At 43.9% G+C, this 1,014,477-nt stretch overlaps 4 protein-coding genes across 14 annotated transcripts; 2 read left to right on the forward strand and 2 right to left on the reverse strand.

The window, feature by feature from the left end:
- The first annotated feature begins 642 nt into the window (after positions 1-642).
- On the forward strand, positions 643-242,357 carry CHID1 (chitinase domain containing 1). 4 transcript variants are annotated; one of them, XM_074995994.1, is made up of 13 exons: positions 643-954; positions 8,874-9,045; positions 11,987-12,136; positions 19,396-19,528; positions 21,235-21,279; positions 23,120-23,226; positions 27,290-27,351; positions 69,285-69,377; positions 116,436-116,537; positions 119,808-119,963; positions 236,600-236,680; positions 240,091-240,133; positions 242,195-242,357. In XM_074995994.1, the coding sequence occupies exons 2-13, from the start codon at positions 8,935-8,937 to the stop codon at positions 242,291-242,293; spliced, it is 1,182 nt and encodes a 393-aa protein (XP_074852095.1). In that variant the 5' UTR covers positions 643-954; positions 8,874-8,934; the 3' UTR covers positions 242,294-242,357. The 4 variants fall into 4 exon arrangements, with proteins under 4 accessions (XP_074852095.1, XP_074852097.1, XP_074852094.1 ...); XM_074995993.1 differs by lacking the exon at positions 643-954 and adding an exon at positions 990-1,239; XM_074995995.1 differs by lacking the exon at positions 643-954 and adding an exon at positions 1,009-1,122.
- An 18,347-nt stretch (positions 242,358-260,704) lies between these two features.
- Positions 260,705-929,335, reverse strand: TSPAN4 (tetraspanin 4). Of its 5 annotated transcripts, none has more exons than XM_074997847.1 (10): positions 929,262-929,335; positions 798,863-798,950; positions 690,038-690,118; positions 543,890-543,969; positions 358,746-358,937; positions 332,393-332,467; positions 280,621-280,722; positions 273,398-273,529; positions 271,440-271,523; positions 260,705-264,705 (listed from the first exon to the last, which is right to left on the reverse strand). In XM_074997847.1, the coding sequence occupies exons 4-10, from the start codon at positions 543,950-543,952 to the stop codon at positions 264,637-264,639; spliced, it is 717 nt and encodes a 238-aa protein (XP_074853948.1). In that variant the 5' UTR covers positions 543,953-543,969; positions 690,038-690,118; positions 798,863-798,950; positions 929,262-929,335; the 3' UTR covers positions 260,705-264,636. The 5 variants fall into 5 exon arrangements, with proteins under 5 accessions (XP_074853948.1, XP_074853947.1, XP_074853949.1 ...); XM_074997846.1 differs by lacking the exon at positions 929,262-929,335 and adding an exon at positions 919,987-920,098; XM_074997848.1 differs by lacking the exons at positions 690,038-690,118; positions 929,262-929,335 and adding an exon at positions 919,987-920,098.
- Positions 920,239-927,564, forward strand: POLR2L (RNA polymerase II, I and III subunit L). Of its 2 annotated transcripts, none has more exons than XM_074997850.1 (3): positions 920,239-920,376; positions 921,267-921,378; positions 927,105-927,564. In XM_074997850.1, exons 2-3 carry the CDS (start codon positions 921,284-921,286, stop codon positions 927,211-927,213), a joined length of 204 nt encoding a protein of 67 aa, XP_074853951.1. In that variant the 5' UTR covers positions 920,239-920,376; positions 921,267-921,283; the 3' UTR covers positions 927,214-927,564. The 2 variants fall into 2 exon arrangements, with proteins under 2 accessions (XP_074853951.1, XP_074853950.1); XM_074997849.1 differs by having other exon boundaries at positions 920,314-920,436.
- A 19,768-nt stretch (positions 929,336-949,103) lies between the features above and the next one.
- Positions 949,104-1,008,259, reverse strand: CD151 (CD151 molecule (Raph blood group)). Of its 3 annotated transcripts, none has more exons than XM_074997858.1 (9): positions 1,008,149-1,008,259; positions 987,625-987,735; positions 978,246-978,349; positions 976,368-976,559; positions 968,866-968,940; positions 965,677-965,781; positions 962,902-963,057; positions 958,241-958,327; positions 949,104-957,128 (listed from the first exon to the last, which is right to left on the reverse strand). In XM_074997858.1, the coding sequence occupies exons 3-9, from the start codon at positions 978,327-978,329 to the stop codon at positions 957,069-957,071; spliced, it is 759 nt and encodes a 252-aa protein (XP_074853959.1). In that variant the 5' UTR covers positions 978,330-978,349; positions 987,625-987,735; positions 1,008,149-1,008,259; the 3' UTR covers positions 949,104-957,068. The 3 variants fall into 3 exon arrangements, with proteins under 3 accessions (XP_074853959.1, XP_074853958.1, XP_074853960.1); XM_074997857.1 differs by lacking the exon at positions 1,008,149-1,008,259 and adding an exon at positions 1,007,969-1,008,125; XM_074997859.1 differs by lacking the exon at positions 1,008,149-1,008,259 and adding an exon at positions 987,854-987,875.
- Positions 1,008,260-1,014,477: the final 6,218 nt, after the last annotated feature.

Genomic DNA, 1,014,477 nt, shown 5'->3' on the forward strand with positions numbered 1-1,014,477 from the left:
AACATCTGTCAGATGTTGTTCTCATTCTCTTCCCAGAAGCGTGTAGAGTGAAATATCTAACAACGTATTTTTGTTGTTGTTTTTGGCACTTAAGTGTTTTTCTTTTTATAAATACACATTGTGCTCTGTGTTTATGTCAAAGAAAGCAAGCCAAAGAAATGCAACTTGTTAACACTTAAGGAAAGCAGTCCTGTAGCACCTTAAAGACTAACAATATTGTAGGAATGTTATATAGAATGTTTATAATATTGTTAGTCTTTAAGGTGCTACAGGACTTTCTTTGTTTTGAAGATACAGACGAACAGGGCTATGCGCTCAGACTTCTTTCCACTTACTCATTCTTCAACCCTAGTGAATCCTTAAAAGAGCACCTTTGGTTGGCTAGGACCAAGCCTAGTCCTGTGTGGCAGTCTGAGCCAGAGAGTTTGCAGAAGCAGGGTGGGGGTGTGGGGGTTGAGCAACACGTGGGGGCTTACCTGTGCAGCACCACGGGGACGCACATGGCTCTGCGCCCCCCGAGGCACTGCCCTCCATTGCTCTGATTGGCCGCAAGCGCAGCCAATGAAACTGGCAGGGCAAAGCCTCTCCAGGCAGCACCGCCGTTCCCCAGACTCAGCAACAGCAGAGCGCAGGATTGGCCGGGCTTGTCTGACTCCGGCCCCTAAGGCTTGGAGCGCCACATCCCCCATCCTGCCACGGGCGGCACGCTCTAGGGGGGAAGAGAGGCCCCGGTCTCTCACGCCGGATCCAGGCCAGCTGCGCAGAAGCTAAAGCAAGAAAGCCCCGCTGGCAGCTGCCGGGTTCCTCCGCAAGTGGCGGGAGAGGCCAAAGGCTCGCAGGAGCGGCCCCTAACGCGCCCCGCAGAAGGCAGCGCGGCTCGGGCCGACTGTGCTGTCCGTCTCAGGGACTGCCCGGGAAGCCCCGCCCTGCACGCAGCACTTTCACACCCCTTCGGTAGGTCTTTTAATAGCCGTTCCGGTCAAGGACACTCCGTGCCAGTCACTGCTACGAGCTGCACCCGTCGGCTCCGGGCGCGGGGAGCCCCAGCGTCCCTGCATGGCGCGTGCGTGCAGCGTCTCCAACCAGCGCCGGGGCTGGAAGCGTGGGCAGCCGCTTTAAAAGGCGAGCGCCGGCGGGCAGCCTGGTGTCCCGCCTTCTCTGCTTGTCTTCCGTTCGCTTCCACTTCCGAGGCCAGGCCGGCCGGGGTGCGCTGCGAGGGAAGCGGCGGCAGTGGCCGGGGTAACAGAGACGGGCGGGCGCGTGGGGCGGGGCAGCGCCAGCGCTAGTGCTAGTGCCAGCCTGGCTGCTGGGGCAGGGAGCGAGCGTCAGGCGGGAGGCACCAGTTCAGGGGCTGGCGCTGCTCCCCGGTTCTCCCCTGCTCACGTTTGCTGGCGGCTCTTCCCCTGGGTTGGGGCTGCAGCTCGCGCGCCTCGGCCCGTGCCTCAGTTCCCCTTCCTCCAGGTTAATCGCTTTCCGAAAGGCTCCTCTGCTGCCCAAGTGTGGCGCAGAAATGCGGGGGCGGGGCAACTGGGGGACGTGGGGAGGGACTTAGCCGCTGGCAGGTGGAGGGAGATGTGATGGCCTCTTTCTCCAGTAGAGCTCTTGGCATAGCCCTCCGCTGCCTGGGGGGAGGGTGTCTGCACCAGTAAGTGGGATGGGGGGGGGCGATGTCATTCTGCTGCTTTGGTGTTCTGGACTAAAGGGCAGAAGGGACCATCATGATCCTAATCTGACCTGTTGCAACTGCAACACCTTGTCCCCGTGTTTGTTGTAGGCCTGTAACCTTTGCCTGAGATCATCTCTGTCCATAGAGAGGAGCAGGGCCTGGGGCAAGGCTCCTGTAAGTGCCCACTTTTCTCTTCAACATTTTTATACAGTTGAAATCTGGGTACAGCAAACTTAAAGGACACCTGCTGGCTGCAGGTTAAACACTGAGAATGCCCAGCTATATAATTGTGGTGTTATATTGTAGCACTTCTTGGTAAGTAAGTTCATGTGATCTAAAAATTTGCTGATTATGGTCAGTGTCGCTCTGTTCACATTCTGCAGTCCATCTTCCTGGACCTCCTTGGAGCAAACTCTGCTTTCAGATCATGGGACTCCAGGTTTGATGCTGCTTCCTTTGCAGTGGATAGAATGGTGATGCCAGACAACCTCTGTTCAGCTATAGTTGGCTGTAAGCAGTGTTCCCTGTGGCCCTTGAGTTGCCACTCAAGACATTCCAAAGCCATGCAGTGGTTAGAGCACCCACAGCTAGATTTTCTTTTTGCTAGTCGTGCACAGGAAAAATCATTCTGTACATGGATGTGAAAAATTCTCACGGGCTGGGAAAGATAGTTCTTAATTTCTAATCTGGAAAAACATTGCTTCCCTGAAACCACTCTGACTGAGATCATCAGCAAAATCCTATATGCTGCTGTTGTGTGTGGGAAGGCGCTGCCAAGTGATTTAAGAAACAGAAGGGCTTGAAGGGCAGTACTAGTTGCCTCAGGGTAAGTCTATACTTTAGAAGATCAACATGTTGTGGTCAGTCTTACGGAGTTCAGTTTTCACATCCTGGTAAAGATGCAGCAAAATCAGCCTCTCCGGGCTTGGCCTTCAATTACTGTACTCAATGCTATTGTGTGGAGTAAGAAATGTTGATGCAAGACTACAGAGGCTCAGACTACAGTAGGGAAGTATCAGAGGGGTAGCCGTGTTAGTCTGGATCTGTAGAGCAACGAAGGGTCCTGTGGCACCTTATAGACTAACAGAAAAGTTTAGAGCATGAGCTTTCGTGAGTTAACTCACTTCTTCAGATGCTGCATCTGAAGAAGTGAGTTAACTCACGAAAGCTCATGCTCTAAACTTTTCTGTTAGTCTATAAGGTGCCACAGGACCCTTCGTTGCTCTACAGTAGGGAAGTAAGTCAATTCTGATATGTTGATTCTAGCTATGCAAATATTGCAGCTAGAACTGCGTATGTGAAATTGACTTATTTCCTTAGTATGGAGTTAGCCTCAGGGATGAATTCTCATAGCATCCAAAGCTATGTTTTCTCTATTTGTCTTTGCACCTGCTAGTGTTTAGTTCTTGTGTGCTAGCTGATGGTGTATGTGTGTTAAGAGTGCAGACCTGGGTGCACTAGACCCTGGATGAGCAGCAGAGTGCAGGCATGAGGCCAGCATGGATCTGGGGGTGCACTGGAAGGTGCTGTCTTCTTCACCTGGACCCCCATTCTCTCCCCCCTCCCCATGCATCTCCATCCCAACAGTCCTCTCTCCCCTTGCACCACACTACTTTCTCTCTGACTTTTCTGACTCCTCACACTGGTCCCTGTCCAGGAATCATTCAAATGCCTGTTTCCCTCCCCTGGCCTGACTGATTTATATTTTCATCAAAATCAAATTGCCAGCACCCAGTATTGGCAAACTACAGGCATCTATTCCAAAACTCCTTTTGCTGAAGGGGGCTGTGATTGACTTAAGTGATGGTGAGGTGACTTAACACTGTCTACTTCAATTACATCTGTCTGTGATTCATCCATACTTAATATCTTATTCTGTGTTTAATGAAGAGAAGCAGGTGTGGGGAGCAGCCTGTAACTCAAGGGTCTCTTGGTCAGATGACCCCAGGTTTGGATCACTAGAGCTACTCTTTCCCCCCCCCCCCCCCAGGAGGCTGGTTTCCAAGCAATCAGAGTAATGTTAAGATTTTTAGAGCACTTAGAAAGGTTGAGTTTTAAAGCTCATAAAATGTTGGAAACTGTCTGTCTGCTGATTTCTTGTAATTTACCAGCCTGGATGGGTGGGGGCCAGTGAGTCCCTTGGTCTGGTACTGCAGGGAGGGGAATCCCAAGGTTGGAGCCTGCAGCTGTAGAGCTGAAGAAGGCACACCCTGCACCTGTGGCTCTGGAGCCACATATGAATCTTTTAGGAGCCACTTGTGGCTCCAAGTGCTACTGCTGCTGACTCCATGTACGACTCTGGAGGCTGCTGCCACTTAGTCAGCAGTTAAAATGGAATTTAGGGTTGTTTTTTTTTTTTTTTTTAAGCAATGGCAGCATCTGGTGCTGCGGGTGGAGTCAGCAGCAGCAGTCACTCATGTGCTGCATGTGGGGGAAGGAGCGGCCAAGCCTGCCCTGCTGGAGCTGTGCTGAGAAGGAGGCTCTGGGGGAGCAGCAGTGCTGGGGGAGGAGTCTGGGCAGCTGCCAGAGGGAGGGCAAGAGGACTCTGGGCAGCACCTCCTGGGTGACTAGGAGACAATGTGAAGGGCTGCTTGAGCCACCTGCTGTGCTCAAACCAGCACCAGGGCCTCTGGACCATGCAACTTTCTGTGGCTGTCTTGAGCCCAGGATGCACACCCAGCAGAGTGACTCCCTCCTGCCCTGGGATGCTGAAGGGTGTCTGCCCCCCTCCCTGAGCATTCAGCTTCTCCTGGCTGAAATCAGTCACTTCTCTTCAAACAACCCCTAAAATAAACACACACGTGGCAGTGGGGAGCAAGGGGAGAGGTGGCCGTCTCGGGGGGGGGGGGGTTTGGGATTGATGGGGGGCTAAGCCTGGAGGTGGGGGGGTGGTTTGTACGCAGGGATGTAAAGCTTGGGGATAGGACAGCAGATTTGGAGTCTTAGGAGAGTGAAGCTTGGAGATGAGGGTGACAACTTTTTAACTGGTACAAATTGTTTGTGGGCTGCTCTTAAAATAGGGGTGACAAAGTACAGTTTGATGTTATTTATTAAGTACTGTCTCCTATTCATGTGTGTTGCGGCTCTTGAGGGGTTGATTTTCGTAAATGAGTTTGAAAAAATGTCTCATCTGCACTTTCAGTTGCAGACCCCTGCTCTAGGGTATGATGAGGGTTGCCTCCCTCACCAGAACTCTAAGGGCAAGGACCCCTCTTCCCAGTTGTGGGAGAAAGGAGGGGAAGGGGGAGATGTGGGGCACTGGGAGACACTAGGCAAAGGGACCTGATGGAAACTGGCTGCTGACACTCATCGGGACTCTGGGCTAATGGTGGGCTCTGCTGCCAGAAGAGGGAAGGATCTGTCCCTCCAAGGCAGCAGCCTAGAAGGGCAGGACAGGGCAGGTCAGACTGCCCTGTGCTGGCTGCCTTCTGGCGTGGCACTGCTGAAGAGGAGCACCGGGATCCTGCAGCAGGCAACTGCAGCAGCCAAAAAAGAATGAAAGTACTGTCACTGAGCAGCTTGAGCCTGGGGTGCAGGCACCCAAAAAGAAATGGGGATGCACCTGACCCTATCTGAGGGTATCAGTTCATCCCTGCCCCCATGAGATGCAGGGGTCCCCCAAAGTTTCGGGCCTGGGGCATCTACCCTGTGCCATCCTGTGGATGGGGTGGTTCTGCTTGAGATACTGAAATCCTTAAATTTTGCTTTAAAGACTTCAAGATATAGAGAATTGATCATTGATTCTAGTTCAAACCAGCTAGTGATCCCCTCATGCCCAAAAATGGTGCAGAGGTAAGGGGGGGTGGAAATTCCTTCTGACCCTGAATATGGCATTCAGTTGGACCCTGAACACAATGGTTAGACGTACCATCAAGACAGCTAGAAAACAATTCTCTGTAGTAAGTTGGAGCCTATTCCATATAGTGTCACATCTTTAGGTTCCTCAGTCTACTCTCTACTAAAGCTACTCTACTGACCATGGACACTTTGTTGTTGGATGACAAATAGATGACAGGGTTGCTGCTTATTCATCTTGTAATTAAGCTGCAAACAATACACAGGTTCTTAGGGCAGCATTTCCTTATTTGGGAGTTGTTAGAAAAGTGCCACAGGGAGGCACATTGGACAGAGCTGCCACTCACCTGGACACACTCTAGGAGGCCTTCTCTCAACAGTGTCCACACAGCTTTTTTGCTGACAGAACCTGTTACAAAAGGCCCTCTTGCTCATCTGGGAGAGGCAGGTTTTCAGTGGAAGTGCCTCAAAGAAAGGGGCTTCCGGAAGATCCCTGTGGGCTGTGTGTTGCACATGTATTTGGGAGACTGGAAGACCACCTTCTGGACTCTGAATTCTGTGTCTCTGTGCTAAAGAGGCACAGGAAGTTTACATCCATGCCTCATTAGCATCTTCTGGGCTGCTAATTACCATGCCACATTCAGAAGAAACAACATGCATAGCCTCTGTTATCCTTCTTGCTTTCCTTTTTATGTGAAATAGCAACAATCCACAATCAGTGTTTGGCCTAGAAAGATGAATGGAAGTTACAAACTAAAACATAAACATTCTTAAAAAATAAATGTATTAAAGAATACCAAATGTATTGATCATTGTCTCATAATAGAATTAGAATCTTAAAGGCTTAACAATCTGCACCCCACCATCAACTTATGTCTCGATTACTCCATGTGGGAGGTACGTTTCCTGGACACTACAGTACAAATCAAGGAAGGCCTGATTGGTACCACCCTGTACTGGAAACCCACTGATGCTATACTTACCTACAAGTGTCTAGCTTCCATCCTGCACACATAACTAGATCCATTATTTATAGACAAGCCTTTAGGTACAATCGCATTTGCTCTGATCCAACTGGCAGAGACGAAAAATGACAAGGTCTTTACCAAATATTTGTATGCCTGAATTACCAGGAGAAATAAAAAAAACAAATCAACTGGGCCAAATGAATACCCGGAGACCAGCTACTCCAAGATAGGCCCAAAAAAGCCAAGAACAGAACACCACTGGTCATTACCTACAGCTCCCAACTCAAACCACTGCAATGCATTGTTAAAGACTGACAACCTATCCTTGATCAGGATGCCACACTCCAGAAGGCCCTAGGTTCTCTCCTACAGCCAACCTCCCAACGTTATGAGGATTCTCACCCATAACCACAGTCTATACTGCAGGAACACCAGTTCTGGAACCTTTCCTTGCCACAAAGCCTGCTGCCAGCTTTGTTCACATACCTATTCTGGAGATACCATCGCTGAACCTAACCAGGTTATTCACAGAATGGTGGGCACATTCTCGTGTTCCTCAACTAACATCATATATGCCGTCATGTGCCAACAATGGCCAGATGCTTTGTATATTGGACAGACTTTGAACTCTGTTTGATAAAGAGTTAATGGGCACAAAACAGACAAAAACACTCCTGATCCACAAACCAGTCAGCCAGCATTTTAATGGAGTGGGCCATTCTGTTAATGACTTAAGAGTTTGCATCTAACTGAAGAGGAATTTTCACAACAGTCTTGAAAGAGAGTCTGCTGAACTCTCTTTTATATTCAAGTTTGACACATTAACACATGGTTTGAACTGGGATGGGAATTTTCTGAGTCATTATAGGGGCTCATTTGCATACTTGCCTTAATTTAATTCTTGACTCCCCTTAACCTTCTGCCTCTCTACTATCTGATTTGCTCACCTTGATAATTTTTTTTCTGATTTGTCCACCTTGATTACTATTTTTGGTTCTCTGTGCCTTAAATATTGAGTCTGTTCTGGTATGGCTATGGTGTGAAGAAGTGGGTCTGTCCCGCGAAAGCTCATCTAATAAATTATTTTGTTAGTCTTTAAAGTGCTACTTGAGTGCTTTTTTGTTTTGATAGTATATAGACTAGCACAGCTTTCTCTCTGTCACTACTTCTTTTACTGCTACAGGAAACCCTGGGATGATTAATTCCATTGTAGGGATCTGACAGCAGCTTTTTGCCCTCAGGCTGGACCGTGGATGCTTTTGTGAGCTTGATTTGTTTTTGAAACATGGCAAAAAACTCTCTGTAAACATACCAGGGTTTCATTTTTTTTCTCAACCCTTAATATTAGCTGAAGTGCTTCACAAGTCAGAAGATCTTTTGTATAACTAGTTGTAGAATAGCTAACAATAGTGAGTTAAACAGAAGTTGGATGCTGTTTTGACTTTCAGTACAACACACTCTGCCAAGAAACCACTAGCTGCTTGGGAATGTCTCCTATTTCCTCCAGTCAAAATGTTTTGATATTCATTTCATTAATATTGGGGACTCTAAAGGCTTCTATAGTGTTTTTGGTATTCTAGAGGTGTTTTTCCTCCCCTTGTAAAGCTATTGCTTGTAGATTTCATTCTTGAAAATAGCAGTAGGTTTAAATCACAAAAAGATGGAGCTCCTCGTGGGCCTGGTTTGAGGGCATTTAGTCCATGGAGGCAGTGTGGAAGACTGTGGGATGACTGGACGGATACAGGGCTTTCAAGCCTGACCTTGTTGCGACTATAAAAGGAAGCTAGGGCTGCAATTGAAAACTGCCTTAGAATTGTAGATTGGATGTGGGGCCTGAAGTTAGGATTCATCGTTTAATGCAGTGGATGGTGATTGGGGCACAGGTGCAGCCAATGGTGATAGGACTGGAAATGAAAGCTTTTGTTTTGTTTGTTTTGGTTTGTAGTATCTTGGGAACACTTACGTGATGTGTAGCCATTGGAGGTTACAGCAGTTTTGGTGGAGCTGACTTGGGTATAAACATCAGCTGTGTCTACACTAGCCCCCTTGCAGGGCACATGGTAATTAGCTTGAACAGCGAATACTAATGAAGTGCTGCAATGAATATGCAGCACCTCATTAGGCTAATTCTCCTTGCAGCAACTTCAAAGTTGTTGTGGGGAGAATTAGCCTAATGAGGTGCTGTGTATTTATCGCAGCTCTTCATTAGTATTCTCCACTCAGGCTGATTAACATGCCCCATTCAAAGAAGGGGGCTAGTGTAGACACGGTCATTGTGTCCCATTTGCTTGATCTCATGATAGAAGGTGCTACTACACCATAACTGTCTGAATAGGACAGGGTGAGTCTAGTGGACAGAATAATTTGTCAAATAAAGTTAATAGTTTGTCATGCAAAGTCTTGAACAGGAAAATCTCATTCTTCTTAAACTGTTGTATTCACAGGCAAGAGAGTCAAAACTCTCATCTCTTTTAAGCGGAGTTGACTGGCATAGTGGAAATTGCCATGAGACTTCTCTATACTGCACTTTCTTTGACCTTGATTTACCAGCTGATTGATGCTACATTGTCGAAGACCGATGCCAAGAAAGTGGCTTCTAAAACACTGGAGGAAAAGGTATGCAAATAAGTTCTTTGTGACAGCTTGTACTCAGAGTGAGTTAGCAAGCAATATTGGCAGATGCTGAACAGTATTTCTACAGGCATTAATTTATAATTGTTTCATTTAAAAAAAATGAAATATACAGACATTGAACAGCCTTAGCCACAGCTGGAAGATGTTTTTTAACTGAAATGTGAAAATCCTAGCATTAGCAAGGAAGACAAGCTGTTTAGGTGATATTGAACTTGTAGCAATAACTACACACACAGTGTTAAGTTCTCTAGATAACAAAACATAAAAGGTGTACTTTTTTTTGCTTAAAGGAACTTTATTTAAAATTTTTGAAACTGTGTAGATAAAATTTAAAGTTTCTGATAAAGCACCTTTTAGTACCCTGAACTCACTGCTTAAAAAAAAGGTGGTTCTGGCTGCCTTTAATATTAAAAATAGTGCTTTGGGCAGGTTTAAGAGCAACAGGACTAGACAGCCTCAACCCTGCCAAAACTCCTCGTGCATGCTTCTGCTTTCTGCCTCTTTGCTTTTAGCATTGCTGCTGCTACATTTTGAACCTCTCTCATCCTGCACTGTCAGGACCTGACCAATGCCAAACCGGAGAATTTGCCAGACCACAGGAGGTCAATATTGTCTAGCACATTACCAATGCTTCCACTTCCTACTGGTCTCTTAGAAGACATTTAGGGATAAATGAGAGCTAAATAGGAGCACAGAACACTGAGAGCCAGGACTGGTGGCTGTAAACATACTTTATAGGACCCCGGGAGACTTGGCCACACCCATTATAAGTGGTCATCTGTATAACTAAAATCATGCCAGAGTATAGATGTTGCTGTACAAGATAATTCTGGATTAGAGAGGTTCAACCTGTAGTGACTGTCCTCAAGCAGACTCTGGGAAAGGGCGTGCACACTGAATGAAAATCACGATTACCCAGAGATTAGGTGCAGAGGGAAAACAGAAGGACCAAGGACAGAGCCTTCTGGAATTCCCATAGAAAGCTGGCTGTGAGGATGACAAGGATTCTCCAAAGGAAACAGTGAGAGACCTATTAGAGCAAGAGAAGAACCTGGAAAGGACAGAGTAACAGAAGCCCATGAAGGGTAAGATTTTAGGAAGAGGAACGTGGTTAGGGTTTGAGATGGATCTCAAGTGAAGGAAATTGTGGATAGAATATTGGTTCTGTGCTTCAGTTAGGAGAAGGGGATCCGAGAGTCTGAGTGTGGCCTAGGTGGAACACAAGGGGCAGACACTGCATTAGACAGGGTGTAGGATGGAATTAGAGGAGAAGCACTCCATACTGTTCAGTGAACTTTTGAGACAGAAGGGAGATAGTGGGAGTGTCAGTCATCAAGGATTTTCTTCTTTTTTTAAGGTGGGAGAGACTAAAATATGCTTATCTTATGAGAGGAAAAGGCCAGAGGACAGTGGGAGTTGAAGGAGATAGTGGATGCCCAGGACATCAGGAGATGGAATGGATTCATAGGGACAAATGGAGGGATGAGGGAAGAATTCAGATGAGTATGTGTCCATGTCAGGAAAAGGAGACAAGTTGTAGGAGAGGGGAGAGTAAGATGTTCTGAGGGAAGAGGGAATGTTGTGTTGTATTTGTGACTGGATCCCCTGCAGATGCAGCCTGGGACTGTGGGATCACTCTTTCCCTTTAACTCTCTCCAGCATGGGCTGTCACTCACAACGCCTGGCTAGTGACCAGCAGGAATCCCTTCAGCCACTGTTATCATGTAGCACAGCTCCCTGTGGAGCCCAGTACCCAGCCAGATGGCATGAAGGCTCCCAGAACTGCTTATGAATCTCTGAGAGTAAGGCACCAGAGCTAAATCCCGCACACTCCCAGCATTGTACTGCAGGGATATACTATTTATTAATTGGTGCAGCAGTTCATCAATTGCAAGTGGACGTGCAAACCAGCCTTTGTGAAACTGTAGCAGATTTGCTTCACACTTTACACAAACACACTGATAAAGGTAAACAGTAAAAGAAATTGACTATAACAGTATGGCTTTTAAGTGGTATTAAGTGATAGGCAAAAAGTAAAAGTAGTTACCAAAAGAAAGTAAAACATAAACACGCAGTGCTTGGGGAGCACAAGTCTGGGCCTGTCTAGGGGCATTGCTGAGTCTCCAGGCTCAGATGAACAATGACTGTCAGGTGGTCTCATTCGAAAAACTGTATGATGGATGTCTACCTTCAATACCCAAGTCACAGTGAAAGTTCAGTCCCAAATGTCCTAAATGTGATGGCCTCCTTAAAGTGTTTAGCCAACACAGAGTGGTAATCTTCTCTCTTGCAATTGTGTTTCTATCTGATACTTGAGAAAAGAGTTGTACTCTGAAAAGAGATCATACATCATCGCCTTATTCAATGGATCTGCTGCTTATCATTAATTATATTTTTTGCCCCTATGAACACTACAAAATGCAATGTTTACCCCCAATTAAGTGATCTCAGTACTGATTCCTTACAAGGCTGGAAAATAATACATTGCCAGTCTGTTGGAATTGTGTGAACCTAAACTTGGAGACAGTGGGGTTGTACTTGAAGAATTGGGTTTTATTTGCCCTGCAGAATTTTTATTACTGGCGTGAGGAATCTTAGCTTGGCTCCCAGAATCCACACTGGTTTAGCAAAACTGACAGTTAGAAAAAAATCTTGTGAATATTGAATATGCAAATCATAAAGAGAAAAACATGACCCCCACAACACTGCTCTAGTCACTTTTCACTGTAGATCAGCACTCAAACCTGGCTAATGGTGTCCTAGATTTGTCTGACTAGCCTATTAATTTTTACCAAGCTATATTGCACCATGTATAGGAAACTAAAAGTTGAAAGATGTGATTGAACCGTACATTAACTCAAAGCAGTTAATTATACAAATTCTGTTAATGAAAGTCATTCTACAAATTGTTTTTTTCCCATAGACATGGCATTCAGACAAAAGAGTACAAGACCGGCGTCTAGTAGTCACTGATCCAAAGGCAAAAGATATTGTGCTGGAACACAAAAGTTACTGTGCCAAGAAAATGAAGGAGAGACATTTCTTGGGAGATGTTCTGGGATATGTCACCCCTGTAAGTAATAAAATAAAATCAGAGTCTCTGATAAATATGCAGCAATTAATAAGATGTCAGGTTTCTTCATTCTTGCAGCCTTAGCCTATGTCTTCACTAGAGGGATTTGTTGACAAAACCTGGGGCGTGTCCAGATTCCCAAGGTGTTCTGTCAACAGTAAATCGACAGAACACAGCATTTTTTCAATGGCCTGATCCTGCTCCCCATGAGACATAGTGCTTCTGTCAACAGAATGCCAGTCTAGACATTTCAGGGGGCCCTCTGTCTACAGACAGAGCTTCTGGGTCACCAGGCAGACCTATCTGCTGTGCTTCCAGCTGGCCATTTTGTTGAGAGAGCAGCCGGACAGTCCAGCCATTCTCTGTCAGTAGTCTGTTAGGTAGTTTGGCTGCAATCTGTTGACAGAAGTTTTAGCAGAAGAGATCTTCTGACAAAAACTTCTGTCGACAAATCCCAGTAACCTAGACATCACCTTAGTGAACAGATGTGACTCAGCATCAGGTGCAATATTGTACCTATCCCTTTGGTTTCTTTGTAAAACTGCAGATGATTCTAATGCTTGGTCCAGTAGCCACCCGAGAGAAGAAGGGTGGTTCATCGGTTGGTTACCAGACTGGGACTGCTAGCTGCATTTGTTTCACTCCTTTGAGACTGGTTTCTGTGTGAGTAATGGAAGTTGCATAGTCTCTCTGTACCAGTTCCACAGCGGAGATGATAGTACTTCCATACTCACAGGGGCAGTATGAACTTGTGATGTGCTCATGTCCTAAAGCAATGGGGACTACATATGCACTGTGGATAGCTGCACAATGCAACTTGAATCATTTCAATACCGAGCAAATTTTTTCTGCTGCCACCAAACTAACCTTATTTTGAAGTTCATTGGTATTCAAGATAGTTCCCTAAATCCCTTGCAGAATAATGAATACATGTTTTGATTGTAGTAATAAGCTGTGTAAAGAAATAAGTGTAATCAGGCGGAAAAAGTAAATTGCTAGTGAAACCAACACTACTTTTTGCAGCTCATCAGTTGCCAAACTGGTGATTTTGTTTATAAGCATGGCTAAGTAGAGGTTTGAAGGAGGGATTTGAAGGGCAACGAGGAAGTGTTGCCTCTTTGACTCAGTACAAACACATATCTGGACTCCTTCCCTCCTATTGAAGGATAGGAGTCTTTAGCTCTGTAGTCCACTTGCCAGGTAAGCTTGGTGAACTTTGACTTCCAAGTGAAGGATCACTCAGGATCCCAAACCAATTTTACTGTTAGTAAGGCCCTATGAAATTCACAGTCAATTTTCATAAATTTCATGGTCATTGCATTTTAAAAATATTGAATCTCATGGGTTCAGATACTTAAATCTTAACTTTCGTAAGCTACATCTACACGTGTATGCGACATCAAAATAGCTTATTTCGATGTAGCGACATCGAAATAAGCTATTTCAATGAATAGCGTCTACACGTCTTCCAGGGCTGGTGCCGTCGACGTTCAACATCGACGTTGGGCAGCACCACATCGAAGTAGGTGCTGCAGGGGAGCGTCTACACGCCAAAGCAGCACACATCGAAATAAGGGTTCCAGGAACAGCTGCAGACAGGGTCACAGGGCGGACTAGCACTTCTGGGGCAACAGCTAGCCACTCCCTTAAAGGGCCCCTCCCAGACACACTCAGCCTGCACAGCACGCGGTCTGCAGAGCCACAGGCACGCACACCCGTCGAAGCAGTATGGACCCCCAGCAGCAGCAGCAGCAGCAACCAGAGGTCCACACAGCTGCCCCTGCAGGAGCAGTGCTCGCCCTGCTCAATGCTATGCAAGAGGCAGCTGACCACCTTTTATTCACAGAAGAGGAGCTGCCCCCAGGGGAGGAGCAAGCAACCCCAGATCTTGCTGCCCTCCGACCCCTCCCCGCCACACACGCCGCTGGCTGTGGATCTACCCCACGTGCACCAACTGGAGGGAGCGGCTGGTGCTCGGCGAGTGGGACAACGAGCGCTGGCTCCAGAACTTTCTCATGAGCCGGCAGACATTTCTGGAGCTCTGCCAGTGGCTCACCCCCGCACTGAGGCACCAGGACACCGCCATGCGACGTGCCCTCAGCGTCGAGAAATGGGTCAGCATCGCTGTCTGGAAGCTGGCCGCTCCATCAGCTACCGATCCATGGGGCAGCAGTTTGGCGTGGGCAAGGCCACCGTCGGGGCTGTCCTCATGGAGGTAAGAGGACCCGGGGGAGGGCAGCCCTCCGGGGGGCGGGCCAGACACACCCCTCACTGGTGCTCTCCCATGTCCTTCCCCTGCAGGTCGTCCACGCCATCAATGCCCTGCTGCTCCACAGGCTCGTGCGGCTTGGGGACCCGGATGCCTCCATCGCGGGGTTTGCCAGCCTGGGCTTCCCAAATTACTTTGGGGCGCTGGATGGGACCCATATCCCCATCCATGCCCCGGAGCACAGCGGAGAACGCTTCCTGAACAGGAAGGGCTACCATTCTGTGGTCCTCCAGGCCTTGGTGGACAGCCAGGGCCGCTTCCTGGACATTTATGTTGGGTGGCCTGGCAGCACCCACGACGCCCGGGTGTTCAGGAATTCAGGCCTGTGCCGCCGGCTGGAGGCAGGGACTTACATCCCCCAGCGGGAGATCCTTGAGTGGGGGGCACCACCATGCCCCTCTGCGTTGTTGCAGACGTGGCGTACCCCCTCCGGCCCTGGCTCATGCACCCCTACACGGGCCATCTCTCAGCCAGCAAGGAGTGCTTCAACACACACTTGAACCATGCGCGCCAGGTGGTTGAGCGCACTTTTGGCCACCTCAAAGGGCGCTGAAGGCGTCTCCTCACCCGCCTTGATGCAGGCCCCACCAACGTCCCCCAGGTTGTGGGTGCGTGCAGCGCACTCCACAACCTGGTCGAGAGCAAGGGGGAGGCATTCTTCCAGGGCTGGGCTGTGGAGGCTGGAAGGGCTGACGTGCAGCCACCCGCTGCCCCCAGTCGCCAGGTGGGCCCCGAGGGGATCCGGGTCCGGGAGGCCCTGTGGGCCCATTTCGACCAGGCCATGGGGTGAACGCTGGCAGGCCCCCCACTGTACCCCCCCCATCCTCCACAACACTCCCTGCCCCCACGCCCACACCACAGAGCACCCAAGAGCACACCCCGCCCCTTTCTTGCAAATAAAAATGGAGCTGTTGTTTTTGAAACCAAAAACTGGTGATTTGTCTTATTATTCAAACAACAAAAATATATATATATCTATATAGAGCAGAACAAAAGGGAGGAACTGTTTACGTGGGGGGGCAGGTACCATATGAAAGAACAGGGGTGTAACACAAACTATATACAAATATATATGGGGGGATATGTACAAAGGGGGAGGGGTGGCCACGTCCTGGGTCCCGCACCCCTCTACTGTCTGGCGCCTGGGGTTGGCAGGCGCGACCTTCACCTTGGCCTGAGCCCTGGCCGAGGCTGGCTGGGGGCCGGGCGAACCGGCAGGTATGGCCGGCAGGTGTCAGCAGGCCCCAAGTTCCCCTTGGCGGAAGGCCCCGGGGTGGTGGACGGTGGTGGGATGGCAGTCGGAGCAGCGGGTGGAGCGGTGGGTGGAGCAGCGGGCAGGGCGAGCAGAGCGGCAGGCGGCACGGCATGGGGGGCCAGGTATTCCTCTGTGCGCTTGAATATGCGCATAAAGGCCCCCCCTGCTTCCTGGCTCCAGGCCAGCGCCCGCTCCTGGAGCTCCAGCCGCCGCTCCGACGCCTCCAGCTGACGCCGGAGGGTCACGAGCAGCTGGGGGTCTGTGGCCGTCCTCAGGTGGTGGCTCCGCTGTTGGCCCCATCCTGGGGCTGGTTGGTGCTCCGCTGAGGGGCCGGCCTGCTGGGATGGCCCCAGTGGGCTCTCTGGGACCACTGGCACCTCACCGGCGCACCTCTGGGCCCTACGATGGTGCAGATGCGGAACACGGGGGGGGGAAGAAGAGTGGAGACAGCTGTTAGTGTGGCCCTTGAGCCGTGGCCCTTGTCCCCCCACCCCTTTGCTGCTGGTTCCCCATCCCCGTCCCCGGGAGATGCTGCTGCTGATGATGGGTGTCCCACCCCCTCCCCCCGGGGGGACCCTAGGTTCCGCTCCCCGCATCCCCAGGGATGGGGCATGGCTCTGTCCTGCTGGGGGGGGCAGGGGCTGATGCACTCTTCTGAGGGACATGCCACTGCTGTCCTTGGGGCCATGGTCATCTGGGCATTGTGGAGGGTCCTGGTCATGTCTCTTGTTCCCGCCCCTTAACCCTGGGGGTGTGCACCAGGGGGTTACATACCCGACGGTCCGCTCCCACGGTCGGGGGACACCCTCTGGGCGGATGCCCTGCTGGAGCTCTGGGACGGCAGGACGATCCGCAGCCCCTCGTCGCTGGAGGAGGATTCCCCCTCCTCCTCCTCCTCCGGTGTCCCAGGGGTGGGCTCCTGGGGGGGCCCCTGGGGTGCGGGGCTTGCCTCCGGGGCGGACTCCGCCTCCGGGGCCTGCTGGGGCTCGTCGGCCGAGGTGTCGAGTGGCCGGCGGGGAGGAGGTGTACCGGGGGCCCAGAGTGGACCTGACCTCCCTGTAAAAGGGGCCTGTGGCGGGGGCGGCCCCAGATCGCCTGGCCGCATCCCAGGCCCGGGCGTAACCCTGCTGCAGCTCCTTCACCTTACTCCTGACGTGGTCAGGAGTGCGGGCAGGGTGACCCCGGGCAGCCAGGCCCTCGGCCAGCTGAGCGAATGCATCCGCCTTCTGCCTCTTTCTCCCCATTACCTGGAGCACCACCTCCTCGCTCCAGAGCCCCAGCAGGTCCCAGATCTCGGCCTCCGTCCAGGAGGGGCCCCGCTGCCTTTTGCCAGGCTGGCTGCCAGCCTGGGAGCCCTGGCTCCCCTTGGGGGGGGTGCCCTGGGGACGCTTGGGGGGGCTGGCAGGCGGCCATCGCAGCGGGGGGGTGGCTTGGGGCTGCAGGGAGGCGTGCAGGCAGGCCGCATGTCAGTGCTGCCGTCTGCACGCGCTCTCAGCTTCCTGCACAGGAATGCAGGGGGCAGGGAGCTTTAAGGGGCCGCTGCACGTGGTGACCATAGAGCTCAGGGGCTGGAGAGAGCGTCTCTCAACCCCTCAGCTGATGGCCGCCATGGCGGACCCTGCTATTTCGATGTTGCAGGACGCGGATCGGCTACACGTGCCCTACTTTGACTTTCAACGTCGAAGTAGGGCGCTATTTGCATCTCCTGATGGGAATAGCAATTTCAACATCTTGCCGCCTTACATCGATTTCAACTTGGAAATAGCGCTCGCCACGTGTAGACGTGGCAGGCGCTATTTCGAAGTTGGCGTGGCTACTTCGAAGTAGCTGGCACGTGTAGATGCAGCTATAGTGTTGTAACAAAAGTGAATATATATTTTAAAATGGAAAATATACAGTTGTTAAGCTCTTAACATTCAGCATATCTCAAGCTGGGGTCCTGATCCAAAATAGGGATGTAGGGCTATTGTAGGAGAGGTTACAGTATTGCCATCCTTACTTCTGTGCTTCCTTCTGGGCTGAGTGTCTGGAAAGCAATGGCTGCTGGCAGGGTGCCCAGGTCTGAAGGCAGCACTGTATAATACCAATATATAGTATTGGGTGCTTTTATAGTATAGGGTAAAACTAAACAAAAGACCAGATTTCACAGGGCAGACCAGATTTCATGGTGTATGACATGTTTTTCATGGCTGTGAATTTGTTAGGGTCCTAATTGTTAGGAAACTGTCTTACCTGCAGCTTGAGAGTTTCGTTGGCAAGTGGACAGAAGAAGATTTCTTGGCACATGTCCACTAAGACACATGTACCTAGGTTGGGACAGTTTACTGGAAATATATGCTTTGAAAATGATCTTTCTGCAGACCGGTGGCAACAAGCTATCCCTTTAAGGTTCTCTTCTTAGGAGTATATGAGTTTCAAAAATATTTTGAACATGAAGCACTGCTGTTTTCCATCTTCTACAGACTGAAATGATGGTTTGGAGGGTGCAGACTGGATCATGTATTTCAATATGTCAGCTGCAAAGCCACATGATGATATAAAGTCGTCATCTTTAGCTGTGACACTGCTTACCACTTCAATAGGAATTTATAGGAGCTCTGAACTGTGCTGCATTAAGAAAGGTCATTATTTTTTTTAAACTCTTGCATAGGAGTAAGGATGCAAGCAGTGAAGCCAAAATTGATCATCTGGTAGCATATGTTTTTGCCCTTGGCATAGGAATTGGCTAGAGGGGAAGAGAAAATGTGTGGGAGAGGCTACTGAGGGATAATTTGTTCTAAAGGAGTCTTGAACTAAGGCTGTTGCTATTGTCAGCAAAACTTATGCTGCTTAGGGTGTGAATATTCTTTCTCCTGAGACATGAGTTGCTCATACGTAAGTGTTAGTACGCCCAGCACTGCATTAGCAAGAGAGCTTCTTTTGATGGCATAGCTTATGCTGCTCACAGGGGTGAGGTTTTTTTATGCTGCCTGCACAGAGCATTTTCACCACATGCTCTGCAGTGGTGCAGCTGTGCCCTTGCAATGCTGAGAGAGTAAACCTGCCCTAGAACAGGAATTTTGAATAAATATTCAGATACAATACTGAGATCTCTGAATTTTCATTTTTAACAGTATTTTTAACAAAATACTACAGGTCTCCTTGTAGCTTTTCTAGAAATGTCCTTTAGAATATGGCACTATTCAGGAAACTCTGGACACGTTTCACTACACAAGTGTTTTGAATGTAGTAGTAGACACTGTTGGAAGTGCAAGTGCTCTGTACTGAAATGATTCAAGTTGCACTGTGCAGTTATCCACAGTACATGCGCTTTCCCTGTTGTGTTAGGATGTGAGCACATCACAATTTCATACTACACCGTGAGGTAAGGCAGTACTATTATCCACCTGTGGATTATTCCTTACAAGAAGCAGTTGTGTGAAATTTTACTGTTCCTAATTTCTATTGGACATTGAAAGAATTGAACACACAACCTATTAATCACTTTCCCCACTGAAGTCTCTCTTAAATTCAGTAAAAACTGCAGCAGAGATGGGCTTAAGTATTTACCTTTGCTGGAAATTTCTGATGTGTATTCCAGAGTTGATTCTAAGTAATAAAGCTCACAAACATTCCAAAACACTTCCTCAGAAGCATACAAACTGATCTGCAGTGATTCTTCCAACACTTCTGTTTGTGCTGTACGGAAAAATTGTCGCCTGTTGTAATGGCTTTTTTCTTTTTCCTCTTTGCAAGTGGAACAACCATGGCTATGACATTGCTAAAATATTTGGAAACAAATTTACGTTGATCTCCCCAGTTTGGCTACAGGTGAAAAGGAGAGGAAAAGAGAGGTTCCAGTTCACGGGGCTACATGATGCTGACCAAGGTTCTTTATTTTTGTTTTGTGTGGTGTCTAGTTGTATGATGAAATATGTAGTCAATATTGCCACTGTCTGAATGAAGTATGCTAATTATTAGTTTTTCCAGTGTACGAACATTGATTTGTCTCCAGACTTTCCGAGGATGAAGGTCCACTTTGTCACTGTCTTCTTATAATAAGTCCATATATTTTTTTAAAGATAATCACCTATTTATTCCACTACCCTGTGGCTGTGTCTAGATTGCTGAGATCTGTTGGCAAAAGATACGCAAACTGCGCAGCACATTTGCATAACTCTTGCCACCAGCTGTGTCGGAAGAGGCTTTCCCAACATTTGGCCCATCCTCAAGGGGCCAAATGTTGGGGAAAACCACTTCTCCTGAGACATCCCTTCTTCATTGAATGTGGTAGACAGGGATGTTGGCAGAAGGCTTCTGGCATGGCTGACTTCTGCCGAGAGACCTCTGGTCTCCTGATAAATTTCTTCAGTTTAGATATAGCCTTTAGGGATAATGGCAATTTTAGAAGCTTCTTTCACCTAGCCCATCATAGTATATGTACATAAACATTTTTTAAACAATTCTGTATTAATTTCATTTAACTTTTTAAAGTATTTTGGGATAGTTCTTGTGAAACATGACTCAGCATTAAAGGTATGTTTCAGGTTTTATGCTATTAATTTAAATTTGATAATGAGTGTCAGCAAAGACAAAGTTATCTCAGTTGAAATATTGGAGATCAGTTCTGAAGAAGCTTTAATTCTGATCATGTTCAGACTGAATAAGTTAGAAAATGGAATATGCCATTAAAATATTTTATTTAAAACTGTTCATCCCGAATGATGATTGAAATCCCTGAAAAGATCAAAGTCTCAATATGCACCAGTCTGGTTGTTGTGACAAATGAGCCAGAATGTATGCTGTTGCATTTCATGTCAATGGCAGGGGAAACTTTTTGTAGGGTAAAAATGTTGAATTACTGGTTTCCATGTGAAATGGGGCAACTAGCTTCATTCTCTAGATGTCAGTAAGGCTGTAAATATGACAGAGTGAACAGAGGGCCAGTAACATTTCCTTGTATTGGAAGAAGAGAATTGCAATAAAACGATATACTTTAAAAACAAAAAAGCAGTAAAGTAGCGCTTTAAAGACTAACAAAATAATTTATTAGGTGAGCTTTTGTGGGACAGACTGACTTCTTCAGACCATAGCCATACCAGAACAGACTCAATATTTAAGGCACAGAGAACCAAAACCAGTAATTAAGGTGGACAAATCAGGAAAAAAAATGATCAAGATAAGCAAATCAGAGAGTAGAGGGGTAGAAGGGGGTGGGGGAAGGTCAAAAATTAGATTAAGCTAAGTATGCAAACGAGCCCCTATAGTGACTCAGAAAATTCCTATCCGGGTTTAAACTATGTGTTAATGTGTTGTATTTGAATATAAAAGAGAGTTCTGCAGTCTCTCTTTCAGGAGTGTTGTAAAAATATGGTCTGAAGAAGTGGGTCTGTCCCACAAAAGCTCACCTAAGAAATTATTTTGTTAGTCTTTAAAGTGCTACTTGACTGCTTTTTTGTTTTGATAGTATATAGACTAGCACGGCTCCCTCTGTGTCACTATATACTTTACCTGAAGATGCCTCTTGAAAGAGACCTTATGGCTATTTATAATAGATATGTTCATAGTTTAACAGCTGTTTCATTTTTTCGACAGATTGGATAAAAGATGTCAAGAAAAGCGCTAAAAACATCAAAATAGGTGAGGCTGCATTTTACCTTTCTCAGTCTTCTGCTTGTGCTTATTGGCAGAGGCAAGGAAGTTTTTAGTCCAGGAGCATGTGTGTGGATGCGATATGTTAGCTCAGCAAAACAGTCTTACACACAATATAAAGACTGAAAGAAAAAGTTCATTTACCATCATCTGGGTCAGCTAATTATTTGTTGCTCAGTAAGTGAGATACTGTACCTGTTGATGTCTGGAGGCTTTTCTCCTGAGACTTTTTTTCCAACCCTTCCCGCCCTTCCACCCCCGCCTTGGTTCCGACTTTGAGTCTCTGTATTGCTGCCACCTTACTTCTGGAGGAGAATTCCTGCCATTTTCCTCTTGGAGGAAAATTCTTTCAGAGCTAATTGCCTTTCTCTTTGAAGGACTGCTTGGCCTTGTGACCACCATATTCTCAAGCTCTGCTCAGAGAATCGAACTGATGATCCAGCGAGTGTCCAAGACTGCTGCATTTTTCTCTTAACCTGAAAGTCTGGGGTCTCAATTTCCCGTTTGAGCAAAAGTTAGAAAACATCAATATAGACATACCTGCTGAACCTCTTATCCTTACCTACTTCCTAATCGTAGAGTATTTTCACTGCCAGTGAGAGCATGCTTGCTTTATGCAGATATCAGAATGTAAAGAGTAGATTGTAAAAGAATGGAATTCATTTAAATTAAAAATAATCCTGCAACTTGAACTTTTAAAATGTCTTTATAAATACATTTTCTGATGAAGTAACTTTTAAAATATGTCCTTATTCAGCTTATTAACCTAAAACAATTCTAAACCTTTCTGTTCCGCAGATTAGAATGGTTTTTCAGCAGGGGACATACCCTTCTCTGGTCCACCAACGTGTTTTGGATGCCATCGTTCTTAATAGCACCCTTTCCTGTTGTGTCTTCACTTCTAGTAACTTGAGGCAGAGCTAATAAACAGCTTTGTGTAGCATGGGGAAGAGCATGTCTGAGCTCCTAAAGAAAGAATAGAAGAATGTTGTCACAAATGCTGGAAATAATAGAAGTGGTGACACTGACTAGACCAAGTGCTGTTAAATGCAAAAAAGAAACCAGGTAGTTTAGAACAGGGGTCAGCAACCTCCAGCACAGGTGCCAGGAGTGGCACACAAGCCGATTTTCATTGGCACGTGAGGTGTGAGCTCAGTCCTGCCCCTCTTCCCCCAATGCAGCTGGGAGCTTGCTCAATGCCAGGCCATTTGTGGATTAACAAAAGAGCAGCTAATGCTACCAACCACCACCACCTAAATGGTAAAACTCTGCATCTTAATTTCATTATTAAAGAAGCTGTTGTAAGTAGGACTATTAGTAACTTTAAAAAGTATCACCGATACTTGGACCATATGTAGGTCGAATTTCAACACTCCACCTTGGATGGGTTGCTGACCCCTAGTTTAGAATTAAATTTCTTTATCTTCCCAAAATAGTGATTTTAGGCATTGTGTCAATAATAGGCACAAAACGAACAGTAGAAAGCACCATTTTCAAGCTGGAATCCCTTTAAGATTGATGTGACAGCCCTACTGATAATTCAATTCTCTATTAAAAGTATCTTCTTGGTGTCAGTGCTCTTCAGTAATCCACTTTTGAAACAAAGGACACCATGTGAGCAACTTGCTTAATTGGATTTTGAAAGTAGAAAAGCAAAACCTTTCAATGTGAGAGATTTTCCTGTGACTGTTACGCTAGTTTGTATATACATGTAATGGGCTGTTGAATTAACTACTTTTCCGGCTTCCTTTCTGCAGGAGTGTGTCAGTGTAATACGAGCCATTGTAATTTTCAGAATTACCTGTTTGACTTGTTTCTTTCATCTCAGTTCCTCGCATTTTGTTTGATGGCTGGACTTACCAAGATTTTGAGAGTGTTTTTGGCAGTGAGGATGAGATAGAGGAGCTTTCCAACACCATGGTGCAAATAGCCAAGGTAAAATCATTTCTAATACAAATGAATTAACAGGTGGGATACTTGTTATTGACCCCACCCCCATAGCTGGAGGATAGCTTCACATCTTAGTGACAATGAAATTTCTATTTAAACTGTAATTAGTTGGGCTGTTAATCAGTAAATGCTAAATTTATGTATCTTAAATCTGCGAGGCTAGACAATTTGCAACCAAGAATTCAAGAAGAGCTCTTCAGTGAACCTTTTAGCATGCTGCAGCACTTCTAGAGGACTGAAAAAAAGCCTAATGTGGGATATCCCAATTACAGGTTGAACCTCTTTAATCTGGAACTCTCTCATCTGGCACCATCCATAATCCAGCATGATTTTAGTTAGTGGGATGTCCATTTTTCATGGATGTGACCAAGTTTCCATGGTTCCCTAAAGATTGTTTTCAGCCACCAGTCTTGTCTCTCAGCGTTCTGTGTTATTTGCTGTAATTTACCGCTAAATATCTACTATGAGCAGTGGAAGTGTCAGTAGTGTGCTAAACAATATTGACCTCCCGTGGTCTGGCAAATTCTCACATCCATCACCAGTGAGATCCCCAGGATGCCAGATAGAGAGGTTCAACCTGTATTAAGATATTAGTCATGGGCAAAATCATAGGGTAGCTGATAAAAAATACAATTTTATTAGAATTAAAGGAAGGTGAAATAATTAATGCCAGACAGTGTATGTTTTATAGAAAATGGATTTTGTCAAATTTGTCTATCAGTTTTTGAGATCAAAGAGTGTTAACAAGAATTTGTTATGCTTATTATTTCTGTAAGGTATTTGATTAGTACTGTACAACATCCTTTTACAAACTACTTCTAGGAATCAATATAAAAATAGTAAATGGATTATAAACTGTCCAACTGATCTGAAAATGATTGTCAATGGGAAATCCTCATCTAATGAGTTTTTAGTAGGGCTCTACAGTAACCTGTTGTTGGTGCAGTGCTGTTCAATATCTTTAAAAATGATGTGGAAAAAACAGTAAATCACTGCTGATAAAGGCTGCCCATGACAGACATTTGTGGAGTAATAAATGGTCAGTTGCGGAGTGATATGAATCAGAATGCAGGCTGGGCTTACTTGAATTCAGCAGTATTTCAGAGCATGTTACTTAAGGCTGTGTGTGTACACAAAGAAAGTAGGTGAGATTTGAAGGAATGGGGTAGGTTCTGTATTTTGGAAAGCAGTGACTCAGAGGAACTTGAGTGGGGATCATGTTGGATAACTAACTTGATCATGAGCTGACAATGCTTGTGGTGGTGAAGAAAAAACGGAATCTTTTATGTATAAGCAAGGGGCTGTCAAATGGAAATAGGGACATATTACTCATGTACCATTCGTGAAACATCACTGACTACAGTGTAAGGTTGCAAAGAAAAAACTTTTTTAAAAAACCAAAAAGCAATAAAGCTAATTCTCAAAACACCCCCAGCCCCAGTGGAAAGGACTCAGAAGAGAGCTACAAGAATGATATGAGGTCTGGAAGACCTGCCTTGCTGTGAAACCAAAATAGCTCTTTCTCTTTTGTTCAGCCAAGTACAGGTTGAGACATGACTTGGCTGTAGTAAAAATATTATGGAAAAGAATTGATTTCAGGGTGGTCTTTAATCAATTCCTGAGTCTCTAAAACATGACAAATTGGGAAGGTGAGATTGATTACATTTTAAAAGCAATTACCAGTGACTTGCAGGTGCTTTAATTTTTGGGCAGCCTACTTGGGACATTCTAATAGGATTTGATCTTCAAACAGTGCTTAAAAACTGCCTTCTGAAAATTTGGCCTCTTTACAATAGCTCGGTTTAGGTGGCACCTGGAATTACTAGTCATTTTTGAAAATATAGGCTGTAGTTTAGGGGATTAAACTTGTGCTTAAGTTGTTTACAGTTTAAGAACTGCATAACTGCTGTGCTAGTGTTGTACCATTGACACTTTGCAGTGCTCACAGTAAACTGGGTAAATAGCAGTGGATAAGGCAACTGCCAGGACATTCTTGAAATAGTGCAACAGTAATCATTAAGAGGAAAAATGTCACTCAAATTCCTGAAGATAACAAGGTTAAAGTCAATTACCATCATAGGATTGACTAAATCTTACTCAGTTTTCTTGTGGGAAATTTGAAATTGGCAAATAGAGTAACCACAGATTTGAATTACGTGAGCTGCTGCTAGGAAGTAAGGAGATTTCTCAACCTTCCTAATACTGTTAAAACTAGTTGAGCTGTATATAAAAAGAGTCTTTCAGATTTCAGTGATATATATAGACATAAGTTGTAGGAGTTTCCCTTGAAGAGTGGTAGAAATGCTGGTTAGGCTACTTAAAATCTGATTGGACAGAACATTAAAGTTACAGAATATTAAATTCTAATCTAAAACTTTGCATAAAGATGCAGAACTGTTGAGCCTCAAATAGTAGGACCAGTCAGATCCAGCTGTTGCCTCAAACTTAGGATATTAAATGAATTGCGTGTGGTAGAGGGCTCTCGCATTAGATACAGAAGGGCCGTGTCTACACTAGCCGCAAACTTCTAAATGGCCACGCAAATGAGCTCACTGTGAGCTATGGGAATAAGGGGACTTCAAAGTAGGCGGGGTCCTTTCGAAAAGGAGCCCCATCGGGACGAGCCGCGCAGCGGCGAGGCGCATCAATTTCGAAGTGCCGCGGCCGCCCGCTTGCTAATGAAGCGCTGAATATGCATTTCAGTGCTTCATTAGTAAACTTCGAAATGGCCATTTGCGTGGCCATTTAGAAGTTTGGGGCTAGTGTAGATGTAGCCAAGGGTATTGAAGTGAGCAACCCAAGAAAGAGGTATGCTGTAACAGAAAAGTAGCAATCAGCTGTCTAATGCTAAAGGAATACTAAGAAGGGCATTTTTGGGCTGCCTTCATTGTCTCCTGCCTGAACAGAGTAGGAAAGGTAACAAATTTTATGTCTGAAGAGAAATTGATTCTATCACCCAAACGAATTCATACTATAAAAATGGAGAAGATATGTAATACCGGTTTAACTTCTCTAGTATGGCAATCCCTGGTCTGGCAAGATCCGTGGTCCGACATGATTTTAGTTAACCAGATGTCCACTTATCAGGGATGTGGCCAAGTTTTCCCCAGTCCCATAAAGTTTTACATCTGCCAGTCCTGTGTCTTAGTGTTCTGTGCTGTTATTTACCTCTAATTACCCATAAATATCTTCTCTAAGAGTTCAGTAAACAGTGAAAGTGCTGGTAATGTGTCTAGGAAATATTGACCTCCCGTGATTCAGCAAATTTTCTGGTTGGCCACTGGTCTGGTCCCAAGCACAGTGGACTAGAGAGGTTCAACCCACAGTGAGATTCTGTGTGTTTGAAATCATTAGTATCTTTGGTAAATTAGGGCGTATGAAGACTACGTTTTTTTAAGTTTGGAATGTTGATCTCTGCTGGCAGGAGCTCATCAGTTACAGAAATTACACACATCTATGTAAGTATGTCCAGATACTTTCACAGCACTAAATTTATAGCACGTAGCAGACTGCGATGTTAGAAATGGCACTAGTGATTTGATTCTGATCTTGTGTGTTAACTAACTTATATAACCCTGTGCGGAATTGTTTATAGGTTTTTAAAGTAATTTCTGTGGGGGGACCTGGCTGCATGCCCCAGAAGGGGTGGGGCCAAGGACAGATAGCCCTAAGTGCAATGTGGAGCATGGTGGTAGACCCTCCCCTCTGCCCTCAGAAGCCATGTGGAGTGGCAGAGTGACAGTCCTGTGACATTTCAAGGGGGCCCTATGCAGTTGTCCTCCTGGCCCTCTCCACTGGTGAGCCTGAGTTTCTGCTTTGTTAATGGCCATTTTCTTATTTCTACATAGTGTATCTTGTATGCAGTATGTGAACCTATTCTTTGTTCTACATATACAAACTAATGTGATTGGGTGGGTGGAGAGGGGACTGTGATACCTGTTTACAGAGACAGGTTACCAGTTAACTTATTAACCTCTATGGTATTAGTATAACACTATGACAGTGAAGCTTTCTAACTTACACTGAACTGTTTCCAATTCACTTTTAGGAAGAAAATTTTGATGGATATGTAGTTGAAGTGTGGAGTCAGCTGGGAAATCAAAAGCAATCGTAAGTGAGAATTTAGGATGCAATGTTTGGAAACACTCATCTTTTTAAAAAGAAGTATAAAAGCTCTTTTAATTATGGTAGTTCATATAGATTCATATATTATGTTTGCATTGTTGGAGTTCAGGATTTGTGTACCTATAAAATATAACTTGTGCCTCTTTGAACTGAATGTGAGTAACCTTCCAGACAGTTAAGAGTTAGGGATTTTAAATGGTTAACTGTTAAGCATGAGGCTTACTGGTGTGCTTGCTGATTAACTGACCATTTGCAGTGAACCCTGGCAGTGGCCAGTCATGCTGGACTGGAGCAGTCCTGGCCTTGGAGGGCCCAGTGGTCCTGGCAGTGGGATCCTGTGTCTGCAGCAGAGTGGGCAGCAGGAGCTGAGACAAAACAGTTAACTGGAAGCGTTCTTGTTTAACTGGTTAACCGATTTAACTTCCTTAGTAGGAGCCTCTGCAGAGGAATTAGGAGGTGTTGTTGCAGCACATGTACGCTCACCTGGTTGTTTGGGTTAGATGAGCTTGCTAAAAATAGCAGGATAGCTGTAATGGCACAGGCTGTGGCATGGGCCAGAAGCCTGTGTTTGTACCCAGTGTCTTGTGTCACCCGATTGCTGTGAGAATCTACCCGTTCCTTGTGACCCCAGTTAAGGTTGCCCTTTTGTTTCCTCAGAATGGAAACAATGAAAAGCAAAGAAACTGCAAGTTAAGTCAGTTGAACCCAGTCCTGGTATTCTTCAAGCATTCACCCATTGTTATGAAACTTTCATACCACACTAATGACCCTTCAAACTTTACTTCAGTTCAGCAGTAAATCCCCATGTGCACAAAATGGATTAACATTGCAGAGTATGACATGGAATCAAATATGCACGTGTTTTGTTGACTAACATATTAACAGATCCAAGTTAATGGGGGAAACTTGGAAATAGGGAACACTTGTAAGAATTCCCCAAAAATCTTAGCTGGGCAAAGATTTAAAAAAAAAAACCACCTCTGAAAGCATCCTGTGCAAATTTACTTAATCTTTATTACAAAATTGATAAACTCACTTCTCCTTTGAAGACTTTTTGTATTTAATTTGGAGACTGACTTCACTAGAGCAGCATTTTAGTCTTTTAAATCTCAACACAACCTTAACTTGGGATTCTTCTTCGAGTGGTCCCCATGGGTGCTCCACAATAGGTGTCGGGCTCGCCTGGCGCCGCAGATCGGACTTCTTCTAGCAGTTTCTATTGGATTGCGCATGCGCTGATGCGCACCGCTCCCTTGCACGCCCCCGGCCATGTGCACGATCCGGTCCCCGCCAGTTCCTTCTCAACCGCCATCGGCTGCAGACGAAATCTGCTCTGGCTAAAGCCAGACACAGATAAGATAGTTGTTTTTACGTGTAGTTTGTTTGTTTTTGTCACTATCAAAAAAAAAAAAAAGACAGCAGAAAGAAGAGGAACGAAGGAGAGAGGGGCAGACAAGAAAGCTAGTTAAGCCGTCCGCTGCCCCGCAGGCCGGTGAATGTTATTTTGGGTTAGAAAGCACTGATTAGTGGCTAAGAACCCTATTAACAGTAAAGACTCACTGTGATGGCCTCTTCGGGGTTTAAGAAGTGTGAGTCATGCCGCGAGGCTATGCCAGCCTCCGATGGGCATAGTGAATGCATTCACTGCCTGGGAGAGTCACATGTTACCCAGAAGTGTTCCCACTGCACTAAGCTTACAGCCAGGGCCAGGAAAGACAGAGAGATGAGGCTCAAAATGATCTTGTTTGATAAGGCTGTCCAGCCGGAACCGCCAGAGAAGCCTCACGCAGAAGGGCCCTCTGGGTTGCATAAAAGGAAGGCAGCCTCTTTGACCCCCTCAGTGCAGAAGAGGAGGAAATTCTCCCCGGCTCGATCCTTGCCGGGGGCCCAGCGGGCAGGACGAGTGGAACGCAGAGCCCCCAGCCGTGAGCTCATGAAAGCAGCAGCGCAGCGGTGCACGTGGCAGAGGCTGAGCCTCCAATTACACAACAGGCGGCACGGAAGGCGCCGCGAGCGCCAGCGAGGCAAGCGCTGGAATCGGCGGCGCTGACGCATGCGGCACCGGCCCCCGCGGTGCCGACGGCGCAGGGGCACCCGGCACGGAGCCTATCAGCGCCGGAGGAAGCTACCCGCGCGGCACCGCCGCTGACTGTGCCGAGCGTGGCACCGACAACGGGGCCGACATCCCTGGCACAGGAAGGGGCGGTGCCCACCCTGCAGGGGAGGGTTAAGGCAAAAACAAAAACTTGGCACCTCAGTCCATCTCCAGGCAGGGCCGCACTGACCTTATCTCCTAGCCCCCCCCCGAGATACACACGCCGCACCGACGGGCTGTAACTCCACCGTCTTATTTAGGGCCTCCCTCTCCATTCCTCCAACCAATTTCGCCGTGGCTTGGGCCACCTTCACCATTTCTGGGCATGGATCCCCTTGAGTACTATCACAAACTAGCCTCACCACTATCTATGTCGTCGTGGAGGTCCTGCTCTCCCAGACGTCATGGGTACACTCCCCGATCGTGGTCCAGGTCTCCATCACCGGGCCCTTGCCCATGCTGCTATGGTCGTCCTCATCATGCTGAACACAGACACCGCAGGTCTAGATCCAAGGGCAGGTCCTACCCTGCTACTCCTCAATACTCCTGTGTACACTCTTGCTCTGGGATGGGAACACAGTTGTCTCAGGGGGAATTAGGTCCAGAATCCCGAGACTTCCCTTCACAGTCCTCCAGGGAGCAAGTATATCACCAAACTCGGGAGCCAGAGGATTTGAGGGAGGTGTACCCCAGTGGTTCCTCCTCATCCTCCCCAGATGAGGCCATGGCCTCCGGGGATGTTTCCCCCCCCGGATGACCTTAAACAATTCCAGGAGCGGTTCAAAAGAGTAGCATTCACGCAGGACATTCAAATAGCAGAGGTGCAGGAGAAGCATAAACTCCTGAAAAATTTGAGACCCCCAGCTTCATCTAAAATGGCTATCCTGCTGGACGAAGCCATTATCTAGTCAGCCACTAACATATGGCAGACCCCGGCCTCTATTCCGCCTACAAACAAGAGAGCGGATAAGAAGTACTTCGTCCCAGCCAAGGGCATGGAGTTCCTCTTTAGTCACCTGCAGCCCAATTCTTTGGTAGTCGAATCGTCCCAGCAGAGGTCGAAGACGTCTCAGTACAAGTCGGGGCGGGGGGCGGGTCGGATACAGATGCTAAGAAGCTAGAGCTGTTTGGCAGGAAGGTATATTCCTCCTCTGCCCTATTATTGAGAGTGGCAAATTACGCGGCACATCTATCAAACCACAACTTTGACAATTACTCTAGACTTCCTCCCCTCATGGATTCACTCCCGGAGGACAAGAAGCCGGTGTTAAAGGCGATTGTCCAGAGGGCTATGCGGCGTCACAGACGGGAGCCCAGATTGCTCTGGACGTGGCAGACACAGCGGCATGTTCAACAGCTGCAGCAGTGGTAATGCGTAGGGAATCCTGGCTCCAGACGTCTGGTATCCCCAGGGACCTGCAGGTGAAGATCGTGGATCTTCCCTTTGATAAGCAAAAGCTGTTTGCGGACTTAACCGATTCGGTCCTCAAACCATTCCACTCCCAATGGCAAAAAATCACCACAGACAAATGGATGCTAGAAATTATAGCCACGGGTTACACGATCCCTTTCCAGTCACTTCCACCAACGAAGCCTCCCGCCAGGCTTCATCTCAGAGATGCTGCCCACGAGGCGAGGCTCAGGCAGGAGGTAGATCACCTCATGTTCATAGGGGCGGTGGAAAGAGTGCCGGAACAATTCCGAGGGAAAGGTTTTTATTCACGCTACTTCCTGACAGAGAAGAAAACAGGAGGCTGGAGGCCGATCTTGGATCTACGGGGCCTCAACCGTTACTTGCGCAAGCAACGCTTTCGGTTGATCACAGTTGCCTCCATACTTACGGCACTGGACGATGGAGACTGGTTTGCAGCCCTCCACTTACAAGATGCTTACTTTCATATAACAATCCACCCAGCACACAGACGCTTCCTCCGCTTCATGGTCGGCAGGGAACATTTCCAGTACAGGGTTCTTCCGTTCGGCCTATCCTCGGCACCCAGAGTCTTTACCAAAACCCTGGCAGTGGTATCAGCCTACCTGCACAGACGGGGGTGTTTATTTTCCCATATCTGGATGGCTGTCTGCTGAAAGGGGCCTCAAAGGCAGAGGTCTGAGGCATGATACGCATCACCGCGAACACATTTACCTCGCTAGGCCTAGTTATCAACCTCGCAAAGTCAAAGACCGAACCCACACAAGATAGAGAGTTCATAGGGGAACGCATAAACTCTATCACAGCAAGAGTATACCTGCCCGACGCCCGCTTCCGCGCCATCAACTCCCTGGTGCAAGTCATGACGTACAGCCCCACGGTGCCAGTCCTAACGTGCCTGCAGCTGTTGGGGCACATGGCGACAGCGAAGTTTGTGGTACAGAATGCCAGGTTACACATGCGAAGCCTGCAGCATTGGCTGGTGAGTGTTTACAAACCGGCATCTCACACTGTCCACAGGGTAGTGTCGCCCACGATGGAGGTGCGCAGATCCCTAGCGTGGTGGGAAAATCCCAAGAATCTGTTAGTGCGGGTGCCTTTTCACCAACCACAAATTTCTATCTTTCTTACTACCGATGCCTCCCACATAGGATGGGGAGTGCACATTGGCAGCAAGGTGACGCAAAGGCTATGGTCCCCTGCGGAACAGACACTGCACATAAACATACTGGAGCTCAGAGCAGTGTTCAACGCATGTAGACATTTTCGAGATTACCTGCATGGCAAAGTAGTCAGGATCAATACCGACAATACCTCCACTATGTTCTACATCAATCGACAAGGAGGGGCACGATCCCGTGCATTATGTGCGGAAGCAGTCCGATTGTGGAACTGGTGCATCGGCAACAACATAACGTTGAAAGCCTCGTACTTGCCGGGCGCTCACAATGTGAAGGCAGATCAGCTGAGCAGGCGCTTCGCACTCACGCACAAATGGCAGATCCACTCTGACCTGCTACGGCGCATATTTCATACATGGTGGTTTCCCCAAGTCAATTTGTTTGCCACCCAGTACAACAAGAAGTGTCCCCAGTACTGCTCCAGAGCAGGTATAGGGCGGGGGTCCCTGGGGGACGCATTCATGATTTCATGGAAGGGCCCTCTACTCTACGCGTTTCCCCCCACAACGCTTATCCACAAGGTTCTGCAGAAAGCCAGAAGGGAGAGAGCTCGCATGATACTCATAGTCCCAACTTGGGACCGGCAACAATGGTTTCCCTTGCTTCTGTGCATGTCGGATCATCCACCACTTCCCCTACCGGTGGCGCCGGACTTACTCACGCAGGCTCAGGGGTCCATAGTGCACCCGCACCCTCAGGGTCTGCGCCTACAAGCATGGTTAATCCATGGCTCAGCGCCTCCCTTGTTGTACGGAGGGAGTACAAGAAGTCCTGGAGTGTAGCCGAAGGACCTCCACCAGGAGGACTTATGAACAGAAATGGACTCGATTTACAGCCTGGTGCTCCGCCAAGCAGTTAGCTCCCCTTGACGTTCCTATAACTGTGATACTAGAATACCTATTGGACCTCAAACGAGATGGGCTTTCTCTGTCCTCACTAAAGGTCCACCTCGCTGCTATATCAGCTTTTCGGCATACAGAGGAAGGGCCCACTGTATTCGCCCACCCTATCGTCACAAGGTTCTTGAAGGGGCTGGTAAACCTTTACCCCCCTCGAAAACCGCTTCCGCCGTCGTGGAGTTTGGACTTGGTGCTCAGCACACTATTGGGACCACCCTTCGAATCATTAGCCGTGGTACCCCTCCGACTCCTTACGATGAAAACAACCTCCTTGCGATTACGTCAGCCCGCAGGGTGAGTGAGCTCGCAGCAGTGATGGCAACGCTGCCCTGCACAGTATTCTCAAAGGAGACGGTAACCTTACGGTTACACCCAGCCTTCGTTCCAAAAGTTTCCTTGGAGTTCCATCTTAATGAACCAATAGTTTTACCCTCATTTTACCCGAAGCCTCACAGCTCCAGCAAGGAGGCGCGCGTACATCTCTTAGACGTGAGAAGGGCATTGGCCTTTTACATAGACAGAACTAAGTCCTTCCGGAAAACGGACAGGCTTCTGGTGTCTCTCGCTCCCAGGTCAAAAGGGGAAGGCCTCTCTTCACAGGGAATTTCAATGTCCTGTATAAAAATGTGCTACGAACTTTGAAAGACCCCTTTGATGGCCCCCCCTAGGGCTCACTCCACCAGGGCGGTGGCGGCGGCAACAGCCTTCTTCAAGGGCATTGCGTTAAAAGACATCTGTAGAGTGGCGACCTGGTCATCCTACGACACCTTCGCCAAGCATTATGCCCTACATCGGGTATTCGAGGAGGATACCCGTCTGTCGACAGCAGTCCTCTCGGGGGCAAGCTGCACATGAATCGATTACCCATCTCCTTTACTTGGGTTACTGCTGGGTAGTCACCTATTGTGGAGCACCCACGGGGACCACTCGAAGAAGAAAGAGAAGTTACTCACCTGTAGTAACGATGGTTCTTCGAGATGTGTCCCCGTGGGTGCTCCACCACCCGCCCGTCCTCCCTGCTTCGGATCTCTGTCTGGTGTTTTTCAGGAGCATCCGAGGCGGTTGGTCGAGGCGGTTGGGGACCGGATCGCGCAGATGGCCAGGGGCGCGCAAGGGAGCGGCGCTCGTCGGCGCATGCGCGATCCAATAGAAACTGCTAGAAGAATTCCGATCTGCGGCGCCGGGCGAGCCCAACACCTATTGTGGAGCACCCATGGGGACACATCTCGAAGAACCATCGTTACTACAGGTGAGTAACTTCTCTTTTTGTAGTGAGAGGTTCACAGTGTGGATGTTGCTAGGGAAAGGTAACTTCCTTGGAACTAAAACTCTTAGTTATTGAATTAGTTAGGCTGGGTTAGAAGATGCTTGCTATCCAATGTGCTCAGAAGTCCTGACCTAATGTCAACTGCTTTTTATAATTGAGACAGCCCCGAGAGGGCTTTAATCTCCTTTCTGACAAATCGTGGAGCTCTGCATTACCTTGGCTACTCAGCGAATTCATAACCATGTTCCAAGGCAAATGCAAATATTCAGTAATTTAAAAAGTGAATGCCTAGGTTCTCAAAGAGAATTAGAAGTTAACCTTTTGGGATGCATTTGGATTTTCTTCAATTGAGTAACCAAATGCAGCACCTTACTTGGCAATCCTCTTAGTTGTTGAGAACCTTGCTAAAGGACTGCAAGACCTATATGAGAATAGAGCTCCACTGTCATAAGAACATAAGAATGGCCATACTGGGTCAGACCAAAGGTCCATCCAGCCCAGCATCCCATCTGCCGACGGTGGCCAATGCCAGGTGCCCCAGAGAAGGAGAACAGAAGACAATGATCAAGTGATTTATCTCCTGCCATCCATCTCCTGCCCTTGTTCTGATGGCTAGGGCACCATACTTTATGCCTGGCTAATAGCCATTTATGGACCTAACCTGCAAAAATTTATCAAGCTCTTTTTTAAACCCTAATAGAGTCCTGGCCTTCACAGCCTTCTCGGGCAAGGAGTTCCACAGGTTGACTGTGCGCTGTGTGAAGAAAAATTTCCTTTTATTAGTTTTGAACCTACTACCCATCAATTTCATTTGGTGTCCCCTAGTTCTTGTATTATGGGAAAAGGTAAATAATTTTTCTATATTCACTTTCTCCACACCATTCATGATTTTATATACCTCTATCATATCGCCCCTCAATCGCCTCTTTTCCAAACTGAAAAGTCCCAGTCTCTCTCGCCTCTCCCCATATGGGACCCGTTCCAAGCCCCTAATCATCTTAGTCGCCCTTTTCTGAACCTTTTCTAATGCCAATATATCTTTTTTGAGGTGAGGAGACCACATCTGCACGCAGTACTCAAGATGTGGGCGTACCATAGTTTTATATAGGGGAAGTATGATATCTTTTGTCTTATTATCGATCCCTTTTTTAATAATTCCTAACATCCTATTTGCCTTACTAACTGCCGCTGCACACTGCGTGGATGTCTTCAGAGAACTATCCACTATAACTCCAAGATCCCTTTCCTGATCTGTCGTAGCTAAATTGGACCCCATCATGTAGTACGTGTAATTTGGGTTATTTTTTCCAACATGCATTACCTTACACTTACCCACATTAAATTTCATTTGCCATTTTGCTGCCCAATCACTCAGTTTGCTGAGATCTTTTTGTAGTTCTTCACAATCTGTTTTGGTTTTGACTGTCCTGAACAACTTGGTGTCATCTGCAAACTTTGCCACCTCACTGCTTACCTCATTTTCTAGATCATTGATGAACAAGTTGAACAGGATCGGTCCCAGGACTGACCCCTGGGGAACACCACTAGTTACCCTCCTCCATTGTGAAAATTTACCATTTATTCCCACCCTTTGTTTTCTGTCTTTTAACCAATTCCCGATCCATGAAAGGATCTTTCCTCCTATCCCATGACCACCTAATTTACATAAAAGCCTTTGGTGTGGGACTGTGTCAAAGGCTTTCTGGAAATCTAGGTATATTATGTCCACTGGGTGCCCCTTGTCCGCATGTTTATTAACCCCTTCAAAGAATTCTAATAGATTAGTTAGACACGACTTCCCTCTGCAGAAACCACGCTGACTTTTGCCCAACAATTCGTGCTCTTCTACGTGCCTTGCAATTTTATTCTTTACTAGCGTTTCTACTAATTTGCCTGGTACTGATGTTAAACTTATCGGTCTATAATTGCCAGGGTCTCCTCTAGAGCCTTTTTTAAAAATGTCTTTCTAAATAGCACTGATATGGTGCAGTTAAGTGTTAAGCATTGTTTTCTGATCTGCATTATTTTAGTACATTCATCCCTCGTTAAATGAGTACTTTATTTACGAGTACTCGCTTAAACGAGGGACACATATACCTCTCTTAGTTCACTCAGCGAGTGACCTCCCCCCAGCTAATATGAGCCTGACTCCCTCCTGCGGTTCCAGCCCCCTCTACTCTGATCTCCTGTCGGCCCTGTACATACCAAACTGCCACACCCTGACACCCCCCCCACCCCCGAAACGTGGCATCCAGACCCCTCCACCTGCCCCGCAGCCTGATCTCCTGCCGGCCCCATGACCCCAAACCGCAGCAGCCTGAACCCCTCGCTGGCCCCGCAGCCTGACACGCCCCCCTGGCCCTGCAGCCGTAAACTGCGGCAGCCTGAACCCCCCCCATGACTCCAAATTGTGGCAGCCTTAACTCCCCCCCTGTCCCCCCACTGGCCCCGCACACCTAAATCGCCGCAGCCTGAACCCCCCCACCTGTCCGTCCATCCCCCCCATCCCCCTGCATGGACCAACCCGCCACCAGATTTTAACCCTCCCTCCCACTCATGCCCCAAACTGCCCCCAGCCTTTAACCCTCCCCAAACCCCTCACCCCAAGGTACACTTACTTTTCAAAAGCAGCACCACCTGCTGCCGTTCCTTCCCTGAGTTAGGAGCACTAGGAACCCTTCAGGGACTTTTACATGTATTTTAATGGTAATTTAGTGTCCCTCTTACAAGTTTTCACCTATGAGCAGAAAGTTGTTAACCTATTATGCTCGTATAGCAAGGGATGAGTGCAAATATGCATTGTTTAATCTGGATTGAATTAGACCTCTTGTGGGTGGTGGGTAAATATAGACTTGAAACATACACTAGTTGCTTTCTGTCTTTTTTAAGGCAGTAATTGGGGAGAATTTAACTGCAGAGTGGGCTAACTGATTGGGAGGGGCTGATTCAGAGAACTAGCCTCACAGTATTGTCTTAATTTGAGGTAAGGTAGTCTTCCAGGCATACAGGGAAAAGGAGGACAGTTTTAGTAGTAGCCTTGATAGTAACATTGATAACTTAGAGAGATAGCGGTGGTAGTCTGTAGATTCACAAATAACAAGTGGACCTGTAGCATTTTAGAGACTATCAGATTTATTAGGTCATGTGCTTTCATGGGTAAAAATCACTTACTAGATGAATGGAGTAGAAAAATAGAATCCAGGGCTTATGTAGTGAGGGGTGGGTGGAGGAATACTTAATTGCCCACCTAGCCAAGTAAAGAAACAGATTGACTGAGCCAGGTGTGTACCCAGAAGTTACCTACTTCATGATAGGCCCAACAAGGAAAATAACGGAAAACCACTAGTCATCACAGCCCCTGGGTTAAACCAGCAGCTGTACAATATACCACAGAAATATGAACCCGGGAACCTATCCCTGTCACAAACCCTGTTGCCAACTCTGTCCACGTATCTAATCAAGTGACACCATCACAGAACCTAATAATATAAACCACACCATCAGGGACTTATACACGTGCACATTCATTTCTGTGATAAATATGATCGTGTCCCAGCAATGCCACACTGCCACCCACTTTGGACAAACCGGTCAGTCTCTGCACCAAAAGACGAGTGGACACAAATCCAACATCAGGAACTGGAATACACACAAACTTATAAGGGAACAATGTAATCTCTCTGGACATTCAATAATGGATTTAAAAGCAGCCATTTTTCTACAAAAGAATTTTACCACAAGATTACAGAGGGAGACATCTGAATTGGAATTCACTTACAAATTTTACATATTTAACCTGGGCCTGAACAAAGATCTTAACTATCTTATACCTTACAAGGGCAATTTCCCCACCTTTGATATTCTCAGGTATGGGAGACATCCTACCTATTTTGCTTAACTGGTCCTATTAGTGACAGGTAATTCTTTTTTTTTTTCCTCTTCCTCCCCTCCTCCCCGTACTATATAAATATGAAGAAGTGGGTTTTACCCACGAAAGCTCATGACCTAATAAATGTGTTAGTCCCTAAGGTGCTATAGGACTGCTTGTTATTGATAACTTAGTATAGCTGCTATTTTGCCCATCAGTTAATTTCTCATGGTTGTGTAAACAGTGAGATTTACTTGATATTGTTTCTTTGAGTAGCTTTAACATCAACTACAGACAAATTTAAATGTTAACATGAACTGAAAAGGCTAAATTGCACACAATTAAATGTTACAGGGGAGTTGCTTGATAAACTACAGGGGGGAGAGTATATTTTACAGTAGGGTTGCAACATTCAGAACCCTCGCGAATGTTGATTTTCGTGAATACGGGGACCCCGGAGCCCTGGGGAAGCGGCAGCTGTTGGAGCTCCCTGCCTGGAACCGCGGGGAAGCTGCTGGCACTCTGGGCCTTGGAGCAGCAGCGGCTGCGGGCGTTCCAGTCCAGGAGCCCTCGGGAAGCAGTGCCTGCTGGCTGCCCCCCAGAGCCACAGGGAAGCAGCAGCTGCCGGCACTCCCCCCAGCCCTGGGGCAGTAGCATTTATGAATAATTGAATTTGCAAATGTTGCACTCACAAATGTTGGGACCTTACTTTATTGGGTATGCTTTCAAAATGAGGCCTGCTTGTGCTACATGCCTGTAAGATTTTTGGGTGACTTAGGGGGCTTAATTCTTAGAGTAAGTATAATATGACTTCGTGGTACACCTGCATCAGCTTTCCCACACTGATGTAATATATGTTATTCTTTTATTTCAGAGCAGTGGAAGTTCCTCAGAGTAGGAACAGAGCTCATTTGTTTGCTTTTTTATGAGGTGTTTTGAATTTTTGAAAATGACTGTTAACACACCTTTATGTATTTCTAATGCTTACCCATTTTTGCTAGCCTTGCTGGTCAAAAATCTTAAAATAGATCTCATTGATTTTGGCAAAGCTGTTAGAGTGAGCAGAGCTGATGGGCTGCAAGTCTGCTTCTCTGTGGAAAGAGTTGAACGTACAGCTTCAATAACAAGTTTCTAATGTACGCAAATTAGTGAGTTTGTGTTTTACAGTTCAGCTATTGGAGTGTGGCTCTCCTCTGTCAGATTTCTACTCAAAGCCCCTACTTGTAGCCTTTATTATGTAGCATTCCACTGCATTTTGCAGGGGCTCTTTAGTCTGTTTTTCATTAACCTTGCATGTGTACAGGAGCCATGAGAAGGTTTCTGTAATCTCTAGCCTTCTGAGGATACACTTGGTGCTACCTGTATGCTTCCCCAGCCCTGCGCTGGCAGTTGGAACAGCAGACCTTGAGCAAACCACCCAATGTGCACAAGATTCTTTATGGGACAAAGGCACTCAGCTGGATTTTTTGTCCATAAAGCATGATACTTGTGTCCCACAGACTCTACCAGACCACTCATATATACATACCTGTAACAATGGATGGAGCTTTCTACTGCCTCTTAGGTTAGCCAGAGACACTCCCTCTGAGATTCCATTTTGTATATCAGTATAAATAAGTATATTGGTCTCTGACGTAGTTCGTTAACAGCCTCTGACATTGTGGGTTACCACCCATCTCCTTGAACACCTCTGTTCATCACACTGTCATCCTAACTGTTAGGTGGAGTCTGAACGTTCCTGTTATCTTTAGTGAATGTGTTTGTGCCATGCTTGCCATAAGGTGTTCTGTACTATCTCTTGGAATGTGTTCACATGAGTGCTCTGTGCCTAGTACCTCTTAGGGATGACATTTGGTTTTTTGCAGTACAGATTGAACCCCTCTCTTCCGCACTCTCAGTACCCGACCAGTGCTGGACAAGAGAATTTGCCAGACCACAAGAGGTCAATATTGTCTAGCCCATTACCAAAATTGCTGCTGCTTACTGAGCTCTTAGAAGACGTTTATGGGGTAAATTACAGCCAAATAAGAGCACAGAACAAGGAGAGCCAGGACTGGTGGCTGTAAACAAACTTTATGGGACTGTGGGAAATTTGGTCACACCCATGATGTGTGATCATCTGACCTACTAAAATCATGCTGGATTACTGATGATGTTAGATGAGAGAGCTCTGGATTAAGGAGGTTCACCGTGTGTTAGCACGACTGTGTGAGCAGAGCCTGCTTCTAGCTTACAGCCTGATTTTGCTTTATATCAGCAAAGTTTTCATCACTACTTTAGCTCAGGCCTCTAACACATGGTCTTATGTCTCAGGCTCTCTTTCTACAACCACACCCTTCTCCAATTTAAGACCATAGGAACAGTTAAGAGGCACTACATTGTGGGGCCAATATCTTGATTTTTTATCTTGGGAGCTCAGGTCAGTATTTAGTGCCAGCATTGATTGGCAGTAATATATCTAAGGTCACTCTGCCTAGGTTTCGTGAAGTAGATGATTGTTTCACCTCTTTTGGGGCTCACAGACTTTCAGCAGCTTGATGGTTTTAGCCCTAACCTTCTGCTTACACAACTAAGCTAAAACAGTGCTCAGACAAGCTTGCTGTTGAATCAGTTTTTGTTTGTAGTGTCTTACTTTACTGTTGACTAATTCTGCCTTGAAGCACGAGGGTAAAATTCTGTACATTTATCATGCGTGTGGAGACCAAAAAAGTACAGGTTAGAGCTGCCCATGTCCTTGTTGGTTAGTCCACATAGTGGCAGTGTTGTAACATAATTCATACTGTACACCAACTGACTTGCAAGGGATTGTATTTCAGAAGTGAAAATGCATCAGAACATAGGGAGCGCTGAAGTTAGAATCTGGCACAAAAATGAATTGCTTTCCTGTAGAGATGCAGGTCCTTGACAGAACAGTAGTTACGTATGCTTTGAATAAAGGATCTATATTAATTCTGTTAAGCATTTAGTATAGGTTTCCCAATGATTCATCATTTTCCCTCAGGATAGGTTAGTTTACTTTCAGGAATCTGACCGTGAAGAATCTGTAAGGTCATACTAGTGTTCCTCATAACAATCAGCTTCTGCCAGCAGATTACTTCCCAAACTATCATGAGGCAAAACAACAAGGAGATCTGGTTTCTTTATGGGACTGGCACTTTTGCACTCTACTCTTAACCTCCTTATGTTGAAGTAAATTAGCCTGCTGACTTTATACTCTCTGCTGAGTATTATAGCCAAAAGTGACCATCAGGAACTGTGCAGGTGTGCCAAAACAAATGCAAAAGTGTGTAACAGCAGTTAACTGACCACAAGATCGTCTGAAAATACATAAAATTCATCATTCTGAATAAGGCATAAGGGTTGTGGAGCTGTAACTAAGATCACAACAGTTCTGAATCTAAATAAATGAACACTAGACTGCTAATGTAATAAATGACATAATTGGCTCTTGACATAATTAATCCTTCCAGTGGAGTGGTGTTATGTCAGCTTTAAGGAGGAAGCTGATTGTCTGTGGAAATGTCTTCAGTTTCCTAATACTATATCATAACAATATGAAAAACAGCTTGTAGACCATTCAGTTCTGCTCCTGCACAATGAAGGATTATCCCGTACAGTATATTGTGTATAAAACCCCTTAAGTGATACAGCTTGTCAGTTGTTGTGGTATGCTGTTTTACAGCCTAATATACTTTTTCTTAATATAATATTTTATTTATTTATTTATAAAATAACTTTTTCTTAATACAATATTTTCTTCCATTCTGTCTTTCCATTCCATTCCTCCTAGTTATGCCCTTACAGCATACTAAACTCTCTTCCTTCTGCTCCTACCATTTCAATATGCATAGACTTCCCTCCTCGCCTATTCAACCTCTTAGTACCCATTAACATTTTTAATAATCTTGCGGATTGACTAAGTCATAAATATATGGTGGAATGTGCATTCAGTAAGTGTTGTATCCATAACTAGTTATCCAATTTAGCAAAAATTTGTATCCCCCAAAATAGCATTTTTTCCAGTTTTAATTTTAACTCCAATCTTAAAGGTCATCAGAGTTCTAATAGTTCTCATGACCATGTATACAGGTACCTTACTAAAACTAATTAATGTCTGTGGCCACACTTGGCCAAAAGTTCGAAAGGGCCGTGCAAATATTCAGCGCCTCATTAGCATTAGGACACTTTCGGCCATGGCACTTCGAAAGTGCCGCTTTTGAATGCCCGCGGCTTGGCACGGCTACACGGGGGTCCTTTTCGAAAGAACCCTACACATTTCAAAATCCCCTTATTGCTCCCTTTCAAAGCACCGCGGCCAGAAAGGTCCTAATGCTAATGAGGCGCTGAATATTCAATTCAGTGCCTCATTAGTAATTGTCGAAATGGTCATTTGCATGGCCATTTCAAACTTTTGGCCAAATGTGGCCACAGCCATTGTGACAAAATCAGGTTGGACAAGCCCAAAAGGGTGATGGAATCAGGAGTGTTAGTCCTAGAATAATAAAGGCACTTTCCCCTACAAGATGAGAAGAGGTTACCTCCGATCAGACAAAACTATTCATATTTAGGACAATGATTTAAACACATAATTAGCCCTTGCTTCAGGCATGATGGATTAGTTGGTGCAAACAATGTCTTCCAGTAAGATTTTAGCTGAGCAAATATTCCAGGGAGAGAGAATTTCTTTATAGGTAATCTTAAATTTTGCCGCGATTAGTACAACTGTTATTGAGATGTACACTTTTTACGTGTCTGTGTGGTGGCACTCTAGGGATAAACCATGTAATGGTCCTGAATAAGTGTCCCTTGATGTTAGCTGCTTTTATGATTTGCCACTAGCAATGCGTGTAAGAGTGGATAGTATTGATAATACTGGTTTTTGTGTCTTCCTGTTCCATGTCAGGATCCTAGAACTCTTAAGTAATCTCGGGGATGTGGTGAGTCCAGTTTCAGAAATTATGGGATCTGTTTCTTTGGAGTTTGAATTTCAAGGATTAGGATATTTGACACCTGACACAATTCAAGTTCTTCTGTTTTCTCTCCCACAATTAATTGTTACAGGTTAAACCTCTCTTGTCTGGTATTTTCAGGACCTGACTGGGCTGAACAAGGGAATTTTCTGGGTGACGGGAGGTCAATATTGTCTACCGCATACCAACACTTTCACTGCTTACTGAGCTCTTTAAAGAGACTTAGGGATAAATAACAGCACAGAAGGGTGAGAGCCAGGGCTGGTGGCTGTAAACAAACTTCATGGGACCATGGGAAACTTGGTTATACCCATAAGTGGTCATCCAGCTAACTAAAATCATGCCAGATTACCGATGATGTCAGGTGAGAGCATTCCAGATTAGAGAGGTTCAACCTGAATTTAAAAAAGAAGCATGGGCCAGTAGACAAGGTTCTGAACCGATCATCTGAAATACTGTTGGCTCAGCCACTGAACTTGTGACCATTGACAGTTTCTTTCATCTCTTTGTTCCTCTGTTTTCCCTTTGGGTGTATCAGTACCAAAAAAAAAAAAAAAAAAGGCGAGCTCAAGTGCTTGCCATTTCCTTTGCTTAGAATCAATGCTTGCATGGCTTTTTGTCATGGGTACAAGGTGAACTTGGCTTTGGACCTCTTTAGTTCCTCTCAGGTGTACCCACTAAGTGACAAGCCTGATTTCTGCATCTCACTCCAGGAGAAAACATGTGATCCAACCACATTAAAGTGGATCTGCAGATGTCAGAACCCATCCCCTTTTCACAGCTGTGTTAATGTGATAGGCCCAGCTGCTTTTGTTCTGTGTGAGAATACGCTGTCACTGCAGAGACCTGTGATTAGTGATATTGGTTATAATGACTCAAAAGCAACATAATCAACAAACAAAGTAAATGTTATTCATTTATTAATTCACTCAAAGGTACAAAGTATTCAGAGAAAAAAAAAGATAAAGGCAGACTTCTTCTGGAACACTGTAATCTGCCTTACATGCATTTACAAGTTTCTCTCAGCCCAGCTGAGCCCTATCTGTGGCTAGGAGAAACAAGCTGTCCTGTGTGTGTCCTTGGCAGCCTGTCAGCTCTCACTGAGGGTCTTGGACAGCCTTTCTTAGCTCACCAGAATCCCTGCACTTCTGTAGGCCTGAGGATTTGTGGTGGCTTAACATGCCCTTTGATCCCTTTTCCTAGCTTTGGTGAAAGTGCTGTGTCATTGGGGTTGCCTTCTCGTGGCTTTAAATTTAGCTGTTCAGTCTGTGTGTGTTTGATCGTGTCTGAGCTGGGCCATTTTTATTACCTTCTCTTCTTAGTTCCCCTAAGAGGTCTTTTAGCTTTAACTTCATAGCAAATAACTTGCCATAAACACAGATGTGTCCACCATACTAATAAAATAAAAACAGGCATTTCCCATTTATGACTTTATATTTATTTCTGCAAACTTCTGTAAATGAAACTAAACCAAACGTTATCCCCTCATCAGTAAGAAAGGAAGAAGCGTGGACTTCTTCTGAATCTAAAAATAGCTATTTGTAAAAAGTTTTCAGTCTCCTTTTCTCTTCAATTAGTATTTTCAGTAGAGCAAGAATGTTGCTGGTACATTAGATTTCTGTTCCCACCAAGGCTAGAAATTCTGCCTGCCCAAGTCCCCCTTAAAGCATGTTTTCTATTTACTTCTTATAGAATGGGCTGAATATAGTCATCTTTAATTTATTTAAGAGAGCAGAAGGTTCATGTTGTCAGCACTGGCTAGAGCTGTAGCTGTTTGCACAGAGGCTCTGCCCCTGCTTAGCCTATTACAATCTTAAATCACTTCATTCAGTTCTGTGACTTTTACCCTTTGCCTGTGCATTCCAAGGCTTCTTTGGGTTTTAGTGTACAGTACTTTGAACCTTATTCTGTCTGAGAAACTTGAAGAGAATTGCATTTAAAGGGGCCCATTTTTATTATCCTGTGGAAAAGAAAGCATTGTTCTAACTGAAGCAGTTAAAGTAAATAAACTCAGACTTAAAAGGGAAAGATTGTACTGGTCTGCATTTGTCAGTTTGATATGCAAGCTGCCTCAGTTCAAGGGTACACTGCAAGGCCCAGTGTTTCCACAAATATCCATGTGATCTAATGTTAACAACATTCTTTCAATAGAATGTCCACCTGCTATTCATTTGTTACTTATGAATTTTCTTTTCCTTTTGGGTAGCTTCTTGTGGCAGCCACTTGATGCCTAGTCCCACCTTTGTGATGAGAACTACTAGAAACAATTAAAGATAGGGGAGGTTAGTAACCTCCTGTTCTTTTCAGACTACTACACAATAAGTGCGCCTGTTTCTGTTAATGAGTGGGATATTTTTACTCTGCATTTAGCCTTTCCCAGAATTCCATGGTACAATGGACAGATCTTCAGTCTAACATGAGGTTGTTTTGCTTCACAGAGAATGTGGAAGAAAACCTAGTTCTATGGTAACATTTTTCCATCAAGAGTGACTCCTAGTTGTAAGCTTTCTTTACATCCTTCAGCAACAGCAAAAGTTCCTTGGCAGACATGAAGCATAAAATGCCACAAGCCTCTCATCCTGTATCAGATAGCTTGAGAAACATAAGATAAGGACTGTTAAGACTGCAGAGTGGCATTCTTTTCTCTAGCCTTACTCCAGCATTTAGTTGCTTCAAGTGTCAGTGGATCAGATTCTCTTTCACTAATCGGGTATCTAAAAATTACTACATTGTTATTCTGTTCTTTCTCCCAAGGGTCCTGGATCACTTTGTTGTAGAGGTATGAATATATCTGTTCATTGTTAATACTAGAGAGCTGTTCCGTTTATCCCTGTCATTCAAGCAGGCATTTGCTGATAGGTGGCACTACCAGTTCATGGATGTTGTCTGGAAAAAATGCTTTTCTTATGTGCTACAGGAGTTTGGCTTCCTGCAGAAGATGACCTTCAGGCATCTGATTAATTGTTGGTAGGAGTAAAGGAAGAGAAACCTGTGCTGGCAGTTTCATCCTTCAGGTTTAATCTTGGAAGAATAATTATTAATCAAAGATTTGTTGTAATTCACTCCAGTTTCCTGGTATTAACTAGGGAATGAAAGGACAATTTCTTATTTAAGTAGACAGCTTTATTCTGTCCAATTTCTCAGACAGGCCATTCATTTGAGGGAATACTGACTACCAACCTTATAGAAAGGCTAAAGATAAAAACTTGCTGAATTTCAAAGGTTTGCATAAGTATAGAGAGAGGTGTAACAGGCTACTGATAGCATCGCTCATGGCAGACTTCAAATATGCTGAAGTGCGAAGACTGTGCATTAAGACAAATGGCCTATTCTAAGGTCAGTATCATTATGAACTGAAGTAATAAAGAAAAATCTCAAATGCCAAAGTGTGTGGACAGACACTTCAATTTTACTGGGGACAAATGGAGAGTTTGAAACTGGATGTTCAGAAAATTGACCTTCATTATGCTAGGGGTAATGGAAACCCTGGGAGAGCAGGAAAATGGTAGATCTTAATTGGTTCAAGAAAGATTCTTAAAACTGCTAATGCTTTAGAGGAATCTCTGAAGTAAATTTGACAAGGGTGAAATAGATCATAAATATTTAATGAAGTCTTTGCATGAAGACTGATTCTGTTCCCACTGTACTGTACCTCATCATAATTTTTAAACTGTGAGACAGTAGTTTTTCTTTCAAAATTGTCAGCGGTAATGTGGGAAAATATTGTTTTAAGACACTAAAGAAGACTATTGGGACACAGTAAAGTTTTTATTTATAGCATGCTATAAGTGGACATTCAACTATTGCTGTTTGGGGAAGAGGAGAGAGTGCACACCTGACTTAAACCATCTATCTTGGTTGACAAATGGGAATGTGCCTAAAAGAAGTCTTTAAGCGTTATTCATTAATCCTGTCTTATTCAGCATAAAGCTCTCATGGGCTAGAGAGATGGCTTGTCAAGTTACTGGGCAAGTTTGTAAATCCTGCTCTTTGCACAGGAAGCAGCAAGACTTTTGCTGTTACTTTCCTTCCCGACTTGCCATAAGCCAAAAAGGAAATTTTGATACGTTCAGTCAAGCAGTAACAAGCCAAGTCACTTGAGTCCCTGAGACGATCTGACATTCTGAGGAAATTGGCAGTGGCATTACTCAGGCTTTTTATATGAAGAGGCGACATAGGGTTGTGACACAAGAGTGAGAAAGCCCTGAATTTTAATCCTGTTTTTCGTCAGTGATCTGTCATGTGGAAGGGGTGGGTAGGAGGCTGCGTGTGCTTGGAACACTATTGTACCATGATTCTTCACTAAAAATAACTAGCACGTAGATTGCTCGAACATGTTGTAGGGATCAACGTTCAGGTAAAACTCTGAACCTGGAGAAGCTAAATGATGATTTTTAATCAAGATTTTCTAGAATATGCTCTAGGAATGATTTTGGGGAAGGTCTATGGCCTGTGTCTGACAGGAGGTCAGACTTGATCACAGTTGTTTCATTCTGACCTTATAATTCATGAATATATGAAAAATGAACATGGTTTTAAAAGTAATTTTTTTTTCTCATCTGAAATGGTAAATGAAAATAATCACTTGGTTACTGCAAGCTGTCACTCCAGACCAGAGTTAATTTTGTTTGGGTGCCTTAACTACCTTTCTTAATTTAACATGTTTGGATTTATTTTAGTGTAACCTTAATTCTGAATTTCTTGGGCTTGTAATTTGCCCCAAGTAAAACATTATAATATCCTGCAGTGTTTGCCCTTTACTTACTCCTACAAACTTGCAGCTGTGACTACATGTTAATGTAGTTTTATTGGGAGTTATTAGGTGTGGTGGAGGGTATTTTGCCAGCATTTGTAACCTAAATTCATAACTCAGTTCTGGCTAGTGTTCCGGTTGCTGACTGTAAACTAGCAGCAGTGATTTAGACCAGTTTTTAACATGTACTGGGCCAGGAGGCTTTGACTTTCCCTCACAGATCGAGACCTAATCATGGTGCTTCATGCCTTTCCTATTTGAAATCTGAATTTTACTGCAAGGCACTCTGCAGGGGTTTACCCTGCAACATCCATTTGGAAATGGAAACTGAAAGCACATAACTCAAGGATTTAAATAGGGAGCAAGGTACTGATTTTGCAATAAATGATCTGGGACTTCCTTGCCTGATAAATCAACTCTTCCCTGTACCACATTGCATCAGTTTTTAGCTGTTCTAGACAGGGTGGACTGATTTAAATCAGCAAGAAAAAAATCATGGATTTAAATCAAGTTTCCCACTGATACCTCATATATTTCTTAAACAATGCTGCAAATCTGATCACTAAAACATGTCAATTTACAACCCAGTACAGCATTTTACAACATCTAAGAGAATATACTTTGGGTACTTATTTAAATATCTTGATTTATTTATTTAGGAAATAGAACATAATATTCATTATCTGTGTCAAGCTGCAGATGCAGCAGCAACACATTAGCAATGGTCAGAAATGAATTACACACACAAACATAATAGCACTTTTATTAAAGTGAATTTTAAATGTTACATAGATGTTTCTCATTTGCAGTTGCAGCAGCCTTCTGAGTTGCTGGCTGACAGCTGTCTGTAACCTTTTTTCTTAATTTTTACATTTTATTAACACTAATAGGCTACGTCTACACGTGCACGCTACATCAAAATAGCTTATTTCGATGTAGCGACATCGAAATAGTCTATTTCAATGAATAGCGTCTACACGTCCTCCAGGGCTGGCAACGTCGACGTTCAGCGTCGACGTGGGGCAGCACCACATCGAAATTGGCGCTGTGAGGGAACGTCTACACGCCAAAGTAGCACACATCGAAATAAGGGTGCCAGGAACAGCTGCAGACAGGGTCACAGGGCGAACTCAACAGCAAGCCGCTCCCTTAAAGGGCCCCTCCCAGCACACTTGCACTAAACAGCACAAGATCCACAGAGCCAACAACTAGTTGCAGACCCTGTGCATGCAGCATGGATCCCCAGCTGCAGCAGCAGCAGCCAGAAGCCCTGGGCTAAGGGCTGCTGCACATGGTGACCATAGAGCCCCGCAGGGGCTCGAGAGAGAGCGTCTCTCAACCCCTCAGCTGATGGCCGCCATGGAGGACCCCGCTATTTCGATGTTGCGGGACGCGGATCGTCTACACGTTCCCTACTTCAACGTTCAACGTCGAAGTAGGGCGCTATTCCCATCCCCTGATGGGGTTAGCGACTTCGACGTCTCGCCGCCTAACGTCGAAGTTAACTTCGAAATAGCGCCCAACACGTGTAGCCGTGACGGGCACTATTTCGAAGTTGGCGCCGCTACTTCGAAGTAGCATGCACGTGTAGACACGGCCATAGACAGTTCCTCAGAATACTAAATGTTTGGTTTCCTTAAAACTCCTACAGTTAGCTTTCATCTTCCCAGCTCCCACTGTCACTTTGATTCACATACTGAAACAGAAATACAAGTTTTTCTCCTTTTTTCAACTCCCAGTCAATTTCTTAGATTTGTGTGAATAATACCAAAGGATGAAACTATTCTGCCTGTGCTAGCAGAAGAAACCACTGCTGTGAAAAGTTGGCTTAGTCACTGAAGGAACTCTGTTTCACGGAGTATGGCTAAAGGTTCCTTCCAGTTCAGGGGTGCGACTTTGTTCAAAACACCATCAGTAGATATGAACTGGTTGTACGGTTTTGCTCCAGCCTTCAAATTTCTTATGAGTGGCATAACTGAAGAAAAAGTTTGAGATGCTCATACCATGACAGCAGCATCATCTTCAGAAATTAGGCATCTACCTTTTGCATGTGGAGTTGAGAATTTTCACTAGACAATGAGGTGGAGTCAGTGTTTGAGCCATTTGTTTCTTTACTGCCTGTAGTTTAACTTTCTGGTGAGGTTTTGTTTTACATCAATGTCTCTTGAAGTGCCTTCCTGATTTTGACAGCATCAGCAATGCAGGAACAATTTATCTGAAGTTGTTTAAAGGTAAGGATACTAGGCTTCAGTATGGCGAGAATATCCTTGACATTCCTCTTTAATTAGGGTGACCATACGTTCTGTATTGGGCATGACAGTTCCCTATTTTGGATGCCAAAAAGGCATCACTACTTATAAAAAAGGGGCTAATTGTCCCATATTTGTTCCCCCTCCCTACCACCAGATGACCTTTCCCTCACCAGCTGCGCAGTGCAGTTGCTGGCTAAGAGCATATACTGCCACCTCCCCAAGGCTTGGAGTTCTGGTCGCTTCCGAGGCTTGTGGAAGCTGGGAGGAGCGCACACACTGCTGCTGCTTCCCTCCTGACTCCCTGATGCATGGGACACATGGGGAGCTCAGCTGGGGAGAGCCCTCCCCATATTTCCCTGTCTGGTATTTGGGATAGAGTGGTATAGTCACCCTATCTTTAATTCAGTGTTAGATATTTTGAATGAGATACTTCCATCTATTTAATCACAGTTTTCTTCACAAAGTTTTATGAAAATAAGTCAGTTCTTAATAAATTGTTCAAAACAATCAACCACAGAATTCCATCAAAAGCTTCATGGGAGAATTACTTTGGATCCTCCTGCTCTCTTCAGTGAAGCTGAAGCAAAATGGTTTTGTTAACAGAAGTATTTTGTGACTTCAACAACATTTTCTTTTTTTCCTGCAGAAGTAGTACTTAACTCTTTAGGTAAAAGATGCATTAAGTGGGAACTGCAGTTATATGTTAGTAAGGAGTATCCGTCTGTTTCTTCTTATTCTAATGTCTTCACAACTTTGCCATGTGTGCAACATTGTCTGTGACTAAACTGTGCTTGTGACAGTTGAATTTTGGTTCACAGTCGATTACAGCTTTCACCGTCACTTCTTTTAAATATTCAATTGTGTGGCATTTCCCCATGTATCTGTTTCAGAAAGATATGCAACACTGTCCTCTGTTGTCCCACGAGCACATATTACTAGATCATATGCATTGCTCCACCCATCAAGGCTTAAACTGGCAAATGTCCCTTTAGTTTTCTTGCACACTATTCAAGTTGTTTCTCATACATTGTGTTCTTCTTCGAGTGTCCCCCTGGGTGCTCCACATGAGGTGTCGGGCTCGCCCGGCACCGCAGATCAGATCTTCCAAGCAGTTTCTGCCGGACCGTGCATACGCCGGTGCGCGCCGCTCCCTTGCGCGCTCCTGGCCACGTGCGCGATCCAGTCCCTGCCAGTTCCTCTTAACCGCCGTTGGCTGCAGATGGAATCCGACTACACTACGGCCAAGTTAGCATATTCAATGGTTTTAACTGTTTTTCTTTAAAGTTTTCAAGTTCTTAGGCTACTCTTAGGTTAGCCAGTTGTTATTTTCAAAAAAAAAAAAAACCAAAAAAAACCCAAGAAACAACAAGCAGGACGGCATTCAGTCCAGTCCTAGTAACAAGCGGAGCACCGGAGGCAGGAGCCTAGGGCCATTAGCTCTCCTGCTGCGGCAGGCTATCGGAGAGGGGGAAAAACAGCACAGAGAAGGTGCTAAGTACCCCATTAACAACTAAAAGACTCACCAACAATGTCCTCTTCAGGATTCAAGAAACGTGAGTCTTACCGAGAGGCAATGCCAGCGTCTGATGGGCACAGTCACTGCATAAGGTGCCTTGGGGAGTCCCATGTCACGCAGAAATGCTCCTTCTGTGCAAAATTAACAGCCAGAGCAAGGAAGGACAGGGAGATGCGGCTTAAAATGCTGCTCTTCGACAAGGCCCTCCAGGCAGACGTGCCGGAGCGGCCGCAGCAGGAGGGACCCTCCGGGGCCCATAAAAGGAAAGCTGCCTCCCTCACCCCATCAGCGCAAAAACGGAGGAAAGTCTCCCCAGCCCGATCCCTGCCGGCAGCAACAGTGAGCGGGACGGGAGGAGCACACAGCCCCCAGCCGCAGCAACAGCTGATCGGCGGCGGCACGGAGAGCCACGTGGAGGTGGATCAGCCTCCGATAATCAAACAGCCGCCCCACACCGCAGGCAGGGCGGCGGCTAAATAAGCGGCGGCACCGCAGGCAGCGGCACCGACCCCCGGGGAACTGGCGGTGCAGAGCACGCAGGCACGCAGCCTGCAGGCACCGGAGGACACCGCCCGTGCGGCACTGCCCATAAGCATGCCGAGCGCGGCGCGGACGGGGGCGAGATCCCCTACACGTTGGGGGCGGAGCTACCCCCTCAAGGAAGAGGGAAGGCTGCACACAAAACAAGGCACCGCAGCCCCTCTCCAGACAGGGCTGCAGAGTTGCTTTCTCTCAGCCCTCTGCTCATGCTGCAGACTCCAATTAGAAGGCAGGGGTCCCCGCTTAGCCTACCCGGAGCCCCCATCTCCATTTTTACAACCAGCCTCGCCATCGCTGGGACCACCTTCACCCTTCCTGGGGTTTGAGCCGCTGGAGTACTATCACAAATCGCTCTCTCCAGTGTCCCAGGTCTGTCGACGATCTCGCTCCCCCAGATGCAGAGGGTATGCACCAAGGGAGTGGTCCAGGTCACCTTCCCAAGAACAGTGCCCATGCTGCCATGGTCGCCCCTATCATGCGGGGCATAGACACCACCAGCAGTCTACCAGGGAAAGATCCCCACAGACGGTCCCGTATCCCCGAGGGCAATCGCGAATGGGGACAGAGACTCAAGTATCTCAGGGGGAACTGGTTATGGAACCCCAAGATTTTCCCTTGCAAGCTTCCAGCGAGCGGATGTACCATCACCAACAGGAACCGGAAGGGTCCAGAGAGGCGTACCCTAGTGGTTCCTTGCTCTCCTCCCCGGACGAGGCTACGGCCCCGGGGGACATCCATCCTCCGGACGATCTCAAACAGTTTCAAGAGCTGTTTAAGAGGGTGGCCTTCATGCAAGGCATCCAGACAGCAGAGGTGCAAGAGAAACACCATAAGCTCCTCAAAAATCTGAGGCCTCCGGCCTCCTCCAAAATAGCAATACCACTTGATGAAGCAATCTTGGAGTCCGCCACTATGATATGGCAGACCCCCGCGACTATTCCGCCTGTCCACAAGAGAGCGGATAAGAAATACTTCGTGCCAGCGAAGGGCATGGAGTTCCTGTTCAGCCACCCACAACCAAATTCCTTGGTGGTGGAGTCGTCACAACAAAGATCAAAGACATCTCAATTCAAGACAGGGGGAACAGACAAAGATGCCAAGAAGCTAGAGCTGTTCGGCAGAAAGGTCTACTCCTCCTCCACTCTACTGTTGCGAATGGCAAATTACGCAGCGCATCTAGCGAACCATAATTTCGACAACTACACTAGGTTAACCTCCCTCATGGACTCGCTTCCAGAGGGCAAGAAACCGGTGCTCAAGGCCATCATGCAAGAAGACTACGCAGCTTTGAGGACGGGAGTTCAGATCGCCCTGGATGTTGCGGACACAGCAGCACGTTCGACAGCTACGGCAGTGGTGATGCGAAGAGAGTCCTGGCTCCAGACTTCGGGTATACCGAGGGATCTGCAGGCAAAGATAGTCGATCTTCCCTTCGACTCGCAGAAGCTGTTTGCTGAATCAACTGACTCGGTCCTTCATTCCAGTAAAGATTCGAGAGCCACACTTAGGACTCTGGGGATTTACACCCCTCCATACAGAAAGGAGAAAGTACTACCCTCAACAAAGACGGTACCAGTACCAGCAACAGCGTCCCCAGTACCACAGGGGTTACGAGCAAGGGCGACTTCAACAGCACCAGCAGTACAGAACTCCCAGGCGAAGTTCCCAACAGAGCCGTGCGTCCTCGGGGCAGGGCCAAAGGCCACAAGTTTGACACACAGATCCAGGGCTGCGCCATCAGTACCATCGCACAAGGTCATCCGAAGCGGTTATTCCACCATCGCCTCCGACCATTCTACGACCAGTGGCAAAGGATCACCACAGACAAATGGGTGCTGGAGATCATAGCCACGGGGTACGCCATCCCCTTCCAGTCGCTCCCACCGCCACGACCTCCACCCAGGCCCCACCTCCAGGAGGCCTCCCATGTAGCGAGGCTCAAGCAGGAGGTAGACCATCTCATGCTCATAGGGGCAGTGGAAAGAGTGCCAGAGCAACTGCAAGGGAAAGGGTTCTACTCGAGGTACTTCCTCATGGAGAAAAAGACAGGAGGCTGGAGGCCCATCGTAGATCTTCGAGGCCTCAACCGGTACCTGCGCAAGCAATGCTTTCGGATGATCACAATCGCCTCCATCCTTACGGCACTGGACGATGGAGATTGGTTCGCAACCCTCGACTTACAAGATGCGTATTTTCACATAACTATCCATCCGGCTCACCGACGATTCCTCCAGTTCACGGTAGGCAAAGAACATTTTCAATACAAGGTCCTACCGTTTGGCCTCTCCTCGGCCCCCAGAGTCTTCACCAAGACCTTGGCAGTGGTGTCAGCCTACCTGCACAGACAGGGGGTATTTATATTCCCGTATCTGGACGACTGCCTACTCAAAGGGGCCTCGAAGGAGGAGGTACTACGCATGATACGCGTCACAGCAGGCACGTTCTCTTCGCTCGGCCTGGTTATCAATCTGGCAAAATCAAAGATAGACCCCACACAGGACATAGAGTTCATAGGGGCACGCATAAATTCTATTACAGCGAGAGTGTATCTACCAGAGACTCGCTTTCGGGCCATTGGCTCCCTCGTGCAAGTCATCACCTTCAGCCCTACAGTGCCGGTTCTGACGTGCTTACAGCTGCTGGGCCACATGGCAGCAGCAACGTTCGTAGTACAAAACGCCAGGTTACACATGCGCAGCATGCAGCACTGGCTGGTGAGCGTATAAAAACCGGCAGCACACACCGTTCACAGGGTGGTGTCGCCCACAGCAGAGGTGCGCAAATCCCTGCAATGGTGGGTAAACCCCAAGAACTTGCTAACAGGGGTACCCTTCCACCAACCACAAATATCGGTTTTTCTTACTACAGATGCCTCCCTCATAGGGTGGGGAGCACACATGGGTGAAGAAGTGACTCAAGGGCTGTGGTCCTCCACGGAGCAGTCACTGCACATAAAAATACTGTAGCTCAGAGCAGTGTTCAATGCCTGCAGACACTTTCGAGACCATATACAAGGCAAAGTAGTCAGGATCAGTACAGACAATACCTCCACCATGTTTTATATAAATTGGCAAGGAGGAGCTCGGTCCCGTGCCTTATGTGCAGAAGCAGTCCTGTTATGGAACTGGTGCATCGCCAACGATATAATCTTGAAAGCCTCGTACTTACCAGGCGCTCACAATGTGAAGGCAGACCAGCTGAGCAGGCGTTTCGCACTCACGCACGAGTGGCAGATCCGTCCCGATCTGCTACGACCAATTTTCCACGCATGGGGTTTTCCCCAGATAGACCTGTTTGCCACTCAACACAACAAGAAGTGCCCACGATTCTGCTCCAGGGCAGGACTGGGACGGGGGTCCCTGGGGGACGCATTCGCGATCTCCTGGAGGGGCCCCCTGCTTTACGCTTTTCCTCCCACAGTGCTGATCCACAAAGTCTTGCAGAAAGCCAGGAGGGAAGGAGCCCGAATGATCCTGATAGTCCCAACGTGGGATCGACAGCAATGGTTCCCCCTACTCCTGCTCATGTCAGACCGGCCACCGATGCCCCTTCCGGTGGCGCCAGATCTGCTCACGCAAGCCCAGGGGTCCATAGTGCATCCGCACCCCCAAGGCCTGCGACTACAAGCGTGGTTAATCCATGGCTCAGCTCCCTAGAGAGCACATGTACGGAGGAAGTGCAACAAGTCCTAGAAAGTAGCAGGAGGACTTCCACCAGGAAGACCTACAAGCAGAAATGGACTCGCTTCACGGCATGGTGTTCTACCAAACAGCTAGCCCCCCTTTCGGTGCCTATACCTGTAATATTAGAGTATCTACTGGACCTCAAGAGAGGAGGACTCTCACTATCCTCGTTATAGGTCCACCTTGCCGCCATTTCGGCGTTCAGACACGAAGAGGAAGGGCACATGGTGTTCGCCCATCCCATGGTTACCAGGTTCCTCAAAGGGTTGGTAAACCTATACCCCCCTCGGAAACCGCTTCCACCTTCGTGGAACTTGGACCTGGTGCTTAATGCGCTAACAGGACCGCCGTTCAAGCCTTTGGCCACGGTTTCCCTCTGCCTCCTTACGATAAAGACGACCTTTCTTCTCGCAATCACGTCAGCTCGCAGGGTGAGCGAGCTTGCGGCAGTTATGGCAACGCCACCCTGCACTGTTTTTTCCAAGGAGGCGGTAACCATACGGCTGCATCCAGCCTTTGTTCCTAAAGTTTCTTCTGAGTTTCACATTAACGAACCTATTGTTTTACCCTCGTTTTATACAAAGCCTCATAACTCTAACAAAGAGGCGCGCCTACACCTCCTGGACGTGAGGAGGGCGCTAGCCTTCTATATAGACAGAACCAAGTCCTTCCGGAAAACGGATAGACTCCTAGTCTCTCTCGCTCCCAAATCGAAAGGAGAAGGTCTCTCTTCGCAGAGAATCTCTAAGTACATCGTATCCTGCATAAAAATGTGCTACGAACTCAAAAAGACTCCTTTACTGGCCACGCCCAGGGCTCATTCCACTAGGGCGGTGGCGGCATCAACAGCCTTTTTCAAGGGCGTTGCGCTAAAAGACATTTGCAGAGCGGCGACCTGGTCATCCTATGACACCTTCGCCAAACATTACGCCCTTCACAGGGTATTCCAAGAGGATACCCGTCTCTCGATAGCGGTCCTCTCGAGGACAAGCTGCACATAATCCGATTACCCACGTCCTATCTTGGGTTACTGCTGGGTAGTCACCTAATGTGGAGCACCCATGGGGACACTTGAAGAAGAAAGAAAGGTTACTCACCGTAGTAACGGTGGTTCTTCGAGATGTGTCCCCGTGGGTGCTCCACTACCCACCCATCCTCCCCGCTTCGGATCTCTGTTTAGTGTTTTGCAGGAGCATCCGAGGCGGTTGGTCAAGGAACTGGCGGGGACCAGATCGTGCACGTGGCCAGGAGCGCGCAAGGGAGCGGCGCGCACTGGCGCATGCGCGGTCCAGCAGAAACTGCTTGGAAGATCCGATCTGCGGCGCCGGGCGAGCCCGACACTCAATGTGGAGCACCCACGGGGACACACCTCGAAGAACCACCGTTACTACGGTGAGTAACCTTTCTTTTTGCAACCTTCCACGAAAGTCTGCTTTACCAAGTGGAGTGTAGATAGATGGTAAGGACTCAACTATATCATGGAAGATGTTCATTGTTAATAGAGTGAGAAGGAGAATTTGTGGCATAAATGAACTGAGCAATCTTCATCTTTGATGCCTTGTTGGTATTTGCTGGTCCTTACTACAAACTTATCCATGGAGGTAGTTTTACTGGATTATTGAAATCTTTTGCTTGCTATTGATTCTTTGTCATCTGAAATATGTGGAGTTGCAGCACTGCTGGTAAAATTACCCATGGATGACTCTGAAATTGAAGCAGACAGACAACTGTCTTTTACACTTATATGGGATTCAGAAGCAAAATTCAAAAATGATTTTGAATAGTTGTTCTTTTCACTCTGTTATTCAGTTAATCATTTAAATTTTTTTCAGCAAGGGATAAGGTCTGATTTTAAATTATCAAAAGAAGTGAAGGTTGACTATACTTAGTGCACAGTTAATCTTGGATTAAGCCCCATTGAACTCACTGCCACTTCTGTTTTTTGTAAAAACAAGTGCAGAATGGGGTTTCCTTGGGAAGGCTGAGTTGTGCTGAATTAAAATAAGGAACAGATTTATGGCATCACCATTATGGTCTGTGGCCACAACGTTCCAAAGTAATGGTCATGTCTTATGTAATGTAAAATAAGAAAATTACACTCATTGGCCGCTGGTAACTCTATATGTCTCTTGCTGAAGCGTTTGTACTGTGTACTTGGTCGATAGATTCTAAGCCTAGTTAAGTAATTAAGTCATAAGGATTAGCTCATCTAAACTTTTTTTTTTCCTGATAACATGCAACATAGCGAACAATTTGGCAATTTAGTTGTTAAATCACACTTAAACTATAAGGTATAGAAAGAGTCTTTAAGAACGATGCTTTGTAAAGTGAATTACTGACCAGTTGAGGCACATTGTTCTTCAGACATATCCACATCTTTGTCCATATTATTTTCTCCCAATAAGCAGTTTTCCTTATGATGTGTCATTCTTGCAACTAGACCTTGATCATCTTCCACTGCTTGCAAGTGACACATTTTCCATTACTAGCCAGGGAACAAATTTCTTTAAAATATTTCCAGATAAGGTTTCTCTCATGCCCAGAAGCCAGGACTTTTTTCTGTGGCAGAAGTGTGGGGGGAATGCAGGAAGCTGTGTATGCTGAGTAATGTCTTCCCTTTCTCTTTCCAGTCCACTCTATTCTGTAGTTGCTTTTTATGCTGCTTCCATCCTTTTCTATATATTGTCTCTTTTTTTAAGACAATGTCTTAACTAACTCCACTGCTGTACTCCGTCCAGGTCCACCACTCCATAAGCACAGAACAAAAACAATCCTATCCAGCTTCTGTCTTTCTTTGCACATTACTTTAGTTTGCTGACAAGCAGAAATTTGAAAACCCAAAACTTTCAGGTAGCAAGAACTAGTAGTTAGGATAGGCAGACTAAAGCTACTAATTGATTTTTTTTGAGACTAAGTGTAGGTGTAGCATGTTTGTGGTGAGATTTAATTATATCTGTTATTTTTCAATGAGAATTTTAGTGCTTTCTTGTTTTTTTTTAATCAGAAACATTTTTTTAAAATCAGTGTGTTTTCTAACACTGTTTCTAGAGTCTCAGCCCCTCTGAGACAGACACCAAGATGTTCTCTGTGGGAATCCTTTGGCTTTTGCATTTGTTTGCCTTATCATCCCCCCCTCTCTTGTTCTCCAGCAGTTTATTTGGTTCAAAACTTGTCAGCTGTAACCTACCTGATATGCTGCAAAGTCCGGTTGTCTTACCAGGTGTTTGAAGAGGATAAAGCAGGTACTGGAGATTGCAGAGGTGGGAAAAGTAACCCCAAAGTTACTTGAATAAAAGTACCACTGCTTCTGGTGGTTGGGGGATGCACTTAAGTACAAGTCACTGATGTCCCTCTGGAAATTTACTTGAGTAAAAGTACATGTGTGTATAAATACGCACACATCACATCTTTATTGTACTCAAGTACCCAGAAGTGAAAACAGACGCACTTTTACTCAAGTAACTTTTTAGGTACTGTTTCTACCTCTGGGAGAGTGAGATGTTTTGGTTGGTAGGAATATAAAAGATTGAAGCTTATGACTTGTGTGGTGAAGATGTGGTGGGGTAAAGAAATCAGCTGTAGTACCATCACTCTTGTATTCCTTTTTATGGAAAGAGATCCTACAGCTTGGAGCAGGAGTTCTCATGCTGCATTTAAGTCAGTAAGTTACTTGACTAGATAGTGGTGCTCTAAAACTGGAATGCATACACCAGGTGATGGGAAAAGCTGCTTTTACTCTTCCTGGATGAGAAAGGAGGCTGTGAATATGGCAAATGAGGAAAACAGACATTCGTGATTATTTGCAATGTAGTGTTTCCCTCTGGACAGGAGAGGGAGCAAATGTAAGATAATGAGAAGTAGAATGTTTCCCTGGTAGTTCAGTGCAGTCCTTTGCCCAGAGGCAACTAGGTTTCAGGTAAACTCCAGACAGATGGGGCTGCTGCAGAAGTCATGTGTGAGGCTCTTGGGAGTGAAGTATACATCTCTGCTTTGCAACTTTGGCCAAAACTGAGTTTGCAGAGTTATTGGTGAACTCCAAAGGAGCTTTCAGCCATGTTGCCTGAAAAAGTGCTCAGATTTTCATCCCGCATGTAACTGTGCAACAACAAGTATTGGAGGGATAGCCGTGTTACTCTGTATCCACAAAAGCAATGAGAAGTCCTGTGGCACCCTGCAGAGTAACAGATATTTTGAAGCATAAGTTCATATTGTACATGTACATTGCATCTGATGAAGCGGTTCTTTGCCCACGAAATCTTATGCTGAAAAGTATCTGTTAGTCTATAAGGTGCCAAAATCTCAAGTGTATAGAGGATGAATGACTTAAAAGAAAATCTCCAGGTAAATAATCAGTTCTGTTACGTAGCTGAAAAAGATAACATTACACAAATTAGTCTGTGTTAGAGAAGTGAATGGTTTAGGATGATTGTTGCTAATTCTCGTGCTTCCTATTCTTCAAATTGTAAGGTTTTTTGTTTTTTTTTTTTGATCAGCATAAGCAAAATGAGTGAACAGGCCCCATTGGAGTGCTTCTTGCACCAATGCAATTTAGGTTTGATTCTGGTGATAACTATTTTTCTCTCAAACCAAAATCTTCATGCCAGTTGCTAGAAGTCTGCATTTTAGCCTTGTATAGTAAACTCTGTTTTAATTGATATTCAAACAACTGGACTTTTCAATTAATTGGAACTCCATTCTGTGTGTGTGCTGCCAGAGGCTCCTCTGCTCTTCCACATAGTGCCTGCTGCCCAGAGCAGCTCCCCACATTACACAGCCACGTGTGAGCCACCCAGAGCTGCACCCTGCCCAGAGTGGCTCCCTGTGCAGCCATGCACACGCCATCCATAGCAGCTCATTGCAGGGCAGCCATGTGCGAACCACCCAAAGTGGTTCCCCATCCTGCGCAGAGCGGCTCATGGCACAGTGAGGTGCAGCCATTCGCAAGCTGCCCAAAGCAGCTCCCCGCATGGCGTGGCACCCTGCCCAGCCCAGAGTGTATTGTACTGTCCGGTAACCTCTCAGTCCTGGGTCTGCTGGATATGAAAGAGTTTACTGTATTGTGTTTGGGAATTTACTCGTTGCTCTGACTTGTTCACCATACGTTTGTGAAGTACCCACAGAGACTTTAAATTCTCTGTTCAGCTCATCTGTGTATTTCCACTTTGACTATGGCTAAATAGGGAAGTTGACTTCGTTCTGATGAATCAGATGACTTAAGGAGTACACACAAAGGAACGGTATTTAATTTGTGAAATGAAAGTAATAAAGGACTTCACTTGAGCTGCTAAAAGTCATTAAACTTAATTTCTGCACTTTGTCACTGTGTAGTTTACTGGCAAATCATCAACTTCACTCAATACTAAGAAAATTGCAACATTAATATTTGAAGATTCTTTGACAGTGCATGCATGGCCAGGTGGTCTTTGCTCCCAGTGTTTTGTGAGGGAACATAAGAATGAAAGAATGTAGCTGTGAAATAACAGTTCTTCCTTGAGTGTCCCCGTGGGTGCTCCACGATAGGTGTCGGGCTCGCCCCGGCGCCGCAGATCAGAAACTTTCCAGCAGTTTCTGCCGGACCGTGCATGCACTTGCGCGCGCCGCTCCCTTGCGCGCCCCCGGCCACGTGCGCGATCCAGTCCCCGCCAGTTCCTTCTTAACTGCCATCGGCTGCAGACGGAATCCGCTCAGGCTGCGGCCAGAGTCAGCATAGTTAGAGTTTTTAGTTAGATTGTTGGTTTCTTTTCTTGCAAAAAAAAAAATAATAAAAATAATATATGTAGAAAGCTTTAGTAAAAGAGAGGGAGGAGTGGAGACAACGTGAGGACGTGAAGGCCAGTAGGCCTCCTGCTGCGGCAGGCTGGGGTCCATGAGAGGGGAACAGGCACAGAGACAGTGCTAAGTACCCTATTAACAGCTCAAAAGACTCACCACGATGTCCTCTTCAGGATTCAAAAAGTGTGAGTCCTGCCGCGAAGCTATGCCGGCCTCTGATGGGCATAGTCAATGCATTATGTGCCTGGGGAAATCACACGTTACCCAGAAGTGTTCCTTTTGTGCAAAGCTCACAGCCAGAGCCAGAAAGGGCAGAGAAATGCGGCTGAAAATGCTGTTGTTTGATAAGGCCCTCCAGCCAGACGTGCCGGAGAGGCCTCAATCGAAGGGACCCACAGGGCTCCATAAAAGGAAGGCAGCGTCCCTCATGCCCTCGGTGCAGAAACGGAGGAAGCTCTCTCCAGCCTGATCCCTGCTGGCTGCCACAGCGAGCGGGACGGGCGTAGCACACAGCCCCCAGCCACAGTCACAAACAGGTGGCAGCGCGGCAGCGCACGTGGCAGAGGCTGAGCCTCCGATTACTAAACAGCCGGCACGCACAGCCTTCAGAGCAGCGGCCAGGCAAGCGCTGGAACCGGCAGCACCGCCGCAAGCGGCACAGATCCCCACGGCATCAACGGTGCAGGGCCAACAGGCACGCAGCCTGCAGGCACCGGAGGAGGCTATCCGCGCGGCACTGCAGCTAAGTGTGCTGAGCACGGTGCCGACAGCGGGGCCGAGATCCCCGGCACAGGAGGGGGCAGTGCCAGCCCCGCAGGGGAGGGGAAAGGCAGCAGCAATACCCTGGAACCCCAGCCCTTCCCTGGACAGGGCTGCAGGGCTGTTTTCAACAAGCCCTCCCCTTATGCTGCACACACCAACCAGAAGACATGGGTCTCCCCCAGCCTACCCAGAGCCTCCTTCTCCGTTCCTCCAACCAGCGTCACCATGGCTCGGGCCACCTTCGCCTTTTCTGGGATTTGACCCCCTGGAGTACTATCACAAACCAGTTTCACCATTGTCTCAGTCATCGAGAAGATCTCGCTCTCCCAGACGTAGGGGGTATGCACCTCGAGAGTGGTCCAGGTCTCCATCCCAGGAACCGTGCCCGTGCTGCCATGGTTGCCCTTACCATGCTGGGCATAGACACGACAGGCATACACCCAGGGGCAGGTCCCCCCCCAGCTGTCCAATATCCCCGTGGGCACTCATGGACGGGGACGGAAACACAGTTGTCTCAGGGGGAGTTGATTTTGGAACCCCAAAATTTTCCCTCGCAAGCCTCTAGCGAGAGGGTGTACCACAGACAGCAGGACCCTGAGAGTTCGAAGGAGGCTTACCCTAGTGGTTCCTCCTTGTCCTCTCCCGACAAGGCTACGGCTCCCGGGGATGTTGCTCCCCCGGACGACCTCAAACAGTTTCAGGAGCTGTTTAAAAGGGTGGCTTTCACGCAAGGCATCCAAACAGCAGAGGTGCAGGAGAAGCACCACAAGCTCCTCAAAAACCTGAGACCTCCGGCCTCATCTAAAATCGCTATCCCGCTCGACGAAGCAATCATGGAGTCGGCCACCACCATATGGCAGACCCCGGCTTCCGCTCCACCTATAGACAAGAGAGCGGATAAGAAATACTTCGTCCTGGCGAAGGGCATGGAGTTCCTGTTTAGTCACCCACAACCAAATTCACTGGTGGTAGAATCGTCTCAGCAGAGATCAAAGACTTCCCAGTATAAAGCGGGGGGCACAGACAGAGATGCCAAGAAGCTAGAGCTATTCGGCAGAAAGGTATACTCCTCCTCCACCCTGCTGTTGAGAATGGCAAATTATGCAGCTCATCTAGCGAACCATAATTTTGACAATTACTCCAGGCTTACTTCTCTCATGGATTCGCTTCTGGAAGATAAGAAGCCGGTGCTGAAGGCCATTGTGCAAGAGGTCTATGCAGCTTCGAGGACGGGAGTCCAGATCGTCCTGGACGTAGCGGACACGGCGGCACGCTCAACGGCTACTGCAGTGGTCATGCGCAGGGAATCCTGGCTGCAGACATCAGGTATCCCGAGGGATCTGCAGGCAAAAATTGTTGATCTCCCCTTCGACATGCAGAAGTTGTTTGCAGAGTCAACTGATTTGGTCTTTCACTCCAGTAAGGACTCAAGAGCTACACTCAGAACCCTGGGTATTTATACCCCTCCATACAGAAAGAAAAAGTATTACCCTCAACAAAGGCGATACCTATACCAACCTCAGCATGCTCAGTACCAACGGGGCTACGACCAAGGGCGACATCAACAGCAGCAACAGTATAGAACTCCTAGGCGACCTTCCCAACAAAGCCGTGCATCCTCGGGGCAGGCCCAAAGGCAACAAGTTTGACAGACAGGTCGAAGGCTGCACTATTACTACCATCGCGCAATGCCAGCCCCAAATAATGTTCCATCATCGCCTCCGACCGTTCCACTCACAATGGCAAAAGATCACAACAGACAAATGGGTACTGGAGATCATAGCCACGGGTTACGCGATCCCCTTCCAGTCGCTCCAACCGCCAAAACCTCTGCCCAGGCCTCATCTCAGGGATGCTTCCCACGAGGTGAAACTCAAGCAGGAGGTGGACCATCTTATGTTCATAGGGGCGGTGGAAAGAGTACCGGAGCGACTCCAGGGGAAAGGGTTTTATTCACGATACTTCCTCACAGAGAAGAAAACAGGAGGCTGGAGGCCCATCTTAGATCTTCGAGGCCTCAACCGGTACTTGCGCAAACAGCGTTTTTCGATGATCACAGTCGCCTCTATACTCACGGCACTGGATGATGGAGATTGGTTTGCAGCCCTTGACTTACAAGACGCGTATTTTCATATAACGATCCACCCGGCACACAGACACTTTCTCCGTTTTATGGTCGGCAAAGAACATTTCCAATACAAGGTCCTGCCGTTCGGCCTCTCCTCGGCCCCCAGAGTCTTTACCAAAACCCTGGCAGTGGTGTCAGCCTACCTGCACAGACAAGGGGTATTTATATTCCCATATCTGGACGACTGCCTACTGAAAGAGGCCTCGAAGGCAGAGGTACTACGCATGATACGCGTAACAGCAAACACATTTTCTTCGCTGGGCCTGGTCATCAACCTCGTGAAGTCAAAGACCGACCCCACACAAGACATAGAGTTCATAGGGGCACGTATAAACTCTATTACAGCAAGGGTCTATCTACCCGACACTCGCTTTTGCGCCATCAGTTCCCTGGTGCAAGTCATTACATACAGCCCCACGGTGCCGGTCTTAACGTGCTTGCAGCTGCTAAGCCACATGGCAGTGGCAACGTTTGTGGTACAGAACGCCAGATTGCATATGCGCAGCCTGCAACATTGGCTGGCAAGCGTCTACAAGCCGGCGTCCCACACTGTCCACAGGGTGGTGTCGCCCACGATAGAGGTGTGCAGATCCCTGCAATGGTGGATAAACCCCAAGAACATGCTAACAGGGGTACCCTTTCACCAACCACAAATCTCTATTTTTCTTACTACCGACGCTTCCCACATAGGGTGGGGAGCCCACATCGGCGACAAGGTAACGCAAGGACTGTGGGCCCCTACGGAACAGTCACTGCATATAAATATACTGGAGCTCAGAGCAGTGTTCAACGCCTGCAAACACTTTCGAGACCACATACAAGGCAAAGTAGTCGGGATCAATACAGACAATACCTCCACCATGTTTTATATAAATCGACAAGGAGGAGCTCGATCCCATGCCCTATGTGTGGAAGCAGTCCGGCTGTGGAACTGGTACATCGCCAACAATGTAACGTTGAAGGCCTCGTACTTACCAGGAGCTCACAACGTGAAGGCAGACCAGCTGAGCAGGTGCTTTGCACTCACGCACGAATGGCAGATCCGCTCCGATCTGCTACGGCCGATCTTTCATACATGGGGGTTTCCCCAGATAGACCTGATTGTCACCCAGCACAACAAGAAGTGCCCCCACTACTGCTCCAGGGCAGGACGGGGCGGGGGTCCTTGGGGGACGCATTCGCGATTTCGTGTAAGGGCCCCCTGCTTTATGCGTTTCCCCCCACAGTGCTCATCCACGAGGTCTTGCAGAAAGCCAGGAGGGAGAGAGCCCACATGATCCTGATAGTCCCAACGTGGGATCGACAGCAATGGTTCCCCTTGCTTCTGCGCATGTCAGACCGCCCACCGCTTCCCCTCCCGGTGGTGCCAGACCTGCTCACGCAGGCTCAGGGGTCCATAGTGCATCCACACCCTCAAGGCCTGTGCCTACAAGCATGGTTAATGCATGGCTCAGCTCACTAGAGAGTACATGTACGGAGGGAGTACAACAAGTCCTGGAGAGTAGCCGAAGGACCTCCACCAGGAAGACTTACAAGCAGAAATGGACTCGATTCACTGCATGGTGTTCTGCCAAGCAATTAGCTCTCCTTGATGTGCCTATACCCGTAATACTAGAATACTTACTGGACCTCAAAAGAGGCGGGCTGTCCCTATCCTCGCTGAAGGTCCACCTCGCCGCTATATCGGCTTTTCGGCATGAAGAGGAAGGGCCCACAGTGTTTGCCCATCCTATTGTTACCAGGTTCCTGAAGGGGCTGGTAAACCTGTACCCCCCTCGGAAACCGCTTCCACCATCGTGGAACTTGGACCTAGTGTTCAGCGCGCTAATGGGCCCACCCTTTGAACCCTTAGCCAGTGTTCCCCTATGTCTCCTTACGATAAAAACAACCTTGCTTCTTGCAATCACGTCAGCTCTCAGGGTGAGTGAGCTCGCAGCGGTCATGGCAACGCCGCCCTGCACAGTATTCTCAAAGGAGGCGGTAACCTTACGGCTGCACCCAGCCTTTGTTCTGAAAGTTTCTTCAGAGTTCCACCTTAACGAACCTATAGTTTCACCCTCGTTTTACCTGAAGCCTCACAGCTCCAGCAAGGAGGCACGCCTACATCTCCTGGATGTGAGGAGGGTGTTGGCCTTCTACATAGACAGAACTAAGTCCTTCCGGAAAACGGACAGACTCCTAGTCTCTCTCGCTCCCAGGTCAAAAGGAGAGGGTCTCTCCTCACAGAGAATCTCGAAGCACATTGTGTCCTGTATAAAAATTTGCTACGAACTTCGAAAGACTCCTTTACTGGCCCCGCCTAGGGCTCACTCCACCAGGGCGGTGGCGGCATCAACAGCCTTTTTCAAGGGCATCGCGTTAAAAGACATCTGTAGAGCAGCGACCTGGTCATCCTATGACACCTTCGCCAAGCATTATGCCCTACACCGGGTATTCCAAGAGGATACCCACCTCTGGACAGCAGTCCTTTCGGGGGCAAGCTGCACATAAACCGATTACCCACCTCCTTACTTGGGTTACTGCTGGGTAGTCACCTAATGTGGAGCACCCATGGGGACACTCGAAGAAGAAAGAAAGGTTACTCACCGTAGTAACGATGGTTCTTTGAGATGTGTCCCTGTGGGTGCTCCACCACCCGCCCATCCTCCCCGCTTCGGATCTCTGTTTAGCGTTTTTCAGGAGCATCCGAGGTGGTTGGTCAAGGAACTGGCGGGGACCGGATCGCACACATGGCCAGGGGTGCGCAAGGGACCGGCGCGCGCCGGCACATGCGCGCACCGGCAAAAACTGCTGGAAAGTTTCCGATCTGCAGCACTGGGGCGAGCCTGACACCTATCGTGGAGCACCCACAGGGACACATCTCGAAGAACCATCGTTACTACGGTGAGTAACTTCTCTTTCTGCTTCTGTGCTGATTTGTCTTCACTATATCACTGATGGCAGCTTTCAAGAACAGGGTTTGTAAGCATACTTCTGCATTGCAAACTTAAGTCAACCTATATTACAGATTTACCTGGTAGTGCTTGGGTCCTTAATTAAGATGATTTCTTTTTGGAAAACAAAAGGGAAATGTGCATACTTTATGTATAAATGATTGCATTTTTCAAAAATAGTTATTTTATTAAGTTAGTTTCTATTTCAAATTTCTTAAAGAAGGATTGTTGAAATTTCTCCATTTTAATGTTTTAGTAAATTTTTTAAAATGGTAATGCCATCAAGTGTATTTTTTATCCCTATAAACACTTATCCCTTGCTATGTTTTATCAAAAAAAATTAGTCAGTTTGGTTTCCAATAATCTTTTCTGCTAGTTTTGAAACCTTAAGCATTGATTTATCTCTGCCAAAATAGAGCACTACTACAAATTTTTCTGTTTGGTCTCTTCTGTGAGGTTTATTGAGGAGCAACCCTAATCCTGGTACATCCTATCTTTCTGGCTCATCTTAGTTCATTCTCTTCAATATTCACTCACTTGATTTGGTGATATGGTCTCTTTTCTGTTTGGTTTCCTGAGAAAAAATCCCATTCTAGACACGTCCCATTTTCCTGACACAAGGAAACCCTTATGTTGCTTCAAGGTATAATAAAAGGAAGCTGTGTACTGAATCTGATGGCTGAATCTAGTGACTCAAACTCACTATAGGGGCTCGCCTGCATACTTGGCTCAATCTAATTCTTGACCTTCCCCACCACCTCTGCACTCTCTGATTTGCTCACCTTGATTATCTTTTTCTGATTTGTCCTCCTTGCTTACTGTTTTTGGTTCTCTGTGCCTTAAATATTGAGTCTGTTCTGGTCTGGCTATGGTCTGAAAAAGTGGGTCTGTCCCACGAAAGCTCACTTAATAAACTATTTTGCTAGTCTTTAAAGTGCTACTTGACTGCTTTTTGTTTTAACATAAGCACTATGTCTCTTGTGGAGATACGGTTGTGTCAGTGTAGTAGAGGACTTACACTGGCAGGAGCAAGATTGTAGTGTGTACTCCGACATAATGAGGTTGCTTATGTTGATCTAACGATATAGTGTAGACCAGGCTGAAGGGTGTATCTGCTGATTTGATTTGATTTGATTTTTCACATGACATCCTAAGGATTCATTTATGAGACGTGGAAACCTTTAAATTGTATCACAAATAAAAGATAATTCTAGGGCAGGGTAGCAAATTCTTTTGAAACACATTTTATTTTTTTTGTGCATGCATGTATTTTAAAAAGTAAAGCTACTCAAGTTTTCTTGTGGCCTCAGAAGACCCTTTGAGGTTGCTTGCTGAAAGAATCTTCACATGTTCGCATAACTTTAAATTCACCACTAACGTGACAATCTTGAATCTGTTCAACAGCTGTCTGTTTCAGAATAGCATTCAGTTCTTTGCTTGGCTTATCTCTCTTCTTACTGAACATGAGCTTAAGGGATAACCCCTTGTGATGAGACCTATTGTTAATACACATACACACACCAATGTCTTTGTATTTCAAGAGCTGTCCCTGGGAAATTCCAAATTGTACATTTTGGCTGAGAGAATTTGCATACAAAAATACAAAACTTAAAACTAAAATTAAAAATGGCAAAATCTTGGCTCTACTGTGATAACTTATTATCAGTATTGGAGTACCTCAAGCTGGGGTGTATACTTAATGATACTTGAAGCGAGCACGCCTAGACAAATCTGTAGAGCATGTGTCACCAGCTACAATAACTTCCAGAGAGGGTGTTGCATGTTTTTACTTCTAGTTTTACAATTACTCATGGGAATGTCATGCCACATCTACTGCCTCTACCCTAACAATGTGTTTGTATTACAGGGAGCTGATTCATCTGCTTACTCACCTATCTGACGCTCTCCATGAAGCACAGTTTAAGCTAATACTGGTTATCCCACCTGCTGTTACACCAGGGTGAGTACTGCATTGATGGGGAGATATTCCAGATGAGAAATTGTATACTGTTTTCTCCTCAACAATAAATTAAGTCAATTGGCTCAAAATAAAGTGTGGCTTGCAGGAGCAGGAACTTACTTTAGCATGATGATGTGATATTCCTGAACACTAATTTTTTTTTTGTGTGTGTGCAAAATAGCTGGAATTAAGACCTCAGACAGTGCATCCGCCCAAGATATCAGGGCAGAACTGTCTTGAAAACCAAAGCAGACGCATTTGTGAAACTTTGTGACTCATCACCAAGAGTGGCATAGTATGTAGAGAATCTTTTAGGCTTCTGGAGCACTTTCAAAATGTAGCAAAGGATGGTTAAGAGATGGAGTTAAGGGAATATGTGAAATCTGTGGTGACTGAGATTTATTTTGGTTTGACTTTGATGTGTGTATGAAATGCATCTAGTATCTAGCAATAGTGATCTTACTATATAAAGTCAGGCAAAGTAAGGAGTTGGCCTTACTGGCATTAGTAGCTGTGAGATAAAAAGTTGACTTGAAAAGAATATACAATACAGGTTCATGAGTTTTACAGGAACTTCTGATTCAATTGTAGAAAAAAAGTCTCTGTTTCTATCTTTCAATAAATATTATAGGGAGGTTCTTTACTTCTAAAAAGTTACGAATTCAAAAGTGGAATCCAGCCACCATGGTAAATCAGAATATGCGTTTCACCAGATACGGAAGGAAATTGGGCACTATCTCTGATCAGTGTCCGCAAATGCTATAACCTTCAAGTACATCACACACACAGTATACTAGGGACCATTGTGCAAGCCAGACTGAGCCCATGTGATGGTATCACACCTGGCACCATGGAACAGAGCTCCCAGCTATGGCTCAGTCTTTGGGAATCTATGGGGTGGTGCTGGGTCAGGTCAGGATATACATACTGTGTCAGTTACCCCCCTCGTGCTTTATGAAATTTGGGTCATGAATAGATATATGCAGAATTCAGAGATGTTGTAGATAAAAGACCTCATGTAACTTATCAATTTTAATGTTACAGTCTAATGGATCTGTATATCTCATTTTGGTGCTTGTATCATTCTTGTAGATGAAGTTAGAAATATGATGTGTAAGTCCGTTTATAGTTTTAAATGTGCTGGTGAGAGCAATTACTGGTATCCTGGGAATCTTAAGTGGTTGGTTATAGAACTCCATGACTTGTAAACACCCCTGTTTGTCCTGTACATCTGTACAGTGATTGGTCCTAGGAAGACATGTGACCTAACCATTTGGTGTTGGCTTCCATTTTGATCTGGTGTTTTACCATGGGAAGTGAGGATGCCAAACAATAGATTCACACCTTGGGGCAGAGTCTATTTAAGCAAGGGGAAACTATCGGTGTTTTGTCTTTATCTGGCTTTTCTAACTGCCTGACATGAGAACAGCTATTTAAGGGGAGAATCTGCATGTGATAAGTTTATAGTGCATTAGAATTAGCTATGCATTTTCTTTTCTTTTTATTTAGTAACTTACTTTGATCTGTCTGTTCCCACTTGCAACCCCTTAAATCCTACTGTGTGTACTTAATAAAAACATTTTTTGTTTTGCTATTGGGCCCAGTGTAAACAATTGCTGCCTGGGAGGAGCAACTATTGTGCTTTTCTCTCCTTCATTGGTAAAGAGTGCTAATTTATGAAGCCTCTCTGTGTAAATCTTTTACAGAGAGAAATGGATTTATTTGGGGTTTGGATCCTTTTGGGGAGGTGGTTTCCTGGCCGCCTTGCCCTAGAACTGCATCTTACCAGAGCTAAAGTGGATCAGTGTCTGCATTGCTCTGAAGGGGGATGGTAATACCAACTCCACACTTTGTCTGGGAGAGACCATAGGATCTGGCCCAGAGGGACAGAGTGGTGGGGAGCCTGAGAGAGCAAGAAGTTGGGTGTCAGTGGCATAGTCAGCAATCTGGAGAGCAATCCCAAGGGGTCTTCTGTGACTGTACCCCAACACACACAACCTTTATTAGTGAGGAGTTTGAGAGCATTCGATGCTGGGATGGTTTTGTTCAGCTGGTGACATAGCCAAAAAGCATGCAGTTCCACTTGTGAGTATAACAAATGATAGGAAGAAGGTCAGAGCTCTGTGAGAATGACATTTTGTGCAAAGTCAAACCACTTTATGTACAGAATTTGGCACCGACAGTGAATATGAAATGCCACTAACCACGCCAAATCTGCATCTACTGATCCTACTTGTCCCTATGGACAGCCAATATAACAGCAGTATTTGCGTACCTAATATGATTAACTTTGATTGCTAGGCATTCTGGAATCTTGATATGATTAATCATGAATTATATATCTAAATGTAAATTCCTAACACTGAATGAAAGTTGGGTAATAGGTTGGCATTGGTGATGAGATTTAGCCTTTATACCATATGGTCATGAGCTTAAATTGATAAATAACCTGTTTACACACTCCTGAATCCCACAAATTTATTGCTTCCAATGTAACTATTGTGGTAGAGTGCATTCACATTTGACTACCTCTGCCTGTGCCATGTGACCTCACAGCATCAGGTTGTATTAATAAAAGATGTTTGTCACTGGTGATAGACACCTGTTTCTCCCTTCCCAGCTCTTCATCTTCACCCCACCTTCATCCAGTGCATCACCTAGCTTGGTTTTTGCTGAGTATTTTGGTGCCACTGTCCTTGATACCTCATTTTTCTAAGGAGTTGCAAGAGCTTGGACATATTCCTACAAACCCCTCTTTTCCCTCCTATAATCTACTGTGATATGTGCTCCTTTTCCATCTCACTGCAAAAAACATAGTTGCCACACAAATCACCAGAGAAGCTGACTGGTTGGTGGAGCAATGTTTTAAGGTCAATACAAAGAGCACTGAGTGGTGGGATCAGATTGAGCGAGTCAACCAACAGTATCTCTAGCTTTTCAGATGAGACAAACCACATAATGTGATATTGTGTGATAAGGGAAGAAGTGGGTGGCGACTTCTGTCTGGAAGCTTACAAATTTAGATTGCAATTAGTCTGTGGGCAATCAGTTGGTATTGAGCATTTTATATTTTGATTCATGGTTTTTCTTTTGCCTGTGTTTTAGGGTGTTAGTCCCCGCCGCCTAACTTTAGGATTCTCACTGAACAGACATGATGAGCTATATAGTGAAAACTACCCAGAAATTACTAGCTATATAGTGATTTGTGCCCAGGTAAGATGCATTATATAGTGCTGGGTGCCTTCAGTCATGAGGCACTGTATAGTGCAGCTTACCTGTAGAGTGTTGCCATTTTGGAAAGATGTCGCCATTTAGGAAGGGGTTGGTCCTGATTAACAAGTTAGAGTAATGGATAACGGTAACTGTAACAGTAATAATTTCAAATAAATTTGGTTTTAAAATTTAAGTGTTCAACTGTTCAGAAACACCTGCTCCTCTACCATAGGTGGTAGAATGAAAATTTCATACCTTCAGTGGCTTTTCCTATGTATCCATTGCATGCTCTATGCCTGAGTTTATTTTTCAGGCAGCACATGCTCTATAGTGAAACTCACCCGATTTCAGTTGTTCTGACCCAGGTTAAAGTCACTAAATTTAGTGTATGTTGCCTGGGTGAGAAGCACTATATACTGATTGCTACCTGTTTACTGCCTTCTTCCTCCTACACCTCCCTCCCACTTTGCCCCTGAGTACATAAACCAAAAGAAGTACTTCTCCATGGTGACGTAAGCAGTGGCGGATCACTATGAACAATTTATGAACATTAATGATTGTTAAAAAAAGGCCTTTTTGCTTGCACATTTAGAAATGGAAGAATTTGTGATAAGCTGAAAGCAGGGATAATTTTCTTGGACTGGCCTTTTGGCATTAAGGTGGTTGCATTACTGATAGAGATTCTCAGGGGGGCCAGCCTGTTTGTTTCTCTGGCTCACAAAGTCCTACCCCAAGCACTGGACAGAATAAAGAAAGATTTGACTATTATATGGGCTCCTAAGATGGCTATGGAGCATGCCTTTGGAACACTAGAGTGGATGGGGAGATGTCTTATGCAAAGGTTAGATGGAGGAAAAGAAAATATTCCTGTTGTTGTGTGCTGTGTCATGCATGTCTTGTGGCCAAGTGTAATGTTATCTGATTATAATAGATCCATAAAAATGATTGCTGATAACACTCTTGTATAGTTGCAATGAAGCTTATGCTGAGTATGACACTGGCCAGAAAAGGTTCAGTATCCTTCAGGCTAACTGACCCAGAATCAGCTTGTAGAGACATGTTAGAAAAATATGGAAATGGTAATAAGGGCCAGTCAATGCTAAATGCGTTAAAACAGTGGTTTCAGTCTGGGGTCTAAGGACCCCTGGGGCTCCATTAAAGTATTGCAGGGGGTCCATGAAAAAAATAAGATAGATAAAAATGATCATAGAAAATAAGTTTTAAATAAATTGCAAAGTTACAATCCATTATGATTTTTAAATTAAGTATCTTCCAATAATATTGTTAATTGCTGTCTGAAAATCTGTGTTGTGGTTTCCTTTTTCATTTAATGAAGTGTACGTAGCATCAAGAATTAACTTTGATTGGGGTCTGTGAATGGTTTGGGGGCGGCAATTAGGAGTCTACACTAGTGAAAGGTTGGGAACTGCTGGGCTAGAACTTTGAAAGGCAAACCCCTATTGTTAGAAATTGGAGATAGTACTAATTTCACGTGTTTACTTACATCTTGTTCAATAATAGCCATATAAGAAGGTAGTTCCTTTCTGTTACTCTGTTGATTCAGAGATCAAAGTATATTATTTTTGACTTTATTGCTGTTTATTGCTTTTGAGTAACCTGAGACATGGCTAATTACGAAAGTCACCACAAGTTCTGTGCTGGGAAGGGAAGTAATTACCTGGTTTATCAATTGATTTTGGGGGTGTGGTAAGGGAGGCTATTGTGTTGGTCTCCATATGTAAGACAAAGAAAATCTGGGTTTTTACAAAGAAGAATTTTGTTAGGTATCACTTACAATAAAGTAAGTGCAAGGTATTGTCTACACTCATGCTCATGACAAGTTACAGTTGATATAGTCCAAGTGATTTTTATTACTGTCCATTGGGGCTGAATGACAGGGCTAATGCTGCTGGGGGAGCTGGAGTGCTGAGTAGGGTGTATGGCCTTAGAAAGAGTAGTAGTTTCTTTTTTCTGTGGTAGCTGCTGAGGAGCTGGTCTTTGGGTGCTGTGATCCATAATGTGCTCTCACAGGCGAATCTGTTTCAGCAGCTGCAGCATGTCTTGGCTTAATTCTCGGTATGTCTTTATCTCCCCCAGCATATTCTACCTCCATTCACCTGCCTCACTTGCTCTAGACTTAGCACTTGGCACCTAATTTGGAGACTCTCTCCTCCATCTCTTTCCTTTTTCTCCTTACCATGCTGAGGCTGTTGGTGTAAAAGGGACATAGTTTAATGATGCTGCCAGTAAGTTCAATGGTAAATAGCCAGTGTTAAATGTGAGGTGGAGAGATAGGGGAGAAGAGAAGTACTTCAGCTCTGTACTCCTTCCCTTCTGCTATTTAAAAACCCAAAAGGTTCATAACCACTACTCCTGTATTAATTTTTAACAGTACACTTTAAGGTGCAGTGAAGACTGCTGACCAGTTGAGCCGTGAAAATGTATTATTCATGAGGATGCCAAAGGAGCACAGAAGAGATCTGCTTTAGCGTTCTAGCAGTCTCCTGAGGTCATATGCAGCTGAGCTCTTCTCAGCAATGTTCCCCAAAGAGATCCTGACAGAGTGGCTTGGGAAGATGTCCTGTGGGGTAGAATAAACAAAGGCAGCTCTGCCTAAAAATGTCCTGGAAAAAGTTAAATGCCACTTGCTGGAAACAAATATCACTGATTGACCAGTGAACTGAAAATTTGTGTATGCTAAGATAAACCAGCTGCTCCTTTGGCTGTACAAGTGCCCTGTGACTGCAGGCTAGCAGTTTTCCCTGCAGTTTCAGGGGTGTCCAAAGTCTGCTGGGGTCCCCAGTCAGTAGAACATCAAGCTAATCACAATATGGGCAGGTCTTGGGGGCACTACTTCCTCTTCCCTACAAATTGAGAAAATCTAGGACTTTATTCCTGGATCATGCAGCAACAGGAGGGCGAGCTGGAGCCATGCTTGTAGAAATTGCAGAACAAAGATATTTCTGGTGCTGGGAACTTTAAAAGGAGGAAGACTTCCAGACCTGCATGGATGCAAAATGTATTTGTACCTGATCATCAAATATGGTCCGTGGATAGCAGCATCCACAGATTTAAAGTGAATATTTACAAATTTTCAGGGCTCAAATGAGTCCTGGGCAGCAGAGTTCAAATTTCAACTGGCAAATTTATTGCTTCTTGTTAGAGGAATGCTTACATCAGTACAGGTACTTCTGCTTCCATGCAGCAATTGTGTATGAGAACTGTACTTATATATGGCTCAGATCACTCGCAGAGCTAGTGTAACTTTAAAGTCAAAAGTGGTTTTGTTGGCAGGACTCAACTTGAAGCACGGAAGCATACAATGTAGTGCTGACACACTGAAGGATTTTCTTGTAAAACTTTAGAGCATAAGTGAACATCACTTCTAGCTGTGGCTGCATGAAATTAAGCATTTTAAACATAGTTTTTAGTAAAACAAATTGCTGTGCATTTTGCCTCTTCTGGATATCTGGTAGTGCTAATGTGTCACACCACAGCACCATGAAGAAAAGCTCCTTCAAGAAGGCATGCCAAGAAGATAGGTTCTAGTGATTCCATTTTTGATTCTGCTTTGAACTTCCTTAATTGTATTAGGCAAGTCACTACCTTTTGTCAGTCTGCCTAGTCACACCAGTAAAATGGGAATAATATGACTTCACCTCAGCAGGGGTTTGAAACATAATGGTCGAAGTGTTTTGAGCTCCAGCAATTCTGGTTAAATGAAGAGCAACCGTAGAAAACTAGCTCTTCACTTTTGTCTGCAGCTTCCTTCTGATTTTTCATATGGAAAAGATGTTCACTGCCATTTCTATGAGCTGAATTTCATCCCATTTGATAGTTCATTTTTAAGGCAGTTTTCTACTGTGGCTAATTGTAGCCTGTTAAACATTAAACATTAAACATTTTCATCTGCTCTAACAGTTTTGTAGCAGTTTTCCATAATGGATTATCAATCATTTCTCTACAAATCTTCTTTTCATTAGGCTAATACATGCTTTTGAAGATCTTAAGTAATTGCTGCCAACTATGTAAAGTGCCTTTACTTCTTTGTGTAGTAAATAGAGAGCAGAAAATCATTAAAGCAATAAGATTCCTATTCCTTTTTAGTAGTTATCTGAACAGGGTCCAGTCCCACACTCTGAGTGGACACACCAATGTCCTGTGATTTGATCCAGCCACAGAATTCCTCATCCATTCCTCATCCATGTAGGGGGCAGGTCAAGACTGTCTATTGTGGGTTTCTGAGGGATCTGGTCTAGGGCCACAGGGTCAACAATGGAGGGTCTGTTGAGAAGGTTGCTGAAGTGCTCTCTCCACCTCTTGTTGATGCTGTTCTTCTCCCTGAGGGGTCATTCCATCTGCAGACAGGAGAGGTGTAGTACTTGGCTTTGAAGGGCCATATGTAGTTCTGATAGCACTAAAGAACATCCTGGAGTTCTTGGCATCAGTGTAGATTTGGACTTCATCAGCTTTACTCTCCCACCACTCATCTTGCATTTTGCGAAGTGCTGTTTGCCTCTGGCTCTGAAGGTGTTTGAAATGCTCACATTTGGAGATTGAAGACTGATCGTTTTGCCATAGCAGAAATGCATTCTGTTTTTCCTCTAAGATCTTCATGATGGCCTCATCATTTTCATCAAACCAGTCTTGGTGACCTCACTTTTTCAGTCCTAGTGTTGACTTGGCTGACTCCATCACCAGGGTTTTGAACTGGTCCCACTTTTGTGTTGGGTCTCCAGTCAGAGGTCCATGGGATGTCAGCACTTCATCAAGGCAGGCTGCGAATTTCTCACAATGACCAGTATGTTGCAGCTTCCTGATGTTGAAGGAGGGTCTGACAACCTTGAGCTTCTTGCGGTGCAGTGGTGTGATGTGATCAGTCCAGCACTCAGCTCCCTGCATGGTCCTCGTGATCTTAACATCTCGAATGCTCCACCTGCGGCTGATGACATAGTCAATCAGGTGCCACTGTTTTGATCTCGGGTGCATCCATTGGTCTTGTATTTATTGGCTTGCCTGAAGAGAGTGTTGGTAATCGTCAGGTCATTTTCTGCACACAAGCTCAGCAGAAGGCGGCCATTGGCATTCATGTTACCAACACCCAGATGCCCCAACACCCCTTTCCAGGTCCTATAGTCCTTGCCGACTCTGGTGTTGAAGTCACCCAACAGGAGAAGCTTGTCAGTAGGAGGAGTTGCTTTCACAAGATGGTCAGGATCCTCACAGAAGCTTTCTTTTGCTTCATTGCTGCTACTCAGTGATGCAAGTTGGTAGGTCAGGAAGCTGGTGCAGAAGTGAAGTCTTGATGGCAAGTCCCACTCCGTGGATTCTGTCTTCATTTTCTGGCCTGCCTTTTCAGAAGAAGGTGTAACCTCTTTTTGGTTCGCAGATGGATCTTTCGTCTGCCAGTCTGGTCTCACTCAGGGCAGCTGTGTCAATGTTATAACGTGGCAGTTATGAGGGCTGTTCTTATCTGAGGCCTCATAGCATTCTCCCTGTCCAAGAGGGTGCAAACATTCCATGCTGCAAGCATCATCTTTCTTTTCACTGTTTTTCGACAGCTGTGAGGGTAAAACTGCCAGCTGCGGCATGCTGTCCATTTTGGTTGGGACAAGCAATTTTTGGAACACCTTTTCTAGTCCTCTCCCTCATTTTGAAGGTGAGCAGTGCTGTTCCTAAAAAGGCCTGCTCAGTCGCCTGGGATGCTGCCGAACTCGTCTGCTCATCCCGGGGTGAGTCGAGCGACCAAAGTCCACAGGCCGCCTACGTGCAGGTTTGGAGCTACAACTCCCAGTGGTCACCTCTACCTGTGACTTCGCCCCCCACCATTGCCGTAGGACTTTGAGGTAGACCAGAAGTGATGAGAATGTGCAAAGAACCTATGTGAGAGAATGTTTAAAGTGGAAAAGCCGTTACACAGGGGCAGTTCCACTCTCTCGACCTCAGAAACCTGGTTCCAGTGGTACGAAAAGTTGTCATGGCTGGGACTTCCTAGGCTGCAGTGGATGGCCATGCCATCTTTGGTGCCTTGTCATGCCCTTCGCTCTTCACAGAGCGTTGCAGAACTGCCTTCCTGGTCGTTGGATCTTGCTGTTTATCTCATCCATCCAATCCGCCGGGGCTGACTTTGCATGCTGGGATAGGCAGTTCCCTATCTCACCACAGGGTTCAGATCTGCCGGCTACCCTCACCTGGTTTATCCCACCTGTCGAAGTGGTTTATCAGGATGTGGCTGCTGCATGCTACAGCTTCTTGGAGCCACAGGTGGGACCTGGGTGCCAGGTGGGGATCAAAGGTGCACAAACTGCCCCGAAGAGATACAACAAGTCCCCCACACCAGAGGTGCTACCCCTCCCTGCACATCCCATGTGGGGAATGATAACTACATTTGTAAATGACCTTATGCTGTAATGCTGATTAAATTGCATAGTCAATTGCTTGGCCACACTTTGGTTCATTAAAATATGTATTGGAGACCCAATAACATAAGTTGGGCTTATTGTTCAATGTTATTAATAGTGTAGTACAAGAAGAAGGGGCCAATATGATACCAGTTTCCAGGAAGCCATCTTGAGCAATAATGTTAAATGCATCTTACAAAGAAGTTGTGCTCCCAAAGTTACGCTTCTAAAGCTGTGCTTTTGGTCCCTATCCTGTTTGCACGTAAAAAGGTGTTGTATTCATGCATAATCTGGAAGATTTAATAAATCAATCGTCATTTTTCTGTATCACAATATACCCCTTATCTCTTTGTTCTGAATGCAAGCATCCCAGATACCAAGGGGTATAAAGGCAGCTCTGGAGTTTGTACGAGGTAGAACAATTATATATCTTGTCCTTTTTCTTTGGGAAATTCCAAACTCCCTCTGATACCACACCCTATCCTGCACTGCAGGCCTCTGCCCTGAACTCCCTTCTGTATCCAACATCTGTCCCAGACTTTGCACTGTTTCCATAGAAAAGTGCATCCCTTGACTACTTACAAAATCTTGGAGTGCCCCCACCCCTCAAAAATTGCCCACCCTGTGCTATTGTAAAATATACACGTGTCTCGATCCTGATAATTTTCCTATTTAAGCCAAAGCTTACTTTTGTTTATGCATAGTGGTATGGCATACTTGACATGGGTGAACAGAATTGTAGAGAGAGAATAATGCATCCAGTTAAAGTGACATAGTAATACTATGTCTCATGAAAATGCATGGGTTAACAGAAATAACGGTAGTGAAATACTTATAGTTGCTGAAATACACAGCATTTTCCAGAAGCATGTAAAATATTAAAAGGATTGCAGATCACTTTCTATAATCTGCAGTTGGTACCTAGTCCCATTTTTCTCTACTTTATTTTTCAGAAATTTATTCAGAAAGTGCTCTCATTTACAGAAATAGCCATGAAACTCAACGTTGTTAGATCAGTGGTTGTTGCTGAATAGCTAATTTGTCTGCACAATTCTTACGTGTCTTGCTACTGTGTTAACTCAAAAATGAATTTTAGATAGGACATTTTGACTTCTCACTGAAATGTAGTAAGCAGCTGAAAATGCATTCATAAGATTTTATAGCACAAATCATGAAAATGCCCAAAAATGTTTATAGAGTCCAAATGTACTTTAAATCTTACAGTGTATGTTGAATGGAATGACTTCCATAGAACCCTTAAACACTGTTCCTGTCTTATTTTAATTCTATGTAGTGGAAATTCTTGCAAATATCAATTTACAGGATAACTGGGCTTTTACTAAACACCGCTTTTCATTGGCATATTAAAAACCTCACATTATCAAATTCATTATGTCTTGAAAATTTGTTTGGATTCTAATCTTCTATAAATGATGCAAAATATGCTTTAGTGGCTCTTATATACTTTATTTGCTGTTATCACAATAAACTGCTAATCAAAAATATAGCAGATGTCATATTAATACAAACCATAAAAATAAAACATCTGTTCAGTAGCTGTCAAAAAACTGATAAACAGACACAGAGGTGTTTCTCAAATAATCCTTTCTTGAATTTTGGCCCCCAGGGGCTGAAACATTGTCCCTTTAGTGTTCTAGCCAGATTAATTTTTAAAGGAAGACCTACTTAAATGCAAGTCGTTTATTTAGGGTTTTGCAATTATACTCTTTTCTTATGCATTAAGATCAAAACATTATAGCAGCAAATGCTATCTTAATAGAAACACTTTTAAGAGCTACAAGGACTGGATGGTATTTGGAAAAAATCAGTCTAGAATGCAAAGCATTGATACAATAAAAATATATTGCTACAAGAGATCCAATATATGATATGGAAAGGCACAAATTTGATCCCTTTTAACTTCCTAAATTAAACTTTATTCAAAGAAATCAAACTAAGCAAGCTGAAGCCTACTTTCAACCATCCTTTGAAACCTCGGCTCTTAGCCTTGCAGATACCCAGCTGCATTGCCAGATTAGCAGATTTAGTAAATGTTTTGGCATTATGTGGAATTAACTTGCATGTTCAAAGGTCATGAATAAGGTCCAAAGTGAAACCAGGAACTGACAGCTGCTACTGGGAGTAAAAATCTTAGATTGGAATTTAGAAGGGCAATCTTGGCCAGACAGACGGTATGAAGCTTGAACTTATACTTAAGAGGCAGCTATAATAACTCTAGGAACAATGATTCCCAACCAAAAAAAAAAAAAAGCTCTTGGGAATCTAACCTACACCTCATGGTGCTTTGCTCCCCTACAGCCAACATTTCTAGCACAGACACTGACACAGAGGTGGCAGAGGCTTTTATTAGGCTTTATTTTATTTTATTAGGCAGAAGGTGAAACATTCTTTTATTTTATTACCACTCTCTGAAAGGCTAAAATGCATGTGCTAAAAGGCATTGGTTTTGCCAGCAATAGGCGCAAGGTGAGCCCTGCTGTTCTGTTAAGTCGTCATCCATTGAAAGGACTAACCATCTAATGTGGGGGTCAGCAACCTTTCTTCACCTTTTGACCCCCATGTACAGTCTGAGTGCCAGTGATACTTTTCAAAGTCTCTAATATTCCTATTTACAGCAGCTTCATTAGTAAATAAATTAAGATGCAGAGCTTTACCATTCAGCTGTGGCTGGTAGCAGGAGGGAAGAGCGCTGGTGTGCGGAAGTGAGGCTGGCATGTGCTGGGGGCAGGCGAGCTGAGGGGGAGGAATGGGGCAGACCTGGGGAAGCAAGACCTCTGAACACCTTGTGGGAATTAACCGCCTGCCCAAAGGATGGTGGCAGTGATTGGCGAGGTAGCAAGGCAGGGCAGAAATGTAAAGCAAAGAGGGCTCAGTCCCCATCCCAGACAGTGGGTGGAGGTGGGAGCAGATGAACTGAAAAATCCCTGCCCTGGGGCAGGTGGTTGGGGGAGGAGGCTGAGGGGCTCCATCCCTGTCCCTGGGTGAGCAGAGGAAGGCATGAGGGGGCAGAGAGGCTCAGTCCCTGTCCCTAGGGGAGGTAGGGGGAGATGTTATTGCTGGGGAATCAGAGGGGCTCAGTCCCTGTCCCTGGGAGAGGTTGGTGCAGAGGCAGAGGTAGAAGTCAGAGGGTCTAAGTCCTTATCCCCAGGGGAGGGGGAGCAGATGGCAGAGGAGATGGGGCAGAGGGGTTGGTCCCCTTCCCCAAAGGAGAGGAGGGTGGATGGCAGGGGAGGAGGGGATGGCACATGCAGCAGGGGGAACAGCTCTGCACCCAACCCACCTTTGCCTGTATGTCCCAGCCTCCATGCTTCTGGCAGCTCTGCACTGCCCTGCACCTGCAGCCTGAAGGGCCCAGCCCTGTGGTTCTAGCAGTGCCACCTCACACCTCCACTGGTCAGCTCATAGGCGGGCTTGCACATCCCCGCCTTCCCCTGGCGATTCTGCTCGTCATGGTATGTACCAGTGGGAACAGAGTGGTGCCTGCAGATCTCAGTGCCCCTGTTGCATGGGGGATGGAGGGGCGGGGCTGAGTTCCCACCTTGTGTGCCAATGAAGATTGGCTCACATGCCGCAGGTTGCTGACCCCTGTTCTAATGAGAAGCACTGTTTGGTGGCAGGTCCAGATTAAAAGAGTCAAAATTTGCCTGTCTTCCAGATATGCTGCTTTTGCATGAATTTACTGTAACTCCGAGTGAGCTGGAAGTTGTACTTCTAACTGAACTAGTTAGCACCAAGTCTGTGTGTTATAAAAAGCAAATGAATTGTGTCATGCATGCTCTTGGGATAACAGAATTGAAAGTGAATGTAATATACGTTAAGAGACATGCTGAGATTCGTGATTGCTATGTCATGTATATGCCTGCCAGCACAGATGTGTAGTAGGTGACTTCCAGAATATCTTTCAAAAATTTTTCAGTGTTGCTAAATGTTACTTCATTTTAGGAAGGCATGAATAGGTTGTATGAGTATAGTAGCTAAGCCAAAGGATTGGGAGCTGAACCAATAGGACACTAAACCATGGATCTTGGCCAATTCACCATTTCTCCTTATGCCTCAGTCACCCAAATGGAGTACAAAGCAAGATTGCTTTCAAAACCAAATGCAGCATCGGGGTTTAATTAAACCTGGGATTAATTAAAGGCCTGGCTGTGAATAGTAGGGGCGTGGGGGAAGGCAGATCCAAATATTTTTTATCAGTATAAGCTTAGCTTTGTTCTGTGACTACTTTACTGAAATAGCTAGGCCACTAAAAACCGATGTAGTTACACCAATAAGAAGATGACTGATATTGGTGTAAACAATGAAGAGTCTTGTGGCGCCTTAAAGATGGACAGATTTATTTGGGCATAAAATTTTTGTGGGCAGAAGCCCACTTCAGCAGATGTGTATATGTAATCTTGTCATTTTTAAGGTGCAACAGGAATCCTTGTTATTTATTCCCTTTCCTGAGTAGAAATAGCTGTGCTGTCATGAAGCTCCTTTCAGGCTGAAATAACTGCCCACACCAGAGTGACTTTATCTTTCTAAAAGTGGTGAAACTTCCCAGACTAGGTAAGCTCTTAGAACATGGGTGTGCAAGATATGGCCCATTGGTTGAATCCCACCCATGGACCAATCCACTTGGACACTCAGGCACACAGCAGAAAGCCAGTGTAAGCACCTTCCTGCTCCATGTAGTTCTCTTCTGCAGACCCCAGGGGGCGTGGGAGTCTTCATGTGATCCCCCGCTCCCCTGCAAAAATCTCTCATGTCTCATGGCCCAGTTTCTGGCCAACAGGAGGGCAGAGATTTTGCTGCAGGCGGGAGCAGCCTCCCCTCGCCTTGATATATGGAGCAGAGAGCAATGTGGAGCAGGCTTGACTGATCTGGAGCTGCAGTAGGTAGGGATCCTGCCTGAGAGGGCTGCTGGCCAGGAGTTGCCTCGGTAAGTGCCCTCTGGCCAGAGCCAGTCTCTGGCACCGCAGCCTCTCCCTCCCCTCAACCCCCTGCCCCAGGTCACCACCTAAACCCACTGAACCTCCCCCACCCCAGTTATAACCCTTTCCCAGATTCTACACCCCCTTCTGTACGCCTTCCTCAAGCCAGAATCCTTTCCTGCACCCATGCCTGCTCCTAGACCCTGCCTTCTAAGCCCCTGCCCCAGATCACAACTCCCTCTCTGACCCCGCATTCTCTCCTGAATCCCAGTCCCCCACCCCAAGCTCACTACTACACCCAACCTCTGCCCCAGACCCTGCATCCTCTCCATAAAAATGTGCAGCCCTCGACCACTTACCAAAATCTTGGAGTGGCTCCCCCTCAAAAATTAGTGTCCATCCCTGTCTTAGAATGTACAGGAGCAGAAAAGGATATATGACCACTACCCACTGCGGATTCCAAATAAAGCGTCATACTTAGATTCTCTTTTTTTATTGGAAATTATGTGTGTTCAGAAAATAGAATGAAAATGATTAAGGAAGGAGATTTAAAAGATGGAAGGAGCGTAGAGACAGCAAGGATGGAGAAGGTCAAACTTAAAATTTTATCACAGTAGTTTCAAGAAAATGTGTGTAACTGTAAATCACAGGGATTTAGTTAAGGATATCAGACTGAGTAAGTTGAGCATGATATATTTGCTTTTGTTTTTTGTTCTTATTTTTCCAGATACAAGAATACAAAATGTGAGGTATTGAATTTGAGCAATAATTCTTGTTTATCTGCAAACAAACCAAATCTAATCCATTGACTAGTCTTGCATATATTTTATATACATATAGGTTTCTCCTTTGTCCACTGTGCCCCCCCCTTTGCAAGGAGAAAAACTGATGATAGAATGAAGAAGTTTTTTTAGGAATAGACAAGATGTTATCAAAACATTTTAAAGGGTATCAGGAGAGGCAGTTTGTAGGTGGCAAATTCAAATAGTGATGAGAACCTGGGCCTTAAGAGTATTAGATAAATATTTACCTTGATTCTGAGACAAAGTGTGAATTTATTCTGTGATTCCAGTTACCAAGGCAATAAATCAACCATGATGGGAAGGGCAGTAGGAACTAAACTGGATTTTTGTGATATGGAGCAATAGCAATTATGAAGTGTAAATACAGTAATTACTATCTTTTGTTCTTTGAATTTGCAAGGATAAAGAGTTGGTTAATTTTAATCCTTGAAAAAACCTACAAAATAACTAGCTTAAAAAATAGACCACCTTGCCAGGGTGAAAAATAGTTAACCTGTCCTGCAACTTAAACATATTATAAACACAGTAATCATGCCTCTTAATCCTTTAAAAAATTTTAAATGGAGAGTTAACAAGGTTGCAATAATAGTTTCACTAATTTTTTTTCTTTTCACCCACTGAGTTTATTTGTTCCCACCCACATATAGTTTCATCTTCCCTTTCTCCTGCAATGACTTGTTGTACATCCTCTTCTACTCTCCCTTCTCAAAATTCTTAAAGTAGAAGACTGAAGTTTTCTTGATTCATCCCCTCAGTTTGCATCTTACCTACTTGTACATCCCTCATTCCTTTTTTTTTAATTAAAATTGTAACAATTCCAGGAGTGTTCTGCTTCCCTGCTAGCAGCTTCTCATTTTCTCATTCATATTTTCTGCTTGCCTTGGACAAATGAGTTTTTCATGTTTTCATCTAACTGCATGCTATTAGGCATCCCACATATGCCAAAAGGGACAGTCCATTGTAATTTTTTTTTTATAGAGGTAGCAGCATTCTTAAATTCATGTATGTATTTTTGTTTGATCTTATATTGCAACAAAAATCACTCTTTCTGTGTTTTGACTTCTTCAATCTGGATTACTTTGGATTGCACCTCTTCAATGTAGCAGAGAGATAGCCATGTTAGTCTATATTCTATCAAAATAAATAGGCAGTCCAGTAGCACTTTAAAAGCTAACAAAATAATTTATTAGGTGGTCAGCGTTCGTGGGACAGTAGGTCTGTCCCATGAAAGCTCACCACCTAACAAATTATTTTGTTAGTCTTCAAAGTGCTACTGGACTGCCTTTTTTGTTCTCCACAATGTAAGATTGCCGGATTTGTCTCAGGGATTTACTTGACAAACAAGAGGGATAGGCAGCTTACTTTCTATCCCCCAACTTTAAAATGTATTCTGAGGCAGCAAAATCACTGTTGCCTGCCATTTCCCAGCTCAGATCATGTACGTCTGTCTTGTCCTACTGAGGAAATGGAACATATCTGTCTTCAAGGGTTGATTTTTATATATATACATACCCACCATGCACCTGTTTCCCATCATGCTCTTCAATGAAGTCATAACAGGTGATGCAAAGCGATCTACTGCTACATTTTTTTTAAAACTCCTCCATGGCCTGAGCTGGAATCCTCCATTGTGCAGCGCTGTCCTCACACTGAGTGTATCTGCATTTCTGTAAATATAATGGAATATAGTAATGGTTTTGCAGTTTTCTTTACAGTCTAGCTTGGTTTCTGCACTCTGGAAACCCTCTCCATCTCCACCTTTGTGAGAAGGATTATGCCTAGATTTCTGACATTCAAAAGCTCTCCTGTTTCCCAGATTTAATTGTTGGTCTGAGACAGGTGTTTTCAAACTTCGTTGTGACAACAAAAAATATGATCCTCACAAGGAGGGGTCACAGTTTGAGCCCACCTGAACTCTGATGCCTCATGTGGCACAAACCCCAGGGGTTCAGTCCTGCGCAGGGGATCTGTAGGCTTAGTCTGGCGGAAGCAACCATTGTGCATCTCTCTCTTTCATTCATAAAGACAGCCTATTAATATATGTGGAATGCACATGGTTAGATGACATTACTAACAGTAAATAAAAGTATAGACTAAAACTACGTTTAAGTATTATTTAGGCTGCAAGAATACTATTAATACTATATGTAAAATGACTGCACTGGTCCACGGATGACAAGAGCTCTGTAAGGTATTTAAATTGCAAATTAAGCATTTGAGAACTTGAAAAAAACCTGGTATGTTCACAGTTGCCCATGCAACCTCAATTCTGCTCTTTCCTCTTGTGCTCCCATCATGTGCACTGAATGAAACAGTTCAGTGCACAGGTACCAGGAGGCAGAACTAAGGTTGTTTGGGTTTGATATGTAAACCTTAATCTTAATTCCCTCTGCGCATAAGATTATGAAATTAAATACCAAGTATATGTGATCAACATGATATAAACTTTAAACATGCAGCAGTGCAGGGCAGATTGCTACCCCTTAAGCAACAGGATTGACTAAAACAGGCTGGCGACAGAAGGTTGTTATCCCCTTGTGTAGAGGGGCAATAGGCTGCTGTGTTCTGGGAGGATAGCCCAGTCTGTCCCAGTTCTCTATACCCTCTCCAGACCACATGATGCCCCAGGGATTCAGGCAGTGGACAAACTGGGTGATATGGAGGAGCCTAGTTTTGTTCCTTCCTCCCATGGTGCCACCCAGAAGGAGACATTGCACTACTAGGGACATGTGCAGCATTTGTGGGAAGTAGCTTAGTTTGCCTTCACCCACTCATCCTTACAGCTGCTCTGGCTGCTTCTCTGCATTCTCAGCAAACAGTGGCTACTGCTGCTTTGGTTGTTGTGGCATCATCAGCTGAGCCTTACAGTTTTTCTGTTCACTTTTAGTATGTTGCCAAAACTTGGCTGAAGAAAGCAAGTGAATTTATATCTCAGCAAAAGCTGAGCAGAATTTCATGGGACTATAAAGAAAAGGCACTGCTGTGTGGTTTGAAGGTGTTTCCTTAGTTCAGTGTCATAGTCCTGCTGCAAAAGGAAGTGTGCAAACTCAGCAAGTCTGTTATCATGGAAAGTGTGAAACGGTGTGGTCAGAGAAGTCCCTGGGGGATTGGTCCCTAATGTGCTGATCATTCCACTGACCCTTACCTTCTTGTTCTCTGGGGCGCCACACCGCCCTATCTTCCTAGGCCAGAACCTACAGATTGTAACATTAACAGGTTACATGAAATATTTTGTTTAAAGCATCTTTGAGTTATGCATATTCATATTCACAAGTCAGTTTTTGTAAAGCATAGTAGGGGGACCTTCACAGAAAGCATTGGGAGATCTAAAATGTAGGTACTAGTTTCCGCCATCACTTCTGTTGTTTCTGCTTTGTCATAGACTAAAATGGGGACCAGCTGAGGGTTTGAAACCCCCACTTTGGTTAGCCAGGTTGTGAAGAATGGCTGGTTCATGTAGTCATAGTTCCCTGCCACTGCTGAATTTAAGGGTGCTCTTGACCCAATAGTCATTCAGAAATATATGACATCTCTTCATGCTATTAGAGAAATCAGACTTAAAAAGCAGCCTTTTATATTGCCCTGGAATTTTGCATGTATTGGTTTTCTTTTAATATCTGTTCCTCCAGGATAGTTTGTTATAGAGGAGATTTCAGGTTTGAAGACTACTTAATAAATTAGTCCACCCTGCAGTTCATCCCACTATGTCAGGAAGCAGGGACGTGTTTGTAATTTATAATAGACATTGGGTCTGTGGTAGAATAGTGCTGTGGCTTAGTTTCCTGGATATTGATGGTATTAAAAGCTGTTATTTCTGTTAAGCATAGTAGTAAATTACTTCACCTGTGATCATTTTACTGCGATTTTTATTGTCTCCTAAAACAGCACCCCTTATACACTATTTAAAGCAATACCACTGACTTGACAATCTAAAAGCGTCATGTCCTTCATTTGCCTATGATATGTCAGGATGTGTACTAAACAAGTTATGCCCTATATGTTGAACTTTCATTTCTTCTTTTAATGTCCATCTCAAGGATGAAAAAAGGGTGGTGATTGTTGAGTAACAAGTAGTCAGTTCCTGTCACCTGGAAGTTTTTAAGGAGTATTTAAAGTGGCTAGTGGGACCTGAACAAGTAAAATTTTCAAACTTATATTCTTGCATAACCAAGGGAGCTTTCTCAAGACTATCACTATCAAAATGTCAGCTTATTCCTTCTGTACCATAGCAGGTTGATGAAGGTATTAAAGATGTTAACTTTGTTTTATTAAAGACTGTCTCATATTCATGTGCATTGTGGCTCTTGAATTATTGAATTGTTTTACTGAATAAAAAAATGGCTCTTCTTACTATTTTGGTTACCAACCCCTGTGCATGAGGCTTAAGCCAAGGATCAAGTCATGCTATACTTGAAGTATTCACTGTTACTGAAGCCTTAATAACATGCTTACCCCTGTAAAACAGAAATTTTTAAACAGTATGTTTTCACCTGCCCTTATAGAACTCAACATTCAGTATTATGGGTAAGAATAACATAAGGCAGTGTAACTTGATGTAAACTTCTGAATTCTCCACCAGTGGTTACTCTAAAAAAGTTGAATACAGTAGACTTGGGAGTAAAGTTTCCCCCTCCAGCAAGAGTTGATAAAGTGCTAGGCTACTTGCAACTATTCTGTCAGAGTGGTATTTAATTTAAAATAGATGGTCTTAACCTTTAAATCAGAGAAACACTCAGAGAGACAAATAAGGATATTACCAAAGAACCATACTTAGCAACGTTCTCAAGAGGGATTGATGCATGTTAGCTGATATATGAAGTGTGCCTACTCACTTGCCATGAAATTAAGGCTATAACAATATAAACACTTAATATTTAAAGTAAATAATTTAAATCTGATGGCATACATGTTGAGCTAGTATAATGCAGCTTTGCAAGTGGATACATGATTCCTTTCACTCCTTGTGTGGGAGTATTAATACCAAGCAAATCTGAGGGTAGAGGACGGAGTGAAGTGCAGGCTAGAAAAGTTGAATCAACGTGGCTGGAGAATGTAAGTTGTAGCCTGTAGGGAGCTGCAGTAACTTCTCTCTCTACCCAGGACCAAGGAAAGAATTGTCTCAGTTTCTTCCCACAGCTCTTTCTGAAGCCATAAATTAAATTACATAATTTACATAATTACATAAATTAAGTTGTCATGGGATAAGAGGGAAGATCCTTTCATGGATTGAGAATTGGTTAAAAGACAGGAAACAAAAGTTAGGAATAAACAGTAAGTGTTCAGAATGGAGAAGGGTAACTAGGGTGGTCTCCAAGGGTCAGTCCTAGGACCAATTCTATTCAACTTATTCATAAATGATCTAGAGAAAGGGGTAAACTGTAAGGTGGCAGAATTTGTGGATGATACTAAACTGCTCAGGATAGTTAAGACCAAAGCCAACTCTGAAGAATTTCAAAAGGATCTCACAAAACTGAGTGATTGGGCAACAAAATGGTAAATTAAATTTAATGTAGATAAATGTAAAGTAATGCACATTGGAAAAAATAAATCCAACTATACATGCAATATGATGGGGGCTAATGTAGTTACAACTAATCAAGAAAGATATCTTGGAGTCGTCATGAATAGTTCTCTGAAAACATCCAGGCAGTGTGCACTGGCAGTCAAAAAAGCAAACAGGATGTTCGGGATCATTAAAAAAGGGTCAGAGAATAAGATGGATAATATCTTATTGCCCTTATCTAAAATCATGGTACACCAATATCTTGAATACTATTTACAGATGTGGTCACATCATCTCAAAAAACTTATATTGGCATTAGAAAACGTTCAGAAAATGGCAACTAAAATGATTAGGGGTTTGGAACGGATACTATATGAAGAGAGATTAAAGAGACTAGGACTTTTCATCTTAGAAAAGAGGAGACTAACATAGGAGATGACAGAGGTATATAAAATTATGAGCGGTGTGGAGAAAGTGAACAAGGAAAAATTATTTACTTGTTCATGTAATATAAGAACTAGGAGACATCAAATAAAATTAATGGGCAGCAGGTTTAAAACAAATAAAAGGAAATTCTTCTTCACACAGCTCACATTCAAAATGTGGAACTCCTTGTCAGAGGAGGCTGTGAAGGCTAGGACTATAACAGGGTTCTAAAAAGAGCTAGATAAATTCATGGAGGTTAGGTCCATTAATGGCTGTTAGCCAGGATGGGTAAGGAATGGTGTCCCTAGCATCTGTTTATCAGAAGTTCGAGATAGATGGCATGAGAGAGATCACTACCTGTTCAGTTCACTCCCTCTGGGGCACCTGGCACTGGCCACTGTCAGAAGACAGGATACCGGGTTAGACGGACCTCTGGTCTGACCCAGTATGGCTGTTCTTATGTTCTTACGTTCATGCATGTTCCTTTTTGCAGGGCCTAGTGCTGAGGCGCTATCTGGGTCTGAATGATTAAAATGGTAAGAATGGCTCTTCCACCTGAGTAGAAACAGTAAGGAGAAGAAGTCTGAGATAAGTCTAGGAATCACTTGAGTGCTGAACTGGCCCTATTGGTGGCTAAGTCCGAATTTTGATGTTCTTGTCATTTACAGAACTCTTACTCTGTTGACATCAACCCTGGAGCTGCTAAGTTTCCTCTGTTGCTTGCCCTTGTTCTGCAGCTTAGAACGGGGGTCTCAAACTCAATTTACCTTATGGCCGGTGCCAGTCCTCAGATCCTCTTAGTGGGCCAGTGGGCACCTCTCTCTGGCCATACTCGGTTGCGGGGGGGTTGTTGTCTCCTACATTCCCCCCTTCTCATGTGTCTCCCGGCCTTGCCTGGCAGCCCGTGCACTCTGCCCCCAACCCACATGTGTCTCCTGGCTCTGCCTGCCATCTCCCAGAGATTAAAATTCTCTTGGGGAAGTGAAGGGACAGGGGACGACAATGCTGTTCAGTATGAGGCAGTTTGGCATGGCTACCCTGGACCCCGTGCTTTGGGGAAGGCCATGGCAGCAGCCCCAACTGTCTTATGGATGGGATGATCCCCATACTCGGGTTAACACGTGAGCTGGGGCTGGCTTCAGGGTTCATCTCCCCCCAAGCACTTACTATGGCAGTGGAAGCTGCAGGAAAGCGGAGGTATGCAGAAGCCTGCTCCGTTCCACCATCATCTCCCAAGCCAGCTCGTGCTGGGGCTGGAGCACTCCACTTTTCACTGCTGCACTGAAGCACAGTAACCGGGCTGGCCAGGTAGATGGCGGTAGAGGAGAGGCTGCTACACTGCTCCACTTCCCCGCAGCTCCTGATGCCTCAGTGAGTGGAGGGGGACCCATCTCCTGCTACCGCCCCACAGCCTGTAATCCTTGGGGTGGCATCCTTTGCAGAGGAACTTGAGAGAAGGGGTGTGATGCGGGGGTGAGGGTGAATCAGGGGCTTGACGAGGTAGGACAGGGCCAGAATAAGGCCTGAACTTGGCTGAAGGATACATGCCAGGGCCGTAGGAACTCATGCCAGCAACCCTGGGAGGACTAGATTGTGGAACAGTTCATGCCACAAATGGTCCCCAGACTGTGAGTTTCAGACCCCTGGCTTAGAAAGTGTCCTGATACTGCTTATTTCATAGTACTGTGCAACATAGACCTTGAACAATGGAACTGGCTTTTAAACTCCATAACCTAATTTCCTGTTATCCTTCAAGTGTACCCACAGTCACAGTACAGAATTAGATGGTATCTAGTCTTGTTAAACTTCTCATTTATTAACTTGCTTGCAATGGCATGTCTTAATCATAGTCACAAGTTTGTACTGGGGTATTTCTTTTGATACTTGTATTTCCCCATATGAGTTACCAGAGCAAATAGATCTTCATATTCTTCACTGGATTACTCTTATAATTAGGGCCCTACCAAATTCACAGCCATGAAAAATGCATCATGGACCAGGAAATCTGGTCTTTTGTGCGCGTTTACTCTGCACTGTACAGATTTCATGGGTGAGACCATCTTTTCTCAAACTGGGGATCTTTACTCAATAGGGAGTAGTAGGAGGTCACAAGGTTATTTTTGGGTGCTTGCGATACTGCCACCCATACTTCTGTGCTGATTTAACAGCAGGGGAGCCTGGAGAGCAGTAGCTCTTGGCTAGGGCCAGCTCTGAAGGCAGCATCCTACCAGCAGCAGCAAAGAAGTAATCATGACAATACCATACCATGCCAGCCTTACTTCCGTGCTGCTGCCGGCGGTGGTTCTGCCTTCAGAATGAGGCTCTGAGCCAGCTGCTGCTGCTTTCTGGCAGCTCTTTTCTGAAGCCAGCACTGCCATCAGAAGTACAGGTAGCAGTATCACACAAACACACCCAAATATCTTTGCCATTCCTTTTTGGCTCAGGACTCCTCCATTTACAACACTATGAAATTTCAAATTTAAAGAGCTGAAAAGGTGAACTTAATGATTTTAGTAAAATCCTGTGTCCTTGATCGAAATGGGCTGTGAATTTTGTGGGGCCCTATCTCTAGTACACACTGATGTCAATCCCTGATAGCATATTTGGAATATTTGTCTATGAAGGAACAGAACTGCCCACATTTGTTCCTTGCTAGAGGAACAAGCACTGTTAAACTGATAGTTGAGCACCTGTCTTTGTCTTTACTATTTACATCCCAGACTTTGAAAGAAGCACATTAAATCTGTTGCTATCTCAGCAAATAATCCTTATCAGGTTGTTAGCCTTTTATTAGTTTCATGAAAGGAACGGCAGTGATGCTGCAGGCTTTATTTGGAAGTCAGAAGAATGAAAACCACCATTCTCCCCCTCAAATATTTTAATATAAACTCTTCACGTACAATATAGTATATTCATAGCTGCAGATGTCTAAGATTGGATGCATATGCCTTGAAAAATTTGTTTACCTGGAGGTTGAGCACTTCCTTAGTTGCTTAATAATATGTTTTCATTATTTTTTAAATTAAGTTTTCAGTCTTTTAGTTCATTTTTTGTTTTGGCTGCAAGGGGCCTTGTCAACTGGAATAGTACAAGTGCCTGTGCATTTTCCGCCCAAAGCTGTAACAGAGTGCAAAGTGATGAGAATTTCATTCTGGTACTGGTACTGTTCAGAACGGTAGGAAGAGAGGAGGCCGACAGGCTACTCTGGAAATGGAGTATGGTACTAAGATGTGTGGGGAATGGTAGAAAGGAGGAGATTGAGAATAAGAAACTCAAGAGGATGTGGAAACAGACTCTTATGACAAGGAAATCATACCCCATGATCTGTCACAGGAAACAGTTATGCTGGGAAAGGTAGAAAATCAAATGCAGGAGGGGACAGTTACTTACATTAAATAGAAATTTGAGCATGTAGAATGCAGTGGGAAAGTACTTTGCTTAAAGTACTAGAATAGAGAATAGAGCAGCACACTACTGGGACAAATAGTCAGACCTTGGGCTAAGGCGGCAGGTAAATTCTCAGGCTTGCTGATGCATATTCAAGCCAGGTGAAAAATAGTTGTAGGATAGTCTAATGCAATCCTCTCTGGACTTAAAGCAACAAAGAATATTTTTGGAGCGAAGCCCTTGCCAGATTGTTTAACCAGAGTAAGCAAGAGAAAGTTGAAATCTTTTAGCCTAAAAGTAGGTAAAAAAGACTTTGTCACAATGGGGAGGGGAAAAAGGTTGTATGAGGTCTGAAGTATTCTGACTTCTTCTAACATCCATCAGAGTTTTGATGTCAAATATTTAGGGCATGTCTACAGTGCCATGAGACACCTGCAGGTAGCCTCTACCCGCTGACTCAGGTTTGCATGACATGAGCTCAGGGGCTTGTTAATTGTAATGTACTTGCTCAGTCTGGAGCCTGAATTCTGGAATCCCAGGAGAGGGAGGGTCCCAGAACGTGGGCTTGAGCTGAAGCCTGAACTTCTAAACTGCAGTTAAACAGCCCTTTAGCCCAACCCTGATGTGCCCACTCAGCTGACACAGGCCCAGACATGAGTTTTTAATTGCAGCCTAGATATACCATTGGTCTCTAATTTCTGTTCAAATCTGAGATGTCGCAGTAAACAGGGTGGATTGATTTAAACCACCAGCTGACAGGCTTCAATTTAAATAATTGATTTTAGTCAGCTTTTCCATTTGTACTTCAGTTCTTTTCTGAAGAAAGACATGTTGTTTGGCATAACAGTTAAAGCATGTCGCTTTACATCTAATTAGAACCTTTAGATTAGATTTGGCATGTCCTTTTGTTATTGGGTAGGATACACTATAACCTTGTGCCCTTATTGAAGCAGTTTAATCTTAATCTTAGTTTAGTAATTAAATTGTACATTTGTAGTAAGTTAGAATGGCGTGAATAGTCTATTGCTTATTTATTAGATAATTATGTTTTTGCTCATGATTTGTGTCAAGCTGTATTATGTGATAACTGGAAATTAAACACATACAACATCATACTATATTTTTTATTGAAATAAGCCCTATTATAATACAGTACATGATCTATTTTGCCATATTTAAAAGGGTGGATCTCAAAAGTTAGAGATTTTCTCCCTCATTCTTTTTCACACCGAAAAAAGAATCCCTTAACTCAGTGTTTGACAGTAGTTCATAGATTTTAGCATGTTTATTCTTTATTTAAATATAATAACAATTGTAATAAGTTTAGGTCTTGGACCTATTTTGTATTAAAATCAGAAATAATTTTAAACAGCTTTTTAAAATAGTAAGTGAAATAAAAATGATTTAAATAACCTTTTTGTTAGGAAAAAACTCCCTTTTTACCCACCCTGACAATAAAGCAAAGTATTGATCTCAGCCAGTATTTCAAAGGGACCCAGACGTAAAATACTGCCTGGGGTGAATAGTGTTTAGCTGATGCTCAAAACTTGCTCTTCTGACAGTGCTTTCTTTTCAGTGTAGCTAGTCCCATTGTGATTCATGAGAAAGGACAACTGATTTTCTTGTGCTTTACAGAAAGACCTTACTGCAAGATGCTGTGTATTTACTTAACTTTTGGAGGATTGGATCCATCATTTAGGTGTACGGTGTGAGCGCGATGACTTCTAAAGTTATCATAAAAATTTCAACGTGTTTTAGAACTCAGTGAATGGCTCATCTCCATTCATTATAGCAAATTGCCTGACAGCTACATTGTTTTCACCCAGCATTTAAGTGGTCATATTGCCCAGAAGCAATTCAGGCTCAATTGAGCTATGGTTAACAGTGAAACAGCAAAATAAATACATTATTTCAGAAGAAATCTTTGATATGCTTCCAGTAAAGATATGTTGCCTCCTCCTCTAAACTTCAAAAAGTTTGTTCGTTTATTTTTAGAGGTTAGTTTACATCCATCTTGGGATGTTGAGATAAAACTAGCACTAGCATCAATGGCTATGTCCTTAGTAGCCCCACCCCCTTTAGAAAGGGGGATCCTAATGAGATACTTCAGCAGATGCTAATGAGGTGCTCCCATGAGCTTAATGCTGGCCGTGGCAATTCGAAAGTGCCTCTTTCGAATCACATGCTGGCTGTGTACATGGGGGACCTTTTGAAAAGACACCCCCCCCCAGTCTTCGAAATCACCTTATTCCTATTTGGTTTTAGGAGTAAGGGCCTTTTGAAGACTAGGGGTCCTTTGGAAAGGCTCCCATCTACACAGGCGGCATGTGATTCGAAAGAGTCAGTTTCAAATCTCTGTGGCTGGCATTATGCTAATGAGGTGCTGCATATTCATGGAAATGCCTCATTAGCATCTGCTGAAGTGTCTCATTAGCATCCCCCTTTTGAAAAGCAGGGTCTAGTGTAGACATAGTCTATATGTTAAAAAAAAGCTTACATTTCTATTGATACGGCAAGATATTTAGGTTTTTGTTTTACTCTGAGCATGTAAAACAACAGCTCATTCCCCTTTTGTTAGTTCTGTTCCCCTTTCAGTTTAGATAGTATTATAAAGTTTGTCTCTTTTCTGTTTTGTTAATTTTTACGACTGGTTGCAGGTTGATGGTTTCGAGGCTCCCTTAGTTCTGGACTACTCAAATTCCATTTTGCAGTGCTAAGGATAGTGAACACACACATGCGCAAAATCATCTGGAAGTAGAATATTTGGTTCTCTCTTTCCATTCTGGTAAATGCTCTAATACTTTTCTTAAAATTAAAATGCATAATAATTACCCAGCTCAAAGAACCTTACATATAACAAGTATTTGTATACAGAAATCAGATACTGCACGCCCCCTAAAAGGTGATCACAGTTAATAAAGTGTCTTAAGTTTGCTTTACCAAGAGATCAAATAGCTTTTTTTCCAAAGTTGTTACAATATTTTTGCTGAAAATACAAATACGTTCCTATAAACAAACAGCTTTTCTTATGTGGTCTCTATCATAGAATGTGCAACATTTTGTTTATAAACATGCTCAGAAACTTGTAATTTTGAAACAGAACATGTAAGAAAACAATATGGCAATCTTTATGCTACGATAGGGCAAACAAATTGAATTATATTATACAATAGGTGTATTCTAAGGCTTCAGTTCATTCTGAACACCAACACTTTAGGTTTTATGTATTATTTATTGTCTGATCACCGAGGCAAATTTAAACCTTTGCAATTTGGATAAGTAAATAACTTGAGGTATTGAAACAGCAGAAAACTGAAACTTATTTTAAAAGGGATTTTTAATCAGCAGATTTTGTTAGATACAACAGCACTGGCATATGAAAAGGTAATCATGCTTACCAAGCAGTATTGGTTAAAAATGGTAGTGCTTTGCCAATGTTTGCTATTGCAAGTAGCGAAAGGTCAATGTGCTTTTGACAGACTGGGATATGTTGAACTAATTTTGTTAAAGTGATCATGCTCCTGATACACCACCCTGACCTTTGCAGGTGGCAAACTTTCTTTCTTATTTCTTTTTTATTTGAAATGTGGAATTACATATTGAAAAGAATGCCAAAGTGATTGGTGTGAATACACTATATAGGTAGCATGCACAGAGCATACTGACTATGCTTTGCATTTCCAATAATTCAGGAAGACAAGTTGCTTGGGCCAGCAATGATCCATTAAGGTAAGCGATAGATAAAAAGTGAAGAAGGGTGATATCAAGTTGCAAAAATTATATACATTTTCCCCCACCCTATTGCCACTTAATCAACCATACCATGCTGTCCCCTCACTCTGAAGACTAATTGTCCAGCTTCTTGTCGATCTCATAAAAGTGGGGTCTCACGGATGAGAGCCATTTGGGGTCAGTACGTTCAGATAATGAAGATGTTTAATACTAAAGCTGGTCACCTGCAACGCTATTGTCAGTTGCCCATTCTTGTGTCTGAAATAGTGTTATGACCTGGACATAGATGGTCTGACTTAGCAGTTGGAGCAGTAGCCAACTGGGGTCAGATACCAAGAGATGAGAGACAGGCAATAGGAGCAGGCAGTGCAGAGAAGCAGGCCTAAGCAGGGGAAACCCAGCTACATGGACAACTTCCTCTTCTCGTGCATGGCTTAAACACAATCAGCAACAAACCCCCACGCCCCCTGAGTTCTGCCATTCATAGTGAAAGACTTAAGTCTTCTCTCAGATTTCAGCCTCTACTTCTAGCAGCTGTCATTAGGTCACTGGATGGCAGGTTGAAACTTATTGGCTTCTGTGGACCTGGGTTCAAGATCTGTAGTTAACTAACAGACAGCCAGAAGTTTCTCTTCTGGTGAAGTGAAAATGGCCAGTGAAGTCCTGCATAGTATGTAAAACAGTGCCTGGAGTCTGAAAGAGCTACAGCTTTCTTTCCTGCGAAGTAGTTTAAAAGCCTGAATGTTGATATTTGTGCCTTTTCCAAAGTGTACTGACTAGGAAGCAGTGAAAGAAAGTTATGACCACACATTTCCCTCCCACTCCCACTCAGGCTACTCCAATGAATTGCCTTACAAAGGATATCCATGATACGTTCACCCAATGCCTGGTGAACATGATGGGATTGGCAGGTGATAAGTTATGTATCACTGACATCCACAAGCACCCTGTCACGATTACAGTGTGTGGTCACATTGATACTAAGGCCAAGGATGTGGCTGCAGATAACTTTTACCAGTAGCTACAGTCAGTTGTTAATGAAGCTCCAAAACAGAGGTGTCATGACCCAGGGAAATTATAATGCGCTAATAGGAAAGGATAATGAGGTGGTCAGTTATGCTTGAGAAGTTTGGTATTGGTTTGGAGAACAGACTGGTGGAATTTGTAGCTGCCAGTGATGTGGTGATGTCTGACTGAGTTTTCTGTCGCCTAAAGTTTCATTACAGCCCAGTTGGTTTCACTAGGATTGTTACTCATCGTGCACTCATTAACGGTGATTGGGTACATGGTCATAGATGTACAAGTTTGCAGAGGTGCTGAATTTGACATTGGACGTCAGTTTCTGCTGACAAAAATATGCCTCTGACTTCAAAGATAATCAGTTAATGGGCTGAAATTAGTTCAGTTCAACCAAAGGCTCTTATTGCAACTATGCTGCCAGACAGCTTTCTGTTTTGAGCTACTGAGGGATATAGAGCACTACAGACTGAAGCTGTTCTCCCTTTGTTCTCTGATGAAGCATGGCATTTTCAGATCAACTTTCCTGACTTGTTGATCCTGTGCTCTGGCCTCAGCCCTTCAGACATCAGCCATAGATCAGAGAGGAGATGCTCAATGCAGTTAGAGCCAAGGAAAAAGTGAGGCTACCATTTGAATCTCTAAATTGATGGTTGAATGCAAAAGCAAAGGCTGCACGCATTTGACTTTGACCTATCATCAGATCATTGTGTAAGAAAGATCCTGGTGGTTGACTCTGGCAGTCACTTTAGAAAGGCTTCTGCCAAATGCAGTCTCCACCCACAGTATTCAGCTTTGTAGTGGTTGTGGGCCAAGGTGGCTCTTGCTTGACCAGTAAAGAATTTGGCTTTTAGCAGCAGAAAAAATCTTCAGGATCAGTTGCCTCAGTGGAAGGATGGTATCAAGACACTTCTCAGTTGTCCTTCACCTGCAGTCTGTTTTCCAGTTCCAGCAGAGTCACCATCTTTAAGCCAAGAAAAGGTCTGGATTGCAGTCTGACATGTGGTGCATAAGTAATATCCCCAGCGATGGAAGATGGATATTTATTCAGCCTCTGTGCAAAAGTGATGATAGGCTGAAGATGGCAACTCTAAAAGTATTGCTCTGTTGTTAATTCTAGGGAAAGTCTCTGCCTCTGTGTTGGTATTTGAGTCAAAAATGTACTTCAAAGCAAAAGTCTGGGTACTCAGTGACACTTGTTTCCTGGTGGCTTCACAAAGATCTTTACCATGAGAATATTTTTAGAAGATGATTGAGTTTAATAAAACCAGGCACAGCCTGTTAATAGATTTCCTTTAGGCCTTTGATTCAGTGCATAGAGCATGTTTGTGGGATCTGGTGAGATGATTGTGTCCTTAGAAATATAGTGTTATTGACATAAAGCTCCTTAATGGAAGGGAAAGCTGTGTTTGAGTCTGTGGCAGATGTATATCAAAGTTTCCTGTTTCCATGAAAGTTTGGTGATCTTGAATACACTGATGTTGTTATCTTGTTAGCAGAGCCCTATGTCCATAGGGCAGTTCAGGGCAGCCACTCTGGGCCCTGCACTTTGGGGGGCCCTGTGAAGCTTAGGACAACCCAGCTGATTAGCAGGGCATCTAGAGCTGGCAGCAAGGGTCAGGCATATCTCCCTAAGCACTGGTGGTGATTGGAAGCAGAACAACTTGGCCCCAGCCAGCTGTGTTCCCACAGCCACATAACTCAGAGGAGGAGGTTTGGGGAAGGGGTGGAACTGCCCACCACATTCACTGGCAGCAGGAAGGGAGCAACCTGTCCCCAGCCCATTCTGCTCTGCTGGCTCCCAACCACATTGCTTGGAAAAGGGGTGGAATCTTGCCCTGCACTCACTGGTGATGGAAAGAGGAGGAATGCAGCTGGAAGCTGGCAGAGCTGCAGTTCCCCTGCTGCCAATGCCAGGTCCTCTGCTAGCCTACTGGGCCAAGTCACCTGTGGAGAGAGGGTTTGGGGCAAGGAGTGACATGGGGGCAAGGTTGTGGAGACCATGGGTGTGAAGAGGTAGGGTGGGTTGGGGCCTGTGTGGAGTGGTGAGGAGGGTTGTCCTGGGCCACGTTTGTTTGGTGAGCCCTTGCAGTTGTTGGTCTGATCACGTATGAAGTAATTCACATTGGTCAGGCTAAGTCCAGATAAAAACTAAGTCCTGGACATTGCCATCAGGCAGCCTCCAGCCCCAGATTAGTCAGAACTGTATTCATCTGTCTGGATGGGACACGGAGCAGCTAGCGGCTGTGAGGTACTTGGGCAGCACACTACGCTTGTAGAACATTAATACTGTGATTTTCTGCATTATAAGCAGAAATACATTTGACTGCAAAGCAGCAATAGCAATATATAGCACCAGAGGTCTGCATGACTATTAACCACTAAGACGTGCTGTGTTGAAGTGCTTATTCCACAAAGCATAGGGATGGACAAAAGATAAGGGATGTGTCTGAGAAGGATGAGACATAAATTAAGTAGGGTGATGACATTACTTGTTCCACTCTTGTGTGTGTACAGTTTCACTTCTAAACGTTTCATTCTCCAGTTTTATTAATGGCTGCAGAAAAGTGGGTCGTTTGAGGTGAATTGAAAAATTAATAGTATGTGATTCTCGTAATTGTTTTTGAGTAACTGTCATTGACAAACATTTAATAACTTTTTAAAGGAACAGTGGCAAGACTGAGCTAGACGCTGAGTTATAAAACACTTCCATCATCTTCATTAGGTGTTTTCTGCTGCATAAAAGGTTAATGTGCAGCCCTGCCATTCAGATGTATTTTTGATGACCTTATTCTAATGGCTAGTGTTACTGTGGATGTCTGAACAAAGGCACAAAGTTGATTCTGTTTCTCTCTTGCATGCTGCTTAGACCAGTGTCTGCTCTTGTTTTCAACTCTTTGTCGTACTGCCAAATCATTGCAGCATGGCAGTCACTGCAGACACCGGAGGTTCAGTGTATTTTGTATAGATTCCATACAGGAGCTCAGAAACAAATCTATTCTTAGAGATAAATGGCTTTTAAAGACTATGCCTTGCTAGTTACGCTTAATGTAACTATCATCAGACTGCACTTTGAAATACCGCAGCTGGTGTAAATGTCAACCCAGCTTTGAATTGCCGTGAGACAAGATCTCAATGCCTTTTATTAAGACCCTGAGAAAATCTGTAGGTCAGTTGATCTGGTACAGACTGATATCTGAAATTCATTCTTTCTCAAGGCTAACCTTTGTAGGACTTCAGATTCTGAACCAGCTACTGTAGGGGAAATACGTATCTTCAGATATGATACTGGACACATGCTAAAAAAGGACTCAATCTTTGTAAGGGGGAGTAAATCCTGCATTTGGCATGCTAATGTTCTCAGATCAGATTCATATGAGTAGGGACGCAAACTCACCCTGTGTAAAGCTCTGCTTTTGGAGCATGGTTTGCCTGGGCATTGAGCCCTGGCATCAAGGGTGTTGGAATAGCTTGGAAATTAGAGAAACTAATGGCAGAGCAGCAGATGTTCATTCTGCGTAATCTTGCTTAATTAACTTATCAGAAGGGATGGGGCAAAAGTAGTTGAAGATTGCTGGACCCTTAACATGGGTTAAGAAAATATCATGAGTAGGAGAAAAAAATCTTTCCCTCCAGTAGTCCTGCCCTTACCTTGATTTTTGATCACATATAAATCTTTTTAAGATGGATGACCAGCATGGAGACAAAATTACAAATTATCCACCAAATACCAGCATTGGCAATGGCAATGCAAGGTGCCCTGACTACATGCCTCAATCCTGACCTGGATTACTTTCCTTTTGTGGGACAGTGATGACAGTTCCAGGCCCATTCAGTCCTTTATATCTGCTGACTACCATTTACATACCTTTTGTTCAGGACGTGACATTGTTGACAAACTCCCTCCTTCCTGATTTATGTCTCTGGTTTAGACCAGATGGGCCACAGGTAATGAGCTTGGCTTGTGGAAGAGTGTGTTGACTACTGCACAGCAGGAACAGATGATGTGCTCATTTCTGTTCGGTGAGCAAGTACCACAAAGGCAACAGCTGGGGTGGGGGATATATACGAAGGAAAAATGCCAGCCCTTACTGATCTACATAAATTTCAGTTGGTATATAGGTACTCTTTTGTTTCCAGATCAAAATACAGCAAGTCTTTACTTGTCAGATAGTCAGCAGTTAAAATTCCCTAGTGCTCTGAAGCTCTTTGCCTTGTGAACTGTCCTTTGACAACACTTTATGAATCTGCAGCTCTTGTACTTGACATTCCCAACAGGCTTGTTAGTTTTCTAAATTTGTGCACTCTTCTATGCCAGGGAGTTAGTCATGAGGTTCTTGCCTTCAAAAAAATTAAAAATACTTGAATAATTTAAAAAGGCCTAAAATGCTAATATACTGCAAATAGAGGAAATTAGGCTAATATACTACAAGGTATGTTGGTGTTAATGAGTGACTTCAACTATGGCTAAAGGAGCTAAAGGTAAAGAAACTACAGCATAGAAACGCTAACCTTTCTGCTTCTGAATTTAAACCACTATAGATTGAAATTCCCATATCTGGCATTCTCTCATCCAGCAACATCCATCGTCCGGCAGGACCACAGATCTTGCCGGACCAGAGTGCTCCAGGGCTGGGAGGAGAAGGGGCCAGCCGGACCAGAGGCATAAGTCTAGGGCAGGGCAGCCACAGCTGGTCTGTCAGCAAGAGGGGGATGAGAGCTAGCAACAACCACCAGGGTGCTGCAGTGAGAGACTCTCGATCTGGGCTGGGAGCAGTTGTCAGGGCTGGCGGAGCAGGAAGCCATGGCAGGGCCTGCATGGAAAGCCCCTGGCCTGGGTGTGAAGCCGCAGGCTCAGAAGCTGCGGCCAGGGCTGGGTGGAAAGCTGCAGCCCTGGGAAGCTGTAGCTGGAATTGGGTGGGAAGCAGCAGTTCATCCCTGGGACTGGGCAGGAAGCACAAGGCTGGGGGTTTGTTGGCTGGGGCCAGGTGGGAAGCCGCGGCCCTGGGAAGCTGCGTCCAGGGCTGAATAGGAAGCTGCCCCTGGGAAGCCGTGGGTGGGGAGGGGTGATTGGGGCCAGGAGCCAGCAGCCGGGGAGCCTGCAGGCATGGGGAGTTGGGGAGCTGCGGGTGACAGTGGGGAGAAGAGCCTTTGTGGAGGGGCTGGAATGCCAGTGGGGGATAGAATTGACCACCCCTGGTCCAGCAAAATCCCTCGTCTGGGAGGGCTCAGCCTATTTAATATCAGTTAGCAGCAGGGCCAACAGCCACCCCAGGGCAAGGTGCTCCCACAGCCATGTCGTTCAGAGGAGGGGGCTTGGGGAAGAGGTGGAACTGCCCACCACATCCAGAAGGGGTGGGGCCTTGGGTGGAAGGGGCAGGGTGGTCAGGAGTTCCAGGTCTGTTTGAAACTCCAGGCCCCAGTGCCAATGCCCCTCCCCTGCTCTCATCCATCAGTGGGCCTGTCAACGTGAACCCAAAAGCAATCTCTTCCTTTTCTTATAGGGTTTTACCTTAATCTCTATGTCAAGCTGTTGCTGTCTTACAGTAGAACTAATCTTCTCTGACGATTTACAATCCATTCATATTCTGTTCAGTATACTGGGATCCTAGTTCTAGTTTGTGGCCTCTGGGCACTTCCATAATATGTTTCCTGCTAACTATAGGACAAATCGACCCATGTCTGCAGGCTGAATACTTTTCCCATGTCTACAGTATTCTGACCTGTGTGAGCAATTTCCATACAGCTATATGTACATAATCTGAAGTACACACTTTAAGATATTGTCTTTTTAAGAACTCTTTCACCGGTTACTCCTTGACATTCTTGCTGTCATCTCAAAGGTTTTTAGAATATGATGTTGACAGTTTAAAATTTGAAAGTCCGTAAGACTGCATAGGTAGCTTGACATTTTTTTCCAGTTTAAGCAGGTCAGTTTTAGCTTTCTCCAGGCATAATGAAGGGGAAATACTATGGACACTTACAAAGGTATAAATTGTTTGACCTTTCCTGAGCAAGCTCATATAGAAACTATTCAAAAAACAATTTCAAGCTAATCTAAATGAAGTGAGTGGTCCATCTGGTTTCAGGTCAGGGCAGCGTGTGGCATCAGTTCATGATTTCCTGCTGCCAGGGAGTAAAGATATCCATTCTCATTGTCCTGGAATTCTCCACAGGCATCCTATGTTACTGACCATGCGATAGTGCTCTTTCTTCTTAGAAAGAAGTATCAGGGTCCTAGTTAATGTGCTAAAATGGTATGGTGTCTTCTAGGAACGGAAAGACTCAAAGACTAGTGACAATGGGGAAGCTACACTTCCACTGCTAGATCTTCTGGAGTACCACAAGAACCAGTTCTCTCTCCTGTCTTATTTGGCATCTGCATGTAACCACTGTGTGAAATGGTAAGACAACATAGGCGTGTGCTAGCAATAAACAGAGGGCGCAGGTCTGCTTCTCACCTATTATCACAATATCCCAGTGCTTAGACAAAATCAGCTCATGGATAAGGAATGACTGGTTGAAGATATACCTGAGGAAGGGGTGATGCTGGTGTGCAGAGGCAAGTACCCCTGGCATTTTGTTCTAGTTCACATTTTACTGTTCTCTTTTGTGGTAGCAATCATCTCGTGCAGCAGGATCTTAGAGGTGAAATCTCTGACAGCTGATACGCCTTATACTTTTTCAAAAAGACAATTTCTTTCTTGGACTTCATCAAAAGTTTCCTTCATCAGAATTCAGCTTCTTTGCCTGTTCTCTTCTCAAATCCCATAACTCTCTTGGGGAGGTCATTCTATGTATACAAACTTAAGAGCTGTCGTCTACTGCTTAGAGAGAACAAAGCTTTTTTAAAAATGCTAGGTTCTGTAACTATATGCTTGGACACACGGTGCCTACTGCATGTCCCTCTGGAGACGGTAGTCCAAAACAGTTACTTTGTAAGATAAGTAATTTCTTCTTTTGCCTATTTCTACTTCTCTTATAACAACATTTAAAAGTGTATATGTGCACATTTTTTGCATATCGCCAGACTGGATATCTCTTAAAATGGTCAAAAATGAGGAGTTTATGTCGTGAACATTAATAGGTTTAAGATTGTGTGTGCGTATAAGAAATACACAAAATAGTCATTTTAATAACTTAAGGCAGTGCAGTATGTGGTGTAGCATTAGTACAAAAATAAAAATGTACATGTAAACTATGCAAATTAGCTGCAGCATGGTAGTTCACTCACATTTGGAAGATATACCAGATCAATTTAATTAAGGTGATCCTTGCTGCAATGTAGGGTTCAGAGTCTGCAGGCTAATGAGCACCTCCTATGACAGAGTGTTCTCAGTTCTTTTTGAAGGAAATGAGTAGAGTCCTGATCGCTAATAAGGTATGCTCAGTGATTATATAGCTGGGTCCTGAATATAGATGCAGGACCTAAGTTGCAATAGTAGCATAGGGAATTATGTCCAAGTAGAGTAAGTAAATGTCCTGAAACATATTATACAGTGGCTTATTTATTGATGCCCAGTTTTCTGGTATGATTTCAAGGCCTTAAAATTTTATCATGAGTCTTGTGACTTCAAGTCCTGGATCCTGGATGCTTGTCATGGACTGATATCTCAGTTTTTATTTAAAAATGGCAAGATTTTTGCCCTCCTAGTGGTGGAAAAAAGCATGAAAGTGTGATGAGTGTTCCTAAAATCTAAACACAGAAAGAAACAAGCTTCATTTTCATTTTAATCACGAGGTTTATAAACCACTATGACAGTTTTGGGGGGTCTGAATTCCATTTTTGGAAGCTTGGGGTTGCAAGCACACTTAATATAGATATTACTACAGAACTGACACTAGCCAAAGTTATATGGTTAGGCACACTATGTAAATGGTAAAGTCCTAGTTTATAAAGAGTTTTTTGTATTTCTGTATTGCCTAGGTGCCTGGGCCAGGACTAGGACCCCTTTATACTTGGTGCTATATAGAAACAGAACAAACAGATGGTCCCAGTGATAGGTATGTTAAAATCATCTCAGTATAAAAGCTAGTTTACATCCAGACTGTGCAAAGCTTAACTTGTAGTCACTGATGGTAGTGCATTTTAAACTATTCCAGAGGACAGGAAGAATGTTTATAATCTGCAGAGTACTTGGTATAGATTTCTATCTAAATGCAAGATTTCAACATTCTTTATTGTTGGCATTACGCAGTTAACTGCAGTTAATTTTTTTGTAATCATTGAGTGAATGATGAAGTTAACATTTCAGGAATTCAAATATATGCATGTCAAAATCTTTTTTTCCCATATTACAGGAATTTCTTCAAGAACAATCAGGAGAGAAAAATGAGGGTGCATATTTCTCGTCCCAGATAACTTAGCACTTGTTTCTTTTAGTTATTAGCAATTGGCTCTGAAAATATATCAGTTTTGTTTTGCCTCTCTGTTTTCAGGTGTCAGTTTCCTGATATCATGGATCTCTCCTAGCACTTTTGTAACCTACTTGTACATATTCTCCTGTGGCCCTGGGGCTAGCTCAGTCTTCAGCTAACACTGTTAGCTTGTGCAAACTACCCAGTTAGTGAGATGATATATTGAGCTGTATTGTCCAGCAAAATAATTGTCATGGGATTTTCAAAGAATTCTGTAAAGATCATTCACTGCAGGTCCTGCCCAAAGATGGGGAGGGTCAGTATTAATTTAGATGGAATAGATGAGCGAAAGGTGTTAATATAAATCCAATAATATTTAATGTCCAACATTGAACAGTGTTAAGCAAGCTGTGGGATTTGGTGTATCAGGACCTTAGTGTACTTATTATCATGTCAAAGACATTATTAAAAGTCCTTTTGACCTTTTACTGATGATAAAGAAAAGAAGGAAAGACGGTTTAGTCATTTGAAATATAAAGTACTAGGACTTTCATTTTAACTACATCCCTTATTCTATTTCTCCTTTTAGATGGAGAGAGATTTAGTGGGAAGAAAAATTTTGTGTGATCATCTCTTGGATGGTATCAAAGATGGTAATCAGTGTCCTTTGAGGAAAAGAAAATAAATTAGTGGCAATAGGCTGGAGCAGTTGTTTGTCAAAGTCCATTTAGTCCCTGGTTGTGTTTGTGATTCAGTTGTAGCTAGTAGGGGTGGAGAAGTCATCTGAATCCCTCTATCTGATTTAGCCTGGTCTGGTCAAGATATCTCTTAGGATCAAGATGGTGAAGACCCTAGATGTCAGAAGACAATTGGAGTTGGTGGGCATAATGGTGAAGCTTGCTCCAGTAGCCAGTTTCTCCCTCCACAATCTCTTTTGCCCCTTAGCACTGACACTTAGCACTGGCAGGCACAGCTGCAGATGCTGCTGTACATGTCTCTATCAACCTACATTAAACTCAGCACTCACTGGCCATTTCTACACAAGCCACTTCCTTCAGAAGTGGCATGCTAATACACGGAGTGAAAGATACTAATGAGGCGCGGATGCTAATTCCCTGTGCCTCATTAGCATAATGTCACATGATTTGGAGTCCAAAAGACCGTTCTTCCGGACTCCAAAACGCCGTGCAGAAGCATGGCCCCTGGGGAGGGCTTCAGGAAGGAAGTCCTTCTTCCAGGGGCCCCTTCCCTAAAATTTTTGGGAAGAAGGGACCTCTGGAAGAAGCGCATCGTTCTGGAAGCCCCCCCACCAGGGGCCGCGCTTCTACACAAGGTTTTGGAGTCTGGAAGAATGGTCTTCCGGACTCCAAATCACATGACATTATGCTAATGAGGCGTGGGGAATTTGCATCCACACCTCATTAGCATCTTTCACTCCATGTATTAGCATGCCACTTCTGAAGGAAGTGGCCTGTGTAGAAACAGCCACTGTGTATTGGTTGCTTTTATCTCTCTGGATGTCTTCTCTTTATGCACACTGACTCAGCATGTCCATGTGCTTTCTTGACAGCAAGGACTATGTCAGTAATTATCATTCATGGCTCTGTACTACAGAGTCAAGGCCATGGTTTGACATGGATGCTAAATCTAATGCTACCAGAAGCATAGATTACTTATATTTCAGAATGCTGGTTCACTAGGCGACAAGTGCTTCTGGGAGCTGTTATCCTGCCCTTGACTTGGTGAGCTAGAATTTGACACTTCTGCATATTTGTGCAGCTACATTTGCCAAAATGGCTGCTGACACCACAATTCTGTCTAGCAAATAAAATATGTTAGTCACCTTGTATCTAATTTGTGTATTTGGCTGTTCCTTCATGAAGGAGTATTCAAAGACCTTAGGCTAGAGAAAAAACTCTGTTCTGTAAATGGAAAAGAGATGATGTAATCAAACAAGCATATAATTTAAACTTGCAGGGAAAAACTGAATGAATTATAGGAAGCTTTATATTTCTTTCCTCTTGCAGAGCAAGCGTGAGAGAAGTAGCAGAAAAAACAGTTCATTCAAGAATAAATGAAAGTGGCTTGAATGGCTGATAACGCTCTAAAATTTTTTTCTGTTTTTCAACAAGGAATGTGTTTTAAATGGTCAAATTTAGAAACTTATAAAATAATTATAAGTAAAGACCAGAATGTTTTTCAATATCTGAACATAAACTACTTTAAAAGGTTTAGATAATGTGCATCCTAAAATGCTGAAGAAGCTTTTGTAGAAAAGGTACTGTACCACTGTCAAGTATCAGAGAGGTACCCATGTTAGTCTGTATCTTCGAGAACAACAAGAAGTCCTGTGGAAACTTATAGACTAACAGATATTTTGGAGCATGAGCTTTCATGGGCAAAGACCCACTTCGTCAGATGCATGGTGAAGTGGGTCTTTGCCCACAAAAGCTTATTCTCCAAAATATCTGTTACTCTATAAGGTGCCACAGGACTTCTTGTTGTACCACTGTCAGGTACTTGCGAAGTGGCACCTAAAACTGGAGAGGGACAAGAAGGTGGAAGAGAACAAATATAAAACTAACCTTTGAACAAGTAACCCTGGCAATAGCAATTTAAGTCTAGTAAAGGAACAAATTTCAAATTTGGTGCAGGCTATGAGATTAAAGAAGTGTATACAATCTTGAATGAGACAGAAATACCAGGAAGTGGTGTGTGATTTGTTGATGTATTGTAATATGACATTAAGGTACTATAAATAATTCTTCTAAAATTTGGTACTCTGTTCATGCAGATTTTGATGTAAATGCTGACCAGTGAAGAAAAGCATGCCACAAATAGAGACATGACGAGTTAGTAGATTTAGGAACTGGAATAATGGAAGAGTTGTTTGAGCTACCTGTTAAACATCATTCCTGTCTTGAGTAGAAAGAGCATGTTAATTTGCAGCTGAGAACAAATGAAGATGATATGGTAACATCAGTAAGGGCTGAAAATGAGCTATTTAATGAGAAGGAGAAAAATGGAAATCATTAATGCCAAAGACTTTACTGCATGTCAAACATACTTAATTTTAGAAGTCAGATGGACAGCTGAATAGCAAAAATGGGTTGTGCAGTTTTGGACTGCATGTACAGATATAAGATTGAGTTGATTTCTGTAGGGTTGTGATGTGATCACAGATGGAATGTTGTGCTTAGTTCTGGACACATTAAAAATGACATTTGAGGGAGTCTCTAGGAACCAGATGTATGGCCAGAGGGACTAAAGGAAAAGAGATATTTTAGCTTGAATCTATAGCTTGTGTGAGCAATAACCAAGTGGGGACATAAGCTTCCATATTGAAATGTGTGAACTGTGGCAAGTTTAAGGAACCTACTTAGCCTAAAATAAAGTAATGTATTTAAGAGGTGTATGAAATGACTAATATGGGCTAAAAATCAAAGGAAAATGTTTTGCAATGATCTTCTACCCAAAGTGCCTTTGGCACTGCATGTGCAGTCAAATCAAATCTAAATTGGATGACTGTTTCCAAATCTGAATGCTTGTTTTTTGTTGTTTTGTTTGGGTTTTTTTTGGTGTTGTATAGGTTTTAGAGATAATTACATTGGACATTTGTTTACTTAAAGAATCAAGTGGGACTCTTCAGATGTGTCTAAGGATGGTCTAGAAAATGCTTGGTCTTGCCGTGAGGGCAGGGGGCTGGATTCGATGGCCTCTCGAGGTCCCTTCCAGTCCTACTCTTCTATGATTCTATGATTATTAAAGAAACTGAGCCTCATTTGGAGGATTGGAAAAAGAGGGGAGGAGGAGAAAAACTCGAATGTAACTGTGTGACATGCTTTCTTTGTAGAACAGACTAAAAGGATCTGATATGGCCTAATGGAAAAGTGTTTCTATTACCTCTCTCTTTTATGTGGACTTTCTGTTGATACTGAATTATGTCATCATAGAGGATATTGCCTAATTACAGTATGTTTGTATACATTAAGAACTAAATTCTATTTTTATCTTATGGAAGGTCACATTTCTCTCATTCAGTGCTTCATTTCTCACTTTTTTAAAAACCATATTTACTTAGGCCTCAAACTGCACTGTTGCCATTTCAAACGTGTTCAGGTAAACTCAGAGCTGTTGCAAATGCAGCAGTTCAGAGGGCAAACTAATTCTACACAAAGAACTTCCTGAGATATTGTTCTGTGAAATATTCTGATTATTATATTATGTGTGCTTGCACAGCTCATTTCTTCCCCTTAATAGATGCACTTCTTTGAACAGATCAAATCAGCTTCTGTCAACAGAGAATTTAATGACAAGCTGCCTCCAATATGCATATTATGTATTTTTTGATAAATGGTGATGGGGTTATTGCAACTGCATTGACTCTAATACACCTTTACTATTCAGAGTCTCAATGAAAGACAGGCTTTTGGTTAAAACATAGGATTGCAAGTCCCTTTATTCTCATAGAGTTTCTCCATCTAGTCAGGCAAGTTTCTTGGTCCTCTGTGTATCAGTTTCCTCAACTGTATACTGGAGGGGGGAAATATCTACCATGAAATGGAAAGTAGGATTAAGTTAAACTTCAAAGTGATTTGATATCCTCATCTGAAAAGCACGTTACCAGCACAAAGAGCTTGGCTTGTGCAGCCAAACCAAAACAAAACTGAAGGGACTCGATCTATATAAATACATTGGAAAGATTACCAGGAAGAGGGAGGAGTTATTTAAGTGACATTGTGGACACAAGAACAAATGGTTATAAACTGGCCATCAGCAAGTTTAGGCTTGAAAGTCGCTTCAAGATAAAGCTCGATAACTTTATGAAGAGGATGGTATGATAACACACCCAAAATGGAACATAGCAGATCTGTGACTACTTGTCGCAGATATCCCAAATGATTAGTGATGGGGAACCAGATGGGGAGGGCTGTGAGTTAGTACAGAGAACTCTTTTCATGGTGTGTGGTTGTTGGGTCTTCCCCTTATGCTCAGAGCCTAACTGATCACCATTATTTTGAGTTGGGAAGGAATTTTTCCCCAGGTCAGATTGGTAGAGACCCCAAGAGTTTTCACCTTCTTCTGCAGTATGGGTCATTTCTTAGTTTGAAAGAATGTAAATGGTGAATTCATTGTAGCTTTAAGATTTTAAATCATGATTTGAGGACTTAGTAACTCAGCCAAATGTTAGCAGGTCTATTACAGGAATGAGTGGGTGAGGTTCCTTTACCTATGATATGCAGGTGGTCATACTCAATCATAATGGTCCCTTGTGGCCTTAAAGTCTATCAGTCTGAGTTTCTATCCTCAAGTATCAGTTCTTTTAGTGAAAATCTTTCTGGAAGCCTTGCATTGGGCAAAATAATGACACCCCCCCACCCAACAGCTGAGAGTTTCCTAAATTATTTGTGCAGAATAGACTGCTGCCAAATTGAAAATGATGGTTTACACCCTCTGTTGATGGGTCGTGTTCTTTAGTGCAGAGGTGGGGACCCTGCAGAAAATCAGTCGGGGGCCACATTAACTCAGATTAACTCTTCTGGTGGCCCAGGATGGGACCAAAAATGGAGGGTTCAGGATTCAGTGTGCAGGAGGGTGCAGCCAAGGAGCAGGTATGGCGTCTGTGTGGGAGGATGCAGGAATGGGCTGGGGTTTGGGGATCTGGGCTGGACGCAGCAGTGAGTGGGGCCTGGAGTGGGTAGAAGGTGAGGGGTTTGGATGCAGGAACAGGCTGAGGATGGTGGTGTGGGCGGGGGAGAGGGTACAGGAACAGGGTGGGCATGGGGGGGTCAGGGTGGGAAGGTTCAGGAGTAGGCTGAGGATGGTGCAGGAGCAAGCTGAGGATGGACAGTCTGGCAGGGGGAAGGTACAGGAGCAGGTTGAGGGTGGCGATCTGGGAGGGAGGGTACAGGAGCAGAATGGGCATGGGGGTCTGGGCAGAAGTGGGCTGAGATTTGGGGAGCCTGGGCAATGGGGAGAGGCACGTACCTTGTAGTCTCCTGGGGAACAGCAGTGGAGAAACCCTCTCTACAGAGGCTTTTCTCCCCGCCTCTCCCAAACACTGATCTCCTGTTGCTCTGATTGGCCAAAATTGGCTGGGTGCCTCGGGGAGGTCGGGAGAAAAGCCTCTGCAGGGTGCTGTGAGCTGCTTTTCCCCTCATCCAGAAGAGGGGGAATCAGAAGCGGTGGTGGTGGCACCACTGCTTCCTGCTTCCAGCCTGGGCTTGCCTTATCTGGCCTGGAGGGCTCGGGGCCAGATGCTGGGGAGCCCAGAGCCTTGGGTGCTGGATTCAGACAAACTGCAGTCTGGTTGTAGACTGTGCTCCAGAGGTTCCTCATCTCTGCTTTAGTGCTCTTAATTTAGTCTCAATCAGAAATTCAGGTCTTTGTTACTGGTCAATTGTCCTTTCTTCTGTAATGCTGCCTCACACCGGTGTGATAGTAAAGGGGTCAGACATGGGACCTTTGGAGCTACCTGCGTGATCTGGTACTTTATGAGCTTAGAGACATATTTCTTAACCAAGACTGTAGCAAGTTCATCAATTTTTAAGTTGCCTTGTCACTGCTAGGGGACAACAGAGTGCCACTCATGCAGGAGGTTACACTTATTTGTATCTGTTCACTTACAAGCCTTTGGCCATGTCTACACTAGCCAGAAACTTCGAAATGGCTATGCAAATGGCCATTTCGAAATTTACTAATGAAGAGCTGAAATACATATTCAGCACCTCATTAGCATGCGGGTGGCCGCGGCACTTCGAAATTGAGGCGGCTCACCGCCGCACGGCTTGTCCAGACGGGGCTCTTTTTTGAAAGGATGCCGCCTACTTCGAAGTCCCCTTATTCCCATCTGCTTATAGGAATAAGGGGACTTCAAAGTATCCGGGGTCCTTTCGAAAAGGAGCCCCGTCTGGACAAGCTGCGTGGCGGCGAGCCATGTCAATTTCGAAGTGCTGCAGCCGCCCGCATGCTAATGAGGTGCTGACTATGTATTTCAGCGCTTCGTCAGTAAACTTCGAAATGGCCATTTGCACGGCCATTTCAAAGTTTTTGGCTAGTGTAGACGTAGCCTTTGTGTGTGAAAAGATGTCAGTGCTTTGCATGGCTTTTTCCCTTTTCTTTGCAGTTCATTAGAAAAAGGGTGAGTGGGTGGGCAAGCTGCATCCCTGAGTTTCATTCAAGTATTGCACTGCTTAATCTACAAAGCAATACAATATTCCATAACAATCTAAAGTCTGCTATAATTACTCCTTATGCTTTCTCCCTGCAAGTAATCAGAATCAATTTACAGAAAATGCATTTTGCTGGGGTTGACGAAGGGAAACTGTTTTACCTGCAGGTGTTCGGGTTACCATGACTTTGTGCAAAGACACTCTGATTTATTCTTGTAGAAAGTTTGTGATTTAGCTTTCCAGCAAAATGGCAGGCAGATTGCAGTTGAGAAGACTGAGGCTCACACTTTGGTCCCAGAAGAGGAGATTTTAGTTTTAATTTCTGCTTGAAGCTTTGCGGGTAGGAGAGAAGGAAGGCGCTCCTTAATATGGCAACTGAATTACTGATTCTTGAAGCATGAGGCAGCTATAAGATACATTAAAGCAGAACAGTTACCCACATATTTATCTATAGTGGAAGTAAATAATCTGATTCTGGTATGTGCTTTATCATATTAGTTGATCTGACTTTCCAATATCATTCATACCTAGTCCACGCTTGTCAACGTTCACATTGAAAATGATTATTCCTCGCCACTTCTTAACTTCTGCTCCATTAACTGTTTTTCAGAGTGCAATTTTATTTTCAGTATTTCTAGGTAAGGGATAGTAATAGAATTTTAGACCTAATAACTTTCCTCCTATAAAGCAATTGGTCAGGAACAGTTCTGAATTCTGAAATATTTTCCCTCCATTTCCTTTCCAAGGAATTACGTTCCCTACATTTGTCTGTAAGTGACATGCAGAACAGTGCCACACCTACTTGAAAGTACATACCATTGTCTGTTCTGTTAAGTAAATTGGAGTTTGTAGCAACCCACACGCACTGGTCCTGTGTAGTATTCCTTAGTATTCCTCTCACTATTTAGCTCTACTTAGGAGGGAGTGAGCTGTTTTTCCTTTTTTTGCCTCTTGCCCTTATCTCCCAGATGTTTGGGGACCAAGGGCAGATTATGAAAGGGGCTTTTAGGCGCTCCAGGCTCCTTCACCATTATACCCATTGTCTGGGAATTGTGACCAATGAGAGTGGTGGGGAGTGGAGCCACCGGTCCCTCTCCCTCATGAGCTATGCCAGGTAAGCACCCCACTCTCCTCTTCCCTCCCATACCCTACCTCCTGCCCAGACACTGAACTGTCTGAAAGACCATACTTCCTTCCACGACCCTGGGCTGCCACCCGCAGCCTGCTCCTGCACCTGATCTCCTGTCCAGATCCCACACCCCTACTCTTCCTAGCATCAGCCTCTTACACACTGAACCTCTCTTTTTTGGCCCCATCCCAAAGCCTATGGGACTCCATGAAATCTACTAGCACCAGTCCCCAAGAAGAGGTAATTTAGCCCTGCTATGGACACAGGCATCCATTCCAGTGTTTTCTCCCATACTTGTGTCCTGTTCGGGGTATGTTTTTGTCAAGGCTGTCTTCTATTTCCTGAGGAGAGTGGTAGAAAGAGGCACAATCCTTCTTGAACTTGTCCCTCCTCTGATGTTATGACCACTGCTCTTTGTAGGAATTTGACAGAGTAGCTAGTGAGTATGTCTCAGCTTACCCTAAAAGAAAACGAAAGACATTTGGGCAAGGGCTCTCCATTAGTAGAACTAACAAAACACATGAAGCTGGTTTGGAGGCTTGACACTCGGTTATATAAGTAAGGGTCATTGTAAAAGTGAGACAAAAAATTAGTTTTTTGTTGTTTTTATAAGATACATTTGTTAAATTCATCCTTTCCCTTTGAAAATGATTCATTGCTTGACTTACGAAAGACAATTAGTGTGATCGTTCAGACCACTGTCATGGGAAGAAATTTGATTAAAACATAGTTTTTATATTAATGTGTACCCATGTTGCAAATATATCTTTGAAAGTATATTATGATGGCCAATTCTTTGATACTTTCCCCTGGGCACTGTAGTAGAACTCAGTATTTTTTTATGAACTTCACTGATGTGACTTACTGCAGTGCCAAATTGAAAGTTTTGTGCTGTGTGATAAAAATTAATTAAATTTAATTATTCTAAGAGAGAGTGATGCAAAATATGTAGTACTCTTGTCTTTTTTGTTTGTTGAAAGGACCGACCAGCTGGGAATATTCACAAAGAAAGAATTTGATCAGTTGGCTTCAGTAATGGATGGCTTCAGTCTCATGACATATGACTATTCAACACCACAGCGGTAAGGCTACGTGGGTGGGTATAGTTAACCAGAAACAAATTGTCAGTTATGTACTTGTGAAAACTAGAGCCTTGACTGATCACAAGAAGAGTCAATAGCCTTTTCTACAACAGATAAGGTTTTGGGGTTAACAGCTGGGATTATGATGAAGGCTGAGCCCTTAAAACTACCTAAGGTTAGGGTGCTATATTCTCATTCACTTGAATAGAAGCTGGATGTCCAAATCTCTAAAAGGGTCGTGAACGTCACCTCAAGAATCTCTTTGCTTATAACTGGACGTTTATTTTTTCTCTGTAAGATGTTTTTTACTTTGCTTTTAGACTCTAGCTGGTGCAGATTCAAAACCTATGATTGGATGAATATACAATATACTTTCATTCTGTGGAAGAATGGCATTGAGCGCAAATGATGTTTGCGCTTGCCTAATTTGGTTTTAGAGTAGACTCTAGTGTTTAAGAAGCTATTTTAAATGCTGTAATAAATATATTCAATGCTACTTGGCTGAGAGTTGCCTTCAAACTCAAATTCCTGGCAAAAATATGCTTCTGCTAAATTTACACTACATAGCTGAAAAATGGTTTCCCAAGGTTGGTACTGAGGTGAATTAATAAATTCTCTCTGCCATTGGGGAATAGCATACCATTCATTTGCACTGAACTATGGCACCCTAAGGGACTTCTGTCATATACAGTATATTGGCATTTTGATAACCTCTAGACAGGTTTGTGTTTGATGCTTATTTATCCAAGTAAATGTTTGAAAGAAGCTTGTCTCTATTTCATGGAAAAAGTTTCTATATCTTTCTTACTTCCACATCTTCCTGTGCCTTGCCTCTACTACTCCTCTTTCTCAGTTTTCAACAACCATTTTCATTCTCAACAACCCAATCCTAGGCTGGGTCTACACTAATGATTTTTTTTCCCCCAGAAAAGCAAGGCTTTTTTTGGAAACACCTGTGGAGTGTCTACACACAAAATGTGCTCTTTCCATCTGAAATTGAAAGAATGTGGTCCGTTTTCTGACGGGCCTCTTCCTCTCCCTGATGAGGAAAAGCACCTTTTTCTGAAAGAGTCTTTTGAAAAAAGCATGTGTAAATGCTCCATGGGCCCTTCTTTTGACAGAGCACTCCTCATGGCACCAGATTTTTTGATCCCTGGACCGTTCTTTCGAAAAAGGAGGGGCTGTGTGAATGTGCTCTATTGAAAGAGCAGGTTGATCTTTCGATCCGCTTTTTTTGAGTGTGGATGTGATCTTTCAAAATAAGTTTTTTTGGAAGATCTCTTCCAAAAAAACTTCTTTTGAAGGATCACTGTAGTGTAGATGCATTCTTTGAGCCCTAGAATTTGGGGGAGCAGGGGGAAAGCAGGGAATGAAAAGTGAGATTTGCACATCTTTCTTTTAAACTCTCTACTGAAACATGTTCCAGTTTCAGCCAACTATGCAGTGAGTTTCTTATGCCTAAACAATTAGATGAAAAATAATGACAGAACAGGAGCTTGTCAAAGTATACCTGACAGTTTTGCTTGGGTTCTGAACTGCCCATTCCTTGTAGCTGACAAAGGAATATGGCATTCCCAAGAATACTTGCTTAAAATGTATAATGTAGCATCATCCATCCATCCATCACACGTTCAAGGTAGAGAATGTATCTACTGATAAATCAATAAGGCTTTAAAAACATAACTTTTGCACAAGTGCATTAGATCTCTTTATTCTTGAGGTAGGTATCAAAATCAAACAGCTACAGAGATCATTTTAATTTTAGCTGGAATTTAGCTGGAACAACATCTTTGTCTTTAAGCAGTGTTATGGAGACATGAGTCAGTTTTTAAACTGGTGCATACAGTTGCTTAAGTCTGTTGTAACTGCAGAGCATTTGCTCTTTTTGCACAAAATATCACTTTTTAGAGTTTGTAATAACTTTTTAGAGTTTGTAATAACACCACTCATTTCCATTGAAATGAGATTCTATAATAGTACCTTAGTTTGAGACAGGATTTTTTTTTACTACTTTTGATCTTTTATTTGAATTTCCTTGAATAAATATTATCTAGGTTTGGGAGGATTAGATTTTTTTAAGGTGGTAAATGTAGATTGGCATCAATTTTATAGTATATGCACAAACCAATGAAAAATACTTCCACTGATGATCAAATTGTTCCTCTAGACAAAGTTAGAAAATGTCTCCTTCAGAACTTACTAGAGTTTGATTTAAGGCTATTTAATTTTCATGTTTTGGCACATGATGCTGAAAAATAGTGTTTTAATGGTCATAAAGCTCCTACTTTTTGAATTTCTACATCTACTATAATTAAATAATTGTCTGACTCCCTATATTTCCTTCAGTTATGAAATTTAAATTTATAAAAATTGAAAAAAAGAAAATCAATTCCACCAAGCCTAGTCTTGACATATGATGCTACACCCATTTGAATACAAATCATTACATTTAATTAAGAACTCATAATTTTAAGCAAAATATTTTCTGAAGAGTATGTGTATTATTTGGATTTTATTTTTAAATGCACATCTAGCCAAAACTACTTTGAGATAGATCACTGCTGGATGTTGAAACCTATAGATGTTGACAAGATTTGGAATACGCCATTCTTTATGTTAGGCTACTGAATGCTTGGTGCATGTGATGACATCTGTCTGATCTAACTGTTCATTTTACAACATGGCTTTTCATTATGATGCCATTTCCTATCCAGATAATTCTGCATTCGATAGTACACGATAGGAATGATCAGCAAAAATGGATTAAACCCACTGACCAATTATCAACTCCTTGTGTGAATACAACGAACAGGATTAGCTCCAATATATTATGTTGCAGTGTAACACCAAAGCTCAGAATGGTACACAAAATGCATCATGGCGCTAAGTATTTTGAATTATCATGTGGGCATTATCGCAGGCCCAGTGAAACAAAAAACTGCTAAGTGGAAGCCTTCTCTTTTGTCTTACATGAAATGTTTCTTTGTCTGTTATGTTAGAAAGGGATCACAGTGTCACCTGCCATGAGGGCAGGGGGCTGGACTCGATGGCCTCTCTAGGTCCCTTCCAGTCCTACTCTTCTATGATTCTATGATCGGAAAAGCAAGTTCTGTGCAACTACAAGCAACTGTACATTTAGCCTTTGTAATATTTCATGAGCAATAGTTTCTAATCAAGTTATAATTAATTCAAGAACACAAAGCTGCTGGTATCTGATAATAAATACTTACGGTTCCTGACATCCTGTTTATTTCATTGCTGATCCAACAGGCCTGGACCAAACTCCCCTCTTCCCTGGGTAAGAGCCTGTGTTCAAGTGCTTGATCCTGAATCTAAATGGAGGAGTAAAATTCTTCTGGGACTGAATTTCTATGGCATGGACTATTCCGCACTGGGTGCTTCTGGAGAGCCTATCCTTGGTAACAGGTAACATGGCCACATGTGATGAACTTTTATTTATACCTGTCTTTCACATTTTTAATAATTAGTGTTTAGAAATACTGACATGCAGTCATAATGGTCATGGCAAAAAATGATCAAAGCTCTAAATGAAACTGTATCTTGAAGAAATTTTCCCATTAATCACAGAGAACAAAGTAGGAACTTTGTATACAAAGGGATTGGCTTGTGGTTTTGGAAGCCAGAAATTGTGTTGAAATGTTCTAAAGTATTAGTTTCCATTTTGCATAATTTTTGACGTGTGCTCTTTCCTGCTTCTGAAATGATCTGTTAAACTAAGGTGTACGGCAAATTGATTTGAGAATAAAATCTATAAGCAGATAAAGAGAAATAAAGGCAACTTTAGCAAAGGTAGCTTGGAACTCCAGTTTGGTTTATAGAAGAAACTGGCTGTTCTAATTTTTGGTGAGATCCACAAATAATTAGTCATTAGTCTTCTTTCCAAAATGCAGTGGGGATATGGCTGGCTGAGCCAGAAGAGGAGCAAAATGCTAGTGGTTTTACCCTCAAGTAAATCAACTTTGTTTACTAGTTTTGTGTGTAAGTATAGGAACCTGAAACATAAAGTACAATTCTCATTTTCAGCTATAGGCCACATGTGTTACTTAGCTAATGCACTCAGGATAATTATAAATTTTTTTCCTGTTAAGGTGTAAAATACAAGTTGGCAAATACTTTTAAGTTGAGGGTGTGATTTTCTGTATTGGTCTTTTATGCAGACATTTGTTGCTCACATGAACTGCTCCCATGGTTTCCTTATCTGTCCTTTATTCTTGCTTTTTCTCAGCTATTTGTTGTAGTGCAAAGTTGTAGATGCAGTTGATTGCATGTTATGATAGTTCCTGAATCTAGCTGAATTATGGGGGCCTGCATGACAATGGCTAAGGGATGAGGAAGAAGAAACAATTGTCTACAACAGAAGCTTGTACATTAAAGGATTCTTGATGAGGGTTGCAAAATGACAAGTGCTCTGTGTAGAATAACACCTCTGTCTCTCTCTCTCCAGTAGAAGCTGGCCTGAAAAATGGTATTACCTCACCCATCTCATCTACAATAAATCTACTATATCGCTATAGTAAAAGCCATTATAGTTTTTGCAGAAACAAATCCACAGTGTTGAAACACTTCTGTATTTGCTACTGTGTTTACTCTAGTAGATAGTTTACATTACTTTATGAATAGAAATATCAAGTAATATAATATATATTGCACAAACATTATCACCTGGATTTCATGATGCTGAACTGTTTGTAGTAAAGTTTTCAATAGTAACTATACTGTATTGCTATATACTATCTACTTACAGACTAACATGGCTACCTCTCTGAAACTATGTATCTTCAGAAAACAAAAAGCAGTCCTGTAGTACTTTAAAGTACTTTAAACAATATAATTTATTAGGTGATTTTCCAGATCTGAAGAAGTGGGTCTGTCCTACAAAAACTTATCACCTAATAAATTATATTGTTAGTCTTTAAAGTGCTAGTCATGGGAGACTTTAATCATCCAGGCATTTGCTGGGAGACCAATACAGCAGCACACAGACAATCCAGGAAGTTTTTGGAGAATGTTGGGGATAACTTCTTGGTACAATTGCTGAAGGAACCGACCCGGGGCCGTGTGCAACTTGATCTGCTGCTCACAAACCGGGAAGATCTAGTAGGAGAAATAGAAGTGGGTGGAAACCTGGGCTTCAGTGACCATGAGATTGGAGATTTCAGGATCCGGACAAAAGGAAGAAACGTGAGCAGTAATATACAGACCCTTGATTTCAAAAGAACAGATTTTGACTCCCTGAGAAAACTGATGAGCAGTTTTCCTTGGGAAATGAAGATGAAGGGAAAAAGAGTTCAAGAGAACTGTCAGTATTTTAAAGAAGTCTTACTGAAGGCACAGGAACAAACCATCCCGCTGCCTAGTAAGAAATGCAAACGTGGTAGGCAACCATCTTGGCTTAATAGGGAAATCCTTAGTCAGCTTAAACTCAAAAAGGATGCATACAAGAAATGGAAATGGGGACAGTTGACTAAGGAGGAGTATAAACATGTGGCTGGAGAATGGTAGGGAGTAATCAGGAAAGCAAAAGCACGATTGGAACTGCAGCTGGCAAGGGATGTGAAGAGTAACAAGGGTTTCTACAGGCATGTTAACAATAAACGGGTTATCAGAGAAGGTGTGGGGCCATTACTGGATGAGAGTGGTAGCCTAGTGACAGATGATGTAAGAAAAGCTGAAGTACTCAATTCTCTTTTTTCCTCAGACTTCACGGAAAAAGTCAACTCCGACACTATGGTCCTAGACAATGCAGTGTGGGAAGGTGGAGGGCAGTCATCTGCAGGGAAGGAACAAGTTCTGAGCTATCTAGAAAAACTAGATGTACGCAAATCCATGGATGTGGATGTAATGCACCCAAGGGTACTGAGGGAACTGGCAGATGTCGTTGCCAAACCTTTGGCCATTATCTTTGAAGACTCTTGGAGATTGGGAGAGATCCCAGATGACTGGAAAAAGGAAAATGTAGTGCCCATCTTTAAAAAAGGAAAGGACAATCCAGGGAACTATAGACCGGTCAGCCTTACCTCAGTCCCTGGGAACATAATAGAGGGGATCCTCAAGGAATTCATTTTGGAGCACTTGGAAGAGAGAAAAGTGATCAAAAGTAGCCAGCATGGATTCACCAGGGGCAAGTCCTGCCTGACCAATCTGATTAGCTTCTATGATGAGGTAACAGGATCGGTGGACATGCAGAAGTCAGTGGATGTGATATACTTTGACTTCAGCAAAGCTTTTGATACAGTCTCCCACAACATTCTTGCCCATAAGTTAAGGAAGTATGGATTGTATCCTTGGTCTGTAAGATGGATAGAAAGCTGGCTTGATGGTCAGGCCCAACGGGTAGTGGTCAGTGGCTCACTATCTGGATTGTGGTTGGTTTCAAGTAGAGTGCCGCAAGGCTTGGTTCTGGGGCCGGTGTTATTTATTAATGACCTGGATGAGGGACTGGACTACTGCGCCCTCAGCAAGTTTGTGGATGACACAAAACTAGGGGGAGAGGTAGATACGTTGGAGGGCAGAGAGAAAATCCAGAGTGACCTGAATAAATTGGAGGATTGGGCCAAAAGAAATCTGATACAGTTCAACAAGGAGAAGTGTAGAGTACTGCATCAGGGATGGAAGAATCCCAAGCATTGTTATAGGCTGGGGACCAACTGGCTAAGCAGCAGTATGGCAGAAAGGGACCTACAGGTTGTCATGAATGAAAGCCTGGATATGAGTAAACAGTGTTCCCTTGTAGCCAAAAAGGCTAACAGCATACTGGGGTGCATTAGGAGGAGCATTTTGAACAGATCTACAGAAGTGGTTGTTCCCCTGTATTTGGCACTGGTGAGGCTACCTCTGGAATATTGTGTCCAGTTTTGGGTCCCCCAGTATAAAAATGATGTGGATGTGCTGGAGCAGGTTCAGCGGAGGGCAACAAAAATGATTGAGGGGCTGGAGCACAAGACCTATGAGGATAGGCTGAGGGATTTGGGCTTGTTTAGTTTACAGAAGAGAAGACTTAGGGGAGATTTTAATAGCAGCCTTCAACTTCGTAAAGGGGAGCTCTAAAGAGGAGCGGGAGAAACTGTTCTCAGTGGTGTCAGATGGCAGAATAAGGAGTAATGGTCAGAAGCTGAAGAGGGAGGAGGTGTAGGTTGGATATTAGGAAAAACTATTTCACCAAAGAGGTTGGGTAAAGCATTGGAATGTGTTGCCTGGAGAGGTGGTGGTTTCTCCATCCCACGAGATTTTTAAGTCCTGGCCTGACAAGGTCCTGGCTGGAATGACTTAGTGGGGGTTGATCCTGCTTAAAGCAGGGGGCTGGACTATATGACCATCTGAGGTCCCTTCCAGCCATATAGTTCTATGCTACAGGACTACTTTTTTGCTTTTTTACTTTTATAGTGTATTCTCTAATGTGCTATGGGATGCAATCATGCTGTCTCTGTGGCAAAAAAAACAAAACTTACTGAGTGCTACAGAAAATTATTATAACTGTTTCTAGTAGAAAATAGATTTAAAGATGTAAGGGAGTTTTCAGTGACTATGAAGAGGAAAAGTAGTTTCTACATAGAAGGAATGGTCCCTAATTTCTGTGGCAGTGCAGAATGTTGCCTTATTCTCGTTAGCAGAATAGTTGGAAACAGCAATCTAGACTATTTTTTCTTATCTCAGTAGCTTTCAGTTTTAAACAGTTGTTTCTATTCATGTATGCACCTTTGCGATTTATGCTTCTGCTTTATTTAATAAAAACAAATTCAAGTTTTACACTAATTTGTTTTCAGAGTTGTATTTTGAGGATGCAGTGAATCTGTGTGCAAAGTGATTTCCTCCATGGCAGGAGAGATTGACATTGTAGTGAGTGGCAGATGGAGTGAGCTTATATGGCCAGGCTCCATGCACTGAATGTTTTCCAATCAGGGAGATCTCAAAATAAATTTTAAACATTCCTATTTGCATAAAATATATAGCCAGTAGCTTTTATTGAAGAATGTAATCTGCAGATGTAAGTACTCAATCATAGTGTATCTGAATAGACATACAGTATCTGTGTAATATCCTTTTCCCATAACACTCATCACCAAAGATATTGTATTTATGTATTTTATTATAATTGAATGAAATTAAAACATTTTGTCTTACAGCACAATGCTGTCTGTGGGAGTTATGCTAAAAACTACTAATAATGATGCTTATATTTTGCAATAAGTATGTATTCACATCTCAATGCAGTTCACTATATATATTCTGCTGTTGTTTGTCACAAATAATTTTGGCCAATTTCTGTAATAAGGCTGTGCATTTGTAATGTCCCTGTGCTGTGACATTGTCTTGGGTTTTTAGAGGTACACTATATGCTACGCTCCAATCCTCAGTCATGAAGTTCTGAATTGCAAAGATTGTCATTGAAACGTGTCATTCTATTAAAATCCAGTCAGAATTTAACAATCTGGTCTTAGTGACTTGCTGATCTAATTACCCATTTGTTCCAGCATGTCATCTAGTGATATCTCAATCTGACTGTACATCATCCTTACTTGCAAAGAGTAGATGTGAGGTGAGTAGCTCCTTAATACACTCTGTATCCTAAAAAATCTGAAATATCCTTGTCCTTCATTGCTTCTTTTAGAACTCTGATAAACCAGAAGGCCCATTTATTCTTTAATAGTCTTCCTACTTCCTATATATTTATTTTTTCTTTACATATTTGCTCTTCAAAAGCCCATCTTACATTTCACTTGCAATTGCATATATTCCTTTTTCTTGACTTCCCATGAAAAAGGTTAGATGCTACTCCATTCCTTGGGGGATAGTATCTGTGAAGTGTGTGTTAGTTTGTTGTATGGAGAAGTAAACTTTATTGTTCTTTGTGAACTGGAATGCATTTGAACTTGTGTCGCTAAAGTCTATCATGTACAAAGTGTCACCTTGTTTATATAAATGTGATGTTGACTTTTGCGTATTAGAGGTACAATTCCAATGGCTTGTGTTATATAGGACGTTAGACTAGATGATCACAGTGGTTCTTTCTGGGATTGTAATTTATGGATACTTGGCACTACTGTCCAGAGTTTTTTGAACATACTGTAGAATTTTCTTAACTGGGACATCAGTTATCTGTTACAGGTTTGTTTTTTTTTAAGTTTATATAGAGTTTGTGCATGCGTATGTGTGTATGATTACTGCAGTGACTTCTTGATGTGGCTTTGTCTTTAAATCCACCTGGAAACTGAAGCTGGCACAAAACGTATCTGCCTGCTTAAGTGTAGAATCGTTCTGTGAGCGTATAGTCCCAGTACTCTGTTATCTGCTCTGTTTCTAGTGTATGGATAAAGTTGAAGATGGTGATATTGATCTGTAAAGACCTTGATGGCCAGAGATACACATATATCAAGCTCAGTGGTTTGAGCATTGGCCTGCTAAACCCAGGCTTGTGAGCTCAACGCTTAAGGGGGCCTTTAGGGATCTGAGGCAAACAGATTTAAAAAAAAAAATTGGCAGGCGTGGTGCTTGGTCCTGCTGTGAGTGCAGGGGACTGGACTCGATGACTCGTCAAGGTCCCTTCCAGCTCTATGAGAGGTATATCTCCATATCAGAACCTCTCCTGTTTTGTACTGCCGCAGCTGAGGTGCTTGATAGGGAACACCTTCACATGAAGGAGGTAGTTGGGATTCCAGGTTCTCAACTTAAAATCTTGCTCCAAGCCTAAATAATTCAATGTGCTGATCTTTACAGCATGCTGTAAAGTTAATATTTCCTTCCTAGTTTTTGAGGAGCATGGAGGGTGGGAAGTAACATTTTTAGTTTTCTACATCTTTTTGCTGCTTTGGGCTCAGATTAAATTGCTAATGTAATGAAGATATTTGGATAACCATTTTAAAAGATACCACGAATACTTAGAGGAGATGACTACATTTACTTTTTGTGCTATAGATAAATCTCAAATTTCTACTAACATACAATTATACAAATATAAGATCCTGCATGTATCAAACATTATTGTTACTATGCTTTTTTGTACAGTCTGTTTTTTTCCTACACGGTAAATTACCTGGGAAAGGGACTATCATTCTCTATCAGTACAACTTCTTGTGCATTTTGGGTACTGTCATAATACAAGTATAATTGTGATGACATTTGGGACCAGAATTTCAACCTGCTAATTGATTAAGAAACAGGTTAGTATTCAATATCACTAGGCTGACTCTGTTCCCTGAGAGAGCTTTGAGTAAATTGGTGGTCGTGATTAAGTATGTCTCAGTTAAACATACAATGCTTATATGTATTGTGAACCGTTAATTTGTACAGTACTGTTAAAAGGGAACGTGACAGATATGACATATCCTGCAACATTCTTAAATTTGATTTGATAAGGCTTTTCAAGTATCTTTTGAGTCATTTGTATGTAATGGAAATGCTGTGTATTATTTTGGGCGTGGCTGATCATGGGAACAATGAGTGAGATAAGAATAGTCTCATGCAACAGGACAAGTGAAATGGGTTTTCTGGGAAGTATCGAGGGAGAGGTGAATGCAGTTCCTCTTCACAAGTTATGCAAAACCACAACCTTTTGAAGTTTTCCTAAAGGAGCAGACCATTGTCGTCTAATTACCTGTTACATGAAGCCAGGATCAAAGACTCAAGTTATATGATAAAAAGATTGAGCTATTATTGGCAGTGCAAATTTGATTGATATGAACTTGAAAAAAACAAACAACAACAACAGTGACCCAAAATCGGAAAACCTTTTTGTTGTTGGAGGAATGACTCCTATCCTACCCCTTGCTGGAGTTGGGGAGTGATCTTTGGTAGTCTTATTCACATGATTGTAGGTTCTTTTATTGTATTTATTATGCTTTTTGTGATTGTTTTACCTCAAGAATAAATGTGTTTGCTTAGAAAGACCTGTGTGGTAACTTCCTGCCACTGGCAATTACACTGTTTGTAGCCTTTGAAGAGAAAGCAAAAGCCGGAGGCTGACCAATTTAGACAGTCCAGATTGGTTGGGATATCACACTAGAGGCAGGGAACTGTGCAGCTGGGTCTAGAATAACCTTGTCAGCAGTGAGAGGGACGTGGGTTTGTACCTGTAGTACACAGAGATACTGAGACCTCATCTGGGGAGAGTGAAGTCTTCTGCTCTACAGCATCATCTGAGAGCCAGCTGGCCTTTAGCTCACGTTGTAGAGTGTAGGGCTTTAGACCCTATGCCCACAGGTTCTATCTCTGGTGCCGGCAACCCAGGTCTGTCAGTGTTACATACCCAAGAGGGGTGATGATCCAGGAGCACAGAGTGCCTTCAAGGGACTACAGAGCTGAAATGCAGGTACGGTTTCCTGCAATTATGACAAGAGGAAGCACTCTGAATGTGTTACCTGGCTATAAATAATGTCAATACAATCAGTGAATGTACTCTGCTCCAAGGGCTGTTTTTATTCCAAATGAATAACTGCACTGCCATGAGATAATGTTTGTGCTTAACTGCAAAGAAAGAATCAAAATAAGGCTTTTATGGTCATTTTTACACATTAAAGTAGATTGACATAAATTGATTGTTGAAATGTGGGAGAAAGAGATTTGACATTGCATTGTGCTATTCAAAGACAAAAATAAAAGTCATCCCAAGCTATTTAAAGATGTATAAAAATTCTAGTGCCATTCTGCAAATAGCAGGTAATAAAAAGTGGTATTTTAGAAGTAGTTTCCTCTGAATTTCATGTCAGCAAGACTGATTATAATGAAAGCTTCCATGAATTGGCACGGGTGGTGGTTATGTGATGGGTGAGCAGCTGCATTCTTATTAGGGCTCATTTAAGGATGTTTAGGCAGACTCTCAAGAGAGATGATTTTCTCTTACAGAAGAGAGCATGGAACTTATGCCAAGGAGGCTATTACACTTCCAAGTCATATGTCAAGAATTTTGTCACATACAGTAACTCAGCTAAAATAAGGACCTTAGACACGTAACTCATCTTGTCACTCCTTCCTTGTTCTCCCGTCATCTCCCCACCACCCCACAGCCAGTGGTTTTTTGGTTCCTAACTCTTTCATGTTTTGCTTATATTTAATTGTTTCATATAACTAGGACAGGGAATATTAATATTATAAGTAAGTTGCTAGCCTAATCCCTCCCTTCAAGGCTGAACGTTGTCTCTAACTATTGAAGACCCTTGCCTAATGATAGAATATTGAGCTCTTGCTTCCTAAACTGCAGGTTGCTGGGTCAGACATAAGTTCACTGATATGGCTAGAACACAGTTCCAGTGTTATGCATTAAATGATCAGAAACAATACTCATTGTAACAACTGCTTAAATATTTCAGTAATAAGGATCCATATGGCAAGGAATGTATTGCATATAAGCTCTTTTCCATTGAGATGCTCTGTTATACAAGGCTTTCATGATACATCAGTCTTTTTAGTTTGCTTTAGGATTAGGTAGTGGGGTTTGAGCGATAATCTGTATATTATATGGTAAAATAGTATAATTTATAAGCCGTCATGATTTTAACTTGTCATTAAATTGACTGTATGTTTTTTGTCAGCCTCTTGACTTTTTTTAATATTGTAATAAATAAGGATTTCAGACCACAGCATTTCAACTTTTATCCACACGCAGTTCCCCAAATCACTGTTGTTTCTCACATTGACTTCTAGTCTGCTATTAAATTCTACAGTCCTTTTAAAATGTATTCTTCAGTTCTTTGTGGTGACACAGAATTTGGTTGTAGTCATGGCAGTAAACAAAATTGTTTGCTAGTACAGGATGGTTTTTGTTAGTGGATGTACTGGATTTGTGCTGCTCAAGGATATTTGATAATGTGGGATTCTGTGTGCATGATGAACAGACGGGGCAGAGAAGACGCAGAGGACTTAAAGGAGGGATGTGGGTGCTGTCGCTAGGGGCTAAGCATATAGCTGAGTGGGTGCTGCTGGATTTTGGAGGATGGGCCTGTAAGGAGTCCTAGCTTGGATTTGCTGGTGGTAGAGTTGGGTAGGCTTAAGGAGAGGTGGCAGGAAGCTTAACTTTGCTGTTGTCCTGATCCCAGTGTAGTTAAATGTTTGGTTCCTGCAACCTATTCTCACCCCATGTGTGGCTCTGGAAAGGTACGACTGAAGAGTGTGTTTATGCCATTTGCCTTACTTATGGCAAGCCAGCCTACGCTTAACACCTTCAGCATCCAGTTGAAATCAGTTAAGTGCCTCCAGGAAGCAACTGGCAACAGAATTAGCATGTGAAGAAAGTGTAGTATTGGCCAAATGTTCTTGTTATGCCATGTCTCTGGGTGGGCTGTCAGCAGCAGGGATTGAACCTGCAGCCCCTGGTTCTAGAAAAACAGTTCCACTGGTGCTTGAGCTAAAAGATTTTCCTTTGTTAGCCAAAGTTTTCCTTTGCTCGTCAACCTCCCTGGCCTAAGCACAACCAGCAGGTGCTGAGAACATCACAGAGTGCATGGTACAGTGAGCTGTGCAGAGCAGATTTTCAGCGTCTGTATCCTTTTTACATCTCACCCTGAAACTGGCATGTCCTCTGTTTTGGTAAATGTCACTGTCTAATCAATTCCCCCATTGATTTTGATAAAAAAGTAGAGAAAACCTGCTGCTGCTTTGTACGTCTGATGATGGGGAATAATGATCTGCTATAAAAATAAGCTAATGACATATGTGTTTTTGGAGACAACTATTGTAAGACAACACTTGTTTATCATAGGACACGGTAGTCTGGAGTAGGATTGAATAGCATGAGGCTCTAATTGCCTGTTCTCTTTCCTAGTAAACTGACATTAATGAGATCATTTGTATTTTCTTAAAGCATGGATGCTCTTTGCTATATCCTGGGTGGTGTTTGAACAGATAGGATTTTCTTTTGAGACATAAAAAACAGTCAACTCAGTTTTCCTAATCTCAATAAACTGATTTTCTAATGTGAATTTCTTTTAACACAAGTTTAACACTATTAAGTGAATTGTAGTGGTAGAAAAACATGCCATTCAAAAATTTGTAAAAAAGCATGCCCTCTTATCTTTCTTTGAGTTGTTTTCCACCTCTAGTTGATATAGCTCTACTTCTAAAATCAGGCAAGGGATATGCAGTCTCAGCAACAATCCAGCTGGCAGAGCAAATCAATATCTGAAATTTAAGTCAATAATAAATGAGAGCAAAAAAAGCAGCCCAGAAAATCAGAACTGAATTCCATCAGTCATGAGAAGCTCTTTCATGCTTGACCCAGATTTTGATCAGCACTAAGATAATTCATTAATCCACTGTTGTAATGAATTAGTCATTTATGGATTTTGTATAGTAAAGTTACTTTCTCTTTTTACGCAAGCGACTTGCTCTTTCTGGTATCCGTGTCAGTGACAGCTGCCCTAATACATCTTCAACTGTTTGCCTCTACTATTAAACTTAATGGGTGAGCAAGGACCCCCAGTTGTGAGATGATATTGTAGACATGAGCTTGGGAGAAGCATAGGCTACTCTGTTGAGCAGTCATGAGCTGCAACTACACTAGACATTATTTCCGAAAGTCCAGGACCTCTTTTGAAAGTATGTGCGGCACGTCTACACACACTGCACACTCTTTGCAAAACAAAATCAAAGGAATGCACCCCAGCTTCCAAAATCACTCTTCCAAACATAAAATAGGAAAAGCCACCCCTTTTGAAAACTTATTTAGAAAGGTGTGAGTAGATGTTCCGTGACCTACTCTTTTGAAAGAGTGGATCTGCCATGGTGGCAATCAGCTGCTATCCAGTGCCTGAGGGGCTCTACAGTCTGTGCCTGCAGAAGCCCTTAAAGCTGCACCCAGAAATCCTGGTGTAGGAAGCTGAGAGCATACAGGCAGCAGCCATTCCACGTGGTACCGCTGCATGCCTCAGCCAGACCCACAACCTCTACTGGCACAATGGACAATGCCTCAGCCCGCTCCTGGAGCAGGGGATGACCAGGGCCAGAGTGCACAGTGGGGCAGCCCCCGGGGGGATGGGGACTCCCACCTCCACCACCATGGGCCCCATGGGGAGAATGGGGGTTGTGGGCCACAGGGCAGGGGTCGGTACGCATGGCCTGTCCCTCTCTTCCCTCCTATTCTCGCAGCTGTGCCATCTGACAGCCAGGAGAGCATCGCACACACCGTAGTGCTCGACAGCCCCCCCAGAGGCAAGGGCAAGGACCATGCAGTGCCACCGGCCAAAGCAGGGCAACCCTGCTCTTGGAGGGGCCAAAAGTTGGTGGTGGAGGACCTCCACCTTGCTGCCTCTGTCCGCTGGCAGGTGGAGGTGGTGGAACAGTTCCTCTGCCTTGAGGAAGGCGAGGCCACCGGGTGCCCTGGGTGGAACTGGTGGGCACCCTGAGGGATGTGGAGGGCATCTTCAGGGAGCTCCTAGTCCAGATGCCCCCTCCTGCCATCCCCCTGTAGTCCCTCCCACTGTCCCCCCCGCAGCCCCTCCTGCAGGAGCCCCACCCGCCAGCCCCCCAAAGAGGTCCCAGCTGGGGCTGATTGCCCATCTGAGGAGAACACCCAGACCTACCTCCCAGTCCTTCCTGAACCCTCCCAGCCTGACCAGGGGCGCACGGTCCTGTGGCCGGTGTGGGTCGAGGCCCTCCACCCCTGCCCCACAGTTAGGGTCCCCCATGCCGGCCACCCATGTCCCCTTCCCACCTGTATATAATTTGCCCCACATCTCACCTGTACATAGGTGTATAATAACATTTGGCATAGTTATAGTTTGAAAAAAATATTTTGTTGTGTTGAATAGTAAGTTTATTTCACCCATATCCCTGTGTGCCCGTTGGAGAGGGTGGTGTGCAGGAGGTCGGGGCAGTGTGTGGAGGGTGTGGGCACTTCATGCAGGAGGTTGCAATGGGGGTGCACAGGATGGATGGTCATGTGTGGTGGACTTGCTAGGGGTGGCCGGGGCAGCGTTCACCAGGGCACCTGTTTGAAGTATTGGTGCATGGCCTCCCGGAGGGGGACCCCATCCTGGTGGGTCTGGCGGCTAGGGGCAGTGACCAGCTGGGGGTAGACCGTGCCAGCCTCAGCGCCCACCCCATATGAAGGCCTCACCCTTGCTCTCCATAATATTATGGAGCATGCAGCAGGCACCCACTACCTAGGGGGCATTGAGGATGCCCACCTCCAGGCGTGTTAGGAGACAGCATCACTGGCCCTTGAGACAGGCGAAGGTTTGTTCAACCCCATTGTGGACGTGGTTGGGCTGGGTGTTAAATTGCTTCTGGCTGGGGGTGGGGTGGCCCATATAGGGGTGCGTGAACCAGGGCTGGAGTGGGTATGCTGTGTCAGCCACCAGGCAGAGGGGCACTGTGGTGTCCCCCAGTGGGATTTCCCTCTGGGGGATGTAGGTCCCTGTCTCCAGCCAGCGCAGAGGCCCAAACTGCAAAAAATGTGCAGGTCATGGATGCAGCCAGGCCAGCCCACATAGATGCCCTGGAACTGGCCCTGGCTGTTCACCATAGCCTCCAGGACCATGAACATCATTGAGGGAGAGTGGGGGTGGTATCATAATAGTTAAATGCAGCAGATTCATGTAGCTGTCTGTTCATTCATGAAGGTGTTTTTCAAAGCCTCCCTGATTTTCATTGTTTCTCCACATGGATTGCTGATTGCTATAAGTATTGCCAGGGCATCTGCCTCTGCAACCTGGGCTAGCATGAAATTTTCCCCCTTTGATTCACATATATTATGGTGAATACAGCATGCTGCAAACACAGGGGGGAATGTTATCTTCACAAAGGTCCAAACAGGTCAAAAGGCACCTTAACCTGGCTTTTAAATGTCCAAAGGCACATTCCACCTCCACTCTGCACTTGCTCAGCCTGTAGTTGAAGTGCTTCTTGCAGTGGTCCAGGGTTCCTATTTATGGTTTCATGAACTAAGGGAGCAGAGGGTAAGCAGGGTCTCCTCGTATCACTATAGGCATCTCCTCATCACCAGTCTTGATTTTTTCTGTTCTGGGAAAAAAGGCCCACCCTAGAGCTTTCTGAACAGAACTGAATTTCTAAAGATGAACATGTTGTGCACCCTTCCAAACCATCCCATGTCAATATTGGTGAAGTGACTTTGTGATTCACCAATGCCTGCAACACCATGGATAAGTGACTGTAGGAAATGTGTAGGACATAGTGGATGGCTTTGGTACCATGGTGTTTCCTAACTGGAGTGGGTGATTAGATGGAATGCACATCCCCATCCTGGCCTCAGAGTACACCAGGCCAGGTTTAGTGTCCATGAAACTTGAAACCTAGTATCTTAACTCAATGGCTACAGGTATGCCCATTGCAATGGACTCAGTTCAGTCAGGGGTGGGGCTTTCCAATGCACCCTAGGTTAGACAAGGACAGCTATGAGAGACATCTTTATACACATACAAATCAGGGTGCCACCTTCTGATGTACTGGGGTGCCCCTTGTAGGAGAAAGAAAGACCCTGAAGCATGGGCCTCGTGTAAGGCCTGAGGTCTGAACCAAAGCAAGAGTTATACTATAGAACCTTAAAGACTAACAGATTTACTTATTAGGTAATTAGTTTTCATGGGTAAGACCCAGTTCTTCAGAAGGTTCTTATTGAACAAAGTTCATTATCTGATAAATCAGTCTGTTAGTCTTTAAGGTACCGTAGGACTCCTTGTTTTCTGTGAAGCTGCAGACTAACACATCTACCCCTCTAAGAGTTACACTGTGAGTAACAGACAGGCCTTATCAAAAGCAGATGTTTGCTGCAAGTCAGAGTCCAGGGCATGGGCTGAGCAGTAATGCTGCTAAAACGTACAGAACATGTAAATACATTCCACCAGGACAGCACAAGAACAACTCAGCCTAGCAAGTGAGGAATAGTGATGCTTTTTTGTGAAACATCAGGAGTGAAAGCACAATAACAGATGGTGAATAGAAATGCTTTATCTGAAATGCCAGGAGTAAAGTACAAGGGTTGGTAATAAACATGTCATAAATGCATAAGATAATACATAAGGTGTGTGTCATAGATGGTTTGCCTCAGTCTATAAATGTTGTGGAACCTTGACTTAACTCTATCCAGCCTAGGGGGCAGTGTTTTATTCCCTGGCACTGACTGAACTGGTCCTTTGTAATGAGCCTACATGCGTTAGCCTCCCCATAGACCTCTGCTTTGGGATGCTGACTAAGATCATGCTTCTGCCTCTTTGTTTCTCCTATGTGAGGGTTACCAATGTTGTAGTCAGAAGTTGCCGGTGTGGTGTCCAGCTTTGCTGCTCTGTCACTGATGATAATCTTTTGGCTATCTGCCTACACTCACACTGTATATCACATTAGACCTGCACCAACGGCTAATGTAGTAGATGTCAAGAGAGCCCCCAAGACCACAAAATCAGATAAGAATTGAAAGCTCTACGCCAGGTTTATTGAAAACTAAGCATGGTCTTAGTGTTCCCAGATCAGAGGTGTTCACATAATTTGTGCCTAGTACTTCTTAGGTGTTTTTCTGCCTCTTGCTCACAGCTCAGTTTGCTTTATATTAGAAAAGTCTTGACTACATTTGCCTAGTCCTCAGGCCTCACAGCAGTCCTGTATACGTGGGCTTATGTTTCAGGATCTCTTCTTGCTACAGCTTAGAAAACTTAGGAAAAAATAAACCTCACTTATGAGAAGAAGGGATGTTTAGACTTCTGTGCTATTGAATAGGCCTAAAATATCTTCAGTAATTGCTTACACTGCATATATTTTCCTATTTAATATTGAGATTGTTTTTCATTGAAGACATTTATTGTCACGAGTTTAACCGTGCAGTGGATATTCTCAAAATACTTCAGAGTCTGCCCTCTCTACCCCACTAGCTTCTGGAAGGAAACTGCAGAGTAAAATGGTATTTGGTGTGACAGTTCAAATAAAGCAAAAAAAGCCCTCAAGCTTTATTTTCCATCTCATCTTGGCAACGAAGCCTGAATCTTTTTGCCACTATGGCTTGACTTTGATTTTTTCTCTGGTATCAATTAGGGACATTTTAAAGAAATGAAATAGGCTGTAGCAATCTGTTAGCCCTCATTGACACTTTACCATTCATTCTAAGTGTCTGCAGAGGCCACATGTGATTTCAGATGTGACAGAGATTTGCTCTGATGTTCTCCCTCTTTGAACAGGGCTTTTCTAACTAGCTTAAATATCAGCCACGTAAAGGGGGGAAATGTTCTTTGTAATTATCATACTTGAGGGTGGTAGTGGGTTTTGAGGGTGGTAATGGCTCTGGGTAGGGAGTGCAGACTCTGAAGTCAGGTGGGAGAGGAGGCATTTGGGCGGAAGAGGATGCTCTGGGCTGGAGGGATTTGGGGGTATGAGGGAGATCAGGGTTCGGGGTGTCAGGGGCCATGAGGTTTTGGGTGGAAGAGGGTGCCTGGACTGGGATCAATGGGTGTTTGGAGGGGAGAAGGAAATCAGTGCCAGGGGATGCCGAGAGGGGTGCAGGGTCTTAAAGGTGCAGGATCAGGACCATGCATAAGCATCTCCTAGATGCAGTGGCATATCTCTTCCTTCCCCACCTCTCACATGGAGGCAGGGCCATACAGCTATGCAGTTTCCCATCCATGGGCACTGCCCCTGCAGTGCCCTTTGGCTATAGTTCCTGGCCAATAGGCACTGCAGAGCTGATGTTTTGGGGAACAGCTTCCACAGCCACCCAGTTGCCCTTGTTTCCAACAGTCATGTGGAGTTGTTAACCTGTGGAGCACCAGAGCAGGGCAAACTCAAGGCCTGGCTCCTTAACTGGCGGTTCAGGGCAGAGTTAAAAGACCAGGAAACTGGATACAGTCCACGGGCCATAGTTTGGCAACCTCTGCTTTAAAAGAGGGTATATTGAGAGTGTCAGGTTAATGACCTTCTGTTGTTAAACTATTGTAAGTCATCTCATTAAAAGCACTAAAACAAGGATGATTCCCCTGCCCAGTAACATTGGCTGTGTCTAGCCCAGGAAAGTGGATTGTCTTGAATAAGTGGCTAATAAATTTTAACTGAAATCTGCTGAACAGGGTTTTACACTCATATAGAGAGGGTAAAGAGCATGAAGTTGTGATTATGCAACAATATTGGTTGTTGTCAGACAGACCACAGGATCAGTGCCAAGGCCTTAGCTGTATTATTTTCTCTAAGTACGAGAAAAATTAATCTCGTATTGTGCGGGGCTTATTGTACTGTGTCCTTTTTCCTTGAGCTGGGTCAATACATCTTTGGCATTCTCAGTCTCTTCAAGCAGAGTATTTTCATAGATTACAGACAGATTTATGTCAACTTCTGTTGTAATATAGTGAGTGTTTGTTTGTCAGTGCTGGAGCCAAAACTCAGACCGGATGACCTTCCCTATGAAGTTGTCATTCTTTTGGGAGACTACGAATAACACAACTGAAGAATAGTCATGTAGAAACTATCACAAACTGAATCCCTGCCAGCCACATTGTAGTCATAGTCCTTTTCTCTTGTTACAGAAAGAGGAGGTTCAAGCAAGTTTAGTCCTTCAAGCATAGCTTTCATTTCAGGGTATTCTCATCATCTCAGTAAATAAGTCTCCATAACCAAGACTTTTTCCCAGTGCTCCTCCTCTATTTCAGATTCCACCACCAAATGAACTTTACTGATGTTCAGTTGGCCCTGTTACCTCAACCATTTTTAGTTGTGATTTGAAAAAACACCTCCACGTTCCTCATACCAGGATAGTGGGAAACCCTGCTGACCTTGAAGCCTGTGGGCACTGTTATAATGCAATAGGAAAGGAATAGTCTTCTTACTGACTACATGTGAAACAAGGAGAGTGTAGCTTTATCTATAGTTATGGATTACTTACCCATCTCAAGATGAGTGTTTGCACCTACTGAAGTCTGTGAGAGTTCAACCCCAACATCAAATATAATAGAGCAGTTACTAGTAGAAGGGGGACTTCATGGTACGTCAGAGATGTAATATATTGGTCTTTCTGTCATTACTTTTAACTTACCACATAACACCCACTGAATTCTGGTAAAGGTGATACAGACCAAAACAGAATGAATAATATTTGCATTATTACACCATGCCTTATGGAAAAACCTGAAGCGTTAGTCCTCGTCCTCACTCTCACCATTCCCACCAAGGTCACCACCCTAGTGTTTCCGCCATCCACAGCAAATTCATCAGGGTTCGGACATATTTATGAAGGTTTTATTCCCTTCCCAAATTTGAACTTCCACACCCTGCTACTTTGGGGATGCCCTCTTTTCCATAGTCAAACTCATCAGTTCTCATTGTGGTCATTGACATTTATATCAGGCCTGGCCTTAGCACAAGGCAAGGTGGTTGCCTTTAGCCCTGCTTGTTCAGGGCCCCACAGTCCAATTGACCATAACATCCACTGGCCAGGCACCACTGTCAGTGTGCTGCCTTGGCACTCATCCCATGGGGCTGTCTCTGATGTACATAATTTTATCACCATAGTTACAGGTGGCTATTTAAGGGGGTCTCTAACATTTCACCCTAGCCTCAAATGGTCATCTTATGGTGTCTCTTGTCTATTCATAGATGGAGTTATCCAAACTTAGCATTTGCTTTCAAATTATCAGCATATCACACCAGAGACATGAGTTCAGTGGGTTGATTATTAACTTACTTATGCTGATATACTTTAAGGCCTAATTTGGGTAAATTAAATGTCTTACAGGCCTAAGGTCTGCAGGCCTTGTGTTGCAACATTAATTCTGATATTTAGCCTCTACATCCGAACTTGTACCTTCTCCCATGTATCCTTGACTACAGGATAGTATGAAATTTGTCTGTTTTTCTCAATAAAATGTCATATACAAAGACTATTAAAGTTTAATACTAGTGTTCTGTCTTAAATTCAGTTACATGTTTCTTGCCAGATGCTATCTTTCTATTCCATTGCTGAATAAAACTTGATTACAGGTTGAACCTCTCTAGTTCAGCACCCTTGGGACATCACCAATGCTAAATGAGAGAATTTACTAGAGCATTTTCTAGCAGCATTACCAACACTTCCACTGCTTACTGGGTTCTTACCAGATGTAGTAAGTACAGGCCCAGTATGAGGCCTTAGGCCTGGACCAAAGTAATGGTCAAGACTTTGCTAACAGAAAGCAAAGTGCAGCTGTGAGCTAAAGGAATGCATTGCTCACAGAAGTTGGCAAGAAGAGGGTTGATGTTGCATAAACATATCTACCTAGCATATTGAAGTGGGTACATGGTACCAGAACATCCTACCCTGGAACATTCCACAGATAAGAAAGAATAGGCCAATCCATCCCAATGACAGGGGCAAAAGGGTAATGTGATGGATAGAGTTGTTTTGTTCGAACCAACATGTACAAGGTAAGGGTAATATGATGGGTAGAGTTGTTTTGTTCGAACCAACATGTACAAGGTGAGAGGCAGCACCTGACTACGTAGAAGGGTTGTACCTCAATACGTCAGGAGTGATGTGTAAATTGTTTGTACCTGTGTATAAGAATGTACTTCTGGGATGTGGTCTGGGTCCGGCCGAGGGGGCAGTGGAAGGCCCTCCACTGACTGAGCTGAGTCCATTGACCGTGGGTGCATATTTGTAGTATGCCCTGACTTAGACTACGAAGTCTACAGGGAACTACTATTGTGTCCAATACGGCAATAAACCTGGCCAACGTGCCTTCGCACCTTACTAGACTCTGTGGTCATTGGGGGTTCTCTTCGGGTCTGCTGTGTCGGCTATCTGCAGAGCTGGGGCAGCGCACAGAGGGAACACATGCACGCAGCTGAGTGATACCAACATTGGAGAGAGCAGAGCACCACGCTGGTAGCATCTGACAACAGCAGACATTTAGGGGCAAATTAGAGCTAAATAACACCACTGAACACTGAGAGCCAGGACTGGTGGCTGTAAACAAATTTTGTGACTACAGGAAACTCGGCCGCACCCATGATAAATGATCATCTGGCAAACTAAAATTATTCCAGATTATGGATGTTGCCAGATGAGAGAGTGCTGGACTACAGAGGTTCAACCTGTATTATCATCCCAGCTGTGGTATTTCTGATTTCCATGTGAAACTGACCTTGGCTGACTAAAACTTAAAATTTCTCCATTTGGCTGAACATACAGTCATTTTCACTCAAGGCGTTTTTCAAACAGTATGCTACTGCTATTATTTGACTTGTTACTGCAGACATCAGTCTTTTTAATAAAGTTGCTGTTTTCTTATTTCAGCAAAAACCGTGTTGTCTGTAACTGCGGTCTGGGAGACCCAATAACATTTTCTTTATATTGTTTGTTTCTGCTTTAAGAGGTTTAATATGCGAGTCACTTGGAATTTTGGGATTAAAAAGTGAACTCAATGAAGCTGTCACTTTGCATTGCCTTACATTGCTTTTAATTAGTTTTAATTAGCTTGAATGTGAGTTAAATTTCACCAAATTCAGCAGTTCATAGTAATAAGGCAGGGAAAGGATTGAGAAAATGACTAAGTTACACAGAATACATTTCAAGAAGTGATAGGTTTGGGAGAGCTATGATTGCCATGCGGAATAAGAACCTATGGAATTTGTCCTTGATTTTATCGTGCATAAGTTAACAATGCATGCAAATGAATCATTGAGATCTGTATCCCAAGGGACATCATTAATGTACCAAGCTTTTGATAATGATCATCCCTAACTCCTGCTCTTAAAATCTTTATCATATGTATTCTTTGTGTAATAAACAATATGGAGGGTACAGTTCTTCTATAGTTAAGGCTGTAGCTTGCTGTAAAAGGCCTGGTTTGGATCTTGGTCTCCACTTTGTTAAAAATAAACCAGTCCACCTGAAATTTCGCAGGTACTTTGATGCTGACAACCTAACTTAAAACGCCATTTCATGTTCTTGAATATTCTAACTTACCAATTTTCTTTTTCCTCATGGTCCAAGGAGGAGATTCCAGATGGTGTATTTCACATTCTTTTGTAGTGTCTTTCAGTAATTTCAGGATTAAGTTGTTTAAAATTCTTCAGAGATTAAGATCAGGTTTCATTAACCTATGGAATGCTTGAGAATATAGATCAGTGGACTTAGGGCTGGTGAAACATGCATAATAAATTTGTTATTGCATGAATCTGCAGTTTACCTTTTGACACTTGGATACCAACATGAATAGGCAGCTATATACTTAAAATAAATCTTATGCTCATGCAGATTTGACTTTTGCCTTTTCCATTTGACTTCTACATTTTCCTTATTAGAAGTTGGCAATTAAATAGCTCTCTAGAGTTGTGAATCTAGTTGACATGCTGCTTTAATTTAGTAGTTGTAAAAGCCAGAGCTAAGAGTGAGGGTGAAAGAAAAGTAGTTTCTTTTGGACTAGAATAATTCTATGAAATGGCAAATACCAGAGACCAAAGTTTTAGTTTGTCATAAAATGAAATTTACCAGTGTAGGAGAGATTTACTGTATCATATTTAGGCACACACGTATTGCTAGTTTTAACCTACATTTATTTGTTGAGGTTAGGGAATTGTTCTACTAAAATCATTCTGAAAAGATCTTTTGAGAAACTGGAAAAACAAAACATACAAGAGTGAAAGTAACAGAGAGGGAGCCGTGCTAGTCTATACACTATCAAAACAAAAAGCAGTCAAGTAGCACTTTAAAGACTAGCAAAATAGTTTATTAGGTGAGCTTTCGTGGGACAGACCCACTTCTTCAGACCATAGCCAGACCAGAACAACCTGACCTCCCCCAGCTGGCTCCACTACCCCAACCCACTGCAACCTTAACACTCTGCTGTCTCTGCGGCCCCAATCAGCGGCAACCTTAACACCCTGCTGACACCATGGCCCCTCACCTGCCACAACCTTAACACCTTGCTGGCTCTGTGCCCCAAGCTGCTGCAACCTTAACACCCTGCCGGCCCCACAGACCTAACCCGCTACAGCCTGAAACCCTGCTGGCCTCACAGACCCCACCCGCCCCACAGACCCAACCCACTGCGGACTTAACTCCCCCGCCTGCCCCATGGACCAAACGCACCACCAGTTTTTAGCCCTCCGTCCCACCCATGGCCCCAAACTTCCCCCAGCCTTTAACTGTCTCCAACCCCACCCCTAAACCCAAGGTTCACTTACCTTTCAAAACCAGCACTTCACAGTGCCACTCTTTTGCCGAATTACTAGCACTTGGAACGAATCAGAGACTTTAACGTGTATTTAATGGTGATTTAGTGTCCCTCTTATGAGTTTTCACCTATGAGCAGAAAGCTGGGAACCAATTGTGCTCATATAGCAAGGGATGAGTGTACATTCCCCATTCGACTCCTTACATAATGCTTGTTGGAAAATTTACAAATCAGCTGCTGAGGTTGACATTGTTGGTGGAATGGAAGTGGGAATCCATGGAGCCCAGCAAATCTGTGGATGTCTGCATCCACTGATCATTTAGCAGACACACGTTTATATCTAGAACCCTGCAAATTTGTGGATATTTTATTTGTATCTGCTTCCATGGATATGGATATCTGCAGCTCATTTTTGTGGATACAGATGGAGACAAATTTTGTATTCGAGCAGGGCTCTAGGTATCTGTCTGCCAGAGAGGATGGGTAGAACAGAAATAGACTTTGAACTTGAAATGTGTTTACTGAATAACATGGCATAACGTGAATAGCAATGTTTGATGTAGTCATTTAGGAACCTTGTGTAGATAAATTCAGTTCCAATTATCAGTCTCTATTTGATACTTGTGATGAAGCAGTACTTAAAATAAACATTTTTATAAGAATGTAACTGCAAGCTTTTCCTGCTTCCAAATCTATAGAGTTCATGATAGATACCTAACATGGAAATCCTGAATGGACTTCAAATCAGAAAAAGAATGTTTTTCTTTTAGGGTTTATTATTCTTTTGTCAATAATTCTTCACTGGCTGAAGTTGTAAGTTCAGGGTGAAGTTTTACCTCTCAACCATGAAACACTTTACAAGGTACGTAAACAGGCAGAATATGCCACTCTTGGCTTTTTTTGCTTATTTGTTTATTGAATATAAAATGATAGAATTTCAGGTCAGTGACTTTTACTGAATGCTGGTATTTGCATATACATTTTCACTCTGCATTTACATCTACATCAGAGTACTAGACATTATCACCTTTTCAAGCTTGATTGAATCAGTAACTTTTTATTGAATTCTGATGGGGTTATAATTTACTCTAGCTCATTTACAGTGTCATTACCGATTTTCAATTTGTGACCTTTTCACTGCCTGTTTTGTGTGCTTGCTCTGCAATACTGTAAGGCTGCAATACTGAAATTTTAAATGGGTTAATGTGATAGACTTTCTCCACAGAAGACCTGTGTTAAAAATCTGTTTTAGAATGTGCTATTTTATGTTTACTTATCCTCTCTCTCTCATGTCACTTGGAGGAAATGCTTTTCCACTCAGGATCTTCAGGTGGGCCAACACCAGGATGAAATCATAAGAGCAAGAGGAGGGTTGAACTTCCTCCATGAGTTACTTTCTGTCTGGTTTCTACTTGTGTAGAAGTTGTTAGCCCAGTCTGCAAATCCTATATTTAAAAAAAAAAAAAGAAAAGGATTTATTTACACTATGGGTGCGGAAGGAGTAGAAAAGATGTGCTTAACCCTCGAAACAATTGTGAATATAATCAATTAGAAGACTTACCCAGCGTTGTTTGGGTCCTTGAGGGCAAGGGGCTAAGGGTAGGGGGGGATGCAGAGTCAGGGCACAGTCTAGGAGATGTGTGTGTGTGGACAGGGGCTCGGGGTAGAAGTTTAGGGGAACGTGCAGAAGTCAAGGTGAAGGGTGCAGGAGTCAGGACCAAGAATTGGGAGGTGGGGTGGGGGCAGCCAGTGAAAGCTCTCTGGGGCCATGCCAGGGTGGTGTGGACCGCATGGCCCATCTGCCAGCTGCTCCCTGGGACAGGGCACTTGCTTCCCTTTGTAAGCATTCTGGGGTCTAACAGTCCCCTGTGCTTGCTGCCCCTTTGTGGTCTTGTGCTGCCCAATTGCAGTCTATTCTTTAGTGTATCTGTTCCTGGTATCACATCCCTCACTTTCCTTTTGATAAGAAATAATCACATTTCATGCACATCCCATTGTTTTGGCACAACCAAACCCTGGCCTTGCTTTAAGTTGTAAGAGGAAGCTGCATACCAAATTTGGTGATCCTAGGGCTTACTATTTAGGAGGAGTTCTTGAACAAATGGAGTCACAGACATTCAGACAGATGCACAATCACTCTCAAATATATAGTACATAACGCTTTTAGGATCCTTTCCTCCCACATTTTAGTACTTGCTACTAGCATAAGTTCGAATGACAAATATATCTATACTTTCATAAAGATACACAGTTCCCAAGAAGCCTTTCTGGGAGGGAGCTAGCTTCTACTCATCTCTAGCTTTGTAGAATGGTGTCCAAACCCCGTAGAGGACATGCAAGCTCTTTTGAAAGACTCAGAAGTAAGCACTCCTCCTCATTCACAAATCTCCCTGTGAGTGTCTGCAATTAAAGTACTCAGTCTGCACAGCCTGCAGCAATTCTAGTCCTTTTCACTTTGGCGGTGTCTACACTACAGTCCCCTTTTGAAAGGGGAATGCAAATGAGACAAATCAGAATTGCACATGAAGCACAGATTTATGTATCTCACACTTCATTTGCATATTCACATGTAGATGGGTTTCTTTCAAAATAAAACCCCATTTTCAAAAGTACCCTTCTTCCTCATTTTTTTCAGGAAGAAGGGTACTTTCAAAGCCGAGGTTTTATTTTGAAAGAACCCCATTTACACTGCTGTTTTTCTTTTGAAATGCTCTTTCAAAAATGGGAATATGCAAATGAAGTGTGAGATATGCAAATTGGTGCTTTGTTTGCATTTCCAATTTGCTTCATTTGTATTCCCCTTTCGAAAGGGGACTGTAGTGTAGAGGAAGTCTTTCTGTGGGGTGAGGGAGTCTGTACATTTAATCTGATGAAGTGGCAAAGTACCTTGAATACAGTAGGGTGTCAACATTCGCGAGGGTTCTGTGTTGAGAACCTTCACAAATGTTGAGTTTTGTGAATATGGCAGCCACCAGCGCTCCCTGCCTAGAGCCCGGTTGCCAGCACTTCTGCCCAGAGCCCCTGCGAGGCGGCAGCTGCCAGCAGTCATGCCCAGCGCTCTGGGGAAGCTGGTGCTCCTGCCCAGGGAAGCGGCAGCCTCCAATGCTCCCCATCCCAGAGCCCCAGGAAGTGGCAGCCACCACCATCACCCCCTTGCCCCGCCCCCAAGGTCCAGGAACAGCAGCCACCTGCTCTCCCCACCCTGGAACCCCGGGGAAGTGGCCGCTCACGAATAATTGAATTTACAAACCTAAAGTTCGTGAATGTGGGGACCCTACAGTACAGTCCTCACAGAAGATGCTTCTGATTATGGAGCTGCTTCATTGCTGAATTTTCCAGTCTTGTTTCTGTCCCTCAGAGTTATAAACTCCCTCACCTGTCCTTGGGTTCTCATTGGCGCTGTTCTCCGAGAATGACTCTGAGTGTGGTCTAGCAGTCTGCTTGCCTGTAGTGGAAATCATAAAAGTAGCTTTAAACACTTCATGATCATTCTGACTGTCTGTCACACCCAGTTTCTGGGTGACTCTGCTCTGGCTCCAACAAATCCTCAAGTGCACAAAGTCCTATAAAACAAATTTAGGAGCTAGGTGTTCACCCCACTGTTTGTTCTTCTTTTCACACCAGTAAATGATAAAACGCAAGTGTGGGGATTACATGAGCAGATGTAAGATGCTCTGTCTTCTGTTGATTTTATGCTTTTGTAACTTTACAACAAACAGGATGCCACTTATGTTTAGTTTTAAATATCTGGATTGATATATATTGGCAGCTGTTTGGTAAAGGCTGCACAAATTCTCGCTGTATTGCTCAATATATAAGTCCTCTGTCAGTTCTTTCTCTAATGAGAAAATGAGTAAATTTTAAACCTGTCTGATTTCCACTAAAAATATGACTTTGGTTGGTTGGTTGGTTGGTTTTTTTTTTAGTTGTCTTAACCCACTTTCGACCAGATAAAGAAGATGATGTCCTGTACTTTTTTGTACATACATAAGAAAAGCTCATATTAGAGAACTGTTTGTTCTTTGTTTTATATATGCCATATTCTTGCTTTTTATTACTTCATATAACAACAACGGAAAATGGAGAAAGCAGTTTTGTTTCTATAGTGTCCAGACAGCCCTGTATGTCAAGATATCTGATTTGAAAGGTTTCACAGATGAATGAAAGGGCACTGGCTGTATTTTTTGAAAATGGTTTGTACCTAAAGATGGAATTTTGAAAACTATCTAAATACTGATGTCAGTTATTTTTGAAAAGTCCACCTTTTGGATGCCAAAATATGTAATTAGGTATATAAAGTTAAGCTCTTGTTTCAAATCATTAGCCACTATTTTAATTTTTCTAAGCAAATGTAGTCATGAAAGATCAATCTGACTACTCTGGAGACTGCAATTTTCTATCCCTAAAGTAACAGAGAGGGAGCCATGCTAGTCTATATACTATCAAAACAAAAAAGCAGTAAAGTAGCACTTTAAAGACTAACAAAATAATTTATTAGGTGACCTTTTGTGGGACAGACCCACTACTTCAGACCATAGCCATGCCAAAACAGACTCAATATTTAAGGCATAGAGAAACAAAAATAGTAATCAAGGTTGACAGATCAGAAAAAAAATTATCAAGGTGAGCAAATCAGAGAGTAGAGAGCCAGGGGGCAGGTCAAGAATTAGATTAAGCCAAATATGCAAAAGAGCCCCTATAATGACCCAGAAAATTTGCATCCCAGTTCAAACCACGTGTTAATGTGTTGAATTTGAATATAAAAGACAGTTCAGCAGCCTCTCTTTCCAAAGTAGTGTGAAAATTCCTCTTCAGTAAGACACAAACTCTTAAGTCATTAACAGAATGGCCCACTCCTATCCCTAAAGGTTTGTTTTGACAGGAAAAATAACTTAGCTTAGCAAACATATAGAGTACACATCTGTGGATATTATATCCCGGGGTATCCACACCCCCGTTGTGGATAGATATCCTTGGCTCCTTTTTATGGATACAGGTGTGGATGTTGATACATATTTTGTTTCTGGGACACCACAAACGTGCTTATAGTTGCATATATCCACATCCGTGGGTCTGGATGCAGACCTCCAAGGCTCATTTTCGTGGCTACAGGTGTACAAGCTAATAGAAATTTTTCATCCCACACAGTATTCTAGTAGCGTGCTAACAAAGTCCGACCCAAGTGTGACCACTATTTGAGAAAAAACTTAAACAATTGGACTATTGGGTCTGGCATCTGAGGCTTACTCACAGAATTCAGTGACATATGTCAACACAGACCTGAAATTTCTTTATACATTATCTTTTCCACCCATCTTTAGCATTAACATCTTCTGCTGGGACCAAAATCAGAATACTGAGCGCTAGGTCTGTTGCATGGTTGTAACATAATAATTGCACGGTTGAATTTGGTTATCACAATCTTATTTAAATAATGCAAAATCCTACCAGCTCCTTTTTGCTTAGCAACAAAATAAATGGCTTTAATTAAAGATTATCTGAGGTATTATGCCAAAGCTCAAGTCATTATGTTCTGTGCCATTCCCCAGGGTGCAGTTGGGACTGCTGAACAGTTGTCCCCTCAATTCTCCAATCTGGAGTGCCTTTTATATGGCTTGGCTGTGAGAGAAACCACTCCTAGCTTTGCTTACACACAGCCTCTGGCATGTAAATTACTCCCAGCTGATTTATACGAGTGCCTCTAGCCAGCCACACCTGAATCATATTTTAGAGTGACACCAGCGAATTCCTAGTCCCAGATCTGTTCTCAGATTATGTGTTTCTTCAGTGGTCCTGCTCTTTCCTTCTGGATAATACAAGCTCATAAAAGTATTTTCATTAATAGAAAATGATGTGCACAAACCCTCTTATCCTAATTGGAGGGTCCATAACACTTGAATCCAAATATATTGCTTTAGATAAAACAAGTTTAACAGCTACAGAAAGATAGATTTTAACTGATTGCAAATAATGAGTCATAACAGTCAGAATTGGTTATAAAGGAATAAAAGGTAAAATGTAAACTAAGACCTCAGTTATCAAACTAAGTGAATTCAAATCACAAGTTTTCCCTCACCTCATCCTGACAGCAGTCTAGCTGGATTTTTTCAGCCAGAACTGTTGCTCCAGACCAATGGTGTTCTTTTGTTGTTCAGATGTTGATGCCAGGAGTAGAGATGAGGGGAGAGGGGTGTTTTGTGTGTCTGTTCTTCATTTTTTATAATTTTCTCCTCTTTTGGGGGTTCAGACAGTAGTTGGTCTGTTTACATGGGAACCTCCAAACTATTCCATTGTCAAGATGTAAATTTCTTCTTCATACTCTTCTTCCTGCCAAAGAGCAGCCACTTAATTGGACAATTGTCCATTTGAATGTATTGACACCTAGCTGGGCCATCAGGTTTGTTTGTATTTGTTTGTTTGTTTGTTAATCTCCTGGTACTGTCTGTGCTTGTTTTTCTCAACATGGCTTAGCAGTGTCATAGAGTGGAATTTTAACACTCTGCCTGCAAAGTTGCCACGCATATTTTACCAAGGAAATAATGATCGCCAAATTACGAGTTTCAAATGATACCCCACAAGGTATACTTTGTATAAAATTCATCATAGTTTTGTAACAAGGATGGACATTAGGATACAGACTGTCACAATGTCCACTAACTGTGAAGCTAACAATCCATGGTCAGGGATGTTGTTTAATGGGGAGCTAAAGTATTTGGAATATATCTTCCCAAGTAACTATCTATAACTAGGCTGGTGGAATTCTCAGATAATACCAACTTGTACAACAGAGGAGCAGGATTCCATTCCATCATGCACAGTAAGTTTGTACCTAGCAAGTAGCAAGAAGGGATGCAGTGATGGGGAATGGAGATGTAGGGTCTTTGGACGGGGAGGATGCAGTGAGGGTCCTGGGGCGTGGGGGAGTTAAGGTGCGTAGGGATGCAGTGGGAGGAATGGAGGTTCAGGGGATTGGGGCATGTGGGGATACAGTATGGGAAATGGAGGTGCAGGGGGTTGGGGTGGGTAGAGATGCAGTTAGGGGAAAGGGGAGTGGGATGGCATGTGAGGGCTGGGATGGGGAAGTATGCAGTGAGGGGGATGGTGTGGAGGGATTTGGGACTTGTGGGGATGCTGTGGGGGGAGGTTCAAGGGGTTGGGATGTGAAGGGATGCAGTGATGAGTGCATGGAATGTGGAAGGTTGGGGCATAGAGGTCGGGCTATGGAGGGAGTTCAGGGGGTTGGGATGGGAAGGGTTGCAGTGAGGGGGATGGGGTGGGGAGGTTGGGATGAGGAGGGTTGCAGTGAGGGGGATGGAGTGTGGGGGTTGGGATGGGGAGGGTTGTAGTGAGGGGGATGGGGTGTGGGGGTTGGGATGGGGAGGGTTGCAATGAGGGGGTTGGAGTGTGGGGATTGGGATGGGGAGGGTTGCAATGAGGGTGGATGGGGTGTTGGGGTTTGGTGCGTGTACAGATGCAGCGAGGAGGGATGGAAGTTTTGGGGTTGGGGCAGTGGGATGCAATGAAGGGGGACTGAGGTGTGGAGGGATGCAGTGAGGGGGGTGGGGTGTAGGGGTTGGGAACGAGGAGAGGTGCTGTGAGCAGGGGACGGAGGTGCAAGGAGGTGGTGGTGTGTTGGGATGCAGTGAGGAGCGTGAAGGTGCAGGGGATTGGGCATGAGATGGAGGTGTGAGATAAGGAGGGATGCAGTGGCAGGGCCGGGGTATAGCCGCATTCTCAGCACTCAGATGTGGATACACAGACTTCAAACTCCTGGGTGCTGGCAATGGGCTGACAGACTGCAGTTTGCCACAGGGCGTGTACAGCAGCCTGAGCTCAGCCCACAGGGAGTGAGAGGAGGAGAAGAGGACTGGCAGCAGTGGGAAAGGAGCACCCCACAACCCCACAACAGCTGCCTGCTGAGCACTTACAAGTTGAACTAAGTTGTCTCCTGCACTGAACCAGCCAACGGGAGCTGCATCTGCAGGCAGAGGGCAGAAGAGCAAGTGGACCCCTCTTGCTGCCCCTCAGGATGAGAGCCGGGCATTGCAGCTGCTTCCCAGGAGCTGTGCAGCATGGCAGCTAGCAGGAATCCTGGTCTGGTCTGTGGCCTGGTCTGTGGTGCTGATTAGAGCCACCATGGTCCCTTTTTGACCGAATGTTCCATTGAAAACTGGACACCTGGTCACCCTGCAGCCCTTCCTTTCTCTTTCTCAGTAACAGTCCCATACCATAGTGCAAGCTATTGATGGTATACTGATTACTTATTATCTGGACTTTTGTGGACCTCTGTGCTCACCACTGTGATACACAGTGGTCAGATATCGGCAGTCCATAAGGCAATTTAAGGTTATATTTAGTACTATTATATGCTGTACACTGAGTTTAGAGGGCATGCTGAAGCAACGCTTACTTCACTTTGCAAAGATCTTTAGAAGTTTTTAAGTTTTCACAGAGCAGAAGTACTGCTTACTGGGAGTATTTAGTACATACTGCTTTATTTTTCTACCTTTAATATTGTCTTTCACAACAGTTTGCAGATCACCCTAGTTATCTTGACTCAGCCATGTCACAATCTCCATAGTCATCCCAGTTTCTGCTTGGCTGTTTAAAGTGAGACCAGTGTTCAGTCTGTCTTGGATATTAGTATTTGCATATCTGCTGCTGTGAGTGCCTTTAGTTTGCTTCTGTGTGCATGATTGCTCTATTCTCCCTAATAACATACACATAATTTGGTACTTGACCATTCATTTTTAGACAACTTCCATTATGAATGAAGGACTGCTAGATCTGTCAGTAAAAATGAGTTTATTTAAAAACATGGATACACAATAAAATATACAAGCACAGGAGAACTTAATCTAGTTACTCCTATTTGCACATTAAACTCCTAATAGGAGGACTTCATTTTAATCATTCATAGTTCAGAAAATTTATTACAACCCTTTAATAGCATCCTTTAGAATCAATCTATTTTAAAATGTCATTCAGTTGTGCATAACCGTTCTGTTGACTTGAATAATTTGACTTTTCACAATACTGTATTTTCTGGTAGCCTTTGATAGAAAAATTGAACCAGAGATGACCACTTGTACAGAAATAATTATTCTTTGTCTGATGTATTTAGAAAAAATACATCTGCAGATTTTAAATATTTGGTGGTTCTTAAAAGGAAGAAATGGAAAATGTAGAAAATGTGGCCCAAGATATTTTATACTAAGAAATGTATTATAGAATGGTTCATGTTTAATGGAATTACACTCTGTTAAATTGCTCACGTCTACGAATTGATCAAGGAATATTTGTTACGTCTCTCTGCAAGGTGGAAGCGCACCGTCCCTGAATGTGTGATTATAATTTAAAGTGGTTGATTAAAAACAAATTGCAACACATTGAAAAGAAAAATAGGCTGTATTACTGACCTTAGATGGCTGTGCCTTGGTGGCTGTTGCCATTCTACAAAATCATTGTGGTGGATCTCTTGCTTCCAGTATTCTGTGAATTTAATTATTTTGCAGTTTTCACTTTTTGATAGTTACCTTTCTTAACTTACGTTGAATTTTAAAAACAATTCAGCATCTTCTGTTGGTATTGTCATCATCCAGTTCTATGGTGTATGTTAAAAATTAGTCCCCCAAGCCCACATTCAAGGTCTGTTTGTTTAAACACTTCAGTCAGAGTTTCAAATATTCATTTGGTCCTGAAGGAGATGTCTGCTTATGGTAGGGTCAGCAGCCTTTCCAAGGCAGAGTGCCGAAATTTGACCTTTTGATCTCTATGTGCTGTCCATGTGTCGGTGATACTTCTAAAAATCACTAAGAGTCCTACTTACAACGGCTTCATTAATAAATAAATTAAGATGCAGAGGTTTACCATTTAGGGACTGGTTCACCATATTAGCTGGTCTTTTGTAAATGTACAGGCAGCATGCCTTTGAGCAAGCTCTCGATTCCACAGGGGAAAAGGGGGCCAGGCTGAACTCTTGCCTTGCATGCCAATGAAAATCGGCTTGCATGCCACTCTTGGTATCTGTGCTAGGGATTGCTGACCCCTGGCGTATGCGATAGGTGTACTTGTCTACTATCATTTGAGCACAGTTTTCAAACAAGGGTGTCTAAAGTTATGTTCCTAAATCCATAATAAGATACATATCCTGGCTTTCAGAAACACTGAGCATTCTCATCAGATTTACTTTTATTGAATTTCTAAATATGGATTTGTGATTCCAACTTAAGGCACTAAGGTGTTGAATCCCATGTCTTCTGTAAGCCTTCATTCTTTACACAGAACATGTTTTGCCTGAGTTTTAGGATCAGAGCCCCTATCTATCACTAATGAACACAGCCAACCTGGGCACTGTGGAGAACTTGAGCATTTAAAGATTTTTCTTCCTTATTGTGCAGACTGTTGAGACCTTCTTGCTAAATCTATATTTCCAATCAATATGCCAAGTAATTAACTTCAGTATCAGTGAGGGCAAAAACCCACCTACTACAAAGCAAACTTGAATGTCAGATCAGAAATCCCATGCAACGTGCACAGTGGGCATGAGAATAGCTTGATTAAAATTCCAGGCAGGATCCTGTATGATTTGGTCCTTCATTCTTTCAAATAACTTGCTATAAAATCAAATATATACAGAATGCAATGGTTTTGTGCTAGCTCTTATTTCTGAAAGGTTCAAAGAGTGACTAGTGATTAGAGAGGAAAATTGGGTTTTAAGACTCCCATGTTGCTTTCCTGTCTAGTATTGATTTTTCTTTCTTTGTGAACCTGAGCAAGCCACTTGACCTATGGCCTTTAAATTCACAAAATAGGTGCTAGATAATCCTTTCCTCCAGCAGTGCTCTTAAGGGCTTTGTGTTTCAGCTTATCCAAAGGTTTAGATTTTGTTCCAGTTACTACAGTAAGTGTCTTCTTATTGCTAACTCTTTGGATACTGATTTTTTTTGTTTGTGCCCATTCTGAGACAATTGGCATCCTTTAGCTAAAGATATGTAAGAGGCTGTATAACTGCATTAAGTTAGGTATGGTAAGTCTCCAGATCTCATGTGAATGTAGGTAACACCAAGTTTCACAGCACTTGTCATTTATGTTTGACCAACCAAAAAAAATTAATTTTTTGATGAGTATCATCTAGGATTTTACCTGAAAACACAGATTGTGTGTTCTAGCTTTACTGGCACAGTTCCAGATTTCTGTTTGTCCCTGGTGTTCTGAACTAAAATGAATTACATCAAACATTCAATTAATACTAATCAAAATGCCTCCTTAAGTTTCCCTAACTCCTGAGCTATCTTGTTGTGCTTCCTAATCCAGTCTTCCTCTCTGTCGTCCCTAGTCTCATTCTTGCATCTCCACATTCTCTTTTGCCTGCCTGGTTCATTGTGTCTCTAAGGGGGTACCATCTTTAGATGACGCAGACCCTCAGTCAGGAGTCTTTTGTAGGAAAATGGCAAAGGCTAGTTGGTAGCTTTAGTCTTGTTGACAGAAGTGAAGGATGTTGGCAGTTTTAGATCCGGAGGAAACTTCAGGAGTTAACCTTAAAAACAAATTCCAAATCCTGAGATTTTTCTATAAAATTGCAGGAGTTGAATAAGTCTGTTTAATGCATAATATAGCGGGTGAGTGTTTTGCAGCAGCCATTGGCCAAGATGAAGGCTTATTACAACTCATCAGGCAACAGTATTGCAAGATGGGTCTCATGAGATTATCCGGGTTTATTAGCTTTGCTCCAGACATCTTTCTAGTAGAGATGTGGGGACGAAGGGGATGGGGACCTGGCATTCCGTTTGTTCTTCAATTCTTTCCTATCTATAATGGTTGGGACTAGAGAGAGAAGAGAAATGGAGGACCATGGAGGTAAGTAAGTGAGTACTGCCTTTCTCTGACCTGCTGCTCCATGACTCCAGGTGCACCTTTTCTGATTCAGGTAGAACTCTACAAAGAAAGCACTCAGAAACAGAGGAGAGGGAGTGCCTGTGTGGGAGGGGGCGAGGGGGGAGAGTCCTGGAGAGTGTTGCCACTTAGGGTCCTGGCTTTTATTTTGGAAATATGGTGAGTTTAATTTTCACTATACTTTTCTCTTTCACCGTATTTAGTTTATGGATCTGACAGAATTTTGTGTATAATTTCATTTCTCCATCCACCTCATGCAGTGGAACTGAAAGACTCTGGGGGGCTTTTGCAGAGCAATGGGGAGCAGGCGATGTACGTTTTGTAGGGAAGAAAAGTTGTCAGTAAAATCAGATCATTGAAGTGAGATTGAGGAATAGATGTATTTCCAACTACTTTACCTTTAAGAAGATTCCAAGTTTTATGTCCCTTTTAATGGAAGTGTACAGCCTGAAGGCTTAGAATGTTTCCAGTTCCTAAGATCGTTTTCGACAGCCAAGAATGTTAATTCTGTTTTGTAACATTCATCTTGAAGGTCATTTTAATGGGATTTTACATAGTTGTGAGCAGAGGTATAATAGTATTATGTGACTGAGTGCTCTTAAAGTCTCGTAATAAGAGCACAGTGTTTTGTCCTGCTGTATACTAATTGATACATGATTCAATTTTTTGCCACATAACCAAAACCTAAAGCTTCTTAAACCATAATCCTTTTATACTTGTCTAAAGCTAAATTTACTTTATATATAGTCCATTTAATTGAAGATTACCAATGTGTTTTTAATAAAAAAAATTAACTCTTTCTAGAGACCATATGACCTACTTTAAAATTTAATGGTATGGAGGAAAAGTCTCCATGGTTCTAAATATTTCAAATGGGTATTGCTAAAGCAGAAGTGGATCACTTTCATAGCTTCTAAAAACCAGACGCTCTCACTAGCACTATTGTACATACTTACTGACTCCCAGACTGCAAAATAAGCTTCAAATTGCTGTTTGCCTCAGGGGAATTATATGACTTTCCCAAGGGAGTGTTGTAGTTTAACTTATTTCCTTCTGGGCTCCTAGAGGTAGCTCATGCATCTTCAGAATCTCCCAGCATGCACTTTTGACAGGATCTGTCCCAGGAAACTCAAATAAGATTGTAGAAGAGTTGGAATAGAGTACTGACGTGGGTGCAGGGCAAAACTGTGCCGACATTCTTAATTTGATGTAGCATAACTAGTGTGGTTGTACTGAAACATTTGTGCTTCTTCTAGTTCAGTTACAAATATTTCAGTTCTTTTTTGAGTCGTGCATGTATGTTCTACTCTGTGCACAAGTGGCCTCTTTGCTCAAGGATGGAGTCTTTTGGCCGGCAGTCTCCACTGAGGCTGTGCATGAGCTGTAATTGTCCTTGCACATTGACCGCATTAATTGTGGCTCGGGCTGGACTGCCATTCAGCTCCTTCTCATTGTCCATGCCTGTAGTGACCAGAAGTTGGCATAAATTATTTTCATACTCATTTTGTGTGTCATTGTGTGCACTAGTGTCAGTTATATGTAGTTTGTCTACAGGAAACTTTGTGATAGTTTTGAAAGTTTTACCTTACAGACTCTTTCCTTCTGATTGAAAACTTCTTCCCCATGTCAGGACTTTGCATTGGCCCATCCTAATTCACCAGGCTTTTCTGCATTTTTTCCTTCCTTGAGGCTGTGATACCTATTAATGTTGGATTCACCATGTGCTATTTTTATCTTGGGATATCTGGACTTTGATTAATGCAAGAGCTGCTTCAGTGGAGAAAGGATCCTCTGAGTTCCATCTCCACTGGCTCCCAAGCTCTATTTTCAAAGACCATTTCAGTTTTAGACTCAGTAGGACTGAGAAATTCAGGTTGTCAGAGAACTGGGAGCATTTTCTTCTGGGAAGAACAGAGACAGATCTCCAGTGAAATTTCATTAAGTCCAAATTACCTCATTGTTATTAACTGAAGGAGAGTCCAGAACCTGAGCTAGGTGCTGCAGGAGCACTGAGGCTGCATAATACCAGCATTCTCACATGACTTCCAGGTTCATAGTTATTTGACTCTATTACCAAGCTATAGCACAAGGTTGTACCAGGGCACGGAGCACTTCTGTGGTGACTTTTTTTGTATCAGTTCCATTAGTACTGACCTTAGGGGGCTGGTACTGCTCACATCTCCGCTTAATATATTGGTATGGGGCCCATGACTCCCTAAACCATAACTCTTTCTGCTCCTACACTGAGATTTATAGCTTCATTCCTCTTGGTACTGAAGAAGTATGCAGACCTGATGAATTTTCTTGTATAGAATGAGCTGAAATCTAGACTGGTATCCATATGGTTAAATATCCCCACCATGGTATCAGTGTCCTCTACTGCTGGACATTTCTAGGTGCCAGTAGTGTCCAAACTTACAAGGCAAACTAGAGTTTTGGCTTTGGCTTCCCCTCCCCTCCCTTAAGATGTGGAATGCTCTTTTTCACTTTCACATTCCCAGCACAGGGGGGAGAGATCACCTACATATTGTAAAAGTATGTACTGCTGATGGGAGAAAAAGGGAAGAGTTTCATAGATCTGTAAGTCTGTTAGGTGATATTGAAGCAGGCATATGCTTTGGTAGCTTTCTCCTTTGCTCCCAGGTCCTTTTCCTTATAGTGTTCTGTTGTAGGTCTATTGTAACCCCTGTGGTCTTTGATTCTTAAGATATCATGCTCCCACACGTCCTATTTTGAAATAAGCCATATTGCATCCAATGACTCTGTATCTGAATAGGGTCTGTGGCTACATCTACACTAGCACTCCTCTTTTGAAAGAGGCATGCAAATGAGGGAAATTAAAAATGCAAATGAGGTGCAGATTTACATATCTGGCATCTCATTTGCATATCCTTTTGAAAGAGCTTTGTGCTTAACTGTACAGAACAAAGGACCCAGATTTTGGGGGTGGGAGGGGGAGAAAAAATGACTTCATATTACTGCGATGATCCAAAGGAAGACAAAATTCGCCTGGTTATTATGGACTTGCATGTGGAAAGTCTTGAATCTGAGCCTCTTGGTTAGTGGAATTGTTTTACTGCGAATAAGAAATGTGTACCTTTATTTGTATAATACTGGTAAGGATAAATGCAATCCTAAATAGGTCAGCACATCCTGAATGGAAACTGGCATAGATAACTACTCTTCTAAGGATGACCTCAAAACTCTCCCTATGTCATGTTAAGTGAGCCCAGACTGACTGTGTCTTTCAGAAGCTAATACTAATGCAATCTGTCTTCTGAGGAAAAGAAGGTCTTACACTGCAGTTCTTTCAGCTTCTCTGGGTGTGTGCTGCCTGATCAAAAGTGATTCACCCATATAAAAGGTCAAGCAGTGAATAAATAATGATTGTAAGCAATATTAAAATTCTGCTTAAAAGTAATGCAGGCTATTTTATGAAACCCTGAAGATTTATCAATGTGCATAATTCAAATAAGGTTATAATAATTGTTCTTTGTTTCTCAAATCTGTTGATTAGACCATTGCAAAAGATCATCTGGTGGATTAAGATAATGGAATGTTAAGCATCTGCCTAATCATCATCATAAATGTGAGAAAAAATATTTAACACCTATCTTTGATTTTAATTCTTTGTTCCATCATATGCAGTGCTAGTATTAATATTTGTTAGAAAATCGAGGGACTCCTACTTCTCTGTTATAGTCTTGCTTCTTTTTTAATGATTTAACAACTAACAGTGCTTTAAAAAAACACTCTGTGTAAGGTGCCACAAAACTTGTCATTGTTTTCACTCTGTAGACATTCATCTGAATGTAAAGGATTACTAGTATACTAGTCAGAATGCTGGCTTTTTGGATGTCAGCATTACATTACACATCTCTTGTGTTATGGAATAAACTCTATTAGAATTTGATTATCTTATCTTCCACTTGCGCTGCCTCAGGCGAATCCTTGGAATATCATGGAAGGACAGTGACCAACACCGCCATCCTCGAGCAGGCTGGAATCCCAACCATGCACACCCTCCTCAGGCAGCGTCGACTCCACTGGCTTGGCCACGTCCACAGGATGAATGATGGAAGGATTCCAAAAGACATCCTGTATGGTGAGCTAGCCTCTGGCAAAAGACCTCCCGGACGCCCCCAGTTGCGCTACAAAGATGTCTGCAAGAGAGACCTCAGAGAGGTAGACATCGAGCTGGACAACTGGGAAGAACTAGCAGACGACCGCGGCAGATGGAGGCAGGGGTTACACAAGGGCCTTCAGAAGGGTGAGATGAAGATCAGACAGCTAGCAGAGGAGAAGCGAGTGCACAAAAAGCACAATAAGGACTTGCCAGACACCCACCACATCTGCAAGAGATGCAGCAAGGACTGTCACTCTCGCGTGGGTCTTCATAGTCACAATAGACGCTGTAAATGAAGTCCTCGATTGAAACGTTAAAGGGCACGATCCATAGTCTATGCAGACTGAAGGATGCCTGCTACTACTGTCACTGTCAGGAATCTTCCACCAGGAACAGTCTTGCACCAAGCCCTTTGTCTGAGATAACTTGAATAAATCTAATTAGTTTTTTTTTAATTACCCCATATAGTAGTTCAAATCTTTTACTTTCTTCAAGAGGTATTAGTGATACGAAAATAAAGTCAAGACCAACGAAAAGCTAGATTGACTTCTTGAATTAGAGTTGAGAAAATCAGTTAAGATTTGATCTCGCCATGCTCAAATTGTACACCACTACCTTTTTTTTACTGTGTATAGGAGGGAGGATGCTGAAAGGTGATTTTTCTTTTAAATAGGATTATTTGAAGGTCATGAAATACATATTTCTAAAAGGACACATTCCTGCTATTTTGCCCCTTTAGGGAAGACTTGTTGAAAATTATCTTAATTTAAATTGGATAAACCATGTCAGACTAACAATGTTATGAGTACTAAGCTTGCACATATGAAAATTAGAGTATTTAAGAGATTCTTTATCTGCATACCAAATATGTTCTACAGACACCTTGCCAAGTAATTGAGATTGGTCCCAAAATAGGCTGCTTATTAGCATCAAAAACATGGTAATCACTCTTTAGACAAATAATGTGATTCATCCATTAAGATTTTGCAATTCAACTACCCGAATTCATTCAGAATGCTATGTGACACCTCAGGATCTAAGCTTATACCTATGTCACTGAGAAATGCAATTCAGCTGAATTAAACTTTGGGAGAAATTGTTATGCATTCATGTTTAACTTGATTATTATTGAGCGAAAAGGGCACTCCAGAGAAACTTCGTGCAACAGGGGAGACTGAGGCACAGTACAAAAGTTTCAATTATTTCGAATTTTTTGATGGAATACTCTTCTGGGTTTTACCCCACAACCCAGGCCGATGTACATGGTGGCCAATCCAATAGGGTTGTACAGGGTTGTGATGAAGATCTGTGTGATAGGTGTCTTCCCTGAAAGAAGGACTGACGCTTTTTTAAGGGTAAAAACAAAAGACAGTTTATGGAGGGCAACACAAGACAAACAAGAGGAGACAAGAACTAAGCCGCCTAAGCAACAGACTAATCTTTTTTCCCCCCACACAACTAGTCTCAGCAAAGGGTTTTACTAATCTAAAACTAGAGCCTGTGAACTCGTAACACTGCAACGAGCAGTAACGCTGCAACAAGCAGCAACCTTAGTTAAACCCTTTACTTACTGCACATCTCAGAAGCCACATGTTGTCTTCAGTGGGTGCTGCAAAGGGAAAACTGTTAATACACAGAGCTTTATAATCTTCTTTTAATAGAAAGCCCACTGTGGGGTATTATTCTCTCACAAGCAGGTCGGGAAGAACTTCAAGGTTCTCAACCGTATTTCCAGAGTTACCTCCTATGATGACTCTGATCGCTCGACCTCCCTCTCGAGCAAAGGAGGAGCAGATCTTGTGGGGCCGCCTCCTACGACAGCTCCCGAGATATAGCGGAGAGCACACCTCTTACGATGGTTCCAGCTATATCTCTGTTGGAATCCCCTTTATGGGAGACTCCCATTTTTTTTTTGGGGTTGCCTCTTATGACAACTCCCTATTAGGGCTACCTCTCACAGCGGCTCCTTCCAATAACCCTAAACCTAAGACCACCTCTCATGGCAGTTCCTTTGGTATGGGTTCACCCTTTACGGGTCAGTTTCAAAGTTTCAGTAATATAAGCTCTGTCCCTTTAAGGGTTAATAAAATACAATTTCCTATTCTAGTATGTGGAATGCAGAAATTCACTGGCTGGTTTCAAATACAGTCCCCTGTGCTTTACATTAAGCTAGTGTGTTAAAGGGTCACAAAATCTGAGCCGCATTAAGGATCTGGGGCAGTCCCAGTCCACTACCTTTAAATATACTGCTGCCACTTTTTAAATCTTAACAGTTCTAACACGTCCCACAACAGGCAAATATACAGCAGCAAGTGTAAAATAGACATATTAAGCAATTCATTATACTTAAACTATTACGACCTTAGCCTGTATATTGTATTTTTACAATACCTCTTATCCTGTTCTGTGTCCAGAAGCTGGGCCTGCAGATCTCTTGACACAGGAGCTAGGAAGCTATGGCTGGCACACGCGCGTTTTTACAGCGCAGCGCAAGGCCTGACAGGAAAAAGGAAAAAAAGAAGGCAGGAGGGAAAAAGCACCAACTTGGTTAACAAAAAACCCTCCTGAAAAAGGACGGCCTTTAATTCCCGTCAGCCACAGACAATGGTCGGCGAGGGGAAGGACAGGGCCGTTACTGTGGTTTGCCAGCTTCTCAGGGCGTGCGCTCGTAAGGCGGCATCACCTGGCGTGGGCAAACCCTCTGGCAAAAACCGAAGCCTTCAGTGATTTCGCTTAACAGGAGCTCTTCTGCGTCCCTCGGTGACTGTGGTTGCACAGTTCGAGTTCCTGTAGTTGGTCCTCTTCTTTTCTTCAGCGTCCCACAACGGCTAGGGTATGACGATTGACATGACGTTCGTTGTCTTCTTTCTTCTAGTGATTTCTCAGCTCTTCAGTGACCCTCTCTCTTCAGCCGCTCCGATGCGACTGCCCGACAGGGGCCTCAGGCTCCTAACTTTATAGAGCCAGTGAGGACCTGGTTGAAAACCTTGTTGCATTTTGGTTGCCACGCCAACCAAGAAAAGTTCTATGTTACATATTTATAAGGTATCGAAAACTAACCAATTAATTGTTAGAATTTCAAACCTAAACTTATACATATTAATTACTCATTATAAATATTAATACCAACTGTCATTTTCAACTGTCATTCTTGTTTACTTTGCATTACACAGCCCTATACAGTATTTTTAAAGGGGATTTTGAAGTAAACCTTTTACAAGGCACTTCTATGGCTTTGATAGGGAATAAAGTCGTGAATTAAACAGCATAGATGTTTAAATGCCCAGTTCCTAAGGTTTTTGGTTAAGATGCGGGGAGAAACACACAGACACCTCAGCCCATGGCCAGGGACATATCAAGCACCTCAAGTGAGGATATTTCAACAATTATCATTACGTTTGGGAATAACTTCCTAAGATGGTTAGAAAGTATGAATTAATAGGCTGCAACATGGTGAGCAGAATATTCTAAATCTTGAACCTGGAGAAACTTCTGATTTTAACCTGTAACTTAGTCCTTTGGAAGAAATGAAACAGAAGGAAGTGCTTGAACTATTACATATTCTGTACCTAATCTTGTTTTACTCTTATCTTGCCCTCTTCCAATATACCAGTAGTTTCTCTATTTCTAAGACTAATCTTTTATATTTTCATTCACCTTAAATTTTTGTCCATTGTGCTTCAATCTAATTTGCATCATTCATATCTTCCAAACCGGTTATCTATATCAATAAAAACTTACTTCAGACACCTTGATGGCACAGTGAGAAGTTAAGTTTCATATTAACTATGAAAACCTTGAGGCACCATAGTAAAATTCTTTTCATAATGGTAATAGCTAGATTTCACCCTTAATCTATATATTTAGCTACTTATGATGAAAATCAGTCCTCTAAATGACTTATGAAAGAATGACATTGCTTTCATTTCCTAGTGATGTTTGACTAATTCCTTACTGCTGTGAGGAATGATCATTTGTCTTATAATTTATATTTTATACATTAGCTACACCATGGGGGTGTATAACTCGTATGTAGCTCACAGAAACTGAATAATTGCCTATAGATACATATTAACTCCTTTGTTTTCTACCTGAAGTTTCAGATTTTGTTTGGAAATTAAAGAATGTTTACAAACTTTCCTACTCAAGTTCATACAATTTAAATTGAAATCTCAGTATTCAGATCTGAACTACGTATTTTTAATCAGTCTTATGACTTCCACATACTAAGATTCTGTACTTTAAAGCTTAAGAGGCTATATAGAATGTGATTTCCTCTCTTCTCAGTTTTGTCAGCCCAAGTTTTAAAAAAAATCAAGTGTTTTAAATTCAGTTGGCTTTGGCTGATACAATTTCTCACTAGTTAGTGACTATATCATAAAACTGCTTGCTTGACAAATGGTTATTTGGTATGGACTACTTCTACACACCACATACATCAATGTTAATTATTTTTAACTTAAAAGCTTTTCTAGTTTTTCTCTGGTGCACAGGTGTGTGAAAAATTGTTTTTAAAAAACTTAAATTTATATTTGCTATGTTCTTCACTTAAACTCAAATCCAAATAAAAATTCTACCCCGATTACATCCTAGCAATGCCCCTGAAGTCAGAATATAAATCACAATGGCTGTGTCTATACCGGCATAAAACTTCGAAATGGCCATTTCAAAGATTACTAATGAGGCACTGAAATGCGTAGTCAGCACCCTATTAGCATGCCACCGGCTGCGGCTCTTTGAAATTGCCGCGTTTTGCTCCGATGTGGCTCATCCAGACGAGGGTCCTTTTCAAAAGGACCCCACCAGCTTCAAAATCCCTTATTCCTATAAGCTGGTATCACAGAAAGAGCAAACAGAAGCCAAACGTCTATATAATTCAGAACTAAGCTTTTTATGACAGGTAATTCTATCTGAGACAGGCTGCTAGAATAAGATACTTTTCAAAACAAAACACAAATTTAGGAACAGTGCCACCCTGAGCATGAGGCACAAAGAATAATTTTATTAAGTTTATATTAGTAATAGTGATCTTCACTCCAGGTATTTCCTTGCGGTTAATGACCAGTTGGCAGACTTGCAGTCCTATGGAGCATTGATGCTTAAGTATGAGTATTAAATATTGATACCAGCTGATAGGAATAAGGGGATATCAAAGTTGGTGGGGTCCTTTTGAAACAGACCTCTGTATGGACGAGCCGCACGGGAGCAAAACGGGGCAATTTCTAAAAGCCGCAGCCGGCAGCATGCTAATGAGGTGCTGAATATGCATTTCAGTACCTCATTAGTAATCTTCAAAATGGACATTTGCATGGCAATTTCAAAGTTTTGTGCCAGTGTAGACATAGCCACTATGTATTCGTATCCTGCTCTGCCATTTGTAACAAAGATGACATCGTGCTATGTACATGATATAATGAAGTTTGTGATTTAGTCATGGAACCTGCATAGTTGGAGCTGAGGCTGTACACCTTCCTATAGCTGCAGCCAGATGCAAGTCTGTGCGCCCCAGTGGCTGTGCCTGGAGCCAGGACTGTGTGCCCCTGTCCCATGGTTTTGGAAGGCTCTGGAGCCAGGGCCGTGCGTTCACATTTTGGACGGTGACCATGCAACCCTGTGATTTGGGAGTGGGCGGGGGGAATAAGCCATTGCTGTTAATTCCCCTTCCCTCATGATGTAGCATGTGCTGGATCCAGGGCTTTGTGCCATCCTTTCCTCCCCCTGAAGCTTTGGCAAGTTTAGGAGCAGTCCTTCCCTGATCCCTGTGATGGGGTTTGACCTGCCATCACAGCACCTCCTGCTGGTCATCTCAGGAATGAGCTCTATTGACCTCCTCCCCCAGGCTGTTCTCTGTTAGTAGGGCCTCGCCGCCATCACTTCTGTTCCACTTCCTGTCCAGACCTCTGTCAAGCCCAATCTGCATCATCCATTTTGGGGCACAGCCCTCTGGTTGAGTTCCAGCGTTATTGCACATCCCCTCTCCCAAGGGAGCAGCAACCAGTGTTCTGTGTAAGCTGAGCGCTTGGGCATCTGCCCAGTAGAGATTCAGGGGCCACTCAGCTGATCAACAGAGAGCCCGCAACCACCCCCAGCTGGCAGCATGTGTTTCTATTTGTGGTGCACATCCTCACATACCTTGGTGTACACAACAGCATTTGGTCCATAGACGGACGGAAAAAATTAGAGGGAACACTGGCAACAGCCCACTGTCTTATAACTCGCCTTCCGGGCCCACTGGAGCCCTTGCTCTATCCTTTTACTCCAAAGGTCTATGTTAGTCGCCTTCATCACTGACAAGTGGCTGGTGGGGGTGGGGAGCCAGAACCTCCCACTACTCTGGGCTCTGACCCAGGGATCCACTCACTGCCCCTCCTCCAACTGTACCACCACCTGCTTCCCTGGGCTGCTTCCCCATAGCCCTGACACCTGTGGCTCCCACCCCACATTCTCCCCTCCGAGGGTCTTGAGCCTGCCAGATTTAGCAAGGCTGTTCTCACTGCTTGCTGTGCAGCCCTCTAGGAAGCCAGCTTTCCCCCTGGTCTCCGGCTGCCTTTTTATCAGGATCAACTGTGACTCCCTACCACTCAGCCTGCCTAGGTTGGTTTTAACTCTTGGAGAGCCAGTGCAAGGCAGATGCCCCTCCGCATCCCCATGACCATGGGGATGGGGTTGTCAGTCTCCCCAAGGGATTCCAACTGTCTTTGCTTCCCTGCCCCGACCCCATGTTTTTAGTCATAAACAGATCAGAGTTCCCATAGATTTCTGTTTATTGTCCATGACCTGTTTGTGATTTTTACTAAAAATAACTCTGACAAAATCATTTCATTAAAAAATATAACTGTAATAATATAAATCTTCATACTGGGGAAATATTGGCTTGGTGCTTTGCCCTGAGCTATGTTATTGTAAGGTCACCCTGAGGAAGACAATATTCTTAGACTTACATAGAGCCTTTTAGAACATTTTCAATGAAATGAAATAATGTGTTTCATTGAGACACCTTGGATTTCACAATGTTGTTGTCAGGAGAATTTTTTTTTTGATCCATTAGAAAGCGCTTGCTCTCTTTAATGTCTTATGTCACCAGAGAGCCCCTGGGCCCACCAAAACCTCCAAAATGTAAAAGCTTAGTATTAGAGCTACATGTGGACATTTCAGCACAGTTCTGATTTCATGAAACATTTGAAAAAGCTTATTCTGATGTGGAATGAAAAAAAAAATTGAAGCCTTGAAAATTAATCTGAAACATAATTGTCATCCTCTAACACTTACTCTAGACTTAATATTTATTCTCACACACAGCCGTACCACATTTCTCAAACTCTTATACTAGGCACGCAGCCAGCCCCTCAAATGAGCCAATTTAAAAGTCAGGCTGTTAATTCAAAGCTGAGCTCAGTCTATATGCCATGTCACTAATTTATACAGACTCACTCATCTTTGTACAAGAGATAAATGCCCATATGTGAATGATTGGTATGAATTAACATTTAATACTCATACTTAAGCATCAATGCTCCATAGGACTGCAAGTCTGCCAACTGGTCATTAACTGCAAGGAAATACCTGGAGTGAAGGTCACTATTACTATTATAAACTTAATAAAATTATTCTTCTTTGTGCCTCATGCTCAGTGTGGCACTGCTCCTAGGTTTGTGTTTTGTTTTGAAGACTATCTTATTGTAGCAGTCTGTCTCAGATAGAAGTACCTGTCATAAAAAGCTTAGTTCTGAATTATATAGACGTTTGGTTTCTGTGAACTTGTTAATCACCATGGCATCCTGAATGTATGATTAGTTACTCTAGTAATGGACAAATGCACAGAATCCTAAGACACTTGTTGACTTTCTTTCTGTTTCTGGGATGTAATCTTGTTTGCGAGATTGGTATGGTCATTGTAAAAGCCATAAGTATTTTTTTCCAAATACTGACCATTTTATTTTTTTACATAAGAACATAAGAATGGCCATACTGGGTCACACCAAAGGTCCATCCAGCCCAGCATCCCATCTGCCAACTAAAGCACAGGAATTTAAAAGCCAAATAAGAGATCCCTCAGGGCACCATATTACATTATAGGATTTCATTTGACGTTCATCTGGGATACAAGTAATTGGTATTTTTACTTCAGTTGTGCATCTTAGAACCACATCGTTTTATGGTTTACTTTATAATATTGTTATGGCAGGAGCTGCTGGTGGTGCTATTAATATTTCATCCTCTTCTTAGGATGAGAACAACTGTTCAGTCTTGACGATGAAGAGTGCTGTGGCACCTTAAAGACTAACAAATTTATTTTGGCATCAGCTTTTGTGGGCTGGAGCCTACTTCATCAGGCACATCGTTGATTTTGCTGAAACAGGCTAATACGGCTGCCCCTCTGAAACTGTTCCATGCTGGGAATGCATGTTGTTGTGGGTTGTTTTGTAAGATTCTTTGTAGATAGTGGTCTTTAGAAAGAACATGGTGTGGGCATCAGGATACCATGCTCTCTATGTTGGTATCTGGTTAGCTTCAATTGTTCAGGCACAGTTGCTCACTGGGAACTGGGCATTCATGTGTGGCTAAGATTCCCTAAAAGAGATTACCAGCATGCCCGTTGACCACTTCAGTTCCTGGGCTGTTCTGTCTGTGTATGTAATACAAGGTACAGGTTGTACCTCCCTGGTCTGGCACCCATGGGACTTCAGTGGGTCCAAATGAGGGATTTTGCTGGACCAGGAGAGGTTAATGCTGGCCGCCTCCCCGCAGGCCGTCTGGATGTGGCTCCCGGGCTCTCTGGCCCCAGCACTCTGGCCCTGCATGAGGCTGCCAAAGAAAGTCAGCGCCCTGGTCCCCCACAGAGCAATATAACTTCAAGCCCCAGCCTCTGCCAACTGTTTTCCCTCCTGCCCCAGCTCTCGGGCTCCAGGAACATCCCTGGCTCTGCCAGACAAGGGATATTGCTGGTCCAGAGAGTGCCAGTTTTAGGGGGTACAACCTGTACACTCAGAATATAGGTATGCTCTGCCTCCGTGACCTCTCTTGTACTGGAAAGCACATGTGCAAAACCTTGCACATCTACTCTTGTTTGGCAGGAGGCTGATGCTATTATCTGAATGCAGCACCAATGTCCAGAAAAAGTTTAACACTTGGTAGGTCATGTGAATTCTTGCTTCTAGGTGCCCCAGATTGCCCAGGATAGTTCTGTAGTTAAGTTGTTCTTTGGTATGAATTAAAGATGTAAGAGACAATGCTGGTAAAATGCTGGTTACGTTCTAGTTAGGTGACTGACAAGAGCCAAAGCTATGAAAGGTTTCCATCCCTATTACATTGCAGGTATTAGCATTCACTGATTTCAAGAGCTAATGGTGGTGAAATGTAGCTTATTGATTTCCTGCTTTCTGGCATTCTGCTGACTGAAGTGCTGGGGAAAAACACTGATGGGCATATCCTGCTCCAGGCACTGTTCTCTCCACTCTGACAACAGGTTGAAAGAATGCTGTGCTGCACTGGTCCTGTTGTGTGCAAGCTATGTAAATATTGCCAGTCTGGGATACAGTCTGATGCCAGGGTGGAAGGGGAAGCAAAGAGCAAAGAATATAATGAGAAACCAGATAAATTAAACAGCATGTGTGATATAGGAGAATGGAAGGCGCTATACAGGCAGGGAGCAAAAGGAAGCTCATGAAGGTGTTGAAGAAAAAAATCAGTTACAAAGATAGTGAAAAAGAGTGAGTTTTGTGGAGAAAGCAATAGACCCTAACTTCTCTTCAGTCAAACTTACTAGTGAATATTGTTTTGTTGTGCTAGTGCTTAGTAGCCCTGGTCATGGAGAAGCACGGTACTGTGAAGTGTGAAGTACAGACCTTTCAAGAATTGATAATCAAAAATTTCTAGCAATTTTGTCCTCTGGACTCCATCAGTACCATATCGTCATCTCATGGTTTGTTCCACAAGATCTCTGTCTCATACAGCTGCAAGACTATTTCTTATCTCTGTTTTACATTTATAACTGTGCTGAAATGTCTGAATCTCTGTGGAAAGAAAATTGGAGAGGGACTAGTGAAAGTGTGTTTTCTTCATGTGCCAAGTACAGATTAATGGAGCTGCTAGTGAAGAATAATACTCAGCTGGATTGCATCAACATGAGACCACTTTGTCAGCTGTCCCTGGCATCCATGCTGTCCCCTTTTCATGTAGCCAGGAAAACTGATTCACAAGATAATTTGATGCATAGTGAGGAAACAGTAGTATTCATTTCACAGAGCATTATATTTATCAGTAACCTTTCATTTTGTGGTTTGCCTGTTTGACAGATGCTAAGGTTAATGAATTTTGATTTTAATATGGCCTTTTCCTGCAGTTTTGACTATTGACTGTCTCTTTGCTACAACAGAGACCTTTTCTCCCTAATCACTCCACATTTGCAAAAAGAAATGGAACACCTAATGAAAATTTGTTCGTAAATAATGGAAGAAAAGTGGAATACAGCCAGATGTTATTGGAGAAGGATCCCCAAAACCTGATCTTGTGTTTCATTGTGGTATGAGACATTGGTTTAATTAACCTCTCATTAGAAGCATGCCAGTCCTAGAGTTACCTAGCAGGCTAGAGTAAGGCTATTAGAAATCCTAAAAGACTAGTTAATGTGGAAGTGCTAGCTTTTATTCTTCCAAAAGTTAATAGCAGCTTTCTCATTTGGCACAGTTTGCTGACATTGTTAGGGGTAGACTTGCTCTTTTTTTTAATTTAGCAATCATCATAATTGTACTAATCTAGACATGCTAAATAACCATTTTATTATAGATTGGAATAAAAATACCTACAGTAAGAAAATAGAATGCTCTTCAGTAGCGTATTCTGCAAAATCATATCAGCCCCTGCCACCATACCAGGGTACTTTGTTACTACTTCAGGTTAAGTATAAACAAGTAGGGACACATTCAGTGACCATCGCCAGTGCCCTCCCTGACACTGTGCTTTTCTAAAGCATCACTTGGACTCTCACTAAGGAGTGTCATGGCTGGGGACTGAAGCACTCTCCCCCCTGCCCTCCGAGGCCTTGCTTCCCTCTCAGGTTATAGAAGAGACCATCACAAGGACAGCAACCAGGACAAAGACAGAGAACCAGTGAGGGAGACCAATGACCAATGAGGGACATGTTTGGAGATTGCTCTCATTGCTTTCCCTGACAGACTATTAGACTCTGCTTTTATGAACCTTTACCTGGACTCCCACTGAAGATGGATACGGTCAGGGCTTCAACCACTTTTCCGCTGAGGCCTTGCTTCCCTCTCAGGTGACAGAGGAGACCGTTGCCAGGACTTCTATGGACTACAGCCAGACAGAAGAACACGGCATGACTGCTGAGGGTCATGAATGAGGACGATGAGGGACCGTTTAGAACCAGACTGAGGGATGAGAGACATCCGCCAAAGGATGTGACTGGAGACGATGAGGGACTGTGTCAGGGGAAGCACTGACTTTTTTTTTTTTTTTTTTTTTTTTTTTAAAAACTCTCAGGACTTATCCCCAAGAGAGGCAAACTCTGACAGTTTAGGTATTTGCTTATGTTGACAGGATAAGAATCCACTGTATGAATCTTTGCCCAGGGGCTACTTATTGGCTTAAATGTGATCTTCCCACTGCATGTATCCAGGACAAGGTGGGTTATGATGTATAATTGTTAACCAGGTTCAGTGCTTGTTACTGCTGTAACCCACTTCTGTGCCACAGATGATTTATGTGTTTTATTTCCTACCCTATGCAGTTTGGCTCTTCATTCATTGTAAACATTTGCTCCATAAAACTCATAAATATATTGAACATGCATATTGAGCAAAGGTTGATTCACACCTAAATCATTTAAACAAATAAATATAAATAATCACAAGGTGCTGCTAGGGTTTTGTCAAATCTGGTGGTTTTGTTTGTTTGTTTGTTTGTTTGACCTCCTGGAAGTATGATGCAGGAAAGGAGAGTTATTTTGTTTTATGTTGAAACGCATAATTCTGCAGTGTCACATGCTGTTCATATGAATCAAACTTTACTGAAAGGTCCAATGTGGAGAAGAAGCATGAATTCTGCAAAACATGAGGGGAAACTAAAGCATGTTATAAGAGAAGGTAATGCTTATTATACAGAGAACACTCTGACTGTCAAAAGCTGGAATTGTCAATTTTCTGATGCAAATCAACAAACCACCAGTATGTCAGAGAGATTAAAAACCATGTTTCCCTTGGCTTTTCACCAGAAATTGACACTTATTTTGCTTGCTGCAGGGAACAGACAAAGGCTCCCTGTCAGAATCCTTCTTGATGCAGTGGTCAGAAGCTGATGTATGTGTTCCTGCCAATGCCTTCAATCCACAGAGTTCTGCTAAAGATGAATGATCCTTATAGCCCCATGCCAACACTGATTCAGCCTGCTCCTGAGTCTTTCAGCTGCCACCTCACTTCAGCTGGATCTGTTGTCCTTGAACCACAGCAATATGCTGCATCGAACCCTGGCAGTGCTGCAACTGACAGCTTGGGCATTGTGTGTCTAAGTGGTGAATGGATGTGCTCTGCTAGTGTCCAACAGGTTCTGCTGGGCATCAGGAAACCCTCCACTAGGGTTATCTCTCTGGCGAAGTGAAAATGGTTCAGGTGTTGGGCCTTGGATTGGCACATTCACACTGAAGAGGCCCTTCACAGACTATCCTGGACTATTTGCTGCACCTTAAGCTCCAGAGCCTGTTGCTGTCTTCAGTCATGGTACACCTACTGGCCATTTCAGCATTCCACCCTTCATTTCCAGGCAGTAAGGTCTTTGCCCATCCCATTGTGACATGGTTATTGATAGGTCCAGAGCACCTCTACCTGCATGACTGGGATCTGGTCCCTGGGGATCTGCATATGATGTTGTCAAAGCTCCTGTGCTCCCCCTTCAAATCTGGGTTTTCTGCTCCCTCCTGCTTTGCTCTGGGAAGGTTTCCTTCTTGATTTCTGTAACTGCAACCCGTAGAGAGTCCAAAATCAGACTGTTTGTGTCAGACCCATGTTATTCATTCTTCTGTAAGGACGATAGCTAGCTGCATCCACACCCAGCTCTTCTGCCAAAGGTCATCTTCCAGTTTCTTATTGGTCAAGATATATACTTACCAATCATCTGTCCAAAGCCTCATCTAATGTGTGTGCAATGGAGGTGGCATATTCTGGTCATGAGATGAGCACTGGCCTTCTATACAGATAGAACAAAGCTATTCTGTAACTGTTCTGTTAAAAAACAAAAAAAGGCAGTTGTTCATTGCCGTCACAGACAGGATGAAGGGTTGTTGACAGTCTGCTCAGAGAACCTCCCCTTGGACCACAGCCTCCATCCACTGCTTTTATGAGCTGTTAGAAGTGCCTCTGCCAGCAGTCATGATCACTCACTTGACCAGGGTGCAGGTGTCATTGGCAGCCTTCCTAACACAGGTGTTGGTCCAGGAAATCTTTTGATCAGCTACCTAGTCATCCATCCACTCCTTTGCATCTTATTATACGCTTACCCAGAAAAATTCAAGATGCTGCTGCCTTTGGTAGAGCACTACTGCAAGCTCTGAGACTGTGAACTCCAATCCTGCCTCCAAAGATACTGCTTGTGAGTCAGCTAGAATGGAATTGACATGAACAAGCATTCAAAGAAAAATTAAATGGTTAGCTCCCTTTTTGTAAGTGTTGTTCTTCAAATCTGTTGCTCAGGTCCATTTCATTATCTGTCTTCCTGCTCCTTAGTCAGAGAAGTCATCAAGCAGGAGCTGAGTGTGTATAGGTTGCCAGTTCCTGATACGCTGCTGCATGAGTGCATCACTTCAGAAGGGGTCACAGCTATGGGTTCTGCTTAAAACAAAAACAAAACAAAAACAAAAAACAAAAAAAATCTCCAACCACACACATGGGTGCAGCACACCTTGAATTTCTCTGAAGAAGGTGAAAGAGGAAAGAATTGATTGGAATAAATGATCAGTTCACAGTCTGGAAAGAGGTTAATAGCATGGCACCTTAAAGACACATCTCGCAGATTCGGGATCTCTAAAGGAAAAGGACTACACCTTCTTCTGGCAGAGTAAAGCCCGATTCGCCATCAGAAATACCCTTCTACAAATGGTGGATTTAGTCATGGGTGGATCAAAAAGACTCCCTCAGGTCATACTTCAAACTCGCGCCAGTCCTGTCCACCTGATCAGCACTTACGCCCCAATCCTGTACACCGCACCGGAAGTAAAAGACAAGTTTTATGACATGCTTAGTGCTGCCATAGCGCAAATACCTGCTCGCGAACAACTGTACATTCTGGGTGACTTCAGTGCGAGAGTTGGAGCCGATCATGACTCGTGGCCTTCCTGCTTAGGCCACTTCGGTGTGGGACAAATGAATGAAAATGGTCAGCGTCTTCTCGAACTTTGAACGTACCACAATCTGTGCATCACAAACAAATTTTTCCAAACCAAGCCACAGCACAGAGTGTCATGGAGACACCCACGCTCAAAACGCTGGCATCAACTAGACGTGGTCATTGCGAGATGTGTTAACCTCAAAAACGTCCTTCTGACACGCAGCTATCATAGTGCTGACTATGATACAGATCACTCATTAGTTTGCTCCAAACTCAAGGTGATTCCCAACAAGCTGCACCGCTCTAAACCAACTGGAAGGCCCCGCATCGATGCCAGAAAGACAGCTAACTCAGAGAGAGCTGAAAAGTTCAGAGCGACCTTCGAGGAGAATCTGCGCAGCAACCCTGGGGGTGCCAATGTGACATCCAGATGACAGCATCTGAGGGATACAATGTACAATACGGCCTTGTCGGTGTTTGGAAGAAGAGCTAGAAACACAAATGACTGGTTCGAAGTTAACTCCGATGAGATGATTCCAGCCATCGAAAAAAAGCATGCTGCGCTCCTGGAGTACAAACGTTTGCCGAGCCAGAATACCCTGCAAGCGCTCAGAGCAGCCAGAAAAACAGTACAGCAGACGGCCAGGCGCTATGCCAACAAGTACTGGCTCGAGCTATGCAGCAGCATCCAGACCAGTGCTGACTTTGGTAACCTCAGGGGAATGTACGAGAGCATCAAGAAGGCATTAGGACCCACCCAGAACAAGATGGCACCTCTGAAATCCAAATCTGGTGGTGTCATCACTGACAAAGCCAAACAGCACTACTCCGAGCTGTACTCTCGCGAGAACATTGTGGTCGACGCAGCCCTCGATACAGTCGAACTCCTACCAGTAATGGATGAACTGGATCAGGAACCAACTGTGGATGAACTGAAGAAAGCCATTGACAACATTGCAGTAGGAAAGGCCCCGGGCCAGGATGGTATACCACCAGAGGTAATCAAGTGTGCCACAGACACTCTCCTGGAACCCCTACATGAGCTACTGTGCCTGTGCTGGAGAGAGGGAGAGGTTCCACAGGACATGCGCGTTGCTAACATCATAACCTTGTATAAGAACAAAGGAGACAGAAGCAACTGCAACAATTACCGTGGAATCTCCCTCCTAAGCATCACGGGTAAACTATTCACTCGCGTCATTCTCGGCAGACTCCAGAAGATTGCTGAGAGGGTGTATCCCGAATCACAGTGCGGATTCCGTGCAGAGAGATCTACCGTCAACATGGTCTTCTCTCTGAGGCAGCTGCAGGAGAAATGCAGGGAGCAGAGGAAGCCACTCTATATTGCCTTCATCGACCTGACCAAGGCCTTCGACTTGGTCAGCAGGGATGGACTGTTCAAACTGCTCCACAAGATAGGTTGTCCGCCACGGTTACTCAAGATGATCCAGTCTTTCCACGAAGACATGAGAGGAACCATCCAATATGATGGCACATTATCGGATGCTTTCAGCATCAGGAGCGGTGTCAAACAAGGATGCGTCCTTGCTCCGACATTGTTCGGGATCTTTTTCACACACCTCCTTAAACATGCCTTTGGATCTTCAACAGAGGGCATCTTTTTGCACACAAGATCTGATGGGAAACTGCTTAATCTTGCAAGGCTGAAGGCTAAATCTGAGGTGCAGGAAGTCCTCATCAGAGATATGATGTTCGCAGATGACACTGCTGTCGTGTCACACACAGAAGACCAGCTTCAGAAACTGCTGCATCGGTTCTCCAAAGCATGCAAGGACTTTGGGCTCTCCATCAGCCTAAAGAAGACAAATGTACTTGGCTCAGGATGTTGCTGATTCTCCATCAATCAGCATTGACAACTATACGTTAGAGGTCGTCCACGAGTTCGTTTACCTTACGTCCACCATCACCGACACCCTGTCCTTGGAGACTAAGCTAAATAGGAGGATCGGTGAAGCAGCCAGAGCTCTGTCCAGACTGAGCGACAGAGCGTGGAATAGCAACAAGCTGTTAACTCACACCAAAATGCAAGTCTACAGAGCCTGCATCCTCAGCACCCTCCTTTACGGCAGCAAGACTTGGACCCTGTATGCCCGCCAGGAAAAGAAGCTGAACATCTTCCACTTGCGCTGCCTCAGGCACATCCTTGGAATATCGTGGAAGGACAGAGTGTCCAACACTACCGTCCTTGAGCAAGCTGGAATCCCAACTATGCACACCCTCCTCAGGCAGCGGCGGCTCTGCTGGCTTGGCCACGTCCACAGGATGTATGATGGAAGGATCCCAAAAGACATCCTGTATGGTGAGCTAACCTCTGGCAAAAGACCTCCTGGACGCCCCCAGCTGCGCTACAAAGATGTTTGTAAGAGAGACCTCAGGGAAGTAGACAACAAGCCAGACAGCTGGGAGGAGCTGGCAGACGATCGCAGCAGATGGAGGCAGGAACTATACAAGGGCCTTCAGAAGGGTGAGTTGAGGATCAGACAGCTAGCAAAGGAGAAGCGAGCCCGCAGAAAGCACAGCAAGGACCTGCGAGGCACCCATTACATATACAACAGATGCAGCAAGGACTGTCACTCTTGTGTGGGTCTTCACAGTCACAGCCGACGCTGCAAATGAGGATGCCAGACGGAACTATGAAGGGCGCGTTCCATAGTCTACGTACACTGAAGGATGCTACTACCTTAAAGATATTACTGCACGTGAAATGCTGGTTTATTCCAATATACACAAGTTCCTATTTTTGTCTTCTCAGAATCTGAAGTAAGTGGCAGTTGTAGAATCATGCCCATGAGGAATGAGTGTCTCTAGTATATAATTCCCACGACAGAAACTGTCAATTTCAGCATAAATATAGGCATAATTGTGAGGAGGCAGATGTTAGTATTGCAGGGCTTCTGCTATGTGGCCCCATAAACTATTGGTGAAGATTTCTTGAGAGAATTCTTCAGGTGTGGTCTGTGTATTTTGTGACTCTTCAGACTGGTAAATCATATGATGAGTGCCAAATAAACTTGCATCTGTCCCAAATTAATACAATGAATGAAAATGTCATATGTCAATTGTCCTTTGCTGTTTCTTCACAGATATGTCTTTTGCCAATTTGAGCCCAGATTTTTGGTTTAGTGTGATTTGCCTTCTTGATTTTCTTTTTTTCAAAAAGCCAAAATCTTTTACGAGGGATTTCAACTGAGAAACAGGCTTTCGGGGAAGTGTCTGCAAAGGAAACAGCCCCCTTCTTTGTAAAGTTGATTCTTTATTAAGCATTTTCTTTTAATATGGGATATTTTTGGACTACATTCACGTATGGTTTCTGTCTGTCACATGTGCTTTTGTATATCCAATTTGAAAGAGTAGAACTGGTTAGGGAACTGTGGTACAGATTAGTTTTAAAGATTTTACTCACTGAATGCGAGTAGTATCTTTCACAATGCAATATGTTATCAAAATCTAATCATACTAATGAAAAACTTTGTTCTCAAACTATATTAATTGTCTCCTACTCTTGTGTAGTTTAGTATCTTTGTTCTGGATCTGTAAACTTGCTTGTATTTTCAGGTTATGGTCGAGTACCCCCACATTCCAGACCTTGAAAATGGAGATCCAGTCTGTGAAACATTAAAAAACCCCTGGTTCTTTAGAAGCCAGACACTTGGCTCAGTGTCACTGTTTTGTTTTATTTTATTTTATGTCTTTCTTGTGCTGTGGTGTGTTATACTGAGAGCTAACGTCTTATACTGTCTTTCCATGCTAGACTTCATTTTGGTGGTATTGTGGTGATGTTTGTAACATTCCCTGGGTTCTGTGAAGTTGAAGGGCATTTTTATTTATGGAACCTGAATAACTCAAAATTTTGTCTCAAGGTCTAACCGTATACATGCAGAGACACCTCCTGGGCACTCTATGGCTACGTCTACACGTGCCCCAAACTTCGAAATGGCCATGCAAATGGCCATTTCGAAGTTTACTAATGAAGCGCTGACATGCATATTCAGCGCTTCATTAGCATGCGGGCGGCAGCGGCGCTTCGAAATTGACGAGCCTTGCCGCCGCGCGGCGCGTCCAGACGGGGCTCCTTTTCGAAAGGACGCCACCTTCTTCGAAGTCCCGTTATTCCCGTGAGCTCATGGGAATAAGGCGACTTCGAAGAAGGTGGCGTCCTTTCGAAAAGGAGCCCCGTCTGGACGCGCCGCGCGGCGGCAAGGCTCGTCAATTTCGAAGCGCCGCTGCCGCCCGCATGCTAATGAAGCGCTGAATATGCATGTCAGCGCTTCATTAGTAAACTTCGAAATGGCTATTTCCATGGCCATTTCGAAGTTTGGGGCACGTGTAGACACAGCCTGTGTGTTTGACACTGAAAGACAACTCCACTGTTTAAGGCTGCTGTAGTTTTTAATATTATTATTTGTCCCTTTCTTCTGAAGTATTAATTTTCTAGAGTTTTTTTTAATTAAAAACATATATTTGAAGCTTGGCAAAAGTTCTATGAAAGGGTAGTAAGTCCCAGACATGAACCTGGAAGGCTATATCTTCTGTCTTGACTCTACAGAATGGGATGCATGCAGTAGACTATACTGTGCTGTATGGTCTTCGGAATTGAAGGTACCATTATACATGGAAGTAAAGCAAGGCTGGCTGAAGCCTCTTAGTTCAGCAATTTAGCTGGCTTTCAGACAACTTGAACTGCCCTATATCTGACCATTGGCTACACATGCTTGCCAGTTTTCATCATGACCTCTGGATAACTCAAGGCCAAATCTTTTCCTTCACCTTGTGCTGCTCAGACACCTTGATACAGCCAGAAGGCTGCCCTCAGTGGTGTAGTAGAATCACTGAAAAGTGTAAACTTGACATAATAGTCTACGTCGCCTGCTTCTGGCCCTCTGGGGTATTGGGGGAAGAGCTGCATGTGGCAAGAGTGCTCTGGTGATTCCCCTCTGGCAAAAGGGTTGCTAGGAGAATAAGAGTTCGTGGCAAGTTAAACGTGTCTTGAGGGCAGCTTTAAGTTACATTTCAAAGTGAATAGTCTCCCTGATGGCCTGAAGATTAGAGTAATGGGTAGGTGGTTGGACTTGAGTGCTTAACTAGACCAAGGATCTATGCCCCAGAGTAAAAAGTGATGCCTCTTTTATGAGCCCTCCTCATTATCTATAAGCATAGATGAAGCCACAGCTCTCTGACCACAGTGAGTTGAACTACTAAGGATCAAAGGAGACAGAAAATCACCTTTTAGTAGCTTCCATTAACTATACTTTTGTATTAAGATAATGCCTAGAGAACCTAACTGAAATGAGGACTTTCTTGTGCCAGCTACTACATACAAATTCATATTAAGTCTATGTCTACACTAGGCTAAGAAAGTTGACTGCACGTACGCAATGCTAGCTGCGGCAATTGCATAGATAAAATCACTATCTGCACTTGGCTAACTTGGCCATCTGTACAGGGGAAGGTTGATGGGAGAAACTCGTGGGGAATACAGGGGTTGACTGTGACCCCTAAAAGGTCAGTTTTGTGTGTGTCTACTAGAGAGGGTGCTGAGCGAAATGAGCTTCTGTGGTAGTGTGAACCTTCCCTAAGAGACATTCTCTGTCCTGAAGACATTATGATATAGTTAGAAAAGACAAAGGTTGAAAGAGAGTATGAATTATTGTTTATAGGTGTGAAATCAGTAGAATCTGGACTGAAACTATTGAACTGAAGGGACTTACTGGGAGATGACCAAATAGCCTGTGTATCATTTCTCCTCACTACTGATTTGATTTGGATTTTAACTAATAGGATGTTATATCCTTAGCCATCCAATCACCCTTTTTAAATTTGTTTTATTTTAATTGCCTCACTTCAACCAGGTGTTCTGTTTGACAAGTAGAAAATTTATTTTTTTCCAAGGCTTGCTCATTTTTACAATTTTAGTAGGAAGGTAGATATTTGCCCTTCTGATATTGAAATGGTTGTAAATACCACAATCCAGCAAGCTCAAGATTATTAAAACAAAAGCAGATAGTGGATATTATATGAGAAAATATTCTTACCTTTTGGTTAATTTTGAATAGTCCATAAAAAGACCATCCAGGGTTTTATTGAATCAACATTCTGAAGTTTTTCAAGTTACCAGTGGCTTTTCTGAATTCTGTTTATTCAAAAGTTTGTTATAGGTTTGACTTCTATGCATCACCATTGCAATACTAATGATTTTATTTAAGGCCAGATCCATTGGTTCTATCAAAATAATTTTTTACTAGTCTGTCAATGGTTCACAAAGATGTAGTAATTTTGTTTCATGGTTGCTGATCCATTTGCGTAAATTATAGCTATAGTATTCATCTGCTTTGTTCTTATAAACTTAAAAACAGACTTATTACGTGCTTCAGATATTGGAGAACTGCTTAGACAGAAGTAAATTATTCACAGAAGTCCACAAGATGTTTTAAAATGTTACCTGAAGTTAACTGAAGTTTTGTGTGTGGTTAATTTTGAACCTGGAAAAAAAAATCAGCTAAGAACTTGAATTGACCATGCTTTGGTATGGGACATAAGGTTCTTTATATTCACTATATTGGTCACTGTCACCTACTGAATATTGAAAAAGAACACTGTTATTGGTGATGAAACCCTCTCTTTTCTTTTGACTCAGGTAGATTGTGATTTACATGGGAAATACTTTTAAATGTCGGAGTCTCCCATTGGAATCAATGTGTGAAAGTTAGTTTGTTTCTGTGTGTCATCTTATGTGAATGTTAACCAATGAGGGACCTGCAGAGGTGTGTGCATTTTGGGCAGACTTTTCCCCTGTTTTTGCTACAGCACGCTTTCTTCACTCTCATTATGCTTTGACATTTTCTATTCTGCTGTTCTTGTTAGCACTAATCACAGAACAACAGGTCTTGCCACCATGCTCGCCTGTTGGCAGCAGAAGCTTTCATGTGTTCAGGTCCACTTGTCCAGTTTTTTAAGTGAGTTTTGAGCCTGTCCTTATTGTATTTTTATAGCTGCTTCTGTTTCCAAAAGTCCATACAATATGCTTTAGGGAGTCACATATGATGTATACAGACAAGGTGACCAGCCTACTGAAATTATATCTGCATGAGTAGGAATTCAGTGCTACTCATGAGGCACCAGATCAGGATTTTGATGTTTGGTACCCTGTCCATTTATTTAATGTTGCAGATGAGATGCAGACAGCGCATGTGAAAATAGTCTGGCTATTTCAAGTGCCTGCTATAGAGTATCCATGTTTCACAGATGTAGAGAAGACTACTTAATACAATTGCACAGTAGTTACTAATCTTAATGTGAAGTTAATGCCTACCACGTTATACAGGCAGTAACAAAGTCATCCATAGGAAGAACTGGTTTTAGAAATGTGCTGCTTGATTTCATGGTCAACCACATCATTTTGATCTGAAGTGCTTCCAAAATAATATTTTTTTTCTACTCTATTAACCATCATGTCATCAACAGTAATTCAGGGGCAGAATAATTTTTTCCAGAGTAAGCTGGCAAAGCACTTTGTTTTTCTTGAGGCTGATTGACAAAGAAATGTGAATTGTCTGTGTAGAAAAACAGTCAACTAGAAGTTAATGTCTTCAGTAGTATGTACTGTGAGTGCACAGTCATCAGCCAATCAGGTGAATCATTTTAGTGTGAGTGCAGAGTCTCTGGATATGAACCATTCTGTCTTCTTTGTGGAATTGCATTTAAACACCCTGGTTGCAGTCTTTAAGTCTTTTATATATATATATATATATATATATATCAGCATAGTCGTTACAATTCATGCTACCAAACCTTTTCTCCTGGAGGAACACACTGGAATGAAGTTTTGTCACCTTTTTTCCACTAGAACACCAGAAAAATTTTCACTGCCAGTTCTGCAGCAGCATGGGGACTGGGCAGGAGCCCCTGCTGGTCCCACAGCAGCATGGGAACCATGGCATTAAAACTGATCACCCTAACCCCTATGAGGAATCATCAGACTTGAGTTCCAGCACCCTTTTTTCCCAGGGGAAAAAAAAAAACCCTGCATGCTACAATGAACAAGAATGGTAAATTGTATAGTTGGAAGCATACAGCCCTGCTTAATGCCATTCATGACAATGAAAGGCTATGATGAAATGCTGTTTTCCAGTACTAGCCAGCATGCCACCATGGAATGAGTGCATGATGACGTGCTAGCACCTGACTCCATGCATGATCTGTCAGAGAACCTTGCAATTAACAGTGTCAAAGGTCTCTGTTACAATTCATAGAAAAATGGAACTGGAAGGAAACTCAGGAGGTCATCAAGTCCAGTCTCCTGCAATTATGGCAGGACCAGGCACCTTCTAGGCCATGCTGACAGGTGTTTGTCTAACCTGCTCTTAAATACCTCCAGTGATGGAGGTTCCCCAACCTCTCTAGGCAATTTATTCCAGAGTTTAGCGATCCTTAAAGTTTGAAAGGTTTTTTTTTTTCTAATGTCCAACCTTAAGCTTACCTTGCTGCAATTTAATCTCATTGCTTCATGTCCTGTCATTAGAGGTTTAGGAGAATAATTTTTCTCCTTCATTCCTTAAAATATTCTTTTAGATACTTGGAAGTGGTTATCATGGCCTCTCTTGGTTTTCTCTTTTCCAAACTAAACAAATGCAGTTATTTCAATCCTCCCTCATAGGTCATGTTTTCAGACCTTTAATCATTTGTGTTGTTCTTCCCTTCTGTTCTGTTAGGTCTACAGACACAATATAGAGGTCACAGTTTTGTCTCTGGAACTGTTTAGCAAGCAACAAAAATCATATGCACTATTCTGAAAGCAATGCAGGCTCTCTGAGGTGATGGTGCTGGTGATAGTGGAGAGTCTATTGAGAGAGACATGTCAAAACATTTCCAGCAGTGGAATGAAGCAAGATACCAGAATTGTTACAGATACTCTATTATCTGCATTTGTGTATACAGTAGGGCCTCAAGATTCACGAGCTTAATGTTCACAAATTCAATTATTCGTGAGCAGCCACTTCCCTGGGGCTCCGGCCAGAAGCGCTGACAGCCAGTGCTTCCCCACTCACCCCCTGAATGAGGCTCCTCCTTCCTAGAATTTGAAGGGAGGACCCGTGTGTGGAGAAACCTCGCAGACAAAGTAAGACTGCTTGCTCAGCTCTGCAGTGAGTTAGCGCTCAGCGCACCAACAGCCTGTCACTCTGCGCAGTCTGGGTGAGTTGATCCTAGGATCGGGTAATTCCACAGCCCTAGGAGAGCAGCGAATCAGTCTGAGCAACAGCACTAGCCAACAAGGATCTTTCCACTGCCTCGCAGTGCATTCAAACTCCAGCTGCTCCCAGTTTGCTTCTGTCCCAACTCGTCAGCTTGCTCTCAAACTTGTCTGAGCCAGAGCCTTGCACTGCTCCTGCCTCACTCCAGCCTTGTCACTAACCCTCTCCAGCCTGGTCTCCATGTGCTGATTTGCTGGAGTCTGACTATTCGGTTTTGACCTTTGGCATGTTATATGGACTTCAATTTCACTACTGACTTGGCTTGTCTTTGAATTCTGACCACCCAGCTTCAGCCTCTGACCTGCATCTGGAACCTGGTTATGGCTCTGACTCTAATTTGACTGAAAAATCCGATCTCCATTTTGACCCCAGTCTGTCCCTAGATCTAAAGTTCAGAACCACCTTGGCCCAGGCCCAACCAAATGCCTAGATGTAATCCACACGCCAACCACGAGATTGGAGGCAGTGCTTGACACCATGAACTTGGTCTGTAAGTGCTCTGGAGCTCTGAGATACTCTAGAGAAGATTCTCCCATCTCTAATGAGACCTTTCCTTACCTCCATTAAAAAAAGTATGTACCATGGTGTATTGTTGTGTGTCTCATAGTTACTGTAATGTGCTATGGCCACTTGATCATGAGACCTTGTTTGTTTTAGTGGTTCTAGTTTTTTTTTCTAGATGTTAGTGGGACCAATGACCTATGAAAGTCCAAGTCTATGACATCACCATATTACCTCTATCAATCAAACTTGTAATCTTCATAAAATCGGTTACTGGTTTAGTTTGACAGGGTCTGTTTTCCACAAACCCATGTTGATTGACATTAATTATAATTCCTTCCTTCAGTTCTTTTTTAATTAAGTCATATATTACCTACTCTATTTTCTAACCCAGGACCAATATCAGACTGGCAGGCCTGTAATTACTCAAGTGATCCTGTTTATCTTTCTTAAAAATTAGCACAAAATCAGATTTCTTTCTGTGTTCTGTTTCTAAGTATCTAAAATGAAATCCAAGGAGATCCTCAGCTCTTTTAAAACTCTTGAAAGTAAATCATAGAAGATTATGGAAGGAAAAGATTGCAGTAGGTTCTCTCCTTCAACCCCCTGCTCAAAGCAGGTCCAACACCAACTAAATCATTCCAGTCAGGGCTTCATCAAGTGATCTGGACCAACTGACTTTAAAATGTTAATTTTAGCAACAGCTATTGAACATCTTCCCAAGATACTAGTGGAATAATTTAATATTCCAGTCATGTGAATCATCTCACCAGGTTTCAGGAATACCATCAAGATTGAATATATGCTGATATTCTTTCCCTAATTGTAAGCAAAAAAACTGTATGTATCTATGAATGATACTTATTTCATTCATTTTAGAGTTAATTCAGCTATGAAATTAAAGAGTGGCTGTATTCATTCAATGAGGTTGTCCAAATAGAAGTCACTGGCATTCTAAAGTTCATGGCTGGGAATTGTCTGGAGCAATATAACTTATTAGCATGGCCACTTTGCATTAACTGGCTGCTTAGCTGCCTTAACTCATGCTCTTGAGTTAGAGCTGCTTATGCCTGCTCATTATACCATGCCTGCTCATTACAGGAGACTGTACCACCTTCACTGGAGATAGATGTGTTGAGTTTAGATGGACAGTTGGCATAATGGTAAACAAGCAACATTTCTTGTTGTGGAAGTCCTTGTTCTGTGACGGATGTGCAAGGTTAGCACCACATTTCTGTTTCCAACTGGTGCTTCATTACTGCTTCTGCACTAAAACGGGGTGCGGGGAAAGGAGGACTAAACAAGAATTGTGCTATGTTAGCAGATCATAAAACAATATTACTATTGTGATGGTTGGGGAAGGAGGAAAGTCTGTTAAGAATACATGTGGTGACAGAATGATGTAACAGACTAGACTTGAAAATAATAGAGTAATCAAGAAAGCAAGAGACGAATTGTTCCTATTTTGCCATTTTTTCATGGTTTACAAAAGAGGGAAAATGGCTTCACATTGGCTATTTATATATTTGCTGAGGTACAAATATACATGTGTATCACCTTGCACAATATATCAGCAGTAAGTGCTTCTTACTCCTAAGCTGTATCTATACTACAAAAATAACTTTGAAGTTGCTTACTTTTAAGTACAACTTTGAAGTTGAACATTTACACACACACAACTTTGAAGTAGGGCACTACTCCATTCCTGGGAATTCAGTAAGGATTTTGAAGTTGGACTCTCTACTTCAAAGCTAACTTCAAAGTAAGGGAAATGTGTGTAGATGCTCTACTGGCTACTTCGAAGTACTGCCTAACTTCGAAGTTAACTTCAAAGTTAGTTCATAGTGTAGATGTACCCCTACTGTTTTTAGACATAAAGGCTGTATCTACACTACAAAATACCTTTGAAGTTGCTTGCCGTGAATTACAACTTCGAAGGAAGCAACTTTGAAGTAGAATGTCTGCACACAAAAAGCACCCTCCCTTACTTCAGAGTAACACATCTACATGCAATAGCCCCTACTTCAAAGTAAAGGGCCAGGATGATATGATGCAGGCAGGGGTTGCCTGGCTGACAAGCCCTTCCAGGCTACCAGCCTCTTAAAGGGCCTCTCCTAAACCCCCCACCCAGCACGTGCTCAGGGCTGCCAGACTGCACACAGCACAGAACGCCTTTCACACACAGCTGAACCACTGTGGGGTCTGGCATGGATCCCAGCAGCTCCTGGAGGGGGATCTCCTGCAGATCATGGCCAGCCTGCTGACAGTGCTGCTTGTGGCTGTCACGCAGCAAAAGCGCAGAGCCAGCTGCATAGCCTCTGCCCTGCGGACCCTCTGCCAGGGGGAGCGGCTGCACCCCATCTTGGTGATCTGGCAATGCTGGAGCTGTCCCACCAGCACCGACTGGCAGGACTGCCATGTGCTGGGGGACTTGGACAATGACCAGTGGCTGCAAAACCTCCGGATGACCCAGCAGACATTTGAGGAGCTTTGCCACTGGCCTGCCCCAGCCCTCTGGCACTGGGACACCAGAATGCGACCCATAGTCCCCTTACGTAAGAGAGTAGCCATAGCCCTCTGGAAACCTGCCACAGTGGACAGCCCCTGCTCCATTGAACATCAGTTTGGGGTGGGCAAGGCCACCGTTGGGGCACTCCTGATGCAAGACTGTTGCAGTCACTGATGTATATTTCCTCTCAAGTCTCATCTAAACCAATTTTTCTATTACCTATTCAATTGAAAAACCAAAGGATTATCTAGCAGTTCAATTAAAGTACTCCTACTTGCCATATAAACTTGTCACTCCCTTACTGAATGTCTTTTGTCTTCATTCAATCACTCATGATGAGATTGCTCACAGCCTTTCTCAGCCTCTTCCCTCCACTTTAAAGAACAAACTCCACCATGGGAGGTTAACTGAGTCCTTGACACACTGAGAAACCTATCGCAAACTGTTTTCTCCTCCATCTGTTTTATAAAATTTTATTCTTCACAGCCACCACCTTGGTCAAGAGGGCTGGGGAAGTGGAACCTTGATGGCTGATCCACAGTACCTGGGGTTCTATTGTGTCTAGGTGATACATTTGCTCACTCTCACTTCCTTCCTAAAATTTCTTCAGAGTTTCACCTTACCCAAGAGATTTACTTACTGGTATTTTACCCCAAGCTTTACTCTTGAAGAGGAAAAAAATATAATCCTTCATTCACCAGACATAAAAAGAACTCTTGCCTTGCACATAGACAGAATTAGTTGTTCTAGGGATTCACCGAAACTTCTTATCTCAATTGCAGAATGCCTGAAAGTACAGGTAATTTCCATTCAGACTGTCCAAATGAGTTGCATCTTCATCTGCTATAAACCCTCTGGGGCTCACTCTGCTCTGAGAGTTATTGCTCACTCCATCAGTTTCAATGTATGTCTCTTGCCCTTCTGAGAAACATACCTGTTCCATCTGCAGGGCAGCTGCCTGGTTTTCAGTACATGTTTTCCTATTATACTTTTCTGACTGCTTTTAGAGCTGGTGTGACTTTCAGGAATGCTGTTTTATTGGATCTCCATTCTCAGCACCCTCCTCTGGAGTGGAGGTACTGCCCCAGGGTCTCCTGTGGAGCTCATATAATGACACTACCTGAAGAAGGAGAAGTTACTTTCCTTGTACAGTAACTGGAGTTATTCTGGATGTGTCTCTGTGAGTGCTTCACTACCTGTCTCCCTTCTCCTCTGCTTTAGAGTCTCTCATTGGATTTCTATGGTTGAGAAGGAACTGGAATGCGGGCGGATCTGCCACTCCCTATATGTATTTATACCAGAGCATAGGGTTTGTCCAGTCCAGAGTGCCCAGGCACATACACATCCAGCCCATGGGGGAACATAAACAAAAACTCCTGTTAGTGAACCAGATAATCACCTCTCCTTTTCCTATTAATTAATTCATAAATCACATAGAAAAAAATCCACATAATTGAAAACATTCACCTGTTCACGTTCCCTTTTTTGTAGTGATATTGTTATCAACATGAACATTTAGCTGTTTATAGATATGGAAATTTGGATAATGTCAGGGAACTTCCTATAAAGTATCGCATTGAATTAATTTCCCAGTTTCCTTTTTAAAAAATAATAATTATGCCACACTTAATGAATCTACTAACTTACAAAAATAAAACTAGAACTTGCCAAAGCAGATAGGGTGAGTGAAAATTTTGTCATCTTAACTATTAGCTAATGGCACAGCAAATCATCAGGGTTTTGTTAATCAGTTGCTTCTATTGGAAACTGTTTCCAGGAAGTGGTTACTCCTTTTTTTTTTTAATGTAAAATCTCACTTCACTCAGATAATTAAAACATCGTAACAGTTTTAACATTTTGTTGCCTAATTAACAGCAATAAAGACCCCACTAAATGAGGATGAATCTGTAATTTCAGCACTAATCACACAAATGCCAGTGTCAGCATCATAATGAGATGCACAAATCTGGAGGTAATGAGGCTGCGGCTGTCTGGGAAATTAGAGTAAGCACTAGCACAAATTGCATGGCAAGGTTTAGTCCTCTGTTTATTAATTGTATGCTTGCACAGGGAATTGTAACCAACCAAGATTACTTTAATTTGTCGAAATGATGCACCATGTATACATTTGACATCTGAAAACAAAGCAGGGGTTCCCCTACCCTAGTTCTGTCTGATTGTGTAAAAAAAGTCACATGTACACTACATTTCCAACACTTTTATTCTTCTAGTGTACCCACGTATTTTGCCTGGTTGATTCAAGTACACTAAAAGAACAATGTGCTGCCCATGATGGACCAGCTGATGGGTTGGTGCAGAAGAGGACATCAAGGCTTGTCTTTGGTGAAATGTTGACTTTGGAAAGCCAGAATTAAGTGCATCTTAAATATAAGTAGGCAGTTGGGGTAAATACGCACTGGTAGGAAACAATGGCATCTACAGACTTAAAGATATAGCAAGCAATTTACTTGACTGCACTCACAGGTCACTCTTAAAAACATTTAGGAGATCAAATGAGCAAGCTTAACCAGATTTATTGTCTAAAGGCAAACCATACCATATGTAAAGGAGACCGCCATACTCTCCTAGGAAGCAAGTTCTTGCAGCATGTTAACTTTACACAGAGGTTGTGTTCCACATATAGGGCTTGTCTATACTTGCCTTTAAAAAAAACCTACAGAGCAATCACACTGCCATGTGCAAAAAGTCAACATAAGAGGGCTTTTCTCTCAAAATAATAACTCAGGTTCTTTTGTTAACTCCCCACCTCCTCAAGGGCACAAGTAAATGTGTGTGAACAAAACACAGCTGTTATCAGCTTATGTGAGCCCTCCTCCGTTTTGCAGTGCTGTGGCTGCGTGAACGCAGTTTTTCAACTTTATTTGTTCAACCAGGGGACGTCAGAAAAAGTATAATTGAAAAAAACATGCAGTATTGCCATAGCCATAGGGAGACAATGTGGGGGAGATAGTAAGTTTTGCTGAACCATTTTCTGTTAGTGAGTGAGAGAAGCTTTTGAACCACAGAGAGTTGTTCTTCAGCTCTGGGAAAGGTACTCTGAGTGTCACAGCTGAACCCAAGGTGGGACTGATTGTTGGCATAAGTAGCTAATATTCTAATCATTCAGGTCAGAGTGGCCTGTTAACACCACAATAATCATAGGCCAACAAGAGGAAGTGGGTGGGTTACAGATAGTTGAAATCAGTTATAAATCTAGGGTGTCTGTTTAGTCCATAGTCTCTTGCATCCGGCTGAGTTATGACATTAAGATCTCTTATTTGTATTTTGAAAGCATTGTGCTAGTTTCTTTTGAAGATGGCAGTGGTCAGATATAAAGTGATCACTTCATGAAAAATGTTCACCCACAGATGCTAATTTTTATTTTATCTGTTTCTGGGGTGTGTTAATTCAAGAGCATATTGATCAGTTTCACCCACATATTTATTGGGGCATTTAATATACTGGATGATGGGGCATTTAATATACTGGATGATACAGGTAGGGGTAGGCTTCTGTAGGATCCATGGATGTTGAAAAGTATGTCTTATGAGGTATTGATCATTGTGACTAGGGAGACGTCTGCAGGTTTTGCATCCATTGTTTTGGTGCCTCTTTAAGTTAATGCATCATGGTCTTTGGAGAGCTTGCTTCTGATGAAGAATGAGCTTGGAGAGGGTGTATGGTGGTTTGAAGGACAGAAGTAGAAGCTCAAGAAAGATTTTTTTCAGTTTGGGGCCCTCACCAAGTATGTGTTGCAGTTGTTTGATGGTAAAGGGTGGTAGGTGACAACTAGGGGCATGCATTAGGAGTATGGAGGGGCATTGACGAAGGGTCTGTTGAGGTGTTTGGCTGGCCTGTTCTGCGATGTGCGCTACTTGTCTTGTTGAGTGTCCTTCTTTGGAGAAGGTGGTTTTAAGTGTACTAAAGTATATCTCCCAGACTTCCTGTTCTTAGCATATTCTGCAGTATCAGAAGTGTCTGACCATAGAAAACAGATTCCTTGGTGTGATTGAGGTTGTTACTAGATCTATGTAGATAAAAGCATTGATCAAAGAGTTTCTCATATAAAGTTGTCTATAATGTCCTGTTACTGAAGCTGATTGTGTTGTCCAGGAAGTTGATGCTAGTGTGGGTATGTTCTTGAAAAGAGTTGAATGGATGGTTGATGGATGTTGAAGATGCGTTGGAAATCTTTTCATGAGTTTAGTGGTGTGCCCGTAGAATGAAAATATTATTGATATACCTTGGTACATCACTGACTTTCTGGTGCATTTGTCCAGAAATTCTTCGAGGTGGTGCATGAAGAAGCTGACACACTAGGGAGCCATTTGGCACTCCTGACTTTTCCAGTGCTTTGGACAAAGTGTTTGTGATTGAATGTAAAAGAGTGAAGATAAGTTGGATGAGTCTGACAGTGTGCTTGAGGTGGACTGAGGGTTGTCCATTTTCTGGTAAGCATACTAGTCTCTGAAGTAATCTGAAACTTGCTGTTCAGTGTAAAAGAACAGCAAACCTAATCTTCATCTGTGTCGAGCCCTCTGGAAAGGTTGATTGGAAAAATCATTGGAACCCATTACTATATTAAAAGCAAATCTGAACAAAAAGCAGTCAAGTAGCACTTTAAAGACTAGCAAAATAGTTTATTAGGTGAGCTTTTGTGGGACAGACCCACTTCTTCAGACCATAGCCAGACCAGAACAGACTCAATCTGAACAGTACAACTTCAGTCCAACATGAGTTCAAATCTCCCCCCCACCTTTTTTTTGTTTCAGTATGATTTGAATTACAGGCCACAGAGCAGCGCTTTATCAACAACAGATGATACAGCAATTTGGTGTTACTGCATCAGCCTCCTCATAATCAGACCTAACGACAGCAGTTCCAGGATTGCTTTTGCAGTACTCTTACAGAACAAATTAACCTCAGTAGTCCCGTTAAATCCTAGGATTCAACTGCAATAGAGGTTGGTCTCATCTTTTATTTTACAGACATGCTTTTATATTCATAGTTATTGCAGTGTTTGTGCAAACATGAAAAGAGGTAAAGAGGGCCTTAAAATTACAGTGCAAAAACAGTTTGTAAATATTTCTGAAGTAGATTGCTTCCTACAGAGTCATTTTTGCTTAAATACAAAGCATCTTCAGTCGTGAATTGTGCTAGAATCTCACAGTAACAAAAGCACAGCTTGGGGTGGGTTTTTAGATGAAGGCAAACAAAAACCCATCCCAAAATTCTGGTCAGATAATTGCATAGTGAGCTGAGGTCTTGACCAAGGATTGAACCTGCAACAGTCTTGTGTTCAACTGAGAAGTCTTGTTTATCCCTTCACACAAAGCAAGAACCAGAGGTCCCCCAATGAAACTAACAGGCAACAGATTTTAAACAAACACAAGGAAGCCTTTTTGATACAACACAATGTCAACCTGTGGAATTGGTTGGCAAGGGATGTTGTGAAGGCCAAAAGTATAATATGATTTTAAAAAGAATCAGATAAGTTCGTGGTGGATAGGACATCCATGCCTATTTGCCATGATGGCTAGGGATACAACCACATGTATTGGGAGTCCCTATACCAGTGGCTGTCAGGTAGTCTGTATGATGAACCAGTGTGTGAAGTTTTATCAGGTACTACTGAAATACATGCTAATAAGTACAATGTAAGCCCGGCTTTTCTGTGTTCATCTGGTATTACCACATAGAATTGGAAGTTATGCAACAGAAAAGTCTTTGTGCGATTTGTTAACTGCTGTGGTTCACAGCACTTAAAAACAAATGTTATCTGAATGGTTTTATGTTTAATAAATCATGCTCTTAAGAAATTTGACTTTGATTCTAAATTTGACAAAATTAAGTTTCTGACACTTCCTGTAAAGATTAGCTGTACTGTGTACTTTCCCCTCCTGTTGCCATCTGTCAGCATTCATGTGTATGGGTTTCTGTTTTCAAACAGGTGACTAGTAAAACTCAACCAGACTCTTGAGACAGATTTTTGTCCTGTGCTGGAACCAGGAGTGGGATGGAATAAGAGCCAGACCCTAATGGTTAATATGCTGCACCACTTACGTTTGACTACGATCTTTGAAACATTCCAGTCTGATCCTCCTCTACCACGCTAATAAAGGACCTCTCTGGAGGAATTCACCCCTCAGTTACTGTTTCCCTCCTGTCCCTTAGCATTCCTCCAAGACATTGGAGTATTTTCTAGTTTTAGTCCTACTATATAGTCACGTTCATTGAAAAATGTAAATATTCTGTGGCTTTTGCCTTGGGTACTTAAATCCCCTCAGGCATCCAGCACTTTGTTACATATTTCCAGGACTTCAGACCTTGTTTGTTATTTGTATCCGAGTGGCATTAACAGGCCCCAATGAAAAGGGAATCATTTCCTCAAAGAGCTTATCAACAAAGAAGAAAAGGAAGATAAACACCTGCCTTGATACTTCTCAACACTTCTCAGTTTTGCAACCTCAGCACCTCTGCTTATGCCACATATTGGTATAAATACATAAGAACGGCCATATTAACTAACACCAGCGGCCCATCTAGCCCGGTATGCCCTTTCCTGACAGAGGCCAAAACCAGGTGCTTCAGAGAGTGAACAAAAGAGGGCAATTATCCAGTGATCCATCCCTTATCATCTATTCCCAACTTCTGGCACTTAACACCTGTGGGGTTTTGCGGTTCACTGCCTGTGTTGGCTTCAGTGTTATTTCTAGCACTTTGATTATTTGACACTTGTTTCAGTGTTGACTCGTCAGGGTATGCTTGGGTGCTCTGTATGTGTCCATAGCACTCTGGTGCCCTTCTGTCTTCTATAGTTTCATTTTCTAGCAGTTGCGTTTTACAATGACACATATTTGTGAATAGCTTTTGTAACTGATCTGGTTTAATAACTCACATTTGTTTTGAAAACATTCTAACTTACTAAAATAAACCATTAAAATGCTGATTTAATGTGATTATCCTTAGGACTGCAGGCCAAATCCTGTGTTGCTTCATTCATTATTCACAAGAATACAGACTTCTAATAGCTTAAGATAAATGCTATGCATATATCATACGTTAATTCCTTTTCAACACAGATCAACAATTTATGTATAATTAGCAAGCAGATGCCCCAAGCTTCCAGCATATCACTAGGCATCATTATTCCACTCATGATGTATGAAACTAGAGGCAGATAAAGGGAGAAAGAGAGAGATTGTCAAAATGACATTGTGTGCATTGAACAACTAAAGGTAAAGTAATACTTGTGTTTCATATCCATATCATACTATTACAGGAAAATCAAGTTAGGTGGATGTGCTATATATAATTCTCACATTTTAGTCTTTGACTATCTGTCTGCCTTGTGTTCTGTAAACTATTTAATGTGTATGTCCTTCAGTCTTACATGGCTTACCAATACAGCTGAAGAAATAAGTTAGCCCTCCCTTTTTTGCTCTGTGGGTTAAATGATGTTTATACCCTTTGCTTTGCACAAAGGTACTACACGATGGAAAATCTAGAGGGGAATTTGAGAGGTTTACCTGTTGCTTCACCTCATTGTTTCCATTGTAGAGGTGTGAAATTCCCTTTCTTTCCATGTCCATAAGTGCAGAGAGAAATTTATTGGCACAATCTGGAGAAAATGGGTAGTGTGCTGCACGATATGTGCTGTGGCACTTTTTCTAGATCTGTCCAGACTGCCAGGCTCACAGAATGTTTCAGGAGGAATTCAGAGGGATAGATTTTCTTCATCTATTCACTTTGCCAAAAAAGCAGCAGTGTTTCTCCACCCATGAAGCTGGTTGGGATTTTTTCCACCTTGTTTTTCCCCACACACACTTCCTGATATTCCTTCCTGGCCATCATTGTTGGTGATGATTTGGAAATACATATCAAAATGTATGCAAAGTAGCACTGGGTCTGAAGCCTGGAAATAACTATGGCATTCAGCAAGGAGGAGGGAGAAAAATCTTTCTCCATGGCCTCTGAGGATAGCACAACAAGAAATGGGCTTAAACTGAAGAAAAGGAGATTTAAGTTGTACATGAGGAAACACTTCTGTCAGGTTGATTAAATAGTGGAATAAATTGCCTACGGAAATTATGAAATCTCCATCATTGGAGATATTTAAGAGCAAGTTAGATAGACATCTATTGGGGATCGTCACTCTAAACGGGGCTTGGTCCTGCCGTGAGGGTATTGGACTGGACTTGATGACCTCTTGAGGTTTCTTCCAGTTCTAGTGTTCTATGATTCTATAATTCTGTGCTATCTTATAATGTAAAAGTAGTCTTGAAGCTATGTGGCATGTAGTATTGACGTTTTGACTGCTCTATAAAGGTGCTTCTCAGAACTTGGGAAGAATCCATAAACTTGTATAGATCTGTAAGGTAGGATACAATATTTCACTTTTCTTACAACAGGCTGAATAAGGGATCTTTTGAGTGACTGATATTCTTGATATGTTTTTAAAGTCCTTTTCTATTGCAACCACTCTGTTTGCAATAAACTGTTAGTGGAGGAAATGAAAATTGTTCTTCTAGTCACTGCTGCCATTTTCACCTCCTTAAGTTGTAGTCAGATGAACCTAACTGTGTAAGTGATGGGAAATTTTAGCTAATAATGAGAAGTACAATAGTTGTTTGTCTTCCTAATGGCTCAATTTTTAGCTTGCTACATATTTTCTGAAGCAGATGCTTTTTTTCATCACATGAGGTTGCTAAGTAGCTGTAAAATAGTGTAAATTCAAAAACAAATGGTGACGTTTCATAGCAACTTGACAGTACAGTAATTTGTAGTTGCTGGTCTAATAGCTAGAGTTCTGTTAGATCAGTGCTGGGTGAGTCAAGAAAGTGCCACCTCTTTACAATCTAAGGCTGTGTCTACACTACTGCCCTCCTTCAAAGGGAGGATGGTAATTAGGGTGTTGGGAGTTTACTAATGAAGTACTGCACTGCATATGCAGCACTTCATTAAGCAAATTCCCCCCCGCCGCCCCGCCCTGCAGCAACTTCGAAGTTTTAAACTTCAAAGTACCAGCACACGTCTGGCTGCGGCTCACCCACCGGTACTTCGAAGTGCCGGGGCAACTCCAAAGTCCCTTTACTGCTCAACTTTGAAGTTGCTGCGGGGGGCGGGGAATTTGCTTAATGAAGTGCTGTGTATGCAGCGCAACACTTCATTAGTAAACTCCCAACACCCTAATTACCATTCTTCCTTCGAAGGAAGGTGGTAGTGTAGACAAGCCCAAAGTGGCTAATCAAAGCTCAGAGCACTGTGGATGTTCTAGCGGGGAGCGGAAGTTAGTGGTGGAGGCCTTTATTTTCTTTGATTGTTTACACGGCATGTACAAAGTTCTTCTTTTCTGAATATAGGTGGAACCAAAACTGGGATAGCTTCTTTGTGTACAGTCCTTAGCCTCTTTAGTTAACATCACTCCCAGGACTCCTGCGATTTATGCCAAGGTTGCACAGTGCTTAAAGGCTCCTTCTTGGCTTTCCCTGGGGACATGTCTATATTACTGAATTTACAGTGGCAAAGCTGTATGGATGCAGCTGTGCTCCTCCAAGGTTGCTCTTGTAGCCGCTGTATGCCAAAGGGAGAGCGCTCTCCTGTTAGTGTAATAAAACCACATAAACTAGCATCGACGCATCTGCCAATATAACATTGTGCACACAAGAGTTTGTGCTGGCAAATCTTACATCATTCAGGAGCTGTTTTAATTCCTGATTTCATATTTGCATCCCTGTGTGGCATAAGTGGTAGTGTGGACATGGCCTCAGTTTCTTGTCTGCCCCTCCCTGCAACTTACCCTGGAGGTTTCACACCCCATGTGGTCAGAATGATACTCAGTGGTACTCTCCACCCACAAGATGCTAGTTTCTGAGCAAATTCTATTATAGTTTGTTTTACATGTGGTGGGTTAATAAACTTTTGCAGTTACCTTGAAGTGTGTGTTAACACATCAATTCCAGCTAGGTTTCAACTCACCCAATAATAAAGTTCAGTCAGTTTCAAAATTATATTGAAGGGCATTTTGTTAACAGTTCATATGTTTTTTTTCTCCTTTTGTAAATAGTTACCAGGGAAAGATGGCTCAAGTCCTGGCCTAAACAGTCTTCCCCAGCAATTCTTTTAAAAAGTAAACCTGCTGAGATATAACATGCTATTCAGAAAACTGCAGTAAAATTCTCTTACAAAATAAAAGTAAAGTAACTGGTTTTCACAAGTAGATGCTACTGTGACACTGCAATAATCGTAAGCTCCTCTAACAGCAACAGCTGTGGTAATTAGTCAATTAAACATTTTTAGTGATTATCTGTGATTACTAATAAACTGTAACAAACTATAAAATGCCCCATGTATCAATCTTGGTGTTAGGAGGCTGAATCATAACCAGTACTTATTAATTCTAACTAACAACATTATTTGTAAGGAGGGAGTAGCCAGACTGTCTTCCAAATTTAAAGATGGTAGGCATTCCACATAGATTAATAAAGTCTCCTGTGTTAGCGAATGTTTGATTTACAGGAATTGATAAAACAGTCCATTTGAAATGCACTTTCTTTAAGGCATGCATGTGATTAAATTTGCATTAAACCGATCTTAAAGGTTCCAGTCCCTGAGTCACAAATTGAAAGCTGCAGAGTTTTAGAAATTTCAATCTGTAACATAAATTGTACATTCAGTAGCTGAATCATCTTTCTCTGTCTCAGATGTTAATTTCATGTTATGCTGTAGATGAGGATCTCTGTGTGTAATTGCTTCTCAGCCTGGAGTCATTTTATCTACCGTATCTCTCTTCAGTACTGCATACTAACAAGATACTGCCTTTACATAGCATAACGAGTTTTCTGATCTCAAACTCCTTTATTAAAAGCTAGTTTGGGCCCTTGACAAAAGTTTGTTCTATACTGCAAATAATTGTAGTTTAACTAAATTCAGGCCTGCTGGTTTACTAATATAGCTCTTGCTATATTAGAAATTTCACAAAAAATCAGACCACTTAACCAACACTGCTTCTATTATAGATCTGACCTTAGTCTGATCCCCAGAGTAAACAAGAAAAGTATGTTACCATTGAAAAGATTAGAAATAGTTCTATGTGGAGTACGTAAGGACTTGTCTACACAGCAAACAGAACCAAAATATCTATCAGCTTTAAATCACATCTTTCATTATTTCAGTTTTAGTCTGTTGATGGATATTAATTTCAGAATAATTGTAACAGAAATAGAACCATGATAAAGTAGAAGCACTAACTTAGGACAGTCTCTGTACTCAAAACTTAGTGGTATAGCTATGTCTTCTCATGAAAACCCCATATCCCTGAAAATATCCAGACCTAACTCCTGGTGTAGACAGTGCTAAGTCTATGGAAGAATTTTTCCATCAACCTACTACCATCTGTTGAGTACCTGGACTACCTACACCAATGGGAGAATTTTTCCTATTGGCATAGCATCTAGCTGATGAGCTATAGCATGGCAGTGTTTTAAGTGTAGATATATATTCAGTGTAAAGGCATTCCTTTACGTACTACACAGTGTATACAAGAATAACTATGGCTGTGAATTAAATACATTTATTTATATTGGTTCCATTTATTATGTAACAAGCCTTAATCCTACTTCATTAACATGCTTCATAAAAACTTACCTTGCCTACTTTTTATTTCTTTTGGTGCCTTGAGTAAACTGATTGTTAACTTAAGGGTTTTTTATTTTGTTAAGACTAGTCTGGGCATGCCCAAACATTTATTTTGGGTTACAAATGTTCTGAGAAGTACTGAACTTAACGTTATTATGGGAAAAAGAGGAAATACATGTTTAAAAGTGTTTTATCATCAAGTGGAACCAGCAAAATGAAACATTTTCCAGATAAGCTCACAGAGGCTTCTATTTTGAGTGGTAGATAGAAGCTTCAGTTCAGTTTCCTGTGATTTTAATTTAGGTGACATTAAGAATCTTATTCTGGAAATGCTGTGACTTTGTGGGGACTTAACAGAAAAAATATGTTCTTACAAGTAAGTGTTAATGACACAGGATAAAAGCAAAATGGACTCAATCTGTTGCTAAACTGCTACAATGCTGATAATGCAAGCTCATGACAAGAACTAAGATTTAAAAGATGTTGGGTTTCTTTTCTGTGCCCTTCCAATGCAGAAGTTATGAAAAAAAGCAACAGGAATCTTACTGTGATGTTGCTTTGAGGAAAGGCGAAGCAAACATAATCAGGGTAATGTGACTAAAACCAATACAATATCTAACTACAGCTGTGTCTACACTAGCCATCCCCCTTTCAAAAGGGGGATGCTAATGAGACACTTCAATGAATATGCAGCACCTCATCAGCATAATGGCCACCATGGCACTTCGAAAGTGTCACTTTCAATCACGTTTGGCTTGTCTACACAGGGTCCTTTTCGAAAGGACCCCGCACATTTCAAAATCCCCTTCTTCCTATTTAGTTATAGAAATAAGGGGATTTTGAAATGTGCAGGGTCCTTTCAAAAAGGACCCTGTGTAGACGAGCGGCATGCAATCAAAAGCAGCACTTTTGAAGCACCACAGCTGCCATTATGCTAATGAGGTGCTGCATATCCATTGCCGCGTCTCACTAGCATATCCCGAAGTGTCTCCTTAGCATCCCCTTTTTGAAAGGGGGGTGCTAGTGTAGGCGCAGCCTATGTGACAAAAACAAATGAAAATCATTGGGTGTATTACTCTGTGGAAAAACTCAAACTGGTTAATGCTTGTTTGTTGCTAGGATGCTAGAACCTAACCCATGGTAATGTACTTTCTTTCATGTCTGTAATCATACTACTATACTTCACATAGTCACCTTGTTACTACGTAGTAAATGTGTGCTCACAACAGCGACACACAAAGAGCTGTTACGCACATAACCTTCACTGACCTTCAGTGTGAATTTTGCATCTATTTGTGTCTTTAGAAGTCTCCCTCTAGTTTTCCATGTTAGATATTTTTTTTTGCCCTTTTATGCTCTCAAGGGTGTGCCCATTTTTGCTGTTTGCTTCAGTGGTTTTCAGGTTTTATTTGTCTCTTGCTGGTCTCTACAGGCTTCTGATTATCTGCAACCTACAACAGCCTTTTGTGAGTAGCCCCTCTCTCTGGCTGATATGTGCCTGATATTACTCAGGTTTGAACAGGACAGCAAGCACCTCTTTGGGTACCGTGTCTTGTCTGGTTTGAGCCTATTGTTCTTTCCTTTCTTACAGTGGAGTGGCATTACGTCTCATGAGCATCCTCTCCCAGCTGATGGTTCATTTGGTGCATCTTCTGTGACTCAGTTCTCTTCCCCAGTCTCTTGCAGTGTGCCCCTCTTTTGGGCCTACAGTCTCTAGTTCCTCCTCATAGCCCTGGAATGGGGTCATAGCATCAAGGCTTCCTTCCTGAAGACACTGCCTTCAGTCACAGCCCAGCAGGGACCCATCTCAGTATCCTCAGCTGTTGTCTTTTTGGCTGCCCTCCTTGGGCTCAGTCTTCAACCAGACCTCGTCTGACTAGGTTCTGCACTCAGTCCACTGGGCTCAGGCTACCTAAATCAACCTGTTCATAGTCCTACTGCTCTTGCGACCAGGCAGGCACCTGGTACTCTCTCTTCAAGCTCCAGGCATCAACACACTCCTCTGTCTCTGCTGCTTCCTTTCGTGTGTACTGTTTAGCCCCTGACTGGCTGCACCATCAGCTCCTCTGGCTGCCAGAAGGACTTCTCTGTACTTTTCTGGGGCAGAGTGATTCAGGACCATGAGGCCTCCACTGAGAGGCCTAATTAATCTAGTCCACTCTGTTAGTAGGCTTCTTTCACTGTTGTTCTGCGTTTTTCTTTAGCTCGTTCTCTTCCCAAGTGGTGTCCATATTATTACTTGATTGGAAAGTCATGTTGGTAGCATTCTTAGTGTGTCCTAAAATATGTCTGCCATCCTCAACTTACTATATTTGATGCTTTCTAGTGGTTTGCACTGTTTAGAATTTCTGATGCTGCAAGAAAATCTTTCCAACGGGCTCTGAAGATTTTCCAGGTGCATTTACTTTGAAATGAGTTGTTCTTCCCCCTTTCTTATTTTAGTTTTTCATGAGTCTGCTCCAGAAGAATAACAGACATGATGCTGATGGTTTGCAGTGACAGTTGGAGAAGACAAAGGCATATTATGTCCATACTGTTGTTTGCATTGGTAATTGACTATGTCACAATGAAAGCAACTCCTGAAGGCAGCAGAGAAATTTTATGGGCAAATGATAAAGCACTGGTGAATGACCTCATTTTGCTCAGGGCTTTGTCCTGCTTAATTCAGACACATCACTTAATGGAACAAGAGACACGGCTTTTGGCAAACACAGCAAAACAGGTGGAAAGACAAAATACATGGCTATCAGTGTCCTAAAAGCAGTGATCAGAATAGGTGGAAAAGCAGTGGAAGAAGTGAGTATTTTATTTACCTCGGGAGTGAGCTGTGCAGTGATGGTGACACCATGCTAGGTGGCAAGCAGCAAACATCAAAATCATTAAACAGTTTTCATAAACTTGAAAATTTACCACATTACACAGCTCAGTATTTTCACATTTAGCTGATTGTATTAAACCTTACAAAGTGACATTGTCTTCAAGCTCTGTGTTTTACCTCTGGAGATTGGTATGAAATTCTCATTTGATTACAGATAAAAGAAATTTGTTCTCTTCCTACTCTCTAATAGATGCCTTGTTCATGTCACACAATCTCTGCAAATTAGGTCAAGATTGAGACACATCATATATTTAAAGACACTTATGCAGCTCTTGCTTACTATTGCAAATTCTTGTAAATATTAGATGTGCTAACAGTAGGACTTGCTTCTGGATAATATTTTTCTTCTTGTAACATGAATGTTCTGATTTTGCTCAGGGAGGCTCCCATTGCATGTGTGTTGAGGAATGAATCTAAGATTGTCTATACTAGACATAGCAGTTGACCGCAGATATGCTATTTTAGCTGCATCAATTGTGTAGCTAAAATTGACGTATCTGTGCTTGGCTAACTTGTTTGCCTTTACAGGGGAAGGTCATTGGTTGAGTTTCTCCCTTTGACCTTCCTTACTCCTCGTGGTCACGAGGAGTACAGGGGTCGACTGTGACCCATTCATAAAATCAAACCCCGGAATATTGAACCTGAGCAGGTATGTGTTCTGCAGTAGTGTGTATAACCCCTTTAAAAAGCTGTGGACTGCAGGGGAGATGGGTTGTTTTCATATTAAAATATAGAAATCGACCTATTGGATCTGTTTTTTTGGTCCATCTAGTGCAGTATCCTCACTCTGACACCTTTCAATTTCATTACATGTCCCTTTATTTTTTGTTTGTGAATAAATAGCCTATAACTGAGTTTGACAAACTCTTCCTAGAAACATCCACCTTGTGCCTTGAGAGTATGGGTGGCAATTTTTATGTTACATTATTTTGAATCCAAAGGTACATTGTTTTACATTATCAACTGGGAAGTTCTTTTATCATTTACTTTGCCTCTTGAGCAAATAAGAAAAGTCTAAATATTTTGAAACCTGAAAATAAATACTAATTTTAACAAATTCTTTCTGGAGTTTAAGGGAGAAACATCTACTTGAATCTCCGAAGTAGCATTGAATGTTCTTTTTGAAGTGGGGGAAGGAAGGTTTAGGTGAAAACTCTCAATTTCTGTTCATCTGATCCTGTTTTAAGGCTAGACAAATTCATAGAAAGGTGTGGGGAGATAGAAAAATAGCAAAAAATAGGAAAATGTAGCTTGTCTCTGCCTGCTGTTCAGCTGCTGGAAGATCATCATAATTCTGATAAAAATAATTACTATTTTATCAGTAATCTCACATTCTAAACATGGCACACATCCATTTTGAAAGAAACAAATTATGCATGTTCATGTTTTATGACAAATTAATGTATGAAATATAAACCTCATAAATAACTAATCAGCATTTATATTCATTTCTGTCCCTTACACATAGTAAACATCTCTGATGAAATAAGTACCAAAATTCAATTCAGTTGATAAATAGGACAGATCAAGAAATATTTACAATAAGAACATGTTAACATCAAGATGGAATATTATACATAAGCCCAACCTACCTCTTCCACCCCCACCAGTCCACAGAAGAGCTGTAGTGGTTTAGCAATAAAATATACATTTCTTTATATTTAACAAAGGTAATGTATGCTGACTCTGTGGGTCTCACAAGATGTGTGATGTCTTTAACCATTCATTTGCTTGCTTTTATCAGTCAGAGCCCAGCACAGACTCTCGCAACATAATTCCATGCCAAATTGCATGATAGAGTTTGAAGGAGAAGCTGGGAAAAGGAAAAATATATGAGATAAGGTGATGAGTGTCACTAAGCTATGTTCTAGAACGGGTGAGCAACCCCCAGCCTGGGTGCCAAAAGCAGCACGCCAACTGATTTTCATCGGCATCCGAGGCAGGACCTCATCCCCTTCCTCCTCTCCCATGCAGCTGGGAGCTTGCTCAAAGCCATGTTGCCTGTGGATTAACAAAAGACCAGCAAATGCTACCAACCATCACCTAAATGGTAAAGCTCTGCCTCTTTATTTATTAATGAATCTGTTGTAACTAGGGCTATTAGCAAATATAAGAAGTATCACCGGCACTCAGACTGTACACAGAGGTCAAAAGATCGAATTTCAGCACACTACCTCAGAAATATTGCTGACCTTTGTTCTAGAAGATGGTTGTTTTTTCCAGAAAGTGGATCATGTTGCAGAAACCAGTTGAACACATCATTGTCTGGTTATCTACCCTATCATCCATTCAGGTAGGCACCCATTCTATTCCTGTGAGGGTCTTGCTTATTTGTTTGGTGGTCGTCTCTCACTTGTTTACTCCTCAGATGCTTTTCAAATGTGCTCCTTCCTTAGATGCGCCATCACTGCTCTCATGTACTGTACTTCATTGATGCCCCACCTTACCTCACTCCACACAGTGTCTGATTCCCTTTTTGAAGACTACGGAAGGTTGGATGGCAGAAAAGTGGCCCTCATAAGGGAAAGCAGGCATTTTTTGGTGCTGGTAGGGAGTCAAAGGAATTCCTTCTATTATGATAGTCATTATGGGGGAGCGTTGGTGACTGTCTTCAGTGGGATCTGTTAAGTCCATAAGTGCTGCAGGACTTCTTGTTTTTGAAGATACAGGCTAACTCAGCTACCACTCTGATACTTCAGTGGGATTTTAACTCAAATTAAGAACATACTTTTTTGCCCAGTGAAGATCCATCTAGTAAGATACCTGCCCCCCTCATTTAAGATTCTCCTTCCATACTATACCCAACCTGTGAAATGTACATCATCAACACCTAAGAGGTTCTGCCTCCCATAAGGCAATATTCTGTCTGTGCAGAGTCATTCCACTTGCATATCACCAGGATAGCCTTTTTCACTTAATTTTTCTACTGAACAATAAGAATGGCAGTGACTTACTATGGCCATATTCTCCTAAAGAAAAATTGGAGCATTACTGCTCCTCTTTCCACCTGTGGGAAAAGGTACCAGCCTTTTCCTGCCCTGCGTCTGCTCTTTACTTCAAACCCATGTGGAAAGAAGAGTCAGATTCATCAAGCCCAATCCTCTTCTTTTTCTCTTTTCTGGAGAAGAGAATCATATGTGCAGCTTGTCCCAGAGAAGACAGTGAAGGGGCTTTTTTCTGGTGTTTGTGGTCCCAGTCCCCACCCCCAGTAAGATATTGAATTAGGAAAGTTGTTAAGCTGGGCTCTCCTTTTTTTGTTCACAGCAAAGGATCATTCTTTTGGAGATGGTCTGTAGAATTAAATAGGGATGAATTAATTAGGGAAAAACAAATTATTTTTAAAACCTACAGAATTTACTAGGGATTTATTTGTCAGTTTCTTGAAACATCCTTTGCTGTTCTTCTTTAGAAAAGATTTATTTCTTTATAAAATTTTATAGTGTAGTTTCTTAGCCTTTCAGAGCTGATAATTAAGATGCCTTGTAACCAATGCAGTGTGAGGCATGACCATAATAAAGTCAATAAAATATGTTCTGTATAAGATTGACAAATTATGATGCCTCATTTTTGTCACTTTTGAAGAGAAACATTTGAAGAATGAGAAAAGAGCTTCCAGTGATTCTGCAACCGAAACTAGAATTCCTTCAGAGACACCCAAAAAAGGGGTTACTGGCTATTGAGTCTTTTGCAGTATTCTTGTCCCAGAACAAATCTCTCAAATCACTCTTTAGTGTCCTATTCAGTGCTCTGGAAATGACGGTAAAGTCACTCTGTCAGTTTGCCGAAAGTGGCCTTGCACATGTGAAAGTTTTACAGCCACTGGTAGTCATCCTATAGCCACATAATTACATGGTCCCACCAGTCTGTACTTGTATCTTGGGAGCAAAAATGACATTCCACTGTGTCAACATACCCAACTACTGCCAGCACTACTACTACTACTGCCAGCACTACTACGCTAATTGCACCATTCAGTGTGCTCCTGCATGTCTCTGTATGTGGGCTCGGTACGTGGACTCCTCACATTCTTCTTCATGCAGGCAGCTCCTAGCTAGGCTCTGGAGCAACTGCAACATAATGCGCAAGATGTTTGCAATGCTTGCCACAGCAATTTGCAGATGAGCAGCGTCTCCACTTGCCGTGGTATGGCATCTACATGGATAATCAGGGGAAAAGTAGAGCAAAATGATTGTTTGCTATTACTTTCAAGCAGGGAGAAAGGAAGGAGATAAGTGCATCATGGGGGGCTGACAATATATCCCCAGAACCACCTGCGAGAATGTTTTTGTCCCATCAGTCATTGGAAGCCTAGCCCAGAATTCACGCTGGTGACAGGAATTGTAGCATGGTTACACATAGTAAGTCAGTGTTAGTCTATATTAGCTGGGGTAGTAGAGAGACAGTTTGTCAACCACATATGCGTAGTGAGGACATGTGCCTTCAACTTCATGAAGTTAAATGCTAAAAGTCATAATCTGAATAAATTTGACCTAATTTCATAGTGGAGAGACATACGTATAGAGTCAGTCTCCTGGATCACCCCTGGAAATGTTTTTCAAGAGGGGGAACTGAAATTGTGCAAAGGAGAAACAACCGCCCCAACACACCACTCTCTTGCTCCCTGCCTGCCTAATTCTTTACAGATGAAAAGACAAAAGGAAACATTAGTAGGAACTCAAGTAGGAGGGGTTCTGACCTTATCAGCTGGTCAATAATCTGCTAGAGCTTGTGATATATTGCATAAATAGGTAAAATAAATCCTCTGTCATGCACTCAACTGCACAGTGCAGAAGTAAATATTTAACACAATTTAGTCATTAGAAACATTATTCCCAAAAGTATTTCAGCTCGCTCTCTCTCTGAAATCATATTTAAAATTCAGCCATTATCCAAACTGACATCTCAGATTTAGCAGGCCACATATTTTGCTTTATAAGGTCCTCCTTTGTATTTGACCTCACTAAGCTAATGAGTGTTCCACAAATTACTTCATTCAGTTAGCCCACGTGTCTCATTGAGGCAGTTGGTGCACTAATGTCACTAATCAGTACTTTCTTTGTTGTAGTTAATGTTCTGCAAATGAATTGAAATCGAGTTTGACATGCAGTGTTTAATGAGTATCTGTTGGGCCACTTAGAGATTCTGGAGCTTCACTTGAGATGTCCAGTTCGGTCTTCCTTTATCAACAACAAATGCTTGGAATTTGACTTTTCCTCTATGGATACTTCACCACTTAAAAGATCACAGTGGAGGAAAGTCTCTGTGCATTCCAAAAGAGATGCTAAAACAGATCTCATTGACAACAGGATTCTGACTAGCATGGCTTGATCAGCAACTGAAAGTTTCTTGTTTGCTCATTTAAGAGGTTTCATGTTTTGCCATTGCAAACCACTTATTTCTCATGATTAATCAAACAGAAGCTGGACAACTTCACAACTAGTGCACTAAGTACCTTAATTCATTTGTACCTTTGTAGTGTGGCTCAACAGCTGGCTCAATTTGACTTCCAATACTTGAATGTTTTAATTAGGGCAGTCAAGCAATTAAAATTAGTTGTGATTAATAATGTAGTTAAAACAATTCTACTGTTAAACAATAATAGAATGCTATTTATTTAAATATTTTGGATGTTTTCTACATTTTCAAATAATTGATTTTAATTACAAAACAGAATACAAGTGTACAGTGTTAATTTTATACTTTTATTATAACTATTTGCAATGCAAAACCAAAATATATAATATTTTTCAATTCACATAGTGCAATAATGTAGTGCAGTCTCATGAAATTCGTACTTACAGATGTAGAATTATTATTATGCAAAAATAACCATTCAAAAATAAAAGCAATGTAAACAAACTGGTAAATGTAAAAAAAACTTCTTTGAGTAATTAACTGAACAAGAAGGAGCACTGAGTGGACTTGTAGGCACTAAAGTTTTACATTGTTTTGATTTGAGTTTGGTTATATAATCTACATTTGTAAATTTCACTTTCATGATAAAATATTCCCCTTTAGTACTTGTAGGATTTGAATTGCACAATACTACTTGTCATTTTTTATTCTACAGTGCAGATGTTTGTAATCGAAATAATATAATGTAAACAGTCTTATTCTGTATTGTATTGAAATCAATATATTGGAAAATGTAGAAAAACACAAAATGTAATAAATTTCAATTGATAGATTATTAAACAGTACAATTAAAACTGCAAATAATTGCAATTTTATAACCCAGGAGTATTTTGAGTTAATCACCTTTGCTCAGCGTGATTAATCAGCAGCCCCAGTTTTTCTATATCCTTAATAAAAAGGGCAATATTTAAAAGTAGCCGGTCTTCAAATTCTTCATCACTGTCAGTTCCTTTAATCATTTCTGAAGCGATCTGGCAATATTGGCATTTGTGGCTGTGTATCTTGGCTCAAGTGCACTATCTAACGTCTCGTTTTATCAAAACAAAAAAGCAGTAAAGTAGCACTTTAAAGACTAACAAAATAATTTATTAGGTGAGCTTTCGTGGGACAGACCTACTTCTTCAAACCATAGCCATGCCAGAACAGACTGCATTATATTTTATGTTTGAGTTTTGTCTTGAATTTTAGGGAGGTAACTACAACAGAACAAAATACCAAGACAGTACGGATACAAAGACTTAAGTAAATTCCTTACAATATCTATTATTAATATATATGATGGAATGTTCTTTTCCAAAAATTCTCAGGTGCTGATATTTTAAATATAGCAATTGTTTTAATGAGTAAAAATATTAGATTTGCAAACTGCAAACATTGATTTATTTTGTCTTACACTTCTGGAAGCATAAGATAAAATCTGATTTAAATCATGCAAGATTCACAGCCAAACCCTTGATAGAGTTTTCCTGTATGGTAAAATTACGGTTTCTGCACCTAATAAATTGGAATAAAGGTTAGAACTCAGAAGATTTTGCAATGGTATGTTAGGAAGCTCACATGATACTTCATATAAATCCCAAAGTTATATACAAATGTGGCTGAGAATTATCACCATTTTACAAATGAATTAGCCCATGTGTTGTGCAAGTGACTTGTCTGAGGTCGCTGATGGAATTACTGACCAGCGTTAGAGCTTCTGAGAGTTGATACTGTTTACTGCTGTACACACCAGATCACCCCAGCTAATGATATGTGCTCTCAACACCTACCTGTACTAGCCCAAGCCCCAACACACAACCTGTTTATCAACTCTGGTAATGAGAATAATCACAAATCTATTTCACTCCTCCTGTTCTCATAAATCTCAGCCAATGTGACAAGGAAGTAGAATTTTGCAAGTCTCTCATGACTTGCCCCTTCTTTTCTTACTCGCCAAAAAGAGAGAAACACTGTTGTTTTGATATCTTTTAAATATGTGTGGGGACATAAATTGCTCCTTGGCAATATTTTTACTTTAGTGAAATATTAATTAATTAATTAATTAAATAACATTAGTAATTAGCATTTAAATTATTTTCCATTTCTTAACAATCCTAGTTTTTATGGTCAATGCTTTAAACTCTTTCACCAGTTCATCTTTCCTGAATTTATCCCTATATCCCTAACGTGGATATAATTTTAAATCTCTCTGTTTTATCCTTGCCTGATCTCATTCTCTTCTTCTTCTCTGATCATGGTCTATGATTTCAATCTTTGCTTGATTGCAGGCTGGTAATCTCTCTTAGAATACTAAAATATAGTGATGTTATCTATGCACTGATGGGTTTGTTTTGTTTAGTATATACATTTCTCCAGATTAGTTAATCACAATGCTTACCCAAAATAATTCTATCAAAGTATCAGTGCAGTATTTACTAGTGTATACTTAACTTGCAAGTCTCTTCTAAAGTTCTTCAAAAATTGTATTGTAGAAATTAAATAAATAAAAATAATTTATGTGTTTGGCATAAGAAATTAGGAGTTTCAAGCACAAGGTTAATTGTAGAGCCCTGCAAATCCCTTTTATATCTATGGGTATCCGCATCCATGGCTCATTTTTCAGGATATGGATGCAGACATTCACCGATACGGGGGGGATGCAGATACAAAGTTTGTATCTAGAATCCTACAAGTTTGTGGATATTCACTTTATTTCTGCAGATATTAATGGAGATAGCCACAGCTCATTTTTGCAGATGTCAGTGTGAATGTGGATAGAAGTTTTGTATCCATGCAGGGCCCTTGTTCAGTGGTTTTCTAACCAGTGTGCCGCAACAGAGTGGTATGCCATGAGAACAGTCCAAGTGTGCCATGAACTTTTGTCAATTTCTTCTCACTACTGCTCTTTGCGGAGGCTGCCTGTGTCCCAGCTGGTGCAGGGTTTGTGAGTTTCTCCTTGCAGATGCTCTTTGCAGAGCAGTTGCAAGGGGAAATGCTAACCCCACAGGAGCCCATTTGTGCCAGGAGGCATCGGAAATGCTGCTTCCTGGCCTGAACGGGCTGGCAGGGGGCTCATCCCCTCATCCTGCTGTGACAAGGGAGGCGAGAGGGGGAGCGCAAACCTCTTGGAGCTGGGACCTGATTTAAATGCTTGTGACTCCTGTCTTCCCCCTGCAAGTAAAAAACTGGGTGTGCCATGGAGTTTGTCTCATTGAAGTGTGCTGGGTTACTGAAAAGGTTGGAAACCACTTCTCTAGTTATTTGCCCTTCATAAATCAGTAACCTATTTTTAAGAGTAGAAGATTTGTTCTCTTTACAAAGTACAATAAAATTATAACTAGGATTATGGGACTCAGAACTTCCTTTATTTGCTCAAAATAAGCCCTGGGGAAAAAGAAAGGTGCAGAAGTGGGCCTCTGTGATGATTAGAATGCACCTGCATTTTGGATGTGATTTAGATGTTTATATAGGTTTCATGTGGGTACACAATTTAAGGCATCAGCTCAGCCAAGTACTTAAGTATTCAGCATGTATTCAAGTCCCCTACTGAACTGGGGTCTGTTTGCATAGTGAAGCTGATATCTGATCATTTAGGCCAAATTATAACCTTAATAGAGTGTAATTCCTTTACTAAAGGATAGGATTGTCCTGGAGTCTCCAGGAATTGAAGATTGATTTTTAATTAAAGATAATATCATATGATTAAACCTTCAGGAAGTATGCAGCCAGAGTTTAACAACCCTAACCCTTGTACAAGGGGACAAAACTCCCCTGAACTCATTGGGAGATGCAATCATATTCAATAGCAGAATGGGGCCCCAAGTGTGCTCATAGCCCTTGCCTACATCCTTGGCTCCTGGAAGAGAAACTGAATTTCCTTTTCAAGGATATAAAAAAAGGACGAAACCACTTTCATTCACAGACTCCCTTGTTCCCTTCACTATAAATCTCTTTGATATTTTCCTTCTGAAGATAAAACCTGTATCTTTCCATCATTCGTTTATTGTGTTCAGAACCTATTAGAATATTACAGGGAGGGCGAGTCAAAAAGTTCAAACATGCATCATGTCTTAGATTACACAGAACCTACCTAGTTTTTGTTTGATCCAAGTCAGGACTTGTTACGGCTGTAGATTTTTTTTTTCTGGATGGAATCTGTTGATGAGTAATGTAATTCAAGTCTCTGTATGTCTCTTCATATGTTTTTTTTGTGCACATGAGTTCTGTAAAAAAAATCTGAGCTACATGAAGTCTAAAATGATTGTACTCTGTTGGGAAAACTTTCACAAAACAAAGGTCTGAAAATCTAGAAACTCAAAAACTAGACTCCACAAATAATCTCAAACTTGTTGTGCCCCCACAGAACTGTATGCTACCTGTTGCATGCCCAGCTGTAGGTACTTTTCAAAATGTGATTTTTTTCCCTGTAACTTTTTCTGTGACACAGATAAGTCTGACCTACCAGTTTGTTTTGGAAAATGATACGCTCTGATGTTTGGGCCATCATTTGTCATTAGGATGACATTTCCTGTATGAGCTCATTCGGTATAGGTTCATATCAGGAGAGAGATGATGATTGAAATTGATCTTTTAACAATCATAGAGAGATTAAGCTTCACTTTGTGATTTATAGTGAATTACTAGTTAGGGGTCTGTTCAGTATGTGGTTTAAAAAATAAAATCCAGTGATCTCTTCATTAAGAACAAATCAAGGACAGTGCAGAAAAAAATGCATGGAATGTAAGATGCAGGCTGTTCATATAGCCATCTTATAAAGAGGAATGAATTGGAGGAGGATCTGCTGAGTAGCCACTCCTAAAACACCTGTTTCTTTGTATTTTAAGACCACAGGTAAATAGCTCTTTATGTAATGAAAGCACAGTTGCTGCTTTGGTATGTTCCTTGTGGGATGTTGACAAAGTATGCAGTGTGAAGCATGTAGACAAAAATGTTGGAAAGGTCTGGTTGGTGTGTTTAAAAAACGTGAAGGAGAAAGTATTAGGATTTTCTAAGGAAATCAGTTTCTGGCTCCCAGACTTAAATGTTATTTTTCCTAAATCTTTTAACTGAAAACTTTCTAGCAGCCAGAAACATTTTTATAATTACAGTGTTGGAAAAGCATGTTTTTCTGATCAACTGATTTTTCTTCAGTTTTAATTATCTTTTACCTTGGTTTTTCTGTATGTGAATTTCCTTATCACTTTTCTTGAAGTTTTAGCTTTGGTCATGAACATCTTGACCAGGGGCTTGTGTCCAGCTGTATTATGCAGGTGTTTCTATATTGCTAGAAATTAAGCTTTTGAAACAATCATCTGAAGGCGTCTTCGACGTGCTATTTTGGCCACCATCAGTTAAATTATGAAACTCGTGGCCTGGCCCCTAGACTTCTGAAACTTTGCACAGTTGTATATCTGTGGATATTACAAAGTTAAAAGTTCTGATAATTTGCTGTAAGGTACCTGTTGACCTCTTACTGGCTACTGTTAATCTCCAATTAGGCATCCAGACTGCTCCATAATCTCCAGATCACAGCACAATGCAACCTGAGGTCAGAGAGGACCAGGCTCCAGATGGAGCCAGAGGCTGTGTGTTAACAAGACAAATAGGCAGAGGCTGTTGCCTGTAAATTGTCTGCAGGGGAAAGTCAGAAAAGCCGGCAGCCTCAGAGCTGCAAGTAGAGGGCCTAGTGGCGGAGCCAAGACATATCCTGTTGCTATCAGAGGGACAAGAGCAGGAATACAAAGGGCTACAGCCATCTAGCATATAGTGTCAAGGGTTTACACTGGGACCTCACTGCCTTTTTCTCTGTTAGATTTGACTGGCTGAGTTATCTCACTCATACCTTTTTGTTGCAACGGTTTTGTCTAAGGTGTTGTACCTTTTATTTCTGGCAATTTTAGCAAAGGAATCATTTACTGTATTTAGGGAACCTGTCACAGGCTAGAGGTTGGAGCAGGTGTGAGGATAGAAGACTCTTGCTTCTGAGCTCACAGTATATTCAGCGTGATACTAGACCTCTAGAGCAGCATTCTGCAGTAGGGCTGATTAAACTATCAAATAATTTCAAAAATTAACTACCAAAACACAAATTAAAGGTTTTACACGTTGAACCTCTCCCATCATGCACCTTCTGGACTGGACTGGTGCCAAATGAGAGAATTTGCCAGAGCACAGGAGATCCATATTGTCAGGAGCATTATAACACTTCCACTGCTTACTGGACTCCTAGAAGAAACTTGAGGGTAAATCACAGCTAATAACCACAGAGAACACTGAGAGCCAAGCTGTAAGCAAATTTTATGGGAAGCTTGCGCACAACCCTGATAAGTGGTCATCCAGCTAACTAAAATCAAGATGGACTATGGATGTTGCCAGATAAGAGAGCTCTGGATTAGAGAAGTTCAGCTCTGAGACTTGTGAAAAATAACACGTTTTAGGCTTAGCATATCAAGTGCTTTTTGAGAAGGGACAACAAATAAAAGTTAGTTAGGGAGTATATTAAAAAGTGAAGAGCCCTTAAAAAAAACCTATATAATATCTCCCTTATGGCTCAAATAATTAACCTCAAATGTTGGAAATTTCTCAGCTAGAATGTAACTGTAAAACTTAAGCCATGTTTCATTTTGATGGAAGGAAGCAAATTGTTCTTTAAATTGAATTCTACAATCTTATCTACAAAAATAACATGTTCTCTACAAAACTACCATATGAATCAGGAAGTAATCGAAAGTTGTGTTGTTTGTGCCTCTTTTTATTTAAAACACCCCTGTTTGTCTAATGCAAACATATCACATATTTAAGGCCCCTTTGCCCACCAATTATTTTCCTGGTTGTAATGGCATTCAAAATAATGTATTTAACCAAACCCTGTTTACTAGAAGAAGTTAGAAGTAGACAATAACTGATTGTCAATCACACTTGAACCATACCAGTCCCAAAGCCCAGTTCAGTAATGACTTTCAGGGAGTGCAGAATGTGTACTGCTGACCTTGAGTCACCTCATGTCTCTTCCTCTTTCTTCGTTTGGAAAATAGGATGTTCAAAAGATTAACAGGCTAACACTTGTGAAATGCTTTGAGGATGCCAGATGCTAAGGATGATTATGGATCAGCTTCCACCTGGTCCAGCAGATATTGAGCTTGTCAAATGATTTGTTCCCACTTAAAAAATCTGAGAATTTTATAGAACAATATTGAATTAATAATCTGATGTTTAGGTGTCAGTAAGATCATACATTTCCTACTGTTTTCTTTAGGGAAGCCTTTGTATTTTGTAGCAAGTAAGACATCATTTCTTAATGACTAACTTTCTGACTCTGTCATCTGGTATGTTAAATCAACAGTAAGGTTCATTACATTTGGTAATGCTCTGGGATACAAAGTCCTGAAAATTATGAGTACTTCTCCCACACAGTGATCACATAAAAGTATAATTTGAAGACAGTGTTGCTTAAGCAATCAGCTTGTTAGGTTGAAAAGATGCAGAGGTTTTACTCCTCAGAGTTTGCTTGTGCTGATGGAAGTTGTCATATTAATTACTTCCAGAAACAGCTGCAATAAGGCAGGTTAACTTTTCAGTGCTGCACCATTCCTAAAGATCACCTGTACACTTGAGAACTCACTTCCCTTGATATCAAGAGGGCCAGTCACTCATAGTATGAGCAGTCACATTCTTCCACCTCTTGCTCATAAAATATAACTTCAGAAGTGACATCAGTCTCTCATGTATTGTTTTGACAGAAGACTCTGTGGTAGAGATGGGACTGAGGGGAGCTAACCATGAGCACTGACTATCCTCATAGCAGGCATCAGGATAGACAGCACATGTGGAGGCATAATGGACACCTAAGAACAGTCATGCTGGGTCAGACCAAGGTCAGTTTAGCCCAGTATCCTATCTTCCAACAATGGCCAATGCCAGATGCCCCAGAGGGAGTGAACAGAAGAGGTAACGATTAAGTGATCCATCCTGTCACCCATTCTCAGTTTCTGACAAACAGAGGCTAGAGACTCCTCCATGAATTTATCTAGCTTTTTGAACCCTGCTGAAGTCCTGGTCTTTTCAATATCCTCTGGCAAGGAGTTCCATAGGCCTACCATGCTACTGCTACTGAAGTTCTCTGATTAGCAGCATAGCAACACAAGCACAACTGCAGCGGAGCACCCATTATGACACACATCTTGAAGAGCAATTTTTACTGTACAAGACGAGTAACTTCTTCCAAATGACTCTTTTATTTTAATCTTATCACTCGCAAATCCATCTCCAAATTAATTCATGTTTTTCACACTTTCAAAGTGTTTTACATACTGTTTGATTATCTGAAGGGTGTGAATTCTTAGGGGAGGTTATCCTGAGATGGAAACTTCTCGTGTTCTCATTTGGATACATGCTTAGAATAATTTAATGACAGTAACAACAATGGCTTTACATTCCAGTTTAAAACTGGGTGTCCAATCATATGCAATTATGAGTATGTGAGATTGTTGTATTTTTGCAAGTGCAGTACATGCCAGTCAGGTTGATTAATTGGGTTATTATAGAGATGGATTACAAATTCATTCTCCCACTGCAGGTACCAGAGGCTCCTTGTTATGCCAGTAGTATTAGTTTCTGGAATATTCTGAAGATGTGATCTTTGTTTCTCTTCATGGCCTTTGGATTTGACTCATGAAGCACACTCTGAGTAGTAAGCACAGACTAGACAGGAGATAGATATTCAGGCCTGCTGGTAAAAGCCTTTTATTCAAGAATGTAGGTATATTCTTACCATTTTGTTAATTACAGAAGAATAAAACAAAGAGTCAGAATCGCATTCTGTCTATATGATAATCTGAGGCCTTGTTCTTAAGGCAAGTCTTTTGGCTAAACAGCAGGGGCATCCATAAACTGGGAAAAACAATCATGTCCTGATTCATTCCAGACCAGTCCCATTGAAAAACAGGCAGTTTGGGCTTGTTAGGTGATCTGATCTGTTGTGTCCAAATGAAGGGAAGAGCCTAGAAGATTTAGGTTTATAGTTTTCTGTCTGAGAAGGACCCATTTATTGACAGTTGAGGCCAGGGGAACTGACAGCCCTCATGGACTCCTGGGCAAGGAGAAGGGGCAGCCCTGAGCTCCTGGAAGGGGTGTGGCCTCGGGGAGAAGGAGCAGGGCCTGTGGCCTGTGTTCCCTGAAAGCAGAGTGCTTGGGCAGTCACCCAGCAGAGATCCCAATGCTGCCCAGCTGATTAGCAGAGCATCCACAGCCGGCAGCATGTGTTTCTACTGATGGTGCAGATCCGCACATGCCTGCATACACGAAACAAAATTTATTCTGCCCAGGGACGGAGAAGATTAGAGGCAGCAGTGAGCACTGATGGGGGATCCTAGCACGCGACGCATAGTCCTCAGAGTCATTTGTCCATGCATCACAGCACTCCAGTACCACTGTAAAGGGTCTAGGGCTCTTTGGCAGCAGTGTTTGGGAGCCTTGGGACCCTTTGAATCACTGGGCCCTAGGGCAATTGCTCCCTTTGCTGGCCCACTCCCTCACCATTGGTGGGGCTGATTGGGGTTGGGAAAGCCTCATTTCTTTGTTTTGTTATTATGCTCCCCATTTCTCTGTTGTTTATATGTATTGCCTCTGTCTGGTTTTTTGATTGTTTTTGTTTGCTGTATAATTATTTTTTCTTGGGTGTAAACTAATTAAGGTGGTGGCATATAATTGGCTAGATAATCAAGTTATGATATGTTAGGCTTGGTTAGGTAAATTTCAGCAGAATGATTGGTTAAGTTATACCTGAAAGTATGCCATATCTAGTGTGGGGCAAAGAGGAAGCAAGTGGAGAAAAAAGAAGACCTTGAAAAGGAAAACTGGATTCATGTTTGCTGGAAGCTAACCCCAATAAACATTGAATTGTTTGCATCTGTGGACTTCAGATATTGCTGTGGGAGGGTGAAGGGTTAATCAGATCTCTGACAACTCTGTCATCTGACTGTGATAGTCCTCTACTTAGGGCTACATTGTGCTGTAGAAATAAATCAAAATGTACAGCTTTGGTAGCAATAGCAGTATTGTGTCACTATTGTAGAATCCCAGTGTTTAAATGGGAGCTACTTGAAAATATGAAAGGGGAACAAATTATAATTCATTTCCTTATATGTATATGCAATTACAGTCAAGAAACAAAATGATACAAAAATAACAGGCATGCTGCTAGAGACAAGCTACTAAACCTGGAGGACAGTGGGGTCAGTTTTTAACTATTGTGATAGAAATTTTCCTGTGCGACAAGCAGTGTGTTCTTTTAATTTTTCAGATTCTTACATTCAGAGTTGGGAAGCTGATGTTTTTATAGCTGACAGGCCCATCTGTTTCTCTTCAATGTCTAGTTACAAAATCCTTTGTTGTGCTTTCCCCGCTTAAGGTCATTCTTACCTTGTCTCTATAGATATAATCGTAGCAGGAGCTGTGGCAATTAGTCATCTTGGACAGAGAATTCCCAGTTGGTAGCCCTGACATCTGGTTTTGAAATGGCAGTTTGTAATGAAAAGTAAAGCTCTAGTTCCCCTGCTCCTCTTCCGTTCTAATTACAAACGTTGGTTTTTATATTACGGTGAAACTGTTTGGTGCCTTGCCAGGCTTAGTTCATTGGCATCCCATTTTTTGTAGTTAATCACTTAATATCTGAAAATAGCAACATCTTCAAACTTTTGAGAAAAATCTTAGTTCGCTTGTTGAATAGTGACAGAGAGATAGCTGTGTTAGTCTGTATTCTATCAAAAAATAAAGGAGTCATGTAGCACTCTAAAGACTAACAAAATAATTTATTAGGTGATGAGCTTTCATGGGACAGACCCACTTCTTCAGCCCATAGCCTTACCAGAACAGACTCACTGTATAAAGCAAAGAGGTCCAAAAATTGTTATAGAGGTTGACAAATCAGAAGAGCAGAGAGATGGGGATGGGGGGTTGGGGGGGGAGAGTTAAGAGTTAGATAAAACATCAAAGTATGTAAGAGAGTCCTCATAATGGGTCCGTTAGTTGCTGTCCCTGTTCAAACCACGTGTTCAAATGTGTCAAATTTGAGTACGAATGTTAGTTCTGAGCATTCCCTCTGTAGACGGTTGTTAAAGTCCCTTTTCTGTAGAACACAAACTCTCAGGTCTTTAGCAGAATGGCCCAATCCATTAAAGTGCTGGCTGACAGGTTTGTGTATTTGGAGATTTTTGATGTCTGTTCTATGTCCAGAACAACAAGAAGTCTTGTGGCACTTTATAGACTAACAGATGTTTTGGAGCATAAGCTTTCATGGGCAAAGACCCGCTTCATCAGACCCGCTTCACCCGCTTCTTGTTGTTCTCGAAGCTACAGACTAACACAGGTACCTCTCTGATACTTGTTCTATGTCCATTCATTCTTTGTCAAAGAGTGTTTGCAGTCTGTCCTATATACATGGCGTGTGGGCATTATTGGCACATGATGGCATATATGATGTTAGTTGAAGAACAGGAGAATGTGCCTGTGATTCTGTAGTTAACAGGTGTCTGTCCCACCCCAGCACCACAGTTCAGAGATTTGAAGCTCTGGCTAGCCGGATCGTGCATGTGCGGGAGTACGCCAGGCTCTTCGCATGCTTTTGGTCAAATACATAATCCAGTCCAAGCCAGTTCCTTTCAGCCGCCAGCAGTTGCAGACGGACTTTGCTTGTGCTCCAACACATGCCTGAAACAAAAGTTCAAAATCATCTGTAAACAGTTGTCTTACCTTTTTCAGCTTTTTAAGATTTTCTTTATTGTATATAGTTTAAAAGAAAAAGAGAAAGATGGGAGAAAAGGAGAAGTTTTTAAATGAGTTAAAAGTTATCTAGAGTTGCTTAGAAATGGTTCTTATTTACTGTTAACCATAGTTTACAAATGCTAAGTATTGTTAAATACTGTTTGTTATTTGAAAAAAAAAAGAAAAGAAAAGAAAAAGAAAAGAAAAACCAAATGCCTATGTCAGGCTTTAAAAGGTGTGATTCGTGCCACAAAGCCGTGCTGGCTTCTGAGGGTGACAGCAAATGCATTCACTGCCTGGGGGGAGACCCATATACCTCAGAAATGTCCCCACTGCTCCAAGCTGACTACAAGAGCCAGAAAAGGTAGGGAGACGAGGCTAAAGATGATTTCATTTGATAAGGCTCTTCAGCCAATGACCTTTGAGCTGACACTCCCTGAGGGTCTATCACAGCCTCAGAAGCACAAAGCAGCTTCTTTGACTCCCTCTGGCCATAAGAAAAAGAGATCCTCTCCCACTCAATCCTTGCCGGTGTTACCTATGAGCAGAATGAATGAGGCTGAAAGCCATGATCCCTGTACATCTAAAGTGGACAAATGACCTAGGGAGCAGAAATCAGCGACTATACCCCAGGCATACAGGCTTGCCTCGGAACCGAGGAATTTGCTTGCCTCAAAACGATCGGCACCAGAATCTGTGGCTCCCAGACAGTCATCCCTGGCACCGGAGGACCTGTTACATAAGCCCATGGCACCAGAGATCTTGGTACTGACAGAACCAACATTGAAAACATCGGAACCAAGGATGGTGCCGACAACGTTGAAACAAGTGGCACACACAGACTCAGCACCAGTTCCATTGGCACCATACACTTCAACCTCGAGCAGCCACACAGCCCAACAACCTGCAAAGGCACAGACTAAAACTTGCCACCATAGTCCTTCTCCTGACTTGGTTGTCATGTCGTTGCCGCTATCCCCTAATTCTTCTCTAGAACAAATTGTACTAGAAGGGCCTCTAACTCCTGCATCATTGTTCCTCAGGCCTCCATCGCCCTTCCTCAGGCCACCTCCTCCTTGGCTCAGACCTCCTTCTCCTACCTCACAACAACCACACCAGTTGCGTGAATACTCTCACCAGATATCGTCATCTCCTCCTCTGTCATTGAGTAAGTTTCACCTACCCTACTTCTTCCACCACCATACCTACAGGAGACATCCGTGTTCACAATCTTCCTCACTGGGATCACATTTTTATTATTATTCACATCCATATCATCGTGAAGACTACCATAGAGAACACTACTCTCATAGATCCATGAACAGATCTCCAGAGTCACATCCCTCATATAGATGTTGTACGTCTCCACCTCCAAAGAGACACAGGAACTCCTCATCAAGAGAACACCTAGAACAAATGCTCCCTGCTCTCCCAGAACCCATAGAGGACCAGCTAGAAGAAATTGTGGAAGAGCAAATGGAGGCTCATCAAACAGATGTTTCCTCATCGTTCTTGGGCAAGGCTGTCATCCTGGGCGATATATCCCCTCCTGATGATCTTAGACAATTTCAGGAGCTCTTTAAGAGGGTCATGCAGACACAGGACATACAAGTCACGGAGGTACAAGAAAAGCAGCATAGGCTCCTTAAGAATCTAAGGCCTCTGACATCATCCAAGATAGCCATTCCATTAGATGATGCCATTACAGAGGCCGCGGAAAATATGTGGCAGACCCCCACCTCCATCCCACCAACCAATAAGAGAGCAGACAAAAAGTATTTTGTTCCCTCGAAGGGTATGAAATTTCTGTTCAGTCATCCCCAACCCTACTCTCTTGTGGTGGAGTCCTCACAACAAATATTGAAGACACAGCAATATAAATCTACAATGTCAGACAGGGATGCTAAGAGTCTCGACCTATTTGGACTTCAAACTCTCTAAAACAAAGAATCAATGGGCATAAAACGGACATAAAAACCCTCCTGATACACAAACCTATCAGCCAGAACTTTAATGGAGTGAGCCATTATGTTAATGACTTAAAAGTCTGTGTTTTACCGAAGAGGAATTTTTACAACAGTTTGGAAAGAGAGGCTGCTGGACTCTCTTTTATATTCAAATTTGACACATTAGCTTGTAGTTTGAACCGTGACGGCAATTTTCTAGCTCATTATACATACTTTGCTTAATCTAATTCTTGACTCCCCCCCTGCCCCTTCTGCCCCTCTGCTCTCTGACTTGCTCACGTTGATATTTTTCTGATTTGTCAACCTTAATTACTATTTTTGTTCTCTGTGCCTTAAATATTGAGTCTGTTCTGGTATGGCTGTGGTCTGAAGAAGTGGATCTGTCCCATGAAAGCTCATCAGCTAATAAATTATTTTGTTAGTCTTTAAAGTGCTACTGGACTGCTTTTCTCTTTATAGTATATTTGCTGTATTTTTTTGTATTTACTTTCACTATATGGTGCTTATGGAAAACGTAACTAAAATTTACTTATGGGTAAAACGTTGGTTATTTGAGTGTTCCGGATGATAGAATTCTGGATATGAAAGAGTTTACTGTATCAGTATAACTATAGTAAATAGAGATATGAAAACTTTTAGACTGGTTCTCTTTTGATGAGTCTGTTTTTAGGACAGGAAAAATCTTCTATCATTAAACAATGGAAAGAGGGAATTACTCTGCCAAATTTCCTAGAGACTGACAAAGTTGTAAGACAGAGAAAAATATGAAATATCCTGAAAAATAGAAAAGTCCCCTGCTATCCTTCTAAATAAAGCATCAACTTTCAATGAGAACTGAAAATTCTTCACGGACATGTGACTTTACATATGTTTGATCAAGACAGCAAATTAGAGTTAATAAGATAGTGTTGTTTCAGTAAAGATAATGAAATAATTATACATAGTTGAAAGGAGCAAGATTGCATTTGTGTTGAAGCAAACATTTTAAAGTACTACTCAGTTCAGAAAAGAAATTAAAATGTTGTGGTCATTTGATCTTAATTTGAGCTTTAGATGGTTGTTATTTTGGTATAAATAGGAATATTATTTTTGAAAACCTTCCAAATGAAATAAATATTGACTTTAAACCTGATTTTTTAAAGAAATATCTGCATGAATTTAGCTGAAACACTAGGATAAACATTCATAATGTTGCATATATTTGATCTGAATTACATCTGAGGTAAATTTTAAACCAAAAGAGCTAACGGGTGAGGCTGGGGAAAAAGCAGTCTGTTTTGTAAACTTCTGTTGAAGTATGATTCTGCTTTGTGAATCCATGCTGGTGCTGCAAAGTATGATGATTTTTCTACCTGTAGTACAGAAGTTTCTCCTATGTACATTTGACTGGCATTCTCTTGTTAAAAAACTGCAAATTTTAACAAACAAATTAGTCCTACTAACTATATACATACCCTGCATATAGCACCTGACTTGGTCTGTTGTAATAAAAAATATTGGGAAAATCTGATGAGTGCCAGATTTAGTAGCAAGACAAAGTTCTTTTGGTCTTCACCAAAATTCTGAGGTGTGTTTCCAGTAAGTACACACACATGTGAGGAAATGTTGAAAGCTGGTATTACTTTGCAAGCATATTTACCCTAACTAGTTGAAGTGGAACTTGTTGAATGTTTGCGTCTTACCTTTTTAGCATAGGAGTGATGAAAACTGTAGTTGTTTGGGCTCAGATACAGTGAAATATCAGCATTATCCCAGGACAGGAAATATGATCGGTATTTCAGGGTTTCTTTGTTGCAGAGTTGACCATGAGATTGTCTTGGATGGCTTTTGACTTGACTCTCACAGTTGGTCACCCTTAATACCTAGTATTTGGAATCAGATTGCAGGTGGAGAAAGTGAAAGCTATATCCTTATCATAGACAGGCCATTACTTCCTGCAGTTTTAGGACATAGCTTACCATATTTATGGAGGCAAGATGGATCTTGTTGAATGTCCTCCTCTCAAGAGGTTGAAAGAACCTGAGATTCCATACAGAGCTCAGGAACGATTATTCAGAAATCAGATCACTCCGACGCATGGCAGGATTGTATAGTAACCTTTTTTTTTAATCCTCTACTAACTTATGAACTGACTTTACCTCCCTAGGTCATATTTTACAGAGGCACTCATGATGGGTGAAGCTTAGAGCTCTGGTCACAGAAGTTCTAGAGTGAATATGGTCACGGCACACAGGATTTTTAAAATCTTATGCTGCGGCCCTGGGGAAGGAGCGGAAATATTACTTTGTCTTCCCTTTAGTATCTGTCGGCTCTGTAAATATCTGCTACCGTCATTCATTTAGTTGATTTTCTCATTCAAGTTTTCAAGTTACATTTCAGAAAATGGCTTTGATCTGGATTGACTTGTCCGATTCTGGAAATGAGACAGAGCCTGCAGTTCTCCATGCAAGCTATCCATGTGTTCAGCCTGTCTTTCTTAGAAATTCTGGCAAGTCTTAAGAGATGCTTTGTGAGTTGAATCCATATCTTTATATGACTGATAAAGGCCATCATAAAAGTACTGATTCATTATTGGTAGAGAGAGTAGACTGCTTCAGAAGTGGCAGAGATGGTGTCTGCTGCCTTTGTAGCTTTTATGTGGTACTTCCTTAAATCATCGTTCACTCTGACAGTCTTGAATAGGGAAGTGTCATATCAACTCTAGCCACGTTATTGACTCCTTAGCCCCCCAAAATACAAACAAGAGGTAGCTGTTTTAGTCTATATTCTAACAAAACAAAACAGAAGTCACGTAGCACTTTAAAGACTAACAAAAGGATTTATTAGGTGATGAGCTTTTGTGGGACAGACCCACTTCTTCAGAGCTATAGAATGTCTAGTTCAGATCCAGATATATAGTACAGAGGTCCAAAAAAAAATTGCAATAAAAACTGACTAATCAAATACATAAACTGAAGGAGGGGAGGGGAGGAGTGGGGGATGTTAAGTATCTTGCCTTTGATGTTCGTAATGATCTCAGTCAATACACTTAACATCCCCCACCCTCAACCCCCTCCTTAAGTTCATGTATTTGATTGGTCAGTTGTTACTGATTTTTTTTTTGGACCTCTGTATTATATATCTGGGTCTGGACTGGAAATTCTTTAGATCTGAAGAAGTGGGTCTGTCCTACATGATTACTGTTTTGTTTTCTCCTAAAATACAGTTAAGTGTCTTTGGAGAAATTGAATTGTTTGTGATGGCTTCTGTCTTAATTGTGAATGGAGAAAAGGTGTTTGGCTTTTGTTTCTTATATCTTTTAAATGTTTTTGATGCAGTTGATCATGGGTTTATTGGTACTTCTGTGGTCTGTAAATTAACAAAGTTGTTCTTCAGTAATTATGCCAGAATTTTCTGTGAGGTCTCAAAGGGTGGTTTGGGACAATTAGTCTTTTCCTCCTAGGGATATGTGAGATATCACACAGATATTAGCTTTTTGTCACCCCTCCTGTTCAGCATGTCTGAGGCCCTGAGGAGAATTACTGAGTCAGCCTAGGCTCAAATGTGTCTAGTACACTGTACTCCCGCACTAATTTTCAATCATATCAGAACGAGCTAGTAGCAGTAGCGAAAGACAATGTGGCTAAGATTTTAAAATGAGATAGCACAAGAGATTGAAGTGTGAGAATTAAGTAGAAGAGTTAGCATGGACAATGACTGTACAGCCATTAGAGGAGGTTTCCGCCCCTTGACTCAGGTTTGGAAATAAGAAGTACAATGGCTTTTAAAAATGAAAGGAAGTTCAAAAGAATTCAGATCCTTAAAACAGGCCTGTCTGGAATATTTCCTAAGTGCATGTTACTTTGAAAATGGTTCTTAGGCTCCTAAATCATTTAAGTATGTTCTAAGCATGTTTTACCCTTAAACTAGCACTTTACTTTCAAAGCACTTTACTAGCTTAAACCATTAACTGGTTAATTCTCACAGCAAACCTGCATGTTGCAGTATTCGTCATACAGTAGAAACCCAAGATATGTGCACTCAAGTTGTGTGAATCTCAGTTTAATGTGATTCTAAGTGGCAAGGTGCTGACCGTTGGCTCTGGGCCTCCTGCCACTCAGGGGAGCCAAGAAACTGACCAGTTCAGCAGCGCTGGTCAGTTTCCCGGCTTCTCTGAGTGGCAGGGAGCCAGGTTCCAGCTCCCCACTACTCACAGGAGCAGGAAATCTGACCAGCATTTCTGTGAACAACTTGCAGGTGAGCCGTGAGCGTCTGACGCTTTTTTTGATATCCCACTGCTGGTATATATTTTCTGTTGTTAAAACCAGATACAATGTTACTTCTTCATTGCTATGATACCTGATTAAATTACTTCATCTTGTTTTTGCTGTGTATGTTGCTGTTGGAATATTTTTGGTTTTCGTGGTTTTTAAGAAAATGTACATAGGTGTTCATCATAAAAAATCTTGTTGAAGAAACTCAGTATTAGAACATGTGTCTCCTTCCTGATATACTGTAATTCCTTGAATCTGAACTTTGCTGAGGCAAAAGAACAAACATTTATAATATTGCAAGTTGATCTTTAAGCTTTTGTCAGTACTTTCTTATGTCTTGCACGAAATGACTGTTCTGCTCAGCTACATTTATGCACTAACTACAGAAGAAACTTTGAAGCAAATTTAATCATTTCAGATTTTATTTCTTTGACTTTGCTTTTGCTCTAGTTAGTATTTGTAACAAGGGTATCTTATGCATTATGAATGTTTAATTTTGAAGGTAATATTTATTATTTATTATTTGACATCAATTATTTAATCTTTGATCTTCTTTTCCTAGTCTCTACATATTTTATGTTGAAAACACTGGTATTGAGCTGGGTATTCCTGACCGCAGGCTTGTGGCAGTATTGCTGTCTAGGCTGGCAGGGGCTTTGCCTGTGGGATTAGTTCTGGCTTTGCATTAATTCTGGCATGGGGATTCCAAAATGGATGTGATCATTTGAGCTAGTCCTGACTATGGGATAGTTGTGGTGAGGTGCAATGAACTGTGTAATGGAGATAGGTGCCTATAACAAATAGGGAGAAAGTACCAACGTATCAATAGTATCTGCATCTGTTGATAGCTGGTGTTCTTGGTAGTCATGTGGTCTAACCGATGCCAGGTAGCAGTAGTATTTAGTAACCGGGACAAAGGTAATTTTTAGGGAAATTTATTGCTGTTAGTTTGTTTTCATTTCTACGTTGTTAATATTATCTGTCCCTTATATGTTTGGTGGTGGATTTTGTAAATCTGAAGAAAAATCATCATACAATTTGAGCTGCTAAACAACCACTAATTAACTTTTCCATATATTGTAGTGTAGATGTGCTGAAAACAATCTGCTTTAAAACAAGTCTTCTCAAATTCTTCTTAAGCTATGCCTACACTGCCCATCTTACCAGGGCACAATTGTGCCACTACAGGAGTGCTGTAGTAAGGTACACAGTATGGCTGCTCTTTGTCACCAGGAGAGGCCTCTCCTTCCAACAAAAGAGAACCTCCTGCAAAAAGGGGTGGCAGCTTTGTCAGCTGAAGAGTAACTTCTATGCGCAAAACCTTGTCCACATTTTCTCTTTTCACCATTAAGTCTTTTGTCAGTTGGGAGTATTGTTTGTTTTACACTGAAAAAAAATTTTACCAATGGAAGGGCAATGTAGATGTAGCCTTAATGAACAAAAAAGGACTATTATAACTGCTAATGGAAGCATTTTAATTATAAAGTAGGAAATACCTGGGAAAATTTTCCTGAGATTGATTTTTGTTGTTTTATGATTTGTTTTGTAATGCTTTACCTATGTTCTTTTTTGCTGTCTCTGATGGTTGATTTCAACTTAAAACTTAAGGGGAAAAGCAGAATCATCCCTTGAATGTTGAGTGAATATAGTAGAAAGTTCTTATTTTGTTTAATTCTCATGAAAAGTGATGTAGCAAAGTAATCTAAATTTCCTTCATATATATGCGCCGACACCTTTCTTGATTCAAGAACAAAAAAAATTCACTGCTTGTGGATTACATTTTTTCTGTCAGCAAAGGACCTAGAGTCTAGCTCAGTCACCAACATAAACATTTTAAAAATGTAGGCTCTTAATTCACCATGTAGGGTTCTTGCTTGGTTTTGTGGGAATCACTGAATACTTACTTTCCATGGGTGAAGTAAATTACCCTACCATTAACTTGTCTACTGTCTGACAGGAAGGTGCCTTCTTTGCTTGCAACAGGCATTGCTGTCTAGACCATACACTGTGCTTTTAAAGGTAACGGCTTATTTTGTTAAGGCGGCCCAAGCTGTCAAAACCAAACCCACTGTAAATAGTGACCTGTCAAGTGTTAGATTGGATAAGCTAGAGAGAAAAAATTATGGTCAACTGAGCAAATACAAAAGAAAGATTGCCTGATGCATTAGGTGGAAGAAAATAGTTCAGTATTAGGTTGTGGTTAGAAGAGCAGAGATTCTTAGTTGCAAACTACATGTAGGGATACCACAAATGATGACAATAACAAAATATCCATTAATTAACAGTCATTATCACAAATAATCTGCACCGTAGATAAAGAGCATGTTTCACATTTTGTTGCAGCACATAGGTGACTTGAAAAATGGAAAATAGCGAATGAGCAAATCTGTATCAGAAATCTGTATCAGTAAGATTGAGCTGCTGAAATAACAACCATGTTCCACTAAAACAAAACAGCAGTCATGTAGCACTTTGAAGACTAACAAAATAATGTATTAGGTGATGAGCTTTCATTAGGTAGACCTATTTCTTCAGATCTATAGATATAGCATTTCCAGTACAGACCAACAGTTATGTATGTAACACAGGAGTCCAAAAAAAATAAAATAAAAACTGACAAATCAGATACATAGAACTGAAGGGGTAGGGTGGAGGTGTTTTGGCTTTCTCTAAAACAGGCATGTGGGAAAGTCAAAACTTGGGGCAGAAAACTGTTGCATATTTCCTCTCCATATTGAGGGAGGAAGCAAATTTCATAAGTTTACGCTGCACAGTTTCCTGTTCAGTATAAGACAGTATAAATTTGGGTTTACATTCCAGAGGTGGTGTGAGCCTGAGCACTGAGGATATAGGAAGTTAACTGAAGCCTTCCCATACAAAGCTCATGAGAGCACCTGCATGTCATTGTAGTTGGGTGTGTCGCTATCTGTAGGTGTGCTGGTGAAAGTGCAGACTGAAGCCTGGGAGAGGACCTGGTAGACTGATCACAGCAGTATGCGGGGCAGGGCAGGGCGGGGAAATAGCTCTGTGGTTTGAGTATTGGCCTTGTAAACCCAGGGTTGTGTAGTTCAGCCCTTAAGGGGGGTCATTTAGGCATCTGGGGCCAAGGAAAAAAAATTTGTAATGGATGGTGATACAGGTCCTGCTCTGAGTGCCTGTGCCTGGACTTGATGACCTCTCAAGATCCCTTCCAGCTCTATGAGCTAGGTATACCTCCACAATGTACAGGGAACCCAGGCTGGTGGTTCAGGAGAACTCAGTAGCACCAATTCCAAATGGCACCCCAATTGTTGGGGGAGGAACCTACCCCAACCTGCTCTCTATTCCTGAGGCCTCTGCTGATGGGCTATATCACCTTGGTCAAGATACTGGTCCAAATTCTCAATTATCCACTACCTTTGGATACTTCCATTTTGGGTCTCCATCCTGAAACTTCCAATGGCGCATCCAAAATCATATGATTCTTTGGAAAAATCTTCACCTCAGCCCTTACCTATGTAACATAATACAAAATGAGAAAACACCTTGCCTCCTTGGCAATATTTTATGTGCCTTAAAATGTGTGCTTCTAGTGTATATTTAGAACACTAAACAAAGTGCTTTTTAAGTGTAGGGTAGTAGGAAGGAATGTTGTTTGGCATCTCTGGTAGGGTATTGGTGAGATATTCAGATACTGCATCATGGCTATGGATAACTTACTCAGCACCTTCATCTCTAGCTCGGGGAAAAGATTGACAGTAGGTAGAGCTATGTTGAAAAGCCTTGTCTGTCAAGTTAATGGCAAAGTATTGTGAGAGAAGCAATGAGATGATTCTATAAAGCTACTAAAACAAACACGTGCTCACAATGAACACCCCCTCACCTCAGTAATCTTAAGAATGATTGCTTGTTAAAAACTGACCTATTGGAGAAGAAGGCAGTAATAGCGAGACTATTAATATAGGCAGAGGCCGCTTTATAGAATTTTTTCACACTGTTTTGTGAATCCTTCTGCAACAATGCATAGGAATGAAAAGTGTGCCTCTGAGTGTTGTGTAGAAATCCTCTGTGCAAACTGTTGTATATGGGTAGGGCTAGATTCTGAAGAGTAAAGGCATGTTGAAGTAGCATGGGCAGTTCAAAGTGCCTGCAGCTACACGCATGCCCACACTGCAAAGGCTGATGCTTCAGAGTTGCCATGGAGGAGAATTAACCTAACAAGGTGCTGCATATTCACCACAGCACTTCATTAGTAATCTCCCACCACCCTGATTACCATGTTCCCTTCCAAGTTGGGGGCAACTGTAGACAAGCCCTAGCAGTTCTATTGATTTAATAGTACCTCACTCAAAGAATATTCCTATCTGAGATAAATAACATCTTCAGAATCTGGACCCATAAGCTTCTGAGTGATAGTTGATTGGATGGCAGTGAAGTACTGTTTCATTTGCAGTTTTTTATTGTGCCATTTTTTTCCCAAGGTATTTGTTGCTTGGCATTCTCTTATTGGATATTCTGTCTTTGTTTTATATCCAGCTTTAAAAAAACTGGGGAAATAAATGCTAGATTTTACAATGCATAAGAAAGTGGTACAGTCTGATATGGCTTTGCTATCTTTAGAAGTTCTTAATTTTTGGCTAGGGTTCCTAATAGTGACATATTTGAGTATAGAAAGCTCAATGTTGAGAAACTGGAGATGATTGCATGCAACAATCATGGCTTTGCTGGATTTTTGTGTAAAAAAATTCACCCAAGTGTTTCTTATTTCTTGACTGATTTGCTCTTGACAGGGCTCTTGACTGATTTGAGGGGTGCTCTGAAATGCTATGTTTAAAGAGTAATATTTGAAGTTTGATAGGTTGCAAGTCTTCTGCACTTTCAGTTTTACAAGCCAGTTGCATTTTGGAGGAGTCAAGTGAGGGGGGCTTAAAATTCTTGTATCACTTTTTTTAACCAATTCTCTTGTGTCTTTTATTTTCTTGTGTTACAGTTAAATATACACTCATTCCTCATTTAACAAGTACTTTACTTACTTTACTTACAAGTACTCGCTAAAATGAGGGACATGCATACCTACCTTTGTTCACAAAACGAGTGAACTTTGCCCACTTATATGAGCCAGCCGTGGGGTCCCTGCCCATGGAGCAGGGAGACCCCCCGCACGGCTGGCTCCGCTCCAGACATGGGGTTCCTGGCTGGGGGGCGGGAAGACCCGCAGCCCCAGCCCATCCCATTCCAAACACTCCCCCAGCCCAGTCCGCTCCCAGCACTCCCCCCAGCCCGGTCCCTGAGCCCTCTGGCCTGCCACACACCCCACCGCTCCCCTGGTACTGCTGCTGCAGCCCAGAGGAATGAGCCACCACCTCCTCCACTGGAGCCGCCACCAGGTTTTAACCCTTCCTCCCACTCATGGCCCCAAACTGCCCCCAGCCTTTAACCCTCTCCAACCCTCCCCCCGCCACCAACATTCACTTAACTTTCAAAGGCAGCACCATATGCTGCCACTCCTTCCCTGAGTTAGGAGCACTAGGAACCAATCAGTGATTTTAACGGGTACTTAATGGTAATTTAGTGTTCCTCTTATAAGTTTTTGCCTACAAGCAGAAAGTTGGGAACCAGTTGGGCTTGTGTTGTGAGGGATTAGTGAATTGCTCAACACTGCTGAGCTAATTTTGTTTAACAGCTATGAATATATTCAGTAATTTTGCACATCTTTTCTTACCATGATCCTCAATAAATTTTGGAACTTCTGAGACTAAGTGTAATTACTTAGGTACTTTAAGTTTTGTTTTTGTTTTGTTTGTTTTTATAACTGGAATGGAGCATGGCAAAGTACTGAGAGTAGCCTGCTCTTGCATCTGCAGAGAAGAAACTTCACCTTTGCAGAAACTTGTACTCAAATGAAATGTTGAAAAGCAAGTGATTGCAAGAAAGAAACTGATCACGTATATTTGCATTCACAGCTATAGCAGGGCTATTGTGGGTATGTTAAGTGAAAGTTTCTTTTGATTGTAGGACTTGATTGCCTGGTAGGGAGCAGTTTCTTCAGGTTGTTCCCTGTATTTTATGTGATCTCTGCAATTTCAGTTCTTCATACTGTTGGGCATGTTTCTTGGCTTTCCATGTGAGATGCCAGTTATTATAGTGGTGACAGTAAAATGGAAGACTCAGGTGCAAGACTCATCTTTGACAACAATTTCACACATGTTGTTCAGTCATCAAACACTTGTCATTATTCCTTCTAGCCACTGCCTTCCTTTTTTTGCATAGCTCTTCTCCTCACCTTGTGTCACAGCACATGATTTAGGACGGCTGTATCATTTTCCTTCATGAAAGTATCTATTTTATGCATGTAAAAAAAAAATGAACCAACAAAAAACATCACCATCCTGACATCAAGCATTGATATTTTCACACAGAAAGGGATTGTTTTGAGAAAGATATGAGCAATTAAGAAAGGAGGAAGTCCCAGTGTACATGAAATTCAGCATTAAATAGAACGATATATCAGCCCATGATATAATACTCTTGAGACAGGTTGGATGAGTTTTCTCCAAGTGTGTTGATCAAGTCACTGATGCCCACCTTCCTGCCCTCTGGGCCTCCCCACTACCCTGTCCTGCTACGTCAGAAACACTGGTCTCTCCCAACCAAGGCACAGAGTTAGGGTTACTGCCCTTCGGCAGAGCAACACACATACTAATACTAATTCAGCTCTGGGAGGACTCAACTATAAGGCTGCTGATGTCATCCTGAAAACCAAGCCGCCCCCCCCCCCCCGAAAAGGGCCAAAGGCCCAAATAAATCCATCTTGTCCTGTGTAAAACTTTTACATAGAAAAAGCTCGTGAAGATGTCCACCCCCTTTATCAATGAAAGAGAGAGATACACCATGGTTGCTCCCCCCAGGTAACAATTATTTACATGGTGCTTGTTCATAAACAGAAGTGTTTTCATTAAGTATAAAGATCAGGATTTACATGATTGCCAGTGAAAACAGATCAGAGTAAGTTGCTAAATTAAAATAAACGATGCCAGCTCATTCTAATCTGCTAATATACTTGTTGCATTCAAATTCTTGCTGAGTCTGTATATCCTATTTTTTACCCACTAAAGCTTATGCCCAGGTAAATCTCTTCGTCTTTAAGATGCCACGGGACTCTTCGTTGTTTTTATTCTAAACAGTTGTTCTTATCTCAGGAAAATGGTTTGAAGTCAGAGGCCAGGTCTACACTAGACCTTAAAGTCAATTGTAGGTATGCAGTTTCAGCTACGGCAGTTGCATAGCTGGAATTGACTTATCTACAATGGACTTAACCTGTCTGCCCTCACAGGGAGGTTGATGGGAGAAACTCTCCAATCGATTTCCCTTACTCCTTGCAATATTGAAAAATATAAGGGTCGACTGTCAACAACTGATCATTCGATTTTGCACATCCCTGCAAGGCATGCAAAATCAAACCCCAGAATATCGACCATGACAGGGTCGATCGTCTGGATAGAGAAGATTTTCCCAGAGTTGATCTTTATTCTGGCCTGAGTCTACAGCTTTTTGTGGCGTTCTTTGGAGTTATTTGTTTTCAGGCTTCTTCATGTGTATCCTCTTAGAGTACTCAAGTCAGTTTGAAAAGCCAGCAGAAGGCAGAGACCGCATTGCATTCCATTCCTTAAACAGACTTTCTTCCAGGGCAGGAAGCCTTTGTTCAATCTCCCCAATCCAATGGAAAAACACAAAATTCAAGATGGATGCCAGTACCAGGTGGCATGGTCACATGTCTTTCTACAACCATCCACAGTTTGGGCTTACATTCACATGTTGTTGGATTGATTACTGAGCCATTAAATTCCTATATTCTCTCTAATAGCCCTCATTACCCCATTTAGAATTAAAACCAGATGCACATTTCTACCTTCATGTACAAGAATGATACATGCACAAAATAGGATATATGGATTTATCAGGTTGTTACTTTAAAATTGATGTGTTACATGACCAGTTTTGCATTAAGCATCTTCAAGTTATTGCTATTCATAAATTGGATTTCTTAAAGCATGGAGTGGCATGATAACTCTCTCTGAGAAAGCTCTTCTATTATGGGTATGCGCTTATTCTCCCACATTACACGTCTCTCTTGAGTGATCATCCAAGTGTACGCTATATGATACTAATGAAATAAATAGTATTGTCCTGTGTAAGTTGTCATGTGCATGGAATTGAACATCCTTTGGAAGGTATTTCATGCATTTTGACTTGCTTAAAGAGCTACTGCAACAAATTTGTCTTAATTATGTGGTATAAAGAGGCAGCACATTTGGTGTGGATTATTGCAGTCTAAAACGTATCGTTACAAGTTGAAACATACATAGGTGCAGTTGTCTGGCATGGTGCGAGCCATATGTATTCGAACAAATAGGATCGCTGATATGTCCAGGTTTTGTAAAATGGTAAGATATCAGCCAGTTTAAAATACAATACTAAATGTGGGTCCTCTTAATGAAGTATGTGTGCATATTTCAAACTTAGTTGGGGATCATTTGTTTTTGTTGGTTTTTTGCATTTGTTTTTGCCTTTGTTTCGTTTGTTTTTCTTGCATTTGCTTGTCTTATGTTATAGTGACTTAAAAAAATGGCAAAGGGTCTGATTCTTGACCTGATGCATTCATAATTCTCAGTACACAAAGACTTCAGAAGAAGAGTGGAGAGAGACGGAAAATATATTCAGTGTTAATTTTTATTTCTGTAAAGATTGAGCAGGAGAAAGTAGAAAAACTAGGGAGTAACGTTTTTTAAAAGCGACCTAGGCACTTGGGAGCCTGTATTTAGGTGCTTTTGGAAGTGTTACGCAAGTACTAGAAATATTACAAAATTAAACAAATAATGTAAAATAAAAACCTTGGTTTCAAAATGAAATGAAGCTATGTATTTTCTGCATGTATGTTCTTCACTGAAATATATGGTACGAGAATATTGTAATATATTTGTATTCCAGACTAAAAATATTGTGCTTAAAGATAAATATCTTTTGCGGGGGGATATACATCACCAGGGTTTTTTTCTAAGTTATTTCAGTGCCATGCTATTTTTCATACACCACGAGAAGTGCACAGCAGCTGCTATAAATCCTGGGAATCTTTCCCTTGAACCTTCTATCTGATTGTTGAAATGTGCTGCAAAGCACACTAGTATGTGGACCTAGCCATATTGGTATTGTTCATAGGTCCACAGCTTTGACAGGACTGACTTCAAGGTGCTCAGTCAGGGGTAAGCCTTTGGCTTCTCATTTATTGCATAGAAAGGAATGATGAGGGAACAATATTTCAACATGACCCTGCCATAAGGCTCTGTAACTGAGCAATGTCAAAGGCATGTAAGAATAATAGATGGTGTCTGCACTGCACTGTGTGACTACCTCTTTTTTGGCATATGCCTGACAGTAATTTATAGATAGTTCACTGTGCATTTTGTATCTCTCATCTTGTAGGTGAAGCTGGTGGGGACACTTGTCATTAAAGTTGCCCAACTTTCCATTATACGAATGTAGTTTAAAGTAGTTTGTAACTTTGTAAAACTTTTAACAGCTTGGGCTGAAATTTTCCATTCCAGCCGCCTGCTTAGCCTGATCTTTTAACAGTTCAGTCACTTCAGAGAATGAGGCTTGGGGAAAAATGCACAGGTTTGCTAAGGTTAAATAGCTGTTTAGCTGAGAGGACACTTTAGCAGCTCTATGCATTGGAGTAAGCATTTGAAATTTGCAAGGTGCTCGTGAAGGGGTCAGATTCCTTTCGCTGTCTCCATGAAAATCCACAGACAGTTTTCATTTGCACATGTTCAGCAGAGGTTTGTTAGAGGCTGGCCTCCAAGCTCTGACAGCTCAGTCTGAGCTGAGCATAATTTAGATCAGGATTGCCGCAGCTGAATGAAACTTTGTAAGTTTCCTGTGGCTTCAAGAGATGCTCTGGTGCTAGGCACTGTAACTCAAACTGTTTCGATGGGATAGCAAAAGGGGAGCAGGCTGAGGATATAGGAACAAAAATAGGACAGGCCAGAGGTAGAGGTGGGAAAGGAACAGGTGGGACAGGGATAGAAGGGTGCAGGCTGTGGCATGCTAAGGGATTTGCATGTATGTTTCTAACCAGTAGATAACACTGTCCTCCAGAACTTGGAGCAGAATCCTGGATTCTGAATTCCCTCCTTCTGCTGTTCGTTCGAAAGCAGATGAGAAACCTACTGGCAAATTTTCTTTCTCCTTCTAGTGGCAGGTCTAGGTAGTGGTCTGCATTCACTGTAAGCTGACAACTTGGGCAGCCACCTGTGAGACATTCAAGCACTGCCCAGCTGATTCGCAGAGCCGGCAGCATATGTTTCTGCTGGTGATGCACATCTGCAAGCCTTGGTGCATATAACAAAATTGGAATGGAAAAAAAATAGAACACGAGTAGCAGTAACAAGCTATTACCCTCTACCAGTTACTCAGCTTAAGTGGTAGAGAGGTATATGCTGTGGATCTGAGGGTCCAATGTGGCTGCTGTTGTATATCGGATCAGTATGATTCCATGTCATGAAATCTTGCTTTTTCAGTTGTGCGTAACTGACAAAACTATATATTAAAAAATGGTTATTAATATTAAAGTTACAAAATCAAGTGTTCAAGTCAGCAAATAATAGATTGCAGATTGTCCAAAACTGCTCGGTTTGCTGCCTCCCATGCATGCACGGTCTTTAATTTCAGATCACATTTATTTTTCTGTGGTAGTCCTGCCTCTTTTTGTGTAGAGGGTAGACTGGGCTCTGGGGATAAATCAGGTTTCATAGTCAGTGAGGCTGTTTAAGAACAAAAAAATCAGAACAAAAACAAAAGATCCTTTGCTCCACAAAAAGTTGTGCCTCATTTGTTGCATAAGTGAAATAGCAGATCAGGCGGAGACTGCAGGGAGACAAGGGTTGGTCTCTGAATAAGGGCAGTCACAAACGGGCAATTATACCATCGCCTGCATGTCACAGTTTTAACTGCTGCTACAGAGTCACTTAAACCAAACTTTTCATAGGGGATCTCATTGTGTGGATGACTAGCTTGGGACATCTGAGGTGTGACTGGTGACCTGGACATGCTGAGCACTCACAATGGCATCTGAAGGCAGCCAAAGCTTTGCTTTGAACAGAACATTTTATTGTATTTGATAAAGAATGGGAAAAAGATCAGGTCTTGGCTTTCTCAAGTTGGGAACCCACAACTAGTGGGCAGGTTTGGCAATTTTGGCCTCTCCCTCCTTTTAAAATGAGAATAATACTACCACTTACCTTACTGTTGTTGTGAAGGTAAATTCTTTTTTTTTTTTTTTTTAAGCTCTTGTATGTGTGTGTGTATATATATATATATATATATATATGTATATACTGTGGTGAAGAACATCCCAGAGAAGCCCTGGGCTACGCATTCAGTGCAGGTCTGCATTGTATGTGGTAAATGCAGGACATTAACAAGCAACTGTAAATAAACAATTATGGTTAAGTGCATTGGTTATATAATTAACCACAGATATATCACACATATTGATGGCTGTGAAGGGTACTATATGCTACATTTATGGTTTTCTTTTTAAAACTCATTAGTGTTTCTCACTCTCTAATGCTCTAGGAATGTTCATTAAAGAAATTAGAATTTGTTAGTCTAATATCACATGTACAAAAGAAAAAATGTATATCAGCATTGGTTAGCTGGTCGCACTTACCTCTGGGCCACATCCTTATGAGCCCAGGTCTGACACCAGAGCTTATGTTATTAGTATTGATGCTGTAGTTCTGGAATAGACCAAGGTGCTAAGTGGTATTCTTGAATTTAAATATGCGAATCAACTTATTATCCATGTTTGAGGATGTTCCAAAGGGCAGTTCAAGAGTCTATGGCACTTTCCAAAAAGAGAACAAGAGTCTTAGTCCTGTGTTACCTGTCAGTCTAAAACTAAATGTTCAGGACTAGTGCATAAATCAACTCTTGCTGACCTTATAATACCTGCCACGGTATGTTTACCAACACAGTTACTAAACTAGCACACTCTTAGTTATGTAGTGAAGCACTGCGAGGCAGCATCACCATGACATGCAGCAGATAAAACTAAACTCCTTTCTCTTGTAAAAATGCCATTTGAATCATAAACTGTCTATGTACCAGTGCATGACTGAGCAAAACCACAGCAGAAATGGACATATTCTGTGTGATAGCAAATACAGTAATTGTATTTGGAATAACATTTAAAGAAAGGACAGAATGAATCTTTATCAAACTCCTCAGAAATACCATTTTCTTTTTTGAAACGTATAGTTTGATAGGATAGAAGGAATAATGGTTGATTGAAATCGGTTATAACACCTTGATCTTGGGTGATGGAAACTTTCTGTCTAACAATAGAAAGATTTGAAGTCCAATTCTTCCCAATAAATGTTTTTATGAACAGAGAAATTGCTGCTATCATGAGATCTGAGTTATGGAAGAGGTGGTTTTAATCAGCCTTGCTGAAACAGAAATCCAGGATAGAAGTAGGTTTTATGAACACCATCTTTCTACTGTCTTGTTGTCTACCCAGTTAATCTGCACGGTCCACCCTGGCAAGTGGGGTTTTCGTTTCAAAGCTGTAATTGTAGAAAGAAGACAATGCCTCTTGGAAATGGGGTGAACTAACAATTAATAATAGCTCCAATGCACAGTCAATTAGTATATTTAAAAAGTGAAGTTCTGTCTTACGGACAAAGAAAATCCATCCTGAAAGTTGGCAGGAGGGCATGCAAGAGGAAAAATGTATCTTTGGCTCCCAGTATCATAATACTGGATCTGAGTGCCTTACAGTCTTTAATGTATTTACCCAACAACACCCTGTGAGCTAGGGAAGGCTATATCTCTGTTTTACAGATGGGGAAATGAGACACAGAGGCTGCGTCTACACTAGTACACTGTGTCGAAGTAGCCTATTTCGATGTAAGAACATCAAAATAGGCTACTTTGATGTGTATCGTCTACACATCCTCCAGGGCTGGTGCCATCGATGTTCAACGTGGAAGTAACGATGGAGAATGTTGGAAGGAGCTGCCCTGGAAGGAAATGCGGAGCGTCCACACGCACAAGCCCTCCCCGTCGAAATAAGAGGCCAGCAAAGCCCCAAGCTGCAACCTTAAAGGGCCCCTCCCAGAGACAGTCGCCCTGCATAGCACGAGATCCACAGAGCCGACAACCGGTTGCATACCCCGTGCACGCAGCATGGACCCCCAGCTGCAGTAGCAGCAGCAGCCAGAAGCCCTAGGCTAAGGGCTGCTGCACGCGGCAACCATAGAGCCCCACAGGGGCTGGACAGAGTGTCTCTCAACCCCTCAGCTGATGGCCACCATGGAGGACCCTGCTATTTCAACATAGCGGGACACGGATTGTCTACACGCGCCCTATTTCAATGTTGAACGTTGAAGTAGGGCGCTATTCCCATCTTCGGATAGTAATAGCGATTTCGACGTCTTGCCGCCTAACGTCGATTTCAACATCGAAATAGCTCACGGCACATGTAGACGCGATGCATACTATTTTGACGTTGTGCCAGCTGCTTCAAAGTAGCCAGCTAGTGTAGACACACCCAGAGAGACTGAATGATTTGCACAGGTCACAAAGGAAGAATATCTGTGGCAGAGTAGAGGGTTCAATGTGGGTTTTCAAAGTACCTGGTTAGTCTCCAAACTGCTGTATTGTCCTTCCTTTCTGAATAAACTGTCATTCCTGAAGATGCAGGTTTGACTTGAACTCTGCATTCAGATTTTGGCATGATTAGGTTCTACCTGAGTTGGAAGGACACCAACAGAGAGAAGACAGATATCAAGCAGTCCTGTAGCACCTTAGTGACTGGTAGGTCATTACTCTGAAGATTGGTACCCAAACAAATGAATTGAAATAAAGAAAAAGGAGAAAATGTTGTCTGGGACTAAAAGGAAACATAGTACCTAGCCTAGCATACCATTTGGAAACCTACACTTTTACCAAATGGCATTCTGAAGCAAACAGCTGTCATAAATAATTAATCATTTTGCTGACTTGATAGCCTGTAGGTAAGTATGTCCCCTAGCTGGGGAGAATTTGGTTCAAATCCCAGACATACACGTCCTAAAAACAGCTCTCGAGTGCTCAAGTACCAGAGTGGGAGTGCTGTAATAGTTGAATAATTAAATACATATGAGTCATTCACCACTTGCTAAAAAAATTGCATATTTAGCTATCTGTGTAGCTGGTTAAATGGACTCAAGAAGATTGATTTGCAAAGGATATATTAGACCGGTGACAGAAGGATGTTCCTGGCAAACTATTAACCACTATTCAACCTGCCCAAGGTATATGCCACTTGGGTGAATAAATAACTTAATGTTTTTTTTAGGGTTAAAATTTTTCTCTAGAATAATTATAAAACTATTTTATGTCTGTAATTTTCATTTATAGGTACATTGAAACCCTGAAGGAAAACAAACCAAAAATTGCTTGGGATGAACAGATAGCTGAACACTATTTGGAATACAAAAAGTGAGTTGCAGTCATTTATTTGCTGTTTAGTAAATATTCTTGAGCCTGAGTTCCATAAACACTGAAATACTACTTCTATGCTATGTGAATGAATTCAGCATACTGTGGGCTGCAGTTTCTTAGCTATTTCAGCAGTGAATAGGATCATAAAACAGGATTTCAGGAGACAGAAATAAGCAAGGGAAGGTGACTGAAGTAACAAACATTACTAAAACAGACTTAAGTATCTAAGTCGGGTGGGTAAGATCTTCAGAAGTATTTTGTGTGCACCTAAATTATCTCTCTAGCCTCAGTAAGACATTTTGGTCGGAGAGACAAATCAGAGCTGGTGTGTGGTTTGCCATAATTCTGACACAACCCCTTCCCCAAACCCCATTAAAAAAATATCTGAGTAACACCTTTAGGAATAACAGTGCCTGGCAGATTCAGCTTTAGAGTTAAGATCTGTCAAACAGCAGATTCAGATGTAGAAGAAATGGACTGGAAAAGAAATAAATATTAGGAGATATAAAAAGACTTGTATATGGAAAGACTAAAAATACCAAGATGCTTACCTTTTAAAAAAAAGTTATCAAGTGGTAAAAAATAACACATTTGGAGATAACAAATAAGTGCTTTCTCATCATAAAAAAGTCTTGAGACTATAAGAAAATCTCATTTTAATAGATAAAAGGGGTAAGAGCAAAATCTTCCTAAATTTCATTTCATTAACCTTATAATAAACAATGAGTTGTGAGAGTATCCTTTCTTTCTGCAAAGACCCTATAACTAAGATGTCATTACTTTTTATAATATTCTATTGGGTATGTTTTCTAACGTATGGATGAAGTAAATTTTGTGATGCATTGTCCTTCCATTAAAAAAGCATCATAATTTTACAGCAAAACATAGATTTTTCCCACAATATTCCCTTTTTTGAAATGTGGCCCTGTCACATTTCACATTTGTTTAGATAAATCACCTGGGTTGCCACATTAACTCACATTCTTAGACTTAGGCTACTTTTCAAATTTGCATATAGCTGCAAGAAATTATTTCCCACATTTGCCATAATTCAAATCAGCTGCTCAAGGAAAAGCTGACTTAAATGTTGAAATTCACCAACTAATTCAGCTCCCAGCTATTGTTTCCCTTGTATATTTCCTTGCTTGGTTTCTGGTTGCATATATCTGTAAGGTTGCCGGGTGTATCTTATTTTCAGTGGGAATACCAATAGGAAATGAACCTTGGCAGCTTCTGTTGACACCAGCAACCGAGCTGGTCTGAGTTTGGTCAGCAGCACAATGGGACTCTGAAGATAAGGTAGCTTGCCCACCTGGCTCCATGCTGCTCTCAGAAGTAGCAGGCAGGTCTCTGTGGCTCCTACATGCTAGAGTGGCCTAGGACTTTGGAGGCTTCATGTGCTAGGCCTGCCCCAAATGTAGCTTCCTCTTGGTCTGGAGCCATGAGTCCTATACCCTAACACCCAGCCCAAACTGGAGCCCCCTATTGTGCCCCAAACCCGTCATCCATAGACCCATCCCAGGGTCTGCACTGCCTCTCATACTCAGGACCCCTTGGTCCCAGCCCAAAGCCCCTTTTCTGCATCCCAAACCCCTTATCCTTAGCCCTGTGCCCCGAGTTGGATCTTCAGCCCCCTTCACCCTAGCCCCCAGTGAGAGTGAATGAGGGTGGGAAAGAGCAAGCAACAGAAGGAGGGTGATGGAGCCAGCAGAAGTGCAGCTGTGGTGAAGAGGCAGGGCATGGGTAGGGCCTTGAAGAAGGGGTGGGGCAGGGCAGGGCAGGGCAGGGCAGAGGGTGTTCATTTTTGCGTGATTAGAAAGTCAGCAGCCCTACATATATCCCTTAAGAGAACTTAATCCATTCTTCAGCATCTCTTCCACCACTGTCTTTATCCTGTGCCAGTCTCTCTTCCAGTGCGCAACCATACTAGAGAATTAAATTTCTTTTACTTATTTAAGGAGTCTTATAAAATTGCACTTTGGGAATGTTGATATAAGATAAATTAATAACATATACAGATTTGCATTGCTCAAATAAAATACATAATCTTCACCATTTGTTATGTACTTTTTCGGAAAAGGAGACTGAGTAATGTTTAACTGTTAAATGACTGGTTTTGTAATTTATTCTGTAACCCTGTAAGAGAAGGCCTGTGTTTTATTATCTCACTTTGAGAGTGTTTTAGAATGCTGTTTTGAGATCCCTTAGCACATGTCAAGCAATTCCATTTTTCTTTGTTTGCTGACTTGTAAGAAATAAAAGGATGCATGCTTGCATAGCCTTGGTGCAAAGTCTAGCCAAAGACTGAGTGCTGGTAGGATGCTAGGGTGCAGATCTGCTGTGTGTACCATGTTGATGGGCAGTAACAGATCATTAATGCTTTTTGAGCTAGTCCCCTTTCATAGAGTACTAAATCCAAATGCTTTAACAAACTGTTAGTCTGGAGGCTATGGCATGGGATATATTAACCACCCCATCATACCTCTAAATGTTTGTATAGACAAGCCCTAACTCACTGGTGGGCTGCCTCACTTTCAGTAAAAGTCCTTTCTTTGAGCTAGTATTAGCACGTGAAAGAAGAAGGAGACTTATTCTCAAAAGGCAAAGCTGAGCTCCTGTACTTGAATTATTGGCTCAGTGGTGTTGTTTAACTCAGCACAAAGCCCTTCCTGAGTAGCCCCTGGCAAATAAAACTCGGATAAAGGGAAGTATGATGAACAGTGCATAACCTAACTTTGCAACATGTTTTTTGAGTATTCTTATCTGTCAGCTTTTTGGAAGAGAGAATCAATCAGAAAGTACATGGGGCCTGAAAAATCTTAATCCTCCTGACTTTCTGCCACCTGCCTGATTGACAACTGTAAGGATCGTTCTGCATGCACAGGCTTAACCAAGCTATGGGAAAGAATCAGCACCTTCCCAGCCCCACTTCCACTTTACTGAGCTAGGGTGAATATTAATATGATCCAGAGCAGAATATATGCTTCACAAGTGAAATATGTCACCTGGGAATATATTGCATGTCTTCTGTTGCTAGGAAGAGATGAACCTACATGCAAAGACGCTGAAATATCAAATAATAAATCTTTAAACAGTGCACATAGCCCGACGATCATCTGTGTAACAAGTAAAAAATCAAAGGTTACTTCTGCAAATCATTATACAAAGCTGCCTTCCTTAGGCTTTCTATTTTCATATTAACTCTTAAGTGCCAATAATACTGTGTTCTTCTATGTTTAGTACCAATAGAATTCACAGTAATGGCTTAGGTTTGTCAAATACTTGCTGCTTCTTTTCTGGAAAAATGAAAGTGACTTTAACCTCTAACAGCTGACAAACCTCTCAAAATCTACATGCCCCAATGTCAACAGAAAGATGAGTAACTATTTTCTTTTTGTGCCTTGCAGAAATAAAGGAGGGAAGCATGTAGTCTTCTACCCAACGTTAAAGGTATGTCTGTGTCTTCAGATGAGAAGGGGGTTAGGAAAAAAGAGATGCAAGATGGGTGGATACTGCTTTGTCTTCTTCCATTTTTGAGGGAATCCTTTGTTTTTGTACAATAGGTCACCCTGTCACTAGATTCTCCCACATCAACTTAGAACTGCTCCTTATGGAGCATTAGTGCCCGGTAAGCTGAGTTTAAACGTATAGTCCTCTAGCATTGATCATACTGGATCACTATGTAGCCCCTGCTACAATGCACTCAGAGTACCCTGGGGTGCTTCACGACCCACTGCTGTTTTAAATGGAGAGAAATGTAAGTCAGAATGCCCTAGGGAACTTTTTGTGCATAGTGTCAGTCACCACACAACACCAATTAGTGCATGTAGCAGGATAGTGCACCATAGATTTACACCGCAGTTTGCAGTGTACAAAGATTGTAGGTGGACAACCCTAGCAACAGGACTCAGTCTCAGCTGGAGTAGAAAATGAGCTTATAATGACAGTGTATTAAGCTTAAAAAAGAGTTTTAGACTGTAAATGGCTAAACAATTTTTAATCCCGCCAAAGCCCACATGGTGTAAATGGAAGAGGAAAGTTCCTTTCAGCTTCAGCATCCGGAGCACCTTTCGCACCATTGGCCGAGCACTGGTGCCAGCCCTAATGTAGACAGGGGGCAGAAGTGTTGATCACTGAGTGAAATGGTTTTCTTGCTACTGCTGGTGGAGCCCTGTGGGGCTGGGCTGTAAAATCCAGTATGGAGGCACCTTAGCAAAAACTGATTACATTGAAATCAGTCTTGCTACATTCTCTTTGGTCATGCAGAATGATTTTTTTTTAAATCACATTTGTAGCAGAATCCATTTGGGCTGTGAACAAAATTCCTTTATTTATTTATTTATTTATTTATTTAGAATTCCCTTTTGAATATTCTTTCATCTCTGAAGAGTAGATGCTGCACTGAAGCAATTGGTTTATCTACACAGATGTGAATAGAATTTTCATTCCGTTCTTCACAGGCTAGACTGAAAGGTTTAAAGAAATGTCTACACTGAAGGCAAAGTTGAAAAATCGGTCATATGAGAGCAATTAAATTGGCTAGTGACACAGAATTCTCATTTAGTCTCCCCCTTGCATTCTAGTTTCTTCATTTTCATTGTGTTTTATTATTTGAACTTATTCAGATTAGGTAAATAAGACCACAAATCCCAAAACAGACAGATATATTCATGAGTTTTTTCAATTCCTATGAGAAACTTCCTTATAGAGTTTGCACTTCAAACTCTGTAGTACTTCACTAGTGCAAGAGAATCTGAAAGTGAGCTAGGAAAGTGCCATTTTTATTGTCCAGGCTGAGAGAAAAGCTAAATAAAAAATTGCTGAAATTCTTTCACTTTTAATAACTTTAAAGTTGTAGTTATAACAGAAATAAGGAATCTGTTTTTTTATTGGTTTAGGTTTGAGGGGAGGTTTGGGGGGTTGCTTTTGTTTTGTTTTTATTTTCTTAAATACTGACCTATCAGTGTGCTTTTAAGATGTAATTTTCTCTGTATCATTTCACACTGAAAGATGAAAACAATGTGCTTGGATAATTAATTACATTCTATAACAATATTTGCTACTTGACAAATTGTGTTACTTGACTTCAGTGGTAAAGTCTTGCTTCACTTTAACTTGTGAAACTTCTAGACGAGTTGAAATTTCTGGTGACAAAGTTTTCTAGGTGCACAATGCAGTGTGTCATGTAGGGGATAGCCCACATAAAAACATCAGATCATGTAATTCAGAATACTGTCTATTTCATAGCTGTTTCCTGTATTCAGATAATCATCATATGCTAGGTTGACGCACTAATAAATGCCTTTACTGGTGGGACTAAACCGGCTATGGTCTGACCGCTGAATACTTGAAACCATAGCCTGCAAACACAGTATCTGGTTCTAAGAAAAAAAAAATCTTAAATTAAAAATCTCATTAGGCATTGTGTCTTTTGCTACAAAAGATGGCAGCATACAGTTCCAAAGGATTGTATTGAGCAAAACCTGATTGCCTTCTGTATCCTTTTCATAGTCCATCCAGTTGCGGTTAGAACTTGCAAAGGAATTGGGGACTGGAATAGCCGTCTGGGAACTGGGACAAGGCTTGGATTATTTTTATGATCTCCTTTAAAAATGGCAGACTAATTGGGAAGACTACATTTGCATCACAGAGACTGCACATTCAATTAAGTGAGGTATTTGTGGGGAGATGATTTTCTAAATTTTTGTTTGTAATTTATATGAAATCTGTCTGGAATTTGCATTTTTTTCCAATAAAGAACCTGTTCTGAGTTACTGTACAAGTTGCAACACAGAAGCAGAATTTGTGTCTCAAACCTTTTCTTTACACAGCATCAAGTCCTCCCTGGACTTTTCATAGTTTTCATGGACTATTTCCTGGAAGGAGATAACACAGACAGTTTAATCCTGCTTCACACATATTTAAAATGCAGATGTCTCATCTAGTATTGGTAATCAAGAAACAAGTGAATAGTCCTACCAGTCTGGTTTGTGCATAGAAAGAGTGATGTCCCAGGTTTTGTTACAGGATCTCGTATGTAAACAGGTATTGGTCTTTAGTTTATTTCTCCCAGGCTGGGAGAAATAAACATTGACTAACTACTTTCTTCCATTTGATTTTTTTTCTTTAGCAAATCCTTAAGTAGTGCAAAATTATGATAGTTTCGTATTCCAGCCATGGTTCTAAAGTTTCACATTTTTGACCATAGGAGTAATCTTATTTCTGGCTTATTCTTAACCACCTTCATGGATCATTTCATCGTATTGTATTTTGTAGTCATGCTTAATTTGAGGAAATCCTAACTTCCAGCATCAAAGGCTTTAAAATGTATTTGAGGAATGTATAAAATTAAATGGGTAAACACTGAAAGTCTGATATTCAAAGATACTTAACACCTCTGTTTCCCATTGACTTCAGTGGGTACTGTGGGTGTTCAACCCCTTACAAAATAAAGCTGTGAATTGTTAATCCAACTTGTTAGTTGAGAAGCCTATTTTGGGGACACCTGAAAAAGTGATCTGTCAGTTTCCTGTGATTGCTTTTGCTCTTATACTCGATCACCTAACTTTTAGCTTAACAGGCATAAAAATTGATTTTTTAAAAACAAACTCCTGCCCCCGTCTCTTCCCAAGTCTTTCCAAGATATTGATTCATGCTTACTAGTTTCACAAGTCTTATGTATTTAAGAGACTATACACTAAAATGAAATGCCTTGTAGGAAGCTAAAAGGGGAGTGCTGGGAGTATGAAAGGGGAATATTGATCACCTGTAGAGTTGTAAGTAGTAGCCCTCTGGATTCACTGATGTTCTTCTTGCTTCTCATAGCCCTTGCTAAGATAACTGTGCTAGTACCTCCTTACCTCTCTTGCTAGTAATTAATCTCAGTGGGGGATTTACCTCCTCCTGCTGGTTTCAAGCAAATAAATCCCACTGTAATCCACCATTGATTAAAACTCTATTGATTTTCCCCTCGCTGATTTTAGTTTTGGCCTCTCTCAACCCTTCACACTGTGAAATATTCAATGGGGTTTACTAATCAAGGCCCTTACTTCCTCACCATTAGTACCACAGTAATTTGTTTTGTGAATCCTATTGTTCAGTTAACCTTAACTTTCTGGTGTAGTCAAAAGCAATTTAAAGTAACATTGGCAATGGGACCTAGAATAGTAAATAAATTGAATTACACTCTTTTTCTCCTTTCAATGGAGTTACAAAACTGGTTTGTTTCAGCACTTTAATGATAAATAAAAATTGTAACAAGTTGCATTCTGAGATGCCCGTATATTTTTATGCTAGTTAGCTAAATTTTTCAAAATTGGAGGATGCAGAAGTAAAGAATATTCAACTCCACTAATGGCACTGTTCAATGTACATGTATTTTTTTCTTCCCGCTTTCTTTTCATTATCTCCTTTTTTGTATGGACCATTTGCTGTGAAGCTCATGTCACATCTGTCTTCCAACTGAGCTACATGTTTCAATGAACTGTCCTCCCCTTCCTTACCAATGCAGTGAACATTTCTCTATGACAGCAAGATCAAACTTACCCTGCTTATGTATTAACAAATAAACAGGAGAAGTGAAGTGCACTTAGTAGTTTGAACCATTCATAGTGTAAAGGGCTTCAGGCCACGGATGTTGTCTTTCATTTCTAAGGTGCCCTGTATGCTTATGGTGCTTTATAAATAATGCACCAGAAGAAGGAGGCAAAATTTCCTCGGTACTAAAATATACCCTGTGCAGTACAGCTGAATGATTTTTCTTTTTTTTTTAATTTTAAACCACTAAACTGATTTCTAATGCAGCTGAGGGAATTCCTCCTCCACATGTATAGCATTAAACTCTTAAGCTATGTGGTTTGTAAGAAGATAGAAAGCTCTGCTTGGAAGATTGGATTGGCTATGTATGCTTTCTAGGGACAGAGATATTGGACCTATAGAATCAGTGGTTGACCCAATTTAGCAATCTTTTGTTCACATTAAAGTAAGTAACATCTGTTGCACACATGGCAAAATGGAAAAATGTTTCTTTCAACAGATCCTTCCATTGCCTCATTTTTCTAAGATATAATTTGAAAAACAGTAGGGGCCTTGGGGCTGAATATATTGGAAGACTAAATTTTTAGTGAAAAGCATGAATAGGTATCTGGTAGAGTGAATATAATATTACTATTGACTTCAGATCACATGCAGCAATAAGGCTTTAGTTTGAAGGAGAATACATGATTGTATTAGTCACATTAAATCTCTCTCACAAAGGGGAACTTTAAATCAGAATTTCTTGAGAGGCCTAGGGGAAATTCTGGCAGCAGTGCAGAGTTCATTTACAACTAGCGATGTCAAATCTTGTATAACTGTGGTTATCTGGTTAAACGCTAGGTTTAACCAGTTAACCAATTAAACAGGTGTGGAGGGTGGCTGGAGGAGTCCCCCTGCTCATGCTGCACCAGGGATTACCATCAGGGCTACCACTTTATAAGCCTATTGCTTCTTTTTAATAATAACAAGTTGCTGGGGAGGGGGAAGGAAACAATGTTAGGACATGAGAGATATTTTACGTGATTAAAATATCATCATTATGCTTTTAAAGAAGATGTGTATACTTAATGTCAGAGGAAATTACTGCAGGTGTATGAGGTATTAAATGGAGTGTGCTAGAGTGTATTATCAATGCACAGAAACAGCCTTTTACAGCTGGAGTTATCCAACATTTAGTTGGCTTACACACCTAGTGATACCAGGAATGCTGTGACCAGGTGGTGCTAGGGATGCAACAGCACCCTTGCCTGAAAGGTGTTTCCACCATATGCAGGTTTTGCAGTTTTGTTGAGTGGCTTTCAGCACGTTCACTATACAAATTGTTCCAGTACCATGGAGTGCAGGGCTACTTGTGCAGGCACAGAATGATACTACCACTGGTGTTCGTATTGCTTACATGTGTTTGTTTTTGGTTTTTGGCTGTCAGATGTTCCCTAGTTAGTACCTGGAACTCAGAAAATAAAAGGTACAAAAGAAATGGCCGTCACTTTCTCCATTCAGTAGAAGTTCATTTTCTCGGCCCCTTTTAGAAGTAGCACATTTGTTTCCTTCACTTTTTGAGTTGAAGTCTGAGTGTGGCTCCCTGTCTGTAAATGGTGTTGGGATGTAGCAATGCCCAAGGGCAGTTGGTTTTATGTGGTTTCAACCTAGGGCCTTTGAGGTCCTTGTCTAATTCCCTGGCTGTTGTCCAAGTGCAGCATGTCAGGAAGTAAAGGATAAGTTTGGCAAGTCATGCAGATACTGCGAGAAAGTTGGAGAACCAGCACTGTTTTGCCAGGCCAACACAATAAGTATCAGTTTGACATTATCCAGATTGAGTCTGAGGATAATTGGAGAGATTACATTGATTCCAGACCCCAGTTTACATAGAAGGCTTCAGTTAGGGTACCTGGCCTGGGTCCCATTTTGAGAGCAAATAAAATGACATTTCCTGCTGTTCTTTCTGGCAAACAGGTTAATGCACGAGATGCTTCCATCCCCAGAAAGTGGTTTTCCCCACACCACTCTTAGACCATTCATAGTTGCTCAATAATGTCCTGCTGAGACAGTCAGGCCCCGGTATTTGTGTAGAACTAGAACCCTGGTGCATACTAGCTCAGGTTCTCCTTGGGTGGTCTGATGATCTGCAGAGGTTCCCAATGCCAGTGCAAGCCTCATGGCCTTCTCCATAAGGTGCTGCTTCAAACACAAGCCTCTTGACACCTGCATTCTCTCCTTAATAAATGGTAAGTGTGTGGGGCACTAGTAGGTATAGCAACCCCAAACAATGGACAGTGTTTGAAACCCAGAGAAAGCATTACTCTGTCTTACTCTCTAGTATTTACGCTAAACTAACGCTTAACATGCTACTGAGCAAACTATAGGAAAATCACCACAGCAGCACTGTGGTAACGAACATGAGGTTGACAGCACACTGCACTCACCAACTCAAGCCACAAGCAGTGAGAAGAAATTGAGGGGCAGAGGGGTAGAACTCTGCGCCTCCCTGAGGATTTCTGCTCAGCAGAGTTCTCTGACTTCAGAGCACTGGCTATGCATGCACTCAAGTGGTATATATGTATGCAAATGCTTGAAGAAAAGGCATCTGTATATGTGCTCCCTCTTCTTGAATACATTAAAACAATTAGCACCTGGATTGCTACAGCTATCACCAGGGATTGCTGTATTGAAGTAGCAATAATACAAGCGTTGGTATAGATGCATCTCCCAGCTCTGAGCAGATTTTCTTGGTATGCAGTGATAATGCCCAAGTCCTGTCTATACTAATAGATGAGCATCACTGCAGCTGTGCATTTGCCAGCTTATGCTGTGCTGAAGGTATTAACTTGTCTAATGCTTACAGTGTTATTAGATACAGGTGCTTACATGTTTGTTCTTGTGTGCTGGCCTAAGATGGAAACCTGTGAGACGTTAGGGCAGAGACTCATCCCTTTCACTACTTTGCTAGCTGGTCAGAACAGATGGCAGCCAAAGGCTGCGCTGTGTGTGTACATGTGTATTGATTGTTCTGTTGCTGGTGGATCACTCGCTGTAGAAGCTGAGACTATAAGAGTGACAGGGTCCTTAAGCTGAAGTGTCTTTTGTTCCTACTGGAATGAACTCTTCAAAACATGGACTATCCCTTTCACTGGGTGAAGCCACATCACATAGTATTCTTATCACCCTTCAGGATAGTCTCTCAGCTTCCTCTTTGGTGTTTGGTTTGAGATAAGACCTCTGTAGTGAGAAAGAGAAACCCATTAAATTCCCAACAGTTCCCCTATATGGTTGAACTTCTTCTTTTTAGGCCCCAAGAAATAGGATAAGGTGGTGCTTCTGGCCAATAGATTTGACAAAGAAAAAGGAAAATTCTGATTATTTTACTTGAAACTTTTTGTCAGAGAGTAATGTTACCACTGAGTGACTCTTGCTGGTCACAAGGTGAATTTTGTACATATGTAGTGCCTGTCCAGCTATGCATACCAATACATGATTTGAGTTTCAAGAGCTCACGGTATGAAACTCATTTGTCGTATATATGTGAACGGTGTTTTTGATTTACAGCAAAGGGCTCTTGGTGCTGACTATTAGTAGGAGTAATAGCTGTATTGCAATAGCACCTAAACTTTCAGCAGAGGTTGTGGCCCCATTGTGTTAAGCACTGTGCAAAGATATGAGAGAGGCTATACCCCAAAGAGCTTAAAATCTAAATAGACATGATGAAAGGGGGTGTGCAGACAAATCTGAAATGTTTTTTTCAAAGTCATGCAACAGGTCAGTATGAGAGTGAGGAATATAGGAATGGAAGTGAGGTCTCTCACTGTCCCGTTCCGTGTCCTATCCACTAAATGTCCTCATCAAAAGAGAACACCCAGTCCCTTTTGAACTGTGCTAGCATTGTGATGTCGTCTTAAAAGCATTCGCTTGAAAGCTGATCTCCTTGTGATGAAATATGCATCTATGTATATTTTGTTGTGAGAACATAAGGCCAAATCAGTGTACTTAAAATCTGAATGATATTGTAATGACCGTTCCCTCCCTTCGACTTACATAAGAAAAGAAGCTCACTTGATGGGAGTGATGGCCAGCAAATTTCAAAGTACAAAAGGAAGTAGTTATTTGCACAGCATGTAGTCAGGGTGAGGAAGTAACTGCCACAAGAGGTCATAGAGTCACAGGTTGCTAGATTTTAAAAAGAATTAACTGATCTTCCATGAAAATTGGTCAGTTGTGTATTTATAAACCATAAAATAAGGCTCATCGAGACTCCCGCTCTAGGCCATTAGCTGATGGGTGCCAGGATGGGGAAGGAAGTACCTTACCGTCAATATTGCCTATAAGCTGAGTGCTTGGGTGGCCACCCAAGAAAGATTCAGGTGCCGCCCAGCTGATTAGCAGAGTGCCCACAGCTGGCAACAAATGTTTCTGTTGGTCCACAGCTGCACATGCATTGGTGCACATAACAGAATTTATTCCACCCATTGATGGAAAGAATTAGAGGGAACTCTGCCTACTATCCACTTTATACTTAGAAAATATTTCCAGTGTCTAATCCTGTTGATATTTTCTCCATCATCCTTTGAAAGCCAACATTTTATTGGCCAGACCAGGATGAAGGGTGCTGGAGCTGAGCAACCCATTGGTTTGGCCCAGCATGGTAAATACTACATGTCTCATCCTTTTCACATGAAGCGGGATGGAGAAGAATGCCTAAGAGTGGCACTATGGTGAGGTTCTGCATTTTGTGTTTCTCACTTCCATATCAGATTTCCTTAATTTATAGATAAGTAGATGTTTAGAATTGAGAGTAAAGCTGTGTGCTTTTGCTGCTTTTGCTTCATCACTACTACAGGATCCTGCAGATCCTTTTTTGCCCTCAGTTATATTTCTGGAGCCCCATTGTCTTCATGCATTTGAACAGACATAACTAAAAGAAAATTTGGCCATGAAACTAGGGTTTAGTAGTAGTTCAGTTGATGAATCTCAAGTCAAAATAGAATTCAGCTCACACTCCCATAGTTGTATTAGCTTTGCAGTGCCAGCAAGAATAAAAAGTAGTACATTTGTTTCCCACAAAATAAAGATGTTTTGGAATAGACAGCAAATTTGCTGTCTTAAGGAAGTATCATTTTTACATATAGTTTTCAGAGTAGGTTGGTTCCATTATAAAATCACATAGCAATAGCAAGTTGTTTTGATTCTGCTGCTTTATGAGTAATGGTTTTTATTGCTTTCCTTGCCTTTTATGGTATGTTGGCTGTCATCATTGCATCACTCCTTTGGGGGAGTTTTGCCAGTCAGTGTTTGTGTTGGAAAGAATTACCTTCTAAATCTCAGAACCAAAATAAAATAAACCAACAACAAACCTTGAACTTAGCAATCAGTATTCTGCAGTGCAGACAACAGGTACTTAAATTTGTATTGCCTTTCTGGTGGCAGTGAAGAGTTGTCACCCAGAATGATTGGAACTGCCAACAGAGTGGGATAATGGGATGACCAATTGCATACTAAAATGTTTTAAAACTCTGGGTAGAATGGCTAGAAATCGCAGCATGCAGCAACTAGTAAGCCATCTGAATTTGTTTCCTTCTTCCTGTCCCCAGTCTTTATTTCCTTCTGCAAAATGGCAGTTCTACAATAGAAGTGCATGATAATGTTTTGTGGAGATGCAGTACACCATCAGAAACTTAATGTCTACTTACCACTTGTACTCTGAGTGGAGCATGGGTCACATCACACTAATTTACTGTAGTCTGAGGGATGACATTCAAGATAATCCCAAAGTTACCATCTTTCCATACATATTAGAATCCCCTCGCTTCTATTGCTGAAAATGTTCATCACAAGTAAAAATACCATGAAGCTGAGGATAGTTATTTACACTTACAGATGTATCCTATAGCAATTTAAAATTCCTGCATGAATAATTGTTTCTTCGTTTGAGTCCTTGTCAGGTGTGGTGTCCCACATCGGGGGCATGGCAGGTTGAAAGGTGCACCCTGTTGTTTGAGCAATGTCCCTATGGGTGCTCCACCTTCTCTACAGTAAGTAATATTTGTAAACATCTTAATTTTAACTAAATTATCTATTTAAGGAATAAATGTTCAGATGCATGTATGTGTGAATGTAACACTGCTGATATGAATATTAAGTATGATATTCAGAGAGAACCCTTAAGAAGAAGTAGCAAGCTTAGAAGGAGAAGCATTTTTTGAACCAAACCCCTAGTTTTTTTCAGAAACTGACCAACAAGCTGACCTTTCATCGTTCTTTGGTTTTAACCTGGTGACTTTTCACACCTAAGAACGTTGTTTGTGAATTTCTCAATGGCATGAACTGGCACTGGAAAGAAGGTAAAGATTGCAACTTCCAGGTGAGTTTAGAGCAGGTGTACTCTTTTTCTTCTTGGGGATCTCAGCTTGGATACAATTCCAAAATATCTTATGTAGTTTATCTTTGAGGTGCTATCCCTTTTGTAAATGATGCCCTTAAATAGAATGTGGACATATGTCACTGTTGCAAAAGTAGTTCCATTTCACCTGTTAGCTAAAATGCAGCCTGACTGCTAATACCGTTAACCACAGTCTGCTCTCTACCTCTTCTTGCTGCAGATGCCTAAAATCAGGAGGAAAGCCTACACTAGGGCAGAGCTTCTTGTTCTCATTGCTCTCACCAGGTTTTACTTCTGTAGTGAGGCAATGATACATTAGGTCTTGTTAAGCCATAGTTTGAGGATGCATGGACAAAAACCCAAGCCGTCTACTCATTTCACATATATGTTTGTGAACTAGTGACACATTGTCTGACAGAACACCAAATATTACCTGCTGGTTGAAGGGTGGGCAGTTGGCCATTATTCTGGTGGCCTACATGAGTCTAGGTGCCGGCAGGGAACATTCCAGTTCAGATGTCTACCAGTGCATGAATATATTGCTCTTTCTCCCTGTAAAGAAGGGAGTAACAATTTAAACGTTCCAGCTGCCATCAGGACAGCATTACTTGAGCAGAGGTGGATTGTGGACAGCTGCTAGTCTGGTACAGATGGAACAGGACCTCCCTCTGTACTCTCCATTAGAGAGACAGATAGAGGATCCACCAAATCTCTTCTGTCTTGGGAGAGTTGACAACCTACCTACAATGGGAACAGTGAGGGGAGAGCTAGGACAGTAATAGAAGCAAGCAGTTCATCAACAATGAGGAGTGCATTCAGCTCATACTGAGAACAGGGTGAACATGGGAGTCAGGGGCATGGGAGATCATTTGGAGGTACAAGGCCTGTGGTGTGGATTTCATGAAAACTGTTGAGCTAGGAGCTCAGCCATAAACTCCAGCTCTTTTCACAGAACCACTTCAAGGAGTCTCATGTTTGATCTGCACTACAAACTTAGGTCAGCTTAACTCCATCACTCAGGGCTGCAAAATATGTCATGTCCTCCACCATGTAGTTAAGCCAACCTAAACCTCGTGTAGATGATAATAGGATGAGGAAAGAATTATTACGAGGACATTGCTACTGCCTCTGAACGGTGGATTTACTAGAGTAATGGAAGAGGCCCCAGCTGTTGCTGAAGGGAAATTTACAGTAGTGCACTATGGCTGTAGTAATGCTGCATATGTGGTGTAGACGTGTCCTGAGAAAAGGGATCTTCTCCTTGAAGCTATGTGGCCATCTGGCCCATTGTTGTTTCAACCTAATTGTTGGATCATATGCCAACAGCAGGTAACAAATGAGAGCAGCTAAACATTTCATGCCGGCGCTGTTTCTCCAATGTGTTCAGAGTTACGCTACATCCGAAATGAACTAGCTAGAAAAACAATGAAAAATAATAGGTATGTCTACTTGGGGTGGGTTGGCTTATTGGTGTTTGTTTTTGTTAGGTAGAAAAGGGACTTTTCAGGAAATCTCACTGATGGGCCAGGTTTGTGAGGTTTATTTTAATCTAATTATATTTTTGTCTGTTTGCTTTTGATCTGTAGAATGTATTACTCTGGTGATGTCTGGCACTGTACAATGAGGGGAAGAGTTGATCCATTGCCAGACCTGCAGATGTGTCTTTAACTTCATGCCAGCCATTGATTTCTCTCTTTCTCAATTTCCCTGTTCAGCAGCTCGCATCAGAATTGTCAGTGCAGTGTGGATCCCTACAGTGAACCTCTTTTTGGTAGCAAAATTGGCATTTCATGGTAGGGAGGAATGTGAGAGTTCTTCAAAAGAAGGACATTGCCTAACCTGTATCTAGACAGGGGAGGATGTGACCTGCGGAAACTTTGCAGCTTCTTTTAAAGTAAATTAATATATAGCCTTCCTACTAGTCCAGGGATGTTTGCCTTTATCCAGCCTCTCCCTGAAAGATACATTTTTGGCAGTTAGAAAATGTTTCTTCTTTACACTTTTTAGGATTTTTTTCCAGTCATACCAAAGTATTTAAGTTTAAAACATTAATATTTAATAAGCTTTCTATTGTTAGAGAAAGAGAGCAGTGGTAATTTGTGATTGGGCCAACAGCTCAGTGGATTAATGCTAACTTAAAGTTGGATTTAAATCCCCAAGTGATAAGCCTCAAGTATGCTTAGACATTGTATCTCCACAAGTCGCCTGGAGAACCAGCTTCATCTCTGCTTCAGAAATTGTATTTAAAACATAACTGAAACTTTTAAATGACCTTATCTATTAGAATGGTTCCTGTGGGGAAGCTTGTAGTCTTGGTACTTGGATTCCTCCTGGATATGTCTGTATATTCAGATCCTCACCCCACGAGGTCTCTCTTCATCTTAGTGTTGACCCTAGATCAATTTTATTGAGACCTAAAGGAGTTGTGGGGAGGAAATGAGCACTCTTTTACCTGAACAGAGAACTTGCTGATAGATTAAAATAAAGAAAGAAAATTGCTGCATGGGGACATGCAAAGACAAAATAATAATTGAGTCAAACCTAGCTATGTATACTCCCGAGAACCCATCTGTGGCGCTGTTCTCTATAAAGATGAATTTTAATTTCCCTTCTAAAAACCATTCACACATACTCCACTCTGTTATATCCTCTGGTACTTTCTGGTTCACTTAAACATTCCAGCATTGCAATATCATCTGTCTCCAATAATACCAACTCCGCTTACCCATGGTATTGATGTGGTCACAACACAGTGCATTCTGTGATGCTATCAGGTGAACCAGAAAACCACAGTATTTCACAGGAGAACAAGTAATATGTTAAATGACAATCTGCCATTGTGCAGCGTGCCTCTGATAATTGGGTTAAGGGGGAATTGTGCACATATTTGTGGGGATTATCTTTATGTTCAAATTAACTTTTCAGTTTGCCTTTAATGTGCTTTTAAACACATAGGGAAACTGGTGCTGGTCAGTTTCCGAGCTCCCGCCAGTGGAGGGGATCTGGGAGCCAGGCTGCTGCAAGGTCCCTGGCTCCCCTTAACTCACTGGAGCCAGGAAACTGGCCAGGGCTGGTGCCCTCATCAGTTTCCTGGCTCCCTTGCCTTATGCTAGAAATTTGACATACATGGGGGCAACCCCTTCATAAGTCAGGGGTCTACTGTATATATGTATGTGATGGGACATTAGATGGTGCAGGCACTGAGTAACTACAGAGAACTCTTCCCCAGGTATTTCCCTGGTGTGGCTTGCCCCTTCTCTGGACATTGCCTGTCCCATTCTGCAACCCTGGCTATAGGTGAGTTTTGTGTCTGTCTATTGTGAGATGCTGGGTGTGTCTAAGGGATTAGTTGCCATGAGCTGCAGTTCTAGAAAATCAAGACACCTTTCCAAACCCATCACTATCCTTTCCACCATGTGGATCTACATAATAGGTGTCACATAGCAAAGTGCTCAGCATTGTACAGATGGGCGGGGGTGGGAGCATGTCTGTGTTAAATCTGAGAGAATCACTATCTCTGAACTTACAGAAACCTTGAAAAAATGGTGGGGAGGGAGGGGAAGCAATGCTGAGAATTGGGTTTCACTTTCCCATCTTTCCAGGTTAATCTTCTCTCATTTCCACCCCCAATGACATTTGGCTTTCATTGTCCATTTTGTGGTCTGTCTCTCTTGACTGCAACCTTCCCTCACACACCCAAGCCCCTTAGTGCCCTATGATACAGTATCACTGCCTCACTCTCCAGCAAATCTCTGCCCCAGAGGTCAAATTTTCCTGCTTCCTGTCTCCACTCAGTCGCCTGCACTTAGGCTGCTTCAACATATGCCACCTCCCGTTGGAGGTGGCATGGTAATGAGGTGATTAGAAGCAGGCTAATTCAGCATTTCATTAGCATAATGGCAGCCACGCAAATTTGGAAGTGCAGACTTGGAATTGCAGATTGAAAGTGAAGATGGGGGCAGCTTCGAAATAAGCACCCTGCTTCGACATTCCCTTACTCCGATCTAGTTTTGTGGGAGTAAGGGAATGCCCAAGTGAGGTGCTTATTTCGAAGCTGTCCCCATCTACATTGTCAATCTGCAATTCGAAATCTGCACTTTGAAATTCGTGCTGCTGCCATTATGCTAATGAAGTGCTGAATAGGCATGTTAGCACCTCATTAGCTTGCTTCGAATTGCTTCATTATCAGAAGTGGCAGGTGCAGAAGCAGCCTTTCCCTGCTATCCTCACTCCTTTTTCTATCACTTCATTTACTCATTCAGGCATTATACCACTTTCTTCCTCAGCTGCCCCCTTTCCTTGCCTCACAGCCCAACTTACTCTCTTCTTTCCTCCATGCTTCCCCTTTCAGTCTACTTCGCTGCCTACTCACTATACCTTCCTTTTTATCCATTTCATCATTCCTTTATCCAAGTCCTCACTTCTCTTTCCCTTCCTGAGAGTGGGAGAGAGAAAGTTGGTGTGGTACGAGCACAGGACCTGGATTTTTGAGGTGTTATCTCAGGTGGTCTTGGGCCTTAGTTCAGTAGTAAATCTTTGTCTCCATTTTGCCTACCTGTAAAATAGGAATATACTTATTTACTGATCCACCTGTGTCACAGGTGTGTTCTGAGGATACAGTATTTATAATGCTGTTTGAAGAGTGTACGCACTTTACACACCAAAATAATCTGAAAAACTTCACAGGCACATTTGGGTCCCAAACAGTTGTGTTGGAACACAAGCATACAAGGCCTAGTTACAGCCATACTGCTGCTCTGCTTGGGTTCTAGAAGTTTCCATAACATAGAACATGGTGCCAGCCACAAACTATTTAACAGAATACTACTCTTCTGTGCTAGAAAGAGGAAAATTACCCTGTAATTGCCAAGTAGTATATTCGCTATTTCCCTCCATTTGCCTTCTCCCTTGTCTTTGCATCCTCGTCTCTATCTTCCTTTTCTGTGACCATTTCTGTGATCTCACTCTCTGTGGGGGATTGAGTCAAAGCTGCAGGATTTGTAGACATGCAGGAATCCTTTGACCACTCTGTATGTAGGCTGAATCTGCCTCTGAGAAGGTAGATTTGTACATAGCTTTAAATAAATACCAGTTTTCCAGGTGAGAGTGGTTATGTATCCAGGTGAGCACATCTCTAAAATGATAGTTCTGAGATTAAGGGAGTGTTGTACTGAGGTAATGAGCTTTGGTGCACAGCCCAGGAGTTAGTTTCTAAATGTGTAACAGAGAAGAGCCTGAATTCCTCATATCCTACCCCAAAGTAGGATTTAAAGCCTCAAGCTTTGAATTAGCACCAGTTAGCAAGTTTCTATGACTACAGGCTCTGCTACTATTCTGATATTTCATCTCAAGGAGGGCGAGTGAGATACTATAGAAGGTATCATTCAGCATACGCACACTAATCAAATGGATAGTTCCCTGAGAGATGGAGCTTTGCTTAGATGTGGGCCCAAGTTCCCGAAGTCTGATTTATCACAAAGTTTTGATTAACTTTTCTCTTGCTGGCTGTACCTACACTAGCAAGTTCTTTCGAAAGATTTTGTGAAAGACTGGGCTCTTTCAAAAGAGCCCGTGGAGCATCTACGCACAAAAAGCATTCTTTTGAAAGTAAATTGAAAGAATGTGGTGCTCCTTGTGAAATCATTCTTCCTTTCCTGTTTCAGGAAGAGCACCCCCTTTCAAAAACTTGTTTCAAAAGAAAACGTGTAGACACTCCTCAGGACTCTTCCTTTGGAAGAACAGTCTTCATTTTGTATCCGTGTCCCGTTCTTTCAAAAGAGCGAGGGCTGTGTGGATGCTCTCTTTCAAATCTCTTTTGATCCACTTTTTTGTGTGTGGATGCACTCTTTCAAAAGAAGTTCTTTCAGAAGAGATCTTCTGGAAGAGCTTTTTTTGAAAGATCTCTGTAGTGTAGGCATAGCCTCTGTGTTTTGGCATCCCAAAGCTGCATAAATGGAGGCTGGGAACCTTTCCTACCAGTGGCTGCTGTGGTGAATTTCAGCGTTTATCTTCATAGCCTACCTGTTTGCTCTCTGTGAGTCCTCATGTTGCAGTTCTCCTCATAGTTCCAAGAGCTGCATGTCCACACCTCCTCCCTCAAATGGTCAAATGTTCATTCTCTGTGAGTGGCTCCTTATGTAGCTAGAGCCAATCTGACCTTAAAATCAACTTGGTTGCAAGAGGGGTGGCCATGTGTGAGAACTGAGTGGTATCTCAAGGGCTATAGAGAAGTGCTTTGTGGCTTGTGTTGTTATAAACCCACCCGTGCTGTGTGCACATAGTTTTAGAGAGTGCTCAAGAAAGAACTGGAAATTTTGACAGCACTGAAAAGCTGTCTGCCCCTTCCCTCACCCCAGTTGCTGGTCCTCGTGTACTTGTGGCTACTCTTCTTCACCCTGAGTTGGAAATGGGGTCAGACCCCCTGGGGAGAATCAGTGACTTGACATTCAAAAGCCAGCTGAAAATTGCTTGCAGACTCCATCTACCTCAGTAACTTGTGCTGCCATAATCAAACCCCAGATTCACCATATCAGGTAAAAATTAGGAATGCTCTAATTTCACTGATTTCAAAGGGGCACATTTGCATTTAAATAAGAACTATGGGAACAGTTCTAATATATGGTGTTTTTCAGTTATCCTGTATCACAGTCTGAACTATGATCTAACCTCATAGCATGTTTACTGCATGTGTATCTGATGCACCTGCAGTGGGAGACGTTCCTGGCTAATGAGGTGAAAAGGTGACCCCTACGCTGTTAGCCTCTGAAGAAAGGTAAGCCAAATCTCGCTAATTCACCTAATTAATAATACTTGGTGCAATTTATAGGGTTGTATCTGTGAATACTGAGAGCACCTGGTACTTGGCAAGGCTGAGCCCTTTGTAATCTAGATGCTTGCACTGTTGTGAAGGCAAATGTATACAGCATAGGGACAGGATGCAGAGCTGAAACAGCTATGTGCATAAGCACCATAGTCAAGCATAGTTTTTGAAAAGCAAAGTGAGGTGCATCTGAATAGACTCCAACAAGCCAGTTTCTGAAATCCATTTATTTCAGTGGTAGTCATTAGTATCTCCAGAATGAGTGCTTTTACACCTAAAACTTGTATCATTGCCAGTATGGTAAAATAAATACAGACACGTCAATACATTTTAACATTCTCTCTTTTTATATTGTACCTTGTACAAAAGCTAATTTTGTGTTTATATATAATTATATACATAGTTATATTTTCTGTTGGCTGTCAATGGCAAAAGTCACATACTAACAGTCCCATGAAAAAGTACTGGAAGGTTCATATTGAGTAAGGATCCCGTTCCTTCAATCACAAAGAGAGGAAATCCTCTATTTACACACATCTGTTAACAAAAGAGGTTGTGCATAACTATGTGTAGACCAGAAATTTCTAAAGAGAGAAGTGATACCTATGAGTTGATAGAGAAACCATCTTAAATAGTAAAGTGTTTCCACATTAAAGGAGCTTATACTGCAGAGTATTGATGGCTGTAATGTAACCTAGTCAGGTGGCTGTTTTATACTGATTTAGGTGTTGGTGAACATAGTCCTATTAACAACCTGACAACTATTAGAGGAAGTGTAAATCAAGCTCTTCTCCAGTGAAGACAAATTAAAGTTTTCTCCTGAATAGAATAACTGGCGTTAGTTACATAGGGAAATATTTATATGGTAAGGCGCATGGGCATAAGCAGACAAGTGATAGTGTAAGCAGGGTAAATATGTGCATCCACATTTTTAAACAACCCCTCAAATTGTAATTATCTGATTTTTCCACGTCAGCACCCCTAGTAAAAGCTGTGGAACCCAAGTCTACTTGCAGTATGTCAGCCCCAAAACTTTGGGTGCAGTTTGAAAGGCTGTGTTGAGATGTGCTGGAAAATTTACCCTAATATCTCTCAACATTGGCAGGCCAATGAAGCCTGAATTGTTTCACTTCAGAACAATTGTCAAATAGGTTTGGATTCCATTGATTTCACTAATGGTGGTGTGATTATGAAGCTGTTTCTCACATCTTGATTTTTAAGATCCCATGGTAGGTGTTAGCTAACTTGTTCTAACTTGATAAACTCTGAGAAAGTAATTGGAAAATCAGTAACAAAAGAATATGATTTGTAGCCATTAACTCATCTGTCCTTTTCTATCTACACTTAAAACTGGGTAGTTCAGTAAAAGGGATTTTTCCCTCTCATTTTGAATCTAACTGCTGAACTCAAGTTTTTAAGCAACCCGTAAGCATGGGAGTTGAGTGTAATGTTCAGGAAAGATGAGACCTAATAAAATGTCGATCAGTTGACTTACTGATCTTAAGCCCAAGTAAATTAACCAGTGGGGTGGGTGGTCATTACCCATTTGATCAAGACCCCCCAGTAGATGTATTGGCATCACAGAGGTAACTGTCCGGGGGTATAGGACAGAAATTACACGTGAACTGCAAAACCCACACAAAATCAATAGCATACTTTATTACCTGGGTATAAATAATAAAGACCAATTAGGCAGCAGTCATTGAGGGAGTTATACTAGATCTTTAAACTACTATGGAATTTAATACCATAAAGTTTCTAAAGAATAGACCTGAGGGGCAGTCAGTGAAATGGAATGAGAACAAGATTAAAACTCATGTAGGGGGGTATTTTAATAAGATGCATATTTGATCAATGGAACTCACTGTCACAAGATATCTCTGAAGTCAAATGCTTCATAAGATTCAGAACAGAATTAGAAGCTGACATGGCTAATGAGATCCTCAAGTGGTCAGATAGGATGAAGAAAAAATTAAGGGATCTCAGCCTTCACATATCAGAGCACAAACCAACAACAAAATGAGGGGACTGGAAGAAATGTCCTGAGAGGACAGTCTTCTTCAGTATGAGATTCTTTCACCTTCTTCTGAAACAGTTTTATATCCACTCCCTGGCAATATCGTCACTGTGGATTTCTGCCAGCACAGCTATGACCATGAAGAGGTGTGATATGTGACTGACATGGCTGTGCTGCCAAAAACACAGTGCAAAAGCACTTATGCTGGTAAAACTGTGCATTTCTAGTATAGCTTGTTTTGTTTGGGGGTGGGTTGGAATAAAGATTAAAAGCATTGTTCTCCTTGCTAGTAGTGCTCATGCAGTATTCTGTATTGAAGCAGCACTGAGAGACTAGACATGGCCTCAGGCAAGATATTCAAGTAGATGGCCCTCTCTTTGGATTTGACATGGGAATTCCTATGTTTTATTGTAACATAGAGTGTAATGTGGCTTCTGTGCCAAAACACATCTTTATTGACATCCTTTTTTCCCAAAATTGATTACCACGTGATCATGGTCAACTGAATTTAAAACTCTAGCAGAATAAAACGATAATAGATTCACGTCAGTGTATTTGTTTTTAGAAGCACTGATCATGGATACACAAATTGCTTCAAAGGGAACCAGGTTTGTGAAATGTATAAAATAATCTCAGAGTGCTCCTTTACAAAGAAAATTGGTATTTACTTTCCTGGAGCAATTGGCAACCTGTTTATGAAAAAAATAGATAGGATAATTTCAATTAAATGTAGGCTAGGAGCAATAATAAAATGGAAGCATGCCATACAGTGTCTAGAGCATGTGTAGATCTATATACACATCTGTCTGCAAGTACACACACTGTATATATTACAGCAGATGTATGTACATTATAAAGAACAAAAGACATTCAAGTGTAAACTTTAAAGAATATTTAATAACTTTTAAAAATAAAATGTATATTTTAAATTTTGTCCTCTATATGGTGCACACAACTGTATCATTCCTTCTCTTGCAACGAGACAATCCAATAACTGTTTAATATGATATGGTACAGATCACATTCAACCTGAACTCATAATGCAACTCCATACAAACAGGTTTTTCCATGGCAATACCATTACTGTGAACAATCTAATATACTATGTATAAAATTCATTAATACCTTTGTGAATGAAGGTACTAGTTTAAAGATCAGCAATGCATCCATTTCCTCTCTGGTCATATTTATAGAACAGATGTGATGGTAGTCGGTATGCCTCTGCTGATAGCCCCCTTCCACTTAGCTGGGATACCTGTCACATTTAGCAATGCTGGATGGGTAGGGTGGGGGGGCAGGGTAACAACCCCTGTGATATTCAATTGCACATAATTTGTTTTTGAGTAGCAACCACATTCACTGATACCAGATTATACAACAGCTATGCAGTTCAGTGTTATCCATTACTAGCTCCAAAAGGAACTGAGAAATACCATGTCCAGATTTTTTGGAAGTTAGGTATAGAGAAGAAGCTGGAGTGAATTTGACTGAATCTGTGCTATATAGGGTGTAGAGTTAAGGAAGGCTATTGAATAAAAGATGGCTGCTAGGAACAGCTACAGGAAAATAAAACATTCTTATAAACATATTTAATAATTATGAAAGAAGACAGCAAAACTACAACTGTGGCAGACAGAAACTTGAAGCCAAATCTTGGTCCTGCTGACTTCAACAGAACCAAATTTGGGCCTTGTATCATGAAATCAAGCAAGCAAGGCTTGACTCTTTTCTTTGGGCACACAGTCTAAAACTTGACTCTGGCTTTGGTCCTGTCTTACATTTAAAAACTCCTCCTTTATTACAAAAAACCAACACTGTAAGTTGTTCATTTAGGAGAGCCCTTGAAATGACTTCTGTGCTGCTCTAGGGGTGTACATTGTAGAACCTTTTAACATGCCCCAGGTTACCATATGATGATTTTAATGAACTAATCTAAAGTTCTAAGGAAATGTGTTTTTGAAAGTGTGAAGGTTGATCTACCACCACATCAGTTCCCTTATTCAGAAGAGAAGTTTAAAAAATTTCTGAGGTACCTAAACCAATTGCAAAATGGGGTAATGGTTCAATGTCAGGTTGTGTGCGTAGGGTCTGTAAGCTGTCTAGTGGCCTATGTGAAATGAGTCAGAATGCAGACTCCAGTTCACCACTGTCTAACTGACACTAAAGGTGGCAGTGTCACTGTGCTGGAGACCCACAATAAACAAAGTCTTCTTGTGCTGTTGTTACACACCCCCAGTTTCTTTGGTTTGCAAAGAGATGCTCACACATGAATTCTTACATGGCTAAAAATCAAAGAGGTAATTTATATGATCGTAAAGCATGACAAACTGTGGCAAACGATAACGATTAAGCATACTCAGGAGGGGTATACTGGCCTTCTGTCGTTCTACCTCTTCTTCCAGCATTCCTCCTTTGGTGAACTTGACCAAACTCTTGCAGCGCTACATGTGAATCAGGGGATTCACATGACAAATAGGTTGTGCTCCCTACCCCTGAGCTCATCTTGTAGCACCTCTATGGGGACCTCCAGCTCAGCTCTGCCCCCACAGGATGGTACATTTTTGTTTCAGTTGAGCTACTGAGACTGTATGTGTATTCTTAATCATGGACAAGTCTATTTGTAGCAGTCCCTCTCTTTCTTTTCTGAAATCAATGACTTGTTAATGCATTCCTCCCTCCATTATTCTGCTCCTCAGAGATGGAACACAGAGCTGTCAGGGGGAATGACTGAGAGACAACTGTTGTGTTGAGCTGGGGCAAGAATGTACACTAATTGTACAATTCAGCTTTTGATTAATTGGGGGGTGGCAAGAATAGAGGAAGACACCAAACACAGACTGTTTTAAGAACAGCATTAGTCTCCGTCCTGCTCACATGCAGAAGAATTTCTGCATTGTGCCAGGTAACCTCACATAAAGACCTGGTTTGTGACACACACCTAGGAGCTCCTTAAGGTTGCTGGACTTCAAGCCTCATCTTGTTTTCTGCATTTGTTGATAGATGTTAGTGCCCACTGCAAAGGTGGGCAAAAAGCCTATTCCCAAACTACACCACGAAGAGGCTGGATAATCTGCTCCAGCTGTAGTATCTTATATGTGAATGCATGTAGTCTTTAGAGAAACAAGGTGGGTGAGGTAAATCTGTTATTGGCGCAAAAGACGTTGTCCCAGTCAAAGAAATGATTTCACCCATCTTGGATATTTAGTAGCTTGAAGCCAACACACCTTGAATTAAACTACACACATGTACTTAGGTTTGGCATTTAAAGAAGGAGGAGAAAGCAAGCAAGCAACCCAGCTTGTCACTATTCAGGGTTGCTGCAGAGTGTAACATCAGAGCAGTATGGTGTTCCTTTGGGCAGGTTCCGCACCCCTCTAGCTTATTACTGCAGCTCTTGACTGTAGGGATGGTTCTGTGCATTAGGCCCCTCCTTCCTGCCACAGCAGCCCTGTTGCTGCAGCTCTCTACAAAATGTGCCCAGTCCTCAAGTAATGTGTAAGGTATAAGGCTTGGCAAAGTTAAATGGAGGGTTCATCTAAATCACAGCGTTCTCACTTGTTATGTGATGGCAAAAAGGCGAGGGTAGCACAGAAAATCTGTAAATGCAATAGACTGTAGCCACTTTTCTCTAACAGATATGGCCTACAGTTCCACTATCAAGATGGAGTATGGCCCAGCAGACTTGGTCATTCAGGGCTGTATGTCTGCATTGCAGAATACTGTACACAGTATTGGGGCTGCTCTCCAGTAAGAAGTTTACTGGATGAAAAGTTGTGTTGCAATTCAACAAAAATTACCTCTGTGAAAGGCCAAGTCACACTCCCTTCAGTTATGACAATGGGGGAATTGTTTTTTTGCAAAGCGAGTTGTGACTTACACTTCTTTTGTAAATTCCAACAGAGCTAGTGTTGCTACTGAGCAAGCCTGCACAGTGCAGGAGGAAAAAAAAAAACCTTGAAGGCTAAAACCTTGAGATGGCTCACTGGGGTGACTTCGAACCATTTTCTTTAGATGATGCAAATAAGTAAGTTAGCATTTCTAAGCAGGAAAACATCTCAACTCTTAAGCTAAGTACTGCATAGCAGATTTTTCTTTGACTAGGCAAACCCTATACTGTCTGCAGATTACATTATCCCAGGGAAAATTAATGACATTCAGTGAAGAAACAGCTGACAGCTCTTTGCGTGCAGCAATGAGTGATAGTTGCTGACAGACTGACTTGAAACAGGAATAGAAAAAAATAAAACCATAGGAGAGTGACAGAGAAAGCCACTCACAAGTTGTTTACAGCAATGAAGATACAGCTGAAAGTAATTACTTGTTTCCCCAGAGGTAATAATGATAGTGTCTCCTACAAGAAATAAAACTTTGTTATTTCCCTTTGAGATTGTGTGCTCGTGGAATGTGAAATGGGCTAGAAAGCTTCCATCTTCTGAGGTGAGAGGCAGGGTTATTTCACCTCTCTGCAGAATGGCAAATGTCTATGAATATATTTCACACACACCCTTATTGGTTCAATAGCACTGCAAATTTGTAAGTGACACAATGTCCACTAAGAGTTTTTTTTTCCTTACCAGGCAGATCTCATTGCTGAGATCCTGATTAGCTCCTGACTTCAGAATACATGAGACTAAAATCCCTTCTAACGATGACACACTCCTGGCTGCAAAAATCATCTTCAGACAGTTGGGAGGCATGGCTGCTTGCTGGGACGCTAGCTGCATACAAAGACAAATTGTAGTAAAATGACACTTCTATGAATATTAGCTATTCCACACTTTTTAATATGGAAGTTTAACTTTCCAGCCTCCACCTTCCCACCCCCGAGGTTAGCCCATGACATATTCTGGAAGGAAACCTTTCTGGATTCATGGAGCTCTTTTTCAGAGTTTGCAGACCAGCTCCTCTTAAGCAGCATCTTCCATCTTGCGACAAGCCTTGGAAAGAGAATTGTTTTCCTCTGTCATGTGGAACAACCTTTTTATCTGAAAACAATGCTTCCTCCTGCACATGCCAATCTGAGTACTGATCTTCCCTTGGCTTTTTTTTCCATCCCTTTTTCCTCCTTCAATCAGCTAGGGTGATTTACAAAATCTTGATATAGGATTATACACAGTTTATCTTACATAGAAAAAAGATCAGATGAATGAACATGAAGGAGCTTGCTCCTGGGTCCTTTTGAGGAGAAGTAGAGCTGCTTGAGAGACTTTCTATGCACAGTAGGTGTCTGCCTTGACTACCTGGCAATACATGGTCATTGCAAAGGTCAGTCCAAGAATCTAAACAAAGAAAAGTAAGATGGACAGACATCAGCATTACAAAAAAAGGGCTATAACAACCTTATTTATGTTGCAAAGTCAACAGTTAGGAAATGTCAGCATTAAGGTTACTTGTGCAATATGACTTGCCCCTATAGACAAATGTCTTATGATACAGTCTTTATGTGATCCCACACCATGTGTTCTGCTCAGCTTTAAGCCTCTGTGTGCCTCTGCTCCCATCCATACCATTCTTGCTCTCCATCCCTCTGCACTCAGGGGTGCTAGCAGGAGGCCATGCACAGACAGGGGCCCTGCTCTCTGGTCTGATACCAGGTGTAAAAGCAGCTGTTATTTGCTAAGAAATAACCAGGAATCAGTTGCTGAAAGATACTTTATAGTAGGGGAAGGGGAGGCATGTGTCTGAATTGTATCATCACTGTGAAAGACCAAATTTTTTGTTCAGACCTTGCCATTTTCCAAGGCTATATATGCACTTTCATGAACACAGCCCTGGAAGGAAGCATACCGACAATCACAGGGTCCATTTCTGCAAAACATAAGTGGGCTACAGCAACAGTGCACCCGTGTCCCACAGGCACCAGCAAAGCATTGGGATTAAGCAAGAGGCTATGATGAGCCTACCTTGAGAGTTAGGAGAAATAGCTTATATCCCCAGGTCTGCCACTGACGTGTTGTTATCCTCAAAGGTGCCTAACTTCCACCCCCCTTCAGAGTGAATTGGGTGCCTAAATACCTTTCAGGCTCTTTTCCTCTGTGTAATTGGTGATGATAATAATGAGATTAAAAATTTAAGTGTAGCTGCTCCCAGACATTCATAAACAGATGTCTGAGGTACAGCTTTTGCATCACATGGCAAGACTTTGTGGAGCTTTGGCACAGAGCAGGACAAGACCCACTTGACATTCAAATCGAGAGAAGAAAGTGGCCACAATCTCAGAAAGCCATCATCCAGCATAGTCCATCAAGCTCTCACAGGGCACCTGCAAGGAAAAAGCAAAAGAGGAAGAGCTTGGGCAGCATGGAGATCTACTGAGATTGAACAACAACAAGTGGGGTACTCCTGGAGTCAGCAAGAAATTTTGTCTTGAGACAGAGTGAAGTGGAGGAGACTTGTTGATGACCTGTGCTTATAGTGAGCATCCATCCTGTATTAGGGACAGTCCAGTATTTGGGACGCCAAAAACTCAAAAAGCAATAGCAAAATGTTTTTTTAAGTACATTAGAGGTAGGAAGTCTGCTAAAGAACCAGTGCATCACCTAGATGATCGAGATACAAAAGGAGCACTCAAGGATGATATAGCCATTGCAGAGAGACTAAATGATTTCTTTGATTCAATCTTCATGGCTGATGATGTTACGGAGATTCCCAAAGCTGCACGAGCCTTTGTGAGAGATGAATCTGAGGAATTGTCCTGGATTGACGAGTCATTAGAGGAGGTTTTGGAACAAATAGAAAAACTTAACAGTAACAAATCACCGGGACCAGATGGCATTAACCCAAGAGTTCTAAAAGAACTCAAATGTGAAACTGAGGAACCTATTAACTGTGATTTATACCCTATCCTTTAAATCAGCTTCTGTACCCAAGGACTGGAAGACAGCCAATATAGCATCAATATTTATAAAGGGATCTAGAGGTGACCCTGGCAATTACAGACCAGTAAGTGTAATGTCAGTACCGGGCAAATTAGTTGAAACTATAGTAAAGTATAAAATTGTCAGACATGTAGAAGAACATAATTTGTTGGGGAAAAGTCAACATGATTTCTGTAAAGGGAAATCATGTCTTACTGATCTATTAGAAGTCTTTGAAAGGGTTAAGAAATGGGGCATCCAGTAGCTATAGTAGATATACTATACTTAGATTTCAAGAAAGCCTTTGACAAAGTCCTTCACCAAAGGCTCTTGTATAAATTAGGTTGTCCTGGGATAAGAGGGAAGATCCTTTCATGGATTGAGAACTGGTTAAAAAACAGGAAACAAAGGGTAGGAATAAATGGTAAATTTTTGAATAGATAAGGGTAATGAGTGGTGTTCCCTAGAGGTCAGTCCTAGGACCAATCCTATGCAACTTATTCATAAACAATTTAGACAAAGGGGTAAGTAGTGAAGTGGTAAAGTTTGCGGGTGATACTAAACTGATCAAAATAGTGTGGCAGACCCCTTCCCGGAAGCTTCAGGAACCTTCTAGAAGGATGGTATACTGGATGGTGGGCCAATGCTTTTTTGTTTCCTGGCTAGGCCCAAGCCCTCATTGGTCAGCAGGGCCCTGCACTCCCTATAAAAGGCTCCCCCATCTGGTAGCAGGGGAGAAGGTTTTGGAAGGCACACTGGAGGGGCAGAGCAAGAGCAGAGAGCGAGCGAGAAGGTACCACGGGGAAGTGGTGGGTGAAGTGGCCCAGGGTGAGGTTGCTACCCTGGGGAGGGTTGAAGACCCTGCCAGTTGCCTCTTGTCCTTGTAGGGACCTGGGCTGGAGTCCAGGGTTGAGGGCAGGTCTGGACTCCCCTCACCCTTCCCCAGAGGGATTAGTCCACTGGAGCAGACACGGGCCTGCAAGGGGACTGGCTCACTAAGCAGAGACTCCTGCCTTTGGAAAGGCCTGGGCAGATAAGGGGCCTCCATGAGTCTCTGAGGCAACAGAGAACCTCCAGGAAGTGCAGGGACCCACAGGGGCTGACAAGGGACTTTAGTCAAGACAAAAGCAGACTGTGAAGAATTTCAAAAAGATCTCACCAAATTGAGTGATGGAGCAACAAAATGGAAAATGAAATTTAATGTGGATAAGTGTAAAGTAATGCACGTTAGAAAAAATAACTCCAACTATATATTCAATATGATGGTGGCTAATCAGGAAAGAGGTCTTGGGATTATCATGGATAGTTCTCTGAAAATATCAATACAGTGTCCAGCAGCAGTCAAAAAAGCAAATAAGATGTTAGGAATTATTAAGGAAGGGATAGAAAATAAGACAAAGACTATTTTACTGCCCCTTCATAAACCTATGGTACACCCACATTTTGAATACTGTGTAACATATGTGGTTTGCTCACCTCAACAAAGATATATTGGCATTAGAAAAGGTTCAGAAAAGGGCAACTAAAATGATTAGGGTTTTGGAATGTGACCCATATGAAAAATTAGAGAAACTGGGACTTTTCAGTTTAGAAAAGAGGAGACTGATGGGGGAGATGATAGAGGTATATAAAATCATGAGCAGTGCAGAGAGGGTGAATAAAGAAAAGTTATTTCCTTGTTCCCATAATTATAAGAACTAGAGGACACCAAATGAAATTAATGAGCAGCAGGTTTAAAACGAATAAAAGAAAGTTCTTTTGCACATAGCACACAGTCAACCTGTGGAACTCCTTGCCAGAGGAGGCTGTGAAGACTAGGACTATAAGAGAGCTCAAAGAAGAGCTAGATAAATTCATGGAGGTTAGGTCCATAAAAAGCTAATAGCCGGGTGTATGAATGGTGCCCCTGGCTTCTGTTTGTCAGAGGCTGGAGATGGATGGCAGGAGACAAGTTGCTTGATCATTGTCTTCAGTCCACCCCCTCTGGGGCAGCTGGCACTGGCCACTGTCGGCAGACAGGATGCTGGGCTACATGGACCTTTGGTCCAACCCAGTAATGGACATTCTTATGCTTTTATGTCCCGACTTATTTTTAAAAATGGACTAACTGTCCCATATTTAGGCCCTTCCTCCGCCACACCCCTGTCCTTTTCCACTGCTGGTAGGAGTCACTTCCCTGAGCCTCGGGGAAACATGGGCGGCTGCCGTGTCCCTGGGCTCTGGGGGAGGGCCAGTGGCTGCCACTTTCCCAGGGCTCCCAGGGAGCTGTGGAGTCTGCCATTTCCCCGGGCTCCAGGGTAGGACCAGCAGCTGCCGCTTCCCTGGGGCTCCTGGCGAGCACTTTGGGCTGCTGCTTTCTTGGGACTCCTGGAGAGCGCTGGTGGCTGCCAACTCCTTCCTGGTTCCCTGGGGATTGGTGGAGGCAGGAGGGGGTCACCCCAGCTCACTGTTCCGTATTTGGGATGGCAAGATACGGTCGCCCTACCTAGGCTCCACACAGAGTACAAGGGTTTAAGTCAAATCATGCTCCTATTTCTGCAAAAGCTCAACTATTATTTGCTCAGGGTTAAATGTTTATCATGTAGAAACTTTACATATGTAGTCTTTGAGCTGATTGGTTTGGCCATTTTAAAATTAAGCGATATCTTGCTTAAAAATAATCCTTGCAGGCAATTGTCATTTAACCAGACTTTGGGCAGTGATATTAGTAGTTTTATCTGGGGACAGACACTGGCATTTTTATCTTAAATAAATACAATATGGCTCTTGAGCTCTCTAACAAGCAGCCTTTGCTCTGGCTTTTTATAGCAAGGATTGGAATGCTGTTGCCTACAAAAGTGGCTGCTTTATTTATTAAAACACTGACCTCTTCCTGGTTCCCAACAAACGCGTGTGTCAGAGGATGTCTGCAGGTGGCAGTCTCCTATAGGGTGGGTTAATTTGCACATTTGTTTACTGAGGGCCCTAACATGCACCCACTGCAAAGATGCTCCTCATGCACAAGGTACATCTCTCTTTTCTTTAAAACAGAAATATTTTTGTATAACATTCTTGCACATCAATAACGCTAGCATTAAACAAAGGTGTCATGTATTTAGGGCCTAATCCAAATCCCACTGAAGTTAATGGAGAGAGAATCTCATCAAATCACAATGAGTTATGGATCTTTATTCATTAATTTAGAAGAGAAGTGGGGGAGGAGACCACTGGCAAAAGCTTTTAAAGTCTGAAGTATTTTCTGTGCATTTCATAGTTTTAACTACAAACTATGTTTTAACTACAAACTTCAGATGTATATAATATTTTAAATGCTCTACATATAAACACTATCTTCTGGGGATGGTTGATATGATCTTTTGGAAGAATGTAGCAAATACATCATTTTAAAGAGTCCCTGAAATGCAGTGTGTGTACTTAACAGCCACCCACTAAAGTGTGGCTATGGACCAAAGGGTGAGGCTCCAGCCCTATTTGCTACACTGTTTTACCACACAGCTCTTTACTAACCATCTTCACTCACATCACAGTAAATCAAAGAGAAGAAAGTAAGTTTCTTGTTATTAATACTTACCAGCTCACATATGTACTTTACCAAAGCAGAGCCATAAACTACAGAGCCTGGAGAAGACTGGACAAATCAGAAGTATGCTATTCTGCCCTAATGCATCATCAGCAAAACCGTGAGCCAGTTCTGATTCCAGTCTCCCTATTGGTGGCAGTACACAAAGCATAAAGCCACATCTTAACTTACAGTTACTATGCAGTTAGTGAAGAGTAATTATACTTCTGATTTATATGCTGACTACGAAACAGAAATGAAAGTCTCTGCTAGAAATTAACAATGCATTTATGCTGCAGTCACAGCCATGACTGCAACACATGTAGAGATGCATAATCTATCTAACACACACATACATAGATGGAGAGGGATAGCTCAGTGGTTAGAGCAGTGGCCTTGTAGACCCAGAGTTGTGAGCCCAGTTCTTGAGGGGGGCTTTCAAGGTTCTAGAGCAGATTAGAGTTTAAAAAAAAAAAGTCTGTCATGGATTGGTCCACCCATGAGTACTGGGGACTAAACTCAATGACCTCCTGAGGTCCCTTCCAGCTCTATGAGGTATGTACATCTCCACATTTCATGTTTCAAAGTTTCAAGTACCAAAAGCAGCACACATTTCAGGAGGGGTTAACCTGTCAGCAGAGATATTTAGCATTCTGGGCAGGCTAATACAGCTCACACTGAAGGCCATGCTGCTGAGGGGGCGGTGGGTGGGTACTCGTCAGCCTGATTAAAGCTATACTGCACATGTCTACACGTGCTGCAGTCATACCTCAGACTGCAGCAGGCTACTGACAGGTGGAAGTTGCATTCGGGCTTGGAGCTCTGAATGCCACCACTGCTACTTTGGTGCAGCAGCCAAAGCTCCAGGCCCCTTTGCTGAGCTGCTCCAAACAGCTCTAAGGGCAGGGAAAGTACTGCCATCATTGGAGCAGAGCTGAGGGCTTACAGCCGTAAGCCCCTCCCCTTCCATCCTTGGCCCCACCTCTGCCAGGATGCAGAGCCAGCCCCACGTTCCACTGGGGCCAGCGGTGTCTGTCAGCCTCACTGGATTGCATGTTACCCTATATATAAGGGGCAGCAGCATTCCATTATTTTTTAGCCATGTTTCTGGTCATAGCCATGCTTGAGGTACAAATATGGGCCCTGATCCTGTAAACAAATGAATACAGGCCTGACTTTGCTCATGTTCATAAGTCTCTTGAATATAATGGGAATTCTCACATAAATAAAATGAAATACATGATTGTGTATGCAGGGTAGGGGCTTTAGTTCAAGTGCAAGCAAACCCAGTGTTTGCTAAGGTAGGAGAACCAGAAGATGAAACCAACCTGTCTGGTTTTGCTGGCCATGCTGAGTGACAAAAAGTAAGCAAGTAGATCGTACCCTAATTAATTAGGGCAGTAAAAAAGGAAACTGTGTGTGGATATGCCTGGTAATATATATTGTATGCATTTTTTATTATTGCAGTTTTCCACTGCTTTTGGTTACATTAAAAACAAAAGGAAGATTTAACAGAAGTCGTAGTCTATAAACCAATTTGTTTTCAGAATCTGTACTCCAACCACTCAGGCAATAAGAAATTGAAATAAGAACCTACCTGAACCAAAGCTGTGCACAGGCCAAAGATCCCCACTGCTAGCAGGTTTTCCTGGAGCCATATTTTTACTGTCTCATAACAAGGCTGGAGAAGAGAGTGTATTATATTAGACACAAGCATAAGCCTCCAGTCCACAGGGACTGTGAAGGCACACAGAAATGAGACAGGTCCAAACTGAGCTGCTGCGTAGCTAGAAATGTCATTTCAACATTGTAAGTGACCTATGACTAGCTGCCCTGAGGCTTTCCAATGTAACATTGATTTTAAATGACACCAAAGGATGTGCATCTGAAAAGCCATATGGGATGGGTAGTGGGCATGAGACACAAGTCCAATACCAAAAGTGAGCAGGTGCTGATTTTCAGCATGTTGTTTGCGCTTTAAGAACCAAGTATGAGTGTTTCGTAGTTTTAAAATCAACGTTACTATTTTCCTGGAACATGGAAATGTGCAAAAAGTTTGAAGTACCGTACTATAAAGAAAACTGAGTCTGTAGTAAGAACTCTTACGTTGTGCTTCCTGCTTTACAGTATGCATCCAGCCCATACCAATCCAGATGATGTGCATTACAGAAGTTCTTCAATTATTTTCTTTACAGTTTAATTTCTAGGCATGGGGCACAGCTAAGAGCATAAAACACAAATGGTCAGAGTAGGTCACACCAATAGTCCATCTAGCCCATTCTGCCTGTGGCCAATGCCAGATTTTCTGAGGGAATAAAAGAACTTGGCATTGCATCACTGACTCACATGGTTTATAGACAGCAAGGAGCATATCCTCTGGGAACATATCTAATTCGTTTTTTTTTAACTTATGCATTTGGCCCACACAACATCCCGTGGCAATGAGTTCCAAAGGTTATCTGGTTTGTGTGTTGTGGGAAGTACTTCCTTGTGTTAAATTTAAACCTGCTGTCTATTTATTTCATTGGTTCTTGCATTGTGTGAAGATGTACATACACTTCCCCTGTTCACTTTCTCCACACAGTTCATGACTATATAGATCTGTTTCATATCCTATCTTAGTCATCTCTTTTCTCAGCTGAACAGCCCCAGTCTTTTTAATCACTCCTCCTATGGAAGCTGTTCCATACACCTAATTTCCATTACTATTCTAATATACCTCTTTTGAGATGGGTGACCAGAACTGCATGCAACACTCAAGATGTGGCCATACCATGAATTTATGTGGGGCATTATATTTTCCACCAGAAAACTCCCTTTTTCTGCCTCAGTACCTGTCCTTGCCCCTAGACTTCCCTACAGTTACCTATGGTATAAAAAGAACATCTTAGGATTCATTTAAGAAATGGGCAGAATGTGTGACTAGAGACAAGGGCCAGGTGAGGAGCTGCAGGTGGAGCTTTCTCTGGAGGCTTTCCATGTTGAGCTCACGAATGCTGGGCTTGATTCAAAGACCACTGAAGTCAATAGAAAGGCTTCAGTGGAATGTGGATCGAACTCTGTTACTCTTCAAGGTTACCCTAGGACCACGCAAATGTCCACAGCACAACAATCTGTTGCCCCTGGGTTCTATATCATGGCCTCTGATAATCAGGAGGGTATGTGTTTGGCTACATCCTCTTTCACTCCTTCTGATGCTACACTAACTTGAAACTCTCTCTCTCCTAATCAGTCTGTGCTCCTGCTCATGCGATTATTGTCAGCAGTGGCCATGAGTCAGGCGATTTGATTGTGACCTCCAACATCAAGAGCTGTCTCTTAGGAGGGAAGAAGCCTCCACGCTCTGGAAAACTATTCCAGTTGCTGGCTTCACTGCATGGAACAAGATGAAATAATGACCCTCAGCAGCTCTGTGAGAACATTTTACGATGACCATATTTTAATGTATGCAGTCCACCTTGGCCTGGTGGTCAGCCCCCATCCACTCCCTGCAGCGAATGAATTAAAACAAGTCTGAGGTAACTGCCCTGGCAGCTGTCTGAGAAGAATACTTACAGCTTTCCACCAGGTCCCCGGGGAGTGTAGTCCACAGTTCTCGCTGAATTCCAAGCAGCATGAGTCTGGCACTTGTGTAGTATTGTACACTTCAAACCAGTCAGTGTAGTTTGACACACCACAGCATCTGAACTGGAGGAGGGAAAATAAAGGCTGACTGAGTGTGCTGTGAGGTGTATCAGCAAAGATGCCAGCCATTACATAAAGCCAGATTTTTACTTCTTTTGAGGAAATGGAAGACTCTTCCACCCGCTCCCTCTTGGCACTAGCATTCCATTAGTCCTGCTGTCTCACTCAGTGTATTCACATTAGGTTAATGAGGGGAGGAGAGAAGCTGTTACACAGCAGAGAAATAAACTCCTGTCTTCCTCATTTACTCAGGTAAAGCAACTATATTTTTCTTCCGCGCTTTCTCTTGCCTGTTTCTTTCACTGTCTAAAGAGTATTGTACCAGGAGCAGCTTGGGGGAGAGAACCACTAAGCAAAGCCAAACATTGTGCCAAAACAGTGAAGGAGCTGAGCCATAGGAATCACAACCCTGGACCTCTGATGTCTTGGAAGCCTGAGAGACAGGTTGCCAGAAAGGTTCAGAATTTTAAGGAAAGGTAAGTTGTGCAGCTTTTGTTACAGCGCAGTGGATGTCCTGGTTAGTAATAAATGGTTGCTGAACTGTGAGGAAAGGTGGTTTGTGTTAGGCCAGAGAACCAGAAATAGCCAACTCCCAAGGAGGTGAACTAAGGGACCAGCTGAAAGAAGGAAGAAGTTATGGACCAAGGGAAAACAGAAAATATGTTCTGTGAATTGTGAGTGCAACCACTATTTTCTAACCCACAGTCAAGGTTTCCAAGGGATGGGCATGTGGAAACTCCCCTGGCTTGCGTGATGAAGTAGTAGTTCAGACCCTTAAAAGAAAACCTCCACAGAGGATAGTGTGAAGCCATTGTGTATTTGGATATTTTTTTTTTTAAAACCCCAGACAGGATAACGCATCGGGTTTGTCAGGTACCTAACCAGCAAAAAGGACCTAAAGCCATAACATTGATAATGGAAAATAAGCTACACCTACAAATCCACTTCATCCTTTGCAGTTTGCATTTTAAGTCCTGTATTGACCACATTTTATCACCAGTAATTGGACTACACAAGATGGCGGATTGGTTTATTCTGCCCCTAATTTCAGTGACTTTATCATACAGCCAGAAACAATATGCCTACCTTTTCATATGTGACCAATGACTGGTAGTACTCTAATTTTTGGCTGCCCATCTTGAGATACTGCTAAAGGGAGCTAATATTCAAAAAGTGGTCAACACCCTCCCTTAGGATATCAAGCCCCTTTTAGGGGTCTCAAGTTGGGCACACAACGTCACTTGTCACTTTTAGAAAATATAGTTTGACGGACTGAGTTAAAAACCTAACCAAGCAAAACTACCTTCTATTCAGCTTGTCATTAAACCTCTAGTGAGGAGCAGTTCTTGGAATATTGATGTTTTCTGATCTTACTTTGTCTCACTTACAACAACAACAAAACAAACAAAACAAAACACAGTTTTCTTTCATGTGGGATGCTCTATGTCACAACACTTCATTCTCCTTTGTTAAGGAGATGCCAATCACAGACCCCCCCACCCCATATTGATTACCCTTCTGGTGTGCTAGAGGAAGGTTCCCAAATGTTTAATCAGCAGCATGCAATGCCAGACAGTAGGAGGCTGACAATAGTGTAACCAAAGGGTGTTTTGTTGGAGGGAGCTTTGCTAACCAACCAGCATTAATAAAGCATTGACATGGCTCACCCTATAGGTGGGTGGGAGGGATTGGCCATTGCTTGGCCCCCAGTGCTGTCATTCATAGAGGATGTAAAATGCCAGCATTCTGAGGGTATAGTTGTACACTCATGTAAATGGGTTTTAAGTGACTAACAAGATGCAAGGCAGTGGAGGAAAGAGCCTAAGGTGTCCATTGCACTCCTGCTGCCAGTGCTGTTCATCTCCTATGGGTTAACACTCTAATTCAGGCTCCAAAGCCATCCAGGTCACCCTTCACTATCACTAGCTGGTTTTGAAGTTAAAATATAACTCTGTAAATCCCACATTGGGGCCGGGGTGGTGGGAGGGCTCTGTCTTCTGTCTTGTGTTCATTAATATCTAAGATCAGGTCATTTTATGGGCATGTTTAACAAAGCCCTCTAGCTAGCCACGAGGAGGTAGCCAGCTCAGTCAGTATCTTCACAAAACACAAAAGCAGTCCTGTAGCACTTTAAAAACTAACAAAATAATTTATTATTTATGAAAGCCAGCCTCGAGGCTTTGCCTAGATTTCCCACCTGAAACGCAATGTGGCTTTATTATTGATTAAATCCTCAGAATGACCATGCAACAGATATGGTCTTCACCATCCTGCTTAGAAACTGCATCATGTTTTCTAGGTTGGTTTTTTTTTTTCCACCCTTGCTGCACTGAAGAATGAACTGGATACTTTATGTGACGAGTGCTAATGATTTTCACACTTGAGAAAGAAATATAATAATCACCCGTCGGGGGTGACTTCATCTATACAGTCTTCAGAGCCTGATGAAATTCCTCTCCAATATGGGATCAGTCAGGGACTCCAAGTCACCAGCTGCTGCATGGGTTCTGTTTCTGACAAAATTGTTTTCCTTCTGTGAATACCATACACATAATACAGAGGCCCAAGCTCAGTTGGAAGGCAGGTCTCATTGTGCTAGGTACTGTATGACCTCCTGAGAACATCCTTCTAAACAGCCAAAGGGAAGGGGAAATGAACTGCAGAAGAGCCACAACTGCTAGGGTTGCTAGTCTGGAGCCTTAATCACAAAGATCATCCTTCTATGCCAGTTAAGGCTGATACTTCACAAAGATAGGGCCTGTGGGGGGTGTAGAAAGTAGAGATCAAAGATAAAGTCCATTAAGGCTCCTGCTGCTCTTCTTGCTGAAGATGCTGTTCTCTGTCTGTGTGCATGGCTCATTGCCCAACCAACAGCTGACCTCTACTAGCTCCACTAGAGAAAAGGAGAACTGAGAACCACTTTTCCATAGGGTAGTATAATTAGCTCTGTTGCCCATTCTATCAATAACCACTACAAAACAGGAATATAAACATCATGCCTGAGTCTGGATACAATAGTCCCCTGTATACTTCAGATTATCTCACAAGTAATTACACTTTACTGATTAGGAAAGTAAGGCAACAATTGTATGAAAAAACAAACAAAAGATTGGCATTTATACAAAGCTATTAATCTTCAAAGTGCTTTATATAATTAACTAAATTGGGATTTGCTCTTGCTGCATCACTGCAGCAGCCTGTTACTAGTATTTGTGAAGGATAAGCATGAGAAGGAATTAGACAACATGCTAAAAACTGCCATGGGAGATGGGAGAGCTCTTTATTGTCTGCCTTACTGCCCAGCACCCAGACTCATGTACATTTACTGTCTATAGCACAGACACATTAAGCTCACAGATAGCATGCTAGCTACTGAGGGATTTAACACTGTTGTGTCTTGCTGTGCAAGACTGAGTGTTCGTATTCCCTTGTGTGCTCTCTCCCTAATGACAAGAGCTAATAAACCTTTCATGTGAAGATCTCCAGACGCTCACCAAACATTAATGGATCTTAGAGTCAAAAGGAACCATTATGATCACCTAATTTACCCTACATAACACAGGCCACAGAATTTCACCCAGTGATTCCTGTGTCAAGCCCACCTCTACCAATTAAGCTAAAACACCCCTTTTAAAGAAACATCCAGGCTATGTCTACACTAGCCCCAAACTTCGAAATGGCCATTTACATGGCCATTTTGAAGTTTACTAATGAAGCGCTGAAATACATATTTAGCACCTCATTAGCATGCGGGAGGCCACGGCATTTCGAAATTGATGTGGCTCGCCGCTGCATGGCTCGTCCCGACAGGGCTCCTTTTGGAAAGGACCCCGCCTACTTTGAAGTCCCCTTATTCCCATCTGCTCATAGGAATAAGGAGACTTTGAAGTAGCCGGGGTCCTTTCGAAAAGGAGCCCCGTCGGGATGAGCCGTGCGGCGGCGAGCCGTGTCAATTTTGAAGTGCCGCAGCCGCCCACATGCTAATGAGGTGCTGAATATATATTTCAGCACATCATTAATAGACTTTGAAATGGCCATTTACATGGCCATTTCAAAGTTTGGGGCTAGTGTGGACACGGCCCCAGTCTTGATTTAAAAGATTTCAAGTGATGGTGAATAAATCATTTCCCTAGGTAAGCTGTTCTCATTGTTAATTATCTTCGCTATTAAGCATTATTACTAGTCTAAATTTGTCTAGCTGCCTACAGTTTCCAATCATAGTAGCTTGTTACTTACCTTTGCTAGATCTAAAGCGTTCATCACCTTCAGAAACCATCTCCCTAGACAGATGTTTAAAGACAAAATACTTCTTAACCATCTCTTCATTGTACTAAATCAATTCACTATCTTTAACGTCTCACAAGTGTTCCAGACTTCTAACATCATTGTAGCTCTTTTCTGAATGCTCTCCAGTTTCTCAACGTATATTTTTAAAGGATGAACAACAGAACTGTACATAAGGTTAAGCCCCTCATGGCCAATTTTAAATTGGGAAATAGAGTCACAGGTCATGTGTCCCCCCACCCCCCCAAAAAAATAAAATCATGTAAAAACACAGAAGTCTTGACTGCTTGGTGCCCTACATAAAAACACAAAACAGTAGTCCTCCCGCTTGCCATGATACCCAATACTTCCTGACACATCCCTGCAGACAGTTTAACCTTTACCAGAAAAGATTATTTTTACCTAGGGAAACACACAACAAGGTATCCTTGCAATTTGCTAATTATTTTTAGATTAATTAAGTGGCAGCAATATTCTCATACCTCTCATAATTAAAAAAAAATTAAATCCTCTATTTTATAAAGTATAACCATGGGCCATGCCTACACTAGCCAAAAACTTCTATGGCCATTTCAGAGTTTACTAATGAAGTGCTGAAATACATGTTCAGCACCTCGTTAGCATGCGGGTGGCCGTGGCACTTCGAAATTGACGCGGCTCGCCGCCATGCGGCTCATCCTGACGGGGCTCCTTTTCGAAAAGACCCCGCCTACTTCGAAGTCCCCTTATTCCCATCTGCTCATAGGAATAAGGGGACTTCGAAGTAGCCGGGGTCCTTTCAAAAGGACCCCTGTCTGGACAAGCCGTGCGGTGGCAAGCCGCATCAATTTTGAAGTGCCGCGGCCACCCGCATGCTAATGAGGTGTTGAACATGTATTTCAGTGCTTCATTAGTTAACTTCAAAATGGCCATTTGCATGGCCATTTCGAAGTTTTCGGCAAGTGTAGACATAGCCATGGAGTTACAAACTCCTGGAGGATGGGGGTCGTTCATAATTCTGAAATGTTCATAATTTTGATCAAAATTTTGTTTTTACACTGACGATACAGTTTTCAAGCTTCAGAGAACAAAAGTGCTGTTCTCCCCTTTTCAGTAGTTTATGTTTAACACTACTGTTTTTGCTCTTTTTATCTCTCCTGCTGCCTGATTGTGTAATTCCAGTTCCAAACAAGGTGCATGGTTGACTGGTCAGTTTGTAACTCTGAGGTTCTAGTGTAGTTCATAGTAGCCTGCTTACTGAATGTTGCTGGCAACTAAAGATAAATTTGCTTTAAAAGCATTTAATATCCAGTTTTAATCTGATCATTTTAGACTCTCAATGTGAAATGATAGCAGCAGATATGTAGCACTGAAACCTTTGTAGTTGTAACAGGATGACCCTCCTACATTCAATTCTTGGCATCAGGAAGGAGAAACTAAAGACATATTCAGGGGGAAAAAATCACACTGGCATTTCTATTTTTTCTATATCTGTTCTTTTTTGGTAGTTTTATTTTCCCCCAATCACAAGTCAAGGAACTGTTGGTAACCAAACATTTGATTCTCAGCAATGGAATGAAATGATATTTATTTTCCATATTGCTATTACTGCAAGGAAAAATGAAAAGGTTACCAAAATGAAACCTGCTCTAGTGTGTCTTTTAAAAGATGAACGACTTCAAAGGTTCATGACATTCCAACTTGAAATTTTATGACATTTAGTAATACAGATATTCATGATCTAGGCACTGGGATTGCAGGTAGCAAACCTTTAGAAATTGTACACTATTCAGCTTTGATTTTCATCTCTTTTCCCTTTCCCGCCTCAGAATGTGGATGAGAATTTTAGTGCTAACAAAAGCCAGAGCTATAAAACCCTGGCTAAATGAAAGAATGTTTGCTGGAGCTGTTCTGTCCTTTCTTGTGCCCAGTTCAGCCAAAGCCAATCCACAACACTCACAGCTATCTCACTCCTGAGACACTTTGTCAATGCACCTTGATCCTAATTTTTATCATCATCTAATTTCTAGAAGTTGGTCTCTGCACAATATTGACAACACACTTCAGCCTGTAGCATCCGCTGCTATCTCCATTGTGGTCCCTGCAAGCAGTGTTCCCTATAAGCTGAGCGGTTGGGCAGCCACCTAGGAGAGACGGGGAAAGGATGCTAGTCATACCTATATCCCGGCCAGGTCCTCTGGAGGAAAATGTGGGGAGGAGCTACATGAGAGCGTGGAGATCAACAGCAAAGGAGAACAATGCCTATGCTCATCTTCTGAGCTCCCTTTTTTGCATAATGACCCAGCTGTAGCATGAGTGACTTTGGAAGAAATGATGTCAGGACCCTTCCACAGTGAAATAATGGCCATAGTGTTGCCACTAAAGGGAAAATGAAGTTAAGAATGAAGAGGGTCCTCTGGAAAGTGATTGCCAACTCTTCCTAGTTCTGCTTGGGAAAAGCAGGAGGGAATCACTTTTCATATGCCATCCTCCTGTGCTGTTATAAGATGGGCATTATGGGTTGAATTAAAACTTCATTGGAACTGATGCAAACAAGGGGGGTAACAGTCATAGCAAGGAGTTTTACATGGAGCCTGCAGAGATACTAACACTGTCTGAGTGATGGGTTCCATGGGGGATTGTGGCCAGGTGGGTGGGTCTGTGTGTGTGGATGTGGAAAAGGCTAGCTGCAGGGGCAAGAGCAGACAAGACATAAAGAGAGACATGGCCTTGCAGGTGGTACATGAATGTGCAATCCCACAAGAAACCTCTGACGAAACCAGAAATCAATTAAGAGGCAAAATAAAACAAAAAAAAGCCTGTCTACTTACATCTGTTTGAATGATGCTCCATGCATTAGTTAGGCCAATATTTCCGTCTGTCCCATACAAATGAAGCCCTTTTTTCAGATCTCGCTGCGCGTACTTATCAATCTGAAAACAGAAGAGATAATACTGCATATAAGTGCACTGAAAATTAAACTGTTCAGAGTGCCACTTAGCAGAACAGCATCCCTGGAAAGCCACAACGAGGGTCATACAGAAAGTGCGTGGAGAAGCTTCACACTGGGACTGAATGACCTCATGTTACTCAGTGTCTGAGTGGCTTAGGGAACTGGTTGCTGCCCCTCTCTCTCTCTCTCTCTCTCTCTGTTAAAAAAAGACTGTCAAGTGGCTGCCTAACAGAATGGTATGTGTGGTGGGATGTTTCCTTTCTTCTGTCACAAACCCTCCCATTACAGGGTCCTTCCTTCCCAATTCCTCAGCTATCCCCCTCCCCCAAAATAAGTGTGCCTGGACTAATTCTGGTCACAGTACTCTTCAGAGGAGTCCTAGAAGAGGTAACATCCCCCCCACTACCACACATACGCTTGCTTGCTCTCTCTCGCGCTCTCTCTCTCTGTGTGCTATAGAAAAAAAATACACTATGCTTTGCTTGTGCACAAACACCTTATATATTATGCAGTCATTCGCTATTGCATGTGCACAAACACCAGTATAATAGTCCCCGGCTCTAGTTCCTCCTTTATGGTACCTGTGGGACTGACAGAGAGGAATGTGGGATCATGGTGCAAAACAGGGAACAGTGCTAGAGCATTAGAAAGACTATGGCCTTTCATAGGCCTGAGATATAGTTTGCTAAGAGGAGTTGCTCTTGAATAGAAGCATTCATCTTGACTGAGTACAAATGAAAGGGTCTGATTAATGGTCCTTCCAGCTGCAGCTGGCTGGTTAACCATAGGATTGGTACGGCATGACGAAGGCAGTTATATTCCACTCCCACTCATCTGATTTAATCCTACCTGTGAAGGGGGAAACAGCAGATCAGTGCCTCATTACTACTGTCTAACCTCCTTGCTGAGCACCAATCTTAAGAGCATACATTCACTGCATTTGCACAAAAAAAAAATCAACTAATGCACAGCGTCATAGTCAAGAGAGGTCAAAGGCAGTACAAGCCCTGATTTTAAGCGGTTTTTCCTGCTGGTCCCAGCCATTGTCAGTATAGAGGGGATTGGACTGAGTGACACTTGTTCTTTACCATAAGCTGCAAGAGTTTTCTAGCTCCAGCCAACACCAAGGGCCTGAGTTGCCACTGTCTTTCAAGTTGGGTAGACACTTGCATGTGAGCAAAGTGGGTCTAAAATGGTCCCAGAGCTGTAAGGGAAGAATTTTGCTTTGGAAGGCTTGACACCTGTCTAAAGCAACAGTAAAATGACCCCAAAACAAAGCAGCAGAAATGTAGCACTTTAAAGACTAACAAAATTAGTTATTCAGTGATGAGCTTTCATGGGACAGACCCCCTTCATCAGAACCTGGTCAGCAAGATCCTCAGACACATCACCGAATAAATCATTTTGTTTCATCTTTAAAGTGCTATATTTCTGCTGCTTAGTTTTGTTGGCATATAGACTAACACAGCTACCTCTCTAGTAAAATGACTGCATAATATATAAGACAGTATGCAATTCAGCCTCTAGGACATCCTCCATCAGGAAACCTCCACTGTGTGCACACGGCTACATTTTTCTCTCTTTTTCCCCTGTTCTTCCTCTGGTTCTATGAAAGCAAATTTAGGGGATATTAATTTGAGCCACTGATAAAATGCCATTATGATGCATAGGACAGTCACATTCAATTACTAGTACCATAATTGACATGTTAACACCTTTTATTATGAGACAATCCTGAGTTGTGAATTCCCTGCAGTCCATTACATTTAACATGTAAGCAGCTTGTGATTTTCAGTAAGGTCCCCTAATTACAGGAGAGCGCTGAATGTGAGAATTATCAGTAAATTTGGGATTTGCTAGGTATATTACAGAATGATAAATCTGCAGGAGCTAGGGACCCTCATCCCGTATTTTAGAATTAGATTAAACCCAATTTTCATCTTCTCTGTCTGACACCTCCCCACCCCCACCTTTAATTTATCTAGACTCACTATTATATGGCAGAGAAGCTGCCAGATAGAATGGAGACGTGGTTGATCAGTTGGATAGATGCTTTATTTAATATCTTTCAGGGATGATGGGGTGAATGAATTGTTGACAAACTGCTTCCCGGCTATATAGTTCACGTAGTGGGAGGAATGAAAAGAAGAAGGGCTATAATTGAGGGGTAAAAAGCAGGGACAGAGTATGGGAGGGGAAGGCTATCTAGGCAAACAGTCTTGTTACCCTCGAGGTGAAAAATGAAAAGACAGTTGGGAGATTAATTTTTAAAGTTGAAGAAAATCAATCTTCAAATTCAGAGACCAATCTATCAACGTAAAGTTCAAATCTCCCATAATCTGGAACAAGGGTGCCCAGGTCAAATGAAAGTGATGTGTTGCCTGAAAGACAAATGATGTGCTCTGAGAAAGATACAAAAATGCCAAGATTCCTTTTCTTCAATCAATTCTACATTCACAAACCATTTGGCACACCAGCACAGCATGATAATCCATTTTACCGGACCTCAGATACCATCCTAGTTAATGTAATCTTCATGCTCTGTTTCAGATCAATAATTTTTAATAACCCACAGTCAGCATTTATAAAGTGCCTGAAAGATCAGAAGCAACATTTTGCTAGTCCAGGTGTGCTTTTAACATTTTCTCATTTCATCATAACATATTGCTTAACCATGCGTTCCTGCTCAACATTTTACAGGTAACATATTCACCAATGTGCAACTAGTAGAGGCAAAAATAAGGATAGAACTTTTCTCTGAGTGATTACCACTTTTCCCTGAATGGGAGGCAAAAGAGCTGTATGAATCTCCCTGACATCAGGGGTATCTTTTCAGCAGTCCTTAGGTGGTTTTAATATTACAGTCTTAGAGGGGTAGCCACGTTAGTCTGTAGCTTCACAAATAAGCTGTCCTGTAGCACCTTAGAGACTAACAAATTTATTAGGTCATGAGTTTTGTGGCTAAGACCCAATTCCTGAGATGACTGGAGAAGACAAACAGAATCCAGGGTTTATATAGCAGGAAGGTATAGTATCTGCGCCAAAGGACGAATAGACATAAATCTGACATCAGGAATTGGAATGCACATAAATCTATAGGGGAATTCTTTAAGTTCTCTGGACATTCAATAATGGATTTAAAAGTAGCCATTATTCCACAAAAGAATTTTTCCCCATGATTACAAAGGGAGAGATCTGAATTGGAATTCATTTGCAAATTTGACACATATAAACTAGGCCTTAACGGAGCTCTCAACTATCTTACATACTACAAGGCAAGTTCCCCACCTTTGATATTCACAGAAATGGGACACATCCTACTTAATTTGTTTCATCAACTTGTCCTACAGAGACAGGTAACTTCTTTCTTCTCCATCCTTCCTCACACCCTCTCTGGACTCTGCTTGTCTATTGGAATCATTTCAGGAAGTCACAAAAAGCTCATGACCTAATACATTTGTCTCTAAGGTGCTACAGGACTGCTTGTTATTAATAGCACAGTGTCCACTAAGATTAATGTTGCTAAATCGTGTGCAATGTACCAAAAATTAGCCCCAATCAATTTACCCCACTGAGTGCTATGTATTATTTTCACTGTCTATTGGATTAGGTTGTGCCTATTTGCTTTTCAATGGAGAATTAAGCAATTGGTGTAATCTCATTTCTCTCAGTCTCTCTCTCTCTGTTTGCTTATCACTATCCAAAACTGTGTAGATAAACCTGTTCTGTCACTTGGTGGCAGCTCTAGCTAAATGGTAGAGTCAAACACTGGCAGATGACTGCTGCTAGCTCAATGGGCTCATCTGTACGCACCAGATGAATAGCTTGGTGCAACTAATAGTATGTGTTAGTGACATGCAGCTTAATATTTCATAGGGTTCGTTTATAGTGACTGGCCAGTGGGTCATGCACTGATCTACAACTGTCCTTTACCTTGCTAGCTCAGAACAATACCAAGGATGTACCTCAAGTGATGCCATTCCCTGCAGCCATTGGGAGCATTGATAACTACAGGGACTTCCAGAGGAGAGCCTAATCTTTGTTCCCTGAGAGCATAGTTTTGACCTGCGCAATCTCCTGGTACTGGTAATGAATGAGGTAAATGACCTAGTTGACTTTCAGAGTCCAGGCAGATTCAAGCTGGAGACACAGTAAACATGAAACTGCCAAGGCTGCTTCTTCCTGTAGAGTTATTTTTCAGACTAGAACCACACTTGTAGAACAGAATGTAAATTATGGCCTACCAGTGTCTAGGTCCAAAGCCACTGGTGCTTGCAGTAAAGATGTGCAGACATGCCGGGGAACAAAGGCTATGCACCATGCATAGCTGCACTGATTCAAGCCAAGTCTGGCCCAGTGTTAAGAAATTGCATTAACTAATGGCTTTTATTGCCCTGCTCTTAGAGCAGAAGGTGGCTTCAACCTCAGAGCATCTGTGGATAGCTGTTTCTTTTAACAAAGATAATACTGCTAACCATGCTATGGTTAAGCCTGTGACAACACGCCAGCTTGCTTGAGCACTGTAGTCTTATCTGTGAATTAACTGCCTGTTGGAGTTTGAAGTCACGTTTTCCCCTAAGGGTGTGTTTACATTTGCATCCCTCTTTCGAAAGAGCGATGCAAATAAGGTAAATAAGGTATAAATTTGCATATTTGGCACCTCATTTGCATATTCTAATTTTGAAAGATTTTTTTGAAAGAAGAAAGACAGTGTAGATGCTGCACTTTTGAAAGTAAACCCATCTTGAAAGAATCCTTCTTCTCTTTATTTAATGAGAAGAAGGATTCTTTCAACGATGGGGTTTACTTTTGAAAAAGCAGCGTCTACACTGGTTTTCTTTTGAAAGATGCTCTTTCAAAATTAGAATATGCAAATTAGATGTTGAATATGCAAATTTATACCTCATTTGCATTTTCAATTTACTCCATTTGCATAACTCTTTCGAAAGAGGAATGCAAGTGTAGACACACCCTAAGGCCATTTCTACACAGGCCACTTTCTTCAAAAGACCCTTCTTCCAGACTCCAAAACGCAGTGTAGAAGCAGGGCCCCCGGGGAGCTTCCGGAAGGAAGTCCTTCTTCCGGAGGCCCCTTCTTCCTGAAAATTTTTGGGAAGAAGGGGCCTCCGGAAGAAGGACTTCCTTCTGGAAGACCCCCCCGGGAGCCGCGCTTCTAAACAGCATTTTGGAGTCCAGAAGAACGGTCTTCCGGACTCCAAATGATGTGAACGTATGCTAATGAGGCGTGGGGAATTTGCATCTGCGCCACATTAGCATATTTCGGGCCGTGTATTACCATGACACTTTTGAAGAAAGTGGCCTGTGTAGAAACAGTCTAAGTGTTTAAGTTCTGATCACGTGCTTCTCATTGACGTTAGCAAAGGGCTTTGTGTAACCAATTCTACTCTGAAAAATAAAGGTGGTCAGTGTTCCCCAGAAGGCACTTATTTTGTGCTGACAAAAAGTTTGTTTCCTTCATCACAGTATTTTCTTTTTAGTACACCAAAAAGCTGTTTAAAATATGTTTGATATCTAATGTAACTGGCTTTTACTTAAATCAAAAATTCACATTGTACTCAAAAATGACCCTCAGCATCTTGTCATGCCTTCAGTCTGGGCTGCTCAGGAACGAACTTATGGAAAACAAATAGCAGAGGGATAATCCAGCCCTGCTGAAAATTTCATCATCCTCTTCCCCCACAAGTCACCTTCTGTTCTTGTTTGTCTCTGTTACCAGTTTACTGGCAGGATAGATGCCTCACATAAACTAAATGTTCTGCACCATAAATCTGCTGTGTTCATCTTTAGGAGGGTCATGTCTTGCATAATGCTTGACTCCACCTTATGACTGGATAGAAGGAAGGCTAATAAAATATTGTTTTGCCAATTGAGAGACTGAGAGATTTTAAATTAAACACCTATTTTTACCAGAGGTCTCCCAAGCTTTTCTGAAATGGACAAGATGGGTGACTCTCCCATCACCCTGCAACTGGAACAGAGACAAACTCAGTCTCTCTGAGATTCATCAAACAATGGATAGGGGACAGTCGAGTCTCAGAGGAGGCATATCAGAGAATGAATTACAATAAGCCACTGTAGCCAGACAAAATCTCCCCACTACAGACCAGCTTTTGCCTCCCCTCTAAGGTGCCTCAGACCACACAGGGCACTGAACAGCAGTTAAACAGCACAGTCTTTGATGCCTTCCTAAAGGGGCCAGATGTGCTGGTTCATCGTGACCCTGAGAAACAGAAAACACAGATAGAGGCTAGCAGGCCAACTGTCAATAAGGGGACCTCAGGAAATTACCCCAGCTGGCACTGATAGATTTGATGCGCCCACACAGCCATCCCAGAAGAGAAATCTCCGCCCTTGTAAAAGAATGTCCTGTACTCCCAAATCTTTATCTCCTGTCTTACAAGTGCAAATTAAGTAAGAATTGTCCTTGTAAACACTGGCGTCACAAAAGACAGACCAGTACGATCTGGCACCATAGATAAGAAAGAGGATATGTGACCCAAGGGGTATAAAGATGGAGCCAGCAGCACGCTGACTCTGAGTGCATCTTCACCAACTACCTGCTGGTCGGGTCAGGTGACTGCCTCCCGAGGTCCACAACTGGGCACGCCCAACCTCGTATTCTTCTTTCCGCGGAATTGAGTGACCGATCCTGGCTTGGCTACGCTGGTATCAAGAGACGCAAGGAGGGTAAGATATACCCATATTAAGGAGGGTAAGATGTACCCACATTAAGGTCTCCTTTTGGTGCGCACAGTTAAAGAATTAGAGCTGTGTAGATAGATGCTGTTGCATTAAGACGTCATGGTATTGAATTGTAATGTAACCTGTTTACACCTGTACTCTGCTAGCATAAAGAAGCAGACAATAGCCTTTTGTAACTGCACACTTATAACTATAGCTTAATAAACTTGTAACTAGTTAAGATCTAAGCCTGACTGCTGTTACTCTCTATCACTGAAACACAGCCGGCACAATAAAAAGAACTTTAACCATTTGGTTACCACAGCCTGGCCATAGGTGAGAGTGCTAGGAGCTCCCTGCTCTAGCAGTAAAAGACTCAGGTGTTTAGGACCCTGGGGCATCCGTCAGCCTGGCCCAGGCTGCCCGCTGCCAAGGAGCCCTGAGCTCTATCACTTAAAGTCTCGGAGGGTAACAAGGACATAGTTGGTACCTCACCGCACATTACCCGGCCACCAGCTAACAGCCACTCTGACCACATAACCAGAAGAGTCTTACTCATGTCCACCCCTTACGATCAGATTTCAGTGCAGCTTATGCTAACATGGTTTAAACATGGCTTGCCTCTTTGATGCAGACCAGGAAAATTTATTTTAAATCTGTATTGGAGAACAACTACACAGAGTGGCATATTAGGACTTTCTCTAAGGTCAAACCCTGTCCAACTGAAATCATTGTGAATATTCCCCCATGTAGTCCTGGAGTGTGGCAACTTCTTGCTAGGGGCATGAAGTGACAGACCAGGAATGTCCCATGGAAGAGCCTTGTACCTCCACTTGTTGCTCCAAGGCTACGTCTACACTAGCCCCAAACTTTGAAATGGCCACGCAAATGGCCATTTCGAAGTTTACTAATGAAGCGCTGAAATACATATTCAGTGCCTCATTAGCATGCGGGCGGTCGCGGCGCTTCAAAATTGACGCGGCTCGCCGCTGCGTGGCTCATCCCAACAGGGCTCCTTTTCGAAAGGACCCCGCCTACTTCGAATTCCCCTTATTCCCATCTGCTCATGGGCAGAGCATGCTCATGGGCAGATGGGAATAAGGGGACTTCGAAGTAGGCGGGGTCCTTTCAAAAACGAGCCCTGTTGGGACAAGCCACATGGCGGCAAGCCGCGTCAATTTCGAAGCGCCGCATCCGCCCGCGTGCTAATGAGGCGCTGAATATGTATTTCAGCGCTTCATTAGTAAACTTCGAAATGGCCATTTGCGTGGCCATTTCGAAGTTTGGGGCTAGTGTAGACACGGCCCATATGACATAACACAAGGAACACAAGCTCTCCAAAGACTGAAGAGGGTAAACCAATATGCTGCATCTGTTTGCAGAGCAATCAGCTACTGCCAAGTCTTTACAGCAGTCAGGAGTTGATAAAATGTAGTTATAGTGGCCCTACTGAGCCATAAAGTCTGATACAATCCATACTGAAGTTCAGTGGGGTTTAGATCAGACCCATTAGACCCAGATTAAAGGTATTTGAGCACTGCTCTTCTCAGCAAGGCCTAAGTGATTCAGGAGCCTTAAATCTGGGCCGTAGTGCTTTACATTCATAACTCTAGCTTTGACTATGTATGTGGGGTGCGACCGGATCAGGCCCTTCTACCTCATTCTGTCATCCCATATGTTCAGCGGCCATGATGGTTTGGTGAGCTGCCCCATGCAGCTCCCACATGGCGTTCACTCCAAGACCCACTGCTCCTTGAAGCTGCATTCATACCATACCCACAAAGGTCTCTGTGGCAGGAGAAGAAAGCTGAGGACCAAGCCTGCTTGCCTGCCCTCCCACACATGTTGCTGTGGGGGGTAAGTAACAGGTGGCTCTCTGAGAAGAAGTCATCTCAGCTGCTACTTTTGGAAGGGAAAATGCCACCTGCCCCACCATGCTACTGTCCCTGCCTCTCTGAGAGAGGAGGGAGCATCTATTGTCACTTTATGGGTGAGCAGGGCAACCAGGGGCTGTATGCAGTGTTCCTAAGGCACCATATACTCCTTGTCCTTACATGAGTCAGTGCTAATGTTCCTGGAAAAGCTTTTAGAGAGTCTCCCCACAGAGCTGGCCATCAACACTCCCTTGGTTTCTAACCTGCAACTAAACAGAGAATTTTAATTTCAAGCCTCACTGCTCTCTACAGCCTCATGAACTAAATATTCTAACAACACCCATCCCCGGACCAAAATTACTGAGATTCCAAACAGCAGTTATTAAACTGGACAAAGCATTTCAGCCCCGGTAAGTAAATGCTCCTGACCTTTCCAGTGATTGCTTCCCTGCCACCTTCCCACCCCTCCTTTGGAGGGGAAGCTGTAAGGAAATAACAATACATCCAATTGTTTCCCCCTGTCTGAAACTTTTAATTTCAAGCTTAGATAATCATTCTCTACAGCTAGCATGGAGTGGGACCCTGAATGTAAACAGAAAGACCCTGATCTAGAAGGTCACTCATGGGTGCTCTCTTGCCTGCTAGGGGAGAGACATGATTGATCACACAGATAGGTTAGCCTCCCTTTAAATGGGTTAGGACTTAACCCAGCACCTGGGTTGGCTGTAAGGAGGAAAAGAAAGAACAGATAATCCTGGGAAAGAAAAACTGCATGAAAAAGAATGTCCTAGTGACTGAAATGTTAGTTTAACTTGGCTCTGTTGAACCACAATTTCTCAGCAATACTACAGATTTCCTCCCTGTTCTTGAAAAGTCACTATTTCTCTGTCCCTTGGTTCTCTATCTGTAAAATAGTATTATTATTATACTTCCCTGCCACAGAAACATAGCAGAGAAGCCGTGAATATTTGGGAGGTGTTCAGATACTGCAAAGATTTCAGACTTACATAGTAAGATAGGAAATGGCCATGTTACCCAAACTATCATCTTTCCTATGAGGTTTTTTATATTTCATTAGAGGCTACCAGCCCATTACTTGCTGAAGAAAGGAGTTTATGACAAACATGTTTTCACAACTTACTATTTTGATTCAGTTGACATATTTTGGTTGGAGAGCTTTTTGTATTATGGCCTAGAGTTTTTAAGGAGGAGGCAGCAGCCGCCAGCGCTCTCCAGGAACCCTGGGGAAGCGGCAGCCCCCAGCACTTCCCAGGAAAGCGGCAGCCACCAGCACTGTCAGGGAGCCGCAGGCAAGTGGCAGCTGCTAGCACTCCCCCACAGCTCAGGGAAGTGACGTCATGCGCTCCGGCTCACGGAAAAGATCAGCAGGGGAGGGCCCAAATACAAGACAATTATTCCCTTTTGAAAAATAAGTATGGATGCCTTTTTTGGCGTCCCAAATTCAGGGCCATCCCACCAAATACAGAACGGATGGTCATCCTAAGTAAAGCTAGCACTGCAGATAGTTCTGCCTTAGCCATCTTTTACCCTAAGCAACAAGTATGGAAACTGCTGGAGTAGATAAGAACTTGGGTCCTGATGGAACACGAGGGCCACAGCTAAATGGCTTGTTAGCACAGCAGTGCTATGCTAATGACAGTTCAAGAAATTGCAAATGGAGGACCATTTGCAAACTCGCATGGCTAATTAGCATAGCCGCACAAGATTTTGCTATTGGCAAAGAGGGTGCCAGCAGTACAGAGGACATGTGGACATGCCTCTACCAGCTAAGCCCTGCCATCTATCACCAGTCCAGGCATAAGGGGCTGGTGACAGAGGTGGTTTAGCTGGCAGAGGCACGTCCACATGGCCTCTGTACTGCCAGAACCCCGCTCCTCCCCACTGACAGTGAAATCTCACGCAGCTACACTATTTAGCCACGTGAGTTTGCAAATGGGGTCTCCATTTGTAATTTCTTGAACTGTCATTAGCATAGCGCTGCTTGCAGCAGTGCTGTGCTAATGGGCCATGTAGATCTGGCCCAGATGTTTCAGAGGAAGGTGGAAGAAACCCTGCACAGGGCAGATGTAGGTGTTCTCCCAGCCCTACCCCATAAAGATTTCACCACAATATTGTTTCAGGGTTTCCATCCATACCCCATCCCCTTTACACATCTCTGGATGCTAGTATCCATTAAAATATTCAATCCCTCATTAATATTGCAGTATCCTTGTATTCAATGACACACTGTGGCAGTTGGTTCCACTCTCTGATTATGTATAGTGAACCCTCAGTTTTACGGACCCCGATTTAGCGAACTTTGGGAACAATGGACATCCACCAGTCCCCGAAAGCCTGCTTAATCAGGCTGCATAAAAGCCTAAAGCACCCCCTCCATGCTTCTCCATAAAAGTAAGGGAGTTACTGGCCTGCCACATCTGAACCTTCCATGGAGGCGTGGAATGTCACCTGAGCTGCCACATGTTCCTCCCACCAGGAGTGGGGTGCATATGTGGGCAGATGGCACTCGCATATGTGCCCCACATGATGGAAGAAGCACATGGTAGCGGCTCTTCTAGCCACGTGCTGGTAGGGGGGGGGCAGTTCCAGTGCCAGCAGGAAAGCTCCAGCCATGCACCAGCAGGGTTCCAGCTGTGGTGGGGTTCCCCCAGCCATGCAGCAGTGGGGTTGGCATCTCCAGCTCCTGTGGCTCCTCTAACAAGCAGGAGCGCTCCCCATTAGTCCATTAAATCAAAAGGTTTCTGTATTATGTGGGAAGAAAAGTTTTTCTTTTTTATCAAGTCTGAATAGGGGAGCTTTCTGTTTCCTTGACTGTCCACTTAGTCTTGTGTGGTGATAGACCAAAGGTTCCAGATACCATTCATTATTGTATACATTCTAATCATCACCTATTAATCATCTGCTTGCTAAAATAAGTAATTCCAATCTTTAAATTTAATGGCTCATCTTGTTTCCCATTCACTTAATTTGGTTATGTCCCTCTGAAGTGCCTCACAGTTTTTTCCAGATTCACCTAAGTTAAAGAGGGTTATCCTTTGGAAATGTTAATTCTTTACTGTTCACCCCTGCTCCGACCACACACACTCCACACACACTTAGCAGGTCATTAATTATTATCTCTAACATCAGTGAATCAAATACAGGACCTGCCAGCAAGCCTGCTTTTAAATTTTTGTCATGATGAAGCTCAATCACTGAGTCCTACTCTGTATTTTCTGTTTCTGTTTTGATCCATGACAATCCTTTGCCTCTCATCCCAGGACTAGTTAGCTTCTTGCGAGAGATTAGTCAGAAACTATTTTTCCTTTGCAGAAACTCTGCCAGTTAGACTCATGTATTCCAGGTGTTTTATTTCAATTTATATTTCAACCTATTTGTCAAATACAGATGTAAACACTCCTGGTCTGTAATTCTCCAGATTGCCCCTAGAGTCCTTTTATTTCCACACAGATACATTGTTTATTACCCGCTAATTCTCTGCTATAGCAGCTGCTTTTAATGAGTGCATATTTTTGCTAGCAGCTCAGCCACTTAATGTGTGAGGCCCTTCAGAGCTCTTGATGTATACCACTGGGACCTAGTGACTTACTGTTTTCTTTTAATTACTAATCTGTTTCAGCATGCTTTCTTCCAATACTTCAATCTCTGACTGCCCATTAATTACACCAGACCGGATATGTACCAGTAATCCCCCTAACATCCTCTGGAGTGCCCGCTGATGTTACTCTTCCATCCACCTTTTTTCTTCCTCCACCCCACTCCTTCCCTCAGGCTAGGCCCACGCTGTGTGACATACTTGGAGGGGATGGAATGCACACATCATACCACTTATCCTTCTGTCCATGGAATCTGGAATCTTTTGGTTGCCTCAGCTGCTGGGCATTAGCAATTTACCCCACAGGTCTTATTGTATCAGAGGCCATTTAATGGGTAGGGTTCAAAATCCCAGGATCCAAGAAACGGCCTTTATACCACTGTAACTAATTCCTTATACACTCTGGTAAACTGCTTCCAGAACCAAAATGAGCTGGACTTAAGACTTCAAGAATCAATTTCTAGTTGTTCCACAGATTTCCTGTGAGAAAAGTTGCTTAACCTGTCCATTCTTCAGTTCCCCACCTGTGTAATGGGGTAATACTTTGTCTATGAGATTATGAGTGCTTCAGGAAAGGGATTGTCTTACTCTGTGCTTGCACAGCACCTATCATAATGAGAGCCCCATCTCAGATGGGGCCATTAGACACTAACATAAAACAATATTGCCTTTAGCGAGGAAATAAAGGCAACACTTACTAGTGGATGTCCTCCTAAATATAGCGGTAAACTGCAGTATCTCAGATACCACTATGGTAAGTAGTGGACACATTATCTTATAGGTTAGGGTTAGGGTATGTACTGTAGACTGAAATCACTGTCATTGCTACACACAGGATAATGCCATATTTATATTGAGACTCTTATGCTATGCAAGTGCTTTACAATATACATAATTCTTTACCACTTACCCTACGAAGACTAAGCTGAGAACCAAAAAGGACAGAGGCTTACTCTGGCGAGCTGACATGTGACTATGTGGAGTGATATGAGGGAGAGATTTCTACTTTTGAAAACCCAAGCATAAAAAAAGCTCTGTGCTTAGAGGCCTTATGCTGATAAAAGCCATTTTCACCTGAATCAGAAAAGAATTAATCAGAAGATGACTGAGCTGAAAAGAACCAAGTAGCTGTAAGTACCTTGTATATTTAAAAGACTAGCATGAAGTCAAAAGGCGTTCCTTTCACAAGGAATTGCATATAGAAGGCAGGTTTTCAGCCCAGCTCTTGCTAGGCCAATTTCTTTGTGCTCCAAAATAATTACTGGTTCCATCATTGTTACTTTGATAGAAGCACCTTCCTATGCTCACACAACAGGTGCCTAGACCCCACCTGACAAACAGTTGAGGCCACAGAAAAGGAAGACAGCTTTTGAAAATCCTTTACCCTTAACATACAAACTGATACCAGTAACTACACTGATGAATTCCAGTAATGACCTTATAACAGCCTGGAGGGGTCCATATGCTCAGGACTTTTCTAGAGGGCAAGTTACTGTACTGCAAGCCAGGGTGTGAATTTAGTTACCATGCATCAGCCTGCTGCTAGTGACATCTCATATGAACACTGCAACCTGGCAGTGAAAGTCCCAGAGCTTGGCTTGATGTGCAAACAGGCTCCAACAGTATCTTGCCAAGTAGGTAAGTTCTTGGTTGCAGCCAACCTCAGAAAGTGGTGAGACAAGCAGGTCTGCACTCTGCAGGAGTTTGCCATCCGATGGCATAGAAAGAAGACTGAGACATAGCCACCACTGCACACTTATGTCTGTTTCACAAAATGACACCACAAACAGATGATCCCAGAAAGGACCTCAGTTCCATCACTGTGCCTTAAATCAAAGTGGAGTCTGTCTGCCATAAGCTGTAACCAAGTACAAGTTGGAACTAAACTGCAGCATCACAGATTTTGAGTCCTTTCACAAGGATTTGCCTTTTGGAGGCAGGGTGAAAGCTTGACAAGTGAACTGACTGATGCTGGAAGAGATAATTTGCCGAACCACAGGTCAATATTGTCTAGCAGCATTGCCAACACTTACACTGCTTACTGGGCTCTTAGAAGACAATTGAGGTAAATTAGAGTTAAATAAAAGCACAGAACACTGAGAGCCAGGACTGGTGGTTGTAAAGAAACTTTATGGGACCACAGGAAATGATAATTGGTTGTTTGGCTAACTAAAATCATGCGGGATTATGGATGTTGCCAGATGAGAGAGTTCCAAATTACAGCAGTTCAACCTGTATTTAAATTAAAACTGATCTTTAAAAAAATCACATTTGTGTCACAAAATAGTAGCAGTCAATGGCAGTATGTTTATGGAGATTGAAGCCAAAGGTGATCATTGTGACCATGTGGCCTGCTCTTCTGCATAGCACAGATTTTAGAATTTCACCTATTAACATGTGTAGCTACCCAATAACTTGTGGCTGAACATCAAAATTAGTTCAGAAATTTAGACATATGATTTTCTGTTTGTTTAGCGGTGCAACGACACATGCACGTATGTTCCATCCTGTTTCTCTACAAAATTACTAAAATTACTAAAATTGTGCATTATACCTACTATAAAATTGTACCTACCAGGTAACTGTACAGTGACCTAAATAAATGAAACAGCTAACTGAATTTGTGTGATTGTGTATGTACGTGTTCTCAAAGTGGCCCTAGACCACTCTAAAAAAAAATCCTATTTGTAGTAAACATTCCAAAATCTTCCCTGAACAGTTATCATTGGCTTCCTGCTTACAATTTATAGATACCTCCACAGCTGCAGATACTAAGAGAAAGGGATAACGGAAAAGAGGTAAATAAAATCAATCAAATGCACAAGAGGCCAAAGCAGCAAATTAATTAATTATGTCAAGTTAAATATTTGTCCAACATCTTTCAACATGTGGATTAGGAAAAAAAAAATCTAATCTGCATCCTGGGTAAATTGCATACCTGTAAATATGTAAGGTGGCTGAGTTTATTAGAAACCCAGGGACAGATTCTCAGCTGATGTAAACTGGTGTAGTTCTACAAATGTAACTCAGAGTGCTCAATATGTAAACAAAGGGTTTTCTAGGTAAAATATAAGAACTTCTGATAATTAAATCAAGTGGGGAGAAAAAAGTACTTATCAGTTGCCAGTGGTACAACCCAGCATTGTCAAACCTTTCTTTAGACAGTCCAATACAGTCATTTACAACTGTGATAATGAAGGGAGCAGCAGGGCTCCCTGAAGAAGACAAGTTAAGTGAGTTATGGATACAAAGAGAAAGACAAATTCCTTTCTCTTCTCCTGCTTTCTCCTCCCGAAACTTTACAGCTCAGATTCATTTTCCCTCTTGACTGTGGCTCTCCCCTGATTTTGCTGCTTCGGATTCTACCTGCCTTGCGACGGCACTCAGCTTTCTTACCCTTTTTTTCCTTATTGTGCTGCCCTCTGGCACTCACTCTAGTGGTCTTCCATTCTATACGCAGCTTTAGGGCGGAACGCTCCCTTGTGCCAGCACTTGGTGCTCTGTCCTGAATACACTGACACAAATATTAGCTCTGATCACACACACTGGAAAAACTCATGGTGAGGTGCAAAGTTTCCTGTGACAGTTGTGTTGCTGGGCTTTTTTGCATTGTTAGTAATCTCTTCCATGCACCAGTATGTCGGTGACACATACATTGTACGCAGATGAAATTTAGGAAGGCAGAAGGGGGAAATGACCCTCCCCTCAAATCTGTGTTTATTCTGGGAGTAGCTCCAAGCTATATTCAGTTTTCTTTGAGGGTGTTTTTTTTCTGTCACATTTATTTGCCCTCAGCACCCATCAGTGTAACTTTGGAAAAATAAACCAGAAATTATGCAAAATTAACATGGTACATGTTATTGAGCTTCTTTCTTTCTTTCTTGCCACAAGACTGGAAAAGGTGGGTTCCATTTGTGTTTTAATTGCTAACAGCCTGTTATCTCCATCTGTGCAGGAAAAAAAAAAGAAAACCGAAAGCAACAATCTAGGGATTGACACATGGGGCCAGGTTAAGCTCCAGTTAGGTGTCATAAATGCTTCAGAAAGTGCAAAGGCAAATCAAAGCAGGAAACGAGCGACTTCCATCGCTGGAGCTAATGACCACTGTCTGATTATATATGAGGTGGAAGAGTGACATCAGACATATAATCTCTTGCAGGTGCTGTCAGCTGGAAACAGAAGAATTGATAGTTCACAGATGGAAATGCAGCTATTGGCTACCTGCCCACACAAGCAATTGATGCAGCAGTCCTGTGGGATTAACCTTCATTTCCATGAACATTTTTCATTTACAAATAACAAGCAGTGGTATAGCACTTTGGGCTATGTCTAGACTTCAGGCTTCTGTCGACAAAACTGCAGATCTGTTGGAAGAGATCTGCCAGTCGGGAGTGTTCTGTCGACATCCCTGTTCACCTTGTTCCATGAGGAAGCAGGGATGTCTTGTCAGAGGGAAGTTTTCCAACATTTAGCTCTGTGTGGATGGGTGCAGCGCACAATTTGTATATCTTTTGCTGACAGTTCCGTGCAGTTTAGACACAGACTTTCTTTCTTTCTTTCTTCATAAGGTCAAGCTTATGGCCTGCTTATTGTTTCTAAGATCTGTTCTTGCTGAAGTACTTTTGTTCTAAATAAGTAAAACCTTGCTTTAAAGGAGGTGGCTTTGGTTCCTTTATTAACTGCTGTCATTGCTCTTGGAGGGAACAGCGCTTCCGTATTTAAGCTTAGTTCAAACCTGCTGAGGTCATCAGGGTTAGTACTGGCAGACTGCAACAGGGGCTAGTCAGTGTGGGAAAATCATGTAATTACACCCCAAAGGAAAGGTGACATCTCAAGGCCTGAGGCAGTTGTGCTCAAAGAGACCAGGAGGGAATCAGAGACGCCTTCATCTGACACTGCTGTCTTTCAGACACATTGCAAAACCAATTTACCAACCATTTGCAGTCATTAAGTATCACATGGGATTGTCTGCAAAGATAAGTGAGTTACCTCAATGTCCTGGCTAATTTCCACTGGGAGTAATTACATTCTTACTTAAATTCACCCTCCAGTCTCTGATGGAAATATTTTTTCCTTTTTTCTATCCATAACTGAGTTGCAGTTACGAAAAAAAAAAACCAACAACAACAACACTGGTTATGCCAAGAGAATTTATAGGACCAAGTCTGCAGCTGTTACAGAAGTGACTTCTGTGGAGCTGCTTAAATGTATACCAATTAAGGATCTGTGATATCTGTAATAGCTCAAAGATGCTTCTACTCACATTATGTATTCAGTTGTAAAACCCTTCCCCGTGAGAACATCATCTCAAACATCATGGAAATTCTAACCTCCCCCAGGAGTCACCAAACGTTATTCCTCATGTAACTGCATTTAAAAGACAGGTGAAGAGTTTGTAAATTGATTTGTAAGACACATGGGGATGAAAGAAGGTACAAAAATGAAAAGACATTATTGTTAAATGCCCTCCTCCTGTTTCAATGAAGGAAGCCATTGCAAGCTTTTCCCTGCACCTGATAGGAACTGGTACGCTCTTGAAAGGCATGATGCAATTTTCAGTGACGGAAAATGAATAAACAAAGTGAAGATTGTTCAGACATTTCCTATTACTTCAGTAAAACATGGCACTGTTGCTGTTGACAATGTACTGTTGATTACACTGATTCGAAGCAAGATATTACCAGAATAACAAATTTGCCACCATCTCCATTGTTTAATCACCCCTGTTGTCCCCCGCCTCCCCCCAAACACACAAAGTGCTACTGGACTACTTTTTTTTTGATAGCATATAGACTAGCACAGCTATCTCTCTGTTACTATCCACTGAAAGGTTGCATTTCCCACCTGGAGCCTGTCCTGGTGAAGACGATAGGTAGTGACTAGAGAAGGGGAGGCAGTCATTTCTCAATAGCACATGGGACAGATGGCAGTTTCCCAATGTGGGGAGCACACGTGAAGAGACTGCAATTTCCGTTCAGCAGAGCAAAATGACGTGGGTTGTATTTTCCTACCAAAAAAGCAGCATTTGCTGTGTAAACAGAAACCATGCTCAGCAACAGTAAACTTAGAAACTCTGATAAACTTTGAAAAAGCCAAATATCAAGCTGATTATGCTGGAAAATCTGTAATCCAGAATGTGACGTGCATCTTATGGCTGCCACACATGCAACTGTGAGTTGACAAGAGGTTTGGCTTCTATCCCAGACATCGACGAGAGCAACAGAAGACAGTATCAGTGCCTCCTGACAATGGCAGATGCTGCTTTTAGTATTACACAGGGTAGGTGCCAGGTCTGTTTGTAATAGCATCACAGTGTCGACAAAAATGTGCAGCCCATGTGTTTTGATATCAAAGTCAGCATTTGTTGTGGAGGGTGTTCAGCTCTCTGTTCTCAGGGGTTCCAGAGACAGACAAGTTGGAGTTCGTTCTCATAATGTGTAAAGATTTTCTGGAGTTTCCAGATCTCATCCAAAGAGAGGGAGGCACAGATATAATCCGATATCGTAAATTTCATCCACCAGCAAACCGCTTTATTACACAGGAAGAAGGAACATATTGATTTAAAAATGACAGTCAGTTTGCAATTTAAAACTTTTTCCTTTTATTGAGTTTGTATGTTCATAAAGTGCAACACTGTGACAGCTTCAGAATCTGAATGCTTCTGTGCTTGCCAAAAGAAAAACAGCTCCCACCAATAGCAAGACCAGCTTATTTACACTGCTGTCACACTGACTTGAAGAGCCCACCACTGGGAACAAATGGGAGAGTTCTTCGTGACACAAATTCAGTCAAGGGCTTCTGCATTAAGGCAGTCAACAAGAGTGCTAGGTGGTGCCAAACAGAATTTGGACACCTGTTCACTGCCAACTGGACTGAGACCACTAAATCAAATCACAGAAGCTACCACATTCAAACGTCCATCCCTTTCAATCAGTTCTGAACTCTGGCTGCACTGGAATCAGTGCCCTCAAAGGGTCTGTCTATGCCAGAGATTTTGCTTTGAATTGACTGACTGCCAATTATCTGCCATGTTTGCAAAGGTTAGTCTCAGAAGCTATGATTTACCCCCTGGTATCAAACTACGGTCATGTTAGTTTTGACATAGATGTTTCAGGGAATGTCCGGACCAGGCTATACAAATGTGCTAAATGCCTCAAGCTATTGGTGGAACAATAGTGAATACAAGCTCACAGCAGAAGGTTCCATATCCTATTAGCAGTCCTCTAAGTGAGCCCTCACCTTGACATTTTATTTATTTTAATTTCAGCCCTAAGAAAATCTTTTGAGGGGCGGGAGCTCTTCTAGCCTTGTTCCCTGATGAGAGTAAATGTTTTGAAACAGAATTAATGTACAGGGCTAGAAATGTCATTTTCTCATTATTAGAAAGTGTTTCTGATGGGGGGATGAAGTCTACTAGTTCCATTTCCTGAGTCACCACTCCAGTCTACCACAGCAATTCCCAGACTTTTGAGGGGTCTGTGTCCCACGCCCCTTTCCACTCAGAGCCAGGAGTGGGGAAAAGTCTGGGGCCACTGCTGGGAGTGGGGCTGTAAATGGGAGTAGGGCCATGGCTAGGGACAGAGGCTTGGTTTGGGGACAGGAGCATACTGCAGCTGGGCTGCACTGGGAGCCAGTAGTTGGGTCTGCTCCTGCTGCAGCTCCATTCCTAGCCCTAGCACCACTCCCAACCTCAGCCCTGGGCCATGGACAAGGCTCGGAGTGGGGGCAGGAGCAGGGAGGCTGGGGACTGGCCAGACCCAGGTTTGTCAGCCAGGGATGTGGCTGGGAACAGGACCAAAACAGAGCTGGAAGCATGGAGGGTCTGGATGGCACTCCCTTCCTGCCCCCCACTGAGGCTGGCACAGACCCTGCTGTGTTCCTTCGTAGGGGGTGCCCCCACAAAGTTTGGGGGCCTCTGGTCTACAACCTTTTCTCTCCCACTCTTTAAAAAATTATTCAAACTTACAAGGAGTTTTAGGGACCTTGCACAGTCAGAGCATTGCCAGCTCACTACTGGGTTAGCCCTAACAAAGGCAGTAAGATACACCCTGCCTTATATCACAGCCATCAGCTTCTGTGAATCCTTTGGGCCAGACAGCCATGTGCATCCTGTTTCTTAAAGCGCTAGCCCTCAAGCTTTTCAGGCATGCTGACACACTCTTTTAAGAGGAGAAACATTGCCTGCCACTTCCATGCATCTCTGTCGTGATGTTAATCTCAGGCTCCTCTTACTCTCAAGACAATGGCATAACCAGAGATCAGACACAGATCAGTGGAAGGAGAGTGAGAGAACAGGAATCTGAAGTGTGATGGTGGATGACAACTACGTGTTCCTATAATAGGGACCTGATTTGTCAAGAACAAATCACATCAAATCAGTGTACTAGCCTTTCTCTGACAGGTGACAAGCCTGTGGCTGGGGGGACACAGAAGGTGCAGTATATCTATGGCTTAGTAAGGCTTTTAATGCAGTCTCACATGACCAGTTCATGAACAAATTATGGAAATACAGCCTAGATGAAGGTGGATGCACAACCGCTTGGCAAATTTTAGGGATTAATTATCAATGGATCCCAATCAAGCTGGAAGGATACATCAGGTGGGGTTCCATGGGGATCTGTCCTGGCTCTGGTTCTATTTATGATCTTCATAAATTATTTGGATATTGGCTTTCAGAGTACACTTAAAAAGTCTGCAGATGGTATCAGACTGAGAAGGGTTGCAGGCATATTGCAGGGCAGGATTAGAATTCAAAATGGCCTTGACAAACTGGAGAACTAGTCCAAAATAAACAAAATGAATTTCGATAACGACAAATGCCAAGTACTACACTTAGGAAGGGATAGCCAATTGTACCAAACCAAAATGGGAAATGGAAGACTGCTGGAAAGAATGCTGCTGAAGAGGATTTGGGGCCTACAGTGGATACAAACTAAATATGAGTCAGCAATGTAAGAGTGTTACAAAAAAAAAGATTAAAAAGTGAACATCATTCTGAGAGGGGTTAGCAGGAGGGTATGAGAAGTAAGTCTCCCATGCACCTCAGCACCAGTGAAGTCTCAACTGGAGTCCTGTTTCCAGTCCTCATCACCACACTTCAGAAAAGGTGTGGATGTACTGGAGAGAGTGCAGAGGAGAGCAACAAGATGACTAAAGATCTAGAAAACCTGACCTACAAGTAAAGACTGAAAAAAATGGGTTTGTTGTGGCTGGAGAAGAGAATATTGAGGGGGGACATGAGAACAGAGTTCAACAGTGTAAAATGTTGTTCTAAAGAGGAGGGTGATAAATGGGCTTAAACTGTAGCAAGAGAGAGAAAATTAGACACTGGGAAAATCTTCCAGTAATTAAGCACTGGAAGAAATAACCTAGAGAGGCTACGGAAACTCTTTCATTAGAGGTTCTTAAGAACACATTAGATGAACACCTGTCCAGGGTGGTCTAAATCATACTTATTTCTATCTCAGTTCAATGAACTAGAGTAGATGATCTGCTAAGGTCCTGTCTAGTCCTACATTTCTGTAATTCTATGCTAACTGCTAATGCTGTTCTCCAATGCATCATAGATTCTGTACCTCTGAGTAATTCACTGTTATTAGTGACACAATCCAGAGGAGGGACCAATATATGAAATGCAGAAAACCTATCTGGTTTTATCTGGCTGAAACCAGGCCACTAGCTCTCTCTCTCTCAAATGTTTGATGTCTGCTAGGCTCCCAAACAATTAGTTCTTGCATATCTGACCTGGTAGTGGGAAAGTAACCAACCAACAGCAAATTTATGAGAAATTGCACAGCAAAGCCATAACATGCCTGTATCTGGTTTTGCTCAGTTACGACTGCTCCCTTCTGTGACGACTCTTGAAAATTAATTAGTAATGGAGCTCAATGATCAGAACTGGAAGGTCACAGCTCATATTGGGTCAGCTTGTGAATGTCACCAGTGCAATTTCTAGCCTGTTTTGTGATGCTGATGCTTGCCATGGAGACTCAAATTATCTATGATCTAACAAGCAAATAGCTGTTTGTGTGATCACCTGCAGTACCAGCAGCATGGAATTCAGGGGCACCATCTGGAAAATCTCATGGGAACTTGACACAGAAAAAAAAAACAAAAAAAACAGGCGGTACATCTGCTGCCATAAAGAAATAAGAAAGAATTTCTCTTGGATTTCTCTGCCAAAATTGAAAACTAAACCATGTAATTCTAATGCTGCTGAGGCAGAGAGACAGACTGAGCCCAATTCTCATCACAGGAGTCAGTCCGCTCATCTCCACTTTTACGCTGCCCTTGCTGGCCAGACAGCCAAGGAGTCTCCCAGAGGAGGAGAAATTCCAGGCTGCACAGAGCTTGGCTCCACTAGCCCTGCATTGCTCTCCTTTGCAACCACTGGCAGACAGGGTCTGTGCAGGGATGGTGCACAGCTGGCGAACTGCTGCAGGAGGGCAACCCCTGGCTGGTGCACTGGCTCTTCAGGGTAAAGCTGTGAGGGAATCAGATGATCCACACCCATGCAAGCACATTTTATGGGCCTGATGGGAATGAAGTGCTAGCTTTTCAGTTTGGTAGCACTGTTCTACATGACCAGAACCAGCATGGAGGAATAACAGAAGGGCCCTGTCACTACAAAAGACTGGTATAATAGCCATTGGCAGAAGACTTGACCTCAGTGTCATCTTGTTGGGACAGCTCAGGTGCTGCACCCAAGACACTGCATTGAAGGAGTCCAGGGAAGGAAAGGATAGCTCAGTGGCCAGGACACTGGCATTTTTAAATCCAGGGTTGTGAGCTTAATCCTTGAGGGAACCTTTTTGAAGCTCCTGGGGGAGGTTAAATTAAAAAAAATAATCGGTGATAGGTCCTGCTGTGAGTGCACTAGACTTGATGACCTCTCCAGGTCCCTTCCAGCTCTATGAGATAAGATACCATGTTTCTGATGGTAATCCAGACAAAGTCTATGTCAACAGTAGGGGAAAACTTTGAAATGGCCATGCTAATGGCCAAATTGGAGAATACTGATGAGGCACTGAAGTGAATATTCAGTGCCTCATTAGCATGCTGCCAGCTGCGGCACTTCAGAAGCGCTGCATTTTGCTCACACACGGCTTGTCTACATGGGGGGGTCCTTTTCGAAAGGACCCTGCAAATGTCGAAATCCCCTTATGCCTATCAGCTCTAACAGGGAATCTTCTCCCCCCCGTACCTCAGTGGCTGCCTGGGGCTGGAGCTTCTGGGGTCCCCCTCCAATCATGATAATGTGAGGTATACACATGTTGAATGTGCATATCTCAAGGGATTACTGTATGGTATGGCAAAATCAATGGCAATCTGCATAGTTTTAATTGAAATTAGAACTTTTCAAACAAACAATACTGGTTTTGATGGGATCACAGGTTTGGTTAATAAAGGTTGTGTTGACATAATACATTTAGACTCCTGCAATGCATAGCTGTGTCTACACGTGCACGCTACTTCGAAGTAGCAGCACCAACTTCGAAATAGCGCCCGTCGCGGCTACACGCGTCGGGCGCTATTTCGAAGTTAACTTCGACGTTAGGCGGCGAGACGTCGAAGTCGCTAACCTCATGAGGGGATCGGAATAGCGCCCTACTTCGACGTTCAACGTCGAAGTAGGGACCGTGTAGACGATCCGCATCCCGCAACGTCGAAATTGCTGGGTCCTCCATGGCGGCCATCAGCTGGGGGGTTGAGAGATGCTCTCTCTCCAGCCCCTGCGGGGCTCTATGGTCACCGTGGGCAGCAGCCCTTAGCCCAGGGCTTCTGGCTGCTTCTGCGGCAGCTGGGGATCTATGCTGCAGGCACAGGGTCTGCAACCAGTTGTCAGCTCTGTGTATCTTGTGTTGTTTAGTGCAACTGTGTCTGGGAGGGGCCCTTTAAGGGAGCGGCTTGCTGTTGAGTCCGCCCTGTGACCCTGTCTGCAGCTGTGCCTGGCACCCTTATTTCGATGTGTGCTACTTTGGCGTGTAGACGTACCCTCGCAGCGCCTATTTCGATGTGGTGCCGCGCAACGTCGAAGTTGAACATCGACGTTGCCAGCCCTGGAGGACGTGTAGACGTTATTTCGAGGTGCTACATCGAAATAAGCTATTTCGATGTTGGCTTCACGTGTAGACGTAGCCCATTTGACTTACTCCCATATGACAGTCATATAAAACATATCACTAAATAAAATCAATGCAGCCCATATTAAATAGATTAAAAATTGGTTAACTCATAGACCACAAAATGTAATTGTGTTTGAGTGATCATCATGCAATGGAGGCATTTTGGGAAAATACCAGTTATGCAGGACACTTGGAAAGAAGGTCTCACTTGATCAATATGGGTTTTACCAAAGCCAAATGCAAAAGCATACACCTAGGAGCAAAGAGTGGAGATCATGTTTATGAAATGTGGGACTATATCCTGAAAAGCAGGGAACCTGTGAAAAGGACTTTGGGGTCCTTGTTGATAAGCAACTGAATATGAGCTCCCAGAGAAAAGTGTAGCTAAGAGGATGAATGTTATCCTTGGATGTACAAGCAGGGGAATATTATATGAGAGTAGAAAGGTAGTATTATCTCTGTATACGGTAGTGAGACCATTAAGGGAATGCCATGCCCAGTTCTGGTGACCACACTCCAAAAAGGATTAGAAAGATTGCAAAGGACACACAAAAGAGCTACAAAAATGATTTGAGGTCTGGCAAGTGTATGCCTTATAGTGAGAGACTAAAGAGGATCAGTCTATTTCATTTCTCTGAGAGATTGTTGAGGTGACTTGATCACAGTCTGCTCACACCTTCACAGGGAAGAGATTTCCAGTCATGGAAGGCACAGAAAAAAAAGCATAAAGGAGATTCAATGATAGAAAGCAGAAACAATATGAGAATTTTTAATGGTGATGGTAAATAACTACTGAAACAATGTATACAGGAATGGGGTGGAGTTTGTCACTTGTCTTTAAATCAAGAGTAGAGTTTTTGCTTTTTTTTTTTTTTTAAAGATATAGCTATGGAAACAGAAGCTATAGACTTGATGAAACAAATACTGATTGACATTCTATGGTCTATGCTACATAGGCCACACCAGATGATAAAGATCCCTTTTGGGCTTAACATCTATTAATTTGGCCAGCAAAAGGCAACTTTTTCTTTAGGAATGGTACCTAGTGGTTGGCATCGATATTTTGTCTCCTGAGATTATACTAGTGCAAGGCACTGAATATAGGGCTTTACATCAAATCCATCTGAAAACCAGAGCCTGTGCAAAACACAGCAGACAGCTATGTAAATCTCACCGTGACCTCTTGGAGCCAATTCCGTATGAACTACAGTGGTTCTCTATTGAGTTCACAATATATCTTAAGGTGTTTGGGTGTAACCTCTAGTACTATAAATGACTTATGAATCCTACACTTGGAAGATCACTTCCTTTTTGTTCAACACTCCTGCAGACATAATCACTGGAAACCCTTTGCTATGAAAGTTTCCTCTCTTCCTTGTTTCATCTCTTGCCTTTGCAATATACTCTGAAGATCCACCTCTGTCATATCTCCTGGAAGTCCAGGTCTTTGGAGCAACAGAAGACCAGGGACTTGGTTAGTTTATTCCTGCAATGGGGGTGAAGTCAAATTATTGGATTTATAACCTAATTAAATTTCTTGTGGGTCTTTTCCACTTCATGCAGCTGATGAAGTAGGCTCCAGCCCACAAAAGCGAATGCCCAAATAAATTTATTAGTCTTTAAGGTGCCACATGATAATAAAAGGTTCGAAAAGAAGAATACTGGTGTTTGAAAGGAGTTGTTATAGAAAGATTCTGAGAATAGGATGGATGCAGAAGGTCACCAATGAGGAACTATATCAACAGATACAGCCAAGAGAGAACCTACTGCAGAAGGTTATAAAACAGAAGCTAGAACTATTTGGGCATATTTGCAGAATGAACGACGAATGAAAAATCAAGACCCTGGTATTCGGCATAATGGACAGTCCGAATAGGAGAGGAAGACCTCACAGAGAATGGATAGATGATATAGTACATTGGTGCGGAGCTAGTCTACAGAAACTAAGCCACTCCACACTGGACAGGGAAAGATGGAAGGAAACAGTGAGAGAGGCATCAGACACCAATGGGAACTGAGCCCACGGTTATTGATGATGATGAAGGTGTCACAGGACTCCTTGTTGTTTTGCTGAAACAGACTAACATGGCTAACCCTCTGAAACTAATGACATTTTAATCTTACAAAGCTATCAGGGAAGCCCAGATTTTGGGATAGGTATTTTTTATAAGTCTAGATACATAAATACTCACCAATCAGCAAAAACTATATCAAACCAAAGGTACTTGTGAGGAAAGGGATTTCTTCATGGTGTTGCAAAATAGCCCAGGGACTCCTTCCCCTTTCCATGCACACTGACAAAAGTTACTATTTAAACCTGCTAAGAACCCTTAAACCTCCCTTGAGGCGATACAATGGGTTTATTCCATAATTATTGAGTGTGGGGTAATGTTGTAGGCACTCTTGTTCCCATTTTGGTTCCAGGACACCAGAGAGACAAGGTGGATAAGGTAATAAAAACAACTTCTGTTGGTGAGCTAAGTTGGCAACATTAAGCAGACTAGAGACTGGGAACCGGAATTAGAACCCTGCAGTAGTCCTGGCTAAGTCCATAACCTAGGCAAGTGGTTAAACTTTTTTTTGCCCCAATCAGACAAATTGGAAATCCTCAGCTAAAATTTGAGTCCATCACTCCCATTCCTACAGGTTACCCATGCTAGCACACGTAGGAAGGGGAAAAGAGTTACTGCAGCAAGAGGCAAACTGTAATTCCATTCAAAAAATTATAGTAATTCCTGAAGAACCCCTCAGTTTTGACCCAATACATAATTTATGGGCAAGGAAAATGCCACCCTTGAAATTACTTTGCCCCTGTAGTTTTTAACTGTCAGAGGCAATTTCTTTTAAATCTAATTCACAATTTGCAGGCGTCATTAAGTTTTTGCAAGTAATTTTAAACTTAAATCACCATTGGCAAATTCATCATTTATTGATAGAAGCATTAGGGCGCTAATGGAGTGTGACTCATGATGAAACAAGATAAGAAACCATGAGGGTAGGGAAAACTTTCCCACCTTCCACACAAGATTTTGCAGGGAGAATCAGGCAGAGGAAATTTTAGTTTTCTTTACTGGCATTCTAAGGAGAACTTGTAAGGTGCTACTGAACTGCCTTTTACACCCAGGCACAGAGGAACAAGCAGAAAATAATGTTTTCTGACTGACATACTGAATCAGACCCATTTTTGTGGGGAGGGCAAAAGAAGTGATATTCCTTCCTCCCCTAGAGCAGGCAGTACATAAAATTCCTGAAGCAAGTGAAATATGATAGTTATATCAAGAGATCACGTCAACCTGGTTCTTCAGAATACTGAAGAATGAACTCCACTCAACTGGGGATCTGGCAGGGGCCATGGGGCAGAAAAGAGTGTTGAATACATTTTAAATTACTGTATTGCTAACTTAAATTCTCCCAGGCATACACACTCCAAATGGTGTAGTGATAGTGTCTTCTGAGAGACTCCACTGCATGCTTTCACAGCCTGTATGCATCCACCACTAGGAAAAAAGTCTCTTTCAAGTATGTTTGTAACCTCCCTTATGCCACTCTTATCCACAGGGAGCTAGTTAAACAGGATTTGGTTTTAATTTCAGCTAGCCAGCCAGTAACTCTACTCTTCTACATCTTATTTGAAATATAGCTACTCACTTTCTTCAGAAATTGTTGTCTGTGCTGGCCATCTGTTTCAAATGGGGCCGAAAAATAACATACGGTGTAGATAACCAGTAACCCTGAAGGCAATACTAGGTAAGGTAGCTGTAAGAATTGGGTCATCAAAGAAAGGCATGGTCAACCAGGCAATTTCTACATTAGTCAAGCAGACGTCTGCTCCTCCTCTTCCCTGTGGTAGCAGGGGGTAACGATGGAGACAGGATTAGCACCACTGAGTGTGTAGCACAGGGGTCAGCAAGCCCACGGGTGCCAAAGTGGCATGCAATCTAATTTTCACCAGCACACAAGGTGGGAACTCAGCCTTGCCTCTCCTCCTACATAAAGCTGAGAGCTTGTTCAAAGCCATATTGCCTATGGACTAACAAAAGACCAGCTTGCTCCCAACCACACCTAAATGGTAATTCTGTGCACCCTAATTTATTTATTAATGAAGCTGTTGTAAGTAGGACTACTAGTGACTTTTAAAAGTACCACCAGCACTTGCACCAAACATAGAGGTCAAAACGTCAAATTTTGGCACTCAACATTGGCCAGGTTGCTGGCCCCTGGTGTAGCAGTATAGCAACACATATCTCTCCACGTTTGACAGTAGTAAAATTCATGTAAATTGACCACAAAGGGTAGGGGACTGGAAAGTTGAAAGGACACTCTGCTCCTTCCTTCCCCACTACCCCGATGATACTATCACGTGAGAAACCAAAAGACTGAAAAGTCTGAACGCTTGGAGCAAATTGAAAAAGAAAGCCAGAGAAGGGCAAGAAAACAAAATGAATACGGTCTACATGGGCGACTATTTGGGCCCACAGAGAACACCACTGACTTAAGTGGGGCTGAGTTTGTGTCTGCCTAAGCAGAGTTCGCTGAAGGTCAGGTCATAAAACACTTATCAAAAAGATTGGGTCTGTTTTAAGACAATTCCTCTGCTCACTTTGAATAGATTTCTAATTTTTGTTACAAGAATATTAAATAAGCTGCCATGCAAAGCATTTTAAATTCAGATACAGTTTCTTTATTAGATGTAAATTAAAGGCAAAGAAAACGGGTTTAGAACGCTTGGGGCTAAATTTACAGCTGGGAGCTTAATGGTTCTGCTGATTAAAAATTCATACACACCTGTTGTGCCCATAAAGGCTAGTATTTGCACACACATGAGGGTGCATCTAATTTCTCATCCCCAAATGTGATTACCTAATTAGGGCATGCAAATGAAAGGTTAGTATGGGCAAGTAAAAGGGCAAAACTGATGTATGGAAAGTTCAATGTCTGCTTTTTGTTTAAACTAGTGTTAAAAAAACTGAAGAACTTGCTCAACTTTATAACAGTAGTGGGGGCTTCCACTCACAACCATTAATTCTTCTAATAAATACTGCTACAAAGTTTTTAGCATTCTACAAATTTATCAGTGTTTTTCTCCAGGTTAAATAATTTTAACATGGGGATTGTGATATTAACAGTGCTTTATATTGCTGCCTTCATCAATTCTCCTTATTATAATAAACAAAGGCTTTTGAGATTCCATTATAGGTTTGCTGTTATCTCAAAGCAAAGGCTGTGCAAGATTTGTGGCTACAGAGTCATAATTGGCGATAAAGCTTCCTCCTCCCAAACTAAATATATAAAGAGAGGCTTTAACAAAATAATTGCAATATTCACTATGCATGAATTTCAATGCTCATGTAATTAATATTCCTGTGGAGTAGAGGATCTCTCACTGCCAAGGTTATGGGAGTCATGAACATATCGCTACTCAGGCCTAATGGGGAATAAGTAAAGAATCACTCTTCTCATGGGGAACTGGTTTTCAATCACACAAAATTACTTGTGGTGTTGGTTCACATTAGTACTGCTGTACAGATGTGAATGGAGCACCTGCTGCCTTTACCATTCTGATCATTTCCACTGTCACTATTTTTGTTATCAGAGAGGTAGCCGAGTTAGTCTATATCATTAAAAACAACAAGAAATCCTGTGGCACCTTATTTTGGCACATAAGCTTTTGTGGGCAAAGACCCTCTTCATCAGATGCATGGGGGGTGGGGGCAGGGTTCAGAGGAGGACTTATAGAAGGAGTCTCAGTAAAGGGGAAGGGCAGAGTTGACAAGGTCTATTCAGTCAGGGTGGATGTGGCCCATTGTCAGTTGCTAATGTGGAGGTGTGAACATCAAGAGCACAGAAACAGCGTCTGTAATGGGCCAGCCACTCCCAGTAATTTTGTTTTCATGAATCTTCATTCTCAGCACAAGGTAGCTCTTACCCTGGTCTGACTCTGCGAAGCTCCACCCCATCTCCTTGGCCTACTGAGATGCAGGGTTCCAGTCTGATGGCCCCATTCTCTGCAAACTCCCCACTGCAAGCAAGTGGGTGGGACTGATGCTTGAGACCACTCTATTATTCACTGGCTAGTGCAGATGTCCACAAACAAGGGGAAGTAGGTTGCATTCTTTAAAGGGTGACAGTAACTTACCTCTGTAGATTAAGACCCAGAAAAGTGAGTCACTGTGACTGATTGACCAGATCTGCCCAGGTCTAAACTCAGTCCAGGCATAACTTCATTATTTTAAAACCAATGAAGTTCCACATTTAAATAGCTAATTGAATAGCTTTCACTCTCTCTCACACACACAATTTAAGAAGATCAATAATGGGTTCCTCATGATCATCCATTTTAACTCCAAGCCCCTCTTTTTAATGTGTCTCCTGCTGTGTTCAGAACCTCTAGAGAAACAATACAGGATTTGGAGAGATTAGTTTTGTTTCCACTCCCCCATAACTTTCTGGCTTCTTTTATAGCCTAAGAAAAGTCATTGTCATTTGCAATATTGGTGCTATAACCACTATACTTCACTTAGTAGTTGTCTCATGCATACCACTTGTGAGATGACAGCCCTGAGGGTATTCTGCTCTTCCCCCCAAAATTTGCACATGGTGTTTTAAAATTGCAGAATTCTGCAAATTTCATTTAAAAAAAATGTGGATTTGCATACACAGGGGCTTGTTGGGGGGTTCTGGGTGCAACAATAATAGGACTCTGCGTGGGGATCCAGGTGAAGACGGTTGGGGCTCAGCTAGAGGCTCTGGGTTGTGGGAGAGATACAGCTTAGCCGTATGTCTGGGAACAGGGGCTCAGACAGGGAGTTCAGATGCTGTGGGGAGTGGGACTCAGTGGAGTGGGGATCGTGGCTCAGCTGATGGGGGATCCAGGTGTAGGAGACTCATTGGGGTGGGTCAAGTGCAGGAGGGTTGCATATGGAGGGTAAGGCTTTGTGGGAGGTTCTGGGTATGATGGTATCTAGATGCATGAAGGTTGTGTGAATGGAGATAAGAGGGAAGGTCCTCTCATGGATTGGTAACTGACTAAAACACAGGAAACAAAGAGTATGAATAAATGGTCAGTTTTCAGAATGGAGAGAGATAACTAGTAGTGTCCCCAAGCATCTGTACTGGGACCAATCCTATTCATAAATTATCTAGAGAAAAGAGTCAAGAGTGAGGTGGCAAAATTTCCAGATGACACAAAATAGGTCAAGATAGTTAAGTCCAAAACAGACTGTGAAGAGTTTCCAAAGTATCCTACAAAGCTATGACTAGGCAACAAAATAGCAAATGAATTTTAATGCTGATAAATGCAAAGTAATGCATGTTGGAAAACATAATCCTGACTATATGTATAAAATGATGGAGACTAAACTAGCTGTTACCGCTGAAGAGCGAGACATTGGACTCATTGTGGATAGTTCTCTGAAAACAACCGCTCAATGTGCAGTATCAGTCAAAAATGCAAACCAAATGTGGATCCACATAGGAAATGATAATTCCAAGAAACAATGAGCATGTGCAGAGGGAACAGATAAAACCCTCCAATACTGGGAGCAGATCTTTGGCCCTCTGGAGAACTGACGGCATGAACCATCCCTTCTAACACATTAAATAGGTAGTAAAAGAAGCTGTGAAAGCATAGTTGGGGAAAACAGCCCACACAATCAAGTCCAGAGAAAAGTCTATAATCACTGCTAACCCTTGATGTACAGCAGGAATATTCCATTACTGGAAAAAGTATTATTTTGCCTCTAGTGTCCCTAAATAAAATGTATGATTGGAAATGTATGCTCTGGTGTATTTTTTTAAAAGCAGGCAATGTTCAGCCTGCTTTTCAATGGATTGCAGCTTCCAACAAATAGCATGACATTAGATTAAGACTTTATTGCATTATAGTGCAACACAGTCAGACTATATATAGTAATTTGAACAGTGCAAAGTCACTGCTGGCCTGAATCAGTGACAGTGCTGATCCCCCAAGTACTGCATACTTGGAATGGCGATAAAACACTTCTCTCTTCACCTAAGGCATCATACACACCAAAGCAGAGTCTCATAACAATAGCATTTCACTTAGCTGGCTATGAAATACAGGAAAACCCTGGTTATCTGAGCCCTGGTCATCCAAACTCCATTTTATCTGACACTGGTTCAGGTGATGTTGGATGAAATGGAATGTTGGGTAACTGGAGGGTTGGATAATCTCCCCCAGTACTGTACAGGCCACAGCACCCCGCCCCCCACAGGGCCAGAAGTGGCTGCTGGGGAAGGCCAGCTGGGGCTACAGGCCCTGGGCCAGCAGCAGGGATGGGTGCCTGTCTGGAGCAGCAGAGGCTGCCAGCCCAGGAAGCTGGTCAGAGACAGCCAGCAGCCCACCTGCTCTCTGGGTCTCCAGGCCTCAGACTGGCAGCAGCTCTATGCCCCAGAGCAGTCTGGGGCACTATGGCCTGAGGCCAGCAATGACTCTACACCTCAGCTGCCAGGGGTGTGTTCCCAGGGCTGACTGAGGCTCCATGCTCCAGGGCTGGCAGCAGCTCCATACCCCAGGGTTGGTGGTAGTTCCACGCTCCAGCCACCAGAGCTCCACACCTCAGGGCCACCAGCAATTCTGTGCCTCAGTTGTTGGGGCTCCACACCCCTGGGCCGGCAGCAGCTCCAGCCTGGGACCAACCGGATCTCAGCACCCTGGGATTAGTGGGGTTGTCTGCCCAGTGAGCTGGCCCCAGTAAGAGGTTCGGTGGCAGCCAGCAGCCCACAACCCACCTCAGGAAGCCAGCCACCAGCAATTGAGAAGGGGCCCAGGCAACCTCCACCCAGGGGGCCCCCAACCCCACCCCCAATTATTTGACATTTTCATTTATCTTACCATAGGTGAGCCCCAATTATGTCAGATAACTGGAATTTTACTGTATTAGATTTGAAAACAGCATTTACTTAAAGAACGGCAAGAGGGGCCTGACTATGGCTACGTTCACATAACCAGATAACATTGAATTTGAAGGAGTTAGCTTGATATTAAAACATCACTGTCTTCACTGTAAATGTCATTAGCTCAGTTTAGTTTGCCTTAATATTGATAACAAAATGTTGATATTAACGGATGGGTATGACGTCAATCTCAAGTTTAAAATGGTCAATAAAGACTAATGTGGAAGCACCATGTCTTTCATTCAAATTTATGATCCTCCACAAATGTCCACTATGTAGCCTACAAAGATGCGCACTGTACCTGGCTCTCAGCTCCTTGCTACTAGCAGGAGCTGGGAAACTGACCAGGGTTGCTGCACTCCTGCAGTGCAGGGCCAGGCACTCCACAGCCAGGTGGCTCAAGCCACGTGGTACCAGGCTCCCTGCAGCCAGGCAGCTTGAGCCACACAGGGCCAAGCACCTTGCCGCCAAGAGATTCCAGCTGCATGAAACCAGACACTCTGTGGCCAGGTGACTCCTGCTGAGTGGGGCCAGATGCCCACCCCATAGGCGCCCTTGGCCACCCGCAACCAGGAGCCCCCAGCCAGCAGGCTCCAGCAGCTCTTCCACCACAGCCGGTGAGTTTCAGGGTTTGTTTTTCTGGAGAGGGTTTTTTTTTGTGGGGGGCGGGGGATGTTTATCAGTGTTTTGGAGGGGGTTGTTTTTGGGAGGTTGTTTTTTGGGGGGAGTTGGGGTGGGACTGGAGCTGGGGGAGTCTGCAGAGAGGGGCAGTAAACCCTTACATTTAACGGACTATCGGGAAGCATAGACAGCCCTTCCCCACATTAGTCCATTAAATGGAGGGTTTACTGTATTAGTGGGACCCAGGAAACTGCCCAGAGCTGCTGCACTGTCAGTTTCCTGGGTCCCCCAAGCTGCAGGACCCAGGAAACTGACAGCATTGCTGCACCTGGCTCCTTGCTCAGAATGTGGGGCTGAGGGAACTGTGGGATAGGTTCCGACAAGGCATTGCTGCAACAGTCGATGTTTGGTGATTTCAGCGTGGAAGCAATATGTCATATTTGTTGGGAGCCTGTGGGAAGTGAGGATACTCAAAATTGAATTTAAAAACTGGCATTATAAAATTGATTTAAATAAATTCAAATTCATCTCGTAGTGTAGACATTGCCCTAGTAATGCACAGGAAGGATAGAATAGTAGTTTACTATTCAAATCATCCTTCCACCCAGCAGAGTCACTGACACCAACAGAAATACAGCATTTCTACCTCAAGGTGACAAAGAAAACAAAGGAGCAGGTGACTTCATCTTTACTGCACACAGGTACAATACTCACAGCAGTATTGTGCACTTGAAAGCTCTGTAGTAGTAGGCATCCTTCAGTTTCAATTGAGGACTTCATTTACAGAAAGCTCCGTAACATTGCAATACAGAGGCCTTTGCATGCGTGAGTGCTAGCTAGTTCACAGAGAAGGCGGAAGATGCTCTAAGAAGTTACACACAAGGGCTGCCTCTATACTAGAGTTTTTTTGTTGCCAAAACTTGAGGAGCATCTACACACAAAATGCATTTTGTCAACAGAAACTGTTGACAAAAAGCCGTGTAGATGCTCTGGAGGGGGGTGTCCTTTTATCGACAGAGCCAATCAAAAGATTGATCCACTTTTATGTGTAGCCACAATCTGTCGAGAGAAGTTTTGTTGGACCATCTCTTTTGATAGTAACTTCTGTAGACAGATACTTCCAGGGCTTCTCTACAATACCACCTTCCTTCCCCCCCCCACCGCAACTTCGAAGTTTTAAACTTCGAAGTACCACCACGCATCTAGCCGCGGCTCACCTGCTGGTACTTTGAAGTGGTGGGACAACTTCAAAGTCCCCTTACTCCTCAAAATTTTGAGGAGTAAGAGGACTTCGAAGTTGCCCTGGCACTTCGAAGTACTGGCGGATGATCCGCTGCTAGAGGCATGCTGGTACTTTGAAGTTTAAAACTTGGACGTTGCCGCCGGGGGGGGTAGGGGGGGTGGAATTTGCTTAATGAAGTGTTGCCTATGCACGGCAGCACTTCATTAGTAAACTCCCAACACCCTAATTACCATCCTTCCTTCAAAGGAAGCTGGTAGCTTAGACAAGCCCCTAGTGTAGAGGTAGCCAAGCAGAAAAAAACTTGACACCTTGGAAGTCAATGGAAAAACTCCCACTGACCTAAACAGGCCAGGATTTAATTCTCTGTGGTGTGCATATTCCTTATTGATTGACCCCAATGCAGCATCTGACAACTGTTGCCCAAGGAAGTCCTAAAATGGACCCCATAGAACTGCTGTAATATCCTGAGTCACTGAGATACTGCACTGTCCTGGCGCTATTTACATAATTGTCTCATATATAAACTGACACTTGGAGGTCGGGGAGTGGGGAGACTTATGGTTGACTATCAGAAAAGCAATCCTCACTTGCTGCTCAGTGCTCATCTGCAATAACAACAGTCATCATGAAAAGGTTACCTCTGCTGCCGGTATATAAATCAGTGTCAAACACAGCTTTAACCTCCAGAGACAATGTGCCAGCTTGCTATTGAGCACAGCCTGCCATGTGAATTAGCACATGACTGCTGAATAGCCAGTATTGTTGGTGGTAGCAGCAGGAGGGGTCCACTGACATTTACTTAAATACCAGGTGATCTTTTCAACAGATGTGGAGATTTGTGACACATTTTCCTCCTCCTTTGCTGAGTACCCCCCCCCCCAAAAGAGAAAATCAATTTCCTTCTTTTCTCAAGATATCTGATTTTGAAAAGCCCATTGCTTTGCTTTGTTGGAATACACTGAGCTGATCTTCTGCCAACTATAATTCATCAAGAAGAAGGGAGACCTGAAAGGAAACAGCAGGATGTTTTTTTATGTTGCATAAAGAATAATGTTGCTTTTAGTCACAGCTTTTCAATATTCCATAAGTGCTTTTGGTTAATTCAAGTGTTGATTTAACACTTTTGGAACCAAATCTTTGAAGGAAAGACTAATGGGTTAAGTAAAGGATCTAAATAACATGTTTTCCAGTCATAAGATCCTTTCTCTTTTGCGTTTCATGCCTTCAATGTTTATTGTTCTCTGGAGAACAGCTTTTCAGTTCTTTTCTTTAAGTGAACTGCGTGTAATCACCTGCTTGAACTGCACCATTGGAGACAGCAGATCAGAAAGTATTGCTGGGCTATAATGCTTATTTTCATCTCAGATGAATTAAAGTAACCTACCCATATCAAGGTATGTCTACACCCGAAATTAGGTCAAATTTGTTAAGGTCAATTTTCAAGCACCTGATTTTACAAAGTCAAGGGGGCACATCCACACTGGCACATAAAGCTGACAGAGTATGTCCCTAATTTAGCATTGCTACCTTCAATTTTGTCAGCATTGCACTGTGGGTACCTATACAACAGTTCCTGCCACCCCCTTGCACTGTGGGTTTCAATCCGTGTATAATGGGACAAAAATGTGCTGTGGGTGGTTGTGGGTGTGTCTCACTGGAATCCCATAATACATTTCTCTTCTTCCCCTTCCTTTGGAAAGCAACAGCAAAAAGTATTTTCGCACCCTTTTTTCATTTCCGTGCAGACACCATTGCAAGACTAGCATGGAAGCTGTACAGTTTAAAACTGTTGTGGCAAGTATTATAAACACCTCATGCATTGTACCGCAGTAAGTGCAGAGTCTAAGCCATCATGAAAGTGACAAAGGACTCTGAAAGGACACCAAAAAGAGACTTGCTCTTAGAGTTTGTAAGTGCATGGCAATAGCTCTGTGGAAGCTTGCAAGACCAGACAGCTACCAGTCAGTAGGCAATCAATATGGAGTAGGCAAATCTACAGTGGGGGCTGCTGTGATCCAGGTAGCCAAGGCAATCAATACCCTTCTGCTACAAAAGACAGTGACACTGGGAAATGTGCAAGACAAAGTGGATGGTTTTGCCATGACTGGGTTCCCTAGCTGTGGTGTGATGATAGATGGAATGCACATCCCTATCGTGGTACAGGACCACCTTGCCACAGAGTACATAAATGGCAAGGGGCACTTCTCCATGATGTTGCAGGTGGTGGTGGATCACAAGGGTCATCACTGATATCAATGTGGGATGGTCAGGAAAGCTGCATGACACATGCATCTTTTAGGAACTCTGGTCTGTTTAGGAAGATGCAGAATTGGACTTTCTTCTCAGACAAGAAAATAACCACTAGAGATGTGGAGATGCCAGTAGTGATTCTGGGTGACCCATCTTACTACTCCCTTGGCTCATGAAGCCATACAGAGTCAGCCAGGACCACAGTAAAGAGCAGTTCTTAGAAAGTGCAGAATCAGCAGAATGTGCATTTAGCTGTTTAAAAGCCAGGTTCAGGAGCCTCCTGGCTCTGTTTGCCTTCAGTGAAATAAACATTCCCCTCATGGTGTTAGCCTTCTGTGTGCTTCATAATTTTTTTGAGAAGCTGGGGGAAGTTTTTGTGCCAGGCCAAAAGACAGAGGTAAGTGTCTTACCAGTAGTTGTGAGTAGCAATATGGAGAGCACAATGAGGGGCACCAAAGAGACCAGTTCCAGCCATGGCCAGACTGCCAACCATGGACCTGACCCAGGGGTACTGGCTTCAGCCCTGGCCGGGCTGCCAGTGCAGTTCCGGCCCTAGGTCACCAACTTCAGAGAGAGTGCTTGTTGTGGGAGGAGGAACTGTACTCAGCTAGCAAAACGGCAGAAGAAGCGATTTACCCTCTGCTGTACATGACTTGACTGTTACAAAAACATATACAAGAATATCAAAAACGAAAATTTAATGTTTCTGAAAATAAGGGACTGGCCATAGTGATTTGAGCTAGACATGGTGCAGGTAGCTCTCTGGATCATCATCTTGTCCTGGTGAGTGGGTTGTGTGTTCCAATCAGTCTGAGAGTGATACCCATAGCAGCAAGTTCAAGTGGCAGGGACCAGAAGAAGAATGATCCCAAAAGTCCACATCAGCAGAACAGGCAGAGGATAGCAAGGTTAATGCTACAATGGCTGTGCAGGTGGATGAAGGCTGCAGCAGACAGAAGGCTCCCAATCATCGTGTATCCCATGCCATTGGACCTGGGTCATCTATCTGTCAAGAAACATGTGGTGGCTGCAGTGCAACTGTCACCCCATGTTAAAAGAAGTCACCTGCAGGCATCTTTCCCCTTGTATTACTCTCCTAAACTTGAGCCCTATGGTGAATGGCGATGGGAGCAAAATTGTGAAATCTGGAAGCTTTTTGTCATGGAACAGCACATAAGCAGTGAATATATGTATCAGTCATTCCGTTTTAAGACTTGATGTGGTAGAACAGCTCAGTGATTGCATCCATGACTGAGCAGCCTTATTTAGGTTTTGCTCTGCTCACCCCACCTGGGGAGGGTGTAGAAAAGGTGCCCTAAACATAGTCTACCTCAGCCCCTCTGACTGGATAACCATGTCCAGTGGATTCATCTTTATGTGGCCAAAAATGAATGGTAAACTTTGGAATGTGAACTATTTGGACCATAATGGACAATCCAGACACTGGGCAACCCAAAAGACACCTGGCCTTTATCACTCATGACCTGCAATGATTCAATATCGATACAGCTGCCCTGGCAGAAGCACACAGACGAAAAGAAGGAAGCTAAGAGAAGAAGGTGGAGAGTATGCATTTTTCTCAAAAGGAACCCCAAGGGAGAAAAACAAATTCCTGTAGTAGGATTTGCCATCAAAAACAAACTGACAAAGATCCTATCTGAAGTCCCTGTTGGCATAAATGAGCATCTCATGACTCTGCTTGAAGCTTGACAAAAACTAACAAGCAACTATCAGGAGTGCTTATGCACCAATTCTAGACACCCAAGGTGATGTGATGGAGAAATTCTATACCCAACTGGACAAAGTTTTGAAAGACATTCCCAAAGAAGACAAGATTATTCTCCTGGGAGATTTTAATGTCAGAGTTGGAAGAGACACAGACCACTGGCAGACTACCAGTGGGAAAGGAGGAGTCAACAACAGCAGCTCCAATGGAGTGCTCCTCCTTACGAAATGTGCAGAACACAAGCTTGTCATAACAAATACCCTCTTCTGCCAGAAAAACAAATTTAAGACCTTATGGCAACATCCTTGATTGAAGCATTGTCACCTCATAGACTATGTCATCCACACTCAGGATTGGTGTGATTTCCTTATCATACATGCAATGACTAGCACTGATGACTGCTGGACTGATCACCACCTTATTTGATCCACGATGGCATTTGGGATTGTCACCAAACAGAGAGGTCAGAGGAAACAAATCTGACAAAAGATCAACACACAAGGCTTCAAGGACCCCATCAGATGAACTGACTTCCAGATAGATCTCCAAAGGAAGCTACCAACAGTGCACCCTCGAGATGTTGAAGAACGCTGGTGGCAATTGAAAAATGTCATAATTGGAGCTTGTGGAGGAACCACTGGCTGCCAGTCCAGGAAACATCAGGACTGGTTTGATGAGAATGATGGGGAAATTGAATGCTTGATTAAGGCAAAAGGAAAGCCTTTAGGGTTTGGGAAAGCAACAATAACTGCACAACAAAGAGAGAAGTGCATGCCAAGGCTAAGGCAGAAGTCCAACATAAAACAAGGACTCTGAAAAAACAGTGGTGGACTGAGAAGGCCTGAAAACTCCAGCATCTCACAGACATCAATAATACAAGAGGTTTCTTCAATGCTACCAAAGCTGTTTATTAACCAAAAAACCATGGAATCAATCCCCTGAGATCAAGGGATGGTACCCAAAGGCAATTAAGCCATTGCTTCTCGCTGGAGGGAGCACTATAATGAGCACTTAATGTGCTCCACCATGGTCCTAGAATCCCTTGACCAAATCCCTCAGCAACAGCCTAGGGACAATCTTGCAACACTTCCTACCCTGAATGAGGCCAAGCTGCCATGAAAGTGATGAAGTACAACAAGGCAACTGGACTAGATGAAATCCTTGCTGAAGTCTTCAAAGAAGGCAGGCCAGAGCTCCACACACAACTCCACCATCTGATTCTCAAGGTATGGGATAGGGAGCAGATTCCACGAGAGTTCAGAGATGCACGATCATAAGTCTCTTCAAGAAGGGCAATACGTTGGACTTTGGAATCGATAATGGCATCTCCTTCCTGGCAATGGCAGGACAAATCTTAGCTCGAATTCTTGCAAACTGACTCCTGCCACTCTCAGAAGAAATTCTCCCAGAATCTCAGTGTGGCTTCTGACCATTCTGACGAATGGTGGATATGATCTTCACTGCCCAGCGACTGCAAGAAAAATGTTGTGAACAAAACTAAGCCTTATACCCGAGTTTCATTGACCTGACTGAACCATTTGACTCAATTAATCATACAGCCATATGGACCATCCTCTCAAAGATTGGCTGCCCCAAAAAATTCATTAGCATCTTGAAGCCGCTTCATGGCAACAGGACTGCCACAGCTTTGAGCAACAACAGATCCCAAAGCGACCCCCTTTGAGGTCAAACTGGGAGTCAAACAAGGTAGTGTCATTGCCCCATCACTGTTCTGCATTCTCATCACCATAACCCTTCACCTCATTGACAGCAAGCTTCTAGATGGCATGAAGATTATCTATAGAATGAGTGGGAAGCTTTTCAATCTCAGGAGACCAAAACCTTAAAGCAAGACCTCCACAGCCTCAATCATGGAGCTCCAGTACGCAGGTGAAAACATGGTTGCTGATCTTCCTCCCACAGCCCATCAGGTCATCTTAAGCACCTTTGCTGAAGCATATGAGAATCTTGGCCTCACACTGAACATCAAAAAGACCAGGACTTTTTTCCGGTGGAGCAGCATTCCTCTGCCTTTTTTGCTGGCGTCACTATTTTTAAAAGGCAGCTAGTCAGCTCTAAGCCACATGTGGCTCTTTAAGGAACCATATGCGGCTCCTGCTGCTGCTGCTGTCTTCCAGCTCCCAGTACCCTGCCATGCTGAAGGAAGGACTCAATTGGTTTAATGGCTGTGGGGAGCCACGCAGCCACTATAAAGAGCAGGCGGATGGTGAGGAAGCACCAGCATGTGGAGCTCCTGGGTAAGGTGAGTCAGTGTTTGGGGAGAGGGTGGTTTAGGGCTGTGGGGGAATTAAGACACCTGGAGGCAAGAGCAGGGTGCAGCTGGGGATTGCAGTTGGGTTAAGCCTAGGGGCAGGAGAGTGATTTGGGGCCTGAGTTCTGGCTTGAGTTCTAGTGGGGGCAGGTTGGGGCTTAAGTTCCAGTCGGGGTGGTGATTTGGGGCTTGAGTTCCAGTGGGGAGGGGCAGTTTGGAGCTTGAGTTCTGACGCCTTTTTTCCCTAGGAAAAAAGCAATGAAAAAGACCAAGGTGCTCCACCAAGCCTCCCTGATGGGACAATTTCATGTACCTTTCATTGAAGTCAAAGGAGAACTGCTGGAAAATATGGAGCATTTCCCACACCTTGGAAGTCATCTTTCAGCTAAAGTTAACATTGGTACAGCAATCTAGCATTGTATGGTGCCGTGCAAGCTCTGCTTTTGCCCATCTGAGACAAAGGGTCTTTGAGAACCAGGACATCTAACCCAAGACAAAGCTCCCTGTACACTATGCAGTAGTTGTTCTGATGCTACTGTATGCATGTCAATCTTGGACAACATAGAAGCATCATTTGAAAGTACTTGAACAATATGCGCTGCACTGGTTAGGCCTCAGCTGGAGTATTGTGTCCAGTTCTGGGCACCACAGTTCAAGAAAGATGTGGAGAAATTAGAGAGGGTCAGAAAAGAGCAACAAGAATGATTAAATGTCTAGAGAATGTGACCTATGAAGAAAAGCTGAAAGAACTGGGCTTGTTAAGTTTGGAAAAGAGAAGATTGCGGGGGTGGGGACATGATAGCGGTTTTCAGGTATCTGAAAGGGTCATAAGGAGGAGGGAGAAAACTTGTTCTTTTTGGCTTCTGAGGATAGAGCAGGAGACCATGGACTTAAACTGCAGCAAGGGAGGTTTAGGTTGGACATTAGGAAAAAGTTCCTAACTGTCAGGGTGGTCAAACAGTGGAATAAATTGCCAAAGAGGTTGTGGAATCTCCATCGCTGGAGATATTTAAGAACAGGTTAGACAGATGTCTATCAGGGATGGTTTAGACAGTACTTGGTCCTGCCATGAGGGCAGGGGGCTGGACTCGATGGCCTCTCGAGATCCTTTCCAGTCCTAGTATTTTATGATTCTATGAATATCATCAATGCTGCCTCAGCAGAATCCTAAATATCTTTTGGGAGGATAGGTGCACAAACACTAGCATCCTGGAAGAGCTGAACATTACCAGCACTGAAGCCATTATCATTCATCAACATCTTCAATGGACTGGTCATATTGTTCAGATGTCTGATCGTGTTTTCCAAGTTGGAGGAAGGAAAGAGCATGGCGGGGGGGGCAGAGGAAGCAATATAAGGGTATGTTGAAAGCACACATGAAAAAGCGCAGCAAGGGTGTTGACACTTGGGAGAACCTTGCCCAGGACCATTTCCAGCACAGAGCGGTAATCTGTAAGGGGGTGGTGCAATTTGAGAGGTCATGCCACAGTGCAGACAAGGAGAAAAGAACGGCAAAAACTGCTCCGCATTCTTCCAACAGCTACTAATCCCTGCCCCTTCCGTGATAAGACCTGCAGCTCCAGAATCAGGCTGTTCAGCCATCAACGGACTGAGAAATCGAAGGGTGACATGAAAAAGTTCTACTTGTTATTAAGTGAACACCAAGAGAGCAACCAGGAACGATTCCCTCATACAGCTCTGGAAATGTACTTTCAGCCACCCCACTTAGTATTCCAGCCCTGGGCTTCTTGAGTGGAAACTCTGTGCCAAACTGTGTGATGTTTTACAAGATGAGTACATGTATGTCCAGCAGTGGCACTGACAAACCATACCAAACTCACCTTCACTTGTGACTGTACAGTGGATCTGTAAAGGTAACAGACTGCTAAAATAACTACCTCACACTTGTGGATATTAGCATTAGTGAAGTCACACTTTCTTTTTATTGAGGAAAACTGGATTTTATTTTAACTGTTTTCTAAGATTCCACTAGGCTCTGAGCATCAGAGTTCAAGAATTCCCATAAGGGAATCCTAATGCATTTTATATGCATGTATTGTTTAGTTTGCTTTTGAGTAATACCTAATTCAGAGTGTGCACTTAACTCTTGTCATCAGTACCTTGGTATCCCCCAGTGACCACTGCTAACAGCATTTTGCAGTTGCACTTTCTTTCAGCTCCTGCTTTAAAAAAACGAATTAGAAGAATTAAAGAAGTTTTTTTTTCTGTTTGTTATTTCAAACACACAGGCACTTATGTCCTCTGCCTCAGATAAAAGGTTAATGCAGGGCTATAAGGCTCCAGGCAGGGAGCTATTATAGAGAATGAAAGAGAAAACAATACCAATAAAGCTTTAAAATTAATTACATACCACCAGATTCCCTATGGAGTTAAATATTATATGATACAGCCATTAAAGTGTGCAAAAGAATTCACGAGAAAAATTTCTTCAATGAGATCCCACCCCAGAAAGGCAATTAAATTCACGAATTAACTTTAATGAGACTTATGCACATGCTTAAAGTTAAGCTCCTGGTCTGAAGCATATGCTTAAATATTTTGTTGAAGTGGAGCCAAGATGAATTGGATACAACTAGCTGCTTATGACAATGTTGCAACAATTCCTGAAGCATGTTATCACCTTTGAAATGCAAATAGATTTGTTAAGACAAATGATGTTACCAGGAAAAATAAACCATACACACGCTTGGCTGTCATTTCAACTATCTCACCATATTTTGTGTCATTAAAGTATGTAAAGTGCTTGACCAAGGTTTAATCCATGACCTTATAACAGGCAATAAGCACAGAGAAACACCTACAGAGGCCAGAATACAAGAGTCTTGCAAATCAACCTGCTTATTGTAAGTTACTCACTGTTTCTACTGGACACTTTCCAGACTTTTATAAAGATCAGTGGTACTCTGACATGCGGTAACTGAGTAAATGCCAAAAGCAAGATGAGGGCTAAATGTTACAACCATGTCTTTAAATACAAAGCAAAGCGAGTTTTACCTGGGAAGTGCCACAAAAAGAAATAAGCTCTCTGCTCAGGAGCCATTTACACAGGTATCAAACCCAGTACTACCGGAAACAGTTTCAAACATGGCACCTTACCTCAACAAACTCAGGCAGAAATATTTGAAGGAATTTATGATGCCCCAGTCAGCTTTCATTCCCCCAAGGGCTCCTGCTGCACATTGTCACACTACCTCGGGCATCACCACACTTGCATTTTTCTGAAATGCATCAAGCATTCGTGCAGCCTCCTCAGCTGTAGCCACAGTGGGAGGAATACTGCAGACTAGGCTCCGACATTTACCACCATATAATCTAAATATGTTCTATAGCACGGTGGTAAATACGCCAGCAGGCATCAGCAACTAGTCTGCACAAGCAGCACCAGTGATGAGGTACAATGGTAGGAGCTCATAAGAAAAATGGTGATGTAGAGAAAGCCTCAGGAGGGCATGTGAGGCCAGGTGCAGGTGGATAAAAGCAGGATGCAGAGCAAAAGAAGTAGCACAGAGCGCCCACTCCTAGCTACTCAGTTTTACAAGATCTTGCAGTAACTTGAGATATCTGGGGTACGGCAAAGGGAGTGTGTGGAAGCTATCTTCTGTGTTAGCTCCACAGTGAGACAAATTCCGTCCATGGGATGAAGTCTAGGGAACTCTGAGAATTGAAACAAGTGTTTTCCAAGTAACTTTCTCCCTCCTTTAGCAACTTTTTGTCTATGAGTATGACCAAAAGTGCTTAATGTTCCTCTGTTTCCCATCTGTGAAAAGTTGTTAACTGTAACAGGCTGCCTGTGTTTGCTTTCAAGGGCCCCATGCATTAGCAGGTTTTGATTCTACTGAGAGGAATGCTAAGTTGATTCTATTATTTTATTGGTACTGCTGACATGCAACTCTACTGCAGCCACATGACAAGTGGAAGTAGGGTTTTTGAGAGAAAGGATACACTACATGGGTTGAACTGTCTGAGGGAGGACTCTTAGGAGCAGCCAAGCCTGAGGAGGTGGCTTGAGCTGAATTTCATGTTGTTAATTTCTTTGCTCAAACTGTGTACCCCTTCCTCATACTGGTGAGCAGCTGAGTACAAAGGCACTATTCCTGGGAGCAGACATCAATGTGAATATAAGGTTCACAATCTGTCCCTTTTGGTAATAAAGCCAGACCTCAAGGAGGTGGTGAGTGTGGCCTCGCGTAAAGTATCTGAGACAGGTTGGTAAAGGCATATGTTTAAATGAACCTAATTCGCAGGTGTGGAGCAGGGATTAATTAACACATATCCACATACGCACCCGTGCTGATAATGTTCAACTGCACTAACAGTGATAGGAATGTCGGAGGCAATTTCCAATGAGATTTAAGGGAGTTAAGGGCCCAAAACCCACTAAAAAGTCCCAGTGTTAACCCCCAACTCCGAAGGGCACTAAACTGCTCTCATAATCAACTTCACCTCCTTCTGTTACCACTATAATTCCTTAAACAGCTCAACTGCATTTAGCGTATCACTTAAAATTAATACAGTTAAGTCTTGTTTGTTTACAGTCTTCCATTTATGGCTGCTAAACAGCAGGACCATGTAATACTAACTATAAATCAGGAAAAGGGGACCTGAATTAACAAATATACTGAAAAATGAGCTATCGTATTTACAAAGGACTATAAATTTAGACTTTCTTCTATGCCTCTGGGGAAATCACTCATAGCAAAAGTAAAGACAGATGTTAAAAACAGTGGGGCTGAAGAGTTATTACTAGCATCAAACCATGCACCTTATTTGTACTGCTTATGTTCTTAAAAGGTTCAACCCTATGAGTTGCTCAGCTGAGGGAATTCATAGGGTTCAGCATCTCCAAGAAACAGCTCAATACCTCAAAGGATTGAGCTTAAATGTGTTGCTTTCATCAGTGTAACACTGAGCTTAACCTCTTCATTACTGCCTCTTATAATACTTACACAGCTGCACATCACAAAAGCAAATGCACAAAAATGGCCTGAAAATGTATCATAGGTCAAGGGCTGGTCTGTTGAAATAGAAGCAGAATTAACACCTAATAGCTGCGTCTACACGTGCATGCTACTTCGAAGTAGCGGCACCAACTTCGACGTTAGGTGGCGAGACGTCGAAGTCGCTAACCTCATGAGGAGATAGGAATAGGACCGTGTAGACGATCCGCGTCCCGCAACGTCAAAATTGCTGGGTCCTCCATGGCGGCCATCAGCTGGGGGGTTGAGAGATGCTCTCTCTCCAGCCCCTGCGGGGCTCTATGGTCACCGTGGGCAGCAGCCCTTAGCCCAGGGCTTCTGGCTGCTTCTGCGGCAGCTGGGGATCTATGCTGCAGGCACAGGGTCTGCAACCAGTTGTTGGCTCTGTGTATCTTGTGTTGTTTAGTGCAATTGTGTGTGGGAGGGGCCCTTTAAGGGAGCGGCTTCCTGTTGAGTCCGCCCTGTGACCCTGTCTGCAGCTGTGCCTGGCACCCTTATTTCGATGTGTGCTACTTTGGCGTGTAGACGTACCCTCGCAGCGCCTATTTCGATGTGGTGCCGCGCAACGTCGAAGTTGAACGTCGACGTTGCCAGCCCTGGAGGACGTGTAGACGTTATTCATCGAAATAGCCTATTTCGATGTTGGCTTCACGTGTAGACGTAGCCAATAAGGGCCAAAATCAGCCAATATGTCAGTGGACATTCTTCCATTGATGTTAGTGGAGTTGGGGCTGCTTCTGCAAGGCTGAATTCAGCATTTCATGCTACAGAAGGAGGTAATAATCTGAACAGGAATTATCTTAACAACAGCAGCACACACAATCGGTTCCATTACATTATTATCGCCCTGGGGCAAAACTAAACTGTACGACATGTGTGTGTATTTGTGCCAGCTCAGGGATGTATAGGCCCTGACATAAGCACATTCTTTCTGATTTCACCCCAAAACACATCTCTTGCTGCTGTGCAGGTTCTATGGATCAACCCCCTTAGTGCTGTTCAACGAGCCAGAATCAGACAGAAGACTTTCACTTCTTTTTCCCTGCACCCTAAGGTGGCACCTACATGCAACTCCTCACTGTATGTTTGCTCTAGATCTGCAGCACTGAAGTTTTAAGTTCTGGAGGGTGGGTGGAAAGGACAGCATGAGGAATGGTGTGCAGACAGCAAGCTCAGGCTGTGAATGAGATCCACAGTGCATCTCTGGGACGTTTGTCTAATTCCCCTTTTGTTCCAGTGCTACCGACTGAGGGCTGTTCTCTGAACCCCTCTCACATTAGCATGTTAGCACCTCCTGAGCAGTTCATGGAGAGGACCATAAAGCAAATCAGAAAGCTTTTCCCACCTGACCCTCCTCTGAGACCAGTTTGCACACTTGGGGAGGGGAAGCAATCCATCAGCAATGCTCAATAATTAATGACTTGGGGAAGGAGCTTTTAAGTAAGAATGGAAACAAAACTAATTTTGAACACCCATGCCATGTTGACCAATACAAATAGCCCAGTCTGAGCTGATGAGCTTTCCAGAAGGGCCAACATGCTATTTTGCTTATTTGCATAGCAGCATTTGCTTCTAGAGAAAAAAAGAGTGGCAGTTCTTTCCCCAAAGTAGAAAACAAACCAACAAAAAATGTAATAAGTGATTGACTGTAGAACACATAAATAAATACACAAAAGTCCTAGTGCTACATAATAGTTAATCCACTGTTAAAATGTGTGTCGACGTGATGTACATAGGAATAGTCCACTTTGCAGGCCAGGAGATAACTCTAAGTTAGTGTAAATGTGCAGCCGGACTCCCTCGCTAGCACTGCACTCTTTTTGTTTTGATAGTTTATCACTGTGTACATTCCACAGAAGAAGGAATGAAAAAGAGGCACTAGTCTGTGGAAGTACAGCCTTAAATCAGCCACTGAAAACAGCAGTGCCATCAGCTCAGTTCAGCCTTTCAACTCGTTTGTCGAATTTTATTTTCTTTCAGTCTTGTGGTTAAAACACAGCACTGATTTCTATTCCTTCCTATGCAGGCCTGCACAAGTCCCTTAGCCTTTCTGCCTCCGTCTTCCTATCTGAGCTGAGATAATAGTCCTGGGCTTCACCAAGTGCTCAGAGGATTAATTAACATTTGTAGTAAAGGAACAGAGTATTTGCTTCATAAACTCTACACTGTCAAAGAAGCCAGGAGTGAAGCAGGTCAGTTGGGGAGCCTGTTCCCTTGCCATTTAGTTTCCTCTTAAGCCAACAACAGGGAATAATGATCATCTTCATTTTATGCCAGGAAGAATTTTATATAAGCACACATGCACTCATGTATGCACTGACATATACACAGCCAATCAACAGCAGGCATCTGGGTTCTACAGAAACCTGCTGATTTCGAAATACATTTAGCACACAGAAGCCTGTTGAATTTGACTTTATTTGTAATAAAGACTTTCAAAGCTAATACTGTTTTCTTCTGATGTTCATGTTAGCATATGGTGTTCATTTAAAGCTATTCCAAACAAGCTGTATTCATTAAATGTATGACCCAGCTGATTAGACTCAAACTTCTCTGGCGTAACTACATTCTTGACACCAGCATGTATAATAAAAAAGGTCAAACCTCTTTAGTCCAGCATTTTCAGGACCTGACCGGTGCTGAACCATGGGAGGTCAATATTGTCTAGCACCATTACCAACACTTCAGCTGTCTAATGAGCTCTTAGAAGATATTTACGGGCATAGAGCTAAACAACAGCATAGAACAGAGAGACCTAGCAATGACAGCTGTAAACAAACTCCATGGGACCATTGGATACCTGGCCATTTCCATAAGTGGATATCTGGCTAACTAAAAATCACACCAGACCATGAAAAGTGCCATGCCAGAGACTGTTGGATTAGAAAGGTTCAACCTGTGGTTTTCTTCATATGAGGAGGGCTGACATTGATCCAAATATCGAAACGCTTTTAGACTGGTGTTTTACTTATTTTTAGTAAGTCTGGCATAGGGCAGAAACACACGAACTGAGACCCAGCTACCCAGAGACCCAGTATCCTAGACTTAAAAGATTAAGTGATCATTATGACAAGTTAGTGTGACCACTTACATTGTACAGGCCAAAGAAACTCTCACAATGATCCCTGAAGCAAGCCCAATAACCTGTGGTTGAACTAGATCATACATTTTAGAATGAGATTCTTTTCCTTGAGGTCAGCCTTATCATAGCTCCAACACTGCTCTATACAAAATGGTTCAATGAAAGTGAGTTCATTCCCCTCCACACCAAGGCTACGCCTACACTACAGAGATTTTTCAGAAATCCCTTCCAGAAGATGTTTTTCAAAAAAAACCTTCTTTCAAAAGAGTGCATCCACACACAAAAAAGTGGATCAAAAGAGTGATATGTTCTTTTGAAAGAGAGCATCCACACAGCCCCCACTCTTTTGAAAGAATGGACCAGGGATCAAAAAAACAGGTGCCATGAGGACTGCTCTTTCGAAAGCAGGACCCTGTGGAGCGTCTTCACATATTTTCTTTTGAAAGAAGCTTTCAAAAGAAGGTGTTCTTCCTGAAATGGGAAAGGAAGAATAATTTTGAAAGGAGCGCACATTCTTTCAATTTACTTTTGAAAGAACAATTTTTGCATGTAGATGCCCTGTGGGATCTTCTGAAAGAGGCCCTTTCTTTCAAAGAATCTTTCAAAAGAAGTTGCTGGTGTAGACACATCCCAATAGCATAACCAAACAATTCTGTAACTGCAAGGCATAGGGAAATGGTGAATGCCATACCTCCCTGATGCCTGATAACTACCAATTTAGGACCTGAAAGATAAAGATTATTGTCATTCATCATAACTACTATGGCAGCCAGTGTAAGATCATTGAATGGTTTATTGATGTAAACATCCAATCCTTTTCCTTCCCCCCACTCACCCATATTCCACTAAACTATTAGCCTTGGGGAATTCTGTGTGTTAATTGTATACAACATAAAACCTGTCTCTTCTCTTTTGAACATACTTCCTTTACATTTCAAGTACCACTCCCCTGCTAGTGTTAAGAGCCTTCCCTAAGGTTAGTCATCACTATGCCATTCATTATTATTCATTATTTTAGATACATTCATCATCTCTCTTTTTAATATCATCCATTTCCCAAACTAAATCATGCTACATTTTTAATTCCTCTTCATATCAAAGTTCCCTCCCCCAGGGTGTCTAATAGTTTTCATTACCTTTTTCTGAAACCAAGTCACCAAAACTCAATGCTGAATTCATGGTGAAGTCATTTAATCAATTTATATAATGGCATTGTAAAATTCCCACATTTCTTCTACAACCAAATGTTGTATTTGCTTTTAGAAGTGCTGCTGCACATTCAGCAGATGCATTCATTAAATTGTCCTCTGGGACATGGACACCCTTTCCTGAAAAGTCCCCACTAATTCAGAACCCAACCTGCATGCATGAGTAGTTTTAAATTGTTCCCTCCAATGTCAATTATCTTGCAAGTCAATTCTCAAGTTTCCATAGTAGTCTAGTGTAAGCGACTTCAATAAAAGCCTACTGAATGCCTAAAAATATGGACTCCAATGGTTCTTCTGGACCAGTTGTTTTGTTAATGCATTTCAAAAATTCTAGTGGGTTAGAGACATCCAGTTTGTCCTTACAAAAGCTGTGCTCTATTGCTGTTGACACACAGGAATTGCCACACCAGCTCAGACTAGTGGTCTGTCAAGGTAAAAATCTGAACACAGAAATGAAAGGCTCTTGTATTAACCCTCCACACTGCCACCTTGGCAGTTAGCTAGACTCTCATTACACTGTCCAGAGGTGCTCTCAGGGGCAAGTTTGACAGACGACAACCTATTTGTCTCTGCCTTTTACATCTCTCCCATCCAGACTCTCACAACCTCAAAGTCCCTTCTGAAATGGAACCATGCTTAAAAAAAAATCCAATTGCTATTAGTATCCACCACCTCTGAGGCACCTTTCACTTTCCTATTCCTTCCCAGCTTCCCTTCTTTCCTTCTTTCCTTCCTTCCCTTCTCTCCCTTCTATTCTAAATGGTGATTGCTTTGGTAATACTTCTGACCTTGACTGGTGCATGAAACGGGGTCGGGGAGAGAACGTGCTCAAGAGAGAGGTAACTCAAGTGCTGAAAATGTGTTTATGTATTCTGAGAGCACATCTTCAGAGAGGGATGACTTGAGAAAGAGGCAAGCATGATGTGCATGCCGAGGCAAGCTCTTCATGACTTATTTATAAGGAACGGGGCATAAAGAAATTGCTAAAGGAGAAAGAAGAGAGAAAAATCTGACATACCTTGTCGGTGTAGACGAAGAACAGAATCACGATGGTGAGCTCCAGCAGGAATATAATTAACAGCATGATAAAAAACTGTCAAGAGAAGAGGGGACAGGGGAAGAAACAAAAACCCAGAAACATCAAAATCTGTTTCATGTATCCTCTTGCTGCACAATAATTACATTTGGCAGGTCATGCATCAAAAAGTGGGCTTTTGTTTTATGGACTGCAGGGTATGGAGTTATTGCTTAGAGACCAACAGAGATGAACGCAGCATGCATCATCGGAAATCAGACACAGGACTAGTTGGGGGCATGGTGTATCCAGACACACACACACACACAGCCTGCTTCTGTTCCTATTACCTTCCATAAGAGAATTAGGTTCTACATTTAACATGTTAGTGCCCTGTTTGGTTCCCAAATAGGCTGGCCTTTGTTTGTTTATTCACACCTTTGCAGTTGATGAAATGGCTTTGAAACCTCTATTTCTGCACAAGCTGCTTCTTTATGAGAAAAGCAAAGCCATAAGTCAATCCAGTGGCTATGAGAAATTGAAAGGAACATTTAAATGTTTGTTTACAAAGTTAGCTTGTCTGGGAAAGTATCTCATTTATAGGAAGGGCATTATAAAAAAAAATACTCAGTTTAGCTCCTTGACTGTGAGGAAACATCTCAACTAATGTCAAAAACTGGATTTATAAAAGTGCATTAATTCCTAGATTCGGGATTTCAGCTGGCATTCTCAAAAGGGTTCAGCTCTCTTTGACTTCAGGGGGAACAGAGATAGACCAACACTGAGCACATTCGAAAATCTTTCATGTTTTACATTCAGAAAAATGTTGCCGCTCTGACACTATACAGGCTGTGGTGCAGGCATGGCAGAATGGCACAGTAGAAGGATAAGACTGAAGAGGACTACTATGCTATCTTCATCTGTCACCAAGCATTGGTACAGGATACTTCCTGAAGTAACCAGGTCTGATGCAAAGTCCAATGAAGTAGAGAGAAATACTTACTGATTTCAATGGGCTTTGGAACAGGCCCTAATTAAGAGATCATGGAGTTATGAAAAAAGGACCATTTAGAAATCCCATAAAATAAGGGCAATGACATAAGATTGCTCACAGGCTCCACTGCCCTCTATAACCACACATAGCTACCTGCCTGCAAGACTACAATTTTATAACTCAGCAGTACAGCTTTGATTGAAACCTCAATCTCTGGGGCGAAAAACCTACTGTTCCAGCCATTCAGCTGAAAACCTATAAACTTCAATGGCTAAAAAGCCATATCAGAGCTTTTCTTTGCATGATGAGTGGAAGCCAAAGCTCTGCACCTATGAATTTCTGTAACAAAATAAAGGGCAAGAGATCTGGAGACAGAAAACAATTTTCCAACAATACAATGGCACACATTATTTTGCCTTTAGCCCCAAGTATCTGAAATTAAGATTTATTTTCATTTAATCTTTGCTGGACTCTAAATACTAGACTGGCCTTACTACCACAATCTACTTTCAATCAGTTCTAGGTCAGGGCACCCATTCATGACAGCAACTTCTCAGACTGATCTTCATGTCATTACCATCCAGAAATGGTTTGCATGTTGGTGAGTACCAGCCCATATGTCATTGGCCTGTCACAGTATGATAGCAGATTGTGGCAGAGCCTCCACGGAGCAGGGACAAAGTATATCACAATATACTTGAACTCTGTGGTACTGCAAGTACACTTTGCTACTTGATACCTACTCATGCAATGGGACATGTTGACCCTCATTAGAGACTCTAGCATACCCATAAAATATATATAAATTATATTTTGTACATCCATAAACTGCACTTTTGCTTTTAGGGTGTATGGGGTCACCACTGGGACAAAACCGGTGGTCAGATATGTTACAGACAAACCCTATCATTAAGGTTGCCTGACACATACGATTATTAGAACTTGTCGCATTGCTCATACCTCTTCCTAACCAACCATTTTGGCTGAAATTTTCCATGCCAACCATCTGGATCAGGCTGGTATCCCCACCGAGCAGCTCTGCAAATTCTTGCCCTACACAGCGCCTAGAATGACCAGACTGAACACATGCTACTACCCACAGAGCAAATAATAATGTCCCATCCCCTCAGAGATCCTATGTGTAACAGAATTGAGTCTGCTTCATTCCAGCTACATAGGGATTCAGAAAACTTTCCTTCTAATGCCTCCTCCCAGCTGCTCCAGGCTGGAGTGAAACCAGGCACCATCACTGACAGCAAGCAACTTCTCTCTTCTGTGCCTTCAATGACCCCCATGGTGGGTGGGACACAGATGGTGGGGCAGAGGAAATTGTCCAATTCTAATACACACAGGGCAAAAGCCAGACTGGAAGAGCTGGGAAAGTGGAAGGAACAGACTGGGATAAGGTGTATGGTAAAACTTGCAATAGAGTACGCGTGTGGGACAGAGGGAGGAACTGGAACTGCATGTGGGGATCAGGAAACTCTGGAAGTTGGAGGACAAGATTAGGACTCACATATAGAGTCTGGAGGGGAAGACTAGGATGTCTGAGTAAGGACACTGTGATGACAAGCATGAGGAGTAGTGACTGGCCTGGGAAGGCTAAGAGAATGGGATTAAAACAAGGACCTAAGAGGGTTGAGGGCAGAGACAGGTCAATAGAAAATGTGAAGGGTCCAAACTTAAGGAAAATAGCAAGGAGTCTGTGTATACCAGTCCACACTCTTCTTCAGAGCCTAGAATAGAACCCACAATTCCCGAGTCTCATGGTTCCTTTGCTTTCAATAAAAATCGACATAGCCTGCTGGCAAAATGTATGTCTCATTCCATTCTAGTGTTGGCTCACACAGGGGCTACGTCTACACGTGAAGCCAACATCGAAATAGCTTATTTCGATGTAGCAACATCAAAATAGGCTATTTCGATGAATAACGTCTACACGTCCTCCAGGGCTGGCAACGTCGATGTTCAACTTCGACGTTGCGCGGCACCACATCGAAATAGGCGCTGCGAGGGTACGTCTACACGCCAAAGTAGCACACGTCGAAATAAGGGTGCCAGGCACAGCTGCAGACAGGGTCACAGGGCGGACTCAACAGCAAGCCGCTCCCTTAAAGGGCCCCTCCCAGACACAGTTGCACTAAACAACACAAGATACACAGAGCCGACAACTGGTTGCAGACCCTGTGCCTGCAGCATGGATCCCCAGCTGCCGCAGAAGCAGCCAGAAGCCCTGGGCTAAGGGCTGCTGCCCACGGTGACCATAGAGCCCCGCAGGGGCTGGAGAGAGAGCATCTCTCAACCCCCCCAGCTGATGGCTGCCATGGAGGACCCAGCAATTTCGATGTTGCGGGACGCGGATCGTCTACACGGTCCCTACTTCGACGTTGAACGTCGAAGTAGGGCGCTATTCCGATCCCCTCATGAGGTTAGCGACTTCGACGTCTCGCCGCCTAATGTCGAAGTTAACTTCGAAATAGCGCGCGACGCGTGTAGCCGCGACTGGCGCTATTTCGAAGTTAGTGCCGCTACTTCGAAGTAGCGTGCACGTGTAGACACAGCTAGGGAGTGAGAACCTACTGTCACGGCCATTTATGCTGTTAGGTCTAGTTGCTGATGTGTGGGTGGTGGATCCAAAGGTTACAACGTTGTTAACAATCCATGTGGGTGTCAATATGATGCTAACCTTAAGGAATTCTTGTTATTGCAGTTTGGTTTTAAAATACATACATAAAGCAATAAAAATGCTGCAAAGTCAAGCAGTCAAAAGATAGGAAATGTCCAAGTTCAGGTTGTCTCTGGAAATCTAATTTGGTTTCTTTATACATTCAATTACGATACAATCTTTAATCACATGAACATGTGGTGTTTTTTATATGGGGTCCAAGCCACTTTCTGTACAAATGATGGACCTGTTCTTAGGACTCCATATAGTAAAGGAGTGGATTGTCTACTGGACCCTGTTTCACTTGTTAAAGTTGGAAGGTGTGTGGTGAAATTACAGGGGATTGCAAGAAATGAAAGGATGGTCTCGATTAGGACATATGAACATTGCCCTGGAGGAGTGGTTTATTTTTCTGCCTCTGCCACAGAGTTCTCCTGTGATGCTGAGCAAGTCGCTTAAGCCAAACTTTTCAATGATTACTAATAATTGTGTATTCTTCATTTTCTGCAGCTGAATGTGCTCAGCACTTCTGTAAATTAGTCCCAGATCCCAAACTGGCCACCCAGAGATTACGAGAACAACATAAAAAACTATGTTGAACAGAATAGCTCCATGAACTTTCCAAACCACAGTAGCATTTCTCCACAAACAAAACATCTTTTTCCCCCCCTTTTCTCCATTAAAGAACAGTGTTGTTTTAAACAACGCCTTCAGCCTTCTCTCTCTCACGGCTTGTTGCCACTGACAAAAAAAGGTACATTTTTACTTTGGTTGACAAACATGCACGAGCTATCCTGCTGTTCAAAATATAGCAGACAAGACACTGTAGTTTGACTGCCAGGCAGACAAGGTGAGCTCAACCTCAGCAAGGTGTGCAGTGCTCCCCTTGCCTAACTACCCTGTGGTAACACAGCAGGATTCATGTCTCTACCTAGGACTTTACAGCAAGGTATTTATTGTGTTTCTTATCTCACTGTAAAAAGACACCTCTGCAAAAAGGAGTGAAGACAGTTCCTCAGTATCCCCTCGATGTAGTGCGCTTTAACCCTGCACACAATAACATTTCACTAATCCAATGATTGTAATACACATAAGCCGCGTCTACATGAGAGGGCTACTTCGAAGTAGCCATGCCAACTTCGAAATAGCGCCCATTTCAAAGTTGAAATCGATGTAAGGCGGCGAGACGTTGAAGTCGCTATCCCCATCAGGAGATGGGAATAGTGCCCTACTTCAATGTTGAACGTCGAAGTTGGGCACGTGTAGATGATCCGCGTCCCGCAACATCGAAATAGCAGGGTCTGCCATGGTGGTCATCAGCTGAGGGGTTGAGAGACGCTCTCTCCAGCCCCTGAGCTCTATGGTCACCGCGTGCAATAGCCCCTTAAAGCTCCCCACCCCCTGCGTTCCTGTGCAGGAAGCTGAGAGCGCGTGCAGGCAGCAGCATTGTCACGCGGCCAGCCTGCACGTGCCTCAGCAGCCCCAACCCACCACCCTGCACTGATGGCAGCCAGCCAGCCCCCCAAGCACTCCCAGGGCACCCCCCCTGCAAAGGGAGCCAGGGCTCCCAGGCTGGCAGCCAGCGAGGGAAGAGGCAGCGGGGCCCCTCCTGGATGGAGGCCGAGATCCGGGACCTGCTGGGGCTCTGGGGCAAGGAGGAGGTGCTCCAGGTAATGGGGAGCAAGAGGCGGAACGCGGATGTGCTCACTTGGCTGGCCAAGGGCCTGGATGCCCGGGGTCACCCTGCCCGCACTCTTGACCACGTCAGGAGTAAGGTTAAGGAGCTGCGGCACGGTTACGCCTGGGCCTGGGATGCGGCCAGCCGACCTGGGGCCACCCTCACCACTTGCCCCTTTTACAGGGAGCTCAGGGCCATCCTGGGCCCCCAGTACACCTCCTCCCCCCCTGCCACTCTTGACACCTCAGCTGACGAGCCCCAGCAGGTCCCGGAGATGGAGTCCACCCCGGAGGCAAGCCCTGCACCCCAGGGCTCCCCTCAGGAGCCCACCCCTGGGATGCCGGAGGAGGAGGAGGAGGGGGACTCCTCCAGTGACGGGGGGCTCCACATCGCCCTCCCGTCCCGGAGCTCCATCAGGGCATCCACCCAGTGGGTGTCCCCCGACCGTGGGAGCGGACCGTCGGGTATGTACCCCCCCGCCCGGTGCACACCCCCAGGGCTAAGGGGCAGGGACAAGAGACATGACCAGGGCCCTCCACATGCCCAGATGACCATCGCCCCCAGGACAGCAGTGGCATGTCCCTCAGAAGAGTGCATCAGCCCCTGCCCCCCAGCAGGACAGTGCCATGCCCCATCCCTGGGAATGGGGGGAGCGGAACCTAGGGTACCCCGTAGGGGGGGACACCCATCATCATCAGCAGCAGCAGTAGCAGCATCTCCCGGGGATGGGGATGGGGAACCAGCAGCAGAGGGGTGGGGGGACAAGGGCCACGGGTCAGGGCCCACACTAACGGCTGTCTCCACTCTTCTTCCCCCCCGTGTTCCGCATCTGCACCATCGGAGGGCCCAGAGAGCACCGGCGAGGTGTCCATGGTCCCAGAGAGCCCACCGGGGCCATCCCAGCAGGCCAGCCCCTCGGCGGAGCACTGACCAGCCCCAGGACGAGCCTGACGGCGGAGCCACCCGAGGACGGCCACAGACCCCCAGCTGCTTGCGACCCTCCGGCGTCAGCTGGAGGTGTCGGAGCGGCACCTGCGGGTGGAGGAGTGGTGGCTGGAGCTCCAAAAGCGAGTGCTGGCCTGGTGCCAGGAGGCTTGGGGGGGGCCTTCATGCGGACCTTCGAGCGCATAGCACAACACCTGGCCCCCCATGCCGCGCCACCCGCCGCTCTGCCCTCCGCGCCACCTGCCACTCCGCCCGCTGTCCCTCCACCGTCCACCACCCTGGGGCCTGCCACCGAGGGGGACCTGGGGCCTGTGGACACCGGCCGGCCGTATTTGCCGGTTCGCCCGGCCCCCACCCAGCCTCGGCCAGGGCTCCGGCCAAGGCGAGGGTCGTGCCCTGCAACCCTGGGCGCCGGACATTAGGGGTGCGGGGCCGAGGACTTGGCCCCCGCCTCCTTTGTACATATCCCCCATTTGTATACAGTTTGTGTTGGACCCCTGTTCTGTTCTGCTACCTGCCCCCCTATGTAAATAGTTCCCCCCTTTTTTTCTCTCTCTCTCTATATATAGGTCATTAATAAGAGGTTGCACTGTTTGGTTTGAAATAACATTTCCATTTATTTCCAAGAAAAATGGGGGGGGGTGCTCTCGGGTGCTCTGTGGTGTGGGCATGGGGGCAGGGAGTGTTGTGGAGGATGGGGGGTGTGCAGTGGGTGGCTTGCCCGCATCTGGCCCTGCCAGTGTTCACCCCGCAGCCTGGTCGAAATGGGCCCGCAGGGCCTCCCAGACCCGGATCCCCTCAGGGTCGACCTGGCGACTGGGGGCAGCGGGTGGCTGGACGTCGGCCCTGCCAGCCTCCACAGCCCAGCCCTGGAAGAAGGCCTCTCCCTTTCTCTCTACCAGTTTGTGGAGTGCACTGCACGCGCCCACAACCTGGGGGATGTTGGTGAGGCTTGCATCCAGGAGGGTGAGGAGGCACCTCCAGCGCCCTTTGAGGCGGCCGAAAGTGAGCTCGACCACCTGACACGCATGGTTCAACCACGTGGTGAACCGCTCCTGGCTGGCTGTGAGATGGCCCGTGTAAGGGTGCATGAGCCAGGGCTGGAGGGGGTACGCCACGTCTGTGATGACGTAGAGGGGCATGGTGGTGTCCCCCCCCCACAGGGATCTCCCGCTGGGGGATGTAGGTCCCCGCCTCCCGCCGGCGGCACAGGCTGGCATGTCTGAATACCCAGGAGTCATGGGTGCTGCCAGGCCAGCCAACATAAATGTCCAGGAAGCGGCCCCGGCTGTCCACCAAGGCCTGGAGGACCACCGAATGGTATCCCTTCCTGTTGAGGAAGCGTCCTCTGCTGTGCTCCGGGGCACGGATGGGGATATGGGTCCCATCCAGAGCCCCAAAGCAATTTGGGAATCCCAGGCTGGCAAACCCCATGATGGCAACATCCGGGTCCCCAAGCCACACGAGCCTGTGGAGGAGCAGGGCGTTGATTGTGCGGATGACCTGCAGGGGAAGGACATGAGAGAAGGGCCCTTTAAGGGAGCGGCTTGCTGTTGCCCCGGAAGTGCTAGTCCGCCCTGTGACCCTGTCTGCAGCTGTTCCTGGCACCCTTAGTTTGATGTGGGCCGCTTTGGCATATAGACGCTCCCCTGCAGCGCCTACTTCAATGTAGTGCTGCCCAACGTCAACGTTGAACATCGATGGCACCAGCCCTGGAGGACGTGTAGACGCTATTCATCGAAATAGCTTATTGCGATTTCGCTACATCGAAATAAGCTATTTCAATGTAGCATACCTGTGTCCACGTAGCTATACACTGCTCCACTCCTCCATCTCCCTAGAACCTCCCACTAAAAATGGACTTGTTTTTTTTATTTACGTCCGAAGTGGAATTAAGTCAAACATAGGAACCAATGCAAAATTGGCATAGAGCAAATTAGGGGGAGCCTACAATACACTAGCATGCCCCCCCAAAACCTCTCATGATTGCTTCTGCAGCTTCTTTTTGAGTGAGTCCCCAAACCCTGGTGATAAATAAGAATTAAAAAAATAAGCTTCGCTGCCATCCTGTGAATGCAGGCTGTTGATATAATAAAGATTTATGTGCTGAGACACAACAATCCCAAAGCAGTGTGTTCACGCAGAACTCCATAAAAAAAGATGAAGCTAACCTTGTATCTAAAGATACTTCACCACAACACTTGTCAAATGACAGGATTCAACAAGGCAGTGGTTCCCTACAGGGGAAGAAGACAAAATAACCCCACAGGCTCTAGGACTCAGTGGGAATGAAGGAAGGAGAGGAAAAGAGCTCCTGCTCCATCTTGCTACTGTTGCTACTGCACCCCTAATCCAATTCCAATGCGACTTCTCAGCCTTTTCCCTCCACTTCCTCCATACCCCTCCCACAGCTACACTGGGCATGACCTTTGTGCAGTTGGGGCTACACCTTTTAAGTACAGATAAAAGGGAGATTGCAAACAACTCTGGATAAACAAATCCTGACTGCCCAGCTTATGCACAATGGCCTCTTCAGGAGTTATTAATTCCCCCCCCCACCCCACACACACACTGCAGCACTTTTGCACACTTCTCAAATTCAGAAGCCCTCCTATTTGACTGCAGGGTTTGGCCCCCTCACATTTATGCCCAGAATGCTGCTGTCTGGATTGAGCAGAAAGGGTTTTAATTTACCCTTCCTTAGAAAACTACACTGAAATAGGATGTTCTTAAAACATACACCCTAATCTTGGCTCCAACACTAATTTGCTGCTATTTGACCTTGGGTGAGTCACAATCTTTGTTTCTATATCACTTAAAAATGTAAGACAGTAAAACCTCGACTTAATGGACTATTGGGGCGGGGGGGGGAAGGGTGTCTGTTAAACCTGAAAGTCTGTTAAATAGCAGCTTTCACTGCACCACTCCAGGCTCTTCCAGCTCCAAAAGCCCCTGACTCACCAGAACTACCACTGCCAGAGGAGCTGCCAGAGCCTGCTGCATGGCCAGAAGGTTCCTGCTGCGTGGCCAGAGCGAACCCACTGCATAGCTGAAGCTGTCCAGCACGGCGTCGCCACCAGACTTGGAGCCACCATGCACTCCTCCCAACTGGGGTGGGGCTCAGATGCGAGTGGTCTGCCTGCATATGCACCCTGTCTCTAGTGGGAGGAGCATGTGGCAGCTCCAGTGGCAGTCCAGGTCATGGTGGAGGGTTCAGCTGCTGGAAGCGACAGCTCAGGTAAGTCACCTTTCTTTTTTGGAAAGGGTGGGGGGTCAGATTTAGGATTTTATGGGCACTGATCAAGTGGACTTTGGGAACAAAGGGGGTGGGGGGCTGGGGGACATCTGTTGTTCCCAAAGTCTGCTAAATCGGGGTCCATAAAATCAAGGGTTTTCTGTACACTTATCTTCCTCATCAGAATGCACAAAGGATTTATTACTGTGACTTTGTATAGAATATGGCACATGTGACAGAACAGATGATGGTACAAATATAAGAGTGTCATGTTGCGGTGCAGGTGGTCTAGGTTGGATATTAGGAAAAACTATTTCACTAGGAGAGTGGTGATGCTCTGGAATGGGTTACCTAGTGAGGTGGTAGGATCTTCCTTGAGGTCTTTAAGTCCCAGCTTGACAAAGCCTTGGCTAGAATGATTTATTTGGGATTGGTCCTACTTTCAGCAGGAGGTTGGACTTGATGACCTCCCGAGGTCTCTCTTCCGACCCTACGATTCTATGATATGAAGTACTAAGCGGTAGTATTTACAAACATGCTGTCAGAGTCACCCTTATGGTATCACACCAGGAAGCTTTTGCTGCACTTCACAGTTTTCTCCACCACACCGTAACACTTCCTCGTAACAGGCAAGGTTCCTCGCCACTCATAGTACATATTCATAACAATTATACACTACTATATTTTCATTACACAGTACCTGGAACATGTGTGTACCTCTAAATTTATTAATGTGCCTGATGCTATGCTATACATATGCTGCACATATATAGCATCAGGTTGCTGTATTGCTCTATTTAGGCATTTTTTAAAAAGCAAGATAAGAGCCTACACCTGCCGACCCACCCATTATATATACCTAAAATAATCCACAGACTTTTGAAACTGACACATGTAGCTCACTAGTTAGTACAGAACCAACTTCACACTCAGTATTTGCCCTTTCCATCAGAGGCCACCAGAAGGTCAGCTCCGTGTAAAAAAAAAAAAAAAGAAAGTTGAACCTTTCAAAAGCCTCTGTGAGACATGAACTACACATGTGGAGCAAATGTTCATTATGGTTTGCCATCATCTCTCCCTTTACAGCACATCAGGTCCCAAATTTAAACTATGACCTTTTCCTTAGTGCTCACCAAAAAAGCCTGAGGTCTTCTTGCATTTCAGCTACATGGGCCTTTTGAGCAAAGATCTGGAAGTCTGATTTACTCATTTATTACACATCTTACTACGGGAGTGGGAAAAAAACCTGACCTTTCTATTAAAGAGCATGTGTTTGTTACCAAGAGGTCAGCTGTATAACTTAGACTGTAAGAGCTTTGAGCAAGGGATGTCTTTTGTTCTGCATTTGTACAACATCTTGCACAAAACAGGTTCCTTGGCAGTAGGTAAATACAAATAATAAATAGCATTTTTTTTTAGCACTTGCCTCATGAACCTTTTGCTTTTTAGCACATATCTGCTAACACTGCATCTAATGTTCCAAACCTTTGTTCATCCTCAAATTGCTGCCTTTTTAAACCAATGCTGGTACATTTCCTTTTCCTCCAACTCCACCACCACAAAAAAAAACGAAGCAGCAGATTTAATGCCCTTCAACTGGTTACTTTCCAGGATTCCCAAAAATAAATAAGTGATTTAGTGCCACACCCCAAAGGGGACCATGTTAAAAGGGCCTCATCTGTGTGGCCAAAGAGTTTGCAGGGCCCAAGGAGACACACTGACAGCAGGGCCCAGCCCAGGGGTGATGGATGCTGTGGGTAATTGGAAGGCAATGCTTTTAAAGCATAGGGCCCAAGGCAACAGCCTTGCTCACCTTGGCCTAAGGCTGGGCCTGGACCTCACTTTTACAAATGCTGAGGTATCTCAGGTTGGGTGCCCTAACTTGAGGAAGTTAAATTCACTACTCATTTCGAAAATGTCAGCCAGAGCTTTACTGAACTGCAAAGTGGAGATTTCTGCCCTTCCACTGCCATACACGACACTTCTAGTCAATGTTGACACTGAGGTAACTGACTTTTATGTTGTGCCATTTTTATGTGTAGGAAAGGAACTGGAGATCACATGCAGAGGCTTTTGGATTTTTGTTTTAAGGCTCCCTTCTCAGCCATGTACAGCTTGACTCATGTTAAGAATGATTGGCCCAATATGTTCAAATGTAGAGACCTCAAGTTAGGCATAAAAGTGGCCAGATGTTAAGAGTTGTTGACCACCCACAGCTGTCACTGATTTCACTGAAAGTTACTTGGGGTTCAGGCCTTTGAAAGTCAAGTGCACAAGAGGCAACCCATGGAAATCAATAATAGCACTCATTGACCTCATTGGCCACTAAATAGGACCCTACAGGTGTACTTTTCGATGTATCTGTAGGTGCTAGGGTTGGAAAATGTTAGCTCTGGCCTTACAGGTAGAGGAACACAAAAGTCATATGACTACATTTGTTTTAAAAACCTCTAAAAATAATTTTTCTGTCACATAATGGTACATTACATATGCAGAATACAACATGGTGCAGTGCAGTATAAAGATTTTATCAATGCTCGTTAAAAAAATCAATTGTGTTTTTCCCCACTTTTAAATGCAAAAGCTTTTAATATTTAATTTAATAGGTCTCATAAAAAGTCTTACTTTGTATAATTCCCAGAAGGCATCTTGATGTGATATGTTAATAAGGAATAAGAACATTATGAAAGGCTCATTTATTTCTTTACATTGTCTTGGTTAATATTTTTATGAATATCAAAGTAAGGGGAGCAGGAAGAAGAAGATGGAATGGGACTTGCCCTTTAGTAATGACTCCTACTGCTGGCTGGCAAACTTTCCTAAAAGCCAGGACAGGAGACAATAACAAAAGATGCCCAAATCATGAACAATAACTATGACTACACACAACAACCAATAAAACAATGATGTAAGAGTAAAGGAATTTTTAGGATTTTTCTACATTGCTCTGCAGTTTGGACAATGGCCGAGGGCAAAAAACAGCAAGCATCAAAGTGCTGTATTGTAACTTTGAGTGAATGCTGCAGGCATGGATTAAAAGTTCCTGTTTCACATAACTGCATGCTCCTGTATGAAGAGGAGGGCTGTATTAATGCAAACTAGGAACCTTTTAGTCTGCACCTGCAGCATCCACGGAGGGGAGTTACAGTGCAGCACTTTGATACGTACTGCTAGAGCATGTCAGGGCAGGTACTATACTATCTATATGTATTTACAGCACCTTGCACAATAGGGTCCTCATCTTGATTGAAGCTCCTGGCAGTAGCACACTATAGTTTTTTTTTTCTTTTTAAATGGGAAGGTTTAAAATGTAACTGTTTAAATACACCCTTGCAGTAATTTGGGGATCAGAGTACTCAAAGCAATGGGATGTGGCTCTACAAGTTGTTCAGCTTGTGTGTTTTGAGAAATACTTTTGTAGGTATTTTTTTTTCACGTAAGCTGTGCAAGTCAGGAGATCTAGTCTTCATTTGCTGTCCTGCAACTGACTATGTATGATCTTGAGCAAATCATTCTGCCTTGCTGTGCTTCATTTTTCCTTTCTGTAAAATGGGGACACACACTTTCCTTTATTGAATACGTTGCGATCTACTCATGAAAAGAGTCATATAAGTACCAGGTATAAATATCATTATCACATTATATCACTTTAACTGCACCATATGTTTCTAGCCTTCAACAGGAGAAAGGTCTCTTTGCCCTTCACACAGATGAGGCTGGTAGTTTCGCCCATTACTGAGACTGCCTAACACGTTCCAGGATAAGACGCTGCATTCAGGTACTTATATATGTTCAGCTTCAGCATCTGGGCTGAAATTTTCTATGCCTAGCGTTAGCAACAGGTTGAGCAGTCATTGTTTCATTTTGTGAGGGAAGGGGTTGAAATGGATCAGCTGTTCCTGAGAAGAAGCTAGGAACAAACACATTGTTTTGATCATAATAAAAAAAATGGAAACCTTTTCTTTGAAGAGCTCTACCATGCCCATTCTTTGGAGCAGGGATGTGAAATTTGGTGTGTGTGGGCGGTGGGGCGGGGGTAGAGAGGAATGGGTCTCTATGTCAGGGATCAGCTGTTGCATGTACAAGAACATCCACACAAATTTTGCCGTTGAAGAGCAACAGTTCACACATACTCAGGAGAGACTTTCTAGACAGGGTGACCAGATGTCCATCTTTTAAAGGGACTATCCTGTGTTTAAACCCTCCCACGGGTGTCCTACACAACTACTACGGCGTGCCAGGCCTGAGCTGTCAAGGCCCCGCTACCCCATCCCATTTCTCACTGGCAATGACTGCAGTGCAGCCAGGTGCCAGGCAGCAGCAGGTTACATGTCACCTCTGCTGCCCAGCTTTTGGTCTTCTACATTCATCCCCTCTAACAGTCCTCTCCTTGCTTTGCCCCCCACCCTCAACAGGGCATGTCCTTCTCCCATAGCTGTGCAGAGAAACAGCACCTGACCAGAGCACTGAGCTCATGAATGGTCTGGCCAGCAGGCTCCTTCCTTCCCCCAGTGCCTCTGGCTGGGCCAGTCCCCCAGGAAAGTCACAAGATGCTCCAGCCTGGGATGCTGGCCAGAGAGAGCTGAGCACCACATATGCCAGTGCCCCGCACAGGGAAACCTCTCTGCCCCTCAGCTAAGCTCAGGGTAATGTAGGAGGGAGCAATTTCCAGCTTATTTCCACCTCAAATCTGTAGACTCCACAGCAGCTCCTGGGGCAGGGGCTTAGCACAGTCACTTACACCCACCCCCGCTCCAGCCCTGGGTCCCATTCCAAGGGAATGCAGGGCTGCTCCATCCCCCAGGCCCTCTCCCTGGGCAAAATACCTCCCTGGCTGGGTTCACAGAAGCCCCTGCAATCAGGTTCCTTGGGCCCAGCTGCACAATGCATCCTTAGGGCTTAACTCTTCCTTCTCATGCTGTAGCCAGGGCACAGGAGGCAGCTGGGTGATACTGGTGGCCAGCAGCAACCTAGAATGTTAGGTGGCTTTTTAGATGAGCTCTGACAAATCATTCCCTCCCCCACTCCCTCCATCTCCCTGTAGCTGAAAGCAGTTCCCATCCCTTCCCACCTACCACTGCTTAAAGTCTGAGGCTGGTAATATTTTCGGGTGAATGTGGCAGAAATCTGGGTAGAGGATCATGTGACTCTGTGTGCCCACCCCATGTTACCCCAGAAGGATGTTGTACCTGGAGAGACAGGTCTATCCTGGGGTCCCAGCCATGCATGGAGGGTGGACAGCATCAGGCAGGAAGTGTTGGGTAGGTCAGTCATCCCTGTCCAGCTTTAGAAAGGTGTACAGAAGCATGTATGTGTCCGCCCTCCCCATTTGAACGCTAAAGCCTTAGAGATAAGAAGGTAAATAAAAAAAATCCAGAAGTATTTCTTTTTAACAGGGTCTCAGTCAACTTTATGTTAATTAGAATGTTTGTATGATTGAGTGCCATTGAACTCACTTGAATATGAGTAATTTTACCAGATGTCCCATCTTCAGCACAGGGAAATATAGTCAACCTATTCTTAAAGGCTCTTTCTGCACTAGGCACACTCCAGCTGAGCAACTGGTGCTCTGATCTGCTGCAGGTCAGGCTGGTGATGGAGAGTAGAAAGCTTGTCTCTCCTGTGCTATCAATACATCAGCAGCCCTAATCCTGGCATTTCGTAGCATTTGACTTGGCATCTTCAATAATGTTCCTTTACTGAGGTTTGAGCATGTGTAATCTATAGTAGGTTTACACAACAAATGAAAGACGAGTGATTAATCATAATTTAAGCACTGTCCCCTAATAAACCTGTTTCCAATACTGAGTCACCATGGAGTGTTATTTAAAAAGCATGTTCTAAATGCTCGGCCTGAACACTGTTGTAAAATATAGCTCTCACATGAGCTAGTGAAATTCACAGTGGATAGCCAAGCAATTTATTTGTGGGCTGGGTTATCTAGATCTATATTTAACTGGGTTGGAAGTCAAAGTAGGGGAGGCCTTGGTCACATTAACAGTTTCTCCCCATGAAATAGACCTCCAGGCTAATTGTCCTGCATATTTTTTGAGCATCTCCCCTCTAACCCTCCAACCCTCAGCAGGCTGTCTTTAAATTGCAAATTATTTGACAGAATACTGTAGTTAAAGTGATTACCAACCTCTACAGTAAGGGCCTTTTTGCCCGACACCAAGCTGTGACAAAAACCATCAGCTAGACCAAGCAAAACCTGTGATTTTGTAAGAGGCGCTTGCAGCCTCCAAAAGAGGCATGGACTATAGTTTCATGACACTCCTCAATGGAGAAACATATAGATTAGAGACAACAAATAGTTTTAAGCCAGTGCTGACCAATGTGGAATTGCTCCCTGCAGTACAATTTCTGCTTTATTTCTAATCTAGTTTTAAAAGTCCTATGCTATGAAGTTTCTTTCATTTCCCTTTGGAGACCATTCCACATCTCACTGTCAGAAAGATTTTGCTGACGTTCGATCTAAATTCTCCCATTGCTCCAACTTATAGCCCTTTGTGACACATAGTATAATTCCTCTCTGCCCACGGTATTTATACTCCTGAAATATTTGTAGATTTATGTTCCACCCGAGTCCCCTCGTAGCCAGGCTCTGCATATTTAGCTCTCTTAATCTTCCCTCAGAAGTAAATCTTGCCAGTCCAAAACCATTTTTGTGACATAAAAATGATAAGTTTGCTCATATACATTACTGCTTTTTACAGTTTATGAGCAACCCTATGAACAGAAACTTCATTATTATAACAGCATGTATTTAAATTTGGTTCATTAACTAGTATTCTGTAAAAGGCTTAATAGCTTACTTAATCCACTGGATTCCTGACCAAAACTTCCATGTTTGATGCCTGCCAGAAATACCTTACAGCTGTGGGAATATTTATACTCTATTTATGTGCACACACAGACATCTATCCTGATCAATAAGGTTGTAAAGAATCTGTAGTCATTATCTGTGTGAAGATATAAAATGAAACACCATGTTTTGCTGTTCAGCAGAGAAGTCATATGATACAGTCACAAAGGTGTCCTTCCTTTGTTAGACAGGGGAGATAACTGAATTCATTTATTCAGCAAATCAAATACTGCCATTCAGCATCTATACCATCTAATTTGTGCATGGAATTGACTGTGTGTAAAACCCACATGGAAAGATTTACAAGTCAGTTGGAATATCTGGACTGGTGCACTTTCCATTCTTATGTTCTATCAGAGAGAACCACTGCATAGTTAGCCCTTAGCAGAGCATCACCAATTTCAAATTCTGACTTAGGTCCCAAGTAAGAATAGACCTTTTGCTGCCTCCCAGTAAGCTGCAAATATTTTCCCACGTCACAAAACCGAAAGAGCGGGCGAGAAATGGACTGATGGAGGTGATATATATTAGTACTGAAAGGCACTAGCAGATCTATGTGTAGGACTGGAATAGGAAGGGGATGTGTTGCAAATCAGCAATGACATTAATGAAGAAAGTCATATGATGTAGCACCAGGGCTGCATTAGACCTTCATAAAGTTCAGTCATAGTAAATACAGCAGCTGCAATAGTGTACAAGATATACCAGCACTGGAGGAGTTAAAAGGAAAAAATAAAACAGATTTTTGAGAGGACTTTTATTCTAGTCTGACTTGTGCTTTCTACCTAAATTATCCAATCTGATTAGTTTAGCAATTTAGAATTTATTCCTTAAGCTCTATATCACTGCTGTTTCAATTGGCATTTTGTGGCATTTATAGTCATTTTATGACTTTTGTAAAAACCTCCTCCAAATCAATGAAGTTTCATAAAATACCAAAACCATGCATCAGTCACATCACAAGCACACACTTAGCACAAGCTCAGCTAAACAGCATCACAGAACACTTCACTATGGTGTAAAGCACATGTGGGGAACCTTTTTTTGGGTCAGGAGCCCCTGAAAAACCAGTCAGGGCCACACAACTGAAAGGCAATCCCCTGTCCCCAAATTCACAGATGTGGTTCCCTTTTGAGATACCTCACTCCCTTCATGATTCAGACCCACAGCAGGGGATGGGGAGTGGGAGAGGAGGCAGGGAGGACCAAACTGCAGGGCTTCCCACAGGGCAGATTAACTCTTTTGGGGTCTTAGGGTTACTAGATTTTGTGAGGCCCCCCCCCAGGCTCTAGGGTGAGGCCAAAATGAGGGGATCAGTGTGCAGGAGGGGGCTGCCAGGGAGTGAGATAGGGGTGAGAGAGGGGATCTGGGAGGGAGGGAGGGTGCTGATGTGGGCAAGGAGTAGGGGTCTGGCTGGGGGGGTGGTGGTGCAAGAGCAAGGATGTCTAGCCAGGATGGAAGGTGGAGAAGCAAGGGGATGGGGTGGTAGAGCTAGATGGGAGTGGGGGGCAGGAATGGGCCAGAGGTGGAAGTCTGAGTGACAGGGGGTGCAGCAATGGGCCAAGGGGAGAGCTAGGAGGGAGGGGGGTTGCAGGATCAGAATGGGGTGGGAGAGCTGGGGGGAAGGCAGAGGCTGGCCATGTGGGGAGTGTGAACAGTTTTCTGGACTGACAATTCCAGAGGCATAGCCTTCAGCGCAGGCACATCCTGCTCTGCTCTTTCCTCTCCTTAATACGCCACGTGAATCTGTTCGCCTATCTGATGCCAGTTTGGGCTTGATTGGTCAGAGGTGTTTCACTCTGTGCCACAGGTCAGGGTAGGTGGGGAGGGGCGCTTGTGCAGACTGAGTTTGTGTCTCCTCCCAAAATGGCTAGATAGAAAAAGAAGGAAGAGTCTTTCTGGACCAGATCCTCAGCTAGTATAAATCTGCCTAGCTCTACTGAAGTCAACCCTGAGCTTTCTGGAGGTATTTATAACATTTTAGAAGCTTATATTAATGCCAAGGTGCCAGCCACTGGCAGCAAATTGATTATCACAACATCACTGGCCAGTCCACTTAGACAAAGGGGCCAGACCCTTAGTGGGCATGAATCAGTGTAGCTTCATTGACATCTGTACATTATAGTCTTAAACCATTTGATTGCGATCAAAGCACTTTCTTGGTTATGGAACAAAAGAAACCTATCTATATTGCAGACAGATAGCGTATCAGCTAGTATTGATCTTTACAAAGAAAGAAAATGCTGCAAGCTAATGTAGCAGGGGAAGGCATACTCTCTGGGTGAATGACACTGTAAGGTTACATTTGGAGCTGCAGACCTGTGTTGCCTTTGTCTTCTTGATCACCTGAAGGGTTTTGCATCACTTGATAGCCAATAACTCATTTTCAGCCATGAATTTCCTGTTACTAGCCCTGTGTTAGGCCTTTAAAATAAGAGATGCTGAAACACTAGTGCTGAAACATTGCTACTCTGTCTGCAGCAGAACATTACTGAAAGGAGCAGAGAGATAGCCATGTTAGTCTGTACTCCAACAAAACAAAGCAGCAGCAATGTAGCACTTTAAAGACTAACAGAATGATTTATTCGGTGATAAGCTTTCGTGGGACAGACCCACTGGACCTGATGAAGTGGATCTGTCCCACAAAAATTCATTACCGAATAAATCATTTTGTTAGTCTTTAAAGTGCTACATTTCTGCTGCTTTCTTACTGAAAGGAGGTCATTCATAGTGCTCCCCTATTTATCTGAGCTGAGATAAATTCTGTCACCAGTAGAGTTTCAGTTGTCAGTGTTCTGATAGGGTACAATGGCACTGCCAGAAAATACAATTTTTCTTTTTCTTCTTCTTCCCAATTATTACCTTTCTTCTTTGTTTTCTATATATCTGTCTCAGATCACAGATGAGTTGACCTGGTCTGTGTACATAGAAACCTTGGATGAACATTACAAAACCTCTGATTCCCCACAGAGGCTGTTCTACAGATAAGATCCTTTGTGATGTAAGATCATTCACAAGAAGCTGTTTGTTGGGCTCTCTCTATGCTACAAGGTAGAGGTGTAACTCCCCAGCTCAGGTGCACATACACATGACAGATCCCCACCTAAAATAAACATGTGACTGCCTGCAAATTCCTTTTGGGTCAGGACCCCCAATTTGAGAAATACTGATCTTTCTGTGAAATCTGTATAGTGTCAGGTAAAAACACACAGAAGACCAGAGCTCATGGTCTGTGAGGCGTTTTTCATGGCCGTGAATTTGGAAGAGCCCTGACTATACAGAGGAAGGGCAGCTTTCTTTTAAGTCGCTGAATTGGAACTTGGAAGATTTGGATTCAGTTGAGTGTTCTTCTGAAGACTCCCTGTGTGACTCTGCACAAGCTGTTTATTCTCAGCATTCTGCAGCATCCCATGTGCATAATGAAGATAATGCTGCTTCCCATTTGCCCTGACCATTTAGATGTAAGTTTTACTGTGCAAGACGGTTTCTAAGTGTTTGCACAGATCCTAACATAACTGGTCCCAATCTCAATTGTGGTCTCTAAGGACTATTTTACTACAAATTATAACTGAAATCAATCTTTATCTAAAAGCCAGACCTGGGATTTTTTTCCCTATGCATTATGCCTGGTAAAATTACCTCATGGCTGCAAACATAAACGTACTCTAGGTGCCAACTAACCACTTATCTGAAGGCTGCTAACAGAATTCAAATATTTCAGTACCATAAACCTAAGCCTATACCACTTGTATTTCATTCATTGCTCCTATGCTTAGAGATTTTTATGGGTCAGCAATTCCAGGGAAGCGTAGTCCCAGGAACATGAGCAAGTATGACTCTACTTAGTAAAGAATATCTGTGTGTGAGTACACAGGCATACACACATGTACACACACCCATATGCCAGTATGTTACTATGGATGCACATAGAAAGTATGAGGAGATAGGGAACATATGGACAGTGATGAGCAGCATTGGTATGCAAAGTCTTACCAGTGAGAACAGACACATTCCCAGATGGAAGCAGAGCTGTACTCTGTTCTTGTCTCAAAGTCATTTATAAGGATTTGCAATATGGGAAGATACACCCTCAAAATCTGATCAAAGCCAATGGGAGTTGTTCTACTTCCTTCAATAAGCACTGGACCAGCATAGGTTATTTCAGGCCCAGAGAGAAATAATCTGTTGGCTGTTCACTCACCTGCCCAGAACGGGCTCCAGCTCACCAAATGTAACTTGCTAATAACTGTGGCTCTTACACCTTCACTCCAGCACAGGGATCATTAGGGACAGTTGGCTTCCAAAACTAAAACAGTGTTTGCAAAGAGATGAGCTCCTGGTGTAATGCTTTCAGAAATCAAACAAAGGCAATGCCAAAGAATGTTTTTCTCTCTGAACCTCAATGAGAGCTGTTCCCCAGCTTCAGTTATCAACTTGCCCCTACATTCAATTGTAGGCTTACACACACTTGGTTGTCTATTAATTTCAAGTGAGACTCATGCCTCTGATTTCCCTAGGGAAACATAATGATGAGAGAATTTATCTTCCTTCAAATCAGAGCAGGATTTAGGATCATTGCAGCTATCCACTATTTGTTCAATGAGATTTTGACATGATGGCGTGTGCATTCACCCTGTCTTCACATGAATGGTCCTGGTGCCCTTAAAAATCATCTTGTTCTCACTTTATTTCAGGTTTCCATAATGTACCTCACAGTGCTGAAAAATGTGAATGGGTTTGTTTAGTGAAGCAGTCACAATTGGTCAGGATGATGAATAAAGTAAATGGCCAGATCCTTGGGCTGGTGGAAATCACTGCAGTTCCATTGAAGCTCTGCTGGTTCAGACTAGCAGAGGATTTGGTTCAGTATTTTCTGTATGGATTATTTATATTAGCCCCCCCCGCGCAAAACCCATTTGTTGTAATGTTTTATTTCTGTTTAGACCTTGTAGTGACTTACAGATCCCCCCCTCTCCAGCACTGTTAACACCTCCCAAACCAGACAATGCCATTCATCTCTAACAGCACAGGAGCTTCACACTGAAGCACTCACAATAACGCTCAGACAAATGCAATGCCTGAGTTGCATGTCACACTGCCAGGAGATACAGGGTCAGATTCTGGGCCTCACTCTGACCCAGCTTGCACCATATAAATGTGTTAGTATATTCTCTCTCTCTCCACCTCACTTCTCCCTGTATGCCAATCTCCACCCTTATCACAAAATACAATCTCCTGCCATACCTCTAACCTGGAACACTCCCCTTACTGCACGAGTAGAATAAGCTCTGAATCCCCATGCCCCTCCTCAGCCCCCCACCCTGCTACCACTACATGACTTCTGTTCCTTCAAAGAAGAGAAGGTTACTCATCTTGTGCAATAACTGAGGTTCTTCAAGATGTGTGTCCCTGTGAGGGCTCCATTACTGGTAGTAGCGTGTCTCAGCATCACTGATCAGAGTGATCAGTAGTAGTGCCTGGGTGGCATATACATGCATTGCAGCTGTCTCATGGTTCTTTTGGTGATTCGACCAGAGCAGGCGCAACCCAACCCCCTCAGTTCTTTCTCTACCATACAGTCCTCACTGCAAACTCTGAAGTAGAGGAGAGGAAAGTGGATATTGTAGCACCCACTAAGACACAAATCTTGAAGAATCTCAGATACTTCACAAGGTACATAATCTCTTCTTCATAGAGTGCCATCCATGTGGCTGCTCCATTCCCCGTGAATGTACTGCAGTACCCTCCTGAGGATGGAAGGGACTTCAGAGTGGGGTAGGACATTAATACTAGGTAGTGCAATCTCAGTTGAGGATGCTGGGTGCAGTATTGAGAGGAGATGATGGTGGTTCTCAGTCCCCTCATCCAGCTGGATGTTCTGGCTTTGTGCCACTTATTTGAAGAACTTTTGAAATAGTTTTGAGTCATCTTCAATGGTGGGCAGGGCTAGCAGGAACACCTCATCTGGAGGCAAAGATGAGTTGCAAGTTGGTGAGTGTTCTTGCTAGAGGAACTGGAGGATTCCAACAGCCGAGTCCTACTGTGTCATCAAGAGCCCATTTGCAGTAGCTGTAGCAGGGTGTATCTGTGATGTTCAGGGCCTTTTGGCCTGAGCTCAGTAAACTGCTCATGCATCCCATTGTGCCCATTACATTGAAAATGGGAAAGGGAGGCACATCCATGGGTTAGTCAGCCATGGGAGCATGTCCCTTGTAGGCATTCCCTGGTACTTGTGCATGACAGTGGCAGTTCAGTGCCCAACGGAGAGGAATACCCAGAGCAGAAGACTGCCTTGTCCGTATCACCTTCCTCATCACTTGAGAATCTGGAGGCACTGGGTGATTCCAGCTGCAGCAGTGCCATCAGCCCTGGAGAACTGTCAGTGCTGAGTATGGGCCATCTCCGTGTGGATGAGATTCTGGTATCGGCCTTCTGGTGAGGGAGCTCAGTGCCTTGGGCAGCAGTGCCATGCTCCTGTGTATAGAAGCCTGGGAGGTCAATCCTGTCTGTGTGTGACCATTACCTATGCCAACGTAGTGCAGTCAGATATCAGCTCTCTAATATGCGGCATCACTGGAGGTGGCATAACAAGCTGATGAACTGTTAGCACTCCGTCCTTCCTTTAAGCAGTCAGTGTTGTGAAAATCAGTGTTGTGAAGGAGGAAGAAAATTTATGCCTGCAACTTGACTCCTTATCTATGCTGGCAGAGGTCTTAGCACGAGCAGTGCCAGAGGTTGCTGAGAATATCAAACAAGCTCACCTTGCCGGTCATCAGCACCACCACATCTTGCAGGAGGTTGTTTTCTCTTCAATGGTTCTCTATAAGCAGGAGATGTCTCCCTATTGCTTGCCTTTTTGGAGGGGGCAAGGGGGTGGTACTCGCTCAGTCCAGGGAGTAGGCACCTAGCAACTCTATGGATGGGGTTGTTCCCAAAGTGAACGACGGTGTTTAGGGATTTCTCCACAAGAATTACTTAAGTTGGAGATCCCCGTCCCTCCTTGTTCTGGCTTAAAGATTGCTGTAATGGGAGCATTGCTGAGGAATGTGCTCCTTTCCTAAGCAGAGGACACTTTGGAGTGTTTGCAGAGATGGGCATTGCATCCTTACAGAAAGAGCACCTTTTAAGCCCAGGAGAGCCTGGAATTTTCAGAATCCAGTTTTGGTTATGGGGCAATTAAAGGAAATGGAGGGGAAACATCCCTTAGGAGGTTTTTGTTGCAAGTGTTTGTTTTTTTTTTGAGGGGGTGGACTTAACTGTTTATAAAAAATGAACGGAAACCTAGTTCAACAGCAACTAACTAGACAGCTATCTATCGAGAACTAATTTAATGAATTACTAGCCTTAACTTTTTTCTAGATGATTTTGTGACATTGTTGTTGGAACTCCTTCTGCAGACAAGGACGACTGAGAAGGAACTGTTAGAGTTGGCATGAGCAAGTGCTGGCTGAATTGCCAACAGCAACGTGAAATGGCTACTGTGCACACACCCTGCCCCCATAAGGTACTGCCACCAACACTCTCTGATCATCAGTACCGGGCTGCATCACCATTTGAAGTGGGACACCCACAGAGCCAGCACTTGAAGAAGAACCAGGTCATGCTTCCCCACCTCTTCTTCCAGTATTCTCCATCTTCTCCACCCCAAGCCCCGCTCCCTGCTCCATTCCAGTTCCTAACCTTTTAACTTCCTGCTCTCTGGAATCATGCATCTTTGCTTCTGCCTCCCAAAGCACCTTGGAATCCTCTCCTACCACAGACACTATAAACCACTGTGCAGCTCATATCTCCTGCTAGCACTGCTCAACTCCTTGCTGCTGACCTCTCCCCTTTCAGGGTGGAACAGCAGAAGGAGCCTACTATCCATGAGATGCAGCGGCAGCAGGAGAAAGCAAGAGTGAGCAGATACTGCAATTTGAGCAACAGGAATTATGAGACTCCTGATGGAGATTGCAAGAGAATTAGCTTGATGAGTAATATGAGAGTAAGGTGGGGAAGGACTTACAGGAGAGAGACATATGGGCAGAGCAGCAGGAGAATAAGATGACTGTAACATCAGGGAGCCTTTCCTGCCAGTTATAGTTAGTATTTCGTGATCAAGTCTTCCTCTCATATTGTACTAACAGGAGACTGGAGAGAGGAGGTAAATGAAACCTGCTAATGGGAGACGTGCAGATATTGTACTGAGTGGAACCATCATCTCTCCACAGATACCGTGGCGAAAGCCACATAGCTGCCAACATGCCGTACCATTACAGCATTCCTGGAAACACTTCCTGGCTTTCATGACTGAAAATACTCTTCTTTACCGTCTCTTCAAATTCCACTTGACCAGATTCCAACATTGGCAGAGTGCCAAAGCCGTGTTTCAGACATTAGGAAAACACTGTCCTCATGTCAAACAATACTATTATTTCCCTTTTTATTTCAGAACCTGGTTAGTTATTTCTTCTTGTTTTTAAGCCCATCATAAAACCTGCTCCAGCCTTCTTCAGAGAGCTGATCAGTCTCTGCTATCCATCTAGCTTCCTCTATTGCTGGTTGCCAACTCCCTCACAAACCACTAGAGCTGGGTAATGCCCAGAAAAATAAATCAGTCAAATACTAACAGAGAGGAAGCCGTGCTAGTCTATACACTATCAAAAATAAAAAGCAGTCAAGTAGCACTTTAAAGATGAGCAAAATAGTTTATTAGGTGAGCTTTTGTGGGACAGACCCACTTCTTCAGACCATAGCCAGACCAGAACAGACTACTGTTCTGGGCTGGCTATGGTCTGAAGAAGTGGGTCTGTCCCACGAAAGCTCACCTAATAAACTATTTTGCTCATCTTTAAAGTGCTACTTGACTGCTTTTTATTTTGTTAGTCAAATACGTTATTCAATGAAAAGCAACACATTTAATCAAGAAAATATTCATTTAATATTACTAAAGCATCTCTACCTGCCTAACCTAAACTGACACTGGCCCCAAGCAAAATGGATTTTGAGATCCCTGCACTAAACAAAGGGATTTCACAGAACTGTAAGTTTCCTACATGAATAATTTGTATGGCCCCTTCACTTCCCATCCATTTTTAACACCTCGTCCACATCCGGGCTCCAGCAGGCTGAGATGTGTGGTAGGAAACAACTTCAGCTTACACATAGACTTTGCAATGCGGCAGCGGAGTCAGTTCAACAGGCCGAGTACCAGCTTCACTCTGTCCTGGGACAGTGGATTCAATCCAGTTGTGGGGTGGGAAAGCAGCTCTACTTAAGGCTGTATAAATAGTGTGGTCATAATGCCATGGCCTCACTGATACCCCTTTAGCCCCATGCTGCACAAAATAGACACCCCATATTAACAGAAACTGGCACAAACTGCGGTAAAGCAAAGCAGTGGCATCAAATCACGTTTCAGGAAAACAAGCAAGATCTGTGGCCTCAGTTAATTCTGGACCAGCCACACCTTATTAGCCTTTAATCTCTTATTTAACAGCTTAACTCCAAGGCTGGGATCTTTGCTTACTGACATACTAGCCTTGTAAGAGTTAGTGTGTGGCAAAATAAATTTCTCCCAGCACTGTCTCCCCTCTTCAGTGATGCCCAACTTGGGCCCTTGTAGCACCAGCCCCACTACAGTAGCGATAGAAGGGACATATCTGCTAAAGCTGGATGAAGAAGGACAAAGAATTCAAGAGTATGCTGCAAACACCATCTAGGCAATCCCGCCACCCCAAGGAAGGTGACAAATCCACCGCCACTGCTAACCTCTCTGTTTTGTGTGAATGTCTCTTCTTTGGGGGAAGTGTTAATAGAAGCAGGTGGAGTCAGGAATCACCTGGAAAATCCGATGGTGACTGAAACATGACTAACGTCTTGTCTCTGATCAGAACTGGCCAGTCTGCTTCTAAAAATGTCACATATTACTCTAATGTGCATTCCAATAGCACCAGCACTAGGACACAATAGATAGCACATATTTTCATACTCACACTCAGCAGGAGGCACTTGTTTTCTTTGATGGCACCTATGCAGCCCACAAAGCCGATGATCATGACGAAAGTCCCTGTGACAATCAGTAGGTTGGCAGCCGACAGGGATGGGAAGGAAGAGGAGAGGGTAGCAAAGTTCCCTTGGGTAACAGCCAGCCAGATTCCAACACCAAGAATCCCGCAACCTCCCAGCTAGGAAAACAAAGGGAAACAAAGAAATTCAGTCATAGCACCCCTTATCAATATTATTTTTACCTTCAATATCACAGTAGTATCAAGAGATCTCATTGAACCAGGCCCTGTACACACAGAGTAAGAAATAATTCCTGCCCTAATGTGCCATCAGACTAAAGACAAAGGGGAGGAGGAAAGAAGCATTACTATCATCCCCATTTTACTGATGGAGAAACTGAGGCACTGAAACATGATGTGACCATACTGCATCTGTGGCAGATACAGTGATAAAACTCAAATCTCCTGAGTACCTGTCTAACGCCTTAACTACAAGGGCAATCTCTTCTCCTCTCCTTCTCTAAGGGAAAAGCAAGTACTCTGGGAAGCAAAGGTGAAACTCCCATAATTTGTGGTCTGGTTGTGGGCCAAAATACCCCCAGACACTATGCAGGAAGCTCAGAGAGCTGCACATAAAGCACTGTTTTTTACACCCCTTCTACCTCTTATCCAGGAAACACAATCTCCCACTCCTGGCATGCCTACCGCATCAAAGTTGTCAACAGATACTGCAAAGCACTCTTCATGGCTGCCCTAGACATGGCCTGTACCACAGAAATTCTCTGCAATCAATTAAGGGTGGGTTTACCATTTACAGAGACTATAGTGGAAGAGAGACGATCCCTCCCCTAGCACTGCAAATAGTGACACTGATCACCTGTATTGTGGCCCAGTTACTTCGATATCTCAGTTTTCAGCAGACTTGAGCTGGTATAGAGGAGGACCAAGAGAGAAGCAATAGCACATGATTCCACAGCTACATAAAGAGTGGAAAGGCTGTGTGACTCAATGCGATTAAAATATGACCATGGTGATCATTGTTGCCACCACTGTTACATAACTGCAACAAGTCTTGTACAAAGTGTGTCAAGTAAGGTGTCAATAGAAAAGTTATGAATTACTGAATATGGTTATGCTGTTTAAATGGATGAATCATTTTTGCTCCTGGTGTTATGAATATTAACTTCATACTGGTATTTCAAATGTATAATCCTATGGAAACATCAACAAGGTGTTTATGCAGCACACTGTGAATGAACACAGGACAAATGGCCCACTAGAGAACACATAACTCATAACTGACGATGCCCATCTACATCTAATGTATTTTCCTGCTGTGACTAACTAAAATCATGCATGGACATGTGACTACCCCATGTGACTCCAAACACCATCTTATTACCTGTAATTTTCTTCAGTGAGAACAACAGGTTTCCTTTTACTTGGCAGAAGCTAGAACAGGCTCTGTAAACATCTCCATTTTGCCCCTTTACTACTCAAACCTCTGGACTATGAATTTAAACTAATGGGAATATTCAAATCCACAGATTGAAGACCTTCCAGTGATTTGGAAGTAACCAGAGACTTGACTTAAGCTAGCATTTCATTCATTCACTGCTACAAATGTGAAAAAAACTTGCAATTATTGTGTGTATTTGATTTCTTTAACCAGTTTTAACTCATCTTTCTTTCTCTCTTTCTTAAATAAACCTTAAGATTTTTGATACTATAGGATTTGCAACAGCATGATCGTATATTGTATTGACCTAGGTATGTGTCTGGTCCTTTGGGATCAGAAGAACCCTTTTATTTGATAAGTATCGGAGGGGTAGCCGTGTTAGTCTGGATCTGTAACAGCAACGAAGGGTCCTGTGGCACCTTATAGACTAACAGAAAAGTTTTGAGCTTGAGCTTTCGTGAGCTCACTTCATCAGATGCTGGTCTTGGAAATCTGCAGGGCCAGGTATAAATAATTATAAATTATAAATAAATAATTATTTATACCTGGCCCTGCAGATTTCCAAGACGAGCATCTGATGACGTGAATCTGTGCTCACGAAAGCTCATGCTCAAAACTTTTCTGTTAGTCTATAAGGTGCTACAGGACCCTTCGTTGCTGTTACTTTTATTTGATGAAATTCATTTTAAATGGCCACACATCCTTCATAGTAACAGAGAAGTAGGTGTGTTAACCTGTACTGAAACAAAACAAAACAGCAGAAATGTAGCACTTTAAAGACTAACATCAGACAGTTTCCCTTCCTTTGATATTGTAATGATCCCAGGCAGCCCACTTAATAGACATTCGCGCAAACTATTTTTCTTCCCCCACGCTTCTGTCCTATCTAGCTGATTTGCCAATTTTTATTTCAATTTTTTCTCTTTCTGTTAAATTATTTTCATCTCAGTTACCATTCATCAGAATTTTCCAGATATGAAGAAGTGGGTCTGTCCCACAAAAGCTCATCATCTAATAAATTATATTGATAGTCTGTAAAGTGCTATAGGACTGCATTTTTGCTTTCTTGTTTTGCTCGTCCTTAAGTTCAGCATTTTTGGTGGTGATGCAAGGACTGGAATGTCTAAGTTGACTGCCTTTCTAACTTCTTGTTAGCCAGTGTGGTGAAACCAAAGTTTATTTTTGTTGCTGATTTGACATATCTTATGGGAGAATAACCACCAGTTTGGGGATGTTTCTGCCCTATTCTCAACAGTTTGCCCTGAATTTTGGTATTCTTATCTGTGACCCACTGGCCATGTCCACACTAGCCAAAAACTTTGAAATGGCCATGCAAATGGCCATTTCGAAGTTTACTGATGAAGCGCTGAAATACATATTCAGCGCCTCATTAACATGTGGGCGGCCGCAGCACTTCGAAATTGACGCGGCTCGCCGCCGCGCAGCTCATCCAGGCGGGGCTCCTTTTCGAAAGGACCCCGCCTACTTTGAAGTCCCCTTATTCCTATGAGCAGATGGGAATAAGGGGACTTTGAAGTAGCCGGGGTCCTTTCGAAAAGAAGCCCCGTCTGGACGAGCCGTGCGGTGGCAAGCCGCATCAATTTCGAAGTGCTGCGGCCGCCCGCATGCTAATGAGGCGCTGAATATGTATTTCAGCGCTTCATTAGTAAACTTTGAAATGGCCATTTGCATGGCCATTTTGAAGTTTGGGGCTAGTGTAGACATGGCGACTAAGGTATGAACTAAGGTGTGGGCAGACTCCTCCACAAGAATAACATCTCTGGTGGATACATTCATTGGGACTTTTTAAAAAATACACTCATTTATCTACCCACTGTTTGAAATTATGAGAAAGCCCATAGAATTTAACAATTCAAGTAAAGCTGTTGAAATTGAATAGACTTAAACTGAAGGGGATTTCACTTCATAGTAGTTCCACAGAGGAGTGCCACTTAGATTTCTTTCAATCTCTCTCTTTAAAATAACTGATTTTTATTGAGTTTTATAACAGCACTTTATTATCTTAAATCAATTAAAGGCTGGGAAAGAAACCATGTTCACATAGTAAGTCACATACCATTCTCTTTCAGATGCATATCAATTAACTGTCTGCCTAAAGAGGGTGAATCAAGAACCAAAAAAAGCAAGGAAAAGGAAAGGAAAAAGAGCCACCCTCAAACCCAAGCATTAGACCTTGCAAATGAAACTGAGAGAAGAAGTCCAAGGAAATCACAAAGTAATCTCTCTGCTCCTATAACTCTAATCAGTTATTTAGAGCTGGAGTGTGTCCCTGCACTGCCCCCACCCCTTGGGGGCCAGTTCAGAGTTGCATTGCTCAAGGCAAGGCAGGGAAGTTGCATAGCTGGCACCATCTTTTAGTAATGGATTGTTTTTTTCCCAACTTTGAAGAATAGTAAATGGCTGTCACAATTCCTCACTCCAAGCCCACTAGAGCAGCAGAGTGCTAAACAGAAGAAATACTCCTTGTGTTTCAAACACAGGGACTACCATTGTCCCTAGCTTTTTCTGGGATGACTGGATGCCAAACAGCTTTTTATGCCTCCCCTCAAAAGATCAGAAAACTTAACCTATGAGGAAAGGCTAAAAACAGTCCCATTCAGTCCAGATTTTAGAAGACTGAAGGGGACACCTGATAACAATCTTCCAATACTTTAAGGGCTGTCATAAAGAAGGCTATGATCGATTATTCTACCTTTTTCCCTGACAGTAGGAGAAGAAACAATGGGCTTAATCTGCAGCAAGGGCGATTTGGGTTTGATATCAAGGAAACCTTTCCAACAACAAGGGTAGTTAAGTTCTGGAATAGGGCTTCCCTCAGAGCTCATGGAATCTCCATCACTGGAAACTCTGAAAAGCAAGTTGGACGTACAGCCAACAGGGACTGTGTAGGTTAACTTGGTCCTGTCACAGCACAATGGGGCTGAACTCAATGACATCTCAAAATTCTATGATTCTATGTCCTGCCACAAACCCTGCACAAGAACCAAGGACAATTCAGCCCTATGATCCCCTAACTTATGAACAAGAGCTAACTGATGCTTCATCCAGTCACTGCTAAGATTTCAAAAGAGGTGTAGTTGAACTAAACAATTTGTTTAGGTGTTCAAGCTTCACCTTCAAAAGAGTTACACCAAATTATATTAGCTGATGACCAAGCTTAAAGTTTTAAGACTTCATAAGGAAAAACTGATTGACTAAAGCTAGCAGTCTACAGACAAGCACATCACCATTCCAGGGTTGGGGACAATGACTCTAGAAGCCCAATTAAGTCACTCTGATTCATACCCGGGGATTTCACGAAGCCCTTTTCATAGGAAATGACAACAGTGCCCAATCCAGGTATGGTCACTCCTCCCACATTTCAAATTATGCTTCCCTCCATCCAGTGCCCATTTCAAAACCACTACATGGCAAAATCTGTCCCCAGAGAAATGGCCTCCTTTAGGGCTAAGCAGCTTTTTAAGGCCTTCATTCCACAAAATTCTTCAGCATTCTTTTCATCAAAACACTTAGGCATATACTTATCTTTAAATAGGTGTTTAAGTCCTCTTGAGTGCTACAGCACTTAAACATTTGCTTATGCGTTTTCCTAAATATGAGCTTGATGGTTTAACCCAAAGCCCGCTGATATCAATGGATTTCGTCTAGTAGGCTAACCAAATAGACTGATGCTGAGCAACTTGAGATACCATAGCCCTTGCCATTCTCTGAGTACAAGGTGCTACCTTTGAGAGTCAGTGGATTTCAGAGATCTTGTTTATTTACATTGAAGATTTTGGAGTAAAGAAAGACTAATGTAAAGGTTTTGTTGCAGTGGATTCCCTGCTGCCTTCCTGTCTGTTTTGATTTCTATTTGACATCTAAGGAGCTGCAATTTATGGGTAATTTTACAAGTTTGTTTTACAAGCTGTTCTTTTCCTCCTTGTTTATGCCAAACACTAAAAGGAAGATTGATGAGTTGATAGCTCTTGACAGCTTTCAGTGATTTCTGCAAAGTAAAATAAAACAAGAGCAAAAGCAAAACCACTAAAAGGGCAGCTTTTGAGAGTTTTAGTGGGTTCAGGAAGGCTTCAAAATGGTCATGGTTAAAGGAGACACTAATCACTGAATACTAACAGAGAGGTAGCGATGTTAATCTGTATTCTCACAAAACAAGCCAGCACTCATGTAGTACTTTAAAGACTACCAAAATGATTTATTGGGTGATGAGCTTTTTGTGGGACAGAGACACTAATCATTGAAACTAAAAAGCAGCTGAATGTGAGAGTGGTATAAGATATCAGCAAATAAATACAAGCCTAGACTGAGTTTGTGTGGCAAATGAGAGACAGGGCCTGCTTATCAAAAATGATGCCTTATCCCAGATTTCTGATTATGGCATCATACATTCTCCTTTGAATTAAAAATCATGTAACATTTTGCCCAATTATTTCTGATGTACCACTCCTTTGCCAGTGATACCCCCAAAATTAATCTCAAAACAAGATCTAAAACAGATCACAGCTTATTTTAGCAAGGTTCTGTTTCAGTAATCATATACTTTATCTGTCTCTAGCACATTTTCGTCTAAAACCTGACAGTATTCAAAGGAGGACAATATTGTGGTTAAAGTACTGCCCTGGGACTCAGAAGATTGGGGTTCAATTTTTGACTCTGCCACACACTTTGTTGTGAATCTTAGACATGCTGCTTGATCCTCTATGCCCTACTCTGCCAACTCTCAAATGGGGATAACAATCCATCTTTACTAGTTTTTGTAGAAGACTAACAGATGTTCAGAGCATAGCCTGTCTCCTACTGTGGACATGCATAGTGATCACCATAACTTGGTCCTGATCTTGGCTGGGCTTTCTAGACACTACTATAATACTGTAATAAGATAAACTAATCCCCACAACATCCCAAGGCTACGTCTACACGTGCACCCAACTTCGAAATAGCTTATTTCGATGTTGCGACATCGAAATAGGCTATTTCGATGAATAACGTCTACACGTCCTCCAGGGCTGGCAACGTCGATGTTCAACTTCAACGTTGCTCAGCCCAACATCGAAATAGGCACAACGAGGGAACGTCTACACGGCAAAGTAGCACACATCGAAATAAGGGAGCCAGGCACAGCTGCAGACAGGGTCACGGGGCGGACTCAACAGCAAGCCGCTCCCTTAAAGGGCCCCTCCCAGACACACTTTCATTAAACAGTGCAAGATACACAGAGCCAACAACTAGTTGCAGACCCTGTATATGCAGCACGGACCCCCAGCTGCAGCAGCAGCAGCCAGAAGCCCTGGGCTAAGGGCTGCTGCCCACGGTGACCACAGAGCCCCGCAAGGGCTGGAGAGAGAGTATCTCTCAACCCCCCAGCTGATGGCCGCCATGGAGGACCCCGCTATTTCGATGTTGCGGGACGCGGATCGTCTACACGTCCCTACTTCGATGTTGAACGTCGAAGTAGGGCGCTATTCCCATCCGCTCATGGGGTTAGCGACTTCGACGTCTTGCCGCCTAACGTCGATTTCAACTTCGAAATAGCGCCCAACACGTGTAGACGTGACGGGCGCTATTTCGAAGTTACTGCCGCTACTTCGAAGTAGCGTGCACGTGTAGACGCAGCCCAAGTGGGATAGATATTATTACTGCACAGTTATCATCCCTTCGGCACACTCTGGCAGAGAGAGGTTAAGAGATGAAAGCATGGTCCAAGGCTCAGTAGCAGATTGGGGAAGGAACTCTAGGGACTTGAATGTACTCTCACTTATTCCGACAGAACATCCACAGAAACCCCACTGAACACAATTTCGCCAGCGTAATTCTGGCTGTGTGTGTGATCAGAGTACAGTCCTAGGAGTCCTGACTCTTACTTTCTGTGCACAAATGGCTAGAGAACATCCTCTTCCAACAGTCCCAGCCATGGGATCTCAGCCAGGCTTGGACCAGGAATGCATAACGACTAACTTCACTCTTCAGTGTGTCTTAACTGTCAGATCTCAGTTGACAGACAGGGTTCCAAATTGGGCTGTGATAATGATGTCTCACAGTATTTTACAATGCCTTGCATGAAAGAATGCACAGTGGTCTCTTCACCGTGCACTGCTAAACTAATAATAGAATTTAGCTCTTTATGTTCCCACAGTCCACAGCGCACAACATGACTTGGAAGCAGCATACATAATAGGACTAGATGGATTGTAAGAATCCAGCCTAGCTCCAGCGCTACAGGGTTTGCAATGTCTGGAGAGAGAGAGAGAGAGCGCGAAAGCCCAATGTTCAACCAAATGGCTAATGCTGCTGAGAGGCTCCCCAGAGATGTCCTGTACCCCTATGAAATTGTGGGCCAAGTTCCTCTCTCCAATCCATGTACATCAAGAATTAATTATGCTGCAGTCAGTGGAGTTCAAGGTAAGTGAATGAGCCCATGAGAAAGGTGAATTAGGCTCTGCATGTGTGTACAGAGAGTCTTGCATGTTGTGCAAAGTACAAGAACAAAGAAAATGATATTCATTCTCCTTCTGTGTAGAAGCAGAAACAGAGGTAAGAGCTCAATAGCAGTGTCTGTCTCAGGCGCCTCCAAGTTGTCTCCAACTACACTCATTCCTTGGACCTTTTTAAAGGGATTAGAGGTACATGATATCCATCAGCCTGCAGTTACATAAACAAAGGGACTTTCACATAAAGTTGTCCAGCAGGTTAAACTACTTGTCTAAATTGCTGGGAGAAAAGTGATCTTTGAAATAATGAGCACCAAAACTAACCAAAAGGAACATTCGGAACAAACCAGCAGCTAATGCAGGGATGCGCTAAGTGGGGGAGGGAACTGGATGTGTGTGAAATTTCCTAAGGGGGGTGCTGCACAGATGGCTGCTGGGTCTCAGCCTCATTCATCCCATTACAAATGTTGAAATATGTTACGTTTTTATGCCTGTGTATTCCCATTTATATACCAACTAATAAAGTTTTTACATTCTGCAGACTTATCTTCTTACACATGAGCCGTGTCCACACTAGCCAAAAACTTCAAAATGGCCATGCAAATGGCCATTTTGAAGTTTACTAATGAAGCACTGAAATACATATTCAGCACCTCATTAGCATGCGGGCGGCCGCAGCACTTCGAAATTGATGCGGCTCGTCCAGACGGGGCTCCTTTTCGAAAGGACCCCACCTACTTCAAAGTCCCCTTATTCCCATCTGCTCATAGGAATAAGGGGACTTCAAAACTGATGCGGCTCACGCCGCGTGGCTCATCCAGACGGGGCTCCTTTTTGAAAGGACCCCGCCTACTTCGAAGTCCTCTTATTCCTATAAGCAGATGGGAATAAGGGGACTTCAAAGTAGGTGGGGTCCTTTCGAAAAGGAGCCCCGTCTGGACGAGCTGCGCGGCGGCAAGCCGCATCAATTTCGAAGTGCCGCGTCTGCCCGCATGCTAATGAGCTGCTGAATACGTATTTCAACACTTCATTAGTAAACTTTGAAATGGCCATTTGCATGGCCATGTCAAAGTTTTTGGCTAGTGTAGACGTAGCCATGATGATTTTTTTTTCATATGAACACAATCAAAATTTCTGTCGGTTTGCATTGCATTAGACAAGTTTGCGGGGCCCCTGCTAATTGCAAGGATGAAAAGTGGGGCCCAGTGCAAAAAGTTTGCTCACTCCTAAGCTAGTGCCTTCTCTAGTGATCTGGGGTACTGTGTGCCCTGCAGCATGAAGTAAGGCCTGGACTTAAATCTTATAATCCAGCCCAAGGAAGGAACCATGCATGGGTGCACTTCCTCAGGAGCAGGAGCTCAGCATACTGTGGCTCAGAGTCTCAGCCCCTTTCCTCGTAACTCCATGCTCTCAGCCCTTTTGCAGGCACAGAGTGTTGCACTGGATGGGGGAGGAGTGAACCAAATCTCCACCGGCACCCTGGCCATAGCCACCCATTCCCTGCCAGGTCACACGAAATGGAAAACAACCACCTGATGGCAACTGCTCTCCCATCTGCATAGGTTTCAATCATATGGGTAGGCCAAGTAACAGAATAAGAGGGATCTTCATGTCCCTTCCTCCCCTGCATAGGAATGTAGCAGGGCTCATAACTGTCTTTGATGCCAGCCAAAGTTCCCAAGTACCACACATAGTTTGTTCTGGTGGTGACACAGGAATGGACAGTTACAGCAAGGTTCAAAATTAAAGGTAGCATCCCACTAACCAAAGATGATCTCTCTCTCTCTCTCTCTCTCTCTTTTTCAGATGCATGCACAAGTGCATGGGAGCACTTTTTCTATATCTCTGGGTAGAAAAATGGCCTGTAGAATTAGGTCTTTAAAATCATTCTAGTGGGTTAGAAAATAAATAATTCAGACTTCAATGCATACATTTAAAATTAATCTTACACTGTTGTAAACAAAGTAATCCCAAGCAGCCCCAGATACACACATACAACTAAAGGAATTAATTCTTGCAGCTACAGCTATTCTCTTAGAATATAGCAGGAGAAATTGCCTCATTGTTCATCATAATAGTCCTCATGTTCCTCAGTCATTTTTTATTGGTTTTATTGCAAACAAAATGCATCTAATCAAGGATTTTCATGTTGTATCTGATTAGGATCATCACACCCTACATCATCATTTAGATATAAGTCCTTCTGCATTAAAAAAATCAGCCAATCTTGGCTGTACATCACACTCAAATTATTTTGTTTTGCAGGAAAACTAATTTGCATATTCAGATATTATTATGTCTGTGTATATACTAACAGGGGAATTATGTTATCCTCTTAGAATCACACTGGCTGTAAAGTAATTTCCTGTATACACATTCTATCACCACTTTGACTACAAGCAGAATAAAAGTATACAATGGAACACTAATGCATCTGATGAAGTGAGTGTTTGCTCATGAAAGCTTATATCTAACTATATCTGTTAGTCTTTCAGGAGCCATAGGACACCTTAATATTAACACTTTTAGTGATAGTTATTGGCCTGAATAACATATGATACACCTAAGCTATTTTTCCTTTTATTCCTCCAACAGTTCAGGTTTGTCAAACAGGTATGTTCAAAAGAAGCAAGAACCCTTTATTATAATACACCTTCTTTCACAACTGTAATCAGAGCTGTTATGAAAGTACATGTGAGGGACCTGCTAGCAGTTCATCCAAACAAGACACCACTTAAGAGGCTATGTATAACACAGGAGTGGGAGCTGGGAAGGGGGGTACATACAACTGACTAAAACCAAATAGGAAGAAGGAGCTTTCGAAGTCAGGGGGTGGTCCTTTTGAAAGGCCCCTGTATACATGGGCAGCGTGCATTCCAAAAGTGGCACATTCGAACTGCGCGTGGCTGCCATTATGTTAAGGAGGCACTGCATATTCACGTCAGTGCCTCTTCAGTATCTTCCAAACTACCTCATTAACATGCCCCCTCCAAAAGGAGGGGGCATGTGTAGACACAGCCCTTGGGAAACAGGGTTTAATTCAGCAATTTATCACAAGTGGAATATATTGGGTGGATACAGTCAGATAGTCTTGTGGATATTTGTCCACACCACAGAAATCACTCAAGTGTGGCAACTGTTTGTTCAGTAAGGATCTAGGACTGAAACAGCAGAGCATGTGAACATAGCATGAGTGGAGGATGCTTTCACAATGTTGAGGGAGGTGACAACACATATAGGCATCCATATCTGGCTGCAGCTAATGCCATGTATCTTTTGTTTTTCAAGCTCTGAAATTCACTGCATGTTACAGAAAAGAGGGGAAGGATAGTGCTGGTAAAGGCTTTGAATCGAGACTGAGTAAATCTAGGACTCAATTTCCTGCTCTTCTACAGAATGCCTGCGGGGAAATTATTTAATCTCTTACTGCCTTGCCTCACCGCCTATAAAATAGGAATAATCCTTTCTCCCACTCTCGTTTAATTAGACTGTAAGAGCACAACAGGGACTGTTTTGTTTTGTTTTTACTGTGTGTATTTACAGTACCTAACAAAAGGGGCCCTGATCTTGTCTGGGGCTTTTAGGAATAATAATAATAATGAAATAAATACCATTAGAAAAACATTCTGAGAATGTTTTTGTTAGTGGAGACACGAGCCTATCTTTTATCCCCGGAGCTTGATCCCTTTTCTCATTTGCAGAGTTCAACAGATCCAGCAATTATTTCCTTCCTACATCAAAATTCATTTAAAACATCCAAAATAGAGAAGAATTCTCCATGTAATATGCTGAAAACTGGATTGTGCTATACAGATACTACTCTGAATAAAGAGTTGCATGGAACTTCATTATTTTGCAAGTAGTCCAAGGAGGGGTTAGTATTGGAGGGGTAACCATGTGAGTCTGTATCCACAAAAACAATGAGAAGTCCTGAGGCACATTGCAAACTAACAGATTTATTGGAGCATAAGCTTTTGTGGGCTAAGACCCACTTCATCAGAAGCATGGAGGGACTGTCTCTCGTACTGGCAGAATACCTGTCTTCACTTTGTGATAGTCTGACAGTTCTATCCTCTGATATTCAGGTTCTAAGACTATGCCCCTCACTAAGGTCATCTGCACACACATTCAGTTACATTATCCTTTAATGTAGGTTCTACTCATCCATGTGCTCTACAGACCACTGGGAAGAGGAAGCAAGGCTACTAACGTGTCTTTTGTGCTCTTGAGGGTGCACAGAGCTAGCAGTCCCTTGCTCTTCCCAGGTTCAAAGACTGTAATTCCCTCAGTCCCCCAGTCCTCATGTAAGGTCCTTTGTTCCTTTTCCTTTCACTCTGGGAATTGGCAAAAGTGCCAGGGACAATCTGGGTCTAAAGAGTTGGCTGTAATGAGACTGCGTTGGTGTGGAAAGATCACAACAGCAGAATGGTTAGGTATCAATTACCCTGATTGCACACAGAGCAGAAAAGCTATTTTGAGGTTAAGGCTTAAATCAAGGCTTTCCCAGGAGAAAATAAAAACCTGAGTGTTTCAGGCATAATTTATTATGCGGTGACACACAAATGGGAAACAAGGCACTCTAGGAGGAAACATCTTTGCTATAAACTGAATGAATGTGTCACCCCCATCACAAAACACACATTGTTTTACAACACCTGGAACTAAAGGCTCTTACTCTGTCTATTGCCTGTATCAGGTCACTGTTTACTAACGACTGCATGTTTGGAAGAAGAATCTGAAGGATCTGTAGCCACTAGAAATCAGCTCTTCAAGACTTCAAACACTGTGTGATTTAGCATATCTCCATGGGTCAGGTAAGCCACGGAGATGAACACAATGGGTCACACCCCCAGCTGGGGTAAACTGGTGTCACTCCATGGAGCTGAGCGTTCACTATTCTGAAATGTTAAACTTTCCATCTTCTTGTATTTCAAACACAAATGCTAATACAACCCCAACCTCCTACCCTCCCCACCATTGGTTTTAATGTGAACGTTCTAGTTCAATTTTAATTTCTTGCTTCATTTGTCTAGCACCAGCATATTCTCAGAAGTGGGGAATGCAGACATGTAATTAGTTAAGCCTCCCCTAATCCTGCTTCTTTCCTAGCTGTAATTCGGCTCTGACTGGTGTACCTGGGAGAACGCTGCTCTTCTAAAATCAAATAACAGCAGTCCCCAATGTAATTAGCCGCAAATCAAAATCTCTCTCTTCCTTGCCAGACCCATTAGGGATATAAACCGTATTGCCTTACAGATGGACACAGGAATCCAATGGAGGTTTGTTTTACTCCAGAATTACCAATGCTGAGGGAGTCCTCTACTGGCCTGACATGCAGACAATTTGTTACAATTCCTGCCCTTTTGATCTGTGACAATTGCAGGCATATGCTAGATGAGGTGCCTAGAAGAAATGGATTCCGCTTTAATCATTGATTTTGGGAGTCACTCTCTGAACTAGAAACAATACTTGCCCTGAATGTGTGCTGCACTCCAGTCATGAGGCACTGAACAGATGAAAGTAATTTTAATTGTTTGCTTTCTAAAAACACAATCCTTCCTCCTTTCTGCTGCCGCCTCCCCTGCTTCGACACCTTGGTTGAGTGTTTCAGAGCTGCTTAACGGAGTTAGAAAGACAGGGGCAGGTCCTCAGCAACTGTAAATTGTCACAGGTCCAGTGTACCTGAAAATATGCCCCATAATTCCTATTAAAATAAATGGAATCTGGCTACGCAAATCCTCTAGGCAGTTATAAAAATATCTGCTCTTATGTTAAAGTACTGGGCGGCCTCTTTCCAGAGTGATGTTAATGCTCAAGGGAACATGAATGCTGCAGGAGGGCTGCTGGATCACAAGGAGTGAGCATTCTGCCCTTCCCACAAAAAAATCCACCTCAACTGTAAATTAAAATTAGCCTGCTAATCTCAATATAATTCTTGGTGAATATCTATCTAGAGCAGTCGTTTTAACCTGTGGCCCACAGTTTATGTGTAAGATTTCCAAAGGAGTCTGCACCTATTCAGAATTGTTAGGGGTCTGTAAATAAATAAAAAAAAAAGTTGAAAACCACTCATCCAGAGGCACATCGCAGTGTAAGTGCCTCTAGTCTATGTCAACCCAGGGTTGTAACAACAGGATGTACCATCACAGCGGTGTGAGAAAATATTGCAGTATGACAAGCTGCTCTAGACAGGACTGTAGTCTGGGCAATCTATTCCACACTAAATTCACTTTAGCCTGTACCTGTACATCTTCCAAAAGCACACTCTACCTCAGCTCAGAACAAGTGACATCTCAGCTGGCAAGCAGATGTAAATGGCATGTTAATAATTTGCCACAAAGCAGATACTTCTCTATTACCAGGTTCAGGGGTTCATTTTAAAAACAAAATATAATTTTGATGGATTTTTATGTTGGTATTTTATTTTGTTCGCCTCTCATTTTACTTTGCCATTGTTTTCTTGCACTGAGAAACCTGTAACCCCCAGGTAAAGAATTTTGGATAGCTAGGATTGAGTTAAGCAAAGAGCATTACAGCTACCACTTGTGGAAGTTCTACAGAAGAAAAACAGAGCATAGTCATTGAAAGTTAAAAGCGCTGTGCAACTATAGCAGTAGTTTGGCTTGCTATCTCTCTTCCTTTTCATCTGCTTGAAAATTAATTTATAACAACAAAAAGCTACCATTTGCAATGCTGATGAAAACATACAAAACCAAACAAATTCTTTCAAAACTTAGTGATTTAGATCCTCAGCTGGTATAAAGCAGCATCGCACTAATGAAATCATTGCAGTAGTTTTCAGCAGCAGAATAACTGGCCCATGATGATGTCTTAAACATAAGAACATAAGAACGGCCATACTGGGTCAGACCAAAGGTCCATCCAGCCCAGCATCCCATCTGCCGACGGTGGCCAATGCCAGGTGCCCCAGAGAAGGAGAACAGAAGACAATGATCAAGTGATTTATCTCCTGCCATCCATCTCCTGCCCTTGTTCTGAAGGCTAGGGCACCATACTTTATCCCTGGCTAATAGCCATTTATGGACCTAACCTGCAAAAATTTATCAAGCTCTTTTTTAAACCCTAATAGAGTCCTGGCCTTCACAGCCTCCTCGAGCAAGGAGTTCCACAGGTTGACTGTGCGCTGTGTGAAGAAAAATTTCCTTTTATTAGTTTTGAACCTACTACCCATCAATTTCATTTGGTGTCCCCTAGTTCTTGTATTATGGGAAAAGGTAAATAATTTTTCTATATTCACTTTCTCCACACCATTCATGATTTTATATACCTCTATCATATCGCCCCTCAATCGCCTCTTTTCCAAACTGAAAAGTCCCAGTCTCTCTAGCCTCTCCCCATATGGGACCCTTTCCAAGCCCCTAATCATCTTAGTCGCCCTTTTCTGAACCTTTTCTAATGCCAATATATCTTTTTTGAGATGAGGAGACCACATCTGCACACAGTACTCAAGATGTGGGCGTACCATAGTTTTATATAGGGGAAGTATGATATCTTTTGTCTTATTATCGATCCCTTTTTTAATAATTCCTAACATCCTATTTGCTTTACTAACTGCCGCTGCACACTGCGTGGATGTCTTCAGAGAACTATCCACTATAACTCCAAGATCCCTTTCCTGATCTTTCGTAGCTAAATTTGACCCCATCATGTAGTACGTGTAATTTGGGTTATTTTTTCCAACATGCATTACCTGACACTTACCCACATTAAATTTCATTTGCCATTTTGCTGCCCAATCACTCAGTTTGCTGAGATCTTTTTGTAGTTCTTCACAATCTGTTTTGGTTTTGACTGTCCTGAACAACTTGGTGTCATCTGCAAACTTTGCCACCTCACTGCTTACCTCATTTTCTAGATCATTGATGAACAAGTTGAACAGGATCGATCCCAGGACTGACCCCTGGGGAACACCACTAGTTACCCTCCTCCATTGTGAAAATTTACCATTTATTCCCACCCTTTGTTTTCTGTCTTTTAACCAATTCCCGATCCATGAAAGGATCTTTCCTCCTATCCCATGACTGCCTAATTTACATAAAAGCCTTTGGTGTGGGACTGTGTCAAAGGCTTTCTGGAAATCTAGGTATATTATGTCCACTGGGTGCCCCTTGTCCGCATGTTTATTAACCCCTTCAAAGAATTCTAATAGATTAGTTAGACACGACTTCCCTCTGCAGAAACCACGCTGACTTTTGCCCAACAATTCGTGCTCTTCTACGTGCCTTGCAATTTTATTCTTTACTAGTGTTTCTACTAATTTGCCTGGTACTGATGTTAAACTTATCAGTCTGTAATTGCCAGGGTCTCCTCTAGAGCCTTTTTTAAATATTGGCGTTATATTGGCCGTCTTCCAGTCATTTGGTACCAAAGTGGATTTAAAGGATAGGTTACAAACCACTGTTAATAACTCCGCAATTTCACATTTGAGTTCTTTCAGAACCCTTGGGTGAATACCATCTGGTCCTGGAGACTTGTTACTATTCAGCTTATCAATTAACTCCAAAACCTCCTCTAATGTCACTTCAATCTGAGTGAGTTCCTCAGATTTGTCACCTAAAAAGGCTGGCTCAGATTTAGGAACCTCTGTAACATCCTCAGCCGTGAAGACTGAAGCAAAGAAATCATTTAATCGCTCCGCAATGGCACTGTCTTCCTTGATCGCTCCTTTTATATCTTTATTGTCCAAGGGCCCCACTGCTTTTTTAGCGGGCTTCCTGCTTCTAATGTATTTAAAAAACATTTTACTATCGTACTTCAGTACTTTGTATGGCAAGGTAATGTGCTGGTTTGCCTGCTTCTTAAATGAATCTCCCGGACAATAGTGCAATCTGGCACTTTCCATGATGCTAACCATTACTTGAAAGGGAAATTCTGTGGGTTGTTATCCAGGGTCCTGATATCTGCTATTGAACATAATACAATGTGTCTTATTCCAAATTTGTGGGACTGGGGGCCTTGTTTGTCTGCCTAACTGCCTTTTGCTTCATGGCGTGCCAACTGCTGATGTCTATGATCTTGAACTGTATTCAGTCTCTCACAACAGCATCCTGCTCTCTGAATACCTCATCCTCACTACCCTTTCTGGAAGTGTAAACTCCTGGAGCCTGTTCTGAGCAACGCATCTCTGAAATTTATGTTATTTAATTTTGTTTTAATCAAGCATATCTTATAACTGTTTCAGGAGCTTTGGTATTTGCCAGACTAATGCACTGTACTAAGCATTTTCTTGTTAGTATGAAAAATTTCACAAGCCATTCAGCAGGCTACTCAAATAGCTTTTGTTTTGATTGTATCAATAATAGCCACATTTAAAAGTACACTTCTCCAGCTTCCCTTGGTGAAGTTATGTCCCTCTCTAGAAATTCATTACTCTTCTCCAACCTAATTAACCTTTCAAGCTGCACTCCTATGTAATCACCAAAGTACATTTGAGTACAAATAGTGACATCAAAATAAAGGAAAGGAAATTAGAATGTTGTGTTTATGCTCCCATTGTGAAAGTGTAACAGAAGTTAGTAGGTTGATCCCTGATACAGTATTAGTAGCATTCCTCTAAAGCAGGTTCATTCCTCTAAAATATAATTATCTTGTTCACTGCAGTTGCAAGCAGAACAAGGCTACAATATGTGTAACATAACCATATGCAATCCAAAACTACATGTTGTACTCCTTGTACAAAAGCCTACCAAAGAAGACTTGCTTGGAAATTAGAAGCCCCTGATCGGCAGAGCACTTAATCACCTGCTTAGGTTCACCCTTATTTAAGTACCATTGACTTTAATTAGTAATTTCTGTAGCATGCGTAATTGTATCATACTGCAATGTCACTTTAACATCTGAGGATGTAAAAAGCAGAAAGATAACCAAGGAAGATGTCCTACAATGGCCATGTTACACATCAAACATTAAAAATGGTCACAGAATGAGTTGAAATTGATAATTATTGATGCCACAAACATCTAATTTGCAAATTTGCCTAACTTTAATTCAGATGTAGGTATAATGAGTAAAACGATGAGTTAATAACTACTTAACTGAAAATGCAAAGCAAAAGCATGTATGCAAGTGAGATAGTGGAATGAGTCAGAGTTAGGTAAATACTATACATCTGTGTCAGGTGCTAGTTTTCATTGATGCAAAATTGAAAATACTAATGCTTATTCATCTAATCCTCAAATGTCATTTCCAAATGCACCTAGAGTGATTATAATGACATCAGCATAGTTGGAAACAGGGACATGTATACAAACTTTGAAATCTTAATCCAACAGAGGAAGTTAATCCTGTTGTGAATAGGAAACAAGAATGTGTATAGATTGTGGCCCTAAGCTTCTATTCTCAGAAAAATTCTCTCTAAATGGTCTCAAACACAGCTTGTAAAATAATACAGAACAGTTCAATGACACTACTGCAGATGTTGGCAAAGTAGTTATGGTAGTTATTTCTTTAGTCAAAGTAGTTATTTGATGATTTTTTAAAAAGCAACGTATGCAGAATAAGAAAACACTAATTCATGATGAATGTACCATCATGAAATACAGCATACAATTACTTAGACACTGTGAGGGGTGGGTACTGCGGAAAACTCTATCCTGGATGCAGGTATAATAACAATTAAAAAGAAAAAAATATTGCCACAGTAAAGAGCACCATGAAAAAATCCTGTTCAAAAAGAGAGCCTTAAATACAAGCCAAGGTTTCATTTGCAAATACAAATAGAAAGCAGAAAGGTATGCTGGCTTCCTTAGTCCTGAAATAGAAAGCAGACTAGAATGCCGCTCTCCTTAGTGCTGAAGTATAGAGGGGGGTGGGTGTTTGACTGCATGATCTAATGTTGCACATATACTTCCTCCTTAATAATCTGCCAGTGATTTTTAAGAGCAACCTCCACTGTTCCTCACTCTAGATCCTGCACAGTGCTGCCTGCTGCTAATGTAAGGTCTCGTAAATTTACTGTGGATTTACTGCTTGAGCCCTTACCACTGGGAGATTACTGTATTTGCAAAGATATAGAATGCATGATCTAATAGGTCTTCTCTGACTCACTGAATAAATTTATTGCTGTCCTGCATGTCCCATCAGAGCCAAGTTCCTGAAGTTTAATAGCTTGCTTGGCAGTGCAATGTACAGCTAGAAAGGGCACAGTGGGAATAAAGGTAATACATAAGGAAAATTCAGACAATCCTGCTAAATCTGCAGCCATAAAGGGGCCCAGACAGGTGTACATCTAGGAAATGCTCCAAGTGCACATCTTCACTCATAAAGGGACACGGAGTCAGGGACAGGTTAAAATGCAGCATGAGGCTTACTGCAGGTGATCCAGCAACACCTGGTGTGGAGTCTGAGCTGCTTTGTTTTGTATGCTCTGGTCTGTAACATATATGGAGTTTTGTATTTTTAAATCCTTCTATATGTGTTTATATTTTTAAAAAATCTGTAAGCCACCTCAAATATTTTAAAAAGAGAGCCAGGTAAAAATATTTTAAATAAATAAGCGAGAGACATCATTGTCCTGGCTTGGATACCCAGTATGCTCTTCCCTCCTCCTGTTTAGCAGGAAACCTCCACTGATGTCCTCCACAAACATGCACACCAATTCTGGGTACCTTTCTATTATCCTCACTTCTCCCTAGTGGGCCAGTCTGTATTCAGCCTTAGTCCCAAGGCTCACTGGCGATATCAGCTGATGCATCCTCTATGGAGCCATAAGAATAGGCATGTACCTGGCACAGACCTGAAGCCTGCCCCTTCTGTGGCCTGAGGGATACCCTAGCACATATCTACCTTAAGTATACCAAGTTGCAGCTCATATTCCAGATCTTCTTCTTGACGTTCTAGCTGCAGGTCTCCCCTGCCCTATTTATTTATGTACACACCATCCATAGCCCAAACCTCACCAACTTCCTTCTGGTTATGGCCAAAGTGGCCATCCACAACACTAGGGACTTAAGGTTGGCTGAGTGAGGAGCCTGTGACTGTGTGACCTGTTTCCATTCTTGTATTGGTTCATGCATCAAGGTGGAGTTCCTCTGTGTGGCATCTGCTGGCTCCCTCAATGCTTTTGAGGAGCAGTGTGCACTGTCCAGGACTCTCTGCTCAGTGTCCCCTTCTGTTGCCCTTGTTTTGACCCTCACACCTCTCCCTGTTTTCTTTTTATTTGTCCCCTGCACTAATTTGGCTTCCTGGGCTCAGTGGATCCTCTTCAAAGACTTTGCTTTCTGAAACTTAGGCCCTTCATGTGGAGGGGGAAAACAAATCCACTTCTCAAAGGTGGATTTCAATGGGGACACTGCTTTGAAAGGTACCCTCCAATTAACACATAATATTCTAAACCTGCGGCAATGGGATCCGCCTGTGTGGGTCATCAATTCACTGATCTACACCAGATAGTAATCACATTCTAATGACAAGGGGAAATACACAAAGCAAAGGCATTATGTGATTGCTCTGAAATACAGCAGACAGTTCAGATAAAGGGGCTAAGAATCCCATCAGGACTTCCTTTAGATGTATTGTTTGTTTACTTAGACAAATATTATTGTGCCAATCACTCTCTTCGGCTACGTCTACACGTGAAGCCTACATCGAAGTAGCCTATTTCGATGTGGCGACATCGAAATAGGCTATTTCGATGAATAACGTCTACACGTCCTCCAGGGCTGGCAACGTCAATGTTCAACATCGACGTTGCGCAGCACCACATCGAAATAGGCGCAGCGAGGGAACGTCTACACGCCACAGTAGCACACATCGAAATAAGGGTGCCAGGCACAGCTGCAGACAGGGTCACAGGGCGGACTCAACAGCCAGCCGCTCCCTTAGAGGGCCCCTCCCAGACACACTTGCACTAAACAGCATAAGATCCACAGAGCCGACAACGAGTTGCAGACCTTGTGCATGCAGCATGAATCCCCCGCTGCAGCAGCAGCAGCCAGAAGCCCTGGGCTAAAGGCTGCTGCACACGGTGACCATAGAGCCCCGCACGGGCTGGAGAGACAGCATCTCTCAACCCCCCAGCTGATGGCTGCCATGGAGGACCCCACAATTTCGACGTTGCGGGACGCGGATCGTCTACACGGTCCCTACTTCGACGTTGAACGTCGAAGTAGGGCACTATTCCAATCCCCTCATGAGGTTAGCGACTTCGACGTCTCGCCGCCTAACATGGAAGTTAACTTCGAAATAGCGCACGACGCGTGTAGCCGCGACGGGTGCTATTTCGAAGTTAGTGCCGCTACTTCGAAGTAGCGTGCACGTGTAGACACAGCTTTCATGAACAGGGATGAGAGAGAGAGAGAGAGAGAACGGAGATCCCCCTTCATGTTTTATTTGAGCAAGTCTTAAAAGCATTTATTTAACTCAAACTGCTGCTCACAAACAGGGAGGAATTGGTAGGGAAAGTAGATGTGGGTAGCAGCTTGGACAGCAGTGCTCATGAGATGATCATGAGATCACAAATGGGGTCTCCTACAGTATCCTTCCCAACAAGCTAAAGAGGTATGGATAGTTAAATGGATGGTAAGGCAGATAGAAAGCTGTCTGGATCATTGGGCTCAACAGATAGTGATCAATGGCTCTATGACTGTTTGGTGGCCAGTATCAAGCAGACTACTCCAAGGGTCTGTTCTGGGGTCAGTTTTGTTCAACATGCTTATTAATGACCAGGACGGGGGGATGGTTTGCACCCTCAGCAAACTTGCAGATGACACTAAATGATGGGGAGAAGTTGATATGTTAAACAGTAGGGATAGGATCCAGGGAAACCTAGACAAATTGGAGGATTGGGCCAAAAGAAAGCTGAGGTTCAACAAGGATGGGGTCTGCAACCCGTGGTTCCAGAGCTACATGCAGCTCTTCAAGGACTTCTTCGTGGCTCCTGATGCTATAATTGCAAAGTTAAAAAAAAGCCCTCCTGATTATTTTTGATAAATAGTGAACATCTAAAAGCCCCAAAATGAATAATTCATATCTAAATAGCAAATGACATGTGATCTCAGAACACTGGATGACTCCCCCCCAGTATCCTCCAGACAGAGAAGTTTGGGAGTGAAAGTCAGGAAGACAGTTGTACAAACATACACATAAAGTGTGAGGAAATAGAACATGTAAAAAGTTTGTGACCCTCCTGCAGTAAACATGTATTGCATTACAAATCCTTGTGTGTACGCTGTTCTTAAAATAGGGGTTACAAAATGTATGGTTTGAAGTTATTTATTAAGGATTGTCTCATATTCACATGCATTGAGGCTCTTGAATTACTGATTTTTTTTTTAACCAAAGTGGAAAAAATGGCTGCTCTTGTTATTTTGGTTGCTGATCCCAGAACAAGGACAAGTGCAGAGTCCTCCACTTAGGATGGAGGAATCCCAAGTGCCGTTACAGGTTGGGGACCAGCTTGCTAAGCAGCAATTCTGGAGAAAAGGCCCTGGAGATTACAGTGGATTACAAGGTGGATATGAGCCAACAGAGTGCCACTGTAGCCAAGAAAGCTAATGGCATCCTGGCATGTATTAATAGCAGCATTGCCAGATAAGTGATTATTCCCATTTATTTGCCACTGGTGAGGCCACATCTGGAGTAGTACCTCCAATTCTGGGTCCTCGATTACAGAATTATACACTGGAGAGAGTCCAGCAGAGGGCAACAAAAACGATTACGGGACTGGAGCATATGACTTCAGAGGAGAGGCTGAGGGATTTGGGCTTATTTAGTCTACAGAAGAGATGAGTGAGGTGAGACTTGATAGCAGCCTTCAGTGCCTGAAGGGGGGTTCCAAAGAGGATTGAGAGAGGCTGTTCTCACTGGTGACATATTACAGAAAAAGGACCAATGGTCTCAAGTTGTGGTGAGGGAATTCTGGGTTGGATATTAGGAAAAACTATTTCACTAGAAGGGTAGTGAAACTCTGGAATGGGTTACTTAGGGAGATGATAGAATCATCTCCTTCTCTAGAGATCTTTAAGTGCTGGCTTGACAAAGCCCTGGCTGGGATGATTTAGTTGGGATTGGTCCAGCTTTCAGCAGGGGGTTGGACTCAATGACCTCCTGAGGTCTCTTAAAACCCTATAAGTCTATGATTCTATGAGCATAGGCTCAGCAAGTGCTTGGCACACTGATGCTTTCTTTTGCATTTAGCTGTGCTATTTATATCCTATAAATGATTTCCTCAGCTACCTAGAGGCATTGACAATGCGCCACAAGCACCACCTGAAATGATCATTTCTTTCCACATGCTATTTCCAAAGGAAGGAGCTTACCCCAGTCTTCTCAGCATGGAAACAACTGGGTTGAGGGGCATTTCTACTATACCAACTGTAGAAATTTCTCTGAACAGCAATTCCATAGCCTCATAAAAAAGGAAAGCCGACATTACTGTTTGCATAATGGCATTTCTTTTTGGAAACCAGCAAATGAGTGGGAGTATCGCAAACCTCCCAAAGTGAAATCAGAACAAAATGATCTTCACTCTGGTTGTCTAAACAGGGAGTTTTAACTAGCTGCTAAATACATGTAATCCCCCAGCCAAATAATTGCTGCCACATCACTTAAGCTCCAGAAGGGGATGACAGGAGAGCTTCCTATTTACCTTGTAGATGTACTGCAATACATCATAATGTAACAAAGAAAATGCTGCTTCTGGAGTCGTATTATGAGATCCTACAGCCCTCTCCAAATTAATTCTTTTAATGTTTTTTTCTTTCTTCTGATAGGAATTTAATGTTTACTAGCATCCAGCATATGTACATTATATATGGAATGTTCAACAAGGACTTTCTAGTTGGTACTTATGGAATGCAGTTAGGAAGCTCTGCTTATATTCCTGTCTTGCCTGGTGTATATATTGCTTAACACAGCTTGATGAAGTAGCATCACTGACACCATTTCATAGCTTTTTTGTTGCTTTTCTCTCTCGTCTTACAAATTCATGTCTCAGTTGTAATTGATGCATTTTTCACGTTTGTCTGTTTTGGTTACATACTTTCCTTTGCTATCAGAGGGAAAGGGGTTTTGGTTTCTGGAAAGTCTCAATCACTCTGGGCTGTACCCTAAGATGGAAAAAAAACCTATGGTAGCCCATATAAAAATTAAGCTCAAATTCTCTCTCAGCAAAACATTTTGCATCAAGAAGCATCATTACATAAATATGACTTTATAAATTAGATCTCTAAAGCCTTTGCCAGCTCACAGCAGTTTACAACTAAATGTTCCACTATGTCTGTTTATAAGAAAATAAAGATATGGAAGCATAGCCAGTGAAGATGAATGACTGTAGATGAACAATGGTTAAAGCGGACAAAACTGAAATGTCCCCAGACACACTGTGATTCAAATGCCACAGAGGGAGGAAAAAAAGCTTTCAAACAAATGCAACAGCCTTTGGCAAAGAGAGACAATTTGCAGAATGTTCTTGTGGTACTTGGCTGTCTAGTAATCCCAAGGTGCCCACCAAAACAGAGAAGAAACATGGAGATTTCTGTGTGAATTAAATGGAGCTTACCAGATTCAAACTGAACTGAATCTCATCAAAAGACTGCATTCCTTTACCACAACATGAGGTACGTGCACAAATGGAAAGGCAGCAATGACGCTCAATAGCAGCAGGCAAACAGGAGCAGCAAGAGGCAGTCAGGTGTGTGTTGTTTCTCTATGGCTGATCCTTACGGAAATATGTTTATTTTTTATTGAGAGGTTCAGGTTTCCTGAAGAGGAATAGAAGGTTGCATGCCTATTCCAGCACCACAATGCTACCCCGAATCCCACTTCACAGTGGAATTTCCCACCCACCCTACAACTCTACAGTAAAATCATTCTGCATACAACATTTTAAACGTGGTTATGGTGCAGCTGAGGTCTAGCCAGGGCTTACCTACAATGAACAGCGGGACAGGGGGCAAGGTTTGGGGGGGCAGCTCCCAACTCCTGGAAAAGGGTGGGGCCAAGGGCAGAGGAGGTGGGGCTTAGGGCACTCAGCCCTGCCTCCCGACCCACACACTCCCTCTGAGTCATATGCAGAGCAGTGGCACAGTGGTCTGTGGCATTTCAAAGGGGGCTGGAGCTTCCGCCGCACTGCTGCTACTTCGACAGCAATGGTGTACAGAGCTTCTGGCCTAGGGCAACTGCCAACTTTGCTTCTCCCCACCCCATTTCAGTGGGAGTGCCTAAAATGCCAAGAAAAAGCAAAACTACAGGTTCATCAAGATTTGTAAGTTTTAGCCATGTTTTCCTGTTTCAGAGCAAAGTCCTGTGTACCATGCTGAACCCAAATCCCATGCCAAATACATGGCAGTGGAGTACTGCTAACCATCATGTGGGTTTAAAACAAACCATAACATGAGAGTTTTTGTGGGGCATTGTATCCCTTTCTCACAAACAGCAACTGGAAGTTCTTTGGTGCAAAGTGGTAACATATAAATTAATTAGCATTGTTCTTATGATTTTAGTAAAAATCACAATTCAGAAAAGCACTCATGGCATATAGTTACACAGAGCATCCTCAGATTAGTCTTTTCACAGCAGGAAAAAAAAAGCAGAAAGATCAGACAGATGGTGTTGCAGTTCAGACACTGGTCAGGACTCAAGAGATACGGGATGAAAATTCCATGCTTTCCTAAAGATTTATTGCATGACCTTGGGAAAATCACTTCACTTCTCTGCTTTTCATTTCTCCAGCTGTAAAAATACAGAAGCACTTCCCTTTTCTCTACACTTTGTCTTTTATCTGAAGTTCAGTGTCTTTAGGTTGGGGGCTGATACTGGTTGAAGGGAACTTAGAACAATGGGCCCTAGTCTCAGTGAGGTTCTCTAGAAAAACAAAGGAGTCATCCAAGTGGATTTGGAAATGCCATTTGAGGAGCAGGTGAATAAGCGCTGATTTCTTTCAACAACCGTAGGACTGCTCAGAATTAAGGCAATTTTTACCTACTATGTTGAACTGCCCACAAGAGAAAACAGGAAGAGAAATGTCTGGAAGAAACTTATTTGACATCACTATAAAAACAACATACAGGGAAACTGGGGCAAAATGTCACTCTTGATTCACTTATATGTCATCATCTGGACACAGGGTCTGCAGCTGTACTGTAGAAAAGCTGCTTCTAATTAATGACCCTTTGTCACCTAATGGTAAATGATTGATTTCAAATGGTACATATATAGAACAGACTAGTAATGAGAAAACATCTCCAGATGATTTTAAACAGTCTCCACCCCAATCACATTAACTATTTAACAGATGAAATGCAGTGAAAGGGAAGAAAGCTCTGATTGCATAGTGTTTCTTCTAACCACTCACCTTCAGATGACTTAAGAGTCTTCTGTGGGGCACTAACTTCTCTACTCTACCTTGACCTAACACACAAAAAAAAATCTTTCAAAATCCCTGGGTAAGGAGTTTCCTAGCAGTAGTATCTATACACCATGCAGTGAGATAGAGTTTCAATTCCAAGTTCAGTTTCAATCTCTCAAGGACAAGTGAGCCACATATTAGGTAACAGCAAGGCTTGCTGACTAATCTAAGAAGCTGAAATATAAGAGGTCCACAATGAACTCTATGTTGCCAGCATCCTGGTAGCTCTGATACACAGCTTCCTGACCACAAAGGAGGAGGATGTGGAAGAAACATGGGTTTTCATGTGCTCAAATTCACTTCAGTTTCCCTCTCCTCTACAACCTTAGTCAGTGATGGGCAACCAAGGCTAGTGAGTGGGCTGCATGTGTGGCCTTCATTCATCTCAGAAGGACACAAGATTTATAACAGTATAACAAACCTGTTTTTTCTATAACCATATTGAGAGGCCTAGAGCTCTTCTGCAGCCAGAATGAAGAGCAGCAGCCATTAACTGTAAAGGCACTGGTCACATACTAAATTTTATCACAACAGTGTAACACCAGGCTGTTAGAAGGAGATCACATCTTAATGCCACCCACTGTCACCAGATAAAGAAACATATCTCAAGATGGGTAAGAAAAACTTAGTTAACATTTTGTCTGGGACGAAACTGCTTACCAATAACAGGTTGTGGAATCACCATTCTATGATTGATTTCATTTTTCTATTGTTTTCTGTATGATCTCTGTCTCCTTTGTAATTGTTTCTGTCTGCTGCATAATTAATTTTTGCCAGGTTAAATCAATTAAGGTGGTGGGATTTGATTGGTTAGGTAATTCTGTTACATTAGGTTACAACTGGTTAGTAAAATTATACTAAAATAATTGGTCAAGGTATAGCTAAGCAAGACTCAAATTTCACTACTTAAAGTGGGCTCCAAGAAGGAAGGGAGGAAACAAGGAAGAGGGCAAGCAAAAGAGGCAGAAGGAAAGACTCACCCCCAAGACCAGAACTTCCAGACCCTGAGGTGCAGGAACCAGAATGCAGAGAGACTGACTTTTTCTCTCCAACAGGGAAGTCTGCCTGCCTTTATCAGGATTGGCAGGCATGATACGGTGTGCTCAGCATGTATTCTGATTTCTTGGTATTTGTAAATAAATAGATAATATTACTATGTAAGGCTTTTCAGTGGCACAGATCCTGCATGCCCACAGGGCATTACACCTTGAGCCCTAGGAATTTGGTAAGGGTGGGAGTTTAAATTAACAGAGTCATCCCTTGAACCCTCAGGACTGGATAAAGGTGTGTGTGTCCCTGAAGCATGGAAGGTATAAAGAAATTTGTGCAGGTAACAGAATGGAATCAGTCGTGTTCAGTAATCATGACCCCAAGAATAAGATGAAACACATTAATACACGTTTAGCTGGATATTTCGAAACAAGCAGAAATGCTTTAATCATTCGTGTATTAATAGAACTGTCATCATCTTCAAATAATTTAAAAGGAACAGCTGCACTTACTTTACAATACATCATATTCTGCAGTAGACTTCTGGTTGGACCTGTCCCCCGCAAACTTTCTAAGAGTAGGAGTAAGGGATGTGCAGACACTGTGCAATTCAGCAGTGAGGTTTCTACCCATTAAATCCATGCCCAGTTTCTTACCCACCTCCTCTCCCAAGTATGTTCCATTCCTGGTCCTCCCCTCCACTCCCAGGACATCTGGAGTGGTGGGAATGCCATGAATTGGCTGATTTGTACCCCATCCCCACTCCTTCCCCTCCCTCCCAGAGGTTGAATGCTGTAAATCAGCTGAATGCATTATTATATAATCTTGGTCCAAGAAGTCAGGGAAGAAAGAGAGAAATACGCACACACAGGGGAAAATGTAGAAAGGAAAGAAAAATTAATTAGAAGCAACCAACAGTGAAAAGCCATTTTTTTTTCAAATTTAAGTACCTAAAGTGTTTACAGTGCACATGCCAGGAGGTTTGACACAACACAGTCATGTAGGATAGGGTCCTGGGATGCTAGTGTGGGAACCGAGTGTTCCTACATAAATAAAGACAAACACCTCAGTTCACACGCCTCTAACTGCATATAATCTCTGCACTGTAGTGCATGTTATTTGGAAAAGAGATATGAAGAAGGGGGCATTTGAGAAGAGCTTGGATTCTATTGGTTTTTGATGTGCACTTGCTGATACTTCAATAAAATATAACTTGCCCCTAGCCAGTCACTATACTAAAGAAATCCAGAGATATACATGCCAGGTAAGTGCTTAAATAGTTTGCATAGTATGGACAGTATTTTTAGCTGAAAAGGGTGTATGAATCTGCTGAAATGCAGGAAATTGCATTTGGCATTTCCACATTTCCCAGAGGAGAAATCCTGGGCTTTCCAATTTAAATTTTTTACCTATGTAGAAGATTTAACTCTTGTCGAGTCTAACCATCAGCATGTTTGGAACTAGGACATGGGTCTACCAGGTACCTATATGTCTACATCTCACCATGCAACACGCTCCTTTCCCTGGAGGTATAGAAGGTTGTGTTCAGGAGAGGAATGGGAAGAGAAACACTGCGATGTTTCTTAACATGCAGTTTCCTTTGTCCAGTTTATGCTTCACCTCTTTAAAATATCTCTTGCTTTTGGCCCCAAAGGGATTCCTAGTGGCATGACTTAATTGTATCAAATAAGTTGCTCACCCTCCAGATATCCCAGCTGTTACTCAGTACCAATTTCTCCTTAGGTGAAGCTGTCACTGGAGCTGAATGCCATACTCAATTATTTTGGTCAAAAATATTCCCAACTGCTTGTCAAAATTTGAAATTAGATTAAAATATGCTAAATTGGAAGCAATTTCAATCAGGCACAGCCTGTCCCCCCACATGCGCTGTACCTTTGAAGCCGCAGCAATGATATACAAAGCACGTCTTTGATCTCAAGCATTTACAGTGACAAGGGAATGAGGCAGAAAAGGAGGAATCATGAGAGATCTTGAGGAGCAGAAGCACTTGTGTTAGTGTCCCACTATAGTTTAAAAGATGGGGCTGCTGGCAACATGTTGCCTCAAGAGATCTGGAAGTTGCTGATTCTGGAAGTCATTTCCTCCTTGGTCCAATAGATCCTGAGCTTCTTGAATTTCAGGGTGCAGTACAAGCTCCCCTGTTTTCTCGGTTTGCCAGAGGTCTTAGCTACAGGACTTGCTCAACTGTACAGCTTTAATAGGAATGATCATGGCAAAATCCTCAGACCCCACTAAGATATCTTTGTGTTACTGACATGTTCTGAATCATGGATAGTAAAGCCTATTTCTTAACCAAAAATATTTATCTTTACTTGTAGCACATAATATCCATTCCCAATGCCAGCCTCCAAGGTCAAATGAGATAGTTTTGAAGAAAGAGATATTCCTGAGAGGACATTCAAGGAAATGTGATCAAAGAGCAACATTGCACGTTCTAAAGCTCTTTTGGTGTCTGCTTCAAAGTTAGCTCTCTTCAGGTGTTACGTATAAATCTTGTCCAGCTCTTTCAAGCTCAAGGTAGCGTTTGAAAGCAGAAAAGACAAGAATCAGCACTATAATTAACATGTGTAACAGAGCTTGACCACACATACAGACATACACAGATGCTAGTAAGAGACACTAAAGGGGACAGTCACAACTTTATCCTCCTGCTGACTAGGGAAACCAATGAATTATATGCATCCTTAGTAAACCTTTTACATTCTTAGAGATGTCTTCTCAATCACCACGCCCCTTTAAACTAATTTTTTGTTCAGGAGGGGAAAGAGAATTTGCCAAGACACTCTTCTATCTGCCCGATCCCCAGCTGACCCCTGCCTGTTTTTAAAACCAAACTACTTTCTAGAACTCTTATTTAGGCACCACCAATCATTTCCCTGGGATTCATTCGAAACTGTATCATTCCTCTAGATCAAGAAAATGCAAGACAGTCTGTTTATCAACACAGCAATGAGTTTAAGCAGTGAAAATACACCAACAATTCCAGCAATTCAACAGTATAATAAGCTCTTACCAACTTCCCCATTCAGTAGACTTCAGGACTTTCCCCTTATATGGTTTTCAACGAATAAAGTATTTGTCCTTCTCTCTTTCTCTAGTAAATGGACAAAACAAGAACACTATTCCCTCAGAGCTGCCTTGAAAGAGGGGAAGTAAACGTTGACAAGAGGATGATGGACTAACAGCGAAACTTTCCATCACCTAACCAACCGCAGCTCTAAACAAACCAGTCCTATTAAAGGTACTATGAAACTTTGCTACAGGGCAAGAAAAACAACAATATAGAATCATTTTACCCTGCAAAATTCTGCTCAATGACTTCAGTGATGTTGCCAGTACGCACTGCAAAATAAAAGAGTGGCTCTATTCATATGGAAAGAAGTGTGCTCAAAATCTGTAATGATGAGCTGAGTCACCCCCTACACCACTGACCTGAGCATTGTGTGGCTCTGTTCTTGGTACACGGAGAAGAAGCAGGATCTGGAATTCCTGATGTTGTATGATAATTGTGTACTGTATGTACTCTACGATACATAGCTTGGGGGGGGGCTCCCTACACATGCTTAGACAGAGGGATTTGGAGATGGGGAAGAACCAGTCAATATGCTGCTCTGTGGAACTACCAACCATTGCCCTAATGGAGTGAAAGCTTAAGATAAGCAGAGGCTATTCCAGCCCAGATGTTAAAGTAACAGCCAGAATGTTTGTGGCCACTCCCCTGTCCTCTGGCAGAGTTCTGATTGTTTAGGGAAATTTACAGGGCCACTTCACAGCATCAGGTGCAACCCCAGGCCCGAGCGTTATATTGTACCTCCTCATAACATCCACTATGGTATACTCTGGATGGCCCTGGCCATTGCAAAGCTCATGCTTTAGGAACAGAGTGTCCTGAAACAAAATAAAACAGATTGGGGTGAGGGGAGCCAAAGTCACCCTGGCAATGATTGGGAGAAAATATCAACCAAGAACCGATATGATGGAGACAAAGGGAAGTCCCATCCTGTCTGAGATGTTTAGAGAGATTTAGGTTTGGGAGTAGGCGATAACTGGGAAAAACAGTGGCTGTGCACAGAAATACTTGTGAGGAAAGATGCACCCATTTTTGTGATCATATGTAGCCTATCCTGATGAAATCAGACAAACATGTAACTCAGAGACATGTTGCAGTTACGCATCACTTTTCTCCTCTGCAGTATCACCTTCCTTGGATTGATTATAATGGAGTCTTTACCAAAAATTCTTTGCATTCCCACACTAGGTTTTCTGCTTAGATTTAGCAATAACCTGACAATACCGCAAGGCATTAAAATAGATGAATGCTATGAGCTTGCAAGCCTGCTAGTTGGATTTTAATCAATAAACTGTCTTCTTCCAGAGCTTGCAGCTGTGTTATGTTGGGTATGTGGTAGAATCTGAATATGCCCGGGAAAGTGTATCCAAACCTGATCTGTTACAAATGATCTGTGTTTTCCATGCCATCATGAGTTAAGCCTGAAGTCCGCCAAAGCAGATGAGAGAGAAACAAACCACCTATAGTCTCTCTCTCTGTGCCTCAGATCACATAAAACAATTCCATATTAAATACAGTAGGTGTTAAGGTAAAGGGAAATAAATTGTTCAACAGAAAATGTATTGAAAACCTGGCAAGTGCCTACATACATCTGTATACATGCACAGAAAATATAATATGCAAATTACTTAGGAGTATCAGCGTTTTCAGGCCAAAAATCTGACATGCTGTAGGTGTTCCGAAGGTTTCATAGCATGAACCACAACTTAACAATGAAAGGGCCAGATTCAAAGCTGGGGAAAATTGATGTTGTCCCTTTGACTTGAGTGGTGCTATGTTATGGACACCACTAAAACTCAGTCTCGGAAAGTCTTGTGACCCACCTCCCCCTTCCATTTGTAACGTCCATGTGGCAACCACTGGAAGACACAAAAGCAAAATATTTATGTATATTTTGCTGTCTTTAATAAAATATACCTCCTCAAAACACCATGTGAGAAGCCAGCTCTCTGCAGATCAGCAAGAAGTGTTTGACCCAATGTCAGTGGGCCTGGCGGATGGGGGCGGTGCTCGGCTGCTCATAGACAGCGCCAGCCGGAGGGCCCCCCGGGGACATAGGTGCCCCCCTTTCCCTTCACAATGTTGTGGAGGATGCAACAGGCGCCCACCACCTGAGGAACGCTGGGGACCCCGACCTCCAGCCATGTGAGGAGACACCTCCACCGCCCCTTTAGATGCCCGAAGGCCCGCTCCACCATGTTGCGGGCATGGTTGAGGCGCTCATTGAATGCCTCCTGGGTGGGGTCGAGGTGTCCCGTGTAGAGCCTCATGAGCCATGGCTGCAGGGGGTACACCGCATCTGCCACCATACAGAGCGGCATGGTGATGTTCTCCACCACAGGGATCTCCCTCTGGGGGACGAAGGTGCCCGCCCCCATGCGGCGGCAGAGGCCGGAGTTCCAGAAGACCTGGGCATCATGGGTGAGGCCGGCCCAGCCCACGTAGAGGTCGGTGAACCTGCCCCTCATGTTCACCAGGGCCTGCAGCACCACCGAACGGTAGCCCTTCCTATTCACGTACTGGCCGGCGCTGTGTGGTGGGGCACGGATGGGGATGTGTGTGCCATCCAAAGCGCCAATGCAGTTCAGGAAGCCCAGGTCCTAGAAGCCGGCAATTGTGTTGTCCACATCCCCCAGGCGGATGACCCTGTGGAGCAGCATCGCATCGATGGCCCTGATGACCTGCAGAGGGGGAAGGGGGAACACGTGCTCTAGTGTGGGTGTGGTGGCCGTTGCCTCCCACCTTGGGCCCATTCTGCCCCCCTTTCATCCAGCCCCTGGCCCCTGCAGCCCCCGCCCCCTCACGTCCAGCCCCTGCCCCATCTGGCTCCTTGCAGGGGAGGGTTCCCCTTGCCCCAGCCCCCCCACCCTCCCGGCCCCACCTTACCTCCATAAGTACAGCCCTGACGGTGGCCTTGCCCACCCTGAACTGCTGTCCCACGGAGCGATAGGAGTCCGGGGTGGCCAACTTCCAGATGGCAATCACAACCCGTTTCTCCAGGGTGAGGGCTGGCCGCATGCAGGTGTCCTGGTGCCAGAGTGCAGGGGCGAGCCAGTGGCAGATCTCGTCAAAGGTCTGCCTCAACATGCGGAAGTTCCGCAGCCACCTTTCCTCGCCCCACTCCCCTTGCACCAGACGCTCCCACCAGTCGGTGCTGCTGGGGTGGGTCCGGAGGCTTCGGGGCACCCGGGGGGGTGCCTGGTGGTGCCACAGTGGGGGGAGCCCTGTGGCCCTGGGGGCACCGTGCAGCCACCTGATGAGCTCGGGTGCAGCTGCGGCGAGGGTGCACAGCACTGCCAGCAAGGCGTCCACAATGAGGGCGTCCTCCTGCAGGAGCTGTCGCTGGGCCTCCATGGTGGGCACGAGTGGGCTCTGCCGGGTTGGGACAGGCTGGGTAGCACTCAGCTCATGCAGAGGGGAGGGTGGAGGGAGGGGCCCTTTAAAGGAGGCGGCTGGCTGCAGCCCCAGAAGGGCTTGTTGGCCATGAGACCCCGTCCGCAGCGTTTCCTGCCTCCCTTCTTTTGAAAGAGGACTTGGAGCTGTGTAGACACTCTTTCAAAAGACCTCGATGGCACTTCGAAAGAGCAGATTGGAAGGCCAATATGAAAAGTGGCGGGGATGCTCTCTTTCGATGGCTGCTTTTTCGAAAGCCGAATTTCAATTTTCGCCCTTTCGAAAGGGCGCTTACATGTAGACAGAGCTTAAGTAAACTTCTCTCTTTTCTTTTTAAAGTAAACCTTGGCACTTCTTAGTTTGTACAGCTGTATTCTAAAGACAAAGGACTGATTGCCTCCTATTGCTTAAATAGACTTTCTCTCAAAGTGAGAATCTTTTGTTCTGTATCCCCATCTGTGCGGAAAAACACCAGGTTCAAGGTGGATCCCACTACCAGGTGACATGGTTACATGTCTTTCCAGAACCAACCACAATTTGGTCTTACTTGACAAACATGACCATTCACAAGTCATTGGTTTGAACACTTAGTCTTTATGATTCCAGAGCATCAGTAATGGCCCTCATTAGCTTACTTAGAGTTATAAACAGATCCAAGCTTCATATGCAAGAATGATACATGCACAAAAATAGAATATACAGATTCAGTAGATTGTAACTGTAAATACTGATGTGTTACACAGCCTGTTTTGCACAAAGCATCTTCGAGTTATGCACATTCAGATACATAAGCCAATTTTCATAAAGCGGGTGGAGGGTGTGATAACAACCATTGTATTTTTGGTATTGATTTATTTTATTTCCCTATGGTAAAATGTAAAACCCAGTGAGAAAGGCTTTTCATTTTGTTGCCACAATAACGTTTTGATTTTCATGTAGCAGCTCAAAAAAATCTTAAGAAAATAAAGCATTGGAATACAGTAAAAGTAGAACAGATGCAGCTGTTTTTGTATGAGAGCAAGTTTTGCCATTACAGTTCCTTCTAAAGTCAGATTTGAATGTTTTTAACTCAGTATGAGGGCTTAAGGGAAGAAAAATTCAACAGCCTGCTGAATGCAAAGGCTCCTTTGAGAATCTGATTAAAAGCTCTGTGCTACTCTTCTAGCAATTAAATGCCATATATTCAAAATGTCTGATGGTGCACTGTGGACCAATACCAATATTATCCTAACTGACGTGCCCTTTAAGAATTATGTAAAGGAAATTTCCAAGAAAAATCAGGCAGGCCAAAAAAACTGCAAAGACCTGGGGGATGTTATAAATACAAACAGATTTTACCACATGTACAAAAAGGTCAAAAGGCGAAGGCAGACTAATGGAACAGATTCGTAGCAGGTATAAATCACCATAGTGTCATTAATTTCAATACACCTGTGTCAGGTGTTGTCATAAAGCAGCTCAGCTCCCAATACCTCCACTCTGGACTCCCTACACTCACCCTTTTCAGCTAATCTAAAAAAAACGTGTGTCTAAAAGAAGCTCTCCCTGCTAGCTGCCACACTGACAATCATGGCCCTTCCCTCTTTGGACTGGTGCCCACCCTCTTCTCTATAGCACATCAATTCTGAGTGTCTCATCCTCAGCTCTAAGGCATAGCATAATTAGGTACTTTATAGTTTGGTCATCTTGTCCTTCACAACCACCCCTTTTAGTATTCCTTTGATGTCCCTTGCTCCCTTCCTCACTCCCTACATTTCCAACTCCTGTCCTTCTGCTTCAAGCCCTTTCTTAACAAACTCTCACTTCTCAAAACCTTTCAACTACAATCCACCAAAGGAAGGTAAGTATTGTTTGCTTGTTTGTTTTGAAAAATTCCTTTGTACTGGTTCATGACAGTCTTCAGCTAGATATCTACTGTACAGTATGTTCTAAAGACATTGCTTGTCTAAATTACTAAGGAAGCCTCATGGGGCAGGAATCATATGTTCTGATGGCACCCTGGCTACGTCTACACTAGCCCAAAACTTTGAAATGGCCATGTAAATGGCCATTTCGAAGTTTACTAATGAAGCGCTGAAATACATATTCAGCACCTCATTAACATGCTGGCAGCCGCGGCACATCGAAATTGCCGCGGCTCATCCAGATGTGGCTCCTTTTCGAAAGGACCCCAGCAACTTCGAAATCCCCTTATTCCTATCTGCTGTTAGGAATAAGGGGATTTCGAAGTTGTTGAGGTCCTTTTGAAAAGGAGCCCCGTCTGGACGAGCCACGCTGTGGCGAGCCACGGCAATTTCGAAGTGCTGCGGCTGCTCGCACGTTAATGAGGTGCTGAATATGTATTTCAACTTTTCATCAGTAAACTTCGAAATGGCCATTTGCATAGCCACTTCAAAGTTTTGGGCTAGTGTGGACATGGCCCCTGTAAGTAAACAATTTAGTATTTTTGTTTTATTTAAGAATCGCCTCAATCTAAAAAAATTTGTATTTGAAGATTTGTACTTCTTTTTTCTCTCTTTCTTTCTCTTCTCTTAGCAGTCACTCGATAACAAATACGACATCTTCATGTTACCCTCCTATCTGTGAGTCCATTAATGGCTGATCAGCCCGATTCTGGAGCCACAGGGCTTAGCACAGAAAGGGCAGGTGTTGTAAGCTGTTGGAGGGATGTGGGGCAGTTTTTGCTACTGTCTTCTTCTTCTCTACCTCTCATCATCTGCACTGCATTGGGACCTCTCAGACTGTGCCACCCCCTCATGGATTACCATTTTCCACTGGGAACAGTCCTGGGCAAGGTTCCCCCAGGTGTTGACACCAATGCTACACTTTTTCATGTGTTCCCTCAGCACATTTCTTTATCATTTTTGCTGGCCCCCAATGCTCCTCTGTCCTTCTATCTGAACCACATGACCAGTCCATTGAAGTTGTTGGTGAACGAAAATGGCCTCAATACTGGTCACGTTCGACTCTTCCAGGATGCTAGTGTTCATGTGCCTATCCTCCCAAGAGATATTTAGGATTCAACTGTGGCAGCGTTAATGATATTGCTCATGTGCTTTTAAATGACACTTGCATATTGTCCATGCTTCACATGTGTACAGTAGCACTGGACTAAACGCTGCACTGTACACAAGGAAATTTGTCTTGTAAGTAAATGATGTAGTATTTTTGCTTTACTTAAAAATCGTTCCCCATCCAAAAAAGCTCTATGATTGAAGATCTGTACTTAATGTGTAAGAGACTGACATGGCACAAGCAAACCACAGAGTCTGATTCACTCTAACAGTAATAAAAGAGACAGCAGAACGCAGTCAATCAAATCTGAAAGATGATAATGATGCTCTTTGTAAATCACACAGTGAGATGTAAGGGAATGCTGCTGTGATACAGCCATTCAGTTCAAGGACATTTCAGACAGAGAGGCCTAAGGCGAAAAGGCCTCTTCTTCTGTAAGTGTTTCGTAATTTTATGCTATGCTAATCTAAACTATTGCTCAAACCAGCAACCCACATCCAACAAACCTCTCTGCCTTTCTGAGATGACACTGATAGATGGGCTACTTACTGTGACAGACCATAGGAGAGATACTGTTCCACCAATGGTCTGTTCTCCTCTCCTGTAAATGTCCGAGTGATCCACATATCTTCATGGAGAAGAGAATACATCCTGCACAAGTGACCTTGCAGAGGTTTGCAACCAAAATAGCGAGAAGAGCCATTTTTCCAAATTCAGTTACAAAACCAATACTTCAAGAGCTGCAATGCACATGAATGCAAGATAGTCCTTAAAAGTAACATCAAACCATACTTTTTGTCACGCGTATTTTAAGAACAGCGCACACAAAATGATTTATACCAGTTAGGAAGTTAAGTTACCCCATTTCCAGGGTCTACAACTTCAGCCCCCAAATCCACCATCCTACCCCAAGCTTTACCCCACAGCCTGCAAACTGCCCTCCATCCCCAGGCTTAACCCCTCTCAGCCCTAAACCATGCCCCCACCCCGGGCTTAACACCTGTCAGCCCCAACCCCCCATCTCCAACCCCTTAACCCCCACCACCCCAAACTATCCCCCCACCTTCAGGCTTAAACCCTATCATACTGCGCCCCCCCCCCGCCACCCCCAGGATTTACCAGCTTGAGACAACCATCTCTCCTGCTGCTCCCCATGCTGCCTGGGTGTTTATTTTAAGGGCCGTTCAAAGGGAAGTGACTAATTTCAGCCAGAAGACACTGAAGGCCTGAGTTGGGGGCAGACACTCTGCAGTGCCCTGAGGCGGGAGGGAGTCACTATGCAGCGTGTGCACCCCAGGCTCGACACAACCGCAGAAAGCCGCTCAGTCCAGCCCTGCTTGCACTGGTTTGAGCGCAGCAGGAGGTTCGAACAGCCCTTCACATTGTACAGCAGCTCCCTTGTGACTGGTAGGCAGCGCCCTCTCGCCCTCCCTCTGCCTGATGGCAGCTACCCAGCCTCTACCTCCTACTCCCCAGCATGGCTCCAGCAGGGCAGGCTCAGCCACACCTCCTCCCAGCTCTCCTTGGCCTGCATGGAGAGCACGGATGCCTGTAGGCTTTGCCTTCTGGAGCTCCCTGCTGCTGCTCCGGAGGCTGCCATCACTTAAACAAAAAAAACTAAACCCCATTTTAATGGCGGGTTTGTTTAAGCAGCGGCAGCGTCCAGAGCTGTAAGTGGAATCAGCAGTGGCAGCACTTGGAGCTGTTCTTCTGGCCGCCTAAGTCTCTCAGGTCCTGCCAATTTCATTCCTTCTCAACTCATTTGCAATTTCCCTAGCAACCATGCCAGAAGGGATGTTTACCTGGACCTCAGAGGCCAGCAGCTAATAGCTATTCTGGGAGAGTCAGCCATTCAAGAGGATATAACTGCTAATCTTGGTTCCCTTTACTTTGTTAGTCTCTCCAAGGTATTCCAAATCCTACAGTTAAGTTTCAACAGAAACTAGGCAGACTGCATGGTCTATGACCTGATGAATTAGCAGTCTTATGGCAACTCAAGGTTTTGGAATTTTGCACACACTTAAACAGGTGGACTTCATTCCACTAAAATCACATCCTTAGTAATATTGCACCTAAAAAAATGTATTATTATGGAAATGTTCACCACAATATATTGGCTAAGAATGCATGTGGGGCGCAGTGCTGTCTCCCTGACAACTTCTTCAGCTGCTGCTGAAGCACGTTCCAGCTATTTGATCACAATGTACTCTACTGCAATGCATCTTGGAAGACCAAAGCCTATTTGCTACATTATATTTGTTGCCCCATGTAAAGCTGTTTGTGTTTTAATAGATTCAATTTGCTAACATAATAACAGAGGAGGCAAAGGTTAATCTCACACTTGTTTCTGGATCTCAGTAGACCAACTCATTATGACCACTGGAAATAAAGACTCTGGCTATTTTGTATTAATATAAAAACTCAAATAACTGTAGTACACAAAGCTGTGATTATGCAAAAAAACACTGTGGTGCAATGTCAAGGAGGTGCACTGCACAGTTACAAATGCCCTCCCTAGTTGGTTATTTTCTCCAGGACCAAGGACCTGCAGAAATCATAACTTACAAATTTTTAGGTGAAAATGTTGCTATCGTGATGGAACATTTTAAAAATTCAGTTTGGCCCCTTTTTAAGGTCTCAGTCCTACACCCCTTCTTCATCTAAACAATGAAGGAGACAACACACACAAATAAAATCTGCAGAAGCAGATCTTCTGCCTGTAAACTAGAAACATAGTAAGAAAGGACGAAACACCAGTAAGGGCTCAGCCATATTTTCAACACATCCGGTGACATTCTCAAGGGGATCTCTGTCGTTGAACCCATCACATGCTCAGCCTAGAAGAATGGGATACTGGTGTATTCTTATATGTAATGGGTCAAATTTTTATGAATTATGGGTTTTTTTGTCATTTGTGGGCTGATTTGATTATCTTGCAGAGCGCTATGAAATCTGTTTGTTCAGGAGAGAGGATGTGTGCATGAATTACAAACAAGAAATTGCTACAATTATTCATGCCAGCTCCTGGCTTCTACACCCCTATCTGCATGCTGCTTTTTCCACAGCTGTATGCTGGAGAGGGGTTTGGTCTGATGGCCAGGAAAAGGAAAGGGTAGGGAGAGAGCACTGCATATTTAAGAGCATAGAGCAAATATAATGTAAGGTGGTTAGTCAACTTCCCTGAATATTTATAGGACAATGTGGTCTGAAAATATCCTTTGCCACTGAAAGTTTCAGGAAATAGATGCCAGGGAGCAGAAGCTTTAGTGATGTGACCTTATTCGAAGTTCTGCAATCCTCATCTCTTGCTGGAAGCAACTCTATTCTGGAACTGCAAGTCACTAGTCAGCAAACCAAAAGAAAGCACACCAACCATCAGAAGCCGTTCAAAGCACTGAACAGCAGATAAGAGTTAAGATGGCATATTGCGAAAATGTCCCTGTGACTCAAAAGGAATCTCCGAGGTATTGGAATCCCACTTGCTAAGCAATGGGGAAGTATCTTTGTAATAAGGGATTTCCCTGTTAACCCATGTGCTATAAAAAGCCTGGTGTTTTCACAGGACTGCCCTGAGCTGAATAAGGATAAGCCTGGCAAAGCATTGCTGAAGTGCTATGCTACTGCTACCAAGACTGTGGGAGTGCAACTGTTGTGTCTCAGTCGTAGCATGCTATGCTTTTTCATTCAAGTTTTAGGTTGAGTAACGTGCTAATGTTAATCATCTTGGCCTCATAAAATGTGTGTGAGGCGAGTAACATTACCCCCATTTTGCAGATGGAAAAGCAAGATACAGACAAAGGGAAATGGAAGGATATCTGTTGGTGGAGCCAGGAATGGAAATCGTGTCTCCTGGTCTTGGGCTTTAATCACCAAATTCTCTCCTTCCACGGTGCAGTGTTAGCACAGGACTGCACTGAATTCAGACTGTGTGATCTCCATGGTCATAGCAGTCATGTTGATATAGGTTAACACTGTGGCATGCCCAGGTGTTGGAGTTAGGCCTTTTCTAAATGGAAACATACACCAGCTTAATTAAAAATTACACTCATCCCTCACTCTGTGAACACAATTGGCTCCCAACTTTGTGCTCATAGGCGAAACTTGTAAGACGGACACTAAATTCTCATTAAAATACAGATAAAAGTATCTGATTAGTTCCTAGATCTCCACAAAGGAGTGGCAGCAGGTGGCACTGCTTTTGAAATGTAAGTGAACCTTGGGTTTGGGGGTTGGAAAAGGTTAAAGGTTGGGGGCAGTTTGGGGCCATGAATGGGAGGGAGGGTTAAAACCTGGTGGCCGGTTGTGTTCGTGGGGTGGGGTGGGGGGGGGTTCAGTCTGCTGAAGGTTGGGTGTGTGGTCCGGCAAGGGGGGGTGGGTCAGGCTGCCGCGGGTTAGGTCTATGGGGCTGGCGGGGAGGGGAGGCAGGGGTCAGGCTGTCACAGGGCTGGCAGAGGGGTCAGGCTGCCGCGGGGCCGGTGGAGGGAAGGATGGTCAGGCTGCCATGGGGAGGTGGAGGTGCGGGGGGGTCAGGCTGCCATGGGGACAATCTGCAGGCCAGCACGGGGGTTAAGGCAGCCACAGGTTTGGGCCATGGGGCAGGCACCAGGGGTCAAGCTGCTGCAGTTGGGGGGGGAGTCTGGCTGCCACGGGTTGGTGTTGCGGGGTGGGAGGGGTCAGGCTGCCATGGGTCAGTGTTGCGGGGTTGGGGGGGGGTCAGGCTGTGGTAGGTTGGGGCCATGGGGCCAGCAAGGGGTGGTCAGGCTGTGGGGGGTTGGAGCTGTGGGGCGGGGGTAAGGCTCATATTAGTGGGGGAGTTCACTCGTAGAGTGAACAAAGGTGAGTAAAGGTGTCCCTCGTTTAAATGAGTACTCATTAGTAAAGTACTCATTTAACGAGGGATGAGTGTATTTTTAAATGGTGTAGTTAAACTGGTGCGAAACCCCGAATGGATACTTGGTTTAAAACTAGTTTACACAGATTAAACTTGAGTTGATTCCTTCTGATGGAAGTGCTGTTTAAACTGGAGGCTGGGGGCGGGTAGGAAGTGTACTTTATGATAGCTAATGTGGTAACTTACATCAGGTAAAATCCTAGAGAAGACAAGGCAGTTTGTAGTTTACATTAATTTTACCAGGTTAAGATTAACTCTTGGTTCTCCCATAACCCTGACCATGACCTGCTCAGCACATGAAAATGACAAACTCCTCTGCCTTCACTAGGATTTTGCTTCATGTTACCTACCATTGTTAGCTAACATGAGCAAAGAATCCTCCCCTAGTGAAAGAAAGGGCCTGAAGCTAACTCAATATTAAAGCATTTTAAAACTGATTTTAGACTGAGTGTCCACAGAGGTGTTCTTGCTGGTTTAACTAAATTAGCTCAGACACACACATTTAGTTAAAGTGGGTGCACAGTTTGCATGTGGACAAGGCCTTTAATAAAGATATCAACACATTCCAACAGAGACAATTCAAAACCAGATGGCAATAGAGTAACTCTGGTACATTACACAGCTTTGCTAGCCCGCTCATTCCAGACAATACAATCCACTGTGTGCTGATGAAGGTATCTTGTGGGGTAGGAGATTCTTTGCCACATTGTGGCAGTATGCCTAGCAAGCCATGTATTGACTTGCCAGGAGCTGTGCGATGCTGTGCATTTCTTTTTGACTTTGAAATACCCTCTATGAAGATGTATTTGCTTTGGTAATTGTAGATATGAAAATTAAATATTCCCCTTCCCTGAACATTTTTTTTCAAAACACAATTTATAGCAGATCACTTCCTTTGATTTTTTTTAATAACCTGTGTTGTGCCTAGTGCTTTGGGGAGTGCCTATGACAGAAAGCACTTTATTATTTCTCTGTTTGACTTCACTGCAAGGCACTCACCAATTGCTATCAAAGAAAGGATGAATCTAGGCAGCAATTTAATCAAGCAGCATCTGAAAAATTCAAGTGGGTGGTGATTGCTATAGAGTCAGGACTTCTTTTGTTTGCATGAGTTTTAGCTAGAGGACTTGGTAATTATTTTCGGAGCGCAAGGCAGGAAGGACAAACAAAGGAAGCCTGTTTAGTCAAATCATTTCCATCCTCAATAGAATCAAATAAAAGAAAGGGGAACAGGTTGCATCTCAGACAGTAAGAGTGTTGTGTTGTCTTTGGAAGCAGCTCCCACGAATGTGGAGAAAAGAAGCCACCGAAGACAGTCCATGAGAATCCAAATGATTCCAAGAGAAGCACATACTAATGCTTGGAGAAAGGCATTCCACTTTTGCATGAGTAATTAGCGTTTAGTTTAGTGGCGTAAGGGTCTGGGTACTGGGGGCTCAGAAGTAACATATGAAAGTAAATCTTTTCTGGTTTATGAAAGGCGCGGACCAGGCAGCAAGGTCCAAACAGCCAGAAATTATCTATCAATGAGGCCTTATAAGCTGGAAACGATAAAGGACCCATGGCTGTTGTAGATGAGGGAGGCAGCCAGGTACCATATATTCTGAAGCTTTGTTTTGATTTGCCTTTCTGCCAAAGGGGAAAACATTTGGGATCTGATCCTGGAAACTGTTCAGTGTTGGCACCCCCATCAATTCCCTCACTAACTTCAATGTGGTTATGCATGTACATAGTGGTGTGTCCATTCAGAGTAGCTGGCATGATGGGGACCTTAATTTGGATTGCTGATGTGATTGGGAAGGAAAGATTTTGCTCTATGGCCTAGAGAGACTACTGCAAAGCTCTACCAACACAGTTGGGTAAAATACAAGGATATCGTATACTTCCTCTGGGCACAGCTTCTCAAATAAATAAATAAATAAATACTGTATTTTAAAGACCTCGGAATAATGCCCTCAGAAGCTGATAAAAAATCCTAACTCTCACTTAACAGCAAGAGAAGCAGCAGTTGGAATTACCCTATGACACAGTGTAACCCACACACCTGTGTGTAACTGTCCCCTGTAGTGGTACCTAGACCACTTCACAGAGCAAGAATAAGTGTCCTCTGCAGCCTAAGCTGAGCTCCAGATGGTCTTTAGCTCAAGCTGTAGATGCGCCTGCACTAAGCTCCCCAAGTTCCAGTCTACCTGTGGACTGTTACAACAGAGCTAATTTGGGTACCACTCTGGCTCAAGAAGATCTGACTCAGAAACATTCTCCATTTCTCTGTTGCAATAGAAGCTTAGGGTATATCTACAATGCAATTAAACACCAGCAGCTGGTTCAGGCTAAAGGGCCATTTAATGGCTGTGTAGGTGTGGGGACTCAGGCAGGTGCCTGGGCTTTTGGACCAGCTCCTCTTGCATGGTCCCAGAGCTTGGGATCCACCCTAAGCCTGCATGTCTATGCCACCATTAAACAGCTCCTTAGCCTGATCCCTGTGAACCTTAGTCAGCTGGTGTCTAATTACAATATGGACATTCTCTTAGCGCAAGTTCACTGTTGCTCTGCTTCTCCATGTACAGTCATTTACACCAGGCAAAAATCAAGTAGTGCACTGAACCAATTACGCACACTGGTGCAAATGATTACAAAATGATGATTCACTGGCCCTTAGCATCAATAGTTACAGAGCCCATGGGTATGACTGAGGAGAGGAAGAAAGGATGAAAGCCTTTGATCTTGTCTATATGCAGACAGTGCACTGGTATAATTAAAATTGGTTATAAGCCAGGTTTTTAAATACATCAGATTGCATTGGGAAAATTGTATCAGCCAGGTACGGATTACGTTAAGACTGTCCACATACAGTTTTGCTACTGCTTAAGTTAAACCTTTTTACAAGCATATCTTTCGTTAAACTCATGCAACTACAAAAATGCTGAACACGTCTTGCATCTTTACAGAGTTTTGCTGATATTAATAGGAAAGCATTAAAAAAACTAATTAAAGAAAGAGGACAATGTGCTGAGCATTAAAAGCCTTTTTTTTTTTTTGGTGAGGAGCTTTCATTACAGCTGTTGTCCACACTCATTTCCCCTTCTCTTGCTGGGGGGAGGGGCTGCTGGTAGAAAGCAGGTGATTCACGACCTGTAAGAGCATTTCCCACAAACATTATGTCTCATATCTGAGTGTGGCGAAGGATGTCCTGACTATTTGTCTCTGGAGAGGGGACCAGCATCCATATTCATTGCAATTCACTTGAATTCCTTCCATCTTGGAAAGGAACAAATAACTATTTTAAAATACAAAAAACAACCTTACAAACAAGATCGTTCTGGAGGTAAGTGAGTGTCTTGAGCTAACTCTTCCTATCTCACACTTATATAATTATATGATTCCTAAGGAGGGCCTATAATTACATTATGGGGGGTCTGGTGGAGGTGGGATTTCTGGGAAGCAGACTCTATAATTTAATTCTATATACCTTTGGGCACATGCATAATTACATTATAAAGCCGTTTTGCTAAAATGAAAAACAATTAGCGATAACCATGTAGTTTACTGTTTCCAGTTAAGAAGGATGCTTTAATTCTTTGCGCATACATAGTGGTAAATGTAAAGTGGAACAATTCATTGAGCTCTGTCTGGAAAGATAGTAGAGAGATATTTTTATGTTGTGTGAGCAGGAGGCATTTTATATCCTGAATCAAAAGTTTGACAACTTATAGCCAATAAAGTACTCTAATTGGATGAATCTTCTTAGTGTATTTATAATCATTCAAATGAGAATTTTAATACCAAGGAAAGCAATGCATAACAGGTCTGCAGGAATCCAAATAAACCTGAACATCTCTCTGTGTTTGTATTTGTTTTTCCAAAGGTTTCTTCTCTGTGTCAGGGAGATATTTATGGGGCCAAAACAAAGCAAGATCTGCTTGTGCCACACAAGAATTGAGAAGTTAGAAAAACAACTCATACAATAAACACAAATACCTACACTAGGCCCCTAAGGAGAGGAGAGGGAGTGTGGGTGGAGGTAGAGGAGAGTGAGATATGGGAAATAAACTCATTTATGCAATGTATAAATGATGGTTTATCATTTGGTGCCTAGGGAAGAGTCTGCAATTTAAAACACTGCCACATATTGGCTTGGCTTGGAGAAGCCATTTCCAACACCATTTTTAAGAGCAGACACTGATTTTGGCTGGCACCCAATGCAAGGCATTCTGGTTTCTAAGGGCCAAGCACACCAGCTGAAGTCAGATCAGCTGGAATCTGCAGGGGCTAAGTACCTCTGATCAGCAAGTCTGCAGGTATCTCAGGTTGGGCACCTAAAAACAGAGGTCCCCCAATTTAGTCCATGCTTTAGAAAATGCTGGCCTTGCTCTCTGCATTCATCCTTAAACAATCCAACATATGCTCTTGCCATGAAGGAGTATTGGGAGGTTTATCTGCCTTTGCAGAGCTCTTTGAGTTGGGAAATTACAGCTTCTACAGAAGTGCAAAATGTTGCTGCTATTATGCAGGGGTGATTCAATGATGCAGACCCCCTTGAATATTGTCAGAGGCAGCCTTTTCTCAGCCAGGCATTTAACCTAACCCTGGCCAGAAGTAGCCACAAGTAAAATAAGGAGGGTGCTGCCTTCAAGACACCAAACTGTGAAATGTTACACGGACAACTGAGCTCCCGCACACTAGTATTGCCGATGTGCTGGAAGTGTGGCAGGTATGCAATAGTGGAAAGGCAGGTAGCAATAGCTACCAAGCTGGAAACTAATCTTCTTGTGCCATGTAGGGGGTCACACAGGACGGGAGAACTTACCTCTAGGTCATTTTATCTTGTGGTAAATTCCCTAATACAGTCACCCATACAGCATCAACTGCAGGGAACATCTAGCTGCCTCACACAAAAAATGAATTCTGCTGCAGCCAGGAGCTGTCAGCAGTCTGCTTCCACACACAAAACATGCCTGTCAGGGAAGCCTCTGATGGGATTTTTGTCATATTAATTTTCTTCAATCAATGTGACCCTGAAGAGTTATATTATCAGTTGTTTCCTCTTATCGTCCTCCTTATCCCTTCATCTTTGCCTGCTGTTTTCATCAATGTGACAGAATTAAGCATATCTACATGCTGATTTCTTAGTCAGCTGTAAAGCCCATCACATAGATAAGATTCATGCACATGTGCAGGCCTGTCAATTTGGCCCCGAATCTACTGCTATTTCACACAACTCTACCAAATTACTGGCAGAGCTGTTGTGTCCTTCTCTTCCCCTGCATTTTGCTCAAAGTGGTCTTCTGTTCCCTGTTACCACATATCTTTTTATAGACTCAAAGGACCCACCTGGTTCATCCCCAACCCTACCAGTCAAAATTATTGCTTCTCCAGGAAAAATTAGAAGTAATGCACGGTGCACGTTGTTAATATTGCTCTCTTTCTCTCATAAAAAAGACACTGCTGGTACCAGACTGCTGTGCCTCATGCATAATTCACAGGGTTCCTTAATCTGCAAAGCTCTTCTCTGCAGCTCATTTCTTTATATAAGACTAAGCCATAAAAATCAGATCCCACATGAAAAATTAATTATAAGGGGCCCATTACCTTTCTCAACAACAACAAAACAGAATGAGTGTGGAAGTATCCAAGTGATTGCATGGCAGGGATTTGTGGTGATGGCAGAGCCATGGTAGGTGGAAGAGAAGCAGGAACAAGGGGAACGTACAACATGTTGCACGCGGGTTGTGCCACTGGCGCTCATTCGGCTGCAACACTTGATTGAAGTCATGTATCATCAACCTGACGCACGCACTATTTCCCCCAGAATGTAATGGAGAAACTTACTATCAATTCTGTAGGGAGCCAGCACTGTGCATTTTGCAGGCGCATTTTGCAGTGGGGTGAAAAGTTTTCCAACACCTCCAGGTCTGCTCTGGCAGATTCCCAGTGTTCAGTTCGACAATAGTGCATCACCTAAGTACCCAACCAACAATGTTCTAATTGTAGATGCTCTGCCAGCGCTAATTCTAATCCACCCACCTGCTCCATCCAAGCCATGTCAAATCATTCTCTTTATGTTCTTCTTCTACACACCCCTTCCCTCATTGCCTAAGCAGCCCCTGTACCTGGATCTTCACTTGTCCCCTAATTCACCATGTGACACCATATTCTTCCTCTAACTTAAGCCTTCACACAGGCTTTATCCAAAAGGGCTAAATAGCCTCTCTCTCTCCTCTTACTAGCACAAGGAGATTTTGAATAGTTCTAAACAAAAAAAGTCGGAATTACTAAGTAGTCTCCTACTTTCCAACAAACTACCTACCCCCTGTGCAGTGTCTCTTCTTTGCATATATTGACTGAATCACCCAGTATGTTTTAGGAGTGATAACTAACAACATGCCTCACCAACATGGTATTTTGAGTGGCTGGCTGAAAGCCATCACAGGGTATGCTCTGCAGCCTGCATTGTGCAGGAAGTTCCACAAGATGGTCCTAATGATCCTTTCTGACCTGGAAACCTGAAGATCTATGAAAGCCAATGCCTCGTGCCGCCAATGCCAAACTTGGTTCTCTTACCCATGTGCCTGCTTTGACCACAATGGCCTTTCCACTTTTTCCACATCGCTCTTCCAAGTGGATGCTTCTATGAATTGATCCATAAGGTCATTACCCCTTTTTCAAATATTGAAAACCAGCTCTCTGTACTATGATGCTGACCAGAAAGTAGACAACTAAATATTGGACTGAAGGCAGTTGAGGTTAGACACTATTTACATGTATGCGTGTATGTAAACAAACCTAACAATCCTCTGTTAAAAGAACATTTAAGGCTGCAAAATAAAGTGCACACAAGTAAGAAAGTGCCAGAATTAAGGTCGCCTGAGCAGCTTTATGTCAGCCCCTTTGTGTGTATGCATTTTGATACGCTCATTACCTACAAGATCGCATATTATTTTTTCCAAAGGAACCTCCCCTCCTTCAGTACACAGAATGGATGATGCTCCATTAATAAGCAGCTGTTCAATATTGTATTTTTTCTTCATTATTCAATGTGTGGCCCTAGGTCTTATAGACTGTAACACTATTGTAACCATGCTGTATGGACAGAACTACTCACTTTCTCTTGGGCTTCCATAGCATTCATTACTACAATAGCTGAGATATTTACTAATATTCATGAAATTATGGACACAACACTCCTGTGAGGTAAGAGGGTACCGTTAACCCCATCTTCCCGATGGGGAACAAAAGCAGAGAGATTAAGGTCAAAATTATTCACTGAATTTTGGATGCTGGCACTTGATTTTTCAGAGGATGTGACATTTTACAGCATATTATATGTCCAAAGCACAGTTAACGCTTCTGCATAGCAGACCCAAGCATCGTAAGTCAAGCACCCAGAAAACAATGAACACCTAATTAAATTAGTGAGCACCAATGAAAATTATGGTCTAAGTGACATACCCAGCAGTACCTAGGAACTCTGTAGCCAGCGATTCCCAACCTTTTCTCTAGTGCAGACCCCCCAGTCACCTCCTCCAAACCATTCAGGGACCCTCATCAAAGCCAATGCTAGCCACTATACACACTTCTTTAACCAAAAAAGGAAACCACAACATAGATTTTTGGACAGCAATTAACATTACTTGAAAAAAAATTAAATTTAAAACAATAATTGATCGTAACTTCCATATTTGTTTAAAAATTATTTCCTATGATCTTCTTTTTTCCACAGACCCCTGCAATATTCTTGTGGCCCCCCAGGTGTCCACAGGCACCAGGTTAGGAACCACTGCTGTAGCAGAAGAAGGAACTGAATCCATTTCTCCCAGGCAGCATTCAGCTCATGCAAATGGGAAAAGATTCCCTTCTCTTCCCACAGTCTCCTGTATCATTCACTCTCCATCTTCCAACATCTGTAACAAACGAGGCTGGGGTCCTATGGACAGCAGCCTCCACTACACCACATAACCGTGGTTCACTCCAAAGGCAGTGCACTGAACAGGCTGGATGCTTGTGGAAAATACAGTAAAGTAAGCATGCAATTAAAAACTGTATCAGAAATGTAGGTTTTGGCCTTGAATGCAAAAGCACAAAAATGTCAATGGGCTTATAATGATGTTGTACAATCATTAACCCAACACCTGGCCTGTGTCCACTCTACAAAGTTTTGCTGACAGAAGAGGCCTTCTGCCGACAAAACTAGGGAGCATCCACACTACAAATGCATGCTGTCTGGAATCTGTTGACAGAATGCAACCTTCTTCCCAGTACAGTTTTGTCTTGAAAATTTGAGGCACAGCGCCTCTATAAACAGATTCTGTCAACAGAAAAATAGTGTAGACACTCTGGGGACCCCTCTGTTGACAGCTGTTTGTAGAGCTTCCGGCTGGCTATTCTGTCAACAGAGGGCTGCGCAGTCTGGCTGCTCTCTGTCAACAGAGGGCATCGACAGGGGGAGCCCCCATTAGGTGTGCACATGTTCTGTAGACAGAGGTTCTCTCGGGATATATCTATCAACAGGCACTTCTGTCTACAGAACTCTGTAGTGTAGACAGATCTCTGACGTTTTAACGCATAAGTCTAAAGTACATTTTCCAGTTGACTCAAAACTGTCAAACTGTAGTTATAAAGACACTAACAGAACCCCATGCATCATAAACTATTTCCAAGAGGGAGGGATATAGGGAACCAATATTCCAGCTGCCTCTCTCCTTGGGATTCAAATCCTGGTAGCCAACTATGGGTGTCGCTACAATGCGGATCCCAAGTATAGGCAAGGAGAGTGCTAATTTGCTCGAGTGGTGCTCATCTTTTGCTGAAAGCAAGACAAACTCACCAGTAGGAACTGTGCCTTTCCTTGAGGTTTGTACTGCTGCAGCTCTATTTGTTGTGGGCCAGTGATAGTTAAATGCAGAACTGAGCCCGCATATATAGACAATGCTTCAGTCATTGCCTATTTAGGATTACATCCCTCTAACAGAGCACCGAAAACCAGGACATTGTTGGCTGCAAAAATAAGTTTCTCCAATAATGAAACAATTACTGGCTAACATGAACTGAACAAACCAAGCAGCACCAGCACCATTGCACATGAGCACAAGAAGGAAACAGTTTGCAAAAAATTCCCTGTTTACTGAAGTAACAAAGGATCGCATGACCTTCAGCCTGGCCTTCCAGAGAACAATAGAAGCAGCTCAGCTTTGAGGAGGGCTATAAAAATCTAGCTAATTTGTTTTTGTTTCTTCTCCCCCTCCCCACCCCCAAACATACTGGAGAGGCCTCAGTCTGACACTCTTCCATTTAACATGCAATTAGATGCAACACGGAGTGCAACACCATCCAGAACTGTAACATTAGTGTGAAGGGGTGAATATATGATACTCCAGGAGCAGCAACCTGCCTAGAGACAGTCATTTAATGGCTCAAGTGCACTAGAGGGCATTATAACAGCTGGGCTCTGCTCCTGTCTCTGTCATTGACTCCATTTTTCCAATGAAACAAGTCATTCAGGGCTTGGTTTTCAGAAGTACTGAGCTCCTAAAACTCCAATTAAATCCAGAACTTAAATCAAGCAGGCCTTCAACTTTTCTGTGCTTCCGCTCCCGCCTTTACAATATGATCATCATAATGCACCATCCATCTATTCTAAAGCACTCTGAGATCTGTGAATGGAAAGTGCTCCACAAGTTATTTTTACTTTCTTTCTCCTATTAAAGTTGTGCTCAGCATGTGGTCCCATGTGGAGATATAGAGCTACTCTGCAACAGTAGCAGAGTAGCTATTTTAATCTGAACAATTAAAGGAAACACCATAAACTGTGGGATCACTGGGAGGATGATCACAAAAGGAATATGAGGCTCCTTTAAAAATCAAAGGCATGGGAAACAGCTGGAAAACACCTTTCAGATGTTGTGCCAGATGTCGACACGCTTGTAGCAAAGAAAGTGTCTTCCACCTGAAACATCAGAGCTCTTGACATGCTTGCTGCAAAGGCATGTCTCTCATAAGTGGCTGTGGAGCTCCCTCCAGAGATCTGCGGCACTCCTGTGGAGGCTGGCCCTACGTGGGCACTGAGTGGGGACTGACAGAGGTGCAGCTGGCCTCTTTCCCCTCACAAGGTGTTCTCAGGAACTCTCATCCCTACTTCCTGCTACCCTGCAATGTTAATTTGTCTGAGGGCAGCAGGCAGGGCCAGGGGATGGGGTGGGGGGCAGGGACTGGAGGGAGGTGGAGCAGGTGGGCCAGCAGGCAGAGCTGGCGACATGTATGTGGAGGGGGAGTGGCGCAGAATACGTGGAGAACCTTCAATGGAGCCGTGCCAGAGAGGGGGTTGCCTCTGGCCCACTAGGAGGATTTAAGGACCGGAAGTGGCCCTAACACAAATTCAGATTGAAACTCCAGCACTCGTAAGAGTATACTGAGACCCAAACTTATGGGTGAGAGGCACAGATTGTTAAGAAAAGATAAGAAAAGTTAATTCTTTTTCAGGTTTCATGGATGCTTGTGTCAATCACAGACAGTTTTTAATAAGATTCAGTTATGATTTGTATGAGTTATGTTTCAGTTATTGCTGAATATTTGGGTTCACTCATTTCTACTTTTTTTCTGCCCCCATAAGACTGTGGGTCAAATTCAAGAGAAGTCCCATGAAGTGCACCAGCTGCGCATATGGCTCTGAATATTTATGAAGGTGGAGATGAAGGGAGGTGAGCATCTTGGAAATCGATGGGTGGTGAACAGAGCATTTTTAACATGCTTTGCAGTAGGCTGGCTAATCTTTTCTACCATGCCTGCTCTTTGTTAAGCCAATACAACAGCAAATGCACATGGAAAAGACACCAGACATAGATGCAGGAATAGATCTGTTTGAATCATGTGCTCTGGGACAAACATGCAAAGAAAGGGAACAGTCAGATGTGCCTGCAGGGCTCCAGAATCAAGGCTGGAGCACCCTGCACATGAGCTCAGTTGCACCTATTGAGCTCCAGTCTGCAGGACATATTGTTAAGATGCGGTTCCCGATTCATTCCATGCACTTGCCTGGGCATAGTACAGCATGCTCCGCTGCTGACACCTGTGGTTCTTGTTCATATAGTCTAGCAATAAATGTTTGAGTCCCCCTATACATGAACTTAAGAGTCTGAGACTGTCAATTACATTACGGTCACTTTAAACTAGGCTGGCTGTGAAAAAAGAACTCAAAGTGGGTATGATGGTAATTTACTCTCATTAACTCCCCTTTGCATAAAGGAGACTTAGTGGAAATAAGAATTTTGCCTTCTTTCTAAATTCTGACACTTTAAAATCTACTGTCTTAACTTATATCCCTTTTCCCCATTTCCCACCCCAAAGATTTTTCTTAAAAAAAAAAAGCCACACACCACCTTTTCCTGGGGAGCAAAGACGTTTAGCTGAATTGCGTCAAGCTCCATGATATTCATAAGCCCTAATGTACAGTGGTATCTTGTCCATTTTTCTGCCAAGTACAGTTCCACTAAGCAAGCTGAGCTTTACAGCATTCTGCTAAAAAAAGTATCATAGTAACAATGAAACTCTCTTGTATTTTAAATTCTTGGAAATGCTCATGAAACATAAGTCACATGCACATCCCACATAGCTGGAAGAGACCTTGTGAGGTCACTGAGTCCAGATCCCTACCCTCTCAGGGGGACCAAGCACCATACCCCCTATTTTTTTTTAATCTGTTTGCCCCAGATCCTTAAGTGGCCCCCTCAAGGATTGAAATCACAACCTTGGGTTTAGGAGACCAACATGCAAACCACTGAGCTAGCCCTCCCCCGAAAGTCAGCCTTTCCTCCTCCCCACCCCAATCCATCAATTCATATTATATATTTATATTATTAAAATTATTTGTAAATATAAAGGTAAGCTTTGGCTGCACTGGAAACATTTTGGCAGGTAAGTTATAGTCTCAAAAACCTAGAAAATATTGGTGAATATTAAATATATGAAAGCAAGAACTCCAAAAGCAGCATACAATTAAAGTTGAGGTCATTTAAAAGGCAGTAAGCTCTTCAATTTCTCAACAAGAAAGACAAATGTAATAAGGGCAATGGGTTATTGTGTCTCATTGGGGACTGAAAGCAGATAAGGTATGGACACAAAATCTGCATGTGTTTATTATGGTACTTAAACTGACAGTCTAACTTGCCTTTTCTTCTTTCTTAAATTAAAACTGCACAACTATACAGCATAAGTTCTTTTTTCTCCCTTCAGAGATGTTTTACAAATATTTACACTTCTTTTAAGTTAAACAGATCATTCTGCTGGAGGGGTGTGGAGAAGGATGTCAGTGTCCCTGAGAGAAGAAAAACCAACAGAAAAAGAAGATGCAAAGCTTTGCTTTTTGGTTTGTTTTACGTTTGATTTATTTCTATTGTTTTTTAACCATCTGTTTTAAAGCTCCTCAGTCACTTACAGGATATAATTGTGCCCACTTAATAATTATTACTACATTTGCATTTAAAACAGTAAGTGCTGAGGACAGGGTTTCATGTCCCCCTTAACAAGTGGGATACCATCAAGAATATCCCAGGACAGGGAACTTTGTACAGCTGATGACTATACTGGCAACTCCAAAAGAATCTTAGGGCCAAGCTTAAGGCTCAGTGGCACATGCTTAATGTGGAAACCATTGGGGCTTCCAATCAAGTCTTCAAATTAGCCCCCTTGGATAATCTCTCTGCGCTGAAAGGGTCTGATTCTGCAACACCTACAAGCCTGTTTATCCTTGTGCACTGTAAGTAAGTGAGGAGCAGTACAGAGACTTCGGTGGAGTTACTCAGTATAAGATCAAGTGTTTACAAGTCTTTCCAGGATCAGGCCCCCAATCATCTCCTAAGCTGCCCTTTTGTAAAGTCACTTGTGCAGAGCTGGGAGCAGTGATATGGGAGTTAAGCGCACGCATGTCTCAATTTTTGTTATACTTCTACTGTCACTGGGTTGTTCAATTTGGTCTTGGGGTAGTTAATAGTTCTGTGTTTTTTAATATTGTGTTTCTAAAAGACAGTCACTGGCTCCCTGAGCATCGCATAGGTACTTTTACTGTGTCATAGTACAAATAGAAATAAATATGGCCCATGGAAACTGAAAATGCAGCTCACTGATGACTTCAGCTTCAGTTCTGAAGGATAGCCTATAATACACATGCATTGCTTCCACCTAGTAGGGGGGGGCCTTCTCTGCTAGTGTTTCCTAGCAGTATAATTAGTGATCTTGGTACTGTGATGCCAGCAGCCAAAGTGGAACGCTATTAATCAAGATGCCACGATAGATATTGGGTACAGGTTAAAAGAAAAACACCTACAAGATGCATGTTTTTACACCACAAGCTGCTCTTCAAGACTGCCGAATTCAGGCACATACATTTCTACTGAATAAGCAGGAGGATGGTAGCATTGTACTTGGACTAGATTTACAAAAAAGGTGCATGAAGCTGGGGTCTAACAGCTCAATCCTCCCAAAATGCTGAGCACTCCAAGCCCTGAACCAGGAGGCAGGTGGTCATACCTAGTGGTCACAGCAGGGGTGGTCAGGCCTACTGATCACAGCAGGACTTGGGTGCCAGAAGCCAGAGTCAGGATTTAAGCCAAGGGTCAGAACCAAGGAGTCAGTAGCCAGGAACCAGGTGTAGAATCAGTGATCTGGAACAAGGCAGAATGGCAGGAACCAGCAACAGGACAAGGAGGCAGGAATCAGGTCTAAGGCAGGAAGACAGGGCTGAGAAATCAGGCAAGGCAGGGTCTGATAGTAAGTGAGTTAAAGAGCCACATAGTTGGCTGGACAACTTCCTGTGCATCCTTCTGACTTAAATAGTGAGTTGGAGACAGCTGGAGAAGCCAGACGCATCCTTCGACTGGGAGCTTTGTGGGAGATGCTTATGATGAACAAGGGTCAACAAGTCCACTCTCTCTGCTGGCAGCAGCAAGCTACTGGTGGTGGCTGCAGTATGAGGACTGCCTGTGGTTCCATGAGCCCCACATATGCTTCCTGATCCAGAGCCCAGAGTGGCCCTTCCAGGATGACCACCTTCCACCTGAATTTCAGAGATGTGATGGTCTCCTTGTCATATGTCACAATGGTCAAAAGTGGGTAAGAAGGAGTAGAGCCCTCTGGGGATACAAAATTTGTATCCCCATCTGCATCTTGAAAAAGGAACCATGGATATCTTCAGGTTTTCAGGGTTTTAAAAAGGAAACCACAGTTGAATACTTGAGGGCTCCTTCCTCCACACACACACAGTCATTTGTGTCATTAAAGTTTGAAACCTTAGTGATTGGTGGTGAGGGTGGGGAATTGGACTCAATATTTTAAACAAATGGTAGGTGACAAATGTAAAGATTTTCTGACAATGAGTTTGAAATACTTTTCAGTATTCTGTAATGTCCCGGGCTGTGTTAGCTTAGGTTATTTAATCCAAAGTCCATTCTGTTCCCATTTGCAGCCTCAGTGAAGTCTATAAAGAGTTCCACAGAAGTTATTTAAAATGTTCATTCAGTGTGCATTGGACATGTGTCCCAATAAACTTACGAAGACATCTTGAGCAATCTACGTGACCCCTCTGCAAAACCACCACATGCTCATACACCAACATTTTACTATATAATGCAATGAGAGATGCTCTGCTTCTTGCAACATTACAAATTATTCAAAGGAATAACACTCACGGTATTAACACAACCATAATAACCAATGTGAAAAACCTTATGCTCTCTCTTCTGGAGCATTCATCCAATATTTCAACACCACCTTCCTCCTGACACCATTCTACTACAAAATAGCACTATGATGAGGTATTACTGGACTCCGGCCAGACTTCGTATCAGTCAAACTTCCACTTTCTTCTGAGTGTTGGAAATGCCAACATTCCCCTACATCTTTATCTCTTATGCTTTGGCAGTGCAATAAAAGAATCTCTTCACCGTAGCAAGAAGTATACTTTTTTCTTGGGCTGTGTCTACACTAGCAAGTTCTTTCAAAAGATTTTTCAGAAGAAGGAGGCTCTTTCAAAAGATTCTATGGAGTGTCTACACACAAGAAGCGTTACTTTGAAAGTAAATAAAAACAATGAGGCTCTCCATTCAAAACTGCTCTTCCTTTCCCATTTCAGGAAGAACACCTCCTTTCAAAAGCTTCTTTCAAGAGAAAATGTGTGTAGACACTCCACAGGACTCTTCTTTTGAAAGAGCAGTCCTCATGAGAGCTGATTTTTCGATCTCTGGCCTGTTCTTTCAAAAGAGTGAGGGATGTGTGGACACTCTCTTTCGACAGAGCAGATCACTGTTCTGATCTGTTTTTTTGTGTGTGTGGACACACCCTTTCAAAAGAAGTTCTTTCAGAACAGCTCTTCCAGAAGGGCTTCTTTTGCAAGATCTCTGTAGTGTAGCCATAACCTTGCAGTCAACTTCTATAGAAACAAACCTATCTGAAATAGACAAGAGGTATAGCCTGAGAACAAGTGACAGCAGTACTAAGCTCTTAACAAGACTCTTCCTCCAGGATCCCAGTGAATGGAAAGAGAGGACTACAAAACATTACTCCAGACATAAGTGCTAATCTTCAGTTTCACTTAGAGTGTTCTACCAGGGAACAGCACTAAGTACATGAAGAGCAGTTACGGTAGTGATAGGCAACCTGTGGCCTGAGGACCACATGAGGTCCATTAAGACTCTGTGAGGCCCGCAAGACATTTTGTTACTGTTGCCCACATGCACGTAAAACAAGGGCACGTGAAGTGTGGTGTGTGCTAACTGCCCATAACACTGACCTTGACAGCCATGCACTCCTTCTGCAGCCAATCAAAGCACTGCTACAATTTAGTCAGCACACAATGCAAATTCTAGGTATGCAAGCACAGTTAGCAAAATGACCCTATTCCAGAAGACCATCTTGGCTACGACAATCATGTGGCCCACTGAGATGAAGGAGGGCTGCTCATGCGGCATGTGCACTGGTTTAAGTTGCCCATTTCTGAGTTAAGTCACTTCCAGTATTACTGTGTGTGTCAGCTGGACCATCTTGACAGCCATCTACATATCCACTTTACTATCACTATGATGAATTATTTGTACTGCAGTAGTACCTAGAAAACCAAGCCATTCAGGACCCCACTATGCTGAGATCTGCATGAACACAAGGCAAAAAGACAGTCCCTACCCGCAAAGACTTAATAATCTAAGAATAAGACAAGATTTAAGAGGTGGTAATGGACAGATGAAGGCACCCAAGGAGACACCACTGGTCAGCATGATGGAGCTCATAATATACCACTGGCATTGTCAAGATTTTTGCAGGCCTTATAGCAAAAGGAAAGATTTAAGGAAACATATCCTTTCCCAACCTTGTTTCTCATTCTCCTTTAATCTGTTTTCATACTTTGATCCTTGTATTTTGGGGTTGTTTACCATTGTTGGTCATTTACTGACCTTGTCTGTTTCTTGGGGCCTGATTGAAAAGCCACAGAAATCCATGGGAGCCATTTTATTTTGCATCAGACTCTTGGACCATAATACAGGAGACAGCAGGAGGCACAAACTATTTGGTACACTTAGCTCCATTTAAATTAGACCTATGTATACATATGTTTTGAATGTCTTGTTCTGGGATTGTACACAGGCATGAATTCTTGATTATTTGTATATTTTAATATGACAATTCAGTCATGGATTAATTTACTGGAAAATGAACATTGTGGCACATTTAGAATGAAAAGCTCTTTCAACTGAGAATGAAACACATGTGAGATCCTTGCTAGTAGAATAGTTTCAAATCTAAAATGCTATTACCTTTTAATGGCAACCTCAATTCCTTCTCGCTCCCCATCATACATAATCAGCTAGGAAAGTGCATTTCATGAGAATTGCTCACTGGGGTTATGTCTGCAGATGAAATCTGCCCTAGAGACCATTATTAGCAGTTGCATTTCATCACTGGGGCACAGAAACCCCATACTTTGCTAAGGTATGTAGACAATGCCTGTGTCATTCCCATGGCGTCAAATTAAAAGCACAGTTGGGGTTTTCACTGCAGCTATAGAAACACTTTTTCTTGTACAGTCAGAGAAGGAAAAAAACCTTACTGGTCCTGTGCCAGGAAAAAAACCCATGATATGGAATAATGATTGGAATAGTTTTTAGATGGTAGAGTTTATCCATTCAATCAAAACTGATGCATGGGAGCTGTAGGGAAAGGAAAAGTAATGTGAAGGGCCAGTCTAAATATTCTTGCTCTCTTCAGAAACACACCTTGATTTGAGAAGGGCTGTTTTAAAATGACAGACAGACAAGGTAAATTATTGCTGACCTGGATAACAGAGATTCAAGTTAACTATTTTAAAAAGAGAAGAAATAAAGCACCACAATTGAGCAGCTGGGTTTACTCCCCCAACAGACAATACATGCAGTTAATCAGAAATAGAAGAGGAATAAAGTCTCAGAAATGGACTTTCTCAAGCAATATATTTTTCAACTGCAATCTGGAAGGATGTTGTTTAATGGCTCTAACTGTATTATATAACACATACAGCTCCTGATTCCCAGATACTTGCAAACCAAATTTACCTTTGCTCACAACTGTACGTGTTTCCTTTTGGTACACAGGGCCCGATATTCCACTATGTTCCATGGTTTTTATGCCACTGGAGTTCCTCTGAAGTCAACATAATATATGAACACTTACAAAAGCCCTTATAGTGGAGTGGAAATCAGACTCATTGATTACACTCCTCTGCCTCTCTAACACATGCAACTTGAAATGTACATGTCAAATTTTACATAAGAACATAAGAATGGCCATACTGGGTCAGACCAAAGGTCCATCCAGCCCAGTATCCCATCTGCCGACAGTGGCCAATGCGAGGTTCCCCAAAGAAGGAGAACAGAAGACAATGATCAAGTGATTTATCTCCTGCCATCCATCTCCTGCCCTTGTACTGAAGGCTAGGGCACTATACTTTACCCCTGGCTAATAGCCATTTATGGACCTAACCTGCAAAAATTTATCGAGCTCTATTTTAAACCCTAATAGAGTCCTGGCCTTCACAGCCTCCTCCGGCAAGGAGTTCCACAGGTTGACTGTGTGCTGTGTGAAGAAAAATTTCCTTTTATTAGTTTTGAACCTACTACCCATCAATTTCATTTGGTGTCCCCTAGTTCTTGTATTATGGGAAAAGGTAAATAATTTTTCTATATTCACTTTCTCCACACCATTCATGATTTTATATACCTCTGTCATATCACCCCTCAATCGCTTCTTTTCCAGACTGAAAAGTCCCAGTCTCTCTAGCCTCTCCCCATATGGGACCCGTTACTTTTTGTTTAATTTTGTTTACATTGTGCTTAATAATTCATTACAGCTGGTCTGTGTAGTTCTGGGAATAACATTAATGAATTGATAGTAACCCTGGTGGTATAAACAGCCCGGGCAGCACAAAGCAGATGTTCTGGAATATTTTCAAAACACCAGAGCCCTGCCTGCAGGAAAGAGTCTTATAGGCTACAATGGACAATTATACCTTTCTAGGGAAAGATTTAAAATGTACTCATGTGATCCTTCCATTAACTTTGTGCTTTTGGAAACCTCCCCACTATAGGTGTTTTTGTTTTTTGGATCCATCCTATAAGCTCTAGTAGAAAACTGACATCCTTACTACAGGATAAAAGGGATTACCCTACAGTGACATCATCAGGAAATAAATAAAACATCTGAAGTACCCTTCAGTCGGAAGCTCCAAACACAGTACTATGCATTAATCATAGTTACAAATTTGTATCAGAGTCTGACTATCAGGTTAAAGTTCATCACATTCTTTAACCCTAACTGTGCATTTCCTTAACTTCATGTGTTTGGATTTTTTTTCATGTTTAACCTAAACTTTAATTTCCTGAGTTTACGATGATTGTTTTGGGGAACAGCTGAAGCTCCTCTGTAATGTTTTGCCCTAAGTCACTCATACTTCCACTTAACTCCAATGTAGATTTTTTTTTCTCTATATGTTGCTTTCTACATGCAAGTTTATTGTCCAAAGACAGACCATGGCGGGATGTTCAGGTGGTTTTAATGATGCTCCAAAGGAGAGTGCTTCTTCTTAGCAAGACAGAGAAAGGTTATCGCTGCTGCAGTCAGGAATAATGGATTGTCAGTCCTATTGACCCATAGCACATCAGATAATGATAACTGCTTTACAGTCTCTTCTGCTTCCTGATCATCATTATTACATTGTTCTTTGTAAATGCAGGTGGATATAAGGAGAAACAGGGAGAGCGTTTAAGCAGGCTGGAGTGCATATACAATATCCAAACTGCTTTAGTTAATAAAGTGTCTTATTTCCTTGTCCCAGGAAACCTGCTTCAGCATCACACAGTTGCAGAGTATCATTACAAATACAGGATAAAAGTGTGGAGGAGAATTAATAGGCTACATGTGGACTTAATGCATGGAAGTAAGGTGAAAATGTCTGTAAGTACGGCCAATGTTTATAATTAACTGCAAATAATCAAGGCAAACAACTGATTGTGAATTATCTGACCTGCCAAACTCCCTCGTGACATTGGGCAAATCTCTCTGCACCTTGATCCCTCACCAGTAAAATGTGGATAGTTGCACTTCCCCACCTCAAAGGGATTGTGGTGAGGATACAGACATTAAAAATTGTGATGCCCTCAGAACCCAAAGTAATAGCAAGCATAAAAGTACCTATGATGGTTTGCCCACTGTTTTGAACCCAACCCAATCAAAAGTTTCCATCCTGTGGGGAAAGGGATAGCTCAGTGGTTAGCACATTAGCCTTGTAAATCTAGGGCTGTAAATTGAATCCTTAAGTGGGCTTTTTAAGGGTCTGCAACTGGTTAGATTTTAAAAAATAAATCTGTCAGGGATGGCGAGAAGTTGTGAGTTGTGAGTGTAGGGGACAGGACTGGATGACTTCTCAAGGTCCCTTCCAGCTCTATGAGATTGTAACATTGAGATATACCTATCTCATGCGTGCCTGATGGTGACCCACATGGAATGAGTTTTAGGAGCCTTGGTCCAGGTCATAACACAAGAGCTACCACCATGATGGGTACAACTTCACATTGGTGACGGAAGTCACATCAGAAATGTTCAGAACAGAATGGGCATGAAATCAGAACTATGACTCTCTCACTCCAAGGGGCCCCTCACAACAGGGCTGAGGCACACTGGTGAGGTAAAGTGAGGAAGCATGACATTCTTGCTGGCTATGCTGTAGATGTTCCCTAGAGCAACAGAGGACTTCAACCCAACATCTTTCACGTGAGTGAGAGGGGAGTTTCCAGCCCATTATCGCACCTTAGACCTGCAACTCAGACCTTACACAAACAGCTGTCTAAGTTTCTTTCCAAACTCTCCACCTCCTCTTCTTCAGCAACGATGTTCCCTATCCCACAGATATGTCTATAAGAAGAATCTGTGCTGGGAATAATGGTGCCCTTAAAAGATTCCCATAAAGGCTGGCATGCCACCTTTCCATTCTTTTAAATACCCCTCCCCATCAATAAGCACAACTTCTGCAGTTGGTCTTTCACAACTCCGCTTTCATTATTTTTAACAAATTAACAAATAAACCTTCAATTTGCCTTACTTGTGCATTCTATTCATGTTATTTTCAAGCATATTCACTGTAAAATTATTTCCCCTTCATTCTCTTCCATGGTAACCCAGTCTTACCTCGAATACATCAGTCAGATTTCTGCCAAATAGAAATTACTAAGGGATTACTTGGGTGACCGCCGTGCCTGTCACTCATTTCTTTTTTTCTGTCTGGCTTAACCTACTTACTGGAAATGATAAACTCTACAAGCCTAAACTGACAACCTGCAACTTAACCCACAAGACCACCAATGTCAACCCAAGAGCAGAAGTTGTTCTTATTTATGGGGAGGGGCATTTAAAAGAATGGAAAGCTGGCATGCCAGCTTTTGTGGGAATCTTTTAAGGATATCATTATTCCTGGCACAGATTCTTCTTCTTTTGACATATCTGCGGGATAGGGAACATCATTGCTGAAGAAGAGGAGGTGGAGAGTTTGGAAAGAAACAGACAGCTGTGCATGTAAGGTCTGAGATGCAGGCCTAAGGTGAGATGATGGGCTGGAAACTCCCCTCTCACATGCAATGGTAACCAAACTGGTGTGCTGTGTTTCCAACTAGTTTCCTTCTCACCAGACCAGAACAGCAGATCATGAAAGGAAATGTAGTGCCCGAATCACCCAGTTTATATAAATAGTATCTATAGCACTTTGGATGTATGGGTACAGCAGTATGAAAAAGTACCTCTTTTGGGGGAAAAAACCCTTAATATTTCTAAAATAATTCTTCTGTAAAAATGAGACATAACTGAACATATGATAGTGTAGTATAGTACCTTATAAAGATTTTATACTTGTTTGGGATGATATACATTACTTGATATTACCATGAAACTTTTGCCAATAAAACTCATGGCAATAAAAATATTTTATAGCATGCCCTGAAGTATTCTCTAATTATACAGATAGAAACAAAATAATGTGATGAACAAGCATATAAAGGCACAGGACGTTTCTATGTCAGATGTGTCAGAAGACAAACTACTCAAAATCCAAATAGCAGTAAAGTTAGGGAGGTTTAAAAATGATTGTGGCCAATAGATCTGTGATTATCATACAAGAGCTGTTGCCTACTATGGCAATCAGCTGCCCTATATTAAGGATTACAGACACTGGAGCTGGAATAAAATACTCTTGAGAGGGATGGGCTCATGTGACATCACTTTCTATTAAAACAGATAGCCAAGAAGAGCTGCTCCCCTAAACCACTGTGCAAAGACTTGCACTTTAGGAGCTGAACATCCTGGGTTTGCATACTGCTGCCTCTACTTGACGCCTTATGTGCACAGCTGGCTAATGACCATGTTCTATTATATACGGTCATTTACTGTTATACACTCATGTTGCTAACATCCCGTAGAGTACTTCTTTGTGTAAGGTGTGACTCTGGGAAATATTAGCAGCTGATAGTATGAGAACAAAGGCAATTCTGATCAGAAGGCAAAAAAAAGTTACAATGCGGCCAAACTTTCCATCTGCTCAAAAAAACCAAACAGACATTAGGGGCTGGATTCACCTCTTCTGATGTATGGGTGGCTGGGTGGGTGACAGAGCACCTTTGGCACATATCACCAAGCTCAGGGCTGTCATCCAAGGAAGGAAACTTCAAAATGCATCTTTAAATAAATTGGTATTCATAGGAGCCCTGCTGCGGAATGCTGCCACTGGACTGTATCCACCATGGACAGGAAGAAAAAGAGGCAGGGGAAAGGCAATGCCTTCCCAACTCCCAAATTATGTGTCTGGCCCTGCCCACTCTCCCCCCACCCTCCTGCCCTGACCATTCAGCATGGCTACCCCAGTTTCCTGGGACAGTCTGGCATTCAGCCTGTGCTGTCAGTCTTCTCTGTGCTTCAGGGTCAGGGAGGCTGGAGTAGGAGCTGCCTGCCTGCCCTCCCCGTACTCCAGGAAGACTGGGGCCATACGCTGACTGTCCTCCCCACACTCAGTGGGGTGGGGATGGGAAAGGCCAAGACTGCAGGCAGCCTTTGCTCTGAAGAGATGGGGGAAAGCCAACTGGTGCGGAGAAGCACGTGGATTGGACAGAGACTTCTCTTAGGCAAGACTCCATTGACAGAGATTCTCTAGAATTCAGTCAGAAAGAGAAGAAAGGAGATGGTAAAGTGTGGGCCAGATCAGATGAGAAAAAAAATCACATATAAAAGAATCCAATACATCAGGGAAGGGCAGGCATATGAATAGTGGTAGTTTTTTAAAGTGTTTTTACACAAATGCTAGAAATCTGTCTAATAAGATGGGTGAATTAGAGTACCTCATATCAAAGGAGGAGATTGACATAATAGGCATCACGGAAACCTGGTGGAATAAGGACAATCTGTGGGACACTATCATACCAGGGTATAAAATATATCGGAAGGACAGAATGGGTTGAGCAGGTGGCGGAGTGGTACTCTATGTGAAAGATAATATAAAATAAAATGAAATAAAAATCCTAAATGAATCAAAATGTTCCATAGAAGCACTATGGATAGCAATTCCTTCCTCTGATGGGAAAGTAGCACTAGGAATATATTATCAACCACCTGACCAGGACAGGGATAGTGATGCTGAAATGCTAAGGGAGATTAGAGAGGCTATCAAAATAAAAACTCAGTAATAATGGGGGATTTCAATTATCCCCATATTGACGGGGTACATGTCACCTCAGGAAGGGATTCAGAGAGAAAATTTCTTGATGCCTTAAATGACTGCTTCTTGGAGCAGCTGGTATAGGAACCCACAAGGGGAGAGGCAATTCTTGATTTACTACTGAGTGGAACACAGGATCTGGTCCAGGAGGTAACTATTACAGGACCGCTTGGAAATAGTGACCATAACATAATAACATTTAATATTTGTGTGTTGGGAAGAACACCGCAACAGTCCAACACTCTGGTATTTAATTTCAAAAAGGGGAATTACACAAAAATGAGGAGGTTAGTTAAACAGAAATTAAAAGGTAGAGTAACTAGAATAAACTCCCTGCCAGCTGCATGGAAACTTTTCAAAGACACCATATTAGAGGCCCAACTTAAATGTATACCTCAAATTAAAAAACACAGTAAGAGACCTAAAAAAGAGCCAAACCATGTAAAAGAGGCAGTGAGAGATAAAAAGGCATATTTTAAAAAGTGGAAGTCAAATCCTAGTGGTCAAAATACAAAGGAACATAAACACTGCCAAATTAAATGTAAAAATGTAATAAGAAAAGCCAAAAAAGATTTTGAGGAACAGTTAGTCATAAATTCAAAAAACAATAGTAAAATGTTCTTGTAAGTACATTAGAAGCAGGAAAGCTGCTAAAAAGCAGTGGGGCCCCGGATGATAGAGACATAAAAGGAGCAATCAAGAAAGATAATGCCATTGGGGAAAAACTAAATGATTTCTTTGCTTCGGTCTTCACGGCTGAGGATGTTAGAGAGATTCCCAAATCTGAGCCGTCCTTTATAGGTGACAAATCTGAGGAACTGTCCCAGATTGAAGTTTCTTTAGAGGAGGTTTTGGAACTAACTGATAAGCTAAACAGTCACAAGTCTCTGGGACCGGATGGTATTCACCCAAGGGTTCTGAAAGAACTCAAATGTGAAATTGCAGAACTATTAACGGTGGTTTGTAACCTATCCTTTAAATCAGCTTCGGTACCCAATGATTGGAAGACAGCTAATATAACACCAATATTTAAAAAGGGCTCTAAAGGAGACCCTAGCAATTATAGATGGGTAAGTCTAATGTCAGTACCGGGCAAATTAGCAGAAACAATAGTCAAGAATAAAATTGCCAGACACGTAGAAGAACATCATTTGTTGAGCAAAAGTCAACATGGTTTCTGTAAAGGGAAGTCGTGTCTTACTAATCTATTAGAGTTCTTTGAAGGGGTTAACAAACATGCAGACAGGGGGGATCCAGTAGACATAGTATACTTAGATTTCCAGAAAGCCTTTGACACGGTCCCTCACCAAAGGCTCTTAAGTAAAGTAGCCGGTCATGGGATACGAGGAAAGATCCTTTCATGGATTGGGAACTGATTAAAAGACAGGAGAGAAAGGGTAGGAATAAATGGCAAATTTTCACAATGGAAGGGGGTAACTAGTGGCGTTCCCCAAGGGTCAGTCCTGGGACCAATCTTGTTCAACTTATTCGTCAATGATCTAGAGGAAGGGGTAAGCAGTGAGGTGGCAAAGTTTGCAGATGACACCAAACTGTTCAGGATAGTCAAAACCAAAGCAGGCTGTGAAGAACTTCAAAAAGATCTCAGCAAACTGAGTGATTGGGCAGCAAAATGGCAAATGAAATTTAATGTGGCTAAGTGTAAGGTAATGCACGTTGGGAAAAATAACTCCAATCATACATACAATGTGATGGGGGCAAATGTAGCTAAAACAGATCAGGAAAGGGATCTTGGAATTAGAGGGGACAGTTCTCCGAAAACACCCACTCAGTGTGCAGCGGCAGTCAGTAAAGCAAATAGGATGTTAGGAATAATTAAAAAAGGGATAGAAAATAAGATGAAGAATATCTTACTTCCCCTATATAAAACTATGGTACACCCACATCTTGAGTACTGCGTGCAGATGTGGTCTCCTCACCTGAAAAAAGATGTACTGGCATTAGAAAAGGTTCATAAAAGGGCAACTAAAATGATTAAGGGTTTGGAACAAGTCCCATATGAGGAGAGGCTAGAGAGACGGACTTTTCAGTCTAGAAAAGAGGAGACTGAGGGGCCATATGATAGAGGTATATAAAATCATGAATGGTGTGGAGAAAGTGAATACAGAAAAGTTATTTACTTATTCCCATAATATAACAACTAGAAGACACCAAATGAAATTAATGGGTAGCAGGTTCAAAACTAATAAAAGAAAGTTTTTCTTCACACAGAGCACAGACAACCTGTGGAACTCCTTACCTGAGGATGCTGTGAAGGCCAGGACTCTAACAGAGTTTAAAAAAGAGCTCAATAAATATTTGGAGGCTAGGTCCATAGATAGCTATTAGCAAGGGGTAAGGTATGGTGACTAGCCTTTTGTCGAAGGCGGGAGATGGATGGCAGGAGACAAATCGCTTGATCATTGTCTTCTGTTCACCTCCTCTGGAGCACCTGGCATTGGCTACTGTCAGCAGACAGGATACTGGGCTAGACGGACCTTTGGTCTGACCCAGTATGGCCGTTCTTATGTTCTTATGAAGGAGCTGGGCCACAATCCATCTGTACTGGGAGGGAAACAGGCCACCCTTGCCCTGGGGAGGCTGAGGAGAGCTGTTGGCTGCCCATGCTCTGTGGGGAGGAGCGGGACACTTGATGCTCAGAGGGTGTGGGGCTACCTGTACTTCAGGTGGGAGGCTGCACCTACAGCAGGGGGACTTGGCTCCCATTGAGGCCATGGTGGTAGAGGCAGGGTTTTTTGGCAGAAGGAGCCATGGGCTTGCCTCCACTAGCCCTAGGTTCAACCACTAACCATGACTGACACCTCCTTTAGTTGATCACCATTCGTCTTCATCCTTAGCCAAAATATCTGCCTTTCAGGCTGTGCTGGGCAGCTACAGCTCACTTTAGCGGGCACCCCATACTGCTGTAGCTGCCTTCAGAAAAACCTTCCCATAGCTAAGAGCATGGCACCTTAGGCTACCACAGCAGAAGTGAGTGTAATCTAAATACAGATGACAATTTTCAACATTTTGTGGTTTATTTTACACCATGTTGTTGCAGTTTCTATTCTATTTGCCCTAAACACTCTCCATGAGAAATGCAATCAAAATGTTGGACTGTACTATCAAAGTGCCATTAAAAACAGAAACAACCTCATTTACTGTGTCTTCAGTTTTCAAAAATTATGGATGATATTTAATATCTGGCATCACTATCTTTCCAATCAGATAGCACCAGTACATTTTTTCACTGATTTTCAGCAAGAGGCTCTTAATTCTAGAATTGACAAGCCTACTTACTGATTCCCAGCTGACTTTCCAGGACTGCAACAAAGTCTTTTTAGGCTTGTCTGAAGAAGGACATTTTGGTAAAGGGATGATGGGTATGTATTAATCTTTATGAGGTGAAGACTAATGGAGGCATCTTTTTTTTCTAATATTGCTAAAATTTGCTAATGTATTTTAATGGCTAGGTGTAAGGATAGGCACTCAAAGTTAAGATGCATGTGACAACATACACCTCTCTGTTTACGGCCTGCACACTATTGCAATAGTTTGTCCACAGTGCATATGTTGTAAAGTATCTCCTAAAATCTTGTATCTTTATAATCAATATTATCCTGATAAAATATGTGACAACATAGTATGTAAATTTATAAGATTCCACTCCACAGGATTACAAATCTGTCCTAAGGAAAGGAAATTTGCATTTAAACACCAAGCAGAGTCATCAAGCAGGGAATGAAACAAAGAAAGATAAAACAAGTGAGAAAAAAAGAAACTTGGGATATCCCTCTACATGGATTCTTTGTCTCCAACTACCCAAACAGAAATGTGTTTCAGGAGGAGAGCATAACTATATTAAGGAGGAATAAACACCTCTAAGGAATGCCTCTTCCTCCCTCTGCTGCCTGCGTACACTGCTCCTGTAGTGACAAAAGAAGAATTCTTTAGATCTTTGCAGGATCCTAACCATGCAGGATTTGGTCAGTAAAGCTGTCAAAAGCATGTGATAAAAACCATAACTTGAATCTGATAGAGTTAAGTTAGTATTAGTAAATGTCTTATGTTTATTTTTCTTATAACCATTTCTGCTTTTTATGCCTTTTCACTTTTGCTAACTTAAAATCTGTACATAGTTAATACACTGTTTTTTTGTTTTGTTTTGTTTTGTTTTGTTTTATGTGAGCCACTGTGTTTAAATTAAAGTGTCCGGGTGACTACTTGTGTGCATTTTATTCTCTTAAAAGAGTAACAAACAAAATATTTTGTACTGTCCGGGACAGGGCTAGAGACTACAGGACCTAGATTTGTGGGGGAAATCTGAATCTAGGGGTTTGTAGCAGATTACCCAGCAGTATAACCAAGGTAGTAAGAACCAGACAGTAACTGAAGCATGGCTGGCAAGCTCCAGATACCCATAGACACACAGCAAGTGACAGGCCCAGGTAGGAGCTTCCTCAACATGGCACCGTGAAGCACCCAAGGTTGCAGGGCAGGGTAACGCAACTGCTCAATAGTTTGGATTGTATCCTGGTAGACCACACTGCACGTTTTTAAAATCAACACTTAAAATAAAACAACATTGATATGTAAGAACATTCTTGTCTGGAAAGTCTTATGACTTCTATTTGAAAACCATGACACACAGAATGAGACTCTTATGTTATGTTACCTGTGCTCAGGGTGCCATGGGGAGATTATTTGCTATCAGGAGCTTTTCCTGTGGAATCCTATCATTCATTGATCTCTTCCCTATGAAGGAATTTCTAAGCGGTACCACTCATAATCAGCACGAGTAGTGCAACAGAGAAAAGAAATGAAAACACGATAGAGGAAGTTCACAGGACAAGTAGCTTTTGATTGTGATGTATGCTTTGCCTACCCTCTTCATTACATTTAACTGTGTGCTGATGACAACGGCATTCATGCGTACACTCACTTGTATGTTGTGACAACGCATCTCTGAAGAAATGAAGATTAATGTTTCAGCTAAAACTGAGCTATTACAAAGATTTGTCAAGAGGGGGCTATAGTAGTTGTTCTTTTCAACACTTTATATATTAAAATGTTCAGGGACATGGACTGCCTTTCTTGGCTCAGTATGTTTTGCCTCACCTGCTTTTAAATGGGAGTTGCAAGTATTTTGAATAATGAACAGCGAGGTTCTCTAGTTTCACTATAGTTTTTGTAAGTACCTAACTATTCCCTGCTGAAACTCTATATATTCTCTCAGTGAATCACAGCTGTTATCCCTATATTGATGGCGCACAAGAGGACTTTTTATTCTCTCTCTCTAGTGTTGATAAAACACCAATCATAAAAGTGGTATAAAATTAGAAATCTGGCCCCTTGTGACCTACCATTCAGTCCAACCCTGAAAGCATAGGCTCTGATAGTGGCTTGAGGTAAAGCACTGCCAATCAAAACACTGATGACCTCCACCATGCTGAAAGAAGTAACCAACAAAACCAAAGGTCTTTACTCCAACATTTTGAACACAGGCCTTTTATTATATTTTGAGCATGGGCCTTTTATAAATTACAGTAATAAAACTACCACCATACAAATTATTGGGGCAATTACTAACCATTATTTTGTGTGAATATTGTAGATTGTGTTTGACAGCAATAGCTGTTTTTGTCTGAGAGACAGTACAACTATTGAGTTTATATCTGTAGTTATACAAAGCTGATTATTATGCAACTAAGTTAACTCCTCTACTGGGAAAGAAATATTGCACAACCACCATGGGTCGAGGAGTTACATTATACTCTGCTATAAATATGAAGAAAATTTTACATGAAGCATTCTCCTGAACAAAGTCATGTGTGCAGAGTCAACCATTTTGAGAGCTTATCATGCCTGAAAACAAGCAGGCATCTATTACGTAACTAGCAAAATGACCTGGTGTTCCTCGGGTATTTAAGTGAAATAAGTTATTCTTTTCCTGTTTGGATTATAAAAGGAAAAAGGATATGGTTTATGCAAATGATTGGGAGATTATTGTGTGGGGGAGTGCAGGAAGGCAGCAGGGCTCCCCCTGTCTGGCACTTTGACTTTCCAGCAACAACCAAACTCTAACCTTGGTTTAAGATAGAGTAAAAAGAAACTGCACACCAAATTTCACGGTCGTAGCCCTTATGGTTTAAGAGGAGCTCTTGAACAAACATAGCACCGACAGGCAGACAGACTCACTCTATATAGAGTCAAAACAAAAAAAAGCAGTAAAGTAGCATTTTAAAGACTAATAAAATAGTTTATTAGGTGAGCTTTCATGGGACAGACCAACTTCTTCAGACCATAGCCATACCAGAACAGACTCAATATTTAAGGCATAGAGAACCAAAAATAGTAATCAAGGTTGACAAATCAGAAAATAACAATCAAGGTGAGTAAGCCAGAGAGTGTGGTGGGGAGTCAAGAATTAGATTAAGCCACGTTTGCAAAAGAGCCCCTATAATGACCCAGAAAATTTGCATCCCAGCTCAAACCACGTGTTAGTGTTGAATTTGAATATAAGAGAGAGTTCAGCAGCTTCTCTTTCCAAAGTAGTGTGAAAATTCCTCTTCAGTAACACGCAAACTCCTAAGTCATTAACAGAATGGCCCACTCCATTAAAATGTCAGCTGACCGGTTTGTGGATCAGGAGTGCTTTTATGTCTGTTTTGTGCCCATTAACTCTTTGTCTAAGAAAGTCTGAAGTCTGTCCAACATACAAAGCATCTGGGCATTGTTGGCACATGATGGCATATATGATGTTAGCTGAGGAACACGAGAATGTGCCCGTGATTCTGTGACTAACCTGGTTAGGTCCAGTGATGGTATCCGCAGAATAGATATGTGGACAAAGCTGGCAGTGGGCTTTGTTGCAAGGAAAAGTCCCAGGACTGGTGTTACTATTCTATATAGAGACTCGTAAACTACTACGAACTGCAGCCTCTTCTGAAACCAGCACCTTTTCAGCGTCACATATCGTGCCACAAAGGCCACTAAGGCACCAATTCTGCTAAACATTTAATCATAGTATGCAGTCCATCTTTCTTCAGAAAAACCTTCAAGTGTATGTTCAATTTTAAGCATATGCTTAAAGGTACTTAAGTAAGTACTTAAAAGTTAAATAGTTAAGAGTTTTCCAGAATAGAAATGATCTACTAAACTAGGGTTTAAAAGAATACCACAATTACTGTCTTCCCTTTTCACTCTTCCCTCAAGATTTGAACCAGTATTTTGCTACTACCTTTTCACCATTTGTTCTCCTCTACAATCATCACAGTGTTTTGCATCTCAGTACTGCGGCACTGTGTTCATATTGCTAATGAGGCAATGGCCCCAAACAATTTTCAGCATGTTTTATTAGCCCTACTAGCCACATGTACAAGATGTAAAAGTCATCTCACTGAAATCAGGATCGCCCTTAAAAATTTAGGCTGTGCAACATCACCACAAAAGATTGTCCTAACAGTAATAAGAACAAGACAAAAAAAAATCCTACCAGCAAAATTAAATGTACCTGATTAAACGAATATATTTGGAGACACATGTTTCTCTGAATCAACACCTGTCATCCACTTGGTAACACTGATAGTTCTCAAGATGTGTTAAAATGGAAAATATCACAACAGTGAAACAAATTTAGTGTTGCTAATTATACTATTAATAACACTGAGACTATCTGCTGCTAATCTTATTGATACAAATAGCGTTATTAATTCCAGGAGACATAGGCACTGATGTTGAATGGCAGTGTATATAGTAATCTCTTTTAATTACTTGCTATGCTTATGGAGAAATTTCACCTTCTCCCAGCTACACCTTGCTTGCCTCAGGCATTAATTGCTTCCTCTCAAATACTTAACTGGCACAGTAGAGATATGTATCCTGATTTCATTAAAAAAAAAACAACCCTGTGTTAAATGAACATTCAAATTGCAAAGTCAGGAAATGCCAGAATCAAGGTTGCCCATGTAACCTCAATTTGCCCCCTCGTGCACATGCATTATGATATATGGCCATTATGATATATGGCTTTTGTGGGGCAGACCCACTTCTTCAGATCTTGAGATGCAACATTTCCAATACAGTACTGATGGTTTTATAATACAGAGATCCCTGAAAGCTCATCACTTAATAAATTATTTTGTTAGTCTTTAAAGTGCTACATGACTGCTGGTTTGTTTTGTTAGAATACAGACTAACACAGCTATCTCTCTGTTACTAGCCATAACTATGCTTTCCACAGGACTCTTGACTTATTTAATGAATGTGCTCAGTATTTCTTTTTATCCCCCACATTCAATGTGTGGCACTAGTTACCTGCACCCTGCACCTATTGCAGCATTATTACATTCCTCCCTGGCATTTTGATGTTGCTCTCACCACAGTATCTGAGTACTTCATAAACTCTAATGAATTTATCACATGAGTACTAGGAAGATACAGGGTCATCAGCTGCATTAGTGAGCACTCAGCACTTAGGCATATCTGGCCCCAGGTCTCTCCAGTGGGGCACTCAGAAAATAAAGCACAGTAGAGTGATACTTCCTCAAACTCCATTCTAGGCCTATATTTCTACAGTCCCATTGATCTATTATGCTGGACCAGAATGGTCTTTGGTTTGGATTCAAGGGGTGAATCTTAGCTAAGGCATACTTACCACTGAGTTGGAGTAGTGTGGGCGAGAAAAAGAAGGCATAAAGACACCGCAAGCCCCTAATGATGTAAATGTAATATTTGGCCCTTTAAGTTGCAAAGCTTTGTACTGAAAATTGCCAGCCTCGTTAGCTTTGAAGTTCTGTTTTAAATTCTTAACTCATGATACGGTAAAATATGAGTCCGAGTTTTTCAGAAATGACTAGTGGTTTGGGGTGCCCAACTTGAACTGTCTGAATGGGGCTTTCTTTACAAAAGGCAGATGCTCAGCACTTTCTAAAAACCAGGTTCCTTGTAGGTGTTTCAAGCTGTGCAGCTAAAATTTTCAAGACCCAAAATTATGATTCACATTTTAAAATTTGGAACATGGTGTTTGCCCACTATAGTGAAAACCATGTGAACAAAACTCCCATTCACTTTAACTGGAGCAAAGCTGTCAACATAATATACCCAGAAATTACAGATTTTAATTTGATAATTACATAAATCCTTTACCATTAGGCTCACTGTGTATGCCAATCCCACGCTCTCAATTCTTATTCAGAATTTCTGTAAAGACAGTTCCCTTGCATTAACCATGAAACTCTGCACCCTCTTGACAACCTTGTCAACTTATTCACAGGCAGATCGCTACGGGTGATGAAGATTACTCATGCCAGGAAAAAAGTCAAGTAAAACATGTACTAACATGTATCTACTAACCATTGTAAACTGTCCCAGTGGCCAGTAAGAACTCAGTTCTAACAATATTCCCTCCCTATAATTACACTGAGTTATGCAGCCACTTGTCATGAGAAACAGAAAAGGCAACAATCTTGAGGGGTCATTGTTAAATTTCACTGTAAGTACAAGAATTATTTCCCTACCAATTACACCTGAGAATGTTTCATTATAAAAATACCCTTTTGACCTGTCATCCAGCCATTTTTCCACTTATTTTAACCATATTTGATAGACACAGACAGGGAAAAAAAATTGAAAAAAATTCTCTGTAATCAAAATGTACATGACAGTTTGTTTATGGATAATGATTCTAACAATATGTTTTGTTTTGTTTATTTTCTGCATTCAACCTGGAAGGATCACTTTTCGAAAAATCATCTCATTTAGCAAAAGGCATTCTATAGTCTAAGAGAACGTATTTATCTTGTAGTGCCAGATAAAATGACTTCCCCAAATACCTAAATGACAAAATGTCTTATATAACATTTTTGTGAAAATATCCTTTTCTTTTTTTCTTTAGTGCACAGGTGGAAGCAGTCAGAACAAATCTGAAGCTGTGCTTCAAATCCCTTAAGCTCTTTTGTAACAATGGTCCCAACAATTTCACTTGTAAAGGTTTAACATGCTGCAGACTGACAATATGGAGAAGAGACTGTGAGGAGACAGATACTACAATAATACACAAAACTTTGCTATACTGGGGCTGGGGTGAAACAGATGCATCTCAATCTGGGTGGGAATAGAAAAGATGTTAGTATATGCTCTGAAGAGCCACTGCTTCAAGACATAAATCACATGGCACCTTCAGCTTACAAGAATTTGCAAGGGGAATTCTGTCCTCTCTTTCCATTACAAAAGTGTGTGGAAAAATCAGAACACTGTTCTGTGGTTCAGACCATGCATGACAACCGTGACTGACTACATAGGTCCCACAGGACTACACTCTTCTATAGCCTGCTGTTCCACAACTGCCTTTGGGTCAGAATCAGGCCCACTGCTGGGGGTGGGTGGGAGGCAATGGACAGTGGCTCTGGGGACCGGTGATTCAAAAGGGACAAGGGCTACCAGCAGCTACAGCTTCTATGACAGGAGCAACAGCAGGCAGAGGCCTCAGCCCTTCAAATCGCTGCCACACTCCAGGCAGCTCTGAGGGCTGCCTGACTGGGGAGCCAGTACAGCAGGTTCTGGGTGGTGCAGAGGGTTGGCTACCCTCAGCCCCACCTCATCTACCCGAGGCCCTGCCCCTTCTGGAAATGTGGAGCTGGGGCTCCCCTACTTCCCAGGGGCCTGGTAAGTTTGTCAGCCCCTGGTCAGAATCATTACCAGCAGACTGGAAGGCTATGGCATTCTTTGGTCAACAAGCAAGGACTAACTCTAGTCTGCCCTCACAAAATCCTTTAGCTTCCATCTAGTTTGTGTAAGCTCGTATGAGTACTCATGTCCATGCAGGGTGACCAGATAGCCAAATATTATAGCGATAGTCTCAATATTCAAAGCCTTTTCTTTGGGTGCCAATTACCCCACACCTCCTGGACCAGCTTTTCACACTTGTTATCTAGTTATATGGTGCCCATGGGTGCATGTGTGTATATGAACACACGCACATGTGTTATTCTTCATCGGGGACTGGTGGAGGTTGCACTCATTGGCTGGTGCACATATCTTTCTCCACAACTAGAATAAAACATAAACAACAAAGATCTCAGAGGGGCCAGCTGTGGCGTGAGAGGCCAGTCAAAAAAGAACCTATACAAATGAATATGATTTTTAAAACAAAGGCCTAATTTATCTGTGTTGATGCATTCTTTGTGGGGCTGCCAAGTACCTTTGAGTGGCATTCGTATCAAGGAATTTTTCTGTCAGAATTTCCCTGGTGACTGACTGACTGGCTGTAAATCTCCTAGGAGAAGCCTGGCAGCAGGATCTTTCTCACCCGAATGCTCTCCAGAGAATGTCCTTTGCAAAGCTGACATTTTCACAATGCTACAAGCAGGCCGTGCTAATCACTCACCACAGTAGGGAATCTGAGAAAAGACAAACAGCTTTCTTGGATATGTTGGTTTATCTGCTGAAGGACACAAATCCCTCCTTAGAACAAACTAGGCATGGATGGAAAAAAAATCAAGATCCATAAGAGCAGATAAGATAAAGCACTAACTAGGGTAAATATGGAAGGGACTCACTAAATTGTGCCTGCAGCATCTCCCTCACCCACAGGGAACCCTGCAGTTTCTGTATCTAAACTACAGCACTAGAGGTGAGAGGCAACACCAGATTAAGTATGATTTTGAGTTCTTAATTTTTGTCATGGGGTCTTCAGACTTTTAACATGGCTCCTCGTCCCTCCCTGTAGCCAGAAATCTCTGGGTGTCTCTCTACCCCAACTCATTCTGGGACCTTAATCAGATGAAGGATTCTTTGCTGAAGTGTATCAGAGGGGTAGCTGACTTAGTCTGTATCTTCAAAAACAACAAGTCCTGTGGCACCATATAGATGAGCAGATATTTTGGAGCATAAGCTTTTGTGGGCAAAGACCCGCTTCATCAGATGCATGAGTTGCAGGCACTTCCAGAGGAGCTTTTAAAGAGGGAGTCTCACTCAAGGGGAGGGCCAGAGTTGACAAGGTCTGTTCGGTCATGGAGAAGGTGGCCCATTAGCAGCTAACGTGGAGTTGTGAACATCAAGAGATGAGAAATCAGGTCAGTTCAGTCACAGAGGATGTGGCCCATTATCAGTACCTAATGTGGAGGTGTGAACATCAAGAGGGGAGAAACTGCTTTTGTAATGGGCCAACCATTCCCAGTCTCTGTTCAATCCTTTGTTGATGTTGTCAGATTCGCAAATAAATAGAAGCTCTGCAGTTTCTCTTTGGAGTTTATTTTTTAAGGTTTTTTGTTGCAGGGCTGCTACTTTTAAATCTGTTACTGAGTGTCCAGGAAGGTTGAAATGTTCTCCTACAGGTTTTTGTATGTTACTGTTCCTGATGTCTGATTTATGCCTATTTATTCTTTTACATAGAGACTGTCCAGTTTGGCCAATGTAAATTGCAGTGGGGCATTGCTGGCACATGATGGCAAATATTATCTTAGTACATATGCAGGTGAAAGACCCCTGATGGTGTGGTTGATGTGGTCAGGTCCTGTGATCATATCACTGGTGTAGATATATGAGCAGATTTGGCAGTGAGGTTTGTTGCTAAGATTGGTTCCAAGTTTAGAGTTACTGTAGTGCGGTCTATAGTTGCTGGTGAGAATTTGTTTAAGGTTGGCAGGCTGTCTGTAGGTGAGGACTGGCCTGCCTCCCAAGATCTGTGAGATCATTGTCCAGGATGGGTTGTAGATCACTGATTATGCACTCAAAAGGCTTTAGCTGGAGGCTGCATGTGATGGCCAGTGGTGTTCTCTTGTTTTCCTTGTTGGGCCTGTCTTGTAGCAGGTGGCTTCTGGGTACATGTCTGGCTCTGTCAGCCTGTTTGTTCACTTTCTTAGGTGGTTATTGTAGTTTCAGGAAAGCTTGGTAAAGGTCTTGTAGATGTTTGTCTCTGTCTGAGGCGTTGAAGCAAATGCAGTTGTACCTTAGTGCCTGGCTGTATACAATGGATTGTGTAGTGTGCCCTGGATGGAAGCTGGAGGCATGTAGGTAAGCATAGTGGTCCATGGGTTTCTGGTATAGGGTGGTATTTATGTGACCATCACTTGTTTGCACAGTAGTGTCCAGGAAGTGGATCTCTTGTGTGGACTGGTCTGGCTGAGGTTGATCGTGGTGTGGAAACTGTTGAAATCACAGTGGAACTCTTCAAGAGCCTCTTTCCCATGGGTCCAGATGATGAAGATGTCATCAGCGTAGTGCAAGTAGAGGAGGGGCGCTAGGGGACAAGAGCTGAGGAAGCGTTGTTCCAGGTCAGCCATAAAAATATGGTGGTACACTCTGGGGCCATGTGGGTGCCCATAGCAGTGCCATTGATTTGAAGGTATAAATTGTCCTCAAACCTGAAATAGCTGTGGGTAAGGACAACTGAAGTGCTAATTTTCACAATTTGAGTTCTCCCGCTCCTGCATTCTGCATGCACCAAAAAAGACTCCTTTCACGTTAGCCTACGATTTCTACTAGATACCAGTCCCTCATTCAGATTACTGTCCACCCTACTTTTCAGCCCATACCAAAACATTCATTTCTTTCTCTTTCTTGTCCTTCACAAATTCATTCCAGTTCCCCCATACTGTAATGATGAGAATTTAGGTCACTTGACTGAAAGTTTGGTTTCAGCAGGACTATTTAGTAGAGAGGTGTTTTGGGATGTCTGAATGGAAGAACCGAGCCTTGAATTACTGCAGAACATTGAGAAAAATAAATGGAAGCAGTGGTGTTTTGAAAACAACAGCGTTCCATGACAGTAACAATGCTATGCGATTGGCATACACGGGGAGAACAAACTACAAATACATTATCCTTCCACAAATCCAGCCTGTTAGTGACCCATGAAGATCCGAGGCAGCTCTCTGCAAAATAAGATGTAGCAGCTGTTAAGGAGGAATATTGATCATTTAGAACATCTCTGCATATACTGCAAATCAAATAGTGTATTGAAATTACAGATAGTATGTAACCTTTGCACAACAGCTGCCCTTGGCATTTGGTTAGTTTTTGAATGGATGAGGGCATGTCCTGGCCATAACACATTTCCCAAACAAGGCAGGAAAACTCCCTCCACCCCCACAACTAAACATAACTTCAACCTGACAGCCTGTCTCTGCCAGAGGGAATTTACCAGCAAGTTAGAGCAATAAGCATCACAACCAGTCACTTTCTCTTGACTTTGCACAGCTTTACAGCTGTGAAAGAGGATGGCAGAAAGTGATGTTTGTGTTCCTTATTTCACTCATCACCTGGGAACAGGCAGACAGATGACATGCTGGATACATACATCTTGCACTGTTTTTTTTCCCCTTTGGGTAATGCTAAGCCTTATTTCTTTCTGGCATTATTTTTTCCCATTGTCCTGTAAGCCTCTCAGACTGATAAAGGCAATGTAAAAGGGGCTTATGAGAAAAGAAAGAGATTGAGTGATGTGGATGCTGCCATTACTACTGCGGCTCATCCTGATGTGTGATAAGAGAAGAAACAGCACACAAAGGTAACGGGCACTTGGAGTCCTCAGGCTGATAGTCAAATCAGATCTCTATTTCTCCAGAAAGACATAATTCCACATCTGAATGGGCTAGTTTGCTTTAAAATGGGAAAATGACAGATCAACACAGAGAAGCACTAGCAATGTGTATGACCCTGTGCTAGTGAAACTTGATGCTTCATTAACTACTCATTATTTGATGGTCCCTGATGTTAATCTGTAGCTGGAAGGCTTGGGCTGGGTAATGGAGTTATCAGTGCTAACCCAGACATCCCGAGGTATGTGTTTTGTTTGATTTTCCTGCCATCTTTCTCTATTAACTGTAGAGAGAGACAAGGTGTGTAGGGTAAGATCTTTCACTGGACCAACTTCTGTTGGTGACAGAGACAAGTTTTTGAGCCACAAGGAGCTCCTCCCCAGATTTCAGAATGTCACAGCTAAATATAAGATCAAACAGATAGTGTGTATCTAAGCCAGAGCTTCTCAACGTTTTTGACAACAGGGACTGGTCTACTGAATTCCTGAACTGTGTCATGGCAATCTTGGGGACCAGAGAGGAGGCTGCTAGGGATCACACAGCAAAAAACTTTGTTCTACGACAGGAGTGAGGAACCTTTTTTGTGTGTCAGGGGCCACAAAAGTGAGACACAGAGCATAAAAAAGCAGATGGAGGGTCTGACCAGATGGAGGGGGGCTGGGAAGGAACAGGCTGATGGTTGGGGATGTGAGCAGGAGACGGATGCAGGAGTGGGCTGGAGATTGGAGTCTGGGCAGGCGGGGGAGTGCAGGAACAGGGTGGGGATCTGGGTGGGAGGGGCTGCAACAGACAGCTAAGGGTGGGGGTCTGGGTGGGAGGGAGGTGTAGGAAAAGGGTGGGGACCTGGGAGGGAGGGGAGTGCAGGAGCTAGCCTTAATATGTTAAATTTGGAACAGGTTAAAAAAAAAGCTCATTGCTATCTCTCATCTCCTCCTTGTATTACTGAATACATGACACAGCAGATAAACTTGTCTGATAATCAATATTCATTAAAGTTCAGAACCTTAGCTTCGAACCAAAGTTTAAGGATAACACTCAGACTAAAGATACACAGCAGTTCACTCATGTGCCTGAATTCAGTGGTCTAGGCATTTGGATGAACTACTAATGCATTGACTTGCTGATCCAGACCAACACAGCATTCACCACATTGACTTGTTGATAACCCCTATAAAATACAAATATAACTGTGAACTACTGATCCACACTAATGCACTTGCTTCATGATAGAGACCAATAAAAATACTAATGCATTAAAAACTGCTGAGGCAATCACATTAAATCAAGGTTTCTTTACCATAGAAGTGTCCTAGTTTTCTTTCCCAAGAGATGCTCTTTCAGCAGAAGTGAGGCTGTAATGGCCAAACATCGAATAATCCCCATCCTGAGCCATGACAAGGTCATAATGGCTCACAAGGGTGATCTGCTTGACAGGAGTTTGGCAAATGAAAATCCTTGCAGCCTATTGCAGATATAGGAAAGCAGAGCTGGTGTGTCCTGAAGCAGCTAAGCTCTAGTATGGGAAAAATGGAAGACACTTGTTTCTATCATCTTTACTTTCTCACTCAAAACTTTTGGGTAGATTTGCAAAGGGCACATCTTTAGGAGCAAGGTGACCTAGGATATCCTATCAAACAATCTAGTGAACAGAGTGAGCTGTTTTAACAACCACTTAGAATTCTCGGCCAACCAAAGGAATTCTGTGACACGAATGCCAGTTTTACAGGATTCTCATTATATGCCCTCACAGATGTTAAATAATAGGACTTTAGTGAATGCACTTCACAGGAATGTTGCTTCTCCTGTAATGATGGCATGAGGCAAGTGAGGAATGACTCATTATAAACTTAATAAGTTTTCTAAAACCTAAGAACATCAGTCTTGCAACATATGATTCAAAACAGGAAAGTCCAATGCTACCTATTTCCAAAGACACTAATTATTTATCACCTTGAAATGTTCTGTTGAAGCCAAATGCAGCCTTTTCTGTCTAATGGGATATTCCATCATTTGTCAATGTACATGGTCTTAGGAAAAGGGTCTTTTTAGTTCAATTTAATTTAATTTAATTTAATTTCAGAGTTAATGGAAACAGCCAATATTACTTTCAGCAAAACAACAGATCAAGCTGTGTAAACAGCACAAAATAAGTACATTTCACAAAGAGATAATGTACTCTGAGGGCCTGTATCTCTTCTAAGAAGAATTAGCACTTCATTGGCTATATGAAATAAGTCACTCCAACATGAACTCCAGAAAGGACCTCACTGTTAAGCTTAGATTTCGTGAATCAAAATATCAGTTTAAAACCTAGGTTCTGTTCAAAAGATATCTGTAGAACTAGGTTGTAAGAAGTTCAAAAAGACGGTACATAGAAAGCAGAAATGGCTATGGACTAATCTCTTAAGCTGGGTCTGCACTACAGAGTTCTGTCGACTGAAGAGGCATTCTAGGGAACTAGGGACCTTCCACACTACAAATTCGTTCTGCTGAGAATGTTGACAGAATGTAGCTGTTTTCCCAGAAGACTTCTGTCTTGACTGTATGAGGCACAGCACCTCTGTGGACAAAGTCTGTCAACAAAAAAAAAAAGTGTAGATGCTCCAGGGGGCCATCTGTCAACAGAGAGGGCTTCTGGTTCACCAGGCTGCCCTGTTTGCAGAGCTTCCTGTTGGCTGTTCTGTTGACAGAGGGCTGTGCAGTCTGACTGCCCTCTGTTGACAGAGGACGTTGACAGAGGGAGCCTGTACTAGGTGTGGACGTGTTCTGTAGATAGAGGTTCTATCAGGAAATTTCTGTTGACAGAACTCTGTAGAACAGACACAGCTTTAGACAAGCTGTTGTAGCAAGAAACACAGGGTTAAATAATATAATATATAATACAATAATATAATCTGTTACTGAATTAGAGTACTAATACATTGAAGGAATGGTAAGGTTTCCAAAGTGAAGCCCTTCAAAGTCTGTGCCACGCTGATTCTTCCCCCTGGTGAATATGCATGATGATATTGTCCTTAATTAAATGACTATGATGATGGGGCACCCACCCCAGAAGGCAAAAACTAGGCTGAATTAGACCAGTTAACCTTACAGGCAGCACCTGGAAGAGGGCCTTGAGCAGTGGGCAGCCCCTGGTTCCCCTACCAGCTTCTGGGAAAGTGGCACAGGACCTCGCTTTGGTCTAGAAGACTGTCAGAAACAGCAGATTAAGTGGGACTTTGAAACCCTGGAAAGGGAGGACCATAGTTCTGGCTGGAAGGCTGAGTCACGAAGAGGGAACACTGCAAGTCCTGTAGAGTTAAGGAGGAATGTATTGAGAGAAACCAACAGAAAGTATCTAAGAGGTAGCCAAGTTAGTCTGTATCTTCAAAAACAACAAGTACAGTGGCACCTTACAGACTAACCCATATTTTAGAGCACAAGCTTTCGTCGGCTAAGCGGGTCTTTGCCCATGAAAGCTTAAGCTCCAAAATATCTGTTAGTCTATAAGGTGCCAGCAGAAAGTGGCATCTGACCTGAAAAGAGCCAATAGGACATGTGGCCATAAGGAGGCAATTTAAACAATAAGTAAACCCCATTATAATGTACCTATTTTCAGCAGGCTCCCTCTCTCATTCAGTGCAGAGGATGGACTCTGCTGAGTAAGTCAGACATTTTATCAATACATTTTTAAACTTTATTGTTAAAGGGATAGCTCTTATCTCATTTACTGCCCCACTCTCCAGTCCCTGCACTGGAGGAAGAATGAGGCTTCTATATGGCTGTGATTTTTATCATCACTGAGTGCCTCACATACCTTGAGGAATTTATACTCATAATATCCCTCGGAAATGAGGAGGTATCAGCATCACCAATTTAACAAATGCATAAATGAGATTCCAGGAGCAAAATTCTTTGCTATCCCCCTGACAAGTATAAGCACATGGAGAATCCATAATTTAGCATTTTACACGGCACTTATTTAATTCAGCATTAAAACCAGTAAACAACCAATGCACAGAAGTTGTAATCTAGATGCACACCACACTGACTGTATGTTCTATTATAAATCACTAGGGTTCTGATTATTTTAAAATCCAGATTCAAACAACATTGCAAATTTTGTTTCTGTTCCCCACAAGCAGCTCATTTCTTTTTAATATAATGTTCACATACAGCATATTTACTCTAAAATGGGCAAAAACAGCTCAGACATGTTGATAACATATAGAGTGTGGGTAAGCACAGTGTTTTTATGGCAGCTGATGCCATAAAATTGCTTCCATTCCCTCAGAATGGGCTCTGTGCCATTATTCAGCAAAGTAATAATCATCACAAGACACTTCCAACTGGACAGAAGCCCACAATACATTCAGAATCCAATATACTTTCCCCATCCAATATTATCTGAAATTTGCAGGAAGCAGAGAGAAGAAAAACTGGACAATAAAAAAACAAAATATAAAGTAATCTTCATGTTAAAAATGCTGCTAAAATACTTAGCATCTGGGTTAAACTGGTAAAGTTGATTTAGAAAGCTCCTGTTATGGAGAATATGTCTAAATAGAACAGTGTGACATACTGATCGTCTAAGGTTTTACACTCTTTCGGGCTGCAGAGACTGATTACTTTTAATTATCTCTGAACAGCCCTTGTTCTTATTTTAAGAAACCTTTGTTCTCAGATTAATTTTTAAGAAATTTTTGTATAAATACATAAGTTGGTGCTTACACTGCCTGCTCCCACAAAGGCCATGTCTTCACTGGCACAAAACTTCAAAATGGCCATGCAAATGGCCAGATCGAAGATTACTAATGAGGTGCTGAAATGCATTCCTATGAGCTGATAAGAATAAGGGGATTTCAAAGTTGGCAGGATCCTTTCAAAAAGGACCCTTATCTGGACGAGCTGCGTGAGAGTGAAAAGCAGCAATTTCAAACAGCCACAGCTGGTGGCATGCTAATGAGGCACTGAATATGCATTTCAGCGCCTCATTAATAATCTTCGATTTGGCCATTTGCATGGCCATTTTGAAGTTTTATGCCAGTGTAGATGTAGCCAAAGAGTAGTTGGTGAAAGACCGTTGGAAGGAAAAATTCACAGCTGAGATACAAGAAAAATGTACCCTGAGGATTTTCAGTGAGATGCCCTGTACAAAATATATATATCAGAAATACAACAAACTTTTATTTCCTTTGAACTTTCTTACATACTCCTTTTGTTTTCTTTAGGCAACTAAGGACCCGTTCATGTTTTAACAAAGAAGATATATAAAACCATGGATTTTTTTTTATTAAAGCACTGAAAGATCACAGTTGAGTCCATGCAGGGAGGAGAATGCGGGCAACAGAGGAAAAAGAAATGTCTTGCACAAGCAGTCAGAAGGGTCTCTTGGAAAGATCATGGTCAGTAGTGGAAGAGTATGGTACAGTGTATTGAGGAAACCTTTACAAGACATAATCAAGAATGTGTAGCTGATATTTTGAAGGTTCTGTTTGGATGTTCACGCACACAGTTTCAGCCAGTAATAGACAAAAAGTGAAAACACTACCAGGATACACACAATTTAAATGCTGCCAAGAGCATTTTTGTGAGTTAATGAACAGATTCCCCCCAAAGTAGTGAAGGCAATCAAAAAAGAACCCAACCTAAAACAAGCCTGTGACACTAGAGAAAGCTAGACTCACAATCAAGGAGATATAAAATCATATAGCACCTACGTCCTACCTATATTTCATCAGAATTGCTAAAGAGTTCGGGTGCAGAGTAGTTCACTGGCTTCACTGAGGTGTCTTAAAAGTTTGGTGAAATGGCCATGTTCCAGTAGCCTAGGAAAGGAAAACATCATCCCTTTTTCAAAAAGGAGGAGAGAGATCAGCTTGCTCAAACTATAGGAGAATAATTCTGCTGGCAGTGCCAGGGAAGGTATTTACAATCATACCACTAAACTGATGGAAACACTGTCTCAAACCAAAAATGGAACACAACCAATATGGTTTCCATACAGGCTGATCTACACTCCACATTTAAAGTGACTATCTTTCCCATTTTGGCTGGGACGCTCCAATATTTCAGGCATCTGGAAGGCATCCCGACTAAACAAAGGGACTAACTATCCCATATTTATGCCCCCTGCTGAGCTGCCCTTCCCCCAGGTCAGCACAGCCACAGCTGCTGGCCGGAGAGTACACAAAGCATGCACTCAACAGCCATGTGTACAGGCAACAGCAGGAGAGGGAGCCAGTACGGGCTGTGCCATAGGTTAGTAAGACAGGGTATGTTGAGGTCGGGGGCAGGGGGAATAGTGTGTCCCCCACTCCTCCATAAGATTTTAATGGGACCTGCTGCCCCTGTAGCCTGGGAAACATTCCCTTCCCAAGGCAGGGCTGCAGCCCAAAGCCTCACCAGCAAGGATACAGTCCTGTTCATGGTTCCTCACAGCTTGGGAAGAAGCCGGGATCTGCACCAGCAGGGATGCAATCCCATCTGGTGAACCTTCTGCCTTCTAAAGGGCAATCGTCCCTGCAACTGGGGAGCTCCCCTGTGGGGGAGCAGCCCCATTCTGGTGCCCCATGGCATGGGGCAGCCAGGGAAAGGCAGTTGTGTGGCAGCTGCAGTGCTGCGCCCTGCCCCCCAGAGTGTCGCATATTTGGCCCAGCTCAGGGGTCTGCAACTGAAATAGTGAGAAGGGCTGTTTTTTTCAAATTTGGTTACAAAACCAATACTTCAAGAGCCACAGTGCACATGCATACGAGACAGTCCTTAAAAAATAACGTCAAACTGTAATTTTTGTCACCCCTATTTTAAGAACAGTGCACACACAATGGTTTGTATCAGTTACAAAGTTATCCCCATCTCCAGGCTTTACCTGCCTCAGTCCTCAAATCTGCCTCCTATCCCCAAACTTCACCCCCACTTCCGCAAACCCGCCCCCTGCCCCCAGGTTTAACCCCTTTCAGCTCCAAACCGCCCCCCAACCCCAGGTTTAACCCATTCAGACCCAACTCCACCTCCCCAAACCCAGGATTTACTTGCCTCAGCCAAGGAGCTCCACACGCTGCCACTGCTCCCCACACCGCCTCCTTTTCAGTGCAGCTGCACTACTCCAGCAAGGCAGGCTTGACCACCTCTCTCCCCAGCTCTTCTGCAGGCTGACACCCCCATGTGGAGCCCTGCTGGCTTCCTTTTCCAGGGCTCCCTGCCCTGCCAGCATCCCCACCACTGTAGCTTGCTCCTTAGTAGTTCTAGAGGCTGTTGCTGCTTGAACAACAAACTAAACGGCAGCAGCCTCCAGTGCCACATGTGGAGTCAGCGGCAGCGGCAGCGCTTGCAGCTGCAAGTGTCTCTGAAGCCACAGGTTACTGACTCCTGGCCTAGGGAAATATGGTAACCCTACCCACATTACGTATGCTCTGCAGAAAGTTACTGAAAAACACAGGATGACAAAAAGAATTTAGCATCCCATTTATAAACTTTACAAACACTTTTAATTTAGTGCACTGATCAGCAACAATGGTATGGGGTGCCTGAGGACTTACTGTGGCTAGTGGAGGAACTGAACCATGGTACAATTACCTATGTGAGGGGCAATGGTTGTATTAAGATGGTTTTCAGAAGAATCAAAAGTATGTCGTATGTTCTCTCCCCAGTGTCTTAATAGGGTACCTGATAATAAAGCACAAAGTACTACTATAAAATTTAAATCTTCCTTAGAGGACATGGAATAGGTTGATGGATACTGTCTTACTTTTAGAGGCTACTCACCAACTGCAGCTAATGCTGGAAGAGCTGTGAATAACTGCAGAATCTATGGAACTTAAGGTGGATGGCAATAAAATCAAAGCTATTCCTGGCTCCTATAAAATGGAAATGAACAACTGGCTGATGCAGCATGAAGACGGCAATGACACTGAACAGGTAAACAGGTTTATCTATCTAGGTAGTCGATTGACAACAGGGAGTTCTATAACTGAAGAAGTCACATATTGGCTCGATCTTCCATCCATGGTATTTCAGCTTCTTCAAAGGCTCCTGTTTGGGAAGTGGGCTGTCTTTGTAAAAACTAAAATATGAGTGTTTGACTCAATAGTGATGAGAACACTATACTATGAAGCAGAAACATGAGGATCACATAATTATTTCTAAGAATGTTAGCCTTCCAGTTTCTTAACACTTAAAAATAGCTAAACTCTATTGTAGTTCTACCAGTAATTCTCACTTTTTCTTATTTACAGAATGCTTGATCATCAAGCTTTAGAATACTCTAATATCCACCTATGGGCAAGTTTTCTAAAAGTTGCAAAATTCAATAAATTATCCCCAATGGCATTTGGTATTCATGTAGGCTGTGTCTACACTACAAAAATAACTCTGAAGTTGCTTACTTTGAAGAAGAGAATTTACACGCATCATACTTTGAAGTTAAACTTCAAAGTAGGGCACTACTCCATTCCTGGGAAGGGAGTAAGGACTTCGAATTTGGGCTCCCTACTAACTTCAAAGTAAGGGAAAATGTATGTAGACTCTCTGCTGGCAACTCTGATGTAGTGCCTAACTTTGAAGTTAACTTTGAAGTTAGTTCTTAGTGTAGATGCACCCATACTTAACACAATTTAACAAATGTGATAATTTATTATTATTGCTATACACCTTTATACGGCCTTCTTCATAGTATCAGGGCAAAATTTATGTGCTCATAAAGACAAAAAACTTGTCCTTTCCACATATGTATTACACCACAGAACTATGCATCGCACACTGACTTTGAAGGACTGAATTGAGAAAAAAGCCATGCAGGAGACTAAATGCCAAGGATAACAGAACTGACGCTTATGTATATTCCTATTGCCTTAAAGAATGGAGTCGTATCTTAAATCTCGCTTCTTAAAATTCAGAGCAGTGTATTTCAAAATGATTGAAGAATTTATGCAGTAACTGTTCAGGCAAATGTTGAAAACAGTACCTATTCAACAGTAGCCTACTTAAAGACAAAAGGCCACATTCTCAACTGATGTAAATAGGCCTATCTTGTGCCACTGATGTCAATGGAATTACACCAATTTACAGAGGAGCTGATTCATAAACTTGGAACCTCTTTTACTGAGAAAGGAAGTGTTAGTAAGGATGAAACTTTCCAATCTTAAATGTGCCATGTGCGCTTAAACATCCAGTGATGGACTTCAGCTTAACATTACTTCAAAGAAGTAGTGCAGCACACATGCTCAGACACTTAGGCCAGTGCTGGAAAGAGAGAAATGAATATCAACTGTGATAAAGCAGGGCCAGAGATTCCTTGGGTACTACAGAAATGTTGCTTCAGAGCAAATAGAGCACATGGGCTATGTCTATACCAGCCCCAAACTTCGAAATGGCCATGCAAATGGCCATTTTGAAGTTTACTAATGAAGCGCTGAAATACATATTCAGTGCCTCATTAGCATGTGGGCGGCCGCGGCACTTTGAAATTGACGCGGCTTGCTGCCATGTGGCTCGTCCAGACGGGGCTCCTTTTCAAAAGGACCCCGGCTACTTCGAAGTCCCCTTATTCCCATCTGCTCACAGGAATAAGGGGACTTCGAAGTAGCTGGGGTCCCTTCGAAAAGGTGCCCCATCTGGATGAGCCGCACGGTGGCGAGCCGTGTCAATTTCGAAGTGCCGTGGCTGCCCACATGCTAATGAGGCGCTGAATATGTATTTCAGTGCTTCATTAGTAAACTTTGAAATGGCCATTTGCATGGCCATTTCGAAGTTTGGGGATAGTGTAGACACGGCCATGGAGTCATTTAGGGCCCCACCCAAGACCTCATAACCACCCCAAAATACCCCCACTTCAGTCAGACAGGGAGAGGGAAGGAGAGTTGACCAGAGTTTAGACGTGTTGGGCTGTGAACCAAAAGACCGATGTACCAGGGAACAGGAAACCCTGCCCAAGCAGAGCAGAGGGGACTCCACATCCAGCACAGAGGACTGAGGGGGACCCTACCATAGGTGAAAGAGGGTAAGCAGCCTACAGAGCAGAAGGGACTGGGTCCTGGAGTAAGAGGCAGACCCAGGTTCCTTCCCCAGCTTCCCTGTCTCTCCCTCTGGGACACTAGCAAAGCCCACAAATCCAAGATTAGGGGCACGGGGCAATGCCCTGACTCAATACATCAAGAAGAAGTATGGCACCCAACACAGAGCTAAAGGACTGGTATATATTTTGAAGTTATTACGTTTTTCCCTACTTGCTCCCTCACTAATACTAACCTTGTTTCACAAGAATGTCTAGAGGAAGAAAAATTCTAAAACTAAAGTTTAAGAATGAATATTGGTATATGAAAACACCAAATCCCCTATGAGCAATATCACAATATAAGCCAATAAAGGCATTCATATATCAGAGATATGACCAAGGGACAATAATTTAAATGGAATAGAAACAGATAAAAACATATATAAAGTTATTGAAATGTAAAAAGAGGTGCACAGAGAATGTTGTTACATGAATAGGAGCAGAAGGGACGGACTTAAATGGTTTCTTGGTAGTTACAATTGTCTTTTTGCCAGCTTAGCACTTTGGTATCTAATAGCACCTGTTTGACTCAATTGTGAACAATGTGCTTCAGTCAGAACATCCCCTTTTAATCCCAGACTGGCTGTTTGCATCCTTTGCAAAATCTTCGGTATACCAGGCTATCAGTCTGGGAGCAGAGAACTGATAAAGCTGCGTGCAACTCTTTGAGCCTTTAAACATGGCTCCTCAGAGGCATATGCCAGGAGTACCAAGCCTGGTCCATACATGCGCCCCACCTCTTGATGAGTGAAGCATGTGGCAGTGGCTCCAGTAAGTTGCCAGCATGGAATTAGGAGGCGAAAAGGTGAGAGTGCCTAGATCCAGGGGTGGGGGAGGACACTCATTTAGAGTTGAAGGGTGGCGCCTATGAGTGTCTGGCTCTGGGGAGGGTGAGAGCATTGAGCCACATATTGTATTTATTTTTATATATCTATATTTATTTTTATCTATCTGTAGATAGATAAAATATAAATGAACATATAATGCATGATTCTTCGCACTTTCCACTGCTATTTTGGCTCTTCAGCTCTGACTGGTTGGTCACCCCTGCTTCAGCCATTCATGCTGACATTCTTCAGGCCAAGTGTCTCTGCCTCGGGGAATGGATAGGTGTTGGAAGTGGTACTGGAATGAGGTGAAGGGCATGGGGAAGAGACAGGACTTGGACAGATTGGAGAGAATGGGTAGAAAGTTCTAGTTTTGGGGGAGTCAGGCAGGACAGTCAGTGCTAAAGCACTCACTAAAGCAAAATCTCCAGAGTCTGAAATGGAATCCCTAATTCCTGACTCTCACTGTCCCTCTGCTGTCAGTAAATATCTGTGAAACCCACTGTCAAAGTCTGCTTTTCATCTCATTTCGTGTTAGTCCACACAGAAGATGGCAATCTATTGCTGCTATTGGTTATTCCATTAGCTTAAATGGAAAAGGTCTGGACAGTGTTGATATAAAGGTTCGATATGATGCCATGTGATATTTCCATTTTTTCCAGTTTGCTTTTTTATTTAAAAAAAAGCAAGAAAGAAAATTACTCATATAAACATTACATTAAAAAGAACACCAAGACAGTTGCAAAGTCAAGCACTCAACAATTAGAAAACACCGGAATTACAGTTGCCTGTCTTCAGAGCACAGTTTGAAAAATGTGCAATAAACAAGCCCTGGGGCCACACATTGAACAGTGCTTATAAAACAAGTACTGAACACCTGCACATTAAGTGAACGTAGTCCATACTATGAACTAAATGAGGTAACAGTCCTGTGGAGAAAACATATGATCATGTAATTTCAAGAAAGACTTATAAACACACGTGGGGGGCTGAATTATGGTTGCACAGGCAAACTTAACTGTGACATTTCCTAAGATTTGAGTGTTTGACTTGATATGTTTTTAACAATTTTTATATCTAACAAGCATACAAAGACATACAAAGTATGATGTACAGTACAGTTTCATGCTGCTGATGAGAACACTTAATTATCCAAGTGGCAAATGCACACAATTCATGCATGTTGCTGGAGTGACACTGGTTCTAAATGGCATCTAACAAACAAAGCAAAGAGAGGAAGGATGATCCAAGTAGATGAAGTGCTTGCCTGGATGCAAATGACACAGGTTCTGTTTTCCTGCTTTGAGACCAACTCTGATCTTAGGCAAGCAATTTAGTCTCTCTGTGCCTGTGTTCCTCATACATAAAAAGGGGGATAACAGCATTTCCTTATCCCATGAAGGTGCTGCGAAGATTAATACACTGAACACTGTGAGGCGCTCAGATACTGCAACAAGCACAGATATATAAAGCACCTTACATAAGCAGAAATTTTCCAGAGAATTAGAACTTGTTTCCCAGTTGCATTGCAGGCCAAGGAATATGGACATCCTTTCGAACATTTTCCTTGCATGTTTTCAGAAGTGGAAATCTAGTTGTCTCAAACTTATCTCCCGCTCACCCAGTGATGTCTAATACCCATTTCCTTCAATGTGCTGGTCACATGCAGTCACCCACACCATGGTTCTAACAACTGGTGCCGATGTGAAAGATGCCATTGCTGAAAGCTATTGCAAGAGCAGGAGGTGTGAAACAATAAAAATGTCACATCCTGCAATTGCCTTTTATACATTTAGTTTTTTAAAAATGATACAGTAGACTCATGGACACTAACTTTCAGAAAAGACATGAAGAACTCCAACTTCTCATTTGGCTGCAGCTATCAAATCTGTGTTCTCTCACCTTAGTATGTCTATGACTACCTCAGTATATGGGTGCTTGAGAGTGCACTGGGTTACTTCCTGCTTGTCTTTAACATAGTAGTCAAACCACATATTGCTTACAATAAATTACATATTCTAGTCTCTCACACACATGAAGCTCTGCAAATGGTAAAATTTTCAAAAGTCCCAAAGTGATTTGCTCCTAAGTTGATTAGAACAGGTCTACACTGAAATTAAACACTTGCAGCTGGCTTAAAATTGCTTTGTAGACATTCAGGTTCAGCCTGGAGCCTGGGCCCTGGGACCTGCCCCTTCATAAAATTCCAGAATTTGTGTTCCAGTCCAAGCCTGAACAACCACCCAACAATTAATTGTTCTGTAGACCTAGCCTACAGCACTTTAGAAATTTCTACCCAGGGTACCTATAGTTAAGCTCCTTAGCCAAATCAGTAGATTGTGATGGACTGCCCCCATGTTTTATGGCAAATGGGTTATGAATATAAATATGCCTAATTCAGAGATGCTTTCAACAAAGTATGTCTTGTGGCCTTTCGTTTTCAGTGGTATAATCTGTTGAATCTGTAAATCCTATTTTTGTGTATGTACCATTTTGTAGTTGAAGTTGTAAGTGGTGTCTACATTTGTGTTTCAAATATTTGTCTCTGTGAAGACTTCACCAGGAGGTGTGGCTACCATATTGCAAGTGTCTGGCTTGTGAGGGGATAGAGTACTTAGCAGATAAAGGGTCTTAATGGGTGCCAATCCACATCTAAAGAATTTAGCAATCAACGTTCAGCCCAGCAAGTAGGCAATGGCTGATTGCCTAAAAAGAACAGGGCCAGATGATTCATTCATATGGCAATCTCCATCTTGGAGCATACATCTACACAAAGAAAACAATGGAATTCCCTCCACGGAGGAAGATATAAAGAGGGCCCGAAAGATCCTCCACCATTTGTTTTCAGCCTGCTTTGGATATTGCCTGACACACCCTAAAGAGAAATAGAAGTGCTTTACAGTTTAATAGATATCCAAATCAAGGTAAGATTATTCCTGACTTAAAGCTTTCACCTGATAATAAAGACAGCTGTTTAGGGTAAGAACTCCAGAACTGAATTACCTCTGCACATTCTCTTGTGTTTGATTTGATAATTCACTTTGATCTGCCTGCTTTTATTTCTAACCAGTTACTTCCTATTGTTTGGCTTAAAAAAACCTTTTGTTTATAAGTAAGCCCAGTGTAAATTGTTATTACTTGGGGAGGGTTACTCCTGTGCACATCTCCCTTTCATTGACAAAGGAGTCTTACCTAATGAGCTCTCCCTTTGCAAATCATAGAGATGGATTCATTTGAGGGTCACATCATTTCTGGGGGTGATTCCCTAGGTGCTGTGCTCTAGAACTCTACTTGCCCAGAGCTCTGCTTAATCAGTGTCTGCATTGCTCTGCAGGGGTTGGCAAGGAGAAAACAACTTCAACTCTGTGCCTTGGCAGAAGGAGACCAGCTGAGCAGGCTCAGCAGGACAGGGTGGTGGGGAGCCACAGAGACCAAGAAGCCAGGTGTCATTGGCCTGATCAGCACATGGAGGAACACGCCAAGGGATTTTCTGTGACTGCACCCCATCAGAGAGGTATCTAAAAGTGAGGGATTTGATTTTCAAAAGCAATGATGATCCAGGAGCTCCCATTAATAACTTATGTATTAACAATTTTTTTCCTGACAAGAACACCTGTATTTGTCCAAATATGGGGTTTCTCAGAACAAATGCTACACATTACTGAGAAAGCAGGGAAGGGTTACTGCTTCTAGTTGATTGGTAACCTGGAATCACATCTCGTTTCCTTATTCTTAATCTGTGTTTACTACAAACAAGAGGCTTTGAGTCTCTGATTACATACAGACTATCTCAGCATGACTGAATATCATTTAAGAACAGGAGATGGGTAAGAATTATCCACTCACAATCCCTTGTCAAAAAATGAGGGACCAAGGTATGCTCTTTTGTAAGGAGTTCAGTAGTCAGACCTATGAACTTCTAGATGCATGGGGAATGCCAAATAACTATGTACCACAAGTGAATAGAACAATGGTCAACAAAAAGCCATTCACAAGTCCTTTAAAGCTGGGGTTCCTGGCTATAGGTGCTAGGAAAAGAGAAAATATATCCCAGATGACAAATGAAATGATCTCTTGCTCAGTAATTTGTGCCACAATAGCATCTGAGTTCAGAAAGCAAAGAATTGGCGCAGGATCCTTTGAAATTACCAACAAGGGAAGGAACCAAGGTTCATAGTGTAATGCCTACTGACCCAGGTTACCAGCACCAGGGATTGAACGTGTGATCACAGGGGCTAAAGCCCTGTGCTCTAGTAGTAGTAGGCATCCTTCAGTCTGCATAGACTATGGATCGCACCCTTTAAAGTTTCAATTGAGGACTTCATTTACAGCATCTATTGTGACTATAAAGACCCACACGAGAGTGACAGTCCTTGCTGCATCTCTTGCAGATGTAGTGGGTGTCTGGCAAGTCCTTATTGTGCTTTCTGTGCACTTGTTTCTCCTCTGCTAGCTGTCTGATCTTCAACTCACCCTTCTGAAGGCCCTTGTGTAACCGCTGCCTCCATCTGCTGCGGTCGTCTGCTAGTTCTTCCCAGTTGTCCAGCTCGACGTCTACCTCTCTGAGATCTCTCTTGCAGACATCTTTGTAACGCAACTGGGGGCGTCCAGGAGGTCTTTTGCCAGAGGCTAGCTCACCATACAGGATGTCTTTTGGAATCCTTCCATCGTTCATCCTGTGGACGTGGCCAAGCCAGCGGAGTCGATGCTGCCTGAGGAGGGTGTGCATGGTTGGGATTCCAGCTTGCTCGAGGACGGCGGTGTTGGTAACTCTGTCCTTCCATGATATTCCAAAGATGCGCCTGAGGCAGCGCAAGTGGAAGACGTTTAGCCTCTTTTCCTGGCGGGCATACAGGGTCCAAGTCTCGCTGCCATAAAGGAGGGTGCTGAGGATGCAGGCTCTGTAGACTTGCATTTTGGTGTGAGTGTACAGCTTGTTGTTATTCCACACTCTCTTGCTGAGTCTGGACAGAGTTGTGGCTGCTTTTCCAATCCTCCTATTTGGCTCAGTGTCCAACGACAGGGTGTCAGTGATGGTGGACCCGAGGTAAACGAACTCGTGGACGACCTCTAACGTATAGTTGTCAATGCTGATTGATGGGGATTCAGCAACATCCTGACCGAGTACGTTTGTCTTCTTTAGGCTGATGGTAAGCCCAAAGTCCTTGAACGCTTTGGAGAACCGATCCAGCAGTTTTTGAAGCTGGTCTTCTGTGTGAGACACTACAGCAGCATCGTCTGCGAACAGCATGTCTCTGATGAGGACTTCTCACACCTTAGACTTAGCTTTCAGCCTTGCAAGGTTAAACAGTTTCCCATCAGATCTTGTGTGCAGCAAGATGCCCTCTGTTGAAGATCCAAAGGCATGCTTCAGGAGGAGTGCGAAGAAGATCCCGAACAATGTTGGAGCAAGCACGCATCCTTGTTTGACGCCGCTCCTGATTCTGAAAGCATCCGATAATGTGCCGTCATATTGGATGGTTCCTCTCATGGTTTCGTGGAACGACTGGATCATCTTGAGTAACTGTGGAGGACAGCCTATCTTGTGGAGCAGTTTGAACAGACCATCCCTGCTGACCAAGTCAAAGGCCTTGGTCAGGTCGATGAAGGCTACGTAGAGTGGTTTTCTCTGCTCGCTGCACTTCTCCTGCAGCTGCCTTAGAGAGAAGACCATGTCAACGGTAGACCTCTCTGCGTGGAATCCGCACTGCGATTTGGGGTACACCCTCTCAGCAATCTTCTGGAGTCTGCCAAGGATGATGCGAGTGAACGGTTTACCAGTGACGCTTAGGAGGGAGATTCCACGGTAGTTGTTGCAGTCGCATCTGTCTCCTTTGTTCTTATACAATGTTACAATGTTAGCATCACGCATATCCTGTGGAACCTCACCCTCTTTCCAGCACAGGCACAGTAGCTCATGCAGGGGTTCCAGGAGTGTGTCCGCGGCACATTTGATTACCTCTGGTGGTATACCATCCTGACCAGGCGCCTTTCCTGCTGCAATGCTGTCGATGGCTCTCTTCAGTTCATCCACAGTCGGTTCTTGATCCAGTTCGTCCATTACTGGTAGGAGCTCGACAGCATCGAGGGCTGCGTCAACCACAACGTTCTCGCGTGAGTACAGCTCGGAGTAGTGCTCAACCCAGCACTCCATCTGTTTGGCTTTGTCAGCGATGACTTCACCAGATTTGGATTTCAGAGGTGCCATCTTGTTCTGGGTGGGTCCTAATGCCTTCTTCATACCCTCGTACATTCCTCTGAGATTACCAAAGTCAGCACAGGTCTGGATGCTGCTGCATAGCTGGAGCCAGTGGTTGTTGGCACAGTGCCTGGCTGCCTGCTGTACTGCTCTTCTGGCCTCTCTAAGTGCTTGCTGGGTACTCTGGCTCGGTGAGCATTTGTGTTCCTGTGCTCTACTGCAGGAGCTAAAGGCCAGCTGGCTCTCAGCTAAGGCTGTAGAGCAGAGAATTCATCCCCCCTAGTATGAGGTCTCAGTGCCTCTGGGTACTACAATAGGAAAGGATCTCAACCAAATATTTTCTTCTTCCCATCCCTTTGAACAACAGAATTATTAAGGCCTGGCCCTAAAGTCCAGGTCAATTACCAGGAAAAGGCCAGACACACTATATCAATTGGGTGACTTTCTACCTCATTAATGGTGAAAATAAAAGGGATTTGAGCAGCAGCAGCCTCTTGCGTGCTTGCTGATGGGATTCAAAATTTGCTATTGATTTTCAGAGTGCAAGCACTTAGTCCTTCTTACTTTGCTGAAAGGACAATTTGGCATTAAAATGAATGACAACAAACATCAACCCTCAACTACAACTAAATTCACAGAGACTCAGAGTAGGTGATATTAATATTTCACCACCCCCACAAAAACCAAACCAAACCAAACCAATGTAATTATTTGTCTGAGATAATGAGGAGATGAAAGAAACGTTGTTAATTCTTATGTCTACAGTACTCCAGAACTTTCAGGGGATTAATATTACACAGAACAAAAGAATTCTACCAAAACATCCTAAAATTCCTTCTCTCCCCTGCTACCACTTGGAACTGGAATAAAACCCTGAATAAATTACTTAACAGACATAGATGAAAACACATATGTAGGGGTAAAACTGGACAAGCACCAGGGTGAGACATCTGACTACAAGTTCTTCTAGTTACTATGAGCCTAATTCTGCCACCCTTAGTCACTGATCTAAGTGAGAGTGAAACTCACAGAATAAGCCACTACTTCAGGTCTGTAATGGTGGCAGAGTTTGTTCCGATATATTGCCATGTCCCACTCCATGTGTGATGAAAATTGGTTTATGAATATGAATATGCATAACTTGAAGATGCCTTAGACAAAATATCTCATTTATCCTGTCAGTTTTAAAATTGCAATCAGTTGACTGTGCATATCCTATTTTTATGCATGTATCATTCTTTTATTTTAAATTAGAAATATGAAGTGTGAATCTGTTTATAATTCTAAATAGGTTAATGAGGGTCATTACTGATGATCTGGAAACTTAATGGCTCTGTGATCAAGTCAATGATCTGTGAATGGTTCTGTTTTTCCTGTAAGCCTGAACTGTGGCTCGTTGCACTGGAATATGTGACCACGTGACCTGATGTTGAAACTCATTTTGGATCTTGTACTTTTCCACTTATATAAGAGAGGAAAAACCAACAATAGGGGTAGTCGCTAGACACCAGGAGACCCCTCCCCCCACTTACCACCTAAAATGCCTGCTGAAAACATCTAAGATTGAGCCAGAGGAAGGAAAGATACCAAGCTAGGAGGCTGTTTAGCTTGTGAAAGAGATGTTTAGAACCACCATTTAGAATAAGAATTTGCATGAAATAATTTTTTTAGTGGATTAGGATTAGCTGATGTATTTTGTTTATTTTAGTTCAGTAACTTACTTTGCTCTAACTCTTTTCACTTGAAACCATTTAAATCCTACTTTTCATACTCAAGAAAAATACTTTTATTATTGAGCCCAGGGTACATAATTGTTACCCAGGGGGAGGGGAGCAACCTCCGTGCATCTCTCCCTTTCATTGATAAAGGTGGCTGACCATTTGAGCTTTGTCGATGGACGTTTTTTACATAGGACAAGACAGATTTATTTCAGAGTTTGGCTCTCTTTTGGGGGATGGTTTCCTGGGTGCTGCAAACAGCCCTATAACTGAGCCCTCCCAGAACTGAGCTGTTTCAGTGTCTGTATTGCTCTGCAAAGAAGCAGTAACCCCAATGCTACACCTTGGATGGGGGAGTCCAGAGCTTCTAGCCCAGCAGAACTAGCTGGTGGGGAGCCCCAAAAGGCAGAAAAACAGATGCCAGTGGCTTGATCATCACACGGAGAACAACCTCAAGTGGACTTCTGTGATCTAATCCAACATATACACAGTTATGACACCACAAGTACATACACAGGACCTTCAGCTAGGCATTTAAGCAGCAGGAACAAATGAACAAGAACATATAAAGGCCATTTTCCTTTCCTTCTTTGCCAGGGGCTCTTCCATCATTGGAGGATGTGTTAACAGTTTTAATGTGTGTTTAAATCTATTTGTTGTTTTTATTAGGTTTATTACATCGTTTTATTAGAGATTGTTTTTACTTTAAAGATAAAACTGCTTGGCTTAGAAAGAGCTGTGAGGTAATTTGTAACTTCTGGAAATATACTGTTCATAGCCTTTAAAGAGAGAAAGCAAGGCATAGGTACTGGTCTTCAGGCTGACTGGCATGTCATCCATGGATCTCACAGTGTAAGGCAATAAGGGAGTGGGACAAGGCTCCAGACCCCAAAACAGGTGATGACAAATATTTGAAGATCTTAAGCAAGTGTCTTTGAGGGACCAAAGAGAGTAAATGGGGAAGTACAGGTGCATTTACCATGGAATTATGACACTAATGAAATATATTGGATAAACTTGACTCTAAAAATATTCAGCAAAGATTTTCATGGCATCATGACTCATTAGATTTTGAACAATAGTCTTACCAATATTAAATAAGTTGCCAGTCTTCCAGGGACTGAAGAAAGGCCCAGTAAGAGATATTTTCGGCCCCAAAGAGATTACAGTCTTAATATATGGGACAGGCACAGCATGGGATGTGAAAACTATAGACACAGATAAGTGAAGGGACTTGGCTGAGTAGGTAAATGGCACAACCAAAAGTAGAACTCAACTCAGCTGAGATCACTCCAGCACCCTATCCAGTGAAGCATACTACCTGAGACAGAGATAGCACATGGTTAGAATTGGTTTACCACAACAGATCATGATTAGAATTGGTTTTCTAAGGGAAAATACAGGTACCTTTAAACACTTAAAATTTTGCTTCTAGAGCAATCTCTTGTAATTCAAAAAACGTTACGTATCCTGACCATTAGCCATTTGTCTGTCTTTGGCGAGTTCTCAAGAATAGTTTCCCAAGATCAGAGACCCCACATAGCAAAACTGAGCCCTAGCACAATAGGGCTGTGTCTACACGAGCCCCAAACTTCGAAATGGCCACGCAAATGGCTGTTTCGAAGTTTACTAATGAAGCGCTGAAATGCATATTCAGCGCTTCTATTAGCATGCAGGCGGCCGCGGCAGTTCAAAATTGACGCGGCTTGCCGCCGCGTGTCTCGTCCCAACGGGGCTCCTTTTCGAAAGGACCCCGCCTACTTCGAAGTCCCCTTATTCCAATGAGCTGATGCATTTCAGCGCTTCATTAGTAAACTTCGAAATGGCCATTTGCGTGGCCATTTCGAAGTTTGGGGCTCGTGTAGACGTAGCCTAGGAGTGTTTTTGAGCTTGTATTTATTTTCAGTTTCCTGATGACATATTTCAAATATTTCCAATGTATTTTTTCATTTAATGCTATTTGCTTTTGAAAGCACCTTGGCAAACAAGGGGAAATGTGAAGGTGGGAAAGAAACATTAAAAATTCTCAATATAGTAAACCTCCAAGAAACATGCAACCAAGGTGCACGAGTCTTGGGTTAATGTTCATGCCACCCCTGACAGGAGTGGTTTTCTGCTCCTCTCAGGGGCGGGAGCCACTCCTTTCAGGGGCAGCAGCGAGAGTCACACAATCACAGAATCATAGGGCTGGAAGGGACCTCAGGAGGTCATCTAGTCCAGCCCTCTGCTTCAAGCAGGATCAACCCCTACTAAGTCATCCCAGCCAGAACCTTGTCCAGCCGGGACTTAAAAACCTCAAGGGATGGAGAATCCACCACCTCTCTAGGCAATGCATTCCAATGCTTCACCACCCGCCTGGTGAAGTAGTTTTTCCTAATATCTAACCTACACCTCTCCCTCGTCAACATCAGACCATTACTCCTTGTTCCGCCATCTGACACCACTGAGAATAGTTTCTCACCCTCCTTTTAAGAGCTCCCCTTCAGGAAGTTGAAGGCTGCTATTAAATCACCTCTAAGTCTTCTCTTCTGTAAACTAAACAAGCCCAGATCCCTCAGCCTATCCTCACAGTCTTGTGCTCCAGACCCTTAATCATTTTTGTTGCCCTTCGCTGAACCTGCTCCAGCAAATCCACATCCTTTTTATACTGGGGGGCCCAAAACTGGACACAATATTCCAGATGTGGCCTCACCAGTGCCGAATAAAGAGGAATAACTACAGAAACTGCTCCTGTCAGGGGCAGCAGCCTGACTCTTGGCTGCTGCCCCTGACAGGAGCAGTTTTTCAGTCCCAGGAGTTCCCAGCGCCCCTCCACTGGCTGGACCTGGCAGCTCTGGTCAGTTTCCTGGCTCCAAGGAGGAGAGGGGAGCCAGGAGCCTGGCGGGCTGGTCAGTTTCCCAACTGCAGCAACCTGGTTCCCATCCCTCCCCCAGAATGTAAGCAAAAGTTTGAGTTACGCAGGGGTTGCAGGAACACAGCCCACACAAACTCAAGGGTTTACTGTACACCACACAAAACAATCTAATTCTTGATCTTCCCCCCCACCCCTCCACTCTCTGATTTGCTCACCTTGATTATCTTTTTCTGATTTGTCCTCCTTGCTTACTGTTTTTGGTTCTCTGTGTCTTAAATATTGAGTCTGTTCTGGTCTGGCTATGGTCTGAAGAAGTGGGTCTGTCCCACGAAAGCTCACCTAATAAACTATTTTGCTAGTCTTTAAAGTGCTACTTGACTGCTTTCTGTTTCAACTTAAGAACGTGGAATATATGACTCTGTAACACTTTAATATGGAACTAATTAAAGGGGAAAATATAAATGGCATCCAAGAAACCAGAAAAATGACAATGATCTTTTCCACTGTAACCAGAGTTACGCAAATAGCAGCAACTTTCTATCCCAGAGAAGATTACACTTTGCTCAGAGAAACCTGATAACTAAACCAAGCAGATGCAGGAAGCACACAACTATCTTTCAACTGACATAAAACATAAAACATTTTTAAATTGTATTTCCAGTGTCGAGCACAAAGTTGTACATGTAGTTAATTAAATACATTGTTTAATGCCTTATTTTGCAAAGTAAATTGCTTAAGCTGTATTAACTTTTTCAGCAGCCTAGTTAAGGGCACTAAAGACTGAATTGGGAAAATCTTTCAACGTAAAAATGAAACAATATCTGTTTTGTAGAAGCCCATAATTAGTCACAGGTGCACTCGCTGTTCAGAAAAGGAATAAAAGTGCATGCATGTGGGTGTTTGCACGTCCTACAGGAAATTATTTCAGTTCCAAGAGGTAGTTTGTACTGACATGTAGCTCACATAGTGCATGATCACTTGATCCATTAGGAATAAAATCATCATAAAAAACCAAAAGCAAACATGTGAGCAGGACTGATAAGACCAGGAAGACTGACAGATACGTGCCCTTGCTGAGACATTCAAAAGAGCTAACAGGTGTTGTGAACTGTTAAAATACAAACCATAATGGACAATGTATAAGAATATTTGGGAGCAGTCTCATCTCTCCTGTATGTTATATAAATACATTAAGATCCTCCCACTATATTCTGACCATGAAAGCACATTGTTCTTCCCCATACACATATCACAAGTAGACAATGGAAGCACCCAAACTCCAAAGTCTCCCCCTTACAAGCCAGCTTGCTCGCTGCCCCCCCGCCACTGAGAAGCACACAGGGCATGGAAACGGCTGCTGACAGCACAGTCTTTGATGCCCTCATTGAGGCCCAGATGTGCTAGCTTATCGTGACCCTGAGAAGCAGAAAGTACAGATAGAAGGCTAACAGGCCTAACTATCAACAAGGGGGGGGGACCCTCAAGAAATCACCCCAGCTGGCATTGATGGATATGATGACCACACAACCATCCCAGAAGGGGAAGTGCCCCGCCCACACAAAAAGAATGTCCTGTACTCTCAAATTGCTTATCTCCTGTCTTACAAGTGCAAATTAAGTAAGAAATGCCCTTGTAACAAACTGGCGTCACAAAGACAGACCAGTGTGATCCGGCACCTTAGATAAGAAAGAGAATACGTAACCCAAAAGGGGTATAAAAGGTGGGCCCAGCAGAACTCTAACTTTGAGTGCATTCCACCAACTACCTGCTGGTCAGGTCAGGTGATTGCCTCCCGAGGTCCACAACTGGGGACGTCCAACCTCGTATTCATCTTTCCGTGGAATTGAGTGACCGATCCGGCTTGGCTACGCTGGTATCAAGAGACGCAGAGAGGGTAAGATACACCCATGCTAGGTCTCTGACTTTTTTGTGCACAGCTAAAGAATTAGAGCTCTGTAACTAGATGTCGTTGTGTCAAGATATCATTGTGTTAGATGGTAACAGATATCTTTGTATTGGATTGTAACGTAACTTGTTAACACCTGTACTTTGCTAGCATATAAGAAGTAGACAATAGCCTTTTGTAACCACACGCTTATAACTGTAGCTTAAATAAACTTGTAACTAGTTAAGCTCTGAGCCTGACCCGGTTATCCTTTTGTCACTGCAACACAGCCGGCACAACAAAAAGAACTTTAACCGTTTGGTTACTACAGCCTGGCCGTGGGTGAGAGTGCTAGGAGCTGCCTGCTCTAACAGTGAAACACTGGGTTGTTTAGGACCCAGGGGAGTACCTCACCGCACATTACCTGGCCACCGGCTAACACAAGCTAACAAAATAATTTGCTTAGTGCTCAGCCGAGTGATTCAAAAGACTAAGCTATTCATAGAAATGAACCCATTTTGAAGCACTTAATGTGCAATCTATACATTTTCAAATATTAGAAACTCAAGGGCCAAATTCAGAAATACAGCCTCAGAGGCCCACCACCCTGTAAGCTGGTTTATGGGATGAACCAGGGATCCCCAGGGCTCCACTGTAGTGTGAGGCAGCTCGCATGACCAGGGCTGTAATCTGAGCCCTCAGTTTTGCGCATGGAACCTCCTGCATTTGCAGTGGTGAATGGAAACCAGATAGCTAAGTACTAAATTGGCCCTCACAAGTGCTTGCCACCGGCGAAGAGGGATTTCACACGGAAAGGGACAGCCTGGAGTAGCAGCTAGGAAGGAGACCCCAAATGAGACTCTACTGGAAGCAAACTTCTTATGGGGGTGTCACCTTCCACACTCATGAGGAATGACAAACTGAAACAGATGGAAACTGAGTCAAAAGTTACATTCTAGAAACTGCCACAGCTGTGAAAGAAAGCCTCTAATAAGCAGATACTGTCAGAGTGCAGATAGACACCTGGATAAAGTTCAAACGACCAGGTTTCTAATACAGCCAGATAGCAGTCCTTCCACTGGTATCTATAACCACTGTCCACGTGCAGGTACAGGATCTCTTTCAGCTGTAGTATGTAAAACGGACATGACCCTGTTCACCCCTTGCCAGAAGTATTCCAAAGCAGGTCTTCCTCAAGACAACATAGACAGGCAGAGCCCACTAACCGCCAGTTGTTTCCTATCGTGAAAGCCACTGGTCTCCATTAATGTCATAGCCAAATTAAATCACAACTAGACTAGATTAGAGAGGAGCTGTTTAGCTTCAGTGAAAGCACAGAGGTTATCTCTGGTTAGATCCCATGCTCAGTAAATACTGAGAGATTTCTGGGTGATAGAAAGGAGGAGGGGAGAGAGATGCCCTCTAAGAGTTTTGCATGGAATCAATGTTGCTGTTAGTTAAATGGGATGCTAGAGACAGCCGCATCAGAGCTTCTTTCGCTCTCAGAGGACAATGAATGCGTCAGGTGTCAGAGAAGCTGGTTAGATGAGATGTATTTAATGGAGCTTGGAGGACGAGGAGGAGGAAGGAAGTGAGATGCTAATGTTTATCATGAACAAATAACCTTCACTGTCAGCTGTAACGGGAGAATGGGAGCATAGTAAGTGCACGGCAAAACACTAACAGATGCCCAATGCTGCATCAGGCTCAGAGGCAGTCCAGCATCTCTGCCCATCCCAGAAATGGAAATGTGGCACAACTGTGGATTTTCTTTTTCCTTTGTTCTAGATTGCATACGGCTCCATAGTTTCAAAAATTAAAAAGCAAAAAGTTCCAATCTCAATCAGACAGAATTACAAAAGAAAGGTTAGAGTGAGCAAAAGGAGTAAAACAGCAATTTATTTTGTTACACACAGACTTGATCAGTTCCTGTCTCCCCATTCCTCCCCGCCACCCCCCAGCATTTTACCATTATATATAACAACCGCAGGAAGCAAAGTCAAGGCAGACATTAGAAAAAGGGTTAGTATATTTTTTGTGAACTTCACACAGTTGTACCCCTACTTCAGGAAAATGAAACAACTTGTGGTTCCACAACAGTTATTATTAAATGCCTGCCCATCTTTATTTACACATTTGCACACACCCACACCTTCAAGCTCCCTAGGGGGAAATGCTGGGTTAGCAGAAAGTCTTGCATTAAATCTGTGCATTATAACTCAAAAGCATGAATCATAAATATGTTCTTCATTGTACTCCACTAACTCCAAATAACTTACCACAAGACAACCTATTGTTGTCATGGCAAAGTCCTGAACTTGATAGGAATTTGCACATACATCTTTTTTTACACCATGTATTAATCAAGCCTTAGCAGGACCGTCTTCATGAAAACACTAGATTGTCTTGTGATAAGTTATTAGTACACCATGGAGAGGACAGCATCAGAGAGCTCGTGAGACTGTGCTACACATCTGCTCCCTTTCAAAGCCACGTATATTTTAAGATATCAGTTCAGCATTTTCTAAAAGAACAGAAGATTTTAATCTTGTCCAGAAGATCCTGTGCTGCAGAAAAGGAGATGGGAAGGTATATGATTATAATCAAATAACTAATTTTGCTTGTCAGAGAAGATAAACTGGCCCAAAGCATTATACATAAATCACCCACAAACAGTAATTATCTCTAAAATTTTTATACTACAGGTTGAGCCTCTCTAGTCCAGCACTCACTCGTCCAGCAACATCTGTAGTCTGGCATGACTTTAGTTCGTTGGATGACCACTTATCATTGGTCTGGCCAAGTTTCCTGTGATCCATAAAGATTGTTTACAGACACCAGCCCCGATTCTCAGTGTTCTGTGCTGTTATTTAGCTCTCATTTACCCCCTAAATGTCTGTTAAGAGCTCAGGAAGAAGTGGAAGTGTTAATAATGCTGCTAGACTATCCACAATAGACCTCCCACGGTTTGGCAAATTCTCTCGTTTGGCACTGGTCAGGTCCTCAGAGGACCAGACTACAGAGGTTCAGCCTGTACCAACAGTCTTAGTAATTTACAATGTTTTTGTGTGTTGCTATGCCTGTTTAATAATTTCCTACTAAGTTTTATAATATATTTGCACACACATCATCCCCACCTTCTAAGACTACTGGCCATAACAACTTGAAACAGTGAAGCACAGCATATAGGAACACAAGGTCACCAAAAAAAGTGTAATTAGAGCATAAGACTAAGATTCAGGACTCCTGGATTCTATTCTGGCTATAATATTTCATCAGTCATTTTGGTCCTTTTGACAAGTATCCTAATATCTTTGTGCCTCTATTTTCCCATCTATAAAATAGAATAATAGAAGATTAGCGTTGGAAGAAGGCACCTCAGGAAGTCACTTCTTCCAACTCCTTGTTCAAAGCATAACTAATCTCTACTAAATCATTCCAACCAGGGCTTTGTCAGGCCTGGCCTTAAAAACCTCTAAGGATGGAGATTCAAGTACCTCCCTCGGCAACCCATTCCAGTGCTCCACCAACTCTCTGGAATATAACTGCTACCCAGGAGGCCTGATCAGTGTTTGCAAAACACTTTGACAGGCACTGATTAAAAGCACTACAGAAATATAGTATTATTGTTCTCAGATGAAAAGCAAACACAAATAAAATTCCATGTAATGCAACTTTTTAAAGACGGAAACTATGCTAATTTGTGTAAGTGCCCTTAACTTAATCATCTGAGTTTAAGAGGTTTGTCCAAGTAGATAAGATAGCTTTGTGTTTAACAGCGCTTGAGTAATTGGGGGCATGTGAAATCATAATGCAGTCTAAGGAATGTTTTCTTGATGTTTGTGTAGTCAAGAATTTGTAAAGTACACTTTTCTGTGGACTCTGTACAGCCATAGAGAAGTCCAGAGGTCCACAACCATTGTCAGATTAAGGACAAAATGTTCCAGTCTTTGTGGTCACTGATGAAAATAAGGTGTTTATCATGGATGGAATAAGGTTTTTGAGTCGTCTCAAGTCATTGCTACAGAGTCAATGTCATGTTTGGTGCCTTTATTATGCAGTTCCATCATTTGAAATATTTAGTGCATTCAAGTTACAGGACAGCACATTAAAAATCAAAGCTAAGAGATGCTTCTAAGGCAGCAGATAGTATGTGGAATTCACACTGACAGATGCAGGGTCTGGATATTTTTCATGGCTCCTAACAGGGTATGTCACCATGTAACTAAATATAAATAAATAAAAGTAATATTCTGGGGTGTCAAATGCCAGCTTCAGAAGCTAAGAAGGAATGCTCTCCTCCCCAATATCACAGACAATACTGGACTAACAGGTAGATTATTGAAAGAGACTTGGGATCACCTTGCTTTGAAGCATGAGGTATTAATTGCTGTTACCATCTGTATATGCTCACATACTGCATGAACCAGTGGTCTAATCCTGTGAGGCAAACTCTCTGCTCCCATAACATCACATTTCTGGTTACATTCCTGACATACAGACTGTGAAGAGTGGAATACATTCATCATGGTCCTCAAGACACTAGAAAAGAGAAGGAGAGTGCAAAATTTGGTCTGGTCTGTGACATAGGTGGCCTTGGACATCTTTGAGGTAAAATAACTATCCACCACTTGTGTGTGTTTGTAGCATAACAAAGTCCTTGAGACATATACCTATAACTACTGTAACTTGTTTTTCCACGAGAAAGACTGAACTAGCCCAAGAGGGAGTTCCTTGCAGATATTTCCTATCAGATTCAGGTTCTCTTTTGTTCTCACTCAAAGACCATTGTCAGAACAACAGTGGAAGTCACTTTCAGGCTTGCACTGCTGCACAACAGTCAGAAAAAGGAAACTTCATCACAGTTATGAAGATTGGGGATGCGATTTAGAGAAGTCTGATGTGAACTGATCATGAAGAAGGTAGAGTGTCATGAGGGCATTTCAAATAGGCAGGACTTGAGTGCACCTGGAGCTGGTTGGGACTCCTGTCACAATGGTTTTAGGATGGGAAATGCAATTTTTCATCTTGCAAACCAACAACAACAACAGCACCAATGACAACAAAAGATTACTTATAGTCAGGTACCTACAAACTGACCCAGGAGCACAGCTCTAGTCACTGAAATTTGATAATGTTGACCTCTTGTGTCGCAGAAGAACAATGGATTGTTTGCCCTCTAAATGAAACTGCTATGCAGTCTGCTCTTTTTTCTCTCCATTATATTATGGACTGTGTATGCACCACCACACAGTGAGATGTGAAATCATTTTCTGCCCTGACACACAAGAAAATGTCCTCATCCTTTTGCCCTATAAAATGTGAATTCAGTCTCATGCCCATTGAGTTGAACTGAGTAAATCTGCAACAGTGACAGGCGGTCAAGCACTAATGAATGGCTACAGAGAAGACAATGGCTGCAGGGAGTTGTGGAATGCATGGAAAGTTCTAACTATTCCTAACGAAATATTTATATGCTGATTTCAGGGAGCAGATGTGAGAAAGGAGAACTGCCAGCTCCTCAAACCAGTAACTAGTCTTTTTCACAGGGACTCACTTTAACTTGTCTTCATGCCTAGATCACCCATGTAAGGTCCACTTCCCTCCCACAAAGAACTGCTATTCACAGAGTCCTAGGAGGTTATGTGATATTCTGAATCTCTCTCAGAATTACTGGTTTGCAGCTAAATACAAAGGAAATTAAAAGAATGAGAGAAACTTTGACCTTGGCTGCCCATACTTCAGGCAGCTGTTCTGAGGTTCACAAAAGAACTCTCACCTAAGGTTACCAACCCTCTGAGATTGTCCTGAGTCTCCATGAATTACAGATTAATTAGAAAAGCCACATGATTAAACCTCCAGAAACATGTCCACTCAAAACAGGCAATCCTACAAGTCCAGCCCCATCCACCTTTGCCTGGATGTGTTCCCTACATCACACTGGAGGAATCCTGGGGGCCATCTAACAGAATGTTCAGCTGCTTTGTGACAGCTGGGCAGGGAAAAAGGGCCAGATTACACTGGTGAATCAAATACTGTACTCTTAGGACTATCCTCATGGGAATTCCCATGACTGAACGTTTCCATGATAACACAGAAAGTGCCATACCAGAAAAGCTCCATTCTCCATCCAGCCTGGAATCCTATCGCTCATGGACACCAACATGGAATTCTTCAGGGGAGGAAGTAAAACTGTCATTTGGTACTAAATTATACAATACTAACCTACAGGGGAAAGTTCCGCCTGATCATACCTGTTAATCAGTTTATGCCCCGAAGAATTTACACAGCTAAGATTTGCACTATTTGGTAAGTCTGAATCATCAGAGAGGGATAAGGCCATAAATACTCTGACACACAGCCTAGAGATGATGTTCTGATTTTAGGGACAGAGAGAGAGAGCTGTGTTAGTCTGTATTCCATTAAAACAAAAAAGCAGTCATGTAGCACTGTAGTGAGCCTCTGTGGCCTTCCCCAGACTCAGAGGTGGAGGAGGCTGCTCAGAGGCCCTGGTGGGTGGGCCCTGAGCCAGAACACCGGTGCCCTGCCCCTCAGAGGGCGGGGCCTAAAGCCAGAAGGGCTGGGGCGGGGCTCGGGGCCCATTAACTGCTGGGCTGCCGTGCTGGGAGGAGGCTCCTGCTTGGGCTCTGGGCGCCAGGGGCAGGGAGTCCACTGCCACCCGGCCTGTCGGTGAGAGCTACCCCCCAGCTGCCCAGACCCGCCTGGGCAGCTACAGATACGGATGCCCCAGGGTACCTACCCGGATTTCCCAGATCTACCAGGGCCCTCACGCCAGTGGAGGGCCTCCTCCCCGGAGGGCCTGCCAGGCCCAAACAGACGGCTTGGGGCTAGCCACTCAGATGTCCCAGAAGTGGCTGACTCTGGAGTTTGGCCAGACCCCTGCAGTGCAGAGGCCCCTGATTGCCTTGGACTCACCATGCTGCCGCTGCCAGACTACCTCAACGACGTTGAGATGTTGGACTGGCCGGAGCCCCCAAAGGCAGACGGCTTCGAGGGGACCTACCTGCCAGGACCCGCTGACCAGGCTGACTGGGACCCTACCCAGATGGAGGTGGAGGTAGGAAGTGGCTATTCCTATCCGAAGATGGGAATAGCACCCTACTTCAATGTTCAATGTTGAAGTAGGGCATGTGTAGACGATCTGCGTCCCACTACATAGAAATAGTGGGGTCCTCCATGGTGGCCATCAGCTGAGGGGTTCTGGGGTCGCTGTGTGCAGCAGCCCTTAGCCCAGGGCTTCTGGCTGCTGCTGCTGCTGCTGCTGCAGCTGGGGGTCCATGGTGTGTACACGGGGTCTGCAACTGGTTGTCGGCTCTGTGGACCTCGTGCTGTGCAGGCCAAGTGTGCCTGGGAGGGGCCCTTTAAGGGAGCAGTTTGCTCTTGCCCCAGAAGGGCTAGTCCAGCCTGTGACCCCATCCACAGGCTTTGCTGGCCCCTTATGTCGACGGGGAGCACTTGTGTGTGTGGATGCTCTGCATTTCCTTCTGGGGCAGCTCCTTTCGACGTTCCCCATCTTCACTTCAACGTTGAACATCAACGGCACCAGCCCTGGAGGATGTGTAGATGATACACGTTGAAGTAGCCTATTTCAATGTTCTTACTTCAAAATAGGCTACTTGGACATAGTGTGCTAGTGTAGATGTAGCCTAAAAGTTTAATTTCACATCTCACTCTTTCAGATAAGTAGTTCTTCTCAACTCCAGCCAATACAGTCCAACAATAGTTTAAAAAGCATCAAGGAAGGTGCTCAAAAGAAATATAGTGCAGGAACTAGGAAACATAGCCTAGTTAAATATGATTGTGGTAAAAAACTGAACTGGGAACTCTCTCTTTAAGCTTTGGTGCATCCAAATGTAACACAAGTAAAAGGGTCAAAACAGTGACAATTTCTATACCACATTCAGATTATAAGCATGTAATAAAGTTACTGAGGAATGTGATTTGAATGAGTACTTCATAATAAAACTTATGTGAGGTAGACATCTGTTAGTATTTTAGCTGAATGAGAGTATAAAAGTCAATGGAAACTCTCCCATTTAACTTCCTTGTCTTGCAGATCAGGATATCCTTATGAAAAAGCAGGAGGCTATAAACCAACAAGCATGTTGAACTAGATGCATTTTTCTCCTCCTTCCCATTTCCTGTGCTTCCCTAGTTATGTTATTAATATGCAATGAATTGCAGAAAACTTGTTTCCTACCAAAGCAAATATACACACCAGGGCTACAGCGCCGTCACAAAATTCAGCTACAGCAAAACTACATGGACAACAAAACAAGAAAGAAAACCAACAAAGTCTGACCTCAGATGGAAATTCTGATAGAAATTTGGTGGATTTTTGCACAGTGGGTCTTTGTGTTTTAAATGAGTTTTTCCCTGGATTTCCTGAAACCGCCGCTCCCTCAAATACACAGAGGCATGTTATTCTGACTAGCTGTGCACTCCTGGTGTCCGGATGTAGACAAATTTCTTCTGAAAACCAATAGCATGAGAACAAAGCTTCAAAATGTAGTTGATTATCACAAAAAACAGCCACAGTGCTTGGTGCCTTTGATAATATTCTTTGATTCTATAAACAGTCACATCAGTTGATGCCAAGAAGCAGAGTTTACACACAAAAGCATTAATCTTCCTGAGTTGGAGCCTATTGAAAATCTGGATATCATATACATCATCACCTGATATAGTGTAAACTTGATATTTATTGAGCTAGACAGAGCTGATCCTTGGTTTACTAATTCCAGCAGTGTTTTCTGTATGTAGTACCCAGAGGTACTGAGACCTCATATACGGTGAGTGAAGTCTCTGCTCTACAGCAGTAGCTGAGAGCCAGCTAACCTCTAGCTGAGGTGGTAGAGTGCAGAGCTTTAGATCCTATACTCACAGGTTCTATCCCTGGTGTTGGCAACTTGGGTCTGTCAGCATTACACGTATTATTAGCAAGACCATACAAGGCAGACGATTAAGGAATAGCAAAAACAATTGTTAAGAACAATCATGCCAAACCAACCTGCTTTCCTCCTTTGACCAGGTTACTACCATGCTAGATAAGAAGAAAACAGTCAATGATATATATATATTGATTTTACTAAGGTTTTTGACACAGTCCAACATGATTTTCTCTTCAGCAAACTAGAGAAATTAGGCTCAGACCGTCAATCACCATAACATAGTAGTGTACATTCCTGAACTCTCTAAAAACGCCTTTGCTTCCCTCCCTCCTTTCACCCACCAGAATCATGCTTAATACTTACATCCATAATTACTCTGATTCTTAAACAGCATCAAGCTGTGAAGGCCACATAAAAAGCTATTCCAGCTTCTATTTTAATAATCTCTGTAAATAAACCTGATGTAAAAACAAAATAATTGCAGAATTAGAGGATTTTCAGTCCAGTGTGAAATTCCCTAGTGGCTTATTTGTTTCACCATTTCCACCCCATCTTTTTAAGAAAAAAAAAAAAGACCAATGGACTTATAATATACCAGCTGCTACTGTATCATATATGAAAAAAGGTAGGGAATGGTTCAACTTTTCTTCCAATTTAGTGAAAATTATGGCTGAATGAAGCATAAAGCAACAGCAGTGAATTTGCAATCATAGGGAATATTAGTTTAGTTTCCACTCAACACTGTACTTTGAAAGAGACAAAGAAAAAATGAGGTAGTCTTCATTCAGGGATTCTTTCTGAAGTACCCAATGGCAAACAAAACACTGACAAGAAAGATGGTTATGTGGTAAGAGACTAAACTAGAATTTAGGAGATGAGAGCTCAATTCCTAGCCTTGCTACACGTTACCTTGAACAAGCCATGTACTTGCTGCATTTAGCTCATTATCTGTAAGTACTTCAAGGCAGGGGCTGCCTCCTGCTATGTCTGTACAAATCCAACAGAAGCCCATTGTTGGTTTACAGGTGTTCAATTACAGGTGTGATTCACTGGTTACAGAGTTTTGCAAGGTTTCCTCCTAATTCATTGTCTAGAAAGCATTTTAACAACTAACATGACTATTTAGGAAGTATTCCTACTGTACCATATATGTTGGCTTTCAGTCATTTACAGGTGGCTTGCAAAGGACACACATGAATTTGTGCTGATGTTCAATTCAAATTTTTTAAAAAGTAAACTTTCCACATAACACAGAAAATGGAAAATTTGGGGCTGAAAACCAATAATGCACCGTGTTTGCCCTGTTGTAAAGCCATAATTTTCATAACGAGAGTATTTAGATGCAGGGTTTATGAAAGTGCCAAGGCAGTATGTGAGATGGAGTCTAGCTGGATCCCCAGGCCATAACGGAGAATAGGGTAAAGACACACTTGAACTACAACATCCAAGAGGCATTACTAGCCACCTTTTGAAAATACAAGTTTTCAGTTTTGGGTTAGTTTTGTTTTGTTTTTTCAGGTGTTTGAATTTTTTGGTAAAAAGTCTATTTTTTCCCCTGGAAAGGAGACCTTCCTGTGAAGAGCTTCATTTTATCAAAGCCTCAATTTTTTATAAACATTTTTGAAGGGAAATGTTTAACCAGCTCTAATATCTGTACTATAATTAGAATACACACACATATATGTACGTAAGAGCTGTTTTACAATATATCTACTTTTGCAGACCTGGCTACATTGAGTGCACCTGTTTTTCCATTTTGCCATATTTGTACATGGATTTCCAGAAGGTTTAATAGATACCTAATCTATAGGCTCATCAGTTGTGCTCTATGCAAAGGATTTGCTCTATGCTTCCATTCAATAAACTACTGATTACCAATTAACCTGGATTTATTTACAATTTCTACAAAGAATTTCCTGACAGGAAATGTCTGAGTGTAGTCATTCTGGCTATATATGTTTAATTTACTCTTTCATATTTCCTATCTGAAGTAACTCTGCAGGGCAGCATCATATGTTATGTGTAGCAGCCTGTTTCGGACTTCTGTGGGGAATGAAAAAATGCTAAACAGTCATCTTTAATACTCAAATCACTGCTTTGGGGGCAGCTCAATTTAACTCCTTTTTATTTTAGCATCATTTCATCCTACACAGCAAGAAATTGGAATGCATATACTGTCTAGTCTAGCTTCACACACTCTCCACTGTGATTATTACATTAAGGCGTGTCTGCATTAACCCAAAACTTCGAAATGGCCATGCAAATAGCCATTTCGAAGATTACTAATGAAGCGCTGAAATACATATTCAGCGCCTTATTAGCATGTGGGCGGCCGCAGCACGTCAAAATTGCTGTGGCTCACTGCCATGTGACTCATCCAGAATAAGGGGATTTCAAAGTTTCCGGGGTCCTTTTGAAAAGGATCCCGTCTGGATGAGCCGCGCAGCAGCAAGCCGCTGCAATTTTGAAGTGCCATGGCCACCCACATGCTAATGAGGCGCTTCATTAGTAATCTTCGAAATGGCCATTTGCATTTCGAAGTTCTGGGCTAGTGTAGACGTAGCCTATATGAATAGTATCAATTAGTTTAGACCCATCAATGGCACAAAGCATTTCTGGCACCCATACAATCTGCCATAGGACAGTCATGCCAGCCTGTGGAGATCCTTAGGTGGCACCGAACCACATAATACCTCTTACATTATTCCCTCCACACACACAAACCTGAGGTATCCATCCTTATTCTCCTTCGAACCCTTGCTGCTGTTATGTCCAACTGGGACCAGTTTTGCCAATTCTCACTATTTTATTCCATTTCTCACAGAATGTGTCTCTTTTCTTAAGCTCTAGCTCCTTTTATCTGGTGCTAAAAGGAGAATCTTCACTTTCATTCAAAATTTTAAAAGTCATTTGCCCTCAGAAATTCAGAGGTTCAATTTGAAATGGCGAATGCTAATGTTAAAAAAAATGAGAAACAAAAATAATCCCAAAATTATTATTGTGAAATCTCATGATTTTAGGGTAACACTCATGATTTTTAGAACTCCGGAGTTGGCAACATTCTAACTTACTCTGAGACCAGCCATAGGTAGCTTAAATTTATCCCAAGGAGTGGGGGAGCACAAATGTTCTAAAAAGCCCCTTATACCATCCCCAAATTTCAACTTAACTTGTATGCTCTAAGTCGAAGATGGGGTTCTATGCAAAACTGTATTAAATTTAGTATGAATAGAAATATTAAAACGTGAACAGTCTCTTCCATCTCTGAAAATCCAAATCCAATAGCAATGTGTTAGCCAATGGGAACCATAAAGTGAAAATATTTATAGATCAAAGGTGACCCATTTTGTTTCCTCATCTCACACTAACCAAAAATGTAGAAAATAAAGTGCACCCAAATGGGGAAAATAAAAGTAGGCCTCTTTAAACTTTCTATTGTAGTAACATCAGGTATTTCTAGTAATACAGGGAATGATTCTGGAATTTAAATTATTTTTGTCTTCACAATATCCAGTTAAACCATAAAATCCAAGATGAAGCTTTACCATATAGTTTGCCTAAACAAACATGATTATGAACGAATTAAAACAGTTGTGGAATGCTAAACATTAATTATGTTACAGTGCCAGCTGCACTGTAGACCCAAATTATTATGGTTTACAGTTTGGCTGAATACAACTTTGTGGTTATATTTCTCCTTTAGTTAAAAACAAATGCCCTGAAAGAACTAAAAGCAGAATTTATCTCAGATGGTTTAATATAAAGTCCCATTACATAGTTCACTGAATCATAGTATGAAAAGTTCTTCCTTTTAAGCAGATAGTAGATAGAACTTGAATACAATTATGAGGATGACAGAAAGAGACTTGGTCTGAAGGACAGCGAGAGACAGGAAAGTTAAGAGATTAGAATCGATCCATGAAACTTTTCTGAATCAAGACAGGTTCTATACAAACCAAATTCCATAAAAATCCCAAACACATACAAAACCACAGAAACCACAGTTGTTAGAGTTCACAAGGCCAAACAGGATTGTTTTAACCAATTCAGGCAAAAGACAGCAGCAACCGTATGGGAAATCTAGTAACAGGCAGAAGCCATGACCAACCTAAAATTCAAAATGGGAACACACCAAAGCATGAGGTTTAAAAATGTTTGATTAACATTTCTTCTCAAAATTCATTGACACGTGACAGACAAGTCCTGCAGCAGAGATGCTGAAATACCAAGCAGAAAGTTGGATATGGTGATTATGTGGCTCACCACAAGGAGGGAGCATCAGCAGTGACAAGTGAAGATCAGATCTCCAGTCTACTTTGCATATTTAGAACTCAACATGCAATATACTGAATACTCTGTCTCCAATGAGCAAAACACTTCAACATGTGACTAGTCCTATTGGCTTCAATGGTGCTTTTGATGTTTTCAATGTTAAGCAAATACAGCTTTGCTGAATCCAGGCCCTAGTGCTGGATGAATGGCAGCTGAGTGCTAAGCATCTTTTGGACTCATCTCTCAAGGAACCCTCACTCTGATTTCACAACAATGCGCACCAAGAGGAATGCACTGATTTCAATGGACAAAATCTCAGGACCACTGAGCAAAACTCCCATTTTACAACAATGGAGCCAAAAATTGGAGCTGAAAAATCAGCATGAGTGAGAATCAAGACTCAGAACAGAAGTGTACAAACTTGAAACGGAACTTGGGAGTTTCACCCATTACTAATTCTGGCAAGTGATGAATTAGACATGGTTTCAAGACCAGAATGACAAGAAAAAAGTGAGTACTAAAATGTCAGCTCATTATGTCAAACATTTTTTCAAAAACAAGGACAGAGGAATTACTTATAGTCTGAATAATGAAAAGATCATTGAACAAATGATCCACTCTAAGGCTATGATTCAGCAAAGAACTTAAGGATGTGCTTACATCTTACTGAAATCAATGGTGTGTCAGAACACACTTATGTACTCTGCTGGGCTGGGCCTAAATTGGCGTCTCTGTAGAAGTCTGATCAAGCTCTCCATTCAAATGGGTTGATGTCTTTCTACAGATCATAACAGCAGATGGATCAAGCACTACATGACGTAAGCTTGAACCAGAATTAGAAGAAGGAGAGACCCAAAAGACAATGGGTCTCTTGAAGCAAGGCAGCTTTAGGTTGGACATTACAAATATCTTCTTGTCAGGGTGGCTATTCAGTGGAATAAATTGCCTAGAGAGGTTATTGTAATCTCCATCATTGGAGACTGTTAAGAGCAGGTTTGACAAATGCCTGTCAGGGATGGTATAGACATTTAGTCCTGCCATGAACACAGAGAACTCAGCTAGATGTTCTCTCAAAGTCCTTTCCTGTCCTATGGTTCTATGAGTTGCTTGGAGAAGTAAGTGCTGACAGCCAACTGCTTGATAAAACATTCCCTTATCAACTAAAACTAAACAGCAACAATAATATACAGTATCAAGATATGAATCAAATCTCAAATTAACCAACTAAACTGGTGCTGTTCAGTTTAAAAATCCCTTCCAATTCAGATGTGAAATTTGCTGCATTTGAGATGAGCAGACCCAACGAAAAAGGTTTATTAGAACCAGGCAAAACTCCAGGTAATTAGCCTGCAACAGCTTGGCATTACCCAAGAAGGATATGGATAACTGGGTTCAGCATCCCTGCAGATCTGTTATGTTGTGCCAGCTTCTCACACCCAACCCATTTTACAAGGGTTACTGACCCGATAATTTGCTGTCAAAACTTGTTAGTCAAGGCGGGACAAGAGCAATAAGGCGTGCTGTTAATCCAAGAGATTAATTTGTTTTAATGAGTTTCAGGAATGCTAACTATTCTTCAGGAGATTAAAACTAGATCTGGGCCAGTTTACAATGAACAGGAAAGCACAAGGTAGGATTACTGTGCTGTTTTATTAGAAAGTGGTAGAGCCAAAGATACCTGGACCTTAGACACATTATGTGCACAAAAGATCGCAAAATAGATTTTCAGGTTTAATTAATGGAACACAATTTACAAAGAGGAAAAGGAAGAAAAAAGTAAAAAATGTGTGTGTCCAGCAAAATATTTGACCATACATGAGACTTTAACCATATAAGATAGATGGCTTTCAGGGATGGTCTAGAAAGTGCTTGGTCCTGCCATGAGGGCAGGGGGCTGGACTCGATGGCCTCTCAAGGTCCCTTCCAGTCCTACTCTTCTATGATTCTATGATTCTAAGTACTCCTCAGATAAGTCACCTGGTTAAACTTACACACACTTAATTTCTTTGCTGAATTGGGATCATAGTGAAAAGAAATAATTATTTGCTAAAAAACTGAAAAAAATCCCTAAAACTTGATTTGGGGTAAGAAGGGTTTCAGATGAAGGAAGAAATGGCCAGAAGACTTTGAAATAGTTACGCTCTATGCCGTAGAGGAGAACACACACTGGCTGTGCACACCAGCTGGCTTTAAAATCTGGGTCTGATACAAAAGGTGAGGCCATAAAAACAGCCACATAGCCATGTTTGTGTGAATGATTTCCTGGTCAGATAACATTACATATGAGCTCAGATTCCAAAAGATGGTTTTCGCCCTAGAAACTGCCACACAAACATACGTGAGGAGCTGAGAACCGAGCTGTTCTCCTTCCAGCACTGGGGCCCAACAGCCTCCGTGGGCCTGGGGGCCAGGTGGGAAGCGGGGCTGGCTCTGTGCCCTCGGAAGGGGTGGGCCAAGTGTGGAAAGGGTAGGGCCTCAGAGCTGTACACAGCAGTGGAGCAGCACTGCCACAGCACTTCAAAAGGAGCCGAGAGCACTTGTCACCTTTGAAACGCCAGGCCCCAGGGCAACTGCCCCCCGCCCCATCAGCAGTCCTGCCTGCCAGGTTTCATAACATCACCTATAGAAACATTCCTGATGACCAAAATAGGCCCTCAGTGACACCTGTATGGCCCCAGTATGTCCACATTATGCCCTGATTGAACCTTGTGCTCGTACACTGGCTTTAATGGGCCACCCAAGATATAAAACTGGATGGAATGCAATAAAGTCTGATGATTAGGCACAATAAGGAACAGAATGCCAGAAACCATGAGTCAGGCCCCTCAGAATCATAACATTGACCTAAAAAATCAGGATTAACATAGGGTTCTTATTATTTTATCTTCTGGTTTTGAATATTTAAGTTACACTTGGATCTCCTTCCTCTGCTAAAAATGTGCTTTACAAAAATGAAAGCTAAGATCCTCATATGACACAACTCCAGCTAGGACTTTAAGAAAAAGAGCAAAACTGACTACAGCTACAAGAATTGGTAACTGTCCCTTAGCTCTTGTGGCTTTGCAGGGCTAACAGGGGAAAAAGAAGTAAAATCTTATATTTGTTCCTGAATTCAGCACATTAGATTCTAAATGCACAGAGCAGCCAGATGTGAAGGATACCTGGCTGTAAACAGCCACTTTTCAGAACAGAACCATATTTTCAAGAAGCCACAAGAAGTGGAGCACAGCCCTGTTATTAAGACCAGCTGACAATCCCATCACCCTTTGTGCCTAAGGAGGGAATGCATATCTGAAACATGGATTAACTTGGAGTTCCAGCTAACCAAACTTTAGTACCCTCTAATCTTTAGAGACAACAATTTGATCCCATGACATGTCACACCTAGGAAAGACTCTCTTTCACCAACATACCCTGTGCCTGCATATGAGAATGTTTGAGTTTAGCAGAAGACAGGCACCAAGAAAAATCAACATCAAACCAAATTTTTAAAGTCTTTTGTTTCCTTAGCATTACCAGATACCACCAGCCATGGCATTCAATACATTTTCTTTTCCACATGCACATGGGAGCAGCATGGACAAGATCATTCCAAATGCGTATCTCCAATAAAATCAAAACACAGGAGGTCAGGATAATAGGAAAATCCTAGGAATAATTTTAAAAGCCTATTCAAAATCAAACAGAGAGACTGGCTCAAGGGATTTTCGTTTGTTTTCTTGTTGGTTTTAATTAACAGCTCTTCATTTTCCTACTTATATCACTCATTGAATCCCCTCCTCACACCAAACAGTGAAACACCTGGTATGTATGAATCTTAGCAGGACTCCCCACTGGTTTTTCCACCCTCAACTTCCTAAGAATCAACCAAGGCCATCTGGTTCACATATGGCACATTTATGTCACATGCAATCTCTGTCATAGTGAGGTCATTATCTCTCAGGAGTCAACTCTGTTGTGTACTGGTGTCTAGGCTTCTGGTCACTGTCTAATTGGGAATCTACCCAAAAGCCTGCAGAATTACACATGGAATCATTACTGGAGCTTTGCCATAAAAGCACAGGTTCCTCCTTAAATCAGACAACAAAGAAAACCAGTAGAGCTTAAGAAAGTAGTGTCATGGCCATATCAGTCCCAATATCTGAGAGAGACAAGGTGGGAGAGGTAAAAGATATCACCTCCCCTGCTTTGTCTCTCTAGGGCTATGCTGACAAAACCTGCAGACTGTCCAGATTCACAAGGGCATTCTGTCAACAGAATGCAGCACTTTGTCAACGGCTGCACTCCGCTCTTCAAGAGAAAGAACACCAGTCTGGACGTTCCAGGGGGCCTTCTGTCAACAGAAAGGGTTTCCAAGACACTAGGCAATCCTGTCTGCTGTACTTCTGGTTGGCTGTTTTTCCAATAGAGGGGCCAGGCAGTCCAGCCGCTCTCTGTTGACAGAGCAGATCACTCTTTCGATCTGCCCTGTGGTCTGGCCGGGATCTGTCGACAGTTTTCCTGGAAGGTATCTTCTAACAAAGACTTCTGCTGACAAATCGCTCTAGTCTAGACAGCCTAAGTGCTACAGAAACTCCAGTAAGGCATTGTAACATACCAACCTGGAGATTGCATGCTGAACCCAAACTACTAGCAACCTCTGCAGGCTAACAATAGGTTCACTGCATTATCAACCAACTGTTCCCCAATTATGCATGTAGATCTCCTCCCAGCTGTGTGAGAGACAGTGGGGAAATCAAGTCATGGTAAACACTGACCCAGGATGGACAGCCCATGGAATCTAGAATTTACATATGGGAAAGAGCTATGGATGAGGGAACGTATTACACAACTTTTCAAAGGTGGGGTAAGGAGTGATGGGAAGTGAAGGCTTCACTCCTGGGCCCCAGACCTTTGCTCTGCTCACAGTCCTGCAGGAAATCTGGGTCCTGCAGTCTGGGTCCTGCATGTTCTAGCTGTGGTTTGGTCTTACGTCCGTTGGCTGAAGGGTGTCTGCCTGAGTTGGGTAAGTAGTCCTCCCCAGCCTCCATCTTACCCCAGTGCTCACCTGGAGGGAGGGGAGTCCAAACACTCCCTGTGGGAACTCTTCCCCTTCCGCACTGTCTTTGGCAATGCTGCCATTCTTCTCTTCTTTCTAACTCCCTCTCACTTTCACGTAACCTTCGTCACCTCCTTGCCTCACTCTAACTTCCTCTTCCACTCTCCTCTGCTTCTCCCAGCATGGAAGGCTTTTTAAAACCTTCCCTTGGCAGCCTCAAGCGAACTCAGCTGGCCCTGCTTGATTTATAGCAGCCCCTTCTCAGATGCTTCCCCAGGTCAGCAGCTCCTCACTGACCTGATGTATCCTTCTATTAATTAGCCAGGTGGTCTCTGCTTGTTTAGTGTTGTCTCTCTCCCCTCCTAAGCTATCCCTCTGGCCTGACCATGTCACAAGAAGCAATAATGATACACACATACACACACATCTCATAGACCTGGAAGGGACCTCAGCAGATCATTGTTTCCAGCCCCCTGCCATCTTGGCAGGACCAAGCACCATCCCCCGTTTTTTAAATTTAAAAAAAAAAAATGTTATTTGCCCCAGATCCCTAAATGGTCCTTGCAAGGATTGAACTCATAACCGTGGGTTTTGAAAGCTAATGCTCAAACCACTAACACATTTATCATCTTAGGACAGGGCATAAAGCAGTGCTGTCACTTCTACAGTGCTTCCCAAAAAACAGTCCAAAGAACTTCACAAAGAATTCAAACACAAAGCTTTTTTATTATAGTTATTAACATTGTGGGCTACAGGCAAGAGCAACTGGGTGAAATTCTCTTACCTGTACAACATAGGATCTCAGATTAGATGCTTAAGCAGTCCCTGCTAGCCTTACAAATCTATGCATAATGAATGAGCTGAGGTTCACAAGAGTGCTGAGAAGTGCTATTTATCCATGTCTAACAAGTAAGGATCAGCGTTCCCTGTAAGCTGAGCAGTTGGGTGGTCACCCAGGAGAGATTTAGGCGCTGCCCAGTTGATTAGCAGAAAGCCAACATCATCCACACCCAGCAGTATGATTCCCTGCTGGTGGGGCACCACCTCACATGCCTCAGTGGACATAAAATTTATTCCCCACTTGGATGAAAAAAATAGAGGGAACACTGGTGAGGATACTGAGGCACAGAGAAGTGGAAAGAATTATCCAAGGTTCTAAAAAAGCTCCTGACAGGGTCAGAAATGCAGCACCCAAGTCTCTGACTCCAATTTCTGTGCACTGGTCACAATCCATCTTCTTTCTTTTCCCCTCTGAATCCCCCGCCCCTTTCCCAGCATAAATGAATCCCTGGGGGTGGGGTGGGAAGAGGTGAGTTAAACACTGCCTGGTCAATATTATCCCATCTCTTTTTCCCCCCATTGTCAAATGATATAGAAGAGAAAGATCATTTTACAGCAAACAGTTACTTTATATAATAGCATTGACATTTTTCAGTACCTCATAGCCAGCTTGTTACTGCTTGTTTATAAGAGGGAAATAATGAGAGAGAGAAAAGTCATTCCATTCTCATTAGACTTTCAGACATCTCAGAGCAAGTTCCTCTGGCTGTCTCACTTTTTCCCCCTTGTACATTTATAGAATAGACACAGAACAAAATGTGATTACATTATATTGTGCCTTTCAGACCCACTGTGCCCTGAAACATTTCCCTAAGCAATCAGCTTCATGCTGGCACTGCACTATCTGCTTTAAGAAAACACAACAGTACTCCAGGTTAGTCAGGGCCCTGAGGCTACCCCTGATGTTTTAAGGGCCTAAGACAGGCTCCACTTCAGTCAATAAACATTTTATCACTGACTTAAATCAGACTAGGATTTTATTCTTAAATAAAAAATTAAAATCCCAAAATTTGCCACCTTTGAAGTCAATGGCTAAACTTTCAATGACTTTGATAGACAAGACTGAACAGGCCCTGGAGATAGCAATCAATTAGGCTTTGTCAGTCATTAAAATGAGTGTCCCCTTGTGCCAGACTCTTATGAAAACTGTGGCTAGGAAATCAGGTTGTTTAGTACAGGGGTTCAATTTAAGACCTTCCTACAATTAATTCGAAGAACCACTGCAGTGGAAAGCTAGAACTGGGATATAATACATTTCAAAATCAACCTGGTTTTATTTTCATTCTGTATTTACTTGTTATTAGGGTGGGCAAGAATCTCTAATGTGATAAATTAGCACAGCTCCATTAATCTCAAAAGAGTTTTACTGAATTACACTTGATGAAAATCTGGTCCAGAATGGTGAATAAAGAATGATACTGTGTACCATGAAGTATGATTCTCTCTCTTATACCAGAGTCAATCTGGAGCAACTCCATTAAAATCAAAGGTGCAGGAACAGAATCAAGCTCCTAAAGTGAAATAATTTGCATGTATTGCATGTGTCAGGACTCAAATTTTAAAACTTTAAACCCTCTTATATCTAGATGTATCCAGATGATACAGTTTCCGGGGCAGGATGTAGTATTCTGATCCTTCTATATGACTGAAGGAAAATTAGACTGAATAATCTAAAGAAAATCCCTGCAAAAAGCACAAAAACTAAGTGGTGAGTCATTATCACTCCAGATTCAGTATAAACAACACGAAGCAGGAAACAATAAGGGAAAATTTATCACAGAAGCAAAGCTGGAACTGCTATTTTTTATTAAAGAATTTGAATCTTCTGGGATAATGACACCATGGCCGTGTCTACACTAGCCCCAAACTTCAAAATGGCCATGCAAATGGCCATTTCGAAGTTTACTAATGAAGCGCTGAAATACATATTCAGCGTTTCATTAGCATGCAGGCGGCTGTGGCACTTCGAAATTGACGCGCCTCGCCGCCGCGCGGCTCGTCCCGTCGGGGCTCCTTTTCGAAAGGACCCCGCCTACTTCGAAGTCCCCTTATTCCCATGAGCAGATGGGAATAAGGGGACTTTGAAGTAGGCGGGGTCCTTTCAAAAAGGAGCCCCATCGGGACGAGCCGCACGGTGGCGAGGCGCGTCAATTTCGAAGTGCCACGGCCGCCCGCATGCTAATGAAGCGCTGAATATGTATCTCAGTGCTTCATTAGTAAACTTCGAAATGGCCATTTGCATGGCCATTTCGAAGTTTGTGGCTAGTGTAGACACGGCCCTTCTCAGGTACTCTCCAATGAATGAAACATTGTCAAAGACTTTCTGATCAATGAATGCATTGACATGCTGCAATTAGCCTTTCAGGTTTCTCTTTTCAGAGGTTTCTGATAAAGATGAACACACCTGGCCATGGACCAGTGACCACGAAAAAGCCCACAGTGACCAGGAAGTCATTTTAAACCTGCTAAATTCTGAAGCAATGGTTCAGAACATTCCAGACTGTAATAAGGACTTTATTTGAAAGTCATTTTAGGAAATTTCTTTCAACTATGACTGCCTACTGCTGGGAAAAGGCAAACCCTGCAGCCCAAAGTCAAATTCTAACTAACTCAAGGTTTGTCTGGACAGTATGTGAATTCTAAAGCACAGAAAAGTGTTGCCTGACAACTGGACCACGTCCACTGACACAAACAAAAAGTTCCTCAGCGCATGTTACTGTTTCAAGAGGACCATGTTAACACGTACCAGGGAACTTTCAGTGTGTGTGCCAGCAAATTTGACATTGGCTTACTGTGCAACGTGTTGTTGTGCGTCAGAATGCACACCCCTCTAGTTCACATTAAATTGGAAGGAACTACAATATTCAGCTAAACTACTCACTGGCCCTTGCAGGACTGTGCATTATACTGTGTTTTCTAGTAGTCTGTCTACTGTTATATAGTGTGTCTCAAGCCCCAGGACTTCCACCACTTAACAAAGGAGACCTAGCCCTTCCTTTTCTGAATTTCACCCATTCTCTTCTACCTACACATTTCTGATATCAGACTAATTCCTCTCCCTCTTTTGCATGATATTATTTACGTACTGGTAGGCTATCATCATGACCCCCTATCTCTCACAATCTGTTGTTTTTTTTTAAACTAAGATGCACAGTTAACCAATCTAAAAATTTCCCCCTCAGTCACTTTCCTTAGCTCACTTATAATTTGTCTGTCTTCCCTGCATCCACTCAAGTGTGCAGACAACATTTGTTATCAAAGTGCCCATAACTAAGCCTGGTATATTGGTGAACTCTTATCTGAAGTGTATACAATTTGTAGACAGATTGTTACCTCGCCGAGATAACGCTGCAAAAACTGCTTCAATCTACACTTGTGTTTTTACTGCCCTACAACACTGCAAACTCATCTCTAATCTAATGTGTCTTGTCTCCCACCAATTTAACAGCTTTCCAAGTGCCATCTTTCTGTCAAGTACTTCTGATGTGAGTTATATGACTGGAAGTATTAGGTTGCATACTTTCAGGTTGAATTTCATGTGATTTCCTCCTACTTCTAAACTTTCTGGGTGCTTTTGTCATATTTCTCTGGCTTTTGATATTCGTAACATCTCCCAATTTAACTGCAAATGCAATTTTAAATTAGCACTCTCTTTTCCACTTCCTCCCTTCAGATAAATAAATATATTAAGTAAGACTACATGCTAATAGTGATCCTTGTGATACTCCACTATACACCTCCTCCCTAATTCAATAAGACAGTGTTTCCCAAACTTAACATATCTGCGTATCCCTTTCCGGACTTCAGCTTTATCAGCGCACCCCCTCTCCCAGTGCTGTCCCAGTGCTCATCTCCTGATTTTTAGTAATTTATTTGCTGTCACATACCCCTTGAAATTCTTTCACATAGCACCAGTGATGTGTGTACCATACTTGAAGAAACACTACGAATAAGCTAATAGTAATAACTTCCTTAAAATCACTGTGATGCAGGATCAAACCCACTATTGTCATTTATTACTTCCCTTTTTCTGTGGTTCTCTGGCTGGTTTTTCAGTCTGAATGACTAAATTCACACCCAAACCAGCTGGAATAAATTTTGCAAGTAAGCTTTCCCGTGTCACTTTACCAAATGTTTCACTACCAAAAACATACATTGCAATAATTCTTAATTGGTTTTAGAACCACTTACAACGTATCAATTTTCTGCAGACCTAAAGAAAGTTGTTTTTCTTTACCCACATATTTTCATTGAAGCCAATAGTATATGCCAGCTCAAACATTGTCCCTATATATTTTTGTTAAACCAGGGAAAATTATTTGTTAAAGAACATTAAGAGTCTAACTGATGGATGACAAGACATTTTGCTTGGTGCTGAAAGAACGAGTCACAGCTGGCCACTAAATAGTGGAGCACTACAGATAAAATAAATGGAAAGATGTCGTTCATTCTATTTCTAAACAATTTAGTTTCTTGGAAGTTTCAAGAAGCGAAAAGGCTCAGAAAACTTTAAACAATACATCAGACCTTGGCTGCAGTTCATCAAGGACACTGGGAATCAGTACACATCAGCTAAAAGCCCCTTATTTCTACAAGCCTAGAAGAACTGCCCTGTGGTATGGAGATGAAATGCACAGGAAAAAAAGTTTCAAATTAAAAAGAAAAAGGACAGCTGCTGACGAGAGGCGGAAGTAGGGCACACGAGATGAACCAGGGGAGTCTTGGCTTACTCTGGTCTATTTATAGCTGAGTGGTTTTAATAATATCTTATCTGGCAGGCAGCAATGACCTTGGAGTGTGTCAACTGAACAGAGGAAAGATGCTGAAGATGAAATTCACCTTTATATTGTCCACCAATAGACTCAAAGAACTACCTTGAACAGCTACATGTCCGCTTCTATACTTAGCCAACTTTGTTATTTCAGTGGAATCATCTGAAGCCTCCAACTCCACAACAATAATTTGCTTCATGTGAGAGGAGGAAGAGTGGGAATCAGGACTCATGGGTCTCATTCCTGACTCCATTGCTGACTCACTAAGATAAATCATTACATCTGGTGACTTAGTTTATACATATGTAGCATTTATCTCACAACGGTCTAGTGAGCATTAGGTAATATTTGCAAAGAGTTTGGAGGTGCTTGTTTGAAAGGTATTCTGTAATGTCTCAGTCCTGCAAGCTGCTCTATGCTGTGGCCTTGAGCCAGCAAAGTATTTTGTCACTTCCTTAACTTTATGCATGACAGCAGTTTCAGTGACTTTAGTAAGACTATTCACAGGCTTACAGCTACACTTGTTTACGAGCGGTGTCCTGCACCCATAAGAGGGATACAGCTTCTCTACTTAGGTTTGGTATCAAAAGGTTTCTGAACACTTAATATATTCTCTAAATTCCTTCCAGAAATTGGCTCTGTGCACCACAAAAGATGGCAGCACCAAACTGGCACAAAGTCCTTTCCCCTAAAAGGAAGATATTACTGTTCACTAGCATAAGGTGTGGGCACTCTCAGGCAACCTTCATAGCAGCCAGTGCCCAACATTATAAGCCCCCCATTTTCAAGCAAAATATCTCCTTTTTCCTTTTTTTCCTCCCTGCCTGTGTGCCACCATGCTTTTCTTTGCATCAACTCTGATCACCCTCAAAAAAGAGTTATTTGCCATTTGGATACTACCAGTTATTGCTGGTGTGTAAAAGTCAGGAAAATATCTCCATACATGGTCAAAGACACAGCATCCAATTTAAAATGACACACCCTGCAAAGCAAGAAAAACAACACACAGCAGACCGTATTTAAAATGTGTTTTGCAATACCACTGAAGCATTAAAGAGGCTTTCCCAAAAGATGTTGCAGTTGTACTGATAAGCCTCACTATTACATTCACTTCCAGAAATACAGGCTGAGCCTATTAAATTTTTTATCAATGGAGCCTCCTGTAAGTACAGAATGTCTTACACTCTACAAGCATGCAGCGAGTGAAATCATGTATGAGACAGGTAATTTTAATTTAATCTGTACCCAGGTGCTTTCAGAAATGAGTGAGAAAAATGTCATCTACATTTTTGCATTTTAGAATACCAGAAGCATATCCTTATATAACTCCTCTCTTCTAACTGGTCAGTTGCGAAGAGGGTCCAGAGGGAAAGATCATCTTGATTTTCTCTTAACAGCTAACATAAAAGAACAGTTGGTGCCTCCAATCTTAAATCCACAGATTCATTATGTTCCTATGATGGTGAGTTAGAACAGCAAATAGCCTGCCTGACACTCTGAATCAGGCAATTTAAACCAAACAGGCATGTATCAGTTACTTTTAAAAACATTAACTCATTATAAAAACAGTGGACCCCAAAGGAACTAGTCAGATGACCCAGAATAATTTTAAAGGCCTATACATCAACCCTTTCTATATAAAAATGCATTTCAAGTTTTGAAATTAATAATATCGTTTTATTTTTTACTGCTAATTAAGACTGGATTTTATTTGGGAGTACTAATGCTTTGCATAACCTATCTATTAAAGTAATTACCACTGACAGCAACTCTTCATTGAAATAATGGAGAAATCATATTCTAATAGGAAATTTATGTTCAAAGTGACTGGATGGCATTGATGAAAGTCAGGGTGAAATCAACAACCAAACTCTAAGAAGCTCAGCCTGTCCCCTCTGGTTTTTATTAGTAGGATTCAGGCAGAGTTGATGGTAACTTTCCAGTTTCTATCACCTGACTGCTGTAAGGTACTTACAAGAAACATGCAGTTGGTTTGGGCTGAGTTTCTAGTTGACAGGCATCTATACAATCATTTACCATGAGAACCTGAGGACAATTTCTGCAGCGACACCAATGTTTGATTCATCAAATAATGGACTATTTTATGGGGGACAGAAGTGGGTGTTTCCTGGTAGCATGTTCCAGGGCATACGGCTCTGGACTCTGTCAGCCTCTATTCAGGTCTTTGCCGTGGATGTGCTGGGTTTAAGAACCTGTAAGAATTAAACTGTGACCACGTGGGCTCTTGGGTGCTGCTCCCTTCACACCACCACTGGAGCTTATATGGGATTCCACAGGAGAATTCTGTGAAATTAGCCACAGGAGGAAATTCCAGCCCGCAGTGTCTGAGTGGTGGCACCTCATGGCCAAATGATTGGTCAATGCCCAGAATTTAAACCAGCAAGCTCTCAGAAGGAGACAACACACCATCACCAACTGCCTGCCTGTTTCTGCTGTGGACCCTTCCTGCACTACGTATTAGACTGTAGCCTTTGACACTGCTTTGTTCCTAACTTGGTTATTCACCAGCTGTCTATAACATGGTGCCTGACCAGGACTTCCTGATATCCTGTCCTGTGCCTGACCTGGTTCCACTCCAACTCTGATATCTCCTTGTCACCTACAACTCAGTGCCCAACCCTGACTTCCTGGCTTTCTGACCCAGCTCACTCCTGACTCCTGTGTCTCCATCACAAATCAGCAGCTGGCCAGGGCACATCAGTTGCCCACTCCTGACCCAGGTAACCATAGGCAAGTCCTTTTACTACACTTTATTCCAGGTCTCCCCCTCTGCAAATGAGGATAATGATCCTGCCTTTCCTTTGTGAAAAGCTTTGAGGTATTGTGGGTGGACAGAGAAAACTACAGAACCATTGAGTGAGTCCCTCAGTTGATTGCCCATCATCAAATAGAAGCAGCAGCAATCCTGAAAAGAGCACCTGCAAAACCATGCCAGCTTCAGGTGCATGAATTCTCAGAGCCTGGGTGCTACTTTGCCAAGATCCAACTGTTTTTCAGAAACACGAGTTGATGCATGGGTGGAGGGGTATCACTGATGTAAATACCCTGAGGCAGATTCGAACTTGAGACCTCTGGAGATTAGTGCAGGCCCCTCTAAAGGGCACTTACTCTTTCTCTGTGAAGTGGTCTAGGTACCACTAGATGGGTCAGTGAACCATACATAGGTGTGTGGGTTACACGGGCACAAGGGGGCTCTGCCTTCCTGAACTTCCTGACAGCATCTGGGCCCACACTGCACCTTCAGGCTCCCTGGGTAGGCAGGGTTTAGGGGCCATGCCACCACACCGTCCACCCTCCTGGTTTGAAACTATACTGGCCACGCTATCTGCCCAGCTGCCAGGTTGGTAGGGGGGATATCCCAGACAGGGGTTGGTCTGGGCCACACAGCCTAACTTACTGTGCTCCTGGGCTGGGGCCACACCATATGGCTTGCACACCCACGGCCATGAGAGGGGCTGGGGTGGGGGCTGCACCTCTCAGCTTGCTCTCCAGGGCCTGGGGAGGAGGCAGGAACCACACCATCTTGCCAGCTCACTGGGGCCATGCTACCTGGCTGTCTTGCTCTCCAGGAGCATGACAGGGGGCTGAGGCCACACTGCATGTCTAGCTCTGTCTGGTACCAGAGGAGGGGGCTGATGCCACACACCCCTCAACCAGCTCATCATCAGGAGCCAGGGGATGGGGATGTGGCCATGCCACGCAGTTCACTCGCTGGGGCTAGTACGTCTTGTAAATAAAAACAGACTAGGTAGGTATCTAGGTATCTCATGGAAAGATCAGTGTCGACTCACAGATCTGGACTTTGCAGATGACATTGCACTGCTAGCAGAAACAAGCAAATGCTTGCTAGGCATAATGACAAATTTGGAAGCAGAAGCTGGCAAAATTGGGCTGAGAATAAATAGTGATAAAAGAAAGTTGATGCGGGTTGGGAACACTCGGACAAACACACCACTAGTGGTTGGACGCCAACCCAGGGAAGAAGTACAGCGGTTCACCTATCTTGGCAGCACTCTGTCTAATGACGGAGGTGTGGAGGCAGATGTTAACTGCAGAATCGGTAAGGCATCAGCAGTGTTCCAAAGATTGTGCCCAATTTGGTCTGCACCAACAATCGACACTTCAACAAAAGTTCGACTGTATAACACCATCATCATGCCAGTCACCATTTACGCCAGCAAAACGTGGAAAATAACGTCAAGAGTAGCATGCAAGCTCAATGTATTTTACCAGCATTGCTGACGAAAGATCCTTGGTGTCACCTACCGCGATCGTGTTACCAATAAGGAGATACTACAAAGATGTGGGTCATGGGCACTTCAGGATGTTGTGACAGAGCACAGAGTGAGGTTTGCTGGACACATTCTGCATCTGCCAGATCAACTGCACCCAAAGACTGCAATGAGATGGATACCCGCAGAGGGAAGAAGGAAGACAGGCAGGCCACTCAAGACCTGGCGCACCGCATTTAAGGAAGACTTAGTAAACGTTGGTATATCATGGGAGGAGATGGATTATTTGCAGCCAACCGAAATCGCTGGCGAGCACTTGTTGCCCAATGTGCCCAGATGCACAGGCAGACCTAAGTCTAAGTAAGGAAAATTCCAGGAGTCTACATGATCATTTTTCCTTCATGAAAAGAACTAAGAAAATGACTCACTACAAAGCCTGAGTCTAATATTGGTAGGCAAAGGGACAAACCTATTTGAAGGAAGTTTTGATCCCTCTTCTTCCTGTTGCATTGCAGGTCAGCTTTGTTCTCCTTTCTTACATGAGCCTTTCCATTAATTACAGTGGAAGCAGGCTGGGGTCAGCTTGCTCAGATTTACAGATCCTCTACAAACAATCTCTCTACTGTTCCTTTTCCTAGCTTGAGGTATTATCGGGGGGGTTTGAATCTGGGGATCATCAGGTTTGTGTCAAGATAGCTTAAGGCTGTTAGCAGTCCTAGAAGCAAAGACAAGGATGTGAATAGGTGAAGCAATTTTTGGCATCATAAAAGCTGATACAAATCCTTCATAGTCCTTTAAGTCTGCAGAGGAAAGACTGGGGCCACGCCCAGTGTGCTGGGGTCACACCACTTGTCTCTCTCTCCAGGGCCAGGGAATCAGGGATATGGACATAGCCTGGAGCAGGGGCCAATGCCAAAGTAGGGGAGCTGGGGACACTGGGCAAGAGCTAGAGGCCACAGTGGGGGCTGGGCTCCAGCACAAGCAGAAGGGTAGGGCCTCAGGAGGGGCAGGGCTGGGAAGGTAGCTTCTCCAAGCCAGGGTTCACCCAAAACGCGTAAGGCAATGACTCCTTATTGGCAGGGAGAATGGTCCCAACTGACCCTTCTCCAACATCTCAGTGTGCATGTGGGGCCATGTACACATATCATGGAGCACATGGTAAGTATCAACAAGGGAAATGAAAGCTCATGCAAAAATCCTCCTTGGCCATGTCTACTTTAAAGGAGGGATACGGGACTTAATGTGGGGCCTGGGGGTTGGAAGTGCCGTGAAAAACATGGAGTTCAATCCTCTGCCACAGTCCCCTGTTTCTTGGGGCTAGTACTGACTGTGACCATAACACAGGCAGCACACCCAGCTGTGGGAATGAGAATACTAAGCCCCTTCATTCCTAACTCGCAGGCACTGGATGGCAGGAGGAACTCCAAGGAGTGTGAAACAGAATAACTGCAGTAGACTGGAGATTTTCCCCATTTCTACTGGGAGGCAGAGAACCTTAGTGAGGCGAAAGGCTATGAATAAATGAACTTAAATACAGCTATTGTTATGAAAGGTCATTTATACTGTCAATTTACACATATGCACCATGCAATAAGCTCATCTGACACACATGTAGAAACAAACTATATCCTCTGCTGAATAAAGCAGCACAGATAGCTCATTTCATTCAACCTAGCTAAACAATTTACAATGGCTGAAGATCTGGCCCAAAATGGAGAGCCCTGTGGGGATATAAAATTTGTATCTGCATTCAATCTGTAATAATGATCTGCAGAGATCTGTAGGTTTGCATGCTCTACCAGCATGTAACATTGCAGGAGGGACACTGAGCTCCTTGGTCAATGCAAAGTTAGTTTGATCGTTCTAGTGTTGCCACCTGAACATTCATTCTCTATGCACAGATGGTGAAATGGCATTTGGTTTTCACCTATCAAACTCCCCGTTCGTCCAGGACTCCAACCACCTACAGGCTGCCACCTACCTAAGCACTGAAGGCAAATGAGATCTGTTGGGGGACTTGGGAAAATGCCATATGCTTGGAGATAAGAAGAAAATGCGGCCTAGCAACAAGCATGTAGCTGGCACAGACAAAGGAGAAGTCAGCCTGACCCTTTCAAGGGCAGCTGCCTGTGTACATTCCTTCTGTCCCTGTGCCATTGCAAGTCATGCAGACAGCTCCTGAATGATATAAAGTCAAATGCAAGCTGGCAATTTAGTCTTGAAAAGGGCAAGATGTCTCTTTGCTGCAGTAACTACAGAATGCTCTCCCGCCTCTCATTCTTTCTGCCCAAAGCTGCCATTCCAAGGTGGTTAGAAGGCTTTACGCACAGCAGTTTCTCTCTAATGGGAAATCAAACAATTTATGGCTGATCTCTCTTTACGGGTCTATACAATACAGCCTCTGTTAACTGAAGTTGAATTATGGCCCCTGAGGATGAGCTGGATGAAAGTGCCAGATGGTTTTGAACTAACTGAAACTAGTGTGGCCTCCTTAAAGCTCATCAGCCTTCAAAGCCAGCAGGCATGATCATTGTAGTCCAAGCCACTGGCATTATTCTTAGCACAGCTGTCTGACTCAGACTCCAGGCCTGACTTGCATTCCAGTTCAGCCTTTGTGAGACTACTGCCCCCACCCTCTGTTGCTGACCCTCAGCACGATTCTTACACCATCTCTACCTCTCACTGTGGCTTTGGTTCCTGGCTTCCGAACCCAGTGCTGACCACCTGGGAATGACCACCCATGCCTTGGTCCCTACAGCAAGGATTTCAGGGGTTCTGAAAACAAAATTTAAGCAGATGAAGTTCAAGTCAGATAACATAGTAGGTCCCTTTGCCTGAGACTGTAGAGAGCAGGAAAACCACATGAGGGGATAAGTATCAGAGGTGTACCCTAATTAGTCTGTATCTTCAAAAACAACAAGAAGTCCTGTGGCACCTTATAGACTAACAGATATTTTGGAGCATAAGCTTTCATGGGCAAAGACCCGCTTTGTCAGATGTGCAAGGGGATGTGCTTCAGTTCTGGAAGCAAATATTTCCTCTCCAATTTGTAAGTGCAGATCGCTTATCCACTGCCAAGTCCTGATTCTCTTTTGACCTGCACCTCCAGTAGTCATTTACTCTACTGCGGTGGTTCTCAACAAGAGGTACGTGTGCCCCCTGAGAGTATGCAGAGGTCTTGCAGAGGGCATTCAACACATCTAGATCAGTTTCTCAACTGGGTTTGTATAACCAGTTTAAGGGGGTTGCACCCACAGGGTTGGTGTTTGGAAGTGAAAAGCAGAGCAGTTTCCTAGCCCCCTCCCCCATTAAGCTAAATTACATGCTTCAGCCCTGCCACCTGGAGATGCAGCTTCAGACCAGGCTCACAAGTGAAAACAGGCTCAAGTATCAGACTGAAATGGAAGAATAATATTTCTATTCCAATCCAATTATTTTATTCTTCCACGATAAAACTGAGAAAAGAAGCAGTTTTCCCAGTAGTAGTGGGCAGTGACACTTTTGTACTTTTATCCCTGATTTTGTCAGTAAGTAGTTTTTAGGGAAGGTGAATGTTGAGGTACCCAAGACAAATCAGAGTCCTGAAAATGTTCAGTAGTGTGGAAAGGCCAAGAACCTCTGAGCTGCGTCTACACGTGCACGCTACTTCGAAGTAGCGGCACCAACTTCGACATTAGGCGGCGAGACGTCGAAGTCGCTAACCTCATGAGGAGATAGGAATAGCGCCCTACTTCGACGTTCAACGTCGAAGTAGGGACCGTGTAGACGATCCGCGTCCCGCAACGTCGAAATTGCTGGGTCCTCCATGGCGGCCATCAGCTGGGGGGTTGAGAGATGCTCTCTCTCCAGCCCCTGTGGGGCTCTATGGTCACCGTGGGCAGCAGCCCTTAGCCCAGGGCTTCTGGCTGCTTCTGCGGCAGCTGGGGATCTATGCTCCAGGCACAGGGTCTGCAACCAGTTGTCAGCTCTGTGTATCTTGTGTTGTTTAGTGCAACTGTGCCTGGGAGGGGCCCTTTAAGGGAGCGGCTGGCTGTTGAGTCCACCCTGTGACCCAGTCTGCAGCTGTGCCTGGCATCCCTATTTCGATGTGTGCTACTTTGACGTGTAGACGTTCCCTCGCTGCGCCTATTTCGATGTTGGGCTGAGCAACATCGAAGTTGAACATCGACGTTGCCGGCCCTGGAGGACGTGTAGACGTTATTCATCGAAATAGACTATTTCGATGTTGGCTGCACGTGTAGACGTAGCCCTGGAGTAACATAGAGTCATACATATAGAGTGTCTCGAGAGGTCATCAAGTCCAGACCCCTGTACTCACAGCAGAACCTGTCATCATCCCTGGAGGTAGTTTTATTTATTTATTTATTTATTTAAATCTAACCTGCCTCAGACCCTTGAAAGGTCTGCTCAAGGATTGGTCTCACAATGCTGAGTTTACTAGGCCAATGTTCTAATCACTGAGCTATCCCTCCCCCTCAGAGCAAAGTGACCATGAAATGCTATTTTTCTGCTGTAGTGTCCTGGTGTAACTTCGTGATCAACATAATGTGCAGTGCAATGGTGAATCAGGTCTTGTGCTTCTCTATTACAATGAGATTTCCACATGCTGAATAAGAGATTCACAGGCATGGTGGGGGTGGGGGAGCACTAAGGTCTGAAACACAGAAGAGAGTTTTACCCCAGGAAAAGAAAATGCCAACTACTCTGCCCTGAGAGGCATCCCCTGCTGAGCCACTATGCAAATACATCTGGGGCTCTCTTGGCAGGAGACAGCTGATGAGGCTGCACTCAGCTACTCTGGGCAGGACAGATTCCACTGTTAGCAACGAAAAAGGTTGCTCTTGTACTGGAGACAATGTGGCTTCATTATAGATCCCCTGTGGTCACGGAGGCTTTGGTGAACTTTAGAAAGGAGTATGCCTACTGAAGAGCAGTGATTCCAGCTGGGCATGTCTCTGGCACGACAGTTGCACAAGCTGAGACTCATCAGCCAACTGTACAGAAATGCAACCAAAAATAAAAAACATAAAAGCTACAACCATTTAAGCAGTTCAGGTCTATCAAATAGCTGCTCATTTGGAGTAGTCAAAGGCACTTGAGGTCAGGTCCTCAGCATACACTTTAATGGAGCTAAGCTGGCTGATTTATGCTGACTGAGGATCCAGCCCTTGGTTTTGAAGTTCCTGCCTCAATGCAGGCAGCAAGGCACAACAGGTATGAGCCACATGGAGTCTAATCCAGCACCTCCTTAAATCAAGAAGATTCTTATCCATTGACTTACTGTGCTTTAGATCTGGCCCTAAGTGCATAACATTTGAAGACTTACTGCTAATTTTACATTGCGTATCTGAAAGGACAATAACGTTTGACCTATTAGGTATAGGCTTCAGCTGCCCTGATCATCCAGATGCCTGAACAAGAACTTTCTAGTCTTTGGTATATCAACAACGGACGTTTCTCTCCATTAATGCTGCCAATTAAGTATCAGAAAGGTAGCCGAGTTAGTCAAAAAACAACAAGAAGTCCTGTGGCACCTTAACGACTAACAGATTTATTGAAGCATAAACTTTTGTGGGCAAAGACCCACTTCATCAGCTACACACCACAATGAGCATATACAAAGCCTGCTTTTCGTTGCTGCTGCCCATACCCTATATTCTGCTGTAAACATAGACAAAGTCCAAGAGCACACAGCATTTTGGCATCCAGGAAGTTAGACAGATGCAAACGCCACTGGAACTTCCCAGCTGCAAGCCTATATCTGTCACGGCCATTTGTGTCCCTTCAGCCCCCCTTATGCCCACAACCCCTGTGAGAGGCCAGTGGGATGGAACATTGTGCTCAGCTATCTTCAGGAAGCAAGAGGTGTCCATGACTTACTTCCAGAAACTAGCTGCCAAAGTTGTCTCAAATATTTCTCACATCACATCAGTAATTCTCTTCAGATAATTATTTTTCTTCCCATAGTTGAGGCTGATCCTTACCAGAAGGGTCTTTCTAAGGTCTAGTCTGTTCCTTAAGGCAATATGCAGGAGGGTCATTGCTTACTGTCAGAATCACTCCCTGGGTTTAACAAAGAGAGGTAAGTACAACTCTAAAAACACACAGTCTAAAATAGCTGAGGCAGGCTGTGCCTACTGACCCAGCCACAGTGGCTTTCAATTTACTTTTTCCTGACAGGGACAGTCCTTTGCATTTTTTTTAATCTATGCTATAATACATAGGGAAAGCAAAATGTACAGAGAGGACATATGGTCCAGAGGGTGAGGGTATGCTGGCCAAGGAGACACAGCCAGTCAGTTCTCTACTCTGCCAAGCACTTCTTCTGTGATGTTAGTCAAGCCACTTGGTCTCTGCTCGTCTTTGTCTTTTGTCTGTAAATCGTGTTTACAGAGACGTATTGTGATGGTTTGAAATATTGTGGTACAGAAGCTAAATAAATACCTTCAACAGATACTGGCTCAACAGCCTCTTTGGAAAAGAGAATTCTACTGCATTTCTATCTGTCTGGCAAGTGGTGTTCACCAATCTAAGGCTGCGCTCCCTGAAGTCTGAACATCTAATTACACCTTTAGCCAGGTGTCATTCAGCATAAAAAAGATGTTATACACAGACAAAGAACTGAGCAGCAAAGATCAGCATTAAGGATACAGGCATTTATCTCTTATGGAAGTATTTTTAAAAGAAAACACTTGTCTTAAGCAAAACATGTTACTTGACATCAAAGTGTTCAGGATTACCTCTTATTTTGATGGCCCAGCTGTGACACAAAACACCATGTCTCCACAACCCCAGCTGAAGTCAATGAGAGCGGCTGATGCTCAAGACACTGGACAAAGAAGCCCAAAATGGCCCAGAGGTGGGGAGAAAGCCATTGCTGAAAACACCTTTGAATAAGAGATGCCTTGAGCAAAACAGACAGCGAGAGGGCCGGGAGGGGTGACAGCCTTCTCTGTGGAATCTGTGTTCTGTGTGATTGCACCTAACTTTGTTTTGCTGCTTTAGGTAGTTCAGCAGCACCAAGAGCGACAGCTAATGAAGGTGCAAGTCAATTCCTTTCCTTGTATGGTTTTCAAATCAGAACATTACACTGGCAATGCAGCGTCAATTTCACTCCCATTCTGAAACATGATTGATCCAGGGGGCATAACCATAAACATGTTTAAGATATACTAAGGTCATTGGATATTATCACACATGAGCATAACATGAAAACTACAACACTCATGGAGATGGCAGTGGGATTGCTCCTGATTGTACAGCCTGAGAAAATGTTAACCGAGTTTACAAACATACAAAACAAAACAAAAACTAACATTCTTTGCCAGTTAGATGCTGAGCTCAAAAACTGGTGGATCAGGCAGACCAGCAAAGTAGATGTAACCAGGTAGGAGAGAGTAACAAACAGCCCCTCTTCTCTGTTCACTTAACACTGCTTTCCTCCAACTCCGAATTCCAGGATTTGGGACTTCATAATCCCTTCTTTCCTAGTCTCCATTTAATCTTCGGGAGCAGTAGGACCAGCTTTCTAAATCAGAAGTGAAAGTCCCCAAAACTTCCACTAGATGTGTGGAATTAAAATGAGTATTTGCCATTAAAATCACTGGATGCTATGGACCTACATTTGTCCATGTCTCAAAAATACACATTCTGCTCCTTTTGCTAAAGGCAGAAATGAGACCAAACCAAAAGCACGAATCCAAAACGCTCTTGCAATTTGTAAAAGCAAGAAGCAGCAGAATCCAGATCAGAATCTTACAGCTGTACATTTTTATATAATAGTCAAGATTCTTCATCAAAACAGTCTCAAATTTCAGGGGGGACTGAACTGCAAATGTAGATCTCAATCCAAGTTTTGTACTTCAGATTTATCTTTGATTGAAAATGCAACTACAGTATAGAGCTCAATTGTGCCCAGCCATTGGACAAGCATGGTGGGTAAAGACAATTCCATGATCCAGCTGGACACAAGGCAGAACTTGTTCCAGGAGCACAAAGACCAAATAAGACTAGGAGCTGTGAAAATATTACCTCCTGCACCAGGAGCATACAGATAACAGAACCAGGATGAGACACTGGAAGAAGTTAATAATGCAACAGAATTACACCGTAGCTCTGCTTTGCTTTGAGCTCCTATGTGGGAGATGCAGCTCTGTGTTTCCAGTCCCCGTCTTCCACTGTGGGGCTGGCTCTGGAGATATCACTGAGCCCAGTCAGCATTAGTGATCGTGGATGTAACATTTTAGGCCTTGCATTTATTTAATTTGAGCTCAGTTTGCAACTCAAGATAGCTACTTTTTCCTGTCAGCCCATCATCCCCCCTCAGCTCATAGTCCACAGAACACAAGTTGTGTTCCTCCTGCCTACCATAGGGCAACAGGTAATAAAGACTCAGAGATTTCATACCCCAGGCTCAGCGGATGATTTATGTTAAAGATGCACTAGACAGTAAAGAATACAGCTCACTCTTCCAAAGTTTTACAGTCTCTGCGGGGGAAGAAGAATAAATACTTTTATTTGTCAAAATAAGCAGATGACTGAAAACACGCTGATTCAGGGCAGTCAGGTGTGTTTAGTTACTTCTCTGACCTAAACCACCCTTCTCTCTCTCTCTGTGTGTGTGTGTGTGTGTGTGTGTGTGTTTATTTATTTAAATTTCCCTGTCTTTAAAAGTTGTGGAAAGACAGCCAGCAGGTCCTTGGCAACCACAGTGGTGCAAAGTTGGACCAACAGTGAAATGTCTGTGCAGTACAGAAAATCAATAAACAAAGATCAGTGATACCCTATGACAAAAGGGGGGAAAAACAACTTTGAAAACTCCCTTATTACTCAAGTACAGCACGTGCAGCTGAACTAAAACTGGAGAATTTGGTCTGAAGCCAGTGTCCATTTTGGAGACTCGTAAAGCAGCAGCATTTCTGGTGAGGCAACATGACAGATTATTTTCATTGCCCATCCCGCAGCAGCAGCACTGAACTTACAAATTCAACCCATATGGCTTTTGGATGGAGAGGTGGTCTCTGGCAGCAATGCAGCTGCTTCAAAGCTATCTCTTTTACATGATGGGTAAAATGCATGAAACCTGGCTCTGGCACAGATTTCCTGTGTGACCTTTACCATGTCACTTAACCTTTCAATTGCCTTAATTTTCCACTGTAAAATGGAGTAATACTTTCTTTCCCACAACGTCTGTTGCCTATTTAGATTTTAGGTAGAAAGACATTTTTCTTACTCTGTAAAGCACCTCACCCAATAAGGGTCCCATTTCAGATAAGGCATCCCTGCCCTAATGCCAATTAATAATTACAATCCAGTTTCTCCATCATTTCAGCCCCTGCTGCAGCCTCCTCTCACACTGGACATTTTATATTGTAGTTAGTTACTACAACCTGACCAGTCAGTGGCTGCTGAACAGAAGAATCCAGTCTCCTAATCAGTCTTCAAAGTCTTATCAACAGCTGAGACCTACCACCTTGAGGAAACCTTTTGTCAAAGGACTTTGCTCCAGAACAGTTACACACCCATTTCATAGAACTGGAAGGGATCTTGGAGTTGCTCCTGAGCAGTCTTTGCCACAGGCCCAGAGTAATTATTTAGGCAGCTCAATACTAAGCAGGGAAAGCTCCATTAAATTAGGCTTAACAGAGAGTAGAAAGCCAGGAGGGAATCCCAAGAAGAACTTGAAATAAACAACTTTCCTCTTCACAGTCACCTAAATGTGTGAAAACAAAACACATTTGTACTGTAAATATTTTAAAAGAATGTGCTTTTATTTCATCTGACAGACATTTCTGCTAGAAGTGCTGACTGGTACCTAGGCGTGAAAACACACCTCAGCCTGCACTAACTGTTTTGTATTTTAGTCTGAAATCTGAGCCCATAAATATGTATACAAAAGAATGGGAAACACACACAGACAACAGAAGCATGGGAAGCCTGACAGGATAACCACTCCTCTTCTTACATCTACTAAAGCAGGGCTGAGCAAACTTTTTACTTCTTGCCCTCCTTTTCGGGCCTGCAATCAGCTGCTTGCCCCGCCCCGCACAACCTGTGGGAGGACCGCAGGAAGGGATGCAGGGAGGGGAAGGGCACTCAGGAAGGAGGCACAGCTGCATGGACAACCACCAGCTCTGCATGCACTCGGCAGTCACTCCTGCTCCAGCCTCCACCACCTCCTCAGCCAGCTGACACTGTGCGGCCCTGCTGCTTGACTGGTCCAGCAGCGGGAAGAGGGGCATTCCCTTGATGAGGGCAGTGGTGGAAGATATGGGGAAGGAAGCAGAGGACTGGGGAGGCAGCAGAAGTGGTCAGTGTGGGGGAGTTGATCATGCTGCACCCCCCCCAACAAAATGTTGCACCCCCTTTGGGGGACGTGCCCCCCCACTTTGTGGACCCCTGTACTAACGCATCAGGTAAATATGTACACAGGCTTTGGACTTTTTGTCCATAAATAGTTCTTATTCACCTAAAAGACTGTAATCACTCCTCTTTGGAGCTGTAACATGTAAAACTGTATTTATATGGAATGGTTCTGACACTCACAGTGAGAACAAGATGGGACCATTCAGGCCACATGAGCATTTAGCATACAACCTTCTATTTTTCACTCAATATAAGGGCCAAATTCTGATGCCTCTGATCTCTTATCAAGAAGTAGCTCAATCCATAAAATGTCCCACTAAAGTAAATGAGGATAAGGATCTTCCCTCTGTGAATAAAAGTTACAAAATTTGTTGCTGGTTTTTTTTTTTTTATAAGCTCAAGAAAAAGCAACCAGAGATACTGGGGCTCAATTTTGGGTGCCTGACTTGAAACATTTCAAATGGGTCCAATTCTCAGAGGCTGGGAGCCTGCCATTTTCTGAAAATCTAGGGCCCTTAAGGTATCGCAGATAGAATACTAGAATCTGTGGCAACCAATAGCTCACGTCACTTTTCAAAGTCTTGGCCACAAATGCATTTAGATAAGCGAGAAAGAGAACTCCATAGCTTTCTCAGGCTGTCACCACCTCCACCACTTATTAAATTGGAATGTGAGAAGTGTCATCTCAGATAGGGCCACTGATCCATCTCATCCAATATGCAGTCTGACAGGAGCCAGTACTAGATGCTTCAGAGGAAGGTGCAAAAAACCCCTATGTGAAACAATTATGGAATAATATTCTCCTTTCTGCCTAGTCCCCATGACAGTGGTTGTCTCAAAACACAGAACCCTGAGGACTTGTATGTTTATTGACTGACTTTACTTAAACCCTCATACTCTGGGTGGAGCATAGGTCATCCACAAGTCTCCTCCATTTTACTTTGTCGCAGGACAAAACGCTGAGCCCAGGAGTAATTCAGTTCTTCTCTTTCAGTCTCTGTAGATCTTCTCCACATTGTCCAAAGTCTTCCTGTTTTGTATTTTCCTTGTGGGTTCTACCTGAGAGCATGACTGACTATGCCGGATGATGGTTTTCTGAGTGTGTGGCATAACCATTCCCACGTTCTTCTCTTGATGTGACCTCTCTTTATTAGAATATTTTAATGACTCTTTTGGGTGTGACCATGAAAGCACTTAACTCATGAATCCCACACAGCTTTTGAGGTAGAATTTTCAAAAGTGCCTAGGGGATATACACAGTTTGAATCTGTGCAATCACTCTTTATATCAAACTCTCTCCATGCCTCTTAGTAATTTTATATTGCTCATGTATGCACTCCTTTTCTGAGGTATGGTGACCAATAGAGAATTGCCAAACTATATGAGACCAATGATCCAGGTATCCAACTTTCCCGAACGGCCAGAACCTAGCGATTTCAAGGATGACAATGGCTGCATCTACACTAGGAGATAAATTCAACTTTATTAACATTGACTTTGTAATTCTGCAGTTTATGAGTTTGAATTTGACCATCCTCTCCTCCTCTTCACTACACAGACATTAGCTATGTCTACACTAGTGGCTTCCTTTCCTATTTGGTTTTAGGAAGAAGGGGATTCAAAGTCCAGCAGGGGTGGGGGAGGTCCTTTTGAAAGATCCTGTCTGAACGGGTGGCATGTGTTTCGAAAGCGGAACTTTCAAATTGCGTGCAGCTGCCATTATGCTAGTTACCATCTTCTAAACTCCTCATTATCATGCCCCTTCCAAAAGGAAGGGGCTAGCATAGACACAGCTATTGCAAACACAGGTGATGGCAGTGAAATCTCTCTGAAAAGGTTTAGGAAAGAGAAGATAGGAAAGTTTTTCAAAAAAGACAGCTGCTGAAGGGAGAGTCTTTGGCTTTCTGGTGCACCATAAGGCTTCTGTGTAATGGCTGTGTTCTCAATTGGCCATCCACTGAGTGTCCCCCGACTCCTGTGATTGCATCCGATCCTGGAAAATAATACAGGGACCAGGCTGGATTCTCAAAGTTAGAAGAAAGAGGATAGAAAAGTCTAGGAAAAAAGATTTTTGACTTTCCCCTTCACTACACAGACATCGCCAACACGGGTGATGGCAGTGAAATATCATACACTGAACTTATAATGCAAACAGAAATCTCAATGAGCCCCCAGCCCTCTTGCCCGTGTTTCTGAGGGGGTCAAATCAGGAGGACAGGTAGGAAATGTTAGCAAAAAGATTTTATAACCAAAGTATCAAACCAGCAGATGTCTGCAATGGACAGCAAGCTCCTGAAAATATTTTGGCAGGATGTAGGGGGTGCTGTGGTCTTTGGCTGCAGAACCACTTGGAATGTTCAAGGAGCTGAAGTAGTTCCCCAGACTATCTTAGCCACCAGGGGAGACTTCCCCCAGCAGCTGCAAGCCCCACTAGTCCCTTGCAAGGGGCATGGGGGTGGGGTTCAGTGGGGAACTAATTGAAGTGGTCCCCCAACTATTTTAGCTACTAGGAGGGACTTCTCCCCAGCAGCTGCAAGCCCCCTAATATCTTTAGTCACTTGGGGAGACTTCCCTTTGGTGCCTGCATGCCCCCAAATATCTCTTCCACCCTTGGGGCCCTAAACGTGCACCAGATAGAACATGGTGCTGCCTGGCAGCATGGTCAGCACCGAAAGGCAGGCACATCTTTTTATTGGGTTGGGAGCTACCCACATGAGGTGGCTGAGCGCAGGAAAGACCCCAACTGCAGGATGCCTGTGGGGGGAGGGAGGGGCATTTGCACACAAATGTAAACCACTGAGAAGAAGTTTCTTGGCGTCTTATGCAAGCAGAACCCCTACAATAGCCTTGTTGCCACGTGGTGTGGTGTGGTGATGCAGCGGCTGGCACCAGGTACCGCAGAAAAAAATAAGTGTAGAGACAGAACCACAAACTCCATGCAAGGGCTATTTGTAATGGGTAGATGTGCTCACAGTGCTAATTGCAAAGAAAGACATTTCTTAGGCTCTCATATGAACATGAGCCCACAGCCACGGGCTTGCTGCTCCCGCTTGGACATTCACCGTCTTCCTGTTACCTAGTACCGGACACTTGGAGATCAGCGGCCAGAGCAGAGCACTGTGGGTTACGTATGGGACATCTGTGGAGGCTAATAAATTTGATTTTAAGATGTGGCACTTCCACACTGGCCTTTAATCGAACTTCTGAATTTGAGCTTGATGCTATACCCAGCAGATAACTGCAATATTGTAACCTCGAGATTAGTGCTCCCAAAATCAAGCTAAAGGTATTTAAACTGAAGACCGTCACGTGGTAATATTGAGGTAACTTAAATTCAGATTTATGTTGCAGTGTGGATGCAACCAAGAGAGTAAAGAAGCAACTCTTCTTCACCAGGTCCACAGGCAAAAGGTTGGCTTGCCCTTCTTATCTTTTCCTACACAAATATGAATGTTATTTGTGGCCTGAGAATCACCATGTCCTTTTAAACATCCACTCACTGTATTTGACTCAATAACCTCACGGAGCAATGAATTTTGTAGATGGACTAACTGACTATTTAGTGCAGAAAACAGTATTTCCCTTCTTGGTTTCCACATTTCCTGCACTTTGAATTCCTCATGTGTGTTTTCTTATTGTACAATGGAGCTCAGTAACACAGACAGTTTGATCAGTGCACCAGAAAGGATTCCACTTGTATCAGCAGAAACACAACGCAAGTGCACTAGGAAGCATGGAGGCAGCTACTAAAACAAGCTGTATTTAATATTAATTTAAAAAGAGAGAGGAATGTATTCAACAAATTATAATTTTTAAAGCAATAGTTGCTTAAGCCTACTTTTATACCAGCCTAGTTCATTGCTCATTACAATGTGGCAGGGCAAACAAAACTGAGAGAACTGCTAATGAGGCCAGGACTATGTATTATGCATTTTGTGATTCCCAATCTTCTAAAACTAAAACAAAAAAAATAGCTGTTGCCAGTCGCTTGATTTCAAATCAAATTGCTAAATGATTCCACTTGAGGAGTTTGCCTCTCTCTTTTATGCGCTGGATTAATTACATTCCATCAGAGAGTCACTGAAAAATCACAAGTTTTTATGTCTAAGCAGCTGAGTGAGGGTATGCGAAAAACATCTTGTCTACCATCAGCATCTACTTTCCCAGCTGCTTTTACTGGAGTTGCTGATATCTCAACTATTCTGCCTAGGTCTAACCCTCTTCTTTCTTATCACCACTCCTGTTTGTATTATTGAACACCTTCACCTCCTTTAGCCCAGTCCATATGGTTTTTCTGGACACCATGGTTCCAGTAAAATGTTACACAAATCTAAATCTAAATCCTTGCCCATAAGGGTCCAGACTTTGCAAAGGTTGAACAACTAAGTGTTCATATCTTTGGATGCGTAAAACTCTTGAAAGAGGCAATATAGGTCAGAGTTTGTCTGTTTGTGTCACTCTGTCCCCCATCTAGGGGACATGCACCCTGTCCCAGGCTGTGCCTGCTGCAGCTCCAGAGGCCACGGACAGTTGCTTCTCCCCTGAACCCAAAGTTCTGCAATGAGAGGGGGCTGGGAGTTTCCCTCTATCCACAGGGCAGCCTGCATACTGGACTCGTCATCCCCAGGCCCACCCCCACAGCAATTATTTAAATGAAGAAAAAACAAAGCTTATTTGAGTTAAGGACCTGAGCAATGCCAGATAAATCTTGTTGTGTATGTATATATGTATATATATAATGGGAGAGTTTCTTCAGAGTTAGGAAGTAAAGCTGTTCTGCCTATCTGCTCCTGGCATGTCTTTGAAGCATCTGTTCGCTTCACTAACACAAAGAAGGCTAATTCATTTAAACCTCACAGCCCAGTACAGTTATCAAAGAACAGAGTGGATTTTTTTTCTGTCTTGCATGTCACCAACTAAATTATGCAGAATTCTCACCACAGAATCTTTTTTATTTTAATTGTTTAAGCACAAACTTATCATAACAGTAGTGGACAGAATCAAAGTATATCTACACCGAGTCCTATTATTGTAACCCTCCTCTTTGTTGTTTCTTACTACCGCTTGTTTCATCTGTCTCAAATTTATATTGTAATCTCTTTGGATATGTATGAGATCATTGCCTACTGCAGCCCCTTTACACCCTGTAGAAAGAAAAGAGCCTTAAAACCCCCAAAATCAGCTCCTTTCCAGTACAGCAGCTGAGGACCTGGCACAAATTTTGTATGTACCATGGATGTGACTTCCAAAAGTGGTCAGCACTGATCTAGTTCTCATGCTTGAATTCAATGACAGCAGGCTGAATCAGTGCTGGGAGCTTTGAATAATCCATCCCATATCACATATTCATTAGAGACCTTAATGTGCTGCACCACCACACAGTGAACAACAACTCACCATAAAAAGTTGCAATCCTCTACCAGCTGAAAGGAAGAAAGCAAAAGCATTTTCTCCAGAAGGCCCTTATTATTGGAGGTGCCATTTCATTGCATTCCAAATGCACAGCACAAGTAACAATCTATTCCAGTCCAATGTAGACAGTCTGCAAAGCATAGTATGGCACGTGATGCCTTGTAGGTAATGCTGATGGCAAGGTGGAGATGGGGGAACTAAACAGCTCAGTAAAGCACAGATAAATCAAAAGGAAACGAAAAACACAACTGAGAAGAGACAAACAACCTGCACTGGTGGGTTTTGTTCATTTTCCCACTTTTTTACTTAGTACTCGTACAGAAGAGTCTGATCCAAAGCTGAAGTCAATTAGATTCTTTCTGATTAGTTCAATATGCTTTGGCTCGGGCCCTGACATCAGTTCTTAAAAAACACTCTTAGATTTTACCTTCCTTGAAACGGGAACTGTAAATGCTTAGAAAAAGATGGAAAGATGGTTTCTCTTCACTGTGACTCTTGTATCTCCTACTTAAAGAACAGCACAGCCAGAGGAGAGGAGAGGAGAGGTGGCCGGAGCACTGCTGAGCTCTGGCCATGTCCAGGGGTGAACAAAGTTGGGGGAGGGCATGAAATTTCATGGAGGGGGGCACAGCATGATCAGCTGCTGGGTGTCAGGCTCATCCATCGAATTAAGATGTTGAAGTATATTACTGTTTTTAGGTATGTGTATTCACATTTATATACCGATTAATAAAATTTTACTTTCTACAGACTTATTTTCTTACACATGCCAAAAGAATTCTCTCTCATATGAACATAGCCGAAATTTCCATCCCTTTGGATTACACTAGACAGACTGAGGAGGCCCTGCTAATTGCAGGGACAAAATGTGGGGCCTGGTGTAAAAAGTTTGCTCACACCTGCCCTGATGGCTCTAACAGCCACTAAGGGTCTGTTGCAGCTGCATATAAATCAAAGAAGCCCTGAAGTTGAGAGGGCGGGGGACATAACATACACCACCTTTGCCCTGTCCTTTGCAGTACTAAGCTCAACATAGCCAGACTTGAAGAGTGGGTCTCTTGCATCAAAATTTTGTTTTATGGTTATTTTAAAAGAGCCCATAAAACATGAAACCCCAATGTGTACCATTTCCCTAAATAAATCTCTCATATATTTTAGAGTGAGTCTGTCCATCTGTGCTACATTTGTACGAAAACTCCTCTAAACCATAAGAACTACAGCCATGAAACTTGGTACGCAGCTTCTTCTCATCTCAACTTAAACCAAGATCAGGGTTGGTTGTACCTCGAAAGTGGGAAATGCCTGAAATCCTGGGATTTCCCAGAACTTGGAAAGAGAGGGGCTCTGACAGGAGGGACAACATACTTCAGAGTCACCTCTGGGGGCAGCAAGCACAGAGAACAGCAGTACTGCAGAGTGACCACTGGGAGCAGCCACAGTATAATAACAGGAGTACCCAGCCTCTCACCCCCGGACTGGAGAAAACCACCACATCCCCAGCCCCCTCCCTCCTGCTGCTCTCATTGGGACCAGGGAAAAGGGCCAAAGGCTCTGGCCCCAGTTCAAACTGGGCCGTAAGAAGGGCTCCCCAGTCAAGAATCCCAGTCCCAGCCTCCCCTGGAGTGTGGGAAGGTACCACCCCCCACAGGAGCTATGGCTGGGGCTGCAGCAGCCAGCCCAGCCAAGCCCAGCCCTCCCACCCCCAAAGACACATGAGGCTAGGAACCGTGAGCCAGACTCCTGCAAGAAGACACCAATACTGGGCAGTGCAGCCCTGCACCCTCCCACACATGTCCCAGTTCCATCTTCACCACTGTGGCCTCCCCCAGTAAGTTGTCTAAGACCTCCCACCCCCCTGCTGTGCGACCCTCCACTGCCTGTCCTGAGCCCCACACACCAAACCCTCTGCCTTCAGCCCCTCACCTGCTGCTCTCACTCCATTAGCTTCCAACCCCGGCCCTGAATCCCTCCAACAAAACCTCTACTGTGAAATCTGCACCCCACTCACCCGCTTAACCCTCCCCCCCACACTGAACCCTCTGCCCTCCTCCCCCACACCCTCTGCCCTCACCACACAAACCTCACCCTCCCAGCCCATGCACTCGCCTCCACTCCCCCATAGCCAGTCTGCCCCCACACTCCAACACTCTTCTAAGCCCCCTACCACAACCTCAGCTCCTCCCCCACTTTCTGCCCTCACCCTACTACACTCGACCCCTGCCCTAAGCTGCCCCATACCAAGCCCCCCATTGTGAAATCTATACTTTTATCCCCTACCCAGACCCTCCACTCACACTAAAACACTGTACTCTGAGTACCCATCAACCTGCCCTCACTCCAGCACCCCCACTCCCTGTTCTGCACCCTCCATGCACAACCCCCTGCCATTGCTGCTCTACCTCTCAACCCACTACCCTCAGCCCCCCCTCACATCAAGCTCTCTGCCCTTACTCCCACCCTGTGCCTTCACTGCAGCACCCTCCACCCCCTGCTCTGACTCCCACAACTCTTCCGGCATGCTATGCTCACTCCTACACCCACACCATCAGCCCTCCACACCGCAGCACTTGCCTACCCCCTCTATTTATTCTAGCAAAAGGCAGAAAGATTGCAAATGTTGTCAACCAACAAGAGCTATGTAATTTTTGAATCTCTCTCAGACTTTATTAATACAAACCATTTTTCTCCATTTTCCAAAAATGCAATCATTTGCATAAACTATATACATGTCCTTTTATTTTCCAAACAGGAGGGAAAAAAAAAAACCTTGCTTCACTCAAATACCCGAGCAATGCCAGGTCACTTTGGCTACTGTGTCACTAAAGCATACTTCAAAACATACCCTGTGGTCATACCATACATCACTGATTGTCCCTGCATGGGAAAGATCCCTGCATGGGAAAAGGCCATGGTCTAAGAGTGTGTGAGATGCCATAGCAAAAGGCTGTTGAGAGACCAGCCATGGTCTGACACTCCCATCTACAGGAGTAGAATTCCTCTCTAGAATAGAAGCGGACCTTCAAGCTGGCACGGAGTGTTGGCTCCTGTCTGAGATTGGAACATCAGTCAATCAGAGGTGTAATAGGCTGGTTTCATCTGTTCCAGCTCTTCAAGCACAGCACAAGCACATGCAGAATGGAGATTAGTGTCTAAGTCAAGCATCCATTAGCAACACAAGTGACTGAACTGTGCTCCGTATTGATAAGCTGAATTTGGTGATTGTGTCCCCAAATCGTGGAGCAAATTTCAGGCCCACTACATATGGATGGAGGACTGAAGGCTCAGCTCCCCAAAAAGTTCTTGACAGAAAACTATCAGGGTGGTACAGGAATAGATGGTCACTTTTACGGGTTTCAGGTGAGGCCAGTGCGTCAGGTTATGGTTAAGTTTTACTTCCAAGTATCTGGCAGCAAGATAGAATGGCAGCAGCCACATTTGGGCCTGGACCAAGACAGGTTAATTGGTAAGACTACTGTTTAGAGGGAAAGTAGCACTGCTGCCTTGATTTCAATGAGAATTAGTGTCCATCCCTGGAAGTAAGTTGTCAAAGTATCCATGTCTTGGCTGAGATTCCCTTCAATCTTGTGAAAGTATTTCCATGTCAACAATAAAGATGTCACCAGCTTCACCCTACTTCTTGGCCTGTGTTTCAGGATGATTAAATTCATATAATGCACAACACAGTAACCAAGACTGACCTTTGTGGGAGACCGTGGTAGAGGCATTTCAGGTGACTGATTTTCTCCCCAACTTGCAAGATAAAGTTTTGACTGCTGATTAGTTCTTGAAGACACCAAACTTTGGTCCACAAGGGAGAACTTGCAGCAGCTTACCAGCTCCACCAGCGAGTGAAAACTGTCTGCTTACAGAGTGGAAACATTAATGGGAAAGAGTCTAACAAACAAAAGACATTCAAAAGTCTATCACTTGTCCCTGCCTCTTTGTCACTATAGAGCCTGGACAAGGCTCCTCTCTGGCTTCAGAGTTGCCACAGCCAGGCAGCAGCTTGGCCTGGTTTCCTCCACACTAAGACTGTGTCTAGACTAAAGGGTTTTGTCCAAAAAAACCCAGCCATTTTGTCAACAAAACCCATGGGGCATCCATATTCCCAAGGTGTGATGTCAACAGTAGGCCGACAGAATGCAGCACTTTTGTCGACAGCTGTACCTCACTCGCCATGAGGAAGAACACTTTTGTTGACATAGATCTGTGGACAAAAAGCTTGTCTGGATGTTCTGGGGCCCTTCTGTCAACAGAAAGGGCTTCCAGGAAACCAGGCAGCCCTGTCTGCTTTACTTCCATGTAGCTGCTTTGCCAATAGAGAGGCCTATCAGTCCAGCCACTTCTGTTGACCAAGTGGATTGCTCTTGCAATCTGCTTTGCTGGTCTTGACGCGATCTGTTGACAGAAGTTTTGTCACAACATATCTTCTGACAAAAACTGCTGTCGACAGATCATTCTAGTCTAGACATAGCCTAAGAGACTGTAGGGCAGCACTGCAGACAACACCACAGGTACCCACCCTGTCATTTGGAGGCTGGTTTACAATGCCTACCCTCCTTTGATATGGAGGCTGTCTCTGGTGAAGGAACCTTGACATCATATACTTTGATATCTGTATATGTGACAGAGAGAGAAAGACTTCATGTACACACTGCTTACTACAATGTATGTACCTGGAAATATGTACATGTGTAGTTCAATACCCTGCATGGTCAAATAAAAATCTAAGCAGATCTGTTGAGAGTTTAGTGAAATTTTCTTGAAATTTTCTACACATCATCTAACCCTCTGGCAGTTATAATATGCATTGCTATGAATTAATTTGTGGCATTCTTGTTTCCATTTGAATTCCTGACTCACAGCCTGGCAGACATTTTAAAAATCTCACATAAAATTATGCTGTATCTGAAAGGAGAGTATTAAATTACTCTCTCACGATATAGCAATGCCCATGTCAGATCCACTCAAGCAACTAGAAAAAAAATACAGAGCACCAGAATAGTTATAGGAGATAAGATTGATGCTAAAGTCAAGGAACAGTCTAGAAGAGAAGCAAAAGATAACAAAATTAATCAGTACTGCACAGAATGAATGAATGGTTTGCCAGAGATTTTAAAAAAAAGTCCCCAGTATCCGATCTGGAATGGATGATGCATACTCAGGTTGGAGTTTCTTTCTTTTAATATGTTAAAAGGTTAATGAATAAAAGGGAAAGATGTGGGGGATCAAAAGTCAAACAGAAGTAAAGAATGCAATTAATTTGATTATAAAATCCTCACCACAGAGAATTATGAAACACTGTGCCACAAGTAAGTCATAAAATGGAAATATAAAAGCTTTAAACCAAGATAAGGAGAGGGAATTTCCTTAACAAGAAGGAGGGAGAAAGCAAGCATAACAGGGAAGCACAAGGAGGGAAAGTAGCTCAGTCACCAGCGAGAGTCAAGAGAAGTGGAATGAAAGGAGGTCAGGATTGGAGTAGTAGTTGGGTATGGGTTCAAAGAGAAACAGTTTTGAGCACATCTGTCCATGGAAGAATTTGGAAAGCTATAAATAAAAGTTTTTTTTCATTTGGATATTTCTACCCAGTTGGACTGTTATGAATTAGATGACATCTGAATACCAATGGAAATGATGCAGTCTGTGCTGACTGGTGCTTTCTATCCAGACCCACCCACTAGTTATGTCAGTTAAATTAAACAGTTTGTTTTTTGGGCTAGAAGCATTCATTAAGATGACCTACTGTCCGATCTCTTGCATAGCATGGGGTGGAGGCAGTGCTGTGTTGTCTAAAGCAAAAAACAAGGTTTTCAGATGATGACAAGACACACTGGCAGCTCTGCTAAGAACATGCCCCCTAAAATAAGTCCGACCAAGGTCTTAGCATTAATGAACTTATACACCTCTAGAGTTGTTTCCACCAATGTTGAACTCCCCAGATAAAACATGACACCACATACATGCTGATTAGTAACATATCATGGCCTGCATTGTCTTTGTGTTTGTACAGTCTGCTAACATTCTAATCCACGTTCCCATCTTCTTCCCACTCCCTCTTCTGGTGTAGCTTCTTTTTTCAAACCTACTACGTTCAAAGTGCACCTGTGAGTCACTTGCCTTCTGTAAACTCCTGCACGCGAAGGGCTCTCTTTCTACAGGGAAATCCCACCCTCCTCATGATCTGTATTCATTGCAATTGATTTCTTTAGCACTGGAGATGGGACAGCTGCCTAAAAAACTACTTACAGATAGACAGAGGAAAGCTCTAGCTTCTGGTCAGTGATATTTATCATGGCAATGAAAAGTTTTCCAATTCAGTATGTGGCTGGGGGCTTGGAAGGGAGAAGAGGGAAAAAACAATGCCAGTGTTGAATCCTGGCAATTCAAGGAATCCAGTACGGAGTGGTGGGGAGGAAAGTAAGGGGAAGATTAATCATTTCTCTCCCTTGGACCAGGTCAACATTAGCTTATGTGTAAATTAGAGGTCAGAAAATGAACCTTGGTGGATAAAGTACAGAGTGGTATTGATTCTCTAGGATTACTGCAGACATTCAGGGTCTGCAGTGGACTTTTAAATATCCAGCGGGCTGGACAGATTACATCTACTAAACATGAAAAATGGTAGAGCCAGCTGTTTCGGGTTGCTTTTATTTTTTTAAATCTCGCCCATGAACAGCTTCAGACAGCCAGAGAATCAAGAACAGAAAACCCACATGCATTAGAGCCTGTAGACATCAAGGCTACGTTTACACTAGAGAGTTTTGTCAGCAAAACCAGATTTTGTCAACAAAACTAGTGGAGCATCCACACATAAAATGGGATTTGTCGACAGAATCTCAACAAAACCCAGCACATTTGCCGACAACCTTCTTCCTCCCCCGAATGAAGAGTGCTTTTTGTCAACAGGTTCTTTATGAACACTCTGGGGGGCCTTCTCTCAACACCGGGCTTCTAAAACAGTGGGCACCCCATCTGCTGTGCTTCTGGGTGCTGGTTTTGTTGAGAGCATGGCTGGGCAGTCCAGCTGCTCTGTTGACAGATCAGAGCATTCTTCCCATTGGCTTTTGTGTGTGGCTGCATTCTGTTAACAGAAGTTTTGTCAGGAAATCTCTCCCGACAGTGACTTCTGTCAGAGTGCTGTCGTATAAACCTAGCCCTAAGGATTAACCTCAAGCCACCAAAGGAAAAAGATTAAACATTAACCAAAAATCTTAACTCAAGTTGGAGGTTTTCTGTCCTGAGATCAGCCTGATTTGACAAGTAATGACCTGTAGAAATGTGGCAGAGAGAAAGACTCTTGTGGCTCAGACAATAGCTGGATTTATGCCATACACCAATTTTTGCCCTTTATAACACCACGGCCTCCTAGCCCATGGACCCTATCCATGTCCAGACAAAGTGCTGGCACAGAAAGAGAAACTGCACAAACTGGTTAAATTAATACAGCTTCAGGTCCTGTTCAGGGATGATGGGCACAGGGGGAGTACCACACAGTGCTGCCAGCTCTCATCATTTTGTCATGAATCTCATGATAATTATTATGTTCCTTAAAGCCCTGGCTCCTGGAGTCAGGTAGACGTGTGATTTCAGCCTTCATTCTTAAAGAAAAAGTAAGTTTCTCGCCCTTGTTGATGTAGAGAAAGTTTCAAAATGTGATTGTACTCCAACCTAAAGGTTCAAAAAGCAGAAGATGAATAAAAGGAACACTACACCTATGATTTTTACAAAATCTCATGATTGTAAAGCCAATTGAATGATTTCTGGTGAGCCTGACTCATGATTTAGGAACATTTGGGAGTTGGCAATATTGCCGAAAGTTACCTCGTCTTATGTGCAACCTCCCTTAGGCCTACTTCTGCTCACTTTCTGACTGTAAAATAGTCCAAATTGCTGAAGCTTACATGCTGAGACGATGGAAGGAAGTGTAAATTAAAACAGACTCCTGTTTTAGCATTAACCTTCCTCTGGTACATAATTTTAACTAGTATAGTCTCCCATACCTAGTGTGCATATAAGGGACCCATCTTGTCCTCTCATTTACACTGATGGAAGTCTGGAGCAGTGCTATTGACCTCAGTGGTGCAACCATCAATCATATTAATATAACTGAAAATGGAAATGTTCTCAGGAAGTCTAACAGACACCTCTTGACACACCACTAATCAATTTGGGTTTTTGTATCCAAAATCTGGTTTGTTGATTCATTTAGCAACATAATTTAAAGCTCTTTGGGAAGGAGAAGGCTGGCTCTATGGGACAGTTTGCAATATATAAGGGAGCAACAAAACTTTCCAGAACTGGGGCAATGTGGATGGCTACATGTGTGGACAGAAATAGAAGAAAAGATTTTCTGGTTTGATGAGGGCAGCAGAACTCATAGAGGGAGAAAACTGCAGTGGTACAAAGGAAATGTGAATTTATAATCCCTTTCTTATCTCTTTGCTCTACTGACTACACTTACCAGTAGATATATTTACATCTACACTAACGGGTTTTGTCAACAAAACTCGTGGAGCGTCCACACTAAAAATGAATTCTGTCACCAGTAAATCAACAAAATGCAGCACCTTTGTCGATGGCCTTCTGCCTCTCCCCCACAAGGCAGAATGCCTTTCTTGACAGAACCTGTTGACAAAAAAGCTGTGTGGATGCTCCAGGTCACTGGGCAGCTCTATCCGCTGTGCTTGCGATTGGCTATTCTGTTGAGAGAGCAGCTGGGCAGTCCAGCCACTCTCTGTCGACAGAGCAGATTGACAGAGTGATCTGCTTTCATGTGTGGCCACGATCTGTCAACAGAAGTTTTGTTGGAAGATACTTTCTGACCTTATCTTCTGTCGACAGACAGCTCTAGTGTAGACATAGTTTATGTGTTTAAATCAATGCTGCTACATCTATAATTTTACACAGGTCTGTTCCTTTCATTGTGACTGTAACCAAGATGCTCACTAGGTATACCAAGGCATAGCTCAATCGGTATCACTAGTGACACACCAATTAACACAGCCAAAGATCTGTCCCACTTTAAATTTTTTTAAGGTATCGCTGCATGATTTTTGTTATACTGTACAGTTTTTATGGCAGTGAAATAGCCAGTCGTCACTGCTGACTCCTCACCTCTAAATAGATTCATTTTAAGTCAAAAGCATTTCGAAATTCCGTAGCTGCCATTTTGCTTAAACCTATTCAAAAGAAATAAATAAATACTGGAGTGGGGTGGAGAGGCACAGATTTTTAGAGGTATTTATGTACTTTAAGATGTAGGCAGGCACACACTGGGATTTCAGAATCCTCTAGGCACCTAACTCCCATTGTAATAAATGCGAGTTGAGCATTTTGCAAATCTTGGTCGACAACCATCTGCCCTCTAAAGTACCTAAATATTTTTTAAAATCCAGCTCTGAGCTTGTAGAGTAACACAGCAGAAAACTGGTCCAAATCATCTCTCTTTATTCTTTTAAAAGCAAAAGATTATTTGTTTCTTCCTTTTTAACAGCTGGGATCTGACATCCTAGTGCCCTGCACTGGTATTAATCATTATCCCCCTTGAACCTGTGGATTTGTTATGCAAAAAATACTGGCGCTCAGAAAGGAGTTAATAAAATGCAGCTCTTAAAGCAGTCCAAATGCCAGTTCTCCCCTCTTTGGCCCAGAAAAAAGGGGACCGTGAGTGCTGTAATACTGGGAAAAGGTATATTGACTTGGCAGCAGCAGTGCAGCATGTGAACATACAGTTATAAGACCATGACATTTATCCTACAGCACTGCTGCAGAAGGGTGTAGGGAGAGGTCACAGGCTCCTCCTATTCAATGGCTTTCACCCTCAAGTGTTTCTTCTCCAGGGTTTCTGTCTAATGCCAACACAGTACATTGAGACATTTTCCAGCATGGATGACATACTAAGTGAGTAGGATCAGGCTAGGAGGTAACAAAAACAAGACATGCTTAGCTGTGACTTCTTTGGGTGAGTATTTTAGTTTCATGAAAGGGAAAAGATGTGGATTAGACTGATTTTTTGTCCGAGCTGAATTCCAAGAAAAATGGGTGGTAACAACTCCAAGAATACAGGAATTCAGAGACTCAAGTTTTTACTCCCATTCTTGAATACATTACTCCATGAGCAAACCCACTGAAATCAATAGGACCACTGGTTATGTGCTGAGTAAGGGAAGAGGAAGCTGGTACGTAGACAAGTCAGATTCACCATGATTTTTGACACTGATTCAAAATTCATGCAACCAGAGATGTCTGAGCTAAATTTTATCCACAGATGGACAAAGGCTACTATAATGGAAGAACAGATGTACAGAACCCCACACACACCATGATGGTAAAGACAAGGCATTATTTCATGAGGAACCTGCACGTGCTGCAAAATGTTTGTAAATACAATAGTGACACTGAGCTTTTACACTCCTGTTAGCTCTAAGAATTTGTTACCACCAACATATAATGACTTAAAAATGTGAATCCTGCCAGTAACATAGGGACAGTCATGAGCAATGCTGGAAAAATAGGGAAGATGAATTTCTAGCAGTAGATTCCCAGCCACAAAATTTAATCTTCAGTGAATATAAATATTTTTTTAAAAAGTAGAAAGTGGAAGGCCATGCACAGAGGGGAGAAAGAAGAGAAAAAAGAATAGAAAAAATGAAGCAGAAGCAGAATGGAAGAAGAAGAAAGCTCTGGCTTTGTCTGTAAATTCTGTAGGATGCTATCTGGGCTTTATGGAACTGAAGCTGCATGTAAAAGGGAATATAGCGTACACAGGGGGATAGATGATCAGTGACACAGGCAGAGTAATATTAGGACAGGTGGGAAGAACTAAAGAATTCAAAGACCAAACTAGAGAGCACAAGTACAAAGCTCTGAACAATCCTTTTATTTTGTCTTACAGGTGAACTCCAAACTGTTTTACTTGTCCAGACATACGACAAAAGTCTAATAAACTCTCTTCAAATGGCTGACATGTGAAAACAGCCTCAGAAAATCAACAAGGAAATCTACAATAGATTTATTTTCCACCCAGTTTTCCTACCAACTTTAAAAAGGGAAAGCGTGTCCACCTGGCAGTTCCCCTATCTAGCAAAGCCAATATTCTGTGGCATCTCATCCCTGTCCAGCTCTGTTCCCATAAAAACATGCCAGGTTTGCTCACTTCACTCGCAGGAAAATATTCCTTTTGAAGGGGGATTTTCACATCAAGGAAACCTTAGAAATCTATTGCATATTTTTAAGATCAAGTAATGTTCCTCCTTTTGTTTCTCTCACTTTCCCTTTCAGTTTTTATAAGGAAAAAATACAATAGTACTTTGCATTTCTATAGACTCTTTCATTAGAGTAACATCAATCATTTTACAAACATTAAAGAAGTCTCTTAACATCCTGTGAAGTAGAAAAAGGTACCTTGCTTACCAATGATAGTAATACCGCCTCTGCAATGAAACACAGCTCCTTTTTAATAGCACAGAGCAAACAGCACAGCAGTAAGACAGGAATGAAAAATTCCACAACCATTTGAAACTGCAGGGGAAATGTAGGTTGTCAGACTATAATTACTGCATGTTTAAATTTGATTAGGATACCAGAGTTAACACCACTCTCTTATTAAAACTGCCCTGGGATCTTTGGTGACCACAGATCCTCTAAAAGTATGTTGGCTGTCTCATCTTAAAGATAACACCACCTCATCAGCACAGTGCTATCTAATGCCAGGCTGAGCCACTGGTTCAACATCACCTCAGAAGGAAGAGTGGCCACCATCACCCTCTCTTCAGAATCCACACATTCCTTGAGGTTCCCCCCATCTGGCCCAAACCCTATTTTGTGTGTGAAATCTGACCACAACCCAAGCTGTAAGAGGACAGAATGGGACCTATTCTGATAAATGTGCTTGGTGAACATTTCTGGTTGCCCCCTTTCCTTCTAAAGCATTTAATGGGAACAAACCTCCTTGTTCTAGAGAGCACCCACTAACAGCACACACTGTGGGATACTTTAATGTGCTCATCATTTTATGCACAAGCTTCACCATCTGTTCTGCCATCTAATTACAAAACTTAAAATGAACATAATTCATGACTACATCATAAAATATGAACTGAAGGTGATTGAAAGGCATGGGATAAGCTCTTTATTCAACAGCAAGCATTTTCTGGGCTTTTTCTAAATCATCTTTCAGGTAGTAAACTGGGAGAAAGGGGAAGGTAACTGCTTTCGCTGGGTATCAAAAAACATGTTGCTTGATAGCAAGAATTCCAAATGTTTTCAGTGCAACCTTAGTTTTACAGTAGCGGGTGCATATATGTTTTATATAAATATGTACACACACATTTTAAGAATGTACAACACCAAACTCTGACAAAGGGATCAAAGTCCAATTATGACACATCATCGGGGATTTGTGTCTCTTCCCTTTACTCTGCTGAGAATGTCTGGGGGGAAAGGATTTCGGTTACTTGGAAAGTGGATGGAAACTGCTGCTATGGCAAAGCAGGAAGGACAGATCGCTGCAAGGGAAGCCTTAATTATTCAGCACGCCAAGGCTACAGAGAGCTTCACTGAGAATGGGATTTATCCACACTGTAAAATTTCATATGTTCTTCATGGCATTCTTGTGCACACTGGAGCTCAACTAGCTTATATTCATGGTAGGCTGAGCAGACTGAGGAGTGCCATGAAAAAAAGATTGCACTCTCAAGTTGTATTCTCTGACCATAAAAGTGCCACACAGCACCTGACCATAACATGAATATGGGCTCAGCCTGCACACCACTGTGCTTTGTCAACAACTGATTTCCTCAGTAAATAGGAAGCTGTACCCAGCGTGCCTGGCAGAGTAAGTGCTGTGCTGCATACTTATCAGGGTTACTACTTGGCTGGACTACAGAATGTGTGCAGAGGTGGATTAAGATTTCCTGGGACCCTGAGACAGAGCAAGTGGGCTCCCCGCCATTCCACTCCTTCCACTTGCAGCCCCACCCACAGCCCCACTCCTTTCTGCCCCTTCCCACGGTCCCTCCATTCTGCCCCACCCACCCACCCACCCACTGCAACCACACAATGCCCTTTGCTCCTTTTTACCCTCCACACTTGGGCCACGAGACCAGAGAAGCCCTGTCTCCGTGTCAGGGCCTGAGGGCCACAGCAGGGAGTGAGAGCTCCCTTCAGTCCCAGAACCACTGAGGAGGTCCAGGTGCTGGGGTTTCCCCAACAACCACCTGCACCCCCACAATTCTGCAGGGGGGAGCAGGGTCTGGGTGCTGAGGTTTCTCCCACCCCTCCCACGCAGCACTTCTGCCAGAGAATGGGTCAGATGCAGGGCTTGCCCTGCCGCCCCACAGCTTCTGCCAGGGATGGTGTTACCCAGGCCAGCAGTAATGCTGAAGAGCAGGGTTGGTTGGGGAGTGGGGCTTTCCCCATCACCATGCAGCCAGGGTTCTGGATTTTCATCACCAGTGGCAATTTTTTTTTTCAGGAAGCCCTGAGCATGGACCACATTCACCCCAGTGGCTGATCTGCTGTTGGGTGTATGCTATTTGTTAACACAATGGATGACTAGCCTAACTCAATTTTAAGCCACTTTGATTCTTGTACAACACCAAGCATAACACTGAGGACTGAATAAATAATTCAGAGATAACTTTTATTGTATTTATCAGGTGCTGTAGGTATTGAATCTAGGCTCATAGTGTTACCAGGGTAGAACCTCCCCTTTTGCACCATCACACTGCAATGTCAGGCACAGAAACTGCAGCTAACACTGTTATCAGATGCTATACCCACTGTCTCAGCTGCCTGCTCCCGTCCCATCTCATGTCTGAACAACTAGTCGCTAAGCCTGCTACTGATCAGATCTCTGAGGCCAAGTCCCTGACCCCCGCCCCTCTGCCTGGATTTCTATGCTTTGCACCCTGTTCCTTCTTCCTCACCCTACTTCAGTGAATGACTCCAAATTGACCCTTAGTGTGGCTTTGGACTGTAACCTTCACTCCAGCCCTGGATCTGACCAGTAGGTCAGACCACCCTGTTACGGGCCCTGATTCATTTCAGGGCACAAGAAGGCCAAACTGCCTATGATGAAAACATGCAAAGGTATGACCATAAAGAGGACCGAGAAGTAAACGGCTGAGATAGACAAGCTCTCTGATAAATTGGGAGATATGATAACTGGCCTGGCCTATACCTTGGGTTGAGGCTGCACATATTCCACTGTGCAAAATGAACAGCGTTGTAAAAGATGTAGAATCCATATTAAAGTATTTGAGAAGGTAAAAGTCCATCCCAAATTCAGGTCTGGCAGGGTAAACTTCATTGCAAATCAGATCTGAGATCCTTTGACATGAGGGAATGCATCATGTGATTAATGACACAGTCTGAAAAGCACTTGTGCCTGATAGCTTAATACTTCAGCTACTGACCTGTGCTTATAAAGACAAAACAGTTGGCCATTTAGGGGGTCAATAAAATTCCTATTAAAATAGGACCTCATTCTCCTGGCCAAGTTGTCAAGAAGTTGTAAAACAAATCATAGGGCATGGATAGTGATCATTTTATTGATAAAGCACCCTCCCTCCCAAGACACTCTGTGTTACATTAACAAAACAAAAAGCAGTTTCTGTTTTAAAGACTTTAAAGCACTTTAAAGACTAGCAAAATAGTGTTACATTAAAAACCACTTTCCAGCATTCAAAAACAGTAATAAAAAGATAACTATGTACAGAAGCCAAGGCTAGATCAATAACAATAGATGAACTGAATGAAAGACAGGCAGAAATCAGACAGATACAGGAATAGTGTCAGTGTATCAGAAAAGGGAGTTAAATAAAAATAGGTATGCAGCCAAAAATAAATGTTTTAAACTGCCTGTATACTAATGTGAAAAGCTTAAAAGCTAAAATAGGTGGAATTGGTATGCCTGGCAACAGAAGAGGACAAACATAATAGTCATTTCCTAAACATAGTGGAGTAATAAAGACCAATGGGACACTATAGCAAAAGGACAGAATAAATCAGGGGCGAGCAAAGTTGGGGGGTGGGGCTTAGCCATCTAATTAAAATGTTGAAATACATTACCAATTTTATGCAGGTGTATTCAAATTTATATACCAAGTAATAAAGTTTGTATATTCTACATACTTATTTTCTTACATGTACCAAAAGGGTTGCTTTTATTCATATGAACTTAACCGAAATTTTCATTGGTCTGGATTACATCAGACAGGTTGGGGGGGCCCTTGCTAATTACAGGGACAAAGAATGTGGCCTGACATAAAAAGTTTGCTTGGTCCTTGAATATATCACAAGAATAAGAGAGCACTGCTACGTCTGAAAAATTCCATAGCATCTACTAAGATAACATTTTTGAGTGGAGAGTAGAAACTGCACGGATGTGAAGTTCATGTCTTAAGACTATAAATCTATTAGTAGGATTATGCAAACAAATCCAAAGCAGAGCAAAAGACTTATAGTAAAATCCTGGTCCCAATAAAGTCAATGGGAGTTTTGGTACTGACTTGACTGGAACCATGATGTCAGCCTAGGCCTTTATCGGGATAATAAGAACATACAAATTGCATTAGATAAGGCTAAAAATATCCAGAAATAAGACTTTTAAAGTTTCTCAGAATAAGGCAACCACAAGTTAATGAGGATTAGAAAGAAATTCTCTCATTGAGACAGATTATTCCATGGTTGTCCATTATAGATTTCCTTCTCCTTTCTCTGAAGCCTCTGGTACTGGCTATTCTCAGGCGTGATACTGCATTAGACAGTTCTAATCCAGAGTGGTAAGAACAGCAGGCACAGGGATGCAGGTAATTATTAAGGACTCAAGAGTGATTATACAAACACACCTGCAATAAAAATATCTGAAGGAGACTGCTAAAACTTGGAAGATGTGGACTAAAAGGGAAATCATTCAGAAAGATCTGAGTCTAGAACCTACCACTGCACAGACATGACCACTGACAAACCTGAGATAGGATGGCGAGATGCTTACCTAAAAGACAGATGCTGCCAGAGCACAGATACCCATCAAGATACAGTTCAAAAGAAGCTGTCTCAGATAAAGCCAGGGCCTGCACTTGGAAAATTTAGGCTGCTGCCTTTAAGCCAGTGTGAAGAGTGCTAGATGAGAGCAAGAGGGCTAGTAAACATTCTGAGCAAACTGCAAGGGGTGTAGGTGCTCTGCTGAAAGCTCTGCTAGCAGGTAGCTGCCTCACAATCCAGCTTCATGATAACAATTGCATGTGTTACTGTGAACAACAAGAAGTCCTGTGGCACCTTACAGACTAACAGATATTTTGGAGCATAAGCTTTCGTGGGCAAAGATCCGCTTCATCAGATGCAGCTGGTGAAGCAGGTTTTTGCCCATGAAAGCTTATGCTCCAAAATATCTGTTAGTCCACAAGGTGCCACAGGACTTCTTGTTCTCAAAGATACAGACTAACACAGCTACCTCTCTGATATATGTTATTGTGATAGTAAAGGATTGATAAGGGTGCAGCTGGCACAAAATATGCAACTGAAAATAACACTCTCTGAACATTTGTGATGCAGGCGGCTTTCAGAAAGTGATGCCAGCTTTCGTTGGCTGGCTCACTGGCTCAGGATGTGTCCCATCTGACAAGGCAGGACCAAAACACTTCTCTTTTCCCTGTGCTGAGGATGAGGGAGCTCCAACAAGGACATCAGCCACACTCTCCTGTCAGAGTTCAGATTGGCAAGTTATATAGCATTAGTTATGTTTCACAGCTGAAATGAAAGATAGAAATGGAGGGCTGGAACAGACTTCGAGTCCAGCCCATCCCACCATGCCCTGTCTCATGGCAGAAAGAAGTAATACAGACCACCCTGACAGGTGTTTTTCCAACTTGTTTTAAAAGCTTCCAGTTATGAGGACTCCACAACCTCTCTGCGAAGCCTATTCCAGAGCTTAAGTACACTTCTATTTACAAATACTTTCCTATATTGAACCTAAATCTCCCTTGCTGCAGATCACGCCCATTTCTTCTTATCCTATTTTCAGTGGGCATGGAAAACAATTGATAAATATCTTCTTTATAACAGCCTTTAATATACTGAAAGACTTATCAGGCAACCCCTCCGCATTCTGGAATCTTCATTTTTCCAAACTTTGCTCATGGGTCAGGTTTTCTAAACCTTTTATCAAGTTTTGCTGCCCTCTTCTTGACTCTTCCAATTTGTCCACGTCCTTCCTAAACTGTGCTGCCCATAAGTGGACACAGTACAGTCTTCCCCCACCTTACGAGGGTAATTCGTTCCTGAAAAACCCTTCTTAGGGTGAATTCTTGTAAGTCGAAAATGTAATTACCACTAATTTCAATGGGAAAAAATTTTATGCATTCCTGAGCCCCAAAATTTACACCCATTTATGCTAAAACAACACTAAATCCCATTAAATCCGGTGCAAGGGGAGGGCGGGGCAGAGCAGGGCACGGGGAGGCTGCCTGGCCTGAGCCAAGCTTAGGTTAAGCGAAGAGGGGGTGCTTCCAGGGGCTAGCCGCACAGGGAGCTAGGCAGCCACAGGGGGCCCCCAGCTGGTGAGGGGCGATGCCTCGTTCGTATGGGGCTGCATGGCGGAGAGACCCCACTGGCAGCAGCCAAGGCGGCTGCGGTGGGCGAGCCAGGCGCTAAATGGAAGGGAGTGCCACAGACAGCGAGCAGCGCCTGAGGCACAGCTGCGCAGGGCAGGCAGCGGCAGCCCCCTAGCTGCCCAGGGGGTGAGCCGCAGCAGCGGGGCCGGGATGGGCTGTGCGCCCAGCATCCATGTCTCACAGAGCGGCGTGATCTACTGCTGGAACTCAGATGAGTCTACCTCCCCGCACCAGACTGCTGCCCTCTCGCAGGGCAGCGCCACCCTGCTGCACGGCCTCTTCGTCAAGACCAATGCAGCTAACTCCATCCCCTCAGCGCTTGCCTACCAGAGCCGACAGCCTCCAAATTGGTCCTCATAAATAAGAAATGCCTCGTAAGCTGAAGTAGGGGTATTAAATGAAACTCCTTGTAAAGTCGAATTCTCATAACTCGAATGGGCTTATCTCAGGGTATGACTGTATCTAGCAGGGGCCAAACCAGTGTCAAGTATAGCAGGGTAATTATGTCCTGTGTCTTATGTAAAGCACTCCTGTTCTTACACCCCAGGAATCCCATTAGCCTTTTTTTGCAGCTGTATCACACTTATGATGCATTTAATTTTTGGTCCACTACAACCTTCAGTTCCTTTTCAGCAGTCCTACCACTTAAACAGTTTACCCTTCTTTTGTAGTTGTGCCTTTGATTTTCCCTTCCGAAGTAAAGTACTCTGCGCTCACCTTTCCCTTGCACTGAATTTCATCTCGATGAACTGATTCCAATTCTCCAATTTGTCAAGGTCATTTTGAATTATAAACCTGTACTCCAAAGTGTGTGTAACCCCTCCGTACTTCTACTCATTTTCCAAATCATTCATAAAAATATTCACTACGACCAGACTCAGGACTGAGTCTTGGAGTAACTCACTAGATATGCCTTGCCAATTTGACAGCAAACCATTGATAACTATTGTTGACACTGTCTTTCGCCCAGTTCTCCACCCATCTGAAAGTAAGTTTATCTAGAATCAATTTCCCTTGTTTGCTTAGGAGAATGTCATAAGAAATACTTACAAAAGGCTTACTAAAAATCAAGCTATATCATGTCTGCTATTTCCCTATATCCCCTAGGTCAGATTCCTGTCAAAGAATACACTAAGTTGATCTGACAAATCTATGCTGACTATTCCTTATAATCCTATTATCCCTCAAGGACATACAAATTAATTGTTTAATAATTTGCTCCAGTATCTTTCCAGGACCAAGAACTCAGCTGCCTGCTCTATAATTCCCTGGCTACTGCTTCTTATCCTTGTAAAAGATAGATACTAAACTTGCCCTTCTCCAATCTTTTGGGATCTCTCCAGTCCTTCAGGAATTCTCAAAGATAATTGCTAATGGCTCCAAGACTACTTCTCCTGGTTCCTTAAGTATGCTAGGATAATAATCCTAGCTAGGCTCATCTCACAAAAAAAACTTCAGAGACAGCAGGCAACATGAGAGATACTGCAGGGAATCTTCATTTCTAACGCCTTGCTAATGACGTACAACTGTCCATCAAAACCAGTTGCTTACTATTTTCTCAGATTTACTGAAACCATTGGGGAGGAAAGGGGAGGCAATTCTAAATTTATCACTAACTTTCTTTACTTGCAGAAGCAACAAACAGTTTTCACGGTGGGTCACATCAAGAGCTGTGAAGAGCTCCAAATCAAACATCCATGAGAGATACCATCATATGCAGAGAGAGACTGCTTTCACTGACACTTTCCCCAATGAATAGAAACATTGATGCAATGGCTATAGCACAGAAATCTGCCTTTACAGATGCTGTATTTGAAGTGGGCAGCAGAGAACTGGTTGGCTAAATTAATGATACATCCTGACCTTAATTGTGCAAAGTAAAGCTATTATCAAATTTGATTAACTTGGTCAAACAACAGATGATCAAACAGCTTTAATAGCTTACCTAGTACTGCCTTACACAAGGCTTAAATTCTTCTGGTGATATTATCCTTTCTGTCAAATTTACCATGCGTCTTATTAGAGGGAAGAGTCAGAACCCCAGCATCAAGGGTTATTAAACTCAAACGATTGCTATATATAAACAACATTGAGGTCATCGCACAAAGCCCTTCAAATAACAAGACAGCAGCAAAGATCAGATCTACACAAAGACTCCACACCTAATTAATGAGAATTCCAAAACAAGGAGACAGCTTTGTAAATAGGCTTTCCCAAAACAGGAAAACCACGAGTCAGGCAAAAGAAACTGCTGGGGAGAATCACTCACACACAGGCACAGGGAAGCAACTCGTTAACAAGTCCCTTGGTTCTGACTCTGCCTGGGAATAGGCAGGTCCATTTGTCTTAGGGCCTCAGGAGATATTTTCAGGGACTTGGCGAATTCAGGGAACGCAGAGTCAGTAAAAACAAACAAACAAACAAAAAAGACAAAGGAAAAACAAAGCCAAATCACTTTCTCCCCAGCCCCCAATTTATCCCAGCTGTTCATCCAGGCATCAAATTGCTGCACGGTTACGTACACTTATCAGTCTGAAAACAGGACCTCCAGGGACATTACAAACAGTGAGATAGCCGTGGAAGGGTGAAAGGTAAATCAAGGTAGCAATGGCTCCCATGCAGTGCTAAGCAGCAGCTCTCTAGAAGGGACGATGGGATACACCCACAGGAGATACAAAGACAATGCAGTTAGGTGCAGTGCTTGTCTGAATAGTCCAGCATTACTGGTCTTCACGGAAAAGGTGAATGAGAGCAAAATGTCCCATTTGTCCCCACCTTGGAGAGTTTCACCTATGGTGGTGATGGGTTGGAGCAGTCTGAGCCTCAGGAGAGGTGTTCAGAGGCATAACAAGGGTGGGGAATGGTCTTTTGCCAAAGAGGAGGATATAACTAGGGCACAAGATTAGCAACAGACTGAAGGACCTGAGATGCAAAAAAAAAAAATAATAATAATAATAAGTAAACTGAGGCCCAGAAGGGAGCCCTACAAGATCTTGAGATGGAGTTGCGCATCTCCATTGCTGTTCAGCTCTGAGAACAGGGAAACTTTGCTAAAACAAGTTAAAACGTATAACAGGATTTTCAGCAATTATCTAAGGGAATTGCTTGCCTATAGCTCAAGCGCAGTCTATTACACTGCCCCCTCCCCTTTATCATGGTTTTTACCGAGCAGAACCTTTGGTCCATTCCCTTCTTTGTTTGAGATGGCAGACTCCTAGACCAAAATCCTGGAACTAAAGTCCGTAGCGGAACACCTGGACAGACTTGACAAATTTTAAGCAAAATGCCCAGAAAAGGTTAAAAACATGGTCAAAAAGAAAAAAAAAAATTCCGTAAAGATCCTAAGACCTCCATGTGGCATCAGTATAGTTTAGCTTCCTCATCTCCTCGAGTCCAAAAGCACCAGCAGCTTTTCTGGGGATAAACCGACTAAATGGAAGAACTGTTTATACAGTAATCCTTTGATTTTATGGACTCCGATTTAGCGGACTACAGAAACAACCTCCCCAACATTGTTCCCAAAGCCTGCTAAATTGGGGTCTGCAAAATCATTCCCCCCAGCCCCAAAAGATACTCATGCTGCCGTAGTGTGGAGGAGCCACCACCTCCTCTTGAGGTGCCACCATGCTGCCTCCCACCAGCAGACTGGCACTTGCATACGCACCCCACCCCTGGTGGGTAGGAGAAGCATGTAGCAGCTCTGGCAGCAGCTCCTCCAACTGTGCACATCAGGGCAGCTGCCACTGCACATGGCATGGCAGCTTCAGCCATGCCAACACGGTGCATCCAGTCACACAGCTGGGTCCAGCAGCTCCTTCAGCAGCAGCCATGGCTCTGGTGAGTGGCAGGTTTTTGGTTTTTTTTTGGGGGGGGGGGAGGGCTAGGGGAGCGTGATGGGCAGTAAACCTTCACATATAACGGACTTTCGGGACTAGTGGATACCCCTTCCCTCCATTAGTCTGTTAAAACGACAGTTTACTGTATGCTGGGTTTGAAAGAAAAAGAAATCTAAATGCTACAAAACATCATCAGAAAAAGGGAAAGAAATCCAAATATCACCACAGATTCCTATGCTTGAGTCCCTATTTAAAACACGGTGATTACATTTTCAAAAGTGACTAGTGATGTTACGTGCCACAGTTTTGAGAGGTCTGTCTGAGATGGTTTAAAAGGGCCTGATTTTTAGATGGTAGCTCCTCAACACTCTTTGAAAGACAGACCCCTTTAAGATGTCTCAAAAGCCCTCCAACCCAAAATTTAAGCTTCTGACAGATTTCAGTTTCACTATACGAAATAAAAACATGTCATTCAAGTTACTCAAGGACATAGAGACTTGGCTGAAACTACATCAGGCTGTTATTTAAGCAAATGCCTCTCTTCCCCCATCTCACCAAGAAAACTCACCAGAGGGTGCTGCTAAACTCCAAGAGCCAGCAGACAAATAAATCAAATGCAATTCACTATTGCAGGCCTACACAAATTCATATCTTGTATTGTCATTGTTCAGCCCTCGCTTACCTGAGTCAAGAGATTATATCAGACAAATAGAGACAAAGAAAGAGCTCACTGTATTGAAAGTCACTCCAGCCTCTAGACTTCCATGCAATTTACAAAGTAAAGGACACTACCTGCGATATGGTTCATTTTTCTGTTCAGTCGCTACATTTTCCAAGAGAATAATTTGGGTGGTTGGAGGGAAATAACATCTCACCCTTCTGACTCTCACCCCATCCAATCAGCAAGGACCCTTCAGAGCTCTTCTGTACTTTCACTAGCACAGAAACCTCATCAGCAGAGATGGTTTTGTCACTGTCTGCCGTGGATATGTTTTAATTGATGACCTAGAAGTTGAAGGATTCACATTCCATTACCAGTCACTGGCCTATCCAACCTTAACCTTTATCACTCCAAAATATATGTGTATACACAGTTTACTGAAGTGATCCAAAACACAACTTCTTTGGAATTCATTCCGCTAAAATATATGGGACTAGGGGAGTATTTTCTAATTAATTAAGTACCTAATAGATTGGAATAGAATCAATTAGATAAATAAATATGCAAATAACTGTTTACAACAAGGGCTATAATAGCTACTTTACCATGTTGCACATATTATACTTAAGATGCATTTTGAAAATCCATGTGATAATTCTTTAATAAAAATCACTAGCGCTCCCCTGCAGTAGCCACTTTTGAGTGCAGAATTTTGTTAACTAAGACATCCTAAAATCCTGTTTACCAATCTGATTAGTTGCGGCCATCATAACTAAACAAAGAGACCAGTTAAAAAATCTCTAAGACTTGAAACTTTTTGTGAAATAAGAGTATTTTAATTATTGCATTTTACTTTTAGTTCTTTTCCCCTTAACCTTTGGCAACTTCTGTATCAGAAGACAAGGGCTTAGAATTGGACATCTACTGCACATGCAGTTAAAAGCCACATCATCATAGGATATTGTCTAAATATACCATAACGTCAAGATTTTTTGTCAACACTGCCCCAATTATAGTCCTTCCCATTCACTGTCATTAATGGAACACCAGCTTACAACTGAGTTGACATACATAATAATAGTATAAGGGTAAAATTTTCAGAAACACCTAAGTCCAATGTTCAAAAACATCTAAGTCAACTGAAATGGGACTTAACTTATTTTGAAAAGATTATCCAAAAATAATTACGGCTACTGACTCAGCCCCATGGCTCCCTGCCAATCTTTCCATTTTTTTTACAATCACTTCTTCATATTTAATATTCCCCCACTCCCCTGCCAGCTTCTTGTGTAAAAAGACCCAAATAAACAATAGGAGAAACTGTCACATTGTACAAAAGGACAAAATAGTGAAAATTATTGCACACAGAAGGCTTGCAAATGAATACCAAAAATAAAGGAAAAATAATGCTTTTCTCTAATATTTAAATTGTTAAAATATTGGGTGTTGTTATAATAGCAAAGTTTCTGCAAAGGTGCAATTTAACAGTGTCTCTTTAAGCTAAGCTGGTTATTCGTGATATTCTGAATGAAACCCCTATTCATATTCAAGACCCAGTCTTCTTCCCATTGAAGATGGTACCAGAACTCTCATAGATCACAAAACAAATCAAGTTAGAAGAGCCTATCCAGTCTCCCCACTGTTTGAATTAACTCCTTTAAAAAAAATCAGAAGTTCACTTAGATGAACTATTCATATACCCCTTCCCACATACATAAAGTTTGTTTACACACACGCACATGCACACACGCGCACGCATGCACAAACATCCTTTGGTGAGCAGTCACTTGCACAAGGGGCCCCATTGACTTCATTTAGACTAAGCACACAAGTAAGTGCTATGCACTGTTAGATATAAAGGGTACATCTCAGCTCAGCTATTCTTTCGCACACTTGCAAAGTTTGAAAATTCTAAGATATTTGCCCTCAAACAGATATTTGGGCCTGTTATTCCAAAGATGGAATGATTTTTACTTCCCAAGAATGAACTTCAGAACAAGAGAAGTTTTAATGGATACTTTGGTACAGTCTGAACTGGGGCCAGGCAGACATGCGTCTACAGTGCATTCTGATGCATTAGGTATCGCATCATCAGAAAGTTCTCTCGTTACATCTCTGTAAATCCAGTCTCCAGCTCAGGAACTTGCCATAAGAATTTATGACAAAGCAATTGAGTGGAAAGAGCCCTTGCTTTGCTTCTATTGTTGTAATGCTCAAGTGATTTTCTTTGCACAAATGTGTTTATTTCTGAGCTACTTTATTTTAAAAGGATAATAAAAGGGAACTGGTTTTGCAACCCTGATTTTCTATTTTTTCAAAAATGTTATCAAATACAGTTCCGCAATCTGACTTGGGAATTCACTCTTTGACAAATATCCTACAAACCCCTCAAAAAAGGGTCATAAGAGGTTTGTATTTGATGATCTTGGAGAATTAATTCATTAACTGGTTTTTCCACAGTATCTTTTGATCGCTGGTTCTTACCTATCTGTACTTATGCCAGTAGCATTGATTGAACATGCTTGTCAAGACCTTCATACAACCTGATGAATACGTTTGCACCATGGGAGAAAAGCAGTCTGTTCAATATGTACCTCTGTTGTTCTTATGTAAACATGACTGCATGACTTCCAAACCCAGCACATTTCTAAGTCCCCCCACTGCCACTTATTATTCAGAATTCTAACTGAAGCAGAATCTTGTTAGCCAAAATGGAACACCCACTCTACAAAAAGCCAGCTCTCGCACAGAGGCGATTAAGCCATTTGGATAAAAGAGAAAACTAGCCCAATTTCACAGTATGCGCAAATCACAAACTGCATGAGCTGTACTCCATTTCTTTCTTGAAGGCTGCAATGTTTTCACATCTATTTCATTGTTTCAGGCTCCTGCTTTTCCTAGCTCCAAGCAGAACCAAAAGAAATAAAACATTACAAGAAAGTCTGTCCTTGAAAGGTTTCTAAAGAAACTTCATAGACTGAGGCTATGTTACAAATGCTAGAACAGCAGAACTACAACTATGCCACTGTAGTATAGATACTTCCTACATTGACTGGCAGAGGCTTTTTTTTCCAATGGATATAGTTAATCCATCTCTCCGAGAGGCAGTAGGTAAATTGATGGAAGAATCTTTTTGTGGACCCAGCTGCATCTCCACTGGGGATGCAAAGCATTCAGGCATGCAATGTGTCACAGACCTGAACAATGGAACTAGGTTTATCTCAGGGCTGATGATGTTCCAATGGGCAAAACAAGCAGCCAAGCCTTTGAAAGGCTTTCAAAGGTTGCCCAGTATCACCCATTCTTACATACCGCACTTCATCCAACAGAACCCCACTTTACCTTTCTGCTCACAGAAACATATACTCATGTTACACCCATACCACTCACCCACATTTCCCCACTAGTATATATACACTTACAGTCTTTCTTACATCTCCACTAGGGCCTGATTCAAAGACCAGAGGTCAATGGAAGGTCAATGGCAGCTCCTCCAGTGGGTTTTGGATTAGACCTTTACATTACGGCAGTTCTTGAAAATGTTCCATACTTTCATGAATGAGGCCAAATGCATCAAAAAGAGCAGGATGTTGTCTTGCATTCATCACTGGGTTCCCCCACTGCTGATGACTCTCCCTGAAATATATGGAAGTAGGCCATGCATCCATACCATCCTTCTGAGATGCCTTCTTTATATTTTTATGGATAAGGGCAAACAAAACAATTATGTATCATTTGCATTTGCTTTAGAATCTCCAGCTCCCATTCTGAAGTGGGGTCCATAGTACTAGGCACTGTACAGCTATGCTGGCCAAAACAGTACAGAGCTAATAGTCTATGCAGGCAGACAGTGAGTGGAATACGCAACAACTTTGTATGCATGCGTGTGTGTAAAACACACACACAAACACTGTCAGGTACAAACACGCACTTGATTTAACAACCACCTGGATCAGCTAAGGCAGTGGTGAGAAAACTTTTTCTGTTAGGCCTCACTTTTCAACCCTGCAATTATCAGGGCCTCCCCCAGCCCCTAACCTGTCTAATGTAATCCAAACAGGTGGCAATTTCAGTTATGTTCATATGAAAAAAAAAATCCTTTGGCATGTGCAAGAAAATAAGTATGTAGAAAAGGGGTCAACAACTCCCGGCACGTGTGCCATGAGTGGCATGCTAGCTGATTTTCATGGGCATGCGAAGAAGTGGAAGATCAGCCCCATCCCCACCTCCTCCATGCAGCTGGAAGCTTGCTCAAAGCCATGCTGCCTGTGGATTAACAAAAGACCAGCTACTGCTAATGCTACTGACCACTAACTAAACAGTAAAGCTCTGCATCTTAATTTATTAATGAAGCAGTTGTAAGTAGGACCTTAAAAAGTATCACTGCCACTTGGACCTTGGAGTTCAAAAGGTCAAATTTTGGCACTCTACCTCAGAAAGGTTGCTGACCCCTGATGTACAATGTAAAAACTTTATTAAGCAGTGTATAAATGTGAATACACAGACATAAAAACAGTAACATATTTGAACATTTTTAATGAGCTGGATGAGGCTGACACCCAGCAGCCGATCATGCTGCCGCCCCCCTTACGCAATTTCACAACCCCCAAGAGGGCCTGCCCTTGCACTTTGCACACCTGTGAGTGAAGGGATGATGTTCATGTGCGAAGGATTGACATATTAGAAAGAACTAGCATGCTTGTGAGGGAGGGCAGAGGTGGGCACCACTGGTGAAGTGGATAACACAATCAGTAGTGGAATTAAAATACAAGAACATAGATACCATAAGTGTTTACTGAAATGCAGCTGGACTCTGACAGAATTTAGATTGGGTCTTTTTGCTTTATGTTGGGTTTATTGCCTGTCCCTCTTCTGTTACCTTGACTGCTTCTGTTACTCCCTATCAACCATTATAGCTTTTCTTGTTGATTGCACTGACCTCTCCTGACAAGGGCAGATCTTTCCAACTCCCAGTAACCCAGTCATCAAAGCTTAGCTATCAGGTTTGCTCTGCCTTCTGGGGTAAGAAAGGAACTGTACTTTCTTCCAAAACCCTCTTTCGCCTCAGTGAAATGATTTCTCTTGTGAGATAAAAGCAAACTCAGCCCTAGGCTTAGAACAAAGTACTCTGATCTCAGCTATGTTGGGCAAAGAACCCCAGCGTCCTTGCTAATATTAAACAGTCCTCATCCGTTCTTCCCGATGGCAGCTTTGCCCAGAGAGAATGAAGAAAGGAGGGTACTACAACAGTGCACAGAAAAGCAAGTATATTTCACAGCTCGCTTAATCTCACTAGCTCTTCACATTTACAGAGGGGCAGCTTTGTGTGTGCCTGTTTGCTCTGCATTCCTATTAGTAAGCTTCTTCCCCATCCGGTCTTCCAAGCATAGAAGTACAACACTTGGTCTCCTAACCCCACTGCTGTAAGAATATCTTTTATGTGGCACGCACAATAGACTTTGGAAGGGCTGCTGATAGGTAATTAAATAGGAGTTCAAACTCAAGTCACTGGCCTTGATAGTGATCACTGGCATAGCAGGACAGAATAATCCTCTACGCTGCAGCATCCTGTGTTACGCAGGGATTCAGATCAAACATATTGTGGGGTCCCTTCTGGCCTTAAGCTTTCATTAAATGGGAGATGAGCTATTTTGGAGGAGTGGAAGAAGCTTTTGTCCCAGTAATAAAAAGAGTTACTGGAGAGTTTGCTGTGGATGAAAGATCATTTTTGAGGAAACAATGGAAGACTGTAAATCAACTTTTTTAAGTATTTGAAAAACACAGAATTAGGCTGGTTTGGGGCCTTGGGTGATTTTATCATGAATGCAAATTGTTCCTGTGTTGTACACACTGTCTTTTTCGTGCTAAATGATTAAAAGGGCAACCCCAAAAATTCTCCTGAGGCTGAGGAACCTGGAAAAGAATGGGTGTTTGCCTCTCCCTGAACTCCCAGCAGACAACTATTTCTGGAGCTCTTTCTGGAACCATTACCTAATTCTGCCTCTGCCATCAGCAGGTATCTTTCCCCTAGAGATTACACTGGCAGATTCTCAGCCAAGGACTTGGAAACCTGTCTGTGCCCAAGCTTCAGTTTGTAGTGCCATCTACTGTTGTCTCATAACTTAAACATACAGGTTCACACACAAAAAACCCACAACAAAAAGCCTTGTCCATTTCATTTTAACATAGCTGATATCCAAAGTGGTGAAACCACTTAGCCCAGACAACTTCTGGAGTCAGAGCCCCAAATTTCAGATATACAAAGATCTCAAAGATTCAGTTTCCTCTTTGGTGAAGTCTAGACCAGGTGTTTTCAATTCCCATAAATGAATCCTCCTCCAATTTCAAATTCTGTCTCTTCAGTTACATCTCTGCCTGAAGTGAACAAAGACAACCCTGTTTTTCTTAGGCCTTTGTCTACAAAAGAAAGGTTTTGTCAGTATAAATGTACTGGAAATTCCCCTCGCCACCCATGGCAAGGAAACAGCTTCCACAGGCAACAGATTCCCCCCTCACCTCAGCCCCCACTCCAGTAATGTTCATACTAGTTTTCCAACAAAAGGATTTTTTTTTGCTTTTATATCAATCTCCACTAACACTTTTTCTGGTTTAAAAATGGTATAAAGAATCACATTACAAACCAAAATTATTATCAGCAAAAGTTTTGAGTGAAAAATCTGGCTTCATCCTCATAGAGAGAACACAAACTCCACAGGGACTTTAGTTTACAGTTGCTTATAAGGAAAATCTAAGTAGGTCATGCTCTCAAGAGTTTATTCCTCCGTTAGAGGAATTCATGGTAACAGCAACTGCAAAATGAACACAAGGTGTGAGCTACTATCTACTAGTTTCTAATCCTACCTCTAACATTGACTCATATGTCAAAACTTTCCTGAAAATATTTACAGAAATTGAAAAAATTGAAATTGAAAAAATTGCCCATTATCATCAATAAATATTTCATTGTTTACATCACATGAATGTTCTTGTTTTAAAAGTACTTTGAGGGTAATTACTAAGTATTTTAACCATTTTGGGCAGATATTTTCAAAAGCACCTTAAGTCCCAAGTAGTTTGGCCATATACGTGCTTTTGAAAATTGTGTCCTCTGTTCAGTATTGGATAGATAATATACCTAAAAGTATATAGCACAGAAAAGTCTTATAAAGAAGAACAACAAAAATAAGTGAGAACATTTATCTAAATCATTTTTTCTCAATTTTCTTCTTGGTTTCTAAGCCTCAAAACAAATTCCACTATAGTCAGAGGAAAGAGTCTCAATATGAGTTGGATCAGGTACTTAAATGTTTGGCATATGAATTTGGTACTAATGAATCACAGAATCACAAGGCTGGAAGGGACCTCCTGGTCATCCAGTCCAGCCCTCTGCTTCAAGCAGGATCAACCCCAGCTAAGTCATCCCAGCCATGACTATGTCAAGCTGGGACTTAAAAACCTCGAGGGATGGAGAATTCACTACCTCTCTAGGTAACGCATTCCAATCCCTCACCACCCTCCTGGTGAAGTAGTTTTCCCTAATAGGTAACCTCCACCTCTCCCTCTTCAACTTCAGACCATTACTCCTTGTTCTGCCATCTGACACCACTGAGAACAGCTTCTCACAAAGAAGTTTCTCACAATGAAAGCATAGGATAAACAAGAAGTGAAGATCAAGACAGTGCAAGCTTAACCCAAACAATGATAGGCATTACTGTATTGTAATACTGTATCTGTAGGGCTCAGAGACGTCAGATGTAGGTTGTATTAGGTGCAAGAAAGACAGAGAAGTCCCTTCCCCAAAGAAAGCACAATATACACAATGTGATGTAACATGTATGTGAAACAAACAAGTAAACATGGAGTTGAGGAGAAAAGGGAGCAGTTATATGAACTAACATTTCCTCTGTTCATAATCAATAGGTGCAATGAGCAAACCATTAGTTATACCCACTACCCAGCACCTGCCCAGCTGTAATCAGATAGCTGCAATGGGAGGCAGCACAGCAGAGGTGAGTCTTAAGGAGAGATGTGGAGAATATGGGTTGCATGTGAGGTGGCAGTGGGGGAGTGTTTCATATCCTGATGGTGAGTTTTTCCCCCAACATGTATGGGATGGCATTGGATAATGCATGAATGCATTTGTGGCATGGGAATGTGACTGAAGCTGGCACAACTGGGAGAGTAAAAATGGGGACTGACTTTCAAAAAAATAATAAATCAGGGAGAAAGCCAGAGCAGGCCTGAACTGGGAAAGGACTAGAAGGTAAGGACAAGAAGTTTATGGTTGAAGTGGTGGCAGCAAAGAGGTGGGGGTGTGAGATGAGAAGAGGAGGGTGTTTCAAAGAAAGGAATGATGTACAGCAAGGGTCTAAAAGGAGCAGCCTTTGGAATGGCTTTGAGAAAGGACAAGATGAAAGATGTTCAGGATTTGGATGATTGGTTTGTGAACGTGGGTAGAAAGAACAGATATTTCTGAAATGCTGAGTGGAAGAAACGGCAAGATTTAGATCACAGCTCTTCAGGCCTAACATTCAATCCCCTTACTACACCCTGTAATTGCTAGTTCAATTGCACAGAGTCTACGGCCAGGCTCACACAATTGTTCTAAATTTTCTCAAACTGTATGATTTTTTCTATGTTTTTCAAATAAGTTTTTATTTTGTTTTGTTTTTTAGTGAGAAGAAATTGCAAGATGCATTACAGTCTGACAGTCCAATTACAGCTCACAATTTAATTACATTTATTCCTATAACATCTTGTAACAGTTTGACATTTTCAGCAGAAACAATTGTTGGATAATGTTAAGAAATACACTCCGTTGGTTGCAATCCTCACAGGTATTCTTCAGTTGAAACATATCCTTTTTTTTTTTTTTAAACAGAGTTAGACCAAACGGTGCTAATAATCTCAACACTATTTACATGGGGGTCTTCACGTAGATATTGTGTCTTATACAAATACGGTATGTGATCCAAAAATTATGTATTTTATACAAATGAAGTGATCAAAGACTAGTCCTGTTCTTTTTACAAATCATGTTTATCACAACAAAACAAAGCAGCAGAAATGCACAGACTAATAGGGCTACCTCTGTTACTATTCAACATGTTTATCACAGTAATTTCTAAGGAACACTCAAAAATGAGGTTCTGTTGTGCCAGGAACTGCACACACACAGGAGCTAGGTCTACACTAGCCCCCACCTTTCGAAAGCGGGATGCTAATGAGACACTTCAGCAGATGCACCTCATTAGCATAATTGGGCTGTGACGATTCGAAAGTGCTGCTTTCAAATCATGTGCCGCCCATGTAGACCAGGGCCTTTCAAGAGGAGCCCCCTAGTCTTCAGAAGCCCCTTATTCCTATTTGGTTTTAGGAATAAGGGGCTTTCGAAGTCTGGGGGGTCCTTTTGAAAGGCTCCCATCTACATGGGCTGCACGCAATTCGAAAGCAGCACTTTTGAATCGCTGTGGCCAGTATTGTGCTAATGAGGCACTGAATATTCATGGCAGTGCTTCATTAGCAGCTGCCAAAGTGTCTCACTAGCATCCTGCTTTCAAAAGGTGGAGACTAGTGTAGACATAGCCAGAGTGGCACAAAGCCTATTCACTTCTCTAGACAGGAACTAAGCACACTGGAAGGCCTGGGGCAGAGGAAAGGGGTCTAACACAGAAATAACTGTGAGATGGCACATGACATTACGTTATGCTCAGATGAATTATAGTTCTGTAATTGGAAGTCACATGAGTTAGAAGCACAGGACTCCCATCAAAACCTTCAAATTTAGTACGGTGCAGAGAATGGTCTAAAAACCATTTCATCCTGATTTTTTATTCCCTTTCTGTACAATTATGGGGCCCAGCTAGGTTGAATTTACTATCTTCCATTGGCCTGGACAGAAAATATGCAGTAACCACTATACTGTCAGCTTCTTCATAACCAAACCATGGCATATTCTATGGTTCACTCTGTCACTAAGGTTTCCCAATTCTTTTCACTACACATTTTCTTTTTTTAAATCAGGCAAAATGAGACGTGGATCTTCCTGAGAGCAACTATAGTAGATAGTATTTCCAAAAGTCTCCAGGAATCAAAGATTAATTTTTAAAGTTTATGTCATGTGTTGAAACCTCCAGGAATACGTCCTTCCAACCTTATTTGCACAGCCAGATGTGGCCCTTGCCCATATTCATGTTAAAGAGTTCCTCATTGTGCAAGCAGGCCCATGTAAAACAACGGGGCTACTTGTGGAGCAAAGCACCACTTATCATGAGTAAGGAGAGAAGGTACATCTCTGTGCTACACAAGGAGTGTATGAGGGGTGGTAGGATGGGGGGAATGCCAGCTTCCCTCTGATGGCTAATGCATTACAACGACAGTAGAAGTATAAGTGCCCAATCCCCACCTCGTTGTCTTACTGTGGCAGGTGTATGTGTGTGCCTGTGCATGCATATTCATGGTAAGTTTGTGCTGTGCTTTTACCTAGGGAAACACAGATACATGCTCCAGAGATCCTGTACACACATGTAAGGGGAGGGTCTTACAGACCCATGTAGAGGTGCAAGCAGCCTTACAATCTAGCATACAACTAGGGTGACTTCTAAAATGGGCCAATGCCTTCTAAGCACAGAGAGTTGATGGCAAGTAGCACAAAATTTTTCTTGTGACTTATGCTGGAACTGGAATTCATCTATTCAGGGGTGAAAGGCTAATGTGGAAACCTGGCAAAAAGAGCAGGGTAGTTACAGTGTTAGAAATTTTACACAATAATTACCTGTTTTAAAAGCAGCGATGCCCAAAACTGTCACACTGCATCTAGCAGTGCTGCACAGCAATTAGAGAAACCACATTTTTGATTGTTGCAGTTCGGTGTTTAAAATAACTGCATATTTCTGCATTTAGAAGCCAGACTTCAGAATTGTGTCAGTCAAATATTTTGTACGGGTTAGAAACAAAATGAGGGTTTGCTCAGCACTAGCACAGAAAACAAAGTGCTTTGCTGTGAAGGTTCCCAGTTACTCATCACGGCTCAGATGAGTCCAATAGATAACACAGGGCCAGTCTACTAGTACCACAAATGACAATACAGTAAACCCTCGAAATGCATGATTTCGAGTTCCGCTTCACTAGCATTAACTCCTGTTCGAGTTAAGAGCAAAAATCCTGCTCCCCACAGCCCTGGCTCAACCTCTCCAGCCCACATGGCACCAGTTCAACCCCTCCCACCCACAGCCCCGCTCACCATCCGCACACAGCTCTGGCTCACCCCCTACCCTGGCACTTGGCTCAGGCTCACCACCCCCCACATGTTATTCTAGCTCATCATATCCCCTGGCCACGGTTCAACCCCCCACCCCCCCGTGTGAAGCTCCAGCTCAACTCCACCCCTGCTCCCCTTCAGCCCTAACCAACCCCAGGCTTAACCCTCCTGCCCCCCTCCTACGGCCCCAACCCACTGCCAGGCTTATCCCTCCCCAACTGCCCCCCACCCCACCCCAGGACTCACCTTTCAAAAGGAGCACCAGCTGCTCCTGCTGCAGAACATGCATTCCACCGGGGAAAAAAAAAGTCCCCTGACTTATGCAAAATTCGAGCTACCCAAGGGTGTGTGGCAACACAACCCTTGCATAAATCGAGGCACTATATGTACTTCTTCCACCCCAGCCCCCAGCATTGCTCTCATGGCATCAGCAAAAACGTTCACAACATATTTGAAATCCACAATATTAAAAATGACTTAAAACCATGGGAACATTCCCTAACAGATCATCAAACTTCTCTGCCTCTGATCTCCTTCCTTTGATTTTTGTTACTGTCTATTCTGTATTCTGGACTTCTTCCAAATCACTATTCTACAGATTTGTTTCTTTGCCGGTGTTTTATATTGGCTAGTCAATTATCTGTTGCTTCAAAGAAAGCTTTTAATTTTACTGATGGCAAAGGTGCTACCCCATCCTGTCCTCTGTCCTAGCAAATGACCTTGCACATGAAGAGACACTGGAGACACAAGCAAAAAAGGGAAACGGACAAAACCATATATTTTAGATATGAGTTTTGGGAACTAAAGGATAAAGACTGTGGGAGCATCTGGAAAATTCTGGGGAGCTGCAGAGGGTAAAACAACATGAACGTTCATCTTTCATCAGCATGCAGGCTGCCCTACAAACATACCCAACTTTGCAAACTAGAGAGAGCCTCTAGCTAGCAAAAGGTACCGGCACAGTGTTTGGGGTTATAAGCACAAAGGCAACTTATGAACTTCACTGACTGTTTTGAGAAACCTGTGAGCAAGAAGGGCAGAAGGGAAAGAATTTGGCCTTCCCTTGGTATTTCACAAGGAGAACATTTTGCTTAGTGATCAGTGGCAGAGAAGATCTGTAGACTTCAGAGTTATGGAGTTTCAACAGAGGAAAAAGTAAGTCTCCATAGAAAAATACGTATAGGAAAGCATTCTATAGCAGGTGTCTAAAGTTCAGAGCATTTACAAGCCAATGCAGTGATACCATAAATACTGTATATCTTTGGGAATTGAACACTATATAACAATTCCCTTAGGCTATGTCTACACTAGAAGTATCTGTCAACAGACATTACAGTTGACAGGGTTGTCTCGACAGAACCTCTGTCAACAGATTGCATCTACACACAACTTGCTCTGTCGACAGAGAACTGCCAGACTGCACTGCCCTCTGGCGCCAGAAAGTGGAATGGCAGCTCTCCAAGAGGGCTGCCCAGCAACCAGAAGCCCTCTCTGTCGATAGAAGTGTCTACACTGCACTTTTGTTGACAATACTATGTCCAGAGAGTGTTATGCCTCAAAATTTTGAGGGACAATACTGTCAAGAAAAAATGCAGAGTTCTGTCGAGACTTTGTCGACGGAATGCTTGAACTCTCTTTTATATTCAAATTCAACACATTAACATGTGGTTTGAACTGGGATGTGAATTTTCTAGGTCATTATAGGGGCTCTTATGCATACTTGGCTTTATCTAAGTCTTGACTTCCCTTCCCCCTTCTGCCCCTCTACTCTCTGATTTGCTCACCTTGATCATTTTTTTCTGATTTGTCAACCCTGATTATTATTTTTGGTTCTCTGTGCCTTAAATATTGAGTCTGTTCTGGTATGGCTATGGTCTGAAGAAGTGAGTCTGTCCCATGAAAGCTCATCACCTAATAAATTATTTTGTTAGTCTTTAAAGTGCTACTGGACTGCTTTTTTGTTTTGATAGTATATAGACGAGCACAGCTTTCTCTCTGTTACTTCTCCTTTGGTTTCTCAGCAAATGCAGTAGCCATATGACTGGCAAGAGCTTTACAAACAAAGCCCAACCCATCAATCCACAATCACTGCAAAATGTTCAAGTATTGGAAACACATCCTTTCTGCTTTTCTTTAGAACAGTGCTTCCCAAATGGGGTTCCGCAAAACCTGGGGTTCTGCAAAGTCTAAATAAGGGTTCTGCAAGAAAATTCCATTATAGTAACTGACTCCTCTGTGGCTCCCTGCCCTGCTGCCACTGGAACAGTAGAACCAAATTTCATTGTTTAATGGCCAGCAGGGTGGCAGGTGGGATCAGGCCATTAAACAAACTGAATTTAGTTCCATTATTTCAGCAGCAGTAGGGTGGGGAGCCAGAGAGAGCCCCTCACTCACCCCACCACCCGAGCGTCAACACCCCTCCCATGGGCATGGCTCTGCACACCACTGCCAGAGAACAACTCCATGACAGCCTTCCTTCCACTGGGTGCACGTGGCCACCTGGCATACACTCCCCAGCCAGTGCCATGGATGGGTTAGTCCCAGGGACCTGTTTGTGGCTGAGGAGGGTTAAGCCTGCGGATGGGTTTGGGGCTGAGAGGAGTTAAGCCTGGGGATGGGGGGTGGGTTTGTGGGAATAGGGGGGTAGAGATTGGAGATAGCAGGGTGGATTTGGGGGCTGAGGCAGGTCAAGCTTGGAGACGAGGGGCAGGATTGGGGGCCGAGGGGGTACAGAACCTGGGAATGGGGGCCTGCAAAATTTTTTCAAGTTCAAAAGGGTTGCATGGCCAAACAAAATTGGGAAACACTGTTTTCGAGAGAATCCACTTAGACCTATATGCTTGTTAATAGCCTGTATTCATTTACTCTCTGCCGCATGAGAAGCCAGAGATCTGCCACTGTTACCGCTACACTCTATGTAAACCTCATTCAGACACTGTTATTGTCAATCATCCAGGCTGTGCGGGAAGCATGTCAAAGGGAAACAAAACAGAGAGTGTGCTGCAGCACTTGACATCATCTGCTCCCCCTGCATGCTCTGCTGAGTTAGTTCAGAACCTTTCTGCCTCAATGATAGTCTCTTTCCAAACAGTCCCCTTACCCCGCATCAACATCACCCAATGTTTGGGCAAATCTTTGATGCCTGCAGAGGAGAAAAGCAAACCCTCTTTTGTCTGTCTCTGAACCACTGCTAAGGCAATAGTGCAACACAGAAAAGAAACAGTCTGCAATCAGCCCATTGTAAATGTATTCACATTACATGCAGAAATACCTATAGACATATGCATCAGTGTAGAATGCCTGGAATAAAAGGAAGCAGCACACAGAGAATATCCCTTGAAAGGCTGCATGTCTAGGTTCAAAAAGGCTGTTCACACCAACATTCTGTGGGGTTTCTCCAGCACAATCTTCCACAGACTGGCTGCGCTGTAATCTCAGTCAGAGACAGATGATAGCCTTAGAAGAAGCACAAGGCTTAAAGAGGCAATAGAGCCAGCATGCCCATCTTTTGAGAAAGCTTTGTGGCTAAGCTGGGATATATATATATATATATATATTAGGAGATATTCTAATATCTGGCAACATGTGTGAGAATGTTAGCTGGAAAACAGACCAGAGTCCTACTCAGACACTTCTATCAGCTTATCTGAAGCGTTAAAAGGGCACCTGATCTGTATTTCATAGTGCCTCTTAGTACCAGGCCAACTCAGTGGACTCTCTTAGTTTACCACATCTTGAATTCTTGGTATCTGAGCATTACATTAGTGCTGGAAGAAGTTACCTATACTCAGTGATTTCTTATGCACAAGGCACTGCAGCATGCGTGAAATAGACAATAGTACAGTAGTATTTGACAGAGAGAAAAACAGTCAGACACACATACCCTTCTGTATACCTCTAGCCACACCTGAGAGAATGGGGAGTCTGTAATAAGCGAAGCATCACTTCCAACCACAGCCCCCCACAACTATCCTCCACACGCCAATATGGTGCTGCCATCGCTTTACAACACCCCATCCTTCCATTCCCTGCTGATGATCCACCCCAGGAAAATTCAGATCAAGTTACTGGAGGTAAGTCCTCCAGCAAGAGACCTTCCCATGAAGACCTCTGGGTGGGGCTACTTTGAAACAGGAAGAAGTCCCTTTCTCCTCTGCCTTACCGATCAAGTCATTTCATTTTTATATGGGTAACAGCATTCTTGATCCATATCCCTGATAGTGCTCCCCCAGTCAGGCTCCAAACCCCTCACGTTCCTGCTCCTGGCAGAGAAACACCCTCCAGCTGGTTTTTACCAGCTTCTTTAACTATTAAAATGATGACGTAAAGATGCAAACACGTACATGCCATCATGTGGGCAGCTCCAGTGACTCAAGTATCGGCAAATCCAGGCCGCAGAATAACAATCTCCGAAAACCCAAACTAGGTCGGGCAAGAATTGCATTTTACCCATAGTTCAGAGACAGCCACACAGGGACCCGCAATTGACAGGGAAGAAAAATCACCTGCAGGATTCTGTTACAGGGCTTACTGCTGCAAGGTGCGGCTCTAAAAGATCACTTAAGCATATGCTTAACTGTAGCCATGTGAATAATCCCTCTGACTTCAATGAGACTATTCGTGTATTTAAAGTTAACCTCTATGTTCAGGTAACAAAAGACAAATATACAAATGATCTTATGTTCCATATGGTTTGCTCTACATCAGGGTTGTAAGCTACCCATATACAGCACAGAGAAATACCTTGACCCTGAAGTAGCACAACCAAAGAAAGACAGGCCTAGACCTTGCTTCCATCCAACTTTCTGCACTCACAAACTGGAGGGATCACTAGAAAGACTTTCAACCTCCAAGGTTTCCCCCTCTCTCTTACTAAAGAAAGGGGCACAACAGCAAATGTGTCTCAGTCTCTGATGTGTACTTACCCAGAAGAGAAGGTTGAAGACAAACATGAGGTACTTGATGCACTGCAGACAGTTGTGTGCCATGCTGCACCTCTTCAGCTCTAGGAGAAAAATAAACGAGAGATCCAGGTAAAAGACAACGTACTTGTTCCCCTTGGGGGACGTGTACTTAGCCTTGGTGGCTTTAGGGCCTGGGTTGGTGTGGAATCCGAAAAACGAGTTGCTGGTGGCCCCAAACTGGCCGCCATACATGCTGCTGTAGCGACGGAAGGCGCCATTTGGAAAACTGTAATCCTTGCTGTCCAAAGAAGGACTCCTGTGATAGGTCGATTCATCGGTGCTAGACCTGCGCATGGTGACTTCCGATTGTTCCACGGTTACTATCGATGTGATAGTTGTTGGGTGTTGGCAGTTGGGGGGCAATACGTTTATTTATTATTTTCCTCTCTCTTTATCCCCCTATTGTTTTGCACCAGCTGTTCTTTTGGCTGCCATTCTGTCAAAGGAGTTAAGTATGCTGTAAAGCAGAGGTTGGCAACCTGGAGTCTGCTCAGCCAGGAGTTAGGGAACAGCGTGCTTCCGTGTGAGAGAGACTTCTGTAAACATTCCCTTGGGGTTCACGCTTTGCCCCCCCAGCCCACCCTAGTACCAAAAAGCAAAAGAAGAGACAGACATATACTGTACCCAAAGCGACTAATTTAAAAAAAAGGAAGCATGATTTCGCTTTTGTCGCAAATGCCATATAAAACCCCGGCTCCACATGCTACACACACACAGGAGGGATGGTGCACAGCCTTGTGGGCAAGAACAGACATCATCCAAAAGGCAAGCAGCTCCCATGCCCCGTTCCTCTTTGCCACATTGCTCTGCTCTGAGACGCTCAGCTCACTTTAAAGATCCCTGTTTCTCCTCACACACAGACAGAGCCTATGGTAAGTGAGCCACGGAGCTTCATTCACAGTGCTGCTGACACTCCTCTGAGGCTCCAGTCCAATCATGCTCTCTGCTAGTATACAGTCACAGCTCTGTGGTCCATCCCTGCATCTGAAGCGAGAGGCAGAGAGAACAAGCGTTCTTACTGTATCTCATGAATGCCTGCTCAGCACTCTCTCTAGCTCCTTCCCTCCCCTGGCCAATCAAAATTATCCTCAGACTACACTACTCCCCACCACCACTACCTTCTTTAAAATAAAAACCTCCCCTTGGTTTCTTCTCAGCGAATCCAACATAAGCTGCTTTTAACCAATCACTGAACAGGTGGAGGGACTACTGTATGTATCTTAGATTTAACCACGTCTATTCCCCTGGGTAATTCTATTCTCTGTCAGTCCTGTATGCATCAAAGCTAGGAGCAGGTTTCAATCATCCTAGCTGCTAGTGCTGTCTCAGATTTATAGTTCTCAGCAAGGAGCAACTGAATTTTGGTTCGTTCTGAAATGCCATTGGTCCTGCAAGAATTTAGTATGCATATATTACACACCTTGATTCACAGGCATGCAAGTAGGATGTACTGCACATGGAGTACATTTTGAGTGCTATAGATGACAATATATTAATTAATCCACTTATTGCTACCAGTCAGATTTTAGACCAAAAAGTCATGATAGTCCCATCCATATATATTTGCATGTGCAGGAGATGCTATTAAAAGTCACTTGTTTGAACACTGGTCTGCTCTACCTATATTTACTTAGTGAGGTGACTTCTGCTTTTTACTTGTGTTTCTCCCATCAGTATCATCTGACTTGTCACTCAGTGTACTGATATGTCATTTGCTGCTCTACCTCCTCCCCTGTTTTTCCATACCAGGTAATCCATGGGTGAGCAAACATTTTATGTTGGGCCCCGCTTTTCATCCCTGCAATTAGCAGGATCCTCCCCACTCCCATCTAATGCAATCCAAACTGATGGAAATTTTGGTTATGTTCATATGAAAAAAACCTTTTGCACAAGTAAGAAAATAGGTCTGTAGAATAGGAAAAAAACTTTATTAATCATAAACTTCATAAATATAAATAAACAGACATAAAAACAGTAACATATTTCAACATTTTAAACAAGATGGATGAGCCTGAGACTCATCAGCCGATGGTGCTGCACCTCCTTACAAAATTTTGCAGACCCCTGATGTAATCTATTGGCTTGACTTCATACGTGTGTTTAGGACTCACCGCCTTATGATGGGACCAAGCTGCTCTAACACTTCAGCAACTAGTAGAAAAAGTCTCATACAGTGCAACTTCTCAGAGAGGAAGGATGTCCTGGTAGTTAAGCATTGGATTAGGATGCAGCAAAACTGGACTCAGTTCCCTGCCACTAATTCCCTGCATGACCTTGGCAAGACATTTTTGATTTCCCTCTGTCTCAGCTCCCCATCTGTAATATTAAACACCCCATTTCTGCCATCCTTTGCTTGTCTTAGCAATTTATATTGTAAGCCCTTGGGGCAGGGACTGTCTCTTTCTATGCATTTTGGGGCAGAGTGAAGAGGTGGCTGGCTGATAAGAAATGGGCCAGGTGAAACCAGGTCATGCAGGTGCATGTGCACACGTGAACGCGCGCGCACACACACACACACACACAGAGCAAACAATTAATTAAATGGCAAAAGCAAACAAGTCCATGATTCCATTCACTTTCTTCCCCAATGCATAAACGCACAGCTCACACCTGCTGCTAGTACTAGAGAGATAGCTCTGTCCTAGGTGCCAACAACATTCCAACTCCACAGCCTCGGATAAGTAACAACTTCTTTCCATCCCATTTTCCTTATCTGTAGAAACAAAGATATTTCACAAGTGCGGGGGAGGGACTCTTCCAGGCCTACAGCAGATGTTCCTCCTTTTCCTTCCAGGTACAAACTCCATCCCACATATAAGCCGTGTCTACATGTGCACGTTACTTCGAAGTAGCGGCACTAACTTCGAAATAGCGCCCGTCACGGCTACACGCGCCAGGCGCTATTTCGAAGTTAACTTCGACGTTAGGCGGCGAGACATCGAAGTCGCTAACCCCATGAGGGGATAGGAATAGTGCCCTACTTCGACGTTCAACGTCGAAGTAGGGACCGTGTAGTCGTTGCGCGTCCCGCAACTTCGAAATAGCGGGGTCCGCCATGGCGACCATCAGCTGAGGGGTTGAGAGACGCTCTCTCTCGAGCCCCTGCGGGGCTCTATGGTCACCGTGGGCAGCAGCCCTTAGCCCAGGGCTTCTGGCTGCTGCTGCCGCAGCTGGGGATCCATGCTGCAGGCACAGGGTCTGCAACCAGTTGTCAGCTCTGTGTATTTTGTGTTGTTTAGTGCAACTGTGTCTGGGAGGGGTCCTTTAAGGGAGCGGCTTGCTGTTGAGTCCGCCCTGTGACCCTGTCTGCAGCTGTGCCTGGCACCCTTATTTCGATGTGTGCTACTTTGGCATGTAGACGTTCCCTCGCAGCGCCTATTCGATGTGGTGCCGCGCAACGTCGAAGTTGAACATCGACATTGCCAGCCCTGGAGGACATGTAGACGTTATTCATCGAAATAGCCTATTTCGATGTCGCTACATCGAAGCAAGCTACTTCGATGTAGGCTTCACGTGTAGACGTAGCCATAAAGTCCTTCTCATCTTGGATGCACTGTCCAAAACAAACAATTCTTCCAGATCTGAGCTTCTGATTCACCGCTTACTTCTCCTGTACCTCTGCACAGCTACTTCCTCCTCTGCCTCCCTGCTTCCACTTAGGTAGGCAGACAGGCAGACCTACTTGGCTGATGAGCTCCAGCTGCCTCAGCCTTACAGAACCTTAACCCTACTGGTCCCTGATTGCTACAGATAAGCCTAGGAAAGGATGACAATTTGAATCAACTGACTTTTATGAGATGCCCCTCTCCCCGGTGTCTTCTTAAGATACAGATCAAAAACGTATCCTGTCCATAACAATACTGAGCCACTCACAAAGAAACGATAGGGATTAGTTTGACAAAGTCAAAGGAACAATAGGGATTAGTTTGACAAAGTCTTTGCAGACAAAGAGGACTTAAGTGTGATGACAGCCTCTACATGACCATCTCAATGCAAACTGTTTGCAATCATTAATTCTGGTTATTTCTTTTTAAACCACTTTGCCCACATCAAACATATCTAGGTACTTCTGGTACACACATCCACCTGATGCAGCTATACATACCTGGCATCTGTCAATATCCCAGAATGACGATAAGGAATGGAATAGTAACCCAAAGGCAATTTTCCCATTCATTTAAAAAGCAGGGCTTTCTGTGCCTATGCCATCCAAGGCTATCCTCACAGTGTCTAAGGAAACTCAGGGATTTTAAACCTCCCTACTTCCCATCTCCACGCTGCATACAGCAAATTCAGTTCCCAAATTCACAGGGGCACTGTGAGATTAAAATAATGTTTGAGAGACACTGTCATGGGGCCATAGATGCGTGACCATATGCACCTCTATATTCTCACACTATTGTAATAATCTTTTACAAAATGAGACCTGTGATGTACTATTTGAAAACTAATATTGCTGGTCAATATAATGACAGTGAAATGGATGTGCCCAGCATTATAGGTGATGGTTTAAACATATGTGAAAATCATGACTGAAGTGCGTTTACCAGACAAGTCTGGGGAATGGGTAAATCTACTACTTCTCAAACACAAAGTACAAGCTGATGACTCTAGTCCAGTGTCATCAAAGCTGATGGGCAGATGTGCATCTAAGCAAACAACAGTGTGGAACCTCTTCCAGCACTTTTGGGGGACAACAGATTAAACAGATCTGGACTGTCCAGGAGAGATCCAGACAGTGCTACACACAGATGTTGGGGGTGAAATCCAGGACAGAGTAAGTTGGAGTAATCTTGCACCTAGTAACCATGACTGCTGGGAGCCAGAGGAGGGCTGGTGCTTTCTCACAGGCTGCTGGTGTTGGAGTTCCTGGCCCAGGGCCAGGGCTATACAAAGACATATAGCATGTGATCTTCATGCTCTTTGTGGGAAACCCAGGTTGGGATCCACAGCAGCAGAGTACTCTGAGGCACCCCAAGTTGCAGGGCCCCGGTGACATAGCCCTCACCAGTCTGGATTGCACCCCAGAATGCCATAGTATATAAATACAAAGAATTAGCTAACTATAAGAAGAAGTAGTATGTGAAGGTTGCTGAACACTGCCACTTTCTTCAGGGTGAGTGAACACCCCTAAGAAACACCAGGATGTACAAAGGCAGAGACAGATGAGTTACCTACGCCATTGAGCACATATCCCATGTGAGCATACAGGAATGCACACTCATGATCATACATGAAGTAATATAAAGAACAACAATACATATAGGCTGGTTGTACTTGAAATAGTGTTAATTCACCATTTATTAACAACAGTGGTATCCACAGTGTTTCCGGAGTATAGTAGGGGTCAGTTTAACATCTCCATTATAAAATCTATTTCCGAGGTGCTCAATACTAGTTCACTTTTGTTGACATCCAGGTGTCACAATAGATCCCAGTGACATCTGCTAAAACAAATCTGACCCTCCCCATGACAAGGGAATCGATCACCCGATGAAAAAATCAACATAAAAATGTCAAGCATCTTCTCCCTCTTCCCCGCCACCCACTGAAACCCCACACCTTTCCACTGTCAGGTCATGGGGAACAGGAAGACACCTAAACTCTGAAGAGGAGGCACAGCCCAAATATTAAAACCTGATGCACTATCAGCCCTTAATGCACATGTATAAATGCACATTTATTTATAAAGCCAAGACATGAAGCAGAAAACAGTTTCTAAAAGTGGGTCCCTGATAACAAACAGCAACAACACAGGGCTGCCTTTCAGAAGGAAGTCATTCCACACTGTGGTGGCCAGTACACCCAGTATGAAGGATGGTTCCACTCCAACATTCACTCTCCAGCAACAATATGGTTCACAGCAATGGCAGCTCTTTAATGCCTCTTATAGGTGTGGCACTTACACTTCTTTCTTCAATCTAATATCTATGTGTTGGTCACTCAATATATGCTAATTCAACCTGTTGATGACATGCACACATAGAATTCACCTCTTTTGCATAAAATCTAATGCTATAAATTAGAAACTCCTGCAGAAGATGGGAACAAAGTATTGCACCACAAATGCAGAGCCCTATAGAAACAGCATTTCCACTTAGATCATGTGCCTGCTCACAGGAGTTAGAACCCTGGTAACAGCTATCCAATGACTACCCGGACAGCAGATATGGATGATTATAAGTAAACAGGAGTAACTAACTTGCTCTCACATGGAGCAAGTGCCAGGAAAAAAAAACCAAGGAATGGACATTGCTTCGGTGTCCAACCACAGTAGCCAAACCAGCCCAAGAGGGACACAGTGATATTCTGCTTACGTAGGCTAAGAATAAATTTATTCCCCTGTCAAGTAAGGGAAAAAAGATGAAAAGAATCACATACTAGCCCACATTAATCTTTATTATCCATCCACCTTCCACATTCTCAAGAGTATCTGTACGTATTTTCCTTTGGTCAGTTCATATTGATTCTTGTATACAAGAAAGAAATCACTGGGCAGTCTTGCTAACAAGTGCTTCAGTAGGTACAGATTTCCGTAATACACTAACACTTATGTTGTAAAGCTCTGTCCACATCAGTGTGAGTGGACATGTCATATCAAGGTGCAGTAGAACTGCTTCACAAAATCTTGGCCCAAAGCATAGAGGAGAGTGTACAGTAATAGTGTTAAACAAAGTCCTGGTAAGAGATCAATACTGTAACAGGTTTAGATAGTAATGGCAGAATTATAACAATTCCATTGCCCTTTTACATACTCTCTCTGATAATATCTATTTACACAGCTTTAGATCTCATCTTGTACTAACAACTCACTCCTAATCCGTCACCTTCAGTCCAACCCCACTTCTTGGTCTGTGTCTTCGACAACTCCTCTCAGCTGCCTCTTCTGCTTACACTTAACAAGGTGAAAACCAAACCCCTTATCTTCCTTTCCTAAATCTGCTCACCTTCACTCCTTTTTCTATTATGACTAATCAAACTATCATCTTTCCTGACATTTCTGCCTGGGGATGTACCTGGCTTTTCCCATATCCAGGACATCTCCAAATTCTCTTTTTCCTTCTCTCTGAATAGGTGCAGGGTCTATCCTTTTCTTCCCATCACAATGGCTAAATCTTGCAGAGCCAGATTCGAAGTCAATTGAAACCAATGGGCTTTGGATTACCCCTTCATTGTGCTCACTTTCACTACTACAGCCTACTAGATCAAGCTAGCTAGAGACATAAAGGATAATAAGAAAATTTTCCACAATACATGAGAAGCAAGAGGTAGATGAAGGACAGAGTAGCCTGTTACTCAATGTAGAGGGAAAAACAAAAACAGAACATGTGGATAAAAAGCAGTCAAGTAGCACTTTAAAGACTAGCAAAATTAGGTGAGCTTTCGTGGGACAGACCCACTTCTTCAGACCATAGCCAGACCAGAACAGACTCAATATTTAAGCAGGGAGGACAAATCAGAAAAAGATAATCAAGGTGAGCAAATCAGAGAGTGGAGTTCCCCCCTCCCTTCTACTCTCTGATTTGCTCACCTTTGGCTACGTCTACACGTGCAGCCAACATCGAAATAGTCTATTTCGATGAATAACGTCTACACGTCCTCCAGGGCTGGCAACATCGATGTTCAACTTCGACGTTGCTCAGCCCAACATCGAAATAGGCGCAGCGAGGGAACGTCTACACGTCAAAGTAGCACACATTGAAATAGGGATGCCAGGCACAGCTGCAGACAGGGTCACAGGGCGGACTCAACAGCAAGCCGCTCCCTTAAAGGGCCCTCCCAGACACAGTTGCACTAAACAACACAAGATACACAGAGCTGACAACTGGTTGCAGACCCTGTGCCTGCAGCATAGATCCCCAGCTGCCGCAGAAGCAGCCAGAAGCCCTGGGCTAAGGGCTGCTGCTCACGGTGACCATAGAGCCCCGCAGGGGCTGGAGAGAGAGCATCTCTCAACCCCCCAGCTGATGGCCGCCATGGAGGACCCAGCAATTTCGACGTTGCGGAACGCGGATCGTCTACACTGTCCCTACTTCGACGTTGAACGTCGAAGTAGGGCGCTATTCCTATCTCCTCATGAGGTTAGCGACTTCGACGTCTCGCCGCCTAACGTCGAAGTTGGTGCCACTACTTCGAAGTAGCATGCACGTGTAGACGCAGCTCTTGATTATCTTTTTCTGATTTGTCCTCCTTGCTTACTGTTTTTGGTTCTCTGTGCCTTAAATATTGAGTCTGTTCTGGTCTGGCTATGGTCTGAAGAAGTGGGTCTGTCCCACGAAAGCTCACCTAATAAACTATTTTGCTAGTCTTTAAAGTGCTACTTGACTGCTTTTTGTTTTGACAGTGTATAGACTAGCACGGCTTACTCTCTGTTACTATAGAACATGTGGATGTGGCAGAGGTGCATAATGACATCTTTGTTTTGATTTTTACCAAGACAACTGGTGGTGATTGGATGCCTAACAATGAATATCAGTGAAAATGGGGTTGATTCAGAAGCTGAATAGGAAAGAACAAGCTAAAAATTACTTAGACAAGTTAGATGTCTTCAAATTACAAGGGCCTGATGAAAAGCATCCTAAAATGCTCCAGTAGCTGACTGTGGATGTATCTGAGCCATTAGCTAATATCTTTGAAAGGTTATGGAAGTGAGGACTGATTCCAGAAGACTGGAAAAGGACAAATATAGTGCTCCAGGATGGAGTAGAGGGTCTGATGCGGAGGGTGGGCTCTAAGAGAGGGCTCAAGTCGGGCAGGAGGGGATGCAAGGTACGGGCTCTGGGAGGGAGCTGGGATACAGGAGGAAGCTCTGGGATGGAGCAGAGGTTGGGGTACAGGAAGTTATGAGGGTTCAGGCTGGGAGGTGCTTATCACAGGCAGCTTCCAGTTGGCAGAACAGTGGCGCTAAGGTGGACTTCCCCCTGCCCTAGCCCCGTGCTGATCCTGGAAGCAGCCAGCATGTCTCTGGGGCTCTGAGGGGGAGTATGTGGCTTTTCACGCTGCCCCTCCCTGCAGACACCACCCTGGAAGCTTCCATCCAGGAGCTGTGAAGTTCTTACTTGGGGTGGAGGGAGCACACAGAGACCCACCTGGTCTCTCCCCACCTAAAGGCTGCAGAGATACACTGGCCACTTCCAGAAGTGGCGCAAGGCCAGCTCATACAGGGAGCCTGCCTTATATTTACTGCTGCTAAATTTTTAGTCGTCAAAAATCTCCCATATTGCATGCAGTAGCCTTCAGGAGATCAAGACCAATTCCAAAAAGGTTGGAATCCTAATCCAGAGCAGTCTAATTTATTGCAAAGTGGCCCACCAGATTAAAAAGGAGGAAGCACTGCAAAAAATATAGTACATTTGTGTGTCTCCGTTTAGCCTTCCAGCATGTAAACATGCAACACTGCACTGTACATCATCAAAAATGACACATGCTCAAGCGTGTGTGATTCTAAAACCTAATACAACAATAAAAATGCATCTTTCAAATGTTACTCTGATGATTCCAAGGGTTAGCATGATAAATCAATTATGAGTTTATTATTATTAATAATAATAATACACAGTAAATACTTGAATATTTTAATTAAATATACATACATAGAGACCTTAAATAAACATTTTCCTGCTGTTTTGCCAATGCATGTGTAATTCTCAGAACTGCTATGAGGTCAAATTTGGCCCCAAAATTTAGGCTTGTAAAAACAATCTCTTCCAAAGGCTAATTCAAATAGAAAAGTTGCCATGATATTTTTAAACATCACAACAGAATCTTTTAAAACAAAATCTAAATAAGCATTCCTCTGGTCTGTTTGCAACTCCAATATTGTGTGAGTGAATGAAAAAAATATCACAATGCTGACTAGACTATTTTCACTGTCTAAGCCTAGAGAAATGCAAAAAGTAAACAAAGAATTTCAACAGTGAAAGACACATTTGAGTTTTTTTAAGTTATTTTTTCTGCTACTCATCCCCCAGTTACCAATATCATACATAACTATCTTCTTTCGCCATATGGGGCCTGGCATTCCATTGTCCTACACTATGTGCAGTCATATAGACCAGTGTTTCTTAAGCTTTTTGAGACCATGGAACACCAAATAATATTTTTTTTTTAATGTGGAACACCTATGAAAACTGTCTTAAAAAAAAAACTATTGTCAGACCAAAAACCAACCAACCAACCAACGAAACAGCAACATACACAGCAAAACCAAAATGAAGTAATTTAACCAGGTATCATAGAAATGAAATTGTCACATTGCATCTGATTTTAATAACAGAAAATATACCCCATCAGTGTATGATAGAAGACTTGCAGCACACTGGCGAGTCTTTCATGGAACACCAGTGTTCCAGGGAATATAGTTTAAGAAACACTAGTTTAGACCGAAAGTGGTGGCAATGTGCATGTTCTGATTTGGAAACATTTTACACAGCTGGGCTGAGTCTGTTCTGGCCTGGCTATAGTCTGAAGAAGTGGGTCTGTCCCACAAAAGCTCACCTAATAAATTCTTTTGTTAGTCTTTAAAGTGCTACTTGACTGCTTTTTTGTTCTTACACAGCTGTAAATGATTTTACAAAGAACGGGTGAACAGAGAATCACGCATAGGATTTTTGACCTGACAGTATCCCTGTAACATTAATGGTAGAAGATAGACATTTTATACACTCTGGCTGCGTCTACATTAGGAACTAACTTCGAAGTAGAGAGCCCCACTTCAAAGTCCTTACTCCTTTCCCAAAAATGGAGCAGTGCCCTACTTCAAAGTTTGACTTCCAAATAAGGTGTGTGTAGATGCTCAACTCTGAAGTTATTTTTGCAGGGTAGACAGAGCCTCTCTGTTCAAAAGGCAGACATCTCTCTAAAGTGAACATAAGGCATATGTGCGCACACTGACAGCAAAATTATTATTAGTATTGTTTTGTTCACATTTGTAGAGCACCACTCCTACCCACAGGACAAAGAGTTGAGGCTAGCCATAGTATGCTAGCCTTAATCAATATATTTGTCCCAAATGACCTCCTACTCTTTCTGCCACACAGATTTCCTTGGTTCTCTGACACCCTGCGCCCAGGGTCTGAAACTTGAGTACCAAGGGCAGAAAACTGAGGCTGAAACAGACAGGTTGAAACAGGAAACAACTGGCTAAAGTCCGTGATCAAAGGATACACTGAGCTCTACCACCTTGTGCATTTCTCTTGGATTTGCTCCATGTAGGGAGACAGTGGAAAGTAGCGACTGCAGAAAGTTTTGGAGATGGCTATCACGCCTTTGTGAGGGGAGGGGGCAGAGCTCCTGAAGAGTGTGCATTGGGCCCAGTTAAACTGTTTGTGTACGTACAGTTAATAAACAAAACAGGATCATATGTAAGTAAGATAGAGTCATTTCCCCCTCCCCCAAAAAAACAAAAAAAAACCAAGAGATGAGCAGACATATTCTGGGCTCATCTGCTTCAGCAGTACTTTTGTGGAGAGCAAGGTTTAGGATGAGTACCAATTTAACAAGCTTTTTATCATAGAAAGAATTACGAAAAAGTTCATAACCACAGTGGAACCTCTTTCAGTGAGAAATCAAATTAACAGGAAAGGCCACGGGGATTTGCTTTGCAGTTGTTTATTCCAGTGTGGAACACGTTCCTTCCTTTTTATTTGCAGGGGTTTTGTTTTGGCATTAGCAATTTCAGCAGCTAGACTTTCAATTTAAAGAGGCTAAGCCACAGATATTAGAATGCAAGTGACACTGGCAGAGGGGAGTGGGAGATACGCATCCTAGAGTTTCACTCAAATCCAGGTTGAACCTCTCTCATCTGGCACCCTAGGGACCTGACTGGTGCCAAAGGAGAGAAGCTGTCAGACCACAGGAGGTCAATATTGTCTAGCATTGTTACCAATAAATTTCCACTGCTTACTGGGCTCTTAGACATTGAGGAGTAAATTACAGCTAAATTAACAGCACAGAACACTGAGAGCCAGGACAGATGTCTGTAAACAAATTTTATGGGATCACAGGAAACTTGGCCACACCCATAATAAGTGGTCATCCAACTGGCTAAAATCATGACAGGTTACGAATGCTCCTGGATGAGAGAGTGCTGTATTACAGAGGTTCAACCAGTATTCGAATTCACCCATCTTTTGGTATCCAAATGCCCAAACATTTTAAGAGCTCCTGCTGCCTCCAACAAAACTTTGAAACAGATTCAACTCAAACAATTCCACTTCTGTAGCAGATATGTTGTCTATAATTGTCATTCCTTGCTACTCACAAATTAAAGAAATTTGCATGAAAAAGGATATTCATTTCTTAACAGCTCTTCTCCACCTGCTCATACACACCTAAAGTCATGATCTTGGGCACATAGCATAATTAGTTGCCATGGAAATAATAAAACTATAGATAGAAGATAATTTGGGCACAATTTACAATAGCCTTTAAATATGCATGTGCAGAAGTCCCACATGCAGAAGTTGGACCAATTTTTATGCGCAATCACCTGGATGCAAGAGTGACATAATCCATTATGTACATGCAAATGTGATGGAATTTACAACCACAAACCCATCTGGACACACGGGCTTTGATCATGAAAATTCTAGCACTTGCAAGCCCAAATGAAAGTGCAAAGAAAATAGAGGTACAGGTACATGTGTACTTGCTTGCTTTTAAATAGGGTTGCCAACTTGGTAATATCTAAAACCTGAACACTCCAGAGGGAGTGCCAGAATCTCACCATGCCCTGCCTCTTTCATGCAAGGTTCCAACCCTGGCTTATCTCTTCTCTCCCCCATTCCTGGGTACCACCCATGCCCCCACTTCTCTCCTTTCCTTCTCACTCCCCATTGCTTTTTACTCTTTCCCTCCCACCCAACTGCCCAGGTCGGGAGGGACTTGCCTGCAGAGCAAAGACTGGGAGCTGCAGCTGCCAGACACAGGTCGGAGGCAGACCTGGCTAAGTAGATTCATGACCCTGCACCTCCTCTGGCCGCAGCAACTGGATTTTGGGTGTCTACTCAGTAGATCTAAGCAAACACTGCCAGGTCCACTTTTCAATGACAGTGTCCAGTTGAAAACTGGGCACCTGGCCACAGTATCCCAAACCCACTGGAATCAGCAGAAGACAGAAGTTGAGCAGGGCAGCTTTACAGTGTGAGAGCAGGTAACATTTAGGGGGAAGAGGGACCTCAGTTGGCTCCATTTACACTAGCAGAAAACTGATCCTAAAAACCTTTATTGTAATTAAACTGTGAATTTAAATGTTAGCTTTCACTTTCAGGCACTTACATTGTGAAGTAAGTTGTAATAGTTTATTTGGAAGCTTCTCTGCTGATTCTGTATCTAAAGCTGAAACTGATTTCTCATTGTTCTGCATGCTCTGTGTGGGGAGTCAGAAGACAAAAGCTCATGCTCCTAAAATTTGTCAACTATTAGGAGTTCACCCTTTTTCGCTTGAGTGGCTGCAGAGATGTCAGGGAAAAAGACACCCTGCTGTTCACTGTCAGCGTTTAGGAAAAGATAAGCCTCCATGGTTACTTATACCCCAAGAAGAAAGGATAATAGCTGATGGCACCGTATAAATCTGGCTAGTCACATTTTCCTTAAAAGGATGCATTGGTTTTCATATTAAATTTTAATAGTCACCTAGTGTTTCTCTTTATTGTTCCTTTCCAAATGCTCTGTTTAAGCTATTTAAATTGCTACAAACTTTCATATTTCAGATTAATTTTAAATGCTCTCTGGTGAAGTTTGCTTTATAAAGATTACATTCTGGATAGAATCTGTAGAACCTCTAAAATATTTTGGCTTGCCTTCCTTTAACAACTAATACCTTTTATTTAAGTAAGTGTCTTTAAAATGGAGAAAACTGAATCAAAAAGAAACTCTGGTTTCCCACAGGTGTTACATCCTTTTCAAAAATAGAAGTTTATATTCCAGCTGGAATTTTCAAAGGTGCCTCAAGGAGTTTGGTACCATTTGGGATTTTTTTGAAAATCGCAAACTCAGACGCATAAATATGACCCTGATTCAGGAAAGCATTTAAGTATGTGCTTAACTTTATGTACATGAGCAATTCCATTGCCTAACAAATTAAGATTATGCTCAAGTGTTTTGCTGAATTGGGGCCTAAGTGACCTGATTTTTCAAAAGTGCTAAGTATCCAGTAACTCCCATGAAAATCATTGAAAATGTCTGGCTATTTATCAGTTTTTAGACATATTATCAGAGCCTTTGTGTGACTGTAGGAGCTTAACTTTCATCTTTTCAAACATGTTGGCTTTAAATGTAAGTTTTTGAAGATGAGTGGAAGTGAACATAGTGAATTTTGAACATAGTGTTCTGCAGGTGAGTACTGAGAATAATAAAAAATCATATGCTGGCTAGGCTGCAACAAAGGATTATGTTTGTTGGAAACCAAGGGCATTTCTTTCCCCCTTTTCACAGATGCTTTAATATACCAGTTATCTCATGTTGCCCAGACCTGTGGGCAGTCACAGTGATCGTACTGTGTGATTCATCACTGTGTACTAAGCAGTGAGTATGTGTATTGTCTGTGTTTGAAGTGCTGTTTCTTTGAACCTCAGCTGATCTTTCAGGTTAGAAGATGCAACCTAATTTTAGGAAAGCTAACACATAAATTTTACTAATGCTGTAGGTACAGGGCTCCTGACTCTGCATGGAACTGTCTGGTGAAGATTCTCTTTGGGTAACAACTCAGCTTCTAGAGAATGTCACATGTGAGCTACATTTCTGTTCCTTTGCTCTTTATTACTGAGGGCATTAACAGGAGAAATGGTCTTTTGCTTCTTAAGAGTTTATTTGCTTGAGCTGCTTATCCCTCATTGGAGGCAATAATCCTATCTGTTCACAGCATAAAAATAAACAGTCATTCCCAGGGAAGCTCCTATCTGCGACCACTAAACATTAGACAGGGAGGGCAAAGCACTAAAACAGGAAAAATCCTGCATTAAGGGAAAAATGTACAACAAACTTTTAAAGGGCCCAAAACAGGGAAGGAGGCCTCCACGTCATGCACGTGGAGCTTACAGCCTGATCCTAAAGTCTCTATCAATGACAAGTACAATCTGCACTTCTCCTTAAGCAATATGAGGGATGATGGGCAAATCTGAATGGACCTGATCTGATTATTCAGAAAGCTTTAATTAATTAATTCCTCTCAGGTGATGGCTGATGTCACTCTCCCTTCCCCCTGAGGCCTTCCTTTTCTTTCCAGTCCTTTTACTTTTGTTCTTTTTGCCTTTCCCTCCCCTTAAGTTTTTTTTTTTTTTGGGGGGGGGGGGCAGGAATCAATAAAATATAAACAAAACAAACAGACCCAGCTATTGTTAAATCACTTGCTCAGCATCCACCTAGTTAAATCAGCATCGATTATGACATTCAATCTTCAATTCCTGTGTTGAAATTTCTTACCTGTTAGACACTAACGGCTTCTATGGTGTTACTCACTAAGGCCTCAATTTAGCAAACTTTAGTTAATTAAAATGCATGCTAAATCCACCCGTTCACCAAAGCACTTAAGAATGTAACAAAGAGGTAGCCGTGTTAGTCTGTACTCCGACAAAACAAAGCAATAGAAATGTAGCACTTTAAAGACTAACAAAATGATTTGTTCGGTGATAAGCTTTTGTGGAATAGACCCACTTTATCAGATCGATCTCATTTCAATACAGACTGACATTTACAAGTACAAAGGACCAAAAAAGAAAAAATTGCAATAAAAACTGACAAATCAAATACATAGGAGGATGTTAATTGTCCTCCCTGAAATAATTATGAGCATCAAAGGAAGGGAAGAAGTACTTGTATCTGTGAGTTAACTGATGTCTCTGTTCATACCACGTTAATGTGTCAAATTTGAATATGAACTCCAACTCACAAATTTCTCTCTCTAATCTGTTCTTAAATTCTTTTTGCTCCCGGACACAAATTCTCAGGTCTTGTCCTCGAGCAAAAAGAAGATCCACAAAACCCTTCTAGGTTATCAGGCTGATTTGTGAAACATAGAAACAGAGATGTTGATGTCCCAATAGGAGTTTCAGACTGTATCTCCTTCATATTATGGCACCAAGGTATTTTCACTTAGGTGAGACACAATCTCTGATTTGATAGGAACTAGTGGGAAAAGACCTCCTTGGGAGTACTTAATGCATAATCATCTCCAGACGTTTGAAGATTGGTATACAGGTCTAGCGGTACTAATCCTTTTACTCTAAAATGGTACATAATTGTGAGCCAATTAATCCTTCATTAGAATGAGTGATAGCGTTTTCTGACTGCCACCCAAGCCCGTGCTTGGGGGAAGACATGCTTACTTTAAATTACTATTTGTTAATATCCACCCCAGTCCATGGTAAACTATCATAAAGTTACAGTTGTCTCCGCTCTCTGTAAGGAAATTTATGTCAAAGGTTGGAAAGCATTTCTCACACAACACAAGACTGGCGAAAGTGCTGATATGAGGAGAACTTGCACAAAGTAATTTGAAATCAGCAAAAACTTGTCTTTATTTGCCTCCATCTGTTCTGGAATTTAGGGGAAAAACCTGAGCCAACAGTCCACTAGAACATCTCAGTTCTTCCAGTTCTCTGCAGACCTGGCTCTAAAGACATTCCCTAATTTCTTTTCAATCTAGAATTATGGGGGAGAGGATTATTTGTGACTATCACAGAGGACAAAGAGCCCACTGTAATAGGAACTCAGTTCAAAGTTCCCTGAAGACAATGGCCATTTCTACACATACTAATAAGTGGCCTGAGATATGCTAATGAGGTACAGGTGTAAATTCCCTGCGCCTCATTAGCATAAGGTTACATGATTTGGAGTCCGGAAGACACTCTTCCAGACTCCAAAACAGCATGTAGAAGTGCAGCCCACCCAGGGGTTGGGGGGTGTCTTCCGGATGGAAGTCCTCCTTCCAGAGGCCCCTTCTGCCCCAAAATTTTTGGGAAGAAGGGGTGTCTGGAAGGAGGACTTCCTTCTGGAAGACCCCCTGGGGGCCGTGCTTCTACACGCTATTTTGGAGTCCGGCAGAGCATCTTCCAGACTCCAAATCATGTGACCTTATGCTAATGAGGCACAAGAAATTTACATCCATGCCTCATTAGCATATTTTGGGCCATTTATTAGCATGCCACTTTCGGAGAATGTGGCATGTGTAGAAATGGCCAATGAGGCTGTGTCTACGCCTGCATTCCTCTTTCAAAAGAGTTACGCAAATGAGGTAAATCAAACATGCAAACGAGGTACAAATTTGCATAACTGGCACCTCATTTACATATTCTTATTTTGAAATACCTTCTTTTGAAAGAAGAAAACCAGTGTAGACACTGCTCTTTCGAAAGTAAACCCCATAAAACAGGGAAGAAGGATTCTTTCGAAGATGAAGTTTACTTTCGAAAGAGCAGTGTCTACACTGGTTTTCTTCTTTCAAAAGAAGCTATTTTGAAATAAGAATATGCAAATGAGGTGTATGGTATGCAAATTTGTACATCATTTGCCTTTTTGATTCACCTCATTTACATGCCTCTTTCGAAAGAGGAATGCAAGTGTAGACACAGTGTGAGAGTCTATCTTTGCAGCTCAAAAGGTTCTGGATCAGATTTAAGGTGGGCAACTGTACTCTTGGTAACACCTGTGCAGCCTCCCTAGTAGAGTTTTCCCCAGTCAGACACTCCAGTCCCACTGCCAGGGTGTGGTACAAGCATATCAGATTGGTATTAGTTACACAGCTTCAGATTAGATTAATAACAGTCATGCAGCCACAGTGATGCCTGTGCAGCTAAATGCACATGGACAAAGGCAGCTTTGTAAAAAGACTTGTAATTCAACAGGAAGGACAGTAGAGAAGATCAGGTGCTATGGATGAGGCAAATAGTAATGAAGATCACGCACCATCGGATGGATGTGGCAAATTTTTAAATGGAGGTGGCTGAGAAGGGCTGAAATTGTTACTCTATTTGAGAGTGCCCTTTGATGGCCTGCCAGCAGTGTGGAACTGACGACATTCCCAGAGGATCAGTATGTCCTCTCCTCTCCCTTCAGCCAGATGTAAGATACTGTACTAGGATGACAGTGGCATCATCCCTCATCCCCTGCATAATAACTATATGAAGGGCTTCAGCAGAAACAAACGCCAGTTAAAATTCACCTTATCTCACAAGATTCTTTACGGTTAAAACGTGCTCTAATTGCACAAACTTACACAATTTTCCTTGGAAAACCTAGGACACAAATTCCACTATCATGGGAAATTTGCTCCAAAGATTCTCACATTGAGATCTTTTCACCACTGCAAAATGGGCTGTCTGGCAACTCTGAAAGCAGCCATAAGCACTGCGGGTCCTATCACAATCCCTCCTTGGCCCTACCAGCCCCCTGGTGTCAAACTCTGATGAAAAGAGAATGATGCCAAAGTCAGCCCTGGCACAGACTAATTGACAAATCTGGTTTCCCTGAGCGTAGCTATCTGTATACCTTATAAACTAGGGTGTCAGGTCATTGGATGCCATCATACCACAGTTTCATAGCAGAGGGAATTTATTTTTTAATATTAGACACTCATTGATTGCAGCTTGAAAACTTTGGAGTCAGTTAGGTTAGGAGTGTGCAAACAGGGGGGTGGCCTCCTCCGGGGGGGGGGTGGGGAGGGGGGTGTTGAAATTTCCTAAGGGAGAGCACAGCTTGATCGACTGCTGGGTGTCAGGCTCATCCATCTCATTAAAATGTTGAAATATGTTACTGTTTTATGTCTGTGTATTCACTTTTATACACAGATTGATCAAGTTTTTACATTCTACAGACTTATTTTCTTACATGTACCAAAAGGTTCCCCCCGCATAGGAACATAAACTTTCCATTGGTTGGGATTACACTGGATGGGTTGTGAGGCCCTGCTAATTGCAAGGACAAAAAGCGGGGCCTGACATAAAAAAGTTAGCTCACTCCTGAATTAGACGTTAAAGGGCCCACCACACAATAGCTGGCTGTAAATCTATGGAGAGAGAGAGAAGTAGCACCACAAATGCACATTTCTTTGGGTCTGTTAAACCACAAAATCCAAACAACAAAAACAACATCTTAGAGGAATTATACAGGAGGTTCCCTTTCTCCGGCCCTGTGGATAGTCTAGTCTCAGCTGCTTATTCAAGCTCAGTAATAGACAGACTTCAAAACAACTTCTTCTCTTCTGATAGTCCCAGTGGTTTTCAATAATAAGATAACTGGCTTTAGCACAACTTGGCAACATTCCCCTAGGACAGCAAATGCCTGGCAAATGCTTGCTTGCAACTCTCCACTTCCCCAGCCAAAAAGCAGGTGGCAGTTTATTGCCTTGTCAAAGAGATAGCCCCCATGTTGGCTAGGCCACTGCTGAGCCTACCTTTACATCTGTTTGCAAAGTCCAAGAGCTACTAGGTCGATGCGGACACATTTTTAAAAGGTTCTTTTTCATTAAAAAACAAAATGAATAGAAAGTGAGTGACCATCCCACGGAGTGACCCTACTGCAAACATGTGACAGGAGGCTGGGCAGGAGCTGGGTGGCTCCCCCTCAGTCCCTCACAAGATAAGATGGATGGGGAGAAGAGGAAAGGAGGCAGGGGGTGTGGAGGAAGCGGGAAGCACCAGCATGTGCCAGAGCATGCAGTGTGTGAAGCAATGGGTTGGACGGCAGTTGGAGCCTGTCTCACAGCTGAGGCAGGCGGAGAGGACAGACATGGTGGAAGTGGCAGGGAGGTCTCCCTGGCTCCCTCGAGTTGTGTCCACAGCACCTGCTCTCCCTGCAGCAGCTGGGGAGGCCTCCGAGTTAGGTGTGCAAGGAGGAGACTGGCAAATTGCTCGTGCCTCACAGTAGTTTCAGCAGCCTGTGAGGCATGAAGGGACACATGGGGACTGTGGTACCCCCGCAAAGCCGATCGGGAGCAGCAGGTAAGCCTCCCTTCCATGCTGCATCCACCTGCACCCGCAGCTGACCTTTTCTGAAAGGTCAAATATGATAAACCATTTGTAAATCCTTAAGCAGCAGTCAAAAAAAGGAAGGAGGATCCTTCTCAAGGAGGTGAAAGGAAGAATGCCACAGAAAGCAGTTCTTAGCCACCTGAAGGAGAGTAACTGGAGATAGGGAGTTGTGCAGTATTCCTTCAGCAAAGGATCCTGCATCCTAGAAAGAGTTGTGCAGAGAAGCTGACAGACCTGAAGATGGAGGAGGAGGAGACAAGAGTGTTACTTAGAAAAGAAGGGTGTGTACGAGAAATAAGTTGCTGGAGGCAGAGGGTGCCATCACATTTCACGAACTTAACTAGTTTGGTTTTTTTACCCCTTTTCATTCCTGCCACCGGTGTGCATGTTGCATAAATACACAACAGCATCCATTTCAATCACTACTCCCTCTTGATTATTTTCTCTTATCAAGGAGTCATGGTACGTTAAACAATGGGCTTTTCTGGTGCTGTAGCACTGCTTCACCCTGATTTGGAGAGATGTACCAAAGGAATTGAAATCAACATCACTGCCATCATTTCGTTTCATTTACTGACTGTGGTAAGCTCTGTCAGGACACAGAGGCTCCAGAAAGAAACATGCTCTGCTCTGCCTTCAGATGTTCTGTAGAATCCCTGAGCTCGCTCAGAGCAACAGAGATGCAGCACACAGCATTTCAAACACTTTGCAGTAATAATGTTCAAACACTGAGGAGGCTTACAAGATATTTATTATTATACTTCAAATGAAAAACACTTTCCATATGGAACATAATGCAGTTTTAAAAACAAAAAATGTCAGTAGACTGTACCCTGGATGGCAATGGCTCCAACCAGCTGCAGCATGGTGTCATTCTTCCAGGTGGGGGGGAAAAAAGTATACTTTCCCTCCGAGCAAGGTAGGTAAGGCTTTTGGGGGGACATTCCAGCTCTCAGCAGGTGAAGAAAGCTAGCTACAGGGCACTAGACATGGATGAGTAAAGGAGAGGGTAGGGAGGCAGGGGTATTCACAGGGGAATAGTCACATTTCAGTATAGGCAGGAGTTACCCCAAGACAGTGTTTTTTTCTAGAAAAAAAAAGGTGCCAGTACTCAAGTCTTGCTGGCAGCCTCAGACATGGGATCCCCGGCTGGGGAGACTCACAGCCCACAGGCTGGAAGCCAGTTGGGCAAAGAGGCAGCACCAGCCACAGGAGGGAAGGTGCCAGAACTCCATTCCAGTGCATTCCCCCAGAAAAAAAGCCCTGCCCCCAAGATATGTTCCCATATTAGTGGAAATGTTACCCACAGATGGTCACACGTGAGATCTTGTCTATACTTACCTTTACCATCAGGCTACCTTGTAGCTGAAGTCGACTTGCCTACTGCAGTAGATATGTAGTTAACATACCTTTCACACAGTAAGGTTGATGGGGGCTCCTCTCCTGTCAACAGTGCCTACTCTTCTTGTTTAGCTGGAGTATAAGCATCAATGGGAGCACATTCAGTGATCGATTTATTGTGTTGTCATTAATGCAATAAATCCATGCCTAGTGGCTCAATCCTGGCCAGGCTGATCCCCATTGTAGTGAAGATGTACCCACAGTAAGGATTAGTAATGAAACCATGCCAGACTCAGGCCAACAAGAACTTCCTACGTAGGGATTATACTAAGGAGTAGGGCAGCAGGGTGCAACGCTTCCTTCTCTGCTAATTCCCCACCCTAGCTGCCCTTTGGGAATTTCCTCTCCTTGCTCTGTGACACAAGGACTAGATGAACATGGCGATGTGAGGGGAGAGCAGCTGGGGCTTACCTGAATGCATTCTCCTTCTCCAATAGTCCTTACTTGTGGGCTTCATGACTTGTCTCTCTGTTCTTGGGCTGAAGGCAGAAGGTTATGTAGTTTCTAAATTGCAGATTAACAAGGCCCATCTGCCAAATGTGTGGAGTAGTTATCTCCTCATGCTTCTAGAGATCTCTGCAGTATGGGCAGGAGTTGTGGGGTTCCTTCCCAGTGAACCAGTAGGCTTCTCTTGGAAAACAAGCACTCTTCGTTCAATGCCCATTAGGGGCAATAGCCAGAGGTGATGCTATCTCCCCATTACAACTAATGGGCTTTTAGCAAATAACTCTGGCAATAGCCACAGCACACACAGAGTTCCCTCTTTGGCTGAGAAGAGCAGAGAGCTAGTAGAAATCAATACTGTATTCGCATAAACCTGTCAGCTTCTCATTGAGAAAAGCACTGCATGCCTTCAAAAAAGTTTCAGCTGTGCAAAAAGCGGCAGAGATCAAGGGGCCCTGAGGAAGTGTGAGAAGTACCAGAACGGACAGGAAGAAACAGAGTTCAGCGAGTTTAACTGCCATTCTTTTGTGGGGGGCAGGGCAAGACAGAGACTGGGAACCAGCCAGCTTCAGAGAAAGGTAGCCCCTTCTCCCCTTGCTCCAGTGTGCAGCTGCTGCTGTTACCGTCCTCCCGCGTCCTACCCAGAGCCACTCCCTGACACTGGACTGGAACCATCCTTTTGTCTGCTGAGGTGGAATGGGGAGAGGCTGATGTCAGGGTAACATCACTCCCCAATCCCTCTGAGTTTAGGAGAGAGAACCGGGGGGCTGTACGTGCTGCTGCCTCTCTGGGGCTAGAGCTGCTCTTGGTTGCTTGTACCCCAACACAAGCCTGAAGGCTCCTGACCCTGAGTGCTCTCTTAAGGGGACAGCACACTCATATACAGTAAACCCTTGATTTTACAGACCCTGGTTTAGTGGATTTTGGGAACGATGGACAGTCACATTGTTCCTGTAGTCTGCTGGGGTCTGTAATAGTCTAACCTCCTGCTCCACTCCGCCCCCACCCTGCCCCCCAAGAAAGGTAAGGGATTTACCACTGCTGAATGGCCACTCCGGCATGGTGGCAGCTCCTCCAGCTCCGCACAGCAAAGCCGGTCCAGCCGCGTGTGGCAGGGCACCTCTAGCAATGCTGGTGGGGTGCATCTAGCCGCATGCGACAGGGTGCCTCTGGCCACGTGTGGCAAGGTGCTTCCTGCCGCTTGCAGCGAGGTGCAAGCCAAGGTGCCAGGGTCCAGTGGCTCCTCCAGTGGCAGCTCTGGAAAGTTAAGGGTTTTTTGGGGGAATGTGGGGGGACTGGAGACAGGGGAGCCTGGCGGGGGTGGTAAACCCTTGCGTCTAACAAACCTTTGGGAACAACGGACAACCGTCCTGCTGAACTGATCCGTTAAAGCGAGGGTTTACTATACTCATGCATGCATGCTCTCTTCCCCCCACCCCAGTACACAACACCAGGGCTCCCTGCATTCAGGTCACGTCCCCACCTGGGCTGTGCTGAGGCATTGGCTGCTGTGCTCCCCCCCTTTTCCATGTGAACCGTGGGCAAAGGAGCAGCTGTAGAGTGTGGGAGTGAACACTGCTGCCAGCTGCTTTGTGCATCCAGGTGGGTCAGTTTCCCAAGGGAGGTGAAGGAGGGTGCTGGGGTTAGGGGCACAGCAGGGAGGTGCAGGGGGTAGGAGTGAAGGTGGTACAGTGCAGGGGTTTTGGGAACAGTAGGGAGATGAAGGGGTTAGGGGAAGGGTGGGTGAGGAGCCTGTGAGGAAGCAGGGCCAATGGGAGGCACCAAGACTACAGAGCCCAGGCACCCCAAAATGTAAATTCTGCCAGGGCACCATTTTCCCTATGGCCAGCCCTGGGCGAGACTTTCTTCCTGTACTCAAGCACCAGCCAGGCAGAGGATTCAGCCTTTAGCCAGCCTCATAGCTGAAGCACCTCGTTGCACTTTGGTATAATGGATGTGGGGGAACCTCAGAGGGTTTGGCTCCAAACAAGCCTGCGTCAGCAGCATCACTCATCTAATCTGGCCTCTCTCTTCCACAGGCAAGCAGGTGATGCAGGCCAGAGGTCACCCTTCAGGCACCTACTGCCTGCCAACCCAGACAGCGCAGGCCACTTGCACTGCAGATGGCAGGTTTTATGTTTGCTCTTTCTTTCTAGCCAGTAATAGGTAGCAGGCTACCACTGCCAATTACAATTTTATTATAGCTTCTGCTTGGTACTGAACACTGCACTTAACTCTGTGTCAAGGGCTCCATTATAACCCTACTCTCAGCTAGACCTTTTTTTTTTTTCCTGTGGTACATGGACCTTTTGGGCTGAACTCCTCCATGAGAGAGGCCCAGTGGATCCCTGGGCAAGGCAGAGAGTCCCTGCTTCATGCCCCCCGAAGGGGGAAGCTGAGACAGCCAGCCCTCAGTGTCACCCAGACAACAGCAGGCCCACCTCACCAGCCCCCTTTAGTGCTGCCTGGAGTATGCTGCACAGAGCCCTGTCAGTGATCTGAAGGGCCTGGGGCTCCAGCTGCCGCTGCTGATGCAGTAGCAGTGATGGGGGCCAGGAGCTCTGGGCCCTTTTGTATCGATGGACTCTGGGGCATTTTCCTCCTTTGCCAGCTCTCCCACTAACGACAGGCTAGCAAGGCCCATGTGGGTGAAGGGAACAGCAGACTGTTCCATGGAGTTCTAGCCAAAGGGTCAGTGGGGAAGGAAAGACAAAAGGGAACAACATAGAATCCTAGGACTGGAAGGGACCTCCAGAGGCCATCAAGTTCAGCCCCCTGCCCTAATGGCAGGACCAAGTACTGTCTAAACCATCCCTGATAGACATCTATCTAACCTGTTCTTAAATATCTCCAGTATAAACTGGAAGGGACCTCAGGAGGTCATCTAGTCCTGTCTCCTTGGCAGGACTAAGCCCTATCCCTGGCATCTATTTGCCCCAATCCCTAAATAGCCTCCTCAAGGATTGAGCTCACAACCCTGAGATAAGCAGGCTAATGCTCAAACCACTGAGCTACCCCTCCCCCATTTAAGAGGTCATTGAGACCAGGCCCCTGCCCTTTTGGCAGGGGCAAGCACCATCCCTTTTTTTAATCTATTTGTCCCAAATCTCTAAATGGCCCCCTCAAGGATGGAGTTCAGAACCCTAGGTTTTGTAAGCCAGTGCTCAAACCACGAAGCTATCCCTCCCCTCAACATGGCTCCATAAAGTAAGGTCAGAGCAACCCATTGCCAGGTTACAGCTGCAGCTTCTACTGGGATTTACTGACACAAAGACAGCGTTACTTTGGAATTTGAATTATGTGGTGTTTGTCTCTGGGCCTGATTCTGCAGCCACTTAAAATGGAAGCTTTACCAGGGATTTCTGATGGGCTCAGCAAGGTTGCCAGCTTTCTAATCACACAAAGCCAAACAACCCTGCTGTGCCCTTTCCTTCAAGCCCTGCTCACAATCCCTCCAGGCACCCCTCTTGGCTCACTATCCCCCATCCTCACCCACTGTCACTGGGCTGAGGCAGGGGTTGGGGTGTAGGAAGGGACTGAACACTCTGGGGTGAGGCTGGGGATGTAGAGTTTGGGATGCAGGAGGTGGCTCCAGGCTGGGGGTGACAGTTTGCGGTTTGCAGGAGGTCAGGTCTCCAGCTGGCAGTGCAGGCTTCAGGTGGGGCCAGAAATGAGGGGCTCATAGGGTGTTGCAGGAGATTGGGGCATGGGAGTATATGTGTGGGAGGGCTCCAGGGTGGGGCCAACGCATTGGTGTGTGTGGGAGGGTGCAGCCTCCAGGAGGGAGTTGGGTGTGGGAGGGACTCCAGACTAGGCCGGAGGTTAAGATGTGGGAAGAAGTGGCCAGCAGGTTCCATAGACCCCACGGCATATGAGCAGCCAAGGAGGCTCCATGGGCTATCTTCCCACCTGCACTCTCCACCCCTGCAGCTTTCATTGGCTGCTGAGCCAGCACTCAGGGTGGGGGCAGCATGCAGAGCCTCCCTTTACCTCAGAGCCACAGGGACCTTGCAGCCATTTCTGGGAGCAATGCGGAGCCAAGGTAGGTAGGCCAGGACCCAGCTGTGCCACTGACTGGACATTTCACAGCTGAGTCAGTGTTAAGGGTGCCTTTTTGACCAGGTATTCTGATTGAAAACCAAATGCCTAATAACCTTAGAGCTCAGACCCTATATGACCTTTGACCAAAAAAAAAAATACAGAGATATTTCAAAGTAAAACCACAAGTAAAATCAAGAAAGTATCCTGGGTGATGTATGCTGTGATGAAGCCACTCATCAATTTGCGTTTTGTTTCTTAATATTGTATCTTTATCTATGGCTTTTCTAACCTCAGATATTCAAAAATTACGAGTTAACCCACAAAATCCTGAGATTTATGTTAAGAGATCATTTTTAAGCCAATTTGGATTCCTTTTATTTGCCTTTTGATTTTGTATCCTCCCCACAACCAGGACGACCAAAACTTTACCAAAAAAGAAAATGAAAATTGAGATTCCCGTGTATTCACAGCCACTGGGATTCTAAAACAAATACCGAATATCACAAGAGTAATGATCTGCCCACAAAAGTGTGCAACAGTAAATTAGCTGAGCACCTTTGTGCCTGAGTCATGTAACACAGAAAGTTGCAAGATTAACTCAGCTATTCAAATTGTCAAGGCTAGTGAACCAGAAATAGGCAAACCAGACTACCATGCATTGAGAATTCCTAAACACTTATATGAGCACTGTCCAAGGAGGAAAGAGACCGAAAATGATTCCAGCTGAAGCTAAGAGCTAAAATCAATGAAAACAGGACATGCATCAGCGTAACAAAGGGTGGTGGGTAAATTATAATGTTATGTGTAGTTCTCAAAAAGCCATTTAGGGCTAGATCCCATAAAATGTGCTGGAGGTGCTCTAAAAGGAGACAATCTTCACTGACTCCCACCAACTGCGTGCAAACCACTACCAAAGATATGCGCAGAGGCCTTGTGCCTCCTCAGGAATGCTGTTCCCCCAGCAGCCTGCTCCCTGGCAGCACAGCTCCACCAGATACAAGCACTGGAAAAAAAAAAAAGATAATAGCGCACCAGGCAGGTACAGCACTATAAGACAAGGGAAATCTAACAATTAATTGGACCCTGTGGGCTGATTTCTATCATCTGTCAAGTCCACTTCGCACTGATCTTGCTTTGTTTTGTTAACTTATCTCTGACATCAGGTTTCCTTAGCAATAAGTGATGAGGCAGGACTGGAACAAAGTTGTAGGAGAAAGATCCTTATTGAACATACTGAGAGGCAGTATTACCTGCTGAGGCTGTTGCAGTGCTAGCTACCCCTTCCTGGCTTGTCTTATTAAGCACAGTTACAACATATAACTAGATCCCTCCTGAAACCTCACTTTTGTTGTCCACTTTGCTGTAATGTACCATGCTTGAATTTCTTAATCCAGCAAACCTGGGAAACAGGGTATGCTGGATTAAAGAATTTGCAGCACGAGGGAAGAAGCTGCAGGATCAGGGCATGAGTGATTGGGGGTGGGGCACTTACCTGGTGTCCTGCTCCCAGGGGCACAGGTGGCTCCTAAATACCAGAGGCACAGGTGGTTCCACACCCCCATCTGTCCCATCTCCCTTCACTGCTATGGGAATGGCAAAGAAAAGCCTTAGGGAAAGTGCATAACTGAGTTGCTATTCCCCCAGCTGAGGTGGAAGGAGAGCAGCCACGTTGAAAGTTGCTTCCTCTTCCCCTATTGCCGGGGGGGGGGGTGGGGGATAACTCAGTGGTTTGAATAGTGGCCTGCTAAACCCTGGGTTCTGAGCTCAGTCCTTGAGGAGATCATTTAGGGATCTGGGGAAAATATTTAAAAAAAAAAAAATGCGGGGGGTGGTTCTTGGTCCTGCCAAGAGGGCAGGAGAGTGGACTTGATGACTTCCCAAGGTTCCTTCCAGTTCTATGAGATGTGTATCACCATATATTATACCACAGAGACACCCAGTGTATAGAGATTCAAGTGTATTGTGTACATAAAACAAAGCAACCCTAAAACAGACAGATTCCTTCTGGAGAATTCCCCATCCAGGAAGAATCTCTGCCAGCGTAAAGCTGCAAATGGCTCTACAGCCACCAGTGTTAGATTCCCCACACCCTGCTACACAGGGGGAGAGGAAGGGCTGTGGCAACGTGAAGCTTCTCCATATGTGAATCTTCACTGGCCTATGGGCCTTGCAGGAATGCACATCAGTAACATCTATTAAAGATGCTTCCTACATTGGGGCTGGGCAGCTGAGAATCAAGGATCTGCACCCATTCTCTGACAACCTCCCTTCCCTAGCATGCCTGTGAACAAACTGCCAGTGTTTAGGAAAACCCAAACTGTCTTCTGTGTTTCATGAATTTAAGGAAATGGTACTTTCTCGCTTGTACGAGAAGAACAGTAAAGTTGCACTCACTGCTAACAAGTAAAGTGTGAGGTACAGGCTGAAATTCTTTAATCCAGAACTCTCTCATACAGCAACATCTGTGGTCTAGCATGATTTTAGTTAGCTGGATGACCACTCATCATAGATGTGGCCAAGCTTCCCAGGGTCCCATAAAGTTTGTTTACAGCGGCCAGTCCTGGCTCTCAGTGTTCTCTGCTGTTATTTAGCTGTAATTTGCTCCAAATGACTTCTAAGAGCCCAGTAAGCTGGTGGAAGTGTTGATAATGTGCTAGACAATATTGACCTCCTGTTCAGCAACTTCTCTTGTTTGGCACTGGTCAGCTGTGTCTACACGTGCACGCTACTTCGAAGTAGCGGCACTAACTTCGAAATAGCACCCGTCGCGGCTACACGCGTCGGGCGCTATTTCGAAGTTAACTTCGACGTTAGGCGGCGAGACGTCAAAGTCACTAACCTCATGAGGGGATCGGAATAGCGCCCTACTTCGAGGTTCAACGTCGAAGTACGGACCGTGTAGACAATCCGCGTCCCGCAACGTCGAAATTGCCGGGTCCTCCATGGTGGCCATCAGCTGGGGGGTTGAGAGACGCTCTCTCCAGCCCCTCAGCTCACTGGTGGCCGCGTGGAGCGAACCCTTAAAGGTCCCCTCCCCCTCCCTGCCTCTGCAGGAAGCTGAGGGAACGTGCAGGCTGCAGCCTGCACACACAGCCAGCCTGCACCTCCCTCAGCGACCCAGCCAGCTGCGATGGCTGCCTGGCAGCCCCCCCAGCGCCCCCAGGGGACCCCCCCCAAGGGGAGCCAGGGCTCACAGCCCAGCCAGAGGGGCAGCCAGTCTGGGAAGCGGCAACGGGGCCCCTCCTGGACGGAGGCCGAGCTGCGGGACCTGCTGGGGCTCTGGAGCGAGGAGGAGGTGCTCCAGGTAATGGGGAGCAAGAGGCGGAACGCGGATGCGTTCGCTCGGCTGGCCGAGGGCCTGGCTGCCCGGGGTCACCCTGCCCGCACTCCTGACCACGTCAGGAGTCAGGTCAAGGAGCTGCGGCAGGGTTACTCCCGGACCCGGGATGCGGCCAGCCGATCTGGGGCCGCCCCTGTCACTTGCCCCTTTTACAGGGAGCTCAGGGACATCCTGGGCTCCCGGCACACCTCCTCCCCTCCGGCCACCCTTGACACCTCGGCTGACGAGCCCCAGCAGGCCCTGCAGACAGAGTCCGCCCCGGAGGCAAGCCCCGCACCCCGGGGGCCCCCCCTGGAGGCCACCCCTGGGACATCGCAGCAGGAGGAGGAGGAGGAGGGGGGCTCCTCCTCCGCAGAATCCAGCCTGCAGATCCTCATCCTGCCATCCCGGAGCAGCAGCAGGGCCTCTGCCCCCCGGGGATCTCCAGACCGTGGGAGCGGACCGACAGGTAGGTACCCCCCTCTGGTGGACACCCCTGGGCTTGAGGGGCGGGGGTAAGAGATATGTGTGCAGGGCCCCCCACATGCTCACATGGCCATGGCCCCAAGGACACCAGGGCCATGGCCCTCACAGCACTGCAGCCATCAGCCCCTGCCCCCCCCCCACCCCGCATGACAGTGCCATGCCCCATCCCCGGGCCAGGGGGGAGCGGAACCTCGAGGGGCCCCCGGGAGGAGGGGGTGGGACACCCCGCAGCAGCAGCATGTGATGGAGTGGGGGGAGTGCCAAAGGGAGACTCAGGCTACATATGAGCAACAAGAGCCGAATAGCTCCCAGGGCCAAAGGAGGATCCTGGGGCTACAGCTGGCAGGTGACACCTCTGCCCTGAACAAACAGGAGGGAGGAGCCGAGCTGGCTTGGAATTGGGGGGCGAGGGCGGGGGCCACAGGTAGAGGCTAGGGGAAGGGAGAGCTGGTAGGCAGCCAGCCTGAGGAGGGGGAAAGCTGCATCCCAGAGGGGCCCCCCTTGGGGTCTTCTCCCCACGACGGGTTGGAAGGACTGTCTCTTCCGACAGCTGGTGCTGTCACTCCTGCCAGAAACTGGCCATCTGTGGCCTAAGAAACCTCTCCTGCTCTCAGACCCTGCGGGGTGAAGTGAGAGTCGCTCCCACCAGGGGACGGGGTGCAGGGCAGGGGGACCCCTGAACCCCATCCATCACAGCAGCATCTCCCGGGGACGGGGATGGGGAACCTGCAGCACAGGGCTGGGGGGACAAAGGCCACGGCTCGGGGCCCACACTAACGCCTGTCTCCATTCTTCTTCCCCCCCTCCTCTCCTGTGTCCTGCACCTGCACCATCAGAAGGACCGGAAGAGAGCGCCAGCGAGGCGTCAGTCGTCCCGGAGAGCCCTCCGGGACCATCGCTCCAGGGCAGCCCCTCGGCCGAGGACCAACCGGCCCCACGGCGGGCTAGACGGCGGACCCCGCGCCTCCAACCGCCGACGGCGACGGACCCCCAGCTGCTGGCCATCCACCGTCGGCAGCTGGAGGTCGCGGAGCAGCACCTCCAGCTGCAGGAGCGGGCACTGGCCTGGCGCCAGGAGGCATGGGGGGGCCTACATGGACACATTTAACCACCTGGTGGACTACCTGGCCCCCCATGCCGCGCCGGCCGAAACATCGCCCGCCCTGCCTGCTCCTGCAGCCCCACCACCAGCTGCTCCGCCCGTCGCCGGCCTGTCTGCCGTCGCCCCGCCACCCACCGGCGAGGGCCGGAGCACCGAGGGACCCCTGGAGCCACCTGACACTTGCCGGCCACCTTACCTTCCAGTCCAGCCCGCTCCCACCCAGCCACAGACCAGGCTGCGAGCGCGGCGGGGCTCCCGGCCGGCCACGCCCAGTGCCGGGCTATAGGGGCGAGGGGCGCGGGACGTGGCCCCCCCCTTGTATATAGTTGGACCCTGTTTTTTTCGGCCCCCCGTTTGCCCCATCCCCCCCACGTACATAGTTCTCCCCTTTATCCTCCCTGGTTTTCTTTTTATTATGTCAGACAGTTTGTATTGTTTTATTTTTGTACATATTGCTTTTGTTGAACGTTTGTACATAGTTTTCTGTTTGTGGTCCACATATTTATTTACATCCAAAAAAAAAAAGGTTCGGAAAGAAAAAAAAAATTTACGTTCAGCCACAAGTGCGTGCTGTCATTTGTCCAGGACAAGTGGGGGTGGGGGGCGGTGGGGTGCTCCATGGTGTGGGGGAGGAAGGGGCAGGCAGTAGGGGGCCTGGGCAGAGTTCACCTCGTGGCCTGTTCATTGAAGTGGGCCCGCAAGGCCTCCCGGACCCGGGTCCCCTCGGGGTCCACCTGCCGACTGGGGGCAGCAGGTGGCTAGACGTGTGCCCTGGCGGCCTCCGCAGCCCAGCCCTGGAAAAAGGTCCCCCCCTTGCTCTTGACCAAATTGTGCAGGGCGCAGCAGGCACCCACAATCTGGGGGATGTTGTTGGGGCCCGCATCCAGGCGGGTCAGGAGACATCTCCAGCGTCCCTTCAGGCGGCCAAATGAGCGCTCCACCACCTGGCGCGCGTGGTTCAGGCGCTCGTTGAAGCGCTCCTGGCTAGCGGAGAGATGGCCCGTGTAGGGGTGCATGAGCCAATGCCGGAGGGGGTAGGCCGCATCTGCGATGATGCAGAAGGGCATGGTGGTGTCCCCCAGAGGGATCTCCTGCTGGGGGATGTAGGTCCCCGCCTCCAGCCGGCGGCACAGGCCCAAGTTCCGGAAAACCCGGGCGTCGTGGGTGCTGCCAGGCCAGCCCACGTAAATGTCCTGGAAACGTCCCCGGCTGTCCACCAAGGCCTGGAGGACGACAGAATGGTAGCCCTTTCGATTGAGGTATCATCCTCCACTGTGATGCGGGGCGCGGATGGGGATGTGAGTCCCATCCAGAGCCCCGAAGCAGTTGGGGAAGCCCAGGGTGGCAAAGGCGGCGATGGTGGCATCTGGGTCCCCCAGCCTCACGAGCCTGTGTGGGAGCATGGCGTTGATGGCACGCACAACCTGCAGAGAAAGCACATGGGACAGCACCAATGAGGGGTGAGCAGGGTGTGCGTGGCCCTGCCCTGCCCTGCCCTGGCCCCCCTGCCCTGCCCTGCCCTGCCCTGCTCTGGCCCCCCCTGCCCTGCCCTGCCCTGCCCTGCCCTGCCCTGCCCTGGCCTCCCCTCCCCTGCCCTGCCCTCCCCCCGTGGGTTCGCTTACCTCCATGAAGACAGCCCCGACGGTGGCCTTGCCGACACCAAACTGCTGGCCCACGGATCGGTAGCTGTCCGGAGTGGCCAGCTTCCAGACAGTGATGCCGACCCGTTTCTGCACCGTGAGGGCACGCCGCATGGCAGTGTCCTGGTGCCTGAGTGTGAGGGTGAGCCACTGGCACAGCTCCAGGAATGTCTGCCGGGTCATCCTAAAGTTCCTGAGCCAGTGGTCGTCGTCCCACTCCCCAAGCACCAGCCGCTCCCACCAGTCGGTGCTGGTGGGGTAGCTCCACAGCCGCCGGCGTGTGAGGCGGGGGGTGGGGCGGGGTGCTGCAGGGGTAGGGGTTGAGCCCTGCTGCCCTGGGGGCATCTCCTCCCCTGGGGCAAGCAGGTGCTCAGCTGCCTCCCACATGGCATGGGTCAGGGCAAGCCCTGCTCCTGCTGGGAGGGCTGGGTGGACCTCTAGCTGCTGCTGTTGCTGCTGCTGGGGGTCCATGACTGCGGCGCCCGGGGTCTGTGTGCCTATGGCTCCTCAGACCGCGTGCTGTGCAGGCTGAGTGTGTCTGGGAGGGGCCCTTTAAGGGAGCGGCTAGCTGTTGCCCCGGAAGCGCTAGTCCGCCCTGTGACCCTGTGTGCAGCTGTGCCTGGCATCCCTATTTCGATGTGTGCTACTTGGGCGTGTAGACGTTCCCTCGCTGCGCCTATTTCGATGTTGGGCTGCGCAACGTCGAAGTTGAACATCGACGTTGCCGGCCCTGGAGGACGTGTAGACGCTATTCATCGAAATAGCCTATTTCGATGTCGCCACATCGAAATAGGCTACTTCGATGTAGGCTTCACGTGTAGACGTAGCCGTCATGTCCCAAGGGTGCCACACTAGAGAGGTTCAACCTGTAATATGTTTTACTAGACCAATTTCTCTCGGTGAGAGAGAGAAGCTTAAGAGCTGCATAGAGCTTCTCTTCATCCAGGTAAACTTGAAAGCTTCTCTCCCACCAACAAAAGTTGCCCCAATAAAAGATATTCCCCTCACCCACCTCGTTGCACAGAACACCACACCATTCTGTCTCTGTTTGGAGGGTAATCTGTTTTGACACTTGCTCTGTCCCTCTCACTGAGAAACAAGTGAGAACAAGAGCGTTGCGGTGTCTGTGTCCACTTGGAGAACTGGCCAGATCAAGTTTTCACCTAAAAGTTCAACGTGGCCATATCTGGTTTTTTGGGACCATTTGGTTTCCCTTGCCCTGCTTTCCTACCAGATAAAACGGGAGCAACAAGCTGTCACCAGCCTGTAGTGAGATCCAGCCAGACCCTCTCAGACATACAGAGAAGCCTGGTCCACTTCCGACTTTTGAGGCCCCTAGCCATAGTAGAAATAAAAAAAAGAGTGAGACATTATTTGAACATTAATAATCTGGAGTCTTTTTTTCTGCCAATGCATTAACTATTGAAGGATACACATAAAACAAGCTATGAAACTTATCAAATGCCAACAAATGAACAAGTATCTAAATCTGAGGCCTCCTTTGAGCTTCAGGCCAAGGCCAAATGGCCTTCCTGGCCGCCCCCCTCTGATTGGCCCTGGACTAGCACTAGCTTGCAGCCATACCTCTCTGCTTACATTGAAAACAGTGTCGTGAGGTCACAACTCATCTATAGTAACAGTGGGGGTAGGGAGAAGTGGGTCTGTCCCACGAAAGCTCACCTAATAAACCATTTTGGTAGTCTTTAAAGTGCTACTTGACTGCTTTTTGTTTTGATAGTGGGGGTAGGGGTTTATCTTCCAATGCCTCTCCTGCTACTCTGCCGCACTACGGACACCTATATGGGAAATTTCTTCTCCTATCCCACTCATGTCATGCCACGTCCTGCCATCACAAACTGAGATCAGCAGAGGCACCTGAGGTAGAGCCCCATTGGTATAAATGAGGCAAAGCGGCTTGCTGGGCATTTTCTTTGGTGCCCTGTAGCTATGGAATTTGTTTACCTCTTTGGTCTAAAACAGTCCAGATCCCATTGCCTTTTTAGGGCATTTGAAACTGAGAGGGGGGCCAGCGGGTAGTGTCACAGTAACAGGGAAACTTGACTTCCTGCGTTTCTTGGCTTGCTGGTGCTCAGTTAAGTTAAATTCTCCTAGTGTTTTAGTTATGCTGGAAAATTATTTTTGGTGATATTTTTAAGTTACAAGTTAGATCAAGAGGGCAAGCCCTGATCGCAGCATTTATCTAAGTCCAAACAAACAAAGCTTTCTCACCAGAAAGGGGGGCGGAAAAAATCACGGTAAATCTAGGACACGGCTTGCAAAGTGGAACACTGGGGTACTAGAAAGAGATAATTGTACAGTGTCACACTGTAGCTCACTCTTGTTAATAGCTGAAGAGGTACAGACATGACAAAACAATGCATTTTCCATGTGGCAAGATACAGAAAGGAAGCCTTTACATGAGTAATTCATAAAGGGATGAATTTGGGAGACGAAAAACCCTCCTGTATTCCAAAATGGACAATGCAATAAAAATCTGACCTGTTTAAATACTAATAATTGTACCAGCTAATAACTGATGGAGACAATAGTGGTACCATGCTGGTCTGAAGAGACACAAGATAAGCAACTGCATGAGATATCTGAGTAGTAAGGATGTTTATGTGGCTAGTATATTGTGAGTGTACACTCATCCCTCGTTTAACGAGTACTTTACTAATGAGTACTCGCTAAAACGAGGAACACATATATCTACCTTTATTCACTAAATGAGTGAACTACTCCCACTTATATGAGTGGGGTCCCTGGCTGGGGGATGGGGAGACCCACAGCCCTGCAGCTGGAGCCTTCTCCCTCCCTTCTCTTAGACATGCAGCTGTCTGACAGCCCTGAGGCTGGGCGAAGGGAGGGAGAAGGCTGTTAGCCTGGTTCCCTTGCCTGCACTGTGAGGGGCGGGGGGGGGCGTGAAACTGACTAGCCATGAGCTGATCAGTTTCCAGGTCCCTCAAACCATGGGGAGACTGGAACCAGCCTGCCCTGGTTCCCAGCTCCTGCCACTCTGGGACTCAGGAAACTGACCAGCCCTGGTGGCTCCTGGGTCCCCTCCCTTTGCAGGAAAATTTGAGTTATGCAGGGGTTGAAGGAACAACCCCTGCATAACTGGAGGGGTTTACTGTATTAGTCCCCCCACCCAGCAGACCTCATTCTCAGCCGGGTTTTACCCCCCACCGCAGGTCGTAAACTGCCCCCAGCCTTAAACGTCGCCCCAGCAGCCCCAAACCACCCCCAGCCTTAGACACCCCCAGCAGCCCCAGATGACCCCCAGCCTTAGAGCCCCTTAGCAGCCACAAACTGTCCTCAGCCTTAGACTTCCCCAGCAGCCCCAGACTGCCCCCAGCTTTACACCCCACCCAGCAGCTCCAAATCACCCCCAGCACTAGACTCTCCCTGCAGCCCCAAACTGCCCCCAGCGTTACACCCCCCTGCAGCCCCAAACTACTCCCAGCCTTAGACCGCCCCTGCATCCCTAAACAGATGCAGCCTTAGACACTGCTCCTCCTTCTCCTGCAGCCTCTTCGCGGAGGCTGCTAGGTTGGGTGGCTCCCCCAGGCATCCTGCTCCCAGCAATTAACTCAAGTGTTAAGATTTCAGCACCTAGGCATAAGGTAATTGCTCTCCTAGTGATAGAGATAGCTGCCATCTCCAGCAGCTATCACTATTGATAGATATCTGCCTGAGGAAGCAGTGTTAAGAAAATTGCGAATGGTTTCTTTAACAGTCACATGCAGCTGGGAACTGCCCAGCTGGTGACCTTTAACAAATCCAATGGGACCCATGTTTGGGTCTCGACCCATAGGTTAGGAATCCCTGCTCTACACACATACACTACATCCTATTTCTGGTGGCAAGCTATTCAAATACATCAGAAAAGTACTTAAACTCCACTGTTTTATGTCAAGTTACAAGCACTTGAACAAACTGGAGACTTTTACATGTATTTTAATGGGAATTTAGTGTCGCGCTTATGAATTTTCACCTACGAACAGAAATTCGTGAACCAATTGTGCTTGTATAGTGAAGGATGAGCGTACTTGTTTTTCCCAAAAGAAGTAACTACTTCCTTTTTGTCATGTTAACCACTTCAAAATGGCCAGACAGGGTCAGGCCAAAGGTCCATCTAGCCCAGGATCCTGTTTTCTGAGAGTAGCCACTGCCAGGTGCCACAGAGGGAATGAACAGAACATGTAATCAAGTGATCCATCCCCTTTTGCCCATTCCCAGAGGCTGGGTTACCATCCTGGCCCAATACACCATTTTTGCAAAAAAAAGAGTGGAGTATTGGCATTTCATTGGTGTTATATTGCTATTTCAGGTAGGATTAAAGCAGATATTTTAATGTTGGTCACTGACCACTAGCTTAGACTTATTGCCTATTGTTTTTTTTTTTTTACATTGAACATGGAGGAAGGGGGAACAATAGTTTATGGCTATACATTATGGTCATACTCCATTGACAGAATGGTGATGCTAAACTGCTATTGTTCTTATGGTTGTGTGTATGCTGGCAAACCAATGATTTATTATTTGAACTAAGTCAGGGCCAATGTTATGTGTTTTTACCAGTTTCATCTAAATTTAGAGAATAATAGAACACAACTGTGGAGGATTACCCATCTTAAACTTTATCAACACAGACACAATGACAGGAAGCTCTCCATCTCAGAATTACCATTCCATAGATGGCTGTGTCTAGGATAGATATCCTTGAACTACACTTGCTCCAAAATTTAGAACAGCATGGCTTTGGTCCATTCTAGTACTGCTACTGAGCATTTAGGCAGGAACACCTAACATGGCAAAAGACCAACAGGAGAGCAGTTTAAAAAAACCTCAGGCCATCCCTGAAAAGCTGTTTCAGCCTGGAGGTTATTGGTGCTTATGTGGAATAGATACAATTACTATGGGGTTTCTTCTTTCAGTTTATATTAGTTTGACATTTTATGAATGAGAGTTTTTAACTTTGTTATTTTTTAATATATTTATATTTCAAGTTTTATTGGAATGGGAGGGTGGTATAATTCTGGTTGTCATAGAAATCCCATCTTACCTTCCTTGCCCAGGGAAATTAACTTGACCTTCACATTCTTGTCAGATAGGTCCTATAATCAACAGCCATTAGCATCACACTAGGAAGGCATTTACTTTCTGACAAGAAAATAGATGGGGAGAAATTGACACCTTCAGATGTGAAAAGCAATGCTCTGTCTGTCTAGCACATATGTACCATTTCCCTGGCAAAGCAAGATAATACCACCTTCTAAGAAATACTCTAATACAAAGCATCATGCTCTTTTTCAGCTGCAAAGCTGTGCTACTGTCAAACTTTCTTCAAACCATTGTGGTATCTCAGGGTTTTCCTAGCGTTGCACCTATAGGACAAGACAGAGAATTATAATAGAGGTAAAGATCAAGAATGATGACCAGAGAACTGCTTCAAAGAAAATAGCAACGAAGGGTCCTGTGGCACCTTACAGACTAACCAAAAAGTTTTGAGTATGAGCTTTTGTGAGCACAGACTCACTTCATCAGATGCTGCTCTTGGAGATTTCCAAGACCAGCATCTGATGAAGTGAGTCTGTGCTCACAAAAGCTCATGCTCAAAACTTTTCTGTTAGTCTATAAGGTGCCACAGGACCCTTCATTGCTGTTACAGATCCAGAATAACACAGCTATCCCTCCGATACTTGACATCAAAGAAAATAGGAACCAAAACCTTTTTTGTTTTCTTTTCTATCTCTTTGTTATATATTCATCATGTCAGTTAATTTTCAGCGCTATTTCAAGATCTGAAGAAGTGAGTCTGCCCCACAAAAGCTCATCACCTAATAAATTATTTTGTTAGTCTTTAAAGTGCTACATGACTGCTTTTTTGTTTTGTGAAGATACGGACTAATAGGGCTACCTTTCTGTAACCTTTAAAAAGAATTTGCTTAAAATGTGGTTCTCTTTTGAAAAATGACTGAAAACATCATCATGAGGTCCCTCATATTTTGTTTTTTAGGGAATTTTAATTCAGATGTGCTCAGTTTACAATAATAAATGTATTTATTTTGCCTAATTCCTGCACATTCATTCTCGGACTCAAGTCAAACTGAGTGCTTTCCTTCTGACACTTCATTGCTGATAATAAAAGGCCAAATTATGCCTTCAATTACACCTGTGCAAATGTCAATGGATTTGCACAGAAATAAGGAATGAGAATTTAGTCAAAATTCGATAAATAAATCATGAGATGGAACAAAATTTAACTCACTCGCTTTTAGTTGTGTCGGTTCTTCAGTAACAACAAGAATAAAAACTTAGGCTGGGATTCTATGCTGTACCACCAGGATATTTTCCACAAGTACTAAAGATGAGGTATTCTTCAGTTGTCTCAGGTTGGTTACTGAAATGTTGAGGTATCCCAAAATCACTAACCACCTTAAACAATTTAGACGACAGACATTCAATTGTTTGCTGAATCATCTAGACTTCTTGAAGACTGCCCATCAGCAGTAGTACATCATTTAGGCTACGTCTACACGTGAAGCCTACATCGAAATAGCTTATTTCGATGTAGCGACATCGATGAATAACGTCTACACGTCCTCCAGGGCTGGCAATGTCGATGTTCAACTTCGACGTTGCGCGGCACCACATCGAAATAGGCGCTGCAAGGGAACGTCTACACGCCAAAGTAGCACACATCGAAATAAGGGTGCCAGGCACAGCTGCAGACAGGGTCACAAGGTGGATTCAACAGCAAGCCGCTCCCTTAAAGGGCCCCTCCCAGACACAGTTGCACTAAACAACACAAAATACACAGAGCTGACAACTGGTTGCAGACCCTGTGCCTGCAGCATGCATCCCCAGCTGCCGCAGCAGCAGCCAGAAGCCCTGGGCTAAGGGCTGCTGCCCACGGTGACCATAGAGCCCCACAGGGGCTCGAGAGGGAGCGTCTCTCAACCCCTCAGCTGATGGTCGCCATGGCGGACCCCGCTATTTCGAAGTTGCGGGACGCGCAACGACTACACGGTCCCTACTTCGACGTTGAACGTCGAAGTAGGGCGCTATTCCTATCCCCTCATGGGGTTAGCGACTTCGACGTCTCGCCGCCTAACGTCGAAGTTAACTTCGAAATAGCGCCCGGCGCGCGTAGCCGTGACGGGCGCTATTTCGAAGTTAGTGCCGCTACTTCGAAGTAGCGTGCACGTGTAGACACGGCTTTAGTTACTATAAGCAACAAACAGTCCTGTGGTGCCTTAGAGGCTAACAAATGTATTAGATCCTGAGCTTTAATGGGTAAAACACAAGCCTCGTGACCTAAAAAATTCGGTTGTCTCTGAGGTGCCACAGGCCTGCTTGTTGTATGCTACAGTAATACAGCTACTCCTCAGAGTCTTTTTACTATAAGCAGATCATTATCAGACTAACACAGTATTTTTGTTGATATAAGGAATAAAAATAACACCTAGCTGTTTATAATTTAAAAAAAAAAAGATATAGTTTTTATCCATAGACTTCAAAGCACTTCACAAAGGAACTTAGTATTGTTATCTCCATTTTACAGATAACGGAAACTGAGGCACGGAGAGGGGACTGACTTGCCCAAGCTCCCCCATAAACCAGTGGCAGAGCTGGGAACTGAGACCAGACCTCTTGAGGGCCAGTCTCAGTGCCCTACCCTCTGGGCCACACGTATACCACATTTTGCACTATAATTTATCACAAACACTATTCCATACTTCTTCATTGCCATAGATTTGTAGAGAGCGCAGAGTGCAGTTGTACTGATTTCAGCACCAATGTTCCTTATCTGAGACACATACAGGCAAGATGAACGGCTCCAGCAAACACAAATGGAGGCCAACTATGATAAGAGCACACCACTTGGGCTCTTCAGAATTGCCATTTTATCCAATTTGCACTGATGTTCTCGCCCATCTGAGGGCGAGCTCTTTCCATTACTGCGGGCTGCTAAGTGTTTGATGGAGAAAGGTTCCCTCATGGCCCAAGCAATAATTTGCTTGTTTGAATTTTACTTTTCTTCATAAGCCAAATCACACCGACATGCTAATTCCTTGGAGTGCCTGAGTGGCTGCTGTATGAGCAGAGTGCCCCATACAGTGACAAGAAGCATTGCAGCAAAGCAGTCTAGCCCCCCTTCTTTTTGGCTATGTCTAGTCTGCAGGCTTCTGTTGGGAGACCAGAGGTCCCTCAGCAGAAGTCTGCCGTGTCAGGAGCCTTCTGCTGACATCCCTGTCTTCCTCGTTCCACATTCCACGAGGAAGAAGGGATGCCTCAGCAGAGGGGGTTTACCTGACATTTGGCCCCACATAGACAGGCCAAATGCTGGGAAAGCTTCTCCTGAGAGAGCCGTCAGCAAGAGATACGCAAATGGTGCTCAATTTGTGTATCTTTTGCCGAAGTTTCTCGGCAGTCTAGACACAACCTTTAGGTGTTCTTCATGGGGGATAGGCTTGATGTTCCGATATCTCTGATGGCTACTGCTTTGTAACCCCCATTACAGCCTGCCCTTCCTTGTCCAACACCAGTGTCTCTAGGGTTATGTCTACAATAGCACACTACATCAAAGTAGCCTATTCTGAAGTAAGAACATCAAAATAGGCTACTTCGACACGTATCATCTACACTTCCTCCAGGGCTGGTGCTGTTGACATTCAACGTCGAAGTAGCGACGGGGAACGTCAAAAGGAGCCGTCCCAGAAGGAAATGCGGAGCATCCACACACACAAGTGCTCTCCATCGAAATAAGAGGCCAGCAAAGCCTGCAGACAGGGTCACAGGCTGGACTAGCTCCCTTAAAGGGCCCCTCCCAGACACACTCGGCCTGCACAGCATGAGGTCCACAGAGCCAACAACCGGTTGCAGACCCCGTGCACATAGCATGGACCCCCAGCTGCAGCAGCAGCAGCAGCAGCAGCAGCAGCAGCAGCAGCCAGAAGCCCTGGGCTAAGGGCTGCTGCAGGCGGCAACCATACAGCCCTGCAGGGGATGGACATAGGGTCTCTCAACCCCTCAGCTGATGGCTGCCATGGAGGACCCCGCTATTTCAATGTAGCAGGACGCAGATCGCCTACGTTGAATGTCGAAGTAGGGCACTATTCCCATCTTCGGATAGGAACAGCGATTTCGACACCTCGCCGCCTAATGCTGATTTCAACGTCAAAATAGCACGTGGCACGCGTAGACGCAACGCGTGCTATTTCGACGTTGTGCCAGCTACTTCAAAGTAGCTGGCTAGTGTAGACACACCCTAGGTTGCTAGTACAGCCCTTTACTCCTGTCAGGGCACTTACCTGCACAGCACAGGTGATCCTAATTTCCCTAATTGTACTGCAAGGGCACGATCAACTTCTGGGTTTGAAAAATCACAAAACTCTTCTTTAACTTGAGCCAATGTAATATTAGCATTGCAATTGCTGTCAGAAGCCCTCTACTGATTCCCATAGAGAAAGCCTAATCTGATAAGGGCTTGGCAGCACATCTCTTCCTCATCACAGTCTACCTCTCTAACCCCCCTTGGATCCTGCCCCCCTCTCCTTTCAGGAGCCAACTGACGACCCCTTATAGTCAAACCCACAAGGTTCTAAATGGGCAGAATGGGTGGAACACCTGCCCAGGAGTCCCAACCTCAGGGTCTCTGCACATCTAGCACCAAATGTTATTTTCATATTCATCCGACAACATGCCCATCTACAGCTCTGTGTAACACCTCTCCTATGACGTCTTCTATCATGCAATTTCAAGTCAACAGCCTTCCTGTTCTTCCCCTGTCACATGAAAGATAAACATGATTTACACGTGCATCTGATCTTAAGCACAAATGACTGCACAGGGGGATAATCTGCTCCTCCAAAAGCATGATCAGAGGGCAAAGCAACTCACTGCTCAGCTCAGCCTTCCAGCAGCTTGGGACAGGGCAATCCCATGAGTATATGTCACATGATACAGCTCGTGCCTGCCCGCCATCCAAAGCAATTCAGAACACATGCCAAGGGGCCTCTCACCTACATGAGGCAATGACTTAGCACAACAGCTGGGCAGGCAGTGAGGCACCTCCATCTGGATGTATTATTCTAATGCCTCCTCCTATAACAGCATCTTTCTCCAGGCGTAAACCACCATTCCAGTTCCTGCCTCTAAAAAGCACCACCTCTAGGCCTCCACCAGTCTGTAAGATGCTTTTCTTTCACTTAATAACAGACAGATAGCCGTGTTAGTCTATATTCTATCAAAACAAAAAAGGCAATCCAGTAGCACTTTAAAGACTAACAAAATAATTTATTAGGTGGTGAGCTTTCATGGGACAGACCCACTTCTTCAGACCATAGCCACACCAGCTTTCTTTCACTTAGGTCTATTGCCTTGTTCATGGGGAGGAGGGGGAGTGAGTCAGTTACACAAGCAACTTCCAGGACACCAGCAGGAACTACTTACAAAAATCCCCTGTGCTTTCATGGATAAGAGAAGAATAAATATCCATCACACACAGATGGGCCACTGTAAAAAGCAAGCAGTTTTAGTGACCCCACCAGCTTATCTTCTGACTGATGTGGGAGCTGAACCTATAGTCAGAAAAGGTCGTGCTATTCACAACATTTGCTTCTGCAACATTATCCCCGATTAAAGAAATAATCAGAGCCTGTGGACAGACATGTATGACTTTTAAAACAAAAGCTTAAAACAATCACCAAAGTAGGCCAGATCTGAATTCCTATGTTCAAATACAGGGCAGAGTGTGAGCCAGCAGGGGGGAGCACTGTGAAGTTTCTGAGGCCTGGTGTACACTAGGATGTTAGGTTGAACTTAGCTGACTTAGGTCAGTTGTCTAAGCAATTAGTCCACACCACAGGGTCCATTTGGCAGATTTTAAGGCTCCTAACGTTGACTTTCATGTCCTGCTTTTCAAAAGGAATAATGCCAAAATCAGCCTTGCGTCATCGATTTTAGGATAGTGCAGATGGAGCACTGTGAAATTCTGACATTCTTGGCCTTCTGGTGGTGTCCCACAGAGCCGCAGTCTGACCACTCTAGTCACCAATTTCAGCTCTGCTGCTCTCCAGATATACAGGAAACATCCTGGGAAGTTTGAATTTAATTTCCTGTTTGGCCAGTGTGGCAAGTGGAGCAGGCAGCACACCTCAGCAGCACATGGTAGATAAACTCCAGCACGGAGCATGCAGGAGATCCAGGACCTTACTGCTGGCAGGAGGAGGGAGGTGAGGGACAATGAAGCTGTGCTGGCAGAAATACGAAGCAGCAAAAGAAACACAGACATCTATGCCATGGTGGCAAAAGGGATGCCCAGCAGTGCTGTGTAAAAATAAAGGAGCTGAGGCAGGCATACCAGAAACCATAGAAGTAAAATGGATGTTCTGGGTCATCGCTGCAAACAGGCATCTTCTGAGACCAGAATACTTTCCCCAAACAGTCCACAGATATCTCTGAAAAGGTTCCTCAGGCAGCCTCTGGGAATAGCATGGTGGATGAGAAGGACGACAACGGTCAGAAGGTGAACAGAATAACCGATCTCATTGACAGCCAAGAAATTTTTGTAACTTTTGGTCTTATCCCTTCCTCCCAGGATGTTTCTCAGCCAGATCCTAATGACAGAGAGGGCACCTCTGGTGATTTCTCATTCTTAATCGTGCTACAAGTGGGTTAAAGCAATTGGATGTGATCTGTGGCAGGTGCTTTATGTACACAGCTCAGGCTCCCCGGAAACTTATCCTGTCAGGCACAGCTGCAAGTCAGGCTACCATCCCCAACAGGAGCAGGGAAACAGGCTGCTGACCCTGACAGGATAAGCAGGAGTTTCCTGCTCCTGTCAGGGGTGACAGTTGCATTAGCTCGAGACCCGAGCAACTTGTTTGTGCATGTCTTGAGAGTTTCCTGTACTTTGCATTGCACCCTAGGGGAAGCAAGGGAAGGAGCATTAAGCACCAGGCCTGGACCACCCCATCTCTTCCCTTCCCTTCCCCAGGCTCGTGGGAGAAGGCAAAAGGTCACTATCCCAGCCACAGCACTTCTGTGTCCCACCAGACACTGGGAGCTTAACACATAATGCAAGTAGGCAGAGGAACAGTGGGATAGGTACCCACAGTGCATTGCTGGCAAAGTGGAAGTTGCTCACCTAATGGGTACGCACTCCATTGACTTCACGTGCCAGTGTGGACATGCGCCCTTGACTTTACAAAATCTGGTGCTAAAAAAAACACCTTAAGAAATTTGACTTAATCTCCTAGCATAGAAATACCCTAAATTTTAGTATTTGGAAAGGAAGAGAATTTGCCAGGGTGAAGAAATACACCAACCACCACCCTCCCCATGTTAGGAATTTTCTGATTTTACTATTCGCACACAAACTTTTTCCATTACAGGGAAACCAAACGAAGGCCTAGCTCAAAGTACAAGAAGTGTTTGCGTATGTATCTGTATTCTCCAAAGCATTGTACAGTATGGTACATTTTGGAACCACCCTTTATTCTAAATTCAGGGTGACATGTGCAGCATGTCCTGGCACCCAGAGTCACCACCATGAAGAGACATCTTGCATGGTATGTGGCTTCTGATAGGGGTTTTCCAGTGTAACTACAGACACACCCCAGCATAGGCACTTTTGAGAGCCGATGCTTTCACATTCCTGGGAAGCGAAGAATCTGCTTGGTACAGCATCAATGAGAAGAAACATAGTGGCAGATTTTATAGATGTCTGATGACCAAAGTAACATGAGTGGAATGAAAACAGGGAAAAAGGCAAAGGGATTATGTGAATAAACACCAGACATTTAGACTATGAAAGGATGTGCTTTAAAAGAAACTCCAGCCTAGGACACGAAGGTCAATATTTAATCATGTGTATGTAAATGGGGCTTGACCTCGCACTCCTGATTAGAGAGGAGCCTGAGAGCAGCAAAATATCAGTTACCAATATAGCATGGCTATGTCTTTCTCTAACTCTGGGAGAATCTGCTTTGCTGTACTCGATCTGACCACAGATCCATCCAGTTCGTGTCTATCTAGGAGGCTGGCAAGTATCTGGTGCTTCAAGGAAAGTGGAAAGAAAACCCTAATGCATATGTCCAGTTGTCTATGCTGCACATGGGAGGAAAATATCTTTGTGACCCCTGCAGGTGAGCAAATCTCACGCCTCAAAGCATCAGCTGAGTGCCACATTTTTTTACCACTCATAATTGTGATGAATTCTGGACTGGTTCTAGGTCATCCAGTGAAGACTGTGACCATTCTTTTTCTAGGTCCCAAGGGGAAATCCTCCTTTGACATAACAGGTGTGTGAACAGCAGATGGAGTTTAGATGGTGTACAACAAGAGCAGTCAATCAAAGTCACACTTTTGCGTACCTTTGCTCTATTCAATGATACTGAGCTTCTGGAATTTCAGGCCATTTTTCCACTGTTTTCTTTGTCTCATATACTTTAATAAATTCAACATTTTAAAACATTAGTTTGAATGTATCACTGTTGAAAAGTGCCAGACTGACAGCACTAGTCCTTGTATAGTAAGCCCTAGTATATTTATCACCATTTCAACATCCCAGTACCACTGGTTCAGCTCCAATGGCAATAGCAATAGTGGAAAATTTAGCATAGACCTGCCAACACCATGCCACCTAAACTGACTTAGAGCACTGGTGCAAATGCACAGGACAAACAAGTCCCTGCTGGCTTCTGTGCTTATGCAAAGCATTGACACAGTACAGGAAATTGCAGTGCAAGACTTCTACTCACTAACCAATCTCCTAACATGCCCCAGCCCTGCTACAATCTGAGTACTCCAGCAATGAAATAGAAGTTAAATTCCAAGCCGAGACAGGCTGATGAGAGGGCAAAGAAGCCTAATAATGGAACAAATTCTGGTGGCAGGTTTTGCAATGTGGACATCTGGTTACTGGAAACAGGACTAAAAAAAAAAAAAATCTTATTTCACACATAACTCCAAGGTAACAACTTTCAGTCCCTCCCTGCTGATCTGTACTAGAATCTGACCAGCTGAAGTGACAGGCTCCACATTTCATTAGCAGCTCCCTGAGCCTATCCATTACCTCTGACACAGCATTTCTTCTCAGACGTACAAATAAATTAAGGTCATGGTCAAAACAACAGGTCTGTGTCGCCCTTCAATAGCCGGGTGGAGAGATCAAATCAACAGCAGCTGCAAAGAATTAGTAAAACACTTGAGGGAAAACAAACTATTTCTGACAAAGGTTGGAAGACCCAATTTCCCAAGCCTAAGCACTCCCATGCCCTGGCTTTTCTCTTACAGGAATAAATCAAGTAGCCAGTAGATACAATACATAAATGTGCACTGTCCCGGAATTAAATAGCATTCTGCAGATGCTGGCCAAGCATACTGTGAGCTCCCTATTATTACTGTACATTGGAGAGCCAATTTCCCAAGAAATGACTTATGCTAGTTTGTCACATTTCTTTAGAACCAAAATCAGAAAGTTACTGGCCAAAAGGAATCCTGGTGCCAAGAGGAATTGCTATTGTATGTAATCCTAGGTATGTGGTAAACGAATGCAGGTTAATGCACCATAAACATACATATACACTCATAAGGCTGCTGGGGCACGGCTGAAGGCTGCAGCACAGACCATCACTACAGCGATGAGAAGGATTCTTCCATTGCTGTAGCTAATCCGTGTCCCTGGGAGGCAGTAGCTAGGCTGACAGAAGAATCTGTACCCCTGAGACGCATATGTATGCTGATGTAGTTTATCAGAGTAGACTAGCTCCTAGATGGGATTTTGAGTAAAACTCCCAGCACCTCGAAGTGTGCATTGTACAGGCTGGAGAAGGTTGTACCTCCCCTTGCTCCTTCCCAAGCCTCCTCTTGCTTGCCATTCCCCTTTGATGTTAGTCCAGGAAGGCTGCTTCTCTAGAGCAGCCAGGACTTGTGGTGGCTGGGACTGCCCAGCACTGCGAGGCCACCAGGCACTGGGGCTCTGCAGTCTGATGCTGGGGGGCAGGGCTGGAAGCACTGGGGTTGCATACTGGGGCATGGAACGGAGAGGATGGGGTGAGCGCCCACAGCTTACCCTGCATTTGGTGGCTCGTGGGGCAACACATCACCTGCCCACCCTATACCTGAAGACCAGGGGAGCCACCTGCTGCCTGGCTTCCATTCTGGGAATGGATGAGGGCACCTGGTCCTCAAGCGGGAGAGCAAAAGTGGCTGGCAGCTATCCTCCCGCAGTAAACAGTTCATCTGCCACCCATGCCAGCCCCACAGCATCTAAGGATTCTGCTGCTAACAGCACCAGGGAATCTCAATTATCCAGCAAAAAATTACTCATAAATAATCCAACAACAAAATAAACCCCACTGTCCATCTGTTCCAGCACGAAGAACACTGAGGGCAAAATCTGTTTTAATACATCCACACTGTATTAGCAACTTCATCCATGGTACGTGTATAAACAAAGTGACTGTGATCATGCAGTCTTTCAAGTTCAGCAGCAATGAGGTTAGAGAGAGCCCCCATGTTTAATTTCCACGCAACCTTGGACTTTTGGAATAAAGCAGCCAGCACCTGGGATGACAAGTCATGTCATAACAGTCTAATATCCTTCTTTGACAAGGTAACAAGACTTATGGAGCAGGAGAAGTTGTAGATGTTTGTATCTCAATTTTTTGTAAGGCTTTTGAAGCCATCTCACATGTCCTGATAAGCAAATTTGGGGAAAAAATAGTCTAGATCAACATTTCCCAAAGTGTGGTCTGCAGCCCAATACCGGTCCTTGGAAAAAAAAAATACCCGTCCTTAGAAAATATATAAATTATTGCCATGTAATATTATTATTGTAAATCAATAATAAACAGTGATAATTTATTAATTATTCATTTTTAATATGCATTTAAAAAGGTACTGAAAAAAAACAGGTCCCAGATATATAAAGTTTGGGAAACCCTGGTCTAGATGAACCTGCTACAAAGGGGAGCACAGCTGGTTAGAAACCTACACTTTGAGAGTAATTATCAGTGATTTCCAGTCAGACTGGAAAGGTATATCAAGTAAGGTTCTGCAGGGATCCGTTCTGAGTCTAGTTTTATTACAAATGGTTTGGATAATAGCATAAACAGTGCACTTCCATGGTGCCAAATTGGGAGGGATTATAAGAGCATTGCAGGACAAAATTAGAACTCAAAATGACAAGCTGGAGAAATGGTCTGAAGTAAATAGGATGAAATTCAACAGAAACAAATGCAAAGTACTACACACTTAAGCTGCGTCTACACGTGCACGCTACTTCGAAGTAGCGGCACCAACTTCGACGTTAGGCGGCGAGACGTCGAAGTCGCTAACCTCATGAGGAGATAGGAATAGCGCCCTGCTTCGACGTTCAACGTCGAAGTAGGGACCGTGTAGACGATCCGCGTCCCGCAACGTCGAAATTGCTGGGTCCTCCATGGCGGCCATCAGCTGGGGGGTTGAGAGATGCTCTCTCTCCAGCCCCTGCGGGGCTCTATGGTCACCGTGGGCAGCAGCCCTTAGCCCAGGGCTTCTGGCTGCTTCTGCGACAGCTGGGGATCTATGCTGCAGGCACAGGGTCTGCAACCAGTTGTCAGCTCTGTGTATCTTGTGTTGTTTAGTGCAACTGTGTCTGGGAGGGGCCCTTTAAGGGAGCGGCTTGCTGTTGAGTCCGCCCTGTGACCCTGTCTGCAGCTGTGCCTGGCATCCCTATTTCGATGTGTGCTACTTTGACGTGTAGACGTTCCCTCGCTGCGCCTATTTCGATGTTGGGCTGAGCAACGTCGAAGTTGAACATCGACGTTGCTGGCCCTGGAGGACGTGTAGACGTTATTCATCGAAATAGACTATTTCGATGTCGCAACATCGAAATAAGCTATTTCGATGTTGGCTGCACGTGTAGACGTAGCCATAAAAAAGTTGCACAAATATAAAATATGAAATGTGTGCCTCAGAAGGAATACTGCAGAAAAGGATCTGGGAGCTACAGTGAATCACCGCTAAATACAAGTCAACAATGTAATAGTGTTGCAAAAAATCCATATAATTCTGGGATGTATTTGTTAAAATGTTGTAAGCAAGACACAAGACATAATTTTAATCACTCTAGTCAGCACTAATAAGGTTTCAGCTGGAGTATAGTGTCCAGTTCTGGGCACTATATTTCAGGGAAGATATGGACAAATTGGCTAAAGGTCAGAGGAGAGAAGAACAACAAAAATAATAATTTAAAGATCTGGAAAACCTGGGGGAGAGTTTTTAGTCTGAAGAAGAGAAGATGGGTGGGGGCAGGGGCACAGAACAAACTTTAAGTATGTAAAAGGTTGTTATGAATAAAAGGAGGATGAATTGTTCTCCTTACTTCTCGTCCTGTCCTTTGTGGATAATGGGCTTACTCTGCAGCAAGAAAGATTTAGATTAGGCATTAGGGAAAACTTCCAATCAGGGCAGTTAAGCACTGGAACAAATTACCTAGGGAGACTGTAGAATCTCTGTCATTGGAGGCTTTTAAGAATAGATTAGACAAACCTCTCAGGGACGACCTACATAATACTTCGTCCTGCTTCAGTACAGGGGACTGGATTAGATGATTTACTGAGGTGTCTTCCAGCCCTACATTCCTAAGATTGTATGTTCTAAACTTCTCTCTTTCTGGAATTCTGCTGCTGCTTATCACACCCAATGCTGGCATTACAAGCATTTTGCATTCCTTCCTTCATGCCCTGTCCTTCATTTGTTCCTTTCTACTCCGAACAAACGCTTAGTGAATCAAGTCAAGTTGGACAGATACATGCTCGTGCACTGTCAGGGTTGGATGAGAAAAGGTCTATGACAAGAAATCACTAAACACTCCTCAGGCCAGTAGCTAACCACTGAAAAATATGTATCATCTTCCAGTAGCCAGTACTGACATACCGAATGAAAAAGATCTCATTTATTACATTGGGTGGGAGCTGGAGAGTGGCTCCTTTGGGTAGGGTGAAGAAGGTTAACTTCTTCAGGAATGTAATGTTGGCTAAATGGTACATAAAATCTAAGGTCCAGAGAAAATGTTTATCTTGGAATCTCATCCAAATCAAAGGGAAAAGAAAATAAATACACATGTGGCTCTTTCTATATTTTCTGTGCAGTAAACCCCTGGTGTGATACTATCCTAGTTAAGTTCTGTGTCTTTTCATGATCACTGTCCCAAGTAAAATGCCCATCAGGATCAGAATCAGATCAGCGCTCTGTGCACATATTGTACAAATCCTTTGAAAAATGCCAGTGTGTTTCTCACGTGCTGTATTTACAGGGCGGGGAGAGGTTGGAAGGGGGAAAGCATCTACCAGGCTGTGTTTTGAAAAGGGAGCACACAACAATCCTGCAGCATTGACGTAGGAAAGTTAGGATAAATTGTGTGTTTTGCAAGTTGTCCTTGCAAGAGAGATCACATAAGCTGCGTCTACACGTGCACGCTACTTCGAAGTAGCGGCACCAACTTCGAAATAGCGCCCGTCACGTCTACACGCGTCGGGCGCTATTTCGAAGTTAACTTCGACGTTAGGCGGCGAGACGTCGAAGTCGCTAACCTCATGAGGAGATAGGAATAGCGCCCTACTTCAACGTTCAACGTCAAAGTAGGGACAGTGTAGATGATCCGCGTCCCGCAACGTCGAAATTGCCGGGTCCTCCATGGCAGCCATCAGCTGGGGGGTTGAGAGACGCTGTCTCTCCAGCCCGTGCGGGGCTCTATGGTCACCGTGTGCAGCAGCCCTTAGCCCAGGGCTTCTGGCTGCTGCTGCTGCAGCGGGGGATTCATGCTGCATGCACAGGGTCTGCAACTCGATGTCGGCTCTGTGTATCTTGTGCTGTTTAGTGCAAGTGTGTCTGGGAGGGGCCCTTTAAGGGAGCGGCTGGCTGTTGAGTCCGCCCTGTGACCCTGTCTGCAGCTGTGCCTGGCACCCTTATTTCGATGTGTGCTGCTGTGGCGTGTAGACGTTCCCTCACTGCGCCTATTTCGATGTGGTGCTGCGCAACGTCGATGTTGAACATTGACGTTGCCAGCCCTGGAGGACGTGTAGACGTTATTCATCGAAATAGCCTATTTCGATGTCGCCACATCGAAATAGGCTACTTCGATGTAGGCTTCACGTGTAGACGTAGCCATAGAGTCCAACAGCATAAGCCAGGAAGGGCAAATGTTTTCTTGGATGCCTAAGAAAACTTTTCACCAAGGTACACAGAGCACTGGTGAGACAAAATACATAAATCCAATCAGGTTACTTATGACTAGTTTCCTGCTAAATAGCCCTCCTAGTATCAGCAGTAACACACGAGCACAACGAGCACAATCACAATCACCATCACGCTAATGCGAAAGGGGTAAGCAGGTGGGAAGAGGGGGTGAAAAGTTCAGCTATGTACCTCTTTTCAGTGTGTGTGGCCTCACTAACCCCAAAAGGCTTCCATAAAGGGACCTCAGCAACAATGACAGTCTATTTTGCTCACCAGCTCGGGGTGGGGTGAGGAGAAGAGGTAGAGTCCTAGAGTCCCCATCAGTGTTTCCTCTATTTTTTCCATTCGTGTGTGACATAAATCTTGTTCTATGCACCGAGGCAGGCACAGATGCGCATTACCAAGAAACACAGACTGCTGGCTGTGGCTGAGGGTGCTCAGGTAGTCAGCTGAAGCAGCACCTGAATCTCTCCTGGGCAGCCACCCAAACGCTCACCTTCCAGGGAACACTGGTCCCCATAAAGCTCAGCAAAAGGAGCACAAGCAGTTCCCTCGCTATTGTGGAAGCTGACAAGGAAAGGGCTTACGGGGAAGGGGATAGACCATAGACAGGAACCCTGATCAGAAGCGGAAATAGAAACAGGAGCCCTGTTTTAAGAGGGGCAAGCAGCAGAACCGGCGAGCCCTGCTTGCTGTTAGCTTGTGCACAGGCATGAAGGGGACAGAGAGAATTCCTGATGAAATGACTATTCCCTCTGAAAACAAAAATTCCTCCCCAACCTGTTATCAAATTAGTTCACTACATGGGTGTCTTAATTTCATCCCAGTATTTTCTGTTTGATTAATTGCTGTCAAGTGAATCAGGGTTACCTCCCCCCTGCATTACCAGTCTGGCAGTCACAAGACAACCTGGCAAGTAGAACTAAGAACAAGGACAAAGTAATCTGCTCTCAGCGGCCCAATGCCAAGAGACAGAGCAACCAGCCAGCCAGCAGCAGCACTTACAGCAGGGACTCGGAGCAGGAGCTCCACTTTCCCACAGGTGAGTGTGTCATCTATGGGGCAGCCCATCTGCCACCTTCACTACATGACAGGGACAGGGGAGAGATTGGGGGACAGATGGCAGGAGTTAACAGACTCTTGGCTTGTTCCTGCAATGGAGACTCACAAATGCACTCTTTCTCCTGGCTCTTGTGCTTTATTGTTCTTAGATGAGGATCTGGGAGATGGGATGAGACACGCTACCCTCCCATGCTGCCCCATGCATCAATGCCGCATTGTCCACATTTCCTCAGTCCTAGGGAAACTGCACCTCCTGGTATTGCTGGCTGAAATTTCAGTACATACAATCAGTGCTGATTGAGCTAGATTTGGCCCATAGAGTAGGCACCTAGTAAAGCCCGATTAATTCAGTGTGTTATTGGTGTGGCTCAGAGAAGCTTTGGGATGCTAACAGCATAATGGCTTAGACATGGTGCTCCAGGCTCACTACGAAGGGCATTACAGAATTTCACACTGGATCTTTAGCCCCTTACCCATAGCCATTTGCAGGCTGCTTATTTGGACTCAGTTTACCGCACTCCAACCACAGCAGAATGAATATCAGAGCCTGGGAGCCAACTGACAAAGGTGTATTGGTGCATAAACTCAAAAAGCCAAAGATCTGAGCTGCATCAAGATCACAAGGAGCCCCGTTATTTAAATCTTTTATAGATGTAATGCCTCTAGCCTGGTTGATCATTGATATCTGCTTCATAGACCTGGGATGTTTCCATAGCACTATGACAACTCCCCAGAGCGTTCTGCATGCCTCAGAACCAGTTCACCACATGCAACAGCTCACTTCCCCCCCCCCGCCCCGTTGGACACTATTGGACACTTCAGAACTGGCTACATTTCCATCCAGACAGCTTTTTTGCACCACTGTGCTGGCCTATGGAGTGGGGAAGGTTCCTCACCACAACATGGGTTCTTTGGAGCAGTCAGTTCCTGCCACGCCCTATTTGTATTTGCATTGCACCTGGCCTAGGAGCCCTAGGCATAGATCAGACTGTTGTTTCTCTAGGCACTGCTCAAAGGTAAACCAAAAGGATGACCTCTGCCCCTAAGAGCTTATCCCTGTCTCCCTCCCCATCATATCTCTTCTGGCAGCATCTGTTTTCTCCTGCTGCCTGTTTCCAATCACTCTTTGGCACCAGAGAGGGTTGGTGCTAGACATGCAGGCTGCTGTTACCCAGTATTGCAGAGATGGGGAAACCTACACATAAGCAGATGCATCCCCTTAGGTTGTCCCCATTTAGCGCAGATGCCTGTGTAGCCTACTCCTAATGCTGGAGGGGGAGGTGGCTGGCTGAGAAAGCCGAGTCGGTGTCATGCACAAAGCAAAGCTAGCAGTTGCAAAGAGTATAACGATTGCTGCTCACAAAAGGGATAGTGAAGTGAGAACGTGTCCTGTTTTGGCCAAATAAGGGGGAGGGGAGAAACAGGAGCTGGGTTTCTGGGTGCAAAAATGGAGAGCAAACGCAGAGGGAGATGGAGAGCAAGAAATGTGTTCTTCAGAGTCTCAAGGCACCGCATGGAGGATGAGCACACTCACCATGTGTCCTGTGTGCAAACCGAAGCACTCCACAGAGCTGGCCAGTTACCCTCCTGCTCTCTCCCGCAGCTGCTCTGTGCAGTCTTTCTCCGCAGCTGAGCATTTGCAGAACCATAAATGTGAGAGACGGAAGAGACCTTCTGGCTTACTGAGACCATCTCGCAACCAATGATGTCCCTTCACCTCACCACCAGTGACCAGCCCCACTGCCTCCTGCCCTGTTCTCAGACCCCCTGACGCCTTTTTTCTTTTCTTTTCCCCTGCAAGCTCTTCTACACCAGTGCACTTCATAGCCTCTCTCATGCAGGTTTTTTTCAATTGATGGGTCTGAGTGTTCTTTTGATTCAATTGATGGGTCTGAGTGTTTTTTTGCCATCTATCTGGAACTGCCCATTCTGAAGGGGCTCTCTCCGATCTGTTCAAGAGAACATGCACACCTTTGCAAGTGGAAAACTTTGTGAAGGTGATGACAATGAGAAAATTTGCAGAGTTTTTATTTTTATTTCCAGTGGAAACAGCTTTTCATTGGGATCTAAACATTCCTGCTCTAAAGTGCGCAGCCCCACCACTGCATTAGTGCAAAACAGAAAGTGAAAATGGCTGGAAACAAAATTAAAACCAATATCTCTAAGGTATATTCTGTTTCTGCTCTCTTAAAGACCTTTTATGCCAGAAAAGCATCATAAAGAGGCATTCATGTGCATGAGGATTAGAACCAGGATCGTCATCCAAAGGACATGAAAAAATTAGATTTAAATAATAATCCCTTGCAATTTTATCAATGTAACACACAATTAATAACAAGAATGGAAAAGCTTTTTTGTTTAAAGGTACAATTTGATTTTGGCACATATGCCTTAAGTTAAATGTTTAAAATATTGTTTTATAAGCATAGAAAATAAATAAAGCAAGAACATGAGAGGAAAAAAACATTGGTAGAATGAGTTTGTCGGCCCAGCCTGTCAGGAAAGACACAGCCAAGCAAATGAGCTATGAAGGCAAGAACTTGAAAACAGTTTGCAAAGTCAAAATTTGAAAGCTAATCCTATATTTGTAAAAGAATTTTTTTCCTGTTGTGCAGATATGTACACTACCACAGCCCTAGCCATCTCCAGCTCGGCACTTCCTGCACAAGTCACTTTCTATTCTCATAAATATGCCGACATCTCTTTAAAAAGCAATATTATCCACAACTGCACTGAAAATGTAGTCCCAGCTCAGAGTCATGCACGAGATTATTCTGAGCTTTGAAGGGATACTAAATTTAAGCTGCAATTTCAAGCGGCTACAGAGACACTAGCAATTTAATAGCTGCCTTTCCCTCCAAATGCCTCTCCCTTTTGCAACACCATCCCTTCTGTCAGCCCACCAGGACCCTTCGAATTCTTAGCTGAATATTCAGATCAAATATTGGAATCAAATCAAGTGTTAATCAAGCATTTAAATCCCTGCAGACAAGCTCCTTTGCCAGCCTCAAGAAAAAAGTACTCATGGATGTGTGAGTCTTACAGATGTGGTGCTGAAGCACTGATGCAACATAAACATGAGGGCCCTGACACAGGGGACTACTAACTAGATAGTTCAGATTAACTTGGTTTTAGTGCTTCTAACACAACACAAGAGACTCCAAACTTTGGGTCACGGAAGACTTCATAGGCAAAATCCCAGTAGCCCAAGACCTGCAGCTAATTTATAGACGGACCAGAGGTCCCATTTTAGGAGGACAGCCCTGTATTTCAGCCCTCCTCCAGGGCTACGTCTAGATTGCCAAGAACCATCAACAAAGGATTCACAAATTGCTCAGTGCATTTGCCTGTCTCCTGCTGACAGTTCTATCGGGAGAGGCTTTCCTGACATGTGGCCCCTCCACATGGGGCCACATGTCAGGAAAAACACCCTCTGTCGAGACATCTGTTCTTCCTCGTGGGACGAGGAAGAATGGGATGTCAGCAGAACACTCCCAACACAGCAGACTTCTGCCAAGAGACCACCAGGCTCCTGACAGAAGTCTGCAGTTTAGACACAGCCCAGGAGTCCTGACTTTCTTTGCCATCACTGCCGTCTTTCCACCAATGTCGACTGGGGGTATCTAGTGGCTGACGATGGGGGTGGGTGTGAAAAGCCGGTTGTAGGGCAAAGCTGTAGAGTGCAGGGCCAACCACTCCTCCTGCTGGTCCATCAGCACAGCCCCAGCTCTGTGCCAGATCTCAGTCGATCTGCCCCAGCTCCCTCCCCCCGACCCCATCACATTTCTAGTGATTGGTGATTGTAAGCAGATGCCAGGCAGTGCTGCCCTCCCATTGTCTCTTTACATGCTCCCTGTCTTGCTGTTCTCTCCCTGCTTTCCACCTTCACTGCTGCCCATCCCTGTTGCTCCTCCATATCTATATCTCCATATTGCTGCACAGAGAACCATCCTCTGGCTGGAACACTCAGCCCACAAACAGTCTGGCCAGCAGGCTCCAGGAAATTCCAATACCCTCCAGTTCAGGACACCAATTAGGAGGAGCCAAGCCCTGCACGTGCCAAAGCCCCACACAGTGCTGGCACAGGAAAGCCTCTCTGTCTGTCAGCTAAGCACTGGAGCATCCAGGGTGTGGGGGGGCATAGAAGCAATTTCCAGCCTGTTTGCACCCCAATGTTGTGAGCTACATAGCAGCCCTAGGAACTTAGCACCCTTTTCATACACCCTGGCCTGGATCCTACCCACAGGGAGCACAGAGCTACTCTGTCCCCTGGGCGGCCTCCCCTACTGAATCCCTCCTCTTTCCTGGTCTGCTGAAGCCCCTGCAAAGCAGGTTCCCGGAGACCTGATACACAATCCTGATACACATCCTTTGTCATCAGAATTTTCCAGATCTGAAGAGGTGGGTCTGTCCCATGAAAGCTCATCATCTAATAGCTTGTGTTGTTAGCTTTTAAAGTGCTACAGGACTGCTTTTTTGTTTAATGCATCCTTAGGGATTGACCCTTGCCTGCCCACACTGTAGCCATGGGACAGGAGGTAGCTGGATTATGTTAGTGGCTAGGAGGTGTTAGCTGCCTTTTGCTTCAGTGCAGGCAGGAGGGGTCAAATTGCTCCCAGCCACAGGTGAGCAGGAAGGGAGAGAACAGCTCTGCAGCCACAGGAGAGGTCATCCCTCTCCCCACACTCAATGAGCTGCAAGCAGCTCTCAACTCTTCCTTCCTGTACAGTGTCAAAAGGCTGCTGCTGGCTACATTCTGGTGAGAGCCCTCCCAGAAACTATGGGTGGGGGAGGGATACTGTGATCCTGCATGCCCCCAGGGGCTCAGTCATCTTGATGTTATTTTGAACATTTGTACTACATGGTTCTGATTGATTGTTGTTAAATTAGCCTGAATACAAGTAATTTCCTGGGGTGTTCTATATTTAGCACAAGGAAATATGATCACCATACTGATTTACATATACATGCGTGGACCTCCTCTTCCCATACCAGAATCACCTCATTTTCTGCCATGAGAGTGGCTTGCTTTTACAGGCAACGGGGTGTTATCCTCAGCCTAATTGCCCCGCAAATGTTTGATTCATAGGCTGAGCCACTAACAAAAAAAAAAACAAAAAAAACCAAAAGGGAGCCTGGCGATAATTCCCACGCACAGTACATACCATATTAATAAGCCAGCTCCTACGCTTAGCTATGACAGCTACCCCTGCCATACTGAAGTGAAGGGTTTAATTCTCTGGAGTGCTAAAACTTTTTTATTCAACATGAGAAAAAGGAGATTTTGCCACCTGGAAAATATGCATAAATGGATACGAGGAGGAAATATTGAATAGATTCATAGAAGTATAGTACTGAAAAGGAGACCTCAGTGGATCACCTAGTCTGGTTCCCTGAAATCAAGGCAAAAAATATTTTTGGTTTTATGCAAAATCCTATACTTGTTTCTATTCACTCAGAGCCATGACAGGGGGAATGTACAATTGATCTGTCTAATCCATTTCTGATTCTTGCTATAACTGGCCCAACTTTCCCTGAGATGGCATAAACCTGTATTTGTATGCAGCGGAATTTTCAAAAGCACTTGCCATTGGTGCAGTTCTGCTTGGACAAATTTTATTTTTTACTTCAATGGGAGGATAGTTTTGGTCACTAAGGATGCTAAAATTCCAACCATGAGTTCTTCAGTACTTAGCCATTCCAATCTTCATTGAAAGTAGCAAAATATTAACTCTCCACTGAGGGTTTTTAAACCAGACCTTGCCTGACAAACGCCATCTTGGTGCCAATAGCACTGAACGTGACCAGTATGTTTTTCTTTCTTGTCACCTTATCCTTCTGGAGCTCACTGCAGTCCCAAGGTTTGTCCAGACCATTGCTGAGAACAAACTTTCCACATTTCTTCCTTACTTTCAAGCTAGAATCAGTCCAAAGACAGATGGATTTTGCCCTGCCTATCACAAGGAGCCATTCAAACTTGTTGCATACATGCTCTTCTCATGTCTACTCTTGATGGTAAGATAAAGGGATTCACCATTTCGTTCACCCATCCCAGCAAGTCAGCTGGATATTGTAGGGAGTAACAAACCTGTCAGTTTGTGCCAATGTTCACTATTTTATTCCAAGGTTAGTACTCTAACACTGTCATTGGGGAGGAAGACATAAATAAAAACAAATTCTAATGCCAAAGCACGCTTTCTCATTACCATTTTAAAGTGACAGGATGCATTGTTTCTAGGCAGACTGTGTCCAAATGTTCTGCCTTCTGTCCTTTGTTCAGGATAAAACAGAAGTCATGCCTGCACGGTTAACAAACTGCTCAAGTTACCCCCCATAAAGGGGAAAGGCTCTACAGCCAAACATTCCTGTTTCTGGTGTTTAGAGGAAAACTGTCCTATAATTCATTCTTATGTAAAAATGAGACAGATTGAAACTCCTATTTGCAATGGAGAGTGTGTAAGATACCCTACACTCTTGTAGCTCTCACCCATGTTAACAAACATCAAGCACAGCATCACTATCCAGCATGGGTTAGAATGACACATTTCTCCCTCCCACTTTCCTTTTCTTGACAACATCAGCTTCCATGAGATAAAGGCAAATCGAAGAAAGTGGCATTGATACATACAGCCCTTGGTCTATGACAAGCCCAATCTGAATGAATGCCCACCACTCTGAACAGCGCCAAACACCTGCTGGGCTTGTGTGAACTAGATTATGGAGTTATACAGTTAGTTTATTTATTTTAGTTCACTGTTGGGAACTGAAATGAAGCCTCCAAACTTCATTCCAATTGTAGGATAAATACTTTAACTGCACTTCCTGAATTTCTGGCCATGAGTTTCAGTGAACAAGGAAGAGGAACTTGGCTGATCAGCCCAAATGCCTTATGTATCTGGAAATCTCAGTCCCTCCTGGCGACACCGTGCCAAGAGCCAAACTTTTGACAAGAGCAGCTAGAACAAAAGCAAAGATTATTTATACAGCAGGTCTACATGTTATTTACGGGCCAGGAAAAAGCAGCTGCATATGAGGCCCAGGAACTCACCATTCCCTTTCTGATGTTTCTCGCTGGTGCAACAACACATCCAAAAGAGAAGCAAAAAACCCACTCTGGTTATTGCACTGATAGGAATAAACCAGTGACTGTTTGTGCTACTTGTACACCTAATCGACCAGTGCATGTGCTTTGGGGCTCCGTGACTAGAATTCTATGCTCACTCCCTTCTTGTCTTAAAAATTAGCTTCTGTTTCTCCTGGGACACTACTGCCTCCCATTCAGTTATGCATAATCTAATCTATCATGGCCTTTGGTCTACAAACTCTAGCTTTGTCAATGTGAGACTGTACCGTGGAGAGCCATCAGCTCTAGGGCAGTTTGGGGTGCCTGCCATCTCAAAGGAGGCAGCAAGCACCAGGTGGTATAACTGAAGCTTTAGTATGATAACTGGTATTGTTGCCTGAAACAGTCTGGGAACCAGTGCCTGCTGGCTTTTTTAAGCTGATGACGCACACTAAGAATTCAAACGTATGGCCTCTGCTGACAGAGTGATTAATTTGGCAGAATTTCAACTGGAGAAATCCCTACTCACTCCTCACCACCATTCCTTCCTTAAATGGATTCCGTAACAGCTACCAGAGGACTCCTTTCACTGTGAACTTGTGCTTCTATCTCTGTATGAGGCAATGTGTTTCACATTCAGCTCCACCAGCAAGCTGTGGGGAGGATACCTTCCTTTATTTTTGTCTTTATTCTTCAACAAGTATAGCTGAAAGGTCCATCTTTCCTGCTTGCTTGTCAGCATGACCTCCTCCCCACTCTCTGGCTCAACTCTTCAATCCTCCCCCGCTCACAGCAATAAAAAAAGAAAGTCCTTGCATTTCTCAGAAATCACACCAATGTTGATCAGCTGTCTGGCAGTGGCACCTGCTGCTAAGGATACAGATGTACAAGGTGAACTAAAAGGCATCTGGCTATACAGCAGACGATATGGCTACTGAGACATGATACATATTTCTCTTCCCTTCTGCTAGGACATTTTTACCCAAGGCTGTACATTTTCAGAGAAGCTTAAAAAATACTTTGAAACATCGTCATAGAAATCTCATTACTGAAACAGGAAAACTGGATGAATTTGTTTGCATTTTAAATATAGAAAAGAATTGCTATAATTAATTTTGAATGGGAACATATTTAGAATGATTACAAACAAAACAGCGTGAAAACAATAATCTCCTCTCTCTCAATGAGCAATTTACAATGGCAGAATCTCTCATGTTGAACATCATTCCAGGTGGGCTGTACTCAATATCCACATGTATTTTTAAAAAAAGGAGCCAAGCACTAGGTTAGATAGCTTTCAACACAGCAAACTCTTCTGGGAAAAGCTCCATTTCAGTGAGGCAGAGGCAGAGTTCAGGGGAATTATGGTGCAATCCAAATGTAATGTCCAGGAAAGATTTCTGCGAGTTTGCCAGGATTTTGGAATAACTACAGTAAAAACAGCCACTGGAGAACCCATCCTAAATAATTTACAATACCCTGTCATACTGAATCAAGGCACTAATCAGAGTGGTTTAGTCATTTCCACAAGGTCCACCCAGATGTACTCATGAAAGATGTTAGTTCTTTACCTTCACCATGACTTTTCCAGGAACTGACACATACATTATCTGACACAAAGGGCAAGATTCTGGGCTCTTCATCCAACTCTTTTGTGCTGCTCAGGCTACACAAATTAGTTGGAAAATTGCCCTAAAAATACAGCTAGGGGATCTCTTACATAGGGTAATTCACTTGTGGCACGAATCTGAGGTATGCAGCGGTTGGGGCAGAGAAAGGGAATGAGGATGCATTCCAGGCACAAGAGAGGAGGTAGCCAAAATGCCATATGCTACAGCAGTTCATAACCAGTGGGGCAGAAAACCAAGCAAGCCATGCCATTCCAGCTGGCATAATTTAAAGTAGCCCACAGATTGCTCTAAATTATGGAGGAGGCTGAAATGACTTTCACTCATCCCCTAGGATCACTGGAATAGAAGCTGGCTATGGTTACAGCTCAAGATCTGGCCCAAAAAGTTTAGAGCATGGGTGTCCAACCTTTTGGCTTGCCTGGGCCGCATTGAGTGAAGAGGAATTGTCTTGGGCCACATATAAAATATATAATATAGTTAATGTATATAAATCACATAATAATGTTAAAAGTTTACGATCTTGTGGGGCCGCATTACTAGCTGTCCAGGGCCGCATGCGGCCCGCAGGCTGCAGGTTGGACATGCCTGGTTTAGAGCCTATTATTTGAAGGTCCTCCATTTTGTGCTGTGATTCTGTCAGTTCTTTGCATAAATAAGCTAAGTCCTAGCGTATGTCTAGACCACGCAGAAGATTGACCTGACCATGGTCGACCTTCCAGAGTTAGATTTCACGCACCTGGTAGAGACATGATAAATTGAACTGTCTGGGATTGGTAGTCAACCCCTGTACTCCTCAATATCGTAAGAAGTAAGGGAAGTCAACAAGAGATTTTGCCCTGTTGACCTCCCTCTGTGAAGATGGCCAGGTAAGTCGATTGCAGATAAGTTGATTGTAGCTATGCAATTGCTGTAGCTAGAACTGAGTATCTACCATCAACTTGCCTGCCTAATGTAGACCTGCCCTTAGGGAGGAGGGGATGGCAGAAAGGAATACTGGTGATTCAGTAGATGTCATTCTTCCTGCTGAGTCAGGGCTCTGATATTGCAGTGCTTCAGTACTGCCCACCTCTTTGCCCTAGCCAAACTCAAGCTCAGAAAACTACATTCTCTTTTCTTGCCTTCCATATGCATATTTACCTAAATAGGATATTCTTCACCTCTTCCTCTAGTCCTCAGCCAGATTCATAATAGGATTAGAAATGTATATGGATAATGAGAATATCCACAGTTACATTAGGGAGGATTTTAAAATTGTTTAAGAAGGGATATAAACTCCCATTATTTGAGGCATAAGCCAACCAGTAATGAGTCAGGAAGAAACTTTCCCTATGAACAAGCTATTCCATAACTGTCTATTTTAAGATTTCCTCTGAAGCATCTGGTAGTGGTCAATATCAGGGAGAATGTACAGATTGTTGGTCTGACCTGCTATGGCAATTCCTGTATCCTGCCTATTGTCTTCTCTTTTAAAGTCACTACAGTTCACCTCAAACATGATTTTCACTGACTGGGAACAGATAACAGTCCTGAAAAATCAGGGTGGGTTGAAGGGCGATAGTCACCTATTTGAGAAAAAGCCCCAAATATTGGAACTGTCCCTATAAAACTGGGACATCTGGTCACCCTTTTACTCATGGTTGAAGTGAATCTTTTCTGTGAAGTGTTTTGGGATTATATGAAATTAAATGCTCTATAGATGTGCATATCATTAAAAGTAACATTGCCCCATTGCTAGTATGCACTCTTCAATTTGAAAAATACAGTGTATGTTCAATGTTCAGACTGTGGGAAGTTTTTATGCTTTTTAAAGGTTAAAATAGCGTGTGTGAGTGTGTGTGTGTGTGAGAGTCGATTATTAAGTATGTCTTTGCCCCCCACTGTGGCTGAACAAGGGCAGCTATCTTTACTATGGCTTTCTGATGGACTTCATCCTTTCGTCCAGGTGCTACAGCTTTGTGCTTTGAAAGTAAAAGTGTAGTACAATTTCTGCTGACAGATCCAGCCAGATAGATTAACTACTATTTAATTGATATTTTAATTATGATTATTGAATTTGCTTAATCTAACACCCTCTTATGTATGGTTCAATCTGTGTTGGAAACAAAACAGAAGCCAACTACATGGACAATTGCCCTGAAAACTCCTCTCAAAATTATCTTGGGAAAAGCCAGAAAATGTGGACATGTGGCAGTTCTGTGTCTACCTCACCTTGAACATATCTTTTGGATAGTTTAATTTCAGTTTCATTTTTCACTTTCCTATAAAGATTTTATTTATCTTACTATCATCTTTCCAGACCTACGATGCTCATGTTTCTGATTTTATGGGGCCTTTTACAATTGGTGCTTAATTGATTACTAAACATCCCATTTGAGAAGGAGCTGCATGAACTTTTCACGAAGTGGCATGAACTTCCAATTCTGCTTGCAACTTAAATTTGAAATGTGATTGATTCACTTTGGCAAAATCACCACCATTATTAATTATTCACTCTCTCAAGAATTGCTCATCTCCTGCAACTTAAAATTTCATCAACTCAAGAGACAGCTGGGAGAACTATTCATGATGTAAAAAGGAACAGTCGGCTGCTTTTTAATATTAGCTGGTGGGTGTTTCACCTTGGAACAAGGAACTCTGCATATTGCCAAGCCTTGTATTTAGAAATGGACTATGTATGCATCTCTCACATGATGGGCTTCTTAGCTCATGCTCCAAAAGAGATTGGCTATGCTAGCTGGAAATAGCCTAGGAAGTACATGCTCTGGAATTCCCAGGGAGGCTGTGAGAGCAGTTGATGGCACAGTTTGATGTTGATTATTTTCTCATTTTTATAATCCTACACTTTCTAGCAGCTGTTTCTACTGAACTTCCAAGCTAAGAAGTGAAGCACCAAGGAGCCACTTCAGATGGCCACAGAAAAACCCCATGTGGTTTTCTCTGTGATAGTGGCAGGTAAAAAGCTACCTAACACACTAGTGTCAGGAAGGATCCCACAGACAAGCACACGCACTTTGAAATATGAAGGAGAATGACTTCTTTGAGCAAACTCTGGCTTCACTGCTCACCTTCACCTATCCATTTCCATTCCTAACAACCAACTAATTGACTAGGAAGGGTTGCCACAAAAACCAACAGACTTCAACAACTCTTCATCTCCATAGAGCTAAAGAAGCTGCTCCCCTCATTTTATATGGCAAAATGTAGAAGATGCTCTTCCTCCTCCCCTCCACAATTTGCTCCTCCAAATTAAAAAATAAATAAATAAATCCACAAACCAAAGCTGAACACTACTTATTCCCAAGCCTTGACTTTTCAGAGTAGAAAAAGTCTCCCAAAACCCCAATAGACCATTTTTGGTCATCTCAAGCTAATGTGGAGTTTCTTGGGAAAGACACAGTTATACAACATACAATGGAGAAATGGCCAGGGCCATGAATCTGGACTTCAGCTAACCCCCAAGTGCTTTTCCGAGGGTACTGGATTGCCGAGAGGGCATTCAGAGCCCATGTCACAGTGAACCACAGTGCAGTTTTTCAGAATGAGGCTGTTTGAACAGTTCAGATGAGAGCTGACCCTTTCAATGTACGTCTGAACTGAACAAAACCTGTAGATCCTTTACAGTTTTCTAACACCTGACACAAGCAATGAACAGTAGTTGGGCCCATCTCTCTGGTGCTCCATATGCATAGATTTATTCCACCTGCAGTAAGCCAAACATATCACATTTAAACAGCAGGCACTGGAAATAACTGCAGCACATTATTGATATTTTTAATAGCTGTGTCAGACCTTTACACCATTACAGTTTTGCCCCGTCATTTCTTTACCAAACTATTTTAGTGCAATGAGAACAACTAACCTAACCCACAAAGCAAAATAGAACCCCTAATTAACTTTTCAGAAGGAAAGCTAGGCAGGGCACTGGGAGGCAGGATTACTGCAGTCTATTCCTGTCCCTGTTACTGACTTCTTGTGACATTTAGGCTGCCACTACACTTCTGCTCCCCCATTGGAGGTGCCATGGTAATGAGGCAATTTGAAGCAGCCTAATGAGGCGCTAACGTGCATATTCAGTGCATAATGGCAGCTGTGCGAATTTCAAAGTGCAGACTTTGAATTGCAGATTGACACTGCAGATGAGGGCAGCTTCGAAATAAACGCCCCACTTCAATATTTCCTTACTTGGATCTAGTTCTGTTGCAGTAAAGGAATCTCAAAGTGGGGCATTTATTTTGAAGCTGCCCGCATCTTCACTGTCCATCTGCAATTCAAAGTCTGTTCACTGGCCTCCATTATGCTAATGAGGCACTGAATACGCAAGTTAGCGCCTCATTAGCCTGCTTTGAATTGCCTCATTACCTTGGCACCTCCGACGGGAGAGTGGTAGTGTAGCAGCAGCCTTAGATACCTCACTGAGGCTACATCTACTCTACCACAGAAGATCGACCTGCTCAGGGTCAATCTTCCACAGTTTGAATTCATGCACATGCAAAATGATGCTGCCAGGTGTCAAAGTCAACCCCTGTGCTCCTCAAAAGAGGTAAGCAATAATGAAGGCCGAAGGGAGAAACGCTCCCATCAACGTTCCCCTGTGTAGACAGACATGGAAGTTGACTGCAGATAAATCGATTTTAGCTACACAATTTGTGTAGGCAGTTTTAGCTATTTGCAGTTGACTTCTATGTCTAGTGACGACATAACCTTAGATTCCCTGGGCCCCATTCTCCCCATCTGTAATAGGGAAATAATAACAATAATATACATCTCCCCTAAAAGATCTGCTGATTCTCAAGTCCAACATGGCGTGACAATAAATGGGTCTGTGACAGTAACTCTGACAACGCCCCAGCAACTGGAGTTTGCATCTCCTAACACACCAAACAGAGCTATAAGCAAGTTAACATGATGACCAAGGACAGTTCTGAACTGGCATTCTCTTGTGTTCAGTACAAAGAGAAGTAGAAGTTGTGAAATATTTCATCCCCCTGTACTAGTCTGATTTTACCTCTACTGTATTTTCCTTGTTTCACATAAAGACAATTAGTTCCTCACAATATAAGATGCTTACTATTTTACCTGTCAGGGTCCCTGAACCTCTTGCTGACCAAGTCCAAACAAATAACTATGTACTGCAGTGAAATTATTTTGATTTTGAAACTTTACTCCAAAAGCTGCTTTGCTTGTGAGAATTAACTTCCAGACTCCATCCCCTTAATTACTTTTGCAAATCACCCTTGCAAGTTGGGAGCTACAAGTGAAAATGGCATGGCATAGCTGGAGTGTCAGAAGAGCTCTGGAGAGGCAATATGCTAGAGTGGAATAAATGAAGCAAAAATTGCTGCATAATGGTTGCTAAGATAGCAGAGCACTTGTGCACACAGCCATGTCAAGTGCAGGTGCTAGGATAGTATACAATAGGCTCACACACCAGTACCTTTTAAGGATGCCACCTGTTCACATTTTCCCAGAATCATCCCTCTTTTGAGCCAGCTGTCTTGTGAAACCTATAAGAACACTCCACACACACTGCCACCAGTCCAGTTTTATGGGCTTGGGATCATCCTTGAGGTCTTATGTTTTTCTGTCAAAGTGGTGGCAACTTCAGTCCCCCTGGAAACCAGAATGGAGACTAAGGGGGTATGTGATAGGCGTCGATAAAATCATGACTGGTGCTGAGAAAATAAATAAGGAAAAGTTATTTACTTGTTCTGTGACACAAAAACTAGGATCAGAGGGCTCTCCAAGTTAGTCTGTATCTTCAAAAACAAGAAGTCCTGTGTCACCTTATAGACTAATAGATATTTTGGAACATAAGTTTTCTTGGTTCCTCCTCTGGAACCCCCACCTCATGATAAAGCGGGTCTTTTCCCAAAAAAGCTTATGCTCCAAAATATCTGTTAGTCTATAAGGTGCCACGGGACTTCTTGTTGTTTTATAAAAACAAGGGATCACCAAATTAAATTAATAGGTAGCAAAGGAAATATTTCTTCATGCAACGCACAATCAACCTGTGCAACTCCTTGCCATAGGATATTGTGAATGCTAGAATGTTAAACTGAGTTCAAAAAAGAGCTAAATACATTCACGGAGGTTAGGTCCATCAGTGGCTATTAGCCAGGATGGGTAGGTATGGTGTCTCTAGCCTCTGTTTGTCAGAAACTGGGAATGGGCAACAGGAGAGGGATCACTTGATGATTTTCTGTTCTGTTCATTCCTCTGGGACACCTCTTTCAACTTTTCGGCAGAGTCCCTACAGCATTCCCCACTGTCAGAAGACGGGTTACTGGGCTAGATGGACTTTTGGTCTGACCTATTTTGGCCATTCCTGTGTTCTAAATGGCTCGTCATGAGGCACATTACTGTGCCAGGGAGCTAGAGTATTATAGGCTAGGCCTGTGCAATGTACCTAGAGTGCCAGAATGGCATAGCATAGACACTCAGAGCAATTCTTTGATTGCAAGGATAGCTTAGGGCACATGGTGAGTAGTGGAGGGGTAGCCAGGACTCTAGTTGGCAGAAAGATGGTAGGGTTGCGCATGGCTGCTAGGCAAGCATGTGAGGCACAGCTTTGCCCAAGGTGCAATGACAGCAAAGAACACATACACACTACAACTTGATTTATGCATCATATCATGAACCACAAAAATGGTGACTGTTTTTCCAGATCTTACTAACAAGAGCCTAATAGATACGTGAGAGTTAAAACCTTCTCAGAGAAAACAACTTTTAAAGGGAAAATGCTGGGCCTAAAACTTTGATAGTAGCCTTCTTAATGAACTTGCTTGGAGAACAAAATTATCCTTCCTGGGGAATGGCGTATTTAGTAGATAATTACCTTCTCTTTCAGAATAGTCAGATTTGGTACAGAACGGCATGCACCGTATATGCTTCCCTGTCACAGAGGTCTAGTCTTGAGACAAGATGCATGGATGAAGCTTCAAAATGCTAGAAAACTTGTTTAAAATGCATCACAGCAGAGGGGCTGAAAAAAAGCAATAATTATTTTAACAGCCCTATATTCCAGCAGGGATATGCATATTGGAAATTTCCAAAACACAAAAGGAGAATTTATGCTAAGAAACAGAAACAATCCTGGGACCAAAACTATATTCTGATGGGACTGAGTCGCCAGAAGTTGCAACCAACCCTCAAATCAATACAGGTCATCCTAGATCTCAGGCAGCTTTAATATATACAGCTACAGACCACTGACAGAATGAATTCACACAGTAGAACCACTCTTTAAAAATCTCATTCGCTCTTCAGCAAGAAATCTTGCATGGCGTGGCACATTTTTAATTATTTTCGGTAAGACAAACTGCCAGAACCCATATACTAACATACGGTACCTTGCTGGGACTGTACAAGCAGCACGGGTCCCTCCCAAAGTATCACTGATGCCGAGGTCAGACTCATCCCAGCTAGCTGCTCTCCTCTGGCCTCCAGTTGCGCAGCTCTCTCATTTAGTCTCTCACAGACTGAACATTGAGCCCTGATTCATGATTTCAGGCTCCAGACATGGAATGTAGCCATTGAAATCTCAGAACTATTTTTACCCTTGACCAGCCGCAGCACTTCTGTCCTATAAAGACTTCTAAAGATAAAAGCCTTACTCTAAACACACACACACACAAACTAGCTATGATCTATAGTTGCCTGCGGTGCTTAATTTGTGCCAGGACCTGTCAGGTCTGAGCCCTGACACCTTGACACTTAGCTGCTCATAGCACCAGAACCTCTGGGTGTGCTGCATTACTTATGAAAGTAAAAACATTGCTGGACCCTTGGAAATTCTTCCACTACAAATGGAGACCTGGTTACTTGATATTTAATATGGTTTTAAGTTCCACAGTTTCTATTAAGAAAAAGCAGTTCAGAACCTGCCATTCCGGACAGCCCTCAGAAGTCAAGCATTCGAGCTTGGTTGTCAAAATGCAAAATTCCACAGCAATACTGCACTTTGGGAGGTACAATTAACTCAGGCAGGGACTGTCCATATTGTCTGTCTTGTACGGCACCAAACATGATATTTGTACTTAACAAGTATGTAACAACTTTAGCTGATTCAGATTCTAGTTGCAGATAAAACCACTATACCTCTCAGTGCTGTTCTTACAAAAAAACCCAAACCATGAGTCCCACACAAGCCCTATAAAACTGACAGGGGATCTCAGCTTTCCTTGACCTTTTATCAAGGACATTGCTAAGCGTATTGAACTGTCTCAAATTCATGATCAGTAATCAGGCACAGTAAGGCTATGTTATGAAAGCTAAATCCTGAAGATTACGCTAGCCATTGTGTTGAACTTCCCAGGAATAAACATTAATGGCTGACACATATTAGGTGGTTCTTCTTCCAAGTGATTCTAGCCATGTATTTAAGAAAGGGAACATAAAATCACTCTGAGGCAGAGAGTAATACAGATTAAAACAAAAAGAAAATGCATACCTTGCTGCATAACTTACTATAATCAAATCTCTGCACACGTACGTCAATAGAGGACAGAGAATAAACAAACAGGTGAATAACCGGACACACACACAGTGGGCCATGTTCACCATTGTGAGCCCAGTAACTCAACGTCTTGGTTTGCTCAGATCTTTTCAGGCCATGGCGGAGATCTGTAGGCATTTATGAGGAGTACACAAAATGTGTACAGTGAGATCCAAAATTGTAGGACAATTGTCAGTAAAGATAAATTATTATTAAAATACTTGTAATGACATAAAATGCAACTCCGTAATACAATGACGCAGTCATGACCCAACATATTCAAGGTGCAACAGTGCAAACTTTGAAAGAAGCCACTTACAAAAAGGCAAAATAATAACCAGTGGGTTCACAGACTTTTCAGCAGAGTCCCTGTGGCACCAGATGCAATATTTCTGAAGCACAGAAGGATGCGGTCCCTTCAAATAGGTCTGGTGCTGGAATTCTATCCCCTGCTCACTATGTGCATTCAGAATGTCTGCTAAGAAGTGGCAGGTAGGTTGGGGTAAATGAAAGCATGCTGTGCCTTGGGAGAATGGGCAGATTGCAGTTAAGTTCTGACAATGGGAATCGGAAACATACCTTCAGTGGACCTGTTATTTGACACCAATGACATAGCACTCAGGAAGGGTACTATTTTAAAAAAAAGCTAGGTCTACACTGGCCACAGAAGATAGAACGTTTAAGTTCAATCTTCCAGGGCACTGTTTCAGACATGCATGAAATGGCACATTCCAGGGTCAATGTCAACCCCAGAACTCCTTGTGAGCCACAAGGATTAAGGAACTTCAGCGGGAGCAGTGCTCTCATCAGCATTCTGCAGCGAAGACATGGACCAATGTTGACAGCTGCAAAACAGATTTCAGTTGGTTATTCTTTTGCCTTGTTGTAAGTGGCTTCTTTCAACATTTGCACTGTGGCACCTTGAATATGTTGGGTAAGGACTGTGTCATTGTATTACAGAGTTGCATTTTATGTCATTACAATTGGCATACCTAAAATTGCATAGCAGTTGTCGATATTCCTGGTTAGTGTAGACATAGCCAAAGGAATTATATGAGGATATAATGTCTTGAATCTTGCGTCACTTTAACCTAATGCTATGGGAAATAAAGTGAAAGAACTGATGTTTCTGTAAATATGACTCTCCACGTGGGAGCATTCCTTACTAAGCGCGCTCCTGCTATTTCTACAATAAACTGACTCTCCAGCAGTTCTTTCTAAATTGAAATGAGCCACCAGAAACGCAGTGAGCTAGAGAAATCCAGAGGAGAATAAGACTAGCTAAAAACACAACCAACATTACAGCAACTGCCACATCTACATACTCAGAATTAGAAAGAAAAAGTCCCTGAGCATTCAAGCAATAATCACCTGCTGGGTCTGTTGATGGCACCAAAAATGTCCCAAATTACAGACTTCCCACAATTAAGAGAAAGGTTCAGAGGGGCACTGAAAAAAATCTTATTTATGCTCTCACAACTTTGGGGTCTCGGTCACATTCTACTAAAAAGACTGGAGCAAATTTCAAGTAATAGGCTTGGTCTAATTTGATCACCAAGGGCCTGATGCAAAGCCCACTGGAAGTTAATGGACTTTGAATCAGACCCCTGCTAGCTGTTCAATCGGACCCCTGCCTTTGCTACACTTCATTTCTTCTCTCTATTCCCACCCCAGCTCTTGGAATGCAGGTAATATGGGCAGGCTAGCCACATAAAATGCTACTAGGCCCTGTCTCTGCAGTTACCAGAGAGGGAAAAGTTTTCCTGATTTCAGTTTTTCTTGAATCAATCAGTTGCTGCCACCACCAAGTGTACAAAATTCCCTTTCCAAGAAAGAAATACTTGGAATCTCATCCCTGAGGGAAAAACCCCAACTTCCTTCTCCTAAGCCATTGGAAAGAAATACAAGAGCATGCACAAGAACCCAGGTGGGGAGCTGAGAGCTCTCTGGTAACATGTCTGCAGTCAAGCGCATAGTATTAAGCTCCTGTAGGACACAAAGGACCAGCCAGTACTTGTTAAGAAAAAAACAAAACAAAACAAAAAATCTTCGATTATTGAAACAAGACTATCTTTGCAAGCAGTGTAAACGGCTTAGTTTTAAAAACAAAACATTAATTAAAGCAAAACATAGGGATTTTTCACTGGGTGAGATTCTTGGTTACAGGAGAGAACAAAAGGAACAAATAACCAGCTCTGGTATAATTTTCAAACCCCCAAACAATGCAAACAATAAACCTTTCAGATATAGCTACAGTACAGTTGGTATCTCAGGACACAAATGTATCCCAAAATAGCAATTCCGCTGCTAAATGACGCTCTCAAAATACCAGCACTATTTCGAGCATGGTATTCCGGTTCTGGTACCCTCACTATATGAAGGGTAGCAGAAACTTGGAAATAGCCACTTATTTCGAACTTTGGTGCCATGTGGACAGCACCAAAGTTCAAAATAAGTTAGTTTGAAATAAATAACACAATTTGCTTCAGTTATTTCGAGTTACAGCTACAGTGTAGCCCTAGCCTTCCTGACGACCTAGACTTTTCACTACAAATGCTTTCTTATGAACCTAGGAGATCTGTTTTGGAAGTGCTCATTCTCATCCTCTCTCCTCTGTTTCTGTTTTCGAACAAAGGAGGGATGCTGCTGTGATTCAGTTTCACCTTTGAGTTTTTCCTCTAACTCCCATTATCTCTTTGCCACTGCCCCCTAAATCCCCTCCCTCAGAGGAAGGTTAGTTTAACCCTTTCCTAGCTCTCCAGGTAAGCTCAAACTTTCCTTTGCAACTCCCATTGACAGCACCACCACCCCCTTCAATGTAATCACTCTAAATCTATGGTGCATAACTGGAGTAAGGCAGTGGTAAATCAGCCCCTAGATATTTAGGCATACCTATGATGTCCAAGAACAGCAAGCATTTTTGTTTTAATTTCAGATGTCTTTGTGACATCTTCCAATATGGCTAGATTACTGGCTACTGTAGATATACTTGCTGTGATCACCAGAGAAGGAGAGCTGTCCTCCAAGAGCTACAGAGGTATTGGAGCAGAAAACTCCTTTTCCCTCAGAGAGAGTAAGAGTTTAATGGGAGGATAATATGCCTAATCTTTATCATGAGAAGTCCATGTTACATGCAGCACCTAAATTCTACAACAGAAAACTTAATTTCTGTGTTAGTGAGACACACAGTAAGGTATCATAAAACAGGGTTTATTACCAGATCTTCAGAATCCTACCGAATTCATTGGCCATCCACAGGGGCAAAGTAGTCTATCTATAGACCGATAAGTTTAACATCAGTACCAGGCAAATTAGTAGAAACACTAGTAAAGAATAAAATTGCAAGGCACGTAGAAGAGCACGAATTGTTGGGCAAAAGTCAGCATGGTTTCTGCACAGGGAAGTCGTGTCTAACTAATCTGTTAGAATTCTTTGACGAGGTTAATAAACAGGCGGACAAGGGGCACCCAGTGGACATAATATACCTAGATTTCCAGAAAGCCTCTGACACGGTCCCACACCAAAGGCTTTTATGTAAATTAGGTGGTCATGGGATAGGAGGAAAGATCCTTTCATGGATCGGGAATTGGTTAAAAGACAGAAAACAAAGGGTGGGAATAAATGGTAAATTTTCACAATGGAGGAGGGTAACTAGTGGTGTTCCCCAGGGGTCAGTCCTGGGACCGATCCTGTTCAACTTGTTCATCAATGATCTAGAAAATGAGGTAAGCAGTGAGGTGGCAAAGTTTGCACATGACACCAAGTTGTTCAGGACAGTCAAAAGCAAAAGGGATTGTGAAGAACTACAAAAAGATCTCAGCAAACTGAGTGATTGGGCAGCAAAATGGCAAATGAAATTTAATGTGGGTAAGTGTCAGGTAATGCATGTTGGAAAAAATAACCCAAATTACACGTACTACATGATGGGCTCAAATTTAGCTACGACAGATCAGGAAAGGGATCTTGGAGTTATAGTGGATAGTTCTCTGAAGACATCCACGCAGTGTGCAGCGGCAGTTAGTAAGGCAAATAGGATGTTAGGAATTATTAAAAAAGGGATCGATAATAAGACAAAAGATATCATACTTCCCCTATATAAAACTATGGTACGCCCACATCTCGAGTACTGCGTGCAGATGTGGTCTCCTCACCTCAAAAAAGATATATTGGCATTAGAAAAGGTTCAGAAAAGGGCGACTAAGATGATTAGGGGCTTGGAACGGGTCCCATATGGGGAGAGGCTAGAGAAACTGGGACTTTTCAGTTTGGAAAAGAGGCGATTAAGGGGTGATATGATAGAGGTATATAAAATCATGAATGGTGTGGAGAAAGTGAATATAGAAAAATTATTTACCTTTTCCCATAATACAAGAACTAGGGGACACCAAATGAAATTGATGGGTAGTAGGTTCAAAACTAATAAAAGGAAATTTTTCTTCACACAGCGCACAGTCAACCTGTGGAACTCCTTGCCCGAGGAGGCTGTGAAGGCCAGGACTCTATTAGGGTTTAAAAAAGAGCTTGATAAATTTTTGCAGGTTAGGTCCATAAATGGCTATTAGCCAGGGATAAAGTATGGTGCCCTAGCCTTCAGAACAAAGGCAGGAGATGGATGGCAGGAGATAAATCACTTGATCATTGTCTTCTGTTCTCCTTCTCTGGGGCACCTGGCATTGGCCACCGTCGGCAGATGGGATGCTGGGCTGGATGGACCTTTGGTCTGACCCAGTATGGCCATTCTTATGTTCTTATGTTCTTATGTCTATGTGAACATTTCCCAATTCAGGGCAGAGGTCTAACTTCTCACCCAAGATTGGGCGTATACAGGCAACATTAGCTGGTCAGGTAAGGTGCTAAGGGAAAACACCAAAAACTGTTCTATGTTAAGCAAAAAATAAGCAAGATAGATAAAAGGCAATTTGCACTGATGAATGTTTGTTCAGCATGCTCTTTGCAGTGGGAGGTCAGGGGTATACCTGACTGGCTTTGACTTTCTTGAGAATAGCTTGTCTGTTACAGTTATACCAAGTCTTTGACCTCTTTCTAAATTAAAGGTTTAAAAATAATTACACAGAAGCTAAAAGCAAATATTTTCCCCCCTACAAATGTTATGCCTTGCTGAAAGCAAAGTAGTGGCTTACAAGCATTATCAAACAGGTATTATTCTGTTATTTACAGCCCAGTTCATCAAGAAATTGCCTGTGATCTGAATCACTAGACAGCATTAAAAAAAAAAAAAAAAAGAAGAGGAATAAAACATCCAAACCCACAAACACTGTTTCTTCCCCAAGCTTTTGAGTCTGAAAACAAAACAGAAGAAATTCACAAATGTAATGCAGTAGGAATAATTACAATGACTAGAAGAGAGTTTAATACTGCAAACAGAAATGGGGAAAGAGAGAATGAAAGAACTGACAAAAGCAACTGATAATTTTGGGTGCCTAATTTGAGACCATTGAAGGAGGAATTTTTATGTCAGAAAATAATTAAATCAAGCCTTGTGATGATAAAGCTTTTTAAAGATCTTGAGATGGACACATGAAAGCTTATGTCCTATCACCCTAATAAATGTATTAGTCTTTAAAAGTCCCTCCAGACTCCTTGCTGTATTTTCAAAAATAACTGGTTGCTTTTGAAAATCTTGGTCTATATTTTTATGAAGAGAAGGACAGACATCATAAAACAATGCATCTTCCTTATATGTCATTCTATAATATCCCATTGTTTTGAGACAAAGAAACGGGTAGAGAATTTGAGACTGGTTTGCTAATTTTTGTTTTTATGTTCAATGCAAATGTCAACCCACAATAACAACATAATGCAAATATCAAAGCCCAGAAAGTTTTTTATTGCTTTCCTTTATTATTTAAGATGCATAGCAAAGCTGTGGGCTCTAGCTACTAAACAGGTGCTAAGGAGGGAAATTTGACAGCTGCCCTAGTTCCCACAACTTCCTCACAGTGCTCAGAGGAGATAGCACAGCCATCCATCACAGGAATTGAAAGCAGAAGTGGAGGGGGAAAAAAGCAGAAAAGATTCCAAAACATGAGGTTTGTTCCACACTTAATCCCCCAGTTATTCATTTTATAACCTCTCTGGGTTTATGTGTATACAAATGTACACACATGCAGACAAGATACCAATAACAGGCACTTATTTCCCCACGGATACTGCTGCAGCAGGGAGCTCCAGCCACAAAGGTTGCTAGGGCCTGGGGTCTCAGATGGTCTGGCAGGCAGCCCCACTGCCTGGGAGCAGAGACCTGGAGGCCCAGCATGCAGAGCCATCGCCAGCCCCCCTCCCACCAGCAATGAGCCCCAGTGGCTCAGAGTGTGGAGCTGCCACTGGCTCCAGGCAGGCAGCTGCTAGGGGCAAGGAGCCACACTGGCTGGAGCTGGTGGCCCAGAGTGGCCAACCTCTCCTGGTCCGGCAAAATCCCTCGTATGGAAAGGCTCAGGTCCTGAAGGTGCTGGACCAGGGAGGCCCAACCTGTAGCATAAAATGAAAATTCATATCTACCTTGTATTTATGGGGTTAAAATGGCAGCAACCCACATCAAAAATATGCACAAAGAAACCTGAAGTTATTGAGAGAAATAAATCTCCTGTATTCCTGTGAGAATGTAAAATTTCCCAGTCAGATCCCTTAGTGGATGAACTGGTAGGAACAGGAGGGTCATATAGGATATCTTCCAGACTGATGTAGATGTTCAGTGTCTTACCCTTACTAACTGGAACTGCAATGCACACATCATCATTCAACAAAATAAATCAACCTCACTTCCCCAGCCTTTTAATTAAATTTTGAGTATTGTATGAAAGCAAAGAGCAGTGGCATATCTGCCTTGTTTCAAGGTTTACTTTTAAGACCATTCCCTTGGATAAGACATTTTAAAACACACACACACATACACACACAAATTCCCAACAGAAAAGAGACAGAGAAATAGTTTTCTGTTTGAGAATCTGTCACCAGTTAAAAAATACCAACAAAATATGGCAGTGTATGATTGGTAGCTTTTTATGTTAGTGTGCATTTCCTCAGCTGCTCCCTTATATGTCAAACAGCTGTCTGTAACACCATGGGTTTAGGAGTGGGGGTTCCAAAAGCACTTAAACGACTTAGGTATGTTAATCCTATTGACTTAGGTGCTTTTGAAAACCCTCCTATGAATGGATGGTTGGTGAAATAAATATCCACCTAATTGTCCTCTCTGGATGCACTCTGACCTCCTTTGGAAAAGGCATTTACAAGGTTTACGAGATTCAACAAGGTGCTTAAGTATCTGCCTAACTTTACACAGATGAGTAGGTCCATGCAAAGCATATGTTCAGAACCTTGCTGAATAAAGGCCAGAGATGGAAGCGTGTCTATTCGTGTCTAAAGCTATTCTGCATTTTTCCCTAGAAGTTCCAGAAGGAGTACCCACGGAGATGTGACTGCTAATGGCGATTTTTCTCTAAAACCAGTAGCAGAACATCTCCTCTGACGGTAGGAAGGAGTTAAACACAAGCTGCAGAAGGGATTATTTGGGGCCTTATGGTTCTGGGGCACCCTGTATCTTCAGCAGCTCACTATCTGAGTCTTATATTCAGGTCACAAACATCATAAAGACACAGTGAAGTCAGGAAAGCTCTTAGCCCAACAAAAATAGCTTTTCCCCTCATTTTAGTCCACTTTGTAAACACGTCTATTTAGAAGTGGGACCAGCAACCTTTCAAAGACAGGGTGCTGAAATTTGACCTTTTGACCTCTATGTACAGTCCAAGTGCTGGTGATACTTTTTAAAGTCACTAATAATCCTACTTACAACAGCTTCAACAAATATATAGAGAGGCAGAGCTTTACCATTTAGGTGATAGTTGGTAGCATTAGCTGGTCTTCAGTTAATTGACAGGCAGCATGGGTTTAAGCAGGATTCCAGCTGAACGGAGGAAGAGGGGCAGGGCTAAGCTCTTGCCTCATGTGCCAATGAAAATCGGCTCATATGCCATTTTTGTCATCTGTGCTGTGGGGTTGCTGACACCTGATCTAGAACACAGTATCTGAAAAGGGAAACAATAGTCTCCTAGGCAAATGAGAAGCAATGAGAACTTGCACAACTCTTATCCGACCCTCTAGTTTTGAAGCACATAAGGGATTGGTGGGAATGTGGTAAAGTGTTACTTCTCCTTTCCTAGTTAGGGGGGGCCAGAGAAGTCATTGATTGTGGACTTATGGCACTCAGTAATAAAGCTTCCTCTAGTAAACCAAAGCACAAACTGTGATAATGACTGTGCGTTGGTGAACCTAACTTCTAGCTGTGTGTACCCTAAATGAAGAACCTATACATCAGTCATTCAGAATACACCTTTGTTTGATGGCTTTCACTAGACCCACTATAAAATTGTTCTATCACCAATGCATATATTTTAACAGGACAGCAGGCCTTGGGTTAACTGTGATCTCTCAAAGAGGACAGAGTAGCATTTGGCCTATCTTCATCATTTGGGATTAGCCGATTTGTGACTCATTCCTTGTAAATTCTGTATTGTTTTTAACACCAATAATTTGCATGAATGCTACCACAGATTCAGGCAGCCAAATCAGCAATAGATGTAGAATAGGTCCATTCGCTTCAATAAAGTTACACCAATTTACTTCTGCTGAGGACCTGCTTCATATATTTTTAAGGATGAAGGGTCCATTATGATAACCTAGTTTGATATCTTGAATAGCAATGTCCAAAGAACCTCATTTTATAACTCCTTCATGTGCATGGATGAATGAAATCTTTCTCCCCTACATCTGTCACTTTTAAAGCCTCCGAGTTAAGATTTTACATTAACCTTTTGCATACTCAGTTCCTGTATATTACATAAACCCAATGCATTGGAAAACTGTAAAGTCACAGTACTTCTGGTTAACATTATACACTTGTTACATTTTCATTACATTTCTGGCAACACAATGATTTTTAGTCCCCATTTAATAGCTATTCTTGTAGAGGCCAACATCATTATTAATATTAGAGAAGCAGCTGTTTCAGCTGCATTTTAATCAGTGTTGGTCTCTTGCAACTCATCCAAAAAAAAATCTCCTGTGTGACACCCATTTGTTAGCACACAGTTTCATATATTGGAGGAATAAGGAGATACATGTGACATCCCATAAATGTAGCCTAACCCTATGTCTTTCTATAGGTAGAGACACAGGGTGAATGAAGTAATACGGACCTTCTGTTGGTGGAAAGAAAAGCTTTTGAGCTACACAGAGCTCTTCTTCAGATCTAAGAAAGATACTCAACATGTTACAGTTAAATACAAAATCAAACGGATAGCTTAGCATGCTAGTCAGCATACACATCATTTACCTCACATCTCTAATATTAAGGGACCAACCTAGCTACAACCCTACTTTATACTCCCTGTGGTTGTCACTTATTTCATAGCTTCCAAGTCCAGAGAAGTGGGTCTGACGTTTCAGGATGCAATTCAGATTGGTGTGGGGCTATGTCAACCCTTCCTGCAAATTTGGGTGCCTCACAAAGCTTTGCTGCCGTAGCTCCCACCTGGCCACTTAAAGTCTAACAGCATGCAAGTCACATCTGGAGTGTCTGTGTTTGCAGCCACACAGTCACACTCTAGCTTCCATCAGCATTGGTAACCACTTGCAGGTGACCCCAACAAACTCCTTCAAAAATGCGTTCCGCACTGTCAAGCCTCGCCTGAGCAGTCCAGACACTTTAGGTGTGTTGCTCCTCTCCTCCTAGGCATCCTTCAGTCTGCATAGACTATGGATCGCACCCTTTGTAACTCCATTTAAGATCATCATTTGCAGTGTTGACTGTGACTGTGGAGGCCCACACAAGAGTGACAGTCCTTGCTACATCGGCTGCATATATAGTGGGTGTCTGACAGGTCCTCACTGTTCTTTCTACAGGCTCGCTTCTCCTCTGCCAGCTGTCTGATCTTCATCTTGCCCTTCTGAAGGCCCTTGTGTAGTTCCTGCTTCCAGCTGCTACGGTCGTCTGCCAGCTCTTCCCAGCTATCTGGGTCAATGTCTACCTCCTTGAGGTCCCTCTTACAGACGCGCAATTGGGGGCGTCCGGGAGGTCTTTTGCCAGAGGCTAGCTCGCCGTACAGGATGTCTTTTGGGATCCTTCCATCATTCATCCTGTGGATGTGGCCAAGCCAGAGGAGCCACCGCTGCCTGAGGAGGGTACGCATGGTTGGAATTCCAGCTTGCTCATGGACGGCGTTGTTGGGCACTCTGTCCTTCCATGATATCCGAAGAATGTGCCTGAGGCAGCGCAAGTGGAAGACATTCAGCCTCTTTCTCTGGCGGGCACACAAGGTCCAAGACTCGCTGCCATAGAGGAGGGTGCTTGGGATGCAGGCTCTGCAGACTTGCATTTTGGTGTGAGTGTACAGCTTGTTGTTGTTCCACACTCTCTTGCTAAGTCTCAATAGAGTTGTGGCTGCTTTTCCAATCCTCCTGTTTAGCTCAGTCTCCAGCAACAGGGTGTCGGTGATGGTGGACCCGAGGTAAGTAAACTCGTTGACGACCTCTAGCATGTCATTGTCAGTGCTGACTGATGGAGGTTCAGCAACTTTCTGACCAAGTACGTTTGTCTTCTCTAGCCTGATGGTAAGCCTGAAGTCCTTGCATGCTTTGGAGAACTGATCCAGCAGTTTTTGAAGCTGGCTTTCTATGTGTGTCACTACAGCAGTATCATCTGCGAACAGCATGTCTCTAATGAGCACTTCCCGCACCTCAGACTTAGCCTTCAGCCTTGCAAGATTAAACAGTTTCCCATCAGCTCTTGTGTGCAAAAAGATGCCCTCTGTTGAGGATCCAAAGGCATGCTTCAGGAGGAGTGCAAAGAAGATCCCAAACAATGTTGGAGAAAGGATGCATCCTTGTTTGACGCCACTCCTGATGCTGAATGCATCCAATGATGTGCTGTCATATTGGATGGTTCCTCTCGTGTCTTTGTGGACAGACTGGATCATCTTGAGTAGCCGTGGTGGACAGCCTATCTTGTGGAGCAATTTAAACAGTCCATCCCTACTGACCAAGTTGAAAGCCTTGGTCAGGTCAATGAAAGCAACAGAGAGGCTTCCTCTGCTCCCTGCATTTCTCCTGCAGCTGCCTCAGGGAGAAGATCATGTCAATGGTAGATCTCTTGAAACGGAATCCGCACTGGGATTCAGGATACACCCTCTCAGCGAGCTTCCAGAGTCTGCCGAGGATGACACGAGTAAACAATTTACCAGTGATACTTAGGAGGGAGATTCCTTCGTAATTGTTGCAGTCACTTCTGTCTCCTTTGTTCTTATACAAGGTTATGATGTTAGCATCGCGCATGTCCTGTGGAACCTCTCCCTCTCTCCATCACAGGCACAGCAGCTCATGTGGGGGTTCCAGGAGTTTGTCCAAGGCACACTTGATTGCCTCTGGTGGTATACCATCCTGGCCCGGGGCCTTTCCTTCTGCAATGTTGTCAATGGCTTTCTTCAGTTCATCCACAGTTGGTTCCTGATCCAGTTCATCCATTACTGGTAGGAGTTCGACGGCATCAAGGGCTGAGTCGACCACAATGTTCTCACGTGAGCACAGCTCGGAGTAGTGCTCGACCCAGCGCTCCATCTGTTTGGCTTTGTCAGTGATGATATCACCAGATTTGGACTTCAGAGGTGCCATCTTGTTCTGGATGGGTCCCATTTCCTTCTTTATGCCCTCGTACATTCCCCTGAGATTACCAGAGTCAGCACAGGTCTGGATACTGCTGCACAGCTTAAGCCAGTGGTTGCTGGCACAGCGCCTGGCTGTCTGGTGTACTATTTTTCTGGCTACTCTGAGTGTTTGCTGGGTACTTTGACTTGGTGAGCATTTATACTCCAGAAGTGCAGCGTGCTCCTTTTCGATGACTGAAATCATCTCATTGGAGTTAGCTTCGAACCAGGTGTTTGTGTTTCCAGCTCTTCTTCCAAACACTGACAAGGCCGTATTGTAGATTGTGTCCCTCAGACGCTGCCATCTGGATGTCACATCAGCACCCCCAGGGCTGCCACGCAGATTCTCCTCAAGGGTCTCTCTGAACGTTTCAGCTTTTTCTGAGTTTGCCATCTTTCTGGCATCAATGCAGGGCCTTCCAGTTGGTTTAGAATGGTGCAGCTTCTTGGGTCTCATCTTGAGCTTGGAGCAGACTAGCGAATGATCTGTATCGCCGTCAGCACTATGGTAGCTGCGTGTCAGGAGGATGTTTTTGAGGTTGTTGTGTCTGGTGATGACCAAGTCTATTTGGTGCCAGTGTTTCGAGTGTGGGTGTCTCCACAACACTCTGTGCTGTGGCTTGGTTTGGAAAAATGTGTTTGTGATGCACAGATTGTGGTACATGCAAAGTTCAAGGAGACGCTGTCCGTTGTCATTCATTTTTCCCACACCGAAGTGACCTAGGCAAGAGGGCCATGAGTCACGACCAGCTCCGACTCTTGCATTGAAGTCACCCAAAAGGTGTAATCGTTCACAAGCAGGTATTTGCACTATGGCGGCATTGAGCTCGTCATAGAACTTGTCCTTTGCTTCTGGTGTGGCGTTCAGGGTTGGAGCATAAGCGCTGATCAGGTGGATGGAGCCAGCGCAGGTTTGAAGTTTGACCTGAAGGAGTCTTTCTGATCCACCCGTGACTAGCTCCACCATTTGCAGAAGGGTGTTTCTGATGGCAAAGCCGACACTGTGCTCCCTGGGTTCCTCTTGGGTTTTGCCCTGCCAGAAAAAGGTGTAGTTCTTTTCCTTTAGGGATCCTGAAGCTGCGAGTTGCATCTCCTGCAAAGTGGCAATGTCAACTTGGAGCCTCTTCAGTTCCTCATTGACGACAGCAGTCTTTCCGGTGTTGCTGATGTCCTGAAGATCTTCAGTCAAACCGGTCAACATGGTCCGTACATTCCAACAAGCAAGCTTGAATCTTTGATGATTTCCTTTTCTTACTAATTTTCTTGTTGGTTTATCTGGTGCTCATTTCAATCACTTGTCAAGTTTGGGAACCTTAAGCCTCATGCACCCAGTGAGGCAAGTGAACTGTGGCGAGACAGTACTTTACTGGCTGAGGGCTGCCCAGCATTAGGCGGGTGGTGACTGTCCAATGAGACGCGATGATCTCTCCCACCATCAGAAGCAACCCCTGGCGCTTGTTCTCTACGCCAATCGAGCAAGAACTTATAACTGGTATCTGTTGCCTCCCGTGTTGGTTCAATGCTGTTAAGCAATGCTGGAGTACCTCTCCAGGTGTGAGCCTGGGCAATTTTTATGGAGACCCTGGGCTGCCCACATACCAGGCCCTGCCCCCCCTCGGCTTTACTGATATAGTCCAAAGGAAAGGATAATCTCTACGTTTGGTACCAGTTCAGCTGCAGGAGTTGCTGGGACAGTGCCAGAAGTTGACACAGAACCACCTTAGGACTCCCCTCTGGATTTTCTGTCAAGGTTTACTCCCTTAGCCTTACTCCTTCCCAGGATAACCCACAAGGCAGTGGGGCGTCTTCCTCCACCTTCACAGGAGTTATCGATTTGCAGCACCACACCTCCTGGTCCACCGTTGAGACTGTGTGTTAGAAGGGAGAAGGAACAAGTTCCTCCATAAGGTAGGTATGTGAGACAGACCAGAACCCCCTCACTGTGTTTCGCCTGCGAGCTGACACAGTTGCCCGGGGGATGGCGTCGCTGTAATGCACAACAGTTGCTAGGAGCCAACAGTGAGAGTTGAGTGGTGGGTGAGGACCAGTGCTTCCGTCCGCGTGAAAAGGCACAGTTGCCAGAGAGTCAAAGGTACTACCTCTACCCCAGACACCCCATATCCCCAATATACAACAATATACTACATACAACAGTTGGCTACCCTAAATGGAGTTGCCCACACAATTCATAACAGTGGATTACTTTTAACTAAAGAATAAAACAACATTATTTAAGTACAAGGAGATATACTTGTTCTCAGTTAAAAACTAAGGCATTGAAGTTAGAAACGGTTACAAAAGAAATAAAAGTAAAATATTGTCCTACTACTGACTGAACTAGACTTGGTTCAAGGTGAAGTCCCTTACTGCATGCTCCCAGTAAAATGCTCACCAAACTCTCAGGCCAGGAAGTTCTCCTAAATCTGACAGCTGTGTCTTTTTTGTCCTTTGGTAAAAGAGAGAGAGTAAGAGAGAGATGGATAGAGAAAGAGAAGTTGGGGTGTTTTGCCCCTCACATTTGCAAGGAAGACAATGCTAAAAGTATTATCCAGAGGGTAACCCCAAAGTAAAGTTCATTCCTGCTGTGAGAACAAAAACAAGGAGAATAGTCACAGAGAGGTAGCTGTGCTCGTTTGTATCCAAACAAAACAAAACAGCAGTCCTGTAGCACTTTAAAGACTATCAAAATAATATATTAGGTGATGAGCTTTTGTGGGACAGGCCCACTTCTTCAGACCTGGAAAAATCTTTTTTTAATTGGAGGGACACATCTCCCAGAACTGGAAGGGACCTCAGGAGATCATTTGGTTTAGTTCCCTACCCTGTTGGCAGGACCAAGCACCATCCCTGATATCTGTTTTCCCCAAACGGCTGCCACAAGGATTGAACTTACAACCCTTGGTTTAGCAAGCTAATGCTCGAGCCACTGAGCTATCCCTCCCCTGCAAGCTGATAGAAGTAAACTGACACAATGGCCATGTCTACACTAGCCCCAAACTTCAAAATGGCCACGTCCCACCTGCTCATAGGAATAAGGAGACTTCAAAGTAGGTGGGGTCCTTTTGAAAAGGAGCCCCGTTGGGACAAGCCACGTCAATTTCGAACTGCCGCGGCCGCCCGCATGCTAATGAGGCGCTGAATATGTATTTCAGCGCTTCTTTAGTAAACTTCGAAATGGCTATGTAAATGGCCATTTCGAAGTTTGGGGCTAGTGTAGACATAGCCAATGAGAATTTAACAGAAGGAAAGATTAACAATGAAATGAAAACTGACAAATCAGCTACACAGGAAAGAGAAGCCACATACATAGGACTTAGCACCCTCTCCTTCTGTCATATGTAGCTAATTCATCAGTTTTCATTTCATTTTGTGTGTCTTTCTGTTAAATACTCATTGTGTCAGTTTACTTTTATCAGAATTTCCCAGATCTGAAGAAGTGGCTCTGTCCCACGAAAGCTAATCACCTAATAAATTATTTTGGTTGTCTTTAAAGTGCTAAAAGATAAGGAGATAAGTGATAAATGAGGACCCATGCTGTTGTCTACTAAAAGGCAGATTTGTTTGTTTCTGTCCCTATTTCAAGACAAAAAATGGCCACTTAATAGATGATTGCCCATCAAATTTATGACACCTGACTAGAGCTATCAGTTTGTCCTTTGTAATATGAGAAATTAGTTTACCCAAAGTTGTCTCAAACACATTTCAGACCTAATTTCAGCTTACATTTATAACTTAACAAATAAAATTGCTACACACAGAGAGATATTTGTTTTCAAACCATACCTTATAAGGCATATTTTGCACAAAAATTATAACAGAATGTAGGGTGTTATTACAAGGGTTTATTTGGTCACAGTGGGTAAACAGAAAGCTGGAACTAGAACAATCTTTGATTTAGGCAACATATCCTTTTGCATGAGTGATTACCCATGACAGAGTCAATACTAAACAGAATTTTGAAATGATGTTGCAGTCCTGTTGCTATAGAAGTTATTGGCAGCTGCCACTCGGCATCTGTTAACCTAGAGCAAATCCTCCAGTGAATTAGTACCTAAATGGGTACAAACTGTTGCATTGGGAAGCCAGAGTTTGAGGAGAGAGAGATGGATGAGCTTTTGCTCATCAGTTTAGTGGAAGAAGGCAAAGCTAATGCATCCAGTCTCCTGACGTGATTGTGTTAAATAACGGCATGAGACCAACATCTTCTATGTGGTTTCAGACATGATCACTTTGAGAGAAGATATTAAATAACCAAAAGAAAAATGTAGTGAATGAAAGGTGTAGGAAAGTCACCCAGAAGAGTGGGAGACATCATCTGTCTTACCCGTGTCAGCTTTACATTTGAAGAAAGAATCACATTTCTGTTCTTACTTGCATCAATTTGCTCCATAGTTGCCTTTCTTGTGCTCCTCCTATAGTTCAATACAGCTGATTAGCAACACTACCCTTACCGCTTTAGTTCTAATCAACAGTGTTCTGGTGCCTGCAGTATTGTAAAATCTCAACAGTGTGTGTGTTTGGGTTATTGATTTTCATAGGTTTCTCCCAATATAATATTGCTCCCAACAGTAAAGTCTGTTTCTCCTGTCAAGCATGTCAGCAAAGTAACAGCAATGTGCCCCCCTAACCACACGAGCTAAACTACTGCTTCTTTTGCAGACAGCTATTCATTGGACAGTCATGTCTAGTGCACAAATTTCTCTTTAAGAGTTATGAATTCCTGTTAAATTTAAAAACAATCCACCTTTGGCAAGGGAATAGATTCCATAGTACTCTCAGTTCCTCGTGTGTGAGAGATACATACTTTCAGATGTCTTGTTATCCCTTTAAATGCCTTACAAGGCAATATTTACATCATACCAGTCTAGCACACTATACATAGTGCATTATCACAGACCAGTATTGATGTGAGAAGCATTCCATTAGACAAGGCAGCAACAGCTAGAGTGCATACACTCACCTTCAGTAGTTCCTAAGAAAAATTGGGGGGAAGAAATCCCCCAAAATCTGAAGTGAAAACATCATAATGAGAAGAGAAGAGAAACCACAGAGATGTTAAGTAAGAAAAGCCTGCCCAGGAAATGACTGCCAACACTGCAGATGCAGAAGAAATACCATTTCAAGGTTGTTTAACCCATATAGACCCAGATATCCTAAACACAAGCATGTCACTTTATTTATGAGGTCAGTGGTCCTTGAGCACATTGTAACAGTTTGTGGGCTATATCTGAGTTCGTGTGTCATACAGTAAACCCTCGATTCAACGGACTAATGGGGGGAGGGGGTGTCCGTTAATGCCGAAAGTCCATTATATCCGAATGGTTACACTGTATTGATGATGCACTGACCTTCCCAAGCCCACCACTCACTCCTGTCCTCTGCCCCCCACTTCCCTTCCCCCTTCCTGTTCCACTCTTCCCCTCACACCCCCAACTCCCTCTCCCAATTACCAGGAGAGAAGCTGAATGACGGCCTCACTCCCTCCACCTCCTGCAGCTCCTCCAGCCCCTGGCTCCGAGCTGCCCGTGCACAGGCAGAGCCCACCCGTCTCCTGCCTGCCAGAAGTCAGCAGCCTCCAACACCATGACTGATCCTCAGCGCCACTGCAGGCAGCAGCAGCCGGGCGCTGACAAGCTCCACGCACACAGGGCTGGGGGAAGACAGCTCCTGCACCCCACCACAGTACCCGCCTTAGCTTCTCTGGTGCAGGGGGTCCCAGCTGCTGAGGTAGCCCCTCCAGGCCTGGCAGCCCCAGCTGCTCTAGCAGCTCCTCCAGCCCCAGCGGTGGTGACGGTGAGTCTCCAGCATTTATTTATGGAGAGGTGGGGTGGGGGAGGGCTGGCAGATATGCGTCCGTGATTTCTGAAGTCCATTATATCGAGGCTTTACTGTATTTCAACCTACATAATTACCTCCCACACTGTATACCATAATCACAGTTCCCTATAAGCTACATAGCCATGCTGCCACGCAGCTGCCTCGGTGGCAATACGCAGGTGCTCAAGGCACCTGTGCAAGGAGGAGAAGAGGTTCTGCCCCAGCCCCAGCCTACCATACAACCTCGTGGCTGCGGGAGCGACAGCCCTATCTTCCCCAGCTGCAACTGGAGTAGATTAGCCCATCCCTAAGCCCCCACCTGCTGCAGCAGAGTGGCCTGGTCTCCGTCACAGCCGGAACGGCCACTGAAGCTTGGCCCAAAGCTCCCCTGCCATGGCCAGAGAGGACCCAGAGGCCTGTTCCCAGACATTCCACATGCCTACTGTCTGTTTCCAGATCATTCCACATGCCATGGCTGGAGCGGCCGGGGGAGCTGGAGCTGCCCAGACCCCAACCTGCTGTGGCCAGGACAGCCCAGACTCCCACTCCCATCATGGCTCAAGTGGACCAGACCCTTCCTGTAAGGCCCTGGGCCTGAAACCCCCTGCTGTGGCCTAGCCCCGAGACTCCCCTCATACCTCTGCACTATATCCACTGTGCTAGCCTGCATCCCCAGCCAGAGCTGTTACACTCTGCTCCTCTGTCCTAGCCTTGAGCCTCTCCTCACCAGCCCCACCTCAGAGTCATCACCCCCAGCCAGAGCCCTCCCACTCCCACACCCCAACTCTCTGCCCCAAGCTTGAGCCCCTGCCCAACCTCAGAACCACTTGGCTCCACCCCCACCACATGAATTTTGTTATGTGCACCAATATGACAGTGGTATGTGGCGCATCACCTCCATATTGGTGCACATAAAATTCATTTTGCACAGAGGTGGGACAAATAGAAGGGAACATTAACCATAACTGCCATGTTGATTGTATCAGTACTCTTCTTCTAGGGTTCTAGAGCCTGTGTGTCTGACCCTGAATGAGAGAGTCATCAAAAGGCTATCAGCCCACTAAACAGCTTTCCCTGTTGGGACAATGGGGGCTGGACTACAGGTAGAGACACTGATTTGCAATGACATTCTGCCAACAATCCTTTTCTCATGGTTTGGCTCACGGAAAATCCCAGCACAAGAGAGAAGCAGGAAAAGGCACAACAAACTACTTTTGAAACACTCTCCAGGTAGGGAGAATCCTGTCAGCAATGTAAACTATCCTCGGAATCAGTGACTCCGGAAAAGACTTGAGGCATGGTAGTGAATCAATTGAACATGATATCTTAGTGTAGTGCTGTGGCCAAAGGAGCTACTGCAATCCTTAGATGTATTAGCAGGCTAATGTCAAATAGCAGCTGGAGTTATATTAACTCTATATCCAGCATTGGTGTACCTGCTGCTGGAATACTGTGTCCAGTTCTGGTGTTCACAACTGAAAAAGAATGTTCAAAAATGCAGAGGGGCTGTGGCAAAGCCCAGAGAACAACTGAAGGATTACAAAACAGGATTTATGGTGAAGGACTTGATGAGCTCAATTGATTTAGCTTAACAAACATCAAGACTTGATCACAATGGAAGTGTAACTACAAGACAAACAAATATCTGTTGATAGTTTTGTCTCCTAGACAGAAGAGCTTATAAGATCTGTGGCTGCAAGTGAAAGCTAGAAAAATTCATATTGAAAATAAGGCACACATTTTTAACAGGGAGGGTAATTTACAAAGGCTGTTGTGGACTCCCCATCACTGGCAGTTTCATAAGTGAGGAGTGGACGGTTTGTGGTTTTTTTCCTTCTTCTTTATGAAACAGATGCTCTACTTCAAACAAGAATTAATTTGGGTTAGTTCTAGTGCTTCTGCCATACAGGAAGTCAGACTGCATGTTCCTACAATAACAATAATGATTTCTCCTGGTCTGATGATCTATGGATTACCAAACCCAGATGACTGAGAAGGAGACAGGACCTGGTCCCCGTAAAGTATATTGATCAAATCCCAGAAGACCACCCAGGATCGTATTGGCCCTCCATGAGGAAATAGCATTCAGGTCATTCCACAGATGTGTGAATCTCTGCTGTTGTGTCTGAGTTAAGTGAGCGTGTTTTTGGAGTTCCAAGAAAAGCCTGCACTTCCTTGCTTTACTATCATGTGGTGGTCCCTGACACATCCAACTGAAGAAACTAGAACCACTGCAGCTGGTCATTTTCCTACTGACAGAGAAAACGGTGTCACAGAATCAGGGAATTTTCTAAGGCAGCAATCTTCAAAACTGCCTGAGATAGTCAGATACTCAATTCATATCAATGTCAAAATCCACTAGGAAGCTTTCAGAATCCCACCCAAAATGTGCACAGATCCAGTTTATTGTGAACAAAGGTTGCCAAAACTACACATAGCTAAAACCCACAAATAAGACACCACCACTCTGCCACCAAAAACACCTCTCATGGTTGCCAGCCCCTTTAGAACATCCTGCCCTCTTATAATCAGTAGTCACTTCAGAACACATTGCCCCCTTCTGCTGTCTATGTCATTGGGTGACTCGCTGGCCCAAAGCAAATATATTACAAGAACTTATCTGCTCAAATACAGGTTAAACCTCTCTAATCCAGCACCCTGGGGACCTGACAGCTGCCAAATGAGAGAATTTGCCAGACTATGGGAGGTCAATACTGCCTAGCAGCATTAGCAACATTTCCTTTGCTTACTTGTCACTTTGAAGACATTTAGGCATAAATTAGAGCTAAATACCAGCACAGAACAGTGGGAGCCAGAACTGTTGACTGGAAACAAGCTTTATGGGACCACAGAAAACTTGGCCACACCCATGAGACGTGGTCATCCAGCGACCAAAAAGCATGCTGGGTGAGAGAGTTCTGGATTAGAGAGGTTCAGCTCGTATTATTATTAATTATTATTATCAATTCTAGAACTGCAAACTGCCTACAAATACTTTCCTGTGCTATATATAAATAGCAATGCCAAATCAGTGGTAACTTAAGGGAAAAGGATTTTTTGCCAAATACAGTAAATGTCGATACAAGAAATGACTTTTCCCATTAGATGGTCTCAAGAAAAAGATTCAATTTCACAGCAAGATGTCATGCTGCCCAAAAAATATATAGAGGCTACCCAAAAATGACTGTGCTACCAGAAGATTGATAACTGAGCTTTGTTCATTCATGACTCTGAATCCATTCATTTTCATGTTAAGAACATAAGAACATAAGAACGGCCATACTGGGTCAGACCAAAGGTCCATCTAGTCCTGTATCCTGTCTGCCGACAGTAGCCAATGCCAACTGCCCCAGAGGAGGTGAACCGAACACAATGATCAAGCGATTTGTCTCCTGCCATCGACAAAAGGCTAGTCACAATACCTTACCCCTTGCTAATAGCCATCTATGGACCTAACCTCCAAAGGTTATTCCTACAATAACATTTTCCCCCACCACATATGATAAAGGAAAAAACTCAAACTTACCTATCTGTTAGCATAAAAATATTGATTAAATATTTATTGAGCATTAATCATATTTCATGGTTTGCTTTCATTACTTTGTTCCTTTCTGTTTACTACTTTCAAATATTTGAAAGCAAAACAAATTTCCTTACCAGTTTTGATCTTTTCTACTTGGCAAAGATAATCTCTTTTTGTATAGCAGACATTTTCTACTAACCTATTCATCTTTACACTGGTGCTATATAGACAGATTCTCCCACATCACATACTACCCTCTGCAGCATAGGGGAGGCCATATTTTGGACTTGTGCTACTTGACAAACCTGAGTTACTTTAAAGAACACTAAGGAGTGTAATTTATGTGCAGAGGTGGTGTACTGGCCTTTTATTGCTAGCAGCCTTGGATTCAAATTACTGTCTTTGGTCACAAGGGAAATTTCACTTAGACATGTCCACATATCACAAAAAGCCATTCTACAGCTTAGTACAATTAACTGTTTCTGCTTGGGAATAATAATGCTTGGACTGAAATAATGAGATATACCACACCAGTGCTGAGGAAGGACTGGCTTGTGTTTAAGGCAGTAATCTGCAACTTAGGAGATTTGAGTTCAATTCCTTGTTCTGGCACAGACTTCCTGACTGATCTTGGACAAGAAATTTTGATTCTCTGTCCTTTAAGCTTTGGAAGATGTTAGCTAATATGTGTTAACATCCCAGTGTAGACAAGGCAGTGTGCCTTTCATGTGCATTCATCTGGTTAAAGCTGTTAATACAGCATGTAGCTCAGCTTCCCATTCTAAAATAGAGATAACAAGACTTCCCAGCCTCACAGCTATTTTACGGTGATTCATTCACAGCATCAGGGACTAGTGACAGATGGGGGAGTTAGCTGGCAGAGGCACGTCCACACAGCCTCTGTACTCTGGCAACCCCCCTTTGACAGCGAAATCTTGTGCTGCTATGCTAAGTAGCCACATGAGTTTGCAAATGGTCCTCCATTTGCAACTTCTTGCATTGTCATCAGCATACCACTGCCAGCAGCAGCGCTGTGCTACAGGGCCATGTAGATGTGGCCAAAGAGGCATAATCTAACCTTTAAAGAAATCATCCTAGCTTGTCTGTGCCACATAGAACAAGGTGTCAGGAGAAATGTGGGAGTAATGCAAATTCTTTGGTAACTAGCTTTTAACTGAGAAACTAAATTAAATGTTAACCCATTGCATGTTTCACAGGCTCTCACACACAGAAGTCCTATTCACTGAAAAGCCGTTTATATGGCCAAGCATTCTCCCTAGGCCTCAAATATTTGTTTTTGAAGTAATTTGTGTGTGGATAAAAGCTTTTTTTATTCAAGAAAGGAAAGATGGTTTGGCATTAAAGCATAGGACTGGGACTCAGGCAATCTCAGTCCAATTCCTGGCATCTGCATAGGCTTTTTTGTGTCCGTTTGCTTCTTGCCTTATCTCTCTGTGCCTTACTTCCTCGTCTGTAAAATGAAGATAATAGCATTTCCTTTATAACACTTTTGTTTGTTAGTGCAAGGACTAGCTCTTACTAGATGCATGTACAGCACTTCACAGAGCATGGCCTTGATCTTTGCTGGGGCCTCTAGAAGCAACTGTAATTCAAATATAATAATAAACACCTCAAATCTCTTTGCTGTGGATCCTTCAGTAAGACTCAGACTTGCATCTGCGATAGTGTGGAGTTACTGTTATTCAAATTCACCATTTCAACCCAATTACAAATTCAACATTAGAAGCTTATTAAATAATCATGGAGGAAAAGGTGTATTAGGCAAGGGCAAGTACTTGTTTAAAAACACATCTTTCTATTATAATTTCCACAACCCTGCCAGGAATAAATTACACTTACACTGCAATGTTCTCTCATTGCTGTAACAATTTTGAGTTACGACAAAGATTGTCAATAGCCTAGAGATGCGCAAATTCAAAATCCAACATTTGTAAACAGTCCTGAGCAAGGACAAGAGGTGAGGTACTATAACTATAATGCCAACCATCCATGAGTTTTTTTTACAAGTTGGTGCTAGAGAAGAAAAAGTGGGAGGAGGAAGCTCTACCTGATGTCACAGTTTCACCAACCTGTTAATTTGTAATGGTTTGGACCCACTCTTCAGTCAGTATAAATATAGCAACAACATGCTGAGGACACAATGAAAAGTAAATAGATTAAGTTGATACTTCTCAAAAGTTTCCCTAATTCTACAACACTTTTGTGAAGAAAACATCTTCCAAAATGTGGAAGCAGTTTGCAGTTCTGTGGCCAAAAGATGCTGTTACACAAACTAGTATAATAAGAGGCAGTTTCTGCCCTACAGAGTTTATGGTCAACAGGCAGGTATAATGTTTGTGTTTAGTAAGTAGCTGATTGTAAGTTGTTTTTCCAACCACAAACATTAAAGTCAGATCTTTCCCCCCAAAACATGTCTTGAAAGTCATGAGATTATTTTTAAAAAGAATAAAAAGGGGTTATTTGTATTTGCCTTCTGGGTGTCTGAGCCTTTAGAGGGGTCACTTGCATCTCCTTTTCAAGCTTTTCTCTGCAATCACAAGGGTCAAACACTCACTGTAATGCAACCTGAAATTCTTATGTAATCATTTAACTCCAAGACCTCGGGCTTTAAGTAATTTACCCAATATTGCAACACTTGCAATGAAATTATGCAAGTTGGCAACACTACATAGCGATATGCATTTTGCAAACAGTCCACATGCACATGGATATTGGCTAGAGAGATGTATCCTCTCTGCCTGTTAAGGTAACTGTCCCAGATGGATACACCTAAATGCATAAATCAACTTATGAAGAAAATGCAGCAGCATCTTTCAAATTAAATTCATTTGTGTCCGCTGTTTCTGATGTTAAATTCCCTTTTTATTACATTTTTGGGCCAAGAAAAACATGCTTATTTTTAATTTTAAGTAACATTTTATAACAAGATTCTGTGTTTATTTTAAATTACAAATTGAATTTTTTATTAAAAGCAGAGGTTGGATGATGGTAAAGAAGAGGTGGTGGGGCTTGAGGATTTCTCAAAAATCAAAAAGTGGGCATGATGCTGAAAAGTTTGGGAACCACTATTTTGCCCAGAGAAAGCTTATAAAGAAGTCTGCCCCCTTTTAACCAATGAAAGAGTAGTTGCTCCCCCTCAGTTATTAATAATTTACACTGTGCTTGGCGATAAACAAAAATGGTTTTATTCAGCATAAAAAGAAGGATTTAAGTGGTTGAAAGGGAAAACAGACAGAACAAAGCAAGTTACTAAACCAAAATAAACAAAATATGCCAGCTAATTCTAATACAGTAAGTGTAGGTCTACACTTGACCTTAAAGTCAATCCTAGATATGAACTGCATAGCTGGACTTAACATACATATGGGCTATGTCTACACTAGCCCAAAACTTCAAAATTCAAAGTTTACTAATGAAGTGCTGAAATACATATTCAGCACCTCATTAGAATGCCGGCAGCCGCAGCACTTCGAAATTGACACGGCTCGCCGCTGCGCAGCTCATCCAGATGGGGCCTCTTTTCGAAAAGACCCCGTCAACTTCGAAATCCCCTTATTCCTATCAGAAGATAGGAATAAGGGGATTTTGAAGTTGGTGGGTTCCTTTCGAAAAGGAGCCCCATCTGGACAAGCTGCACAGTGGCGAGCCACATCAATTTCAAAGCACCGCAGCTGCCGGCATTCTAATGGGGCACTGAATATGTATTTCAGCGTTTCATTAGTAAACTTAGAAATGGCCATTTGCATGGTCATTTTGAAGTTTTGGGCTAGTGTAGACATTGCCATGATCAGCTTATCTGGACACCCACACTGAGGGAGGTCGTTGGGAGAAACTCTTCCATGAACCTTCCTTACCTCTTGTGAGAATGAGGAGTACAGAGGTCGACTGGTGACCCTGATCATTCGATTTTGTGCATTCCCCACAAGGCACATGAAACAGAACCCCAAAAGATCAAGCCTGAACAGGCTAATATCCCAGTAAGTGATGATACGCCCTAAGAAACTTGTTACATGCAAATTCTTACCCTAAATAGTAGTTCTTCTCTCAGGTCAGAGTTGACCTTTTTTCCGACTTGGGCCCACCAGCCTTGCCTTTACTGTTTTGCTGCAGGTCTTTTTTTCTAGATCTCTTCATGTGCATCCTTTTAGCATGGGGAGGCAATTTCAAAGGCCAGCTGAAGAAAAAGACCTGATTGCTTTCCACCCCTTAAACAGACATTCCCCCAGGGCATGAACCTTTTGTTCACTCTCCCCATCCACACAGGAAAGTATCAGATTCAAGATGGATTCCAGTATCAGATGGCATGGTCACATGTATTTCTAGGACCAACCACAGCTTGGGCTTACAGGAAAAATAAAACCATTCACGGGTTGTTGTCAGGGCTCCCTCTAAATTTTTTCCATCCATGGGGCAAAAAATGTTATATGTACCAAGGCATATGTGGCTGTGCACCACCGGTAGAAACATATGCTGTCAGCTGCGGGTGTGGGATTTCCATATTCAGCAGACTGAGACTTTAAAAATTATATGTTACATGACTAGTTTTGCTTAAAGCATCTTTGAGTTATGCATATTCGTTTTCATGAAGCATGGCTCCCCGTGACAAGGCCACCATAGAGAGAAACTGTAGAGTCTCTCCAAGGCAAACACTCCAAGAGTGTAGGAGAAACAAGTCCAGATATGTTTCCTAACACTATTTACAATAATTTGTGAGACTGGCACTAAATGATGCAGTGGCAAAAGGACAAAAAATACACCAACCCCCCGGCAGCCTCTGATGAGAGAAGTGACCCTTATGTTTTTGGAGACCAGAGGATACTGCACTTCCTAGGACATGAATAGGGATGTAGGGGAAAAATCAAGGAAACGGCAGAAGTAGACTTGCATGGGCAATTACAGCTGCCATCATTTAACCTTTGTAACTTAAATTCCTTGACCCATAGTAGTACTATTTCTCATACAAGTGTTCACAAAAACAGAGTAAATACTTGTCTTTATTCCCTTCTTTTCTTCTTCAATAAACAGTACATTGCATAACTTGTCATTTGGATTTGTGCCTTAAAATTAGAAGGAGATGATTACAAAGGCTATGTCTTCTGAAGAGGAAAAAAAAAACAAAACAGCAATCTAGCCAAACCAAGGTCACAGAAAGAGGGCCTGGGAAAAAAACATGGACGTAAAACATACTACAAATGACTGTAAGGGACCCATACAGCCAAAGAGGGACACACTGATCTCAGCCACTGGGGATACAGAGATCAGCTGTTATAGTAACAGAAAAAAATAGAGGCCTTCACACACAGAAAGTCATGTTCTTACAATAGAAGAGTTTGTGCTTCAATCCATAAACCAGGGGAAGTGTCTTGGGACTGTCAGTGATGTGGTCTCGGAATAAGGAGGCTCTCACGGTCTGGGAGGTCATGAGTACACCTCCATAGAATTATAAGAACATAAGAACGGCCATACTGGGTCAGACCAAAGGTCCATCTAACCCAGTATCCTGTCTGCTGACAGTAGCCAATGCCAGATGCCCCAGAGGAGGTGAACCGAAGACAATGATCAAGCGATTTGTCTCCTGCCATCCTTCTCCTGCCTTCAACAAAAGGCTAGTCACCATACCTTACCCCTTGCTAATAGCCATCTACAGACCTAACCTCCAAACGTTTATCGAGCTCTTTTTTAAACTTTATTAGAGTCCTGGCCTTCACAGCATCCTCTGGCAAGGAATTTCACAGGTTGACTGTGTGCTGTGTGAAGAAAAGCTTTCTTTTATTAGTTTTGAACCTGCTACCCATTAATCTCATTTGGTGTCCTCTAGTTCTTATATTATGGGAACAACTAAATAACTTTTCTGTATTCACTTTCTCCACACCATTCATGATTTTATATACCTCTATCATATTGCCCCTCAGTCTCCTCTCTTCTAGACTGAAAAGTCCCAGTCTCTCTAGCCTCTCCTCATATGGGACCTGTTCCAAACCCTTAATCATTTTAGTTGCCCTTTTCTGAACCTTTTCAAATGCCAATATATCTTTTTTCAGGTGAGGAGACCACATCTGCACGCAGTACTCAAGATGTGGCCGTACCATAGTTTTATATAGGGGAAGTAAGATATTCTTTGTCTTATTTTCTATCCCTTTTTTAATTATTCCTAACATCCTATTTGCTTTACTGACTGCCGCTGCACACTGTGTGGATGTTTTCAGAGTCCACTATCCACTGTAATTCCAAGATCCCTTTCCTGATCTGCTGTAGCTAAATTTGCCCCCATCATATTGTATGTATAGTTGGGGTTATTTTTCCCAATGTGCATTACCTTACACTTAGCCACATTAAATTTCATTTGCCATTTTGCTGCCCAATCACTCAGTTTGCTGAGATCTTTTTGAAGTTCTTCACAGCCTGCTTTGGTTTTGACTATCCTGAACAGTTTGGTGTCATCTGCAAACTTTGCCACCTCACTGCTTACCCCTTCCTCTAGATCATTGACGAATAAGTTGAACAAGATTGGTCCCAGGACTGACCCTTCCGGACCGCCACTAGTTACCCGCTTCCATTGTGAAAATTTACCATTTATTCCTACCCTTTGTTTCCTGTCTTTTAACCAGTTCCCAATCCATGAAAGGATCTTTCCTCCTATCCCATGACCACCTAATTTATGTAAGAGACTTTGGTGAGGGACCGTGTCAAAGGCTTTCTGGAAATCTAAATATACTATGTCTACTGTATCCCCCCTGTCTGCATGCTTGTTAACTCCTTCAGAGAACTCTAATAGATTAGTAAGACACGACTTCCCTTTACAGAAACCATGTTGACTTTTGCTCAACAAATCATGTTCTTCTACATGTCCAACAATTTTATTCTTGACTATTGTTTCTACTAATTTGCCCAGTACTGACATTAGACTTACCGGTCTGTAACTGCTAGGGTATCCTACAGAGCCCTTTTTAAATATTGGTGTTATATTAGCTGTCTTCCAATCATTGGGTACCGAAGCTGATTTAAAGGATAGGTTACAAACCACCGTTAACAGTTCTGCAATTGCACATTTGAGTTCTTTCAAAACCCTTGGGTGAATACCATCTGGTCCCGGAGACTTGTGACTGTTTAGCTTATCAGTTAGTTCCAAAACCTCCTCTAATGACACTTCGATCTGGAACAGTTCCTCAGATTTGTCACCTATAAAGGACGGCTCAGATTTGGGAAACTCTCTAACATCCTCAGCCGGGAAGACTGAAGCAAAGAAATCATTTAGTTTTTCCACAATGGCATTATCTTCCTTGATTGCTCCTTTTATGTCTCTATCGTCCGGGGCCCCACTGCTTTTTTAGTAGGCTTCCTGCTTCTAATGTACTTAAAAAACACTTTACTATTGTTTTTTGAATTTATGGCTAACTGTTCCTCAAAATCTTTTTTGGCTTTTCTTATTACATTTTTACATTTAATTTGGCAGTGTGTATGTTCCTTTCCATTTTTGTCACTAGGATTTGACTTCTACTTTTTAAAAGATGCCTTTTTATCTCTCACTGCCTCTTTTACATGGTTGTTAAGCCATGATGGTTCTTTTTTAGGTCTCTTAGGCTACGTCTACACTAGCCCCAAACTTCGAAATGGCCACGGAAATGGCCATTTCGAAGTTTACTAATGAAGCGTTGAAATGCATATTCAGCACTTCATTAGCATGCGGGCGGCTGCGGCACTTCGAAATTGACGCACCTTGCCGCCGCGCGGCTCGTCCCAACAGGGCTCCTTTTTGAAAGGACCCCACCTACTTCGAAGTCCCCTTATTCCCATCAGCTCATGGGAATAAGGGGACTTCGAAGTAGGCGGGGTCCTTTCAAAAAGGAGCCCTGTCAGGACGACCTGCGCAGCAGTGAGGCACGTCAATTTCGAAGTGCCGTGGCCGCCCGCATGCTAATGAAGCACTGAATATGCATTTCAGCACTTCATTAGTAAACTTCCAAATGGCCATTTGCGTGGCCATTTCGAAGTTTGGGCCTAGTGTACACACGGCCTTACTGTGTTTTTTAATTTGGGGTATACATTTAAATTGGGCCTCTAATATGGTGTCTTTGAAAAGTTTCCATGCAGCTGGCAGGGAGTTTATTCTAGTTACTCTACCTTTTAATTTCTGTTTAACTAACCTCCTCATTTTTGGGTAATTCCCCTTTTTGAAATTGAATACCAGAGTGTTGGACTGTTGCGGTGTTCTTCCCAACACAGGACTATTATGCAGCATTAAGTACAATAGCTGATTATCTGCTCTTATTTTTGACTAATTTATGAAACCCTCACTAAATAATGTTCTGAACTATCCACATCCTACAAGTTTTCATAAATTAGAGATCAAAGATCCACTCTTGGCTGATGGCTTTGCTTCCTGTACACTCCAGGAGTTTTCAGGGTAGCTGATTTTTACTGTACTCATTTTGCAGACCTCAAAACTAAACCCTGGAAGGGGCGGACTGGGAGATGTGGGGGATGAGAAGTCTATTCCTCCTGTCAGCAGGCAGGAATTCCTCAAAGCATCTCCTTTGTTAGTTCAGGGCTTTCTCATTGTAAACCAGTTTTCATCCAGAGAGAAGTGAGAGACAGAAAACACCCATGAGAGGAGGAGTGGATTTGTTTCTAAAATGCCTTTTCACTCAACACCAGCAATATGGAAAAGAAAGATAAGGACTTCTAGCACCCAGGGGCTACAGGGTACATTGTAGGCTGAACACGTACTCACATGAGCACAGACAGTGCCTAACTCTCATTAACGCTAATGGGAGTTGAGCATTCACAAAAAGGAAGACAACATAGCCACTGATTTCACGCTAGGTTGTAGGGGAGGGAAGCACATGCTGTTCAATTTTCCTCCAACACCTTCAGGGAGAGTCCATTACCATGTTCACTTGGAAAAAATGAAATGGAATAGAAACAGGTGCCAATTAGCTGAAACCATTCATATTACACCATCATTCAACAAGTCCCTATCTGTAACTACATTAATTCATGCCTCAGCTCGTCCATCTGAATGAAGCAAGCTAAACACATTAGCAGGCAGCAAGACCTATGGTTAAAGAACATTAAAATTATAAAACAAAATGACAAAAATGAAAAACAAGTAATAACATTTGCAACAAAGAGACAGTACAAGGAGATTGCATGAAACTGACAGTGAAAGATCAAAAGTGTATGTCCTCTGGGATGCAGAGCAAACATTCTCTCCTAAGACAGGAATGCATGCCTCAGCTACCAGAAATCAATGGAATAGCTCCCAGCTGGCTTATTTCCATGTGGCATTCATGGCAATTCAGAATGCTGGTTGATATTTGAGGGATGACAACAATACACTTCTCTAACCTCTTAAGCCCCAAGATTCGTGTCTCCATTTCCACCATTCATTCCTTCTACCCAATGCAAGTGTCTTCTTAATGTACAGTAAACTCTTTCATATCCAGCATTCTATCACCCAGAACTCTGAAATAACCAGCACTTTAGCCATAAGTAAATTTTAGTTACATTTTCTGTAAGTACAATATAGTGAAAGTAAATACCAATAATTACAGCAAATACAGTATACATTTACAGTGTACGATACTACTGTTTGTTTCTTAATATCTAATCTTGTTTTTCTTTAGTGTTATGTATTGCTAGACATTCCTCCCTATCATCCAGAATATTTGAATACCTGGCAACCTCCTGGTCCTGAGGCTGCCAGATATGAAAGCATTTACTGTACACCAGGAACTACACATACATTTTCTCAAAATGGAGCAACTACTAGACAGACTCAAAGCCAAATCCTCTGTTGGTATAAAGAGCTGCAGCTCCATTGAAGTCAACAGAGCTATCCAGATTCACTTGAGAACCTGACTCATGGCACTGGCCAAATCACTTAAGGATCCTTACGCAGACAGCTTATCTGTAAAATTGGCATAGTATTACCTACTTACCTGTTAGAGGTACATGGAGGTCTCTTGAATTAATAACTGCATCATAATACTTTGAAAATGGTAGAACTGCTATATACTGTCAAATTTTGATTATTATTACTATTGCATTTAGCCATTTCAAATTATTTTAATACCACATTTTTATTGAAGTCACATTCATATATCTTATGGAAATAAGCCAAATACACTTCTAATATATACTCCAATACACCCACTTACTGCACTAATCTTTGACTTACTTTTTCTTTTGTCATAATTATCCAGCTGTTATTAATGTAACAAAATTTAAAACTTGGAACAGCAGGGAATAAAGTGCAAACCCTAAGAAATTAAAATGCAGTCATTTTAAATAGTTACCCCTTCAACTATGACTCAATGTGCTGGGGAGCTATAACAGACAAGCATGGATGAAGGCTTTGCCCCCAAGGACCTTACACTCTAAGGCTACGTCTACACTAGCACACTATGTCAAAGTAGCCTATTTTGAAGTAAGAATATTGAAATAGGCTACTTCGATGCGTATAGTCTGCAAATCCTCCGGGCCTGGTGCTGTCGACGTTCAACGTCGAAGTAGCAATGGGGAACGTCGGAAGGAGCCGCCCCGGAAGGAAATGAGGAGCATCCACACACACAAGCACTCTCCGTTGAAATAAGGGGCCAGCAAAGCCTGCGGATGGGGTCACAGGCTGGACTAGCCCTTCTGGAGCAAGAGTAAGCCGCTCCCTTAAAGGGCCCCTCCCAGACACACTCGGCCTGCACATCACAAGGTCCACAGAGCCGACAACCAGTTACAGACCCCTTTCGCACAGCATAGACCCCTAGCTGCAGCAGCAGCAGCAGCAGCCAGAAGCCCTGGGCTAAGGGCTGCTGCATGCAGTGACCATAAAGCCCCACAGGGGCTGGGCAGAGCATCTCTCAACCCCTCAGCTGAAGGCCGCCATGGAGGACCCCGCTATTTCGAAGTAGCAGGATGCAGATCGTCTACACACGCCCTAGTTCAACGTTGAACATCAAAGTAGGGCACTATTCCCATCTTCAGATAGGAATAGCAATTTTGATGTCTTGCCGCCTAACGTCAATTTCAACGTTAAAATAGTGCACGGCGTGTGTAGACACGACGTGTGCTATGTCGACGTTGTGCCAGCTAATTTGAAGTATCTGGCTAGTGTAGACACACCCTAATGCAGTGATTCTCAAACTGTGGTCTGTCGACCAATAGTAGTTTGCAACCGTCTTGCAAGTGGGCTCAGGATTCCCTCCATCCCCCTGCAGCAGGGAGCCCATCCTGACTGTCCAGACAAGCAGCCCCCCCACCCCCATGTTATACACTAAACCCTCAATTTAGCAGACCTCAATTCAGCGAAATTTGGAAACGGGCTGCCAGGGGCAGCTTCAGCCCCACATGGGGGGTGCGACTTGGGCCCTGCACAGGGGGAAGGTAAGGTGCTGAGGGGCCAGCTTGGGCACTGCATGAGGCAGTTTGGGCCCCATGTGGTGGGCAGTTAAGCCACTGGGTGTAGCTTGGACCCTGCACGGCAGGCAGTTAAGCTGCTGGGAGGCAGTTTGGACCCCCCCAGGGGCCAGCTTGGGCCCCACACGGGGCAGTTTGGGCCCCACGGTGGGGGAATGTGGTTTGGGGCTTGAGTTCTACCACCATTTTTTTCTAGGAAAAAAGCACTACCTACTTAACTTTTTACTACTTCTTTCTCATTGTAACCTTATTAGTATCAGCACAAGTAAGGGAGAGTATCTGGGATTTGATTCCCAACTTGCATGTAATCAATAGAACCATTCATTAAGCTCTAATTGCATAATCTTTACCATTGGTGATGCTTCAAACAGAAAGAGGCCATCCTTACACTCTGATTGTAGGTTAAGTTTGCCAGGCAACATAGGAATGATAGGCCTCATTCTGCACTCCATCACACTTCTTATATATTGAAATTACACTGACATAAAACTGATACAAGCCTCTGTGCTGGGAGGGGAGAGGGAGAGAGAGTGAGGAGGGAGGGAAAGAGGGTAGGGTGATCATATCTCCCTGTCCCAAATACGGGACAGGGAGATATGGGGGGAGGGGCAGCTCCTCCCAGCTCCACCAAGCCCCGGGGAGCCGGGAAGAACACATCAGCTGCCAGTGCCCCCGCCCACCACACACATACCCTGCAGGTAAGGAGAAGCAGCAGCTGCCATGCTCCCACTGCCAGCCCTGGGGAAGCGGCGGCCGCTGGCCCTCCCACTGGAGATGCGGCAGCCACTGGCGCTCCCTCCCCACAAGACCCAGGGAAGCAGCAGCTGCCGGTGCTTCCCCTCCACCCACAGCCCTAGGGAAGCAGCACAGACATGGCAGCCAAGTGCTCTCCGGCCAGCAGCGGCTGGCGGAAAAGGTCAGCATGTGAGGGGTCCAAATACGGGACAATTAGACCCCTTTGAAAAATAAATATGGGACAGATGGTCACCCTAGAAGAGGACATGTGAAGGGTGCAAATGCTCAGCATCACGCCCCCTGCCCTGCTCCACCCATGGCTGGCAGATATAAGAGGCAATGCCTTCCTTGGGTCTTAGCGCTCAATCTCTCCCCTCTTCCTAACCTCATTCTGACTGTTCCTGAAGGCTCACACAGCAGCAGCTTGCAGTCTTATGACTCAGTGAAAACTCTTCCAGCTTGTCAGACCTATTAGCATAACACAGAACCTGGGAAAGAGAATTCCATGGTAATTAAAAGCATTTAACAGGCACTTGCCAACCATGACTTTATTGACATAAACACTTATGTAGTAATGTCCATAGCACCTTAGTTTAAAATTTGCTTTAAACATTTCATTAGTTTGTGGGGCGTGGGGGGTGTCCAGGGAGGGGCAGCACCTCTGGTGTGGGGGACTTGCTGTGTCTCTTCGGGGACAGCTCATGCACTTTTGGTCCCCCTCTGGCACTCAGCTCTCATCTGTGGCTCCAAGAAGCTGTAGCATGTGCACCAGCCATGCCCCGATAACCACTTCGACAAGCAGGCTAAACCAGGTGAGGGTAGCTGACAGGTCTGAAACCTTCAGTGAGATAGGGACTTGCTCATCCCACCATGCAAAGTTGGCTCCGATAGACTGGACGAATGAGATCAACAGCGAGATCCAACAACCAGGAAGGCGGTTTTGCAATGCTCTGTGGAGAGCAAAGGGCATGAGAAGGCACCAAAGATGGCATGACCATCCACTGCGGCCTAGGAAGTCTCCAGCTGTGACGACTTTTCCACTGGAAACCAGGCTTCTGAGGCCAAGAGAGTGGAACTACCCCTGTGCAATAGCTTTTCCACTTTAAACATCTCCTGCACAAGTTCTTTGCACATTCTCATCTCTCAAATCAGTCTACTTTATTAGTGTCCTGTACAGATCTGAAACCTGGACCTTGTACAGAAAACATGTGAAACTGCTGGAGCAATTCCACACACAGCCTGAAGTCATTACTGCACATTTGATGGCAGAACAGAGTCAAGAACTGCCAGTCCTTGACAGAGCAGGAACCGCAAGCACTGAAGCAGTGATTCTGAAAGCCCAGCTTCGCTGGACAGTGCACATCATACGAATGGAGGAGCCAAGAATCCCTAAGCAACTCCTCTATAGTGAACTCTCCCAGGGCAAAAGGCATCAAGGTGGGCCTCGCAAGAGGTATAAAGACTGCGTGATGGCCAACATTGCTCATGCTGGATTAAAGCCAAAGCAGCTAAAGCAATATGCAGAAGACCGAACAGGCTGGCGTGCTCTCGTACGACACACATATGACAACTTCAAAGAGCAGCGATGCATACGTCTGATTGATGCTCTTGAGAGAAGGAAAGCAACAAACAGCAACCACATCAACAGATCTAGGACAATTCCCTTGCCCCATTCAAGGCTTGGGCTCCTCAGCCACATGTGAGCCCACAGCCGATGAGTTTGTGCAAGCTCAAGACATCATCCTTGGACACGACAGACTACCAAGGAAAAATCTGTGGCTGAAACTTCTAAAAACCACATCTCTTAACAAGTCCTTTCCTAGATATTTAGGTGAACAGTCTGAGAATTCAGTTTTAGCCTTAAATGCTTAGCTCTTCAGACAGATTTTTAAACTAAATTCTTCAAAAGACCCCCCGATCTATAATCAGTGGCCAGGTGAGGCAATCCACCCCCAGGATCATCACCTCTTCCCCACACACCCTGTACCTAACCCCAATCCCAACCCCCTGCCCTGCCTCCTGCACCTCCCCACCACAACACCCTGCCCTGAGCCTGTCAGGAACCCTGATGCCTTGCTCTGAGCCCTCACAGGCCCCAACCTTTACTGCTGAACCCACAGCATCCCCAGCACCCTGCCCTAACGTCTGCACCCTCTTCACACTCCAGTCATGTACTCTAAGCACCTCATATACCCCAACCCTGATTCCTTCGCTCCCACAGCCCAGCCCACTGCCCTGAGCCTCCCACACTCCATCCCACAATTTTGGAGTATTTCTAACTGCCTCATAGATTTGATTAGCATCTTAAAGCTGAGCTATGCATGGATAACATGCAGTTTGGTGTGTTCACTAGACTGAGTTGTTAGGAAGGACAGTAGTACAGGTCCTGCTAGAATACTGTTCATTTTGTTTGTATTTGATTTCTTATTAAATATACACTGTAAGCATTACTCACTGTTAATCATCCCTTATTTTCACTTATTTTCTTCCGCACCTGTGGAATACTTACAATATATATTTATATCTCATGTTTTTGTTCATACTGGCGGTGCACATCCATGTACTCCCTCACTGTTGGTGCTGCACATAAGAACTTTTAACCTGTCCAAAAGAAAATTTTACCCATCCAAGGATGGAAAATCTTAGAGGGAACACTGCTCCCCTGCCCTTCTTGTCATCAGGAGAGCCCAGATACATGCATGGGGCTGGGGCAGCTAGGAGAGCCCCTGATGCATGGCAGCCAGGACTCCAGCATGCAGGGCAGGTAGGAGGGGGGAAGAGGGGTAGGGCAGCAGGGTCCCCCTCTGCACAGCTGCTGGCAGCAGGGATGCTGAAGCAGAGGGGCAGAGCCAGGCTGCCTGGTGGGAGAGTGTGGAGGCAGGGGCAGCTGGAGAGCCAGGAGTCAGGGGAGAAGGGCAGGGCCTGTTGTGGAGGTGCTGGTTCATATTCACAAAAAAAGTACCCCCTCCCAGAAATTCCTGCATACGTGCCTGTAATATAACATGGGATCAGGCCCAATATCTTTTTTCCACTGGGAAACATCACATAGCCTTTGAAACAGTAAATATGGAACCTCGGGACATCATTTTTATAGAGTCGGTTTACAAATTAGAGCCCCATTATTTTAAAATATTCTCTCTACCCAAACTAATTTCCATGATGCTGCTCCTTGCTGAAGCACATAAACCAAGCATAGCTGTCGCACTTGGGAGAAACATGTCTCAGCATATGTATGGGAGTGGAAGGGAGATACTGTGCAGAACTGGAAAGCATAGTGCAGAAATCAAAAGCATTGCTGGTGCATTCTTCAAAGGAGCAGAAATCTCAGGTTTCTGGAAGTGAGACACATAATGTAACTAAATGGGGATCAGCTTCTACTAATAAGACCTTGGGAAACAGATGAGGACAGTAGCATGTGATGATTTTATGAATGCAGAGCATGAATAGCAAAGTCTGTGTGTATTTTTGTAGCATTACTTTCTACAGTGTCATTATAGTCTTTATTTTCAGACACTGATATATTCTCTCAGGAAAACTTTAATGTTCATTAAGCTTTCTCTGTTCTGCTTAAATAATATTTTCCGTCAGCTGTTGAAAAGCCAGCAAATAACCAATTTAGGTCAACAAGCATGCTTTTGTTTCTCTACCCACACTGCTATGTAAAAAATTAGTAATTCCTGCCTGTTACTGGGCTCATTCCGCAACTCATTGTTAACACCCAAGGCCGAGTAAACTACCAAGCAGCCTGACTTCTGACATGCACATAAGGAGGGCACGTCATCATATAAAAAGCAGAAAATAAATGAACAATAGTATTTTACATTTATATGGTACTGTTTCATCCTCACAACTCTCAAACATGTATTAAGCCCTACAAGATACTGTGCTCATTTTAGATAGAGAAGCTAAGGCAACAAAGGGATGGGGATATAAGCAAAGAATTCTGGTTTCTGTTCTAATCTTTAGATTACAAACGCTTGTAAATAATTAATGCAGTCCCTTCCACAGAGGATTTTGATGCAACAAGTCAGATGGTATTGAAAATAACAAAAACCACAGGGAATGTGCATCATCTCCGGGTCTGTACAACTAAAGAAAAGTCTCTTATTTCATTGAAATGATTTTGAATTTGTAGCAAAGCAACATCACTGAGTTTTAGGTTTGTGTTACAGACCTGAAGCCACCCTACCAACTGCGGCTTGGAATCTTCTTCTTCTAAGACGCACCCCCTGGACACATTTTTTGAAAATTTACGTGGGACAGGCAGCCTCAGCCTTGGGAACCCTAGCCACAAGGTGGGGGGACTCCACAGCTGGGAGACAGCTGGGGTGCTGAGACCCGTCAGTAGCCCAAGCAGCAGGAACCCCAGCCGAGTGGGAAATTTCCATGATGAGTCCCCCATCCCGCATTTACATCTGAATCCCCCACAGGGCAGACTGCAAAACATCTGGCAACCTTAATGGACGGAGTCCCTAACCATTTGGATCAGAGACCAGCAACTCAAATCAAAGCTAATATGTGTGTGTAAATATGTATACAGTAGACCCCCCCAAGACATGTGCTTTTGATTTGAGCATATCACAGGTTAACGCACCTTTGAGTGGCAGAGAGCTGGTGCCTGGCTCTCAGCTACTGCCACTGATAGGAGCGGCTGCCACCCCAACAGGAGCAGTTTCCCCACTCATGTCAGGGGCAGCAGCCAAGAGCCAGGCTGCCACCCCTGACAGGAGCAGTAGTCTGACTCTTGGCTGCCGCCCCTGACAGGAGCGGAGAAACTGACCAGCACAGCACCGCTAGTCACTTTTCTGCCTCCTGTGAGCACTGGGCAGCCCAGAGCTCCCCACTCACAGGAGACAGTTCCCCAGTTCCTGGGAGTGGCAGGGAGCTGGGAACCAGGCAGCAGCCTCGGTCCCAGTTCCCCTGAGCTTGTGATGTGCTGGTCAGTTTCCTGGATACCGCAAGCACAGACAAGCCAGAAGCAAAGCTGCCACCTGGTTCCCAGTTCCCCACCACTCTGAGAGCCAGGAAACTGACAAGCGCATGAGCACTGGTCAGTTTCCCGGCTCCTGAAAGTGCAAAATTTGAGTTACACAAGGCCAGTCAGCTTAACTTCTGTGCCAGGAAAGATAATGGAGCAAGTAATTAAAGAAATCATCAGCAAGCATTTGGAAGGTGGTAAGGTGATATGGAACAGCCAGAATGGTTTTGTTAAAAACAGATCGTGTCAAACCAATCTAATAGCTTTCTTTGATAGAATAATGAGCCTTGTGGATAAGGGAGAAGCGGTGGATGTGGTATACCTAGACTTCAGTAAAGCATTTGACATGGTCTCACATAATATACTTATCAATAAGCTACGCAAATACAACTTAGATGGGGCTACTATAAGGTGGGTGAACAACTGGCTGGATAACCGTACCCAGAGAGTAGTTATTAATTGTTTTCAATCCTGCTGGAAAAGTATAACTAGTGGGGTTCCACAGGGGTCTGTTTTAGGACCAGTTCTGTTCAATATCTTCATTAACGATTTAGATATTGACATAGAAAGTACACTTATTAAGTTTGCAGAAGATACCAAGCTGGGAGGGGTTGCAACTTCTGTGGAAGATAGGGTCATAATTCAAAAGGATCTGGATAAACTGGAGAAATGGCCTGAGGTAAACAGGATGAAGTTTAATAAGGACAAATGCAAAGTGCTCCACTTAGGAAGGAACAATCAGTGTCACACATACAGAATGGGAAAGGACTGCCTAGGAATGAGTACAGCAGAAAGGGATCTAGGGGTTATAGTGGACCACAAGCTAAATATGAGTCAACAGTGGGATGCTGTTGCAAAAAAAGCAAACATGATTCTAGGATGCATTAACAGGTGTGTTGTGAACAAGACACGAGAAGTCATTCTCTCGTTCTACTCTACGCTGGTTAGGCCTCAGCTGGAGTACTGTGTCCAGTTCTGGGCACCGCAGTTCAGGAAGGATGTGGAGAAATTGGAGAGGGTCCAGAGGAGAGCAACGAGAATGATCAAAGGTCTAGAGAACATGACCTATGAAGAAAGGCTGAAAGAATTGGGCTTGTTTAGTTTGGAAAAGAGAAGACTGAGGGGGGACATGATAGCAGTTTTCAGGTATCTAAAGGAGTGTCATAAGGCAGAGGGAGGGAACTTGTTCTTCCTTGCCTCTGAGGATAGAACAAGAGGCAATGGACTTAAATTGCAGCAGGGGAGGTTCAGGTTGGACATTAGGAAAAAGTTCCTAACTGTCAGGGTGATCAAACACTGGAATGAATTGCCAAGGGAGGTGGTAGAATCCCCATCACTGGAAATATTTAAGAAGAGGTTAGATAGATGGCTTTCAGGGATGGTCTAGAAAGTGCTTGGTCCTGCCATGAGGGAGGGGGCTGGACTCAATGGCCTCTCGAGGTCCCTTCCAGTCCTACTCTTCTATGATTCTAAGGTTGCTCAGGACCACAACCTTGTGTAAGTTGTGGTTCTACTGTATTATGTGACACCTACTGACCCAGGTTGTCAGTACAAAGGATTGAACCTGCAACTATAGGGGCTAAAGTCCTGCACTCTACTGTATGAACTAAAGGCCAGCTGGCTTTCAGCCAAGGCTGTAGAGCTGAGACTTCACTCACCCTAGAATGTGGTCTCAGTGCCTCTGCAGATTACAATTACAACTCAACATTATCTCGCTCTAACAAACACATACATCCTCTCTCCCTTTCTCCGTCTGGTGATTGTGACTGCATGGAAATTATGTACTGCAACTTCCATTCCTCCTCATTTACATTTGTTTCTACAAAGCTAGTTCCCACAGACAGCTGTAAGAACCGTTAATTTCCCCCACTCCCGGAAACTAGGCTCCCACCAACTCCTTTAATAGGGCTCAGCATTTGGAATGGCACAGGGAAACCTGCCCGCCACAGCAGCACACAATTTTTCATTTAAATTCTTGCTTTTTTAACCTTGTTGCACAGCCAGAGTGAGAAAGGCAGTTAGGTTAAAGTAGTAGGCTACCTGATTGAAAAGAACCGGACATAAACACTGTCAGTGTAGAGTCCATTCCACATGTTTCTCCTCTCTCCCCTCACAGACTAGTGCTGCCACTGCTGGCTGAATCCCAGGCTCTTGCAAGCACTATCTTTCAGGCCCAGTGGGTGTGCTGCCCTGGCACAGCCAGCCTCTGCTTGAAAATGGTTGCTGCAGCTGCTTTTCCTGGGACTGTGGCGAATGGCACCACAGAGCCTGCAACAGCACCCCCTGCTGCAATCAATTAGAGAAGGGAGCTGTGGCGTAAAAGAATGGGGCACCTGTGTGCCCTGCCTTAAAGCTCCGAGAGGGGGCGGGGAAGGACTGTCAATTAGGCTGAAGTTGCCTCATCCACAAAAATGCTGAAGAACCATCGCTGCTCCTCAAGCCCCTATGACAGAGCTGCGTGGAGTTCCCCAAGGAGACAGCACAATGTGGTCTGAGGCAAATACAGCCTATTCCCTTCCCTCTCCTCAGTGACAGGCATGCCCACTCAAGGCTTTCCTTTACCTTCTTCCACTTCTCCCCTCACTCCATCTCCCCTGCTTCTCTTCGCCCTCCCCAACCCCAGTCCTCTCAAATTCTCTTGCTGAGTTCCTTCCTTCCTGTGCGGTTTCAAAGAGAAGAAGCATTCCCTCATGCTGTGGGGCTCCCCTGGCCGTTGGTGGTCCCTCTGCTGCTTTGCTTTCCCCCTCATCTTATTGGGTCTCAGCTGGCTTCTCCCTGTCTTTGCACTCAGTGATTTTCGTCTGTGCTGTCCCTCATACATATTGGGCATTTATTCCCTAATCTTACCTATCCACTGTTCTCTCCCTCATGCCACTTCCCTCCTCCAAGCCAAACCATTGTTACGCCAGGTGACACCACAGTTGCAGTGACAACCTATCCTCACCCTTGCTGTTCCCTAACCACAGACCCTTGACCTCTCACAAGCACAGGACTGGCTCTGTGCTCAAGCCCACTGACACCCAAAAGGGGCAGAGGGAGATGGAGGACACAGGCCCTCACTCACACAGTATGCTGGGGAGCTACAGGAGGCACAGGGCTTAATTAGGGTTGCCCAGTATCTGGTTTTCAACTGAAACATCAGGTCAAAAAAGGGACCCTTGGGGCTCCAGCAACACTGCTGTCTGGTCAATTAAGTCAGGGTGTTGGGGCTGGCAGGCTCCCTACCCAGCTCTGTGCAGCTCCCGGAAGCGGGGGCATGTCCCTCAGTCCCAGGCACAGGGGTGGTCAGAGAAGTCCCGTGTGCTGCCCCTCCCCCTCACGCCCCATGTGCCAGCACTGCAGTTCCTACTGGCTGGGAACTGCAACCCAGGAGAGCTGGAGGTGGAGCCTGGGGGCAACACCTGCAGGAGAAGGCAGCGTGCATCACACGTGCCCCTGCCTAGGAGCTGAGAGACATGCTGGGACACCCCCTGAAGTAAGCGTCACCTAGAGCCACTCTCCACACCCACTTGCACAACCCAGCCCCTGCCTCAGCCCTGAGCCCCCTCTCACATTCAAACACCCTCCCAAAACTCGCATCATAATCCTCCTCCCGCACCCAGAACTCATTTCTGTCCCCATCTCAGTCCAGTGCCCCCGCTGCACCCTAACCCTCATTTCTGGCCCCACTCCAGAGTCTGCACTCCCAGCCAGAGCCCTCACACCTCCCTCCTGGCACCCCAATCCCCTGCCGAGTGACAATGAACTGAGGTAGGCAGAGTGTGATGGAACAACCGATAGAAGGGCCGGGGCCTCAGAAAAGGGGTGGGGCACGGCAGGCATGTTCAGTTTGGTGTGATTAGAAAGCTGGCAACCCTAGGTTGATCGGCCTTTGACTAAGTTCCCTGTAATCTGTGCAGCTGTGCAGGAGCCAGGCAGGCATTCCGGAAACCCACCCAGGGACCTGCTGTGGGGAAAAGACACACCCCACCCCCAGCCCAACCTACCCAGCCCAACTCCCCAGCTGGGCACTTAGGCATTGTGTGAACTCAACCAAGGCTGGGGTTCCCCTCCCCCAGACCTGAACCCAGCTGCTGCACAGACCTGCCATGGCCAGGGTGTCCCTACCCCAGTGTGCATCCCTCCCCCTGCATGAACCCAACCATGACGCCCAGCCCCAAGCTCAAACCCAGCTGCTGCCCGGAACTGCCAAGATGGGGGGAAAAGAGAGCTGGGAAGAGACCTCTCTCTGCAATGTAACCCTGGAGCACCCTTCTACATCTCATACCCCTCATCTCTGGGCCCATCCTAGAGCCCTCACACCAACACTCTGCCCCAGCCCCTCCCCAGAGTCTGCACGTTCCAGCTGGAGCCTTTATACCTGCACCCAAACCTTCTGTCCCAGACAGGTGGCCCAACCCATATTCAGAACCCCCATGTCCCATATATTTTGTTATGTGCGCCATTATGGAAGTGATGTGTCACTCATTCCACAGACAGGTCAGAAAAATTAGAGGGAACACTGACTTCCAAAGGTCTGAACTGTTCACCTTTCCTTACTCCACTTCTGAAGGGCACTGGCGATTCCCAAAGGAGGGGAGGAGTACCCCCCATGTGGTCAAGCTGGAAGCTTCAGCAAGGCAGGATGGGGGAACTGAAAGCAGCCCCTCACCCATGCTCACAGACCCTGGGCCCTCAGCCCAGGGCAAAAGTGGGACCCAGGCTCCCCATGTGGTTCTCCCCAAGCTAGCCCTGGCCAGGGTCTCTGAGGTGTGGCCCAGCCATAATAACAGCCAAGCCGGTAGCTTTGGGGAGCAATGGTGGACGTTCCACCTGTCCACAGTGCAGGGAGCCCACATCCCCACCCTGAAGCTCCCTGCTTAGAGCAGGCAGAGAGTCTTCACCATGGCTCCCCACAGCACCCAAATGGCTCTTACCATAGCTGGGCTGTGTCTCCAAGGGCCTACCCTCCCACAAGCTGAGCCGGGTTGGGGAGAGCTACATGGGCAGTTGTGATAAGCCAGCATGAAGACACAGACACTCCACCTACCCTGGGATGGGCTGACCGGGGCACCCAGGGAAAGGACATGAGCCAGGGGCTGCCATCGGTGCCCTGCACCACAGGAAGGTAGCGAGTCCACAGGGCTCCCACAGCTGCTTGGATTGCCCAGCCAGGCTCCACACTGCTCTGGCTGGGATGTGGGGGTTGAGAGGGAAGAGGAGGGCAAAGGGGCAGGATCTATCTCAGCAAAAGTGGACAGAGTAGGTGCCATTGCCAGTTTTTTTCCCTGTGCTCTTTCCCTGCTCCCTCCTCTGTGTCGGCATCTTCTCTCCTTGCTTATCCTTCTTTCTGACAGAACGACTCTGCCATAGTGCCCCATTGGGCAGGTACTTGCTCAAACAGTCTTACAACTTGCTCAAAAAATTAGCCACTTGAGGGCAGCTTAGAGTTAGTTCATCACTCCAGTGACAGAATATATCCTTGTCCTTACTGTTTCCCTAATCTAACAGCAACTATTACTGCAATCAAGGAGTTTCACTGCCTTAACCTGTATGCTACCTTTAGCGATATGATTTCTTACGTACAAAAGCTAGTTTCTTTTCTTCCTCCCTAGCAGAAAGAGGCATGAGGAAAATTGAAATCGCACTGTTCCAGAGGGACCCAACTTTTGCTTATTTTCTCCCTTTTTAAGGGCATTATTAGAGGTTCAGCATTAATAGGCTACGTCTACACATGAAGCCTACATCGAAGTAGCCTATTTCGATGTGGCGACATCGAAATAGGCTATTTCGATGAATAACGTCTACACGTCCTCCAGGGCTGGCAACGTCGATGTTCAACATCGACGTTGCGCAGCACCACATCGAAATAGGTGCAGCGAGGGAACGTCTACACGCCACAGTAGCACACATCGAAATAAGGGTGCCAGGCACAGCTGCAGACAGGGTCACACGGCGGACTCAACAGCCAGCCGCTCCCTTAAAGGGCCCCTCCCAGACACACTTGCACTAAACAGCACAAGATACACAGAGCCGACAACGAGTTGCAGACCCTGTGCATGCAGCATGAATCCCCCGCTGCAGCAGCAGCAGCCAGAAGCCCTGGGCTAAGGGCTGCTGCACACGGTGACCATAGAGCCCCGCACGGGCTGGAGAGACAGCGTCTCTCAACCCCTCAGCTGATGGCTGCCATGGAGGACCCCACAATTTCGACGTTGCGGGACGCGGATCGTCTACACGGTCCCTACTTCGACGTTGAACGTCGAAGTAGGGCGCTATTCCGATCCCCTCATGAGGTTAGCGACTTCGACGTCTCGCCACCTAACGTCGAAGTTAACTTCGAAATAGCGCCCGACGCGTGTAGCTGCGACGGGCGCTATTTCGATGTTAGTGCCGCTACTTCGAAGTCGCGTGCACGTGTAGACACAGCTATAGTGTCAGTCTCATGCACTAAGAGAAAGTTTTAATTTTGCAGATAATATTGGATTGGACTACATTAAATTTACGGTACAATCCAGTGAATGGAGGCACCCAAGGCACTTAGAAGCAATTAATATAATTGGTTTATTTACCTACCTCAGACATACCAAGGGCATTCAAAGGCAAATATAAAGGTTTTTACTGACAAAAAAACTAAAGGACTTCTCCAATATTGCCAACAAATATCCTGACCAAGGTTCACTATGCTACTTAATTGTTTCAGGCAATGGAAAATATGAAACTTTGAAAAACACAAATCTTCCCACATTAAAACTGCATGCAAGAATAAGACACTAATAATGATATAATGCAAAGACAATTCTTAAGTCTCACGGGCTCCATATTTTTCAGTACTGTGAGAGATACTCAATACAGGCTAACACTACACTCTGCTTATTACACAATTTTATCATGCTCCAATATAAAAACCTCAATGAAGATACAGTTGATGTTGGAAGCAGACATCATTTCAAGTAAAACAAATTTATTAGAACATTGGAACCACAGGAAAAAAAGTCAAACATTGAAAACCAGGTTAAAATTAAGAAAACAAAAGTATTGGGCAAAAATCAGGAAATTCATAGTTTATGTTGCAGAAACAATGTTCACTCTGAATATTTGTGGAAGTCTATTCCCTGCCTATCCATCTGCTCTCAAACTTACATTCAGTCACTATCTTGCCTCACTCACATTTTTAACATGGTCCATGAACTTCAACTACCATACTGTAAAACCAGTTATAATACAAAGAACAAGACCCTATATTTACAAAAGGTTCTAATGATTTGGGTAATTAACTAGAGATACCTTAAAATACAATATATTTTTCAGAAAGTTATTGCATGCGTGCCTTCTGAAAGTCAGACCCCTTTCAGGAGTCTCAAGTGGGACATCCAAAAATGGAGGCATCAGAGATCACTAGTCACTTTTATACACTCAGGTGAAGGGTAACTCATTTTTGTGCAGGTTAAAAAAAAAATCAGGTGCAAATTCAAAGGACCAATCAAACCTACGGTCTGAAATTTAAAAGTTACATTTGGTGGAGAGAGAAAACTTCCTTTAGCTTTTGTACTGGGGCATGAATATCTCATCATTGTAATTAAAATGGTATAAAACTATTAATTCAAACCAAGAACAATGGGAAGCCAAGGGGGTCCCATGAGGACACCCTTGGTCCAGTGTGTATCCACAATCACTGAGTTCATAGAACAGAGCAGCACCCACCTCACATCAACAATCTTTTGTCAATGAAAACAAAAAGCAGTCAAGTAGCACTTTAAAGACTAACAAAATAATGTATTAGGTGAGCTTTCGTGTGACAGACCCACTTCTTCAGACCATAGCCAGACCAGAACAGACTCAATATTTAAGGCACAGAGAACCAAAAACATTAATCAAGGTGGACAAATAAGAAAAAAAATTATCAAGGTGAGCAAATTTTTTTTAATAATTTTTTTTTTCTGATTTGTCCACCTTGATTACTGTTTTTGGTTCTCTGTGCCTTAAATGTTGAGTCTGTTCTGGTATGGCTATGGTCTGAAGAAGTGGGTCTGTCCCGCGAAAGCTCATCACCTAATAAATTGTTTTGTTAGTCTTTAAAGTGCTACTGGACTGCTTTTTTGTTTTGGTAGCATATAGACTAGCACAGATTTCTCTCTGTTACTTTTGTCAACGGTTTCCTTGGCAGGTTTTCAGTGACTCAGCCCTCTGTCCAAGTCTCTCACACAGTCTGAACAAACCCCCTCCAGGATATTCAGTCTTTAACTTGTTTTGGCCCTAGAATGGTGCAGTACCTGGAGACGCTGTCTTCCTGCAGTCCTCTCTTGGCTCAGTCCCAGCAGCTTGTCCAGAGCTGATTCTTAGACTACCCAGTACCAGCTGGCACTGAGCTGTCCATGGTCCCGCTGCTTTTCAGTGGATAGTCAGGAACACTGTTCTCTCTCTTCAAGCTCCATCCAGGCAGTAACTCTGTCCCTGCCGCTCCTTTTATATGGCCCTCCTGGCTCCTGATTGGCCAAACCTACAGCTCCAGTGCCTCCCTACAGTCACTCAGAGGACTTTTCTGCTCCTCTCTTGCACAGAGTGTGGTAAGACACTGAAGCAAGGGGACCAACAGACTTGCAGAGTCCCTAGCCAAGGTTAGAGGGCAGCTCCATGCTCCTGAAGGTGGAGAGGTCTCAGGCAGAACAGATGTCCTCAGTACTACCCATTGTATGCCCCCTCCCTCCACTGCTCAGCCCTCAGAGTTGCTGAGAGCATGATGCACTGTGCTCTGTAGGTGATTTAAAGGGCCTGGAGCTTCAGCCACCCCTGTTCCTGTGATAGCCGTGAGCCCCGAGCCCTTTTAAATCGCTGAGCCCCAGGAAAACTGCTCCCACCCCCTCCCATCAACAGGCCTGCTCTGAGGACTCCAGCAAGGGGCATCTGGGCCTAGTTCAACATATTATACTTCCATTCAACTCTATCATTGCACAGTAACAGACAAAAAATGTCAATGGCAAGAGATGAATTGACTGGGATTTTCAGTCACTTAAGTGATGTTGGAAAATTTCTCAATACCTTGAAAAGCTGGCAAAGGGGTGAGGGCTTGTTTTCTCTTGTTCTTCAAGAGATTTTATTGTGTGGGCTACACATTCCTACACACATAATTGCAAAAAGTGATCTACTGAGATTTGTTGTGTATGAGATCAGAGTGTTTTACTGCCCAGAACAAGCCAGAGAGTAAAGGCTTTCTGGATATATGCTATACTCATATTGGCTTCAGTTTTCAACACCTAGCTCACACTAATTGCAATGGGAACTGCATACAAAATTCCTTTAAGCAACTTTGTGCACCTTTTACAGTACTGATTTCTGCTTGGAAATCAAGTGGGTTTATTAAAGAAGTCTGTCTTCTGGAGAGACAAAGGTAAAGATTCTAGGATCTCCATACAGTTAACAATAAAAGCAATACATCTGTATGTAACTCCATCTGAAGATCTCACAGCATATTTAACACATATTAATCAGTCAATCTTCATGACCATTTTGTGAGGTCAGGGCCAAATTCAAACCCTACTGAAGCTAATGGGAGGGACTTTTCACTGTCACCAATGGGCTTTAAATGAGACCCATTTTACACATAAGTATAACTGGTAAAAAGGCTAAATGACTCACTCACAGTCCTGCAGCATGTAAATAGTCAAGTTGGGAATAAGACTGACAATACTACCCTCCTGGACTCTGCTTTAAACCACTTAAACAACATTCCCATTATGCAATAAGTGACAGCACTGTTGCCAGTCAATACATATTTAACTTTCATAGGAGAGATTCACTCTTGTAATGAAATCACACACACACACACACAAAACCACATTAAAATGTTCCCATTAATCTGCTCGCTGTCTCACATACTTGCTCACTCTGTCAATGTTGCAGCTTCTGTTCTAGTTGCCAGTAAAATTTGATTGTTTGTTTTTATACTCTGAGCCTGGTTCAATCTGATTGGCTTTCACTGCTTGATGCTCTAGTCAAGCTCTGAAATCTGCTTTATTTCTTCTTTTTAATGCTGATACAAGCAGCTAGAAAAGGCTCTGTGAAGGAAGGCTCCCTCATTTGCCTCACCCTACTATTTTTTCCCCTTGTTAATGGTTATTCTGCATATTTTGAGCTGAAAAATAAAAGAAAACACCCTGTAAATCAAGCATGTCAATCTTGAAGCTTACTGAGGGCCACACAAAATGAAAACTGATAGCTTTCAGGGCCACCAAAGAAAATATACTTTTATCAGAAAGTCATAATTATTTATTATTATAGATTACGTTTTAGGTATATCTTATAAGTTTTTTTCAGGTCTTGTTTGAATATAATACAAGAATTTTAATTGAGAATTTAATACTTAATATGAACTTTATTGTTTTATAATTTTACTAATACTTAACAAAATTTGATGTGTAAACTTGTTACTCGCTCATCTATAACAATTTTTAATTTAAATGTAAAAATCTAAGGTATTCTGCACCCATGCCAGATCCCAGACCCGAGACTGCCAGGCTTCCCTCCATCTAACCCTTCTCTTTCCTCCTCTCTTCTGTGCCACCCCCTTGTTCCCCACCATTCATGACTCTCCAGTTCCTCCTACCACCTCCTCTCATTTGCCCTACCTGAATTTCTCCAACATCAGGTTTGGCAAGCCCAGCCCAGGAGGGGAGTCCCACAGCTGAGCTGACCAGCCAGTGAAGAATGGACACACATTTCACGCTGGTCCCTGGGTTCCCCCTTCTCCAGCACCCCTTCAGCTAGTTGTTCAACTCCAGATCTTGGATATATGAAAATATTTTGGAGTAGATGCTAAACAGCCCATTTCTGAAAAAAAAATTGCTTGTGGAAGCCATGCATGCACTTAGAATAAATGTAAAGAACACACTGATATTCTGCGGGGTGCTGGGAGCAGGGAAGAGAGGTGGGAGACACTGGAAAGGGAGCAGACCACGAGGCAGCAGAAAGCAGGGTACTAGGCAGAGCAGAAGTGAAGCATGGGCGTGGCCATAAGTAGAAGAGACAGGCTGGGGAACTATGCCTCCCCAAGCAGAAGCTGTACCCATCGACCATACTGGCCAAGTACCTTTGAAAAAAGGACTTAGGCTCTGTCACAGCTACAAGGCAAACTGTGTGACACCTTTCAGTCTCTCCTGAGTGCACCCCAAAGGTCAGACTTCCTGCACCTCCCTCAAACATCCCAGCCCCACCACCCTTGGACTGGATCAACAGATAGCAGTTCCCTGTTAACCAACCCTGTTACTGTGACAGCACAATTCGGTTTTACACCAGCAAGCCCTTTTTCTCTGGGGTTTTGTGACCAGGCAGCAGATTTCTGTGACTCACAACAACTTCTTCATAACAAAGCATTATTTATTCACGCAACGGGTATGCAGAATGAAGGCTAGGAACAATAAAAAACAATATGTATAGTTCTCCTTAAACAAACATCAATCTTAACTTGCAAGCTTTGGTAACTGAGGTGTGAACACAGCTTATCTCCATTTCTGGTTACAAAAGACAGAATGAGTTGTTGCCACATTTTTTTCCTGGTAGAAATCTCACCTGGGCAGCTCATTGCCCACTTCCAGATTCTATGGGGCTCTGTAATACAGTATGGTTTTTCTGTCTCCCAGTTTTCGGCCTTGACCTTACAACTACATAAATCTGCCTAGTACCTAGAACCCAGCATATTCCCAATGGATGGATCAGCCATTGTTACCTTAACTCCTTTGACAGTATTTACTCCAGGGGCTTGTCTACACTTGCCTCCAAATTCGAAGGGAGCGTGTTAATCAGGGTGATGGGAGATTATTAATGAAGTGCTGTGGTGAACATGCAGCAGTGCATTAAGCTAATTCTCTCCTGTGGCAGCTTCAAAGTGTCAAACTTTGAAATGCCGGCATGCATGTAGCTCCAAAATTTTGAGAAGCAAAGGCACTTTGAAGTAGCACGGGCGCTTTAAAGTACCCGCAGCTACATGCATGCCAGCACTTCGAAGTCTGACACTTCAAAGCTGCTGTGGGGAGGACTTAGCCTAATGAAGTGCTATGTATTCCCCGCAGCACTTCACTAGTATTCTCCCGTCACCCTGATTAATATGCCCCCTTCGAAGCTGGGGACGAGTGTAGACCCAGCCTAGGTGTCTTAACTTTTGCCTTTCTTTCATTTCCTGTTTGTCTCTTGACAACCTCCTTTGATTTAACTCCTGCCACTTGGGCAGGATAATATCAGGCAAGCGTTTGTGCCTCAGTTTACCTATAATTAAAAATATATATTTCTCTGAGTCCCCACAGATTTTAGGTGGTTTTGAAAATTATGCCCATTTGGAAATGTCCCAACATTTCTCATTTTTTAGAACTTCTTTAAAATATAATCACTGGGCAGCATTAAACTGAAAGCTCATTCCAAGCTGTGCGTGCGTCCCAAAACAAATTCTGTTTTCCGAATTGGAGGAAGGACAGAGGAGTGTTGGAGGTCAACAGAAGTGATATAAGGACATGCTCAAGGCACATATGAAAAAGCACATCGGTGTCAACACTTGGGAGAACCTTGCCCAAGACCATCCATAAGGGGGTGGTGCAATTTGAGAGGTCCCAATGCAGTGCAGACAAGGAGAGGTGGAGAAGAAGAAGAGAGCGTCAGAAACTATCCCACACTCCTCCAACAGCTACCAACACCTGCCCCTTCTGTGATAAGATCTGTGGTTCCAGAATTGGGCTCATCAGCCATCAACGGTCTCACAAATAGGAACGTGACATGAAGGCGCCCTACCTGTTATCGAGTGACCACCAAGAGAAAAGAGAGAGCTTCCCCTCCATAAAAATATGCTCACTATTGCATCAGGGAAGTTGCTCCTTAAGCTTCTGACTTTTATTTATGTTTAGTGAACAAACAGATCTGAAGCAGCGTGTCGTCATTAAAGGAGAAACAAAAATAAATATAGCGGTGACTCAGCAAGACACCTTAACCAATAATATTAAAGGAGGGGTCAGAAACCAAGATAGCAAGAATAACCTTTTTTTTTTTAAACTCAGTAAAAAACTCTATCATTCAAGAACCAAAATACATGTGAATGGGAGATGGTCATGAATAAATAATGTCAAACCATACTTTTTGTAATCCCTATTTTAAGGACATCCCACACACAATGATTTGTAATGGGATACATGGTTACTGCAGGACATCCACAAACCTTTTACGTATTCTATTTCCTCACACTTGACATGTGCGTGTTTGTACCACTGTCTTCCTGACTTTCATTCCCAAACCCCCTCTCTCTATTTTTGAAATCACTGCACTGGTAATTTGATAAAGCACTCTTTCATATTAGCCACCTGTGAATGGCTTTCCTCGTTTCATGATCTCTTGAGTTGCCACAGAACTAGCCACAGTTATACTACTTGGTGATTTCACCCTTTTAGCGACCATGTTCTTACTTTGCTCCACTTTGCATAGAAGCTCCTCCATGGCTTTTTTTTTCCTGGCATCTCCAGCTGGATACTGTTTGGCAAAAGTAGTGGTTTTTTTGTTTTATTTTGTTTTGTTTTGTTTTTTGAGGAAATGCCTGTTGAGGTTGCATTTTTTGTTATTGCCAACTTTCTCATTGCAAATGAGACATTAAGAGATCCCAGCCAAGCTCAATATAAATACAAAGGATTGGGTCTATTCTGTTTGAAATTCTCTATTTTCATCTGCAGTTTTCCTCTTTTATGAAGTCATTCCAATCCCACTTTAATTTTACCAATTTCACTTCACGTTTAATTTCAATTTTCTTTCTTAAAATGCGTGTTGCCCTGCACATCTGGAATGTCACAAGCTTCCTTTTCCTTTTCAAAATCAAGACATTCTTAACAACATGATGAAAACACAGATACAGCATCATGTCCCACAATGCACTGCACATACTAAAGGGGAGTTATCCAATGTTTCGAGATCACATCATTTGCTCTTTAGATACCAGTTAATTCCTTAAAGAACCGCATGTGGCTCCAGAGCCATAGGTTGCAGACTTCTGAATTAAACAAAAGAAGGCACAGACCTTTCCTCAATAGTTGTACGAGTTTACTTCCTTCACTTTAATGGAACTACACCAATTTACACCACCCGAAGATTTGTCCTTCTGTTTTAAAACAAAGGACTAGACATTTTACTGGGTAAATCCAACTTTATTGGAGGTAATATTAGAAGTAAAACTACTGAAGTGGTCAGTCCTAACCCTGTTTTTACATAAAATCTAGGAAGGATTCTCTGATGACTGTCTTCATGCCAGCTTTGCTCAGGAATAGGGTGGGCTCTTGCAAGGGGAAATGGAGGTTCACTTGGCTCAACAAATATTGCTGGTCATATGAATGTGAACTTGCCAGCACCTAAAAGTCAGAATCCATGAGGTATGAAGCACGAAGATGGGAAACACAAAAGAATGTGTCATGCAAGAAAAATGAGGATTCTTTCCATTCATGTAAAAAACAATTCTTGTAGTCTCCATGTCACGAGATTTCATTTCTCATATAAATAACTGTCAATAATAAAACTGGAGAGACCCCATACTTGTGGCTGAAACAAAGATTTTGGGACTAAAATCAGAAATATCCTTTGAAAAGAGGAACATGAGAGAAATTTCCAGCAAGTAACTAAACAGGAGTGCAGGGAACATCTCTCATAAAGGGAACCAAGCTGAAATCAAATTCATTTTTACTGAGAATTCCCACTTTAGATGTATCCTGGGGGCTCTATTCTCCTCTGCAGAACAGGAGTAAGTCCCAGTGACTTCTGCAGAGCGAGGAAAGAAGGCCAAGGATTATTGAACTGAGGGCTTTATTCTCTATAAACATCAAACTTCAATGCTGTCACAAATACCACGTTGCTAATGGCTGAGCAGAAGTACACATCTCCTGGTTATTGTCCTATGACATTAAATACGATGAAATTACAGCACACTTATGTATGACACTTCTGAGTTTGACATTTTCATTGCTAATGTCACCCACAGCTTAAGGCTTTTTTCCCATAAATCAGGCAGGATATTTTTTCCTTTCACAGGCAAGGTTAGGTATCTAGGAGTTATACTTCACAATGCAATGTCAAAATTGCCACACACACTCCATTTTAATTTAATAATAAATCAATTAATACTAAAAACAGTCTTTAGTCTGGAAGCCAGAAAAAATGCTGCTATTGAGCCAATTGATATTAAACAGGTATTCTTCTCACCTCAATAATGACTTTGTACTACTCTATCCTCATTTCTATACTGAGCCTTTTACTTTTATAATGTAGTTACACTTAAAAACCTGATTAACTGAGCTGTATACATTACAATTTATATTTGAGAATAATCCTGAAAATGTGCATTCTTAATCTCTGGCTCTGTGTTTCTCTTATTTAATAAAACAATTTAACAAACCTGCTGACCAGTTATTTTTCCCCTTTCCTCTGGAGGCAAACATAAAGAGGAATTAAGGTGTAATGATTCTTCAGCTCCCCATCTCACACCTTGTGCTTTAACTCAGCCAGCTAATAATAAACCTGGGTTTATGAGGCATGGAGGTGTTTTCACACATCAGCCCCACTCCATCAGCTTCTGTGTCTCTTCCTTTGCCTTTGACACTACACTAACACATTTCTTATATAGATGGCTGTGACATGGGGCTGCATGAGCAATGGGCTCTCAAAAAGATATTAAAATAAATGAACAAATAAATAAAATGGAAATGGTGGGAAAAGGAGAGAGCACGCTGGCTGATTTGGAATTTTACTGTGCAGCACACTATTGGAAATGGATCACACATATCCCTCCTTTCCAGGAACTGCAATCTGTCATATAACCTGCATTGCACTCTACCAGGACACAAGCACAGGTGTCACTTGCATTGATCCATCCATGAGACTCCTCTCACATGTGTGCAACACTGAATAAAGGAATTGTGTGTAATGCTCCAAAAAGACAGCATAGCCCAGTGGTTAGACCATTACACTGGGTCCATGAGACCTGGGTGGTTCTTTTCATGGCTGTTTTGCTGTCCTGCTATATAACATGAGAAAAACACTTAATTTCTCTGTGCTTCTGTTTCCAACTTTGGAGTCGCCTAAATTTAGGGCACAATTTTCAAGAGCATCTAGCGACTCAGGAACCTAAGTCCCATTTCAAAAGTGACTTCACTATCTGAAAGTTTGTGGAACATGGCCTCCTAAGTAACTTGTGTGCTTCTGAAAATGTTGTCCTGGTCAGCTTAGTCTGTAAAATCTTCAGAGTAAGGGCTAAGGGCTGTCTCTTACACCATCTAACACAATGTGGCCCTTATCTTGGTTAACACCTCTAGGTGTTATAAAGAATAAACATCATGAACACATCAAGAAATGTTAGTCTGGGTGGCAGAGCAAAAGTAGAGAGAGTTTTATGTGGAATCATAAACATTATGATTTATTTATATCACAACCGCAGCTGGGATCCATACTCATTGACCAGGGATTTATTGTGCAAACACTGAATAAAGAGGAATTTGCATGATATGGGCCTGGTTTAAAAACAAAACAAAACAAAACAAAACTTATTGTAAGATCGAGAATTTGGCCTATTACTACCCCATGAAGCCCTCTGCGACTATTGCCAGTCTGCCAAAATTCATCACGGGTTTGTGATAGCACCTATGCTATTTAATATCTTCCCAGAAGTCATGCTCCAGGTTATTAAAGATGACCTGACAAACAGAGTCAAAATAATCTACAGGACGAATGGTAGCCTCTTCAATCGGGGTCACGTCAGAGCCAAGACTAAGACCATGACCACAATGTCAGTTGTAGAACTCCACTATGTCAACTATACTAAGCTCAGTGATACCTCAGCAGACGGTCTCCAAGCAATTGCTCACATTTTTGATGCAGCCTACTGCATGGTGGGACTGACTCCCAACACACAAAAGGCAAAGGTTCTTTTTAGCCAACACCCACCATACTGTTACCCGAATCAACCAACATGGTGAACAGCCAAGCAATGGAAAATGTCAACAGTTTCCCCTAGCTTGGAAGCTGTCAGTCCAGCAATGCTGACATTGACAATAAAATCCGCCAATGAATCTCCAGTGCCAGCAAGACTTATGGGACATTTATGAAGGCAAATCTCTGATGGATGCGACGTCAAGACACAGACCAAGATGGACATCTACAATGCTGTAATCATCCCAATGTTGCCATACAGCGCTGAAGCCTAGACTCCCTATAGATGTCATATAAAAGAGCTGAAGAAATTCAACCAAAGATACCTGAGGAAAATATGGGCATCATTTGGCAAGACAGCTGGACCAACAATGCTGTCCTCACAAAGTCTGATTCCTACAGCACTGAGGCAACAATCACCCCCAGACAGCTACAATGGTCTGGTCACATGCTCAGAATGCCTGACACAATCTGCCTAAACAGATTGTCTATGTTCAGCTGAGGACTGAGGTGAGGTCTCATGGCAGGCAGGGGAAGAGACGAGAGGTAGACCTTGACCTGCAACACTAATACACACCCAGATAGCAGGGCTGTTCCAAGCCTTCAACCCCTTTCCCCCATCATCTTCAGCAGCCAAATCAAGTCTCTTTTAGCACAGTCAGAGCCACCCACTCTGCACCTGGCTTCTACAGGGGGCCCTATTTCTTGGGAGAATGGAGAGCCCCCTGGAAACCCACCCCTCTTACTCCAACTAGAAAGTTACCTGAGAGAGTGAGGTCAGGTCTACACTAGACCTTAAAGTCCATCGTAGATATGCAATTGCTGTAGCTGGAATCAAGGTATCTATGAATTATGTATCTGGTTGTCCTCACTTGACCTCCCTTGCTCCTCATGAGATTGAGGAGCACAGGGGTTGCCTGTCAACCCTGATAGTTCAATTTCACGCATCCTCCACTAAGCACGCAAAATCAAACCCCAGAAGATTGACCAGGTCAGAGACATCCTTAAGAACAGTTCGGTAAAGTGTGACATTGATGCTGATACCTGGGAGAGGCAGATGGAGGATCAGGTAACCTGAAGGACCACCATCAAGAACACTGCTCAATACTTTGGCTACGTCTACATGTGAACCCTACATCGAAGTAGCCTATTTCGATGTGGCGACATCGAAATAGGCTATTTCGATGAATAACGTCTACATGTCCTCCAGGGCTGGCAACGTCGATGTTCAACATCGACGCTGCGCAGCACCACATCGAAATAGGTGCCGCGAGGGAACGTCTACATGCCAAAGTAGCACACACTGAAATAGGGGTGCCAGGCACAGCTGCAGACAGGGTCACAGGGCGAACTAGCGCTTCCGGGGCAACAGCTAGCCGCTCCCTTAAAGGGCCCCTCCCAGATACACACAGCCTGCACAGCACGCGGTCTGAAGAGCCATAGGCACGCAGACCTCAGGCGACGCAGTCATGGACCCCCAGCAGCAGCAGCAGCAGCAGCAGCAGCAGCAGCAGCAGCAGCAGCCAGAGGTCTACCCAGCCGCCCCTGCAGGCTGGCTGGGGGCCGGGAGGACCGGCAGATACGTCCGGTGAGTCTCAGCTGGCCCCAGGTCTCCCTCAGCAGTCCAGCCCTCGGTGGCGGGTGGCGGGGCGATGGCGGACGGCGCAGCGACGAGCAGAGCAGCGGGTGGCGCGGCGGGTGGAGCACTCAGGGCGGGAGCAGCGGCGGCCGACGTGACATGGGGGGCCAGGTAGTCCACTAGCCGGTTGAAGGTGTCCATGTAGGCCCCCCATGCCTCTTGGCGCCAGGCCAGCACCCGCTCCTGGAGATGGAGGCGGCGTTGCTCCACCCGCAGGCGCTGCTCCGCGACCTCCAGCTGCCGGCGGTGGAGGGTCAGCAGCTGGGGGTCCGTCACCGTCGGGTGGTGGTGCTGGGTCCGCCGTCTTGCCCGCTGTGGGGCCGGTCGGTCCTCCACCGAGGGGCTGGCCTGGAGCGATGGCCCTGGAGGGGATTCTGGGACCACTGAAGCCTTGCCGGCGCTCTCCGGTCCTTCTGATGGTGCAGCTGCGGAACACAGGAGGGGGGGAAGGAGAGTGGAGACAGCTGTTAGTGTGGGCCCCGAGCCGTGGCCCTTGTCCCCTCACCCTTGTGCTGCAAGTTCCCCATCCCCGTCCCCGGGAGATGCTGCTGTGATGGGGTTCAAGGGTCCCCCTGCACTGCACCCCGTCCCCCGGTGGGAGTGACTCTCACTTCACTCAGCAGGGTCTGACAGGAGAGGTTTCTTAGGCAACAGATGCCCAGTTTCTCCCAGAAGTGACAGTACAGCAATCAGAGACAGTCCTTCCAACCCATCCTGGGGAGAAGACCCCAAGGGGTGCCCCTCTGAGGTGTAGCTTTCCCCCTCCTCAGGCTGGCTGCCTTCCAGCTCTCCCTTCCCTTAGCCTCTACCTGCGGCCCCCCCTCGATTCAAAGCCAGCTCGGCTCCTCCCTCCTCTTTGCTCAAGGCAGAGGTGTAACCTGCCAGTTGTAGCCCCAGGATCATCCTTAGCCACTGGGAGCTATTCAGCTTGTTGCCCATATCTAGCCTGAGACTCGCATTTGCACTCCCCCCACTCCATCGCATGCTGCTGCTGCAGCAGGGTGTCCCACCCACTCCTCCCGGGGGACCCTAGAGGTTACGCTCCCCCCAGCCCCGGGGATGGGGCATGGCACTGTCGTGCTGGGCGGGGGGGCAGGGGCTGATGCACTCCTGTGAGGGACATGGGACTGCTGTCCTTGGGGCCATGGCCATCTGGGCATGTGGAGGGCCCTGGCCACATATCTATTACCCCCGCCCCTCAACCCCGGGTGTGTACAGCGGGGGGTACATACCTGTAGGTCCACTCCCACGGTCGGGGGACACCTGGGGGGGCGGACGCCCGGCTGCTGCTCCGGGATGGCAAGAGGATCTGGAGCCCGGTGTCGGTGGAGGAGGAGTCTCCCTCCTCGTCCTCCTCCTCCTGCTCTGGTGCCCCGGGGGTGGGCTCCAGGGGGGGCCCCCGGGGTGCAGGGCTTACCTCCGGGGCGGAATCCAGCTCCGGGGCCTGCTGGGGCTCCTCAGCCGAGGTATCAAGAGTGGCCGGAGGGGAGGAGGTGTGCCAGGGGCCCAGGATGTCCCTGAGCTCCCTGTAAAAGGGGCAAGTGACGGGGGCAGCCCCAGATCGGCCGGCCGCATCCTGGGCCCGGGCGTAACCCTGCCGCAGCTCTTTGACTTTACTCCGGACATGGTCCGGAGTGCGGGCAGGGTGACCCCGGGCGGCCAGGCCCTCGGCCAGCCGAGCGAACACATCTGCGTTCTGCCTCTTGCTCCCCGCTACCTGGAGCACCTCCTCCTCACTCCAGAGCCCCAGCAGGTCCTGAAGCTCGGCCTCCGTCCAGGAGGGGCCCCGCTGCCGCTTGCCGCCTGGCTGCCAGCCCGCGAGCCCTGGCTGCCCTGGCTCCCCTTGGGGGGGTCCCCTGGGGGGGCTGCCGGGAGGCCATCGCAGTTGGGGTGGCAGACAGTGGTGGCTCAGAGACGTGCAGGCTGGCCGCGTGTCTGGGCTGCTGCCTGCACGTTCTCTCAGCTTCCTGCACAGGAAAGGGAGGGGGAGGGGACCTTTAAGGGGCCACTCCACACGGCCACCATTGAGCTCAGGGGCTGGAGAGAGTGTCTCTCAACCCCTCAGCTGATGGCCGCCATGGAGGACCCCACAATTCGATGTTGCGGGACGCACAACGACTACACGGTCCCTACTTCGATGTTGAACGTCGAAGTAGGGCGCTATTCCTATCCCCTCATGGGGTTAGCAGCTTCGACGTCTCGCCGCCTAGCGTCGATGTTAACATCGAAATAGCACCCAACACGTGTAGCCGTGACGGACGCTATTTCGAAGTTAGTGCCGCTACTTCAAAGTAGCGTGCACGTGTAGACACGGCTTTTGAGATCAAGCTTGTCTCTTTCACCAACCACATTCACTCCAATGAAAGATATCACCTTACACACCTTGTGGACAGGACAACAAAACACATTAAACCCCACTAAGTGTCAATATCACATGTCAAGATACATAAAACAAGCATCCTAAAACTGGACATGATTTGTTGATTTAACTATTTATTCAGTAGCCCATTTGTAATAAGCCCAGTTCAGGGGTTTATATCACTGAATTGTGATTCTAACAAGTTCTTACGCAGCTTTTTTTTTGCTTTCCCTGACTGTAAATGTCAATTATTATTGATGGGAATATGTCTGTGGATTTGTATGAGTGTTTGTTTGAATCAATAGCTAATTTCTATGTTATCTGCAAAAGAAAAAAAACCTGGAGTTGTCAGCTGCCTAAGTGTCCCCTGGCAACACAGTAAAAAGTCCTCTCCCCTCTCCACCCCCACCTGAAATGGCAGTTCTGGTGAGCCAGGTAGCCCCAGGGCTGTGGGAGGCCCATAGGTTCTGGCAAGATGCAGCTCCTGCGTGACTGCATAAATCCTGCCTTTGGACACATACCAAGCACCACAAGCCACAGAAGCAGCACAGAAGTAAGGGTAGCAATACACCATATACCATGCTCTCCTGCTGGCAGTTGCATTGGCTTCAAAGCTGGGCATGCAACCAGCACACACAGGTATCAGGTCTTCCTGCCAGTGCTTAATTTATGCCAGGGCTGAGCTCTGGCATCTCTTTCAATACAAATTAAACACTGGGGGATGCAGCAGGGCCCAGATACAGTGGGAAATGGGAAGCCCAGGGAATCCTTGGGATGCAGGGGTGATGGAGGACACCAAAATAGAAGTTCACCCAGGGTGCAGGCCAGCCCTGCACCTCATATACTCCTTTCCAAGCCACTCACCATACATTAAAAATGAATACTCCTCTCTACATCCCATGGCTAACATGTATCTGACAAAACCATTCCACACTTCCTATTTCCACACTAAAACAGGAAATAGCTGACATGCTGAAATAATGCACAAACCTCTGTTCTTGTTGTTAATTATGAAGCAAGAAAAAAATCCACAGGATTTAATTTGCTGAAAAATTTAAAGTAACTAAGGACTGATTTCTTTTGGTGAGGAAATCAAGGGGCAATTCACAAGATCAGAGAGTCTTACTTTTTAGCAAGCTACACACCATTTTGTCCTTGCACATCACTCAGTTTGGAGAGAAGAATTTAGTCTGGTCATTTTCACTTGTTTAAGGTCCCTGCTCCACATTCTCAATGTCACCCACATCCACAATGCTGTTGTGTCAAGGCTGTCAATATACAAGGCAGGGCCTGAAAAATACATTTACTCACAGTGGCTGTGGCCACACTAGCTCCTTCTTTCGGAGGGGCTGTGATAATATGGTACTTTGGCAGATGCTAATGAGGTGCTGCTATGAATATGTTGTGCCTTATTAGCATAATAGGGTCCGCATGTGCTTCAAAACTGCTGGTTTTGAAATGCACACCACCTATGTAGCTGGGGGCCTTTTGAAATGAGCCCCTGATTTCAAGAGCCCCTTCTTCCCATTTGGCTTTGGAAAGAAGGGGCTTTTGAATCAGGGAAGTTGTTTCGAAAGGCCCCTGGCCGCACAGGTGGTGTGCATTTTGAAACTGGCAGTTTTGAAGAATGTGTGGCTTCCATTATGCTAATGAGACACTGCATATTCATGTCAGTGTCTCATTAGCATCTTCCGAAGTGCCACATTACCATAGCCCTTCTGAAAGGAGGGACTAGTGTGGCCACAGCCAGTGAGTAGAAAGCTTCTTCTGGTCAGAAGAGAGATGTAAGTGTCAATTTTGATAAAACCTAAGCTTCGTTTCATGCCTCTTCTCCTCCCACCATTTACAAACAAATAAAACCTAACTTTTGGAAACATCTCCTTCAAAATAACATTGAAGATCAAACATAAATACACATGTGGTAGATAGAGGGGCTGCTTCCTTTATAACCCAAATAGTAATATTACATCCTTTAGAGCTTTCAGGACAGATCTTTGCTGGATTCAATTTATATATAATCATTGACTTCAGTGGAGCTATTTACAGCCGCATTCCTTTGCATTTACATTTTTTTCCATAAAACTATCCACAGAAGTTGTGCCTCAAAGAATGAAACCAGACAATGACCATTTTTGGCTGAGATATTTGTGGCAGACACAATCTCCCATTAGAGGTAATGGAAAACATATACTTGTATTCCCAAAGACTGCTTTGTAAACTTCAGATGCCATTGCATCTATGATGGTGATCATGCTTCTTTCATAGGACAAGAAAAGAGAATAGCAACTTTCAAATTACCAAATCGAGATTATCTATGCAATGTTGTTATAGTCATGTTGGTCCTGGATTTGTGAGCCAGTGGGAAGTTCTGGAAAAGTGACTTACTGTAAAACTGAGATGCCACCAGCAAACAGAGGTGGGCACTGATTTACAGTAACGAATGGCAGGGTGCTACTGACCAGTTGTTTCATCCAGACAAATATGTACATAAGCCACAAAGAGGAAGCCGTGCTAGTCTATACACTATCAAAACAAAAATCAGTCAAGTAGCACTTTAAAGACTAGCAAAATGGTTTATTAGGTACCTAATAAACCATTTTGCTAGTCTTTAAAGTGCTACTTGACTGCTTTTTGTTTTGATGTACATAAGCCAGTGTGCAGTCGATTTGGGCGGAAAGCTTTGCCAACTTTTCTTAAGGGAAATACCATTTTGAATTCTAATAATCAAGAGCAGGCAAGAAGAGCAGAATTATAATTCGTAATGATACCCCTTCCTCACCATTTCCCTCTTCTTCTTCCAAACAACATTGCAAGGAATCAGCACTTGCACCTTCCTCTGAAAGGAGCAGCACCTAGGGGGAAACAGGCCTGCAATCTAGCATGAGAAAGAGAATTTCTTCTGTTAGCGTCTTTTGTTCTTCATTACTCCCCATCCCTTTTGTTTGTTTCTATGTCTGTGCCGTGAGTTTTCCCTCCATGCAAGAAATATCACCTTAATGAAATGGGTTGTGTGCGTGTGCATGTGTGTGTGTTTTAAAGGAGATAAGCACAATCTAGCAGCTCAAAAGCCCCTCCTCTTCATCCTTCCAACATGTGACTCTAACTTCTGGGCTTCACTGAAGTCTCAAGCATCAGAAAATTTGATGTTCATTTTGTTCAAAGTTAATGCCACATGTCTGACAGTTGGTAAATTGAGTCTCCTTTGTTTTCCATGCTGGATTTCTCACTCGTTATCTCTCCATTCACTGAAAAAGATTGCTTTCAAAATTGAACTTGTCAAGTCAACCAGTTCGCTTCTGAATGATTGCAGAAATGTATGCTTTCTGAATCCATTTATTTCAGTCTGTTTGTTTATTTGAAGCACCTTGAGAGTGGGTGTGATGGAAAAAGCAGTGGCAGCCCACTCCCACAGAGGATGACTAGTGGGCTGTGTACTTCACAGTGAGTATAGCTGTGCACATATGTAATATGGATGCATACAAACATGTACCTGTGTACCTACAAATACCTATGCCTGTCATTACCACTCCCAGAACAGATGTTGGCAAATCTGAAATGAAATCAGAAAAGTAGATGAAGTGTAATAAAGACCAGTCAGTGAGATAATTGGATGGAACTTCTGTTGCCAAGTCAAGGATTTACACTGCAGCTTTGGTGCCATCCAGAATATTGAGCACAAGAGGACATGAGAAGAATACATGAGCTAGGAACTAAATTGCCAATACTTCACTGCGACTTAAGCCTGTGCTGGAAGATACAAAAGTTGCCTACCCTTCAAAGGGCAAAATTAAAGGCAACATACACTACAACCACATTTTTTTAATGAAGAACATTTCCTAGCTAGAGAGAGTTTGGATAGGTTCATAGGTTAAACATGCAGATTCTTATGGAAACAGCAGAGACAGATCTCAGAACCCCTGCTCTGTTTTTAGACCATAAGAATAGCCATACTGGGTCAGACCAATTATCCATATACACCGTACTCTGTCTTTCGACAAGCTTAGGGGTAGCTGTGTTAGGCTGTTTCAGCAAAAACTATGAAGAGTCCTGTAGCACCTTAAAGACTAACAAATTTATTAGGGAATAAGCTTTCATGGGCTGTGAGCCAAACACAACTAAAGCTTATGCCTTAGTAAATTTGTTAGTCTTTAAGATGCCACAGGACTAATTGTATTTTGCAAGTGGCCAATGCCAGATGCTTCAGAGTGAATGAACAGACCGGGCAATTTCAAGTGATTTATCTCTTCTTCTGTCTCATCTTCTGGCAGTCCAAGTTTTAGGGATACCAGGAGCATGAGGCTGCTTCCTTGATCATCTTGATTAATAGTCAACACTGGACCTATCCTGCAGGAACTTACCTAATTTTTTTAACTCACTTATACTTTTGGCCTTTACAGCCTCCCCTGGTGATGAGTTCTACTGGTTGATTGTGCATGATGTGAAGTAGTATTTCTCTTTGTTAATTTTAAGCTTGTTGCCTGTAAATTTTATTGGGTGACACCTGGTTCTTTTGTTATGGGAAGGGATAAATTATAATTCCCTGTTCACTTTCTCCACAACATTCAAGATTTTATAAACCTCTCTATCTTAACCCTTAAGCCATCTCTTTTGTAAGCTGAATAGTTGCTGTTTTTTAAATCTCTCTTTGTACAGAAGCTGGTTTTAGCTGCTAGCAGTTACTTTTATCACACAGCAAAAACTGTAAATGACAGTTACCAAGGATGAAATTCAGCAGGTTTAACTTCACCAATTTCACAAGGAGTTGCATTCACTTACCCCCATATTAACTCCCATTAAAATAAATTGGACCTATATTTTTAAAATAATTACTGGACTGCAGTGCTCAAATTAAAACATCTTAAAGTGATCTGATTTTCAGAGAGCAAGTGTTAGGTGCATTCTGAAAGTCAGGCCCTTTAAAATATGTCAGAGCGGACATCCAAAAAGTCACCATCGCTAACCTGCATCAGAAAAACTGCTTCTATCCTTTCTTTTTCCCAGCCGCTCTACAAAATGTAAGACTTTGAATCTTCAGTAGATTTTGGTATGAATCAGGATCATTCCCATGCAGAATTTGGACAGGCTGTTTTTGTGAAAGATTTCTCCATCCAGGTTAGTGTATGGGGTTATAAATGGTTTGGTTCTTCATGTTTTTTAGTTAAAAATAAAAGCAACAGAAATGTAACAAGTCCATTTATCCTGTGCCAATTTTTAATAAGTAAGCATCCAGCATGTTATTTTCCTGTAATGGCACACTGAGCATGAGGTGGCTAGCTAGGGCACTGAAGGCACAGTGAGTGTGGTTTGCTCCTAGCCTGTATTGATGTCTTTATGTTTATGGTTCTCCATCTTAAGAGGAGAGAGGTTTGGTATGTTGATATGAGTTTGGGGAGTGGGGGATTTAAGATGTAGCTACAAATCATGGGTCAGATCCTGAGCTGGCATAATGTGATGTGGATCTGTTGATTTCAAGGGAGCTATGCTGGATTACTTCATTCGGCTCTGGCCCTCTATTTGATAATGATCTGCAATGACCTCTTGCTTTCTGTATTTTATCAGTGACTGCACTATTTCATTTTCAGATGGCACACGCCACAGACAGCACACCACCCAGACAGACAGGTCCATTCAACAACTGCTCATCAGCACTCTAGTTATTTGGCTCAGTATTGCACTTTATGACACGTGTACCATAGCTTATCATTAACATAAAAAAGAAAGAAAGATGAAGTCACCTCTGTTTAATCTATTTAATCGCGTCACAACTGGCCCAGAATGTCAGCCTTTGTGGTGCCACACTCTACCAAAGTCCTGTAATGGGGTGGGTGAAACTCTGATAACCAAAACACCTGACGGCTTATGCCACCTCGTAAGGCTTTCTCAATATGCCCCCAACCTATCCACATACTTATACAGTGCCCTTCCCTACGGTATCCGAGACGCCTCTCTGCTTTATCAGGAGCACAAAAGGATATTTGTTCTCTAACTGGCCCCTGAATACAGCGTGGAACAATGAACCTCAGCATGGGTCTCTAAAGGATCTCAAAGCTCTTTAGAGTCCATGCCAGAAATAAGCCTGACCTACCATAAAGCAAGTAAGATGCTGATTGCAGGACCACACCAGGCAATAAGCAAATTAACCATAGCCAGCAAAGTTTTTCCTTCCATGCTCTGAGGGGGACAGAAGGAAAACATCCTGCGGTGCCCTCTTAGATGCTTGGAAGCAGACCTAGAGGGAAAGGGGCAGGAAAGGCAGAGAGGGAAGAGCTACTGGGCTGTGCCCTATTCCCACTGAAGCTTAATCCGGGTCACTCTTCCAGATACCATCACTGATCATCTCCATGGGCTTACGGCACTGAGACAGGCAAGTTCCATTCAAATCCAGGGCAGTCAGTTCCCTGTGAGCTTCCCCAGCTCCCTTAGTAGAAGGCATGGCCATGCTGAATCAGATCAGGTCTGTTACATTTCAACTAATGGCACCTGTACGTACGTGCGTATACACACATGCACACCACTGCGGCTCCAGATCAAGCTAACAGCGCTGGTTCCCAAGCACTGAGAGCAAAAGACAACAGAAATCAAAAGTTCAGTCACACCTCAAGAATGCAGAGAAAGGGCTAGTACAACATGTAAAGCTAAGGCTATTCATCAGCTCTGGACAGAACCTCTGATGTATTAACATTAAGAGACCACCATGTGTCCTGCCTCTGTGAGCATGCTGAAGTACATAGGACCCTGGAGCCTGCCCCATTATTATGTGATCCAGTCTGCCTCATTTCCCCTCTCCTTCAGTGGCACTGGAACAATATTTACAGTGGGGGTGAAGAAAGACATTGAAGAAAACTGAAAACCCTGTGCATGATGGAAACTATTTCAAGTGGGGTGGGGGGATGCAGCAGAATCCCCAGCGCTGCTAGTTCCAGCATCCCTGCCCCTCCCTGTATAAAATGGTTATAATATTGACCTACCTCATAGAGGTCCTTTGAAGCTTAATTAATTAACAGCCCTATGTAAATAGTTGGATGAAAGGAAGTTAAAAGGATAGGTAGGTTTTTCCAGTGAAAATACTGCTACTCTGATCTATGTGTAACCATCCACAGATGGACTTGAACCTGGGACCTCTGGAGCTTAGTACAGGAGCCTCCACAGTTTGATCTAAAAGCTAGCTGGCTCTCAGCTAAGGCTTTAGAGGAGACTCATTCGCTCTTTGTAAATGGTCTTGGTGCCACTACATGCAACAGTGAACCACACCCTGAGGTGTCTGGGTTACATAAGCTACAAGCCACATGATGGCTACGTCTACACATGAAGCCTACATCGAAGTAGCTTATTTCGATGTAGCGACATCGAAATAGGCTATTTCAATGAATAACATCTACACGTCCTCCAGGGCTGGCAACGTCGACGTTCAACATCGACGTTGCGCAGCACCACATCGAAATAGGCGCTGCGAGGGAACACCTACACACCAAAGTAGCACACATCAAAATAAGGGTGCCAGGCACAGCTGCAGACAGCGTCACAGGGCGGACTCAACAGCAAGCCGCTCCCTTAAAGGGCCCCTCCCAGACACAGTTGCACTAAACAACACAAGATCCACAGAGCCTACAACTGGTTGCAGACCCTGTGCATGCAGCATGGATCCCCAACTGCAGCAGCAGCAGCCAGAAGCCCTGGGCTAAGGGCTGCTGCACACGGTGACCATAGAGCCCCGCAGGGGCTGGAGAGAGAGCGTCTCTCAACCCCTCAGCTGCTGGCCACCATGGCAGACCCCGCTATTTCGATGTTGTGGGACGCGGATCGTCTACACGTGCCCTACTTCGATGTTCAACGTCGAAGTAGGGCGCTATTCCCATCCCCTCATGGGGTTAGCGGCTTCGACGTCTCGCCACCTAACGTCGATGTTAACATCGAAATAGCGCCCAACACGTGTAGCCGTGACGGGCGCTATTTCGAAGTTAGTGCCGCTACTTCGAAGTAGCGTGCACGTGTAGACACGGCTGATGAGTGGTATTTACACTGTGAGGGCCTCTGGAGAAGACACTGTGGTTGCAGCTGCCCTGAGTAAGTGGCTGAGCCCCAGAGTTTAGGAAATGATTGCTCTCAACTCAGTGTTCGGTGGCCGAAGGGGGAAATATCTGCATAAAGTCAAAGCAATTTAACAATATAATAAATGAGAGAAGTTTTAAATGAACAGCACCTGATTTCTTTATGGAAAAACACACCTGTAATGGCTCTACAGCAAAATGAAAAGCTGCTAGAGTACTTACGCACATACACACCAGCAATTACTATGACAGGCTGCAGTGTCTGAACAAGATGATGGGCCGTGGTCCCTACTGAGGTACATAAAGGACCTCCATCAGCTTCCACAAGCAGACAATCTAGCCCATCATAGCTTGCTGGGGATGCTTATTAAAAATGATCCTATTTCTATTTCAGACCCTTTCTGACTTCACTTCACTTTTCATTCTCTTTGTTTTCACTCCTTTTCCTTCTGGTATTTCAGTATTCTCCCCTTGTCAGTGTGTTTCATCTCCTTCACGTTCCATTCTTTTCCATTAGACACATCTCTCCCCCTTGCATCTTGCTTCATGTAACACATTGCTCTCTTCTCATCTTATCTCCCGAACCAGAAGATCTTTGTCTGATTCAGGAGACAGCCTCATGTTTAAACTCTATTGTTGTGAAAGGGACAGCTACGGGGGAATAGATGGAAAGGCAGAGCTTGTTTAGAACTGGGATGTGCACTTTACACATTATGAGGTAAAACTGTTGTTCCCTATTGTTAACTTCTTTATAGGTGATAGAACATTATTATGAACCTGAGAGTATACCAGGATAGTTCTTCTGCTGGCATAAGTAGCCAGGACTCTACTCCAATTTATCTGACAAAATGGGTCTTTGTCCTTGAAAGCTTATGCTCCAATATATCTGTCAGTCTATGAGATGCCACAGGACTTCTCATTTTTGCAGAATTCTACTGATACTATGCCAATTTACACCAGCTCCTGAAGAGCTATTTCTGTAAACTTCCAAGTGTAGAGAAGCCTGTAGGACCAGGCCCCTTGTATGGAGAAAGCCCATCATGTACAGAAACATCCCACAGTCCATTCTCCGTCCATATATTGCTGTACAAAGCTGTCTACTACTTTACCTTGTTTGCCACCTATCAAGTCATCTGTGTTGGAACATATGCTCTTGCTGCCATAATAAGAAACAACAATGGGGGTGGCAATGGGCAAGGCTATATGGTTATGTAGTTTCCCTTCTCCAAACGCCCCATCCACAAAAACCATACACACTGATTATTGTAGGTTGAAGTAGAAGGGGCTCCTTTTACTGCACCAGCTGAGGAGGAGGGGGAGCTGTAGGGGAGTGTTGCTTTCCCAAGCCAAAGATAGGGCAGGAAGCTAGCCCTCGGCTTTAAGGAAAGAAATGGAAGGTCCATGGCCTCTGGATCAACCTTTGATTTAACCCATAGCTTTACAGCAAGGTTTAACATCATGGTGTCCATTTTTACATTACATGGAATATAAGAGTAGTACCCCCTAAGCATATATAAGCCATGTAGAACAGTGGCATCCATTCAACCCTGCATAACAACAATATCCACTAAGCACTTTTTTCTTAAAATGCGATTGGGACACACCATACAAAAGTAACAGAGAGGAAGCCGTGCTAGTCTATACACTATCAAAACAAAAAGCAGTCAAGTAGCACTCTAAAGACTAGCAAAATAGTTTATTAGATGAGCTTTTGTGGGACAAACCCACTTCTTCAGACCATAGCCAGACCAGAACAGACTCAATATTTAAGGCACAGAGAACCAAAAACAGTAAGCAAGGAGGACAAATCAGAAAGAGATAATCAAGGTGAGCAAATCAGAGAGTGGAGGGGTGGGGGGGAAGGTCAAGAATTAGATTGAGCCAAGTATGCAGACGAGCCCCTATAGTGACTGAGAAAGTTCCCACCCCGATTTAAACCATGTGTTAATGTGCCAAATTTGAATATAAAAGCCAGCTCGGCTGTTTCCCCTTCCAGAACGGCACGATAATTCTTCTTCAGTAACACACATACCTTTAAAAAACAAAAGCAGTCAAGTAGCACTTTAAAGACTAGCAAAATAGTTTATTAGGTGAGCTTTCGTGGGACAGACCCACTTCTTCAGACCATATCCAGACCAGAACAGTCTGTTCTTCATACCAGTGAAGTCAGTCACTTGGTACAATAGAGCTAACTGCCTCAAATTTGATTTTATCTGGTAGTGTAGATGTAGCCTTAGAAATCAAACATGTTAGGCACCTATTTTTTAAAACTGACCACGATTTCTGCTCAAAGGGAGCTCCCCAGTAGCAGCAATAACACAACATACATTTACTAACCTTTGCTGAGCATGGCAGCCCATGACCTCAGATCCAGACTGGATTAGTGAAGTGTGCTTTCTTTGGAGAGAGCTCAAACTCCCGTTAGCACAGCATCTCACAGGGATCTCTTGCACGGAGAATACTACAGCTGTGCTTGGAACTCTGGCTCTTCACCACTCCCCCAGGTTGTTACTCATTCCAGTTCAAAGTGTTGGTCTTGTTCCGTGATCCCCCTGTGGTTTGTGCCTGGCTGCTTCAAAGAGCACCACTTCTTGTGTTCCATCCAAACACCCGCAGTCAGATGGACAGTCTTACTAACATTCCCTAGATTTGTACACATGTGGACAGTGGGTGATTCCCACCTGGAGTTTTGAAGCATTTCTTCAGAACTGTGCATTTGGTGACCAATTTGAAAAACCAAAGTCATTCTGGTATACCTTCTAAGTGGTGTGTGGCATACCCAGACTGGGTCAGCAAGGCACACATTTTTTATAGGTAACTAAAAGTCTAAGAATTTTTCTGAAAGACACCTAGCACTTAAACTGTTCATTGGTAGGCTCCCTGTTTGCTGACTCAGTATCAAAGATGCTTACTTTCATGACAGTGGTTTTGCTGATTTTCACTCCTGTTAGTACTTCATAGTCAATCAAGCTTTGTGAACAGAGCTGGTTTGTATTCTGCTTCACTCATGCTCTGCAGAATATTTATGCTGCCCCACCACAGGCAATCAAAGCTCAGAGTGTATATTGACTTTCAGATTCTAGGCTGAACATGCAGGGCTTGAGGGCTTTGCAGAATTGAGGTACAAGTAGCTTATCAGTGAAAGCCTGTGTCAGAGCTGCAAAGCCAGATCTCCTTGAGAGCCATCCCTGTGCCTTTGCCACAAGGCTAAGTTTATTTTCTATCAAGATGCCCCACTCAGAGTTCACATTTTATGAAAAAAGTTATGAAATATTTCTTGCATGGCATTTCACTCTTTCAAGGGTAACGAAAAAAGTCTTTATAGAACATATAAATCAGAAGTATGCAATGTCAAAATACTTTAGAAATAAGATAGTGAAGCCAAAAGGCTATATCTCATGAGTGGCCATTAACTGCATACTTTTATGTATTTGGCAGAGATGCAACCAGAAGAAATCTGATAATACAGAAACTCTATATTTGCATAGCCCTCATTTAAAATGAACTTGCAGCTGGCAAAAGGTGAACAATCAACATCACTGAACTAAAAGCACATCCACTGAGCAAAGTTAATTAATCCCAACTAGAGGTGAACTAAATAGGAATGGCTATGGAATAGGAATATAGTAGGAAGTGAAATAGGAATGGCATAGGAATAGTATGGCTCAGGGGAGAGAGCCCTGGTCTGAGACTCTAGAGTAACTATTTATATTCCCAATCTATTACTATCCAGCCTGATGATCTTGGGCAAAGTTTGCCTCTCTGTGCCTCAGTTTCCCCTTTATAAAGTATTATCCCCATTTATAAATGCATTTTGGGCTCTCTTGACAAAAAGCACTATAAAAGAACTAGGTATTTATGATGATGATGATGATGATGATGATGATGATGAAGAATGCCATATAATTGCATCAAGCCAAATACTAAGTAAATGGAATAGGGGTTCAGCCACAGCAGAAATTGAATTATGGGTAAAAATAAACTCTGTACTCCCATTTATTATATCTGATTGCTTATTGCAGAATGAGGATAAGAAAAGGCAAGTTCAGTAATTATTCAGTCTTATAAGCTCACAAACAAGGGTGCATTAGTAATACATAAACTTTCCCTATTACGTTTTGTTAATAACATGCTGTTGTCACTATAACACAGCATGAAAATACTACACTGCACAGAGAGCATCTACTTTTGATTGAACGGGTGCTGTGGGAATTTCAGTCCATCCTTAATCATAATTAAACACTGCTATTCCTATTGTCTATAAAGATGTGCAGGCAGTGAAATCTCTTCAGAAAGTAATTATTTCTTTTACAGAAATGATGAATTTATTTGTTTCTAAAAATAAATAAAGCCAGCATGCATACTCTGATTAGGTTAAAAAGTTAACTCTGCTCACTCCTTTACATACCTAGTAATATAGAGGTTTAAAGGGTCAATCCTGTGAGAAGCTGATTATCTGCCTCTCCCACTGTCTTCCACAGGAGTTGAGGATACTCAGCATCTTTCAGGAGGTGACCAGCAATCTCCCAGAATGAGAAACATGATAGTCCATGAAAACACTTGCCTAGTCCCTGACCTTGCACTGGGAGAGCATAGGAGTGATCAGTGCAGGATCAGAGCCTCTTCTGAGACAGGTACCGACTTCTTTATTACTAGTGTTACAAAGTGAGGCCCTGATCCATGACTGACCTACCTAGACACTATATACCCAAAACAAGTTTATGACCACATTGCTGTCTGCCTCTCAAACACAATTTATGGACAGTAGCCACACCAAGACATGCAATTACAGACTACAACAGGGCAGAATGAGACAAGGAATCTCCCTAGAAATCCATGGGCACCACCAGCACCAAGTATAATACCAGCATTTAGTACTGACAATTTCAGGAGGAGGGCCAAGCATCCCATGGGCAGCAGAGCGAAAGGCTTAAGTTCCAGAGATTTTACAGGAGGTCAGACTGCTTCTCATATATGTTCAGTGTTCTCTCACATCAGTGTTCCACCTTCACAAGTTTTGTTTTCCCTTCATAGACAGAAGAAAAAGGACTGTCAAGTGAGATTCTGCTTCATATTGATTACTGCTGTCAAACAAGCCTATCTTGTCAGCCAGGGGGTATTCAACATGGAATGCCAGCCTGCTGTCACAAGCAGGCTGCAAAGAGGGCAGCAAGAACTGAGGAACAGGGATATAGAGGAGTGGAGGACAGAAAGGACTGCTCACCTCCATAGTAGGTCAACACTTATCCTTCCTACATAAAGGCAAAAGGTCTCCAGACGTCCCCTGGAGCATTTTAAATCCTATGGCTGTTCTAAACCTTGGTAATTGCTAGATTCCTTGTTTGTGCTTATGCATCTTTCATACAAACTTCCCATCAAGAGAAAATAGACGTTATCACTTCATTCAAACATTCTCAATGCCCTCCTTTTCTCTCCAGCTCATATTTCGCAGCCACCAGAGCAGAATCTGAACATTTTGGCTAAATCATGGACCTTACTGAATTTAAAATGTGAAAGGAAGTTGTATACTGCATGTCTCCAGTAGCAAAGTGCTGTTTGGAAACTCTTCTCTCACTCCACATACTTTCAGCTCTGACCATTCACACCCCGTGAAACTCAATTACATCTCCCATGAACCTAAATAGGTGTTCTGAGCTTTCATTCAGCTTGTTCCATAAACTTTAACAGTAACTGTAAACTGTCTTCTGACAACGCTGATCAAAAGCATCTGTGCTAAGTTTGTTGAGACAAGTTATATGAAGTCAGACAATACATTTTTTTGCTGAGAAACATTTTTGCACATTCTTCTAATCACTATTTTCTATAGTAATATTGAGCTGTGTGATGCTGTAAATACAGGTAAGTGGACAATGCCCTGGTCCCTACAGCTTCAATTCTAAATTAGACGTGAACTTGAATATTTACAGTTACAAAACAAAGCAAAGGGTGTTAAATAATTTGTTTTATTAAAATATATTTTCTAATGGGATCAGATATTGTTAGATCTTGTAGTAACAGTGCAGCCTTAATTAATGGTATTGGGGTAGAATGACCAGGACTCTGTTTGTGGGAGACACTTAACGAACACACACACACCATAACCCTGACTCCTGTGCCAAAAAGTTTAAGGACCTGCTCCAAATCCCACTGAAGTGAATGGGAGCTTCCCTTTGATGTCAGCAAGTTTTGTATCACGTCCTAGTGCCTGGATTTTGCAAGCACTTAATCAGATACATAAAATTAATCATCCCAGTAGTCCCAGAGGCATCACTGAAATCTACTCCTGTAAGCAAAGTTATAAGTGTGCTTAAATGTTTGCAAAACTGTGGCTTTACTTCACAGATCCATCAAATTTGAGCCCAGAAAAGATCATTAGATCATCCAATTTGATCTACTGAATGTCAAAGGACCATTCAATTTCACAGTTTCCCTTTTTTTTTTTACCCCAATAACCCATTTTTTAAGTGAAGTACATCTTCCAGAAAGACATCCAGTCTTGCTCTGAAGACAATAAGAGATGGAGACTCTACCACTTTTTCTGGCAGTTTGTTCCAATAGCTATTTGCCCTCAGTGTTATAAAATGTGCCTTATTTCTCATTTGAATACATCTGGCTTATGTTTCCACTTACTGGTTCTTGCTGCGCCTTTATTTAGTACCCAGTAGTTTCACTCCATGAAGGTGCTTGCACAATGTAATCAAGTCACCTTTCTATCTCCTTTACGGCACCTAATGTAGACACATCCATAAAAGAGACAGAAAGGTGACACTACTATGTGCAAGTACCTTCATGGGGTGAAAAAGTTAGTGAGGGCTACAGAAAATGCCTTATGGTAAGAGACTTAAAGAACTCAGTCTGTTAACTTGTCATAGGCTGTGTCTACACTAGCTCCCAACTTCAAAGGGAGCATGGTAAGTAGGGTGTAGGGAGGTTATTAATTAAGTGATGCAGTGCATATGACACAGCCTATGGCAAGTTAACAGACTGAGCTCTTTAAGTCTCTCACCATGAGGCATTTTCCCTAGCTCTCGCTCATTTTTGTGGTTCTTTTCTGTATCCTCTCCTGTTTTACAACATCCTTTTCAAAATACAGACATATAAGTACACATAATATTCCAGTGTCAGTCTCACCAATTCCCTATATAGAGAAGTACAATCACCTTGCAAACTCCTACTCACTACTTCCCTGTTAATACAGCCAGTAACTCCATTTGGCCTTTTTATCACAACACTGCACTATGAGCTCAGTGTTTTAGCTGAGCACTTGGGCAGATGCCCAGGAGAGATTCAGGTGCCACCCAGCTGATTAGCAGAGCACCCACAGCCACTCACTGTGGGCAGCATGTGTTTCAAGTGGTGGTGCACAGCCACCTATATCTTGGTGCACATAACAAAATTTATTCTCCCTAGGATGGAAAAAAATAGAGGAAACACCCGAGCTCATGCTGGATTTATGGGTCACAATGGGCAAGCAATTCATCTCAGAATCACTGCTTCTAGAATATCTTCTACCATTCAGTAGGTATGTCTTGTTCCTAGATGTATAACTTCATATTCTGCTATATTAAAATAGATTTTGTTTGCATGGGATCTTCTTACCAAGAAATCCAGATCATACGGTTTGACACTTCTGTCATTACCTACCATTCCTCCAGCCTGTGTGTCATCTGAAAATGTTATCAGGAGTGACTATATTTATTTGCAGACTACTGATGAAAATGATGTTCTATTCAGTTGCCCTCTCCGGCCGCTCCAAATCCTCGTTCAGTAATGGTTCTTTATTGACTGTTACATTTTTAGATCAGGTAGCGAATTCAGGGGTGGTTTCCCTATTGCCAAACACACAAAATATCACCTCCCTATACCAGCCGTGCATTCTATTGTCAGTACTTCCAAGTCAGGATTTTTTGCCAAAGCATTGCACCAGCTCAGGTTCAGCTCATAATCTACAATGATCCCCAAGCCCTTTTCAGAAGTGCTGCTTTCCAGATTAAATCCCCTCACTCTGTAAGTGTGGGCCCTATTAATCACTCAGAAACTCTCTGTACTAAAACATGGGGCTTACCACGTTCTATCAGAGGGGTAGCCGAGTTAGTCTGTATCTTCAAAGGCAACAAGACCACTTAGGGCACCTTATAGACTAACAGATATTTTGGAGCATAAACTTTCATGGGCAAAGACCCGCTTTGTCAGATCTTGCCCACGAAAGCTTATGCTCATGTTCTACCAGGCACTCCAGCCAGGGAGCGGGATCCAGGCAAGACTAACTCCTTTCCATCTGCTTGCCTGGCATTCCAGCTGGGAACAGTAGGAACAGGGCTAGAACCCACACTGGGACCCTGTTCCTGGGCTGGAGCCCTGAGCAGGCAGACAGAACAGGGCAAGCACCTACACTCAGACCCTGCTCTCCATGTGCATCCCTGGGGTCCCCTGTCCAGCGTGTCCAACCCACCCCTCAAGAAAGTAGTGGGGAGGAAGGCCCATCTCTCTTGCTCCCCTTCTCATCCCCCATCATTGCCCATCCCCACAAAGTCAGGGCTCATCCCAGTGTCCCCTTCTGGTTGCATCACTGCTCCATGCAGAGCTATGGCTTCTATTGTTCCGCAGCTCTGCCTAAAAATAATATGGGAGAGAATGGATGGCTTCCTGTGTTCTGATGATTCATCCACGATAACAGCTGCAATATTCAAGGACCACGCTGCAGCAGTCATTCTCCTAGGTGAGGACTGGTAGGGATTCCTTCTGGAATCAGTCATGAAGGATAGCCACATGTAAGGTTCCCCCACCCATCACCTTCTTGTCTGAAGGGCTGGCCATGCTGCCATCAGAGTGCTAACCGGCATTAGCCAACCCAAGCAGAGAGAGATCAGGACAGAAAATCAAAGCTAGATCCTCCAACGTGTTAATGGGCAGCACAGCTAACTTGCCAAACTGACTCATAATTTGACTTGTAACAGCTTTCAATATTCCCTTTCTAAGAAACTGCGTAAGAGTTCTACAAGCACAAGTCAGGTTACCACTTTGAACTCAGATCTGAAGCTATAAATCAATCACAGACAGTACCTTTCACTAGGATGTGTGCTCGCCACCCACCGACAAGGTTCAGAAGGACACGGTGGCCTGCAAGGTTTCGGGAAAGAGACACTGAAAAAGAAAACCAAAATAAACTAAGTCTGGGTATCAGACACCAGGTGCCATTTGTAAAACTGGAAAGCTGCTCTGTAACAATTCCATACTAGGTAGGAAGGCCCAGGGGGAAGTCTCCCATTGACTTCAGCAGGTACTGGATCAGTCCCCAGTAAAGAATGTATGTTCCTTATTCTGAGGAGAGGATAAAAGTTATCAGACGTTTCACTCAAAGCATTCAATTTGCTACAAAGAGCCTTGGTTCATCAAAACACTTAAGCACAGTAAGTCTCACTGAAGTCAATGAAAGTTAGGGGCAGGAGGAAATTTTAAAAGCATATAATGCTTTCAGGAGCACAAGTCCTGTTGACTCTCAGCAGCACTGAAGTGCCTGAATCCCATAGATATAATTAAAAATCCCACCCCATACTCTTTAAATTAAGTACAGGTTTAAATGCTTCATTGAACAAGGATAATATTCACAATTTTTCTGAGTAACCTGAGTCATGTTAAATTTTGATCTGGATACAAGTCCTTTACTTATTTTAAACAATAAAGGTAAAACACAGCTGGAAGGCTTATTTTCATCATCATCATCATCGTCATCAATACCCGTGGGCTCAGCGCCCGTTGGTGTCTGATGCTTCTCTCACTATTTCCTTCCATCTTTCCCTATCCAGTGCAGAGTGGCTTAGTTTGTGTACACTAGCTCTGCACCAATCCACTACATCATCTATCCATTCTCTATGGGGTCTGCCTCTCCTATTTGAGCCATCTATTATTCCGAATACTAGGGTCTTGATTTTTTGTTCGTTGTTCATTCTGCAAATATGTCCAAATAGTTGTAGTTTCTGTTTCATAACTTTCTGCAGCAGGTTCTCTTTCGGCTGTATCTTCCTACATAATTCTTCATTGGTGACCTTCTGCATCCATCCTGTTCTCAGAATCTCTCTATGACAACTCCTTTCAAATGCCAATATTCTTCTCTTTGAATCTTTCGTTATCACCCATGTCTCACATTCCTACAACATGCTCCTGAATACACGTTTTCAAGACGCCCAGCTTCGTTCTTAAGCTAATTGCTTTGCTTTTCCAGATCATACCCATCGCCTTCAAACTCGCTCTTGCTTTCGCTATTCTAGTCGCTATTTCCTTATTTTACTAATCTATTATTCTGGACAAAAACCATCGTCAGCTAAGAAGGACAAGGACAGCAGATTACAGTATTGCCAACACAAAAACATTCAAAAATCATGAGATATTTAAAAATAATAGGTGTTGGATCATTTTCTTTGCCTTCTGGATTTCCAGCTTTTCCTCTACAACTATCATTTTTGTACTTTTTGGAAGCAAAGCTCAGATCATCCCATTATTTGATGACTCCAGGAGTATTTGTTTTTTTGTTTTGTTTTTAAAAGATGAATACCATGAGATTTTCAGCAGGGTTGGAAGTATTGGCAACTCTGAGATCACAATGTACAGAAGGGAAGGATGATTGTACAGACTAGTTCATGGCATTAGCAAAGTAGAAAAAGACAGACTTCACAAAATCAAAGTAACAGTATGAAGAGCAGCAATAAATAAAATTACTTGAACCAAACAATACAAAAGCTATGTGTGGGCATGGTTCAATACAGAAAGGTATTTTCTACACTAGCAACAAATCACCCTTCCAAAAGGACAGAAAAATTTCAGGCAACATTGTATTTCAAATCCATATAATGGAGAATAAAAATGACATGCTACAAGGTTAGCTTATTGCATGTCATATTCTTTGAAATAAAAGCAGCTTTTTCATTTCTGCAAACTGAAGTCTGTACAGATGCTTGCAAATTCACACCTACGTGTGCATATGCACACTTCAAAGAACCACATAAGGTGACATTACATATCACAGGTGCTGTCATGTGCATGCCCTGGCTTGAAGTGGTTTTATTGTTTATTGGTTCAGTGCCTGTCAGCACTCATTCTACACACACTGTTCGAGCATCCCTGCTACACACATCTAGATAAGGTAGATGTCAGGTCTAAAGACCACTTTAAAAATCCCAGACATAACCTTTCATCTCCTCAACCATTTTCTCTGCAATCCTGCAACGGGTGTGTGTGTGTGTGTGTGTGTTCAGTAGGTGATGAAATAGAAGGAAGAAACAGCTGTCTTTTCAAACGTGGAAGAATATTTGGTATGTGCTGATGTTATATCCTGATAAAGACACCAAAATGCCTAAGAATCAATGAATCTCAAATCCTCCACAGACCTGCTAGCAGCCTGGAGTTATAAATAAGACTTGGTGACTCTTCTCTTCCTCCCACCAGACTAAGGGGACGTAGTTATGAAAAGCACATGAGAGCAAAGCAGGACTTTACTGATTCATTACCCTAGTGATAACCCTCCCCCCCCCACGTCCCTATGTTACTTACCTCCAGAAGATAAGGCTTTTGGGGGGAAGATTTTAAAAGCAGTGTGGCAGGGGAGGTTGAAAATTTGGATGCAAATGCTCAGCCTGCAGCTTCAGCTGTTGTTTTAGTGCACTTTGGGCAACTGACACCATCGGTGATGGATTGCTATAGTTCAGACTAATCAGAGTGGATTGATCAATTTAAATCAGCCAAAAAACATTGATTTAAATCAAGTTAACAAAAGAGCTACAACTGACTGTGCTTAGAGTGCACTTAATTTTGGAGTAAACCTCATTGAACTCAGTGGCACTTTTGTTTTTTGAGAAAGTATAGAATATGGGTTTCCCTTGAAAAGACTGAGTTACACCAACCTAAATAAGGAATAGACTCATGGCATCACTATTATTGTCTGTAGTGCTGGTAGTACTTGTCAGATCACTCAAACTAATGGGCATAGAGAGAGTCTTGAAGAACGATGCACTGCAAAGTTGATCCGCATTGTTCTTCAGACATATACATATCTTCATGCAGTTCATTTTCTCCTAAAACACAGTTTTCCTTTTGATGTTTCGTTCTTGCAAGTAGGCCCTGCTTCATCTTCTTGCACTGATTATATTTGACAGGTTTTCCTTTTTTTTAACCCAGGGAACATACTTCTTCAAAATATTCCCAGGTAGACTCTCCTTTACACCCAGAAACAATGAAAGTGTAGGGGAAGGACTGGAAGCTGTGAGCATGCAGAATAAAGCTTCCCTCTTTCTTTCCGGCCAACTCCACTGCTCTTTTTTATGTTGCCTCCATCCTTTCCTGTACACTGTCCGTCTGTCTTAGACAACATCTTTAACTCTGCCCTGCATGGCCCAGGTTTACCACCACATAAGCACAGAACAAAAATCAATCCTATCTAGCTTGCGTCTGCTTTTGCACGTTAGCCTGCGCCAGAGACTGACATTGCAATTGAAATTGAAATTGAAAGCCAAGAACTTTCAAGAAGCAAGAGCTGGTTGTTAGATTGGACAGACTAAAGTCATTAATTCATTTTTATGAAACTGTAAGTGTAGGTGTAACATGTTTGTGGTAAGATTTCATTGTAGCTGTTATTTTTATATGAGAAATGTATTATATTTATTATTAAATTTATTGATAATTTTTAAAAAATAAAAATTGTGATTTATATAAAAATCCATTTTTTAAATAATGATTTTTATTCACCCTGCCAGCCAGTACTGCCTATTGCGCAGTCACACAGCTCCCTCCTCACACAACTCGTGTTGCGGATAGTTTCAGAGAATTACAACCTTATTTGTTCTTCCCATATTCTCTGGTCATATATAATTGAGTAAAGGGCATGTCAGAGCTTGTTAGGGGCCAGCACAATCCTGGGGAAAACAAAAACTTATTTCAGCCACACTGAAGTCTTGTGTGTGACCTAAGACATCACTCCCTGCATCACTGCTGCAGCAAAACACTCTTCCGAAAAATAACAGGAGCCTTGCACAATATACCACAAGTATCTGACAGCCGAAAGTAAGAATAGTATAAAATGTCAAAGCAATTCAATTTGTTTTTGTTGCTTATTTGGGGCTGGTGATGGAAAGGTGTGTGACAGGACCAGGTAATGCAGACTTCAGAACTTCAGACTGTCCGCATCTCAGAAACATGTGGGTGACACTATGGAAGAAAAGCCATGTGAGGAAATCAGTTTTTGGCTTCTCTTTGCAGTGGTGTAGACCAGGGATCAGCAACCCTTCTGAGGCAGAGTGCCGAAATTTCATCTTTTGACCTCCATGTACAGTCCGAGTGCCGGTGATATTTTTAAAAGTCACTAATAGTTCTACTTACAGCAGCTTCATTAATAAATAAATTAAGATGCAGAGCTTCACCGTTTAGGCAGTGATTGGTAATATTAGCTGGTCTTTGGTTAATCCACAGGTGGCATGACTTGAGCAAGCTCCTGGCTGGATGGGGGAGGAGAGGCGGGGCGGAGCTCCCACCTCGCATGCTAGTCTTGGTACCCATGCTGGGGGTTGCTGACCTCTGGTATAGACTCGCCACAAAACTCCACCCAATATGACAGAACTATATTCGTACATACATGCAAATGAGCAACAGTATCAGTGCATCCATTCCAGACTGCCCAGCAGGAGCAGGGACTTTGGATAATTCTCGTACACAATGCACTGATGAACCCATGGAGTTGCTATGCTTCCTGTCCACGCTGGGACGACACCTTTATGGACAGCACCAGCTCAACTAGATCTGGGATAAAGAGATCACCCCCCTTCATGCATTGCAAACAACCTCTGATTCAGTTGCTCTGTGAATGCAGTAGGAGTAGGTGGGCATTGTCAGACTTGGAGCCAGCCCTTGCCACTCTTCAGGCACTAACTAAAAACCACAACCTCCTTGCTGGAGACAAAACTAGTTCACATTAGTGGTGCTCAAAACCATTATTAGTTTTATAAGAATGAATTTAGTATTTAAACTCAATAATGTTTGTAAACTGCTCCATGCATTAATCCGACTTGTAATATCTGTGCGTACTCTGTACATTTTGCTTTATAAACTTTGAAAATGTTTGCTCTACACTTGGGAAGTCAGCTGGGAACAGTTTTCTACACACGCCCCCACAAACCCCCATCCAGAAGAACTCTCAATATCACATGGGCTGCCAAGGAACATGGCAAACAAGGGACTGGGGAATGGCCATATCCCATCTTGGAAAAGCTGCATGCTCATCCTATGGACTTGGAGACTGAATGGAGGAAATAAAACAAAGAAAAGGTGTCCTCTCTTTGCCATTTGAACTGTAAAAAGGCCAGAAACACCAAAGAGAAGGGTTACCCCAGGGCAATGCCCTTTTTGTAAAACAAGAGGAGCTGGTACTCAGCCAGCTCCCCACCCTCTCCCTCCTCCAGAGAATCCCACAACTGGGGCTGCTAAGGTGCCGGTACTTAGTACTGGCAAGTACTGGCACAAAAAATCCCACTGCCCCTGGGTCTGACCAGAAAGACATAGTCTCACTCTCGTGATGTAGATGGTAAAATCTATGTTTATGTTCACTTGCTTTAACCTGTAAATATCTTTATTTTTCCTAGTTAATGAACCTTTAAGTTAGTTTATTACGGGATTTGCTACAGGTGTTGTCTTTGCTAAGAGATCTAAGATACAAATCAACCTGGGGTAAGTGACTTGTCCCTTGGTACTAGACGCAATCTGAATGTTTGGTGATTTTTGATGTACGTGACCATTTATAACTGAGTCAAGTTTGCCTGGGTGGCAAGCTGGACAGGAGAATCCAATAGAACCATCTGTGACTCCATGGCGAGACTGTCACAGTGGTCCAGGAGCTCACTTTCATTGCTGGGTTGGTGAAATCTAATTACAGAATGCACCATCTGTTTGGGGTGTCTGGACTGTCTTCTCTGATATAGGCACTCACAGTTCTTAGCCACACCAGACAGCAGGCACAAGCACTTCAAACACAGGTCATTCACAGCTGGAGAGCTCCCACCCTGTGGTACTCCCAGATTGGGCTGCTCAGGCTGTGCTGGAGTGCGCCCCACCTGTGGCAGTGCTGCTGGAGGAAATGCTCCAATTGGTCCAGAGCAGCCCTGATCCTCATCATGCCACTACAGGAGAGCCGCTCCTTCCCAGCTACCCTGCCCCCCACACACCTGTTTAGTCCATTAACTGGTTAAACCTGGTGTTTAACCAGTTAACCTATTAAACAGGATTTAACATCCCTGGTACAACTATGGTCAGCGGGTTTCTTGGAATCCAGCAGTAATGGAAACTTGTTCTGGACCAAAGTCATGCCGAGTTTCATTGGGAAAGGGGCACGCTGTCTAAATCAGGGTGGGCAATAGTCTTTGATGGGGAGCCACTGCAAGAAGTAGGAAACTGACCAAGGGCCACACTCTTCTATGATATTAATGGAAGAGGTAGGGGGTCTTGGATGGAGGCTGGGTGCAGAAGAGAGCTTGGGGTAAGGGAGTGGGGTGCAGGAAGAGGTGTGGGATCTAGAGGGAGGTGGGCAAAGGAGGCAGTTGTGAGCTGGGGCAAGGGTCTGGGATGCAGGAGCGGGTGCAGGGGTTTGGGTTGTGACCTAGGGCAGAAGGGGTGGGTGACCTGGGGCAGGGAACTGGGGTGCAGATTCTGCGGAAGGGTATGGGTGGAGGAAGAGGGCCAGAGGACGAGGGCTACAGTGGGGACAAGAGGGTTGGCAGGCTCTCTGCCTGCTGCAACCCCAGACCGCTCAAAACTACAGCCTGCTCCTTTAGCACTCTGCTCCAGGTGCCAGAGGGGAGAGTGAGGTTTCAAGTGCTGCTCCCACCCCTCAGCACAATCTCTGGGCTTCCACTGGCCAGAAACGATGGGAGGCGAGATATTTTGAAAGGGGGGCAGGAGCAGTGCACAAATCATCCCTCTCCCTCCCGGCATCCAGAGCAGTGTGTTACAGGGAGCAGGAAGACACTTAAAGCAACAGGTGGGCGTTCTGTGCCTGAGACAGTGCGCAGTCCGAATCTGGCAGCTTGGCAGCTGAATCCAGCCTGTGGGCCATATCTTGTTCATCCTGCTCTAAATGCTGTAAAACAGACACTCAGAAATAAACAAGCAGAACCTATATTCCTAGATTTGCAGGAAGAAAATAAAGCCATGGATGAATTAGTAACCCTCCCTTTAGCCTCTCAAGCAGAGGCATTCAAGCACCTGATAAAGAACTGAAATTGCAATGGGCTGAATTCATCTCTGGTGTAATTCTATTAAAACCAAAATAATTCCACCTGAAAAAAGCCAGCCACAAATTTTTAAGAGGCCATAAGGAGAGGAAAATATGGCAGGGAATATCTGGAAGAACAGCTGTAGTCAGTGAAGATATTTCCACGACTGGCAAAGCTCAAAAGCAACACATAGCTCCTTCCTCGGGAAGCAACTCTCTGACCCCAGGGATAGCTTGTCATCATCATTTGCTTTGCAGCAGCACCTAGAGACCCCAGTCAGGAACCAGGGCTCCACTGTGCAAGGGGCTGTACACACACACAACTATGGGACAGTTCAAAACCCCAAGCTACCAACAAACTCCATATGTAAGAAACGGAGGTAGCACAAGGTAATAGGGAGGTGATTATGATCCGTGCATCAAGCAGAAGTCACAACACACCAGCTGTCTGGTTGTTAATTCAATTAATCACTGTAGAAATACTAAAAAAAAATAGCTCCATTCCTCTCTTTTTCACCCTAAATGATTTTCAGCAATTAGTTGGCTCTTTAAAACCCCAGGCTACTCGAAAAGCCCAGCAACTCCTTCAAATAAAGTTTCCTTTTTCCATTAAAAAGAAGAGGTGTCATTCTACATTGATCAGGTTTGATGGGTTGTAACCCTAACACATGACATCAGCCGGCAAAAACCACTGCCATCCTACTCCCGTCTCTGAAGAAGCTGACCGGAGAAGTTTGATAACATGGTTAACTGGTGCGTGACATTTTAACTGCCTTCAGATATACGTGACCTCCAATTAATTGAAAGAAAAAATCATTAAAAGATCTTGGAGAAGAAGGCTAAAGTGACAACATTTTTTCTCATTTCATACCACCTTCGCCAGCGCATCCTCTAATGGACCCCGGGTTGCATTTTACAGGCGCCAAAAAAAAAGGAAAGGCAGATGCTCTAAAATTTATGAGGAGCTGAGGGAATATATGGAGTGCCACCTTTCTTGTTTCACTCCTCACGCCACAGGCATAAATTGGGTTCATTGCTTGTTCCTTCATTTAATAGGCATATCTATCCAGCACGAATATATCTTTCTCTGCTCATTTTTAGTACTATCTTCCAAGATTCATTTCTTCTTGCTGATTTTCTACCCCTGCTGGAGCCCAGGAAACGCACACCTTTCAACCCCCTCCATTTGAATTGAAGAATCTTCTAGCAATGTGTGTACTAATCTTCAGGCGGAGGGAAATTAGTTATCACTCTACCCCTAGGAGGGCAGAGGGGTTGTTCTTTAATGTTAGGATCCTTCAGCAGCTAAAATAAATAGTATCACCACCAGTGCCACAGACACAGAGAATGAGAGGCCAGGATGAGGTGTTATGCCCAAGTCTCCCCGGCAGCAGTGCAGTGCATAAGCACCAGGCCTGGGGGCTGGTTCTGGAAGGACAAATATATGCTACAGGACCTAAGCCATGCATTTACTCCTGGTACGACAATGTTTTCTCAAGATAGCTATTTGTTTCTCATTCACTGGATTCTCTGTGCATGTTTGACAGCAGATAAATCTAGCTGATCAGCCACTAATGCCCAAAGTTGTTTAATATAATATTCTACTAAATTCCAACAGGAAAGTGTAATAGAAATACCATTTAAGAGGCAGGAATAACTAGCATCAAGTGGTCTCTACTGCCACTGGAATCTGTATTCTGAAGCTAGAAGACAAATGAAACTGAAAGCAAACTTTTGAAGAAATTCTTCAAAACAATACTGAAAAACTGGTTTTTCATACGGTGCTCCAACAGTGTTAAAAGTCTGCCATTAACATGGGCCCAAAACACATCAAATCTAAATAAAATAATATGCAAAATTCATACTGGGTAGCCAACATTTGAGGGTTTGGGTGTTGTTTCTAATAGGAGGAGAACCTGATGCTTCAGTATGATATTTCTTTGATGCAATCCTGTTTATTTACAAAGTCCCATCTCCCTGATCACAGCTCATGACAATTTCTTTGCTCTAAGTTCCAAGCCTTTTCCCAGCCAGGACTTTACCGAAAAGCTCCCAGCTTTTTCTCAGGATCACTTGAACAAGTTCTTCCATATAAGTCTCCAGTACTTTTTTGTTGCCTTTTGTCTGCTTCTGTGATTTTTCTCCTGCTTTTTCCACACACAGTTCTTTCAACCAATACCCAGACCTTTCCATTTGCCTTCAGTATTCAGTGAAACAACTCTGCCTAGCATAGCTCAAATGCCTGGTTTGGTAGAGTAACTGCAACTTTTTTTCAGCCACCTCATTCCATAATGGAATATAACAAATTGATAAACTGTTCATCCTGAATGAAGGATGGTTAGTGTCCATCACTTCAATGAGGTTTCACTCAGTCTCCAGAATAGTAAATATGATACTTAGCCCATAAAATGAACTGCCCTGCAAGCTCCCTCCTGGGTAGGAAAAGTTTGCTTGGACAAGATTTCCAACATGATTTTAATGACTTTGGGTAAGAATTACAATGGGGCAAGTGCTCAGCCTGTTGTGAAAATCAGGCCTTCTTAAGACACCTCAAGTTGGGCACCCAAAAACAGAGGCACGCCAGATCGATTTTGACACATCCTGAACTCCTTTTTCCAAAGTGGGGAAACAGATTCATAGGTGATGTGACTTGCCTAGGCCAAAAGGAGAGCTTATATTAGAACCAGGAAGAGAAACCCAATAAAGCAGACACCATTGTATGCCCTGACCACAAGACTAGACTTCCTCCATGCTCCTGTCCCTTAGCAATCAAGATCATCTTTAGGCAAAATCAAAGATTAACATGGAAGCTGGTTTTTCTTCTGAAATTTGCATGCAAATGTTTCCTGACTTAAAAGAAGCAAAACCTGGAATGTTGGCAAAAATTGGGCATGTACATGAAACAGCTCAGTGGAAGGGCTTACGTATTCTAACCCTCAGAACAGCATATCATCTCTTGGGTGGGATAAACATCTTTATCATGTTTATAATGAAGATAATTAATTTTGTTATTGTAAAATAAACCCCCTCTGAATCTTGATGAAGCACATGACACATCCCCCAAAGATTCCTTTTTACTAGAATTTCAATAATTAATCATGTTTTCCAGTAGTTTTCTTTCTGCGTGGGTTATCCTTTGATGATCTAGTTTACATTTATGATGATCTATTCCCCAGTGGATTAATTGCTCATCTCATTTTCCTCTATTAGTCGGACCTCAACATTTGCATTAGAGATGACAGTATTTGCATTATTCTCATAATGTTAGACCTGGAAACCTGGTGCTAATGGTAAAAATACTTTTCAATTCAAGGGGTGAATGTGAATATTGTCCATTTAAATGAAAAGATTATTTAATGATCTTGCAACCCTCTTAAAGTAGGTTGCTTATTTTTCAGTGTTTATCATCCTGGTCTCTCTGAAAACACTGATAAACGGAAAAGCAGTGTTATACCTGTACAAATATACAGCTCAGTTGTAGCTAGGAAAAAAACTAGGAATTGTGACTCTGAGTCCTAATCTGGTTTTCTCCTTGCCGCAGGAAGCTGGGCACAGTCGTCTGCACCAGCCCAATAACTACCTCAAACGGCTTCCCAATGTGCTGGTTTACCTGTGCTGGCTATTAGGTCAGGTGAAGGAGCTTTGGCTATGTCACTTCCTACAGCTTCCTTGCCCACTTTCCAACCTGTCCCTCTGTGGCAGAGAGAGTAGCAGCTCCAGGGAGGCTGTTCTTCTACTATGCTGCTACCTATGACACAGTTGGCTGGCACAGGGGAGTAATGGAAAAAATGAGAGTGAAGCCACAAGGTTGTTATTCTGCCTCAAAGTTTTCCCTGATTGTCTAACTCGGCACCATCAGCAGATTTGGTATCTACTATGTGAGTGCTTGTTCAGCCCAGTTTTACAATAAAAGGGAATTTATACCTCTTGCCATGCCAAGATAATAAATACTTCTCCCAGTCACTGTGCTGCTCTCTGGAGGGGAGCGTAAATATATGGTGCATCATAAGCAAACAAGGGCAGCAGCCATACTTTTTATAACAGGGGGAGAAGTTCCCCAAGGATTTGCTGGGTAAATTTGAGAGCCCCAACTGCAGGCTCTTTTTGCTTTTCGTCAATTGCTTTCAATCAGTGCTACAGCTGCTACTTTGAAACTTGTCAAGACAGACATAGTTCTGAGCCTGTCATTGTATGAAATCCAATCTGTTTCTTTCACCGTATGAAATTCAATATTTCCCTCCATTCAACCCTGACCAAATTGAGAGAGAAAAACATCCTCTCCATGCAACTCCACTTTAAAAACTTTTCCTACCTCATTAGAGGAGAGATTCCATTTTATTGTATTGTATTTCACAGTCTGTCTCTCCCCTTCTCAGACTTGAATCAATGTGACTGGATCCCAGAGAAGTAGCATTAAAGATGTTATTATAATCTAGGCACAACAATACTAAAGTGCATTTACTTCTCTTCCCACCCACCTTGTGTCCTTTACATTGCTCTCACAGACCTGAAAAGATCACACAAAACTCTGTACAATATGCATCTGACCTGTGACTGCACAATACTGGTGGCTTCCCTGTACCAACCACCTTTCTTCCAGCCAAAACAACCGGCTGGAGTTCCTTTTAACAGCCACTAATAGGAAGGATGGACTTATAAGTAGAGGACTGACCTAGAACTCAGAATATCTGGGTGTAATTCCTAGCTCAATCAATCTTTTAATGTGATCTTAGCCAAATCAGTTCATTTACCCCATACCTTATTTTCCCCATTATTTAAAAAAAATGGGGGAGGCAGAATAGCACCTTAAAGATGTTGGATAGATAAAATTCATTAATGAGTGAGACACTGGTATCCCAGGGAGATGAGGGGCACACAAAGGCCTACACTGACAGATGACAGGAATGTTGAGTGACCTTGACACTCTCTTCTCATGACAAGGGCTCAATATGCTGAATACAATGCTACCTGACATGGGACCAACATCCTGTAGGAGTTGACGAAAGGAAGCAGTGTAACACCTCACAAGATGTCTTATAGCAAGTCCCTCCAGCCTGCCTCTGGCTCTCTACACTGACTGTCCTTTGAAATCCCCAACTGCCTGGGATAGTCTGTCCTTAACAGTCTGTGCCCAGGGAACCTAAGGGTCCTCGGATAACCTCTCCACTCCTTTGGAACAGTAGGATTGTCTACCACAAACGCAAAGCTTTAAGTGAAGGGAAGGCAGAGTTTTATTGAAGGCTGGCCCAAGCTAGATGAATGAATTCCCACAGGATCTAAGCTCCACCACAGACCATCCACCTTCTAGCGTAAGGCACACTTCCCCACCCAAAGGCAGAGAGACACCTGGAAAAATGACGAACAATTGCCTCTCAGTCAGTCATTAGTTTAAAAATCTCTCCCTCTGCATGCTAACTATTCAAATGCAGCAGCAGTGCTGGTATCGCATTAATTTCCTGCTCTGCAAATGGAGCAGAAGTAGGCAATGCTGTTAGGCCACCGAGGAGTAATTATTATTTAATTCTATTACAGTAACATCTCCAGTCAAGGACTGGGGCCCTGTTGTGCCATGTACTGATTGTTCTGTACTGAAAAGGCAGTCCCTCCAAGCCCCACCGAGCTCGCAATCTGCACATTAGCACAAAACGTGGACCAAAGAGTCAAAATCGAGATGGGTTGGGAGGCTGCAGTAACAATAAAACAAACATTTTACAGAAAAGGAGAAAGTTCAGTTTGCTGCTTGTCTCATCAATGCCAGCTGAAAGTGACCTGCAGCTTCACCCGAGACAGGTTTTAAGAGGATGAGGAGGGGGTAGATTTTATAAAGAGTAAGCTGGCAGCTATATCCACTTTAAGCAGGAGTTTCCCCCATGAGTGGAGGGGAAGGGGAACAACATAGTTGAAAGCAAGGAAGTGTTTGTGCGTGCAATACACAAATCAGAAATCAAGGAAGGGCTACAGTAATGAGTTTGGGGAGTGTGATGCCAGCCTAGGACATTTTTCATTTAAGTTCTTTTAGACTTTGCGCAGTCTCTATTGTACAGTTTTCTTCATGCATTGTTTCCATGTTGCACAGAAGATAATCCTGCACAAAGCTGACATTTAATCAAAAAAACTCTACAGAGATGAAAAGCTTCTTAAATTATTTCAGAAACAACTTTGCCCCATCTGCCTCACGCTATGTTAGTCCTTTGTGCTGCCTAGAATTCAGAGCCAGGTCTTTCCAAGAGATCTAAGGCACATGCAAGAGAGAACAGAGCAGGAGGTTGCTGTGGTTGAAGTACACGGCATTGAAGAACACTACAGAAAGCTAGGAGGTGCATTTTGGCTCCAACACTAATTATCCCAGCTACTACATCTAAAGTTACTATTTTGCAGTGCCATCACTGGGGAGATGGCAGCTATTGAGTTCTAGCTGCATCACTAATTAACCCATTTCTGCATCTCCAAAACCACTGGCATGTCCCTGCCAGAACAACCTCACTCACCAAAGTGTGCTGTGCACTAACCAGCAACAAATCTATGGCACTCGTGTAGACAGAACACACCGCCCAAAGAGTCAAAGATATTAATGGGACCCTGTCATTGTCCAATACTGGACCCTGTCTTGAACAAAAGAGTTTGATATACAGAGACCTCAACCTGTTTAACACCATGGCAAACATACCACTGAAAAAAACTTTTCATTTATGGAAGTGATAGTAAAGAAGAGAAAACAGATAAAACATGAAATGCAAAGTATTAAGTTCAGCCTTTAGCAACAGAGAGCCTCTAGAAAGAAAAACCCCATTGTATCAGTCTCTTGGGTGGTATCAAAGATGGTAATAACTGCCCTTTTGGCGAAATGAAAAAGTAGTTCCTTGAGATTGCCTGGAGCAATCAATACTGGTGTTGTTAGAGTCCAATCCCATTGTCTTGTTTGGCCCTCTAGGCAAAATACACATAAAAGGAACAGCAGATAGAAAATGAAACCTCCAACCTCACTGCTGGAAACACATAGGCACAGCATTCAGCCTTGCACTGGCAAACTGGTACCAGCATCCAGGAATCTAGAATACTAGTTTTAGTGGCTCTTTCTGGTCACAGGCTTACAGCAATGTTGCAAAAAAGACAGTGTGAGCCACCTAAGCTACCCACCTTTTAGAGAGAAGGAAAAAGGAGAAAGGTAGGAAAGAGAAGAAATAAGACAGAGAAAGAAAAGAACCCATGGGAGCATAAGGGAGACAAAGTCTCACATCCCAGCTGGTGTTGAGCCATTAGCTGGAGGTGGCGGAGGTGGCAGTATCATCCATTCCCTCTCACTGGCTCTGTCTGGTCAGGACCTCTCTCAGGATTAGGACAAAAAAGGTCTGGGAGCCCCAGAAGACACTGGGGCAGCAGTCACAATGATGAAAGCTCACTCCTTCCACTTTTTTCAGCCACCCAGTGCTGCAATAGCCAGTTTCTTCCTTGAAGGACCCCAAGATGGAGTGATGTTGGGTGGGGGGGTGGTCTATCCCTTCATTATTCTATCTAAGACAACAACTGTGGTTCACAGATTTCCAGGTCCATGCATTTTGTGTACCGGGCATGATTTAACATAGTCATTGATTTATATTTGGAGGCCTTTTTCTTTGTACTAATTCAGACTGTCACCCTTTTGCACCATTTTTCCTCTCGATACTTATCGTTATAGTCCATTCAGAAACATTCACCCACTTTTCACGCTTCAGTTCACAATTAGGTTAAATTTGTAGGTCCAACTATCACAACTGCCAAGGACACATGGGTCCAAATACCATACCAAGTACAGCATGCACTGCAGCAACCTGAAATACTCTCCAAATAGCAAAGGCACATTGAAGCTCAAGGACATTTGAAGGGTGAAGTGTCTATTATGCCCCACAGCACTTAAGCCAGTTTCAGAGGTCTATTAAATGCGTGATATAAATATTAGTGCACATGGGGGGAACACCTCCCTAATTCCCCAGTTACAGGAAGACTGTGATCCCCTTACACTGGACAATATCTGCTCCATAAATGGTCTCAGTGACTTCAGTGGGACTGCTCATGGAGTAATGTATTATTCAAGCGAGTACAGGTATCACAGTCTGGTTTCTAACCAGAGCACCCTCAAATCACCAAGCTCAGAAATAAGTCACACAATGCATACAAGTTATGCTAGACTATAAAATACAGATATATTGGGAACAATTTATCAAAGTGACTCCAGGGGCTCAAAACACATACCCACTTATGATAAGATTTTAAAACCAAGGGGACAGCTAGAACTACTTAAAAATAATGACACACTACTAGGATACAGAGCATGCGTTCATGTTGGAAGGCATAATGTAAAAGCAGGGCTCTGCCAGCTCTGGGCCTGCCTGTCAATTTTCAGAAATGAGAGGGCAAAATATTACTGTACCATACAATGCTAATTCCACTGCTACAGTGAGTAGATGGAGCTTGGGTTCCAGTTTAAATACAAGCCACTGCATATGATCCACTTGTGAAATGGGTCTGCTTCCAGAGCATTGGATTTGAGCCCACAAATGGCTTCATGATCCTGCTGATATTGCTCAGCAAAGTCTCCAAGTAACTATTTTATTCATTGGATAATAACAACCCGAAGTGCTGCATCTGCCAGCGAATGCTGCATATGAAAATATAAGTCACTCAGAACGTGACGCTGCGAATGCATTTGACATCTGAGAGCTGATTATTAGATTCTGTCATTCCAATTTGGTTTGGGGTTTGGTTGGTTGTTTTTTTTGTTTTTTTTTTAACCACAATATATCCTCAGCATCACTAACAAGCTGAATTGTAAACATATTCGTTGTCACCTGGGCTCTGGAGAAGAATTGTGAAAATGCAGGTCTCAGTCAGGTCAAAGTAACTGGCCCCAGTGAGAAATGAAACCTCAGACTCTCACACTGCTCCACTACTTGTACTATTGAGCTGCCATAATGACATACTACATCCCATTAATCTGCAATTACATGCTGACAGGGACTGTCAATCTAATACAAAATCCATTGGGCAGAACTAAATAGACCATTACTGTCCCTCTCACCATCCCTGTGACTAAAACTCTTAGAAATAAAGTTAAATGTGGGATTTCATATGGCTGTGTGCATTCCTAATTTCTTTAAAAGGGGGAAAGATTAAGGGGTTGATGGCCCTATCGCTCTTAGGTTTGAGGCAAAAATGACTCAGAGATTTGTCCAGACACTGAAATCTAGTACACACACTGCTCTCGCCCACTACACTAACCCAGCCCACCTGTTTTGTGCTCCCTTATCATGATGACAATGCAAAAGCTTTCCAGAAGATGCCCCCTTCTCTGTGTACTACCCTATCAGAAAGGCTTCTTGTCACCAAGTACGTAAGTTGGAGAAACATTCAATACGTTCCAACTGGTATTCTCATTCAGTGCTGCAAGCCAAAATTGATGTCAGCATTGTATCGTGCCCTCCACCTGGATTCCAAGAAGAAATGTTTGCAGGAAGGCACAGGAAAGGAGTGGATAGAGGCTAAAGACCTCATTCTATTCCTAGCTCTGCCACTAACCTACCAAGTGACTTTGTGCTTGTTGCCTTTTCCTCCATCCTGTCTGCCTATTCAGGAAACCATCCCTGTTCAGGACATGATTTAAAAGATATGCTTAACACTGAGCATTAAGCGTCAAGTGCTGTTTTGAATATGGCGAGACTTAAGAATGTGCATAACTGCATTCCAGACTTAGGACTTTAAGCCTGTAAACTTTTCAGGGTGGAGACAGCATTTGTAAAGCATCATGCTCAATGAGGCTCTGATCCCAGCTGAGTCCTGTAAAAGCTGCTGTACTTCAAATAGCAACTGATTGATTTTTCCATCCTCTCTCAATCTGGCTTTAAAATGTAGTAAAAAAAACAACTGAATTTCCTGAGAGATTTATCCATCTGGGCTAAACCTAACAAAAACACAAAACAAAACAAAACAGAATCCAAGTGTCACAGACCTCTGCATAATCAGCACTGAGCAGCAGAGGAGCTGCTCTAAAAGCATCTGGGAGAGATCCAACTATTTTAAACACTGGTTTTCAAAACAGGGTGTTCCACATTTCCTGCTATTTTATAATCCAGCCTATAAAACGAACAAATGTGGGTCCAAAGTATGAAAAAAGAGGATGTTCCAGTTTCTTGGTAGGATTCTTATTAAACTGTCAAAATGACTACAATATATATTTTGCTGAGGGCAAAATTAACCCCAATAAACAAACTGCTGAGCATCCTAGCTGTCTAACCAATTTATTTGTGTGTCTTCTTATGAGCCCCAAACCTGGAACGTCAGTGTCCTGTTTTCCATTTTTTACAGCAAGCTTTTTGGTGCCTAGTGTTTCAGGTACTCAGGGCGGGGGCATTCCTCATGGAGTTCAACTGGAGTAGTGTGTGCTCAGTACTACACTAATGATAATCAGATTCTACAGGCTTCAGAAGTCAGGTAACACACAAGAAGCACCCACGTTCACTAGTCTCCTGAAAATCTGAAGCTCAGCCTTGTTGTTCAGGCAGTGCAAAGAAGACAAATTCAGACAGTAGCTGGAGAATTCTCCTCGCACAGGGATCTCTCTGCAGGCATAAAGCTGGCTCCTGGCAGGCAGCCATCCCACCCTGGCATTAAGGGCTCCTTAGAGGAGGGAGGGAAAGCTGGAAGGAGTAGACTGGGAGGATCGGAGCAAAGTGGAGCCACTCTGTCTATCCTTCACTGGATAGATACAGCTGCTCTAACTTTCACCTGAGCCGGCCAGTGCTCAATCCCCAAAGCATAACCTGCTCACTTGTGGCTCTTGTTTCCTCTGCACCTAACACAGAGCTCAATCTCGGGGGAAACTTCAGCTTTAAATCCTTTTGATCCCCCACTCCAAATCTTCCACCAGTTGTGCCCAATTTGTCACACACAATGAGTTTCACTTATACCTAGCTAAGAAGTCTTTTGTAAAAAGTTAAAAAAAAAGAAAAGAAAAGAAAAGAAAAGAAAGAAAGATGCCCAAGTGAAGAAGCTCATACCTCCTTGGGAACAGACTACTTGCTTCAGGTGCAGTTACACTGACATAGCAGGTAATAGAGTGTGCAGAGGAAACCAGATGACATTTGTTTGTTTTCTGAGAAAGGCAATAATTACATCAAAAGGAAAAAAAACAGAAAATATTCTACTTTGTATTGTAAGGTGACAGACTTTACCACTCTAAATAACAGATGCAGCTCCCAGCACACAAAATGGGGGATGAGCAGTCAGAGATTCATTTTCCATCTTTAGGAGTACCCATCCATATATCTACCTTTGATTTGGAAAGAGTAGACCTGATGTGTAGGATGCAGAAAGGCTTTAAAAAACCCCAACAGCCAGCATTTACATGTCAATGGTGCCAAGTGCATTTCCCTCAATAGTTTTACAAAAGCTCTGACCATCCCAAGCAAGATCATGGTCATCCTGACAATGACACCCCACAATGTATAAATATGAAATAAGTGGATAATCAACTCCGTGATTCTAGGGTAACACTTCCTGAAGGGGTGGCATTAAAATGACACAAGACGGAAGTTCAAGGGATATATTGACTGTACTGAAAGTGGAAGTGTGGGGGGGAGATTTCCAAGGATCACTTGATTACCTATTCTGTTCACTCCCTGTGAGGCACCTGGCACTGGCCACTGCTAGAAGACAGGATATTTTGTTTGCATTTTATATGATAAGTATAATTCTATCTATAGGGCCAGAATCTCAATTGGTGTAAATCAGCATAGCCCTATTAACATCAAGTCTATGCCAACTTGCTCAACTGGGAGCCTGGCCTATAATGGATTTTCATACTAGAATCCAAAGCCAAGGGTACATACTGCTGATGTGACCTTATACTACCTGAAATACTAATGAAGGTGCCAATAACACTGGAAGTTAAACTAATTTGTAAAAATCATCAGGATCTACTAATTGAGCACATCCATGTAAACCAATAAAATTCAATCAACTCTTCCACAAAAACCTGAACATTCCTTAGTTGTACATCAGCCAGGATATCATTAGCCTCTGACAATGCTGTGGCCAGAGAACAAATTCAGACCTTGTTGTTAATCCAGGGACTGTGATTTTTACAATGACATGCAACATAACCATCACCTTGAAGTAGCCTAGGGACCCCAAACTTCCCACATCTCCCTAAAGATTTGCACAGACAATATCCCCTCCCATTCATAATTGCAGGGGCTACCTCTCTTCTCATTTCCTGAATAAGAAATATTCCTCGACAACTGTAATGACTGATTACACATGGGAAAATGTTTAATGGATACTGAGCTGTCTTCAATGCAAGTGATAGTTTGTCTTGTTAAAAAATGTTCTTTTGTCCTTAATGTCATTTATCCCTCCTACCTGTTCTGGTCTTCTCAGCTTGAAATAGGGAAGCACCATCTGACCAGGCAGCTCCCAAAAAATCTATGGACTGCTGGCTTTTAGGAGGAGTTCAGAGACTTCCATGGCTGAGACACAGTGGGTACATCCATTTTGCAATAAAAAAAACCCCAAAGCACCTACTCTCAGAGGCCTGGTCAAATGGTTTATGTTTGTGTGGCTCAGACTATGGGGCTACAAATTACAGTGTAGATATCTGAGTTCTGGCTGGATCTGAAATCTTCCCCTCCGCATGGTCTCAGAGCTCAAGCCCCAGGCTTAGACCAGATATCTGTGCAGCAATTTTACAGCCCCACAGCCTGAGCCTGGTGGGCCAAAATCATATGACCAAAGAGTCACGGCTGTGCCATGGGTGTAGGTGCAGACACTCCCAGGCTCCGTCTACACGTGCACGCTACATCGAAATAGCTTATTTCGATGTAGCAACATCGAAATAAGCTATTTCGATGAATAGCATCTACACGTCCTCCAGGGCTGGCAATGTCGACGTTCAACTTCGACACTGGGCAGCACCACATCAAAATAGGTGCTGCGAGGGAACATCTACACACCAAAGTAGCACACACCGAAATAAGGGTGCCAGGAACAGCTGCAGACAGGGTCACAGGGTGGACTCAACAGCAAGCCGCTCCCTTAAAGGGCCCCTCCCAGACACAGTTGCACTAAACAACACAAGATCCACAGAGCTGACAACTGGTTGCAGACCCTGTGCATGCAGCATGGATCCCCAGCTGCGGCAGCAGCAGCCAGAAGCCCTGGGCTAAGGGCTGCTGCACACGGTGACCACAGAGCCCCGCAGGGGCTGGAGAGAGAGCATCTCTCAACCCCTCAGCTGATGGCTGCCATGGCGGACCCCGCTATTTCGATGTTGCGGGACGCGGATTGGCTACACGTGCCCTACTTCGACGTTCAACTTCGAAGTAGGGCACTATTCCCATCCCCTCATGGGGTTAGCGGCTTCGACGTCTCGCCGCCTAACGTCAAGTTCGACTTCGAAATAGCGCCCAACACGTGTAGCCATGACGGGCGCTATTTCGAAGTTGGTGCCGCTACTTCGAAGTAGCGTGCACGTGTAGATGCGGCCCCAGTGTGATGTGGACTAAGGAGATCTGGGTTCTGTCCTGGGCTCAGCCACCAAACTGCTGTGTAATTGTGGGAAAGTGATGATACCTCAGACCGTCCCGCCTTCCTTTACCTGACTGGCCTAGTTAGACTAAACTTTTCAGGGCAGGGACGCTCTTACTCCGTGCCTGGACAGAACCGAGTACAATGGAGCTGTGATCTCACCTGAAGCCTCCAGCTAGACACTACTCTATTAGCAGTAATTCATACGCTTGTTCTGAACCCACAAACATACTGTATATGCAAGGAAGTGGGAGTGGCTCATAACTGGTGGTTTTCTTTGCCTCATGTTGTCCAGGTTATGTTTGTGGAGAACCAAAGAGCTGTTGGGTTTCCAAAGTTATCTTCCAAAGGAAACTTTATAGAACTCTAGCTTCCAGCTGCAATGATAGAAATTAAACCAAAACACACTGAAAATACTTTCTTCTTCCTCTCATTTCCTTTGGATTCACTATGTTTATGAATAAAAGGTATTTCAGCTTTAATAAATACAACTTAATGCTGCTTTTGCTTTCTACCTCAAATACTTTATTAAAAAGCTTTTTAAAATGTACCCTTAGAGGGGCTTGGCCATGTTGCATTTGTATATTACGTATACAGTCAGTGCACGTGGGGGGAAAGCTGTGACTTAGGAACTATCTGCTTGAAAAGGATGCCTCTCTGGGAACACAACTGCAAACTCTCGGATTTCATCCAGCTATGCAGAATTTAAACCATTGCCCAGAGAAGAAAATGTCATATCTATCAACGCTGGCTTCAGCAATCCAGCCATTGCCCCGCTCTTCTGGTGTGTCTGATTTCTATACAGTTTCCCTTTCCCTATTTTTATCTGCTTGATATCCCCTCTCTCCTCTGACTATCCTACTCTTACTTTCTGTCAACACATCTGTCTGCTGCAAAATCACACACAGTAATTAAAGGCCCTCTGCATTAAATACATTACAATAAAATCCAAAAATGCACTGTTTTGAAATCTCCACATAACATATACTAAAATCCTCACATGAAGCATGATAAAAGCTTCCCCCCCCACACACACACACAGAGTAATCATAATTAAAGCCTTATACAAAAGCAAATATGCATTGCTTATAAGTAACTCTTATTGTCCCAGTAGGAGCACAATGCATTCCTGACTGTGTTCCCAAATAATTGCAGCAATTTATAGAAACTCCTCATCTGCCTGTTTAAGATGTTCAGCAGGTCTGCCAACTTCCTCTTCCCATGCATCTGCAAGGCTCTCTCCCTTACTCTTATAGAAGTTGTGCACAACACAGCAAGCAACTGGCAGAAGAGACATATTTTTCATCTGTATATAGCCTTAGATGCAGGAGCCTCCCTTAAATCTTCCAAATCACATTCCATTGTCATTTGGTAACTACTTGGGTTATAGTTATACAGTTGCTTTCTGCAATCCAACTGTTCAGGAAATGGCTTCATAAGTCAGGAAAGCAGGACTAAGCTGGGTCTCCCAGAATGACTGGAGGAGTTCCATAGAAACCATGGGAGCAAGGAGTTCCATTTCTCATGGTAGAAAACAGCTCTGCGTTTCCTGAGATCCTGGTGCTGGGGGTGCTAAGACCACTACCTATGTGATTGACCAACTGTTTCCTTGTACTCTCCTATCAATCCTTCAGTATCCTTCTGTGGTCTCTTGTCTTACACTTGGATTGTAAGCTCTTTAGGACAGGGACTGTCTTTTTGCTCATTGCTTGTACAGCACCAAACACAGTGGGGCCCTGGTCCATGACTGACTCTCACCAATGCTATAATTATACAGATCATCAATATTGGTGAATTGTCCACAGTGATCAGCCAGGCCATGCAGCATCATGGAGTAACACCCCTTTCTGCCAATGAATGCCAAGGTCTGGTGTGGCAGAAGAACAGTAAGTAAATGGGTTCCCATCAATAGCCCCAATGCACTTCAGGAGCTTCAACACTGCAGAAGAGCTGTTAACATCTTCTGCACTGACCATCCTTATGGCTTGGGGGCATCACTTTCTAGATAGTCATCTCTATGACAGTAATCTCAACAGTTGAACTACTGATACCAAATTGATTAGCAGTTTGCTGACTAGTAGCAACTGGGGGTGAGGAGCTTCTGAATAGTGACGGTCAAATACTTCTCCATGCTGGGGGTAGCTCACTCAACGTTTCAGCAGTGACACTCTGGGGCACCAATTTCTAGGAAAGTTCTAAAGTGCTACCATGGATGCTTATCATTACAAATCTGCAACACCATCCTGTCTCCCTGGTCATAGCTGATTGTTCAAGCCCAAAGACAAACACTCCACTGAGTGAAATTGCTCCAGGACAGAATCTAGGAGAAGCATTGTCTTTATTTCACCCTTTTCCTCCTCGTATGGCAGTATATTATTTATGCTCATCACCACAAGGACCACAGTGCTTGCCCATGCTTCCTGAACTCTGCCTGACCCCCAGAATTGCACTGCCTTTCAATAGGTACCCCACAGTGCAATCAGCATAGAGATGTAGCTGTGCACCATGAAATGCCCGACCACAGTGCTAAACACTCATTTCAAAGCATCACACAACTGCACAGCCACAGTGATAGGAGGCAAAAGTGCTGTAATCACAAGACAGCATAGACCTATTGTGAATCAATTAGTACAAAACCCAAAGCAAATTCCAAGTGTAGATATTCCCTTAACATTTGTTGCAAGGGAGATTCCTGAGAGAAAGAACTGCATCAATCAATGAGATAAAAGACATTTTGTCTCTAAGGCCTAGTCTAAACTATCAGAAGCTGTTGACCTAAGTTACACAACTTCAGCTACATAAATAACATAGCTGAAGTCGAACATGATAAATCAACCCCAACTGGATCAACTGCTGCTCATCAATCCAGCCAAGAGCGAAGATATGCCCAATCTATTTGCCAGTGACCACAAATCATTATCATGACTTGTGCTTGGTACCTTTGTGAAATAAGCCTGATTATCACAGTAACAGCTGTTTTAAAAAAACAAAACAAAAAAGAAAACCCTCAACTCCACAGCATTATGTGGAAATTTCAAAATAGTTTTTCACTGTTTTTCTACAGAGACTTTTTAAATTGATTGTTTCTTCCCACCCACAAAAGGATAATTTAAAAGGAACTTTCCAACTGACAAATGAAAATTTTTTCAAACATAAACATTTTCAGTTTTGAAAAGATCTCACCATGTGACTAAACTGTCCAGTCAGAGCTGTCACTATCAAAAACAAAAAACAATCTGGATAAATGGATCACATGGTCCACACAATACAGTAAACCCTCGAGTTATGCATGGGTTGCGTTCCTGCAACCCCCACATAACCCAAGTTTTCACTCAAGTTGGCAGGGGAAAGATGGCAGTGGCAAGCTGGTCAGTTTCCTCACTGCTTCTCCCTGCTTCCCCCCAGCTGCAGGACTCGGGGAAGACAGGGAGAAGGGTCTCTTAGTGCTAGGCAGACTGACAGCCAAACAGCACCTTCAAGTTGTGCTTAACTTGCGTTAAAGTGAGTTATGTGCAACTTGAAGCTGCGTATTTCGAGGGTTTACTGTATAGAACAGTGAGCTGATGCCAGAAAAGAAGGATGAGTGATGACAATGAAGAGGACATACTGACATGGAGACAGAAAACAATATGGCATGAACATGAAGAAGACAGCAATGACCAAAAAATATTTTTTCATTCATTGTTGAAAAGTCTGGAAATTATGGACCATTTTCACAAAATTCTTTTTTAAAAAAGTTTATTTTTATTTAAAATGTTTTGATTTAAATAATCAACCTGCTTATAGGCTGAGACATGCACGTCAGCATGTCAAGTCAGGACAAGAGCATGGCCACATTCAGCAAAACATTTCAGCAGATATCTAGTCCACCTCTATTTATCCCTCTACAGAGGGCACTAGCCTAGGACTTGAGAGACCTGGGTTGAAGTCTCTGCTGTGCTACAGGCTTCTTGACTAACCTTGGGCAAGTCACTGAGTCTCATTTTCTCACTGCTTCATCTCCATTTGTAAAACAGGGATAACAGTTTTGACCTACTTCAAAGTGATATTGTGAGCATACATATATTAAAGGCTGAGATGCTCAGATACTATGGTCATAAGGCCCACACAGGGAGTCTAACAAAAAGAGATTCAGCAAAACATTTTGGGAGGGGTATCCAATAGGATTTGTGCTCCTAAAATACTGAGGTACTTTGGAAAGACAATGCATCTTGTGCTCTTGAATCACTCATGAATGTCTGAAAATCTCTCCAAAAACTGTAAAATCACAGAAATGGAGAACTGGAATGGAAAACAATAGGTCAGCTAGTCCAGTTCTCTGAGTTCAGAAAAGACGCGGAGAAATTGGAGACTGTCCAGAACAGGACACAATATTCTGCTGAGGCCTTATTAGTGCTGAGTTAAATAGAAGACTTACTTATCATGTCTTGCTTATAACACTTGCCCTAATATATCCCAGAATTATGCTGGCTTTTTTTTCCTGCAACAGTATGACCTGATGATTCATATTTAGTTTGTGTTTCACTGTAACTCCCAACACCTTTTCTGCAGTACTCCTTCCTAGGAAGACATATCATATTTCACGTTTGTGAAATTGATCATGCCTTCCTAAGTGCCATACTTTGCATTTGTCCTTGTTGAATTTCATCCTGTTTATTTCAAACCATTTCTCCAGTTTCTCAAGATCATTCTGAAACCTAATTATCTTCTCCAAAACACCTGTATTCCCCTCCTGCCACACAAGCCTGCATCATCCTCATATTTTATAAATGTACTCTCTATGCCAGGTTTAAGTACCATTGCCTAGCTCCACAAAGACAAAGGACCAAAAGGCAGCAGCAGCGTGTAATGGGGAGCAACTCACCACTGCAGCACTTCCTGCTGATCACTTGGGAATTAGTTCTTCCAGCCTCCAAAGCACCCTCCTCCAGAGAGTGTCTCACCTGCTGTGACCAGCATGTCTGTTCACCTACTTATATCATCACCTGCATCCCTCCTAGGCCATGGGGACATTCCCTCAGGCTACTGCCCTGTTGCAGTGCCTCCAGTCTCTCTCTGGCATCCTCCCCTCCTAGGGAACTCTGACCCTGATACCAATCTTGCCTCAGTGGCCCACTGCCTGTCATCATCTAGCCCCTTACCTTGGGGCAATCTGCACTCTGAAATGGCTGCTCATATGGCAAGGGTGTGGACCTACTGCCTTTTCCTGCCCTGGGTGCCTCCTGCAGCCCTAGCACCCACAAGCCACAGCTACTGGATCCACAAGCTAAGTTTAACCATTGCTTGCCCAGTGCAGGGTAGATGCCACATCACAAATACAGTTCAGCACCACCTTAAATCTTCAGAACACACTTCTCCTGCAGCAATGACACCACTGAAGTAAATGAGCAGCCGCTATAGTGCAGGAGGATAGAAGGGCACAGGAGGTTGTTGCAGGGGGGAATAATTTAAGAAATTCCATTTATCCCCACAGTAGTCAGGATAGTACAGGGAATTAACTGTCAAATGTTAAAAAAAATAAAAATACCAACAACCAACTACTAAGCCAATAAACATGACCAGAGGCAGAGATCTAAACGAGTAACATAAATAAAAAACATGAAACCATCTGAGTGTGGCAGATCAAGCCTATAACTCTCTCTGGCATTCCATTAGCCAATGGTTTTAAAAAGGCATTACCACATTAAATAATCTGTGGCACGGCATATATAACAAAATGAACTCTGACTGACACAAGCTGAAAACAGGAGAGGTTACTGTATGAGTATGATTGTCCAGATGTGCTCCCCAACTAACCAGAGAGCCGCAGGTTGTTATTGTGGTGGTTGCATGTGGCTGGATAAAGGGAATGCCCATGCACACATTCATAGAATCAGAGAACATTAGAAGTGGAATGAACCTTGAGCGGTCATCACATCCAGATTCCATTGTGGGAATCTTTTTCTAGTTCAGGGAGTCCTTTGCCAAAGCGGGGACTGATACATCACTGTGTGGACTGTTTGGAAAACACACAGTTCTGAACCATCCTTGGAGGCAACAAAGGTGCTTCATTGCTTGGTCTACTACCAAGAGGCATACTACCATATATCTGCAAGAACTGAAAGCAGTTTCTCACCAGCGTTTGTAGGTTAACTTTGATTGTAGTAACAAGAGCCAAAAAACTGCCCATTGGAAGATGGGCCTTGGCAGCTGTTACATTTAGACATGCCCCTGTGAATTCCAGGCCTTGTGCCAGGGGTTCCTGTTTCCTGTTGTATGGCATTGCTTTGGCATGGTGCTGTTACCCATATTCAATGGCTGCCTTGAAAAACAGGCAACTGGGAGAAAGATATGAAAACAAAAGCTCAGACTTCTGATGGAACATTTTTTTTTAAATCAGCCCATCTTACAGTGGGGCAGTATTGCCACTGGGGTATGCCACATTGTCCTGACACTATCTAGCAGAGCCTCACTGATGGGTAGGCCGATTTGAGCAGATAATGCTGTCTGTAGCCCATTCAGCAATTTGTGCTGTGATAGATCTCCTCTAGTGGCCTCTATTTAAGTCCACCATTCTTTTTATTAGGTTCTGGGACTGTTTGAAGTCAGCTAGCGTCAGTGGAGAAGAAATGATCGCCTCAGCGGATGTGGCATCTTCTTCGTCTTTCCTCACCACCTGTTCTATAAAGCTAGAGCCAGGAAGAACCAGGAAAACAAATTTAAGACTTGTAATGTTGGAGTTTGGGGTGAAGGAGTTCGGGCAGCTCCCGGAGAATGGGGTCACTGAGGCTGCTGCTACACTACCACAGTCCCGTCAGAGGGGCCATGGTAATGAGGCAATTCAAAGCAAGCTAATGAGATGCTGATATGCATATTCAGCACCTCATTAGCATAATGGCAGCCACACAAACAAACTTCGATTTTCAGATTGACAGTGAAGATGGGGGCAGCTTCAAAATAAGCTCCCCACTTCAATGTTCCCTTACTCCATTCTAGTTCTGAGGGAGTAAGGGAATGTCAAAGCAGGGTGCTTATTTCGAAGCTGCCCCCCTATTCACTATCAGTCTGAAAATCGAAGTTTGTTTGTGCAGTCGCCAATATGCTAATGAGGTGCTGAATATTCATATCAGTGCCTCATTAGCTTGCTTCAAATTGCCTCATTACCATGGCCCCTCCAACAGGACCTAGGTAGTGTAGCAGCAGCCTGAGCAAAGAAACTGTCTGCCTCTATCATGTCACTGAGAGGTTAGAATTTCTAGAGAACTGCTGGTGGTTCACTGCTCAAGGGTTCCACCATGGCCACAAAGGAGGACCATTGAGACATCCAGACATAATCAGGGTCTCTCTCTTGGAGGTCTTCTGTCTGGGGGGATCTGTAAATGGGTTTCCTATAATCATGAACAAAATAGCCCTGTATGCAGATCTGAAAGGCTGAAGAGACATCCCCATCCTCTTCCTCATTGTCATCTATTGGGGAGCACCACTAGAGCGTGGCAATGACTCCAGCAATACCAGGGTAGATCCATGCCCACAGCCTGTGTGACTCTCTGTGGCAACAAGAGTTCAACACCCAGCAGAAGAGAGTCTGGTAGATCCCAATGGCCAGGGTTTCTAAAATACCTATATTACTGGTGCACGCTCACACACACAGTCATCACTACTGAGGTAGTAGCTTGACTAAACTGCTTTCTACTGCAGGAAATAGATGATGTCATCAATTTCAGTTGCTCTAAGGTATATCTAAAATTTTCCTGGTTGATTAGTCTTCTGAGATAAAGTATCAGGTACTTGAGCACTGGATTGTATCTGATAGTTTTCATGCTGATGGGGGGGCAAAGTTTTTGCCTGAGCCATCTTGCGCAAGTCCCAGTGGTGTGGATATTTGGCTAGAGAAGAGGCTTTTTGAGGTGAGGGACTTAATAGTGCTGCTGGTACCAGAGGAACTTGCTGCCTCCATGATAAGGGATCAAGAACCCAACATTTCTGAAGCAGTCACCTTACATGGAGTCCAAGGTCCTTCTGGTGTGGTTTCCTTACTAGAAGAACCAGAGCTGCTTTTCTTAGTGAATCTTTCTCAAAGTCCTCCAGGCTGCCAAGAACAGTGTTGTGCTGAAGTAGGAGGAGGACACGCATTTCCCAGAGAGGGGTACATGGTACATCCCTTGGCCCAAATCCAAACATTCCAACATTCTGAGTCTTAAATTGACTGTCTGGTTCTTCCTGGTCCTAAATTTATGTGCTGATCAAAAGTTATTTTTGTAGGGTCTGCCTTTCTCCAAGGCATCAGACTCACTTGGGAATGCCTAGCACTCTTCAGGGTGGCTTTCCAGCAAGTGAGGCAGTGTTTAAACCCCAGAGAGCCAGGCACACTCATCCAGTAAGGTGACTACATTCACAGAGAAGGAATAAAGAGAGCAAGTCTCTGAGTAAAAATACATATTGTGAGTGGGCCTCATGTTAGCATCTGAAGGTGGGCAGTTGCTGGGGAAGTGAAAGAGTATTAATATTTCTTTCAAACCCCTCTTTTAACCTTGGGTCCACCCCAACAGACAAACTGCATTGGTCTGCGCTGAATTCCCTGTTCCTTATCTGTCTCTAAGGATGGTGCAGGAACACAGGCAGAAGCAAAAACATCCATAAGCCTCTCTCTCCTACAGAGCTACATGGTTTACTTCAGAGAAGGCAGCAGGGCAAATGCATTGGCAGGAGGCCTAGCTCCACACATCTGAAAACAGAGTGTCATTCAGGGACACCACCTGCAGACATATGAATGGGCTCGAAGAACAGAGCCAGTCACCTGGGAGATAAACCTCACAGCATGGGAAATTAAGAAAGGAAAATCTGAAGCTGTGCAGCTGTCTGTGTTAGCTGGGCTGTGACCTCCAGGAATGCCTGCCATGCAGCACCAATGGGAGCCCAAAAAGAAAAGAGCCTGCTGTACAGGAGAGGTGCCCTAGTCCTGTGCTAAAATCCTCAGTGGCAATTCAGCTATGTACACAGCTGGCTCTGAGCGCACTCTCCTGGCACTGGCCAACACTGGGGAGTGTAAATTCACAGGGGGAGCTAGAAGAAGGCAAAAGCTAGTTCTAGATAAGAGAGTAGGCAGCCAAGCTGAAAACACACATTGGACAGACGGGCAAAATCCAGGGGCAATTTGCTTTTGACTCCTCAGGGTCTCAACTATGCTAACACTCATTCATGCCACTCTGGCAACAGAGAATCACCTTAAAGTGCATGCAAACCAGATCCCGAGAACATTCCCAGGACAGGAGCCCTCCCCTGCAAGTGCAAGCATATTGTAAGGGCTCAGCACTAACAGACCCTGGCAAATGAAAGATGCTCAAGGCTGGCCAGGAGCAGGGTGCTCCCAGAAAGCTTTCGACTGCAGCTACTTTCTGCTCCCCAGGGCTCAAAGGTGGCCTTGGGAAGCACAGCACAAGTGAGAACAGCCCTGAGGTGGGTTTTTGTCCAATAGGAGCACAGCTGAGGAGCACAAGGGTGATTTACAAAACCTTACTTTTCTCTCCTCCCTTCAAGCTCCTGCCCCAAAGCCAACAACTAGATACAAGTTGTGGGGGTTCAAAGACATGTGTTCCGTTCTGTCCTACCTCAAGCACACATCCCTTTTCTGGCCTGTCAGATACCCACTCCCCTCCCTGACAGTGATTTATTTGCCTGTCCCTTTCCCATTACCTACCAAGACAATGGATGAAACCTGTTTAGGCAGTGCATTGGGCAGCCCAGCCTGAAGCACATTTGCTAGGGAAAGCCATCTGAACCCACCTTAACTTCCCATCCACAAAAGGAACTGTCAACAAACGAGGAGTAAAAAGAAGAAGAAAGGGAGCCTGTCCTGAATATACAAGGACTAAAACATTCAGACAGATTTTCAGGAAGCAACGTTTCCCTCCCCTCATCTCTCCCCCAGCCCTGTTGCCATTACACTTTCATGTGTCTGTCGCAGCATACAAAAGACACACACAGAACTAATGAAACGTCTGGGCTGTGGAATATGTGGGTGTATAAATGAGCCCACAAGGCCCCTTAGCACACCAAACAGCTCCAGGAAACTGATTTCCTGGCTCTATCAAGCCTCATTTCTTTTAAAAGGAAAAAGAAAATAGCAACTTATTTTTCCCCTTTCAAAGACAAAAAAGAAGAGAGATGAAAGAAAGTATATTAAGTACAAAGTAGGGAGGTTTCTGACAGGTTTCCCCAGCAGAGATCAAGATTCCATTTGTGCTGAGTGCTGCAGAACCAAAGTATGACAAAGCCACATCTGAATTTCAATATGCATTATCTTCACCTACATTTTTCAGAGCCATATCATGTGTGCTCAAATCTGAATATGACAGAGCACTCAGCCGAGCTAAGTCCAGAGCTCCTGAACAGGTGAAGTCTGGGGGAACTGCACATCTACCTACCCCCATTATGAAAGTATCCAAGCACTCACCATCTCTAGTGCCTGTGTTCTCGTCATTCCTTTGGTACTGTCAGGGAACTGAGATACAGAGGGGCTTAAGTGAAGTCTGGGGGAACTGCACATCTACCTACCCCCATTATGAAAGTATCCAAGCACTCACCATCTCTAGTGCCTGTGTTCTCGTCATTCCTTTGGTACTGTCAGGGAACTGAGATACAGAGGGGCTTAAGTGACTTGCCTAAGATCACATAGCGTATCTTTTACCTGTATCCCAAGGTAGCACTGGACCACCCATCCTCTGCCAGCCTGAGGCCGTGTTTTCTTTTATATGTGGCTTCCCAGGAAAACCCTGCTGCTATTAGAGCTGCAGGGGAAGGGAGAAAAGGAGGGAACCTGTATACACTGGGGCAGACATAGAATTTCAGGCACAGGCCCTTGGGCCGCTTGTAGACTGGAGGGAAACCTCAGGTCCCACTGATGGGATGATCTCCACAATGTGATTTCTCCTCCTCTTGTCTCCATCTATGGAAACTGGCAGGAGAATAAGATCTGAACTATGATGATAGACTCTCTCTCTCTCTCACACACACACACACGCCCCTACCCTTCTTCCAACAACAAAGTAAAACATGTTGGCCAGGCTAAGAATTCCCAAGCTGACAGTTAAGCAACATCCTTCCCCAGACACAGCAAAACACAGTCTGAAACCAGCTTATATCTGGTTCCTTCTGAATCAGATGAAATTCACAGTAATATTCCCTTAATTGCATGTCTAGGATTGCATGTGGCAGTAGGGGGAAGAGTGTGCAGAGATGTGCTTTTGATTTATGTTGGCTGACAAGGATTCGTTTCTGTAATGCTCTTGGGAATAAAAATGTCAGTTGTAAAAACCTTTACAAATAAAATAACACAGGCTACATTTTGTTCCGGTTGGTTTGCTTTTTTGGCTATGTCTACACTAGAGCAGAAAGTCAGTTTTAAGGCATTTAGCTCAATTTTACAATGTGACTGTCTTCACTGAAAATACCATTAAGTCAAATTGAAGGAACACTAAGGCTGACATTCTTCGTTGACCATGCAATGCAGTGTAACGCCAAGTTCAAGTTTAAAAGGTCAGATTAATGTTAGCATGGAAACAGTGTTTCTTTAAATCAATTTTATTGGCCTCTAGAGGTATCCCACAATGCCCAGAATGGGTAAGTTCGGTCTGCTTTCACCTCCCCTGCTCTCCAGGTATGTGGGAAGTAGGAAACAGGAAGCCTGGCATTTTGAATTCATTTCTTTATGGTCAGTGTGGCGATTGCATCTAGCTCTGAAAGAGAGCCCCAGCATGGAGTCATCAGGAGAGCCTGGGTCTCAGTAAGGCTGGCAGGCTAGCCCCCAGCCCACCCCCCCCCACCACATGGTGGCTAGAGTGTTGGGACCAGACAGTGGCACGTCAGACAAAAGGGCAGCATGCCCTGCCCTGCGTAGGGTGAAAGTTTCTCTTCTGAACAGGATGTAGCAGGAGAAGCTGAGAAACTTCTTTTCTGAGTCTCACATTTACGTGGAGCAATCCGCCCAAGCACCATGCAGTCACAGATCTAGCCCCGCCCCGCCCCCAGGTGCCATGCAGCTGGCATGCCAGCCCCCCCCGGCCCCCCACACCACATGGTGGCAGGGCTGTGGGAGTCATGCTTGCTGACAGCAGCATGTCCTGCCCTGCATGGAGTGAAGGCCTCCTTCCTGAACATGATTTGGCAGGGGAGGCCAAGAAACCTCCTTCCTGGGCTTCACATTTGTACGGGGTAGCCCCCGTTCCCACATGTGCCATGCAGCTGGCGAGCGAGCCCCCGTCCCACCTCACCATGTGCTAGGTGTGCAGTGCAGACCATGCTTCCAGACAGCAGCATGTCCTGGCCCGTGCAGGGTGAAGACTTCTGTGCTTCACATTTTCCAGGGGCTCATCAAGCATCGGAAGGATGGCTCCACCCAGGACAAAGATTTTCAGGGGCTGGCTGGCCCCTGTGAGGCAACACATGCCAGGAGGGTGGCTAATAAGAAACCAGGTGACTGCACCATGTCAACAGGACCCTCAGCTGGCCTCTGCCAGATGAGATTTGTTGGGGATCCAGCTCCCAGACACACCTATTTTAGAGGCTGGCTGCCTGCCTGCCTGGGCACACTGCTCCAATACTCTCCCTTCCCAAAGCATGTGGCTCGGGGGAGCCACAGTCTCAGCAGGGACCTGTTAGCTGCATTTTGACTATGGGGAGAAACTGAGGTACCTCTTGACATGATTATCTCCCTGCCTTTCTGAATGTGATCTGGTTTTAATACACTGTTATCATGGATTTGCAGGACTGACATTTCCCTGCCTTGTGAAAGGTGGTCTTTCACCAGGGGAAAACTGAGGTACCTGTTGTCATGGCACAGTCAGCTGTGTGATCCCAGAGCACATTTTCAAAGAGTGCTTCTGCTCAGCTTTATCTCCCTGGGGATTCCCTACTTTCCTTCTATGTGAATAATATTAAGTCTTTCCCTATTCACATGGATCTGGACAGTGTTTGGTGTTCTTTCACCGCGGGAAAAGTAGTGGAGCAACCTGTAGACGTGGTTCAGTCATGGTTTTCTTTCCCCTGCGACTGACTACTTCTCCTTCTTCAAAATGGCTGCTTGCTTTCAGCGGGAGTGGGATGAAAGCAATGCAGTCTGGGAAGATGGCAGTGAGTGTTCTCAGGACATTTGGTTAAAAGGTCTGTAGCGCAGACGACTCAAACAATTTCTCTCATCAGGGATACAGACTTCTGAAAAATGGCTGCTTGTTTTCAAATGGAAGACAATGAGGATAATACAGTATGGAAAAATGACATCACACACCTATAACCACTTGTGGGGCACCTTTTTCCCCAGGAGCATCTGCAAAAAAGTCCAGAATGCAACAGGGCTGAGGGAACTATGGGATCAGTTCCCACAATGCACTACTGCAACAGTCAAACTTTGGCAATTTAGTGGGGATGTGCTAAGACGACTTTCTGGGGACATGCGGATACTCAGCTTCAACTTTATAAAACCCAGTGTTACCAAGTCGACTTTAATTTGACTCTGTTTTGTAGTGTAGATGTACTCTTACACGCTTTCCCTCTTCCCTCTTCTTTGCACATCCCAGCCTATCCATTCACAAGAAAGGCATAATCCCTTCGAACATTTATGTATTGTACTTCAGTGTAACTTTCCAGGGGAAATGAAAAAGTCATCTTCTAAGCAGCATAAGTTGGGACGACTGAAATGCCAGAGGAGGCAGTACTTCTGCCATCACAGCTACTGCTGCTTGGGGAGATGGAGTAATTATGCGGACAGGAGCGCTCTCTGTTGACACAGAGCATCTGCACTAGCAGCGCAGCTGTGCCATTGTACCAACTGCAGTGTAGACTAGTTCTTTGTCTATATAAAGTACAAAACATATGAAAGCTCAAGCTGATATTCTCAAGCCTCAGCTGACACCATGCTTTAAGAAAGAGGTGGATAAACTGGAGAGAGAGTCCACAGAACAGCAACACAAGTAGAAAAGTAGAAAAGTTTTAGAAAACGTGACCTACTAGGAAAGAATAAAAACAAAGAAGCTGGGCATATTTACTCTTGAGAAAAGAAGACGGAAGCGTTCTTCAAATACTTGAAAGACCATTATAAAATGGACAGATCCATTGTTTTCATGTCTACTGAAGTTAGAACAAAATGGAATCAGCTTAATCTTCAGCAAGGAAAATTTAGTTTGCATATAAAGGAACACTTTCTAACTATAAAGGCTAAAAGCATTGGAAGAGGCTTCCAAGAGAGGTTGCTGAATCCTTGTTATTGGAGATTTTTAAGAACAGGTGGACCTACAGTTGTCAGAAAAGATTTACTCATGTTTGTCCTACCTCAGCACAGCAAGGGGAGGTACTAGAGAACCTCTTCAGATCCCTTTCAGCCCTACATTTCTACAACTGTTACTTTTACCATTTGCTAAGCCATCTTCTAGCTCTAGATACAAACCAGAGCAATATCACCCAGCCAGAGGCACTTACAGATACAAATGGAGCACTATCCAAATATCATTCATCATCAACAACAACAAACTGACTTCTACACATGGCTTTGTTGCTCAGTTAAATGGCATGCCTTTTTACTTGAAGGATCTACTTGGAATATTACCAACAGGATGCTGGAAAGGATTTGTGTGTGCAGCAGAAACAGATGTTGGGTAAATATTACAATCACAGCCCCACATGCTTTATGAAAATTGGCTTATGAATATGAATGTGTATAGCTCTAAGATGCTTTGCACAAAACAAGTCAGATAACATTTTTGAGTTACAATCTGCTGCATCTGTATATCTTATTTTTGTTCATGTATTATTTACGTATTTGATGTTAGAAAGATGAAGTGTGAATCTGTTTTTAATTTTAAACATGATAATGACGGTCATTAGTGACACTTTATATACTTAATGGCTCAGTACGCAAATCAACAGACTGTGAATGGTTTTATTTGTCCTGTAAGCCCAAACTGGGGTTTTTCCTAGAAAGCCCATGCCACCCAGTACTGAAATCCATCTTAGAATCATAGAATCCTAGGACTGGAAGGGACCTCAAGAGTCAGCCCCCTGCCTAAAGCAGGATCAGCTCTAACTAAATCATCCCAGCCAGGACTTTGTCAAGCTGGGACTTAAAACTCTCTAAGGATAGAGATTCTACCACCTCTCTAGATAACACATTCCAGTGCTTCACCACTCTCCTCCACTTCTCCTATTTCAATCTCAAGGGCTGTGTCTACACTAGCCCAAAACTTTGCAATGGCCATGCAAATGGCCATTTTGAAGTTTACTAATGAAGCGCTGAAATACATATTCAGAGCCTCATTAGAATACCAGCAGCCACGGCACTTCAAAATTGACGCGGCTCTCTGCTGCGTGGCTCATCCAGACGGGGCTCCTTTTCGAAAGGACCCCGGGAACTTTGAAATCCCCTTATTCCTATCTGTTGTTAGGAATAAGGGGATTTCGAAGTTCCCGGGGTCCTTTCGAAAAGGAGCCCCGCCTGGACGAGCCCCATGTGGATGAGCCGCGCGGCAGCGAGCCACGTCAATTTCGAAGTGCCGTGGCTGCCTGCATGCTAATGAGGTGCTGAATATGTATTTCAGCACTTCATTAGTAAACTTCGAAATGGTCATTTGCATGGCCATTTCAAAGTTTTGAGCTAGTGTAGACATAGACAAGGTGATATAGTTTTTCCTAATAGCCTACTTATACCTCTCCCTCTGTAACTTGAGACAGTTGCTCCTTGTGCTGCCATCCATCACTACTGAGAACAGTCTCTCCATCCTCTTTAGAGTCCCCCTTCAGGAAGTCGAAAGATGCTGTCAAATCACCCCTCTTCTCTTCTGCAAAATAAATAAACCCAAATCCCTCAGCCTTTCCTCATAGGTCATGTGCTCCAGCACCCTAAAAATTTTTGTTGCTCTCCACTGGAACTGCTCCAATGTATCCACATCCTTTCTGTACTGGGGGGCCCAGAATTGGATGCAATACTCCAGATGTGGCCTAACCAGTGCTGAATAGAGGGGAATAATAAATTCTCTAAATCTTCTGGAAATGCTCCTCCTAATGCACCCCAATCTTGAATCTGGTACTTTTCCTTAGGGATGGAAAGAACAATGTGTTCACTCCCTAGCGGAAAGTCTATTTAAGAAAGAGAGTGATCAAGTCTTTGTCTTCAGCTTTGAGACTGCCTCTCCACTTTAAGAGGCTACATACAGAGAAACTGGAAACAAACAACTGTAGTGAAAGGGTGAAGCCAAAGCTGCTGCGCCCAGGTCAGAAAAAAATTAACTCTGTCCAGAGATAAGAACAACTGTTTACGGTAAATATTTGCATGTAGTGAGTTTCTTAATGTATTAGAATTAGCTGTTGTGGTTTGTTTATTTTGGCTTAGTATCTTACTCTGATCTGCCTGTTTTCACCTGGAATCATTTAAATCTACTATTTATATTGAATTACAATATTTATCATAAAGCACAGTGTAAATGATTGTTACCATGGGAGGTGGGAGCAACCACTGTGGTGGTGGGGTGGTGGATTTCTTTATAAGCTTTCTCTGTATAAAACTTTAACACAGGGCAAGATGGATTTATTTGTGGTTTTGGTCCCATTTGTGGTGGTTGGATTCTTGGATGCTATCAGCGGCCTTACAGCTGAGCTGTCCCAGAGCTAAACTGGTTCAGTGTTGGTGTTGCTCTGCAGTGAGGGGTGGGGAATGGCCATTGTCAAAAATCTTGGCCTGAATGTCCTAGTAGGTAGCTCACAGGACCCCTGCTCTGTTCCCCCCTCAGCCAACTAACTGACTAGATGACTTTGGAGAAGTCACTTAACTTCCTTACCTTAGTCTCCCCCTTCGTAAATCAGAGATGATAATATCCCTCCCATGGTGGCGCAGCAAGGCTTAATTTGTCAGTGTTCATAAAGCACTTTGAGATCCCCAGATGTAGACTGCTGTTGAAGTGCACAGCGTAATGCTCCTTGGTTACTGGAGAGCAATCAATCTTGGAGGGAAACAGTGGCTACATGAAATGTGTGTCCTTTGACATTTTCAATTTCAAGTACACTCTTGTTCACATTTCACTTTCCTTTCTCCCCACCCTCCTTTAGATTGGAAACCACACTCAGCAGCTGGGTGCAGCCAGTTCCAACAAGAGTGAAAAAGAACGCATCTACCACAGAACCCCGCTGTCATCGAGTCAGTTGATTAAGGAAACACTGGGAGCCATTGCTCATGTGGCTTCTACCAAGGAAAGAAGCACTGCTGTGCCGTAGCCTCAGGAGTTACAAAGCCATGTACCAATTAAATTGAACTTTGCACCAAGCAGATTAAATGAAGGCTCCTGCCTATAAACACTCCCATCTGACTGTAAGACCATGGAGAACAGTCGGTGAAGTCAATGGGACTTTTCACAAGAGCTGAAGTTAAGCACGTTTGATAAGGCTCCGCCTTGCACAAGCACAGAAGCCTTCAGGCACTGAATATAGTTAGTGTTGGGTCATTTTGGTGGAACCACCTATCTCCCTCCCCACTTTCCTATCTGATTGGGAGCAGTACCAAGAAATTTCAGTGTCCAGCCTATCATACAAACACACCTGCCAAAGAAGCAATAGACTCAACTGTTGGCCTGAATGGTGGTATTATTGTTAAAACCATTTCTATAACTAGCATTTCCCTCTGACGTCATGCCTGCCCTTAAGGCAAGAGAGACAAAAGGGTGGGAGAACAAAAGTATTATCCCCATTTCACAGATAGAGTTAGAGAGAGAGAGAGAGAGAGATGTTCTAGACCCTACAGGGTATGTCTAGATTGTAATAAAAGACCTGCAGCATGGCCATGTTCAGAGTAGATATTCGGACTCAGTCTAAATGTGGGGTCTGAAAATCTGGGGAGGGGGGGGAGGTGTCTGTCTGAAAGCCCAGGCTCAAGCCTGAGCATGTACATGACTATATTAGCCCTGCAGCCCAAGCCAACGAGCCTACATCCACTGACTCAGGCCTAACACTCCCTGCCCCGAGTTTTTAATCATGTTGTAGACGTACCCCTGGTGTCCTGTAGGGAGCAAGGATTTGACCCTAGATTGTCTAAGTACTAGTCCAATGCCATATCCACAATCCCATCCATCCCCTCTCCCCATCTGAGTGTGGAGGGGGGACCAAGGGAAGGTGACCGCCTGCTGCTGCTGCTGCTGCTGCTGCTGACGCCACCCTTACTTAGGTAACCCCCAGCCCGGTTGGTCGGGGGGGTGGGTAAGGTGGTAGAGTTGGGGTGGAGTGGAGCCTGTGATGTGGCGTGTGTTGCCCCAGGCCCTGCCCCCCTCTTGGGACAGCCCTGCCTAGAGGCCTCATGCACCAGCAGGACATTGGGTCCTGCTCTCTCAAAAGGTGTGGTTGAATTTCTGCTAAAATCTGTAAAAGCTGGCCCTGAAGCTAAGGTCTAGAATAGTGGGGCCATTGGCTTTCACAGTGAGTAAAAGATGGCCTTCAGCTTCCAGCATTGAATAACTGACGGTTTACTGTTATCCTGGAAGCCTTGAAGAATGCTCCTTCCACGCACAAATGGATTTCAGGGCCTGTCCCTGGTGACTGTAGGGTGAAAGGGACCATTGTGTGAATTCCAAAGCGGATAGGAGGAAAACATAGTCCAGACAAGTAAATTTTGGCTCCAAGAACAAGGACTACCCCTGGGGAAAGGACTGTGATGGGAGACCTGCTAAATCGTATTTACTTGTGACATTTTTGTTATTTGTTACTGCTCTGGATCCCTGCACCATAATTGGCCAGGCATTTTATTAACTGATTTCTTATGCTAACCCATGCCAGCATGTCTGGCTCCTCTCTAGTTACAGACAGCAGAGGTTGACAAGCTGCACATCCCCTCTGATGCAGATAAGGCTTCATTTTCATGTCAGTTAAGGTCACTTGCATCTGCTCAGTCTCGTACCTCAAGGGCTTCAATTCATCATTGCCAGCACAGCCAGAGACTAGGATCATCCATTTGCAACTGCTAGGAGCCTGGTTCAGAATCTCAATGCAGGAAAACCCTTGTCAAGCTCTCCCCTGGGGCCCTGGCAAAAAAGAACTAAGCAGATACCCACACCAAGTCGTGATTGTGATCATGGCATATGTACCTCCAGCAAGGCCCATTTTTTCATTCAATCCCTTGTTGAAAAGCTGACGAGTCTCTGCCGGGTAGTAAACACCATTGTACAGGGGGGCTGGGGGTTGGGGTGACCAAGGTACTGCAAAGCAGACTGTAGTGACTTGCAACCAGGCCGGTTGGGCTGGGGACAGGTGGCAATTGCCTAGGGGCCCAAACAATTGTAAAACACTTGGGAGCCATTGCTGGCAGCACAGAGGGAATAAGACAGGCTTCCTACAAGCCCTCGCTTCAAGCCACTCCCAGAAGTGAGCGGCAGCCTCAAGGTGGGGGTGTCTCTGTGCACTGTCCCCAACCCAAGCTTTGGCTGGGGACTGCAGCCAGTAGGAGCTGCAGGGGCGGTGGCTGCAGGCAGTGGCATGAAGAAATGCCCCTTCCCAGGAGCTGCTGCCCGTGGGATGTGAAGGTCATTTATTGCAGCCACTCAGGGTGAGTGCCTCCCGCTCATCCCCTCCTGAAACCCAAGCCCCCTGCCCCAGCCCAGAGTCTGCACAATGCCAGGGGCCCGCATCAGAGCCTGCACCCTCCTCCACACCCAAACTCCCACCCAGAGCCCACTCCCACACAGACCCTGCACCTTCCTCCCACACCCTCTCCCGGAGCCTGCATCCCAAGCCCCATCCTACACACAACCCCCGTCCCAGAGTCTGCACCCCATACCCCCTTGTGCAGGCAAAATTCCCTCCCATACCCTGCAGCCAACACTCCCCTCTGCGCACAAACCCCCTCCCAGAGCCTGCACGCCATGCCCCAACTCCCTGCCTCAGCATAGTGAGGGTGGAGGACAGCAAGCAACAGCAGGAGAGGAGATGGCAGGAGCAGGGCCAGAGCCTCAAGGAAGGTGAAAGACAAGGGTCTGGGTTTGCACGATTACACCCTTGGTAGCCCTACCTGGCTGTGACAGAAGAGCTTGCCCAGTAGCTCAGCTGGCAGCTTACTGAGCACCACCCAGCGCAGGCACAGCACTGCCCCAATGTCAGGCAGATTGCATCCGCAAGGGCACAGCTTGCGTGTATGTGAGGGCCCATTGACTGTCCTACCCCAGAGCCTGGAATCTCTGTCAGCAGTCTACTTGCCACAGAAACACGGGCTATCACGCAGTAGACCAAGTGTACAGAGGGTATTTTGTGGGGCAGGATTTGCTGCAATGCCATGGTACATAAAGTGTGCCAGCAGGGGAGGAATAGACTGAGGGGCCTTTATTTTCTGTGGAGTGAAGCAGAAATCAGGGTCAAACTTTTGAAATGAAAGTGCCCTAAAATTAGACATCCAAATGCATATTAGGCACTTAATAAGCAGCTTGCTTTTGAGAGCTGCTAAATGCCTGTAATAGGTCCTGTTAGAGTCGGGTGCCTGAACGTGGACTAATGTTACGCCCCGAAGATGTTGGTCATAACACACATGGATGTCTTCTGAGTTCGTCTATTCCTGAGTAACTCTACTACTTTGAATAAAAATACTTCACCTTTACCCCAGTGTTACTAATCTGAGAATCCAGCTTTTGCACATTATCGCAACGTGCTTCAGAAAGAGAAATTTGCTCCAAGTGTTTCACCATCCAATGCTCAGAAAGAAGCATTGACTTAAATAAACAAACTAGTTGTTTTCCTAGTTAAAAGTCCTTTCTGGGAACTACACATCTCTGAGGTCCCTATTTCCAGATAAATTACGCATTCATGCCTTTTATAGACTACAGTGATTTCCACAGGTGAATAGGATTCCTCCCAGACATGTTACTGGCTGTAACAAAAAGAAGCTTGAGTTAGCAAAAGACGTGAGCAGGGAATTTTTCGGGTGGGGGGAGTTAGTTGACCTATGGCAAAGATGATGAAAGAGCTGCAAAAAGAATTCCTAGGGATACAGAGGGGAGGGGCAGGAGGAGGAAGGTAAAGGAGAATGTAGCAAAGATGAGGAGGAGGAGGAGTAAGGAGGACATGCTGAGGCTGAAGTCCTAGAAGGTGACAAATCAACCAGACAAAAAGTAAATGAAATGCAAAGATGGAGTTAAAATGGCAAATGGCGTTTCAACAGGAGATTACTGTTTCTGATTGGTTAAGAATTGTGCCTATACTATTATTTTTGTTAACCTAGCTCCCCCACCATGCACTTTGATGGACTTTTGCTTCTCTTATGCACAAACCATGTGTCATCTTTACAAGTACTGTAAACCCTCAGTTTAATGGACCCCAATATAATGGACTTAGGAACTAATGGACGCTGTCTGCCAGTCCCTCACCCCTCCCTAAATAAATGCTGGAGACTCATCAGAACTGCTGCCAGGACTGGAGCAGCTGCTGGAGCAGGTGGGGCTGCTGGGCCTGGAGAGGCCACCGCAGTAGCTGAGATCACCAAGGCCAGAGGAGCCGGGGCGGGGGGGGCCTGCAGCAGGACACAGGAACTCTCCTCCCCAGCCCCATGTGCGTGGAGCATGTCAGCATCCTGCCACCGCTGCTGCAGTAATCTCGGAGGCTGTTGCTTGCTGGTAGTGACCATGCTCTACCTTTGCGTAGCTGGCCCAGAGCTGGGGGCTGGAGGAGCTGCAGTGCTGAGAGCTGTGGGAGGTGGAAAGAACCAGGCCGGTGTTCAGCTCCTCTCCTGGTAATTGGGAGAGGGAGATAGAAGTATGAGGGGAAGGATGGGGCAGGAGGGGGGGGAAGGGAAGAGGTGGGCAGAGCACAGGAGTGAGTGATGGGCTGAGAAGATCACTGCATCATCATACAGTGTAACCATTCAGCTGTACTGGACTTTCAACATTAACAGACACCCCTCACCCCATTAGTCCATTAAATCGAGGGTTTACTGGATAAGCAGTTTGGCATGGGAACTTTCGTCTTCTATATGTTAGTAAATCACCCAGGACAAGAGGGCCTCTAGTCACTGCCTCCTTGTAAATGATAAACAAAATAATAAGGAGAACAGCTCAGATTAACCACTGCGAGGACGCAAGAAAAATTAGACATCCAATAAAATCAAAAGGAAGCAAATTTAAAACTGATAAAAGGAATAATCTGTGGAACTCATTGCCACAAGATATCAGAGGCCGAAAAGTTTAGTAAGCTCCAAAACAGTATTGCCATTTACATATAGTATCCAGAGCTAAAGTAGTAAATATATTAAAAAATGAGCGCTTGGGAAGGGCTGGAAACTCTCCTTCTTCATGGCCAGAGCCAACCTCGAACTCTTTGGGCTTGCGTGAGAACAGTCCCTTGGGGCAGATTATTGCATCAACGCTGAGCACAGGACTAAAGGAGTCTGTGCAGCAGAGAGAGGCAGTGCAGGCAGCAAAGAATTCAAACCAGTAAATTCTGATGGTCAGAGTGGAGACTACTGGAAGGATGCCCCCTTCTCCTGGAACACTTTAAGGCTGAGATGGAGAGGACCAGCTGTTCCCAGTTTATTCAACTCACTGCTTACCTGAGCTATCAGGGAAGCATTCGAATTGCCACACTGCTGCCCCATCTAGTGCACCAACGCACAGCACCAGCAGCTTCACAGAAAGCTGCAAGAAGACCCACAGTTCACAGTTATGAGACAATTTGAACCCAGGGAAAGTTCCCCTTGTTAGCAAAATTACCAAAGGCTGAATTAAACTGTGGGACATGAAGGTTTATAACCCTCCTAGGACTCTTGGGATTGTCATAGTATTTACTGCTACAATTCTGGATGCCCTTGTTACTTACAGGCTTGATTCTTTTTTGAATCCTGTAAAGTATTTGGTCACCATGATAACTTGTAGCACAGAGTAGTGGTGGTAGTATGAAAATCTGTATCTCTTTTTACCATCTTCAGAGTAGCCAGCTAGCACAGTTTAATGTCTGTTCCCTCCTTGAGTTATAAGGGGAACAGAAATTTCCAGACTCCCTTCTCCATACAGTACATCATTTTGTCTGTTTTGGTTTTGACCCCTCACAGACATCAACACGCAGTGCACACTAGAAAATTTCCAGTGCTGTTATAGGAGGACTTCTTTTCATGTTTGTTTTCCTAGCACAGGACAAAGCTTTGTGCACAATTAAAAACAACTTGCATGGCTAGATAAATAGTCACGCCCCAAGATGTAAGAGCAGAAATGTGTTGCAACTAGAATTCAATGCTGACCCAAAACCCTAATTTAATCTTAATTTAATTTAAAAACTGCCTGTCTGCAGTTTGGGCTATTAAGTATTTGTGCCTTTTCAGAGTTGAGACGATCATAAATAATGCTGCCCTGGAAGAAATCTGGGGAAGTGTGATAGACTGGTATTGTCAAGCTACATTCACCCGAACATGCAAACAGTGACTGCCTCCAAAAGGAGGATTTGCAAATGCCAGAGCAATAAGCATTCAGTCCTCACTGCCACAGTTTAGTGAAGACAAAGGTACCCTGACAAGATGGTGAAATGGTCATTCAGAAGAAAAATACTAACATAGAAAGGCAAGTCCCTAATGAAGCTCTTTGCACCAGCAGGTCGCTCCCTGAGGAAAAGCACCTCAAAATGATACATTTGTGCTTCCTTTGCGAAAGCCAGAAGGAGGAAACCTTTCTGAGGAATCCCTCAGATTAAGTGGCTGCAGGATGGTGCTATTAAAACAAGCATGGTGGAGGACATACTAGAACAGGAGTCACAGGATCTGTATTCTGTGACCAAATCTCAAAGTAGGAACTTTCTGAAATCATGTAACTTCTCTTCTGACAATCTTGGCCTTTGTATATACTGTGCAGTACTATGGCGTGAACAGAATCTATTGGCAGCCTCATGGCCTCATTGTCATTTTGAACAAGAACAGTCTTGGGAGGGCAACAGAGTCATGAAAACTGAGCTGTTGACAGACAGCCCTGATTCTCCAATTTCTTGTCGTCCTGAGAGTCATTTTACTCCTTTTACAAACTACAAAATCAGTATGTTAGCATTTTGTACACATTTAGCACACACACATACCTACACAGGAGGATCAGCAATGGATAAAATCAGGTACAAAGTCTGTTTGCCCTCGCTTTGTCATGATAACGAGAAAGCTAATGATACTTTACTGAGTCATCAAAAATATTAGGTTCATCTGGAGAGCAGAATTTGGCAAAGATTAATTTAGAAGAATAGACATTTAGAATTACGTTATACACTGGAGATGGTCTGCAATCAGCTGAGATGTTGCAAGGTCTTGCGTCTTGCTTGGTTACTTTAAATCATTCAAACAGGCAACTGTCCGCTTCACCAACAGCACACAGAAGTGCCCTAAAAACACCACTTTTACAAAACAAAGATGTACAAAATACTAAAAGAAGGAGGATGTGAAATTTCAGAGCACATTATAATCTCTTATAATGGATTATTTTTGTGAAATATCTATAAAGGACTATCATCAGTATCATCAAATGTTGGCCAAGATATTAATTAACAATTCTGGCTGAGGAGAGTAATTTCTACAGAACACTATAGGAATCAAAGAATCACATAGAATCACACAGAATCATCCCTATTTGATTCTTTAGGATTCTTTCACAAGGGTCTGACAAAGACTGTGTTTAAAGGGGAGAACTATTTAATGATATCCAAACCATTCCATCATTTGGAAAGTACCTACTAACCTCTGCACTCCCCTCAATCTGTCCTTGTTCTTCTTCCTAGCCCCACTAGGTCTACAGGATTTGGGACATCATGTAGTCTCAGCCTGATGAGATTTAACGTCCTTGAGACTGCAATAAGTTGAACACAGTGTCCCTGATTGCAACGTTGTTATTTAAGGTGGACCATATCTCCCCCACCCAAACATGGGACAAGGGGAATGATGCCATCCCAGCCAAAAGGGTACAGAAGGTCACCCTACCTGAGCGTCAGGAGGTGGCTGCCCTGTGGGGGTCTGTCACCTTCCCAGTGAAGCTCCCGGGTTCCACCAGCTAGTGGGGGTTACCAAGCTGCTGCTCCAGCTCCCGGCTCCCGCAACTGAGGGAAGCTGGGGAGCAGCTGTGCTGCTGTGTGGGTCCAGCTCCGGCTTCCCCAGCTGATAGAAGCTGGGGGGAGGAGCAGCCACAGCGCAGGTCTGGCTCCCAGCTCCCCCAGCCAAGCAAAGTTGGGGGGCAGCTGCGCTGCGATGAGGGAACCAGGGGACACTAGGGAGCTCCTGGCTACCCCAGCCAGGGGAGACTCAGGGGTGGGGGACCCGCATTTGTATCCAGCTCCCTCAGACAGGGGAAGATGGGGGACAGCTCGAGAAAGCTGAGGGACAGCCGCGCGGGTTCGGCTCCCGGCTCCTGCAGCGGCGGGAAGTCGCGCAGCCACAGGGGAGCTGGGAGAAGCAGGTGGCAGCTGCAGGAAAATATGGGGCAATTAGCCCCTTTGACAAAATAAATCCTGGAGTCCCAAGTACGGGACTGTCCTGCCAAAACAGGGATGGATGGTCACCCTATTATTAATTATTATTATTATTATTATTTACTACTACTACTACTACTACTTCTTCATGGTATCTTACATCAGGAATAGTTCCACTGCAGTCAACCGAACCAGTTGAGGAATGAGGTCTGACACAGTGAGAGTAAGGGGATGGGTCCAGTGTGAGCAATAAAAACTGATAAAATCCTTAACTCCCCCTGTTTCCAACCTTAGAGATGGTTAATTTTTCATGCTGTGACAACAGCAGGAATGGGCATAATAAAGGACAGACAACAGCAGAGTGGAAGATATATAAGAGATGATTAAAAGAAATGAGGAACTTAGACCGTGCGAGCTGTTGAATATATGAATGCCTCTCTTGTATTATTTGGGTTCTCACTGGTGACAAGTCAGGAAAAAAGGACGACAGAGACCACTCCAAAAGACCCATTTGTCTACCAATATCTTTGCCTAGGTTTTTATGGTGGATTTTTCCCGAGTGGAACTATCAAGCTGTGAATATTTGAATAAAGAACAATTAAATTAAGATACAAAAATAAATGAGATTGTAAATGTCTAATTAAATCACATCGCAAGCTGAATGACGAAAGGGAAGGTATTTTACAAGATTCCATCAGATTAAAACATGGAGAGAAGCGGGGCAGGTCTACTTAAAATTTTAAAACCTTGGATATACCATGCAGGGCAGAAGCTGGAGGTACCATGTACATTTAAATCACAGCTCAGTCTTCCAAGCACTTAAGCACTTGTATTGTTTAATTCTGGGAAACAGTCCAGTACACTTCTGTTGAACTAGTCAGCTCAGCAAAGTGACATGCTAAAGCAGCTACAGCAGCGGTGTCCAATACATTCACCACCTGCCACATGTGGCAAACAGGACACTGCAGTGTGGAGATTTCAGCTCTGGAGCTGCATGCAGCTCTAGGAGCCTTTAAATGAGGCTCCTCCTAGAGCCATGCGTGGAGATGCCATCCACCCGCTCCACACATACACCCCACCACTTGGTGGGAGAAGCACGTGGCAGCCCTGGTGACAGTGGCCCCAGCCAGCCCTGGCTCCAGCAGCAGCCCTGGTGGCCCCAGCAACAGTGCCTGTGACAAGTCGCTAGCATTGATTTTAAATGGTAGGGGTTTGGGGTGCCTGGGTCGGGGGTGGGGGAAGGCATTTATTAAGAGCTGGGGGAGGCTGGGGGTGCCCCGTTCTGGGGGGGAGCATTTATTTAGAGCAGAGGGGTGACTGGGGGAGCCTGGCTCCAAGGGAGGGCATTTATGGCAGGGGGCAGGGCTGTGGTGAATACAGAAAGATGACAACCACAAGTGCAGCAATCTTTGGATTCCTACTGGACACCACTGTGCTACAGGAAGAAGCCTCAGTTCATAGGCCTGACTTTTCAAAAGTAATGATTGACTTTTGAGTGCCTACCTTCAGATACCTGAAAGGGTTCTGAGAAATTGTTGAGCACCCGCGCTCTGAAAATCAGGCCTTCAAGCTGGTCTTTCAAACATACTCACCAACTGAAAATTCTAGATAAGGGTCCATGTTCCCCTCTCCCCAGTTTCTCAGGCATGTTGCATGTAATAAATGCTCTTACAGTTTCATAAGATGAGGTTGTCCCCTGTAACCAGCTATCCTTAGAGCCATAAAAGCAGCAAAAATAACTAGCCTGGAAGTAAAGGCTGTGAGAACAGAATGTACACTCAGCCTGGGTGTGGATGGAGAAAGTAGACATTCCCTCATTTCATGTGGCATGTGCTTCATATAATTGAGCTTTAAAATTATTACAGTTTTGTGAGCAAACAGCATACACACTCTGCTCCTTAAACTGGGAAGCTGATGATGCACTGGAAACCAGCAGCGCAATAAGCACCTTTCATGCCTGAAGAAAGGAAGTGGAGTTCTCTCTCTCTCTCTCTCTCTGCTCAGTTTAGGTCCACACTAGACCTTAAAGGACACAAGAAGTCCTGTGGAACCTTATAGACTAAAAGATATTTTGGAGCATAAGCTTTCATGGGCAAAGACCTGCTTCGTCAGACCCTAAAGTCGACTGGAGATACTCAATTCCCAGCTATTGCATAGCTGGAATCAATTTATCTAAAATCGACTTACCTGGCTGTCCTCACTGAGGTTGGTTGACAGGAGAAACTCTGTCAGCAACCTCCCTTATTCCTCATGAGATTGAGGAGTACAGAGGTTGATTGTTGACCCCTTATAGTTCAATTTTGCACATCCTCACTAGGTCCATGAAATCAAACCCTGGAAGCTCAACTCTGATTGGGGAATCTGCTGAGTAGCAAAGACATATCCTCAGCAGTGTAAGCAGTGTGCGGTGATGGAGGCCAAGAACATAGAAGAGCAAAAGAAGAAACGTTGTGGGGGAGGGGAAAGAGCCCAGTACACAGAACTCTCCTGTGCATATTGAAGAGAGCCATGTAATTCACCAGCAGCTGGTTTATAAGTTCTTGAAGACCAACTCACAACTGAAAGACACCATTCTCATGACCTTGTTTGCTCTCTGAGTATCAGTCCCTTCCTTTTGCTTGCTAATGAATAGTTGTACTTACTCCAATACACGTCCTGAGTGAGAGACATGGCTAAGTATTATATCAACCCCGCACTGAACCATATCAGCAGAGTATCAGCATTTGGAGCACTGCAATGTTTCTGCATGTTATACTGCTTAATTTCTCAGCTAGAGGCTCTTCAAGGAGAAATATCTATAAGGGACAGCTCTCAGAAAGAATGGCTAGAAAAGCTTAGAGGGACTCTCTTTGCTCCCTAAAAACAAAAGCCAAAAGCAGCCCAGAGATGGGTGTGTGAGGCCAGTTCCTACCCACTTTAACCAGAACACCCTCCCTTTTAAAGAAATGGGCAGTCTTGTAAAAAAGTGTTTGTGTGTTTGTTATACGGACCAGATCATCAGGTGGTTGAAACCCATGGAATGATGTTGATTTACGTGGCTTTATGCTGACTTTCACCTGCTGAGCACTTGATGCAAGGCTGTACACAAAACGCTTCCCTGTAAAATGGTACCAGGCATCCAACTTTTCTTTGACAACCTCCTTACACAGCTCTGAGCTTCCTCAACCTTCTTTGCCTTCTCAGACAGAATAGATATGAAAGCAGAAAAGCATAAAAACTATAGGCCAGTGATGAACAACCACAATTCCACAGTGGGATGCGTGAGTGGCCCTCCTTCACCTTAGTGGACCACAACAGCCTACAGCCCACTGGGGTTCCACCTGAAGCCCTGCATCCCTCTCCCTCACATGGATTTTGCACACTGGGGCACCAAAGCCCTGCGCTTACCTGCTCCTCCCCTTTCCTCCCAGTATTTTCAGTGTCACAAATCACCTGATTTGTGCTCCATCCCCACTCCTCCTCCTCCCTCCCAGAGGTGGAACAGCTGTGAACAGCTGATTTGTGGCATTGCAGCTCTGGGAGGGAGGAAGAGGAGGAGGAGCAGGGATGGAGCATGAAACAGTGGATTTGTGGTTCTCAGAAAGTGCTGGGAGGAAAGGGAAGGTGTAGGAAAGTTCCAGATTCCAGTGCCCCAGTGCATGAGAGACACATGGGGGAGGGGAACAGCCAGGGGGTCCATAGGCTGCAAGTTGCCCACCACTGCTTTAGTCACTCTTTACAGGGTTGGCAAACCTGTGCCAGGTATTTTTACCGTTACTTGGCCATCAGAAGTTAAATGAAAAGACAAACGAAAGGTAAGGATGCAATAGGTATTCTTCAGTGATGCTGAATCCACTGATTGTCCTGCAAACCAGGAAAAAGATTAAAAAGAATATCCTTCTAAAATGCTGCTCAGGGGAAGATTACAGTATCTTCTTCTCATGGGACAATAACACTTATCCTTGCACTCACAATCATACAACACTGCAATAAGGCAACATGGTCAACATACTGTATATGCTTTGAATTGACAGTCTCCTCCTAAGAAGTTGCATGTAACATACTTTGTTGTACTAGTGTTTTTGCTGCACACCTCACACACCTGATAGAAAAGCCAAGAAAGGATAAGCTAAAGTATTTCACAGTTTATATCTCTCTGCTTCTACATCAAGAAGAACACATCTGCTACTACACCCTACAAAACCATACTCGAGAACATTCCCAACCACCCCCTGGATGCCAGCCTCTCAGCACCGCATTTAGCCAACTGCTCTCTCTGAACATACTCACTCTACCATCCTACGTGTAAATATTTGTTTACATCACATACCACCCATCCATATTTTAGTTTTCTGGGGCAAAATTAGTCTTTTGATGTCAAATGGAAAAAAGTAATTTTTGTTCATCTTCTGGCCTCTCATTAACCCTCTGATCAATCACTTCTATCTTTCAAAACAGCATTTTTTCACTCTCTCCAGGACACTCACAACATATTGTATCCTACCCATGTTACAAGAGCTTCTTCCAAGGAAAGACTTGTTGACTGGGTAGAGAGAAAGAAATTGAATTGTTATCGCTCACTGCCAGAGTCCCCTATAAATAATGTCACACTTTATTTTTTTATATTTCTTAAAGTAAATAAATAAATAAATCATGGTTTCCATTCTGTTCTCTGGAGGGGCCCATAAATTCCAGTGTCACTGGTTGATTTACTTGCCTTCAGCAACCTTGTTCTGACTTACATTCTGTCTGCGAGGATCCAGAAGTAATAAATCTAGTGATACTATAGGGAATTCACAATGAAACCCTCCACCCACACCACCATTTCACTCATAAAATTTCTAAAAGAAAATCAGTGAACAAAGAGAATGAGCACTGGTTAGTCAGGCACTCAGCAAGGAAATGAAAACCAAGATTCTCCCACACTTCTACAGGTGCAACTGATCATTAGACACTAGTGACGTTTTATCTACATAAGAATGACCATACTGGGTAAGACCAAAGGTCCATCTAGCCCAGTATCTTGTTTTCTGACACATGTCCCAGAGGAATGAACAGAACAGCTAATCATCAAGTGATCTCCTGTCACGCATTCCCAGTTTCTGACAAACAGAAGCTAGAGACACTACTCCTTTTCATCCTGGCTAATAGCCATTGATGAACCTAACCTACATGAATTTATCTAGCTCTTTTTTGAACCCTGTTAGAGTTTTGGACTTCACAATATCCTCTGGCAAGGTGTTCCACAGGTTGACTGCATGTCACTTGAAGAAATATTTCCTTCTCTTTGTTTTAAACCTACTGCCAATTAATTTAATTTGGTGACTCTCTAGTTCTTGTGTTAAAGCAACAAGTAAATAATTTTGCCATGTTTACTTTCTCAATACCAGTGTTCATTTGATAGACTTCTATCATATCCCCCTTAGTCTCCTACTGGACAGGCTATTATGCAGCAAGCCATCCTGTGAATCAACACCATGCAGTAATGTCTTGTATCTATACTGCTATAGAACAATAGACATCCTAGACCATGTTTTGAAGGTACTGAATGTCAAGCCACACTCCAGGACTTTCACTGCACTGTAGTAGTGTCTATACAGGATGTTATTGCTTCACAAGCTAACACTGTAGATTCACACATTGACTTGCCAATGAGTCACTTGCTACATAGACTGGCCCTGAGAACTACTCCACATCTCTTAACCTTCCACGACGAGGTGCACTGCTTCTCCTTTGCCTCTCTGGATACAAACATGTGTCACTGTATACACATCCTATGTTCATTTTAAAATATAGAAATAAAAAAGAATCCACAAGTAAATTCCTAGTGGAATGAGGAAAAGAACCACATGCGATAAATACAGAGTATGTGGCTTGGTGCACTTCTGGAAAGGACTCGGGTGCTATGGTAATGAGGGTTGTATACAAAATGAGGTTAGTTTAGCATGAACCGGAATTTATCACAGAGGGACCCCAGAGGTTACAACACACATGGCTGTTGCGACGATGAGGATGCAGCACTTCTGTACCCCATTGGAGTCTCTGCAGCACATGGGCCGCAGACAGAGGATAGACCGGAGTTTCCTACTTCAAATTAGCCCCACAGATGCAAGGTCCAGGACATCCCACACATGCTCTCTGCAAACAGACATCCTCCAGCAGCTCTGTTATTCTCTTTCCAGCAAGAGGGATATGCAGCAGGATCTGCCGCTGGGAGAGTGGAGAGGACTTCCAAGGTAGAGAAGAGGGCAGTTTCCTGCTGATCAGAAGTCAGGGGTATGATAAGAGAGGTTTCTCAGAGGGGTGGAGGAGGAATCAAAAGGGTTCAGAGCTTGCAAAGTGGTTTTCTAATCCCCGTGGTTTGGGTGGGTGCGGGGGATTGTTAGCCAGGCAAGGAATCACGTGGGAGGGACTGGAGATTGGGATTCTGAGCTGATTTCCATTCACACATTCCAAGATTCTGAGCTGATTTCCATTCACACATTCCCTGTCAGTTCCACGCAGGGAGAGAGAATGGGGCGTTACAGTGCACTGGTACACTATTTTCTGAGACAGGAACAGAGATGGGTCAAACTGGCATTGCTGAACGAAGTTGAAAGGAAGAAATCTCTCATGTGTGGTTAAGAGTAAGAGCAAAGCACAGTAAGACTTCAACAGAGAGAAATAGCAAAGCAAGCACTAGTGGCAGACTAATTTATAAGGAGAGATTATATGAAGTTTTTTACAATTTGGATGATGTGCCAGTGAAATTATTCATGCTGCTGTTAGAATCACAGACTTGGAAGCAACCTTGAGAGGTCCTCAAGTCCAGCCCCTAGCACTCCCAGCAGGAGCAAGCACCATCTATATCACTCCAATAACTTAACTTTGCTCCTAGGCTTACAACACTCCTACTAATAAATCCCAGAATGGAGCTTTTTTTGCAATGGTGTTATACTGTTTACTCATATTTAGCTGGTGGTCCACTAGGACCCTAGATCCCTTTCCAGCACTCCTTCCTGGATAGTCAATTCCCATTGTGTACGTGTCCAACTGATTGTTCCATCCTAAGTGGAGTATTTTGCATTTGATCTCATTGAACTTCAGCTCGTTTACCTCAGATCATTTCTCCAGTTATCCAGCCCATTTTGAATTACAATCTTCCAAAGCACTTGCAGCCTCTCCCAGCTTGGTATCATCTCCAAACTTTATAAGCCTACTCTCACTGCCATTATCTAAATCAGGCGTGTCCAACCCGCGGGCCACATGAGGCCTTGGACTGCTAGTAATGCGGCCCACAAGACCGCAAACTTTGAACATTATTATGTGATTTATGTACATTAACTACATTATATACTTTATATGCAGCCCAAGACAATTCCTCTCCACTCATTGCAGCCCAGGCAAGCCAAAAAGTTGGACACCCATGATCTAAATCTTAAATAAAGATATTGAACAGAAGTGGACAAAACAGATTCCTGCAAAATCCCACTCATTATGCCATTCTAGCATGACTGAGAACCATTTGTAACTACTCTCTGGGAATTGCTGTCCAACCAGTTACGCACCCATTTATAGTAGACCCATGTAGGCTGTATTTCCTTAGCTATTGGCCAACTTTGTTTAACACACTAATTAGAACATTTTCTGCTTAGTGGTCTCCTATTCATTTCATTTTCCTTTTAGTGTCTTGGTGCAAATATGAACAGACAAATAGTGAAGAACCACAAATGGGACCTAGCTGTAGAATTGAATGGATGCTCTTTGAGACAAATAGCCATGATTACAACGTTCCTCTGATTTCCCTACTCTCCCATCTCTATTCTCCCCATCTCACTCTGTCAGCTGGGAACTATAAAGGGCAGCTGCGTCTGATCCAGCCTGGCTCTGTTTTGAATGGATGGACATGCTTTTTCTGTACCTCAGTGACAGAATGCACCCCAATACACATATCCCATTCTCATAAACTTTTGACAAAGTGTGCCTTGTGGGGTGTCATTTGAGAACTCATGATTTCCTGGGCATTACTGTCCTGGTAAAATGTGTGGTGCAACATTGTACATGAAGATGTAAGATTCCACTGTATGGCATTATTAACACATCCAAACTGAGGTTGACAAACAGCTTTGTCTTAATGAAATGAATTTAAGCAGTGAACAGAGTTAAGAAGCAGAAAGGGAAACAAAGGAAGCGTGAACAGGTGAGGAAAAAGCAACAGGGAATATCCTTCCACACAGTCCTTTTGTCTTCTGAATATTAGCTGAAAATGTTTTCCAAGAGAAGGATGCATGCTATACAAAGAAGGAACAAACAGCCCAAGGCACCATCCACCCAATCCAATCTCCCTGTTCCTTGCATTCATAGCACCTGGATTGACAAATGAAATATCACTGGATTCTGCAAGAAGAGGACCTGACCTACGAAACTTAGTAAAACTGTTAAAAGCATGGGGTCAGAAAAGCTGTTTTAAATTCAAGTATTGCCGCCAGATGCAGTTTATCTTCATATTTCTTGTAACCATTTATGCCTTTATGCTTCACTACTTTTAATCATTTAAAATCTTTCTCTTTGTCATAAACAAGCTTGTATTATCTAATCCAGTGTATTTAGATTGAAGTGTCAAGAGACTACATAAAAAGGCAAGTTGTGTGCATTTTATTTCTATTAAAGAAATAAATTTTATGAACTTGTATTGCCAAGGAGAAGGCGGACAGCATAGTACATAAATATCTGAAAGAAAATAGAAGACGGAATGTTGGGTTCACCCTCCAGTATAATTCAGGCTGGCAAGAGGTAACACCTGGCTGGCTCGCTGCAGAACGCACACTGATATCGCTGGAGACTCTTTGTGAGCACCCCAGGTTTAGAGGGCCAAGATAACAGAGCTTGTCAATAGTCTAGATTGCACGTTGGTAGCTCATGGTCCATTTTTTGTTTAATGTTTTATGCAGTTGAGACTCTAACTTTCGATAAATTACATCAGATAAGGATCAAAAGTCTTACAAGTGAATATAGGTTAGACCTCCCTGGTCCAGCACCTGCGGGACTGGAGTTTGCCAGACCAGGAAGGTCAATTCCAGCCACTCTGCTGCCAACTTCCAGGCATTCCCAGGGTTGCTGCCAGCCTCCTGGCCACTAGGCCCAGCTCCGAGGTTCCCCTCAGTGTGGCTGGTCCCAGACCCAGCTCTGTCAGGCCCCAGCCTCCAGACTCCCAGTCAGCTGCCAGAGCTCTCTCATCCAGCTGGACAAGAGAGACTCAAACTATGGTACTAGTTATTATGGATGCTCAACTTGAGATACTGGATTTTCAAAGGGCAGGAGTTTTTTGATGTTACCAGCTGGGCCCTCAAAATCTGGCACACCCAAAATTGCTAGTCAGTAGGTTAGAAAACAATATACACCATGGACTATTCATTTAATCTGGTTGGCAGCAATATGACCTTGTTCTTCCCTTATAGATCATTATGCTTGTTCTAAAATGCTTATGGATATTCACCTAGGATATGAGTCACTTATGGAGAATTATAATATTGTTATGTTCTACATCAGTGCCTTGAAACAAAGGCTACGTCTACATGAGAAGGTTTTTCCAGCAAAACTGGGCTTTTGTCAGAAAAACCCATGGAGCCTCTACATGCAAAATGTGCTTTATCAACTGTCTGTTGACAAAACTCAGCATACCCGCTGGCAGCGTTACACCTCTCCCCAGTGAGGTATAATGCCTCTCTTAACAGTTGTTCTGTTGAGAAAAAAAAATCACGTAGATGATCCAGGACCCTTTTGTCAACAGACAGGGCTTCTGGCGCACCAGGCAGCCCTGTGTGCAGAACTTCCAGTCAGCCATTCTGTCAAGAGAGGACCAGGCAGTCTGGCTGCTCTCTGTCGACAGAGCAGATTTCTTTCGATCTGCTTTTATGTGTAGATGGAATCTGTTGAAAGAAGTTTTGTTGGGAAACCCCTTCCAACAGTCACTTCTGTCGACAGATGTGTCTCATGTAGATGTAGCCAAAGAGAAATGGTTCCCTAAAGAAGCTTCTCTTTAATCCACATTTCATCCAGTCATATTCAGCCAAAGGTCTTGAGATTCAACTGGAACAGTTCATGACACTTCACCCCTAAGTACACTGACCCTGCAAGAATAAAATATCAATTTTACAATTGCCCTCAGTTCAGTTTATCCATATAACTCCTGAGGCGAGAGGCCAAGTTGGTGATTTTTCCTCAAAGTCATGTTTCAATAGGCTACAGCACACTCATCATTTATTCAGAAGGCTGTAAAAAGTAGATAAGAGTTCATAAGATGTTACAGCAACCCATGATAACAAATATCAGTGGGAAAAGATAGAAAAGGGAGACAGAAAAACTGAATTAGTCTAAACAAAAACGTTAAGTTAATAGGATTCAGGGACTGCATTGAAATAATGCTTGTTTAAAACAGAACATGTTGAGCCAGAAGCTAATGAGCCTAAATTAATAGATACTAGTAGATGTACCCTGCATTGCTTGGTTCCTTAACTGTTGTAATGGTTGTTTTTTACTGAAATTAAAAGGAAAATGTACATGTTGTATTTCAATGATTGTACAGGGCAGGAGGTTGGGGGGGCCCCTCAGGGCAGGGAGTGATGAGGGGAGGAGTCAGGGTGAGGGGCTCATGGTAGGTGGTAGGGCCAAGGGCAAGGCTACGTGCAGGAATAAGGGTGCAGGGAAGGGGGCTTACTGGAGCCACCCCTGACAATCACAGCTGTACTGGTCAGGGTGCGGTGGGGAAAGCCAGGGCTGTGTGGCCTGGACTTGACATCTCCTGGGGGAGATCAGTACCTAGCTCCAACAGCTCCTGTGGCGGGGACATCTCCTCCAGGAGTGGGGGCCAGACAGCAGTTCCTGGCCCTATGTATCCTCAGGGAAGTACCAGGGTCACGCTGCCAGGACTGAGAAGGTAGTCCAAGCGGAGCTGCTGAAGGGGGACGGAGGGTCCTCCCATCTGGTGCTGTGGCCAAGTGCCTGGTAGGGGAGGGGTTTGGGGTAGGGTGTGGGGGTGCAGGGAAGGGGGCTGGAAGGTCTGGTGGCTGAAAAGGTGTAAAGCCTCATCCCTCCCTGACCACTGCCTTCACGGTGCAGCTTGCAGCCTGTAATACAGCTGTCCTCTGCGCTTGTTGGCCCCAGTAATCACTGCAGTATAACTGTGCCTCCTATAAACCCACCTCCCTTTCCATGTCATGGAGAACAATTGGATTCCAGGCACATTCCATTTTCCTGGCACAACCAAACCAGGAGCTTGCTTTAGGTTAGGATAAGAAGCTGCAGCACAACAAATTTACTAATCCTACCTCTTCCTGTTTTGGGTGCGCGCACGCACGCGCGCACGCACGCACACGCACACACACACACAGAGATTAGACCTAATTAGTAGAAAAAATAATATAGCAATGGACTGTCCTACCTGCCACTCTCTTTTATGTCCTCAAAAAATAGATTGGTGGTGGGAGGTGAGTATGAAAGAACAAAAAGCAAAAACAGACAGAAAGAACAGACTGAGGTTACCAGAGCAAGTTTCAGCATCCAGGCTGGCACTTTCACCTTTTCCTGGGACTCTGTGCCTTCAACATACTGCTCCTGAGATATGTCCTGACCATGAAGGACCAGAGAGAGGGACCCAGATGCCATCACCACCCCTACTGACTCTCAAAGAATCACAACCACTACCTGGGATGACAGTTTATTACCCATCTTTGATACTATCTAAGAGGCTGTCAAACAACAGACTGTATTTCTTCTAAAACCTGTCTGTAGGAAAGGGGGAAAGGAACAAAGGTGGTTAGTAAAATAAAAATCTTTATATTTCAAATGTTTTGTTTGTCCTTCTTTTATTGAAGACACAGAAAAGATCTCTGAAGATTTTTAACGATGCATTTGCCAAGGTGTGAAGCAGACAGAGAACACTGTAAACCAAGCCCCAGACCTTAACATTGTTTAAGGTTAGATGGTAAGTAGGTTACATTAAGATCTTTAGCCCATTTATTCCACCTAAGAGTTAATCACCTAGAATCATCCCAGCTGACAGATGTTACACTGGTTATTCATCCACACGCAGGCTGACCATATTTCCCTATGTGAAATACAGGACACCAGGCAAAATTGCTTGGAGTTAAGCAAGTTCAATGGCAATCCGTTAGAACTGTGCAGTACAAACATTCAATATAATGTTAAGTTGACTAAGCATCCATTTAAACCATATCCTGCATTATTATGACAAAAAATAGGTAAAAATTAAAAATATATACCTACAATTAAGCAGTTATTGTTCTATAGAAGTGCCTGCCTTGCCCTCATCTGGCTGTCCTCCAGAGTGTGGGCTGGTAGTATGAGGGTTGGTAACGAGAGAGAGAGGTGCAGAAGCCTGAGCAGGGGGCTGGGAAAATATGCGGGAGGGCTGGGGTATGTGAGTGAGCTGCTGGAAATCAGTGCTGGGGGTTTGGGCAGGAGTCAGGGATAGGGGGCAGGAGTCTGGACAGGAGGCTGGGAGCAGAAAGGCACCCTGTGGCTGGGTTCTGGAACAATGTAAACCATTTGATATTTTTGCAGCAGTATAAAAAGAGAAAGAAAACTTCTAGGTCAATTTCCCGGCCCCCATGTAAATTTCACTGACATCGGTGGATTTACAACACTGTTTGTAAATTATGGTGCCTGTTTGTTTCCTAGTTACAGCCTTATTGATCAGTTTTCAGATTGTACAACATAATGCTCTTGAAGTTTTGTAACTAAGAATTTTTTTTCCCTTCTAAGCCATTAACACCTTTGCAAAGTGAGGTAGCCAAACTCCCTACCCCAACCCTATGGGGCACCACATGACCTTTTCCACCTCCTCTTGAAGTTTGGGTGCCTGTGGCCTTTGAGTGAAGGAACAGGCAGAAAGAATGAAGCAGGGGGTTAGCAGCGGGTAAAGTGCTTTTAGATGCTCACAAAACAGGCACTACGTAGGTCCAAAGTATTCTTTTAACAACGTGGCACCATTCCATAAAAGTTTTTTATACCACCAGAAAAAAAAAATCAATATTCTCCCAATGCGGCATCTGGAGGATTTACCTATCACCACTGCAGGGTTTCTGAACTTCATTTTGGTTTAACTTCAACTGAAAGCACATTATTTCCTTTCCACCTTAATGTAGCCTTGTGCTGTAAGAGCCACTTCAATGAGGCGAGGTGTTCGAAAGCATTCAGCAGAGAGAGAATTCGTCCTTGTTATATGGACAGCACAGCATACATAAAACCTTACACATGCCAAGTGACAAGACTGGAAAGCACAATTCATGCCATAATGCAAGCCCAACACATTCAGAGCTCTCCGCAAACCTCTGCGTCAGGCCACATGAAATAAACCTGTCTTTTATGGAGCACTGTAAATTGCAGCTTGCTATACGTATCTCAAGAAGCCAAGTCCCCAAAGTCATCATTTTCTCCCAGCGATCAATCTGCTGTAGCCAGTTCCAACCGAGACAGGTTCGATCGAGAAATTTCAGAAACAGAAATAATGGAGGTCTGTGCAAATTTATAAAGTGGCAATGTGCCTGAGCCTAACGGGCTCCCCTTGGAGTGCTCCAAAACTTTTACTTCAATTGCCACCTGACTCAAAGGGTTTTTTGAACACCCACCTTGTCTCTCTTTCTGTCTACCTTCTTTTATCCTAACCTGTTCATAGGGTAAACACACAGAGCTCAGCACCAGGACTTCAGGCACAGCTTGTATGTCCCTTGTCCAGCACCCTCAGGACCTGAGTGGTGCTGGACAAGGGGATTTTCCAGATTAGTGAAGGACACGCCAGCTGCTGGGGGTGGGAAGCACTCCTGCAGTGTTGCCCCGCAGGTCTGCCAGGCTCCCACCCCACCCCATCTGGCAGGAGTCCCCACAGCTGGGGCTGACAGTAGGGCACTGCATCCCAGCTGGCTCCCAGCAGCTGAGATTCGTATGGCTGGGGCTGCTGGTGGGGTTTCACACCCGAGCCAGCTCTCAGCCATGGAGCTGCTGGGGTTCCCCCAGCCAGGCTTCCAGAGGTCTCCATGCCCCAGCTGGTTCCAAACTGCAGGGCTGCTGGGGTCCCTGCAGCTGATGCTACCATCTGGGCTCTGTACCCCAGCCGGTTCCCAGCAGTAGTGCTGCTGGATGTGGCTGCTCTCTGGTCCAGCAACATCCATTTCCTGCTGGATGAGGGATGTTGCCAGAAGAAAGTGCTGGTCAAGGGAGTTTGAACCTGTACTACAAAACTATCAGCCAGTAGTTGAGTTTGGGGAGAAAGGAGGAAAAAAGTGGATTCTCAATCTCTGCTTATATTTGTCTCCATATTTAGTTGATACACAGGAATCGGCTACTGCATTACCAACATTAGGGATGAATTAGATCTATTATATTGTCCTGTCCATTTCCTTGACAGGGTGTGTACACACACACACACACACACACACACACACACACACACACACACACACACACACACACACACACACACACACACTATACCCTGCATTTTCAAAAGCAACTAGTGATTTGGATGCACAAACTGAAACATCTCAAGCAGATTTAACTTGCTGAGTGTAGGTGTGCTCAACACTTTCTGAAAATTAAGTCCCTTTAAGGTAGCGGTTCTCAAACAGGGTTGCCAACGTTCCTACTTCCACTGAGAGGGTCCCAGAATCAGGCTCTCTCTCCCAGAAGCTACTGCAGCTAGTACAGGAGATTTTTGCTTCTAAAAATCCAGCTGTACAGTAGAAATGGCTGCCAGTCCCTGCAAAGGACAGGGTTTGCCACTTGCTGCCCCTGCCATTGCTATCAAACCCACGGTGTCCATTGCCCAGGAACTGAAGCGAATGGGAGCCGTGGGTGTGTTACTTGAAGGCACGGGCAATGAGAGGGGATCCCAAACCCCCTCTTTGGGGCTTTAGGGACAGTGGGCACTTCCAGGAGTGGAGTTGGGTGCAGGCCAGCAGTGAGTCTGCCTTAGCCTCACTGTGTTGCTGACTGGGAGCTGAACAAGGTGAGTGTCACTCAGCTGGAGCCCAGACCCCATCTCTCTCCTATAGCCTGCACCTGGCACACCCTCCTGCACCCCAATCCTCTGCTCTAGGCTCAGCCCAGAGCCCTCTTGGAGCCCGCATCCCAACGTGCAGTCCCAGCCCAGTGAGTGAGGGAGGATGGGGAAAATTAGCAGGGCAGGACAAATGTATCTAGGTTTGTATGACTGGACAGTTGGCAACCCTATTCTCAAACTTTTAATATTGATAATCCCCTGGCTGACAGCCCCAGCTCTGCCACCAGAGGTGCAGGAGATGAGTTTTGCGCGCGTGCGTGCACACACACACACACACACACACACACACAAGTTATCACCTGGTGACACTCTGGCCAGGTCTACACTTACTAAAAACTTCAAAATGGCCATGGTAATGGTCAGACCAAAGAATACTAATGAGGCACTGAAATGCATATTCAGTGCCTCATTAGCATGCCACTGGCCATGGCACTTTCACTCACCTGCGGCTCATCTACACAGGGGTCCTTTTTGAAAGGACCCTGCACATTTCAAAACCAGCTGATAGGAGTAAGGGGATTTTGATGCTTGCAGAGTCCTTTTGGACAGGACCCCCTCCGTAGACAAGCTGCGAGCGAGCAAACTGCAGCACTTTTGAAGTGTTGTGGCCAGTGGCATGCTAATGAGGTGCTGAATATGCATTTCAGTGCCTCATTAGTATTCCCTGACTTGGCCATTAGCATGGCCATTTCGAATTTTTTTTAGTAAGTGTAGACACAGAGGGATAATGACCCCCAGTTTGAGAACCCCTGAAGGTGCGTCAAATTGAGCACCCAAAAATTGAGGCAGTGAAGATCACCACTCATTTTTGCAAATTTAGGCCACACACACACACTCCCTAAATTTGCAAGTCACAGAAGATACACTAATTCATTTTATCAAAAGAGCTCTTTGATAAATTAATTAAAACATCTCCTTCCTGCCCACCCTGCTTTCTTAGAACAAGTTTTCAGCCCTCTTCTACTGTCCTGCAGAGGCCCAAGTGACTTACACATAGATTCCCACTGTGCCACTTCATGGCCAAGGGCTTATGAGAAGCATCTGGAAGTGAAACCCTTCCGAGGCAGGAGGAGGAGATGCCATTTGGCTAGAATATTGGGCAGTAACTGAATGCCAGCCAAGAAAACAAACTGATTTCTGCCAATAGGTTTTTTATTATTAAAAATAGGAACACAAAAAAGCAGATTGTCTGGCTGAAAAATGAACAGGTGGGGGCTCTTCTTAAAACATACTTTAAAGCATGGCCTTGGCTCAAGAGCAAATACAGATGAATGCTGAACCATGAAAAACAACAGCAGCAGCATCAATTATACCAACCACAATAATTTCTAGACATGAGCTCCGGCTTTCAGCTCCAGCTAGACACAGGGATGGGTATGCTGTGGAGCCGGGATGAACACAAAGTGTGCTGTATACACATATGCTACAAGTAGACACTAAACTTCCAGGTTCCCAAGACCCTTAATTGACATGAAAACAAAGACAAAGGTGAGAGTCTGGCTAAGCGTTCCATATTCTCTCTCTTTGAAGGGAGAATATATGCTTTTGTGTTGAAGGAGAGGGTGATTTTCAAGCATGGGACCCTTATGAGGGTCTCCAGATGTACAGCTATGCTCAGATTAGTAAAATGGCCATTTCGATGCCAGTGTGACTGAAAAAAATACCCATTGGCAAACACTGAGCAACCTATGAAGATGCTCATATTGAGAAGTTGGGCTCCCTGTGACAAACGGCAGTAGGAGAGGAACCTTTTCTTCCTAAATATCAATCTGATCTTTTATAAAGTTAAAATCCTAGGTCAGGGAGCAACAAGACCCATGCAAGACTGAAAGATGGGCTGACGTGAAGCAAGAACTGTGCAGTGAAGATCTGTTCAGCCACTGAGGGTCACTGTTGATTCACTTAGCTGAGAAGCCTGTTTGTGGGAGAAGAGCCTCTGAGCAGAAAAATAGTCTTCGGTATAGAACTGCCTGCTAGTTTCTAACTCATGCCTGCTGCTTTACAGGAGACAATTAGGTAAAATATAGCACAGATATTAAGAGTACAGGTATTAAGCAGGCTGTTTGCAGTCATATGGAGACTGCAAAGATTAAAACCTTTTCCCAGTTCTAGTACTCCCACTCCTAAACTGAGAGCACCAGGCCAGAGTCTCAGCTGGTGTGAATCGGTCCCAGCAGTAAATGGAAAAGATCAGCTCCCGCTGAAGATCTGATCTTTAATTTGCATGTCCTGAGCTGGTTCTTAGCAATCCAAGTCTGGGCTCAGAAATTTGATTCTGACTTTAACTCTCTCAGAAAGCTGGAGAGGGGGCAGTGGCATGGGATTCTCATCCTTCTGGCTTTCAGACTATTTGCCTTTTGTAGCTCTCTTAGCTCTACTGCACCATTATGAGGTATCCCGTGAAGCTGCTCCATGCAGGCAGGATAGAGGTCTTCCACCAACGCAACTAAACTACCCCCAAACAGTGCGGCAGTAGCATCTCCAGCCAATATAGCCCACGCTAGTGCTTTTGTTTGATGAACTTACATTGGTTGTGGGGGGATGGGTTCTGCACCTGTGACAGTCAACTATGCTAGTGTAGACAGAGCCTCAGTTTCCCAACCTATACAGCGGAGTGGCAGCAATAAGTGGTGGTTACAGCTTTGGTGCTACTAACTAAGCTAGTGATGTCAGAGCATCACTATTTCACACCATATGGATGCTTGTGAATTTTGTTTTTTAAATGGAAGCAGAAGCTGGAAATGGACAAGAAATATGCAGTGAAGGAGGACGATGAAGAGCACAGGGGAGAGAAATACATGAAATACATGAGGGGTGAAAGAAATGATACAGGCTGGTGAAGAGAATTAGTTTTAAATCAGTCTATCTAGATTCTTCTGCGGCTTCCAACTCCACAGCAGCCAAGTGCCTCCTCAGACTCCTGTGAGGACCATCATCATTTTAACTAAAGGGAACTGAGGAACAGAGAAATTATGGATTTCCCCAGAACCACGCAAGGCATTAGTGTGATAGCCAGTAATTGAACTTCAGTCTCCTGGATAATCCAATGACTTAATTAAAAGCCTCGCTGTCTCTTTACATTTGGTAGTGGTAACAGATCCATCCTGCCCATTGTACAAGAGAGGGTCCTGTGGAAAAAATATTATGGGATGATGTAATTAAAGCCTCTATCAAAATTCAAGCAGGCCAATTTAAGGTTGCTTGGGTTAACTTAATCCATCATTTTTTAACTCCTGAGTCCTTGACACTGCAACCTTAGTAATGTTCTTTTAACGTATTTAATCTGAACACAAAAACTAATGCATTTCTAAAATGAACAAGCATTAAGGCTTAATTTCCTCTTCCATTCTCAAAACGAGACAATTGTAACAATGAGCTCTTCAGCCAAAGCTGAAAGGTGGGTAACCATTATTCTTTAAGAAACCTATTTCAGGGTTTGGTGTCACTATATAGAGAGCCATTTGGGATATTCAGTCAGTCAGGAGAGTTGCCTAGATGAATATTCGAAGCTTAACTACAGATAACATCCCCTGCTGGGGGACCAACAAGGCAGTTGTCATTGTAAATAGTCAGAAGGGGAGTAAGAAGGGTGTAGGCTCTCTCTTCTTCAAACAGAAATTACATTACATATTCCACACACGAGATACAGCTCATGTCATTCAGAGCCATACCCATGTGACTCACGTATGGGCCAGACACATGAACAAATCCCACAATCCAGTGTGAGAAAACATCTTCCATTTCAAACCAAGAGCACCTTGCAGGAGCAGTCCCCATCCTCTGAAAAACACTTGTGTATATGCTTAACTCTAAGGGCATGAACAATAGCTATTGACTTTAAAGGAACTGCACATGTGAGGAAAGCTTGCCGGAGGCATGCTTAATCAGGAAAGATGGACAAGCTTGGTGTTGGAGAATATGATAAAAGAACAGGCAAACTACAGGAAGGTATGGTCTTGAAAGAACAATCTTACATACCTTCATACCCAGCCACTGAATTCTCAGTCTGCACCTCCAGAGGTAAACAACTGGCTAAGGTTTCACTTCCAGTAAGGTTGCACTACTGGATCAGACTGCAGTAGATCTAAATGATGCTTTGCATTCCATAACGTATGCACACAAACCATTGTACAGGCTCTCAAATGCTTACAGAGTCAATGTATCCAGGCAATACAGGAAAAGCATAAGACCCCAAAAGAATGTACAACTCTCACAGTTCGTGGATTTTTATGTAACATATATAATCGGCTCTGCCAATCAAGGACTGGTTTAGTCTCTCATCAACAGCATCACAGAAGATGAGATCAGTTGATCGATGGCTCAGTCACACACACAGCCCACAAATATGCATATGCATACAGAACTCCTGGTTCAGGATTATAGCAGATCAGTAAAAATTGACCCTTAGAAAACAGAGCTTGAAAAGGGTGATGGAACATGGCAAGGCTGAACATAGACAATATACTTACTAAAAGTTTGTGAATGGTCATTTAAAAAGACTTTGCTTAATAAATATAAATGCATTATACAAGGGGGTTCTTCCCTTTTTCCCCATTAGGATCCTCTTTAATAAACTAGGACTCCCCAGCACTCCCTCACGTTGACCCAAATGGGAAAAGCAGAGCAGTCATGATCCCCCCAGAACTGTTCATGAATCCTAGATTAAGAAACTATTTTACAATTAACCACTCAGTACGTACATCACGTGCAATTAGCCTCAACCCAGAAGAATCAGAGCTACCCAATAGCCTCTCACTGGACCACTACAGTACACACAGATTCTAAGTCACTGAAAACAGTAGGAACCCACGCAAGAACCTTATGCATGCTGCCACCTGATGGTGGAAAAGACCCCTGGGGTTCCACTTGACCCCTGCCCCAAAGACATTTTGTTTACCATTGCCTATGGGCAGGGTTGCCAGATTCCGCTGGTTTCCACCCATGCTGTTTTGTTTTGTTTTGTTTTTTTAATATACCAGTATTACTAAAATGATAGGCACATAGAGCAAAGGCTTGTGCAGTGAGGCGCATGTTGCTTGCACACAATATTGACCATGAGAGCCACGCACTCCCTCTGAATCCAATCAACGTGCTGCTATGGTTCACTCCACAAATTCTAGGCATGCAAGCACAGTTAGCAAAATCACCCAATCCTGGGAGACCGTCTTAGTAATGACAACCTTGCCGCCAGCTGAGAGGAAGGAAGGCAACTCATGCAGCCCATCTACTGGTTTAGGTAGCCAACCACTGATGAAGATTCAAAACATCATAGTATCCACTATGGCGATAACCATGAAGACCTGTGTAACCATGGCTGCATTGCATTAAGCGTTCCAGAAGTAAATGTGCCTCTCTAAATAAACAGAAAGAGCAGATATTCTGTGCATGTGCACCATATCACATAGGAAACAGATACCCACCAAGTACACGCACATGCACTCACCCTACATCCATTTGGATAGTCTCTAATTTTGATGCTGTGCCTTGAATTTACAGTGCAGGCTCTGCATTCTCTCTCACTATCCTGAGGCTTTAGCAGACTGTGTAGGGCACTTACAGCAGCAATGCACTTAGAATCAATATAAAATGGGTGAGAGGAAAGAGACTCGTAATAGTTATGACACCAGCAACCTGAATGCTGAGGCCATATACACTGGACCACCAGCTGTCATCACTCACTACTGACTGGCTTTAGCTCAGATATGAGAAGCAATACCGATTTTACAGTCATAAGCACAATGTCCACGAACTTCACTGCAATGAATTGTACACACATGTATGAGGCTATAAATTGTCCCAAACCACCCATACCGCCTGTCTGAGCCAGCCACTCAAAACAACTGATGCCTCACTGATAAACATTACATTTTTAAAAGCTCTACCAGAACCTGGCTAGTTCCCAGATGTCTAGGAACCCTGGACTGTCATGATCAGCTGATCAGTAATTAGCTGCATGCAGCCTGCCATAAATCTGTTCTGAAAATCTGTCAGAACATAGCATCAAGGAAGAGAGAGTGGGTAACAGCTCTTATTCTGCACCAACATTCATCAAGAGAAGTGAAGAAATAAATGCACACAAGTCATCCAATAGAGTAGAAATAAAATCACCTTAATATAACACTTCACAGGATCAATTTTTCCACCTTTAAAAATAAACATCAAGGCTTTGCAATGGCTTTTATCTACCAGCAGAGACATTATTTTCTGACAATATTCAATTTCACTGGCATTATCTCAAACATCTTTTGGATTCACAACTCATCTGCTCTAAAAACAAGCATACATGGTCACATACATGTATCTGTGCACAGATCATATCAAGATACCCAATTTCAGGGGCAAAAAGTCTTAAAGACAAAGCTGGCTTTAAAAATGAATCGCAGACAGCTGGCCCAGTAGCCTACAGGCAACACAAGACTTGGGGTTAAGTCTTTGGCCCTCAAATCCCCAATCTAAAAGTCTGCTTAATTTTTTCATGATATTTTCTTAACATGGCAGAAACAAAGGGGAAAAACCCAATGGTTCTGACACCAGAGTGACATATGAAGAGATCTCAATCTTCATTGGAAGACTGATGTGACTGATGCATTTTATCAGTGCAGTTTCTAACATTTAGAAAAACAGTCTCAATCATGCTTATCAGTCTACTTTTAAATAAACAGAATTTAGTGCTGGTTAAAAGATGCTGGCTTGCTAGCTCAGCAGACCTAAGTCTTTTGTTTATGACAAAGAGCACAAGCAGCAGCAAGTACAAACTTCCTTTTGTTTTTCTCTTCAACTCATGACTGAGGAGTCTACTGTCAGGTGAGATGGTCATTCAGTTTCTGTGGTCCATTCATTTCAAGGATATTACATTGCAGCTACCAACAGAAGTGTCAAGTGTAAAGGATTCCACTAGAGTTTGCCATGCCATGTGACAGTGATATCATCTTTTGTAACCCTGACTCACATCATGGGACTGTGCCAAGAACTAAGGAGAAGCCTCTTCCCTGCACGTGACACATGTTTGTTGCATCAAGCAGTGTCAGTAGCGGTGGATTCTGTTATGTGGACACATGTTCACTAAGAACTAAAATGAGACCACCACCTTCATTCACAGGCCAAGAGTCAGCCATCAGATGGTAACAGCTTTCAGTCAATACCAACCTGAGATGCATCTCAATATGCAAATTAGAGGTGAACAACCCCAGACTCACTGACATCACAATCATAAATTATTTCCCAGCAGAGTCTGAGGCACTGTATACACAGCAAAGAATAACACAGGGTTCTGTGTTGACCAGGTACCTGCCAAAAACCGTATCACAGGGTACCTTCTCAACAGTTTGGATTCAAGCCAGGGGAGATTGAAATAAAACCAAGTAGTTCTATCCCAGAGAATCAGTGAATGACAGGACTACGGGGATGGTCAGAGCCCCTTGCAAAATGTATTCCTAAGCACTGAGATTTATATTAATATTTGGAGCTGACAAGGTCTCTCTTCTTATTTAATCACACACTCATGAGCAAGTTAAGTGAGTCCATAGGGACTGTGAGGCAAAGCTGAGTGGTCCCTTCTAGCCTCAACATCAAGTGCAATAGCATGCTAATATGAAGAGTGAATCTCTGGAGCACATATCACTATATTATCAAGTGCTCACTGACAGTTAAAATAATTCAGTTTAGAGGGAAGGAAGGCACTCCTGCAGCACACAGAAAGCCAGGGTTTTACACATAAAATCTGGCAAAGATCAGACTGTTCACTTTGTGTGTCTTGATTACTGCAACCTCCTCCTCTCTGGACGTGACACATACCATCTCATCACATTATATTCAAAGTGCTGCAGCAAATATAACTCAGCTTGTTGCTTCCACCATATAACACTCTGCATTCCTCTACTGCCTGCCGCTTCTCTACTTCATAAAACACAAGTTATTCTTCTGATTTTTAAGAATTTTCATGGTTTAGCCCCACCCTACCTATCCTCTCTATAAGCTATCAAGACAAACCCCAACGCTACTCTTATAACAATACCAGTCCTGATTGCTCAATTTTCCACCTTCCCATTATGTCCACACCACCCCACGTAAAATCTCCAAGGCCATTCCCTTGTCCTCACTCAAGTGCCTCCTTAAACTCTGCTGCTGAGATGCTTACAAGAGCAGCTCAACAGTGCCTAAAGAGCTGGTATGCTAGGACTCCCACTAACCACACTGACTACAACCATTTCACTGTTACCTTGTACTTCCCAGAGCTGTTTGTGGAGTCCTTGAGGACCTGCGTCATGATTTTTCCAGGGACTAAGGTAAGGCTGACCAGTTTATAGTTCCCTGGTCCTCCTCCTTCCCCTTTTTAAAGATAGGCGGTACATTTGCTTTTTTCCAATCGTCTGGGACTTCCCCCATTCTTCGAGAGTTTTCACAGATAATGGCCAGTGTCTCTGCAGTCACAACAGCCAACTTTCTCAGCACCCTCAGATGGATGAGATCCAGTCCTAAGAAATTCGTGCATTCAGATTTTCTAAATAGACCTTAACTTGTTCTTTCACTACTGAAGGCTGCTCATCTCCTCCTTATACTGTGCTAAATAAATAGCAGCTAGAACTGCTTGGAGAAAAATTGGCTGAACTGCATTCCATTGGCATATGCAGCTCTACTGAAATAAAAATTGCACAGGAATTTTGATTTGGGAAAAAGGTTCCAACTATATGAAAACTGCTGTTTTGACCCTTTCTAAAAGAATTATTTCAATTTTTCTCTTGAAATAATTTTGTGACCGAATACATTTGTAAAGAGTGAAAATCTAAATGAAATGTTTCATTTTCATCACAACAAAACATTGTGATCAATCCACATTTTTCCCCAGAATTTACTTTCACAGAAGATTTAAAAACTTTTGGGTTTCATTCCAACTCAGCATTAAGTCAACTTTCAAAATCATTTGAAAAACACATTTTCTGCCCTCTGAACAGCTCTAATAGCCCTAACGGTCCTTTCTATCAGATAAAGTGAAGGAAGATGATAGAGAGAGCAAAGTATTGCTAGTTTCTGAAGAGTCACTGAGGAGGCATTTAGGAAATTCACCATCAAAGGATGACACTAGACTAATGGTAACACTAGACTCAGAGATGACAATGGATACTGAACAGGTATGTCTATATTCAAAAGACTTCAAGAACCTAAGAACTGTTTCCCAGACTATCAAAGCTCAGAAGGGGCATGTCATATTTAACAAAATAAACAAGATTGACAGCTCTCAAATCAGCACACTTCACATAAAGGAATGTTTTAAAAAGAATATCATAGAGCAGAAGGTTTAAAAAGAATAAATTAATCTACTGGACTTAAAAGTTTAAATCTCTTTCTCAGTCAATCCATCTCAAAAATCAGTTTTAGTACCAGATTTTGAGTAACTATGGTTGTAGCTAATAGTGCACATTTTAAAAACAGCATTGCTGCATAGACATGTATTGTTCAAACATCTATAGGGACACCAAAAAATGGATTACCTAAACAGACTCAGTTCTCCCAGTTAGAGCCAGAATGCACCTAAAGAGATGGGGAGTGATGGCAGGAGGCAAGTGCAGGTCATAACAGGATATCACACCGCAGCACACAGTAAGTCCCCTAAGCAATGAGCAATCAGAATAGTAACTTAGACCTTGGGAATTGTCAGAGACTTTCCATGTAACTTAGGGAAGTCACAACCTCTCTATGCTTTGCTGCGAGATGGGAACAACAGAACTTCCCCACCTCCCAGGGATGTTGTAAAAGTAAAACACATTAAAGATAGTGATGTGCTCATACACTGCCGTAATGGGGGCCACATCTGCACCTCAGATACACAGTAGAGAAAGATGCCATACGATCTCAGGATATCTCACAAGGCACTTTGCACATTAGCTCCAATCATCACTTTGATTAGAGTCCAAAATCTGGTGCTGTTCAAAATTATTAAAACAACTTTTTCAGCAGGGCTTTTTTATCCCTAACCCTTCACATTAGGAATTATTGACTTTTAATGTCCAAAGTCCATCGATACAGAAAAATACCATTTTTGTCAAAATATTAATTAATCCCTTCTCGACATCCCCTATACCTGAAACATCTGGCATCACTTGCTCTTAATCAACACAATTCCCAAAGGCTCTGTGTTTTAAACTCAGTTACTTTAAATAACTCCAGTCATCAACACTAAATCATTTTTTGTGCATGTGGATGGCTGAAAAGATAATTACTAGAGACAATCAATCAATTGCTAATTCCTGAGGGTGCCTGCTGAGATGCCTCATATTTGCCATGGGCTTGATGAGAAAACACATTCACTGGCTAGACTCTTTTGCAAATTTATGTTATTTTACAAGACAAGAAAAATTGAAGAGAGCAGGAAGAAGGATGGGGCTGAAGCTCAATCATGACAGATGCAGTAATTCACCTCATGTAACAGAATTGGACTCACACTGAAACCAGACACAAAGACTTGTTCCATCCCCATTCCTGTTGGCAGGCCCATATAAAAATGATCTTCTAGTGGATGTATGTCTCACATCATAAGAAACCCATTACAATTCAGAATTTCACCCGAGAGACGATCCCTCTATAGCAGGACTGTGGCGTGCTGCAAGGACATTGTGGGAATCTAGTGCTGCCACTGCTCACTCGTTATCTGCTCTGGGATTCAAAAGAAGACACCAGGTCTCAGAGCCATTAATCCATTGTTTTAATGAAGATGATCTTTTCAGAGGGGAGGGTGTTTAGAAGCACTGGTTATGTTGGGGTCCCAACCCAGAGATGCAACAATAGTGAACATTAAACTCCAGGACCAGAGATGGATTGTTGGAGTAACATGATGACCTCAGATCTGAGATGCATCCACAGAGCCACATGGATCAGGTAGCAGCCAGAAAGCACAGGTATTAACTGAAAAGCATTGAGAGGCTTGTAGAGAAGAGGAGCCAGCTCTGCAACAGCAGGAGATGTTCCAGAACGGAACGAAAATCTTCTGTCAGAAGTGTTGGGTGAGGACTTGCATGGAATTTTGACCCTGGTCTTGCAGGTCATTGTGCAGGTAGAACTGCATGGAACCACACTGATTCTGGGTAGGTGGGTTAACCCCACATGACACATGACAGGTCAGAATGGTTGTCTGCACCAGTCTCAGGAAGGAAAAGTTCCTTTCATGATCAACACATTATCTCACATTTTGGAGATACTTTGGAGAGGGGGAAAGCATCTGATGGTCATAAAGATGTGATCAGCACCAAATTCAGAAGAGGGCCATGGTCAATGTTTAAGGTCTGTGGAAAATTGAGTCCCATCGTGCACAACCAAATAAAGGTTTCTGTGACATACCAAAATGAGCAATACTTCTGAAATATTTGTCTTGCATAATTTGTCACTTCAGGAGAGAAAATGGCTCTGAATAAATAGAAAGGAGGTTGACTGTGGTTAAGAAAACAGTTGCTAAGGTGCATAGCCTGACTGCATCATTCAAAAACTTACTGGAAAGTACTACATCTGATGGATTATGGCCACATATGTTCTGATTTCTGTACTGAATTCTTCAGGGGCATCACATCTAAAATTCAAGCACCTAGAAAGACTTATTAAAGAAAGATACACAAAATGAAAAAAAAATGTATAATACAGATGTTAGCACTGGAGTCCTAGTCAAATTGAAACACAAGAATGGCCATACTGGGGGCAAACCATGGGTCTATTGATCCCAGTATCCTCTCGTTCTACAGTTAACACCATAAGATACTCCAGATGGCATGAAAAGAAAAGAGCAATTATCAAGAGATCCAGCCCATTGTCCAGTGCCAGCTTCTGGCAGTCAGAGGCTCAGGGACACCCACAACATGGAGAACAACAAAAAGTCTTGTGGTACCTTATAGACTAACAGATATTTTGGAGCATAAGCTTTCATGGGCAAAGACCCGCTTCATCAGATGCATGAGTGGGGGTGGTGGTTTCAGAGGGATATTTAAAAAGTGGGGTCCCAGTAAAGAGGGAGGGACAGAGCTGACAAGGTCTATTCAGCAAGATGGAAATGGCCCAGTATCAACAGTACCTATCAAAAGAGGAAGAAACAAGTCAGATCAGACAGGGGGATGTGAGCCATTGTCAGCGTCTAATGGGGTTACACCCCTGACCATCTTGACAAAGAGTCATTGATGAACCTACCCTTCGGGATCTCACCTTTTTTTTTTTTAATGCAGTTATACTTTTCGCCTTCGCAACATCCCTTGACAATGACTTCCACAGGTTCACAGTGCATAGTGGCTATATCTACACTACCACAATCCTCCAAAAGAAGTTCTACCTGAAGCTCTCTTCTGAAAAAACTTCTTTCAAAAGTGCGCATCCACACACACGCACACGAAAGGGATCTCCTCTGAAAATCTCTTTCAATAAACAGGGCCTGCACAGCTCCCGCTCTTTGGAAAGAATGGGCCCGGATTGAAAAATCTGGCACCATGAGGACTGCTCTTTCATAAAAAGAGTGCCCCCCCCCCGGTACCAACACATTTTTTTTTTGAAAGAATCTTTCGGAAGAAGACGCTCTTCCTCATCTGGGAGAGGAAGAGGGCCACCAGAAAAAGTGCTGTGTTCTTCTGATTTAATATTGAAAGTATGCATTTTGGGTGTAGATGCTCCACAGGATTTTTCAAAAGAGCCCCACCTTTTTTGAAAAAAATCACTAGCACAGACATAGCCTGTGTGAAGAAGTATTTCATTATGTTTGTTTTAAGTCTGCTCCCTATGAATTTCATTGAGGCACCTCTGTTTCTTTTTTTATGTGAAGAGGTAAATTACACTACCTTATTCACTTTCCCCATATGATTGTGTAGACCTCTATCATATCCCCCTTCGTCACCTCTTTCTAAGCTAAACAGATTCACTCTTTTTAATCTTTACTTATATAGAAGCTGTTCCAAGCCTCTAATCATTTTGGTGCACTTCTCTGTACTTCCTTCCAATTCTCACAGATCTTTTTGAAATGAAGCAGGTGAATAGAACTGCATACAGCACTCAAGATGTAGGCGTATCATGGATTTATATAGTGGCATTATGATATTTTCCATCTAATTATCTATCCTTTTCCTAATGGTTCCTAATATAATTACCTTTTTAGAATGCGACTGCATCTTGGCCGTTGATTTCAGAGAATTATCAACCATGACTCAAACCTTCCTTGAGCAGTAACAGCTAACTCAGGCTCCATCATTTCAATAGTTGGGATGTTTTCCAACATGCAACACATTTATAAAAACTGCACATTTTTAATATCTTTACTAGTTGCTCTTCAAATTCTTTTTTTCATGTGTCTAATTATGCTTTTATGTTTGGCTTATTAAAGTTCATGCTCATTTCTATTTAGCTCAGTAGGATTTGACTTCCGATTTTTAAAGGGTGCCTTTTTGCCTCTGTCTGTTTTACACTGTTGCTTAGACATAGTGCAATTTTAGAACTCTTTCTTTTCAACTTGAGATATGTATTTAATTTGAGCTTCTATTAAATAGGTTACATGCAGCCTGCAGGCATTTCACTCATGACTCTTCCTTTTAATTTCAGTTTAACAAGCACCCTCATTTTTGTGTAGTTCCCCTTTTCGAAAGTCAATGCTACTCGTGTGGGTTTCTTTCATTCTTTCAACTCACAAGGATATTGAGTTTAAAATTAATTACATGATAGTCGCTATCACTGAGCAGTTCAACTATATTTACCTCTTGGACGACATCCTGTGCACCACTAAGGACTAAATCAAATTCTTTCCAGTTGCGTGTTCCAGGATTAATTGCTCTAAGAAGCGGTCATTACAGGTGTCTAGAAAATTTTGCTGGGCATCTTCTCCTGAGGTCACATATACCAGTCAACAAGGGGATAGCTGAAATCCCCCCATTATTATTAGGTTTCCTGACTTTGTAAGCTATCTGAGACTCCTGAGCATTTCACAGTCACCATCTTTGTCAGATCAATATTGTCCTACGGATTTACTCTTACTATTCAAGCATGGAATTGCCATTAATAGAGATTCTATGTACAGTTTGCTTAATTTAAGTGTTTCATTATGCTTGACCATATATTTTCTTTTACATTTAGGCTGTGTCTACACTAGCAAGTTCTTCTGAAAGATTTTTCGAAAGAAGCGGGCTCTTTCGAAAGATCCCTTGGAGTGTCCCAATAAGTGTTCTTTCAAAAGAGAACATGTGTAGATACTCCACAGTCCTCGTGCCACCTGATTTTTTGATCCCTGACCCCCCCCCCACACACAGAGGTCTTATTGTGTCCCATACATTTTCATCATGCCACCGAGTTTCTGTGATACCAACTATATCAACATTCTCACCAGGCATTCAAGTTCACCCATCTTAGCATTTAGATGTCTAGCATTTATGTACAAGCATTTACAAAATTTGTCAGTATTTAGTTTTCTGCCTTCATGTAATGTAATTGAACGAGATTCATTTTTGTGTGACCGTTTCTCTTCAGTTCCTACCTGTACTTTATCAACTTTACTAAAATATAAACTATCGCCTTTAATAAATCCTACCCTAAGGGTTATCTCTATCCGAACCATGTGGTCTTCTGTACCTGTCAGCAGTGCTTTTTTTGTTAAAAAGAAATTAAAAAAGCGGGGGAGCCAGGACTCAACCAGCTCCCCAACCCCACATCCCACCCTGCCGGGGATCCCACAGCTGGGGCTGCTGAGGTGCAAGTACCAGCACAAAAAAGCACTGTCAGATTTTCCCTCAGTCTTTAGTTTAAAAACTGCTCTATATTGTTTTTCAATTTCACATGACAGATGTCTGGTTCTGCAGGTTGTACCTCTAAAAACTGAGATTTCCTGGTCCAGCAACATTAGTGGTACAGCAGGGCCATCGATATTGCTGGACCACTGTACCCCAGGCTGGAGACAGTGGTAGTGGGTCGATTTCATGCAGCCTGGCCAGGGCCAGCCTCAAGCTGCATGACTGAAGCTGTGGCCAGGGCCTGAGCCCATGCAGCAGGGCTGTGGCCAGGGCTGGTGCCCACAGCAGGGGGGCTGAATCTGATGCCCACGGCAGCAGGGGCCACAGACAATGGTGGGGGACTGCAGATGGAGCCCGCAGCATGGGGACCATGAGCAGGGAGGCCTGGCCAGAGTCCATGGCTGGGGTCAGAGCCCACTGCAGGAAGGCCACAGCTGGAGAATGTGGCTGCAGCAACATCACTTCAGCCACAACCCACGGCTGTGGGGCTGCAGCCAGCAGCAGGAGGCTGCAGCCCATGGCAGTCAGACCAGGGCTGGGGGGGAGGGGCAGCTGGGACTGGAATTGAGGCATTGGGGTCCCCAGGGTGCCAGGCCACAGAGGTCCAACCTGTAACTGGGTTTAGGCACAACCCTTCTTTCCTATATAGGCTCCTCATTACCTAAGAGTTCCACAGTTCATAATAAACCTAAACCACCCCCTGAATTACTGTCTCATATTTCTCATAATCATCTAATTCCCCATATTACTATTACTGGTCTCTTCTTAATAACTGTGACCGCTTCCCAGAACAGGCGTCCTCGGTGGAAGAGGATACCACAACATCCTCTGGAAGGAACGTCCCAAATATGGGATAGTTTGATGGTGTCCTTCCCCTACCAAACCGCACAGCTGCAACACACAGACAAACACCTCCTGCAGTTTCAAATAGATAGTTTTCTTCATTTCTTGTTCTAGTCAGCTGTTACCTTTTGCAAGATGATGTTAAACAGTTTTTGAATTTCACTTCACTGAAGACTGTATGTCACCTGTGGGATAATCCAATGTTATATTTACTCAGTGAAGGGTTTCAGAATCCTATTGGATGAATACTACTATGCAGATGTAAGAAATTATATGTAGCGTTCATCAGCTGCAGAGGGGGCATATTTCTGGTCAACAACTACTTTTACTGGGCAGTTCAGCCACCAGCCGAGCTGCTCTGGTATGAATAGAAAGAGCACATCTGCCCTAGAGATCATTTCAAATAACTGTGACTGGGTTTGCAAGTTGGTGATGCGATTATGATTAGCTCCTTAAAGGTACTCTCTCTGATCTACATTTTTTCCTGCATTCAGTCTGGCCCTGGTTCACCTGGCCTCTTAAAACATGTTTCACACCAATGTCCCTCTTTTATTTTGACTGTGATTCTGTGCTACACAGCACAATACCCTCCAGACCCTTTTTCTGGTGCCACACCTAAGCTTTGATCCTTGTTCCATAGGATGCAATGGCACCAGGAACAACTCAGTAAAGGTTTGCATGAAAGAGAGTTAAACTTTTATGCAAGTGTAGGTGTACACCAGACCCCTATTCTTCATAGTGCATTACAGATACATCATCCTTGTCTGCCGGCTTTTAGTCCAGTTACAGAATAGTACCAATTTGACTGCTTATAGGCATCTTCCTGCTGCAATAAACTAATTAGCTCAGTGTTCCAGCAAGGCTGGGATGTTTCCTAAACAAGGATTTACTCTCCTTTTCAAAAATCCTTTTCCTTTCGATCTTTGCTTCAGAAACAAACATCCTTCTGCCCTCAAAGTCTATCTGCAGCCATTCTGCTTTCCCTCACTGCAAAAACACTGTATCAGCAAAAAGTGAATTTAGGTAACAGCAGTTTCTCTCTTTTCACAGCAGTAGAGAGCTGTACAGCTCTTCATGCTTGCTGCAAACATTATCTTCAAAGGTAAGCTTACCAGCTTCCCCTAGCACAAGAAAAAGCTGAAAAGACTGCAGCAGCCTACATTAGGCAAACCAATTCACAGAAGGCCAGATTCTACTCACCTTACTCACAAATAGTGCTTTCTAAATAGATCCACTGAAGCAAACAGGGCTATCCTTGGAGTAAAGTGCTACTGTGTGGAGAAAAGGTTCAGCATCTGAGCTGAAGTACCGATCAGAAAACCCTATTTTTGACTCCAATTCATATAACGGGACCTTGAGGTAAGGTCATTAGATTGTGCTGCATTTCAATTTCTGCATCTGCAAATTGACAGATCCTGCTACTTGCCCACCACACACAGGGTTATTAGGAGGTTTAAGGTTTGTGAAGCACTTTAAGATCCTTGGACGAAGACACTAAGTTCTAAGATATTAATTACTTCATTTGCTGCATTGCCTGATTAACTCATTGGTGGTCTCTAGTTTATTCATAACTGAATATACAGAACAGTCCTACTTGATAAATCAGCACTGCATACAACTCCAATCTTAGGATATTTTGTACCACCTTCCAGTATCAATGCACTTAAACTAGTTTTTATTTTGATCCCTGTGTCCGAGAGAAGGGTCTGTGTATATTCATGCCTTAGACTGAAAGGCCAGCTATACGATTACAACTCTTTGTTTCCAAACTCTCTCCTAAGGGAGGGTTAAGAGCTTGGAGTTACCCTCAGAGGGAGACATCCCAAGCGGGTCTTCCTGGATTAAAGGGGGTTTTTATCACTTCGGTGGCAGCGGTCCACCAACCCACGGTCATGGAATCTGCGACCCTGGGGAGCTATTTTAAGCAGAGCCTGTAGAGGCAAAATATTTTTAAGGTTTTTGCGTGTCCCCCACCCTCTTCTGCACTTGGAGTGTCAGAATGGGGAAGCAACGCTGACAACCTTATAGTAGGATATTACATCCTCCTACACTCCCTTTTAGGGGACTGTTTTTTGTGGGTTTTTTTTTCAATTTTGTGGCAGCATAAACAAAACACTGCACAAGCGGCAAGCAATATGTGATAAGGACTCACTGTAGAAGCAAATACTGGAATGACATGACAGATACATGAGTGAAAAGGCATACATTTTTAATGCAAAGCAATCCATAAACACAGCAAAGTAAAATACCCATCTTCATCGACTTCAGATCAGTACAAATGAATCCTAGCAAGCACTGGGATTTGAGTGCACATGCCTTGCACGCTGATGTGAACTTAATGGATCTTCTATTCCTATTTTCCCCTGCCCACATCTTCCAGGTTTTCTCTAGCTGTACTTCCAGATTGAATGGAATACTCCTGTAGATTTTGTAGGGACTGCGTAGAAAAGTAAAATGCAACCTTTCCCTACCCACACAGCTCAAGCCTGTACTGGCAGAATCACCCACAGAACTGAAAGAATCATTTCTACAGTTGATTTGAATCCTTTAGTGCAAAAATAATATAGAGGAAACATGGATTTAACGGAAAATGAAAATTTTACAGAAAAATACTATTGCACAAAAATTTCTAATGCTTCAATAAAAAAATTATCTTTTGGGGTCAAAATGTTTGGAATTTTGAAAATCAGAAACAAACTAGAAATGGTCTGAAAACCCAAAATATTCCTCTATTGTTTAAAACAAGAATAGTTCAATTAAACGATTTCTTTTTTTAAAAATCTGCATTTTTCATCCAGCTTTTCCACATCTATTGAATCTCTGAGGACATGTCTACACCACAAACTTAAGTCAACGCATGGTGGCATGTAGCCACCCACCTTGATTACACTAGTTTTTCATTTCCACACCACCTTCCTCCTGTCAGTGGTGCAGTCCTCACCAGGAGTGCTCGCCCTGACTTAGGAGAGGTAGTGTGGGAGGCTGAGTACTAGGGCTGTCAGCTTGGAGGCCCTCTCCTCCTCAGTTCCCTGGCCAGCTACCGCCCAGTGCAGACCTCCATGCTGGGAGCTCAGCTGCTGCCCTGGATCTCAGCTCAAGGCTTCCCTTATGCTTGCTCCAGCTGGTTAGCTCCTTGGGAAACCAGCAGCTCAGAGCACAAGCACAGCTAAACTCACAGCTGGAGCTACCCACCTATTCCAGGGTGGTAGCCCAAGCTGTGAGCTCAATGAGGGGTTCACAATACAGAGCCACCAGCTTTTCTTGTGAATTTTATGGCTATAGGCAGGTTCACAGCAGTGGTTGGTCTCATCGCTGAAGCTGTGAAATTGACAGGAATGACTGGTAGGCTCCCTGTTGTGCAACTGAGCACAGTACTGAGCTGATGGCTGAGGGAAGGGACAGCTGTGAGCCTAGTACCTGGCTCTCATTCACAGTTAGGAGCCTACCAACTTTTTTGCTCAGTTTCATGTCCCCAGCTGTGACCCTGCTGCAGAAGGCAGCTGTGAAATTGACTAGAAGGTCACTTGAAAGATAGGCAACAGATAATGTAAGTGACACAGAATCTGTGCAGATACTGCCCTACTTACATTGTCTGTGGGCTGTCCTTGTCAATTTCACAGCTGCCTTCTGCAGCAGGAGTCACAGCTGGAGACATGAAATTGACCAAAAAAAGCAGAGGACTACTCAGACACTGTTTCAGAGCGGTGACTGTGTTAGTCTATAGCTTCAAAAATAACAGGCAGTCCTGTGGCACCTTAGAGGCTAAACAAATTTATTAGGTCATGAGCCTTCATGGGTAAAACCCTCTTCCTCAGATCAATGAAGTAGAAAACAGACATTGTGTCACCTAACTACACGGACATAAGCATGCTGCTTCTTGGACGGGTGGAGTTAGGTCTGTGTGGTAGGACACTTACACAGGCAGGAGCAAGGCTGTATGCAGTGTAAACTTGTGTATGTTCAGAGCTGGGCTGGGTGGGCTGGAGTGTAGTGTATAATTTAGGGGCAGATTGTGCATATGTGATGTGGTCAGAGCACGTCTTAGTAATGCTCTGCACACTAGCCTCTCCCCTTCTCCCAGGGGAAAAAGTGGCTGGCGGGGGGGACAGGAAATGCTCTTCTGGACCTCCAGGGAAAAGCAGAGGGGGACAGGAATCCCCATCCTTTACTTTCTCCCTCTGGGGGAAAGAGGGATTAGAGCTGCCTGGACTGAAGCAAAGGCCTGAGGTCATTGTTAGCTGAATGGGCAGGGGCAGTGTCTCACTGCACCTCCCCAGGGGGTGAGGTAGAATGGAAGGAAGGCTTGTTGGCTAAGTGATGGCTTAAAAGATTAACTGTGGTGCCCATCCAATGACACCAAGGGAACTGATTGGTCCATCTTAGCTGAAAAAGCAGGTAACTAACATGACCAGCATTTCTGCCTTGTCTGGCTCATTCTCCACTATTTAAACTGTCCAAGCTGGGAGCTTCTCTGACTATAGATCTCTGCAGCACCAAGCATAATGGAGCTTTAATATTAGGGCTTCTGGATACTAATCCAATACAAATAAAAGCTCATTAGGCTATTTTTTTAGGTTTAATGTGTGGAGGATTTATCTACATTTTTGTCAGACACCTGGAGGCCTCAAACAAAGCTTATCTTAAGAAACATTTACTTGTGTACTGAATAAATACATGTGTGTTCAACTGAAAAAATATAAAAGACAGAAAACAGTGCTGGGAACAAGCTTCCCACATACTTCCTGCAGCCCTGTCCTGATCACATCCTCCCCTCCCCTGAGCTCTCCTTTGAGCTAATCTGCTCCCAACAAAACTTTACTCAAAAATTAAAAATAAACAAAAAAATCATGCCAATAACATGACATTTGAAAACCAACACTCTGCTTGTGTGCACAAACCCTTCCTCCTTCCCCTTGTCTGTCTGGTCTATTTAGACTAATCTTTGTGGGGCAGAAATAGTCCCTTACTCTGTTTGTATAAGTACTTACTACAATTCTGTTTAGTTCCTAGGCTCTATTGTAGTAAACATAATACATTTTAATATCTAGCAACCTCAGGTCTCAAAGACCCCCAGTGCATGCAGAGACTGCCACGTCCTAGACTCAAGGCTATTGTGACTCCTATTCTCTTCCTCTAGAAAGAGTTGATAGCAGTATTTGTAAATGACATTTGTTATCCTGGGTCTGCATATATTACCCAAGCTAAAAAGAGTTTTAGTCTTTTTTAAACAAAGCCAGCTTTAAAATGGGGATTGAGTGACAACTAGTGGAAATTCTTATTACTGCATCTCCAAGGGTTTCCCCTCAACACCCTTTGTATGAAAATGTTAAATCAATAAAATATGCACCACATTATTATATAGATGGGCACGGAGAAGAAAGGCAGACATATCACATGTATGTCAGATACACCAATTAATATCCTAGTGGTCTGCTTATTGCCTTCCTGGTAATAGCACCCAGATAGCCCAGACACATAAACTTACATGAATGAACAACCCAAAACAAAATAGCAACGAAGGGTCCTGTGGCACCTTATAGACTAACAAAAGTTTTGAGCATGAGCTTTCATGAGCACAGACTCACTTCATCAGATGCTCATGCTCAAAACATGCTTCATTTACATCACCTCTTTTCAGAAGATTCTTTCAAAAGAAAAAAAAAACAGTGTAGATGGGGCTCTTTCGAAAATAAACCCCATCATTGAAAGAAGCCTTCTTCCTATTCATTTCAGGGAGAAGGGTTCTTTCGAAAATGGGTTTTATTTTCAAAAGAGCCCCATCTACACTGGTTTTTTCCTTTCTAAAGAATCTCCTCCAAAAAGAGATTATGCAAACGAAGCATGAGATATGTAAATTGGTGCCTCATTTTTGATTTCCCTCATTTGCATTCTGCTTTAGAAAGAGGAATGCTAGTGTAGACACAGCAGAGGAGAAAGTGTCCCTCAAGCATATAAATGCACCAAGAAACTCAGGTGATAGATATCCATCCCCTATTCATAGGGAGATGTTGGTTTAAGGAATTTCAAATTAGAACGGAAGCAAAAGGATACTCAGGCATTTTCAGGTCTGCCAGCCAGCACACTTTCAAAGTTTTATCAGGGGTCTTGTGACTGGCTGTTCTCCTGAAGTTATGTGAATACAAGAGAATCCCACCTTTCTTTTACAACAAAAACATAATTAAGGCCCTCCCACTCCTTGTTGTAGAGAAAAGTATGAAAACTTCCATAAATGTTCAAAACCAAAAGGCAAAAATAATCCAAACATATTTTTTAAATCTCATTACTTTATAAAAAGAAAACCTCGTGATCTGTGGGCCCTGGCTTATGATTTTTGAATGGTGTCATGGATGGGCAACACTCTTTACAATGACAGTAGGAAACTTTTGATTAATTATTGAGCACTTGCCATTTCAGTTTTCAAGGCAGGCAAAACTATACAAAATACTGGCCAAAAAGTATGTTAATCGCCCTCCAGAATATTTAATTTTTAAATCATCCCTCCAGAGTAGGGATGAATCCAGCCTGCTCTTACTGCGGCCAACACAACCTATTCAGATTCAAAACAAAAAGCAGTCAAGTAGCACTTTAAAAACTAGCAAAATAATTTATTAGGTGAGCTTTCGTGGGACAGACCCACTTCTTCAGACCATAGACAGACCAGAACAGACTCAATATTTAAGGCACAGAGAACCAAAAACAGTAATCAAGGAGAACAAATCAGAAAAAAATTATCAAGGTGAGCAAATCAGAGAGTGGAGGGTTGGGAAGGTGGGGAAGATCAAGAATTAGATTAAGCCAAGCACGCAGACGAGCCCCTATAGTGACTCAGAAAATTCCCATCCCAGTTCAAACCATGAGTTAATGTGCCAAATTTGAATATAAAAGACAGCTCAATTGCTTCTCTTTGAATAGCGGTGCAAACAATTTTTTTCAGCAACATGCATACTCTCAAGTCATTAACAGAATGCCCCATTCCATTAAAATGTTAACTAACTGGTTTCTGGATCTGGAGCGTTTTGAAGTCTGTTTTGTGCCCATTAACCCTTTGTCTAAGGGAGTTAGAACTGTCTGTCCAATATACAAAGCATCTGGGCATTGTTGGCACATGATGGCATATATGATGTTAGTAGAGGAGCATGAGAAAGTGCACGTCTGCGTACTTGGCTTAATCTAATTCTTGACTTTCCCCCGCCCCCAACCCTCCACACTCTGATTTGCTCACCTTGATCATTTTTTTCTGATTTGTCCTCCTTGATTACTGTTTTTGGTTCTCTGTGCCTTAAATATTGAGTCTGTTCTGGTCTGGCTATGATCTGAAGAAGTGGGTCTGTCCCACGAAAGCTCACCTAATAAACTATTTTGCTAGTCTTTTAAGTGCTACTTTACTGCTTTTTGTTTTGATAGTGTATAGACTAGCACTGCTCCCTCTCTGTTACTATTCAGATTCAGAAAAAGCTAAGCTTCCTTTTGAGAAATTTTTCTTCTCTCTCATGGTTACACAAGAAACAGTCCAGGTTAGCACAGAATGATGCAGTATTGTCTGCCACAGTCTGCAACCAAACAGGCAGCCTAGAGCTATGGCTTCAAGAGTGTGAACTGCCCTACTCCCATTCATTGATCTCATTGAGGTGTTTACTCCCAACCCTGATCGTGCCTACACTGCATGCTTTTTCAACAATACCTTTTTAGGTGTCCCAAGGTCAAAGAAGGTAAAGTCCACGAATGTCACATTAACACATCCACAAGACTGCTTTTTGTTTTGACTGTTTGACTGAAATGGAGTGTTTGCATTTACAGCCACAGTTCACAGCCACAGCATTGCAAAAGGAGAGTTCATATAAGCTGATAATAGATGTGCTTTGTTCACACACATTCCTTTTCCACCTGGAAAAGTGGAGGGAGGGGGGCATCCACGAAAGTCATTCGCAGAGCTGGAGGCATTATTTAGAAGGAAAAGCCTTTATCTCGGCTTTTTGTGCATAGTAGTGTGAATGCTCCATGTTTGCTTTTTCTAAAAAGAACCACAAGTGCAGACAAGCCCTTTATTTCCCTGCTGACCATCTTCAGGTGGAATGGGAAAAGGCAGAGAACAAAGCTCATGGGAACACCTGAGTGTTGCTAAAGGAGTTGGGGGAGCAAAGGAACAAGAGAGAGACAAAAAGGACCAGGCAAAAAAAATGGGCCTCCTCCACATGAGCCCTGTAAAAATAAATATATGTATGACTGTAAAAATAAATTATGAGAAGGTTTTAGTTCCTACATACAGGCTACATAAACATGCAGTTCCACCTGTGACTGATCTTAGTAGGAGCTCCACTATGGACAGAGAATAGTACACAGTCCTATCTTCATACAGTCAGTCACCAGCAGTTTAATTCACCCCCCTGCACAAAAGTATATTTTACTTTTCCCAGCTCACCCATGCGTAGCTCTAAAGCACAGCTAGGTGACCATATTTATTAGACCAGCATGTCTCTAAAACAGACAGAAAGTAGTTAAATAGCAACCCAGACTGGAAAGTATCAGAGTGGTAGCAAAATTAGTCTGTACCTTCAAAAACAACAAGAAGTCCTGTGGCACCTTATAGATTAACAGATATTTTGGAGCATAAGCTTTCAGAGGCAAAGACCTGCTTCACCGGACTCAAGCATCTGATGAAGCAGTTCTTTGCCCACGAAAGCTTATGCTCCAAAATATCTGCCAGATTGAAAAGTGGCTTTGTAAACAAGTTTTGATTTATTGATCATGTTTAACTGAGAGGCTACTTTATTAATCTCTCACTGCTAAAGTGCCAATCCTTTTTATAAGGGTGGTGCTCCCCCACCCCCTAGGAAGGGAAGGGTTGTTGGGATTTTAAACTATATATGCTAGGCCAGCTGGAAACACAACGTACAACCCACCCTCTCCTAGCACTGCCAGGCCAACCAGAGTGCTTGTCTCCCCTTTCCTCTCAGACCAGAATGTACAACTCCCTCCTCCTCTCAGGCCCAGCCTGGGGAGCATTTGGATTTCTCTTGGAAATCCAGACAGCTGGAGCCAGGAAGCCCTCTGCACAACTACTGGCATAGAAATGGATTGAACTGTAGTGCTGGCTGCATCCAACAAGGCCCATGTCAATGATCTAGCTAATAGCTGGTCGTCATTAATAGCAATCTAAAACTGGTCACGCTAATCAACTGACAGATGATGGATATGGCATAATTTGAGTGATTGTATTTAGCCATGAGAATGTGATAGTTCACAAACCTAAAATGAAGAGCTGGAAGTGAATAGGTCTTTCTACCACATAGATCCAGGCATTTTTTGGCCTTTTTCCTATAGCATATGGTTCACATGATGTTGGCTGCCACATTCATTCGCTTCCTGCACAACCATGGAGTTCACTGTGGCTGGCTGATCAGAAAATCAGAGTCTTTAGCTGGGACACAAAATATTTATTATTGGCCTATTCATGTGTCAGCAAAACCATAACACACATCTGCCAGATGGATCTGGCAGGATCCAACGGGGCCTCATTAACACCCAGGACAACTCGGATAGATGTGTCCCTTGGCGGATGCCCAACAGCTTATGTTGTGATTCTCTGACTTCTTCCAAGCAGCAGCATCAGGAAAAGGAACAAAGGAGGAACCTGCAGAGCAGGAAAAGAAAAAAGAGAGTGATTTTTTGTTTCTCTAGTTTGGAAAATTCAAATTCTAAAGTACCTATTTTGCTTTACAGAGGGAGGTAGATGTCAGATCAGCCCATGTTGCCTACAACTTAAGTTTGTAGCAAAGAGGTTAAGACATGACACCATCTCTCGTAAGGCAAACAAACATGCTGTGGACTGTAGCAATACAAGAATGAATGTTGCTGAGGCAACTCCTTTTTGGGTGCACTTCTGAGGATGTATACTGTGAGCTCTCCCTCCTACTGAAAGAGTTGGGGAAGTTTAATCATTAAACAAAGATGTCCTTTCTTCAAAATGTTAATTAAAATAAGCGTCAGGCAAAAACTGAAAAAAAACCCCACAGAGTTTTAAAGTTTGAGTAAAAGTTGTGTCCTTTAAAAACTCACCTTCAAGACTCTTGAAATGTCATTTCACTTGTTCTTCAGTCCTCAGAGCACCTTCCAGGCTGGAATAGATCTTGAATTTCTAATTTACAACACCAAGAAATACCACCTACTTTTCAGGGTCCCTTCATACATCATTTTAAAAAAACAACCCAACCCCAGTGTTTATTTTCATTGCAGGTCACCTTTAAGATTATAATCTATCTTGATAGTGGAACAGTAGTTCACTTTTTATCTCAAGTAATTTATCATTTAGTTACAATCTGAATTGAACAGACGATATATTCTTTGAAAATATTTATTTGCACATCTTTGCACAATCATTTCAAATGTCTGATGCTAGGAAGAATTTCAAATTTACTTCCTTCTCTGGGAATTGTTGTACATTGCAGGAAGTGACAGACTGTTAAAATTATTCACTTGACGACACATTATTTTGAGTTTTAGTCTCTACAAACTGGCAGAATTTTTTACACGTTTGTACAGAGAACTTTGGTCACTGGTCATAGAATACATAAGTCTAACCTCAACTCCAACACAGCTGTATTTCATAGTTGTTTATCATTTGTACTATAGTAGGGCTCAACTGAGATTAGGTCCCCAATGTCAGATGTTGTACATACACATAGGAAGAAACAGCCCCTCCACAAAGAGCTTACATTCCAAATAGCCAGTCTAGACAAAGGCTGGGGAAAATGAAGAATTCTTATTTCCATTTTATCAAAACAAAAAAGCAGCCCAGTAGCACTTTAAAGACTAACAAAATAATTTATTAGGTGATGAGCTTTCATGGGACAGACCCACTTCTTCAGATCATAGCCCTACCAGAACAGACTCAATATTTAAGGCACAGAGAACCAAACATAGTAATCAAGGTTGACAAATCAGAAAAATATTATCAAGGTGAGCAAATCAGAGAGTAGAGGGGCAGAAGGTTGGGGCGGGGAGGGGGCGAAACAGGAATTAGATTAAGCCAAGTATGCATGGAAGATGAAGTTCTTACAGCACTATTAACACATCCACATGGTGCATACTCTGTATGAGAAATGCTATATATATTTAATGGGCAAAGTTTCCCAGGCTTTTACTTGAAAATCTTATTTACAACAGAAGACCTATTAACACCTTTTAAAATCTCTTGCTCACTCAGACTCCAGGTTTAATTCTTGGAATTTACAAGAATTCCTTTCCAAGAAAAAGAACATTGCTAGCTGAAATAAGCTGACAGTGTATTTTTAAACAACACAAATTTTAATGTTAATGTAGTGTCAGTGAAAGGCGCCACCCTGACAACTCTGGAGACTGAATTCCCTGCTTTCTCCCCAGGCTCCCTGCACAATGCCATCCACTGTCTTGTGACCTGAGTACATAATTCAGTCCCCTAGAAGCATTAATTCCTTGACCTCTTTGATGAACCGACTAGTAAGGGTGTCCAACGGGCCTTTGTTACCATGTGGTATCCAATGACCAGACAGACACCAAAGACAACAGGAGAATTTTTAGAAGTGCTTTGATGAAGTCATAGGCAAAGCATGGTTGCACATGCAAAACTCACTCATGAGGAAAGAGGCTTCCTTTTAGCAGTGAAAGACGGGTATTGCCAGTCTTCTGCTTCATGAAATGCTGCCCCTCTCCTTTCGTTAGAAAAGCACTGGCATAGTTTCAACCCACATTTAACTTTGCTCCAAAAAGTTGGAGTCCAGCTTTCCTTCTTCAGTCCTGCAAGGATGGGGTCTGAGAGACTTAACAGCACTGATGGATTTACAGCCCCAAGAGTTGAGGGTCTCCGTATTCACTGAATGCCCGTAGCAGCTGTGAAAGCCTCCCTACAATTCCTCACCAAGGTACCTGCATATGGCTGCAAAAGGAGTCTCTGATAGGCAGAGGAATATTTCTGTCTCCAGGACAATTCAGTCCCTAGCTGATCCAAGAATGCCAACAAGTGATGCTTCCCACTAGGAAATGGGTTGCAACCAAATTTTATTTTGCACCCACAAACAGATGGCAGAAAGTAAAATGTCACCAACTTCGTCCGGATTTTGACCAGCATTCCGTGAGGTTAAATGCAAAGTGGGGGTGGGGAGGGGGAAGACTCTCAGCTGGTCTAATTCAGCACAGCTTCCTGGAAGCCAGTAGAGCTACCCTGATTAATGCCAGCTGAAGATCTGGCCCTGAGTCTTCATTCTCTCTCACCAAAACTGTTCAGCAGAGCTCTCTCTCCTCCACAATTCAGTGGTTTTTATTTTCCAGCTTAAGAGAAATGATTCTGTAGCTGTTCTTTGCAGAAGAGGGACTGATTTTTTCTGCACCTTTTTGGTTCCCTGTCAGATTTTTACCGGGTTTAGAGGATTAATACAGGTCAGAGGGGGAGAGATGCATTCTTAGAGGCAGGTCCCCTGACAGGAAGCACCAACGGGGTATTATCAAGATGGTACATGCCAGTCTCAGGGATGCTAATTGACACTGACAGGGCTCTGGTGACTGAAGTCAACAGCCTAGCTGCCACCCTGGAGGCATTCCTGCAGGGAGTAGCTCTGAGGAGCTCACAAGAAAGAAGTAGGTGTAAGAAAGCAGAGAGGCCAGGAGACAGAGCCATCTGCTGCTGTCTGTGACACATATTTAAACTGGAGGAAAGCTACTTCTGCTTCCCTGCACTACACATTGTTAAAAAGTTCTATTTAACAAAAAATCACTACAGGTGATTTACATGTAAATGGAGTTTGCTCATGAAGCAGATTATTTTGCTGCTCATGTTTAGATTCATTCTCCCTCCTGCTTCCCAGGGCTTGGTGACACGTTGCTTCCAGTCTCCTTTCCATCTCCTGCCCCATGTAATTAAAACCTCTTCGAAATTCACTTTTCATATTTCCAGATCCCCAATTTCTTGCCCCATTGCTCTGTTGCAAAGGATTGATATGCCTGCCAATGTGCAAGGCTGCCTGAATCCTGACCATCTGCAGTTAAAAGAACCTTACTGAAGCCTTTCGAGTGAAGTGTTAGCATGCAGCTCTCCAGATGTCTGACTGGATGGGCAATGCAGGCAAGAAATGCCACTTTCTCTGTATCACTGAACTCAGTGTCCTCGTCTGAGATCTGGAGACAAATCCTCAGCTGCTGTACTGCAGAAGAGCAGCAGATTTATATTACCTTTATATCAATCCTTCTGTCTGGGCCCAGCACGTTACTGAACTGGCCCCTAGCTTTCAGAAAACATGGTAAAAATTCTGACTTGATTCACAAGTTTAACAGCTTCATCGAAGTCCTCCAGACCTTGAGCACCTGCCCCTCCAGCGTTCCCTGATGTTGTGTCTCTTATTTACTAGCAAGTTCAATCTGATAGGAAGCTGTGATGTAGTGGGGATACATGTGTATATGTGTGTGGCTCACAGAGGGTGTGGGGCTCCTGCAGAGGGTAACCTAAGCAACCAGGTCACACCTCTGTACTGCGGACAAAGGGGGAGATGGAGCCTCAGGGTTTTGAATTGGAACTGGGAGTTGGAAAACAGTTGGTCTCGGGGAGAGAAAGAGAGAGAACAAGGAGGGGGCAAGGCCCCAGCTTGGGGGCCCATTGGGGCATCCTCTCCCCCACATGAATTGCAATGACTGTCTGAACCCCATGACAGCAGCAAAGGAGTAAAAAGATCCCAAAACACTCAGCACCTCTGCTTGCACAGCCTCAGAGCCAGGAAGCAAGTGGTGTTCAAAGCAGGTCATAACAGAGGTGCACTGACAGTGGTAAAAGTTTAGGGAGCAAAATCTTCCCCATTTCTTATCTACGGGAACAGAGTTCCAACTCAAAAGTTACTGCCAGTCTCCTCCCCACAAAATCCCCTACATTGCCCTTAGTCAACCTCAACATTGAGGATCTAATTGTGAAATGTGATATACGCTGGCAACCTTACAGCTGGGCCCTGACTCCCACTTTCTTAAAAAACTCTTTGGCTCTGGAGCAAACTACAGCACGAAGCGATGAGGTTTTCATGCATCCCAGGTTAGCTGCCTTCTCCAGCTGCTGTCTTGAAAACAAGCAGGGGATAAAATGATGACAGCACTGCTTCAAGGAAGAGAAGTCATTAGGGCAGGCTGAACATTTTCTACAAGCAACTGCTCTCCAATAGAAAAATAGGTTTTTGACAAAAATATTTTCTAAAAACAAAGAGCTGATTTTGACAATAATAATAATTTTGTTGAAAAACTCAACATGCAAACCCCTAAACATTTCAGTTTAGAAAGGGCACCGCAGTGCTCCATGAGAGTTGTAGTTCAGACGCCTTGTGCCCCTAGTTCTCTACAGCCTAGATTACCCAGTTGGACTATATCATCTATGAGGCATGATGTCCAGTACTCCCATAATGCACTGTGCCATCAGTCTCCAACAGAGGAGACCAGAGTGCAGTACAAGAGACCGAGGCCAGCCACAAAACCCGGGTTATGATAGAGATGGCAGCATGATGCACCCAAATGACATCTCCCATGAGGTACTGTGACAGAATTTCCAAATCTAACAATCTTGGGTTTTGCTTGAAATTTCTCAGCATTTCAAATTCCACCAAAAAAAATATCAATTTTTTCTGCAGAAAATGATTTTTTCCCCATTTTAATTCAAATCTCCCACAGGGGTTTGGGGCATGGACACAATTTTTCAGTAGCTCTGATTTTCATGTAGGTGTCACTATGATGGCTGCTCCTAATGCTAAGAACAGCTGCAAAGACCTGATCCTCCCCTTCGGAAAGCCAAGTAATGAATTTGCTGTTGTCATTTATACTCTGCCCAGTGAAATTAGCAACAAAACTCATCAGTTTTCCCACTGCTTCCCACTGCAGCAGCAACAAAAATGGTAGTATTCAAATAAATTTGATGCTTGAGAAATATAGGAGTTCTAGAAGCATGTTTGGTTCACAAGAAGGCCCAAAACATTTGTCTGAGACAGAAGAGAGTGGAAAACACTACCCGCAGTACTGGCAGGGTTCAAGCATGGTTTGCCAGATCACCAGAAGAGGATACTTTTCTGACAACTACACTTATCTTATTGCCCACTACCACAGTATCTGAGCAGTTCACGGTCTTCAGGACACTTACCATCACAACACTACTAGGAAGGTAGGCAAGTATGAGTATGCCATTTTACACAGGGGGAAAGGAAGCAGAGCGACAGCATCATTTCCCCAGAGTCACCCGGCAGGCCAGTGGCACAAAAGAGAACTAAACCCCCATCTTCCAAGTCTTCTAACCACAGGAGCATCCCTCCTTTTATTAACTAAGCCATATTCCTGGACTGTCAAGTACATGATTCACAGATTATAAAGCCAGAAGAGATCATCTCCTCTGTCCTCTTGTACAACACAGGCTTCCAGGCCTCCCTGGATTGATTAATTTGAACTAGAGCATCTCTCTAAGAAAAACATCCAACATTTGCAAGTTGCCAGTGATGAAAAACTGACTACATCCTTCACAAGTTGTTCAAATGGTTAACTCCCTCACCTTTAAAAATGTGCACATCATTTCCAATCTGAATTTGTCTAGTTTCAGCTGCTAGACGTTTTCTCTAGATTGAACAGCCCATTATCCAATTTTTGATCCCCTTGCCACTACTCCACAGTAGTCCACAGGCGGAAAATAAAAACCTCCCTACATTAATGGGGTGACCATATGAAAAATGTCCAAACATGCTGATAACTAATATGGTTCTCCTGCTAGCGTGGGCAAGTCCTTTGTCCTCCCTCCACAATGCCTCTTCTTCCAGTTTTTCAAAATATTTATAACAAAGTTTGGTGCTGCCTGTATGACTAGAACATGAATAATACTATAACTAGCACATAAAAACACAAACACCAAAAGGCGGCACAACTTGAGGTCCCAGCCAAGATCAAGGCCCATTGTATGGAAAACAAAACAAAAACAAAAACAAAAAAACAGTGAATGAATGGAGGATGATAACAATTATTATTAGCCATGACATTGAGGGATGCAACTGCATGAGCTGAGTGTCCCTAAACCTCCAAACATGATTGGTGAAGCTATACGCAAATTTTGTCATCTGCAGATCATAGGAAACATCAGGTACAAATATAGTACATAGTATTTATAGACTATGCCTAAAATAAACCAGTTTTCTTATTGTCATTTCCTTGTGTCCTCTGGGTTGACCTTCACTTTCTTATGTGTGTGTGTGTTTTGTAACACAACAAAATGTATGTATCAGTCATGGGTACAAAGCACAAATGCAACACTAGCAAAAATTACTGTCAGTTAAAGAAATACTGAACAATGTACCATCACCATTTCAATGAGCAGGAGAGAAATATTACTTAGAGAGCTCCAAGAAGGTTAGTGAACAAAATATTGGTTTTACTCATGCAAAAAATCCTCCAGAATACAAATTTGTTACATATCAAAAAATAAAATAAGCTATACTTGTGACAAAATAAATTAAGTAATAAATGGTATAATCGGGCGTGGTGGGAACCTGTACAAACAGAAAAGGCCCACACAAACAACAAGGGCTCAAACATCTATGCTCTTTCATACAACTCCCCTCCTTGCAATAGAGAAGATTTACACTTTTTCTTTGGAAATGTACTGCTCATGAAATTGGACCTGAGTGTGCGGACTCCATTATCGTACCTCTTCTTCTGTCCCCAGAGAACTATAACATTGATTTACAGGACAGAGAAAAGTGCCTTGTGCTGCCATATGAGGAATTCTTGGGAGTTCTGAAGTTAGGCTGAAACGTGGAAAGATGCAGCAAAAGTTGTTAGTGTAGGTAAAACAAGGCTTCTGAAGGCCAAAATTGCTCTCTTGGTGGAGAAATTTCCACTATCCAGACACAGAATGGGAGAAGAAGAGCGGGAAAAAAATGAAGGCAGGAAAACTGAATTCTCTAAGGTAGAATTCCAACCAGAGGCTAATCTGAACCAGTAACTCATAAGTAGCTGTGATTAATAAACACAACTATAGCAGGTGTCTAGAGACACTAGCAGTTTGGAGCTCAAAAGGCATAACCAGGTCTTGAAAACCTCTATTCATCCGCTATCAAAGGAAAGCTTCACTAGCAACCAGGGTGTCTAGCCACCAACTTCTGCAAAATGTGTAACTCTGTTAAATTAAGAATTAGCCCTTACAAATGTAAAGAAAACAGAGGCCAAACAGATGCAACACTGTCTTTCAGTCTGCAGATTGGCAGCTTCAGTGCTTCTGCTACTGGTCATAGCTTTGAAAAGCCACAAAATCAAATTAGACAAGATTCTCATCAAATTTTACAGCTCCAAACTCAGAGCTCGGGAATTCATGTTGGCAGAGCCATCTCCTGGCTTCTAGAACATAACCTTACTGAGGGTAGAAGACAAAGAGCAAACCAATTCACAATATTAAGTTTATAAAAGCACGTCACAAACTAAATCTTTCTAATATTCAACTTGACGGACCACATCCTCAGGGAAGAAAGCAGGTGCAACAGTCTGTAACAATAAAGTTTCACCTGCTTACGCCAGCAGTGAATTTGGCCTCATTAGACGGTAAGCTCATTGGGGCACGGACAGTCTTTTTGTTCTGTGTCATACAGCAGCTAACTCAATGGGGCCTCAGGCCATTACCTGGCGCCTGCCCCCTCTGCACTGACAAAATATAAATAATAATGGAGTACAAGCAGGGCACCTCTGAAGAAACAGACATTCATTGGCCCATGCGGAGGGTCGGTATGCTATTAGTGCTAAGCTTTGAACTCCTTAGGAAGAAGCTATCAGCCATTCTTTCACCCCACAGTGGTTGGACACATAATTAAGCACAGGGTTTGAAAAACAGCTCTTTAAAGCTCAGAGACCACCCTTGCAGGATGCTAGGAGGACCAACTATGTCATGCAATCAGAAAAACAGTTTCCTCTATAAAGAGCCCATTGTAAACCTTTGTCTTTCCAGCTATAATTTTCTATGATTTGTGTCTTCTCACAACAATAGGAGAGTGCAACAGAAACTCCCACTTTTCCCATTATACAAAACTATTTATTTTAAATACTTAAAAAAAAAACTCAACGCCACCTTCAGAAGGGCTACAGAAATGTCTGAGTGGAATCAGTGCAAAAAAAGCAACAAGACAGCTCAACAGCTACACATCACAAGGCATTTTACACAGCAGAAAAACTAGACATTTAAAGCAGATGTTCATCCTTCCCACCTCTCCCCTCCACCACCCAACATTTGATTATGAATAAAGTGAAGGGAACTGTAATTACAGAGGTGGAGGATTAGTCAAGACCTGGCAGGTTTGTGGTCAGTTTGTTTAATTGCTGAAGTTAGGACATATTTAAACAATACCCAGGGTGCAAAAAGCATATGGACAGATGCCATTTTTATTAAAGCTAAATAAATAAGATTAAATGTAAAGATATGCACCTTTGTTAAAATGTATCTAATAAAAATCAGATATGGGACACATAACACGGCAGAGCAGGCTTTGAGGAATCTTCCCTAGTCAAACAGCGTGAGAGGGTTTTATTAATTAATCTGAAAGAAGTCTGCATGGAAGTCAAATTCCTGTAAAAGCAATCTGGCAAAAGCATTTAGCCTTGGATTAGAGTTCTAACAGGAGGGAGAAGAAAAGAACAATTTTGTTTTCGAGCTACATGTTTTGAATTGCAATCTTGAGGCAGTTCATCGACATGGTTTTTTCAACAGTTAAAGGACATCGCATGGAGAATTTTAAATGTCTCTCTCTGTTGATGAATTGTTTGTACTGGAGCCTAGCAACTCCAGTCATGGGCCAGCACCTATTGTTCTAGGAACCAACTTCGAAATTGACTTCAAAGTTATTCACTTCATCAAAGTAGCCAGCAGAGAGTCTACACACATTTTCCCTTACTTCGAAGTAACTTCTAAGTTAGGCTCCCTACTTTGAAGTTAACTTCAAAGTCCTTCCTCCATTCCAGGGAATGGAGTAGTGCCCTACTTCAAAGTTTAACTTAAGCAACTTCAAAGTTATTTTTGTAGTGCAGACACAGCCACACAGTACAAAACGGTCTGCCTCAAAGAGCTTACAAACTGTGGTTCAAATAAGAGACATCACATGGATACAATAGGCATGGCGAGCACAGAGAAACCATCAGACAGTATTGAGTGCTGGTTGACAAGACATCAGTGGTTTTATTTTTGTTTTTTATATGTCAGCAGCCAGTCAATACAGGTTAAACTTCTCTAATCCAACACCCTTGGGACCTGACCAGTGCTGGATAAGAGAATTTGCCAGACCACGGGAGGTCAATATTATCTACCAGCATTAGCAAGACTTCCACTGCTCGCTGGGCTCTTAGCAGATATTTCGGGTAAATTAGAGCTAAATAACAGCACAGGACACCGAGAGCCCGGACTGGTGGATATAAACAAATTTTATGGGACCACAGGAAACTTAGCCACACCCATGATAAGCGGTCATCTCTTCACTCTCTTTTCACTGCCTAACACTACTAAAGCTACACTGGTACTAGACCAACAGTGGAAGAATTCCCTAAAACCTTCACTAAGTACAAAAGCTAAGGACCACAGCGTCCAATACGCGGTCCGTTCACATGTGGTGAACTGGACAGCGCGGTGTGGTGAAGCGGCTCATTAGAGCCGCACATGTGGAGCGCCCTCCGCCCCCACGCCTCACCAGTTGGTGGGACAAATGCACTGTGGCAGCGGCAGAGGTGGCTCACTCCTGGTGGCACAGTGCGGCTGGGTGCAACAGGGCTCAGCAGCACAGCTCAGGGTGGCTCATGGTGGGGCGGCTAGCACAGCATAGGGTGGCTCGTGCAGCCCAGCTTGGGACAGCTCTGGCAAGTCACTGGCAGTTTGTGAGGGAGGATGTGACTACGTGGCGGGGTAGGGTGCCTGGCTCAGGCAGCAGCACCTGGTTGGCTGGAGGGGCTGTGGCAACTGCTAAATTTTGTTTTGAACACCACTGGCTTAGGAAATGTGAAAGACAGACAGACCGACTGATGTCACTGGCAAGAAGTCAAGCACATCACCCCAGGGTTCTTCCCAATGATAAAAAATCTTCAAAGAATCCAGAGACCCAGTTAAATTTAGAAGTTTAGGAGCAGTTTCGTGTTTTCACACAAACCAGAGGAGCTCTGTAAGAGGAGGTCACTGACTATGGACTATATTTTCTATTCTTTATACACCCACCCAGGATGGAAACTAAGATTTTCAAGAGGGACTATTTAGTTGTGGATTAATAGACTGTAAAAGGGCCTGCTTTTCAGAGGGCAGAGCTTTCTCAAAGCCAGGCCCCTTTGAGGGATCTCAAGCCCTGGCCCTAAGATCACTAGTCACATTCAGAAATCTTGGCCATAGCGTCCTACCTGCTTTGTGTGTTCTGCTAACTCATGAGAACTAAACAGTGAGAAGACTGCTAGGTTAAAAGCCTTTGGGTATCCGAAAAAAGGGCATATCATGATCCAATGGCTGGAAGTGATGATAAATTCACACAAGAAACAAAGGCACATGTTAAACAGCAAAGGCTAATCAGCCACTGGAACAACTCTCAAGGGATTGAGTGAGAGTCTCCATCACTTGGAATCTTTAAAGCAAGACAGGATGTCTAAACAATATGCTGTAGCTCAGTCAGAATTAATGGGCTTGACTCAGGGTGAAGCTCTGTGGCCTTTGTTATGCAGAGGTCAGACTAAATAATCACAGTGGTGTCACCTGGCATTAAAATCTATGACCTTATTAGCTGACAAGAGACCAGAAAGAATGGTAGTAAGTGCTGGGATTTTACTGAGCGCGGAGATGTTATATATTTATTAAGTTTGCTTAGAGATGAGATTTGCCTGGACGTTACTCTATGAAGCTACGTGCAGCATTTCAAAGGACGCAGCAGTTGTTTCAGGGGCTCCAGTGTTACAATAGAAACCTGTCAGAGGCATTTATTAAAGCTTCTGTGGTTCCCATTTCCAGGCAGAAAAAATATTAATAGGTATTGAGCCAAGGAACTGCTGTGGAGGCAATGGCAACATTTTCTCAGACACTGGCTACGTCTACGCTAGCCCCAAACTTCGAAACGGTCATGCAAATGGCCATTTTGAAGTTTACTAATGAAGCGCTGAAATACATATTCAGCACCTCATTAGCATGTGAGCGGCAGCGGCACTTCGAAATTGACGCGGCTCGCCACCACGTGGCTCATCCCAACGGGGCTCCTTTTCGAAAGGACCCCGCCTACTTCGAAGTCCACTTATTCCTATGAGCAGATGGGAATAAGGGGACTTCGAAGTAGGTGGGGTCCTTTCGAAAAGGAGCCCCATCGGGACGAGCCGCACAGTGGCGAGCTGCGTCAATTTCGAAGTGCCGCGGCCGCCCACATGCTAATGAGGCACTGAATATGTATTTCAGCACTTCATTAGTAAACTTTGAAATGTCCATTTACATGGCCATTTCGAAGTTTGGGGCTAGTGTAGACACGGCCAATGTCAGGAGAAGTCTGCAAAGGCCCATCGGTGCCAGGGGTTTAATTCCATATGAGTTCTAAAGGGTTCATTCTCCCTTCTATGGGACCAATCCAAAACCCACTAGAATCAATGGGAGTCTTTGCAATGAATTCAGAGGGCTTTAGCTGAAGCCGGATGTGCTCATGCAGTTTCTAGTAATGGTAACTAAAGCTGTGTGCACACTGAGTGGGGAGGGTACAGGAGCCTCTCTTGATCTCTCTGGTGCAGTAGGTAATTTGTTCACAAGTGTGTTTTATAAAAATCTAAAGCACATTTTAAAAGGTCAGAAATGTGGCTGAGTGGATAGTGCACTGTACTTGGATCCAGGAGAATCAGGGTCCATTCTGCACTCTGCCACTGTCCTGTTATGCATCCTTGGGCAAGTCATTCGAACTTTGTGCCACACTGTCCCCTACTGAGCTTTATCCATATAGGACAGGGATGGTCTCTTACTATGTGTGTGTAGAGTGTTAAGTACAATGGGAACCTGAGCTATGACCTCGGTTCATTACTACATACACATACTGAACATCTTTCCTGCATCAGCCCTTTAACCTCCTGCACCCTACCATATGATGTGTCCTTTGTAGAGCTGGGCTTTCCTCAGCAAAGTATGTTTAGCTTCTGCAACACACCATGACAGAGCAAACACTCACTGGGACACCAGGACATCCACAAAGGGAAGTGAAGAGGTGCTAATGAAACGAAAAAAGCAGTCCTGTAGCCCTTTAAAGACTAACAATATAATTTATTAGGTGATGAGCTTTCATGGGACAGACCCACTTCTTCAGATCTGGAAAATCCTAATAACTGATAACTGACACAAAGAGAATTTAAAAGAAAGATAGACAAAACTGATGAATCAGCAAGATAGGGCAAAATGAAGAGGGAGGAGGAAAAAATTTCTGTAAGTGTCTACTAAATTAAATGGCCTGCCTGGAGTTACTTCAAATATCAAAGGTGGGGAAACTGTCCTTGTAGTGGGTAAAGTAATTTATATTTTTGTTGCGTTCAAGATGATAAGTATCAAACTTGAGAATAAGAATATAAGAACAGCCATACTGGGTCAGACCAAAGGTCCATCTAGCCCAGTATTCTGTCCGCCAACAGTGGCCAGTGCCAGGTGCTCCAGAGGGAATGAACCGAACAGGTAACCATTTCTCTCCTGCTTCTGATGAACAGAGGCTAGAGCCACCATTCCTTACCCATCCTGGCTAATAGCCATTAATGGACCTTACCTCCATGAACTTATCTAGCTCTTTTTAAACCCTGTTATAGTCCTAGACTTCACAGCCTCCTCTGGCAAGGAGTTCCACAAGTTGACTGTGAGCTGTGTGAAGAACTTCCTTTTATATGTTTGAAACCTGCTGCCCATTAATTTCATTTGGAGTTCCCAAGTTCTTATACTATGGGAACAAGTAAATAATTTTTTCTTGTTCACTTTCTCCACAACACTCAACTTTATACACCTCTATCACATCCTTCCTTAGCTTCCTCTTTTCTAAAATGAAAAGTCCTAGTCTCTTTAATCTCTCCTCATAGGGGACTTGTTACAAACCCCTAATCATTTTAGTTGCCCTTTTCTGAACCTTTTCTAATGCCAATATATCTTTTTTGAGATGAGGTGACCACATCTGTACCCAGTATTCAAGATGTGGGTATACCATGGTTTTATATAAGGGCAATAAGAAAGTTTCCAACTTATTCTCTATCCCTTTTTTAATGATTCCTAATATCCTGTTTGTTTTTGTGACTGCTGCTGCACACTGCATGGATGTTTTCAGAGAACTATCCACAATGACTCTGAGATCTCTTCCCGGATTAGTTGTAGCTAAATTAACCCCCATTATATTGTGTGTATAGTTTAGGTTTATTTTTTCCAATGTGCATTACTTTACATTTATCCTCATTAAATTTCATTTGCCAATTTGTTGCCCATTCACTCATTTTTGTGAGATCCTTTTGAAGTTCTTCACAGTCTGCTTTGGTCTTAATTATCTTGAGCATTTTAGTATCATCTGCAAACTTTGCCACCTCACGGCTTACCCCTTTCACCAGATCATTTATGAATAATTTGAATAAGATTGGTCCTAGAACTGACCCTTATGGAATGCCACTAGTTACCCCTCTCCATTCTAAAAATTTAGCATTTATTCCTACCCTTTGTTTCCTGCCTTTTAACCAGTTCTCAATCCATGAAAGGATCTTCCTTCTTATACCTTGACAACTTAATTTACATACAAGCCTTCAGTGAGGGACCTTGTCAAAGACTTTCTGGAAATCTAAGTACACTATTTCTACTGGATCCCCCCTTGTCCACATGTTGGTTGACCCCTTCAAAAGCCTCTGACAGATTAGAAAAACATGATTTCCCTTTACAGAAACCATGTTGACTTTTGCCCAGCAAATTATGTTCTTCTATGGCTATGTCTACACTAGCCCAAATCTTCAAAATGTCCATGCAAACGGCCATTCGAAGATTACTAATGAGGTGCTGAAATACATATTCAGTGCCTCATTAGCATGCCACCGCCCGTGGCTCTTCAAAATTGCCACTTTTCGCTGCTGCACAGCTCTTCCAAACAGGACTCCTTTTCGAAAGGACCCTGACAACTTCAAAATCCCCTTATTCCTATCTGCTGATTTGGGCCAGTGTAGACACAACCTATGTGTCTGACAATTTTATTCTTTACATGGTTTCAACTAGTTTGCCCAGGACCAACGTTAGACTTACTGGTCTGTAATTGCCAGGATCACCTCCAGAGCCCTTTTTAAATATTTGCATTACATTAGCTATCTTCAAGTCATTGGGTACAGAGACTGATCTAAAGAATATGTTACAAACCACAGTTAATAGTTCTGCAATTTCATATTTGAGTCCTTTGAATAAACTCCAATTCAGATGTCTCCCTTTATAATCTGCTGTTAAAGTCTCTCCATTTTAGAACGCACACAATTAAGTCTTGGATACCATGACCTGGTAAATTGAAATGCTCACTTACAGGCTTATGTGTATTTAGATTCCTAATGGAGGCAGCTAGCAAAACAAAGCAAGGGGGAAACTCAGTGCCTGTTCAGATCTCAGCAGGAAGCAGATGTTTTCTCTAAACATTTTAGAGCCTCAGAATGGCCCTCTGCACACAAAGTTTCCCCTCTCTAGGAAGTCAGTGAGGATGCACAAGTTCTACTGTCCATGGCACTGTCAGCTAAGATTTATGTGCCAATAAACTCCAAACATGATTACTGAACCCACTCGTATTCTCCCCTTCCTGCCTCCCAGCCACACTCCTCTCCCCAAAAGGAAGTGTGTTTAGATTAACAAAAAGCTATGACTAGCCCAATTTTTTGCCTATAACAAGTCAAAGCTTTGAATAAACTATTTGGAAGAGTAATGTGATCAATCTGAGCACTGAATCACAACAGAGCTTCCCTGTTCAGTCTTCAAAAGCATTAAACAGGAAGAAACATTTCCTGTAGGCAGCTTATCCTAGAACCTCAGTTTCTTGCACTTCCCTGTTCCGAAGCAGCTGATAACGACTACTGTCAGAAACAAGATACTAGACTGGATGGAATATGCATTCGATCCAGTCTGCCAATTCCTGCAGTACTATACATATGAACTTCTCCATCATTCCCTTTATTATGTTCCCAAGCCAACATCAAAATTGCTAAGACTGACAGGCAAGTGGTATGCATCACCATTTGTGGTTCATTCCGTCTCCCTCTACTTTGCTTGTAGAACAGACAAACCATGTTCTCTTCGGCATACAGCAAAATGCACACAATCTCACCCATAGCACAGACACAAGTCATGTTCCTCCCTGATAGCAACAGCCGCTGACACGGAGGGAGGGTGATCAGTCATACAGCTCTCTCCTGGGCTGAATTCCAGAATAAAATGAGCTTATTTCTTTGCAGTGTTAAGCCAAATATGTTTTTGGCCTTGTTCACTGCACAATGCACTTGATCTGTTCACATACTAAATCCTAGAGAACATTCTTGAAATCTGAACCTTCAAGTCAAATTTTTCTGCTTCCCTCCCACTCATCCAACTGCAGCAAAGAGTTGAGTAATGACAGAAGAGTTCCTTGTACCATTCTATCCAGTCTACAATCAAATTAATTAGATTTGCCTTGGATTTGCCTTAGATTTCCTTTCCCTCCATTTATTTCCCCCTAGTGTGATATAAACAAACTAGGGCTGTCAAGTGATGAAAAATTAATTGTACTCATTGCACTGTTAAACAATAATAGAATACTATTTATTTTAATACTTTGGATATTTTCTGCATTTTCAAATACATTGATTTCAAGTAGAACACAACAAAAAGTGAACAGCACTCATTTTTTGCTTACAAACATTTGCACTGTAAAAAAACCAGTATTTTTCAATTCAACTAATACAAGTACTGTAGTGCAATCTCTATTATGAAAGTTGAACTTACTAATGTAGAATTCTGTAAAAAAAAACCCACTGCATTCAAAAATAAAACATAAAACTTCAGCACCTACAAGTCCACTCAGTCTTACTTCTTGTTCAGTCAATCACAAACAAATTTGTTCACATTTTGAAGAATATAATGCTGCCTGCTTCTTGTTTACAACACCTGTAATTGAGAAAAGGTGTTCATATGGCACTGTCATGAGAGGCACTAAACATTCATATGCCCTTCAGGTGTCAACCATTCCATAGGACATGCATCCAAGCTGATGATGGGTTCTACGAGATAAAGATCCAAAACAGAGTGACCTGACATGTTTATTTTCATCATCATGAGTCAGAGGCCACCAAGAGAAAGCTGATTTTCTATTTTGGAGGCTTGGTTCTGCAGTTTCTACATAGGAATGATATACTTAAGACTTTTGAAGCATGCTCCACTTCTTGTTCCTATCAGATTTGGCATAGAACTTCAGAGTCTTAAATGTAGGGTTGAGTGCTGTGGCTATTTTTAGAAACCTCACATTGGGACAGTGATGCAACACCTCCATATTTTTATGGAAATATATTCTAAACATGAATATGCATAACTCAAATATGCGCAATGGGATAATAAATCTATCATTCAATCCCTGACTGTACTGATACATGCACACAAGTATTGTATTGCATTGTATCATAATCCCCTGACTGTACTGATACATGCACACAAGTAGATATGTATATGTTAGTTTAGAATTATTAAATGGAAACCTCTTACTAATCTAGGTTTTCTAGTGAAAACCATTAGTGCTGCTTAAGGAATTTAATGGCCCAAAACTCAAAACAATGATCTGTGAATGGTTTTGTTTTTCCTGTAAAAGTAAAATGAGTCAGGGAGGGTGGAAGGAAAGGAGAACTGAATAAAGGATTCCCACCTTGGGGAAATTTTATTGAAGAGATGGGAAGCAAAGAATGATTGCCTTGAGCTGGCTTTTGAAATGGCATTCCCATCCTAAGAGGATACACATGAAGAGACCTGAAAATAAAACACTAATGAGTGGAGAAGTTATTAGACCAGGGTCAGAGAAAAAAATCAGCTCTGAAATAAGGATTAGGATGAAGTATTATGTTTTGAAAACAATTTACATTAGCCATAGTTGGAATGTTTTGTTTATTTTAGCTTACCAACTTACTTTGATCTGTCCGTCAACACTTCTAACCACTTAAATCCTAGTCTTCATACTTAATAAAATCACTTTAGTTTATTATCAAACCCAGTACATATAACTGATGCTGTAGGGAAACAACAGTTGTGCATATCTATCTTTGATAAAGGAACCGAACTTTATGGCTGTGGCCACACTTGGCCTAAACTTCGAAATGGCCATGCAAATGGCCATTTTAAAGATTACCAATGAGGCACTGAATTGACTATTCAGCGCCTCATTAGCATTAGGAAGCTTCCGGCCGCAGCACTCCAAAAGCACCGCTTTCAAACGCGTGCAGCTCTGCGCGGCTACAAAGGAGTCCTTTTTGAAAGGACCCTGCACTTTTCAAAATCCCCTTATTTCCCTCCACTGAGAGGAATAAGGGGATTTTGAAAAGTGCGGGGTCCTTTCAGAAAGGACACCCGTGTAGCCGTGCCGAGCTGCGCGTGTTCGAAAGCGGTGCTTTCAAAGCACCGCAACAGGAAGCTTCCTAATGCTAATGAGGCACTGAATATTCAATTCAACGTCTCATTAGTAATCTTCAAAATAGCCATTTGCATGGCCATTTCGAAGTTTCGGCCAAGTGTGGCCACAGCCTATGAGTTTTCACCACATGAAACTTTTATACAGGGGAAGATGGATTTATTTGGGGTTTTGATCCCACTGGGGCTATGTTCCTGGGTGCTGTCTAATCCCTGTAACTGAGCCCTTTCAGACCTACGCTGTCCTTGGTGTTTGGGTTACTCTGCTGGGGGGCTGTTACCTCAATTCTGTGCCTCTGCTGGGCAGCGTTGCCTGTAAGTTTAGCACTCATGTGGCCACCCAGGAGAGATTCAGGTGCTGCCCATGTGATTAGTTGAGTGCCGACAGCCACCCAAAGTGGGCAGCACGTGTTTCTATCAGTGGTGCACATCTATGTATTTTAGACTAAGGAAAGGGAAGGGTGAGGCCAACAAAATAAGGACAGTGAATGTCAAAAACAAACAAAACAGAAACAAAAAACAGACTTCAAGAGACTCAGAGAATGAGTAGGTAAGGTCCCATGGGAAAAAATCTGAAGGAAAAAGGAATCAGTGAGTGCAGACCGTTTTTCAGGGTGATAATATTAGAGGCACAACCACAAACTATCCCAACGCAACAGAAAGAGAGTAAAAAAAAAATTGGAAAATGCCAATATGACACGGTTAGGATCTCTTTAGTTATCCGAAAATCAAAAAGGACTCATAAAAATATGGAAATATGGACAGATAGACAAGAAGTACAAAAAAGCCACAGAAGAATATAGAGATAAAATCAGAAAGAATAAGGACAGATTGAGTTGCACCTACAAAGGGACACAAAAGGCAGTAAGATGAGGCTCATTAAATACATGTGGAGCAAGAGAAAGACAAAGGAAAGTATAAGACTTCCATATAGTGGGGTTGGAGTGTGCTGGTCTCCTGTGCTGAAGTTACCACTCCAGTGCTATACATCACTTAACTAAAAACATGTCTTCAGTGATGGTTGCAGCAGTTGAGCAATCAGGGAGGAAAAAGAAAATGCATCAATTTTCTCAGTGCTGAGAGAGAACTTTATATCCATCACCCTGGCACAACCCTAGTCACCCTCCCCCCACTGGGATAAGAGACTACTGTGAAGAAGGTTATGCTGTGGTGAAGTAGTTGGGCACTGAATTGATGTCAGCAAGCTGATGTTTGCTAAATTAGTAAATTTCTTCCTAATGATGTCTTGACAAAGAGATGCATGTCAAAAGCCCGCACAGAATATGCACACAAGCTGCAATATGCGACTGCACAAAACAAAAATAAAGAGAAATCAAACCAAGGACTCATTGTCCATTTCTAGGCACTGGCCAAGTAATACAAATATGGGATATCTGCGTTTCCCCGGATCTGGGCAGGCACCCTCATTCAGGAAGCCGGCACTGAAGCACAGCAATAGCACTAGAGGATCTTTCTTGCTCATACCCTTGGCCTCTCCTCTTGGGATGCACCTAGCCTAAACTCAATTGACACTAACGTCTGTTTACAAAGTGAATTCTCTGCAGCCAAAGGCTGCTGTCTGTGAAATTAACATGAGGAAATAAAAGGAAACATCCATGATATGATGCTGTTGTCTCCTGAAAAGGCAGGCTGAACTCACAGAATCTGTGCAGAACAAAGGATCTCAGAAGTATGTATTTATCAGTCATGTAGATCATTGGTTTTCAAGTGGTATGCCACGACACACTGGTGTGCCATGAGAACTGTCCAAGTGTGCAGTGAGATTTCACCAATTTGCCCCTGCCACAGCTCTCTGCAGAGCCATGGGGTGAGGGGGAGGGGGCTGATGACCCCGTGCCAGTTGAGGCTCAAGCAGCAAGGCTGTCTAGGGCCCAGCTGATTGGTCAATTTTCCCCCTACATGGCTTTTTGCACAGCCAACACAAGAGGAAATGATAACCCTGCTGGAACCCATTAGTGCCAGGAGGCAGCTGAAATGCTGCTTCCCAGCCTGAACGGGCTGGCTGGGAGCCTGCTCCCCTCCCTCACCCCGGTATGGCAAGATAGGAGGAAGTGAGGCAGGGAGGGAGGCTGCTAGAACTGGGATGCAGTTTAAATGCCACATCCCGGTTTCAAAGGGTTGGTAGCGAGGGGTGACATTTGTGAGCAATCAATTGAGCTGAAAAAAGAGGGTGTGCCATGGAGCTGTTTGTCTCATTGACGTGTGCCGTGTTACTGAAAAGGTTGAGAATCACTGACATAGACTGAGCCTCCTATTTAACTTTCTGTGAATAAAAGTACTTATGTTCAATACAAAACCAAAGGAAAGGTAAGTTCCTGGATAGCTGGCACCAAGCTGCGCATACTGTATGGGTCCTTACATTCAACCAATACCATTTAAACAAAGTGACCATCCATCCCATATTTGGCAGGACAGTCCTGTATATGGGATGCCAAAAAGGCATCCTGACTTATTTTTTTTAAAGGGACTCATTGTCCCATATTGGGGCCCTCCCCCACTGACCTTTTCTGCCAGCAGCTGCACAGGTGCAGCTGCTGGTGGGAGTCACTTGCCCGAATCTCAGGAAAGCAGGCAAGCATGGGCGGCTGCCTCAGCCTTGCCACTTCCCCAGGGCTCCCAGGGAGGGCTGGTGGCTACCACCTCCTTCCCAGCTCCCTGGGGCGTGGTGGAGCCGGGAGGACCCATCCCTCCCCCACATATCTCCCTATCCTGTATTTGGGACAGGGAGATATGGTCACCCTATATTTAAAGTGACAGCTTCATTACACATTGCAAAAGAAAAGGAACCAGAAGTTTCCTCGGACCTCAGAAACCCTTGTTATACGGGTTGGGAAGAACAGCACTGACAACATGCAGCCACGGTCTTGATCGGTATTCCTAACACTTCAAATGTGCAGCTTAGGGTTCTCTGTGTGGCATTTAGAACCAGTCTTCAAGCTGCGTAGTTGTGGTTTCTTAGATGCTGAGCTGCTGTTTTAATTAAAGTTATCACTTATACTCAATGTTGCCTTTTGACGGCACCATCATCTGCCAGAATCTGCAAGCTTGCTCTCTTTTTGTGGGATATGACAGCAGCTTGCAAGGGTTATCTTCTGTTATTTCCCAGTTCATATATTATTTATGTATTCACAACACCAGTGAAGGCGAGGAAGACATACTGCACCTGTACTCTTATTTCCAATCACTTTAACAGAAGTTTCTTGGCTTTTTAACAGCACAACTTGTTCATTCTCCTGTTCTCATTGGTTATATTATATTTACTTAAGGGAAGCTCAATAGCAATCTGAACACAGACTGTTCCTTTCTCTTTGCCCTGATGAAACAAAGATAATCCAAGTTTAGCAGCACCCAAACCATGCTGAAATTCAATGGAAGTTGAGTATCAAATTCCTTTCAGCACAGTTGAAAATTCCAGCCCATATCTGTAAGGTTATTCTTAAAACAAATCCTTATACACAAGTCACACACTTCAGGACTCTACCATCACCACTCTCCCCACATGTGTCCAACAGATAGAAACACACTTTAGATGCACTGAGCTCTCCAGATCGAAGAGACAGATTTGATGCAGACATCTTATTTCTTGGATAAGAGAAACGCTGTTGCAAATACTTACTATACCATACTCTGAAAAGGTACTCAGACTCCACAATCAGAGGAACATGTTCTATTGAATCATTGATGAGGGAAAGCAGAAGACTCACAGCAAAGTCAATGGAAAGTTTGTACTGAGAGTGTAAGGGGAAAATGTTTTATTGTATTTTTAGCTCAGATTCTCAAAAAGTCCTAAAGGAGTAAATTAGGCACCCAAGACTTATTGAACTAACTAGCTCCCACCAGATGCCTTTGACTGTCCAAGCCATCAATTTCATAAGGATTAACAGAACCACACAGATTACAGATGCAAAAAGTCTATCAAAGAAGCTATCCTGCTCATCTGCCAGTGCTGGACTGTTACCTGGTCCAGTTCACTTTCAAAGCATCTAATAAGACCATCTCTCTCTATAGGTTTCTGATTCCCACTCTTCCTACCAACGTTCTCCTCTCCTGCATGACGCAAATGAAATGCATCTCAAAGCAAAGGAAAAGACATGACTCAAGGTGAAAGATACATCTCATGATGGATTTGCTAATAAGAGATCAAATATGCACATACTGAATTGGCCTTACTTTGAAGTATGGCTATATGCAGTAAACAATGCTGCTTGGACACTCTAGGCAATATGATTAATAGTGCCCACAGTCAGGAAAAACAAATATAGCCATTGGGTTTGGGGCTGGCAAGCTGAACCACTTTTCATGTAGAAATTAACTGATGGAGTATAAATGTGGAATGACCAAGAGGTGGTTTGCACAAAGACACTGCCTGAATCCTGCAGCCTCATCAACAAGGATTCCAAGTGCAGAAACTCACCCTGCTGGCAGTTTTGCTGATGACACGCAAGCTGGACAACGATGCAGCTTTGATCTCCCACAGCAATAATGGCTTTTCACTGTGGCCACTGTAAAAACAAACAAATAATGCATGACGACTTCAAGAATGCAGGAAGTGCAAGAGAGGCGATTTATTTTCAGTCCAGTCACTTCTAGAACACTAACACTAGTGTGTAAACTGTAAAGAGAGAGATGCTGGGGTTCAAATGGTTTCTTTACTTACCTGAGGTGCTGGGCCTTTGAATGGTCAAACCAATGGGGCTCATATTAAACACTGTTTAACACCCAGCTCATAGCACCCAACCCCTCATCTGTGCTCCTACCCATGTATTTAAAACCTCTGTTAAAAAAAAGACACTGACAGCAAAATTCATAGTGTAAAGTACACCTAGACTAGAGTGACCAGATGGAGGGGTGGACATCTCTGGTTGCTTTTCTTCTCATTATCAGACAATGGAATACCTCATTGTCTCAGCAAATGGGTACACAAAGTAAAAAACTGCTGTGGAAATCTGATGGTGGGCTGGGTGGGGAAGCAGCAGAAATTCCAGGCAGATGTCACATCCCAGTCGCAAAGGAGGTCTGCTGCTCCATGCTGCTATCATTCCCAGTGATATGAATGATATGTAGGCAACCCAACAAGAGGAACCCAAGTGTGCTAATAGGCCCCATGCACAGGATGATCATGGCCAGAAGCAAAAATAATTCAAACTTTTTCTTAAGACCTGTCACCTGAGTTGCTCAAAAGGGTTTTATAAATAAAAGCCTGTGGAGTGGGGAAAAGGTTCTACTGTAATCACTTCACCACTTAGCAAAATACAGTTACCTTCTGTATGGAACATGGCAACTACTATATAGCAACCCTGCACCATTTAAGGAAGGAAGGATGTATCTACCCTAGCAAAAGTCATGTACATAGCTCATCAGTAATGCAGTTCTGCCTACAGTAGCTACAATGGAAGCTGTAATATAGCCAGGACTCACTAACAGCATCAAAGTTTTGCTTCCTATACTGCAGCCTACATCAGGTGGTGAGTACTTGGTTACCAGCACAGATATGGCCCTAGCAATGAAGCACACTGCATCCATATAGAAATGCAAAAAGATATTAAATGAGCACAGTACAAGTTATCCAAGCCATAATCTGACCAGAATGAGTTAACATGGCTACTCCTTAAAAAAGGACCACAGCATCGTCACTCATGACCAGCAGTCACACTCTCACAGTTCATGGTAGTTGCACCTTTATTTCTCTCAGAAACCAGCAAAGGCACCCACTGTGAGGCTTCCAGCTCCCAGCTGTGGCCTCTCTTCAATGGCAATGTGCTTCTTCTCCCTTCGGACCAGAATATTTACCGACTGCATAGTTTCTTGACTCCACTGTATTATGTACAGCAGAGACAGGCTGCCCAAGCAGAACCTGCTTGTTTTGTCCTTACAAATGGCTAACTGATCTAACTGCTACAGTTATAAAGGTACCACTGCACTCCCCATGCAAGCTGACTTTATTCTTAGGATAAAAAGCATTACAGAGAAAACACTGAAACCAATGAAAGAGCCTACATATGTGGTAATAAAATTAGCAGCGCTAACCTTGCCAGCTCTACCATGGATTCCAATAGGCACTGTCCTTCAAACCTCCACCCAGCGGGGATTACTTGTGGTCATCAACTCCGAACAAGCACCCCCAGACCTACTCTAATGATTGGGGCCTCTGGCGCCCAGGACTCCCGTCCATTTGCTGTACTGGGGGAAGGTTCTGAGAACATTTAAACCAGGCTATTTATCCAAAACTCTTTATTGGGCTCATGGTTTCCGGAGATTCCAATTTGGACTATTATGCACATAGTTCACCATGGAGATGACTTCAAAGGAAGTACATTAGCATCTCCCTTCCCTAGGAGAGAAGTTACACACAGTGCTGGGAGAACACATGCAGAACTGCATTTTAATACAATGTGCCCAAAAGGCCTTAACTTGATAAGGTGTAACTGCATTCAGTCAACTTTACCTTCAATCCCAAAGATTTGTTCAGGACATGGTCAGTCTGTCGCACTGGTTTACCATAGTTTTTTAACTCATACTTATAGCAAGTGGCTCCAGGCACTGAAATGCCAATAATTTCCAGAGAGGCCCCAAATCCAGCAAAAAGGAAATCAGGCCTCAGAATGGAGATCTGTGCTAGGTGAAGGAATGCTTCTGTCTGACATTTCACCGGCACAAAGCTACCTGGCCCAGAGGAGGCCCAGTAACACTTTCCACAGTGGTTGCTTTATTTTTAAACTGAGAATTAATGAAGTTGATACCAAGTGTTTCTTGAGACGACATAGCTGTCCGACAGTTTTTTAAAAAATCTTTAAAAGAGAAAAAAAATCCTTCAGTGACAAATACCAGGAGCAGCAGCACCTTTTAAGGAAGAAGGGAACCGAAAACCAATCCCCAGTTTTAAGCACGCATAAGTCATAATTGAGAGACCTCCACTAAAAACAAATTCACTGGCTGGAAAGGAATCAGTTAGAGGCCTGTGCAAGGAGGACTAGACAGGATCCCTCATTTCCCAGCCTTCTAGAATGCTAGAGTAAGTCAGCTGCCATGGGTTTTGCCCCTTTGGGTTGACATGGCTATGCAGCTTCAAAGCTCTGCACTGAAGTCTGTATCTGATTTTTTTGAGCGGGGAGTTGGACATCAGATGGAGGTGTTTGTTCACCTCTCTCACGTTTCCAGTCAATCCGTGAAATAAGTGGAGCTAAATAAAGGCTTCAGAGAGCTGTCTGTTCTTCCTCTTGATCAGAAACACATCTCCTAAGGCAAGAGCAGTGTCACAGGAATCATGAATAAAAGTGATTTCTTATTTCTTCTCCCTTGCTTTTATTATTAAAAACAAAAACACACAGAAGACACAGGGCCGGCCTCATTTTGTTCCTCCACCCACTACCCTGAATGACAGCAAACCTCTGACCAATCTCTCAGGAAATCAGTCCTCACACACATTGGACCTAACACTCCCATGCATAATTCAGCAATAACACCACTGAAGTCCATGCAGCAAACTGCTCATGAGATGTAATGATTTTTCCCCCGGTTATGGAAACAATCTTCTGTGAGATCTTGGATAAGACCCTTCACCTCCCTGTGCTTCTGTTTCCCCTCCCACCCTTTGTCTGTCTTGCCTCTTGAGATTATAAGATCTTTTGGGGCAGAGACTGTCTCTTACAGTGTTTGTTCAGTTGGCTAACATAATAGGCCCTCAAAGCGCTACTTTAATGCTTCTACTAATAATACTAAAAACTAACTCACAACATCTCAGATTAATACTACCGCGTTTCTCTCGTAACCCATTAGTATCATATATCTGAATTACAGACCAGAGATGTGCTTTTTTGTATTATTTTCCAGTGATTCTTGGCTGTTTTCAATGTTTTCTGTTCTTCTTCTAGTGTGCACATCAGATATATTTGCGCTCCAGTGCACCACAGTTGCTCTAATGGAAAATCCCTGGCAATTCCTTATCACTTTAGCAGATTTCTTCTGGTTCATATCACAGTTATTTAGCCTATTCACCGACATGATCTTCAGTGGGGGAATTGCCTCCTGGAATGAGACAGCAAATTGAGCACCAGCATCTTAATTCAAAATGGCTTATTAAAGACTTGTCACTGATAGATCAGTTCTCTAGAACAAGGACACCTGGAACTAGAAAGACAGGTAATGGGAGTCCATTTCCCCCCACTTCTTACAAAACCTTCATTGTCAGAACCTGAATTTTGTTGCTGTATGTCTGGGGTTTGGTTTTCACCTGCAACACATCTTACATTTTCCAGCATCATCCATTGTTTGTTACTACTTGCTGGAATGTTTAAAAGATGGGGGTGTTCTGAAAATAGAGGCATTGACTCACAGAAATGTTGGCCTGGAAGAGATAATGAGAAGTCATCAAGCCCAGACCACTGCACGGGAATAGAACCATATGTATACCATCCATCTTATCAAGCCTGTTCTAATCTCCCTTGGAAACCTATTCTTGCAGGTAGAAAGCTTCTCCTAGCATCTAACATTAATCTCCCCTTCTGCAGACTCAGCCAACTACTTCTGATCTTACCTTCAGTATGTATGGAAAAATTGATAACCATCTTCTTTGCTAAATTGTTTAAAGTATTTGAAGACTTATCAGTTCCCACATTCAGTCCTCTTCTTCCAAGGGCTGTTTCTCCGAAAGTGGCATGTTAATAAACAGCCTGAAATATGCTAATGAGGTGTGGATGCAAATTCCCCACACCTCATTAGCATAAGGTCACTTGATTTGGAGTCTGGAAGACACTCTTCCGGACTCCAAAACAGCGTGTAGAAGTGTGGCCCCCAGGGGGTCTTCCGGAAGGAAATCCTTCTTCCGGAGGCTGCTTCTTCCCGAAAATTTTCTACATCATCTATATGCTATCTATCTATCTATATACACATACTATCTAAATAGATATACTAACTATATAGTCTATATACTATCAAAAGCTTCTAGCTTCTATCCTGCACACACAGCTAGATCTATTGTTTACAGTCAAGTCCTTAGGTACAATCACATTTGCTCTGATCCTACTCACAGAGACTGAAAACTACAAGATCTTTCCCAAATGTTCATAAACCTGAATTACCCACCAGGAGAAATAAAAAAACAAATCGATAGCGCCAGACAAATACCCAGAGACCAGCTACTCCAACATATGCCCAAAAAAGCCAAGAACACAACACCACTGGTGTTCTACAGCCCCCAACTCAAATCACTGCAATGCATTATTAAAGGCCTACAACCTATCCTTAATCAGGATGCCACACTCCAGAAGGCCCTAGGTGACAGGCCTGTTCTCTCCTACAGACAACCTTCCACCCTTATGAGGATTCTTACCTACAACCACAGTCTATACTGCAGGAACACCAGTCCTGGAACTTTTCCTTGCAACAAAGCCCGTTGCCAACTTTGTCCACACATCTATTCTGGAGATACCATCACTGGACCTAACCAGGTTATTCACAGAATTACGGCCACATTCTGTTGTTCCTCAACTAACATCATATATGCCATCATGTGCCAACAATGCCCAGATGCTTTGTATATTGGATATATACTTCAAACTCTCTTAGACAAAGAATCAATGGGCATAAAACAGACATAAAAACACTCCTGATCCACGAACCGGTCAGCCACCACTTTAATAGAGTGGACCATTCTGTTAATGACCTGAAAGTTTGCATCTTACTGAAGAGGAATTTTCACACTACTTTGGAAAGAGAGGCTGCTGAACTCTCTTTTATATTTGAATTCGACACTTTAACACTTGGTTTTAACCAGGATGGGAATTTTTTAGGTCATTATAGGGGCTCTTTTGCATACTTGGCTTAATCTAATTCTTGACTCCCCCCCACCAACCTTCTGCCCCTCTACTCTCTGATTTGCTTACCTTGATAATGTTTTTTCTGATTTGTCAACCTTGGTTACTATTTTTGGTTCTCTGTGCCTTAAATATTGAGTCTGTTCTGGTATGGCTACGGTATGAAGAAGTGGGTCTGTCCCACGAAAGCTCATCACCTAATTAATTATTTTGTGAGTCTTTAAAGGCTACTGGACTGCTTTTTGCTTTTTTCTGATTTGCCTTTTTTTCTAAATGTTTTGCCATGTTCTGTTGCTCTTCTCTGGACTCTCTCTCCAATTTGACCACCTCTTTCCTCAGATGTGACACCCAGAAGTGGACACAGTAGTCCAGTGCTAAGTAGAGCAGGATAATTAGCTCTCTTGTCTTGCATTTGAAACTCCTCTTAATAAACCCTGAATCACACTGTTGACTCACATCCAGTTTGTGCTCTACTATAACCCTTTCCAACAATACTACTGCCAGTTATTCCCCATTTATTAGCTGGGCATTTGACTTTTCCTTCCTGAAGTACTTTGTACTTGTCTGTTGTGCATAATGTGCACTGATGCGCAATATTTCCACTGTACTGGCAATGCATGCTAACTTGGAGCAGAAAATAACCTCACCCATCCGGCTACTACAGTTCTGGGCCTCTCATGGAACTATACAACAAGCTGCCCGATGGGGTGGAGACCCTCTGATGCATAAATACATTTCTGAGTGTGATGAGATCACCTACTGCATTCAGTTATGACCCTGGTATGAGAGGAAAGGCTGGAGTGCTAATCTACTGCTTCAGTAGCCTTCTCTTGGCAGAAGCCATTGTAAAGGAATGTTCCTTCCCCGGACCGGACACATACACAGGAATGAGATAGCAAAAATTTACCAGGCTTCTCTGACCTGAGAAACAAGGCCTACTATCAGAAGCCATTGGAAAAGGCTCCATTCCTCCCAGGCAAGCAACTAAGTGGAATTAGTAAATACCGTATGTGCGCACACGCACGCTGAATAATGGTCCAGGAAGGTAGGCAGGTGGCTCCCTTTCAGCCCAAGACCAGATACAACTGCCTTAAATGGCTGTGAAAGACATGGTTCAATTTGCCTCTTGCTTTCCTGACATGACAATCACCTTTGTAACTCTGCCCCGACATGCTGCTGAAAAGTTTTTATTAGCACATCTGGGCAAAGTTGGTATCCCCAAACGGGATTCAACATCCAGATCATAAGCACAGAGCCACACAGGAGAAAATCCATTTTGGGAGGTCCTGTTAAATGTGGAGGGCAGAGGAAAATAAAAGCTGATTTCTCATCACGAGCTTTTTTTAAAAAAGGGAAATAACTAGCTATATTGATTTTTAGAGGGACATTTTGCTTGTTGCCTGTATGGTTTTTTTTCAAGTGGGAATTCAATTGGTTCCAGCCTGTTTATTTCAAATAATTTTCTTTCAAATCATATTGAATGATACAGTACCCTGTCCTAACAGAAGGTTAAGATGTGTAACATTTCACTGCCTGACAAACCTGTCCCATCAATAGCTGTTGCAGAACCAGCAACCTAGATAGCTTGTTTTATCTCTCATTGGCATCTGCTTCAGCACTTGATGTATCCTCTTGGGTTCTCCCATCTATACCACTTATGTGTCTTCATCTTTCACTTCTTCCCACATTTCCTGCACACTCTGCCTTTCACATCTCATCCTCACCTGTGGACACCAACTGATTCCATCAACATCCACCTCAATACTGTCTCCAAAGGACAATGAACTATTCTTGAACTTCTTGACTAAGTATCCCAACATATTTTTCTATACACATAGGTACCACTGTTATTAGTTGGAGTTGTGGAATTGAGCTTTCCTGGAGCTAGCACAAGAGCAGCTGAAGGCTCTGTTATTAACTTGCCCTGAGTTACCAGCTGCACTGGATGTCCACTCTGCAAATCACAGTACGAAAAGTGAAGTCCAGACCAATGTCCCCTCAAATTAGTAGGACTTCCACCGATTTTAGCGACTTCAAGCCCTTAGTGAACAGTAAATCTAATAAAGTTCCAGCCTTTCAGAACTACATCCCCAGAAACATGACAAACGCTGGCTTGTATGACTTTTAGCTCACTGTGACCCTATATTCCTGTGTAAAATCCACAACACTGCAAATGAAGGTGACTATGGTTATTGGACGACATTCTTCTTCTAGGTGACTTCGCCACACTGCCAGCAGAACCATCTGCAAGGACTAGTGTAGTTGTTCACTCAAAAGCAGTTGACACAGAACATGAAGTTATAAACTTTGCAGATCATGAGTTATCTGACTTGCTCTGTAGAGGTTTGATAGGACCCTCAGCTGCATGGTATCCACGTGCCTTACAGTAGGGCACTAAGCAACATGACTTACATCTATCATGTTATTTGTTCTCCTATCATTTCCTCAGAGGGAGGAAAGTGTACAATGGAGTGTCTTGTTTTAGTAAGGTGTGATTTTCATTTTTTTTTAAATATACACACTGTTCTGTATTTAAATTAAAGAAGGAAGGTCAAAGCAAAGCACCTTGCGCTAGAGTGGAAGACAGTGAAGTTTGCGATGGCTTTGAGTTCCTGGGAACATTCATTCTGCAGCCTTAGGTCAGCACTGGAGGAAGTTCTGTCTCCCACAGAAAAGAGTTTTATCCTTACTGGACAAAGCCCCAGTGCACCATGGGAGCATAAGGCATTGGCTACAAGCTTCTTTCTTAAGCTTCTGTCAATCTTTAAGAGATCCAGGCCATGGTGTGCCTCAAAGTGAAGGACTGAGAACTTGAACTTAAGTCAAAATTCTGTGAGAAGCCAGCATAGAGGAGAAGTTTGATGAACATACAGTAAAGTTTAATAGAACATACTGAGATATGCCTATCTCATAAAACTGGAAGAGACCTTAAGAGGTCAGAATCCAGCCCTCTGCACTCACAGCAGGACCTATCACCATCCCTGATAGACTTTTTCTTTTTTTAAAATCTACCTGCTGCAGACCTCTAAATAGCCCCCTCAAGGTCTGAGCTCATAACCCTGGGTTTACAAGGCCAATGCTTTAACCACTAAGCTATCCCTCCACCACAGTGAGCTATGCCTTCCCCTATAAATTCTGAGGAGATGCACTGCCATGTTCTGTACTAGCAATTCTTCTCTAATAACTGAGGCTTCATACCCAAGTATACTGGAGGTCTGTTGAATAGGTGACAAAGGCATGAATAACCACGGACCACATCATCATTCACAAGGATGGGATGGAGTGCGCTGGCTGAAGCAAATGGTGGAAAGCATTAGCTGGGGTGCACTTTTGTGACAGCTTAGCACCACCAAGGAATTCACATGTGCCAGTCAACTACAAACAGAACTGAGTTGTGAGTCTGCATCTTCAAATAGAGAGCACCATAGCTGTAAACTCTTCAAAATACTTATTTTACTCACCAACATCACTTACATCTTGCTCAGGTTCTGCTTCAGCCAGCTGCTGTTCATGAATCAGCTGATTGTGTTCAAGCACAGAGCCATCTTGGTTGTAGTAGTATGGTCATATATAGAGAAGGATAGATAGAGTTGTCATCTGCATACTTGCTGGCACTTCAACTGCATGTTGTCTACCAAGTTCATCATGTGGCTACAAGTAGCTGTTGCAAAGGACCAGAGAAAGAATTGATCCTCAGTGGGAATCCATAAGTGAGAAGTTCAGGGCTTGAGGTGCAGTTTCCCACTGTTATTCATTAGATGTATTCCTTCCAGGAAGGAGTTGAACCATTTTATCATAGTACCAGGGTCCCCTGCCACCTCACTCATGTGAGACAGCAGTGCCTCACGGTCAATCGTGTTGAATGCCTGCACTCAGGTCCATATTCTGTCCATTGACAAGAGAAGATCATCTATCAATGTATAGTGAGCGGAGGTGGCTGCTAACTAAGCAAGTGGGGGGAAGAACCCCTCCCCCATGAACCCTGGTAGGCAAAACTTAGCACCTCCCCCTTCACCAAGGCAGGGGGCAGGGCTCTCTTTATAAAAGCCCCAGTTAGAAGCCTTGCTGGGCCCCAGCAACTGGAGGAGACAGATGCTGATCCTGAGCTCTCATGCAGGGAGGCTGACTAAGCCCTTCAAGAAGCTGAAGGCTGGCCTGGACTGCCGAGCCCACAGCTAGACCTCACTGAGGAGGAGCTACCAGCCAGGACAGAGACCCCAATCTACCCAAACCCAGAGGAACTTGACCAGCTTCCCAGAAAGGTATTGATCCTAGAGGGAGTTCTGGAAGTGGCCCAGGGACAGCTTGGTCATCATGTTGCAGTATGGATCCCTGCCCCAGCTCCAACACCAGTGGCAGACCACTCCACTGATAACAGGGCCATGGGCCGGGGCATACTGGAGTGTTTGGGCCTGTGCTCCCCCTCCCCCCCGCCACTCCTAACCTGTGGGGGGGCAACCTCGCCCTCTTGACATTCGAGGGCACACGCCTGGGTCTGCTGGCTCTCTGCCTTGCAAGGACTCTACTCTGAACTGTGGTTTGTTTGATGCCCCACCCTGAACCAGGCCATGGGAGTGGTGACTCTATCCTGAGCTGTTGTGTGTTTATTGCCTGCCCTGAACTGGGGTGTAAACCTAGCGAGGCCTGAGCAACGTCCTAAGCCCCAGGACTGAGCTTGGTGACTGACACAATGCCACTACAGTGGCTTCAGTGCTATGCTGTAGGCTGAATACAGGTCTAGAATATTGGCTTCAACTAGATGAGCATGTAGTGGGGCCTTTGGCTAGCTTCTCTATGGGCATGCTCAGGAAGTTGGATACTGAATGATGATTGATTAGTTCTGATGTATATACTGTAGGTTTCTTCAGTGTTGGACTAATACATATTTGAAGGGGGAGGTGAAGATTCCTTCTCTCAAGATCAGATTGACTGTTTCAAGATAGTAGAATGAGTTGTTCATGACTTCTCTGACAAGCCAGGAAGGGCCTGAGGAATATTCACAAGCTTCACACTAAAACTCCTCTTGGGTGTACAGAATTCCTTGATGCACGAGTTTACAGAAATCTGGGAATGCAGATGGACTGTTGCCCAGTGGGTGGGTGATATAAGAGGAATTGATCTATGCCATTTGAGAAGTTCCAAAATTTGTGTGATCTTCTCAGCAAAGAAAGACAGCAGCTATTTGCAGAGGTTGGTGCTTGGTTTTGATGCTGACTGCAGGCACTTGAAATTGAAAAGTAACAGAGAGAAAGCCATGCTAGTCTATATGCTATCAAAACAAAAAAGCAGTCAAGTAGCATTTTAAAGACTAACAAAATAATTTGATTCGACACACTAACACGTACGTGGTTTGAACGGGGATGGGAATTTTCTGGGTCACTATAGGGGCTCATTTGCATACTTGGCTTAATCTAATTCTTGACTCCCCCGCCCCTTCAGCCCCTCTACTCTCAATTTGCTCACCTTGATAATTTTTTTTCTGATTTGTCAACCTTGATTACTGTTTTTGGTTCTCTGTGCCTTAAATATTGAGTCTGTTCTGGTATGGCTATGGTCTGAAGAACTGGGTCTGTCCCAGGAAAGCTCACCTAATATATCATTTTGTTAGTCTTAAAGTTCTACTTGACTGCTTTTTTGTTTTGAAAGGAAAGTATTTTAATCACCCTGGATAGCTCCTTGGGATGGAATTTGGCAATTTCAAAGGAGGCTGATAAGAACAATCTCTTGGCCCGCAACACAGCCTTAGCATGAGCTTTACAGCATTCGTCATGTTTCATCCTGTCTGTACGATCCTTTTTTCCACCAGAGGTGCCTGAATTTCTCTACCTCCCTTCATCCAGTGCAGATCATTGTCACACCACCTTAATCACTGCATGCTGCTCTAGATCATTTTCAGAAGTTTCTAAACATTTGTAGTTATTTCTCTCTTCTTTCCCCCTCTGCAATTAGATCCATAGAATAAGAGAACCTGGCCTTCCAAGCTAAGGAGTCTGAAAAACAGAACCAACACAAATGGCCTGTCTCTAACATACAGCATAAACAAAACTTGACTGTGATGTGGGAGAATGGTTATGCTGGCATTTGTTTGAGATGACCAGCACAACTCATTCATAACTTTCACACTCCTGATTAACAGAGCCATTCCAAACTCATGTCAATAAATGGAAATTAGCCATTGACACAGATTACAAAAGAATGTGGTAGATTATCCATCACCTAGAGCATCTCAAAATCTTTAAATATATTTATTGCCACCATAGCCCAGTGAGACAGGAAAGTATTATTCTTGTATCGCCAATGGGGAACTGAGGCAGAAGGAGACTGATGTGCCCAAGGTCACACAGCAAGTCAAAGGACAGAACAGGGGACTGATCCCTGATTTCCCAAGACTCAAGTCAGCATTCTAATCCCTGACCATCCATATTCTCAGCTAGTTCAACCACCAATGTCCGAGCTCAGTGCAAGGCCTGCTGTGTGATATTCTATGGCAGCAAAGCAGGCAAGATAAACAGAGCACCCCTTTCCGTATCTGTGTGCACATTTCTGGTTTGGCAGAAGCTTTGCCAAGTTTTCCATGTTAATCTGAGCTGATTTTTGGCTTCAGATAGAAGCCATGAGAAACTCAGAATGTACCTCAGGGCTCATATCCCCAACTCAGCAGCTGGAAAGTTCTACACATCAAACACAAGGTAAACATGGGCATTCCAGGAATCTTTCATCACCCCAAGGAAAATAAATTTATACTTGCAAGTGGAGAACCTCCTCCCACTTGTGTCTTTAATTGATATCTCCCTGTCTAAGCCTTACAAGCACTGGTGCTCATGAAACAAGGAGATTGACAGCTAGAGCCCACCAGAGAAGTGTGTAGGCAGCTGCTCTTTCATTCCAGTATAAAAAAGTACCAGGCTCTTATTAGGTACTAGACAGCAGCCAGCTCTACTGCACAACACTACATATGCTATGTGCACTCCACATGCAACTAGGAAATGTACAATGCAGGGTGCTCACGGAGGAAAAGGGTAGGTTTGACTTGCATCTGGGTTTTGATAGGAGCGTCCAGTCAAAAAGAGACCCCAATGGCTCCAATCGGCACCACCCGCTGGACCAATGAACATCCAATTGGTGACACAGCAGGGCCCCAGGTCTGTAGGCAGATTCCTTACCCGCTCTGGCTCCCAGAAGCAGCTACCAGGTGCCTGAGGTCCCTAGGCACAGGGAGGCTCTGAAAGTTGCCCCTGCCCTGAGTGCCAGTTCCACAGGTCCGACTATTATAACAGGAAGCAATTGTACCATTATAAACCCCTTATCTTACACTGAGACACTACCACCCTTGGTGCATGGACACCAGAAAAGGCCAGAGGCCGCAGTGGTCAACTGTTTTGAGGCATTTTTGCCAGCCCACATGCACCTCAGCACGTGGCAAGGCAAGAACTGATCTATCCCTGCCCCTTTCTTAGACAGCACCCCTCAATTTATGGCAGTTTGAAGTCCTGCTTCTCACCAAAAACAGCCAAAGGAAGCAGCCACAGTAACTATACAAAGTAAAAAGGAGGGAGGACTTTTCACCCCAAAACTGAGACACACCTCTATAATGCTTCCCACCCCTGCCTGCTAAGAGAGTAACATGGGTCTCAACACAAACCCCTGCACAGCAGTTATCAAACACCAGCACAACATCCAACACCTCTTTGTAATAACACAGAGCTTTATGTAATTCTTTCTTGACCAGAATCACTCTAAGATGTTGCAGTTCTAGCACACGTTGTAAAATGAACAGTGCAACTGATGTGGGGCTGCTATGTAATAACCTAAGAATACTGCTACAGAAGAAAGGCACAAATACTATAGGTATTGGCTGCTGTGTAATAAACTAAAAATACTGCTGTGAAACAATGGCACACATTCTACATGCAACCTGGTCAGTGAGGTTAAGTTATTGCACAACTACACTGCACTTCCTGAAGGGGTGTGTTGATCTAATATAATAAGAAGCCTTTGGAAGAACAAGCAGGAAAGCAACACAAGCCTCCCTAGATTAGCAACATCCTGTACACATTTGAAGAACAATGGTGGGCGCAAGGGGAAGAGGTATTTGTTTCCAAGATTTTATGCTATCTTCAAGGAAGTTACCAGCATGGTTTTGCCAGGCTTGAAGCCTAGAAATTAGGTCTCTAAACAATTAAAAACCTTAAGACAAGTAGGGATAAGAGGGTTACGTACTGTCTAGCACTGTGGTTCCCAGCCTTTACACTAACATAGCCTGCTGCAATGAGACAGACAATTCCATGGCATAACCACATTTTTCAGCTGAATCAATTGCTCATAAGCGTTGCCCCCCACTACCAGCCCAGTAGAGCCAGGACATAGCATTTAAACAGAATCCCAGATCCAACAGTTCCCACCCTCCCTCACCCCCGTGCTACAGCATGGCGGGGACAGACTCCCCACCAGCCTGTTCCGGCCAGGAGGCAGCACTTCAGCTGTTTCCTATCATAAACAGGTTCCTGCAGGGTCAGCCTTTTCTCTCAGAGTGGCTCTGTAAATTGACTAACCCCATGTCAGCTGAGACTCCGGCAGCCTTGCCGCTTGAGCTCCAGCTGGCAGGAGGTCATCAATTCCCTTCCCTCCCCTGCTCCTCCTCAGTGGTACTACAAAGAGCCCAGCAAGGGTAAATTGAGAAAATCTCACGGCATACTTGGACAGTTCTCAGGGCACACCAGTGTGTCGCAGCATGCCGGTTGAAAACCACTGGTCTCTGGGACAGATTACACAAGAATCTGAAGAGCGATGCAGGCATACATATAGGCTGCTTTACTGTTTTAAAAGCAGTTTTGTCCCACATGGTTTTGTTCTAAATAAATCCCCCTTTGCTGTTTGCTACTTAACATGGCCACTGCTCCCAAAAAGAACGGACTTGCAGGTGCTCACACCTGTTAAGGTAATTTCACTTGATGCACAGGAGACACCCCCAGATACAGTCAGAGAGTGGGAGAATCATGTGATTTTGCCTAAGCCAGGTGACAGCTCAAGGCCCAGTGACGGAAGGTGGGTGCTCTCAGAAACCCAGAAGAGCTAGAGGTGCAGATACTTTGGTAATTGTAGCAACAATACAATGTAAAACTCACCTATGAGACCTGCACTGAAGCTATAACACAGAACTACTCATGAATAAGAATTAGGAAACGTTATCAGCAGTGCTGAACACCCACAACTCCCACGAAAAATCAACGGTAGATACGGGCACTCAACGCCTCTGAAAGCTGAGCTCCCCAGCTCTCCGAGAGTAGCCTGTCTGGGTTCTATTTTCCTAGGGCCAACAAAATTTTCACAGACAGGATAATAATGGAAAAAACAAAATGATACTTCTCCTAAGGGCCTGACCCAAAGCCCACTGAAGTCAACTGGCATCTTCCCATTGACTTAAATGAGCATCAGGTCAGGTCCTCCAGCTTGAAAAGCAGCTTACTGCCCGAGCTGATACATTTTCATGGTGCTTTTGCACAGCTGATTTTTTTTTTTAAACACACAGGCTACCAAGACACTCAACAAACAATCTGATTAATTCACGAGCTCCTACTGCAGCCCAGTGAGAAACCAGTACTCTCTTCACTGGGAAAAAGCAGCATTAGCCACCACCAGACTGGTCACAGTCTGACAGATGCCATTTGGACTGGTTTCACCCACCACCAGGCATTGCTGCAAGCCCTCAGTCCTTATGTCTTCTTTTTGAAGAGCATGCTGGTTTTAAATTACACCTGGCTACCTCCTGAAGTCATTCAGTTATTCCCCAAGCTACCATAAGTCCCAGGAATTAGGCATCTTTTTACCACCCCCTCCTCAAGTGCTGTAAATACGTGGTATGACTTCAGAAATGCTCTCTTCCCAAACGCAAGGCTGGCTGTGACAAGAGGTACTCTACATATGGCTGAGAAGGGTAACCAGGAATTTATTCAGGGATGTGCACAAATTAGACTATTCTCTTCCAGACAGAATCAACAAGAACCTTTTCCCAATCACGCGGACTTTGAGAGCCCAAGGAAGCAGTTCAGTCACTACCAGTGACCACAGAATGCAACATGGCTGTGTGGAACATCATCTGCCATTGAGAGCAGTCATGTCAGTACCGCCAGTCTGGAGGAACACATCACAGACCTGTTTTACCCATTCAGCCCAAGGAAAACCAGATGTACTCTCAAACCACATATGGAAATTAAGCTAGTGCTATGGGTCTGCCCTCAAAGCATCACTGGTGAAAGCAACAGACTGGAGCTCAGGTGACCTAAGATCAGTTCTTGGCTCTACTCCAAAGCCTCTGTGCATATCACTTAGTAACAGTATACAGTTTTCAAAAGCATCTGAGTAACCCTTGAAGCCTAAGTGCTTAAATAACTTTGGTGCTTGGGGAAGTTTTATTTGAATTTCAGTTATATGAAATGTGTCGCTATGACAATTTACTCCCGCTTCCTCATTCCCTTATGCTGTCAGAGCAGCCTAAAAAAGAATCAAGTCCTGAATTTCTCTGCGCCTTAGCTCCCCTGTAATAAAGTCCCTGTCTTGTCTGGAGAGCGAGACAGGAGGCCAGTTAATTGTAATGAACGGAGTGAGAGAAAAGAGAAGCAGGACTCCACTCTGAGAGGTGAGGGCAGAGAGAGTCCTTCTGAGAGTTCATAACCGAAAGGAGATGACAACAGTGGGATTAACAGATGACAGCACAGTCACTTACTAAGGCAAAGCAGCTGATCTCCCAAAGCAATCTGAATTAAACACATGAAGTGTTCATGTCTGTTTCCCCTTCTTTGGGATTTGGGGGATAGAAGGGAGGAAGAGGTGGATGGGGTTGCTCAGGCTGCTTAATCACACATGCTGACTAGAGAAACAGGGCACTGTGAGTGGAGATTAAACAGGAAAGATAAGGGTCTCTCACAGGTCTGTCCATGTTTAAATAGTTTCATCTTGACAGCATGTTCCTTGCTCACTCCTGGGTGCATGTGTGCGCGCATGTGCACGTGCGCGCACACACACACACACACACACACACACACCCTATTCCAACACAGGAATTCCTGCCATTTTTCTTTCCTGCTCTATTTCACCTTCATTCTGCTTCTCTCCCTCTTCTGAAACAGCTCCCCACTCTGAGCTTTCTTGATGAGTGTTGATACTAGCTTTGCACAGTTATTGTTGTGGTGTCTTACAAACACTTCCCAGAATCCTTGGTTTAATGCTGTCTTTCGACAACCTGCACATGCAACTCTAAGGAAAACAAAAGGCCTTTGTATTTTACAAGGACAGGTAAAGCTGATAAAACAACTGTGTAACCATGAACTAAGATCACTCAGCATACCTCAGTTTCAGCTGTGTATGAAACAAGATTAAAAGCACGGGGATACGTGCAGTGATCAGGACCTTAATTCAAGAATTCAGTCCTGCTCCAGACAGCATTCAAGTGCCAGCATAAGTGTTATCATGAGTTAGTGCCTTCGTGCATAACAAGAATGGAATCTTCTTTATTATTATAAAGGATCAGTGAAAGGAATCTGCTTCTGTATTCCATAGTGACAAATTGTGGTATTAACATAACTTCTCCTTTGAATTTACCTAGAATCCAAGCAGGTACAGTGTGAAGCCAGCAATGTGAGTAAGCATATGCTTAAAACTTTTAAGCATCTGAGAAGTGAAATTGATTTCAGTTGGACTATAAGAGGCTTTAAAGTTAAGCATGTGTTTAAATGCTTTGCTGCATCACATCTTTAAGAAATAAGCAAATTTAAACTATTACAGAAGAGGGACCAAAATAAAGTCTGAATGCTAGAGATGGACTCTTCACATGTTGCAGATGGTATAAATCAAGACTCAGCTTTTAGAGAGTAAGAGCAGAATATCTACTGTAGGAAGCCATACAAGAGCTGTGATCTGGCTGAAGGACATTACACTCTCAGGAGAGGCTGTAAAGAGTAAGCTGCTAATAGTCACTCTCTCTCTGGTTAAGCAGATCAGGAAACCAAAACTTACAAATCCACCTTCTGACCCTTAAATTATGGGTTGTTTCTTGTGCATCGGACCTGCCACATCAGGATATTCCAAACTGTTATTCAGAGATAAATTAAGGATGCAGCCCACCTACTATTGGTGGCTGCCTATCTCTTGTCTAAGGAGACCGCTTGTATGACGTCTTGCTAGCCTCTATGGTCAACAGAGGTGCTCTCTGTGACTGGTTTGGTGGGCCTTATAGTGGAGGACCTCTAGTCTTGGGCTGTAAGTAGCCCTGCCTCTAAGCAATTCGTCCTGATTGAACCTCTCAGCAGTGATTCCAGAATACCTCCTGCATTACAGTTTGCCAGCAAGATCAACATTGCATATGGACAAGCAGGCACCCTTGCACATGCACAAGCAGGATGCCTCCTTGTCTGTTCCAACACAGCAACTCCTCCCATTTTCCTTTCCCGCTGTATTTAATGTTCAGCCTGCCTCCCTCTTTCCCTCCTCTGAAACAGCTCCCCAGTATGAGCCTTCTGGATAGAGTGTTGATACTAGCTTTGCACAGTTAGTGTTGTGGTGTCTTACAAACACTTCCCAGAATGCTTGGTTTAATGCTGGTTTTCTACAACCTGCATACGCAGCTCTAAGGAAAACAAAAGGCCCCTGTATTTTACAAGGATAGGAAGAACTGTCCTTTTACAGGGACAGGCATCCTTGCATATGGACAAGTCAGCATCAGGAACAGGCTGACCATCCTCCTCTCAAGCCACAAGATTTCCTTAGCATGCACCTGCCCAGCATCTTGGTCAGTGGCTGCTACCTGTGCAAGCAACACAGTATGTTCCCCTTACACACACTCTTCTGGGAACAAGCAGTGTCTACTGGTCTCGATCTATCCAGAAATTATCATAATTTATTGTGGGCATTACCATGATACCTACCTGCCCCAAGGATCTTACAACCTAAGTGCAAGAAAAGAGACAACCTCACTAGAAAAAAAGTGGATCACCTTGTGTATGCAGCTGCATGACTGCAACCTGGTGACAGAATTAGCAGGAATCTCAGTTTCTCACTGCCCATAAAACTTGTCACCTGGATTCTGAAACAGATTCTCCACTGGCATGAAGCAGATGTTGCTTCATTCACTTTAAAGGAGCAAGACTGGTTTTCTACACAAAGCTGAAGATAAGGCCAAACAGGTTCACTGTGCTCTCTAGCGAAAGGCCAAGCTGGAGCCAAAGTATTAAAAGGTGAGTCAATTATCTCAAACCTGTTTGTACAGTAAAGCAGTTTCTAATCTTAAGCTTTTATGATGGCTCTCCACCATGCTTTTGTAGCCCATGAACACCACTCTTCACAAAGCAAAGAAGGCTTATAGATCAATGAACTGTATTCAAAGCTAAGTTCTCAAGCAATCTCCAAATGCCCATAATGATGATCCTTCCCAGCATTTAAGAAGCTGACATGCTTACTCTGAGAGAGCTTTGCTAACACCGATTCTTATTTGCTGAGGAACTAAAGATTCACCCAACAACAATTGTTCCTAACTTACAACTCACCCCACCCTTTGCCAGCATCTTCTCTTGCTTTCCCCTCCATTGCAACTCCATGCATCCATCACACTCAGCCTTCCCCTATGCGCAAAGCAGGTGCCTTGTCCCTCACTCATCCACTCATGCATCTGATGAAGCAGGTCTTTTCCCACAAAAGCTTATGCTCCAAAATATCTGTTAGTCTATAAGGTGCCACAAGACTTCTTGTTGTTCTCGAAGCTACAGACTAACACGGCTACCTCTGATACTTGTCATCCACTCAGTGTCTCATTCTCCCTTCTGCACATACAATGCTGCCTTTCAGTCTTGGCCTTTCCACAAGGGACTAGAATAAGGAGGCAGACAAAGCAACTGAGGGATACATTTATGGAGACATTAAAAGTTAGAGTAAATTTCAACATCATCAAGGAGCCTCAACAGCCAAATATTTGGGGCAACTTTTCCCATCCTCATCATGTCACAACAAGGAAAGCATCACTTGGGCCCACTGGCACAGGCACTGTTAAGACAAACAGAGACAGACTGACCCTGCTCTGAAAAGCTCACATCTACACAGACAACGGATGGGAGAAAAAGGATAATTAACTCCTATTTACAGAATGGGAGTTATCAAGCAAGATACCTCAGTGACTTGCTGAAGGCCACATACGATACCTCCGGCAGAGGCAGAAACTGAAGGCAAATCTGGTCTCCTCAGTCCCAGTCCACTCCCTTAACTGCAAGTCCATCCTTCCTTTCAAAGATTAGTGTCTTAATACACAGGAGGGCTGGGATCAGTTCCATATGCCATTCATTCTTTACCTGGTGGGCGACAAGAGCTTGGAATCCTTTGCAAATCTAAAGTCATGAAAAATTCTCATTGCAAACAAAGCCACCTTAACCCATCCATTGTTTCCTTCTCCCACCCAACAAAGAACTGCGAACTGGGGGAAAGTGATGCTTTTCTCCCCGAACATTCTCTCCTTGCACTTATCCAAAAACTGAGGAAAAACACCACTCTTCACATCACTCATGCAGTAACACCTGTCAAACAGAGAGAGTTCCCTTTGCAATAAATCAAACAGCACTGACACATTTGTGCCAGAGATGGACTTATAGAAATGCACATTTGGAGGATAAATTATTATGAAAATCTCTCCCCCCCAAAAAATTTATATATATTATATATGACTAGAGCTCCAGATCTTGCCTCTGCTGCTCTACGCTATGAATTAATGGATTAGCATTGCATGTTGATGTACTCGCCTCTAGGAACACCTGCCAACCTCAATACAATACATCCAAGAAAGGGACTGGAAAGGTTGGCAGATGCAATAGTTCCTGACAGCCAGTTCCCTCTGTGAAACTCTGTTTTGATTGTATATTTGTAAAATATTATCATCTCACAGTCAACAAGCCCAGGAAAAAGAAGATAGAGATGATAAAGCAAAACACACACACAGCCAACTGGTCTTAGGTTTAACCACTGGCAGAAACCACCTGCAGGCAGCTCAGGGGAAATAACATCTCAGATTGGAGGATGCAGCCAGTTCTAGGCAAGCAGAAGACTAACGAAAGGTAAAAGATAAAAACTAACCTCCAGAATCTCCACTTTGTTAGAACACTAGTAAGGACATCCATATTGCTTTATTGCTCTAGAGATTAAAAAATGGTTCTCCTAGCCAGGCATCCTCTCTCCAACTGTAGCCAATGTCAGATGCTTAAGACAAAAAACATTGTAAAAGGGTGGCATGCTGCTGGGTTTGCAGAGCCTGAGGCTAAACCAGCCCTAAATACCCCACCTGAAAAGAATTAGTGGATTTCAGTATAAAAGGAGCATGAAGTGGCAGAGAAGAAGGGAAGCCCAGGAGATCTCCAGCAGGAGAAAGGCACCATCTGAGAAAGTCGGAGAGAGGCAAACTCCGAGAAGGAGGTGGTTGGAAGCAGAAAGGCAGGCCTTCAGGGAAGAGTGGATCTGCCCTGCTGAAAATGGGATGAAGGCTGTTGGGGGTCTGCATTTTATTCAAAAGACATTCTCTCGGGCTACCAGAAGACAAACAATGAACTAGGCTTGGGACTTGGGAGGCCAGTAGGTACCTTGGGACTAATATAAAGAGAGATTATAGAGGCTGGGACTTTTCAGCTTAGAAAAGAGGTAGCTAACGGGTGATACGATAGAGGTCTATAAAATCATGACGCGTAAAAAAGTGAACAAGGAAAAGTTATTTACTTGCCCCCATAAACATAGGAACTAGGGGTCACCAAGTGAAATTAATAAGTAGCAGGTTTAAAACTAAAAAAAAATAAGTTTTTCTTCATGCAGTGCATGGTAGGCTGCCGAACTCCTTGCCAGACAACGTTAAGAAGACTAGGACTTCAACAAGATTTTAAAAAGAACTACACAAATTCACGGAGGTTAGGTCCATCAATGGCTCTTAGCCAGGACAGGTAGGAATGATGCTCCTAGACCGTTTGTCAGAGGCTGGAAACGGATGACAGGAGAGGGATCACTCCCTCTGGGGCATCTGGCATTGGCTACTGCTGGAAAACATTATCCTGGGCTACTTGGACCTTTGGTCTGACCCAGTATGGGTGTTCTTATGATATACTGGATCCCAGAAGAGCACAGTTTGAACGCTCTTTGAACTGAATGAGCTCTTCAGAGACCCTGCAAAGAAGGGAACAGAGACAGGCTGCTTGTAGCATGAACCCTAGGCCCTGAGGGGTGCATGAGAGGTGACCAAACCCACTACAGGCATAAAGTCCTTGAAATAACACTATCTGTGCAAAATTACATATGGGGGAAGGGAGGGGAAACTACCTAAAGCTGTAATACCTCAGCTGCTGTGCCTGCACAGAACCCCTGTGATTTAAATGGGTGCACCATGGGCACAGCAGGCCCTTTTCCTGGAAGTAGATGAACCTTACCCTTCAACTGCCATCTTACCCAGACTTTGTCCTATGCTTATCACCTCAGTTCCCAATTGTTACTCTCCATACCTGTATATGCATGGCAAAGAAGCCAGAGAAGTGTGTTAAGAGGAGAAAGCAAGAATTTTACATAGTTGGGGAGAGGTAGTTTGCTTTTAAGCAAGATAACTAGTTGGGGAAGGGAATGTCTTTCCTGCCCCCAGTCCCATCTAAGTCACTGATGCCCATTTAGGAACTGGTATGGGGACAAAGAAAGAATAACCTTAACAACAAATTACTGACAGTCTCCCACCTTTCATGTAGAACTGTATTTAGCATGGTCAGTGGTACCAGTGAATTAACACAAAAAAGGGAACAAGATATTTTGCAGGCACAGTGTTTTCCTCAACAGCACCACACACACACACCCCATGCACATTTAATCGGTTAACCAGTCAACAAATTAAACAGGATATTACTTCCCAACTACAAACAAATTCTACACAGGTATAAATTATGCCTAGTGCCCTACCACATTCACACTCATGAAAAATGCATTATGGACCATGAAATCTGAACTCCCCGCTCTCTCCCGAATTCTACTCTTTTGTGTGCTTTTACCCTGTACAGATTTCACAGGGGACACCAGATTCTCAGATTGGGGGTTCAGACCCAAAAGCTAGTTACCAGGTATCACAAGGTTGTTTGTCTGTTTGTTTGTTTGGGGGATTGTAGTATTGTCACCTTCTGTGCTGCACAGCTGTATAGCGATGGCTGTTGGTCAGGCAGCCAGCTCTGAAGACAGTGCCCTATCAGCAGGAATGGAGAAGTAAGAATAACATTACCGTACCATGACATCCTTACTTCTGTGCTACAGCGGCTGCTGGCAACTCTGCCATCAGAACAGGGCTCCTAGCCAGCAGCTGCTGCTCTCAAACTGCCCAGCTCTGATGGCAGTGTCACCCCCAGCAGCAGAAAAATAAAGGTAGTGCACACACTCACAACTCCTTTTTGGCTCAGGACCCCTACAATTACAACACTGCAAAATTTCACATTCTAATAGCTGAAATCATGAAATTTACAATTAGATAGTCATAAGTTTTTAAAAATTATCCAAAATGGACAATGAACTTCATAGGGAAATTCTATGACAAACTATGCCATTGCAGGGAGGGGATTTCTTAATATTTATACCAGTAGATCCTAGTGTGGGTACTGTACAGTTATACTAGTATACCTTATCCTTCTTTCCCTACAGGAATGAGGCCTTCTCTACACTAATCCGCACCCCCCAGTTGATCTAACCTACCCAACTTCAGCTACATAAATAGCATCACTGAAGTCAGTGTACTTCCCATGATGTTTTCCATGCAGTGAAATCAGTGGGGGGTTACTCTCCTGTCCACTCCAGCTACACTTCTTGTCCTGGTGGAGTATTGGAGTTGACAGAAAAGCGCTTGGAAATTGATTTATTACGTCTAAGTGGATACCATAAATCGACAGATGGTGGATCAATTGCTGCAGTGCTGATCCATCGTGTAGTGAAGATGTGCTGAGTTATCTAGGTATAAATAGCAGTCAAGTAGCACTTTAAAGACTAGCAAAATAGTTTATTAGATGAGCTTTCGTGGGACAGACCCACTTCTTCAGACCATAGCCAGACCAGAACAGACTCAATATTTAAGGCACAGAGAACCAAAAACAGTAAGCAAGGAGGACAAATCAGAAAAAGATAATCAAGGTGAGCAAATCAGAGAGTGGAGGGGTGGGGGGGGAAGGTCAAGAATTAGACTGAGCCAAGTATGCAGACGAGCCCCTATAGTGACTCAGAAAGTTCCCATCACGATTTAAACCATGTGTTAATGTGCCAAATTTGAATATAAAAGCCAGCTCGGATGTTTCCCTTTCCTTTCACATTAACACATGGTTTAAATTGTAACAGAGAGGAAACCGTGCTAGTCTATACACTATCAAAACAAAAAGCAGTCAAGTAGCACTTTAAAGACTAGCAAAATAGTTTATTAGGTCTTTAAAGTGCTACTTGACTGCTTCTTGTTTTGATGGTTTAAATCATGATGGGAACTTTCTGAGTCACTATAAGGGCTCGTCTGCATACTTGGCTCAATCTAATTCTTGACCTTCCCCCCCACCCCTCCACTCTCTGATTTGCTCACCTTGATTATCTTTTTCTGATTTGTCCTCCTTGCTTACTGTTTTTGGTTCTCTGTGCCTTAAATATTGAGTCTGTTCTGGTCTGGCTATGGTCTGAAGAAGTGGGTCTGTCCCACGAAAGCTCACCTAATAAACTATTTTGCTAGTCTTTAAAGTGCTACTTGACTGCCTTTTGTTTTGATAGTGTATAGACTAGCACGGCTTCCTCTCTGTTACTAGGTATAAATACTTTTATAGCTGTACAACTGCATCCACAGTGGGAAGGGAACCTCTTTAACTACAGTGATGTAAGTAAAGCGACACAGCTTTTTACACAGATATAAGTAAAACCCATCAGTACCCATTTCATGAAGAATAAAGACATAATTAGATTAAAGATGGAGCCTTCAGCACTGCACTGTGGGGTATCAACACTTAGAAATTTGCCACCCATCTGAAGATTGACCAGCATGTGCCTGAACAGCTAGGCTGCCCAAAGAGGGGCATGGACAGGAAGCAGAAGTGTGAGAGTATGTTTGTGTTCTTTAGTTTCATTTCCTTACTTTAAAGAACTTGTCTTTATAATGAAGGTCTGGCTGTAGGAGTGCACCTTTCAAGGCAGAAAGTTTAAGTCCAATTCAGATTAATCTCTCCCTTCTGTTAAAGCTTCATGTGTAAAATTGATATGCCCCAGGAAAGCCAAAATTGGCTTTTTCCCTCTGGAGTCCTAAATGGCCTGTTCAGGAAGTAGAATAGCCTTCATCTCATGAAACCATTTTAGCAGCGTATGTGAATTTTCTCATTTCGATTTTATTACTGTACATCTGTTGGCTATCTAGAGAGCAACACAGACACGTGCTTCATAGCACAGTCACCAAATGACACCTGTTTGCTGAATATATGTAGGTTGCAGAAATGAGGCTCCAGAGAAACACCTGTGTGGTTTACTCCCCTAATGTCTAGCCAAACAGGATTATTTCGGCCTCACCTACGTCATATGGTTAAAAGGTACCTGTGTGGATCTGGCACGTGTGACATGTGAACTTGGAAAGAGGCAGCAGTTTGAAGGGTCAAAGAGATCCCTGGAAGAGTGCTACCGTCAGCACTTTGAGGAAAGGAGAGGCTCTTTTTCCTCTGCTTGGGCAACATGAAGCACAATGGGGCTCTAGTCCATGGGTGGGGCTGTCAGGCACCGTCACAATACAAACAATAATAATGGAGAAGACTGGTTTACACAAAGAGTCACATACCACTGGGAGCCTTGCTTTTAATAGGCTATGCCACTGCACCTTCTTTTCTAAGGGTGAACAGAACAGGTACAAGGGGCTAGGAGTAAAGAAATGGAGTGTTATTACACATAAACTCTTAACACAGCTGTATAATTATGATTTATTATTCTTTATATTCCAGCCATGCTTAGAAGTCCCCATCAGCTTTGGGCCTCCTTGTGCTAAGCACTATATAAAAGGTTTCCCCTGACTGTAGTATCTGTGTGCTACAATCTTTCACATATTTCTCCTTACAGTCCCCCTACAAAATACAGAAGAACTGTTATTTTCATTTTAGAGATGGGAAGCGGAGGCAGAGATGAAGGCCCAGATCCTCAGAAGTATTTAGATACCTTACCATTTGCATTTCAAGGTACTCAGGCACCTAAGGCATACTTCTCAAGCATCCTCAGAGGCCTGAGAGACTTGCCCAAGGACACACAGAAAGCTTACAGTAAAACAGATAATTCAGCTCAGGTCTTTTGAGATATAAGCCTGCATCCTAACCACTAGCCCACCCTTCCTCTTCATAGTCACATGAAACAAAAGTAGTCCTTTCCCAGCAGAACTCACACTACTTGCAGGTAAGAAATATCAAGTGGAGAAGACAAATATACAGATAATAACTGTACACTGGTTTGCCATTACAGGGTCACAGCTGATGCTAGAGTGCACTGTGTTTTTAAACAAGTCACTGCTGCTGATTCACCCCTGGAAAAAATTTTTGTCATGTCGACACACTTCAGGAATCAGTCTGATGGTGAAACAGATTTGTGAAACGCTCCAAAACAGGTCTGAGGTTTTTGCCAGCCAGCCTTAATGTCTCTTTCATCAAACATCAGTAACCTACTAGGCTCAGTAGCAACTCTAAAATAAGTCTAACCGTGATTAATTCCTTTGGAATTTGTGGCAATCATATGAATCTTGGACTCATTTAGCATTAGTTCTTACAAACAATTTCCCTGTGCAAGTCAGCATTAGTTTTTTCCAATACTAACCTTATGCTGGGACATCAGGAGAATGCAGATGCCTGGTGAGGGATGACAAGGGGAGGGCAGGAGGAGTATCTTTGTCTACCCCCAACGTGCCATGTTTAACTACATGCAGGGCTCCAAAGAGAGTCCTATTTCAGAAAGGAGAAAGACAGTCTGTCTGCAACTGATACACAAAGAGAGGAAGGATGGCTTTGTGGTTAAAGCTGTGGGCAGGAATTCTGTAGAAACTTGTGGATTCAATTCTATGGGAGAGCCTGGAACATCATCCATTATTCTCTCTGTGCTACAGTTCCCCTAGCCATCCAATAGGGATAATACTATTTCCCCCCCCGCCCATCTGTTTAGAATATAATTACTACAGCTGCTGGGCAACTTCACCTGTATTCCCCCTTCCTGGCCCACTGAGGGCAAACACTTAAAATCTTCAGGTTCCCAACAACCACCTCTCTTGACCCAGATCCTGGGGGAAGAGGGGACATTAAAGGTTACACAGTTCTCTGATTTACACTACCATACTTTCAGCAAGCCAGTCCTCCAGCGTTTGCACTTTGCTGCCACCTCTCCTCAAGAGGCTGTGAACAGTGTAATTGTCCATAATTGCCAGTTTTCATACAGCTCTTTCTAAGCAAGCTATTTCTTTTTAAGGTGAAAGTGTTACAGAGAAAACATACTAGGCCTTTGATCTTAGGGCCAGGCACAGGTAATCAGTAGACACCACACTTAGGGGGTACAACTTCAAAGGACTAGTTGGGAGGGGTACGTAACTGGTGGTGGGGAAATTTGCATAGATATCTTTCCGGTGATCAGGAACTCCACCTCTCTCTTATTGTCCCAAAAGTCCATTTTAATCTGGCACAATTTCTCTATAGTCCTTTAAACTCCCAAGCCTTGTATCACACGTTCACTGTAAAATGGTTACTTGCAATCCTAGCCCACAATAATACATAAACTTTTCATTTAATAAAATGGACCCCAAAGATACTTAAACTTAATTCAGTAAGATCTCCCCAGGACAGGCAGAAATTGCTATATCTGTCACAGTAAACACTTCGGGGCAAAACTTAACACAGTGAGGCCCTGAGCTTCTTTGGGGCACCTTGGTACTACTGACATTCAAGTAATTGCAAGAATAAAAAGGTAAGACGTGTGCAAGACTGGCTGACTCTACCCAGTGCATTCAATGCACAGGAAACAATGATCTCAAAGGTAATTGTGGGTGCTCAGCACTTTGTAGGCAGTGCTGAGCGACTTGCAGGATCTATCTGGCGACCTTAGCCTGGAATGGTTTCCCTAGCCTTGGTTTGTCAGAAGCTGGAAACGAGCAACAGGGGAGGGATCACTTGATGATTAGCTGTTCGGTTCAATCCTCTGGGACACCTGACATTGGCCACTGTCAGAAGACATGAGACTGGGCAAGATGGGCTTTTTGTCTGACGCAGTACGGCCATTTCTTCTGTAAACGGGCCCTGAATCTGTTACTCTTCTGCCAAAACTGCTCTTTTAACTGCATTTTACAGTATGTGCTGCATGCTGAAATTAGAGGTAGGATTGCATCTCTCTCTCTCTCTCACACACACACACACACACACACTGCTACTGGTACTGAAGCCAACATATGCTGCAATCACATCTCTCTCTCTCTCTCTCTCTCCCCTCCCCTACCCCCTTAACCTGGAGAGATCCTTATACCCAGCTCTGCCTAATCACACTCCCATATAATGGAGTTATTGCTGGGAGGGGGCAGGAGGAACTTGGTTATGAAACTACAACTGTGTTGATGATTGAAGACAGCACCTTTTTCACAGCACTTTGCTGCATTGCCTGATAATTCCCATCTGGTGGCTCAGCACAACTGAAAAAACCCTGTGCTACCTGCCTGCTGGCATGACAGGATGGACCTGCTCTCTCCATTACCTGCAGCCTCCTCTCCAACACCTTGGACAGGAAGCTTCACTAAACCAAATCCTCACAGCCACATATTTCACAAGCTATTCCTCTCCTACATGCACACTTGTGTAACTACCATTACTTGGATGCAAATTACACAAGGGCATGGAGGACAACTCTCTCATTGAGATTTCTCGGTTCAGTATTGCAACCAGGTCTCCAGCTGATTTGTGCAGGGGGGAGGGCAGGAGAGAAGGTGGCTCAGGTTACATGGACATTATAAAACAAATCATTTAAAGAAAGCTGAATTTCTGCCTCATTGGCACTAAAAAGTAGCTGGAATAAGTCAGGGAACAGATGTGTTAGCTACAGCATGTGCCCATTAAATGCAAAACCTTGTGGCAGAGAGGACATACTCCTTTAACAGGCACCCCATTATAGGAGCAGCACAATTAACTTGTTTTAATAGAATGCTTCCTAGAAATGCAACTGTTTATGACATATTCTCAGATGCTTGTAGGCAAAGTTCCTTCTCCACCGAGAATGTCGTCTACCTTCGATGCACACATTTTTGGTTTTTTCCTAGGCTCCTAAATGGAGATTGAAGACACAATACTCCTGGATTTGTTTGCATGCAGGGTTTTTAAAATCCCAGGTACCTTAAAGTCCTTAACAAAGTAAGGAATGCTGTCATCTCACTTTACTACTTTCTTGACTGAGAAAGCCACCAGCACAGCAATCTGTGTGTTATTATTTATTAGTTTGTTCTCCGCCTACTGGCTCTGCAGCACAGAGCACAAAAAATTATTAGGGTCCTATATAAATAGTGGCTATTGCTGTACTGGATTCACCTCATTAAGTTTTTGATTGCAGAGTTGGCATTTTATTTCAAGACTGATAATCCGAAGGGGATCATCATCTGGATTCACAGCTATAATCCTGACACTATACATCTTGCTGGAGAACAGCAGAATGAGGGGTATATGATGCTCCTTCAGCACTATATATATATTATATATATATACATATATATATATATATATATATATATATATGCTAGCATAGATGAAGAAGTAGTCAAGACTTTACAATAAAGTGAACAAAAGTAAGAGTAAATTTTTTAAATAAATGTTATTATCATATTTTAAATTCAACTTAATTATATTTTCTTTTTTAAAAATCAGCCACGTTAAAACAGAACATGTAATTATGGCAAAGTATGGTATGCCTAACTATAATCTGTTAAAATCATTTTTGAAAATTATAAAAATATGCTACCTCAGTGAATCCTCAAATATTAACAAGTTAAATGAGGCCGCATTTTTAATAGTATATAGAATCATGGCAGGGTATGATTAACTTTTGAGGTCAAATCAAGCTGTATAAACACATCACAATGTCACATACTTCATTGAACATATACCTGCCTATATGATTTTCTATTTTTACAAGGCACTAAACGATGGTATTTATACTCTTCCAAATGGCATCATTTGATAAATCATCTGGAAACTGACAAAGTAGGGAAGCTTATTTTCCTCTTTCAACATTAAATAAAAACAAGGTGGGAGAGGCTGCTCTAAAAAGATGAAGGACAGGAGCCAGATTAATAGTTAGATGCCTGAAGGTGGATATAGTTGCCTAGTGGAAGAGTGTCATGGGAGAGAAAGGTTTAATTTGGGTTCAGAACTAAGTAGCTCTGAACTACACTTTGGCCTGTAGGGAGAATGCTAATTATTGCAAATTTGCAAGAAAAAAAAGCTTTTGTAACAAACAAAAATACGATTGAAATACAAGTTTAAAATTAAATTCTGACTAAAGCTACTATAATGTTTACACTAATTAAAAACTGAACAGCATAATTATCAAAACAAGATTACAGCTGCAACAAAGATACTAAATCAATGACTCAGCGAGAGAGCTGTGCTAGCCTTTAACTTCGCAAACAACAAGCAGTCCTTTGGCACCTTAGAGATGAACAAATGTATCCAGTCATGAGCTTTCCAGGGTAAAACCCACTTCAGCAGATGGATCTAGATAGGAAATACAGAATCCAGGGTTTACAGATCAGGGAGCGGAGGAGGGGTGGGGGAGGGAAGGAATAATATGGAACAAAAATCATCAGATAAACACAAGCAAGACAAATTATGAAGTTAAGGTAATATATGACCTATTCTTATATATATGTGCCCTGAAAACCTAAGGAAACATTAAGTCTACCTCTCAACCCTACTGGTTAGTGAGTTAACTGTGTATCCCCCCACCTCTCTCTCTCTCTCGAGGATCAGCCTCTTTCCCTCTCCCCGCTCCCTCCCCAGGTGAAAAGTGTTACTTAGAGAGAGACCAGCTCTTTAATGTGGTCTTCAAAACATCAGTGTCAGGACCACACTTCAGAAACCGAGATATTTCTGATTGGTACCATAGGCTGTGGGCTACCCTGGCTATTTGGCTAGTCAGGCTGGCTTAACCTATGGAATTTTTGTCTCCTCTTTCCAGAGAGAGGGAAGGATACCACCCCTTCTTGGCACTGTGGTCACAAGGTCTTTGGCATTAATTTAGATCTTCAAGGTTATGATTCTAGTTTGCTTCATCTCCTAGCACCATGTGTCAGAGTACAAATGAGCCAAGTTCCTGTAGGTTCCTGCATGCTCTAGACATGACGAATGACCCAGTTACTGTTTTATTATTTGTTACTTTACACATACTTCCACTCATCCAGACTTCACATTCTCTGGATTTCTTTGCATATTCTGGGCTTTTTTTTTTACGGCTCAAAAATCAAAGAAATCAAAGAACTAACTAGTCATAGTCTGACCAGGTAAAGGAGAGACAGATGAGAATAGGCACAGTGTGGCCACCAGAGAGAAGAGAAGAAGGAGGAATTACACAGCTAGAAGTTTCAAATCAATGCCATGTCCTCAAAATGGAAAACAGAGAAGATACATCACAAGATCCAGGTCCAAAAGAGACAGACAAGTATACGGGGTCATGTGTGGATGGCAGGTTGGTGAAACCTGAAGTATCATGCTTGCCTGCTCAGGTTGTGTCTACACTGAACTGTGCTGCTGGGAGCATGATGCAAAGGAAGGGTCTCGAAAATGCAAATGGCTGCTCATTTGCATATCTGTGTGGCTAGTTTGCATAGTCACATAAGATTGGCCTGCTGGCAGAGGCTGCTGCCAGCAGAAAACAAGCAGTGTAACTATGGTCCTGACAGCAAAAAACCCCTTTGTCGACAGCCCCCTTATTCCTGATTTTTCCAGGCATAAAGGGCTGCCAACAAAAGGGGGTTTTCACTGACAGAACGATGTCTACACAGGTTGTTTTCTGCTGGCAGCAGCCTCTGCCAGCAGGGCAATCTTATGTGACTATGAAGATTAGCCATGCAAATGAGCAGCCATTTGCATTTTTGAGACCCCTCCTTTGCATCATACTGCCGGCAGCATGGCTCTGAGTAGATATAGCCAAAGAGTTCTCCAACTATCCAAGGAAGGTAGATGATCCTTGTTGGGGATCCAACAGGCAGAAGGTTCAAAAGACTGTTCTGCAAGAAACAGGTGGAAAACAGAATGGTGCAATGCCTTTCTGGAGTCAAAACATGAGACTTCTCTCTAGGATCGGCTAGGTTTTGGAAGTCTACTGGCAAGGACCCATTAGTTATGGTTTGTATTGGTACTAATGCCACTGAATTGAAGGTACCTTGCAGACAGAAGACTTTAAGGGAACTCAAAAGCATGCTGAAGAAGAATGTTCAAATGATTTTCTCAGAGAAATTTTCTCTCCTGTGGGCAAAGAGTCTAGAAGTGAACTGCTGGAGAGATAAGAGGTGTAGGGTTTGGGTATTATGTAACATTGGACCACCTTGTTAAGTTCCCGTAAGTCTTCTGGCTGCAAGGTATCCCCAAAGCAGTGCCATTAGTACCAATACAAACCATTGGATGGCCTCCTCCTCAGTAAGAGGACCGATCTCCTTGGGACAGACTGTCTAGAGCAGCAATTCTCACACTGTGGGTCAAGACCCCAAAGTGGGTTGTGTTCCTTTTTTAATGCAGCTACCAGAGTTTGCGTTTGACTTGCTGGAGCCTGAGCCCCACGACTGGGGGGTCAAAGCCTGAGCCCCATCGCCTACAGTGGCAATGCTAGGGGGCGCAGACTTCAGCCCCACTTCCTAGGGTCATGTAGTAATTTTTGTTGTCAGAAAAGGATTGTGAGGCAATGAAGTTTGAAAACTCCTGGTCTAGAGTAACCAGGAGAACATTAAAAAGGGAAGAAATGAGAACACCACCAAATTCAGGTGTTGAGAACAAAATGAATCAAGGAATCATAGGACAAGAAGAGAAGGAATTCTTGAATTGCCCTATACACCAGTGCGAAGACCCTGCATAGCAGACAAAAGGGATTAGCATTTCTCACATATGAGAATAAATTCAGTCTTGTTAGTGTTACTGAAACAGCGAGATAATTCACACTATTGGCATGTGAAAATAATTAGATAAAACGTATTTAGGAAAGACAGAGTGGGCAAAAGGATAGAGGAGTGGTGCTGTGTCAAAACAGCATAACCTCTTTCTGAGCCACTGATAACATGAAAGAAAATCATTTTGAATGTTTATGGATCAGTGCCCTAAGAAGTGAAATACAAGATGGATATCAGCTGATGCCTGCTACAGACCACCAAATCACAACAGGAAACAGGACAACCCCTTTATGTGCTTATCTACAACGTACAGCAATGCAGGGACCAGAGCATTAAAACTGAACACACTAATCCCTATGAGGAATCATCAGACTTGAGTTCCAGAACCCCCTTTTTTTCCCCCCTAGAAATAAAAACATTGGATCCCAGAACTAAAAATGAATGGTAGTTTAGGTGAGTGGTTCTCAAACAGGGAGCACAGGGGAGCTGGGAGTCCCAGGCCTCAGCACCCCGTGTGGCACAAAACCCAAGTCCATGAGTGGAGTTGCGGGGACAATCAGGGCATTGACCCCCAGGCTGCAGTATAACAGCAGGGTTGTCCTGGGGACCGCTCCACTCCCCAACTCCTCTTCTCCTGTCCTTCTCCCCAAGACCCTGTCACATGCTACCACCCACACGTGTAAAGCTTCTCAATTTACTCAGGAACAGCTTTACCGTCTCTTTCTTTTCTTCTTTTTGAAACAACGATGTAAAAATTACCCACATTTCAAAGTGTACACCAGCATTTACTACTCAGTAGTCCTGAAACCGGAATGAAGTTTACCAAAACCCTCTTGGAATAGCCGCTTTTCCCCAGAGCGGGTTGGGTCTGAGGAAGAGAGGGGAGGAGGCATGGCCATGGCCTGCCCCAGGCTCCTCTGGCCAGGAAGGGGGCATTCAGGGCTTCTTTGGGCAGGGGGAACTTGCGACTCCAGCTAAGGGAGGGGAGCAGGAGGCAACTCCTGGCTCCAGCCATGGAGAGAGGTATGGATGGCAGGAGTAAAGCCAGGGGCCACCACAGAGCCAGCAGCCCAAAAAGGATGGTTTAAAAAGGACCCAGTGGGATTCCCAGCTGCCACTCCCAGATCCCTGGGCAATTGCTCCCCTTGTTCTTCCCATCAGAAGGCCTGCCTCTCACTGCACACAGCCCCTAGGTAACATCCCGCCTGCACCCAGTCCCTACCTACCCCTTACTACTCCTAGCCCCTAGCTGTCACCTTGGCTGTGCCCAGCTCCTAGCTACCCCTCTCCCCCACCTCTCCCTGAGCAGTTTTGAAATCTTTGAGAGCTTAGCCCTTGCTTTGATTTAAAATTTCTGTTTATGCACCCCCCCAACCCAGACAGGCTGGGCTGCCTGCTGAGATGAGTTAGGATTTGGATATAGAACTCCCTTCCCAGGCCTTGACATGAGGACCTGGACCAGGCCTTTCCCCCACCCCCAAATACAAGTCAAGCTACACCCATGCCTGAGGGCCCCAATCCCATGCAGCAGCCGAAGCCTGGAGCTCCAGTGCCCCGAAGAGCTAACATCCTAAGACTCACTGCCTGGCAGATGAAGCCCAAAATCCTGAGACAGCCCCCTTCCCTATCCCTCTGGGCCCTAGAGTTTTACACCAGGTTGACAAGGGCTCAGAAAATAAAAGATAACGGACCCCTGATTTCGGTAACAATATAGGACCAATCTGACAAAGCTGAAAACAATTATGAGTTAAACCAGCTCAGAGGAACAATTTAATCAAAAAAATATGAACGATAACGAGAAGACACTGGACACCCAAAAAGCCAGAACTGAGAAAGAAGGGCATACTACAGTAAACTCCTTGACATCAGGCAGCCCCAGGACTGGGAAGTTGCTGGATATTCAAATATTCTGGATGATAGAGAGGTGTACCTAGCACTGCATAACACTAAAGAAAAACAAAGGTTAGATACTAAGAAACAAATGTATGCAGAGTATTTTTATCAACAACAGAAGCATTGAACACACACTGTATTTGCTGTATTTATTTGTATTTAGGCTCACTATACTGTACTTACGGAAAACATAACTACAATTTACTTTTGGTTAAAATGTGAGTTGTTTGAGAGTTCCAGATGATAGAATTCTGGATATGGAAGAGTTTACAGTAGTTTTAAAAAATGGTTTAGTACAAAAGTGAAGGCAGTTATAAAAATATAACAAATGGAAGAAGGTGACAATAACACTCTTTCCACTTCAGTAGTGTACAGAATGAGGTTAAACAGCAGGTACTAAAGCTAGACTTACAAAATTAACAGGATTAGATAACTAGCATCCAAGAATTTTAAAAGACCTGGCTGAGGATTTTGCTGCTACCATTGATTTTTTTTAAGTCTTAGAGCGCTGAGGAAATTCCACAAGACAAGATGATGGATGATGTGCCACTTTTTGAGACAGAGATGACCTGGTAATTAAAAGCCTATCAACCTAGCACTGATCCTTGGCAAGGACTCAATTAATAAAGAATTAAATGAATGTTATACAATTAAAACAATAACAGAGAGATAGCTTGTGTTAGTCTGTATTCTATCAAAACAAAAAAGCAGTCATGTAGCACTTTGAAGACTAACACCTAATCATTTATTTTGTTAGTCTTTAAAGTGTTACATGACTGCTTTTTTGTTGTAATTAAAACCCAATTCATCAAGGGCAAATCCTGCCTGACCAATGTAATTAGCTTCTGTGATGAGGTAACTGGCTCTGTGGACATGGGGAAATCAGGGGATGTGATATACCTTGACTTCAGCAAAGCTTTTGATACAGTCTTCCACAACATTCTTCCTCATAAGTTAAGGAAGTATGGATTGGATGCATGGACTATATGATGGATAGAAAGCTGGCTTGATGTTCAGGCCAAACGGGTAGTGGTCAATGGCTCAATATCTGGATGGCGGTCGGTTTCAAATGGAGTGCCGCAGGGCTCAGTTTTAGGACCAGTATTGTTCAACATCTTTATGAACGACCTGGATGAGGGACTGGATTGCACCCTCAGCACGTTTGCGGATGACACCAAGCTAGGGGGAGAGGTAGATAGGTTGGAGGATAGAGACAGGATCCAAGGTAACCTAGATAAACTGGAGGATTGGACGAAAAGAAATCTGATGTGGTTCAACAAGGAGAAGCATAGAGTCCTGCACCTGGGATGGAAGAATCTCAAGCATTGTTATAGGCTGGGGAGCGACTGGCTAAGCAGCAGTACAGGGGAAAGGGACCGAGCGATTATAGTGGATGAAAGGCTGGATGTAAGTAAACATTGTGCCCTTGTAGCCAAGAAGGCCAATGGCATATTGGGGTGCACCAGGAGGAGTATTTCGAGCAGCTCTAGAGAGGTTGTTGTTCCCCTCTATTCAGCACTGGTGAGGCCATAGCTGGAGTATTGCGTCCAGTTTTGGGCCCCCCAGCACAGAAAGGATGTGGATGGGCTGGAGCAGGTTCAGCAGAGGGCAAAGAAAATGATTAAGGGGCTGGAGCACACGACCTCTGAGGAAAGACTGAGGGATTTGGGTTTATTTAGTTTGCAGAAGAGAAGACTGAGGGGTGATTTAATAGCAGCCTTCAGCTTCCTGAAGGGATGCTCTAAAAAAGACAGAGAGAAAATATTCTCAGTGGTGACAGACAGCAGAACAAGGAGCAGTGGTCTGAAGTTACAGAAGGAGGGGAGTAGGTTGGATATTAGGAAAGACTACTTCACCAGGAGCGTGGTGAAACACTGGCATGCACTGTCTAGGGAGGTGGTGGAATCTCCATCCCTGGAGAAGTCCCAGCTTGACATAGTCATGGCTGGGATGACTTAGTTGGGGTTGATCCTGCTTGGAATAGGGGACTGGACTCCATGACCTCTTAAGGACCCTTTCAGCTCTGTGATTCTACGAAAACAAACCAACTTGGATTTATAGAAAATAGATCCTGTCAAACTAATTTGATATTTTTGATAACATTACAAGTTTGGTTGATGAAGGCAATAGTGCTGATGTAATATATTTTGACCTGCTCCCACCCAACATTTTGATTAAAAAAACTAGAAGAAAGATATCAAGGTAACAAATGCACAAATTAGAAACTAGCTAAATAACAGGTCTCAAAATGTAGTGATAAACGGCAAATCATCATCTAGCAGGTGCATTTTCACTGGGATCCTATAGGGACCAGTTCTTGGTCCAATGGCATTTAATATTTGTATCAGTGACCAGGAACAAAATATCCTCAAATTTCATCATCAGGCATGAGTTTTGATGACACAAACTTTGGGAGTGGTAAATAATGGGAAGGATTGGTCACTAATTCAGAGTGATCTGAATTGCTTGGTAAACCAAAAGAAAACAATGCATGTTTTAATATGACAAAATACCAATGACTACATCTGGTACTTTAGGCCACACTGACACAATAGGGGACTCTCTTCTTGGGAGAAGTGACAGTAAGATTTAGGGGTCACGGCACATAATCAGCTGAACAGGAGAGCTCACTGCAACTCTGTAGTCAAAAGAGCTAATGTGAACCTAGAATGTATAAACAGGGAATTTCATATAGGAGTAGAGAGGTTATTTGACCTTTGTATTTGGTATTGGTACAAACACTGATGGAATCCAGTTCTGGTGCCCACAATTCAAGAAGTGTTTTGATCAGTTGGAGAGGGAAGAAAAGCCACAAGACTGATTAAAGGATTAGTACACATGCCTTATAATGTTGGGCTCAAAGAGTCCAATTTAGCTTCTCAAAGAAAAGCGGGAAATCTGTAAGTATGTACATAGGGGACAAAAAATTAATAATGGTCTTTTTGGTTTAACAGAGAAAGGCATGACACAATCCAAAGGCTGAAAACTGAAGCCAGACATATTCACACTGGAAATAAAGCAAGAGTTTATAACTGTGAGAGTAGTTAGCCATTGAAATGATTCATCAAGAACCCTACGGAGTCTTCATCAATAACTATTTTTAAATCAAGATGGGATTTTTTTTTCCAGAAGATCTGCTGCTCTTGGAATTACCTTGGGGAAGTTTTATGGCTTGTCTGATATGTGAGGTCAGAATAGATGATCAAAGTGGTCCCTCTACTAGCCTTGGAAAGGGTCATCTCTAAGCAAAAAGTTGTCAAACGTTATTAAAAACCTTACTTAATCTAAAGAAGCAGCAAGAGTTTGCAGAATAATAATGCTGAAATGTATAGAGTAGGCTTCATTGAAATAGGCACTCTGAGGGAAATGGGCCTATCTAAATAATCTTAAAAAATCTGGCCCACAGTGACCAGAAACATTCAGTTAATACCTGCTTTATTTAAAATAATTACTTAACTTTAAATATAAAACATGTTTTGAAAAGTGAAAATGTAAATTTATACACTCTACCATTTAAAATAGTTTCACTTAATTAACAAATATTAATTTTAAATGCCGTTTTTGTACTTTTTTTAATTAAATTCCCATTTCCATCCAAATACAGCTCATCACAGATCACAAGCAAAACTGTTATAATCCAGGAAATAAGAAAGTAAGCATTCACCATTTTCACACAAATTAAATTAAAATTTATTAAATGTATGTTACATTATATAATTGCATAAGTAAGTGTGTTTATACGTTACCTCCGCCAGTTAGCAAAAACGTAACAAAATTACCATACTTAGCCAAAAACGTATGTGCTTGAATGCTTATAAACCACAGCGAGAATGAACCTCTCTCTAGGAATACAACTAAAGTACAAATGCAAAACAAGATTAAAATAGATTATTTAAATCAATGTTTCCTGCCTGCTGATTTAAATCATGATTACAGTTGGATTTAAAATCAATCCACCCTGCTCCCCTTTGCACACATCAGCCTTCTACTGCAGGGAAGGATGAACAAAACTCCTTTAAGACTCAATCACTGCAACTTTTTTAAATCAGGCATTCATCTTCTGTAATGAGGTACAGACAACCTTCACTTCCCCAGAGGTTAAATGCACACTTCCTCCTGTATTCTGCAACATTCCCAGCAAGAGAGTGGGAACAAGAATCAAACCTAAGTGCCCCCAAATTACAGTGTGCAACACTGTTCCTTCAAGACACTGGGAGTGGTGTGTCAATTGCACGGGAGAAGTGGCCAATTCCCACCCAAAGAGTTTAGCTTGCCAACTGCTGATATTGTGATAAGTTTCATTACCACAGGGTCATGAAAGAGATGACCAATGGAGAAATATTTTATAAGCACCACATGCTTCCCAGCAGCTTTAAGACCTAAAAACAAGACGACAACAACAGCACAGCTGCCTGAATGGATCATGATTGTAAGTATTTGATTTGCAATTGTATCTTACAACAAAGCAATAAAACCATAGGCAGTAGCAGATTAGCGCATAAAGAGATACAAAAGGACAGTACTAAAAGATGATACAGGATCAGCACAAATCTTTTGAGAGGTGAAAGACACACAGCGCAGGGGCTTTTCTCCTTGTCAGCTCTGACTGAATTACTCCACTGGCTCTGATCTGATAATACAGCCTTACATCCAGGGCTCCCCATGTCACTTGAAGGGTGCAATTAACCTCCATACATTTCCCTGTCTCCCAGGCTCTCACATCCATAGCCCTTACCCCACTGGCCTTTGTTTAGTGCCCTCTTCTTCCCATCAGACTTACACCCTCAGCCTCTATGGTAACGATAAGTAATTCACGTCATGCTGCGGAACAGCCACAAGTCCTAATAAGCATATGACAGTTCACTGGATTTGGTTAACAATAAGACATATGTGCTTAGGAAGTGGTAAGGCCACGTGATGCAGTGACAGCTCAAAACCCTTTAAGAGCAGGAGTTGGGGGTTCATAGAATCATAGAACAATAGAGCTGGAAGAGACCTAAAAAGGCCATCCTGTCCACCCCCTGCCCTAGGCAGGACCAAACCCACCAGATCAGCCCAGCCAGGGCTTTGTCAAGGCGAGACTTAAACACTTCCAGGGATGAAGACTCCACTACCACCCTGGGTAGACCATTCCAATGCTTCACCACCCGCCTAGTGAAAGTTTTTCCTCATGTTCAACCTGGACCTTCCCAACCGCAACTTGAGACCATTGTTCCGTGTCCTGCCATCCGTGACCACTGTGAATAGCCTCTATCCAGCCTCTTTGCAACCCCCCTTCAGTAAGCTGAAGGCTGTTATCCAGTCCCCCCTCAGTCTTCTCTTCTGCAGACTAAACAGTCCCAATTCCCTCAACCTTTCTTCATAGGTCATATGCTTCATCCCCCTAATTATTTTGGTCGCCCTCCGCTTTCTGCTACATACACAAAAATGAGTTTGGTAGCTTCCTTCTAGTCCCCATTTAAGGGCCTCATTCTGTGCCACGGCAGCCTGCCCTTAAAGGTGAGTAGGGCCTCATTGTCAGACTGCCCAGTTGCAGGGCATTCCTTGTTAAGCATCTAAAAGATTTTATATATAGACCTGGGAAACACTGAGGAGAGAGGAAGTGGTTTTGAGAGTAAGATGTGTGGGCAAGGGGGAGCCCTGTTACTGTTCAAGGGTGAAGAACTTGGAGTATCGCAGAGAGGGTGGATCCACCCCCCCACACGCACAACAAAAATAAATGGAGATAAGCTCAGAGAACAGGACCAATCTAAATACTGCCTTCTCCCTCAAAGTAATGCAGGCACCAGAAGACATAAGCTGAGGAAGACTAGCCTGAGCAGCCTGATAAAAGGAAAAGGGGCAACCAAAGGAGACGCTGACAAAAGGTCCTGTGTGTGGCAAATCCACTACTCAGCTTCTGAGAGGAGAGCCGTGTCAGGGAGACAGAGGTACCCATCTGTCTCCCTGACACAGCAGTCAGCTTACCTCCTGGGATGCTGACTGCTAGGGGCCCTTATCTGAGACATTATGGTGGAATTGTTGATGATCCTCTGACTAGTAACCCAAGATACTCATCCATGTGGGCACTAATGATAATGCGAGGCATGAACCTCAGCAATTCAGAAGTGACTATGGGGCTCTGGGGGTACAGATGAAGGAGTTCAGAGAGCAGGTGGCGAGCTCTTCAATCTTTCCTGTCAAGATTAGGGGCCAAGGCAGAGAGAGATGCATCCCAGAGGTGAATGCCTTGTTGTAAAAATGGTGTTGCCAACCAAGGTCAGAGCTGACTTCCTTAACCATAGGATTCTGTTACAGGAAGAGGGATTGCTAAGCAGAGAAGAGGTCCACATATCAAGGGGAGAAAAGAGTGTATTTGCATACAGACTAGCTAACATAAGGATGAGAGCTTTAAAATTACGTTTGACAGGGACAAGTGACAAAAGCCCACAGGTAAATCAAACACATGGAAACCTCGGAGATGAGTCAGAGAATGGGAGGAGCATGAGCTGTAACAGAAGGGATAAACAAGAGATGACAAAACGGGAGGTGGAATCAAATCAGTATCAAAGCTCTCTGTATACTACAGCGAGAAATATGGGGAACAAGCAGAAAGAAATCATACTGTTAATAAACAAACACCTATTCTCAGGGGGTAGCTGTGTTTGTAATTTTGCAAAACAAAACAAGCAATCTTGTAACACCTTAAAGACTAACAATTTTGTTTATTAGTTAAATGAGCTTTTGTGGAAAAGACATACTTCTTCAGATCTGGAGAAGAATTGACAGAGAACTGAGGAAATAGCTAAATATAAAAAAGTAGTAAGGAGTAGGGGAGAGAGGAAGGAGACGGGGAGAGTAACAGAAACCTCTGGGAAAAGTAAATTAAGCGGGATGTCTGCCATCCCTGTGAATATTAAAAGGTGGGGAAATTGTCCTCGTATTACATAAGATAATTGACTTCCTTGTTGAGTCCCTGGTGAAAGGTATCAAACTTGCAAATGAATTCCAATTCAGATGCCCCCCCCCCTTTGTAATCTGGCATTAAAATCTCTTTGTAGTTTGTAATTGACAAACCTTAAAGTCAAGTATGGAGTGTCCAACCAGGTTAAAGTGCTCACTTACTGGTTCACATGAATTTAAATTCCCAATGCTTGTTACAAAAAGTATGAGAGAAAAGTTATTCTCCTTAGCCCCTAAAGACAGAACAAGAAACAATGGGCTTAAGTTGCAGCAAGAGCTGTTTAGGTTGGACAACAGTAAAAACCTCCTGTTAAGCACTGGAGAAAATTGCCTAGAAAGGCTATGGAATCTCCATTGCGAGAGATTTGAGAGAAAGTTAGACAAACACCTGTCAGGATGGTCTAGATGCTGCTTGGTCCTGCCATAAAGCACTGGACTTGATGACCTCTCAAGGTTCCTTCCAGTTCAAACAATTCTGTGATTCTATAGCACTACAACTGACAAAAGAGGGCACATCTGAGTGACCTGCATGCCACTGCACAGCCAAAGCCACTAAGTCAATGGCAAGATTCCAATGAACTTTGGTTCACGCTCTTTAACTTCACTGAAATCTGCACAGGCACCAGTCTTATGGCTCAAAGAGGCCAAGTGCTGAAAGAGCAAGGGACTACGAAGACCAGAATTGTAGTGTATTGGCAAAACCTGTCGGGGAGATGCTTGTAGTACTGTCTTGCTCAAAAAGAGAGAGAGAAGCCTTTTTTGAAAATAAAGATTCAAGAGTCACTGAATTCAGTCCCCATGAAATGGCCCCTCCACCTTTAATTATCTACTGTGTGTTCTGGACAAGCAATGTGTTATTTTTTACTGTTAGCAGACTCAGTTTAATTTCATTCTTACAAGAAAGGCTTGTAAGATATGGTGGAGAAAATGTCAGGAACTCTATAACTAATGGCATAAATTTCAATGACAATTATTTCCTAGCAATCACTTTATCATTTGCAGGGTTGCCCAGCACAGGCCAAACAGCTATTGTATACCCCTCAAGACATCTAAAGCGCAAACATAAAAAAAAGCTTAGAAAAATAAAGTAACAACATAGCTGGTTTTCAAAACAAAATTGAATTGGTGTATTAACTTTCTAAAGTAGATTTAGCTTCACAACCTGTTTAACAACTCACTCCTTAACACCATTTAAAATTTAAAATCACTCTATACTTTATAGTTAGTCATTACTCATACACACTAAATGAATAAGTTGGTAAAAGTTCCCTCAGCAGTCTTAGTGGGGTGACATCAAATTCATTCATTTACTGGAAGAGAAAGAAAATCATCTGGTATTCAGTAACATGGAAGGCGGCTTAGCTGCGGTACTGCTTTGGAGACAAGATGTGGCTTCTTTTATGCCAACAGGAGACTTTCCTGTTGCAGTATGCAACAGAAGTGATGAAACCAACTTCCAGTATGTATATTGTTTACCCCGTGGGTTTTCCTTCCATCTTTACTATCACACTCCAAAAGCCTGCTCCGAAGTGGGCTTTGAATCAGATCCTAAAAAGAACAGCCTCAGCCATACACAGCTTATTTTTAATCTGAATCGGTTTTGTTTTTCATACCTTCCCATCCTAAAATCTGTTCTGGGAAAATCGTGTGTGACTGGAAGAGTTTAGTTTCAAGGGTAAATTAATGCACACTTTTCATACTGGCACTATAATCAGTATTCTCCAATGGAAGTTACTAAGCAATACTGGGGATACAGGCAGCAAAAAAGGTGTCAAACTGGGAATATCAGATTTATATACAGTAACATTTCCACGAACGATCCTACCCGCAAAGTGGCTGACCAAAAGCCACAAATGGGTAAAAAATGATGAATCCAAAACTAGCACAAGTTAAATGTATGAAACAGTTTGGAAAGTTGGGATTCTCTCCACACAGAGGCTACGTCTACACTTAAGAAAAACTTCAAAATGACCATGCTAATGGCCAAATCAAAGAATACTAACGAGGCACGGAAATGAACATTCAGCAAGTCATTAGCATGCTGCCAGCTGTGGCACTTTGCAAGTGTCACATTTCGCTTGTGCGTGGCTTGTCTACACAGGGCTCCTTTTCGAAAGGACCCTGCAAACATCGAAATCGCCTTATTCCTATCAGCTGATAGGACTTCGATGTTTGCAGGGTCCTTTAGAAAAGGACCCCCATTTAGGAGAGCTGGACACGAGCAAAACGCAGCATTTTTGAAGTGCCATGGCCGGCAGCATACTAATGAGGTGCTGAATATTCATTTCAGTGCCTCATTGGTATTCTTCGAGCTGGCCATTAGCACAGACATTTCAAAGTTTTTCCTAAGTGTAGACACAGCCAGAATGATAAGACATGACTGTTAAGAAGAGAGAAACTACGAAGACAACATGGCATGTCATAGGTAATGTTGGAGATCATATTATTATATTAGAAATGGCCTGATTTAAAAAAAATTAAAAAGAGGCCTATTTGCTCACATATAATTACCATGTAAATGCCAAAATTGCAGTAGTCATTCATACAACAAGTGCTGACTGCAGCAGAGGCTTTGGGTCTTACTTTATGAAAGCCAGATCCTGAACATCATACAATAAACTCTAAGTCGAATTATCAATGTCATTTAGGCACCCAAAGACAAAGATAAAACATGCCATCAGCCCCTATTAGCATCTGAAATCTGACCCTTGATGCATACTGCAAGCTAAATTCTAGCTATGGCCCATAATAGGAGTGATGTTGCTTTGACCAGTGTATTAACCTGCACCCACTTTCCAGCTGAGAAAAGCCCCATGGGCAGAACTCTGCCATCAATCTACCATGAGTAAACACAGTTTGCACAGAAAAGGTTATTCATAACAGTCACCAGTAATCAAGAAGCTATGAGCAGCAGCAAGGCCTAGTGTAGAGCACACACAAGACTGGAACTGAAGAGCCACAGGTTCTATCCCCAGCCCTGCTATGGACATGCTGTGTGATCTGGGAAGGGAGTGTCCTACTCCCTCGTATAAATCTAGACTGCAGCTGGGAGTGAGTTTCTAACCCCAACAGATTCAGACTAACAGAGCTTGACCTACCAGGCTAAAAACTGCAGCATGGCTTGGGTCAGAAGGGGATAATTTAGGCCAGCCACCTGAGCCTGGACACAGAAGTGGGAGGAACTTGAGCCACAACATCCATACAACTATTTTTAGTGCACTCAGCTTTAGCTCCAGGACCAGAGGCTCTGTCTACCCATGCTGGCAGACTTGCTCCTCAGCTTCAATGCACACACCCTATGAGCTTCCATTTCCCCTCCTTGATAGTACATCTAGACAGATAAAGTCTTTGGAGCAGAGACTGTTTCTCACTCGGCATACAATGCCTACCACAAGGAAGCACTGATTTCCATGATGTCCTCTTGAAACTAATGCTATACAAACAAACACTGCTCCCCTCCCTCCTCCTCCCAACTCAAGGCCATGCATCCCAAATCCTCCCCATCATGAGATGAGTTTGGTTAATGAAGTAACTTTTGGAGGATTTGCTGAGAGGTTTCCTTTGAATCTCCATTTACACCATCAGCTCTTGAGTTACAGAGTCCTTAAATCATGCATTTAATCATTTTTAACAAAAATATGCAAGCAGCAGGTTTGAGGGCTGTGCCTTTGGCATTTTATAAAGGTCATCCTTTCATGTAGAGGAAGAGAGAGCTGAAAGTTAATTAAATTATATTATCCGTGCATCCAGATGCTCCACAGCAAGTGCTTTAACATCTGTAAACAGTCTGTTTTCAAAGGCATATTGAGAACGTCATCACCAGGTAAGTATGAGTGCGTGGCTTATAAGAAACTTGGCTTCATTGTGCATGTTTTGTTTTTAAATTCCTTTGGGTGGTTTTGTTGTTGTTGTTGTTTTTTAATAACATATTGAGAGTAGTTTACTAGTTAGATATTGAAATTCCCCTGTTAGACACATTCTAAACTTGGTTTATGAATATCCACTGTTCTTGCCTCAGACTATACAGGCCTTAAGATAGCAAAAATAGCCTTTCAGATTACATACTTTGTTCTGATGGGTATTAAACATGCACATTAGGATTCCTACAGTGATAAAATAACTCCAAACCTGTCAAAGGCCAAAATAATTTCAGCCATTTTGCTAATGGGTACATGCTGCGATCATTCAACAAAATACAATCACTGGGAAGCAGATGGGAAACTTATGATTTTCTTAAATTCATCTTGCATAAAACATACAGTCTGTGTTACTGGTTTTGCGGCCCTGCCAAACCTGCCTCTGATCTGGTCTTATATTGTTCATTTCCTCCATTATATGCCTTATACTGAACTTATTTCTACAAGCTACTCAGAATGGGGAGCCCCTTGCAACCATGCATAGTACAGGTTGAACCTCTCTTGTCCAGCACCCTCGGGGCCTGACCGGTGCCAGATGAGAGAATTTGCTGGATGACAGAAGGTCAATATTTTCTGCACATTACCAACACTTCCACTGCTTACTGGGCTCTTAGAAGACATTTAGGGGTAAGTTAGAGCTTAATAACAGCACAGAACACTGAGAGCCAGGACTGGTGGCTGTAAACAAACCTTATGGAACCACGGGAAACTTAGCCACACTCACGATAAGTGGCCATCCGGCTAACTGAAATCATTCTGGATTACAGGGTTTGTTGGCCCAGAGAGTTCCGAATAAGAGAGCTTCAACCTGTAATCATAGATTTAGAGCATCAACAAACAGTGAGGGGCATTTAAGAAGTGACTGCCAAGAGATCTACTCAATGGTGCAGCACACTGCCACCTTATGGGAGGAGCTCCCAGAAAAAGCAGGGACTGATGGCTTCATGGAAGTGAGTGCCTGACCTGAAATGGGTGGGATGTGTTGCCATGTATATTACTGCCCCAATTTTCACAGACCTTCCCCATGTACTCCAAGGCAATCAATCCCACAGCATACACCAAGCTTCCTTATTCAGCATCACAAAAGGAAATTGAACCTCTACCTACTGATGCTCTGTCATCAAGCAAAATATGTGTGTCATGACTTAGCAAGGCAACGTCCCATGCTGACATAGGGACAGCAGTGTAATGCAGGATTGAGGCATGATGTTCCCAGGAAATGCACAGCCCAAAAAAAAAGATGCTGCCCAGTTGTAGGGACACCAGCATAAAAGTGCCATTGTCGTGAATGTATAATTCTGTGAAGAAGCGACAAGAGTTAAATAGAGTCCCTGCCCTGGATAGGTATAGAAAATGACAGTCTACAAAGAGAGCAGTGAAAACCCTCCACCCATGCTAGCTTATCTTCTCTGCGCCCAGGCTCTGCTTGTCACTATCAAGGTGATTGGGAACATAGCAGCTGCCATGTGGGATCAGTCCAGGGCTCCATCTAGTCCAGGATTCTGCCTGTGACAGTGGCTGGTACCACATGCTTCAGAGGAAGGTGCAAGAAATCCCTATTTTTTGATATTTTGTCAATGGCCTTAAAGGAAATTCCACCAAAAGATGTGCATCGCACAAGTCATCCAGAAGGCAGCACATTTCATGGAGGTTACAAGTTGTTCTGATAAATAAATCTATTAGCAGAGCTCAGCTCCAGTGCAGCACCAGGTCTGAAGCGCGAGCCTTACTGCTTCTTACCCTCCTTTCCATCTGAGTTAAATGAGGCAGCAGTACTGCACAGTGAATCAGTAGCTCAGTCAGACTGAATCCCCAACCGGGTCCCCTCTCCTGAGCACTGTTATTCTTTGTCATCCTAAGGACCAGCAATGAGCAAGCTAGTTAATGAATGGGAAGTACAATGTCACCTCTTCTTAAGATTGTACTTGCACATATTATATAAAAATACCTGTGTGTAATGAACTTTAGGTGGCACCAAGGGACACAGTCAGAGCTTTTCACTACTTGTAGAAACCCCCATAACAAACTCTCTTATGAGACCCTCAGCTGTTCTCATCTAATAAGCACTGACAAAAAGCAACTGGGGCTATGATTTGCATATAGGTTCAGAGAGCTTGAATTAGTGATGTAATAGCAATTGCCATCGTAGAAAACAAGCTGCTTCTTAAAAGATAAAAGGAAAAATTAAAAATTGCAGGTTTCGTGCTTCAGATTGTATTAGTGAGAGAGACATCACTAAGAGTAAAAAGTCTAGCTGGCCTGCCTAATCAATGCTGTTAAAGCAGAGCCTGTTTTTGTTCAGAAAAATATATATCTTTAAAGAGACTATATCTAGAGCTCCTAGCAGTCTGCAAAGCCCTAAGCAATCTGCACAACCACCTAGGCGCAATATTGTCTCCCCCGCTTCAACTGGGAGGAGGAACTAGGCCGCAATGGGTGGCCACTCTGGCTATAGATACGTCTATTGGAAGCATAGCCTCACTGCTCAGCACAGGACAGAAACTGAGCAAAAAGACTCTTCAAGACAGAAACTCCTGTGAAAAGAAGCTTCCATGAAGAGAGATATTGTCCTCTGCAGCCAGGTATAGACATCTTTAAAATAGCCATGGAGAAGGTTAGCCAGCTTAACCACAAAACTTCTACATTCTTTTTGGAGCTTCCCAAACATGGAAGCTGTGGGGGAGAGCTGCGTGCTCAGTCCTCTGTCAAGCCCACCATATCTCACTCAGTGCAGTCTGGAAAACTGCAGGCTTTTTACCAGATGCTCGGCTCCTCAAGGCAGAACCAAGTCATACATTCATTCCCTGGTTTCCTAAACAAGCTGGGAGGAGGGGAGAACATGCAGAATACTGCTTTGTTCAAATTCATCCCAAAGAACTGAATGATATTGCATTAGAGATTAATTCGGCCAAGTATCTCTGATTTTAAGAAAGGGTAAAATTTTGTCTATTTGGAAAAAAAAAGTTTTGCCCCATCCACCTCATTCCTATAGATGTTTGTTAATAAATTAATAAAATTATATATATGAATATACATGTTTTCATGTCATCTTTCTAACCTTTGAACACACACCAGTTAACATCCACCTTTTCCTCTCAAATGCAGAGCACAGTTCAAAGGACTTACTTCAAAACCAGAAGTCAAGGGTGTCTGTTATCTCTTCCCATGTCTCCTATGTCTTCTCCCAAGCTCTCGCCATCCACTGTGACTTTTTTTTTAAGCTAATACTGTAGATATTCCCCAAAAAACATGAATCAGATATGTGAAGCCACATCCTCAGGCAGGGCAATTTGCTGAAGCACATACACTGAAATCAATGGGACTACACAGATTTTTAAAATTAAGAATGCACTTAAGTACTTCGCAGGAGCAAGGACATGGTACTGATTTCTCTGACCTCCATCAAGTTGCACCAGCTGAATATCTGGCCCTTTCCTTTCTTCCTGGGACGAAAATTCCTCTATTCAAGTTCACAAAGTCACAAGAATTTTATAACAGTCTCACACCCAAGAGGGAAAAATACCTCTGATGATCACAGACAGGTTTATGTGCTCTAAGAAGGTCACAAGGTACACTTCCATTTTTTGTTATGTTGGTCCATGCTGGAAATACTTGTGTTACATAGTTGACATTCTAGCCTCTCTAGAGTTATATGATCAGGTCCATCAATGAGGGGTGGGGGAGGAAGGAGGCAGCTGCCTCCAGGCCCAGTCTTTCAAGGATGGCTCAGAGCTCCAGCTGCCACCAATGCCAAAGTAGCAGCAGTAGTAGCTCTGGCTGCATGAGGGCTGCAAGAGAGCGGAGGTGGGCAGTGCCCCAGTCCCAATGGCATTAAGGGCTGAATGCCCTAGGCCCCTTCAGTTACTGGTCTGCCCCTTCCAGACGTGGAGCCAGGCTCCCCTCCCACCTTGCCCCAGGGTCCATGGTGGCTCTCTGCAGTGCTGTTTATGATACAAGTCCAGTGCTGAGGGGTAAGCCAAGCCAATTTTACAGGGACTGACTCTAACCAACAGCATTTCAAAGGTAGTCATTTTCCACTTAAGAGCTTCTCAGCCTGCATCCATCAGGTAATGCAAAGTTTAGGCTGTAGTTTGGCAAAGCATCTGAACATGTTTAACTAACATTGCCTTTAGTCAAGTACATGGATAGTGCTTTGCAAAATCAGGGCTTCATTTACTACCTGCCATTTTGAAGGTATATTCCCAAGCAGATGAAATAAGGCAGAGCCTTTTGCCTAACATCTACTAATGATCCCACAGTGATGAGCAGCTTTCTAGAGACTCTACCAAAGGTAAGCAAACAAGTGTTAAGGAAACTCTTTGACCTTTTGTGTCTATCCCTTGAAACTTTTCAACACAGTGGCACCAACTTGTGTGCATAAATAAAAAGAATGGAGTTACAACTCCAATCTTCTTAGCATAAACAGTTTTTTAAAAACCTGGATATGAAGTGGATTAAGATTAGGCTCCTGAATCCATATTTAGATACTTGCCAGGATTTCACACACGCTGAGCACCCAGCAGCTCACACTGAGGTCAAAATGAAACTCCTAGGCCGTGTCTAAACAAGCTAAAAAACTTCAAAATGGCCATGGAAATGGCCATTTTGAAGTTTACTAATGAAGCGCTGAAATACATATTCAGTGCCTCATTAGCATGTGGGCAGCCACAGCACTTCGAAATTGATGTGACTCGCCGCTGCGTGGCTCGTCCAGACAGGTCTCCTTTTCAAAAGGACCCCGGCAACTTCGAAGTCCCCTTATTCCTATCTGGTCATAGGAATAAGGGGACTTCGAAGTACGCGGGGTCCTTTCGAAAAGGATCCCTGTCTGGACGAGCCGTGAGGCGGCGAGCCGTGTCAATTTCGAAGCGCAGCAGCCGCCTGCATGCTAATGAGGCGCTGAATATGTATTTCAGCACTTCATTAGTAAACTTCAAAATGGCCATTTGCATGGCCATTTCGAAGTTTTTGGCTAGTGTAGACATAGCCCTATTGTCTTATATGCTTGGCCTAACCAAAGTTTGCCCTTAAGTTTGAGCACACGAGAGGACATTTTGTGTTTACAGCAAAGACTGTTAATTTTAAGGGGACATTCCAATTGTTTATACTCTAAACATCAAAAGTAGGAAGGGAAACATTTCCTGTGATAAGAAATAGCTTGGCAAGTTAAATAAAAACAGTGAAAAGTTTATTAAAGGATTACCCAACAGAAACAAAACTGTAGTGCTAGAAACCCACACAATGTAGTGAAAGTGAAGCATGCTTTTTTAAAAAATTTAAATTGGACAGAATCAGTTCACTGTCCAAAGCAAATGATGTGCAAAATCATACAAAATTAATACCAGAAAACTAGATTTCAAAAATGTTCCTGTTTTAACCTCCAATTCAAAAAGTGTGGATCAAAGAGAAATCTTTTATTGAGTTCAATGGGCTTCATTTCAGATCCTTTATGACTTTATTATTACAGGACAGGGTTAAATGTTTTAATTTTTATAGTGTCCTTTCTCAGGTTATATCCCAACACTGGCACTCTCTAATATACTTTAGAGTTTTGTATACTTTTACTTCAAAAACACCTATAAAATTACATTTAGTATTCAGCTACTGTCAAGCATGAAATTATTTTTACATCATAATTCCAGGAATCACTCGTTAACATTTATCCATTTAATGCTAAAACATCAAAATTAATTTTGTCATGATACTTTCATTTATCCAACAAATTACAGAAAAGCCATAGAATGAAACGCAAGATATTGTTGGTTTCTTTTCTCCATCTCCTTAATTTTAAACAAGGAAACCATTAAGGTAAATTCTGATTTGCAACATAGTTCTTAACTCAGTGATTTTGATGGCAAAGAAATAAAAATACGTTGTAAATTATAGGAGAGCAAAAGAGGGAAGCTATGTCTGCTTCTGTATCAGTCAATTTAATTCTTACCTGTAAATGCTCAAATGAATGATAACGTTTTTGAGAAGGGGTATTGTTTAGAAGATGCATATTAAGTGTGGAAAAAATCATATATTTATAAGCCTGTCTTCTTTGGGTATTAAAAAGTGTGCACTTGAGTGCTGCAAGTCACCAGTGAATCATTTTTGAATATAACCAAATTTCCAGCAACCTTACAGCTCCAGAACCAGATTGGCAACAAAGCCTTCATAAATGTACAATCTATTGGAGAGAGCAGACTAAGAATCAGACTGACATTCTGGATTCTAGTCCTGCTTCTACTACTAACTAACTTTGACACTGGGCAAGCCAAGTGAAGCATAATTATCTGAGACCCTTACCATGGTTCACAGTGGAGCTTTCCAGGGACCTCCAATGGGGTCCATTTTTAAAAAGTTGTGGCCTAATTTTCCAGTGCCTAGGGGCACACACAACAGCCACAGCACAACAGTTCACACAACTTTTGGCTGTAAATGCCAACAGGAATTTCTGCATAATTTCTTGAAGTGTTGGGTGCCATATCGCCCTTTTCCCATCCGTTTGGAAAGGACCTCCCCACGGGGCAAGAGTAGATGAAAAATTGATGAATGTACAACCCCCATGCTGGCTGAAAGTTGCAAAAACTGGAACAGAGAGGAGATAGCCACATTTGATATGCCTATATCAATCCAATGTGTCTTTACTTCTCAAATGATATCTGCTTCCCATGGGAGCAGGTACTTATTTCTTAATTTCACACCAGCCACATAAGACCTCTGCAGAAGATGCTTGGCAATGTAAAACACATGTGTGGAGTCTGCTAGCAGGAGGAATAAGCTTTTTAACAGGGTTGTGTGTGGCTAGGAATGAGGGATAATTTGACATCTACTTCAACACGTGAAACACTACCCTGAAGAGGAACACACAGCCAGACTGTTGAATTATGCTGTTCTCAGCCCAAATCCACAGACAGGTACATTTGCCCTGGATCATTTCAAACAGATTCTACACACTGAAAACCTGGAGCTATGGAGTGTTCGAAGGCACAACAGCAGGTGCTATGGCAGGGTCAGATGGTCTAGCAACTGCAGGAGTTATTTATGGGCCTGGATAAGACAGCACTTCACCATCCTGACAATATCAGATTGGAGCAAAATCCAAATTAATTCCTCAATGTGCTAGATGCTCTCTCCCTTTCTGCAGCCTGTTGCCACAGCAACCGGTTGGTTCCCTCCAGGAGCAAGAGATAAGAAGCACCATAGTTAGGCAATGAATTGCTTCATCTTCTCTGGAGGTCTAGATGATGTTTCAGGCTCTTACCTTAAGGTGTTCACTGTCAGCATTGTTATCTATATACAAGCACCCTTCTACCACAGCCCCACCAAGAGTGGGGCAGAGCAGGTTCTTCCCTGCTCCACTGATTCTCACTTCCTCAGTGCTATAGGCATGGCAGCGTGCAGCAGCAAGGAGTCCCTGGATTGAAGCTTTCAGCCCCACACTAAGACCCACAAGTGAAAGAGGGCAGACTCCTTGCTGCCACAGAGCACAGGTCTGTGCCATGTTTGACAGGTGTGCCTCCTGCAAAGCTAGCAGGTCACCTGAGGTGGAAACAAGGACTTGCTGGTGATCTAGCAGCTACTGCCAGCTTTGACCAGGGCCGTAACCCCTTCTATTTTTCATAACTGTAAGGTGTAATAGAAGTTGTTTATTTTAAAGCTTCTTTGTATTTTTATAATTTTTAATTTTCACAGTTATGAGCTTCCAGGTGCCTCAGTGTCCCTTGGAATGATGGTAAAAATTTCCCTCTCCTCCGCCCTGTCTGAAATGACTCTTCTGGTGATTCAAGTAGCCAGCGGGCTGTGGGAATGCTGTGAGTTCCGGCAAGCACCAGGCACCACAACCCACAGTAGCAGCACAGGTGTAAGGGTGGAAATACATCAGGTCACCCTTCCTTCTGCTCTGCGGCTGGCCATGGCATTGCCTTCAGAGATGGGCACCCAGCCAGCACACACTGGTACCTGGTCTCCCTGCCAGTGCTAGGCTCTGACATCTCTGTCCATACAAATTAAACACTGGAGGAGGCAGCAGGACCCAGAAGTGATGAGTATGCAGGAAGCACCAAAGTCCGTGTTCACCCAGGGTGCAGTCTTTCCAAAGGCCAGCCTGCTAGAAACTCTACCTCCCCCACACACTTTCTCTCTCTTACTCCTGTCATGAGGCAACTCTGGCCCGACAACAAGTATTTCCACAAGGGGCTCCTCCTGAATGTACGGCTGTCAGGGGAGGAAGGGGTTACGAAACACACGGCTATAATGGAAACTCACATTATTGTTCGCTTGAAAGCACAGACTGCCACCAGGTTCTTTAAGGACACTTTGCACCTACTGACAAGCCAGTCGGTGTTATGTCTTAGTGGCACAGCTTGCGAAAACACAGCTGCTGAGCAACCAGGCCCACATTTGCATGCAGGTTCCACTCGCCATGCAGGGGACCTGAAGAGCAAGGCACCACACAGAAGAGAGACTACTCAAGAGCTTAGTCTCCGTAGAAACTTTCACATGCTGGCCACCACTGAGACAGACTTCTCAGCCCCATCCTGCCCTGTTATATTTGCATGTTACAGTAAACTCTTTCACACCCAGCATTCTATCATCCAGAACTCTCAAATAACCAGCATTTTACCATAAGTAAATTTTAGTTTTTTCCATAATACAGTATAGTGAAAGTAAATTCAAATAAATACAGTATACATTTCCAGTGTACAATACTACTGTTGTTAGTAAATAAAGTACTCTGCATGCATTTTTGTTTGCTTCTTAATATCTAATTTTGTTCTCTTCCTGGTCCTGGGCCTGCCAGATATGAAAGCGTTTACTGTAGAATGCTCCATTAACATATGCATGCCAGCCACACAAACATTACAAATCACGACCGACTGACCATAGCAGCATAAGCGGATTGAAATTGGCAATGCCTAGAGCAGTGGGGCATGACATTTCCTAAGGGGGGCACAGCGTGATCAGCTGCTGGGTGTCAGGCTCATGCGGCTCATTAAAAATGCTGAAATGTTACTGTTTTTATGTAAGTTTATTCACATTTATATACCAATTAATTAAGTTTTTACATTCTACAGACTTACTTTCTTACATGTGCTGAAAAGGGTTGTTTTGTTTTGTTTTTACTATATGAACATAACCAAAATTTCCATTGGTTTGGTTTATATTACACAGGCTCGGGGGAGGGGGAGCCCTGTTAATTTAAGGGATAAAAAGCGGGACCTCACGTGAAAAGTCTGCTCACCCCTGGGCTAGAGTGTCTGACCTGGGCTATCCAGCAACATGCAGTCAGACCAGCAGACACATCAGAGGCACATTTTGAGGATGCTAATGGTTGTGTTCTGCCTGACCTGGTAGCTGATAAGACTCCACAGTCTGTGCTTTAGGGGAGCAGGGTTTGAACTATGGGAGTCAGAAGCTAGCAGAGCAGGGACAAGCTTCTGTCTCCTGTGACTGAGTGGGTTTGCCGTAGGAAGCGACAGGGCCATTTTATAAAGTCATATGTGTTTAAGTACCTTGGCAGCACTTACCCAGCAGGCGGTCTGCTTGGAACACACACTGTCTCAGCCCCTTAGCTGCTCCGAGTGCTGCAGGGTAAAGAAGCTGTAATGCTTTCCTAGCTAGGAAGGCTCTTCCAGTACTGAATACTGCCAGCATGTTCAGAATTAAGTAGATCTTCTTGGAGCCCCCATTGCTCATTCTGGTTACCCTTAGAGAGAATGTGAATCCAATCCTGAGGCACACCTGGGAATTGCACCATCAGACAGACCAGTGATGTGCTCCTGCTCTGAGCTCAGCATTGATGCTGGCTCCCCAGCCCTGACCCAACACAGCTGCTGCTTTTTGAGGTGCAAGGAGGTGCTTTGGCAGTCACTGTGCTGGGAGTCCATCTGACCTGCAGGTTTACATCTGTTTGCACTGAATGAAAATAAGCCCATCTGGATGGCCCCCTACATAGTTCTGCTACTAGACTTGGAGGGAGAGCTAGCAGCACATCTATGCAAAAAGAAGAGAATGAATATTAAAACAAAAGGTAATGAACGAATAATTGCACAGCAGTTATAGCTAGATCCCTTTACCACTCATCATTCATGCTGCATACAAACTCGGTTCTATTACTTGATACCATTTTTAAGCACAGCAAGCACTTCATGTGCGTTCTCTAAAAACCGAGCCCATGTTCAGTATTTTGTATGCTGTGTTTTTAACAAACGAAAGTGGCTGCCAAAAAACATCAGATCTTAATTTTGAAAGCCCACTTTAAATTTTAAATGCCCAACGTGCTTTATGCTCTCCATGCACAAACAAACCCCAGCTCTACGAACGTCTCGCATGTCTGAAATATTAATTAAAGCATGAAAAAATTAACCAAATGTTGATATAATGTCTCTCTCCCCCTCCTCCACTTTTGTAGAGCTCTGTGGACAAGATCCTCAGCTGGTGTAAATTGACCTAGCTATGCTGATTTCAAGGGAGGTATGCTAATTTGCTCCAGCTGAGCTTTGGAGCCCTACATCCTGACGGGAAGCAACCTGAAAAGGTAAGTGCGGCAGGAGTAGCATGTAGAAGAGCTCAGCAACTGTACAGATTAGCTTTGGCCTTGAGGCATTTATGGGTACCACAGAGTGGAAGTTCTATTTGAACAATATCAGAGAGGTAGCCGAGTTAGTCTGTATCTTTAAATACAACAAGAAGTCCTGTGGCACCTTATAGACTAACAGATATTTTGGAGCACAAGGCTTTGTGATGCATCTAACCAAGCAGGTCTTTGTCCATGAAAGCTTATGCTCCAAAATATCTGTTAGTCTATAAGGTACCACAGGACTTCTTGTTGTATTTAAACAACACAGGGGGGTAGAGGGGGAGGGAGTAGTCAATCTTTGGTTGTCCTGGAGGCCCAACTAATCAGAAATCACAGGAAAGAAAGAAGTCAGGGAAAATATCAATATTGGGAGGAGTTGCAACTGCTTTGGAGGATAGGGTTATAATTCAAAATGATCTGGATAAATTGGTGAAATGGTCTGAGGTAAACAGGATGAAGGATAAATGCAAAGTGCTCCACTTGGGAAGGAACAATCAGTTTCACACATACAGAATGGGGAGAGACTGTCTAGGAACGACTACAGCAGAAAGGGATCTAGGGATTATAGTGGACCACAAGCTAAATATGAGTCAACAGTGTGATGCTGTTGGAAAAAAAGCAAACATGATTCTGGGATGCATTAACAGGTGTGTTGTGAACAAGACACAAGAAGTCATTCTTCCGCTCTACTCTGTGCTGGTTAGGCCTCAGCTGCAGTATTGTGTCCAGTTCTGAGCACCGCAGTTCAAAAAAGATGTGGAGAAACTAGAGAGGGTCCAGAAAAGAGCGACAAGAATGATTAAAGGTCTAGAGAATGTGACCTATGAAAACAGGTTGAAAGAATTGGGCTTGTTTAGTTTGGAAAAGAGAAGATTGAGGGGAGACATGATAGCGGTTTTCAGGTATCTAAAAGGGGGTCATAAGGAGGAAGGAGAAAACTTGTTCTTCTTGGCCTCTGAGGATAGAACAAGAGGCGACGGGTTTAAACTGCAGCAAGGAAGGTTTAGGTTGGACATTAGGAAAATGTTCCTAACTGTCAGGGCGGTCAAACAGTGGAATAACTTGCCAAGGGAGGTTGTGGAATCTCCATCACTGGAGATATTTAAGAACAGATTAGATAGATGTCTATCAGGGATGGTTTAGATAGTATTTGGTCCTGCCATTGGGGCAGGGGGCTGGACTCGATGGCCTCTTGAGGTCCCTTCCAGTCCTAGTGTTCTATGATTGAACTGGTCTGGGCTTTGGAAAAAAAAATTATGGGAGACATATCTCCTTACTGTGATCAATTTTAGATGCAATATTTACCTGTATGCCACACTCAACAAGTGTTCTCTAGGTCACCGGATAATCCTTGGGTCTCCCTGTCATAGCAATAAGGTGTTACTATGTTATCTCCACCAGGTTCAGAGCTCTGGTGGGCAAACATCACAAGAAGCAAGAACTGGGTAAGATCTGGGAGGCTGCAGTCTCCATACAGAAATTGCACTTTTTCAGCAATGAAGAGAAAAACTCAAACTAGCCACAACTACACAGACAGCTGTGCAGCAAAGCAACAAGTACAGCAATTCCCTGGTATGCGCTTAACTAGTACTAATGCAAGTTAAGTGCAAATTGAAAGCACGTCAGCCCCAGCTGGGGAAAGCTGGGGAGAAGCCACGCCTGCCTACATTGGTGCAGGTCAGTTTCTCAGCTCCCACCAGTGGAGGGGATGAGAACCAGGCTCCTGCCTGGTCCCCAGCTCCCCTCCACTCACTGGAGCCAGGAAACTGATCAGGGCTGGTGCCCTCCTCAGTTTCCTGGCTCCCTTGCATTACATGGGGTTGAGAGAATGCAACCCCTGCATAAGTCGTGGGTCTACTGTAACTGGATATGTGCCGAAACCAGAGATGCCAAGGATTCTAAACCTAGTGAAGTTTAATAACCAATGGCAATGGACTCCAATGAGTTTTGGAGCAGGCTCTACCTTAAAGCCTTGTAAATTCATTCTTATATAAATCAACAGTCCCTTTACCTCATCCCTTTCCAGCCTCAGAGAAAGGGAGATATTAGCAGTGCTCTTTACTGATCATGCATATCTTAAGCAGAATAAGGAGCTTCACAATTAAATTAATCAGACAGAAGGAGTTATAATAGGCTTTAAAATTGGAACATATTAATCCCAGCTTCCTGTAGGTAAAAGGAGTCAATGACTGAGCATAACTGGTTATCCAGAGGGAAAACAGAATTTCCTTCATGACGATGAAAAGGTGGAATCTAGGAGCAGAAGGGCAGACCTGGACAGTTATCGATCCAGGCTGAGAAGATCTTTGGACAAACAAATGGAGGGGGACAAGAACCTTATCTCAGGCACTCAGGAAATAAATTATGGTTTTGCCCATTTCTGTACTAAAGTTAAGTTTCTCAACACTCAGCTGAGGCACTTTGAAGCACATACATTTGCATGTCATAAATATTTGATACAATGTGAGAGCAAGCAGGCCTACATTATCCCAGGCCAAGCACTAGACCTACTTGCTAAGACCAAATGACCAGAAGTCAAATTTTCCTATTCTGACAGGTGCAAAATAGCAAACAACCCACAATCCTTTGCTGCCTTCATCCTGGGTCAGGAAACTTGTCTGGGGAAACTCTTGCTCCCACAGCTCCTTCTTTTTAGCAGCCCACTTGGCTGTGTTGCTGGCCCAAGTTTTCCAAATAAATAAATAAATAAATAAATAAATAAGCTATAATTATTAATTATTATTATTATTATTTCAAAATTTGGCCTTTGTTTAAAGCCATTAAAATATTTAAGGTCTTCAGAAGTTTCCAGTTGGAACTTTAGAAGAAAAAAAAATAGAGCTGACTGGTTTATTTTGCTCAACGTCTGTTCGGTTTCTGTACTACCACTATATAACCTCTGCGTGGTAATCTTACCTACTGAAAAATATTCCACTATCTGTCTTCTCTTAGGTAATGATATGACTCCCATCACTGTCGTATGTGAACACCTCACAATTTATCTGATTAACATATTTATCATCACATTCTTATGCCATAGTGAAATGCAATTACCCCCCTTTTCACAAATGGGAAACTGAGGCACAGAGACTACATGACTTGTGCAAAGTTGCACACAAAGTCTGTAACACAACAGGGAACTGAAGGTGAGATTTTTCTCATCTGTTTTCACAATTTCAGCATAGACAGGATAGAAAATGCTTTTAAATTTGCAAGAGGTATCTCACGAATGACCCGTCATCTATTTTTCAACCAGGCATGTTAGATAGGAGCCATACTGGGGACAGATGACAACTAGGCGACCACCAATTCCTGTAAGAACCACACTTCCTACTGAACAATAAAGAACCTTGTAGATGCACTAGTCAGAAGATATAAAGATAATTCTAGCAAACAGTGGATCACACAAGAAATGGCATTTTAAAAATAAAAACAAGTGTTTATTTTTAGCCCCACAACCTCTAAGATCCAGGGAGAAGAGTCCCTACTGTTTGCAAGCCAGTTTCTTTTGTAAAATAAGCTTCCTGTGTGTAATCTCAGGCCACATTTAAGATGTCATAAACATGGTTCATAGAAACCTCAGAAACAATCAATATTCACTCACCACCAGAGGAAAAAAACCACACTTGTCCCATTTATTTTTGCTTATTAGCATTGGATAGACATGTTTGGTCTGTTAAACTTGCATAATCAGAGATCACTCCATTTAGTAACATCGCTAGAAAAGACATGGCATAGGTGTTGTAATGAGGCTCACTCTACAATACAGTATTATCCTGTTAATAGAGAGGTCTAGTTATCCGTACTTCTCATTGTTTTGATTCTGATGTTTACATAGCAAGGATTTGCAAACCTGTAAATAACTCCAACACTGTATTTTTTAGATGACACAAAAAGGCCAACGTGACTTCCTTGAACCACAAGATTCTAAAGCAGTGGCTCTCAAACTGTGGGTCAGGACCCCAGAGTGGGTGGGAACCCCCTTTTAATGGGGTCACCAGGCTGACGTTAGACTTGCCATGGTCCGGGATCAAAGACTGAGCCCCAGGACCACAACCCTGGGTGCAGCGCATGTCCCCTCTAACATTTTCCATCCATTGGCAGAATAAATTTTGTTATGTGCACCAAGGTATATGTAGATGTGCACCACCAGTAGAAACATATGCTGCCCACTGTGGGTAGCTGTGGGTGCTCTGCTAATCAGCTGGGCAGCACCAGAATCTCTCTTGGGCAGCCATTCAAGCGCTCAGCTTAGAGGGAACACTAGTGGTGTGGTTCAGATCACAGATTCTGCTTCCTCAGTTTCATTTTCTATAAATACAGCATAGTGAAAGTAAATACAAAGAAATACACCAAATACAGATTAAGTTTACTGTGTACAATATTACTGCTTTTGGTAAATAAAATACTCTGCATATGTTTTTTTTCCCCTTGATATCTAATCTTGTTTTTCTTTAGTGTTATGCATTGCTAGGTACAGCTCTCTATTATGCAGAATATCTGAATATCCACAAACCTCCCGGTCCCAAGGCTGCAGGATACAAAAGAGCTTACTGCATAAAGAGTTTTTTTGATCTTTGAAGAAATGGGTCGCTACTGGAATTACCTTGTTTGTCTGATTACAGATCACAGAGGTTTTCAAAACACCACTTTGTTTTCAAATGATAAAAAAAAACCTAGGCACTATAAACAACATCCTTGAATGCTGTTTGTCCTAGCACTAAGATCAGATGCCAATTTAGATAGGAGTAGGAAGCAGTGTCTGACACGCAGATTTCAGCATATTGTGATGTTTTACTGGTTTATAAAAACTAGCTACATAATTCTCTGCTTGCTTTTTGAAGAGGGAACTCTGTCTTCTGTCATTTTATTTGATCCCTTAAATAAAGCTTTAAAAGTCATTTTGTGTGTCTCATCTTACAGCCTCAAAACAAAAAGCAGTAAAGTAGCACTTTAAAGACTATCAAAATAGTTTATTAGGTGAGCTTTTGTGGGACAGACCCACTTCTTCAGACCATAGCCAGACCAGAGCAGACTCAATATTTAAGGCACAGATAGCTATGGTCTGAAGAAGTGGGTCTGAAGAAAGCTCACCTAACAAACTTTTTTGCTAGTCTTTAAAGTGCTACTTGACTGCTTTTTGTTTTGATAGTGTATAGACTAGCACAGCTCCCTCTCTGTTACTATCTTACAGCCTGTGTCATCTTTTCACTGACCTCCAGAAGAACAGCTCTCAATACGCCTAAGCCATAACATGGGACAGTGACCTTTAAAGGCAGTGATCACACACAGTACACTGTAGCTAAGTACAACAGTGCTGCCTTCTCTTTGGCTGTGGCTATACTGGCCCCCAGCCTTTCAAAAGGGGTATGCTAATGAGCCACTTCGTTAGATGCTAATGAGGCGCTGCCACGAACGTGCAGTGCTTCATTAGCACAATGGCGGTTGTGCATGTTTCAAAAGTGCCGCTTTTGGAACGCCCACTGCCCATGCAGACGGGGCATTTTGCAAGGACCACCCGGATTTTGAAAGCCCCTTCCTCCCAAACCCAAAGGCAGGGTAGGAGACTGAAGAGAGCGGGTTGGTTGTTTTTTAAAAAGCCTCCAGGATTTTATATGCGCCAGTACAACTGCCCACAGGCAGACTTGGACCTGGGACCTCTGAAGCTTGGTGCATGAGCAGCTACAGTTGGAGCTAAAAGCCAGTGCTCTCTAAGCTAGTACTGCAGAGGAAACTCATTCTCTCTCTCTGCATAAGTGGGGTAGGTGCCACTACATGAAACAGTGACCCACACCTAAGTGTGTGGGTTACATTAGGGCATTATGATGTTTGTATTACAGAAGTGACTTGAGGTCTCAAAGCAAGACTGGGGCCTCGTTGTGCTAGGCACTTCCCATACACAGAATAGGAGACATGAAGAGCTTACAGAGTAAAGAGACACGGGAGGCAAAGGGCAGGAAGAGAAGGAGAGAGATAACGGGGTTCAGTGACATGACTAAAAACCACATAGCAGGTCCATAGTAGAAGCAGGATTCAAACAGAGGTCTTCCAATTCCCCATCATATGCCCTAGCCATAAGATCACAGGGCATATGTCTCTGCATTTCAGGGCCCTGCAGAAAAGCACTGAATTGGTGATGAACATTGGGGGAGGCACAACATGAAATAACACTGCAGAAAGAGTACTGTGGGCTCTCTTCTCTTTCAGAGTGTGACCTACAGCAGCAAGTGTGGGCCTTTACACACTATAATAAACTGAGAGGGAACAAGTACAGCAGACCCCCGACGTACACATAGGTTGCGTTCCTGGACAACCAAGCGTAAATCAAATTTCAAGTCAGGACCAGGCTGGCGGGGGGAGGGGGCCTGACACCTTCAGTCATCTGGTCCTGGCTGTGCCAGGCTCCCTGCTCCCGAGAGCAGTAGCGGGAGGGAGCCAGGAACCAGGCAGCAGCCCGGCTCCTGGCTCCCCCTTGTTTGCGGGAGCTAGGAAACTCACCAGCACTGCTGTGCTGGTCAGTTTCAAGTGGCAGAGATCCAGGAACCAGGTGACAGCCTGTTTCCTGGCTCCACCCCACTCACGATTTCAACTTGTGTTATTGCAAGAAATGTGTAAGTCAAAATCATGTTAAGTTGGAGGTCTACTGTATGGAGAACAGACATGAAATCCCACAGCCTAATTTTTGGTGAAGGTAAGTTGCAAGTGCAACTTGTGGGCATACATGGAATGTGTTCATCTTTATGGATCTCTATTAAGTGCCACTTCTACAAATTCTGCTGTACAGCAATGGTTATTTAATGGTTATTCAACTAAAATTGGGTGAAAGCAGGACAACATTTATGGCCTAATTTTCAAATTTGCATAGTAACCCAAGTCCATTAACTTCAACGAGAACTGTGGCCGCTCAGTGCTTTTCCAGTATCAAATCCATGTCTACACTACAGCATAAAGTTGATTTTAAGGCACTGAGCTCGATATTACAATGGGACTGTCTCCACTGCAAACACCATTAGGTCAATTTTAAGGGGCACTTAGATCAACTTTCTCACACTGACCTTCCAAGGTAGCATACCACCAAGGTCGAATTTAAAAGATCAAATTAATGCTAGTGTGGAAACCGCGTTATTTTAAATCAAATTTATTTCCCTCCAAAGGTGTCCCACAGGTTTCCCACCATGTCCCACAAGTGTCCATTCTGGCTGCTTTCACCTCTGCTGCTCTCCAGGTGTGCAGGAAGTACGTAAGAGGAAGACCAGGAATTTTAAGTCACTTTCTTCCTGACCAGTGTGGAAAGCACACCTCAGGACTCACCCATCACATCTGGCCATCCAGCCATCATGACTACTCAGGGTTCTTCTAACCTGAGTTCTCATGGTCACAAAAGAGCTCCAGCATGGACCCACAACAAAATCCTGGATCTCATTTCTGAGTGAGGTGAACAATCAGCGATGAGCAGACTGCAAACCAGCAAGCGAAATGTCAACATTTATGAGAAGATTTTGAGGGGCATGATCAAGAATGCTTACATCTGGCATGCTCAGCAATGCCAGGTCAAAATGAAGGCGCTCAAGCAGAAATATCACAAAGTGAGAGAAGCCAACAGGTGATCTGGGTCATCTCCGAAGATGTGACTCTACTACGAGCAGGAGGGCACCATTCTTGGGTGGGTCACAGCTCCGCACAGCTAACAGAGACTCTTCAGGAGACCATCCTCAGGACTCTAGTGGAAGCTGACTGAGGAAGTAGGAGAGTGATGTAAAGGAGGACTCTGCTGTTCTGCAGGCATTTGATGAGGCTGGTCCTGCCAGCCCAGAACTCTTCATCACCCTTGACCTCAAGCCAGTCCACTCATCCACATCTGATGCTCCAGGGTGCAGCAACGATGCAGAGGGCTCTTCTGGTGAGTATTTTTTTCAGAATGCTATGAGCAGGTTGCGACTGGGTTGGGTTACAGGCTTACTTCTGTGGAGCACATTTTTAAACTGCTACAAGTGGGTTGCGGCTCAGGTGTGGTGGATCTATGCCTCTTAGACCAGCTTGTTAATATTTTTGGGGATGGAGTGTTTATGGAGCTCTTAAAAAAGGATAAAGGTCTCAGTTAGGCCTCATATTTTTCGCATGAGGCTTTTGGGGAGGCCCGATTTATTGCAGCTTCCATGGTAGCACACTTCACCATGCTCGGCAACCAGTAAGTAATCTGGCATTATGGCACCACATAGTATTCTGGCAAATTTTCCAGCCCTGTGCTCACATAGTATGAGCATATTTTCTTTTTCACTCTTTGTTATTCTTAGGTGGCAGGCTCAAACCCTCCTCCTGCACCATGAGACTGCTGGGCTGCAAAGACCCCGCTCCTGGATGCCAGCATGTCCAGTGTGGGCTTTCCCTGCTTTAAATGGCTTTTCTCCTGCACAGAATTTATGAGGAACCACCAAGAAAGGTTTTTTCCATGCTTTATAGTTCAAGGGGGCTGATCCCACCCTCAACCCACCATGCATCCTGCAGGCTCAAACCATCCTCCCACACCACATGGCTGCTCGGCTCTGCAAACCCTGCCCACCCGCCATCCTTAAGCTGACAAGATCTTATGTTCACAATGAAATGGTCCAGATAACTAATAGCTTCTTTTCTGCAGAGGTTGATTCATTGTCATCCTTAAGAAGCCAAAGCAGCCTTGGAAAACAAAAGTTGCAATGATTGTCAAACAGAGACCCATTCATTCTATGGGTATGTGGTTTGTGTCACATTTAAAAACTGTATCTAAATTTTGACCTTCACTGTCTTCAACAGGCAGCTTGAGTGGGGGAGACAAGGTCACTGCAATGAGAAAAAAGAAAAGATCCAAAGAGGACCTCATCTTGCAGCAACTTGAAAAGGCAGACAGGGAGTGAGCCAAAGCAACCACTGACAGAAAGTGGACCCAGCAGTGGCAGTAAACCATGCTCCAGTGGAGGAACAAGGACTCGGCAGAGCTCCTCATGGCTGTCAGAGAGCAAACCAAAATCCTGCATTCCATGCTGGAGCTGCGGAGGGACACCCATCACCGGACTCATGTGGCCTCCTCACTCTGTTGCCTGACCTCCCCTCATTGGGGTCCCCAAACATGGGATGGAGGGGAAGAAAGCAAGGACAGTCTCTCACTCCATGCCCAGGAACTCTCCACGCTACGAAAAGCTCACATTCCACCACATATGATGCCAGGATTTCCTTCTTTTTTCTACCTACCCCTGAACCCTCCCCATTTAAATAAAAATAATGTTTTTGTGAAAACCAGTGATGCTGATTGGTTCACGTGGTGTGGGATGCAGTTGGAGGTGCTTTCAAAAAGATCAAGCACACATCATTGGAGGGGAGGGGGTGGAAGCGGTACCACAGTAGTTAAATGCAGCAGATTCATGTGGCTGTCTGCTCATTCATAAAGCTATTTTTCATGTGCATTGGTGAATGCCCTTGTGTCCACCTGTGCATAAGCAGTGCCCAGGGTATCTGTCTCTGCAAACCAGGCTGGCATGAAATTTTCTCCCTTTGACTCACCAATATTTTGGAGAATACAACACACTGCAACCACAGTGGGGGTGATGGTTTGGCAAAGGTCCAAATGGGCCAGAAGGCACCTGAATCTGATGTTTAAACTGCTAAAGGCACATTCCACTGTTGTTTTGCACTTGCTCAGCCTGTCGTTGAAGCACTCCGTGCTGTGGTTCAAGGCACCTGTGTATGGCTTCATTACCCAAGGGAGCACAGGGTAAGCATGGTTGCTCAGTGTCACTATGGGCATCTCCATGTCACCAATCTTGATTTTCTAGTTTGGGAAGACAGTCCCATCCTGGAGCTTTCTGTACAGATCAGAATTTCTGAAGATGTATGGGTTGTGCACCTTTCCCGACCATCCCATGTAGATGTCGGTGAAATGACTTTTGAAATGACTTGAGCAAGCCATTTGTTTTCCAACAGCAGGGGCATGTGGGCATTGCACTCTGGGATGATGACATCAGACAGCCACAAGCACTTGAGGCACATTTATTCCCATAAGCCACTGGCACAAAAACCCAGAATGCAATGGAGCAACAGGCACAATGAGATAGGTACCCACAATGCATTGCTGATGCAGTCAAACTTAGGTATGGCAACGGAGATATACTATGTTGACTTTCTGGACATTTGCAGGCACTCATCTTCAACTTCATAATATCTAGCATTGAAAAGTTACATCAATAAATTTGACTTTATTTCATAGTGTAGATGCAGGCTGACCTATTCAACATTTCAATCTAGAACTTCCATGCTGATCTACTCATTTCTACCCAATGTCAAGCCCACAATCACAAGTTAAACATGGTTGGGCTTAGTTAGGGAAAACTGGGCAGAGAAAACCTTTTTTCTAGCGTAGGCCAAACTTGGCCTAACTGGCACTGACACCCTCAGCACACTAATAATTAACATTTATTTCAACGTAAACAATGCAAACAGCATATAAAATAGCGTGCAAGTGAATGAGATCTGAATAGACTCTGGCCACCTGTGGTTATTAAGGATCTCAGCACTTTTTGCAAAGCTTCTGGTCATGTGCAAATTTCAGCCCTAGGAACTACGTTTGCTTCCTCAGCCCCCATTTAGTTGTATCTTCACTTCCCATCCTACGCTATTGCACAGTATTGCTCTGTGTTGCTGACCAGCTGCACCAGCCAACTAAATGGCAGTGACTCTTCAGCAATAAATGAAGTGAGTTGTGCAGCTCTTTCACCTGAGACTCAAGCCTTCAGAAATTACTCATATAGATAGTATGCTGAGCTCCTGAAATGAAAGATGCTAGAAAAGAATGAAGTGTTATGGCTGGACTTCTCAAACAAGCCTGATGTGGTTAGGCACCTAAATCCCAAAGACAGTCAACAGAATGTGGGTGCCTAAAGTCCCAGAGTTCTCTTTGAAAATGCTAGCCTGTATTAAATGGAGAAGTTGTATTCACACAACAAGACAAACAAGGATCTGTGAATAAAGTGGGAGAAGAAGAGGTGTTCCAATGTGCTTATCCTTTTGCAGTGGGCTATAAGACAGGCCATTTATGTCAGACAATACAAAAGACAGCTGCTTCCCTGCAGCTGGATCCGCAGGAGCTATGTTTTACTCACTGAAGATGGAAGATGTTTTGTGGCTGTATAGAGAGGATGCACAGGCTGTTAAGCACTGACCCCTTTGGTCTAGGGATTATATATGTCTACACTTTCAAGATGTCCTACACTGAACATCAAACACGCAATCTGCTGGTACGTTGATCTTCTCAGTTCTGTTTTACACAGGATCGCTCAGTCGTGCATTAAGTGCCACGATTAACATGTGCCATGTGTGGTTCAGTTCATTGCTCTTCCTAGGGAAAGAACTGTGTGTGCAGTGGAGCATTTTGTTTTGACATGGTTTGGGGTTTTAAAAGCACATGCCACTCTGTGTTTCTGTTGGAAAAGGTAGGCCAAAGAACCCAACCTAGCACTCACCATTAGGGACTGTGAGATTTGCAGGACTCAGTAGATCTGGATTCTATTCCCAGCTCTGCAGCTGATGTGCGGGATGACGTTGGGCAAATCACTTCCCCTTTCCATGCATCTGTTTCCCTATCTGTAAAATGGGGGTGATACTGGGTCTTCCTTCGTTAAGTGTTTTGAGACAAGCTGATGAAAGGCCCTGCCTAAGAGCTAGGTGGTATTTTTATTAATTAATATTTATTACTACTACTGAGCTGATTCTTAATTCTTATGGGAAAGAAAAATGTGAGCTCTACCCTCCCTGGTGTTAGGGAGTTCCATTGGGCCAAAGAAACAGAGTTGCTGACCACAATCCTCACCCCAGACCTTTTGTCATGTCTTTCTTTTACACATACTACTTTTTAAGGCACTAATGTAATATAAATAATATGATAATTAAGGATTGCAAAGTGCTTTGGAGTCCTTGGACTGTCTTCAGGAATATCGTGTAGCAGACTATTAAATTAATGTCAATATTTCTCTCCACTTAATTTCTTCTCCCTATTGTGCCGCATGTACCAAACTCCAAAGTTCTCCTTGACCTAGAACTATCCTTTGTGCACCTCCAGAATGTCATCTTGATCCAGCTTTGCCTCAGCTCCCCATCTGCTCAGATCCCTGTCCCAAACACTCATGCTTGAGGCAGACAAGGATATGCTGCTTCTTAAAAGTTAGATGAAATGTTTGATTGTATCTTAGTATAATATTAGATTTTGCATGTAAGACAGGATTTTGAATAGATTGTTAGACTGAAAATCCTCAATCTAGACTGTACAATCAAGAATTAAGTTCTAAAAATAGGAAGTGAAACAATATAAGAATGCTTGTATGAAATGTAAAAGAAATATTAATCCATTTTGCAGCAAAAACAGGCCAGTTAATTCTAAAGAGCTTCAAAAATAATATTTCTTACCCTACAAAGTTCCAACAGCAAAAGATATCCTGATATGTAGTACTGATGCTAGAAAACGCACTTCTATTCAAGAACAAAACACTACAGCTGGTCAAAAATTTTCCATCATAACTGGTCTGTTATGGGAAGATTTTCAACCAATCACAACTTTTCATGGAAAGAAAACCTATTCCACAGAAAAACCTGAATTTTCGTAAAAGAAAACCAAGAACTTGAACACCAAAAACTTTGGGTTTTCACCTAACAGCCAAAGTTTTATAGTGTTCACCTGAAATTTTTCAAATTTTCCACTGAAAAGTTGAAATATTCCACTGGAATAAAAATTTTGCAACCAGCTCTACTGAGCTTAGTGCTTCCTTAGAACCCCCCAGGCCTGCAATTGATAGCCTGAGAAATGTGCCAGCGCTGGGGCTCAGAGCTGCTGTGCATGGAGCTGCTGCAGCCAGAGGGAAGTGCACCTCTCCCCCGGCAGCAAGCCCGTGTCCTGGGCCAGCCCTTCCTGGTGGGGGCAGGAGAAGGTGACTCTGCATACTTCCATTCATTTCCCCAACCCACTGGAGCCACATCACCACGAGCACTGGGAAGCTCTGTGCCCTGCAACTTTCACTGGCCAGGAATCGCAGCCAATGAAAAACTACAGGGGGGCAGTACCTGAAAATGCATGGGGGGCTGCTCAGAGCTACCCGTTCATACTACCAGCAAATGAGAGCTGCCCTATGTAAGTACCTCACACCCCAATTCCCTGCGTCAGCCCTGAGCCCTCTCCACCATCCTCACTCCCTCCTAAACCCCACACAACAACCCTGAACCCCCTCCTGAACCCTAACTCCAGCCCAGCCTCCACATGCCCACCTGCCCTGAATCCACTCTTGCACTCCAAATCCTTTGGCCCCAGCCTGAAGCCCCCTCCTGCATTCCAACCCCTTATCCCCAGCCCCACCCTAGAGCCTGAACCCTCAACCAGTGCCCTCCTCCCCTCAACCTCAAATCCCTCAGTCCCACCCCACACCACAGATCATCCATGTGCACATCATCGTCATATTGGTGCACGTAACAAAATTCATTCCACGCATCAACATAAAATAATAGTGGAAACACTGAACATGTAGGACATATTGGCCAGGTCATGGAGTTACTATTGAGAGATACTGAGTTATCCTACTGATGGAAAGTATTAACCAGAGAAGACCTTGGGACTCCAGCAGTTTTAACATTGGCTCCAGATTTAACAGTAAGATTTATTTTTACTTCCAGTCAAATTCCATATGAAGGTCAGATTATTAACTAAATATTAATTATTTTTAAACTCATTGACAACGAAAATTTTAGGATTTCACTTAACTTCAGAGAAAAGACACTCACAGAAGCAAATCCACTATCGCTTTTGTGCTGGAGGTCCGAGAGCCTGTGAATGGCACTGGCATTGTAGGAAGTAGGAGAAGCTGGAGACCAGGGAGGTTTAGAACTCTGTCTCCAAACAATTAATTAGGAAAAGTATTGAAGACATTCTACAGTTTACAACATCGGCTACCCATTGAGGTCCAGTGTCAGTAATCACCTTATCTACACAGTTAAAATCCACGATGTACTGCACTTCACACACAGGGCCAGCCTGACTACACAGGTCACTATTTCTCAACTAGGAGTACATGTACCCTGGGGGACATAACCAGGGGGTACATCAACTCATCTAGATATTTACCTAGTTTTACAACAGGCTACATAAAAAACACTAGTAAAGTCAGTACAATCTAAAAGTTCTTTTAGACCATGACTTGTTTCTACTGCTTCATATGCCTCACATTGAAATATAAGTGCAGTATTTCTATTCCAATTCATTTCTTTGATAAGTGGTAGAAAGTCAGCAAGTTTTCAGTAGTAGTCTACGGATGGTCGAAATGACAAACTGGACCCATACATAGAATGCGTCCGTCAACATACACAGGTAGAAATTGTGGAAAAGGGGCACCACGTACCCCATAACCTCAGCTGCACAGAACGCACTGCCAGCAACAGCCTCAGAAACAACTCTGACATTTTCATTCAAGAGGCTGACAAAGAAGGTGCTGTTGTCATCATGAATAGGACAGACAACCAAAAGGAGGCTGCCAGGCAACTCTCCAATACCACATTCTACAAGCCACTGTCCCAGGATCCCACTGAGGAGTACACAAAGAAACTACAGAATCTGCTCAAGACCCTCCCAATAAAATCACATGAACAAATCTACACAGACAAACCCCTAGAATCCCAACCAGGTTTATTCTACCTATTACCCAAGATCCATAAACCTGGGAATCTCAGATGCCCCATCATCTCAGGCACTGGCACTTTCTCTACAGGATTGTCTGGATATGTGGACTCTCTTCTCAGACCCAAAGCTACAGTGCTCCCAGCTTTCTTTGAGATACCACCAACTTCCTTAGGAAACTACAATTCATTGGTGACCTTCCTGAAAATACCATCCTGGCCACCATGGATGTAGAGACCCTTTACACCAGTATCCCACATGAAGATGGACTCCAAGCTGTTAGGAACATTATCCCTGATGAGACCGAGGCACAAATGGTGGTGGAGCTTTGTGACCTTGTCCTCACCCACAACTATTTCAGATTTGAGGACAATGTATACCTTCAAATCAGTGGCACTGCTGTGGGCAACCACATGGCCCCACAGTACGCCAACATTTTTATGGATGACCTGGAACAACACTTCCTCAGCTCGTCCCCTAGCGCCCCTCCTCCACTTGCGCTACACTGATGACATCTTCATCATTTGAACCCATGGGAAAGAGGCTCTTGAACAGTTCCACCCTGATTTCAACAGTTTCCACCCCACCATCAACCTCAGCCTGGATCAGTCCACACAAGAGATCCACTTCCTGGACACTGCTATGCAAATAAGTGATGGTCACAAAAACTACCCTATACTGGAAACCCATGGACTACTATGCTTACCTACATGCCTCCAGCTTCCATCCAGGGCACACTACGCATTCCACTGTATACAGCCAGGCACTAAGGTACAACTGCATTTGCTCCAATCCCTCAGACCGATACAAACATCTGCAAGACCTTTACCAAGCTTTCCTGAAACTACAATACCCACCTAAGGAAGTGAAGAAACAGATGACGGAGCCCAATGTGTACCCAAAAGCCACCTGCTACTAGACAGGCCCAAAGGGGAAAACAAGAGAACACCAATGGCCATCACATACAGCCCCCAGCTAAAGCCCCTCCCGCGCATTCATCAGTGATGTACAACCCACCCTGAACAATGATCTCTCACTCTCATAGACTTTTGGAGGCAGGCCTGTCCTCGCCTACAGACAGCCTGCCAACCTTAAACAAATTCTCACCAGCAATATAGACCACACCACAGTAACTCTAAACCTGAAACCAATCCCTGCAACTAACCTCGCTGCCAACTCTGCTCACATATCTACACCAGCGATATCATCATAGGACCTAACATCAACCACACCATCAGGGGCTCTTTCACCTGTACATCTACTAACATAATATAGCAACAAAGGGTCCTGTGGCATCTTATAAACTAACAGAAAAGTTTTGATCATGAGCTTTCATGAGCAGAGACTCACTTCATCAGGTGTTGCTTCTGATGAAGTGAGTCTGTGCTCACGAAAGCTCATGCTCAAAACTTTTCTGTTAGTTTATAAGGTGCCACAGGACCCTTTGTTGCTGTTACAGATCCAGACTAACACGGCTACCCCTCCGATACTTAACATAATATATGCCATCATGTGCCAGCAATGCCCCACTGCAATTTACATTGGCCAAATTGGACCGTCTCTACATAAAAGAATAACTGGGCATAAATCAGACATCAGGAACTGTAACACACAAAGACCTGTAGGAGAACATTTCAATCTCCCTGGACACTCAGTAACAGATTTAAAAGTAGCCATTCTGCAACAAAATAATTTCAAAAATAAAATGCAAAGAGAAATTTCAGAGCTGCAATTCATTTGCAAATTTGACTCCATCAACCAAGGATTGAACAGAGACTGGGAGTGGTTGCCCATTACAAAGGCAGTTTCTCCGCTTTTGATGTTCATATTAGCAACTGACAATGGGCCACATCCCTCTTGACTGAACTGACTTAATTTCTCCTCTCTTGATAGTCACAATTCCATATGCTTTCAAAATCAGGAGCGGCATCAAACAAGGACGCGTGCTTGCTCCGACATTGTTTGGGATCTTCTTCGCACTCCTCCTGAGGCATGCCTTTGGATCTTCAACAGAGGGCATCTTGCTGCACACAAGATCTGATGGGAAACTGTTTAACCTTGCAAGGCTGAAAGCTAAGTCTAAGGTGCGAGAAGTCCTCATCAGAGACATGCTGTTCGCAGACGATGCTGCTGTAGTGTCTCACACAGAAGACCAGCTTCAAAAACTGCTGGATCGGTTCTCCAAAGCATGCAAGGACTTTGGGCTTACCATCAGCCTAAAGAAGACAAACGTACTCGGTCAGGATGTTGCTGAATCCCCATCAATCAACATTGACAACTATATGTTAGAGGTTGTCCACGAGTTCGTTTACCTGGGGTCCACCATCACTGACACCCTGTCATTGGACACTGAGCTAAATAGGAGGATCGGAAAAGCGGCCACAGCTCTGTCCAGACTCAACAAGAGAGTGTGGAATAACAACAAGCTGTACACTCACACCAAAATGCAAGTCTACAGAGCGTGCATCCTCAGCACCCTCCTTTATGGCAGCGAGACTTGGCCCCTGTATGCCCGGCAGGAAAAGAGGCTGAACGTCTTCCACTTGCGCTGCCTCAGGCGCATCCTTGGTATATCATGGAAGGACAGAGTGACCAACACCGTCGTCCTCGAGCAAGCTGGAATCCCAACCATGCACACCATCCTCAGGCAGCGTTGGCTCTGCTGGCTTGGCCACGTCCACAGGATGAATGATGGAAGGATTCCAAAAGACATCCTGTATGGTGAGCTAGCCTCTGGCAAAAGACCTCCTGGACGCCCCCAGCTGTGCTACAAAGATGTCTGCAAGAGAGACCTCAGAGGGGTAGATGTCGAGCTGGACAACTGGGAAGAACTAGCAGACGACCACAGCAGGTGGAGGCAGGGGTTACACAAGGGCCTTCAGAAGGGCGAGATGAAGATCAGACAGCTAGCAGAGGAGAAGCGAGCGCACAGAAAGCACAATAAGGACTTGCCAGACACCCACTACATCTGCAAGAGATGCAACAAGGACTGTCACTCTCGTGTGGGTCTTCATAGTCTCAATAGATGCTGTAAATGAAGTCTTCAATTGAAACTTTAAAGGGCCCAATCCACAGTCTATGCAGACTGAAGGATGCCTACTACTACTGATAGTCACAACTCCACATTCACTGCTGATAATGGGCCACATCCACCCTGACTAAACAGACCTTGTCAGCTCTGGCCCACCCCTTTACTGATAATCCCTCTTCAACTCCTCCTCTGAACCCCCACCCCTTACCCCACTCATGCATCTGATGAAGCAGGTCTTTGCCCACAAAAGTTTATGCTCCAAAATATCTGTTAATCTATAAGGTGGCACAGGACTTCTTGTTGTTTATGTTGTCTGTAGCATCCCAGGAAACTTCTCATAAAGGTAGGAGATTAGCATCTTCAAAATCCTATTGTTCCCCATAACGGCCCATCTAGTCTGTTTGCTTATTGTCTGATGGTGTAAACACAGTTGTAACTATTTCAGTCAACAGTCCTAACTTCAGATACAGAGGTAATACATATATACAAATAGGATAAGCGCATTCTGTAAGTCATGTTTTTAATGAGCTCAGATGACCCATTTTGCATAAAATACATCTTAGTTATGCCATATTCATATCATAAGCATATTGCTACGAAAAATACGTGGCGTAGTGCCTGAAGGAGCCCTTTGACACTCCTGGCAGAACCCCGAAGGGCTCTTTTGCTCACTGACACCCCATTAGTGCCTACTTCCCAAGACTTAAGAACATAAGACCAGCCGTACTGGGTCAGACCATAGGCCCCTCAAGCGCAGTATCCTGTCTTCCAACAGTGGCCAATGCCAGGTGCCCCAGAGGGAATGAACAGAACAGATAATCATCAAGTGATCAATCCCTGTTGCCCATTTCCAGCCCCTTGCAAACAGAGGCTAGAGACACCATTCGTCCCCACCCTGGCTAATAGCCATTGATGGACCTTTCCCCCACGAATTTATCTACTTCTTTTTTAAATCTTACTACAGTCTTGGCCTTCACAACATTCTCCAGCAAGGAGTTCCACAGGTTAACTGTGCGCCGTGTGAAAAAAATATTTCCTATTGTTTGTTTTAAACCTGCTGCCTATTAATTTCATTTGGTGTCCCCTAGTTCTTGTGTTGTGAGGAGTAAATAACTGCAAGACCATATGCTGTCTTTGGCTATTACCCTTTTAGGCAGAGGACACTGTAGAGGACTCCCAGAAGAAGCTAATGCTAAGAAATTTTCTCAGAAACAGAGGAGACCACTGTAGCTTGACACAGGGCATTCCCTCCTGTTAACACCATCCTGCAGCATGCTCAAACCCATGGATAGAGTCTGAAAGATAATCTCCCCTGACTCTCCAACTTGATCATATACAGCAGGGGTGAGTAACCTCTGGTCTGCCGTCCAGATCCAGCCTGCAGCTTGCCCGGATCCAGCCCCCAAGGCTTGGAGCCCCCCACTGGTGTTCCAGACCAGGGCCCCCACGTGCGGTTGGAGGACCAGTGTCAGCTCCCCACTGTGCATGGGAGGAGAAGCGCGGTGAGCCTCACAGGCAAGAGTCAGGCAAGTCAGGGCTGGATCTGACCAATGGACTCTCTTGGCAGGGGGAGAAAGTGTCTTTATGCACTGCTGTTCCCACTTGCCCCGGTTGGGGAAACTGCAGAGTGGAGAAGTGCTACCTGGAGGTTTTTCCTCACTGCTCTGACTGACTGGAATTATGTCCAATTGGAGCAGCAGGGGACAGTGCATGGGAGCAGCAGGAGACATGAAGCCAAGGGTGTCACCGGAGAGCTGCGCAGGTAAGCGCCCCCTCCCTATCACTCAGACTCCACACCCCTCTCCTGCATCCTACCACCCTCCCAGATCCCCCAAAGTCCATTCCCGCACCCTCCTTCTCAGACACCACAACCCCACCCCACCTTCCTGGCAGCCCCCTCCCACACACTAAACCCCTCACTTCTGGCCCTATTCCAGAGCCTAGATGGGCCCACAAAATCTACTACATACATGAAGGTTTTGGCTCCTTTTTTTTTTTTTTTTTTTTTTTTTTGGTTTCTCACTAGCATGTGGCCCCAGACTGATTATTTTCAGAGTCAGTGCCCTCACCACCCAAAAAAGGCTCCCCACTCCTAATATACAGCACGCATCACTAAACCATCAAGATCCAGCCAGTTCTCACCATCCCCATACTGTCTACCAAGGCATTGCCTTCATCACCTCCACCAGCGAACAGTCACATCTGGCATCTTAGCCAGGGCATGGCTTAGGCAGTACCCTCAGGGAGTGGTGTTTATTCAGCAACAACTTTCTTCCCTGCACCAGAGCTGAACAAATTCCGAAGTGCGATGTTGAGTGTACCCTGTTACCAAGCATACAGGTTATGGTGTATATTTTGGTTTGGTTTTGCTGTTTTTCTGAGGAGGACATAGGACCAAAGTCCTTGCCACTTGGTCAGTAAAGGTTCCATACCGCTTTCACCTTAGCTCTGGATGATGCCAAATTCTCCAAGCCACAGGCCAGATCTGCCCTGCCAAGGCTTTTAATCCAGCCCACAACCTGCCCCTACTGCGTGGAGCACCACCACACAAAGTGGCTGTCTGGCACTATATAGAAACCAGCCAATCAGAGCTGAGAGATTTTGCTGGGAGTGGGTGCAGTGCAGCACAATTTCACAGCCCTATTGGCTGATTTCCAGCCAATAGGAGCTGAGAGATTTTTATGGGCATAGGGGACAGCGCACAAAGCCTCTCCCCACAGTGCAAAAAGCTACGTGGAACAGCCAGCTACTCGGGACGGTTTTGGGAATGTGGTTGGGAAGTTTACATAAGAGTCCTGGGAGGAGGGATAGGTTGGTGGTTTGAGCATTAGTGTGCTAAACCCAGCGTTAGGCGTTCAATCCTTGAGGGGGTCATGGAGGGATCTGAGGCAAGTTAATTTAAAAAAAAAAAAAATTGTCAGGGATGGTGATAGGTCCTGCTGTGCGCGCAGGGGACTGGACTCAATAACCTCTCAAGGTCCCTTCCAGCTCTGTGAGGTAAAATATGCGGAGATATACCTGTCTGCTGTCTGGGAGATGTTTAGGTAAGCACGTCCCAGCCAGAGCCTGCCTCTGGCACCTCCCTTCTCCTGCACTCCAATTAAATCTCAGAACCTGCAGCCCCTCCCCAATGCCAGAAACTTCTCCTATACCTACACCTCTCCTGGACACTGCACTCCAATACCCTGCGCCCCAGGTCACAAACTATGTCTCAGACCCCACAAACTCACCTGCACCCCAGTCCCTACCCCTCTCTTTGGCAACCCAGACCTCACATCCCCTTCAGAGAGAAGAGCAGCCCTTGACCACTTACCAGAATCGTGGAGTGGCTCCCCATCAAGAATTATTGCCCACCCTGCTCTAAACCCTCCTGAGCTGTTTGTGGAGAGTCCACAGTTTCAGCACCTTTGCAGAGCAGACTATCAAAACAGACAATTCCAAGGCAACAAGTAACCAGCCTTAGAATTGTAATTTCCACAACTGACTATTTGAAGGAAAAAGCAGACTTCGATTCCACATTGTAGCTTGCTTGGAAGTCATAATTTGGACACTTGTGTCTAAAGAGAGGCCAAAACAGAAGCACTGCTTTAGCCAGAGATATCCATAACAAGGAGAAGCAAATGATTTTCAGGTGAAAGGCAAGAAAATAGAGAACTTGCTCCAAGACAGAAGGTACCTCAGTAAATCAAACGCCTTTCATCTTCCAGATGCATTCTAAGCATCAAAAGACCTCTAGGGAAGAGGCAGAACGCAAAAGAGATAAATTACAGTTTCATAAATATGACAGCAACCTCAGAGTTATCAAACTGTTTTATTTCAAGTGTGTATTGCAAATAGTTTCTCCCTATATCCTTTAGGTATGACAACGAGGCATAATTCTACTTTGGGTTTAATGACACACTTCTCCCAGATAGAAGTACTGCTTAATGTCTAACAAAGTACTACTAATGCTAATCCATTTTGATTTTGCCTTGAGGGGCCCAGACAGAAGATACTTATGGAGTGGGGCACTTATTTTTGAATTCAGATTTCTGTAAATGAGAAGGTCTTTAAAACCCCATCTGGCTGACAGAGTATGGGGCTCTCTTTACAGCTATGTATGATCCAAAACTGGGTAATTCTAATAAGGAGCTGAATGAATATCTTACCTATATTACTGCTCCATCTCTATTATTTTAATTATGTCAGAAGAAGCTGAAAACTGAAATAAATATTGTGATTTCTGCTGAAAGATCATTTTGCTGTCATTTTCTTCCCTTATACTACAAATACTCATCCAGCAAAATAGATGAATCGCCCTCCTGAAGCCACGCACTCAAGTACTTTGCTGGACTGGGGCCTAGGATCTTTATTTCTTAGGAACTCATCAGCTCCTGCTTCACAGCCCATTCCCCGCAACAGATATAATTTCCCTGGTGTCATTTCTACCTCTATTACACTGGTGGAGGTAGCCAGGTATAGCCCCATATGTCCCATCATGATATATTACTTTCAGTTTCCTAGGGTGACATTTTTAGTGTGACAGGCAACTTCTTCTCTCAGCTTTGTAACAACACAGCTAATAACACTTGTCATCAGCAGCTTTCCCTGCTGGGTTAGCCATCAGATGGCAGGCAACAGCTAGTTTGCCTTGGTGGAAAAGCATGAAACAAGCACAGTTAACATTCCTACCTAGAATGGCCAATCTGTCATTGCCCTCTGCTCTCAATAGAACCATGAGCTCCCACAGTAGGCGTGGCATTATATATAATGGGTCTAACCCTGCTCTCGGTTACACTGAACCAACCTCATTGACATGAGAGGGGTTGTCTCTGGTGCGACCAAAATCAGCATTTGAGCTAAAAGAACCATGGGACATACTTGGGACACCTAGCTAGAGAGATCCGTGAATGTGTTCATAAAAGGTTTCATGAAGAACCAGCCAGCAAGTATACTGATGTTCAGATGGCGTAACTCTACCTGCATTCATGGGTCTCTGGAGGCTGCTATGAGGAGGGGAAGGTGGATTGGCCAGCAAGTGGACAAGTTTTCCATTGCCTTTGGTCAAAGTGAGCATCAGTGTAGGCAGCAATGTGACAAACAGGTAGGACAACCATATCTCCCTGTCCCAAATAGGGGACAGGGAGATGGGGGGGGGGTGGCTCCTCCCAGCTGCACCAAGCCCCAGGGAGCTGGCGCTCCCAGCCCCAGGGAAGCAGCAGCCATGGGCACTCCCAGCCCTGAGCCCCAGGGAAGCAGCAGCAGCAGTGGGTGTCCCCCATCTGGAGCCCCAGGAAAGCAGCAGCCTCAGGCATCCCTGCCTCCAGCCCCGAGGGCCTAAATATGGGACAATTCATCCCTCTTAAAAAATAAGTAAGGACGCCTTTTTGGAGTCCCAAATATGTGACCGCCCCACCCAAGAGGGGACGGATGGTCACCCTACAGATAGAGGAGGTGTTCAGTTGTCAGAGGAAGAGCTAGCAATACAGACTGAAGAGAAAGAAAGAAAGAATGATCTAGGAGGAGATATGTTTCTCAGGGCAGGTCTAGACCAGGCCTTAAAGTCAATCCTAGATACATAATTCCAGCCACAGCAATTGCATAGCTGGAATCGACATATCTAACATCAACGTATCTCCCTGTTCTCACTGAGGGAGGTTGATAGGAGAACGTCTTCCATCAACCTCCCTCACTCCTTATGACAAGGAGGAGTACAGGGGTTGTCTGTCGAATCCAGATAGTTCAATGTTGTGCTTCCCTATTAGGTGCACGAAATCAAGCTCAGGAAGATGAACCCTGAGTGGGTCAATCTCCCAGTCAGAGTAGATGTTCTCTAAGTTTGCCTCATGCCTGCAACACCTCCTGATAACCCTGTCAATCCTGTTCCTGAAAGCCCAGTTATTCCCCCCATCGCATATTTGGGGGCTGAGTCAGAAAAGCAATCTCCTCTAAAGCCATTTCCTGACAATACGGTGAGAAGACACGCTCCTGTTGCAGGCACCCTTCTACCCCTTCCCAAAGCATGAATACTGCACCTCCACAGCGCAGCCTGCATCTTCCGCAGCTCTGCTCCTTCCTCCCCTTCTCTTGAAAGGAAAAAGGGTGTCTGATGCACTAGTTTATTAAAGAGAAATGTGCTCCTGGAACCCCCTCCTGTCACAGGTGCAGTGGTGGATTTGCTCTAGAGCAGTGTTTCTTAAGCTGTGATCTGTGTAACATTGGTGTTCCATGAACAACTTGCAGATGCACCGTAAGCGTCTAGCACTTTTTTGATATCATCCACAGACGGCATATATTTTCTGTTATTAAAACCAGACACAATGTTACTTCTTCATTGCTCTGATACCTGATTAAATTACTTCATTTTGGTTTTGCTGTATATGTTGCTGTTTGTTTGGGGTTTTTTGGGGGTAGGGGGAGGTCTGATGACAATTTTTTCAAGGAATAGGCATTCCACATAAAATTATTATTGTTTCATGTTCCGGGGTCTCAAAAAGTTTAAGAAACACTGGACTAGGGGATGATGAAAGTCAAGAACAACAAAGGAACTTGGACAAAGCAAGCAAGTCAGTCTCATGAACATCTGGATGTCTGACTACTGGGGTAATGCAACTCCTGCACCACAGCAAAGCGACTCCACCAGATACTTCAGCCTCACAAGACTGATTCTCTTGTTATTCCAAGGTCCCCTTTATTTTCCCTACTAGGAAGCAATGCAAAAAATCTGTGCTCCTTTTCATGAGGGAAGGGGGCAGCAAGGAAATGGAAGAACAGAAACTACCAGTGCTCTTCCTGGCAGAGAGGGATAGAAGAGCCAAAAATTCACTACATGGAGTCGGGGGAGGGGGAGGGGAGAGCATACAATTTAATAGCAGCAAGAGGTGGAGCCCAGAAATTATTAGCTATGAGAAGGGGCCTCAGAAGATTTTTTGGATGGAGGAGAGCATCTAGAATTGATTTATTAGTGGAGGGGTGAAGATACAGCAACAAATTACACCGGTGTGATTGGGGGACGACATGGCGCTGCAGGTGCTTTTCATCCAGGGTTTTGTAGGATTAGTCTGCAGACAAGTAGGAATGATACAAATTTTCCAAGCCTGTATAAAGTAAACTGTCCAGTAAAAGAACTGCTGTACATCAGAGGCAGAAAAAATAGCAGTTGAGACTTGCTACAGAGTATAAAGGCAAAACAAGATGTAATTATGCAGCTGTGGGGGTAAAAAGGAAATCCGGCATAAAAGGAACAAATTTCTTGTGTCTCATGAGACCCGTACTGTAACTCTGCAGCATGGTTTCTGGGAAACTGAATACCATGCCAAAGCTCTAGAGGAAAGAAGCTTATTTTAAAATCTCCCTTTTTTTTCTTGGCAATCCATGTAAAATGTGAGTTTCTAGCTATGCCTTCTTCCCTCTATGAGAAGAATGCACATTTGGGAACAGAAAGAGCAGCAGGAAATAGGAGTGAGACAGAGGATCCAAAAAGGTCACTTTTCAGTGTCATGGGCGACAAAATCCTGGTCCTACTGTAACATGACCTTGGCTCAGAACAATCGGTTGCACAGCCTCCACCAAAGAAAAATGCAAACTTAAAGAGATCCCTCAACAAATCCTATCGGCCATAAACAGTTGCACCACATCCAGGATGTTTTGACCCAATCATAGTGTGATCTGACACCCGCTTTCAAGCCAAGCTACAAATGTGCTGGTTGACTACATCCTGGATGGAGCCAGAGGGAACTTCAGTTGCTACATTTTCTTCCTGAGGCTGAAATCCATGCAGCTTAGAGGGAAAAAAAGTCTCTCCTTCTTCACTCCATACAGGGAAAGGCTGATATTAGGAAGCATAAGAAATGTTAAGTCTATTCACCAAAGCCAATTACACAAGTTACTGTCACTTACTGAAACGCCATTCAAATGTTCTACATTAATGTAGATAGATTCAAGCTGGTGTTAATTTAGAATTAACAGTATTGCTTTTTCAAGTCTATATGATACTACACTCAAATTGTCTGGACCTCCTTATCTTTATCAACAGCAGATGGCCCAAAAAAAAATCATTTCGCCTACCTTGTCTTTCTAATATCCTGGGACTAACATAGCTACAACACTCATCTTTACCAGGGTGAACACTACTTATATTTAAACAGATTGGCAATTGAGTTAATGCTTCTCTCTAGTGCCAACCGACTAGCTCAGAAGACTGATAATGGGAAAGTGAATCACCATTTCAGGTCAATAATGAACAGTCACTACTGACTACTGTTCAGTGGCCAACGTGAAACAAGTTTGGCAATCTCCATTACAGCTGGGGGTGGAGGAAGAAGATAAGAAATAGTGTAAATTGCTATTTGAACTGGTTTTACAATTTTTTTCTTAAGTTTAAGCCATAGAATTCCAACAGCCCAATAGCAGGTCAACCCACCCTTCCTGCCCAATATTTTAAAAACTTGGTCTAAACTGAAGGGTTCTCTCTTCAGTACATCTGACGAAGTGGGTCTTTGCCCACAAAAGCTTATTCTCCAAAATATCTGTTAGTCTGTAAGGTGCCACAGGACTTCTTGTTGTTTTGAAAGACACAGACTAACATCGCTACCTCTCTAATATATGTCAGGGTTGAAGGACTTCTGCAGGACAGCATGGGGAAGCTTACACTGATGCAGCTGCCTATATTACACCTGCATTGTGGATTAAAGGCTTCAGTCTCCATGGCTGTTAATTTGGTGCTCTCTGCAAGCACTCAATTAGCTTACGATTTAAGCAAATGAGAGAACAAATTCATTGACCAGTGAAGCCTTTGAATAAACCTGGAACTTCGCCATCTCTTGGAAACGAGGGGAACAGACCATGAACAGTCTGAACAATAGGAGACAAATATGTTTTCTATGCCAACAACTCCCCACGTGGCATCTTTGGCGCTGATCAGAGGAGCTAATGGAATTATTTAAAAACTCCACATATCTGAATGGAGGTGCCAAGCTAAATGACAACAGACTCAAAATTCCCATGTGCAAAAACAATTAAATAATAGTCCTGCACACTGCTTATGCCAATGAGTTGGTGTGTTTTACTGAAGTGCACAAAGCATTGGAACTAACTGAAGTACAAAGCCCATTATTAAAATGCAAAGGGTTGGTGGGAAGACCAAGCTAAAGCTGTGTTCTGGAATTTATCTCTTCACAAAAGGTTAACTGGAATGAAAACATTAAATCATTCATTTTCGTTTGGTATACGGAATAATCCCCACTGCTTTAGGTCATTTTAATGACAGCCTGTTCTTTTAGAGATAGATTAGCCTAAGAGGCTAAATATTTTTAATAGGACAAAACTATAATATTACTGATCTTAGGTATTGCCTTGCTATTCCCATTGTGTCGTACTGATCATCTAATTACAAGGGTCAACACTGGGCCAACATTCAACCATTGGACCTCAAAGGAAACGAACTACAGTCATTTCAAAGAAAGGCCAACAGTGACTGAAGCCCTAACATTTCTTTAGCTGGTATTATATACACAGCAGTAGCCTTAAAGCAATAATTGTTGTGGACTCTGCTTTTATGTTCATAAAAAGAATCTGTTTTTCAATTATGAGCTCCAGTGACCATACATGTTACAATAGCTGAAAACAAGCCTGTAAATGGCAATAGGTATTAAAACTTCTACAGCCCGATTATCTCATGACAAAGTAGGGGAATTAAATGGCTGGCCACCTCTATATGCATCAAACTTATTTGAAATTCCACTGTTTTCCATTTCCTTAACAGCAAAAAGCCCTCCCATTCTTTCCCGGGCCAAAGCACATGCAAGTCAAACTAAACCAATTATGAAAACATTGTCGATCACAAAATCCTTTTCGCAGCTCAAAAATCTGCATCCTTAGAGTGCTCTTTGGTATCCCATGGAAAATAACAAATCACCATTCATGCCCCCAAAGAGAAGGGGGAAAACAGAGGAGTCTTTTCATGTTTGCTTTTCTTTCTAATAAATGAACATTTGCAGTCATTTCAGTGGATTAAATTAGTTACTGACCCATTATAATTTCTGGCTTAAATATCGTTGGCGAGATGCCCTGACGACAGGACAGAGAGAGATATCAAAAATGAAAGCAACATAAGAAAACATGGAATAGGGACTGGCATCTTCCAGAGTACTGGATAGGAAATATGAGGCTACATTTGGATAGTGTCTCAAACTCCCTCAAACTGCAAGCAAGGGAAATTCTTGAAAGAGTGGCTTTTTTGGACTGGGGAAATGAAATGCCCTATACACTTCTCGGCCGTGTCTACACTAGCCCCAAACTTCAAAATGGCCACGCAAATGGCCATTTCGAAGTTTACTAATGAAGTGCTGAAATGCATATTCAGCGCTTCATTAGCAAGCGGGCAGCCACGGCGCTTAGAAATTGATGCGGCTCGCTGCCGCGCGGCTCTTCCCAACAGGGCTCCTTTTCGAAAGGACCCCACCTACTTCGAAGTCCCCTTACTCCTATGAGCAGATAGGAATAAGGGCACTTCGAAGTTGCTGGGGTCCTTTCGAAAAGGAGCCCTGTCAGGATGAGACGTGCGGCGGCGAGCCGCGTCAATTTTGAAGTGCCACGGCCGCCCGCATGCTAATGAGGCGCTGAATATGTAATGGGGCTAGTGTAGACACGGCCCTCGAGACACAAAATGCAGACAATTAGTCCCTAGTTATTCTATTGACTAGTAAACATCACTAATTTTCTAGCAACTTGACAGGTTGAGAGGGAAGATGAGTTTTACAATTGGTTGCCCTTTGTGTGCTCCAGCAACATCTCTAAGATAAGGAAGTTGCTTTGCCTCACATCTCTGTCCAAATTCTTGAGCGAAAAGATGAAAGGCAGCAATGGGAGTAGGTCAAGGAAAAGACTTGTCTGCTGATCCATATGGAAGATAAATCTACTTGGATTAGAAAGTGGCAGAAGAGCAGAAAGATTCCATGTGATTTATGTTATATTTTAAAGATCTGGAGCTAGATCTGTCCTCCCTGAAGCACAAATTTTGCTTCTTTTAATAAAAGTTATTTGCAAATAGTGGTGTTCATAAAGGTTGCTATAATTTTTCATGAGGATTATATTTTCCACAAAGAAATAAGTTATTTTCTCTGAGGAGTTTAGCCAGGAAGGAGAGCGATTCATATGCTATCTGATTGGCTTACATTCAAATATTTTGCATTGAATTCCACCAAAACAAATCACAATGAAAAAATTTACATGTACAATCAGATCAGTGTGTTGCTGACATCAGACCTCAACAACAAAAACGTTTTGATTTGTCACATGATCTTTCCAGGCCTCCGGCGATCATCTGTGTAATAATATAAATTTAGCAACTGTGAAAGTCTTCAGCCTCACTGCTTACTACATTGGACCCCTGAAATGCACAGCTGATGTCTCAAATTACAAACTGGTCTTTTTGCTGGAAAACAGCTGTAACAAAATATTTCACAAGGGGAGGCACAAGAATGATCTGCCATTATGAAAATATTAAAACAGAGTTAGATATTTTTCTTTTTGGTGAAAAGTTTTGAAACTTCCCTTATTTCTGACTATATGTTCTCATCAGTAAATACATCATTTAAGACCCCTCCACAGCAAGTAGACTTTACAGGTCCTCTATTTGGGCACTGAATCCTTGTGCGAGGAGCTCCTTCTGGGATGGGAGACTATGGTACAAAGTGCTCCATTTTTATTTAAAGAGAGACTGCCAGGCACAGGTTTGTTATGGGCAAAAAGTACATGTTAAAATAAAGTCATGCCTGAGGTCTGACCGTCGGACTCTTTACCAAGGCTTTGATGTGGTGTTGTTTTGGTCTGGGGCATGTGCACACACATAGGTGCTGGAACTAGGAGTGTGGGGGTGCTGCAGCCCCCGCTATCTGAAGTGGTGTTCATTATATACAGAGTTTATAGTTTAGTTCAATAGCTCTCAGCACCCACACTATAAAAATTGTTCCACAACCCCTATGTACACACACTGAAAAGCTTCTAAATCCTTTTATCTGCAAAATGTTTTTAAACACAACCTATTACCATTATCTATTGCTTTTTTTAAAATCAGGGATTCCCATCCTGTGAGTTGGGACCCAAACATGGGTCACCATTAGATTTTCTGAGGGTCACCACCTGGGCAGCTCCAAGCCACACGTGGCTCTTCAAAGAGCCATTTGCAGCTTCCACTGCTGCCTCTGCTCACTCCTGTGGCTCCCAGTCCCTGCCCCGCCATGGTGAAATGGAACTCAATGTAATCGGTTTAACAGCCAGCAGGAGGGATCCGGACATTAAACCAGTTAAATTGAGTTCCATTTCAGTGAGGCAGGTCAGGGAACTGCCCGTGCTGCAGCTGGGGGAAGGGAGCAGGAGGTCTGGGGGAAGCTGCACAAAGGAGGAGGCAGCGGCCTGGCAAAGGAGCCACAGGGGACAGCAGTGGTGATTGTGTGAGGTAGGTGGGGAGGCAGTTTGGGGTTGCAAGGCATTTAAGCCTGGGGGCAGGGGTGGAATCCAGTTTTGCAAACAAGTTTTTCCCAGGGAAGAACCTCCCCCTTCCCTAGTTTGGATTGCCTTGGGTCACAAAGTCTTACTGAATTGTCAGAATGGGTCGTCTTCTCAAAAAGGTTGGGACTTGCTGGTTTAAATGGAAACAGATATTTTTGTTTAAAAAACATTATTATTTAAACACTGCCTTGCAGCCACAGTAACATCCGAGACATTTCAGCTATGGGACGGTTCATGAGAACTAAAAGTAGACAAAGGAATTTCCATACTGATCAGAGCCACAATCCACCTAGTCCAGAATCACTTACTGCTGCCTGAGGTGAGCACATGCTGCTTCAGAGGAAACTTCTAGACATGCTGCAGCAAGCAGATGCAGGATCATCTTCCCCCATGGAAATCCCATCCTAATCCCTTACAGAGACTGGTTTAAATTGTGAAGCATGAGATTTTATAAAGAACGGCCACACTGGGTCAGACCAAAGGTCCCATCTAGCCCAGTATTCCGCCTTCCAACACTGCCAGGTGTCCCAGAAGGAATGAACAGAACAGGCAATCATCAAAGTAATCCCTCTCCTGTCATTCACTTCTAGCTTCTGGCAAACAGAGGCTGGGGACACCATCCCTGCCTGTTCTGTTATGGTCTTGGCTTTCACAACATCCTCTGCCACTTCCAAAGAATTCCACGAATTGACTGCATGTTGTGTGAAGAAATACCTCCTTTTGTTTGTTTTAAACAAGCTACTTATTAATTTCATTTGGTGACACACCCACTCTTGTGTTATGAGGAGTAAACAGCACTTCTTTATTTACTTTCTCTATAACAGTCATGATTTTATAGATTTCAGTCATTTCCCCTTTTAGTCATCTCTTTTTCAAGCTAAAGTCCCAGTCTTATTAATTTCTCCTCATACAGAAGCCTTTCCATACCATCTAATCATTTGGTGCCCTTTTCTGAACCAATTCCATTTCCAATTTTTTTTTTAGATGGGATAGGCACATGTGCACACAGTATTCAATAAGTGGGTGTATCATGAATTTATATAGAGGCAATATGGTACTTTCCATCTTATTGTCTATCCACTTCTTAATGATATTCTGATTTTATATTCAAACATTCTGATTTAATATTCAACATTCTGATAGCTTTTTCTTACTAATCCTGCACCTTGTTTCTCTGAAACCCTCAATGACTCCAAGAGCTCTTTTTTTCAGCGGTTATAGCTAATTTAGACCCTACCATTTTATATATATAGTTGAAGATATGTCTTCCAGTATGCATTACTTTGCATTTATCAACATTAATTTTCATCTGCTGTTTTGTTGCCCAGTCACTCAGTTTTGAGTATCAGAGAGGTAATTGTGTTAGTCTGTATCTTTGTTTTGAGAGATCATTTGTAATTCTGCAAATTTTGCCACTTCACTCCTTACCCCTTTTTTCCAGATCATTTATGAATCTATTGAATACAATTGGTCCCAGTACAGACCCCTAGTGGTAACACCACTGTTTAGGTCTCTCCTGACCTACCCTTTGTTTCCTATCTTAATCAGCCTTCAATCCATGAGAGCTTCCCCCTCACCCCATGACAGCTTATCTGTTCTGAAACTTATTTAGAGGGATCATAAACAGGGACATTGACTAGCATATTTCCCATTGTTCAAGCAGAATAAATTCTGACTCATGTACATCATCAGTAACACGCACAGAAACTTCTTTTTTAACACACATTATTTTTAAGCTGTCTGATTTTAAATGAGGACATTGGATATAAGAATTGGTGGGCAGAAAAAGAAAAAAAAGAGGCTGAATAAATGTCTTTGGGACCCAGCCCATGAAGTTTTATTTGCACAGCTAGTAACAGCATAATGAGCACAAAGTCTTGGATTCTAATGTGCATTGGTTCTGATCATGCCCTCGGGCTGCTATCTGACTACCAACATTGCCTGGGTTCTTTACAGAAAAGTTTGCCAGAAAAGAAGTCAAGTAGCACTTTAAAGACTAGCAAAATAGTTTATTAGGTGAGCTTTCGTGGGACAGACCCACTTCTTCAGAATTTCCATGGAAAGCATCTGCCCAAGGGAATTAGATAACCAGATAACACGTCACTGCACAGGCCCCTGACAAGGGCAAGATTTGCAGAGAAGCTGAGACACTACTGGGAAGATTTTCAATAAAGCCCAACACCAATGTGCTGAGTTCTTCTGGAAACATGGCTATTTAGCTAAGTACCTAAATCATTACTAAATGGGAGCAAAGCCCTTTTGAAAAATCTGGCCTACATACCTTGTAAGAGGAAAGTGATGTTTAAGAAATGAAGGATCCCTGGAATGTATTTAAAGTTTCATTAGGTATGGGGTGGGCAATAATTTTTGCTCAGGAGCCACTCCATGAATTTGGTGAGTGGTCAATGGCTGCACTCTTCCATATATTAATGGAGGAGGTGCAGGGCCTGAGATGGAGACTGGGTGCAGAAACGAGCTTGGGGTAAGGGACTGGGATATAGGAGGGCATGTGGGATCTGGGAGGGAGTTTGGGTGAAGGAGGCAGTTGTGACTTGGGACATGGGAGGATTCTGATCTGGAGGAAGAGTACAGGAAAGAGTGCAGGGTCTGGGAGGGGATTGTAACCTGGGGCAGGAGTGCAGGGATTTGAGTTGTGACTAAAGACAGGAGATTGGGGGCAAGATCTGGAAGAGGGTTGTGACATGGAGGAAGAGTATTAGAGGGGATGTAGGGCCTGGATAGGGCTATGGATGCAGGAAGCTTGGATTATGTGGGGTAGGAGTGTAAGGTGAGCAGAGGGTGTGGGGGGCGAGGACTGGTGTGCCAGAAGCAGGCTCTGGCTGGGAGGCACTCATCTGGGCAGCTCCTGGCCAACAGGTTCCTTAACCGGGGTCCTTGCCTACCATGCCCCCACACTTGCTCAGAGCATCTGCCAGGGCCATGTGTGACGCTCTGAACTGAACACTGCAAGCCTGAAGGAGTGGGGCAGCAGGGGGAGCGTCACATGATGCCTGTTCTGAAAACAAGCAGCTCCTACTGGCTGGAAGCCAACCAATGGGAGCTGCTGGAAGCAGGGACAGTGTAAGAAGCCATCTCTCTCCCCCTCCCCACCCCCAAGACTCTCAACATTCACAGGTGCACACATGGCCCGGAGGTCAGCTTCTCTGAGCACCAAACGGGCAGGGCAGGCATGGAGCCAGCTGATGCTGCAGCAAGCCAGATCCAGCAGGTTGACAGGCTGGATCCAGGCCCGGGGCCATATTTTGCCTGGCCCTGCATTAGATGAACACCACAATCTTTCTTATCAAAAGTTCAGTCATTACCTTTGTTGAAGTATATCTGGATATTAGCCCCTGAGAAGCAGTTGGGACCCTGCCAATAAAAAGGTGCTTGAATAGGAAAGCTGTTTTTCAGATGGTCTCATCCAATTACATGCCCAAGCAGCAGGAGTCCACCCCATTTTAGGAAATGTAACTCACGGCAGCACTCTTAGGAATGTGGAGCTATTGTTTTTTCAAAGGAAAGTGACAGGTTAAAAGGGCAAAAAGCGGCCAATGGTGAAGTAATCTTTTCACTTGCACGTAGCATTTTTCTGGTTTTCCTCCACTAATTCAGTGGTTTGGGGATAATAGGTTTCTGGTGCTCTAATGACCCTTCCATATAAGTAGAAAACACAGAAAGGCATTTTTTTAATTTCAACCAGATCCAGAGACTGGCACAATTTTGGAAACCTCAACAGGACAGTTGCAAGCATTTCTACTCCAAACTCTGTTCATGTGAATTCCTGGAATGTCCACAAGCATCTGGATAAGATCCCAGATTCTAAGACAGGCATGAGTAATTTACAGCCTTATTTATCTTAAGCTTATTTGTGGGCCCAGATTCACAGATCCTCTGACTCATTCCCATGGGGACCTCTGGTTGCATGAGCTACATACCAAAAGCAGCAGCTAGAATATAAAAGGGGCCCAAAATCAAAATTCAGCTGGCCAGCCAGCAACACCAAAGGAAAAAAAGCACAATGCTGTATTTGTGTCTCAAATTATCCCTCTCCTAGCAGCCATGAACACCTGCTCTTTGCAGCTGAGATACAGCAGTGTCCTGTGGTTCTGTCTCTGGCCTAAGACTCTAAAAATGGGGGTCTAATCCCATCTCCGACTTGCTGTGTGCATGTCACCTCATCTCCTCCTGTGCCTCTGTTTTCCTGCCCAAACTATAAATTCTTGAAGCCGAGGACATTCACTCTCGCCCTACATACAAGCACAATAGGATCTAATTTCATTTGGGGCCTCCAGGCATTATGTCAACACAAAGTAGTAACAACCACCATTGCTCACACAGAATTCCAAGCCTTCAGTAAACGTAAGTGACAGAGAACAGTCAGAATCAAAGCAAACTAAATCTGGAAGAAAACACTGGAGAGAAATAAATTAAAAAAAACCAACAACAGCTGTTTAGCTGAAGCTCCTCTTAGACATGAGCTACAGTGCTTACAATAGCTCTGCTCCACTGTAAAGCCTGCACAGTTCTGAACAAAACTGTGGCATCCACCATGTACCTCCCCTATTCATCTGCATCATCAAGGCAATGATATCATTTTGTTATTCAAGAGCCCATCCATCTGATCCTTGCCACCACCACGCTTTCAATTTTTAGAACACATTGTGCCAGAATGCATGACCCCCAAAGTACTTTGGAGAACAGTGTTTCCATAGGTGTGATCAAAAGCCCAGTGAACACCATGCCAATCTTACCATTGACTTCAATGAACTTTGAACCAGGCTCCATGGTCTTAATTGAGTTGTCTCCATCCAAACTCAGCAAAATACTTTCTAAGCCCAATAATATCAATGCTTCCTTCATTTTCCAGGTAGTCCATATGGACCTCATATTTCCTAACCCATAATCTGTTAATGGTTTTCCCTAAAGGGCCACAATTCAGAAAAGCATTGAAGCATGTGCTGAAGTGCTCTGCTAAACAAGGATAAGGGTAAGCTAGTGCTTAATGGACACCAGATTTTGAAAGGTATTCAGGCAACTAGTCGGATTTCAAACCCCCTAGGTATGGGTTAAGTTAAGCACCTAATTTCCATGGACTTTAGGAGCTTCTGGCACTTGAGGTGCTTAGGGGCTTTTAAAAGTCCTACTTGGTGTCCATCTTCATTGTCAGGCACGTAAAATGCCTTTGAAAATCTGACCCCAAGAGCTTTGCTGAGAAGAGGCATGTGCATGTGCTGAAAGACTCTGCTAAATAGGAGCCCATGGCTATGTCTACACTAGGGGAAAACTTCAAAATGGCCATATCGGAAAATACTAATGGGCACTGACATGAATATTCAGCACCTCATTAGTATGCTGCCAGCCGTGGCACTTTGAAAGTGCTGCGTTTCGCTTGTGTGCAATTCATCTACACGGGGGTCCTTTTCGAAAGGACCCTGCAAACGTCGAAATCCCGTGACCATGTCAGCTGATAGGAATAAGGGTATTTTGACATTTGCAGGGTCCTTTCGAAAAGGACCCCCATGTAGATGAGCTATGTGCGAGCGAAACGTGGTACTTTCAAAGTGCCACAACTGGCGACATGCTAATGAGGCGTTAAATATTCATTTCAGCGCCTCATTAGTATTCTCCGATTTGGCCATTAGCATGTCCATTTCAAAGTTTTTCCCTAATGTAGACATAGCTCATGTAATAAAAATTCCCCAACGTCATGATGATCAGAAAGCTGAACATTCCTGAAACAAAGAATGGGGAGAACATGAACCTTCTCCTTTCCCCACTCCCCACACTTTTTATCCTGTCTTTCCTTTTTTCTTCCCTCCTTAGCAATGAGTAAAGTGGTTTTAGAATTGCAATCTCCTTCCATTTCACCTCCCTTGCCATCACCACATATTTGGCAACTGCTAGAGTAATCTTTTCTGTTGTCAACATTTCTTTTCATAACATTTTTTTTATGGTTTGGGGAAAACAAAGCATTCTAATGAGTTTACATTATGCCTTCCAAATGCTAAACCACTTCATTAGTTGAGAGAGGGTGGTGACACAAAATACTTTAGCAACATTTTTCTTCTAACCAGTTAGTTAGTTACACACAGCTAGGCAACATTTGGTACTATTAAAATATCTATCCCTTTCCACGGCCCAGGCATTAACAGTGAGGATTCAAAACGCAAGAGATAGGGAAACCAAGCAAGGACTGTGGGAGTTTCTTTTAGTCCTGCTATTAGCTTCCTGCAGTCAAGCGTAGAGAGTTTCCAGAAGGAAGAAATGGGACAGATTCAGAGGGGTCCACAAAGGGAACAATGTGTGAGGTCCATGGTGCTAGACCAGTAGATTTCACTCTCTTACATATGGGGAGCCCCAGGATTACCACCTCCTTGCTCTTCCTCATGTCGTAAGGGTAATCAAGAACCCTGACACCTGATCATCGGCTTGAAGTTAAGAACCTCTGTCCTATAAACAATTGATCCAGACCAAGAATGAAGAGATATCATCACCAGACATAGACACACTTATCCACGCCAAATATTCTGGCTCTGTCCTCAGTACAACTTTCAGCTGAGCCTGTTAAGCAGCTACTGGCACAGCTGTCTCTAAACATGATGTGAGGCTACACACCACATGGCTGTTAGCAACTATAGCATCTGAGATCGTTCACTTCCTTGCCAGAAAGCAAGACCTACAATCACTCCTACATACTGGTGTGTATGTTTATTTTGTTTTGCAGACAAACCTCCTAATCACATGTGCAAGAAGTCTGGCCAACCCTTTCCTCCCAGCTGTCTGTGTGATAGGGCATCCCGGAATGCATTGGGTTCCAAGCTGAGATGATGCACAGAGAGGCCCTGATTTCATCAGCAGGCACCATACAAGTACAGTCAGGCAGCACGCTGGGTGTTGACCACAAATATGACTGTAATGGCAGGAAAAGACACTACACAGAGTCAAACTAAACCATGTAAGTTATAAACATCTATGGTGACCATGCACCTAAATGGTTACCAAAAAAATCAGTGAAAAACTGTAGCATGGGATGCTTATCTCTCCCCAGCATGAATGTGAAGAAATGAGAGTCCAACTCTATTCCCTGTACACACTTCACAACACAAAAACATAAAATGCTGCCCTTTAATGCTACATTTTCCCCCTCTTCAATTAGATATTAGCAACAGTTCAGTGCATGAGAAATTTATCTTATGCGTACAGATTGTCAGGCAATGCAATTGTAAGGAATGCTTTGCCATCTGCTGTGACAGAGGACAGGAAGCCTGTATCAGGCAGCCTTCTACCTCTCAGGCTGCAATGAAAAACACCTCTTTTTCCAAACTACCAAGGAAAATACTGTGGTGAACTGAGTCCAGTTGAGAGGAAGATTAATGATCTACTTGAGGCTGCATGTAAGAGCCAGCTTGTCACAGTATAATGTAAAGAGGAAGAAAAATGCTAAATCAGTTAGGAAATGGCAAAACTTCTATGCCAACACTCTGTTTTCATGGACCTTTTGTCCAGCTCAATGGTAAAATATAGGTGTATTCAGAAACAAGGCAAAAGCCAAGGCAGGGAAATTCAGTGCAACTCATCTGATGAAGTGGTTTTTACCCCAAAAAGCTTATACGGTAAATCCCCTTACATTTCTCCGTTCCTGTTGGGGCAGTGGCCGCATTAACCTGAGACACACACAACTTGGTTGTGTGTATCTTGAGGGTTTACTGTACCCCAATAAATCTGTTAGCCTTTAAGGTGTCGAAGGGCTCTTCTGATTTTGCAGATGCAGACTAACACGGCTACCTCTCTGAGGAAATTCAGGTTCCTCTAAACTGAATTAGGAAAGGAGGATTGAGAGCACCCACCAAGATAAAACTATTTGCTTTACCTCTAGCTACCCTATCCGCCCACCAGTGTTCTCTGTAAGCTGAGCACTTGGGCAGCTGCTCAGGAAAGATCCAGGTGCCACCCAGCTAACTAGCCCCAAAATGGGCAGCATGGGTTTCTATTGGTGGTGCATATCCATACATGTCTTGGTGCACATAAAATTTATTCCATCCATAGATGGAAAAAAATTAGAGAGAACACTGCTGCCCACTCCCACAAGTGTGGAAATAGCTGGAACCACACTGAAGATTTTTGGGGGGGATGCTCACAATATAGAAAATCACAGATCTTAAACAGGAAGTATTTTATGCAATAAAAATCTACAAGGTACAAACAAGAAGGCTTCTACATAACTTTAGCCCAAGCTTTGTCACACTTATTTACCATGGCATAGCCCTTCTGGAGTTCTGTACAGAACAGTGACATCTAATACAAGTTGAACCTCTCTGGACCAGCAACATCCATGGGCCATCCTTCTGGACTATGGTTGTTGCTGGACCAGAGAGTCCAGCCCCAGCACCACAGAGCTGGTCCAGCACAGCCTGAGGGTTGGGTGGATGCGAGGGATCCAGAGTGCCAAGGGCAGGGAGCTCCCCAGTAACCTAGGGGCAGGAAGCAAGGCCAGCCAGCAAGCTGGTGGCCCCAGAGGGAGCCCAGATGCCTGACCTTGCCTGGTCCAGCAAATTCCCTTATCAGACTACTCAGGTCACAAGAGTGCCAGGCCAGGGATGTCCAACCCATACCTATGTATCATTAATGGGTGGGGAAAGGAAGAGCATGAGAGCCTTAGCCCTGTCCTCAGTAGCTCAAGCACCTTCAGACATGCCAGACATTTGGAACTACTGAAAGCCTTTCCTGATTATTTTAATCCCCCCTCCCCCAAAATAATCTTCTTGGCCCCAATCCAAAATCTTTGATGCGGGAGAAGGACGGGGATGTGAGGCAGATTGACGCTGGATTTTAGAAGAACTAGGGATAAGGGACATTGGCAAAAATGATGTAGAGAAAGGCAAATAACAAGAATCTGATAAATCACATGCCACCTCTCTCCCTTTACAGGCTAGTCCCTCTCCCTTAGCCTCTGGTTTTTTCACTAACAGGGGTCTCAAAATCACAACCCAGGGCCATCTGTGGCCCAAGTAGTTCCACAATTCAGCCCACATAGGGCTGTTGGCACAAGTCCCTGCAGCTCTGAGGCGGTGTCCATAACCTTCCCCCGCATCCAGCTCTGGCTCCGCCCTTGCCATGCCTATATTGTCTCCTCTCTTCCCCACCCCATCACACTCCTTCCCTCAAGAGATTCTGCCTCGGGGATTACTGGGGAGGTGGGAGGCCTGGCACAAGGCAGCAACAGGGGTCGGGTTCCCCACGTCCACTGAGGCAATGGGAGTTGTGGGGGAGCAGAGCAACTCAGCAGCCTCCATTCCGCTCAGAGTCCAGCCTGGGCACTCTGCTGCACCACGACAGCAGGAAGTGGAGCAGCCGAGCCCCAGCATGGCCTGGCTTGAAAGATGGGGGCTGAGCAGAACTGGCTCCTATTGCCATGGTGAGTGGCATGGGGACAACTCCTGCTGCCAGCCCCTGCTCACCCAGAGTCCTGCAGGCTAACTTCAGCATGGGGGGACATCACATCCATAGGACTGTTAGAATAGTTGCCATGGGGCTTGGGGCAGCCATGCTGAAGTGTCCTATGGATGGGACAGATCTACATACACCTCTCCATGCCCCGGGGACGTGCTGGTAGTAGTGCAGCGCTAGCAGCCAGAAGCCCCTCTAGCCCCACTATGCTACTGGTGAGGATGCCAGGAGCCCCCAAGGTAGGGGGGTAAATCATCAGGGGCAGAAGGCAGGGCGGCGAAACAGTGGGGAGCCGACAAACGGAGACCAGCCCTTCCGGAGCCCTTCCAGAGGGGGTCGCTAGCAGGCTCAGTAGGAGGATGTGGGGACTGGCCCCGGCCTGAAAGGAAATTGAGTTTGAGACCCCTGATTTAAAACATAAGGCCAGCTGGGTAAGACCCTGACATATGTGACTGTCTCTGCCATCAGAGACAACACGCAAGTGCAGTTTCTGAAAGTGTGCAATGCAGTTTGGCCCTGTCAGCATTGCTTAATCAGCATTTATTGCTGACTCTCACTGTCAGCAACAGGCACATTTCCTAACATAGAGAAGGGTTAAAGGACTCAGAGTACCTGATCCCAGCATTTAGTAAAGATATGCCTGCAAAGCACAGGTGCAGACCCAAGTTTCACTTTACCAGCAGCGTAGCTAGATGGTTCTCTACTACTGCATAGTTAGAGAAAGGAAACCAAGACAAATTTGGCATTCACCTACTTTGAACACATCCCTTTAAGGATAAGTGAGCTTTCCTTTAGCTTCAGCTTTGCACTTCAGAGATTGAGAAGCTGCAGTCAGACCATACAAACTGTGCACGTCACCGAGAGTCTCCAGCACCAGGTGCATTAAAACAGCTATTCGAGATACTTTTGTATTAAATGCCCGGCTGTGACATGGTCCTGCTCAATACAGGATTGTTTACATTCCAAATGCTGCTTCGAGTTCCAACTATCCCGTCTTCACTATTCAGATTAACCTGCAGGTGAACTCAGAAGTGCCTGACATATTCTGAGCTTCTTTCTGGCCCCTCTACGCTAGCAAGCAGGAGAAACCCTTTTATTGTAAGTCCGTGTCCTCTATGCAGAAGCAAAGCCAGCCCTGCAGTAGTAAGTCTAGTCTTCTGCTGCCACTGTTACTTACCCAAGGAAGCTGTGTTTTGGGAAACTACAACTGCATCCAACAAGGGACAAACATCAGGGTAAACACTATGAGATCTAACATGAATCAGTGACCTTGTTGTGAGCTATCATAAGAGACTAAAGAGGGTTTATTTGCTGCTTCCCTAAGCTAGAAAGCTCAGCAGTGCAATATTCTGAATCAGGGTGAGCAAACTTTTTATGTCAGGCCCCGCTCTTTGCCACTGCAATTAGCAGGGCCCCCCAACTTGTCTAATGCAATCCAAACTGACAGAAATGTTGGTTATGTTCATATTAAAAAAAACCCTTTTGGCACATGTAAGGAAATGAGTCTGGAGAATGTTAACACTTTATTTCTTGGTATATAAATGGGAATACACATACATAAAAACCACTACACATTTCAACAATTTTCATGAGATGGATAAGCCTGAGACCCAGCAGCCAATGATGGTGCACCCCCTTACAAAATAGCATGCCCCCTCAAAGAGGCCTGATCCCCATATTGCTCACCCTTGTTCTGAGTAACCCAAACACCACCACAGTATTTTGCTTACATTCCTCCCATAGCTAACTCAGATACATAAATGGGAAGGAAAAAAGTGAATACCCCTACAAGGGAGACAGTGTGACTTATAGCGGATAAAAGCACTGGACTGGGACTCACGAGACCTGGGTTTTAATTCCTGGCTTTGCCACTGGCCTGCTGGATCACCTTGGTGAAATCACTTTACAGAGGAGATTAATACCATTCACCTTTTACAGAGGGGGAAAACTGAGGTGAAGTGATTTGAGAGGCATGGACAAAAAGTGCCATACAACAGCTAGATATAATTATTATTTTAGATGAACAGGTTAAGTCTGTCGAACAACATGGGAATAAGTCATGGAGTATTTCACATTTCTCCTTCCCCCATATGAACTCATTTTCTCTACAGGGCAGCAAGGGAAGAAAGATGAAAGTGTACTGCCGACAACTCACAGTGAGAGACAGCAGCAGCTGTATAAAGCCAATAAAATACAGAGGAGGGGCCGCTAAAGTAAAGGGAGAGAAATGTGTGAAAGAAGGGAAACAGGCAACTCATGACAACTTGCTACATGACTCCAGAGAGAGGGGAGAGAAAGTAAACAGCTGGTCCAAACCTCCCAGGGTCACTAAAGGGAGGCTTCTCTTCAGCAAGGAAAAAAAGCAATTGAGCAATCTCTCCTGCTAACCCTCTTAAATCATATGCCGGATCAGCTTCTGCAGCTGCTAATCGCAAAGCAAAAGCAGATAGGAGGACGGGCTAAGCTGCCTCATATCTTCCTGTTCCAGCTGCTTGTAGCACAAGTTTCACTGTGCTGGTGTTTGCCTCACTGGATCACCATTCACTGAGCCGTCGCTGCCAACAACCCACTAGAACTCAGAGTTGAGGCACTTGCTCTTTGCCACCTTTGGGCGCACCCTTCCCCTGGCAGCCTCCTTCGCTCTGCCAGCGGAACGCAAACAGCAAAGGAGGGCAAAAGAGAAGGCTCCTTTGTGCACGGTGCCAGGGCTTTGTCTGTTGGTTTGCTTACTGGTCTGAATGTTGGGAAGGCTTTAAAAAGAGACAACAGATTTCAGAAGTGGGGCCTCTGAGGCAAAGTACCAGATGTGCATTATTGTGCTCCTTTTTCATGAGCAGTGCAAGGAAAACAGCACCTTCCCTAATTGAAAACAACTGGGCTCACTGAACGCTGCCCATGGTGTTATGAACACACTGGAGGAGGGGAGGCAGAGGCGTGTGATTCCTGTCCGCTCTGGCAAGGAGGGGCAAGATGGCTCAGGATCCCTTTCAACAAGGCTCGTAAGAGTTACGAGCATCACTCTCAATTTCACTGGCTTGCTCTCGGCTCCACCTACAAGCCATATCAAGCACTGTGGAAGTGCCTCATTTTGTTTTCAACAGCACTAGCCTTGTGTATAAGCTTATAAACACTGCCTCCACTTCTGCCCAATTTCTCTCCATTGGCCCAAACACAGCAAAAGCCAATCTGGCCCACATTCAGCCTGTGGGATGGACAACAGAGGGCAGTTTCTCCCACAGACCTGACCTCCCTTTTAGGGGAACTGTGCTGGAGCATCCTGGCACCTGATCATCTTGAGGCCAACCAGAATATTTGACTCCCCGGGAAAAGTTTTAAGTGCTAGGCAATCCTGGTTGAGTGTCCAAACAGGGCCAGACCCTCAGCCCCAAAGTCATTTCATATCACCAGAGAAGCAGAAACAGCCTTAATCTGCCCAAAATGAGCAGTAAAGGAAACCCCCAACCACTGGAGGATTCCCTACTCTATGTCAGCCCATCCCGTTTTCCCCGCTTCTTGCAATCTACATAGGGAACATGGCAGAGACTGGGATCAAAAAGCACCGTGATACAGTTCTTCTTGGGACAGTGGCTCAGGAGTAGCCTCTCTAAGTCAGTGCAGGACAGATGCGAAGCCCCTTACTATACGCATTGCCCACTGTGGGCTCAGTGCTCCCCGGGAATCAATCCACTGAATGTGCTCGTGTTATTTGCCCACCCAAGGAGTTAATCTCTGGCTTTGAGAACAACAAGTAGTCTTGTGGCACCTTATCAACTAACAGATATTTTGGAGCATAAGCTTTCGTGGGTAAAGACCCACTTCATCAGATGCATGAGTGGGGGGGTGGTTGCACAGGGGTATTTAAAGAGTGGGGTCCCAGTAAAAGGGAGGGCCAGAGCTGACAAGGTCTATTCAGCAAGGTGGAAATGGCCCAGTATCAAAAGTATTTCTCAAAGGAGGAAAAAACAAGTCAGATCAGACAGGGGGATGTGAGCCTTTGTCAGCATCTAATGGAGAGATACTAACACTCAGAGCAGAGAAGCTGCCTTTGTAAACTGCAAACCACTCCCAGTCTCTGTTTAATCCATGGTTAATGGAGTCAAATTTGCAAATAAATTGCAGCTCAGAGATTTTTCTCTCTCCATTTGATTTTTGAAATTTTTTTGTTTCAGGACTGTCACCCTTAAATTTGCCACTGAGTGTCCAGGGAGATTGAAGTGTTCCCCCACAGGCTTCTGTACATTACCGTTCCTGATGCCTGATTTATGTCCATTTATTTTTACAGAAAGACTGTCCAGTTTGGCCAAAGTAAATTGCAGTGGGGCATTACTGGCACATGATGGCATATATTATATGAGTAGATGTGCAGGTAAAGGAGGTAAAGGTAAATCTCTGGCTTGTTTGCCATCTCCTGACCTTTGATTCCCCCTTCAGTTTCCTACCCATTCCCTGATATTTCTGTGACAGACAGGATGATCTTTCAAATTTCAACCTGGGACTTCGGGCATCACAGGCTCTGAAGTTTTCAGCATCCATTTCTTGCTTGTAAATCAATTCCTTAGTTTGTGTTCTGAACAGAAATTCAGAACTACATACAGTTCTACTGTTCATGTTCATTTAAAGAAGGCCCAGAATCTGTTTAAATTTTGTGTATTTATCCCAAATGTCCCTTCTGTGTCTACTGATCTCTGGAAAATCCAGTTTGAACCTGTATACCTGAGCCTCACCTGCAAGTGGAACCTCTCCAGAGGTATTACAGCCTGAGCATGTTTGCCTAATCACCCCCAACTGTGTTGCATTTCTGGAGGGCCAGTGGTCATATTCCCTTCAGAGTTACGTACAATCCCTGGCCCAGAGGCAATAGGTGTGGAGGTCCTAGGGAGGGGCACAAGCCATATGCCCATCCCCTCCAGCCCTTGCTCCACCCCCACCCATCACTTCCAGTGTGTGTGAGGCAGTTCCCCTCCACCCCTCAGAGTGGCACAACCCAGCCTAGGAGTAGAGCAAACTAGAAACTTGTGCTACTCTCAGGCTGCACCACTCCAGGGGGAGGCCCCTGCACTCATCAGAAGTAGCAGGGTTCTGTTGGTGAGTCTGGGGTGGGGGAACGATGGGAGAGGGTGCATGTGGCCCCCTTCCACCCCATGTGCCACCTATGCCCTGAGCCACAAAGATACATATGTAATACAGCAGGATCGCTCAAAGAAATCGCATTAAATTGTCGTATCTGTCGCAGCAGGATGGCAACTTTTCTCCATAGACTGCAAACCGGTACCTAAATGTTTGTGATAAGTACTCATCCTCGGCTGACATGTATTCAAAGAAGGAAGTCAAAGCCAAGATCAAGCTTAGACCAACTTTTCTAACACCCTTTTGCATTGCACTTTTCCCTACAGGTATCTCTCATGGCTTGGACCCTAGCTGTATCTCCAAGAAGGGACGGAAAGATAGATTGTGCACCTGTAACCCACACTCCTATGTATGGTTCACAGTCTCATGTAGTGGTACCTAGACCACTTCACATAGAAAGAATGAGTGTCCTCTACAGGCTAAGCTGAGAGGTGGGAGGCTTTTAGCTCAAACTGCAGAGGCACCTGCATAAAGGTGAAGAGATCCCAAGTTCAAGTCTGCTTGAGGGCAGATACACACCAGTTTTTTTTAAATGCACAAAAATATCTAAACATCAACTATTCAGAATCAAGCTTACGCTGGATTACAGCAGTAATACTGAGAATTCAGTGGTTCAGGAACCAAATGAGTGCAGCATTATCCAACATAGCTACAGTGAAATAGTACTAATCACGTTTAAAGAGTATGACAGGGAAATACTTAATTACACACACACACACACACACACACACACACACACACTTACTATAGCTCCAAATGCAACAATATTGCATGTATATATATATATATATATATATATATATATATATACACACACATATACACACACACCCACACACAAGTCAGTTAATGATTTACCACAAGTTGATAACTTAATTTATTAGTAACAATGTAAAAGCAACCTGATTGGTTCATAACCAAATCACACAGTGTTTTAAAACCATGTGCTTCAAAGAATCACAGGAGACACAGCCACTTGCAGTTCATGAGCCAAAGTCTGAGTATCAGTAGGGGTAACAGGGAGAAATTAGCAAAAGGAAAAATTTGATTCTTCCCCCCGCCCCACCAAACCCCTGCAAAAAAAAAAAAAAAAAAAAAAAAACCAACCACCACCCAAAGAGTGCATATCATTCAACTGTGGAACAGTCCTCCCAAGGAAAGTGAAAGCCACATCACTGGATGTTCAGAATAAGATTAGAAAAATGCCTCTGTAGTATGCTGAAAGAAACAGTCCTGAACTGACAGCACAAGAAAATTAACAAGTTTTCTTTTTCTCTGATTGTCACAATTCAGATAACCCCTTTCTGACTTTATGCCACTGACTATACATGGAAACAAGTGAGTAAAAAACTAACCTCTACACTGAAGATACAATACAAACAACAGGTCAGAGCTGAGCTCTCTGAGAGAGGTGAAAATTTACTCATAACCCTAGGAAGTCCTATGGCACCTTATAGACTAACAGATAATTTAGAGCATAAGCTTTCATGGTCAAAGCATCATCAGATGTGGTTTCAGAAACTCCCCCACTCATGCATCTGACGAGGCAGGTCTTTGCCCATGAAAGCTTGTGCTCCAAAATAGCTGTTAGTTTAGAAGGTGCCACAGGATTTCTTGTTGTTTTTGAAAATACAGACTAACTTCGCTACCTCTCTGATACTCATAACACTAATCATCTCTGAGACAGACAGCTAAAAAGAAACACAAGGGGGTAGGAAATCAATATTTCTCATCCTAACAGCCAACAAGTCAGTAAATGGCAGTCAGCTTGGATGTGTAACACAGGTCAAATTCACAACCAACACCTCACATAAATGGAGGCTCAGCCTGTTTGAAGTCTTCCAGTGCTGCAGCCACTGAGATAGCTTTCCAGCCTGCCGGGAGATGGAAAATTTCCAGCTCTGTTCAAGGCCCTGCCCCCCACTCCATTCCTTTCCCCAAAGACCCCCTTCACCTCATTTCACCCCCTTCTCTGAGCATAACAGGCTTTCACTCCTCCCCCAGTATCCCTTGTGCCTCCTCCATGCTGCAAAATAGATGATGGTGGCAAGCAGGTATGTAAAGGAAGGGAGAAGCACTGGTCAGCAGTGCCACCAGTGAGGAGGAGGTGCTGCTCCAGCTGACTAGGGGCTGCCAGTGGGTGTTCAGCACCGACTGTTCTTCCCAAAGGGGTGCTTCAGGGGTGTACCTGTGGAGTCTGTGCCTATGGCTATAGCAAAATAAATGTGAAACAAATAACATCCCCAGACTGTGCCTGCATCAGAGGGAACAGGGAAAGGAGCTGGAAAATAAGCAACACTTAAATTGCAAGCTTTTTGGAGCAAGGGCCTTTTATTTGTACAGCACCTAGCACAATGAGGTCATGGGCCTCAACTTGGGATCCTATGTGCCACTACAATGCAAATCAACATCCACATAAAATTTACCCTGCTGTGCAAGGAGCAGCAACTAAGAGCTCATTGTGGCTGCCATTTTAAGAAAAAGATTTAGATGTAAGATGGCACTAGCATGCATGGTCTGATAAGAGTTTTCCAAGGGATTTATTGGAGTCTGACCTCTTTTCCTACAATTCTCTTGGGCTACCTGTGGAATTCCCAAAGGCTCACAGAATGACTGCTTCTAGCAGCTGTGCCAGGGACAGAGGGATGCACCCAAGGTTGCAGCTGCACTGTCTTTTACAAAAGAGCATGATGGGGACAGAAGATGTAATTTGCACCAAAACACAGCCCAAAATGCTGGATGCTGCAAAAAAGGCCATTGAAGGCAAAAAATATTCTAACAGACCAGTAAGAGTCTGAAGATGAGTGCCAAGAATCACAGGGATTGCATAACGCATAACACAGTGTTCAGGAGAGGAAAACTCTGCTTTGGACCCTGAGCTGAAGCCAAGTGTCCATCCACATGGCATCCCCTCCCACTGTAGTCAGGCCATCCTTGCCCTAGAGGTGGCACTGTCTCTCAGATGCCCAGTTTCCCAAACAGCCCCTTCACCTAGGGTGAGGTTTCCCTCAGATGCAGTTCAGCTCTATACTAGGAGAAACAGTGCTTCAAAGGGAGCTGGAGCCAGCTCTGGAGCCTTCTCATATGGCCCAATAGTAGATAAGCACCTCTAGCTCTCATATTATGTTGCCAGCCCCTCCTAGAAAATGGCTGGAAAAAAAAAAAAAACATCCTGTAACCCAAATCCTACATTCTTCGACAGCCAGAGAGGATTGTGTGATACGGGAAGATTTTATTTTGTGGGCCACCAAATAACCAAAGGTTGAAAACCACTGCCTTGAACTGATCCCCCATGGGAATTAACCCTTCCTAACCTCATTTAAATCAAACCCAGAGGGAAGAGGACATTGCTGTTGCTCTCCAGAGCCGTGTCTACACGTGCACGCTACTTCGAAGTAGCGGCACTAACTTCGAAACAGCGCCCGTCACGGCTACACGCGCCAGGCGCTATTTCGAAGTTAACTTCGACGTTAGGCAGCGAGACGTCGAAGTCGCTAACCCCATGAGGGGATGGGAATAGCACCCTACTTCGACGTTGAACGTCGAAGTAGGGACCGTGTAGTCGTTGCGCGTCCCGCAACTTCGAAATAGCGGGGTCCGCCATGGCGACCATCAGCTGAGGGGTTGAGAGACGCTCTCTCTCGAGCCCCTGCGGGGCTCTATGGTCACCGTGGGCAGCAGCCCTTAGCCCAGGGCTTCTGGCTGCTGCTGCGGCAGCTGGGGATCCATGCTGCAGGCACAGGGTCTGCAACCAGTTGTCAGCTCTGTGTATTTTGTGCTGTTTAGTGCAACTGTGTCTGGGAGGGGCCCTTTAAGGGAGCGGCTTGCTGTTGAGTCCGCCCTGTGACCCTGTCTGAAGCTGTGCCTGGCACCCTTATTTCGATGTGTGCTACTTTGGCGTGTAGACGTTCCCTCACAGCACCTATTTCGATGTGGTGCCGCGCAACGTCAAAGTTGAACATCGACGTTGCCAGCCCTGGAGGACGTGTAGACGTTACTCATCGAAATAGCCTATTTCGATGTTGCTACATCAAAATAAGCTATTTCGATGTAGGCTTCACGTGTAGACGTAGCCCAGATGTGAAGAGAAACAGCATACAACGTACCTACTTCACAAAGGTGCCAGACCCTTCCCAAAAAGGCATCTTATTCCACAATCAAAACAAAGAGCAGTCAAGTAGCACTTTAAAGACTAGCAAAATAGTTTATTTTGCTAGTCTTTAAAGTGCTACTTGACTGCTTTTTGTTTTGATAGTATATAGACTAGCACAGCTTCCTCTCTGTTCTTATTCCACACTGCAAGTTGACTTAATTTTTAAATAAGTTCTGCAGTAGGTTAATGGTCTGAGAACTACATGCCAAACAAAACCCCACACCTTACTGATCTTTAAATAACACATTTAAAATATTCTTCCTTATATTAAAGTAGTAGTTATTAATACTTAGTCCTCTAGAGCCTTACATCACCAAGCATTTTAAAAGAGAAAGTAAATGCTGAAATTCCTTTTTGTAGTTGGGGAAACCAAGTCACAGAAAGGAGAACTGATTTGTCCAGGGTCATACTGCATGTGGGGGGAAGAGGGGGTAGCTGACATAGGAAGAGTATTGAGGTCTCAACTTCCAGTCCACTGGTTTATTGATTAGAATAACCACAGCCTTTGTTTCAAAAAAACTGACCTAGGATGCACGGGAGACAGGCATAAGCAGCAAAAGAAGGCAATCCTCCCCTCTTTGCATCCATATTCCCAATGTTTCTGCAAGCTCCCATAGCAGGCTGGTGCAGCCTTGAGAGTGTCTTCCCCCATGGATCCATTAACATAAGTGAAAAGCTTTCCATCTTGCCAGATCTATTAGCATAACATTGAACCTCTGAAAGACCCATTAAATGGTAATGAAGCCATTTAAACAGGCATGTGCCAATCCACAGGTATATACTCTTAGTTTCTGAACATACTCACAAAAACAGTAATGCATTACTATAATAGTTTAAAATTTGCTTTAACTATGTCATTAGTTTGTTGCTGAAATTATAAAAATCACATCTCTAAAAAGGCCTTGCATGGATTTTTAGAGGCACAATCTGAGTCCTCAGCTCTAGCCTTAATGCTTGGCTCTCCAGACATATAATTCTTTAAATACATTCTTCCAAAGACTCTGTTTATCTAAAATGCACATTTTAATTACTACAGTACAAAACCTTGCTTCAAAAGTCTTCCTGTCCACCCCTGCTCTCCTTTCACAGACACCACCCCCCCATCACTTCCCCCCATTGAAGAAAGCCTTTAAAGCCAAGGTGTCCAATACATTGGCCACCTGTCACATGGGGCGAACAGGACACTGTACTGGCAAATAAGGCTCTGGAGCCACACGTGAATCATGGCACCTTTATATGCAGCTCTTCAGAGCTGCACATGTGGCTTGCCCTCCACTTGCTCTGCGCATACGCCCCACCACTTGGCAGGTCAAGCATCTCACTGCAGAAGCCCCAGCCCAGCGCTGCGCACACCCAGCTTCAGAGGTGGTTACAGCAGCAGCAGCTCCGGTGAGTCGCTGGCATATTCAATTACAGTGGTGGGGAGGACTGGGGGTGCCTGACTCTGGGGGAAGGGGGAGGGCATTTATTTAGAGTGGGGAGGGCTATGGTAAACGTACAAGGACAACAACCACTACTGGACTCCACTGCTTTAAAGGGACAACATCCCTTTTCTTCCAGGTAGCTGGACAAATGAGTTTCCCTTTCTTTACTTCTGACTATTTGATAAAACTAGTTTTAAGAGAACCCTCCACCAACATCAGTACCTGAGTAGGATACAAAATTCTTTGTTATGCCTAAAATTTGTGGGAACACATTTTTAACATGAGGAAAATTCATAAACATATCTATTTCATGGAGATTGTACAAAGTAGACTTCTTCTCTTTTTCTAAAAGCAATGAACTTTGTTACGAACACACTATGCACGGAAAACAAAGCAGCAGAAATGTAGCACTTTTAAGACTAATAAAATGTTTATTTTGTGATCATTTTTCGTGGGATAGACCCACTTCTTCAGATCAATCTCATTTCCAATACAGACTGACATTTATAAGTACAGAGCACCAAAAAGAAAAAAATATTGCAATAAATCGACAACTCAAATAGAATAGAAGGAAGGGAGTGAGAGGTGGAGGGGGATGTTAATTGTCTTGTCTGAGATAATTACGAGCATCAAAGGAAGGGAAGCAGTTCTTGTAAGGCGTGAGGTAGTTGATGTCTCTGTTCATACCACGTGTTAACATATCGAATTTGAATATATACTCTAACTCAGAAATCTGTCACTCTAATTGTTGTTAAATTCTCTATGTTGTGGGAACACAGATTCTCAGGTCTTTAGCAGAATGGCCCATTCCATTGAAGCGTTCACTGACTGGCTTATGCGTATTGAGTTTCTTGATGTCTGCTCTGCGTCCATTTAGCCTTTGGCAAAGGTTTGGCCCTGTCCATCCAATGTACATCATGTCAGGGCATTGTGGGCACATAATAGCACATATAATGTTGCTGGAAGTGCACTAGAATGCGCCTTTGATCTTGTAACTAACATGGTTAGGTCCAGTGATGGTATCCCCAGAATAAATACGTGAACAAAGTTGGCAGCGGGGTTTGTTGTAAGAAGTTCCAGGATTCGTATTCGTATTATTCGTGGTGTAGGCTGTGATTGCTGATTAGAATCTCTCTCAGATTAGGAGGTTGCTGCTGCTGCCACTGACTCCTCTGGCAGCTCTGGGGGATGCTGCTGCTTAAACAAAAAAACTAAATTCAGTTGCCTGCCAATAGACGAACTAAATTAATTTTTTTGTTTGTTTTGTTTTGTATAAGTAGCGGCAGCCTCCAGAGCTGCTGTGCAGTCAGCTGCAGCAAGGAACCCAGAAGAGAAAGCCAGCAGAGCAGGGAGCCGCCCCATGTGGGGGAAGTCTAAGCCAACAGGAGAGCTGGGGTGAGGGGTGGCCAACCACACAGCCTGCTGAGAAGGAGGAGGCAGCGGCGGGAAGCAGTAGCTGCAGTGGAACTGTGCGCTTAGGCAATTTAATCCTGGGTTGGGGGGAAGGTTGGGACTCAGCAGGGCTAAACCTGGGGGAAAGAAGGTAGGTGGGTTTGTGGGATGGGGGGATAAAGCCTGTGGATAGGGGACAGATTTGGGGGCTGAGGCAGGTAAAGCCTGGAGACAGGGGAAACAACTTTCTAACTCGCACAAACTAATGTTTGTGTGCTTTTATTAAAATAGGGGTGATAAAAAGCATAGTTTGACATTATTTATTAAGGATCGTCTCATTTTCACGTGCATTGCAGCTCTTAAAGGATTGATTTTATATATGAATTTGAAAAAATGGCTCTTCTTGCTATTTCGGTTGCAGACCTCTGCACTATGCTGATGATTCATTTAAAATAATGAATTTGTTTCACTGTGTAGTAATCGGGAGTGATTACTTTATGGAAGATTTAAGCATACATTTAAAATATAAAGATCAGCTTAGATACACTTATTAAGAAAATGTAAATCAGAGAAGAGTTGCATCACCTATTCCATGTTTAATGTTATCAGCACGACAGCTGACTTGCACTTATTACAAAGAGTAACAGAGAGGGAGCCGTGCTAGTCTATATACTATTAAAACAAAAAAGTATTCACGTAGCACTTTAAAGACTAAACAAAATAATTTATTAGGTGAGCTTTCGTGGGATAGACCCACTTCTTCAGACCATAGCCAGACCAGAACAGACTCAATATTTAAGACATAGAGAACCAAAAACAGTAATCAAAGTTGACAAATCAGAAAAAAATTATCAAGGTGAGATCATTTTTTTCTGATTTGTCAACTTTGATTACTGTTTTTGGTTCTCTGTGCCTTAAATATTGAGTCTGTTCTGGTCTGGCTATGGTCTGAAGAAGTGGGTCTGTCCCACGAAAGCTCACCTAACAAATTATTTTGTTAGTCTTGAAAGTGCTACTTGACTGCTTTTTTGTTTTGATATTGCATAGCCTTAGTCTATCATCATAAAGAAATACAGTAATAGATGAATGTGCCCCTTTTGGGGATAAGTCCTAAAGATTTCAAATAATCAAAAAAAAAAAAAAAAGGTAAAATCAAATTAGCTTAGTCCAATTCAACTCAGTCCATCAGGCCACAGAAGCCAATGCTTCCCCTATCATAGTCCCTCCTCACCTCCCGTCATGTCCCTTGGTGGCTGTCTCTCATCACTTAGACCAGTTTCAATCAGTCCCTTAGTGTGGTCCCTCATCGTCATCACTCATGTCCCACAGCTGTCATCTCACATCCCTCTGTCCAGCAATACTCCACTCAGTCTGGCAATAATTAAATAACACAGTGTTTTGCCATCAGGCTCTGCGAAGAGCCACTTGCAGCTCAAGGGCCATTTGTCTGAGTATCACTGTTCCAAATCTGATGAAGAAGGTCTTACCCACAAGTGTTCATTACCTAACAAATAAAATGGTTGGTCTTTAAGGTGCTACAGGACTGCTTGTTTTCTGTGAGTATCACTGCTCTCGAATAAATTGACTATGACATGAAAGAATGTCAGGGCACCTCACATGGCCAGGTACATGCTTGAGGATGAAGAAAATACTCTCCAAAGAAATTCCAATGGCTTTTAATTTTTTTTTTTTGGACGGGAGGGGACAGGCAAGAAGAAGGTGATTTTGCCTCAGTTTTGGCCAGCCAGGGGTGGAAGGCAGCTAATGGGCAAAAGAGCAACCTTGAGCCAAATTCTATGTTTACTCAGACCAAACATGAATGCAAAATACACATCCCCCGAGCATAGCTGGCTACCAACAAATCAGTCTGTTGTTCGGAGAGGGCTTATCAATCTTCACAGACAATGTTCTGATGGGGTCATATGATAAAGGCTCTCTTGAATTATTCCCACTCACCACAGGAAAGTATAGCTGCAGCGTATCAGATTAGATGGAGCAGAGGCTGCCCTTCAGAACAAACTCTTGAATAACTGTTCCCTGATGTGCTGGAGTATGTGATTTAATCACGTCCACTGGGAATGCAAGCGTTAGAACATGCCATACATAACACACCACGTCGAATGTTTAAAGAGGTGACATGAACACTGGCAGCCAGCACATTCAAAGTTGACAGACTCAGTCCTTAATTCACTCCACCAGACAAGAGTTCCTTAATAGCTAAGTGGTCTCATATGACAACACACACGGTTACCCAAAGTTCTCTGTATAGCTCAGCACCTTCCCTCCCTCTCACCCAGTCACCACCTGCTTCAAAGAAGTATCCAAGAGGTAGCTGTGTTACTCTGTATCTTGGAGAACAACAAGAAGTCCTGTGGCACCTTATAGATTAACAGATATTTTGGAGCATAAGCTTTCATGGGCAAAGACCCGCTTAGTCAGATGCATGAGACTCACTCATTCATCTGATGAAACAGGTCTTTGCCCAAAAAAAGCTTATGCTTCAAAATATCTGTTAGTCTATCAGGTGCCACAGAACGTCTTCTGCTTCAAAGAAGGGCTCCTACCGCTGGATGGAACCGATCACAGTGTTGGAAAGCTCTGTGAAAGCTTCCCTCAAAAGGGCTCAAGCAGCTCTTCCTATGCTTCGCAGTCCCTACTGCTACATAACATTCCCTACTTTTCTGCCCCTGAGGTCCCAAATGCATCTCATCAATAAGCTGTCAAATTCCTTCCTTGTACTATTACAATCTTGGGTCTTCCCCTCCCCCACCACAGCATCTCATATTCTGACGGGCAGCCCTCTGTTACACCAGTGCTGCTATCGCAATGTGAGCAAAATCCAGGTTTCTGGCCCATCATATAAATAAGTGCAATAAAACCCCTACTGCAGAGTAGTTACTGTGCATGTGCAGCCACCACTTGAAAACCATAAAGTTCATTAAACAAATTAAAACAACAAAAGTGATTCAACAGACTATCCCTCTGCTAAATTTCAATTTAATATCTGCACTGCAAGCGTCAGCCCCCTACAGTTACTGTTTCTGCAATGCAATAGCTTCGGCGCCTCTTGTGAGACCAAGCATGTCGCCTTAATGCGTCCTTAAGGTGACAGAACGACCAAGCTGAGCAACTTTATCACCCCAAGGGCACACAAAGTAACACGCTTGATCTGACGAGCGATGTCAAAGCAGTGTCTGTTAATATTTTTATGAACCATTTGGTTGTTTTTTTTTTCTAATTTAAAAAAAATCAAAACAGCAACTCACTAAACAGAAATGGCATGTTGCTTATGGGTGGAACAATCCTGGACATGCAATGGCCCATTTCATCCAAGTGACAGATTATCTCCTTTGTGTTTACGCCTTTTTTCGTGCCAGTTGCTGAAATCCCACTTCACCACAAGACTTCAGGCTCTGCTTTCCGACAGGGATGACGACTTGGAAAGAGGATTGTCTCTCCTCAGAACGTGACAGGCGTCTTGCACATTGGCAGGAGAGGCTTTTGAATGTTTAATTTCCATACAGCATCATAATCTGAGCATGGTATGAAAACATTTAACATGATTAATCTGCTGGTCTAGCTCCTTGCCCTCCCAATGGTACCTCTTCCCTATTCCCTTTGACAGGCCACATCATCATCTGGCAGGACTCCATCACTATCCATCGAGCTTGAATCCAACCCTTAGGGTCCATGCCCCCAGTCTCAGATCCATGAATGCAGCTACAGCTGTCTCCTGTTTCTAGTTGGTGTTCCCACTCATAATGCTGCTACCCAGTCTGAAAAGAGTCAAGAGAGATTCTTCATGGAAGAACGGATGACTGAACACCAAGCTTGAAATGCAAAGAAAGTGGCAAGAATTGGTGCATCTTTTAAAACAAATAATATGAAATCATTTGTATTGCAGTAGCACGTATAAAGCAAGTAGAAACCTCAATTATAAGCCAGAATCCCCATATGCTAGGTGCCATCGGCTGTGTCTACACTAGCCCCAAACTTGGAAATGGCCACGCAAATGGCCATTTTGAAGTTTACTAATGAAGAGCTGAAATGCACATTCAGCGCTTCATTAGCATGCGGGCGGCCGCGGCACTTCAAAATTGACGCGGCTCGCTGCCACGTGGCTCTTCCCGGCGGGGCTCCTTTTCTAAAGGACCCCACCTACTTCGAAGTCCCCTTATTCCCATGAGCAGATGGGAATAAGGGGACTTCGAAGTACGTGGAGTCCTTTCGAAAAGGAGCCCCATCGGGATGAGCCGCGTCAATTTCAAAGCGCCGCAGCCACCCGCATGCTAATGAAACACTGAATATGCATTTCAGCGCTTCATTAGTAAACTTCGAAATGGCCATTTGCATGACCGCAATCTAAAAATAAGATAATTTTTTATATGAACAATGGAACAAACTTTATATCCAGCACAATGTTTTACACAGCATTACAGTGAACTATTTGGATTTGGGATGTGTTTGTGGGGCTGTCACACATCTTATGTTCCTAAAATCTGGAGATTTTAAGAAACATCTGCTATTTTTAACATATATTTGTATATAAAGGGACATTATGCCGATAATACAAAGCAACTCTTTGAATCCTTTCCTTCAGACATCACGAATGAAGTCTATGCGTGCAATACTGAATTCATTCTGCCCCCATTAGGAAACCTATTACATTAGGGGAAACAAACAAACAAGGTGTAGCATAAACAGACTGCCACCTGCCTCTAATAACAGCCCCACTTCAAATAAGTCAAGCTCTCGGCATAGCTTTCAGAATTGGCAATGGAGATTATATACATATTTATTCAGCAGCTGCTCTTCATTGCAACAAATATTACAGGCTTACCAGATAAGGTCAACATATTTTTTTTAAAAAATACACTAAGTATTAAACCCTGCTTGGAAGCTGCAAACACCGCTTTTAATAAAATCAGCAGCATCAGGCATGTCTGTATTACTGTGAAATCTGCAGTTACATTTCCTGGCTTAGAGACATATTTACCTTCATTTTCTTGGGTTCAGCAGCATCTAAATTCATTTCACTAAATCCAGGGGCCTGGACAGCTATTAAACAGTACCTGGGGGCACGAAGGAGCTGTTAAACAACACAACACATTTACCAGTCCAGCAGAGTAGACAGTTCATTCCTCTTAATATCATCCCTACCTTTTGTTTTGACCTTCTGCCTCTTCTCCATTGTCAGAAGCAGAAGGTACAACAAGTGAGGGCAGAAAGGACAAATTTCCTGCTAAGCTATTCACGCAAAGGGCAGCCAGTCAAGATTTCAGCTCAGCCCTTTGTCCCTTAACCAGCAGAGGGTAGAGTCCTTAGTAAGAAAACGAACATACTCTTATCTCACAGCTTTTTGTCGGGGGAGGCATGTTACTGGACAACAACTCTTCTGGCTCCTTCAAAGGAGTTCAGGCTAGTTCCAAAGAAGTCACAGCCATCCCTGCTTGGAAGGAATGGGATGAGATAGCAAGGGATGTAAAGGGAACAAGAAAGATTTCTAGAGGCACATTTGCAGTAAAAGGCTGGTCAGGGAAGGTGTGAGACCCTTACTGAATGAGGGAGGTAACCTAGTGACAGACAAGATAGAAAACGCTGAAGTACTCAATGCCTTTTTTGGCCTCGGTCTTCACAAAGAAGGTCTGCTCCCAGAGGGCTGCACTAGGAAACAAAGAATGTGAAGGAGGTGGGCAGCCTTTAGTGGCAAAAGTACAGGTTAAGAACTATTTTGAAAAGCTTGACATACACAAATTCACATGGCTGGCTCAAATGCATCTGAGCGTGCTGAGAGAGTTGATTGATGTGACTGCAGAACATTATCTGTGAAAACTGGTGGTGATCAGAAGAGGTCCCGTATGACTGGAAAAAAGCAAATGTAGTCTCCATCTTTTAAGAAGGAAAGAAGGAGAAGATGGAGAACTGCAGACCAGCCAGCCTCACATCAGTCCCTGGAAAAATCATAGAAGATATCCATTTTGCCGCACTTGGAGAAAAGTGGTCAGAAATATGGGGGGCGATCCTTGTTATAAGTTCAGGTTACATTCCTAAATAATGCAACTTATGGTGAAACAACTTATAAAGGGGAATTAATATCCATAAGGAATAATGTAATTAGCTTGAGATACATTCCCAACACATACAGTTTGCACATGTGTTGTACATATAATGTACCTATAAGCCACAAAAAACAATTACTAGAAATAGAATAGAAATAAATAAATAAATACATACATAACTAGAAAAAGATAAGCCAGCTCCCCGCGGCTTCCCACCTGTCCCCACAGCTCCCCTCCTGTCCCCCCCCCCGACTGGCTCCATTGCTCTCCACCTGTCCCCGCAGGCTCCCCACGGTTTCCTGCTGGCTCCCCGCCTGTACCTGCAGCTCCCCGTTGGCTTCCCCCCAGTTCCACACTGCTTCTCCAGCTACGTGCCAACTCCCTGCAGCTCTCTGCCAGTATCCCCATGACTTCAGAGCTCACTTTCAGGACCTCTGCACTTCAGTGCCTGCCACCCAGCCACCACCACAAAGCTCCACTATGTTCCTGGTGTTTGGTCTCTCAGCCCCTACATGACGCAAGTGAGGATCACTGCAACTTATAATGAATCTGCTTTCCTGAATTACTTAACATGTATGCAAAATGACTTATAGTGAAGCAACTTATAACAAGGACCCCCTGTAGTCCACACAGATTCACCAAGGACAAGTCATGCCTGACCAACCTGATCGCCTTACACGATGAGGTAACTGGCTCTGTGGATAAGGGTAAGATGGTGGAGGTATACCTTGGCTCTAGCAAAGCTTTTTATATGGTCTCACACGGTATCCTTGCCAGCAAGTTAAAGCATGGATTAGATAAATGGACTGTAAGGTGGATACAAAACTGGCTAAATCACTGGGCTCAGCGGATAGTGATCAACGGTTCTTTGTCTGGTTGGCAAATGGTATCAACCAAGGAATCCCGAGGTTGGTTCTGGGCTGGTTTTATTATTTTTTTATTAATTTTTATAAATGACCTGGATGAGGGGTGGATTGCACCATAAGCAAATTTGCAGATGACACATAACTAGGGAGGAGAAGTTGATGTGCTGGAGGGTAGGGATAGGGTTCAGGGAGCCATAGACAAATTGGAGGATTGGGCCAAAAGAAATCTAATGAGGTTCAACAAGGACAGCGGCAGAGTCCTGCACTTAGGATGGAGGAATTGCAAGCAGTTCTACGGGCTGGGAACTGAATGGCTAAGCAGCTTTTCTGCAGACAAGGACCTGGAGATAACAATGGATGAGAAGCTGGATATGAGCCAACAGTGTGTCCTTGTAGACAAAAAGGCTAACAGCATACTGGGGTGTATTAGCAGGAGCACTGCCAGCAGATCTAGGGGAGTGATTATTCCCCTTTATTCAGCACTGGTAAGGCCACATCTGGAGTACTGCATTCAACTCAGCACACACACACCCATCCCCCATCTCCCTTACAGAAGGGATGTGGGTGCACTGGAGATAGTCCAGCAATGGACAACAAAAATTACTAAGGGACTGGAGCACATGACTTATAAGGAGAGGCTGAGGGATTTGGGCTTATTTAGTCTATAGAAGAGAAGAGTGAGGACAGATTTGATAGCAGCCTTCAACCATCAGAAGAGGGGTTCCAAAGTGGATAGAGGCTGTTCTCAGTGGTGACAGACAACAGAACAAGAAGCAAAGGTCTCACGTTGCAATGGGGAAGGTCTAGGTTGGATATAAGGGAAAAATTTCACTACGGGAGTGGTAAAGCTCTGGAATGGGTTTCTTAGGGAGTGGTAGAATCTCCTTCCCTAGAGGTCTTTAAATCCTGGCTTGACAAAGCCCTGGCAGGGATTGCTCTGGCTTTTCATAGGGATTTGGACTCTGTAGTCTCTTCCAGCCCCATGATTCCATGATGCAATGAATGCCAGTGAGTGAGAGGCACTACTAGACAGTACATGAGGAGGAGTGGAAACAGAAGGAAAAATCCTTCCCTGACAAAGACTTTAAGGTCAGAGAGTGAAAGAAGAAAAAGTAATTCCTTCCTTGCCCTCCCACCACCAACCACTCCGCCCCCAGGTTCTGATCCATGTAATTTTTCAATTCCCTCTGATCCCTAAAATTCACATTTTTCCTCTAAGATTGTTCACTCTCCTTGAGTTCCATAAGGGACAGTAGCATGGCACTAAGAGGATACTTAAGGCATCAGATGGATACTTCTTATGAACCAACTTTCCCAGAGATGAGCCAAGCACCTTCATAAAGCTATTTCTTCTCCAAATGACTAAGAGAGGAAGAAGGGAGTCCACCTTCTGATTAAGTATCGGAGGGGTAGTCGTGTTAGTCTGGATCTGTAACAGCAATGAAGGGTCCTGTAACACCTTATAGACTAACAGAAAAGTTTTGAGCATGAGCTTTCGTGAGCACAGACTCACTTCTCCATCTGAAGAATTATGTTCTTCATCTGAAGAAGTGAGTCTGTGCTCACGAAAGCTCATGCTCAAAACTTTTCTGTTAGTCTATAAGGTGCCACAGGACCCTTCGTTGCTGTTACATCTTCTGATTCTAACTACACAAGAGGCCGAATGACCTCAAATTTTAAGAAGGGTGCCAGTCAAAATTAACCTAGTCAGTCAAGACTAATCTAAAATTTCATGTATCAGAGAGGTAGTGGTGTTAGTCTGTATCTTTGAGAACAAGAAGAAGTCCTGTTGCACCTTATAGACCAACAGATATTTTGGAGCATAAGCTTTCATGGGCAAAGCGGGTCTTTGCCCATGAAAGCTTATGCTCCGAAATATGTGTTAGTCTAAAAGGTGCCACAGGACTTCTTGTTCTCTAAAATTTCACCTGTCTCAAACAAAGAATTCTTTTGCCTGTCACCAAATGTGGGCTGATAGAGATACAATCCGGGCTTCTCACATCCAGGCAAGTCAGGTCACAGCAGCCTGCATTTGCGACAGCTCTATGCCTTTTGTGACCAATAATTCCCATGTTAAGTATGTGTCAGTTCAGAAATACACCCTTGATGCACAGATGAAGTTGTTCACACAACATGCATGGCAGCAGCAAATCAGTTCCTACCTGCAAGAGGATATAATATAATCACACACATTCTTTCTCTCTCCCTCTCCCTCTCCTTCCCATCCCCCAGGGGTTATAAAAAGAAAGCCTCCACATATGCCTTCAGTTTCTCATTTGTACCAGCAGGCGGAGCAGGCATATAGCAAGCTACCATCCTGCAGTACAAACTACAAAAGAAGATCACAGAAGACACAGCATTTCAACACGGCTAAATGCAGAAATTCACTTGTCCTCACACATTATAAAACACTTCAGGGATGGTTCAGCCAGGCAGATATCTTAATTGCCGAATATTCTCAATCCTCTCATTTGAGAAGCAAAGGTGCCTGGGCAACGGAGTAGCTGCTGGAACAACAGACTATATCTAACTAAAGTCTAATGCATAAATCAGGAGGATGGGTTATGCAGATGTCTGCAATTTCATTAAAAATCAGTGCAAAGGGCAAGTTATCAGAGAGGTAGCCGTGTTAGTCTGTATCTGCAAAACAACAAGTCCTGTGGCACCTTATAGACTAACATTTTTTGGAGCATAAGCTTTGATGAGCAAACCACCCACTTCGTCAGATGCATATAGTGGAAATTCCAAGGGAATTCTCTTGCAATTTCCACTACATGTATCAGACAAAGTGGGTGTTTGCCCACCAAAGCTTATGCTCCAAAAAATCTGTTAGCCTGTAAAGTGCCACAGGACTTCTTATTGTTTTTACAAAGGGCAAGGTTTGCCTTAGGAGCTCTTCCTTGAAAAATGTGTGGGTGTGGGTGTGGCACCACACTTCTTCACTCAGCACAGAGAAGGAACTTATCCACTTAGCAGCTAGCACACAATCCGGCCACCTCAGTGATTCCCAAACTTTTCAGCATCACATCCTCCTTTTGATTTTTGAGAAATCCTCACGCCCTCCCCAAATTCTTTTTTACTGCCTGTCAGCCACCTGCCTGAGCCCCTCCCCTCCCTGAAAGCCAGGCACCACCAGCCCCTCATCTAACCCCATCTTCCTCACAACCCCCACTGACTCACCTTTGCAGGAGGCAGCTAGCTCCATGTGGGCCTTCGCCAGCTGCCTGCTTTTTATAGCGGCTGCGCCGGGTCACCCACGTGAAATGGCAGTGGCTGAGAGCCAGAAGCAAGGGTCAGCTTTTTCTTCGGGTGGGGAGAATGACTGGGGGGCTGCGTTACACTGTGCCCCCCCCTGGAATTTCTTCATGCCCCCCAGGGGAGCCTACCCCCCAGTTTGGGAAACCATGCCCTACCTGTTCCCATTTTCAATCAATTCTAGATGAGGCTCTTAAGCTTACCATTCAGGAGCACTCTGGTAGAATCACTAGTTATGAGTCATATGAAGCATCTTGCAACCTCTGATAACGGTCCAAAGCTACAAAGATCTGGGGACACCTGCCACTTACTGAAAGTGGGGGTGGGGGCTGCAGCATGGGATAGCATGAAAATTTCTTAGTGTGAGATTCAGTATAACCACGTGCTTCTTGGAGCACAAAAAACTCCAATACTTGCCAAATGAGACATTTTACATGGAAAACCCAATTCAATTTAGTGCCAAAGAGCAGACTTAGGAATTAGAATATATATAACATTTAAGGCTGGAGGACCAGGAAGCTGGAAATTCCACCCCATGAAGCAGTAAAGAATCACCCTAAAAAGAATGTGCCAAGATTCATAAATTACTGGCTGTGCTTCTTAAAACACACAACACACAAATCTTTTAAACAGCTCATTGTGGGTTGGCAGGCAAATACGCTCAGAATAACAGAGGACACTCAACATGCAGCATAAACTGTTCTCAAATGTAGCAATCTCTATAGTTCACAGAAAATAACAATCCTTAAATTTCATAAGATCAAAGTAACTTGAGACATAAGAGATATTAAGCCCCTCAAACAGCCACATTAGGCTGTACACACAGGGTACATCAGAGGTTAAAAGGAACACTGTGACAGGAGCACGGTAATGTTTTCTTGATGAAGACGCACATGTTATAAGAGATAAGAATTAGCTCTGAAAGTTGCTGTCAAGTTCAGTTTTGTATTCCTTAAAATTCATAAACCCATTTCCACAACTTAACAGTAAAGTTTGGACCTACCTGTAGCAATACCATCTCAGATTACTCATCTGAGGAAATGGGTTTTACCCACGAAAGCTCGAGATCTAATAAATTTGTTAGTCTTTAAGATGCTACTGGAAGGCTCGTTATTTTTGAAGCTACAGACTAACAAGGCTACCCCTCTGAGACTTTACTTCACAGCTCACCGAGAGAAATTCTGCAGAACCTCAGTCCTGAAAAGATAATCAAATCACAATCTCTAAATTCACCATATACACACAGATCAAAGGAGATAAATATAATAAACATGCAAACAATTCTCATAGGTTTAAGAATCTAGGGCTGACAGCAGTTCGCATGGACACCAACTCAATTCATTCTGTTCAGTTATCTTGCTAAAGATAATTATTGTTCCTGGGACGGCAAAAATAATAGTCTTTTTCTTTGTTAGTGTTTAGAATTGTAAAACTATTTATAAACAATCCCAAACCCCATGTGTTATTATGGTAGTATTTACTCTTCTATGGTTCAAATTGGTTCTGGAGTTTTTGCATATGGGATCAGTAATCCATATTTTCAGAAGAGAGTCACGTAAGATGTATTAACATAAGCTGAGTATTAGGATAAATAATTATGTGCTGGGCAATAATGGCTCCACACTGTGCATTGTATTCAATCTCAGATACTTCAGAAAATTACCACTTTAAATAAAGAATATTAGCATAATGTTAATGTCATAACAAGTGAACAATAAGCATTATCAAGATTCATACTGATTCTCTGTCCCATGATCATCACTCACCAAACAGCAGGATGTGCCCTCAAAGCTGATAGTAACTATACCTGCTTGCATTCTCTAAGAACAACAACAAAAACAATTTAATATGCTTTTTTCACATTACCAAAGCCTCTTAATTTTGGGGGTAACACGGTGTGATCATTTGTCACCTGGTCTATATCAACCCTCCAACTCCTGCTCCGTGGAGCATGACCCTTTCCTTCCACAACATTTCCCTTAGATGCTGCAGAGGCTTCCTAACAGAGCACGATGGAGCTCTATTGCCTAGGCACAAAGAAATGAGCTAAGAATGATGTGTGCCAATGTTAAATTAAAACATTCTTGCTTTGGCCACACATTGTCTTTTAAATTTACATGAGCAACATGAGTCACATTAACATCTGTCCCTTACAGGGCCATTTTCAAGTTTAATTTGGCTGTTGTTTAGATTATGTAAAAGTAAACTCTCCTACCAATCTAAAATAATTAGAACTTTCCCAATTTTGTTTCCATTTAAATTAAAAGAGTTGTTTTAAATCAGTAAACATCCCCTTTCAGGATGAGATATTCACCCCTAATAACATTGAAGTGAAAATGACAATAAACAAGTGTAAAACAAACCACACTGATTTGCTTCACACACCCAGAGAAAAGAGTAAAAATTAAGTGACAAGTAATTTGGCTTTTTAAAATCATTTCTCTTTTTAAAGTATTATGTATTATTAATGATATATACATTTGCTTGCTACCAATAATTGATATCTGTTTTTAAACTGGCAGATCGTGTGACTTTTTTGTTTACTTGTAGGCAACCAAATTCAAAAACTACACACTTAACATAAAAGCTACTGAAGTACAAAGCAGTGTGTCAGACTTCTCTTCCTGCCATCGTGGGGTACGGGGGGAGCACCTCCACTGGCCTATGGGATAGTTACTGCAGCTTGAGAGACTTGTATTGTATGGAATAAGTTTTGTTTGGCATCAAGCATCAATCTATCAAGCCTCAGAGTCTCTCTCAGCTGGATAGAGATTCCCTCCCTTTTGAGAGCATGAAGTATTAAGCAGCATTGTGAAATCGAGTCGGATTAATTTCCCAGGGCAATTTTTGGGCGGGGGTTCGTGTTTTTTAAGTCTCTCCGCGTTGCAGTCTGTGGGGTTGGTTGGAAGGTTTTTAATTCTCAGTCTTCTCATCCCGGGTTGCACGCCGGCTGGGGAGCATCTCCTGGCAAATCACTACAGAGCCCTCGGGGCATGTTTTTTGCATTACAAATATATGTATGTAATCTCCACAACTAGCAGTGCCCCGAAGAGAACACCCCGTGCCGTGCAGTGTCCTGTCCTACCCCGCCCCGAAACAGCGGCAGGCTGGTGACTGAAGCCCCTCTTCTCCTCCCTGCTCCCCGACCAGCAGGCGCAACTTGTTGGGGCTGAGCTGCAGCCACCAGTTGCACTTCCCACTCGTGCACAGACCCAAGCAGCAGCAGGGCGGGAGAGGGGGAAGGAATCTCACTTCTTCTCAACCCCTGCGTGCCAGCCCAAGCAACAAGTGAATGCCCCCTGCAGAGAGCGCTGGAGACCCATTAAGAGCGGAGAGAGATACCTGACACTGCGCCGCCGCCGCCGCCGCTGCTGCTTCCAGCCTGTGTGCTCCGCTGCTACAGCTACTGCAGCTGCTGCTGAGCACTCCGAGAGCGCCAGCTGCCACTCAGCGCCGCAGCCGCGCACGCGAATCGCGAGCGCTCCCCGAACGAGGGTATCTTGAGCCAACCGAGGCACCGTCGATTTGGGATGTACCATGCTGAAGCCGGGGAGTGGAATGCGTTATGAACGTCGATCGGTCGCTTGTACACCAGGGTGCACAGCGCCCTGGGGATGGAATCGCCGAATAGGCAATGAAACACCCCCCCCAGCCAAATAAGGTGTAGTGGTAGCGCCGGCAGAGGGGTTGTTCTAGAATCGTTGGAGCAGCCGTGGCGTGGGCCCGGCGGAGGTAACTGGACGCGGTGACTCGTGGGGAAGCTTGTGAGCGAGTGACAGCCCCAACGGCCAGGTCTGCGGGCCGCGGGTGGGGGACAACGGGCTCCTTCCCTGGAGCGGTCTCGCTGTCCGGGGCCGAGTCGCGCCTCTTACTTGGAGACACCCATCAGGGTCCCCCCATTTGGTCCGCTCCCCGGCTTGGCGCGCGCTGTAGCATTCGGCCAGGGACTCCCCCGCGCCGACCTGCGAGTTCCGGCCGCCGCGAGCGCTCCGCCAGTGCTGGTCAGAGAGACGGGCCCTGGCCAACGCCGTGGGGCCGCGTTCTGACTGCGGCGCAAGCCGCTTATGGTCACTGCGAGTGACCCAGCCTCCCGCCCGGTCTCCGAAGCGTCGTTGAGCGGTGGCGTGCGAACCCCTTAAACGTCCCCCGTTCTTTAAATCCTCGTCCGAGGTACGTCTGACGGGGCAGCCTGGGGAGCACAGGCACCATAGGCCCCGGGGCTACGCTGCTCAAGCGGGCCGACAGCCATATACACTCTTCCTAGGCGCTCGGGTGCGCCTCCTGCTTGTCTTCTTTTAGCCACTTTGCCGCCCCACGGCTGGAGTCTTTCCCTGCCCTGTTCACCTACAGACCCCTCCCCATGCAATGATGAATAGTAACACAGAGAGCCGCGCTAGTCTATATACTAGCAAAACAAAAAAGCAGTTCAGTAGCACTTTAAAGACTAACAAAATAATTTATTAGGTGATGAGCTTTTTGTGGGAAAGACCCACGTCTTCAGATCATAGCCATAGGTATCTAAGGTGCTACTGGACTGCTTTCCCATGCAGTGATATTTTACAAATGCTTCCCAGCATGTAAATGCAAGTGGTAACCATGTTGTTTGCTTAATGTTTTGACAGTTGCTGCAAAAAAAAAAATGATTATCCCTGTGAGATGCTTCACCTGTGGCAAAATAGTTGGAAATAAGTGGGAGGCGTATCTTGGCCTTCTGCAAGCAGAATATACAGAAGGGTAGGTGTTTCTTTATGTTGCTATGCCCTGACCTTCCAAAAATTTGATCATACCTTGTTTATGCTACAGAAGTAGACCTTTACAAGGTGTCTGATGTTGATTTAACTCTTTGTCTATGCAGGAGTGGTGCTCCTGCTGATGTAAATCACCCACTACATCTACTTAAATCTTCCTTCATGGGAGACATGGCACTAAACCCTATGTGATTAAGGTGACAATGCCTATGTGGATACTGGAGACCATGCCCCGGTGCTCACCACCTGAGCTCTCAGCTGGGCACGAGTTTTTCACACATCCACACCTCCAGTTCTGTTATCCAGGCATTATCAATCAGAGCTGGAGAGGAAATGTGAAATAACAGCAGCTATGAAACTGACAAGAATGTTAGTTTCACTTCTGGTGTGCTCCCTGCTGTGACATTGATCCCCACCCCTGAGCTCACAGAGCCCCTCCTTGCTGCTGTTGGCATCCCACAATGCTCCAGGGCAGTCAGAGCAAGCACTCCTGGAAAGGATATGCACCACCCATTGGAAGAAGGTAGCATGGATACCACCATCAGATTTTATTACTGCGGTGGGCACAAATTCTTCTAATTTTTTTGTGAAGACAGGCCCTCAGTGTTTATGCATTGACTTCTTTGATGTAGTGCCTAAAGTTAAGTATGTGTGCTTTCTCTGTCCCTTCAGTTTCTCCCAGGTGTGTAGGAGTTCATAGCCCGATCCCATACACATTGTCTGTATAGTAAACAAAGGCACCAAATGCTTGATTCCACACACACACCCCAACCACCCAGGATACTGTATACCCAAATCTCTTATGGAACTTCATGAGTATTCAGCATTTTAGAAAACTACCCTTTCTGCCCTGAAGGGAGAGCTAAAGCCTACAACTCTGTTTCTTCAACCACAGAGACAGGAAAGAGAGGCTGTTATGTCACCTAGTGAACTTTTCTCCCATTCAGCCAAAGGGATGATCAGAAGTTTGAGTTAAGAACAAAATAGTTGCAGGCTGTGTATGTGCTGAAGCTTATGATGACATAATTTGTCATTCAGGTTGTGAATAAATCAACCCAAGTGATATAAGTTATACCAACAAGCACTGGTATGGACAGCGCTTTGTTAGCCTGAGAGCATCTACTGCCAATCACAGGGACAAGAGTAGTTAAGGCAATAGTGTGACTATATTTACAACCTCTGCACAGCTGTAAATGCTCTAGTGTAGCTGTGCCTTCAGATGAATACTATATGAGGAAAAATAAACTGAATTCAACTTTTCCAGTAGTTTGTTAAACCAGGTCTGCAACTGGAAAACAAGTGAAAGGGGCTATAAGTGGAGGCTAGGTTATGAAAAGTAAATAGTAAATTTTGCACACCAGTCCACTTGAGTTATTTGCTAAAGCATGTGGTTTCTGAAATCAAGCTCCTTTAAGATGTCTGAGGTTGGACACCTAACTTTCAAAGATGACTAGCTACTTTAACTGAGGCTTTTGGGAGTATGCTCTAATCATTTCCTCTAAAGGTTAATCACAGAATTGTTCATCAATATTTGGTTGATAACCCTAATGATAGTCCTCATTCAATGCAGTCTGCTTGGGTCTGCTGAAGAACTAAAAGTATCCTGTAATCCAAAGCGACTTCTCTTAAATCACACTAGAAAACTGATTTATGCACCTGGCCTATCTTAAGTGTCTGCTTAAACATTAGGAAGCATAGCACTGTGCAGTACAAAAAGGCTTTCCTACATAGGTAATTTAAAAGTAAGTTACAAGTCATTTATTTTACCAACTCTTATTTAGAATTTGCAGATCAGAAAACAAAATTCTTCATTGTGCATTTGACTTAAGTATTGCCACTTTCATTGTTTGTTCAGCATAGTCTCCTTCCCTTTAAGGAGACATAAATCCAGCTTGTCAATGAGGTTTAGTAAAGCTGATAGTCGTAAGACCCAGAAAGACTAAAGCTGATTTAAAAAAAAAAAAAAAAAGCCTAAAAGCTTCCCTTGCCTAGCCTTTAAATACATGGGGATTCATAATCCCTCCCTTTAGCCTCTTCAGAGCTTCTTGCCAAGGTCGTAGAAGAGACTTCTCATAATTGGGATTTTATTTCTTTTCCCAGTTGTGCTAGATAAATGTTCAGTGGGACCCACTTAATACTTTTCCTAAATCCCATTGCTGGGCTGGACCACGTGCTTTTAGGTTCCCTTCTAGAAAGATGTTGTTGAGCTCAGATACTGCCGTTTCAGGAAGGAAATTGTCAGTTTGTGCTGAAGTTCATTATAGCTTATAGTAACAATACAGAGCAGGCTTCCAAACTTTTTTTTTGAATGCTTGTTTTAATAGCTGATGGCTGTTTTCAGGGGCAGTTTTTTTAAACTGCCATTCAATTCCTAGACAGTGTACTTAGGCATGTTAACTGGTGAGCCTAAGGCCTACTGGTATTCTTGCCAGATAACTCCTGGCAGAAGGGAGCAACACCAGGATGGAGCAGCCCCAGCCACTGTGAGACTTAAATTAAAAATGGTTAAGCACTATTAGTTAACCATTTTAACATCTCCAAGTATATTTTCAGTCTTTAGTTTAAGAAATAACTTGGAAAAATGAAACAATCTGAGGTTTCAAAACAGTGCATAGTGATAGAAATTGCTGTGTTTCACTAAACATTGTTAGCTTGTAAGCACGAGCTCCTGGAAGGTTGAAGACAAGGGAAGACACCTAAGGATAACTGGTGTTTCTGGAGTACTGATTTAGCAGAAACTTAACAGGGTATAGGATTTCTAAAGTTGAAGTTCATTATTGTATTCTGAACAGAACAGTATGACTCACGAGGTCAGAATTTTCCAGAGTAACTGTTACTTTGCAGAGTCTCTTCCCATGTGAAAAGTGTTCTGCTTTGTAAAAATATGAAGATGCAGTAGTCATAAAAATTGTACTTCCTTTACCCTTCTTACCAAAGAGGATTTATTGTAACAACTTTCTCATGTAGTACTTTAAAGGAAACTTCTGCATATGCTTGATTTACACTGGAAAATATTCTACAGTAGACCCCTGAGTTAAGGCTTGTGTTCCTTGCAACCCCAGCGTAACTCAAATTTTGCGCAACTCATGGGAGACGGTAACTAGGCAGTAGCCTGGTTTGCAGATGCCCTGGGCTGGTCAGTTTCCTGGTTTGCAGAGGGCAGGAACCAGGCAGCAGCCTGGTTCCCATCTCCCTGTTTGTGGGACCTCGGAAATTGACCAGCACATGACCTGGTCAGTTGAGCTGGCGGAGCTGAGGAGAAGCCGTGCCTGGCTTCCACAGTGGGTAGCCAGGAGCCAGGCTGCCGCCTGGGTCCCATTTCCCTGCCACTAGCAGGACCTGGGAAACTGACCAGCCAGGCAGGCAGGCAGGTTCTGCAGCAGGGCTTCTGCCCTGCTTTCCCCAGCTGGAGGGCTGGAGCACTTTTGATTTGTGCTTAACTCGCATTAATGCAAGTTAAGCACAAATTGAAATTGTGCTTACTGGGGGATTACTGTACTTGCTGTTGAAGCCCCACTCTTTAAAACCTCAAAATAAATAAAGCACTAGCAAAAACTGTAGGAGCAACAGGTGGAAGGACTACAGACTTACTAGAATGTCTTGAACTTTGGATTCTGAGACCATTGTTTAATCCTTAATACATCCACTCAAACATTTAACCAAGATCCAATCAATATAAAAACGTCTTGGACTTCATTACAAAGAGTTAATGAACACCAGCACTTCCCATTCAATCTCCTGTGTAATGTCAGAATTTTGTTTTAAGTTCATTTTAGGAATCAAATACAGAATTGCTACACTGATTGGTGCAACTCTAAAAATGAATAGGATTCAGTCCATATATTTTTGGGGTCTTCAGACCAATTTAATAAAATATTTGATTTGTGGCTTAGATGCTACCGTTGGCCTGCTAGGAGATGTGTATGGCTAGCGAGTGTACCATATAGTTCACAAAGTGACCAAACTCTTAACTACATTGAGAATCACTTAAGAATGGGTAAAGGGTGGAAAATACAGGGCACTTTAAGTGTATTATTTGAACGATTGGCTTTACTACTCCAAATCACACATGCAGTTTTATATGCTTAAATTAGAAAAATGTCTGATCAGTAGCATCACATTTATGAACCATGTAATGTATTGACCCCTTAAACTTTTCAGGTGGACAATGGTATTCTCAGTTTTACAGAAGGAAAACTGATATTGTGTTGGGAAACTAACCTCCATCTTTCAAGTGCCTTAACTGCTCAGATGTTTCCTTCCACTCTAAGGCTACGTCTACACGTGAAGCCAACATCGAAATAGCTTATTTCGATGAGTAACGTCTACACGTCCTCCAGGGCTGGCAACGTCGATGTTCAACTTCGACGTTGCGCGGCACCACATCGAAATAGGCGCTGCGAGGGTACGTCTACACGCCAAAGTAGCACACATCGAAATAAGGGTGCCAGGCACAGCTGCAGACAGGATCACAGGGTGGACTCAACAGCAAGCCGCTCCCTTAAAGGGCCCCTCCCAGACACAGTTGCACTAAACAACACAAGATACACAGAGCCTACAACTGGTTGCAGACCCTGTGCCTGCAGCATGGATCCCCAGCTGCCGCAGCAGCAGCCAGAAGCCCTGGGCTAAGGGCTGCTGCCCACGGTGACCATAGAGCCCCGCAGGGGCTGGAGAGAGAGCATCTCTCAACCACCCAGCTGATGGCCGCCATGGAGGACCCGGCAATTTCGACGTTGTGGGACGCGGATCGTCTACACGGTCCCTACTTCGACGTTCAACGTCGAAGTAGGGCGCTATTCCGATCCCCTCATGAGGTTAGCGACTTCGACGTCTCGCCACCTAACGTCGAAGTTAACTTCGAAATAGCGCCCGATGCGTGTAGCCGCGACAGGCGCTATTTCGAAGTTAGTGCCGCTACTTCGAAGTAGCGTGCACGTGTAGACACAGCTTAACAGTAGCAGGGCTCCCACTTAGTGTAGGTGAATCCAAATTATATCCATCTGACCAGGATTTTAAACCAATCACTTGAAGTCTTCTACCACTGTGGTGGAGACTTCATTGTAGTACAAGTTTTAAAACAGCATCCCTTTTACCAGGTTGTCTCTGCTCATCCAAATTTTTAGATCAAAGTAGATCTCCCCCTCTATGCTACCATTTGCAACAGTGTTGAACCCAAGTCCCCTTACTCAGTTATAATAATGTAAATAGGCTCTAAATGTGCTGAGTGGGCTTACTTAAGATTATATTCACAGCCATTGAGTCTAAAAACCTGTTTCCCAGTTGGAAACTTACATTCAGCTGGCTTGTTCAGGGGTTGAGTGACTTCTTTCTTTACTTTGCCTAGAGCTTTTGGATTTCCCAAAGCAGTTAGCTGTGTCCGTATGGGAATTAAGCAGACATATTAGCCACCTATAAGAACAAGATGAAAAAAGTCTGCATATGACTTTTTCCATAGAAAAGGTTGGACTCCATTGCTAAATCAATCTGACAGGAAGAGCAGACTTCAGCTATGTATCCTGCTCAACAGCAGCATTGGAAAAGAACATTGACTATCAGAAATAAAGATACCTGCACAGGAGTTCATAAATGCTGACAAATTTACCCATGTGTTTTTCTTGTCACTAGTTAAGTCTCAAGTATGTTGCTTGTGACCATTTTCAATGCTGCTCTTTTAAGGAAGGTTTTTCATTGTGTCACTTTCATTGTCAGGGATGCCCTGGATGCCCTAGGATTGAAGAGATACTGTTGCCGCCGAATGCTGCTAGCCCATGTGGATCTGATTGAGAAGTTGTTGAATTACGCCCCTCTGGAGAAATAAACAGGGGCTGGCAGGTTTTGCTCTGCAGCCATATGGGCCAGAAAGCACCACTAGCAACCCTTCAGCTCGACTGTTTAAAATTAGAGATACATAAGCCATCCATACACCAGCCAATGAAGGATTCACTTTCCAGCCACAATGTGTCCCACACTAATTTCTAAGGAAGCATCCAAAAGATTAAATCCATTTACAATTCAGCATCGAAGTTTAATTAAAGTTTGGGTGGAAGATTGTTTTGTTTTTTGCAGCAGGAGCAGACAGTAAAGTAGTCTGTTTTCTTCCCTCTTTTCCATACCCTTCAGTACTTAAATTTTCTCTCATATTTAATAAAGTTATTTTTATGGAAAGTAACCAAGTTGTATTGTTAGTTTTATTTAAGCATCTCTTTTCTCTCCCCAGTCCAATTTCTGTGCTGGATACTGTTTTAGTATATGGTAAATGTAAAATTCCTTATACCTGGTGTTAAAGTTAATCCCACTCTGCAGAAGAAAATTGTTGCTTCTTTTGAGCTGTTGTCCGCTCTAGTGTACAGGGATGAGGCTGGATCTGAAGTTCTGAGTTCCAGTACAGCAAGGAAAGTAGACACTGTTTAAGTAGTGAGGGCATTTTGCCAGCGCAGACATGCTGCTTCACTGTTAATGAGGCGTAGTATTTTTTCTACCTGAGTGAAGGAGGCAGATGGCTTTCACTAGAACTTAGCTTGGGAGTATCTATGCTTCAACTGGTTTGGAACACTAACTCTGGAAAAGTAAATAAACCAGTCATTATAGCCCTGATTCTGCATACACTTGACTTAACCCACTAATGCTTGAGTGAAGTTGTGTGTTAGTATTGGCAAGACAAAGATCTATGGCCTTGATTCTGCAAAGAGCAGAGTATCCTTTGCTTGATTCATCAAAGCATTTAATCAGGTGCTCAATTTAAGATTACATGAGGAGTCCTATTGAAGTGAAGGGACTAGTCACATCTTAATGTAACATACACTTAATTGCTTTGCTGGCTCGAAGCCAGGATGCTCAGCAGCTTACACACCTGAACGCTAGCTCCTCAACAACAATCCACAAATCTTGCTGTTACCTAACACTCTTTCTTAAAGAGGTAAGATGCTTTCCCCCCACAAAGCTTGGAGGATGGTCACTTCAGCTTCTGGATGCCCTCAAAAAGATACTGATTTAATCTCACAGCTAGGGCTCTACCAAATTCATGGTCCATTTTGATCAATTTCATGGTCATAGGATTTTACAAATAAATGTCCTTGTTATTTACCTCTACAGTTAATTTCACTAAGTTTCAGGAGTCCTGACGCACAATGGAGTTAGAGGCAGGGGAGGTATTGTGGTATAGCTGTTCTTTTGCGCTGCTGCTTTTTGCACAATTACACTGAGGCTATGTCTAGACTACACAGATGTGTCAGCAGAAGTTTGTGTCAAAAGATATCTTGAAACAAAACTTATGTTGACAGATCACATCCAGAACCCAGGCTGGATTGAAAAAGTGATCTGCTCTGTCAGAGGGCAGCCAGACTGCCTGGCTGCTCTATCAGTAAAATGGCCACCTGGAACCATAGCAGACAGAGTTGTGCAGTGTCCCAGAGGCCTTTTCTGTCAACAGAAGGCCCCCGGAACATCCAGATGGCGTTTTGTCGACAGCAGCGTTTATCCTCATGCTGAGCGTGGTATGGCTGTTGACAAAAGAGTTGTGTCCTGTCAACAGTATGTTGACCGAACATGCTTGACAATCGGGACACACTTTGGGTTTTATCGACAAAACTGCCCTTTTGTTGACAAAACCCTGAAGTCTAGACATAGCCTTAGAGTTGGGCTCCTGGAGAGGGTTGAGTGCTGACCATGAACTTAGTTCTGAAGGCAGAACCAGCAACAGGGCAGAAGTAAGGATAGCATAGCATGGTGTCAACAATGTGCACTGCTGCTGCTGAGGCACCGTCTCTAGAGCTGGGCAGCTAGCCAACTGCTGCTGCTCTCCAGCTGCCCAGATCTGAAGTCAGTGCAGAAATAAGGATGTCAATACCATTACCTTCTTAAAGTTACCTTGTGATCCTCCTGCAATTCCTTTTTGGGTCAGAATCTCCAATTTCAGAAATAATGGTGTCCCCCCATGAAATCTGTATAATATAGGACAAAGGCACACAACAGACAAGAGTTCAGTCAGTGATGCATTTTTCATGGCCTTGAATTTGGTAGGACCCTACTCATAGCTAAAAAACATACTTTTCTTATTCCACCTCTTTACCTATTGTATGAAATACAGTACTGTACTTCCACACATGCTGTTGAGGGGCAGGAGTGTGGAAGTGCAAGAGGGACATGGCCTGCATTGTGTGCATGCCCAGGACTCTTCCCCTGAGAATGCAGCTTCATCCTTCTAGTGAAGGCCACACTAGGTTGCTAGAAGATAAACCGGAGCAGATAATACACTAATTTTCTAGTTTGGAAACCATGTTCCTTGGCAACATTCACTTTCTTGGCATATATAGCACATTGCTGCGTAAAAAGTAATTGGATTCTTTCCCATAAAGAAAATTGCAAAGTTGGGTTAAACAAAACCCAGTTTCCAAATGAATGCCCTTTAAGAACTAGGACTACTACTGGGTACAACTGGAATCATTATGGTTTGATCTTCCTTTTCAGTTTATTACTGGGATGCAGTTTTACAAATGAAGAACTGCTGAATGTGGAATGTTACATATTTTAACAAAAGAAAAAGAGCTTTATCCTAATGCAGAGGGTATTAAGTGATTAGTTTTGGCATTTATGTCTCATAGTTGGATAGCTTATGTTTTGCACATCTGCCATATTACCTCAGAAAATACATTAAAAACATTGTTTATGGCTTCCTGCTTAAAGGGACACTCACATACATGAGGTACTTTTTCAAAAGTGGATTCTTCCATGAGCGAGCATTCCTGCATACCATTGCATGGTGGTTGGATTAGATGAGCTAACAGCTTTATTTCTAGCTGTAATTCCCATGATAGAAAGCAAGTGCTCTGTTTTAACAGACTGATTAAAAAAAGGCTTCCATCTTGGAAAAATTTGTCTGTTTTCTTTCAGAACAGATGCAACAGAAGATCATGTATAGGTTGTGTGATAATAGTAGCTCCATTTGGGTAGGGCCTATAATGGAAGTAGTGATTTGTTTCTTAAAACACTGATTACTTCAAAAAGACATGCTTCTCTTTGGCTTTCATGTTTGTGCTTACACCTTGGAGTTTCCTAATTATGACTCCAAGTTGAAACGCTTCAAACCACAGACTGGACTTCGTGCTAAAAAGTCTACTGGGAATGGTAAATCACAATAAACAAGCATTAAGAAATATTACACATCAGACATGTCTGCATCATAGCCCTCACTCCTGGCTAATGTCCTGGATATAACAAGCCTCCTGAGATTTGATATCAGCACAAAAAGTGGCCTGTCATGAGGCAGCACAAATGGACAATGTAGTGAAACAAATCTATTTTTAATCAAAAGACACTAGAAATTGAGTAATATAGAAGGTGCAGGGCAGAAACAAAACACAAGAATATGCCACAGCGGCACGTGAAGTATTTAGCTACAAAAGGGAAGCCTTAGTTCAATCTCTAACCTACACTTTGCTAAGTTTAGAATTACAGGTAAAGGAGCAGCTTGATTTAGTTAGCTAGGTGGGCAAACCTAGAGGCTGGTCTCATTGGTATGAAGAAACCATACATCGCTCTTATGAAATACAGCTAAACCCATAAGCAGTAAGAAAACAAGAGTTCTTCAACTTTTGTCTCCTTATACAGTGTTTAATACAATCTGTGGCCTGAAAGCAGTCTGTAGTTTTTTTGTTTTTTTTTTTTGAATAGCTGGAAAAAAAAAAGGTTTTTTAGCCCCCTGAAGCAAAGTTTTTTTAAGTAAGCTGGAAGGTATACAGCCAAATTAAAATGATGTAAATGACCTACAAGAACAGTGAGGCACAAAAAAGGCTGAGAATGCAATGCGGGACCTACTTATGACATTGAGCCATAGACACTAAAAGAACAAGATCCACAAAAGGACTTAGGTGTTGTATTGCTGAGCATCCCTGTGCCTAACCTTTGGGTGGAGGGCGGGGGGGAAAAAAATCACAGGAACAACACTATGATCTACAAAACTTGCGTTACAACAAGAAGTCCTGTGGCACCTTATAGACTAACAGCTCTTTTGGAGCATAAGCTTTCATGGGCAAAGACCCGCTTCATCAGTTGAATGAGTGGGGGGTGCTCCAGAGGGGTATTGAAAGAGTGGAGTCCAAGCAAAAGGGAGGGCAAAGCTGACAAGGTCTCTTCAGCAAGGTGGAAATGGCCCATTGTCAGTAGTATGTATCAAAAGAGACAAAAAACAAGCCAGATCAGATGGGGATATGACCTATTGTCAGTATCTAATGGGGAGATATTAGCACCCATGGCAAAGCAGCTGCTTTTGTAAGGGGCCAGCCACTCCTAGTCTCTGTTTAATCCTTGGTTGATGGAGTCAAATTTGCAAATAAATTGCAGCTCGGAGATTTCTCTCTCACCATTTGATTTTTGAAATTTCTTTGTTTTAGGACTGCTACTTTTAAATCTGTTACTGAGTTTCCAGGGAGATTAAAGTGCTCTCCCACAGGTTTCTGTACATTACCGTTCCTGTCTGATTTATGTCCAATTATTCTTTTGCATAGAAATTGTCCAAAATATGCTCAAAAATATCAACAGACTAACAAGTCTATAAGGTGCCACATGACTTCTTGTTCTCAAAGATACAGACTAACACGGCTACCTCTCTAAAACCTGAGTTAGATTTCTAGACTCCCTGTACAATGAATGGGAGCGAGACATGCCTTAGAATGTGATCCACAGTGTTCTAGTCAGGGAGCTACTTAAGCTAGGCAATGTGGGGGTGCTGGCAACAGGAGTGCATGCTATACTCTGCCTCTTTCAGAGATAAGCAGTGGACACCAAGTCTGGGCCAAAGGGAGGCATCCATCCACTCAACCTATGGAGACACCTCCATTGCCTGGAGTCAGGCAGCTTCCATGCCTATGAAGTTTCTTGCTGGAAGGCGTTAGGCAGCTGCCTTGCACCACAGAAAACAACTGGAGGAGGAAGTGGTTGTGCTCACCTTAAAACTTTGAGCAGAGCATTCGAATGTGAGAGCTCACCCATGTTCAAGTCCCTCCTCTGCTCATGTGACAGAAAGGATTTGAACAAGGGTCTTCCTACCTCTTTAGTGCTTTTACCACTGACCTCTGGGATTTCTGATGTGAGCTCCCTCAGCCTCTTCTATTGAAGTTGCTCCACTGGGGATACACAACTGGAAAGTGATGGAAGCCAAGGGAATGCCATGACCACTAGGTTACTCATACACTCACACTTTCCCCCACTACCGGATTTTGGTACCTGAGCATTGAGGCCAAAGGCTGGGTGGTCCATTGGCATAAACTTGCATCACCCCACGGCAAGCAATAGAGCAGTGCCAATTTACACCAGCTGAGGTAGCCTCAGACCATAAACCAAACACTTGTGACCCTATTTGAGGATTGATGTGTTTTGAAAGCTGTTGGGTGCTTTGCATTTGGAGTTCAGAAGCCCTCCATCTCACTGGTGAGATCAAAAAGCCCACGCTGTCTATATCTTCTGCGTGAGGAATATGTGTATAGCATGCTTGCCGTTCATTCCAGGTAACAGAACAACATAGTTAGAGTTCTAAGCATTTGAAGGCATCTTTTTATATCTAAAATAGAATCAGCAGGTTGTTCAAGAACACCTCCTTTCCCACCCTAAATATTCCTATTCCAGCAGTTCTCAACCTATTTACTATTGTGGCTGAGCATGCAAGTCTCTACTTTGTATGTTCACCAGAGCCCTCTCAAGGCAGTTGATGTTGATCCTGCTTGGGACAGGATCCTGGACTCGATGACCTCTTGAGGTTCCTTCCAGCTCTGTGATTCTATAAGGCAGGGACCAGGACCTGGGGCAACTCCTCCCAATGCAATAGCCCCACCCTCCCTCCTTACCTCCTCCCCACAAGCAACAGGAGCCAGGGACTCAGCAGAGGCTGCCTCCCCACCCCAGCCACTCACCACATGGGTGGTGGGAGCAACAGTCTGCTGTGCCTTGCTGCACCGCTTTGCCCTTCCAGCCCACTGCACCTCACTTCTCTGCTGGTTGAGAACCATTGACCTATTCTTATCTGTTTAAGCTATGGACACTGAAAAGACTAATGCTTACATTTGGAAAGTCCTTTCTATTTAGGGGTGGGGTTTAGAAAAACAGTCAAATGTTCCATGCACAACCCACAACAGGCTACTAAATGCAACTATTGTATTTATCACTCTAGTCCAGTGGATGTCTCCCCATTGATTTCATTGGGTTTGCATCCATGCAGTAGAGAATAATTTGGCACCAGTTTTGGGTTCTACTGGGTAGAGAATTTAATACCTGTACTAAACAATTAAGATCCCAAACCAGTAAGGCATTCCACTCAGGCCGACCCCTGTGCTCATGTGCTGCTCCTTGCAGAATCAGGGGCTTAGCTATATGTTTACAAGAACTTGAATCTCTTGCACATTTAGTATTATTGTTGCACATTGTCAGCATTTGTGACAGGCTACTGTCATTACACAAGAGTGACTGAGTGTTACCAAGAGACTCGAGTTCCTGAATACAGGTCTGAATGTTAACACCCCCTCCCACAATCACTTTTGTATAGGGAGCTTCTGAACTATTCTAATGCTTGAATTACAATTGTCTATTACAGGATACATTTGCATTTCTCTCATGTCTGTGGATATGAACGTAGTATCAGGAAGGCTATTTCTGGAAAACAGATACAGAAGTAGTTTATTCCAAATACTTAAAATGTTCCATCTTGTTCCCACAAAAACATGTCTGGTAGGAGGTTTGCTCTTAACATTGGGCCATGTCACAGGGCTGGCATGCCCATCTCCCTCAGGGTAGGGCGTTGAACCTCTGACGCCCCCAAATGCTGCTCCATCCCACAGGCTTACCAGGTCCAGTATGGCCTAGCAGTCAGTAGCTACACTCCAAGCCTTCAGGGCAGCAGTGCCTAGCAGCCTGGGTCAGTAGCTGCACACCCTCATGCACAGTGGCATGACTTGGTAGCCAGCATGAATGGCAAGAGTTATAGCACCACCCTTGGCCTCAATGGAGAGTGTAGAGGGACCTGGCACTTCCCTCTCCACCACATCCCAGCCCAAGGCACTGCCAGCAGTGCAAGGGTCTACCACAAGCTTGGCCAGAATCTGCCCAAAAAACAGCAAGCTCTCAGAGGGGGCAGGATAACTCCCCTTGGCTATTTACCACCCCATTACTGTCAACATCTTCCTACTTTGTTTCCTCCAGACAGGGCTTCTCAAGCTGTTCCTCACCGGCTGGCCTTTGCAGTCTGAGCCATCCACAACTCTTCCTCAGCTGTTCCTCCACTACCACCTTCCCCTCCAGAAGTCAGTCCTCACTGAGCTGCTTCACAGGCCTTTATAGCTAGCCTCCAGCTGGAGCACACCCACCAGGAGTTAACCCTTGTAGGCCTACTGCAGCGTTGGTATGCCCCCTCACAAGCCCAGAGCTGTAATCCTCGCTCCAGTTAAATCAATGAGAGTTCTGCCATAGACCTCATTGGAGCCAGAATTTCACCTTAGCTCCTTTGACTACAGCTATCACTTAGATGTTGATAAGAAATATGTAGGAGAAATGCAAGAGACTAACATGAGCGTATCAGAGAGTTTTTCTAGGCCACCTAATCTACTTGAAAAGAGCTATCAAACTGATCCACAGGACAGCAGAAATGATGAATTATTACCTTGCAAGCTAAGCTGGAGGATGAAATTTAAGCAAACTTAATCAGCCCAGCATCTTCACACAAGGAGAACTTTTCACTTCAGCTTCATTTACTCAGAAATACACCTATCAAAAGAGTCATGTCACTGGGCTAACACTAAATTAAATGTAGAAATCTGACAGCCAAGAATCTGTGCAGATCATGGTGATATTACTGAAGTACAGTCACTTAACTTGCTTCATAATCCTTCATATTTATCAAGCAGAGTTTGGAATTCTGTGGTGGAAGGAGGCGATGGAGATGACATTCGCCTGAAACTAGAACAAACAAAAAAACCCCACAAAATAGGGCAAAAGAAAAATTAAACAATGTAAAGTGATCTAAATTCTAAGTGCTCACTCATCACTTGTGCAGTGCCCAGCACAACAGGGCCTGGTCTTTGACTGTATTTTTAGGACTCTAAAATACTGAGTAAGCAGTACGTGACAGATTTACAAGCTCTTCAGGCTACAGACTGGGGCCTGTCTGTAGGATCTCTGTGACTGCACTGAAATTTTTTTGCTCAGGGGAAGTGAAAAAACCACATCTGACTGCAGCAAGTTTCAGGGCAGTAATTTGCCAGACAGGCTCCCAGTGTTGGGAGCTGCACCCTTCCAGGTGGTGGTGGTTTTCCAAAAGCAGTGGGAGGGCTTTCTCACGGCGCTGGTGTGGCAATCACACTTGTGTTAAAACACTGCTGTGGCAGTGCTTTAATGCTGCAAAAGTAGCTGAAGCTCTGTGTCCTCCGAAGTTTTTGTAGAAGGTCTAGCACAGTGGGGCATCAGTGTTATTGAAACAGTTTATACATCTTCCAAATAGCAGTTTTAACAGATACGCTCACTCACGCTTCTGAGGCACATGAACCAAAAACGATTTTAATGCAAACGGGCACAAAATCTTAGGCCTCAGACCTTCAGGGACAGCGTTACTCTGAAAAGTCACTTTCTGCCAGTGTTGCTCAACCAGAGGTTCATGTGCCCCAGAGGTTGCACCAAGATCTTCCAGGAGATACATCCACTCATCTAGCTATTTGCCTAGTTTTACACCAGTCTACATAATAACACTAGTAAAGTCAGTACAATCTAAAAGTTCCTTCAGTTACTTGTTTCTACTGATTCATATGCCTCACATTGAAATGTAAGTAAAATATTTCTATTACAATTCATTTATTTGAAAAGATGATAGAAAGTCAGCATGCTTTCAGTAGTACTCTTCTGTGATATTTTTGCATTATTTTACAAGGAAGTAGTTTAAGTGAGGTGTAACTTGGTGGAATGCAAAACAAATCTGACTCCTGGAAAGGGTACAGTAATCTGGAATGGCTGAATGGCACTTGTTTCAAGAGATCAGATTACCTTCGTTCCATGCTTCTCAACCAGTGGTAGGCAAACCTTTAGGAGTACGTGAGAGAAGTCTGGGGGTTCTAAGTATTTTTCTTTTTGAAAATGGGGTATTTTATTTTAAAAAAGGTTGAGAAAAACTGCTTTAGATACATCCCATTTGAAGAATCTATGTTTACTGTCTTGTCAGGGACTCCAGAACAAGTATCCTGTATGTACATGATTGTCCAGCTGCCCATCTTGCAAATTCAACTTGGACCTTGACAGTCATATATGGTTGATAAATTAATCTATAACAAACCATATAACGACTAGAGAGCTGCACCTCTGCTGCCTGAGAAATCAACCTAGGAACACTCCTGTGTTAATCTCTACATATCAGCATTTCGTACAGGCGTTTGCTCCTACTGTAGCTCTTGTACTGTACTTACAGGCAGAGACACACAGCTAGAGCCTTGGACAGCCAGTCAGGCTCTTCCTTTCATAATACTCCTCCATGTAACTGAAATTAAGATGCAGCACCCTAGAGCAGTGCCCATGAGTTCCAGAATGTGAGCCATGTTTCTGACATACCTATTCTGAATGCACTGCGCTGAATGTAATCATAATGCCCTGTAAGAGCTGAATCAGAACTAGATGCAAGGAAATCCTTTATTTATCCTTTCTAAATGTAACAGTAAGAGCTTTAATAAAAACTTCTGCTTTTGGAGGCAGACCTAATAGTGATCAAAGATGCATTTCATCAGCTGTTACACTCCTAAAAGCACATGTGTTGTGGGGAGAGCAAGAAATAAGCATAATGCAGTGGAGCAAGTTCAGAGGAGGGCAATACAAATGATTAGTATCAGAGGGGTAGCCCTGTTAGTCTGGATCTGCAAAAGCAATGAGGGGTCCTGTGGCACCTTATAGACTAACAGAAATGTATGAGCATAAGCTTTTGTGGGCAAAAACCCACTTCATCAGATGCAGGTAGTGGAAATTTGCAGAGCCAGGTATAAATTGCCTCTGCAAATTTCTACTACCTGCATCTGATGAAGTGGGTCTTTGCCCACGAAAGCTTATGCTCATACATTTCTGTTAGTCTATAAGGTGACAAATGATTAAGGGGCTGGAGCACATGAACTGTGAGGAGAGGCTGAGGGATATGGCCTTACTTAGTCTGCAGAACAGAAGAGTGAGGGGTGATTTGATAGCAGCCCTCAGCTTCCTGAAGGGGGTCTCTAAAGAGGATGGACAGAGGCTGTTCTCAGTAGCGATGCATGGCAGAACAAGGAGCACTGGTCTCAAGTTACAGAGGGGGAGGTGTAGGTTGGATAATAGGAAGAACTATTTCACCAGGAGGGTGGTGAAGCACTGGAATGCTTTACCTAGAGATGTGATGGAATCTCCATCCCTAGAAGTTTTTAAGTCCCAACTTGACAAAGTCCTGGCTAGGATGATTTAGATGGGGTTGATCCTGCTTTGGGCAGGGGGCTGGACTCAATAACTCCTGAAGTCCCTTCCAGCCCTAGGATTCTATGACTCTTCGAACTCCTAAAAAGCCAGACATTCTGGCCTACCTTTTTCAGAAATGACTAGTGACTTTGTGTGCCCAATCCTACTTGAGGGGACCTGGTTTGAGGGAGAAAGAGAGATGTGCAAGACTTTCTGAAAATCAGAACCCCTCTAAAAGTTGTCTCAGGTTGGGCACCCCAAAAGTCACCAGTTGCTTTTGAAAAAAATAGGTTTTAAACAAGAAGGACCTGAGCTCTGAATACTTGAAACTAACACCTAGACAAGGGCATGGATCTGAACTTGTTCCTTCTTCTCAGTAGCACACTAGCTCAGTGCTGTAAATACAATGTGTATCAAACAAAATCATCATCAGTACCCTTTTTTGGTACCTGATCTGGGAGACTGACCTCAGTGAGTTCTGAATACAGCCTAGAGCTCCTCAGATCTTCCTGCAAAGGGGCAGGACTGCCAGTGGTTTCTCTGGGATGTTTCCCATCTCTCTGCTCCAATGAAGTGCAATAGCAGAGCCAAGGACAGATTTCCCAGGTGATCTTAGACAAGTCTCCTAATTTCTCCATGTCTCAATTTCTCCCACTTGTCAGACAGGAACAACAATATTTCCCTCATTGTGTGACAACTAGCTAGCTTATGAAGCTTTCAGACACCACCATGACCAGCAGTCATCTTTAGATGATGCAATAATCTAATGTTTGCTGCTACTTTCCAGACTAATAAATCGAAGTGGCTTTCTGGAGATTGAAGTTCACATCCAGTAACTTGATCAGCTTCCTACTCATTCTGCAATTACATTGACAGCACAGCCAGGAACTAGATTCTTTTATTACTCTGTGGGCTGTGCTCAACCCTTGGGCATCTTATTGTACACTCTTGCAATATTGGATGGAGCTCATACTGGGAATTTCATCCTATACAGAAACCGTATCACTGCGTTAGCATGGCAGATACACAAAAGGTAGGCTAACCACTTGAACCATCCCTGTCTAGCTGTATTTGCTGCCTTCCCTTATTAGAGAACTTGTTTAAAAACTACTTGTGGGAGAAGGAGAAAAACCTCATAAGTTTGCCAACATGTGGAGTCTTTAATTCAAGGTGGGACTTCTTTCTCAAAGAGAGACTTGAGTTAAATTAGTAGGTGTTGGGTTTGAAAGTCTTGCAAGCTGTCAGACTGTTATCACAGTAGTCCTTGCTTGTCTATCAAGTTATATCTATTTATCTATCTAAAAATCTATCAAGTATAATCTAAAGATCTCAGTTTATTTAATAACAGACTTCTATGATTCCTACAAGCCCCAAGGGTTTTCTGTAAGGTCTGTTGATATTACTAGTGTTAGCCTTGTTCAGATATAATACAAGGAGATGATTAGCACTAAATGTAACTGACTAGTCATCACAGAACAGGATGAACTGTGTTCAGCACAGTGTCAGGTACTCATGATTAAACTCTGGGCTTCTGAAGCAGGACATGTCTTTGTCTACACCAGGGGTCTGCACCCTGCAGCTCCAGACCACATATGGCTCTTTACGGACTTCTTGGGGGCACCTAATGCTATAATTTTATAAAGTGTAAATAAATAAAAGCTCTCCTGATTATTTTTGATTTTTCAGTGAACATCTAAAAGCCCAACAGTGAACAACTCATATCTAAATAGGAAATAATGTGATCTTGAATCGTTGGATAACTCCCCCTTTAATATGCACAGTGAATTGTGGGATAGGTGCGTGTTGTTCTTAAAATAGGGGCTACAAAAAGTACACTTTGACGTTATCATTAAGGACCGTCTCATATTCACACGCGTTGCAACTCTTGAGTTGAGTTTTTTTACCAAACTTCGGGGCGGGGGAAGGGGGGAAGGCCCATCTTGCTCTTTTGGTCGCCCACCCTGCTGTGCACTGACCAGTTAGCACCATACTAGCTACTCAACTCACCAATTGTCTTTGAACATAACATTTTTAATATATGGAAGTCCCAAAGCTAGGAGTTGGAAGTTCTGTAGTTTTATAATTAACCTCAAATGAATTCACACTAATGAAATACTTAACACCTGGGCTGGAACTGTAAAGCAAGAGGCTTTGGTTAAATTCATGCTGGAAATTTAACAAAATGAAACTGAATTAATGTTGTCTTGAGCTGTAGGGCCTTTCCCAGGGTAGCTCAAGCACTTAACTGTATTTTTTCTAACTAGCAATAGCAGTTAGACCAGGAGGGCTTCCTGCAGAAATGATCTAGTAAATGAAAGCATTAAGTTAATAATGGCTTGAGTGTGTCAGATCATTATGGAGAAAGCCTGCAGCACCAAACATTGCTAACTTGATTTTTTTATTGGTAGTGTGGCTTTGAGAAGAGCCCCATTGGTTCTAGTCAGTGCTGAGTGTAGCCTTGACAAATGTCATAGCATAATTTCAGGAGAAGGAAAAAAAAATTAAAATCCACTCTTGAGCAATTGTTTGGTTGCAATACAAAGCTAACCCTATCATCCTTTAGGGATTATTGAGTTATACAACCAACTTACTGCTGAAGGAGAGTCTCATTAACATCACACATCGTGAGGAGCATGAAAAATGTGAGGTGTGTGGGGGGGGGAGAGATGGGAAAACAAAAACCACAAGATCAGCTGCAAAAGGGAACATCTCAAGATGCATAAGAAGAGGGTTTGATGGTTACAGAGAAGCTCTAGAAGGCAGATGGCTAGAGGCCAGCATTCCAATCCTGATTTACAGCAAGACCGACTGTTAATTTCCTCAGAAAGAGTTCTGCCCATCATTTAGTCACTAGTCATGTTAATACAGCGTGAAACCCCTTTGCTCCACTTCCACAAACACCTTCCCAGAAAGCCCACCCTACACCACCTCCGCCCCCTGCCAATGCCTGCTCCACTAGATAATCTGAATTAGCTACCCTTCTGGGCATGCTGCATAGCCTGTTTCAGATCTTGATCCAAGGCAGATCATTCCAAAGGAAAGTGACCCCTCTAGAGAATTCGCTGCCAGTAGTGGTCTCCCTTCTGTTTTAGATATTTTATAATTCCCCCTCTTCCCTCCTTCCAAAATCCTCTCCTAGGCTGAAGTTTCTAACTTGTTCTATAGTTAGTTATTACTTAGTGAAATGTGCACAAGCCAACCAGGAGAAGGTGGTGCTTTGGATCCCAAACCTCCAATCTCTCTCCCTGGTGTTCAGTTGAAATCAATGGGTTTACCTGTGTAACACACACACACAGGGTGTGGGTCACTGCCCCCACATAGTGGCACTTAGACCACACACAGAGAGAAAGCATCCATCTCCTCTACAGCCTTAGCTGAGAGGCAGCTGCCTTTGACCTCAAGATGTAGAGGCTCCTGCACAGAGCTCCTGAGGTCCCCAGTTTGAGTTTGTCTTTCAGTAGTTACACCTCCATCCTGACCAGCTCAGGAAGTTCCTTTGGCTACATCTTTCCCCTATGCTTTAAAAATATAGTGTTCAGATATCTCAAAAAAAACAGCCATTGGACCATGTCCAAATATAAATCCATCACAACAACTTGGGGAAACACAGCAGATAATACATTAGGAAGAGGAGCACACTGAGGCTTTGAGAATATTGTCTCTATTTCCAGCCATACTACTGAAAACTGAAGCCAGGTATCATGTTACTATATTAGTAGTTAGTATTGATTTGTTCTTAATACAGTGAAATGCCCCTATAATGAACTCTGCTGTGCCCTTAATGATTTCATATGAAAAGATGGTATGTGCTTGGCTCATAACAGGGTAACTGTCACTCCAAAAATAGCAAACCTCATAATAAAATGCTGTTAAGGATCCTGGATTTCAATATAAAAAGGACTCAGCTGTACTCAAAGGCTTACTAGAAACAAATGCATACTTAAGAGTTGTATTAAAGTCATGTCAGTGACACCAGCACCAGGAGATGCTGTTCAGGCAGCAGCTGAGCCCTGGGTCCTGAAGAGACCCATAGCCAGATGTGTGCAGATTGGATTTAATCCCGTGGCATATCCAGGGCCAGATAAGAAAGCAGCTGCATTGCCCAGCTTCTGACAGCTGCTGACTAGCAAGGGATGGAGTGCAGAGGTGGGGCTGCAGTAGCCGGAAGGAAATCATAGAAAGAGACCCCACATTTAAGATGCAGTATGGCTATGAACAGATCAGAGAGGCTGCATGGTTGGCCCCTATGAGCTGGAGAAAGGGATGCCTGCATTTTAAGTCTGCCTCTATCATTGACTGATAATATTGCATTGGTATCTATAGAGGAACTAAATCCATTGACCTCCCTCCCCAGAGAAGCTGGGAGATTTGTTACTCAGTGCTGTGTGAGGGCCAGATTTCCAAGGGCTTACCTGCCACAACTAGGGCCTGACATTCAGGAGATCTCAGCTCCTGTTTAGGCACATAAATCAGAGCCAGGAATTCAATAGTACTCAGCACCCTAAAGCTTCCATTGAGATCTCATTGCCACATTGTCAAAAAAGTGCAGCCCCCAACGTGCACTGCTCCAGGGAGAAGTCAGCCCATAGTGTTCTGAAGCATTGCACAAACGCCGAGCTATTACCGTTAAACATTACACACATCAGAAGGTCTAAGAACTGCTTCAGTAATGTGATTGCAGATGCTGCCTAACATTAAATTTCTCATTTTACACAGCAATAGCCTGCACATTGATGAAGTCTTTATGCAGTTATCATTCCATAAAATAGGATGAGGAAGGAAGCACAGGCCTTATACATAAGAAATATTTACACCAGCAATAGAATACAGATAGAGAATAGCCATGGTGTCAGCACTGAAGTTTCGTGGGGCAGGAACGGAGGAAAAGGGAAGAGAATTAATAGCTGGCATCCTCCTCGAAACCACAAAGGTAGGAAGAAGCTAAAGATGAACCATGGGTTTAATGTATGGCCTTCCCTCAAGACATGCTGCTCATGGGAAGTGTTAATCACCAGGGCTACTGTGGAAGAGCGACGCACTCAGGGTCAATCTTCCAGGGTTTGATGTCGCACATGCAGTTTGGACATACAAAAATCAAGCTCTCAGGAGTTGCAGTTGACCCCTGTACGCCTCACGAGAGACATGAGGAGTGAGGGATGTTGAAGGGAAAAAAAAACCAAAAACCTCTCCCATCGACCTTCCCATGTAAAGACAGACAAGTTAGCCGAACACAGATATGTCAAATTTAGTTACACAACTTGAGTAGCTAAAATTATGTAACTGCGGTTGACTTTTTATGTCTAGTATAGACATAGCCCAGGATATCTACCAACTAATATACACAAGAAGCAGCAGGGCAAGGCTTGCAACTATTGAAAGAATAAATTCCCTGTTTCAAATAGCTCAAAAGTGAGGCAGTGGGGGATTTAACAACTGATCTAAAGCTTGCTGGTGTGGGTGGGAATCTTTCCATGGACTCCATTGGCTTTTGGATCAGGCCTTTAGAAGTGAACGCTTCTAAAGCAGAAGTCAAGAGTTCTGCCTGATACATGAAGAGCCCTCTCCTGACTCTGCCCATGCAGCTTCACATGGGAGGCCACCAATTTCTGATAAGATCCGCTCATTCACTTGTCAATTTCACTCACTTGTTGCAAGCAAGCACATTTTCAAATCTTGCTAGTACCTTAAGGGAATCAATATGTCAGCCCCTTATGAGAGAACAACATGAGTAAGGATAAGCAACTCAGGTTCGTAAAGAACAGATTGTACCAGACAAACCTGATTGCCTCCTTGGACAAAATTGCAGATTTAGCTGACAAAGGGAATGAAGAGAATTTAATAAAGCAAGATGCAGACAGGCTTTAGGCAGAGTCCCTAGTGGAAAAATAGCAGATTGGGATGAGTTGTCTTCTAATCAGCAGACATCAGAGAGTTTCCCATTATCAAGCGCCATAGAGAAAAACAGTCATATGAATAAACAAGTTACTAGATCCAAAGAAGCAACTGACTGCAAAGTCATCACACAGGGTCAGACACTATCCTGGGACATAGCCGAACCTCACAGGAAAGCTTCTATACCCCCATCTTCATGGCACTTACCTTATACAAACAATTGTTTAAAGCAACACTGGAAAGATCCATTTCTTCTCCTGACCTGCTCTTGGAGTGGAAGAATTAGCACATACCCAGAGAAAAAGAAAATCAGCCTCCCAAGGCAACACATACTGCAAGACATCAGAGCAGAAAAGCCCCTTTATGGCCCCATTTCACTGGGGCTTCTGGTTGCTTGTGTCCCCTCCAATTGCCACTCTCCCTTTCCTACATCCCCTTTCCTTCACCTGCCCACATACACAGAAATAGGGTGTCAATTGATTATCATGCACCTACAATCATCCCCTCTGCTTCTTCCCTTTATTCTTCTCCCAGCCCAAGGAGCCTATCTTGGCAACAAGTTCCATGTAAGCAGCCCCTGCACGAGCAGGGAGCTCAACAGAGCATAGCAACACCTTAAATAGAGAAACTTCTTGTTAAGAAAGTGTAGTGGAACAACTGTTCCACTGTGCCAAGGGAGGGATTTTAAAAGCAAGTCAGAGGGAGACTGCACAACCCGTTCCAATCAGGGCTTGATTGGCTTATAGTGAGCCAGTCAAAGGGTGGCTTGCTGGCCCAGCAATGTTTACAAGGAGCTGCTTAGGAGAGCAGGCGGCAGTTGGTTTCTGACTGGTAAAGGGGAAGGATCAGTTTTCAGGAGGGTTGCATCTTGGGCAAAGCAGTGCTGAGTAGGCAAGGGAGAGGGTGTTCTGGCCTTATACCTGCCAGCTCCTAGGCTTTGATACAAGGGCTGAGAAGATGCAAGAATCATGTGGAAGTGGCTCAGGCTCAGGGAACAGGACTGGTTAAGAGGAGTGAAGGAGGGCAGAACAAGCTTGCTACCATAGGGTCCTTGGGTGGGGATCCAGAGCAGTGGGTGGGCCTGCCCCCCAATCCTCCTTTCACTGCACTTTGCCACACTGTGGCGTAGCCTATACAGATTGCATCTTGCGTCAGAGGCAGGGGCCAGACTTTGGGGCTGCACTTGGCCACGGTGGCAGATGTAAGAACTGAGGATTTCTGATATTCACTTCCACCCCCAAAGGCGTCAAACCGGCGTAGTGGTCACTGCCAGAGGGCAGTCTACTGAAGAGGATGCCATGGGCTGAGGAGTGATGTGGTCCCAGAGCCAGAAGGTGGAAACAGCAGAGCAGAGTGCCAATGGCCAAAACAAGAGCCAGAAGGCAGTACACTCAATGGCCAGAGCTAATTCCCTGTGTGACCAGCAGGAGGCGTTGCAATGGTGAGCCAACCCTGGTACAGGAGGGTACAGATGAGCTGATCACCTGAGTGTGACACAGCGGGAATGTGAGTCTCCTGGGCCTGTTTTCAAACAGGTGAACAGGGAAGTCTTTCCCCTCTCACCTCTAGTTAGCAGGAATGTAGTTGAGAGGCAAGAACTTGGACTATAAACTGTTTGGGAGCAGAGATTGTCATTTGCTCTACCTGTGGTATTCCTGAGGAAGCAGAGAGTCTTAGGTATCAAGGAAATTATTTTCTTTAACAATTGCATCTGCAACATTACGGATGAAGACAGATGCCGGTTACATTTACACTTACCGGGAGATTGACCCAATCGGGCTCAACCTTCCAGGGTTCAATTTCACACTCCTAGTGTGGCCATACACAATCAAACTATCATGGTCCAACATTGACCCCTGTATTCCTCATTCTCGTGAGCAGTAAGGTAGATAGATGGGAGCATTTCTCCCGTCAACCTCCCTCAGAGAAGACAACCAGATAAGTCCATCACAGATACGTCAACTCCAGCTACGCAGTTAGTGTAGCTGGAGTTGCAGATCTAGGATTGAATTTAAGGTCTAATGTCGACCTGCCCTCACTATCTTCCTCAGAAACTGTGTAGTTGCCACCCTGTCTCTAGCCTGCTCCAGTTAGAGATCTGCAGGGCCCGCAAGGTGACACTGTGCTACAGTATATGTGTACAGTACCTAGCACAATAGGCCCCGCACTTCCACTGAGGACTAGTGCTAGCAAAATAGAAGAAGGAACACTTCCAAAGGGGGAGAGAGGGAACTGTTTAGCTACAGTCATATATGCTTTCCAGAAACCTTCTGCCTCAAAAACAAACAGACTGGAGTGAACAAAAAAACCCAGCAGTCCTGTGGCATGCTAAAGACTAACAGTTTTATTTATTAGGTAATGAGCTTTTGTGGGTAAGACCTGCTTCATTGGCTTCACCGTGCTTCAGTTTCCCCATCAGTAAAATGATGAGAATACCTCACATGAGGATTGTGGGCCTTGCTAAATGATTGTGAGAGTCCCTCCAGCAAAACGGCTATAGGAAGCAACTAGGGTAATCTTATCCTTCCAGTTCAGTGCAAAAGATATAGGGTGGAATTATTTATAGTGCCTAAAAGTGATCAGAGCCTTGGCTTGAAAATTAAAGTGGACCCACCAGGATTAGAGAGGAAAGCAATCCCTGTGCTGTGGAATCACCTGCTGACAAGCTCGACATTCCTGGCAGAGGCAAGAATCTCCTCCTGTGTCTCCAGTGTGGCTACTGTGGCCTCATGTAGCCACCAGGGACTTTTCCTGTGGTCACAGCCGTCCTTGGTGATGCTTGGTGGGGGCAGAGGAGCACAAAGCTGTGACTCCTCTATGGCCGTTCCCAGGGATTGTTCCCTGTCCTCCTCTGCAGCCACAAATGCCAGAGGAGCAGGCAGCCAGTGTGAGTGCCCCACCTTCCTGGGGCAGTGAGATCTGGGTTTCTGGCTACAGCCCTGGGATCACAGGCAGCAGGATCTGGCCATGTGGCTTAGTCCCTCTGCTGTGCAGCTCTAGGTGCAACTGCAAGCTCACCCCTCACCCTGGCCCCCACTGCCTCCCTATCTACCTCTCCATCCAGGCCTTAATTTGTCCCCAATCTTGCAGGGGCCGAGTAAATCTGCTTTGAAGAGCAATTGTATATTTGGTCATATACCTAGTAAATCTGCTGTGAAAAATGTTTAAAAATATTATCAGATCCAAAAAAGCCTGAAAAAGCAAAAGAAACAAACATTAGTATGTGCAATGCACCTTATTTTGTTTCTATTCCATTTGGATACATTTAAAAATAGAGAACTGTTCATTGTTACTGTGGAATCTGCAAAAAAAACAAACAAATCCTTGTGCAAATAAATTTCAGTGCTTTGGGCATGTATATGTGCATATTTATTTGTTTTCTGTAAAGTTAATTCTTTTTAGGAAAAATTGTCAGTGGTCACTAGCAAAAGTTGGTGGCCATACTCTAAGGCCACTAAAAATGTTCTTGCAAGAATCCCCACTTAGACATCCCGTCGGTAAGAGCGTCACATGCTGTTTTGTTGCTGCTGGTATCTGAGACCAGGTCAGCTGAAACTCCAGAGGAACTCAAGTGTAAGCGAGTCAGTGTGTCTTTGCCAACTGAGCAGTTTCTATGGTGACAAATTAGTTGGGTGGGTGGGGAGAGGCATTTTAGTTGAACCCTTCATTCTGAGCAAATTAGGAAATCAAAAGCTAACTTGTAAAAGATGCTGCGCTCCCCTGGTTCCCCTGCAAACTCTCTTCCCTGCCACCTCCACTTCCTTCACTGCATGGCAGGAGAACGTTGCCTCTGCTGACTGGCCAGCCAAAATAAAGGAAAGTTGGGTTGGGTGGTGGGAGAGCTGGAGATGTCTCAAGCATGAGAAAAAGAGCTGATCTGAAAGTCTTGCTTTCCCCTCTTGTGGCTGTACTGTAACAAATCTCTGGCTATGTGGGACACCGTGGTTGTCACTATGCTGCACACTGTAGCCACAACTGCAGCCTGGAATCCACCCCCATCCTCCTTTTCCAAACCAGAGGACTGTGTTCCATGCATGGCAGGAGCCTATTGCTGAACTGCTATCGGTATGTGGCCTAGGACGCACAGCAGAGCCTTTCCGAATCAGGACAGTACAGGCCAGCCAGTTAATTACAGTAATTAACTCTGTAAAGCATTTGGGGGGGAACAGTTTGCAAGACATTGGCTACACATTACGTATCTTATTTGTATACCTCCTTGTCTAAGCACAGTCAGGGCAGGTCACTGCTTGGATGGGAGACGTTCAAGAACGCACAGATGTTGCAAGAAATAATGCTTGTGACTCAGTCTGGGGCACTTTTCCCCCTTAGTACTGAACAAATGCCCCAGCATGGCGCTACAAGCACTTCTTTCCCGGAGGGAACACAGCATGAGCCATGTGTCTCCAGTGTTCTCCAAAGTCCCAGCTTCCATTTTAACAGAGTTTGTCTCAAGCTGTTGCAATTGCAAAGAAAGCCCTGAACATGCAACCTAAGTACAGCCAATGCCACAATGGTTCCCTGAGTGCGCAGAGAGCCTGAAACAATAGCGCTGAAGAGCAAGCTGTCCTCAGTGAGTGCTAATTTAGAGGCCAATGATGGTAATTTACATACACCAGTGTTAACTTATATCACTCTTCTCCATAACATGTATCAGTAGAGAGGATGTACATTGCAAACACCTACATAGTCTCTGGGGTGAGCCCTTATTTTGGCAGGCTTTTTAAAGCACCTGGCTGAATGGAAAGGGGATGCTGGCAGTTATGTTTTCCTGAGGGTGGCTTTGCTGCCCTGAGTGTGGGAAATCCTGCCCCATAGTATGTTTGAAAGGAACCAGCACTTAGAGTGGGAACACAGATCTCTTTCCTGGCCATGCAGCAATCTTCCCTTCAGTGTGACTAATGGCAGTTCTGCATGCCTGGCCCCGGAAAGTTATTGTCTATACCACCAAACAGCAATTAGAAAGAGAGAAAGCAACTGATCTGAGTGGGCTCAGTGTGTGAATTTCTTTCCATTAATATAGGAACTGGTTACACTGCCAGGGAACTGTCTTTTACAGTGAATAAGAAGGTTTTAAATCCGTTTGCTTAATGGTTGACTGACAATGCTTCATTGAATACATTTGTCGGGTACCGGCCATCCCTGCTGCTCATGATTATAGCTCATAGGAGTGAATAAAACCCCAAAGGAATGTACCTTTTCTAGGGACTCCGCATCGATCTGCTTTCTAGTGTCTAGTCCTTCTTCCCTACCAGCAATCCAGGAGATGTCACCAACACAGCTGCACCCCTAGTCACGATATGGCTTTTAAATAGAGCGGCTGCCATAACTAGTGTTTTTCCTGCAGTAACCTCTCTCCAAAGAGGAAAGTGACACAGTCGGTGGTTCTCATAGCTGCACTTTAATAGTATGGAAATAGGCCAGGTTACAAAGAGCAGAAGAGGCAAGCCCCAGTTGCTATTTAACATCATACAGCAGCTCACAGGGCCACCCGTGAGCAATATTAGTCAGCGGTGCCAGGAGCAAGAGGTGCACTTCACAGGCACATGCATGGCCAATGCCAGCCAGTGCGTGTCATGTGCAGCATCTCAATCCCTGGGCCAGCCAAGCTAACCATTACACTGTGAACCAAAGGCAGCTGGCAGAGGAACGCAAACAGGTGCCATGATAGTGGGCTCCCATCACACAAATCCCGATTTCAGTGTCACCCTCTCTCCACATTAGTACAAAAACAATTCTACAGGAAAACAGTCCTGCCTCAAAGCACCATTCTGTAGCTCCGGCTCCGGCACCGTTCTGTTCTCCAGGAAGCAGCGAGCTTTGCTGAAAGCCGCTGAGAACTCCGAGAGGAGGGCAGAGCATGAGTAGGCAGAGTCATCGTTTCGAAGGCTAGAAGAGATATGGCTTTTCTGCGACCAGCTCATCTGTCCTGTGTAACATGGGACCTTGGACTTCCACAAAATAATTCCTGCTGGATCAAGGGGAGGAAGGCTATCATGGGCTGCCCGACGGGCAGAGAAAGGTAGTGTTGGGGGGGCATGTCTAGAATCTGTGCAAAGGAGCCGGGGGAAGGGGCGGGAGGCAGCAGGCACAATGCCGAGGGACATCATAGGCTGCAAAACAAACAAGCCATACACAGTCAATGGGGAAACCCTCCAGGTTAAATAGGAGCCATGGAAGGACTAAGGTGCTCTGCAGTGGTCCCAGCGTGTGCTCCTAGCTTGGTATCCCTTTGGAAAGGGTCTTCAGCTGTGCCCTCTCACCAGTCACTTTCATGGCTGCTGGCGATGATGCTACAAGGTGTCTGCTTCACTAGCAGGGACATACCTACTGGTGCCCTCCGCAGCCCAGCACCAAGGCTGTCCCTCCTGGGGATGGCAGGGGCGGGGAGGGCGGCTGAAGCTGTGGGGGAAAGGGGTTGCCAACTCTCCCGAACCGGACACCATTACTGCAGCGACAGTCCATGCAGGAGAGTTAGCAACCTGAAGCGGGGCTGGGAGGGAGGTGCAGGCCGGAGGAGCAACAGGCAGCTGCACAGCCAGCCTGTGAGAAACACCACCTTGAAAGTGCTGCTTCTCTCCAGCCACCTGCTGTGTGGCTGCCCCCTGCTCAGTCCTCCAGCCCACGAGGGCCCACCTGGTTAGTGGGGGGCTGAGTGTTAAGCCCTGGGGAGGCAGCCAGACCAGTGCTGAGTGTGGAGGCTGGGAGGAGGCCAGGGGATGGGGCAGGGAGCAGCCAGGGATAGGACAGGAGGCCTGAGCCCCTGGGCAGCATGCAGGTATATAGGGCACCATGAAATCTGGGGTAATTTGGTGCCCCAGATTTTGTTGTGCCCTATGCAGCTGTATGTTTTGCCTACTAGCACGGATGGCCTGTTCACCAGCTAGCACTTGCTAGGCCTGAGCCTCTGCTCAGTTAGTCCCGGGTGGGTCAGGCAGCACTACTGCCATTCAATGGCTTTACCCAAGCCTGGAGCTCAGAACCAGGCTGGTCGAGAACAGCCAGCAGGATCGCCGTGAAACAGTGACAATGGCTCAGGCCAACAGAGCCAGGCAAGAGAACATCTCATCCAAGACAGCTCTTCTCGCAAGGTGACTTTCAAATACGTCCCTCTATTGCCTGGTGAGTCACCAGCCATGACACCTGTTCCTGAGGGCTACTCCCCTCTAGAGGTGGCTGTGGGGTTTGCTGGGACCACATCCCCCTACCATAGACATCAGAGGCAGCAGGCCCAGGCCCAAGGAAGGGAGAACAATCAATGCACAGGGCTGCTGGAAGGTGCTAATGAGACATTTCTGTCCCTGCTCTGATGCCAAGCGGAATGGCTTTGGTGGGCGCTCTCCCAGCCAAGGGGTATAGTTAGGCAAAGCAATTGGCTCATGCGACCATGTGGAGTGGTTTGCTAAGAAGCATTCTACTGCTGGGAGCAGCACAGCAGGCCTTGGGGGTTGGGGGGGCTTCATAGCAGAGCTGTGCTAGCAAAGGCCTCCTGGCTCCTCCTACCACCCATCCAGCGTCAGCATTCCCACCAACCCCACTGCACTGCACGCTGACATTCAGCAGCTTCTTTTACCTGTTGGACACAGTAACGCAAGAGTTTATTGCTGGAGGTGGGGGTCCCTGCAGGAAGGGTAAGAGGCAATGGACTGAGTAGAGTCAGAGCCAGTGCAACTGGAGAACTAGCTAGCACTGACCTTCAGCTGTAGCTATTCAAAGCTCTACCCTAACCAGACTAAAAGTGCACCCCCTCCAACAAGCTTATTGTAGGTTAATGAGCTAGGGGAAGGGAGCCTGAGGCAGGCAAGCTGGTCTTGGGGATGCAGTAACAGAGAGAGTAGTTGAGCCAGGAGTGGGTAGTCAGGCTGGTGAGGGGCAGACCCAATGGAGAAGGGACAGCTGGGTTATTGAGAGGCAAGTGGCAATGGGGCAGGGAAGAGGAGTCATCCCAGGAAGGATTATCCTAGGAAGACTGGTTTGTATTCCAACACTTCCAAGGGGAGCAGAGATTCTGCCATGTGACCACTGGGCTCAAAGAGCTAAACCTGTTCTAACCACCATGAGCATCACAATAAAGGGTAACTGGCCTAAAGCAAGCTCAAGCCACAAAGATGAATGAGCTCACCTCAAGCTGAAGGCATTCAGGAAAGCACTGTGGGTTATTGGTGGCTGGGCCAGTTCCACTGCATGAGACCAGCCAAGGGAAGGACCAAAGCTAGGAACATGCACAAAGGACAGGCGGCGGGCAAACCAATATTACACAGGGTGGTTTGAACAGGTTTCTGCTCTCATGGATGCAGTTTAGGCCTGAGAATATTGCACTACTTCCCCATTCGCCAGGCAGTCTGCCACAACAAAAGCTATCGTACAACAAGAAAACGTAGATTTCACTCTAGCAGTGGCTGACGTCCCTCTGTCAGCTGAGGGGAGCAGAGGCTTTTCTACTTGGACTCCTCTGGAGGGAGGTGCCATATGCCTTCCTTGGGTAAGGCAGTTACTCACATTAGGCCTAGCCTGCAAGAACTGGGCTGCAGCAACACTCCATGCGATGCCCAGCACTGGGGATGGCGAGTGCCACTTTGTAGTCAGAGAGATTACCAGCAGGCGTTTCTCCAAGCGTTCCCTTTTGTTCCTATCACATTGGCCCAGGGCTAATAAGGGTGGTACTTGTGGTTCACATTTTTTTTTAATTGCTAAAGCAAACACAGGATGAGCTCAGAGCTGAACTGCAGAGATGCTGCCAGACTCGTTTGCTCCTGCACTCAGTGCACCTGTCCATGGCTGAGGCTAGACTGCTGTGCTATGCCAAGGGCATGGATGTGCCCAGGCCACAGACACAGGAATGCATTCCTGCAGCACAGGCCCCAAGACAGAAGCAGAGCTCCTCATATGGGACTACAATGGTGCTGCATCCCACTACCCTACAGCCTGTAATGCAAGTCCCTGACCCGGGGTGAAGGACTTCAGTTATGTTTAGCGTACGTGGGTGCAGCTGATGGTCAGACAGCCGAGCAGAACTACCCGTAGAACAGCGTGTGCTGTCCAGTGGTTAGACTCACTGTTCACATACATTGTGCCTGTTATTGCTGACAGGGCTTGAACACAGCCCCTGGCAGTCCCGAGGCAGCAGCATTCACAGCTGAGCTGGGTAGGAGCTGCCCACTGGCAGTGCCTATGGGAGCTGTACTGAGCTTGTCTCAGCTGTCACTCCAAATGTGTCATAGACAGCAGGGCTTTTCCCACTATAGCAGCAACTATGAAGTGGAGCCTGCTGAAAAATACTGTAATACACACTGTTCAGCATATGTGCCTCTGCCTTGCACGGAGTCCAAACACCGCTGCATGCTCTCACTTCAGAGCCTGGACCCAGGATATCCTGAGACCTCCCCTTTCATGGGAGCTGTGGTTGCTCAGCGCCCCGCAAGACCAAATCCCTAGGAAGCTGGCTAAACACTGCCATAGTATTAATATCCCCTGCTTCCCCTATCAGCTTGTTCAGGTTTGAAGGACTGGCTGTATCCCTTCTTTATCCCATTCCAATCTCCCTATTTATTCATCCCTGACTATTTACAGTAGGTACTGTATACTATGCACACTTGTGCCCATGCCCTGGGCCGTATGCTTCAGCATGGGTCACATCTGAAGCCTAAGAAAGCTGATGGCAGTTTTTCCTATAGAGAGCCTTGAGCTCTGGATCAGGTGGGACTTAGTATTCTAAACTTTGGTTGGCTTTTATGGGGGAATAATGGCTCTCAGCACTTTGCAGAATCAGCTACCCAGGAGCACAAAGCTTCAACAGCTCCCAAGATCCGCCAATGCTCAGCTCTCCAAAATCACATTCTGTAGATCAGCAATTTTCAAGCTTTTCTCTATGGTGATCCCCACTCCCACTTAACCAGGGAGGAAAGGTAGTTTGTTGTGATTTCCTCGTTCGTTTGCAATCCGTTTGAGGTTCATGATCCCCAGATTGAGAACTCTGTTCTCCAGCTTTGGCCCATTTTCTCGGGGACTGTTCCTGTCCTGAGATCCTGCAACCCCACAACTGCCCCTGTTACCGCTTTGGTCTTATTACAAAGGGTAGGTAAAGAGTCTTTAGCTTTATTGTCTATTGGCCAGCAACTTAAATCAAGTTTAAAAGAACGGCATGAATATTACAGGAGGGAAATATAAAACAGTTCAGTGGACACATTGTGTCTAGTCACTCCTTCCCTCTGGACAACATGTCTTCCAAGGAGTGGGTACAGACAACTCCCAATGCATGCTTAAGTAACTAGAAATATTGCTTCAAGCAGTGTCCTCAGCATTTTCCTTTTCATTAACAGTCAACTTCAAAGGAACTGACGTGTAAAATTACCAATAATTATCGAGTTTTATCTTCGAGAGCACCCTGCAATAATTTAGGTTTTCTTTCCTCCTTTTCACCGCCCCCGAGACAAAAAACACCCTCCCTCACACTCTTTGCCTGTCTTAGCAACTAGTATTATTTCTTGTTGCTGTTGCATTATGAATTATCAGTTTCAACTGCCCTGATTTTTTTAAATCTCATCACCTTTTAATCCATCACTGGGAGGCTTCTGCTATAAGGAGCACAGAGTCCTGATGATGTAACAGGCCCTGAGGGATGCTGGGGAATTCCACAAGTGTGAACTGTCTGGCTGCAGGGCTCAGGATATGCTCAGAGTCACAACAAACTCCATGACAAAAGGCCAAGGAAGGGAATAAGATACTCAGTTTATAACGTCTTCTTGCAGTGAACAGACTTGCTCCACCCATGCTCCACCTCTGCTCACTCTTAGCGACAGAGGAAGTATCTCTGAGGACACACTTATTTCTAGACACTCCAGGCTGGGACTCTCAAGAGGAAATCCAACCCACACAGCCTGGCACTTCCCAGCATGTGCTTTTACGTTATCACGTCACACTGGATCTGCTGTCCCGTAGGCCTGAGAGGGTGTAATTGGTATGAGGGATGGGATTTGCAGTTGCTGACCATCAGGGAGTAATTACATGCCGCAGTAGCTTGTGATTTCTCCCCTCCGGCACCAGGACCACAGAGATGTCTGTAACGCAAAACGTAACTGGAACACGGAAGGGCGTGGACGCTGTCCATCTGCTGCTGTGGTGGGTGGCACAGTGAATCCACTGGGGCAGGGGTCACCGGGCACAGGACACTGTGTTGCATCTGGGGTCACTGACTGTGCTCATGCTGGAAAGCAGCCAGGAGTGGCTTGTTGTGAAACGGAGATCAGCATTGCAGCATCTGGGGAGGACAAGGACCACGGTCCCTCAGCTATGTCTGGAGGGCTCTCAAAGGAACATTCAGGTGGCAAGCCCAAGGATGGTTTGGATTTCTAAAAAGGTGACCAGAATTGCAGCCCCTCCCTCTCACAAGGACTATACTTCAGGGCCCTGAACCACAATGGCCCGGACAGGACACAACTACACAGAATTCCCAGTAGTCAACCTGCTTCTAGGTACGTCAGAGAGTATGCCATCGAGCATCATGGTGCCTGCACCAAACCCAAAGGCTAAGCTTCCTGACACCCCCAGGCACTGAAATGTTTTAAAGCATTTTCCCATAGCCCACATGAACGTTTCCCATACTGCAGCTTCTAGTCTATGCTGCTCCCTTCAGGAAGTAGTCACCCACTCTACAGCACTGAGCTAGCTAGCAAGGCCAGCAGGGGCCTCCTGATCTGACCTCCTGCACAACTTGGCCAGAGAACTCCACTCAGCAGCTCCTGCATCAAACCCAGCTCTGAGGGTTAAGCTTCCCCACATTGTTTTAAGGAAGTATCAAATGCTGATTTCATTTCACATCAGAGACAATTACCCATTTTGGCATTCACGGACCAATTTTCACCCCTCCATCTCTAAAAGGCGCTATGTAAATTTCACAGTTGCACCAACTGGTGTGTGCAAAGGCTGTTAAGTGCCCCTGTGCCAGGTCTATCCTTTGGGAGCACTGGTAGTTCCCAGCAACATACCTGGGGCAGCAGAGCAGCAGCCAGGAATTCAGGTTCACACCCACTTGGCATCAGGCTCCACAGCCAGAGAGAGAAATTATGGTGGCAACATGCACCTAGTGCCATGAAAGTACCACAAAATCTAGTGGAATCACCATTGCATTTACACTTAATAATCTGCAGCAACCAGATAGTTAACTAGCATCCCCTGGTACCAGCAACTTGCCAAGTGTATTTTGCAATGGAATGAAGCTGCCCCTTCAGGTTATGAGGTGAGAGGAGTGAGAAAGCTGGGTTACAGGTTTAATCCGAGCCAAAGAATGACTGACTGATTAATGAGAAGGGAGGCCTGTACACAGCCCTTAGCGCGTTTCCTCTGCAGCCTCCATACCTGTCTCTCTTGGGCAGAAATTAATCCACAAGGCTGGCAAGTATCTCATTGCATAAGAGGGTTTCTCTGGGGAGTAGTGTTCCAGGAAGCCATTCTGGCAACTGAAAAGGCAAAAGATTTAAAGAGGCACATGGCAAGGTACAGCACTTCCCCCACAAGGATCAATTATATACACCCCACTGTAGGGCCTGCCAGACAGGGAGCAGGAGAGGGACAGGTTAATTTTTTCCATTTACATTGAAAGCCACTAAATAAAAATAAACCACAGAGAATCTGAAAATGATTGAACATCCCCCCATTTACTGAAGGCAAAAGGCCCCTGTTCTCTCAAGGGGCCCTACGCCAAAGCAAGGAGGCTTTGAGGAAGAAGGGGCAAGGTCACTGAGTAACCCCAACCAGCCACATTGTCGGGTAGATCAGAGCTCTGGCAAGTCCTCTTCCTGTTGGAGAGATGGGGAGAGGGGACGGCAGTAACTGACAAGAGCAGGCATGGATGGAATATAACTCTCAGAGTATGGACACGGCCCAAGGGGAACCTTAAAGATGTCAAAAGATGGGGTGTGGGTTCCCATCCAGCACAGAGACATCACCTGTCCTCATGGTCAGTGCATCGACTGCAGAGACGTCTATCAACCACAGCAAACCAGTGTTCTTCTGTGGAATCTTGATACCTTAATGGCTGAGCCGCCCGTGATCTCCCTTTGAGGTTACAACACGGGCCTAGTTTGGCAAAGCTTCTCGCACGGAGGAATCCACAGTTGAATTGCTCCAGAGCACACAGGGACCCCCTGAACTTCTGGCCGTCCTGTGCCACCTCAAGGAGGGTGGCCTTCTCTGGCAGAGACAGGGTAAGTGCTGGATGATCCAACAGTCATTTCATAAGGAAGGCACGTCCTCAGGTTACAGATGTTTCTGTGCTGCTGGGTAGAAACTGGTGGGGTTGGTAGACATTGTGGGTGGTGGTAGAGGGGGGAGCGGATGGATTTCCTGGTGCTCCTAGTATGGTTCTGCCTTTAAACTCTTGTATAAGCAGCAAGTGAAGATCATCCCAAAGATCTAAAAGGTGAGGAGATAAGAGACTGAGAAACAGGATGCACGCTTAGGGGCAGCTATCTAAAGATGGATCTATGCATCCTACCAGCTAACAGCCCAGTCTGACTCCTCCATCCGACACAGGCCCTGACGCACCACCCACAACTCCCACTGAAGTCATCAAGAAGCATGTATTCAGCACCTCTAGAAATCATGCCCACTGGGATCTCAAGCATCTGAGGATTGGCTCTACTTCCAGGAGCGCTAGCAGGGGAGGTATCTGGCTGCATGTAGTGAGGATGAAGAGAAAGCAGCTTGTAACATTGCCACTGGACCTTGACTGCACTGGGGTGCTCGAGAGACGAGGTGAGCCTTTGGGCAAGCTCAGCTCTGTGTTTCACTCAAACAGCAGGAGAGACCATGGTCAGGGTGTCTTCCCCTACAACCAGCCAGGCTGGTGCAGCAGACTTACTAGCCAGGAAAAAGAGAACTGAAGTCGTATCCCATTGCCGCTCCCCTGGGAAAGCCTGAATCTTGAATCAGAGAGGGAACCCCTCCACCTTTCCCCTCAGGCACAGGCAAGCTAAGAAGAACATGTGTCCCTTTTCACATTATTCCCACAGTGATATTAACACCAGAGCACCGGTCACCTCTGGTGGCAAAGCACAGGAAAAAATATCAGGGCTCAAAACCACTCCGCACTGGCAACCTCTATGTTGGCAGTTGTGTGTGTGTGGAGGGGGAGCGGGGGTGGTCATTTCTAGAAGACCCCTTAGCCTGCGGTACGTAACAGCAAGCCCCATTCTGTTTCTCACTCTATCCGCGTTTCAGAACAAACCCATACCTTAGCTGTTGCTCTGCCAGCTGAACTAGGTCTTAGTATTGGAATGTCTCTCTTGGAAGCTCAGTTAAAGCTTTCATTTTGCCAGACACAAGGAAAGGGACCCAGCTCAGGGCATCCCTGAATTCCACACACTCCTTCCCACAGTTTGTGGAGACTCACAAACCAAGCTTCCAATGACTCAGTGCCATAACGTCCTAGCCATGCTCCAGGCTCAGTGGATGGTGCATCACTGTCCTAGCATCCCCCTCCCTTAGGCTAAGCTTCACCACTCCTGAGCAGTCAGCCCCTTTACCTGAACACACGCAATGCCAATCCCCACCGCTCCAATAATTTTCAGGTGTTCCTGGATGAAGTTTTCCAGCTTAGTGATGCAGCCACCCTGCGGAGAGAGCAGGAAGGACAGATGGGAGTTAGTTTGGCTTTAATCCCTTGCCACTCATGTATAACAACATCTGCAACCCCGTAAAGTTGGAGAATGAATGGCAATCACAATGAACAGGATGGATTCCTTGATACATCTTACTGTTATTTATGTTATGGTGGCACCTGGGACCACAGTCAGGCACTGCTGCACCATAGTGCTAGGTGCTGCACAGACAATTTGCCAAGAGCTCAGAATCTACACTTCCACCTTTGTTATACACACAGCATACATGGACAGGACCCACTGTCACAGCAGGCCTCCCCAACACCGGCCTGACAAATTGCCAGTGAATGGGGCAGTGGGCTCAGAGCTCAGGGTAAGACAGCAGACTGGCTGGGTATACGTAACGGGGAGGCAGTCCCCTCATAGAGACCAATGTCAGCCCTGAAGCCACAGGTGAGCAAGGCTGTGACCTCCCATACACCTGGGGCAGAGCTGAGTTCTAGTGCCAGTGAGGAAATCTTTCCCCTCCCTATGTGAAAGGCCTCACCCTTGCCCAAGCCCACCCGCAGGGGGTACAATATTGATACCCACTGATCCCACAAGTTCTACCCTATGATTATAATGGCTTCAACGGAACAAAGAGCAAGGAAGCCCTTGTTGGGTCTCCACGAGCGGCAGCTGGGACTGGTCACAAGGTCCTCTTAACCAGCAGCATCCCTTTAAGGAGAAGTCCATATAGGTTGTTTCTACAAGAGATGAGGCCTGGTGGTGTGAGCCCAGAAAGACCAGGCACTGCCTGCCTCCATCTTGTAATTATGTCCTTCGTTGGCAGCCTGCTTTCCTCCCAGCCCCATCAAGTCATGGCTGCCACAGCAGCGGCAACAGGGACAGCTGAATTTTGATCCAAAGGCCTTTAAATGATTAAGTAAATTGATTGAGTGTGACAGCTCTTCTGTGAGGCAAGACACCTTCCAAACAGAGGGTAGCAAGGCCCCTGCCCTGATAGCTTACAACACACAGAGAAAGGGAAGGAGGAGACAGGAGCGCAACATACAGGTAAAGAGTTAGGAATGTTAGACATCATTAACAAAGGGATAGAGAAGACAATAGAGGATATCTTAATGCCTCTACATAAATCCATGGTACACCCACATCTTGAATACAGAGTATAGATGTGGTTGTCTCACCTCAAAAAAGACATATTAGTATTGGAAAAGGTTCAGAAAAGGGCAACGAACACGATTAGGGATTTGAAACAGGTGCTATATGAAGAGAGATTAAAAAGACTGGGCTATTAGCCAGGATGGGTAGGAATGGTGTCCCTAGCCTCTGTTTGTCAGAGGCTGGATATGGATGATAGCAGAGGGATCACTTGATGATTACTTGTTCTGTTCACCCCCTGGGACATCTGGCATTGGCCCCTGTCAGACAACGGGATACTGGGTGAGATGGACCTGTGGTCTGACCAGCACGGTCGTTCTTATGAGTTGGGAGAGGAGAGGCACAGAACTTGCTTGTTCTAGGGTTGGACTTGGGCTCGAAAATTTAAACTATCCACAGCTGCCCCATTCTGGAGCCAGTATTATGTCAAGACCCAACTCCTACACGAATCACCCACTCTTAACCAAATCCTGGAGGCCACCACACCAACCCTCTGTCCAGAGAGCCAACCCAGGCCCCAGCACACCATGGACTCCTCCTTAGAGCTGCCCCTCTCCGCCCGCCATGGGCTGCTTAAACTCAGAACTAACCCAGCCCCTAACACTTTCCCTGGGCTTCCTCTCCTGAGAACTAACCAAGTCCCTACCCCCCTGTGGGCTCCCTCTCCTCAGGGCTAACCCAGCCCCTAACCCCCTGTGGGCTCCCTCTCCCCAGGGCTAACCCAGACTCAGCCGCTTAAGGGCTCCCTCTCCCCAGAGCTAACCTGGCCTCTAATACCCCGCAGGGGCTCCCATGCCTCAGAGCTAATTCAGCCACTACTACCCCATGGCCTCTCACACACCACAGCTAACCCGGCCCCTTAAGCCCTGCACGGGTTCCATCTCCTCAGAGCTAACTCAACCACGGCTATCCCACAGCCTCTTTCTCTCCACAGCTAACGTTGCCTCCAAAGCACTAGGCACATTCTCTCAGTGTAGTTGTGGTGCTACTGGTCCCAGCATGTTACACAGGCAAAGTGAGGGAGGCCATATCTTCTATGGATAAGAGTGTCGAGATGAGCTGTGTGTAGCTCAAGAGCTGTGTAGCTCAAAAGAGGTTCATCCAATAAAAGGTATTACCTCACTCATCTTACAGGCCAACTACGCAGATGTGCGGACAGCAAGAGGCAAAAAATGCCCACCCACCAAAAATGCCTATGTAACTTGTACTTCATCTCCTATGTGAGCCTCTCGCTCCTGAAATTTATAGCTAACAGTGGTCTGGCTAAGCAGGTGAACTGGAGGCATGAGAGCTGATTTCCCTTGTATCTGTCTGATGTGCTCAACTTAGCTGTAAACATTACTCATGCTCCTAAAATTGTCTCAGCCTCATGTGAGCCCTGCCAAAAGTACACACCCTGTGAGAAGAAATATTTGCCTTAAAAGGTCCACCTCTTCATCTGCAGTGTGTCCCATCGCAGGAAATTATAAATGAGGAAAGAACTGCAGCAAGCATTCCAACCACCTCTAATTTACCTATCTGGTGGCTGGCCAGGGGGCTAACTCCACAGGTAGGGAGCTGGCTATGCTGCTGGGAAAAATCAGGCTAGAAAGCTAGTGAACAGCCTTTAGGTTGAAGTAAATGCACTTATACTGTTATGAGCGAGGTACGACTTTTGGTACAGACTTGGTTAAAACCTTGTTCAACCTGTGTGTAAACAACAGCTGTGAGAGACATCAAGGGGCCTAAAACAAGGCCTATTAGAGCCTGCCCAGAAACTAGCCCAGTGTAGGAGGAGAGTTCCATCTGGCACTGAGAACACACAGACGCAGAGGACAGACAAGAATGGAGAGAAGGGCAAAAGCCAGGAGCGAGAAAGCCAAGCAAGCAATAGCCTGTGAGCAGAGCATCATCTTGGGGAAAACTACAGAGAGCTTTGGGGTCTCCTGTCTTGGGCAGGTAAGCTAACTAATGGCCGGCTCCTTTTGCTCCTGGTTCCTCCTGTGTTCCAAAAAGCATGCACACAAACAAGGGTGCATGAAGGAGAATGCCAGACTCCATCACTTCCCACTTGTAACTGGAACATCCTGAGGGCCCTGAAATTTGACCAGCCATTTGGGTTTGAAAAGGGGTACAAATACTATGGGTGCCAGAATTAATTACCCCCAGTATCGCTGTGGGCCCCAGGACTAGGTGGGAGGAGGGCCCAGCTCCATGCCCCAGAAGGGGAGGGACTAGGGCATTCAGCCCTCAGTGCTGCTAGGCCTGTGGCGCCAGCTCCCCCCGGCCACGCACAGCTGGAGCTGCGCCGCCAGGGCAATTCAAAGAAGCCTGGAGCTCCAGCCACTGCCACGGCTACTTTGGAAGCAGCCGCGGCTGGAGCTCTAGCCCCCTTTGAAAGGCTGGGCCTGGGGGCAACTGCCCCCTTTACGGGCCTGATTACTTCTCCAAGAGTTCACCACTCCATGAGCCAGGTAGATGAGTGCCTAGGATCCATTTGTGTGCTCTGCTAATTTGCTGATGGCTTTGTCTGTCTCAGTAAAGAGGTTTCCATGCTGCCCAAAGTGCTGCCTAGCCGAGCTCTAGCCAAATGGGATTCTACAACACCCCCTGTCCCTCCTTTTCCCACCTCTTTCCTTCATGCTGGAGGCCACATCCAGCTACCCTACCATCCTAGCACCCACCACCCTTCCAGAGGACGACTGGCTCTTTGGACCCTATTTGATGTTCACCAAAGCCAAGGCTCCCGAGATGGGACATGTGCTGTGGGACTTCAATCCAGGTTTTCAGCAGGGAACTGAAAAAGAGACACACCAGGCCACTGGGCATGACTCATTCGTCCCACCTGCACCATGCTTCCTGCTCTTCCCTTCCCCATTTCCTGGGGTGCACTTCTTGTGAGCGTCATGCTCCACACCCACAATCGAGTTCCCCGTTGCTTTTGCTGTGAGCTGCTAGCGCTGTCTGCTGCACAGGGTTCTCTAATGCTTCATTAAGCATTTTTAATGCTGTTGAGTTTTTTTTAATGCCAGAAGGCAATTTCTGTACTGACTTCAAAAGAACTACTTGCCCAATCCACCCTCGCATTTGCTAGGTGCTGCCTAGGTAACTTGTACCATGCTCCCTCAGAACATTGGCTGGCTCCCACACCCACAGCATCCACGATTAGTACAGCCCTTCTCGTAGTGCTTGTGTTGCTGGAGTGAAGACTCCTGGGTTCCACTGGTTAACAGTACCCTTTCCCTCTCCTCCAAGGATGGGTAAATTTGGCAATGGGGTTGAGAGCAAGGTTAGAGAACTCAAGTCTTCAATGTAAAGTCCGTGACAACTCCCTGACCTCAGGAGGCATTGCAGTGAGCCCTAAGGAAGCACCAAACTGGCTTGCCCAACAGGTTCCTTCCATCCAGCTGTGATCCTGGGAAAGATGAGGTCAGCCTGTTCTTTACCTCCTTGTAGATGTTGGAAGGATGGTCTCTCTTGCCACACCCTTCTGTTATCGTCTTACAACAGCTGTCCGGGAATTTCCGGTGTTCGGCATCCGCAGATTTGATCCAGATGCTCTCACTCCAGTCTGTAGCGTTACTGCTGCCGCAGCACTTGAACTGTATGAACACAAGAGCACAGGATGAGTCTGTAGTTTGTCACTGGAAAGCACAGCACCCGCCCCCCGCATCCATCCTCACTGCACCAAGCTCCAACTTATGCCCTCCCCAGAGCATCATCAAGTGGCACATCCAGCTGCTTCTGTCAGCCTGGGCTTCTCTCAGCTGCTATAATTACGAGTGACCTTTGTATCCTAAGTGCCTAAAAAAAAATCACTTAAATATCTGCAGTGCCTTTCTTTCAGCTGAGTTGACCTCAGGGCCACTTACTGCTCTGTACAGAGATGGGCCTAGCTGTAGCTGGTACACGTCTGCAGCTACTTCTGGTGTTGACAACAAAATGGAACAAATACCAGTCAAGCTAGCATTGAATCAAATTACAGATCACTACGGGCAACTTTGCTGTTTGGCATGTCCACAGCCTAGGGGGCAGCTGTAGTCAGCAGAACGGGCTTGTTCCCTGGGTGGGTTCCTGCACAACAGTCTGTCTCTCATCCCACGCCTGGGAACAACTCAGGAAGGGTTGCCTCTGTGTGCCCCCTCAGCACACTCAAGGCAATGATATGGGGAAAGGCAGACTTATGGCTAAGGACTGAGAATCAGGAGAGGAGAGCCCGATGGCCATCTCCATCACAGACATCACTGAGTTATTTAGGACCCCTTTGCCTCTACTTCCTCCTCTGTAAAACACTGTACAACACAACAGTGGTAAGGCCTGGATTAACGCTTGTGCGTTGCACTGGGGTCCTTGAGACGGGAGGTGCTAAAGAACTGCTGGTCGGCCTTATTAATTCACAGATATCAGTGCTTTGACTGCTGAAGACTAGACCTCTTTCTACGTGTGACCTACATGAGCCACAAGCCCCCAGCTTTATGGATGCCATTGCCTTGAAAATGGACTCAGGAGACTCCAAGCAACAGAATACGCACTGAGCGGCTCACCACCTTAACATAGGGCCTGAGAAAACTGACCCGAATGGGGAAGGTGAGAAAGCCCCTGCAGCAAGCTGTGCCAGCCACAAGGGAGTTGGCTCTAAAGCCTGCACAACCCTCCTGAGACCCTCTCATCAGAGATTCTGCATTATACTTGCATTGTAAGAATACCAGGCATTAGGACATCAGCTTGGTATAGGCTGGAGGCACATTCTCAGCAAGGGGACTGTCTCCTGAGGAGCGGCTGAACGGTACTGGAGGATGAAGTTAACAACACTGTGCAGCCGTTTTGATTGCTCTGTTATCCCAACTCTCTGGCAGTGCTGCCTGCAACAGTAGCAGCAGCAATGGGGCACTTTGTCCACTATACTTCACTCTTGGTGGTATTGGGAAGCTTAACTAACATTAGCGATTCACCCAGCCCCTTTTACTTACATTTTGCAGACAAACTTTTTGAAGCAGCTTTCAGTATTGACCTGGCCAACCCTAGTTCATTCAGCACGTGATGTAAAACCAACCTACCCCTTTCAGTGAATCGTACTGTTCAGTGAGCAGGAGTCCCATCTTTGAGACTGTGGATGCAGCGTCCCGCACTAATACCCATCCTGTCTGCAATGGGGGAAATGGAGTGTGATCTGTGAAGCCAGGTGCCAGCCCTGAGCAGTGACAAATTCCTCACTGGAAACCAAACCAGCTCAACTTTTATGTTAATGTTGCTCAAGGTAGGTATTAGACCTGTGAGGATGTGTTTAGTCTCAGTAGAATGCTTATAAGTTGCATGCATTAACCTTACTTGTAACATCTATTTCCTGCACTATAAGGTAATACGAAAGCTTTGCTTTATCATTGTAAAAATGTCTGCTCTGAACTTGTGAATCTAGGCAAGAAGAGTGGCTCCTCCATCCCTCAAGAAAGACTATCAAGATTAAATAGGACACTATAGAACAAGAAATGTGTTGATTGCCCCATCTACCCATGAAGAAGTTAAGTACAGGAGTGCAGCTCCCATCAATTTAAACTCTGGAGGAAGGACATATAAAGATAAAACGGTTATATCTTTTTGTTTGGATTCTTGCAAGAGCTGGAACTTAGAAACAAATGCAGAGATGCCAAGAGTCAGTCCAGTTTAGCCCTAAATTACATTTAGTGACTAGATTATGACATCTCTGTGTCCTTTTGGAACCTAAGACTGTAATTAATTTGTATTTATATGTTGCCTGCTTCAATCCATAAATAACCTTCTCATTTCTCTTTCCTAGTTAATAAATCCTTTAAGTAGCTGACTATAGGATTAGCTACCAGCATTGTCTTTGGTACAGTGGGGTCTGGGGTAAATGGCTGGTTTCTTGGGACTGGAAGCAACCTGAATACTTTGCGGTTTTGGTGTAAGTGACCTAAACCCAGCTTAGTCTGGCGAGACACACTGGTGTGCCCACTCATGGCTCCATGGGAAGACTGGCACAGTGATCCAGTAGTTCACATTTGTAACTGCTTTGGTGAAACCCAGTAATAGAACACAGTGCTGGTCTGGGGTCTCTGCCCTGCATTTTGACAAGCTGCCCTCAGGTCATGACAACCACTCCAGACATCCTGGCACCTTTCTCTCTTCAGTGACAGGAGACTGCAGTCTAAGGAGGGAATCATTTTTAGCTCTGTCATAAGTTTAAGTCTGTCTTTGAGACTTACCTCCTGCTGCAGTTTGTCCACCGCACTGGTCACCCCCTCCTCACCCGCTTTCCGGTACTTCTGGGTCATGATCTCCTTCAGGTTTTGCTTCAGCTCCATACTCAGCTAAACAAAAAGGCCAGTGGGGGAAGGTGTGAAATCATAAGGCAGACACCACCCTTATGGTCGCCCCTATTGTCTTCTCTCCAGGAGAACAGCAGAGAATCTGTGAAACCTATAACCCCAGAAAATGCCCCTCCTCCAGAGTAGACCCTAGTGATTCCAAGAAAGAACATGGACTGATTTCTGCCTCTCCCGGCTCTTTAAACCTCATTCTCCCATTTTAAAGGGCAAAAGTCTCTTACTGGTTCAAAGTTAAGTCAGCCTGGGCATGTCCATTTGCAAGGGTCCCCAGATGGACCTGCCTCCACACTGAAAGAGTTACCATCCAGACTGACAGGTCTGCCCCCAAATAGGATTGTTTCTCTCTAAACATCTCATTCCTGCCTTATGAATACTCCTCTAGTATCAAAGGGCCTCTCACACCTCTGGAAGCAGGGCTACCAGAATACTAAAGCCAAAATGATCCAGCAAGGAGTGAACAGAAGTTGCACAAGGAGATTGAAAGCATGAAGAGGGATCTTAAGACTCTTGCCTCCCTGGCTGCAGCAGCCTTGGTGATACTAGGGATATGTTCAGAAAGCAGGAATGACATTGCTCAAACAGAAGGTCTGATATTTGGAGCATGTTAAGCCAGAAAGCGTCCTTTACAGTGAATGGCTGACGCACTCATGCAAATATATCCATAAGCTTCTCTCTGTCTAGTTGGCTGATGCACCACAGACTGCTGTGTCCATTTCCTGGCATTCTCCTGCCCATCTCTGATGATAGACATCACAGAGCTAAAATCTGCATCCTTTCTAATCAGCCTCTGCCTGCCTGATCCATCCAGTGGCGATCCCATAACTCAGTGCCTGCAAAATCACAGTTCCCAAACAATATCACCCTGGGTGTTAGGTGGCATCATCAAACAGACCAAATAGGGGAGAAGGCCAGACACAGAAAAGCTTCTCTGTGTAATTATTTCTTAGTAATATGCAGTAATTGTGGGGAGGAATGCAGGAAAAGACTATTTTTGTTACAGTGGGTTGGAGGAATAGAGCCTGAGTCCCACCCCTCCTTCAAATTTGCTGAATACAGTAATGGTTCTCCAGCCCCCATCTGTCAAATGGGGGTAACACCTACCTCCGAGAAGTGACGCGAGACTTCATTCATTAATGTTTGCAAAATGCTTTGAGATCTTGGGATGGGAGGCTCTTTAGAAGCGCAAAATATTTAGTGGAGCAAAGACAAGAGGAAAAGTTTGGCAGCTCATGGGCACCCAAGGCAAACAAAGAGACAGAAAGTCCACTAGCAGAAACATTACTCAGGAGAAAAGCAATTACCTGTGGGCTCACGGGGAAGAACTGCAGCATGGAAAGGAGACAGCAAAAGAAACACAGAGTTTATATACGTGCACACGCTGGACAAGGCAGCAAAGGAAGGGGAAAAAGAAAACCAGCTGCAAAGGAGAGGAAGCAGCCTGAGCCCAGGAAAGGAAGGATTTTTACATAAAAAGGTGGTGTGTGTGCAGAGGGGATCAGTGCAGATAGTAAACCAAATGCCATTGAGTGATCTACAAAGCAGCCTGCAGCTCTTCCAGAACTACTACATCTCCCAGCATGCCGTGCTCCCCCTTGAGCCAAGAAGATTCCACCATTTCAACCATTGCACCCATGCGTTACTTTGGTCTTTGCTCAGGTCCAGATGGAGCATGGCTTTCTGGGTCCCACGGTCTTCATGGGGTCTCTTGTCCATAAGAAAGACAGAGGCAACCAGAAGGTATTCCACTTCTTACCAATATAGTACAGCTCTTTGGCCCCAGCCACACCACCTAGGCCACCCTTGGTGGGAGGTAGAGGACAAAGTCTGAGGAGCCCTGAGGCAGGATGAAAGCTCCCATCTTAAGGATGGAATCCAAAGAACCCTACAGCGTGTGACAACACAGAGCACATGAAAATGTCTGCACCCCTCTGTAACGTACACTTCCCTGTCAGACATACCCCCTGACAGTCTCCAGCTGTCAGTACTCTTCAGACACCCAGCTGCCCTCATGGGTGGAAGAGAGAAGACATGTCTGATGGAGCTTCCTAAGCAGTATGCCTCTCATTAGCAATCGCCAGCAGAATAATGCGAAGCCATCACACCCCCATGGCAATTTCAAGCTCAGCTGTCCATGACTGCAGCAGACCCTTAGGATGTTTGGCCAGAGCAGTGTTGCTCTATCCCCAGCCACACCATTTCCTGTCCTTACTAACCCAGACATATTACTGGGAGCTTACTGGGTTGAGCAGAGGCATTGGTGCTTGGCTGTTGGCCAAGATAGTAAGGGATGAAACCAGTGTTCCCTCTGGTTTTTCTATCCATAGGAAGAATAAATTTTGCTATGTGCACCATGGTATGTGTGGATGTGCACCACCAATAGAAACATATGCTGGCTGCCAGCTGTGGGCAGCTGTGGGCACTCAGCTAATCAGCTGGGTTGCATATGAATCTCTCCTGAGCGGTCACCCAAGTGCTCATCTTACAGGGAACACTGGATGCAAGCCCATGCTCTGGGTGTCCCTATGCCTCTGACTGTCAGCTGCTGAGACTGGACAATAGAGGATAGATCACTTGATGACTGCTCAGTTCTGGTTACTTCCTTTGAAGCATCTGGCATTGACCAATGTTGTAAGACACAGCACAGGGCTAACTAGGCCAATTCTTATGGTCTGCTTCATGGACATACTAGATGGCACACCTGTACTACAAGTGTCTGTGTACCCTTCTTGGCCTCTGAAAAATCTCAAACTGATTCTTTTCTGTAGAAACACCACGAGTCACTCCAACAGACATCTTCATGAGGCATCACAGAGGGAATGGGAGGGAGAAAAAGGATGTGCAGAAAGGAGCTGAACTGCAGCTGACTCCCAGACTAATGTCTTGTCAAATCTGGTTTATAACCTGATGCACTTTGTACCTAGGGGGAAGTGAGATGGGCCCAAACCAAACCATGGATTCAAAGCCCTTGAAATTCTGGTTTATACCCATCTCTGAATAGAAATGGGATGATAAGGAGCGTCTCCTTCCCTCCCAGATTTGATCCTCTGAGTCTGACACTTAACTTACCTGTTGGTAGTAGATATAGGCCAGGATCCCAGCAATGATCTCAAGCAGGAAAATGCACAGAAGCAAGATGAAGTACTGCAAAACAAAGTAAAATCATGTATGTTAAAACAGAGGATCAGGAAGCGGGGCAGAGAAATCCTAGAAGTTACAGTTCGATTATCAGGAAAAAGGCTTAAATCCACTGGCATTACAGCAGCTCTCTAAGGCTGTGTCTTGGCTAGCCCCCAACTTTGAAGGGGGCATGGTAATTAGGGTGTTGAGAGATTGCTAATGAAGTGCTACAGTGCATATGTAGCACTTCATTAAGTTAAATCTCTCCCATGGCAACTTCAAAGTGTCAAACCTCAAAGTGCCAGCTTGCATGTAGTTGCGGGTCAGCTGCAGGTACTTTGAAGTGCCTGTACTACTTCCAAGTCCCTTTAAAAGGGACTTCAAAGTACCTGCAGCTGACCCATGGCTACACGCAAGCCAGCACTTCAAAGTTTTATACTTCGAAGTTGCTGTGGGTGAGATTTAGCCTAACGAAGTGCTGCATAGGCACCACAGCACTTCGTTAGTAATCTCCTAACACCCTAATTACCATGCCCCCTTCGAAGTTCAGGGCTAGTCTAGACACAGCCAAAGTGTTTGCTCACTATTAGGGGCTCATTGTATTGGGCATGGAGAAGTTTAGAAGGTAATTTGAGGCGGTGCAGCAACAGGAGAGCTTATCAAAGAGTGGGAGGTGGAAGAGGAAGGAAGGAAGAAAGAGGGTAACAGTGGTAAGGGTATCTAGTAAAGGGCAAGACAGAAATTACAGCTGAACTGAAGGCAAAATGCTCCTATTTACTTTGTCCTGCTACATGAAAAAGGGGTGAGCCAATGAAATTGAAAAGGAGGTAATCCGTGTATTGATGCAAGGAGTTCTCTTTTTACATGACACATGCTTAGCAGGGGGAGCTTCTCTGCTACAATATATCATGAAGGCAAGAATTTGGCAGGATTCCCAAAGAAGAGGACACTGATTTGGATAATAAGAAGAGTCAGAGTTGAATTAGTGAGGATAAAAAATAAATGTGTAAGAGAGCTAAATGTTCATCTTTCAGGGTAGAACTCAATGGTGGTAGGAGGAAATTATACCATTCTGGGCAAATAATCCAGAATTATCTCTTTTCTAGATGCTTTTGCATCATTCTCTAAAGCAGCTGATACAGCCCACCATCAGGCTCTCTCTAAACTACAGACCTTATAGCAGAGTAACTGCATTGCAGCAGCTGCACCACTGCAAGGTCTCCCACGTAGCCACTTTCTGCCAGTGGGCGAAGCTCTCCCATCAGCATAATTACACCGCACCCGAAAGAACAGCCGTAACTATGTCATCTTCCACCAGCATAGTGCTGTCCACACCCATACTTATGTCTGTAATGCTTATTTGGTTGGTGTGTGGTTTTTTTCCAAGCCCCTTACCAAAGAGTTTTACCAAAAACAGGGCTAGTGCAGATGTAGCTTTAGAGACATGGGCTGGGTGAACCATGGGTCCAAGCTAGAATGGTTGTTTCTATTACCGGTTATGTATAATGATAACTAAATATACACACACTAGACTCTATGGAGGCAATAGCTCTGTTGCTCACGCCACCCGCCCCAAAATACAGCGGCACCAGTTGCTCTGTAGAAACTCAACACTAGCTTGTTAAATAGAAGAGGAACATCGGACAGTGCCAGGCAGTAAGAGCCTCAGAATAACCATGTATCCTATGGGGATGGCTCTTGGAACTGAACAGAAGCCAAGGATGAGGCTGCAGCACAGAGAGCAACTGTAGGGACTTTGTGCTTCATGGCCAGCCAGCTAGTAAAAGGAAATAATGCAACAAGGAAGCACCATTTGGCAACTCCAAAGCTCCCTGATTTGGGGTGGGAAATTCCCTCCCTTGGGGACCCTCCAGGAGAACACAAGAGTGCAACATCTCTGAACTATGCCTGTTACACAAAGTGAAATTCTTCCCTGTGAGCCACAACAGTCACAGAGAACAAGAAGTCCTGTGGCACCTTATAGACTAACAGATATTTTGGAGCATAAGTTTTTGTGGGCAAAGACCCGCTTCTTCAGATGCATCACTCATGCATCACAGGACTTCTTGTTGTTCTCAAAGATACAGACTAACAGTCACAGTTAGACTTTCATAGCAATGCTTAAACTTAAGCAGTGCACACAGTAAACACGCGACTTACACACTGGTTGCGTTTCCAGGCAATCACATGTAAGTCAAATTTTGTGTAAATCGCGGGGAGCCAGGAAACTGACCAGCTGCCTGGTTCCCAGCTCCCCACCACTCCTTGGTGCTGGGAGACTGACCAGCGCAGCACAAGCAGAGGGCAGCTGAGGGCAGAGGAGCCAGGAGCTCACAATTTTGACTCACATTAATCCAAGTAATGTGCAAGTCGAAATCATGTAAATAGGGGTTTTACTGTACACTGTAGTAGTAATAGTGGTACATAAGCTCCAGAACTGAATTTCACACCCCACCCCCCTCAATGAGCCATTGAGGGTTAATTTCCATCGTCAGTGTAACTATGTGAGATGGAAGAAAAAGAGGATGAATTGAACTGGGTGCATTGTTTAATCTTTTATATCCCTCATGTTGGCTTGAAATTTCAAATTTCTGACTGTAATTTTCACGTTGGTGAAGGAATCAAACTGACCTTTCTGGACACCAACTCATGTCCTCTTTCTAAAGCACCCAGTGCTGTGGGATCTCAGCATCTTAAGTCCAAATTCCCAGCCTAACCACCCTGCCGTCATTTAAGCTACTATCCTGAATGTCACGTCACCATGGCCATGGTCACCTAAATGGCTAATGCCAGGCCATTCTACTAATCATCATTAAGTGAAGAGAAGGGCCCAAATCTGGGCTTATCCTGTAGTGCTCTACCTCATCACAGCACAGTTATTGCCCAGCAGTCAACACTGCTGTCTTCCCCATGCACCTGCCTCACCAGAGAGCCTTGCCCCAAAGCTGGAGAGAGACCTCTAAGGAACCGTGGCTCCATATTCATTCTAATCATGGCTGTTCTGCTAAGGTTGTCAGGTAACATCAGTTCTGATGGTGATTTACCACAGCAGGTACCAGAGACACTGCCCCATGTGCACAAGCTGAGTTCACAGGAAGAAGTGCTGCTGGGATGCTTCATTCTTGTTCCAACCCTGATAGCTCCTCTCCTTGCTGTCTTGTGCTGTTCTGCACAGGGAGCAGGCATGTTTCTGGATTTGATACCCAGCTGTACCACAGTGAGCAGGGGAGATGCTATGTAAGGTCCCATAAAGCCACTGCAGTCCCCCAAAGTGCCAGGCACCTTCTCTCTGTTTGGTGTGATTCTCTGGAGTTCCCAGTCTTTAGGGCTGAGGGGTGGTGAGGGGGAGAGCTATGTTGGGGCCTAAGTTACGGCACATTATTACATTCCTAGGCCCACGAAAGAAATGACATAACCCCTCCAAAATCCACGGTTAGTGCCAAATAAATGCATTCGTTTGTTACAAAAACAAGAATTGGGAGCAACTAATTAGACTTTGCCGCATAGCTTGTCTTTTGCTATGTGCCGCCTCCGTTTCTCACTATGCCTCCTCTCTTTGTCTGAAGGCACAGGTAATCAAAACCCCATGCTCAGGGAAATTATGCCAACGCATCATCCTTGCCTGTGGGTCAGATTTTCTCTTTCACCCCCTGCTGGGATTCAGCAGCTGCAGGGGAGGGACAACTAGGTTTTATCAGCAGGCTGGGCTTTAAGAGGAGTGCACAATCTCAAGCATTCAAACTCCCCCGCACTGGCTCTCAGCTGAACATTGCAAGTGTCTGCACATGCTTGTACAAGGTGCCCATTCATACCATGGGAATGAGTCACTCGATGGAGTACTGGATAGCTGAAGGCTGGGCACCACACCAGAGGAAGGCTGATGGACAAAAAAGGAGAGGAATGCTCCTAAATAAAGGGTTTCTTTCTTTTGTTGTAGCGCAGCTATACAACACCTCTCTGACATCACCATGCCGTCAAGCTGCTGTATTAGGAGAAAGAAAACAATCACCTCACTAGAAAGTTTCTCTTTCCTTTATCTGTTTTCACCATGTTTTCTGCACTGATATCAAAAGGTATTCCAGTGGAGCTGGCACGTATCACAAGGCCTCAGCTCACCCTATCCTAAAGGAGCTTTCCCACCTGTTACCAAACAGCTTTTATCAGAGCCTATACAGAGTGAAGGTTACTACAGCAACCACCTGTGCACTCAGCCTGTGCTAAAACATCTTGTTACTGTTTGCTCTGCCTGGTTGTTTCATTTACCTGTCACACCTTGTCTAGACTATGACCTCTGGAGCAGGAATGGTCTCCTACTCTGCAAGTACAGCACCTAGGCCAGATGTGGCCAACTTGCAACTCTTGAGCCACATGCAGCTCTCTGAGCAATGAAATCAGGAGCCGTGCGTCAGGGGTGCTCACTGCCACTCTGCATACGCGCCCCAGTTCTTGGAGGGAGATGCTCATGGCGGCGGCTCCGGAGAGTCATCAGTATTGGGTTAGAGCCGGGGGTGGGTACAGAGGCCTGCCTGGATCCGGGGAAGGGGTTAGAGCAGGTGAACTGGGGGTGCCTGACTCTGAGGGAGCAGGATGACTCTGGAAGTGCCTGGCTCTGTGGGAGGGCACTGAGCCATGTATGATAAATAAATGTATCTACAGATAGATGTATAAAAATAAAATATATAATATTCAGTTCTTTGCTCTCTCTCTCTCTACAGCTCATTGGGCTCTTAGTCTCTAACTGGTTGGCCACCCCTGACTTAGGACAATGAGGCCCAAAGCTAGTTATAGCCTGTGAGCACAGCTGTTATTTAAATAATAGCAAAATGCTGTCCAGCACTTCTCCACCAGAGCTAAATATTTGAGAGCCATGTAAGCAAGTGGGAACAACAAGGATTGCCTTTTATATTCATCTTTTCATGGGCTCCTGCTTTTGTTGTGTGCACTTTGCTGGTCTCCATGTGACTGCAAGACCTATGATCACCTAACTGCTTGTAATGAGCTGTGCATTCCAGTAGTGATATATACACGTTATGTTCCTAAGCCTCAATTATATTTCTCTCCTGTTTAATGCTATTCCATAAGCATAAAGCAGGAAGAAAGCTGCCAAGGAGGCTGGGGGGCTGAGGTAGGATCCTAGGTGAAAACCCTACAGCATGTCCACCTTTGCAGTCCTGAGGGACACCTCAGAAAGCATTTGCTGTGCAAGGGCCTGAACTTGACATCCCTGTGTCCTGGATGTTCTTGACTGCTACAGTGGCTGCAGCATCACAGTTCCAGTAAGAGTAAGTCTTGGGATTGCTCTTGCCTTGCTAGGGGCCTGATGACTCCCTGACCCGTATAAGGAGTTGAAATGCAGAGTGGGGGTGAACTATAACATCGTGGGACTGGATCCTATAGCTCTTGCTCAGACAACTGTCCCTCACTGCAGGCCTGGAATGCCTGGAAGCAGTAGTGATGCCCCAAGTACTGGGAGCACTATGGCATCGCTGAATGAATGGTAACCAGTGATTAGAAACGAAACCCGGAGGAAAGTCTTGAAGTGGGAGTGAAAACTCACCACTAGCTCTACAAGCAGCTACAATATACCTTCCTGGTTCAACAGCCCTACCACATGCGTATACATCCCCCTGCCTCTGTCTGAAATTATCCTTGCAACTTGCTTTGGAGAACTGCTGGGAAATTACTGGATGCTCGCCATCAAGGCATACCTCTGTATATACATGAATCGTTGGTACAGAGAGGAATGGGGATAGACTGGCACAGATGCTTTTGTCTTTGTTCTGAACATGTAAGGATTACTGGTTGACCTCAGCGCTGGCAGGAGCCTCCAGCTAGACCAACTCAGCCCTGCTGAGCACAAAGTATTTCTTTTGTGTGTTACTTGGTATCAACTAAACCAGAGGAGAAGATAGACAATAGATCTGTCACAGGCAGCCACACAGAGGGCAAAAGAAAAGACAGGGAACAATTATCAAATTTCTGTCAAAATAACAAAGAAAACCCCACCAGATTTTCATTTGTAAATTCTCGCGGCAAACGAGAGACAAAGGAAGATGAATAGAGCTCTTTAGTACAGTGAATAATGGTGCTAGTGCCAAAGTCAGCCCAGCAGGGCCTGGCTGGTGGGTGGGGCCCTTGGCAGCACACCGAAAGCAAGGCCCAGCCAGTGGATGCTGAAGTCAAATGGAGTGCGAGGCCCTGATGGTGCACGGCCCAAGGCAACCGCCTTCCCCTACGGCTGGACCTGACTGGTGCCCAAACTGCTGAAGAGCAGGAGCCAAATACCGCCCTCAAGAACCAAACGAACAAACCACTAGCAAGAGCTCCCAAAAGCTTGTCACAGGCCTTTTAGAGGCCTTTACCACCACCACGTATTTTCAGTTCATACCCGCACCCCACGAATTGGGATCACAGTGTTGCTCATTGCTCTTTTCCTTTCCCTGACCCAGCCTCTGCTCCACTCAGACTAAGGAAGGAAGGAGATGGCATATTCGGACCAGTGGCAGTTTGCGAAACTGAAGGACTTGTGAAAGCACAGTGGAAGTGTCCCCTTTTGTCATTGTGAAACGACAATTAATGGCCCTGTGCTTTAAGTTACTATGCTCAGCTCTCCAGAGAAACTGTTCTGTGAATCACCACCACGTTCAGCACCAAAAGGAGATCAGAGAGGGTGCAAGTGAAAATTAGAGCAAATCTACCCTTATAATACTGCATTGGTGCAGCTAACAAAGCAAGTGTTGTAGTGCCGGCATGAAGATGCTTTACATGAATGGGAGAGAGCTCTCTCATCTAATCCACCTCCCTAAGAGGCAGTAGCTACATCAATAGGAGCCCTCCTGCCAAAAAGTGCTATCTACATACAGGGTTTTGTCAGCCTAACTACATCATTCAGGGGCGTGGATTTTTCACACCATAGACCCGCATAGTTGTAACATGGTAAGTCTATATAGTGTAGCCCAGACCTGAGATTTATTAGGGCTGGTCAAAAATGGCCAATGGAGAGGGTTTGATTTTTATATTAACAAAAAGAAATTGGAGGTTGTGCATGAAAATGTTTGTACTTCTAGAAATTTCGTAATGCTCAACACACCAACCAAACCAAATGTTCTGCTTTGAATAAAGCAGAATCACAGTTACTTAATTTTTGGTTTGCCTCCTCTCCCAATTTCTCCCAGCCTGACATTTCCTTTCTTTGGAAAAGTTTTGGCATGCTCACATGAAAGGTACCATGTAATTATTACACAGCACCTACTGAAACACACAGAAACCGATACCTTCCCCAGGTGGGACAGAATGAAAGGAAAGTTTCCTGTCTAACAGATCATCCAGCCCAGCCAAGGAGAGCAGGTCTGTCAGTGGTTTGGGAGTCACTAGTACAGCTCTCCAGGAGGAACAGAGATGCACAAGAGGGTCTGCACCCAGCACTGACCCAGGCCACACAAAACACTTACCACTCTCAGCAGATTCCGCCGCTCTTTGAAAGTGGCACAGCACCCGAGGATGCCAGTAATCATGACAATGATTCCTGCCACTACCAGGATGTAGGTGGTCGCCATGTACGTGTTGGAGGACAGGAGACTGATATAGTCACTCTTCTCGGCCAGGGTCCAGATGCCCACCGCCATCACAGCCCCACCTGCCAGCTTAAGGAAGAGAGACACAAGGAAATGAGAAGCATGACAGGTGGTACTGCCTCCTTTTCAAGAGGGACATCCCCCTTCCCAGCCACAGGATCAGATTTCAGCCCACTCATAGCACTCACAGAGGGCCTGATCCAAGACCTATTCAATTCAGGGGAAAGAGTCTGACTGATTTCAATAGGCTTTGGATCAGGCCTTAAATGAAACTAATTCTCTCCCTCCCCCCAGTCTCTCAGAGCCCTGGCGCGGTTCCAGGGGGAGAAGTGACAGTATGCCACAGTATTTTCAGGAAGTCGATGCCAGCTGGGTGGGGGGGTTGACTACACCCAATGGGGAGCTTTTAACTGGGGGTGTTCTGTGGCTCCAGGATTAATCAGGTTCTTGGCTCTCATGACTGTCTGAGTGTCCCAGAGAGGCAGCAAAAGAAGAAGAAAAGGAAAGGGAGGGCATGCTTTGCACCAATGCGGGATGATCCAGGAGTGATACTGACCACTTCTGAACAACAGCTATGTTAGTACCTCGTTCCATGATAGTACCACTGAGGGATGGGGAGGTTAAGACTGCGAAAGGTGAGAACCCTGGTGAGTTAAACCAATGAAAATAAACATTAGCATAGGAATACCCCAGCAGCAGGGGTGCATTGGGTGAGCCAACATCTCTCCTTCAAGCTTCTCTTCCTCTTTACAGGCCTTGTGCTCACTGGAGTTTTTTATCTGGCTGATAATTCACAGAGGGTGTTCATAATTCATTCCTCTGTAAAAGCTAGCCTGGACCCTCCCCAACCGTTTCTTCCAGCCCACAAATGTCTGTGGTTGACAACATGCTGATCCCTTGACTTGACTTAAAACCTTGTACTCCGTGTGGAGCATAGGTCATCTATAAGACTCTTCTACTTCACCCTTTTAGGGTTAATTGCAGATGTTTCCATAACTTTTTTGGTTTTGTTTCTGTTTTGTTTTTGTTTTTGTTTTAAACAGATAGGGCTGTTAACCTTAAGCCAACCCATTTTACCTTGAGGAGAAGTGACGGAAATTTGTTGGGTCTGTACCCTTTCACCTGTCTAGTTTGTTTGACCCTTCTAGGGGCTATAGCTCCCGCTGGCATAGCTCTCTGGGTCCTGGAGATACAAGCCACACCACCATGACAAGGAATGGTTCTGATCCCTTGACCATCTATTAATTTGAGGCAAAAAACTCTAGTGTAGCTGTAGCCACAGTGACTATCTACATAATTCAGCCTAGCCATCTTCACTCAACAGGCAGCTAGTGATATGCTGCCAGGCAAAATAGGAGACAAATGAGTGATGTCCTTTGCCATTGGGCTGCCCTGGAGTATCTGATGTCTTAAGAGTTAGGCTCTGGGTCATCCTCCCCTGGAAGCGGGCTCTTCTTTTGGCCACTCACTGATGTTGATACCTGCTCATTTCAAGGCCTATTCCTGGTCAGATAGGTTTATAACCCTCCTCCCAGTGTTGGCAGCATGAGTTTAGTTAGATACCTGGGGTGAAATTGTGGACACAATGAAGCCAAAGAATGTTTTTGTCTCTGTTTTCAGTGAGGCCAGGATTTCACCCCATGCAATCCATCCCAACATCACCACCGCAACAACAGATGTAGCCCTCAGCGAGGGGGATGGTCACACACACACACACACACACACACACTTGTGCTTGGGCAGCTGGTCCATTACCCAGAAGAAGAAGTTGAAGATGAAGAGCAGGTATTTGAGGCAGATAGTGCCGCATGTCTCCTTTTTCTCTGCGTACTCACGCATCTTCGCAGCTCAACAGGTCTCTGAAATGGGACACAAGAAGCAAAGCCGGTTAGTTTTTCCATCTCCCACCATGAGGACATCGCAGCCCTCCTCCTGAGAACAGCAACCATTCCTCATAACCTGTGCTAACATCTCTAACAGAGGGTACATCTTCACTACATGGAATATCAACCTGGTCAGGTTGATCTTCCAGGATTTGATTTCATGTGCCTGGTAGGGACTCGCAAAATCGAACTGCATGTGGCCAGCAGTCGACCCCTGTATTCCTCAACATCATGAGGAGTAAGGGAGGTCAACAGGAGAGTTTCTCCCATCAACCTTCCTCTGCGAGGACAGCCACGTAGTCAACAGAAGATAAGTCAATTCTAGTTATGCAACAGGCCTAACTAGTTGCGCATCTGCAATCAACTTTAATGTCTAGTGTAGACCTGGCCTGAGAAACTCCAGCCTGATGAGACTCCAAAATGAGCTATAAAACAAAAACTCCTGCATCCCGATCATTGTTCTAACCCTGCTGAGAGAGGCCATGTAATCATCTCATCTGATTGTGTTACCCCCATTCACCGTCCTCTCACTCCTCCTCCTATTTGGTGGGCACACTTCCTGTGGCTCATCTTCAGTCGGACTGTAATGTCCTGGGCTACGGACCATGCCTATCCATATGTGTGCACAGGACCTAGCACAACAGCACTGTAATCCTGAATGGGGATTGCTACTGTAATAACAAGCCTGATCAATCTCAAAAGTAAAAAAATCATCTCAGGAAGAATATGGAAAAATTCCTCCCCAACCTCTCTCTTATTTTGTCCAGTCTGAACAAAAGAAATGCAAGTCTCAGGCCTGTTCAAAACTACATCCTCAATCCAGCTCAAAGAGGAGTAACTCCATGAGAATGTCAGAGAATCGAAAGGAGTTTCATGGACACAAAGGAGCCAATGGTATTCACGTAGGATTCACCCTTGGGATAAAATCTCTACCATCTCAGCCAGCATCCAAGTGACTCAGTCCCCTCCCTGGAATTCTTCCTTACACTCAACAACCATGTTCCCAGAAATCACAGCACTGGATTAGATCCCTGGTCCATTCAGTCTAGTCTCCTGTCTCCAACAGAGATCAGCACTAGCTGCTTCAGAGGAAAGAGCAAGAAACCCTGCAGATGGCAATTAAGGGATATCTGCTCCCTAGCAAAGTTCCCTCCTAAAAGCCATAATTTAATAGAGATTACTTCAAACCATTCAGTAGGAGAATTTAGATCTCTTTTAAACTCCTGGGCAATTTGAATCCCTACTATTCTAGCTGTAGACTTGCTCGCCTAATAACTACCCAATCCTTTTTTGGAATCCTGCAAACCATTTGGCCCAACACATACCCTATTGCAATGGGTTTCAATAGCTGCTTGTATGTTACCTCTTCCCAGCTCATTGCCACCTTACCTGTCCTTTAGATCATGAAGGTCTTAAGCCCCTTCCAAGAGCCAGCTCTGGCTCCCAAGGTCAATTTTAACAAGCCCCAGGAGGAAGAAGCACATGCAAATTGGGTTCCCACTGTCTGCTAGTCATTGCAGATACATGTTAAGATGGACGTGCTGGTCATGAGGCTGGGCCAGTCTCACCAAAGGACATTGGAGATCCTGTCCATTTCTGATCTGAGCAAGGCCCCAGCAGGTATCAGTGCGACTCCACTGCAATCCAACTGAGGATCGGGCCCTTTCAGAGAAACCTGACTCGTCTGTGTGGGGGGTGGCTCGTAGAAAAGTGGCAGAGGGTGGGAGTGGCTCATTGAAAAGTATTACCAAGAACATCAGTATCTACACAGCTGTTTTTGGTAGTCAGTGGAGACATAATCGTGTCCTTAATTGCGCTCCTGAGGTTACTCTTAGCTCCAAAGAGTCATCCCCCGCAACAAGGGGTGGTAGGTGCTTCTCCTGCCTTCTCTCTTTCTGATGCCATGTGCTGCACCCAAATTAAATTGCCAGAGTTGCCCAAAGCAAAGAGCAACTGGGCAGGCAGCCTGCCAGCTTTTTCCTCTCCCCATAGAGCCCAAGGTAGGGCTTGTTGGGGGGGAGGGTTACAGAAACTTCAACCTATGTAACTGCATGTAGGTTCAAATCCTTCATAGACACACACTGCACCAGTCCAAGCCCAGTCCAACTACCCTGGGCCTCCTCCAAGCAAACCTCTACACACTGGGCTCTAGCTGAGGGTCTTCTTTTTTATATGTACCAGGGCAGTGCACCAGCATCTGCTTCTCTGCTGGAGCTGGATGAGGCCAGGTCTACAGTAGAAACTATCATCAGTGTTACTGCATCGCTCATGAGTGTGAAAAAGCCACACAGCAACACCGACCTAACCCCAGGGGCAGACAGTGCCATGTCAATGGGAAGGCTTCTCCTGCCTCTCTGAGAGATGGATCGATGGTGCAACAGGACAGGCTCCCCTGTCAGAGCAGTCAGGTCTTCACTCAAGTGCTACAGTGGCAGCAATGCAGCTATTACACTGAACATGAAGAGCAGCCCTGAGGGAAGGCAGGGCAGCCCACTGCAGGGAGAATTTCCCTTTGCTTCTCTCAGGTCAACAAACATGCAGGATAGGCCAGTGCTTTGGGAGCCAGCCCAACAGGCGCATAGGAATGTGCCCATCCCCACAGCTGATCTGCTCCAGCCTCTCCTTGGTTTGGTTTCACAAGAAAACATTTTTCCCCTCAGAGAGGATCTGACACCCTAGCTGGCAAGGGAAAGTCAGTTCACGAGGGATGGGAGTGTCTCTGAGGGCATGGATGGTATTCAGCAGAGAGAATAACCACCAGGCTGTTTTCTCCTGGCTTCTGGACAACTCCACTATCACTTAGAGCAGATTAATTACCACATGGCTGAGTGAAACCAGCAGGGAGTGGATGGTAGTGCCATCATCCACACCAAACAGCCCTGTAATAGCAGAGGGATTTTTCCTCTACTTTTAAACAACATTCCTATGAGTTTAAAGTTCCTAAGGGGACAGATTTAAAGCCCAAAAAAATCTTTGTTTAGCCAATTTATAGCAGCAGGGCTAATTCGTACAATCTGCTACCCCTACAGCCTCAGCCCACACAATCTGTAGATAATTCAGCCTGCAGGGCCCGTGCTCTCCATGGCCTATTGCCAACGCCTGCCAGTAAAGGGGCCATTGAGTGCAAACTGTGATGTGAAACTTCCTGAGCTCAAACAACTCATTTCATAGACATTATTAGGAATGCGCCACACTACATAAGATTTGAACTAGCAACCAAGATGTGAGAGACCTGTAATAGTTTCTAATCCTCTGAGCCACCCAGCAGCCAGCTCTGGAGTCCCCTGCTACCTTCACAGGGTCCCACAATGCCCTCCCTCATCCAGTAACATCTTACCCCCCAAAAGAATCACACTATGCCCTCCGTCGGCACTGCATCAGCTTTATTTAGAAAGAACAGCCCTAGGTTTGTGCCTTTGTCTCTCACATACAGCAGTCAAATGCAAGCGTACCTTAAATCAGTGGTGGAAATGTGTCTTTGTCCCAGTAGATATTTATTCACATGAATCCACCCAGTAGTTTGATATGAGGCAACACAAGTGAGTATTTCCCACCCAAGACAGGAGGAGGAGCAACAAACTAAGATTGACGTTCAGAGGAGGGAGATGACTAGAAACCACACAGCAGAGCCCACCAACCCCAGCACAGGTTCCAAGAGTGGCACGTGAGACGATCTTCATCTGCACATGAGGCGGGAGCTCAGCCCCACCCCGCCTCCCCCAAGCAGCCTGGAGGTTGCTCACAGCCATACTGCCTGTGGATTAACAAAAGACCAGCTAATGCTACCCACCCGCACCTAAACGGTGAAGTTCTGCATCTTAATTAATTAATGAAGCTGTTGTAGTAGGACTGTTAGTGACTTTAAAATGTCTCATTGGCACTCGGACTGTACACAGAGGTCAAAAGGTCAAATTTCAGCACTCTGCCTTGGAAAGGTTGCTGACCCCTTCCGTACAGTAAGAGATGAAGAGGAGCCAAAGTTGAGGTGAAAGACTGAGCGGCGTCTGGGGAGGCAGGAATGAAAGAGAAGGGGGTGGTGGGTCCAGGTCATGGTTTAGGTGCAGGCAGGGCTGTGTGAGGGGGCAGCTTGCCAAGCAGTTATCCCAAGCTGCCAGTGACTTGCTGCTGTGAGCACTGTTCCCTTTCACTCCCTGCCCCCCACATCCAAAAGCTATGGCAAAGTAGCGTGGTGAGGAGGAGCCTTTTGTTTCTTTCTTCTCCTCAGCAGCCTACCCCCAGCAGGGTGCCTCCAGGAAGGGGGAGCACTCCGGAAGTGGTAACTGGGAATTGCTCCTCTGCTTGTCACGTACCTGGAGTAAGGGACGCCTGAGCGGCACAGCAGGACATCCTCATTCAATATAGCCTTTAAGGTGCAGAACTTAAGCCCCATGGCCCAAACCTTCCCTTGATCCATCCCCAGTAAGGCTCAGACCTTCCCTCCCTGTGCAGCACAGCAAGCCATTGCTAGCACTCCAGCCTGCTGCAATTCTCCCTGCCCTGACCATGCGTATGCACACACGCACGCACACACAAACACACACCAGCCCCTGCCCAGCTGAAGCACTCATGCCAACTCACCCCACTGCAGGGGGAAGGGAAGCCCGGAGCCTTACCCCCAGCATCCCATGACGATATTCAACCAACAGGTGTTTGCATAAGGTAGCCTATGTGAACTGGTAATATACTGGGCCTGAAAATTATTCTGCGCTGTATGTACAGGTTGTTTATAAAGCATTGTTTATGAGAGATGGAAGTATGTTCTTCAAATGTGTTCTGGAAGCAATGTAAGCAGCCCATATGCCCTAGACACTATCTGGCTGGCTTGAGTACAGGCAGAGAACAATGGAAGTACATTTACATATAAGGTAAACAAAACAAGTCAAAGATAAAATAGTTGAGTGAGCAAAATCTGCAAGCCCAGGAAGTCTCCTTGGCTTTTGAGAAAAAGAAAATGGACAACAGAAAATAGAATGGAGGAGTCAAAAATACATCCTACAGGTTGAGCTTCTCTAGTCCAGCACTCTTGGGACCTGACCAGTGCCAAACAAGAGACTTTGCCGGATCACGGGAGGTCAATGTTGTCTAGCAGCATTACCAACACTTCTGCTGCCTACTGTGGTCTTACGAGACATTTGGGGTAAATTATAGCTAAACAACAGCACAGAACACTGACAGGCAGGACTGATGGCTGTAAACAAACTTTATGGGACCATGGGAAACACAAGACAGACCCACGGTAAGTTGTCATCTGGCTACATAAAATCATGGCAGATGGTAGACGTTGCTGGACAAGAGAGTTATAGACTAGAGAGGTTCAACCTATATTTATCCTTCATTTAGGGAACATCAACCTCTCAGACTGTGAATGATGGATCATCTTGGCCCGATGAACAGGAGCTGCTGAGGACTTGCTGTAAGACATTTTAAGCAAAGATATAACTTAAAAAATTAAATTTTATTCCTAGAAGAGAGGTTATTTTGTAACCCTTCTTTCTCTCTTTTATTCTTGACTGCTCTCAAGTAAATCTCTGTTCTTTATCAATAAAACTAAAGTTTTACTCTAAGCTACCTCAGTACTTGCACTGAAGTATAGAGAGAGTCCTTAGCTAATCTGGTCTGTACACAGTCTCTGTGGTGATAGCAAATGCAATAATTTTCCTGGGTATCCAGTGAGAGGAACTAGAAACTACAGAGACATCCTTGGGGACCTCAGGAACTGGGTTCACTGGCTGTTCTGTTTTGTTTGCTATATGCAGGCAAGAATAAAGAGTGGCAGAGTCTCCAGGAGGTTGTGGGTGAAGAGGACAGTCTGGTATGGCAGGGAGCTGACACACAGTCTGGTTTATGGCTCTGGAATGCCCTGAAGTGAATCTCATGCAGGCGACACAGTGTTGCAGTGGTTAATGCTGTAGACCCAGGAGACTATGGTTTTATTCCTGACTTCAGCAGTGTCCTGCTTTGCAACCTTGAACAAGTCAAGCCAGTCCTGGGCCCCACATTTCAAGAAAGATGTGGAGAAATTGGAGAAGGTCCAGAGAAGAGCAACAAAAATGGTTAAGGGTCTACAAAACATGACCTAGGAAGGATGACTGAAAGAATTGGACTTGTTTAGTTTGAAGACAAAACTAAGAGGGGACATAATAGCTGTTTTCAAGGACGTGAAAGGGTGTTACTCAGACAAGAGTGAAAAATTATTCTCCTTAGCCTTTGATGACAGGACAAGGAGCAACGGGCTTAAATTGCAGAAGGGAGTTTTAGTTTCGCCATTAGGAAAAACCTCCTGCCAGGGTGGTTAAACACTGGAATAAACTGCATGGAGTTGCTGTGGAATCTCCATCTCTGGAGATATTTACAAGCACGTTAGACAAACATCTGTCAGGGATGATCTAGTTGGTGCCTGGTCCTGCCTGATGGCAGAGGACTGGATTTGATGACCTCTCGCACTGCCCACTCAATGCAAGACTTTCCACAGACCACCCATCATGACAAAATGCGTTTGCTTATCTCTCAATACCTTAAATACTAAATGATTCATAATAGGCTATTGCAGCATAAAACCATAAATACGCAGCAATAACATAAGGAGCTGTATATTTAGATCTTATTGCTTATATTATGTTAGTTTACCAAACTTTGTTTTAAATAAACTAAGAAATGTATGTCCAGAACAAAAGTTTTCAACACTGTCTTTATTTATGGCAGGAGTGGGGAAAGTTGTTTGAGTTGGAGGGTCACTGACCCAAAGAAAAAAAAAATCAGTTGGGGGCCACATAAAAGCGAGAACTAAAAAAAACCTCATAACCACCAAACCTCCCTGATATGGCCCCCAACTGAGACACCTCACTCCCCTCCTGCTACAGCCCCCTAGAGGGGTGGGGAGGTGTGACTGTGGTTCAAGGCGTCACACAGGCCAGATCGACTCTGCTGGGATCCTGGGGCTCATAGATTTTATGGACTCCACTAGGCTCTGGGCTGGGCATGAAAATGAGGAGTTTAGCGTCCAGGCGAGGGCTGCTGGGGAGCAGGAAGGGGTGGAGGACAGGAGGGAGAGTGGAGAACAGGCTGAGGGTGGGGGGTCAGGGTGGCAGGAGGAGCATGTGAGGGGGATCAGGATCTGGGCATGAGTGGATAGGAGGTATTTACCTAGCCCTGTGCTCTCTAGCACTTCCAGATACACCCCGCCCCCCATCACTGCTCCCACTGGCTGCAATTCTACCCAATGGGAACAGTGGGAAATACTTTCAGGTGTGTGGCTTCCTGCATTGCCATTCCCCCAGCTAGGGGAAGAGCAGCGGTTAGAGCTGCTTCTTCCCCTCTGGATCAGGCCTTGAGGCTCAGGGCTCCCTACTCCCCCTGCAGCAGCAGCCAGCACACATACTCCAACCCCATGGGGGCAGGGAGAGCAAGAGGAGTGAGCCCCAAGCCCCCAGCCCACCTGTAAGATAGTCACAGGCCATGGACCTCACCTGGAGAGTCACTACTCTGCACCAAAATCCCTGCCATTACTCAAGGCCTCGTGAGAATTGCCCCCCTCACACATGCTTCCATCAAGCCTCCAGTAAGGCCCTTTGAGGGGATCTTGCACAGCTCAGCTCAGCCGTTCTGACAAGAGGAGCAAGGAGAGCACACTAGAGGTCCCTCCTTCCTGGTTGTTTTCAAAGGATGGGCACCAAACAGCTGCAGGTTTATGAAGCACAATGATTCACGGAAGGGCAGTCACCAGTGAATCACAGAACAATCACTGCTGTCTCGCTTTGATCTATCCCTCCTAGCCAGTACAGGCTGCTCCTGCGTACTTGATGACTCACCAGGAAAACTATTCATGGAAACACACGGCTCTATCTGGACCCTCCCTTTTGTGTGTAATGTGATTTCTTTTCCTTGTATAATCACACAGCGAAAACTCAAGAGGCCATTGCAGGCTGCCCTGTAAGGAACAATGCTTATCTTCAAGGAGTCAGACAAAGGAAGGATACATTTGAATATCCTAAGCAACTAAGCAGTGGGTCCCGTGCAGGGCTCAGCACTTGGGATGCTCAAGTGCATCATTGCTCGGAAAACTCTGGAGCAATGTGGAGCATTAAAATAATGCTTTTGGGCCTGGTTTTCCAGAGAGTTCAAAATGCTGGATGCTGAGCTCCTATGACAATAAGACTGCCAGCAGGAGCTGAGCACTTTGGAAAACAACCCCAACTGCAGCATTTCTAAGCCCAGTCCTAAACGTGGTAGTGCAGCATCTGTGCTGAGGTGCCTGCAGCCCAAAGTGTGGTTGTGGGGTCCCATCTCACCCCTCTGGGTTTTGTTTGTTAAGCTCTATACGCGCACAGGCCAAGGCTATGAAAGCACATGCACACAGGTACAGTTTACAGACACTTGTTTAGTCACACCATCAAAGTAGCTCAATGCATCTGCCTTGACTTGCCCAATAACAGACATTAATTAGCCTGCAAAGAAAGCAAGCCAGCCCTAAAGGCTTTTCAGCATAACCTGCCCTAAAGCTACACTGAATACATGTCAAGTATCGGAGGGGTAGCCGTGTTAGTCTGGATCTGTAACAGCAACGAAGGGCCCCATGGCACCTTACAGACTGACAGAAAAGCATTGAATACATGGACAGTAAGGCATTGTTTCTTAAGCTAAGTAAAGTAAATAACTCCCAGGCCATAAAAGGCAACACTTGATGAACAGCAACTGAGGAGATCGGTACCCAGGGTGTGCCCAGGGAGGCGTCTTTATTTTCTCCCCAGTTTACACAAGTCAGACAGACAATAAGCATATGTAGCTGTTCAGCCCTTTGGTAGCTCCCACAGCCACAGCTGCTAAGTGCTGGAAAGGTATGTTACAGGTGCGTTGCAAGATCTACAGCAAATGTCAAAGCCCACACACACAACGCACAAGATAGGAATGTCCAGTACTCGGGTGAGATTAAACTTCTAGCTCCAGTTTTGCCAAACCCTTGCAGCCTTGGACAAATCACTTACAGTCTAATTTTGAGAGGCTGAATGGAAGTTACACAGGCTCAGCACTTCTGAAAACACAGCCCATAACCTCTCTGTGCCACATGAAAATCCCACCTGGTCTACCAACTAAGATTTGTTTTAAAAAGTGCGTCCTGCTGCTTTTCAGCTCTGCCATGGGATGGCTCAAAACAGCTATGAACCAGTAAATACAGCCTTCCTGGCAGCCACATCAAAGTGATATCATCTGCTTCAAGCGGATGTCCGGGGGGAATGAACATGCTTACCACTGACCTCTCAGTGAAAGTAAAAACTGGAGCACAAGTGAGACCTTTCAATTCTCCACCAGGACGTCTTTCACCTTCGCCTGAGCTTGTCTTCAGCACGATGCAGGAAAAGCAACAACTGAAAAAGAAGGAAGAAAACTCTGAGCAAAAAATTATTCCTTTCCCCTACATTAAAAAGCTAATAGCATGCATCTCCATCAAACCCTTCATTCTGTAATATCAGAGAGTCAACACACAAAGCATGGATGTATTGGGTGAAGGAAAAAAGGTACGATGGCAGCCCTCTAAGGCTGGAAGTTGCCAGAAACAGGCAGCTGATAAATGGGTGACTAACAGCATATAAACCCAGCTACTATTTTTGTCACGCCCACCTAAACCAGAGCACGGGCACACTCTGGCAACATACAAGACCCTAAAAAGGGATGGAAGTGGTTCCCTGAGAAACTCCATGGAGAATATCCCTGTGCAGAAAGGCCCTGTAGAGGTGGCATAAGGACTTGAAGCCAGCTCAGCTCCCAGCCCCTAACACAGAGGTCAAGTCAGGATTGAGCCACGACTTGCCAGGGGTGGGGAGTGGCTGGAAATAGGCAAGCAGGGGTGGGACTGGGTATGATCAGACCACACAGCTCTACAACTATTCACCAAAGAACTCCAGGAAGCAACAGACAGAGAACCATTCTGAGGCCCAGGCCCAGGCCGGACCCCCTGCTGCTCCAGAACATGCAGACCACAAAGGGGGTTTAAATCACTTTTCCCAGCTCCCAAGCACAGGAGCTGAGCCAGCTGGGGGCTAGCTGCCATGACAATCTCTTTCAAAGCACTAGTTACCAGCAAGCAACCTCGTTAGCTAGCTAGCGACAGCCCAGTGGAACTGCTGATCCAGGGCTAGCTCCAGTCTGACCTCCTCTGCCTGTCCAGGCTTTACGTCATGCTCAGCACCACAGCGTCTCTCTCAGCTGACAAGGCCTCTCACACCTGACACAAGCTCATGCTGCACTGCTTGGACAGAGCTCACCAGTGTGATTTACCCACTGCTGCCTCCCCACCCTGCCTAAGGCCTCTTCCTCCAGTTGTGAACGGCCTGGCCCTCTTACAGAATGGGTTCAACACTAACCTACAGAAAGGATCTTCTTCTCCAGGAAATATTACAGGTTTTTGAGAGTCATGTCTATACCTCCCTATTACATTTCTGCAAACCTCTCCTGGAGCCCTTGGAGTCAAAAGGGCAGCCAGCTCCAGCTTTTTTTATTCCTTTGTTTTCTGAAGGGGAGAAAACCAGGAGTCTGGAGGACTTGCCTGTTCTCCAGAGGGAGCACTGCATGTAAGAACTTGAAGCCTCTACAGGCTTCATTTTTACACAAGGACTAAGAATGGCTACACGTAATTACAGCTCAAAATCAGGTGGAGCCCGGAGGTTCTTGATAAGCTGCATTTGGCAAGGCTTGGGAATCCTTTGTCACAAACTGCAGGATACGAAAGGCGAGCAGAAGACAGGAACTGACCTACAGCCACTTATTTATATTGCAAACCAGGACTCCAAAGTGCTAGACACAGCACAAAACACAGAATAAAAAAATCCCATCCTCCTCCACCCCTCCCCTCTCTCGTAAACAATAAAATGTAACATCACAGTGAGAATGGTAATGTTTCTTTCCCCCATTCCATGCCCTGCCTTGCCCCTTAGCTGCATGCAGAGATCCAAGGGAGGAACTGGAATTTTTCCATGTAAGTAGTTTGCACACATCCCCCTCAAACAAAAATACTGCCCTGGCTGCTGCGAAATAAAGGAGAGCAAGAGTATTGCAGTGTGAACAGCTCAGCTGATTTGTTTCTACTCCCACTACTCATATCCCACACCACAAGAAAACACAGCTTGCTTGTGTCATCTTTAAAGTCACGCTCCTAGCTGCAGAACAACAGGAGACAAGGGAGCCTGGGCCAAGCAGAAACAATAAGCATTACACATGCAGGAGTTCTTTCTCCTGAAAGCTCTGCCGCTGCTGGCAATGCTGGTGAGGGTGAGAATGGGGCTATGGTGTCAATTTCTCCTCCAGCACAGGTGGTGTGATCCAGCAGTCTGATCACAGGATCAAGACTGCCTTGCATTCTACTCCCAGCTGTGACACTAACTCACTTGGTTGCATGGGGAAAGTGTCACTTCTTGGTCTTCGTTAATACATACTAACCTGCCTAATTGGGATGTTACAAGAATCAGGTTTGCGGCACAAGTAGAAGAAAAGGTTGAGAACTACCAAAAGGCCAGATCCCAAGAGTTTCACCCAATTTGCCCATTCAGATGCCCCTTGACCTCATTAAGAGTTTGAATAAGGCCCACAGTACATGGTCCGCAGGTACAAGTACAAGGGATAAACTCTCATGCACCCCCAACATCCATTATTCCTCTCCCTCCCTGATGAAACCAAAAAATCTTGGAAGGAGCAGCGTTAACTTCCCAGCATCAAAGAGTCTTCTAGGCCACATCTGTACTGCAGCACATACAGAGATCCAGCTGCTCTGCTGTAGCACAAATGGTGAACAAGATCTAAGCTGACAGGAGTGCAGTCTCCCATCCGCTTAGGCTACATCTACACTTTGGGAAAGATCAGTGCACTGGTGGTCAATCTTCCAGGGTTTGATTTAGTGCGCCTAGTGGGGAATACACTAAATCAAATGCCCAAGGCACTGCCATGGACCTCAGTACTTCTTGCAACCAAGACGAGTAAGGGGAGTTTCTCCCACCAACATCCCACTGTGGGGACAGTGGCAAAAAACAATTTAAGATACTCTGACTCCAGCTACACAATTTTCATAACTGGAGTTGCATGTCAAATTGATTTTATCCCCTAGTGCAGACCTGGCCTTAGTAACTCCTGCGTCTCTATAAGAGGTGGTACCTTCATCATGGAGGAAGCTTTATATTTGCATAACTTCACACAGATGTAACAGCATAAGCCAGTGTTTCCCAAATGGTGTTCTGCAGAAACCCCTGGTTCCACGAAGCGAAAATAAGGGTTCTGGAAGAAATTTCCATTACAATAACAATGATTTTTTAAAAATAAGAATTGTTCAACCATTTATGAATTTTATTTAAAACAATTTTCATTTATATTTGCCACCATGTGTCGCTGTGTAAAGCAAGCTTAGCCAGAGAGTAGGGATAATTACATCACTACTCAGGGCTGCAGGTGCAGTCAGTCAGAGGTGGGATCGCCTGTTATTTACCACTGTAAATCCCCATACTCGCTCGCAGGGAGCGTGGATCATTTTGGGGTGGCTGATGTCAAGAATATACAGCTTTCCCAAGACGTGTAATTTGTCAGTTGCTGGCACATACTAGTGCGCAACTGGGTTCTCGAATTATGCGGCAACAAAAACAAAATACAGAAATCAACCAAATGCTGCGCCAGATATGCAAATCCAACTTTCCAGTATTAAACCAAATGTAAAAAGAATTTCCCAGGGAAAGAAAAACCACTGAAAACTGCAAAAATAAAGCGTATTAGTTTTTGAGCTTTATTTTTACACACATTAAATGTGATTTTTTTAAAAATACGTGCAATTAAACTAATTGGTGATCTCATGACTTTGTTTAGCATTTGTTTATTATTCTTACTTATTTGTGGTCTACTTTTGCAGCTCCATATTTAAGACTTATTAGGGGTTCTGCAAAATTCTTGAATTTAAAAGGGTTGTGTGGCCAAATAAAATTGGGAGCTGAGCAATGTAAGTCATACCGAAGTAATCGGTAGTACAGACAGAGTCTTATCATGGAACAGTTTGCCCAGAGACGTAGTAGGAGCCCTAACATTTGAGAAGCTCATGAGCAGCCTAAAAAAAGCACTGGAATATAAACAAAGCTAGAGAACAATCCTACATTGTCAGGGAGCTGGGCTGGGCAAGTTAGAGTTAGTGGAGGCCTTCCTCCCTTTACTGTCTGTGTTCCTAGGACAGCCATTTAAAAACCATCGTACCACATTACATGCCAATATTAACTAAAACAATAGTAATAAAAGGTCACCAAGACTCTTTGCCAGACACTCTTTACACCAGCTGACTGATGCTGAGTGACAGCCTGAATACCAGCTGCACCCTGGAGCTCCTATTGGTTGGGAACCACAACACACAGGAGCTGTGGGAGTGGAGCCTGTAGAGAGCACATGGGTGTCTCCCTAGCTACCCCCCTCCCCCAGGGGCCACAGGGTCCTGCGAGGGGCTTCCTGGATTCACTTTGCCCCAAACTGGATTCCTCTCCCTCCTGGAGCCCACACTCTGTACACTCACACAAACCCCAAGCCCCACTCATCCTTGACCCTATCCCAAAGCCCACATCCACAGCATGATGCACCTTCCCCTGCCCCAGCCCAGTGAAAGTGAGGGTGGGGAGAGCAAGCAATGGAGGGAGGGGGGAAATGAAAGGAGAAGTAGGCAGAGCCTTGCTGAAGGGCCAGGCATGGGCCAAGAGAGTTTGGATTTGTGCTGTTAGAAAGTTGGCAACCCTACCTACTGGGAGAAACCTTTCCAAAGGAATTAGAACGGTAGAGTGAAATTCTGGGCCCACTGAAGTCAATGAGAATGTTGCCAGAATTTCAGCCAATGAACTTGTGTTTACAAGTAGTAGACTGGAACCAAAAAAGACATGCATGCCATTTGGAGCTCTGTCATAGCCTCCCTATGTAACCTGGGGCAAATCTCTCAGACTTCCTGGGTCTCAGCTCACCATCTGTACAATAATCCTTCCTTTCTCCCACCTTGTCTGCTTAGACTGCAAGCTCTTTGGGGGTAAGGGCTCTCCCTCTCTCTCTGGATGAATGTGCAGTTCTGTGTCTTATTTGTTTCACTGTTTGCTATTCATGGCACAGAGCTACCAAAATTCAAGTAATAATAGACTTAATTTCCATGTTCAATGCAGAGTTAGGTGCCAAGACCTTCATTCCTTGCCTTGTAAAAAGCAGGCAGTCTAGGTCATTCACATCAAATCTGCACTAAACTTTATTGCATTTCAAAAAGAGTTGAAGCCTCAGGCCTGTATCATTAAAAATCACCATGGAGTCAATGAGGCTTTGTTAGCATGACAAAGGCACATCTGCAAGGCTCAAAGGCTGGATCAGATCTAGGGTTGCCAGTTTTTCCCCAGAGATTTCATCATGACAGAATCTTAGTCTTCAATTCATGGCACCTGAGCCTCTGGAAAGCAACAGTTTCCACAGGACAGGTCCCAAAACAGCAGAAGGTGGTACACATGGCAAAATGCAGGGCTGAGGACACAGCAGGTTTGAAGATGAGGCACGACTAATGAAAGCTCTTCTGTGCAAGCCTCATCATCCGGTTTGAAATAAAGCTCCTTTCATCCTGAAGGATCCCAGAGCATTTGATATTATTTATGCAGAGGAACCACTTCACTGGCCTCTGATCTGAAAAGAGGGATAATAAAAGGCTCTTCACTAGGAGTGCCAGAGCTCAGAGCTTGCTGTGTGTTTGCTAAGAGCGCCTTGTGATCTGGAGCTGAGGAACAGCTGATGACTTAGGTCAGCCTCAGCTAAGAGAAAAGACAAACCTGCTGTGACTACACTACTTATTCCCTCCTGTGTTCCCTTTATTACTACAGGTTGAAACTCTCTAATTCAGAACTCGCTCGTCCAGCAACATCCGTAATTGGCACGATTTTAGTTAGCCAGATCACCACATATCATGGGTGTGGCCAAGTTTTCCGTGGTCCCATAAAGTCTGTTTGCAGCCGCCAGTCCTGGCTCTCAGTGTTCTGTGCTGTTATTTAGCTGTAATTTACCCCAAATGTCTCCTAAGAGCCCAGCCAGCAGTGGAAAAGTTGGTAATGAAACTACACAATACTGACTGACCTCCTGTGGTCCGACAAATTCTCTCGTCTGGCACTGGTCAGGTCCCAAGGGTGCCAGATGAGAAGTTCAACCTGTACTGCTGCTGTAGCTCGGCCATGGTAGCTGTGGTCGACTAGACAGGGAGCACTCAGCTAGTCCAGTCCCTTGTGTTTTCAATTCCATGCTATCCATCTCTGTGCAAAGCCCTTATTTAAAAAGCAGTGTTCTTGTCTACACAAGAAAACCAGATCCAGTCCAGATCAACTGGAGAGCAGCAAATTGAACCCAGAATCACAAACCAATTCCTCAGCACTAAACCATCCTTCTTCGTCTTTAAAGGAAGGAAGGTCTAAAGGAGTCAACCTCCCCCATACGGACACTCCCAGAAGCAGTCACCAAGCACCTACATATGATTACAGGCAATGCAGCAGAGAGTACACAGCTGCTTGGAACTCTGCCAGGTCATTGTTTTCAAATTTCCTTGTAAATGTATTGTTCCATGGTAGAGTCCTTTCTGCTATTTCTCTGCAACAAGAATAAGCCATGGGAAGGTCTTGGATCGGATCTGAATCCAGTGACATGGATCCTTCACTTGCTGCCAGCCCCCGCATTCACTTCTGCAAAGTGAGATGGTGTTTATGAAGCAGTGAAGAAGAGATGTGATAAATGATACTAAGGTGACACAGCTCATCCCTTCAGACTCTCAATGCCAGCTTTTTCAATCCTGGTGCCAGATAACTCTGCTGACAATCATTTGCAAGGCCTGTCTCTCTCACCAACTAATAGCCCCTCACCCACCTTGTCGCTCTCTCACCTTGGACTGACTTGACTACAATGACATTACACAAATCCCTGGAAAAAGCGGGGTCGCTAGCTCGTGGCACATCACCAGGAAACTGAGCATCTAGAACACCTATGTGTGGGGCAATGCGTTGTGAGATTTTCCCTCCTGAATGGGCAGTGGGGTAAGGAGGACCCGACAACCTGGTTACACAAATATAGTTAGGAGACATCATTTACAGAACTGAACACTGCCATGACTGGAATTACAAGACAACAGGCATGCGGAGGTCTGGGCAGCTGAGAAGGCTGGCACTTGGCTATGATTTCACTGTTAGCCATAGAAACATAGAACACTAGAACAGGAAGGAACCTTGAGAGGTCATAGAGTCCAGTCTCCTGGCCTCATGGCAGGACCAAGCACCATCTAGATCAGATGCGAAGACCAGCACACAAGCTGATTTTCATTGGCACACAAGGTGGGAGCGCAGCCCTGCCACTCCTTCCCCATGCAGCTGGGAACATGCTCAAAGCCATGACACTTGTGGATTAACAAAAGACCAGCTAATGCTACCAACCCCCACCTAAACAGGAAAGCTCTGCATCTTAATTTATCTATCAATGAAACTGTTGTAAGCAGTACTATTCGTAAGTTTTAAAAGTATCACTGGCACACAGTCCATACATAGACCTCAAACGGTCAAATTTCAGCACTCCGCCTTGCAATGGTTGCTGACCCCTGGTCTAGACCATCCTTGATAGATGTTTATCTAACCTGCACTTACTTTTCCCAGGCAATTATTCCACATTTAACCACCCTGACAGGTAGTTTTTCCTATGTCCAACCTAAACGTTCTGCACTGCTGTTTAAGCCCATTGCTTCTTGTCTTAACCTCAGAGGCCAAGGAGAACTGTTCTTCTCCCTCCTCCTTGTAACCCTCTGTTAGATACTTGTAACCTGCTTTCATGTCCCCTCTCAGTCTTCTCTTTTCTAAACTAAACAAGCCCAGTTCCTTCAGTATTCCCTCATAGCTCATGTTCTCCAGACCTTTAACCATTCTTGTTGCTCTTCTCTGGACCTTCTCCAATTTCTCCACATCTTTTTTAAAATGTGGTACCCAGAACTAGACACAATACTCCAACTGAGGCCGAATCAACGCAGAGTAGAGCAGAATAATGACTTCTCGTGTCTTGTTCACAACACACCTGTTAATGCATCCCAGAATCATGCTTGGTTTTTTTGTAACAGCATCACACTGTTGACTCATATTTAGCTTGTGGTCCACTATGACCCCTACATCCGATTCTATAGTATTCCATATGGTATGGGAGCAATTTTAGAATCTACCCTGGTCCCTAATTGGTGACAAGCTCAACTAAAAACAACAACATAGATAGATCCTTCATGGGCTACAAGGTCTCTTCCAGCGAGCATTTCTGTATCTCTGGTTTCCATTTCCCTGGGGCTCCATTTTTTGCCTGAGTATCTCTAGCTATTATTAGGGCTTGGAGTTTGCTCTCTCTTTTCCACAGTTGAAATCATTTACTAAAAGACAGATTAAATAGTGAGCCTGTTCTAGGTCAAAATAAATGATAGTTCATTTCCTGAAATAACACCACCCAGTAGGAATCCCTCTCTCTGCTGTTGCAGTAACAGTAATGTATGGGTTCCGTGCAGCAAGCTCTGTACTGAGCTGCCACTAAAATAATCCTCCTGAGAACCAAAATTAACACCCCCCTGTTGCTAGAAATAAAAGTTCCCTCCTCCCTCCCACCCCCTCTTCTTCAGGAAACTTTAATAGATCTGTCAAAACCTTTTACTCAGCTTTTTGCAGAGCAGCCTGCAAACATCACAGAGAAGCATCAGTATGTGAATAAATAAAGGGAAGGCCTGGGCTGTTTCAAGGCAATTACTGGCTGGCTGAGTGCCAACATTAGGAGGGTTGGGGGAGGAGAAAGCACACTCAATAAGCTCTAAATTGCCATTCTCTGAAAGATGCCATACTCCCTCTCTGCCCTCATTCAGACACCGTACTTCCTACAGGAGCCAGTGCATGCTCCATCATTAAGGAACCAGGGACACACAACTTTGTACTGCTTTAACTATACAGATACACCTGCAGCATGGCTACACCTACAGCGGTATTCTTTGGGTTTTGGTGCAAACTGGATTGACTCCACCTCAGCGTATCACTGCCCTTTTTGAGAATTAACATGCTGGCCTGTAGCGAAGAGGAGAGTTAAACTACATTCCAGCACAATCTGTTGGTTAGCACTCTGATTATGCCTGGGAAATCCTGGACTGGATTTCTATAGCTGGTCAACATGGGGTTTGCCATGTCCTTCCATCTCTCTGGTTACCCCCAAAATAACGAGCTAGCCTCATCACAAACCAAGTATAAAAGCACTTTGGAGGTCACACCCTCTAGTCCCCCCCACCGCCATAAGTTTAAGGTCAGAAGGGATCATAAAATCATCTAGTCTAAATGGCTTTTAACCTTTTTTCATTTGTGAACCCCCTAAAACATTTAAACAAAGGTGTGGATCGCTTTGCAAGTCTTCAGCATAGTCTGTGGATTCTCGCAAGCCTGGGGACCACAGTTTAAAATCCCCTGATTAAGTCTGAACTCTTACATAACACAGTCCAGAGGATTTTGTCTCATTACCCCTCTATTGAGCCCAATAACTGATGTAGCTAAAGCATACCTTCCAGTCAAGACTGAATGCCTTTCTGAAGGGGCATCAGGAGATGGGGAAGCCACCATGTGCCAGTTAGTTTGTTCCAATGGGTCCATACTTGCAGCTGGCTTTGCCTGCTTCTTTCCACTCAGAGTTCAAAGGGAGGAGGCCAATGTGAAAACTGCCCATGGGTAATACAGGCTCGTGGTCTGCTTCCCACCTCATCCCCATGAGTTTGGGGAAAACAATGAGAGGTGTGAATTTCAAATTCAGTCTTTAGGATCTCAGCACTAAAAACAGGATCTTTCTGGCCCTCCATTTTTAAGAGAAATAATGAAAATTCAGGAAATCTGTAGCCAACACATTCAGAAGTGACTAGCATGAGATCATCAGAGGGGCCTAGTCTTCAGAAGACAGGTGTTCAGCACTCTCTGAAAACAGACATATCAGGTTAGACAGCTGAAAAATGAGGCTCATTTAAAAAAAAACAACCAACAACCCACTAATCACTTCTGCAGAGGTAGATTTAAATCTAAACTTCTTGCTGGGAGTAGTCATGCCAACCTCACATAGGAAATTCGTATTCCCTTTGAATTAGTCAACAGCAGTGTTCTCTGTCAGCTGTGAGCTTGTACAGCCTCTCAGGAAAGATTTACTGAGAAGGTTTTTTTTTTGTTTTAGTTGGTGGTGTACATTTGCACATGCCTCAGTGAACATAAAATTTATTCCACATATGGATGGAAAATATTAAAGGTAACACTGGTGGAAAGGTGTTAGTGCTGAGCACGACGACAGAAGGCTCAGAGTCATACTGCTGTGGGTGAGCACATTCCTCATGTCAAAGCGCACCTGGCCTGAAAGCTCCTAGGGTCAACTTGTGCTCTAATGACCTCAGCAGACACAGAGGGAATGGATCTGAACAGGGAGATGCAAGGAACACATGTACATGCTGGCCCCAGGGGAAGTGAATGAGTACGATCTTGCTGGAAATTAATGGCCAGGAGCTGTGTGCAGGCTCCCCTCCCCTTGGCCATAGATATTGAACCCTCTCAGGCCTCATCCATATGCAAGGGTTTCACCAGTTACATAGGTATAATTATACCAGTGTAGTTAACACTGATATGAGAGTTACACTGGTGTAACTCCTTGGCTATGGATGGTGAAAAGAGAGGCAGCTTTAGTGATACATCCTGGAGCACGCATCCGAGTACCAGGCACAGAGAGCACCACACCATTTCTCAGACACTACAGCAGCAGCTTTCCTACTGATAGGCCAATCCCCGGCTCAAAGAGCAGCCACAGCCTCAAGGGAAAGCAGCCTAATGGTCTCTCCTCTCCTAACAGAGGCTCCTAAACTCCCTTGCATACCACTGTGTGGCCTTCCAGGGATTAGAAGATGACTGGTGGCAGGGAGGCTACGGAACCCAACACACAGACTCAGTCTAGGTGGCAGATCTGCATCTGACTAGGCTGCACTTCAGTATCTGGCGATCTGAAGAAGTGGGTCTGTCCCACAACAGCTCATCACCTAATAAATTATTTTGTTAGTATTTAAAGTGCTACTGGACTGCTTTTTTGTTTTTCAATATCCCTTTGCATTCATCCCTTTCCGCTCCAGATCTCAATTTATGGCCACTGCAGCAGAATCTACAAACAAAGCCAAATGGTTCGCTGCAGTTATTTAATTAAAAGACAGAACCACACAGGCAGAGACTGGGATTCCAAACAGGGCCTTAGTTTTAAAAGGCAACACTCTCAGGGTGTTTATGGCACCTCAACCCGGTTTGCAATCAATCCCATCTCAAGCACCTCCTGCTCAGCATTTCCCTTTTAAGAGCCCCTGGTGCTGCACAGCTCCCCTGACATGGGGGGGAGTCCAAGGAGTGGCTCTCAGCAGACCCAGGGCAGCATGGGACCTCAAGGCAAGAAAGTTTAAAAAAAAAAAAAAAAAAAAAAAAAAAAAACTTAAGCACAAAACAGGCTGCTGTTGTCAGCCAGAGATGGATGTTTATTCTTCCCTTAGAGATTCCACTGAGACTAATGCAAGGCACAGATTCATAGCCCATGAGTCACTCCCACTGTTCCTGGTACCTAAACTATGCAGCTTGCTGGACACCATGTCTAAAATGTTGGCATGATTTTGTTTGCATAGCTTGATTCTACCCAGCATAGAGATTCTACACAAGTCTTTCTTCTTGCATCCCCTTCACTGGAGAAAGCACTTTGTGAAATACAGCTCTGCATGCCCCTAAGGCCACAGAGTTTGAGAGGGCACTATAATCAGCCACGCTTACAAAAATCCATAACACACAATTTTAAAAAGTCATCAGAAATTTCTGCTTCCAGCTTCTCCTGTCCCACCACTTTCAGTGTATTTTGTGTGGGCAAAGGCACTTTACTGACATGGTCTGTCATTGTCTGGCAAGCTTAGAGTGACATTGTACTGTGCGTACACACAAAATAAGGGACAGTCCCTGCCCCGGAGAGCCTGCAATATGAATAGACAAGACAAAGGTATTATCATCATCCTTGTTTTCCAAAGCACTGAAGCATATGATGGTTAAGTGATTTGACCAAGGTAATACCAGATATCAGTGGCGGGGACAGAAATTGAACAAAGCTTTCCTGAGCACCAGATTAACAGGTACAATATAAGCAACAGTGTCAGGCAGCTTTGAGAAGACAGTTCAGCCTCCTTCCTAATTTCCTCAGAGTCCCAATAAGGCCACCTGGACTGTATCTGAAGCAGGGGTCTAAAGATTCCAGACCTCAACATCAATCCAGCCCACCCTTCTGCAGGTTTACGTGTTGTACGATGAATGGGACTTAGAGAAGTGGTAGCACCCTAGTAGGAGGACCAAAGAGGAACTGGTTCTGACTGACTCTGCTGAAGCTTAAGGCTCTGCTGTTTACAGACTCCCACTTATACTAAAAACCATGAACAGCACTGCATTGTTTTCAGAGAAGATACTGATCAACCTGTGAACAGCTATGAACTACTTACTGCCAGGGAGAAAGTTTCTCACCTCCTGCATAGAAGACCCCAGACTTATATGGCTCAGTATCATTCAATGCAACCCAAAGCAGGCTTCAGATACACATCAGGAGCACTGCACTGTGACCTGGCTGACACACGCCACATTGGCCTTGCCCATCTGCCAGACTGATTCTAAATACATTATTGACAATGGCTCTTGGAGTTCTCTTCTTCCTGGCCCACTCTGCTCCTGAAAACTACTTGGCAGGGCGGGGTGCTGCAGCTATCATGTCAACCACATACACTTGCATCAGCATCTTTTTTGAGAGTATGAGTCTTTCATGGAGTAGCCTCAATGCAAGAACGGGCACAAAGGGCATTGGAAGAGACACTGGCCTTCCTCTTTCAGCACAAGCTGTGTACCCTCAGGCTTATACTCCCTTGGGGGGAGAGGAGAAAGGTACAGAAAATATCTTTCGCATCTAGGAGAGGAGGAAGAAAGAAACCAAAACCAAACGCTTGCACCTTTAATATTAAGCTCCAGCACCAGCTTAAATTAAGAAAGCAGCATCCAGTGCCAAGAAGCTACTTTGTTCTCAGCTTCAAGCTCTGTTTGTTACTACAGATCATAGATACTGTTGCCAAGATCAACCTACAGGTCTGGCTGGCACCCTCTCTGGGTCCTGCACTTGTATTTCTCATTCCCTTCTGAAGCCTGTTTATCTCTTCTCTCATTGTGTTCCCTCCCTCCCCCCCCCCACACCAGCAGCACCCACTGGAGATGGAAAAAGTGACTCTGACTTGCTGCCTCTGCAGTCTGGATTCGGAGCACTTGTACTGCATGATCAAAGGCTGAATTTGGTTAGGTGTGTCCTTTTTATTAACACTTTGTCGCCAGCGGCTAAGGGGCAGCACCCAACTGGCAGAAGCAGCGTAGGTGCCAGGGTGACCCAACTCTGCTGGGCAAAAGGGGCAACTTAGTTATTAGCCTCCAAAGCACTTGCTGTCCTGTGCAAGAACTGCCCTGCTGAATGAAAATTAATGGGCCACCCTGTCCAGGAGCCTGTCTCCAGTGATGAACAGCTTAGTTGCTGACTTTTACTCTTCCTGGAGGTGCTGCACCCAAAGGCTCTGCCCCCACTCTGCCTCTGCCCCAAAGACCCGCGCACACTTCTTCCCTCCCCAGTTCATCCGCTAGTTCCCTCCCCCCACCTGGGCGTTCCAGCCCCAGAGCACTCCTGGCGTCAGAGCCTATGCCAGACAGCACCAGCCCATCAGACGAAGACATGAGAGTGGAATAACTTAGCTCATAGGGGTAGTGGTTGGCATGTGCCCCGAAGCAGAACAGACCAACTACATCAGATGATGCCAAAATTTGATTACCTAAGGCAGGTTCAGTCACTCGCAGGGATTATTTCACCCAGAGCTGAAATGTAGCCATGTCGAGAGTCTAACCCAGCCAGCAGCAGTGCTGCATGACAGCTTACAATAGGAATTGAAGAATCCCATCACCTACCCCTGCAAGGGGAATTTAAGGCAGAACTAGGAATGGGGCTAGTCAAGTCGCCATGTGGCTGTGACACCAAAGCAAAGGCTCTGACTCGTGCATAGGTGCCACAAGGTCTTTAATAATCACCGTCTTGCTGGGCAGTAGTTTATTATGCAGCAGCCAGGACACATGGTTCACGGGACTGATGTGCTTTTTCTGCATATCAAAGCATAGAGACCACGAACAGAGGAGTCCAAGATGCAGCAATGAGCAGATTATGGATAAAGACATAGCACCAGGATGGAGCAGGAAATGAGAAGATACTGTCACACTCTTAATAGAGCTCTGCCACTGGTAAATAGGAGCTGGGATGAGCTCCCTTAGTGCCACATGGAGTGTAGACTTTTGACTATACCTGTACCACTGCCAAGGAACCTCATTCTCAGTCTGCCATTCCCCATTCTCTCTTTCCCTTGTCCCATCATCTAGGTGAGTGAACCCCAACTTAGAACACCACGGGGGGAGGTGGGGGAGACAGGACATTTCCCCAACAGAGAAGCTTGCAAAGCCCTATACAGGATGACTCTGTTTGCATAGTCACCAACTTCCCAAAGGGTCATGGACAGGGTAGAAAGAAAGCATGGCCACCCTGCAAAGTAGCAGCTTATTAGGCTTGGTTGCAGCCAGCCAGTGCAGCAGGAAAAGGAACACATGAGGTGTAAGAGGTGTAGGTGGGTCCCAAACAAAGTTGGGAAAAGTACCCAAAAAGTTACTTGAGTAAAAGTGCAGCTGCTTTCAGTCTTGGGCACCCAAGTACAATCAAGATGTGACATATTCGTGTGTGCATGCACACATGCGTGTACTCTTACTCAAGTAATTTTCCAGAGGGGCACTGATGACTTGTACTTAAGAACACCCCCACCCATAAGCAGCTGTACTTTTACTCATGTAACTTTTTGGGTACTTTTTTTCCAACTCTGATCCCAACAGCTGAGAGGATGCAAGGGGAAAGGGAATGATGGAAGGTGAGCTAACCTCAACCCTCATGCTCCTTCAGCTCTGACACAGTTAAGATTAACTTAGTTCCCTGGTCGTGGTGGCAGCCCATTTGGACTGGTATGGTAGGAAGGAGCCTGACTTATTAGTCGAGACACCTGCTTCATTCTGGCTGACACCAGTTCTCTAACCTAACTTGCAGCAACTGGGGGGTAACTGGGCATTGAAACTAGAAGCAGACAGAGAGAAGAAGGTTCTTGACTCCCATAAGTAACTGGGATGGTGGATGATACAGGAGATGGGGGGCACAAAAGCACAGAGAATCACAGCATTTCCCACTGGGGTCTGCAGGGCCTGGAGCAAGGAAGGAGAGATGGGTAATTGAAGCTCTTTTCCTTTGTGATCCCACTTTCTCTTCAGCACTGGTACATTATCCAGGGAAAGCGCTGCACTGTGTTACATGTAGTGGATTCTACCTACAGTGCATGGACAGTGCAGTGCGGCAGCACCACAGCTGGCAGACAGATGAGGAAGTTATGAGATCCATGGAGAGATCTGACAGGACAGTTTGCTCTCCACTCACATTGGTAAGACACAGGGAGGGTGGAAGCCTCCAACCAGCTGTTTTCCTTCCACAAAATCTCCCACCCAGGGGGATTTTAAAGTAACACTTGAATGAAATACATATGGACATTTAGCCAGAGGGAGAAAGAGGGTGAGCAGATAGGTAGCTGCAGACTGTATAATGTTCTCACAGAGTGAACAGCTACAGCAATTTAGCTACAATCATTATTAGCCTTGTATAATCCAATATACTTCTTGTGAGGCTCACAAGAGAATCATATTAGCCCCCCTTCAGCTGCCCCAGTCAGAAACAATTTTGCTCTCCAAGGAAAGATGGAAGCTTCTCTCCTTTCCCTTCCAAAGGATCTCTCTCTTAAGCCTAGGAAGGCCACTATGGAAATGTGCCTTGTGGAGCCAGGATTCAGAGGGCAAGCAGCTAATTATGCTTCAGGAAAGGCAATGAGGCTAAGTGGGAGTGTGCCTGCATTCAGGCAGCTTCTGTCAATCATTTCCAGCCTAGGAGAAAGGGGTGGGGTGAAGAACCTAACCAGAAAAACAGCCCAGGCTTCATCTAGGCAAGGGGGAGAGAGTGAGTCTGTGGTAGCAAAGGTCATCACCACAGTTACTCTATTTGATCAGCAAGAGCAGTCAGCTGCAAGGGAGAGCTGGGCCTGACAGTCTGACAGAGGTGAGAGGGCCACACTGGCTCACGCTGCACTTGGTCTCACTAGAGCAAGGCAAAAAATCAACCCTCTAGTCACAGCATGTGACCCTAAGGGCTGTTCTCACTCATTTGACAGGACACTGATATCACAGATGTACTCTAAGCATTGCTCCAGAAGCCAGGAATTTTGTTATTCTCACCTCCGCTCTAAGACTGCCTGTGCAGCAGCTGTAGGTATGTTAGTCTGCCTCAGTTTCCTGCTCCACAAAATTGAAACACTCCCCTACCTTGCAGGCAAGTCAGGAGGCTGCTGTGTTTGCAAGTGCTTGGCAGATGGCAAGAGCCACACAAATGCTCAGCTGGGAATGATTCCTTTCACCCCCCAGAGCAGGGTGTGCTCAGGCCAATTTTGCTCTTAGCAAGTTCATCCTACCCAGTGCTCTGCTTCTTTGATAGCAGCTGCACGGAGATAAAACCACCCAGTGGGAGCAACACTTACGAAACAACTATTCTCTGGGGAAGCTCTCAACCCCAACGGGAAGGGAGACCTGGCTGCCCACCCACTCTCACAAAGAGAGCAGGGGGAGGAACTTGAGAGCACAGGGGAGGCAGCTGAACTCAGCAAAGCAGCAACCAGTGAATGCAGAATCCACTTGAGAACTGTAAGAAGAGCTCAGAGGAGGAGCTTAGAGAAGAGAAGAATGAAAGGGAGAGGACTGTGACAGAGCGTAACTTACCTCAGAATTACAATAGGGCTGCACTGTCTGAGTAACAAGCCATAGGACTGGGTGGGAAGTCTATGGTGACTCTGGGAGACCAAACTAAATGAGCTCTTGTGGACTTGGCTATAGGATTTAAAGACACCAAACGCACAAAAATATGGACTTATGGAGCTCGCATCATTAAGTAGCCAGACAACACACAGAAGCTGTTCAGTGAGTTTCTGTAAATGATGCGCAGAAGGGTCAGGCAGCAAAAAATATTAGAACTAAAAAGGAAAAATGTGGTGGTGTGGGAGGGGCTTTGGAGGTCAGAATCTGAAGATCTCAAAAAGCAGCTTAGCTCTTCTGGTTAAAGACTTATTTGTCACCACTGACATCCATTGCCAGAACAGAGAAGAACAATTCCTTTTACTGCTGTGGGGTCTGGGTTTGTTAATCATATTTCCTACAGCAGTACCCAAAGGTACCACCCACCAATGCAGCCCAGTGGGTTGCTAAGCTGAGTTTGGCAACCTAAGGAGCCACTTAGGGCTCTGGGCGCTGCTGCTGCTGCTGACTCCTCTTGTGAGTCCCTGCGCTGCCCCCACTGAAATAATGGAACTCAATTGAATTGGTTTAATGGCTGGCATTAAACCAATTCAATTGAGTTCCATTATTTCAGAGGGAGCAGTGGAGGGAGCCATCCACACAGTACATGGAGGAAGTGAGCAGAGGGAGGGGCGGTCACACCTGCCCCTGCTGGAGCTGTCCAGCCACGCTGAAGAGGAAGAGGTAGGGGGAGGCCTCCTGTTAGCACAGCTTCCCTTCCTATGGGCACAGCACCTCCTCCCAGGCAGCACAGCCCACCCCCTGCTTTGCAGCAGCCACTGGAGCTCAGAGGTGCATTCAGTGGTGCAAGGTCAGCTCCCCCAGGACTCAGCCCCACCTGGCCCCAGGACCCAGTGAATCCAGCACCAGCACTGCTGGGTGAGGAGTGTCTGGGAAAGTTGCAGACACTTTCTGGCCTGAGAACCTTGAGGGGGGGACCCAGAGCAGGGGAGGGAAAAGGGGCAGGGGGACCCAGAGCACACATGGGGGACAGCAGCACGTGTGCAAATAAGATTTGGGTTCAGTGGGCAGGTTAAACTGGGGGATGGAGAGGGGCCATAGGGCACCAATAGGGGTTGAGCCTGTGGCTGGGGAGTAAAACTTGGGGATAGGAGGCAGATTTGGGGGATGAACTGGGTAAAGCTTGGAGATGCAGGTAACAACTTTCTAACTGGTACAAATCATTATGTGGGCACTGTTCTTAAAATAAGGGTTACAAAAAAGTACAGCGTGATAGTCATTAAGGATCATCTCATATTCACTTGCATTGTGGCTCTTGAAGTATTGATTTTTGTAACTGAATTTGAAAAAAAATGGCTCTTCTTGCAATTTTGGTTGAAGACTCCTGGGCTAAGGAAAATACAAACACAGTCATAGTGGTAGATGGGACACGTAACAGCCTCTGCTACACAAAGGGGTCAACACAGATTAAAGTCCATGGAACCTTACTTTGTTAGGCCAAGTAAAATAGCAGATCACTCAGTACTCAAAGGTTGTGCCTGTTTTGCTCTGAACTCCGCTTTCCCTAGCCTATGGCAAGAGACAGGTTAACGGCAGCATTACATCACCAGGCACAAAGACAAACTATAACTAAGTGCTATAAAACTCCCTCTGGGGCAGGAGCTGTCTTTTTACCTTCACTGCAAACTAATAACCAGAGGCTGAAGTTTTTACTCAGCAGGGGTTTTTCTGAGACTCTGCCTTGAGAAGCAACCATTTTTAGTGGCTGCCGCAGTCCAGGAGCAGGGACGGACCTTTCTGTTCAGTTGATGTAAATAATTGAGAGAATCTTTGGTCGGCATGTTAATTAAGCCTCCATCAGAACCATCATGGACTGTGGAAGGCAGTTTTCTGACCCTGAGTTCCAAATCTTTGGCTTGTATGACACAACTAACAAAATGGCTGCCACCTCTGAAACTTTTAACTAAGCCCTTGAATCACGGGAAGGGCTGATCTTTAACACCTGTGAAACACCAGTGCAACAAAAGTGGGAGGGAGAAAAGATAAGCTACAGGGCTTTTCATAGCACGTCCAGAGGTTTCTGTGTGAAACATGCTCAGTACCAACAAGTTGTTGCAGTGGGGTGGATTCAGTATCACAGACTTCTAAGATCAAGACACCGCACCGCTGTCTATCATTTCCACTAGATACATGAAGCAAAGGCTTCTGGGGAATACTCTGCATGTCAAGCAACACTGTGGTACAGCAACACGGCTCCAGTCGGTTCCAAACTGGGTGGCAGGGAGAACAGATAAGCAGAACAGGAACACGTACATGGTGCATAATAGTTGATTGGATTTCCTGGTAAACATAATTTCTCTCTGCCATGTTCTCCCCACCCCTCCAAGAATTTTACCAATTAAAATTTGGACTTTAGGGTTAAATCTTATTTATACAGATGGGCAGCCTTAAACAAAACAGTCATTTAAGTTTATTCAGCAAAGTCAAGAGACTACCCAGGACCCTGTGCTAAAACAGCCCCTGCGGATGTCCCGCAGCCAGAGGAAGTAAGACTACTGTACTCAAAATGCAACAAAATTAATTGTAGAAACACAGCTCGGGGTTGGCGGGGCAGGGCAGCAATGGCGTTGTGATTACAAAACCAGAGCAAACCATGGGAGATCAGAGACAGCACATGCACCCTTGGGGAAGTCCCTTAGTTGTCTTATACCTTGGGTGGTTCCAGGTACATTTAAAGAAAGAGTCTGGATTTCTCATGTGGCATCTCCTTGGTTGCATGGAAATTCAGGGCCTTCAAGTGGCAGGGCCGGCACTGCCCCAGGGGGCTGGGATTTGCAGGGAGGGGAAAGGATGCTCTCAAGTCACTGTCTGAGCCAGCAGTCACAAAGTGCTCAGAACAGTGCTTCCCACCTTGGGTCCTGGGGACATCAGCAAGGGTATTGCAGGGGGTCCGTGGAAAAAACATGACCATAGAAAATAAGTTTTCAATAAATTGCAAAGTTACAAAGCGTTACTTTAAGCATAACTCTCTCCCAGTGACGTTATCAATGGCTGCGGGACACCTGTGTCGGGGTTTATCATCTCACGCAGGGAAGCGCACCCAGCAGCTCCGAGGGGGCCCGGAACGGCCCGGGGGAGGGCGATTGGGAACCGGTGGATTAGAAGAAAACCTGGACACGCCATTCCGCGCCTCGCTGGGTTTGGGGTCGGTCCGGGCCAGGGCGCAGCCGGAAAGCGCCCTGCGGCAGGGGCAGCCCGGCTCTTCCCACGCAGCGCTCCCGGCGCCCCAAGCCGGAGGGACCCTTGGCGAGCCGAGCCGAGCCGAGCCGAGCCGCTCCGGGCAGGCAAAGCGCAGCTCGGGCGGCCAGGGAACAGCCAGGGGCAGGCGCTGTCCCGGGGGCTCCCTCTGCGACGCCCCACTCGGCAGCCTGAGGAAAGCGCCTGGCAGGCGCCCGCGGCCGCCCAGCCGCTAGGCGCGCAACGCGCACGGCTCCGCCTTTGCCGCTGCAGCTTCAGGTGCGCCGCTTCCCCTCTGCGCGGGGACCCTCGCGCGGTTCTCCCAGGCGGGCCCGGCCCCGGCCCCGCCCCCCTCCTGTACCTGCTCCCGGCGAGCCCGGACCCCAGCGCGCGAGGCAGGAGAGCGGCTCCGACCCTCCCCGGGAGCGCCGCGGCGGCAGTGGCACCAGGCAGCGCGTCCTGCTTGGCAGCCGCGGCTCCAGGCCCCGCCCAGGCTCCAGCGGGCAACTGTTTGAATAAACTCCGATCCCGCTGCACTCACCCCGAGACGCCTAGCGGGCAAAGGGACAACAGCGGCCCAGCTCGGGGCAAGGCGGAGCCCTTCTCTCCCCAGCCTAGGCCCGTGCGCAAGGGGGCGTTCCCAGCCTTCGCGCCCCACGGCAGAGCGGCAGGTACGAGATGCAATAGCTCCCCGGGGTCTTAGCACTCAACCAGTCCCTTCCTGCGGAAAGCCCGCAGGCCTGTAGCACCTTAAAGCCTCACGCTGGTATTGATCCGGTAATGAGCTCTCGCGGCTTGAATAGAAGCCGTGACAGAGACCTTAAGTGGTAATGAAAAACATTTAACTGGCAGGTGTCAAGGGGGAATTTACTGACAAACGCGGGGGGGGGGTGTTACAACCACTGCACCTTAGGTTAAATTTTGCTTTAAGTATTTCATTAGGTTGAGGCTGAAGCTTCGAAAAACAACACAAAACCTCTAAATTTATCCTTTCATAGCTATTTAGGTGCACAGAGTGTTCAGCTTTGCCTGAAACGTTGGCTCTTTAGACTTTTTTTTTCCCCCCCTTTTTTAAAATAAATTCTTCTAAAGACTATCCTGATCTAAAATTAGCAGCCAGGTGAGATAACCCTCCCCTCTTTCCTCACATACTGTACTCTAAACCCCACTCCCAAACCCCTGTCCTACCCTGCCCCATCCTATGCTCTGCCCTGAGCTCCTCTTGAGCCCTGATGCCTTGCTCTTGCCCCCTCAAACACCCCAACACTTACTGCTGAGCCCTTGGCATCGCACACCCCCTGTCCTAACTTCTCCACCCCCACACATTGCAAGCCCCTGCCTTGAGCTCCTCATGCACCCCAACCCTGATTCCTGCACCGCTGTCCCCAACACCCTGCCCTAACTTCTGCACCCCCCTGCACACTCCAGTTCCATACATGGAGCCCCACATATGCTCAACCCTGACTCCCACACCCCAGCCCACTGACCTGAGCCTCCTACACTCCATCCCATAATTTGAGTAATTCTAATGGACTTGGATTTGTTCAGCATCTTAAAGCTGAGCAATGTGTGAATAGTATGCAGTTGGGGGTGTGCAGTAGCTTGAGTTGTTAGAAAGGATAATACAGGAACTCCAAGAGCAGCATTCATTTGCTTTTTGTCTGATGTATTAAACAAAACATAAGCATTGCTCCTCATTGATCATATCCTATTTTAATATATTTTCTCCCACACCTATGGTCTGTTTACAATATATATTTATACCTAGGATTTTTGCTCATACTGGTGGTGCATATCAACACTACCTCAGTATTTGTGTTGCATGTAAGTTTTAACCCAACCAAAGATGGAAAAAACAAAATCTTAGAGAACACTGCTCCCCCATGCATGCAGAGGGCTGTGAGCAGCTAGGATTCCAGGGCAGGTGGGAGGCTATAGAGGGGTACAGCAGTAGGCCACCCCAACCTCCACCCCCAGGCATGGCTGCCAGCAGCAGGGATGGTTGGAGAGAAGGGCATGGTCAGCTGGAGAACGGGAGGGTGGTCCACATTTACAAAAAAATCCCCTCCTAGAAATTCCTGCATACTAGCCTGCAACTGAAGATGTTATAGTTTTTTATTGGACCCTCTCCCCACCTCTCCCTGTGCTGGCTACCTCCATCTTTTAAAGTAGCTTCGCTCACCTCACACACATCTTTGTAGGGGGAGAGAAGGAATGTCGTGCTGCTGTGACTCTCCCCCGCCCCCTCTCCCTTGCCAGAGCGTGGTTGCCAACATCTTGTATTTTATTGTGAGTTTCATGCTGTTGGGTGTTTTACTTAAAGCCCCAGCTCCTAGACTCATAAGATTCCATGAGAATCACCTCTATGTTAAATGAGAGATGAAAGCGTCTAGCCCTCTAGATTACTCATCACATGCTCCCTAGACGCTGACACCCAGAAGAACAAGCACAATAGTTTATAAAAAGGCATGCGTGCCTTTTGGGGCTCCATAGCAGGATTGTGAATTGCTTGGGGGTGCCAGTACTGTACAGGCATTGCTGTCACACATGTTTCAGCACTATCCCCTTTTGCATCACACTGGCAAAATTAAGAGTGCCTTGCCAGAGGCGCCACCTTTCTAGAAGCTCCAGTAAGTAGACATCTTGTTAAAGAGATACTAACTAAGGAGGCTTCTACAGGGCATCCTAGAAATGGTGTAACTGGTAAATTCCTCATCCCGCTATTATTTTCTATACCTCAGCATTAGGATACCACCATACAAGGAACTGGCACAAAAAGACTGACTCTTGTCCAATTCTCCCTCCTTCTTCATTAGTAAGCAAGGAGCCTAAATATACCAGTTTCAGCTCAGATTTTTTTTGCTTGCAAAGTGGCAGGTGGGGATGGGAGAAGATGTGTATGCAGCTAGAGGAGATGGCTAGCCAATAGATAATGGGATCTTCACCTTGGAGTCAAAAAAATAGAAGCACCCTCATCCCAGTAAGGTGCAGAACAAATTCATATTCCCCTTGACCTGAGGCAATAGTCCAATCCAGACAGTTTATCAAGACCCACATAGATTTGTAAAAATAAATCTACAGCTACTTTGCCCCTATTCATTCTTCAACAGGGTCTGTAGGTTGATATTTGTTTGGAGGACTGGTTGCCAGCCCAACCTAGGTCTGGTGCTGGTGGCTGAGGTTGGGAACCTTGCACTTCAGGGCCTAGTGGACCAAAGTAAAGCAAGAAGGAGCCTTTTCTAGGACACACATCAAAAGGGATAGTAAAATGGAAGGAAGAGTCAGATGAAGTACATATGCAGGAGTCAAAGAAAGGGAGACCACTGCATTTTGTCTACTCCCTGGCTCGGGGGGTGCCAGGTACCCTATTCTCCTGAACCGGGGGGGGGGTCTCCTTCCTGTCCAGCCTATTGGAACCACTGGGCATGTGGCAGGAACAAGTGAACCTACCCAAATCTGTAGCAAATTGGAGAGAAGCACATGGGGAGTTTTTGGTTTTTTTTTAATTAAAAAAAGCACAGCATTCTAGGAGGGGGTCAGAGCAGAAGTGAACATGCAATGAAGAAATTGAAGGAAAATGGAAGAGTGGGGCACTAGAAACAGCTACAATGGGCCACCTGGAAGGAGTAGCACGTGATATTTCTGTGCCTGGATAGTGTTAGAGCTTGGCCTGTTTGGAGGTAAGCATGTCACTTGAGCTCAAACCAAACTGATAGTTTAATACACCCTCTGCACTCTTGGGACAAGGTCTAGTGAGAAGTCAAGGTGCAGCCTCACCCCAGACTCCCTGAAGGAGTTTATTCTCTACATCACTGGTGATGGAGATTTCAATTATCCCCATATTGATTGGGTGCATGTCACCTCAGGACGGGATTCAGAGATTAAATTTCTTGATGCCTTAAATGACTGCTTCTTGGAGCAGCTAGTACAGGAACCCACAAGGGGAGAGTCGATTCTCGATCTAGTCTTGACTGGAACGCAGGATCTGGTCCAAGAGGTAACTGTTACTGGACCGCTTGGAAATAGTAACCACAATATAATAACTTTTAATATTCCTGTGTTGGGAAGAACACCGCAGCAGTCAAACACTCTGGCATTTAATTTCAAAAAGGGGATTTACACTAAAATGAGGAAGCTAGTTAAACAGAAACTAAAAGGTAGAGTAATTAAACTAAAATCCCTGGAAGCTGCATGGAAACTGTTTAAAGACACCATACTAGAGGCCCAACTTAAAATGTATACCCCCAAATAAAAAAACACAGTAAGAGACCTAACAAAGAACCACCATGGCTAAACAGCCATGTTAAAAAGGCAGTGAGAGAGAAAAGGGCAGCTTTTAAAAAGTGGAAGTCAAATCCTAGTGAGGAAAATAGAAAGGAACATAAACACTCCCAAATTAACTGTCATAATGTAGTAAGAAAAGCCAAAAAAGAGTTTGAGGAACAGCTAGCCAAAAATTCAAAAACCAATAGTAAAATGTTTTTTAAATACATTAGAAGCAGGAAGCCTGCTAAAAAAAAGCAGTGGGGCCCTTGGATGATAAAGATATAAAAGGAGCGATCAAGGAAGACAGTGCCATTGCGGAGCGATTAAATGATTTCTTTGCTTCAGTCTTCACGGCTGAAGATGTTACAGAGGTTCCTAAATCTGAGCCAGCCTTTTTAGGCAACAAATCTGAGGAACTCACTCAGATTGAAGTGACATTAGAGGAGGTTTTGGAATTAATTGATAAGCTGAATAGTAACAAGTCTCCAGGACCATACGGCATTCACCCAAGGGTTCTGAAAGCACTCAAATGTGAAATTGCGGAGTTATTAACAGTGGTTTGTAACCTATCCTTTAAATCCACTTTGGTACCAAATGACTGGAAGACGGCCAATATAACACCAATATTTAAAAAAGGCTCTAGAGGAGATCCTGGCAATTATGGACCGATAAGTTTAACATCAGTACCAGGCAAATTAGTAGAAACACTAGTAAAGAGTAAAATTGCAAGGCACATAGAAGAGCACGAATTGTTGGGCAAAAGTCAGCATGGTTTCTGCAGAGGGAAGTCGTGTCTGTCTAATCTATTAGAATTCTTTGAAGGGGTTAATAAACATGCGGACAAGGGGCACCCAGTGGACATAATATACCTAGATTTCCAGAAAGCCTTTGACACGGTCCCACACCAAAGGCTTTTATGTAAATTAGGTGGTCATGGGATAGGAGGAAAGGTCCTTTCATGGATCGGGAATTGGTTAAAAGACAGAAAACAAAGGGTTGGAATAAATGGTAAATTTTCACAATGGAGGGGGGTAACTAGTGGTGTTCCCCAGGGGTCAGTCCTGGGACCGATCCTGTTCAACTTGTTCATCAATGATCTAGAAAATGAGGTAAGCAGTGAGGTGGCAAAGTTTGCAGATGACACCAAGTTGTTCAGGACAGTCAAAAGCAAAAGGGATTGTGAAGAACTACAAAAAGATCTCAGCAAACTGAGTGATTGGGCAGCAAAATGGCAAATGAAATTTAATGTGGGTAAGTGTAAGGTAATGCATGTTGGAAAAAATAACCCAAATTACACGTACTACATGATGGGGTCAAATTTAGCTACGACATATCAGGAAAGCGATCTTGGAGTTATAGTGGATAGTTCTCTGAAGACATCCACGCAGTGTGCAGCGGCAGTTAGTAAGGCAAATAGGATGTTAGGAATTATTAAAAAAAGGGATCGATAATAAGACAAAAGATATCATACTTCCCCTATATAAAACTATGGTACGCCCACATCTCGAGTACTGCGTGCAGATGTGGTCTCCTCACCTCAAAAAAAGATGTATTGGCATTAGAAAAGGTTCAGAAAAGGGCGACTAAGATGATTAGGGGCTTGGAAAGGGTCCCATATGGGGAGAGGCTAGAGAGACTGGGACTTTTCAGTTTGGAAAAAAGGCGATTGAGGGGCGATATGATAGAGGTATATAAAATCATGAATGGTGTGGAGAAAGTGAATATAGAAAAATTATTTACCTTTTCCCATAATACAAGAACTAGGGGACACCAAATGAAATTGATGGGTAGTAGGTTCAAAACTAATAAAAGGAAATTTTTCTTCACACAGCGCACAGTCAACCTGTGGAACTCCTTGCCCGAGGAGGCTGTGAAGGCCAGGACTCTATTGGGGTTTAAAAAAAGAGCTTGATAAATTTTTGCAGGTTAGGTCCATAAATGGCTATTAGCCAGGGATAAAGTATGGTGCCCTAGCCTTCAGAACAAGGGCAGGAGATGGCTGGCAGGAGATAAATCACTTGATCATTGTCTTCTGTTCTCCTTCTCTGGGGCACCTGGCATTGGCCACCGTCGGCAGATGGGATGCTGGGCTTGATGGACCTTTGGTCTGACCCAGTATGGCCATTCTTATGTTCTTATGTAGAAGTTGTGCCTCATTCTGGGCCAAATGAGATTTTCCCCCTTAGGTTTGGGGTAGCATTGCTCAGGGCACATAACTGAAGGGTCAAGCCCCACCACCCCGCCCCACCCCTTCCACCTAAAAGGGATTTTTGCTCTTTAGCTGCCCTGCAGCAGGATGGCCCTTCTCCACAGCTTCCTGCTGTAGGGTTGTGGAAGTAGGATCAGGAGGAAGAGAAGCCCTTGCAGCAGATGATTAGTGGTTTTCCTCTGAAGGCCTCCCTTGAGATAAGGGCCCTAATCCCTTATTTAAGAATAATCCTTACTTTTACATGCAGCCTGGCCAACAGCACTCCCAGGAGGGGCAGGGCCAAGGGCAGAACTGCGGTGCTAGTTCCCCCACAACCACACAGAGGCAGAGCAGTGTTCCTGGCACTTCAAAAGGGCCCAGACCTTTGGTCATCACTGCTGCTAAATTAGCGGCAG

This window comes from Carettochelys insculpta, chromosome 6 (genome assembly GCF_033958435.1).
Source record: "Carettochelys insculpta isolate YL-2023 chromosome 6, ASM3395843v1, whole genome shotgun sequence".
Taxonomy (NCBI): domain Eukaryota; kingdom Metazoa; phylum Chordata; order Testudines; family Carettochelyidae; genus Carettochelys; species Carettochelys insculpta.

Excerpts from the sequence above, each read along its gene's own strand:
- CHID1 (XM_074995994.1), top strand. The coding sequence starts at position 8,935 with ATGAGACTTCTCTATACTGCACTTTCTTTGACCTTGATTTACCAGCTG. Across the intron at positions 9,046-11,986 it reads CTAAAACACTGGAGGAAAAG|ACATGGCATTCAGACAAAAG; the intron begins GTATGCAAATAA and ends TTTTTCCCATAG. Across the intron at positions 27,352-69,284 it reads CTGGGAAATCAAAAGCAATC|GGAGCTGATTCATCTGCTTA; the intron begins GTAAGTGAGAAT and ends TTTGTATTACAG.
- TSPAN4 (XM_074997844.1), bottom strand. The coding sequence starts at position 544,222 with ATGCGCAGGTCTAGCACCGATGAATCGACCTATCACAGGAGTCCTTCT. Across the intron at positions 332,468-358,745 it reads ACAAGTGCCTCCTGCTGAGT|TTTTTTATCATGCTGTTAAT; the intron begins GTGAGTATGAAA and ends TTCTCTTGACAG. Across the intron at positions 271,524-273,397 it reads CGGGGACCTGGTGGAAAGCT|CCTTGTTATGAGACAGTAAA; the intron begins GTAAGTATTCTT and ends TCTCTTCTCCAG.
- POLR2L (XM_074997850.1), top strand. The coding sequence starts at position 921,284 with ATGATTATCCCTGTGAGATGCTTCACCTGTGGCAAAATAGTTGGAAAT. Across the intron at positions 921,379-927,104 it reads CAAGCAGAATATACAGAAGG|GGATGCCCTGGATGCCCTAG; the intron begins GTAGGTGTTTCT and ends TTTCATTGTCAG.
- CD151 (XM_074997858.1), bottom strand. The coding sequence starts at position 978,329 with ATGCGTGAGTACGCAGAGAAAAAGGAGACATGCGGCACTATCTGCCTC. Across the intron at positions 976,560-978,245 it reads TCTTCAACTTCTTCTTCTGG|CTGGCAGGTGGGGCTGTGAT; the intron begins GTAATGGACCAG and ends CTCTTCCTTAAG. Across the intron at positions 957,129-958,240 it reads TTGGCATTGCGTGTGTTCAG|ATCTTTGGGATGATCTTCAC; the intron begins GTAAAGGGGCTG and ends CTCACCTTTTAG.